Source organism: Apiospora phragmitis (assembly GCF_038363925.1).
Source record: "Apiospora phragmitis strain CBS 135458 chromosome Unknown utg000002l:1.0-5516284.0:1.0-5523493.0, whole genome shotgun sequence".
Classification (NCBI taxonomy): domain Eukaryota; kingdom Fungi; phylum Ascomycota; class Sordariomycetes; order Amphisphaeriales; family Apiosporaceae; genus Apiospora; species Apiospora phragmitis.
Window position 1 is genome coordinate 4,511,991 of NW_027117400.1, and position 1,011,467 is coordinate 5,523,457.

General features: G+C 49.8%; 317 protein-coding genes across 317 annotated transcripts; 170 read left to right on the top strand and 147 right to left on the bottom strand.

Annotated features, from left to right (window-relative positions):
- Positions 1-14,373: 14,373 nt before the first annotated feature.
- On the top strand, positions 14,374-15,017 carry PG994_002175 (Regulator of g-protein signaling; the record flags this gene model as incomplete). Its single annotated transcript, XM_066853584.1, has 2 exons — positions 14,374-14,648; positions 14,753-15,017. 2 exons carry the CDS (start codon positions 14,374-14,376, stop codon positions 15,015-15,017), a joined length of 540 nt encoding a protein of 179 aa, XP_066721725.1.
- Positions 15,018-15,105: 88 nt separating this feature from the next.
- Positions 15,106-15,494, top strand: PG994_002176 (uncharacterized protein; the record flags this gene model as incomplete). Its single annotated transcript, XM_066853585.1, has 2 exons — positions 15,106-15,292; positions 15,334-15,494. 2 exons carry the CDS (start codon positions 15,106-15,108, stop codon positions 15,492-15,494), a joined length of 348 nt encoding a protein of 115 aa, XP_066721726.1.
- A 225-nt stretch (positions 15,495-15,719) lies between these two features.
- On the top strand, positions 15,720-16,250 carry PG994_002177 (uncharacterized protein; the record flags this gene model as incomplete). The annotated part of the gene is made up of 1 exon (XM_066853586.1): positions 15,720-16,250. The coding sequence occupies one exon, from the start codon at positions 15,720-15,722 to the stop codon at positions 16,248-16,250; it is 531 nt and encodes a 176-aa protein (XP_066721727.1).
- Positions 16,251-19,288: 3,038 nt separating this feature from the next.
- PG994_002178 (Cytosolic iron-sulfur protein assembly protein) lies at positions 19,289-20,669 on the bottom strand (the record flags this gene model as incomplete). The annotated part of the gene is made up of 3 exons (XM_066853587.1): positions 19,289-19,672; positions 19,750-20,079; positions 20,319-20,669. 3 exons carry the CDS (start codon positions 20,667-20,669, stop codon positions 19,289-19,291), a joined length of 1,065 nt encoding a protein of 354 aa, XP_066721728.1.
- Positions 20,670-21,876: 1,207 nt separating this feature from the next.
- PG994_002179 (uncharacterized protein) lies at positions 21,877-23,313 on the bottom strand (the record flags this gene model as incomplete). The annotated part of the gene is made up of 1 exon (XM_066853588.1): positions 21,877-23,313. One exon carries the CDS (start codon positions 23,311-23,313, stop codon positions 21,877-21,879), a length of 1,437 nt encoding a protein of 478 aa, XP_066721729.1.
- A 1,134-nt stretch (positions 23,314-24,447) lies between these two features.
- Positions 24,448-26,416, bottom strand: PG994_002180 (uncharacterized protein; the record flags this gene model as incomplete). The annotated part of the gene is given in 6 exon segments (XM_066853589.1): positions 24,448-24,625; positions 24,691-24,802; positions 24,902-25,310; positions 25,330-25,595; positions 25,682-25,698; positions 25,743-26,416. 6 exon segments carry the CDS (start codon positions 26,414-26,416, stop codon positions 24,448-24,450), a joined length of 1,656 nt encoding a protein of 551 aa, XP_066721730.1.
- Positions 26,417-27,330: 914 nt separating this feature from the next.
- On the bottom strand, positions 27,331-31,479 carry PG994_002181 (uncharacterized protein; the record flags this gene model as incomplete). Its single annotated transcript, XM_066853590.1, has 3 exons — positions 27,331-30,688; positions 30,766-31,108; positions 31,275-31,479. The coding sequence occupies 3 exons, from the start codon at positions 31,477-31,479 to the stop codon at positions 27,331-27,333; spliced, it is 3,906 nt and encodes a 1,301-aa protein (XP_066721731.1).
- Positions 31,480-34,082: 2,603 nt separating this feature from the next.
- On the top strand, positions 34,083-35,085 carry PG994_002182 (secretion-related small GTPase; the record flags this gene model as incomplete). The annotated part of the gene is made up of 5 exons (XM_066853591.1): positions 34,083-34,103; positions 34,218-34,230; positions 34,310-34,699; positions 34,776-34,856; positions 34,952-35,085. The coding sequence occupies 5 exons, from the start codon at positions 34,083-34,085 to the stop codon at positions 35,083-35,085; spliced, it is 639 nt and encodes a 212-aa protein (XP_066721732.1).
- Positions 35,086-36,032: 947 nt separating this feature from the next.
- PG994_002183 (uncharacterized protein) lies at positions 36,033-37,354 on the top strand (the record flags this gene model as incomplete). Its single annotated transcript, XM_066853592.1, has 6 exons — positions 36,033-36,151; positions 36,225-36,310; positions 36,376-36,449; positions 36,504-36,547; positions 36,708-37,082; positions 37,132-37,354. 6 exons carry the CDS (start codon positions 36,033-36,035, stop codon positions 37,352-37,354), a joined length of 921 nt encoding a protein of 306 aa, XP_066721733.1.
- A 977-nt stretch (positions 37,355-38,331) lies between these two features.
- Positions 38,332-39,519, top strand: PG994_002184 (uncharacterized protein; the record flags this gene model as incomplete). Its single annotated transcript, XM_066853593.1, has 3 exons — positions 38,332-38,738; positions 38,874-39,033; positions 39,166-39,519. The coding sequence occupies 3 exons, from the start codon at positions 38,332-38,334 to the stop codon at positions 39,517-39,519; spliced, it is 921 nt and encodes a 306-aa protein (XP_066721734.1).
- A 1,208-nt stretch (positions 39,520-40,727) lies between these two features.
- Positions 40,728-43,170, top strand: PG994_002185 (uncharacterized protein; the record flags this gene model as incomplete). The annotated part of the gene is made up of 6 exons (XM_066853594.1): positions 40,728-41,291; positions 41,362-41,982; positions 42,042-42,316; positions 42,377-42,440; positions 42,497-42,761; positions 42,827-43,170. The coding sequence occupies 6 exons, from the start codon at positions 40,728-40,730 to the stop codon at positions 43,168-43,170; spliced, it is 2,133 nt and encodes a 710-aa protein (XP_066721735.1).
- A 2,059-nt stretch (positions 43,171-45,229) lies between these two features.
- PG994_002186 (uncharacterized protein) lies at positions 45,230-46,405 on the top strand (the record flags this gene model as incomplete). The annotated part of the gene is made up of 1 exon (XM_066853595.1): positions 45,230-46,405. One exon carries the CDS (start codon positions 45,230-45,232, stop codon positions 46,403-46,405), a length of 1,176 nt encoding a protein of 391 aa, XP_066721736.1.
- A 1,175-nt stretch (positions 46,406-47,580) lies between these two features.
- PG994_002187 (uncharacterized protein) lies at positions 47,581-49,158 on the bottom strand (the record flags this gene model as incomplete). The annotated part of the gene is made up of 1 exon (XM_066853596.1): positions 47,581-49,158. One exon carries the CDS (start codon positions 49,156-49,158, stop codon positions 47,581-47,583), a length of 1,578 nt encoding a protein of 525 aa, XP_066721737.1.
- A 2,481-nt stretch (positions 49,159-51,639) lies between these two features.
- Positions 51,640-52,102, bottom strand: PG994_002188 (uncharacterized protein; the record flags this gene model as incomplete). The annotated part of the gene is made up of 2 exons (XM_066853597.1): positions 51,640-51,951; positions 52,070-52,102. 2 exons carry the CDS (start codon positions 52,100-52,102, stop codon positions 51,640-51,642), a joined length of 345 nt encoding a protein of 114 aa, XP_066721738.1.
- Positions 52,103-52,878: 776 nt separating this feature from the next.
- Positions 52,879-54,412, bottom strand: PG994_002189 (uncharacterized protein; the record flags this gene model as incomplete). Its single annotated transcript, XM_066853598.1, has 3 exons — positions 52,879-53,235; positions 53,293-53,399; positions 53,458-54,412. 3 exons carry the CDS (start codon positions 54,410-54,412, stop codon positions 52,879-52,881), a joined length of 1,419 nt encoding a protein of 472 aa, XP_066721739.1.
- Positions 54,413-56,192: 1,780 nt separating this feature from the next.
- Positions 56,193-57,281, top strand: PG994_002190 (uncharacterized protein; the record flags this gene model as incomplete). Its single annotated transcript, XM_066853599.1, has 1 exon — positions 56,193-57,281. One exon carries the CDS (start codon positions 56,193-56,195, stop codon positions 57,279-57,281), a length of 1,089 nt encoding a protein of 362 aa, XP_066721740.1.
- A 270-nt stretch (positions 57,282-57,551) lies between these two features.
- PG994_002191 (uncharacterized protein) lies at positions 57,552-57,845 on the top strand (the record flags this gene model as incomplete). The annotated part of the gene is made up of 1 exon (XM_066853600.1): positions 57,552-57,845. One exon carries the CDS (start codon positions 57,552-57,554, stop codon positions 57,843-57,845), a length of 294 nt encoding a protein of 97 aa, XP_066721741.1.
- A 1,220-nt stretch (positions 57,846-59,065) lies between these two features.
- On the bottom strand, positions 59,066-61,294 carry PG994_002192 (plasma membrane fusion protein PRM1; the record flags this gene model as incomplete). Its single annotated transcript, XM_066853601.1, has 1 exon — positions 59,066-61,294. The coding sequence occupies one exon, from the start codon at positions 61,292-61,294 to the stop codon at positions 59,066-59,068; it is 2,229 nt and encodes a 742-aa protein (XP_066721742.1).
- A 2,242-nt stretch (positions 61,295-63,536) lies between these two features.
- Positions 63,537-64,988, bottom strand: PG994_002193 (uncharacterized protein; the record flags this gene model as incomplete). The annotated part of the gene is made up of 1 exon (XM_066853602.1): positions 63,537-64,988. One exon carries the CDS (start codon positions 64,986-64,988, stop codon positions 63,537-63,539), a length of 1,452 nt encoding a protein of 483 aa, XP_066721743.1.
- A 1,165-nt stretch (positions 64,989-66,153) lies between these two features.
- PG994_002194 (Mus7/MMS22 family protein) lies at positions 66,154-72,932 on the top strand (the record flags this gene model as incomplete). Its single annotated transcript, XM_066853603.1, has 7 exons — positions 66,154-70,822; positions 70,876-71,048; positions 71,105-71,121; positions 71,196-71,277; positions 71,333-71,467; positions 71,519-71,699; positions 71,755-72,932. The coding sequence occupies 7 exons, from the start codon at positions 66,154-66,156 to the stop codon at positions 72,930-72,932; spliced, it is 6,435 nt and encodes a 2,144-aa protein (XP_066721744.1).
- Positions 72,933-73,449: 517 nt separating this feature from the next.
- PG994_002195 (uncharacterized protein) lies at positions 73,450-75,617 on the top strand (the record flags this gene model as incomplete). Its single annotated transcript, XM_066853604.1, has 6 exons — positions 73,450-73,538; positions 73,586-73,633; positions 73,683-73,696; positions 73,743-73,903; positions 73,971-75,166; positions 75,218-75,617. The coding sequence occupies 6 exons, from the start codon at positions 73,450-73,452 to the stop codon at positions 75,615-75,617; spliced, it is 1,908 nt and encodes a 635-aa protein (XP_066721745.1).
- A 552-nt stretch (positions 75,618-76,169) lies between these two features.
- Positions 76,170-79,622, top strand: PG994_002196 (uncharacterized protein; the record flags this gene model as incomplete). The annotated part of the gene is made up of 6 exons (XM_066853605.1): positions 76,170-76,197; positions 76,261-76,605; positions 76,826-77,255; positions 77,314-77,412; positions 77,474-78,413; positions 78,534-79,622. The coding sequence occupies 6 exons, from the start codon at positions 76,170-76,172 to the stop codon at positions 79,620-79,622; spliced, it is 2,931 nt and encodes a 976-aa protein (XP_066721746.1).
- Positions 79,623-84,958: 5,336 nt separating this feature from the next.
- Positions 84,959-85,207, top strand: PG994_002197 (uncharacterized protein; the record flags this gene model as incomplete). The annotated part of the gene is made up of 1 exon (XM_066853606.1): positions 84,959-85,207. One exon carries the CDS (start codon positions 84,959-84,961, stop codon positions 85,205-85,207), a length of 249 nt encoding a protein of 82 aa, XP_066721747.1.
- A 2,495-nt stretch (positions 85,208-87,702) lies between these two features.
- Positions 87,703-88,394, top strand: PG994_002198 (uncharacterized protein; the record flags this gene model as incomplete). The annotated part of the gene is made up of 2 exons (XM_066853607.1): positions 87,703-87,966; positions 88,092-88,394. 2 exons carry the CDS (start codon positions 87,703-87,705, stop codon positions 88,392-88,394), a joined length of 567 nt encoding a protein of 188 aa, XP_066721748.1.
- Positions 88,395-91,906: 3,512 nt separating this feature from the next.
- Positions 91,907-94,041, bottom strand: PG994_002199 (FAD binding domain-containing protein; the record flags this gene model as incomplete). The annotated part of the gene is made up of 5 exons (XM_066853608.1): positions 91,907-91,999; positions 92,059-92,886; positions 92,949-93,242; positions 93,339-93,919; positions 93,990-94,041. The coding sequence occupies 5 exons, from the start codon at positions 94,039-94,041 to the stop codon at positions 91,907-91,909; spliced, it is 1,848 nt and encodes a 615-aa protein (XP_066721749.1).
- A 3,655-nt stretch (positions 94,042-97,696) lies between these two features.
- Positions 97,697-98,922, top strand: PG994_002200 (uncharacterized protein; the record flags this gene model as incomplete). The annotated part of the gene is made up of 2 exons (XM_066853609.1): positions 97,697-98,569; positions 98,626-98,922. 2 exons carry the CDS (start codon positions 97,697-97,699, stop codon positions 98,920-98,922), a joined length of 1,170 nt encoding a protein of 389 aa, XP_066721750.1.
- Positions 98,923-99,850: 928 nt separating this feature from the next.
- PG994_002201 (type II membrane protein) lies at positions 99,851-101,419 on the top strand (the record flags this gene model as incomplete). Its single annotated transcript, XM_066853610.1, has 4 exons — positions 99,851-99,880; positions 100,174-100,432; positions 100,539-101,145; positions 101,221-101,419. The coding sequence occupies 4 exons, from the start codon at positions 99,851-99,853 to the stop codon at positions 101,417-101,419; spliced, it is 1,095 nt and encodes a 364-aa protein (XP_066721751.1).
- A 1,273-nt stretch (positions 101,420-102,692) lies between these two features.
- On the top strand, positions 102,693-103,072 carry PG994_002202 (uncharacterized protein; the record flags this gene model as incomplete). Its single annotated transcript, XM_066853611.1, has 2 exons — positions 102,693-102,782; positions 102,848-103,072. 2 exons carry the CDS (start codon positions 102,693-102,695, stop codon positions 103,070-103,072), a joined length of 315 nt encoding a protein of 104 aa, XP_066721752.1.
- Positions 103,073-103,429: 357 nt separating this feature from the next.
- Positions 103,430-104,953, top strand: PG994_002203 (uncharacterized protein; the record flags this gene model as incomplete). The annotated part of the gene is made up of 6 exons (XM_066853612.1): positions 103,430-103,478; positions 103,521-103,569; positions 103,915-104,245; positions 104,298-104,351; positions 104,414-104,520; positions 104,566-104,953. 6 exons carry the CDS (start codon positions 103,430-103,432, stop codon positions 104,951-104,953), a joined length of 978 nt encoding a protein of 325 aa, XP_066721753.1.
- Positions 104,954-105,383: 430 nt separating this feature from the next.
- Positions 105,384-107,658, bottom strand: PG994_002204 (uncharacterized protein; the record flags this gene model as incomplete). Its single annotated transcript, XM_066853613.1, has 4 exons — positions 105,384-106,468; positions 106,535-107,192; positions 107,234-107,497; positions 107,554-107,658. 4 exons carry the CDS (start codon positions 107,656-107,658, stop codon positions 105,384-105,386), a joined length of 2,112 nt encoding a protein of 703 aa, XP_066721754.1.
- Positions 107,659-108,690: 1,032 nt separating this feature from the next.
- Positions 108,691-108,885, top strand: PG994_002205 (uncharacterized protein; the record flags this gene model as incomplete). The annotated part of the gene is made up of 1 exon (XM_066853614.1): positions 108,691-108,885. One exon carries the CDS (start codon positions 108,691-108,693, stop codon positions 108,883-108,885), a length of 195 nt encoding a protein of 64 aa, XP_066721755.1.
- Positions 108,886-109,424: 539 nt separating this feature from the next.
- On the bottom strand, positions 109,425-112,372 carry PG994_002206 (SAGA complex subunit spt20; the record flags this gene model as incomplete). The annotated part of the gene is made up of 2 exons (XM_066853615.1): positions 109,425-111,334; positions 111,397-112,372. The coding sequence occupies 2 exons, from the start codon at positions 112,370-112,372 to the stop codon at positions 109,425-109,427; spliced, it is 2,886 nt and encodes a 961-aa protein (XP_066721756.1).
- A 1,047-nt stretch (positions 112,373-113,419) lies between these two features.
- PG994_002207 (peroxin 22-like protein) lies at positions 113,420-114,787 on the bottom strand (the record flags this gene model as incomplete). The annotated part of the gene is made up of 4 exons (XM_066853616.1): positions 113,420-113,828; positions 113,880-114,079; positions 114,249-114,432; positions 114,507-114,787. 4 exons carry the CDS (start codon positions 114,785-114,787, stop codon positions 113,420-113,422), a joined length of 1,074 nt encoding a protein of 357 aa, XP_066721757.1.
- A 628-nt stretch (positions 114,788-115,415) lies between these two features.
- PG994_002208 (uncharacterized protein) lies at positions 115,416-117,144 on the top strand (the record flags this gene model as incomplete). The annotated part of the gene is given in 6 exon segments (XM_066853617.1): positions 115,416-115,596; positions 115,623-115,817; positions 115,831-115,974; positions 115,992-116,159; positions 116,200-116,985; positions 117,044-117,144. The coding sequence occupies 6 exon segments, from the start codon at positions 115,416-115,418 to the stop codon at positions 117,142-117,144; spliced, it is 1,575 nt and encodes a 524-aa protein (XP_066721758.1).
- Positions 117,145-133,321: 16,177 nt separating this feature from the next.
- On the bottom strand, positions 133,322-134,194 carry PG994_002209 (alpha/beta-hydrolase; the record flags this gene model as incomplete). Its single annotated transcript, XM_066853618.1, has 1 exon — positions 133,322-134,194. The coding sequence occupies one exon, from the start codon at positions 134,192-134,194 to the stop codon at positions 133,322-133,324; it is 873 nt and encodes a 290-aa protein (XP_066721759.1).
- A 591-nt stretch (positions 134,195-134,785) lies between these two features.
- PG994_002210 (uncharacterized protein) lies at positions 134,786-135,765 on the bottom strand (the record flags this gene model as incomplete). Its single annotated transcript, XM_066853619.1, has 2 exons — positions 134,786-135,077; positions 135,458-135,765. 2 exons carry the CDS (start codon positions 135,763-135,765, stop codon positions 134,786-134,788), a joined length of 600 nt encoding a protein of 199 aa, XP_066721760.1.
- A 1,227-nt stretch (positions 135,766-136,992) lies between these two features.
- On the top strand, positions 136,993-139,550 carry PG994_002211 (Leucine rich repeat domain containing protein; the record flags this gene model as incomplete). The annotated part of the gene is made up of 2 exons (XM_066853620.1): positions 136,993-137,185; positions 137,374-139,550. 2 exons carry the CDS (start codon positions 136,993-136,995, stop codon positions 139,548-139,550), a joined length of 2,370 nt encoding a protein of 789 aa, XP_066721761.1.
- Positions 139,551-139,963: 413 nt separating this feature from the next.
- PG994_002212 (3-oxoacyl- reductase) lies at positions 139,964-141,189 on the bottom strand (the record flags this gene model as incomplete). The annotated part of the gene is made up of 3 exons (XM_066853621.1): positions 139,964-140,426; positions 140,574-140,904; positions 141,042-141,189. The coding sequence occupies 3 exons, from the start codon at positions 141,187-141,189 to the stop codon at positions 139,964-139,966; spliced, it is 942 nt and encodes a 313-aa protein (XP_066721762.1).
- Positions 141,190-141,869: 680 nt separating this feature from the next.
- PG994_002213 (uncharacterized protein) lies at positions 141,870-142,184 on the top strand (the record flags this gene model as incomplete). Its single annotated transcript, XM_066853622.1, has 1 exon — positions 141,870-142,184. The coding sequence occupies one exon, from the start codon at positions 141,870-141,872 to the stop codon at positions 142,182-142,184; it is 315 nt and encodes a 104-aa protein (XP_066721763.1).
- A 408-nt stretch (positions 142,185-142,592) lies between these two features.
- On the bottom strand, positions 142,593-143,605 carry PG994_002214 (uncharacterized protein; the record flags this gene model as incomplete). The annotated part of the gene is made up of 3 exons (XM_066853623.1): positions 142,593-142,768; positions 142,837-143,012; positions 143,157-143,605. 3 exons carry the CDS (start codon positions 143,603-143,605, stop codon positions 142,593-142,595), a joined length of 801 nt encoding a protein of 266 aa, XP_066721764.1.
- A 680-nt stretch (positions 143,606-144,285) lies between these two features.
- PG994_002215 (uncharacterized protein) lies at positions 144,286-145,475 on the top strand (the record flags this gene model as incomplete). Its single annotated transcript, XM_066853624.1, has 3 exons — positions 144,286-144,582; positions 144,725-145,186; positions 145,233-145,475. The coding sequence occupies 3 exons, from the start codon at positions 144,286-144,288 to the stop codon at positions 145,473-145,475; spliced, it is 1,002 nt and encodes a 333-aa protein (XP_066721765.1).
- Positions 145,476-146,508: 1,033 nt separating this feature from the next.
- PG994_002216 (uncharacterized protein) lies at positions 146,509-147,414 on the top strand (the record flags this gene model as incomplete). The annotated part of the gene is made up of 1 exon (XM_066853625.1): positions 146,509-147,414. The coding sequence occupies one exon, from the start codon at positions 146,509-146,511 to the stop codon at positions 147,412-147,414; it is 906 nt and encodes a 301-aa protein (XP_066721766.1).
- A 1,032-nt stretch (positions 147,415-148,446) lies between these two features.
- On the top strand, positions 148,447-149,727 carry PG994_002217 (uncharacterized protein; the record flags this gene model as incomplete). Its single annotated transcript, XM_066853626.1, has 5 exons — positions 148,447-148,523; positions 148,617-148,762; positions 148,840-148,880; positions 149,039-149,328; positions 149,442-149,727. 5 exons carry the CDS (start codon positions 148,447-148,449, stop codon positions 149,725-149,727), a joined length of 840 nt encoding a protein of 279 aa, XP_066721767.1.
- A 1,642-nt stretch (positions 149,728-151,369) lies between these two features.
- On the bottom strand, positions 151,370-154,909 carry PG994_002218 (uncharacterized protein; the record flags this gene model as incomplete). The annotated part of the gene is made up of 4 exons (XM_066853627.1): positions 151,370-152,146; positions 152,236-152,415; positions 152,462-154,439; positions 154,782-154,909. The coding sequence occupies 4 exons, from the start codon at positions 154,907-154,909 to the stop codon at positions 151,370-151,372; spliced, it is 3,063 nt and encodes a 1,020-aa protein (XP_066721768.1).
- Positions 154,910-157,664: 2,755 nt separating this feature from the next.
- On the bottom strand, positions 157,665-159,914 carry PG994_002219 (uncharacterized protein; the record flags this gene model as incomplete). Its single annotated transcript, XM_066853628.1, is given in 6 exon segments — positions 157,665-158,181; positions 158,198-158,475; positions 158,529-158,639; positions 158,697-158,816; positions 158,834-159,493; positions 159,846-159,914. Coding segments are annotated over 6 exon segments (1,755 nt in total), but the record flags the coding sequence as incomplete, so codon positions are not given.
- Positions 159,915-163,977: 4,063 nt separating this feature from the next.
- PG994_002220 (uncharacterized protein) lies at positions 163,978-164,883 on the top strand (the record flags this gene model as incomplete). Its single annotated transcript, XM_066853629.1, has 1 exon — positions 163,978-164,883. One exon carries the CDS (start codon positions 163,978-163,980, stop codon positions 164,881-164,883), a length of 906 nt encoding a protein of 301 aa, XP_066721770.1.
- Positions 164,884-167,667: 2,784 nt separating this feature from the next.
- On the top strand, positions 167,668-168,528 carry PG994_002221 (NUDIX domain-containing protein; the record flags this gene model as incomplete). The annotated part of the gene is made up of 1 exon (XM_066853630.1): positions 167,668-168,528. The coding sequence occupies one exon, from the start codon at positions 167,668-167,670 to the stop codon at positions 168,526-168,528; it is 861 nt and encodes a 286-aa protein (XP_066721771.1).
- Positions 168,529-169,042: 514 nt separating this feature from the next.
- Positions 169,043-170,043, bottom strand: PG994_002222 (uncharacterized protein; the record flags this gene model as incomplete). The annotated part of the gene is made up of 2 exons (XM_066853631.1): positions 169,043-169,453; positions 169,828-170,043. 2 exons carry the CDS (start codon positions 170,041-170,043, stop codon positions 169,043-169,045), a joined length of 627 nt encoding a protein of 208 aa, XP_066721772.1.
- A 693-nt stretch (positions 170,044-170,736) lies between these two features.
- PG994_002223 (uncharacterized protein) lies at positions 170,737-171,883 on the top strand (the record flags this gene model as incomplete). Its single annotated transcript, XM_066853632.1, has 3 exons — positions 170,737-171,282; positions 171,329-171,602; positions 171,696-171,883. The coding sequence occupies 3 exons, from the start codon at positions 170,737-170,739 to the stop codon at positions 171,881-171,883; spliced, it is 1,008 nt and encodes a 335-aa protein (XP_066721773.1).
- Positions 171,884-172,440: 557 nt separating this feature from the next.
- On the bottom strand, positions 172,441-174,528 carry PG994_002224 (Glucose/galactose transporter; the record flags this gene model as incomplete). The annotated part of the gene is made up of 8 exons (XM_066853633.1): positions 172,441-172,815; positions 172,911-173,196; positions 173,320-173,439; positions 173,506-173,737; positions 173,812-173,937; positions 174,009-174,100; positions 174,190-174,255; positions 174,362-174,528. The coding sequence occupies 8 exons, from the start codon at positions 174,526-174,528 to the stop codon at positions 172,441-172,443; spliced, it is 1,464 nt and encodes a 487-aa protein (XP_066721774.1).
- Positions 174,529-176,287: 1,759 nt separating this feature from the next.
- On the bottom strand, positions 176,288-178,571 carry PG994_002225 (arylsulfatase; the record flags this gene model as incomplete). The annotated part of the gene is made up of 5 exons (XM_066853634.1): positions 176,288-176,668; positions 176,772-176,878; positions 177,022-177,529; positions 177,655-177,959; positions 178,028-178,571. 5 exons carry the CDS (start codon positions 178,569-178,571, stop codon positions 176,288-176,290), a joined length of 1,845 nt encoding a protein of 614 aa, XP_066721775.1.
- A 41,050-nt stretch (positions 178,572-219,621) lies between these two features.
- PG994_002226 (uncharacterized protein) lies at positions 219,622-220,067 on the top strand (the record flags this gene model as incomplete). Its single annotated transcript, XM_066853635.1, has 2 exons — positions 219,622-219,837; positions 219,894-220,067. The coding sequence occupies 2 exons, from the start codon at positions 219,622-219,624 to the stop codon at positions 220,065-220,067; spliced, it is 390 nt and encodes a 129-aa protein (XP_066721776.1).
- Positions 220,068-220,645: 578 nt separating this feature from the next.
- Positions 220,646-221,621, top strand: PG994_002227 (uncharacterized protein; the record flags this gene model as incomplete). Its single annotated transcript, XM_066853636.1, has 3 exons — positions 220,646-220,842; positions 221,003-221,187; positions 221,449-221,621. 3 exons carry the CDS (start codon positions 220,646-220,648, stop codon positions 221,619-221,621), a joined length of 555 nt encoding a protein of 184 aa, XP_066721777.1.
- A 300-nt stretch (positions 221,622-221,921) lies between these two features.
- Positions 221,922-222,913, bottom strand: PG994_002228 (uncharacterized protein; the record flags this gene model as incomplete). The annotated part of the gene is made up of 3 exons (XM_066853637.1): positions 221,922-222,236; positions 222,355-222,557; positions 222,679-222,913. 3 exons carry the CDS (start codon positions 222,911-222,913, stop codon positions 221,922-221,924), a joined length of 753 nt encoding a protein of 250 aa, XP_066721778.1.
- A 1,693-nt stretch (positions 222,914-224,606) lies between these two features.
- Positions 224,607-225,806, bottom strand: PG994_002229 (mitochondrial carrier protein; the record flags this gene model as incomplete). Its single annotated transcript, XM_066853638.1, has 3 exons — positions 224,607-224,991; positions 225,053-225,472; positions 225,634-225,806. The coding sequence occupies 3 exons, from the start codon at positions 225,804-225,806 to the stop codon at positions 224,607-224,609; spliced, it is 978 nt and encodes a 325-aa protein (XP_066721779.1).
- Positions 225,807-227,170: 1,364 nt separating this feature from the next.
- Positions 227,171-228,510, bottom strand: PG994_002230 (uncharacterized protein; the record flags this gene model as incomplete). The annotated part of the gene is made up of 2 exons (XM_066853639.1): positions 227,171-227,986; positions 228,145-228,510. 2 exons carry the CDS (start codon positions 228,508-228,510, stop codon positions 227,171-227,173), a joined length of 1,182 nt encoding a protein of 393 aa, XP_066721780.1.
- Positions 228,511-230,566: 2,056 nt separating this feature from the next.
- PG994_002231 (uncharacterized protein) lies at positions 230,567-230,925 on the top strand (the record flags this gene model as incomplete). Its single annotated transcript, XM_066853640.1, has 2 exons — positions 230,567-230,636; positions 230,732-230,925. 2 exons carry the CDS (start codon positions 230,567-230,569, stop codon positions 230,923-230,925), a joined length of 264 nt encoding a protein of 87 aa, XP_066721781.1.
- Positions 230,926-231,579: 654 nt separating this feature from the next.
- On the top strand, positions 231,580-232,529 carry PG994_002232 (uncharacterized protein; the record flags this gene model as incomplete). Its single annotated transcript, XM_066853641.1, has 3 exons — positions 231,580-231,806; positions 231,983-232,193; positions 232,278-232,529. The coding sequence occupies 3 exons, from the start codon at positions 231,580-231,582 to the stop codon at positions 232,527-232,529; spliced, it is 690 nt and encodes a 229-aa protein (XP_066721782.1).
- A 687-nt stretch (positions 232,530-233,216) lies between these two features.
- On the top strand, positions 233,217-234,335 carry PG994_002233 (uncharacterized protein; the record flags this gene model as incomplete). The annotated part of the gene is made up of 1 exon (XM_066853642.1): positions 233,217-234,335. The coding sequence occupies one exon, from the start codon at positions 233,217-233,219 to the stop codon at positions 234,333-234,335; it is 1,119 nt and encodes a 372-aa protein (XP_066721783.1).
- Positions 234,336-235,537: 1,202 nt separating this feature from the next.
- On the top strand, positions 235,538-237,772 carry PG994_002234 (uncharacterized protein; the record flags this gene model as incomplete). Its single annotated transcript, XM_066853643.1, has 1 exon — positions 235,538-237,772. The coding sequence occupies one exon, from the start codon at positions 235,538-235,540 to the stop codon at positions 237,770-237,772; it is 2,235 nt and encodes a 744-aa protein (XP_066721784.1).
- A 1,841-nt stretch (positions 237,773-239,613) lies between these two features.
- Positions 239,614-240,784, bottom strand: PG994_002235 (uncharacterized protein; the record flags this gene model as incomplete). Its single annotated transcript, XM_066853644.1, has 2 exons — positions 239,614-240,235; positions 240,513-240,784. The coding sequence occupies 2 exons, from the start codon at positions 240,782-240,784 to the stop codon at positions 239,614-239,616; spliced, it is 894 nt and encodes a 297-aa protein (XP_066721785.1).
- Positions 240,785-241,349: 565 nt separating this feature from the next.
- PG994_002236 (uncharacterized protein) lies at positions 241,350-242,028 on the top strand (the record flags this gene model as incomplete). Its single annotated transcript, XM_066853645.1, has 2 exons — positions 241,350-241,371; positions 241,703-242,028. The coding sequence occupies 2 exons, from the start codon at positions 241,350-241,352 to the stop codon at positions 242,026-242,028; spliced, it is 348 nt and encodes a 115-aa protein (XP_066721786.1).
- A 38-nt stretch (positions 242,029-242,066) lies between these two features.
- On the top strand, positions 242,067-242,983 carry PG994_002237 (uncharacterized protein; the record flags this gene model as incomplete). The annotated part of the gene is made up of 3 exons (XM_066853646.1): positions 242,067-242,218; positions 242,254-242,501; positions 242,568-242,983. 3 exons carry the CDS (start codon positions 242,067-242,069, stop codon positions 242,981-242,983), a joined length of 816 nt encoding a protein of 271 aa, XP_066721787.1.
- A 970-nt stretch (positions 242,984-243,953) lies between these two features.
- On the top strand, positions 243,954-245,138 carry PG994_002238 (uncharacterized protein; the record flags this gene model as incomplete). The annotated part of the gene is made up of 1 exon (XM_066853647.1): positions 243,954-245,138. One exon carries the CDS (start codon positions 243,954-243,956, stop codon positions 245,136-245,138), a length of 1,185 nt encoding a protein of 394 aa, XP_066721788.1.
- A 1,147-nt stretch (positions 245,139-246,285) lies between these two features.
- PG994_002239 (uncharacterized protein) lies at positions 246,286-246,468 on the bottom strand (the record flags this gene model as incomplete). Its single annotated transcript, XM_066853648.1, has 1 exon — positions 246,286-246,468. The coding sequence occupies one exon, from the start codon at positions 246,466-246,468 to the stop codon at positions 246,286-246,288; it is 183 nt and encodes a 60-aa protein (XP_066721789.1).
- Positions 246,469-247,116: 648 nt separating this feature from the next.
- PG994_002240 (uncharacterized protein) lies at positions 247,117-247,305 on the top strand (the record flags this gene model as incomplete). The annotated part of the gene is made up of 1 exon (XM_066853649.1): positions 247,117-247,305. The coding sequence occupies one exon, from the start codon at positions 247,117-247,119 to the stop codon at positions 247,303-247,305; it is 189 nt and encodes a 62-aa protein (XP_066721790.1).
- An 866-nt stretch (positions 247,306-248,171) lies between these two features.
- PG994_002241 (uncharacterized protein) lies at positions 248,172-249,610 on the bottom strand (the record flags this gene model as incomplete). Its single annotated transcript, XM_066853650.1, has 3 exons — positions 248,172-249,311; positions 249,332-249,357; positions 249,427-249,610. The coding sequence occupies 3 exons, from the start codon at positions 249,608-249,610 to the stop codon at positions 248,172-248,174; spliced, it is 1,350 nt and encodes a 449-aa protein (XP_066721791.1).
- Positions 249,611-252,333: 2,723 nt separating this feature from the next.
- Positions 252,334-253,831, top strand: PG994_002242 (uncharacterized protein; the record flags this gene model as incomplete). The annotated part of the gene is made up of 5 exons (XM_066853651.1): positions 252,334-252,424; positions 252,469-252,677; positions 252,767-253,129; positions 253,185-253,524; positions 253,584-253,831. The coding sequence occupies 5 exons, from the start codon at positions 252,334-252,336 to the stop codon at positions 253,829-253,831; spliced, it is 1,251 nt and encodes a 416-aa protein (XP_066721792.1).
- A 364-nt stretch (positions 253,832-254,195) lies between these two features.
- PG994_002243 (uncharacterized protein) lies at positions 254,196-254,965 on the bottom strand (the record flags this gene model as incomplete). Its single annotated transcript, XM_066853652.1, has 3 exons — positions 254,196-254,396; positions 254,513-254,626; positions 254,687-254,965. 3 exons carry the CDS (start codon positions 254,963-254,965, stop codon positions 254,196-254,198), a joined length of 594 nt encoding a protein of 197 aa, XP_066721793.1.
- Positions 254,966-256,262: 1,297 nt separating this feature from the next.
- PG994_002244 (uncharacterized protein) lies at positions 256,263-258,395 on the top strand (the record flags this gene model as incomplete). The annotated part of the gene is made up of 7 exons (XM_066853653.1): positions 256,263-256,472; positions 256,662-256,702; positions 256,871-256,897; positions 256,959-257,034; positions 257,100-257,630; positions 257,693-258,116; positions 258,167-258,395. The coding sequence occupies exons 1-7, from the start codon at positions 256,448-256,450 to the stop codon at positions 258,393-258,395; spliced, it is 1,353 nt and encodes a 450-aa protein (XP_066721794.1). The 5' UTR covers positions 256,263-256,447.
- A 1,841-nt stretch (positions 258,396-260,236) lies between these two features.
- PG994_002245 (uncharacterized protein) lies at positions 260,237-264,355 on the top strand (the record flags this gene model as incomplete). The annotated part of the gene is made up of 6 exons (XM_066853654.1): positions 260,237-260,261; positions 260,354-260,505; positions 260,572-262,943; positions 263,094-263,516; positions 263,589-264,258; positions 264,326-264,355. 6 exons carry the CDS (start codon positions 260,237-260,239, stop codon positions 264,353-264,355), a joined length of 3,672 nt encoding a protein of 1,223 aa, XP_066721795.1.
- Positions 264,356-266,790: 2,435 nt separating this feature from the next.
- On the top strand, positions 266,791-267,501 carry PG994_002246 (uncharacterized protein; the record flags this gene model as incomplete). The annotated part of the gene is made up of 1 exon (XM_066853655.1): positions 266,791-267,501. One exon carries the CDS (start codon positions 266,791-266,793, stop codon positions 267,499-267,501), a length of 711 nt encoding a protein of 236 aa, XP_066721796.1.
- Positions 267,502-270,096: 2,595 nt separating this feature from the next.
- On the top strand, positions 270,097-273,017 carry PG994_002247 (GTPase-activating protein GYP5; the record flags this gene model as incomplete). Its single annotated transcript, XM_066853656.1, is given in 5 exon segments — positions 270,097-270,201; positions 270,353-270,716; positions 270,784-271,189; positions 271,206-272,898; positions 272,955-273,017. 5 exon segments carry the CDS (start codon positions 270,097-270,099, stop codon positions 273,015-273,017), a joined length of 2,631 nt encoding a protein of 876 aa, XP_066721797.1.
- A 1,005-nt stretch (positions 273,018-274,022) lies between these two features.
- Positions 274,023-276,115, bottom strand: PG994_002248 (uncharacterized protein; the record flags this gene model as incomplete). The annotated part of the gene is made up of 3 exons (XM_066853657.1): positions 274,023-274,667; positions 274,784-275,508; positions 275,617-276,115. The coding sequence occupies 3 exons, from the start codon at positions 276,113-276,115 to the stop codon at positions 274,023-274,025; spliced, it is 1,869 nt and encodes a 622-aa protein (XP_066721798.1).
- An 833-nt stretch (positions 276,116-276,948) lies between these two features.
- PG994_002249 (40S ribosomal protein eS8) lies at positions 276,949-277,747 on the bottom strand (the record flags this gene model as incomplete). The annotated part of the gene is made up of 2 exons (XM_066853658.1): positions 276,949-277,493; positions 277,684-277,747. The coding sequence occupies 2 exons, from the start codon at positions 277,745-277,747 to the stop codon at positions 276,949-276,951; spliced, it is 609 nt and encodes a 202-aa protein (XP_066721799.1).
- A 4,292-nt stretch (positions 277,748-282,039) lies between these two features.
- PG994_002250 (uncharacterized protein) lies at positions 282,040-294,741 on the top strand (the record flags this gene model as incomplete). Its single annotated transcript, XM_066853659.1, has 15 exons — positions 282,040-282,087; positions 282,171-282,861; positions 282,918-284,828; positions 284,881-285,420; positions 285,471-286,438; positions 286,516-289,351; positions 289,408-289,992; positions 290,083-290,142; positions 290,210-290,383; positions 290,453-290,710; positions 290,749-291,336; positions 291,383-293,835; positions 293,886-294,180; positions 294,246-294,590; positions 294,647-294,741. 15 exons carry the CDS (start codon positions 282,040-282,042, stop codon positions 294,739-294,741), a joined length of 11,847 nt encoding a protein of 3,948 aa, XP_066721800.1.
- Positions 294,742-296,027: 1,286 nt separating this feature from the next.
- Positions 296,028-296,510, bottom strand: PG994_002251 (Ctf8; the record flags this gene model as incomplete). The annotated part of the gene is made up of 1 exon (XM_066853660.1): positions 296,028-296,510. One exon carries the CDS (start codon positions 296,508-296,510, stop codon positions 296,028-296,030), a length of 483 nt encoding a protein of 160 aa, XP_066721801.1.
- A 543-nt stretch (positions 296,511-297,053) lies between these two features.
- PG994_002252 (40S ribosomal protein eS6) lies at positions 297,054-298,165 on the top strand (the record flags this gene model as incomplete). Its single annotated transcript, XM_066853661.1, has 5 exons — positions 297,054-297,146; positions 297,324-297,599; positions 297,679-297,687; positions 297,839-298,006; positions 298,070-298,165. 5 exons carry the CDS (start codon positions 297,054-297,056, stop codon positions 298,163-298,165), a joined length of 642 nt encoding a protein of 213 aa, XP_066721802.1.
- A 1,372-nt stretch (positions 298,166-299,537) lies between these two features.
- On the bottom strand, positions 299,538-300,883 carry PG994_002253 (ribose-phosphate pyrophosphokinase 3; the record flags this gene model as incomplete). The annotated part of the gene is made up of 3 exons (XM_066853662.1): positions 299,538-299,967; positions 300,116-300,580; positions 300,807-300,883. The coding sequence occupies 3 exons, from the start codon at positions 300,881-300,883 to the stop codon at positions 299,538-299,540; spliced, it is 972 nt and encodes a 323-aa protein (XP_066721803.1).
- Positions 300,884-302,219: 1,336 nt separating this feature from the next.
- On the bottom strand, positions 302,220-302,813 carry PG994_002254 (Mss4-like protein; the record flags this gene model as incomplete). Its single annotated transcript, XM_066853663.1, has 2 exons — positions 302,220-302,461; positions 302,612-302,813. 2 exons carry the CDS (start codon positions 302,811-302,813, stop codon positions 302,220-302,222), a joined length of 444 nt encoding a protein of 147 aa, XP_066721804.1.
- Positions 302,814-304,281: 1,468 nt separating this feature from the next.
- Positions 304,282-306,335, top strand: PG994_002255 (Cytochrome p450; the record flags this gene model as incomplete). The annotated part of the gene is made up of 3 exons (XM_066853664.1): positions 304,282-304,683; positions 304,840-306,033; positions 306,114-306,335. 3 exons carry the CDS (start codon positions 304,282-304,284, stop codon positions 306,333-306,335), a joined length of 1,818 nt encoding a protein of 605 aa, XP_066721805.1.
- Positions 306,336-306,845: 510 nt separating this feature from the next.
- On the top strand, positions 306,846-309,301 carry PG994_002256 (uncharacterized protein; the record flags this gene model as incomplete). The annotated part of the gene is made up of 3 exons (XM_066853665.1): positions 306,846-308,267; positions 308,322-308,899; positions 308,965-309,301. The coding sequence occupies 3 exons, from the start codon at positions 306,846-306,848 to the stop codon at positions 309,299-309,301; spliced, it is 2,337 nt and encodes a 778-aa protein (XP_066721806.1).
- A 319-nt stretch (positions 309,302-309,620) lies between these two features.
- On the bottom strand, positions 309,621-310,631 carry PG994_002257 (uncharacterized protein; the record flags this gene model as incomplete). Its single annotated transcript, XM_066853666.1, has 1 exon — positions 309,621-310,631. The coding sequence occupies one exon, from the start codon at positions 310,629-310,631 to the stop codon at positions 309,621-309,623; it is 1,011 nt and encodes a 336-aa protein (XP_066721807.1).
- Positions 310,632-311,651: 1,020 nt separating this feature from the next.
- PG994_002258 (phosphate transporter) lies at positions 311,652-312,408 on the top strand (the record flags this gene model as incomplete). Its single annotated transcript, XM_066853667.1, has 3 exons — positions 311,652-311,674; positions 311,771-311,931; positions 312,014-312,408. The coding sequence occupies 3 exons, from the start codon at positions 311,652-311,654 to the stop codon at positions 312,406-312,408; spliced, it is 579 nt and encodes a 192-aa protein (XP_066721808.1).
- Positions 312,409-313,028: 620 nt separating this feature from the next.
- On the top strand, positions 313,029-314,457 carry PG994_002259 (XPA protein C-terminus-domain-containing protein; the record flags this gene model as incomplete). The annotated part of the gene is made up of 4 exons (XM_066853668.1): positions 313,029-313,115; positions 313,185-313,905; positions 313,990-314,110; positions 314,136-314,457. 4 exons carry the CDS (start codon positions 313,029-313,031, stop codon positions 314,455-314,457), a joined length of 1,251 nt encoding a protein of 416 aa, XP_066721809.1.
- Positions 314,458-317,740: 3,283 nt separating this feature from the next.
- PG994_002260 (uncharacterized protein) lies at positions 317,741-318,151 on the bottom strand (the record flags this gene model as incomplete). The annotated part of the gene is made up of 1 exon (XM_066853669.1): positions 317,741-318,151. The coding sequence occupies one exon, from the start codon at positions 318,149-318,151 to the stop codon at positions 317,741-317,743; it is 411 nt and encodes a 136-aa protein (XP_066721810.1).
- A 1,318-nt stretch (positions 318,152-319,469) lies between these two features.
- Positions 319,470-323,034, bottom strand: PG994_002261 (Ankyrin repeat protein; the record flags this gene model as incomplete). Its single annotated transcript, XM_066853670.1, has 7 exons — positions 319,470-319,487; positions 319,615-319,652; positions 319,708-320,476; positions 320,714-321,178; positions 321,379-321,902; positions 321,992-322,742; positions 322,891-323,034. 7 exons carry the CDS (start codon positions 323,032-323,034, stop codon positions 319,470-319,472), a joined length of 2,709 nt encoding a protein of 902 aa, XP_066721811.1.
- A 1,061-nt stretch (positions 323,035-324,095) lies between these two features.
- PG994_002262 (uncharacterized protein) lies at positions 324,096-325,154 on the bottom strand (the record flags this gene model as incomplete). Its single annotated transcript, XM_066853671.1, has 1 exon — positions 324,096-325,154. The coding sequence occupies one exon, from the start codon at positions 325,152-325,154 to the stop codon at positions 324,096-324,098; it is 1,059 nt and encodes a 352-aa protein (XP_066721812.1).
- A 1,343-nt stretch (positions 325,155-326,497) lies between these two features.
- PG994_002263 (uncharacterized protein) lies at positions 326,498-326,950 on the bottom strand (the record flags this gene model as incomplete). Its single annotated transcript, XM_066853672.1, has 1 exon — positions 326,498-326,950. One exon carries the CDS (start codon positions 326,948-326,950, stop codon positions 326,498-326,500), a length of 453 nt encoding a protein of 150 aa, XP_066721813.1.
- A 20-nt stretch (positions 326,951-326,970) lies between these two features.
- Positions 326,971-327,636, bottom strand: PG994_002264 (uncharacterized protein; the record flags this gene model as incomplete). The annotated part of the gene is made up of 1 exon (XM_066853673.1): positions 326,971-327,636. The coding sequence occupies one exon, from the start codon at positions 327,634-327,636 to the stop codon at positions 326,971-326,973; it is 666 nt and encodes a 221-aa protein (XP_066721814.1).
- A 783-nt stretch (positions 327,637-328,419) lies between these two features.
- On the bottom strand, positions 328,420-332,719 carry PG994_002265 (uncharacterized protein; the record flags this gene model as incomplete). Its single annotated transcript, XM_066853674.1, has 8 exons — positions 328,420-329,261; positions 329,382-329,720; positions 329,855-329,915; positions 330,057-330,454; positions 331,179-331,908; positions 331,971-332,347; positions 332,586-332,620; positions 332,664-332,719. The coding sequence occupies 8 exons, from the start codon at positions 332,717-332,719 to the stop codon at positions 328,420-328,422; spliced, it is 2,838 nt and encodes a 945-aa protein (XP_066721815.1).
- Positions 332,720-334,253: 1,534 nt separating this feature from the next.
- Positions 334,254-335,395, top strand: PG994_002266 (NAD(P)-binding protein; the record flags this gene model as incomplete). Its single annotated transcript, XM_066853675.1, has 2 exons — positions 334,254-335,039; positions 335,114-335,395. 2 exons carry the CDS (start codon positions 334,254-334,256, stop codon positions 335,393-335,395), a joined length of 1,068 nt encoding a protein of 355 aa, XP_066721816.1.
- Positions 335,396-336,720: 1,325 nt separating this feature from the next.
- Positions 336,721-337,497, top strand: PG994_002267 (uncharacterized protein; the record flags this gene model as incomplete). The annotated part of the gene is made up of 2 exons (XM_066853676.1): positions 336,721-337,359; positions 337,471-337,497. The coding sequence occupies 2 exons, from the start codon at positions 336,721-336,723 to the stop codon at positions 337,495-337,497; spliced, it is 666 nt and encodes a 221-aa protein (XP_066721817.1).
- Positions 337,498-338,553: 1,056 nt separating this feature from the next.
- On the bottom strand, positions 338,554-339,768 carry PG994_002268 (uncharacterized protein; the record flags this gene model as incomplete). Its single annotated transcript, XM_066853677.1, has 1 exon — positions 338,554-339,768. One exon carries the CDS (start codon positions 339,766-339,768, stop codon positions 338,554-338,556), a length of 1,215 nt encoding a protein of 404 aa, XP_066721818.1.
- A 379-nt stretch (positions 339,769-340,147) lies between these two features.
- Positions 340,148-340,537, top strand: PG994_002269 (uncharacterized protein; the record flags this gene model as incomplete). The annotated part of the gene is made up of 1 exon (XM_066853678.1): positions 340,148-340,537. One exon carries the CDS (start codon positions 340,148-340,150, stop codon positions 340,535-340,537), a length of 390 nt encoding a protein of 129 aa, XP_066721819.1.
- Positions 340,538-345,947: 5,410 nt separating this feature from the next.
- PG994_002270 (deuterolysin metalloprotease protein) lies at positions 345,948-347,214 on the bottom strand (the record flags this gene model as incomplete). The annotated part of the gene is made up of 4 exons (XM_066853679.1): positions 345,948-345,993; positions 346,068-346,331; positions 346,402-346,918; positions 346,992-347,214. 4 exons carry the CDS (start codon positions 347,212-347,214, stop codon positions 345,948-345,950), a joined length of 1,050 nt encoding a protein of 349 aa, XP_066721820.1.
- A 2,061-nt stretch (positions 347,215-349,275) lies between these two features.
- On the top strand, positions 349,276-349,860 carry PG994_002271 (uncharacterized protein; the record flags this gene model as incomplete). Its single annotated transcript, XM_066853680.1, has 1 exon — positions 349,276-349,860. One exon carries the CDS (start codon positions 349,276-349,278, stop codon positions 349,858-349,860), a length of 585 nt encoding a protein of 194 aa, XP_066721821.1.
- Positions 349,861-351,335: 1,475 nt separating this feature from the next.
- Positions 351,336-351,881, bottom strand: PG994_002272 (uncharacterized protein; the record flags this gene model as incomplete). Its single annotated transcript, XM_066853681.1, has 1 exon — positions 351,336-351,881. One exon carries the CDS (start codon positions 351,879-351,881, stop codon positions 351,336-351,338), a length of 546 nt encoding a protein of 181 aa, XP_066721822.1.
- Positions 351,882-352,170: 289 nt separating this feature from the next.
- On the bottom strand, positions 352,171-352,440 carry PG994_002273 (uncharacterized protein; the record flags this gene model as incomplete). The annotated part of the gene is made up of 1 exon (XM_066853682.1): positions 352,171-352,440. The coding sequence occupies one exon, from the start codon at positions 352,438-352,440 to the stop codon at positions 352,171-352,173; it is 270 nt and encodes an 89-aa protein (XP_066721823.1).
- Positions 352,441-353,573: 1,133 nt separating this feature from the next.
- PG994_002274 (uncharacterized protein) lies at positions 353,574-353,798 on the top strand (the record flags this gene model as incomplete). Its single annotated transcript, XM_066853683.1, has 1 exon — positions 353,574-353,798. The coding sequence occupies one exon, from the start codon at positions 353,574-353,576 to the stop codon at positions 353,796-353,798; it is 225 nt and encodes a 74-aa protein (XP_066721824.1).
- Positions 353,799-353,874: 76 nt separating this feature from the next.
- On the top strand, positions 353,875-354,681 carry PG994_002275 (uncharacterized protein; the record flags this gene model as incomplete). The annotated part of the gene is made up of 2 exons (XM_066853684.1): positions 353,875-354,121; positions 354,194-354,681. 2 exons carry the CDS (start codon positions 353,875-353,877, stop codon positions 354,679-354,681), a joined length of 735 nt encoding a protein of 244 aa, XP_066721825.1.
- Positions 354,682-355,496: 815 nt separating this feature from the next.
- Positions 355,497-356,429, top strand: PG994_002276 (uncharacterized protein; the record flags this gene model as incomplete). Its single annotated transcript, XM_066853685.1, has 1 exon — positions 355,497-356,429. The coding sequence occupies one exon, from the start codon at positions 355,497-355,499 to the stop codon at positions 356,427-356,429; it is 933 nt and encodes a 310-aa protein (XP_066721826.1).
- An 811-nt stretch (positions 356,430-357,240) lies between these two features.
- Positions 357,241-358,273, top strand: PG994_002277 (uncharacterized protein; the record flags this gene model as incomplete). The annotated part of the gene is made up of 3 exons (XM_066853686.1): positions 357,241-357,294; positions 357,372-357,652; positions 357,721-358,273. The coding sequence occupies 3 exons, from the start codon at positions 357,241-357,243 to the stop codon at positions 358,271-358,273; spliced, it is 888 nt and encodes a 295-aa protein (XP_066721827.1).
- A 282-nt stretch (positions 358,274-358,555) lies between these two features.
- Positions 358,556-358,777, bottom strand: PG994_002278 (uncharacterized protein; the record flags this gene model as incomplete). The annotated part of the gene is made up of 1 exon (XM_066853687.1): positions 358,556-358,777. One exon carries the CDS (start codon positions 358,775-358,777, stop codon positions 358,556-358,558), a length of 222 nt encoding a protein of 73 aa, XP_066721828.1.
- A 1,420-nt stretch (positions 358,778-360,197) lies between these two features.
- PG994_002279 (uncharacterized protein) lies at positions 360,198-362,198 on the top strand (the record flags this gene model as incomplete). The annotated part of the gene is made up of 3 exons (XM_066853688.1): positions 360,198-360,418; positions 360,493-361,640; positions 361,765-362,198. The coding sequence occupies 3 exons, from the start codon at positions 360,198-360,200 to the stop codon at positions 362,196-362,198; spliced, it is 1,803 nt and encodes a 600-aa protein (XP_066721829.1).
- Positions 362,199-363,162: 964 nt separating this feature from the next.
- On the top strand, positions 363,163-365,614 carry PG994_002280 (asparagine synthetase; the record flags this gene model as incomplete). The annotated part of the gene is made up of 7 exons (XM_066853689.1): positions 363,163-363,334; positions 363,409-363,872; positions 363,930-364,013; positions 364,069-364,336; positions 364,401-364,506; positions 364,569-364,682; positions 364,759-365,614. 7 exons carry the CDS (start codon positions 363,163-363,165, stop codon positions 365,612-365,614), a joined length of 2,064 nt encoding a protein of 687 aa, XP_066721830.1.
- A 503-nt stretch (positions 365,615-366,117) lies between these two features.
- Positions 366,118-366,808, bottom strand: PG994_002281 (uncharacterized protein; the record flags this gene model as incomplete). The annotated part of the gene is made up of 2 exons (XM_066853690.1): positions 366,118-366,523; positions 366,600-366,808. The coding sequence occupies 2 exons, from the start codon at positions 366,806-366,808 to the stop codon at positions 366,118-366,120; spliced, it is 615 nt and encodes a 204-aa protein (XP_066721831.1).
- Positions 366,809-368,375: 1,567 nt separating this feature from the next.
- Positions 368,376-369,750, top strand: PG994_002282 (carbohydrate esterase family 8 protein; the record flags this gene model as incomplete). The annotated part of the gene is made up of 3 exons (XM_066853691.1): positions 368,376-368,774; positions 368,863-369,079; positions 369,176-369,750. The coding sequence occupies 3 exons, from the start codon at positions 368,376-368,378 to the stop codon at positions 369,748-369,750; spliced, it is 1,191 nt and encodes a 396-aa protein (XP_066721832.1).
- Positions 369,751-372,468: 2,718 nt separating this feature from the next.
- PG994_002283 (uncharacterized protein) lies at positions 372,469-373,548 on the bottom strand (the record flags this gene model as incomplete). Its single annotated transcript, XM_066853692.1, is given in 3 exon segments — positions 372,469-373,216; positions 373,231-373,431; positions 373,490-373,548. 3 exon segments carry the CDS (start codon positions 373,546-373,548, stop codon positions 372,469-372,471), a joined length of 1,008 nt encoding a protein of 335 aa, XP_066721833.1.
- Positions 373,549-375,077: 1,529 nt separating this feature from the next.
- PG994_002284 (uncharacterized protein) lies at positions 375,078-376,349 on the top strand (the record flags this gene model as incomplete). The annotated part of the gene is made up of 1 exon (XM_066853693.1): positions 375,078-376,349. The coding sequence occupies one exon, from the start codon at positions 375,078-375,080 to the stop codon at positions 376,347-376,349; it is 1,272 nt and encodes a 423-aa protein (XP_066721834.1).
- A 603-nt stretch (positions 376,350-376,952) lies between these two features.
- PG994_002285 (uncharacterized protein) lies at positions 376,953-379,007 on the top strand (the record flags this gene model as incomplete). Its single annotated transcript, XM_066853694.1, has 6 exons — positions 376,953-377,038; positions 377,098-377,383; positions 377,504-377,549; positions 377,618-377,834; positions 377,923-378,442; positions 378,735-379,007. The coding sequence occupies 6 exons, from the start codon at positions 376,953-376,955 to the stop codon at positions 379,005-379,007; spliced, it is 1,428 nt and encodes a 475-aa protein (XP_066721835.1).
- A 1,400-nt stretch (positions 379,008-380,407) lies between these two features.
- On the bottom strand, positions 380,408-381,693 carry PG994_002286 (uncharacterized protein; the record flags this gene model as incomplete). Its single annotated transcript, XM_066853695.1, is given in 4 exon segments — positions 380,408-380,898; positions 380,930-380,955; positions 380,966-381,364; positions 381,455-381,693. The coding sequence occupies 4 exon segments, from the start codon at positions 381,691-381,693 to the stop codon at positions 380,408-380,410; spliced, it is 1,155 nt and encodes a 384-aa protein (XP_066721836.1).
- A 1,518-nt stretch (positions 381,694-383,211) lies between these two features.
- On the bottom strand, positions 383,212-384,045 carry PG994_002287 (uncharacterized protein; the record flags this gene model as incomplete). Its single annotated transcript, XM_066853696.1, has 2 exons — positions 383,212-383,821; positions 384,020-384,045. The coding sequence occupies 2 exons, from the start codon at positions 384,043-384,045 to the stop codon at positions 383,212-383,214; spliced, it is 636 nt and encodes a 211-aa protein (XP_066721837.1).
- Positions 384,046-386,171: 2,126 nt separating this feature from the next.
- Positions 386,172-387,100, top strand: PG994_002288 (uncharacterized protein; the record flags this gene model as incomplete). The annotated part of the gene is made up of 2 exons (XM_066853697.1): positions 386,172-386,449; positions 386,566-387,100. 2 exons carry the CDS (start codon positions 386,172-386,174, stop codon positions 387,098-387,100), a joined length of 813 nt encoding a protein of 270 aa, XP_066721838.1.
- Positions 387,101-388,138: 1,038 nt separating this feature from the next.
- Positions 388,139-388,562, bottom strand: PG994_002289 (uncharacterized protein; the record flags this gene model as incomplete). The annotated part of the gene is made up of 2 exons (XM_066853698.1): positions 388,139-388,451; positions 388,486-388,562. The coding sequence occupies 2 exons, from the start codon at positions 388,560-388,562 to the stop codon at positions 388,139-388,141; spliced, it is 390 nt and encodes a 129-aa protein (XP_066721839.1).
- Positions 388,563-394,202: 5,640 nt separating this feature from the next.
- PG994_002290 (uncharacterized protein) lies at positions 394,203-395,204 on the bottom strand (the record flags this gene model as incomplete). The annotated part of the gene is made up of 3 exons (XM_066853699.1): positions 394,203-394,708; positions 394,764-395,133; positions 395,199-395,204. The coding sequence occupies 3 exons, from the start codon at positions 395,202-395,204 to the stop codon at positions 394,203-394,205; spliced, it is 882 nt and encodes a 293-aa protein (XP_066721840.1).
- Positions 395,205-396,709: 1,505 nt separating this feature from the next.
- On the bottom strand, positions 396,710-397,282 carry PG994_002291 (uncharacterized protein; the record flags this gene model as incomplete). Its single annotated transcript, XM_066853700.1, has 1 exon — positions 396,710-397,282. One exon carries the CDS (start codon positions 397,280-397,282, stop codon positions 396,710-396,712), a length of 573 nt encoding a protein of 190 aa, XP_066721841.1.
- A 2,063-nt stretch (positions 397,283-399,345) lies between these two features.
- On the top strand, positions 399,346-400,618 carry PG994_002292 (uncharacterized protein; the record flags this gene model as incomplete). The annotated part of the gene is made up of 3 exons (XM_066853701.1): positions 399,346-399,594; positions 399,762-399,920; positions 399,977-400,618. The coding sequence occupies 3 exons, from the start codon at positions 399,346-399,348 to the stop codon at positions 400,616-400,618; spliced, it is 1,050 nt and encodes a 349-aa protein (XP_066721842.1).
- Positions 400,619-401,301: 683 nt separating this feature from the next.
- PG994_002293 (uncharacterized protein) lies at positions 401,302-401,949 on the bottom strand (the record flags this gene model as incomplete). The annotated part of the gene is made up of 1 exon (XM_066853702.1): positions 401,302-401,949. One exon carries the CDS (start codon positions 401,947-401,949, stop codon positions 401,302-401,304), a length of 648 nt encoding a protein of 215 aa, XP_066721843.1.
- A 1,092-nt stretch (positions 401,950-403,041) lies between these two features.
- Positions 403,042-406,216, bottom strand: PG994_002294 (Bud site selection protein 6; the record flags this gene model as incomplete). The annotated part of the gene is made up of 3 exons (XM_066853703.1): positions 403,042-405,266; positions 405,332-405,872; positions 406,046-406,216. The coding sequence occupies 3 exons, from the start codon at positions 406,214-406,216 to the stop codon at positions 403,042-403,044; spliced, it is 2,937 nt and encodes a 978-aa protein (XP_066721844.1).
- An 8,757-nt stretch (positions 406,217-414,973) lies between these two features.
- On the top strand, positions 414,974-417,861 carry PG994_002295 (uncharacterized protein; the record flags this gene model as incomplete). Its single annotated transcript, XM_066853704.1, has 3 exons — positions 414,974-415,407; positions 415,481-417,591; positions 417,650-417,861. 3 exons carry the CDS (start codon positions 414,974-414,976, stop codon positions 417,859-417,861), a joined length of 2,757 nt encoding a protein of 918 aa, XP_066721845.1.
- Positions 417,862-417,955: 94 nt separating this feature from the next.
- Positions 417,956-418,643, bottom strand: PG994_002296 (uncharacterized protein; the record flags this gene model as incomplete). Its single annotated transcript, XM_066853705.1, has 2 exons — positions 417,956-418,101; positions 418,574-418,643. The coding sequence occupies 2 exons, from the start codon at positions 418,641-418,643 to the stop codon at positions 417,956-417,958; spliced, it is 216 nt and encodes a 71-aa protein (XP_066721846.1).
- A 1,563-nt stretch (positions 418,644-420,206) lies between these two features.
- On the top strand, positions 420,207-421,922 carry PG994_002297 (lytic polysaccharide monooxygenase; the record flags this gene model as incomplete). Its single annotated transcript, XM_066853706.1, has 1 exon — positions 420,207-421,922. The coding sequence occupies one exon, from the start codon at positions 420,207-420,209 to the stop codon at positions 421,920-421,922; it is 1,716 nt and encodes a 571-aa protein (XP_066721847.1).
- A 1,701-nt stretch (positions 421,923-423,623) lies between these two features.
- PG994_002298 (uncharacterized protein) lies at positions 423,624-426,705 on the top strand (the record flags this gene model as incomplete). The annotated part of the gene is made up of 7 exons (XM_066853707.1): positions 423,624-423,682; positions 423,744-423,992; positions 424,033-424,939; positions 424,999-425,294; positions 425,369-425,768; positions 425,827-426,043; positions 426,212-426,705. 7 exons carry the CDS (start codon positions 423,624-423,626, stop codon positions 426,703-426,705), a joined length of 2,622 nt encoding a protein of 873 aa, XP_066721848.1.
- A 2,438-nt stretch (positions 426,706-429,143) lies between these two features.
- PG994_002299 (FAD binding domain containing protein) lies at positions 429,144-431,248 on the top strand (the record flags this gene model as incomplete). The annotated part of the gene is made up of 6 exons (XM_066853708.1): positions 429,144-429,195; positions 429,261-429,326; positions 429,392-429,511; positions 429,585-430,193; positions 430,304-430,663; positions 430,704-431,248. The coding sequence occupies 6 exons, from the start codon at positions 429,144-429,146 to the stop codon at positions 431,246-431,248; spliced, it is 1,752 nt and encodes a 583-aa protein (XP_066721849.1).
- Positions 431,249-431,589: 341 nt separating this feature from the next.
- PG994_002300 (uncharacterized protein) lies at positions 431,590-432,638 on the bottom strand (the record flags this gene model as incomplete). The annotated part of the gene is given in 3 exon segments (XM_066853709.1): positions 431,590-431,810; positions 431,908-431,977; positions 431,991-432,638. The coding sequence occupies 3 exon segments, from the start codon at positions 432,636-432,638 to the stop codon at positions 431,590-431,592; spliced, it is 939 nt and encodes a 312-aa protein (XP_066721850.1).
- Positions 432,639-433,482: 844 nt separating this feature from the next.
- PG994_002301 (uncharacterized protein) lies at positions 433,483-433,875 on the top strand (the record flags this gene model as incomplete). The annotated part of the gene is made up of 1 exon (XM_066853710.1): positions 433,483-433,875. One exon carries the CDS (start codon positions 433,483-433,485, stop codon positions 433,873-433,875), a length of 393 nt encoding a protein of 130 aa, XP_066721851.1.
- Positions 433,876-433,895: 20 nt separating this feature from the next.
- On the top strand, positions 433,896-434,954 carry PG994_002302 (uncharacterized protein; the record flags this gene model as incomplete). The annotated part of the gene is made up of 4 exons (XM_066853711.1): positions 433,896-434,192; positions 434,269-434,415; positions 434,480-434,592; positions 434,672-434,954. Coding segments are annotated over 4 exons (840 nt in total), but the record flags the coding sequence as incomplete, so codon positions are not given.
- A 3,527-nt stretch (positions 434,955-438,481) lies between these two features.
- Positions 438,482-438,958, top strand: PG994_002303 (uncharacterized protein; the record flags this gene model as incomplete). Its single annotated transcript, XM_066853712.1, has 1 exon — positions 438,482-438,958. One exon carries the CDS (start codon positions 438,482-438,484, stop codon positions 438,956-438,958), a length of 477 nt encoding a protein of 158 aa, XP_066721853.1.
- Positions 438,959-440,322: 1,364 nt separating this feature from the next.
- Positions 440,323-441,630, bottom strand: PG994_002304 (uncharacterized protein; the record flags this gene model as incomplete). The annotated part of the gene is made up of 4 exons (XM_066853713.1): positions 440,323-440,610; positions 440,677-440,825; positions 440,935-441,182; positions 441,284-441,630. The coding sequence occupies 4 exons, from the start codon at positions 441,628-441,630 to the stop codon at positions 440,323-440,325; spliced, it is 1,032 nt and encodes a 343-aa protein (XP_066721854.1).
- Positions 441,631-443,349: 1,719 nt separating this feature from the next.
- Positions 443,350-444,997, top strand: PG994_002305 (uncharacterized protein; the record flags this gene model as incomplete). Its single annotated transcript, XM_066853714.1, has 3 exons — positions 443,350-443,562; positions 443,648-444,358; positions 444,410-444,997. 3 exons carry the CDS (start codon positions 443,350-443,352, stop codon positions 444,995-444,997), a joined length of 1,512 nt encoding a protein of 503 aa, XP_066721855.1.
- Positions 444,998-445,429: 432 nt separating this feature from the next.
- PG994_002306 (Bli-4-like alcohol dehydrogenase) lies at positions 445,430-446,365 on the top strand (the record flags this gene model as incomplete). The annotated part of the gene is made up of 3 exons (XM_066853715.1): positions 445,430-445,757; positions 445,822-446,139; positions 446,205-446,365. 3 exons carry the CDS (start codon positions 445,430-445,432, stop codon positions 446,363-446,365), a joined length of 807 nt encoding a protein of 268 aa, XP_066721856.1.
- Positions 446,366-447,385: 1,020 nt separating this feature from the next.
- PG994_002307 (uncharacterized protein) lies at positions 447,386-448,408 on the bottom strand (the record flags this gene model as incomplete). Its single annotated transcript, XM_066853716.1, has 3 exons — positions 447,386-447,485; positions 447,812-448,024; positions 448,305-448,408. 3 exons carry the CDS (start codon positions 448,406-448,408, stop codon positions 447,386-447,388), a joined length of 417 nt encoding a protein of 138 aa, XP_066721857.1.
- A 556-nt stretch (positions 448,409-448,964) lies between these two features.
- PG994_002308 (uncharacterized protein) lies at positions 448,965-449,617 on the bottom strand (the record flags this gene model as incomplete). Its single annotated transcript, XM_066853717.1, has 2 exons — positions 448,965-449,148; positions 449,274-449,617. 2 exons carry the CDS (start codon positions 449,615-449,617, stop codon positions 448,965-448,967), a joined length of 528 nt encoding a protein of 175 aa, XP_066721858.1.
- A 1,103-nt stretch (positions 449,618-450,720) lies between these two features.
- PG994_002309 (uncharacterized protein) lies at positions 450,721-451,119 on the bottom strand (the record flags this gene model as incomplete). The annotated part of the gene is made up of 1 exon (XM_066853718.1): positions 450,721-451,119. The coding sequence occupies one exon, from the start codon at positions 451,117-451,119 to the stop codon at positions 450,721-450,723; it is 399 nt and encodes a 132-aa protein (XP_066721859.1).
- Positions 451,120-452,072: 953 nt separating this feature from the next.
- On the top strand, positions 452,073-453,182 carry PG994_002310 (uncharacterized protein; the record flags this gene model as incomplete). The annotated part of the gene is made up of 2 exons (XM_066853719.1): positions 452,073-452,439; positions 452,584-453,182. The coding sequence occupies 2 exons, from the start codon at positions 452,073-452,075 to the stop codon at positions 453,180-453,182; spliced, it is 966 nt and encodes a 321-aa protein (XP_066721860.1).
- Positions 453,183-453,700: 518 nt separating this feature from the next.
- On the top strand, positions 453,701-454,255 carry PG994_002311 (phosphotransferase enzyme family protein; the record flags this gene model as incomplete). The annotated part of the gene is made up of 1 exon (XM_066853720.1): positions 453,701-454,255. The coding sequence occupies one exon, from the start codon at positions 453,701-453,703 to the stop codon at positions 454,253-454,255; it is 555 nt and encodes a 184-aa protein (XP_066721861.1).
- A 2,784-nt stretch (positions 454,256-457,039) lies between these two features.
- PG994_002312 (uncharacterized protein) lies at positions 457,040-458,113 on the bottom strand (the record flags this gene model as incomplete). Its single annotated transcript, XM_066853721.1, has 3 exons — positions 457,040-457,670; positions 457,756-458,013; positions 458,055-458,113. The coding sequence occupies 3 exons, from the start codon at positions 458,111-458,113 to the stop codon at positions 457,040-457,042; spliced, it is 948 nt and encodes a 315-aa protein (XP_066721862.1).
- A 302-nt stretch (positions 458,114-458,415) lies between these two features.
- Positions 458,416-459,084, bottom strand: PG994_002313 (uncharacterized protein; the record flags this gene model as incomplete). The annotated part of the gene is made up of 2 exons (XM_066853722.1): positions 458,416-458,735; positions 458,967-459,084. 2 exons carry the CDS (start codon positions 459,082-459,084, stop codon positions 458,416-458,418), a joined length of 438 nt encoding a protein of 145 aa, XP_066721863.1.
- A 1,385-nt stretch (positions 459,085-460,469) lies between these two features.
- PG994_002314 (uncharacterized protein) lies at positions 460,470-460,712 on the top strand (the record flags this gene model as incomplete). Its single annotated transcript, XM_066853723.1, has 1 exon — positions 460,470-460,712. One exon carries the CDS (start codon positions 460,470-460,472, stop codon positions 460,710-460,712), a length of 243 nt encoding a protein of 80 aa, XP_066721864.1.
- A 3,449-nt stretch (positions 460,713-464,161) lies between these two features.
- PG994_002315 (LicD family-domain-containing protein) lies at positions 464,162-465,145 on the top strand (the record flags this gene model as incomplete). Its single annotated transcript, XM_066853724.1, has 1 exon — positions 464,162-465,145. One exon carries the CDS (start codon positions 464,162-464,164, stop codon positions 465,143-465,145), a length of 984 nt encoding a protein of 327 aa, XP_066721865.1.
- Positions 465,146-466,069: 924 nt separating this feature from the next.
- On the bottom strand, positions 466,070-467,140 carry PG994_002316 (Ubiquitin and WLM domain-containing metalloprotease; the record flags this gene model as incomplete). The annotated part of the gene is made up of 1 exon (XM_066853725.1): positions 466,070-467,140. The coding sequence occupies one exon, from the start codon at positions 467,138-467,140 to the stop codon at positions 466,070-466,072; it is 1,071 nt and encodes a 356-aa protein (XP_066721866.1).
- A 913-nt stretch (positions 467,141-468,053) lies between these two features.
- Positions 468,054-468,826, top strand: PG994_002317 (HDEL sequence binding protein; the record flags this gene model as incomplete). Its single annotated transcript, XM_066853726.1, has 2 exons — positions 468,054-468,137; positions 468,266-468,826. 2 exons carry the CDS (start codon positions 468,054-468,056, stop codon positions 468,824-468,826), a joined length of 645 nt encoding a protein of 214 aa, XP_066721867.1.
- Positions 468,827-470,009: 1,183 nt separating this feature from the next.
- PG994_002318 (uncharacterized protein) lies at positions 470,010-472,437 on the bottom strand (the record flags this gene model as incomplete). Its single annotated transcript, XM_066853727.1, has 3 exons — positions 470,010-471,668; positions 471,718-471,824; positions 471,906-472,437. The coding sequence occupies 3 exons, from the start codon at positions 472,435-472,437 to the stop codon at positions 470,010-470,012; spliced, it is 2,298 nt and encodes a 765-aa protein (XP_066721868.1).
- A 2,750-nt stretch (positions 472,438-475,187) lies between these two features.
- PG994_002319 (mitochondrial 37S ribosomal protein uS19m) lies at positions 475,188-475,646 on the top strand (the record flags this gene model as incomplete). Its single annotated transcript, XM_066853728.1, has 3 exons — positions 475,188-475,233; positions 475,319-475,514; positions 475,616-475,646. The coding sequence occupies 3 exons, from the start codon at positions 475,188-475,190 to the stop codon at positions 475,644-475,646; spliced, it is 273 nt and encodes a 90-aa protein (XP_066721869.1).
- Positions 475,647-476,202: 556 nt separating this feature from the next.
- PG994_002320 (uncharacterized protein) lies at positions 476,203-476,989 on the bottom strand (the record flags this gene model as incomplete). The annotated part of the gene is made up of 2 exons (XM_066853729.1): positions 476,203-476,631; positions 476,816-476,989. 2 exons carry the CDS (start codon positions 476,987-476,989, stop codon positions 476,203-476,205), a joined length of 603 nt encoding a protein of 200 aa, XP_066721870.1.
- A 1,348-nt stretch (positions 476,990-478,337) lies between these two features.
- On the bottom strand, positions 478,338-480,697 carry PG994_002321 (Fungal specific transcription factor domain-containing protein; the record flags this gene model as incomplete). The annotated part of the gene is made up of 5 exons (XM_066853730.1): positions 478,338-478,688; positions 478,784-479,072; positions 479,143-479,572; positions 479,661-480,669; positions 480,692-480,697. The coding sequence occupies 5 exons, from the start codon at positions 480,695-480,697 to the stop codon at positions 478,338-478,340; spliced, it is 2,085 nt and encodes a 694-aa protein (XP_066721871.1).
- A 1,117-nt stretch (positions 480,698-481,814) lies between these two features.
- PG994_002322 (uncharacterized protein) lies at positions 481,815-482,198 on the top strand (the record flags this gene model as incomplete). Its single annotated transcript, XM_066853731.1, has 3 exons — positions 481,815-481,836; positions 481,903-482,124; positions 482,188-482,198. The coding sequence occupies 3 exons, from the start codon at positions 481,815-481,817 to the stop codon at positions 482,196-482,198; spliced, it is 255 nt and encodes an 84-aa protein (XP_066721872.1).
- A 1,238-nt stretch (positions 482,199-483,436) lies between these two features.
- On the top strand, positions 483,437-483,772 carry PG994_002323 (uncharacterized protein; the record flags this gene model as incomplete). Its single annotated transcript, XM_066853732.1, has 2 exons — positions 483,437-483,532; positions 483,602-483,772. The coding sequence occupies 2 exons, from the start codon at positions 483,437-483,439 to the stop codon at positions 483,770-483,772; spliced, it is 267 nt and encodes an 88-aa protein (XP_066721873.1).
- Positions 483,773-484,104: 332 nt separating this feature from the next.
- Positions 484,105-484,958, top strand: PG994_002324 (uncharacterized protein; the record flags this gene model as incomplete). Its single annotated transcript, XM_066853733.1, has 4 exons — positions 484,105-484,441; positions 484,491-484,738; positions 484,789-484,888; positions 484,945-484,958. The coding sequence occupies 4 exons, from the start codon at positions 484,105-484,107 to the stop codon at positions 484,956-484,958; spliced, it is 699 nt and encodes a 232-aa protein (XP_066721874.1).
- Positions 484,959-485,402: 444 nt separating this feature from the next.
- On the bottom strand, positions 485,403-486,930 carry PG994_002325 (ribonuclease III domain-containing protein; the record flags this gene model as incomplete). Its single annotated transcript, XM_066853734.1, has 3 exons — positions 485,403-485,796; positions 485,852-486,072; positions 486,313-486,930. 3 exons carry the CDS (start codon positions 486,928-486,930, stop codon positions 485,403-485,405), a joined length of 1,233 nt encoding a protein of 410 aa, XP_066721875.1.
- Positions 486,931-487,578: 648 nt separating this feature from the next.
- Positions 487,579-488,210, bottom strand: PG994_002326 (endoribonuclease L-PSP; the record flags this gene model as incomplete). Its single annotated transcript, XM_066853735.1, has 3 exons — positions 487,579-487,767; positions 487,909-487,964; positions 488,033-488,210. The coding sequence occupies 3 exons, from the start codon at positions 488,208-488,210 to the stop codon at positions 487,579-487,581; spliced, it is 423 nt and encodes a 140-aa protein (XP_066721876.1).
- A 593-nt stretch (positions 488,211-488,803) lies between these two features.
- On the bottom strand, positions 488,804-489,110 carry PG994_002327 (uncharacterized protein; the record flags this gene model as incomplete). The annotated part of the gene is made up of 2 exons (XM_066853736.1): positions 488,804-488,897; positions 489,001-489,110. 2 exons carry the CDS (start codon positions 489,108-489,110, stop codon positions 488,804-488,806), a joined length of 204 nt encoding a protein of 67 aa, XP_066721877.1.
- A 1,436-nt stretch (positions 489,111-490,546) lies between these two features.
- On the bottom strand, positions 490,547-492,273 carry PG994_002328 (uncharacterized protein; the record flags this gene model as incomplete). The annotated part of the gene is made up of 2 exons (XM_066853737.1): positions 490,547-490,779; positions 491,619-492,273. The coding sequence occupies 2 exons, from the start codon at positions 492,271-492,273 to the stop codon at positions 490,547-490,549; spliced, it is 888 nt and encodes a 295-aa protein (XP_066721878.1).
- A 569-nt stretch (positions 492,274-492,842) lies between these two features.
- Positions 492,843-493,918, bottom strand: PG994_002329 (Major allergen Asp f 2; the record flags this gene model as incomplete). Its single annotated transcript, XM_066853738.1, has 3 exons — positions 492,843-492,884; positions 492,949-493,403; positions 493,498-493,918. The coding sequence occupies 3 exons, from the start codon at positions 493,916-493,918 to the stop codon at positions 492,843-492,845; spliced, it is 918 nt and encodes a 305-aa protein (XP_066721879.1).
- A 1,121-nt stretch (positions 493,919-495,039) lies between these two features.
- PG994_002330 (uncharacterized protein) lies at positions 495,040-495,627 on the top strand (the record flags this gene model as incomplete). Its single annotated transcript, XM_066853739.1, is given in 4 exon segments — positions 495,040-495,102; positions 495,120-495,337; positions 495,416-495,506; positions 495,619-495,627. The coding sequence occupies 4 exon segments, from the start codon at positions 495,040-495,042 to the stop codon at positions 495,625-495,627; spliced, it is 381 nt and encodes a 126-aa protein (XP_066721880.1).
- An 844-nt stretch (positions 495,628-496,471) lies between these two features.
- Positions 496,472-497,807, top strand: PG994_002331 (uncharacterized protein; the record flags this gene model as incomplete). Its single annotated transcript, XM_066853740.1, has 3 exons — positions 496,472-496,827; positions 497,026-497,041; positions 497,280-497,807. The coding sequence occupies 3 exons, from the start codon at positions 496,472-496,474 to the stop codon at positions 497,805-497,807; spliced, it is 900 nt and encodes a 299-aa protein (XP_066721881.1).
- A 455-nt stretch (positions 497,808-498,262) lies between these two features.
- PG994_002332 (uncharacterized protein) lies at positions 498,263-502,545 on the bottom strand (the record flags this gene model as incomplete). The annotated part of the gene is made up of 5 exons (XM_066853741.1): positions 498,263-500,500; positions 500,608-501,066; positions 501,263-501,448; positions 501,505-501,576; positions 501,628-502,545. The coding sequence occupies 5 exons, from the start codon at positions 502,543-502,545 to the stop codon at positions 498,263-498,265; spliced, it is 3,873 nt and encodes a 1,290-aa protein (XP_066721882.1).
- Positions 502,546-503,270: 725 nt separating this feature from the next.
- On the top strand, positions 503,271-504,536 carry PG994_002333 (uncharacterized protein; the record flags this gene model as incomplete). The annotated part of the gene is made up of 1 exon (XM_066853742.1): positions 503,271-504,536. The coding sequence occupies one exon, from the start codon at positions 503,271-503,273 to the stop codon at positions 504,534-504,536; it is 1,266 nt and encodes a 421-aa protein (XP_066721883.1).
- Positions 504,537-505,170: 634 nt separating this feature from the next.
- On the top strand, positions 505,171-507,440 carry PG994_002334 (uncharacterized protein; the record flags this gene model as incomplete). Its single annotated transcript, XM_066853743.1, has 3 exons — positions 505,171-505,311; positions 505,409-506,967; positions 507,032-507,440. 3 exons carry the CDS (start codon positions 505,171-505,173, stop codon positions 507,438-507,440), a joined length of 2,109 nt encoding a protein of 702 aa, XP_066721884.1.
- A 2,960-nt stretch (positions 507,441-510,400) lies between these two features.
- On the bottom strand, positions 510,401-511,621 carry PG994_002335 (origin recognition complex subunit 6; the record flags this gene model as incomplete). Its single annotated transcript, XM_066853744.1, has 1 exon — positions 510,401-511,621. One exon carries the CDS (start codon positions 511,619-511,621, stop codon positions 510,401-510,403), a length of 1,221 nt encoding a protein of 406 aa, XP_066721885.1.
- Positions 511,622-512,308: 687 nt separating this feature from the next.
- Positions 512,309-513,080, top strand: PG994_002336 (calcium-binding protein; the record flags this gene model as incomplete). Its single annotated transcript, XM_066853745.1, has 3 exons — positions 512,309-512,432; positions 512,598-512,891; positions 512,944-513,080. The coding sequence occupies 3 exons, from the start codon at positions 512,309-512,311 to the stop codon at positions 513,078-513,080; spliced, it is 555 nt and encodes a 184-aa protein (XP_066721886.1).
- Positions 513,081-514,832: 1,752 nt separating this feature from the next.
- On the top strand, positions 514,833-515,361 carry PG994_002337 (uncharacterized protein; the record flags this gene model as incomplete). The annotated part of the gene is made up of 2 exons (XM_066853746.1): positions 514,833-514,934; positions 514,960-515,361. The coding sequence occupies 2 exons, from the start codon at positions 514,833-514,835 to the stop codon at positions 515,359-515,361; spliced, it is 504 nt and encodes a 167-aa protein (XP_066721887.1).
- A 319-nt stretch (positions 515,362-515,680) lies between these two features.
- On the bottom strand, positions 515,681-517,968 carry PG994_002338 (uncharacterized protein; the record flags this gene model as incomplete). The annotated part of the gene is made up of 2 exons (XM_066853747.1): positions 515,681-517,289; positions 517,625-517,968. The coding sequence occupies 2 exons, from the start codon at positions 517,966-517,968 to the stop codon at positions 515,681-515,683; spliced, it is 1,953 nt and encodes a 650-aa protein (XP_066721888.1).
- A 1,104-nt stretch (positions 517,969-519,072) lies between these two features.
- Positions 519,073-519,912, top strand: PG994_002339 (uncharacterized protein; the record flags this gene model as incomplete). The annotated part of the gene is made up of 1 exon (XM_066853748.1): positions 519,073-519,912. One exon carries the CDS (start codon positions 519,073-519,075, stop codon positions 519,910-519,912), a length of 840 nt encoding a protein of 279 aa, XP_066721889.1.
- A 675-nt stretch (positions 519,913-520,587) lies between these two features.
- On the top strand, positions 520,588-521,901 carry PG994_002340 (uncharacterized protein; the record flags this gene model as incomplete). Its single annotated transcript, XM_066853749.1, is given in 3 exon segments — positions 520,588-521,697; positions 521,717-521,815; positions 521,851-521,901. The coding sequence occupies 3 exon segments, from the start codon at positions 520,588-520,590 to the stop codon at positions 521,899-521,901; spliced, it is 1,260 nt and encodes a 419-aa protein (XP_066721890.1).
- Positions 521,902-522,225: 324 nt separating this feature from the next.
- On the top strand, positions 522,226-523,257 carry PG994_002341 (uncharacterized protein; the record flags this gene model as incomplete). Its single annotated transcript, XM_066853750.1, has 2 exons — positions 522,226-522,459; positions 522,565-523,257. 2 exons carry the CDS (start codon positions 522,226-522,228, stop codon positions 523,255-523,257), a joined length of 927 nt encoding a protein of 308 aa, XP_066721891.1.
- Positions 523,258-523,973: 716 nt separating this feature from the next.
- PG994_002342 (uncharacterized protein) lies at positions 523,974-524,934 on the top strand (the record flags this gene model as incomplete). Its single annotated transcript, XM_066853751.1, has 3 exons — positions 523,974-524,468; positions 524,640-524,738; positions 524,830-524,934. The coding sequence occupies 3 exons, from the start codon at positions 523,974-523,976 to the stop codon at positions 524,932-524,934; spliced, it is 699 nt and encodes a 232-aa protein (XP_066721892.1).
- A 267-nt stretch (positions 524,935-525,201) lies between these two features.
- On the bottom strand, positions 525,202-527,331 carry PG994_002343 (HET-domain-containing protein; the record flags this gene model as incomplete). Its single annotated transcript, XM_066853752.1, is given in 7 exon segments — positions 525,202-525,754; positions 525,868-526,129; positions 526,146-526,165; positions 526,268-526,497; positions 526,544-526,583; positions 526,595-526,896; positions 527,245-527,331. The coding sequence occupies 7 exon segments, from the start codon at positions 527,329-527,331 to the stop codon at positions 525,202-525,204; spliced, it is 1,494 nt and encodes a 497-aa protein (XP_066721893.1).
- Positions 527,332-527,670: 339 nt separating this feature from the next.
- PG994_002344 (uncharacterized protein) lies at positions 527,671-527,877 on the bottom strand (the record flags this gene model as incomplete). The annotated part of the gene is made up of 1 exon (XM_066853753.1): positions 527,671-527,877. The coding sequence occupies one exon, from the start codon at positions 527,875-527,877 to the stop codon at positions 527,671-527,673; it is 207 nt and encodes a 68-aa protein (XP_066721894.1).
- Positions 527,878-532,269: 4,392 nt separating this feature from the next.
- On the bottom strand, positions 532,270-534,813 carry PG994_002345 (uncharacterized protein; the record flags this gene model as incomplete). The annotated part of the gene is made up of 7 exons (XM_066853754.1): positions 532,270-532,294; positions 532,359-533,211; positions 533,270-533,481; positions 533,567-533,651; positions 533,731-534,094; positions 534,152-534,353; positions 534,413-534,813. 7 exons carry the CDS (start codon positions 534,811-534,813, stop codon positions 532,270-532,272), a joined length of 2,142 nt encoding a protein of 713 aa, XP_066721895.1.
- Positions 534,814-536,398: 1,585 nt separating this feature from the next.
- On the bottom strand, positions 536,399-536,802 carry PG994_002346 (uncharacterized protein; the record flags this gene model as incomplete). The annotated part of the gene is made up of 3 exons (XM_066853755.1): positions 536,399-536,518; positions 536,595-536,690; positions 536,779-536,802. 3 exons carry the CDS (start codon positions 536,800-536,802, stop codon positions 536,399-536,401), a joined length of 240 nt encoding a protein of 79 aa, XP_066721896.1.
- A 512-nt stretch (positions 536,803-537,314) lies between these two features.
- Positions 537,315-539,394, bottom strand: PG994_002347 (uncharacterized protein; the record flags this gene model as incomplete). The annotated part of the gene is made up of 8 exons (XM_066853756.1): positions 537,315-537,569; positions 537,663-538,030; positions 538,081-538,299; positions 538,358-538,506; positions 538,570-538,886; positions 538,948-539,042; positions 539,098-539,232; positions 539,289-539,394. The coding sequence occupies 8 exons, from the start codon at positions 539,392-539,394 to the stop codon at positions 537,315-537,317; spliced, it is 1,644 nt and encodes a 547-aa protein (XP_066721897.1).
- A 733-nt stretch (positions 539,395-540,127) lies between these two features.
- Positions 540,128-540,427, bottom strand: PG994_002348 (uncharacterized protein; the record flags this gene model as incomplete). The annotated part of the gene is made up of 1 exon (XM_066853757.1): positions 540,128-540,427. One exon carries the CDS (start codon positions 540,425-540,427, stop codon positions 540,128-540,130), a length of 300 nt encoding a protein of 99 aa, XP_066721898.1.
- A 441-nt stretch (positions 540,428-540,868) lies between these two features.
- PG994_002349 (uncharacterized protein) lies at positions 540,869-542,253 on the top strand (the record flags this gene model as incomplete). Its single annotated transcript, XM_066853758.1, has 4 exons — positions 540,869-540,938; positions 541,009-541,505; positions 541,556-541,586; positions 541,796-542,253. 4 exons carry the CDS (start codon positions 540,869-540,871, stop codon positions 542,251-542,253), a joined length of 1,056 nt encoding a protein of 351 aa, XP_066721899.1.
- A 1,077-nt stretch (positions 542,254-543,330) lies between these two features.
- Positions 543,331-544,940, top strand: PG994_002350 (uncharacterized protein; the record flags this gene model as incomplete). The annotated part of the gene is made up of 4 exons (XM_066853759.1): positions 543,331-543,464; positions 543,623-544,229; positions 544,300-544,637; positions 544,694-544,940. 4 exons carry the CDS (start codon positions 543,331-543,333, stop codon positions 544,938-544,940), a joined length of 1,326 nt encoding a protein of 441 aa, XP_066721900.1.
- Positions 544,941-545,082: 142 nt separating this feature from the next.
- On the bottom strand, positions 545,083-545,570 carry PG994_002351 (uncharacterized protein; the record flags this gene model as incomplete). The annotated part of the gene is made up of 2 exons (XM_066853760.1): positions 545,083-545,391; positions 545,526-545,570. 2 exons carry the CDS (start codon positions 545,568-545,570, stop codon positions 545,083-545,085), a joined length of 354 nt encoding a protein of 117 aa, XP_066721901.1.
- A 1,163-nt stretch (positions 545,571-546,733) lies between these two features.
- Positions 546,734-547,207, bottom strand: PG994_002352 (uncharacterized protein; the record flags this gene model as incomplete). Its single annotated transcript, XM_066853761.1, has 2 exons — positions 546,734-546,891; positions 547,174-547,207. The coding sequence occupies 2 exons, from the start codon at positions 547,205-547,207 to the stop codon at positions 546,734-546,736; spliced, it is 192 nt and encodes a 63-aa protein (XP_066721902.1).
- Positions 547,208-548,289: 1,082 nt separating this feature from the next.
- Positions 548,290-548,781, top strand: PG994_002353 (uncharacterized protein; the record flags this gene model as incomplete). The annotated part of the gene is made up of 1 exon (XM_066853762.1): positions 548,290-548,781. One exon carries the CDS (start codon positions 548,290-548,292, stop codon positions 548,779-548,781), a length of 492 nt encoding a protein of 163 aa, XP_066721903.1.
- A 2,371-nt stretch (positions 548,782-551,152) lies between these two features.
- Positions 551,153-551,820, top strand: PG994_002354 (uncharacterized protein; the record flags this gene model as incomplete). The annotated part of the gene is made up of 3 exons (XM_066853763.1): positions 551,153-551,430; positions 551,487-551,613; positions 551,761-551,820. The coding sequence occupies 3 exons, from the start codon at positions 551,153-551,155 to the stop codon at positions 551,818-551,820; spliced, it is 465 nt and encodes a 154-aa protein (XP_066721904.1).
- Positions 551,821-552,943: 1,123 nt separating this feature from the next.
- Positions 552,944-555,949, top strand: PG994_002355 (carbohydrate esterase family 9 protein; the record flags this gene model as incomplete). Its single annotated transcript, XM_066853764.1, has 1 exon — positions 552,944-555,949. One exon carries the CDS (start codon positions 552,944-552,946, stop codon positions 555,947-555,949), a length of 3,006 nt encoding a protein of 1,001 aa, XP_066721905.1.
- Positions 555,950-556,442: 493 nt separating this feature from the next.
- PG994_002356 (zinc finger ZPR1) lies at positions 556,443-557,969 on the bottom strand (the record flags this gene model as incomplete). Its single annotated transcript, XM_066853765.1, has 2 exons — positions 556,443-557,705; positions 557,781-557,969. The coding sequence occupies 2 exons, from the start codon at positions 557,967-557,969 to the stop codon at positions 556,443-556,445; spliced, it is 1,452 nt and encodes a 483-aa protein (XP_066721906.1).
- Positions 557,970-558,319: 350 nt separating this feature from the next.
- On the bottom strand, positions 558,320-558,946 carry PG994_002357 (RNAse P Rpr2/Rpp21/SNM1 subunit domain-containing protein; the record flags this gene model as incomplete). The annotated part of the gene is made up of 1 exon (XM_066853766.1): positions 558,320-558,946. One exon carries the CDS (start codon positions 558,944-558,946, stop codon positions 558,320-558,322), a length of 627 nt encoding a protein of 208 aa, XP_066721907.1.
- Positions 558,947-559,781: 835 nt separating this feature from the next.
- PG994_002358 (uncharacterized protein) lies at positions 559,782-560,933 on the top strand (the record flags this gene model as incomplete). Its single annotated transcript, XM_066853767.1, has 2 exons — positions 559,782-560,311; positions 560,381-560,933. The coding sequence occupies 2 exons, from the start codon at positions 559,782-559,784 to the stop codon at positions 560,931-560,933; spliced, it is 1,083 nt and encodes a 360-aa protein (XP_066721908.1).
- A 600-nt stretch (positions 560,934-561,533) lies between these two features.
- Positions 561,534-563,336, top strand: PG994_002359 (lariat debranching enzyme; the record flags this gene model as incomplete). Its single annotated transcript, XM_066853768.1, has 3 exons — positions 561,534-561,593; positions 561,658-561,795; positions 561,834-563,336. The coding sequence occupies 3 exons, from the start codon at positions 561,534-561,536 to the stop codon at positions 563,334-563,336; spliced, it is 1,701 nt and encodes a 566-aa protein (XP_066721909.1).
- Positions 563,337-565,620: 2,284 nt separating this feature from the next.
- PG994_002360 (uncharacterized protein) lies at positions 565,621-567,717 on the top strand (the record flags this gene model as incomplete). Its single annotated transcript, XM_066853769.1, has 1 exon — positions 565,621-567,717. One exon carries the CDS (start codon positions 565,621-565,623, stop codon positions 567,715-567,717), a length of 2,097 nt encoding a protein of 698 aa, XP_066721910.1.
- A 1,115-nt stretch (positions 567,718-568,832) lies between these two features.
- PG994_002361 (uncharacterized protein) lies at positions 568,833-569,466 on the bottom strand (the record flags this gene model as incomplete). Its single annotated transcript, XM_066853770.1, has 3 exons — positions 568,833-569,019; positions 569,237-569,284; positions 569,336-569,466. The coding sequence occupies 3 exons, from the start codon at positions 569,464-569,466 to the stop codon at positions 568,833-568,835; spliced, it is 366 nt and encodes a 121-aa protein (XP_066721911.1).
- Positions 569,467-570,516: 1,050 nt separating this feature from the next.
- On the top strand, positions 570,517-571,525 carry PG994_002362 (Ras family protein; the record flags this gene model as incomplete). Its single annotated transcript, XM_066853771.1, has 3 exons — positions 570,517-570,804; positions 570,874-571,077; positions 571,139-571,525. The coding sequence occupies 3 exons, from the start codon at positions 570,517-570,519 to the stop codon at positions 571,523-571,525; spliced, it is 879 nt and encodes a 292-aa protein (XP_066721912.1).
- Positions 571,526-573,036: 1,511 nt separating this feature from the next.
- PG994_002363 (uncharacterized protein) lies at positions 573,037-573,526 on the bottom strand (the record flags this gene model as incomplete). Its single annotated transcript, XM_066853772.1, has 2 exons — positions 573,037-573,285; positions 573,428-573,526. The coding sequence occupies 2 exons, from the start codon at positions 573,524-573,526 to the stop codon at positions 573,037-573,039; spliced, it is 348 nt and encodes a 115-aa protein (XP_066721913.1).
- A 995-nt stretch (positions 573,527-574,521) lies between these two features.
- Positions 574,522-576,375, top strand: PG994_002364 (uncharacterized protein; the record flags this gene model as incomplete). Its single annotated transcript, XM_066853773.1, has 4 exons — positions 574,522-574,710; positions 574,787-575,210; positions 575,284-575,345; positions 575,410-576,375. 4 exons carry the CDS (start codon positions 574,522-574,524, stop codon positions 576,373-576,375), a joined length of 1,641 nt encoding a protein of 546 aa, XP_066721914.1.
- Positions 576,376-577,431: 1,056 nt separating this feature from the next.
- On the top strand, positions 577,432-582,857 carry PG994_002365 (uncharacterized protein; the record flags this gene model as incomplete). Its single annotated transcript, XM_066853774.1, has 9 exons — positions 577,432-577,601; positions 577,660-577,764; positions 577,865-578,960; positions 579,265-580,202; positions 580,252-580,596; positions 580,650-581,267; positions 581,326-582,229; positions 582,293-582,607; positions 582,678-582,857. The coding sequence occupies 9 exons, from the start codon at positions 577,432-577,434 to the stop codon at positions 582,855-582,857; spliced, it is 4,671 nt and encodes a 1,556-aa protein (XP_066721915.1).
- A 13,999-nt stretch (positions 582,858-596,856) lies between these two features.
- PG994_002366 (uncharacterized protein) lies at positions 596,857-597,354 on the bottom strand (the record flags this gene model as incomplete). The annotated part of the gene is made up of 3 exons (XM_066853775.1): positions 596,857-597,024; positions 597,076-597,147; positions 597,235-597,354. 3 exons carry the CDS (start codon positions 597,352-597,354, stop codon positions 596,857-596,859), a joined length of 360 nt encoding a protein of 119 aa, XP_066721916.1.
- Positions 597,355-597,833: 479 nt separating this feature from the next.
- Positions 597,834-598,049, bottom strand: PG994_002367 (uncharacterized protein; the record flags this gene model as incomplete). Its single annotated transcript, XM_066853776.1, has 1 exon — positions 597,834-598,049. The coding sequence occupies one exon, from the start codon at positions 598,047-598,049 to the stop codon at positions 597,834-597,836; it is 216 nt and encodes a 71-aa protein (XP_066721917.1).
- A 1,608-nt stretch (positions 598,050-599,657) lies between these two features.
- On the top strand, positions 599,658-601,808 carry PG994_002368 (uncharacterized protein; the record flags this gene model as incomplete). The annotated part of the gene is made up of 3 exons (XM_066853777.1): positions 599,658-599,703; positions 599,759-600,502; positions 600,571-601,808. 3 exons carry the CDS (start codon positions 599,658-599,660, stop codon positions 601,806-601,808), a joined length of 2,028 nt encoding a protein of 675 aa, XP_066721918.1.
- Positions 601,809-602,222: 414 nt separating this feature from the next.
- PG994_002369 (uncharacterized protein) lies at positions 602,223-602,950 on the top strand (the record flags this gene model as incomplete). The annotated part of the gene is given in 4 exon segments (XM_066853778.1): positions 602,223-602,242; positions 602,286-602,496; positions 602,516-602,626; positions 602,657-602,950. 4 exon segments carry the CDS (start codon positions 602,223-602,225, stop codon positions 602,948-602,950), a joined length of 636 nt encoding a protein of 211 aa, XP_066721919.1.
- Positions 602,951-604,302: 1,352 nt separating this feature from the next.
- PG994_002370 (uncharacterized protein) lies at positions 604,303-605,234 on the top strand (the record flags this gene model as incomplete). The annotated part of the gene is made up of 3 exons (XM_066853779.1): positions 604,303-604,785; positions 604,846-605,038; positions 605,098-605,234. The coding sequence occupies 3 exons, from the start codon at positions 604,303-604,305 to the stop codon at positions 605,232-605,234; spliced, it is 813 nt and encodes a 270-aa protein (XP_066721920.1).
- Positions 605,235-607,448: 2,214 nt separating this feature from the next.
- Positions 607,449-607,955, top strand: PG994_002371 (uncharacterized protein; the record flags this gene model as incomplete). Its single annotated transcript, XM_066853780.1, has 1 exon — positions 607,449-607,955. One exon carries the CDS (start codon positions 607,449-607,451, stop codon positions 607,953-607,955), a length of 507 nt encoding a protein of 168 aa, XP_066721921.1.
- Positions 607,956-608,196: 241 nt separating this feature from the next.
- Positions 608,197-609,972, bottom strand: PG994_002372 (uncharacterized protein; the record flags this gene model as incomplete). The annotated part of the gene is made up of 4 exons (XM_066853781.1): positions 608,197-608,845; positions 608,910-609,200; positions 609,297-609,621; positions 609,726-609,972. 4 exons carry the CDS (start codon positions 609,970-609,972, stop codon positions 608,197-608,199), a joined length of 1,512 nt encoding a protein of 503 aa, XP_066721922.1.
- A 1,890-nt stretch (positions 609,973-611,862) lies between these two features.
- PG994_002373 (uncharacterized protein) lies at positions 611,863-612,925 on the top strand (the record flags this gene model as incomplete). The annotated part of the gene is made up of 3 exons (XM_066853782.1): positions 611,863-612,261; positions 612,305-612,660; positions 612,715-612,925. The coding sequence occupies 3 exons, from the start codon at positions 611,863-611,865 to the stop codon at positions 612,923-612,925; spliced, it is 966 nt and encodes a 321-aa protein (XP_066721923.1).
- A 1,466-nt stretch (positions 612,926-614,391) lies between these two features.
- On the top strand, positions 614,392-615,662 carry PG994_002374 (HET-domain-containing protein; the record flags this gene model as incomplete). The annotated part of the gene is made up of 4 exons (XM_066853783.1): positions 614,392-614,482; positions 614,629-614,681; positions 614,756-615,367; positions 615,444-615,662. The coding sequence occupies 4 exons, from the start codon at positions 614,392-614,394 to the stop codon at positions 615,660-615,662; spliced, it is 975 nt and encodes a 324-aa protein (XP_066721924.1).
- Positions 615,663-616,524: 862 nt separating this feature from the next.
- On the bottom strand, positions 616,525-617,958 carry PG994_002375 (uncharacterized protein; the record flags this gene model as incomplete). Its single annotated transcript, XM_066853784.1, has 4 exons — positions 616,525-617,109; positions 617,228-617,536; positions 617,599-617,644; positions 617,714-617,958. The coding sequence occupies 4 exons, from the start codon at positions 617,956-617,958 to the stop codon at positions 616,525-616,527; spliced, it is 1,185 nt and encodes a 394-aa protein (XP_066721925.1).
- A 1,250-nt stretch (positions 617,959-619,208) lies between these two features.
- On the top strand, positions 619,209-620,642 carry PG994_002376 (uncharacterized protein; the record flags this gene model as incomplete). Its single annotated transcript, XM_066853785.1, has 1 exon — positions 619,209-620,642. The coding sequence occupies one exon, from the start codon at positions 619,209-619,211 to the stop codon at positions 620,640-620,642; it is 1,434 nt and encodes a 477-aa protein (XP_066721926.1).
- A 468-nt stretch (positions 620,643-621,110) lies between these two features.
- Positions 621,111-622,722, top strand: PG994_002377 (aldehyde dehydrogenase; the record flags this gene model as incomplete). The annotated part of the gene is made up of 2 exons (XM_066853786.1): positions 621,111-621,620; positions 621,697-622,722. 2 exons carry the CDS (start codon positions 621,111-621,113, stop codon positions 622,720-622,722), a joined length of 1,536 nt encoding a protein of 511 aa, XP_066721927.1.
- A 3,514-nt stretch (positions 622,723-626,236) lies between these two features.
- PG994_002378 (uncharacterized protein) lies at positions 626,237-626,911 on the bottom strand (the record flags this gene model as incomplete). The annotated part of the gene is made up of 1 exon (XM_066853787.1): positions 626,237-626,911. The coding sequence occupies one exon, from the start codon at positions 626,909-626,911 to the stop codon at positions 626,237-626,239; it is 675 nt and encodes a 224-aa protein (XP_066721928.1).
- Positions 626,912-627,094: 183 nt separating this feature from the next.
- Positions 627,095-627,802, bottom strand: PG994_002379 (uncharacterized protein; the record flags this gene model as incomplete). The annotated part of the gene is made up of 1 exon (XM_066853788.1): positions 627,095-627,802. The coding sequence occupies one exon, from the start codon at positions 627,800-627,802 to the stop codon at positions 627,095-627,097; it is 708 nt and encodes a 235-aa protein (XP_066721929.1).
- Positions 627,803-628,953: 1,151 nt separating this feature from the next.
- On the top strand, positions 628,954-631,068 carry PG994_002380 (uncharacterized protein; the record flags this gene model as incomplete). Its single annotated transcript, XM_066853789.1, is given in 6 exon segments — positions 628,954-629,147; positions 629,216-629,278; positions 629,354-630,258; positions 630,381-630,729; positions 630,747-630,885; positions 630,955-631,068. The coding sequence occupies 6 exon segments, from the start codon at positions 628,954-628,956 to the stop codon at positions 631,066-631,068; spliced, it is 1,764 nt and encodes a 587-aa protein (XP_066721930.1).
- An 8,689-nt stretch (positions 631,069-639,757) lies between these two features.
- PG994_002381 (R3H domain-containing protein) lies at positions 639,758-641,648 on the top strand (the record flags this gene model as incomplete). Its single annotated transcript, XM_066853790.1, has 3 exons — positions 639,758-640,132; positions 640,197-641,529; positions 641,602-641,648. 3 exons carry the CDS (start codon positions 639,758-639,760, stop codon positions 641,646-641,648), a joined length of 1,755 nt encoding a protein of 584 aa, XP_066721931.1.
- Positions 641,649-644,194: 2,546 nt separating this feature from the next.
- Positions 644,195-647,763, bottom strand: PG994_002382 (copper radical oxidase; the record flags this gene model as incomplete). The annotated part of the gene is made up of 10 exons (XM_066853791.1): positions 644,195-644,872; positions 644,940-645,095; positions 645,179-645,873; positions 645,938-646,030; positions 646,089-646,219; positions 646,288-646,933; positions 646,997-647,058; positions 647,123-647,306; positions 647,364-647,500; positions 647,558-647,763. 10 exons carry the CDS (start codon positions 647,761-647,763, stop codon positions 644,195-644,197), a joined length of 2,988 nt encoding a protein of 995 aa, XP_066721932.1.
- Positions 647,764-648,140: 377 nt separating this feature from the next.
- PG994_002383 (uncharacterized protein) lies at positions 648,141-648,487 on the top strand (the record flags this gene model as incomplete). The annotated part of the gene is made up of 2 exons (XM_066853792.1): positions 648,141-648,362; positions 648,476-648,487. The coding sequence occupies 2 exons, from the start codon at positions 648,141-648,143 to the stop codon at positions 648,485-648,487; spliced, it is 234 nt and encodes a 77-aa protein (XP_066721933.1).
- Positions 648,488-654,427: 5,940 nt separating this feature from the next.
- PG994_002384 (uncharacterized protein) lies at positions 654,428-654,631 on the bottom strand (the record flags this gene model as incomplete). The annotated part of the gene is made up of 1 exon (XM_066853793.1): positions 654,428-654,631. The coding sequence occupies one exon, from the start codon at positions 654,629-654,631 to the stop codon at positions 654,428-654,430; it is 204 nt and encodes a 67-aa protein (XP_066721934.1).
- A 33-nt stretch (positions 654,632-654,664) lies between these two features.
- Positions 654,665-655,578, bottom strand: PG994_002385 (uncharacterized protein; the record flags this gene model as incomplete). The annotated part of the gene is made up of 2 exons (XM_066853794.1): positions 654,665-655,462; positions 655,495-655,578. The coding sequence occupies 2 exons, from the start codon at positions 655,576-655,578 to the stop codon at positions 654,665-654,667; spliced, it is 882 nt and encodes a 293-aa protein (XP_066721935.1).
- A 676-nt stretch (positions 655,579-656,254) lies between these two features.
- PG994_002386 (uncharacterized protein) lies at positions 656,255-657,490 on the top strand (the record flags this gene model as incomplete). Its single annotated transcript, XM_066853795.1, has 1 exon — positions 656,255-657,490. The coding sequence occupies one exon, from the start codon at positions 656,255-656,257 to the stop codon at positions 657,488-657,490; it is 1,236 nt and encodes a 411-aa protein (XP_066721936.1).
- A 71-nt stretch (positions 657,491-657,561) lies between these two features.
- On the top strand, positions 657,562-657,921 carry PG994_002387 (uncharacterized protein; the record flags this gene model as incomplete). Its single annotated transcript, XM_066853796.1, has 1 exon — positions 657,562-657,921. One exon carries the CDS (start codon positions 657,562-657,564, stop codon positions 657,919-657,921), a length of 360 nt encoding a protein of 119 aa, XP_066721937.1.
- Positions 657,922-659,421: 1,500 nt separating this feature from the next.
- PG994_002388 (uncharacterized protein) lies at positions 659,422-660,543 on the top strand (the record flags this gene model as incomplete). The annotated part of the gene is made up of 1 exon (XM_066853797.1): positions 659,422-660,543. The coding sequence occupies one exon, from the start codon at positions 659,422-659,424 to the stop codon at positions 660,541-660,543; it is 1,122 nt and encodes a 373-aa protein (XP_066721938.1).
- A 2,092-nt stretch (positions 660,544-662,635) lies between these two features.
- PG994_002389 (uncharacterized protein) lies at positions 662,636-664,168 on the top strand (the record flags this gene model as incomplete). Its single annotated transcript, XM_066853798.1, has 1 exon — positions 662,636-664,168. One exon carries the CDS (start codon positions 662,636-662,638, stop codon positions 664,166-664,168), a length of 1,533 nt encoding a protein of 510 aa, XP_066721939.1.
- A 718-nt stretch (positions 664,169-664,886) lies between these two features.
- PG994_002390 (uncharacterized protein) lies at positions 664,887-666,177 on the bottom strand (the record flags this gene model as incomplete). Its single annotated transcript, XM_066853799.1, has 6 exons — positions 664,887-665,038; positions 665,094-665,119; positions 665,261-665,434; positions 665,518-665,662; positions 665,707-666,113; positions 666,161-666,177. The coding sequence occupies 6 exons, from the start codon at positions 666,175-666,177 to the stop codon at positions 664,887-664,889; spliced, it is 921 nt and encodes a 306-aa protein (XP_066721940.1).
- A 15,341-nt stretch (positions 666,178-681,518) lies between these two features.
- Positions 681,519-683,964, top strand: PG994_002391 (interferon-induced GTP-binding protein Mx2; the record flags this gene model as incomplete). Its single annotated transcript, XM_066853800.1, has 7 exons — positions 681,519-681,617; positions 681,675-681,932; positions 681,988-682,089; positions 682,147-682,201; positions 682,251-682,323; positions 682,373-683,222; positions 683,272-683,964. 7 exons carry the CDS (start codon positions 681,519-681,521, stop codon positions 683,962-683,964), a joined length of 2,130 nt encoding a protein of 709 aa, XP_066721941.1.
- Positions 683,965-685,325: 1,361 nt separating this feature from the next.
- Positions 685,326-686,321, top strand: PG994_002392 (uncharacterized protein; the record flags this gene model as incomplete). The annotated part of the gene is made up of 3 exons (XM_066853801.1): positions 685,326-685,436; positions 685,876-686,007; positions 686,133-686,321. The coding sequence occupies 3 exons, from the start codon at positions 685,326-685,328 to the stop codon at positions 686,319-686,321; spliced, it is 432 nt and encodes a 143-aa protein (XP_066721942.1).
- A 1,299-nt stretch (positions 686,322-687,620) lies between these two features.
- PG994_002393 (uncharacterized protein) lies at positions 687,621-687,926 on the top strand (the record flags this gene model as incomplete). The annotated part of the gene is made up of 1 exon (XM_066853802.1): positions 687,621-687,926. One exon carries the CDS (start codon positions 687,621-687,623, stop codon positions 687,924-687,926), a length of 306 nt encoding a protein of 101 aa, XP_066721943.1.
- Positions 687,927-689,881: 1,955 nt separating this feature from the next.
- PG994_002394 (uncharacterized protein) lies at positions 689,882-690,414 on the top strand (the record flags this gene model as incomplete). Its single annotated transcript, XM_066853803.1, is given in 2 exon segments — positions 689,882-690,175; positions 690,187-690,414. 2 exon segments carry the CDS (start codon positions 689,882-689,884, stop codon positions 690,412-690,414), a joined length of 522 nt encoding a protein of 173 aa, XP_066721944.1.
- Positions 690,415-690,432: 18 nt separating this feature from the next.
- On the top strand, positions 690,433-690,894 carry PG994_002395 (uncharacterized protein; the record flags this gene model as incomplete). The annotated part of the gene is made up of 1 exon (XM_066853804.1): positions 690,433-690,894. One exon carries the CDS (start codon positions 690,433-690,435, stop codon positions 690,892-690,894), a length of 462 nt encoding a protein of 153 aa, XP_066721945.1.
- Positions 690,895-691,558: 664 nt separating this feature from the next.
- PG994_002396 (uncharacterized protein) lies at positions 691,559-692,086 on the top strand (the record flags this gene model as incomplete). The annotated part of the gene is made up of 2 exons (XM_066853805.1): positions 691,559-691,645; positions 691,733-692,086. 2 exons carry the CDS (start codon positions 691,559-691,561, stop codon positions 692,084-692,086), a joined length of 441 nt encoding a protein of 146 aa, XP_066721946.1.
- Positions 692,087-697,388: 5,302 nt separating this feature from the next.
- On the bottom strand, positions 697,389-699,335 carry PG994_002397 (Regulator of nonsense-mediated decay- UPF3; the record flags this gene model as incomplete). Its single annotated transcript, XM_066853806.1, has 1 exon — positions 697,389-699,335. The coding sequence occupies one exon, from the start codon at positions 699,333-699,335 to the stop codon at positions 697,389-697,391; it is 1,947 nt and encodes a 648-aa protein (XP_066721947.1).
- A 974-nt stretch (positions 699,336-700,309) lies between these two features.
- Positions 700,310-701,689, top strand: PG994_002398 (phosphatase; the record flags this gene model as incomplete). Its single annotated transcript, XM_066853807.1, has 3 exons — positions 700,310-700,953; positions 701,015-701,444; positions 701,498-701,689. 3 exons carry the CDS (start codon positions 700,310-700,312, stop codon positions 701,687-701,689), a joined length of 1,266 nt encoding a protein of 421 aa, XP_066721948.1.
- Positions 701,690-703,967: 2,278 nt separating this feature from the next.
- PG994_002399 (uncharacterized protein) lies at positions 703,968-704,530 on the top strand (the record flags this gene model as incomplete). The annotated part of the gene is made up of 2 exons (XM_066853808.1): positions 703,968-704,275; positions 704,362-704,530. 2 exons carry the CDS (start codon positions 703,968-703,970, stop codon positions 704,528-704,530), a joined length of 477 nt encoding a protein of 158 aa, XP_066721949.1.
- A 6,984-nt stretch (positions 704,531-711,514) lies between these two features.
- Positions 711,515-714,189, bottom strand: PG994_002400 (uncharacterized protein; the record flags this gene model as incomplete). The annotated part of the gene is made up of 4 exons (XM_066853809.1): positions 711,515-711,568; positions 711,612-712,507; positions 712,564-713,033; positions 713,510-714,189. The coding sequence occupies 4 exons, from the start codon at positions 714,187-714,189 to the stop codon at positions 711,515-711,517; spliced, it is 2,100 nt and encodes a 699-aa protein (XP_066721950.1).
- Positions 714,190-714,592: 403 nt separating this feature from the next.
- Positions 714,593-716,263, top strand: PG994_002401 (uncharacterized protein; the record flags this gene model as incomplete). The annotated part of the gene is made up of 3 exons (XM_066853810.1): positions 714,593-714,898; positions 714,960-715,453; positions 715,594-716,263. 3 exons carry the CDS (start codon positions 714,593-714,595, stop codon positions 716,261-716,263), a joined length of 1,470 nt encoding a protein of 489 aa, XP_066721951.1.
- Positions 716,264-717,229: 966 nt separating this feature from the next.
- PG994_002402 (uncharacterized protein) lies at positions 717,230-718,564 on the top strand (the record flags this gene model as incomplete). Its single annotated transcript, XM_066853811.1, has 2 exons — positions 717,230-717,465; positions 718,096-718,564. The coding sequence occupies 2 exons, from the start codon at positions 717,230-717,232 to the stop codon at positions 718,562-718,564; spliced, it is 705 nt and encodes a 234-aa protein (XP_066721952.1).
- Positions 718,565-719,332: 768 nt separating this feature from the next.
- PG994_002403 (uncharacterized protein) lies at positions 719,333-719,539 on the top strand (the record flags this gene model as incomplete). The annotated part of the gene is made up of 1 exon (XM_066853812.1): positions 719,333-719,539. One exon carries the CDS (start codon positions 719,333-719,335, stop codon positions 719,537-719,539), a length of 207 nt encoding a protein of 68 aa, XP_066721953.1.
- Positions 719,540-720,590: 1,051 nt separating this feature from the next.
- Positions 720,591-721,646, bottom strand: PG994_002404 (uncharacterized protein; the record flags this gene model as incomplete). Its single annotated transcript, XM_066853813.1, has 2 exons — positions 720,591-721,019; positions 721,239-721,646. 2 exons carry the CDS (start codon positions 721,644-721,646, stop codon positions 720,591-720,593), a joined length of 837 nt encoding a protein of 278 aa, XP_066721954.1.
- Positions 721,647-722,396: 750 nt separating this feature from the next.
- PG994_002405 (uncharacterized protein) lies at positions 722,397-724,363 on the top strand (the record flags this gene model as incomplete). Its single annotated transcript, XM_066853814.1, is given in 3 exon segments — positions 722,397-722,597; positions 722,611-723,528; positions 723,590-724,363. The coding sequence occupies 3 exon segments, from the start codon at positions 722,397-722,399 to the stop codon at positions 724,361-724,363; spliced, it is 1,893 nt and encodes a 630-aa protein (XP_066721955.1).
- A 550-nt stretch (positions 724,364-724,913) lies between these two features.
- Positions 724,914-725,867, top strand: PG994_002406 (uncharacterized protein; the record flags this gene model as incomplete). The annotated part of the gene is made up of 1 exon (XM_066853815.1): positions 724,914-725,867. The coding sequence occupies one exon, from the start codon at positions 724,914-724,916 to the stop codon at positions 725,865-725,867; it is 954 nt and encodes a 317-aa protein (XP_066721956.1).
- Positions 725,868-729,629: 3,762 nt separating this feature from the next.
- Positions 729,630-729,938, top strand: PG994_002407 (glycosyltransferase family 31 protein; the record flags this gene model as incomplete). The annotated part of the gene is made up of 1 exon (XM_066853816.1): positions 729,630-729,938. One exon carries the CDS (start codon positions 729,630-729,632, stop codon positions 729,936-729,938), a length of 309 nt encoding a protein of 102 aa, XP_066721957.1.
- Positions 729,939-729,979: 41 nt separating this feature from the next.
- PG994_002408 (uncharacterized protein) lies at positions 729,980-731,168 on the top strand (the record flags this gene model as incomplete). The annotated part of the gene is made up of 3 exons (XM_066853817.1): positions 729,980-730,278; positions 730,310-730,511; positions 730,587-731,168. The coding sequence occupies 3 exons, from the start codon at positions 729,980-729,982 to the stop codon at positions 731,166-731,168; spliced, it is 1,083 nt and encodes a 360-aa protein (XP_066721958.1).
- An 804-nt stretch (positions 731,169-731,972) lies between these two features.
- PG994_002409 (uncharacterized protein) lies at positions 731,973-732,939 on the bottom strand (the record flags this gene model as incomplete). Its single annotated transcript, XM_066853818.1, has 2 exons — positions 731,973-732,572; positions 732,628-732,939. The coding sequence occupies 2 exons, from the start codon at positions 732,937-732,939 to the stop codon at positions 731,973-731,975; spliced, it is 912 nt and encodes a 303-aa protein (XP_066721959.1).
- A 2,847-nt stretch (positions 732,940-735,786) lies between these two features.
- Positions 735,787-737,319, top strand: PG994_002410 (mannitol-1-phosphate/altronate dehydrogenase; the record flags this gene model as incomplete). Its single annotated transcript, XM_066853819.1, has 1 exon — positions 735,787-737,319. One exon carries the CDS (start codon positions 735,787-735,789, stop codon positions 737,317-737,319), a length of 1,533 nt encoding a protein of 510 aa, XP_066721960.1.
- A 2,241-nt stretch (positions 737,320-739,560) lies between these two features.
- Positions 739,561-740,960, top strand: PG994_002411 (uncharacterized protein; the record flags this gene model as incomplete). The annotated part of the gene is made up of 2 exons (XM_066853820.1): positions 739,561-739,603; positions 739,678-740,960. The coding sequence occupies 2 exons, from the start codon at positions 739,561-739,563 to the stop codon at positions 740,958-740,960; spliced, it is 1,326 nt and encodes a 441-aa protein (XP_066721961.1).
- Positions 740,961-742,167: 1,207 nt separating this feature from the next.
- PG994_002412 (uncharacterized protein) lies at positions 742,168-742,827 on the bottom strand (the record flags this gene model as incomplete). Its single annotated transcript, XM_066853821.1, has 1 exon — positions 742,168-742,827. One exon carries the CDS (start codon positions 742,825-742,827, stop codon positions 742,168-742,170), a length of 660 nt encoding a protein of 219 aa, XP_066721962.1.
- A 780-nt stretch (positions 742,828-743,607) lies between these two features.
- Positions 743,608-748,519, bottom strand: PG994_002413 (uncharacterized protein; the record flags this gene model as incomplete). Its single annotated transcript, XM_066853822.1, has 7 exons — positions 743,608-744,093; positions 744,543-744,833; positions 744,938-745,642; positions 745,713-746,864; positions 747,028-747,909; positions 748,027-748,303; positions 748,440-748,519. 7 exons carry the CDS (start codon positions 748,517-748,519, stop codon positions 743,608-743,610), a joined length of 3,873 nt encoding a protein of 1,290 aa, XP_066721963.1.
- A 1,126-nt stretch (positions 748,520-749,645) lies between these two features.
- On the top strand, positions 749,646-751,382 carry PG994_002414 (uncharacterized protein; the record flags this gene model as incomplete). The annotated part of the gene is made up of 1 exon (XM_066853823.1): positions 749,646-751,382. One exon carries the CDS (start codon positions 749,646-749,648, stop codon positions 751,380-751,382), a length of 1,737 nt encoding a protein of 578 aa, XP_066721964.1.
- A 70-nt stretch (positions 751,383-751,452) lies between these two features.
- PG994_002415 (ferric reductase transmembrane component 4) lies at positions 751,453-753,367 on the bottom strand (the record flags this gene model as incomplete). The annotated part of the gene is made up of 3 exons (XM_066853824.1): positions 751,453-751,868; positions 751,994-753,006; positions 753,060-753,367. The coding sequence occupies 3 exons, from the start codon at positions 753,365-753,367 to the stop codon at positions 751,453-751,455; spliced, it is 1,737 nt and encodes a 578-aa protein (XP_066721965.1).
- A 726-nt stretch (positions 753,368-754,093) lies between these two features.
- On the bottom strand, positions 754,094-754,378 carry PG994_002416 (uncharacterized protein; the record flags this gene model as incomplete). The annotated part of the gene is made up of 1 exon (XM_066853825.1): positions 754,094-754,378. The coding sequence occupies one exon, from the start codon at positions 754,376-754,378 to the stop codon at positions 754,094-754,096; it is 285 nt and encodes a 94-aa protein (XP_066721966.1).
- A 52-nt stretch (positions 754,379-754,430) lies between these two features.
- Positions 754,431-754,904, bottom strand: PG994_002417 (uncharacterized protein; the record flags this gene model as incomplete). The annotated part of the gene is made up of 1 exon (XM_066853826.1): positions 754,431-754,904. The coding sequence occupies one exon, from the start codon at positions 754,902-754,904 to the stop codon at positions 754,431-754,433; it is 474 nt and encodes a 157-aa protein (XP_066721967.1).
- A 1,137-nt stretch (positions 754,905-756,041) lies between these two features.
- Positions 756,042-757,276, bottom strand: PG994_002418 (glycosyltransferase family 8 protein; the record flags this gene model as incomplete). Its single annotated transcript, XM_066853827.1, is given in 2 exon segments — positions 756,042-756,815; positions 756,833-757,276. The coding sequence occupies 2 exon segments, from the start codon at positions 757,274-757,276 to the stop codon at positions 756,042-756,044; spliced, it is 1,218 nt and encodes a 405-aa protein (XP_066721968.1).
- An 861-nt stretch (positions 757,277-758,137) lies between these two features.
- On the bottom strand, positions 758,138-759,153 carry PG994_002419 (catechol O-methyltransferase; the record flags this gene model as incomplete). Its single annotated transcript, XM_066853828.1, has 4 exons — positions 758,138-758,179; positions 758,240-758,400; positions 758,473-759,001; positions 759,088-759,153. 4 exons carry the CDS (start codon positions 759,151-759,153, stop codon positions 758,138-758,140), a joined length of 798 nt encoding a protein of 265 aa, XP_066721969.1.
- A 1,043-nt stretch (positions 759,154-760,196) lies between these two features.
- Positions 760,197-761,766, top strand: PG994_002420 (uncharacterized protein; the record flags this gene model as incomplete). Its single annotated transcript, XM_066853829.1, has 5 exons — positions 760,197-760,345; positions 760,378-760,572; positions 760,635-760,983; positions 761,039-761,231; positions 761,282-761,766. The coding sequence occupies 5 exons, from the start codon at positions 760,197-760,199 to the stop codon at positions 761,764-761,766; spliced, it is 1,371 nt and encodes a 456-aa protein (XP_066721970.1).
- Positions 761,767-765,309: 3,543 nt separating this feature from the next.
- Positions 765,310-767,040, top strand: PG994_002421 (uncharacterized protein; the record flags this gene model as incomplete). Its single annotated transcript, XM_066853830.1, has 1 exon — positions 765,310-767,040. One exon carries the CDS (start codon positions 765,310-765,312, stop codon positions 767,038-767,040), a length of 1,731 nt encoding a protein of 576 aa, XP_066721971.1.
- A 208-nt stretch (positions 767,041-767,248) lies between these two features.
- On the bottom strand, positions 767,249-768,162 carry PG994_002422 (uncharacterized protein; the record flags this gene model as incomplete). Its single annotated transcript, XM_066853831.1, has 2 exons — positions 767,249-767,581; positions 767,638-768,162. 2 exons carry the CDS (start codon positions 768,160-768,162, stop codon positions 767,249-767,251), a joined length of 858 nt encoding a protein of 285 aa, XP_066721972.1.
- A 531-nt stretch (positions 768,163-768,693) lies between these two features.
- On the top strand, positions 768,694-772,360 carry PG994_002423 (male sterility protein-domain-containing protein; the record flags this gene model as incomplete). Its single annotated transcript, XM_066853832.1, has 3 exons — positions 768,694-769,136; positions 769,188-771,543; positions 771,593-772,360. The coding sequence occupies 3 exons, from the start codon at positions 768,694-768,696 to the stop codon at positions 772,358-772,360; spliced, it is 3,567 nt and encodes a 1,188-aa protein (XP_066721973.1).
- Positions 772,361-773,172: 812 nt separating this feature from the next.
- Positions 773,173-775,041, top strand: PG994_002424 (alkaline proteinase; the record flags this gene model as incomplete). Its single annotated transcript, XM_066853833.1, has 6 exons — positions 773,173-773,457; positions 773,592-773,914; positions 774,039-774,118; positions 774,169-774,312; positions 774,405-774,661; positions 774,760-775,041. 6 exons carry the CDS (start codon positions 773,173-773,175, stop codon positions 775,039-775,041), a joined length of 1,371 nt encoding a protein of 456 aa, XP_066721974.1.
- Positions 775,042-777,107: 2,066 nt separating this feature from the next.
- On the top strand, positions 777,108-778,182 carry PG994_002425 (Endoglucanase-4-like protein 1; the record flags this gene model as incomplete). The annotated part of the gene is made up of 2 exons (XM_066853834.1): positions 777,108-777,556; positions 778,071-778,182. The coding sequence occupies 2 exons, from the start codon at positions 777,108-777,110 to the stop codon at positions 778,180-778,182; spliced, it is 561 nt and encodes a 186-aa protein (XP_066721975.1).
- A 787-nt stretch (positions 778,183-778,969) lies between these two features.
- PG994_002426 (uncharacterized protein) lies at positions 778,970-781,989 on the top strand (the record flags this gene model as incomplete). The annotated part of the gene is made up of 2 exons (XM_066853835.1): positions 778,970-779,028; positions 779,205-781,989. The coding sequence occupies 2 exons, from the start codon at positions 778,970-778,972 to the stop codon at positions 781,987-781,989; spliced, it is 2,844 nt and encodes a 947-aa protein (XP_066721976.1).
- A 365-nt stretch (positions 781,990-782,354) lies between these two features.
- PG994_002427 (uncharacterized protein) lies at positions 782,355-782,642 on the bottom strand (the record flags this gene model as incomplete). The annotated part of the gene is made up of 1 exon (XM_066853836.1): positions 782,355-782,642. One exon carries the CDS (start codon positions 782,640-782,642, stop codon positions 782,355-782,357), a length of 288 nt encoding a protein of 95 aa, XP_066721977.1.
- A 589-nt stretch (positions 782,643-783,231) lies between these two features.
- PG994_002428 (S-adenosyl-L-methionine-dependent methyltransferase) lies at positions 783,232-784,851 on the bottom strand (the record flags this gene model as incomplete). The annotated part of the gene is made up of 1 exon (XM_066853837.1): positions 783,232-784,851. The coding sequence occupies one exon, from the start codon at positions 784,849-784,851 to the stop codon at positions 783,232-783,234; it is 1,620 nt and encodes a 539-aa protein (XP_066721978.1).
- Positions 784,852-785,587: 736 nt separating this feature from the next.
- PG994_002429 (gamma-glutamyltranspeptidase) lies at positions 785,588-787,581 on the top strand (the record flags this gene model as incomplete). Its single annotated transcript, XM_066853838.1, has 2 exons — positions 785,588-785,591; positions 785,657-787,581. The coding sequence occupies 2 exons, from the start codon at positions 785,588-785,590 to the stop codon at positions 787,579-787,581; spliced, it is 1,929 nt and encodes a 642-aa protein (XP_066721979.1).
- Positions 787,582-788,004: 423 nt separating this feature from the next.
- PG994_002430 (RING finger protein B) lies at positions 788,005-790,262 on the bottom strand (the record flags this gene model as incomplete). The annotated part of the gene is made up of 2 exons (XM_066853839.1): positions 788,005-789,393; positions 789,501-790,262. 2 exons carry the CDS (start codon positions 790,260-790,262, stop codon positions 788,005-788,007), a joined length of 2,151 nt encoding a protein of 716 aa, XP_066721980.1.
- A 1,961-nt stretch (positions 790,263-792,223) lies between these two features.
- PG994_002431 (uncharacterized protein) lies at positions 792,224-793,392 on the top strand (the record flags this gene model as incomplete). Its single annotated transcript, XM_066853840.1, is given in 2 exon segments — positions 792,224-792,448; positions 792,466-793,392. The coding sequence occupies 2 exon segments, from the start codon at positions 792,224-792,226 to the stop codon at positions 793,390-793,392; spliced, it is 1,152 nt and encodes a 383-aa protein (XP_066721981.1).
- A 662-nt stretch (positions 793,393-794,054) lies between these two features.
- Positions 794,055-796,063, bottom strand: PG994_002432 (asparaginase domain-containing protein; the record flags this gene model as incomplete). Its single annotated transcript, XM_066853841.1, has 4 exons — positions 794,055-795,032; positions 795,101-795,345; positions 795,404-795,603; positions 795,660-796,063. 4 exons carry the CDS (start codon positions 796,061-796,063, stop codon positions 794,055-794,057), a joined length of 1,827 nt encoding a protein of 608 aa, XP_066721982.1.
- A 1,597-nt stretch (positions 796,064-797,660) lies between these two features.
- On the top strand, positions 797,661-799,441 carry PG994_002433 (Arp2/3 complex subunit- actin nucleation center; the record flags this gene model as incomplete). Its single annotated transcript, XM_066853842.1, has 7 exons — positions 797,661-797,695; positions 797,790-797,812; positions 797,890-798,117; positions 798,188-798,234; positions 798,289-798,375; positions 798,476-799,309; positions 799,376-799,441. 7 exons carry the CDS (start codon positions 797,661-797,663, stop codon positions 799,439-799,441), a joined length of 1,320 nt encoding a protein of 439 aa, XP_066721983.1.
- A 682-nt stretch (positions 799,442-800,123) lies between these two features.
- PG994_002434 (uncharacterized protein) lies at positions 800,124-801,037 on the bottom strand (the record flags this gene model as incomplete). Its single annotated transcript, XM_066853843.1, has 2 exons — positions 800,124-800,788; positions 800,935-801,037. The coding sequence occupies 2 exons, from the start codon at positions 801,035-801,037 to the stop codon at positions 800,124-800,126; spliced, it is 768 nt and encodes a 255-aa protein (XP_066721984.1).
- Positions 801,038-801,295: 258 nt separating this feature from the next.
- Positions 801,296-801,577, bottom strand: PG994_002435 (uncharacterized protein; the record flags this gene model as incomplete). The annotated part of the gene is made up of 1 exon (XM_066853844.1): positions 801,296-801,577. One exon carries the CDS (start codon positions 801,575-801,577, stop codon positions 801,296-801,298), a length of 282 nt encoding a protein of 93 aa, XP_066721985.1.
- A 1,744-nt stretch (positions 801,578-803,321) lies between these two features.
- PG994_002436 (uncharacterized protein) lies at positions 803,322-804,820 on the top strand (the record flags this gene model as incomplete). The annotated part of the gene is made up of 3 exons (XM_066853845.1): positions 803,322-804,266; positions 804,350-804,561; positions 804,640-804,820. The coding sequence occupies 3 exons, from the start codon at positions 803,322-803,324 to the stop codon at positions 804,818-804,820; spliced, it is 1,338 nt and encodes a 445-aa protein (XP_066721986.1).
- Positions 804,821-805,678: 858 nt separating this feature from the next.
- On the top strand, positions 805,679-807,032 carry PG994_002437 (uncharacterized protein; the record flags this gene model as incomplete). Its single annotated transcript, XM_066853846.1, has 2 exons — positions 805,679-805,860; positions 806,096-807,032. The coding sequence occupies 2 exons, from the start codon at positions 805,679-805,681 to the stop codon at positions 807,030-807,032; spliced, it is 1,119 nt and encodes a 372-aa protein (XP_066721987.1).
- Positions 807,033-807,814: 782 nt separating this feature from the next.
- Positions 807,815-809,020, bottom strand: PG994_002438 (uncharacterized protein; the record flags this gene model as incomplete). The annotated part of the gene is given in 3 exon segments (XM_066853847.1): positions 807,815-808,369; positions 808,486-808,716; positions 808,733-809,020. 3 exon segments carry the CDS (start codon positions 809,018-809,020, stop codon positions 807,815-807,817), a joined length of 1,074 nt encoding a protein of 357 aa, XP_066721988.1.
- A 1,266-nt stretch (positions 809,021-810,286) lies between these two features.
- On the top strand, positions 810,287-812,433 carry PG994_002439 (phosphate-repressible phosphate permease; the record flags this gene model as incomplete). Its single annotated transcript, XM_066853848.1, is given in 6 exon segments — positions 810,287-810,306; positions 810,447-810,514; positions 810,575-811,344; positions 811,364-811,818; positions 811,919-812,160; positions 812,231-812,433. 6 exon segments carry the CDS (start codon positions 810,287-810,289, stop codon positions 812,431-812,433), a joined length of 1,758 nt encoding a protein of 585 aa, XP_066721989.1.
- Positions 812,434-813,871: 1,438 nt separating this feature from the next.
- Positions 813,872-814,435, top strand: PG994_002440 (uncharacterized protein; the record flags this gene model as incomplete). Its single annotated transcript, XM_066853849.1, has 1 exon — positions 813,872-814,435. The coding sequence occupies one exon, from the start codon at positions 813,872-813,874 to the stop codon at positions 814,433-814,435; it is 564 nt and encodes a 187-aa protein (XP_066721990.1).
- A 561-nt stretch (positions 814,436-814,996) lies between these two features.
- On the bottom strand, positions 814,997-816,770 carry PG994_002441 (alpha-1-2-mannosyltransferase alg11; the record flags this gene model as incomplete). The annotated part of the gene is made up of 2 exons (XM_066853850.1): positions 814,997-815,181; positions 815,252-816,770. 2 exons carry the CDS (start codon positions 816,768-816,770, stop codon positions 814,997-814,999), a joined length of 1,704 nt encoding a protein of 567 aa, XP_066721991.1.
- A 1,033-nt stretch (positions 816,771-817,803) lies between these two features.
- On the top strand, positions 817,804-819,043 carry PG994_002442 (OXA-2; the record flags this gene model as incomplete). Its single annotated transcript, XM_066853851.1, has 2 exons — positions 817,804-818,649; positions 818,714-819,043. The coding sequence occupies 2 exons, from the start codon at positions 817,804-817,806 to the stop codon at positions 819,041-819,043; spliced, it is 1,176 nt and encodes a 391-aa protein (XP_066721992.1).
- Positions 819,044-819,408: 365 nt separating this feature from the next.
- Positions 819,409-820,281, bottom strand: PG994_002443 (SNARE domain-containing protein; the record flags this gene model as incomplete). The annotated part of the gene is made up of 1 exon (XM_066853852.1): positions 819,409-820,281. The coding sequence occupies one exon, from the start codon at positions 820,279-820,281 to the stop codon at positions 819,409-819,411; it is 873 nt and encodes a 290-aa protein (XP_066721993.1).
- Positions 820,282-820,940: 659 nt separating this feature from the next.
- Positions 820,941-822,971, top strand: PG994_002444 (uncharacterized protein; the record flags this gene model as incomplete). The annotated part of the gene is made up of 3 exons (XM_066853853.1): positions 820,941-821,468; positions 821,492-821,917; positions 821,970-822,971. 3 exons carry the CDS (start codon positions 820,941-820,943, stop codon positions 822,969-822,971), a joined length of 1,956 nt encoding a protein of 651 aa, XP_066721994.1.
- A 1,132-nt stretch (positions 822,972-824,103) lies between these two features.
- PG994_002445 (uncharacterized protein) lies at positions 824,104-825,633 on the top strand (the record flags this gene model as incomplete). The annotated part of the gene is made up of 1 exon (XM_066853854.1): positions 824,104-825,633. One exon carries the CDS (start codon positions 824,104-824,106, stop codon positions 825,631-825,633), a length of 1,530 nt encoding a protein of 509 aa, XP_066721995.1.
- Positions 825,634-829,674: 4,041 nt separating this feature from the next.
- On the bottom strand, positions 829,675-829,866 carry PG994_002446 (uncharacterized protein; the record flags this gene model as incomplete). The annotated part of the gene is made up of 1 exon (XM_066853855.1): positions 829,675-829,866. One exon carries the CDS (start codon positions 829,864-829,866, stop codon positions 829,675-829,677), a length of 192 nt encoding a protein of 63 aa, XP_066721996.1.
- A 2,638-nt stretch (positions 829,867-832,504) lies between these two features.
- Positions 832,505-832,921, bottom strand: PG994_002447 (uncharacterized protein; the record flags this gene model as incomplete). The annotated part of the gene is made up of 2 exons (XM_066853856.1): positions 832,505-832,609; positions 832,730-832,921. The coding sequence occupies 2 exons, from the start codon at positions 832,919-832,921 to the stop codon at positions 832,505-832,507; spliced, it is 297 nt and encodes a 98-aa protein (XP_066721997.1).
- A 24,534-nt stretch (positions 832,922-857,455) lies between these two features.
- PG994_002448 (uncharacterized protein) lies at positions 857,456-857,948 on the bottom strand (the record flags this gene model as incomplete). The annotated part of the gene is made up of 2 exons (XM_066853857.1): positions 857,456-857,629; positions 857,934-857,948. 2 exons carry the CDS (start codon positions 857,946-857,948, stop codon positions 857,456-857,458), a joined length of 189 nt encoding a protein of 62 aa, XP_066721998.1.
- Positions 857,949-865,516: 7,568 nt separating this feature from the next.
- On the bottom strand, positions 865,517-865,894 carry PG994_002449 (uncharacterized protein; the record flags this gene model as incomplete). Its single annotated transcript, XM_066853858.1, has 1 exon — positions 865,517-865,894. One exon carries the CDS (start codon positions 865,892-865,894, stop codon positions 865,517-865,519), a length of 378 nt encoding a protein of 125 aa, XP_066721999.1.
- A 2,763-nt stretch (positions 865,895-868,657) lies between these two features.
- PG994_002450 (uncharacterized protein) lies at positions 868,658-869,232 on the bottom strand (the record flags this gene model as incomplete). Its single annotated transcript, XM_066853859.1, has 2 exons — positions 868,658-869,077; positions 869,203-869,232. 2 exons carry the CDS (start codon positions 869,230-869,232, stop codon positions 868,658-868,660), a joined length of 450 nt encoding a protein of 149 aa, XP_066722000.1.
- Positions 869,233-910,409: 41,177 nt separating this feature from the next.
- PG994_002451 (serine/threonine-protein kinase-like protein) lies at positions 910,410-911,679 on the bottom strand (the record flags this gene model as incomplete). Its single annotated transcript, XM_066853860.1, has 3 exons — positions 910,410-910,678; positions 910,848-911,073; positions 911,128-911,679. 3 exons carry the CDS (start codon positions 911,677-911,679, stop codon positions 910,410-910,412), a joined length of 1,047 nt encoding a protein of 348 aa, XP_066722001.1.
- Positions 911,680-912,197: 518 nt separating this feature from the next.
- PG994_002452 (uncharacterized protein) lies at positions 912,198-913,202 on the bottom strand (the record flags this gene model as incomplete). Its single annotated transcript, XM_066853861.1, has 3 exons — positions 912,198-912,506; positions 912,622-912,875; positions 913,061-913,202. 3 exons carry the CDS (start codon positions 913,200-913,202, stop codon positions 912,198-912,200), a joined length of 705 nt encoding a protein of 234 aa, XP_066722002.1.
- Positions 913,203-914,016: 814 nt separating this feature from the next.
- Positions 914,017-915,433, top strand: PG994_002453 (uncharacterized protein; the record flags this gene model as incomplete). Its single annotated transcript, XM_066853862.1, has 4 exons — positions 914,017-914,019; positions 914,070-914,076; positions 914,142-914,965; positions 915,011-915,433. 4 exons carry the CDS (start codon positions 914,017-914,019, stop codon positions 915,431-915,433), a joined length of 1,257 nt encoding a protein of 418 aa, XP_066722003.1.
- A 494-nt stretch (positions 915,434-915,927) lies between these two features.
- On the bottom strand, positions 915,928-917,789 carry PG994_002454 (uncharacterized protein; the record flags this gene model as incomplete). Its single annotated transcript, XM_066853863.1, has 3 exons — positions 915,928-917,206; positions 917,273-917,735; positions 917,777-917,789. The coding sequence occupies 3 exons, from the start codon at positions 917,787-917,789 to the stop codon at positions 915,928-915,930; spliced, it is 1,755 nt and encodes a 584-aa protein (XP_066722004.1).
- Positions 917,790-921,000: 3,211 nt separating this feature from the next.
- PG994_002455 (eukaryotic aspartyl protease protein) lies at positions 921,001-922,782 on the top strand (the record flags this gene model as incomplete). The annotated part of the gene is made up of 6 exons (XM_066853864.1): positions 921,001-921,316; positions 921,382-921,621; positions 921,702-921,893; positions 921,960-922,068; positions 922,171-922,568; positions 922,652-922,782. 6 exons carry the CDS (start codon positions 921,001-921,003, stop codon positions 922,780-922,782), a joined length of 1,386 nt encoding a protein of 461 aa, XP_066722005.1.
- A 113-nt stretch (positions 922,783-922,895) lies between these two features.
- On the bottom strand, positions 922,896-923,782 carry PG994_002456 (oxidoreductase; the record flags this gene model as incomplete). Its single annotated transcript, XM_066853865.1, has 2 exons — positions 922,896-923,484; positions 923,568-923,782. 2 exons carry the CDS (start codon positions 923,780-923,782, stop codon positions 922,896-922,898), a joined length of 804 nt encoding a protein of 267 aa, XP_066722006.1.
- Positions 923,783-924,378: 596 nt separating this feature from the next.
- On the top strand, positions 924,379-925,860 carry PG994_002457 (thioredoxin-like protein; the record flags this gene model as incomplete). The annotated part of the gene is made up of 5 exons (XM_066853866.1): positions 924,379-924,511; positions 924,669-924,676; positions 924,745-924,929; positions 925,004-925,373; positions 925,447-925,860. 5 exons carry the CDS (start codon positions 924,379-924,381, stop codon positions 925,858-925,860), a joined length of 1,110 nt encoding a protein of 369 aa, XP_066722007.1.
- A 227-nt stretch (positions 925,861-926,087) lies between these two features.
- Positions 926,088-928,850, bottom strand: PG994_002458 (Tripeptidyl-peptidase sed1; the record flags this gene model as incomplete). Its single annotated transcript, XM_066853867.1, has 6 exons — positions 926,088-927,301; positions 927,374-927,618; positions 927,663-927,792; positions 927,848-928,176; positions 928,228-928,491; positions 928,570-928,850. The coding sequence occupies 6 exons, from the start codon at positions 928,848-928,850 to the stop codon at positions 926,088-926,090; spliced, it is 2,463 nt and encodes an 820-aa protein (XP_066722008.1).
- Positions 928,851-929,575: 725 nt separating this feature from the next.
- PG994_002459 (uncharacterized protein) lies at positions 929,576-930,898 on the bottom strand (the record flags this gene model as incomplete). The annotated part of the gene is made up of 1 exon (XM_066853868.1): positions 929,576-930,898. One exon carries the CDS (start codon positions 930,896-930,898, stop codon positions 929,576-929,578), a length of 1,323 nt encoding a protein of 440 aa, XP_066722009.1.
- Positions 930,899-931,639: 741 nt separating this feature from the next.
- On the bottom strand, positions 931,640-932,890 carry PG994_002460 (uncharacterized protein; the record flags this gene model as incomplete). Its single annotated transcript, XM_066853869.1, has 2 exons — positions 931,640-931,883; positions 932,034-932,890. 2 exons carry the CDS (start codon positions 932,888-932,890, stop codon positions 931,640-931,642), a joined length of 1,101 nt encoding a protein of 366 aa, XP_066722010.1.
- Positions 932,891-933,386: 496 nt separating this feature from the next.
- Positions 933,387-934,148, bottom strand: PG994_002461 (DnaJ and TPR domain protein; the record flags this gene model as incomplete). Its single annotated transcript, XM_066853870.1, has 2 exons — positions 933,387-933,914; positions 933,993-934,148. The coding sequence occupies 2 exons, from the start codon at positions 934,146-934,148 to the stop codon at positions 933,387-933,389; spliced, it is 684 nt and encodes a 227-aa protein (XP_066722011.1).
- An 888-nt stretch (positions 934,149-935,036) lies between these two features.
- Positions 935,037-936,172, bottom strand: PG994_002462 (uncharacterized protein; the record flags this gene model as incomplete). The annotated part of the gene is made up of 2 exons (XM_066853871.1): positions 935,037-935,361; positions 935,418-936,172. The coding sequence occupies 2 exons, from the start codon at positions 936,170-936,172 to the stop codon at positions 935,037-935,039; spliced, it is 1,080 nt and encodes a 359-aa protein (XP_066722012.1).
- An 885-nt stretch (positions 936,173-937,057) lies between these two features.
- PG994_002463 (uncharacterized protein) lies at positions 937,058-938,410 on the top strand (the record flags this gene model as incomplete). Its single annotated transcript, XM_066853872.1, has 3 exons — positions 937,058-937,482; positions 937,533-937,931; positions 937,984-938,410. The coding sequence occupies 3 exons, from the start codon at positions 937,058-937,060 to the stop codon at positions 938,408-938,410; spliced, it is 1,251 nt and encodes a 416-aa protein (XP_066722013.1).
- A 518-nt stretch (positions 938,411-938,928) lies between these two features.
- Positions 938,929-939,276, bottom strand: PG994_002464 (uncharacterized protein; the record flags this gene model as incomplete). The annotated part of the gene is made up of 1 exon (XM_066853873.1): positions 938,929-939,276. One exon carries the CDS (start codon positions 939,274-939,276, stop codon positions 938,929-938,931), a length of 348 nt encoding a protein of 115 aa, XP_066722014.1.
- Positions 939,277-939,393: 117 nt separating this feature from the next.
- On the bottom strand, positions 939,394-940,023 carry PG994_002465 (uncharacterized protein; the record flags this gene model as incomplete). The annotated part of the gene is made up of 1 exon (XM_066853874.1): positions 939,394-940,023. One exon carries the CDS (start codon positions 940,021-940,023, stop codon positions 939,394-939,396), a length of 630 nt encoding a protein of 209 aa, XP_066722015.1.
- Positions 940,024-940,798: 775 nt separating this feature from the next.
- Positions 940,799-942,535, bottom strand: PG994_002466 (Succinate--hydroxymethylglutarate CoA-transferase; the record flags this gene model as incomplete). Its single annotated transcript, XM_066853875.1, has 1 exon — positions 940,799-942,535. The coding sequence occupies one exon, from the start codon at positions 942,533-942,535 to the stop codon at positions 940,799-940,801; it is 1,737 nt and encodes a 578-aa protein (XP_066722016.1).
- A 1,334-nt stretch (positions 942,536-943,869) lies between these two features.
- Positions 943,870-944,853, top strand: PG994_002467 (3-hydroxybutyryl-CoA dehydrogenase; the record flags this gene model as incomplete). The annotated part of the gene is made up of 1 exon (XM_066853876.1): positions 943,870-944,853. The coding sequence occupies one exon, from the start codon at positions 943,870-943,872 to the stop codon at positions 944,851-944,853; it is 984 nt and encodes a 327-aa protein (XP_066722017.1).
- A 209-nt stretch (positions 944,854-945,062) lies between these two features.
- PG994_002468 (uncharacterized protein) lies at positions 945,063-946,048 on the bottom strand (the record flags this gene model as incomplete). Its single annotated transcript, XM_066853877.1, has 2 exons — positions 945,063-945,716; positions 945,995-946,048. The coding sequence occupies 2 exons, from the start codon at positions 946,046-946,048 to the stop codon at positions 945,063-945,065; spliced, it is 708 nt and encodes a 235-aa protein (XP_066722018.1).
- Positions 946,049-947,269: 1,221 nt separating this feature from the next.
- PG994_002469 (transposase) lies at positions 947,270-947,884 on the top strand (the record flags this gene model as incomplete). The annotated part of the gene is made up of 2 exons (XM_066853878.1): positions 947,270-947,425; positions 947,495-947,884. 2 exons carry the CDS (start codon positions 947,270-947,272, stop codon positions 947,882-947,884), a joined length of 546 nt encoding a protein of 181 aa, XP_066722019.1.
- Positions 947,885-947,909: 25 nt separating this feature from the next.
- Positions 947,910-948,406, top strand: PG994_002470 (transposase; the record flags this gene model as incomplete). The annotated part of the gene is given in 2 exon segments (XM_066853879.1): positions 947,910-947,951; positions 947,963-948,406. 2 exon segments carry the CDS (start codon positions 947,910-947,912, stop codon positions 948,404-948,406), a joined length of 486 nt encoding a protein of 161 aa, XP_066722020.1.
- Positions 948,407-949,395: 989 nt separating this feature from the next.
- Positions 949,396-950,294, top strand: PG994_002471 (uncharacterized protein; the record flags this gene model as incomplete). Its single annotated transcript, XM_066853880.1, has 3 exons — positions 949,396-949,565; positions 949,620-949,873; positions 949,975-950,294. 3 exons carry the CDS (start codon positions 949,396-949,398, stop codon positions 950,292-950,294), a joined length of 744 nt encoding a protein of 247 aa, XP_066722021.1.
- A 1,219-nt stretch (positions 950,295-951,513) lies between these two features.
- Positions 951,514-952,443, top strand: PG994_002472 (uncharacterized protein; the record flags this gene model as incomplete). Its single annotated transcript, XM_066853881.1, has 1 exon — positions 951,514-952,443. The coding sequence occupies one exon, from the start codon at positions 951,514-951,516 to the stop codon at positions 952,441-952,443; it is 930 nt and encodes a 309-aa protein (XP_066722022.1).
- A 1,079-nt stretch (positions 952,444-953,522) lies between these two features.
- Positions 953,523-953,897, top strand: PG994_002473 (uncharacterized protein; the record flags this gene model as incomplete). Its single annotated transcript, XM_066853882.1, has 1 exon — positions 953,523-953,897. The coding sequence occupies one exon, from the start codon at positions 953,523-953,525 to the stop codon at positions 953,895-953,897; it is 375 nt and encodes a 124-aa protein (XP_066722023.1).
- Positions 953,898-954,534: 637 nt separating this feature from the next.
- Positions 954,535-954,876, bottom strand: PG994_002474 (uncharacterized protein; the record flags this gene model as incomplete). The annotated part of the gene is made up of 1 exon (XM_066853883.1): positions 954,535-954,876. The coding sequence occupies one exon, from the start codon at positions 954,874-954,876 to the stop codon at positions 954,535-954,537; it is 342 nt and encodes a 113-aa protein (XP_066722024.1).
- A 253-nt stretch (positions 954,877-955,129) lies between these two features.
- On the bottom strand, positions 955,130-955,543 carry PG994_002475 (uncharacterized protein; the record flags this gene model as incomplete). Its single annotated transcript, XM_066853884.1, has 1 exon — positions 955,130-955,543. One exon carries the CDS (start codon positions 955,541-955,543, stop codon positions 955,130-955,132), a length of 414 nt encoding a protein of 137 aa, XP_066722025.1.
- A 2,091-nt stretch (positions 955,544-957,634) lies between these two features.
- PG994_002476 (uncharacterized protein) lies at positions 957,635-957,865 on the bottom strand (the record flags this gene model as incomplete). Its single annotated transcript, XM_066853885.1, has 1 exon — positions 957,635-957,865. The coding sequence occupies one exon, from the start codon at positions 957,863-957,865 to the stop codon at positions 957,635-957,637; it is 231 nt and encodes a 76-aa protein (XP_066722026.1).
- A 2,644-nt stretch (positions 957,866-960,509) lies between these two features.
- PG994_002477 (uncharacterized protein) lies at positions 960,510-961,523 on the top strand (the record flags this gene model as incomplete). Its single annotated transcript, XM_066853886.1, has 1 exon — positions 960,510-961,523. The coding sequence occupies one exon, from the start codon at positions 960,510-960,512 to the stop codon at positions 961,521-961,523; it is 1,014 nt and encodes a 337-aa protein (XP_066722027.1).
- Positions 961,524-963,992: 2,469 nt separating this feature from the next.
- Positions 963,993-965,862, bottom strand: PG994_002478 (uncharacterized protein; the record flags this gene model as incomplete). Its single annotated transcript, XM_066853887.1, has 3 exons — positions 963,993-965,559; positions 965,612-965,634; positions 965,701-965,862. 3 exons carry the CDS (start codon positions 965,860-965,862, stop codon positions 963,993-963,995), a joined length of 1,752 nt encoding a protein of 583 aa, XP_066722028.1.
- A 1,629-nt stretch (positions 965,863-967,491) lies between these two features.
- PG994_002479 (glycoside hydrolase family 76 protein) lies at positions 967,492-969,157 on the top strand (the record flags this gene model as incomplete). Its single annotated transcript, XM_066853888.1, has 4 exons — positions 967,492-967,582; positions 967,646-968,125; positions 968,209-968,456; positions 968,564-969,157. 4 exons carry the CDS (start codon positions 967,492-967,494, stop codon positions 969,155-969,157), a joined length of 1,413 nt encoding a protein of 470 aa, XP_066722029.1.
- A 1,746-nt stretch (positions 969,158-970,903) lies between these two features.
- On the top strand, positions 970,904-972,200 carry PG994_002480 (uncharacterized protein; the record flags this gene model as incomplete). Its single annotated transcript, XM_066853889.1, has 2 exons — positions 970,904-971,446; positions 971,586-972,200. The coding sequence occupies 2 exons, from the start codon at positions 970,904-970,906 to the stop codon at positions 972,198-972,200; spliced, it is 1,158 nt and encodes a 385-aa protein (XP_066722030.1).
- Positions 972,201-975,820: 3,620 nt separating this feature from the next.
- On the bottom strand, positions 975,821-978,038 carry PG994_002481 (uncharacterized protein; the record flags this gene model as incomplete). The annotated part of the gene is made up of 2 exons (XM_066853890.1): positions 975,821-975,828; positions 975,893-978,038. 2 exons carry the CDS (start codon positions 978,036-978,038, stop codon positions 975,821-975,823), a joined length of 2,154 nt encoding a protein of 717 aa, XP_066722031.1.
- A 4,943-nt stretch (positions 978,039-982,981) lies between these two features.
- PG994_002482 (uncharacterized protein) lies at positions 982,982-983,383 on the bottom strand (the record flags this gene model as incomplete). The annotated part of the gene is made up of 2 exons (XM_066853891.1): positions 982,982-983,159; positions 983,226-983,383. The coding sequence occupies 2 exons, from the start codon at positions 983,381-983,383 to the stop codon at positions 982,982-982,984; spliced, it is 336 nt and encodes a 111-aa protein (XP_066722032.1).
- Positions 983,384-984,428: 1,045 nt separating this feature from the next.
- Positions 984,429-985,035, bottom strand: PG994_002483 (uncharacterized protein; the record flags this gene model as incomplete). Its single annotated transcript, XM_066853892.1, has 2 exons — positions 984,429-984,924; positions 984,971-985,035. The coding sequence occupies 2 exons, from the start codon at positions 985,033-985,035 to the stop codon at positions 984,429-984,431; spliced, it is 561 nt and encodes a 186-aa protein (XP_066722033.1).
- A 4,193-nt stretch (positions 985,036-989,228) lies between these two features.
- Positions 989,229-989,659, bottom strand: PG994_002484 (uncharacterized protein; the record flags this gene model as incomplete). Its single annotated transcript, XM_066853893.1, has 2 exons — positions 989,229-989,304; positions 989,469-989,659. 2 exons carry the CDS (start codon positions 989,657-989,659, stop codon positions 989,229-989,231), a joined length of 267 nt encoding a protein of 88 aa, XP_066722034.1.
- A 1,800-nt stretch (positions 989,660-991,459) lies between these two features.
- PG994_002485 (uncharacterized protein) lies at positions 991,460-995,911 on the top strand (the record flags this gene model as incomplete). Its single annotated transcript, XM_066853894.1, has 11 exons — positions 991,460-991,839; positions 991,901-992,008; positions 992,098-992,653; positions 992,769-992,930; positions 992,985-993,773; positions 993,824-994,074; positions 994,178-994,348; positions 994,416-994,704; positions 994,754-994,781; positions 994,844-994,906; positions 994,956-995,911. The coding sequence occupies 11 exons, from the start codon at positions 991,460-991,462 to the stop codon at positions 995,909-995,911; spliced, it is 3,753 nt and encodes a 1,250-aa protein (XP_066722035.1).
- Positions 995,912-997,893: 1,982 nt separating this feature from the next.
- Positions 997,894-999,652, top strand: PG994_002486 (cytochrome P450; the record flags this gene model as incomplete). The annotated part of the gene is made up of 6 exons (XM_066853895.1): positions 997,894-998,182; positions 998,267-998,468; positions 998,504-998,699; positions 998,834-999,148; positions 999,223-999,389; positions 999,466-999,652. The coding sequence occupies 6 exons, from the start codon at positions 997,894-997,896 to the stop codon at positions 999,650-999,652; spliced, it is 1,356 nt and encodes a 451-aa protein (XP_066722036.1).
- Positions 999,653-999,914: 262 nt separating this feature from the next.
- Positions 999,915-1,001,477, top strand: PG994_002487 (uncharacterized protein; the record flags this gene model as incomplete). Its single annotated transcript, XM_066853896.1, has 1 exon — positions 999,915-1,001,477. One exon carries the CDS (start codon positions 999,915-999,917, stop codon positions 1,001,475-1,001,477), a length of 1,563 nt encoding a protein of 520 aa, XP_066722037.1.
- Positions 1,001,478-1,001,703: 226 nt separating this feature from the next.
- PG994_002488 (uncharacterized protein) lies at positions 1,001,704-1,003,331 on the bottom strand (the record flags this gene model as incomplete). The annotated part of the gene is made up of 2 exons (XM_066853897.1): positions 1,001,704-1,003,154; positions 1,003,196-1,003,331. The coding sequence occupies 2 exons, from the start codon at positions 1,003,329-1,003,331 to the stop codon at positions 1,001,704-1,001,706; spliced, it is 1,587 nt and encodes a 528-aa protein (XP_066722038.1).
- A 357-nt stretch (positions 1,003,332-1,003,688) lies between these two features.
- On the bottom strand, positions 1,003,689-1,003,955 carry PG994_002489 (uncharacterized protein; the record flags this gene model as incomplete). Its single annotated transcript, XM_066853898.1, has 2 exons — positions 1,003,689-1,003,765; positions 1,003,799-1,003,955. The coding sequence occupies 2 exons, from the start codon at positions 1,003,953-1,003,955 to the stop codon at positions 1,003,689-1,003,691; spliced, it is 234 nt and encodes a 77-aa protein (XP_066722039.1).
- A 494-nt stretch (positions 1,003,956-1,004,449) lies between these two features.
- PG994_002490 (uncharacterized protein) lies at positions 1,004,450-1,005,364 on the top strand (the record flags this gene model as incomplete). Its single annotated transcript, XM_066853899.1, has 1 exon — positions 1,004,450-1,005,364. One exon carries the CDS (start codon positions 1,004,450-1,004,452, stop codon positions 1,005,362-1,005,364), a length of 915 nt encoding a protein of 304 aa, XP_066722040.1.
- Positions 1,005,365-1,006,234: 870 nt separating this feature from the next.
- PG994_002491 (uncharacterized protein) lies at positions 1,006,235-1,007,172 on the bottom strand (the record flags this gene model as incomplete). The annotated part of the gene is made up of 2 exons (XM_066853900.1): positions 1,006,235-1,007,033; positions 1,007,090-1,007,172. The coding sequence occupies 2 exons, from the start codon at positions 1,007,170-1,007,172 to the stop codon at positions 1,006,235-1,006,237; spliced, it is 882 nt and encodes a 293-aa protein (XP_066722041.1).
- Between the last annotated feature and the right edge of the window lie 4,295 nt (positions 1,007,173-1,011,467).

Here is a 1,011,467-nt window from a genome sequence, read left to right on the forward strand (position 1 = left end):
ATCGCATCTTACCATGCGAAAAAGGAAGCTCAATGATACCCGGCTTGCGTGCTATTGGCCCGACTTGGCTCAACGTCGAGCCGTGATTACGGAACCCACCATCTTCCCTTCCCGCATTCTGCGCAACCTGCCAGATTGGATGTCGCCATGCCAGCGGAGCCAACCCCCCTCCCGAGTCTGCAGCTTGGTTGCCTAGATGTCGTAGGCAGGTGACGACGACTTGGTGGTTGTCAAAAGTACGTTCCCCAACGTCACGACACTTGTGCATGCAAAAGCCAAGGCTGATATTTGTTATATTCTGGTTTCCAGCAGCCAGCTAGTCAGACGTATAACAGATTGAAGGGTCGCATTAGAATAGCTTACTCAGCCAAGACGAGATATACCTTGGCAGTGACCAGCAGATGCAACTTGTGTCTTAATACTACTAGAATTGATATCGGTTTCACTAGTCACTGGATGTAACACCGCGAAGGCTCAGGCTCAGGCTGAGATTATAACCGACCTACACAATACAGGTACTTGCAGTGTGTAGTAACTAACGTTACAATATATCATAGACACGGGGGTCGCCCATGACACTGACAGCTACAAGAAGGAAGCCAGTCAGCAACGTCGAGCCATAGTCGAGCCATCTCAACACCTCACTGGCACATCTCTGGCATGCATGCCCTTATTTGTACCAGACCAACCTAAGCTTGAGGCATCAATTGTAGAGTCAGACATTGCTCATGTTATAAACTCATGTGAACTTAACTCTTTGTAGATCCTGCTTCCTTGGTCATGGAGATGAAGACATGGCCACCTTGCCTCGCGATCCCAACCTCTTCAGGGGTTATGTCACCTAAGAATGTGGATTTTAATGCCTGGCACCGAGTGATTCGTTATATGATTAATCCAGGTTGTTCTCACAACTTGGCATATAGCCGGAAGCGTCCCTTGCCCCAGGTGTGTTCTTGGCAACAGCCGATTTCACGGGCAAGAAAGCTCATCCCGGTAAAGAACGTTGATTGAAGAGATTCTTCGTGGACATGTATGTGCCGGCCGAGGCTTCCAACTTCACCCGTCGACTTCACGAGTTTGCCATTCCCTTGGGTGCACCTACTTATCACAGCAACCAGCCTAGGACTGTACCTGTAGTTAGGAGAAGATTGGGTGAGCTTTGGAGAAACGACCCCTGGCTCTTGGCGTAAGTCCTGCCATTGATATTGAAATGAGAGAATGAATTCCAAGCCGTATTGCTATGGTTGATGCTGGTCGTCGAGTCATTTTGGTGCAAGGCCTTATTTCCTACCTACCTACCTAATCGGAGCTCACCACAACTCAAGCACCCCAGAAGTCATGTCCGCTTCTGGGGCTGGTTACCAGCTGGGCTGCAGCTGAGCGATGTCCCAGCGGCACGGCGCGGCGGCTGGACCGGACTGGTGCAGGGCCGAGCTGCCTGTTGGGTAAGGTCCTTCCATTTTTCACCTCTAGCAGGGTATATAGAGACTCGTGCATGCCAGGCCGTACACATTGAAGTGTATATTAGACAGAGATAGTTGTCATGGCCCCTCTACTAATTTAATGTTGTTGTGAGGAATGTCGAGGACTATCATCGGTTGGTTAGCTCATTCGTCTTTGCCCCTATGCAGGGCGGCCACGATCTCGATCTTCAAACGAGGGTATCGTATTCAGTTGCTAGTTGCTCAACGTATATCGAGAGCCCGGATGTTTATCTCCGTCGTGCCCGTTATACTCGGACCAGATGAGATATACTATTGAATATTGGTACGATATCGAGGATGTTGTTGTCTTGGTACCAAGACTCACTAGCAAACCCATCTCATCTCCCGTCTACTCACATAATATGGCACTTGTTGATACTCGCTCTAGACACTAGTAATTGGCTTATCCGTACTATAATCATGATGCCAAGGGATACCTATTGTTAATGAATAAGGACTTGTCCTCCGGAAGCGGATGCGGAGAAGGGCTTGCGATTAGCCATGGCGTCTAGAAGACACCTAGGGTTAGCTGGTTGGCCTACCTGCCTTTAATCCTCCCACCCTAGAAACCAGGGAAATCGAACACAAGAACAGGCTTATCGCGGGTGTATTCTTCCGCGAGGGAGAAGTATGGTCCGTCGCGGAACGGTCCTTCCTGATCCAGCAGCTCCGAATGTACTAGAGCATCCAACCCGCCTCTGGGGCCCCGGGTGTCTAAGACTATCGACATCGTCTATGGCATAGTCGGTAGCTAGCTATACTTGACTCCACAGGAGTCCTGTCGTCATCGAGCTGCTGCCGACGAGCCGAATCCCTCGGGGCTAACTTGCCTCGGGGAATAGTTGTCGCGAGATTAGCTAGGCGGCTGCCCGTCGCCGCGACACCATGGCCTGCGGAAACACTGATATCTCCGTTGACATGACTCCTGAGAACGAGGTGCCAGGGTCTTGGCGGGACCTTCTCATTGGAGAACATACGTGTGAAAAGTCCCCGGCCTGATGCCTCCGAGGGGAAAGAAGAAGACGTGCGACCCTTCTAAACTTGTGAGTCGTCTATAGGGCTCTGAAGCCGTTTACATGAATCCCTAACCCCTCCCAGGACTGTCTTCATGAGTCGAGGAACTCGCGTCCGCGGGCCTCGGAGAAGAAGGTTCCGCCTTCGGCAGCGATGTTGCCGAGCTGGGGGAAATGCAGCGCCCGTGCCAAGAGTGTCTGGGGACTCTCAGAGCCCCCCACGCCAGCCGGCTGCAGCGGGAGCATATCTGATGGGCGGCAGCGGACGAGTCGCGCCTCCGGCTCTGTCATCACAAGCTCGTTCTGTTCTAAGGGAATGGGGTCCGACGAGGGCGCGCTGCAAGATAACGCCCATCACCCTGGGGAACCGCAGAGCCTCAATCATACGATTTCAAAAGATGCCCCTCATCCCCATTTGACTCCACAGCGAATTGCCCGAAGACACCACGACCCGAGTTTGGCCTGCCACTCCAAGAGCTCGGTGGGGGTGATGAGTAGATAGTATGTATCTCGCACAACTTTCTGCCGTCTACCCTCGGACATCGCCAATCTCCTACCAAAGATTGCATGCCCTATTCGGTACCGTGTCATTGGGCTGGGAATTGGAAGGGTGGGCGAGTCACTCTTTTCTGACATCACTCAGCCCAGCTCTGAGGCCGCCACCTAGGGGCTCGGGAATAACGGCTCTCTTTCCCCCCTACTCATTAGTGCGAGCAACGTTGCCGCTCCCCAGCTGATACTTTCGCTAGACAGGCAGGCAGGCAGGTCTTGCAGGATTCAGGGGTCTGGCCAAGACATGTAGCCAAAAGCCTCTACTGTGGAGTGTTCTGGGAGGGCGGTATGGGGGGCGGGTGATCAACAACTACCAGCCAGCCCTATCGGTTCGGGGTTTGAACCACCCCGAATGAGCGAGGACACGGGCGCTCAGGGAGGGCGCCAGTCGTCCAAGGAAGGGCTGCTGGGTTCATGACAGATCCCACATTTTGAAGGCTGCCCGTGAGGGTGTCCTCGGTGTAGTTGAAAGCCGGGCTGTCACAACCGGCAGTCCGTTCCCGAAAGGGCAATGCCAATGGTGCTGCGTAGCCTAGCCTTAGCCTCAGTCCTTCTTCAACTGGTTCTGATATTAGGCTTTTCGCCTTAATGGCATGCGGGTGCGGGTGTCTCGGAACGGCGTGAACGGTGAAGGGGTCGCAAGGAGGGTACGGGGATGGTCTAGCAGAAAGTGTAAAAGTAGTTGGTGAACCCTGACTTTTTTTTGGGTAGCTGGCTGCCCATTGGCCCTTCCTCCTTCTTTTGGCAAAGGAACCCGCCTACGATGATGGCATAGTGAGCAACCTGCATCGCCTTATTCTCCCAGAGAGGTGGAACCAAAGGCTATACCGTCCGTGGAAGTCACCTCCCCAGATGATTACTCATGTGTCAAAGGGCGTAGTGTGAGACCGGTCGGAGCTGGTGTGCCGATAAGGTTTGGTCTGGCCCGGGGCATACAGCGGCGCTGGGCTCTGGCGCCTCGCATCAAAACTGGTTTCACCGTTACGTGCCAACGGGTGGGTGACGGAAATGAGACCCGATTACCAGGTGACGATGGCCTGGGCGAGTTACTATTGGCATGATGCTTCGCCACTCGCGTCGCCAATATACCAACACGCAATTCACGATAGCCGGTCAGGGGTAAGGTAGAGTTTGCGAGCAAGACATTCAAAGTTTATGTTGTTGACATCCTCAAAAGGCCCAGACCTGAATCCAGACCGCGACCACGGTGGCCGTGGTGGGAAGCTTTGAGACAATAGTCGGGAGACCGAAGGATCATGCGTGTTCTCCCGCTGTCGTCACCTTCGCTCCAGTCGATAACCCCCTTATGCCACGACCCGACCCGGATCTGCACGGTATGTGACCATGAAAACCACACTAACAAGAGAAAGTACCGTTGAGAGAGACCGCCAAGCTTTTCGTTGGGAAGACAAGCAGGCCGGACACAAGACGGATATGACCTGTCATATCTGCATGCCCGCTCTCATACAACGGAGTACACCCATGCTTGCTGGCCAAGACACGCCGTCTGGATCCCCGGGATGCGCTCACTTGTTTATCTTGACATAAGTATCCATACACAACATTGAGCTGGAGCGTTTTGATTGGCTTTCACGGACCTGTACAGCGAAGCGAAGAAAAGAGTATCGTATCATTCCCCACGGTATAGTTCCGGACCGGGGATAATAGCTTTAACCGGACGGCAAGTGGAGGCCTGGGGAGTGGGTGGTGGTTCGATCACGTTATGGTTAATTCATACTGATGAGCGACCACTCGATCCCGGAGATAACAGAAGGCACTGAGCTGTGTGATGGGGGAAACATGGCATGATTTGAAGAACCGGCTTCTGGTCTGGACCCTGTGCTTTGCCGTCAATGCCGTGTAGCATCGGCGGCGGCGGCGGCCACTATCTTGTGATGGCACTTATACATACCCAGCGTTTGGCAATGGCCGAACGACATCACATCATCCTAAGTTCTGTCCGGGTCGGCCGGGAAGACTACCACTGGTTCTGACTGCTGGACAAGCCGTTCTATTCGTCCGTATGCCGCCCAACGGCCACGACAGCTTACAAATGCGATGGCGACGACTCGGGCAGCCCAACGTAATATCGGGTAGTTCCCTTTGGGCAGCACAGCAGTCTATACTGGTGGCACACGCATAGTTCGGGTCTATAGGCTTAGCATATCATGTATGTGACTTCCCTACAAGCTTCATTGGATGAGAACGGACAGAAAGGGAAGTAGCCAATGGAATATTAAGGTACGCAGGTCAGACATGCCCATTACCCGCACACACTGATGGTGTGTGTGTGTGTGTGTGTCTGACTGTCTGCATATCGAAGCGTCTTTCTTTAACATGTTGTGTCCGTATGACGATGACGAAACTCACGCGCATGCCAAGCCCGTCACTTCCACCTGTCGAATCTCCATCATCATCATCTTCATCAGCTGCCACCCAGCACGTGAAACACGTGAGCGACAGAAATGTGGATTGCCTGCTTGCTGAGTTTGGGAAACTACTACTGCTATAACACCGATATGGGTGTTGTCGTAGGCTCCTGCGAAAGCTCTACTGCATACTTACTTGGCGAATCGGATCAGGCATGCTTCTCGTCGACATGCACAATGAACGAACGAGGTCTCAAGAAGAAAGGATCGATCGATAATGGGGCTGGCTCTTTGAGAGAATGTAGCCCCCGGGTTCTTTCTGCTGCATCGCATCGAGAAGGTAGTTAGTTAACCCTACAGATGGAGAGGAGTGATCGATCGGGATGATCCTCCCCGCGCGAGCGACCCTATTTTCTCAGGCTGCTTACTTCTTCTGCTGCTCAGTCCACATCTTGCGCCCTGCAGGTCGGACGACCAATAGTTGAAACACATGTTTAATCTATCCTTTCTGTGGCCGAGATGGAGAACAGCTGCAACACGGAAAGGACAGCCGCTGCGGCGCTACTGTAGGCGTGCTACAATATGTGGTGCACTACCTGACCACAGGCTAGAGATCCCAAGTTTCTATGACTGATGGCTTACTACTTGTACCTGAGCTATTTATGTAATACTATTTTATAATATGGGAAGATACGGTTCTATTCTTGCGTTTATTAGAGGGTAAGGTGGTACTCCGTACGTGTGGAAAAGCAGGCGACGAGGGAGCAGGAGAGGGGAAAACAAGACCCCGTTAAGAGTCGACAGGGCGGCTGGTGGAGAAAAGCGACGGTAACACCAAATGGGCAGAGATCCGTAGCTGGGGCGGCGGCTAGCGCCAGCAGCAGCAGGGCAGTCCAAGGGCAGTCAGGCCATGAGGCTGCAAGCCTGCCACGGAATGGAGAGGTCTCGACTCTTTGGGCGTGCAGCTGCAGGAGAGAGGCGGCCAAGCGATGTCAGCCAAGGCAGATAACGGATGCAGAGTGGATCGGCGGGCGGCAGAAGTCTGAAGATTTGACGTGGAAAAGATGGATCGTGAATTTTTCTTTCGCTCCCCAACCCATACACCTGCATGCCCAGAGAAAATAAATGTTCGTGGATACAGACTATTGTACTACACAGTTGTCCACTACGGGGATCAAGCCCATACCCGCTCACTCACCACCTAACCGAAGTAGGTACTGTGCGTTGTATAACAGCCGGTTCCCATCGATTGTTGGTTTTGCGAATCTGACTTATTATTGATCACCGCAGAAGAACCATGTCGGAGAGAGAAGGCAAGCGACCGACAGACCAACCAGTGTCGGAGAATATCCATGCAGTAGAGCTGTAACCGAGTTGACGTTCAACATGTATAGCGCTTACGCTGTGATGAATCAGGCAAACGAAGCTGGCCAATCACCAATTGAGTTTGGATGTCTGTCAGACTCTGCCTACCCTGGTGTAGTACAGATTAGAATCTCTCAGCAGAACTCTCAGCTGGCCATATCAAGCCTGCTCTGGGCCTGACAGTAATAAGGCTAAACGCCGAGGCGGCACTGTGCTTACTACGTACTGGCAGTAGTCTGGGGCAATCTTCGGACGAGCCTTATATCATACCATCACGAACGATCATCTGTCCCAATGGCAGACCGTGCTGGTCCTGTTACTGACTGGCCTTGCCATTGGGCCCTGCTGTCTCATCCGGAGTGCGTGACTAATAAAAGTTGGGTCTTTGGTGAGCGAGAGAGAAAACAACGACTCAGCCAGGCCAGCCAAATCTTGCTGTTAGAGCGCTTGCTGTATTATCGTAAAGTCAAACGAGTGAGATTGATCCGATGTCGCAGCCCTGGGTCGAACCCGCCGCTGACTGGAGTCCAGCGTTGGGCAGGCAGATAAGAATGGGATGAGAACGAAGGAAGGGCCTGTGTCATCGAGAATTGACGATGAACATTGAAAGGTTTATCACCGGTATGCGCGGGGATACCTGGTTGTCATGTCTCACTCAACAGCCGTTTGCCAGCCTAGTAGTAGTCATGGGACCACATAGCTCGCGATGGACCCGCGAAGATGTTGGTAGCAGAGACATTTCCACTACGGATCAGCCAACCCAGCCAACCCAGTCGATAGAGACCCAATGTTCTATGTACATACTGTGGATTTCAGATAAGGCTTCTTCTGTTTGGGAACCCTGATTCGGACAGCAGTGGTTGAACCCTACCTGGCCCTACCTGCGTGCAAACAAAAAGTAGAAACAAAGCAGCCACCGCAAATCCCATATCGAAAGTTTCAAAGAGTTCGGCCAGCGCACGCCCGTCCTTTGTTTCACGTCATGAGGGAGAGGGGGCGGAGAAAGTGTATCACTTCACCTGTGCACGTGTGACATGCTGGATCGGATCGATATCACCACTACCCCGACTCCCCGACGATTTCTCATCTTTCAGCTCGGTTGGCGCGGGCAGAGCTAGGGGTTAGTTCCGAGCTGACGACGAGGATTAGGGCAAGGGGGAAAGGGCTCATCAAGGATATCGTGAATAAAAAAAGCAACACGGCGGTGTCGTGTTGGAAGAATAGGGAATAAAATAAAAATACTACCGGGATCCCTTGCTGGCCGGCATGCCCGGCGGACAGCGACACGCGCCAAAAGCTGATGATCGACTGGCCCACAAATAATGGAAGGCCTGCAAGCTTCTAGAAGCCGCACAATTTTCCAGAATCGTTCTAGAAATCTTCTACGGCGTTTCCGCATCCGAGCACAGACTTTCCGAGGTACGGGTGGCAGGAGGTGGTCAGACTCTAGGTTAGAAGGGAGGAATTACCTCTCTTCAGTATCAGCCCGGTCTCCAATCGTCCAAATCCGTCGACGAGTTATTGATTCCTTTCAAAATGGCATCCATGCCAGCGCGCCTAAACTAAGAAAATTAGGCGGCTAAATTTTCGATTACCTGCTGGATCTCGATTCGATTGTCCATGAAGCACCAAAAATTGACGCTGCATCAAACCAACTGCACAAGGATCACGAAACAGCCACTAGACCTTTCAAACAAAAGATCTCGTAAGCTTCGTGTTGGGCTTCTAACCCCGGACTGTAATTCTTGCCACAATGGCGACTGAGCGCGGCCTTGGCTTCATGATCGGTTTTTTTTTTTTCTTTTTTTTTGACAGGCATTTGACACGCGGGTCAGCGGTCCGACTCTGGGCGATGGATGCGGTGGATGCGGTGGATGCGGTGGATGCGGTGGAATTTCCAGCAGAGTTGACGGGAGTTAGTGAGCCTCCCACCTCCATGGCTGTAAGGTACACATGCCTACCTGTCACAGCTATCCGGCCCCCTTTACAGCCGTGCAGTGCAGTACGTATGCAGTGCTCCGTTCATGATGTGTACAACGGATTCAAGACGTTCTGATCGGTGGCTAAGATCGGCCTTGCTTATGACTGACTGTACGGCACTGGATCTCGTCTCCACTAGAACAGAAAAAAAAGGACACGATGCTGTCAGGCAGGATTCCTGCATTACCTGAATGGGGCGCCTGAATTCGTCTTGAGGAGCACGTGGGCAGGCTCTCCTTTGTCAGCCCACTTGCACTATACGGAAGCGACGTTCGTGGGTCCATACTTGCAGGAATCGTGCGATGGCGATTTCGTGTCGGTCTACATTTGACGTCAGGCCTTCTCTTTTGAGAAAGAGAAGCCAGAAAATAATAATTACATACCTCCCAAAGCAGCAGCTAGAAGACAATTTACCGGAAGGTGACCACTTGCTCACTGTCCCGCTCCCCGCTCAGGCCCGCGGCCGGCTGCTACTTGGGTCTAGGACTCTAGGAGCCTAGTGGCCTGGGGCGAGGGCTTCAGCTGTGTGGAAAGTCAATTGATCTTCAGCTAGCGAACGTCTTCTGCCCTATTGCGTAGGTGAGTATGTAATGTTGGTATCAGTTCTGGAGGCTTGATATTCGATGGCAGTGGAAATAAACAATACGTTCAAACAAGCACCCCTTGATAGTCCAGTTGACTCGAATTGCTTTGCTCCTGCATACTCCGTTCTTGGCAGTTACTTTCCTAAGAAGATTACGTCGCCCGAGAACAGCAATAAATGGATTCGGTACAGCACACTACTGCAAGTTGATTCACTTTTAGGGGATAGATCATAGGAACCGCCAATGATGCACCGTCAGTAGTTGAAGCATTGGATGCTGGGGCCCCTGAGACGCTGATCATAGTTTGGTAGCTTCGGTCATGTCTCGAAAAGAAGAGCCATCGAAGCCGAGCAGAAGAAGGAGCATGTAAGCTGTATGGCATGCATGCAGGGCTGACGATCTTCTCCTCCAAAACCCCGTAGTCGTCAGTCGTTAGGCCGTTCATTCAGATGACTTCTTGAAGCCGACAGTTTGGGCATGGCCTAGGTTACATACTAGGTATTGGGACTTGGACGTAGTCTGGTTGGGCTGCACGCTGCTTTCTGAGTTGCTGCTGTCACGAACGACATTGGCGTTGGCTTTACCCGAATACATACGTACACCACCCACGAGAGCAACCATCACATCATGTCCAATGATGCAATTTAGCGTGGCTTCTCGAAGCATTCCCGAGCGCTTCTCATAGGGTGTCAGACTGACAGAGATGCGCCCCCTGATAAAGTGCACACGCGATATTCCTTACTGGCGTTTGTCTCCCACACACCCCAATCCTGGGCCAACTGCCGGGGTGGGCAAAGGCAGAGTTGTCAACTGCTACATGTACATACTGTGGCCGTCCCCTCCGACCCACAAACATGGAAGAATCGGCCCATCTTCAGCCAAATGTCTGATCATCGATCTGGAATTCCCCAAATCGAATGGCTTACCTGGTCGACAAGGTCAACACGATGCAGCACACAAAACCACATGTCTCACTTATTTCTTGTTTGGTTTGCGGCCGTTACTCTCTTCAGCAATGTTATCGCACCACCACCACCGAACCGGTACTAGCCATTTGGGGGGTAAGTCGCACATGATTGGCACGGGCGGTTTAATGAAGTGTTTGTCGCTCTGCCAGCCCAGGAGCCATTCACTGGCTGGCTGTGTGCTTGGCTCAACGGCTATGCGCTGGGGGGGGGAGTGGGCATTGACGACTTCAATCTAAAGATAATTTATAACCGACCACTCAGGAGAGCGGGCGGAGTGAAGTTGTATATCCCGGCTAGGTGGGTATCGAAAGGGCCGCAAACGCGGAGGCTCAGAACAGATAGGAAGGTTACAATATCTCTCTCTCTCCAGTTATGTGCCGGCGGGATCTTCGTAAGTAAGTATGTAAGTATGTATGTAAGTCAGTAGTGGTGTAGTAGTTGATATGTTAATCTGAGCTGCTGCGACCAATCCGAGCATCAGATCTTTGCCCACGCGATAACGAGTCCCGATACCGCAGGGAGACGGTGACCAGTGGGAGCAGAATGCGAAAAAGCAACGACCAATGTTGTACAAACCCTCATTCTACTAGCCTGCTGAGAAGTAAGCACCAAAACGACAATACATCCTCTCCTCCTCTTGCACATGAGGACGGCCAGAAACGACCGGATCCAACAGTCCCTTGGTGGTCGGCTGCTTGATACGCAGGCCGGCCAAGAACTCCTGAGCAACCTTGAAGGAATACCGCATGCAGCCACCAACTTAGCGAGCAACCAATTGCCATATTGGCGTTGCAGCGGCCTGGCATCAGGATAGGTGCTAATGATGACATTTCACGATGAAACGAGCCTCTTTCTTTCCTTGTCGCCCTACTAGGACGAAAGCGCACAGGAGCCGAAGCAGCATCATTCGAGAACCTCAAATGACATCAACCCACTTCCATCGGCAACCACTGCACTATCAACAGTTCCTACATTCGGGAATAATTATTTCTTCAATTACGCAGAATGGTTCCTCTAACACTTTCGTTCAGCCAATGGGTTTTGACATGTCGCAAGTTATGTCCTTGCAAGCAGCAACCCAGGTAGGTGGTTCTGTCCTAGCCGGCCTGTCTCTGTATCAAACTGTGCGAAGAAGAACGCCCGCCTGTCGTGTCTTGTTTCCGCGTACTTTTGAGCCAGCTGATTGGCCGGCCGCATGAAAGTTGCTTCCAAGCATTCTTCCACAGGTTCCATTCCTCGTCGCTGCTTTATCTCTTGGTAACAGGGATCTCACGAGACACTAGGCCCTTCACGGTATTCAGCCGCGTACATCTTCCCGGAATGTATCGAGACCAGCGAGTCTGATTCGCCGACGCCTCCTTCTAGCGCTCTTCTAGCGTCACGCCACCGGTTGCCACCCTTTCTCTCTTTCTTGTCCACGGCTCTCTGAGAGTCTGTCCTTCTTTGTCCGTGCAGAAGTCGTCGTCCTCCTGCCCTTCTATTCGCTGCGCCCTCTACCTACATGCTCTATGCAAGACCCCTGCTAGGATTGCGTCTCTTCTGCTGTCTTGGCGAAGAGAGAAGGAGAGCGAGAGACAAGCCAAAGAACGAAAAGAAGTCAGGTGGGGGGAGGGGGCGGGGGAGAGTGTGGTTCGCTTGGTGGCACGCAATATGTCTGTACATGTGTACAATATGACGGATTAGGTGTTTACTGGAAACCAGGTATTAATCGCAGGGGGAGAGGCAACAGCACGTCTTTTGACGCAAGACCAAGCTATGGTAACAGCGAAGAGTATTGAAGATCATTGCGAGTACGATAGGCTTGTGCAGACACTAAAACAAGCCAACTCTGCTCGAAATGAAAATGAAGCCGAGCCTGCTAGTGGCCATCTTGCTTCAGAATAATGCTTGCCGGCGCCTCCAATTGGGTCCTGGGATGGATGACCTTCCTATGTGAGAAGGGAGGAGACTCTGGTCTCTACTGTGCTGCAAAAACAATGGGCTGCTTCTAGGGGGCGTACAGAAAGGTGTATTGTACACTGTATGCAGGTATTAATTGATTGTACATTGGACAGACAGCACTAGAAGGCAGGACCCAGTTCTGGGTCAATGGAGTCATTGGAGCGATCCTGGGTGTCCCCCTGCAGTGAACCACCCCTTGTCCTGCCCCCTCTCTCCACCCTCTCTACCCATCCATGCCGATCCCATTGAACACCAGAATCCATTGAAAGGAGAGACTGGACGGCAGTATTTACTTCGATCGCCGTTTTGTACCCAAGTACACTACTACGCCGGGGGGCTGCTCAGCTTTAGGTGGTCATCTCCCGTTCCCATTAATCTATCAGGCGTTCCCGCGCAACCTCACTCCCAGTCCCTCCATCAAGTTTGTATGGTGGTTCTGCTAGTTCAACGATCTATTCTTGAACTCTGCTCATCTATTTGTATCAGTCGTTCAAGATCGAGGGTTTTGTGTACAACGACTGTATCGCCTTCACCGAGTTCTCTGACCTTTGTTTGGAAAGTCCTCTTTTATTTCCACTTTGCCATCGTCGCCTGGCTTGTCCGCGGCTTCAACTCTTGCTATTACTACTACTATTACTTCTGCCACTGCCAGAGAGACCACGAGACGGAGTTGCTTGTTTGGTTACTTGCACTGCCTAGGCACTTTCGTCATTCATTACTCAACACAGTCACTCCGACTTGGTACGACTAATCCGTTCACCGCACGACACACGCACTGCATACGTACCTTTTGCACCAAACCACAAAAGAAACCAGCGAACGAACGAGCGAGTAGAAAGCGCGCCGTCGAAACTGTTACTACAGACTTATTACCGCCCTTAGATAACAGCAAGCCTTCCCTGTAGCGCAACCCGCCGACACTTTCACTAGATCGTCTCGAACACCGGCCCAACGCCCACATCCGATCTCACCAACGCTTGCCTCGTCTGACGACGCTCCACACCCGTCATTGGAGATTTTGTCTGAAAGCGGATCCCCTCAACTTCGTTTGGCGGGCTGTACTTGTTGCAAATTCTTTAGGGCCGGCCGTGCAACGTAGGCGCAGCCCCAATTGAGTGTGTGGTGTATCGCTGCCGCTTCCCGGGTCTTGCTTGAGTCTTGAGCCTTGGCTACTACCCATTCTACGACGATTCTAGTCCTGCTGTGCGCCGTAAAATAGTGGCCGTCCTCTCTCTCCTTTCACTCGCCTTACCGCTCTGCAGCGTGCACGGCATGGAAAAGTGCTAGAAGCCCATTCTTTCATCGTCCCTCGATCCGCTACCCGATAAGCTTTCGGCCAGAGAGAGTGCTCGAGAGTACCACTAGACCAAAGCATATCTGCCTGTCCATCTATTCAGGTTAACCTCGCCGCTCCTTTCGAAACTCTATTATCGGGCCAATCCACCCCCCCCCCCAAAACACCTGTCGTCCAACACACGGCAGTGTACCTGTCTACCTTGGGGCTATTACCACCAAATAAGCTCGACTTGCCAGCGGAACTACCTCAGATCCCTCGAACTACCGCCCCTGTTATTTCGAAATTTGGACATTTCCGGAACGCTATAGACTGTCGTGAAGGCCCAATTCAGATTCGGCTCAAGTCTTAATAACGTCACTCCTGCTCCGTGGTGTTTTTTCCTGAAGAAAAAACACCTAAGCAAGCATCTCACCCTATACCTGCTTGCACCACGTGGGTTGTTTTGCGGACAGCCGAAACATATGCTGGTGTAACTCAGATTTCGTTTCGTTCGGAGACATCGTTCTGTTGATACCCGCGCAGCTTCTGCAGCAGCCACCCGTCGCTTGCTGTAGCAACATATCACATCTCTCTAACAACCTCTTCGGGATATCCTGCAACTAATGGGTCCGACGAGTTCACTGTGGCTCTGAAACAACTTGTCTCTTCTTTTACAGGGCACCGATTTCCCAAACATACAGCAACTCCGGGGTTGCAATCGCATGGGCCGATAACATTAGTTGAAGTGGATCTGCAGGCATCCCGTTTGCAGTCTTGTAATCCGACCTGAAGCGAAGAGATTCGTCCTCTCGCTACTTCGAAGAACCCCCCAACTGAAATAATGGGAAAATCCAGATTGCGTGGAAGCTCTCCGACATACCTGACCCCGTCTCCGAGGGCAATATCACCACCGTCTTCAGTCTGCGAGGACTGGGACATCGAAACCGCCATGTCTACATCCCGCCCAACCAGCTTGGCTATTCCTCGTACCGGCTCCCCGGCCGCCAAGCTGCCCTCCTTATCCGAAATCCTTTCCAATACAGCTTCCCCGCCATGGACGTTAAGTGCTTTCACTGCGTACCTGTCACAAAACCACTGCCTCGAAACACTCGAGATGTAATAGAGGCTGAGAGATACACCGCCACATACTTGCATTTGGTGAACTCACAACAGCAAATGTCTCAGCACCAAATAGACACGCTATGTTCTGCATGGGATAGAATGATGCAGACTTATATCACACCCTACGGCTCGCGAGAAGTCAACTTACCAGCACCAGTCCGCGATCGGTTATTGGCCCTGAGCCAATCTCTACCAAAACCACCAACGCCGTCCGAGCTCAACGAAGCTGTCACGATCGTCCAAGAACTGATGAGCGACTCGGTTCTTGTTCCCTTCTGCCAATCCGCAACGGTCGCGCTCGCCGAGCAACAGCAACAGGCTGCGGATGAGAGTCGCGAGGACGACACAGCCGGTCGCGGCTGAGAGTTCCCAAGGAATCATTTTCTCCGGACGAGAGCTCGCATTCCCCAAAAACACATTTCTACCTTTACTTAACCTTGCCCGCAACAGCATGCATAACCGATCCTCATCAATTATTGCATCCGAGACTGCGGATGCGGACTCGGTCACGGACGACAGCAGTAGTCCAAACTCAACACCTGGCGTCGAGCCAGTGACACCGCCGACCACGCCGCCGTCGTCGGACTTTACTTTTAGCACGTCACCTAACGGACTGCAACGGGCCATCTCGGGCAACAGTTGGAAGAAAATGGGCGCCAAGCTGGGATTGAACAGAAAGAGTCGATCTATGCATCGCTCCCAACCGACGAACATGCCTTCGACCACCAGCGCGGATATGCCACCCCCACTACCGGCCACCAGTTCGGAATCCCCATTATGAGGGTTACAGGTCACACCATCACACGAAATCTCTACGAGCACTACGACTACGTTCCTTGAGCCAATCGATAGGGACGATATCCAGGTATCCCAAGGGCGTCTTGGGAGGATCCCCATCCGGGTCAGCGAATCCCAATACCCGCGAAGCCTGACAGTGCTCTTGAACATGCTCAAACTGCTCCTAGTAGTTTAGTGGGTGGTGTGGCCGCAAAAGGCGATGGCCCACCGTCTCCATGCGGCCCCCATATGGTGCGCCGCGCCACTCGGCTTCGACACCGCAATACGATGCCCAAACCCTTGAAGATACCAGCAAAGGTCCCAGAGGAGCCGGAATCCAAAAGCGCGCCCTTGATCTGCTCACGTTCGATCGAGTTCCCCACGATAACACCGCGACTATCGGTTACCGGGGTTCAGGTCTCAGGTCAAACAAAGACAGTGGAGATTGACACCGACACTGAAACAGATGTGGGCACTTCTTCCGACCCTTCAGATTTGGATGAGGGGAAAGTGACGGAGTCTCCGCCGTGTCTCCTCACAGACGTATCAAATTATTTGAGCGTCCATGCCCAGCTCGAGGAAGATGATGCATCTGTCACAGTGGTCGATTCCGACGCGTACAGCCGTACGAGCTCCATGGAGGATCTCTATGGCTGGGAGGCCGAGCTAGACCGCAAATTGGGCTGTGGCATGTCAAACCCAGTCCAGGTTTGCAAATGCAACCACTTCGAATACCGCCGTGCAGACGGGGCCAAGCGCAGCCTTCTGCATCGTGTTTTCAACCTCCCCAATAGCCGCCGAGGCAGTGCCGGGAGCTAAAGACTACGCAATAGCTGGCGTATGGAGAAAGACTACAGATGAAACTTCATTACATCAAGGACAAACAAAAGTACAGGAAAATATCGCACATTATTCAACGGCGTTTGGACCCAGGCCTGTTCTGGAAAATGGACGGGCCTGGGCGATTTCGATTCAAAACCACTAGGGAATAACATAGACTGGGGCATTTTGGCAGCATTTTTGGGTCATGTTTATGGCGAGGCGTTCAACGACACATGGAAAGGTCAGCATCCATGAATGATTCGAATCATTTGATTTTGGCGATGGATATCCCACGCTCCCGCTACATTCAATGGGGCAGCGTTGGTTACTTGAGAGTCTCATGAAGCGACGAGTTATTGGAAAGAGAAAGAAAGGGGTCTGCCGATCACGCAACACTGCATTGCTTGGAGCCTGGATCATTTACACGCGGCTTCGCATCCTCCTGCTAGACGAGAGAAGGAGTTTTCGAGCGGACCTACACGAAGAGGCATCATTGTGTGACGACTGTATCATGAGAGCGAGCGCGTTTATATGGAAAGACTAGCTGCTGCTACTTCGGGTTGATTTATAATGTTTATACGCCATACCATACAAACCCTTGTTCAGAGGGAAGGGTTTATGTACAGAACCTCAAATGACAAACCACTCGATCACAAATACATACCATGACTGCAATTGTACCCAAATCCGTGACATGAATGATGACAACATACCGTGAGGTCCATTAATTGGCCCCTCTTCGCCCATTCATACACGATAGAGGGTTCAAATGGCTGAACATCTTAGGCACCAGCCTCTCTGTAAACAGGCACGGCAGTGTCCATTGACAAGTTGGTGTAGCTCGACGCAGTTTTCCAAGCTACGGACGGAAAAGGAAATCCGTATGAGCGTCTGTTTTCAATTCTAGTTGTCATCAGCGATGACGACTACGACATAGATGCCACCAATGGATGCATGAGAAGGCTTGCAGGCTTTACAACGGTTTTGCCGTTAGACAGCCCTTTTAGAGTTATTTTCTAGCTTACCTGCGTCTCTAGCCAGCTTGGCACCAATAGAGACGTGTAGTGGAAAAGAAAGGAAGAGCTTGGACGGGAAAAAGAAGAGGCAGATATAATCTGTCGGTCTGTTTAAGATTCAGCTGATATATTCGCCTCCTCTTGGGTGCCGTTTCCGCTGGGGCCCAAGTCCCCCCTCCCCGGGCCGTGCACCACGGTCGTCGTTTGTCAGGTCGGTCGGTCTTGGAAACATGCGGGGGAACGGCGCATGGAGAGATGGATGAACTACAGCGTACGTGTGGTATGGTATGGCAAGGGATGAACTGATAACCAACAAGATGATACACGAGTGACCGTAGCCACTCCTTCTTGGCAAAACCCCCTATCCATCTCATTCCTCCATTTTACTTGTTCGGTGACTGACCGTTCGAATCATCGTCAGTCTTGGCAAGTTGCGACATATGAGTAGCACGAAGCCCATGTTGACCAAAGATATGTCGTTGTCGTACATCTTGTCTGTTGGCCTGTGCCCGTGCTTCGAACTTGCATAGTCATGTCTAAGTAGATAAGAGTGTGTGGGCTTGTTTTTAGTATGGTTACTAATAGTAGTAGTAGTAATCCTACGCATCGTGGTATATGAATCACCGCCTACCCTCACCGCTCGGAGTGTCAAACTAAGCGTAGTGGTGGTGCGGGTGGCAGTGCCGCGCTGCCTGCGTCTTTCCTAACATCCTTTGTTGGGATGATTTCGTTTCCTCCTGGTTTTATGTATCTTAGTATCTGTCTGTTCGGACTGAACCGCCGCTGCGGTCCCGTCGTCCCGCGGCTATCTCCGCGGGGAAGAGATCCGGAGGACGAAAGACAAAAGGAGATCGCCGTGGATCTGCAAGTGGCCGTCATAGCCTGCCTGCAGCGTCCGTTCGTCGTCCTCGGGCCCGGGGGGGATAGATAGATATTAGATAGACATATACATGGGACGAAACGAAAATAGTGCAAAGAATTTGCCTTCCTTCTTCTTCTTCTTTTCTCTTCGGCTTATCCGAGAAGTTCTATTAGCGTCGCTGCCCCTTTTTATGACGCTACTTGCATTTGTTGTTTAACTCCCTTTGTCAGGTAACTTAAGTAAAGTAACAGAGTTAAACTTAACCTGCCTGGGTAGGTGCTCGATGGCAGCTAGTCAACCCGCGCCCAGAATCCGCGCCGCCCTGCTGCTGCCGGCCTGCCGCCCCCTCCTTCAGCGGCCAGTCAGTCAGTCAGGGGAAGTGGCGGTGGCGGATAAGTAAGAAGCAGACAGGACGAAGGGAGATCTCCGGGCTTTGGTTTGGCGGCCTTGGCGATACGGAGATTGGCGGCGCTCAGGGGGAGATAGGAAGGGACGAAACTAACGGGATAGGGGGGTGGTTCTGGCTGATCCGATGGGCAGCGGCACTGGATTGTCTGCCCATCATGATCTGTTGGCGTGATGCAAGAAAGGGACGATCGAGGAATGATTTGGGAGGATCGATCATTGGGGGGTGGGGGGGGGGGTTGCTTTTTTATGTGAAGAGGGTGTTTGTTCGCTGGAACGAGTCAGTTGGGCCAGTCAGTCATCCAAAGACGTTTCTGGTTTCTGACGAGTGTGTCGCTGCGTATGTAAGTGCCGTGACCCGCTGAAAAGGGGGGATTGATACGCATACCTACTACGAACTCTTCATGATCGAAGCTGTACTCGATGTTTCCATCACTAGTTGCTGCCCTTGTGTGTTAGTTAGGTATGTAGCTAGATATAGATGTAGAAGAACAGTATGAGAACGGCAAATTAGTCGATGCGAGATGTGTGTAGCGGGAAATGTGTTTATCGCGAAGCGGCCTCTTGTTCATGGGAATTATGCAATTAGTGTAGCTGTTACACACACGACAGCTTCCGCCTCACAGGTCGTTGCAGAGGAGGAGGACATTTTACGAGATTTGCATTGAAGCGTTATGTTCTTAGATAACCATCTCCAAGGTAGAGTGTTTTTGTTAAGCAGCATGTATGCCCTTGCCGATCTGTGTTTTCTCTCACGAGACCTGCCAGGGACGGACCACGCCGTCATCACCGGTTGTGACGAGCATCTCCTCGACGCCTCTCCGCTCCGGGGCGCACTCCATATCGTAGCGCTTGCACCAGGTGACATGATTTATCTCAAAAGGGCCGTGGCCGTGGCCCGTAGTACCCAAAACCTTCCAAGTCGTAGACGCAGGTGCTTTCGCTCTGCCGGCGTTCCCGTTGTTGCCCATCTGTACGTCGCCGTCGAGTTCTACCGTAGCCTCGTCGGGTGATGTTTCGATGTTGGTAGCGGCCGGCTCTTCGCCATAGACGACGATGACGCCGTCGCTGCCCGTGCTCGCTATCCGCGCCGAGTCCGCGCTCCACGACGCCGAGTAGACGTCCCTCGTGTGCGCCTTGGGCAGGGTGGCGGTGCATTCCCACTCCTCCTTGAGGGACCGCCGCATCGTGTTCGGGATCCCACCCAGGCCACCCCAAGCATGTTGCGCCGGCGCATTTCCCCCTCGTCCTCATCGTCGTCCTCCTTCAGCGTCCACAGGCGCAGCGTCTGGTCGGCGCTCCACGTCAGCAGGCGCGGGAACCGGGTGCCCTCGGGCGCGGGCTCCCACTGGAGGCCCCAGACGGTGCCCGCGTGGCCCTCGAGCACGGCGACGCAGACCCACTCGCCGTCGCCGTCCTCGCGCCAGATGCGCACCGTGTCGTCGTAGCTCGCGCTCGCGAGCACGTCGCTGCTGTAGCGGCCGCGGCCGCTGCGGGCCGTGTTGTCGGGGCACCAGGCGACCGCCTTCACGTCGCCGTCGTGCTCGTTGAGCACCGCGACCGTCTCCACTCGTCGTCGTCCTCGTTGGCGCCCACGTCCTCCCAGATCCACACCGACTTGTCGCGCGAGCACGTCGCCAGGTACTGGCCCGAGGGCGAAAAGGCCACCGACTTGATCTCCGAGTCGTGGCCCTCGAGCACCAGCGCGAACTCCCAGTCCTTTTCGGCGTCGTCCTTATCCGACGCGTCGTCATTACCGGCGGAAGCGCCTGCTATTTCCACCTCGAGGTCATCGCCTGTCGCCTTCCTCTCCTCTTCCCAGCGCCACAGCCCGGCTGTCGAGTCGAATGAACCTGACACCAGACATAGCTTATGTGGGCTTAGGTTGGGCTTCCAGGCCACGGATCGCACGGAGCGCGTATGTCCTCCGCTGAGAGTGCTATGCGACGTAAGGGTGGAGAGCGAAAAAACAGTTGTGGACTTTTCGTGGGCAGTCGCGATGAGGGGGAGTGTCGGATGCGGTATCGACTGCCAGGCCCGATCGTATAGTTCTGGTTTGAATGGTGTAAGGGCAGTCAGCTTCACGGCGGAGGTTGCGCCGGTGCTTGGAGACTCGGTGTCGGCAGGAGGCATTTTGTATGGTGTAGTTGTAGGGTGCGGGCGTCGCACTGCCCCGATTGGCTCGGTTGTGGCTGTCTGCTTGAGTGGACAGCAATGGACAACACAAGAATTATAGATGCCTATAAGAATCCAGAGAGAATCATGAACAGTTCCCAGCAATTGCAAGCATGTCACAAAGTTGAGAGACCCGATAGCGCATCACCAGCTTGACTTGCAGTTTTGTGATAAGCTCTTTTTCTGCGCTTATCTGCCCGCACCCGGACTGACGTATTGAGGGGTCCGGCTCCAAAACTACCCCACCATCTCCATAGGGGCTTTGGAATACACATAACTCATCAGGATAGCCAACGTTTTCAAGTTTCTATCGCTCCATCCATCGATATCCCTGGGCTCCGTTGAAGGAGGCACTGGTAGGAACAGTCCATGTGTCTGGCAGGCCTCGCCCATGCTCCTGATCCGAAAAGGCATGACCCTGGTGAGAGTTACCCCTCGGCTTTTCCATTGTTGACTTTGAGAGGAAGTGGCCCATTCTGTGTTTTATCTGCCGTTTAATGATATATGCTGTTTGGAAATGTGCGAAGATGGTATCAGGCACAATACCTATATTCAATGTCTTCTTGAAATTAGCAAACGGTACTGCAGTGTGTTTGCAATAGCAATCAATGTAGTGAGGTGACATGCAAGTTGCCTTCTTATACATAAAGGAGGTATGCTTTCAGTGCCCCCTGAGTAAGATACTCTACAGCGATTCCCTGCAAATCGAATCAAATTGACACTTATAAGAACAAAGCATGAAATGTATACAATGGGGAGACGACTAAGACGTACACGATGATGCAAGACAGGTCATCGTCCCGACGATGTGTAAAAGTCACAACCCACGTTGAAAGTGGGGAGGTCTATACACATCGTCGGGGCGACGACTATAAACGGGGCACAGGTATCCGTTGCTCAATCCTTTCGCTCACTCTTTGAACACACCTGGGGACCGGCCGGTTTCACAGATGCATGCTACAGAGGGTCTTGCAAGAACTCGACACCCATCACGGCCAACCGTGATGAACACGTTGCCAATGGACTTGGTCCGGAACGCTGCCTCGCAGCTGGCAAAGTAATACACCCACTTCCTGCGGAAGACCTCGATTTCCGCCTTGCTCATCCCTCCCTTCTTCGTCTGGCCACCGCCCATCTCTTTCTTCTCCCCGCCGAGCCTCCGCAACTACGGCACGATCTCCCCGTCAAACCGGTCTAGAAACCTCCGGCGCCAGCACCGCAACGCCCGCGCGTAGTGCGCCCCCGCACTGCTCACGTCCTCGACCACGAGCCGGCCCCCGGCCCCGCGCCGGACGCCCTCGACCAGCGCCGCCACGCTCGGCAGCTCGCCGCCGGTGAACACGTAGCGGCGGACGAAGTCGTCCGGGCCGCTCAGGTAGCGCTCGTAGTGCGCGTCGCTCATCGTGATGGACTGGAAGACGGCGATGCCGCCCGGCCCGGCCGTCAGGTAGCGGTCTACGCACCGGAAGTAGGTCGTGAGGCACTCGTGGCCTACCTGCTCGAGCATCTCGATGCTGACGACCATGTCGAACCTTCCTCCTTCTCTTCCGGTCGATGATTCCGATGATGATGATGAGGGTGGCGGTACTTCGCGGTAGTCGCACACCAGCACCTGGACTTGGCCGGGCGACAGGGACGCCGTGGCGGTCACCCGCTCCCGAATCAACGATGCCTGCTCCTCGCTCGGCGTGATCGTTGTCACGCGGCAGCCCGTCTCGCTCGCCGCGAGGATGGCGAAGCTGCCCCAGCCGCCGCCGATCTCGAGGACGTGGTCGGTGGGCTTGATGCGGGCGGCACGAACGACGAAGCGCAGCTTACGTTTCTGCGCCTCCTCCAACGTGTCAGTGTCATCCTCCGCGTCGTGATGATCATTCAATGAGTCCTTTGAATTTTCTTCCTGAACTTCTGCCATCGTAGACAACGGTCCTCCCGCCGGGTCCCCACGCCACAGCGGACACGAGTACGTCATGGTGCCGTCCAGGAACGCGGCGAAGAGGGCGTTGGAGAGTGAGTAGTGCCGCACGGCGTTGAGGCGCGCCGTGGCCACGTCGTGGGCCTTCCGCAGCAGCGCGGGCCCCACCACGGACCACCGAAAGAAGACGTCGTACGCCGTCTGCTTGGCCCAGGCCGTGGCGGGGCGGTTCTCGGCCAGCAGCATGACGACCAGGAACGTGGTCAGGTCTGGCGAGTCGACCTCGCCAGCCATGTACGCCTCGGCCAGGCCCAGGCTGCCGAACAGCAGCAGCCGGAGCCAGGCCGTGTTGGAGTGGTCCTTGAGTCTGCCCTCGAGACTCTCGAGGGACTTCAGAGAAGAAGAAGAAGAAGAAGAAGAAGACGACGACGACTTCTTCGTTGTCTTCGCTTCTCCTGCTACTGCGTGCCCGTTCCCAGTCTCGTTTCCGCTCATGTACGTATGCCGCGGCGGCGGCTTGGTGCCCCGGGTGATGACGGTGCCTTCAGGCTCCTCGATTTCAATGTAGCCGACCTTCAGCTCCTGCTGCTGGCTTAGCACGAGCCAGCGTGCCCAGACTGCCAGCTGAGCTACTACATATTGCTGTAGTTGCTGGAGCAAGGACAATATTATGTTGAGTAGAGTGACCATTTTTACGCTAAAGACATGGAACAGGGGCGGCGAGCTTCCTTGACTTGTAAACATCGAGATGGAATGAGCGAGGTATTTATAAAAAGTACATCTAAACATAGACAGAAGACCAGATCCCGCACCACCATGAATGTGGCACAGCAGGCAAACCTGGCTACCGCCATAAGCTGCCGCTACAAGCAAGGGTACAGGCACGGCAATGATATACTGCCATGCCACCCTCTCCTGTCCTCTTATCTATCCCTGTAAGGTTAGTCCTATCTTTTGAGGAGAAACCGTGGGGTCTGAGGCTGTCTCCAGACCTCCGAGGCCCTAGCCACCGACAAAAGCAAATATATATAATCTTACTGGCATATGTAGTTCGGACAGGCCAGTGTGATACGGACGGTCCCGCTCTACCCTGGATACTGTACGTTGCACGTATGTAGGTGCTTATAACTCTAAATCGGAGCAGCCGTATTTTTATGCGAGAGAGGGCCAATCAGATACAACTAGTCGGTGTTCCGGTGGCTCGGGACACAGCGAGGGGAACGTCGCAGCGTTATACAACCAGACAAGCAGGCATATTTCTAACCAGATTTAGTGGTGTTGTGGGTGCCCATACAAGGGTGTGGAAGAACCAACTGAAGACCGACCCTCTTTTGTGACGAAAACCATGCTCGGTTCTTTTGCCAAATGGGAGAGTCTATACGGATACACATACACACATCCTTCGTCTCGCCGGTCTCGTGTCCCTCGGCACCACAGAAGAAAAAAAGACCCAGCTCGCCAAGCTTGCTGTTTACGGTATACGAGATACGGGAACTGGGCTAGCCCCGGTGTAAGTGTGTGGGTGTGTGTGTATGAGCACCCTACTACTGTGATATGCCTGTTGCTCAAGTAGTCACTCTAATAGGCTGAGGTTGGGCAGAACCGGACGGTCCTCCGGTGCTGTTGGCTCAATCCCTGGTTTCTTATTCGTTCGTCCCGGTTGGGAAGGGACGATCGCCGAAGCGGACGGACTTATATTGAAGCTGCCTGCTTTCCTGCTATCAATCCGCTGGATCCGAATGTCTTGAGTATACTTGTGTGGTTGCGGCATCTGAGACATCAATTCAACCATCTGATCAACTGATCTGATCTACCTTTCTACGTTCAATCCCATATCCAGCTCACAGCCCGAACCCAACCCGTCTGTTTGGGCTCCGGCATGTCCGGATACAGGTCCACCTGTTCCAGCGCGGCCAGCAGCGGGATGCTATCCAGCGACACGACCTGGGTCTTCTTGAGAAACTTCCAGATGAGGTAGGCGCCGAGAACCAACGGGATATCCCTTCATTGTGGGAGGCATCAGTTAGCAGTGATTGTGGATGTGGAGTGGGATAGCGAGAGACTCACAAATAGGATGAGACGAATTTGGCTGCGTCCCAGTTACCCTTGGTAAAGACAGTAAAGCCGCTGGTGAAGAGGATGAGGATACACATGACGAGCGCCACGCATGAACTGTAGACTGTGCGACCAAAATATCAGTAATGTTACGTCAAGCAAAAAGGACCTCAATCAAAAAGGTCCCCAAGCAAAATACGTCAAGAATTATATAAGAACTCACAAGTCCACGAGTTATTCCATGGCAGCCGCGATGCGGATATGTTCTGCCTCCGCATGCTGAGCTTGAGCCGGATATGGTTCAGCAAGATGGTGCACCACGAAATGAGGACGCCCGCCGCCGTGAGATCGACGAGCCACCAGAAGACGGCGAGCGCGCCGTTGGACAGCGACATGAAGCTGAGGAGCATGAAGAAGCTGAAAAGCCCGACACAGACGTATGGCGTACCCCAGCTCGTCGTGCGCAAGAACACTTTGGGCGCCTGGTTCTTCAGGGCCAAGCCGTAGAGGACGCGCGTGCCCGAGAGCAGGCTCTGGTTCGACGCGGACCAGGCCGACGTGATGACGACGGCGTTGACGACGAACGGGATGGCGCGAATGCCGGCGGCCGACGCGGCGATGACGAAGGGGCTCTGCGCGGCGGTGCCGGACGCGTCGCCCAGCCGCTCGTCGCTGCTGGCCACGAGCATGCCCACGATGAGCACGGGCCAAGATATAAAAGATGACGATGCGGGCGAAGACGCGCTTGCAGGCGCGCGGGATGGCCCGGCGCGGGTTCTGCGCCTCGGCCGCGGCCATGGCGATGGACTCGACGCCCGCGAAGGAGAAGACGGCGCCCGTCATGACGCTCCAGTAGGCCAGGAACTTGCCCCAATCGCCCGAGGCGATGGGAGCAGCTCCACGAACGGGCCGGGGTTCTGTATATAAGTCAGCACGGGTGCAAGGGCCTCTACACACATATATTGATATGCATAACATGAAGAAGAAGAAGACATCATTTCACCTTCCAGTACCGGAACCCTATCCGTTCGGTTCCGGGTATCCCGCCGAGGTTTATTACCAACCCCAATATGATCAGAAAGACCACGAGCACGATCTTGATGAGAGCGAAGACGAACTCGATCTCGCCAAAGACGCGAATGAACGCAAACCCGACGGCCGCGGTCAACACGATGAACACGACGATCCAGACGGCCGGGCTGACCTCCTCGACGGGGTCGAACCAGTACGAGAACAGCACGCAGATAGCCGTGATCTCGGCCGGGATGCTCAGGATGTTGCCGTAGACCAAATTCCAGCCGATGGCGAACCCCAGGGCCGGGTCCACGAGGAACTCGGCGTGGCGCACGAAAGCGCCCGTGACGGGCAGCAGCGCCGCCACCTCGCCGAGCGCGAACTGCACGGCGCACACGACGAGCCCGACGGTCGCGTAGGCCAGCAGGGCGCCCAGCGGGCCCGCGCCCTGCACAGCGCCGCCCAACCCCAAAAACAGGCCCGTGCCGATGGCGCCCGCGATGCCCAGCATGGACAGGTGGCGCTGCTCGAGGCCGCGGCGCAGGTCCTGGCCCTCGGCCGCCGTGACCAGATCGCCGTCATGGTCGGCGGTACTAGCGCCAGCGGCGGGCGGGAGGAGGCCACTCTCACCGCCGTCTTCGGCGTTGAGGTCCGCGATGGTGGGTGCGCTGAAGGTTCCATACACGGGTTTGCCAAGCGGGACCGACGGCGGCGAAGAAGCCATGGCGAATCTAGGCTTTTTGCTTGTGGCTGCGCAACAAACCTTCTCTTCCTCTAGCACACACCAGGGGACTCGCGACTCGCTAGACGACGAGAGTCTTGGGTGATGGACTAAGCCAAGCCAAGCCTTTTTGGAAGAGGACAATCGGCCAAATCCTCTGATAAGAAAGCCTTGATAAAACGATCAGCTCTAGGCATCCATTGTATACCTAATACGCCGACTCTATAGGTACTCTACGATAGTCAGATCGTGTCAATTAACTCAAACGGGGAAAGAAAGAAAAAACCTTGCTTACCTCGCTGTAGGGTCCTTGAGCAAGTTGGTATTTGCTTATCGCCCAGGTGAGTCTCGATGGTGTGATTACACCGCTAGTGGGGCCGGACACAGCAGGGAAACCAATCGCCGCGCCCTCTACGGAGATCTACGGAGATGAGGCCCCCCCCCGGAACTTACCATGGGGGTGTCACTGACAGCAAGACAAGGCATATCAATAGTCTCCTTCGTTTTCAAGGCATATTCTCTATTTCTGGTCAAGCTCTCCTGCCAGTACAACACGACTAAACGATGCCTTCAGTGCGGCGGCTGCTTGCTGCACTTCAGACAGAGAGAGAGAGAGAGAGAGAACTACTAAACCCACGTTCAAGCGCCAGTACATCTGCTTCTAGCACTGGGCAATGGACAAAAGGCCTTCCCAAAAATTCCCCTTTAACAAGAATATCTTCTGCGCTCGCTACCCCGCCGGCTCCTATCTGGGTATTGTACGCACGTGTGTGCAGCCCCATGGAACTTTCCTGCTTCAGATCTTGGTCTCCTCTGAAGCCCCTTATCATACTACACTCGTACACACATAAATCCTTGCATAACCGAAACGCCCCCTTCAGGAAACCACGACTGATCCGACTGTCAACTCAACAACATCAGGACCTTCCCATGATATCCTCGAGTGCCTTGTCCCAACTGTCAACGTTTATGTAGTTGTAACTGCGACCCTCCTCCTTGAGAGCATGGTACCACCCCAGTGTCGGCTGGTATTGGTAGTCCAAGCTTTCAGTCCTTGGGTCAACCCTGCGCGCTTGTAGGGCTGCGTCGTAGAGTAGATTGCGGCAGTTTGACTGTCCCTGCTTATCTCCCTGCGGTGCATGGATTATCATCCGCTCTGGCTGATCCATGTCACCCACCGCCTTGGGAAATTCATCTGTCTCCTCTCTTCTGCTGTCTGCTGATCCCGTCCAGGGGTTGTACACGTCTTCCCGCGTGCGTTTCCAGCCACTGCTGGCCAGCATAACGTGGAAGGGGGGTAGAAAGCCATATGCATTCTTGATCAGAAAGTCGGCTGCATGACAAGTGACATCGATGGGGTAAGGTGGGTCCGGCGTGGGTGGGAGCGGAAAATCGCCAAGCCAGACTTTGCCGAGATAGTGCTCCGGAAATCGTTTGGGTGCTTCCTCTCGTACGAAATCTATCAATCGCCTTTGCATGGGCAGGAGAGCAGGTCCGCTTGATGACGACCCACGTGATCGCTCCGTAAAAGCGCAATCCCAGAGGAAGAGCTCCATCTCCTTGTATGGCTTGTCGAAATAATGCGGGTTGACTGGACGATATATTGCGATCCACGGATGTCGACCAGTACCTGCAGCGTTCTCTGAGCCGGTCCAGTCGCTATCTATCGTATAGAATAGACCCATCAGAGTATTGACGCCCTTCCAGAATCTGGGTATCGAGTAAAACCAGTTTGTGAAGGTGGCATACTCGCACCTCGGATCTTCAAAGGCATCTGCCATTTTCACGTCTAGCCACGAGACCGGGTCGAAATAAAACTTGATCCAGGAATTCTTAATAGCGCTGTTTACAAGCGAGATCCAAGATTTTATCTCAGCTGCTCGGTCGCTGGCGAATATTGTGCTTTGGAAGACGTATGGTGCTATCGATTCGTCAGACGAACTTGCCAAATTTTGCTGTGCGCGAAGGAAGCGAGCAAAAGCTACATCAGGATCACCGACTGTGTTGGGCGCATAGTTGGGGATCTGGACTGTTCTGCGAGCTTTCGAAATGCCTCTAGCCCTCGAACCGACAACGTAGAACTTCCTGTAGCTGGTAAGGCGTGTCGTTGACCACCAGGCGAACCAGTTGACAAGGCTCTGTTCGTCATTAGGGTCGATGTATTCGCTGGCCCACACTGTCTTGCAAATGTCCTCCGGAACCTCTTCCAGAGCGAACTCTGTAACATTGCTAACATTCACAATGTCGCATGCCAACTCCCAAGCGCGCAATCGATCCTTAAGATCGTCTCGTAACAGTCCTTTTGCGGCGAGTTTGTTGTCAAGATACAAGTCGCTCGACTGCGTGCGCTTGAGCTGGTCTGCTTCTCGAGCTTTATCCACGATCAGCCCCCGTAAGTAATCGGGGAAATTAGCGCAGCCCACAAGAATGTATGGTGCAGCTCTGCTGTTTTCCTTGAACCACGCCAAGAGCTTACAAAGCTCCGCAGGCTCAGAAACGGCGAAGCTCGGGGTGATCAAGATTGCGCAGCCATAAGGAAAGAGGGGTGTCAGTTTTAGACATGGTAGTGGCATAGCAGGATCCTTTTCAAGTGCTCTCTGAACTGCCCAAGAACTTAACGCAGATTCATGCCCGGATGAAGCCAGATGCCAAAGGTTGTGACCGCTGTAGTTAAGCGAATCCCATAACCTAGGAATTTTCCTTATACTTTTCATAACAGAGTCGTGAAGTATCACAGTGCCATCTTTGTTCCCTTCTTGAGTAAACTTGGTCCAACTCCCTTCCCAGCTAGTGGTGAAGATGCGGCACCCCGGCACTAAGCTTCGTAGCCAGAGTGCCACCATCTGAAAGACAAATCTCTCCGACTCATGGTGGATAAGGTAGTAGTCTGGTTTTTTCCGTAAAGCTTCAGGGTCGACGTCTATGAGTTCATTCATCACCTTCAGGCACACATCAGCATCCGCACTTCCTGGGCCAGAATGGGGTTCGTCCGATGAGACCAGTGGGCGATACAGTCCCAAATCAATAGGTTTTGAAGGTTGGAATACGACGTGATTCAAAGACGTTGGTGATGGGCTTGTTGGTTCCGCCAGACCTGCCCAAGCATCACAATGGCTTGGATAGATGAGGATTGAGTATTCTTTCCGGGCCAGATAGAAGGCTGCTTGAGTGCGACGAAGGTTCTTGCCTACCGCCTCCAGTGCTGGCATGTTCTCTGGTTCTGGGCAATCCACTATGCCACTGGCTAGCTTTTTATGAGCATCATAGAATGTTTCATTCCCAGGTGTACCGAAGAAGTCGTCTGCTACACAGACTGTGAGAAACTGCAGTGTTGTGTCATCCATGAACGGCTTCAACCATGGAAGGTGGGCTCTTGTGATGCCATTAAGTAGAATCCGAATGCGACGAGATCCTTCAGGCCCGAAGGAAGCTGTCTTTGCCACGGACTGCTTGCCGGATCGCTCTTGATATGCTGCTAGAGATAGCTTCTTCTTCGGCGCTTTGGTGGTATCACGGGCGGGGATGGCAGATTCGGGTGCTGTCAACGGGCTTTCCATCTCTGCTGGCTCTTCGGAAATCGGATCTTCCGTAAAGCGTACCGACTTTCGAGGCTTTTTCGTCACATGTGGTGGCGCTTCTGGTGAGTGACTTCTGGTAGTATGACTGGGCAGCATATCATTCACCGTAGTCTTGCTGGGCGGCTGGTCTGCCGGTACCGCGGCAGCAGCCGGCTGCTTGGGTTTGTCGTCCGTTATAAAGAAGTTTGCTGGAATGGCAGAGGCGTTCAACGGAGCACTGTCATTCAGTTCTTGACCCTTCTTTCTTGCTGCATTCCTTTTGCGATGACTGGTGAACAGTCTGGGCTCCTTGCTGCTGTCCATCATAGACTCTTTCAGGCTTGACCGACGTTTTCTTAGCTTTGGTAGTTTGGCGGCAGGTGGTATAGCTGGGGGTCGTGCCGTCCGGGTTGCCTGGAACTTCTTGGCTAATGTTGATGAGGAGGAGGGTGCCACGATCGTAGTCTTGGCAATGGGTGGTCGAGGCTTGGTCTGAGTTTTATCACTGATGCTTGGTTTTTTGGTTGTTCTAGACTGGGCAGAGTCTTTGTTTCCAACGCTTGGTTTCCTTGCTTCCCCTGACGGAGTAAGATCTTTGCCACTAATGCTCGTTTTCCTGGCTGTGCCCCGATAGCCCGCCATCTGTGATGAACCGCCTGAGGCTTGTCTGGCTGGGTCGGGGAGCGATCCAGTGGATTGACGGCGCGTCGAGTCTTTACTTAAATTGCCAGTTGCGACCGTCGAAGTCGGCATACCCTTGAAGACCTTCTGTTTTATGGGTTTAGATACTCCAACCTTGTCAGTATCTCCAGGCTCATTTCGTTGAGCTTCATTGCCTCATCGCTCGATACTGGGCTATCCCTACTAAGAATAGACGCAGATGAGCCATCTACGGAATCCTCAGCAAACGGTGCAGTGAGTTGTTGACCGAGTCTTCGCCGCTTTGCGTTTCGTCTCAGATGTCTGGCATTATGGGCTTCAATAGCATCCGTTATTGCGTTTTCATAATCGTTGATATCAAATTGACGGCGTTCGCCACGAGAGATCTCATCCTTCTGCTCCTTCCATTGCTCGAGAAGCCCTTCTGATATTAATAGATTCTTGACTGGCTCCCATGTACATGCATCTAAAGGAAAGCCTACACGTTTGAAGTCTTAGCATTTTCGTCCAAAGTCGCCAACCAAAGGGGCTCTGGGGTGCCATAGATGCTTTGACTGTGCGGGTACCTGCAGTATAGGTGCGCAAGCTACATGAGTAGCTTTGGGTCATTCTAACCAAGGCATTGATGTTTGTATCTGGCTTACCTTCCCATTTGATCAAATATTCCATCTCGCCATCATGACCTGAGCCCTCCATCTTGCGCTCGTAGAGAACGCAGTCGACAGTCCATAATCCGCCATCATCGTCGTTCTCTGCGACGGTAGAGGTGAGGGAAATGTCGTCATCATCTCTTTGGTCGTTTTCTTTGTCGAAGAGTGATGACGGGCCACCGTGCTGTAGGGTCGCCATCTTCCTTTAAGCATTAGAAGGTGGTCTATCATGAACAGCGACGGGGAGAAAACGTTTCCAGGTCGGAACCTGAAAGGTTTCTTCAAGCAATGTGCTGTTCAAGGAAGCGTGGGACCAGCAGGACTTCAACGGCCACCACGCTTGTAACGCGCAGGCTGTAAGCCTTGGGCAGAATAAAGGCCCCAACAACTTGTATAGGTAGTAGGTAGCAGTTATTTCTACCTTGACTGATCATACAACTAGCGTACCAGGCCAGGCCTCCACCTGTTCATAGGACAGTGTCGGTAACACAGAAGCCCCCGAAGTACCCCACCTGCTTGCAGTAGGGTCTATACGTCAATGTTGTGCGATAATGGTGAATAATACGTTGCAAGGGGATGATAAATGGTGTTGAGAAAGAAGGGCGTTCCCATGGGGACTGGATGTCGAAGTTGTTGGTGTCCCCTCTTCACTGACTTTGATGCGAAATGGTTCAGTGGTGTAGGCTACTACTGGGCCTTATAGTAAGACCTCAGTACACCGGGTGTTGTTTCCCACCTGGGCAGTACCTGAAAAGTCGCTTGTCCAGTCCTGCACCGTTGTTTTGGACAATGGCACCAACATGCATCCGGTTACCCCAGAGAAGCCCACGATTTCTATCGATGAAAGGGAAAGAGGTTTGGTCAGTCAGCACCGTGACGCGTTCATACAGCTACACGTGTCGGGTTCTCGATGTAAAAGGCGAGACTTTGCATCAATCGATGAAACAATCGTCCAACTCCCCACAAAGATGGCGAATTGACCAGGAAGTGCAAAGAGAAGGGAGAGTGAGTTGCAGGTAATATACACTGTGATGCTATGGTGAGAGGAGCAGATGTTATTAGTAAGAAATTCTAGGTAGGCTTGGTAGGTCCCCCATTGAATTCATTACCTAAGGTGAATGAACTCGTCTTTTATAATAACCGCATACCATTAACTTCTCAAAATAATTACTAGTATTATAATAATATACAGTGTATATATTTCGAATAGACCTGCTTGCCATGAATATTATACCTAACCTTCTTACCCTTACTGCTGGCACAGAAGCCCATCACAATGGCCGTTTCCTTACATCTTCACAAGGAGGGAGCATGGAATTGCACGTGATCTGTATGCAGTGATGGCCCGTGGGGGAAAAGCCAGAGAGCACGGCCAAGTTCTCCATAGACATCCAGCTGCTCATCCACTGAATCAACATCAGATATGTCGCTACTATTCACAGCCTTTGGAGACGGAAGGCAATGCTAGATATTTATATGTGAACGCGGCCTCCTCTCTTTGTTAGCTAATGGATCATAATTAGTCAGTGGCCTTTATTCTCGAAGCGACTGCGATGAATTATCCATGTCTGATGGTAGTGAGAGAGGTCAATGGAATCCACACTCGATGATTTGCTTGCAGCCGCACCACCTGCCTTGCTTTGAAACACCCCCGAAGTAGGAAGAGACAGCGATCAATGGCCTCGTAATTTTCCGGGTCTTTGAATTAAGCTTCACCGCATATGTGTTGTCGTCCTTGATATAGGGGCTGAAGTCTGGCTTCTGCTTCTGTTTACTTCACCCGTCAGAAGCAGGTACCTACTTTTAGCGTATGATGCACGTTAGATAGTGGACCACCTGCCCCAAAGAAATATTGCTTCAGTGTTGACGTGTAAGCAAAGCAGATTGTAAGTGCCCCTCACCTGTAGCCAATGCGCAATGCAATTAGATGCTTTCCAGGGAGTAGGTACATGCAAGCGTCCATGATCATGTACAAGTACCAGAGTGCATGGTGATCTTTCATGATGCATCACTGACTTGTTGTCTGTTAAGTTCAAATAGTCAAGGTAATTATGGACAAGTGAATCACGATTACGAGTGAGGTAGGTAGGCAGGTATGTATGTAGGTAATGAATCGCTTTGACAATAGATTCAAATAGTAGGGAGGGGAAAGTGATATGGGTGGGATATGACTCCAGGTGGTGCTCTGTGTGCCCACGCTGGCTGGCTACATGGACGTATGTGCATTCAGGAACTTAACCTACACTGACTTGATGTACATAACACTGATTTGGTTGCTTGGGATAGCCAGCACCTTGCAGCCAATTCAAAATTGATCGGTTGACCGATTGATTGATCCTGCCAACGAACCCCTTTGAGTTAGTTGCTACATAATACTGCATCCAAGGTTGACTGTTCTGATCTGTTTCTTTATTACCACCTGCCTGCCACCACTAACCAACAAACGGCTGCCTTGCTTGGCAACCACTGCTTCTCTGCTGTCTACCTCGATTACTTAATGAGTACGTACACTACCACCACTGCTTTGCTCCCTCTCTACTGCTGCTCGACCCAACCTGCTCGACCCAACCTGCTTAGCGACAACCAACCTTGGCCTAGACGCATTTGTTGATTGAATGGTAGACTGAACGACGACTACCGCTCCGGACACCACACCCCCAAACCAAACCGCGACCCGCATATTCATTCAATATCCCCGGTCCCCTAAGAGAACGTCACCGCAATCTACTCCCACTTCCACTCCCACTTCCTCATTCTCAACAACGGTACCAGAACTGCAATATTGACAGCTGATCGCCCATCATGGCCAACGACGAATACGATGTGAGCCGTCTTCTCCCCTGTCCCATTACCCCTCATCCCCAATATGCCTCTGCTCGCCGTTATCGACTCCCCCACCACCATACAGACACATGTCGCTAACAATGACAATTACAGTTTCTCTTCAAAGGTGCATCCCTTCGACATGCCTCCGCGACTCGCCTCCTCTAGTGCAACAGCTTACTGATCTCTTTGATTCTTGTTTACAGTGGTCCTGATCGGAGACTCGGGCGTCGGAAAGTCCAACCTGCTTAGTCGATTCACCCGCAACGAGTTCAACCTGGACTCCAAGTCGACAATCGGTGTCGAATTTGCTACGCGATCCATCCAGGTCGATTCCAAGACCATCAAGGCGCAAATCTGGGATACCGCCGGTCAAGAGCGATACCGCGCCATTACTTCGGCCTACTACCGGGGTGCTGTTGGTGCGCTGCTTGTATACGACATCAGCAAGCATCAGACCTACGAGAATGTCACACGATGGCTGAAGGAGCTGAGGGACCACGCCGATGCTAACATTGTCATCATGCTGGTCGGAAACAAGAGTGATTTGCGACACCTACGCGCTGTTCCCACGGATGAAGCCAAGCAATTTGCTAGTATGTACCCAACTCATCATCAGGCTCCCAGAATACTTGGGAGGCCCCCGTTCCCATGCTGACTTCAGTCCAACAGGCGACAACCACCTCTCATTCATCGAGACCTCTGCTTTGGATGCAAGCAATGTCGAGTTGGCCTTCCAGAACATTCTGACCGGTACGTTCTTCAAACGCTTTGCTACGTTTCCTACAACGCGAGAGCGAAACAGATGCAGTCCACCCACGGGCCTAGCTAATGCAATGCCTCTACAGAGATCTACCGTATTGTTTCGAGTAAGGCACTCGATAACGACTCTGCCGGCGGTCCTACCATCAACGCAGGCCAGAAGCTCGAGATTAGCAAGCCTGCCGACGGCGATAGCGCAAATGCAGGAAAGTGCTGTTAAGATTCTGTGTGGACCGTATCTCGTAATGTCCCTGGGATGCTATGGTCATAGGATTGGTATGATGATAATGGCGTCGCATATGTCCGGGATGCTTTATGGCAGGCACGAAGCAAAGGGGTCAGGAATTGATTTTGTTACTTTCCTCCTGTAGAAGCAAGGCTGGAGCTTTCCCGTTTTCTTAAGTAATTAATCTGCTTGCTGAGTTCACGAGCTGACATGAAGAGACGTTCATTATGCACCTGCATATCGTCTCTACCCAGTGAACGAGCGGTACCTAGTGTCTACAGAACAGCTCTACGCTTCAAAGCTCCAACAAGGGCTTGCAAGTTTATAGTTTTGTTGATCAACAATACCAGGTAGGTAGTTGAAGTTGGTAACTTTGAATCTACATGAGTAGCTTACAGCAGTCCAAGTTTACCTACCTAATCTTTGCAAATATGTCTATTCCACAATGCATCTTCTGGAGATATGATACTCATATTACCCCAAAAACAAGGTAAACCCGACCTGTATGTAAACCAGACCGTCAAAGCCAACACGAGTTCAATTTTGCTGCGTCCCTTTTCTTTACCTGCAGATAGGAGGATGTTCCCAAGCAGTGGATATTTGGGCATCGTAGCCCCGCACTGCTACACCACACCGCCACTACCACCCACTTAGGTACTTGTGCAGCAGGGGAGCCACATTTCTGATAATCTTATCCTTATCCTTATCGCCAGAAAAAAAGTTCCAGGCGCGCATTGGAACCTCTCAGGTAGTACTGCAATTTTTGGTTGCGCGCATGGGACTTGCGACTGCTATTCTCACTTCAGCACCACCATCACATTTATTCTTCGAACAAGAAGATCTCATCGACAATACTGAGATTGAGTCGCAACGAAAGACTCTCTTGCAAATCACTACTGGATCGTCAATTTCGGAATTGCCTCGAAAACGAAGGGGAAATCATGGGTGGAGCGTACAAGTCACTGAACGGCAGCGAGAAGGCCGATTCGGCCTCTGCCAATGGAGCTCGCAAGCAGAAGAGCCGCGTGCTCATCGTGCCCAGTCGTGGAGTAACCTATCGGTAAGCGCACATGGACGCATGAGCTGGGGATTGCTACAATAGCTAGGGTACTGACAGCGAGGAATTGTTGTAGGCACCGTCATTTCATTAATGACGTTTCGTCAATGCTTCCACATGGCCGCAAGGATGTCAAGTTTGATAGCAAGTCGAAGCTCTACCGTAAGGCACACCCACAAGCTCCGGGCTGCATTGCATGATATATGGAACTGAAATTGGCTTAACAGAACTTTGTGAGTTGGCTGAGATGTCAAACTGCAACAACCTGCTCTATTTCGAGGCGCGCAAAGGTCAGGATCTTGTAAGTCAAACAACCCACAACCTCGCGGCCAGCACATTCTGACTGACAACATAGTACATGTGGTTGTCCCGTGTCCCCAACGGGCCTACTGTGAAGATGTAAGCGACTTTCGGGCTCTATTCCTTCCTGTTCCAGTCGTTATTCTTCGTTACTCCAGTGTCTTAGGGTGGTGGACTCACCGTTCATTCGAAGAATTGCCTTGGTCCCCTCCTAAGACATTGTGTTTATTCCAAAAAGAGCAATACTAACGGTTGGCAGGCACTGCCAGAATCTGCACACCATGGAAGAGCTGCATTTTGTCGGCAACTGCTTGAAGGGATCCAGGCCTGTTCTGTCATTCGATGCTGCATTCGACAAGGAACCTCATCTCAAAGTCATCAAGCAACTTTTCCTGCAGACTTTTGGAGTTCCCGAGGGTGCCAGAAAGAGCAAGCCTTTCATTGATCATGTTATGGCGTTTACCATTGCGGATGGCAAGATCTGGCTCAGAGTTTACCAGATAAACGAAACCGAAAAGGCCAAGGCGGGAGAAGATGGCGAGACAGAGAAGACATATTCCAAGAACCGAACCAAGGAGACAGATATTAACCTTGTTGAGATCGGGCCTCGCGCTGTTTTCACGATAATCATGATGTGAGTCTGGCTCTACAAGCCCAAGTTGATGAGCTAACAAACTTGGCAGGCAGGAAGGTTCCTTTGGCGGCCCGATTATCTACGAGAACAAGGAATTCATCTCACCTAACCAGGTCAGATCCGATCTACGGAGGCAGCAAGCGGGCAAGCACAATGCTAGGTCTGAGCAGTTTGTGGAGAGGCTGGCTAAGAAGGGTGACCTGGGCCTACGAACGCATGGAGGCAAGAAGATGCCTAAAGATGCTCTGGACTCCAGAGAACTATTTGCCTAAAAGATTACACAAGTGGAAATGGCGTTTGGCGTTTAGGCAGGGGTTCGTGTGTTGCCTGTCACAAATGTATATTCGATGTCTGCAGATGGATACCTCAGGACTATGCAAGTGCCTTGAATTAGTGCCCAGAATGTTACTTGTTATTTACCTCGAGCCACCTCGCTCCACGTCTACTTTCTCCACGATGTCCGGGCATTAAAATAGGTCTTGATCATTGAGCAAACCACCGAGAATGTTGTTTTGACACTACCTTCCAGCAGACTGATTGATAGCTGGAGCGCTTAGGCCATGTCACCCAAGAAGCCAAGTTGTAAGGCACCGGCGAATGGGTGCTAAATTGTTCCGGCAGGTGAACGTCACTCCCGCCGAGGTCCCGACCACTAGGTACAAGTCGCGTGACTCAACCTGGTCGCGTCTTGTCTCTGGCTTCCTTCTTCTCCCCTCAACCACAGAACCATGGCAACACAAGACCCAACAAGTGCTTCAATGGCACTTATAACTTCCGAGCCGGATATGTCTTTGTGTATTGGCAACACTTACTTAGATAGCCCCAACGGAGGGGTGATTATTGATTGAGTCCTCCGGTGCTGAAGCCCCTTGGTCGACTGTGGCTTTCGCGACTTAGCAGTGCTCAACTCTGCTTTCGAACTGCAATCCATTCGACCCGAGGAGTACGATATCTCTCACAACTCACTTGAGACTCCAGTCTTCTCTTTGTACAGGGTGCCTAGCTCAGGCTCTGACTTGGGCCCGAGAGAAGTGAGTGACGCTCAGCAGACACCACTGGCTGAGCAAGTGTGGTCTGTAACATTCTTTGAGGGTGTCAGTCTCATCGGTGCATGAGACAAGAGTTCAGTATATCAACGAACTGCAATCATTATATTTCGTAGGTAGATTCTGTTGCCACAGTCCTCATTAGCATCCAGGCATCTAATAATTATCCAGCCAGAATTGCCCACATTGGAGAGACTGCTACTATGGCTGGACAAGCGTTCTTTCTCTTTACGAGTTTACCCTCGGAGATATTACTAAACGTCATGAAACGCATGGGGGTTCGAGATCTTACCAACTTTGCCATGACGAACAAACGTCACTGCGGAATCTTTCAAGAGAACCAGGTCACTCTCATGACCAATGTGCTCCTTGGCCAACCGGAGTTTGAGTCGATTCTCTACGTCCACACACTGGGCAAGATCGACTTTACACATGTCATGCTGTATCCTCGGAACATCTATTTCAATCCGAACCGGGAGGATGGCAAAATCATTCATTTCACCCGGTTTCCTGTTTCGTTCCATGAGGGAAAACTCATCTGTCCCCGAAAGATCGAGTTTGAGCTTCAGGATCTGTCAGCGATCTGGAACATGGTAATGGCCATTGACTGGTGGGTGGAAGAGTATCCTCGTCTACGGTGGCACCAAAATCCGAGGACAGCCGGTGCCTTAAAACCAGTGAGGAGATAAGGCTGCGAAAAGCCATCTCGACATGGTGGCTATTTGCCGACTGTTTCCATAACCAGTGGGCCCGTTATCCCCTACATGCCCAAGTTATGGCAGACGGATGATCGTCTGCATCATATCCGCCGCCTGAGCACCATCGAGATTCGCGAACTTGATGGCCTCTGGGCCATCATCGAGAGCACTGTCCGCCGGGATGTTTGCACGGACATGGGACCAGAGGTAAGTGGCTTTGCCACCCGAGCAGGGTGTTGATCTCTGATCCAGACTTGCTGATGATGTTTTACAGGAATACAACATGCCCTGGGATATTACGAGGGCCGGAGCAATAACATCGTACGCACACTGATGAAGATGAATCCTGGGAGTCTCAAAGCGGTTTTGGAGAAACGTCCACGGACCAACAAGTCGGGCATAATGCAGATGGCCCGATGCCTACAGCAGCACCTGAGCGCCGACCAAGAGGTGCTGTCTGCGACCATCGATGCTGTCCTACAGGAGCGGTTGCTACTACAGTGCTACAGTATCGATGAGCTCCCTTCCAGCGGCATCTTGGACGAAGAGAGCTACGTGGGCGAGGACGACGACGCGTTCAGGACGGATGGCTGGCCGACTGGGAACCCGCCGCTGTCGAAGCAGGAGATCGCCATGTATCCGCCTGAGCCTACGCACCCGGTTCCCTATGGCGACGATGCGCACGAATGCTAGGCCTATTGGGGTGTGTAAGCGTGGGCTCCTGAATATTTGCAAGGGGCCAGACTTCCATTCTTTATGCTGTGTTAGTGTGATCCAGAAGTCTCAAAAGTCCCCAGGCTTTGCGTGTATGTAGTCGATCAGATCATCGAGTTCCAGCTAGACTATTTGCTACAATCACGCTATGAATATAATACCAGTACCCTTGACCAGACTCTTTATATGCAATAGAGCCTGCCATTTGGTTTCGGTGCAGTTAGTGAGGTTCGAGGGTGGTGTACAGTCTCATTGTAATTTAATCGGGTCTTTCATTGAGCCAATCCCGAGGGGCCGCGGGGGCGGCTCAAGTACCTAAATTACAAGGCTAGCTAGTGGCCTTCTCCTGCGCGTCTTGTCCATTGCACCCTGCTGTAACTCCTTCAACACATCCAATATCTCTCAGATAATACTTACCTACGACGCAACGCAAGCGCTGGCGTGACCATAATTGTCGCCTCTGGATACCAAGCAGTCAGTACTACCTGGCTTGACGGGATTTGACCCTCAGGCACCCTCTCATCTTGAGTCGCGCGTCGGCCGCAACGGGTGGCAGCATGGACTTTTAATTCATCGATACTTCCTCTACCTCTTCTTCCAAAAGTTGCTGTCCACGCCTCACACAACACAGAAGCCCGTTCTAGGCCAGCGTCCTACCTAGGTAAGTTATATGCACTTATCGCCCGGCGATGTTTGCAAATTCCACCCCCAACTCATTTGACAAGGGGGTTACCAACCCTAACTCGTGCCTCTTCGAGTTTGTGCCTCAGAATTATGGTTGATCATGCCTACCTGCATATCAAGGGTCGCAGACCTGGCAACACCTCATGATGAGCGCTGTTCTGGAGACTTGGCTACTCCGGTCTTGCCCACATAACTTCCTTTCTACACATAAAACATACGCCAATGGCGCGAACTCTTGGCTGATTCTGACATACAGAGATACCATATCCATGCCAAGTATCTGTTGTGGAGAGTCTTCCAAACATTTTTGTTGAGGTATTCAGCCTATTGGTCTTCGGACTTGGACCTTTCATCCACCTAGTGTGCAAGGCTGTCAGGACGATTACTGGTGGAACGTCTTTGCTCACGGAGTGCAAGACCCTTTTCAACTGGAGACCAACTTCTGAGTGGACCTAGGCTTCTTCTTGGTATTTGTGCACATATGGTATTGATACCCGTGCATCATGGACCAAGGACATGGCGCCTCCGAGGGTGCAGACCATGTCATGCTTGACGTCCCGAACGGCCTGGGTGATCATGAGAATTACTTGCAGGGCGGCGAGAATGGGAGCAACCGCGCAGCCTTTGATGGAGAGTCAGATCTCGAGGTTGATGCTGAATATGACATGCGCATCGATGAAGATGCCTTTTTGAGGAATAACATGCCCAGGAGGGCCCTTCTCCCAACAGGCTGTTGCTACGATCCGCGCATGAAACTCCATGCAAATGCCGATTTTGGTCCATCGCCTCATCACCCCGAGGACCCAAGACGTATAGAAGAGATCATGAAGATGCTCAAGAAGGCAGGGCTTGTCTATACTGGTCCTGATACTGACCTGCACGACATCCTGAGAGATACCCCAACCAAGTACATGTGGAGGATACCTGCCCGCGAGGCCACCAGACAAGAGATTTGCACTATGCATACACCTCAACACTATGACTGGGTGGAGCATCTATCAACGAAAGACACCCAAGAATTGCGGAAGATCAGTCACGAGCTAGATCAGGGCCGGGACTCTCTCTATGTCGGTGCTATGTCGTTTGAAGCTGCTTTACTGGCAGCAGGCGGTGCCATTGAAACTTGCAAAAACGTAGCCGCGGGGGAGGGTCAAAAACGGTCTCGCGATCATCAGGCCACCGGGTCATCACGCTGAATACAACGCTCCTATGGGATTTTGCCTATTCAACAATGTTCCCATCGCCGCTAGGATTTGCCAAACCGAGTTCCCTGAGACTCGCCGCAAGATTCTCATCCTAGATTGGGATGTTCACCATGGTAATGGCGTCCAGAACATGTTCTACGACGACCCCAATGTCCTTTACATATCGCTCCACGTCTACGCCAACGGGGACTTCTACCCTGGAAAGCCCGATAATCCCGAGATACCAGACGGAGGCATAGAACAAGTTGGCGAAGGCACAGGTCGAGGAAAGAATGTGAACATTGGCTGGAACAACCAAGGTATGGGCGATGGCGGGTATCTCGCCGCATTCCAGGAGATCGTTATGCCCATTGCACAAGAGTTCGACCCTGACATGGTCATCATCTCTGCGGGCTTTGACGCCGCTGACGGTGATGAGCTTGGAGGGTGTTTCGTATCTCCGCCATGCTATGCGCACATGACGCATATGCTTATGTCTCTTGCGGGCGGCAAAGTTGCTGTCTGCCTGGAGGGTGGTTATAACCTAAAGGCCATCTCCATGTCAGCGCTCGCTGTGGCTCGGACTTTGATGGGGAGCCGCCGCCTAAGTTGTCTCTCCCTCGGATCGATAAGGACGCCCATAAGGTCCTTCAGAAAGTGAAAGCGACACAAGCTCCCTACTGGGAATGCATGCGGCCTGGTGTGATAGATGTACCTGCGGTGGGCCCAGGTTCGTCGCGACTGCACGATGTGATTAGAGGCTATCAACGGCAGGCTCTTGCAGAAAAGTGCGGGCTGGTCCCGCTATATATCCATCGCGAGGCTCTCTTCAAGTCTTTTGAAAACCAGGTACTCGTATCCCCAGGGATATCGGAAAAGAGAAAGATCATCCTGCTGATCCACGACCCGTAAGCCTCTTCGTGAATCGAGGTGCAAGAGTGTCGTCTCCTGAAGCTAACCGTGGACAGTCCGGAACTGGTGGCCATGCCAGATCTCATTGACAACAAAGTTGATCCACACAACGCTTTTGTTGTAAGAAAATGTCTTGGCCAATGACACGATTGTGCAAGGAGCTAACAGATGCATAGATGGACGGTGTTACATCCTATGTTGAATGGGCCCACGAAAACGATTTCGGCATCATCGATACTAATATCCCTCATTACATCACACACCCAGAGGATACCGATCCGTATATTCAAGGGGCCGATGAGAGAACTCTTGGGATCCAGATGAAGGAGCTTATGAATTACATTTGGGATAATTACCTTCAACTGTGGGAGGCGGAAGACATCTTCCTCCTTGGTGTTGGCAATGCGTATCTGGGAGTTAAGCTCCTTCTTACAGAACGACGTAAGTCACCTTTGGCGGCAAGTAAGATGAAGTGAAGAAGCGCAGCATGCTAACGATTGGCACAGATTGCAAGGACCGCATATCCGGAGTCATCAACTTCGTCACGGGCAACCTGCGTCCCGTGAAGTCCAGTGTTGACGAGGACCTTTCGGGCTGGTACAAACGCAATTCTCTCGTATACGTTGCCGACGACCACGCCTGCTGGATCGATGCGGACATGGCCAAGAAAGTGAGTAAGAAGCGATTTGGCGGCGTTAAGAGAAGCAGTCAAACCGGGCTCAACAAGATGATGCACGCCCATGCTGGCGAAGTACACGAATGGATTGCCGAGAGGGTCACTTCGGACAAGGCCGGGGACGACTCGACGGATGAGGATACGGATCCGCATTTGGCAGGACGAGGAGGATAACCGGATTTTCTGATCACAAGGAAGAAGAAGGGCGCTTTTGTTTACAGTAGACGCGGGTGATGACTGGGGAGTAGTATGTGACAGGCGGCATGAGTGCTTCGTCTTTTACAGAAAAGGAGGTTTCAATGAAGCTGTTTCGTGGTGCCGAGATAGTCTCAGCCGTGGGTTTACATAGGTTAGGTAGATATCCAGCCAGCACTGCACTATAAAAGAAATGCTGGCCCACCCCTGATTTGTCTTTCTTTGTTCAGAGTTGCGCTGAGAATTGTTTCAAGCATGCTACATTGTATACGTAGATGTAGACGGTCATAAGAGAAGGGGAATTATCCATGCAATATGAAAACGCAACAACTGCCAGGTACTGAGCAGGCAAGCATAGAATGATGTGCATAGCAAGTGACCATCAGGTAAGGTGATCCTTTACAGGTACATACGATATGTACCTAAGTACCTACCTACCTAGGGGCTGCTGCTGCAGGTGCAGCTTATCGATAAGGTGGGTCTAGAAATTATGTTAGGTACCGGTCTGTTTGCGATGATGGCAATTGATCAATTGATTGATTCCACCCGCTACAGGCTAAGCAGAGCATCCTCAATCAATACCCAGACATTACCTGCGAACGCAACACCCATCAAACCCCAAACGCACATGCACTCTTGGATTACATTCTTCTTCTATATACAATAACCCTTCCGGATTCGCTTGCCAGAGCTGAGGAAAATTCAATCAGCCCGAAAAGGGCCAGGCCGCTACCATGGAACGCGACTCGCGCAGCAGGAGGTAAGCGCACGCATCCCAATCTATCAGTCGAGAAACGATCTACACCAAACCAGAGGGAGGGAACGCGGAGAAGGCGGTCAACCATGAGGATATTCATGGAAATCTTGCCCACTTCGACGACGCGAATCCGTCGATACTATTCAAGAGAACCGCCACAAGATCCTGGTGCTGGCGAGAATGCCTTTGCACCTGATTCATATCTTCTGCGACTTTTTCTCTTGTGGCTATGGCATACGTCTACGGTGGCAAGTGATGCCGCTGGCAAGCGGATTTGGTGATACTGGCTACTCGTCTTCAGGACGCGAGCAGTGGATATGTGGCTGCTGTCGATACTTGCCTACCAAATACTGACCTGGTGATGATTTCAGATACGACGATGGCGAAGTCACTAGATATGGCGCCGGCGAGTCATACCGACCCTTCAACGACCGCACTGATCGAGAACGCCCTGAGCGCCCCAACCGTCCTGATCGTCGACCACGGTCACCTCCTAGGCCCGGGAGAAGCCCACCGCCTCGAGAGCGAGCCAGGACACCTCCGGCCTTAGACAACGACAGATACATCCCGGATCGAGACCGTGACCGAACGCCACGCCGACGCTCCAGGAGCCCCGGGCGGTTCAGAAGAGACCGGTCGCGCGAGCGGGAGGCCGACCGGCCTGCTGTCGGGGGAGATAGCTGGAGACGACCCAGGGAGAGGACCAGAAGCCCTGCAAGGCGGCCATCACCGCCTCCCCAGAGACGCAGCCCCTTACGACGCAACAGCCCACTTCCACGACGTTTCTCACCCAGACGGGACATTAGGGATGACAGGGATCGACCACGATCCCCTAGGCGGGTCTATGATTCTGCAAGGTCACAACACCCTGATCCTTACTTTCAACGTCCGCCTGCTTCTTTCCCTGCAAACATTCGTTCACATCCCAATTCTCCTCAGCCCCGTATTCCATACCACAACTCTCCCCCTTCTGCCTCGGGACCTCGGTTTACGCAGGTACGCGAGGCATCCGTTGGGGTTGCAGCTGGTGAAAATCCCAATGCCATTCCTTTACCCTCTCGTCGCACCCATCCGTCTGCCGGTTTGGAAGACTTGGGAGGAGAGTCGGTAAACCCCAACAATCTCCCTCTTGCGAATAATCGTTTGGGGCCCCGAAGGGATCCTCAGTATGGTTCCTTGGGCAGGCCTCAAAACTCGCCTGACAAGCGTCATGCTCATCAGTCTTCTAACTTCGGCAATGATTTCGTTCCTGCAAATGCCGGACGTAATACGGTGTCTAACATGGCGTATAGAGGCCGGTCCCGTTCTCCACTTGACAGAGATCGCGGGCGAGATTTCCGCGACTTGAGAGATCGTGATCGCCGGAGCCCGGGTCGACGACCTTCTCCGCCCGGACCGTGGGCAAACAACTTCAGGCGCCGTTCTCCTAGCATGGACCGGCGCGATGATCGCTTTGGTCCCCCGAGCCGGCGGCAGTCGCCTCCTCGTGACTCCGCTGTTTTATCGGCTATACAATCAAGAGACATCTCGAGACGTACATCGCCTCATCCCATCTCAGCTCGATCGGATGATCGGTCACGCCCACAGTCCCCGCTCCCGTCTCGGCCGCTGTCGCGATCATCGCATCATGCGCCAGGCAGAGACCGTAGCCCCGTGCGTGGACCGCCGGTTGGGGATTGCACAACAACTCCAGCTAGATCACCGCCGCGTGGGCCAGCGGGCTATCGGGCACCTCCTACCGGTCCCCGAGATAATGGCCGTGATATGAGGGATAATCGAGACGCAAGAGAACAGCGGCGTGAATCGGTTTCGGCCTCGCAGTCCAGGCCAGCGCTAGTTCCTGCCGGACCTTCAGCTCGACACGACATGCCGAGTCCAAGTAACCCACCTTCGGGCCCCCGAGGCTTCGCAGCATCCCGTGGTGGTGGTTTTGGGCGAGGCGGTGGACGTGGTAGTAACTGGGGCACGACGATTCAAAGTCGAAACATACCTCCGGCCAACGATCCCACTTCTGCCACCGCTGCTAGCAGCAACATTCCTACTGGTCCACGAGCTTCACAGACATCTCTGTCTGTTCCCAGTACGCCGGTGTCGCAACCCAAGTCATTCAACCCGCCGAAGGGGCCTTCCGCCGACCTGTCTACTAAGCGCCTCTCCTTCGCCGAGCAGCTCGTCGCTTCGCTGCCCCCCATCATACCCGGCGGCAAGGTCGACCCGGCGCAGCTACCGCTCCATACGGGCGTGCTGCCGGAGCTGCAGACGCACTTCAACCAGCTCAAGGAAGAGGAGGAGAAGATCCGCCTCGACTCGTACGCGAAGCAGGAGAAGCTGCGCAAGAGCCTGGCCCACTGGGACAAGCTGGAGCGCGAGGCCAAGGTCATGGAGCTGCGGTCGACGCTGAGCGAGCAGAGCCTTGCCAAGGTCTCGGGCGATGGCGTCGGTGGTGCTGCGTTTTGAGGAAGGACATGCGGGGGGAGCTACGCTTCATTTACATGTTGTATTATGGTTGTTCGCTATTGAGGCGGTAACCTGCTGAGAGTCGCTCCCGCTGTTTCCCTCATGGGATACTGAGATGGACAACGCACAGTGGGGAGGCCAGCAAACCAGAACAACCTGAGAAGCTATGTATGTGTATACTAGGGGAGTGGGCGATGAGAGCAGAGAGCGAGCGTGGTGGAACTGTAATAAGCTCTTGCGCAACCCACCCTATGTGTATGAAATGAAATATGTATGATGAAGCCATCGACAATGGAAAGGAAGAGAGTTACCTAGCTGGCCTTCATTTTCTTTCTAAACCTCGACGAACAAATAGGTGCATAGAACCGAGATGAAGGGAAAGAAAGCACAGAATCACATAAATAATAATACCTCCTCAATGGTGAAAGCCTGCTTCACGTCCACCCAAACCAATTTTGCTTGATGACGTGGTAAAGGATATACGTAACGTGCAGGTTCTTGGTCTACCCGATGATGCAGGTCCTCTAAGAGGTAAGCAATCGAAACAATGCACAAGTATTCCCGATCGTGGTGTCAGGATTTCCCTTGGAAATGAAAACAAACTTCAGTTCTATCATCCCACCTACGACTTGCGAACAATACATGCCCAGATCGTAAATCACGAACCGGGACTCGGGCAGTACCTGATAGCATATTGACCGAGGCGCTTCACGATATACCACAACATGGCAAGTCAAGTTACAAAGTCAAGCACAGGCTACCCATTAACAAGCCAAATTCATCGTAATCCTCGAAAATAGAACTGAGGACGGAAAAAAAAACCAAGTAGATATACACTTCCTCTTTCTCGCTTTCTCGTTCTCCTTTACTCCATCCAACTTCACACAAGTGGGAAGAGACGAAACCATAACCAACAACCAGTGTTCGTCCTGATGGGTTGAATTTAAACGCCTTGCAAATGCTGGGTATATTCCCAAATGTTCAACCAAGTACAACCAATGTGCACCAACCATCACCTCATCATCGTCATATCCGATCCAAGTATTTTCAAATCAGGGGACTCATTCAAAGAAGTCACGTAATCATGTTGCCAAATCCTCGGCAATACGCTTTTCTGACAACGCCACGGACTCCGCATTCCATACGTCGCCATGGACGACATGGCAAAGAAATACTCAAGCAGGTACGCCGTTGGCACCAACAGCACTGCTTCTCTTTTCATGGCCTAGTCCAAGAACTTTCTGTATCGACCTCCGAATACCCTTTCCTGCGCCGGTGCCGTCCTCGTGATTTCCGTTAGCGTCTTGCTGTATTCCCGGCGTTGCGTTTGATTGGGCCCCTGTCGCGCTCTCCCTCCTGCCAAGGAAGCCTAAACTCATTCGCCGTCCTGCACTGGCGTGCGATGCATTGGATTCTCGTTTCTTTTTCTTTATGGCGACCACGGATGTAGGGGCCTCCGCTGCCCGAGGTGGCCACTCGCCATCCCGCTTCCAACCCGCGACGCAGGCGCGTAGCACGTCACCAAGATTGACAGGACATGCCGGGGTCATCGAGTGGACCACAATACGATCGTATATCGATGGGTAGGTTGCCGGGGTGATAGAGGCACGCATAGGATTGGCTGGCGGCAGGAGAGGTGGTGGAATGGGAAGGATTGTTTCCACGGGATAGCTAGAAGAATCACATCTCATTGTAACCACCTTATTCGAATCAGCATCTGAGGACGAAGCAACGGCGGTCGAGTCTCCAGAATGGTGAGTAGTGGTGGGCGACAACGGTGATATGTGTGGTGCCCCATTACTAGTAGGTGATACAGGCGGTGTAGAGCTGGACAAGCGCCAGAAAGATAATCGGCGTGATGCCGGGGACACCGGCGACACTGGCGGCTTGGGTTTGACGCGGGCGGTTTTAGCGGAGGTCCAAGCATCCCGCCGCGCATTAAAGCAAGCTAGGCCTCCATTCCAGGATTCCTCCTCCCGCACCGCCTTGCGCCTTTTCGCACGCTTCTCTAGACCGGACGATTTGATGACTGATCCCACAGTGTCGGGGGAGTCGAAGCGGTAAGCCGAAGGAGATATAGGGCCGTCGTCGTCGTCGGACAGGTCTGATGTCCATTCGGCCCTGACTTTGAAATGAGCTGGGTCGTCGGAGACAGTGCTGTAAAGCGAGGCGGTATCATCGGCTGATTCGATCTCGTCTACGTCCAGATCTTCGTCACCACTTGAAGGGTGTTCACGTGACTCCACCTTGTCATGTGCCTTGACAGGGTTGTCGCCAGGGTGCCTTGTGTCAGCATGAACATCATGAACATGGCCGACCCCAGGACTTTGCGCAGGTGGTGGCCATGCAAAGGCCCAGTCATTCCGTATTGTGGCGGCCAAGTACTTCTTGACGGCTTCTTTCTGTTTCGTCTTGTCCCTGCTCACAAGATCGGCGTCGTATTCCGGGCCATTGGTAGGCAGAGGGTGCGGTGGTGGTGAGCGCAGTTTGGTCAATGGCAATTTGCCAGATTTATATAAATCAGAGAAGATCATCTTGGATTGGGCCCAAGCCGACAACGTCCCCGTCGCACTTTCGAGGGACTTTGGCAGTAATGGTTCAGCAGCAGGGCCGGATCTGACGGTGGCAAGAGCAGACGGCTGGAGATTTATATGCGCCTGGGCTTGAGCTTGTGCTTGTGCTTGTGCTTGGCCAGCTGCATCTCCAGATGGTAGTGCGGAGTGCGGGGCAGTGACATCGTTTGACGGTGGCATGAGTGGATGCTTCTGGGCTGGGGGAGCGAGCCGGTCAGCAACAGGGGGGCAGACTGGCAGGGGAGGGTGGTCAACGGGACGGCCCAGTGTAAACTTCCCAATAGACATTGAGCAAGTCCAACGAAATCCGGTCACGCTTTGACGGTTAGAGGCAACCTTGGGGGGAGGCATTGGGGCCTGGACTCAGGCCATGTCGGGGTCCCCTCACTGTCCTCAGTCTCAAGGAGTGAAAAAAACGGGGTAGGAAGTGGTCTCACTTGAGAGGCACGGCGCTTGAGCTGCCTGGAAACGTACGAAGTACTTCTTCTAGTGGCAAGCAGCCCGAGGCAGACAGCAGGCATGCAGGGGAGCTCTGTTGTTCAAAAGCAAAGGCTAAGAAGATAAGGCCAAGGACAAGCCTTGGAACAGAATCAGGTCCCTGCAGACCAAGGTCGACGGGCTGACTGTGCTCCAAGGTGGCTTATGCCTTATTCATCAGGATGATAGCATGATACGAGTAAGGAAGCAGGACTTTGAGTTGCCGGGCAAATTGGATAACGTAGAATCGAACGAAGAGAGAGAGGTACTTACCAGAGCCTGACGGAGCTTGGGTGGGAAGTACTGCTACTGCTGCTGCTGCCGCTGCTGCTACTGTAACATGGGCAGCGCTACCCTCCTCTGACCTGTGGCGGCTTTGGGAAGGGATCGACGGCTTGCGTGCTAGTTCAGCCTGCATAATGGATTGTCCGTCTAAGCCGAGTGGGAAGGGTGCAGTTGTTGAGTTGTACTGGTAAGTGTCTAGGTCTATGCAGATTGATAGGAGATTCTAGGCTATGCTCTGCCTAGGGACCTAGGGCTCGCCTCGCTCTAGCACACACAGGCGGGCGGGATTGGCAAGGGCCAAAAAGAACACCGCAGAACCAGAACGGGACTGGTTCGCGAAGTCGGTGCGTAGAGATTACCTAGGTCCTAGGTAGAGAGAGAGAGAGGAGCGAGATAACGGTACCCGCGATGAGAGAATGATGAAGACGACAAAAGCCGATTGAAACGGGTGGTTGCAAGCGGGAACTGACTGTTTTGGTTTCAACCGTTTCCGCTGATGAGTCGTGTCGTGTGACACCAGGATCTGCAGCCTTCAACTCTGATTGCGGAGGATCCGGATTCTAGATGAACTATGAAGGGTCACTTATTCCCGTCAGCCACACACACACATTGTAGTGGCATTGCAGCTTTCAGGTAGTCAGTCTGCAGGGACAGACACTGCCGAGTAGCTAGACCGTCTGCATAAAGACTACATGAAGGGAATAAAAGGTGCAGTGCAAATGCAGGAGGTACACAAGCCCAATACGACGAGACATTCACCCCCCTAACTCGCGTCAAATGATCGGGATGGATGTGGGTGGTATTGTAGTAGTACTCACAGTCCTCTCTCAATGGATATCTCTCTCGGGCGGGTAACAGGAGGCGAAAGCATGTAACATGAGATCTCCTGAGCCCTGCCAAAGTTGGACGATTGTGACGGAACCTTTTAGAGATAAAAGTACTCTTGACAAAGACTGACGGCAATACAATGAGTGCCTTGCATGTACCCGTGATAGCCTGGAAATGAAATGGAAATTGGGCCAGTGACGATGCTACAGGGCAGCCTCTCACGAAAACGGCAAATTCCGGTTCGTTCGTTCTCTTTCAACATTTGCTGGATGTTTTTTTTGTGTGGTGGTGTGACTTTGTGTTCGATTCCTGCTTTGCTGAGCCTGTGCTTAGCGGGGAGCACCGACCCCCGGAAAGTATCAACCCAAAAGAACACACCCAAATTTGATCAGACGAGCTGCCTGAAGGGCAAGGCGCTTATTAAGTAGGCTTGGTAGGTTAGCGGGTAATCAGTCCTCCACAACCTTCCAGCTATGGATGCTTAATTCTCCATGATCGGAATACACACCCATTCGAGTTGCACTCAAGGGATGGCCTCTGAAGAAAAGAAGAAATTCCAGGAGTATTTACATATATGCATGACTTGGCAGAAGTATATAGCTCTCTGGCCCCTCGTCTCAATACACACCTTGATACCAACGAAGAGAAGAAGCGATATATCTTACTCAAATACCTCTGGCATCTTCCAAATCCGACTGTCAAATTCCAGGTGAGCTTATTACAACGGGTACCATGTGTCATTGGAGGCAGGTTGTGGGCTACTTACTACTGGATTCGTAGCTATCGGCCTAGGTACTTAATCAAACCCTGTTGTTGATAAGTCAACTCATCCACCCATTCTCGCCCAATATTGCCTCAACGTTGCTGGCCCTTTTCGTACGTACACTTCGTCGTCATAGCTAGGTAGTTAATAACCGAGCTACGACCATGGATCGATAACCTCCGCACGTCAGGCTCAGTGCCACCAGCCATCTTCATCATTTTCTTCCCCTTCATCATCAACTCTTTGCAGAGGCAGAAGCAGCTGCAGCCGAAGAAAAAGCACCAGAAGGCGCAGTAGCAGCAAGACCACTAGCCGGAACCATGATCAGGGTGTAAAGCAGAACCAGGAGCAGCAGTGCCGCCGTCCATGCCGACCCCCGTAGAGACGCGCTCCCGGCTCTCCGCCACCAGGGCCTCGAACTCGGCCTGCAGCTTCTCCTTGTCCACGGAGTCCACCCCGAGCTTCTCGGCGAGCGTCTTCTTGCGTCGCTTCTTCTTCTTCTTCAGCGGCCCGGGAGGCAGTAGAGCGAAGGCGGCGGCGGGCAAGGCGGGGAAGTCCGGCTCAGCCTTTAACTCCGCTTCAAGGTCGTCGTTGTCTGAAAGGAAAACGTCGGCGTGGCGCTTTAGGAATGATGGGGTTGAGCGTCGCCAGGGGGGAAAGGGAAAGTCTAATGAGCTTCGTGGTAGCAAGGGCTATGTGACTGTAACGATCAAGTCATTGCTTCTCAGGAGCGAGGACGTGGTGGTTGTGAGGAGTGTTGGGTTCTGTCATGAAAAATTCGGCGACGGGGATGTTGGTGATCTTTATGGGCACAGAACTAGAGTGAATGCATCGGTATTGTCAGGGGCTTCTTTGTATTCACTTGCCGACAGTGCCGACAGATATTAAGTATGAATTTATTCATAGAAAATTCGGCGATGGGGATGTTAGTGATCTCTATAGGCACAGAACTAGAGTGAATGTATCGGCAATGTCAGGGGCTTCTTTGTATTCTCACTCGCGGACAGTGTCGGCAGCCATTAAGTATGAATTTATTCATAAGAAAAACACAAGAAGTTTTAGTCCCATCGTGGAGGGCTTATGGGCATCTTAATAGGTTTGAATGTGCAGCGCTAGAATAGCAGTTTTCAAAACCAGAAAATAGTCAAGTCAGGGTCCTCGTTACATTCACTCTCGCCGACAGATACCCGACTAGGGTGCTGCAGGAAAAAAAGAAAAGCACAACAATACCTAATCTATATTTGGATGTATACTCAGCTCTGCGAACAGACCCAGTCCTCTAGTAGGCCACTGTAGAGAAGCTCGGAGACCCTAGACTGGTAAGTAACACGAATGTGCGACGCATCGACCGGGAATTTTGGGGGTAATATATATTCTGGACATGCCTGGAGAACACTGGATATACAGATAGTCTATAAGCCCTCCACCCTATGCTCAACGCTCTTGGGACAGCTAAGTAGCTCGGGAATTACCCAAGGCGGTTGCGCTTGTTAAAAATACAAGAAAATGAAACCGATACGCCCTATGAAACAACAACGCTCTGAAGGCTACCCAACAAAGGGATACGTAACTTGGTGTAGGCACATTGTCCCCTGAGAACCCATCGTTATTGTAGCAGCCTGTTTGTTACCTGGGATGGCTTTGGGCAGACGTGTCGTCGTCCTAGGAGACTTCCTCCACCATCTTGCCACTTCGCAGGCCGCCAGGGTGAATACCTTGCCCAGGGGGCCACTGAGCATCTCCTCAGGGACAGCGATGCGATTGCCATCCTTGTTGCTGATCCATCGCACAAAGATCGGGTCTGCCTTGTTCGCATCCGCAGCTTCAGACTCATCGTTGGCAATTTGAGCCTTGCTCTTCGCCTTGGGGGCTTGCTTCTTCAGAAGCTTGTTGATAGTTTCCATCTATATGGCTCATTTAGTATTACATACTCACCAAGACGCATTTTAGCGGATACTTACCTTGACTTCCTCGTTACGCTTCTCGCTAAGATTGCGTCTTCGACGAGCCATTTCTGCGCGCCTCATGGAGATTTCTTCTGCGGTGAAAACCTTCTTGGCTTGGACCTCTACAGATGGGAGTCAGCGGAGTCCATCACATAGGTCAAAGGGAAAGGGAATGCTTACCGTCAGAAAGCTTCAGGAGACTACCGTCGGCGTCATCCTCGAATCGTGCTCTTTGGCGTTTAGTCATCTTCGTCAAGTCGGGAGTCTCGCCGCCTTCCTCGTCGCTGTCGAGATCATCGTCACCCTCTTGCAGCGTTCCGGCTGCTTCGATCTCGTCATCCTCTTCGCCTTCGGCATCCTCATCTGGGTCATCGCCACCGCCAACCTTCACGGTGTCCTGGATCTCGTCTTCGCTCTCGAGTTCACTGAGCTCCTCGTCGTCACTGTCCTTAGCTTGGATGACGGGCTTGCTTGCCGCCTTGGTTGGCGTCTTGGTCTTTGAGTTACTGGTGGCCTTGGTGGGCCTCGACACTTTGATCGTGGGCGCTGACGGCGTCATGTCGACGTCCATATCGTCTTCCTCACCTTCGGCATCCTCCTCGCCGAGGGCATCATCCTCGTCACCGTCGGCATCAATGTCCATGGTGTCGTCCACCACGATCTCGCCTTCGGCATCTTCCTCGCCGACTTCGATCATGTCGTCGTCCTCACCCTCGGCGTCCTCCTCCTCGCCTTCCGCGTCGTCATCTTCTTCATCACTCGAATCGAGCGTGTAGCTCTTCTTCTGCACCCGAGTCCTTTTGCCCGAGAGTATCTCGCCACCGATAAAGCCTTCTCGGGCAATAACGGAGGGCTTGGCAGAAGATGAGCTTGTAGGGCGACTGGTAGTGGCCTGGCGGAGCTTGCTGGCGGGCAACTTGACTGTGATATGCATATGCGGGTTAGAATCCGAGGGAGATGATGGAGGGCCGCGTGTGACAGTTGCTACGGCGCTCTTACCCTCAGATCGACGCGAGGAAGTCCTGGAAGACATGATCCTGCCGGTTCGACTACTTGTTATGTTGTCGCTGTCGACCATGTCAGTAATTGCCGTGTTTGCCTTCTGGGCGGCAGCGCGGCGAGGGCGGGATGCCATGGTGAGAAACAATCCAGGGGTATGTGTCGAATGATGGTTTGTGGGATGTAGATAGATGAGGCGGGGGGTACGATGGGGATATGGGGTGGTTGTCGCGCTGAACTGATGAGCGGCAGAGGTGCAATGGGAGGTGAGGGATGCAAGGGGGATATTTTTGGAGGTTCGACGTGTGCCTTGGGGGTGGGCTGAGAGGTTGAATTAAGCTTGCGGCGTTTACAGATAGCCGTGACACGTTCGACTGGTTGTGGTCAGGGTACGGACGAGGCGTCCCCCAGGCTAGATGGCAATTGCCAAAGTCTTTGTGCTTCCAACCAGATGCCTTCATCTAAGGTTCCCTTGTTGGAACCAACGGCAGGCCGCACGTGGGAAGTAGAGCCCAAGTATCTGTACCCTGAAACCGATCCGATCCAATCCAATGCCCATTTGAACAATACAAATACGTGTTGTTTGCTTGCTATCAAATGGTTTCTTTTCTTTCCCCCTTATTACGACATACTACTTGACGTAGTCCCTCTTATATTCACTTGAACCAATAGGCATTGAAAGGATATGTCGCGAGGCGAAAAACAAATGGCGGAGGGAGGGAGAATCTGACAGGAAGAAGATATGCCGGCGGGCTCACACTTACGACAATGTAGATGGCTCGATGTCGTTTTTTACTTCAGTCTCAATGTGGCTTACCTGGCCAAGCTGCAGTGACCCTGTCGATTGGGTTCCTGCGGTTTCGGTTCGCCGCCCCCCTGGTCTTGGGCGACGCTGGCTGTGCTGGATTGATTGATTGATTGATTGATTGATTGATTGATTGATTGATTGATTGATTGATTGATTGCTGGATGGAATGGGTGAGATGGGTTTCTGACGTGGAGTTGCACTCGATTGGCTCGCAGATCCCCTTTTTCGCGTCACACCGATGTAGTCTAGTGAGCTGAAGGAGGGACTGTGTCGTATAAAGATGCGCTTACTTGCCTTTGCCTCTGGATTCGGGGGATTGAACGGGGTTGCGGCAGGGCAGGACGCTTACGAACGGTAAGTGATGCTGGATGAACAGGCTGATTGAGTCTTGGAGGTTTGAAGGACCAAGATCCGGGCAACCCCCGATCCACCGTCCAGCTGGTATTGGAAGATCAACTAACCTTGTTAGTGTACGCGACTCTGGTATTGAGGACTCTTTATGAGTTTAATAATATGCAGGTCCAGGTGATAAGAATAGTTAGAATGGGTTTAAAACAACATTCGTTCAGTTAATATAGATAATTCTGATTTGAATTCCTGCACGAGAATGCGTCAAGTCGCGGTTCATACTGGCTGGCGCTTCGGTACATGCCAAGTCACGTGAGATCGATTGCTGGGATCCTCGGTGAGGCTCGGTCAAGGGCTCAGCTACTTGGTACGTACGTCTGGTTCGAAGCACCACCTCATAATTTCTAGTAGGAACAAACCTACGAACTGTACATACGTCCATACAGGGAGGTAGATATGTCGAGCTTCAACATAATTACCAAGGTGGAAAGGTATCGATCAGACTCAATCCCAGCAGGTACCTGCCTCCGTACTTAAGCTGGGCAAGTACATACATGCACTAGACATCGGATCGGGACACGGCAATAACGGGGCCCCTGCAGTGTGGGGGGCCCCAGCCAGCCTACTAACTTAAGCTGAAGCTGCCGAAGCATATGACATGCCATTCATCCACTGTCATTCATACTGATGCATTCTTTTTCCATCCTTTGCCGCTCAACTCACGTTTGCGTCGTCCACACCCCTTCGCAACGCTGCCAATATGGCTGAGGAAGACCAGAAGCCCGATGCCCCGGCACAAGGCGAATCAGAGCCTACAGGCTCCGAACCAACCACCATAGACCAAGCGCGCAGGTTCTTAGCCGACGGGAACGTCCGGGGACAGAGCCACGCCAAAAAGGCCGAGTTTCTCAAAACCAAAGGCTTGCACGACGAAGACATCGAGAAGCTTCTTTCAGAAGAGAATGAGATATATACGACTTCTACCCCACCATCCGGTTCCCAAGAGCAGCAACCAGAAGCCGAGCCAGAGAAGGTTACGGCTGGAGAGCCCACAATACCACAGACAACAACATCACCGACACCAGCAGCATCTGCGCCGAGCGACGCACCACCTATCATCACTTACCCCGAGTTCCTCACCCACTCTCCTCGACCCCCGCCTCTCATCACCCCATCCCGCCTTCTCGACATCGTCGCCGTCTCTGGCACAGCATGGACACTGCTGTACGGCGCCGCGCGCTTCGTCGTCAGCCCGATGGTCGAGACCCAGACCGAGGCGCGCTCCGACTACTACACGCACGTGAATGAGAAGTTGTCGCACATGGTGGAGAAGCTCGAGGGCCTCGTGAGCGAGGTACCGTACAAGAACGGTAAACCGCTGCGGCCGCAATCATCCGAGGCCTACACCGACGCCGAGGACGACAAGAGCAGCAGCTACGACGACCCGACCGAGATGTTCCACCGCGACATCGGCACGCAGACCTCGCCGCCGCCGGCTTCCGTCACGCCCTCTCCGGGTGCTTCCGACGCGACGGAATCTACGGTCGATGCGCAGGCGCGGCGTCTCGCGCTGCTGTCCTCGGCCGTCAAAGAGCTGTCCGACATGTACACGAAGCGGGCTGAAGACACCTCGAACCTGCATTCTGGGGTATGCGAGCTGAGAGACGAAGTCGACAAGGTTCACAGGTACCCTCCGTGGTCCGAGTCTGCGTCCATGTATGGTCTTCCCAGGATGGGCCGATCCGCCCAGCAGGAGGACGACGAGTACAAGAAGACGAAGGACGCCATCCGCAGCGTTAAGGGCGTGTTCCTCTCCTCGAGAATGTTTCCCGCCGCAGCAGCGAGATAGCAAGCCCCTGTTGCGGTGCTGGCACAGGTTGATGGTGCTGCCGATGTAGCTACATCTGCCTAGGCGGCCGGGGCAGATCAGACTGTCTTCCCGAACCAGCAGCAACTGCCTCGGCAGACGAGAACCTACGATATCGACGGTATGCTACCTTACATATGGAATCCTCAGCCAAGCGCGGGTAGCGAAATGGCAACAGTTGCAAGAAGCTGGGCGTTACAGCACACCCCTGTCACGACCTATCAACCACGCACATATACCTCGCTTTCCTCCATGGCCACTGGCACTTCCTCCCACCACCAGCAAGATCCTCCTGCGAGTGCGAGCCTGGCGGATGCGCTGAGGGTAGCCCCGCGGCACGGCATCTTCGTAGACGACAGGACCAATGACAGGCTGCGTAGGTGCCGTTATGTGCCCTACCCGGACCTCAGCGCCATGGAATCTTTTGTGTCTTCTTCGACGCCCATAGAAGACGTCACAGCGCGTTGGGAATGCAAACACGGGACGGTGCCTGTGCTGGTCATCGAACACAAGCCTGTCCTCAAACCCATCAAGGCCAAGTTGTGACTCTAGAAGGGCAAATCCCAACATTTCTTTATTTCAAGGGGGGCAGATGCTTTAGCGAAGATTCAGGGATGATGATAATATTTCTACGAGTGAAGAGAGCGACTACTACTCAAGATATCTGTAGCAAGCGGACAGTGGGAAGGAAAAGAGAAGTAATTATGTGTATGAATGAAGTGTAATGTATAGATGCTTTCAGATGCCTATCGACTCTCGGCGGTCAATACTACTCTCCCGGGAATGAACGTAACTCTTGGATTAAACAGTACATTCAACGACCCTGAGACACCGGAATAATGAGGAATAGCCGCTGGAAGAGGAGGGAATAAATACCAAAAGTTGCTTAGATATCCTCCTATTCTGAATAGGTAAGAGCCCGAGCCACATGTACACCAGAGACGTATACCCACCTGGAGGCAAGGTTTTCATGTGATACGATAACAGTGTTTGGCCCAAGTAGACCTGACAGCAATGGCTTGGTTATACCATTACGAATAATAAGACACAATCTTACCAAATTTAAGAGTCACCAGCAGTCATAAGTCACAGTGGTGGGTAGTAATCATGTAGTAGCCCACGCGTTGTATTTCCATTCTGGCGGTTTATCTGGAGAAGAAAATATCTGACAAAACGCGAGGGACTACTAACCCTATCAGTGATAGCCCTCCTTATATGTGTGTGTTGTGAAACACTTCCGCCTCTGTTAGATTATGTATATACTGAATTGATGACCAAAGATGTCCGCTGTTGGCTCTCCTCCCTCTCTTCCCCCTTTTTCGTGTGTGTAGGGTATAAAGACGTTGCCACGAAGGAAGTGAGTGCGATGATGGAAAGAGCCAAATACCAATGCCAAATTAAAAAAACGCCTTTCGTCTATGAACGATGATGTGGTATCAAGAGAGATGGAGAGAAAATGTAGGAAGAAAGTCCTTCTTTTCGCCAGGGAGACGTCGTAAACCAACCGACCAAATGCAAAACACGAAATCAAACCGCTTTGTTGGAGCTGCTGTTTGAGCCCACCCCCCAAGGAACCAGCCCCAGGGTACATGTATGTGACCTGCCAACCCTTGAATCATAATTAAGGAAAATATATCTCAAGACAGTGGGGTCCAGGCAGTACCCTGCTGTTTCTCCGACGCTGGGTCCGAGTAGGAGGCTCGCCGCTGCTGCTGCTGCTGCTGCGCGGGAAGAGCAGAAGAACTCCGGCGTTGAGAATAGTCGATCTAGTACTTCTCATTGCCGTAGTTGCCCGTCTCGCCGTAGCTGCTCTGCCGCACATGGCCGTGCTGCGTCGTCGGATTCGACCGCGGCGTCCGGCCGACCGTGGCGTACGCGTCGTCGCCGAAGGGGTCGCCGTTGTTATAATTGTTGGTATTCCGGGCGCTGGTCATGAACATCGGCGGCCCCTCGCTCTGCGAACGGCGGATGAACTGGGCGGTGCGCGGCGACATCGGGGGGCGGCCGTCGCCGGTCAACGAAGAGCGGTTCTGGTGCGTCCCGTAGCCGCTGCTGGCCGCCGGGAACGCGATTATGGTGCGGATGATGCCGACGAGCACGACGACAATATAGACCAGCAGCAGGCCGGTGGAGATCAGGGCCTCCTGGATGATGCCGTTGCGGAGGTGGTTGGTGACGCGCGTGACGGCGCCCGTGACCTCATCGGTCGTGACGCTCGAGGGCGAGGCCAGGAAGGTGGTCATGTCGGAGTCGCCGTCGATGGAGCGCTGGGCGCCGGCCGAGAAGGTATCATTCCCAAAGAGCGGGAAGCTGACCTTGGAGTGGTCGTGCACCCACGTGAGGCCCTTCTGGACCGCCTCCACCTTGAGGCCGATGAGGCAGCGCACCACCTCCTTGATCGGGTCCTCCAGGATCGTCTTGCCGAACACCGTCGTCAGGCCCTTGTCCATCAGGCCCGTGAAGGTGTTGAGGGTGTCGTTGACGGCCCCCGTCGCGTTGGTCACGTAGCCGAGCACGTCGTTGTTGATCTCGTCCTGGAACGAGAGCACGACGCCGTTGGCGTCGCGCGCCCAGCCCTCGGACACGCCCTCGAGGCTCGTGACGACTTCGTTGGCGAAGTTGCCGACCTGGTCGGCGAGGGCGGGCACCTCCTTCTCCACCGCGGCAAGCACCATGTACTGGCACAGGCAGGACACGAAGCCGGCGATGGCCAGTGACAGGACGAAAATGGCGGGTATGGAGGTTCCGTAGGCGACAGCCCACTGGATCAGGTTCCGTCGTTGTCCGTCCTTGCTGACCTTCTCCGCGACTTGGATTCCCACCTTGGAGGTGTAGGGATGCGCCCCCATCATCATGAAATGGACATCGTCGTGCTTCTTCTCGCTGAAGGTCTGGGCGTAGGTGACGGTCCGTCGCCAGCGGTAGATCTCCCAGTAGGCCATGGGTATGCATACGAGGACTGCCAGTATACAGATAACCACGATGAATGCGATCTTGGCCGTGTGAGCGATCTTGAATAAGTTCTCGAAGAAGTCGACGATGCCGGAGTTGTTGGAGCAGAAGGATAGCGCTTCCTTCTTGGCAACGGGGAAGACGGAGTCATCGAACTTCCATGCGCCGTAACTGTCGTTGAGAGCCTTCTTCACCATGTCGAAGGGGATCGAGACGGCCCTGCGAGTGAAGTTCTGTACATCGTCGAAATCGGGCAGATCCTTGTTCAGTTTGCTCAGGTCGGAGACGAATCCCGAGGTGTCGATCTTGACGTTCTTGAGCTTGCTCAGGTCGGGCCCCATGTTGATTTGGGGTGCTTTGGGAGGATCTTTTCCAAAGACGCTGCCGATGGAACCGATGCCTTGGCTGATCTTGCCCATGATATCGTTCATCTCGTCTTGGACGCTGTCGCCTACCTTGGCAATGTCATCGGCGATGGGACCAATAGCTTTGTTCATAGCATCCGTCGTTTTCGTGATCACGGCAGCGGAGACGTTGAGGCCGCCATGGACCGCGGCACTGATCAGGCATGTGTAGGTCGACGTCATCATGTTGATGACGAACAGGATGAGCTCCTTGACACCAGTCAGGATCATGTCGAGAATTACCATCATGCCGTGCACGGTTTCAGTAATCCCCTTCGCAGTCAAGCGGTTGACTCCGACGGACAGATAGTGAGGCATAGAGGCCATGGCACTGCCCACGTCCTCCACCTTGGTACAGGCCGATAGAGCCTTAATCTTGGCCTCGCCGAGGTTGTCGTTCAGTCCTCCTAACATGAGCAGCACCCGTACAAGCACCAGGATGAGGAGGATGGTCCATCGGTTGAGCCAGATCTGGGATAAGCGGGCCTGGAGTCCGAGGTAGGGTGCATGGCCATCGGTCCTGACGATGCCGGTACTTGTCGAGTAAGTGGGAGGATCTTGTGGGCCTTGAAGCTTCATTTCGAAGCTCTCGCCCTTCAAGGATGCCGGAAGGGCATATTGATCTTGGTTCACCCCCATGGTGAGGCTGTCTTTGCGTATCCTAACAAGATTTAGTTTTGTTTTCTGTCGTCGATGGTATGGCTTCTTTTGTTGGATAGTATAATGCAGGACGCAGTGCAATGTAAATGCTGAGAAGCAACAAAATTCGTGTGTATAACGAGTATGTACCCAAAACGGAAAATGGCTAGTAGGTATTGAAAGGTAGAAAGGCAAGCCTTTGAATGGTTTTAAGGAAATTGATGTTGTGTGTTATAGAACAATGAACGTCAAGGAAAAATGCCACAATAACAGATCAACCTATTGTTCCCCGTGACTCCATTGAAAAAGAATAAGAGTGACAAAAAGAGAAATTTGTGAATGTATTGAGGTATTGAAGTTAGGTGGAGGAATCGTGGGCAGACATGTTGAGTAATGGGGGAGAACAATAGGAGCCGGAGGAGACCATTAAAGACAAACACAACGCACCTCACATTAACCGGCCAAAGGACCAGCTGACTGTGACCGACAAATCAGACTGGGTTTCACGAGTCCAGATCTCGCAGCCTTCCTTTGTTTCGACTTGGGCTCGCACGCAGACGCCTTTCTTTGTCGGCTACGAGGTACTCTCTGGATGCTTGCGCGGGTCCGGGGGTAAGTTAAGCGCTGCCTCTCAGCCAGTCGATTCTCTTGGTCAAGCCGGCAGCCGAACGGTACAGATTTGGTCTTGGCTCAGGCCTTCAAGCCGAGTGTAGGGTCCCCAGCTCGATTTATTATTATCCTTGAGCCGCGCTTAATCTTCAGAGCGGATGTAGTCGTAAGGTGGGTTAAAGATTGATAGATTGATTGATATAGTTCACTCCGCCATATGCTTACACAGTAGTATTGGGATATATATCGAAATCTCGCCGAGGGACACGGGCTAGACTTGATATCATATACTGAACGAGTTAACAAGCTGTGCAAGGGGACGCCGGCCTGGAGTGATAGGCCTTTTTAGTATTCGAATGGCGCCCATCTTTCCAGAAGTTCGCCATCGCGGAGGGAGCTCTGGGACTGGCATTTATGTGTTGTGCCCATAGTATCTCGAGGCACGCAATGACGACATTGGTCGGATCTGGGAACCTGCCCTGAAGAGGAAGTGGGCTGTGCCACGAAGCAACCCAGGGTCTCGGTCTCTCTCTTCCGCAAAGTCAACATTGGTCTCGCGGCGGTGTCTTTGAGAGAGAAACTAGCAAAAAGCGAAGAAGCACCGGCGGGGATAACGGGTGGCCAGATGACTGCTGCAGCCACTCATGAGTGTTGCTGAGTTTATTGCAGGGCACGAGGAATGTGAGGGCTCAGATGGATGATAGGGGAAAAGCTGGGGTCGGATCTTGGTTCACCGTCGTTCAAGCCATGGGTGGGCCAAGACATAGTGAGTTGGCAGCCAATCAAGCAATCTCGACTTGACCTGTCAAGAACTAGTCGCTTGGCAGGCCGCTCCGCTCTTCTTCCAAGGGTCCCGGCCTTTTTGCCACTGTCCAAAACTTGTTTTCTAATACAGAGTCTTAATTAAAAATGATGTCGGTCGTTGACCTTGATCAAGTCGGCGTTGGACGGCCGAATACACCTGCCGGATATGGAGTAGAGTCATGCCGGATCAGCGTTGCGACATGGGAGACACGGCAGAAGGACGGTGACATGCTTTTGGAGGATTTGTTTTCAGGATTTTTCGAGTAGAGTAGCACCCAACCTCTTGGCTTCCTGAGGTTGCAGTAGTTGAGGGACTCGAGGGTTTGAGCTTTTGGTCGTGACCGCTGATGATTGGCTGCGGGTGCTTCAGCGGGAGCGCCCGGCATGGCGGGTCTGTTTAAGCGCCGAGTTTCATCAACCACTTGATACTCCAGCCGTTAATACAAACGAGACAGCTATTCGATGCTTCAGCGCCTATCTTAGAGAGCATGGTGAAAATATCAGAAGCCAAGATTCTAAAAACAGATCTCTTTTTCTTTCTGTGAGATTGGAAGGCACACTCATGTCCTGCGGAAGAGCAAGTTGCCTGGCGCATCGGTTAAGTTGAGGATCCATGAGAAGTAAGTAGGTAGGCAAGTGAAGTGGTCTTCTCACCCATCTACGAATAACAGGTCAAAGAGATTTCGCTGCGGAGTCAAGATGCAGTGTTCTATGCAGTGCCACATAGGGCATACATCTAGTTATATAAGATTAAGTTACATGCTCCAAATACGACTCGTACAAGTATCCTGTCCAACAAATACAGTACCACCCAAGATTTATAAATCGCCTACTCTGCCATGTCCATGGCCTCGTTAACAAGTGACCAGCATTTCCTCATGCCAGTGCCCATGGACTCTCCCTCAACGTCGTTGCTCCATCGGCTACCTGAACTTGTGCCAGTTACAGTAGGAGCACTCGCGGAATCAATATCCTTGACGCTGAAGAGTTGAACGTGCATGGTCAGCTTAAGATGCGAGAACAGCCAGGGCACACTCCCAAGCTCGCCGACATGCTTCAGCCTCTTGTCGCCGGCAGCAAGACCCAGCACACTATGCACATAGCGTGTGGCGATCTGTTTTCGTGACTTAGGCTGAGCATCACTGGGGTCCGATAGAATACTCGAGGGAAATTCCCATAGTCCAGCCAAAAGTCCTTTCCCGGGGCGCTTATGGATTAGATAGTGCCCGTCCCCGCGCCGAATAGCGCATACCAGCGTCTGTTCTTCTCGGACTGCCTTCTTAACGACCTTGAGGGGAAACTTCTTCGCATGGTTTGTTATAACTGACATACAAGCAGCGTCGTCGGGAGGGGAAGATGTAGTCTTCTTGTCCTTAGTAGAGGCAAAAAAGAATGATTGTAGAGACGTCTGCTTTTGCAACGGTGCCTTCGCAGTTTCGCTGGGCTTCTGGCCGGCGTCGTCTAACACAGCGAATTCTTCAAATGCTTGACATAAGGTGCAGGCATCCTCTATATCAGGGATAATGGCCCGAGGTGTTGAAGTCTTGGATTTAGACGGCCCATCCGTGTCAGTGGCAAGCTTCAATCCTTCGCCGTATGCACAGCAGCTCGAGGAGATCGGGCAACCCGAGCAATTGGGGTTTGGTGTGCATATCGTTGCCCCTAGTTCCATTAGGCCCTGACCCCATCGACCGGGACGGTCGCTAAGTGCATGCCCGTCGTCTCCGGTGCTGAGTTGCTCGGCATCTTGCGCAACGGCCTCGACCAAGGCAGTGGCTGCACCCCATAGCAGATCAATGACGGCTTTGTCGGTCTTGACATCCCCTAAGAGGCCAAGTTGCCGACTGAGTACACGCAATACGTTGCCATCGACCATGGGCGCTGGCCGCCCAAAGCAGATGGCTGAAATGGCGCCCGCTGTATACCTGCCCACACCTGGGATATGGGCTTGGAGCTTTTCCACCTCGCCCGGCAGAAGCCCCTGCATGTCCTCGTCTGCGCAGACTATCTTCGAAGCCTCGTGGATTCTAGTAGCACGGCTATAATAGCCGAGCCCGCGCCAAGCAGCAAGCACCTCGTCTGGCTCAGCCGCAGCCAAGTCGTGGATAGTAGGCCATTTCGCCATCCACTTGTTCCAGTAGTCAATCACAGTAGCGACGCGTGTTTGCTGCAACATGATCTCGCTGATCCAGACTTCGTAGGCACGGCGTTCGAGCCGCTCGCGAAGCACCGCGGCATCGGGAACTGAAGACGGGTCGATCCAGGGTTTTCGCCACGGCATAGCCCGCGACGCGCTCACGCTGTCAAACCATGCAAGCAGAGAAGCGCGGCCCTTCGCGCTGTCTCAGGAGTAGGGGACGGTGATATGACAGAGGATGTTGTCGCCCGGGGAAGGCAATAGTAAACGCGCCTGGTGCTGCCTCCCCATCACGACCGAAGAGTCGCTGAGAAAGCTGGGAGCTTTTGTCCCGAGAGCGGGTACCTGTCCCGGCCGCCTTCCGTTTCTTTGGCGCCGGTTTCTCTTGTTCTTCATCCTCGACGAATTCATCACTAGATTCGCTAGCGATGGCTCGTCTCTTGCTGACCCTGCTGTGGGGTTGGGCAATTGGCTTCCCCTGGGTTGACTTCTGACCATTGCCTTGGAATGGTGCTAATTCTTGTGCCGACAAACGCGACGCGGTACTTCTTGTTGAGCGTCGCATTGCGAGCCTACTCTCAATGCCAACTGAAATGAAATAATGTGGCTAACTTAGCAGTTGAATAGTAGTCTCTACAGGTTAGTTCTTCTTTGCTGTCTCCTGTTGGGATCCGGTAGTCCCTCCACCTCCACTTGAAGCCTGGCCGCGTATTGCAGCTTGCGCCAGATCGTTTCTTTAAGAATTGTTAGTTACACCAATTCCGAACCAGAAATATACTCTCTCTACTCGCGACTTACTGGTCTTTTTCCTTTGCGGCTTCTTCAAGGGCAGGCTTGAAAGCGTACTGAGCTGAGAGGATGTCAGCATGAGAGAAACAGATTTTGCGACACCGCGTTACAAGGGTGCCTTGCCATTCCAGACTCCTAAACTGACAGCAGCTGCTACTCCAATGAAATTTCGCAGATATGTCATATTGACTACTAGCACAGGCTTCGCGAAGTGGTGCAGTAAGAGCAGATTAGAGGCATCTGATACGTATTTCTAGACTTCGAAGTGGTGACGCGTTAGAGTAGGTAGACTGCGGCGACTTTTCCCGGCAGGCGGGTAGCACCATTAGCGCACAAAACCACTTACAGCGCCACCCCGGACTTCTACTAAAACGCGTCTTCAGCGACCCAGACGCGTCTCCACAGGGCGTTTGCTTGATCCTAGGTAGAGCTTTGGGCTTGGGGCAACCACTTAAAGATTTAGCAATGCTGCATTTATAACCCAGTCCTCGTACACGGGAGGAAATGCATTACGATAGTGATGGCGAAATGGAAGGAGCTTGGAGAAGTCCCCGACTCGGACGATGAAAGTCTATTCGACAGCGAAGACTCTCAGCTGCCTCAGCTGCCTCAGCCCCCAGCCGCGGCCGATGCCCCGAACAGCCAGCATCTTGACGACCCAACACCGGCCGTCGCCAGTGGACACGACCATGCTGCCGACCACGATAAATATGTTTGGGATGTGCCGACCTCCTCGCAAAGCCTGGAAGACTTAGACCATCTGTTCCCTAACGACTTGGACCCCTCGAGCTCTTTACCAGTACAAAAGCACCAGATCGAAAGTGCTTCGCCTCCGAGGGATATTGAAGCTACTTTTGCCGAGCCATCCCCCGAAATTGAGGGACACGCGACACCTACTCAACCCTCGGTCGCGGCTGTGGAAGCTGGTGAGCTTAGCGAGGCCAAGGAATCTACGGAACGATCCTCATTTGTCATCGAACTCGGCACCAACACCGACATCAATAATGCGACGGCCATTAGCATAGCGGAGGACGAGATCCTTGCACGAGAGGAGGCTGTTCGCCGGTCATTCCGGCCCCGAAAGCCTATCCAGGAACATCCTTATCTGCTAGAAAGTGCCCACTATAGCAGTCTTTTCAAGTCTCGCGGAATCAGGCCCGTTAGAGTGGCGCTCGAGGAGGCTGCGGCAAACGAGGGAAAACAGAAAGATTCACAAGAGGAAGACTATGAGGAGGACACTCAATCGACGGATGGCGGGCAACATGATACTGCCGAAGAGAGCCAACTAAGTTTACAACATAACAGCTTGGATGATCGCGACGAATTGGCCCTATCTTCCGCATCGAGTCGATCCCCAACGCCAACTAGACGACTACCTCTTCCCGACAACCAGAGAAACTCGCAGAACGATGACGATGAGCTTCCAACGCTTGAGGATCTTGTCAGGCGGAGAAATTCGATACTGAGCAGACCAAAGACACATACAAAACGCCGCGGATCACCGAAGACATCATCTAAACGAAAACTGGCGCGGGCTTTTCGACCACCATCCCCACCAGCTAGAGGAACAGATATATTCGATATCCCTCCATCGCCGCCGCAGACAAGCCCTGCTGTTTTCTCTGTGGCACCCAATGACGGTATCAACACCTCTCGTCGCAGAAACGAAGTAGCCTCGATAACTCCCAAGCCCAGCAGCGCAGACATATCCAGAGACCTTACGCCTGTTCCTATAGACCAGGGCCGCCAACCGATCGATCTGACCGTCGACGATGATTCTGATTCATCTGGCAGCCAAGACGGCGTCCAGTACATGGCTGGGTCTGACGCGGAGGACCTTAATAATGCTGTACCCAGCAGTAGCCCAGAAAGGGCACCCGATCTGAACTTCCGGCGAAAGATCCGTGGTGTTCTCCCTGCGTCCTGGATCCGGCTGGACCAACAACTAAATCGAGCTCCCGCCTTCAAGCCTACTCAGCGGCATAGCCCCGAGGCTTCCCCTGAACGGCCACAACGAAAAGGAGTTGCTCAAAGACGAATCGTTTCCCCCAAGCCCAACAACTTGGATACCCCTTTTTTCTTCGACGACGATGAGTCAGATAATGATAATAATACGAACAATACGATTTTACGAGATAATGACGACCATGTACCAATATCGCATCAGAATGGTGAAGGATTTTCCATTTTTGAAGATGATGCTGGTTCCGTAATCGAGGATGATCACATTGATCACATGCTCCCAAGCAGAAAACGGAATAACTCGGGCTCAAATCAACAGCGAGCTGGGAAGCGAAGGAAGGTTCAGAATCCGTTTTCCGGTCAACCAGTTGGACGAAAACGTCAGCAGCGCATTACAGGGCTGTTAAACCGGTCGGAGAGCGGCTCAGTAACTACTGCCAGTAAGAGGGCTCTCGAGCATCACCCGTCTCGCAAAACCACAACGGATGTACGAAACTCGAGATACACGCCCCCTCCACGGCTCAGCATCCTCGATGTTATGCAATCCGACGCGCCACAGTTTGTACGTATCGCTGCGCGTACAGCCAAGCGAAGGCCAGATAAAGGCAAGGCGAGCCCTACACACAAACATATCAGCCTTGGCACGCGCAGAGATAACGTTGATGTACACGACGTTCTGCGTAGCTGGAAAAGGGGCAAGATACAGTCTCGGCTTCCCGAGCCTGTTCACGCTGCCCAAGATCACCCGCTAAGGAGCGAACAGCCTTTGCAACCCGCTTCGGTGAACAAGGTCGCAGAACCAGGGGGAAGGCCGCCGAAGCCTCGTCCGCAGGTCGCAACATCAACATCGCGCTTCTCCAGACCAAAGACGTTAGCAAGGCAGACAAACATCGACACGTTTGTGGCTGTCGATTACGATGCACATCTCGAGCAAGCCAGTAATCTCGAGAATCTGCCACCGACCACCCAAAAGCCTCCAAAACGGAAAGGCCCGAGCCATAGACGGGACTCTCAAGTCGCTACACGGGCTGCACAGCTCGAAATGGAAGAAGACGAACCTCTAAGTCGTTATGCCTTCGATGCTCGGAAAAAGGCTCTTGATGCTCTATATCGCAGAACTCGCAGGGCTCTGCCTACTGCCGCTAATGCTCGTCTCGAGCGTGTTTTCTCGGTCTCATCTGCAGCCCCTGCCGTCTCTGCACCCGCAGCTAAACCCCAGAATCGTGTTGCTACAACCATACAAGACCCGACGCCTAAAACGCGTATCAGGCCACGCAAGCCTACTAGGCCAAGGCCCTTGGATACAGCGGCAGCTCGATACGTACATGCAAATGATCCCTTGCCAGAGGTTTTCGAAACCACCCCTGAGCCATCAATAGCGACGCAGAAAGGAAGCAGGTTGGTGGGGCTTGGTCCTTATGGCACCCACTACACGCAGCATTTCGAAATATTCCCTCTGGACCCTGGTGTTTTCTTTCACGAGAGCACCATTTTTGGAGATGGGCGAGTTATCATGGCGTCTGACGAGAGCCGTCTTGGCGATCTCACACAACCAAGGGGTCATTGTTCAATATCTTTGGTGGGGGATACCGTTCTTCGATGGGGGTCATGGGATGCCCAGACCTCTTCCGAGGTAGGCTTGGTATTTGATTCGATACTCGAACAGATACAGTCAAATAACGAGTCTACTGGGGCTCATTCGGGGACGCCTGCGCAAGCTGCAGATTTCGTTTTAAAGTATCTTGAGCAATACGTCAGCTTCCCGGACAACGATGCCCAAAGGATGTTTGCCAAGAGGATGACGGAGGTCATGGCTGGTTTTGTTGACCACCTTGACTCGTCGATGGAGGCATCGGCTAGCAGCATGAGGCAGTTGATTGAAGTTCTCACACGCCTGTCGATTATATCATTACAGATTCTGACGATTTGCGGGAAACTGAGCTTGACTGAGTCACTACAGGTTGAGGACGTGCTGAGGAAAGTTGCTCAACAGCTCGTAAGAATACTTCTGAGGTCAGATCTCACAGACGTTAGGAACTTGTATGATAGTCTTCAGGATCCTCGCTTCCGAGAGCACGGCATTCGGAATGAGCACCACTGCGTGATTGCTTGGGTTGTCCTCATACGTGTGCTGCAAGAGGCACGCATTCCTCGCGTGGGATTCTGGGATGTAGTGGCTCCCATTATGTTGATACCGGACTTTGACAAATCTGTGGACGCGCGAGTATTTGAGAAGCTGTGGCATGATCTGTTCACCATCTTGCCGCTAGGCGAATTTGACAGCCACGGTGTTGCTGTTTCGCGTATTCGAGACATGATGCCACTTGAGGGCTGGATCATGCCTCATAAACTATTAGGCCGCGTTTTCGATGCCTACAAAGGCAACCAGCAGCAATCACCCAGTTTCAACGATTACTGCAGAGGATTCGTCGGTCGATGCCACTACTTGGTAGAGCAGTGGGGATGGCGTAAACCTCATGCAGTGATTGGGGCCATCTTCGACTTCTTTGCAGGCCAGAAGCTCGCACATCTGAGGAATGAAGAAGTCTACCGGTCACCGCAGTTCCTCGAAGATCTTGCGGGGACCCCGTCACTGAAGCTCCAGCCCGAAGATCGTTGCTTCCACATATTTCTGAAGCTTCTGGCTCTGGCCATCCAGCGTCTGAGGAAACTTGGCCTACTCAAGGATATGAGAAACCTGGTTGCGCGCGTCTTGCCGAACCACGATCGGCAATACCTCAGGGAGAGCGATGTGCATGAGAGCGACCTGGCTGCTCTCCGAAACCACCACGATCTGCTATGTACGCTTTTCTGGAGCGCTCCGCCCGCTCTGCGCCCATCCGTACAGACGATCCAAAAACTCGTGGTTCCAGGCAGTTCTCACAAGGAAGCCTGCTTGATCAACATACGGGCGTGGAGCCAGCTGGCACGGTATGTCGTCACCTCCCGAGTCGACAGGACTATCTATAAGCCGTTCACCGACTGGCAAAATGATGTATTCAAACAGGTCCTAGACCAGTACGGCTCCGTCGAGTCCGACATCCAGCAGCAGTTCTTGCGGCTGTCTAAAGACGCGTCCAAGGGCGTCAGCCCGGAACTGATGAAAAGCGTGGCCAATGCGAATAAGCAAGCCGCTACTGACGTATTGCGTTGTTCACTGCAGGCCACTTTAGATGTTGTGCGACACGCGCCGTCTCTAGACATTGTTTCTCTGGTGATTAATATTTGTAAGTTGCATGATCTGGGTGTATTCAGAAGACTATTGGCTGACCATCAAAAGACCAACTGCATGAAGTCTTTACACGCTTCTCTCGGACGCCTCCTGAACTCGAATGGGCTACGTTGCAGGTGGCCCTAGACACCGTCGACTCGTACCTCTCTAGCATCGAATTATTCCTTGGGAGACAGAACGTACCAACTGCGCAGGCTAGATTGGGAGAAGATGCTGCTATGGTAAGTCAAAATCAATACCGGTTTCAAAGATTCCTTTGCGCTGACAACCCTTCCAGCACCTCGATCGTAATGTGTCAGCAACATTCTTTTTGATGGCGCGGACGATCGTATCGTCCCTAGGAATAACCAAGCACCGCACCACAATAGCTCTGGAGGCTTGGCACTTGTCGAGCAGGTCATCTCGGTTGCTGGTCGGTTAGCAGCAGTCTTCCTCCGTCACGGTGTAACGGTGAGTCATTGTCCTCTCTGGCTGTATGCGCGCGGCCTTATACTGACTTTCACAGCGCTTATCTCGATTCTTCGCGCCTGGCAAGTTCGGACTGTTCGAGGATCTGCCTTCCAAGCTGTCCCTGCCATCAAGACGATACATGTGCCTTTTCTTCACAACTCTAATAGAATGTGGTGTAACCGACTTCCAGGTTAGCATTTCCAGCTTCCCCTATGCTGGGACCTCGCTAATATAGTCCTAGGATATTGACACGACCCCCGTTGGAGTCCTCTTAGACGCCATTGCCAAGCCATCCGAAGCTTTGGCATACGAAAACCAGCTTGCATACGCAGTGAAACAGCATGCTAGCAAGTATATTCAGGATGTCCCGGTGGAACTCGGAAACAGTCCCGACTACAACTCCAACCGGGACTTATTTGAGCGTATGTTGTCCCCCACAGACCAAATAAGTGTACAGACTGGCTAACTTCCATATAGATATCATCGCATCACTGCGTAAGAGCTTGCGGAGTACCGAAGATGCGCAAAGGACAAAATTACGTGGCGAGTTCACAAAAGCCGTCAAACACACAATGGAACAAGTAAAGCGAGACCTTGCAACTCTTGTGGATACCCCTGAACATGCACACTACATATCCTTCGTTCAGGCCATCATCCACCTCATCAAAAGCCAAGGTATCTATCCGGTGGAGCCGTTCTTCTCCGAGTTCAGCAGGGAGTATGCGCCCCCATCCCAGGACCCGAGTCTCCAAACGGCTACCATACTCTCATGGGGACTCAAACTTGAAGATAGCGTCACAGGAGCTGCGTCGTCTCTATCATTCTATCTTTACTCGAACTTCAAAGCAGCGCTTTCCAGCGCCAAACTTGAAGGGCAGAGCGAAGTCATTCAGGAAGGGATGAAAAATGTCCACATCATGTCATTTATGCTGTCTCGTATGATACCGGCCATCATCCGCACCGCTGTCAAGAAGGCCGAAGGGTGGATCCTCCTCGATGTCTACGTCCGGGCTCTAGAGCGGTGGTTTGGTGCCGACTGCATCCACCGCGAGTTTGGCGAAGAGGCCATGGGCGAGCTGGTCGCCTTGCTGCGCTTTGTCTACGCAGACATTCAACTTTTGAACAGGATGGAGGTCGCGTTGGGGCGCGAGCGTCTGCACACGTTGACGCAGATGACGAAGCTGCTCAACTTGCTGAGCCCCTCGATAACGGCGTTCCTGTTCAACGAGAGTCAGTCGATGATGGCAAACGACCTGCGTGCAGCCATCGAGGCGTTCACGGAATATACGCAGGCTGCCGGCCAGTATCTCGCTGATATCCTGAAGAAGGCGAAGGGCCGGGGAACAGCGGATAATATCGATACCGCGGCGGTGGTGGTCCAGATCGACCCATTCTTTCTCTTCGACCGCGTCCAGTTTACCCCCTTGAGCTCAAGTCTGGGCTCGGACGAACACATCAACAGCTTTTCTCAGGCACATGATCTGGGATATGGCCAAGGACTGGGAAAATACAGGATCAACTCTGACCATCCGGGGTCCCAAGCGGCCGGCCGGCGGTCCTGCGGAAACGCAATCGGGACAGGGGACGCCGATCCCACAGTGGAATGTCATGAAGTTGGCGACAGGGCTGCTGGAGGAATTGACGCAGTGGAATAGCGTGCATGACAGGGCGCATCGCGGGTTGAATCGTCGGTACGATCTAGAAGTGTTTGACAATATGCCGTTTTAGTATATACTTAGATAGAGAGAGGGTGCATGAGCAGGCAGCAGTGGTTCTGCATGGTGTTAGGGCGCTTCCGGGGCATTGCTCATGGCACATTGTAGCATTTACATCGAATTCCAGAATAGATGATGTCGAAGGGGTATTAGTGATCATGACAAACCCATTGCTATATTATATTGGCCGCCCTTTCCATCCATCAAAAGTGAGACGGAGTGCCTAGAAGCAGGACCCCGAACATCGTACGACATTGGCCACAAGGAGGTGGTTAGGGAAGGTGCCGCCTTCCTGCCCAGGTCACTTTTCTATGTTTAAGTGCATAAACTTCCACGGCCTGATGGAAGGCACGACTAATCATTCTTTGCCTGAAAACCCTCCACGATCGTTTATCTTCAAACTGATCGAATAAGCCCTCCAAAATGTTGTCAAGTCCACCGAAGTCGACCAAACACGATGGTAGATCGCCTGGGTACCGCTGAGGGTGACCTTTTCCAGCCCCTGGACTATATGCCCAAGATATCTGGCTACCTTTCGCGTGACGGGTATGACGAAGAAAGTAGGTTATAGCTCTCTAGTCCGAGTGCTTCAGAACCGCAGAGTCGCTGATTGACATCGAATGTGTCAAGAATGCAGGAATGTACTTGTCAGATACTGCGCACACATCCCTCGAAACTACCAGTACAAAGATGGAGTTCGACAAGTGAGTGGGCTATCACTAGGACTAGCAATTTCTATTCTAATTCCAGGACCTGAACAGGTGTTCCTTATCCTACGCGAGCACCTCGGAGACGAAAACTTGGATCTAGCTGGCGGTGTTCTTTACGAGTTCATCGAGATCGACTGCGAATACACCGACGATCCCGGTGCAGCTTTCCAAAGATGGAGACACGACCACATGAGTCGCTACGTACGCCTTCTCGATCACCATGCTGTGCCATTACAGCTGTACATCTCCCACTGACGTGTGCGTGCAGACCGATCTTGAGCTCCCGCATGTGCCTCACATGACCACAATCACACCCTGTATCATACCAACTGAGAGACTGGCTCACTGGCGATCTCAGCATCCAGAGCGGTACCCCTTTGTCCTCTCGGACTCTGGACCTCCATCGTCGGAGAGGTTCTCCGGCGACCGCAGCTGCATCCGTAATCGCAAGGCGTGGCTTATCGACAACACATTCTACGTATCGTCCAAAACTGGCGGGACTCTTCCACTGAATAATCCCGATCCTAAAGAGTTCCATGAACTACAATGGAAGGCTCAGGACACGACTGGCCGTCTGGTGGAAGAAAGAGAGGTGCCACTCAAGGACAACAAGTGGTCTAGGGATATGGCATCGAGAAGAGCCTCGGAAGCGAGAAGTACCTCGAGTGTGCAAGGAGATAAGAGAACACCTGCCCCTCGATCTAGTCTCCTGAACAGACTTGCGGTAAGATTCTCTAGGAAGAGGAAGGACCATGTTCAGGAAGAACGCCGACGGAGCTGGTTACCAAGTGCCTTGATGGGAGAGGGTGGTTTGTCATTTAAAGATTGGCGTGCAACTCATAACACAACTCCTATCCCGCTCCCAGAGGGCTGTGGTGTACCCCACGCCATCTTCGCTAGGAAGAACTTGCTCGTTGACGAAGAGGAAAATCTTTCATCATTTGCGGCCGTCAGCCAAATGCCAGTTGCCGAGTCTAAAGCCACAGACGCGGTAATCGAAGCGGCCTCCCAGTCGGATCTTATCGGCCACGAACAGCCGTGGAGGTTTCGAGGTCCCTTCACTCCCCAGCTTGGGTACGATGGGGGGCTAGACTATCAGTGGACGCTTTGCAGGCGTTCTTTGGACTCCCTGCGCCCAACAACCAGAGACGCAAGATGCAAAGAGTTGGAGCAGGGCAAGGGGCATAAGCCTCGAGTTGCTAGTGATAGTACGACACCTTACGGCGCATGCCCGACAATGGGTGCGAACCGAAAGAAGTCTCACTTTGGCCTTGACGGTGTGCTTGAATGGCTAGCATCGAGCGAGCACGTATCAGAAGAGCTACCCTCAGCTTCAACATTCTCACGGCTTGAGAACTTCGGGGCGAAACCTCCAACGCCACCTCGAGTTCCACCTCCACGGCTCTCGGAGCGGCCTTTGAACGAACATTTGCGGCTCGCCAGTCGGGTGTCAGCGAAACCAAGGTCAGTACTCCCTGCAGTTATTGGGAGCATCCAACTGATAGTCAGGCTCAGTTCCGACACGCCCCCGTTATTTGAGAACATTGCGTTTGTCATGTCTGGGAACAGGTCAGAAAAACATGGTCCCTCTTCCAACCGCAAAGCCACTATCATACAGCTGTCTCCTACTTTATCTTCACAATATACATCAACATCGGAACTCCATGGTTCGCGCAGAATGTGTCCTGTCCACAAGCGATCTTATCTTTCTTTCTCCAGCTCAACAACACGTGGTGAATCAGACTACCGTAGCGACGATAACATTGGCTGTTACGATTGCGCAAGGGAGGCCGAGGGTGAGCTTCTCCCGTCACGGCCACCCATCGTGTGTGAATTATTACATCCAAGACCGCGACTGTGTGGTGTATCGCAGGGCGTCACTGCAGAACGGTTGCGAGATCTTGGGATTCCTTAGTAGATTACAGTTACATGGGCTATACTAGAAGTCGACTCAAGTATCGGCTCTGAGAGAAACTCGCTATTTATTGGAGTCATATGTATGGCCTTCTTTGGAGGCTCCGGAGCACTGAAAGTTGGTGATCGGTGTCGTACTATGCAGTGTACGATAGACTCCAGGGGCGAAACACGGTTTTGGTGCAGGTCTGCTGAAGTATCTCGGCGAGTCATAACTCGACAGACCAACGATTACCTTTCTACTAAGTTGGTGAGGCGCGAATGGTCCATAGGTGCGGATTCAACGGGACATCTTCTTGATATGCTTGCTATGGTTTAGCTACTATTAATAAGATCACATTTCACCAGTAGGAACAGAGCTAGCTAGGTATGGTGCGAACGAGGGGCGCAAGCTATGTTGCGAACGGGGTGCGCGGCGATGTCGTTGCTTACATACGTAGAATAAGTTCCTGCAGGTGGTCACTGGCGGTAACTGTACAGTCCTCTCCTTGTAAACTCTCTTTGACGAAACTTCTGACCGTCCATGCAAGGCAAACAATCTTGAGTTTACACGATGGTCGACAACGCGCTCAAGAGAAGAAGTAAGTCTCACCTGATAAACACCAAGCTTGAGAGGATGGACATGTTAACGACTGATATCCAAGGCCGTCCTCTGAGCCCGATAGTAGAAGAGCTGGTCAGCCATTACGAATCCAAGTGCAATAGCTCTGTCGAAGATGAGGATGCCGAACTCTCGGAGGATGTTCAGGAGAAAGGCCAGTCTGGGCGTCTGGACACAGCCATATCTGCCGAACAATGTATGGAACCGGAGGAGGGAGCTCGATTGTCTATCGATAATGCCGCCGCAGTCCCTGCTGATAACAGGGAGACATCTTCAGCCGCCGAGGATCTGGCAGCAGCAGAAGAATCGGGGGCATTATCGATATCGGCAGAGACATTGGCATCCTCGAGGGCAGCATCCAGTGAGGGTCTTGCACGGTTGAGTCACGGTAGGGTCCAACTTCCACTTGAGGACTGGATATCCCCCCACTGACCATTGTGTTCTTTTTTCTTTGCCAGACAACAAGAAGTGCAGCTGTTCTCCAGGGCAACGCTGCTTCCAACCTGATCAGTTGGCTTATGGTAGGTGATTTGCTTTGTAGCTCGCCGAGCTGCACAATAATCCCACACGTGTCCATCTTGAACGTCGCTGCTGACCCCCACAACTAGACACTTCCACTTCGCAAAAAGTCGACCAGTGGCTTCAAATTGTCGGTCCTCAAGATTTGGATGATCCAGAGCTCGCGAGCCCATTTGTCGAGTGGTCTTCTCCAAGGCCCGATCTCAGTCAATTGCCTTCACCTCTTCGATTAGCAGGCGATACCTTGGACAAAGGCAAATCCAAAGAGTCGCCCTCATCCCAGCAAGGCTCTGTCGCGTCATCGTCGAATTACAGTCGCTTTTCTGAGCCAGCAGATTACGATTCATCAAGTGCCATCGCGTCGGGCTCCCCAACTCCCCTGAAAGAAAGTGACTACTTGGCTCTTGTTAGAAAGCCAAGTCGCGTCATTTCACCCAAGCCCAAGTTAAGACGAAGGAAGCGCGACGTGCATATACATCTCAGCCTGACAGATTCTCAATTGGAAAAGATGGCGTCCATGTAAGTTGTCCTCATTCCCCTTTATATAGAGATGTACAAACCACTCACGCCATGGTAGATTCGCGTCTTCGCAGAGCCACCCCGAAGAGGTGCCTGGCTCCCCTTCCCTGAAAGAGAGCAGGGTGCTCTACTTACAAGGCCTCTGCATCACGTTCGCGTAAGAATGTACCCAAGACCCTGCATCACAAGGAGGGGAGTGTTTCTTTGGGAGTCCACAGCCATCGCAGAATGCCCAGTGAAGATCATGGGCATGAGAAGTATGATTTCGACCAGCAGTATGCTCGCAGCACGGGTATCAAGGCTCCAGGGGGCGAGGGAGAGAAGGGTGAACGACCTATTACCGGAGAGACAGACTGGAGTACGATAATCCGGACCGTCTCACGATCACGGTCGCAGGATAAATTGTATCCTGCGAAGTCTTCTTCCCAAACCAAGATACCCACTCCTGCCCAAAAGGACAAGAAACGCCCTACGCCCCTCAACCTCGCTGACGCCCGCAAGTACGGAGAAGTTGTGAACCATCGCAAAAACGTTGAGGTCGTCCACAACCCCGTCCCCACTACCCCGGCTTTTGAGGGTAACAATAACAGCACCATTGTCAACAACAATACTGATGATTCACCGTCTGTTTACACTAGCGATCCTCCCACGACTTCCGCACCGGTCATCAGTCCTCTGCACATCACAAAGCGCACCGCCAATATTGGACGCAAATTAAACGTTCTCCGGGCTTACAACGACTACAAGGAAAGCAACACCCCCGTTTCCGAGTCCTCATTTCTCAAAACACCCTTCCGCTCCAAGAGCGCCACTGTCTCCGATATGAAGCAGACGGAGCCCGAGGTCCCTGACACCTCCACCATGCCAGGTACTAACGTTGAATCTTCTTCGTCTTCTCGGTACTCGTACTCGCTGCAGGGCAACATGCGTCCCGGTATCCCCAAGTCAGCTACCACAAATGACATCAACCGTGATGTTGGCCCACCCGAGCCGTTCACCCCGTTGACGCCCTGGCTGCTGGCTAGTAGCATCCACATCAAGAAGAACCTCTTTGGCGAACATGGTTGGCTCAAAGATACCTCGGCTGCCGAAGAGAAGCCTGAGCCGCAGAGAAAGTCTGGAATTTTTGATGGCCTCAAGAAGGTTGCTCGTGATTTGGTAAGTGAGGCCGATGTGAAAACGCAGCCCACGACAGATGTTGTTTATCAACCCATGCTCTCTTCAACTCACATTATGTTTGCAAGATGTATGCTAATACGAACCTTTGTTTCTTTTTAGGCTGAGAAAGCAGATTTCAAGAACACTGGCAACCGGCCTCGCTCCAAGGTCGTTACCTCCGGTGCTGCCTCACCGCGCCGCCATTCGGTCTCCAGGCGCCTGATCATCTCGCTGGACCCGCGCGAGCAGTCTCTGCTGTATTGCGAGCTCGAGTACACCCTGTCCAACGCGCTGGACATCTACATCAAGACGCAGCTCAACGGCGGACGGCTCGACCCGGCCAAGCTCAAGAAGATATCCGATGTCTGGGCCGCCAAAGGCCGCCCCCGCGTCATCGGCTTCCGCTACGACCTCGAGACCCAGGTCGAGCTCGTGCGCCTGCACCTGTACCAATTCCGGTTCTACCATTCCCACCACAACAACCAGCATCAACAGCACCACGAAACCCTTATGTCGGGCGGTGCCGAGGACTCGACCACGACCATCGACGCCGTCCTCTACGCCGTCAGGGGCAACGCCCGCATCATGCGCGTCCGCACCCTCTGCCAGCCCGACAGCGTCATCGCCAAGCACGTCCTCGACGCCCAGGCGCTGCTGGGTTTGTTGGGTGCCGCCGAGGGCATGCATCGCGCCCTCGCCGAGGTCAGCCAGTTCTTCAAGGTCGTCGTCGAGCGCGAGCGCGCCGTCCGCCGCACGCGCGAGGCGTCCATCCGCGCCCTCCCCCACGAGGTCGCCGCCGCCATGGGGCATGATCAGAGCGTGATGAGTGTTACGCAGGGTGGGGATGTTTCTTTCCAACAGCAGCGCCAGGGACAGGGACAGGGAGGAAGAGATGATGATGAGGAGAACTTTGAGGGAAAGTCGCAGGTTCCTTTGCAGTACCAGCAGCAGACTATGCCGACTACTACCCAGCGACAGTCCTCGCAGCCACAGCAGCAGAAGGTCAGCTTCGCTTCTGCTACTCAGTCGTCTTCGGCTGCGGATACGTCCATGGCTGAGCATAGCGAGGACGACCAGAGCCTGCTGCATCATCGCGTTTGTCCGTCTAAGCTGGGTGACCAGGAGCAGCAGCAGGAGGGCGATGATAGTCTGGTTATGCTGCCATCCAAGACCTATCGTGCCTCAAGTGGTGAGAGTTCTTTCTTCTGAGGAAACTACTACTTTGCTCGCCTGGAAATACCGATCGGATGTTCAACTCGGTTCTGGCCTAGATATAACTTAGAGGGGACTGTGTCACTTGGCAGTTGCTTCAGGATTCAAAACAACGATGGCTGGCTTCCTCTCTCGCGGATATGATGAGGAGAGAGAGCAAACACGTTCATCGGTTTCTTTTTCTTCGTTCTTTCCTACCCTTATTGTACACAGCTACTGCCTTAATACTCCTTTTCCGCCTTTTCGCTTCGTCGACACATTCGGATTTCGTTCGTTTCTCCCCTTTTCACCACATTTCAGCTCTACCGATAGCTGCTTTTCACACAGAGCAGGGCGAACAAAAGAAAGGAGTTAACTTCTTTGCTCTTTTACGTTCTCTCCACCGGTCCTCCTGCTTCCGTAGCAAACATCTGTTCAAGCTGCTCGTCTCTCAAGCACAGGAATACCGTGAACTCGCTCGACCTGTTACGCAACATCCCCCGTTGACTTCCACAGGGAAAATCAACTTGAACCCTCTTTTCTCATCCAGTGGGTTCTGAGCAGATTCTTGGGGAGCAAGTAAGCAAGCATAAGTTTGTTTTCATTAGGATTCTGCTAGCGTTTCAGGGGTGCATTGCATTCTAGGAAGGAATATGGATTCACGGCTTGGAAGCTGGTCGTCTTGGTTTCTTTTCGATTCTCAGAGATACATAGCATCGAGTTGGTTTTGCGGAAGGAGGCCTTAGGGGTACGAAAACGTACATAGGGGGTTCTTCTTCCCTTCCTCTCCGGATCCAAGGGGTGGTTTCAGCGCAACCCTCTTTTTCTTTTTCTGATCATCACGTAGCATGTAGTAATATCAATGCGCAAACAAGCGGCATTTGCAAGCAAACCACATCTGGTTTCTCTATTCTCGAGGATACTTTCAGTACGCCCGCCTAATCTGAGAACATGCAGGTGGGCAGCTCAACATGCCGAGGAGCTACAAGCCTCCAACACGGACAGACTACTCAGGGGTACATGTCTTGACTTTAGGAGGGGCTAATACACTGATTCATCCAGCTGCAGTAGCAACGCCCGGCAGTCATTCCAAAGGTCAGTCACGAGGAGGCGGATCGCTGCATGTCCACTGCCTATCCCCAATCCACCGGGATATATTCTGAGACTAGGTACTACATTAAGACCGCATGGTGCATGGCTACCCACTTGATCTACTGGCGTTTCTTTTTCGTATCTATACCAAACGTAACCCCACGGGAAAATGTGTTTCTTGCATGCGGGATTACTAGGAAGACTTTTGCTTCTGTGGCAGCATCTAGATAGAGAATCGATGTAGGGATAGGTGGTGGTTGCTGTTTGTGTCGTCAATGTCTCCTGATGTGGCCCGATGCCGAATAAGTCAAAGCAGCACAAAACTCAGCCGACGGTATACACTGCCGATCCGAAAACAACGTCGAGGCTCCCTGGGATCGGATCGCCGCAATAAAGAGAGAGAGCAAGAGAGCAAATCTTATCTTACAAAATTCCTATATTGAGGGGTGTGAGGTCATGGTCTTCGACTCGACCACATTTTTGTTCGTCATTCGAACATGAGCCGGTTGACCAGGTGACATCCCGTAAGCCAGGGCCCTTTCAGCCCTGTAGTTGCAGTGGTGTGCGCCCGCTATGGCTAAGCTGTGCCTAGTAAAAAAGTCTCGCTATGTCGAATGTTGATCATTCCATCCGGCACTGTTTGTTCGCCTATTAATCGACGGAAGGTCTGACGCAAAGCCCAGAGAGATAAGCATCATATCTTTTGGACAGTTCATCATAGCCAACCACCGAAGCCAGGATGATCAAGAGGGAGGGAAGGAACAACGTCAGTCATGACGGTATCGGGCGGGGTTCCGCACGTACTCTGCCGAATTTTTGGGAAGCCCCTACCCAAAAGCCCCCTACAAGTCCCTGAAGGGACCCAGGCAGCCCAGCCAGGTTCGAATCTTTTGCCGCCGACTTTACCGAATGGGTGGGAAACGGGGTTAGCGACGAGCTACTAATCAATCCGTGGCAAGTCCCCGAGATATTCCTCAATGTGGGAGAAGGGGGGGTGTGGGGGTTGCATTCCGGGCCATCTCGTTCGAGAGTCCCCCTTTTTAGAATTTCCAGTCTTGGCTGCTTAGGAGTAAAAAGAAGAAAAGAAAAACCTGAATCGATGCATTGCGCGCATACGAATTGGGGTTTTGGAACAAGCATAGGTGCTTGCTGGGTCCGGAGAATTACCTACAGGACACGAGAGAAACAGAGTCATTTGGGGTCAAGTGGTTTTTGGCCCGGCTGCAGGGTCTTTCTTTGCCGCTTGTATTACCGGCCGGGCCCCCCAGCAGCAGGGCAGCGCGTAACCTTACCTACTCAGGTCCAGTCGGTCCCGTCCCCGTCGGTCAGGTGGTTGATAGATTTTCCCCCCATGAAGCCATCCAAAATCCTGCTGCGCGCCTGATACGTTCAAGTGTCATCCAGGGTCGCACCGCTTAATGCCAGACGAGCAAGCAGAGCCCAGAACAGAGCCTTGGCGGCTTGGAACTTGGATCGAATGTAGAAAGGGTCCATCATCCACTCCTCCTCCTCCTTCCCCCCTAGTGGGCCGACAGGCAGCTGGAACGGTAAGGCGAGTCACCCGGATACTGTTGCGGGGCATATACTGACTGTGCTTGTACGTACAGCACAGCACTGCATATCTACACATCTCTGACCAGATCGGTCAAGAAGAACATCTGATTTGGGTTGGCCGCAGTAAGCGATTTGAAACATTAAACCATCGTGAACGGTGAACCCGCTGTAGCGCCTTACTGTAAAACCTCACCTAGCGGCTAATGCATAGCAACTTGGGCTGGATGTGGGAAAGGAAGATTTCCAGAAGCGCACACGACCGGCGGTGAGGCAGTGCAGAAGCGACCTCTTCTAGACTGTGCGGAGTTCGCGAAGGATTATGAAATGAAAAGGTGAGTACAAGTACTGTGTAAATTGTTCATTGACGAGCTCACCACAAGCGCTGCCACCAGCCATCGCGCCAGACAGGGGGCTGGGGTACAAGCTGGAAGGAGGTAGGGGTCAGATAACGGTGGCACAACCGTTCTGGTCACACAGGTGGTACTTGACACATCGCCTGCCTTCACACGTAGTTGCTGCACGGAGCTGTTCGGATTGAGCGACCTCCCTACCGGGGAAACATACTTGCAGATCCTCTGGTCCAGACAACCTCGGCCTTGGGCAGTACCTTGGGGAGCTGAGACAACTGCGGCTGGCGGCCATCACAAACTACCCGTCTAGATGTATGTCGGGTCTTGTCGCTGACCTACCAGCCTACCAAATCAACCAAAGCGGCAGTTATGATCGCGACTAGTATCGCACATACAGTACAATAGGACGAAAATAGCATCAAGTCATCACTGCCCCGAGTTGCCGAGGGGAGATCATGAACAATAACCTTCAATGATCGACATACGAGCAAGATAGTCAAATCATACTGTAACGCATTCATGCAACATTTCATGGCACATAAGATCATCATCATGGAAAAAGCTGTCATCAATATAATTCTCCGTCAGCAGGATTCCGAAGGATTCACGTTGTGTATGCCCGTAGAAGCTTTCCCCGCCGGGATTGGCATCGGGGGCAAAAACAACGACGGCACAAATAACCTGATAACTCGTCCAACGTAAGCACTTTTTCCAAGCTCTCTCGTCATCTGGTACAACAGTCAGATGGGCTTGAGATATCGGAGTAATTGAGCATCTCTCCGAATATCCAATTGTGTAGTAAATGGCTCGAAGATGCCCGGCCTCAATTTGCCTCATTCGTCACAGGTAGGGAACGGGGGTGGGGGAGATCGACACGACACCTTGCTGGCGCTGAGTGTTCTCTCCAAAGGTCGAGAACTGTCTCGAAGTCGACGAATAGCATGGGTGATGGAAGCGACGAGCAATGACCCAAGATCGTCATCTGGCCTGGTGACTGGTCAACGCGCAAACGGTTGAACGGTGCGTTGCTGGGAACATTAGCTGGCACGCTGGCTGCCTGGTGTGTAAGAAGTAATCTTGATGGTTGGTCAATCAACGTCAATCAACGGTTTGACAGGGCCAGGCGGCTGAAGTGCGGTTTGCTGCAGCCGTTTGGGCGCCGTAAAAAATATGCCAGGATCTATTGTTGCTGCATAGTCTCTGCATAATTCCACCGGTATTTGTTTAGTACCGCGTGGCTATGCGCATGGTGGATAGACCTTCTCAGCACAGTACCGACTGCGGACGGCACATAGAAACCGGACCTCGTCATCAGATGAAACCGCTTTCGCTGCTTCTGCTTTCTGCGCCGACTGTTGTGGGCTCGGGGCCGTGGGTGCCAGTGGCAGACAGAAACGCATGAATCGCTAATGAAACCATCAGCCTAAACGGCCTTCTGAAACCGTCAAGCTACAGTGGACATACACTAGCAACTCTATTCGTCCAAGGTTCTATCTGAAAGCAGCCTCTAGGTTAGTGAGCTTTCGCAGGACGCCTATTGCAGCTAATCCAGAATGACAAGGAGAGAGTCTGGATAGCTTCTCTTCGATGTATGCAGCCAAGAAAAGGAGTCGGGCGGTAGTGAGGTCTCGCTTTCTCTGATTCGAACTCAGTAGCCACCCTCATTTACGCTGACCACTGGCCGTTGGACACCACATGCACCCACTTGCCACGCTGTATTCGAACTGCCCGCATAGCATCTCCAGCTCGCCCATTCATTCGTTCTTCCGTGACTGTCGCTTACGGGACCTGGCCAATCCCTATGGCGCCCGATACAGTTGGCTTGCATTAGATCCCAGTCAAAGGTGCATTTGTACAACAAAGAGGAATCCTACCTAACCTTCTGCCGACCGAACTGGAAATTGCTGTGGTTGTGTGTGTGTGTGTGTGTTGTGAGCCTACCCACGATGGGATCAGATCAACACCACAATGGATATGTTTACATACAGGATTGCCAATTGCCATCTCAGAGCGGCCATCCACCACGACGACTACCCTGCCACCTATTCAGAGGAGCCGTGGCCTACACACCCACCCACTCGGCAAGCGATAAAGTAATGCATGTAGTCAAAACAGCAAATGATTCAATACCGCGGCCACCGGGGCAGGCGCGTCAAAGACCAGAAACACACAATAATATCGTACAGTACAGTACATACATACACAAACACAGAGGTTGCGTCACAGTGCTAGACTGAATCTCAATTGTCAGTTAAGATGGAACCTGGCCACAGCTAAGACGGTCTGGTTTCCTCTTGGATTACAAACGTTACGACGTTTTTCTTTTGATATCAAAAGCAACCTACGGTCACTGCAAGTATGTTCGCAGATCTCTACGATGTGCTGCAGTACTTCAGGCTCAATACGGTCTCGCTGCAGGCCGCGCCGCCCTGGGAGCCGGTTGCCTGTCAGAACCGGGAAGTCCAAAACAATAACAAACAGACGATGGCCGTGAACCGACGCAATGCTGTTTGGCAGTCATCCCAAATTCGATGGCTTGCCCAGATCGAGACTCCAATGCGACGGGATACATTTGAGCTCATCATTAGCAAGCAACGCGATACATAGGCTAGACTTGGCAGAATGACATGAAGGATCGATTTCCGCCAGCCAATTTGCCCTGCCTAGGGTTCATGCTACCTGCAAATCCACTCATGACAGCAAGCACCCCTAGTCGCCGGTGGGATTCGGTACGGAAGTGCCACCGTGAAGAAGGATTGAATGAATTTCCTGGAGTCACGATGGGCAAGCGAAGCACGGACACGCAGGGGGCTTGATCAATGTTCTTTTCCCCCCCCATGCTGTGTGGCACACGCCGACGAGGCTTACAGCAACTGTGTCACACAGAAGAGTGCGTGGTTGGTGGTGATGTGTGAGTGCCTCCAAGAGTGTGTGAGTGACCGTTCTCATTTGCACCTACACTGTGCACCCCCATGTATGTACCTACAGCAGCCCTAGTGCTCCGTTTTCATCGTGTCCCCAACAAATTACAGCACCCTCAGAAAGCAGCCGCTCTAGCGGGCGGGACGGGAATCTCGAGAACTGGAAATGAAAAGCGTCGTTGATGTGCAGTAGGCAATGTAGTATTATTAGTGCCCACCACCAAAATAGAACTCATCTTCCGATAATAAGAGGAACGATACGCAACTAGGCTACTACAATTCTGTAATCGCCCAGGTTCCAAGTTCCCGAGATTCGATAGATTTGCCCTCTGACAAGTCCCATCCAGTCCTTGGGAATTATCGACCCACAACCACCGTTCGTGGAGGGTCTGCTGATTTCCTATGATGCTACTGCTAGGTTGGCATTGGATTATCATCTCAGACACGGACCACTGAGCTGAAGAGGGTGAGTGAGGTGCGTCAACTGCGGTCAGCACCCGCCGCCAGGCTTTGCATGTATGTAAATGCCAGGGTTCGGAGGCGACATGACGGATTAACGTCCAGCCTTACTTCCTATTCCAAGTGGTGCACGGATACGGAGTAGGTTGACACTAGACTGTACGTGGGAAAGGGGAGAGTTCAGCACAGCCGTGACCCGAATGACTGGTCTCTTGGGATCACCGTAGTAGAAAGCACGGGAGTAGGTAATGACCATATGCATTCGGCATGATAGACTGACACAGTTCACTGAAGTGATTCACCTTGGTTGAACCATGTGTATGGCCTTTGGCTGACATCAAGTGAGTCTAGGTACCACGCTGTATGTGTGCAGTACGTAGCAGCACCTATGGTGCAGAGGCAGAGCTGCATAATCGGGAGAGAGCGACATGAACACACAACGTACAATTGGAATGTCTCGCCACCGCAATCGTCCGGATCAGAGCAGCCTGCATATTACCCACACACACACAAACACACTGTGCATGCACAAAAAAAAAAGTGAGCGGCCGATCGTAGCCAATGGTCGAAAGAAACCCGGGACAGAGCGACGGCGGTTCACCCCAAAAAAGCATTGGATGCTAGACCATGCTAGGGATGGCGTCAAGCCCTTGGCTTGGGCTTCGTGGCCTAGCGTGTGGCGAAGAATGATTGATTGGCCTATCCGGCCCTCCCCCATAATTTCAGAGACCAGATCATGGTCTGTGGCATGCTTGTCCCTGCCCGCCCAAACCAGGGCTCAGGAGGCCAATCTGCTTCCACTCTTCATCTGCAAGGACAGTCTAGCGGGATCCACTGCAACTTTCCTTTGGGCATTCGCTGCCACCCTCCATGGAGACCATGGACAAGCATGGCCAATTCTTGCCCCCCTACCTCGCTCCACCTGCACTCTGCACCCTGAGGAGGTACAGGAGGTGGGAGGTACCGTCCCAGACTCGCGCCAGAGACTGGCTGGACAGAGACCAGAGACCTGCTTTGCTGCTCGCACTCTCACTCTCATCCCGCTTCGCTGCTGGGCTGCCCCCCCCCATCCTTCCAACAAAATCCTTTGCCTTTCCAGAACCTCTCTCGCCCACATCCTCCCTCCCCTCGCATCCAACCCAGCCCAATCCCAAACCCAACCATCCATCAGTATCTGTTAAGCTATCAAGCAACCTTCTTCCTCGCAAACCATACCAATCAATTTGCTCCCTCTCTCATACGCAGAAATCTTATCTAGAAGGAAAAGAAATAGAAGATACGGCTTTATTCATCCAGACCCGACTGTTATCATCTCTCTCCCACTCTTTCTTCTCGCTCACTTTGCTGCCTTCTTTGCGACACGCAGTGACTTCATTGTTGTTGTTATTGTTTCAAAGCCAGAGCTCAATTTTAATACCGCACCGGCGAATCCACAGGCACCAGCTGTGTGTGTGTGCCCCGACCCCCTTTAGCCGACCACCCACAGCTCAGCAAAGTGCACGTACCACCCGACACTGGGAAAGGGACATTCACCGCCACCCCAAACGGTCTTTCTTCTGTCAACTGTCACTGCAACTCAAACGATCTTAAGATCTTACTACATACATACTCAAAGATAACTCAACCACCCCCAACTAACATCCAACCCGCCGGCGCTGCATCAACAACAAACAATCCATTATCATTAGTCGTTTCTACTTTGGATCAGAGTATACCATAACCATGTCTCAATACTACCAATACACTCACCACCAGCCGACGGCTCCGGCGCCTGCTCCCTCCCACAACCACCATGGCCGCAACCGAAGGGCGCCGAGGCTCTCCGTCTCCCAAAACTCCCACAGGCAGTTCCGCGGCGTACGAAGCATGAAAGAGCTCACCGAGTCCGCCGTTGTCTCGAGCTTCCGCAACCAATTCGAAGTCAGCCGATCCTTCGACCTCGAGGACGACATGGAGTTCTGCCCCAAGCTACTGACCGAGAGCGATGTAAGTCTGCCGCATACACCCGGAGCCACCTCCATTGGCGCCATGTCCAATTAGTCACGAACCCATTGGGGGTTACCCCTACCCAGTTGTCAAGGAGCATTAACTAATGAGGACTCCGCATTCAGATGGTTTCGATAAGCAGTGCATCGTCGGACCGTTCATCTCTGTCTAGCAACTCTCCTAATTCCTCTCCGACGCAACATCCTCAGCAGGTCGCCTCGGCCTTTTCTCTCAACTCCTCCTCGCCAGCCTTCATCCCGCCTACCTACCAGAGCCAGCAGGCGACTCTGAAGCTCCACCAGCCCGCCGCCACCCGGGCTCGCAACGCCATCCCCATCATCAACCCCGCCAACGGCCTGACCATGTCCAGCCCGCCGCCCTCGGTTTCGCCCGGCCGGATGCAGCAGCCTCTTGGTCGACGGTGGTAAAGCAGGTCTCCGGCCGCTTTCCCGTACCGTCTCCAACTGGTATGAATAGAACTCTTTAGAGTTTTTCATCTGTAATTGCTCATTCGTGTTAAACCCGAGAATGCCATAATCTCGGCGGGCACCTGAACGGACATTCAGGCATCGACGACAATCATATATCTTCATTAAACGGGGCGCTTGGGGGTCCGTACCTGCCGGCTCTCCACTTTATACCACCTTCACCACTCACGACTTGTATAAACATTCTTAAACGACATATTACATTGTGTTCATCGCAAAATTTGTTCTTTCAGAGCGTTTACGATGGGCATACGGCATGTTTTTTCTGAAGATATTCGATACCTCTTTGTTTGCGTTCGGGTTTTCCGGAGGGGGGGGGGGAATACCACGGAAAATTTTGGGTGTTCCGACCCCTCCGCAAGATGGGGGCGGTTTTTGGTTTTCTCACGAATGGGCGTTCCAACTCGGGGGTTCTGCTTTTCTTACAAAACTTAATCGCATCGGTGTTCATACCACGGAGTCTTATTTGGGATCATACGGCAGCGACTACGATAAAGTCATTATGGGTTTCTTGACGACGAGAAGAAAATACCACATATAGAGCAAGTGTTTTGATGGGGGTTTCGGTCGCGTTTTTTGTCACATCGCTATTGCACAGCAGGCAGGCCGGGGTTTTTGCGTCCACACATCAGGAAGGGGTGTTTCTTGTTTCGGGGTCGGGTTTTGCTCTAATTGGGAATATCCGGGTCAAAGAGAAGAGAATCTCCAACCACAGAGCAATTGGGTTTTTGCTGGGCGGCGCGCGGGGAAATCAACTGGCGATGGTGCTTTTTCGCGCTCACATCACGGAGAGGGAGTTGGTTCAATGTCATCGATCTTTTCGACGATGCAAATAAACGGGATGATATCTTTTTGCTCACTACTGCTGAAGCACATGTCGTTTTTGTTTTTCTGGTTTACTATTTCCCTGTATCAATTGCAAGACTTGCATTGGAGCACTGCGTAGGAATACCATTGCTCCTCTTCTACTTCACGCTTTATATCCTATACTCTTTTTGGTCGAAGCAACAACAGCGAGCGTAGGATATTGGGTATGGGATAGAGGAAAAGAGGTAGACCTTGCTCTGTCTTGTGTTACCCCCTCTTGGCAACTCGATCACTTGGCTTTTCAGCCTTTGAGATTACTTCAAACCTCACTTCTCTCATTGCTCACATTGTGATATTGTGACCTGTAGAGGAATGTAACCTGCTTGCCATGATAAGGAAGGCCTTGCTATTTAACCAATGGGAAGACCAGGGCAATACTGACACAAGTGTATTGGTGCGAGTGTACTGAACCAGTAGGTAACTTCGATGTTGTTTGCTGGCTGGATGTTACTCCTTCCTGAATAGGTCTTCTGCGTACCCGGAAGGGTACAAGGCGATGGTGACAGGGGAAACCCAACCCCCATCGCCGGGAACTTGCATGGCCACACGGGAACTGGGTGTTTGCAGCCGTGAGTTTCCCTTTCTCTTTTTCCATGTGGCTTCCCGTGTTCTGTCTTGTGGTACCTGTCTGTCTCTTTCTCCCTCTTCTTTTGGTGATACGGTGTGTCTCGTCTCGTCTCGTCTTGTGTCACGTGGGGGAGGGGGGAGAGGGGAGGCCGGCAAGGCGATCGGGGGAGCTGAGTAATATGTAAGTCAGTTCTTGAAGACGGGGACTGTGTACATATTCGTTTTGGGATTCATTATCAGTATAAGAGATAAGATAGGTTGTACATATGGTCTTGGGTTATTCAGATGTACCATGATGGGGAACAGACAGCAGCCTTGTGTCACGTAATGGGTATCAAACAGCAAAAGTCCTCCTCCAAGCATCTGATTGTAGCCATAGACGATTATAGGTTGAGGGCAATTGTGATGGTATTTATACGATGGGCGTCTCTCTCTTTTTTTTTTTTTTTTCTCCAAGGGGAAACAGACTGTACAGCTTAGCTTGACTTTGGCGATTGAGCCGGTGAGTTCATAGTAGTATATACCTAAACGCCCTAGGAAGACAAGTATATGTACACTGGATTCATTATACACAAGGCATACCTATTGAATCCAGTAAAGAGGGAATATGTGTGTCAGAAGAGTATAAAGGTCGGCAACACCTACCAGGTAAGTTGTTGGGTCAGATAGCGATCATGATGATTGATGATGGTAACCTACACACACGACTTCGTCTAGCCACTTCTCTCGAAATGGTTTCGTTTGGTCTATGGTTACATGGCGCACGATACGCGAAGGATCATGGATGTGAAAGGGGCTTATGTTTCCCAGACACCTTGCGGCATTGCCCAGTCATGGTGATGGGAAAGGTCCGGTCCGGGTTCGGGCTCGGATCACATCATCAGACAGAAAGAAATAATATCGTGTGGCGCCCACTCTTGTTGGAAAATAGAGCGAAAGGGTGTGCAATTGCGTAGCTACGGACGACGCCGGATGGCGCAGAGTGCGATAAGGGATGTGCAAGTAGAAATTGGTTGACTCCATTGCGAATCGCAGCCGTTCCCCTGAAAGCGAGGTCCGGTGCCCACTCATACGCCTCTCTCGAATTGTTGATGATACGAACTAATCAACGACCACTTGCATATCTGTATTCATTACTTACGGTTCTCACATACTACCTACTCAATATTAGCATCATCATCAATGCCTGCCCGACAAGAGATATACAGTAAGCGGGACACCGGTAAATAATAATAATCCAAACCATTTACCTTGATGTAAGGAATAAGCATTATGATCGGATAATTAAGGAATTTATGCTGAGCTAAGTAAGCTGACATGATAGATAAATGGCCCTATGCCCAATTATCAGGAAACCTGCGAATGCGAAGGGAAGAAGCACGCATGCTCATTGAAGATACCGGGATTTCGCGACATACGTACAGCAGCACCGATGTACGACCAACGGAAACGTGCATACATGAAGATGAGAACGTAGAGAAGCAGGCGATGACGCATCGTCTACTCGAGTTGATACATCAAGTGAGTGAGGATATACATATCGACGACACGATAAGTACACTACTTACTACACACACGGGACCGCAATTTGTGACCATTGATTGCAACAATTTCTTAATTCATTTGAGATATCATAGCAAAAGGCCCGAAGACATATATACACCGCTATGCTAGGCATAGCTGTAAGTAAACACAAGTAGGCCAACACTCACCATCACTAACACGAGGAACCCAGAAACATCAAAAAGCGCGAGGCTATGCATTTCCACCGACGACCAATGAAACGGTACCTCATACCTCTCGCGGGTTACCCCATGAATGAAGCACACGCCTCACCTCAATTTCTAAACGACACACATATCTAAGTATCATCCATTCAAGCACCACCTACGTAAGTGCGCTTCTTATCTACTACTTCCCCCCTCCAACCATCCCCAAAAGGGGCCCCCCGCACAACCTTAGGTACCCCCATCCATCTAAAGCTCACTCGCTTCTCATGTTATTCTGCTATATCCTCTTCACAGCTGAGGCCTAGTCTCAGAAGCCCCCAGCTTCTTGTTAGCAGTAAAGGCAGCGAAGTACTCATTAAGGGCCTCGACGGTGCCGGCGCCCTCGACGAGACTGACAACAACACCGACATAGCCGTCGGGCCGCACGACGACCACTCCACCTTATCCTCGTCGAGGCCAAGCTTGGCGTGGGCAGCGGCGCGAGCGTCGGGCACGCGGCGGCTCCAGATATCGTCGGCATAGACGAGGTCGCGATACCGCGCCAGCAGGCCGGGCACGTCGCGGGAGATCTCGATGTCGGAGCGGCGGGCCGCGAGGATCGTACACACCGAGAAGAAGCGGCTGTGCGGGTTCAGGCAGTCGTGATGCGAGACCTGGTCCATATCGGCACGGAGGTGCGACCCAAAGAAGGAGTCGGGCCTCGCCAGGTGCGCCGCGAGGTCGGCCAGCGCCTTACGGTTCCGCACCGGGTGGCCCCCGAACACGTACAGCCGGAAGGCGCCGTTGAGCGGGATCTCCTGCTCGAGGTGCACGACGTTGGCGTCGACGACGCGCGTCACGTCGGCGTTGATCATAAGCCGGCCCGTCCGCAGGTTCGTGCCCTGAGGGTGGATGAGCGGGGACCGCGCCGCGTGGTCCGGCGACCAGTTGAGCGAGTTGGGGCTGTAGGCCACGCCGTAGCCGCTGGTGAACTCGCACGACTCCTTGAATGTCCGGATGAAGTCGTTGTCGTCTTCGGCGCCACCGCCGCTTTGGAGCGCGGGCTTCTGCTCCGACGCCGCTTGCACCGTGTCCGCCGAAGGCCGCGTCGAGAAGAGCTTGGCGTACTTGTTGTCGAAGTTCAGCAGGTTCTCGGCAACCTCTTTCCGCTCGGGCTCGTACGTCTTCAGCAGCTCGCGGTCTGCGAAGCCGGCTTCTACTGCATGTATCTTCCACGCGAGGTTGAGCGCGTCCAAGAAGGCCGTATTCATACCTTGTCCGGCTTTGGGCTATTCGAAGAAGGGGTTAGTGACCAGACAACATCTTATTTGGAGCAAGGCAATCAACTTACACTATGAGTATGGCAAGCATCGCCACCTAGGAAGACCCTCTGGTCAAGGGTGTATCTTTCGGAAATACCCTGCCCGATGGGATAGACGGAATACCACTCTACACGTTCCCACTCGATGAAGTAGGGTTGCAGGATCTTCTTCGCTGTTGCTTGAACCTCTGCCTCCGTTGCCGTCTTCCGAGGATGGAAATTGGGATCTGTCGAAGAGGCGATCTGGATATACAGCCGGACCATATTATTTTCACGGGGGATAACCATGATCGACCCGTTTTCCGAGTGGATAGTGCATTTCATCTATAACCATGTTAACCAACCGTCAATACATAAGCCATGCGTCTTCTCTACGAACCTTAATATCGGGAAATCGGTCTTCACCACACCGTCCATTACGCCCCAGACGTTAGAGATAGGGTCCTTGTGCTTGATGCCGATTTTGAGCTCATCTCGCACGAAGGACCGGGCGCCCTCGCCACTGAAGAGGTACTTGGCATGTACGGTCTCCTCGAAGGTGCCGTCGGTGTGTTTCAGCTGGACCTCGACGGGGTACTCCGGGTTGGCCTGCTCGTCCGTCTTGAAGCCGGTGATGGTCCACGGCCGCTGCACCTTGTTGCCGGACTTGGCGAGATCAGCGATGAAGACACGCTCGATCAGGCCCTGGTGCAGCAGCGTCGTGAAGGGGTACCGCGCGTCGATAAAGCTCGGACAGCTGGCCCAGGTGCCGGTCCGGACGATGCCGTTGCCGCTCTTGGGAGGATCCCAGAATGCAACCTCGTAGACCCGGGCGGGCTTGTGCGCCATGATGGCCGACTTCAGGCCCATGTTGCGGAGCAGGTCCAGCGACCTCGGCTGGATACCGTCCGCGCGCCCCGTCGGGGTCGGCTCGGATCTGTTGTCGATGTGCTTGATGGTGTATCCCCATCTTGCCAGGCAGGTAGCCAACATCAAGCCCACCGGGCCGGCTCCTACGATGACTGATCCGAGGGTTAGCTCCCTGCTGTTCGTGACCTGGCCGGACGGACGGACGGGGTGGCGGTAACTTACCAATATCATAGTTCGGCGACGAGGGCCTTTTTGCGGGTTGGGTCTCGATCATAGCGACGATATGTGGTGTGAAGGGGTGGCGAACAGGTGGCCGATGATGCAGAAGCAAGGTGTATCGATGAAAAGGGCAAGCAGGGCGGCGTCAATAGGCTGCCAAACAGCCTGATAACGGAAGCGAATCGGAAGGGGGGCCGAAAGGGAACTACGTCTATATTGGGTATCTCAATGCAACATGACAAGCGATCCAGAACGTCTGCTCGTGCTTTCCTGTCTCGTTTTTTTATTACCGATCCGCTTGAACAGATGGCTTAGAATAAAGAGCGAGAGGTGTAGGAGATATGTTAAGTCCTATATACTTGAAGCACACGTGGTGGTGGTGGCCTCGCCGGTGAATCCGAGTTGCTGGAAGTGTCCAGGCCGATGGGTAGATCCGAGACGCCAGGAGGACCAAGCGAGATGGACACACTGTTACGGGTCCTTCTCACGGCATAGATTTCGGGAAGGAGCATGCTCTCTCTGAACCGAAGGCATCATTCCAAGTGAGCGGAAAGATGGGGTACTGGCTGGGGGACAAGGGGGACAAGACTCCATGCTGGGGAGTGCTTATCCACTCGAGTGGCATCTGCTCCACCACGTGGGAGCCAAGCGCAGGCGAGTAAGAGACGGTGCAGGTGAGCGCAATCATCAGCGCTGTTGCCGAGTTGCCTCAAGTCTTCTGCATAGCTGGTGGATGATTCGCCCCGACTACCGGCCTATGTATGTAGCAGTAGCTCAAGAGCTCAAGGCCATACAAGGCCATCAATAGCCAGTGGCCACTGATGGGGTTTGGGTGTGCAGCTTGGGCGTCTTGGGGGCGCGTTTGGGGGGGATAAGAAATTCGATGACTGCGACACAACCTCCCCTGTAAATCCCCGTGGGGCCTGGGCCGCGTCTACAGCGCCCTGCCTTACTTTTTGCTGGGACCGGGAGGTAGACACGGTAATCAAGAAAGGTGGGGCCGAAGCGGGGTACTCACGGCTGAGAATCTCGGCTTTGAGAAGAGATTGGGAAGATTGCCTGCTCTCCCACGAGCAAGGACGTTTTTTATCAACGTGTGCTGCTTCTAGCCGAGGGAGGCTCTTAGGTAACAGCAACTTTTACCAATCCCAAATCCGAGGAACCTGGGGGACTCGTTGCACCTGATCGACCCCACATCTCTACATCATCTAGGCATTATCGCATCGGTCCATCTGTCTTGCCGTGATTTTAAGGTAGGCACGATGTTATTTTCGCACCCTTAGTGCCTTCCACCAGTCCCAACCCCAAGGCTCAAGCTGGCAGATTAGGGGCCTGGCACTACCAGGTAACTTTGAGTACTTCTAATAACCAATGCCAGAACTATCTCCAGATTTTATGGTCAGCAGGCGACTTGTATATGGCCCACGCGATTGGGTATGCCTATTTCGCGGCGTGTGCTCTACTAGGTCGGCAAGTAGTCCTATCACGCGACTAGGAAGGGTATGGAGGCCCATTCAATTTATACCTTGATGTTCGAAAGCCGTCCATATGGAAGGAAAATTGAAGGTGGCCGGCACGCAAGCTCGGGTGCCATCTAAGTATGCGTATACTTCGTGCAGAGACTATCCGCAAAGTCACGGAGATAAGGATGGACGCGTCAACCTTTACGACATGATTTCCCCCCCGACGGACTACATGTCCTAAGGGGTAGCTCAGGAGCAGCCAATCTATATCTCCTTATCCTCAGAAAACCATCACTGAGCTGACTTCCATTGATGGCGGGCAACACAAATATCTCAGAGATGACCAAGAAGAAGATATAGGGGTCAACGCAATTAATCGCTTGATGCCCCCCTGCATCGCGGGACGCCCTTGGGATTCTCGTTCGGGTTCTCCAGTTCCACCGATCTTGCATAGTGATGTTGCTGATGAGGCTGCCGCTCCCGAAATGCCACTCGATTGGTTCTGGTATAACCCGAGCGGTTCTCCGCCTTATAAGCCGTTGCAAAATGAGAGCCATAGTGGAATGACGCATGTCTTTTCAACGTTTCTGTTGTATTATAGTAACTAACTACACGTATATTTCTTTCACCTTGGATTCCTTCTGCTGGTCGTATCTTGCATATCTGGATAGAAAATGTACGACCTCTCGCCGCCTGGGCTGTAAAAACCAGGGCTGGAATCTTGGCTGGGGAACTGCGTCAAACGAGATATTCCCGACACTGACAAATGCTAACACTAGGGATATGGGATGAGTTGCGCTAAGGCACGGAAGGAGTCATATTGGTGCTGTATGTATGGGTACAGAGCATCCTCCGTTCGGATTGGAAAAGCCATACAGTAAGGGGTGGCTACATCGTATTCGTACTTGTCATATATGGTGAAAGATGCAGACGGAAAAACACAGAGCACTCACGGCTTGCTCCCTGAAGCTATCCTCGCAGTCAGCAGGCTTGGAGGCTCCAATAGGCCGCGACCCACTCGAAATATAACAGTATCTGCCTCGAACGAATTCAATTCAACTGGACTCCATTTGCTTTAAACCCCATGAAGCATAATGAGAAATATCGTTGGCTCTACACGGGAACTGAATTGCTTCGATTATCACCATAGACGGTCATGACCTCAAGGTGTAACGAGCATGATCCCTGCTTGACTGCAGAAGGTTAGCAGCTTAGCCTTTTGACCCAGAAATGGCTGCAAGGCGCCGCGCCCCCGAAGCAGTAGTTACGTGCGTGAAAGTCCTACGCCATGCCGACAGCCTAACCTAACGCATAAAACCATCAATCAATTTCTCACGATGTTTCGAAGGGTATATAGGGACGTCCAGGCAAGATCGCAACTTGCTCGCACCGGCATGCCAATATCCGAGCAACCCATGCTGCAGCAGAGCAGCAAATCGGGATTTGCTTCCCACTCGACTCAGTGGCCCCCATGACGTCAAATCATGACCCCGCCGACTGCCATGTGCTGGCTGGCCTGGCGCCTCAGCAGTGCACCTGACTGGCTGGCTGGAAGAGCGAGACACACTGCATACATGACTTGACTTTCTGTGATGAGGGAGCATATCGGGTCAGCCGCCTTATTCTACTGATTGGACCCCGTGTTGGCTAAAGACGCATTTTCTCTCCCGTTCAAGAGGGCAGGCAATTCTGCCTTCCGGGCTGAAAGAACTACGTCTCTCATCTCATCGCCCTGTTCGTTTTGGACGGAGAAGGAAAAAAAATCGGACGATATTTCATTCGACATTTCATTCGGCCAAAGAGGCAGCCCGCAGAGCTGCATATACACCGCCTGTAAAGTCGGGCTCGGCACTGTGCTTGTTTGCATCGTCATCACACCACCCATTGCTTTTACGACAGCACTGCATATACGGAAAAAGAGGCCTATAATAAGAGTCCACGTCTTTATTTCAAGGGCAAGGGCACCACTGTTACTATTTTTCACGAGATCCCAAGGGCTCTGCTCGATTCGGAGTTTACGCCAGGACGCTTGGTCAAAGTGGCCGTTCTCCTTCACAAGCCAGTTGGCATTTTGACCTAACGAACTCTGTACAAGACCTAAACGAACAAGGTGTATTCCGTACGCGGCCACATATACTGTCTGCCGAACAAGACCATACACACGACTCGCTGAAAGAAATATCCGAGGAAAACAACACATCAGCAATATCTTCTGCCCCTCAAGAGCAAGCAACAAGTAGGCCAAACATGGCGGGATACGCAGGAGGCTACCGCGACCGCCGCGACCACTCGCCCGATTACACCTACGCCGGCGGTGCCAGTATACCGCCCCCTTCGGAACACGTATACAACCGGAGACCATCGCCGCGTCAACTACCGCCGCCGTACCCGCCGTCATCCGCCACCGGTGCTTGGGGCGCACCTCCCCGCGGTGTAGACTACGAGCCTCCCACTTCACCCACCTCCCTCCAGGTGCCCCGTTCGGCACGATCACCTCGACCGCGCTCTCTGCCTCCACCCCTCGGATGGCGGTCATCATGGTCCCGTGACGGTGACGATGAAGAAGACTATTACTACAAAGATGATCGACGGAACAGGCGGGTCCCACGGGATGGCGGTAGTCGCCAACGGGACCGCTCTCGTTCCCGTCGTGACGACGACCGCGGCGAGCCCGACCGCGACGAAGAAAACTCGTCGCCCCTGGAGAAGGCACGCAACCTGCTCAAAGGCACCTTCACGGACTCGACCGCGGGGTTGGGGGTCGGGGTGGTCGGCGCCCTGCTGGGCGGACTGGCGGCACGCGAGGCGGCCGAGGCGACGTCGCACCACGGCCGCCACCACTCGCAGGACAGCAACGAAGAGGCGGCGGCGCGGCGCAACCAAGCACTGGCGACCATGGTCGGCGCTGCTGTGGGCGCCTTTGGAGCCAACGCGGTCGAGAAGCGACTCGAGCTCGGCCGGGACCGCGACCGTGTCGAGCAGGAGAGGTCAAGGGACCGGACTTACCGGCGCGGCAGCCGTGGGGATGACCACGACCGTGCCAGTTTGGCGTACATGGACATGAAGAGGAGAAGCGGCGGCGGCGGCGGCAATTTCGAGGTCATCGAGAAGAGGGAGATGGTGGGGCGGCCACGGTCGGGGATGACTACGACCGCCGGGCCGGAAGGGACATGCAGATTGTCACGACGCGGCCGCGGTCCAAGGACGACTTTGACCGCCGGAGCGGCAGCGGCTGGGACTGGGTGGATGACGCCGCCGCCATGGAGTCGCAGGTGTCGAAGAGGGGATCCACCAAGGGCCATGGCCGCGGCGCCGTCGAGCGGGAGATCGACCCGGAGGCGAAGAGTTGGCGCAGCGTGGAGGACTGGGTGTACAGCGACGGAGGGGCGCGTGCGGCTGAGCTCGAGAGGGAGAACTTTTACCGGGAGCGCGAGAGGAGGCGGAGGAGCGAGGAGCAGCGGTACCGGTATTGATCACTTAGGTCATCAGTACCATGCGTCGTCTGTGGTGCTTGCCTTGGCTGCCCAGGCTGCCTATGTACTTCTGACTTGCTTGTTTCGAAGGGGAAGAGAATGAGGGCGATGGGCGTTTGGGAATATAGGATAGGAAAAAGATACGGTGGGCAATGGTAATGGGATTTACGACTTCACGGCTCTTTTAACATATACAACTACATATATATATATAAATTAGCATCTCAAAGCGAACAGATTGATTACTGGGAGGGATTTGCTTAGAGCGCTACATTTTTGTCTCTATACTCATATACTTGGCCCCCTAGAATCGCCCCTTGTTATATAACAAACCAAGATCATCTATATTCACTGTTAATCGATCCATGCCTTTCGGTAAAAAAAACCTCTTCCTGGGTAAGTAGCTAAAGATGTGCGAGGCCGTGGCTCTGACCACCCTACTCCTTTTTCTTTTGCTCCGAATCAAAACACATATTGCATACCAATAGCTCCAATGTTCTTAGTATCCGAACTGCCTTTCTCCATAGTGGCCTGCCACAGATAATGAAAAGGACAGACTGAGTGTTACAGGTATTCCTAGAAATTGGATGACTAGTATGTACTTGACTTTTATTCCAGTCACTAGTCATTGGTGAGATGAACACCTGGCTCAAAGCGTCAGGATCTCACGGCTTATGTAGTATGCCTCATCAAACAGACGATCCGGATCGAGATGATCGATATTCATATTGGGAACAATTGGACTCTAAATCAATGAAGCCTGTCCAGAAAAAGAGTTCAATAGGCTTCAGCTTATAGAGAGGATGATGGAATTCTTTGACCATAGGTAGGGTGTGGTGGTTGGTGGTGAGCTGCGCCACAACAGCCCGGACCAAGTATCACATTGAGTAAGTGACCAGCCACAGAGTGCTTGCTTGACGGTCAGACTATGACGGAACCCGAGCTTCCATTTGGATATGTCAGTCTGTCGAGCTACTGTAGTATAGGCACGGCGGCACATGAGCTCCAAATACACACCACTTGCCTCTTCTCCATCCATGTGACATTATTGCATCGTAAATTTGATGTTGAGCTTCATTTCTTCCTCTCCCTACTCGATTTGATTATTTACTACTTACTCTCGTTTCCCGCCAGACCAACACCCACTGATTTCCCTTCTACTTCATCAACAACAACACCACCACTACGAAACGTTGTTCCCGGGTCGTCTCACTTTTTGGCCAACACCATGCGGTTTTCTTCGTCGATAAGTCCCGGCGCAGCCGATGCGTCACTGCTCCTGCTCCTGCTCGCCCCGGCGGCCAACGCCATGCTGCAGTGCGAGTCCATCGTGGCCGATGGGAAAAATTCAACCTGAAACCGCTAGGTGGCGCGCACTCGGTCGTGGTCAGTCAGCTCGACGACCTCGGCACCAACTACGTCAACACGACCTACACGACCGATATTTGCCAGGCTTTGAAGCGCAAAGGGGAGGTTGATAGGAAACTACAATGTCCTCAGGGCACGCGAGGTATGTACCGTAGTCTCCATCACGAGTCCTCTTATGTAATCCCGAGACGCGTGAAGGAAAGGGAATATTACGTTGGGCTAACACATCTCGTCACCTCCTTGTGTAGTCTGCGCTTTAGAGCATTACGTCGCAAACGATGATAAGAAATCCGACTCCCTCCACTCCGTATTCCCCATCGCAGGCGAGCTTAAGGGTAAAGCGAACGGTGGCGGTAACCTGGACCACGAGGCCGTCCGGCTGAGCACGAGCGATTCGAACTCGGACTCGAAGAAGGAGGGCCTGCGACTGGTCTTGCGAGGCGGCATAAGAACCTTCGAGGACAAGACCCAGAAGAAGCAGCAAGCCATCATCGAATTCGTCTGCGACAAGGACAAGGAAGGCACCGAAGGAGAGGTCAAGCCCGATGACGAATACGACGACATGACGAATGCTGCTGCGGTGCTCCGAAGGGGCTCGCCGACCGACCCTCTCCTCTACGCCGCCGATGAGGGAGGCGACGGCGACGACAAGGAGCCGAAGCCTACGGGACCGGTGCAGCTCGGACCCGAGGATCGTGCTTTGACCTTCGAGAGCTACGGCGCTCTGGACAGCGACAAGAACATCGATGTGCTGCGCCTCACCTGGAAGACCAAGCACGCGTGCGAGGATGCCGCGGACAACGGCGGCAAAACGCCGAGCAAGTCTTGGGGTTTCTTCACCTGGATTGTCATACTGTACGTCTTTCTTTTTCCACCAACCTGAGAGAAGTTCCTCGGAACAGAGCTAACTCGGTTAACTCACAACAACAGTGTTTTCCTCGGTACGGCGGCCTACCTCATCTTCGGCTCGTGGCTCAACTACAACCGCTACGGTGCCCGCGGCTGGGACCTCCTGCCCCATGGCGACACCATTCGCGATATCCCTTACCTCATGAAGGACTGGGTGCGGCGCGTGCTCAACACAGTACAAGGCAGCGGTGCGAGCCGAGGCGGATACAGCGCGGTCTGACTTGGTTTTGGGAAGAAACCACAGGATAGAGGCTACTTAGACTGAAAAGGTCTTGACAGTACAATACAGTGCAGTATATCGTTATTTTATTTCTGGCAGTAGACAGCCTCTTATTGAAAGACGACAAATGGGATTCGGCGTTTGCGTGTGCATTTGCGTCGTTGGGGGGGGGGGGTTTCCCGCGCGAAAAGATGAGAAATTGTTATTTGGTTGGCAGACGCCAGGGGAAGGGGAAGGGCTCATCAAGTGTATTATATGTTCCCCTGAACAGAGAGAGAAGGAAGCCTGTGATGCTCAGTTACGTAAAAAAAGTCGTGTTTTACGTTTTGTGATCTCCACGCACGTCTTGGCTGGCGGGCTGGGCGGCACCGCCTGGTTGAATGTAAGTAAGGGCCTGCCACTTAAATTGGTCTGAGCTCAAGCAGCCCTGGTAATAATAGGTGATGGTAGGTAGAAAAGGGATTGGCGAGACGAGGACACGCAATACAGAAGAGTGGCATCTGATATTTGCTGAAAATGGCATATTTTATAATAGGGGAATCCACCATTTCCTCCTTTCGAGCAAGGAGGACTGCCGCACGCGCAGCCTGCCTTGCTTAAGGGAATAACGCCCCCATTCTCAGGTCACCGCTTCCAGATGCCGTCTTCGAAATGAGGATTATTAGAAACAGCATGAACGGCACAATCCCAACAGCCCCCTTTGTGTGGTTGCGACACCGCCGCGACCTTCGCTCTTGGGCTTCCCCCTATCAGGCCGCCTTACAATGGGTCCTCGGAATGCAGTCAGTCTCAGTCCCTGAGCAGGATGCTTCCGGGCGACGACGCGGCCTTGCTGTCCCCGCCGCGACCGTACTATAAGCAAAGGTCATTGTTGCATGCAACTCACTCAATGGAGAGACCTGGGTATCGAGGCACCAGTCGACGACGGCTCCTAGACGAGAAAGCACCTAGCTGGCTGTGAGCGTTGGTGTCTGAAAGACGCCCGTGGCCGTATAATGTGTTGATAGTACTTTGCACGTCCTCGCCGTAGCGCGTATACGCAGTAAGCGAGAACGCCTGCGGCTGTTGCGCAGCTTCGTCCGGCCGGCTGGGTAGGCCTAGAGCCCATCCATCTGTTCGAATCATGCATCGCGAGCAACTGTATTCATTGCGTATACTGGGATTACACATAGGATGTAATATCCCAGGAGAGTTGTCTGGGTTACAACTTAGCAATAACCGCCAATCCTGTTCTTGCCAACTTGGCAGAGATGAGGAAACACACCGCGGAATAATGGAATTTCTTTCCGACTTTCACTTTTTGCTGGGTTTGAAGTCGCGGATGCAGTCAAATGCTAGAGAAGCTCTCCAGCATCACTGCGTGGTATCATTTCCGTCCAACAGTCCGCCGATATATGGTGTAACCCAACCACTGAGAATATGTTCTAGGTAATCAAATTTGTAAGCCGTGACTTCGGGAAGTCCAAGGTGCGGGCCACGGGCGAGGAGATCCGCGTGGCTCTAGAAAAGCGGCATGGGGGTGTGCCGCCTCAGATTATCGTCCACGCCCTGGACCGGATCGACCGGGAGAACGAGACGCGCATCGCCGGGGACCCGTCCGAGACCCTCGTGCTGACGCACTACTTCCGCGAGGCCTGGGCACCTCGCAGCTGACCGAGGGTACCGGCAAAGATATCTGGGAAGTTGAGGGTTATCAAAAGGCGACCCCTGGAGGAGCTGATCGCCCAGAGGAAGTTGGGGACGTACTGGGAAATTCCACCCGAGGAACAAGGAGGCTATTCGTGTGACCCTACACTAGCCCCAAATTTACTGCTAGTCCTAGGATACAAGACGTGTTGCTTCGTGGCAGCGAATCAGTGTGCGGGTGGCTAGACGCAGCGAATCACTTTTGCGCACAGCCTCGATGATGGATAGTGTTTGGGGAAAGGTGTCAGATGCCGACTCTGACGATTTGAGTGCCAAGTTCTCTCAGTATTGGTTGTACTCAATTCGAGCCGCTCAAGGTTTGCAATGTCGCCCGGCTTGAGGAATCCCGCCATCAAAGAAAACCTAGGAACATGTAAGTTGTAGTCTGAACGTGGATGTCTGACGCCTGCTATAGCCCGTTATACGGCCACCCGCAAGTTTATCTATGACGGACAAGTAAAGTTGTAGGTTTCGTGAGGTTCTGCAGTCCAATTGTCGCAATGAACAGTCCAATTATTGCGATGGGTGTCCCGCCGAGCGAATCAGGAGTTGTGAAATTCATGCAGCCACCTGGATGAGCCACCCATAGAGGGAACTTCCTGCAGCTAGCCACGAGGGCGCGCCTGCAGTCACCCACCGAGGGCAAGTTACTGCACGAGCGAGCCCAGGTTCCTGCAGTTACCCATCGAGGCATCTCATTGGCCGAATATTGCATAACTCCCAATCAAACCCACCCGTCGAGAAAGGCCGCGGTATCGCGGTATTAGTGTGATCTATATAATCTATATGAATGACACAACTCTTTCAAGACCGAAACCCCAAGAGCGAACTCTATATTACAAGGCTGTCTCTATGAAGCTACAAATGCTGATTCTCTGTCTATCCTCATCGTTCCCCAACTCCTCGTTCCTTGCTTTTACCGAAGTGTTTCTCGGTATGCCTAAGAGAGCCAGCCAGTGTCCTGCGGTACCCAGGGATGGTGATGCGGAGCTTGGGCTCTTGCCCAGAAGCAGAGACCTTTCGGGGCTTCATAAGATCGGGGAAGGTTCGCCCACAGGGTCCCATGTCGTGCAATGCAATGAGTTCTGCATCAAGGCCTCACGACTGGTCACAGCGTGCTCAGCTATTATCTCAAGCCAGGTGATTAGCTACATCAAGACAGGCCCTTGCTGAAGAGTGACAATACTGCTAGAGCCCATTACCCAAGGCATTCATCTTGGGGACAGCCTTTCTCAGACACGTGAAGGTAAGATGCCAGAACACATGTTTTCCTTTCGTTGAGTACGACGAAGACTAACATGATGACAGAGAGCATCTGGTACCGCAACTAGAATAATGGACCGCGAAGGTATGTTGAACACACCAGTTACTGCTCCTTACCAGCTGGTTGAACTCAATGAGATCTATCCCTCTCAGTTCGTCCGGGTTTTGAAGCGCTGAGCGAAGACTCGGTCGACAAGCCCCATCCATGTGCAGCCAGAAACTAACAACTTCGTGGTATTCAACGTTTCGACGGCTAACGGGCAGAACGCAATCACCCCTGCTGTAATTTGTGCCATTGTGTTTGGTATCCTTTCAATCGGCTGTACTATTGGTACTGCCATTTGGGTCGAGTCTCGGAGAAAACGGGAGCAGGCCCTGCCACGACGTGCTCGGCCTGGACTTGAAGCAGGAAGCCACCTGACTCCAGACGCTCAGTCTTTCATCGACTGTGTGCGAATGTCACACGACCCTGACGAGGCCCACGACGGCATCGAGCTGCCGCCCATTGCCCATATAAGCACTATCTCGTTGCCTGGGCCGCATGCGATGCCAGTGCGGCACCTTCCCAGCCCGACCCAGCAGTAGTCTTGTCCGAGGAGGAGTTCCCAGGTTGAAGCACCAGGCAGGGGCCTATATATTTTCTCTCTCATTAATTGGTGATTGAACATACGAGGTCAGGGACATTGTTCGGAGGAAGCTGTGGTGGCAGGGAGGCAGGCCATTATGTTAACTGTCGCCAAAAGAAACCATGTCAGTAGCGAGATTAATCGAGCGCAATATGTTAGATTCGGAGTTCCAAATGTAGAATCAATTTCGTTGAGATAGTATGTCGTTGAGGATACAATAGTTATGAGAATGGTGTTAACGTGCTAGCGATTGATTAAAAGGGGCAAGCAGTGGACAGCCAGACGCCGTGTTGGAAGAACACACTACCGATGCTGTCCGGATAAGTCATCGCTTAATATCAAATCGTTTCTCCTTCTTATCTCTTGCTTCATCATCCAAGCATCCTTCTTCACTTGAGAATGTCCATGGCCTCGGTGAGATCCTTTATCTTGCGAGCTAGGATGGCACGGCGGCTCTTACTGACCTTCGACTCACCGGCAATATCCTCGAGCGGCCCCGCCTCCAGATTGATGACCCAGTCTTGGTCGAAGACGGCCAGGGGCGTATCAGGGCCCATCAACAGAGAATAGTCCACGGCCTGCTGGAAGACGCTGTCGACGAACCGGCACAGGGCAAGGTCGTAATAGGCCCGCAGCTTGTCGTGGATCTCCTGGTTGACGCGCTCGACGTTGGACTGGTTGGCCGAGGCGGCCTTGATCACGTTGGGCGTCACGGTGATCGATTTGTCGTAGGGCGAGGCGTTCTTGGTGCATCCGGCTGCTTTGATGAGCGCGGCGGTACGGGCCTCCTGGGCCAACTGCAGTCTCTCGCTGAACTCCTTGTTCAGTGTGTATGGCCGCTTCTCGCGCTCGACCCTCACAAGGAGCATGGCCTGTTCCATGGCGGCCTTGTACCTAACCAAGAGCGTGTCGTTGATGTTGGACCAGATCATCTTCCCGACCCGCACATCCGGACAAACCATCCCAAGCGTACCCACGATGAAATTGTGCACAACCAAGATAACTTTGCTCAGGTATGATCTAGTCATTTCCTCCCATCTGGTGGATTGCTTCTTGAATGCCATAGAAAATACGTTACCGCCGAAAGTACCAAGGTCCATATTGCGCGATTCCATGTACATCTCGTTGATCCACCCCATCGTATCCTCGTCGGGCGCCGTTGCTTCGCCTTCGATGTTCAAAAGGCCGTCCAGTTCTGGAAAGAGGTCAAGGTTAATGCTATAGAGCAGTCCGCGCACGGCACGTTCGCACACCTCATTCATATTTTCCGTCTCGGCATCACCGCAGGAATCCGTGGATGTCGATGGGGTAGTTGTGCTGCCTGCATCCTGGAATTTGTGGAGGTGCGAATACTGCGCGAAACCGTCGTGGAAGAGGTCGCTCAGGTTGACAATGTGGGTGACGAGGCGCATACCACTCAGCTTGAAGACTTTCTCGTCGGAATAAGAACCATTGAGGGCATTCTTCACTATGTCTTGGAACTTCCGAGCGATCCCGCTCAGATAGAGCCGCTGCTCCCTCTCATCGTGGCGCGATTAACCAAGGTGGCCGAGCTGCTCTTGGGTCTTGTTGAGGTCTGCCTTGAACTGCTTCCGTATCAGGGGGAACTCACGCCGCGCGAGCCGGTCCAAGAGCTCGCACAGTGCCACCCTCAATGCTTTCGCCCCAACCCGCTCTTTCGGCAGCCCGGTCCAGGGCTCCTCGTCGAAGATGGACTCGTCGATCGTCCGATCGTCAGCGGCCTGGTCCGCGCCACGATTCCGCACGACGTAGTAGCCCAGCGTGAGGGGCCTCTTCTTGCCCAGGACCAGATCGCAAACCCTCTTCTTCTCGCTGGACTCCTTCACCAAGTCTGGCTTCGTCAACACACCCAGGGTGCGCTCCCCCGTGGGGTCGTACCGAGAGGCCAGCGTGAGGATCTCTTGGTTGTCGACGTGGACATTGCTGGAGAGCACGGCGAGGATGATGGCTCGGCTGTCCTTGATGTACTTCTCGACCATGGCTCTAACGAGCTCGATGTCCGCCGTGGTAGTGACCCCTTCGTTGATGTTCCTGAAGATGCCTGGGACGTCGATCACCGTGAGATAGTCCTCATCCGGGCCGCACTTTTCAATCTTCAGTACGTCCTTGCTGAAGATCTTTCCACCGGAACCAGTAGTTTCTGTGCGGATGCCCATTGCAATATTAACCTTTGCTGTCTGTTAACATTACCATGGTAATCTGGGTAGGGGTTACTAACCTGCGTGAGTATCTTCGCTAGTTGACCACGGAAGTCCTCGTTCGCGAGAGACTCGACGGAGAAGTTGCTCAGCCGCTTCTTGTGTTCGTCCGATGCATCTGGCCCAGGTATGATGGTGACAGTGACCCGGCTCTCTGGGTCCCGACGCGAAGTGATCTGGGTTGCGTATCGCGTGCAGAGCTCCACGTCCCGCTCAAAGGGAATACCGGTTAGAGTCTCCAGCAGGGACGACTTCCCCGAGCTCTGGTCTCCCACGACCACCAGCTGAATTGCTAGTGTCAGAATCGAGCCAAGGCGCCAACATGAAAGTAGGTACTAACCTGAGGCAGCGGGACATGCTGGCTAATGTTCTTCTCCCGGAGTTCATCAATCTTCCGGAGCAGTACAGGGCTAGCCAGCCGATCTACTGTGTGCGAAGCTGTCATGATGCCAATGAGTATTGTTGAACTTAGGTTTAGTAGGCTCTGGTCAAAGATGACTTCAATACTCGGATGTTGTGTTGCTTTTATTGTTGTAGATGAGATGGATGCTTTGCCTGTCTAGGTTGAGATCAGAGGTAGGCATCCCACCACCCTTATATAAGTAATGAGCTATCCGTTTCATACTCAGGAGACAATTGACAAAGATGCAAGAGGCCAACCACTCAATACCAAATTTTTAGGCAAACACCAGGATGCAGAAGTGTAAATACCGGGTTGGAGATGTGGTCGGCCTCTTGCAGGCCTGAGAGCATAGCTCCCGGCTGTGTAACCCAACACAGGCCTTTGATTCGCCTAGACGCTAAGGCCCTGCTGCGTAGATGCGAAATGACAGTGAAATCTCAGACACTATACATTACATACTTAACTACAAGACCAACATGATACTGCATGTTTGGTAATTCCCGCCTGATTGGGAATGTTGAACCTCAATGACGACAGTGATCTATCCCGCCACCCTGCATAGCCACACTGGCATGATAACGAGAATTCTACTCTGTTGACTTTGGGATAACCCGCCACATACTTCTAGGGACCCATTTGAAGGCCTGTCTGTGTTGAACGTTTTAGATTTGCATCACTTAGCACCTCATCGCAACTTCAGGACGGAGAAAAGGGCTGGTATTAGCTCACCGCCATGCTCTGTATCGCGGAGCCCTGCATATCGTGGAACTTTGGCGTGATCTTGATGTTTGCAGGTGACGTCCTTGTCGGGGCTCGCATCCTTGAGACAGTTAACGACATGCGATTTGCCCTTTGTCGCTGCCTCCGCCAAGTTCCCATGCGGATAGGAAAAGGGGGATCAAGTAGACACAAGACACTAACCATCACAGCTCATCAATCCACACCAGTAATCTTCAAGATCAAGACTTCTCAGACTTTCCGCGGCGAAGCATGCTATTTCTCCAATACCCAAACCCAGCCTGCCCGGATGTGAGAAAAGGAGAAGAATGAACGAGAATGATACCCAAGCTAACAATGAATCCCCTTTTCCGAACTCAGCCCTACCCATTCGATTCTCACGCCGTGACCTGTTCGAGAAAGTGTCCGGCACCAAAAAGCACCGAGTTCGGCAACGTCGAATACTCGGACCTCGGGGAACTCATTCAGGACTTCAAGACGGCGAATCACGCGGGGGCCGTCGGCATCAATGGGGGACAAGAACAGGAATAATGAAAGTAAGCGCGTTCGCTGAAGGCAGACGTGTTTGAAGTGAACTGTACGATATCCGCGCTCATCACCGTGTATCCGAGGAACGCCATTGAAGATATCACAAGTCATTAGATATCTGCTTCTCATCTGCGCCTGACCTACAATCACCCCTCATAACGTATTCTACAACTCTGCGCTAGGGTTAAGATCATTCATCCCAACTCATCTTCTCTCTCTCTCTCTCTCTCTCTGTCTCTTGCCTCCGAGGGCCATAAGCAAATGCATTTTGTAAACCCAGCCAGTCGAGAATCCCCCGGCCTCCTGACGCGCATAACACCAAGTTGGAAAGAGGATAAATAAAAAGAACCGGGACTCCTCCCTGAAATAAGTTGGGGTATACGGGAAACGTGTCGTTCGCATCCATTGGCGCCAGATGCGTATGAGAAAATGATAAGAAAGCCGCCCCTCTTTCCGAGAATGTACAGTGTGACACCGTTGTTGTAATGCCAAAAAGGAAAATGATGCATCCTCTCTCCCTCTCCCTCTCCCCCTCCCGATATCTACATTCCTTGCATCATGTTCCCGCCCATATTCTGCTGCTGTTGCTGTTGCTGCTGCTGTTGCATCAACTGTAGTTGCTGCTGGCTACGCATCTGAGCCTGAGCCTGCACGAACATCTCGCGAGCCTTAATCGCGGCCTCCCTACGTGCCTTCTGCATCAGCTCCTGAGGAATTGCCTGAGGGCTGCCATACTGCGAGGCAAGAATCTGCATGTTATGCTGGAAGATCTGGTTCTGCTTAGCAACCAGCTGCGGGGGGAGGCTTTGTTGTTGTTGCTGCTGCTGCTGTTGTTGCGCTCGCATCAGCTGTTGCTGTTGATGCTGCTGCATCTGGTGCATGGCTGCCATCTGTGGTGGGCTCATGCCGTTCGTACTAGCAAAATTATTCATGTTGCCCATCTGTTGCTGGTTGTTCATGGAATTCTGCATCTGCAACTGCTGCTGCTGCAATTGCGCCACCCGCGCTTGGAAGTTTTGCGTCAATTGCGCTTGAGCCTGCGGAGTCAACATGCCGTTTTGCTGCAGGTTAACCAGTTGCTGCTGAAACGTATTACGCTGCTGATTAACCTGGGCCTGGAATTGCTGCTGTATCTGCTGCTGCTGCATTTGCTGTTGGGGATTCCCGCCGTTCATCTGCATAGCCGCCATTTGCTGCCGAGCCGCGATCTGCTGTCGCTGTTGTTGGGCTGCAAGCTGAGCTGCCATAATATTTTGTTGCATATGCTGCATGTTTTGGCCGCTCATCATCATGTTCTGGCCTGGCTGGGAGTTCGTCGCCATCATGCCCGGAGGTGGACTGGCTTGAGTCATCCGGGGAGTGGCCATCGGACGGTTCATCGGGGTGTTCGGCATTCTGGGCGTACCGCCCGGATGGCTCTGCTGGCTACCTCTGGCAGACATGCCTGCTGACATGGGAACAGACATAGGACCATGGTTCTGCACCACCGACGATGGCCTTGGTGGACTGCCGCCCATCGCCGAGTTGGTTTGCTGCATGGGTACATTGCCAACCATGGGAGATGACATATTCTGGGGCGTGCCTTGGCGCACAACCGGAGAGGAGACTGGCGGCTGAGACACATTTTGGAACCGATGTTGCTGAAGACCGCCCGGCATGGGGCTCGGGGGAGGATGCCCATGCGATGCCTGTGACAGCTGATGCTGCATGGCTGGGGGAGATTGCACTGCCGCTGCTTGTGCTTGTGCTTGTGCTTGAGCTTGTGCTTGAGCTTGCTGCTGAGCTGCCGCTGTCGCTGCCGCTTGCTGTTGAGCTTGTTGCTGGGCTTGTGCTCGCGCAGTCGCCTGCTCTTGTTGCCGGCGGGCCTCAGCCTGCTGCTGCTGTTGCTGGCGAGCCTGTACCCGAGCAGCCTCTTGATCCCGTCTCGCCTTTTCGGCCTCTTGCTGGCGTTGCTGTTCCTGTTGTTGCTTGCGTTGCTCGTTCAGCTTGCGTTCCTGCTCAGCCTGGTGCAGCTTCTCTTGCTCCTTCTTTTCAGCATGGGCCCTCTTAATGTCTTCAATAACCTTGAATCGCTCGAAACGTGGCTCGAAGGTAGCACCGCCGGCTTGTCCGTTGCCATTTGCGCTTTCGCTACCGCCTTGGGCTCCGCCAGCGGTAGACGAAAGACGTTCGTCCAGGGTCAGCATATACTTCTCATGATCAGCAGCCAGAGCCTCGTCGGCGGCTCTCTCGGCCACTGTGCGCTTTCTACCCTTGGGCAGGGGCTGTGGGTCAGAATGCTTGTCGTCCGCCAATTGGTCGAGGAGAGCAATCGTCTCCTCTGCGTTCTTGGTAGGTTCCAGATACAAAGGTCCGCCGGTTGCAAGCAGAATTTGGCCCTCGGCCGCTTGGATACTGCCACCATCCAACTCCATCTTTTCCCGTTTCTGCTTCTTGGCGGGTGGCGGTTTAGCTGATGCCGTGGTAGGTGTTGGCGGCATAGCCGTTATTGGAGTAGGCGGGGAACCATGCCACCGTCGGCTTTGCTATCAGCCGGCGTCGAAGCTTTGATCATGAGATCCGTCTGCAGGCTGTGAGGCGTCGGGTGCAGTACGGCTGTAATGATTCTCGCCTTCTGAGGCACTTTGCCGTTCTTCTGTCCATCGGGTATAGCGGGTGCCGGCATATTTTCTTTCTCGTTGGCATCCGCAGCAGTGCCCTTCGTGTCCCCGGACGTCGCGGCGGCGCCATCGTTGCCATTCGCTTCATCTTTCGGGTAGGGAACATAAGGTGAAGGCGTGATGAATGTGTTGTAATTGTGCACGGAGAAAGGTGTAGTTTTGTTGGCTGTCGCTGTGGGTTGCGGAATACTATTCTCCTTGGCTTGCGCAGCCGACTTGTGGTCGTGTACTTGAACTATTAAGCATCCATCGTAGAAGGGGACACCGGACTCAATAAAGTAGTTCAAGAGATCATGAGGCAATGTCCGAGAACGGATATGTTCCAAGAATAACCGCATGGGGGATTTGTACGGGAAGATGCCGTCTTGCTGGTCGAAGCGAAAATGCGTGGGGTGTAAATGTACAATGAGTGAAGGCGGGCTTCCAGCAAACTTGGAAAGAATGTATTTATCTGTGATGACTGCAGGGCGAGGCTCGACATTCTGAAGCCCCGCGCTGTCGAGAGCCTGGCTAGCTGATCTGAGGCTGGGCTTCTTCTGGTTGTGGGTATTGGTATCGCGCCTCGGGCGATTCACGTTTGGGCGATTTGCCATGTTGCCATTGACGCCGTTGATAGCTACGGAATGGGAGGCGGAGCTGGCGTGCGTGATTGGCTGCTGTTTGCCGTTCACAGCAGTATTAGGTGGTTTCTTGGCAGGCATGGAAGGGGATTGGGAGGGCGAAGATCGTGCTGATATGGCGCCATTTGTCTGTATGCCCGGCGGTCGCTTGATCTTATTCGGGTTGTGTGTGGGTACAGGCGTGGGAGTAGCAGCCACGACCGGAGCCATGGCTGCGGCTCACTCTACGAATCTCGTGATGAGAGATGCGCGTAGTTGGTTGCGCAAAATGTCCGCCTGCCGCTGGGAGCTGACAGGAGTGGGTGGGAAGCGCGCCCTGTGGGCGGTATTCGGAGACGAGCTTGTCACCGTCTAGCGAGTTGAACCATCAACGCTCGAGGGAAGCTGGCAGCCCCTGTCGGTAACTATGAGCGCAACGAGGTTGCGGAGGGGATTTCGCGTGATGAACAAGGCGAAGTTGGCGATATACTGATGGTGGGTCGCAAGTCGCGTAGCGAGTGACGTCGGTCGGATGTGCCCAGTTGTGCGTGTTAAAAGGAGCCGCGTCGGATTCTGGGAGTATAAAGTAATGTACAAGGAGCGCATGCCCATCAATTTGCGACGAAGAAGAAGAAGGGAGCCCTGAGAAGTGTCGAGTTGTCGATTTTGCCCTTCTTGAGCATCTGTTGGCCGGTCCTTTGTGTGGAGTTTGGCTTTGTATGAGTAGTTATTTAATCTGGTCCGAAGACTCCAATGAGGCTCTGGTGGTTATCCGTCTCTCAACTGCGCACGGACCATGTTCGCTCCGACTAACAAACACCTAACCCATCCACTGAGCTGATTTACTGCCCGAATCGACACCTCTAGACTCAATCTACCAGTTGATGTTCAATCTCCACGAGATCCCCGCAATCGAACACTCGCTCCACGATGAAGGCAAGGATCAAATGCAGAGCTGATTTATATGGCGAGGGTTTCCAGCTTTATTATTATGTCTTTCCCCAGCTCCACAAACTGGTTCCTGATCTTATTTAATCACTACCGAAAACACTTGAATACAGTAGCTACAGATCAGTGATTAGGTACGATTAGTAGACCATCTGAGTACCCTGTGCATAAATCGGTACGCTATGACGAGGACAGCAAGAACATTGAGAGCGTTGAGCAAAAATGCAGTGGTATTGAGCTATATATAACACATCGCCAAACTCATACGCACAAATGACCTACCCTAAACCTGTCGTGAGCTTCCAAAAATCGTCCTTTCTTCATAATAGCCTACTCCTTTCCCTGTACTCGGCGTTCCCAGTCGTCACCGACCCGGACGCTATCCACCACCACCACACCCCTGCCACGGCCGACACGTTCCTCTCGCTGCCACCAGTGATCCGCCTTCTCGTCGGGCTCCTCTACACCGGACTCGCTGTCTGCCAATCCACCGTGGCCGCCATTGGCTCCCACGATGAGGATCACATCGTGTCTCAGCCATGTCTGGAGCTGAGTGATATGGGATCCGTTGTCGCCGGCCAACGACTCCTGAAGATAGACAATCTCAGGTTGCAAGTGTCGTAGAATGTGTACGTGACCATTGGGCGAAGTAAAGGGCATAATCATCGAGTCCTTCTCGACTAGCGACAAGGCTTGCGAGTAGACAGCGTTGAAACCTCGGTCACTGCTTGTTTTGAACCTAGGGATGTTGTTAATAGGGGTACTATGTTTGGGGGGCTTGGGGACATACGAAGGGCTCTTAATTTCCTCTCCGGGAGTAGTAACCTGTTCATGACCAATGTTTGAGAAGGATGAACTCAAAGAAGGCGGACGTGGGTTACTTGCGACTGTGGCTTCAAGTGCGTTCTCCTTGAGGCCGGGCGCATAGATCAGAACAAACAACTTGACCTTGGCGAATTCGGTGTTGCGAGGTATGTGGGAAAGAATGGACTGTCACGGAATGTTAGTCAACGGCTCCGTATTGGAGTGTGGGAGATGGCATCCTACAGCATGCTCGTGGAATCCGTCTTCGTCAAAATCGTCCATGTTTGTGTCGGCCGAAACGACCACAGCCACTGTTTTCCTGCGTTTGCTCGTCTCTCGAGGCGGGGCCGGGGACGGGGCCCCCTAGGTAGGCTAGGGGTGTCCCTTCGTGCCTCCGCTTCTTGCGACCAGGTCTCGTGGTCTGCGTATGCGGTCTTGTCTTCTTCGCGTATGGCCGCCAGGGCACCCCCATGGCAGCACCCACAGCCCCTGCGCCTGCCGCCAGCGTCTTCCCCGCGTTGGCGAGGAACTGCTGCGGGCTAGGGGACCGCCGCAACGCCCCCGACATTCCCCCCCCCGCGTTCAGGTTGGCCTCTTCGCGTGCTTCGGTGACGCCGTATGTGGTGCTCCAGCGGCTCTGGCCGTGGAGGGATCTTCCGCGGTGCCGTAGTTGGTCGGGCCCGAGGCGCCGTAGGCCGGGTTGTCGCCGTAGTCGGCATTTTCGTAGTCGAGGTCAGGGGCGGCTTGCTCCTCTTCCTCCTCCTCAGTTGATCGTTGACTCCATGCCCAGGCGGCGACGCCGGCTGTGGCGACAGCTACGGTCAGGACTAATGGAACCCAATGGCCCCAGGCGCCCCTCCGGCGGGATCGCGAGGAATCGTACGAGGATGACATATGGGTTCTTTTAAATAGCAGGTCTCATCGCAATTAATCAGTGCCTTCAAAGGCTGTGTGCGAGGTCAAAGCACGCGACTGGACATAGACAAAGTGTCAAATGCATAAAGATGGTGCAACCGCGCCTGATGCCAATTGAAAAGGATGGCGATTGGGCAAGGCTGGGGGAGCAATGACGGAGGACCGGGGGGTGGTTGGGGCTGGGCACTTCAACTCGCCAGCACCTGGGCCTAGGCTAAAGGAGCTTAGGCCGTGAGCTACCGTCTATCCAGCCAAACTGGGTCGGGCTGATCTAATTGGCTCAAGCCCTGGTGGAGCCGCGCACATCGGAGCAGATGTGAATGACTGCGACATGTGACTCTTCTTTCGTGGAGGAAAAAGGCATTTCGCGCCTCAATACGTATATCGACGTTGAGCCAAAACAATTCAAGCTTTTGTACCAAATCAGACTACTCCCCTTGGTTGATCGATTAGCCCTCCCGAAATCCATCCACGGATTTCCCATCGTCTTGGACAAGCAAATCCTGCTCCCCCGCAATACTCGGATCTCATCCGCCGTCGCTCAAACCCCACCAAAAATCGACTTGTTGCTTGTGTGAAGGGAATCGTGATAGACCACACGACAAAGATGCCCCACGCGGTGTCCATGCCGTCGCCGGGCATACAGGCGCTCATCCTGTGTGGGCCAGGATCTTCCTTTCCGACGTTCACGTCAAACCCCGATGAAAACCCCAAGGCTTTGCTACCCATTGCCAACCGGCCTATGGTCTGGTACCCGATAGACTTCTGCTATCGTACCGGAATCACAAGTAAGACCAGACCCTTTCTCTTCTAGACTTGTTGTTGCGTCTAGCTGACGATAATCGCAGACATCACCTTGATTTGTCCCCGTCTGCTTCAAATGCTATCGGTACAGCTCTGAAGACAAATCCCTTCCTGACAGGCCTGCCACACCCGCGGCCGGACCTGCTAGCCCCTCAGGATCTCGACCAGAACACGGGTACGGCCGAGATCCTGCGTTTTACCAGAGGTCAGAGAGATAGTTACCTCCGACTTTGTAGTGCTACCCTGTGACCTGGTGTGTGAACTTGGTGGCGACAAACTCCTCCAAGCATGGATGGTCAAGGCTGCCACCGGCTTGATGACTGAGGATGAATCCCCTGGGGCAGCGGCGGTCTGGGTGTGTGGTACGAGACTAAGACAGCTACATCGATCAAGGGCGAAGAGACGGACTTCATCGCAACCGCGCCCCTCGCGCAACCTCTTATGCCTTCAGCGAAAGACTCATTACTACCACAGCTCTCGAAACTGGCACTCTCTATGCCGAAAGATTCGATGAAAGATGTTGTAGAAGAAAAAGGGCAGCTTTCCGGTACGACATGGACTACTGCGCAAACATCCCAAACTCAGAGTGCTCACAACTCATCGGGATGCACACATCTACATCCTCCCGCGGTGGACAATGGACTTCATTTCAGCAAACCCGCGCCTGGAAAGTATAGGGGAGGATGTCATTGGATGGTGGGCGAAAGCCGGCTGGCAACCTGCGCTTGCCGAGAAGTTGGGGATCAAGAAGATCGCGGAAGGACGGTCAACAGAGGATCAAGGCCACTCGGACGACCATGGCGACAGTGTACCTCCTTCTCCCACGACACACGAGCAATCGCCAGAAGCCTCACCGTCCCGGCAAACTTATGCCCGGAGGTCGCTGGCACCTTCCAAGGTGAAAGAGGATGTGCCTCCTCTGTTAGCTTACATTCACCCATCTGCGCAGCCCGATGCGCCGCTCATCCGCCGGGTCGATAACGCAAAGTTACTATTAGCCGTCTCGCTGCAACTCGCGAAGCTACTCTCTATAGAAGAGGTCGGCCTTGACGCGGCGTCCGTCTACGCCCATGCCAAAAAGGTAGCGTACCCCGAAGGCGTGAAGCCGCGGACAACCATCACCAGACAAGATACGCTTATAGCCGACAATGTCATGGTGGAGGAGAAGACGTCGATCAAGGAATGTGTAATAGGCGCAAACTGCCAGATTCGGGAAGGGGCCAAGCTGTTCCAGTGTCTCCTGATGGACGGAGTCGTGGTGGGCAAGGGCTGCAAACTTACTCGGTGCATCTTGGGCAAGCGCAGTGATATTGGTGAAGGCTCTACATTGACCGATTGCGAGGTACAAGAAAACCTCCTGGTTGAACCAAAGAGTAAGTACATGCTTGTTCGTGCCCCCTCTTTTGAACCTCCCTGACTAACGTACCACAGCCGAGGAGAAAGAAAACAAGTTGATGAGCAGCGACGGCTTGGAAGCTACGGAACAGGAGATGGAAGAGTTCCTAGGCGATGATGAGGTTGCGATTGCCTAGTCCTTCATAGTCTTTAGCGACCTGCCAATGATCAGACAGCTAGAAAATAAGCCGACGAAATCAACGCACCTTCGCATGCCATTTCGCCCACATAGCCTTCCACATACGATTCGACATCCAAGTGTTGACCTGATCTGCAGAACCAGCCATTCCACAGTGGCATTATGGGCGTCCCAAGTCAGTGTCGATGTGCAAACTGATGGGCATTTCCAATGCCCGACGAGCTCGAGGATCCGAGGGCTTGGAACGGCTAAGTCAATAATGCGACAATTTTGATTAGAGATGGTCACATTGGTGAAATGCTCTTGTCTCATTCGCGTTTACAACAAGCCTATGGTGCATTTGTCACTGCATTAGCGAAATCCATGGATGCCCAATCATACCGTAACTGCGTGGTCGCTTATTCGCCCTATCAACAAGGCGGCTTCGGCTTTCCAGACGGAGTAACCCCCTGTTACTACGGTATCCTCGATGGCAGGCTGACCCTGGTTGGACAATGGCCCCCCTCAGTACTCCGTACTGCCTACTGTACTGCCCCCCAGCTTGCCCTGGTCGGCTTTTGGCAGGTATGTTTTTCACACTTGGAGGGTGGTGTTTCTCCAAGGATTACTTAACCTGCATCTGCCAACCACCTACGGAGACATGTATGTGGGTATGCATCTACGCCCGGCACGCGCACACCGTTGCTTTCTTCTCACTTGCCCGCATGAAGGTGCACCCTCATGATCTGACCACACCCAATCAGGACCCCGGCAACACAGGATCAGGTCTCCCACATGGTGCTCTTCACCTCTGATTTCCGAAAGCTTAAGCGCGGTGGACAGGGATTGAGCGTAAACTAGCAAAGTTGGTGGGTGGTGAGGGAAGGGGGCAGGCCGCCTCTCCTGATGATAACATGGACGTCGGTTTTGGCGTTACACCACCTCCGCACTTTCCTATGCTTCTGTGTCACTCCGGCCACCGGCAGCCGTTGTGTGCGACCATAGTATCAGCAGCGCGTCCCGAGGGAAAGCAGCCCTAATCCAGAGACGGGTGCAGACAGCCCCTGAGGCTCGGGAAATGCCACCCCTGTCCGCCACCCGAGAACGACAACAGGCTGTTTCTGTTCTCATATGATAGGCAAGCCTACGATTCTGGCATGATTCTCGCTGTATTGAAGTGCCGCGCTCTTCCATACTGCAGATAGCCTTTTTTGACAGACGGATGGTACAGTAATAGGCTCGTGTCTGCATATCGTGGTAGCACCGCGATCCTGCGCTCTTCGGTTGCCAGCAGGTGTTGTGTTGATATCAGATGGTTTGATTGGCTCATCTTGGGGATATCAAGGGCTATGATCCCGGTAGGTTCGCACTCTATTACTCGCATCATCCCCAAGACACGGCAGCCTGCAGCTTGACATTCTACACCGTTCGGGAACGATTATCATGATCTATGCTGAGGGTATGGTGAATGCAAGAGTGCAACAGCAGACGATAACAGGTCTTCGCCTTCATGGACTCGGTGTCTAGCCTTCATAGGGGCTTAAGATAAAGACACATCCACATCATGTGAATCCGTTACAGTATCATGCAACTCATGCCTGTCTGTCCGCATCGATGTGACCGTCTATGGATAAACTATCTTGGGGATAATCCGCCAAGTATAAGAAGCCGCAACAGTGCCATGATCGTGGAAGTTTCCTGTAAGCTCTTTTCATCTTCTCATATGCTCCTGCCGCTTCCCTTACAACTACCACTTCCGCATACATCATAGCTCAGTCGATTTCTTCCCCTTACTACCCAACGTGGAGCAGGATGTGTTACAGAAAGCTTGCCTACTACAACTGCCCTTCCAAACATACAAAGGAAACCAATATTGAGCCATGCGAGCTCAGATAAGCTGGGGAGGAATGTGGAAATGACAACCCCGATGAAGAAGATTCCGACAATGGAGGTTACGTTTACCAGGAATTTGCCGCAGAGGAAGTTTGCTCCGAGTGTGGGTTAGTGAAGGACAGAGATTAGCAAGTCTCCGTTTACCATTCTGCGTCACTAAAAGCGAAATGGTGCGTATAGCAGATGAACTTCTTGGGGTTTATCAGTCTCATCCGCTGAATTTATTTAGGAAGCTTTCAGACATGGTGTCGACGGGGTATCCGCAGGACACGCATATGTTGCGGAGAAGACTGTTGGTTGCAAGCAGATAAAAGGGGCACAAATATGGTATCAACATTGGTCGGATTGATAGTCTGCTTCTCACACTCTTTTCATTTCATAATTTCGAGTAATCTGGGATCTTGGTCCCTATTTCTGTTATCATATTTCAGCTTGTAAAATGCATCCAATGCCCCTCTTTCAGCCTTATACGTGTAACAGTTGTACATCTTGGCGCGCTAACACCGGCATAATGCATCGAGGTCGCGTAACAAAATGGCACATGACTTTCATACCATGTTGCTGTCCGACTACGAACCTGCGCGAATATATTCATATAGTCCCCGTATGCCGCCAGCATCACACTTAGAATTTTGCCAGGAGCTTGGAGGATCCACATCCCTAATGCAACTCGCTGAAGGTTACCTACGTTGGCAGTTCCAAGAAGGATCACCATGCCAGCACATCATACCTAGCGAATCATTGTACGCATCCCTTCGCTTAGAAACTGAGCCACCGCCCCCCCTCCACGGCCTTTACGGGTCCAGTCCGCCACGCCCGTGTGGTATTCAGGCAGTTCCAACAGTTCCTCCGGCTCGGTAAGGTATCGTACAGCTATTGCCAACTAACCTGCAGCATTATCTAGCCGTAGCCGAAGTTATGACGCAGATGTTGACGAGATGCAGGAAAAGGATGAGGAATCGCTGCGGCTATGTGAATGGCAAGGCATTGTTTAACAATCACAGGTTGGTCAAAAACATTGGATAGGTGTGGACATGTGGACTTATCCACCCACTTGCCGGAGGAACAGTTGACGATGGTGCAATGTCGATGGCGGAGCGGAGAGGAGGAGGGGGGAAGCCAGCCGGCATGAAGGTGTAACACCGCATGTCAAAATTGCCTACCAATCGCATTGGCAGACTGTTCCAATTACCCGATTCTGCAGGGGTGGCACAGCGAAGCCTGGGCCCAATGCCATTTCTGCAGAAAACCCATTCTCACAATTGCACTCCGTTCTCTTGTCCATCCAGGCTTCTATTTCGCAGCAGTCGATTTGACGTTGACTTTAGCTCTTTTAGAAAAGGAACGATTCTATGCAGGGTCGAACTCTATTATACATTATTTCAGCGGGGCTCGAAGCTTAAAAAAATACAGCCTCAACTCCACTAGAAGCACTACTCTAGTTATTTAAAATTGAGTGGACCTGCCTGCAAATAAACATCATAAACACATCACGATGAGGGCATTCATCCTTCAGTTGAGAGGACTCTGTTCCCCAACCCAGAGTGTGGATGGTTGATTCCGTGGTTGTGGGATGAGCCGAAGGCACTCTCACGTGTGAGCGACCTACCACCTTCCTATCTGGAACCTTCGCATCAAATTCATATCTGGTCTGCAGGACTGACGATCCCGGCTTCCCAGATCAAGAACAGCCCGTCCTGCGCTCCCCCGCCAAGGATCGTTTGCCGTGGCGGCCGGCCATCCCAGTCGGCTGTCGATCCAAAGACCTGCAGAAAAAAAAATGAGGGGTTGCCAGTCCCTTCGCCGCATCGGGCACCAAAGTAAAGTGTGCGAATGCGATTGCGTACGTACCCAGCCCGGACCCAAGATTCGACCGTTTTGCCTCACGTCATCCTTTTACCCTTACGTACACCCCCGACACACGCATAAGAAGCGTTGTTCGTTGCTTTCTAAGTATGCATCGAAACGGTATGCTATGTACCTTGCAGCCTTATGTACGAAACTAGTCGGATCCGAACGGAGTACGGACATGGCCGATTGACTAAGTAGTGGCCAGGGTCTCGGTTGCCCTAGGCTAGCAACCCCCGGTCTAGTCTAATCTCAACGGATGGCAGTATCTCCAGCAGACAGGGCAGAGGAAGTTTTGAGCAAACTTCGCTAGGTAACAATTCTAAACCCGTCTTCGAGGCACTGACCTGAGATTATCCTAATCATAACTACCCTTACGAGGAAAGGATCAAAATAGACGGAACCCTGGCACGTAGCCAGCCTTCCTGTGCCGTACCACATGTCATGCTCGAGGGTCAAAAAATGTGCTTGAACCTGAGAGAGAAATCAGAATATGAAACTACAGATACGTACTTGTTCGCCTTTTGCTAACGCCATGTACTCCTCGTGGGTGACGTACACAACAAGAAATAACATGGCAAAAAGGCTTGATTGGCTGGTGTCGTTTCGGGGCCAATCGTATTCTGAGTCCGAAGAAGCCGTGGCTATTGGATCTTGGATAGAAAAACGGCATGTGACCCCATTTCGGCTATCTTCGATGGTGTTTGATGTTAATTATAACTTCAGCCCAGGCAGCAATCTGGTAACCGCCCGATCCAATATCACAGTCATCCGCCAATAATGGTACGATGTGAACACTGAGGTGCGATCTCGGCCTTATCTCATATCGTGCCTGAGCTCACCGACACCGAAGGTTCGGCACCGTGGGGACTTCTCATCTCGCTGAAATAGGACAGACAGCTACCTCTCTCTATGTGGCTCTTTATGTTCAGTAATCATGAAATTCCGAACGAGAACCTTGGCATCACTGGGTTTTCTCATTTCCATCCACGTAACAACGCGGTCCCAACGGCATTTTCAGAGGCCCAAGCTGATATACATAAAAGGCCAAGTATAGTCGATCTACATATACATGCATATAGGCACTACTTACCATCCATGTACGAATACATGTAGTGTATGTCTGATGAAGACAGCAGCAAGTGGCGAAGTTTCCCATGTTTGGGGGGTCGTCACCAATGAGAGTGCGTCTCTGCGCTTTGAATGGCCGACGGGGGATCTATACATAGTATCGATCGTGTCCCCCATCCACATAGAACGTGCATGGAGAATCGAGAATTCGAGCTTCTATGCTTGATGCTATCAGTGCCTACCTAACAGTTGCCAAAACCATCACCTACGTATCCAGGTCACGACTACTGATACCACTACTACATGATAGGTCACGGAACTAGCTGCAAAGGACCAATTTATCATGTACATGGATACATAGGATCATCTAGCTCTTTTGACTTACGGCCGGATGCCCATCAGCGCGTGCCCACGAGGCGCTGATGTTCATCATGCACAAACTAGCAGGGAGAAGAAGACGAGGAGGCTTTCAGACACCTCATGCAAGCCAGGCCAAGCCAACTGCAGACGGGAGATAGAAGGGTGTCCGTCTTACCGTTGCTACATGTACTCGATCGAGGCTAAACTTTGGCATTCGCTAGCCCATCCAACGACGACAGCCACAGCTAGCTAGCTAGCTAGTAGAGATAGATATACAAGCTAGCGCTTAGCAGCCGGTTGTTAATGGCATGGGAAAGTGTGTCCGAGTGGCTGCCACACGATGAAAAGGCAAGCCCCCTGAACGGTGTGGCGTGATTAGAAGGCACGCAGAAAAGGGGGAGAGAACGACGCAAACAAAAAAGAAAATTCGGTAAAGATACGACCCCTCCAATACGAGGGGGAAGAAGAGAAGAAGAAGGAAATTCATCAGACTAAAGGTTACCGTAGCTGCAGCATGGGCATTTTGCCACGAGATTTCATGGTAATGGCAGAAGGTGGCTGGTGGCTGCCCGGGCCGACACCCAGCGGGAAGCAAACTGACAGACAGGCAAACAATAAGGAAGTCACACACCACGCCAAAGCACGCTTTTCTTCGGCCAGTCGAGGCTTGAGTGCCAAGAAGAAAGAGGGAAAGAGAATCCTTCTGGTTGCTGCTACTGCTTAGGATGGGTTTCCGGCTCTCGCGCACTCACTCTCCATCTCTGTGTACATAGTAGGCCAGAGAAAAAGATGGTGCCGACAGCCGGATTGCCATGCTGCTTGCTACCTTTGCCCAGAAATCAAACAACACACAACCCCATGTCGCCCAACTTCGTACGAACATGGGTGCGCGCGGGTTTTCGTGGTGGCTGGCTCTTTAGTTGGTCTACGTTGCCCATCTCTCTCATGCACGCAAGAGCCATGCCATGTGTGTTGATAGGTTTCACAGAAAAAGGGCCAGACAGAACCTTGCTCAAGATAGAGAAGGCTCGGAAATAGTACACGAGTTCTAGAGAGAGACCGAGTCCACGATGCTGTATTGACCGGTCATGGGCCCAAGTTCGCGGACCGGTGAGGCACAAGCAAGCAGTTTGCCTGCTTGTCTAGGGTTTAGTTGCAACTTGGCGGAAGAGCACAAACACGGGTTTAGTAGAATAGCGCGGAATTGATCGAGAACCTGTCACCTACATACATACCTTGCAAGGTCAGCCCGGCCCCGACATCATCAGGGCCTGGAACGCCTCTGGCAACTGACCTGCTCGAGCTGGCTAGGGTTTAGCGACATATTCTGCCTGATCAGGAGGCAAACACGAAGGCCTCTCGTCTCATGATAGATAGCATTGCCAGAGGTTTTCCATTATTATCTGACGAGGGTGACGAATCCGGACAGACAAGTGCTAATTAAAACAATCTTACGTTGTTCTTCAGAAGAACCCTAGACCCCTGTGTTGGCAAAAAAGCACTTACGGCCGAGAACTGTCATTTAGCTTACGGACAGGGGGCAGGGGGGGTGAGGGGGCGCTGCTGGTCAGTACTTTACTGACACTTCCTTGACTCTCGGCACGCCTCCAGGCACAGGGTTCTGTCTCGCGTCGATCAATCAAAGATCGCCCAGCCACTCCCCCACTCAAGCTGTCTCTGCCCATCCGGCGCAACGAAGGGCAAAAGCCGTTGCATTGTAGATTAAGGTGCTGATGATCACGGCCTGCATTGTACACACACACTCACACACCAGTCCGTACCAAGGCCCCAAGTCGCAAACAATGTTGCATAATACTTGCTAGTCGCAAGCAAATAGATCCGACGACTGGCTTAGGGGCACGACACGTTTCGGCCTTCTTCGGAAAAGATACACACCCGCAGAATCACACTCGCAGCCGAAGCGCTATACGCGCAAATCTAGTTGTACCTAGTATCTACTTGGGCGCTTCTGCGCGGGACCCATTCCTGCCTGAAAGACTGCCTATCTGTCTTGATCGCTAGACGTCACTCAAGCTACTCCAAATATTTCCACTTCCGCCAAGGCAATGACAGAATAGTGTGTTGCCAGGAATGCGGTGCGCTGCTGGTGTGCGCTCAGGAAGCAGTCGAACTGAACAATTCAGGGTGCGATCATTGACTGAGGATATGAGTACAGACATCGATCGAGAGGCTGACAGCACTTTCCACTTATTACCTAAGGGGACTAAACAGGGATCGGGTATGGGGTGCTACGTAAGAAGGAAGTCGTTTTTTTTGTTGGCCTCGAACGGTCGGATGGCGCATTGCCATTAGACCTGACTGTGCACTAGGTAGCCACTGGGGCTTGGGGCTGTTAATACCTACATGTAAGCATGTTTGGACGTTTGGACGTCGATACCTCGTTCTGTTGTGCTCTCTGCAGTGGAAGTACGTACATCTCTTCGTTCAATCCATGACATGAATAGCGGCCAGCACTCCAGCCAATACAATAGGAGGGTCCCCTCGGAGCCAGAGTACATAGTGATGGACCCGGGGGCCTTCACCTAAGGTAAGCAGTAGGAGGGCACTTGGGCACTGACACAGGGGGGAACAAAGGGAGGAAGTGTTCAGTTGCGCCCCTCCCCTCTGCCCCATCGAGCCAAGTCCAGCCACACCACCATCTTCACGTACCCAAGGTTCCTTTTTTGATCCTGACTAATAAACCTGCTTCTTTCCACTTCCATCCATTAGACCTCCCCCAAAAGCAAGCAAAACCTATTTGGCATACGTACGTTCTTTGCATAGCACCCGGACGCAAAGAAAGAAATCTCAAGCCGCTCAATCTACCTGACACGACAAGGGCGGTCCTCGTTCGGTAATGCACGGCATTGCAGGGCGAGCCGGCCACCTTTCGACCGACCGCCACCCCCCCCTCCTTTTTCCACTCAAAGAAGGACAGTAGTGCTGATTACTATACGCCAACCAGGATTAAATCGTTGATCTTCCCCAGGATTCCCATTAAGGTCTCATTGCAGCTAATTCGGAGCCACATTAGGGGACGTCCTTGTATGACGGATCGCCATCCCTTACGAGCCCCAGGAGAATCTGCGAGCCTCCGACAGTGCTTTCGGCCCCCAATGCAACTATATTCAGAGATCTGAAGCGTTTGCGTCGGCTGTCTGCAGTTGCCATTGGCTCCAGCCCCTGCAGCAAGCCCAGCGCTCGTGGGTGACCAGGATGTCGCCCCCCAAGCCTCATGAGCTTTCTTTAGACGTGACAAGATGACCTCTGGCAAACAAACCCGGCTGCAGGTCCAGACAGACAGGCTGATGCATTTGGACACACATACAGGCACGCAGCACATTTCGTGATCATGATGCTCCTGACATCATACAGGCACACAATCAAGAGTCTCTCGATGTTTCCCAATTAGTAGCCTTCTGTTTGGATCGGGGGTCTAGATCTATTGCCTGCAGTGAGGACGCCACAGATCTGGCTCTGTCTCAGCAAAAGCCGTTGAGACTTGCGGCGCCACCACCCAACTCAGCCCATTCCTCGGGTTCTTCCACTGGGAGGGTTATCAGGATCAAATTGGGCAGACACTCGTCAGGAGCCATGTCTCGAATAAGTCGAAAAGGCAGGAAAACGGTAGGGTCTCGAGTCGTAGCTGACTGCCACTGCTCTTCTGCGTCTTCTCCTTTTCTGGACATCTAGAAGGACAGTTGACGAAGATTTGCTTGCTGCAACTTGCATTAGCGCCTCGAGTTTCTAATAATAAGGATTAAAGCTCACGGTTTATTCCGCCAGACTCCTCTGCCACCTGCCCATCACAAAATGTAGGTAGGCAGCTCGTAAAGTGGATTTTGGTTTTGCTGTTGGTTGTTCGAGTTGTAATTTGATAGTGCGCTAGACCAGACTCGACTGAACCAGGTCTCTGGGCCGGCCGTTGGTTGGTACTGTAAATATACACAACAACGCCAAATAGTCCGCCATGATTTCAGACCTATTGAGTTAGGTAATGCGGGCCCTGTCCCTTTATCTCTCTCTCGCTTAACCTAGCAGGGTATTATGAGTGATGGAGGCCAAGGAACCTGCCCGTACATCCACCCCATCCCATCACAGCATCCCACCCCCATACCCTTCCAACATACCATACCGGGGAGGCTTGAATTTCACTCGTCAAGCAATGCTAGGTGCGCCACCATTACACACCCAGCACTACATACACTCACTTCCTCTCCCACACCTCCGCCTCCTCATTCCTGGCCGCGGCTCTCGTTGCTTTGTACCTACACGGTCCGAGTATCTCTGCCCCCCAAATTGAGCATTGTGTTTAACCATGCCAGTTTGGTAAATTCATGAAACATAGTAGTTCCTTCCAGGGAGTGGCCTGGATCAATCTTAGATTTCGACTTTGGGGGGCTTATCGATCCTTCAACCCCCGTATATATGGCCCGATATCCATAGGTTACCGTGTTGGCTTTAACGACGAGGATCTCGACTTCGGAAGCCAACCTGTCTCCAGTGCCTCTTCCGCGAGAAGCTTCTCGACCGCCTCTTCTTCCTGCGACCCATACACACCGACGTCTGGCAGGTCAACTCCCAATCAACATCAGCCCCCCAGAAGCGCCATGGAAGAATTTGAGCCCGTCATATGCTCCTCCTCCATGGGATATGAGATGACCCCTCCAACCTCGGACATCAGTGGTTACTATCCCCGTCGACGTCAAGTCTGAATATGCCCCTTCATCAATGTCCTCTGAAAACATGCTCTCAACTCCACTGCGCAAGCTTCATCTCCAAGACCAGATGATCGACTTCGACTTCAATCATGTCTTGGGGAACCCCATGCTGCCGACCGGCGCCCAGTACGAATCCACCAACCCACATGTACTACAACACTACCCACTCCACGAATCCATGGCATCTGGATCACCTCCCATGGGCCCAACGCCCTCATACACCTTCAGCCAGGACTACGATGAGTACTCTCCATGGCCGCCACAGATGCCGGAGAACCATCCCCTGGACTGCAACTACTACAGTATACCCGAGCCCTCCGCCATGCACATCCACTTAGACACCAGGGCGAATGCGCCTTCGCCTGTCTTGCGGAGCAACGTCAAGCGGAGAGTCTATATGGACAACGCTCAGCGGAGGGGATCGTCTCTCCAGAAGGTCCACGGCCGAAACGAGGCCAAGAAGGACATCAGCGAAGAGCAGATCTCCGTCTCCAAGATCCCGAAGGCGATGCACGTGTGTGACTTCCCCGGGTGTGAGAAGCAGACGGCGTTCAAGCGGCGTGAGCACCTTCGGCGCCATCAGAACACGTATGTCTTTGTCTTTTACTTTCTCCAACCAAGCTCACACCCCCTCAGTCAGTCGCTTGATGGATGACTAACAATATACTATAGTAAACACGGCCTGGGGGTGGAAGTGACATGCGATTTCTGTCCCAAGAAGTTCAACCGTAGGGACAACTGGCGGCAGCACCTGAGGCTGCACACGGAACCCAACCGCCCCATGACGCGGACGGACTACCACAAAGATGCGGTCCGGAAGTTTGAGGAAGAGAGGAACAACACCAAGCGCCGGAGGCCCCCCATGAAGAAGCAACAGACGATGGTGGATGAGATCTAGAAAACGAAGGAAAAAACAGACGAAGAGGAAGGAGAGAGGGCTGGAGAGGAACGCTCTGCCAGGAGCAGCGCCATCATGATCACCATCACACTTCGCCTTTTGGGTTTTACCCAACTATCCTCCTCCTCCTCTCACCTCTATCAAACTTCAACTCTATTCCAATCTCACAAACGGTGTCACGAATTTGATCGACTATTTCTTGAGGCTTCTAGGCCGGAGCGGGACAGGTCACCGCGAACCTCAGCATGGCACATTGTACGGAGTTACTGATGATTTATTCTGTGCTTTTCCGCGGAGTTCGGCATGCGCACATCTCATCGGGGGAGGCCGGATTTGCTTTTTGGAATACTACTCGACTTTTCTGGGAATATACATGTAACATCTGGGGGAGGGGTGGCCGACGTGATTGACTCACGAAGCGTCACGCTAAAAGGGGCTTTTGCTTTGCTGCTTCGTTGTGGGGACGGGGAAGTAATGTGTGTGACTTTCTTTTTCTTTTTTGGATTTATTTTCACCAAGTCGAAGAAACACACGCTTGCTTCCGTTGAAATTTATATAGCAAAGGTGTTTGTCACAGCATTCAGAAATCATGAGCAATCAAATAATCAAAATCAACATCATCACTATACTACGCCCGAGAGAGAGAGAAAAGAGGCCTCACTTACCCCCTTCGCCTGCTTTGCATTGCAGGTGTCAAATTGATATTGCAAGGCGCCATATACAAAAGTCCCTCGTTTGGGAATGAGACGAAAAATGCCACTACCCACCCCGCATTATCGCCCCTGTTCCTGTGTCTTAGATGCAAGTGTCGATGTGGCTCTGCTCGACTACTGCTTATCATCTATATGACTGAGACAGCCAAGCCCAAGAAAGCCACCTCCATACTCAGCTTACTTAGTTCTACTCCGAGTTCCTAAACACCGAAATCTTCACTTTAGTTCCGCGTCAGATAGAGAGCCTGGATATCTTGCGAGTTGACGAAAATTGGAAAGGGCAAAGAAGAGACGAGGGGGGCCCGGGGGATCCTCTGCTACGTATGCGTATGCCTGTATGGAACTGCGGCGCAATTACGCGGCAAAAACTTCATCACTCGCGGCACGCGCACGATCAGGAGCGAATGAAGAGCCGATGATCATCGAATCCATACGCAGAAACGCCGCTAGCTTAGGTACGAATCGGAATGGGTTGCGCCAGTAAGTCCACATCCATGATCCTTGCCGGCCATTTCTCTCTCTGGTGGGAAGCTATCAGATGACAAGCACTGACAGCTGCAATGTGTAACTTAAAAAACGAAATCTGATCTATTACTTTACGCTAACACACATATGGGTTGGGAAGAAAGGAGAGACGGCGTTTGGCGTTCGGACGAACATGCGAATAGGTTCATGATGGGTAGGGGTTCAACACCCACAACTCAACTGCCACTGGGGGAGAGACACTGCTGCGTCATGACTCTGACGCGGGGGACGCGACGGGCGCGAAAGATGAGATGCATACAAGACACGAATTAGCGCGTCGAGAAAGACGCTTCGCGGCACAAAACAAAACATTATCGCGGAGGGAATGGACCCTAATCGCGGTCTGTCATCATCCTAACCAAGGACCCATTTCTCACTACATGCAATGCAAGCTCTATCAAGAAAGTGTTCGAGATTGTGTGAGCGCGAGTGGCGTCTGATAGATGGTTTTCGCATTCGCAGTATGGCTGTATGGGGGATATGTGTAGACGGCTATTACGGAATCGTCCGACCTGGTGCGACCACACCCCCGCGAAAAGGAAACTCGGTGGCGCCGTTAGAGGAAAGCTGATATGAGATAATGTGGTATGGGTAAGCGAAAGCAAGCAAGCAAGAGAGAGGGAAATGAGAGGGAAATGAGAGGGAAATGTGATCAGCTGTGGGATGGATGCGGATGCGGATGCGGACGAGGACGAGCGCGCGGATGTTTTCCCATCATAAGATTATCCGGAGCGCATAGCCATATAGCACAAAGGTGTTATTATGCGCAAACGTCTCGTCGCACACCACAAGAGGAAAGCGAAGCGCTCGCACTGCCGAGACCAAGCCCCCCTAACGTCGGGCCGTTGTTGGCGCCAGCGAACCGATTCCCCCGACCAAGATCTATTACTACCGGTACTACTACCTTGTACGCTCACCGCAACACAACGGCCTTTTCTGCCAAGCTTTCAGTTGGGTCAGCATGCAGATGATGACTGTTTCCCCTTTCTTTTCTTCTTCCTTTCTCAGTATTCTCTGCGCGCCGGATTGCTGCAAACACACACCTATGTCGAATACTTATGCAGCACATACTATCTCTATTATATGCGGTGTCACCACACCCGCGTCATCCTTGCAGCCAACGACAGCAGCACATGACGTGTGTGTATCATGCATGCACAATGCAAACTTGCCTAGCTTGCCATAAACACACTAAATGGACATCGCCAGAGGAATATTTTCGAGGAGATGAGAGGGGGGGCTGGCAAGGTCGAAGCGCAACTATTGCATGGGTACCGTTGTGTATCACTATTTGCTGACTGCATTAGCACGATCCATCCCGTCGGTACAGAAACGGTAGAGTTGCAACGCCTACTGCAACGCCCACATCACAGTAACCTTACAGTACCATTCATTCAACACCGAACTCCGCCCGACTTGGGGCTTTTGTTGAGGGGGGAATCCTCATGCCCATCATCTCTCTTACTACTGATGAGTCAAATTCCAAATCCTGGTCTCTCTACCAACTATAGCGTAGGTTCGGGTCAGTACTAGAAAAGTGTGGATATAGAAGTATGGAATGGCAAGGATCGGAGGTAATTAATCGATGAACATAATGGAAGAAAGAAAGAGCCGAAGGACGCCATAACACTTGACACCTTGACACCCAGCCCTACAAGGCCCCCCCTCTTCCCCCCCTTTTGACGATCCAAGATTTGATTACCACCTTAACCCACACACATCATCTGACTTCGACGTTTTATCGGCCGACTAGGTAGCAGGAATCAAACCCCATTGCGGGGTCGGACTAGGTGTACTCGGCGGCAATGGTCACGGTGTGTAGGTAGTAATTAGGGTAGTATCACACGAGGCCCCCAACATGGAAGGCGCCAATGTGTAGTCGACCCTGACATCATGTACTCTACATGGCCATGTGTCGTTGCTCGGCTATGCTCACTTACCTAATTACCTGTAAAGGCAGGAGATGCTGTACAAGCGATCAAGCGAACCAAAAAACACACACACTACCCTCGTGGTCATCCGGACCGTCCTCATTCATCCGGCCGAGCGGCAGGTGGGCGGCACCATGCCCTCCCATCAGGAGATCTCTCTCTCTAAGCGACCAAAGCTAGATGATACATGTTCTACATTCCCCGCGCTTCAATAACCCTCTTACTTGTCTATACCAAGATAGGGGCTTCACCGCCGTAACATCGCGTCTAGTAGAATTGGGCATGCCAAATAGCCGAGCGCTTAGGCTGATTCCTTCGTCGTAGATGCTGACTACCGCTACACGTCACAATCAGTCTTTTTGGTCTTTTCATCGCTTTCTACTACCTTAATAACGCGCTGCATCTATAATCTCACACGCCTAAGAAACGCTAATTTTATGCTGTGTAGTCTTGTTCTCCTGGTCTTGCATTTCGTTTAGAGTTATCTATAGTGGATAAATGTCGATCTGTAACGTTACAAACTTCTGATAAGAGAACAGAGGGAAACAGACAGACTGACGTGGTGATTCTCATTTCCTCTTTTCGGTTTCGGCGTGTTGGGTAGTTTTCTACCACATCAAGTCAAAGACGGCCAAGAGAACCCGAATCTTCCCGTGCTGCAGCAGTTGCAGTCGTGCAACCCAAGCCGCACCGGAACCAGAAGCCACCCCCCTCAAAAAGGAGGGATCCAGCCACATACTTCCAGCCAACCCGCATGAGACTGCCAGTCACAAGACTTTTTTTCCCTTGAGGGGGGCCGAGTAGCACAGACCCCATAATTATACGCGCGTTTGGGCAGTTGGGCGAAGAAGACCTGGACACTCCTTTCTTATGACTGGTGGGCAAGAATAAAAAAAGAACAACAACAGACTGTGGTCCCGCAGCATGATTAGGTTACACATATATGGTTGGTTGTCAGCCATAGTAGCTAGCGGTGTTTATTTGTTTTCTCCTCACTTTTGATATTCTGCTAGGCTAAGCCTTGCTGTATTTATGTGGTGGGCGAACTTGGGCTAGAAGATGGATCTCTCACCGCGTTTTAAGTCGTCTTTCTGCGCGTGTATTGGCGGGTAAATATAGACAGACATGGCCCCCATTGATGGGACCGCGGATAGGTTCATCATATACTCCGGGCAGGTTCATGTGTGATCTGGGTCCAGGCTGTGTTGTCCTTATGGGTTTAGCTTTAATCACTACTTTTAGACCATATGGATATCATTAATGCTGCACTGTTGCAATACACCAATCCGGACACCTTGTATCACATGAACTTTTGCCCGCTCTTGTCCAGGCGTTTCACAGCCGGGCTCAGGCCGGACTTGGTTGTGCTTGCCTAAGTATGCTTAGCCTTGTTCTGCTCTCTTCAAAATTAGTCTACTATATAAGCACTTAGTCTAAACTATACTGCAGCTGCTTAGTTAAGGGTGATGCTAGTCTCACGCCCTTTATCCTGGAGATAAAAGCTATACAGGGCCTACTGTCCTAGTTTCTCTACTCATTGCGTTCCTTTCAAGAAACGCTCCTAAGAACTGTCTGTTAGAGAAATCGAAATTGCCTGTCATAATTTACATCATGCTCTTTGGATAACATGACGTCTTTAGGCGAGCCCCTCGATGACTACCGATGGCCCGTACGGTTCCGTGATAACCTGTCCTACGGGATAGAAGGGCGGTCGGTGTTTTGTACTGATATGAGAGGGGGGATACCGCTGGGCACGCAGCCTCCTTGATGGGATTTGATTTCTCTATCCAGGGCTGGACTAATAGGAGGATACTAGTGGGTATTCGCTAGGTAGATAAATTTGTGAGAAGGTCCGTCTATAGAAATATATAATGGAACACTGCGGAAGGATGCCACCGTTCTTCCCCAATCCTATCTAAAAATAATCCCGGACTGGTAAAGAAACATTAGTTCATATACACTGATTTTGAGCTCGCTGCGCCAGTCGGAGGAACCACGCGTGATCCCAAACAAGTATATAATCCTCGAAATCCGTACGAGTTTAGAGGACCATGATGGCAACACCACGTCTGGCATTGACGGGAACGTCCGGGTGCAGAATCGATCCTAATAAATCCCTTTAAAGGCAATGCTGGACCTCGGAACTGGAGTTGAACGTACAACTACTGAACTCCAATGGATCTAACTCCTCAAATCGCCACCAATTCAAAACCCGCTCTTTCATCAGAACCCCAAATCAAAGCGCGACGAACCCCCTGACAGACGTGACGATCTGCGCCGCGAGGGCCTCGGGCCGGCTCACGAACGGCATATGGCCCGACTGGAAGTCGACCACCTCCCACCGGACCTGGGACTTGGCCAGCCAGACGTCCTGGAGCGACGCCGGGTTGCAGCAGTCGTCCCGCGTGCGCACGTACACGCGCCGGCCGGCGTCGAAGCCGGCGTCGGCCCAGCCTGGCGCCGACGGCTTCGTCTCGAAGGCCAGGTTGGCGTGGGGCGCCATGGCCTGGCCCAGCGCCGCGGCCTGCGAGGCGTCGCAGTCGTTGTAGAGGATGTCCATGTGCGGCTCGATGAGCGCGACGTTGGGGGACGGCTTGGGGACGGCTTTAGTACCTGCACTTTGAGAGGGATTTTGAGGGGGTGCGCGCGGGGGTGCGTGGGGGGTCGAACACACACACACACACACCTTGTTCAGTTTGATGAATGGAGGGTAAGCTCCCCCCACGGCCTCGAGGAGGGATTCGCCCTCCAGCGTGATGTTGCCGGCCACGTATATCAGGCCGATGATGCTGGTCGGGTGCCCTTGCGCGGCGCGCGTCTGCTTGTCCAGGCCCTTGGACGCTGCACCGCCGACGACGCCGCCATAGGAGTGGGCGAGCAAGACGACATCCCGCTGTTGCTGATCCAGGATGGGCAGCAGCACATTGTCGCGCAGGTGGGCAATGTCTGCCGCACAAGTCGCCTGCGTCGGGTCTGGAGGGTTGCAGCTCGGATAGCCGCCGGGTTGGGTCGCGATGCCGGCCTCCGACAGAAACGGCAACAGCTTGTTAAATCCGTCCGGGCCGCCGAAGGCGCCGGGGCAGAGAACGAGTACTGGAGAGGATGCCATGCCTGCGATAAGAAAGAGAGTTTGGAAGAATATTGAGTTCAGCCGAGTTGGTCTTGAGGATTCGGAGGAATGAAGGCACAGAGAGTGTCGGATGAAAGTCACCCAATCGATAGGTAGAAAGCGGTTGCTCCGGCGAAGAAGCGCATTGACTAATCAGCATAGATACGCCGTGATTTTCTTTGGGGCTTGCTCATTGACTCGAATGAGAATGCTGGGTTTGATTACGCTGCGGCGCAGCAGTTGATGCCTGCGGACCGATGCACGTCGATGGAGATGACCCTACCCGTCCACACCAGCCTTTGGTGTTCTGCAAAGACAAGAGATGCAGTGTGCTTGCTGTAACTACATGTAATTTACAGTAGCCCATTTCCTCCTACCTGCTTCAGCCATGCAGATATATCAGACTTTGGTCATGGCAATGCCAATCCTTCTCTCCAATTGAAAGATTCCCTCATTCAAACACTCATTTCCAAAACTTGCCACCCTCTACTTCTTGAATACTTTAATGTTTAGTACATATAGCTTGCCGTGAGGGAATGGCGCCTCCGAGATGGCCGGCGTCGATCTCGCTGAGAGCCGTCAACTATACCTCTACGCTTCTCTGACCATTCCCATATTCTTCACTCTGGCCGTGTTTCCATGCCAGGTACCAAGTTGCAACGCAAGCATACTGGCATGTCTATCGGATGAGCAGAGTGGCCGCATGGCCTCGGAAGACACGTCCAGACGGTTGGGACTAATGCGGTAGAAGACTTCCCCATTGGCCTCTTCACCATTGAATTGGCCTACGCGGGCGTCATTGTCTTGGTAATGTTCTCCATCCCCGCGCTGTACTGGCGCAATTTCAGGAACAGCGCGAGCATAAAGCTTCCTCATCGCCATCCTGGAGTGGTCGTGCGACGTGGACAGTCAAAAGTTCCTCTTTCATTTCGATATCAAATATCTTCAGCGATGTCGCCATTCTCGGCCATCCCGTACCCTACATACATAAGCTCAATTAGTCCGCGGGGTTAAAGGCTGCTGGTGATGTCCATGTTCTTGCTCGGCGGATTGTACGCAGCAGCGTCCATAACCCTTCAGTACCGCCTATCATTTCCGATAACTGATCAATCGTTTAGTGTCTGCATCGCTTCAGCCATGCGACTTGTAGCCGTTGTTGCCGAATAGACAGATGAGGACGTCTCGCAGAATCTCATCAACTAGGGATATAGTACGCGGAGGAGGCGAATTTCACCATCATTCCGGGTATGCTGGTCTGCCTACCTACCCTGCTCCAACGAGGCGCGCGGCCGTGAAGTTTCCTGGGCGAATAACTGACCACGAGCTGCAGCATATCCCCCGACTTTGCGACCTGCCTGGGCAGCGCTCGGCTGAAAGAACTTCAGTGATGTGTCGTCGCCTAAGACGTCATCGTACCACGTCAGCGACATGCAACGGTCGTCGCAGAAACGGGCGCAGCACAGTTGGATCGCGTTCATACCAGATAAGCTAGGACCAACTCCCATAGGGGAAAGAAAGGCGGCGGTGATGAGGGAAAATACCAATGCCCTTCCTTGCTGTGCCCGGAACATCGGGTAGTGAGCACGACAGCATCAGTCACAATATCGAGCCGTAGGGCGCCAGGCTAGCTACGGTCATGCCGGTTGGGACCAAGAGGCGGGGACTATCCAGGTCCACAGTAGATGGGACGTGCAGCATAGTTCACGAAAGATTTGAATCTGGAGAACGGTGAGTTCAGGTAGATGCTCTTTGAAGGGAAATGAACTACATGTACTTACCCTCGAAAGCACTTTTTCGCTGTAGGCCACGAGGCATGTCCTGCCCAATCTGCACCTACTGCCCTGTGCCACAAACCCCCACCTTTAGCTGTGAGCCCAACCATTACCGGCTAAAGGTGGTGCGAACAAATTGGGGATAGTTTACTTGTGAGAATTCAACATTTATAGACTCTTTGTACTTTTGTTTAATATACTCCAAAATATTCTACTCGAAATCGGGAGTTTCTAAATAAAGTCTTATTTGTAGTCCTAGAAAGTAGTTCCTTCGTTATATTGAATACAGGTAAACAATATGCCTCAGGCTGTCAGGTTAAGCGGTTTATGCGATGGCGAGCAGAGCCCAAGCACATCAATTGGACATAGTCGCTGAAAACTGTGGCTCCAGTCTGGTCGTGTTGCTCCAAATTTCATGTCGCTGCCAAACATCGGCCAACCTAACTTGCTCACTACCATGCATCTAGAAGCGATCTTTATCCAGCCTGCAGCAGATGAGGATACTGGAGGCAGAACCCACGTACGATCGACCTTCTGACAAAGCGCGTCCACCACGCGGGGGCAACTAACCGAGGAGGCGTAGAGTGCACTCGTACTACCTACCTACCTCTCTCCGAGTTGCACCTCAATACCGCCTGTTTGCCTGTAGCAGGATAACCTCCAGCTCACCTCCTTGGGCAACATTGGGACGGTCGCTCCGAAAAGGGGGAAGGGAAAGAGCGCCCAACGCTGCCAGCTGTTGTGCAGCTGCATGTCGGGCTGTTTATTGATTCCCCGCCTTGCTCCAGTGTCTACTCAAACTAGACACACAAGAGGGTCGGCTGTGCAGGCCACAAGAACAGCAACAAGACGTTATCCAAGTCTTCTGAAGGCGAAACCGTCCAAGAATGCGCATGTGGTAAATGAAAAGTTACGTGCCGAATACGATGAGAACCGCGCTGCTGAAGTCCTTCACGATTGAACTATTCCGACCGGGCTAAGCAGAAGCCCACGAAAAAGGGGGCAAGAAAGCAAGAAAAGACGAGCATGGATGTCCTCCCCTCTTACGAAGAGGCTACTGTGGCGCCCGACTGGCTGCAGCTGGCGGCCCCGTACCTGACGGCTGCCGACTGGCGCCGCTGCTGTCTGGTCAACTCGCAGTTCTATCGCCAGTTCGCGCCGCGTCTATGGCTGGATCCGCCGATAACGGTGCGCGATCTTGGTTTACACCCTAATGATGGTAAGCCAGCGAGGATTGTCTTATTTTCACTCCCCGCCATGCTGTATGCAGATGGGATGATGCACACCAGGCTCGCGCCTGATGAATGGCGATCGATCGCACCCAAAGAAGAACGCACTGGCATGAGCGGCGACATCCACGAACTCACTCCAAACTCCAGGAATGGCTTACTAACGCTGAATACCCAGACTTGGCTTGGTACCGAGGGTTTGTCGGCAGGCATGTTCATTCCGTCAGGCCGAGCACTCGGGCTCTGGTCCGCTCGCTCGACTTCCGCGACTTCGCCATCGTAGCATCGGGGTTGTACTCTACGGAAGCAAGCGAACGGGCCATATCAGAAAGCTTCAAACAACTCCCGCAGCTTTTCCCTCGCCTGATCTGCCTGCTGCTGGACGGTCATCCCGAGCTGGACCCCGGCAGTCTGGTGCCCCCGTCACAGAGCAGCAACCAACCCACAAACCATCCGCAAAACCCGCTACAGCTCCTGGATATGAACCGCTGCCGGCATGAGTTGACGTCAAAGATTTTTCGATCTGACTACTTCCGCGATCTGGTCTATCTAGACATATCATTTATTCCTGGCTCGATCAAAACCGCCGTTCAGCACTCTTTGAATCCCGAATTCCTCCCTGAACTTCGTGTTCTCAAGGTTCAAGACCGGGAAATGGACGATAGCACAGCCAACGCCCTCTTCCAAGCCTTTGGGCTCCGTCTATGGAGCCTAGACATTTCTCATAATAATCTCACCGACGCTTCTCTCGACAACTTGCTTTTCTATTGTTTTTCTTCAGTATCATTTCGCTCCGATTCCCACTTCCGCACGGAAGGCAAACTCGTGAGACCCCAGGACGCTGGCAGCAGACCATTCGGCACATTTGATTTCATTGAGGAGTCCGATTACAGCTTTGGCTACCATCATCCTGAACGCTACTTCGCAGATGCCCCCTTATACAGCAAGCGTGCCGACCGGGAGGGCTTGCAGGAATGGCAAATGCAGAGGTCCAATGGTCTCGACCACCAGAAACGCGATGATGCAGATGGCCTGAAAAAAATCCTCCTCAGCGATGCGCTCGAAGACACTGCGACGACGGCTGGTATCATCAACCATAACATTCGAACGACCCAGGGCGGCTTAACACATCTCTATTTGAGCGGGAACAGATTCACTAATTGGGGCATCAGCAAGGTGATGAGAGCATCTTCTGGTCGCTTGCAGCATCTCGAGTGCGAGTCCTGTCGCTTTTTACCACAAGACTGTCCTATACCTGCGAGTCTCCCTACCACACTAGAAATACACGGGCTGTTTGGACTCGAGCATCTGTGCCGCCCCGTCTATTCGTCGAATCTGCGCTCTCTCCGTGTCCACCACTCAGTAGTCACAAACATCCCCACAGTGGGCGCAAATGGTTTGACGGCCCGAGCCGCTTACGCGCTTGCCGAGACGACCTTCCATGAACGAGTCAGGATGGGGTACCCCCGGTCGTTCGTCCCGGACACCAATCCGCGCCTTCGCTCCCTAACCCTTGCCGGAATCCCCACCCGATCCATCGGCCCTTTGGTCCTGGAAATCACGAAGTTCTTAAATATGTGTCGGATGCAACAGCGAAATATCGAGGACTCAAAGCGTTACTTTAAGAGGCGCGGGCCGTCCTTATTGAGCGGGCTGCGGCACATTCGTCTCGAGCTGGATCCCGACCCCTCCCTCGACGAGCCGAGTCTGCCCGGAGGGAACACTACCGACTTTGAAGAGTTGCTGGATCCTACCCATGAGATTTTTGTGTCAGGAGATCTTCCTGGTCTCCTCGGCGACGAATCCTGGGACATATCGTCGCGGAGCCCCGTCCAGGATCGGAAAAGCTTCGATCTGACGCCCACTTCGGATGGCATACCGTCGCCATTCTCCCACAGTGAAGTCGAGGGCGAGTATATCCAGTACCGCATCGAGGCGCAGGACTCGTGGAATGGCAACGCTTTCACAATCCCCGTCTGGATCGGTCCCGGGCCCGACACGTCCGGCGCCCATAAGTACCCGACCGCCGTCAACGAGTACATGGCCAATCTGCGCGACCGGCGGCTGCACGCCCTGCCGGGGCCCGCCAGCCCCAGCCACGTGGCGGCGGGCGTACCCTCGAGCAGGACGTACATCTTCCACGCCGCCTGGGACCGCATCGTGCTCCCCAAGACGCCGCTGATACCCTTCAACCACAAGAAGAGCGCGTTCCTGGCCCAGATGCGCGACGTCGCGGGGGCCGTCAAGGCGTACCGCGCCCGCACCCTCGGTACGCCCGAGCATTGGGACGGTCGGCTGGAGCTCGTGCACATGGATCGCGCGGCGCGGTATCACGCGTCGGAGTACTGGCGATGACGAGGAGGGCAAAGTTTTAAGGGGGAGGGGGAGGGGAATACGAGTTATGGAGATAGATCGGATATAGACATATAGACTTGGTTTCGTTATTGATGGCTTGGATGATAGAGAGGGTGAGGTTGGTGGTGCAGGGTTTTTCCATAGAGGTTGTCTGTTTCTGGCAACCGCACAAGCGCTATATATCACGGGACACTGATTAATGTACATAACAGTATGTTGTACACATTTTTCATGGCCTGTTTGTAGTTGACCCCCGCCTCTCACTGATTCTGAATCCCATTTTATTTTTGGTTTTTTGTCGCTAAATCTGCCGCAACGAACATACATCACATGGTGATTTGACTTGTCAATCTGCTATCTAATCTTTTTGTGTTTACTCTGGCGATTACGTAGGCATTGTACTACTACTACTACTACGCGATCTTCCCAGGCACGAACGGGTGTCCCGCACTGAGCCCCCCGTCCACAGCCCAGGCCTGCCCGTTGACGTAGCTGGCCTCGTCGCTGGCGAGGAAGAGGGCGACGCGGGCGACCTCGTCGGCCTGGCCGCCGCGCTTCAACGGGTTCAGCTGCCCGATCTTGCGCTCGGTGCCGCGGGCGCGCGCGGCCGCGAACGTGGGGCTCGTCATGCCCGTCTCGATGATGCCGGGGCACACGGCGTTGACCCTGACTCCAGTGCCGGCCAGCTGGTACGCGCACGTCTGCGCCATGGAGATGACGGCGGCCTTGGCGGCCGAGTAGGCCGTCGGGCCCGCGTTCGAGCGCAGGCCAGCGACCGAGGCGGTGGCGATGATGCTGCCGCTGGGAGTGGGTTTGGTGGATGGGGGGGAGAGTTGGGTCATGGCGGGGGCGGCGTGTTTGGCGGCTAGGAAGACACTTTGTGCGAATGTGTCTGTCAGCAAGCAATAACAACAAGACCAGAGGGGAGGAGGCCATATTCGTGATATGTATATATTTGCTTCTCTTGCAGAACGAAAAGGGAGCGAGCGAGCGACACCACCAATCAATCATCAACCAACGTACCTCGCCGCATTGGTCTCCATGACCTTCATGAACTCGCTCTTCTCGACGTCCTTGAAGTGGGCGGGCGTGCCGACGACGCCGGCGTTGGCGAAGAAGACGTCGAGCCGGCCGTATTGCTTCACGGCCTCGTCCACGACCCCCTTGACGGCCGCCTCGTCGGCCGCGTCGAACCGCCGCACGTGCACGTCGACAGCCGGGTAGAGCTGGCGCAGCTCGCGCTGGTGCGCGGCCAGGTGGCTGTCGTCGAAGTCGCAGAGGTAGAGGGCGCGCGCGCCGCTCTCGGCGAACTGGTGGGCGGCGGCGCGGCCGATGCCGAGGGGCGAGTTGGTGCCTGTTGATTCGGGAGAGCGACAATTGGTTAGTTGGAGTCTCTATATCGTTTTTGCAGGTAGACGGAGGTGCATCCAGGAGCTCGTCTGGTAGGCATCGCATATCAGGGGCAATGGAGGGCGGATCATTGTGGCTTACCGGTGATAATGGCCACTTTCCCGGCGAGTCGGGGGCCGTTGGAGGGCCCAGCTATGCGCTTCGGGGCAGAGGCGCCATTGCTGCTGGTTGTTGCGGGAGACAGCTGTTTGCCCAGCGCTTCGATTCGGTCTTTGGCGGCGTTGGACATAATGGCTGTGGGTTGGGGAAGTCTTGTTTATTGAGGGAAGAATCCAAACGCGTGGATCGGATCACATCGTCAAATCACACTTGTTGGAGCCACAGCTTCCTCGGCTTGTGATGATGCGTCTTGCGCGGGGGGGCTGGCGCTGGATGATGACCCGTGAGTGTCTCGGACCTGCCAGCTGAGGAGGACCTGAGTTTTGGAGGTGGGGGGGTTGACCAACCGCGCTGAGCCGAGGTGCTACGGGTGCTACCCCATACTCTTTATTACCCGTCCTCTTAGTGGCCGCTCCCCACTGGGTTTAGTGGGTTGGGTCGTGCAAGGGCCCTCCCTGGCGCTGGAACGTCATGCATAGATGTGACATGTTGCGTCCTTTATGGTAGGGAATTGACTGCCTGCAGCGAACAGTTAATAGACGAAGCACTCTCTCCCAAGTTCATGTCGCACACACTCTTGGTGCGTCGGGCTAATGAGCCGGGGTACGATATCCCTCCGCGGAGCAATTCCCTTCGTAGGCCGCCATGCATCAACCTAAGGTTACACGCCCTGTAACCCAGAAACAAAGGCAGCGCGGAGGGTGAACGTATACCCCCGGAATCCGAAATTCACTCGAAAATTGGTCTCATGACGATGAGGCAAGCAGCAATTACTGAGCGTTTATATGAGCGGAGTACTTTCTGCTTGCTATGATTGACTCGGTACTAAATGCCGTGCGAGACTCTAACTCTGCGGTGCGTCGTATGGAGTACTCTCAAGACACCGGTTACAAGGCCGCATCGAATCCGCTCCAACATACCTGTGCTCCTACCTTGGTGATGGTACCCATCAGCCTACTCAGGAGCACCATATCACCCATCATCGGATCTACGGCGCCGGCCGTCGGAGAAGTCAGTTACCATACCATGCGCATCGAGGTTCAAATGGCCCTGGCTGACGTACCCGATGGCCATCGCACTCTTGGCTCTGGTTCTGCCTTTGCTGGTCATCTCGGTGTCATATAGCCATAACAAGCCGGAATGGGAGGCGTCTCCGTTGGTCTGGATACACCAAAGCTCCTCCAGCCAGGGGGGTGGACCGCTGGCTGGCGTTAGGGGAGGCACGCCCACCCTGGCCGAACTCGAAAATAGATCGCAACTAATACCTGTATCAGTGGGCTAGCCTTACAATGGATGCTTTGATGATAGCTTGATGGGATATTCGAAAGGCTTCGCAGGGCAACGTACGCCCAGAAAGTCTCACGCCCCCTTCTCTTCGTAAACAGGGAGTTCTGCAATACTAACCTAAAGCTCTCGGAGACCGGCTGCCTGATCTTGGGCTGAGTATTTGTTTATCAAATACAGCATATCCTCCAATATTCTGAACTTGATCAGCGTGCAAACCCTTGGTTCTTATTTGGGGGAGGCGTGAATTTACTGCTCTCGGGTCTCGGTGAGGCCGGGCCACCCACTGGAGTGTGCGAGTTTGAACTTGATAGAGTAGAGTCTGTCGCGATCATCAAACTGCTCTACAGGCTCACTCGGTGGATAGTGCCGTAGGTACTCCTCGATATGTGCGCTGCCAATCCTCATTTCGTCTCGCCGCCACACTGCCCCATGACTACTTAGCACCAGCTGTTTACACACCGTCTACTTTCACTGGCCAGAGAATACTTACTGCCAAGCTCATACTCGTTGTGGGCGTACATAGCGGATGGATCGTAGACGATAAAACGCCCCGTCTTGACGCCAGTTCCTGTATTTTCCTTCCAAAGGTCGCCGTGGACAAGACACGGTTTCAGGACCCTGTCTTCAGCTTGGAGCGGCTGCAGTAGTTGAGGGATGACACTGGCGCTGAGGGTTTTGAAGGCCTACTCGTATTGTAGCCATGGCCCGTTGACGTCGAGGTCAATTTGGAAGAAGATGGTGATGAGTCGTGTGAAATAGGCGCTCCATGACTCGTCCCAATCGTTGGGCTAGACGTGTCTGCCATGGCACGAGGGGGTCAGGAACCCGAATTTGCCTGTAGGCGACACGCTATTCTTGTGCATGTCGGCAAGAGTCTGAGTGAGCTTCACCGGGTCTGGCAGGGACATTGTGAGGTCAATGAAGTCCATGACTAGGAAGTAGGTATCATCAGACTTCTCTATCTTGCCCCAGCCATATACCCGGGGAACAAACCCAGGACTGGCACGGCCGAGGCTCTGCAGCGAGTTGTATTCTCCTTCCATCATGGTGGCGCCTCGATCCTTGGCCGTCTTCACAAAGAAGAACATCGGTGTTCCATCTGCTAGCTCCGCTGCCACCTTGTATGTCGCTGTCCACGCTGACGCTCCCCATGGCAATCCTTCTGCGATCTTGGTCCCAGGGGGCAGACCTGTCACAAGGGGCTTATTAATGAGCTCTTCGAAGTGGCATCGGTAGCATCGAGAATGGGCTTCCCACATTTCTCAACCACCTCATCGTTTTGAAAACTACCTGTTCCCAGGAGTGTATGAAGCTGGTCAAAGGTGGTCGATGCTGCCATCTTCCGGGATAGTGATCTCTGTTGGCAGCAAAAGTGTATGGTCGTGGCCGATAAAGTTGGTCAGCGCGATGAGTAGGGTTGCCGAAGAATGCTGAGGGAACTAGAAACCTGAGTTAAGTGAGATCAAGAATGGGGAATTAGGTGTTGGCGAACACCCGTTGGCGATTTTTCGCATTCATTGAGAGGCTAATCATTGACACGTGAGCGTCGCACGTTCAAGCTGTTGGTTCAATGGAATTCGTGTGCATGGAGCACAGGTTCATGGACGTATCAGGTAGGTGATGCGACGCTGTGTTCTTGGGGCAGGGTTACGTGCATATACCTGTATACTTGGCCGGGTTGGCAACGCTCTACTCCGTACAACGATGTTGAGCGCGTGGAAAACTGCTTTCACCACTATTCCCTTCTTGATAATTAATTGAAACATCCACAGGCAGTCATTGCCAACTGCGTGTCGACCTCTCATGTAGACCTGATCACGTAAGGGATACAAGCAGAGGTTATGCTTTGACCACGGGCGCTGGGGCGTTCTGGTAACTCCTGCCAACAGCGAAAAGTGCCATTTCTATTTCATCGCGGACTCGTTTTTTTACCAACACCATGATGTCTAGGTCTGGTCCGCGGGTTATGCGCACAGGGGTAAAACTCCCGAATTCAATACCACCAGCACTGCGAATCCGAAATGCAATACCGAGGAGAAACCTGGCCACCTCGTCAGGGCCTCCTCCCAAGCTGGCTATTCTCGACGACTATCTCGGTACATCCGCTGCACACTTTTCCCATATCCCCCCTTCCAAGCTAGAAATCACCACATTCCACGACGCAATCGTACCCTTGGATGAGGCCGAGCATAGCCGTCTAGTGGAGCGTCTGCGGCCCTTCGACCTGATCTCTACCGTCCGCGAGCGCACCGCCTTTCCACGCACCCTGCTTGCGCAGCTACCCAGCCTCCAGCTGCTCCTCGCTACGGGGACGCACTGACAGCGCCGGCCCACGCCTGCCTAGCATCAAGGAGGGCGGCGCACACCCCACCACGCAGCATACGTGGGCCTTGTTGCTCGCCCTGGCCCGCAATGTCGCGGTGGACGATACTGCTCTCAAGGCCAGTGGCGATGGCAGGGGAGGACTAATCCACGGCAGCAGCAGCAATTTCCTCCCGTGGCAGAGCGGCCTGGCTACGAGCTTAACAGGCTTACAGCTAGGCGTCGTGGGCCTGGGCCGCCTGGGTGCCGCCGTGGCGCGGATTGCGCATCTCGCGTGGGACATGCGGGTCATATGTTGGAGTGAAAACCTCACTCAGGCCAAAGCCGACCAAGCGGCCGTGGAGTGCGGCTCGTCTCCCGACGCCGGCCCGGGTGGATCCAAGACGTTTCGCGCCGTGGACAAAGCCGAGCTATTTCGAAGCGCGGATGTCGTGAGCATCCACTACGTCCTGAGCTCGCGGTCCCGCGGTGTCGTTACAGCGTGGGATTTGAAGCGCATGAAGCCCTCGGCGTTGCTCGTAAACACGTCTCGGGGGCCTTTGGTTGATCAGGTGGCGCTCGTAGACGTGCTCGAAAGGGGGTGGCATACGGGGCGCGGCTATGGACGTCTTCGATGTCGAACCCTTGCCTCGTAACAGTCCTTGGAGGAGGGCTGACTACTGGGGCCAGGACGGGCGGTCCAACGTCTTGACGACGCCGCATATGGGTTATGTGGACTCGGGCCTTATGAATGCTTGGTACGCAGAGACTGCCGAGAACGTGGAGCGTTGGCTCAATAGAGAGGAGCTTCTACATCGTCTGGCTTAAGCAGTTATCATTTCTCTTTGGAATTATCTAGCAGCAATAGTGTATTTAACGGCTGTTATATAATTAACAGCCTAACTACTATTACTGAATCTTTAGATAGTTAACCTCTGGCGACCTGTGGGTAATGTTATACGACAATGATCGTTGGTGGTTCTGGATGCGCGCATGATTGTACCAGAGCGTAATAATCCGCAGTCTAATAGACCGTAGCTCCGCCGAGGGAAAGACTTCCAAGGGTTCATTCGGGCCCGGCTCCGAGTTAAGGCAGGCCGAAAGGGTGGATCTTATAACGGTAACGGGTACTTACTGATAGTTGCCATGTTGAGAACGTTCATCCTAACTTTCCGATATGAGGACCCAAGTCAGAACTCATACCTTTTTGTACTTTTACATGACATGGATCAATGTGATGATATAGAGAAGGACTGGCTTACTATGGTTCCTATACTGGTAATCATTGATGATCTGGCCATTGTAGAACTGTCTTGCGAGGTACTTGAGATTGTGACATAGTCCTGAAGATCTGCTGCTATCTACTTAAGTAGGTGTACTAAATTTAGCTTGCAGGTTAGGTCTTTAGATGCATATCTTTCGGCGAGTGAGTCAATGGTCGAGCCCGTGGCTGAGCAGATCAACCTGCCCCGCTGTTGCCACCACTCTCTTGAACTTTGCTTATCATCCATCACAAAGACCGTCGGGCTTTTCCCAACCTATGCTGATTCGTGTTGTCATCTTGACTTAGTAAACAGAAAAAGACGATTCAACTCTGCCATGCCTGTCCTCGTGGTACGCGTGCGTCCCAAGACGTTCCCGTTCCTTCACCTGCCCCGCGAAATCAGGGACCTCATCTACGAGCTCGTCCTGGTCGAACCGCCCAAATACCAGCGGCGCCACCTGGCGACCTGCAGGTGGGCAAGCCTTTCCCCCTCCAGCGGAGAGATACCCCCCTTTTTCCACCGAAGAGCAGACCCCGTTCGTGGGACCCACCCCGGCCACAGAACCGTGCCGCTGCGCGAAAAAGAGGCATTTGGCCATGCTCTCGGTGAACAGGCAGGTCTATGACGAAGGAAGCTACGTGCTCTGGGCGAAGAACCTCTTCTCCTTCTGGGGCGTACATAGTTTCAATCAGTGGTTCGCGGACGTCAGCAGCGCCAAGAGCAGAATCATTCGACACATCGTCATCTACTACGTTCTTGGTCAACGGGGGGATCACGACGCGTTCGACATTGTCGGGCAGTTCTGGAAGAACCTCGTTCAATGTGCAGATCTGAGGCAGCTCGACCTTTGGCCCACTGAGCTGCCCAAAGACTTCGTCGCGACACTGTCCCGCCAGCTCCCGCTTCTGAAGTGTTTGCGCGTGGCCGGCTACATGATTGTGATGGACCAACCCCGCTGGGTCTGGGGATTGGTACATGTCGATGTCCGGCTCGACGGCGTGGACATCGAAGGGTCCTCTACAGATATCGAGTCTTATTGGCGCTTAGGACCATGGCTTGCACGTAGCGTAGCGGTGGTGTATAAGTTCGAAGACCTTGGACGGAAGAACCGGGAACGCTACTGCGACACTCACAGCACCGCGAAACTCCAGCTGCCTGGCGAGGAGCCGCACTCCATCGAGGTTCCCTTGGTCGGGGTGCCGAACAGCCCGGCCACGTGCGCGCGGTTCCAGCTTGAGCGCGAAGAGGCCGACCGGCTGCGAGAGAGGCGGGAGGCCCGCGAAGAGGAGCTCCGGAGGGGCGACGCCATGCGTCTGACCAGGGACCTGGACCGGAGGCAGGCGGCCGAGTCGCACGCCGCGGCCAGAATGCGAGAGTCCGAGAAGACGGCAAAGCAGCTGAGGCAGGAAGAGGCCCGTCAGAGCTTACAGCGCAACCGGCATATGCGCGACCACTTGGCGACGAGAAGGGCGGAAAGGAAACGAGTGCGGAGATCAAAGTGAGGAGGGTTGCGAAAGTTCCCTTTTGTAGGAAGCGAGTCTCGTAGCTCATGTGCCCGGAGGCGGGCAGTTCGAAGATACCGCAATTGGCCCAAACCCCCGTGCCGTGATAAATCAGCAAAGTAATTCTGCGATCATCATCCGGAGACTTATGGACTTGAACTCCTGTCCCAAGATGTGGTTGCACAGGGGCCAGAACAACTGAGCTTGCGGGTTGAATCCAACTTTGCCAGCCGGCCGACACGCGCTTTGCCACCGGGAACGGCTATCGGCGCCGGTCAACACGGCTTTGGGTCAGAAAGACTGAGGGTGAATGCAGCAGAACACCCCGACTCCAGCTGACTCCGAGCTTCTGAGGGTAGTGTCGCACTAGGCCGGACATATGGCAATTGCGCGAAGTCCGAGTCTTTGTCTTTGCCCTTTCATTCATTGGTGGAGTCAAACGGAACTTCGAACTTGGGTATGGGGACCTTATCTTTCCTGGCGGTGAAGTATGGTGGTATATGCGATCTATGAAATGTGACGATGGACACGGCCTTCGGGCGGTCTGTATCAGGAATTCGTACCGATGCGCGCGATCTGGCTACCATCCCAGATCCTGCTGGTGTGTTGGTGGAGACATAACCCACTTCTTCGAAGAGCCCCGTTCAGGTAGCGGGTTCGCATCTTGATGCTGCGCCAGTGAAAAGATCCGAGATGGGCTCTAGAACCAACCTTCCAAGGTGACATCGTCACCAGGCCCAGTGCTTAGCCGGCACTAGGGGGTTATAACACTGGAGCCGATGCTGGTCTGTCCAGGGGTCCTATCGGCCACATTAGTAAAACAGATTTCGCATCGTCATGGCATCCATCATCCATCACGTGGAGCAAGCCAGCGGATATTGGGCCTGGACTGCGCGTTCATTCTTCTCTCTATATCACCATCTTCCTCATATCCCGTGGTGTAGCCTACCGCTAGTCTTTCATAGCCGTATACTCCGTAAGCCGTAGGAAAATCTATTCTCACACGCCCTGATTGAAGTATCTGCCCGTACCATGTCTCGCCACATTGATAGCCTGCCGGCGCCGGTCGATCCGAAGCCGACGAAGCTGATCGTGCTGAGTGCACCTAGGTGAGAGAGAAGAAGCCCCAAAGCCCCAAAGCCCCCAAGCTCCCACCCCCTAACCTAAAGGCGCGACCGTGGTTGCTAACCATTCAAGCATAGGACCGGCACTCATGGGTTATACCAGGCCCTCAAGGTCTTGGGGTTCAAGCCCTACCACATGGTAGAGGTCTTCGCCAACGGCGCCGACCATGCCCGCTACATGACGGAGGGGCTGGCGGCTAGCGCCGAGGGCACATTCCCGCCGTGTGAGTGAGAGGCCGAACATTGCTTCATACGCCGTATACTGGAGGGCTTGGCTGACACGGGTGATGGCGGGATCTAGACGGACGCGCCGAGTTCGACAAGTGGTTCGCTGATTACGATGTACGCCACCCATCAACCCCCTATCCCTATCGATGACCCGAGACAGACTCTCTTGTTTCTTAACAGACTTGGGGGTGGTGCTCCTCCTCCTTCGGAAGCCTTGATTGCTTGTTTTTGCTGACTCCCCGACTCTGACGCGCTCCGCACCCTCTCTCTAGATCATCGTGGAGATGCCCTTCTTCATGCTCACCGAGACCGTCGAGGCCTACCCGGACGCCAAGTTCCTCCTGATGGAGCGCGACCCGGACAAGTGGGCCAAGTCGTGGCTCAACACCATCGGGCCCCTGACGCTGCAGTTCAGCCAGTTCCCCATCAGCATCACCAAGTACTTTAACCCCCTGTCTCGCGCCATGGGCCGCTTCGCTGTCCTCAACCGCCGGCTCTTCTTCAAGTCGGACCAGAACGACGAAGCTGCTCACCGTAACCTCGTGGCGCACTATAAGGAATAGTAAGTCGTTACTTTACATTCCCCCTCTCTCCCTCTCTCCCTCTCTTGCACTCTGTGTCAATGGTCTTTCTGTCGCCTTTTACTGACCTGTGCACCCTTCTCTTAATACGCAGCATCGCCAAAGTCAAAGCCATCGTCCCGCCGCCGCAGCTGAAAGTGTGCCGCCTCGAGGACGGCTTCGGCTGGGCCGAGATCTGCCCGTACCTGGGCGTGCCCGCGCCGCCCGCGGACGTCGAGTGGCCCAGCCGCAACCAGCCCGAGGAGTTCTTCCAGATCTCCAATAAGGCGCTCAGCTCGTCCAAGGCCGCCGCCGTCGCGGCGTCCGTGCTGGCCCCGCTCGTGGCCGTGGGCATCTGGTACGCGCGGACCGGGGGGCGGGGGTTGCTCAAGCTCTTCTAGGCAGGGCAGGCAACCTAAAGTAGTATGTAGCCTGTGCTTCCTTCTTCTCATGTCTGTCTGTCTGTCTCCTTTTTGGGGAGTTTGAGCAGCAGTTGAATTAAAAATGCTTCCTCCATGTGGCTCGCGCTATGAAAAGTTTGGCACTTCGAAAAGCAATGTCTTGATCGCGTTCGCGTCAATCATATGAATTGGCTCTATCGCAAAAGGTAGTGCGATGATGCCGGGGTATGCTTCAGTAATGGAGGATGACGGAAAAGCTGTAATCTACTGCTATCATGTACATACATAACAGGGATATATATCGCTCCCCTTCCTGTGTCAATGAAAACATACTAACACATCCTAAATTCTCTACTTACTTCTCCCTTGTCCCTGAACCCAGCCATCTATCCGCGCACATTCTACTGCAGAATGTGCTCGAGGGGTATCATAAGGCCTTGCTTGACCTCATCTACGATAACCCACGCGAAACGACACACTAGGCCACCCCCGTCATCGGACGCGTCAATCCAAGAGAAAAACATTCGTCCGTTCACATGCAAATGCGCGATTGCGTGTGGTGGCCTGTTCATTGGTTGAGCTCACAGAAGGGGGGTCACGCCGCCATACCGGCCGGCCGGTGCCATGAATAAGCGCCAGCGACGTAAGTCATCCACATAGAATCAAAAAGGTATCGGATCACGAATGGAGGAAGAGGGCAGACAGACAGAGGCTGGAAGGAACGGGGAAGGGGGGCTGTTCTTGGAGCGACGAAAGCAAGCTCCTCCACATCCAATACGCATGCGTTTACTCATTGGAAGACAGGCACATCGGCTAAGGTCGATAGTCGTAGACGACATGGCAGCTGATGCCCAATGATGTTTGTCTGGTATCAATTCATCGTCCCTTGAAAACTCCCAAACCCCTAGCTATGAGTGATCTGTATTATCATCCCTCTTATCGGATCGCAAATCGTTGTCCAATCGACGAGGCATGGGAGCTTTTTAGCAAAGCAACGACACCCCAAGGAACCACGACAACTAAGTCTCTTTCCATAGTCATAGCCATAACCCAAACCTGATTGAACATGGCCAGACATATGCACTGCGACCAGACCAGACCGCAACATCGAAAGCGCCTGACCCCCGTTCTGTCCTTGCTCCGAGAATCAGGCCAGAAAAGCCCCAAGAAATCCCAAGTGACTCCTCCATTCGTCTCGTCATCATGAAAGCTAATCTACCAGGATCATTAGGGCAAGAGACCCCTCCATATGTATTCGTGAAACCACAGGAATAACGAGAAACGAGAACGAATGGCCCGACCGTGAGGCTTCCTTTTCTCTGTTATTCCTGACTGAAGAAGCTGAGAAAACCTAGATAATCTCCAGACGTGAAACAAATGTCCGCCAATAGAATGCCAATTTAAACGTGAAATACGCAGCCAATGGTTTCGTCATCATAAGAAGCTTCCAAAATCAGAAGTCCACCGTTATGCATTTTTGCACTCCACAAGACATGAGTGAGAGAGATATAGGTGTGGTTTAGATACTGGTAGGATATTTGAAAAACATGTGACAAGTTAGCAAGTAGGTAGCCCAGGCGCTTCGACCGGATGGATGATGTATCTCGAACGGTCCGACTAGGTTAGGGCAGACCGTTCCCCGTCATATCGGTGAAGAGTCCCACATCAGACGGCAAGTACTCCCGAACCAGCTCAGCATGTCCGAGCTCTCGAAGCTGGTCAGGTGCTGCGTAAAGTCCGACTCGTTGTCGATCGTGACCAGGTGCATGCCCTGGCCGTTGGGGCCGAGGTACGAGTAGCCGCTCGAGGCCAAGCCGCTGCCGCTCTGGGCAAAGTTGGATGGGCCCCCGCTTGCGCTGGCTCCACCACCGTTGTTGTTGTCCGCCGTATTGAACACGCCGCTGCCGCTGGTGGGCGTGCTGGCCGGATTCGTGCCGCTGGCGCCGCGTATGTACGACTGCTGGCCACCGCCATGGGTTGATGACGGATGCAACTCCGTCAGGGTGCTACTCGGGGATGCCCCCGGAGGATAGATAGTTTGGTCAAAGGCGGACGAATGCTGAGATGTAGGCATGTAGGAGGCCGAGGTAAGTGTCACACTCGACCCTTGGGATGCCAGTGCTAGGGAGAATTTCCCGTCGGGCGTGGTCGGCGTCTTAACACCATCTTGAGAGAGGTTGTCATATCGCAACAGAGATTTGTTCGGGCCGGACGAGGTGGACACCCGCCGTGACCGGTGAGGATTGATGGAGTGACGCAGAGCAGATGTGTTCGGTTGAGGATAAGCAGGAGGGTACATTTGCACGGTGGTTTCGGGCAGACTCTGCCGGATTGGATCGTATATCATGTTACCAGGCGGCGTCGGAGCTGAGGCCGGTGGTGCTGGCTGGGTAGCAGTCATGGCCGCCATGTCCATATGCTGTACCGCAGGTTATTCTGAAATAGCAGAGTCAGACTTGAGTTGGGGGAATTAGTTGTTCCTGTCAATGACCATGCCAACGGAGGTACCGTCGGCGAAGCTGGGTAATTCTCGTCCTTGACCAGGAATCTGTGTAGATCGTTTCGGCGAGGCTGCTTTGTACTCTCGTATTCCTCGCGCGTATATGTCTCGCAGTCCCAAGTGCCTGCGAATTTCTGATCAAGAGCTGTCAGAATGTAACGTACGCCTCCCCAGTAGATCTGCATCTGCTGCAGTGCTTTATAACAGGATTGATAGTTCTGGTTGGCCGCAGACGCCAGTAGGAAATGGCGATCTGATGTCTTGTGATCGGGTCCGTTCCCGTTCTTTCCGCCGGTAGCTCTCCCCCATCATTCCTTGCTGGTCACGCAGGGGCGAGGCGTCTCTCGACGCTGGCTGGGATGATGGGTGCGCTACAGACTCCTTGAGGAACGCGCAAGCAGCTATGTAAATAGGCTGCGACGTGAACGGGTTCCCAATGAAGCTTTTCTCGTCGATCAACTTGGCAAAGGCCAGTATGTCTGCAATGGTCTTGGCGCTAGACATCGACAACTCGCGGCTATGGGGCAATAACGGGTGGTCCTGGTTCAGCCTCTCGAGGGGTGTCAGCAGTGTCGGTTGGTGGAGAACGATAATCAAGGCGTGGAACCAGAAATGCAGCAGTATGAATGGTGTGCCCTGTCCATTGCCGACGTAGTTCTGGAAGTTAGTGGCATCGAAGCGCAGCCTTGGATCCTGCTTTTGGTGAAGTTTTGTGAGTTCTTTCTCCATCTGCAGAAGGCTGTCCATCCTCTCTGGTGTGAGGTCCTTGGTCCCCCTCAACTTATTCAGGACATCAGATACCCGCCCATAGAGATGGATGATCTGAATGAGGGATGGGAAGGGGTCAGGCCAGTCGTCATGTTTGTTCTTGGTGGGTTTGGGGAAATCGAGCTCGAAATCGTCATCCCGGAGCGTGACGGGCCTGCCCGTGCCCGAGGAAATGACTCGATCAAGAATGAAGACAGACCAGAGAGTGTCGATTCGTTCTTGTTCTAGCTTCTTCTGTTCCTGCGGGCTCAGTGTATCATCGCTGTCGCTCATTTTGGTGCTGTCCTCATCACCCGGCTTCCTGTTCGAAGACCGGGCGTACCAAGGATCTTTCTCTCCCTGAAATCTGACGCCATCCTTCTTGTGGAGCCCGAGATCAATGGCCATGCGAATAGCCAGACCCAGGTACATCCACAAGGCACTGTCTTGGTCGGCCCCGAAGCCTTCGTATGCCATCAGCAAGCATGCCTGTACAGCCGCAACAGAAGGACACGGAAAAGTGTCGACAGTTGCTGCCTTGGCCCTCTGCGCAAAGATCTGGCCATTTTCAGCTTTGGGACCATTGCCAAATACGGGCGAGTCGGAGAACCGAGCCGCGAGGGCACAGACAGCGTCAACCAGGATAGGCTCGACTTGCTTCAGCTTAACCAAGCGAGTGAAGTCGCCTCGGCGGAGAAAGGGGTAGTTACAACCCTGGTGATCGAAGAAAGTATCCACGAGGTTGATAATCAGGGGGTCTACGGGATCGGCGTCATTGGGATCGTAGACAGGCATTTCATCCGGATGGGCGGCACTATGGTCGGATTGACCCGAGCTAAGGAAGCCCGTGTACGTAGCGCCTGAGCTCGGAGATGTCGCCGTCATCGAGCTACGTCTCCGGTTACAAACCTTGACCACCATCTGCTTGAATCCGGGGACGATGGCTGTGGGCCCGAAGTATCGGAAATATGGAACGCGGTAGCCTTCACTAGAGTGGTGCTGCAACACCGGCGACCGTATGCTAGGGCTTCTCCCACCCTCGGTCGAGAAGGATGAATTGCGCACGTTCGGTGGCCGCCCGGCCATGGAGGCGGAACCATTCTGGCTCGAGTTACGGCGTTCCTCCCAGTCTATGCTCTCTTGCTTTGGTCGCACTGTAGAAGATGCCAAAGCGGCACTGCGACTCGACTCGGAGAAGCGGCGCGAAGAGTCAAAGCTGGCGGTGGAGCTATGTTGTCGAACGGTCGGCTTTTTTGACCTCCATTGCTGCCGCTCATCCTCGCGTTTCTCGTCCAAGTCGTCGTCGTTATCGGAGTTCAGGTCCAGACCCTGATCGTTAAGGGGGTCTTTCTTCTTCTCGGCCGCATCTGTATACCCCAGACAGACGTGTCCGTTCTTGGAACAAGTGTGGCACGTCGGGTGCTCGCCGTCGCATCGCGTCTTGCGTTTGCGACAGGTCAGGCAGCTTTAAAAGACGGAGCTGTCGTCAGCGTAGAGTTCCAGAAGCTCGGACGACTTAGTATAGTGAAGAAGTATAAGTCGTTTATTAGGGTAGGTGGCGGGCGCGGACAGTTGTTTCTGCCCCCGCCCCGGATTGTCGTCAGTGGGGTAAGTACTGGTTCCTCTAAATTATGCAGGGCCTTTTCCTGTGCATCGCTGGGGCACGGGCGACTCGGGTGCGCTTCGAAGTCGAGTAGGAACCAAGAGAAACTGTCACGCATAACTTCCAAGAAACCAGCTCGATCTCCCAGAAGTCGCGGGATCTTGATTATAAAAGAAAAGGACAAACAAGTGAAATGGAGCTTACGCCGCGTTGATCCTCCGTCTCTTCTGTGGTGGCTGGCCCTGGTTGTTAACGAAGCGGATAGCTTTGGGAACGGCCGATGCAGCAGCTCCGCTACCGCCCGCACCGTTGACAGCCGCAGTGGTCGCCATTGCTGCAGCGGGGATCTGGAGGAGGGGACTGCGCGAGATGGTTACAAAACGATCGCCTTTCGAATATATCTAACAAAACATGATGACTTGGGGACTCCGAGTGGGGAGCGCAACTGCGGCGGATGAGGCGGGGTTCTTCTTGTTGCTGCGAAGCGATTCCACGGGGGGCAAATGTAGTAAGAGCGCCTCAATCGGGTTTGCGTGCTGTGTATATGATTTGTGACAACAGGCCGCGGTAGTTCGTTAGTATTTGGACATGGAGTGATCAGCCAAATTTCGATCCTCCAGGCTTGGCGCGGTGGCGTCGGTTGCGATTTGCTGTAGCACGGAGAGAAGCCTGGTTGCTTTTCGGAGCAGCTTCTGCTGTAGAGGGTAGGATGTAGGTAGTGTATGTGCTACATCAGTTATGTGGACAGGACAGAGACTACTTCAGACTTCAGCGGCCTCCAGTTCTGAATGATTTGATGATCGGGGTAAGTCGTAATCAACGAGTAGTACGGGGCAGGAACCCAGTCAATAAGATTGACGGCGACTTTAGCAATTGGGTATTATTCCTCCAGTTCCAAACACTGCTTTTTGGAGTGGGGGAGGTTCTATATGGCTAAAGACTCGATGTGAGAGGTTCTCTCCAGCATAGTCTTGTGGCCAATTGCGAACGAAGTCATTGCCGCTTAGAGGTTAGCAAAATTCGGCTGAATCGATATGAGAGATAAAAAATCCCCGGTCCTTGATATGTGTGTGTGGGAGGGAAACAGTCCTGGTCTGGTTGATATACTTGTGGTGATCTTACAGGAGTACTGTAAGCTGTAGGCAGGTAAGAATGATGCCTGTCCTTGATCACCACGCTTATTAGTGGTCAAGGGGAAAAGCGAAAAAAAGCAAGTCGGGAGAATAAGTCAATTGCCTGATGGCGGCGGGCTGGGCTGGGCTGGGCTGCAAGGTTCTAACGATATTCACATTGAAATGAAAGGGAATACACGGGCAAATGGGAAAAAGAGTCCACGAGTAACGCAAGATGATGAGAGGGGGGAGGGGTATACACAGGAGTTCGTCCTCGGCAGGCTAGGCGGTCCAGCATGACCACCAGAATTGGAGTTGAAGCGAGAGAGGCACTACCAGCCCAGCTTCGTTTGGGCATGGGCGCTGGACCGCTGGACTTCACGATACGGTCGGGTGCGAGCCGTGGTTAATGCACGCAGGCCTCCTGCCCCGGACCTCAATTGCCCAAGCGTTTTCTGTAGTGGAACATGACATTCCCCCGAAGATGGGCAATTGCGACCGGGGTTTGATGCTGATGATGCCATTTTATTACCTACAGCTTTCACTGTCGCCTACATACTTGCTCAAATGACGCGACGGGCAGGCTTCATTCTTATCATTATCATCGACTGAAACTCCTTCAGCACCCTAGACACAACGCTCTATTCTCCTTCCAATATACCTGGCACGTTTGCTTCTCCTCTAGTCCTGGATTCCAGCCCAAAAAACCACGTCCCGTTGTCCCTCATCCGATTGGGGGTCGGGGACCATTGGTTCGAGTGAGACTTTCCAAGGGTAGATCCGCTCTCCTAGTGCCATTGAGTCCGAAGTTCCCGGTTTTCCGCCCGCAACTCTCTCATCGTCACCCGCGCCTAGTAGTGAATTATCGTGACTTTCCCTCCCTGGCTCCCTATCTATCTTGCTTGCTTGGCCAGCATTCTCCCTTCACCTACCATCTCAGCTATATTAGCTCGAGACGTGACTGGCTGGTGCTGATATGTCCACATGTTTGTGCATTTCGGCACTCTACCTCTCTCTCCCTTGCTCCCACTCACCTGCGGGCAAAGTTCCTCATGTAGTGATACCTGACTGTTCCCCAGGCGCTCTCTCTCCATCTCTCCTCGGCTTGATTCCGACATTGTAGCAACAAGTAAAATGGCCTAACGGCAAGTAAAACCCTACGCACATATAAATATGACGAACCGAGGACTCATTGGTCGAGGCGCATCGCCACACATAGTTCGCCTCCAGAAGGATCATGATATTACACGACTGCCGATCTGCAGGACGACTATCTCAGCTCTCCTCGCTCTCTCGGGGTCGACCCGAACCACGGCATTGCGTCTGCCTCGGGGTTTGATAGGTGGAAAACCTCCTAAGGTATAGGCGTGGCCAACACACGCACGCGCATACACACCACTCCATTGACAAGTAGCCCTTGGGCTGAGCCAACCATGTATTGTTCGCGAAATCTGTGCATGATTTTGAGCAGAATGTGGTGTCGTATGCATTCGGGCACCTTCCGGAATGGCTTTGTGAGTGTACACTAATCTGTGTGACTGAGATTGGGATGGAATGGCGCGATTGATGATAAGAAATAGGCTAAACGTGACGGTCCTGAAATGCTCAAACTGCTGAGACTCATTACGCTCACGATGCATTGGTGCCAAACGATTTGTGGTTCTAGTTATATTTCCACGTTTTGGTGTGTTGTGACGTTCGCGTGATTGAAGTGATCATAGCAAGACATGGCTTTTGGATGCTTTAATTGGCAGTAGAGCAATGCGGGACTATGATCTTCCCATTGCAGGGCGCTCTACTCAAAGCCACCCTCAATGCAATAGCTTTCTGGTTTTTGTAGAACAATAAACGCCCACCCCAGTAACCTACAATACGTTAGGTATAAGATGCAAGAATAACCCTAAAGCTCTAGCGAATGAGGCGCCCCTTATCCAAGATTCATAGCCCCTATCCCGCGCCTTTGTCACAGCACATCTCAACCAAACACGATACTGACGCCCATCTCCTTGCTGACGCGCCTCCAAAGGTCCGTGTCCTTGGCCCCGTAGGGCGTCACGCTCAGGAGGTCGAGCTGCTTCCAGACCTCGCGGACGACGCCCCAGGCCTTCTCGATGTTGGTCATGCCCTGGTGATTGTCGACCTCGACGAAGGCGCGCTCGGCGAGGGCGCGGTCCTCGGGCGCGACAGCCTCGCACGCCGCCACGAAGAGCGGCCACAGCAGCGCGCCCATCGGGCCCCGGAACGCCACGTTGCGCGCGCAATGCACCAACGACGCGTGCGCGTGCTTCTGCACCAGCGCGTGCGTCGGCGCGTACCCGTAGATGGTGCGGTACAGGTACACGAAGGCGCTGTGCCGGTACGCCAGCGCGTTGTCGAGGATCGACTGCAGCAGGGCCTGCTCCGCGATCGGCTCGCCGTCCAGGCTCTCGAGGAGGCCGCCCGTGATGCCCACGTTAGAGGGGGAGCGTGGGGTGCCATTGCTGGAGCCCTCCCTCGATGGCCCGTGACGTGGTCTCGAACTCGGTCCGCAGCACGGCCATCTTGGACGTTTGGTGGGATTTACCTGCATTCTCTAGTTCGGTCTTGAGCGATGGCAGAGTCGACAGTCGATGCATGATTGGCCAAAGAGTCGTTGCCATGCCCAGCAAAGTGTCGACATTGCTGAGAGGGGAACTTAGAGGCGCATCCAGCGGTGGGAATGGCACCAAGCAACCGGCAGCAGGCGCTGTAGACAGAGGGGCTGTCCCTAAAGATAACGCCGTGATGACATCGTAAAATCGGAATGCCTGAAAGTAGGTTAGCTGTAATGTCCCAGTTGAGGTTTGGAAAGGCCTCTTACTCGTTCTAAGAAGGTACTTGTGGGGCTTGATCCTCCTTGACACGAGTTCATGATTGTCAAGGCCCCTTTCAAATGCCCATCAACAATATTCGAGCGACCTTTCTGAACCAGCTATAACCAGGATTAGCAAGTATATCATATCAAGACTCGGGCTTGAGAGACACCTACCACTTCGTAATAGACCAGAAGCATTATCGAGGCCAGTAGCTCATTTTTGTGGTTGACCTTCCCGTTCTTCTCAATGAGCTGTGCCAAGCTCTGGATTGCCTCATTATGGAAGTATATAGACTTTTCCCTGTATTTACCCCGCGGGTCTCGAGGTGTGCGCTTGCAAGAGCGTAGATGGCGTTCATTACGGGCGCACTGCCATGGGAGAGCGGAAGCACAAGCTGCTGGAAAGGGTTGCCGGACTCTTCTCGGAAAACGATCAAGTGGGACAGAACATTGCAAAAGTGGTTCATCAGACCACGGCGGTTTGGGCGATCTGAGAACTCGGAGAAGGCTGGAATACAGATCTCCCTGGTCGGTGACGCTATCGGGCACGGGGCTATCATAGCCAAATCGGGCGGCAAGCAGAGAGCTCTCGTCGTCACCTCTAGGCTCGAGTTCCGCCTCGAAGTCCCAAAGCTCGTCGCTCTTCCGATTTCAGTAGGGAAATCGAACCCAGCTGAGCTAGTGGGACTCAAGAGCATATCCGAACCGGTCGAACCCAGTGGCGAGAGTGCCACATCCTTTACTGAGTTGTCATCGATGTGCTCTGTTTTGGTGATTTCTTCGATGTCATCGGTGGGCGACCACTGGTCGTAATCACCGCCTGGAAATTCCGACGTCGGGGACGTGCCGTTAAGAGCGTGTGCAGAGTCTCGTCTTTTCCGTTGGCGTGGCTTCACGGCCTCGTATGTGCAATTCAGATCTCGTTCAGCGCAACGTGCGCATTGCGGGCGCCGTTCGTCGCATTTCTTCTTCTAAAACCAGGTGAAGTACGATTAGTTCGTATACCCCAGTACATACTCTATGCAGTACTAGGTGAACATACCTTCTCTTTACTTCATGGCGTGTCAGAACTTGAATGTGCATATTCTTATCAACCGATAATTAGAGAGATATTCTGGGCAACCTACCAAAACGTACAACCTGTTACAATTCAGAATAAAAGATCAACAATTATTGTTCGCCAGGGAAGTGTGGAGGGGCTCAGACTAACCAGCACGGGAGCGCCTCTTTGGCACCTTTGGCGGCGCCACTCTAGTGAACAGCAGCATTTCACCCTTGTACGTATGCAAAAGACCTAGATGTAGAGAGTTACATCGTCTCTACCCCGAAGCCGCCATGAGGGCGCGTGGTCGCGCTCAGGAAGTCGATGATAGGTTTGCTGTCTTGCTCGAAGCCTGGAGGAAAGCAGTACAGTCTAATAGTTAGAGTTTTCGCGAATCGTGAGCCGCAATTCGAAAGACAAAGGCACACGCGGCAACAGGTTCAAGTCCTCGGTCAGTCGCAACAACAATTATATTAACCCAAGATAGATCGGATCTGGAAGATATGCGAAGTCTGGGTTAAGGGGTGTGGGAGGATGGGAGGTGAAGAGAAGAGTCAGAGATTGAATGGTTCCCAAAATCTACGAAGTCATGCCGCCCCAGAGGCTAGAGCAGCGTCTCGGCATCGTGACCTCTCGTTAGGTAATTCTTGAAGAATTCAAGTGTGAGGGGCGCGATGAGGGGGACCCCGACCTCCAAATCGAGACCTAGACCTAGGCCGGGAAACGGTTAAAGCTTGGGGGATGCAACTTGTGCCGCTAGGGGCCTATCAGAAGCCCGGGTTCAGTGGCCTGGAGAAGGACAGGCGCTCAGGAAGCCCTGGACAGAAACCTGGGGGAGGTCTGGCGGAACGGGTGGAGATGGCAGGCCATCGTGTGGGGTTTGCAAATTGCAAGCTTTCCCCTTTCAGCTCTCGCACCGCTTCTCCGACTCGCTTCGCCATGCACCTTGCCGTTTGGCGCGGAGGCAGTTTACCAGCTTCCTGTCTCGTGATATGCTCCTAATCTACATACGACGTTGATCGGACGCCGGGACACGAGCTTTTGCTCAGGTGCAGCGAGCGACCCGGGCAAAAACGAATAAGAACCTTGTTCTCTCCCCCGGTTGATCGACCTGGGCTCAGATTGATGCTTGCAGTTCTGCCGCCCAGTGCATCTCAACCACACTCTATGACTTCACCGAAGCATTGACCCGGCCAGGCGACGGACAGATCGACTTACGATTTATGCTTGGAGGAGTTGCGCTTGTCTGCTTGTGCTTGATTGATGCTGATGGGGGAGTAGATGGCTAGATCGGCCTTATTCACAGAGACGGTCCGCCGAAGCAAAACCCCTGTCAAGCCAAGCTCGAGTTACTTATCGATCTGGTGCGAGGTAGGCCATCACAACAGTTCTAGTCATATGCGACGAGGTACGATTACATTTCACAAAATAGATTCAAATGGGATTATAATTAGTATGTGTTTAGGATGCTCAATATAGATTGCTTCTTCCAATCTGCTTACTATACTCTTCCCTCGATGTTGCCATAGACATTGTTCTGGGCTATCGATGTTGCTCAGGGCTGAAGTCCTAGCCACAAAACCACGGATTGACTGTGTCTATTGAAAAAGAAGCGACAGTCTCTTCGTCTTGCATTGGACCTCGCGAGAAGTGGACGAACCATGCAAGGTCGATCCCCGACACTCTGTCCATGTCCGATGCACAGGGTCCATTTAGTGTCACTGGCCTGATGAATGAATCATCTAGGGCTCTGGTTTTTTGTACACCCAACAGTAAGGGGCTATCTGTCCCTTAATGCCTTGCCTTTTGACGAAAGCAATGGTTCCATGTGTGTTTCTGGAAGACCAGTTCCCTGGGTACCCGTGCTCCTTGCTTTCAAATGTTTGTAGATTGGCTTACTTGCTCGACCAACTTGCAGAGCGCTTGCAGAGCCACCTTCCTAGCTTCGTCACTTCCTTCTTTTCCAGTTTGCCAGCAGTTTTGAAACTCTGCTAGGAATAGAAACATTCACAATCGGAGGCTTCGGCATGCAAGCAGACTTCTATAAATATCATGTCCCAGTACCCGTATATTCTGTCTTCTGCAGAAAGTCGATAACTATAGAGTAACTCGTCGTTGTGCTGTATCATGACATAGCATAGCAGCTGCTGGCGGTTGTACATCTCCACTCGACATTCTGATAGGGCCGATCCGAGCTTGTGCTACATTCAGGCTAAAAGCAATCGAGGCACTAACGGTGTTGCGGTGCTAAAATAAGCGTCCAAAGAATGGCCCCAAAAATATTAGCGCTTACCGCACCTGACTGCTAACGTTACACACCTCCACGGTGGCTCCACCTCCACCTTTGAAGCTTCTGTCCTTTGGGGTGCCAGGCAGCATGGACGGTGGACGGCTTCCAACACTACAGAATTACAACACACAGACCTTAGAGACGTTTCCTTCTTTCCCTCACCAGCTGAGCCCATAATGGCTGGTCAGTCAGCCGTGATCCCCCAGCCGTCTATGCTTGTATGAATGGTAAGTGATTGATCGTGGATGAATTGCGTCGTTGATGTAGAAACAATTCAGGTTGGGTAGCCTGGCCGGGCCTTCTCCATCTCAGTTCAGCTGCTGGAGAGCCCTTCTTCGTTTGTGGCACCTCACCACAGACTCCTCACATAAGTCTTGCAACGAAGGTGACACGGCCTTTCGTTTTCGCCACATCGATATTAAAAGCATCTTTTTAACGTTACCTGCCTTTTCATTCTGGAGAGGGAGGGAAGAGACGAGGGTTTTGTACTGCTACCCGGCCCCCAACGCCTTGCAGTCGGCTGTAGCCTGATCCTCCCCTCCTAACAGCACCTGGCACTTCTAAGAGGGCCGTATTATTTGGCGGGGGGCACACGGCCATTGGACACAAGTAGAAAAGGCTGCAGCTGGCTGTCGTCTACGATAATGAAAACCACACTCACCATACCAGACTTGCAGCATGCGTCAGCCTCTCGGCCCCATTATGGCCAATGGATGGTCTCTCCGATGCTGATGGCTGTCAGGGCGGGTCTTGCAATTGGAGCTTCGTGCCGGAGCAGTATGTGCTGATGGTTGCATCTCGTCTCTTGGGTGATCGGGTGTATGTGAGAAGCCTGGGTGATGGATCAAATGGCCTGATGGCATTCTTCGTTGCCCGGTGCCAGTTGTCCGTTGTTGGCCTTCCTCGAGAATCGAGATTCGCGGTCAGCACACTCGCATGTGCTTCTCTCTCTGCTGCTGTCAGCACGGCGGCCTTGCCGATCTTTCCCTCCCTCCCACCACCCCCATCATCTATGTATGCACGTAGAGTCGCATCCCTTCATATTGTCTTCCCTTTAGGCCTCTTTTCACGGCGATCCAGTTTCTCGGGACCTCCAGTTGGTGAAGAGATTATATCCTACAAGCGCCGAAGTACTCCGTACCCGTCCTATCGTGTCGTCTTCCGTGAAGGAATATTGTCTTAGCCCTCTCGTCACACAGAATCTGACATAGACAAATCAGCTGGGTGTTCTATCCTCCACACAGCCCCCAACTCGAATTGTTCTTTCGTCTTTTCTTCTTCCCTACACTCTTTACGCCGTTTAACTTGGTCACCGACATTCCCCTCCGGCCAATCGCCGCTACTCGACGCACTTTCACCGCAATCCCTCATTTACCGACAACCAACGAAGCGGCTGACGGCTGAATAAGTACTCTGCAGAGACTGCTCACAAGCCGATGCTGCGATCTAGGGAACTGACCTCTGGCCTGTAACGGATAGGACTTGCGCCTGCCATCTGAGTGTAGGCGAAATGCTGGCCATGGGGCGGTTCTGGGGTTGCACCAGCTGCATTGGTTTGCTGGTTGTTGCGGTGTTGATGAGAGAGGCTGCTGCGTTTCACGATGCTCGATATAAGATCCATCGCATAGAGAAGGAATACGCTGCACTCCGAAAACGAGACGATACTTGCAATGCTGGGAATACGGCCTGTCCAGAGAGCCTTGGAGGCGACTGTTGCCCTAATAACTACGCGTGCGCCTCGACGTTTTGCTATGCAACAACCGCGGGACCATCGACAGCATGTGGAAGTGTTAATTATCATAATTGCGGCACTGATATGCCTGGTGGGTTACTACAATTCACGATACTCTCATAGGAGCACTGCTGATATCGATTTAGGCCAATGTTGCCCTGATGGGTTGATATGTGCTGGGGGAAATGACTGTACCCCTCCCGCAGGTCAAGGCTACTCTCAGTCATGTCCTGTCAACCACTACCTATGTCCTTCATCCGTACAATATGGATGCTGCCCGGACGGAATGGGCTGTATTAAGGGTGGTTGCTATACGACAAGTCCATCGACAGCGGTTGTTAGTACAGCCACGGTGGTCACCGACTCAGAAGGCCACGCTGTGACATCCCAAATGTCATATACCACTACTATCACGCCAGCTCCTGCAAGTTACACGTTTGGACAGCCAGGCGCCGTCCCGAAACTGGTGGCTTCCACGATATCCAAAGTCCCTGCGATAGCAACAGTCCAGAGTAGCAGCAACAGTACAGGACTAAGCACGGCAGCACTGGGAGCCATTATCGCTAGTGTCGCCGTGGTTCTGATAGCGGTTGTTATCGCTGCTTTTATCATTGTTCGTAGATTGAGACGGACAGAGAAAGCGGTCGAGGAATCCAAGCGCGGTTCGTCAAACGGACAGCAAACAACGTCGTCGTCGCACAAGTCGCACAAGCAGGGCTACAGCACGACTACCGTGACCGAGGTCGACATTGACCCCTTGAGCCAGGCGACTCCGAGTCTACGTCCATCGCATTTAAGGGGTCGGTCTGACTCGAGTGTCGATGGACGTTACAGCTCACCAGCCAGAAGCCCGCCCCTCAGCGACGGACGAGCAACTCCACCTTCGTGGCCCGGTCATTATAACCCCGTACCCAACGGGGAAAGTGACGGACAGCACGGCACCTACCGTGTCAGTTACGACTCGCAGACGACTTATCGCCCAGGACGCTGGAGTAATGCCAGCGAGGTCAGTGGTAGCATCGACGGTGCTCATGGGCAATCTGAGCTCGACGCGATTGAGACGGCGAGCAGAAGGCGCTCTAGTGGGGCGAAACGGCCCACGGGCGGCAGTAGGCGGCAAAGCAGCGACAGTGCTTACCGTGGTCGCAGCGAGAGTGCCGCGGCCGGCACACTCGCTCCTCTTGAAGCGGTCAACGAAGCGGCTGAGCTGCACGGCTATTATGGCCCACAGGACAAGCAAGTTGGTCAAACGGCTGCGAGGCCGGCTTCCACAGGAGGGCCCACAAGTAGGGCTTGAGTTTCTGAGTGGCAACAGGAGTTTCGGTCATGTTTGGTGGTCTCCAGTTCATCATTATTATGCTTCGATCGTGTTTTTACCCCATACCCTTTGATGACCGTGTTGGGTCCTGCCTCTCGGGTTTACGTCGTTACGTGTATGGTGGGTGTAAAAGGGCAGAGTGTTCTCTGGGTTTGGTTCGAGTTGGGATTGGGCCCTACTAGGGGTGCATTTCGAAACGAGGTTTTGGGAGAGCTGGAAAAGGCCCAACAGCATAGCGGGCGTTGCGGATCATTCAAGGACGGCGTACATAGGTATATTGACCAGTCGGTTAAGGGCTTACAGGACGGAGAATGGGTTTAGGCACAAGTCGTTCTTTCCCGGGGTGTGCGTGTTTTCTTTTTCCTACTGGGAATACCACTGCTAGTCTGTACTTTGCGATAGCTCGTCGATCACTAATTAATATCTGTATGATGAGTAACACATAAATAGTTTCAAGGAACAATCGGACGTGCATGTTTGCAGAAACTCGTACTCTCTTGCCATATCATGTCTCATATTCAGAGTAGACCGCTATTTGTATGTGGATATGGGCAAAGACACTTTCTGCTCATGATCCGACCTCCAGTGACGGCAGCAGCAACAACACACGTGACGTGACACCCGCCAACTGGCTCACGTACTGTGTCCACAGCTTCTCATACATTGACGATCTGTGAATCTAGAAATATCGAGGTCTTTCACCTTGCGTATACCTCGTTTTCCACCTTCCCCTGCTAGCGGGACCGTCACGCAAACAGGCTGAGACCAATGGTCCAGTGCTATGTTCATTGCTGCGATTTATCCAAATTCCGCATGGTCCCAGGCCGATCTGGAGCAGCTCGATCTCGCAAGATATGCCCCTCCTGTCGTATTTGGCGCATGTGGTCGTGCCGCGTCGGCTCACCCAGCACGTAATCTACGTGCTGTGCTGCTTGCTTGCTCACGCCAGGAGTCTGGTCTGATGTAACGAAGTAATTATAGCAGTACACGGTTTGGGAAATGGGCAGTAAGGGGAAAGTAAGGGAGGTTATAAGATATCATGATCAATCGTCATCATGAATGGTATAAGGTTGCCTTATATAACGATTGACGTGTTTCGGCCCTACAAGACATGCCTCGTCTGGCCTGCAACCAATCCGAGTCTGACAGGCTGTCATGTCGTGTCGGGTGGTCAATTGGCTTTCTGCATCAGCACTATCGCCAGGGCGTGTGTGACGCTGTTATCTGGGCAGCAGCCTCGTTTGCTTTTTCGGGCACTCCTTCCACCTCTCTACCTTCAGATTTCCCATCACATCCTACTCCTCTCTTCTGCAGATTGAGTCGTCCGAGGATCTGCCTACAAGGTACCGATCAATCTATTCTTGTGCCAGGCCCCCATTTCCCTGATCCATACCTGTCGTTGTTGCATGTCTAATCTTGGCTGCATGGCATGCGCCATCGTCTTGCAATTGATGCAAATGCCTGGTTCCGAGGCAGCTTGGCGAGTCCGCTAGAGGCACAACCCCGCGGGCCCCAAATCCCAATTGCGCCAGTTACATCCATCGTTATCACGCTTTGGACTCGTCGCAAGGTAGCATGCGGACTATGGGTGATCTGAAGTAGCATCGCTTGTCTAACTAGGCAGACGCCATGAAGATATACTTGCATCGATGAGCGGCGTCTACCGCAATTGGGGGTCGATATCACCACATCGATGAAGAGACACCGTCTGTCGTGCTTTCGGTGCAACGGTCTTCCGCGGGAGATGCGCGCAGGCTATTTATTGCATACATGAAGTACTGTCTCATATGGGTGGCAGTAATACTGTTTGTTGTCTTGGCCAACCAAGCGGATGTTGTCCTTGGGTCTGACAATCATCTCTGCCTGCATCGAAAGGCTGCCGCCTTGTCATCCCTCCACAGCCAACTGGCGACGACTCTGATCTCGACACACTTCAACCAGTTTTCGGAAAGGGAGTGAGAATGACAGAAACAATGATGTTCAGAATTAGGCAGATACTTACGGGGATGGACGAAACGCCAATAAGACTGGTTGTCTGACACGAAAGAACAGAGTACCCATCCATCTGCATCTCGACTAGTCCGGGAGGACCACCTCTAGGGGTTGATATGGCTCCTGTTCCATTGGCTGGAACTGCGTCCGCTCACTAAGAACGACTCCGAAAAGAGCTTGAGCCGATGGATAATTACACTCTTAGCACACCCTGCGGAGGAGAGCTACGTACGCCCGTGTTTTTGGGGAAAGAATCATGGCCTTATACTAGCAACGTCTGCCGCGGTAAGCCGATATACCCCTGTTGCAAACAATGCTACTTTACCGGCATAACATACTCAGACATATATACACACTGGAGATGGCCACCTCATGGATCCCTCATTCTCTATATTCTTATCACTCCCTGGCGTGAACTTATCCACAGCCCGAGTGCCATTATCGACCCGGGTCCTTGGCACTTCTTAGCTCTTGGTATTCCTCCAACGGCATCACTTTCCACTTGCGCTATTGCCCACCTCGCTCGACTCATCTATATCTGCTCGTATCTTCCCTTCATCCCAGGTCAATACCGAGCACGATACATCGTCTACTAGAAGCACGTGACACGATTATTCGTGAGAATGCCTACCAGCAACGTCGATAATGCCCCATTGCCGGTTATACCAGAACATCTTCGTCCTTATCTTATAACACCAGCCGCCTACCTCGAGCAGCACAAGTCGGAGGGCGTAACCCACCTCGTCGTCGGAACCGTGGTCCTTGGCAACGATGGCCGGAGCTTGGCTGAAGCCCGTAGCAGATCATCATTTTCATACTTCCCTGTTCGTGAAGAGAGCGATCAGACTTCGCCTCCTCCTCTCGCCTCCCCTCTTTCTGTACCCCTCGTCCTCCTTGCCCCCGTTGCAACAGGACCGTGTCTTCTCGCCCTTTCCTCCTTCTCCAACATCATCTCTCTCCTCTTCTCCGCCCTCTTCCTCTGAGCACTCTCCATCCTCACTCAAATCAAGGATCGAAGAGACGAGGGCGGTGGTACCCACTGCTGTCTTCGCCAAAAAGGAACATCAGCTACATACACAGCTATCACAACCTTCCCGATTTAGTGGACGCCACCACCATTCTTCATCTCGAGAGAAGCTGCAGGAACTACCCAAGAAGATCCTCCTCGTCCAGCGCAGCCGCCACGACTACGGCGGTCTCTGCTGGGAGATCCCCGGCGGCTCGTGCGACCCGCACGACGCCAGCATCCTGGACGCGGCGGCGCGTGAGCTGGCCGAGGAGGCGGGCCTCCGGGTTCGACGGTTCGTCGCCGTCGTCGACCGGCAGCGGCACGAGTGGCTGGACCGCGGAGAAATATGGCGGAAGGTGACATTCATCGTGGAGGCCGAGGCCGATGATGATGAAGATGATGAGCTTTCGGCAGAGAAAAGGGGGGAGGATGAGACTGATGAGGGGCGGAGGTCGCCGCTTAGGGTCCGGCTTGACCCTGAGGAGCATGAGGATTTCGTCTGGGCTTCGCTCGTTGATCTGGTGGCGGGTGGGGTCGGCGAGAGGACGTTTACGTGGATCCAGGACGAGCAGAGGCAGGTTATCCTGAGGGCATTCGACATCATCGAGGAGCTTAGGGGCTGAATCAGGAGCAGAGGACCGCCCGCACATGGTTGTTGATGTTGTTGGTGCCGGGGCAGGGAGGAAGACCACGCAGGGTTCAAGCTGTTTTACACCGTCTGGGGGGCACTGAGCATCATCTTCACAGACATGAACGGCTCTCGGACCTTCCCGGGCTTCAACGGGTACATATACTGCCCTAATTGACCAGCCTCCTTGAGCGAAAGCACAAGGTAATACCAAGCCATCTATTTATCTACCTAATTTATGATATACACATCACGGGCTCCCTTGCTCATCTTTCATATAATTATTACCGCGACTGGTAAGTGTTATCCATCTCATGTGGGCCATAGTAGCTATGTCCGTTGTCTCCATACAGCTCTGCAACATGTTGCTGGGAACCCTGATATTTCCAGTGGTGAGAGTCAGGGGCTGTCCCGACAGCCTCCATACCTTGTACCTTCTGATTATCTGCGGCAGCAAAAGGAGGGAGGGGGAGGTTGGCTATTCCAAGCCGGCGGCGCAGCGTCCTTTTTCATCCTCTGGCGGCGCGAGAAGTACCGCGCCACCAGGCCAGCCAGTAGAAGAAAAGGACGACTTCGACCGCTATACCAGCGATGGAACCTCCTTCCATCGCGGTGTTCGGCTGCTCTTGCGCGGCGGCGGCGGCGGCGTTCTCCCCGTTACCTATATTGACCATAGGTGTGGTATCTGATGTCGCTGTTGGAGACACAGCAGCGGAGGCCGAGGTAGAAGCAGAGGAAGACGAAGAAGATGTCGATGCGGACTTGGAGGTGCTGCTAGTCGATGACGAAGACGGCCGTGTTCTACCACCGCCGGCGAGCGCCATGGATTGGGGTGGGCGATCTCGCAGCGTACATTGGACCCTTGCTGCCGGTCCGCACAGCTCGTCAGCGGCGGGCAGCACGCCTTCTTCGTGCCGGGGCTGAGGTTAGTGCAGGGAACCGAGTTGGCTTCGTTGCAGGCGGAGGACTGGTCGGCGTAGCAGTTGTAATTCATGCTACTGACATTGTCGATCGGATAACCCTCCCGTGTTAGTGTTGAATCGTCGTTACCCCTTTCGAAATAATAGAGCTAACTCACTTTCCGACACAGCACCAGCCTTTCCCTAGTGCTTGCTGACAGGATGGGTAGTCCTGGCCAGGTTTTATGCCTGGTGAGGGCGAAAGGAACCTTTTAGCCCAGGTAGCCTAGGGAGAGAGACACGACACTCGAAGGCAGGTTTCTCCAAAGATCACCGCGCACACACTAAGCTTCAGATAGTTACTTACAAAATAACGTTGTGCTTGGAGCGCATACTGAATTGGTGGTGCCATCACCGAACACATCAAAGCACTGGTCCCTTCCTTGAAGAAGATTGAGGACGACGCCCTGAGCGGGAGATTGAGCTGGAGACGAGAGCGATCCTGCGTCATCAGCCTTTGTTGTTTGGTTTGCCGCAGCGACAATGCGATTCATGATAGACGATGATGTGTTGAGAAACAACATGTACAGAAGGAGAGTATTGGTGATCATTGTTGTTGCATTGTTCCCTCAAAGCAGTTAATATGTAGATGTGTGGTTGTATCTATCAAGATGCATCTCGGGGGCTAACTGATATGCGCTTTCATCATTTACTTCTAAGGGATATATCATCTTCGGGAAGTAGAACAGCTATTCGGCTTCCAGCTCGGCCCGAGCCTGTTGTTACGAGTGTTGGTGTTGTTGGGTGTTAAGCCTGCAGTTGTTTCAGCGACTCCGCAAGCGAGCACCATACTATACCTTGCGGGCGCTTCGCCCATGAGATGGGAAGTGGCATCGTAAGTTATGGTGGCTGCTGTAACCGCCGCGGACTGCGCTGGATGCAGTTGGTTGTTTGCGCAGCCCCCTATTGGTTACCGACAACCAGGGGGGCTCCATAGCGTCAGGGGTGCAGTGGCAACCTCCCTATCATAGGCTCTTGACGCCAGTAGATCGTCACCCAAAAAAGCCGACCCATCAGCGGCTATGTAACCAAACTTCGTAAAATGATGCAGGAGGAGTGAGCAATAAATAAACGATCTTATGGGTGATCTTTGGAAAACAAGAAACGCATGGATTGTTTTCTTCTCTGGTCTTTTTTTTTCTTCATTCATCCTCTTGAACGCATATACTTTGTCATTAGCAATGACGTCGATTGTACGAAGAAATTGCTGTCTTATGTTGGAACTTCTTTTAGAATCCTAAATCATGTTGACGGACCGGCCCAACCCAACTCGGAGTCTCTTACTCTCCTTCACCCTGCTGTGTCTCTGCTTTTTAATCCTCCTTTACCACCACCATACCGCCGGCTTTGACAGTCACGTAGTAGCGGTAAACCCAGCAGGGGATAGCACCGGATCGCAGGTAGCAGCAGTAGTACCGACAACCAAGGAGCAGGAGCAGCAGCAGCAACGGCCGCCGCCACTCCAAGAACCGCCGCCGGACGTCGAAATCGTGGCCGCCAGCCTGAATAGCGACGACACGTCCTGGTTCCAGCGACACCTGCAACAGGAGTGGAGCAAACGCATATACGTCGTCGACGCTGACGATGACGCCGCCCCGCTAACGGTCCCCAAGAACAAAGGCCGCGAGGCCATGGTCTACCTCACGCACATCGTGGACCACTACGACAGCCTCGCGCCCACGACCATCTTCTTCCACGCCGCGCGCTTCGCCTGGCACAACGACGACCCGGACTACGACGCGGTGCCGACGCTGCGGCGTCTCTCGATTCGACCACATCCAGCGGGCGGGGTACGTCAACTTGCGCTGCGTCTGATTCATCGGGTGCCCGGAAGAGATTCACCCCCACCTGGACGCCGCCGAGGAGGCGGAGGCGGAAGGTGCGGGGCCCACGACGACCAAAGCCATCTACAAACGGGCGTTCGAGGGGCTCCTGCCGGGCGTGCCGGTGCCCGACGTCGTCGCCGTGAGCTGCTGCTCCCAGTTCGCCGTGACGCGGGAGACGATCCGGCGGCGCCCTCGTGAGGACTATGTGCGCTTCCGGGATTGGTTGCTCGACACGCCGTTGACGGACGACCTGAGCGGGAGGGTCATGGAGTTCGCCTGGAATAGTAAGAACCTCTTTCTCTTCCTTTTATCAATAGTGCACACAGTATTACTTACCCCTGATGTTTTCATCACCTAGTCATCTTCGGCAAGGAAAGCGTACACTGTCCCTCGACGGAGGAATGCTACTGCAATCTCTGGGGGTCTATGTGGCGGCGGCATGCGATGCACCGAGGGCGCGTGCGAGGGACGGTACACGCTGCCCGGCATCGCGACGTTGCCGGACCACTGGCCGCTGTTGGGCTGGCAGGGCGAGGATAGGAATTTCACCGGGCCGCTGGATTGAGGGTCGTTGACGGGCTGATGGGTCGTTCTTGCATGTTGATATAGACCATAATACGGAGTTCAAAGGCAAGACGTGTTTTCATTTAGTGCGAAGATGATCTGGATCAAGACGTTGGATATGTCTTGAGGGGAAGAGTGGGTGTACCTACACCAAAGTGTGCCGGTCTCGTACCGCATGTTGTTACACACGGGCGGGGATGCGATACCCGCAGTATTGCACTCAAGGTGCCTTGTGTACTTGTCCTAGTGACATCAATTGTGTCTCGTCTACGGTCGAGGGGTCGTTGAGAAACCAGCATTGACCATCGAGGGTCACACAGCGTGCAATGTGAAATGGTACCGGGAAACGTTGACGTCAAATGAACGCTCTAGTGCCTTCAAGGACTAACGGCTAACAGCTACATCGCATAAGATTTGTTTAACTCGTCAATCGCATTCGCCCTCATGTTGCTCACTGAAAGGAAACCCTAGACGAGTTTATGCGCCCACCGACGTAGGTTTTAGCCCCCTTACACATGCGTGCCTCCCTAGAATCCATGCCAGCGGTATCTGCACCCCTCATTTAACCTTCTCGTCCCCGAGGATAGTGGTATTGTTTCCACCGACCCCATGACCGACCCCCGCTCCCTCACTGCTCTCGAGCGTATCCTGCTGAACCTTCTCCTCGTCGCTGTGGTGCGGCTGCAGACCGACCTCGGTGGTGCTGAAGGCGTCGGCGGGGTCGCGGTAGGCCGGCACGAAGTTGACGGCGACGGCGTACGTCTCGGCGGCGACGAAGAACATCATGGGCACGACCATGGCCAGCGGCGTGCCGTGGCGGTCGGCGGCGACGCCCAGCAGGGGCGGGACGACGGCGCCGCCCATGACGCCGCCCACGAGGAAGCCGGAGCCGCGCTTGGTGTGGCGGCCGAGGCCGCGCATGCCTAGTGCTACCTGCATTGAGGGAGTTTTTCGATGTCAGCGAACAGTCCGTGAAGTTACACGCACTTATATAGAGACGGCACATAAGGATATCAGTCTCTACTTACAATGGTGGGGAAGCAAATCGACTCGAAGAACAAGGTGATGTACAGCATCGACATGCCGATGTTGCCGCGCTGCGTGATGGACGGCGCGACGAAGATGATGCACATGGTCAGGTAGGTGAGGAAGACCCAGCGCGGCCGGACGCACTTCATCAGGCCGACGCCGGCGAATCGGCCGATGGCGAAGGCGGCCTGGGCGCCGGCGAGGTACTTGGCGGCCAGCGCCGAGCCCTGTTCCTTGTTCACCATGGCGGCCGGGACGGTCTCGGTGACGTAGTTGATGAAGTAACTGTGTGAAGGTGGCAAGTCAGTCAGTCAGTAAGGAAGAACATGAAAGGTGGGCAAGTAGGTAGCCCGTCGGCCTGTCAGTTCTCATACGGGAGAGATTGAGTAGGTTTAGGTTCTCACTCACCTGGCAATAGCCACTTGAGCACCGGTATAGCAGAACTGGGCAAATGCGGCATGGAATAGGCGGTACTGCTTCCAGAGAGGCAGGTGGTCGGCGTTCGCATGGGTCTCGCTAGCCTGGAAGCTATACAAGGGCAAACGTTTTAGCATCATTGAGCGACTCAGGGCCGCATTGGATGTGACAACTTACGCCATGTCGGCATCCGTGATCTCAGGGATCACGGACAGGAAAAAGACGATCGCGAGGAGGAAGACGAAGACGGCAATGGCGATGTAGATCCATTGCACGTTGGCCAGAGCGGTCTGGTCGTCAAATGTAAACAGTACATAGCTCCCAAGCACGGGGGCAATCACTGTCCCGATGCCATTGAAGGCCTGCGAGAAGTTGATGCGGAGCTCGGCATATCGAGGGGGGCCGCAGACTATGTGCGTTCGTAGGCAGCATGGGTCAGTCTCGTGCTTCCCTACAGTATAGCAAGTTCCCGCTCTGGCTTACCAGTGATATAAGGATTGGCAGCAGTTTCGAGCGAACCCAGTCCGTTACCAATAATAAAGATGGCTGCGCAAAAACCGCCAAAGGACTTCGCCTTGATACAGGGGAAAGCAATCAAAGCTCCAATGCCTGAATAGAAGGAGGAAGAGAGTCAGCGCAAAGTCGATGAAGTGAATACTACCAGATTTGGTGTCGCGAACCGTAGAGACATAAGCCCCAGATGAAAGTGGCTCGATAGCCATAATGGCGAAGGATCCAGGCGGCATGGCCGAGGGATGCGATCGGGTAAGCACTGCAAGGTGGAAGGTAAGTGTCAGTTGGTGCATTGAAGAGTTCTTAGGGGTCCTTCATGCGAGGTTCTTCTGCGTCCTCGAGACATACCCGAAATATGCGGCCTGAAGCCCCGACGACCTAGACTTGGTGATGTTAAGAGTGTTTTGGAAATGCCTGCGATTTGCCTGTATTAGTGATATGACGATGCCGTTGGGGCGGGGTTTGGACAGCCACTACGGGAATGGCGAAGGGGGGTCCTTGGACAATGGGGCGCACTTACTTGTTCAAGGTATCCAGGAGACCGTAACTGAATCCCCAGAGGAAAAAGAGAATGGTGACCAGGATGATGGGATACAGCGACTCTCTGATGGTCAGCTCGGCAGCTTTTGTCCTCTCATGGTCCCTGGCGCGAAGAGAGCGGCGCTTGACGAACTCCTTCCATCCCATTTTGGCTTGTTATTGTGAGATTTGGATTCGTGGATGGCTGCTCGAGCGGATGGTCCCTTTCGTGGCTCTCGCGACGGGGACTTCGTGCAGACACTTCGACTCGACGACGACGACAACAACCAGCCACGGACTACTTGGCAAAAGTGACGTGTTTTGCCGAAGCAAGCGCATACGATGATTCGATTAGGTTCAGGGCCTTATTCGCACTTCGGATGACAGGAGGGAGTCCGGTGGTGAGTTGAGACGAAATTAAGACACACATCAACAAAGTACCACCGTGTTGGGCAGTCGCTTATTATCAAGTATTTCTCCGATCTCCGAAATGAGACCTGCTTCTTCCTCCTCCTTCTTCTTCTTCTTCTTCTTCTTCTTCTTCTTCTTCTTCATCCCCCACCCCCCGAATACGCACCTATGCTCCTCCTCCCAGAATCCTTGTGGTACCATACATAATATCCAAGTCATGCGGGGGCTCGTCTTGTACGGACCAGGGGCCCCTTGCGATTATGATGAAAAGAGGTAAGCGGGTCCCGTCTCTCCAGGTGCGGGTATGGGGTTGGGGAGAATGCGGGGGAGGACGCCTTCAGGAGCCCACCACTCCGCACTCTACGGCCACTAAAAGCTAGAGTAAGGAGGCTACCCCGATGGCACCGCAATTCCGCCGAGGAATGCTTCTGGATGCAACGGGAGGACGCTGCTCAGCTCTATCACGCGAGTCATATGCCATGAACCGCTGATCCCGACTCGCTGAGAGAGCCTAGGGGTATGCATGCCTTATTGGCCAGCTTGTACTTGCCGAAGGGAGCGGATGTGATGCTGGTCTCGTATGAATACTACACCGAATGCCGGACTTGGACGCACTTGATCCCATCATAGCCTAGCCACAGCATGGGGAAATGGCGCGCTAGAACAAGCTAAGTATTGTTCTTCTCGACGGACTGTTGTGCCTTGTCTTGGTTCGCTTGGCACGATGAACGACCAAGAGCTTTTGTGGCACTGTGGCAATTGGCCCGGCAGATGGACATGACTTTAAGGGTTTGGCATCTGGAACCCAAGCTTTGCGAAACCCGGGTTCAATGAGATGACAGCCACAGATCAGATTGACTATCGGACTGCTCGACTCAGTTACCAATTCAAGTTGCTATTGTTGAATGATGGTAGCGAGCGCTGTCAAAGGGCTTGTCCCAATACAGTGGATGCCAGCTAAAATCTTGGCAGCGAACACGAACACGCAAAACGCACACATGCATACACAAACACACACACAACCTCAACGTGCTGAAACATGTATGCAAGAACAGGAAGGTGGTACATAAATATCCCCTCATCACTCAGTCGAGTTGCCCTTGGCCGCTCACCTCGGAAAAGCGCAGGTATTACACCCGGATGGGGGTACTCGCGGCGCTCTCCCTCTCTTCTTGGAGCTGAGAGTGCGCTATTGCAGACATCGTCCACCCCGCGAGATGAAAAGACTCAAAAACTACGATGAATACGCTAAACATGCGTATGTCGAAGAGCACCCATCCACAATCCAATTGAATGACTCATGTCGATCTGGATGGGCGTATGTATTGCTTCATTTCGCTTTAGAGGTCGCGCATTCTGCACAACATGACAAAAGGTTGCGGGTATAAGCCGCTAGGTTCATAGGACTACATGTATATGTATGGCACACGTATGCTATAAACCCAATTCCATACGCTTATCTCCCATATGTACAGCGACACCTCGCATGTTCTCCTGATTCTTTCGAAATTCTTTCTCAAGTCCAGTCCTCCCACCGAGCCGCCATCCCACCCGCCGCGTCCCCGAAGACGGAAGGCTGCATCGCGCCCTCGAACTCGGCCAGGTACCCAAGCTTGCACGCCGAGAAGCTGACGCGGGGCTGTTGCTGCGTATAGAAGTCGTCGAACTCCGGGCCCATGGCGTCGCGCAGGCTGTGCACGTTGCCTTCGGGGTGCAGCGCCTCCCACGGCTGGCGGCACACGGCGCCCTTGCAGGCCTTCAGCGTCAGGAGCAGCGCGTCGACGCGCGCGATCAGCTTGTCCTTTGCCCAGCCGTAGAGGAGGGCATCAGTCCGATTGCTGCTACTGCTACTGCTGCTGTTGGCGGCGTAGATGTTGTTCATCTGCCAGGGATCGGCCTGTTGTGTTCAAGGGTTAGTTAGGCCTACGAGTATCCAAGGTGGGCTTCATATGGGCTTGGCTGATGGAAAGAAAGAGTTAAGGATACTCAGAGGCACGCACCTTCAAGTCGTAGAGCTCGTGTTCGTTGGTACACCACACTGTGTACGACAGGTCATAGCCGTCGCCAAGGAGCCGCAGAGCCTTGTAAGTATCGTTCAAACCACTAACTACATAGTAGTCAATCTCCTGGTCAGCAAGTCTCTTTCAATCGACGGTTGTCGTGTCAAATAACATGATAAAAGGGTGTATGAAGAGAAGGAAGGGCCAAGATGAAATCAAGCAGACGCACTACCACTGATCCCACTCCCACTTCCGGGATAGTCGCCCTCCAGGAGACCATCGCCCCAGAACTCGACGTTCACGTGCTCGCTCTTGCGGGTCACCGCGGACCCCTCGCTCTGCCGCTGGGCCGCCTCGGTCACGGGCATGGGCACGCCGTCGAACCCCTCCTGCAGCGGGATGCCCGCGAGCTCGAACAGAGTCGGCACGATGTCGGTGTGGGAGGTCGGCCGCTCCCACCTTTGGCCCGCGGCGATGCCCGGGCCCCGGATCACGAACGGCACGTTGATGTCCTCCTCGATGGCGCACGCCTTGCCCGGCGCGAGCCGGTGCTGCCCGACGTGGAAGCCGTTGTCCGACGTGTAGAGGAGGTACGTGTTGGCCAGCACGGCGGGGGCGCGGCATCCAGCCGGCGCACGATGCCGTCTACCAGGTCGTCCACGGCCTGCAGCGACTGGATGCGCCGCCGGTAGAAGTCGTCGTGGTAGTCTACCGCGGTCTGGTCCTGGCGCTCCAGCGTTTTGATCCAGCCCCCGCCGCTGGGCTTTTCGTGCGCTTGCTGTTTGCAGTTTCCTTGACTCTGAGCTCGCCCCGAGTTCATCACAGGTGGTAAGAGTCAGAGACCGGAAATAACGAATATCGATACAGTTCGAAATTAACTCACCACTTCTGGGTTAAAGTTAGGAGTCCGTGGAACTTTGAGCCCGGGAAAAAGTTCCTTGTGGCGATCCGCCGGCACAGGTGTGCTAAACCTCCCCTGCCAGGTCTCGGAATGGGGTCCGATGGGGGCGACGCCGATGAAGAAGGGCTTCTGTGGAGCATCACCATCGGCCAGCGCTTCGTCCAGGAATGCAAGTGTCTTGTTTGCCACCAGGTCGGTCGAGTATTGACCTGTGAGCGTCCGTGGGGTCTCCTTGTTGTTTTGCATGGTAACATTGTAATACACGTAGGTGTTGGGGTCCAAGAAAACTAATATATTCTTTTAGCAACCACCACCTTGTCCCTGTTTACTCAATATCCATTGCAGTATAACTTACAGTCAGTCCCAGTCCAGCCTTTGGGAAAGGGGTTGTTGTACGTCGAGGTCGAAAAGCCGTTCATCAGCTTGCCCGTGTAGTAGGTATTATACCCAGCCTCTTGGAGCCAGACGGGCAGGTATTTGTCGTTCCATCCCTCTGAGGCGAACTTTGGGTAGCCACCTATGCCACAGGGCTTCAGCCAAGGGGAACGTGTCGATGGTGTTTTGGAGGGGCGCATCTTACCGTACGGCAATGAAACATCGGTCACATTGGTGTTGTGCGCCGCTCTGCCGGTAAGTAGTGACACCCTGGAAGGACAGCAGAGCGAAATGGTGCAATAGTGCTTCGAGAAGGTAGTGCCTTGATCGACGAAGTGCTTCTGCACCGCGGACTGGTACTCGAGCGAGCCGAGGCGAAGATCCTGGTCATCCGTGATGATGAAGATGAAGTTCGGCTTGTCCTTTGACTTCGTCAGATCATTCGCAGGTCCACTAGTCGCTTGGCTCTGGGCGTAAGCCAGGCCCAGGAGCCCGAGCAGTATCGGAGCAACAACAGCCTCCATGATGAGATACTGCGTGTATGGCCGGTAAGCAAACAGAGTATATCGAGCCTTGCTTGCGAGTCCGGTGCCGTAGGCGAAACCTTGTTTTCTTTTATACTCTATCGGCGCCCACTCCGCAACCAACCGATGTTGTGCGATATCGTACTCCGATGGCGTGCTCCGATAGCGTGCTCCGGCTTACTTACCCCCCCTGTCGTGAGGTGGAAGTTGCTAATCTTGCCAATGTACTATCTCCACTAAACTGGGTCGTTGACGTTACGATAAGTGAGTAGTATTATCGTGGGAGGTTTCGGTTCTAGATTACGATATAACGTACCCTTATAAGCGAATTAAACACATAAATGAATTAAACACTTCTTAAGACCTAGTATAACTAAGTATAAATTAATTCTACTATAACGTATTTAATATCTTAGAATTAATCGGAATCTTTATCTTTAAATACTTTTATATTATTTTAATAGGTACGAATATTATGCCCGGGCTCTCCGTAGATTCTATAACGTTATAAGCGCGTTTTAAACGTCCTCGTACGATTACTCCTTTAACGCGATTCGTTTTATAATTATTTATTAACATCTTTTTAAAACTATAAGTCTTTTCTAGTTTATATACGAAATAATCCTTTATTTTATAGCCGTTTTTTTCGTATAACGGCGCCGGCTAAGTATTTTACTTACCTCTCGTAATGCGATTACTTTACCTTTTAATAAAGCGAGCCGGTATATAACTTACGTTATATATTTCGTAATTTAATTAAGTTTAATTAAAATTAATATCGAAGAACTATTTTAATATTACGCGATTCGATTTTTAATATATTCGGTTTAAAATTAAGCTTTAATTAAATTATTTAAAGTTTTTAATTCTTAAGTTATAAATAAGCCGAAAGAGGTTACTAAAAGCGTCGATATACGTAGTTTTATATTTAATTATAAAATAATATATTTCGAGTTATACGATATAAGTCTTATTTTTAAAAAGCTTTTTTAAATATTTAAAACGATAAAAATCGACTAAAACGTTTTTAAAAACGTTAATAAAAAGTCCTCTTTTAAGATATAAGTGAGATACGCTCGTATAAAACCCTTGATTTCTTTTTTATACGACCTTTTTAAGGTATAAAAATAGCCGATATTAAAAGGTTAGAATTTATATAATAAATAAAAAAATATATAAAGTATAATAATCGAGTTCTTTTTATAATAAAGTTTAAAAATTATTAAATAATAGCTCTTATAACCGTTAAGGATTAATAAGCGATAAATATTTTTCGTATAAGACTTCGTATATTTATTAAAGTATCGAATTTAGTTCTCGCTTTTTTTATTCGTAATTTAACCGTTTTTAATAATTACGATTATTTAATTCTTCGATAATAGGCTATTTTCGTATTAAAAAAAGAGGTACGTTTTTCCGGTAAATATAATATATAAAAGGATAGCGTAATCGTATAATTTAACGTTTTAAATAATTATAACTTATTCCCGGTTCTTTTATTAAATTATTTTAAGCTTTTCGTATCGATCGGAGGTTATAACGATTATTTCGAACGAGATTTAGTTTATAAGAAAGCCGGTCTCGTTAAAGTTATAAATATCCTCTTTTTAAATCTCATATTTATTAATTATATTTCGTACGAGGGTAAACTATACGCGATACGCGCCGAGATCTTTATAAAGAACTTTTTAATAATCGATTTTTCGATTAAAACGCGTTTAGAGGTTTAATTATTATCGTACGAAGTTTAAAGCTTAATATAATAAACGTTATCCGGGTTTTAAAAGAATCTTAATAAGATGTATTAAGGTTTATATTAATAATACGAAAGAGTATTTACACGTGCGATAAAGGTCCGCCTTTATTAATATAATATTTAATAGCCGTAGGAACGAAAGTAATTAAGGTGCGTAAATTTAAAAGGATTTATAATAATTACGTTAAAATTGTTTATTTTATTAATAAATTAAAATTAATACTTAAATTAATTATTAAAGTAAAGAGCGTTTATATAAAATATATAAAAAATGTTTATTATTATATATCTCGTTTCTCCTTTATTAATCTACGCCGGATTACGTTATATACCGTAATGCGTCGTCTCGGATTATTAAGAGCGTTATAATTTTATAGCTCCGGGATTATTAAAAGCGTCGTAATCTTATAGCTTTTTATTTTATCGACACGTGACTCCGTTTTATCTATATAATTTATACTAGTTATTTTTACCTGTTTATTTTTATTTATTTATCCTATACTATTTTTCGAGTGCTGCGCTAAGTTAATTATATACGTTTATTATCGTAGTGTCGGTTATTATAGTTAATATAATAGATTTTTATTATTATAAGTAGGGTTATAAGCGTTAATTAACGGAATTAATAACTATTTATTAGTTCGTAAGTATTTCGAGTTATTTTAATTCTATTTTAAAAGTAGGTATTAGCCGTATTATTAAATTAAGTTATAATATTATCCTTCCTCTTTTTATTAACGTACCTTATAAGCTAGCTACGTATATAAACGAGCTACGCACTTTTTATTATTAAGCTTTATAAGTTATAAATTAACTCGATTATAACGCTTAGAATTAATTAAATATATTAATAATTATTATTTTTAAAGGTTTTTATACTATTTTAATAAGTACGCGTATTATACCCGGGCTTTCCGTAAATTCTATAGCGTTATAAGCGTGTCTTAAACGTCTTTATATAACTACTTCTCCGACGCGCTTCGTTTTATAACTATTTATTAATATTTTTTTAAAACTATAAGTCTTTTTTAGTTTATATACGAAGTAATTTTTTGTTTTATAGCCGTTTTTTTTCTCGTACGGTGGCACCGGCTAAATATTTTATTTACTTTTTAAAGTATCGCGTTTTTATTTTTTAAAAAAATAACTCGGTATATAATTTACGTTATAACCTTTACGATTTAATTAGAACTAATTAAAATAAATATCGGAAATTTATTTTAATATTATATGATACGGTTTTAAACGTATTCGGTTTAAAATTAAGCCTTAATCGAGTTATTTAAAATTTTTAATTTTTAAAGGATAAATAAGCCGGAAGACGTTCCCGGAGGTATTAAAATACGTAGTTTTTTATTTAATTATAAAATAATATATTCCGGATTATACGAGACGAGTCCTATTTTTCGAAAGCCTCTTTATATATTTAAAATAATAAAAGTCGCTTGGAACACTTTTAAAAACATTAGTAAGAAGTCTTCCTTAAAAATATAAGTAATATACGCCCGTATAAAACCTTTAATTTCTTTCTCGTACACTTTTTTTAATATACGAAAATAGCCGATATTAAAAGGTTAAAATTTATATAACGAATAAAAAAATATATAAAGTATAATAATCGAGTTCTTTTTATAATAAAGCTTAAAAGTTATTAAATAATAATTTTTATAGCCGTTTAAGATTAAAAAGTAATAATAACCTTTTATATAAAACTTAATATATATTAATTAAAATATTGAATTTAGTTTTTATTTTTTTTATTTATAATTTAATTATTTTTAATAATTATAATTACTTAGTTTTTTAATAATAAGCTATTTTTATATTAAAAAGAGAGGTACGTTTTCCTAGTAAAAATAATATACGAAGGGATAGCGTAACCGTTTAATCCGACGCTTTAAATAATTATAACTTATTCCCGGTTCTTTTATTATATTACCCTAGGCTTTCCGCGTTGATCGGAGGTGGTTATAATTATTTCGGACGAGATTTAGCTTATAAGAAACCCGGTCTCGTTAAAATTATATTCCGTACGAGAATAAATTATACGCGATACGCGTTAAGATCTTTATAAAGGACTCTTTAATAATCGATTCTTCGGTTAAAACGCGTCCGGAGGTCTAGTTATCGTTATATGAAATTAAAGGCCTAATTAACGCCGACGCGTCTCGCGTCGCGTAAATTAAATAATTAATTCGCTATATCTTTTATATTACTTAATTAAAAAAAAACGATCGCGTATTTAGATTAATAATATATTAAAAAATTAATTTCTTTTTAAAATTAAAAAGCTTTCGAGAGTTTATAGAAATTTCGGATCGTAATCGAATTCCGTGTCGTCGGCTACGTAACGTTAATTTTAAGATATAATATATCGTTATAGCTTTTCGTATACTTAATTTCGAATTATTTTAAAACGTTTAAAGCGTTAAATTAAACCTTTTTTCTTTATTTTTTAATTCTATACTTATTAAAAGAGAAAAATTAATATAAAATTAATTATAAAAAAATTAATTAAAAATACGTAGCTCGCTTATATACGCAGCTCGCTTATAAGGTACGTTATTTTATTTTTAAAGCGGTTAATTAATATAAATATTCGTTATATACTATTATATTAAGATTTTATAAATTCCCTCTTTTCTTTTTTTATTATAATATATATTTATTATAGTTTTAAATCGTATTAATAAATTTTTTATTAAAGTTTATAAACGTTTTTTTTTATAATTATATTTTTTTTAACGATCGTTCAGCTAATATATTTTACTCCTATTATTTTAAAAATAAAAAATTAAATTATTATATTTCCGATCGTTTTTCTCGTTACGAGGAGTACGTAAATCGTAGTCGTTTATATAACGGTTTTTTAATTACTTCGTCCTTAAAGAAGGTTTTAAAGTAATAGTAAAAGTTGGACGCGGATAAAGAGGACGCGAGCGAGAAGCTCTTATCGCTTTATTCTAAGCTAGCTAAGCTTTAGTCTCAGCTCGCCGAGGCGGCAGGTCGGTTATCGCGGATTCGAAAGATCCGTCGAAAGGTAAAGGAAAGGGGCGCCGACTTATTTAATCGTAGTATAAAAGAGTTAAATAAAAAAGACGACATCTTGCCTACGTTAAATAATTACGAGGGTTATTTAGTTAATAAGTAACCTTTAAAACCTAGGCGTTCTTATTAATATAAACTAGTCTTCTTTAAGCTTAGTTAATTTCGAGGGCCTAAGTCCCTTAATACCTCCTATCGTCGCTCGAACTCCCGAAGTTTTTTCGTAATATTCGTTAAGTATTTTTTAAGTTTTTAAATATTATTCTTTAATAAGTAACCTTTTTATTAAATAAGGTATTAAAAGCTTTTTTAGTTTTTTTTATCGATAATTCTTTCGATTTCGTATTAGTATTAATTTATTACGACTTTTAACTATATATCGATTAAGGTATTTTTAACTGCTAGTTCGAATAATAAGATATAAAATATTAGGTGTATCCGTATTATTTTAAATAATAATAATTACTAATTAGTTTTTAAAATAATTTCCTCGATTTTAAATAGTTCGATTTTTTTAAAGTTTAATTTATTACTTAGTCGCTTAGTTTTAACATTTCGTTATAAAAGGTATATTTTTTTTATTTTTTTTAGAGTTAATTTTTTTTAATCTAAATTAATCGGCGTATTTTTTATTCGTTATTAAAAAAAATAAAGTTTTATTATAACGTAATTTAAAGTTTTTTTAATCTCTCGATTTATACAGTCGCGATTAGTATTAGCTTTTTTTTATAAGTTTTTTAATAATCTTTAAGTTATACCCGTATTTTATTCGAAATAATAATATACGTATAGTTTCGTTATTCGCGCTATTATAAATAAATTAAGTTATAAATAATAATTATATTTAATTATTTTATTTATAATTAATATAATAACGTAGGTATTATTTTAAGATTTAATATATTCGTTCGATTTATTTATTTATTTAAAAGTAATAGGCCGTAAATAGTTTAGATTTAATACCGAGTTATATTATAAGTGATTTCTAGAATTTAGCGGTAAATAGTTTATTTTTATCGGAGATAATCGTTTCGGGCAGCCCGTACTAGCTAACGATTATTCGAAGGAACGTGTAAGCTAGGTTATTAATATCGCTAGATTTTTTATATAATACGAAATAAGTATATTTCGTAAGTTTATCTATAATTATTAAAATATTATCGTAATTAATTTTAATTAAAGCTTTTTTTTAATAAGGGTAGCTTAATTATAAAATTAAATGCGATTATTTTTTATATTTTATTTAAGGGTAAGATTAGTGTTAATTCTTCGTATAGTCGGTTTTTAACGGCCTTAGCTTTATTATAGAGGTCGTATTTACCGATTAATTTAATCACGATTAATTTAAAGTTTTCGTAATTAAATTATTTAATAATTCGTTTTTAAGTTTTAAATACTTTTTAATATTTATATATAAAATGTTCGTAAAATTCCTTAATAAATTCTTTACGATACTACTCGAGAATATAGATCTTATTTCGATAAAAGGTGAGGTTATTTCGGTTCTTAAAGTAATTTTTAATATGGGGCTAAAAGTTTAACTAAGTTATTAGAATTTAGTAATTTAATTATTATTATATTAAATATAATTTATAACGTTTAATTACCGTGATAATATAAGGTTACCGTTTTAGTCGTAAGTTAAAATAGTCCGCATTTTAAGTAAGATTTCTTTTTAATAATTTAGTTATTAACTTAACGCGTCGGCGCGGCCGTTCCCCTTACTTTTTTAATAAATAATAATAAAGTTAAATTTTAAAAAAAATTTAAACTATTATATTTATTATTTATTTAATTTTTTAATAATAATAAATATTATAAGGTTTTTATAATTAATATAAACCTTTATTACTTTTATTATTTTATTAAAATAATATCTTTATTTTTTATAAATTTTAATAATAGTCATTAGTTTTTTATTATAGATTTAATAATTAAGTTTTAATTTATTAAGATTTTTTAAAAAGAATGCGATAAAGTGTAACTTTTAATTATTATCTCGTTAATTTAATTATCTTTTAATTATATAGTTTAATATATTAGTTTTAATTTTAAAAGGTTTAGCGGGGTTTATTATACGAAATATTAATTTATTAAAAATTCGTTCCTAAATATCGTAAAAGGCTTCGGCTTTTTTATTTATCTATTAAAATAATTTATCCTTTTTCGTTAAGTTAGTTAGAGGTATCGCTATTTTATTAAACCCGGGGGATAAAAATCCGGTAATAATTAGTTAATTTTAAAAAAGATTTAACCTTTATAATGTTTATAGGCGTAAGCTACTTTTTAATTATTAAAATTTTTAATAGTTCTATTTAAATTTCGCTTAAAAATATTATATATTTTATAAAGGTAACGGATTATTAATAGATTAGCGTCTTATAGCTTTTAAAGTATTAATTTCACGTGCTCTTAACATTACTCGTTATTTTTAAAGTAAATAAAAATATTATCGAGATATATTATAACGAATTTATCGAGGTATTTATATAAAAAATAGTTAATTATTATTTAAAAGCTAGTTAATACGTTAATTAAGCTAAATAATATACGTAGTCTTTTACTCTTCTCCTTTTTTAATCCGGATTAGGTTATATATATTAAGGTTAAGTATTATAAAAATTTTAACGTATAATAGCTTATTTTATAGGTCGCCGATTAGGGGTAAGGGTACCAGTTTTTAATAATAATTTTATTAAGTTTTTAATAATTAGTATATATACGTTATTTAGGTTTCTCGTTTTTACTTTTTTTCGAGACGAAAAGGATAAAAAAGCCTGCTAGTAATATAAATAGTTATATAACTCCTTTTTCGAGGTTTTTTATAATATACTTTTTTAAAGCTTATTCGTACTCTTAGTTAAGTTTATATATAGGTGTAAATAATGGTTCCTTTTTATTTTTAAAGGGTATCTCATAGTTCTATTATATGTAAGGCGGTAAGCCTATTTCTAGTTTTTTATTAAAAAAGGCATCGAATTACCGGTACTTTCTAGTATAATTGTTATAACGTTTTAACTTAAGCTTTTTAATAATAATATATATTTTAAAGACTTTAAACTAATTAAGGGGTTATTTTTTAACCCGCTATTTATTAATTAAACCTCTTGTTAATATATTTTATTAAAATTAGCTTATTTTTTAATAATTTTAAAATTATGTACCTATAACTAGGGTATTTTTAAAATTACATTATATCTTACGACATTCGTAATGTTATACGTGATTCGTTTATATCGTTTTTTAATATTAATTAAAAAGTTCTCGACTTTCTTTCCTACTTCTTTATCGCTATAAGTTATAAATCCTTTATCGACGGTTTTAAATTAATATAAGGCGTTTCTCTCTTATTATTCGAGTTTAAGGTAATTAATAATTCGTAATGAAATATAATTTCTTTACGTTTCGTTATTAATTAACGCTTTAATATAACGTACCTTATAAGCGAGCTGCGTATATAAGCGAGCTACGTATTTTTAATTAATTTTTTTATAATTAATTTTATATTAATTTTTATCTTTTAATAAGTATAAAATAAAAAAAAGGTTTAATTTAACGCTTTAAACGTTTTAAAATAAACCGAAATTAAGTATACGAAAAGCTATAGCGATATATTATGTCTTAAAGTTAATATTACGTAGCCGACGATATAGAATTCGATTACGATCCGAAATTTCTATAAATTTTCGAAAACTTTTTAATTTTAAAGAGGAATTAATTATTCGATATATTATTAATCTAAATACGTGATCGTTTTTTCTTCGGTTAAGTAATATAAAAGATATAGCGAATTAATTATTTAATTTACGTAACGCGAGACGCGTCGGCGTTAATTAAGCCTTTAATTTTATATAATATTAATTAAACTTCCGGACGCGCTTTAATTAAAAAATCGATTATTAAAAAGTTTTTTATAAAAACCTTAACGCGTATCGCGCGTAATTTATTTTTATACGGAATATAATTAATAAATATAAAATATAAAAAGAGGATATATATAATTTTAACGAAACCGGGTTTTTTATAAATTAACTTTCGTTTAAAATAATTATAACCATTTTCGATTAACGCGGAAAGCTTAAAGTAATATAATAAAAGAACCGGGAATAAGTTATAATTATTTAAGGCGTTAGATTAAACGGTTATATTATCCCTTTATATATTATTTTTACCGGGAAAACGTACCTCTTTTTTTAATATAAAAATAGCTTATTATTAAAAGATTAAGTAATTATAATTATTAAAAATAATTAAATTATAAATAAAAAAGGCGAGGAATAAATTCGATATTTTAATTAATATATTAAGTTTTATACGAAAAGTTATTATCTCTTTTTAATTTTAAATAACTACGAAAATTATTACTCGATAATTTTAAAGTTATATTATAAAAAGAACTCGATTATTATATTTTATATACTTTTTTATTCGTTATATAAGTTCTAACCTTTTAATATTAGCTATTTTTATATATTAAAAAAGGTGTACGAAAAAGAAATTAAAGGTTTTATACGGGCGTATATTACTTATATCTTTAAAGACTTTTTATTAACGTTTTTAAAAGCGTTCCAGGCGATTTTTACCGTTTTAAATATATAAAGAGGCTTTTAAAAAATAGGACTCGTCTCGTATAGTTTAAAATATATTATTTTATAACTAAATATAAAGTTATATAGTTTAATATTTTCGGGGATATTTTTTAATTTATTTATCCCTTAAGAATTAAAAACCTTAAATAATTTAATCAAAGCTTAGTTTTAAACTAAATACGTTTAAAACCGTATCGTATAATATTAAAATAACTTTTCGACGCTTATTTTAATTAGCATTAATTAAATTGTAATAGCTATAATATAAGTTATATACCGAGTTACTCTTTTAAAAAGTAAGAACGCGATATTTCGAAAAGTAAATAAAATACTTAGCCGGCGCCGCCGTACGAAAAAGAAACGGCTATAAAATAAAAAATTACTTCGTATATAAGCTAAAAAAAACTTATAGTTTTAAAAAAATATCAATAAATAGTTATAAAACGAATCGCGTCGGAGGAGTAATTATACGAGGACGTTTAAGATACGCTTATAACGCTATAGAATTTATAAAGAGCCCGGGTATAATACGCGTACTTATTAAAATAATATAAAAATCTTTAAAAATAATATTTATTATTATATTTAATTAATTTTAAACGTTATAATCGAATTAATTTATAACTTATAAAGCTTAATAAAAAAAATATATAGCTCGTTTATATACTTAGCTCGCTTATAAAGTACCTTAGACTATTTTTACGCTTATTATTAATATAATATATTTATAAATAGCTAGATTATTTATTATTTAATATAAATACTTATTTTAATCCGCTTATTATTATGCTTTTATAATAAACGGCGTTTATTTCTTAAGCGTTATTTTTATAAGTAATTAATAATCTCTTATAATCGATTATTATATAGTTACTATTATTCTTTTCGTTCTTTATAAGGTATTTCTTAGTATATTAGTAGAGGTATTTTTATTCTCCTTCTCGTATAAAGTACTATCTTTAATACTTGAGATTCGAGTTCTTCGAATAGTTCGAAGGTTTATTAAGTTCGCTATAGTTTATAAGCGTTTTATAAATTTCTTAATATATTAAAGGTATTCTTTTATTAAGTAACGTATCCTATAAGCGAATATCCTATACAAGCGAATGTCTTATTTTTATAAATTTCTTTATAGCTTTAATTTTTTTTTATATTTTTTTACGTCCGAAAATGCTATAACTTTAAAAAGAGAATAATATAATTTTAACGCTTTAAGCGTTCTAGGAAGATTTAATTTTAAGCGTATAAAAGGCTGTATTAATTTATTACGTTTTATTGAAAACTTTATAGCGTAGACGAAATAATTAACCTGTACGACGCGAAATATTTACGAATTCTCGAAAGCTTTTAAATTTTGAAGAAAATGTGATAATTCGATATATTATTAATTTAAATACGTAATCGTTTTTTCCTCGGCTAAGTAATATAAAAGATATAGCGAATCGATTATTTAGTTTACGTAATACGGGACGCGTCGGCGTTAATTAAGCCTTTAATTTCGTATAATAATAATTAGACCTCCGGACGCGTTTTAACCGAAGAATTAATTATTAAAGAGTTTTTTATAAAGATCCCGACGCGTATCGCGCGTAATTTATTTTCGTACGGAATATAATTTATAAGTACGGGATTTAAAAAGAGGATATCTATAACTTCGATGAGACCGGCTTTTTTATAAGTTAAATTTCGTTCGAAATAATTATAACCACCTCCGATCGATATAGAAAGCTTAGGGTAATATAATAAAAGAATTAAGAATAAGTTATAATTATTTAAAGCGTTGGATTATACGGTTATATTATTTTTTTATATATTATTTTTATTAGGAAAACGTACCTTTTTTTTTAATACGAAAATAACTTATTATTAAAGAATTAAGTAATTATAATTATTAAAAATAATTAAATTATAAATAAAAAAGGCGAGGACTAAATTCGATACTTTAATTAATATATTAAATCTCGTACGAAGGGTTATTATTATTTCTTAGTTTTAGACGGCCACGAAAGTTATTACTCGATAATTTTCGAGCTTTATTATAAAAAGAACTCGATTATTATACTTTATATACCTTTTTATTTATTATATAAATTTTAATTTTTTAATATTAATTATTTTTATATATTAAAAAGGGTGTATGAAAAAGAAATTAAATATTTTATACGGGCGTATATTACTTATATTTTAAAAAAAGACTTCTTATTAATATTTTTAAAAACGTTTTAGGCGATTTTTACCGTTTCGAATATACGAGGAGGCTTTTGATAAATAAGACTCGTCCTATATAATTCGGAATATATTATTTTATAATTAGATATAAAGCTATATATTTTAATACTTTTAGGAACGTTTTTTAACCTATTTATTTTTTAAGAATTAAAAATTTTAAATAACTCGATTAAAGCTTAATTTTAAATTAAATACGTTCGAAACCGTATTATATGGTATTAAAATAACTTTTTAATATTTATTTTAATTAGTTTTAATTAAATTATAAAGGTTATAACGTATATTATATATTAAATTACTTTTTTAAAAAGTAAAAACGCGATACTTCGAAAAGTAAATAAGATATTTAGCCGGCGCCGCCGTACGAAAAAGAAACGGCTATAAGATAGAGGATCATTTCGTATATAAGCTAAAAAAGATTTATAGTTTTAAAAAGACGTTAATAAATAGTTATAAAACGAATCGCGTCGGAGGAGTAATTATACGAGGACGTTTAGGACACGCTTATAACGCTATAGAATCTACGGAGAGCCTAGGTATAATACGCGTACTTATTAGAATAATATAGAAATATCTAGAGATAAGGATTCCGATTAATTTTAATCTATTAAATACGTTATTGTAAAATTAATTTATATTTTATTAAAAAAGGTGTAAAAGAATGGGATATTCGCTTATGAGATACGTTATATATTTATACGTTTTAAAAGTATTAAGCGCTTTTTTTTAAACGTTTATAGGCTCGTAATCTTTTTAAGCGTGTTTTAAGTATCGATCCTCGAAATACTCTTTTTAATCCTATCCTTCTAGGTGATACTATTATAGCTATCGTGGGTCTTTTTATATTAATAAATATGTACGTCGTTTATTTAAGACCGATGTCCGGATTCTTTTAATAACATAATTAATGTGTGGTTATATAATAAGTCGTTTACCGATCTTTTAAAGAAACTATTTATACTTAAGTTTCTTCGCGAGGTGATCCGTATAAGCGTTATAAACGTATAAAATTTATAAAAGCGTAAAGTGTTTTTCGTATATAAAAGAGATTCGAAGGTTATCTCTTATTACGTAATTACCGTGTATTTTTTCATTAAACCCGGCCGTAATAAGTACTTAATATAAATGTTTTAAATCGAGGTAAGGAATATTAGGGATAATTAATTATTTATTAGTCTTTAAGTTTTTAAATCTAGTAATCTAGTTTATTAATTCGTTTATTAATATATCGATTAAATGTTTATAATTTATTAATTATTTTAATTAATTAGTAATACCGTCCGTCGAGTCGTTATTCTTATTATATAAAATAGGTCGCTTTTTTCGCATTATAGCGACGCTTCGGTTATAGCTTTTTTTATTTTTAAAGGCTTTAAGAAACTATCCGGTTCTTTCTTTATCCGCTAAGTAAGAGGTATACTTATTATCGTAGTAAGCTATTTAAAATAAGCTGCCGTATTTAATAGTAACGTTATTATCTTTAATAACTATTATAAAAGTGTTTTTTATTTTAATAACGTTAATATGTTATTCTTTTAAAACTTTTCGGATGTTTTTTTATACCCGATATTTTTAAACGTAATATCTTTATTTTTAATAATTATAATAAATAATATACTACTTTTTATTATATTTAATAACGTCGAAATTTATAAGTTTATTATAATAATTATTCGCGGTAATATTTTTAAATAATATATTATTATAATAACGTAGTCGTTTTATATTAACTTAGATTTAATTAATTTACCGTTATTATTCGCCTTACCTTTCGCGGCGTTATTTATATATATAAGTATTAATTTTAATAATAAACTCTACATATAAAAGAAAATTACTAAAAGTATTAAGCCGGCTAAGTTTATTTTTAAAAAAAAATTTAAATTCTTAATAATATATTATAATTTTTATAGCTTCGGTATAATTTAATTAAATTATAATACGTTAGAATTCGGCGGTATAAAAAGCGCTTAATCCTTTTTATTTAAGGGTTTCGAGTTTTTTCTTTATTTATTACTTTTTATTAAGGTTTTAAAAAAATAAATTAAAAGTTTATTTAAAGCCGTTTTAACTTTTAAAAATTCGTTACGTTTTTATATTATATAGCTTAATTTATTAGTTACTCTTTATAAACTCGTTTTAAAAGATTTAACCTAAGTAAGTACTTTATTTTTAAAAAACGAGGCGGCGTGAATAACTCGTTAAGTAATATTTTAAAATATTTTTTTATAAAACCGTTAATAAGCTTTAACTTAAATAAGGAACCCGCGGAGGTTCCCGCTTATCCCATCGAAGGCCGCTAGGGTACTAATTTTTATTCCTTTTTAAAAAGTAATAAAGGTTTAAATAATATTAGCGGCGGTATAGAGGAAGCGTATTTCCTCGCGTAGCTCGTTAATATCTAATATTTATTTTAAGGCGTCCTTAATTAAAAGTTCGTTACGCTCTTTTTTAAGTTTAATATAATAATATTAATAATTAGCGTTTTTTTATTTAAACTTATTAAATAAGGCCGTTATTATTATTATTATTATTTACTTTTATAATAAGGTTTTATTAAAAAGTATTTATAATAATAATAAAAACTTTTTTATAGCGAGGGGTATTATGAAGTTTAAATATAAATATAGTTTTTATAAGTATTATAATTTAAAAGTTTAAGTAATAATTTATAAAAATAGAAGTAATTAAAATATAATAAATATTATTCGAGTTTTAAAAAAAACTTAATAAAATATATTAAAGTTTATATTAATAATAAAAAAAAGTATTTAAACGTGTAATAAAAGTTTACTTTTATTAATATAATATATAATAATTATAAAAACAAAGGTAATTAAAATATATAAATTTAAAAGGATTTATAATAGTTTTATTAAAGTTATTTATTCTATTAATAAATTAAGATTAATATTTAATTTAATTATTAAAACAAGGAATATTTATATAAAACATATAAAGAATATTCGTTATTATATATTCCGTCCTTCTTTTATTAATCCTGGTCGGATTACGTTATATATCGTAATACGTCGTCCTAGTTTATTAAGAGCGTTATAATTTTATAACTCCGAGATTATTAAAAGCGTCGTGATTTTATAGCTCTTTATCTTATTAGTATATAACTCTGTTTTATTTATTTAACTTATATTAGTTATTTCTACCCGTTTATTCCTATTTATTTATCTTATACTATCCTTTAAGTACTGCCCTAAGTTAGCCGTATACGTTTATTATCGTAGTATCGGTTATCGTGGTTAATATAATAAACTCTTATTATCGCAGGTAAGGTTATAAGCGTTAACTAGCGGAGTTAATAACCGTCCGTTAATTTATAATGTAACGAACAATATCTAGGTTTTAAAGGAAACCTAGTAAGACATACTAAGGTTTATATTAATAATACGAGAGAGTATTTAAACGTGCGATAAAGGTCCGCCTTTATTAATATAATGTGTAATAGCCGTAAGAATAAAGGTAATTAAAATACGTAAATTTAAAAGAATTTATAATAATTTTATTAAAGTTGTTTATTTTTTTAATAAGTTAAGATTAATATTTAAATTAATTATTAAAATAAAAAATATTTATCTAAAATATATAAGAAATCATTCGTCGTTATATATTTAATCTCTCCTTTATTAATCTACGCCGGATCGCTAAGAGCGTCGTGATCCTGTAGCTCCGAGATCACTAAGAGCGTCGTGATCCTATAGCTCCTTATCTTATCGGCACGTAACTTCGTTTTATTTATCTAACCTATACTAGCTATTTCTACTCGTTCATTCCTGCCTATCCATCCTATGCCATCCTCCGGGTGCTATCCTAGGTTAGCCGTATATGTTTATTATCGTGGTGTCGGTTATCGTGGTTAATGTGGTAAACTCTTGCTATCGCAAGTGGGGTTATAAGCGCTGACCGGCGGGGTTAATAACCGTCTATTAGTTCGTAGGCGCTTCGGGTTATCTTGGTTCCGTCTCGAGGGTGGGTACTGGCTGCGTCGTCGGGTCAGGTCGTAACACGTAGGTGCTTCGGGTTATTTTAGTTCCGTCCCGAAGGTGGGTACTGGCCGTATTATTAAATTAAGTCGTAATACTTACTTAACGCCGACGCGTCCCGCGTTATATTAATGAAGTAATTAATTCGTTATATCCTTTATATTAGTAAATCGAGGAGGGAAATAATCGCGAATTTAAATTAATTATATATTTTATAATCGCCTCTTTTTTTAAATTCGTTTACTTTTAAGATTTCGTAGAGATTTCGCGTTTTATAAAAAAACTAAGCTGTCGGTTACGAAGGGTTATATAAAAGACTTTATATATTAAAGCTACACGCCGGAGACTTAATTTTAAGTTATTTTAAAACGCTTAAAAACTAGAAGTATCTACTTCTCTTTTTAAGTATTAACTATATTATATTATAAAGGAAATTAAATATAAAGGTTATTTAAATAAAATATAACGAAAGTATTAAATAAGCTTTTATATATACGTATAAATAAGGGTTTAAGTGATATTAGATTATTATATTTTATTATTTATATTTATTTTTAATACGAGCTACGAGGGGTATTATATACCCCTTTTAATAAAATAAAAAAAGGGTTCGTACGCGTAGGTACGTAATACCCCTTTTAAAGTAATATAAATAACTTTAATTTTAACTGTTCTAATATTAGCAGTTTTTTATTTTAGCGATAAAATTAGCTTATTCTCTTTTTTAAATACGGGCCTTCCCTTTTTAAGGGTTTCGTATAAATAGGTTACGCTAATCTAGTATTCGGTGCCTGCCTAAGCCGTATAAGTAATATTATACCTTTTTAATATTAATTTTATTAAATAAAAGGTCCTTTTAATTAATTATTTTAATTATTTAATAATAATAACGATAATAAGGGAAGTTATTATACGTTAATATATATTATTTCTCGTTATAAATTTAAAAACCGGTTTAAAAGTAATAATAATAATAAAGGTGCCGTCGTATATCGCGATACGTTATACCTTATCGGGGACGTACGAGTCCAGCTTTTAGATATACGCTTTTATACGTACGGTAAGGCTATTTATCGAGACTATTTACTCGAGGGCCTTATTTAAAGATATTTTAGTAAGGTCGTTTACTAGGTTATCTTTATTATCGATATAATAAATTTATAAGATCTCTTTTTTCTCGTATAACTCTTAAAGGGATATAATATCGATTATAAGCCTCTTTTCGTTTATTATATTTAACTTAATTAAATAATTATAAAAAAACTTCGAATCTATATAAAAAGTTATTAATATATTTTAAAATCTTAAGGTTTATATAATTCTTTTAAACGTAATACTTAATACTATACCGTTATTTATACTAGAAATCGTGCCGTATAATTCGTTAATTAATATATTCTATATAATTCTTTTATATTTCGTTAAGCTTTAATAAATAATATTATTTTAAATTTAAAACTAATTCTTTATATAATTTATTTCTTAATTTAATAAAATTAAGTCTTTATTATTTATAAACGAGCCGTCGATAAAAATATATATCTTTATATAATAAAAATTAAACGAGATATATTTTAAACTATATATTAAGTTTTAAATTTATTAATTAATACGCTCGTTTAAGCTCTTAATATCCTTATTTTTTAAGGTTTATATTTAAACGGGGATAGATAAGTCGTATATTACTTTTAATTAGTAAATAAATATTACGTATACTCTTTTTACTCGTTAAAAACGTATTATTAATTTTTATCTACAGCTTTTGAGTCGATAAGTTTTAATTAATTAGCCTGTTCTTTTTATTAAAAAAAAATATTATATAATTCTAATCGAATCTTACCTCTATTAAATTCTATCGGCGTATTTTTAATTAAGATGTTTTTTAGCTTTATATAAAATCGTTACTTTATTAACTTTTCTCTCTCTTTTTTTTAAAAAAAGAGCTAACGTATCCCACAAGCGAATATCCTATATAAGCGAATGTCTCACTTTTACAAATTTCCTCATAGCCTTAACCTTTTTTTATATTCTTTTACGTCCGAAAATGCTATAACTTTAAAAAAAGAGTAATATAATTCTAGCGTTTTAAGCGTTTTAAAAAGATTTAACTTTAAACGTACGAAAAGCTGTATTAATTTATTACGTTTTATTAAAAACCTTATAACGTAAACGAAATAGCTAACTTATACGACGCGAAATATTTATAAATTTTCGAAAGCTTTTAAATTTTAAAAAAATGCGATTATTTAATATATTATTAATTTAAATACGCGATCGTTTCTTCCCCGGCTAAATAATATAAAAGATATAACGAATCGATTATTTAATTTACGTAACGCAGGACGCGTTAATATTAATTAGGCCTTTAATTTCATACGATAACAACTAGACCTCTAGACGCGTTTTAATCGAAAAATTAATTATTAAAAAGTCTTTTATAAAGATCCCGACGCGTATCGCGCATAATTTACCCTCGTACGGAATATAATTCATAAATATAGAATTTAAAAAGAGGATATCTATAACTTTAACGAAACCGGCTTTTTTATAAGCTAAATCTCGTTCGAAATAATCGTAACCACCTCCGATTAATACGGAAAGCTTAAAGTAATATAATAAAAGAACCGGGAATAAATTATAATTATTTAGGGCGTCGAATTACACGGTTACGCCATCCCTCCATATATCATTTTTACCGGGAAAACGCACCTCTCTTCTTAGTACGAAAACAGCCTATTACCGAAGGACTGGATAATCACAGTTATTAAAAATAACTAAATTACGAATAAAAAAAGCGAGAACTAAATTCGATACTTTAATTAATATACCAGGTCTCGTACGAAGAATCGTTATCGCCTCTTAATCCTAGACGGCTACGAAAGCTACTACTCGATAACTTTCGAGCTCTATTATAAAAAGAACTTAATTATTATACTCTATATACCTTCTTATTCGTCGTATAAGCTCTAACCTTTTAATATCGGCTATTTTTATATATTAAAAAGGGTGTATAAAAAAGAAATTAAATATTTTATACGGGCGTATATTATTTATATTTTAAAGGAGGATTTCTTATTAACGTTTTTAAAAGCGTTTTAAGCGACTTTTACCGTTTCGAATATACGAGAAAGCTTTCGAAAAATAGGACTCGTTTTATATAATCCGGAATATATTATTTTATAATTAGATATAAAACTACGTACTTTAATACCTCCGGGGACGTCTTTTAACCTACCTCTTCTTTAAGAATTAAAAACCTTAAACAACTTAATTAAAGCTTAATCCTAAACCGAATACGTTCGAAACCGTATCGTACGGTATTAAAATAGCTTTCCGATATCTATTTTAATTAGCTTTAACCAGATTATAAAGGCTATAACGTATATTATACACCGAGTTACTTTTTTAAAAAATAAAAACGCAACACTTCGAAAAATAAATAAGATACTTAGCCGGCGCCGCCGTATAAAAAAGAAACGGCTATAAAATAAAAAATTATTTTATATATAAACTAAAAAAAACTTATAATTTTAAAAAAATATTAATAAATAGTTATAAAACGAATCGCGTCGGAGGAATAATCGTACGAAAACGTTTAGGACACGTTTATAACGCTATAAAATCTGCGGAAAGCCCGAGCATAATACGCGTACTTATTAAAATAATATAGAAATATTTAAACATAAAGATTTTAATTAATTTTAATATTTTAAATACGTTATAATAAAATTAATTTATATTTTATTAAAAAAGGTATAAAAGAATAAAATATTCGTTTATATAAGATATTCGCTTATAAAATACGTTAATAATAAAGTTAAACGTATCGTTAGTTTATATTATTATAATATTAAAAGTATCCGGTTCGTTTATAATAAATAATAAATAACCGTTATATATTAAAACTATTATTTTTAAATTTTATAAGTAATAATTATAATACGTTTTAAACTAATAGAGTTTTAACTTTATAAGTCTATATAACGTATCCTATAAACGAATATCCTATATAAGCGAATATCCCACTTTTATAAATTTCTTTATAGCCTTAACCTTTTTTTATATTCTTTTACGTCCGAAAATGTTATAACTTTAAAAAGAGAGTAATATAATTTTAACGCTTTAAACGCTTTAAAAAAACTTAACTTTAAGCGTATAAAAGGCTGTATTAATTTATTACATTTTATTGAAAACTTTACAGCGTAAACGAAATAGTTAACCTATACGATACGAAATATTTACGAATTTTTAAAAGCTTTTAAATTTTAAAAAAGATACGATTATTCGATATATTATTAATTTAAATACGCGATCGTTTATTTCTTAATTAAATAATATAAAAGATATATCGAATCGATTATTTAGTTTATATAACGCGAGACGCGTCGATATTAATTAGGCCTCTAATTTCGTATAATAATAACTAAACCTCTAGACGCGTTTTAATCGAAAAATTAATTATTAAAGAATTCTTTATAAAGATCCCGACGCGTATCGCGTATAATTTATTTTCGTATAGAATATAATTTATAAATACGGGATTTAAAAAAAGGATATTTATAACTTTAATAAGACCGGCTTTTTTATAAACTAAATCTCGTCCGAAATAATTATAACTACCTCCGATCAATATAAAAAACTTAAAATAATATAATAAAAAAACCGGGAATAAATTATAATTATTTAAAGCGTCGGATTATACGGTTACGCTATCCTTCCATATATTATTTTTACCGGGAAAACGTACCTCTTTTCCTAATATAAAAATAGCCTATTACCGAAGGATTAAATAATTATAATTATTAAAAATAATTAAATTATAAATAAAAAAAGCGAGAACTAAATTTAATACTTTAATTAATATATTAAGTTTTATATAAAAAATTATTATCGCCTTTTAATCCTAGACGGCTACGAAAGTTATTACTTAATAACTTTCGAGCTCTATTATAAAAAGAACTCGATTATTATACTTTATATACTTTTTTATTTATTATATAAGCTTTAAACTTTTAATATCGGCTATTTTTATATATTAAAAAAAACGTATAAAAAAGAAATTAAATATTTTATACGGGCGTATATTACTTATATTTTAAAGGAAGACTTCTTACTAACGTTTTTAAAAGCGTTTTAAACGATTTTTACCGTTTCGAATATACGAAGAGGCTTTTAAAAAATAGGACTCGTTCCGTATAATCCGGAATATATTATTTTATAATTAGATATAAAGCTACGTATTTTAATACTTCCGGGGATATTTTTTCGGCCTATTTATTCTTTAAGAATTAAAAACCTTAAACAACCCGATTAAAGCTTAATTCTAAACCGAATATACTCGAAACCGTATTATATAGTATTAAAATAATTTTTTAACGTTTATTTTAATTAGCTTTAACTAAATTATAAAGGTTAAGCCAGTTAACGGTACTACGGTCACCTTATATAACGGCGACCCCTAAATTTAGATAGCCTTTAATAATACTATATATAAATTAATATATAAATTAATTAGTTTTTAATTTATAATTAATTAAATAATATTATTTTCTTCCTTTTCTTTTTCTTCTTTCCGATAGGCCGTAAACTTAACGAGTTAATATTATAACGCGCGATTTAAGATATTATAAATAGCTCGTTAATAAAATAAGCCGTCGAGAAGTATAATATTCTTAAAATAATTTTAAAGGTTCGGATTTACGGCCGTAAAATTATAAAATAACGGAATAAGTTTTTTTAAACTTTAATAATAACGGAAGAGTTTTAGATCGTGATTTAATACCTTATGTAATATGATTTAAACTATTTACCGGCGTATGTTATTTTTTGGATATTCGTTCAATAAATTTTTTAAATTAATGGGATTAATATAATACTCGGTAAACATTAGGTTAAAAGATTTATTACTCGTTATCCATTTATTGGTATTACTTTTTTTAAAAGGATAAATTTTTTAAGGCTTAACGTAACTTCCGTAAAGAAAATTATCGAGTTTTTCGAGCGGCTTAAAAATCTTATTCTAAAATCGATCCCTTTAGAGTTTCGGTTTAATGTCGACGAGATCGGTAATTAGCTCGGTTATAAAATAAATATAATAATTATTAAACTTATTAAAATAAAAAGAATATTAATTATAAACTTTTTTAACTAATAATAAGCTTTTACGGTTAAATATAACAACGTTTTAAGCCGAGCTTTACCTCTTTTTATAATATTTAAAAGTTAATAGGTCTAATAGTAATAATTTCCGGAAAAAGAGGACTCGTTAACGGATATTATAAAGGATTAAGTTTTTACGGTATCCCCTAAAAGCTAGACTAATAAGGAGCTAGCCTTAATATAACTAAATAAGGTTTTTATCCTTTATATAAAGCTTAAAAATAAGGATTAGTAGCGGCTTATTATCCTGGATAGCTACGCTAGTTACGTAAACGAAAACTTTATTATAATATATTTAAAGTATAAGATATAGCTTTTCTTCTTTCCGGTATACTCGTCGCACCTATTATAACCCTTAGATTTTAATCTTTTTAATATATTAAAAGATACTTATTACTGGAAAATAACCCTATACTATATAAGGCTTAATAATATAAATATAAATAAGAAGGATTTCCTCCAGTATTACGAACTAATTAAAAGGTTTACTTTTTGGTTATATATAATAATTAGCGGCTAAGCCGTAATTAATATATTTCTTTATAATATTAATAAATTCCTTAATAGTTAAAACCGGAGGATAGAAAACTAGGTAAAGGTAGGACTATTTAAGCCTCCCCCCGACGTTTTTGATAAATAATTCTCCTTTATAACATTATTAACACTTAGAACTAACCGCCAAATTAAAGAGTTAGCGGATACGCTTAATAATAATAATACTATTTTTAATAACGCGACGCGCCGGGTTTTATTCCGGAAGTTTTAAAAAAGTCTAAATATTTTAAACGGCTAGATCGGCTAATTAGAATACGAGAAGTTAGTTTTAAAAAATAATTTAAAAAAAGAAAAAGGTAAAAAGAAGAAAAGAGTAATATTTAACCTTAACTAGAAATTTACGCGTATATAAGATATTATAGTAATTAAGAGGGAAATAAATAGCGTTATACCGGAACCCTAAGCTATTACTCTTTTATTGTTAACGCCGGAAGCCGTTATAATTAAATCTAACTTTAAATTTAAGATTAAAAGTATTATAAAAGCGTTTCGAGATTAAAACGGTATTTTTAAGATTTTATATTAATTTTTAATTAAATTATTCGTATTATTATTATATAATATTATTATTAGTTTTTAGGGTCGCCGTTGTATAGGGTGACCGTAGCACCGTCAGCTGGCTTATAACGTATATTATATATCGAGTTACTCTTTTAAAAAGTAAGAACGCGACACTTCAAAAAGTAAATAAAATATTTAGCCGGCGCCGCCGTACAAAAAAGAAACGGCTATAAAATAAAGGATTATTTCGTATATAAACTAAAAAAGACCTATAGTTTTAAAAGGATATTAATAAATAGTTATAAAACGAATCGCGTCGGAGGAGTGGTCGTACAAGGACGTTTAGAACACGTTTATAACGCTATAGAATCTGCGGAGAGCCCGGGTATAATACGCGTACTTATTAGAATAATATAAAAGTATCTAGAGATAAGGATTCCGATTAATTTTAATATTTTAAATACGTTATAATAAAATTAACTTATATTTTATTAAAAAGGGTATAAAAGAATAGGATATTCACTTATATAAGATATTCGCTTGTAAGATACGTTAATAATAATACGATTTAAAGTAATAATTTTTTTTAAATACTTACTTTTAAGCTTTATTAATAAATATATATAAATTAATCGGTTTAACTTATTATATAACTCGCTTTATATATTAAAGTTTCGAATTAAAATTAATTTAAAGGTTAAAAAAAGTCTTTAATATAACGAACGCTATTCGAGTTTTAAAAAAAACCTAGTAAAATATATTAAGGTTTATATTAATAATACGAGAGAGTATTTAAATATGCGATAAGAGTCCGCTTTTATCGATATAATAAGTAATAGCTCGTAAAAATAAAAATAATTAAGGTATATAAATTTAAAAATATTTATAATAATTTCGTTAAAATTAATATTTAAATTAATTATTAAAATAAAGAATATTTATATAAAATATATAAGAGATGTTTCCCGTTATATATTTAATTCCTCTTTTATTAATCCTTTAGATTACCTATAGGCTTACTGTGATCTCGTTACTAGCTCACGGTGATCCATCCTTGGATCACGGTGATCCAACCTTGGTTAGCTCACCTCGGGCGTCGTGCCTTTTGTCGCTCCGGGGTTCGTCACGTAACTCATCGTACCTTGTTATTATGTCCGCCTTTATTCATCCCATCGCTACGCGGGCTGGGGCCGCTTGTCTTGTCGCACGCTGTTAGAGTATGGCTGTGTGTATATTAATATAGCTGGCGGTGCGATTGCTAGCTGTGGTATCGTAGCCGGATCGGGTTATCGTATCCCCGTGCCGGTGAGTGGGGTCTTTTAGCCGCATGGTTAGGTCGGGTTGTAATATTTAGCTTATCCGTTAAATTATTAATAATTAAATTAAAATAGCCTCCTTTTTTATATCTCCGTAGCCCTATATTACGAGCCTAGATTTCTTATATAGCTTTATAGTTTTGCTCTTAATCTCTTATATAAGCCGTGTTTTAAAAAATTTCCGGCCGGTATACTTACCCAGGTCGAATCGAATAAATTCGAAAACTCTTCGTGCAACGAGATTATTAATCTCCTCCGCGTCGGACTCTTAAAATAAATATCCGGACGAGGTAATAACGCCGTTTTATTAAAGCTTAATTATTAGGTCGTAATTCTTTTATTCTTTTTAAGTAAAAAATACGGCGGTTAAAACGTTCCGGAGTAGATATTTTCTAAGTCGTCCCCGGCTACGTCGTACGGGAGCTACCGTAATTTCCTCGGCTATCGGTTCGGTATTTAAAGTATTTACCGGCTATTCCGAATCTAGTTATATATCCGGCTCGTCGTACAGTTCTCCGGCCTCTTTTTAATAATACGGCTTAATTTAAGTTACTCGAAAAGCTTTCGAGCCGTTTAAAGTATTTAATTAAATCGTATAATTTTTAATAACTATTATTTTATATAGTTTAGTTTATCCTTCTCTTTTTTATTAAATTAAGATTTTACTTCGAAGCGAGAGTGTTAAAATATCGTAAATAGCCGGTTCGTTTCGAGTGTTTAAAGCTCGGTAAATATTAATATTTATACGTATTTTCCGGAATATCTTTATTACTTTCTATACGGTTTCTCCTCGTACTTAAATCTCCGGTAACGGTAATGAGTTCCCGTCGATACGAAGGTATATTTTAAATATAAATAGGGTAAATATTAGGCCATTAAGGCCAGCCGTATCGTTTAAAGTTTTAATAATTATTTAAAACATTATTGCGATATTTATTTAATAACCGAGATCTTTTTATAAAATATCGAAGGCTCTACGTAATAAAACGTGCGCTCGTTTGATTTTACTTATTATTTAATAAGCTTTAATAAGTATTTATTTATAAGTAATTCTTATTATTTATATATAATTTCGATTTTTTTTTAAAAATATATACCCGGATTATATAAAATATAATTAAAACGTTTTTAATATACGTATATTTAATACTTATAAAGGGTATTTTAAATATCTTATATATTAAGCGAATATAAGAATATAATCGTTTAAAAAGACGTATTTAAATTAATTATATAAAGTACGTTTTATTTATTAATATAAATAACGTTTATAATAATTTCGTAATTAAAGTCGTATTCGTTTTATAACGAGAATTTAAATCCTTATAACGCTAGATCGTACGATTAGTATTAAGAGTAAAACTTTTAATTCTCGTCGAGAATAATAGGGTTAATGTTGAATGGGCTCTCGTACGTACGGTGGTTCCGGTTTTAATCGGGGTTCAATCGTTCTTATTCTGTTGTTCATGTCTATCTTCAGTACGAGCTACGAGGGGCATCGTATGCCCCTCTTGATGAAACAGGAAAGGGGTTCGTGCGCGTAGGCACGTGGCACCCCTTTTGGAGTAATATGGAAAACCTCAGTTCCTGCTGTTCTAACAGTTAACGTTATTATAGCCGGCGTTTTTTAAAAAGGTATGAAGCTTTTCTATGCGAGGGTGTTTAAACCGTCGTTAGAGGTATCGAAACTATTTTTCGATAAAATATAATATCGTTTTTATACGGCCTTTATTAAAAAAAAGTATCTATATTTCTTAATTATAAGGGGTATTTCGCCGTCCTTTTATATAATAAAATAAAAGCTATTATTATAATACGTTTTAAGCTAATCGGCGTTATATAATAAAAATAAAAAAGGTTATAATATTTAAAATATAATATTTAATTATTTTTAATTAGTTTTATATATTAATTAATATACCTTATAAGCGAGCTACGTATATAAACGAGCTGCGAATTTTTAATTAATTCTCTTATAATTAATTTTATATTAATTTTTCTCCTTTAATAAATATAGAATTAAAAAATAAAGAAAAAAGGTTTAATTTAACGCTTTAAACGTTTTAAAATAACCCGAAATTAAGTGTACGAAAAGCTATAGCGATATATTATATCTTAAAATCGACGTTACGTAGTTAACGACGCGGAATTCGACCACGATCCGAAATTTTTATAAACTTTTAAAAGCTTTTTAATTTTAAAAAAGAATTAATTCTTTAATATATTATTAATTTAAATACGCGATCGTTTTTTTTATTTAAGTAATATAAAAAATATAGCGAATTAATTATTTAGTTTACGTAACGCGAGACGCGTCGGTATTAACTAAGCCTTTAATTTTATATAATAATAATTAGACCTCCGGACGCGTTTTAACCGAAAAATTAATTATTAAAAAATCCTTTATAAAGATTTTAACGCGTATTATATATAGTTTATTTTTATACGGAATATAATTAATACATATAAAATATTAAAGGAGGATATATATAATTTTAATAAGACCGGGTTTTTTATAAATTAAATCTCGTTTAAAATAATCGTAACCACTTTCGATTAATACGGAAAGCTTAAGGTAATATAATAAAAGAATTAAGAATAGGTTATAATTATTTAAAGCGTTAAATTAAACGGTTACGTTATTTTTTCGTATATTATTTTTACCGGGAAAACGTACTTTTTTTTAATATAAAAATAGCTTATTATTAAAAGATTAAGTGATTATAATTATTAAAAATAATTAAATTACGCATAAAAAAGGCGAGGACTAGATTTAATATTTTAATTAATATATTAAGTTTTATATAAAGGGTCGTTATTGCTCGATAGCTTTTAAGTTTTATTATAAAAAGAATTCGATTATTATATTTTATATACTTTCTTATTCGTTATATAAACTTTAAGTTTTTAATATCGGCTGTTTTTATATATTAAAAAAAGCGTATAGGAAAGAAACTAAAGGTTTTATACGGGCGTATATTATTTATATTTTTAAAAAAGATTTCTTATTAACGTTTTTAAAAGCGTTCTAGGCGATTTTTATCGCTTTAAATATATAAAAAAACTTTCGAAAAATAGGATTCGTTCCGTATAATCCGAAATATATTATTTTATAATTAAATATAAATTTATATATTTTAATACTTTTAAGAATATTTTTTAACTCATTTATTCTTTAAGAATTAAAAACTTTAAATAACTTAATTAAGGTTTAATTTTAAACCGAATACGTTTGAAACCGTATTATATAATATTAAATTAACTTTTTAACGTTTATTTTAATTAATTTTAATTAAATCGTAAAGGTTATAACGTATATTATATACCGAGTTATTTTTTTAAAAAATAAAAACGTAATATTTTAAAAAATAAATAAAATATTTAGCCGGCGCCGCCGTACAAAAAAAACGGCTATAAAATAAAGAATTACTTTATATATAAGCTAAAAAAGACCTATAGTTTTAAAAAAATGTTAATAAATAGTTATAAAACGAATCGCGTCGGAGGAGTAATTATATAAAAACGTTTAGGACACGTTTATAACGCTATAAAATTTATAAAAACCCCGGATATAATATGCGTACTTATTAAAATAATATAAAAACCTTTAAAAATAATAATTATTAATATATTTAATTAATTTTAAACGTTATAATCGAATTAATTTATAACTTATAAAGCTTAGTAATAAAAAGTGCGTAGCTTATTTATATACGTAGCTCGCTTATAGGGTATATTATTTTAATTAACGAAATAAGTTTTAAACTTTTAAACTTAATTGCGGCGCTTTTTAAAGTTTAATTAATTTATACGTCTAGGTTTTTTTATACGTAAGCCTTTATTTAAGGCTTTTCGATTAATAAAAATAAAACGGTATTAATATTTTAAATCTTTTTTTAATAAGTTTAATTATACGGGTTATTAAAATTAAATTAATCGGTTTATATAGTAACTTTTAAAAAATAAATATCTTTATTAATAAACCGGTAATAAAACACGGCGTTTATTAGATAATATTTTATTATACGTTTTTTAAATTAAAGTAGTTATACTCTTTTTTATCGTTTTTTAACTTTTTTTTTCTTTTTTTAGTTTTAAACGAAATTTTCTTATTCGTTTTAAGTAAAGAGTTTTTATTTAACGTTATTATACGTTTAAAAGTATTAAGTTATTATATAGGTTCGTTTTTTAACTAAGTAATTTATTAATTAATAGTTTTATTTATAATAAATTCGGTAGGTTTTTTATTTAAAGTACCGGTTTTTATATAATAGCTTAAGTCGAAACGTGTTTATAAATTATTAATTCTTATTTTATTTTAATAATCGGTTATTATATAATAGTTTATTATTATAAATTAGTCGGTTTTTTTCGTATAGTTATTTATAAACCGTTTATTAATTAAGTACGTATTCGTAGCCGGGTTTCGATATATTTTTTCCGTTAAATATCGTTCCGAGAGCTTTTAATTTATTATTATATCTAGCGATACGTAAAGGTTTAAAAATAGCGCTTCGTATATTAAGCTAGCTGACGGTGCTACGGTCACCCCATATAACGGCGACCTTAAAAACTAACAATAATACTATATAATAATAATACGAATAGTTTAATTAAAAATTAATATAAAATTTTAAAAACACCGTTTTAGTCTCGAAACGCTTTTATAACACCTTTAATCTTAGATTTAGAGTTATATTTAATTATAACGGCTTCCGGCGCCGACGATAAAGGAGTAACAGCCTAGGGTTCTGGTGTAACGCTATTTATTTCCCTCTTAATTATTATTATATCTCGTATACGCGTAAATCTCTAATTAAGGTTAAGTATTACTCTTTTTTTCTTTTTACCTTTTTCTTTTTTTAAATTACTTTTTAAAAGTGATTTCTCGTGCTTTAATTAACTTATCTAGCCGTTTAAAGTATTTAAACTCTTTTAAAGCTTCCGGCATAAAACTCGGCGCGTCGCGCTATTAAAAATAATATTATTATTATTAAGCGTATCCGTTAACTTTTTAATTTAGCGGCTAATTATAAGTATTAATAATGTTATAAAAGAGAATTATTTATTAAAAACGTCGGGGGGAGGCTTAAATAGTCCTGCCTTTATTTAGTCTTTTATTTTCTAGTTTTAATTATTAAGGGGCTTATTAATATCGCGAGGGAATATATTAATTACGGCCTAGCCGCTAATTATTATATACGGCCGAAAAGTAAACTTTTTAATTAGCTCGTAATATTAAAAGAAGTCTTTTTTATTTATATTTATATTATTAAGCCTTATATAGTATAAGGTTATTTTTTAATAATAAATATTTTTTAATATATTAAAGTGATTAAAATCTAGGGGTTATAATAAGTATAACGAATATACCGGAAAAAAGAGAAGCTATATTTTATACTTTAAATATATTATAATAAAATCCTCGTTTACGTGGCTAACGTAATTATTTAAAATAATAAGCCGCTACTAGTCCTCGTTTTTAAGCTTTATATAAGGGATAAAAACTTTATTTAACTATACTAAAGCTAGCTCCTTATTAGTCCAGCTTTTAGGGGATACCGTAAAGACTTAATCCTCTATAGTATTCGTTAACGAGTCCTCCTCTTCCGGAAACTATTACTGCTAGACCTATTAACCTTTAAATATAATAAGAGGAGGTAAAGCTCGGCTTAAAACGTTATTATATTCGACCGTAAAAGCCTATTCTCGTTTAAAAGAGTTTATAATTAGTATTCTCTTTATTTTAATAGGTTTAATAATCATTATATTCGTTCCACAGCCGAGCTAGTTACCGATCTCGTCGACGTTAAACCGAAACTCCGGAGGGATCGATTCTAGAATAGGATTATTAAGCCGTTTAAAAAACTCGATAATTTTCTTTACGGAAGTTACGTTAAGCCTTTATGAAAGTATATCGATCCCTAGGTATTAATAGTATACAAGTGTGATAGAACAAAGCTAACGCTTGTCCCGTATATATTCTCTACGGGAATATGGGATATTATAAGGAAATTAAAAGGAGAGGGGCCCGGGAGGTATATGATATACGGATGCTTCTTCTATCCTATTATAATTATCCCCCCTTTTATTTAATAATCCCTGCTATATCTCTAGCGTAAGATCTTTAAGTAGTAAAAACGAATATGTTTCGTAATTCTCGCGAAGTGTTCTAATAAAAGGTAATAAGGGTATAAAGCAAGTAAAAGTAAAGAGATCGTATACTATATTATTAACGCGTTAATAAGTATTTTTAAATAAATATATAAATAATTGTAATAAGCCCTTTATAACTTTAAAATAAAGTTATTTTAAAATTTAATTAACTCTTTCCGCTTTAACTAATAATAATCCGTCGTTTCGCACCACGATCTCGTCGTTTATTTATACGCCTTTAAATAGAAACTATCGCGAATCTCTTTTCTTATATTATAATAGCCGCCGCTTTTTAACGCACCTAGCTATTTAATAATTATAACGGCGGCACCTTACTTATTACGCTCGATTCGTCCTATTATCCTTACGTTTTATCGTACTCTTCCGCTTATAAACCCTTTATTAACGAGCGCCCCGAGTTTAATTACTTTTTTACCAACCCCCGATCCCTAACCTACGGCTAGTCTAACTTTACAATAAGCTATTATAATAATAATAAAACTTATAAAGCTATAAATTTATTATATCGATTCGTTTTTAAAGCGTTTTAATTAAACTTTCTCGATAAGTTCTTAACGCGCTAATTAAAAACTTCTAAATCGTCGCTATTATATTCTCGGGCTTAATAAAGTACTTCTAAGAGGTTAACGATAATAATACCTTTATCTTTCTTATCGAACTCCGCCGCCGTACGGGCAATATTTTATACCGTCTCGTCGTCTCTTTCTACCGCGTAATAAAAGGTTATAAAGCCGAGTTCAGAATCTCCGGCTCGAAAAAGTTTATTAAAGTAATAGGATTCCTACGGCAAGCTTTTAAATCCCGACCTTATTTTATTAACGGTAATATTACGAATAAATAAGCTTAATTACTTACCGCTAAGAGTACGCCTCGCGAAAAGACGCCCTACGTAAACGTTTCGCCCTTCTCGGCATTAATATTATAAGTACCCTATACTTATTAATTACGAGCCTATTCCGTTAATATTTTATTAAATTATAAAAAAAGCTAACGCTTTCGAAATTATAGTTTTATTACGCCTCCTTTATTATAACCGCGGCTTTACTATTTAAAATATAGCCTTTAATTTTATTAAAAAGCGAGCTTTCGTACTTTTCGCTTCCTTTTATAAAGATATTACCGAAAACTAAGCTACTTATTTTAAAAACGAGTTAAGCCTTTTAAACTTAACGTTTTAAATAGTTATACCGTTAGGTTTTCGTTCTAGTTTTTTTTTCGTAATAAAATAAATTCCCCGGCGTAATATAAACCTCGTAACTAATTAATAAAGCGTAGATTCTCTAGTTTTATTATTTAAATAAATAAGTTTAAATCTTATTAAAATCCGGCTTCGGCCTCTTTTCGAACTAATTAAATAAATAAATAATAAAAGTTTCGGGGCCGGTTTTACCTTTATAATAATAATTTATAAAACCTACCTCTCTATTTTATAATTAATAATATAACCTAATTCTTTTTCTCGTATTAAGCTACTTTTATAAAAGCGTTTATTAGGTTTTCGGCCGGTTTTTATTAGTTATATTCGGCGGACTAACCCTTCTACTTTATTAAGTAATATTATCGCCCTTTTTAACGTATCTTTTCCTTGACCTCTTCTACTTCCCACTCTTCGTCATCCTTTAGCTCCGGTATTAGTAAGGTGTCAGAAGATGTTGCTTTTTATAGCTCTAATAGCTGGATAGGGAATATATCGTAGAGGCGGGAATACTTCTTTAGTAAGGCTAGCCGGTACGCTAACGTCTCGATACGCTCGAAAACTCGGAACGGACCGACGAATTTTAAGGCTAGTTTCTTATTCTAGATTTTTAAGTTCTTAATAAAGAGCCCTATTATTTATTCGATTTTAAAAATAATTAATTTATAATAAGAATTATAATATTTCGCTTAAGATTTTATTACTTTTTTTTAGCGTTCTCTTATTTTTATTCGTAGGTTTTATAGTTTTAATAGCTTGTTTTTAGTTACTAATACCCCTTTCGCGGGAGAGTCGTCCTTAACGAATATGCGAAAATCCGGCTAATAACCGTACGTAGCTTCGAATAGCGATAGCCTTATTATTAAGTTTATTAAAAAATTAATAGCGTAAAATGCTATATATAATAAATTCGGCTATAGTTTAGCATATTTCGAGAACTTAGTTTATTTTTTCGGTTTAGCCGTTTATTTATAGGTAAAATACCGTCGAATACCTTAGTTTTATTTTATTTTCGAAGTAAAGTTATAATTAGAAATTATTAGTAAAAATTGAGCCCTTATTCGAAAAAAACCCTTTCGAGTTATTAAATCAGTACTCGATCTTTTTATAAAATAGTTATACTAGCTTAGCGGTATTAATTATTTTCGATACGGGGAAAAAAAAGAATAGCTTATTATATCGGTTTATTATTACGAGGATAATATCGATAAACTATCGTTTATAAAAGGAGTTAAATAAGCCTATAATAAAATTTATATTATATTCTTTTCTTAAACGGCTAGGCTAAGGTAACAAGGTAAGTTTACTATATAAACAATAATATTTCGCCTTAGAATCGAAATATATAACGTAGGTTTTTATATACGTAACCATGTTTTTTTATAAATTAAACTAATAAAACTTTCTTTCGAAGAGTTTTATTATACGATCGCGCTTAAAATAATCGTTAAAAAGGTTATTATAATATACCTATAATAATTATGCTCAGAGCGACGCTTACTCGGGGATATATATTTTTTTATTAAAATATAATAATTTATTTATTACTGTCGCCTATTAGTATTTCGAGTCCGCCTCGGCCCCTAAGCTTCTCCGCCTCCGTTAATAAGCCTCGTCCTTTCCTTAGGCTTAGTTAATAAGGGTTTCCAAGTCGGGACTAACTTCCGACGATAGCGGGTCTTTCCGTTGCACCGAATCTCTCGCCCCGTATACTGCCTAGGCTAGTACGCGAAGCCTGCCCTCTAAAGAGCTAGTATTTACTGCTAGTTTTTTTTTTTAGAGTAGGTAATAGTATTAAATTATTACCCGTATCGGTAATATAATCTAGCCGTCTCGATAGGCTATTAACGGGGTTATTCTTACCCGGCTAATAAACGATTACGAAATCGAAGGGGGCTAAATATATGTACTAACGTACTTGGCGATTATTTAACCTATTAATCTTTATAAAGCTTTATAAGTTTCGGTAATCCGAAAATATCTCGATAATATATTTTACCTTTTTTAAATAATACTTTTAATATTTAAAGCACGATATTATTACGAATATCTCTTAGTTTAGTATATTATAATTAAGCTCCGCTTCGGAAAACTTTTTAAAATAAAAGGAGACCGGGTAATAATAGCCTTTAACACTTTTTTAAGAAAGGGTTCTAATTATTACGAACTTAGAAGCGTTTATTTTTAACCGTACCAGCTTCTCGGGGTCGAAATAGGTCAAGAGCGGCGCTGTTTGGAAGGCTTGCTTCAGGAATATAAAAGCTGTTTTAATAAAGCTATCTAGGTAAAATACTTTTACTTTTTATCCGGTTTCGCTATCCTTAAATAACCTTATTATTAAGGTAACGATTTCGGAATATTTTTTTATAAAACGACGGTAAAAGTTATAAAACTTTAAAAAGATTTAAAGGTTATAAATAAACGTTGGTATTAATTAGTCCTTAATTATATTGATTTTTAAAGGATTTATAAATACTTTTTTTATAAAGATATAATACTTAAGAATTTTAAAACTTTTAAAAGAATTAATATTTAAATAGTTTTATATATAAGTCGGCTTTTAAAAGCTTTTCGACCACTTATTATAAGTATTTCGTATAGGTTTTTTTATTTAAAAAATAAATTAAAATATTATCGATATATATTATATAATACATATTTATTAAATTCTTTAAATATTATAAAATATAATATTAAAAAATAACCGGGGTATTAATAAAACTTATCGTTATTATTAAAAACTCGAAATAACCGTATCGGGTCCGAAACGCCGTTTTCTACTCGTCCCTACGTTTAATACGGATACGGTAATATATATCCTTAAAATCGATTTTAAAAAAGATTATAAATTAAAAAACTTTATTTAATAGCTTTAAAATAAGGGGTAAAGTATATTAGTTCTTAATAATAATATTATTTAATCCCTTATAATTAACGTAAAGGCGTAAAGTTCCGTCCTTTTTTAGAACGAAAAAAATGGGGGCCCCCGTTAGACTTTATAATTCTTAAATCTTCCCCCCTTTTTTTATTTTATTTAACTATTTTCGTAATACCTAAAGTTCGGAATATAATAAAGGGTAGATAGGTCGGTGAGGGGGCTCTGTCCCGGGTTCGAAATTAATAGTATAGTTAGCTGCTCGGTCTAACGGGAAGATATTACATTTTTCGGTCTTAAAAAAGGTAGTTAGGTATTGGACATAGCTAGGGATAAGGGGTAGGGCCTCTTCCCCCGGGCGTTTTCTCTCCTCTTTTTATACCTCTTTTCGCGGAGATATAATAATATAATAAAAGGTATTACTTTTATAAGCGCGGTAAAAAAAGCGAGGGTTTATAAGTTAAACTTTAGTTATATTAATAAAGAATTATTAACGGTTTTTTCCCGCGTTAATAATTAGTTTTAGCTTTTATATAGCTTTATAAAATAATAAGACTAGGGTACCTTTATAATGAAAGTCCCGGTTAATAATAATATAAAAGCGTTAAATCTATTTTATAACCCTTTAGAAATTAATAAGATTAAACTTTATTTAATAAACGCTATAAGTAGGGATATATAAATTATTAATAAAATTAATAAATATTATTTATAAAAAGGTTTAAAATAATTTAATTTATAAAACGAAAGTATAATTAGTTATATTTATTTTAAAGTATATATTTAAATTAAAATAAATAAAGATTAATATTATATGCGATAAAAAAATAACGATTATAATAAGGGCTCGTAAGGTTTTAAATACTTTTATAAAAGGATCCTTATTTAAAAAAGGTATACTTTTATTTAAAACCTTTTCTTATTTCTTAAAATTTATTATATTAATATTTAATTTTTAATAAAATATTTATTAACGTAATATTTTTTTTTATTATATTAATAATAAGTAATATAGTTTAAATTCGGGTAGCCCGCGGTACCGTTCCGTGCCGGTCCGGCTTACGCGTTCTTAAAATAAAACGGTAAGGTGGATACGTTTTATTTCTCTTTATAATTCGGCGGGCCTTATTTTTTACGCTTAAAATCCCTAGGCTCCGAATTATTCGAACTAGCGTAGCTTCGCGGGCCTTTAGCGGGCGTTATTATTATTCGGCTTTTCGTATTTTTTTTTTATTAATTTTAATAAAATTTTTTACTTTTTTCTTATTAAGTTAATTATATTATTCTATTATTCCGGAATATTATCGTAATAATTTATAATATCGTAACGTAAAGGTTAAAAAAACTTACCGAAGAAATAATATACACGTTCCCGGTCGGAACGCGGGCGGACCTGGCTTTTTAAAAAGGTTAAGTACTTGTGAAACTACCGCGGATCCTAGTTTAAGAGTTAGTACGCCTCTTTTAATTAAGAATTAATTATAGCGGCCTCGTTAATAAAGCTCCGAATAACCGCCCGCGTTTATTTTAAAAAAGTTATTTAATAATATTTTAATTATTTCGATTCGTACTCGGAAGCGTATTACTTTTTTAAATAAAATTATTATTTTATTTCTTAAATTATTTAGCTATATACGTATAAAATCTTAGCGTAGGCGTTACGGTAATATTTTAAAGTAGCTTTATAAATTATTTATAACTTTTTAACCTAGTTTTCTTATCGTGTTTTAATAAAAGTTAAATTAAATTAATTATATTAAAACTTAATCGATTTATTAAAGTTTAAATCGAGATTATTAATTAATAGGGTTCCGTTAATATCGTTATTTAAGGATAAATTATTAATAAGGTCTAAGTTATGCCCCTTTAATTCCGAAGGGGTATCGGCCTCGCCGCTTGATAGGTTCGAAAAGGATAAAAGGGTTTTCTATATCCTTATCCTTCTATTAAGAGGCTTATTTTTTAACTTTTTTAAAACGTTTTTTAAATAATAACCGTTTAAACCTTAATTAATCGAGCTCTTTTTAAAGACGTATTTTTAAAAATACGTTAAAGGGAGTATCGGGCTTAATAATAAATAAAGGATTACTAATAATATCCGTAGCTACTCTTACTTCTTTTTCTTTTTTTTTTTTTAAAAGGGGGATTCGTCGGTTTTTCGTCTTTATTATCCTTAACGGTCGTGTTCGGAGAATTAAAAGCTATAAGAGTTTTCCCTTTTTTTCTTCGAAATCGATATTATTAATAAGTAGGTTATATTATAAAAGCGTTAGAATTATAAAAGTATATCGATCCTTAAGTATTAATAGTATATAAGTGTAATAAAATAAAGCTAACGCTTGTTCCGTATATATTTTCTACGGGAATATGGGATATTATAAAAAAACTAGAAAGAGAGGGGCCCGGGAGGTATGGGACGTACGGATGCTTCCTCTGTCCTGTTACAGCTTTAAGAAATCTATCCTTTTAAAAAAAATAATACCGATAAATAAATAATGAGTAATAAATCTTTTAACTTAATACTTATTAAGTATTATATTAATCTCGTTAGTTTAAAAAATCCGTTAAGCGAATATTCGAAAGATAATGTACGCCGGTGAACAGTTTAAATTATATTACGTAAAATACTAAGTCACGATCTAAGACTTTTCCGCTATTATTAAGGCCTGGAAGGACTTATTCCGTTATTTTATAGTTTTACGGCCGTAAATCCGAGCCCTTAGAGTTATTCTAGGGATATTATACTTCTCGGCGGCTTATTTTATTAACGAGCTATTTATAATATCTTAAATCGCGCGTTATAATATTAACTCGTTAAGTTTACAGCTTATTAAAAAGAGGAAAAGAAAAAAAAAAGATGGTATTATTTAATTAATTATAAATTAAAAGCTAACTAGTTTATATACTAATTTATATATAATATTATTAAGGGCTATCTAAATTTAGGGGTCGCCGTTATATAAGGTGACCGTATTACCGTTAGCTGGCTTAGCTTTTAATTAATAAGGGCCGGTATAAGTTTCGGAACTTCTCGGTAAGCTTATATAATTAAGGTATAGAGAGCGATTTCTTTTTTAAATCCTTTTTCGAGGGCTCGTTATACGAGTTAAAGCTTATTTAGTAGGATTTTTAAAACCTCGATAAATTATTTCTCGGCGTTTTTATTTTTTACTTATACGAAAAAGGTTATCGTTTAATCCGTAAAATATTATATATAGTTTATTATCGTATTAAAGTACGAGTTTATAAAGTAGTATATTTCGTTTTTATTTTTTTTAAGTTCGATATAATTAAAATAAAATGCTTTTATATAATTAAAAAAAATGTCCGAGAAGATCGTATAATACTAATCCTTTAATATATTTAACCGTCGATATATTTTAATAAATATCTATACTTTATTATAAAAGATATCGTACGGCTTACCGGTATAGTTTTTTTATTCTTTTTTTATACTTTTAAAAAAGTAACGGCCTTATTTTAATCGATTTTACCGTTATAAATAGCTCGGCTTAAAAAGATATCGTATTTTATAACGTACGTTAAACTAAATAATCGTACGGTCTAGTCCGGGGGTACCGGAGTTAGAAAAAGAAAAGGGACGATATCTTATAACGTTTAAATACTTAGAAATCTAGGGTTAAACGTCGGGCCTAGAGTTTCCCGTGGTATCGCGGACGATTACTTCGTATAAAGACTAGGTGTTTCTCTTTTAGGCGGCGGTTATTCGACTATTTATTTTCGGAAAAAGTGTAGAATATCCTCTTTTTAGGTTTCCGAAGTCGGTTCTATCGGTTAGTCTCGTTAGTAAGTAAGAGCGGCCGGTAGTATTAAACTTGCGAGATTACTTTTAAAAGATTCGTTTATTAATATATTAACTTCGTTTCCTTCGAAGAAATAATAAACCTCTTTTTAAAACGTACGGTTAATTTAATCGAAATAATATTCGGTTTAATTTTTAAACTTTATATTAAATACTTTAAAAAGAAAGTTTTTTTTTTAATATATAATATTTTAAGAAATATTATATAAGGTATTTTATAAATAATTCGGGTATTATTTTTTTAAAAAGTACGTTTAAAGGTTTAAGTTTTTAAAAAGCGAGGTTAACGTTTCTTTTTTAAATTATTAATAAGATCTCGGTATTTTAAAATACTTTTTCGTACGTAAATAATTTAAGGTCTAGGGTTATCGGTTTATTTAAATTCGATACGTCCGGGCTTAATCTCGATTTGCTAACCGTAATTAATTTTATTTTAATAAAGGTTATCGTTTTATAAATCGTATAATAAAGTTATTTAAATATATAATTATATATAGTTTAATTAATTTCGCGTATAATTCGAAACCTAGTTTCCTCATAATATATATTTAAAAAAAGGGTTCCTCCTCGTACGGTTAATTTAGTTCGGCTCTTCCTTTAAATTTTTAACGGGCGGAAATTCTCGGGGCTCCTTAGCACGGTCGCCTTTATATCGATAAAGGCGTAGAACCGTTTCTTTACTTTTATTAATTTATAATTACTTTATATAATTATTAATTAATATTAAATAAGCTTTTATATATACGTATAAGTAAAGGTTTAAATAATATTATATTATTATATTATATTATTATATTATATCATTATATTATATTATTATATTATATTATTATATTTTTATATTATATTATTATATTATATTAATATTATATTATATTATTATATTATATTATTTATTTTTATTTTTAATACGAGTTATAAAGAATATCTTATACCCTTCTTTATAAAATAAAAAAAGGGTTCGTACGCGTAGGTACGTAATACCTCTTTTAAAGTAATATAAATAGCTTTAGTTTTAGCTATTCTAATAGAAAGTGTTTAATTTACTTGTGGGGTACGTTACACATCGAGTTTAAAACATTCACGGGGAATAAGCTTAGAAGATAAAGAAGTTGTTCCACCTCAAGGGACTAGTCCTGCTTTTGCTAAAGTTTCCTAGATCTGGAGATATCTATGGCTTATCTTGGGAAGAGCCCTGCCAGGGAGCATTTTCGCTCTCGAAGAGTCTCTCACTGCGCCTGTCCCCAGTTTCTGTTTGTTTTAATCACTCGGGTATAAAGATGCAAGGCGTGGTTGTCAAGCTAATCTGTTATGACTGAGTCTGACCGACATCTGTATCTCACTGGTGGCAACATGTAAAGGGATGCGCCAAACAAGATACTCTCCTCCTTCTTATCCCTTCGTATCCCGATGAGGTCCCTCAGCCGGCCGTAATGCCTCGTCACGACTGTTCCATCATCAGGAAAAAGGGTACCTATATTACGTAGTAGTACCGTACACTACTATGAACTTCCAATGCGTCCAGGTGGTAACATGATTTTATTGAATAAGTAAGTACTAATTATATCTACATATCTCGGCACGTCCACATGACCCCTGGGAGGCTTGGGGCGTACTGCCCTGCAGTATGCCTCCCTGACTTTAAACTATACAACAATAACAACTTTGTATCTCGATTGCAAGATATCTCTATAATCCATACATACATGCAAAGTCTGTGATCAAGCCGCCTTATATAAAACTAATAATCGAAAAGAAGACCTCCCCATACCCAGAACCTGCCAAACGCACAATATACGCTACATAATGACAAAAAATAAGAAGTAAATCCTACAATAGAATTTCCCACACACCCTGAAACTTCCCTATCCGTTGCTCCAAGTTTCATACAGTACCTGGGTTGTAGATGTCCCTCGATGACACCAGTAGAGATGATTATACGTATCAACTACTCCGAACCTCCTAGTTCCGATCCTGCCGAAACTGGTGCCTGCCCTTGTCGCCCTACCCGGGCCAGTCCTCGATCCCGATCATCCGCCGGATGGTAGTTGTAAATTCTATATAGGGAGTTTTGCGGGCGCTTAGTCGTATTAATAGACCCCCAGAAAACCCCATAGTATGTTATTTCGCTATTTCGCTAGTTCTCCCAATCATATAAAGACGGCAGCAAGGGGTGTGGCGGTACAAAAAGAAGGCTGTGTTTCAGGTGGGAATTTCCCGGAGCCAACTGTGTTGCACGATCGAGAGCAACAGATGATACATAAAGTGCTATCTAAAGGAAGGTAAGAATACGTACAAAAGAGAGAAGTGTCCTCCTGCTATATATAGACAAAAGGAATGGGTCAGTGAGCACGTGACCCCTGCTAGGGTGCTTTTCCTGCGACAAACTGTCAGTCAGCTTCCACAGCATCCCTCGTCATTTTCCTGCTTCTGTCCCAACCAACTTTACTTCATCAAACCCCAGAAACAACAATTCTGAGTCCATTTAGTCAGTATGCATATTCTAAGTGTAGGAGACGCTTCGACGGCTTTAGCACTGCTTCAAATTCAGAAGCCAATGAACAGCGGAACGCCCCTTGCTCCGACGACCAATATCCCGGGCGGAACTCCTTTCACCTTGTGCCCCGAGTCGCGCTCTACCGACCTTTTTCAGATCTCATCGGTTGTGGTTGAGCGCCAGCCTGTATACATGTTAGGTGTTCCATCTCTGAGGTCATTTGTACCGATGGAAGCAAGTACCTCCTGCTAACGCGCCAAGTCGCAAACAGCGATGATGTGTTCGTGTTACACATCGAAGGGGAGTTCCAGGATACATTCACACCTAACGCCACCATGAATGTGACGGGGAACTGTGGTTCGTACTGCGACGCGTACGGCGCAAACCCCGACGAGGGACCGGGCGTGACCTGGCGATCCGACTTCTGCCGCCTCAATCCGCTCGAGCAGCCGCTCGGCGGGAGGAAGGACAACACAGCATGTCCGCCCGAGAAAGGGTACGCAATGATAAGTCCAATGGGCTTGGCTATGCCTATGATCCTCTGGTCGCCGGTAAGCATGCACCTTGTCTATCAAGTTTCGAGGTTGGCGGCTGACAGTGCAGGCAGGCCATCTACAATTTCACATTCGACGCAAAGACAGAGGATGGCAGGAGGATCTACTGCCTCACGACTGAGGTCTGTATGAGGTGGGAGGACGAGGAAAAGAACAAGCGATATAGTCCGGGCCCTTGGAGTAACTACACATGGCCAAATTCGATGCCTGGTCGTAAATCTAGTTAGGTCTCCATTAATAGTTATTACCCTTTCAATCAAGGCTTGAATGGTACCCCTATAATCTATTATGACATGCCAAGCAATAACATAGGTCAATCGGCTGATATTTCAAAACTTGTTTGGGCTTTTTGATCCCCTAAACACTTGAGTGTCCTTGTTATTTCCTAGTAGGTATGCATATCATGATACGAGTGCTCTCTACTTCTAATCAAAAAGGAGGGATTGGGGGAGTCCGAGGTGCCACAACGGGTTATGATCTCTGAAATCTAATTAATATGTGCCGCTGAGCTAAGGCGGTTATTAAATTTGCTACATTGTCGTCTGAATGTGAATACTGCGATTCACCTTGACACATAATGTGAGATGGAGAGCCAGGCGGCTTGTATTCAATAAAGTCTGCACTTGATGAAGCTATAATGAGACCACTGAGGTCTTGGACTTCCTTCCTACCAACCTTTCCTCTTTGCGAACCTTTCCCTCTACACCCCTGCATCAAAGCAACAGGATCGCTCATCTCCATTCTTTGCATCTCTCGGTGACCATCCAGCAAACCCTTCTCAGCACGAGATCACACGTTGCCCGCAATGCCTCGCATCAACTTCCTCCCGTTGCTCTTCCTCTTCTTCTCCGCTTTGGTGTCTGCAAACTACTTGAACTATTGCCAAACGTTCGAGCTGGTGCCTTCCAAGAAGAAAGCGGAGACGGGTTTCCTCAAGTCCGATTGCCTGGGTGTGTATAAAAATACCACGATGACTCAATGCTCGTACCTGAACCTCAATCAGTGAGTTATCAGCTGTTCCCAGACGTTGAGACGCAGTCCAAACCCATCCAATCCATCCTTGCCTTTTTTCCTTTCTTTCTTCTCTTCTCTTGTCTTCGACTGTGCTCTATGTTACCGTTTTCACTTGGTCGGTGCTTATGAAGACTGACAAAGCAGAAAGATGCTATGTCTTGGGCCCCGACACGCAATACCACCCCCAGCGCCTGGGCAAAGGCCTGGACGGCCTCCACGCCCCCAACTGCAGACTCACGTACGCCGACGATCACTACAAGAACAACAATAAAGCGACCGGCATGGAGTGTACGCAACCCGGCGAACTGGGGGGTACTTACACCGCCGACTTCCGTAAGTTACATCCCCGTTTTCCATCCCGAACGTTCTCGTCGGACTTGGAAGAAAGAATTATACAAGTACTAATGGGTGAACTCTGCGGGTGGGGCGTGCAGGACTGATCATTGGTGCTGATATCGGCTTTCTGAGCTGTTCTGTTACAACCGTGCTGGCTTCCTGTGTCCCGAGAACGGCGAGGAGTCGCCGTACTGAGTCAAGGGTGGAGAGGTGGAGCGAAAGGAGAGGCCTGACATCTGTTCGTGCGTGGATGAGTAGGGCGCCGTTATTACTGTTTCCTCCGCTTGATTAACACGGCTCTGCTTCGCACTAGATTGCTCTCTTCTAGACTGGGCCGTCTGTTACTACGGCCCTTCACTTTCCTACCGGCTGCCGACAAGGCAGCTATTCGATGGCTCGTTCCTGATGAAATCGAAGCCTTCTGCAAATGAGAATCCTAGGAGCTTTTGCTTGCCATATCAAATATCATGGCGTTCGTATCTCTGTGTCTGTTTCACCCAATCACCCAAGTGGCTAGTGACAACGTGAAAAGTTGGGCGTAAGCATGGAGAAAACCACAGTAGTATTACTACTACTCCTTGATATCGACGATCAATGTCAAGCCGAACTACTTCGTCAACTCCCATATTTGCTTTTTGTCCCGGATGAACCACTCATCTTACTCCAACCCCTAATCATACGTTCTAGCCAACCAACCAACCCCCCATTCCAAACTGCGCCGCCACCTGCGCTCAAGCAATAAACGGCATCTCCCGCCTCTCCGCCGCCGCCGCCGCCGCCGCCGCCGCGACCTGGTCCGCCCGGGCCGACGTGAACGCGCTCACGAGCGCAGGGTACCAGACGCTGACCATCTTGTCGTCGCCGCCGGCGTTGGGGTGGATGCCGTCGCGGTTGTCGGCCGACCCGCTGTAGCCCGTGTACTGGTCGACGACCCAGATGGGGCTCGCGGTCGTGTTCTTGCCCGCCGCCCACGGCGTGATGGCCGCGTTCAGGGCCTGCACTTTGCCGTTGTAGTTGCCCATGCCCATCGGGATGATCTGGGCGACCTGAATGTAGCGGACCGCGTTTTGTCAGTCCTACTGTTTTTTTTTTTTTGGATTGCGCGTGTTCGAGTGGTGAGTGGAAAGACGTCAAGGAGAGGAGGAGGAGGAGGAGGAAACGTACGACGATCTTCATCTTCGGGTTGCTGTCCCGCATCACCTGGACCAAGGTAGAGAACGCCGCGATGATCTGGTCCACGGGCTTGTTCTGCTGCACGATGTCGTTGGTGCCCAGGTGCATCGTGATGACGTCGGCCGGGTTTCTCTGCAGCCAGCCCACCAGCTGCTTGCTGTTCGCAATGTTGATGGCGAGGAACCCCGAGTGGCCTGCAACCATACCACTCCCCCGTTAGTCGTTGGCTTATCAGTCGACCCAAACACTACGCCGCAAACGGCCCCTTGTGTGCTGGTCCCTCGATGTTTCTTCGGATGGTGATGCAACACGTACCTTCATTATCACGGTCGTACTTGGTGTCGCGGCAGGCGTTCTCGTTCTTACCCGACCCGACGAAGTTGGTCGTCGCCCAATCCGTGCCCTGCAGCTTCTCCCACAGCTTGGCGCGCCAGCAGGTGATCTCCGTGATGGAGTCGCCGAAGGGCATGTACCGTAGGGGGGCCGTGGTGTTCTGGGCCACCGCCGCGCCTACCAGCGTGGCCAGGGAGAGGAGCTTGACTGAAACCATTATTATGTATAATCGGTGAGTGGAGAGTCTTGGCTTGTGTTAGTCGTCCGCGGTTGATCGACAAGCCTTTGAATTCATGTCAGTCATGTTGACTTGGTCTATTATAGGTATGCAATCGCAAATAAGGTACGTACACTCGCGGCACTTGAAAGACAAATGCCGGCCGTATCACAGATGTAGAAGCAGGACAGCCGTTCCCCGTGAACCCGGGTAAAGTGGCTATTTAGACGAGCCACTTTCTGGGTATTCTAGCACGATGAAGCCTCAATCCCAGCCTCACTGCTCATGGCTCAATATTAGATTGGAGGCTTTCAATATTGGAAGGCTAATCACTGGTCCAACAAGGACCCCGTATGGCGGGGTCCGGGTCTGGTCCTGGATCGATACATGTCGGAGGAGGTCCACGATGCTTTCTCCTTTTCCCCATCCGTAAAGACCTCTAACCTCCGCAATCCGGTCATCCGGGGTGGGGGGAGGGGCTGTTTGGTGACGACCAGTACGGTAGCTTCTGCAGGTGATTAATGGACTTCTTTTGCTCGGTTCACTAACAGTACATGGCGAAGAATGCTGGCTGCGAGGGCAGGCGTGTGCCAGAATGAAACGTAGTTAGGTGCGATGCAGCTACGATATTGAGAGCTTTGTAAGCCAAAGGAAAGGCAGCTTTCACCAAATGGCGGGTGAAATACGAAGGGGGGAAATCAGATGGACGAGAAAGAACGGAGACTGAGATAATATTCAAGAATCTCCAGGTTACATAAGAGAAGAGTGGTTGAGGTCCGTGAGATGAGGTAGCCAAGGCAATGGATGAAGGCATCTGGGATGTGATAGGTACAGGGGCCAGCCCCTCATGGTCGGGACACAACAACACTGCCTATATACCTACATGTGCATCTAGCTGGTGAAGATATTTCTTCGGGTCCCAGGGAAGTTGACCGACCATTATTTTCGTGCTGAATGATAAGTTAGCATGGTGCCTCACTGTGCAACCGGCATGGATGCGAGTTTGAATCGTACAATAGAATTCAGCACAAGCTGACATAGGGTTTTACTTCATTCAGCCCGATAAACAGGTGGATACATAGCCATGAGCCCGCGGGGTGAATCTGGGGATCGGACGACCTCCCATATCGCCGACAAGCTGCCGAATGCTCGTCATATTTAACTAGAAACATACGATTATGATGTAAGGATATCAATCGTCGCTCAATCAAGCTGTTCCATAGCTAGATACTGAATTGAACACGTTGGGAAAGAAGACATTGCTGTGAAGTGCGGGAAAAACCAGATGTATTGTACAACCTCCATGGGGGAAGTATTGGGGTCTTTATCTGTCTATAGATGGTCTTATTGAGTCTAAACTCTATGCCTGATGACACTCATGCATCTATAGACTCCTCTCAGGACGTCGGCTGGAATCCTCGGAATGCTGTCCAAGAATCTTCGAGAGCCCCTCCAGACAAAATATGACTTGCAGGAGTCCGCAAAAATTGCAGTCCGGTGCCGCCCTGTCTAAATGCGACGAAAACACAAACGAGAAAAAGCAGCTGGCTGTGTGAATCTATGCTGCAATTGCCGAGCAGTCCCTTGGATCGCCCTTCCCGGCCCTTTTGCCGGAGCCCACCTTTTTCCTTGTCATTAAGTCCTCCTCCAGGATCGTGAATCGCCGTCTGCACCCGTCGTCGGATTTGGTCGCTTATTTGGCGATCTCAACACCGCCAGTGGCACCCAGAGCCTTCTTCAGGTCACCGTAGATGGCAAACTGACCAGCAGTAAGAGTACCAACCATGACAAGACGGGCACCGATACCGGTGAAAGAGCCCTTAAGACCGAGCTCCTTGGCAATCTTGATCAGACGGCTGGTGGTGCTCTCACCGGGCAGGCCCTTGGTCTTGTTGATCTTGGAAAGCATGGTGTCGGCGGGCTGAGAGATAAGGGCAGCGGCGAAACCGGCCATCAGACCGGAGCCCAGGTTGGCAACGGTCTGCATGCTGTCGGACAGAGAGTTCTTGGGCCAGATGCTGAAGACGAACTCAGAGACCTTCTCGAAGACAACGAACTTGGACATGGTGTAAGGGATCCTGGGGGCATCACATTAGCCGTACGTTCTTCTTTGAAATCCCAAGACTGGCAGATACTCACTGCTTGAATAGGATGGGGCCGAAACCGGCGTAGAAAGCACCGGCACCCTCGTTCTTCAGCATCTTGGAGAAACCACCAATGAGGCCATTGGCGTAGGTGGGCTCGGAGACGAGACGGATACGGGTAGCCTCAAGAGGGCAGAGGGCGATATCAGCAAAGAACTCGGCGGCACCAGCGGAGGCGAGGTAGACGAGAGTGCGGTTGTTGGAAGCAGCCTCGTAGCCAATGGCGTTGATGGACTGCTGCTTGAAGAACTCGTAACCTCCGAACTTGAAGGCACCCTGGAGGAAGTAACCGGCGAAGGTGGGACCGGCACCGGTAAGCAGAGCACCGGCACCCTCCTTGGCGATGACCTGGCGGAAACCACCGATCATACCGCGGTTGTAGGTCTGGGGGTCGAGCTGGATACGGGTCTTGACGCTATCGAGGAGGAGTCCATGTCAGCCTTTTGTCATGATTGATGTTGCGCACAATTGGATTTACGGCCAATTGCTTCCATGGTGGGCGAATTGCAGCGCCGCGACCGTGATAACTACTCGGCCATGGTCTGCGCCAATTACAGAAAACGAGGTGAAACATACACATCAACGGGAGTAAGACCACCGTGGGTGACGGAACAGCAGACAGCGCCGGCCAGGGCGAATCTGGAGTAGAGCTGGAGACCGCTCAACTCGCCGGGAGCGTTGGCCTTGGCCTTCTCGACGACGGCATCGAGCTTGGTCGAGCCGGTGGAGGGGGGAGCGGACGAGGCCATTGTTTTTTGGTGCGGAGAGGAAAAAGAATAAAAATTAAGGGGACGGAGTGGAGAGACAGACTGGACGACTTCGAGAGAAGATCGTTCAAAGAATGCGCAAATGGGCAAGCAAGGTGAGGCTTTTAGAGATGATGATGGAAGAAATTGAAGACCAGACTGGCAACAGGTGTGTGGCCCTTTCAGATAAATTATCTGTCGGCTGGAGCAAGGCAAAGGTACCTCCGACACAATTTTTCCCTCGGGCTAATACGGAAAACTCTCCTACTAAGTTAACTGTCCAAGCGGTTGGCGGCTGGGGGTGCTCCACTTGCTGAGCCCATCCACCAACCAGCGGCCGTCAATTCCGGCCAACCGTGTCAAGATTCTGAAAGTCAATTCGTTCAACTCCATCGCTTCAGGACACGCTTGTTGCTTGTGATCAACTCTTAGGTAAGTTGCTGCCGCTGCAGAGTAATAGATCATGACAAAACTGTCATGCAAGCCATATAGCAGACATTTCCCCTTATAGTATCTCGTAATAACATCAAGTCCAGCCGTAATGCCAACTAGCAAACTCAGCCAAAGCCTCACACTCAGTTTCTTCTCGGGCGTCGTCTTAACTCCGAGACAGCCCGACCATCTGGACGATCCACCAATTACCTCACTACGTAGCAGCTAACCTGCACTTAGCATAAGTCAGCGTCGAGGAATCCACCACGTTGCCGTAGTTGCATCAATCGTGATTGGCGAGGGGTGCGCGGGAAAGTGAAGCTTCAAGTAGCCGATAAGATTGAATTTGCAGGTTTCAGATAAGAGGTTCATGGTTTCCCATTACTGATAGTTCATTATGTATGCACTTCCTGCTATCCCATGCGTATCGCTGGTAGGTAGAATTGTCCCAGTTTGGTAGATAAAATGGCGGGTAGGTATTCATCGAGGGTCGGCTCGACGTCATATTGCTTTCTGACGGAATGACGGAAGCTACCGCACGGAGTACGGAACACTGATTTCACATGCCAAAACTCCGGGGCCATTCTTTCATGTCTCAATCGTGTATGCGTCTTTGTGACCTGGAAAAAGCAAATTTGTGATGATACGGCTACAGCTTCGCCTTTGGTTTCAACCTCGACACCTTTGATTGCTGACCACAAGCAGTGAAATGAGAGCATTTCGGTCTGCTTGGCGAACAGGTCCTGTTTGCTTTGTGGCCCTCACAGTCCCCTTCAATACAATTGCTTGATAAGGTAGTAACGAGGATTATTTCATTTCGCTTCAATATCTAACATAGGCATATTATCTACTCCCGTTGGACGTTCTGACATGACTTATTAGTTGACGAGTACTGAAAAGCTTGATGGGCAGGCCATTTCGCCAGCCATGACAACTTACAAGAATTTTTTCAAGGGCACTCCCCTCCGCGAATCCATCTCGTCGTAGACCTTGGGCGAGTAGCTGACCTCACTGTATGTGTGGACTAACTCCCTCCAGTAGCAAGCCGTCGAGGCCTCGGTAAGGTAACGGCGGCGGAACGTTTCGACAGCATTTGAGGCCATCGTGTTGGCGACTTCGGTATTTCGAAGGAAGCTTGGCGTGCCCTTCTTCAAGTCCGGCCCGGCGTTATTGATCAACATGACGTTCTGGAATTCCGGCAGCGATGTCCGAGACCCGCTCCTGGGCTTCGAGTACATCAGACCGTGGTAGAGGTGGATCCACTTGGGATTCTGCATCACGTTGACGGATGCGCAGAGCAGTGAGTCGAGCCTGTTGAATGTGGACTGCGAACCAGGGTGGACAAGAATCTTGTGGCGGCAGACATCGGGAGCGAACATGTCGGGTCGAGAATTATTGGTCAAAAGAAATGAACCCCAATCATCTGTGGCGCTGGCATCCTTCGTCTCGCCTTGCCTTCCTTTATTCCCTGATGAGCCCTGCGATTCCTGGCTATCGATCTCGACAGCCATCTGCCCCAGCGGCTTGAAAGTGACTTTCGCCTGGCTTTCGTCCCGCTTGGTTTCTTGCGCCGAGGAGGTCGTGTTGGAAGTCTCCAATGATCCAATGAACGGTGTCAGCCAGACTTTATCGTCATGTTCCCTTCTATCCAAGACCCACGCCGGTTTGGTAACATCTGCTACTTGGCCACGAACGTCGAGTACGAACTCAATGTTCGGAATAGAATTCCGGGGGGCGGCACTGATGGCTTCCTGTATGGACTGAAGTGTGGCAACCGCAGCTACCTGAGACTCCTCCGCTAACAAATTTGATTGTCTGATATGTAGCTTCAGGTTGGTTGAACATGTGAGCAGTCCTCTATCTCAAAGCTAGGCCGGTAGCTGAAGCCAGGAGCAGATGGTTGACTTACCTGTCTATTGAAAATGGCGACTCTTACACGACCGTCCTTGATATCTATGGCTTCAAGATCGTCCAGGTTGATGTGGTATCTCTCATACTCCTGTTTTGCGCGGAGCAGCTCGTCGAACAGCCCGGGAAACGCCTTCCTACACTGGTGCCGGGAGAGAGTGTGATCATGTGCATCTCTGGAGTACCTCCATCGCCAGGTCAGCCCGGTCCGGTCGAGGAACCGTGACACTTGGATCCAGAAGCGTCTCCACAAGGCATGGAAGAGACGCCTTCCGAGCGTATTCGGGGCCGCGCCGTCGGGTGTTATGACTTGCTTCAGGCTCGGAGAGAAGACCGGTTTGACTGCATCATCCCCATCACTACTCATACGGTGAGAAATGGCTGGAAAACGGCGTGGGTATAGTGCGTGGAAACAGTCCGCATGTTCGCGCCCGGCGCAAGGTTCCAACAAGCCCCATGGGACGGAGGGGAAGGGAGTCACGTCCCAGCTCAGGGAGAGCAACAAGGCACAGACGACGAGTGCGAAGAAGATATAAACTAGAGAGGCGCGTCTGCGGGGGATGCGAAGACTACAAAAGCGTCTGAATCGAGGGAGTCCAGCAATCAATACCATTTGGTCGTTGTGCGCATCTCTGTTCCGTGTCACCGGATACAGGACATTGCTGGAACGGGGGGTCTTCAGCCAGACTATTCAGACCCGGGCTCTTGCGCGGAAAGGGCTCAAGGACTGTTAAATGTCTGCCTGATCATCCTTCTGCGGCACGGCGCCCTTTGCATTACGCTGCTGGTGGGTGCCACCACGGAGGAATTAGATTGCAGATGCACAGCTCCATGCGTCATTTTGGGGGGTCTATCCATTTCCGGACCTTGCTGACCTACAAAGCCTCCAAGTAGGATTATTTAAATCAGCAATGCTGTTGGTGCTGACATTGCCGAGACTCGGAGTGGTGATTAATGGCAGGCAGGCGACATACCTGGTACTATTTGTGTATACTGTGGGGCGGCGCCCCCCAAGATTGTAGCATCCGGTAAGCGCTAATGCTGTCAGAAATGGCGGAGGGCGATGTTCCTTCAGCATGTCCACCTTTCCTTTGTAGCTGCAATAGGTCTCATAACGGCGGGTGTAGTCATGGCATTATTCCCCATGGAATTCACATGCGTCTGGTTCAGTAGTCATGCAGTGGTAGTGCATTTGGGAGACAATAGGCAAGAGCGTCGTCCGAGCATTTACAGGCAACCTATCTCCCAGTCCATGACAACTACGTGTAGGTATGTATGGTATTGAAACAGCTCAGCCTTGGGCAGCCTGCTTCCGATCGGCACCTGCAGGTTGCGAATAGCTGGGTGTGGCTTTTGATCTTCGGTACAGAACGATCTTTTGTACTACTCCACGGAACATACGGCACAGATGCATGCTGCCAAACATTCGTCTGGTCAGCAAACAATATATCTGTAATGGGCCAGAGAAAGAAGCAAGTTTGAAGCAAACTGGTGTGTTCCGCAAAAAAAGCAATGCCCATCCATAGTCGGGCTCATCGACATCGTGTGCTTATGGCTGCTGTAGCAATCGGAGAGAATGCATACCACCCACCGTGGACGGTTGATGGATGGAATGGTATGCTGCAAATATGGCAACCATAACTGACAATTGGGGGCCGTCGCGGGTTGCAATAGGATCTGTGTTTTGCATTCTGGAGCCTGCTGTAATCCAGCCAGCCAATATGGTGGTGGCGCATATGTACTTATGTAGGTAGACTCATGAATCGGGTTCCTTACATAAAGACTGGCATCTGCGACCTGGAGAAGTAGCCATGCATATCTAAAGGAATGCTGACTTTGGTCGGTCGCTTGTGCTCGACTTCAACTTGCTACACGCAGGACAATTCCCCTGAGAGACTGGCCTCAGGTCCTCCGGCTGGTGTCAATTGTGTAACCTTACTCTTTGGGCACTTCCATACTAAAACATCGCTCTTGCGATGCCAACGTATTTCCTAGTCTGGCTAACTTGTTATACAAAACTCGATATACTCAAATGCTCTGACTTATGAATATGGTGGAGATATCTACCTAAGTACTACTGTTCATTATCGAATTATTTATCTGTTCTGATCTGAATGAGGTGGATGAATCGAGATGTTTGCTTGTCGTATCTGCAACAGCGTTGGGTGCCCCACTGATGTTGCAGGCACCCCACCGAGCAGTGATGTCAAAGATCTACACAAGCTCTCCTTGCCTGAGTGACGTAAAGCACCAGCACGTAGTGATTTCGACACAATAAGAAGCAGTTGTCATACAGCGTAGATAGCTTCGACAATTCTCTCATCAATCCCAATCTACTCTGCACTCTTCTCATAATCAAATTACAAGCTTCAAGCACCTAATTACGACCAAGTCTACACTCTACAGAACCAAAATCAGACACAATGGCTCCCTCCAAGACACCAGGCTCCAACAACGCCGCTAGCGACACTTTCCTGAAGCAGCAGGCCGAAGGTATGTCAAAACAAATAATACCGAGAAACCGATATCTTATATTGCAATCTTGGAGACATGTATACTAACCGGATATTCTGTTAATGAATGTATAGCCAAGGGCCTCGGAGCCGACAACGCACCCGCACACAAGGAGGCACCGGCGCCTGGCGAGGCCCCCGTCGCATCCGACTCAGGCATCGTCAAGAGCGGCACCAACGCGACCAACGTCCCCGGTGAGAAGGGCCTTAAGGACGTGCCCGTCAGCGAAGAGCGCAACAGCGAGATGAACGGCAACACCATGACATGAAGTATGCGAGGGACGGACTGTTGCTGAACAGGAGGAAGATCACGTTTAATGAATGAATGATATGGTCAACTGCTATTAGCGGGCAGTTGTGATGTGGGCAAAGCTATGCTGTGTGGTTCATGCTTGTCTGAAACGGCGGCGCCTGTGGCCAACTAGCCAGCCAGCACATCACTAATAAACATGGCAATAATAATGAACGCATGCAAACATAACAACGGTTCCTCCCCAAGTACTGAATTAAGTTGTGACTATGATGAGTATCCAGAGACATGGGACATGGGACATGGTTCATCGTCAACGTGGTTTAGTAAATAAATGAAAGTAGAAGGGGTGTGTGCGTGCCTTCATGCATTGATCTCATCCTCCGGGTTGTCTGGAGGATTAAGATAGGCTGTGGCGGCCCAACCCAGCAAGCTACTTCCAGGGTGGCTCGTGTCCGCCGGTGTTAATCACTAAACACACCCCGCAAACTCCGTTTATTCATATACCACTGTACTTGCCTGCCTACCTGTACCTTAATCCAACGTTCCATGCCGATCTCTTCATTTTCGCAAAAGTAGTTATTTCTGTTTTGGTCTCTTGAAGAATAAAGAAAAGCATAGTATCAATCACTCGCCTGGCAGAACAACCAAACTCCACGAGAACGAAGAAAGAATGAGGCTCATCATAGCAGGCGCGACGGGCTTCGTGGGCAGCGAGGTCCTGCGCCAGGCGCTGAAAATGCCCGAAATCACGTCCATCGTCGCCGTCGCGCGGAAACCGGTGCAGCTCGAGGGGCCCGAGGCAACATCCAGCAAGCTCAAGAGCGTCATCGTCCAAGACTACGACCAGTACCCGGACGACGTCAAGAAGGAATTTGCCGGCGCCGGTGCCTGCATCTGGTGAGTTGTCTCCACTCTGCGCCGTCCAGCCCCAAACCCCAACTTCTTCGGGCCTGTCGTCATTGTCACCGGCGACCACCACACGACAAACAACGTGTTAAGGTTGTCCCTTTTTAAAACAAGGCCATTAAAACTCCGGGATAGCAGTTGCTAAGTCCCTGATGTGTGGTTTGCAGGACTGTTGCCATCACGCCGAGCAAGTCCAAGTCGATGGAGTTCGCCGAGGTGAAGCGCATCTGCCAAGACTTTACTATGGCCGGCATGCAGGCCATTCACGAGGCCGGGCCCACGAAGCCCTTCCGCTTCATGTACATGAGCGGGACGGCCGCGCCCCGGGACCCGAACCAGAAGCCCGGGTGGTTCATGCCCGAGTACACCCAGATGCGGGTACGTGTGATTGTCTCTCCTTTCCTCACTCTCTTTTCCTAGTTCCAATAAACTGACGAACGCTGTGTGTATCGTACGCATCAGGGACAAGGAGAGGTCAAGGTCCTCGACTTCGCCAAGGCGCACCCGGGGGAGATCGAGGCCTGCGTCGCCAAGCCCGGTCTTATCACGAGCGGGAGCTGGAAGGATACGCTGCTGGCGACGGGGCTGAAGGTGACGGGCCTGGCGGGTAGCATCAAGAACTCGCAGGTGGCGGCGGCGATGCTGCGGCAGGTGGTGCACGGGTTCGAGAAGGAGCCTCTGCAGAATGACGACCTGGTGAGGCTGGGCTCGTGATTGATCGTTCAGGTGGAGGAGGGGCTTGCTTGTATGCCTTATGGGGAGGGAGTTCACCGGAAGATCGGGGCTTGTTGTTCATAGCGTAGTCATTTATTAGGTACCCAACAATTGATTTCATATTCAATCCACGTCAGGTGAGAGTCATTGTATGTCTTAGTTACTATTATCCCAAGGAAGTTCTTTTTAACCACTTTAAGGCCTGTTGTAGAGGTTGAGAAGCGGGCAAAGATTTTTCTAGTTTTCTATTATTCATATATAGAGCTGGTGCTCACCTAATTGTCCAGCTTACCACTTATAGTGAACCCCTTGTAAAGTGACTGTGAGCACCATATTAGTTAAATACCTAAGGGTATATACATAAGCTAACTGTATTTAATGGTCTATGTGTTCCCACACCATACGTATATCTAGAACATTTTTCTCTCGCCGAGCTTTTTAAGATTTCCGCTTCCCTCAAGTTCACACACCCACAACCACTTTGCTTCACACTTAAGCTGGTTTCCCATGCACACTCCATCTCGATAAATATCAAAATGAACTCCGACTTTCTTCTATCACCTGCAGCATAATCACTTAAGCCAGGGATAAGTCTTCTGGGCCTGCTAATAAGTCTAATAATCACGATTCATCTTTTGCCTGAACAACAATCCACTGACCATAAGGCTTGGCAGCTGGACAAACAACATGGCGGACAATAAGAAGCTACTGAGCCAGATGCGCATCAAGACACAGTTGAAGTACATGGCAATGAAGGCTTCTAATGAGATCGTCAAGGAAGCGTATAAGAACATCAAGGAGACATCGCCGAAAGACTTGACGATTCAAGCAGTGACGAGCGCCTTCAAGAAGGCTCGTAAGGACAATGCGAAGAATATACTGCAGAAGGAGTCGCTCGTGTCTGTCCACCCCAATCCACAGTTTGGCAGTATCCTCTTCAAGATCCCCCAGGAGATCCGCAACGAAGTCTACGGCTATGTCTTTGACTCCACCCGACTCTGGTTTGGAGAATCTGGTACAGGTTTGCCCCCGAAGAAAAGCAAGCGTCACTCCCTGGCTTTGCTCACATGCTGCAGTCGCGTGCGCACGGAGATCGGCCTCACCTGGCTCAAACGTGTGCTGCTATGCTTTGAGTCTCCCGAGCTCATGCCGCAGAAGCTGCTGACCATCCCCGCGCCAATCAGCAGTGTTGGCCACGTTCGGGTCCACCGTCTTACCGGCATGATGATGGCTAAGGCCGTCTTGATCCACGAGTTCCTCAGAGTCCTGGAGGGCCTTTGCCTGGAGGAACTCACCATCGTTGCGGGGACCGACAACAGCCGTTCGGATTACCGTGCCGTGGAGCTCTTGCTCAAGAAGAGTAACGGTTGGAGACGGCTGACTGTCCACTTCCAGCCCGCATATCCTCTTTTCGACGGCTATGACACTGCGCAGATACACAACGGCCGCCATCGTCAACCACTACCTGAGACATTCGAGCGCTTGCTGCAGCAACGCGATGGGGTCGACTCTCACCCGATAGTGCACCTGCTCCAGGGGAGCACGGGACAAGTTGTCAATCTTCCCGTCCACGGCTTCAGGCAGCGCCACTTCCAAGCCCTCTACAAACAAGAGAACGGAGTGCCCAACTCCGACAGGGGATTACAGTATTCGTTGCTTGCCCAAAGAGGCCAGGGAGCCAATGTCGCCGTGCCGCCTCTAGTATTGCCCCCCAGCCATCGGCTGTATAGGCAGACGAAAGAGCAAATCCTTATGGAGAATCGGGATACATACGACGACCCTCATGAGTTCGACTTCGGTAACTGAACCGCCCTATTAAACTTGGGATTGAGAGCCCGAGTAACTGCCCTGAATAAGCCCTGGGGTCGCAAGTTACGGATTCAATTCTATTCAGCTGGAAGCATGTGTGTGTACGATAATATCGGTTGGAGTCCACATCACTTTTAAACGGCTCCGAGTTGAGTTCTGAAAAACTGGTTTCTGGAATGGTTTTCTCTCGAGGTTTCCTTTGGTTTCTCCCTCTGTTTCTGATTTTACTATTTCAGTAGGAGAAACGCACGTGTACCATAATAACTTTGATCAAGATGATTTGCCATAGCGATGCAAAACCTGAAAGCGCTTCATGTGACTATTCTGGTCATAGATGCATTGATAATCAACGGTCTTTTATATCGAAAACAAAGCCCCTATCCCCTTCCAAACTTGGGGTTAGCTTGTTATTCTACAGCGGCGGTGTGTAGTACTTTTCCCGTCTCGGACATGGTTTCTTAGCAACCGCGTGTATCTCTTGCTTGTTCTCACACAGTAGACTATCTTACATGTGTCCGTGCTGGTTGATTGGATCATCTTGTATTTAAGCCGTTCCTACTTGCGGCGGATTAGGGTGTCCTCGACGATCTGATCAAAGCGCTTCCTGCCACGTGAAACCATGGTGTTGCCATTTGCGCCGAGTATGGCAGAGAATTATAACCAGAGTCCGATATTCTCACATATCATGCTATTCAGCTACTCTTCAGGTAGTCCTTCCTGAGTTGTTGGCCTCCGTATCCAATCTATCAAGCTCTCGCTAGTCCAGCAACGTCCTCGCTATTCTTAACATCCAGTATCGTCCAAACATCGCAGCATCATCGATCTAATACTGTGGGAATAGTGTAAGTCGATTCCCAGCTTCTACTATGTTTGTTTAAAGCACAGGGTCCTCTGACTGGAGTTGCATTCCTGCCTCCTTAGGAGCAACCTTTTACCGATATTGCCTAGTTTACAAGGTATACCTCTTTAGCAAAGGAATAGTTCTAGTTTTTTGAAACGAGACCATTAATAACGAAATCAGAAGACCTCAGAGGCTAAGAATGCAAGGGGTTGAGGATCTACATCCCGTTACGTAAGCGCACCTCTGACAAGCTGCAGCTAGTCGGCCGGACGAGCTGCTAAGCTGCTGCGCCTCCTCCGCCATTTCCCCCATCCAACACAGACACTCGTTACCCCAGGGTTCAATCTACCCTGAAATTATGCCTCTCTGCGATATTTGTGAGAATCTGGATCTAAAGCTCGAGGGCGGTTGCGACGACCAGCGACAGAGTCTCGGAGGCTACGACGAGATTCTAAGCAGAGCCAGCGGCAACCCCGAAGGGCCGGACCAAGACGGATGCGACGGTTGCGCCTTCTTCTGCGCCGTCCTCCAGGACTCCGAGTCATGGCGAGAGCGGCAGGTGGAGCTCTCGGGGAAGCTGGTCTTCCTGGATTCTTCGCGCCTGGACGTCCGGTCGCCGGAACGCGCGGACGGCTCATCGTATGTAGCCGATGACCTGGTCCTGGATCTATACACCGATGAGTTCATCGAGAATTACCAACAACCAGCTCATGGCATGGAAGACGACGCAGAGGATACCGATGATATAGAGTCGATGGACCAGCGCAACAACGACACCCGCATTGATTGCAAATGCATTGTACCCGTCGACCCACGTGATGACAAGTGCTTTGACTTGCTACGGTCTTGGATTGCCGCATGCTCCATGCACGAACAGTGCGCAGGTATGACGCCAGCTCTGATGCCCAAAAGGGTCATCGAGATACCGGACAGTACCTCAGAAAGGCCAAGACTGCTGGTCACCAACGGCGAGTCGGAGCAGTACGTCGTGCTATCACATTGCTGGGGCAGCGCCGACGCCGCTAGCAAACTGAAGGACTCGCTCATTCCCGACTACCAACGCGGCTTGGACCTGGCCCAGCTGCCGCAAAACGTCCAAGACGCAGTCCACATTACCCGACGCCTCGGTTTCCAGTACCTCTGGGTCGACGCTCTCTGCATCAGCCAGGACAACGCCCAGGACTGGGCCGAAGAGAAGGCCAAGCTACCACTGTACTACGGGCAGGCCGCCCTGATGATCTCTGCCTCGATCGCGACAGACGCCGATTCCGGCATCCTGGCCGAACGCCACGTCCCCATGTCCCCCATCATGGGCAAGGACCGCAAGTTCGGGCTGCGGCAGCGGATCCTCCGCTGGAAGGACGACATCGAGCGCTCGCACCTGGCGACGCGCGGCTGGGCCGCCCAGGAGCGCATGCTCGCGCCGCGCATCGTTCACTACACGCGCCGGCAGATGATCTGGGAGTGCGCCACAGGGTTAAGCTTCGAGGCGTCCGGGATCGACGACGGCCGGTTCGGCCGCGACCCGCACGACGCCTTCTTCAGCAAGCCGAAGCTGCAGCCCCTGCTCGAGGCCGGGCTGCGCGGCCTGCACCCGGGCGTCCCGGACGCGCTAGTAGTAGAACGGAGGACGACCGTCGTCGTCGTAGGGGGAGGAGGAGAGAGGGGTGGGGAGCGGGAGCTGGCGAGACGCCTCTACGCTTGGCTGCAGTGCGTCTACGAGTACGCCCCGCGGGATCTGGCGGTCGCGTCGGATAAGCTGCCCGCGCTGGCGGGGCTGGCGACTATCCTGAACCACGACGGCGCGATGGGGGACTACATGGCCGGGATCTGGAGCAAGGACCTCGCCGCCGGGCTCGCCTGGAGCCGGCCCTGGCGCCTGCTGTCCTCGCCGCCCGCGTACCAAGCGCCGAGCTGGAGCTGGGCTGGCGTCAACGGTGGGGTATCCCACGCAGTGCTGGGTTCGACCCACGAGATACTACAACTGGGCCAACCACCCCCGCTGCCGCCACCGCCGCCACCAGCACTCAGCAATTATTATGACGAAGAGGCTACCGTCTGTTATAGATGGACGGCCGAGTTCGAGCCGAAGCTCATCGACCACCACATTGTCCTGGACGACCCGTCGCAGCCCTACGGCGCCGTGCGCGAGGGTTCGTACCTAGTGGTCGAGGGCACGTGCCTCGGCGCCCTGGAGCTCCCAAAGCTGCGAGACGCCCTGCTCGACGAAGGGCTGCCCCGAGTCAACAACCCCGTCGTGGTCCTGGACAGGAGCAACGCGTTCGACTGTCCCTGCTGTTGTCGCCACCGGCCCACTCCTTCTTCCTCTTCGGAGGAGGGGCAGCGGGAGGACACCAGGAACGAGGAGGAGGCCCACTTCGACCTGTGCATGGTCCTCCTCGGCGACGCGCGGCGCAGGCCCGCGGGCTACGTCGACCTGCTGGCGCTGCGGTGGGTGGACCGCGCGGCCCGGACGGCGGCGCGGGCGGGGCTGGTCGTGTTTCACATGCGGAAGGGGCGGGCGGAGATCGAGCTGTTTCGGGGGGCTTTCCGGGCGGTGGGTATGAAGAGGATGACGCTCAATCTCGTTTGATACTGCTTGGGGGGCAAAATGTTGGCAGTTCATTAGGTTAGTCGCCATAATGGGAATATCATATGCACAATACTGCTGGCTTCGGTCACAATGGCCCATTACGCCATCTGCTAATATAGCAACTCGATAGATGACCCTTTATTCGTAATTACAAAGGGGATGTTGCTCGAGGGCGATTCATTGTGAATCTACAAACTTAGCGATATGTAAGGTCATATCAAGCCGGAAGTCTAGATCTCGACAGACCGAAACAAGACTCTTGTGTAACAAAGTGCATTGTCGGTCCATATCGAATTATTATGTAGTTACGGGGCTATATATAGTAAGATGGTATCCTGCTATTTTGTTAAAATCATCTAACCAAACAAAAGACCAAGACAAATATTCGAAATACATCTAATACAACGACAACAACAATAACACCTAATCAACTGCATCAAGGACCTTTTGGGGGGAAATCAGCCGATATAAGTAGAGAGCGTTAAAGATGGTGTCCAAATCCCTGTCGCAAATTGATGAGGCTACACTCAATGATCAAAGCTGCAGGGGTTTGAGCTGTAAGATCTCAGACTTGTTGGGAACCTCATCATTGAATCCCAACGTGTGGTATAGTGATAAAGCAAAGCTAAGCCGAGAACGACGAAGAGTAAAAACTACGTCAAGATTTCGTCCGATTATATTGAAAAGCTCGATGATTTTACCAATACGAACCTGGACGAAATGTACAAGGATTTGCTCAACCAGACGGCATTCCTATCGCCAGTCAAAAAAAGCGAGTTCAAAAGTGCTCAGACAGAAACAAATGGACGAAGTCATATACGAATTGCACTTCAATGAGGCTCTTGGGCCATGGCTGAAGCGCAACGCCCTATATTGTATCAATAAGACAGTAGCAAGTCTGCAGGATCGACTAGGTACACCTCGGAAGATATACAGCCTTTTCCACGAACTTCCGCTTCCGTACCAGAATGTGGGAGCTGATGGAGCCACCGTGAAGAATATGTATCCCTTCAGTCCGAATTGGGCTATAGTTCATCCTGACCATGTGCATGTACCGCCGCAAGGTATCGACTTGGCAGGAGAGACGAAAAAAACCGCTGGATATAGTCCCAGCGATGATAGAGAAAATCAAGAAAAAGCGCCCAACACCGGAACCTGGTGTCGTAAAAGCAGAATGGTGTCTCAGGCAGTGTGGCACCTACGGTATGCCTGTCTTTCCAGATGCAGATACCTATTTCTGATAACGTCCGAGCACGTCATCGTCCTCAGATTCCATCTAGTCGAAAAAGGCCAAAACCCCAAGGATACAACACTCGGAATTAAGTACAACTCTTTCCCGTATAGAGTAGATGATCTGGGAAAGGAGCAGCCCACATTGTCCAAGGCAATATGGGCGCAAACGATGATGGCCCAGAACCGGCAGCACCGCGAAATTGTTCCATTGGGGGAGATGATTTCTCTTGATACATGGTATAGATATATTACAGGTGAGCACACTTACTATATCCACCATATCTCCGAGATTATCCGGGACACTATTCCGGCCAATACGCCTCCCGAGAAAATAGTGGATCTCGCTGATGCCAGCGAAGAGCCTCGTCTGAGACTAATTCGTCGCATAGGAAACTCTTCAGAGCCCGCTTCCGGACATCGAGTTTCGAAAGGCCATGTAGCAAAGGCGCGACGTAGATCCAATGGATCTGTTAGTTTGGGAAGGACATCCAGTGGCCGTGTAACGAACAGCAAGGTCAAAGCGAAGGCACCTGGGGCAGGTGAAAGATAGAACAAGCCGTAATTAAGGCTGTTAGTGTATTTTATAAGAAAGGTTTGGGGTACAAGTCCTATTCTTCGAGACGCGGCCGAGCTTGGTGTCTCGACCGAGTTTGGCAGCGCCCACATTTCCATGGCTGAAAAGGTTTGGTTTTGCGTTCTGAGACCGTGGTACGACGGTACAGCTTCCTTGCTTTCTCGTAGCTGAAGGCCTCCGGACGTCCAGACCAATACTCAAGACATTGCAACTCAATTTGATCCCTCGAGAGGCCTTTACTTGACCTCAGCTTCTTCAAATACTTCTCATTTGGAAGTAAGCGGTCCCAGACTTTGTTATTCGGAAAGGTGTCGTTCCAGCCACGCTTACAGTGCACTATATCTTCAAGGCTACAAGCATCCTGATAGGGTGGGCCTTCATCTGAGAAACCTCCTGTGGCAAAAGGGTGAGGCGCGGTCCAGGGGCGACTGAAGTCGACGTACTTGCCCCAAGAAAAGTTGTCCTGCTTGATGTCGCCGACAAAAATGCCGAGGTTGTGTATGGTTTTCAGCCCTTTCAACCCCTTCACCACGAGCTTGGGACTCCCAAAGACTCTTGCCATTTCCTCATGTTTGCATTTTGCGTATTCGAAATCGAGCAGCTCCTTGACAATGGCGTATCGCTTTCTGCCGACGCCATAATATTCGTCTGACCAGCTGTATTTGCATAGTTGGCTGTCCATGAACTCATAATGGCTTTCATCCAGCTCTATCCAGCCATAGCATGTGACCGCCAGGTGCTCTTGGCCGAACTCCTTCAGCCGAGCGAAGGCTTGGTACTCGTTCGGGAATGCGTGCAATTAAGGCCATTGGGCAGCATCTCCTAGAAACGTATTTTCGATGTAATCGTTTCCCGGGTCCTGTTCGTGTGTGAACTATACGAAGACAGCACTTAGCAACCGCCCAAGGCGAATGAGGAAATGAAGGAGATCACATAACAACGTTGACCAGAGAGATGGAGAAGCGGGAGAGAAGAAAGGCAGCACTTCCACCAATAGTCGGACTTCGTAGCCACGTACCACCAGTGCCTGATGGATCACTCACTATCTTCAACGCATAGATATTCCCATTAATGCGCACTTTCCAGACAAACGCGTGCACTCCTTTGCCGAGCTGTTCAATGAAATCAATCACCAACGGCTCACCGCCCGTATCAAATTGGTGGAGTTTTGGTTCCGGGATGCAGGCCTCGTCATATTCTAACATGGCGACGAAAAACTGGTGAGCATTCTTGGAGAGGGGGGGGTCGCTGTTTGGTGTCCAAGAAAATAACAAGAGGATCTGACACAATGAGGTTGCTTAGATTTCTAGACTTAAGCAGCCTAAATAGGACAAAGGGGTCCTAAGAAATGGTGATATGTCGATAGTGAGACAAAGGGAGGATCCAAGCCAGGACAAAGAAGCTTATTTTGCTCTGAGACCAGGGGTCTCCTTTGTGACCAAATCCACTGAGTCAAGTCTAGAATCCTGGTTTACAGTGGCTGGTTCTAGGCAGCCCACGCCAGCACGCCAATCCATGTCATATTTACAGTGCTCATCTGACAGACATTCATTACTCCAACTTTGCTGTGTCAAGCAAGTCCAGCAGAAAGGAAAGACTCACAACCGGTAAGCTACGCCTAAATAGGTATGAGTTGGCCATGACGCCACATGCTTTCTAAACTCTCAAAAATGATCTAGCTACTATATATGCTCCTTATGAATTCTTGATTAGTATACATACTCACAGCTTTACGGTTTGTTCAGTTCGAATCAAGACAAATAGGTCGAAATGATTGGAGGGCAGGGGTGGTGTATGGCCGGCCCCATGAAGAGCCCCATGGATGATGTTCTTATGCCCAATCATCCAGCAGCTAATCGGCGTAGTGGAGCGAGTCCTCGTCCTCAAATGAGGGGTTGAGTAAGCGAATAGGTTGTTCATTGCATTTCGAATGTGTTGTCCGCAGTCTGCACACCTTCTCGTGTAGCCACCAATGCCTCAAAGAGCTGACTGAATAGGGGCAGTTTCCCCCATGTTACGGAATTCTCCACGTTCTTCATCCGTGGACAATATACTCTAATAAGAACTACGACTCATTTTCGTTACGATCCGCTTCCCACCCCAAGCCACTTTCGTCTGCTCAGGTGTGTATTCTTGGGACAGCCAAGGGACGCTGGAGCTAGAAATCAGCACCGTCGACTTGCACAGCCCGCATCGCCCAGCCTACAATTGTCTGTCCTACACGTGGGGCAGCCCATTCCTGTACGATCGGCATGACCCGGGCGACCCGGCCAGGTGGCGGGAGCCTGCCACGATCCAGGTCAAGCAAGGGTCGCCTGCAACCTCCTCCTCCTCAGGCTCCGTGGTGCGGGGCGGCGAGGGGGGCTGCTTCTTCGAGTTCCGCTGGCAGCGCCGGGAGGGCATCTCCGAGGCGAGCGTGGCGGCGGCCAAGAGCCTGCATGGGGACTGACCCACCCCGTCCTCGGACCGCGCGGACACGCGGCGGATATGGCGGAAGCGGCAGAAAACCACCGACTGGAGCGAGGGCCGGGGCAGTGCCTGGACCCGCGCGACCGCGTCTACGGCTGCCTGCACCCCACGGGCAAAACTAGGCGCCTTCCTGTGGGCTACCGGGTCAGCGCCGCGACGGTGTTCAAGGCGTTCCTCCGCTGAAACCGACTTCCCCGTGGACAAGCTGCTGGGGGGTGGGACGGTACGAGGCGAGGGAGATACCGGGGCTGCCGTCTTGGCTTCCGGGCCCGTCGGCGAGCCGACGGCCGATCTGGCGCTCGCGCGGGGGTGGGCTGTACTGCGCCGGCGGGGGGCTGACGGAGCGTGGTCATCGAGTCGACAGCACCGGCGACGTACTGCCTGTGCAGGGCTACGAATTCGACGCGGTGGAGGAGCTGGGGGGCAGCTATGCCGACATGCAGAACGGTCACGGTTTGCTGAAATAGTTGAGCCTGCTGTCCAAGTCATCTATATGGTCCCTCGGTCAAGACTCTGCAGACCTCATCGAGGTATTCTGGTGTACGCTCATCGCGAATCTGCCAGGGAGCAGCAACCAGCCCCCTGACGCAGAGCACTGGGCATCATCTTTCCGGAACTTCTGCCTCTTGTACTTCGCCTACTGGAAGGCATCCTCAGCGAGTGGTGATGATTCGAGCCACCAAGGAGACAATGACGATCCAGAAGCCGTCCTCGACAGTCTCGCAAGCCGGACCTCTTCGAAATGGCTCCCCTCCAAAGACGAGATCGAAACGGTTCGAGGGTATTTCGAAGCGGGGGATGCAGACTCCCTGAACCGCGTCATCGATGCCGTCGGGGTGTATCTGCGGTCACTGAAGAGCATGTCGGAGGGCGGGTGCGTGTTCTTCCGGACGAGGAACGGACAGCAGAAGATCAAGCAATCGAAGAGCTGGTGAGAAGAGGTGTGCGCGAGTCTAGCATGAGCGGGTGTTTTGTGCAGTCTTATGGCAGCAGCCACGGGCGGAATCTGGGTTGTAGGTCTGAAGGTGTCTATCTATGAACATCATCAAGGAAAACTGCGACTAGGCCCGCCTCACAAAGGTATGAATCGCTATAAGGTATGATGGCGGGTAGAACTGACTGGCTCATGGGATTTGAGTTTGGACGATCAAGCAACATGTCGTCGTTTTCTGTTTCCCATGGATCACTTAGTTTCCTATAGACATATGGCCAACAGAGTCACTTGGTTTGCTATTTGGTGACTCAGCGACTTGGATGGCCATCCTAGGTCTTAGATTTCTATCGGTGACAGGCTCCTTGGGTATATATCAACCATGTCATGCTTATCCCATATTCTCAGGATGCCCACGGTGACCCAGTGGCTCCTGTTTTTTACACTCCGTGTTTGTATATCAGTGTTCCAAATTATATGCCACCTATAGCATCTTAGCCAGTATACTGCCCGCTCGTAGCCTGATGTTACCTTCATGTACTAGCCTTTTTGGGGACTTCTATACCGCCGGCCAACTCCTAGGCTCATGATCTAAATGGACTGGGAGCCATAGCGTCAGTCTTGGGTCCATTCTCATAATTCAGCTAATCGAAGATCGTTGGGCTTTACTTAGTAACAGCTGCTTCACAGATCACTTAAACATTACAGTCAACCTCACAAGTTACTTACCTACCTCAAGTACGTCCCTTGAATGCGCCTAGAATGTGCCTCGAGTTGTTTGAATTAACAGATGTATTCAATTTAATCTCCACATGCTTTGTATTCACAGCTATAGAAATAACTATCTAGTGTCTTCTACTCTCCCTTCCGTTTCCTTTTCCCACTTACGAAATCATACTTTTCGTACTTGGTTCTAAGCACGTTGTTTCACCTGCACAACAACTTTCTCCCTTCGAGTGCTCTTCGACAACATCATGTCAGTTACCGGCAAGTCATCTCTCGCAATGGCGAAACCCACTCTTATGTCTCTACCTCTAGAGATCAGAACCCAGATCCTTGACGAAGCCGTAAAATGCGACGCCTCAGGTCTAGACAGAGATTTGTTGCTCCATGGTCAAGTTCCACGCAGCTTGATGGCCACTTGCAAGGCCATATCCGACGACGTTTACGCTCTCTTCATGTTAGGGTATGGAGAGCCATTAAACATCCATATCGCCATTTCCCACCACCAAGGCAAACCCGGCCCATGGCTCAGCCTTGATCATGGTCTCGCACGTAGCCTCGAACATGCAATGGAACATTGGGGGTGCACCCCCGACATGGCAACATACCTGTACTACAAGTTCGACATTGAAGACTTGGACGACCCGAAGCTGAAGACATTACTTCAGTGCGCCCCACGGGTTAGAGCCATGTACATTACTCTCGAGGTTCCACGTTCCGCAGCCGAGTTAGCGGTTATTTGGCTAAAGGTCCGCGACACGGCTTCAATCCTGTCGTCGCTTTCATCAGTGAAAGAGATCTCCCTGAGCTACAACGATCCCGAGTGCACTTACTCCGACGTCAAGAGATTCCACTATTGTCCCGCTCGGGTCAATCGAACGTGCTTGAGCAATCTCAACGTCTTAACCTCTGCGGCGTTGGCTGGTCCTTTCATTAAGGGTTGCCCTTCCACGAACGCAAAGATACCACTGAAGTCTCATCTCTCTCTACAGCACCTTTCCTGGTGGGGAATCATAGTCGATTTCGTAGACGTTTCTTCTCTTCGTTATGCTAAACTCATTTTCCAAACGGTAGAAAAGGGAATATGCACACCTGGAAGTCTGAATAAACGGGCTGCCAAAAACCTGACGCATCCGAACGATTTACCTACTTTAACCACAAACGAAGTCATGGAGCTCCGCCACGAGCTGCGAACCCTTAGCACAGCAGTGGACTTGTTCATCGACACCGTCCGAGGCACAGAAGGGGACATGCTGCGTCTTCGCCGATTTGCGACCTGGGACTGCACAGAGAACAACATCATGTCTCTCTCCGCCCAACACAAGCTGCTCCGTGGTGCCGGTCCGGCAGATCAGACAATTCGCAACCGGGAGAAATTGCGGAACATCAAGAAGCCCGAGCCAAGTAACAAGGCCAGTTCCGTTATTGACACATAGTTCCACGCGTATCCGGACGGAATCGAGCCGCTGGATCTCCTGGCGAAAAAGAATTGCAAAGTCTTGGGAGAAGAAGAGCTGGAGTTTCACGTTCAAGAGATCAGTTTTGAGGAGGGGGAGGAGTAATCGAGAGGCTTCACCTTCAGTGGAACTGAAATCGGGGTTGTGGCACATGGACGAGGAAAATACGACGATATTGCGAGCTTGCTGGCGTGGCCGTGAGGTTGCAGAACTTTGGTACGGTCTTGAAAAGGTGCTCGAGATAACAGCACTACCGCCTGAGACGCAGCTCTACCTCGAGTGGCGCCAGAACGGATAGATAAGACTACATGATTTCTTGGAGACCTTGCTTCTTTCATCATGAGATCTTGGTAATAAATACCCTATGGAAAGCTGACAGTCTTGGCGCGTACTCTCGTGAATGTCGTAACGTTGCCCCTCGAGTATGTACTAATGGATCCGTCCTCTCCCTTCTCTACCTGGAAAGCCCTTCAAACTAGTCCTCATCCATGATTTCAGCCAGGTCCACAACCTTACCCGACCCCCCAAATCATGTAGACTCCAGTATCTGTGGTTTCCGCGGCAGCAATCGCCAAAGGGATGCTCGTGGGGTGGACGCATGTGGAGGGTAGAGTCAACCAAAGTTAGCCCCAAGAAGTGACCTTAATATGAAAGCAATGATAGCTCAGATAATACGCGCAGAGACTTGTTCTACTATCACGAAGTATGTATGATGACGCTTTCACAAAACACCAACAATGTGCTTATATGTATATTTTCATGATTATGTACCCGCTCGATTCGCGTCATGAACAATCCCTGTTTCCTCGGAACTCAGACTGGCTGCCACTTCTCTCCAATTCAAGATCGCAAGGGCATGCAGTCTAATCATCGCATTCGTGCTGCACCTCTGTTGGCCTCTCAGAGGCAGGATCTCGCAAATGACTTCTCCCAGTGTACACATGCCTCTCTCTCTCTAGGGGAGGCACGAGCGAGGACAATTCCCAATGACCAATGTTCACCGCCCTTGTTCAGTCTTTCGAGTAGCCAATGTGCTGCTCCTTAAACTGGGGTCCTCCTCAAAGCACTCCCGGTGCCGCTTAGCCATGATATCGAGCGGCTCGATCCCCTTCGGATATATGTCGTACTAGGTGTCGACGATCCAGCTAGAGCCGTTGTCTGCCGGCTTCATGATATTCATCAGCGTCTCGCGGTTGCTGATAGTGCGGTCCTGCGGACCGGCGCCGCGCAAGAGGGTGTGCTGGGCCGCGATGGACATCCCGTCGGTCTCCGGGCAATCCCAGGTGGCAAACCGGTGCAGGCGTACCATATTGCCGACTTGTCCCGGTCAGGTGTCGATGGCCGCGTCGACGGCGGTGGTCAGGGTCCGCATTTCGTAGCGAAGTTGTAGGACCTCGTCCTCGGTCAGGGTGGCGTAGTCTCTTTCGCGTGGCAGTTTTCTGAGGACGTGTTTAGGAAGATTCTGAGGCGTGCAGATTCCCCCATCCACTGTCGCAGCAATTCGAGTGGCTTTACGACAGGATTCTTTGAGGGGGGCTCCGATTTCTTCATGATCCTCGTCAAAGCACGAATCCAGATATCCGCCCCACCCTCGCCTCAGCTCACCGATACAGTCGAAACTGAACTCAGATTTCAATAGTAGCCTTTGGCCAGTAGACGGGCTGTTCTTTAGGAATGGATCAGCCAGTTTCCCAATAATTAGAGAATCGAGGCTGCTCAAGCAGCTTTGATTAACAATAACGGGGCATTTAAAGAATCGGTGAAGGTCCAATTTCGTGCAGGGCCGGCAGCTAAAGTAGCAATAGACCCGAAGCACTGATTGAAGTGATGATTTGATGGTGGCGACGTCGCATACTTTGGACCAGAGTGCAGCTAGCTCTGCCGATCTGCTGCGTCCCAGGGCTGCCAGCTGTGGCACTTGGATATCCACCATGACTGTCGTAACGTGGTCGACAAGATGAGTCAACATCCTGAGCTTTGGGTCGTTCAGATCTCGAATGAAGAACTTGATACCATCATCGTCACCGTGGGCAAACAGGCACAGGCTGAGCCAGGTGGTGGATCTGTATTCACAACGGACCACGTGAATTACAAGAAAGTTTTCAAATCCATGCGATATGGTCTCGAGGCGGAAGATCTCGTCTGAGAAGGCCCTGCAGGTCTGCATCAAGGCATTTAGAGTCATTCGATCATCGCCTTTCCAGTGATCGTACGCGTGCTGGAATATCAAGCCTCTGACCTCCAGCGGCAGCGAAGAAAAGAAGGCTTCGCCATTGTGGTATGCATTGCTTTAATGGTAGGTACGTTGTACTGATGCTGGTGGATGGAGTTGAGGAAGAATGGTATGATCGCCGAGTAGATTGGAAATCAGAGACCCTTTTAACAGGCTTCATGTGAAGTGAATATAATCGTGAATGTGAATGCTAGTGTGAAATTGAATACAAGGGTGGAAGTACAAGCAATTGGGATGTAGGGCACGCAAACATTGTTTTGTTATAGTGATTTTAAAATTACACAATAGTGAAGCTGAATCATATGCTCACAGCTATAACCGTTTACTCTGGGGTCATTCTCTTCGCAGTAAAAGATTCATTTATTTACGGAAATATTGGTATGGGTGCAAGGGTGATTATATAAATACATAATCTAACATGAGCATTATAAAGGGACTCTTACTACAACAATATCAATATGTCGTCTGTTTGTGCTTCATTCTTTATGAGAGAGGAAGATACTGTTAAATTGAATCCCATTATTACAAGCTACAAGTAGACCTAGACTACAGTGGTCTCCATGTCACCCTTGGCTCCTCTTGTACCTAGACTTTGCGTGATCTGCAACATCCGGATGCCTGCCATGTTCTTTCATATTGTTAAAACACCAGATGGCAACCCCAAACACTTCTGAGTAGATTTACATGGACATCTAGCACCTGATTGGAGATACAAAACAACATGTGAGTAGTTGCCCAAAAGCAAACTACGTGAGTTAAACAATAGTTACCCCCTATCTTTACCTAGCAGGCCCTTCAAACCAGTCGCCATCCGGAATCTCGCTCAAATCCACCACCTTGCCCGACCCCCCGAACCGCCCCTGCGTGTCGAACCAGTCCCGGTCCGCCGCCGTCTCCGGCCGCCAGCGCAGGCTCTTGGCCATTCGCTCCTCGAGCCGGTCCTCCAGCAGGTCCGCCACCAGGATCCCCACGGCCGGCGAGTTCATGAACCCGTTCCCGGACCCGCCGGCCGCCACGAGCAGGCGCTGCTGCTGTGCAGAGTCTCGCGAGGGTGGTCGGGCGATCAGGAATAGCCGGTCGGGCGAGTCAGCGTCCCAGCACAGCCGCGGCCACAGCACGTCGCGGTCCGCCAGCTGCGGCACCGTCGCCTGCAGCAGCTTATGCATGTTGGCCGCCGAGACGCCGGGAATGGCGGCGCGCGGGATCGGGACCGGCTGCTTCTCTTTCTTGTCTCCGTCTTCTTCGGAGACCAGGTGAATATAGCCCGGGTGCTCGTCGCAGATCTTGAGCTCCGCGTCGCCCGCCGCGATGGCCGATTTCGGAGGGGACAGGAAGAAGCCCTCGTCCACGGCGAAGAGGACGGGCAGCTCCGCGTACGCCGGCGCCTCGGCCGCGGTCAGGGGCACGTGCGCCAGCGTCCACGCCGTGGGGCGGAGCTGGTTCTCGAAGTCGACGAGCGCCGAGGCGCCGGCGCCCGCGGTGAGGATGGTGAAGTCCGCGCGGTGCGTTTCGCCATCGGCCGTCTTGGCTCCTACCACCTCGTCATCGCCCTCATCGTACAGCAGCTCCGCGATGCGGCCGGCCTCGGGGTCGCAGACGAACGTGGCGCCGCCCTCCGCGGCCGCGGCGTAGACGTCGAGCAGGACGTCGCGCGCCTCGACCCAGCCGGCGCCCGCGCGGCGGATGAACCCCCGCCAGCCCGTGAGGTCGCCCGTCAGGACGCCGTGGGGCATGGTCTGCCGGAAGGCCTCGGCGTCCTCGAGCGGGGCGTAGACGTCGGGCTGCGCCTCGGCCGCGGCCTTGACCTTGGCCCAGCCCGCGTCGCCGACGGCGGCGTAGATGAAGCCCGTGGGGTGGTAGTGCGGCTGGTAGACCGGGTCGGTGCGCCAGACTTCGGACGCGAGGGTCTCGATGGTGTTCTAGGCGTAGTCCAGGTCACTCTGGTTCGCGGCGGGGGCGATGTCGCTGTGTTCCCATGATAGTTAGCATAGCAACCTGGCGAGCGAGCTCATGCGACTGGCCCTGGCAACTCACGTTCTTCTAGGATCTTGTTGAGGTCGTTGCCGGCGGACAAGGAGGACGGGAATGTGTTGGAGTCCAGCACTTTGATGTTCGTATAGCCGCGCTTGGTCAGACGATACGCGATGGAGGTGCCCCATGTTCCCGCTCCAATAATCAGGATCGATGAGTTATTCTCGAGAGGCTTGATTGAGGCCATGGTTGCTGCTCTTCTTTGTGAGCCCTTCGACTCTGTTGGGTTGGCTTGGCATCGAAACGACGTGAAGAAGAGGAAGAAGAGGAAAAACAGAGCTGAGGCCATAGCGAAGTCGTCCTTTGACAAAATGCACTAGACAGAGAAGAGCCCACAGATATCTCCAGTCCTAGGGAAAACCTAACGAGATGGATGGTTCGATTCTGGTCTACTTAAAGGGCTATGGAAGTGGGTCGCCGAGGTGGTTGATGTCAGGTGACGAGATACGAGATATGCGCTACCTGCCCGAATAGGCATCTTTTGGAGTTCGAAGAAAGAGGGGGACGAATGTATGCAGAATGAGGTCTTTGGTCACAGGAATGGGACCCGAACCTGTCGGGTTGGCCAGACTTGTAGGATTCAGGCAACTTATACATAAGCAGATAGTGTCTATAACAACCTGCCAGGCCTTTTGGTTGGTCCAAACGGAGGTGGCATCTGGTATCCTCGATCCTTGTATCCATCATGCCCCACTTGTCAACAGTATGAGGCTTGGCTTCTTCTTCCTATTGGTGTACTTGGTATATAGGTGTAGATCATCTATAGTCTACTTTGCTCATGTTGTTCAGGGATATGTCATCTATCGATACTAATATCCTCCTGAGCTCATGCTAGCATCCAAAGCGTGAGCAGTTCTCACGGCAAGTGCAACCGGGTTCTTAGCTACAATCAGTAATGTAGCAATGACACTCCATGGTACGGAGTACATCTGCTGAATTCGATTCGATTTTTCTATCCTTGGGTGGCTACGAGTAGTGAAGGGGGTTGAGTGGTCTCGTTTTCATGGAGAGGTCAGTCAGCAGTATGTGATGGATGTTCCGTGAAACCGAATAATACGGACATCAGAAACAGTATCTACGTGTAGAGATGAGTCTTGAATCTATTCAAATGGAAAGTATGTATACCTATACAGTTAGGTACAGCCATGCGAACCGGAAGCACTTCTAAACCCTACTCTTTCCATTGGAAACGGTAAGTATTTGACCTTTTGAAGTGTCAGAAACGGCTCGATCCATCTTGTCCATCGCTTTCTGTTGGGACCAAAGGCTGGAGATGCATCGATCTTGTTGTTCTATCTACAGCCGTTCTGGCTTGCTAGCTAAGCTCATGGGGAAACAGGCAGCCCCAGGTGGGCTGGTGGCCTGGAGCTACAACACTTTTACTACTGATTCTGTGTTCGTGGCATCTCACGGGTGTCTAGGTTTACTATACCTAAGGCTCTTCGGCGGTCAAGTCCATTTTGAGTTCTGGCACAACCAGAACCCCAGAGACTGCACATTAGACACCATATAAGCTGCAACGGTTAATAAACAATTCTAATGTATAGATCCCTTGACCGGGCTGGTGTAGCCTAGCGGTAGTATTCTTATATATATGCTTAAAGGCAAGAGGGTTCAATTCCCTCTGCGGTCACTTTTTTCTCCTTTAATCTTTTGCTCCCTCCCCCCTTTCACCCACCCGTCTCATGTGACCCGTAACAACGAACAATTCCGAAAACAATCAAATATTTCTGGAATCACTCGATTTTATTAAAGATTGGGTTCCAAGGATACTGGTGCTAAGCTAGATATCTGGCGCACTTTCTCTAAATAACCTGTGGTGCAGCCTGGGTATGCAAACATGGGCTGTTATAGGAAACCTTTGACCAAACAGTATTTGACCCTTTATCGTGCGACCACTTAGTTTCCAGGTGATCCGATTCACTGATTACTGGAAGATGCAACTATGAAGTGGCAATCAGATGATTTTCGCAGGGAGATGCTCGTGATGCAGGGTGATCGCATGTATACCAGGGGCACCTGGTCAGCTCAATGTAAAATGGCTGAGCAAACCAAGCCAAGAAACCAACATTTTTACATGTAGATCTCCAGAGAGCCAGAGTTGTACTCGTCTTGAGGGGGCTAACAACTACCGAGGTATACAGCCCATTATATGAAAAGGCAATTACAAATGCCCAGAGTATCACTGGCATGTCATAGGTTGTTCCTTGTTCTTCTTGGGGTTGTTGATGTTGTGAAATTAGCTTGGGAGGCCTTATCTCGCCAAAAGAGCCCGACGCCACAAGGATGGGCACTATCAGCTGGCCCAATGGGGCTGTGCACCAAAGCCCGACACAGCACAAAGCAAAAGCACAACCTTCAGAAGGCCTCAAAGGGTTCAAGTCCGGCGGGACTACGACATTTCCAGCACAAGCGGCGGGCAGCAAGGAAGCGCAAGAGCGAGTGGGTGTGGTTGTATTATTGCGCGTGCGTGCCTCTCTTGCCTCTCCGTCCGTCATTCCTCCAGGACTCTTTTCTTTTATTTGCCTTGCGCCCTCTTTCATATCGCCCTTGCTCTTCTTTTTGAGGGAACTTTGTGATACTTCTACTAAGTTGGGCTGGCGAATATTCGGCCGCAAAATCCACAAACCTGCTCTGTCTGCTCAGTCATCCTCTTCATGCTTCCAACGACGTAGCGAGAGAGTCAGAGACTAGACAACCTTCTGGCAGCAAGCATTCTTAGACCATACCCCCATTGCTGTCGACGTCGCATCCCTCCTGCTTCTTTTTCTTTCCTCTCGTCTTTTTTTGTTCCTCGCCGCCACATACCCTACACCTCCTCGAATACTCTCAACAATCGCCTGTCGCTATTCCTATATACCTAAAAGCAACAGACAAACCTCTCCTTCCACCTCCTGCCCATCGCCAGCCATGGCAGGCCCCGCCTCTCCGGGCACCGAAGGCCCCACGTACGAACCGCCCAACCTGCCTCCCGGCTGGATTGCACAATGGGACGGCTCGAGTAAGAAGTACTATTTCGTCTCGATCTCGACCGGCGTCTCGCAGTGGGAGACCCCTCCCAGGCCGCCCCCGGCGGTACACCCGCGCCGCATGGCGACCATCCCTACGGTGCTCCTGGCGCGCGCCCGGAGCTCATCACACATCCCGACGGCACCCAGACGGTGAAGCACCCCGACGGTCGTATGGAACCCGTCCTGCCGCCCGAGGGCGCCAGAGCGCTGGAGAGTGGGCCAACTGGCGAAAGAGGGTTCGGTGTAAGTACATAACTTCGGACCGCGATTCCGCTTTCTACGAACAACGATACATACATACATGAAGACTAACACAACACCTGTCTTGCTAGACTTTCGCAACGAATGCACTCATGAACCAGCTCTCTGGTAAACCACATGGCGGCAGCGGCGGCGGCAGCGGCTCGAACGGCCTCGGAGGTTTGGCCAGTCAGTTCCTAGGAGGTGGGCATGGCAACAATAATAGCGGTCACGGCAACTCTTCTGGGGGGCAGGGCGGCGCAGGCGGTCCAGCCGGCAAACTGGTAGGCGCGTTGGCTTCAAGCTTGTTCTCGAGCGGCGGCAGTGGCAAGCCCGATCAACCTCAGAACTACCACGGCGGCCAGTCGCACCAGCCGGCGCAATCTGGTGGTTTCGCTGGTTCGGTCATGGGAGGCGTTGCCAACATGTTTGGTGGTAACAACCAAGGCCACTCTGTACGCGCAATTCCCGTCTTGTCTTCTAACTGAACCTCTGCTAACTGTCACCAAGTCTCAGAACTTCGGGTACTCGAACACCGGTAACCAGGGAGGATACAGCGGCCAAGCACCTCCGGCTTCATACCAGCCTTCGGGCGCCTCGACTCCGGCCTATTCCTCGCCCTCGACCGGTCAACATACAAGCCAACACGGTGGTGTACCCTCTTACGGTGCACCGCAGCATCAGCAACCACAACACACTCCATCGTTCCCTCCACCGCCCGGCCAACACGGCGCGTCGTATAGCAGCCCACCTCCTAATGCACAGTCTCACGTACCATCTTACGGCTCGCACCCTCAAGCCCAACCCCCAGGCTACGGACACAGCCCGGTATCACAGGGACAACACTACTGTAGGCACGACCCAACATGACCTGTCCTAATGTTTGTTATATACTGACCAGGTCCGCAGCACACCAACCGCCGTATAACACTTCTCCCTCCGCCCACCAGCAGTACAACGGTGGCGGCCACCAGCAATATCCTCCTCCTCAGTCAACATACAATCCCCAATACGGATCGGTACCTCCGGCACCTGGAGCCTATCCTGGCCCCCCGACCTATGCGGGTGGAAACCAGCACGCACCCCCAGTACCGAGCGGTTCTCATCCCCACCATGGACAGCAGTCAGGCCAAGGGGATTACCCTGGTAACTGGTAGCGGACTGTGAAGGAAGGATGCTGATATTGGTGTCTTTGACGCAGTCGAAGAATGGTAGATTTGTCTTTGATGTCGCATATATCATAGCTCTTGCTTGCCATCTGCGTTTCTTCATACGGGTGCAACAGCCACAGTATATTAATGCCTGCATTTCTCTCTGAGATGGGAGCAATGAAGGCAAGACAAGATGACGCAGCAGCGCCATACGAATGTGATTCCGCTGCTCGTTATCGACTGGCTGTCGTCGATGATTTCTAACGAGCCACAAGATTGAAGAGTAATCCGGTATACAGATGAGTTTTGGGTAGAGGGCAATTTGGTATGATCCGAAAATGCATTTTCAACAGCCTCAGCCACCACCGTTTTACTGTTCCTTTTTGTCCTGATCCGGCTCGGCTGCAATAGACTGGATCCAGCTCGAGATGCGGCGCGCCATGAACCACGATAGGATGGCTACCACGATGATATAGCCGATAGTGGGCAGAAGCGAGCGCGGCAATAAATTGAAGACGTATGGGTCGAGAATAATGTCCACGTAAACAGGAGGCACCTCGTTCATCAGGGTCTTGTTAGTTGTGTAGTAGTCTGCAGCTGACAGAATCTGCAAGAACAGAACGGATGTCTCTCTTCCCGAGGACGGCCTGCGGACAACGAGCCACCATCATGGCCTTCTTTATTGACCCGGTCAGGAATTTGATGACGGCTCAGGGAGTAGTCAGAAAGTTCGGTGATAAGCTCAGCAGACTCAAAGACGGTCTGCAGCTCATATGTATTGAGGACAAACGCGGTGGGTTGCTATCAGCTGTTAATGATGGGGTCCCAGTCAGATTTATATAGGTGGATATTATAACTCACAGTAGCTGCCCAGCAAACCCTCACTTCGTACCGTTGGCCTTCGGTGAGCTGATCCAAAACGAGCCATGTAGGCTTGCCGTACTTGGTAGAATCAGTGGGAAATTGGGCTTCTAGGTACGTCCGGATGGCCCAATTGTCAGGGGTCAAAGTGTCGACCTGTAGATCGTCCAGGTTCGGATGAGTTGACGGAATGTTGATGTTATTGGGAGCCAGAAAGATGGCCTTCTCCGTATTCGCCGCCACCAGAGTGGCTAACAAGACACTGATCAGGGCAAACATGGTATTCATAATGGAAGAGCCACCTTCGCTATGCAGCTACCTAGACTGGGCAGATGTGTGCAGCCGGATGGATGGTGCTGTGACTGAGTGGATTGATGTGAGGCCAGCAGCAGTTCAGTCGGTTCTTAGTTTCGCTTCATTCCGGATCCCCGGAAAGGGTTGCGGTAGCAGAGGGTGCACGTAGCTGGAGCTGTCACGAGCTTCCTGGATTATTGATTAGGAGGCCGGTCAGGTTTATTAGGTGGGACTGGAGAACGGGGACTCACTCTCGGGACGCATGCGGACAAGCAAAGCAGGCAACAAGAATGGAATGGAAGAAGAGGTCGTAGAATGTCGTCTACTCCTTATCCGTAAAGCCACACAATTTGAGTGATAGTGGTCCAACAAGTTGATCACTTTTTGATCACTGCAACGCAAGCAGGCAAGGCTGTTCGTTTAGTGGGATATGCTATATGTGCTTTTTGCTTCCCGTGTCTAGTTTCTGGGAATATCAAAGGCCAGTATCAACGCTTGGAAACCTTGGAAGTCTGCTTGGTTCCGATACAGGCAGATATAACAATGATCAATCACATATAGGTTCGGTAGACAGATACATAGACAGACAACATGTACTGTACTACTGGTTTCTAACGAAGTATGTATGATGAATGGAATCTACTAATTGATCACCCCTGAGCTTCAATGTACGGTCAAGCTAGGTAGTAGCAAGCACCTAATCGAGCGTACGTGGAAGATGGTGGCCCCCTGTTACCGGTTTTTCCTCGCCCACCTGCCCATTCATATTCATTGAATTGAATTTCACGGTCTTGGAGCTAGGCTGCTTGAAGTAAAGCCTCAGTGCGCTTTCCCTCATTCGACTGCAGCCGCGCATGGGAAATCAACAACAAAAAAAAACGAAGACGGTGGCCAGAGAACAGAGACACAGGCAGCTACCAGCCAGCGAGCGTGCGATTGGCTTGGCAGAGAGCATTCACTCACTCTTCACCACAGTGCACTGCACCAAGCCAGTTGCCAGTCCAAGCATCCGAGACCCCTCCTGCCACCACCCCTGTTCACCTGCAAATCAATCAATTAACTGCTAATCAACTGCTTCCAGTGTCCTGCCCAGCACACCAGCACCCAAGCAACCTCCCCCCACCCCACCTTGAGATTATTAGTCAACCCACCGATTGCCGTCCCTGTCAATCCCGTTTCTGTGTTGTTGACCTCCTCTCGCAGTCCTTCCCGGTCCTTCCCTCTCCCCATAGGCCGGTCGGCGAAGCTAAGCTACCCAGGGTCAGGTATCTTTTGATAATTTCAACCTCCCCCCCAAAGTGGGCTGTCGTCTTCCAGTCTAAACAATCCACCTCAAACCTCTAATCCCTCCTCTCTCTTCACTTTCTGTGTCTTGTCTCTGGCTGTCTGTTTTTGATCTTTCTTCTTGAACCATTCTCACCTTCATCGTCTTTTCTCACTGCTTTTGCATTCCATCCAACTGACAAGATGCGTGAGATCATTAGCATTAACGGTATGTTGCTCCCTCCTCCTATCCCTCGCTCTGCGCTTTGTTTTTGTCCCTTCGCGCGTGTTTTTCGCCCACACCGCAACATCCCGCGCTGCCTCCTTCGGCCATGCTGTCGCTTTCCCTCCAAGCCCAATCCATGTTCAATGTTTCAACCCCGACTTCAGAGCCCGTACTGACTTTGTGTTTGTGTAGTCGGCCAGGCTGGTTGCCAGATCGCCAACTCGTGCTGGGAGGTAAGCTGTCGCCACTCCTTTATCAACATCCCGTCGACGCTGCTTGTCGCGGTGCTACCGAGGCACCCGTGAAAAGTTACCACGCCGAGGACAAACCTATCACAGACGCGACACCCACAATAAGCATTACATTAGGCCAAATAAACTGACATGAATACACCATTATAGCTCTACTGCCTCGAGCACGGTATTCAGGTATGTCTTGATGTCAAATTCATATTTGCACGACAAGGTTGCTGACTCCTGATTTCCACAGCCCGATGGTTACCTGACCGAGGAGCGCAAGGCTGCCGATCCTGACCATGGCTTCAGCACTTTCTTCTCCGAGACTGGTGTGTAGATATTGCTTCTTGTTCTTTTCGCGAGGCGGTGGGTTGCTAATCACATATCACGCTAGGCCAGGGCAAGTACGTCCCCCGTACCATCTACTGCGATCTCGAGCCCAATGTCGTCGACGAGGTCCGCACCGGTACCTACCGATCTCTGTTCCACCCTGAGCAGATGATCACTGGCAAGGAGGATGCCTCCAACAACTACGCTCGTGGCCATTACACTGTCGGCAAGGAGCTGATCGACCAGGTCCTGGACCGTGTTCGACGCGTCGCCGATAGCTGCGCTGGCCTCCAGGGTTTCCTGGTCTTCCACTCGTTTGGTGGTGGTACCGGTTCCGGTTTCGGTGCTCTCCTCATGGAGCGCCTGTCTCTCGACTACGGCAAGAAGAGCAAGCTGGAGTTCTGCGTCTACCCTGCCCCTCAGACCAGCACTTCGGTTGTTGAGCCTTACAACTCGATTCTCACCACCCACACCACTCTGGAGCACTCGGACTGCTCCTTCATGGTTGACAACGAGGCCATCTACGACATCTGCCGCCGCAACCTTGGCCTTGAGCGCCCCAACTTCGAGAACCTCAACCGCCTGATTGCCCAGGGTAAGTGCCGATCGTCTTGGCGTTGATTCTCCTAACCCAGCATATTCTAACTTATATAATAGTCGTCTCTTCCATCACCGCTTCTCTCCGATTCGACGGTTCCCTCAACGTCGATCTGAACGAGTTCCAGACCAACTTGGTCCCCTACCCTCGTATCCACTTCCCACTGGTCGCCTACGCGCCCATTGTCTCGGCTGCCAAGGCTGCCCACGAGGCCAACTCGGTTCAGGAGATGACCATGTCTTGCTTCGAGCCCTACAACCAGATGGTCAAGTGCGACCCCCGCAACGGCAAGTACATGGCCACCTGCCTGCTGTACCGTGGTGATGTCGTCCCCAAGGACGCCCATGGTGCTGTTGCCACCCTCAAGACCAAGCGCACCATCCAGTTCGTCGACTGGTGCCCGACCGGTTTCAAGCTGGGTATCTGCTTCCAGCCTCCTCAGCTTGTCCCTAACGGTGACCTCGCCAAGGTCGACCGTGCTGTGTAAGTTGAACCCCAACCACCTATGCAACATTATTCTAACATTGATATAGCTGCATGCTGTCCAACACCACTGCCATCGCTGAGGCCTGGTCCGCCCTATCCTCCAAGTTCGATCTCATGTACTCGAAGCGTGCTTTCGTCCACTGGTACGTCGGCGAGGGTATGGAGGAAGGTGAATTCTCCGAGGCCCGTGAGGATCTGGCTGCTCTCGAGCGCGATTACGAGGAGGTGGCGACGGACTCTCTGGATGTTGAGGGTGATGTTGAGGCCGAGTACTAAGGCACACACGAAAGGCATGTCAGCAGCCAGCGGGGCAGGAAAGTGCCTCGTGATGGGGACCGGCTGAGGCCTCGGGTGCTCTGAATAACCGAGCTAATGCATGATACCCTGATTGTCTTTGTGAAAAGATGCAGAAAGGCCGGTTGTTGTTGCATGAGTATAGGGGCAGGATGGTTGTCCCATTCTTGCGAGGATGTATGAGATAACCAGGGGACGAGGGGCATTGAGCATTCGATTCACACTGAGCCTGAGGATGCGTAGTAGCCGTATACACTTTGTACCCCCATTCTATGAAGTTTAATGGTATGACAGGAGCCAATATTTCTTGTATTCTTGTTTAATGATTGGCCAATCCCGTCCAGACCCAACCTTGCCTTGTGCCCATTTGTTCAATCACCATGACATGAATTGCGATCAAGATTCATAAAAAGCCACAGGAAAAAGCGTACTATTATTGACTACTGTGCATACATACATATTCATGGTCCAAACGGCTTATTTCATCATTGTTCCCCGAGGCTTATACAGCAAATGGATGCCCAAGATTGAGGGACCCACGATGAAGTGTGACGGTTGGGCGTAAGTTGTTTCTAGGGGGACATGTCCAGTAGCCAATGGACTCGTGCTCAGAAGATAAACATGAAGGTTGCAAGCCTGCTGCACTCCGCAATCTGAACCCAGAGAAATCCGGTGAAATTCGGTTGGCAGAGACGTGCAGACAAGGTGCATGTCGTTCATAACCGCTTCTGCCAATCAGGTGGCAGCTAGTTTCGGCTCGTGACAGTAAGATTGCGTTTCCATGGAGGCCCGGCCACATATATTGGCTTGATGGATACAACGTACTTACATAAGGTAGATATTGAAATTGGAGAAGCTGTATCGGTTGTCTCTGCGGGCAGAGAAAGTCAATTCATGCTTCGATCATGTAGACTTTCAGTGCTCTGACAGACATGCGTGCGCATACATGCAGACATGGATAGCTGAACATCGAGCTTTCGCGCTTTCGAGCTTCGAGCTTGGGCCGGAATTGAACCCTTTTGCCAGGTTGGGCTGCAAAGACTAAAACTGACGTCTGATGACCTGCGAATACACCGAACTGGAATTAGTAGTCCACCCCAGAACGGAGCCTCTGGAGCTTATGAGCTCACAGGCAGACAGGCGAACAGCCCCTGTCCTGTTCTTGGCCATCCTGCCTGTGCTAGAGAAGAAACTCCACCCTGAAAAAAACAACGGGCCACCAGGCGATCCCCTTTGATTGATTGACGACGCCAGCACCAGCCAGCCTCCTCCAAAAGTTGAATCATCTGGACAGTAACCTTGCAATTGGAGATGGTGCACCACCGAGCGCACAGAACATCTCGATAATTAAACCTTCCAAGCAAGGAGACTGGCTGACTGCGTGTGCCTACTGCTACTTACTACGGTTATACTGTACTTTCCCATCATCATACACCCCCGAGGCTTGAACTTCGACGTCGCCCAGGCCCCTTGGCGTCTTTACCGATTTACGGCCAGATAATCGTAACCGAACACTGTTCCGCAATCGCCGACCGACATACTACTACCATCTCCATACACTCAACTTTATTGCGCAGCCAACCAAGCAGCCGAGGCTGGGCTTCATACGCTTGTTTCCACCTCGTTCCTTCCTCTACCAATTCATGACGAAGATAATAAGCTGTTAGAGTTGGAAGTTGAGCTGCCTGGAGTGGACGTCTTCTGCGAACTACGATCATATCAGCTATAATACCTCGTCCATCGCCAGAATACGACTCGCAATCGTTAAAGCCCGTTCTAACAAATCCCCCCGAACAAATCCAACCGAGCTCGGCAACGCAATCATGTCGATCGAAGCTGTTGAGGCAGGTAAGTGCTTACTGGCATACTGTTTCTCTCAGAATATAGTAGTTTGCTTCTTGTTATCGCCATAGCAAACTAACATTACCATCTGTATACAGCTGTGCCGAACCTCAACCTTACCCCCGAGGAGAAGCGGATCTATGGCCAGCTCTTCCGCCAAGCCGACACCGAAAGTGTAGGCGTCGTGACTGGCGAAGTAGCTGTCAAGTTCTTCGAGAAGACGAGACTAGATTCCTCCATTCTTGGCGAGGTAGGTTTACGCTCCCTGCGCAAGTGCAAACGTCGAGGTGCTGATATGAGTATCTTCCGTCATTAGATCTGGCAAATAGCAGACCAGGAGAATCGCGGCTTCCTGACACCCGCTGGTTTCGGCCTCACCCTCCGCCTCATCGGTCACGCGCAAGCCGGCCGCCAACCATCTCGAGAGATCGCCCTCCAACAGGGTCCCATTCCGCGTTTCGAAGGCTTCACGCCCGCCGGCCCCCCCGTACCTCCGCCGCAACCGTCGCCGTTACAGGCCCAAGGAACCGGCGGCGCGCCCATCCGTATACCTCCTCTGACGCCCGAGAAAGTATCGCAGTATGCCAGCTTGTTTGAGCGACAGGGCCTGCAGGGGAACCTGCTGCCTGGCGACATGGCCAGGACTATTTTCGAGAAATCAGGTCTACCAAATGAAGTGCTGGGCAGGATCTGGCAGCTCGCTGATACTGAGCAGAGAGGTTCTCTTGTCCAGACGGAATTTGTCATTGCGATGCACCTGCTTACGTCTATGAAGACGGGCGCCCTGCGAGGTTTGCCCAACGTCCTACCGGCTGCTCTGTATGAAGCTGCCACGAGACGGGGTTCGGTATCTCGTCAAAGCCCCCAGCCAACCGGCCAACCGCTCTCGGCTATCCCTCGACAACTGAGCGGCTCGGCTCACATACGTCCCGCTGGTCAGATGCCACGATCGCCTCTGAACCCCCAGGCTACAGGCCTCGCCCCGCAGATGTCTGGCTCAGACTGGGCCGTGACCCCGGTCGATAAGGCGAGGTTCGATCAGTTCTACAACGACCTGGATAAGACAAACAAGGGTTTCATCACCGGTGAAGAGGCCGTGCCTTTCTTGAGTCAATCGAACCTTTCGGAGGATGCGCTAGCTCAGATCTGGGATCTCGCTGATATCAATTCCGAGGGGCGGCTCACCCGAGACACATTTGCCGTCGCTATGTTCCTTATTCGCCAACAACGGACCCGGCGAGACGGCTCTAATACTGTGCCCACGACGCTGCCTCCTAACCTAATCCCGCCGTCGTTGCGCACTCAAGTGCGTCCTCCTACTGCCAGCGGTTCTCCTTTCGATGCGCCTGCTCCTGCACCTCCTCAACCGCCGCCGGCGCCCAAGTCCGCTCTCGACGATCTCTTTGGCCTCGACTCGCCCGCTCCTCCTGCCCCTGTACAGGTTTCCCAGACCACTGGCGGTTCGACTGCGAGGGATCCCTTTGCGTCGGCGTCTCCCATGCCGCCGGCCTCTCCCGTCCGAGCTTCCCCTACCGGCAACCAATTCAGACCTTTTGTTCCGTCGTCTTCGTTTGGCAGGGGCCTGACTGCACAGGAAACTGGCGGCTCGGCAAGCTCGGCTGGCGGCCACAAGCCGCCTGCGCATGTGGGGGATATGGATGACCTGCTCGGCGACAACGATCCGGAGATCAGCAAGAAGCTGACCAACGAGACAACCGAGCTGGCCAACTTGTCGAACCAAATTGGATCCCTGTCTAACCAGATGCAACAAGTTCAGGCCACACGTACTAGTACCGAAAGGGATATTAATCAGACCAGCCAGCAGAAGAAGAACTTCGAAACCCGGCTGGCCGAGCTGCGAGCCGCCTACGAGACCGAGATGGCGGCCGTCGATGCGCTCAAGCAGAAAAAGGAGCAGCAAATGAAGGACGTCCAATCCCTCATGCAGCAAAGTGCTGATATTCAAGAGAAACGCCAGAAAATCGTGGAGGAACACAACAAAATCTTGGCGGAGTTCCAACAATACGAATCTCAAAATGCTACCTTCAAACAGCAGATCAGCGAGGCCAATAATGAGGTTGCTCAATTGACTCCACAAGTTGAGAAGCTGAGGTCAGAATCTCGCCGGTTAAAGGGCATGGTGGCTATCAACAGCAAGCAGCTGTCCACGGTGGAGGGGCAACGTGATAAGCTGCAGGCTGAAGCGAAGGAGCTGAGCAACAGTACTGCTGAATCGCCTCGTCAAGGCAGTACTCCGTCGCCGGTTCCCGCACCTGCGCAGGTGGCAAGTCCTGCGCCGTCTTCTGCTAGTGCTAACAACCCCTTCTTCAGGCGGACTGGGAGCACTGACATGATGGGCGCCTTTGCCTCGCCCCCTGTCGCGAAGCCTTACGGCGATAAGTCGTTCGACGACATCTTCGGTGGTTTTGCCCCTAGCTCATCTAGCACACCGCCGCCACCGGCAACTTCGTTCAAGCAGCAGAATACGGGCACGTCAACGGCAAGTGTTGGATCTTTTGCAACCCCGGGAACTTCTAGTCCTACTGTCAGTCGGCAAGATACCCTGACTGCTGAGCCCCCAGCTCCGCCTCTATCCCGGCAGATGACTTCTAGCTTCCTGCCTCTGGGTAACATGAGCGAGTCACTAACCTCTTCTCGCCAGGCATCTCCCCCCAATGAGCCGGGCGGGTGAGCCTAGTGTCATTTCTCCTGCCGCTACTGCTCAACCCATCGAACCTACCGCAACTGGTCAGAGTGTGGCTTCAGGCGCAGATGCTGCCAAGAGCTCGGACACGGAAGAGAAACCAGCTATGGCTACAGATGGCGTACCTATCCCAGGTGCTTTCCCCGAGAAGACCCAAAGGCTGCCGGCGAGAACCCATTTGGCGGCAACCGGGATAGCGAGATCTTCGAAAGCATGAAGAAGGAGCCCGTGAGCGCCAAGGACGACTTCGACTCGGCATTTGCCAGCTTCGGCTCCAGCAGCGGTCAAGAAAAGCCCAAGGACACTAACAATACCTTCACGAAGTTTGACAGCGAGTTCCCCCCGATTTCTGAGCTTGACCGAGATGACGACTCCGAGACCGCTAGTGAGGGAAATGGGTTCGACGATGATTTCGCTCCTGCTTCGCCAACCACGAAGAAGGCTGATACTAAGGAGGCACCCCATTCTGCGTCACCTGTAGAAGCCACTCGGTCTGCTGCAAACGTCCCGGCTGCCGAAGGATCCATTGGAGCCTCCTCGTCTACGCACTCCACGAAGTATGATTGATTTTTCATTTTATCGACCTCCTTGAACAATAACACACAACCAGTGCTAACCACCAGTAAAAGTGCCACCACAGCCCCTAAGGACGATGATCCCTTTGCCCCAGCATCTGACTTTGCACCTGCCCCTAGCACTGTTACCAACACTGCCCCGCCGGCTGCGAAAGGGGCCTTCGACGATCTGGATGATGAGTTCGAGGGTCTTGAAGATGCTAAAGAGGGCTCTGCCGACGACGAGTTTGCCAACATTTCGCGATCAAACCTTGATGACTTCAACCCCGTTTTCGATAGCAGCCCTCCGCCTTCTCAGCCCAAAAACGAATCGTCCAACGCCTCCAACGCCTTCGGGATTGATAGCAGCTATGACTTTGGGAACGTATCTACTACGTCTGCTGGGGGCCCAACGATTTCGTCGAACCATGCTGGCGCATCGGCTGCGGGTCAAGGGCCCAAGTCCCCGGACAACCAAGAGTGGGATGCGTTGTTCGCTACTTTGGATGATGCTCCTACCAACAATGGCACCAGCGAAACGGCAGCACCCAAGGCCAACGAGCAATCACAGAGTCCCGTATCCCCTAAGTCGGGCCTTGCTCCTCCTCGGCCTGAGAATACTGGCAGAGCACTTACGGAGGATGGTACACACGATGACCCAATTTTGAAGAACCTGACCGGCATGGGCTACTCGAGGAACGATGCGTTGAATGCTCTGGAGAAATATGATTACAATCTCGAACGGGTGAGTAACGCGTAACGCCGTACACAAAGAGGCTTCGGTTAAGACACCCGCTGATACTTTAGCGCAGGCTGCCAACCACCTTGCGAATCAATCCTAGTCGGGGGGGTTTTTTTTTCCAGTCATACGGTGGAAGCGGTCATGGTGGTGGTAGTGGTGGTGGTGGTGGTTTGCTTTGGTTGTTACTTACTTAATATGAGAGTGAGGATGGGGGCTGGAGAACCAACCCTCAACTTTCACACACACACACACTTACAATACGACGAAGACTGTGTACGCTTTTATACTCGTTTTATTTTTATGCATGGGAAGGCCGAGAACTTGCGAGATACCTTCACGTTTTTCTTTGTTACATCCTTTCGTTTTAATCCAGCTTGCATATCAGGGGCGTGATGACATGTTTTATCGTATTTTGGTTTCCTCATCCTCACTCGCTGTGGTGACTCAAGTTGAGAGGATTCATTAGCATTCGTTTTACATATTTATATTCTGGCCTTTCGAGATGTCTATGGGAATTGATAATTTTGAACCAAGTACGTGATGAGTGGTGTCTTTGCTACCAAATACGTTTATTAGTAAATAAATAGCTACTTGGATGGGACTACACCTAGCAAGCGATCTGCGTCCGAACGAGTGCTTCATTCTATTTCTTTCAGGCACTGAGTATGATCATACATTAGTTGCTTGACCTTCCCAGTTGATTGCTCATTAGAAGTGTCTTTCCTCGCGGGCTCGACAAGAAGATTGCTACTCCTAGAGCCTGGAAAGGGGAATTAGAAACAACCTGTCCGCTGGACATCCATTTGGCCATGATCAGTCATACTGTGGCCGATTGTAGTCAAACAAACCCCATCTTTCGTTTACAACTCTACTGGATGGCACTCGCTTCCTCTTTATTCTCAAGAAGCAAGGTTTTCTCCGAACAGGACCACCTCAAACCATGAAATGTGGAATGTCTCTGTCTTCGTGACTGGGAGACGGTCAATGTAAAACGCAAACCTAGATAATGAATATTATCTGGAATTTATGATGAAATAACTTTAACGGTTGGTAACTGAAGATTCGCAAAAGAAGCCAACGTTGCTGTGTGCCTTGGTTCCTATCATCCACGAATACAACGGACGGCCTGCAAATCGGCACTACTCGCCCGCAGAAGACCACTTCGAACATTTATAATAGACATATAGGCTTACCCTGGACGCTATCGTAATTGATTATGACCTGCCAGAGGTCTTACTGTTGTTGTTGGCCATCCCTCAGAAGAGAGTGGCTTACCCCTATTCCTGGAGAAGGTACATGGGTACTTCATCCCCCCTTTCACTCCCAACACAGCACAGCAAATAAGTAGGTAGCGCTAGCGCCAGCACCACCACTGCAACCACAACAACATCATCATCATCATGGAGGAGAGGCCCTCCAAGCCTCGATACGCCCAAGTCGCCAAGGCCAAACCTCAGCCCCAGGTGCAGGTGCAGGCCCCCCGGGCACTCCTGCGCCTGGTGCTGAGGAAGAGGCAGGCCACAAGAGAAGGTATATATATATGAATCTTTTTTCTGTTGCTTTTTTATTCATTGTCTGCTTGTTCGCGATATGTTTCTGGAGCTTGGATGTGAATGAAGCTCGTTTATGTGTATTTCCTCTCCTGTTTTGATCGCGTTCTGCTGGCTGTATACCGAGATAGGGGGTGCTATTTGCTCCTTGTGATCGAGGTCGTCGTCGCCCTCGAGCTTGGTGATATATATATGTGACTACTGATTTCGCCGTCGCGCTGGTGCGGTTCGTCTCTTTGATGGGCGGTTTCCATCCGAAGAGCTCCCTTGTGGTTGCTCACCTCCGACCAGAGAGTCGCGACCCTACGCGAGTGACGCGCGCGTCACGCATCGCTCACGCATTGTCAGCATCAGAGCTCTGCCCAGTCGCGATTTATCTAACTATCTGTTTTCCTATCAGTACCTGGACTGACTGACTGACTTGTTCCCAGCATCAGCACCATCTTCCAACAATCAGAAAGAAGAAGCCAGCACCTCTTTCTCTCCTGCACCTAAAATCAGTCACATCCTATCGCATATAAGTGACGAGCCTTCTGAACCATCAACAACACCCATTTGTGATGAGCTCTTTCAATCTACTTTACCACCCCCCAGAACCTCTGCGCCAGGTGAAGCAGCAGCCGTTTCTTTCAACCACAGAATCAGAAGCGCGCATGAGTTAAGCGCCTCTTGGTTTTCGATATTCACGACTTCCTCGCAACCCAATTCGTCTTCGTCTGATGATCAAGCCATGTCTCAATACGCACAGAGACGTCGCGACATCTGGAGTCATCATGGAAGTAGTCGCAGCCGTCGCAGCGGTCTGAGATCTCGAACCACTCAATCTGTTGCAACAGATAGTAAAAGCTCGCGCGATGACGGATCCTCATCATCCTGTTCCAAGCCGTCGGGCCATCGACTGAGATACCCCGTAGCCGCCGGAGACTTTGTGCCTCAATCGTTCCTTGGTCGACCATCGGGCGCGTCGGCTCCTCGTTATGGCACAATGGAAGCGATGAAACGCGCATATCACGCACATGTTGCGACCGCATACCCTCCAGTTATCTGCTATGCATACGGAAACGCTCCGGTCCCCTATGGTATTCAGGGAAATGTCTCGAGCTACTATAATGTTCACGGACACTTTTCGGACGCCCGCAACCCGATGTTGCCAGCCAGCTCAGAGATTCATGTGACGACGCATACCGATCGGGTACATGTTGGCAAGGGTCACAATGCCGTCGAGAACCAGAGCACGAGCGAGAAGGACGATGCCACCGAGATCAGAGACACAGCCGAAGATACTGCCATCGATCCTCCGCAAGAGAGCCCGACCGCACCCGCCTGGTTCTTCCCACCAAAAGTCCGCACCAGCAAAGACATCTGGGCACCCGACTGCGTGGGCGACCGACGAGTGACCGACTGGCCCAGCCTTAAGGAGCTGAGCAGCGCTGGCGACAAGCGCGCTGTGAGAGGAGAAGATCGAATGCTGCCCATCCCCCGATATCATAACGTTGACGCACGATTCGTGCATCTCTTTGGACAGGGCGAGGACAGTCCGACGGCCTTTGCTGCGCCTACAGTTAGGGTACCCTACTCGTACCGCAAGTACGCCGTCAACCTCACCGGTCCGGTCAACCGATACCCTATCCCGTGCGACCGCAATGAAGAGGAAGCCAAGGGAAAGAAACTGCAGTCCGCCGTTCACCTGGGCTAGAGCCCCGAGCTCGAACAGCATATTCTTGCATTGTTAGAGGAGGACATCTAGGCGGTTCATCCTATGAGGAAGGAGCATGACATTCTCACTGTTTCTTGATGGACACATTAGCGATTTACGATTGCATTGATGACTTACGATTATGTCGATGACATGCGATGCGTTAACGATTTACGAGTCATTATCGCCCTGCTGAGAGGTTGGCCTACAACACGCAGCCCTGGATTTGGATGCAATTGGCATGGAAGACAGCGCCACTTCTGGCGGTAATTTCAAGGGGTGAAGTTTATTTGGACCCATGAGATGGGACGGGAGTTTTCTGGTTTCCCAACAATTGTACATGAACCAAGAGACAGAACATCTCACCAAAGAAAACCTATATCTCTCATCTGATCATGCAGTGTAATTGATTGTGAAAAGAGATGTCGTACTATGAATATGAAAGAGCTTGTGACACAAAAATAACGTCAGTATTTTGTAATAAGCATCTCGGACTTCCATCAATCACCAGGGGATGTGGTCTAGTGGTATGACGTTTCCTTAGCATGCGCTACTATCCTTCTGGGTGTCGTAGACAGCATGGAAAAGGTTCTGGGTTCGATTCCCAGCCTCTCCATATAACTTTTTACTCATTCGGTAATTCTACGCTTGGTAGGGGACGATATTGAACTTTTGGCCCACTCTACAGAGTAAACATTGCCAAGGCCAGCTATTGGCCTTTTTATTTTGACAGCTAAGCCAGCTCGCAATCGATCGCAATCGGTTACTGTAAAAGGCTGGTTGATGGCCATAGGTTCATTGTACGAAAAAGTAGGCCGAGGACCAAAGAGGGCTGACTGATGGACAGTAGGTACCTATGCAGCTCTCGGCGGCCACACGTAAACAGTGGTGGTGTTCCTGCGTGCATGGGGAGATAGAGCAAGGACCACAGTTGATTGATTGGTTGTCTACTCCGTATGTCGCGAGTCAAGCCACTCCGGAGAACTAGAGAAACGCACTTCCTGGATACTGCATTAGTGAGTACGGACATACATCACACTTACACACAGACATGTGCCGCTTGTTTCTGTCACTGCGTCAAGATGTCTGTGAATAAAACACCCAACTGCCAGAAAGGGAGTACGGGAAGGAGCTTGGTCAAAGTCTAACCCTGGAGGCCCTGGAGATGTTCGAACGGTTAATAAGAATCGATCAACAACATCCCGTGGCAGATCAATCAACTACTACTACTAAGAATAGGTCGGTGAGCTGAGCCAGAGGCGACCATGAGGAGTCATGATATGTCGACCCAGCCGGCATCTATGTACATGTATGCATGCATTAGAGAAATGAAATGGCCCAAGTCAACGATGATCAAGTTGCACAATGGGAATTAGGGGTAGGGGTGGCCAGCCTGTGTTGGAAACGTTGTGTCTCACTCTGTTGCTTTTTGTGCTTTTCAGATGGCAGATGGCAGATGGCCAATCGTCCTCCTGCGCCTCTTGGCCAAATATGATCCAGAAGCAAAAAGCGGCGGCTAGAACATCCATCGAAGGTCAATAAGTTTTGGGATGTTTCCTCTGTTGAGCCTGGTCGCCGGGCCAGATTTCCAGGGACAGGGACTGAGGGAGCAAGGGTAAGGAAAATGTTGGCGGCTCTGCTTCTGACTCTGCCAATACTGACTTTCTTTTAGGGGGATTTCTGTCGTTCAGGGGTCATTCCACAGGAGCGCTTGGCCGCTTTGGCGGGGCTCGAAAGACAAACACGGTTTTAAGCCACCCTAGGCCACCGCTGAACATGACATCCCAGTGGGACGGGCCAGCAAGAGGGCCCGGCACTACCAGAATAGTGGGCTATTAACGGGGAGGATGGCAAGGGAGCAGGGGGTTCACCTGGGTAAAGGAGAGAAAACAGCATGTTCAATTTCATTTCCTTTATGCTCGTACACGTGAATACACACATGCAGCGTCGATACTGGCATTGCCTAGATCAAGTTATAGGCGGAGTTGGCTGTCACTATTTGACTGAGTTGACTGACGGACTGGCTTCCAAGTTATCTGCCATCTTCACTACCTCGGGAACACTGCACATGCATCGAGGTCATTGTGAGTGGATGAATGTTAACTCGGAGAACCACCTTACACGCCTATTTGTTTGTACCTACTACCCTTTACGCGTCCCTGTACTCCGTAGCCGTAGCAGCGCTTCTTCTCCTATTTCTGCGTCTGTGTATCCCGTTGTGACAGGTACACACCGACAACAGCCATCGAATCGGGTCGGCCAAAAGAAAAGTCCCAAGTCTAACCCGACCTCGACGAAACCACCAAAAAGCTCCACCATCCACCATCGACTCTGGAGCTTCGAAGGAACATCCATTGAAACACACAGTCGCGCGACACCTCCCCAAACCAAACCAATCGTTCGGAGGACAACCGCCCTACCGCCGTCCAAAAACCACATACCGCCCGAATGCATTCCTAAACCCTCTTTCTCTGACATTGCATTATACCGCTACTCCTAGCCTTTGGACCTTTTGTCATTGCCGACTGCTTTCTTGTTCCGACCCATTGACATTCTTTATATCCGCCCTTTTGACTACTCGGCTCGACAATCACTATGGCCGAACAAGGAGAGGCGCCGCACACTGCCGCTCCTCCTGCAGTAGAGGTGCAGCACCCAAAGGGGGACGACGAATCGGCCCTCTCGGACAGAGAAGACAATGTACGTCCACTGCTTTATTAATACACTGGGGGCCTTTGCCCGCATTCTGTGTATGCCACCGCCTCATGTCCAGCGGTTGCACAGCATCATGCCCCCAACCATCTGATCTGTCTTGTTTGTCACCGTTGCTGATCCCATGGCCTTTCTGCAGGACACATTCGAGGATGCCGTCGATGCACGCTCTGTCCGATCCCTCACGAAACGAAGCTCTTCGGCCCACAAGCCTGCCCCGTCGCCCCCTGTGAAAGATGAAGAAGAGCCGGAAGCGGTACCAGACAAGCCTACGTCGAACGTGGTCCCAGAACCCGAAACTGAGAAAGCTCAAGTCAACGGAGACTCGGCTGCCCACGATGACGAAGCACTTGCACTGCCAGAGAAAGACGCGGAGCCTATAGCAGAGGATGATTTGCCCACGGACTCAAAACGGGAACCGAGCGTCATCTCCAACGGTACCTTGGACGAGATAAAGCTGGATGATATGAAGTTGGATGACGACACTGCCATGCTGGCGAAAGGTATGTCACACTCTTCAGATTGTATGCTGTCTACCTGTCGACGAAGTTGCTGACATTTCTTCTGCAGAAGAAGTACAAGAAGAAGTAGAGCAGCCACCTGCCGTGCCGCCTAAGAGGCCGGGTAAGAAGCTGTCGTTGAGCAATCTTGCAAGCTCACTCCCCTCAATGCCTTGGTCTCCCAACGCTGTCGAGTCACCCCCCAAGGACAGCTCCAGTCCTCCTCCCGCACCAGCAACTAGTACTCCAAGAGATTCTCTCGTCGCCGATAAAACCCCGGGACCTCTCCAGCGGAAACTCACCAGCCCCTTCACATGGCTCTCCTCACGGAATTCCAAAGACAATAGTTCGCCTCCAGCGACCGTCGTTCGAAATACGAGGCGTGATACTGCAAGCTCGATGGCAACTTTGAGTAGTAACCCGGAGATGATGCTGAGCAAGCTCGAGGAAGGGGACAAGAATGGAGCACGGCCGAGGTCAGTGAGAGAATAGTCTTAAGGACCGCTTCAAATTGGTTCGCATGCGGGAGGAAGCCGGCATAGTGTTGCCGGAAGAGGAGGGCGATGTCCAGGGCACCCAGCCAGCAGCAATAGACACCACAAATCTTGCTGCTGAAACCATAGAGGCTGGGCCCCTTTCTCCTATTCCCCCCAGCCCAAACCCAGACCTTGCACCGGGTACAGTGTCGGGTGTTATGGCTGGGCCCTCTGCCATATCCGATTCTCAGGTCGATTGGGATCTCTGGCAAAACGTTGTCTACGAGGGCCCTGCTGCGGTGGCGAGAACCAGCGCAGAGGAGTTGAGCCAGGCCATTGCGACGGGCATCCCTAACGTCATTCGCGGTGTTGTTTGGCAGGTACTTGCTCAGAGCAAGAACGATGACTTGGAGTTGGCTTACCGGGAGCTACTTGCTCGAGGTACTGAGAAGACCCCGAATAGGAACAGCAACAGCACCTCCATCAGCTCGCTCAGCAACGGCAACCTAAGCATCGAAAAGGAAACAGTTACGTCGTCGGCGTCCTCTGTCCACTCGGAGAAATCCGGGTCTAACGGCACAAAGTCTCCTGTTCCCTCAGAAAAGGATGTCGAGGCTATCCAAAGAGCCCAGGCTGTGGCGGCCGCCGAACGAAAGAAGAAGGACAAAGAGGACATTATCAAAGTCCAAAAGCTGGAGAAGGTCATCCGCAAGGATATGGGTGCGAGGACGAGCTACTCCAAGCACGCCCAGGCTGCCGGGCTTCAGGATGGCTTATTCGGAGTCTGCAAGGCGTATGCTCTTTACGATGAGGGTGTGGGCTATGCCCAAGGCATGAACTTCCTTATCATGCCTATCCTTTTCAACATGCCCGAAGAAGAGGCCTTCTGTCTCCTGGTAAAGCTGATGCACGAATACAAACTGCGGGATCTGTTCATCCAGGACATGCCGGGGCTTCACATGCGTCTCTACCAATTCGAGCGGTTGCTGGAGGACCTCGAGCCCGCGCTCTACTGCCACCTCCACCGCCGGGGCATCACTGGCCATCTGTATGCTACACAGTGGTTCCTGACACTCTTTGCCTACCGGTTCCCTCTTCAACTCGTCCTCCGGATCTATGATTTGATTCTTTCCGAGGGTTTGGCGGCCATCCTGAAGTTTGGCATTGTTCTGATGCAGAAGAACAAGGAAACGCTACTTGGCATGTCTGACATGGGCCAACTGACCACCCATCTCAAGGATAAGCTCTTCGATGTCTATGTCGATCAAGCTCCTAGTGCGGGCAGCATTCTTGAGAACGGGTTCTTTGGCAGCAGTTCGGCCAGTGTAGACAAGGAGGTCTACCGGGCTGACCAGCTCGTGCGTGACGCGTGCGAAGTGAAGGTCACCCCTGAGCTTCTGAAGGCCTACACGGCGGAGTGGGTAGAGAAAACCCGTGCCGAAAAGGAGCGTCAGCAAGAACTCGACAGATTGAGGTCCCAGAACGCAAGCTATGCCATTCAGGTTCGAAAGCTGGAAAAGCATGTCGAGGAAAGTGAAAGGGACCAAGTCGAGATGGCCAACCAATTTGTGCGATTCAAGCTCCGGGAGGAGAAGCTTGAAGAAGCGAACGAGGGCCTCGACCAAAAGGTGAAGGAGCTGAGTGCTATAATCAACGAACAACAAAACACAGATGAACAGCTGGTTGCCACCAAAATGCAACTCGCTGAGGTATGTTACGACCTATTCCTACTTACATTTTTCGTGATTACTAACAGATCTGATAGCTCACGGCTGAACACGAGGCCCTGAAACGGAAGTGGGCCGACCTGAAGAAGCAATTCGCATGATCGCTCCCAATCACCGGCGTGGCCATGGCCAGAAGCATAAACCCCTTGGGTCTGGCTTTAAATATAGTATGGAGGAGCTCGGTATCACGCCAGGTCAGCCAGCATTCGTGCCTGCGACGCAACGCAAAAGTTGAGACTGGAATCCGACTTTTCAATTTCCCTGTTCACCAACTCTAGGCATGAGCTGTGGGAAGAACAGATGGGAACAACGAATCATCATGAAGTGTGTCTCTACCAGCTCAACTCCTGAGGGAAAGAGCAGCTTCTTAACGACACATGAGAAAGAATATTGTGTAAATAGTAATCTCTGGAGATGATGACCACGATGAACAAGCGAAGCAGTGGAGTGTTATCGAAACCTCGAGTCGACAACCTCCGAACACTGCCCCGACCCGAGATGATTGCCAGCTAGGCAAGGGGTTCAACTTTGTATATCTCTACCACCGGTGTAGACTACTAGGATAGGAACGAGAAGAGAATACTAAATCGTGCCCCTACTTGAATGCGGATGGGGCGGATTGAGAATGGAAGGTAATCATCACGTTTTATATGCTTGAGACCCTGGGTCTCTGGAAACTCCGTCGCAATTTCAGTGCCATAGAAGATGAGGCAACAGGGAAATCACATCCGCGTACCTCCCGCCACCCGCAGAGGATGATATCAGATCACCTCCAAGTACTCTACCCAACCCCAGTTGAACATTGTCAACCCACCACCCTCACTGAACCGTGATATGAATCTTCCCACTCGAATATACCTGCCCCTGTTGAGGTAGGGTGCAGGATCAGGCCAGCCGCGCTGCGCTTTTCTCTGGGGAATTGTTCCGATCTGCCATCGCTGTATCTTTCGTGGTCATCTGGCTCACGATCCACGAAACTGCAGAGAAGTGCTAGCTTGAAGTCGCCATGAAGTTGCTTGGTTTCGTGTTCGACATCCCACAGCTGCAACCAATCCGTATCGATATCAAACACACCCATCTGGTACAGTTTAGTCCTATAAAACTGATCACAATGGAAGGTCCTCTCCAAGCCTGTCAGTGTGTCTGTCCTTAAGGTAACCCCTGAGAACCTCAAAGAGGGCACTTTTTAGCCGCCCAAATGGATTGTGACCATCCACTTCCGCCTCGATGTCCGTACCACACTCAACTATCCAGGACTTGTTGATGTTAATCTTTAGGTAATCGTTATACGAAACTTGACCGAGCGTCCCTACTGGGCTCCACGAGGGGCTGATGTAGGGGTCTTGGTGCTCGAGACGGGCCAGTTCTTCCTGAAGACTGATGCTGGGCCGTCGGAACTGCTTCTGCGAAGACCACATCAGGCCCCAGACCGTGTGGGCTTTCCATATCCCCGCCACGTACGTGTCGCCTAGTGCTTGCGCAAAAGCGCTCGCTATCCCCGACAAGGCCGGGAACACGTCGTGGCGCACGGTGAAGTTGCGCTCGGAGAAGCTATTCAGCACAGAGGTCCAGTGGCTTTTGATCGCCACGTCAGAAGGGCTTTTGCGCACTATCTGGTGGAGGTTTTTCAGGGCCGAGTAGAAGGACGCTTGCTGGGGACGATCCCGGTCCTCGAAGAATCGCGTCTGCGAGGAGCACGAGAACGCCAGGGTGGAGCGGCCGAAGATCACGGTCCGGCTCGACAGGAGCTGCTCCTGGAACGTCCAGCCGCGGCCCCAGTAGCGGGTGGCCGGGAACCGGGTGTGGGGGTGCACGGGAGCGCGCCGACGGCCGTGCCGGCGAGGCGGAGGTGGATGTTGCCACGCACCGCGGGCCGCAGCGTCGAGGCGAACGGGAGCTTGGCCACGGGCTGGCGGTCCTGGCGCAGGAAGCCGCTGTGGCTCGAGGGGCTGAGCGAGCAGATCGTCAGGTAGGCGCCCCCATAGATCTGGCCCATGGCTTTGGACTCGCGCTCCCAGTCGGCCCGGTCCCCCTGGACGATGCAGATGGCGTCGATCCAGAGGTACGGAACCGAAAGCGCGTGCGTCAGGGCGACGGCGTCTTGCAGCGTCTGGGGCAGGTCCAGGAGCGGGATCCCGTGCTGGCGGATCCGGGGAAGGGACGCGGCTGTGGTCGTGAAGGACTTGGTGCCCTTCTTCCAGGTGCCCCAGCAGTACGACAGAGCCGTGTAGCGAGGCTCGGCGGCGGCAGCTGCTGCTTCTGCCACTACTTCCTGCCCATCCACGAGTCGCAACGGCTCGAATCGGACGTCGATCAGCCGGGTCGGTATATGGGTTGCGCCGTCGTATTCGCAAAATGCATGGTCATGTAGGGTTAGATCAGGCTCGTACGCCCACCCACTCTTACTCTTCTTCTTCTTCTTCTTCTTCTTCTTCTTCTTCTTCGTCTGCGGCAGCGGTACATGCGTAACGCACTCGGAGAGTTGTGTCTCGAGCCACTGGAGAGACTCCGGATTGAGGTAGGTGGCCGGTGGCGGCTGTGAGGATAAACCCAGCCACGAGTCGACTGCATTATCATCGACTGGGCCAACCCCTAATACTTTTCGCATATAGAGTCCCCCAGTTAACATTGTTGCACACGATGATGATTAATGTAATATTGACAGAAGAAAACTTTAGTCACATGGAATAAAGAGCATACCATTGTCAACCTCGGTAGTGAACCAGAAACTCCAATATCCCATTTCCCAGCCCACAGTGAAGATCCCCTCGGTGAAGACACCAAACTCGAGACGAAGCACTCTGCTGTCGTCCACGGGCCACTTCCAGCACACGCAGTCCAGCGTGAACACCCCCGTTGACATGCCCAGATACGTCTCCATGTCAGCGACGAGCTCCGCGACCTCGTCCGACAGGAGGACTTGGCGGAGGCAGCGGCAAAAGGTGCAGCCGCGGTCGGCGGTAGCCCGTAGGCCTTCCAGCCCGGGGTATACGTCTTGCTTTCGGAAGCCGTCGACCCGGACGGATCGGTAGCCCGGCGTTTCCGGGTTCTCGACCGGTATCTCCAGACACGGAGAGTGGGCTCCTTCTCCTCCTCCTCCTTTACTGCCGACTCTACCGCCGAACTTCTGCTCGTCGAAGCAGAGATGAGAGCAGTCCTCACATAACTTGACAACATCTGATGGATCCGCAGGAGCCATTACCAAAGAAGGGGAGGAAAGAAGCGGCTGAGTCTAGGCCGCCGATTGACGCAGGAGAATGTGATATATGTACAGGTATTCATCTACAGACAGCGAAACCGATATTGGATCAGGATTATGAACGAACTCGTCAGTCGACAGACAGGCTAAATCACTGTTGAAAGCACCGGATGGCTTCCATTTTGGCCAGCGCGTGCTGATACGAATGCAGGTGTGTGGGTAGGTGTGATGTGACCCCACGCTTGCATATTCACGTTACATTATCCTGGCTTCTTGCTGTGCCGCACAGCAAAGCAGGCAGCCGACATGCAGCCAAACCTATTGGATGAGAGTTGGAGTTAGCAGTACGTCCTTGGGCGCCTAGAATCAGTAGGACGATAGTAAGGTTGAGCATGAAGGGGGGGCGCAAATAGAGCATCTGCATCCTCGCATCGTATTTACCACTGGATGAAAATGCCATAGGATACGAAGAGTTGGTAAAAATTGTCTTAGGTTGACAAAGAGAAAGACACAAGACAAATTATAGGCAAATACATAATAAACACGGGAACGCAAGCAATTCTAGAGGTACGGGGATGCACTGTTGTTTGATCTTTTATTGATCAGATAGTCGTCATCGCGATGAACCCATTCCATGCCGTAGACGAAGTATCAGCAAAAATCCATGAACACCGATTCCGTAGTGCAAATGTAAAGACTAGACGTCGTCGTCTCCATTTTTCCGTCGTGACATACAGTTCATGAAGCTGAAGAAGGCTAAATCCGGTCCCTTCCTTTAATTCCTTCACGACAAACCCAGCCGAGAACCCCGTCCGTAAAAGCAAGCGATACGCTTACTTGTGGAGCTTACGCTGGTAGAAGGCGAGCTCCTCACCCTCCAGGATATAGCCGTCGCAGCGACCGCTCTGACCGGGGCGGCTGGCAATGACGGCGAAGACACGACCGGCCTCGAACTGCTTCTCGAGAGCGGGCTCGACCTTGCCCTGGGCGGCAAAGCGAGCGGCCTGCTTCTTCTCAACGGCGTTGCTCTTCTTCACGACCTCCTCCTCCTTGCCCTGCTTCTGCTGTCGGCGACGGCCGAGAGACTGGCCGTAGTGGGCCTCGTACCACTGACGGAAGGGAGCGGCATCGATCTGGACAACGGCGGACTTGGTGAGGGTGTTGGTACGGACCAGCTCGTTGTTGGAAGGGTGGTAGGCGACAACGATGACACGGGTCTTGCGGGTGCAGCCCTCGGAGGCCCAGGCGAAGTTGCCGGAGTCGAGGCGCAAGGCACGGTACTTGTGGTTACCGCCACGGGTGCGGACGGTGTGAATGCGCTTGGCACCGATACGGGTGTTGGCCTCCTGACGGCCGGCCTCGAAAGCGCGCTTCTTCCCTGTTGACGGAGGTCAGAACGTATGATTCATGCCAAAAAGCAGAATGCATACGGGCTTTCGAACGATCAAGACAAGGTTACCCTCCCTTCCCGACCACCTATCACAAAGGAAGCGGAGAGAGAGAAGAAACCCGTCGATCGTAGTTCATATGCCTTATTGTATGGATTCTTCACGTTGTTGGAGACGTACGGTAGTAGGCGCGCTTGGCACCGGTAGCGGATCGCTTGTGACGAGAATCGCGAGAAATACCCATGATTGCGGTCTATCTGTAATGCGAAGCAAGAGATCAGTTAGCTGAGGCTGCCAAATCCAGGTGAGGGCTGCAGATGTTGCGGAGTACTGAGGCGGAATCGAGGACACTTCGAGTTTTCGCAACGAATTGGAGGTGTCGACACAAGATCGAGCAACAACTGGCTAATAACAAGAACCGAGTCTCCTTCGTCTTGGGGTTGACACTTACCTGATGATGTTGGTATTCACCAGGGCAATCGATAGAAAATTGGGTGTTGGTTGTTGGGGTTAGTCGTACGAGCGGGATGTTCGAGGAAAAGTTCGCGGTGTAGTCGAAGTGCCCTTCCTCGTGCAAATTGCCAACCAATTTTCTGTGTGGGTTTCTAAATTCGCAGAAGTGGATCAATAGCCTGCACGACTTGGAAAGAGGGCTTGTTTTTGGAATGATAAGATAAGCGCAAGTCAGAGCCGCCAGCTGGTTCACAGCTGGCCACTACTTGGTCGAAAAAGCACGGCCATCCATATGTTCAGCCTCAATTCAACGACATGTTCCGAAGAGCAGCAATATTATCATGCAAGTAAAGAATGCCCAAAGCCGAATAGTCTGGTCGTGTTTTACTCTGCTCTTAGGTTCCATGTCTTGCTCAAGAGGAGGCATAGCAATAAGTGTCTGAATACTACAGGACGCTGTCTACAGTCCACCATGTACATCCTCTGTCTTCCTACCGACCTCTTTCCATTCGTTGTCAACGGCTCAAACAAGCGTAATCAGACCAGCCAAATCTGGGAGTCAATCTTGCGGGTTTAATGAACCCTTCTAGGTGTAAATAGTAGTAACGCCATCTATGTCTTCGGGGTTTGAGACCACATCTTGCTTCAGTCAATTCGGTAAAATGGAAATAACACAGTATGTAGGGCGAGTGAATTCAACACAGTCTTAAACCAGGAATATCAGTCTGTAAAAACAGAGAACCTTTGGTCAAGGTGGGATTTAGTGAGTCTTGTGAGGCTTTCCTGTTCGTAACTACATCACAACAGTCGTCACCTTCTAGAGCTCTGAGACGAAATCCAATCCTCGTTACTCCCCAAGACAATGTCTCCACGTATTAATTGTCTTGTCTGTGGCTATTGAGTTGATCGATGTAACCAATACGAGCGCACTTTGTACAGCTTGTTCCTCGCAGTATGGTGTAGCCTATTTTATTCTAATATTAGGTGTTGAATCGCATAAGTTGGTACCTTTTGGATCATCCCAAAACCTTATACTGATCAGAGAATAACCATACTTCAGTCTCTATCTTACATTCAAAGACAATATAATACTCCGTAATTCTCATATATTCCTGCTGGTTTGGTGCCAAAGGAATAGAATGGGTGGACGTTTTTGCTTCCCTGTAGAGTAACTCTACATATATCACTTAAATCAATATCGAACTTACCATATACCCATCGTTTTGTAATAACCATACTGTTTGTTTCAGTCAGTACGGATCAATCTTTCAAAGCAGAATCTAGACAAATAGAAGCTATGATAGGCTGTCAAGATTTCTGCGACGCCCGGGTTGACAAGTCTCGCCCAAGTGTTGTCCAGGTCGAATGTACGATACCGGTCCGAAAAGAGGACTAATGACACATACAAGCCCGAAGGTGCATTCCACCGTGATATTCATAGATGATGGGGCTCTTTTCGGCATGGTAAGTCTCAGAGAGGTAAAATTCTAGGCAACCTGGGGTAAATCAAGTCACATATGATGAAACCACGTACATTTACGCATGCTTTTATCTTAGGGCTATGTGGACAGCATTTGTTAGGAGCTGTCTCTTCAACCATTGAAGTCCGTATCCGGGATCAGAGATCCTCCGTGTCTTCAAAAGTTGGGATCCAAACAGCCACGGCGAGGATAATGTCCAGGCTTTTCTCTATATCCAAGGTGTTACCTTCTGACGATACCACAAAATGATCATAGCGTAGTTTATCATGCTGTATAGGCTGCTAAGAATACTATGTTATTAACTTCGAGTTAAAGAAGCGTCCCCTTGGTATTCTCTTTAGTTAGAAAACGTGATAATGGCTTGATAAGATCATTGGCAATATTGCTGGATAGGGTCAACAACTGCTTTCGAGTCAGAGAAAAGCTGCGATGGATGGATCTTGGAAATGGTGCATCCGCTCAATGTCCTGATCCCTGAAGTGCCCTGACCCGCCCCTCGCAATTCATAAGGTACTAGGTCAACCCAGCAGGAGAGGGAGAGAAGAAGAAAACGTAGGACTACCCCTTTGCAGAAGACAATGTTACAGCCATCAGGCTTTAGCTAACAATCATATAGTTAGCTAACATACTTCACTTAGTCATATGGCTATTTTGATTTGATGATGAGCGGATAATGACTGGTCATCTTCAGTCTTTATCATTATGAGCTCTCAACTCTCGGGAAGCCTCATGTTTACATCTATTCAGACGGAACTGCCTAGCATGCACAGTATGCGAACTGTGAATGGCTTAGAGTTCCTCGAGTCCAGGCTTGCTACTAGCAGTATCGTTGCTGCTGCTGCTGTATTTTCTAACCAGATCTAGAAAAGAAAACATCCATACCTACAACAGTGCTATTCGTTTACCCAAGTATATAGAAAGACAATATGTGTACGTATGATGCAGAGACAACTAAGGTATGGCCCACACTAATTATGAACATGATTCGGACGAGTGCTGGTTCATATTACCCACTGGTTATAGATGCCTTGGAAAGGGCTACAGGGTCTTAGACGCGCGCTTAGGGGTAGAGACAGGGGTATGCTCCAAGATCAACAGTTTTGAATATGCCGTTGGTGAATGGATGGAAGACCTGGTCACTGGATCATTTCTGACGAAAAAGGTATGGGCAGGTCTGCAAAAAGACATTTGTGTTAATGGACGTGTGCCGAATGAGTTACTTGGGGATGTGCCTTTAAGATATTATCAATCCGTGGTTTCGGTTTGGCCCCCAGGTTCTCGGGGAAGTGGGGGATGTTGCTCTCCCGATAGTCCAAGGTCAAAACCCATCGCTTGCATGCTTACCGGGTGTGTACATGTAGCTGAAGCTGAGGTTTGACAACCATTGAGCGAATGGATCAATCAATGAGTATCTATCTATCTCTATATGGCAAGTAGCATAATGTACTTGAGTATTTCCTACCTAATTTACTGCCTGGAAAGCATTTCTGTTTTCGTACCAAACGTGATTGATTGATTTGATGAATAAAAGGTACCGGTGAATGCAAAGTATCCTATGTTGCGCTGACATGGTTTAAGTTGAGGTCAATTGACCCCTCCACGGTGCACATTTGAGACAGTTGACCTCTGCTGCTACCCAACCCGCCAACCCGCCATTGAACCACCCTAAGCTGGTCCTTTTTTTTCAAGAGCCGCGCGTGTTGATAAGCTTGGCGCTGCTGGCGATACCTCGATACCTCGTCGCCTGCCTGGGATCAGGTAAGTAAGCAGGTACCTAGACCGGGCCCAAGCTCCCTCCCCGCCTCTGCCGTTCCTTCCTAACAGTACAGCTTAAGCAGCATTCGTGACGCATGTGTTTTTCGCCAGGTCCACTGTGGAAGCGAATCGACTGGCCGGACTCACTCCAGTCTAAAGTTAGACATTTGATTTGTACCTGCCAAAGCAAACCTCTCTCTCACCATATTTTCTCCTCCATATCCCAATCACCATCCCCTCTCATCGACTGTGAAAGGTCATAAACCACGTTCTATTGCGGCTTCGGACTTTTCGGTGCTAGAAGTTTCGCGTCACATATGATCTTCTCCACCTTGGTAGCATCTTTGCTGTAAGCTCCCGGAAAAAACGAAGGCCTGGCGACCTGCACCTCCGCCTGGTCCTGAGCATTTCTGAAGCTTCAGCCTGTCCGCCTTGGTTTTCGCCCTCTCACTTCGATCACCTTTCCCCCACCAATCCCGCACGCGTTGTTACCACGATAACTCGTGCTCCCCAAACTCCCTCATCCTATTCACCCGACGACGAACGGCCTTTTGTCCCCGAGCCACTTTGACGTCACTGCCGAATCATCACCCGACAGTCAGCCCGGCCTTCGCAAGGCTGAACAAGTAGCCCAGGACAGAACCTAGAGACAAGTCGATTACTTGACTCTTCTTGCATCGTCCCGACGTCACCTTAAATTCACGACTTGAGGAGCCACCTTCCGACTGGATTCTGGATGCTCCATCGCGGGGACCTCAGCAATTGTTATTCGGTGTTCGATCTTACGTAGGTGGAGGGGGAGAATTGTTAAACCTTCTCATGCGGCACCGCCGCCCCGGCCTTCACTATGGGAAAGATCGCGAAGACCATCCAGCCCAAGCACAAGGAGACCTTGGTGAGTGAACATTTCTTTTTACATTTCCACTGAGGAGATGCCTACGCTGTCTTGCCGTCTTACTAACATTGACCGCGCGCCAGACTCCTTGGCTCCAGGACTTTGTCCAAACCGCAACCGATACGCCGTTACCGCAGCTACCCCAGTATCTATCGTCCTTCCCGACCAGATGGCCCTTTCCCAGAGGTGATCTCTACCACTGGATACCGCTGCTAAATCGGTTCGACGACATACTCGAGTCTTTCTGCTCAGTTTATAAGCTCAAGGATGGACCCCAATCCCGAGACTTCGGCTGCGACATTCTGCTCAGCGCAAACTCCACAAGTAAAGATGATGCTGTTACGTGGGATATGCCGAAGCTGGCTGAGCTAGGCTTCAAAGGAGACGGCGATAGCTCTTTGATCGTTGCCATTCTCAAGTTTACCCAAATGTTGCTTGATCACTGCGGAAACAGAAGCATTTACGCCAGCAGTTCACACTTGAACGATCTGCTCAACAGCACCGATTTCAACATCATTTGCGCCACTCTTCGTGTTGGTGTTGAACTTGCACAGCGGTATCAGGCCTCGGTGAAACGAATGAGCCCGACTAGTCGCCAGGTGAACTCGGCACTTCTCACGAATCACTACAACATCGACCTTGACCGTGTCCAGCAGCTTGCGCAGCCGTTCGTCAAGACCCCCATCATCAAGCCTTCAGAGCCACAGCCCTTAGCCACGCCGATCTCGTCGTCAAGCAAGAAGGGCGGTAGCGGCTCAAGAACACTGCTTCCATGTATGCGAATGATCTCTGCGCCATTGCGAAGCCCAGCCCCACGGAGTTCTCGTCAGGCTCTGGTTCAGATGCACGTTGGAACGGATGGGGCGATGTTAAAGTGTCATACTATCCTACTGCTAGCTCTTCGCAGCCGGTTGAACATTCTGTACCCTCGGAACGAGCAAACGCCTCTCAACCGTCGACGCCTACCCCGTTGCGTAGAAGCAACACGTCAGGCGGTCCTCATTCCACTCCTCGCGCTGGTAGGCAGCCTGCGGCAGATGATAGTCCGTCTCCCAGTGCGCGCTCTCCCGCGCTTGGAAACCACGAGTACGCAACTCCAGGCCAGAAGTCGTTGGATATCCCCCAGTCAACAGTCGTGTCGACGCCAATCTACAAATTGCTCGAACGGATTCCACCTGATCTTTCCAAGGATACAAAGTATGAGTTCCTCAACCGCCTGCGAATAGCGAAGGCCTTGACAGGGTCTGTTGAGGCGCGACAAGGTGCCCTCAAGGCTCGCCTGTTAGCTATACAGAACTTGGCATACATCCATTTTGAGGCGCCCTTCACCGAGAAAGTCCTCAAGCATGACCATGACGAGCCCCGCCGTTTCCAGTTGGTGTATCAACTTGCTGAGCTCATCCACCCATCCCCCGAGGGAACACCGCAGGTACCTACGGGACTGCAGGCAATTGCGCTGTCTCTCTTGGAGGCCATTTCCGGCTTCCATAGCAAGATCCCCGACATCTTTTCCGCGCTGAATGCTACCGTGAACCACGGCGTTCTGCTCTACGTAATCAGGAAGGCCGTCGCGGAGATGAGGGAGGACGACGCCGGTGAGCAGTGGACTGACGAGGATGAATGGCGTGACAATCTGTTCTCGCTCACACTGCACATCACCATGGCCATGACCAACAATTCATCGCGTACCACGCCGGAGATTATCTCAGCTGGTCTACTTGAAATTCTTGTTGAGGTTCTCACCATCCGTTCCAATGTTGCCGAGAGGACTCATGCTACTTTGGTGGGCTTTCTTGACAGTCTGATCTACAATGTTCAGAGTGCCTTTCAAAATCTCATACACGCCAACGGGCTCAACGCAGTTACGGACCTCATCACCCATGAAGTGGAGTTGGCCTTGAAACTAGTTGCGGAAGGCAAAGCAACCCCTGTCGAATGCAGATCGCAGATAGTCGATTATGAGATCCCATTCTATCAGCAGCAAAACCTGAAGTGGTTGCTCAAGTTCATCCATCACATGATGACGAACTCGTTTACGTTTGGAGGGAACACAGACCGGCTCCTGCGCAACCTTGTGGATAAAACCGCGTTCTTAGGCTGTATTCGAGAGATCATTGTGAACGTGGAGAAGTTTGGCTCTCTGGTCTGGACTCATTCAGTTACGATTTTGACAGACTTCCTAAACAACGACCCGACCAGTTTCTCAGCCCTGCAAGAAGCTAACCTCATACAATGCTTCCTTGAGGCCTTGACCGGGCGAACTGTCACCTTTGATGGGCCAGCTCGCCCCGAAGAGAGCGATGCAGACCAGCCAGAATCCGCCACTGACGACTCTTCGGCACCGGCGCCGGTCTCGGCCCCAGCTTCGACTTCGGCCACGGCCGACGATCGACCTCACCCTCCTACGCAGGAGATGCTGGAAAGCCCTCGGACTTCGCCAATAGCTCGCGGTATACGCCCTTCCTCAGACGCCATCACAGTGATTCCCAGCACATTAAACGCTATTTCTCTGAATAACAATGGTCTCAAGATGGTTGTGTCCTGTCGCGCTTTTGACAGTTTTTTCGAAATTTTCGAGAGCCCTGAACATGTCCGCGTTATGGCAGGGGATCTAGATATCGCAGCTAACATTGGAACGAGTTTTGACGAGTTGGCACGCCACCACCCAGATCTTCGACCCGCAATCTCCAATGCCGTCTTGGATATGATTGTCCGTGTCACACCTCGGCAAAATCAAGTCGGTAGACCCTGGCTGGGGCTCGAGACTCATTGTGACCGACAACAACGGCAAAGAGATGGTTGCGGATGCGAGCTTGCTCTCTGACCCTGCGGTTGCTGCTGAGAAAGCAGCGAAGGGCAAGCAAAAGGTCGAAGTTGCGCCTGCCACAGACGATACAGACATCGAAATGCTCGATGCTGAATCCATCCTCACAAGAACCTCGCGGTCCAGAAACGAGAACTCATCTCCTCACAACTCCATTACCCCGTATATCTTTGCGGCTGCCAACTTCCTGGCGAACTATACGAGTAACGGGTCGCTAAAATCCCCCTTGATACAAAGCGGGGCTATCGAGCATCTTTTGGATTTGTGCACGTCACCTAGTCTTCCGCATGACTTTGGCGAATCTATGGCTGCTCGTTCCCTTTACAGCGTGATCCATACGCTGATTGAGAACGCCCCGATTATCGGGCTGCCGTCTTTACTGAAACGCACCATGGACACAATTCACATTCTGCAACCTATGGTGGACAAATCTGGATTCGAGCCATACTTTGCCCCATTCTTGAAGGATGATTTGAGCATTGCATCCGACCTGTCCAATGATGCTCGTCGTGAGATAGCGAGCGGCACTTCGATAGTCAAGGCGCTCCTGAACGCACAGTCGCTGATGAGAGTGCTCTATCAATGCTTCCCATTCTCCAGTCGATCGCAGACTATTACTCTGCATCCCGTCAACGTCTACGATTACTGGGACCGTTTAGTGGAGTCATTGGGTCCGCTCTTGCGCAGTGGTATCTCGCAAGAAATGGCCGTGGCACGCAGCGTTCCGGAGTCTTGAGTAAGGGTTCAGGCCCGGCTGCACGCCGTCATGGCAATGTCTCGGATCAACTTGTGAACGAAGAAGACGAGACCGCTATCTCGGAAGTTTTGGCTTCTGCTACATTGCGCATTGGTAGTAACGCAAGTCCCGAGAATGCGCCTTCTCCAAGTGAGCAGTCGACACCGCGTTTCCGAAACTACCAAACTCTACGGGTTGTGCTGCAGTCATTGATGCCCAACACGTACCCTCTTCTACAGACACTCGGAAAGGCGCTCCTCTCTAGACGTGGTGACCGCAGTGTTGAGCGCGATTCGTATCCTCGATATCGCCATATCAGGCTTGCCCATGGTTTGGCCCAGACGGTTCTGGGCCAAGTAGATCTTTCCGTGACCGAGAAAAGTGTCCCCTATTTCAACTATTGGGTCATCATCTTACACACCGTCCATGAAATGCTCCTGGATCGAAAGCTGGAGGGAAGGCATACTGATCGTCAGGGTGTTCAGATTATTGCACCCGTCCTGGTAGCCTTCAAGCAGCAAGACGGCCTGGAAAAGCTCAACAAACTCCTGCAGATCTGCTCTGACGAAATCTGCGGAGAACACCCCGAGGGTACTGACACTGCACCATCCCGGCTTGCGGTAATCGCCATGAAGAAGATCCTTGAGATATACGCTGTTATAGTCAACGATAAGGTGGTCAATGAATCGCTCAACCACTTCAGTTTCTTCACGCGCACCGGCGACAGGAGACTTGATACTCCAGTCAGCGCGAACCTGCTCGTCGAGCTGCGGATGACAATCCTGCCAGTTGTGCGTGGCTTGTGGGAGTCGCCTCTTGCGGAGAAGGTCTCGAGCCCTATCTTGCTAAAATTATTGACACCCTCAAGTTGATATCACGGGGCGATTCGGAGACAAATGCGTACAAAAACGTTGACAAGAACCCGCCGCCTCCTCTCCTGAAACTCACTCCGGTCCCTTTCAATTGGGCTGCTTGCGCATCTATCGTGTCGCAGCTCAAAGACGTTGGTTTTGATGAGGGTCTTGCGAAGGAGGCTGCTTTCCGTGCGAACACTCAATTCGCGGCAGCCAAAGAGTACTGTGAGGCTCACAAGGCAGGAATAGCCGGGTCGTCTAACCCTGTACCGTCTGACGAGGCCCCTAAGCCAAGTGATCTCGACGACAATATGCCCCAGCTGATCCCCCCTGAGCCTGCGCCGGCTCCTTCCGAAGAACAAATGGTCCTCGATTTACCAGCAGATCTTCCTCCCGGCTTGCTAGAAGGAGAGACGCTTGGCGACTTCTTGGAGGCATCAATGCTCAGTACGGGTACCGATCAAGGGGGTGCAGTTAGCGTACCAACAGCCCCGCAGGCCTCTACCGCCGATGCTTCTTCATCTACAAGCCCAGCCCAAGGTCCCTCAGCAGGCCCCGCGGCTCCAGCACCGGGCAGTCAGGTCGCTATCCCCAAAGACATACTTGACGCAGAGCGCGCCAAACTTCGTAACAAGTTGATAGAAAGATGCCTTGACATCATAAGAGCGCACCCAACTTCGTCTTACGAGGTTTCGGAACTCATCACGGCCGTCGTTTTACAACCGTCGGCAGATGATTCCGCGAAGCAAGATGTTGGCGAAACTCTGGTTAATGCACTGATGTCCTTTGCCGCCGATGACGACCTCAAGTCAAATGGCCGCAGCATCGCAGCCTATGCTCATCTTCTTTCCTTGCTGCTGCAGGACCGAGGTTTTTTCACTGTTACGATCGGCTCTCTGAGAGAGAACATTGCTGAGTTCTTGCGTTTCTTGCAAGTACCTGCGCCGTCTACGGAGGAGCTCCCACCTTGGATTCCCTATATCCTGCTTATTTTCGAGATTCTATTGAGCGACGACGAGCAGCCCCCTGATATCCAGTGGAAGCCTCCTACAAGTGAGGATGATCCTGTGGAGCCGTTCACCTGGCCGGTTCGTGATGTGATCGTCAAGGAGGATGACCGTGGTACACTGCTAGGAAGTATTCTTGAAATACTACCGCGAGTTGGGAAGGATGAGTCCATGGCCATCTCTTTGTTGCGCATTTTCGTTATTCTCACACGCAATAGGACAACTGCAAGGACGGTTGGTGACAAGAAGAACCTTCAGCGGTTGTTTGTCATGACCAAACAGCTTTCAGGTTTCGGTCCTGCTCGGCTGAGCGAGAATCGCATTTCCACATACGTTCTCACTATTTTGCGTCACATCATCGAGGACGAAGATACCATCAAGCAATTGATGAGGAGCGAGATCCGAGCTGTGTTCGACAAGGTCCGAACTGGACAACGCCCTCTTGATGTTCCCGGTTATCTGCGGCAGCTCTCCCATGTGGCTCTACGCGACCCGAAGCTCTTTATAACTATGACAGACGAGATGGTGAAGCTCCAACGCTGGACCTTTAGTGAGAACGGGGTATCGCCAAGACAACACGTCTTACTCAAGGAGCCGAAAGTGGATGCGACCAAAGATGATGTCACCCCAACTGTCCGAGCAACCGAGGGTCTTTCGATTCAAGATGTAAAGCCATCAACTGAGGGGAGTGACAAGCAGGTATCGGATGCAACTAAGCCTGCAGGTCATGATACAAAACGCCCGATTCTCGAGAACCCGGACGGTGTAATTCATTTCCTTCTCTGCGAGCTTCTGAACTATCGTGAGGTAGACGATAAGGAGCCTCCCCGTGATACCAAGGATCAGAAGGACTCCGAGGCTTCTACTTTGTCCACATCAAAAGCCCCAGGCGAATCATCCGACACGCAATCGTCTGATAGCAAGGAGAAAAAGCCTAAAGCGTCGTTCAAGGCAGATGAACATCCTATCTTCATCTACCGATGTTTTTTACTAAGGTGCCTCACCGAACTTCTCCAGAGCTACAATCGCACCAAAGTCGAGTTCATCAACTTCAAGCGGAGTGCTCCGCTGCAGACCAATACTCCTATCAAACCCCGTACAAGTGTTTTGAACTACCTGCTGACAGATCTTCTCTGTGCTGGTAACGTCGATGGCTTGACGGATAGTCTGGCAGACAAGAAGAAGATGGCTACAGCTGCTCAGGCACAGAAGCTGCTCGTAGCTCTAGTGGGCAAGACGATTGAGAAGCCCATCAGTCGAAGCCGCGAGAAGTTTGATTATGATGAGGAGGAGCCCGACCTCTTGTTTGTGCGAAAATTCGTCATTGACACAATTCTTAAGGCATACAAGGATGCATACACATCTAACGAGCCTTTTGATTCAAGATACGGCAAGATGTTGCATTTGTCCACAGTCATGCAGAGTATGGTGGATGACAAGGAGAAAGACATGGCTGTTGCCTCCCGTAACAACCCTGACCCATCGCCAGATCGCTCCCAAGCGCAGCTCAGGCGTCTGATGTACGAGAAGGGCTATCTCGCAGCCCTCAACTCGTCGCTCGCAGACATCGATCTAGCGTTCCCTCCCGTCAAGAAGACCATTAAATCCGTTCTTCGTGTCCTGCGGACTCTCACCCATACGGCTATCCAGCTTGGCCATGCCAACATACTCCCAGCCGCATCTAGCCTGGAAGATGTCGAGGATGAAATTGCGTCTGCCACCTCGTTATCTGATATGGAAGATGACCGCGAAGAGACGCCAGATCTGTACAGAAACTCTGCACTAGGCATGATGGAACCTGGCCGCGACATAGAAGAAGATTACTCCGATGGCTCAGATGATGGTTCGTTTGATTCTGTCAATTTGCTTTTTGTGAACTTATGCTGACTATGCCCACAGACGATGAAGAGATGTACGACGACGAGTATGACGACGAAATGGAATACGACGACAATCCGTCTCTCGATGGCGAAGACAATGTCAGCGATGAAGACGAAGATGTTGAAGGCATGGGCCCTATCGAGGGATTGCCTGGAGATCTTGCCGTCGTCGACGTTACCATGGAGGAGGATGATGAGGAAGACGAAGATGATGAAATGGACGAGTCCGACGATGACATGAGCGAAGATGACGACGACATGGATTCTGAAGATATGGGCGACATTGAAGACCGCATCCATATTGTGGACGACGATGGAAATCCCGTGGAGGACGACGGTGCTTCAGGTTGGGAAAGCGAAACCGACGAAGAAGCGAATGATGGTGAGGAAGATGATGACGTCGATATTGACTACGAAGGTGAAGCTCAGGACCTCGAGGAAGCCCAAATTCATGGTCTCGATGATGTCGGTGGTATTGTCGGCGGCCGTCTGGGCCACATGCTGCAGCACCACATGGGAGAAGGCCATGACGATATGTACGATGGTCATGATGAAATCCACAACATCGGTAACAACTACGGGGATGAAGACGAGGATGAAGATGGTATGTGTCCCTTGAAACTTCATGCATTAATTTTGTTTCGCGAGAGCGATCGGTCGCCGATTTGCCAGAACAAATACTGACTTTTCTCAGAAGATGAGGAGGACGAGGATGAAATGGACGAAGATGACTACGGTTTTGACGAATTTCCCAGTAAGTAACAACAATCATCTGCATTCTTCATCATGCCTCCAAGGACGTGCTGACTTTAAATCTCAAGACGACCCTCCGCCCCATGGAGTTTTCCCCGGTATGGGGGGACTGGATACTCTAGTCCTGGAGCAACATGGCGGAGACGGGTTCTTCGCTGGCCCACGTCACCGTCATGGATTACGGGATCACTTCCCTCCTCTTCCCTTCCTGATGGGCCGAGATCACATGGCATCTCTGGGTGGTATGTCACCTTCTCGATGGATTCTCACCTTATTTCCATTTCGTGTTACTGATGCATTATACCATTTAGATACGCGCAACCCTAACCGCCCTAGCGGCAATGAAGATGGACTGAACCCCCTTCTGCGCCGCGCGAACGACATCGGTCGAGATGCATCCCCACGGCCTCCGAACCCAAGCCGGTTGATTCGTCTCCTCGGCGCTGGCCGTGGAGAAAGTCCCATCTCATTCATCAACGAACTCCTGTCTTCAACCCTTGGGCGCCACGGTAACCATGCCTTGCAATTTTCCATTACAAGCCAGGGTCCTGGGGAGAAGTCCAAGAATTGTCCTTACCTCTACCCCATCAACTCCGTGGAACTGAAGGCCGCCGAGAGACCTATAATGAGCCATCCCATGCCGCAATGTTCTCGACCGACACCACCAGCGATAGATGGCTGGACGAGGCGAAGATGATTTTTGGCACCTCAATCCACGACAAAGCCATCCGGCTACAGTTTGCGGTGCTCTCATACCTCATACCTCCTGCCATTGAAGCTGAAAAGGAGAATAAGAAGAGGGAGGCTGAGGCGAAACGCAAACTTGAGGAAGAACGCAAGAAGCGTGAAGAAGAGGAGCGTAAGGCTAGAGAAGCGAGAGAGGCTCAGGAAGCTGAAGAGAGGGCCGCAGAAGAGAAGGCCGAGGCCGAAGAACGTGAACGAGCTGAAGCAGCTGCAGCAGAGCTTGCTGCACAGGCAGCAACGGAGGCCACCGAAGAAACCGAGGCTTCCCACACGGATGATGCTATGGAAGGTGTAGAGTCCACGGGCGATTCTCCAGCCGATGCCCACGGGGAATCAGCGAGTGATCAGCCTCGCGTTCTCACTACCATCCGAGGAGAGCAGGTTGATGTCACTGAATTAGGTATCGACGCAGACTACCTGAGAAGCACTGCCCGAAGAGTTCCGAGAAGAGGTGATTGCCCAGACCATTAGCCAGCGACGTTCTGCTGCCCGAGAAGATGCCCCTCGCCGCCAAGGGGAACAGGGCGAAGTTTTCCAAGAGTTCCTAGACGCTCTCCCTGATGAACTCCGCCAAGAAATTGTTCAGCAAGAAAGAGCGGAACAGCGTCGTCGTGACCGTGAAGAGGCTAGAAGACAGAACGCGGCCCCAGGCCACGAAGCCGCTCCACAGGACATGGACCCGGCAAGCATCTTGATGACCTTCCCCCAGGATCTTCGGGAGCAGGTTCTCATGGAACAGGGCGCCGATATCATGGATTCTCTGCCACCTGATCTGGCTGCGGAGGCCAGACGCCTGGTCCGCCACCACGGTGGAGGTGGCCAAAGCGAGATTGCCAATCCCTATGAAACTGGCCGTGAGAACCCGCGACAACCTGGCGAGGCTGCTGAGGTTATCACCAAACCTCAACGTAAGATTGTGGCTCAGATGTTGGACAAGTCGGGCGTGGCTACTTTGCTGCGCTTAATGTTTATTAATGTCAAAGGCGGATCTCTAGAGGGCTCCTTGAGACACGTCTTCAAGGACATCTGCGAGAACAAGCAGACTCGTCTTGAGGTCATCAGCACTCTACTGCAAATCCTCCAAGATGGCACAACTGATGTGGATGCTGTGGAACGCAGTTTTGCGCAGCTTTCCATTAAAGCCCGACAACCCAAGGCCGACAAAGAAGGCAAAACTCCTCAAAGCCTTAAGCGCAGCCTCACAGGACTGAACACCAATCAGCTTACGCACACCGGAACTGAAACCTCGCCTGTACTTATCGTGCAACAGTGTTTGGACCTTCTTTGCTATCTGGCCGCCGAAGATGTTCACGTCCCTGCTGTATTCCTCACGGAACAGGAAACCGTGGGCTTGACGCTAAAACGTACTCTCAGCCGGAAAGGAAAGGGCAAGGAATCCAAAGTTCACAAGTTCGCTATCAATTCTCTTCTAGCGCTCCTTGATCGCGACCTGGTCGTTGAAAGTTCTTCGATCATGGATGCCCTGTCTCTGGTTCTCAGCAGAATAACCTACCCGTTGCTGAGTCTCGACAAGAAACTGAAGGAAGGCGCTGAAGCCATTAAGGACCTGGATAAGAAGATCACAGAGAAGGAAAAGGAGCCTACCAGCGCTCCAACGGCCGAGGAAGCTGAAGCTGCCACCACGAGCAGTGATCCCAAACCTGAGACTTCAACGGCCCAATCTGGTGATGCATCAACGACAACAACCGCAGCTCCTGATCCCGAAGCTACTAAACCTGAAGACGCTACTGCCAAGACGACGCTGGAGGACTCCATCGCAAAACTCCAGGAACGCAAGCAGTTTATCCAGAAGCGGATCAAGACATATGTCCCGCCCGTCATCCCAGTCCACAACCTTACTCTCATAATCAACATATTTGTAGCACGGGAATGCAGCTCCAAGACATTTAAGGAGACTCTTTCAGCTATCAAGAATCTGTCTCTCATTCCTGGCGCTATGGGCGTGTTCGGCCAAGAGCTTGCCCGTCAAGCGCGAGTATTGAGTGAGAAGATCGTGGTTCACCTAGACGAGTTACTGCCTCACATTGAGAAGGCATCTACCGGCACGGAAATCCAAGGCGTCGCCCTGGCCAAGTTCTCGCCTGGTGCTGCTGACCAAAATAAGCTTCTCCGGGTCTTGACAGCATTGGATCATCTCTTTGCTCAGAAGAAGCCCGAATCTTCCGATGATTCGGAGTCCAGCAATGAGACCAAGAAGCAGGACTTGCTTGCCACTCTCTACCGCAACACCACATTCAACGCCCTATGGGACAGGCTGAGCGCCTGTTTGAGCGCCATCCGCCAAAGGGAGAGCCTCATCAATGTGGCTACCATCCTTCTGCCGCTTATTGAGGCCTTGATGGTTGTCTGCAAAGACACAACGCCCGAGGCGCTGGCACAGGGCCAGGATGCTTCGGAAATGCTGTTGTCTAGCCCGCCGCCAGAGTCTCACAACATGGCAAGTCTCTTCTTCAAGTTCACGGAAGAACATCGCCGCATCCTAAACGAACTCGTACGCAATAACCCTTCACTGATGAAGGGCACCTTCTCGCACCTCGTCAAGAACCCCAAGGTCTTGGAGTTCGACAACAAACGGCACTACTTCAACCGCAGTGTCCACAACCGCAGCCAAATTCCCAATGGACGCAGCTTTGGTACCTTGCAGCTTTCCGTTCGTCGAGAACACGTCTTCCACGACTCTTTCAAGTCACTGTACTTCAAGAGTGGTGACGAGATGAAGTTCGGTAAGTTGAATATCCGTTTCCACGGTGAAGAGGGTGTCGATGCCGGTGGCGTTACCCGAGAATGGTTCCAGGTCCTGTCGCGACAGATGTTCGACCCCAACTATGCCTTATTCGTTCCCGTCTCCAGCGACCGCACCACATTCCACCCGAATAAGCTCAGTGGAATCAACGACGAGCATCTCATGTTCTTCAAGTTCATTGGTCGCGTCATCGGCAAAGCCTTGTACGAAGGCCGCTTGCTTGACTGTTACTTCAGTCGTGCCGTGTACAAGAGGATCCTCAGCAAGCCCGTCTCGGTCAAGGACATGGAGTCGTTCGACCCAAATATTACAAATCGCTCGTTTGGATGCTGGAAAACGACATCACTGATATTATCACGGAGTCGTTCGCGGTCGAGGACGACGAGTTCGGAGTGAAAACTGTTGAAGATCTCATCCCCAATGGACGCGATATCCCTGTCACGGAGGAGAACAAGAACGACTATGTTCGTCTGGTCGTCGAGCACAAGCTGCTCAAGTCGGTCAAGGACCAGATGGAGCATTTCCTGAAGGGTAAGAATTCCTCGCATTCATTGGCTCAATGGAACATAGCATACTAACTTTTAACTATCTAATAGGTTTCCACGAGATCATCCCAGCAGAACTCATTGCTATCTTCAACGAGCAAGAGCTCGAGCTCCTCATCTCTGGTCTGCCCGACATTGATGTTGACGACTGGAAGAGCAACACCGAGTACCACAATTATACACCATCTAGCCAACAGATCCAATGGTTCTGGCGCGCAGTCAGATCATTCGATAAGGAAGAACTGGCCAAGCTGTTGCAGTTCGTCACGGGCACAAGCAAAGTGCCTCTCAACGGCTTCAAGGAACTTGAGGGTATGAACGGCATCAACCGATTCAACATTCACCGTGACTATGGCAACAAGGAGAGACTGCCCAGCTCGCATACCTGCTTTAACCGTAAGTTTACCCATTCGCCTTTCCATTCTGAGCCCCAGCTAACCGTTGCCGAACAGAGCTCGACCTCCCCGAGTACGAGAGCTACGATACCCTTCGAGCACAACTCATCAAGGCCATTACAGCTGGAAGTGACTACTTTGGATTTGCCTAAGTAGATGCGATGACTTCTCCCGCATGGTCTACGATGACCTAGGCCGTGGCAACACCAGAACCGCATGATAATGATGTATTGTTTTGTACGACATAGTAGATTCGGGGCAACAGGAGGCGCCGACGAGCAGCATACCCTTGGTACTGGCTTCTTTCTTTCCTCCTGAGCATTTTCACACGCCATTTTCACACGCAAGGGGGCATAGACGCGAGCATTTGATGGTCCACGTCAGCGGAGTGCAGGCCGCTAGACGTTGGGTCGACATTACAGCTTAGCGGCTTTTACCCCACGTTCTCGCAATTTGCATGGTGTAGATCAGGTTTTCCCCCTCCCAAAATAGGTATGAATATAGTTTAGCAATAGAGGCGAATGCATTCTCCCTACTTTTCCATCGCTTGTTAGTGATGTGTAAGTGTTTCGTCGCACATTGGCCATTGCCACTTGTAGCTATCACGATGTATTGTATTGCCTGTGGTTGGCTTCATCGCTCCGCCAGGGCAGGCTTTACAAGACTTGCAAACCTGTTTCGCCTTCAACAGCAGGGTATGGTAATACTGTTGTGACTGTTATCAACCGTGGCATGTGCCCTGATTGACACTTTACATGTCATACCTTTTAGCCTTCTTGAGTGGGCAAAATGTTTGATGATCCGGCGGCGAGACTACATACTTGCTCCTTGGTTGGGTGGTAATATGAAGTTTACTTAGGGTAGTATTTATATCTACTTGGTGTCTATGAGGTCATTTGGGTCTGATTCGCATTGAGCATTTCAATAGAAAGAGTGGACAGAAGAATAGAAGCGTGTGCTTGACTTATATCAGAACTTTTTGGGGATTAAAAGGAGTGGTTTTGTGTTGATATCCATAAAGGAGGTTGGATGGAAACGCGCTCCTAGGTTAGAAAAAACATTCAAAAGTAATGGCTTTCATTCACTGATGCATTTCTCTATGTAATATTGCGACGGGCCATGGTCACTCGTGCTCTATGAAGAGTGTCATGGTATACATGTGATTTCTAGAGTCAGGTGGAATGCATACGTCTTGAGGAGAACTGATAGTGGTTGGCCACACTGGCCTACATTCTGGGCTTGAAGACGTCCATCGTCCTCCAGTGTACTCATGAGTAAGTGTCACTGTTCGCCTTCGTTCCTTTCCTTGATCCCACCAGCCGCAACGGACCGGGACTCCACAGGTCTTCGAAGCGCAAGATTGTATTCGCGTAGCACATGATTTCCATGCGATACTGGGTTCTGGTCTCGAAAGACCTTCACCATGGGCTTATGGCTTTCATTGAGTGCCAACGGGCTCGGGTCGTGATGAGAACACCAGTTTGTACTTGATGATCTCCACGATCTCTAGATCATCTGCTGATGACTCGTTGGATGTTGTTGTTGCTGCAGCATCTGTCATTTCCGTGTTCGCGCCTGCGGCTCGTTTCCTGATAACGGCCATGGCCCGGGGCAGCTTCTTGACCTCGCCCGTCATCCGCTGGTGCTGGCCCACGTACATGTGCACCCGCTTCATCCAGGCCGTGCTCTTGGGGTCCAGGGCGTTGGGGTTGTAGTCCGGGAACCAGATGCGCCCGATGGGGATCTCGGGGGCGTTGTTGTTATCGTCTTCGGCACCCGCATGGTAGGGCAGGTTGATGGTGCCCTGCAGCTCCAGCAGTGCCAGGCCCGACGGGGTCTGGATCAATGGTGGCAGTGGATTGGCGAAGGCAGCCTCGGTGTTGTTGACTGGCCGCCGTGGGTGAAGCTGGACGGAGGCCATGGCATCTCACTTTGCCATGCAACTGAGAGCACTGCAATGTGGATATGAGAAGGCTTCACGTGTATATTCACATGCTCTGTTTGCTTGATCCTTGGACGCGTGCCTGCGTGCCCCATTTAGCCAATCAAGTTAGCCTGTGAGAAACTGGAGCTCCCTAAATCCCATGGTCCCTTAAGGTGCCTTATCGATTTGCTAGGTCGTGACCCATAACGATAATGCTTCATATCGTCAATCAATTCCTGGGTCGTAGCGAGTCCGTGCACCAAGCCCTAGATACGTACCTTTCTGCCAATCCACCAGCACGGACCGGAAAAAGCTGGCCCAATCTAATCGGCCATTTTCCCACACAATTGCTGAGAGGGAAGGAAAATTGCAAAGCAAGTGGCACCCGCACCCTGCCCACACCCACTTTGTCAATTTCTGTGTGTATTGCTCTAGTCACGATCTGTTTCTTTTCGACCTCCGAAATCTTTCATCGATCGTACTAACCCCCCCGACCAGCCCAGCTTCTTTCGAGTCGACTCGACCACATCGACCGCCAACATGAAGCTGAACATCTCCTACCCTGCCAATGGCAGTCAGAAGTTGATTGAGATTGAGGATGAGAGAAAGCTCCGTGACTTCATGGAGAAGCGCGTACGTCCGACCTCGAACTTTTCCCTACGAAGCCGCGTTATTGGTGCTGGGTGATGGATATCGCGATGGACGAAATAATTCTCTCGCTATTTCTACCGAACCGAAACATCAGACATCATCAATAACAGGCTGGCGCTTTCCGCACGACACGTTGCTGACAATGCTGGCTTTTGACAGATGGGCGCTGAAGTCCCCGGCGACAACCTCGGCGATGAGTTCAAGGGCTACATCTTCCGCATCACCGGTGGAAACGACAAGCAGGGTTTCCCCATGAAGCAGGGTGTCATGCACCCTACCCGTGTCCGACTTCTGCTGTCCGAGGGCCACTCCTGCTACCGCCCCCGCCGCACTGGTGAGCGCAAGCGCAAGTCCGTCCGTGGCTGCATCGTCGGCATGGACCTGTCCGTCCTCGCTCTCTCCATCGTCAAGCAGGGCGACAACGACATCCCTGGCGTTACCGACGTCGTCCACCCCAAGCGCCTCGGCCCCAAGCGCGCCACCAAGATTCGCCGATTTTTTCTCCCTCAGCAAGGATGACGATGTAAGTTTTCAACGACACATCGTCGTCGCCTGGCCGGTCGTTGTTTCTGCTGTTGGCTGAACGCCTCTGCAATGTATACCACCGCGCTAGAAGCTGAGATGTAGGAAGTCCAGCAAATAAGAGACAGCAAGACTAATTGGGCAACATATAGGTCCGCAAGTACGTCATTCGACGTGAGGTCCAGCCCAAGGGTGAGGGCAAGAAGCCTTACACCAAGGCCCCCAAGATCCAGCGCCTGGTCACTCCCCAGCGCCTGCAGCACAAGCGCCACCGAATTGCCCTGAAGCGCCGCCAGGCTGAGAAGGTCAAGGATGAGGCTGTATGTTTTATCCTGCTCTGACTACTTACCAACACTGGGAGATGGTACTGACATTTTCCACAGTCCGAGTACGCCGCTATCCTGGCCAAGCGTGTCTCTGAGGCTAAGGCCCAGAAGGCCGAGTCCCGCAAGCGCCGCGCCAGCTCCATGCGCAAATAAAAACAGCAACCTCGTGCCATAGGCGTTAGGGTTTTTCTTCGGGTGTCTACATAGCACTCGTCCTGGGCTGCGTACGGTTCTTGCATTCGCCACGTTCGATGGGAATCGAGACGTTTTCGGGCAAATCGTGGGGATTCATCATTCGGCCTGGCATGGTCTAGTGTTTTCGGACGTCTTTTCACGATGTTCACGACATGACCACTGACCCGATGAGAGAGCTAGATAGACAACGAACGGTGTATTCTCGGCATAAAAATGGATATGATGATTCCCGGAATAATATCTGCATTTCACTGTTACTTGATGACAAGTTTCGCTCCTCAAACCTCTTGTGTATGTGTCTTGTCCACTGCCTTGTGAAGTGGCCGCAACCATTTCATTGTTTCTGCGCTTCCTTGATCCCATACTGACCTGGCTGGTCTTCAGCAACCAGGCTCTACTTGATAGTAGCAGCTTGCCTCCAATGCTCCCTGTGTTGTTTATGCCAGCCAATGATCACACTCCACGCCCACCTCCCACCCACTCTCTTGACAACCTCCAGGACAGGAGACACCAGCTACGAAAGGTCACAACTACATCTTGCTGCTCCTCGTGCTGCCAGAAGACACAGCAAGCCCATGTTATTACGTAGCCGCAGACCAACAAAGCCTACATTATATACCTTTGCGTCATCTCTTTTAAGCTGCACCTCCTTCCGTGGTACATGGCTACTTATTCCCATGGGCTGCGTGTCTACCTACCATATCTGTTCCTCTTCACAATCATGCACAGACACAATTTCAAAATTGCATAGGTGACGGATTTTGCAAGGTAGTGTAGGACTCATGTACATTTTGGCTGGCCTTCAGCTTAAGCAGCCGGTACATAAAGACTGCGTACGTCTAGAGGGGCGACGCTCATGAATTGAAGCGCTTGAGAACAAAACACTCGATGGTTTGGTGGTAGGTCCATGCAGGGGGTGCTTTTCTAACTTGGTGTTGGGAGAAACCTCTTTGAGAGTATCTGATATCTATCCGCAAAAGACGAGAGAAGGGATACCGCAAAAGACGAGAGAAGGAATACAGCAAAAATGATAAATAGCCCTCTTTTTTATAACTTTTCAACACAAAATATGCCAACCTAGATAATGCTTCTATGTCCCATCCGGCCCCAATGCCCAAGTGATGTTGCATTAATCGTAGTCCTAGTAGGATTTGTGAGTTTTACCCGGCTATTGCCTTGGAATGAGCCCATTCCCATCTTCAAGTACATCCAGCCTTCCTCTTCGGAGACTCCTCAAAAAGGCATGTCCCTTCAGATACGTACTCCCTTCCTTTCCTCATGTGCATGTACAATCGTTTCCCATTATCCCATATCACGAAACCCTTCTGTTTTATACAGCCGGGGCATGGTGGAACAAGAAGCTCACACTCTCACCGTTGTGGGTACGGCGGATGGCTTCGGCGATGGTAGGGCTGACGTCGATAACGTTGAGCTTCTTGCAGCGCTCCTGCTTGTCGCCGAGGGGCACCGTGTTGGTGACGACTACCTTGGACAGGCAGCTGTTGTTGATGATGTTGACGGCGTCGCCGCTGAGGATGCCGTGCGTCACGATGGCCACGACCTCGGCCGCACCGTTCTCCTTGACCGTCTGCGCCGCCTTGGCCAGGGTGCCGCATGTATCGGCCATGTCGTCGACCAGGATGGCCACCTTGTCCTTCACATCACCCACCAGCACCATGCGCCCCACCACGTTGGGTCGCGGGCGTTCCTTGTGGATCAGGGCAAAGCCACGGTCGAGGCGGTCGGCTATCGAGGTTGCTCTGTTGTGTTAGGTTTAGCAAGTTGAGCTCAAAGGTATTGGTGACCTCAGGTGTATTTCTTCCCCCCCTTTTTTCTTCTCAACACTTCACCGCCATCCCGCTACATCGACCTGCGCATATAAGTCGGGAAAAGGAGAATATATCTTACCTCTTTGCACCACCGGCATCGGGACTGACAATGACGATATCCTGGTCGGGGTAGTTTTCCCGAATCCACCGCAGCACACTGGGTTCGGCGTAGAGGTTGTCGACGGGCACGTTGAAGAAGCCCTGGATCTGGCTGGCGTGCAGGTCCATGGTGATGACGTGGTTGCAGCCGGCGGTCTGCAGCATGTTGGCGATGAGCTTGGCGCTGATGGGGGCGCGGCTCTTGTCCTTCTTGTCCTGGCGGGCGTAGGGGAAGTTGGGGATGACGGCGGTGATGCGACGGGCCGAGGCGGTGCGGCAGGCGTGAATCATGATGAGCAGCTCCATGAGGCCGTCATTGATGTTGTTGGGGGCCGTGGACTGCAGAATGAAGACATCTTCGTCGCGCACGGATTCTCCGACCGTTACCGAGGTTTCTTGGTTGGAGTAGTTGAGGGACATAGTCTTTGCGATCTCGATGCCCAGCCTAGAATGCGGGCGGTTTTGTTAGCATTTTTTGTTGCTTGCTTTCGCTGCTCGGTCGTTCTCGTGCTCGCTGTGCTTCTCGGCTTCATCGTCTTCTCCATAATTGCTCGATGCTCTTGGCATCGCGAAGCTGCATTTTCCAATGATTTGCGTAACAGGTACTGTACTGCGTGGGGCATCCCGACAGAAGATAGAAAAGGATGAAGACTTGGAGGATCGGTTCGTACCTGTCTGCAACACTCTTTGCCAGACTCGGGTGGCTGTTGCCCGTGAGCAACTTGATTTCGTTGGCCATGTCGCCCATGGTGACCAAAAGAGGAAGAAATTCCAAAGAGATTGGCGGCTACAGGCAAATAAAAAGTAGCTTCGCCTTCGTCGGACCGTTCCTTGCTTTTTTTCGCCTCGCTTTTTTTCTTTCTTTCCTGTAACCCTTCGGGTTTAATGTACCAACGCAGTGCAACGGTTCTAATGTCGTCGCACGCCCAATCAGATGTTGCTGTGGGGGTTTGTCTCGTTTCTGTATAGTAAGCAGGTCAGTTGGAAGAACCAGTGGGAAAGAGCCCTCGTGCGCCGATGGTTGGACGAACTGCGGGACAAAAGAAGGAACTGACGACGGTTGCGACTTCAATGCGATGCAGTCGAGCTGAAAAAGGAGTAACAAGTAAGTATATACTCTTCAACTCAATGACTTGCTCGAGCCAATAAGGCAATCAATCAATTAAATCACAAGCCAGATGGATATACGTACGTACGGGCAACTTCTGTTTCTCCCTCTTTTTTTCTGGCTCTTGGGGACTACTACACTAGTGCGGTTTGGAGGGGCAGCACAAGATGTGACAAGCGATGACGGAACAGGGAGCCTGCTGCAGCCAAAAAGTAAGACAGCTTTCCTTCCGGATGGAGGTAGCAATGCTTCTTCGTATCTTGGCAAAGCAGAGAAAGAGAAGATGATGGGTTTGCTATTGTCGAAGTGCCAGCAGCTCAGAGCTGTCACGGAAGCTCCTTTGTCAAAGAAAATCCAGGATTCGTCTTGTCATGATGAATGCAATAAACTTCCTCAAGACACAAGAATGGACGAAAAGTTTGCCGGCATGGTCTTTTTTCACTCTGCTCTTTCTGCCCTCCGCCCTGGCCTGGTCCGTCCGTACCCTGACTAAGACAAGCCTTACTGTGGGGGGAAGGTGGGGTGCTTTGCAATTGAGTTGGACTGCTGGTTCGGTCTTGGAGAAGAAGGTTCTCGGCCTTGGCCAGTTCGGCATCATCACTTGACATGGAACGAAGTAGGAAATCTCAGATCTCAGTCAGGCCAGGCATGAGTAAATACTCAGATATACGTCGGTCGTATGGAGTTGGCTTTGATTCCTGACTGCGCCATTGACATTCCTTTGTCTTCCCGCCAGTCCAGGTACGCCGACACCAAAAGCTACCTAACTCCTTTGAATACATACTGCCGCCGTCCGTACTGGCCAGTCCGCATTGAGCTGAAGCACATCACTTGTCCCCTTTCCAGCCCACCAAAACGGCCGCTTGCTATTCTATATTCATTGATGCGTGGTTGAGCATCAATATAACATGTATCGAGGACCAAAATGAGAACCGTTGCGAATAAAGATGCTTACTCTTCTGCGCTTCAGTGCCATCTACGTACGCGTGATGTCATTATTGAATTGCTGGCTGGTCTCGCGTATGTTTTCCAGTCTTGCCGTGAGCCCATTCCGGCAAGTTTCTGGTGAAGATATGGCCGATAGCTGTGTCTCCAGACCCCCCTCCATGACGGGTGCCTTGACGTAGCAATGGCCGTCTTCGTCCTGCGAGAAGATGGCACTGCCACAGCGTCCACAGAACCGGCGCCACACAGACTTGCCCGAATCTGTATCTTTGTCTGTTTGCGTTACGACGTGTCAGTATCGGGTCGGTATGAGAGGAAGCAGGAAGCGAGGAAGAGAGAGAGAGAGGGAGAAGGAGAGAGAGACGGGAGGAGTAGTCCAGCTGGCGGAGTGCGATGATGAATGGGAGCAGCAGCAACACACACCTTCGTATGTCTTGAGGTTGTCAAGTCCTTTGGTGACCGTAACAGCGTCCTTCAGGTACACCAAGTTCACGGAGTAGGCAGAACCACCACAGATCTGGCAGTTCTTGCAGCTGCATGCCACCGATGCTGTGAAGTCGCCCTCGGCCTTGACCTCAATCGTTCCGCAAAGACACTTGCCGTGGGTAACCTTAGAAGAGGCCATTGTTGCGGATGTTGAGTTGCGAGAAGGCGGGGGTGAGATGCGGGAGGTGGGAGAGTTGGGTTGGTGAGTTTGCTACAGTCGGAGCTCCGACTTGCAGATGGAGAAATCACTCGAGTCAAATCGGTCAATATGAATAAGGGCCTCGGGTCAGTGCTCCCATCGGGAAGGAACTCCCTTGCATGAACTTTCAAGTATGACAACATACCTACATGTAGGTTAAGTGTATTCGGATCTGGGCAGGATTGGGGCTTAAAGCCGATGACTTCGGCTTGGCTATTCCCGGATTACAGGGCAACGTGCCGCCAATCGTAAAATTGATACATGGTAAGGATGATGACGGTGCACTTTCTCTGGTAGTAGTAACACAGCATTTCTATCAAACCCATGAGTCTGATTCACAGTGCGTTACCCAAAGCCGGAAGCAGCCAATATGACACTGCGCATGACTAGTACAAAGTGTGCTAGGTAACGGTGGGTTGAACCGTAATAGTAGAGTTGCGAACTTTAATCTATACAAGTACTATATTCAGTCATGTGTATAGGATGACAAAGATAGACGTATCAGGACAGGAATCAATATGAGTGCTGAGCAGACGTAACGACCAACGAGCAACTCAATAAGTACGGACATCCCACTTCATATATCCCCCCACACATATAAATGGGGAAGCCCAGATCTTGACGATCCTGTTTCGATTTTGTTTCATGAATTGAAAAGCCCATATTGGCTGGCCATGGAAACATTCTCAAAGTCATCCTAGAGAATGGACATACATAGTTGGTAGTTTCGTACGAGAAATGATTCTTCATACTGGACTCCTGATTTCTATATCTGACAAGCTCCTGGATGAGCCCACGCACGTATATCTGCTGACTAACGCGCTTACATGTTGGACTAGATAGATCTAGACTAAGATGGACATGACACCGAGTCACTGGCCCGGGAACGCCGGAAACGCCAAGCTCAGGGGGTTTGCGACACAGCCGCACCGAGTGCCGAACTGAAGTCCAGACGAAAGGATGCAGAAAGTGACGATTGATCTTACAAAGTGTACTGCTGAGCTGTCAACCACTACATAACTACTTACCCTCCACAGGGATAACCCACTGTTTTGTTGAAAGGTGGTGGTCTGGACAGGTTTCGCATCCTTGTATCGAGACTGCCACCTCCGGAAACAGACTAGCCGATACATGGTGTGACGCCGATACCACCCCCTTTCCAACCTGGAATCCACCTGATTGGCCCGACAGTATACAAGCCCCCGGCAGGAACTAAGGATAGGGCTTATCTGCCGGTAGAGTGACTGAAAGGACAGTCTGTTTTATTACTTCATATTAAAAGATCAAGTGACACGACGAGTGCCACATTACTGCTTTCGTTCTGTCACTATCACCGAACAACTCCGCGCATACCGACCAGGGGCGGTCACACACTCATACACACACGCACACACACGTATAAACAACCATGGTCAACATTCTCGTCCTTGGCAGCGCGCTAGCCGCCGCGACGCTGCTCTATGGCGCGGCCGGCCTCTACGCCAACTACGGCAAGGTGCGGCGGACGGGCCTCCCCGTCATCGTCAGCCCCTTCTACACCTTCAACCCGCTCTGGATCATCGCGCAGTCCTGGCTCGCGCCCCGGGCCTGGTTCCTGCCGCTCTGCCGGCTGCTGCCCGAGCCCTTCTCCCTCTTCACCCGCGTCATCCTGATGGACTGGCCCAAGGAGGACGGCTGCGCGCTGCACGCCAAGTTCGGCCCGGCCTTCTGGGTCATCAGCCCGGGCACCATCCAGCTCATGTGCGCCGACCCGGTGGCGAATGAGGAAATCATATCGAAGTACAAAGTCTGGCCGAAGCCACCGGAGCATGTCGGCAAGTACTCTCCCTCCTTATACGACCCCTGAAATAGAGTACTAACCTCATAACAGCTGCGTTGGGAATGTATGGACCTAATGTCCTCACGGTCAGTATTCAACCCCTTGTTTTGTATCAAGGGAAATAAAACAGCTGTAACTCTTTTCTAGGTGGAGGGCGAAGACTGGACGCGTCACAAACGCATCATCGGCCCCTGCTTCAACGAGCGCACCAGCGTGCTGGTCTGGGAGGAGACGATGCGCCAAGTCCAGGAGATGCTGGACAAGAAGGTCTTCGCCGACCCGGACCACACGCACCGGACCCTGTGCGACGACAGCCGGACCATCGCGCTGCACGCCTTCATGGGCGTGGGTCTGGGGGCTCCTCAGGACTTCTCCACGGGCGCGCGCCAGAAGAGCGACGGGCGCCGGTTCTCGTTCCGGGACTCCCTGACCTCGGTGCTGCACGAGCTGGTCGTGACCACGGTGGCCAGCCAGCTGCCGCCGGCCGTCTTGCGGCTGCTGCCCAGGTACATCAGCGAGAAGAAGGTCGCGTTCGACGAGGCGGGCTTGTATATCAACGACCTGGTCCGGGCGCAGCAGGAAATGGACGACGGCTCAGGGGCAAGGGCATCATCTGGTGCCTCCTTATCGGAGAAGAAGAAACCCAGCACCTTCCTCTCGACGCTCGTCTCCAACGCCCGCGACGACGCCAACACGACGACAGAAGAGTCGTCGTCTGGTAGCAGCGCGGGAGGAGGTCGCAAGAAGGGCTTCTCCAAGCAGGACCTGATGGGCAACATGTTCGTCATGAGCTTCGCGGGCCACGACACGACGGCCTCGTCGCTCGCCTTCACGATCGCCATGCTGGCGACGCGGCCCGACTACCAGCGGTGGATCCAGGCGGAGACCGACCAGGTCCTTGCGACGGGGGTCGACCGCGGCGACTACAAGACCATCTTCCCCAGGCTGAAGCGGTGCCAGGCCCTCCTGTTCGAGACGCTGCGGCTGTACCACCCAGCGCTGCTGGTGACGCGGCAGACGGCCGTGCCGAACCGGCTCGACGTTGCACTCTCTAGAGACAATGGGCAACAGCAGAAAACGGCGATACAGGTCCCTGCGGGGACGTTGGTTCATGCGAACCTCCACGCTACCTACCTGGACCCCGAGCTCTGGGGCCCGGACTGCGAGGAGTGGAAGCCGGAGCGCTTCATTATCCCGGCTGGCACCGAGAAGCCCGGGTGGCCGGAGTACAGGCCCGAGCCGGCAGGACAGACGGCGGAGAAGCTGGTGGCGCCGCCGCTTGCGCTGAGTTCTTTCTGGTCCATGGGGCCGCGCATCTGTCTGGGGATGAAGTTCTCACAGGTAAGACAGTCACATCACGGGCAACCTTGCTTTATTGAAAGTTTGAAGACGGTATACTGATTTGTTTACTCGCTACCTAGGTTGAATTCACAGTGGCCATGTTCACGGCCTTCTCGCAAGCCAGCGTAGAGCCCGTGCCGAGACCCGAAGTGCTCGCCAGGACGAGCTCGGCAGAGGCGGCGGTCCAGGAGGCTCGGGTCGAGCTGAAGGCGGTACTGGATAGGTCCGGTTTTGGCACCACGGGGCCGCTGCTGCATATTACGGAACCGGAGAAGATCGTGCTGCGGTGGTACAGGAGGTGACGACTCATCAACCTGAATTTGGAACGATAAGATAGGGGATAGACAAAAGAATACTATAATCATATGCGACAGATTGAATTACACTCTAGTAATAACGGTTGTCACTAATCAAAATATGATTTCTAATTTGGGAGTGTTACACTATCTACCGTACTCATCGAGGTTGAAGACATGACTTCATGAGAAACCCCGCGGACAACAAAGGGGTTGATTGGAACAGTTGATACAGATAGCACGTAAGTACAGGACAGATCATGTTTATGTCTCAAGTATGCTAGGTTTCATTGAGTTCAACAGCTGGCGGTCCCTTAGTTGAGCCACGCATGCCAGGGGTTTCAACATTGCTGGTTCCGGTATGTCTACTAACCCTCTCTGGTCAGAGACAAAGAAACAACCTGCTAGCCCCCACTTTCTAGACAAACGAAGCCCATCCATTACATATTTATGAACAAGCCAAGCTCAATTGAGTGCTGTGATCCTATCCCTGATGTAGGAAACGACAAAGTCATCATGTCGAGATACAACAGCTATAGCCATCAGGGGCCGCCGTGGGCGGGACCCAGTCGCTCACCTTTCGTAGCAGACGAAGAAGAAGATGGCGACTACACATCGTATACAGAAGACAATAGCACATCGGCCTATCTAGCACCACCTCAGCAGAGTAACGAACATTTGCGGCGCCGCTCCAACCAAGTCTCGAATAAAGGTTTCGCGGACTTGAACTACCGCGCGCCCCCGTTGGCCGAAAAACGCCACTTTTCTACTTCCACCTCACCCAAATCCGTCCGGTTCTCCGATCGAGACGATAACAGCAACATCAACACTTCCTCTATCCCTGCAACCTCCGTCGACAGCGACCCCCCTACCCATGCCCGCCAGCGTTCCAATGGGAGTCACTCCAGCGTCAGCAGCATCGCATCCGAGTCCCTGCGCCGGGTCTCACAGACTGCCGAAGTTGTGACTACACACGTCGACACAGCGGTGACGCTCTGGACCCGCTCCGCCCAACAGTACGGCCCGGTCCTCTTGTGGTGGCTCGCCGTCGGCGCCACGCTGCTGTTCGCGCTGCAACAGGCCCCGAGTATCGCGACCGAGTCCGGGGGGTTCAGGGCATTTTTGCAAGGCGGCGTCGAGGCCTGGAACCGGGGCCAGCGCAAGGGCGCGCTGAACCGGGACGTCGCGTTCAACATCACGGAGCAGTTTGGGCGCGGCGGCGGGGTCGCGTTCGAGGTGGGCGCTTGGCGGGTCTACGAGGAGTTGCTGCGCGACACCGAGATGGAGACGTGGTTCGACCAGGCGCGTGCGGTCGATGATGTTATTTCGGCGCTTTGGACGGGGCTGCCGCCGGTTTCGGGGGTTGTGGTTCCCGAGACCAAGGGGGTTGCGCAGAATAATACGAACAACAACAACAACACCGAAGGCATCGTGTATCAGCCCATCACGGTCACAGTCACGTTCCCCGGAGGAGGTGGCCGAACGGGAGCGGGTGAGGGGAAAGAGAACAAAAAGACAGAAGGGACCACCACTGAGAAGATGGATGACGATAAAAACCAAGACGAGAACACCAAGGTGGTCATGCGCCGCCTCAAGATGCGCAGCGCCATCGACATGCGCTCCACCATGCGCAAGCGCGCCGAGGCGTACTTCGAGAATTTCCTCGCGGGCCGCGCCGTCGCGATCGGGCGGGCTTTGGCTGAGGCGCGGCGGTTCGGGGAGCTGGTCGAGTCGCACGTCGTTGCCCCGAGCAGCGGCGACAAGTCGGCTCCCGTGTCGAAACTGATCGGGCCCGAATTCCACGCCGACGTGGCCACCAAGTTCCGATTTGAGCCAGCAGTGTCCGGCAAGAAAGGAATGTTGTGGAAGAACAAATTCCCCGAAGTACGGGTGCTGAACCGCACCAACTACATCCTGACCTACTCGGGCCTCCATCTCGTGAACCGCCTCCTCGAGGTGCACCAGACGCTCTAAGCCGCGACCAGACCGGAGCCTGCCGACCTGCCCGCCGACCTGAAAGGCCAAGCCGCCTCCCTCTTCGCGCACGCCGAGCCCAACACACTAAGCGCCCTCGCGGACCTGCGGCGCGCCGAACAGGCCGAGCTCGCGTTCCTCGACGACCTGCTCGCGCAGAGCGCGCACAGCCCCGCCCTCGCGGCCCAGGGGCGGCTGAAGAAGAAGGGGGTGGGCCACGCCACGCAGGCGCTGGAGACGCTACTAGAAAAGATGGCGGGGCTGGAGCGGCGGCTGCAGAGCGCGCACCACCACCTGCTGTGGGTCGCCGAGCGGTTCGAGGCGCAGGTCGCCGTCGAGACGGGCGAGGACTTCCGGCCCGAGAGGTCGACGGGGGCGGGCACTCGGGGTGGCCGGTCGTGGTCGAGGAGGTGCATCGGCCAGATATTTACTACGGGGCTGTGCGGTGGTGCCAGTCGGGGCGGGAGCTGGTCGAGAGCTGGGGGAGCGCTGTGGAGGAGTTGGCGGACGCGAAGTGGCTGGTGGAGGAGCAGGGGCGCGAGCTTGTGCGTCAAAGGAGGGGGCGTGACGGTGGTACGGATACGATTGAGGCGGAGGTATGGGAGTGGAGGGGGGACAATTGTGCGGGTGCGTCGTGTTATGGGAATATTGTTGCCAACAGACCGGCTGCCATCGGCGGGAAGAAAGAGGAGAAGAAGAAGTTGAAAGGCTGGTTTTGGAAGAAGGGCGATGGAGAAAAGGAGCAGACCAGTACGAAAGAAGAGGGAGAAGAAGAAGCGGTGCAGACCGAGCAGAAGCCCCTTTCCGGCTCTAAAGAGGATAAGTTCGAGAAGAAGAAGGGCGACGATGTCTTTGATGACACCCCGGTGGGGAGGGCTTTGCGCGAAAGAAAGTGCTGTGGTTACAGCGCGCACAATGAGTGGGCGGACCTGCTCATGTACGGGGACAAGCAGTTCACGTATCAGGATCTGTACAGCGGTGAGCGGAAGTGGGATTGATATAGATCGGGTTCAGATCGTAGTTGATTCATGGCTATGTATCTATTAACTGGCAACCAGGGGAACCAAGACCAATGAAGGTTCCATGGCGAAGAAGAGAGAGAGATTGTGTGTTCGTTTGGTTTCTCTCAGCTCAAGGAACTAACCAGTTGTTGATTTCATCTTCGTCCATTGAGATTATCCATGTGTGAAAAGGGGGGAAATGAGCCATTGATATCGTCTGGCCATCCATCTGCAATAATAACCTGGGGTAATACCACTCTCATCTGAGGAGGCTGTGTTCCCATTCGCTGGAACCATTCATCCTGATATCTTGCACTCAAATGTCGACGAGTTCTGCAAAATCATCATCATCATCATCATCGTCAAACGTCTCTGGCGAAGAGGACAGTGTCGGCTTCTTGCCTTTGCTCTTCTTGCGCGTCGTCTGGTTGGTGCTGCTGCTGGCAACACGTTGTCCCTCCGACTTGTGGTCGTCGCTGTTGTCGTCGACATCGTCCTTGGCCCAGACCTCCAGCTGCAGCGTCCGGCGCTGGAGCGCGATGACGCCGGCGGCCTCGGTCGCCTCGAAGCACTCGCCGCCCTTCTGGGCGCGCGCCATCAGGGCCTTGCCCGAGCCGGCCGGGGCGAGGCGCGCGACGAGGTCCGAGATCTGGGCGCTGTTGGGGACCGTGGCCATGTAGAAGTGGGGGCCGGGGAAGCCGGTCGCCGCGAAGGAGCTGCGCGTGTAGTCCACGATGGGGAAGCTGATGTGGGAGACGCCGCAGTGCCAGATGTAGACGTTCTGCGCGCCCTGGCTGTTATAGCCGGGAGGCGGGCTGCGCACAGCGTGGTGGCGAGATGGGTTTCCATGAGATGCCGTGAATCTCGGCTGCATTGGGACGGGTCCCTGAAGGTGGTGATGGTTCAGTGCAGGGGGGATATGGGGGAATCCCAAATTGTTGAGACTGTCGTTGCGAAGGCTAGTCGGCTTGGGCGGTGGCTTTGGCGGTGCCTTGCCGGAAGGTCTTGCTTGCTTGCGGACATTGCGACAGGTTGTGCACTCACAACCTTTGGTAGCTTCATTCGGGGCCGTGTCCATGAGCGGGTGCTGTTGGTTCAAGAAGTTCCATCCGTGCTGGTAGGGGTCCATTTTGATTCTGCTGATCTGTATTGGCGGTGTTGGTGGTCTTGGTGGCCAGGCTGGGGATTTGTTGTGTGCCTTCTTCTTCTTTTCCTCCTCCTGCTCCCGAATCTGCTGCTTCAGCTTCTTCTTATAGCCCTTCCTGGCGGCTTTGAAGCATTTTGGACAAGGCCACAGAAAACACATGTCTGAGATGTGGAATGCCATTTTCAGGCCTCAAGAAAATGAGGCAAAAGGTTCTTGGGTGATCTTAGATATCTGAAACTCATCGTTGCCTACTTGCCTACTTACTTTACTGGCTTCCTCAGGTTATGGAGATCCTCTTGATTGCTACAATGCTTGGACGGTGAATGGAGAGAAAAAAGAGACGCATTATGAGTTGCCTGGCCATGCAAAAGGGGATCTTGTTTCCAGGAGCCAAACAAGTACAAGACACACAATATACCTCTTTTGATGTTGTCAAACAACAGATGTCCATTGAAGCTCAGGCTCCATGCTCATTGCTTTGATGAAATATCGCCTCTGGCTGTATATGGATGCAATGCACTTTGTAGGCCTGATACACCACTTACAGGTTCGTTCTGAGCCTGAGCAACCAAGGTTAAATTCTTCTAAGTTCGACCACATGTTAATATAGACTGTACAGGCCAGGTGGCTCAAGCTTGTGTGAGATTCGATCTGCCTAAGGGTATACAGTCATCCCGTCAAGAAAGACATTGATGATACTGTCTCGTTGTGCAGCGAGAAAGACAGCTGCTGCAAGGATCCATGCTCTAGTTATGAGGGAGGCCTAAAGTCAGTCTAAGCTGGCTCCTGGATAGCGCCTGGAACTTTGAACTGAGCCGCATCCCCCGGTTTGCCAGGTGTCGGGAAAGTTTTACAACCGACAACCCGAATTGCAAGGCTCTTAGGTTGCTTCTCCAGGCGCCAGAGCTGCCTTTATCCACTCAGCGGAATTGGACAGCTCACCACCTGGCCAGTACACCCCGGCGCTGTCTTTATCTCCAGCTTTTTGGTGGCCAAGCCCAACGCTACGCACTCTGGAATTTTTGTGGACAGGGTCCTCTTCTATCTTTCTCCATTGCCTTCCCTATCGCATCTGAAAAGGCCACTCTTCAACTCGCGCATCTTCCTTCACTTTGGTGTATCCCTCTATTCAACAACCTCTCCTCGTCAACTCTACTATCCTTTGCCAATCCGGCTTTGTTCTGCAATCAAACCGCAAAGATGTTCGGCCTGAGCCCCCAAATGTATGTACATCCCCGTTAATTGTCGCGTGTCGCGCGTTCGGGCCAGTCGCAAAGGTGGCGTAAAGTGTATGAAGCTAATATTCTGCGATTTTGTAGCGAGAACCTCGTCATCATCCTCGGGACGATGCAGATTGCGAAGAAGATCCCCTTCGACGACCCCAATGTCCTCAACATGTGCCGCGCTCTCTACATTGTCAGCAACTTGATCATTGCTGGCCTGTACCTCTACGTCCAGATGCAGATCAACAAAAAGAAGGGTACGCTCGCTACCACCCTCCCAGCGCACCTTGATTGCGGAAATCGAAATTCCAATGATTGCTGCTGACTTTCAATCCACAGATATGACCACTCTGAAGTACGTCGAGCCTGCCCCTATGGGCTCGGCCGAGGAGCCCAAGCTTGTTACCACCACGATCAACGCGTACGACTCGACCCAGGTCAAGACTTCGTTCCGGTCACAGATGATGGGTGTCGCCATGATGGCCGGCATGCACCTGTACATGAAGTACACCAACCCCCTGATCATCCAGTCCATTATCCCTCTCAAGACCGCCCTCGAGTCCAACCTGGTCAAGATCCACGTCCTTGGCCACCCCGCCAGCGGCGATCTCAAGCGCCCTTTCAAGGCGGCTGCTGGCCTCATGGGTGGTCTGCAGCAGGGTGCTCCTCAGTCTGACAAGAAGGCTGTCGAGGCTGCCGAGCGCGCCGGCCGTGGTGGTGCCAAGGAAGAATAAGCTCACTATACTCGGGGAAATGCAATGAAAAGTATATACGGCTACCTGGTAAACGTGGTGGCATGGGTTCGCGCTGTTTACTCTACCTAATACGATCGATTACTTGGTTAGATGCTCAACGAAGTACAGAACGGGCGCGATTCGTCCACCCCCAGCTTCTCGCTATATACGTCTGCTTATGTGCAATGCATGCAATACAAAAGTTCACGTCACAGGAAGTGACCATTTAAACTACCAGAGCCCTTTGCTACATGCTGAAATCAGATACTGGAACGATTGCTCCTGGGCGAAGACAAAACAATAGAAAGCAGATATACTGACTGACCAGGAAACAACAGCATCTTGATTTGAAACCTTCGCATCAGTGCTATCAAAAATTGGGGCGGCTTGGTGGCGATCGGGACTCGGTGGGTCTAAGGGTCCGACGTCACCGGGGTTAAGCTGCAGGCAGTCAATGATCCTGACTTTTTCTTTATCAATCACCATTCTTTAGACCCTGCATTGCAGCCTGCGCATTCTTTCCCTATCGGTCGATCTGTAATACGCCCCCAACAACTCATACTTTTTCTTGTTTGCTATCTGCCAGTCCGCATACCTCTTTCGAGCGAAACACCCCAGCAATGCCGCGACCATCTACACCTCCCCGCGCCCCGGACCCCTCCAAGGCAGCCGTTTCGCCTCCAACGCCTGCCGTGACCCGTCGAATAGTGAGTCGCAATGGCGTTCTTTACCTTGCCTAGCTACGAGTGGAACTCTCTAACCAATCTAACAACTAGGAGGAGAACCGTTTGCGAGCCAAAGCCATCCGCGAAGCGAACGAGAAAGCTGGCGCGCCGCCGCTTAGTCGCACGCGCTCGGGCTTCGTCGCCGCCGACGACGTCCAAGTCCCCAACACCCGCAAGCGAACCCACGACGCCATATCTTCTTCCTCCGCCCCCGTCCGCAACCTGCCCGCCACGAGCCGCGATGGCCGCATTAACGGTGCGACCGATGCCGCCGCTGCCGGCGCAGGCGCAGCAACGAAAAGCAGCAACAGCAAAGAAGACGATGGGGCGATACGGCCGGCGCGCAAGTTCACCAAGTTTGTGGACTACGACTTCGACAAGATCACCGACACCAAGGGTGGGTTTCTGAGCACCGAGGACGACCCGTGGAACAAGGCAATGAGCGGCTCGGCGACGGCGAACGGCAGCAAGAAACCCGGGCAGCCGGAGCCCGAGGAGCGGCCCAAGGGCATGACGACCGCGGAGTGGGAACGGTTGCAGATCCTCAAGAAGCTGCGGCGGCAGAAGGCGGGGCCCTTCGAGCCGGGGCTGAGCGTGCTGAAGGATGCGTCTGAGCGCAAGAAGTGCCGCGAGTGCGGGAGCCTCGAGATCGATTTCGTGTGGGAAGAGGTGTTTGGCTGCGCCGTCTGCGGGCGGTGTAAAGAGGCCATGCCGGAGAAATACAGTCTGCTCACCAAGACTGAGTGCAAGGATGATTACTTATTAACAGATCGTAAGTTCGTTCGCATTATGCGTCTATGAAACCGAAGAACGTGAATCTAACGAACTGTCTGTCAATAACAACAGCCGAGCTGAGGGGACGAGGAACTCCTCCCGCATCTGTCGCGGCCGAACCCGCACAAGTCGCACTGGCACGACATGATGCTGTTCCTGCGGTACCAGGTGGAGGAGTACGCATTCAGCGACAAGCGGTGGGGGTCGGCCGAGGCGCTCGACGAGGAGTTCGCCGCGGCGCGAGGCCGACAAGAAGAAGCGCAAGGAGGCCAAGTTCAAGTCGAAGCTGCTGGACCTCAAGAAGCGCACGCGCACCGACGCTTACCGCCGCGAGCACGGCAAGCTAGGAGGGGGCGGCGGCGGCACCTCCTCGTCAACGTCAGGGGGTGGTGCCGGGGGCGCGGGCGGTAAGGGCAAGGCCCGGTTCGACGATGTGATTGGGGGTGGTAAGCATGTTCATGAATGGGGCCGCGCTATCGAGAATGAGGCTGGGATGACGGTTAAGACGTGTACGACGTGTGGTATGGAGGTCGAGGAGTTGGAGTTCTAGAGAGGGTTTGCCGGTTATGATACCCCTGATTTAGAAAATAAAGCGTGGCTATTGATCGATGGTTTTGGTGATGGTGATGACTAGCGAAGAGGGTGTTTGTGTTGGTGTTTGCTCCCCGTGAATGATGAGAGTCTGGAAGAACGACGCCGCCCTCATTCCAGAACATCAGGTTATCGAGGTAATAACGTCGGACTCATCCCATTCATCGCCCAGGCCCTACTTCTGCGGTGGTATGAAGCTGGTAACGGCGGATTCTTTCCACCTTCATCATTATTCTAATTCTGCATATCTGGGTAAGCAGCCGACCGTCTTAATTTGCACAGAACCAGATAAGAAGCATCATCTCTCAAAACAATAGCCTTCGCGCCCACGCTTTGCGAGATGACAGCTGTACATTGCCAGCATTTCTCAAGCCGACCTCTTCAACATGAGTTTAGCCGCTGTGTCAGCAAAGTGTGCGGCAGCGATAGTACGTCTGTTTGGATGCAGCCGATAAATCGACACTTGTATCTCCTTTTGTAAGAGACGTGCGGGGGTCTCCATCAGCTCCATGAGATCCAAAACCCACGACAATCGGCGTTCGTACCGCTCTTCCAAGTCCTTTCGTATGTCTCCATGTTGGTTCACTACCTCTCTCTCTAAATCCACAATGTAGTCAACCAGTCTTCTGATCGGCTCTACTTTCCACCAAAGGAAACTAGTAGGCACAAATTCGTCGTTACGGTAATCTATAGCGTAACTCCCAACGCCAAGCTCGGTACTCTTCTTCTTGTATTAGCTGTTGTTCTGACATTACAGATACAATTGGTTATGGTGTAGCAACTTACCGAGTGTTTCAAATCACATTTATATACGTCCCAGTACCTCTTTCCCACGTCGCAGGCGATTATTAGATAGGTGACTCTCATAGCTCTCTGAGATTTGTTGAAGCCATTTGGCCCTCAATTCTTCAAACCCTAAGCCCTCGATAGATGCCATCTCCGCGTCAAGTTGGGCATGCTTTTTGACTGACTGGGCCTTTCGTCTTGCCCATTTCCTATAACCTCGACAACATGTATGTTCAAGTTGGAGCTCCTCAAAGCGAGAGCGTCGTATAAGCGTGAGTAAGAGAACTCTTGAATCCTCTTCTCTCCCTAGCTCGTTGAGGAGGCACAACCATTCTATTGCAACAAAAGGTGCATGTACCCGATTGTAAGACCATGGCTTGGGATAGAGTTGACAGGAAACGGCGTGCGTGGCCGTACACCCCTCACTTGCACAAGGACACTGACAATCATCTGTGCCCGATATATCCGCACCAGCTTGCAGAAGCAACTTGACCGTAGCTGCATAGTCAACCCGCCCATGGTGCCCAACCGCCTGTGCACTATCTTCCCATCCCCTGAGAGCCTCCATCAGGCTAGTGAAACCAGCCTGATTTTGGTCGTTGACAATGGCATTTAATTCAATATAATCCTGAACCAGAGTTGGAATCCCTTTGTAAGCTGCAACCATCAAAGGTGTCGCGCCTCTGTCGTCCTTGCGGTTGATGGCGGTATAGCCGTGCCCAATAAATATCTTGGCACGCTCCAGAGGCCAGATATAATGAAGAAGCTGACTTTTTCTTTTGGGTGATTCTTGGACCAGCTCGAAGTTGATGTCATCTACCATAGTGACCAAAGCGGTGATGTCGTCATATGAATTCCGATGTACCCAACGATCGGGTCCATATAGAGCCATGTACGATAGTATTTGTTTCGCGAGAGGCGAGCAAAGGCCGTGCTGTTTATCTTCTGGAAATGAGGTTCGAATGTGTTGTAAGACCTCGAGCACGTAGGCATGTTGATCTATAGAAGAGGGAAGGCTGGTTACAAGGTCAGGGACTGCCGAGAGGAGTACCTTTGCTATCTTGCTGTTCCCTAGTATAGCTGTGTAGTCCCAAGGGGTTCTGCAAAGCCAATCCATGACATTCACCGGATGGCCCGCATCCAGTAGCGCTCGAGTCAGTTCTGAGTTGTTTTGTAATACTGCCAAATGCAATGGAGTTTGTCTTAGAAAGTTACTCGTGATTTCCAAGGTCTTTGGGCTACGAAGCAGCGTTGTTAGTGCCGTTTCGGAGCGCTGAAAGATGTCACGTTGGATTGACGAAGTGTTTCCAAAATCTAAGAACAGTCAATCTCTCAGAGCGTGGAGTGGCTTTAGGACTGATCTAGACATGCGTACCTGGGTCCAGTAGTATTAGTTTGTGAATGAATTTGAAGTAGAATAGGTCGATTTCCGGTGCTGTAGTACTATACAAGTAGGTAGTATTGTTGACGTCCATTTCCAAGTGGGAATTTGCTAAGTACATTGGCTCGAATCCAAGATTGGCAAGTTCGTCAATCAGAACAAGATGGCAATCTCGACCAACGAATGCCCATTGCATACAGCTATATATAGTATACTAACGCATCCATGATTTTAATAAGTTGATCGAGATTACGTGTTCGAGACTATTGAAAATTTACTTACCTAATGTCGTCGAGGCCCTGTATCATTTTAAAATTAACAATAAATAGTCGTAAGAGGGATAGACAGGTATTCAAGTCGGCCTGATAGAATCCCATTAGGTTCTACACAAGGGGTTAGCGTAATTTCTAATGAAAATAATGCCTTGAAGTACCTGTATATATCCTTCTCCACCTGGGTTGACATGGTGTATAAAGGATGGATCCCTTCGATACATCTCGGTGAAACTAGATATCGCTTCATCAAGGGTAATGAGACCTCTTTTGCACTTATGAAGTGTCTCAAATCCTGGTGACGTATATCGAACGATGTATTGGGGCCGCAACGTCAGACCAATGGAATACCCTGTTGCTTCGCTCTGGATGCCTATGGCAGCTGTCACGGCCCATGGAAAGTTAAGTTGAGTAAGGGCCACCCTGATAGAACATATGTACTGTCTGCCATCGCACCTGGCATTGTTGCAGTCGCCAAGAATCATCGACAAGGGCGTATATTTGAAAGCCCACAAACGGCGGCGAACGGTCCCCTTTGTATGGCAACAGCAGGCACAACTTCTCTGAAGGCAAGTCTGGCGAGCACGACCCCGGTTATTGCGCGACTGGAGAGATGTTAGCGTGCTGCGGGTGTTGTTGCTGGAGCCATTGTTGAGCATATCTTGTGAATGTGACGTGGGTGGTTGAAGGGGAGGCGATACGGGCGGTTGAGCCATGCCCAGCTGACCCAGGCTTTCATTTTCAATTAACGCCAGATCGGTGTAAAAGGGGAAGAAAAATATATAATGATAGGCATAAGATCTTTACATCATCAGGTTTGTCTTCGCATCGCTTGCGAGCTTCCTAAGCGACTCAAGGTCATCCTGACAAGAAGGCATCCACTTCAATCTCCGCGCGGAGGTCTTCAGCCCTTTTTGGGAGTCCAAGTCAGACGCCCTTTGCGACAGGGCGTCAAGCGCTTCTGCGACAGCTTGGACAGAGGACCTGCAGTACGTAACGATAAGGTCGGCCTGATTCGTCTGCTCATCTGCGCAGTTGAGTCTCTTGGCAACCTCGCAAATGAAGTCGAGATGTCTGGCGACCCTGTCGACTTCGACAGGGACCCTTTTGGTGAGTTTGTACGCTTTCCGGAGCCGGCTGGTGCCATCTGCTACCTGAAGAACTAGAGAGGTCAGGCCTGCAGCACCACTAACAATCCCAAGGACTTCAGCCATAGTTGGAATTTGACTGAGTAGCGACGGACAACTATCGAGGTGTAGAGGGGAAGTGTATATGGGGAAATAGGGGGGAGCCGATGACGACAAGGAACTAATCTTCAGCAAGGCACTTTGGGGATGTGTAGCTTAGGACGAGTAAGTAGTTAAGGTACGTAGTATTAGTTCGAAATGAAGGAAACAGAACAAGACAGGAATTTTCTGGCAGGGCTCACCCAATAACCCCGAAAACGAGGCAAATCTGTCAGGCTGACGGCTACCCCGCCGGGGCAAATTTTCAAGTCAGGCTGGCTGCTACCCTGCCTGGGCTCTCCTAATATCCAAGGATAATTACATATGCATGCAGGTACTGAACCCAATAATGGCCAATATTTTGATTACCCGGCATGCGATTTGGCGATATCCGACAATAGACCGTGGCGGTGTACAACACGGACGAAGCCCGAATCTGCCTTTTATGTCGGCACGTTTTCTACTTTCATGTAGCGGCTATCCTAGTTTACAGGTAATCTTCATCGACTACCCGGTAAACATCAAACCGAGATGGCCAAGATTTGACTGTGGATGGGAAATTCAATTTGATAGCTTTGGGAGCAGCATGTCTCGACGTGGTGCTTTCAGGGCCCAGTGGTGAGTCTGTTCAGGGGCTTTTTGATGAGTGGGGGTGAAATATATTGTCAAACCGATACTCGTGTCCTGTGACGTTGGAATTGAGAACTGACAAGGGGAAAGCTACATGGCTCTGGAGATGGGAAATACAGGGATGAGTTTGGCCGTACCCCTCTAGACTTGAGCGTATTAACCCACTGCGCCTTCGATCTCGTGCAGCCAACGTACCGTGTGGCCTCTAGCGGCGCCACGTCACCTCTAACCTCATGGAAACCAGCTTCAAGGCAGATTCCTCTGTGTTCCATGCATGTATTCTCTCTACGTCGACAGCCTCGAGTGATATTACCTGGATCCTCGATTTATTTTTCTGTCGCTGGATGTCCAAATTGAATAGGCCCTGCATGCATAGCTACTTTCTATGCAGCTAGCATGGCTTCCCAATCACTAATGGACGCCTCCGGCATGAGGCACCACAACTCGGATCACCACAATCTTCGGCGCTGTGCGTCTCTTTCATCTCTTACCGATACCTGCAGAGAGCCTTGCAGGATGATGCCCCAATGATAATGCTCTCCACAGATCGCCACTCATGCACTGATGCGAGCCATTTCATCTAGAGTTGGAGTTGGCGTCCCAGTTCCATTGCCGGGGGTAGATGTTTTCGTTGTGGGTGATGGCCTAAGTTCAGTCTCTACTCTCCAACTTTGCTTTACACAGTACGAGCGACCTATGATGAATGTGAAGACGAAGCTAAGATGTGATTTTGAGAGCGGAAAGTAGTATCGCATTAGTGGACATGGGCGAACAATCATGTTGAACAGGGTAGTTGTAAGAAAGGGGGCAGGCGAACTTACATATCGGACCAGTTGCTCCTTGGTCAAGCCGTACGAGGCTGTGACTCTCTTACAAGTGTCGATAGAGACACCAACAAGCCATCACGCACCTACTGCATATGATATCTATCTGTTCGTCCCCAGCCCTCGCATCAGCAGTCCTTCTAATGATGTCCGAGACCAAGTATTCCGTAATAGCCCTCTCAAGCTCGGTCGTCTCTCCTCTCCTAGCCCACTGGAGCGGCGTGGTATAATTATCTTCCTGTTCCGGATCCTGCCTCAATGTCTTTGCATTAGTCTCCAGAAACACGCGCATTCGGAAGCCCCAGAGATCACACACTGTCCCCACGCCGCTAGAAGGGCTACGAATAATGTTCGATCGAACGTGGACGGGCGCGCCGTTCGAGATGAGCTTCCGGGCCAGTCGCCCGACCTCTGCTATGCCTTCTGGATATCCCCGTAACATCTTAGGCCACGACCCCAAGGCATGCAGAGGGGTCCAGTCCTCGTCCGTCACCACTTGAGCATTAGCGCCATGCCTCAGCAGGGACTCGGCCATGCGACACATGCGGCGTGTCGCCTTCGCCTTGGTCGGCGCCAAGGCGCACATCAGGGGCGTCCACCCGTTGTCGCTGGCCTCATTGACGTAGAGACCAGCGCCCAGGAGGAACTCGAGCACGTCGTCCCCCTGCCCGCCGGCGGCGGCGTAGTGCAGGAGCGATTCCCCGTGCGCGTTCCGAAGCTGGACGCTCTCTGAAGCGGTGGCGTCGCAGTGCGAAAGACACAGCTGCAGTTGCGCGTAGCTTACGTGCTGCGCGACGGCGTGGAGTGCTGTCTCGCCCGCCTCGCCCGCCTCGTCGGCCAGCTCGGGCAGCGCGCCATGCTGGAGAAGTATTTAGAGGGTCGCAGTTTGGAGGCGACGTAGGCTGAAAGAGGAGCACGTGAAATGCAGCGCGTTCTTACCCTGGGGGCCTGGGAGATTGGGGTTCGCCCCCTTTTCAAGAAGGCCTTTCAAGGCGCTGTCGCATTGGAACGATACTGAGGCCTTGTGGAATAGAGGCCAATGAGTTTCGCCATCCCCTCAGTTTGGGTTGCCACCGGCTTCTATGAGTCGACAGACCAGGCTCCGCTGCCTTTCAAAGTCGTCGGCAAAAGGGCCTGGCTGCGTTCCATATTCCGGAAGGATCATCCTTTTGTTAACCGCTCGCTCCAGAGCTTCTTGGATCGCACTGGGTTTGTATGAGACCTTGGACAGCAACACGGCCACGGAATCGTCACACCATGCGGATGCAGCATCGCTCAGCGTCCGCCTCTTCTCGCCATCGCCCCAGCCGTCCCAGACGTCGAGGAAGTAGGCCGTCAGATCGGCGTGATTGTTCCGGGCCGCCACCCGGAGACAAGTGAGCGGCTCCTTCATGGGTCCCTGTCTTACCTGGTTTTGACTGGGTTGTGGGATGGGATACCAACGCCCTTCAGGGCCTCCCAGTCGCCAGAACAGGCGCGCCATCTGAAGCCGGCCGTATTGCGAGTGGAATTTCCCCTGTAGGCTGGATGGCCTGCTGCTATGTTCTTCTCTCTCAGATCTCTGAGACAAGGTATCTAATAGCATATTGCACCTCAAGGGATCGGCCGTATCGGAAGTAGTAAGTATACTGAACTAACGGCAGGCACCTCGCTCGTCCAGGAGCCCAACTACATTATCATGGCCCCAGTCTAAAGCAAGTCTACGAGGGAAAGTGCGTAAGACCCGTTTATGTTGGCGCCGAGATCAAGTAGGAGTCCAACCGCTTCGATATGACCTCCCCTTGCAGCATTAGTAAGAGGCTCTTCAAGCCCAGACCCATTTACATCGGCGCCTCGTTCAACCAGTAATCTAATTATGTCGACATGTCCTCGGGCTGAAGCTAAAGAAATAGGCGCTATACCAGATGCCCCATCCTCGTCGCCGCCTCGTCCTCTCAAATTGGCGCCTTGCTCAACGAGAAATTTAACTATTTCGATATGGCCCTCAAATAAGGCCAGCGCAAGACTTGTCCAACCATCTCGACCAGTGGCGTTTATATCGGCGCCTCCTTCGATTGAGAGTTTAACCATATCGATATTGCCTGCGGCTAAAGCCAGAATAAGACATGTCCGACCATTTTGACCAACAATATTTATATTGGCGTCTCGTTCGACTAGAAATTCGGCCATGTCGATATGGTTTGCGGTTAAAGCCAGAGAAAGACTCGTTGCACCATATCGACCAACGGCGGTTATAGTGGCGCCTCGATTGAGAAGGAGTCTCGCCATATTGATATCACCTCGGGCTGCAGCCTTAGCGAGAGTAAATTTCCAGACCAAGCAGAATTTATGTTGGCGCCTCGTTCGATGATGAGTCTTGCCATGTCGATATCACCTCGGGCAGCAGCCTGAAAGAGAGGCGATCCTTCAGGCCCATCGTGGTAGACGCTGGCGCCTTGTTCGATGAGAAGTCTAGCTAGATCGATATAACCTTTTGTAAAAGCCGTAAGAAGAGAACTCCCGGGTAAAAGCCCTTCGGTATTCGTGTCGGCGTCATGCTCGAGTAAATATCTGATTATATCGATATTATCTTGGGCTGTAGCGCCCACGAGAGGCGGTCCGTTATGATGAACGTGGTTGACGTCGGCGCTTTGTTCGATGGGAAGTCTAGCTATGTCGATATGACCTCTTAATAAAGCAGCAAGAAGAAGCGACTCGTATGGTAACGTTTCGATATTCATGTCGGCGCCATAGTCGAATAGAAGTCTAGCAATATCGATATTGCCTCCAGTTACAGCCTGCATAAGGGGCGAGCCATACGTGGTCAGAGTGCGATTCAAGTTGACGCCTTGGTCAATAAGAAGTTTAGTCACGCCGATATGATTTGTCTCGATGGCGTAGCACAGTGGCGCCCCCAAATTCCTGTTATCCATGGATTTGGCATCGAATTGTCCAGTCCTCCAGAGGACTTTCAGAAGCTTTGTATCCCCTACTTCAATCAGGTGAAGAAACGCCCCCTTCTGGTTAGAAAAGGAGAATTTCCGGCCAAAAGTAGTGCACCACTCTTCATAATCGGATCTCTGCAGTGGGTCGGTCTTAAGAGACGGGTTCACTATGCCCACTAGTGGTTTACCTTCGATCAATGCCTGTACGGTATTTATGCTCTTCGTGGCTAATGTAGTGAAAAGCGGTGTCCCGTATCTCTCTTTTTCTACTTCTAAACAAGAACGAGTTATAGGCTGAGCTCGGATGAGAGCCCCCTGGTTGCTTTCGGCTAGGATGATCAGGTCTTACCTTTCCAGCGACGAAGGCGAGGAGGTAAAGAGTACGGCTGGTGGAGAAGCGCATCTTGGGAGGTATGGTGAATGAAGCTTGATAGATGTCGGGTGTTCTTGATTCAAGGTATTGATAATTGGAAAAGGACTTTGCGATCTTCATACTGGAACGGGGGAATGGCGGTGTCTTCTTATACGCTGCTGGAAATCGCTCTATGCTGCAAAGAGCGGAGGGAGGCTACTTCTGTGGACTTGGGGCAGCGTCACTCCCTGAACCAGCCCGTTTGCCTCTGAAGCGGATGTTTCCCTTGAATGTATGTCATGTGTGCTGAGCAGTTTGCTTTCTCAGCAAACGGGCCATGATAGACGGGTACGCATGTGGCTGCCCGCGGTAAGACATCCGGCCTCGGCCAACCCTTTGCAACAAATGGCGCCCTTCGACATTATTGGGACACTCGATGAAGTCTGATGCCAGCTACCCTATGATATGCATTTGCCCGTGAGCCACGTCCTGAATCCAGCAATGAGCCGCAATATTTGTGAACCACAGAAGCTGGACCAATGAGAAAGTAGTATGAATGAATTCTGTTTGACTGGGTGGTGTCGCCATGGCCGAAGTCGACGAGCATCAGATCAGCTATTATCAAGGGATATGACAGTCTGGCGGCTATGCCGTTGCACTACTATATTCGGACCTCAGTTTTGCTAGTGATTACAAGTAGTTATCCAACTACTATCTATTGCCTGTTGAAGCCAGGGGGATCCAGGTTCAATACAGATGCAAATGTTCACTGTTCACAATTTTCCACGGATATGGACAAATATGTCCTCAAACTCTACCATGTATTGTATTTGCATAGGGGATGAAAGGCTTCGAGGGACAATCACGTTCGTAAGTACGAAGAGTAGTTTGTTGCATCAGCACTGTATTATTATGATCAAGCAAGTCATCTGCGGGCCAGCGCTGCCAGGACCATCCTAGTGTACATATATTATCCAAGCTTGATTGCCTGTTCTTGTGATACACCTTGCGCCTTGGTACCAGTCCCCAATCCAATTTCGCACTTTCTTCAACTGAATATCCAAAGTGTTTCTCCTCAGATGAGCGACATAATGCAAGGGCTTCGGTTTTCCTTTCTCTCTCCTTTTCCTTCCGCTGCCAATCAAGATAAGCTCGTGTGCAATCTACAGCTTTCCCTTGTAGCCCTATGAACCCTCATGGGGCTAGCCCTTATATGCAAGGTAATTGATCAGTGAGTTATGCACCTCGATCAAGTCATCCACAGGGGCGTCGAGGGTCTTACGCGTAACCTTGCGTTGATCGGCAAGGACGCGGTTGTCGGCGCAAGCCCACGCTAGGTCCTCCACGATGGACTCTACGCCGGGTTGTCGGCCGTTTGTGCATTTCTTGTAGATGGCGGACTGGAGATTACCATCCGAAGCGCCCTGGCGGCGCGCCATGAGGTAGTTTCGCGCAGCCTGTCTCGGCATGCTGCACAGTCGCGCCCGGGCGCCGTGGACCGCTGTGAAGAGCGCCTTCAGCTCTCGGCGTCGGAGGAGTCTGATGAGCTGGTAGAGTCTTGACGTGTACTCCGCACTCATCCCGCCCTCGGTCTCATGTTCCGGGGAGCATCTCAGGCAGGCCAGGAGTTTCCACATCGGAGAGAGTACATCGTGGTCGCCATCTAGCTCGGGTACCACCTGTTTGGCAATATTGACATTGCAACTGAAGGCGAGGCGGGTCAGTTCGGAGTGGAGAGGCGGCGCGTCGGTACCTTCGGTCAGATGGAGATACAGGGCCTCCTTCTCGCTGGCCCTCATCTTCTTGATCATCCGATCAAGGAGGCCGCGAACTTCCTTGCTCTGTCCATCCTGCTTTTGATAGAGCTTCTTCAGTTCATGGGATAATGTGGTTGGGCCACCACTGCGCCATAACGCCTCGTGCCCGAGTATTTCCATGTTGTCCTTGTTCAAGAGCCGATAGACTGCAAGTCGGAGCTCATCATCCGAGATGGGTATGGCGGCTTGCAGAAAGTCGGTCATGGTCATCAAAGAGTCGGGGTATCTATACCAGAACTTCTCCAGGCGCGCCATGGCTTTTGGGTCGATTGGGACTTCGTTCATGGCGATGGACCGAAGCACGCCCCGGAGCGCCTCCACATGCTTGCAGTCCAATGGCATGTCATGGAAGAACTCTGTGCTCATCTCCAGCTCCTCCAGTCGTCGCCTAGCGACGGCAGGGTGGAGCCTCTCCAGGGTCCTGTGAAGCTTCGCTTCACTCATGATGACTGATTGAGTAAAGTATCTTCGTCGGAAAAGAACCTAAGGTACAGGTCAGAATGCCAATCCATGTGTCATGAGTAGATGAAGTTTCCGCGTCAAGAAGTTCTGATGTTCAGGAGGAAACAGACTGTCCAGCCTCACGACTTACCTCAAGCGCCTGATGGTAGAATCGTCCTGGGGATGGTGCAACTTTTCGTGCAAGTTTGCTGCTGGAGAGATGCAGCAGGAGAAGGCCAGTTAGATGAAGTTTTCAAATGAAGCAGTGAAGAGGAATAGTTGCATGCAAAGAGTGCGATGTACGAGCATGAAGTGCCACAGTAGACAAGTGGCAAAAGAAGAGCAGAAGGTTGGTCGCTGTACGAATGAAGGATGGAAGGTGAAGGGTCAAAGATTGACGATGTAAATCTATGGTGAAGAAATACTGTCAGAGTGCGTGCCGGTCCAGTACTGACACATGGCATCCGAGAAGCGGTACCGTAGCTCCGCGGCGCGGCCTTGGGCTTCGTAGTGTAGCTTGCTGTTGATTCGTACGTCAAGGGACGCGGGACCGCGGGAGGGACGGTTCATGGAAGATCTAATTTCTCAGAGCGGCAGTGCCGGATGGTCTTTGACATCGGTACTTCCCTGGTGATCCTGAGAATTGTTAACAGAAGAGGATAAATGGTAAGCTGGGTGGGAGATCTGGTATTTCTAGCCAAGAAGAGAAATGGAGGAAGCCCAGTAAAAAAAGGTGGCATTGAATGTCATGAGTGGTCTTCTATAGTAGCTCGCTTGAAGCTCCGCGATTTCTTGACATCCTGCCTACAGGCAGTTTATTTAGGGTGCTCCACCGGCCACATATGCCTTTGATTCAGGGTCTCATGCGAGTTGGCGGTGACCACCAGATCAATATGTCTATAGATGTAGCCATCCCTCCTGTGCATGGGAGGCTCCCATGGTAGAAGTATGTAGCCCCGAGTATATACCAAGATAAAAGAGTAAGGGGAAAATGAAGTAAGGCTCAACGCCCGCGACCGAAAATAAGTCCATACTACTAAAGCCAGATGCTAATAGCATAGATCTATACCCAAGAATTGCCGGCCACCCAAACGCGATATTGTAATTATGGTTTTTCTTATACAATATCGGGAATCAAGTAGTGATCGTAAACATTCGTATCTGAGCGATCTTATTTCATCATGATTTCGTCTTATGCAGTTCGTTCCGTCGTAACCCCCCGAGAGCGATAGCCCTGTGTATATGTGTGTGTGTGTGTGTGTCAATTCCCCATGTATGGCCGGCCCTGTACCTGTCCCAATCTGAATGTAACCCCTCCCCGAGTGCTATACCCGACTTCATTACCACTATTCCCAATCCTTGAAGATCCACTCGCCCTTGTAGTCCCAGCCCTTATCCTTGAGGTACTCAATCACCGCATTGTTCAGGTCAATAACAAGATCCCGAGTCGCGACATCGAACAAGCTGGGCGGGACCATCCGATGCTTGTCAAAGCCCGAGTAGCACGCGTGCACCAAGCCCTTGAGCAGCGGCTCGACCGCCTTCCGCCGGTCCGCGAAGTGGTCGCCGACAATGTCCGCCTCCAGGTGCCGCCACGCCACGTGCAGGTCGTCCGGGTCGCGCCACAGCGCGTCCAGGTAGTTCTGCGCGATGGACCGCGGCATGTAGAGCAGCCGTGCGTGGGCGCGCCGTATGGCCGTGAAGACCACCTCGGCGTCCAGCCGGTCCAGGCGCTGCAGGTGCTCGTACAGCTCCGCCGTGGCGTGCGGGTCCATGCGCTTGCCGCCGCCGGGGGTCATGGTCCAGCGGCAGCGCTGCTTCAGGAACACGACGATCCGCTGGATCGAGGGGGCTGGCACTCGAAATCCAGGTGCGGGAGCGCTTGCTTGGCCACGTCGGCGTCGCACGCCATGGCCAGCTGGAGCATCTGCGCGGGGAGGTAGGGCGGCTTAACGCCGGCGGCAAATAGCAACGCGTAGTATAGCGTTTCCCGCTGCGCCGGGTTGAGCTTGTGGATGATCCGGTTGATCATCTTCAGGACGAGCCGGTCGCTCGTGTCCTTTTTGTGGAGGCGGAACTGGAGATCCAGGGTGTCATGATAGCGATCAAAGCCGTTATTGCTATCGCTCACGAACGCCGGGTGCAGCAGGACGCCGAGCGTCTTGGCGCTCAGAAAGCGAAGGCAGACCAGATGCAGCTCCTCGTCCGAGACGATGGGCAAAAGACCGGCCTGGAGGCACTCGACCATGGCCTCGACGATCCGGTCGGGCCACGCGTGGAGGTGGAGATCCGCGACCTCACGGACCCCGAGCTTGCCGTTCCGGACGATCGACTGCAATAGGTGGCGCAGCTGGCCGAGGTGATCCCCATTGAAGGGGAGCGCCTTGAGCAGCTTGGCGTCGGTCGTGATCTTGGCCAGGCGCTGCTCGGCGACAGCCGGGTGCATCTTGTGCAGGACCTCCTCGAGGACCTTGTAATTAGCCATCTTGGAGAGTATCCTGCCTGAGACTCCTCAGATGTATGAGTCAGCAGCATGCTATGCACAAGCAACGGATGAATAAAGGCTGTGAGGTCCCCGCCGGTTGACCGAAATGTCGGTGATGGAGGGCGGGTGAAAATTATCCACCATAAATTATGGAAAACATGATCGGACGTCTGAGGCTGGGTGGTGTGGAGGATGTTTCCCATGAAGGCTTAGGTCGGTAGAGGTATCGTGAAGCTCATTGGGGGGACGTCGAAGGAAGTCGGGGCCTTTGCCAGCGTGGCCGTGGAGTAAAACCACAAGAAAAGTGCTTAGGGACGCAGGTTTTGGCAGCATAAGGAGGCCGGGCCCGGGTGGGGCAGATGCATATACTCGATTGGCCAGGATTTACCCCTGGCGCTTACACGGCGGCTGTTCGACGACCCAATGCATAAAGAAACAAGAACAAAATGAGGCACCTCAGCATAAATCATATTCATTTCCAGAGAAACTCCAAAACCTTGTCTGCTGGGACCATTGAGCAAACTGCCATATCCAGTTCTCGATACGAGAAGATTACTATACCCATCCCTCATCTAAGACACCGAGAAGAGGGCTTTTATCCGTAACAACATCTTCACCCATTTGCCTTAGTCCTGGTAGAGTTCCAAAACCTGAACTCCAATCCATCGCTGTCCTGTGCGATGCTCATATAATCGTACACTTGTTCTGGTGAAGATTGTGTCAGCATCTCTTGTCCTCCAAAGGAGTTTGAATAGTACATACCTGTTTATTAAAATCCATTATCTAGGCCGTGAAAGGTGGTGGTGCCTGACGGTTAGAGCTGAATGGTGGTGGCGCCCGACCCTGACCGTCGTCATGAGCCCCCGCTGTTTCCGCCCAAAGCGAGGCTATCTCCCCTTCAAACCCCTGGACGTTTGGCTGCCGGAGGATGAGATTGTTCAGCTTAACCAGGTCGACGTACGAAAGATCCTGCACGACGTCGGGGACATGGTCGGGCGACGGCTCGGCGATATGAATTGCCTCCAAGAAAGCCAGATGCAGACCCTCGACGACGTCTAAGGCCAAGGTCGGCTCAAACCCGCTTCGGGACACAAGCTGTTGCATGAACGTGCTCCGGTTCCATCCCGGCGAACCGACCAGCAGCCTCCAGTTGTGGGTAACATTGCCCTGAACGAACTTGACCCCAGCATCGGCCTCGTGCATCTTTTGGCGAAGCTTCACAAAACACTGGATTGTGAGGTTGCGGAGTTCGCGTAGCAGCCTGCCGGTGTTCGCCATGACACAGTCGAAGCAGTTGGGGTCTACCACTGCCTCGGCAACATCCAGCACAGGCACGAGGAACGCGGGCACGACCTTGATGTCCGCCTTGTGACGCAACAGCTTGACGGCGTCGGGGGTCAGGTCTTTCACGAACTGGATTGCCCTATCCATGGGCTGGAGTCCGTTGCGTCGCGCCGTCACGGTGAGATACAAATCCTCTCTGAGCTTCGGTGTCGTGGCGAGGTTCACCATGGTCTGGATGGCCGTCAAGAGTTCGACGCGCCACTCTGACTCCTCTTGCTGGATAATCCGCATGATTTGCTCGACGCGCTGGTTGTAACCAAACACTTCCGTGAGTTGAGCGCCTAAAGGCATCTAGTTTAGCATCTGTTACAAGCGAAGGCAGCCGAAGGTAGAGGAGGAGGAGGAGGAGGAGTACGAAGAGGAAAAGTACTTGATGGGGATGGGGTTGGAGGTATACATACCTTGTAGGCAATCAACTGTAGACTTGTTTAGACATTCATGACATGTCAGGATGAGCTCTGCGTAACTGGTTGGACGGGGACTGAGAAAGTCCTCAACAACCTTGATCCACTCGTTGCTTGGCTCTATGTCGATGAAATCAACAAAGGCAGCGGTGTAGTCATGTTCGCGGCCGATGAGCCTCATGACCTTGGCCAGTGCCTTGATCTGCTCAGTTGTTCCTTCCACATAGATATGTCCTCCGCGGTCTTCCGCGTTCAGCTCGAATTGCCGGCTTCGAGCCATGAGAACGGTCAGTTCACTGAGCTGTGTCCAGACTCTCTCCCAGTTGAAGCCTTGGTCTTGATTTCCTCATGTAATAATCAGTTAAGACATTCCAAAAGTGGTGGTAAGGAAAAGAAGGGATTGGTTAAAAAAGAGTAATCATATACAAGTGGGTCATAAAGGAAAAGAGAGAAAGCCAAGCTCAACATACCATATTCTTGATTGATTTCCACATGGGTTGGAAAATCAGCCGGTGCTGATGAGTACTCGGCCTGTAAAGACGTTCCCTGTTAGCATATTTACGTCGTCTGCCGACAAGCAAGAAGCAATAGGCCCAGTATTCAGATGTCAAACACAAGCAAGTACTGCCAAGCTGAGGCGCGCGGGGGGAGGGGCTGGTCAAACATGCTTACATTTGCATTCCCGGGGTAGTAGGCTTCGTTGATAACAGTCAGAGCAATCTTCAGGGCATATAAGTTGAAAATGAATAGCAGGAGCGTATAGCCCAAGACCGTCTCCTTGGTCTTGTCGATCATCCCAAGGGTGAGAAGGACGGCGAGAGCACCTGCGAGGGAGAAGTCGGGCAAAGGAGACCACTCCATGACGACCATGGTCAGGTCGTTACGTGTGAATTTGGTGAGGATGTAGTTATTCAAGATCGAGTCATTGAAGGTGAGTTTGCGTGCGGTCGTCAAATGCGACATGCGATGTGAAAGAATGAAGATGAAAGCGAAGGAGAGAATGAGTTCTCCTGGAAGAAGAAGAAGAGCAAATATCAGCAGCAGACTTCGTGAGATTGGTGAGAATGTAGCTGTTGAATATTGAGTCTTGGAACGTGGGTTTGCGTGTGATCGTCAGATGCGACAGGCAATGTGAAAGAACGAATATGAGAGCGAAGGAGAGTGTCTCCTGGAAGAAGAAGAGCAAATAGCAGCAGCAGACTTCGTAAGTCGAATACAGGGGATAGATAGAAAATGAAGAGCAGTGTTCATGTGTGTGTAGGTAGAACCAGGCTCAGGCTCGGAGTGGGCTTGGTCGTTGGAGAGGCTGACTGTGTTGTGTTGGTTGTGATGGTTGTCACTAGGATGGAGGAGGAACGAGAAGGAAACCAGCTTAAGTACTGGTATCAAGCATTGAATACAAGCAAGGTTATTGGAAATCAGCCAATCAGTAAGAACAGATTAGCCCCGAAAACAGGAATAGGGAAATAATAACGGACCAACCAGAGGTCAGGACAATAGGGAACAATCACTTCGACAGGTACTGATAGGAAGACACGCGAAAAGGGTGGGAAACGAGGACATTTCTCGATGCGCAATAAGGCATTGAGACCTGAAGTAGATACTAGGTAATGAACTAGTGACGGATTGGTGTCCAGACGAAACTATTCTGCTGCATGGCCCATCCAATCTCTTCATACTCAAGTTTTCCCAACTCCAAGCTCATCATCTGCTGTATTAACCGAATAAATAGCCTATAGCCATCTCCAAGGCTTCCCCCCCCCCCTCAGAATCAGAGGCCATCTGCCAGCGCACTCGAGGCGTCCATAGCCACAATCTTCGCGGGCTCGATGAACGTGCCGTTCACGGGACTGTTCAACCCCCCAGCCGTAACCACGTAGAGAGTCTGGCTGTCCGCGTCCGTCCGTCCGAACACGGCCGCGTTGGCGCCCGCCATGACCGCCTGGTTCTGGTCGCCCGCCGCGACGGCCGACTTGCCCGTGGCCGGGTCGAAGGCCACGACCGTGTTGTTCGGGTTCGTCGTGATCCACAGCACCCCGTCGTCGGCGATGACGAAGTCGTCCATGAACGTGATGGGCATGTACACCACCGTCTCCACCGTCACGTTCGCAGAGTCGGTACTGCTGTCTTGCTCAACCTTAGGCGTGAATGTAGGGCCGGCAATGGCATCCGTAGTCATAGTGGGCGTACTATCAGACGAAGAAGGGCTGGTAGAAGGGGTGACGACGGCGAAACCGTCCGCGTCGATGGCCATGCGGTACATGGTGGCCGCGAAGCTGTTGGTCCAGTAGACATACCCGTCGTAGATTTTGATGCCGTTGATACCTATTAAGAATGGCCAGCCGGGAACGGGGGCCATCTCCGGGACGGCTGCCACGGTGTCGGTCTGGTTCGAAGTCACGTCGACGCGGAGAAGAGAGCCAATGGAGTCGGCGACAAGGATCACACCTGGCTTGCCAGGGACACTGGTGAGTCCATTGGGATAGACATGATCGGGCAAGTCCAGCAGCTTGGCGAAAGATGGCTGCTGTATACCAGAATAAGGGCAGGCTACCTTGCAGGACACGGAATTGGCGGGAACGAGACCTTCCAGAGCGAGAAGGTGCCGAGAACGGGGCTCGCGGTGCCGGTGAACTTGCCGCCCGCGACCACGAAGGTGTCGGGAAAGGCCTCGGTGATGCCGAGCAGGCCGGTCATGTTGGGGAACTCGTAGAGCAGGGTAGCCTGGGGATCGGTAGATCCAACCCCGGCCAGGGTGTAGAGCTGAGGCGCAGGCTGGAGGACGGTGAACAGCAGGTCGCCGTTGGAGCGAGCGGCTACGTTCTCGATCCAGGTCCCATTCTTCCCAAACTGGAACAGTTGCTGAGAAGAAAACGGCGAAGCGTTCTTGGCGACATTGTTGACTCCGTTGATGCTGGGGATGACATCGGGGGTTACCAGGCCCAAGACCTGGACCAGCAGAACTGCGAGAAATGAGCAGATACATGCTGACAGAATGTTTCTTCAAACCAGCCCGTATGTCGATTTCAGACGATGTGGTATGAATTGGGATGAAATCAGATGAAGCGTGCGCAAGTTTGAGATGGTTGTTGGTAGGGTCAGTTTGTACCCGAAAAGATGGGATGTTGATGCTTTCCTCACTGAGTTGCTATTAACAGAAAACTCGGTGGAGTTGCTGTTGAAAACAACAAGTCAGTTGACCTAAGCCATTCGATAAGGTGAAGAATGTCAACTGTCTTGTAAGTGAGGGTCCAGTGAGTCGGAAATGGCTCTTCTCACAGCAGAGCATGTACGGCCTCTTCTGATTCGGTGAATGCTTGCTTAGGTCTACGCATAGTTACGGAAGCACTATAAAGAGATTATCTCATGAAAGGACCTTGCAGTAGTAATTATCCCTTGCTGTCTATCATCGAACGATGTATTCGCTCCTTACGTTGGGCCTTGGCACCGACGTCATGATCGATCGTATTGAGCTTACTTCATGCACGCAATCCCGCCGTACGCATCACAACAGATCATCCCGCTCTTCAAGTAAGGGACTTCCTAATTAACCTTTGAGAAGAAGGTGATGACAGGAAGGCGGAACCATCATATTTAGCAAGGACATTCATTATATCTAGCAAGGAACAGTACAGGCCTTTCGGAATGGCCAATTTCCAGATTGGACCATCTGCACGCACCGGGATTGGCGCGGTAGGGCGGAAACAAAATACCAGCAAATCAATGCGGGGAAGCGCGGAAAAGAAGTAGCTGGGCTCAATCAACATCCTGTCAGCCAATATATGCAATTCGGGATCAACCTGGACACGAAATCCGACTGGACGCAGATAGGCTAGACATGTCGGCTTCGTATGCAATCCATTAGCGAGGGCGTTATCAGGCCATGCTTTCTGGCCATGCCATTGTCTGTCTGTCTGTCTGTCTGTCTGTCTGTCTGTCTGTCTGTCCGGCGCACGCCCACGAAAACGGTGGACGTTCTAGCGCCTTCTGCCGTGTGACGCTCGTCTCCACGGTGACACGAATCACAGCAGGAGTGAAACCTGTCGTGAGCACCGAGCATTGTCCGTGGTTGGGCCGGTCGGCTGGCGCTGCCGCGCGCTGCAGATAAAAAGTCTTCGCCGATCTTTCTAATGCTTCGGAGTTTAGCCCTGGGAGCTGGGGATATCGCGTGTTGGAGGCGCTACCTTACCTAACCTAACTGGCTGACTTAGTAGGCTGTTAGGGGAGGGGGGAATGATGAGCCGGGCCGCGCCAGGGGTCTTCCCTCTAAATCTTCAACGAAACTTGGCTGGCTTTTGTGACCGATCCTGCTTAGGTATCCAAAACCCCGAATCGTTAACGACTCCAACATCTTCCCGAGCTGACAAAATCCAACCAGCTTGCATCTGCATCGGCATGGCTTTACTGCCTAGATGCGACGCTGACAACAGCATCCCCCAACACCAGGTTCTGCAGCAATTGGCGGATCATTTTGGATTGAACTCAGCACTTAAGGTTATGACGCTGCGGAAAAAGCCGCATGGAGGAGAACATCGGTGTTAGCTTTAGTAATGCTGCTGCTCCATATCTCCATACTTGACAAGTTGACAACGTCATGCAAACTGTACCGGTAGCCTCGGGTGCTTGGCAACAATGATCCAGCTATGCGATCAATAGTCTAGGTATATAACAGCGAGAGGATCCGCCTTGGAATAAGTCTGAAATTTGAAGTGCCAATCTCATCATCTCATCAATCGTGTCCTGTTCTTCTAGACCTTCAACTGCCGTCAGCACCATCCTAATCCAAAGCTTCAAAAGCCCCTGTGCCACGCGACGCTAGAACCCCCTAGCGCTACCTAAACCCACTAATACATAAGCCCTACCATCATTATGGTTGTCAACAAAGCCCTGATCTTCAAGAAGGTGCCCGAGGCCTGGCCCGTCCCCGGCGAGCACCTGACTATCGAGGACGTCGGCTTCGACGCCGACGCTGCCCCGCCCAAGGGCGGCATCACCGCCGAGGTCCTGTACGCCTCTTACGACCCGTACCTGCGCGGCCGCATGCGCGAGCCCAACACCAAGAGCTACTCGGCGCCCTTCGAGCTCGGCAAGCCCGTCGTCAACGACACCATCGCGCGCGTCCTGAAGTCGGACAGCACGAACCACAAGCCGGGCGACCTCGTCAAGACCTTCGGCCCCTTCCAACAGTACATCACCATCGACCTCAACGCGCCCGTCCAGAGCGTCTACAAGGTCGACCCGGCCCAGAAGCTCGACAACCCGCACGGGCTCGAGCCGGGCTTCTTCCTCGGCGCGCTGGGCATGCCGGGCCTGACGGCCTACTCCTCCCTGCATGAGATCGGCAAGCCCCAGAAGGGCGAGACCATTTTCGTCAGCAGCGCCGCCGGCGCCGTCGGCCAGGTCGTAGGCCAGGTCGCCAAGCACGAGGGCCTGACGGTCATCGGCTCCGTCGGCTCCGACGAGAAGCTCGCCTTCATCATTAAGGAGCTCGGCTTCGACGGCGGCTTCAACTACAAGAAGGAGCGCCCCGCCGACGCCCTCAAGCGCCTCGCGCCCAACGGCATCGACCTCTACTTCGAGAACGTCGGCGGCGAGCACCTCGAGGCTGCGCTGGACGCCATGAACGATGATGGACGCGTGGTCGTGTGTGGAATGGTAAGCTTCCCTCCCCGTGTCTTTCACTACTTTCCTAGGAACCCCCGTAACTAACCATGCCTCTCTTTCATCAGATTGAGGGTTACAACAGCCCGCCGGAGAAGCGGTACGGCGTCAAGAACCTGTTCCAGCTCTTCGCCAAGCACATCATGATGCGCGGCTTCATCGTCGGCCAGCCCGAATTTGGCCCTGCCTACAGCAAGGAGCACCAGGAGAACGTGCAGAAGTGGCTCACCGACGGCAGCCTCAAGGCCAAGCTGCACGTCACCGAGGGCATCGACAACGCCGCCGAGGGCTTCGTCGGCATGCTCAAGGGCGAGAACTTTGGCAAGGCCGTGCTGAAGATCAAGGCTTAATTGAGCCTGGTGGTTTGGTTGTATGACCTGCAACACGAATTAGCTTATGAATAATGAATGATTATATAATACCAAAAGCTTTTTGTAACCTACTCGCCTGAAACTGAGCCTGTTTAGACCGACCTTAGAAGTACAGAGCAAATACTAGCGTCATTTGGAAGTTGAATATGACACTGACTATTTGGGAGCTTTCATGCACAATCAGGACAACGGACTTTACCATCAATTTTGAACGAATGACCATATCCCCACACAGGATCCAGTAAAAAACCGTCGTCTTCGGCTGACAGGCTGGGATGCGCAGATGTTGAAACTGGCTCGGGTAATGTTAACCTTAGTCTTAAAAAGCTAGGTAGCATTCGAGGTTATTGGTAGGACTCCTTGAAACTCTGTGGAGAGCTCGACGACCCGCCCACAGCTCCCCTGCATGGCTGGGCATTTCCCGCCCATTTCTTAACATTCGCATCGACCATGAGTATCTGCTTATAAATTGCAATGCAGGTGTGCTAGGAAAGGATTCAAGAGAAACCACATTCAACATTTGTATAGTCTAATGTATTCCGGATTTACTTGATATTCTGCATTTTGTCTCTGAATGCATGTCCTGCAAAGCTGCGTCGAGTTAGGAGGTTACGGGGCTGATCTAAGCTTAGAGGACCCAAGCACCCTTGTCGCCCCGTATTTCATCGGGCGCTTGTTGAAATCCCTCCAAAAACCGCATCGTCGGATCTTTCAGGGCATGCCAAGATTCAAGCATGGTGGGTGTGTCAAGGATGTCAACTGTCTCAAGAGTACCATGGCATCGCGCATATTAGCATGCGTCGCAGAGCCTCACCGCGCTTCTACCACACTTCCATCAAGCATCGGAGACCCCGGTATCCTCTTTTCTCGGGTGACCTGCCGAATCTGATCGACCTCGGACATCTGAGCCAACAAGAGACCCCGTTGCACATCAAACAGCCCCGGCCAGGATGAGACGAAAGGTCTTGGCTGTACAGGCCAACGCCCGGCAGATCGGCTTCTCTAGAAACGTCGTGAGCCCTTCCCGCGAAATGCGACCCGGAGACAAGATGACTTTAAAAAGATCGCCCATCCCGCTTGATCTCCCGCCGCTTCTTCTTGCCCTCTTCTCAACCTACCTTCGTGTATCTTACCTTCATTTCAACCAACGTTACCTGTAACTATATATCTTCCCCTCCGGCAAGGGTTGCTTCCATTCGTTTTTTACAACATACCTTCTTTGGCCCTAGGCAATTGATCTTCATTCTTTTACATAAACGCAACTCCTTTTACCAAAAAACCAAAAACACACCACTACCGCCACCATGCAGTACTCCACCACTTTCACCGTCGCGGCCCTGTTCGCCTCGCTCGCCGCCGCCGCCCCGGCCAACCACGTCTCCTTCGTGACGGACAAGAACATCATCAATCTGCCCGCGGTCGCCGAGCCCCTCGAGCCGCGTCAGAACAGCCAGGCCTGCTTCATCACCGGCAACGCGCAGCTGCCGGCCGAGGTCGCGACAGTCGTGCAGCAGCTGGCCCCCAAGGTCAAGTGCAACCAGGCCGTCAAGACGCTCGGCGGCGTGCCGGACGTGACCTCGGGCGGCCAGACCTACAGCCAGATCGACTTCAGCAAGTCGGGCACGTCGGGCCTGCAGTTCGCGCTCGACACCTTCGTCACGGCCGACCGCATGGCTGACAGCAACCTGCAGGCCTTCGAGGACGCGCTCGACGTCTACACGGCGACCGAGGCCGGGCTGCGCAGCAGCAGCGGCAACTTCAACACCATCAAGGCGCCCAAGTTCTTCCTCGCCATGCAGATCGCCCGCATCAAGACGGCCCAGGGCAACCCCGCCCACCGACGCCGCCAACCAGGTCGACCATCTCGCCGAGAAGGTCACCAAGAACGCCGGCCGCGTCGACCAGTCGCTCATCGACAAGGTCAACGCTCTGGCCAAGCAGACGTAAGGTTGCAGAGTGAGAGGCAGAGTAGTGGGAGAGGAGGGGGAGAAGGATGTAGATGCCTTATGGGTATATACTAATAAAGCAATTGGGTTGAATGAACGTTTCTGTAGGCTTTCGTCTCTGATCGTGATCGGTGATAGCCTGGTCTCTCGTTGAACATGCGCTGACTGTTAATGCTCTGGGGTTGTAACATGGACGAGCAGCATCGAGGCGAAGCCCCCAGTCCGGCGAGAAGCTTGAAGCCCATGTTTCCAATTCGGATCAAGGACCTAACGCATATGGATGAAGTCGGCTGCGCTGTGTCTGATGTGACCCTCACTTCGGGTTAGTCCTGTGTCGCTGAGTTCAAGCGGGGTGGAGGTACCCATCAGTTCACACCCTCCCTGACGGACTAGCCATACGTGCTGTTCATGCTGAGCTGTTTTCTGGTCTTCCTCGGCATCTACACGCAAATGAAGGTAATGGGGGCGCGGTTCGGTATGGTGTTTACAATGCTTTCGGTAGCATTGCTCTTTGGCTTGCCCATCAGTAGTGTGTTGCAAGGTAGACACGGATATTCTGCGTCTTGGATCTGGGCTGGCGAGGCCCTGTTCATGGGAAGCCTTGGTATCTACCCTACACGCGCGAAACGGGCAGTGGTTTGATACTATCCTCTCCGTTCAAAACCAGGTCCTTACGTCTTTCTAGTCTGTCCTATATAGATGCTCGTTTACACATACCGGGTTTCACAATTTTCGAGATGAATCCTCGAGCTCTTCGCCGGTGCTTCACCAGAGGAGGGGGACCCTTTCGACCCGGAGATTCGCGTAAACCCGTCATTCACCCTGTGCGAGTGAGCTGAGGGCTAGGGGAAGTATAGAGTAGTCAAGATGAGAGCTTCTTGTTAGGATCGGTAGGTTCCTATAATTGTCAGGCGGTATATTCGTAACGCCCAAGCCTCTAGACAGGGTTAGCTTCGATAGTATCGGGAATATGGTGGCCTTGAAATGCTTACCGGCTTCTGACACTTGAATTGGCATCGCTTATCCTAGTGGGAAATCACTTGGTACCTCTGTGATATCTGGTAAATCTCAGTGGATTGCATTGTTCAGGGCATTGATATGGTTCCATCTAATCAGTACGTCGTCCCTGCTTGATCCTCGCATCAATCGGACCCCCCTAATTAATCATATCAGCAGGGCTGGTCAAAACCTTCAGATCCGAGTTGTCTGGAGTCGCGAGTTCTTCACTATGGCGACGCTCCCGTAGTAATATGTTGTCCTCCGATTCCCATAGTGATATGATGTCCTCCAATTCCCATAGTATTCTGAAGTCTTCTGGTTTCCATAACTTCGGCTCTGGTCCCGTAAAACTATGTTGAGATCCGGTTCCCGAGCTGTGGTCTTGGAGTCGTTGCAACCCTTTCCGTATCCGTAAGAGCCATCTTCAAAACGTGTAAACTGCTTACAATTGGACTTCGCTCCATCGAAAGTGACCATTTTGTCACAAACATGCCATGGCTGGAAGGTACGTGCTCGCATAACTTGCTTGATTACATGACCAGAAATGGCGTGTTGCTTTTCAGAGGTCCACAATACAGAGCTCCATGCTAGAAGGCCGAGGCAGGACTTAACATTGTTGAGGAACGCTTTCCGGTTGTCTCTGCGCAACAGGTATTCGGCAATGTCCCCGTGACCATATCGTATCGCAAAACCTAGAGGGTCAGTCGGACAATTGTCCACATGGACTTCTTCAGGCGAATCTTTTTTCCGATATATTTCCATGTCCCTCACCCCTGTGTCGCAGCCAAAAGCACAAAGACTCTTTACGCAATCAAACCGTCCGTTGGCTGCCGCTATATGGAGAGCAGTGTCGGTGTCGAGTTCTGCTTTAGCCCCTTGACGTAGGATTGCCTGCAGAATTGAGTCATACCCGGTCAGACAGGTTATCTGTATGACTGGATATGTTGGTTTGGCTCCTGCCCTCAGGAGGAAATGCACTGTTCCAAGATGTCCGCCCACACACGCGGCATCCAATGATGTCTTCCACCGCTTGTCTCTAGCATTTGTGTTTGCTCCATGTTTCAACAGAAGCCCTACAATCTTCCATGATCCGGCAGCGGCCGCTTGCCAAAGCGGCGTCCGATCTTGCACATCAAGTGCGTTGATGTCAAGGATCTTGTCGAGCTGAAGTATAGCTTTGACGGCGTGCCAGTTACCCATTGCTGCAGCACGATGCAAATGTGTCTCATGCAGCCAACTGTACTTTTCGTTAGTCCAGCGCCCTGCCATAACGCGTCTCTTGTCGCTTTCCTCGAAATGGGCGACTTCAAGGTCGACAGAAGATGGCTCGGGAAGATGTTGCAACATGTTCTTGATTTCCCTAGTATGTATGAGCGCTGCTGCCAAGTGGAGCCGGGGTTCAATCATCTTTTTCCGGAGAGGTAGAGGCGTTATTTCCGGCACTATCTTGTCTGATACAAGAGATATCAACTATCGTATGATGTCTAAGTCCCCTCTCATAAGAGCGATGTCCAGTGGAGTTAGAAGATAGGTAGTCCCTTCTGTGTAGCGCAATGCATCCTGCTCAAAAAGGATATGCACGGCATCAATATTGCCGTACGCAACGGCCCAATGAAGTGGTTTGAACCCATCGAACATGACTGAGAGGTCATGTTCACGAGCACCGTCATATGCAACTGTGGTACTTGCCGAGAACAAACGTCGATCATGGTCATCTCCGTGCAGGCTCTGTAAAATCGTAGCCGTGTCGTTTTTGACGCATGCTTACATTAAATTGCCTTGCAGAATGTCGCTGGAACATGCTTTGTTCCGCTACATCTTGATCGATGATGCCAGGGCCAACAGTGGGAGACGATTCTATCCGCGGGAAGAGCTTTATCGCGTAATTTATCAAACCCTGGTTGTCTTGAATAATATCCCTGATTCGCTGAATCCCGAATTCTCGGCGTCTCCAAACAGGACTGCGGATTCTAGCCGGAAGACGATGTTTCTGTTGCTCAACCCCTCGAATGCGGCTGTAAATGAGTTCCCAGACACGCTTAATTTCACATCCCTGAGTCGTTTCAAAGAAGTTCCTCGCAACCTGTTCCAGCGGGACATCAAGATCGCTATCCTTGAGTACGCACCAACTGGGACAGCAGAGATGGGTTCCGTGCTTACGACCCCGTTCAGGTGATAGGTTCTTCCATCTAGCTCCCTGTTGCTCCAGGCAAAAGCCGAAAAACGCATCAATCGTGACGTTACCCTCAGTGACAAAGCGTACAATTGCTAAGGGGTCTCGCCCAGATACGTCCAATGGCAACTCAGAATTGTCCAGCTTAGGATGCGAATCTAGTATCTTGAAGTATGTCCGATTGAAGGATATGTGTAGTGTCGGGATTGGCCGCCTCGGTTGTTACTTCACATATATGAACGTACTTCGTTGTTGCGAACAGCGTGTTTTGTTGAGTAAGCCAGCTGACGGTGCTACGGTCACCCCATACAACGGTGACCCCTAAATTTAGATAGCCCCTGACAGTACCACATATAAATCAGTATATAAACCAGTCAGCTTTTGATTTATAATTAATTAAATAATCCCATCTTCTTTCTTTTCTTTTCCTCTTTTTAATAAGTAGTAAACTTAACGAGTTAACACTATAACGCGTGATTTAAAATGTTATAAATAGTTCGTTAATAAAACAAGCCGCCGAAAAGTATAATATCTTTAGAATAACTCTAAGGGCTCGGATTCACGGCTATAAAACTATAAAACAACCGAATAAATCCTTCTAAGCCTTAATAATAGCGGAAAAGTCTTAAATCGTAATTTAATACTTTATATAATATAATTTAAACTGCTCACTAGCGTATATTATCTTTTAAATATTCGCTTAACGAATCTTTTAAATTAACGAGATTAATATAATACTTAATAAATACTAGGTTAAAAGATTTATTACTTACTATTTATATATCGGTACTACTCTTTTTAAAAGGATTAATTTTTAAGGTTTAACGTAACTTCCGTAAAAAAAATTATCGAGTTTTTCGAGCGGTTTAATAATCTTATTCTAAAATCGATCCTTCCGGAGTTTCGGTTTAATATCGACGAGATCGGTAACTAGCTCGGTTATAAAACGAATATAATAGTTATTAAACCTATTAAAATAAAAAAAATACTAGTTATAAACTCCCCTAACCGAGAATAGGTTTTTATAGTCGAATATAATAACGCTTTAAGCCGAGCCTTGCCTCTTCTCATTATATTTAAGGATTAATAAGTCTAGCAATAATAGTTTCCGGAGGAGAAAGACTCGTTAACGGATGCTATAGAGGATTAGGTCTTTGCGGCATCCCTTAAAGGCTGGACTAATAAAGAGCTGGTCTTAGTATAGCTAAATAAGGTCTTTATCCCTTATATAAAGCTTTAAAACGAAAACTAATAGCGGCTTATTATCTTAGATAGCCACGCTAGCTACGTAAGCGAGGACTTTATTATAACGTGCTTAAAATATAAAATATAGCTTTTCTTCTTTTTAATACACTCGTTATATTTATTATAACCCTTAAATCTTAATTCTTTTAATATATTAAAAGATATTTACTATTAAAAAATAACCTTATACTATATAAAGCTTAATAATATAAATATAAATAAAAAGGATTTCTTTTAATATTATAAGTTAATTAAAAAGTTTACTTTTCGGCCGTATATAATAATTAGCGGCTAGGCCGTAACTAGTATATTTCCTCGCGATATTAATAAGCCCCTTAATAACCGGAACCGGAGGATAAAAAACTAGGTAAAAGCAGGACCATTTAAGCCTCCCCTCAACGTTTTCGATAAATAATTCTCTTTTATAACATTACTAACACTTATAACTAGCCGCTAAATTAAAGAGTTAACGGATACGTTTAATAATAATAATACTATTTTTAATAACGTAACGCGCCGGGTTTTATTCCGGAAGCTTTAAAAAAATCTAAATACTTTAAACGGCTAGATCGGCTAATTAGAGCACGAGAAGTTAGTTTTAAAAAATAATTTAAAAAAAAGAAATAAAAAAAGGAAAAAAGTAATACTTAACCTTAATTAGAAATTTACGCATATACGAGATACTATAGTAATTAAGAAGGAAATAAATAGCGTTACACCGGAACCTTAAGCTATCACTCTTTTATCGTCGGCGCCGAAAGCTGTTATAATTAAATCCGACTCTAAATCTAAGATTAAAAGTGTTATAAAAGCGTTTTAAGACTAAAACGGTATTTTTAAGATTTTATATTAATTTTTAATTAAATTATTCGTATTATTATTATATAGTATTGTTATTAGTTTTTAGGGTCGCCGTTGCATAGGGTGACCGTAGCACCGTCAGCTGGCTTAGGTAAACCAGATGAGGGTCACGCCGGATGTACTGGCCGCCGCCCAGTGACCAGAGTAGGATGCCAACCCAATTGAATGATATAGAAGCGTAGTCTTCAGTATTTTCAGTATCTTCCTCATATAAAATGGCGAAGAACGCATTTTTCTTGAAAGTCATGCTACTCTTATCATAGTCATCATTCCCAACCGGAAAGGTGGGGATCCGATATTGGATATATAAGGGTGATAGAAGATCAAACTGGATGCGCAAACCCTGGTTTGTCATCGCGCATGGAGCATTAGGAGCAATATAAGGCCTTCCCTCCCGTCTGACAACTCTTTGTCTGCAGTCGGCAAAAAGCGCTGGGTGAGAAGCTAGAAGACCACAACCCTCATACCGAAGCAGGTCCAGGAAGCTATCGTGAGATCTGTTGACGCTGTCGATCCTGAGTTAGTTCTTGATAATGCGCTGTCTGATGATCAAAGCAGTGCGGTATGAAGAAAGGCATGGATGGAAATGCAACCCTACCCTTTAGGATTTCCTCTTGAAGACGGATGAATGCACGATCCCCTTCCCCATATAGGAGAGGCATATTGACGTTGAAAATTCCCATCAGACAGTATGCGATATCCTCAGACCTTGTTGTTTCGCGTCTTGATGCCCATGACATTCGCTGAGCAACACTGAAGTCACTCAACTCCATAGTGTCGCCGCTGACCAAAGCCTTTTGAGGATGTCCGTGATCCTCGTAAGCAATGGTGGTAGCTTCAGAGCCTTGTGCAGTCGCTCCTTTGATGGGTCGGTGCCTTGCTTGTTGCCGATAAGTTGCCAGTCTTTAGTATAGCATTTGACATCAGCAAGTGCAACAAACTCCTGCAAAGTCCAGCCTCGGGTGAACCAGCGACTTCGTCTAATCTTCTCCTTGAGAACTTTGAGTCTCTTGAACTCCGCAGGCAATTGGAAGTGCTCGTGCTTCTCAATATCCTCGAGCTGGTAATTCTCCTTGTCACCGAAATGCCACCCAGGCTTTTCAGTTTTCTCAGGCTCCTCTGCAGCCTTGGTGACATCCACATCGATTAGATATGCATAGCACACAGCTGAATCGCGGTAATACCGATAAATGGAGTTGATGGCATCTGATAGCTCGGCGCTGGAGCTCTTGTCAATACAGCAGGTGTCGATCCAGATGTAGTCATAGCCTTGTGATTTGGCCAGGGCAGCAGCACCTCGCACTTTGGCGAAGCCGGTCTTGGCACGTATTGAGCGACCCAGCCACCCAGAGTAATGGGCTTGATAAGCCATCAGCTGCTTGATGTCGTCGAAGCTGAATTTGTCTTCGTCCTTTCCCCAGGTATGGGACAAGATGGCGTAAGGTGGAGGATCATTGTCATGTTTAGTGACGAGGGCAAGTGTGGAAGTGTCGAGAAGTCGCATTGTGAACACTACGACCGCGAAGTTTGGTTCAATCTGAAGACTGTGACACAGTTCGGGATTACAACTGAGTATGGTTGATACTTTGGGGCAATAATAGTTTGTTCAGGCTGCTTGTCAAGGTAAGTGGGTAGATGAGGAGAAGAGGAGAAAAATATGACCCTCTCGAGCGGCTGAGCCCTCTTTGGAGTCAGTCCGGCCAGGTCACGGCCGCCACTCGCTTATCTGAATACCCTATTGGTCTCAAGTTGCAGCGGAATAAGAAACATCCGGATTTGTGTGCATATTGATGCAGCCAATCTCGATCCAATGCCTGGTAACAGTTCTTGTATCACGTTGACCATCTGGGAACACACAGACTTTGCGTCCCCCACATCCTCATTCGCGAATTCCTCGCCATGACATATGATGACAAGCATCGTTTTGGACCAAAGGGGATGTTGGAGGATCTGGACACTCTAGCTATTAAGGATAAGAAGCGCCTGGTCGAAAGACTACATTGCTTATTGTCCCAGTTGTGGCGTCAATCGGACTGACCGACAATTGGGCATTGGTGACTATAAGCCTATACGTATTAAGGATTCCTTACCTATGCGTACCGTTGCCATGGACTTCATTGAACAGCTTTGACACAGACACCGCACATAGTGTTTTTTATTTGACTAAAATCGATAGAGCTGCCAAATACATTTGTGTGCATGAGGAATGATAGGAACCATTTAAAACTTACGGCTAAGACGAGTTTGAGTCCTCATGATGTCCCAAGCGGTACCATTACAAGACCGAATGATTGACCAGTTTGCTCGCGTTGATCAAGAGGAATTCTAGGACAAAATCGGCTGTCGGTCAAGAGTAATCCTCGAAGTCAATCAACCCCAGTCCTAATTCCAGAGCATTTGGTTCCCACATAGCCCCGGATATCTTGACCGTCTCTGCGTTAACAAATCGGTCGAATTCAAAATGCCCCTGATATATAATTTTGCATCCAGGGTGGAAAATGCATTGGACGATGCAGTGCCCAGTCCTTCCAACTACAAGCCAGCCCTCTGTCATTAAGTCAGGCGTAGGAAACAAAAGATGATCGGAGTGAATGGTTCGCAAGCGTATGGCTTGTTTCTTGGGTGAGGTTTCCGCCACCCGCGCCGCAACCTCTTCATTGTCCGGCGACACTGGTGTACGAGGTCGATCCACCGGCTCAGACCTCCCGAGTGCCGCGAAGAACTCTTCGATGAGTTAGACCGGGCGCACGTCAATATCCCATGCCTTAGGGTATACGCCTGAGACCGTGTCGAGATCTTCCGAAAGGATGGAGAATGATTCCAGGACAGCGAGACGGGGTTATAGGCATTGAGCATGGCATTGCGGATCACACTAAGCGAGGATGCAGGCACTCGGGTAGTCATCTTGGAACAAAGTTGAAGAATCGAGCTTACCACATCCTCATCAAATGGCGACACCTGCCACGCTATAACTACGCATGTTCGAGTTAATGCGCTCGCTCACGGGAGGACATGATTAACCTGGGTTCTGAAGACAAGACTCTGCTAGCAATATGTTCTACACACCCCTTGTGAGGGAGGGAGTTAGCGGGAGGGAGTGGCACCTTATACGTATTCGGCTATAGGGTTTTATATATCTTAAGAAAGGGACCGACTTGGTTTTTGGTGATGTACAATCTCAAGCCAAGTGGATACATAGAAAAACGCATAAGCCCCTATACCCACCCCCCCCTTAACCCCCTTGCGTCTCCACCGCAAGCTCATATACAAGCCTAGCGACAACGCGGACAGCGAAACATCAAGACGCTTAGCAGCCGGCGTAGATGGACTGGGCGAACAGAGCGTAGGTGTCACTAAGTTGTGGAACAGTGCGTTAGTATTATATCGAATGCGAGAACTACTAGGCGAAGTGAGAAGGTGGACTTACGCGTGGTTCAAGTTTTGGCTGGCCGACAGGCTGCGGACGTAGCTGTACCCATAGCCGTTGTAGTCCTCGGTGCCCTTGATCTGTCTCAGGTGGGTGGCCTCGTGCAGGACGGTGCTGGCCTGGTCCTGGTCGTGGCACCGGCGGGAGACGCCGGACAGGGCGCTGAAGAAGAGGTTGCAGTAGGCCATGTAGCTGCTGGAGGGCAGGGTGTAGGCCAGGACGCCGGAGGAGCAGGCGCCGTAGACATCGGAGCAGTAAAGGCGGCTGAACGGCAGGTTAGTGACTGACTGATTATAGAATAAAAAAAGGGCTAAGTGAACAAGGTAAAACTCACGAGTTTCCGCCGCTGGTGCTGCCGCACTCGGAGGCCACCTTGGTGAAGACGTTGGCAACAGTGCTGACGGTGGACGAGGACGACGACTTGAAGTACTCAGTCATCTTGGACGAGCTGGAGCGCGCAGTGCTAGCGGCAGTGCGGGCAGCCGAGGCGCAATTGCTGAGAGCGGAGCGAATGGCGGTGCCTTTGGATCCCGTGCAGTCCGACTGGACCGAGGTGCGGCGGCCGACGAACGAGGCGCGGGCCGCGGCGGCCTCGGCACCGTCGACCTCGGTCTTCAGGGTGTTGGAGGTGTAGGCGACGACGCCGTCCAGGTCGGTGGAGTCGAGTGCCGCGGTCAGGAAGCCGCTGGTGGAGACGACGTCGTAGGCGCCGCCCTTGCTCAGGTCGTGCATCTGCGCGATGTCGAAGGTGGCCTCGACCGAGGCGCCGGGGGCGATGACGCTGAAGGCATCCTCGGGCAGGCCGGAGGTGGCGACGCGGAGGCGGAGACCGTCGAAGGCAACCTTCTCGGCTGATTCATAGGGGGTTTATGTCAGTATCTCATTGTAGTGTTTTGGTTGACAAGAGGGTAAGTAAGAACTTACAGCCCTGGAACACATCGACCTTCTCGACAGCGGCGTCGTCCAGGAAGGTGCCGGTCTTGAAGACCTTGATGGCCTCCTTGCCATTGTTGACGACGGTGGCCTTGACCTGGGTGTTGCCGGTCTTCTCCAGCGTGACGGCCAGGGGCACGTCGCGCTTGGCGACGTCGAGGACGGCGGCGCTGGCCGCCGAGGCGAGCAGGGTGACGGTGGCGAAGAACTTCATGTTGAAGATTCAAGTGAGTGAGGGGGCTTGAAGAACGGAGAGATCTTATGAGGCTGCCTTGGGTCTTGACTGAGCGAGAGTCGATGGGGGATGAGTATCATAGGAACAGGAGGGAATAGTGAACGAGATCACCTCCATACTTATACTCCTAGAGTCCATACCTAGCCCCTATTGTGAAGACCTACTATAGCCTGCCCGTACGCCACCTGCCCGCACGTCTCGGGATGCGAGACAGAATGCTCCTAAGCAGAGAAAGGAAGCTGTCTAGCGCAGACTTCGCCGAACAACCGTTGCCAAGACACGCAGCCGCCATCACCAGCTCGGCCAGAGAAGTCAAAGAAGGCATGTGGTTTTTCGGAATGGCACCACACCCACAATCGGACGGGGCCCGGCTCTCGCTCGCCAACAACGGGAAGGAGCATGAAGTTGTGGCTCGTCCTGCATTTTCCTAATTTATTATTCAGATCCAGACAGAGGCTATATGTGGGCGTCCTAATATGTTGCTGGCCATGCATGATAAGGAAGACGAACAATCTGTGGAATAATCCGGTTAGCTCGATAACTGGCTCGACATAATAATGCCAAGATTTGGTGCTTGCTTATGTGAACGGTACATCGTCAGGCTCTGTCGCCTGGTCCTTTCGCCCAAGTTCCCCTCCCTCAGCATTGCTACCAGTTACAGTGCTCGTAGAATGATACTAGGGACACAAATGCTGTGTCATTGGTTGCTCTTGGGCCCTCAGTGACTACGTAGTCTGTCAAGATTAAGCGGTCGCACACACTCTGTGTCTCTCTGCTGCCGTAGTTATTTATTGCTTTTCGGACTGCACAGCAGGTTCCTGACTTCCGTTGCCTCCCAGAGAAAGAGGAGGGCACCCATCAGCTAGTCTGAAACCGAGGGGGGTGGGGTCTTGTACGACTACCCGGCGTAGCCGACCAGTCAGGTTAGAGGAAGTCCATGCAACTTGCTTATCAGTCAGGAATCTCGGAGTAGGCCCAGATCTCCCGAACGACTACCCCAAACTCGTACCTGATCACTGCCGGTCATTTGCCAGGATCCTTTTGTCCATTGTCCAGTCGTTGCCCAATTTTTGCCCTGTAATGGTTGTCCCGGCCTAGCCCTGTCGCTCCATGCCTTATAGGATGCGGTAGTACTGCCAATCACCATGTGCCGCTTGCCGAAACTAGGGCCATATTCTATCGAGATGGTTTTCGTCTGGTTGTTCGCTGGGTCGTTCACTTGGCTCATGTTTACTATCTGAGGCTTGATTGGCCGCGCAGCCAATCACAGAGGAGTTCAACTTTGCAGTGAGTGTTATCTGCCGGCTGTTGAGTAATAGATGCGACGGCAAGTAGCACTGCAGCCTTCGGGAATAGTATTACTCACGTGCTAGAGATATCAGAACAGATATCAGCGTTATTATGCGCGCCACCTAGTCCCAATATATACAAAAGCTTGCCGTGGCACCACGACCTTCCTAATCACTACCTGTGTCCCGTGGCTGCAGGCAGAGTGCCCCGTTGGCGTCCGGCGGTAGACCCAGCAGCGACCCCGTTCTTAAGGCTTGGCGCGCATAATCCCCGCTGGACAAGCGCTGCCAACGTCGCAGCACGGCAGTAACTGGGAAAATACCCCGTCCTCCTAATCTATATTTCCCACATGTAAATGTTCCTCTTCACCAGTGAATTCCATGCCCAAATAGGCAGTTGGAATTGCTAATCAGCGATCGTCAGGGTTCGGTAGGCAAACAAGCCTTCTGGGCCAAGCAATTGTGCGCTGCTGGGCAGACTCGCTTCAGCGTCGCTTTGCGTCGGCCCACTTTGATCTTCTTCCATGGAACTTCAGACGGGCCCGCATACGACGACATGTGTTGACAACTCTTACTTAACCTCGCTCCGTATTGCCTATCTTCCACCACTCTTGCCCAAAGGTATTCCGACCTGCCATAAACGACCAGTCGCATACTGAGGATATCTCTCCGTTGTTCTGTTTTTCCATCGCATGTTCGTCCCCCTGCTAAACATAACCAAGAACAAGCAATAACAAAGATTACACAGCGCATGAGCCGATCTCAGAATACTGCCCTTGTCTTCGTCGCAGTCGCTCTGCTCTTCCTCTTCTGGAAGAACTCCGCTGCAGCAGACTCTCATCCCTTGACCGGCTCTCCCGCACTCACACTGGCATCAGGCATGGCTTCGAACCTAGAAGTGTCGATCCGCCATGCGGGCGAGCACAAGCTGGTCCTCGGCGTCACCAATACAGGCGACAAGCCCCTGACGCTGATCACCTGGAACTCGCCGCTGGACCCGATCGCACTCAAGCTGGGGCTGGTCGAGCTCATCCCCTCCGGATCGTCGGATCCTGTCCAGACCAACACCATCCAGGTCCGGAGGAAGATGCCGCCTGAGAGCGACTCCCTTGTCACCATCAAGCCCGGAGAGAAGGAGGAGAACGTGCTGGAGCTGGGCGAGCCCGTTGTGCCCTTGGACAAGCTCAAGGGGAAGATGTCGGTGAGATGCACGGGCAGTTGGATGGGTGTATGGAACGCAGATGAGTTCAAGACTGAGCAACTGGAGAGTGTTGGTTCGACTGAGGAGACACAATTTGGCGACTTTAAGGCTGAACTGGAGTCGGTAGAGCTTTGATGGTGGTCTCTTTAGTGAGTTACGAGAGCAAGAGGAGGTCATGGGCATAGTAGGAGGCTAATACTTGTACGTCAATATAAGACTAAACTTAAGAGATTAGGTTCTCGGCAGTCTGTGCAAAGGCGACATTAGAGTTCACACCGATGTTGAGCAAGTAGCTCTGAATTGCAGGTGGCAATATAAGTAGTTGCCACAGCTTGAATATGCATGCACGATCTCTACGAACGTTTTACTTCTACCTAGAAAGAGCGCAAGAGGGCAAAATATTGGCTGAGAATGGCCAAAACCGCTCCTCCTCGCCCAGGAACAGACTTGGAGGCATTCTTTGAGAGATGTGCCGAGATGCCCCATAACTGCCAGCCCTCGAATTCCCCGGCTTATCAAAGAATCATGAACACCTTGGGAACCGTCTTAACGGAGGGAGCGAGAATTAAGTGGGCTGACGACTAGGACCTCTTTGTAACCCTGCCGGATGTCATAGGTATCAGCTATGGACAGTACTTCAGAAGTGTTCTTTTTATTAAGAAATGACGGGAACGGCTTTGAGAATATAGTTATGGCAAAAGAAATTTTTTAAACGCTTTGAAAAGGACAAAGGTTTCATATGAAGACCAAGAACAAAAGGCGTGGCACTGTCACTCAGGATGTCTTAAGGGCTCATCAACTTGGGCTGGATCATAGAGGTGTTAGGTTCACAGCAGCCTGTGCACATTGATCCCGTGCCAGAATGTTCTTGGCCGGATAGAACCATGTCTGCTCGAGTCTGGTCTCTGATCTACTACGTCTTGGAGCCACATGATGGTTTGATTGTAAGGGGTACTGGTTCGTACTGACGTATTGACACCATGCGCCATCCTTGAAGAGCATGAGGTGGCGTGCTCATTACCGACCGCCGCCGTTCTCCCTTGCCCCAGGCCAGCAGCGCCACTGAGCAGCATCTGATTATCCTAGCCCATACAGCCAGGCCGGCTCGCCTTTCGCCGACGAGAGCTTTGGCCGTCAAATACGCTTTCGCCACGCCAGGGTCGTACATGGCGGTGGTTGCAGCGTACCCGGCTAACAACTCTCTCTGCAGCTCCCCAAGTATATTGTGACGTAGTGTTCCGCCACCAACATAATCTCTCGTACGAAGCTATCTGTTCCAAGCAGTTGTATGTTGTGCTGGCTTGTCTGTTGCATCCAGCGGACCAAGACCTGTCATACCCCAGAAGCGCAAACGCCCTGATGACGATGTTGACGCGGATAAGCACTATCCACACGACTTTGACAAGCGCAGACTGGGAGAGGTCAGCTACATATAAGCATATCGGGATAGTACCAACATCAAGCATTAGTATTATTTTCTTAGTAGAAATTGGTTTAATCAAGACGTGTGATTTATTAACGAAGTTTAGCCTACAGAAAAGAAGCACGAACGGATGCAAGACAATGGTATTCCATAATTGCTTTTCCACTACTGACATCCCAACTCCAAATCACCTCCCTTCAATCTTAATCAAGCACCACCTTTCTCCAGATAGGCGGCGTACGCGGCCGCTTCTTTTCTTCTCGTGGTATGAGGAGTAGGAGGAAGAGATCTTGCTAGCCATGATATCCTCTTGGGTGACACTAGGATCCTCCTCGACAGGCTGGTGGGTGTTGCCACCGTATCCACTGTAGGCCTGGACTTTTCCGGCGCTGTCAGGCTCCTCGAGGAATTCCTGGGTGAAGGCGCGGGTCCAGGGGGCGTCAGCATCGAGCATCGCCGACATGTCGTGGCCCTGGGTCTCATGATGCTCCACATACTGCTTTAGCAGCACGAAAATATCTCGGTTGGAGCGAATCTGGCATTTGCCTCCCCGCCTGAAGTAGAGCATATTCAGGATGGACTCTGGGCTCAGGTACTTGGTATTGTGACACTCGTCGAATGAGTGCGCTTTGGTGTTACACATAGGACATCCGTCGATATCGCAGCCGGCGAGATTGGGGTGACACAATCGCCGAGGGTATGTCCACGCTCGCCGCAGTTGGCACAGACCCATGTTAGTTGACGCGGAGCTTGGACCGCGCGAGCCATTTCCGGGAGGGTTATGTCGTTCTCAGGGGCAGAGGCGGCCTGTGCATCTTCGTTATTTGGGGAGCCATCGTCGAGAGCGAGTCCGTTAGCCTGGACTTGGATAGGCTCATCACGATGATCGCTGACAATGGTCTCGTCGAATGCCTTGGCGTAAAGGTCGACTTGATCTCTCCAATGGGTTGCCCACTCCAGGAGTGGGGCGCAGCCAGGTACCTGTGGGAGCTTTGTCCTCATAAGGGAACTTCTCGCCGTCTTTAACGACGAGGGTGGAACATGGCGCGATCAACTCGCCAGTGGTACCACTCGGCGTTGACATCGTTAGCCCGTTCCTTGTTGATCAGGCACGATCGCGACCACTTCATGAGTTCTTCTTGTACTTTCGCGACGGCGTTGTCCTTCAGTTGCTTGTAGAAAATGTAGTGTCGTAAATTCGGATCGCGAGTCTCCAGAAGCGAACGCACGGCAGTTCTTCTCGCCTCCGCGTCGGAGGAAAGCTCGTCGGTGGGGGATATGAACAGGCTCATCTTGGCGATTTTTTCTTGTGGGCACTGACAGAAGTACCGAGTTGTGAATGTGAAAGGCCTGCTAACAAGTGATTTATTAGTACTCAGATAGGAAGAAAGAGAACAAAGGCCTTGTTACCTGTGGTGATCCAATCCTATTGGATGCGTGGCGGACAGAGAGTGGGTTTGATGTCAATCTTGGAGACGAATTGACAAGGAGACGGGGAGTAGGTTGCGGCGAGAAAAAAAAAGGAAGGGAAGATGGTGTGGTTATGCTTGGGAATGAGGTGCCTATTTATAGGGAACTGTGAACTGTGAATGTAGGCCAGGTAGACAGCATTAAGCGCAAACCACTTGCGGCATTGAATACAGGTCAGTTACAGCATTGAATGTAAGCCAGGCAGAGAATGAACGAGGGCTGGGTAATTCAAACACGCTGGCCTAAGCGCCAAATACTTCAATAACACACCCACCAAGCTTTTAACCATAGGCAACTACAAGGTTATCACCTATGATGACCCTTTCGCACACTGTATAGGCATTATAAAAAGAGATACAGGATTTGTGATAAAACAAGGCACTTGTTCTTGAGATGCTAGTAAATTTACGTGGTAACAAGCTTAAGTGGTCCTTATAACAAGAACAAGTGTCGCATAACAAAGAGCAATAGGTGCTATACCATAGGCATCACTAAGCATGTGATGAGTCATCAACGACCGCGTACAATAAATCCTTATGGATATTGATTGGACAGCGGTGTATTAGCGACTATGTACAGTATTCGTTTTGTATGCCGTTTGGAAGGCAATGGCTATAGCTATGCAGGAATCCGCTTTGCTAGTAGTCTTTGGACTGAAGCGCAACTTATCAGCTCTGTTGTTTGTTGACAATCGATACCACATCCATGGTCGGTGCGGACTGTTGTATCACTGTTTTCAGCTATATAGCTGCATAGAAATAGAAACAGCAATGGAAAGTCCTATTCATGTATACTAATAACCTCGAGAAGTTCCTATATAAAACAACTCCTGATAGACCCACCTCTCCTCATATTCTTTTTCTCGTCCCGCCGGATGTGCCACCGGATGTACGCGTTCCAGGACATGAGAGTCCTGAACTATTTTCATCACCTGGTCGAACAGGTTTACCCCATCATGACGCTAGGCAAATGTTTCAAGGAACTGGTGGTGTATTTCCACAGCGGTGCTGGCAGCGCCGTAGCTGGTCGCGACCCACGGATGGAGCCAGTATGTTTTCTGGAGCGCGAAAATACGCTACCAAAGAACAGCCTGTGGAAACACATCAACAATGCTAGTAACGCAAGCAACGGCCTAGTCCGCTTTGCCCAGCGACAGGGCTTTGCTGAAGGAATGGTATGAGCCCTGAGCCCCAAGCCCCAAGCCCCAACTCAAGATGTTCTACAACACCAAAAAGGCCAATTAAGCTGTTGAAATCATGGCTGATGCCCGTGTCAACCATGGTGGGCTGTATCAGAGCATCCATAACCGTCTCAATGACCCTGACCTCCGTCCTGCCGTACACTCTGGCAACAACCTTCCCACCAGCCCAGTCAACGGCTCCGTCACCTGTCCTGTCATTAGCACTATCGAAAACCTTGTCAGAAATCGCGATTACAACTCTGGAAGCAACCGCACCTACACCCTGTCCCATTCATCCCTAGCAGACTCGAACAGAAACCGACGTTTCCGTGTCCACAACAAGCACCAAAGACGCCCCAAGGCCAATTAGCATGGCAATTCCCACGCCAGCCCAGATAATGTCAGCACCGATGATCGCAAGCAGGACACCGATATTAGGCTGGCGATTACACCCATCCTGAATGACGAAGACATGATGGTGGAATTTCAAGGGCAGTTCCAGTCCCAAGCCAGGAACAGCCACAAGATCGACATCATGGGAAGCTTCTACGCCCTGGAGTCGATGTTCCGAAGTGAGCTCTGGGACAGCATGAAGCTGAAGATGCCCGAATACCAGGGCTATGAGAGCTGTGCCCTTGTAAGGAACCCTTCAATCAACCTGGAGGATTTGCGATGCCGTTCCGCCTTGACGCATGCGTGGTGGAAGCTCGGTCGCTGGCTGGCTAGGCTCATGCGTGGCGACGAAATCAACCTTCTCGAATCCCTAGAGGGTGAGTCAAGCTTGATCTCAAGCAGAAGCAGGAGCGTACACTTTAGACGTTCCTGGAAGCTGGCACATCGGTCAGAACAGGGGTTCTCGGAGGGAGGGCGCATTGTACACTAGACATTCTCGGAAAACACCGGCATCTGGCTACTGGATATGCCTAGCTCATCAGTATTGCTGCTGCCATTCTGAGCCTCGCTATTGAAGGGTAATTGGCAGGTTTGAAACAGCAACTTGCTGTGAAGCATTGGACTGGCAAAGACGGGCACTTGACTATTAGACATCATGTACACGAATAGGAAAATGAAGATCAATCACATACAGAAAGGCAGCCCCAATGTGTCATTACTAAGTGTGTGAGTTACTGGAATAACATGGTCTCAACTGCTTTGTTACCAGGCAAACAAACACAAGGTTATTTGAGGTTGATGCACGTAACAATCAACACTGAATGATGTGGTCACTGCAAGCTGTATTCTTGTTTATTGTGTTGTCACTGGTACTTAATCAGATGTGTAGAAACATAAGCATCCTTTGAAATTCTTTTCACATCTTCATAGCATGAACTGCTGGATTCTCCACTGCTCAGTGCTTGGGACAAAAGTGGGACCCCACCTACCTAGTTCTATACAGATGTACCCGACCTATAGGAAAAAACATCCCACCTGCAGCCGCATTTTCTCGAGGTCTTTTCTTTCATCACTCCTTCTCGGTGCTCTGCCCTCGTCTGAATCAAATACATACACTCATCCGAACACGAGCACATCCACACACCCCAGAGTTGGTGACTCCAACTCAGACAACGAACACCATTCATTCTCCTTCGTTTCTCTTGTTCTATCTCATTTCGGCTGTGACCTGACGTTGAGACAAAGTCAGAGAAGGACATCCACACCTACCCATCACGTTTCATTAACAGTCACTCAATCGTGAACATGTCCAGCAACAACGGCATGTTGCCCGATGGCGGCGTCAGAAGAGGAGGGCTCAGTCAGAGCATGCACAACGGCAATTCCCTCAATCGTCCCAACGGCTACAACCAAGCCCCTCAGCCACCACTGGGAGCTTCCCGTAGCAATCGTCGCCCTACCTTCCAGGGCCAGCACAATAGCCACAGACGTCCCCGCACCTCGCGTTTTCATTGTAGTGATATTCGCCTGGAGCAGGCCCCACGGAAAGTAGGTTGGCGCCTATTCCTATCGAGGAGAATGAGAGACCAGATGATCAGCAAACTTGAGATAAACAACAACCATCAAGTAAACAGCCCTGATCAAGCAAACAACATTATCCGAAAGGACAACCAACAGCAGAAGAATACGCACAACCATTCTCAGCCCCGTACAACTGCTAAGACTGAGACCATGGGGTCCTTCTACACCCTTGAGCTCGACTACCGTGACGAGTTATGGAACTCCCTGCAACTCAAGATGCCCAAGTACAAGGGCTGCGAGAGCTGGGTCATGCCCTTTCCCACCACCAGCAGCATCAGCTTCGGGGACCTTGCCGTATTCGGCTACACCAAGACTAGCAACTATCTAGACAGTCGGTTCGTCCGTCTCGTCTTCCGTACGCGCCTGTATGACCAAGACCAAGAGCTGGGAAAAGAGCTCTCTCTCACACCATCCAACCCATCCATCGACCTCGACGATCCGCGATTCCGAGTGGCCATGGTTGATGCATGGTGGAAACTCATTTCTTGGATGGGCAAGCTCATGAAGGGAAACCATGTCAACCTGCTCGAGTTACTCAAAGGAGAGGTTGAACAGGAACTGAGACAAAAGCAAGCAAGAAGTGCAATTATGGAGGAGCTCGTTGTCTCCGACATGGTCGGCCAGATTGACCAGTGGGTCACGGAGAACCAAGCCTAAGTACAGAAGGATAAGGCGAGCGCCATGTCTTAGGCTGACTTCCCTCAATGCCCAGACATTGCGAACAGCAATATGGTTCTCGCAATTCCTTTGTTCGGACTTACTGCACCCGACTCCATCCGTTATAACCACGCCATTAACAGCAAGCTGAACTTGCACCACGGCGCTTGGTCGAGATGAGAGTCCTCAGGCAGTGTGTACAATATCAAGTCCCTGGCGACATCAGCGATATGCGGATCTTTACCGCTGATTCTTGACGAGTGGAACACAACACCGATATGGAACTTTGTTGATCGAGGTTATTTGACAGCATCAAAAGAGTTGCTGCTGCGAGCTGATGAGCCAATAATGCTGGTTGGGCGCGCCTACGGATATGAAGGCAGTAATGAATAGCAGACTTGGTGTGTAATGAGAATGAGATTATATAATCATGCCGTCGCCAGTTACGTGAACTAGTAGAACATCGTGATCTGAACTACATTGACAGGACAAAAACACCCAAGCCCATCACCTTTCGCCTTTGCTTAAAAGATGCACTCGTTTTCACCCCTCATTTCTTGGAGGTGATGACTGCATCCCATTCCTCGGAGCAACTAAGAACCTATATTTACATGTCCGGGATAACTACTTAGTGCTGACGGTCACCCTCTCGGCAAGCTTTTAAATGCAAGCCCCAGCAGATGGTGAGTGCAGCGTCGGTCTCCCCCTCTTTTCTCAAGTTCATACGCTGGCACCTCCCTTTCAGCAAGTCTCTTCACATTGACGACGTGTAGCCTTTGACAATCTCACAATCTTTCAACGACCTATAACCATGGCACGAAGGATCCCAACCGCAAGACTGAACAATAGCCAGGAGATCCCCGTCGTAAGACCCCTTCCTTACTCTTGGGTACTCTACAGAGCATAGAATACCATTACTCACTGCTTGATACCGGAACCCAGATGGGGTTCGGGACCGGCACGGTCTGGTACAAGCCGGACCCGACTGTAGGTTTCTCACAGGACGCCGTAGAAATGGTCAAAGCCGCCATCGCTGCCGGGTACCGCCACCTTGACAGCGCGGAGCTGTATTACACCGAGGAAGAGCTTGGCGTGGCCATCAAAGAATGCGGGGTCCCGCGCGACGAGCTCTTCATCACCACCAAAGTCTATCAGGGTGTTGGCAACATCCCGCAGGCCCTCGAGAGCAGCCTGAAGAAGCTTCAGGTGGACCATGTTGACTTGTCGGTTCAATTCCTTCCTCTCCCGACCTGGCTATGTATCAATGCTGATAAGTACTCCCGGGACCTAGGTATCTTTTGCATGACCCATACAAGACCATGGCCGAAGGCGTCACACTCGAAGATGCGTGGAAGGATATGGAGACGCTCCAACGCGCCTGCAAGACCAAAGCCATCGGTGTCTCCAGCTTCCTGCGACCGCATCTCGAGAAGATCCTCAAGGTCGCCGAAATCAAACCGGCGGTCAACCAGATCGAGTTCCACCCCTACTACCAGCGAACCGAGGACTACGTGCGCTGGGTGCAGCAGCAGGGCATCGCGGTACAGAGCTTCATGGGCCTGGCCCCCATCACCTGGGGCAAGGGCGGGCCCCTGGATGGCGTGCTGTCGGAGATCGCGGCGCGGCACGGCGTGCCCGAGAGCGCTGTCCTGTTCCGCTGGACCCTCAACCAGGATGTTATCTCGATCACCACGGCGCGGACGGTGTCGCGGTTCGAGGACTACCTCCAGGCGTTGGACCTCCAGCTCTCGGAGGAGGAGATGGAGCGCATCAGCACGGTTGGGCGGTCGCATCATCTCAGGGTTTATCTCAACGAGCATTTCAGTTCTGATGATCGGTCTTAGTGTCAGCCAGGTAGCCACTCCCTTGACATGCGCAAAGGGTTCAGAAGCCCGCTGGGACGATCTGCATCTGAGAGATGCATGTAAAAGACACTATGATTGTTTTTATTTTCGTCATCATCTCATGTGTTGAGGGTCCAACCGTGAAACCGCGATTCCATCTTTCGTTCAAGCCTCCTTCCTGATTTGAGTATTCTGACAAGAATGGGGTAGTTTACCAGAGCTTTATCACGACTTTATCGTTTTTAAGCATGTCACGTAGAGCTAGAGTTTACAGCCGTTATATCAAAGCAGCAAGCAAAGCGTCTGGGCTGTCTGCCGTCCGTTGCGGCCATTGAGGATGAGCCAGGCTTCCCATGTGGCTTGAACGTTCTTCTCGTGTGCAGCGGATGTGTTCTTCTCGCGATACGTCAGTCCAGGGGCATTGATCTTGAGCATGTCGGCGACTTCAACGCCATGAATTTCGGGTCGAGCTCCTCCAGGAGGGCGCGCACGGCAAGTCGTCATGCCTCTGACTCAGGATACAGGTTGTTGGTGTGAGGGGTGTATAGATTCATCTTATTGGTCGGGTTGTTATACAAAAACGACAGAAAAAAGAGGCAGGGAGTTTGTTGTGAATGGGAAAAGAAGAGAGCAAGCTGGATGATGCTGAATCGCGTTCTCTTAACCCGATTCTTTAACAGTGAAAACAAGCACAATAACTTCAAGAGGCATCGAATGTCCAAGTCAGGTAGGGAATAAACCCGATAGTGACCACAAGCTGGCCCAAGTGTCAGGTAATCTGATAAAACATCTGACAAGCTCTCAGTATGGGCACCCAATATTATATATGGGAGTCCTTCACGAACTGTTGGGTATCATATAGAGCGGTAAGGGCTTACCTCGAGACAAGATACCAGTTGCTGGCCCAACGTGCCAAGAACCCCCGAAGCGGGGACGAAGCTTCGATGTCATGAGACTCCTGGAGGAGACCTTGGGAGAACTGACCCTGCTGTGCCAGGAAGAATACCCGGAAGGAACTGGTCCCAACCCTGGAGAGGGTGCGATGATGAACGAGCCCATATTTGTTAAAACACTCGTACGAGCGTCTTCAACCAGTCCATGAGATACTGACATTGTGTTTTATCAAGACTATATGGGAATATGTACAGAGAAGGGCCATTGATGTCATTGCCTCACTATTATAATTCCTGCCAAAAAGTAGGATCCTCATTTACCAGATCCAGGGGCCCAAAACACCTCTTTCCTTTATTATGGCGCGACTTAGTACGCTGATACATATTTTCACATGCTACAAAGGGTGTTTTCTTTAAACAGTCTGCTTGCTTTGGTGGTTCAGTGCGAGACAGTCATCATGGTTTGATGTTGAACATGAGCAAGCTACAGTATCGCGCAGTTAGGTTCGCAAGCTGTTTGGACATATGACTGTAATCATTACACCGACATGGTTATATGGCACTGAGATGGAAATTAGGCGACTGCTCATTTGGTTATCCAGTGAGTTGTAGTCTTTAGATGGGGGCCCATGGTATCGACACGTCCTAGTGAGCTTTGCGCTGTGAGTGTGTATATACAGTGCATCAATCTCAATGTCTAGAGGATCCTTTAGTTCTATTACCGTGTTATTTTATGTGCCGATCTTCCTTCAGTTCTTCCCCCTCTTTACTGTGTGCCACAAGGTTAATTCAGTACCTTTGTGGTGGGTCGGCGAGTCAATGAACCGTGAGAAAAGGGTGATCGACCGAACACTCCTGTGCGTTAGTAACCACCTGCACGCGTCCACAACTACGCGTAAATTAATTGCGATGCAGTAGTAAGAAAGAACGGCTTACGAAACTGCTCTTGTCTATTCAACACAATTCCTCATTTACCTGAACAACCCTTTCCCGAAACCACGAAAGCTTTTCATTCGTCGCAGAACAGCGAGATGTCGGGATCAAAGCTCACCACGGCTACTTCTCGCCGCCTCCGTTTGGAGTGGCCTTTGCTCGAAGATGCAGACAGACAAGATCTGACCGGCGTCCATGCTGTCCTCGTCGTCATCTGCCACCTCTACACCTTCCTCGACAATGACGACATCCCCGATAACGAAACACAGCCTGCAATACTCCAAGCGGCGCGAATACTCTTCGACAAGAACGGCCCTGTGTCGGCGACTACAGGAAGGCTCTCCATCTCAAGATGAGAGCAGTTCACGACCTCTTGTTCGACCACGACACAAGCACCATCGACATATTCAAGTCCACACTGCTGAACGAACATCTCTGGTCCCGCGACGCTTTCCACCTCTGGCAGCGACGAGACTGGGCGCGCCCCCTTGACCAGCTCGGCGACTGGCAATTGACAGACGAGACCCACCTCGACGACATGGTCTGCGAAAGCCTTGTCATGTATGATGGAACAACCACTCTTGATGAGTGTGTCAGCGCCGAATTCGGTTTTTTCGATGATCATATGACACAATGGCAGTGGTTTCGCCTGCCATGTTTCCGAGCTTTCATAAGAGTACATTACCAGCCACGACAGGCTCGCAAATTCAAAGATGTTCGGTCTTTCACTATAACATGCCAATCTTTTGAGTCGAAGAACGAGACTCCCCACGAGTGCCAGCTGAAGATAGTAAAAGAAAGATACACTATTGTTGCCGCTGTTCGCTTAGGAAGACATGGCGAAGAGGATGTCGTTCGCACCTATAACGCCAGCGGAGCCTACCTACTGGCTCCGAAGGACGCTACGTCGATCATTGACGACAAGGCTCGCATTGGCGAGGATGGCCACGAGTGGTTGTTATTCTACTCAAAGTTAGGCAAGGGGCAATCAAGTCGGATCAGTGATGAGAAAGATGAACCGTGCGAAGAAGTCGCACCTTCTACATCTATCACTCGTGGACCCTCCGGAAAGTACTTGCAGTCTGCAAAAGCTACATCAGTGAACCCTGAAGCCGAAAAGGGGCCAGGTTCTCCTACTACTACTCCCACTAAGAAGAGCTTCATAGAGAACCTCTCCAGCCTCGCAGCAGAAATAGAAGGCCATGATATCATGGTCTTTTCTAACATTCCTTCAAGACGGGTACCGGACATAAGCTTCACAGTGAAGGGACTGCCTGTGTGCGATATCGATGGTACTAGGAAGATACTCAACCTACAAGGGTGCGTGCCTCCATTACCCACGTCGATTGCGGGACTGTTCCCCACAGCCTGGCTCCGACATGAGAAGGAGCTTGAGCAATCTGGACCAGAGGCAACTTCTTCAACTGTACCCCAGCCCTTTTCGCAGCCGGCCGAGGCGGGAGGATCATCTTCCAAGCCTCATGAATCCAAAGAGCTGGCGGACCAAGAACAGACTGGCGCATTATCCTTACTTGCACCACGTAAGAACGATGAGTCATCTATTCAACCAGCAGCAGATAGTTGTCATCGTCAAGTACAGAGGCGGGTCAGTTGGCACAGACCTCAACATGTCCTCACACCATAACACCACGAAACCTAACCTAGGGCCCAAAATCATGACTATGGTCCAAGACGCGGGTCGGAAGCAGGGCGAGACTTGCCCAGCTCTGAGTTTCGCCGCTGGCCCGATGCCACTAAGCCATTTGGAGGTCACGCCTGTAGAGCGCCGCCGACTTGCCCAAGAACCCTGGCAGAAGGCTTACGATTGGTTGGTTTTCACGCAGTGGCACGCCTGGAGCAAGGAGCACCCAGAGCAGGTATTCCAACAGTTGGGAGACCTGACCCAGCGGCACTACGAGGAGTGCTACAAGGAAGGGCATGACGCGCCTTCGGCACTGCAGCAGGAGCTGCAGCAGATGGGTCAACAGGAGGGACAGCCTCAGGCGCAAGGCGATGGATCTGCACGAAGTGAGGTTGGTGAGGCGGAGCCGGATCAAGTGGACGAGCAACATCGTGTCAAGCGTCGAAGACTTGACTGATTAGATGGAATGTTGTGGTGTATTGATATAAGTTGCAAGGAATGAGTGCATTTGGTGGGACTGGCCATGATTCTTGGCTTGTCTGGGAGCCTCTTTGTTCTTATTGCCCCTTCCCATGAGGATAGCTACCTATGTTGTTCTTCTCCGTAGTCTGAAATGGATATTGTATAACCGTCACATCTTTTTTCTATTCCTATCTTAATATCGTAACGGCGGAAGTTTTCCAAGTTGAAAAGGAAGCCGGTGTGGTAGCCGTCGCGGTAGCCGGTGTGGTGGGTAAGTCGCGGGCCTATCAGAGTGGCTCCCTTAAGCCCCTATTTTACGGGCGGGGATACCCTACAGTTAACTAAAGCTTAACTCAGTAGCACCGAGGTGCCTGGTTTCAATTACATAATAGCTGCATTTTTATATTGGACAACGTTCTGGAAACAGCCGATCGAAGTGAAATATATCGGTGGCCGCAGCACCCGAGATTGGACGATGCTTAATTGTACTGGGGTAAGGCTTGCATAAAATGCATTGGACTGGATAAGGCCCAGACGTGCTTGAGCTCAATGCAGGTATCCACGGCTTCGCTCACAGCCGACCATGAACCTTTTACGTAAAACCCCGACGGCGATTGTAGTTCAAGGGACCGAAAGGAAAAACCCCAAACTTTCGTATATGGCCCAGGACACTTATGTAGAGTTGTGGTCGCCGATGAATCGTCACCGCGAGCTCCGACTCTCACCACTCTCGGCAGATTCATTGGACGACTCGCCGGTGTGGATAGGTACTCGCTTCTCGTCTTCATCCCGAACGCCGTTCGAGAACCAGGCTGGTTTATTGGACAACAGGCACTCTGCTCACATATAAGAAGACCGTGGTTTCCATCAGATGAGTCGGGATATTCTACCATATCAATAAATTTGCCCTCTGATACAAAGACATCCCAACAGCCACGTTCTGATCTGAGAATTTCAACATGTGTGGCATCTCTGTTATCCTGTCCCTACGTCGCCAGGCGTCCAACGTCACCAACGGTGATCATCCTCAGGATCACAAGAAAGAAGAAAGACTGGCAAAGAGTCTAGACCTCATTGCGCACCGAGGCCCAGACGCCCGAGGTATCTGGGTCGATCCCACTTCCACTGTTGGTGAGTTGATACCATGGACGCTCTCGTTTCGTCTTACTCCCTTGGTGGTTGTCATTAATATCTTGCCTGGTCAGCTCTCGGGCACTGCCGCCTGTCTATCATCGACCTTTCGCCCAGCGGCGACCAGCCCTTGCACGACGACGGAGGACATATCCACGCCGTGATTAACGGTGAGATCTACGACCACGAGCGCCTCCGTAAGGAGTGCGTCAAGGCTGGCTACCAGTTCAAGGGGAACAGCGACTCCGAGACCGCCGTAGCTCTGTACCAACGCTACGGGGCCCCGGCCTTCCTGGAGCACTGCCGCGGCGAGTTCTCCATGGTCATCTACGACGACCGCAATGGCGAAGTGTTTGCGGTCCGCGACCGTTTCGGCATCAAGCCGCTGTTCTGGACCGTCCAAGGTGACGAGATGTTCTTTGCCTCGGAGATGAAGGCCTTCTTACCTCTGGGTTGGAAGCCGGAATGGGATACGGAATCCATCGCTTTGAGGAGGTCGACTATGGGCAAATTTACAATCTTCAAGGGTGTCCAAAGGGTCAGTCAAGAGGCTTCGATGATCACTATGAGCAATTGCTTACTTAACTAATCACAGATTGAGCCTGGACACTACATGACTGTGGCGCGAGATGGATCCATTACACACAAGAAGTACTGGGACCTGGACTACTGTGACAAGGTAGGTAGGACTGGATGATGAGATATTGTTCGCTTAGCTGACCAAGACTACCTAGACGGTCGTCGATCATCGATCCCCCGAAGAGATGGTCCGGCTTGTACGAGAGGAGCTCGTCAACGCCATACGCCTGCGGCTCCGCGCTGACGTCCCCGTCGGAATTTACCTGTCCGGAGGTCTCGATTCCTCCATGGTCGCCGGCATCATCAAACACCTCATTGAAACGGAGGGCGCCACCATGGGCAGTCAGGCTAAGCACGAGCGCATTACGACTTTGACCATTGAGTTCGATAGCAAAGACAAGGACTCCGTCTACAACGAAGCAGGTAAGTAATTGCTTGATCGCCAAGGGGGACCTCAGAAAGAAACACGCTAACATGTTGGCCACAGCCATTGCCAGTCGAACAGCAAAGTGGCTTGGCGTACGCGAAGTGACGGTCAATGCGGACGAGAACCTGTTGGCGGAGCAGTTCGAAGCCGTTATTTGGTTTGGCGAGTAAGTACTCAAGTGCAATTGCGTCATTGTACCTTCTTCTCTATGCTGACGAGTGAAACTAGACAAGCGGCTCCTCAACTGAGCTTCGTCGCGAAACTCGAACTCTCAAAACGTGCCCGAGAAAGCGGAGTCAAGGTCATTCTAACTGGCGAAGGAGCTGATGAGAACTTTGCTGGGTATGCATCATTCATTTCAACTCCCATAGATTTCTCCCTTTCTGGAAAATTGCAGTGTTGCTGACATCAAGGGCAGATATCCTTGGTACCTACCGGATCTCCTGCAGGAGCCGGACTACTCCCAACCCGATGGACCGCTGAACCAGGACCCAAAGCTGCTGGCCGAGCTACGCGACAAGGCCTGGACGCAGTTCTGCGAGCTGTGGGCAGGCGTATACGATCCCAACCTCGGCGCCGTCGAGGCACAGATCAGCCCCGGCCTCCAGCGGCGCATGAACCACGTGCGGGCCTCGCTGGCCTTCGACTTCGAGACGGGCCGAAACGTCCTGGCGCCCGCGCTCCGAGCGAAGTACGACATCAACGTCCGGGTGGAAGCGATGCTCGCGACCCTCGACGCCGACACCCAGCAGAAGATCCAGACCAAGTGGCACCCCCTCAACACGAGCCTCTACCTTGGCGCCAAGACCGTCCTTGCCAACAGCATCATCCCCCTCAACGCAGACCGCACCGAGATGTCCCACAGCCTCGAAGGCCGCCCGCCGATCCTAGACCACAAGCTAGCCGAGCTCGTCTGCGGCCTGCCGCCCAGCGTCAAGCTGGCCTACTTCCCAGAGGGGTCCGGGCTCGAGAGCGGCCGCAGCGCGATGAAGTCGTACGCGGCCGATGCGGCGCAGGCGCGGTTCCGCGAGAAGTGGATCCTGCGCGAGGTGGCGCGGCCGTTCGTGACCGAGGAGATCTACACGCGGCCCAAGCACGGGTTCCAGGCGCCGTCGCGGTACGCGCGGGGCGGGCCGATGCATCGGCTGCTGTCGCGGCTGCTGACGCGGGAGAAGGTCGAGGCGCTCGGCTTTCTCGATGGGGAGGCGGTGGAGAGGGCGTTGGGGGGCGCGTTCGGGGAGGAGGAGGAGGGGGCGTGCGGCGGATTTTGCTAGTTGCGTGCTGGTGGCGAGTTATGTGAGCATTGGGGAGAGGTTTGGGGTTGGCAGGGCTTGTTTGGCATGAAGCAAGTAGTAGATATTGGGCACTATTTCTTTTACACATCTTTTAGCCCTTGGTGGTTTGGTTTCCTATATTTCCGGGATATTTTCTTGCCTGAATCAATACTTAATTAGTACGTATGATTGCTCGAACCTGATTTGAAGCAACATCTATCTTGGTTGACTTCAGCTACTGATGTCGAATCTGTCTATTAGAGTTGGAGCATCTCTCCGAGGCATCTCATTACACCACCCGGAGGAGTCTTCGTGCTTGGGTTACCACCGTGTTTTACTTCAATCCACCGATGCAGATGGCAGATCACTCTGCTTCCTTCTCAAGCAGCTCACGCAGGTCATAGTCAGATAAAGTCGATCACTAGGCTCGTTATTGATGCTCATAGGGCTGTGTTATTGACTGAGGTGAACTACCTAACGACAACTCTCAGGTAAACCACAGATCAAAGCTGCATGTGGCTGGGAGCCGAAATGAAAGCGGGCTGGCTCTTCGCGAAGATGTTGCCCGGCATCGGCGCCATTATGAATCCGTCGCCAAAGGCACCTGAACCGCCGGCTATTCCGCCATCCGAGGAGCCAAAACTGCCGAGCCCAATATGGGGCAGGTTTCCTGAGCTGCCTCCAGCGCCTGTGCCAGGGTCTGCTCCGCCTCCACCACCTCCAGGATTTGCGCTTGGATATGACTGGGCCAATGCACTACCCCCATTGTTACTTCTTGTATTCGATCGGAACATTGATATCGCAGTGACTGAGGGATAGGTGCGTCCTTTGCCGTCCAGGCCTGGGTAGCGGTTTGTGTCTATCCCTGCTCGGTCGGCGCGGCCTTTCACGTGGGGAGAAAACCCCCATCTGCGAAGAGAAAGGTTAGCAAGATGGCCGGTTTCGAGACAGGGCACGCCACCGTGGGGCGGGCCGGCAGACTTACGAGTGAGATTGCTGCTCTATCGTAGGATTCGGGTACACGCCGCGAAGGGTGATGACACCAAGGTAGATCGGGGCACCACCAATGATTTGAAACAAAACGCGGTCCGGTCCGGGAGGGGGAGACCGAGGGGCCAGATACCGCCGTGAACCAGCGGATACTCGTATATCTGGGTCATATAGCGCCGTTGCGACGCAATTAGCGGGTCCCATTGACCAACGCCTATGCGAACTCGTGCCGCTACCCCTCCCAGGGTTGGTACACCCGCGGGAACACTTCTCCGTTATAATCGGATCGCCAATCGCCAATCGCGATTCTACCTTGGATCTCGCTCCAAAGTACGGAAGCGCCGGTTCTGAAACTCATGTAAACCTCGGCCTGTGAGTAGCCCCACGCTGTCTCATATCGTTGGCCATCCTCAAGAGCAGCCGTGGACATGACCCAAACACCGTTAGGTGGTATCTGATTGTGTCTCTGGGCGAGTTTGTTGCAGTGGTAGGGGAAACGGGTCCTCAATCAAGCCGGTCCCTGGCGCGGGGTCGTATGGTCACCGAGGCTCGGCCCATTGGGACACGGAAGCGGACGCGGGGGGCACTCTCTCAACCACTGTTGTGGGTGACGACTCTGTCGCAGAGGAGAGACCAAACCAAGTAGAGTTGCCGTGAAGAAGGTATTCATAAACGGAAGCGTGGTCGGCATCCTCTGTCGCATTACTTTCGGCAGAAGATTCGAGGGCAGAAGGACCGACGGGTCGACCTGCGCCGAAAGGAGCCAGCAAAGCCAGCAGAGCAATGGCAACGGACAAAATCTTTGAACATGATATCAGTTAGAAGCAGTCTACCGTATCTGGGTTGTAGACCAACCAGCATTTTGGCCGTTTGTTATCACAGAACAATGGTCTGCTAGAGTGGACCTTGACAGGTTGACTGTGGTTGATCTGCGTCAAGTCGATGTAGAATACACACAGTAGCTGAAGGGCGAAAGTTCGACTGCGGTCGAGTGTATGAAGGAGCTGAGGCGAAGTTGAAAGGGATGACCAGAGGGTGGTTCAAATAGGTTGGACCAGGACGAGGGCTTCTAGTACGTCGGCGAAAGACACGAGGTCGGTTTCACGTTATCACGTTAGGCCGTCTCATGATTCCTACCATAACCTCTGATTGTATTCACTTGCTACAATATTGGTGATAATATGAGCAGGCTCTCCGGCTACTTTGGCATGATTGCAAAGGTCTTTGATTCCGAATCTGAGTTGCACGATATTCCCCGGAGGACCTCGATCAACATGTACACATGTACAGCCAATAGCTGTGCTCAGGCTCTCAACCCCGTATGACATATCTGGCTCACGAACTACAGTCAGTCGACTTGGATGTTTTGTCTCCAGTCCAATGCAACATAACTACATGCAAAATTCGACCATGGGCCGCGGTGCCACTTTTCCCACCAATAGATCAAGAGCACGGAAATTGCCAAGCTCGGGAAGGGAGATCTAGGCTTCGTTGCCAAGAGTACGGTTTCCTTTTCTGATTGAATTCTGACTTCTTCCTCGCTTCCCAGATGCCTCCCTTTATCCGGCGTGAGTGGGGGCGCCGAATCTAGCCAAGGGCCGCCATGTTCCGGTTTCCTGTGCCAGTTTTATTTCTGCCCCTCAGTCTCCCCGGATTTTCACGTCACTCGGGCTCCATAAGATGGGCCCGCATCCTACGCCAGTCTGTGCAGCGTCCGGGGGGATGGATCTACGTGAACTAGCAGGGATCGCGAGCTTATTGCAAAGTCACAATGAAGATCTTCACTGCGACGTTCTTCCTAGCCGGGGCCGCCACGGTGGTTCTCGCCGCCAGCCGCACCTCGCCCCCTTCCGGATGCCTGCACGTCGCCAAAGCCGGCGGCCAGTACACCAGCGTGCAGGCCGCCCTCGACGCGCTCTCAACCTCGTCCACGGCGGACCAGTGCGTCTTCGTCGACCAGGGCACCTACACCGAGCAGGTGTTCGTCGCCAAGCGCAACGCCCGGCTCACCATCTACGGCTACACGACCGACACGGGCTCGTATGCTGGCAACAAGGCGACCGTCACGTTCAACAAGGACGCCAAGGCTGCGGGAACAACGACAAGAGCGGCACGCTGCGGGTGGCGGCTGCCAACGTCAAGGTCTACAATCTCAACGTGGTCAACTCTTGTAAGTTCCGTTTCAGTGTTTGCGGAGCAAGCAAGCATCTATGATAGACGTAGTACCGCACAAGTCTGACCAAATTCTAGTTGGAAAGGGTTCTCAAGCTATCGCACTCAGCGCACAAGCAAGTAGTGGCTATTACGGCTGCTCGTTCTACGGCTTCCAGGATACGCTCCTTTCCAACAAGGGAAGTCAATACTACAGAAACTGTATGATCACCGGCGCCACGGACTTCATATTCGGCCAGGATGCCACGTCATGGTTCGAGCAGTGCGACATCCGAGTACGGAATGGAGGATATTACATTACTGGTAAGAAGTTTGCCCCTCTCAATCGATGTCTGAAATGGTAGTCATGCAGGCGCTGAGAAGAATCTGACCGGCTGACTTTGAATTGAAAACAAATAGCCAATGGCCGAGACTCGGTATCCAATCCCTCGTACTACGTCTTCAACAAGTGCGACATTCGCGCTGCCTCCGGCGAATCCGTCGGCGCGGGCAGCTACTACCTGGGCAGGCCGTGGCGTACGTACTCGCGCGTTGTTTTCCAGAACACGGCCATGACCAATGTCATCAACGGCGCCGGCTGGCACGTCTGGGACGGAGACCAGGGCCTGGGCAATATCTACTACGGGGAGTATGCCAATACGGGAGCAGGGGCCTCGGGATCTCGGGTTGGCTGGTCCAAAAGGCTGAGCTCGTCGGTGTCCATCTCGTCGGTGCTGGGCGGGAGTTACGAAACTCAGCCGTGGTATGACGGTGCTTATCCAGGGGCGACTGCTGATGAACCACTGCCAGCCTCTACTACCACTACCACAGCAAAGACGACGGGGACCAACGCGTCGACGGATACTCCTGGCAATGGTGGAGGGGATTGTGCGGCTTCATATGGGCAATGTGGTGGGAAAGGTTTCTCTGGGCCATTTTGTTGTTCTTCAGGGGCTTGCAAGGTCTCTAATGACTGGTACTCGCAATGTGTCTAGACAATACACGGCCGAAGGACGGGCAATCATCTACTGCAGCATTACAATTCAAGTCAAAGGTTTGCCGATTGGGAATGGACAGGAATGCTGTGATACATATCTATTCCACATCATGCCAAGGAGAAGTTGATCATATGCCTACACTCTTGCAAACATGATGCAACAAAGCAGCAGGTTATCCCACCCATGATGTGACACAACTGCAATTATATCAAAACAAAGTAGACCAGCAGTTAGCTCAGGCATTTTCGTATTCGGCGAGTGGCCGAGAGATCTGGCAAGCATACTAAAAGGACAGAGAGTAGGCTGATGAATGAGCTGGCCAATTACCTAAGCTGCTAGATCAGCAACACTCAGTTTTTCGTGTGAGGAGTATCCCACTCAGGAATCAGAAAGGTACACAAGTACGTACTTAGCAATTTACTACGTGTATTCAGGTGAAGCACAAGTGATTTGTGGGCAAGTGGCCCAGTTCAGCAGAACTTGGATACGTGCCTAGGAAGTACTGCCTAACAAAATCAAAATTTGAGCTGGGAATTGTTGGATTGACCAATCAAAAACCAGGGATCTCATAATTATTATTTTCTGATTTGGCTCCCACCGTGGGACTGTCACTTGATCTGGCTTCCTGCTGGGGGGAGTTACTGATCCGGCCAGCTCCAAGCCCAGATTCTAGGGTATAAATTCATGCCTTCTCTCCCTCCCAGTTCCCAACTTCCTTCTTCCTCTTCTCACATCCAATTCGACTTTCCATCCAACACATACAGTCATCCATCTTCCCTCTTTTTCTTTTTCTTCTTCATCTTGACTTCCTTCCACCCTCATCCATCTGATACCAAGTCAAGTCAGCATCAATCATCTTGATGTCAACAATATCAGCAACCCACATCACCAACATTCTTTTGGTTTGTCATCTTGCATGTAGTCAAGATAATTATTCAACTTCAACAAGTCATCGTCGTTAACGTCCCATCATTGTACCAACATCCACCCACTTGCTAATCATCTTCCATCTCACCCTTCCTTCCCATCTCTTCCAACATCTCAACCCATTCCAACCCAAACAAAAACACACCTCTGGGCCTTCGGGTCAAGTGCCTTTGGGCGGGAACTCTCATTGGATGGCGGGGTCCTTTGAAACAGGCGCTCAGCATGACCCGGGTAGTGCATTGCAAGGTCTTCTAGCAGCGTTTCCGCTCTTTGTGAGCATGCCCGGCCAACGGCTCCAGACTCTCCTCGTTGTGACAGACTGCACTCTGCTAGGATACCGTGGTCTTCACACCCGTTGGCGTCCGGATGATCCACCAGAAAAGAAAAAAGTCGTGGCGGAGCAATATCCAGGTTTCCTCCAGCCTGGACAACTCCCCACTGCGCGCCTGGCACGCCACCACCCAATTCTTGCGGGATTAGCAGTCTTCTAAGATTAGGGCTGGTTTGTTGGATGACCCACTACCACATGCACAAAAAGCCTCGACGGTTCGGTTTCAGAGAAGCAATCAGATGTACCTCACGATTTCCTCCCACCGTTCGAAACCGTCTGATTTATGCCGACATGATCCCTGTCCATTGTCTTACGCCAAAAGCTCTGGTTCACAATCACATAATGGTACAGACCCCCACCACCAAAAGAAACCCCCCCTCCAGTGATCCGACTGTCGAAAGAGCGGGCCTCTGCACATTGTTCATATCAAATGCTCTGTGTACAGCCTATTGCGTCACGTCTGCACTGCGAGGAGCTTACTTTTACCACCGTGCTGTTTGTAGTCCGCTGTGAGGCTGCATTCTGTACGACCGGCCTGGTAGCTTGACTGTACTTACAGTAGCTTGGCCAAAAATGGAGGCGCTTGGCTTGCGGGCTGATTGTCAAGTATTGGAGTGGTAGACTTCGTGTGCTACCGGGACGGATGGCGGGCAAACTCCACAGAAAAACCCAGAAAAGACTTTTTTTCTTCCTTGTGGTGGTTGCTTCGTGCAATGCCATGAGGAAGAAATCTTCGTGTTTGTTTCTTACATGTGTGCTGTTCCAGATGTGTTGTGCCCTCGTGAGCTACGAGCTGTCCACCAGAGCTGTTTGGCATCTTGCATTGGTAAGTACTGACTGAGACCTTGTAAGGATTTGCTACTAATTGACATGGCAAGGTGCTGACAGCCAAGAATCCGCTACCCTCACCGGGACGAGGGAGATTGCCAGCAGAAACATGGAAATCACATTGCGACACTGTTGGATGGGAATGCATGTTAACATGGTCACTAGAGCAGAAGTGAAGGGGTTAGTTAGCATGTAGTCACAGCTCAACACGTCCTGATGCCGCCTGGGAGGCAACGAGTAGCAGCGAGGCGGCGGATCGCCCCGACGCTAATCAATACAACAACAATAACAATAGCCAAGAATCTTCCAAGTCAACTCTCCTACAGCACCAAACGATATTAAATGACGTCTTTTGTGACCAACAGATTTCCTGCTTCTTTTGATTGACAATTGCTATGCTGAGGATGGAAGTAATGGTTGAAACTCGCCTCCTGGAGCTATGTTGATCTGCTGATTGGTTGCGCGTTTCGCATGTTCGGCCGACTGAATTCAAGCATCTTCCAGCATGACACTTAATTGCAGGCGGAGCAGGAGCTAATTTTGAAGCATGTAGCAACTTGCCCATCTTAGAATTTAGCAGACCGATGTGCAACCCAAAACTCTCAGAAGCCCATGACTTAGTTGTACCTTCAGAAGCCCTTGTTTGCGGAGTTTGCACCAGCAAGGTACAGTCGGTCCAGCTCCGCCGCCGCCGTCTCATTGCTGACACGCAACTTCAGGAACCGCTGATCTGTGACCGCCTCGTCGTACACCCACGCATTCGACCCATTCGGAAACACATGATTATACCCGAACTCGTTGCCGTACTCGAACAGCTCGCCCACCCCGCCATCCATCGTAAACAGCACCGTCAGCGGATCCCACGACGGCCGCGGCGCTCCGTACGTGTACCACCGATACGCCTGCCCACCGGATCCTTCACGAGCCCATCCCTCTCCTCCCGCATCATCAGCCGCGTCCCCGACATGACGCTGCCGCCCAGCTCCCCGCCCGAGAACACGACGGGCGTCAGCCCGCGCCAGCTGTTGACGACGTGCGCCGCGAGCGCGGGGTCGTCGCCGAAGAAGTTGAACTCGCGGCCTGCGGGGGTACATGCCGCCCATGACGACGAGGCGCTCGACCTTGCAGCGCACGAGCTCGGTCCCGTTGAGTGGCGACGACGGATCAGCGGTCGAGTTGAGCAGGCTCGATAGGTTCTCGAAGAAGCCGATGGACGCGATGGTCACGCTGCCGTCGGGGGCCGATGCCAGCGTTGAGCGGTACAGGATACGGGATCTGCGGCTTTCTCGGCGTTGATGGGCGGCCAGGGTAGGCTGGGTTGATGCGAAGAAGAAGCATTGGATGAAGAAGAAGAAGAAGAGCCGAAGTGGTACGCGACTTTGCTCGCGTACTCGCCCAGCTCGTACGCATAGTCGTCGAAGAAGCTGCTGTTAGCCAGCGGGCGCACGATGCCGATCGGCACGTCGCCCTTGCCGTAGTGGGCGAGGATGGCGGAGGCGGCGAGGGCCGAGTAGGTGGAGCCGACGTTGATGTTGACGGCGAGCAGGTTCACCTTCGGCGACGTGGCGGCTAGAAGCAGGGCGCCGGTGTCACTGCGAAGAGAGAAAGTCAGAGGTTATGCATCTGAAATGGGTTTAGATGGACACTTACTCGACGTCGCTGAAGATGTCAGTGTCGATGATGAGGTTTCTGGCGGCTGTCGGGCACATGCGGCGATTGGCACCGCAAGAAATGGCAGGCGCTGCGAAGGAGCTGTGCTGACCTCATGATGATCTTCTGTGGTTGAACATTCCAAACACTCACAGGCTTGAAAAGCAAAGGAAAATACTAACCCGTGATACAGCTTTGCATATTTACTTGAGATTGTCCCTGATACCAGAAAATTTGCTTCACCCCTGTTCCCTGCCCCCGGATCCGAACGTTATCGGAAGCGGGGTCATAATATCATCAAATCGCCGGAGATGCTGCCGGAGTATGTCGACTCGCCATGATGTTGCTGGCACATGCTGGCAACTACTAGGAATTATCGAATTGAATGCACCGAAATCTCAACTTTGCTAACGGATATGACTTCGTATTGATTTGAATTGTGATGGTCATGTTATTGATCATATGCTGTCCGGACGACCCCACCAACGGATTAGCTTCAGTGTGCCCACCAAGGTGGTTTCGAACCGCCATCCAATCCAGAAGGGAATTTGCACTCGACTCTGCCACCAAATGGCAGTCGGCGTCGTGGTGCGACACGATTGACTTGTCAGTTTTTGTCGCAAGTGGAGAAGAGACAGGTGTTCATGCCTGCCCAAGTCAATTGAGGATGAGCTGTCTCTTTCATTGCAATGTTCAATTGAGTGCAATTTCTACCTGATCCCATGTCTAACTGATGCACCTAATCTTATTAGCGTATCTGGGACTTGGGATGATGTTGCGTTACCGGGCGCCACATGCATCCAGCCCATACATGTACCTTACGATCAGGGCGTTTCTGATCCGAAATGATGTACCCGTACATGTAATACGTCAGTGGATTGGGCTGAGACGACTGGGAAAGGTGGGAGGGAGCGAGGGAAATGTTAGAGAGCAACTGACAGTCAGTTGCACGTAGAATTGATTGATAATTTTCTCATTTTCAATCCAACCCAAGCAAGTCCGAGAGATTGAGGAAATGAAATCACGCACTCCCAATTAGCCGACAGTCTGCGTCTGCCTGTGCCTGCCTGTGCTTACTGTACCACACTTGGCCTGAAGTCAAATGTTTGTTGCTCTGTGGCTTGGACTTTCAGCTCTGCAGCCTTGATGGCTGGAGGAGGGGGAATGTGTGTACCGCAACCTAAAATCAACGACATCGATTCCCATTTGACGAGAATCAAGTCAGGCATCGTTTGTCCCTCGTCTTCCCCTCAACCTTACGTTCGGCATATCTAATTTTCTTTTCTTTTTCGATTCCTACGCCCAACTTCTTCCTTTCCAACGACTGATTGACCCCAGCAGCCCCGGCACTGTTGGAGAGCAAGCCTTCGCATCTGATCATCGCCAAGCGGTCTCGCGGGTGCTCAATCCAAGTACCAATCCCCAGCCACCGATGCAGGACTTCATTAGCGATTGCATTTAGGGTGTGCTGAACATTAATGTCCCTGGGCAAGAAAAGCTACAACCAGAGCTACAAACAGAGTATTCCCGACGTCTCTGGCTCCGGAGAATGGCCAGCACGCCGGGAACTCGTCGCCTCCATTTCAGCATGCCGCCAGGCCTCGAGAGATTTCCCCTCTTCTTCAACCTGCCCTATGACATCCGCTACAAGATCTGGAAGGAGGTCATTTACGTACCCGGCATTCATTTTCTCAAGTTCGAGGCCACAAGGACCCCGCCTCGTCGCCCAGACTCCGACGATGATTCGGATTGGGAGGGCGGCGATGCTGCGTCTTTCCTGAGATCACGTCGCCAACCCCGGGAACGCAAGAGGGACGCCAAGCCGCTCTACTCTGCCACTCTCAAGCCCGTCTACCCTCTGCCGGCAGCCGATCTCTCGTACTATATCACAGCAAACAAGACCATGGCTATGCTCTCCTTGTCGTGTGGCGAAGCGGCCGCGCTGGTGAAGATGTCGACCAACAAGCCAGGAAACCTTGTGCTGGATAGCGCCCGCCTCATATCCTTGGGAGGCTCCGACGATGTCATCTGCATCGATTACCCGGATCTTTACTCGAGCCACGTTCTGGGTGTGTGGTCCCACAACCTAAACCAGACACAACTCGATGCAGTCCGTCGCTTGGCCATAAAATACCATCCTGAGTGGGATGAGAATAGGCGCCGCTGCCGACTGTGTGGCCACGTGCATGGATCGGTTAAGCCACACATTCACCACCACCTGTACGAGTTTGCCGCTTTATTCAAGAACCTGGAGAGGTTCTACTTTGTCGACTTTCACACAATACGCCGTTCCGTCTCCAAGGATTCATCGCGATTGAGCCAGGGCACCCCGCGCTGGCCTGGTCCTAGTAGCTCCGGCCACGGCATCGCGGGCGGCCAGAAGTTCCTCAGCGGCGGCCGGACCTACTACGAGCTCGACCCCCAGGACTGCCAGCTGAACTCTAAGGTCTTCGGAAAGCTGGACTGGGTGCGGTCGGAGTACGTGGCCTACTGCAAGGAAAGGCCCGAGACACGACACAGCAACCCCGAGAAGGTCAAGTTCTGGGTCTTGGGGTGCGAATGGGACTACGAGCAGCTGGAGCATCGCCAGAACGCTGCGCACCTGGCTAAGAGTAGGAACTCGCGGCGGAGGGTTTACACGAGGAGCCACGCGAAGCAAGCAGACATCACGAGGATGATGGAGAGGATGGAGCTGAACGGGAACGAGGGAGCTAGCCAGGTTCTCTACCAGCCAGCTTCGCTTCCGGTCAGATTTGGCGGCTTCAACGAGTCGACTTATCCGTTTAAATTCCCGGTTGAGCCGGAGGCGAACAGGTCGTCACGTCACGGCAATATGGATGAGCCGGGCAAGAGATATTGAGTTGGATTGAAGGCAGCTTGACACTTGCATGATTTTGGAGCTGCCGCTACAGGCAGGTTTGGCCAAAACCAGTCCACACTAGCATTTTTTGGGCGAGTGCGACTGCGAGGATAGAGAAAGAGCTGGTGTTTACGGATGTACATTACGGTTTATGCTTCATGATCAGAATACCCCGAGGTAATTAAACTACCAAAAATGATCGATCAGGAGGACTGTCAAAAAGAAGTATGACCACCACAAACCAGCTGCTTTCAAATGCAACTAATCCATTGAACAGTGTCACTTGCAGAGATCGATCTTTACTGGTGCGATGTTTTCTATTCGCGAACGCAGCCAGTCCTCTGATCATTATCTTCTTTGTTCCCAAATATGGCTCGTAGGGTGAGCTCAGCGAGTCCGTCAATCATGTATTCAACCAGTTGGATTTGCTACTGGTCTATCTGATCTACATTATAAACCGTATTTGGCAATTGAGAAGCTGGTTCACAATGCAGTTGGAATGTACGATTGCTGATGTTTCTTTTCCCAAGCCACTGACCCTTTGTTCAGACTCCGTGCTACTTCCAATCGAGAATCATATCCCGGATGCGGTTGACTTACAATATGGTCTTTGTCCGGGAACTCAGACGATATCACTTGATTTCGCACCCTGATCTGTGGATGATGAGAGTGACCTTTGGTCGCATTGTGTATGTATCAATCATATAACTATTCTCTTATTTGACCGGTAGTTGTACGAATTGACCAGTATGTCGACAGCAGTGTCACGGAAGTACCGCCAGGCCGGCGTGTTTCTCCCCCACTTCCGCACCACGGGCAAACCCAAAACTGACGAAAACACCGTGCCCGGCGGGGTGGCGGAGAAGGGTTTCCTCTTCGTCAAAGAGCTCGTACCTGGGGGCAACCTGAACATCGTCCAGTCGGTCGAGACAGGAAAGCTCTACGTCAACAAGATACTGGAGAGGGGCATCAACCAAAGGGGCATGCGGGAGAATTTCGTTACGCGGCTGCCCCCTGAGCTGAGGTTTTCGACGGTACGTGAAACGTCGTGTTCCTAAGAGCAGCTGGGCAATGTTGGAGCTTTTCGCGGTAATTCTTCCGCGGGATTAAGCGACGTGAGTTTACTGCACGAGCTAATCTGGACGAGCATGTAGATCCATAAGGAGAGGGCTAACGTGATGCCGACTCTTTCCAACGCAAGTTATTTCAACCACCTCGGCTTTTGACAGCGGCTAGATGACAAGACGTACTCGTTATGTTTCCCGTAGGCTGCTTCCTTATCAAGCGAGTGATGACATTAGACTCTGCTACCCAATACAAAAAATGCCATCCACAAATTATTTTTACTAACCAAACCCCGCTCGGAAACAGATACGCCAACGGGGGCACCATCGAGAACCTCATCAAGAAGTACAACGCCGAGCGCAAAGCGGTGCCCGAACACTTCATCTGGCATGTCGCCGTCGAGCTCGGCGAGGCCCTCGCGTTCCTCCAGCGGGGCCGGGGCCGCGACGGCCGGATCTTGCCGACTACAACTCCCACCCCCATTGCCAACCTCGCGAACCCGGGCCAGGGGCCTGGCAGCACATCTACCACCGCGACCTGCTGGTGAACAACGTCTCCTCCACTACGAGGCCCCCTACCGGGGCGGCCACCTCGCCGGGCGCGGCAAGGTCCAGAACGTGTTCCCCACGGTCATGGTCGGCGACTTCGGCATCGCGGCGCGCGACGGCGACCCGGTCGCCGACCTGCAGCCCTCGGTGCTGCTCGACTTCGACGAGGCGACGATAGCTGCCCACCCGGCCATCCGCCAGCTCAACGACTGGGAGGACATCTACGCCTACAGCGTCATCCTGCGGAGCATGTTCCAGGCCAACATCCACGAGAACGCCTACACACAGAACTATGACCAAGTTACGCCGGAGCGGTTCACGGCGCGGGAAGCGAACAGGCACGACCTGCCCGCGGGGCAGCAGCGGCACTTCTCGGCCATGCTCGAGGCGTGGCTGCGGCAGTTTGAGTGGCCGGACATGCGGAACAACGGCATCGAGACCACCGTGACGGACGCCAATTGGTTTCAGGTGAACAACTGGGTAAGTTCTGTTACTTAAACTCAAAGCTATGCGTCCTTCATGATTAAGCAATCCCTATCTACTTTGGTGGTCGGGAAAGCGGCGGATTACCACCTTCTTCTCAGAGAGTAGGGGGTTTGAAATGACGGCCCTAGAAAGAAGACAGGAGAACAAAAGACAGTATGGCTTGAGTGCGCAATAATCAATTGTTGCTCCGTATTGAAAACAGATCAGAAAGAGTTTCCAATAGAATAATGATTTACGGGGAAGACCAACTTTGCTAACCAACGCCTTCCCACGCCCTCCCCCATAGACCCACCAGCCCAACCTGGCCCACCTTCTCGACAACATGCTCCCCAACGCCCGACGCGAGCTGGAGAGGCACCGGGCCAACATGGGGCGCGACTACCGGAGCGACGTCAACGTCTCGTGGACCAAGCAGGTCGAGCTCTCGGCCCGCCCTACGTCTACACCAACGAGCAAGACCCGGCGGCGGCGGGGGCGCACAGCTGCTGCGGGCGGCCCGGGAGCTGCGGTTTATGGAGTGGGCGATGCCCACGCTGGTCGAGATCGACCCGAGGACTGATGTGCCCAAGCCTGTAAACAACAACAATGATGATGGTGGCGATGGCGATGGCGGCGGCGCCTGGGGTGGTGGTGGTGGTGATGATGGTGAGAACGACGACGAAGAGGATGACGAAGAGGATGACGAAGATGGGGAAGAGCCGATGAAGAAGGTGGGGAGGAAGACGATGTGGATGAAGATAATGAGGGGGATATAGAGATGGGAGGGAGTTGAGTGTAGAAGACTGGGGTGGATGTGTATGTAGACAAGTAGAGCAGCAGCAAGAAGTTTAGTTGTAGACAGAAGCCAAATGCCATTATCAGCAGTCACACTTGTAAGGCCTCAGTAGGTTGCTCACGGTAGAAAATAATAGATCCTAGTGGAATATACCTGATTCGCATGAGAAGGGCTGAAAGATCGTTTGCAGGAGACAGATATGTATGCAGGAGAGTGAAAATGAAAAGACATAAAAAAAGTGGCCACGCCCGGAATGGAACCGGAAGGCTGCCGTTTTCAATATGCTCCCCCAGGTACTAGCTTGGTTCGCCCAATGGATCGCAGCACTCTTTACTTAACAGCTGGACCACCACATCCCATGGTCAATAGGAAATAGCATCTATTAGGAATTATTAAGGGCAGCTAGCTAGGTAGCTGCCAGTGTGGGCAATGGGCAGTACGCACCCGTTTTGTGCGTAGGCCCCAACGAGCTAGAGGAACAATCGAAATCCAGACAATCGGGTAAGAAGTTGATGGTGACTATGTAGGGGAGCTCTTGTAGTGAGGGGCAGGGATAGGTATGAGCTGCCTCCTCCAGGGCCTAGTACCACGACGAGAGAGGCCATAAGCTTTTCTCGGGTCTCTCTTATGCTTCCATGTATATAGGTATATACGTATCGTCAAATAACAAATCATTCCGCTATGGCATTCGGAAGGTCCCCTGTACTATTTCCGCCTTCACTCAAGCCAAGTGATGCTTCAGGGGCATCCATGACCAAGCAAGGTGGACCTGACTCAAGTGAGGTCGGTTACAACGTAGAGAGCTGACGAGTTGCTATGTCTAGTAGGTAACAAAATCTGTCGGTTCAGCGGCCCATTGATAACCCCTTTGGGAGATCTGCCTCCGTGATTGTGATACAAGTCGTCTCCCCAACCACGGCAGCTCTAGTAGCACCAAGCTGGAGGGCGCTCTCCCAGACTTTCGGAATCCAGTCAGCACGATAAAGACCACGTTGGAGACATTTATATTCTCGCCTTCGTCTTGTTATTTAATTTTCATCTTAGAGACAGTGGACTCTTCGGTGTGTAGGACCGTTAGCATGGTTCGTTTCCAATTCTTCTGTATTATATAAGATCTGGCTATGGATCCAAACAACTCAATATTATATAGAACTGTTCCTTCCCGAGCAAACTAACCTTGCTAGCTAATAGCGAGGCTTGTACTCCTTCTTGAGCTGCCCGAAGCCGATACGCGGCTTGTACTCCTCAGGCTTGCTGCCGCCAAAGTCCCAGACGGTGTAGAACTGGTCCAGCAGCGTGGTGCCGAACAGGAAGAAGCCGTCGTCGTTACCCGGCTCGAACGGTGGCCAGCACGCGTCCTCGCGGTTCGCGAAGCCGGGCCGCGCCAGCTGGTCGCCCGTCAACACGACGTCGCGGTACTCGCCCTCGGCCTCGCCCGCGAAGGAAAAGGTGACGGACCACGAGGCGTTGAACTCGCTGCAGGCCGGGATGTGGTCGCCGCTCAGGATCGCGCCCCAGTCCCAGCCGATCGACTGGTAAATCAGGTACACGTCCAGGCTCGGCACCGAGATCTTGCCCGCGCCCGTGTCGAAGACGCCCGACGCCTTGAATTGGCCCTCCCAGTTGCGCCCTCCCGTCACCGGCTTGCCGTCGCCGCCCGCGTAGGTGCCCAGAACTTGAGCAGCGCCGCGCGCCACAGCTGGAACTCGGCCGGGTCGCCGCCCTTGATGGCCTGCAGCCACGTCACGTCGCCGTCGATGTACTTGTCCTCGTGCGAGCCGCCGAGCGTCAGCGTGCCCGCGCCCGGCCGGCCGTGGGTGTCGTTGAGCTCGGTGCCGACGTAGAGGCCGAAGCGCGGCTCGGCCAGGACGCCCGCACCCAGCAGCGTCTCGGGCACCGTGTGCGTGTCGCCGTCGCTGATGGTGTCGAAGGCCAGGCCCAGGAAGCCGTCGCCGGGGACATTCGCCATCGAGCTGTTGGCGATGTTTAGGAACGTCTGGTTCCACGTGGTGTCGCCGACGCGGAACGTGTCGCGCACGCCGGGGCCCGCGATGTTGCCGCCCAGGTAGTCGACGGTGGCCGTGGGGCTGATTTGCTCGCCCGTGCTCGAGGCGCTGAGGTTGTAGCCCACACGAGGGAAGCTAAAAATAAGTAGTCAGTATGCTAATAGCACTCGGCAGAGGGAAAGATGTGACGACGGCGCGCGCTTCGGGATAATGACATCAACTCACCCGCTAATGTTTTGGCAGCCGCCCTGGGCGCACTGCTTGTCCGCAATCCACGTGGACGCGCTGCCAGTGTCGTAGAGCAGGAAATGCTCCTCGCCCGGCGTTCCGGTTTCCACGCTGACCATGGCGTAGCTGTTGCGGAAGGTGATGGGCATCTCTATTACACCGGCTGCGGTGGCGGCCTGGGCCATTGCGGCGGCCACGAGGGCGGAACGAGCGACGCGTGCCATGTTGATGTCCATGTCGAGGTGGCGAGACGATAGTAAGTGCCGGCGGAATGAGCTCTTGCTGTGATGAAGGATTAATAGTCTCCGGTTACCTGGTAACCTCTTATATAGCGGTTCATGTGTATGCTTTATCCCACGATGATAAGACCGGCAGTGCGGCCATGTCAATCAATATAGGGGCGAAAATTGGGACCTCGTGAACCGGGTATATCCTAGCGTCGTCACTTGTCAGGGGGCTGCGCCCCACGGAAACTCTCTTTTCGCTACCATGTGCCCGGTCTAATCTGATCCTAACGACGCTATTTAGACCCGAGGCAGTTAGTACGAAACGTTAATACGAGGTCAACTAAAAAGGAAATTTCGCCGTCCCCGGCGTGCCCGGCGTGCCGCGGATGAACAACCTCACGTTCTGCTTCCATGTCCAAAGAAAGCTGACCCGTTCAACGGTTCATTATGGTCATTATCCCCATCAAGCAAAAACAAACACATACCGGCAGAGTCACATGACCACACAAGTCGATTTCACATCACATTTGGCATGGGCTGATGCTCGCATCGGTGCACCTTCTCACCGACACGCACTTTACGGTACCAGCCCTAGATACCCGAACTACAGATTTTGAGACCTGGAGTTGCCACGGGTTTACCCAGTACAAAGCACTCATCCCTCGAATAGCAGGCTAGGATCCATCGGGGTATTGACTCCGTGCCCAACACTCGCAAATGTAAATTTGGAGGCCACTGCGAGAGCTGGTGTGCTTTTTGCATGGCAATCATGGATTGCAGGGCCTTTGCGTCTGCTTGAGGTCCAACGATTGTATCAAAATGGCATGTGGCTGTAGCCTCAGTGCTAAGTGCGAATGTGCTTTCGTGATAGAGCCCGGTAACTTCTCATGGCGCTCTTATTGGCCACATGTTACCAAGTCACGAGCATCGCGAAGGCCAAGGGCACAAGCATACCGATTCATACACACACTCCAAGCCTGTGGTTCTTCGTCGCCACGGGCGACACCTCCGTTTATGCTTGGAAGTAGTGGTACTCAGACCCAAGCCCGGGCAGTAACGACCCTTCTGTTCTCACCACGACCCTCTGTGGGTAGTTGTCACCGCAAACGTCCAAGACCGTGGTGAAGTTAAAGGGGATTTTCTAAGCCGCTGGGTAGGGCCGTCTTTGAGATGTTGGATTAACAACGGTCAAGGAAACTTCGAAGACCGTTTTCAGACACCTCCAACCAAATGTAATAAAGAGGCGCAACTCTAAAGACTGCTGCTCCTGGTAGGAACTCGATGTTCCCGTCACCATCGGCCACAACACCTGAAATCGGTATGCATTTCACAACCGGTACTGGTCTCACTGCAGTTCAGAAACGAAAGCATCAGATCTCCCCATGGGCTAATCAGTATATCCAAGTAATTCTTCTCAGGTTGTCATCAAACAACTCCTAGTAGCTCAGTGATTTCTACTCCGCCCTCATTACATGTTGCATTGGGCTTCTAGCCTGGCTGTAGAAGTTCTTCGAGGAGACGAGTGTATTACAAGCAGTCCCGCGATGCCCTCTGGACAATATATAGCCTGCCAACCGTAAGGGAAAGATGTAGAATAGATGTCGCAATAAAGTATACATAGGCCACCAATCTTCGCATCAGTCGAGTAACACTGTTGCGTGTAACAAGAGAAGAGAAGAAAGGAGCACCAAGTGGGGTTATCATGAAACACAGGGCTACCACTGCCGCCACGACAGCTGCGGCAGTAGCAGGCTGCGCTGTCGTCGTTGGTACCCCCACGGAGCTTGGGTATGTGATCCAGCCGTCTTGTTCTCCATACCCTTGCCCATATCTCGTGGTCGCGTTGTTGGGGTTGGGGTTGCAGAACTCGATATGGGGCCCGAGGAAGTTGGGGTTCTTGTCATCCTTGCAGCCGCGCCACCCCCACTCCTTCGGGTCCTGGCTGCCCTCGAGGGTGAAGGAACCCATCTCGAAGACCACGATCTCGTAGCCGTAGGTGCCGGCGATGGTCTTGGTGACCTCGAAGTGATCGTGCCGCGCGCCCTTGAGGTGGTACTGGCTCTTTTGGTTATGCCACACCAGCACGTTGTAGTTCGGGAAGGCCGCCCAGAGTTGGTTGAGGTCGTCGTCGTGGCTTCTGCCGCACTACCCAGCGCGGCTAGTGTCAGAGGTACCAGCAATTGTATTAGCTGCATGTTGGCCTTAGCTTTGGGTTTCCAAGAGGTTATGTTGGAGCCAAGTTGGACGATGAAGAAATTTTCTTCGAGGCAGAAGAGCTTCCTAATATACACCTCCAGCAACTTAACTGCTGCCATGTCGTGGAGAGCCACTGTACTTGGGTATTTCCACCGTTACAGACATCCTGTAAGGCTGAATACGCGCCCTCCCCTAGTGTGTAATTAGTATTCTTAGGTCAGCCATCGCGACGCCCAGCTGAATTGAAAGGCAATGCCACGGCCATTATTCTCCACACGGAGCCCCAGGTCTTGGTATCAGGCTACGACTGAGTAACCGCCTTTCCATATACTAATGACCAAAGTGGAGACAATTTGCCGGCGTCTCCAACTGCATGCACACGGTGCCCTTTTACTAGAAGTCATTGGTTACATGTAATATGCAGGTACCCTCAAGTGTCACCTTCTAAACATGTGCCTGTGCGCCTGGTGAGTTTCGTACTGTTGGAGAAAGCCCTGGCAGCAGCAGCAATTATATTTTATCGCCCGCCTCTCTGTCGGGACGTCAGGCTTCCTCGGCTGACTGAGCCAATATTGTTTCTTTTGGTGACTGTTTAGCGCAACCCCTCAGCCCAGCTCAGTGTATACCGCTCTAGATGCGGCTGTGCCTCTTTTTGCTCTTGTGTAGGATCATATCCGTTTTATAAGGCTGCCTTTAGTCGAGGCGGCTGTACCGCTCCAATAAGTGCTGTTGTGGCTGCGGCTGTGTTCAGTGACGTGGTTGCCGCGCATCACCTCATTGGTCTTGCAGACGCCCGTGACACTTACTTCAGGCAACTAGGTGTCACTGTCGGGATGGTGCAGGCATGGGACCTGTGAGGCTCCTGCTAGCCGCCCTCCTTTACGCGGTCATGTTTTCTACTTAGAAGTAGCCAATGAGCACTTTCTACATTTGGGTCGCCTGAAATCTAGAATTACCTACGTAGCCTGATTGCGCTCCAGCTCAGATTTTGACCCCTGCAGAAAGCTGGGGTCGACAGCTTGAATGGCGGCACCCCTGTGCAGCCCTTTTGGGGTATTCTTCTTATGTCACGTGATATTCCCTATACAATACTCTTCGCATCCCAATGGCAATCCACGAGGTTTCTTCTTTAATATACCGCTTGGCATGCGGCTCGCTACGGTTATTAGGAAGAGTGAAGTTAGGCTTAGGACGTTCAATATGCTGTCATCGCGGTATTCGTAGAATGCATCACTGTCGTTGGAGTACGATTTGAGATTTGTCTAGGAGAGCAAGGAAGTACCGTACGGGGAAGTAGGGGTGATGTAAACGTCATCAGTTGATTGTCTGTAGGATAGTCTGCTACTGCTACAGCCTTCTGGATTGTTCATAATTTGATTGTTAGCGAAGACAAGCTCATACGTCGTCGGCTCAGCCCCGTATTGTGGTTGGCCACCTACACCTATTCTAGCTGCAGGTGCAGGCATCGTCAAGTCAAGAGCAAACATTTCCCACTCGATCGACTACCTCTGCTAGACACGAGATCCTCACTTTTCCATTACTGCTCTGCTTAACTGCTGCCTTTAAAACCCCCCGTCAGTAATTAGGACGGCAGACGACACTCCTTTCCTCCAACGTCGATCTGTGCCAAATCCACCTAGCAGATTGCATCAAGTCAACGCAACATCTTTTTTCTCGTTACATCAATCTCCCTACCTACTCTTCATCAACTTAGCATCATTGCTTGTGCCTTGGAAATAATCATCAGTCGATGAGGACAACAGCCACCCCGTCCTTCTTTCTTGGCAAAAAAAAACATCTGCTAGTCGATGAGGAGGATAGCCATCCGTTCTTCAACATCGATTCCGTCCCAGGTCAACCTCACACATCACATCAGGTCGACCCAAGATCAGGACGATACAAAACCATCTCCCTTCATCGCCTCGCTCTTTCTGCACTTACTTCATCAACATCTGCAGCAATATTGCTTGTCGCTTGGAAAATAAAAAAACACCACTTGCTGAGAATAACAACCACTCTGTTCTTCTCCAATCTCAACCCAACGCCTGCTCAGCTCAGCGCATCGCGACCGGTTGACACAACATCTTCTCCCTTCTACTTTCCCGTCATAAAAAAGGTCAAGATGCTGGACATCACGTCGCTCTCTTTGCAGGCGTCGAATATGTCGATCGCAGGGGATGGAGTCCATGTGATCCACCGTGGGGATGAAGTCCATGTGATCCATCATGTGATCGAGTCAGGCGACTCGTACCCATCTCACTTGAACATACCTCCATTCATCCACAGTGATAATGGTTTTTGCGGTGCCGCTGAGCCGCCACCAGCAGATTCGACGCACCCTACCCCCCAAGGCGTCAAGCAAGCAAGCGCGGAACAACACCCGCTACAAGGCAGACATGCGCTGGCCCAGCAGCCAACGCGTCCTGTACGTCCGATTCCGCAACGGCAGAACGCATCAAAAGGAGCTGGTCAAGAGAGTCGTGACCGAGCACTTCAACGCCATCCCCATGCGGATCCGGTTCGCCTTCCTACTGTCCCGCGACCCGGGCCCGTCGGACATCCGCGTGGAGTTTGTCACCTCGGGGCCCCTCGAGGGCCCACCTGGGCACAAACCATAAGTTTTATTGCCGCGGCGAGACCACCTTGTGGTTGAACTTGGAGAACGACGAAGGGGGACGGGCGCAGGGCACAGTATGACATCCTCCACGAATTCGGTCACGCGCTCGGTCTCCAACATGAGCACCAGCACCCGGACTCTGGTATCATTTTCGATCGCCGAGCCCTGCGTGACCTAGGGTACACTAACATCGACGAGAATTGGCTATCATTTGCCATCGACAAGAGAAGAACGGTGCCCTACGACAGACGTTCAATCATGCATTACGAAGTGGAAATGTGTGGGACGAAAAACCTACGCAAAGATATCCCGATGCACATCGTCTTGTCGAAAGGGGACAAGCAACAGCTTATTGGTATGTATCCCCCGAAAAAGCCCAAGGTGCCCAAGACTATCTCGGCCTCGGGGGACGTATATGAGCCTGTATATGAGCCAGTATATGAGCCCGAATATGAGCCCGAATATGAGCCCGTATATGAGACCAAGCCCCGGAAGAAGTACCGGCACATATCCGATAAGCCAAAGGCGCGAATCGACGAAATGGCCAGAGAGGGGAAGATTTCCTCCGGAAAGGCGAGGTTCATGAAGTTCATGATCAGTTAGGGAGCGAACGCTCTACGTGACCAAGCGACGGTCAGAAGAAAGAGCGGGGCGGCAGCGAGACGCCCAATGTCAATCGGATGTTGTGACAGTCAAGAGCGGCGATACGACATGGGTCATCGATGAGGAGGAGTCAGCCCCTGGAGGAAGGAAGGGCCTGGGGACAGTCAGCAGGAGCGAGTCACTTGGATTTTGGGCAGCGTCACACACTTGGAGACAATGCTCTGACTTGCTCTTGCTGTAATGCTTGGACAACAGACGTCCGGCTTGTTGGTGTAGGATATGGTGTAAGATTTGGGTGGGTGGATACGATACGGTGGTGGTTGGATATGATTTTTGCGAGACGCTTGGCCTGGATACCCGACTGACTCTGGTCTGGGTACATAGTTATGATGCTCTGGACAATACTACTGTGGAAGTGGCTGAGTAGGTTACTGTTGCTACTGCACTTTGGCTATTGACGACTGTACACTGATGTACATTAGCTACAGGGAGGCTGCTGCTGATGCTGTAGTTAATACTACTGCTCGTCTTCCCTAAACCACGTATTGCTCATTGGGCAGCTTTCTATTTCCAGAATGACTAAGTGAATGTCATCCACTAATATTTTCGTATTCTTAATTCTCTCCCTACCAGCGAAAAATGCTGCGTACAACATCTTGTAAGACACAACATTGATACGCATTCATTGAACTCTTTGTCTTCCGTGCTCAGCTTAAGGCATTCACAAAACGCTTGCTGTTTCTCCCATTACGGACAAACGGCATGCAAGCCAGCGCCCCTGCCATCCATCAGCTCGGTCGACCACCCCCTGTCCACAGCACCCAGAGCTTGCGCCACCCCCACCTCCCTCCCCGAAATCGGTCGCGTGAAACCCCTTCTCATACAGCCAACAACCAACGACTGTAATAACTTGATGACACAAATCCCGGTCCGACCTTGAGCGAGACAGCTGCATCCGTAAGATGGCTGGCTGAGCTTTCTGCCAACCTTTATTAGACGAAGGCCTGGCCACCGATGTTCGCATAATTATCCTGTGCGTCACGTGTAAAAGACCATCCAAGGCCGACGCGAGGGCCGGGCCGCCGTCCAGCCCGCGAAGCCCGCGGCAGCAAACAGACAAGAGCTGGCCAGGCGGTGGGCCGCCTTGCGGACATTGCCGGCCTCCTTCCACAGGACGTAGCCGTCGACGAGCCCGATGAAGAGGCCCGCGATGGCGAGGACGATATCGCAGGCCGCGTGCTGGCGCCGGAGGTACAGGGTGAACAGTCCCAGGCCCAGGGCGGTGTTGCGGGCGTTGTGGAGGTGCATTACGGCGGCCACGGCTGCTCGCGATGCGCTCGGGGAGGCCGAACTGGAGCATGGCGGCCCGCGGGCCGACGAGGTACGGATGCAGGCCGTCGCAGGTCATGGAGATCGCCGCGACGAGCACGGGCATGTGGCGCAGGTATACTGGCTCCGGCATGGTGTTATGAGTAAGTAGGCAGGTAGGTAGGTAGGTAGGTAGGTAGGTAGGGGTGGGCAGATGGGTGCAATGGGTGGGAAGGGTGGTGAATTGACGTTGGCGTTGATGGGCGTGGCAACATGTACTTACGATAAGCACCGCATGCAAGGGAGGGGATGGGGCTTGGGGCTCAGCAGGGTGGTGGTGGCTTGGCTGCAGTGTGACCCGTCACAGCCGAGAGCAATCTTTCCCCGATTTGAGTAGCATGTAAGCATGTATGTATTTGTGTAGTACCAATTCACACATTTTCACATCTTGCGGTCACTGACTGCCTGAACATGTTAGGATACTTGAGAATAAGGGTACTTTATAATATTTACGCCTGATACGTAGGCTGGCTCGGTCCTACAACTCCTTTTTGAATCAAGTCCGAGTTCACGTAGATAACCCGACTTACTTCTACATGAGAAGCCGAGTCTCTCAGTCAGAGTCCATGATAGCTAATGCATACACGGACAACCCATCCCTAGATACATTTGCTTCTACCAACGCACATAGTTCTCTCTTTTATCTCTTGCTTTTGCTTTACAAACTTGATTGATCTCAAAAAGTCTTATGCTCCATCATGCTGTGGCACTGGCCACTTGACAGCCCCCGACACCTGTGCTGCCATACTGGTTGCATCTGTCGTCTTTACAAAAAGCAGAGAACAGGGCGTAAAGCACCGGTTGAAACCTTGCGCAATGATCTTACTGGACATCTTCCAATTTTACTGCCCTAGATTCGACGTTTTAAGGACGACACTCACTGACCTACACTTCGAATATGTTTCACTATTCAAAAGGTATGTTATAGAGCCCGGGCTGAATTGAAAAGTGTTGTATCACTGATGGATGTCCAGGAGCGAAAGTAACCTAGATGCTTCCTATCGTCAGGGAAGCCATTGCGCGGTCCAACGCCTTAATATTCTTTAGGAGGAAATTGTGTAAGAAAGCATGCCTTCACATCTCTGGCGGTCGGGGAGCGCTTCTGGCAACTAACCTGGGAAAGAACACAAAACCGAGTGCATTAAGTAAGGCTGGGATATACATGATTGAGCATGTCGTTGGCCTTCTATCTCAACTACTTTCCGGTCAATTTCGTCAACGTGATGGGGGAATCCCACCAGCGCTAACCCGTCGGCTGGAGACCGACTGGTAAATTTTGGGGTGGTCGAATAAATTCCAGCTACATAATATACGACACTCTAGAGTCCCTTACCGCTCAGAGGTTCGAGGAGCGGGAGCGTGCAAGAATGGGGCATGAGGTGCTAGATCATGTAAGTGCCTTTCCATCCCCTAAAATCATCTTATATATTACTTGACACCAGCTCAGTCTTAACTAAATACAGTGGGACTGCGTTCAATGGATCATGGATAACCCCCCCCAAACTAAGCCGTGGACGGTTAAACGGGTAGTTCGAGAGCTCATGGCGCTCTGGTTTGGTTCTGTCCACATAACTTCGCTGGTAAGTGCCCCAATCACCCACACAAACTATCCGCCAGCAGGCACGGACCTAACGAATCGGGCATCGTGCAAACTGCCTGTTTCGCTCTCCTTGACCTGTGCAACCATGAAGAATACGTCGCGCCGTTACGTAAGGAGGTCGAGAATACCGGATGGGAAGCCTTTGAAAAGTCTGGTGGCAGGCTTTTCCCCCTGATGGACAGCTTCATAAAGGAATCGTCCCGGCTCAACCCCGTTGAATGCAGTGAGCCCCCTCCCCACCGCCAAAACTCTGTCCGCTGTAAATAAACACTGACGGAGCCCTTAGTGAGCACTCGGAGAATGGCCTTGAAGCCTTTCGACTTCTAGGATGGCGCGAAGGTAGAGACCGGGCAATGGGTCTGCAATCCTCTTGCCGGCATGAGTATGGATACAATGCACCTCGCGTGCCCTGATGATCCATGGTTTCCTGTTCGTCGAGCCCGATACCCTGAGCAGATACTTGGCCGAGTTCTCGATAACCCATTTCCAGATATCCGAGGTACCCGAGGCGAGAAGTAGTCACAGTTCACCGACATGGCTGGCGTGCCTTTCTGGGGCGCTGGGAGATGACCTGGTAAGTCGTTTTGTTCTTCTTATGTATCATTTCGACCTTCTGGCCGGAACCATCAAAGCGGTGGGAGATTCTATGCCTCGTCAGCTATCAAGACGCTGTTCGGGGTATTCCTCACGAAATAGGATCTGCAGCTCGAGGACCCTAATGCCGAGCAATACTTCGCCTGGATATACCCTTATGAAAGTGGCAAAGTAATTGCAAGGCGAAGGGTGTGGATTATTAGGGAAGTTTTCAAGGCCAAGTCAACCACACACCACGACATCTCAAGGGAGCTTTCGTATTCTTCAAGTCTCATATTGGCTTCAGCTCGAAATGAATCGGGCGCCGACGCGACAATAATTGCTTTATGGGTATTATGTATTCATAGGAATGCTAGCTATCTCAGACTTACCAAAACATTTCGTTTTCTTGCAGGAAGCAGGTAATCTATCTGGTTAGGTCAAAGCAGGCTTATCAAATGGAAGGCGAGGTCCGTCGTATTCACCAACAGGGCAGCAGCGACGCTTCTTACCAGTTGCCTTCTTTAGCTCTTGGTCTTGATCCACAGGAGCCATATTTGTTGGTACTCTTTTGAGGCGTTCGACGTCATTGTTGGTAATCTGCTCTTCGACACTGTTTCGTTCCTACCGGGTCAGCACCTCATCGAAGTTCCAAAATTCGACAGAAAAGCAAAATTTCTTTTATTTACACCATTTTCAACAAATGATTGCTCATTCGCTTCGCTTCTCGCACCAATTATACACCTGATCGAAGCAATCCACACAATACCAAATCTACACAACGCACACGCAGATCGAAGATGAACCGGGACCAGATGGAGCTGCTTTCCGCCTGGGCCGGGCGTGGATGGTCCTCGTCACTATCAACGCCTGGCTGGCGTTCCCCTTACATACCCCTCCGTCTAAGACCGCTTTGGAACTCACTATCGCTGCCGAAGCACTGTTTACTCTCATCGCCTTTCCGATGTGGATGATTCTGGGATCTCCTGACAACGACGCATACAGCTGCACTTATTGTTTCGTGGCTGGATTCCTGGGCTTGGAGGCGGCCACCGGGGTCCTGGTGCTTTTCAATCCCTCTCCTGCCCAGTCGGAACCCCTCGTCATAAGTTTCTTCGTCTTCGCCTTTTTCTGGCTGGCCTTCGGATTGGAGATGACGTTTACGCCAATCATGAGGGCGATGGAGCGGGCACGGAGATCTCACCACTGAAGTTCGTGCCGCGTTATAAGCATGGACCAGGCAATGACGACCAGCAGTGGCTCCACTGAATAAGGAGAGGAGGAGAGGGCCATCTGCCTCTGGACTTTCTTCAAGCATGGAAGTAAGCAGCACTTTATTGGACAGGCCGCATGGATGTTGATATCACCGAAGCAGCACCTAGAACGGCATTCATGGGGGTTCGTATACGGGGGGTACTTCAGGGAGCAAGGAACATTTTCAGGGGAGCTCATGCCCCGCACCGGCACTGCGTCAATCCCACAAACCGACACCACAACTCACCAGTGCTCTTCACTCTGGTATACTTCGATAGGTAATCATAACCAAATCGATACCTTCTCTTCTACTCAATAATGGTTATATATTCTCTCCATGCAATACTCGATTGTTATAATGTACTCTAGAGGCATACATGCATATAGTAGGCTGGCCTACTTGGCGAAGGGTGTGACATGAGGCCGGTCATTATGAACAACAGTGTCTGCCTCTGTGCCTGCATGTTGGCAAGACACCCAAATACGCCTACATGCAATCAGGACCCCCTACGCGGTTGCCTAAAGACTGCAAGTGGAATGAAGGAAGCCTGGAAAGTTTGGTAAGCTTGGGCAGCACATCACCTCTTCCCGTACTTAAGTATGCTCACTGAAAACCGAGGGCGGCCCATTCTCAACTGACTTACACAAATACCTAAATTGCCTGCTTGCAGGTCCCCCATACTTTGGTGGTTAACATTGGCGGTCGACAACTCACAACCCCTAAATCCATCAACAACGACAGAGGATCATCCGACAGAGACCAGTTTCTCAAATGACTGAAGACGAGCGACCGCCAAAGCAACCATGGACTCGCAAAATTATACCGCGAGTCGGGCACCGGAGACTGGATCTTCCGGAACGAGACGTTCAATCAGTGGAAGGCGACGGGCTGGAAACAGCTACTCTAGATCCATGGTATTCCTGGAGCTGGTAAGACCATCCTCTGCTCGAGTAGCATCGACCACAAGCAGAATCACTGCGCCCAACTGCCCAAGGATGCGCCCAAGCAGGAAGGTACTCGGCATCGAACAAAGGGCGTGGACTCACACGCCATCTGCATTCAAGACTGCATAGTTGATGCAGATTATTAGATGTAACATTTCGAGGCACCTTGCCCAGGATGACGATTTCGCTCCATGGAATCCAAATCTTAGGACAGCAGGTAGATTTGGTTGACGTGATTGTGACGAGTGCGAAGGGCATGTGAGTCGAGATGTTTTTCTTATACACTCCGCCCTTCCCTGATTGATTATCACATGGAAACTGACGCAAATGTCAGTTTCCGATGCCAAATCGAACTCATGAAGGACTGAAGATGCCGTAGTGATCCGTGGTAGGCTGAGGATCATTCCAGAGTCACTAGATGAAATGCACGACCGGATTCTCGGCGCGGTACTTGAGCAACAAGCAGATACTAATCAAGTCAACCCTGCATTTCCGAGCCGGCCATTGCTCCTAGAAGAATTAGATACCACGACAGCTGCACGGCCTTCCCTTCTGGAACACAGACAAACTTCGGGGCCTGGCCAGATTTCCGATGCCAAGACAATCGCAGACCTGGGTGGCGTACTTGTGAAATGCACGACGCGGAGATAGATAAATTCCAAGATACCGGAATGGATCAAGTCTACTGGTCAAGTCGAGTCTCTAGGAGTATGCTGGGGCTGGCCTAAGAAGAGACGCGAGTTGACGGCATGAGCCTCGAGCCACTATTCGGTCAAGGTGTGTCTCGTTTCTAACCGGTTTGGAAATGGTAGATTTTCCAGGTTCGCCGCTTCGACCATGGCAGCTCACAATTTTCTAATCCAATGTTGGCTTCAGTACGGCCTTGACTTGGTGAATACTCTGTCACGACTGATTCGACCACTGACCCCTATTTGGCGAGCTCCAACTCCCCAATCCTCAGGTAATGTGTTTAGACCACATAAGGGTCATCATTTAATGCTTGGATATGGAATGCAGTAGAATTTGATTTATATACCATTTTCTTGTCACAATATCATTATTAGCATAACTTTATGTCCCTATCCACGCGGTTTGAAAATACGTCATTTGGTCGTTTAAATCGCCAATGATATTAACTGTAGAAACCCGTGCATCGGCGCGGCTTTTTCAAGGTTTGACTAGATGGCTACTCGTAATAAATCTCGACCTAATTTGTGTATATTAAGCCAGGGTCTTCCTTGCATCCACGATCGATTGGACCCCATGCTTCTCTTTCGGGCAATACCCCCAACGCAATATGGCACCCAACACAGCCTGACAAACCAGCAGTAACGCACCCTACGATCTCTTATCTGCACTAATTTATACGTCGCAGCACTGGCTGTGCTCCTGGTCATTCCCCCGGCCCCAGTCGATATTGACATGCAGGGCGATCAGCCAGCTGCCACGGTTGTCGACGGGCGCGCACCGGAACCGATCGTGCTCGCTGGCGCGGTTGATGTGATTCTTGACCACTTCGGCGACGCAGGACTCGGAGGCGCTGGTGGTGGCCAACGACAGGGCCGTGGCCTGGAGCGAAATGGTGTAGTTGCGCGTCTGCCGGGCCCGGACGGTGCCGCGCTGCGCCGACGGCGCGCGCTCCTCGGCCGTCAGCGTCGCCCGTGTGCCCATGTAGTGGACGATCCCCGCGGCCTCCTCGAAGATGTAGTCGTTGTGCACCGCCATCTCGGCGTTGTCGGGGTTCTCGTCGCGGGCGTCGAGGGCGGCACTGCTGCTGTTGCCGTTGGCGCCGAAGACAGGCACGGAGAGCCTGAATTGCCGGGGGGAGGGGGGGCTCGTTGCTGCTGCTGCTGCTGCTGCTGCTGCTGCTGTTGGCGCCGCGCACGTTCAGCTCGCCCGCCGCGCGGGCGGTCCGCAGGCTACAGGCTGTGATGATGATTGTGGCTACACTTCGGGTGAACTTGTCCATGAGATCGGGCGTGTACCAGATGGCCAGGGCACCACCGGCCGTCCACCAGGGGACACGGGAGGGCACGGTGGCGCAGACCACGTACCTCCAGTCCGGGAGGTGGGCGCACATGTTGCCGTTGTTCGGGTCGTCGTCGCGGGCGGCCAGACTCGTGCCGGCGCCGGCGCCGGCAGCGGCCCGGGCGGCGTCCTCGGCCGCGAGGGCGTCCCAGTCGTGCGTCTCGGGCTCTTCGATCGGCTGCCAGCTCGCGACATCGCCGCCGTCGAGCCCGAGGTGCTGGTAGAAGGCGTCCAGGCTCTCGAGCGTGCCCAGGTCGATGGCCGCCTCCGAGCGTTTGTGTACCGATGGTATACACGGTATACAACAACGAAACCATTGAAGGCGTATACCATCATATCGGGCAAGAACCACACAAACAGGGCGATTCCGACGGCACAGAGAAAGTCACCCGGGGGCTAGGTTTAAGCAAACTATGTATTCCCAGCTAGCTGTGTTCTCGGCGTTCTTGCAGAAACGGGCTACAGCTGGAACCTCGGACCATATTCCTATATCGATCCTGGCCATTGTCCACTAAGGTACTTAGGTAACTACAGCTTCTATTGTCAACTATTATGTATGTAAGGGGGAAGGGGGACCGCGTTTACCAGTACAGGGGATCTTACAGTTGTATATGGGAGCCAGCCAAGTCTTCTCGTTTACGGCGCGGCAGTAGGCGGGATCGTGGTTGGGCTAAGCCTACCGGCGGGAGAGGGTGATGGAAATAGTAGAGACAGGGTGTATATAAAATCCCTACAGCGCAAAGAGTGGCGCAACTGTCAATAAATAGACTGTTAGGTCGAAGGGAGGGATCACAACGTGTTGGAAGATATCTCTCCGCACTTCTCTGCAAGTCTACCAGACTCCAGATGTATCTAGATCCTACTATAGACACGCTGTCCACTTCTGACTAGGTTTATAAAGACCCAGCCTTCATCCGGGCTTCAGGAGATGGATAGCCGAAGGAGATCAGACAATACACTCCTTCACCCCACCCAACACAACGTCACTCGGGAAAGGATGGATGTGGGAGTTTGACAAGGGTGAGGTGCGGTTGATGCAGCCCTGGCCGCTTTCTGCTAGCCGATCGCACGATTGGGGCGCAGATCGTGGGTGCCACTTCAGGCCAGACCAACACACGACTGGGGTGCGGTTATGGATCGGCGGCACTCCACTCTCGGTTTCTATCCTTCATCTTCTCTGGGCGGGTAAACTCGACTCACCTATATCGCACAGCCTACAAGTGCCTATTGCCAACAGATGAGGACATAAAAGGATCATGGGCTTGGTATGAAGACCCGCCATCTGGAAAAAAGGCACGGACGGATGATCCTAACCAATAAAGAAGCATAGCGATATCGACCAACGACGCCTCCCGCACCAACTGTATCGCCACCACACCCCTCAGTCACCCGTATAATGTATTCCTCCATTTTCGCACTAGTTACGCTAAACGTCAATAAAGCGGTTCGTCGTCGACCCACCGCGCTTGTCCTCATCCTTCCAGCCCTACGTCGACGGCAGCGCCGATATAGCCGCTTTATGGAATTAATTAAGCGCTTTCTTGTCGCTAGAGGTAAACCATATCTCGACGTGCCCATTTTCAAAGCCTCCCGCTATTATGGTACTGTGTAGTCTTTTTTTACGTATGTTTAAAGGTACTGAAGTGTCGCGATGCCCCACTTCTATTGCTGTACTTGGCGGTCAAGGGGATAGAGCCAAACGAGTCCATGTTTAAGCTAATTTGTGTTCTATCAATCCCACTACTCTCGCCAAAGCACGTTTTGGTCGGCCATGCCCAGTGCCCTCATCCTCACTTTTCGAACGACAGTTGCCCCCGTCCGACCATCTTCCAAGAGACAGATCATTGTTCAAGCCAGATGCCGCAGAAATTGTGTCGGGCAGGGTCGGTGTACCCGTAGGCATATGTTCTACCGTTTGACTCGTAGCTACCAGCCCAGTACCAACCACACTTCTCAGTGATCCAGTGGTTGGCGTTCCGGCTTTCCACAGCCCTGCACCTCGGCTCTGATGCGTACTGGCAATAGAAGGCCACGGTGTCGCCAGACTTGGACCAGATCGTACCGTAATATCCGTCGCCACAGGCGCTCTGGAGATCCGCGTTGGCCGCGTCCGTGTCAGCCTCGTTGAGTTGGAAGTTGTCGCAGCCCTCCGCTCTTTCGGACAGACGCCCAGGGGAAGATGTCATGTTGGAGTTACGGAGTGTAGCGGCAGCTTCGCTTGGCGGAGTGTAAATAATCTTGGGAGTGCCACTGTTGTCGTAGCTAAGGGCGTACGAGCCGTCCTTCATCTCCGCCATGCCGGACGCCTGGTAGAGATTGACTTGATTCTCTTCAGAGCGAGTGGAAGGGGCCGCACTGGCGGAAGCAGTGAAGAGAGCCATGAGGCTGGCGGCAGCAGCTGGAGAGAGCTTCATTGTGGATTTGAGAATGCTGTTAAAGGAAGCCCGGTACTGACAGATGATGAACTGGACGATGCAGTACGAGAGGTGAAATTGCTTCGGTTGAAGGTACTGTGAGACGAGTAGCAGAAGCATAACCTTTAACGGGGATCTCGGATTTATATATACCGTTGAACAGCACAGCGACTTCGGTTCCCAATGCTTTGTCTTCTTTTGATCTCAACATGCCATTTCAGATGAACCCATACCCAGCGTGCTCTCGGCTTTACAGTGGGATTCAACATGAGCGTACCGACCATGAGTCGCACTCACAAAAGGGCCACGCTCGGGCAACCAGCCGATTAATGCATAGGACATGTAACGAACTATAGCGAAGTATGGGTTAGGGGGCGGGGCCGTCTTCCGGCGTCATGGGTCACCAGATTTTTATCTATATTTGATGTAGGCTCGTTTTTGTTCCCTTGGCAAATCAAACATTCGGACGCATGTTTTCCCGAGACCGAGGTCTGTATCTTTATTGGACAATCGTCGAAGTGTGATGTTATAGGGTAAGCAGACGTACGAACAGATGATGGCGTTTGTTGTAAGGCCGAGCAACCAAACAACCACGAGCCATGGTTCTATGGGTGCGGTGCTCGATGTCTGATTCCTCCCCGATAGGGCATGGCCCCGTCGACACGTTGGTGGTCCGAAGCAATCGCGACATTGGAATCTATCAGCTGCTGTTGGCTACAGTTTTGTCAGGGTTGCACCTGACAAGGGTCTGATACCCGGCTGCAGAGCGCCGAGGTCGCCGCTAGGTATATAAGTCTAGTGGTCCTCCCAGACAGTTGGGGGGCCAGAGTTCAGTGAATGCACACACCTACCCCCTACGGGCATCTCTTCACTCTATCTTGCAAGACCTTGACAAGTTTCCCCGGGCGTGCCCAGACTTTGGGATCACCACTGGTGGTACGCAAGGGGGGTTATGTCAGCAAGATGCCCGAGCGGCTCCAGGTGGAGGTAACTAACACCCTACATACAGTAGTCATTGCATACGGATACGGAACATCGGTTTGCATTCTTTTCCAACAGGAAGCTGCAGGTGAACCCTGTACGGAAATGGGCCGGGAGAATCCCTGTGGTAATATGGGTCACGGACCTGTAGTGATCTACATTTTGGAAAGCCAACATACTGGAAGGTTACCAACCCTTCGGTTTGATTTACCACCAAACCAAACACGCATCTACATGTGTTGGTGATACTATCATGCTGCAAGGCGATCACTGGGGTGGGCCCTGTACCCTTCCAAGCCTGTTTAGTTTCGATATGTCATATGTAACATGCTATGTGGGGAACAGTCTGGCCGGCCCACATACGGAAATCGGCGCGACAGCAGAATTATCGTGAAGTGTTGTACACACACGGCAACAAGGGGATGCCTGAGTGGTTGCTAACTGCGAAACGATCATCATCAAAAGAGCACATGTCTTGTTGCGCAGTGTGTCCGCAAGCGAATGCGCTCCCGATATGACGAACGTGGAGGATCCGTCGTACCCTCGTCAATGTGCTACACATACTGTCTGGGCGTACGTGCCACCTACTGGCGTGTCACCCCGATGGCGTACGTGTCACCGTGACCCGTGCCACCTTGATCGCCCGTAATCGATAGGGAAGATCCTACCACTTTACGCGCTTCTGCTCGACAGCCCTGGCGCTTGGCGTGCCAAAATGCTGGTAGATCAGGATCTTATAATAAGAATCGGCCCCAACAAGGACCCGTCACGGGTGGATCGTCAATAAACTTGAACGTTTAAGCGGGGAGTTATGCTTAAGGGGCTGTTGCACCCTCTGTATCGTCACACCACAAATGCTGGTGCCTAGTCAGTGTCCGGTGAACTCGTTTCCTATCCTAACTCTTTCTTCAGGCTGTTTCTTGACAACTGCCTGCATTCACCCTCCCCGAGAAGCCTGTTAGGGCCTATTGCTACTTACTTTCCTTGACAGCCTGTTTCTCGTTTCCGCATGATCTACCACGCCAAGACCCTACAGCCCTATCCACCAGCGCGAGTTAAGGTGCAAAGCGGTGCTTGCAAACATGCTGGCCCAGCGCACACATGCACACATGGCGTCCACATGGGTGCGGAAAGCGGCTGACTGGGCCAAGCGCCGATGGATCGTCCTCAGCGCCGTCTTTCTCTTGGTCCCCATCTTGGTCATGTACCGCGCCTACTCGACAAGCGACGTCGAGGCGCCCAAAACGTGGAGGGCCGATCGTCTGAAACCGGTGCAGGTGCCCGCGTCTGCGCCTAGTGTGGTCGAGGCCGTGACCAATGCGACTCTCGGGGTAAGAGATCTCTCTTCTTTTCTGTTTCCCCATCCTGTTCCCTCCCCTCTTCCCCTCCTCCATGTTGGCCCCCATTGTTTGCTTGCTATGCGTTCCGGTACTTCACTGTGGCGCTGACTATGTGAATCTATACACGCACACGTGCTGACGGGATGTACAACTCCCAGTTCGAAAAGCTCCTAGTCCTCTCCGTCCGCCCCAGCTGGCGCACCCGCGGCCTCGAAGCCGCCGCCCACCTAACGGGCCTGGACTTCACCATCCTGCCGCAGACCCCGTCCCCCGACGAGCTCGTGCACGCCTTCCAGCAGCAGGCGCAGCCCAAAGGGGTAGGCAGCGCCAAGGCCTGGCTCGCGCACCTCGACGTGCTCCGGCACGTCGTGAGCTGGGGCTCGAGACCGCCCTCATCGTCGAGGACGACCTGGACTGGGACGTCGGCCTGCGCACGCGCCAGATGCGGCTCGTCGTCGACCACGTGCGCAACTTCACGGGTGTCGGGCCCGACGACGACCGCGCGACCACGGGCTCGCCGTACGGTGACGCTTGGGACGTGCTCTGGTTGGGACACTGCGGCGCCGAGATGCGGCCGGTGCCGCCTAACGCGTCGGCGCTGGGGTGGGCGCATGCGTCGCTGCCGTACTTCGATCCGCTGCGCCTCAACGGGACGGGGGCGCGCCCGCACTGGGGCTTCGACACGATCGGGTGGAAGGGGACGGGCTGGCAGCACCCGCCCGCCGGCATCCGTCTGGTGCAGGACGGCGGCGCCGTCTGCTCGTGGGCGTACGCCGTCAGCCGGCGCAGCGCCGAGAAGGTGCTGGCGCGTATGTCGCAGGGAGACAATCAGGCGTTCGACATAGGGCTCAAGGACGCGTGCGACAACGGCGACCTCGCCTGCGTGACGGTCGTGCCGGGGGTGCTGTCGTCGTACTCACCGCCGGCGGACCTGGGGTACCAGAGCCCCGTGCGGGTCGGCGACGGCAAGGGGACGAAGGGGGACGAGGCGCAGTTCGAGGGCGTCCGGGGATGACGCCGGATGTCGTATACAGCGCGCGCTGCGAGGCGCTGTTTGCGGAGCAGTGTATACCATGATATAGGGGCGGACCGTTATACTTATACTTTATAATAATGATCAGTTGTGGATGACGTTACGAAAGAAGGAAAGAAAGTCACGGGAGAGGGGGCTTCCCGCCCGGTTGGTTATTCCCTATTTGGATTTAGCCGAGTGGGATGTTTGTCCATCCCTGCCGGTGAGGCCGGAACGGGTAACCAATCAACGTCACGGCGCCAATAATTACTGCTTACAGGCTCGGCCCGCCTTGAGCCTCAAGCCATATCTCATTCTGATTGGACAAAGTTGTCAAGGGACATGCTCTCATTCCGGTAATAGTAGGAAGAATACCGATCGCTCTCGAGCACCGCCACGGCAGGTGGCAGATCCGCAAGACTCCAAAAACCAGCCAAGGCAAACAGCAAGACTTCACGATGCAACGCGCGCAGATAGGTCCTCGGATTAGTAATTCCAATTTAGCATTGAGATGAGCGCCAGCGCATCGTCACCAATCCCCATGGACGCTCGCCCTCAACCAGGCTCTCAGTTGTTGTCGTTGTTCTTGTTCTTCACGCAACACCAACTCTGAAAGAAGTCGATGTGATGCGGCAACACGTATTTCTTCTTCACCGTAAGCGAGCTTTCGTGTACCTTTCCACCGCTCACTCGATATACCCAAACACCATCTCCACCCCCACGCCCAGCCAGAACAGGAAGAAGACGAGGAAGCTAGCGAGCGCCCAGTTCGGCTCAGCAACCGGGAAGAGAAAGGCCAGGATGGCCAGCTCCAGGCCCACCATGCCGCCCGCAAACGCAAAAGCGTAGTAGTTGTTGTTGCTTCCGGGCTCGGGTGTCTTCTTCTTCTTCTTGTCGTCCTCTGGTCGTTCGCAGAAAACCCCTATGTAATTGTAGCTGCTGGCAGCGCCTGGCGTGCGCACTACAAGCCTGTGGTCGCTCGCAGAGATCCCCCTGTTGCTCGCGGATCCGGGCATCTTGGTCGGTGCAGGACCCGCAACAAAAGGGGGGTTTTCTTCCTTTTCCGCCGCTGGCGTTATGCGGATAAAGACTGCGAAAGCAAACACGCACTCCAAGAGGATTGTGACCAACAGGAAGCCCCCCAGGTTTTCACGTTGGCGCGGACAGTCGCAGTTGGCCCATGTTAATGCCACACAGCCGTTGATGGTGGCGAGGACGAGGTACACGCCGGCGAAGGCGGCAAAGTGCGAGATCCCCTTCTTCTGGGCCGCCAGGGCCTGGTCGGTCGGGACTGAGGTACCCGTCGTCGTGGCGTGATCAGATATGGAACCCATTATCGTTGCGTAAATAATGATCAGTCAGGGATAGATGACGAAATTCAGTAAGAGTGATCTACTGAAAGTGTCGCTGCAGCATGTTGATGAATGGCGTCCACGGCGTTTACTTAGGTAGATACGAGTTGAGAAATTAAGAGGCAGTCCTTACTGCCTTCTATGTTCTCTCTGGTTTCTCTCCTACTCCGTTAGGCTCTCTTTTGACGGGGGAGTTTAGTTTCTGCTGGACCAAGTTTGACTAAGACGTTCGTAAAACTAACGAACTCACTTGATCCTTGACATTGCCCGCCTACTACACACCTTGTAGTCATACATCCTCCATTGCCAAGTCTGGCGAGGGCGGGCATGTGCCATTTGAAGGAAGTTGAGGAAGAGGCAGGACCGTAATATCAGTATATTATACACTATTAAGATGTTGAACCGCGATCTAGATACGTGGACAGAACTGCCAGTGAGTGTATGTATCAGCGCCGTCCATGTACACTTTTCGCTCTCTGGTAACTCCGCAAGTGTATGGAATCCAAAGACCAATCAGAACAAAACAATGCGCAGTATATGATGCAAGGCTCCATCCAAGTATAACAACTATCTCGATTCCACTCACTCGCTCACTCACTTCGGCCACCCCTTGTACTCGCTCCCAACTCAGTAGGTAAGTACAATAACCATCGACGCCATTAAGTAAAACATATACGATCCGCACCCACCCATCCATCTATCTCCGGGAAATGGGGTTTGGAAGACAATATGCAATCCCCCGGGCGGAGGAAGAGAGGGACTTTATACAAGCGTCTAGATAAACCCTCGAGGGAAAAAAAAAATAAGATAACAGGACCCCTTAGCCGCCTTCCTAAACCCCCTCCAACGCCGCCGTGGCCAAGAGAAGGAGAGATGAGAAGAAGAAAACAAGTAAGCCCACACACCAACACGCTCGGGGGGAAACAAAAGGACAGAAAACTCAAAACACAAATGCGTGGCTTTCGTGGTGGGACGTAGCCTGAATGAAACCAGTCGATGCCAAGACCTTCCCTTTCCCACACTCCACGTTGTCATATCCATAACGTCGCGTCCCTGGTTGTTCTTTCACATTACTCATACCGCCGGCTTGTTTTCCGCCGGTGCCGCCGCCGCCTCCTCGCCAGCTTCCTCCTCGGCTTCTTCCTCCTCGTCGACCTCGCCCTCGACCTCCTCGCCTTCCTCCAACTGCTCCTCCTCTTCGCCTTCCTCGCCGAGCTCGTCTTCCTGCACGATACCGTTCATGCGCTCCCAAACCTCGCGCCGGATCTTCTCGTCCTTGGCCAGCCGCGCCCGCTCCACCTCCTCGAAGCCGCCGCTCTTCTTCAACTTGCCCTCCTCCACAAAGTTGACAAGCTCCTTCTTGAGGGGATTGTCGCGCCGGCCCTCGAGCTCCTTCTGCCGCAGCTTCTCGGCCCGCTCGATGGCCTCGAGGCGGTCTTCGTGGTTCGGGTTCAGCGCGCGGACCTCGTCGAGAACGCCCTCCTTGGCGGCCGATGGGTCGGCACCGTTGCCGATGTTCACCAGGCCCTTGGAGAATTGACGTTGCGCGGGGGTCATGTTGTCCTTCATCTGCTCCTTGGTGGCTTGCTCGACAAGGGTGAAGGTCTCGGTAGCCTTGTCCATGTCGTCCATCAGATCCACCATGAGGTCCTCCATGACCTTGAGCTCATCCCGGCCCTGGCACACGTCCTCGAGCTCCTTCTCCCAGATCTTGGTCCAGATGGGCTTTTCACGCTTCATGTACTCCCGAACCTTACTAAGCTCTTGGTGAAGCGTCGATATATCCTTGGACACATCCTCGAGTTGGCGGGGCAGCGGTCGCACACCACGATGTACCACATCCTTGCGCAGGTCCTCGATGAGATCTTGCAGGTCGTCGACCCGACCAACGAGGCGGTCCGAGTCAGTGTTGAGCTGCTTGCGCCCTTTGGTGACATAGGAATAGCCAGAGTCGCCTTCCACCGCAGGAACGGATGCCTTCGCCGCGGCGACCTTGACGTTGGCGGCCTTGTTCCTGAGCGATGACATGGAGCTCTGGATATCGGTCTGGAAGCTGGAATACGTCTGGCGCAAGACAGCCAAGTCTCGTTTCAGGCTCTGGAGCTCGCGAAGTTGGCTTGGGTTGAGCTTGCCTCCAGGAGATATGTTCTTGGTGCCCGAACTCTCCACTGTCACCGGAGGTGCGCTGGCGAGGCGCGTCATCTCCTTCGCTGCCTCTAACTGCCGGTCGGATACTCGTTGGAGAGCGGCGCCCTGGTCGTCGACATTCTGCTTGACTTCTTCCACGGCTTTCTTAAGCGAACCGATGCCATCATCGATGTGACGCTTCACTTCATCCAGCAACTCCACATTCAAAGCCAAAACGGTGCGGTCCTTAATATCCGACAAATCCTCAAGCTCATGACGCACTCCGGAGACTGGGTCTTGTATGTAGATCTCTGGCAGATCAGCCCCATTCGTAGTAGTGTTCCAGGAAAACTTCTCGATAAAGGCCAGCTGCAACCGCCCGATGGTCAGATCGGCATAACCTTCTGGTAACACAAATTTCTTGACTTTAGACTTGTACTGGAGGAAGAGCGTCAGTTCCTTCGTCAGCGGTGGCGATTGCTCGATGAATCCGTTTTGCTTGGATTCCGGGGGTGTCTTGGGCGGCAGTTCTGGTTTTGTCTCGGTTGCAGATGTCTCTGCCCGCGGCGGCGACCTGTTCTTTTCTGGCGAAGCTGGCCGGCCCCCAACGGAGAATGCGTCGTCTAAGGGGCCTGATATTGTAGCACTGGGTCTGTACCGTTCGTCCGGAGATGCTGCTGGCGGTGATTTCGGCCGTTCCGTAGATGCATCGCTTGGTGGTTCGGAGTGCTCCGAGACCTTGCTGGGGGCCCTCACAGGTGAAGTCTCAAATTGAGATTTACTAGAGTTGTTGCGGTTATGTTTCATAGCCTCGCGCACCTGCATCGCGCGCATCGACTCCCGCACTTCTCCTCGTCCTCGATTCGGTAACGGCGTGTTCTGAGAAGGCAGCATGGGCACGCCGCCGGTCGGCGCACCCAAGTGTTTGGAGATCTGGTAGGCAGAGTATCGTCGTGAGGCTCGCCTCTCGAGGTCGCCACCCCTCTGGAGAGCAGCCAGGGCGCTCTGTTGCGATTTCGGGGGAGGCGGAGGCGGCGGGAAGGAATCGATATCGATATTGTTCTTGGGTGGACCGCTGGGCATCGTGGATTCATCGCCGGGATAGGGCGGGAGAACCGGTATGTTCTGCATGGTATTACTCGACATGGACGACTGCTCGGAGTTGATAGATGCTTGGGACTGGTCTCGCGGTGGGAATCTTCGGGTGGGGATGTCTGCACATTGGCACCAGACGGACCGCCTGCCCCTGGAGCTGAGCTGTCTCGCGTCGAGTAGCCATTCTCAATGCCTTCGTTGAGTAGATTCGTGAGGCCGCTATTACTGCTACCGGCAGTACTAGTGCTCATTGTGCGGTTAGCAATGCTGGAGGTGCCTTCTGGCGATCCGCTGCCACTCTCCCGGTCACGCGATTGTTTCTGCCGGAGTTTCTGCTGTTTCCTTTTCAAGCCGTGGAGCAAGTTAATGATGATGTCGCGTATCCTCGGCAAGTATTTCTCCAAACTCTCTGTACTCGCCTCCTGGCTGAGAGTGGCCTCCAGGATGTGACGCAGCGATTCGGGCACATTTCCTAGGTCGGACGTATCGACGTTGATAGCCGTGAAGGCCCGGCAGGCCATGTTGAACTCATAGCCCAGCCTCACATAGACGTCGGACACTTGCGTGTCGGTAGCTGTCCCTCGCGACCATTGTGTCAGGGTTTCCAGGAGTTGTTTCGTGGCGACGAGCAGGTGAGTGACGCTCTTTTCGATCTGGGACAAAGGCATGGCGTTACCGCTTGACTGTAGGGAGATAAGACTGTGTCAGCAATGAGTGCGCAGAAGAAAGCAGGAGAAGGTATGTGGCAAGTCAGGAAGGGAAGACGACGAAAGGTTAGGCAGGCAAGCCACAAGTCGCCGGGAAGAAAGTTCGGACGGTGGGTGCCTCAACAAGCCGTCAGTTGCTGCTTACTCACATTTCCTCGCCTGGAGTTCCCGGGCACAGATTTGTTGGAAGCCGTAGATGAACGCGGCTGCATGTTGGCCGGGGACATGGCGCGCTGAGGAACGTTGGATTGGGGCGGCGGTCCTGGATCGGCCCCTGGTGAACGGCGCTGCATGGAGCGGGAGTGATTTGAGGGCTGCATGATATCGTGGGCTTTGTCCAGAGAGTGTTTCGTCTCGTATGTAGTAGACTGGTAGTATCTCGCAAATGACCACTGGCCGGTGTTTCGATAGTGTGCGCTACGCCGTCCGTCTCGAAGCCTCTGAGACCAGCCACCTGAGCTACGTTTCGGCGCAAAGTCTAGTCCGTGATAAATGGTTTGGTATATACGCCGGGATCAGGTTCAAATAGAATGGGGTCGGGGTCGGGTCGCGGAAAATGTAGAGCAGCCGGGGGGGTTGGCGCGTTACGAAGCAGCTAAAAAAGCAAGATAGTCTAGAGAAGAAGAACAAGCTGTCTATTGAAGCCAAGTGGAGAGAGGGCGAGAGAGGCGAGAGGGCGCGCAGACGAGCAGTAGCAGAGCAGGAGCAATTACGTTGGATGGATGGACGGAGATAGATTCAATTAAGCAGGTACCTGTAAGTATGGTTAGGTAAGAAACAATTCTGTATGACGAGAAAGCAGTTATCGGGCTCAGTTACGGACGGAGGTTTTCGAGGTTTCGACCGTTAGTCTGGTTGGAGGGATGGAGTCGGGAGGATCATTCATCAATCAAAAAGTCCACTGCAATGCAGGTGTTTGGCCCGCGCAACGTCGAAAATCGCTGGTCGGGTCCCTTGCAACTTGCAACTTTGTGTGCGCGCAGAGAGCACATGTACCCAATGCAGGCCCAACTGCCTAACTGGCGGCACCCTGTAAGCCCTACACGGGCCTCCCTGGTGACCCGGCTCTACCACGAACAGCAGCAGAAACCCTTTTAGTGGGTCCCATGCCTACCAAAACTCCCAAAATGCACTGACGAAATCGAACGATAGCACAGAGAGAGAGGGTCATGCCAAATTCGCTTTGGGCTTGAGTGTTGCCAGAAATTGGAGACTTGAAACGGCTCTCCCCCCAGATGCGGCCAGCAGTTCAAAGCACGTGCACACAAACTGCACATCCCGGGTCCGCCTTACCCAAACCGTCCGTAGTAGGCAAACATCCCTGGAGAAGAACGGCTTGAGGCATCAAATTCCAACATCAAACCACGTTGGCCGCACTCGGTCATTGTCGTTAGATTATGAGATGCCACTAATAAACACTGTTTCGACAACTACATACTCCTGTCTCTCCTGTAATTAGATGCATGTCCTAGTCCTGTGGATTATCACGTCAGCCACCACGTATCGTGAGTTGGCACGTATCTCTGCCGGGCTTCATACCCCCAACCTCTATCAATGTCCTGTTCATGCAGGTACCCCTGCCTAGCTGCTTCAAGTTACGCAAGCAGTCCAAGCAACCAAGCAGAGTTGCGGATTCCCATGCCCCCTCCTCAGAAGCTAGAGCTTTCCATGGCGACTTATGTATATTTCGTGCACATTTATCCACCCAGGTTCTTCAATTGACCCCAAGGATCGTCTACCCAGAGCAATCGGACTGCTCAGATAGTTCAAGGGTTATGCGTTTCAGCACGTCAGTCACCAAGATCGGCAACGCCATGCCTGATCTTCGCGATAGAGCTACTGCGAGTCGCCAGCGTGATTTTGGTGCCACTCGTGCCTTCGATGGATGCATGTAACCCTGACTTACTTAATGCGCTTTCCCCCTTTCTGTATAGATGAGATACGGCAGGGTTGCTGAGGTCCGGAATGGCCGTCGGCTGCACCAGCAACCTGCTGATGCCTTTATAGTCGGACTGTTTGCTACCAAGGGCCTCGCGATAATGGATATCCTCTTCTAGCTGGTTGCGCACAAGGTCCACAGGGGGCCAGCGAACGAGTCTCAAGATGCCTTATAGTGACGATCTCAGTCTGACGGGTTCTCAATAGATGGAGAGGGTATTTCGATCTCGTCTGGTCGCGATTGATAGCCCTGACCAGTTGTCAAGGTTATATATATATAGCCTTGATATGACTGTTACGACTTGGCTTGGCACAGTCGTCATCTATGAGTTGAATCTCAATAACCATACAGTGCCTGGTAACGGAATGTAGGACGTACCAACAACATAACAGCTGTTATGGCACCAGCAAGACTATAATGGCTGCCATAGATGTATGTTTCAGTGACTATGTCGATACCTACCGACGGCCGTACCAGTCCCAAACTCGAGCTCGTTCTCACTGGCTACATTCCCTCGTCGCCATTCCCATTCTGGACTGATTAGCACAGCATGTGTTTATCAACAGACCATCCTGTGCGCTTGGAATAATATTGCGCACGCAATTGCCAGAAGCATCCGTGGGAGCTGACAAGAGAGCTTGTAAATGCTACCAAGGTAGGACACCAAGACCTGCTATCATATAACAACACAGCGATTAGGTAGCAGCCCGTCTGATTAAGTTCTAGCTCCAATCTCCCCCAGCTAGATCTGTCAGCGAAAGATTCGAGGCGAGGTTTCTCTGACTACAAGCCATAGCATCGTTGTTTTAGTAGTACTTATGAGTGTGGGCTATTACCTGAAACAATCAATAAGAAATACCAAGTTAAGTAGAGTCACGGAGATGCTACTGAGCCTATTGATTCAAAATCACTGTGTTCGCACGATCAGTATGTGGTATTTGGACAAGTTGGACCAAATTGTGATACCCAACCCCTTTCGGAATATGAAGGTGTTCTTGAGACGTGTAAGCATGAGCCAAGACCGGAGAAGCTAAGGCAAGAGGATACAATATGATACTGGGAATTTCTTCAAGTTTCCATATCATCCGGGCAAGGACTGCATCTACCGGGTTGACAAGGACTGGAAACATGGCGGCCTCGCTGGAATTACTTCACGGGTGGAAACCTACGCACAAGCATCCGTGGATTTTGTCACTGACTGAGTCTCTACGTCGATGTGGGGGTTGTCAAGATTCTTCACATGCATTCCTCTCCCTTGACGTATAGGGGGCGAATATATTACTTGCACCCAGCGATGCAGGGGGCTGCCCCCAGATGGCCCCCAGATGTCCCCATGACACTGCATGCATGCATCTCGGCTCCGGCCCGGGCCTTAAGTTCAAGATTGGGGTCCAGGGACTGCTTATGGGCGCTTCATAAGTGGTTATTCTTTATAATAGAACACGTAGGTATTACGAGGGAAGTCAAGAAGTGGCAGCTTGTCCACTGCCACCAACCTACAAGCGATGGGCTTTACTCCGCCTACATGGGCTTACTTATCAGGGTGACCAACTCAGAAAGCTAGTCGAGTGTGAAAAGGGGGCCATTATAACGATGCTAGCGATATTTGAAGTTCCGGGGAGCTCGCACCATTCGGGCCAAATTCCCGAGCGTCTATCACCAGTCAGAATATATAGCCAGCCCTATATGAAGAAACAAACTTACTCGAACTGCTCAAATGTTGAAAGTACTTTATGAATGTCAAGTTCGGGGCTGATGCGAGGTACAAGCATCACATGGTCTAGTTTGGTCACGTCAACATACCATTTTGTCATTTGCTACGGGGCGGGCGAACACACGTCGTTGCTTTGAACAAAGGCCACCGATGAACTTGGTATTAGATATGGTTCGTTTTACTTGCGTATATATCAGTTCCAAGCCCGGATAGCGCGTAATCAAGGGAGTGATGCTGGTATCAGTTCTTTCCAGGCCCTCCTGAAGATGCAATTCTCCTTATGCTGATCCGTCGTTGTGGCATGTTGAGCACCTCTTGTAGATAGCGCGTCTTATGGGGGCAACTAGGGGCTTGATCTTCCGCTACTACTAGTTGGCAGCTGGCACATATATGTAGCCAATGTGCGTCATTATCTCCATCCACTATCAACCGACCCGAGCTACAGGCAGTGTCGTGGTAGGCTAGCAGCATGGTGACAGGATGCCACTGCTTATCCCCGAAGGCTGTGCTGCCACATGCGCTTCATCTATCCATACATCTACTATTCTATTTTGCATGACTCGCAAACACCTGCATGTTTACTCACACCTGATCCTCCTAAGCCGGGGATGCAGCAGCTCAGTCGCCCTAAAGCAGGCTGTGCGTGCTACTTTAATTCATCGATGGAACGGGGAGCCCCCAATCACTTTGGTGAGGCGCTACCCGGGACCCGCAGATAGCCGCTGCAGATCATCGCCCTTTGGTCGTTGCCCCAAAACCACCCCAAAGCCAAGTGTGGAAAATGTCAAACAGGTGATAGTAAAGATGAAAGGTCTAGGTGATCATTGGTAGTTTGATGTTGAAGATGTCTAGGGGGAGTAAAAGTGAGTGAAAGACAATCTAGTAATGGTAGGAGCTCTGCATAATATCACCTGCACATGTATGTAGGTACCCCTAAAGACCATGTCGGTACTTGTCGAGCCCGTCCTTCCATCGGTCCGGAGGTCGCGAATCCAGCCAATCCCGAATCGTGAGCTCACCGAAACGGCTGAAGAATTGAGCCTCACTTTCTCCCATGCTGCGCCACAATTAACTGTCAGAAGCTGATTGGGGGCTTCGGGGATCCTTCGTCAATTCTCAGTCTCTCGTGTGGCTGCAGCACGATGAGTGTCGCACACCTGCTCATGATGGGCGCGTGGTGCTGTTTAATTGGAGTTTGGACCGGCAAATCGGATTGCGTTTCCTGTGCAGGTACGCCCTGCAGCTGCTATACCGGAACCGGCCCCGATTCTGAGTCTTGTTGGATTGGACTTTGGAAGAGAACAAAGGATCACTTCATTGTGTTTGTTGCTGCCGAGGGCTGGCCGTTTGCAAGATGCAGCCAACCGTCGCCCTCCCTGGTCTGATTGACTCCCCTACTCCTATCCAAACAGCACGCGAGCTGCTGTTAATCAGGAGTTTTCTCCTTTACAGCCCAACATCACCAGAACTAACACCAACCCAGCCAGGACCACTCTGGAATGTGGATCGGGTTTTGCGGGAGTCCCGGTTGATCTGACCAGGGGTGCCAGGGATAAACGTACCAGAACCCATGATGTCAGTTTATAAATAACTGGATGCAATTTTAACACATGGGCATAATCTCATCCTAGTACTCGGTGTTGTCGGCCGGGTTGCGAACATCTCCTATGTATTTGACTTAACACTTGGAGCAATGCATCTTGACTGGAAAGATACCTATTTCGTGATATAGTATCCGTTTTGTTTACATGCCTTGATAAATCCATGTAGAGCTACCTTGCACAATCGTCGTGTGGACATGGCTTGCTGTGAGGTTACAGGGTAGCTCGCGTACCTCAGCCATAAGATCGCCCTAGGAGTAATATCCCGAGCTAACCCAATACTGAGGAAGTACAGGTACCGTCCACCAGAAGCTTGAGTTATCACTCGGGGCCTAGATTCCAAAGACTCCATGGATTCGGTTGAGAAGGTCGATTGGTACGATCAATAGCAAACCTAGGGTTGCATTTGGGCCCTTTGTGATAAGCGCTTTTTGGGGGCCTTCTGCTTTACAGGGGAGTATCCGAGCGGGAGAGCCAACTTTCTTGGATGCTTGCGGAAAACCCGTATCGGGTTTGTGGGAGTGGTTGGTCCGGGCAGTGGCTTTGACACTTGTTGGATGGCTTTCAAACTTGAAAGAGACAGACGGACATCTGATGTCTGTTCTCTGATTAGCCTCGAAAGGTCGCAATAGCAAGGTCTGCTATCTTCATGGGAAACGGCGGGTAAGCATAATAATAGTAGTTGCACTTAATGGTGAATACACTATATTCATGTCAATAGAGTCGGTGCCAATATTACGACACAATGACTGTGTATAGTGAGACTTTACCGTCCAAGTCAAGAAGAACCTTAGATGTAGCCGTTTGACGTCATGACATAAGCACACCCATGAACCAAAGAGAATTGTTTCATATAACCTACCGCCTCTGGAGGCCTATCGCGTCTAAGCAGATTCATATCCCCTGCCATCATCTCGATTATCAGGTCGCAATAGCCTCCCCTAATCCTGGCCTGAGAACCTGGCCATCTTCCGTTCGCCATGAGCCCAAACTTCGGGATAATTGAATAGTTTTGTCGTGTTCGGACTGGTACAAAGTCAATAGGCGCTACTTTCCTACTTCTGGAAACCCTCAGATGCCGATTTGTATAGGCGCAAACCTGCTAGCTCGAGGCCTCGATACGCCTCACCATCCGGGTCGTTCTTAGTGCTGCCCAGCTGAAAACCGCATCGGCACTCAGGCCTATCGCTATGTAAGTTACGACTACTGCATGCACAGGCACATGCTACCATCAAGATCGGTGATGCACTCCTATTGCAGCCTTTGCATTCCAGCACTGCAAGTTCCGACTCGTCGGGTACTGAGACGCGAGGCCATGGAGATTTGAGCTTCGAGCTCCCGTACTTGCTTCTTCAAGATGGTACAGGAACACAGTGTGCAATTCGAAGCCATACTTGCCTCGTCATCTACCCCAAGAATATCGCACACAATCGGGAATTGAATGCCCTGTACGCTAATGAGCGTATTGCGCAATGAGCAATGGATCAACCCGAATACTGCTGGCTTTTCATCCACCACATGCATATTGGAATAGACAGGAAGTGCATAGCCATTGATTGAGTGCTACCATAAGGGCTAATCCACTGCTCAAAGCCGATCGATGCCTTATGTAATTCCATGTCTTATTGTGCGAGGTCAACTGGGCATTTGTGTTTTGTTTGAAGAATCAGCCCACTATAATCGGTCATCAATCCATAATTCGGTACCTGAGCTGTCTCAACTAGCGGGCGTTCTTTTAAGGTGTTTTCTTGAGCCCAAAGGGCAGGCAGGCAAGGAAAGCTGTCCAGAAAGAGCTGCGGCCCAGAACCAGGGGAAAGCGCAATCGAATTACCACTACCAATACCACTGTGACTGCTGCTGCACTCCAGCTCAATTTGAACACTGGGGCTGCCCACCACCGGCATCGCATTGCATCGCATCACACACAAACCCCCTCGTTCAGCAAGCAGCACACAGGCTCCCTTTCTCCTTGGCGTGCACACACACCCAAACTTGTTGGAAGATTGACCTGACCTGACCTACCCGTTCAAACCCAAGAGGCCTCGACCCTGCTGGTTGTTCGTTAAGCCCCAATTACTCCACACATTACGGTCGACAACCCGGAACTGAAAAACAACCTAATCACCTCTACTTTGTCCTCAACCCTCAATCCCAATCCATGTCGTGAGTCAGGTAACTCTTTCGAAAGAAGACAGTGCCCGCGCCCTCCCTTTCTACTACCCCCTCTCCATTGTGGCACTTCTGGACCAGCATATAGATTAGAGGAATTAACTGGGATACTGCGCTGTCTCAAGGAGCCCGGCATTTTCACCCAGTCATATCCAACCATCCCATTGATGCATGCGAAGAAGCAGATTGGGAGCACCTGAACGCACCGCAGCACAGCACGACGCCGACTCACACACTGGGCGAGAGAAGCGAGAGCTAGACGGCTGGAGAGAGAAGATAGAAGAAAGCGAGTGAGTGACCTGAGTGACAGCAGAGAGAGAAGAGAGAAGCTGGAGCACAACCCATCCTTCCCCAAGGTGAGACACGAAACCAAGCAAAAGCCCGCCTGGCCCGCTGGACCCCTTCCCACCTAAGCCACCCTAGCATCACCTACCTAACCTCCCTCCTTCTCTTCTTTACGTTCTGCTGGTCGCTTTTGTGCTGCACAGCGAGCGCACAGCACACAACGCCCACACAAGCAGCAGCCCAGCCCGGCCCAAGCCAAGCCAATTACCCTCCGGTCTGTCAATTGGAAAGTGGTCAGTGTGTCTTGTCCGCCCTCGCTGCTTTTCTGCGGCTCCCAACTCGACACCTACTGTCATTTTCCTGGCGACGACACGATTCCCAAGCAAGAGACCACTTTTTTTTCTGGTTACTTCCTCACTTTTGGGGGGTTGCGCCGTGTCAACAACAAAGCCATAAGCAACACACATAGCAGCAGCAGCAGCTAGCTTGTGGACCTCTCCCCCTTCCCTCTTCCCAACATTGACCTCACCCGTCCAAAATAATCCTTCCCTATCTCCCCCCCCCTTTGGCACTAATTCGCAACCGCAATTCTCCCTTTGTGGTTTGTGGGCAGCTTGACTGCTATTCCCCGACCCGTCGTCATCTACTTCTCTGGATTTCCACACACACTCCTTGCGCGCGCACTGTTGCTGCTGCGTATACACCTTTTCTTCTCTTCGCTTCTTGCATTCGTTCCCGTCCCCATGTGCTGACGGCCCAGTTCCTTCCACCACTCCGCAGATACCCAGCGAGCCATCTGGTTACCCTCGAGGGGAGACGGCAAACTGGACGTCGACCAACCTCCGCGACCATCTACCGAGGACCCTGTGCTGTCTCCGTGAGCAGTCTTGTATGTCCGGACGGGAAACCCCTGATCCTCTGTCTTGTAAAGTATGTACACCCTTTTTCCTTTGCCGACATGTTTCACGTGGCTTCCGTCCACTTTGCCCTCCGGTGTCACCTCAACGATCAGGCCATACGGTCTTGTCGGTGAGGTGCATGTACCAACATCAACATCGCCGAATAGACGCCCTTCCCCTTTTGTAGGCTACCCTCCCGCGCCCAAACTTTGTTGACTGCCACGTTTACCACTTTTGCATGAAAGCTGACTTGCAAATGGAATCAGGGACTGTAGGACGGATCCAAGACGATCTTGCTGAGGACGAAATCGGCAGCGTCCTTCGAAGACCAATACCTCGGCACCATCAATCGAGGATGGTACAGGGCAAGAAGCCAGAAGCTGCGAACGGTCAGAACAAAAGAGATACATCAACAATGTCGTACCAGAAGGAGGGGGTCAGAAACATGGCTGGCAAGAACCAGAAACGGTATGTTGGCCCATTCGAACTCCATCTGCGCGGACTTGACACTAAATAACGTAGGCTTTCGCACCGATAGCTCCATTTCGTCCGGCCATCAAGTTGGCCAGCGTACTCTACAGCCATGGAACAGCGGTGGTGGCGGCAGCGACTCGGATACCTTTGGTTCCCTCGGTGCCCTGGAGAATAAGGCCTCCAGCAGCGGTGACAAGTGGGACCAGTTCCAGGCCAACGAGCAACTCTTCGGATTGAAGACCGATTACGACGAGAACATCTATACTACTCAGATCGACAAGAGCCACCCCAAATACAAGGAGCGTATGGCTGCCGCCGAGAGAAAGGCACGAGAGATTGAGCGCAGTGCAGCTGCCACTTCTCATGTTGCGGAGGAGCGGATAATGGATTATGTCGGTGGGAACGACCGTGGCGGAGACGAAGAAGACAAGTAAGCTCACTCGACCAAGCCAGCGTTCCTATGTACACTAGTTGGACTCTACTGACCTTGATTGCTTCTACAGATACAGCGGTGTCAAACGACAGGACTTCCCACCCCTGCCCGGCGGCAATCGTGACAAGAAGTATACGCCTCCTGCCATGAGAGCGCCGACCAACAACTCTACTGTCAAGGGTGCCCCAGTGGATCCCGCCATCATCAGTGCACGCATAGGCACACAGAAGCCTCAGCAGTCTCCTACCAAGGTTGATGAATCGAAAACCCGTACCGAGTCTCCCGCTGCCGGCACACCCACCAATGCGGTACCTTCGGCAAAGAGTCCTGAACCCAAGGCCGATGCTGCCAAGGCCGAGCCCCACTCGAAGACGACTGAGAAGCCACTCGAGGTCAAGTCTATCAACCAAAGTGCGACACCCCTGAAGGCATCTGCCGCTACCAGCCGTACTATCTCGCCTCAAGGCAAAGAGGGTGTAGCTGTACCGAACGCGACCTCGACTGTTGAGCGGGATGTGCTGTCCTCTTTCAAGAATTTCGCCAACAAGGAAAGAATGACCGCCGAGAAGCTCCGAAGCAACAAGGCCAAGGCTGACAAGGAGGTCAAGCTGCATGAGCTCAAGAAGTTCGCCACCAACTTCAAGCTCCCCACGCCCGTGCCTGTCGATCTCATCTCCATCATCGCCAAGGACCCGGCCAAGCAGCGAGAAATCCAAGAAAAGGCGTCTCGTGACGCTGCCGAGGTTGCACAGCGCCGCAAGGCTGAGGAACTGGCTGCTAAGGATAAGAAGCCGACCGCTTCAAAGGAAGGGCAGCCTGCTGCTGCTCCCCAGGGAGCGGCCCAGCCTCAGCCGGAGCGAACCCGACCAGTGAGCACCGTTGTCAATGGGCCGCAAGGCGGTGGCCAGGGTGGCCGTCACCCTCCGAATCGCAACTACAACCCGCAGCAGCCATATCAGGGCTACCGGAATGATCGACAGGGTCCCGCACACATGCAGCAGGGTGGCCGCCAGGCTGGTAACCTTGCCCAGCGAATTAGGAACGTCGAGCAGCACAAACTTGCCGATATGCGCCAACCTCCCACAGGTCCCTCGCACCCGAACGAACCCCCTTATGCTCGCCGCCCCATGGCAGGGCCTGGTCAGATGGGTAAACTGAACCCTAACAGCCACGAGTTCCGACCCAATGCCTTCGCTCCAGCCTTCAGCCCCAACGGCCACCCGAGCGCTGGTTCTAGTCCTCGATCAGCGCTGAACAACACCACGGAGGGTCAATCTACCCCTGCTAGCAGCACTGCCGCCGTGGTTGTCATCAGCAAGAAGAGAAAGGCCGTCGATCCTAAGAAGTGTGTCATTCTTTCTCACATGAAAGCGCAGCCTGTTCCCCAGGGCAAGAACTATGATGACAACGATGGTATCAAGCCCTCGTTTGATACTGCTCCTACTTGGCGACAGGCTCAGGAAGAGGAGAAGCCCGAGTCAACGATGCGTCTATCATACACTGAGTACTTTGAGCGCCAGCCCTTTGCGGCCCAGCCGACACCCAACCCTACCCATGTCATGCCTCAAATGCCCCACCAGCATCAGCTCCCCTTCCATCTTCAACATGGTGCCCACAATGTCCCAACCCGACCTTCTCCTCACATACCTCCGGTGCAAATGCACCTAGGCCAGCATGGACCAGTGCCTCATGTGCCTTACAACGGGGCCGATGATCATAGGATGATACATTCAAACTCGTCGCAGTCGTACTCGTCCCCACGTATGACCCAAGTTCCCATGGCATATCCTCCCAACATGAACAATCCGCAGATGCCCTACCCCCAGCCTGGTTTCGCCCCTGGCACCCCTCAGATGAGCCACTTCAACAGGAGCTTCTCTAACAACACGCAATATATGCCCCAGCAACAGATGCCTATGGGCGGGCCCATGATGCCGCAATTTATGGCCCCCCAAGGAATGCCCGGACCGCAGATGCAAATGTATCCTTCGGGCCAGTTCATGCCGCCTGGAGTCAGCGTGCCACAGCCCATGCCCGGCGCTAACGGGTACCCCAGCCCTGGGCGTCCTGCAGCGGCCCCGATGATGGTGCACCAGGGCTCTCAACAGGGACAACCCATCTACGGCATGAGCCCTGGAATGCAGTACCAGCAGCCAGTCTACCCACAACAACCGGGACAGAGTAAGTCGTCTCGAAAATCGTCAGCACCGCCGCGCCAGTACTAACTCGCATGGCAAAGTGAACAATATGCGAGGATACAGCAACCCCAGCCCACAGCAGTTTGGAACCAGTCCCTCGCAGATGCATCAGTATACCCCTCAGCAGCACCGCAACGGCAACAACTACAAGAATTATCAGGGACCCAACCAGCATCAGGGTCCTCAGGGCAGCCACGCGGTTCCGACCGGCCCCCAGGGGCGAGCAGCGGATGGGCCAGATGAGGCCAAGTGAAAAGTCTCACGCACAAGTGGCAGATCGTAAGCGGCGCCGCGCCAGGCGCACATTCCGAGGTTTCTTCATACTTCAGCATCCCATATCTCGGCCGTCAGTGTGCCGCCTCGACCTCACGGTACTTTGGATGGCCCAGTGCCGCGTCGCCTGCCAAGCCGTTGCGTGTTCTGTTAGGGCTTGCAGCCGGCCGAGGAATTGTCTCAGGGGAGCCGACTGGATGACAGTACGGCTTGGACAGACCTGGGCGAATTTTCTTGGAGGCTCACGACACGGGCTGGTGCGGGGCCGACGTTGCTAGATCTCGGAAGATATCATCAAGACCACAGCATATTTGGCATGCTGCCCTCGGTCACGTAGGATACCATTGCGGTATTTTTACCATACTTACATTTTGATCGAGATGAGAAGGGCTCACAATGCAAGATGAGTGGAGGGGATATGCAGCAGGCAAAGAAGCAGAGATATGGATGGTGATGGGGTGCGAAGGCATCTTGGCAACCCAAGCGTTGCAGACTGCCTCGCAACAGCGACTGAGATATTGTACTCGGGTCATATGATGAGTTTGAATGCGTATAGCATGGCGAGTCTATTGGCTATAGCGTTACCCGAGTTAGCTAGGGAAGAGGTGGTGATGTTAACATGACATGACATAGATATGCGGGTATCCTTGGAGCTAGATCCAAAGCAAGAAGTTTACCTGATAAGAACTCACCGTCGCCCTGCTTACTCGACTTTGCGACTGTTGTATCCAAAGTTGAGGTATCCTGATCTACCGTGAACATTTCTCCTGTTACGTGGTCGTTCTGGTCTTGACCAACCATGAGTTGAGGAGCTTCACCTACTGCACTAGCAGATCCACGAGGTTTTTTGTTGATTGCTATACTGTGCATCTCGATGGCAATTGCATGTATATACATATATATGTAGTGACGCGACATATATGCAATGAGCTCTGTATATTTGCAATTTGTTCAACAGCGCTACTTCTTAAGCATGCCCATGTTCCCACGAGAATGGGAAGGGGGGTTGGCGCAGAAGATGGCGGGGTCGACCGAAGTGTGGATTGTTTCAAATCGGTCGCTTCTGTTTGCTTGTCAAGGCCGGCAGTGGTCGGGCCTCTCCGGCTATGCGGACATTGGGCTTGCTCTATCCACCCTATCCTGTGCTCATACTTGGGTCTTACTTAATCAACCGTCCAAGGATTGCCAGGAGTAGAAAAGGATGGGATGGGATTGGGGTCCGGCAAAAAGCTTGGCATGCCTCTTGTCAGGCACAGATTCCGGGTCGACTGCATGATTGGCTGTCGTTGCCAGTTGGCGCCCATGCACCCTTGCTCGGGCCTGGGCTTTTCCCCTTTTCCCCACTGGTGACTCTTTTCCAGATCCCCAAGTGCCACTAACTCTGTGACGTGCAATACAAACCTCGTTAGTCCTGGCCATTCATTCGGCCGTCCTCCATGTCTATGTGTGTCTATGTGTCAAGGATGGTGGATCGATCTCCATTAGTAGCTCTTTTTCTTCTTCTTCTTCTTTTCTACCTTTGGCAGTGCAACGACCGCTCGCTCAACGCTTCACCGACCCTAATGACCGCATATGGTTCGCGCAAGCGACTGTGCTTCGATTCTCCGAAGTCTGCTTGCTTGCCTCGCTTTGGAAGAGGGCGCAAGAGCAGGATTCGACGCATAGACGGAAACGACGTATGTTACGAGTGACAAGTTGATGGATGACGAGATGTCAGGTCGCAAGGCCCATTCGTTCTGGTGGTGGCGCGCCGTGTGGTGGTTTGTCCTGTGTATCCGCGCGGGCAGGCTTGTAAGTCGGAGCCTGTCATCCACTCGGTAGGTAGTCGAAGGTGGCCAGTCAAGGGTCATGGCACCCAATCCCGTTTTGCTGCTTCGGCGGCATACAAGAAGACCCAGATCTTTCCCAGATCATACCTGCATTTCTCTTTTGCTTTGTGTGTGCATCGTTCCATTGTCATACTGTCGGTACTCCATCGGTGGTTGGACAGATTGACAAGTCATTCATTCGTCCCTTTTCCCTATCATCCATTGTGCTCCCCTTTGTGTATCCACCACAAGGTCGGCAATAATCAACATTGTTCGCGAGACCTTTCCTTCTGCTTCGCGAACCCCGGTGGCCGCTCATATTAGATCCCAGTCTTACTATTATTATACCCTCCATTCTTCATTTCTCTTCAGGACATCCGGCTGTGACGAGTGCAGGCAGCTCTCAATACCCATTTTTCGACTTTCCAAAGGATTAGCAAGACTGATCCGACACCCCCATTATTCATATCAATCTACTTCGATCTTTTTCTTATCCTGACTGTTGGTCGCCGAAACGATGCGTGTCTCGCATATCCTAACGCTGGCTGTGGCCCTCGCGGCCGAGACCGTCCTGGGCCACATGAACATGGCGGATCCGCCACCCCTCCGGTACAAGGGCAACCCCAACGCCGTCAAGGCAGGCAAGGTGGACTCGGACATAACGAGCCCCAACACGGCCGCGACTTTTCCTTGCAAGGGCGCCCTCCCGGACCTCGACGATCCCGTCGCCGGAGCCTCCGTCGCCACCTGGTACCCGGGCGAGCAGCACACGGTGAACATCGTGGGCGGCGCCTCGCACAACGGCGGCTCCTGCCAGCTGTCGCTCTCCTACGACAAGGGCCAGACCTTCACCGTCGTCTTCAGCAAGATCGGCGCCTGCCCGACGGACCCCAACATCCCCTTCACCCTGCCCGCCGACACGCCCAGCGCCGACAAGGTCCTCTTCTCCTGGTCCTGGATCAACCACACGGGCAACCGCGAGTTCTACAACAACTGCGCCGTCCTGACCATCGGGGCCGCCAAGAAGAAGCAGCGGGCCGCGCCGGCCGTGGCCTTCAAGGACCGCCCGCCCATGCTGGTCGCCAATATCTACCACACGGCCGGCTCGGCCTGCGTCAAGGAGGGCGTCGACGCGCTCTACCCGGAGCCTGGCCCCGACTTCGTTAACGTCTCGTCCTCGGCTGAGCTTCCCGATGACTGTGTGTCGGGCCAGCCTCTGACCGCCAATCCGGTCGTCGGTGGTAGTGGTGGTAGCAGCGGTAGCGGGGGAGCTTCTGGAGCTTCTGGAGCGTCGGGATCGGCCAGTGCTCCTGCGGGACCAGGAGCCACTGAGTCGGTGCTCCCCGGCCAGCTCCCGACTACGTCGGCCCCTTTGTATGTACTCTCGTCGTCGTCATTCTCGTCGTCGTTGTCGTCATTACTGCCTTCCCCTTCGATGTTCTCGTCGTTGTTGTTGCCTTTACCTTCATCGTCGCTACAGTCCTCACATTCATTATCGCCTTCGTCTCCTTTGACGTCTTCTGCGTCTTCTGCTTCTGCGACTGCTTCTTCCCCGGTGGACAGAGAGAGTACCTTGGTCACGTCGACAAAGTCGGCGTCTCCTTCGTCTTCCTCTTCGGCTGCTGTTGCACCGCCGTCGTCGCTCGTCGTGATCCCGATCACTACCTCCCGCCGAACTCATACCGCGTCGCCGCTACCGAGCACCACCTCCTGCTCTGCCCAATCCACGCTCCTGACTTCTAGTTCATTGTCATCGTCATTCTCATCCTCCAGCCCTGGAGACACCTTTGCCACATCTTCCATAGCAACAGCATCGTCTACTACTGTGTTGTCTACTGTGTCTTCCACTGCATCTGCTACTGCATCGTCTTCTGCGTCCTCTCCAGGAGGCTCGGAAGCAGCCCCGCCCACTAACACTCCTACGCCCAGTTCTCCCAACGCCACACCTAGCGTCGGCCCGACGACGTCTTCATCTTCTGCCACCTCCTCTGAGGTCGTGGGCCTGCCGTCCCAGTCCGTCACGGTCACGGTCACGGCATCGAGCAGCAGCGCCGCGCCCCCGTCGGCCACCGGCGGGGCTGGCGGCGGCAGTACCTTATCCGGCCCCTGCCAGCCCCGAGGGCGAGTGGAATTGCTTGACCGACGGCGCGTCGTGGCAGCGCTGCGCCTCGGGGCTCTGGTCGGCCGTCATGCCCATGGCGCCGGGGACGAAGTGTACGCCGGGCCAGAGTAGCAACCTGAACCGCAAGACGAGGCGGCAGGAGCACGGCAACCGCCGGCTCAACGCTGTGCGCCGCGATCCGGTCCGGCGCAGGGCTCAGGCTTGGGCTTGGTAATCTGTCAATTACAAGCAAATCGAGGCTGAAAGGCAAAAAGGAAATGGATATGTCATTCGCTTGGGAATGATTTCTGTTTTTCCACGCGGACGAAAGACGATACGAGATGGAACGGAAAAAAGGAAGAAAGACAAAGGAAGATTCAGAGGAACATTCGCTATTTGGCTAAACGGCGGTAAAAGGGAGAGGAAGAACAAGTTTGAGAGGTTATGCATTCACTTCTTTCCACGAAACTATTCACTCAACGGACACCTTTTGGGGTTTCGTTGATTTCACTTCTTGTACATATTTTACTCTTTTCTTTTTTTTGCCATTCCGAGTTCTGGGATTTGGTATTAGCACATACATTTCGAGATGGATAGACGGAGAGAAGAGATTCGGCAGTATGGAAGAGAACTTTATCGTACCCTATTTGGGGAGGGGGGACGTCAGTGGCAGGGTCTGTAGGCCACTATTCAATGTTGTTATTACCGAGTTGAACAAGATGATCAATTAGCATCAAAAACGTTCTGATCGACGTGTATCTGTGTACCTACCTACCTATGTATTGGGCTAGAAGTCAAGAGTTGTTACTGAGCCAAATTGGCTCACGCAAACGAAGCAACACTCGACGAACTAGAACGAACCAGTCGATATTAACCTGTGTAGAAGGACAGTGGCAGTCCAGCAGGACGCCCCCCTACATGCGACGGTCTGTAGTCTTATTCACCAGTCTTCCTGCTTGAGTAATAGGGGCCGAGGGCAGTTGCATTTCTTCGACTCGACCAAATCAACTTTGCGTTGATCACGGCTCAATTCCTTTTTGAACCTGCTTTGTGCGTCACGGAATGCTTCGTCTAGCAATCTAATAAGGGGCCGCACGTAAAAAAGTTAGTAGATGGAGGTGGGCCTTCACAGCCAAACCAAACCCCAAGAATCGGGGGAGAGAGGCGGGGAAAGGAAAGGAAGTCTCACGCGGCAGGGGTTTTGGAGCCCGAAGAACACCACCCTTCCATCATCTTTTCGTCGATAGCCGGCATTGTCGTGCTAGAGGTGACGATATGGATCTACCCGTACTTAATATCAACATGCCGTTCGTGCCCTGCCAGGTCCGCAGCACGACTGCGACAGGCTGAATTCGAGGACAAATGCGTTGTTATAAGATCAGAGGTTTTGATACTGCCTTTGGGTGGACTTGTATACGAGTGATTGCATAGCTACTTCTTTTCTTTCTACCAATGCCAGCGCGAAGGTGGAGAAATTTATGCAGTGTTACCGAAACTTGAGGCATCTTAAACGTTGACGCCCAATCACGCATCGGTGCGAAAACTTATTACCACCTGTTATACATAGATGGCCGGGCTATGTATTAGAACATGTTACGTTAGGCAGATGGCAAGGCACTTTTCGATAAAGTACAGAGTGTCTACATTGCGAAGCTTTTAAGAAGCGATACATCGCGACATTAATAGCGCCGAGAGAAACTAAACCTATACACTCTCTCTCACTTGCTCACTCTTTGTTATTCTTATTGTTACCAACCTGTTCTATCCAAGTCCCCCTTCTAAGCAGTTGGTATGTTCGAACCTACGCAGCACTTCTGGCAATGCTAGACCATTATGATCTTGAAGTTGATCTTATTGAGATCTGCGGCAGCGACAAATCCTTTCTTGAAAAAGTTTCTGAGAGACTTCGGAGGAGGACGAGGATATTTATCAGATCTGCTAACACTATATTAGCAAGCAGTATAACGTTCTATTTGAATTTGTGGAGGAATCGAAGATTCTAGCACGGTTCTTTGAAGGAAGCGACGAGGTTACCGAAGCTGAAATTATCGCCATCTTTGATCTTTATGTGGAAGGCTTTGTGGATTTCTGGACCAGAAGAGCCGAGCTGTGTATTCTTCATTTTCCGGACGCGTTACATCCCAAGTCCTTTCGACAAAGTGTCGAGGAAGCCCTTAGCGGAAATATAGACGCTGAGAAAGAGTATGTTGTGGATCAGCTTAAGCCGTTTTTTTAATCGCAGAAGCGTCGAAACGGAACCCAAAGATCCAGCAAAGGAAAACAATGGCCCCTTAGCGAACTACGCTAGCCCAACAATCGCAGATACGAGCGTATCCAAACCGGCAGATTATAGGACGCAGAGGGAGTCTTCTGAAGAGCGTATAGGGGACAGCTCGAACCAGTCTGGTGAGGTCGAGAAATACGAAGATACAAGAAAAGAACAACTTGAGCGAGGACGCATCTGGAACCATCTTACTATTTCCCGAGATCAAACATCAGCGAGCGATTTCACCAGGGAATTACTCGTGACTATATTCAGGACCAACATCGGGCCCGGGGATCACGGAGACGAACAATTCAACCTTGGGCCAATACCAAACGTTCCTCTCACCTCCCATCAGAATCTGCAGCAGGTAACTACCCATCGTCAACGAATACTTGCATATCAACAACAACCTGCGTACAAAAACCTTCTTCTTGGACAGCAGTTGAGATTACAATCATTGAGAAAAGATTGCCCTTCAAGTTCAATTCCTCACCTATATACAGAGCCTAGGTCAGATTCGTCGGAAACTTTAAGCCTAGAGGTGTACACAATTGGCACTGATGAGGAGACTGGCCTCTTGATGGATATCGATTCCACAGAGGCAGAGTCTTCCGCGGACGTCGCCGCGGTACAGGACGACTCCAACACTGAACGACACGTCATGGATGTTGGCACAAAGAGCGAAAATCTGCTTGGCCGTATTGCCTTGCTAGCGCAGGAGAACCAAGCTTTGAAGGGTCTTCAAGCTAGCGCTTTTCGATGCGAAAGACTTTATTTCCTTCCCGAGGATACCAGGCCCGGGGCACCCATGACAGGCTATCTTGACGAACCGAATTGGGTCTCTGGCCCCTCAGGCAACCCTGCGCTGCGGTGCAACCTTCCTGTCAGTCACATAGAAGGGTATCTAAGCCAGCGTTCTGATATTACACACCCACTGTTCAGGAAGCTGAGGTGGCGAAAGCCCTACTTGCCACGAATGATCTACCGCGTCGTCCGGTTCCAACATCTGAGTTAATCAACTTGCACCATAGGGATATGATAGCTGCTATGGAACAGTTTCTCGCAATGCAACCTAACTTCTCAGATGATTTCCCGGACCATGACATACGGCGGATTCCCGCCCCATATCTGTTTTGGTACCACTATCGCTCTAGCAACGCTCTCGATCGACTGAGTCTGAAATCAGGAGAGTTCATGAAGTTTCTGACTTCCTGGATTGAAGAAAACTACGCCCAGAAGTATGCTTTGGTCGAGGAGCATCTCACGAGGGGAGTTGTTTCTTGCGAAACATTGCCCTTCCTGGTGAAACCAGGGACGTCCTGGTATGGGAGGAAAGTCATCAAGTCCATGCCACCATTGCAAAAGATTGGCTCAAGCAGACATCGGCTCCGCTTCTCCGTCAGGATAATAAAGAAAAGGAAATCAACTGGTCCAAAACGGAGACGTCGTCGAACAGGATTTCAAGCACGTGGGCTGTGGACAGCTGGCACTTCGGATTCGATGGCGAATTCCACCGCAACAAGTTTGTGATTAGTATCAATATTGATGTCGATGAGGCGGACAAAGAGTCAAGCATCAAAACCTTGAACAGGTATCCATTGAGGTTTGCGTCCCCACGAATCAAGGCCTGCCTGGAAAGGCGAGGGAAAACGTTCTGGAAATGCCGGAGACAGCACCTTGTCTCATATGAGGAAGAAGGTGCCGAACACACAGTAAGCTCTTTCTTTGTCCTTAAAACAGGCATATTCTTGACCTGACATAATCGCACAGAATGGAGAGCGCTTCATGGTCGACTACAAGACCTACCAACGGCTTCACTCTAGCTTAGTCATGACCCCAGCTAGATTTTCAAAGACAAACAGAAGTGCTGAGGACTCCGAAAGACTCAGCTCAGAGGTCATGGAAAATGATACTCCACCCCCTTCGCCTGACATATACGTGTTTCCAGACACAATTCCTGGCTACAATATCCACACCAAGAAATGGGGTACGTGTTTCAATCGCACAACTAATACTCCCTTAATTTATGGATTTGTGCTGATAATGTTTATTTGATTGGTGGGCTTAAATGTTGATCGTATTAAGGACGTGAGGTGGAATAAGGAGTCCTTCAAGCACCTCGTCGTGGAGCCCAGCACGAAAGAATTGATTCAAGCTCTTGTGAAGCATCAAATCGCTTCTGAGCAGGGAACTGACATCGTTAACCGCAAAGGTAACGGTCTTATTATTCTGCTGCATGGTGGGCCTGGCACGGGCAAGACATTTACGGCCGAAACTGTGGCCGAGATGGCGGAAAAGCCCCTGTTCCGAGTGACCTGCGGCGACATTGGAACCAAGCCGGCGGAGGTGGAGAAGTACCTGGACTTGGTGCTCTACCTGGGCAAGATATGGAACTGTATTGTGCTAATTGACGAGGCCGAGGTGTTTCTCGAGCAACGAAGCCTCGACAACATGGAGCGGAACGCCCTCTCCGTTTTCCTACGCGTACTCGAGTATTACGAGGGCATTCTCATTTTGACGTCCAACCGTGTGGGAACCTTCGACGAGGCTTTGAAGTCGCGCATCCTGATGTTACTACACCTACGGGAACCTCAACGAGGGCCAGCGCACTCGGATGACCAGATCGCGCGCGACGAGGGGTTCTGTTAATTACTGACGAAGTAACGATTTTGTTTATGTTGGGACTCGGTTGATCTTTCCTATATTCTACTCTCTTGATTTTTGCATCTGTTTTATCAAGTTACGTGCCGCAAAACGCTCTCGTTTACTTCAAGTTGACATTTATAACATCTTAAACTAAATTTCAATATCTCTTATATTAGCGACGTTCTCTTTCTCATATGCATTCGAGCGGAAGAATAGTTTTAAATAATAAATAAGTATAGCCTAGTAAGTAAGATATATATATTAAGATATTAAATAACGTAGTTTATAATTTAATTAAATACTTTTTAAGACCTCGTATAATAAAATATAAATTTATTAAACTATTACGTTTAAAATTAATTAAAACTATTTAAAATTATTTTCGTTAAACGCTTTTATATTATTTTAATAAGTACGAGTATTATACTCGAGCTTTTCGTAGATTTTATAGCGTTATAAGCGCGTTTTAAACGTTTTTATATAACTACTCCTTTTTCGCGATTTATTTTATAACTATTTATTAATATTTTTTTAAGATTATAAATTTTTTTTTATTTATATACGAAGTAATCCTTTATTTTATAGCTGTTTTTCTATACGGTAACGCCGGCTAAGTATTTTATTTACTTTTTATAATATAGTTACTTTATTTTTTAAAAAAGCGAACCGGTATATAACTTATGTTATACCTTTTATAATTTAATTAAGTTTAATAAAAATTAATATCGAGGAGTTAGTTTAATATTACGCGATTTAATTTCTTATATATTCGGTTTAAAATTAAACTTTAATTAAATTATTTAAAACTTTTAATTCTTAAGGTATAAATAAGCCGAAAGAGGTCGCTAGAAGTGTTAGCGTATATAGTTTTATATTTACTTATAAAATAATATATTCTAGATTATACGGTATAAATCTTACCTTTTAAAAACCTCCCTAAATATTTAAAACGATGAAAATCGCTTAAAACGTTTTTAAGAATATTAATAAAAAGTCTTCTTTTAAAATATAAATAAGATACGCTTATATAAAACTTTCGATTTCTTTCTCATATAACTTTTTTAATATAAAAATAGTTAATATTAAGAGGTTAAAATTTATATAACGAATAATATTAAATAAGCTTTTATATATACGTATAAGTTCTAGGTTCAATCAGGGTTCAATCGTTATATTCTATTATTCATGTCTATCTTTAATACAAGCTACGAGGGGCATCGTATGCCCCTCTTAATGAAATAGGAAAAGGGTTCGTGCGCGTAGGCACGTGGCACCCCTTTTAGAGTAATATGGAAAACCTTAGTTCCTGCTGTTCTAACAAATAAAAAAATATATAAAATATAATAATCGAGTTTTTTTAATAATAAAGTTTAAAAATTAATAAATAATAAGAAGAGCCGCTCTCTAGGGGGTTCAAACGGTTCCTAGAGAACATGTACATATTCTCGCACAAAGACGTGGATGATTTCAAGCGAGTTTTCAGGCGCATGGGGCCGGGAGGCCCTTGGGGGGATTTAGGAACCGAGGAACTGTGTTGCGACTTCAGCGACGGATCTGAGTTGCTTGTGAGCATTGAGAAGCCCATGAAACTGATGTGAGCCAAGCTTTGTATCCTCTAGTACATCATCAAGATATAATTATGAGCCGGATTCGAGATGTGGCAAATCCTTGAAAGTCACAAATCATTCTCAATATGAGCTATCTTACCACGTCTTCTCTCGAGCACAGGCTGGTGATCGATGTGAATATGTTTGACTACCATACATGAAATCTCGAACCCAGAAAGGCTGATAGAGCGGGATAAAAAAGAGGTACACCATGCGTCCATTCCCTATTGGTTTTCGGGGTTAGTCCATGTGAAATGGCCAAGGCTGTTGCCGTAATCTTTCTGATATGGGAATCTTCTGACATGGTACTCAATTTCCTTGGTTGACACAGCACAGTGGGTTTCCATCGAAGGCGGGTACAGAACGACAAAGGGGCTCTTATCGGCGGTTATCCCAGGAAGTAAGGACCATTTACATCCTCGTGTGACTACATAACAGTTGAAGGTAGTTATCATACACTGTTATCAGCTTCGAGTCGAAAACAAATCGATTGTAGCGGCTCATCGAGCTGTGTGACAGAACGGTAAATCGACCACTGAGCTACAAGTGTGTACGCCCTGGATTCCTTGGTGCGGGCTGCTAATTACTTATGCTGTAGGGAGCTGGCCATGCAGTCGCCCTTTTGCCCGGTCAACGCAGTCCAATCATCAATTCCTTTTCCACTCACGTCCCACCCGCGACAAAAATCTTATGCATCCCAAACATTTCGGCATCTTCTGAAAACCTTTGCACCCAACTTTCTCATTGCCATCGCTCCTCTTCGTGTAAAGAATTTTGCACATACACCTGATCACATCAGCAACGCAGCACTAAACAGAATCACCACTGGACGACATGGAAATGTCTTCACAAGTCAGTGAAGAGGTTGACCTCGTCATCGTTGGCGGTAAGAAGACATGTCACATCTCATCACACATGCTAAGATGACCCGCTAACCTGCAAATCAATTAGGAGGTCCAACTGGCCTGCTCTGTGCGGTTCTAGCTCAACAAACGGGACTCTCTGTTTATATCATTGGTAAGCCCTCCACATCCCAAGTCCTCGCTGACATCAACCACCTCAATGAAGCTGACAAACCCAAGACGAGAAGCCGTCAACCCTCCAAGCTGGCCGAGCCGACGGCCTCAATGCAAGAACGCAGCAGTACCTCGAGGTGGCTGGTGCGCTCTACGAGCTCCGACCGAAGGGAATTGATTGCAATAGTGAGTTTTCTTCTTCATTCTACTTACTGTTCACAGCGCATCAGCTAAGCTAACATGCGACAACCAACCGCAGCTAGCTCTACATTTGCTAATGGAGAATTACAGTCGCGGCAGAGCACGTGGTGGACCAGCCTCGAGCACTGCCACCACAAGAACATGCTGATAGTCGGCCAGCCCGAGGTCGAGAAGGTACTACTTCACCAACTCCAGTCGGAGCACCCCGACAACACTACCGCGATTGTCCGGTTCGGTCATCGGGTTAAGTCTGTCTCCGAAGACATCAAAGGCGTGACCGTCACGAGCGACGACGCAGCGGGTCGCGATGATAGCAGCAGCAGCAGCAGCATCGTGACCACGCGCGCCAAGTTCGCCATCGGCGCCGACGGCGCCCGCTCGATGGTCCGCCAGGGCCTCGGCATCGGCTTCCACGGCACGCAGCCCGAGATGGTCTGGGCCGTGCTGGACACCTTTGTCGCCACCGACTTCCCGCTCTGCCCGGAGATCATCTCGCTCCAGCTCGGCGGCCAGTGCCGCGTCCTGTGGATCCCGCGCGAGCGCGGCATGTCCCGCTTCTACATCCGCCTGCTGGAGGGGCGCGTGATTACGCAGGAGGCGGCCGAGGCGACGATCCGGGAGCACATGGCGCCGTATCGGGTCGACTTTGTGCGGACGGAGTGGTTTAGTACGTTTGAAGGTGAGCTACTAACTACTTACCTACCTAAGTAGAATCCTCGATATTTCGATTCATGGATAACATCGGCTAACCTGTGGGTTCCATCTCACTTTGAACAGTCAAGGAGCGGGTCGCGTCGACATTTGTCAGTGGCGAGGACGGCAGAGGTCGCATTTTCCTGGCCGGCGATGCCGCGCATTGCCACTCTGTCAACGGAGCACAGGGCCTCAATACGGGCATCGCAGACGCCTTCGGTCTCATCTGGCGCATTGCCCTAGCCTGCGGAAAGATGAAGGTTGGTCCCGGTTCTAACGGCGACAGCATGAATCGGATCGCAATGATTATGAAGTCTTACGACACGGAGCGGCGTGCCGTTGCCCAGAACGCTGTTAGTCTGGCAGCTCAGCTGGTTCGCAACACGAGACACAGCGCCAAGCAGTATGTTGCGACCATTGAGAAGAACGCTGGATACATTACAGGTAAGTCATTCCTCTTCGCCTGATCTCGATGGACGATCAGGTGAGGCTCGGGTTATGCCATTTGACCAGATCACTGATAAACCCAATTTGGTTCTAGGCATGGGCGTAGCCTATGACGAGATGAATTCTCTTTTGGTAGTGGCGTCAGAGCGAGGTATCTGGAAGGCCGGCACGCGTTGCCCGGATCTGAGACTGCATCCCTGCTTCCCCTATGCCAAAACGGTGGACGACCACCGTCTCTACCAAGTGGCGCGTCGCTACGGTTACGGTCGATTCCTGGTCCTGGTCCTCGGCAACAAGATGAACTATGCGCAGGCCTTCCGAAACCGATTCGGGCAGGCTGCGAACGTCGTCAACCTGATGTGGCGAGGCTTGGCGTGGGCCATCTATGCGGCCACAAAGGGACGCAGCTCAGCGAAGCATTCCACGTGCGCCATCCGGCGCGCGCGCGGGCAGCGAGCATACGGGTCGGCTGAGGTGGAGCCGTCTGATTCCTTCACGGTCGTGGTCCGGCCCGACATGTACATTGGCTACGTGGGCGACAAGGAGGGAGTCCTGGCTTACATGGCGAAGATGCTTGGTTGAGGATGGCGGAGGGGATGGCCATTGACCATCGGAGTGTTCTATTATTGGACTGGATGACGCCGCATGGTGGGCGCGCTTGCTCATTGGACACGAGTGCGTTGTCAGCATCCTTGGAGTTTCGATTCGGTTGCTCATTGCCAGCGAGCCCTGCGTTTCTTGGACGTGGACCGGGGCGGCACTGTTTGTATGATTTCTCCCCATAGACGCTCGCTGCGCACGCGAGCCTAAAGGTAGTTTGGATGTCCTGCATCGCGATGAATAAACTATAATAAATCATGATATGTATCCTTGACGGCTCAGATAACAACCAAACTGTATCCTTTCTGACCACTCAGCCACCCTCATTTCTTCCAGTGGCCACTGGCGTCGGCGGACATCTCGATCTTGGAGTCTCCCCCGAACGGCCAACCGACGACCTGGATATTGAACTCCTGACTAGCCTCAATCTCCTCGGCTCGGGTCTTGAGCTCATCGACGTCCCATTTGGCCCAAAGAAACTTGCCCTTCAGAAAGGTCGCCTCGGGACTCGCAAGCCAGAGCATGAAGCCGGCGGGCAAAGATACTGACGTTGTTACGAGAAATGTTAGCCTCTTTATCACATGGGCCAAGCCTCCCCTTCAGTGGCACCCCTTATCAAGGAGATAGTTTTCAAAACTTACCATGATCCTCATACCCCAGCGCCTCGACCCCGCCCGCCGCCCGGTTCATGTCCGTATCCACAATACCCGGCTGCAGATGGTACACCCGCACCCGGCCCGGGTGCGAGTGTACCGAACGCAACGGCGTCCCAGACCCGGTAGGCCGCGAGCTTGCCCACGCTGTACGAGGCGAAGGCGCGCGCGAAGTTGACGTGAGCCGCGTTGGACGAGACATTGACGACGACAGCGTCCTCGGCGGCGGCGTGCCGTAGGAAAGCTTGCGCCACCAGCAGGGCGCTGCCCGCGTTGGCCGCGAGGCCCGCGAAAAAGGCGGCCGGGTCCACGTCGTCGACGCCCTCGAGGGGGCCCATGGTGGCGGCGGCGCTGATCAAGACATCGATCTTCTTGACGTCGTCCTTGGCACCAGAGGAGCAAAAGTCGGCGAAGGCGGCGTCCACCTGCGCCTTGTCCGTCATGTCGGTCGGCGTCGCCGTCACGGCCGTGGCCGGGTGCTCCGACTCGATGGACGCCTTGGTGGCCAGAAGGGGTTCCGGGCGACGTCCGATTAGGAGGATGCGCGAGGCGCCCGCGGCGGCGAAAAAGCGGGCCTTTTCGGCACCGATGCCGGTGCCGCCGTCGGTTACGACGACGGTCTTGCCCCGGGCCGAGTTCTCGGGGCGCGTGGGGGAGATGGTGGGGTAACACGTGTCGCGGACGATCTTGGTGGGGATGGGCATGCGTGTCTGGGGCATGGTGATGGTGGTAAAAGGATGGCGGTTACGGGGAATAAATGCACTTGTAAACAGTGGTATATAGGATTGGGGTTACAACTTGTGACTGTTACGGAGGTGTAGTTTGATTATTTTTAGCTCTTCATGTGTTCCCAAGATCATGGTGATCATGCATCTTATATATACCTGGATGCACTGCTATTACCGAATCCATGTTGTCGACGGCTTCAAGTTATCTCCGCAGGCTGGTTGTGGCTTTTCGTACGACTTTGTCAAAAGTAGGGGATTGATAATGTCCCGGTACAATATGCTCTGGTAAAGGTGGAGATGTGGCTTGTAATTATTCAGAGTGGCGCCTGTGGCTAGACGCAACCCCTGTGCCCCTTTTTGGAGTTTTGGAGCTGACAAATGCTAACGGCACAGTGCTTGCGGAGTACTCCTCACCAAATCTGTACCATAATCTCGTGGTCAGCTTTACAGACGTTCTTCCACATTTGGGACCAAAACGTACCGAATCCAGCGGTTCAAATTGAAATAAATTCGGAAACCATGGAAGATGGCACAATTCAGTCCGTTATGCGCTGCTCGCAATGCAACAAACCATTCGACAAGGGTGAGTCGTCTAGCGCGGGCTTTCAGCTTCCTGTGGTGCCCGGCACTAAAGTCGGGGTTGATCTTACTGACAACCCTTCGTCCCCAGCATCGAGCTTGAAGAGGCATGGATACTACTGTCGGACTCGGAAGCCGGGCGATAGGGTGCCTAGAGTCAAGTCCTGTCTCGCTTGTATAAGCGGAAAGACACGCTGCGATAGGAAGCGGCCTGAGTGCTCAAGATGTTTGAATAATAAGGGCATCATCTGCCGTTATGCATCAGACGGCCCGAAAGGAAATGGACAAGCCAGATCACAGCAGACGACAGGTTCTGAATCGAGCAGATCGCCAGATGCCGTATCTTCTTTTGGGACCGAGGGGACCCCCCGCGGTCGCAGCGCCCCAAGAGGCGGGCCAGGACGATAACATCACAGTTGATTATGATGGCTTTGTAGCTGCACTGGATGCGGTGTCTGGAAGCCTCGGTGAAGCAGCGTTTGGCTGGGGCGATCCCCAGGGTGTTGATTTCCTCGACCAATTTGCACTATCGACCGGCAGAAACGAAGTGACGCAGTCACTCTCCCAAGAATATGCCATTCGCGTTTCTGATGGCCGCAGTCCAAATCGAACAGCCATTTCCGTTACCCGACGCTTCTACTTTTCCTAATGTGCTAACAATACCAAGACCCCCCCAGCAACAATACTCGATCTCTCATTCGGCGGCCGAAAATGAAGACCGGGGCGCAGAGGATTGCCAGTCTCATATGCCACACCTTGAAATCGTACCCACTCATGATGATGCGGGACAATGCGCTGCCGCCCTTCATCCACCCGATAATGGCGAATCCCGGGCCCGAAGCCCCAGACATGGAGTCGTTGAAAAACTGCATCAGTCTCATGCAACTGCTGAAACCCGAACTCCAGGGGAACCGCAGGCTATTCTGGAGGAATGTCCGCCAAGAGTGCGAGCGCCTCTACAAAATGGTACGTCTGTATCAGCAGGACCCTTTTCCTGTGGGAGGAGCTTTTGCCACAATTCACTGACTGTGCCATGCCTCAGTCCGCCGAGTTGAACCCTCATGAAGTCATCGCTGCTTTGCAAGCTATTTCGATATACATCATCGTGCGACTTGACGATGGTGAGACTGAGAGCAACGATATTGCTGGTCTATTGATCACGACAGTGTTCGTAAGTGTTTCAGCTCTCGTCCCGATATCCTACTATATTCTACCTACGCTTCTCCAATGTGTAATGCTAACCGCACGTTAAGAAGACTTTGTCCATGGAACTGGGCAGGACAGACTTTGGCCAGGAATCTGTTCTCAGCAACAAGACCCCCGATGTAACGTGGAGACACTGGATCTTCGTCGAATCAGGCCGGCGGTACGTCCTTTGCCAATCACCTTTTCTTTTCCAACAACTTGCTCGGAGTGAAGCCCAATGAGACTGATTTGCTCTACAGATTATGTGTGCTCTACCAGATTGTGAATATGGTCGTCATTTTCGAGCCGGCCGCTATGTGTGATCTGGAATCCATCGGTATAATATTGTCCCCATTGCCGGCGAGGAAGCAGCTGTGGGAGGCGGACACGGCCGGGCAGTGGATGGCGCGGATAGAGAAGGACCTGGGGGCGCAGACAGACTACGGGATGGCGGTGAACGGCGATTTCGTCAAAGTAAGCGAAACCCCTCAGAGCGGGACCGTGGCGTATGGTGTTACTCGAAACAGGCAGACGGCTGAATGAGTGGAGTGGTTTTCGAGCATGGACAGCTTTGGGGGCTTGGTCATGCTTGCTGCCTCAGTGGTAGGGTGAGATGGGATCTGTCAGCTGGATCCTGGACGGCAATACGTCACTGGCTGTCTGTGGACCTACACGGAAATTGCGCTAGAGGGTTTATGGCGTCTCTCGTGGTTCATGACTTCCCCTCGTGCATAATTAGTAAGAAAGACTAGACAGTAAGAGGGGAGGGGAAAGCGGGTGGTGGAAGCATACCAGCATTACGGACCTATTCGCGGCGGTCATAAGCAGATGCGCACCCAGCGAACGATTTCCCTGCGACTTCGAGAAAATCGAGAGATTGCAAAGAATCTATCCTTGCGGCTAATAGGGAGCATGATATGAAAGATGAAATCACTTTTGGAGATGGGTCACTACTCAGCTATCCACAGAAACGGGAATCAACATCTGCCACTCATCCGTCGGTGAGGGCGCTTGACCGACCGTCAGGGTAGTACATATCATAATACCCAATGAGAACCCAGTCCAAGGGGCAATCAGACAGGTTCAGTCATTGGGCATGTGCGACAAGGAAGTAGGGGGTACTAACATGAATCAAATATGATCAGTATCCAATTCGAATAGGGAGCGGTGACCAACACCATCCATAATTATGTAACATGATAGGGATAGGGTGCTATAATTAGTCTAAAAAAAAGAAGTAAGAAGCTTAGCATTGCATCTCCACTGAGGCACTCCAGCCCTGTCTCTGCTGCAACCTGGCTGCATGTCCCTCCGCGGGGATCCAGTTCAGGTGTTATTGGCCAGTAGAAGCCAGAGCATGCTTGTGCAACTTGGCGTTGAAGCCCGACCCGTAGGATTCCTGGTCCCCGGGTCCAGTGGCGGTCTTGGGAAATGCGGGGGGTGGCGGCGGCCCTGGCCGTGCCAAATTTCGATCCCATCTTCGAGGTTTGTCACCTCAGGCGTCTAACCACACATGACACATCGAGTCGCTGCACTGCAGCTGGCAAGCCTGGGCCATGCTAGATGCTGGCGTTTTTCTGGGCTGACGTGGATGCGGCGCTAAGTCTCGGCGCCGACACCCCTGTCCTCTGCTACATTAGTGTGCATAAGTGGCTTGGGGTATATGCAATGTCCTTTTCCCTTGTTATGCCTATCACGCCTTCAGTATAATGCATTCCGGTGAGTCAAGAGTCTTACAGTTGCATACATCGGAGCAGCTAAAACGATCCCGCCTTCTGTTCTGCCCCTAGCTGCATTACTTCTTCGGATATTGTGGCTGTCAAACACTATGCAAGAAGACTATGCACTGCCCCGCACCAAGTCCTACCCGGTCCCGAGGTGAAACAGTTTCCCGCATTCGTGGCGTTATCCTGAGGGATACTCCTTGGAGGGAACGAATCAGCAAAGCTGTACTGTCCTGCTCTCACAGAACCTGTAAGCCAACGAGTGGCTGATCATGCCTGGTTGTCTCATTAGACCGTATACAATCAGGCTATACCGTACTGTGGTAAGCACTAGGCCATCTATGATCGTCGGGAGTCTTATTCCTGGCAGTCTCCTCAGATGCCATGTCGTCAGGGGAATCTCAGCTTCAACTGACTGACGACGCATTCGCGTGGAAACATCGGCGATCTGAAGAAGACCGACGTGAGATAGCGGTTAACAAGTCGATCCAAGAGGCTGGATGATGTCCGACAGCGTGCTAGGACGAGAAGGACGACAAAGAATCAAAAGGAAAGAAAATGGATGCAAAACTATAAGTAGACGTGCGAGACTCGCTGCTAACTCCTAATTTTTCCTCAAGTTCACCATCAAACAGCAAAGATCAAGCACCAACTACCTACACAAACCAACATACCCATTCCAATCCACTACCTTCAACATGCAGTTCTCCAAGCTCCTCATGGTCGTTGTTGGCCTTGCCGTCACTGGCTCCAGCGCCGACTGCATCGTAAGATACCATTTCCCTTCGTTCTCAAACCATACTCTCATAACCCCCCTTTTCCAATCATCATTACTCTCCTTTGGAACTTGAACAATGACTAATCCGAGGTTCTACCTCCTGCTATATAGCGAAAAGACAAGGGTGATGCCTGCGGCCTTCAGCGCCCGATCAACTGCGGCGCGGTCCCAGGCACCAATCAGCACAAGTGCTGCGTAAGTTATAGATTTGTTCATCCTCCTACTACATCACTTAAAAAGAAGCAATGATTTGAGCTGACCGCATGCACGGGGGATCTCGGTATAAAGGACCAGGCCAAGCTGTGCCAGTAGACGAAGGCAGCATAACTGGTTCAGGCTTCATGTGGCCTGTCTCGATGGAAAAGGAGAGATTTCAGGGGGGGGGGAAGGGGGCACTCATCAGGGCTACTATGCTTTTTGATCGCAGATGCCGGCTCGACTTTGCCGACATGATCAGGATTGAGGCCTAGTACTCAAAGGGGGTTGATGCGCGCTTCGTGGTAACGTACGTACCACGATCTACACTCTTTTAGCTTGAGAACTGAACGAAAACAAATAAAATCTGATTGGCCGTCATAGAGTATTTTGAACAACCTCTTACTGGGCAAACTATCTCCTGAACGATTAGAATAATTCATTAGAGAATATCTCCAAAATATTCATGACTCATCCTCACCAAGTGCTTGCTGACATCAGCCTGATTGACGGTCTGGTCGTACCTGCCTCAATTTTCATGGCCGCTTCCGTTTTTCGGAAATACCAGATACTGAAGCCGTAATAGGACAGCTGAACAGAGTGGCAAGCTCTCTCACTTCTGTTCTCCTCATCATTTTCCTTACTACACTCGTACCAAACCAGCATTCTAGGCTCTCTTCAAACATCCCTGTCACCGTACTTTATCATTCCAATGCACGGCGATTTCGAAGTCGCCTCTCTTTTCGATGCTGAGAAAAAGGAATTAAGATAGCTTGCCCTCTATTAACCTGCCAAGTGCAAGCCGGCAAGTTCAGTCTCGTAACTGGGATACTCAGGCTGCCATTGGACCCCAACGACCCCCAATCTTACTTGTTTATTATGCATGGGCGACGAAACTTCATGAACCAATCATCGATGACTGGTCTGATTACTGCCTGTTTAATGCGAGGTTTATGCTGACGTTTTCTGGTGTGTTACACAAGCCCCGCGCCGAAAATTTCTACCATATATATGATACATCCCTAGGTTGACCCGGGCTAACAGGCTCTTGGTTGCTTCTCTTCTTGTTGTGTTGCTCATACACAGCAAACCCAGGCTCAATCTGCCAACCATGGCATTCGACAGCTTACGCCACAGCGACGCCTTCGGGCGTGTAGTTGAGATTGGCGTGAGTGACCTTGCGCAGGAAATGTATTTGTCCCTGTCGATGGGCGCCTGACACTACTCGTTGTCCAAGGAACAAGTCGTGGCTCCCACGAGCCCGGTGGTACCGAAGCCACCGGTAGGTGGCAGCGATCCGGGCCGGCAATCATGAGAGTCTCTCTGACACTGCAGCTTGTTCATTGGACTTATTCCTCCATGACTGTCTTGAAATGGATATCTTCGTATCTTCTTCTCCTCCCAATGGTGAGCTATTACATCCCTGGTGCCCTACTCCCGATCCTGATACCACGATGAAGCTTCTTTGGCCCCAAAGCCTTGAGGGTATTTTGAGAAACGGTGGAAACTACGACCAGGTGTGCGCCTTTGATCGCAAATACCCGAGAGCCGCGTGTAATCACAAGGAGAATCGCAACCGGGATGTACCCGATGAGATGCGCGAGAGCGAAGCCAGAGAAGACTTCTCGCAGCCCTTACTTCCAGAAGAACATATTGATATGATACCGATCTCTCACACCTCTGCTCCCTCGGCTGCCAATAATGGAAATGTCCTTGGTGATATAGACGACGACTACGACAGCTATAACGACCTACTTCCGCGCCATTTTGGACCGCGCTATATCTGCTTCCTATTGCATGATTCTAATGGTACTATCAAAGGATGTAAAACACGTCTAGTGGTTAACTAGGTTCGGGAGCACGGTAATAATTCCGATACTAACTTCGTTTTTCTTTCATATACTCGGAAACAATTCTATATGGCTACCACTAAAGACCTAAAAAACTAGAAGGTAGATTACGCCACTCGCGAAATTCTCTTCCGTATTACACCAAGAGACCGCCACATTCTAAGACAGCACGGGATCAAGATAGCCCTTACGGCTAAAAAGAATGCATTCTGGCTGGATTTCGAATATATATGAGACGCCGAAGGGCTTACTAAAGCCACCAGTCAGAGTTTTGATGTCTATCGTATTTGCGACATAGTTCGCGCCGCCTACTCTCTAGCGATCCTTGTCGGACCCTCTCTCCAAAGCCGATATTCCTCAGCAATCAATGAGGTTTATAGTCCAGACCATGCTACGGCGGCTCAAGGAGTGGGGTACGAGGTTGTGGACACTGGCTGAGATCTTGCTCATTTCTTCGGAGAAAAGCGTGATGATATATTCTGTCGACGGGCCCGTTCGCCGCTGTCGTGGGCGAAACGCCAATTTGCCTCCTGGTCAATTTGGAGTGACGCAAAGCTCGTTCGTCAGCTAATCGATCATTACGAATCCTCTATACACTTGAAGCCACTAGAGCTCATCATCATCGCACTAAGTTGCTTCACGAGGCGCTCAACGGGCCAGTTCAATCAAGCCGATATCGTGTACGCTCTAATAGCTAATCACCCTGCAGTGCCGATCATAATCTTGTTCGTGTGTGCAGCTTTTGCGCTCACAATTACTATTGAAAGCAACGATGCGGTAAAAGAATCAGATTTGCACTCAGTCAGTTTTCCTGCCATGACTTAGTCTGGTATGTGGCATGCCGTCAAATTCCGGAACCAAGTTGGCTAACATGATGGGAACAGTGGTCTGGGCGTTGCTGATGACGGAGTTTCAAGAGGCCTGCTTGGCTGCTAAAGACGCTCGCTTTTATGATGGGAGGCTACGCTGCTGGCAGAATCATGTTGATTGCCGTCAAAAGTTGGAGGATTGTGTTTGATGGCCCTCGCGAGGAGTAGGAGTACAATGAAGCGGATCATTGGTCACGGGAAACCAAGAAGGGGTATTTTTCCTCAATATTCGTCTTGAAAGTCACAGTACTTCTTACGTGGGGCATGTACAAGTGGTGGAATTAGGACCGGCGCCGGCGGAGAGATGGAGAGGACGCTATTGAGTCAGAGCCCGTGATGGGAGCTACGGGGTGACCTAGGTATCACCAAGGGCGTTCAAAATATAGACCCAAGGTTAGATTACGAGGCAAGTCTTAACTAGGGTTTTCATGCGGCGCTATAATAATTCAATACCAGGCAGTAAAAAGAAGTGTAGTAGCAATTAAGTCAGGACTTTCACACGCCCCTATCCCCATACAGCCTTTGGTTCACTCTCTCTCCATCCGACCCCGTGTGGCCCGCCTCCTCTGTTGGCACGACAACATCCAGCCTCTTCATAATGCCATCGCTCTCGCTCGAGCCCGAACTCTCTTCGTCGTCGAGCCGGTTCCACTGCTTCTTGTTGTCCATGATGGAGCCACGCTTGCGCGACGGACCGGGGGACGCGAGGACACTGAGCTGGGTACCTCCTGTAGCTCTCTGCTGCTGCTGCTTGTTTGGATGGTTTGTTAGTTTCCTACTTATCTACTCTGAATTCCTCTCTCCGATCGTGCATTGGGGGGTGGGGTGGGTCTTTTGTGGACGACTTACCTCGCTGTTGCTCTTGAGGCCGTAGCCAGATCGGCCGCCGGAGCCCTGGTAGAATTTCCGGAAGAGGGCGCGGAGAGGGGGCAGAGAGCATGCGATGACGCCGAGGCCGCCTTCCAAGACTGACCAGAGGATGATGTGCCCGTAGTTGTCTAGGGAGACCAGAGAGTTAGGAACGTGAGCGTCATGAACTGTGCAAGGGCTGGGATTGAAACGTGGAAGGTTGAGAGAGGTAGCAGCTCGTGCTACGGCTATGCTTACAAAGCGTGTCATGGGGGTATTTCTTGATGTCATAGAACTGGTAGTACGGCATCCGTACGAGGCCGGCAACACTGCCGAAAACACCCAAGCCTAGGATCAATTGAACCGACAGCTTCTTGCGCTTTGGCATCTGAAGCTCCCGTAGCATGAAAAATGGCATGATAGCTGCTGTCCAGTCCACCACGGCCAGCATGACTGATCCGCCGTAGCTGACGGCAATCCAGCCATATTCCAACGGACATTGTCCACTGTCAAAGACGCAGTAACTAGTCAGCCCACACACTTCGCAAGAAAGATGGATGAGGTCGAGTGGTAAGTACATAGCCTTAGAGGTTATTATAAAACTCACAGATAGGGATTCCAAGTGGCCGGGAACGGGGTGCAGCTCGCAAAGACCACCCCGAGACACACCATGGACGAAGCCAGCAAGACCACAATGGTCCCCCACAGCGTCCACAGGTATTTCCGCTTCGTGCCGAGGCGCATGATCATGACGGCCATGGCCAGCTTGGTGGAAATCGAACACGCAAAGTAGACGAGTTCGAAGTATACCATGTACTCCTTCACCACGATCTTCCGGAGCTCGAGCTCCTCGGGCTTGGTGATCCGCGAGTCTCGGGCGCCGAGGCCATGGTACGTGGCGATGATGCAGAACACGCTTGCCGGGAGGAGGGGAGCTGTGTGGTGGATGGCCATGCCGTGTCAGAAGAGAGCCGCTTCGAATTTTGGGGGACTGGGTGGGACTTACATAGCCGCCAACGGCTAGAATATCGTCTTTATCCCACTGTTGCGACCACAAGTATCAGTGAGCAGGCTCTTCATAGCAGATGGTTTTAGATAGAGAGAAGAGCACACTGTTGCAGGGACCTTTGGATCTAAGAGGGGGCTTGGCGATAGGCGACGATGCAGATTTGGAGCTTATACTCACACTTTGGCTGCCGGTAAAGACTCGGACGTAGACTCGAAGTCCTACTATGACAGTAGAGAGAATGAGGACGATGTACACCACCGCCTGGATGGTGATGGTGAGCCCATGGGGTTCCAAAAGGGGCAAGGCATGCGACGCCGCCTTCACACTCTCGCCATTTGGATATCCGTCTAGCATGGCGTTTTCGCTCGTTTCGTGGTGGGCCTCTCGCGCACGCCGAGTTCTATAGGAGAGATATCAGTCCGCAGTGTCGGTCATGCTACAGCGAAGCTCGAGTGTTGCAGCGTTCAAAGTGCACAGAGGATTTCAAAAGGATCCGGGACAGTCATAATCTTCAGCGCATTCACCGTTTATGAGACGAAGCCCACCGGCCCCTAGGGTTGGACCAGGAACCGGGACAACATCCTTGTCTTTTCTCAACCCATGTTCCCCCGCGCCGCATATAGCGGGGCTCACGGCGGGGGCATCATGTCGGATGGTATGCAGCTCAGCGCACGATCAGGAACGCTCGCCTGCCTAAGCGCAAACAGGTGTGGGCCTTTGGCGTGGTATGATACCACGATGCAGGAAATTGGTCGGTAGATTGATCATCCCTGCGCGCCCGGTATCCTGGTGCGCCGTTTACCTTGACACCCCATTCGCCGTTTTCCGCGTGGATGCGTGCCGCCTGCGCCACAAGGGGGGTTGTTAGAGATGACAGATGCTCCCGTCATTGAAGTTTCTTTTTTTCCCATTCGAGCCACGTTCCGTAGCCCGACCCTTGTCCTATAATTTCCCATACGTCGGCAGATCATCACCTGGTTGGGGTGCGAGAGAGAGAGAGAGAAAATTTTGACAGATAATACTCCACGGAGGGACTCTTGGACGGATGCAATTAGGAGCACGAGCCAGCATCGTGTCTCTAATACTGTAGTTTTTCTATTAGGTGCCAAATTCATATACTCACGCTATTCTATCTAAAGCCTGACAGGTCGTACTACGTTACGTGTAAGGTGGTACGAAGCAAAAGGTTGTTTTCTCGAAGCCCCTGTGCTGTGCCGCATCTCCTGTGCCGCACCCTTTTCTTGCGCCGCAATTCCCCTGTTCTTCTCTACCCAAACTCTTCCCAAACCTTTATAGGCACTTCGCAATACCGTTAAGATGATAGTCCCTAATTACTCATCAATGATTTTCACCCGCTTACCGTCACTCCCTCATCATACAAGCCTAGGCCTGCCTGCATGGTCAGCTTACGTGCCGTAGAAACAGAGCTCTTACCGGATTGCAGCAAGTCCAATCACTTCATTCCCACTATGTGAATACCCCACTCCTTTTCTTGTCAAAGCGTATCACGAACCATTGCCCCGTTCTGCTTACACGATTCTTTAGCGAGCTTCTTTTCCCTCGCCTTCTCCCTTCCCTCTCCCCTCATTTCTTGCATGAATATGCACCCGAGGCGCTGGAACAGCAAATCATCCCCCCCCCCCTCCTTCTCGGAGAACGCAGACATGTGGTACAGCAAACGATCGCCCCCACGGGTGCCGACCGATACGGTCATCCGGATGCACTACTTCGATGACACCATCGTGTTCCGGACCTTTGTGCTGTATACGCTCTTCGTCTTTGACGAGGTCCTCGACGCGCAACAGCTCAAGTCGGCACTGGAGCGGGTCGTCACGCGCGAGGGCTGGAACAAATTGGGAGGCCGGCTGAGGCGAGATGTGCGTTGCGCCCATACCCGTTCCCGTCCTAGTGCATACTTACATAAGCCCTACCTGCACCAATGCTAATGCGCTGTACGTGTAGGAAAGTGGGCAGTACCTGGAAATCCATGTTCCCGAGACCTTCTCCAGCGAGCGCCCAGCCATTGGGTTCACGCACGTGGAAGAAAGCAGCCAAAAGGCGGCGGACCACCCCGTGGCCTCCCGCATCCCCAAATCGCCCTCCGGGTCGCGGCCGGCCATCGCGGGCGACCCCTCGGAGCTAGTCCCTCTGGTCATGGGCCCGGACGTGCCACAGTCTCAGGACGACTATCTGTATTCGGACCGGCCAGCGCTGGGCTTGCGGGTGGTGTCCTTCAGCGACAAGACTGTTGTCGTCCTGCACTGGCTGCACTCATTATTTGATGCGGTGGCCATGGGTGCCGTCTTGGACGCCTGGACGCTGGCGCTGCAAGGCCGGGAAGAAGAAATCCCCACCCCACAAGGAGTCCGGGAAGATCCTCTTGCGGAATTCGGCATGTATCCGACCGAGAAACACGTGCTGGCCGACCGGCGCCTGTACACCTCCGGACTGGTCAAGTATGGGGCAAATAACATCCTGGACATCACCTGGCGCCGCAAGGCAAACCGGGTGGTCTGCGTCCCCAAGGCGTTCTTGGACAAGCTTCGTGCCCAAGCGATGGACGATCTCGCAGCGGCAGGCTATGAGAATCCGTTTGTAAGTGAAGGGGATGTTCTCGTGGCCTGGTTCTCACGCATCGCGGCGCAGAATATTCCCAAAGACTCGGATCGCACTGTTAGTATACCCCATCTTTCCTATTTGTTCACACTCCTTTCACTTACTCAGGAGACATTGTTTGACGCCGGTCAACTTCCCCAAAAGGTCGCCATCCAAAACGCCTACGGCCAACGTCCCACCCTGGAGAAGGACCACCTCCTCCTCCCGGGCCGTCCCTACCTCAGCAACTGCGTCGGCTTCGTCATCGCCCTCCTGCCCGCCCGGGAGCTCCACGCGAAACCGCTCGGCCACACCGCCCTAGCCCTCCGCCGCGCGCTCGAGACGCAGGGCCGCCGCGCGCAGCTCGAGGCGTACGCGGCGGTGGTGCGCGACGACCCGAAGAACAAGATCATCCCGCTGTTCGGGAACGCCGGCATGCAGCTGCTGATGTTCAGCAATTGGCAGAAGGCGCGCTTGTTCGAGACCAATTTTTCTTCCGCCGCTGTCCGGCCCCGGGACGAGGAGGAGGAGGAGGCGAAGAAGAAGCCGCTGAGGCCGTCGTACGTGCAGGCTATGCAGAGCCCTTATAGCTTCCCGGACGGCTTCATGATTCCGGGCAAGGACGCGTTGGGCAATTACTGGATTGGCGGAGACCGCGTGCAGACGTTCTGGGAGATGATGGAGAAGGAGATGGCTTCTGATGACGACAGTGGTTGAATGACTGAAGGTGTGAAGCGGAAGGCTACAATGTGGGCTCTCAACAGTACGGGCTTGAGTCACAAGCTGAGCCGTGACCAGGAGCCGCAGTCTTAAGCTTGAGCGATTTTATAGGGGTTGGTCGTATCGGGAAGCATGTCGCTTGATTGGCCGTGTCGGAAATGGTTACGTCTGATTGGCCCAAGCGACCCACAACATGAGGATTAGCTAGGGGTTCCACACGAAGGCTTCCCGGCTTACTATACAAAGTTGGAAGAGACACTGCATGTAGCTAACGGATTCAACCCTTATCCCCATGCCCGAGTCGCCGATGTAATCATCTATAAGTAACGTCAGTTGCCACTATGGCAATAGTCCTGATCTTCTCATCATCCCAAATCTTGACACATCCACCATCTCCTCTCCAACGTCCGACCTCAGAATAAATCCAACATGGCCACTTCCAAGGGCATTGAGTTCAGCCCAGACACCGACATCCCCTCCCTTAAGGGAAAGGTCATCCTCATCACCGGCGCCAACAGCGGCTTGGGCAAGCAGGCGTCCCTAGAGCTGGCCAAACACAGCCCCGCCATGATCTACATGGCCGCCCGTAGTCCCGAGAAGGGCAAAGAGGCAATCGCAGAGGTCCAGAGCCAAGTCCCGAACGCAAACGTTTCTTTCTTAGAAATGGATCTCAGCTCCTTCGCCTCGATCAAGAAAGCTGCCAAGTCGGTGTTGGACTCATCGCCAAGACTGGACATTCTGATGCTGAATGCTGGACGTAAGTGACTCCGAGAATAACCCATCAATATCAGGAACACCTTCTAATAACAGAACTTCCCTAGCCACAGTCATGGGCTGCCCACCCAACGCCACAGCAGAAGGCTACGAGATCCAGATGGGCACCAACCACGTCGGCCACGCCCTCCTACTGAAGCTCCTGAACCCGTTGCTCCGCCAGACCACGGCCACCACGGCGGGTACGCCCGCGCGCGTCGTTAGCATGGCCTCGTCCGCGTGGAAGCACGCGGGGCCCGAGAAGATCCAGTTCGAGACGCTCCGAGACCCGTTCGGCGCCGGCGCCGTGACGCCCGTACGGCGCTACATCCAGAGCAAGACGGCCAACATGCTGTACGCGCGGGCGTTGGCCAACAGAAACATGAGTCAGGAAGGAGGGAGCCCGGCGACTAGCAGATGGCGAAGCTGCAGGCCCACGTCGTGCCGAAAGTGGTCCGGCCCGTGTCCGAGGGCGTCAAGAATCAGCTCTGGGCCGCGACGGCGCCGGCCGGGGACGTCGTTAGCGGGGCTCACTACGAGCCGGTGGGCTACCGGCCCGAGCCGTCGGGCGTCATGCTGGATGAGGAGCTGGGCGAAAAGGTATGGGAGTGAACTCAGAAAGAGTTGGAGGGACAGGAGGTTTGAGTGGGACTTGTCGTGTCTGGGCCGAGGAGCGGTCGTTCTGTGTATCTTTTTTTGCTGTAGTAGTAGAGTCGAATTTGCGCTTTAACGTTCGTCCGATCTTTTTCCAATACATTATGAACAGGCTATATCCCGGCACGGTAGCTAGGAGCTAGCGACAAGTCCTAGCGGACCGGACCCGTCAGATCCACATTCCGATGTTAGTCCGTATGCCATGTGCCTCCTTGAACTCACTTTTAAGCTAAGGCACCCCTCCACGGACCACCCCTTCACGGACCAGCTGAGGGGCAATTGCAGCCCTTTCAATTAAAATGATCTCTACAACCAAAATCGATAAAATAATCCTATCTTTTGGTGCTCTCAACAATAATACAGTCCTCTACCTCCGTTCCATCGTCTTCTATAGTTTCTGCAGCGTTGCAAGGCCCGCCTGGCATGTCAACGTCGCTGGCTTCGTCCTCGTATACGACCCTACCCCTTAGCCTCCGCTTGGCCCGGCGTATGTTAGCCATACGAACAAATCGCTGTCCCGGTGCAACTTTTACCTTCTGACGTACTTTCGCAGTCTTCCTATCGAGTTTGGCATAAAGATAGTCTATCTGCGCTTCAAGACTCGCGATTTTGTTAGCTTGTTGGTCCAGGGCCTTGCTAGCCTTGCGAGTAAAGAGCCGTTGAGAAGGGAGACTGAAAGAATGGTCTACAGTAGCCAGCTTCCGACTACTGTTCCGTAATGCCTGGCCACCAGAGGGTGTTTTAATAGGTGTTAGGGCCAATTCGGCGACGAAATCTGGTGTCAATTCCCTTTCAACCACTCCCGATGGCTTTGGCCGTGCTCGGGCGACACCTACATCCTCTAAGATAACATATTTCGATAACAACGGCTTCGAGCGATCCCGCGGATAAATCCCAGCTGTTCTCCAGGCATTTTTGATCGTAGAGGGAGTCAATACGTCAATCCTAGCCTGGCGATATACCTTTAACATATCCATTTTAGTAGGCTTTAATCCAAGGACCGTATTCGGACACCCCCTTAAGAGTATCTTCAGCCTTCTCTTCAGTAAACCGAAGACTCCCACATCCAAAACCTGGACTATATAACTGCAGTGTAGTTCGTAAAAGACTAGCCATATCTTATTCGTAAAGCAGAGCCATAGAAAGTCGTCGTTTATATGTGATTCGTGGCCATTACAGATTAAAATAACCCATTTATTGCCGTGGCGAGACCGTATATAAGGGATAAAGACGTCTTTAATCCAATCCAAAGCTGTAGCATTGCTCGTCCACCCTTTAGGTGACGCTTTGAATCGCCAGTCCTCCCAGAGATGCCGATTTTGGTCCGGAAACCACTGGCTCTGTACGTTGGCCCCCTTGAAAATGACCAACGGCGGGAGGGGTACCCCGTCGCAACCCACACACTCTAGAGCAGTGATCCATTCGCCTTTTTCGACATCCTTCTTAAGGGCTATATGGCTGGTGGCTTCGGCAACCACCCAATGGTCGCCCCCAACGCCTTGGCCGATGCCCATTTCGTCGGTGTTGTAGTGGCGCTCAGGAGGAATATTAGCCAGCTCAGGGGCATCGAATCTATCGAAAAAGACGTTGATATTTGCGACCGTAGCACCGTTAACCCTATTATAATTAATAATTCTGGACCTTGTTGTCTTAATATCTTCGTTTCTGGCCAAAAAACGGGTATGCCATCGCTGCCCTAGCTGATGAGAGGTGCCGGAAGCATTCAACATCCGCTGGGCCATAGATCTGAACTTGACCAGCGCCGGTGCGAAGCCTAGTCTGGCTTGGCCAATAGCCCAGTGGGTTAATTAAGCCTCCAGGAAAGGTGACAATACCTGCCGGTCCTTATTGAGCTCTTGTTCTCGTCGGCACACCGGCCAAGCGTCGTGTTACGTACGATCGAGTAGCATCCCATTTACGCACCGCCTCGCGAACGCCTAGCCCGAGCTTTACGTCGTATATCGCTACTTGTGCGCGCTTTTGAGTTTCAAATGAAGACATTGAGAGAATGGTTAAAAGAATACGAAGATAATAAGGGTATTTAATAGTGTTAAGAACGTTTCGTTATAGTAGAATACGAGATTGTTACGCGAAAGGTCCTTGATAAAAAACCGCGTTTATGGGGCGAAACGCGGTGGTCCGTAAAGGGGTGGTCCGTGGAGGGGTGCCTTAGCTTAACGTCCTAAAAAACAAAGTTGCAAATAGAATTCAACTGAGGCGAGCATCTCTTATGAGATGGTTAGGTCGGGCTTCAAATAGCATCCAGCAAACGTTGATCCATTCTGGTATTTACTATACAATCTATGACAGCTATGTTGCATTAACCCATATCACTCGAGGTGAAAACGGGGTTTGCTTGGACAGTCAGTCTCTGGACGTTTCGAGTAACGTGCGCACCCCAACTTAAGCAGCCACAGCCGCCGCACATGCACCGGCAGCAGCGGCCATGACAGCACCCGCGGCCATGGTTCTGCGGGGCGCCGCGCCCTCGGACGAGGACGTCTCTTGCGGGCCCGTGTCCGACCCACTTCCCCCGGGAGTCGCCGAGGTGGCCTGGCTAAGGGACGAAGCCGGTGGGGCCCCGGGTGACGCCCTCGCACGTGGTGGCGGAGCCCGGGACATAGGTGTCGAGGAAGGCCGAGTGGCTTTGGTAGGGGGTCACGACGGGGCCGTCGCCAGGGCCTGCGGTGGTCGGGAAGGTCCCTGTACAGGTCGACGCCCATTTGGAGAAGTCGGTTCTGCTCAGAACGAAGGAAGGCAATCGGATTAGTACTTGGTAGCTTGGCTGGCTATGTGTTTGCGGTAATCTGGTGCCACTGCGTAAAAGAGCACCGAGACACAACTAAAGATCGCGAGAAACACGTACCGGCGGGACTTCCACCATTCCGACCTCGACGACTCGAACGTAAAGTACTCCTCGTGGAGCGTGGCGGGAATCTTGCCCAGGAGGGCGCACTCGCTGGTCGGGATGTTGGCCGCCGCGAACAGACTGGACTTCTGGATCACATCGCCGAGGGCGCCAGACGGTTCTTGTCTGTAAATGAAAACCTTTTTGAAGACCTCGGCATAGCATTCGGGGCTGATCTCGTCAGGGCCAGTCGTTATTTTCGGAAGGTCCGTCGAATCAGTAGTTTGAGAAGCACTCGACTCGGCTGCTGAAACCGCCAGGACGGCGGCGGCAACGACGGAAGTAATGCTACGGGGATACATGATAGTGTGTTTGATAGTGAGAACTTGGAGAGGCGTATGTTAGAAGGTGAAGGATGGAGGAAAGGGAAGCGTTGTGCTTTGAGGGATACGTGTTATTACTTGGACCTGCATTGTGTATCGTACGATGCCGGCATGAGCCAAGAGCCTGAACAGAGATGTTGGTTCTTAAAATTGGAAACTCAAGCAATAACCGACCGATGTTGCAATAGTACAGGGCTAATTGTCCCGGTATAATGCATCCGTCCCAATGACAGCAAGAACCGAAAGAAAATGTGAGCGGTACCATTTGGCAACGCGACAGCCAAGGCCTGGGCGGCCCAATGGAGTAACTCCTGCAGGTCTGTTATTGGCGCTCGCTCGTTCGCTATTAGGGTCCGCCCGCGGAGTGTCGCTTTGCATGCCGACGTTGCATAATGCAGTGAATTCGGGATGCTTTTCGGCACCGCGGCACAGCCAACAACCGTAATCATGTCGTCATAATCGGGTGTCCCGAGCAGCCGGCAGCCAATCTCGACGCCAGAACTAACCAGGCTGAGGACAAAAAGGTGATCAGTGGTGCGAGGCGAGATCAGCCCAGCCCAAAATAACAACAGTACCTCGTTTACAACCATTTGCAGAAGGCTGCAATCAGGAATTACCCGATTTGCCACACGCGCGCGCCGACACACACAGGCAGACACATCTTCCATGAGTAAATCAAACAAATTTCTGGATGGAACACTCCGCGATGCATGCTTGAATAAGATGTGATTAGAGTGTCATTGCAGTCTGGGTCTAATTACTAAGTCTGTTGGGCTGAGCTATTAGCATATATCCCACCTGCCTAAAAAGGAAAGGTATAGGACAGCAAATCAATGTTGTATTACTCCGCGGAACGACTCAACCGCCCCAGAGATCCAATATCGTGCATAACCACTGATAAATATAGATTGATAGGACTAAAGCTCTATTCAGGCACCATCAAATGAAAGATATGGGACCGTAACCAAAGAAATCTCTTACTCCACCTCCACAACCACCGCTCTGCCCCATCCTTGGGTCATTCACTCTATCGGGTCAATCAGTACAGTCTTGGAAGCCGTTCACCGAAGAACACATACCATTTAAGTGTAGACAATGACAGCTCCAACGTTCTGGTTAACCGGGACGCTGAAGCACTGGTCACCCTCTCCCTGGGCAATCTGGTCGCCGCAGGTGTTTCCGCTAAACAGCTTCCACTGATACTTGCGCCCGTCGCCGGGGAAGAGGAACCGCACGGCAGCGGAATCCGTGGGTGAGGGGTCAAACAGCCCGTCGAACTTGACGCACGAGGCAAGATCCTCTTCGTAGCCGGTCAGGCTTCGCCCGTTGCCGTTGCCGCACCCGTTCGGGTACCATTCGATGAGATAGAGGGTGTCAGGGGGGATCTCACTGGCCTGTCGAGTAGCAATGAGGTTGGTCGGAACCCCAAAGACTCCTGTCACGGAGAGTAGGACAGTTGCTAGAAGCTGGAGAGAAGCCATTGTGATTGTACAGGTTACTTGAAGTGTAAAGGTTTAGGTATATTGGGCCAGGGCAGGGAGAATAGTTGATGGTAACGGACTTCTTTCGTTGTAGTAAATCACATATCGTTAGTTTATATAGTTTTTTTTCCCGTACTGAGGTAGCCTAGGTTGCAAAGTACATCGATGACTGCTTTCGTGTTACAACTCGCTAAGATGTGCCGAGTTACCTGGACTCTCGAAGTAGTGCGAGATTTTCAAAGTATCACTTTCGGTGTACTTCTTTCGATGAGGCACAGGTCTGGAAACCTCCTGACAGATCGTAAGTTCTTAGGCTGACCATGATCAACCTGTCATCACTACAGTACTCTCCATCTCCCCCGCCGGGTCTAGAACATGTTGTCTGGGGGCGTTGTTGATGCCCAGAGACCTGGTTTCCGATTACTCGCTCGATGATGCGCATGATGGATGGTTGCTGGCTCCCGATGGATGGGGTTTCCGTTATTGGCAGATGGTTGCCTGTCCCCGATGGACGGTTGTTGGTTCATGAAGGATGGGCTTGGCTCGCGAAGGATGGATGTCTGTTCTTGATGGATGGTTGTTGGTTCACGATAGATGGATTTGGTTTATGATGCATACTTAGCCCTGCTTAGTCGCATTGGCATTGAAGACTGAGTCAGATAGGAGAAAGTAGGATGTTCCGAGTCGTAGACTGGAGACAGGCGGGGCGAGACTGCCAGATATGTCTCCTCGTGGGTTTCTCAACAATTGGGCGTTATAAGGAGCTGTATATGATGTATCACCATCCAACAGGCTATTTAAGACTCACCGCGCGCCGTCGTTTGACTTGGAGCTAACATTACAAACAAAATTTCCAACCATCCTTCCCTGATCATTGAACTATCATCGCATCTATTGCCAGCAAAGAAATTTCCCCATGCATTTGAAGCCCCATCTCTGAACAGAACCTCACTATGCGTCACTTTACCCTGGCTACTCTTCTCGTCTACGCAGGCCTCATAGCCTGCCAAGACGTGACCTGGTGCCGGGACAAGAAGTGCGAAGACTGCCCGTCTGGGCTCGCGTCCAGTGGCCCTGGGTACCCCGAGTGCGTCGTCTACGACAGCAAAACCGTATTCGGCGGGCAGGGCTTCGATGACGATACCGAAGGTAAGATCGAGTTCAAGGTGTTTGGAAATTTCAAAGACCCTTGCGACGGTAAGCCCGGCAACTACATGGTCCGATCTCCTGCCTCTCTGGAAGCAGAGGGCTGTGGAAACCTCATCTACAGTACTCAGAAACCTCAATGCTCGGGGGAGATTGATCTCGAGTCGACATTCAGTAAGTGGCTACCCGCTGAACTGCTCCAAGCCCCTCACTCATACTTTACAAGGAGTATTTGTATCACACTTTCTTCATATATGTAGGAGCTCTTCTAATATCTATCGGCTACTGTAGTGATTCAATTCTGTTGTGGCACGGAAGAATGTGACAAGGCCCAGGTCCCTGCCGGCAGACTTGATATCGACGTTCTGCAGGGTAGCAGCGGTGGACCTCGAGGGGCTTATCTTCAGTTTGAAAATGGCACCGTCATCGAGCCCCTGGTCGTCGGAGCGCCCCGGGCGTCTCTCGCCGCATCGTCCGGCCTACGAAGAAAGACACGCCGATGCACGGGGTACAAAGACGACTCGTACGTCGCTGATGGCGAGATCTACTACAAGACGTTCGAAACCCAGGTCGCATCGGCAAACGTCCCGGCACAGTCCCAGGACCGGTCCTTCCAGTTCGATCACACCCAGAGCGTTTCGCGGTCTACTACCTTTGACACGACCATCGGCGACCCATGGGGGGTCATAAGCATCTCGACTGGCGAATCCTGGGAAGACACCACCACCGACACTCGATCGGTTACCGTAGCCGTTCCCGCCGGGCAGTCTGGGTACGTCAGTTGGACTCCCATCTACCGATGCACCAGGGGCACGTTGGAGAACTGTGATGGCGAGCGAACAGAGGTCATGGAGTCATGCGCAGCGTATGTCACGAGCAACGTAGTCAGGGGAGACTACGCCTTTGTTCAAACATAAGGGGTAGGAAACTCCTGTGATTGTCGAGTGTGAAGCAGACGAGGGGTTGGGATCGTAGGTTTCAGTCCACTCCTTTAGTAGACCTACGGATCCGGTTTGGGTAGTTAGGGTAAAGTGAGTTTTCACAAGTTGCGTTGGGGCTTCTCTTTCTAGCGGCATTAGTCGGACTTTTCAGATGTTAAATACACGCTCATTTTGCACTATGTTTTATTTCTCATATTACACCTAATATAAAAGGCGGGATGGATCATCTGACCGTATTATATAAGTAGTCACTGCACTAATTAATCCTAAATTTGAAGTGTCAGCCGCAAATTCTCCGAGGTGTTATTCCACATCAATATGGACAATTTCGATCACATACTCTCTCGCCGCTTTTGTTCAGACTTACCTCAGGCTGGCCTTGGCATTAATTACTCCGGCGGCTAATAAGTATGGGTCTTATTTCTCACACCGAAACTCCATTGTTCCCCCACTGCAACTCCTCACCTACTCCCCTCGGTTAATGGCCAACTGCAATGGCTCCTCAAAGCCCCCAAAGCGCAGACCAACCGTTTTTCAACACTTCTGCTCTTCCTGATATTTCGAGTGCAGAAATCGATTTCCCCGATACTTCCTTTTTCCACTCTCCACCGTCTTGCCCACCCCAGCTACCAGCACCGAGCACAATTCTTGAACAGCGTCCAGATGCCGGCTCCCAAGCGGTCGTCAAGTATGAGGATCTGAACCTTGTGGTCAAATTCGGGACCCCCACATGTGTGCGACTTGAAGAGGCTCAAATAATGAGAGCGGTAAGAGGCGCATTCCCAAACAATGAGGTGCCTGTGCCCAAAGTCTTTGGGTGGAGGCAGTTCGGAGGCAAGAACTTCATATACGTGAGCCTTGTTGCTGGGAAGACGCTGCGGGAGGCGTGGCCAGTGCTCACTGAGGTCGATAAGAAGTCAATCCAGGATGATCTCAGACGGATCATAGTCACTTTAAGGCAGGTTACCCACGGTCTGCTTGATCCTTTTATTGGTAAGCTAAAGCACCCCCTCATGGGCCACTTTACTAAGCTACCGTTACCCCTGTAATTAAAGCCATTTCTACGGCTAGAATTGATGTAAATATATTATTTTTCGTTGTTTTTAATAATAATATAGTCCTCCGCCTCTGTGCTATTATCTTTTATAGTTTTTATAGCGTTACGAGGCCCTCTTAGTACTTTATTATATAAATAAATCGTTATCCTAGTATAATTTTTTTCTTTTAACGTATTTTTATAGTTTTATTATCGAGTTTAGTTTAAAAATAATCGACTTAAGCTTTAAGATACGCGATTTTATTAACGCTTTAAATTAAAACCTTATTAACCTTTTTAATAAAAAGCTATTAAAAAGGTAATTTAAAAATAAGGTTTATTATTAAATAGGCTCTCGTACGTACGGTAGTTCCGGTTTTAATCGAGGTTTAATCGTTTTTATTTTATTATTTATATCTATCTTAAGTACGAGCTACGAGGGGTATCATATGCCCCTCTTAATAAAACAGGAAAGGGGTTCGTGCGCGTAGGTACGTGGCACCCTTTTTAGAGTGATATAGAAAACCTTAGTTCCTGCTGTTCTAACATTTATAATAATTAACTTTTAATTATTATTTCGTAATTCTTAATTATTAAAAAGTGTTTTAATAAGTATTAATTTTTTCTTAACTATTTTTAATAATTTTAAACGTACTTAAGTAACCTTTATATTTTTTAAGATAATATATTTTAATAATAACGACTTTAAATAATCTCGCGGATAAATCTTAGCCGTTTTTTAAACGTTTTTAATTATAAAAAAAGTTAATACGTTAATCTTAGCTTAGTAGTAAACTTTTAATATATTTATTTTCGTAAGCTTTAATTTAAAAACCGTATTCGAGTACTCCTTTAAAATAATTTTTAACCTTCTCTTTAATAAGCTATTAAATAAGCTTTCGTACGTACGTACTAGTTTCGAGTTTAATCGAGGTTATATTATTATATTCTATTATTTATATCTATATTTTACTAGCTATAAGGGGCATCGTATACCCCTCTTTATAAAATAAGAAAGGGGTTCGTGCGCGTAGGTACGTGTCACCTCTTTTAAAGTAATATAAATATTTAACTGTTTAAATATAAGCTAAAAACTCTTATATTTAAGACTTATATTATATAATTATAATATAATTTATAAAAAATTAATTAAATTTTATTTACGAGATAAACTTATAAATTTTTTTTATTTATATACGATTTATAATTATTATAAATTAAGACGACTTATTTATTATTATAACGAAATCGTATATAAAGAATAAAAATATTTTAAATTTAATTTAAAGCTATAATATTATTAATACACCCTTTAAGTAACGCTTTAAACCGCTAGTTATTTTAAAGATAACCGTTTTAGTTTAAAAACTACTAGCTTTAAACGTCGGCCCCTTTAAAAATAACTAGCGGCGGGAAGGCTACCCTATTATAGCCTACACACTCTAGAATAGTAATCTCTTCTCTTTTCTCAACGTCTTTTTTAAAAGCTAAATAATTAATAGCTTCGGCAACCACCTAGTAATTACCGCTAACGCTTTAACCGATACTTATTTCGTTAATATTAGAAAAGCGTTTAAAAGAGATATTAAATAGCTTTAAAGTATTAAGTCTATCGAAAAAAACGTTGATATTTATTATTATAGCTTTATTAACCCGGCTATAATTAATTATTTTCGACCTTACGGTTTTAACGAACTTATTTTTAATTAAAAAACGAGTATATTATTATTATTTTAAAGTATAAAAAGCCTTAGAGGCGTTTAATATTTATTAAGCTATAAACTTAAAATTAATTAATATTAATATAAAACTTAACCTAGCTTAATTAATAGCTTAATATATTAATTCGTTTTTTAAAAGTAGTGATAAAACTTATTAATTTTTATTAAACTTATTTCTAATAGGCACACCGGCGAAACGGCGTTAGATATACGATCGAGGGGCTAATTATTTACGAGCGGATTCGCGAATAGCTACTCCGAGCTTTACGTCGCGCACGGTAGCCTATATACGCTTTTAAATATCGAACGAAGATATTATTATAAAGAGTAAAAATAAACGAAAAAAACAAAGGTAATAATTACTTTAAAAAATAAAAAGTAATAAGTAAATTAAAAAGTCTTTTAATTAAAATACACGGTAAAAAGACGCGTTTATAAAGTAAAACGCGGTGGCCCGTAACGAGGTAGCCCGTAAAGGGGTGCTTTAGCTTATATATTATCCCGCTCCGGTTTCATACTGGGCTTTTGATTTATAGATAAGCTAACCACACTGACAGGGTCTGTATCTCGTGGCCCTTTGCTAGATAGATTCTTCAGGGATGGCTATTTTGAGGGACCGATTACCACTATCGAGTCATTCAATGACTGGTTTCTTGCTGCTACTACCCGTACGAAACCGGGACCGAATGACCCCACCCGCCCCTATCGGCACGAACTATATCGGGACTTGTTGCCCGACACTGGTTGCATCTGTTTCACCCATGGGGATCTAACCCTGGGCAACATCATTGTCTCAGGCGAGACCGACTCGCAAAGAATCGCAGGAATTATTGATTGGGAGAAAGCGGGTTGGTATCCAGAATACTGGGAGTACTGTAAGCTCCAACTCGGGGTGGAAGAGAATCATGAATGGCTCAGCGCTGGATGGCCTGAGAAAGTCACGGAACCATTCGAGGATTCACTGCGGGCATTCGGGGAATACCATAATTGGCATGTTCTTTGAGGTAGTCCCATTAGTCAATGGGAAATACGATTAGACTCACTAAGTTCATTATGACTATGGTGAGGGTTTGCAATTAAGCCAATCCCTTTAGTTGCTCCCAGAGTCCTTCTTCCACGACAGCGATGTTCTTACCGCTGCAATCACCACTCGGGTCGATCTCAGACGCGAGACGGGCATACGGCACCTCCCGGACCCGCACGTCGGACGCCTCCCCCGGCTTCCCAAACTGCATGGCCTCGACCACGTTGCCGTTCCCGTACCGGGCCAACGTCGCCACGTCCAGCATGACCCGCGCACACTCGGCGTCTGTCATATTCGTATCGCCCTCGCGGACCTTGTCCGCGTAGTCCGCGTGCAGCACCGCGGGCGTATACGTGGTGGCGGGGCAGACGACGGCAACGCAGATGCCCAGCTGCTGCTGCATCTGCGCCAGGCTCTGGGCGAAGGCCACGAGGCCGCCCTTGCTAGCGTTGTAGAGCGGCGTGCCGATCGAGGGCAGGTAGGCGCTGAGGGACGCGACGAGCAACAGATTGCCCGCGACCTCTGGGTGCCGCAGCCAGTAGGCCAGCGCGATCTGCGCGAAGCGGATCGGGCCGAGCAGGTTCACCGCCAGGGTCTGGTAAGATCCGGGGCGGCCGTGTGCGTCGTCCACGGATAGGGGGGGGATCCCGGGGGCGTGCCAGAAGGATGAGCTCGGGGGTTCCCTGCAATTTATTTGTATCATCTCAGCCATTTTCTCACTAAAAAAATGAAAGCTGTTTTAGCTGTCTAAGACCTGCGCTGTCTTACCAGATCCCCGCGTCAGGGCATAACACGTCGACGGCGCCGAAAGTCCTCAGGGTAAAGTCCCAAGTGCCTTGTATCTCGGACCAGTCGGATTGGTCCATCTTGTAGTACACAGCGGAATGCCCACCAAAGGCTGGAGGCGGGTGCGGGAACGCGCTGATGGTCGCCTTGGCTTCGGGACGTAGTGCGATATCAGCAAATACTACGGAGCAACCGTGGCCCAGTAGGGCTTCTGCGAAGGCATGATTGATTCCTTGTATCCTAGTTAGTGAGTGAAAATATAACTTAGATACCTGGAATACTTGCCGCTGCCAGCCCCGGTGACGATGGCAACTTTGCCTTGAAGATCATAGGTAGGCATGATGAGTTCTGTGGTCTTGCAATGCAATTCAGATGTTACGGGCATCGGCAAAGTTGGCATCTTATTTAAAGCACCATTTCCCCATGTAGCAAGAGAAGGTATCATGAGTACACATGCAGTCAGTTTACATCATTCGAATGTACACGTTTTCTGCAGAAAAGTACCACTAAGTCCCAAAACGGGAACGGAGCAGACGGTGGATGTTGGGGTTTATTGGCTGTCGATTAACATTAACACTTGACCAGATCATGAGACCCGAATAATGACCTTGCACGAATGGTGCTTTCTAGCCCTACTAAGCACTACTCCTCGGGTACCTTGACCCATCCCTCCTTCTCGTTCTGCGCCTTGCTCCGCCGGGACCACTCGGGCGCGACATCGATGCCGTCCTCCTCCTCCTTGTCGCCCTCTTCCTTGGTCTTGTGCACCGTCGTCGGCTTGTGCTCCGCGGGGCTGTACACCGTGTACAGCATCAGCGGCGTCGGCCCCGTGTTGATGAACTGGTGCTGCGTGCCCGCCGGCACGATGACCAGGTCGCCGCCCTTCACTTCTTGCTCCTGCCGGCGATCTGCGCCAGGCCGGTGCCCGAGGTAAAGGTGAGGATCTGGTCCACGGAATGGACCTGTGAGAAAACGTCACATGCGTTAGCTGCAACTTTCGTGGGGGTTGCTGTGAGTTAGGGGCGCGCGAAGCCTGCCAAAAGAGTGCAGGTAAGATCTTACCTCATCGCCGATGTCACCGCCCACCGGCACGGTCATGAGAACCAACTGGCTGTACAATCCTGTAGCAGCGTCTTTTCAGCACGAGAAGCGTTTCGGCTATTCCCGTTCGGAGATATTGAATATCGACGTACCTGTCCATAATACTCTGCGAAACTCTGCGGACTTGGACGGAAGTGCTGTGAGCATGTCGGGGAAGTATTGCATCTCATTCTTGGGGCGATCACTGGAGGGTGTTGAGAATGAAGACATCTTGGTGGTGCTAAACGCGCGAAAGCTGAGTGTTCTGTTTAGAATGCGGTTTCCTGCTGACGAGGTTGCGAAGTTTGACGCAGGACGGAGTGTGAGTCGTGATATGAGTGAAGTAGCTGGTCGTGACATGATCGGATAGATACACTTGTTTGATGCTCTGCGTATGAACTGGGCTTAAGTATGGAAGTTGACAATCATGTGATGTTGTGGGCTACAGCACGAAGCAACTTCATTCGCGTGTTGAAGTTTGGGTATCTCAATCAATGTCGTCACGCCCTCGTCATACATCCACAAGGCCCGGTCGTTTCGGGATCGACGCAGGGATCTTTGGCTCCACGTAAAAAACGTGACTGAATGAACAGAACCATCTCATAGGTCGCCTGTCATTTTAATACTGATATTCTTCCGAGTTAAAATTGATCGACTAGATGTTACTGGAGCTATTGGTGAGTACCTCACTAGACTTGGGGGTTTGGTAATGACGTGTCGAAGCGCCAGGACGGACTGATGTCGTAATGTGGATCTGGAGGGCCCGGTCTGCGGGCACTAAGTTTTTATCTGCCGTAGCCGGATGTAGCTTTGTTCATGGTATCGGACGAATAAGGATACGATGAAGAATATGTAAGTAGCAAAAGAGTTCACATCTCTCCAGTGAGCCTTCTGGATAGCAAAGATTCACCCCAACCGTCAACAGTTATGAAAGGTCAGATGCTTCAGCCCTCGCCGCATTTGCCTGCAGCAGTGATACGGCGTCCCCAGGCGCTCCAACCAGCAAATCTTAGAGCTTTAGTACCATTCTCAAAAGAAGTTCCAGCGGTAGTTCTTCGTCATCCTAAGGAGATAACAAAATGCATGCACACAAACGGGCCGAGATGGTTTACTACGCCTCTTCGGGCTTCCAGATCATGGCGATCAACAAAAAGGCGCCAGTCGCGCGACGAGTTGGCAAGGATCCAAGGGCTGGCAGGTCCATGGATGACCCGCGGTTGGACTACGGTGCTACCAAGCAAGGAGTGCCTGGCCACTCAGATATTCAATTGGTCATATAACTTGTACGTATCACATTCTTTCGCAAACGCCTGAAGTCTATACAAGTAATCTTTCACCCCCTCTTTTGTTTCTTTTTTCTTCTTCTCGCCAACTGTTGCTGTGTAAAAGATCATCCAACGGCGATGCTGCTCTCAGCAAAACAGAACGACCAGGTACAGCAGTACCTCCAATCATGTCGAATCGACCAAGTCGTCACGATAGCGCTATGCGGTCCCGAGGGTGCCGGAAAGCAGGCATTACTCCGTAAGGTATATACATATAATCTCGAACCATCACTTACACGAGAAGAGGGTCTGCGCTAACTATGAATTGCTACATAGCGCTGCTTCGGCATGATGGAAGATGACCCCTATTGCTCCGATGCCCACCAGAACCTTTGGCAAAAGCGAGAGCATCTGCACGGCGCCAACTTCTTTGCGAGATGGACAACGCACCTAAGCTCGCCCCCTTCCTCGGGCGCGCCCTCTACCTCGCGGGACGGCGGACGGCGGACCGGAGCCCCGCCGTCGGTACGAGGCGATGGTCCAGAAGCACGTCGGCGCCACGGACAGCTGCGTGCACGTCTACGACGCGGCTAACCCGCAGAGATCTCCTGGATGTCTATTACTAGGAATTCCTGAAAGCGGCATCGGTCCACCAGCGGCCGACGGTGGTGGTGCGCAACAAAGTCGACCTGGCGGCGGGGGGAGCAAGGCAGAGAGGAGGAGGAGGCGCTGGTGGTGGCAGATACTCTCCCGCAGGGCGTGGCATTTGCGCAGGATATTGGCGCGGAGCATATCGATGCTTCGGCGGCTGATGGGACCGGGAGTGATGATATATGGATAGAGATTGTGGAGCGCATCACCTTGCAATGGATCACTACAGGCCGGGCTCCGAATTGAGTTGAGGATATCGGTAGTTCGTAACAGACTGGTGTGTTCGAGATATGCGAGCTACACTGCGTAGCTGATCACCCGCTGTCGACGCAGCGCTGTTTCTGCTTCTTATGGACGCCGGACGTCACGATGATCCTGAGAGGCTAACCACACCGCCATTCTCGTTGTTCTCGTTGACCAAGTAGGTACACGGGAAGCGAACTGAGACCCGTCAGTCAGGGCTCAGAGGCAAGGGAGAAGTGGGTTTAAGTGAGGAGTTGCAGCGAGGGAGAAACCAAGGCAAGGCTCATTTTGGTCTGGACGGGAGCTTTCACTAGTTATTGAAGTAGTAGTTCTCTCGGTCCGAATGAGGCGTTCTAGGAAGTCGATTGTAAGGTCGCATTCATCAGTTGGACTCATGTTTCTGAGGCATTTTAACAAAAGTAGTTTTGCTCAGCAGGGATACGTTACGTGTGTTGCGCTATTGGTAAGCGGCCCTTCTGAGTCGACCTTCTTAATGCACCCGGATGGCTGGCAGCGCATATTCACGATCCAGCAGACTGGCTCGTAGTTATCGTCGAGTTGAGAAATTATTCATTACTAGCGAACTACCATGCGGCCTATCAGCAACAGTTGAAATAGGGTAATGAGAACTTTCTAGAAGTTGATGAAAGGAGTTTGGATGAAATGAAGTTGAGAACCCGAGCCTTGACTTCGGAATGAGGAAAAGTTATATTTAAATATCAGATTTCATGTTTCCAGCACGGATACCCAGTTGCAGTAATGGAACGGCGTCCCATCTTCGGATGTGCGTCGTCGTGTGCCCTAGAGTGACGATCTCCCGTCTTGGCACTTCGGTTGACGAACTACAGCAGCCGCTAAGATTAGCATCTCAACAAGGAAAGTGGGCATGCGAACCACAGCCGTTGGAATAAATGCACGACATACCATGCAAGATCAGATCCATCGTGCAGGCATGTCTGATCAGCACCATCAACGGCTCGCTTTTTCTTTGATTCTTTCCGAGCATTCGACCACCAGATTGTGTGCAGTACGTATGCAGGTCTTGCGGTGCACGCTTATCGGGAAGCCACAGCCGACACCTGCTGAACCCTAGCGTTGGAAAAAGCATGGCCGGGTCGTCACTGTTTAGCACCTCGGCGGTTACTAGGAACCGAGGAGTGAGCAGCCCAAAACAACCTCAATGCGCCTCCCGACCGCGTGGACGCTTAGGGGAACGCATTGAAAAAGGCCGCGTCGACATGTTATATGAGGGAGAGAGGGAAGTTGCTTGATGTCGTCCCTTCGCGTCTTTCTTTGCGCCGAAGGGGTCGGACACTAACAGCCCCTGAAAACAGATTCAAGCCTTTCTAGCGCAACGCCATCGCCAATCTAGCGGGAAACCTGGGTGTCGTCGTCGTCGTCAGCTTTCTTTTCCAGGGCCTAATCTAATTCCCTGCCCATTTTTTCTCCATCCTCAGGGCTCTCGTCTGCGAAGGCCGCGCGGACAAAATGGGTTGTCCTGTCTCAGCTTGCTGCGAAATTATGTGGGCGAACGGGTGATGTCGCAAACCTTGGGAACGTGTTTCGCAGCTTGAACGCTGCACTGCACTCGCCAGCCATCTCTCCCTTGCGGCTGTTTTCTCGGGAAGTGGCGACAGGATTGATTCAGTTCTGATAGGATCTGTTTGATCCATAACCTTTAACGCATGCCAAGGCTGCCAAGACGGGAGAGAGCCTGGGGAAATACCAAGCAATGCTGGAGAACTGCTACTTTTCCATTTTCTTCTATGGGGCGTCCTCTAGCACGCACTATCCTCTGTGATCATTGGTTTCCAGCATGCCGGGTAGCCGACTGTGGGAAACCTTGCAGCAGGAGACGACTAGCGAAGGGTTAAGGTATAGGCCATGATCACCTGCAAGACTGATGGTGATGGGCATTTAGTGCTTCTGACTGTCGACCAGATTGGGGCTCGACTCTATCGACTGCCAGCAGTCGCCAAGGCCTAGGAATAGAAAGTACTACTACTTTGGTCAGGCGGATCTTGCAAGATAAGCTTTATGCCGCTTCCTGTGTGCGTCAGAGGCCACCCCCCCAAAAGCTTATGCAATGGCGACAGTTTGTTGACACCGACAACCGAACCATATGGGTTACTGGACACCATACAGGAGCCTTTCTGTCTGACATCAAGACAATGTCGCACGCGAGCACCTTCCCGTTCCCATCAAGTCATGCAGGGACTACTCAACGGTTCTGCTTGTGGAGTTCATGTCGAACAGACTCTTCTTCCTGCTCCTCCTGCGACACCCATCTTAAGGTTGCTGACGTATTCGTCAACAACCGTCCACCGTCATGTCAGGTTAGCAACCACTGCTGAATATATCGACCGGGCTGGCCTCTAAACATCTTGGGTTCCTGGCTAGCCTGGAACCCAGAACGCCCTTAGCGCGGGTCGACTTGGAAACAAGCAATGAAGGTATAAGTCCTTTCGCTTGGCGCTAAGGGGTTCGAGGCGTACGGCGCCATGAGGGAGTGTCTGTGCCGGTTGCCGGTCTATTGCCCATCCCTTTTTTAATGATGCCCTCGTAAGCCTGGGTTCCGTTAGAGGGGGGTTACGTATCTCGCTGCGGCAGCATAGTATGGCCACGGCCGAAGAGATTACGAACCTTGGGGTATGTAGGGGGACTTGGGCGGGCTTGAGCGGCCCGGCGGGCAAGGAGTCTTATGCCCTGGAGTCATATATCGAAGCGTTGCCGATCATCCTGGGCTCTTCTCATCGATTTTCACACACACACACACACACACCGGCAAGGTATACTACGACACAGGCAAGGCAGCACGCCGAGTCATCCGGAAGCATACCGGATCAGTTTCCTTGCTGGGTAACCAACCCTGCGAACCGTATCCCGAAACTTTGAAGCTACTTTTTCCCTCGATCGAAGTACAGATTACCGGAAGGGGGGCCGATCCTTATTCATCGTAGCATCAGACGATATTCCAGAACGGCCTATCCCAGCAACCTGGTAGCAGTGACGGGGAAAGAGTAGAATCTGGTCTAACTTAACTATACCGTCGTCTCCTTCTTCTTCTTCTTCTTATTCACTCGTTTCCTGGACCATTTGAACGTCGGTTAGCACTTGAAGATCACGGATACCTACGCGATACCTCCACCATGTATATCCTCAAGCAACTCATCTTAGGCGTGGTCGCCGCCAGTACCGTTTCGGTTGCCGGCGCCGCCCCCAGCCGGCACCACAGCTCCAGCAGCAACCAAAACCAGCTCCAAACCCAAGACGGCGGCCTTCAACAACAACATGCCCTCCAGCACGCCCTCCACGAAGACAAGGTCGTCAACACGACCAAGTACTTCCACGAGCCCGGCGGCGGCCTCGAGCTGGGCCACTACGACGCCCGCTTCTTCCAGGGCGAGGTCGCCTACGCGGAGCACCGCGCCGTGCTGCGGCAGCTGATCCGGTCGTACCTGACGACGATGCGGGCGCTCCGCGTCGAGACCTGGCTCGCGCATGGCACGCTGCTGGGCTGGTGGTGGAACGGCCAGGTCATGCCGTGGGACTACGACCTCGACGTCCAGGTCACGACGACGACGCTGCACTACCTCGCCAAGCACTTCAACCACACGCTGCACACGTACACGGACCGCGACGGCGAATCAAAAGATAATAACAACGACAGTAACAAGAACACTACTACTACTACTACTACTACTACTACTACGCAAAAGCCAAAGGCCAAGCAGTACCTCCTCGACATCAACCCCTACTACGCCGAAGCGAGCCGCCAAGACGGCCGCAACGTCATCGACGCGCGCTGGATCGACACGTCCAACGGCATGTTCGTCGACATCACGGGCCTGATGGAGCAGCGGTTCGCCGACACGCTCGGCCCCGCCCCGGGCCTCTGGAGCTGCAAGAACTACCACCACTACGCGACGACGGACCTGTGGCCGCTGCGGCGCAGTGAGTTCGAGGGCGTGGCTGCGAGCGTGCCCTACGGCTTCGACCCCGTCCTGCGCGGCGAGTACGGCGCCAAGAGCATGAGGGCGACGGTCTGGCAGGGGCACCGTTGGCAGCCGGCGCGCAAGGAGTGGGTCAAGATCGTCGTTGGCGAGCAAGAGGGGGATGCTGTCTTGGAGTGAAGAAAGAAAGAACGAATTGGAAATATAACAAAACAATACTTGGGCCACAAACGATGTCAGGGGTTGCGACTTACATAACAATGGAGAAAAGCGGGGAGACGGACGGTCCCCCGTCATCAACAAGAGGCATGCGAAACGGCATTACATCCTACTACACCATTTTTCTTAACTCGTCAATCAAACTTCAACTTTTACTTCTCGCGGAAAGGAATACACGGATTTACGGCATGTGCATATTATTCTCTCGCATTCGACAGCGGTTGTTTTGCTGGTCTTCAGTCTCTTTTCTTCTCTTCGCCTTTGTCTTCTTCTAAATATCCTTTGAGTTTCTCTGTCAGAACTGGTGATAAGCTACGGTGTATGGCGTGGGGGGTGCAATATAAGGAGGTAGATTTGTGGGATTGCAGAATACTTGAAAATCAGGGGGTTGTTCGTCCATACTTTTTGAGTGGCATAGCATAGCCCAGAAAACTGTTCATAATGACTGCAGCAGTATGGTTACTGGATATAGCAATACGATTACCAGTTCATTCCAAAATATCGAGTATACAAGTGGTTATGTTGGTGCATCTCAGGAAATCATCCCATCTATTTACTTCGCTTGCTGTTGCGCAAAGTTGCGAGAAACGACATACAGCTTCCGCTTTCCCCTATCGATTCGATAACCGCAAATTGCAGGGTGGAGTTCTGGTATCCTTTGCCAGGCTGCTCGACTACCTAACAAGTAGGTTCTCAGCGCAGAGAGAGGCTCCCCCCATGTAAAACTCCGGGGCCGAAAATGACCTTCAGCGAATGAAACCTCTCGCGAAACCAAACAACGCCGACGCAATGTGGAAGAAACCCGACTCCCCGTGTAGAGTACAGAAAAGCAAAACCCTAAAAGTTGCAGTCAAGCGCTATGCTTGCCAAAGCAAAATCAAAATCTCAGGACGATGAGCCCTCGCCTGTGCCTGCGCCCCTAGGCTTGCCGCCGCCGAGCCCATCATTATTCATCCTCTTCATGCGCTCCTCGGTCGCCTTCGCAATGATCTCGCGGCGACTGAGCGCCGGTCCCCCGGTACCGTTAGCCCCGCCTCCCAGCACGAACTCGCCGCCGGTCCAGCCGCCGTGGTCGTACGCGACCTCCTCGCTGGGCTCGTAGACGTCAGCAAGATCCTCGCCGCCGACGCTGCGGCCGTTCTTGCGCCAGTCGGCGCGGGCGACCTCGCGCTCGATCTCGTGGCACAGGTCCCAGAAGTTGCGGTCGTGGTCCGAGTGCACGTTGTGCGCGAGCTCGTGGCAGAGCGTGTTGCGGATCGTCTTGTAGTCGCGGTAGCCGTCGTAGGCGTCGGTGCGGAGCCGCAGCTCGACGGCCTCGCCCCGGTTGCGGTTTAGGCCCAGGATGCGCGTCGTGCCCTCGTGCGTCGCCTCCGTGTACGCGAGCGGGTCCATCTCCGTCAGCAGCCCGACGCGGAACTGGTGCTTGCGCATCGCCGACACGATGCCCGGGTCGGCCTTGAGCCGCTCCAGGAAGGCCTGCGACCGCTCCGGGTGCGGCAGGTGCGGCAGCGGCCGGATCGCCATGAAGGTGTACGTCGTTTCTGTAGTGGTCGTCGTGCGCGTCGTGAAGGCTTTCGGCTGGTGCCGGCGCTGGTGCGCGAGGGCGGCGTCGCGTTTCGCGACGGCTTGGGAGGCGGTGGCTGAGGCCGAGGCGAGCGAGGCGACGGCCGAGGCGGTCGTGCCCATGAGCGTGATCTTCTTGCCCGCCAGCTGGGCCGCGGGCAGTAGGGGGTCTTTGAAGGGCGGTTTCTGCAGGCCCAGCTTTGGGACTAGGAATTTCTGGTTGCCAACCGGTATGGAGAGTTCGGTCTCGACGGCGGCCGACAGGTCGGTGATGGTGGCATCGCGAGGTAGGGTGATGGTGTGGGACGAGCCGCCGTGGGTCAGAGTGATTTCAATCAGGTCTTCTTCATTTGTGGGCGACGTCTGTACATCGCGGGATTCTTGGTCGGCCATTGCGGCGGCGTCCCTCCAGCTCCTACTGTTCTGTGTGGCCTTAGGGATTGTGGACGATAGCTACGTGGGTCGTGGCGATTTGACGCTGGTGAAGCAATGCAGAATAGGATGCAGGTGGATTGTTTTGAATTGGGAAAGCAGAGATCAGATTAGGTAGTGGGAAAACCACAGCACTCTTCGCAAATTATTATAAGAAAAAGCAACCTACCGTGAAAGCCCTCGAGCCTTAGAAATCAATGAATAGCCAGCCGTAAGGTGTAGCAAGTCATCGGAGGCAAGAAGATTCACGAAGGCGCAAGGCAGCTTTGTAATACGTCAGATGGTAATCCCGTTGGCCAAGTGGACCGCATGCACAATTGCTGGTAGCGGGCATCGCTGGCCGACCCAAAAATAGCGCCCACTAGCGGATCATTGCGCAAGCATTCCAGATCTACAGGGGACGTGGTTCAGTCAGCATGCTGCCGAGTGTGGCTAAAATCTCTTCAGCTCGCTTTAGCGCTGTAGCTGGTTGCCACTGTAGCCACTGTAGCCACTGTCGCACGGTAGCATGCAAAGTGTCAAAGGTGTCAAGCCACAGGACTAGCAGGGATTAGACACCAATTAGAGCCCTGTCGCGTCGTGTCCTTTTAGCTGTTGGCTGTTGCTTGTTGCTTGCTAGGCATTGAAACTTGAGCTGTTTGTTTCTTCATTCCATTTCAATCCCCCATGTCTTCTTCGAATTGAATGGACGTACGGTTATTCTTTTGAGCACTCACGGCACACAGCACGAATCCTTTTCTTTTCGACATCTCTGCCCACGTTGATTTCTCCGCCGCGTTGCTGCGCTTGGCGGCATTGAAACGACCACAACAAAAATAAAGACGATCCCCCAATCTTGGAAGCTTCCCGAGCTTCGCCCACAACACCCGCCATCATGTTGAACCTCTTCCGAGTCGCGGGAGACTTCTCCCATCTGGCCTCGATCCTGATATTACTACACAAGATGACGGAACTCAATGTACGTATCCGCCCCGTTTCCGATATGTTTACCTCGAAGGAGAGTGTGTGCATGCTACAAAGATCGACGGAACCACCCGGAGGAACTTGACAGTGAGCTAATCAAATCTTTCGCCTACCGTGCTACAGGGCTGCACCGGCATCTCGTTCAAGTCGCAGGCCCTGTACCTGCTCGTCTACATCACGCGGTACCTGGACCTGTTCGCGACACACTCGCTCTACAACGTCGTCTTCAAGATCCTCTTCATCGGCGCGCAGGGCTACATCGTCTACCTGATGACGACCAAGTACAAGCCGACGCACGACCCGAACCTCGATACGTTCCGCGTGCAGTACCTGCTCGGCGGCGCCGCCGTGCTGGCCGTGCTCATCCCCTACAAGTGGACCCTGGCCGAGATGCTCTGGGCCTTCAGCATCTGGCTCGAGGCCGTCGCCATCCTGCCGCAGCTCTTCATGCTGCAGCGCACGGGCGAGGCCGAGACCATCACGACCCACTACCTCTTCGCCCTCGGCCTCTACCGCGCCCTCTACATCCCCAACTGGGTCTGGCGCTACTTCACCGAGCCCAAGCACCACGTCGACTGGATCGCCCTCGTCGCCGGCATCGTTCAGACCGTCCTCTACAGCGACTTCTTCTGGATCTACTACACCAAGGTCATGAAGGGCCGCAAGTTCAAGCTGCCCGTCTAAGGCGCGCTGCGGCTGCTGCTGTGTGGAGGCGTACCGGGAAGCAACTTGGTTACATACCACTCTCCGCGAGATGTGTGTGTGCGCCACTGCTTTCATTTCAAGAGTTGGACGGCGGGCTTCGATCGGGCTTATTTGGAGCTCCGGGAAAAATATATAAAGGAAGCTACAACTGCCCGCGGGCTTGGCAAAAGCTTAATTCACAGAGTTCGTGGACGCGATTTCCCAGTTGAGTGTCAGGCGGGCAGGCGTGTTTCATATCTGAGCTTGAAGAGAAACAAGATTCCTTCCTCCTTCCTGCCCCCCGGGAGAGAAACACCTGGAAGGCTGTAACACTGGTCAGCTTTTCATGCGGCTGGCTATGATGAATATCATGCCTATATGATAGGCAAACTGATTGTACGAAGATCAAAGACTTTAGGATGTGTAGGCTTTTCCCCCACTGCATTGGTCGGCGTTAGGAATAATGAATGGCGACGTGTGACATGAGAATGCGGCGGCAACGGGCGGAGATAGGTAGATACACACGTCTGTTGTTATATTACCTTTAAAGAACTAAAACTTACTACATCTTCCAATCTGTTTCTCGGTGACACGTTATAAATCTTCGTCTGCGAAGGCGCACTATTTTGTCTCGAAAAGAAGCAGTATCTTGGATAATCATATTATTCGTAAAGTAACTGTCATGCTGTAGTAGTACATACATAGATGGTAAATAGATACATATATCGTAACGTAGGTGGTGATGGGATGACGGCCTCTTTCTGATGTGGCATCTCATCCAGTTCAATGCAAGCGAGGAAGCCAGCGTCTGTCTCCATCCATCGAACCTTTTATACAAGTGTGAGAGCAAGGGGAAGAGGGCAGGACCACAAAAGAAACTAGGTACGAGAGTTTTTGCAACTAGGCACTTCTCCTCTCCATCCATTCTCGATTTATATACGCACCGAAAGATCAAACCGAGCCGAATCAACCAACCAACCCCAGGGATGGCGGTGGGCCAAGATGCCCATGGGTATAAATCCTATGCCTCCAACTCCGATTCATGGACAGACGCAATGAAGCCATGCATATATATATATATATACAAGTGGCGCGAACTGTCTTCATGTAGGTAGTAATACAGAGACCCTTTTGCAGGTCTTTCTTTCTTTCCTTTTCTCTTTCTCTCTCCCACTGCCTGCAGTTACACCATATCAGAGCCACGAGGAGACGGGCTATATCTAGCACCCGCGGGCAGCGGCGGCGGCGAGGGTAGATCGGCCATGGAAAGACGCGGCATCGGCGGCGCGACAGCCGAAATGGCGCGCGGGGCCGCGCGGGACCGCGACGCCGCTGCCGGGGAAGCCGAGGCGTTGGAGTACGAACCCGTCGGCATCGGCGGCGGCTCCTGCTGGTGCGGCGCCGGGAACAGGCTGAACGTGGCGCCGTTGGTGTGGATCGTGTCGGACGTCAGCAGGAACGAGTTGACCGACGTCGAGCGGCAATGGCTGCTGTCCATGCTCCGGTTACTAAGGGTCCGCGTCAGACCCAGACCCAGACCGTCGCCCGGCGCCGTCGCGGTCGAGTTGCGCGACGAGGTCATGGACTGCACGCGCTGGTGGGTGCTGCGGCGGTCCGCGGGCGGCGGAAAGGCTTCGAGGGCGCCGATGGACGAGACGGGCGACATCAAGTCGGTGCTGTTGGTCGTGTTGGAGGGGGACCAATAACTCTGTTGCTGTGGCCCCGCATGCGGCTGCTGTTGCCGCGGGTCGTACTGCGCGAACGATGGAAGAGGATGCGGCATGTTGGGCGGACCATCAAGCCGGCTAGAAGGGTGGGCCCCGCCCATGACTCCCAGCGTCCCAGAGGAAGGGCGTCTCTCGTTCTTGCTGGGCTGACGAGTGGGCGGAGGGCGCTCTACTGTACCGTCTGCCGCCATGGCCGCCTGCAGCTGGTCGGCGTCCATAATCTTCGAGGACCCGCTGGACGACGACGGGTTGTGCTGGTGCCGTGGCGGCTGCTTCAGGAGTATCGCCATGTGACCATCGGGTTCTGGGTCGGGAACGACGACGCCCCAGGACCCCCAGGACACGGCATCGCCCGAGGGGTTCCGAAATGGGGTGTTGGGCGGGTTCAGGTTCAGTGGCGTGGCGGACACCTGCCTTGACGATGGGTTGGACGTGAATTCGAAGTGGCCCGGCGTAGCTCGACCTCCCCCCATTTTTGTTGCCATTACTCGGGCGGCTGCCGGCGACTCTTGAGACCCTTTAGTTACTGGCGTCAGCCCGTCATCGCGGCTACCCAGTCGGATGAGTCGGGGCTTGCTTCCGCTGCTGATACTCCGTTTGTGGGCCATCTGGACCTCCGCATGTTGTGACTCTGGCCGTGAACTCGACTGTGACGTGAACCTGGAGATGGAGTTCCGGACTTTGGACCAGTTGAACGGCCCAAAGCCGAACCCGGCTGTTTCTCCGCCCGGGGGAGGCCGCTCGTCGAAGACGCTGATGCGCTGTGATGTTTCAGACGGTTTCGACTTGTGTGACTTCGTCCGAACCGCCGGGTGTTGTTCATCGGGAGGAGCGCCCCCCTTCTCCTCTCCGGCATATGCCGTTCGTAACGCTGTTTGGGAGCCTGCGTCGCCAGGTTCGGAGTTCGAATAGACTTGTCCGTTCTTTCGGCGTCGGGCGAAACGAGTCAAGAGGAGAGTGAGCATCACTGCTGCGAGGGCAGTCCCGATAATTGTCCCTATTATCACCGCAGCCAGCTGGCCCACCGTCAGGTCCACCAGGTTTGGATCCTTTGCTGGATTCATGATGAGCGCGTTGGAGGCCGTGGGCGCCGGTAACAAGTCAGACTTGGTGGCCTTGATAAGTTAGTCTGGTCTCGCGATAGGGATGTTGTTCATCACATACCTGGGCTACGTCCATCGACTTGGTGATCGACATCGATGTGGCGATCAAAGTTGAGCTTACTGTTTGTGTGACTGTGACTGTTGTTGGTGGCTGCTGGCCAGGCGCGGCTGTTTCAGTATTAGTAGTCGTCTGTATTTGCGTCTGCGTCTGCGTCTGTGTCACTGTCACCGTGATCGGCGGCTGCTGACCTGGCGTGGCTGTTGCGGTAATAGATGCAATCGCACTCGAAAGACTGGCGGCGAGACTGGCACTGATGCTCGCTATTTGGCTAGTAGCCGAAGCGGCTGCCACTGCACTCCCAGAAGCGAACCCATCCGACGAAGCTTTAGCGACGTCGGAAGATGACTGCGCGGAGAGCGAGGCCAGCGCTGATGAAGCGGCGCCTGTATCTGGATTTGGCGGCGGCGGGTTTCTTCCTCCGCCTCCTGGGTTAGGCAACGGGGCAGGTACCTGACGGTTGTTTAGAAGTGCGGTCGGCGGCGGCGTGATTGACACTGGTATGTTCTCTGGACTCGTCCCATCTGGTTGCTGCTGATGCGGGCGCCTCCCAACAACGGCTTCGACGTTGAGCATGTTCCGAGTAACAGATTGCCGGAGGCCTTCAAAGCCCGACTCATTTTCCTCGACGGATACGCCTCCGCTGATGAAGTCGCCGCTACCGCTCGCCAACGCCGTGGCTGCCACCAAGGTAGCGGCGAGGAAAGTGGTGATTCGGGCCATGGTTGTGAATGTGAGTAGAAAAGAGAAAGAGGAAACCGGCGTTAGCTGGGGATGCCCATGCTCTTCGGTCAGAAACCCAGAGCAGTGGTTGTTTAGTTTAACCACCAATCAGGGACGAAACAAGAAACGAATCTTGAAACTGTATGTACTCGACAAACAACAAAAAACAAAGGCGAAGTCAGGACATGGTAGGCAGGCGGGCGAACATGCAGCTGCATCTCCTTATCATGTCTTCATCCCAAATGGTGGTCCCAAGTCTCTGGTGATACTCGACACGGATACCGACCCTGCCGCACCTTGGCGGCCACAGCGAGACTTTGACGCAGAGGCCTCAAAACAATGGAGACGAGCGAGCGGGTTCATCGGACAATGACAGCTTGTTGGGACTGCCCGGGGGATTGAGGGAATCTTCCTATAGCCTAACGCCATAACATACTGGAGGCATCTTGGAGCGAAATACCTCGCGTGGGGCCGAGGAAGCCCACCGGTACTGCTCCGATGCCCTGGGAATCCGAGCAGGACTTACACTCGACGCCGCGGCGAGGTCGTGGGATGAGGAGTTGATTGGCGGCAAGGGACGTTGGTCGTCCGAGAGCACGGGCCCTGGCAGGTCGGTGGGTAGAGCCGCAAGCGACGTTGATTCGCCAGGTTAACTGCAATCCGTTCTCAAGACCGGGGTGGTAAAACAGCGCGAACGCGGATATCGTATCAGGCTTCAGTCTCAAGTCCATCTGATATTTCCTCGGCCAGAAGCAGAAGAGTGCGGGCAGTGCAATCCTTCAGGCCTCACTCAATGGGTGGCAGGCCAAGGACAGGTTACCTTACATGATACCCCAAGTGGGCACGTGATGATTCAACCACCAGCGCGCAGAGAAACGAGAGCCAACGAAGGGCACCTTAGGTAGGTAGTTTCTCGAGTCTCGTGAAGATCAGATGAACAACGCAATTGTACGAGGTATTTGCGTCGAGTAAACGTCGGGGCCGGTTCGAAACATTGTCAGACATGGAACCTGCTGCACACATCAGGTCCATCCACCCATGATGATGGATGGGTTTGATTCGTGAATCGACGTCGATGATATGATCTCCCATCGTCGATACACTGTAGCCCTAGCGGGGGCCCCTTGTTTGTTCCAGAATAAGCTATGGAAACAACCCGGCGAATAGACTTATTTGCTATTTCATGGTTTCTAGCCACGTTGTGTCCATGACGCCGAACCGATTGCCGAATGTAGAGTAGTAGGTATGTGCTCAGATGGCAAGATGGCTGTCAACTTAATTTGACACTCGATACATATTACCAAGACTACTACGCTCGTTGAATTTGATCGGTAGGGATGTCAGTGACGCAGGATGGACTGCTCAATCCTTAAGATCGCCAGGCCTGGGGACATCGTCGTGGCAGTCGTTCCCGCCATCGCCGTGTTGCCTGCACCAATAGTGAGTAGATAGAGGCAGTGGAGCCAATTTCTAGACAACATTGATCGCAGTTCCAGTAAACCTGTCGTTTCTCGTTACTTTAACTGAAGCACTGAAAACGCCTGTCAGTCTGGCAGACAGGCAGACAGTCGTGGATGGCTAGTCTTCGGTGCTTCTGGTGCGGGTCTCGACGGCCATGTTATTGTGCAACGGGTTTCCAATCATCACTGCCTCTGTGCGTGTGCAAGGTAAGTAGCTCGCTCCAGGGACTTTCTTTTTTGCGGAATAACGGTGTGGATGAAACAAACGATCCCTACTACGGAGAATTTACTCGTTGTAGCACCCTCATCCACCCAGTAGGTACTCAGGTTACCTAACCACATGGTCGGGAGAACCTGATGCAAGTATGACTCTGGACAGAGTCCTTCTTGGTATGCATCGCGGAAGTGCATCGTGACCAGTAGTGGCCCGATTTTATGAAATGTAGTAGCATTAGTAGTTCAAGCGAGATGACGACAACGAGAAGTCCAGCCATGAGCAACCTCGAATTTGCTAGGTTGCATCGGATGCGCCCAAGTCACGCACAGGAGAAATGGAAGGTGGTTTCAGTGGCCGTTGTTTCAGACAAAGTCGAGCCACCCCTCTCCCCCCAATAGGCCCTGGCGACGATACGACGATGCGACGAGAAAGTAGCATGGGATACAGTGCATTGGGCTTCGGAAAATTACTAGCCGCGATTGCTCCACGATCGGACGGCCCAGATGGAGATGGTCGATCAATCGTCGTGCAAGATGAGGACCCAGGAGTTTACCTGAATCGCAAGCCAAGCCCGGCCCAGCTAGGCAGGCAAGCCGTCAAGCCGTACGTCCTCATTGGTCTGCCTCACCGGACGGACATGAGGGCATTGGTGTATCAAGAAGCTGCCGGGCAGATCGATACAGTTGCAATGGAGATAGATTGATCGGAGGTTCCAAATATTGGAGATTCGTTTTTTAAACCAAGAGAGTAACAAAACCCGAGAAACAAGCCTAGGTCGGGATTGGAGCGGAAATCTGAATCAGATTGCAGGCAGGCAGGGAAAACCGAAGGCTAGATGTGGCATAGCACATGCAGATGTGGCACAGCCCAGATGTGGCGTAGCGACCAGCGCTGGACAGTTACATTACATACTCAAGCATCCTGTGTGGCTGAAAATATCCAATGGACCCGCATCCAGCTTTAGTTTAGCCTCAAAGTCAGTCAAGCAGCTGCTGCGAAGTCATCACGAAGATCGCAGTTTCGTAGCGAACCAGAGCGCCCAACTCCCACGACGCACCACCCATACAGACAAAATGCAGCCCACCAGGTGCCTAATGAAAGGCCGATCCGTGTGGAAAGGTAAGTAGCCCCCCCATCATCCATTCCACCACAAGAGAAAGAAGCGGCCGGAAAGTTAACAGCCCGCGCCCGCGCGCGCAAACAGGACCTCACATTGTCCCGTTACCGATCGTGCGCCCCAAGCCCGGCGAGAGAATCAAGTCCATCAAGACGCAGGCGCGGTCCGCCACCATCCTGCCCAGCTTCGTCGGCCTCAAGTTCCAGGTGCACAACGGCAAGGTGTACAACGACGTGGAAATCACCGAGGACATGGTCGGCCACAAGCTCGGGGAGTTCTCGCTGTATGTTGTTCCTCTCCCCTCTGTTGAGGAAAGGAAAAAAGAAACAAGACACTTTGGGAAGACGCAGTTCTTGCTGACATACCTTCTTCCACCATTAACAGGACGCGGAAACCGTTCATCTGGAAACGGTAGATTGAAAAGTTATGGACTTAGCAGAGGAAGGCCAAAAGACGGAAAGCATATATCATGGCGTTGGAGGAGACCAAGATGCATTCATGCCAGCACCCCGATTGTACAGAATCCCGCATTTGCGTGTACCAATAGGCAGAGGGAGCAACCCACGAAACGCGGTGGTATCATTGTTGCAGGTGTTTTACAATTATTTATACAAAAGACCAAAAGACCAAAGTCTCTCCATGACGTGGGTTTCTCGTTTCAATACAAAGCTGAGAACCACCATTTCTCTCCCTTTTGCTGGCAACGTATCTGTGTTGCCCAGTCTGGGCCTGTCGGAGTACTTCGCTGTCCCCTGCCATAGCCTTCCAAAAAGTCTTGTTTCGTGTCGTAACCGTGAACGCCGTGACCATGACCGGAAAAATAACTTGCAATCTGTGTGCCCTCTGTCCCATCTGGCTTCCTACCTCTAAATCAACACCACCACCCCACCCCATAGCTTATCGTGTCGTAATGGTAGCGAAACGAATGCGTGAGCAGCGATGATGCTTGATGGGTGAACGTATCGTATTGATCATCGATAGAACTCGCTCCGCTTGACGTTGACGCCGTACTCGCCGACCGCCATGCCGAGGTCCTCCATGGTGAGCACGGTCCGGTTCTGCGACCCGCCCTGGCCGCCGCCGCCGTAGCCCGCCCGCTGGATGCCGAGGGGCCCGCCGCGCGACTGGTCGACTTTCGCGCCGCCCGCACCGCCGCCGCCGCCGCCGCCCGCCGCCTGCCCGGGGATGGGGATGCCCGCCGCCGCGCCCAGGTTGCCCATCGGGTTGTTGGCGCTCGTGTTGGAGGCGCGGATCCGGCTGTACTGGTAGGCGTCGGCCGCGATGTCAGCGATGAACTTCTGCGTCGCGAGCGCCAGCAGGCGCGCCAGGCGCTGGTCCGTCTGCGGTGGCGGCGGCAGGCCCGCGCGCGTCATGTAGTAGTTGGTCACGGCGTCGGGGATCTGTGTGGGTGGGCAACGATGAGGCGCGCAAAGGTTAGCCAACTGAACTGAGAGCCCGCTCTTCTTCATTCGTTCCCAGCGCTTGTAGTGCGCAGATAACTACAGCGGCAGGCGCCTTTGCAAAAGACAGGAAATGATATTAAAATACAATGTGGGGGAAGGTGGGTAGGAAGGGGGGACTCACGATTGGCGCGTAGTCGTCCATCTTGTTCAGGAACTCCTTCAGCGAGATGTCCCGGCGCGTCGGCATCTTAGCCTCCTGGGGCTCGGGGTTGACCTCCTCCTCCTCTTCGGCCGCCTGGGCCTCATTGTTGCTGGCAGGCACCGGGTTGGTGTTCTCGGTGGGAGCGGTCGCCATCTTGACTTCTGCTCTGTGCTGCGCTTCCCTGTCGGTCGGTCGGTCGGTCAGCAGCGCTGGATGAATGATTTGGATGGTCGAGCTGCCGCGGCCGAAGCTTGGACTGACCTCACTGGATTAGGTAATCAGGTCACGTGAGTGGTATGGCGCCAGCTGGTTGGTGAGATTTGGCGGAATTTGTGATGAATTTATGTCTGATTGACGGGTTACCAAGGCTTCTGTTCGCAATGAATGTGGTGGAGAAAGGTTCTCACAGAATCGTCTCGGTGGATGATTCGTTGTGAAGTTGTTGTTGTAGGTACCCAGCAGATGGTTAAGGTACCTAAAGTACCAAATACGGACCGGATGGATCCAGGCATGAAGCTGGGGAAAGCCACATAGTGGATCCCTCATTGTTCTACTCACTTTTGTGGGTCTTCGATAGTCACCTGTGGCTACAGAAGTAGGTAAGTAGGCATCCATCTTTGCCCACTTACATGTGTGCAGATAGCAGAAGGACAGGAGTCCAGGGCAAGCTGGGTTGACTGATCTGGAACTGTGTCGGTTCAATTGAAGAGCAAACCGTTGCCTCGCCGATATGTAGCCAACTTCTCACTTTGATGATAGAAGATGTGGTTTCTGTCCACTATGGACACGAACGAGCTAAGCCCATCAGGCAGTCTGGTGTGTCTAACTTTTGGCTGCCTAACTTATGCAGGGTCAGGGAGCTGGTATTGAGCCAAGACATGTATGTAGGCCACTTTGTGAGTGGTCTCGGGAATCTATGTTTTGATGACAAATCCTTTAATATTAGAACTGTTACTCTGAAAACACAAAGAATGCAGAAAGCATAAGAATTCATACTGCAATTATAGAATTATGGGTGCTGGCAACTGTAGCTCGACCTTGCTCTGTCCTGACTTCATTGTCGGGTCTCTCAAATTATGGAGGCGGCTTAGATATACAAGAGGCACTGAAATGGGAGGTATTGAGTAAAAATAGCAAAAGACATGAGAAAAAATAGTGACCGCAGAGGGAGTCAAACCCTCTTGCCTTTAAGCATATAAATAACAATACTACCGCTAGGCTACACCGGCCCGGTCAAGGGAAACAGGGTCAGTTCAGATATTTATTGACTCTTCGAGTTGTGCGTAACTTTACAACTGAGGTCAAGGTTTGGTGCAGCCATGGTTCTCGATTTCCGCCGCAACCCGATAACCTTGAAGAAGGATTAAACGACCCCAGTAATCAAGACCCATGATGACGGATACCGATGGAACACGACACACTCCTAGTTGCCGCCTACACCTAACCCCTTACTATCAGCATTACCACAACCTATGTCTACCTACCGTATACTACCAGCACTTCACGCGTCCGCCCGCAACCAATCAAACGTATCGAGCAGGTCGAAGTTGAAGTCGACCTGCGTCGAGAAGTTCCAGTCCATGTTGGCGATGGCCGCCCCCTGCCCGGCCGCGGCCGGGCCTATGTTGAGGGTCGCGTCCAGCACGTGCTGGATGGTCACCATGGCGTTCTCGCACAGGGCCGCGTTAGGCGCCGACGGGCTGACCCACTCGAAGAAGCCGACGAGCAGGCTGAGCTTCTGGATGATGGCCGAGCGGCTGATCTCGGCGTTCTTCGGGTGCGCGCCCTGCAGCGTCGGGTTCAGGAGCTCCATGCACAGCACGCCGCCCGCGGGGGCCCCGTAGCCCATGAGCTGTGAGAGGAGGAAGAAGAAGACGACGGTCAGCTGTGGGAGCTGCGCTACCTAACACATGCGAAGTGAAAAGATGGTTGGTAGATATGACTTACAACCCAGTCAAAGTCACGCTTTTCAGTGAAGAGATCCATGTGCGTCCACACAGTCAGCGCCAGCACGACCATCTCATAAGCGGTGACTAGCAGGTCGCTGCTGTCCGCTTGGAAATGGCGATACTGCAACCGGTCTAGCAGGAACTCGTTCATCAAGATCTCAAGCCGCACAAGTAATCGTTGGTAGAACCGGGTAATGTCCATATCAGTCGCACGAATCTCATGAAGCTGAAAGACCAATGTTTTGGGAAATTCGGATATGGCCTGGATCTGCTTTGCGCGGAGTTGACTGATAATTACGCGATAGGTTAGTGACGACCGCAGTTTGGGACACGAGCCTGCATAACAAACAGACATACCCTATGCGCTCGAATGGGAACGGATCTTTTCCCAGTGCCAGCTCGATGATCTCGGCCTTGATGTGCGCAAGAATCACACGCGCCCGTATCATGGTAGCCGGGTAGAAATTTCCCGAGGTACCCCATCCCCTCTCGTCGAGCGTTTCCGATGCTACCCGTACCAGTGTCTGCTCGTCCGAGAAAAGCACGTCGTCCGAGATGTCCAGTGGCAGTGGCGTGGATATATAGCTCGTTCCCAAAAGAGGGGGTCTACCTGTGAAGGTGACCATGGAATTGTCGGCACAAAAGGAAATGGCTACGGTGCGCCTGCGACATTCAATCGCCAACGACGGTCGATAACTCGGGTTATAATGATAACCGTGGGTACTAGGCTCGTCGTGAAAGCCGTGGAAGGTGAGAAGAGACATATGAGCGGCGTGGCATTGCCATGCTGGAAGACCTATAATATATTTACGTCAGCAGCAGTACTCGGTGATACTCTTGGCCAGTTCGCATTCAGGGAGGAGAGTATATCATACTGGCATCCCCACTGGTTATTGATTCCAGCGTGGCGCGACGGTTGTATAGGTAAATCAAGAGGACATTGCCTTCAGTAAACTCTCGACTCAGTTGAATGCATAGACCTAGGGTCCGAAGACCCGTCGCTGCAATTCTCCTGAGATACTCGAGATACTCATGTTGCGTGTCTGAGACGAACCGACGTTTCACGGATTTGGCTTCGGTGTCGAGCAGGTCGAAAAGGACGCCTTTTCCGGGAAGGGATAAGTAAGTGTAAGTCGTCGTAAAAAACGGTGCTGCGCCTGGACATGCAAGGGAGAACGTACCAATGGATTCCCACCGCAAGTTCGGTCCACTGAACTGGCTGAGCCACTCCTCCGAGTCTCGGATGGAATAAGAAAACGGCTCCATGGTGTTGACACACACGGCCTTAGCCATGTCTTCGAGTTTGGTTTCATCGTCTCCGCCGGCGTTGAGATGCTCGCCCCACGTTTCGTAGAGCGACTTCAGAATGTGCTCGGCTATCCCGTGCATATAAGATAGATAGACGGACGAATTACCCTTTTTCTGAAAGACAACTTTGTTTGGCTGGGGGAGGAGCCGAAGGACTGTGAAACACAGCTCCCGAATGCTCGGAGTAAGGACCTCGGGCTCCTCCTGGCCGAGCACCTCACGGCTGTTGCCTTGAGTCTGGGGTGTGGCACCGAGCAGGTTCAGGTTGTCACGAGTCTCTTGGAAGACAGCCGAGTAGCTCGTGGCACCGAGATACCCATGACCGCCCGTAGCCCTGCGGTTGAGTATGTTATTGCGCAAACTCGGGCTCGGGCTCGGGCTCTGCATCTCATCCAGCTGGACCGAAGACGGAGAGGGCGACGATGGCTGGCGAGACTTGTCAACCCCTTGGCGTGTCTGTGACGACGACTTAGTTCCATGGGGCCTGACCGGCGTGGAATTGGATACAGTATAGATGCATCGCTTCCCCCTTTTCCTGCATCGGAGGCAGACCGGGCGAGTGTGGTCGCAAGCGACCTATGACTCTTTCATGTCAGACGGGCATGACGACGCAGCTGGTAGCTGATAGGTGGGTTGCACGACGCTAACAAGTGGGAAAACGCTCTACCTTCCTCTGTCGACAGGTATCGCATGCCTGGAGTCGACCATTCCGGCGGCGGAGTTCAGATGCGCCGTCTGACATGGCTCACCGTATTGATGGCGCAAACAAGCTGCGCGTTCTATCTGCGTGCAAGTAAAAGTGGTATGATGAAATTGTAATAACTGACATTGACTCGGGGTTCGCAGTAAAGGGGGTTGTTGTCACTGGGAATCAGCTTGATTTGGATGTAGTTATTGGAAGCGAAGCCGAAGCCGACTTAATTGCAGTCATGTTTTGCGAGATGTCGCCAAGGCTCGGCTTGACCTTGCTATGGGTAAAGGGCACCAAATTGGCTAAGGCTCGGCTTCGGCTTAGAGCGGAGTCACTCCAAATCATTTCACAGTGGGATGACTAACTCGGCCAAGCGAGCAGCAGTAGCGGGCTGCGCTGTCAGCCAGGATCCCGGTCCAAATCGTGGGACGGCCACCTCCAGAGGGCGTGGATGGCACCGCTAATTACATATGATTATGCCGTCCTTTTTCTAATCCCGGCCAAGCCTCATGGGAATGCCCACAAAGGTGCCTGATCTGCCTTGTCTGCCTGATGTCTAGTAGGTCGGTGCCTGGCCGAAAGCCGGTACGATGATGACGCTAGTCTCCAGCCAGGTCAGCCCGTCAGCCCCGGTGTGCTAAGCTTGGCGCAGCATCCAAACGACGGCTTTGCCAAGGAGGGAACGCCGACGCATGCTCGGTGCAGTGCTGAAAAGTCCTTGCAGCAAGCTAATTTGATACCAGGAATGCCTCTGATGAGTCAAAAAGGGTTGATGGACAAGTGTTATTCGAGATCTATATCTGAGATTTTGTCCGTTGTTCCTTCCCAATTCGATACACTCAGCACTTCCCAGTAGCAACTACCCCAGACCAACTACGCCTGCCACTTACAGACAATTGCATCTCCACATCGAAGCTCAAGCTCAACCACACACGACACCGTGCCTCCAAGCATCACCACACTTCGAACCACCACGTCGTCTACCAAAACATTTGACAACCTACCTACCAGAATGTCATCCACATCCAACATGGCTTCCCGCATCTCATCTGGTAGAGTCTCCTCCCATCCAATGCGACATCTTGGTCCAACACAGCGTCGCTAACCCGACTGTGCAGATTCCTATGATGAGATAGCAGCCATGAAGGGCAGCCCTATTCCCAGCAACAGCTCAAAGTCCTCCTCTTCGTCCCGAATCTCCGGCGCCATGAAGAAGGCCAAGGCGAAGCTCAGCAGCTCGTCCACCTCGCGCGAGGAAAAGGCGCAAAAGAAGGCAGGGAAGTCAGGAAAGCGCAGTCAAGCCTACAAAGATACCTTGTTCGCTTACGAGGTCCTTGCCAGTAAGATTGTATCTCGGATATTTAACATACTCGAACAGGAAGGGAATACTAACATGTGCGCAGTCACGAAGTAAGGGCATTGGCTGCTCCACTGCAGCTCTCCTGTCTGATGCGAATACATAAGACGGGGAGGAACTTGATGAGTAACACGACTTTTGCTTTTTTTACGGCGTATACCCAAGAGGACATCATATAGATTGAGCTCTCGATTGCATTCGGAATGGGCTGGTGGTGACATGAAAAGCCTTTGTACTTGACGTCGAGATTGTACCAAGTCAAGTCACCGAGATGAAGGAACGGAATTTTGGCTTTCATAGACATACCAAATTTGATTAATATAACTTTACCTTCTTGACTATCCGAATCTTCGCGGAGGTATATATAAATGAGATCATGAATATTAGTGTTGAGAAGGTACCGTTGAGCTTCGGACGAAAACTGAGCAATTGCCTTTAGGATCACTTCTAGAAAAGGGGTGTGCTGGGGCTTTTCTCTGATGGGAGGACTGCGCTCAAGATAGTTTGTTGCCGACTTGCCAGGAGGAAGAGGAAGCTCGCCTTCACCACGGAGCATATCGAAGGGTACCCAGCGAACTACAGCGATCTATTAATCTTAGCCCGCAATAAAAACGGACCTGTCTGATTTATTCAGATAGTAATACAATCTAAACCGCGATGCAGTTGAGATTTGAGGTTGTTAATGCTACTGTGGCGGAGAATGGGTAGGACTAACCAACAGCTGCAAAAGGCGTAGTTCTCCTACTGAGTATCCTACGCAGGGAAGGAGGCAACCCTCTTCCCTACAAAAGCCGTACGCTCAGCTGGCGTTGGAAGTGCAGCCCTACCCACCTAGTGCCCATGGTGGGCTGTCTGTAATTTACTTCTTCCCTCTTTTTGTTCGGCAAGGGGCCAAGTGCATACGTAATCCATTGCATTTCAAGGGTTTAGGGGTAATAGTAAGCAGCGGCGAGACATTCTCCGTCACACTGGCAGCCGTTGCGCAGGTAAAAGGGCGAGTGCTAGTTCGAAAGCGAATGGTATTATTTTAGAACTAGGCGTAATTATTTAAAGACATGCTTACATGCATATAATTATAGTTTGGGGTTATGATGCATATCGTAGTTCCTCGTAAGCGCTGGGGCCTGCATCTTCAAGTCCCACGGAGTCGCAAACGCGTGTGCCATATCCGCTTTGTTGTCTCCAGTCATCCTGAGTAATTACCACGACAACTCCAAACTGTCACAATCGTGTACCGTAGCTTTGCGATGATGTCGCAATAGGGTCAGGCGCGAGAGCACCCCAGCAAGGGTGAGATGCTTAGTACCACTCTCTTTGTCTTGAGTATACTAGCCACACAGCGCCGCTTCGCGGCTACATTCCACTATAGGTTTAGCGAGGGGTACGGCTATGTACGCCAAAACCTGTCACCAGCTGGTCTGCTCATCGCCAATGCCCCCTACCCCTTCTCTACAAGCTAGGCACAATCGACCACCGGGGCTATCGCGTTCGACTATACGGGCTATGCAGAGACCCGCCTGGCCGAGTTCACTGCGTGGAGTGCCGAGGATGACGGGTCGCGCTCCGGGGCTTTGGAGATGCCGTTGAGGGAGGCTCAGTGGGCGATGGCGTATTTGGGGGCCCATCGGTAGGAATCGAAGGAAGAAAATACCTGCGTTTCATATCGTGAAACTTGGTCTCCGAGGTCATGGTTGATACACTGTGCCACCGTCCAACCTCGACTGGAGAAGCCGCGGAGACGGGAGACGGTTGCTTCGGTATTTTCGTACTACGAATCGCGTCTTCGAACACAAGGTCGGAAATAGTCTATTGTTGACTATTTTCTACCGTGCTCACCGTAATCGCTGTGTCCCGTTTCTATAACTAAGTAGGTATAAACGTGCGCGTTGCTAGTAGCACGACAGCACTGTGCAGTAGGTAATACCAGGCCCGCGGTTTTCCTAGGCTCCGACTCCATTGCAAGATGACGACCGCTACTAACTGCCTTCTCGGCGGCGCACGGCGTTTCTTCGTCGTCAGTGCCGAAACGCTCCGGCACTCGCACCGCGACGTCAAGCTGCTGATCGTCCTGCGCCTGGTGCGCCTGCTGGGCCACGGCGGCACCATCTTGATCAGGGGCCATCTACCTCCACGAACTGGGGTTCCGCGACTCGGACGTCGGCCTGTTCATGACCCTGACGCTCCTCGGCGACTTGGTCATCAGCTCCGTTCTGGCCTACGTCGGCGACGCGGTCGGGGTCCGCCTCACGGCAACCATGGGTTCCGCTTTGATGTGTGTCGCCGGGGTGGTCTTTGCCTATGTCAGCAATTTCTAGTTGCTGCTAGTGGCGGCTATTCTGGGGTGATTAGTCCAAGGGGAAGTGATTGGTACTCTAGGAAGCGGTAGCCCCTCCCCTGATCTCGCGAATTCTTCAGCTGACAAAGAGCACAGTCCCAACGAGATTGACCCCTTCAAGCCCATTGAGGAGTCAACCATCTCATGCCTTAGCAACGCCGAGACTTGCAGTGACTTGTTTGCTTGGTGGTCCATGTTGGGCATGCTGGGCACTGCCGCCAGCAACCTGCTGACGGGTCAACTGAATCCGGGATGGACGGGAGTGACGACGGGCGGCAAAAGAGCGTGGAACCACCTACTATCTCGGACCAGACCCTTGATAGCGATCAGGACACGGCCGAGGAGTCAGAACCCTGTCTCCTCCATTCGATGACGAACCAAAACTACAACAGTGTGTCAGTTCTACCGCCTTGTAAGAACATGCTGGTCCCATCGGTAAAAGAATGACACGCAAAATATGCTGCTCAGGGTGGTTCAGTTAACATTGTCAGTCTCCGAGATACATTCAGAGCTTCCCTGGATGAGAAATGCGGCGGCCTGTAGGTTAGGGGCTGCAGGCTTCCGTACACTCATCATGTTGTCTTGAATTTCCTGGCGGCGCAGTGGGTGGCAGAAGAGCCAGGTCGTGTGAATTAGACTGCTTTGCTCACTCTCACAACACACACACACAACCTGTTAGACATCAAGCCCGAAGCCCAATTCAAAATTCGATGAGCGGGTTCTCATATGAGCGTAAGTAATACAGCTATCTATCTGTGAACCCTTGCCACTTCTAATTCTAATTTATACGGTCTAGGCCGCGTTAGCACTTGGCTTTCCGCAAGCGGCGAAGATGACATGATATATTGTATAGTGGTACATAGCGGTACAGTGGTTGTACAGAGGGGTGATGGAGGGGCACTAGAAGTGCGTGTGTACGCGTGGTGTTAGGCGGGCGTCTTGGCTCCAAGCCGGTTGGCTGATGGCGCGACGGGCGCTCCCGAGTTGGCTGATGGCGCGATGAGCACTCCCGAGTCGGCTCCCTCATTGGCTTCCGGCTGCCTATGGCGGATGAAGTCGTACATGGTGGGACCATCCTCACACCACTTGTCAAACCCAAAGGCTGACATGATGGCGCTGAGCGCCTCGTCGCCGCCGTCCAAGAAGGCGGCGGCGGCAATGGCTTCGACGGTGGTGGACATGTACTTGGGGTTTTTCTTGTCAGAAATCAAGTACGATTTGACTGAGTCCATGTCGCGCGTTATGCATCGTTCCAGGTTTAGCTTGAGGAAGATGCCGCTGAGATGCTCATCGCTCAAGACAACTGAGCTTCTGGTGCTCCTAGAAGAGGGTCAGCGGCCGATGCAAGAGCAGGAAGTGGAAAGTTGGTAATCACCATAGTACTCCGGTACCCAGCACGGGTCCCAGCTCGAGCCACTTGCGGCATAGATAAGTCCGCATCAGGGAGTCGCCGTAGATGGCGAGGCGCTTGCTGGACGGCAGGTAAAAGTTACCACCACCGTCGACGCTGAACTGATGGCGAGGTTCGGAATTCACAGCGACGTTAAGGGCCTCGGCCAGGATAACTTTGGATGTAAAAGTGTAGCCGAGTATTTGCTAGGGGAAGATCCCGTTAGCCAGAAATAACAATGAGGAATTATCCAGTTTGGTCAGCTTACCTCGCACCGTACGATGCCGGGACCGAAGCGGGATTCGCGGCGACGGGTATCAATTAAGGAACATATGAGGGGCGAGGATGGGGCAAAGAATGCATAAGGTTGGAGCGGGTTCGGACTGATGCCGACAATCTGGCCCGGTCGCCGTTTCCAAGGGGCTGGAGGGGTAGCTGGCACTGACGGTGACGGTGACGGCTCTGGTGACTTTGCCCGTCGTGGTCTCCGGTGTTGTGCGAATGGTCTTGACGATGGCAGCGCAAGCGTCTTTGAGAGGGGGTGAGGCTGGGGTAAAGAATGCATCATAAAGGGAATTCGCGATGATACGAACGGTCTGACCCGGCCGCGGTCTCCAAGGGGCTGGAGTGGTAGCTGGCTCTTTTGCCCGTGATTTTGCCCGTCGTGGTGTTGATGGCGTCGACGATGGTAGCGTAGCCGTATTTAAGATGAGGGGTGAGGCTGGGGTAAAGAATGGATAACGGTGGAGTGGTTTCGGGCAGATGCGAGCGGTCTGGCCCGGCCGCGGCGTCCAAGGAGCTGGAGCGACAGCCGGCTCAGGCTTTGGTGGTTTGGGTGGTTTCGCCCGTGATTTCGCTGGCGGCGGTGGTGGTGTTGACGGTGCTAGCGATGGCAGTGCAGTTGTGTTTGCCGCCTCCTCAGCCTCAGCAGCGGCGGCCTTCTTGGCCGCCTTCCCGGCAGTCTTGACGGCAGACTTTTCGGCAGACTTTTCTAGCGCTAGTGCCTTGGCTGCTGCGTCGAGCGCCCTTTTGGCTGCCTTGCTCGCTTTGCCACGCTTTCCCATTGCTAATATGCAATTGCAGATTACAAGATGTTGGGAATTGAGCTCAGAAAGTCGCGTCTAGCATGTCTAGCACCATTAATCTACTCCAATGTTAACGGCGACAAAAAAATCTCAGCAGTGCTGGCACGGTATCAGTTTAGCGTACCTAATTAGTGGGCCATCGCGCCGGACTTTCATTTTTCATTAAAAGCGATCCCCGACGCGTCAACACCCCTGCTTAAAGTGACCATTCCACTGGGCCCTGACTAAGCAACTGTACACACGTATGAACCAATAAATCAACAACAAAACAGGCGACCAGAATAAGCCGCTCCGTAAAGAGAGACCAACAGCAACTGGAAATGAGTACATGTATCCCGTCTTTCCTACTTGCGAAGAGCCAGCGGTGTTGCCCGTAGCATCCATTAGATACCTAAAATCTAGCGGGAGTGCCCGCAGGCCCAAACCCCACCAAATCCTGGCCAAGGGTCTCGACTTGACCCGCCCCAGAGACCGCAAAAGTCAAAAGATAGTAGAGGAGTTGTGCCCTATCGCCGAGCCCGACTCAAGATTGTAGGGGCGTTGGAACTTTTGATACGAGCGTAATGCCCATCAAGGGCGGAAGCATAGTCCAAGGAAATCCAAACGCCGCTGGTGATGTACGCCAATTTAATCGCCCAAGTAGAAGGTCCCCTCCACCTCGACGATATCATCGTCATTGAGCCTCTGCACCTCCAAAATCGTTCGGGGCGGATAGTTGGGCGCCACCTCCCTCCACAGCTCCTCCTGGACCTGGTTCACCAGCGGCCGCCAGCGATGCATGTCCGTCACGAACACCTGCAGCCTCACACACGAGGTCTATTCGATTGCGCAAGCCCAATTCCCGCAGTCAGCGAAAGACATCCAAGAAAGAAGGTATGTAGGTAGGTAGGGGGGACTTGCGAGATCCGAGCCGCCGAGTTCGGCTAGCGTCTTCATGTTGGTAAAGGCCTGGTACACCCGCTCGCGTCCGACGGGCGCGAGCGTCGTGTTGGATGGATAGAAGCCACGCATGCCTATTTGGGAGATGGATTTAGTTAGTAATACTACTTGGGCTGGAGAAAGGAGACGGCGCAGGTAATACCGGATATGTAAAGGGTGTTTCCGGCCCGCGACATCATACTCCAAGTGCCGCTGGCGTTGAAGAGCTCGGCAGGATTGTAGATGTCGACACCGAGCGGAGATGTGTAGTTCGGAGCGGCTTGTCTTGTCGCGTAAGCGGCGAAAGCGATCAGTGGCGTCACGGCGATGGGGAGCTTCATGATTATCATGTCCGGTGTTTACTCTTAATTAGAGCTCACTCTTCAGGGGCGGTGGCATAGTCTCTTAACATCCTAATATTTGCTCAATTCCCAGACCGCTATCGGTAATCGGACACCAGGTCTAGCGCTTAACGCGTCGGGACGATTCTCTTGGATTACATCATGCTTCTTGGCAGCGCTGCAGAGTGACAAAAGACAGGGGGCTAACTTGTCTTGTAGAACGGATTAGAGCCTCACCGGATTGGAGGCAGGGGTAAACAAGACCAAGCCCATTCAAGCCGAGCCTGAGCAAAAGCGGCAAAAGGCCATGTGATCAAAGTTGTCCGAACAGTTGTGGTATAGCAACGGAATGAGTCAGACAATGTTGAATCACAGTTGGCCGGGATTTGTCTCTTGTAGCCACCCAGGCGAATAGGAGGTGGCATGTGTGGTGAGTAGTAGACGATACCACAATCGCTAGTAGGAACAGGTAATATATACTATAATCAAAATTGAAAATGGCGATATCCTATCCACATACTGCGACGTGACCGATAACCTAGATGTGAGTGAGACTCAATCATCTCGGGAGGGCTTGATGGCTACGGTTGTCATCACTGCCCTTCAACCTTGACACCCTCTCCAGAGTCTCCACCAGGTTGCGCCTTACCTTCCCACTCATGCGGTTTCCGCCCGTAGACAACCCATCTAGACACCCGACCGTTTGTTTTAGCGACATGTTCTCTTGTAGCAGCAGTATGTTGATGTTTGCAAGAGAGGGGGGGAAGGGACAGGAAAGGAAGAAACCTACACCGGGAGATAAGCATGTATAGCCGGGCTGACGAGGTCGGCCCGGAAGTTGTTCGTCAGCTCCTCCCTCTGCTGACTGGTGTAGCCGAGCGAGTCCATGACGCGGAACATGATGCCGCCGATGTTGTCGTAAAAGTTGCGCGCGAACAGCCGGCCCACGTGCTTCAGGCGCTCGTCTTTGCACCACGGTCCCACGGGGGCGGCAAACTTCCGCTCTTGCACTTCGACGACTATTTCCCGCCCCCCCCCCCGAAATTGATTAGCTTGTTTTCCATTTCGATTGGTTCGGTCCTCATCTTTTCATACTCCTAGTAAGATCTTTGATGGAACCTCCGTCGTAGCCTGCAAAGAGTGAAAAAGGGGTGGGTGGACTTACAGCCGACCTCCTCCAGCCATTCTTTATAGTGTCGGGTCACGTCCAGATTCCTGCCTTTCAAGGCCGCCCCCGCGGTCATCATATCGCCGAAGCGCTCCAGGGCCGTGCCTATTGTCGTCTGCCGTTAGTATGGATGTGTCGGACTGAATTGCTCTTGCCAGACAGTTGCCTCTCTCTCTCTCCAAAGCCTACCTTGAGTACTGCCGTCGAACGAGGTGACGTCAGCTTGGCCGTCCGCAAACTCGATCCAACCGCCGGGATTCATGTTCTCGAGAGCCTGGCGCATCACGAACTTGGTGTCGTCGAAGCAAGAGAAGACGGCCCGGGCGTGGATGTAATCGAACTTGATCGGCGCGAACTCCCACGGCTCCTCGGCGTCATCCCGAATGAACTCGACGTTGCTGGGCGCGTTATCCGGTTGTATCTTGCTCAGGTCGGTCCCAATGACGTGGGCTCCCGGGTGCGCTTCAGCTGTGGGCCCAGGAGTTAGTCATTTCATGTATCTCTCTCTCCCGAGGGCCTGATGAGTGCCCAGGGTGCGTGGGGTGGGGGGTATCAAACCAAATTCTATAGCCCAAAGACCTGTTCCAGTGGCAATATCCAGGACATACCGAGGGGACTGGATCGGCGCAAGGTATGATCGGTGATGAAGAAGTAGCGACGAGGAATAGTGCTGCAAATCGAGGCGTTCTTGTTCGGCCTGTTCGGGTGTGAGTCCCATGATTCTGTTCTAGGTTATGGGGATGTCAACTTACTGCGTCGTTGGGCAAAAGATATTTCCCATCTTTATAGCCATGGTAACTTCGACCGTTCCCGTCTATGACGGAATTGGGTTCGACCACGGATGAGCCACTTGACTTACGATAGACCTCGGCCGGTATCCAGGTTTCAGGCGGGATCCCACTCCGGCTCGAGGGAATGGCAGATGGAGACACGGCGTCAGGTCGGAGGTACAGGGGGTCGATCTCGGGAAAGTCCTCTGGCAACAGCTCATGGGGCTGGAAACCGAACCTCTTCCTTGGCGCAGGAGGCATCGACGACGTTGGTTCGGGATGACTTGCTCGGAGGCTCTCGGGTGCATCGGCCTTCCGGCCGTATATCGCAACGCTGTCAAAACTTCAGTTAGTCTCAGATGACAAAGAGAATGCGACTCTTGAAAGAACTGTCCGGCTTACACGGGGACATATGCATGGATAGCCGGGTCGACCAGGTTACGCCGAAATTCCGCTATGTGCTGTTCGATTTCTTCCGTCGACATCCCGGCCCTCTTGAGCATCACATGCGCGATCCCGTCGATGCCGTCGTAGGAATCCCGTTGACAGTACTTCCCAGCCAATTTGAGGCGGGGGTTCTTGGCCCAGGGTCCGAACGGCCAGGCGAGCTTCCTCTCGACAACGTCCACGACTGTATCCGGCCCGCGAACACGGAGTTAGCAGAGCAGTCTAGCAACGCCGATCGCGGTATACCACGTCACGATATCATACTCACAGCCAATCTCCTCCATCCATTCCTTGTAATGTGTCGCAACCATGAGATCTCTCCCAACCGTGGCGGCTCCTCGTACGCAGTAGGTTCCGCCTCTGTCTATGGCCGTCCCTTTCATGGTGCCATCGAGGCAGCCGCAAACCCCGTAACAGTCCAGATATTCGATGTAGCCGCCGGGGCTGAGGTTCTCAAAGGCTTTCTCCATCACCCCTTTGGGTTGTCGAAACACGTGAGCACTGCACGCGCATGTATGTAGTCGAACTTAACGTCGTAGCACCATTCTTCCTCCGAATCCTCCCTAACAAATGTCACGTTCGGGGGTTTTTGATCAGGCTGGATTAAGCTCAGATCCGTCCCGATAACCTGGGCGTGTGGGAAAAGTTCGGCTGAAGTCGTTGTCAGTTGAGATAGCCAAGAGTGGAAGAAGGCGATACACACCAAACTCGATGGGCCATATCCCTGTGCCGGTGGCAAGGTCCAGCACGTATTTCGGGTCTTTGATAGGTGCAAGGAAGCTTCGGCCTCCGAGTAACACCTTCAACCCGTGATATCGGAGATCTAATCGATCCTGTTCTGTCTACGGAGCTGTCAGTATGGCTGGTGTTAACAAGTGTTTTCCGGTCATCTGCGGATACTCACCCCATCGTTGGGGATAAGATATTTTCCTTCCCTGTACCCATTATATAACCTCCCATTCTCACCCTGCACAGAGTGCGGTTCGACAATGGACGACCCCGTTGGCACGCGGAAAAGATCACTGGGAATCCAATCTTCCATAGGAATCTTGGAAACGATCTTTGGGGGGTTGGCAGGATCGACCACAGCGTATGCAGGATCGAGATCTGGGTAGTCCTCCGGCAGGAACTCGCGCGGGTGCCAAACAGAGATGAGAGAATCGTAATAAAGTTTGGAATGGGTCTCGGCCTGCCTCGCTTCCAGGAGCTGCGAAGGCAGTTGCAATTGTCGGGGCATTGAGCTGGCCGGTTCTTGTCGTGGGACTGCGGGCGGCACAGTATTGTTGAGCACGTAACCGTCATTGCCACCGGCATCAGTACCCCCCGAATACGGCATCATATGGGGCTCTGGTATCGGAAAGAATTCCATGGCCCCGGCGTCGTGTGTTGGGAAATAGCCAGGCGCCTGGAACATTGGTGCCTGCGCCTGAAAGCCTTGGTGCCCTTCCATGGGAAGCAGCGGTTCCACGTTGGATCCTGCAAAGTTGCCGAAGCCGGCAAATGGCTGGGAAGCCGGTAGCTGGGTGTTGAAGCTGTAATCGACAGGCGTCGGCCTCGTTGTTTCGGGACCGAGCCATACGAATTCATCGTCATTCGCTGGAGGAGCAGAGCCGGAACCCTCTCCCTCGCGTCCTGGCCCAGCGGTCGCGCCGCCCTCGAATTGGCGTGGAGCTGACATCGGATCGGATCTGGATATGTTGAAGATTTGATAAGTAAGAAAGAGAAAAGACGGAGAACCAACAACAACGGAGAAATGAAGCTGGGAGTCGTTAGAAGACACCGCGTGGGATGGTGAGGGGTTAATCAACAAAATCGAAAGGCCGCCGGGCCGAGGAAGTTGACGGTTTGGTCGCATTGCATACTTACAGGGGGAAGGTGCTCCAATAGGATGTCCTTACAAGATTGAGGACGCTGGGAGGTTCGTATCATCATCTGATTTGGGACGGGTTTGCAAGGATGACAGCTCGTTACCAGTCTGTCGGGTCCGAGGGGCCAATCACCACAGGATTTTTCACGTTGATTTTGCGCCAGATGCATTTGTCATCCATGCATCCAGATGGAATTGGCCGACAAGGTTCTGAGTTAAACGGGATCGTTATGTATTAGGTATGCAGTTCGGGTCAGTTCTCGCTACTGGCTATGACCTGAGGTTGTCACAGGGAAGTCCACACATCCCGTGTTTTAAGTGGATGAGAACGGCTGAGCCGCATGCTCACATCCGACATGTCATCCTGATCGATTAATAACCTAGGCACAATGCACCTCCCCGTCGGCGTGAGTGTGGCATTCCTATGGAAAAGAGTCAGTAAGAAGGCTTTCTGTTAACCAGTATTCATAACGTTGTTCTACTCACAGCAGCAGCAGACGACGTGGTCGAGGGCGCGCCCGAAGTCGTAGCGGTCGGTGCCGGGTGTCCGCCGTGGCCATCTTCCTTCTTCCCCTCCTCCTCCCCCTTCCCCGCCTTGCCCGTGCACCCCTCCCCCGGCACCGCCACATCAAAAGCGTAGACGTCGAGCGCGAAGTACTGCAGCGAGTGCGAGTTGCGGACGGCCTCGGCCGGCGCCGCGCGCGCGAGCTCGAGGCACTCGGCGTACGAGTCGGCGAAGTGCTCGGCCGCGCCCTCGCCCACGCTCGGCATGTGCAGCAGCCGGTGGACCAGGTCCGCGCCGAAGTAGAAGCTCAGCGGCGACCGGGCCACCGTGTAGCCGTACCCGCACAGGCCCTCGAGCGGCTTGCGGGTGGTGTAGGATAGGGGGCAGATGACGGTCTCGTCGGTGGCGTTTTCGCCGCGCCAGTGGCCTCCCCAGCCTATTTTTTTATGGCCGATAATATCAGCGACACATTCCATGCAAGTCGACCAATGAAATAAATACAGTTTCGGGACATGGTGAGATATAATTACCTGGAAGCGCGCAGTTGCCGTCAACGTCATCGCATCGGATCTTGAACCGGCTCCGGTCACCATTGGCGATTTTGTCGTACCATCCGACCACCTCGGCCGACGCCGCCGCGCCGAAGTACTTCTGGTACATGGCGGAGCCGTTGCCGAAGCGGAGGACGTGGTCCCGGGCGTGCGCTGCCAGGGCGGCGGCGTCTTCGAGGCCCTTCTTGAGCAGCGCCCGCTCGGTGGCGTTGCAGGACTCATGGATGGGCCACGCCTGCGACCCGCCAGCGTTCCAAGTCCACTGAGTCGGCGTCGAGGGCGCGCCACTAGCCGTGACGGTTTGCGTAACGGTCTCCTGGCGTCGCTGGACGGGGCCGGCTGATGATGGGCTGCTGCCGCTTAGGAGAGCCAGCAAGACGGTGGGAATCGTGCCTTTCATGGTGAGGTCTGGGTGCGTGTCTTGGCAGGGTGGGAAGGGCCGGAAGAGATGTAGGTTGCGCGGATGAACAATATTACTGAACAATAACAGCATCTTAGGACATATTTATATAGCTATTCAGCTCTGATCAACCGCCCCGGGTATCTCCCTTGCCAAGGTGACTAGCTGCGTATATTCACCCATTTCGCTTTTTCTTCGGCTTCCTTCTGTCACCTTGCTGGTCAAAGTATCATAAACTTGGTCCGGTAGCTGGGAGCCTTTATCCGTGAGGCTAACCGATGACGGACCTTGACCCGAGGTGACGGAGTGAGTGGCGGGGATGGAAACACACTTGTCCGCGCTTGAGGGTGTGATGAGATGAGGCCTTTTGTTTGGGACGCAATACCAGTTGGCAGTTGGTCGACTTAGGAAACGGGTTGCCAAGACGCTGACGCCCAAGGGTGTGTGATTCTGGACAGGGAAAAGTCTTGCGATGTGCGTTCAGCCAAGACACGATTTAAGTAGGCGATGTACGACGTGGCCATCAAGGTTCTCGAGGCCCACTAGACCTGGGGGCTATACAGTTGTAAATAGACTTCGTCCGTAGGCATATATGAAACATGTATCTAAAGTACTAGTATAATTTACAGTATTGGAAGTCAGTCGTTATACATTTGTACCCAATTACTGTATCCTTTCTGTATACCTGAAGGTCATTGCTGGTGGTCTTCCAGGCACAGCTCTTGTTGCAATGGAAACGCCAAGTGCGTTTGACTGGCAAGCTGTGGGCCAGTAATGGCATTTTCCGATCCTGAACACCTTGATGGCCATTCTGCCAGCCGCCAAGGCACTATACAGAAATCTTGTTCCTTGGCTACCAACACCTACATCTCATCACAGCCCGCGAATTAGCAAGATGTATGTATCTCTGCAGGTTGCGCAGCAGCAGTTGCTGACAGGCGAGAAAGCTCCGACCCAACAGTACTACAGACTACAGACAGGGGGTTAGGTAGGTGCGGCCCAGAGCGGTGTCAGTCTCATAAATACAGGCCTGAATAACTCCTAAAGATCTTAGAGACCTCTCTCTACTCTTTGATCCCACTCCTCTTCTCACCAACGTCGAAAGCCAACTCCTCGTGACAATGCGCTTCATCTCCTCAGCCTGCCTCGCGCTCCTGGCCACGGCCGGAGCGGCCAAGTCGCTCGTCCCTCGCCCACAGAGTCCATCGGCTGCGAGCCGCACGGCGACCACTGGCACTGCGACGGGCCCGCTCCCAACGCGGCGCCGGTCTCTGCCTCCGGCTCAGCGGCAGCGGCAGCCGCCACTACCTCAGCATCCGAGCATGACCATGATCACGAATCTGAGCATGAGTCCGGTACTGGCAGTCTGAAGCCCAGCCCCACCGAGTCGGCAGGTTGCGAGCCCCATGGTGATCACTGGTGAGTTTGCGCAAAACCGATCTTTACTTTCTGGTCATGTATAGAAAGGAGATCCCCTAACTTGTCGCCCAATCATAGGCATTGCGAAGGACCCATGGGCCCCGGGACTATCGCCGGAATCCCGGTGAGCATCGCCACCAAGAGCCTGGCCCCGAGTCCGACCAACTCCGTAGGCTGCCATCCTCATGGAAATCACTGGTGAGTCCCAATTTGGCTTTCCTCCCCTGTCTGTAGATTTGTGAAGCCAAGTTTGCTAACACGGGATCCGTTACCCTTGTCAGGCACTGTGACGGACCGGCCAGCGCCACCTCGGCACCTACCGGATCTTCGCAGAATTCCCCGGGCACAGCACCGGCTGCGTCAACTACCCCGGCCAGCGCTGGGGCGACCACGCTTGGAGTTATCGGCGGTGTCTATGTCGCTTGTGCAGTTCTATTTCGCATGGAATCTATAAAAGTGAAGAGGGGGCACCAAATGAATTCCCTGGCGTTAGTACAGGGTAGCAGAGCCCCTTGGGCGCCAGCCCGGCCTGCCACCACCGCTGTCAGCATAATTCCGAGGGCCAGCGCGGGGAGGATTCTCGGCGGGAGCTGTCGGTGGCCGATCGCCGCGGATCAGCTGTTGCTCGAGCAGGGTGTCGGCAGATACGAATCCGGGGAAATATATAAATGCATGTGAAAAGAAAGTTGTTTTTATAAATATATTCTTGCATAAGTACATTTAGGCACCATGTCGATGGGCAAGTTTGAGTCGCACATTCAAAGATGAAAGGAAATTAAACATCGTACCCCGGAAGATGAGCCGCCTCGGCCGGACTTCTCTAATCCCTGCTCTAGGACAAGGGCCTAGATTATACTGTGTGCCTGGAGCGCGCCAGAATATGTCGACTAGCGGAGACTATTGGGACATCGGTGACGTTAACGCCGTTCGAGCTGAGTCCATGGGTGCAGCTGAGGCGCATTCAGCTGAGCGCTAACAGACGCCAAAGAAACTGATTTACTAGGGGCGTAGAATATAAGAATATAGAAAGAGCAGTCCGAAGCAAAAAGCTTGATCAAACTGCTTCATCCTTTCCTTGCAACTGACCAGATACACTCTTTAGAACATCACTGATTCCGTGCTTTTACCTTCACCATGCAGTTGCGCCCCGTAATCGTGGTAGGCTTCGGCGCCGTCGCAGCCGGCGCCCCCTCTCCTCTCATCCTCTCTTCTCCCATTCTAAGCCCGAACGCCTGCGCCAACAACCCAGCCCTCCCTGTGCTGCAGACGCTCGACTCGGCCGCCATCTGCAGCCCCTTCGTCGATCCCGCCTCTTCGACCCAGACGGCCCAGAGTACGGCGACGCTGACGCAGACGTCCACGGAGACGGTCGTTGCCACCGTCACCGAGACGGACGCCCAGACGGCGACGGTTACGGCTACTACCGTGGCGCAGACGACCGATACCACTGAGGTCGACGGGCCGACGGATATCTCGACTGAGACCATTACGTGAGTTTTCTGTAGAACGATCAAGCTAGGCACCAGACTTTGCTAAACGCCCGCTCACAGCGAAACCGCAACCATCACGGAGCCTGCGACCGCCACCGCGTTCACGACCAGCGTAGTGTATGTATATACACTTATCCCCTAGTCTCTTCTTCTTCCCCCCACTGTACCAAACTATGTCTCTAACCATGACACTTGCAGAACGGACACGTCCTATGTGCGTGATAATAATGGGTTCCAGAATGGGCCGACGAAAAAGACGTGACAGTTGCCGCGCGAAGCCGAAGCCGAGCAACTCAGCGTCGTCCAGCCTGAGCTCGACCAGCAGCACGGCCCCGAGTAGCACAGCAACGAGCAGCCCAACAGACGGTAAGTAGTCAGTGAAGAACTCTGCTGCAGTATCTGGACACAACGGCTCATTCATTCTGTTACGATTACATGCAGACCTCGGTCAGTTTTCCAACGACGTCATCTCCGCCGCGTGCAACTGCCTCGCCCCCGCCCCGACCGTGACCGAGATCACCACCGTCACCACGACAGTCCCCGCGTCACCCTCCGTAACCGTCTCGCCCATCGTCGCAACGGACTCCGCGACCGTGACGCCGAGCACCAGCACCGGCACTGCCACCTCCACGCGCCCCGGCCTAATCTCGACCTCCACAGCCTACACGACAGCAGCCTCGCCCGTCACAACCACCATAACGACCGGGACCGTGACCGAGCCCGCGCCCGGCCCAGCCACAACGAGCACAGTGCCGGGTCCCACCTTCGCGCTCCAGGCGATGTACGCGAGCCACTGCGTACCGTACAACTACCGCGACCTCGAGTTCAACGTCGCCAACATCCCGACGACCGTCTGTATGCTGGACGGCCTCGTCGACCAATGCAACGACCAGACCTGGACCGACAGCGAGATACAGTGCAACTACCCGCCCACCGGGCAGTACGGGGCATGGTATAAGCTGGATCGTGGCAACAAGTGAGCTCTGGTCAGAGGGACCCCCCTGTGCACAGAACGATTTTCTTGTAACAAACCCTTGCCAGAGCCAGGATCCGCAGGCCATCGCTGTGTTTAAGCACCAAGGGCTGTTGGCGGTAGGCGACGCGCTTTAGTGTACAGTTCTTAGCAATAATTGTAATTGATTCCCAGATAAACGAATAGAGAATCGCTTTCATACGCCGGAGAGCACATCGAGTCCAGCTCGAGCATAGTCTAGATATGTATGTATATTGTATATGCGTACCGTACCATCAAGCCCAAGTCAAAAACAACAATCTACTAATAGCATCCCAACCGCCAACGCCGCAAAATGCCCACCTACCTACCTACCTACCACCCTACCTTATCAATGCCATTCTCAACGAAGTAAAAGAAGAGGGAAAACGGCCTTACCAATCAGAAGCGACCAGCACAACTCAACTAACTTGCGGAAGACTTTTAACCGATCCATCTACGAGCACTCTGGAACAGCCTCAACCAAGGCCCATACAGCCCCCACTCCTCCCGCTGCCGAGCCGGCAAGTAACTCGCCACATCCGCCATGACCGTGCGCTCCGGGTGCGGCATGATAGCCAGCACGCGCCCGTCGGCGCTGGAGACGGCCGCGACGCCGCCCGGGCTGCCGTTGGGGTTGTAGGGGTACTGCTCCGTGACCTTGAGGCGGTTGTCGACGTAGCGGACGGGCACCTGTTTGCCCTGCGACAGCGTCTCGAGGTCGTTGGCCCCAGAGAACGATGCGCGGCCCTCGCCGTGTGAGACGGCGATCGGTAGGTACGAGCCGCCCATGCCGTGGAAGAAGACGGGCGACGCGCTCTCGTCCACCTTGACCATGCTGAAGCGCGCCTCGAACTGGTCGCTGCTGTTGGCGACGAAGTCGGGCCAGGCGCCGGCGCCGGGGATGATTTCCTTGAGCTTCGAGAGGGCCTGGCAACCGTTGCAGACTCCGAGCGTGAAGGTGTTGGTCCGCTTGAAGAACTCTTCGAATTCGACTCGGGCGTTCTCGTGCAACAAGATGGACTTGGCCCAACCTTGACCGGCCCCCAGGACGTCACCGTAACTGAAACCACCACAGGCGGCCAGACCAGAGAACTCGGTGAGTTTGCGGCCGTTCAGGATATCCGACATGTGGATATCGACCGGGTCAAAGCCGGCAGCACGGAAAGCAAAAGCCATCTCAGCAAACGAGTTCACACCCTGCTCTCTGAGAATAGCCACGCGAGGCCGCTTGAAAAGGCCGGTAAAGGATGCAGTCATGGGGATGATGTTCTCTGATTGGGAGTATGTGAGTCTGTAGGAGATACCAGGATCTTCCGAGTCCAAGACGGTCGCGTATTCCGACTCGGCACAGGCGGGGTTGTCTCTGATCTTCTGCATCTCGTAGGAAGTCTTGGACCACCACTGCTGCATTTCGGATCGCTCAATAGAGGCAAAGACAGGCTGTGTGCCATACTTAATCACCAAGTTCTGCTTCTTGGATGATTGAACGATACCGCATCGCTTGATCAGACCAGGCGGGGGTCCGCAAGTGGCAAAACATCTCTTGAAGTTGGTCTCATCCTTCGCGCGAATCTGGAAGACGGCGCCCAGCTCCTCATTGAAGAGAGTCTCGGTCATGTCCTTGAGACTGCCAGACTTGGCAACATCATCCAAGAACATACTTACGCCGCAACGACCGGCAAACATCATTTCCGCAATCGTGGTGAAGAGCCCACCATCCGAGACATCGTGGTAAGCAAGAACAACGCCAGTCTCGTGAAGTTGCGCAATTGCGTCGAAATAATCCCTGAGCAGCTCGACGTCACGGACATCGGGCGATTCATTTCCGATCTCACCAAACGACTGAGCCAGAGCAGAACCACCCAAAGCCTTTCGGCCCTGGGCCAAGTCGACGTACAGCAATAGCGTATCGCCGACGTCCTCGACGCGTCGAAGTTGCGGGGTCCAGGTGGTCTTGATGTCTTCGACGGTTGTGAAAGCGGAGATGACAACGGACATGGGAGCAGTGACGCTCTTGTTGCCCCCATCGTCCTTCCAGGATGCCTTCATTGACATCGAGTCCTTGCCCACGGGAATGCTCACACCAAGTTGCGGACACATTTCGGCACCAATAGCTTCCACGGCCTCGAATAAAGCTGCTCCCTCGCCAGGTTCCTTCACAGCAGACATCCAGTTAGCCGAGAGCTTGACGCGCTCGAGGTCGCCCTTCTGTGCACCACCCAGGATGTGGGCGGCACCGAGGTTCAGTAAACTCTCGGCCACGGCCATTCGTGCAGAGGCAGCAGGGGAAATCAAGGCCAAAGTAGGCTTCTCACCCATCGCCATAGCTTCACCAGTCTTCATTTCCTCCAAACTGAATGAGGTTGCAGTGACAGCGACGTCTGCAACGGGAGTCTGCCATGGGCCGACCATCTGATCTCTTGTAGTGAGACCACCAACGGTCCGATCGCCAATCGTGATCAAGAAAGACTTGGAGCCGACAGCGGGCATGTGAAGAACACGCTGTGCGGATTTCCTGAAAAGCTCGGGCTCAGTGGTGGATTCGCCGAAGGCCTTCTTCATGCTTGCTATGGGGTCAAAAGCAGGTAACGAAGGCTTCAAAGAAGTCACATTCCGTTCCTGCTTTCGGCCAGCAGGGAACAGCAGATCCATGGGAAGGTCGATAGGTATGCGTGTTCCCTGGAATCTCGGTCGGAGAGAATAAGCTTGCCAGATCCGTCGGGTCCCTTGGGCAGAACCCGCCCAACATCTGAGAAACCGCAACGCTCCCTCCGGCAAATGCTGACGAATCTGTTCATGCCGTCGGGGTTCACCAAGAGAACGTATCGCTCTTGGGCCTCGTTGCAGAAAATCTCCATGGGGCTCATGCTTTGGTCTGCGCTTTCGACTTGACGCAACTCGAATTGACCGCCGAACCCGCTGTCCTTTACCAGTTCAGGTAGGGCATTGCTGAGGCCACCAGCACCAACATCGTGAATGAAGGCAATGGGACTTTGATCGCCAAGTGCGTTACAAGTGTTAATGACCATCTGAGCACGTCGCTCCATTTCGGGGTTACCACGCTGAACACTGGCGAAGTCGAGTTCTGCGCTAGCTTCGTTGCCTGTAGCCGAAGACGCCGCACCACCACCAAGGCCGATAAGCATTGCTGGGCCTCCGAGAACAATGACATGTGCGCCTTCGTGTACCTCTGCATCGTCTTTCAACGCATGTTGTGGCCGGACGGAGCCAACACCACCAGCGATCTACCAAGGATTAGCTGAGCACAGATGAGCAATAATGATGTACTGACCATGATCGGCTTATGGAAGCCCCTGAGATCTTGAGACTGGGGTTAAGAGCATTGGTCTGAAGTGTACGGAAAACACCGGTCAATGAAGGACGACCAAACTAGTAGAAGTCAGCATATGGTCTGTACGCGATTAGCAGTAGATGACCTACTTCGTTATTGAAGCGGGCAGATCCAATAGGAGCCTCAAGCATAATGTCCAGAGCGCTCGCATAGTGTGACGGCCTGCCAATATCGATTTCCCACGGGTATGCGTCTGCTTGGCCGGGAATATGAAGGTCGGAAACAAAGAAGCCGCAGAGGCCAGCTTTGGGGGTGGAACCTCGACCGACGGCACCCTTTGCACAAGTTAGCAGCCAATACCTACACCTGACAATGGCAGGTATATGCATACCTCGTCTCGAATTTCTCCTCCGCTGCCAGTTGCCGCACCAGGGAAGGGGCTGATGGCTGTTGGGTGGTTGTGCTGTTGAAACGTCAATGAATGTTGGTAGTAGGGGAGTGCTCAGGGGCTTACCGTTTCGACTTTGATCAATGGCATTACAGTTTCTTTCGTGAGCTTGTAGCTGCCGGTCGTGTACTCAGGCGCCCAGTGGTTGCCGTCTAGGCCTCCCATCACAGCAGCATTGTCGCTGTAGGCCGAGACGGTGTACTTAGGGTTCTTTTGGTGGGTGTTCTTGATCATGCCGAAAAGACTCTGGGGTTTCTGGGCGCCGTCGATCGTCCAAGCTGAGTTGAAAACGTGATGCCGACAGTGCTCGCTGTTGACCTGCGCAAACATGAACAGCTCCACGTCGCTCGGGGGACGTCCAAGTTCCATGTACTTGCTGACGAGATATTCCATGTTGGACTCGTCGAGGCCGAGTCCATTCTTCTTATTGTAGTCGTGGAGAACTTCGAGTGATTCCTGGCCCTCTGCGAAGATATCGACGATTACGAGCTGTCTTCGTTCGCCCTCGGTAAAGATGGTAGCGGAGCTCGGGGGTGTGAGGCTAATATTCTCGGTCATGCGATCGTAGATGGTGTCTCGGAATGATGCAATATCGTCGACGCTCTTGAAACTGTTCTCGCCGTCTAGTTCGATCCGGATAACACGGCCCCTCTCGATTCTCCGCACCTGGTCTTTCAGGCCACAGACGTGGGCAATGCTCGTAGCCTTGGAGCTCCATGGCGAGATGTTCCTGGGCGTGATGTAGACGTCGAGGACGTTCGGCTTGTCGCTGGAGACCACGCCGGTGCTCTGCTCGGCGGGTACGCTGAGCAAGACCTTGACGGCGTCGAGGCCGCCCCTTTCCTTCTCTGATTGGACGTAGAAGACCCATTGGCCGGAGATGCCGGTGACTTTGGCGGCGGACACATTGGCGTTGATTCGGGCCAGGAGCTTGCCCTCCTCGGCCTTCGTCAGGCACGAGCCGCCCACAATCGGTTCGTACATGGTGAGGGTATGAAGTGATTGAAGCGACGTGCGCGACCCTTTTGGATGTGACTCCGGGTAGGGGGAACGAAGTCGGTGTCGTACGTAAGTCGCCAAAGCTGTTCAATGCGTTCGATGGCGGGGTATTTCCAGCGGCGTGGGAAAAATTGTTATCGATAGAAATTTTTGGAGGGGCTAAACTGTCCCGACTTTTAGTGAGGCAGTGGGGGTCTTCAGCTTTCGCGGGACAAGCCTTACGCCCTACACCAAGCGTCAAGGGTCCAATTGATTAATCTTGGAGGCAGACTTCATGATAGGTTACTTTCGTCTGCTACACACTCAAAGTCGTCAGGTTGCATCCGCCCGTCGGTTGTTTCTAGCAGTGAGCGACTGGTCTAACATACATAAGATAAGGGCTCCAGTCTCTACGATCTCGAGGTTCTGTGTATGTTTACATGCCCTGACTTCTGGTAGAGTGGTGTACAGCAAGAAAGACTCCCCCTCTCCTCCAGTTATGGTTTGCTGCAGCAAATCTTATGATTATCGAAGAGAAGGCCTCATCTCCTGGCCATTGCATTTTGCGAGAGGTTTTCGTACGGATAGATGTAGTTGGGTCGATTACGCATAATTTTCAGCGTTGAAAAGCTGCAGCTTATTATGGACAGTCTCCGCTTTTTGTAGGCACTTACTCTCAGGCGGCTAACAGCTCACAATTTTAGGCCGTATGAATCCTATTCAATATCATGATGGCCGTGAATGAAAACCCGAAGCGCCATGCAAAACCAAAACAGAAGTCTACACTCCCAATTGAGGCTGCCATAGCAGCATGGGCTTCCAACTTGCCGGCCGAGTCGGCTGCACTAGGGGAAGTTGACCCTGCAGAGCTTGCAGCACAAGCACCCAAAAGATGGACAGCCTATGAGCCAATGGTCCTGTTGCCATCGGGCTCCTTCGCATCACCGGCATGGACTTCTCTCAGGTCAACACTATCAACTACACAGCTAGGTGATCTATGGTCGCGAATATTGTCAGAAATCTCCCGGAAATCGGGGACTTCTTTCACTCATCTTGCTGTGAACGAGGGCATACCGCTCCATCTTCGGGAACAAGACGAAGGGGGCGCCGCTGAGGATGACAAGGAGAACATTTTACGAAGCCCAAGCGGCTTACAGGTCTTATACGGCGATTTTGGAGCATGCGACCTACCCTCGGCCACAGAGGAAGTGACAGAAGCAGATTTTGAGGCCGCATTCTGGGTTTCTACCAAGCAGAACGGCATCCATCAAACATGGGCACCGAGGTGGACCATGTTCAGCCGGGGAAACATCAAGGAGAAAGCCAGGCTCCTCTCTTTCCACGACCCGGCTGATCCAGCGCTACAGCACAGGGCCATGAACTCAAGCGCGCTGTGCAACAAGTGGGCGCTAGATATGTACGCTGGGATCGGGTACTTCGTCTTTTCCTATGCAAAACTCGGCATGCGCGTACTGTGCTGGGAGCTGAACCCCTGGAGCGTGGAAGGCTTGCGACGGGGTGCCATGGCCAATGGCTGGAGCGTGCAGGTGATACGAGGTGCCGAGCTGGCTTCCTCGGATACGGATCTGAGTGGGATAATAGCCGGGGACGTGAGGATGGTGGTGTTCCAAGAGGACAACGCAAAGGCTCTGCCGCGAATACAAGAAGCAAGGCGGAAACTGGCGGGACAGCAAGGCAAATTGGATGTTCTTCACGTCAACTGCGGACTCCTCCCGAGCAGCGAGCCCTGCTGGAAAGACGCGATGGCGATTACCAAGGATAGTCAGCGGGCCTGGTTGCATCTGCACGAGAACGTGGGTGTGGCAGACATCGAGAAGCGGAAGCTGGAGATCAAGGACACGTTGGCCAGCATGGTGCCATCTGAAGGACCTTCTGAGGCCGGCATCTCGGTTGGTGTAGAGCATGTTGAGCTTGTCAAGACGTATGCCCCCGGCGTGTGGCACTGTGTTTTCGATGCATATAGTCACACATCGTGACGTGGAGTACTCTGAGAGTCATTAATTACATATTTTGCCAGACCATTTTCCTCATCGGTAATTGGGAAGAAGAAGCGCCTATTAGCATTTGTGTACCTAGATTTCCATGCGTTGCCGGTGGTGCTCAAGGTGGGGTCAAGCAGAATCCCCGAAGGCTGATCAGTGGCCACTCTATGTAGTCAACGGCCCCTGATCGGATCTCTCGGCTATACCTACCTTTTATATGCAGGTACTATACCTGCATACCACGTCAGAAACCCGACAGACCCGTCGGAAGCTCTTCTTTACTTTTCGTCGACATTGCCCAATTCATCTTCTGGCAAAGTGAGACCGCTGATATGCTCTCTCTGCCTCTATGCGCGGTCCTATGCCCTTAAGACTTTTGGGTGGAAAAGCAAGCAAGCAATGAAAAGCCAATCACAGCACGCGATAGAGCTCGGTGGGCTCGGACGCGGTCTGGGTCGCGCAACGCCTCCAACGACCCCTCACTACACCTATCAGCGTCCAGGCCCTTGCCATTGATTGCTATTTCGCGGACAGATGATCTGGATAACTACATACCTACCCGACCGGGGATGGCTACCATGAATCGAACCACCCATTAATTCCACTGCTGTGATGCTTGGACCTCGACATGGATACCCTCCGGCCCCTCTTCCCCAAGGTTGGTGTAGAGGGCAGCGCTAGCGAACCGATAGAAGGTGCACTAGCCCGGATCAGCAAGCGCAAGCTCACGACTATTGCTTGCATTCATTGCCGCCTGAAGAAGACCAAGGTATGTTGCTTCTTGCTCATGTTGATATGAGGCCGCCCCAGGCTCCTTGTCCGCGGCGTGCCGACTCCCTCGGTTGACTGACCCTGAGACGGTCCAGTGTGACGGAGAGCGTCCAAGCTGCAAGCGGTGTCTGGGCAAGAGCATAGAATGCACCTACCCGGATGACGCGGACGCCCACATACGTGCATCCCGGCTGACCAGCTACGAGTGTCTCCTTAGCACGCTACGCAACGGGTCTGAAGCAGATGCAGAAGCCATCATCCATCGGCTGCGGCAGCCCGTCGGATCCACGGAAGACAGCGCCAACAAGGATAGGCTGAAAGCCATCCACGGTTTTGTCAAGCGACTGCAGGAGGCCCCGGATGAAGAAGCTGTGGGTCTCGTCACACGTCTCCGATCCGGCGAGGCGCTGGATGACGTGTTGCGAGAGGCGAGAGGCGCCGTGCATGCTGGCGAATCCCAGTACCCTACTACCGAAGAGGCGGAGGATGGTGTCTCCCCGCTGGACATCAACAGCATCGCGGGTCGGGACCAGACCTCCTCCAGCCACTTGTACGCTCATCCAGTGGTACCCCCGGAGGAGCCGAACCAACTGGAAGACATATTTTACTGCTGGAACCGTATGGCGGTCTCGGAAACCACCCGAATACGAACCGCGATTGACGCCTTTTTCGAGTCCAGCGAGCAGTGGTTCCTGGTGTTCACCAAAGAGACCATCATGCGGTATCACCGAGATATCTACGTCGATAGCTTCGATCGGCCGCAGGCGGTGAAGCAGGCCGAGCTATGCTGCCTGTGTGCTGTCGCCGCCATGGGCATGCGTTACGCCAGCGCCGACGAACACGCTCTTGGGTACTCCGAGACTCTTTATCATACGTCCACCAACTATTTCGCCCTGCTATACAAGATCCTACCCCTGGATGCCATCAAAGTCTGCACCCTGCTCGCGAACTACAATATCAAGAGCAAGCGCATAACGGCACTGGCCTTCGTCGAGATCGGGCTCAGTCTCTGCCTGAAGCATAATCTCAACGACGACAATTTCCGTGAGCCGGGATTGTCCGAAGACACCTGGTTCAACCACCGGAAGACCTGGAGGACCCTGCTCTTCCAATCACTGCTCCTCTCGTCCACCCTCGGCTATGTGTTTGGCGGCGGTCTCTTCTTCGAGGAGTTCCCGGTCTCCGACGTGGAACTCGAGACTGTCCCTATGCTGCATATCACTGTGTCCAGAGAGCTTACCAAGCTATGCATTCTCAAGGCGAATATCTACCGGATGGACTTCTCGATAAGGGGACAGATCACTGCTAGCCCAGGGTCGATGATGCAAGACTTGCAGGAATGGTACCGGCAGCTTCCGAACGGTCTGTACCTGGGGGCATTGATTGAGGAGCAGTGCAAGGATAAGCGTGTTGCCATTTATTACGTCAACTTGATGTTTCTGAGTGCCACGGGGTTACTGTATCGCCGCACCGCCGGTCGTTTTCTCAGATCGGCTGGCTTTGTCACGAGGGACGCGGCGTTGGGGCATTCTATTTCCAGCAACTACGTCTTTGATAACGCCAGGGAAGGCATCCTGGCAGCACAACAAGCGGCGCGCATATTCGAGTTTCTCGTGCTGGAGGATGTGGGCATCTGGAAATGCTGGCTGGTCATGTAAGTATCGGAACCTCCTGAGCGCCTCTAGTCTCGTTCGCCAGACTCACACATCACATCACAGCCTCCAAGCCTACACGACCTGCACCGTCCTCATGCACTCCGTCCTCCAGCAGCAGATCCACGGCGACTCCATCGAGGCCTGGAGCCTAAACCTGCAGCACGCGCAGTCCTGCCTCGCGATCCTGGAGCGCTGCGGGCCCGCCGACTCTACCATCAGCCACATGCACAACCAACTGGCGGCGCTCCTACGTCGCGTGGCCGATTTCCAGCCGCCCCGGTCCTCGGTCCATTCGGCAGAAGTCTTCCTCCCGCCCGACTATCTCCTGACCATCCCCGAAGGCAGCCAGGGAGAGGCCATGTCGGAGCGCATTCAGCTGTCCATGACCCTGCTGGTCCGGCTTTGCGGGCCGTTCGCGTTCGAGAACTTGAGCGAGTTTGGGATGGTGGAGGCTTGGGGTAGTCCTGCATGATTTGAAGCGAATGAACACGAGACGTCTTATCACACATACTCCAGATGGCGGAAAGCGTCGTTTCGGGGGCAACCAGTAACCCCTGATCTCCAAATAACGAAATATAAACCAAGGTAAAAGGGGGATACCAAATATAATCACAACCAATTGAGCGACCTCAAACTAATTAGAGCAAAATAGGGAAGGAGTGTCGCTAAACTGTGTAGGGTGTAGCCTAACCGCGAGACGTTCCTGAAATACACAAAGCTTGTGGTGGACCTCACATCAAACTTCATAACCAATATATGATCTCTAGTAATAGTGACATTACAGAGATACCTCTACCATATCCAGCACCTTTCGTCACATGTGCCTAAATTCTATATTCAGTCCAGTAGCCAGCCAGGTCAAACCCAACGGCATATAGCTGCGCGAGCTTATTCTTAGGCTCGTCAAGAAAAAGCATCACGGGGCGTATAGCGGATTGAAACGCACGGAATGTAAGACCAAGCTTGACTGCCCGTCCGAAAGATGTCCTCGAGGAAGTGCGACAGTTCTGGCGGCTGCCCCCTTCTCCGGTTGATGGGCGCGATGATGGCGAGATGGTGATTACGATCCTGGCCAAGAAAAACCCAAAGTCCAAGGCTGCGGTTTTGGCTACGGTAAAGTTGGTGATGCCCAAGTAGAAGAAGAATTAACCAGCGAAGAGTGTCTCAAATGCAATCTGAAGTACCTACTTTATTATAATGCAGCGTTGGTGTCGATTTTGCAATGACTTGGTTTGACACGCACGTTTGTTCCTATCCCTTAGACGAAGTACCCCCAAACATCGTTCCATGATAAGTTTGCAATTATCGATCGGTCGCACATGTTTAGCATTGCCCAATCACATCCCTCTAAAACCATCCACGCTCTCATTGACGTAAAGGGTGCCGTCCAAGCCAGTTCCTGCCCCCCTGTCCACACTTAGTTGACGGCGATCTGCTTCGTTGCCAAAATGAGAGGAATGAGAAGAACAAGAAAGCTGCAATGCACAAGGCATTGTTTCGCCAATGTGGCCCAGAATATACGCCATCTGGCTGTAGATGACGATAATGAAAAGTGACTCCTACCATGCTTGGTTCGGAGCCCTTGTTCGCAGTAGGTCAACAACAAGACAGGCCTTGGCGGCTTCGAAAGGGTCAAGGCAGAGAGAGAGAGTAGAAGACTTCAATACGCCGGACGTATCAAATGGGGAGGCATTTGCTTGGATCTGAGAACAGGGAGAATTCTTGGCTCATTCGCTGATAGCTCAAATGAGAGGAGAGATAGAATCACTGCATACATCCGTAGCTGGGGTCGAACCAAGAAACGCATGGAAGCTAATTACTATTTCCAACCTGAAAGCATACGACTAAAACTAAGAAATACACCCCAGCTTGGGTGGTCGTGCAGGCTGACTGATGAGTGACAGCGAGGTACATATATAAAATGGTGAGATCCTACACATGCTCGTCAAACATCGATAGCAACTTATTTTCACACGAAAGGGACGGTGTAAGGTCTTTAAGTAATGAGGCATGGTAACTTGACGACAAGCATTGGGAAAGGTGAGTAAAAGGGGGCCAAGTGGGCGGTGACCAGGTGGTGGGGATGGAGTGGAGGATGGAAAGGGAAAAGACACAGAAGAAGGAATTGAAAATGTTTTAATAAAATCACCCATAAGGAGACTCGAACATGTTCTCTTCCGTTTTGGCCTGTTGGTACAGGTATTTTCAGTGGACAAGGTCAGGCGGAGTGTATCCCAAAAACCCGCCCCCTGGGGGATTCGAACCCTCCCTAAGCACCACAGCTACCAGAGCACCACGACAAAACCAACACTCAGGGCCTGACCAAGTAAAATGAAAATAAAATAAAAATAAAATAACAAGCAACAAGTTGCAGCAAAAAAAAAAGCTTTGTTCGTGTGCACCCGAACACACGAAAAACCCCAGAGTTGTCGTCCGTTGGTAGTACCCCAGAGCTTTGTCTAGCCGCTTTCACATCATGTCGTCTGCCCTACAGAACAGAACGATAACCGTTCGGCCAGGAGACCAGGGAGCAAGGCTTAGCTTCCTCTGGAATCCAGCTCGTGGTGGCTGGTAGATCTGTTGCTGTATTACGATTTCAGTACCCGCCGTCCCAAGGACAGCCAGTGGCGACTGCAGTTGGAAGTGGAGATGGAGTTGGACCAGATACCTAGGGACTAGTACTGGAGTAGCAGCAATGGGATGAAATTACTAAGTGGCACGTAGCCAAAGACATATTCATATTACAACACATAAGCGCTGGGAGGCGGCCATGAGTTCAAGAAAAAAAAAAGAGAGAAGATACCAAAACATACGGTCCTGAGTGAGAGTGACTTGACAAAAAAGCACGCCACCCATGTTACCACACGGGTGTTGTTCGAAAACCCTATCCGGGACAGGAGGAGTCGTCGGGCGCTATCTGTCGTGTTTCGCCCGCCTGTTTGTTGCGCTCCTGCTGGGGTTTATCTAGCCGTGTTTACGTTGTATGTGTGCGATTTGCAACTCGCATAACAACCACTCGGCCAAAGGGCCGGTCCCTATGGCTGTCCTGGTGGTAACTTGGAAGAAAGACACGCTATTAGGAATTATGTAGGTACCCTCTGTAGGTTGGTTGCTTAGGGGGATTGTTTAAGGGGGATTGTTTAGGGGGATTGTTTAGGGGGATTGTTTAGGGGATTGTGTTTGATAGCTACGTACATAGGTAGGGGACGCAGCCAGTACGAGGAGGGGCCTGAGGGCCAGGGTGACTACACAATCCCTTCACATGGGCTTGAGACAGCAACAATCATGTTGGGCATGTAGATACTTCCTTGATCATCCGAACATGGGATCTGATGTGGCTGCGAAGAAAAAGTAACGAATAGTGACATAACCAGAGATATCGAATGCATTATTGCTCGGTCTAACGTATGGCTCGGGTCTATGGGGGTATCATTACGCTGCTTCATCCACATCCATTTCGTACTCTTGCTCCCTCTGGATCTCCTCGATCCTCACCATGATATCTTCCTTCCAATGACGGTACTCCTCCCGCTTGCGGTCCGTCATGACCCAGCGGCCCTGGAACATGCTGTCTCCCCTCTGCATCTGCATCCGGTCCATGACCTCGTCGTCAACTTCATCCTCACCGCCGCCGTCTTCAGAATTCGACGCCCCCTTGTTCCCCTTGCCGGTGCCACAGGCGTCCACCATGTCCCGTATGCTGCCGAACCAGCCTGACTCCTGCCAGCCGCTCTTGGTCCCCTTCTCCACCGTCTTGTCTATATCCTTGGTCTTGATGTCGGACCAGCCCTCCCACGCCGCGTCTTCGTCCTCGACCCCCTTCACCTCGACGACATCGCGCGCCTTCAGGACGGTCTTGAGCACCTGATCGCGGGCCTTGGCATACGCCTTCAGGTCCGTCTCCTCCGTCTCCAGGGAGATGATCTGCCACACCGTCAGGAAGGCGATGCCGGCCAGGAGCGGCGTGAGGTTCGAGTTCACCCACTCGTCCGTGGTGCGTCGGCCGCGGGGCAGCACGATCGTCTCCATGCCGGCCAGGATGATCCGGCCGATACGGCTCTGGTTCATCTGGGTGCACAGGAACTGTATGGTGGGGCGGATCCAGGGGGGCAGTACGTCGCGGTCGCCATCGGCTTTCCGCTTGGCCGGCGTCACGATGCCCTTTTTGGCCGACGATTTGGTCGGCGTGCCGTCTGTCCTCGACCGAAACTGCGCCAGCGAGGTTTCCTTGGAGGGCGTGCCTCTGTTGTGCGTTCGCTCAATGGAGCCGCCTCCCGTGCTGCCAAACAGGCCGCCCCCCTGCTGGGCTTCTCGGAGCTTGCTGCTCGGCGTCCGGACCCGTCCGCTCTTGCCGACAGTGTTCGCAGGCAGGATGTGATCGAGATGGGTGTACAATCTCTTGTATATACGCGGTGGTACCGGCGGGCGTGCCTGGATGGGTGGCAGGTCTAGACTTGTCTTCAAGCGTTCGCAGGCAAGATGGGCGCATGCGTGCTCGCGCGCGACCTCCTCCTCGGCCTTGAGGGTGCTGGCATTGTGGCGCGACTGGGTCAGGAGGCTGGAGGCCAGGTCGACGAGCGGACGGGGCAGAGAAGAGGCGGAGGGGTAGGTCGGCACGAGCGAGAGGAGCGTCGTCTCCAGAGTGCGGGACATGGTGGTGGTGGTGGCTCAAGATCGATGTCGAGTGCTGCCGTGTAGCGTCGCGGTCCGGTCGAGAGTCGAGTTCGCTTGAAGTCGGTTTAAGGTGGGTTTTGGACGTTGCTCCGGGCGGCTGTCAGCAGAGTTCCCGCTACAGCATTGGCGCCGCACAAACCTGACGTCAGTGGGTCACTGAGCATCAGCCTCCCGAATTCAATTCCTATAAGTGAAACAACTCGAGCTGTCGGACAGTCAAAAAATAATTGAATATGTAGGTTGTTCTCTGAGACTGCGATTTCTTAAGCGTCAATTGAATTTGCAAGCAACTTTTGCGCCTCGGTTCTCAAAAGATAAGACCAAATCATCAATTCAATCGATGATACCTGACAGATGTCGAGGCATGGAAGCCAGACCACGACAGGATTAGCGTCATCCACTCCCCTGCCCGGCAACGGCAAGCTAAACCTGCAGCGTTGTCGATCCCCCTTGTCATGTCGAAATGCCAATCTGGGCTGGGATCTGGAGCTGCTGACGGGAATCTCCAAAACCAAACCCGACTTTTCGCAACCCGAAACGAAACAAGCCTTTTGTCATTATCTATTATTTACCTCACATCACATATCCTCGAGTCCATCATCGACCACTTAGGGCGACAATTGACCTTTTTCTTTTAATTCCTTGAACACCCCGACACACACGAAAATGCGATCAACAATATTAGTGACGCTGAGCTTGCTCGGCGGAGCTCTGGCACACGGTGATCATGGCGGTTCGCAAAAGCCCATGGTCGACGAAAAGGCCGATTGGATGACCAAACATATGGCCGGTACGTATTTCTCTCTTCCTGGTTTGCTCAGTTCCACTCGCTTTCACATGCAAAGCAGCTTGTCTGGCTGAATTGCTTGCTACAACAAACCCCGAAACAACTGCTGTGTCCCATTGCCATCAAACACTGCCGTTGCTAACATGCTTACTATTTTTTTTTCTTCAGAGGAACACCACATCGCCGACTTCGACGCCTCCTCCTTCTTCGCGCTGCACGACTTCGACGCCGACGGGCACTGGGAGCACGAGGAGATCCAGCGGACGTACGGCCTGATGGACGAGTCGAACGCGGCGGTGCCGGCGCACCGCAAGGCCGACATCGCGCACGAGGTGGCGAGCCTGATGGACGCGGACAGCGACGGGTTCGTGTCGCGGGCCGAGTTCGTCGACTTCATCGGCGCGGGCAAGACGCTGCCCGACATGGGCACGGCCCCGGCCACCACGGCGACGACGAGTACGAGTACGAGATCCACCACTGGGAGAAGTACCACGGCGACGACACCACCATGGAGGACCTCACCCACCCGAGGACATCGCCCACTTCAAGAAGCACGAGCAGATGGAGGAGGCCGAGGACCGCCTCGAGCAGATGAACCGCATGCGCATCGTCGAGGGCAACATCCCCAAGCTGTTCCAGAGGGGTGGCTAGAAACACTCGGCTCTGGCTCTGGCTCGGGAAGGGAATGAGGAATCCGCTATACGATGTATACGATATCTGTTGGATACGTGGATTTTACGATTATATGTTGTAATGTGTATTGAGAGGAGCATGTACGCATAGGAATTTGGCCCTACGCGGTCGGATCATGGAACATACACAGGTGCAGGCCCCCTGCTGAATATGAAGACGAAGGCGTTTTGTTCTTCCTCACGGATGCAAGTTTGATGTTGGTGATGATAACGAAGATGGAACAAGTTTACCGCGCAGTGAAAACCCAAGGCAAGCTGGCTGTCTCGCACCTGCTTGGTCATTCGGAGAGTATTGATTTGGATGCAGTTTGCAAATACCCACGATCACGCAGTTCTGGGGACGCTCTTCGAAAATGACCAATTGCTGCCTGGTAAGCAGCCCATGACCAACATGTTGGCGAAGCAGGAACTAGACAACGACGTCCTCCTGCTACCAAACAAGTCAAGATTCTATTCGGATAGGAATGCGTTAACGTCGTTTCTCAGGCATAGATGTCAGGGACGGCTTGTCAGCTTGTCAGCCGTTTCTGCGCTCGATTTCAAAGAGGTGGCTACTGGCCGGGACGCCGCCGCTTTCTGCGCCGCAGGGCTTGGGAGCTCTGACCCGACAGGCCACTATCGCCAATGGGCTCGGCACGGCTTTCCGCGTCATACATATCTCCCGGGGCTGCCACCTAAACACACAAGGCAGGCAGTTGCAACCCCTGGCTCGACGCATGATTGGATGACATGTCAGCCAGCCTCGCTTACCTTTAAATCTGTGCATACATACGGAGTACACATGCGGTTCTCATGGCGATCCCGGTACAGATTGTTGTGCCAAGGTAGATCGTATTGAAGACTAAAAACTGGAACTTCAGCACATGATCGATTGTACTACCAACATGTATGCAATCGAATAATTGCATGTCTATCCTACAGTCCTTCCTCAAAAACATCAAAGCCAACTATCTGGATCGTACTGATAGTGTTATCATGCCTTCGTTTCTGAACTGATGTCACTATCGCTCTCATCTCGGGATCCTGCCATGTTTGAAGAAGGTGACAACGGCAGGGCAAGCAGGCGCTGTTCCGAATTGAAATGTGACGATACGGTGCCCCTTGCACGCTGGCTGCGACCTCCTTGCTCAAATAAACAGCGGATGCTGGTTGCCCGAACGGGCAAGTCGGGGCGGAGCCATTCATGCGCCAAGCAGCGTCCGGCGTGTCGTACGGTAGCATCCCCAAGACGGTCAACGGACAAATTCCCACCAGCCAGAGGCCATCACAATGTCATTTTACCCGTACTTGTATATGACCTCCCCTAATATGGCCATTCAACTGCCGCATGTCGTAGTGATTCTGTGTAGATTAGGTGTTTAAATGCGTGAGATCTGTGCACCATTACCCTGGTCGGCACATAGACCCGGAGATCTCGCGGTCCATGATAGGAAGGAGGTCGATCAGGGTTCAGCGTTCATGTACATAAACTGGCGAGTACTCGCTCCCCTAGTGTTCTCGTGGAAGTTTATCGAAATTATTTCGTGTAGATTAACAAGAAGTTATTTGGTCATTACTGTCCTATTCTCTCTCCCCCTCTTGAACTCGCAACCGCGTTGCTTGACTACTCGCTGCGTCTTCCAGTGACAAGCATCACCGTTAACCTCCCACTATTACCTACACCAAAGTCCAATCATATACCCCGTCGTCGCCACCACCACCACCAACAAAAATGAAGCTCTCCCTCCTCGCCACCGCCGCCGCCTGCCTAGCCGTCGCCGAAGGCGCCATCAACTGGACCCTCGAAAAGGCCGGCAACCCGACCTCGGGACCAGTCCGACGCCTACAGCCGAATCGAGAAAGCCATGACGGCGGCCGCCGCGCGGCACGCCCGCTTGGGGTCCGCCTCGAAACAGATCCGCGTGTACTACACGCCGGGCGTCCCGACGGCCGAGGCCAACTACAACGGCGACCTGCGGTTCGGCAGCGACCGCGCCTACATGAACGAGCGCACGGCGCTGCACGAGGTGTCGCACACGCTGGGCGTGGGCCAGACGGCCGCGTTCGACCGCAAGTGCGCCTCGGGCGACTGGGCGACCGCGCTGCCGCTGCTCAGGAGCTGGGACGGGCAGGCGGCGAAAATCAACTGTGGCGGCTCGCACTTTTGGCCGTACGGGCTCAACTACGACAATGAGTGGAGCGAGACCAATGCGGACCGCAACGTGCTCCTGGTCAACGCTATGCTCAAGGATGGCATGTGAGGTGGAGGGCTTTTAGTGCTGGGGAGAGAGGGCAGATGGGAATGTGGGACGAGTTTCTTGTATATACTTCTTTGCTGGGCGATTCTTCTTCGTCGTAGCTCGCATTTTCAACACTAGCGATGGTGACGAGATATTTAACACTGTTTCAAGCAAGATGGTATGTGACTTCTGACTTAGCAAGGTTGTTGTGAAGTAGATGTCTGTACTTGAATTCTTCTTGCCTTGATCCATGACTATCAAGTGGTTGGATTAAGCGCCGCATCATGACAATTGCAGAACATGGCGCCTCGCTCAGGGGGTAAAATGCGTCTGGTTTCCTTCAAGTGGTTATAGTGTACATCTCTTCGCCGTCGTCAAGAGCAGACGACGCCCCCGCACTGCCGCTGCTGCTAGCACTACTGCCCCCCCTAAACTCCGCCATGGACACGAGCGCCGCGCGCGGCGTATACGCTCGCTGCGACATGCGCGCCAGCGAGCGCATAAACTCCGGCACCGAGCATCCGAGCCCGCCCTCGTCCTCGCTCTCCCACAGCTGCGTGACCCCCAGCTCGATCGAGCACTCGTGCATCTCGGCGATCTCGCGGCTGTCCCAGATGCCCTCGCGGCGGTTGAGCGCGCGCAACAATTTCAGGGCGCGCGCCTGTTGGGACGGGTCCCGGCACACGCTGATGATGAACGACAGGTCCGAGATGAGGTCGCCGTCGAGCGAGAAGGTGGGGCGCCCCGCCGCGAGGAACGGCGCCGCCAGCCGCTCCGCCCGCTGAAGGCAACGCTCGCACGTGTCGCGCGACACGCCGCTGGCGTCGCCGCCGTTCTGGGACAGCTCGACGGCCATCTCCCAGAAGCTCTGCTGCAGGCGCAGGCGGGCCAGCATGCCGCGGTCGCGGTCCGACCGGTCCTTTTCCTCAGGTAGCTTCTGGGCCGTCAGCTCGAAGCGCCGGTTCCACGCGTAGAACCGGTCGTTCCAGTGCTCCTCCCAGAGGTGGCCGAACTGCGTCGTCGTCGTGGTCGTGACGGTGTTGTTGGTGCCGCTAATGGTGGAGTGGGATGAGACGGGCGAGCGCGAGGTGCCGCGCGGCAGGCCCTGCGCGTACGGGTCCGCGCGGACCATCTTGTCGTCCGGCGTCGGGGGCCGCGCGGTGCGGAGCAGGTGCTGCTGCTCAGCCTCGTGGAGCGCGAGGAAGTGGCCGATGTCCAGCGTCCGGAGCGAGTACATGGCCTCGTTCAGGTCGCCGAACGGCTGCTCGGCCTCAGCTTCGGCTAGCAGTGCGGCCGGGGTGTTGCTCGGCAGGGCCGGCGTCAGCGGCGCGTCCATGAAGGCCGAGAACTCGAGCCCCAGACGGGCGAACATGTCGTACGTCTGCTGCCAGAAGCCGGGGTCGCGGATCTTGCCGGCGGCGTCCAGGGAGGCCAGGAGCTGGAAGCCCGACAGGATGTGCCTGATGGACTCCGAGTACCGCCCCAGCAGGCTCTCGAAGGTCACAAACATCAGACAGCAGAGGAGCGCGCCGTGGGAGGACGCGACCGAGTTGGGCGACGACATGGCCTTCACCAGGCTGGAGATGGCCCGGTTGTACTGCTGCATCGCGGCATTCTCCTGCTCGGTGTCCCGACAGCTAGTGCTCGACGAGTTGCCGAACGCCGTGTACGACCGTATGACGAAGAGCTGGTGCGCGGCGCCGACGGCCGCGATCGTCTGCCGCAGGTAGCCCTCCTGGTGCGCGATGGGGAGCGCGTAGGCGTCCCAGAAGTCCAGTAGGCCGGCCGAGTCGGCTAGCCCGTGGCGGGTGCAGACGCGGAAGTGGTGGAAGTAGCGGCCCTCGGTGGCGGACTCGAAGACTATGGGGTTGATGCTGAAGAGTGGAGTAGTTGTGCTGCTATTCCGCCGCGACGGGCTGCTCCGACTACTGATACTGCTGCTACCTGGGCTGCTGCTGGAGATGGGGGTAGTAGATCTCGCCACCGCCTGTGTAGGTGGGGGCGGAGCCGCCAGCCTCCTTGGACGACGGCGGTTGGGCCGAGGGATAGCCGTCGCATACCACATTGGCCGCGGCGCAGCGACGGCATGTGGGTCTCTCTTCGTCACACTTTTTGTGGCGGATTCTGCATGTGCCGAGAGATGTGCGTTGTTAGCGAAGAAGCACATTTGTTTATTAACATACGTTGAGTGGTCAGTTGGGAGGAGGGATCTTGTTACCTGCTGTACGGTACCACATGTTAGCCAAGTATCCGTCTTGCAGCTGGATGCAAGGGCCACACTTACCAAGTCATGCAGCCGGTGCTGGACCGATGGCTGAAGGCCCGGGTGTACTTCTTCTTCTTCTTGGCCTGTGGTGGAGGTGGAGCAGTCGTGAGATCTCCGGATGAATTGCTGCTGGTTTTCCTGACCACCATGGTGGCCGTGTTGGACTTTGTCAACTCCTCCGCCTTCTCCTCACGAATAGGCTCGGAGGACAAGGCGTATTGGAAAGAATCCGTGTCGGGTGGTGTGTGGAAGGCGAGGCCTTCTTGACTCGTGTAGAGGCCCTCGAGCGACGGATCATGACTACGAGTGACCTCGACGTGAGGTACCAGCTTCGTCCTGTTGGCCAAGGAATAGGAGAACATGTTGCCACAAAAAAAGGACCGGTAGTAGAAATGACCTGTGATTACACAGGAGGATATCAGCAAAAGGGCAAACAAAGCCATGGGGGGGTCGGGAATTATCCCCTCTCACTCACTCTATCGCCATACGGGGAGTGGAGCCCAATGAATGAAATACCGGCGTGACACATTGGTATGCACCATGCAACCCCCTCGGGAGCCAATGAGGTATAACCGGATGGGTCCATCGCCTCCAATAGGGCACTGGCTCGGAGCCCGAGGACCCTGAGATTTGAGGGGAGCTACCAATCGGCATCCACTAATGATCTCCACCACGAAACAGGCCTGGAGTTGGACGATGTATGTATATACGAGTCAGGTTGATGGTCAGGGTCCGACCTGTCAGAAGAAGTTTAATAAAGTTCGACGTGCGGCTAGTTCACCAGGTTAGGAAGGAAAGCGTCGAGAAGGCTTCCATGGCGCCTCCATCCCATCGTCTCGGCAGACCGCCGTAAGGCGTGAGCAGGTATGGGGATCGTCCGTGACTAGATTCCGCCTGCTTTGGTCCCAGCTGCCTGGAATCCAACCAGAAGGATAAGACTAATAATTTAGTTCCTTTAATTGCAACCAGAAGGTCTACTGTCGGGGATTGGGGCATTGCGGCCATGGAGACCGCGGGGCTGGTCTACCCGAGGACCGCAGCCCGAGAGTCCCTTACCTCCGGGACCTCGCTCCACATCCCGATTGATCGTCTCATACCAACGAGGCCTATCTATCGGCAACCCGCGAAGCCGCGGCTGATGTCGCGTCAGAACTTAGGAAATTGGATAATGGCATATGATAATCAGCATTGAGCCCCCCGAGTCAGCTGCTATCCGAAAACCAAAAAAAATGTATAAACCCTCGCCGCTTCGCTACCTGGCGAGACTGTTAGTGAAGTACAAACAACTCTATCCACAGCCAAGCTTACTTAAAAGGGGACAATTCGTTACTAACATCGAAACATCCCAACCACCAAGAAGACCATCCCACGGCTTTACTGTTTCGAAACATCATACTCGTCACCGCTACTCCCCAACTTTCGACATACAACAGGGCCGTCGTTCATTCGGACGAAATCAAGTTTCAATGGCGTTCCACATGCGCGAGGCGACCGCGGCCGACATCCCGGCGCTGTGCGATGTCTTCTTCGACGCCTTCTCGGAGGACCCCATCTCGAGCCGCATCTTCCCTCGCTCCTCGGCCCTCGCGCAGGCCGAGATCTTCGACACCTTCACGTACAGCATAGCGGAACCCGACGTCCACATGTTCGTCGTGACAGAGCAGCCTGAGCCCGCATCTACCGACATTACCGCCGACCAGAAGGACAACGACAAGGACGCGGTCCTCGGGTACGTCGAATGGGCCGCCCCCCGACCCGAGCCCTACTCCCCACCCCAGCCAGCCCCCGCCACGTCCCCGAAAGCGGACCAGGCGCTCGCGCAGCAGTTCTTCGAAGTCATGGAGCGCAAGCAGCGCGAGCACATGGGCCACCGCCCGCACTGGCACCTGGCCTTCATCGGCGTGCGGCGGCGGGCTTGGGGGCGGGGAGTCGCGCGGCCCCTCATACAGTGGGGGCTCGAGCGGGCCGACGCCGAGGGGACCGAGGCCTACGTGCAGTCGAGCCCGATGGCGGCGGCGCGGTACCGGCGCTACGGGTTCGAGGACATCGAGACGCACCACTTCGCGCTGGCGGGGGACTACCACGAGGTGTTTTTGAAGCGGCAGCCCCGGCAGCAGCAGCAGCAGCAGCAGCAGCAGCAGCAGGGTCGGCCTTCGAAGGACTCGTCGGCGAAGAATATGGGCGCCGAAGAGGTGTCGCCTAATCTATTCAAGGCGCATGGCGGCGGGAGTACTCGGGAGGAGAAGGCTCAGAAGAGCATAGAGAGGTTCGAGCATTCTCCCAGTGTCATTGCGCAGGTTGGCTGAGCAGGAAGAAGAGGGCCGAGTTAGCATGGCATTTCATTATTGGACGATGCGACTCCGTGTTTGCTGCGCCAAGATTATCTGCACTTTGGTCATTTGCTGGATTGTAGATCCGCGGTGATCGAGATCTTAGTTGCTCCTGCCTGAGATCATAGGGGTTTCTTGGCCGAGTCACGTATTGGAAGACGGTCGCATGTTCATTTTATTGCAACTCGATGAGCTTCACTGATGATCAAAAGTTACTGAAGACAATGTCAATGGTATTCGTCGTTTAGATGGATGTATCTTGGAGTGTAAACTATGGGCAGTTTTGGGGGTGGCTTGAGCGCGGCGACGCCTGTGACGTTTGTGACGTAAGGCCCATCCGAACTTCGGCCACCCTAGCACGCGCTCTGTAACGCGATTGTTTACTTCCAAAGCATAATGATCTACATGCCCGGGTAGATATCCTGGAGATATTGACATCACTGCAGTGATGTAGTTTCGGGTTATGAGCCGTAAATGCATCTGGACTGCGGAGTGAACAAAAAGAGAAGCTGTCAACCTAAGCATTGACGGATTGCGTGCATCACCTCATTTGCCTCTTTTGCGCATCACGATAGTATCCGCAATGATTGCAGTATAAACAAGTATGCCTTGATAAAACCATACCAAACAAACATCTGTACACTTCCCCCTATGGCGCCATTAATGATTGATGTCTACCGAGTAAATCAGCCCAAGCCAATCCGGCGCCAGAAAGTAAATGCGCCACCAAGGAGTAAGGCGTGCAAGATAAACCGGCCGAAGCCTTACAGACCTACCACCGCCCGCAAGCATGAGACCATCCACACACTTCTCGGCCTCGTTATTGGCAAGCCCTACCTTCCTCTACGCTCCCTATGGTGCTCGAACTCGCCACGCGCTGACAAGCGATACCCGCAGCCACCAGACTCGCGCAAGTCCAATTCTCAGCTCGTCGAGGACCTCACAGCCGCACCTGGAGTGGACGAATCCAAGGTGGCTAAGTGCGTGGTCGACGTCATATACGAGGATGCCAATGACGACCCCAAGAAGTCCGCTACCATGAGCGCCGGTAAAGGCGACTGGCAAGTGCACGGCGGCCGGCTTGGCCGAGACCACACTCTGGAGGACGTACCCAATCACTATCTGCGGGACCGCCTCATGAGCTTCACCAACGAGCGCATGCCCCAAGACCAGGCGCCGGAAGCGCGGCGCCGAGTCTTCTCCGACCTGAACGACGGCGAGATCGCCGTCTACGCGGACATCATCCGCAAGAGCGAGGTGCGGTACACGGGCGGGGTCCAGATGTGGACCGGCCGCGAATGGCGGGAACGCTGCCGGAAGCAGGAGGCGCAGCAGCACCTGCAGAAGCTGTCCAAAATCATGAAGATTGCCAACGAGCACTCTTCCATCAAGAACATGGGCGAGGCCGCCAACATGGAGAAGCAGGAGGAGGCGCTGGACCACATCGACGCGGACATCAACATGACGCCCCACCCGAGCGGGCACCGTCGCAACTACGGCGACCTCGATCCGATCCGGCACTCAGTATTTAATCCCCGGTCCCAGGACCCCCTGCCCCAGGAGAAGAAGGCCCTGCCCGTGCCCTTCTACACCGAGATAAACTACGACTGCGACCAGGTCCGGGCCCTCGTCAAGCGCTTCGTGACCAAACCTGGACTGTGGGACCTGGACAAGTTCCGCCGCGCGTGCGGGCTCGAGCGGGCCCAGCTCATCGGCTTCCTCGAGAAGGCCGGGCCCCGGGGCCGGCGAGCAGAGCCAGGCGTACGCGCTCTGCTGGGAGTTCTTCCGCCGGCGCGAGGCGCTCGGCCTGGCGCCGTTCTTTGACCAGAAGAAGGCCGACAAGATCTTTCCTTGGCACAAGGTCAAGGGCGGGACGGCGGTAAGACGGGGCCAAAGCAGCAGAGGAAGCGTAAGTCAGACGCTGGGGACAACACGGCGCGCGCTACGAAGCGAAATAGGGCCTAGGAGGATTATGGGATGAATAATACGGATGGCACGGCGGGTTACACTGCATGATTATGCCGAGTCTCTCGCAAGAAATTCTTGAATCCCTACATGTAACCGTAGTTGGTCCAAAGACCAGTTTGCAAGTTAAGTCAGCCCGGGATGTACGAGATAGGTCACCTTTCAACATATACTCAATGGGCTGTTTCGCTCAAACCGACCCACCGTTAATGACGTCACGTGCTATTTCGCTTCCGAGCGCAGTGTCATGGGGCGCAACCCGATAAGATCGAATTGACCGCAAACCCCTGACCGGCCTCAGCATCAGTCCAATCGGGGTGGAAAATGGCGAAAGCAAAGTCAAATCTTCTCTTATGCTTCGATGCCTTCGGGACTTTGTTCAAGCCCAAACACACAGTCGCTCTGCAGTACGCCGAAGGTGCGCGGCAATGCGGCTTCACGGACTTCACTGACAACGAACTTCAATCAACTCTCAAGACAGCGATCAAGGACGAGTCCAAACGGAACCCCAACTACGGAAAAGCGACTGGGCTCGGCGCAACCAAATGGTGGACCAATGTAGGTTCCTCCGCACAAGTCCAATCGCCATTCAGCTGTGTACAACCAGGGTTGATTGGCCATGGGCACCGCCACCTACCTACCTGTTGTTGACCCGACCTACAGGTAATCCGTAATACTTTCACACCTCTGATCCGGGACGGCCAAGCTCTCCCTACGGATCTAGCCCCCAAACTCTTGCATCGCTTCGCATCCAAAGAAGGCTACGATGTCGAGCCAGGCCTGGTATCTACGTTGAGGGCGCTGAAGCAGCAAAGTAGCGAGATGCGGTTCGGCCAGATCGTCATCGGCGTCGTGACCAATTCAGATGACCGCGTTCCCAGCATCCTCTCGTCGTTCGGCCTCAACGTCAGTCCCCTGCGCTACGGCACCCAGATCAGCGAGGTCGACGACGGTGGAAAGATGTTCCGGACAGCAGACTACGACATCGACTTTCATTGCATGTCGTACGACGTCGGCGTCGAGAAGCCGGATAAGCGCATCTTCGAGTCGGCCGAACACATGCTGGCCCAGGTCGTCGCCGCTCGCGAGGGGAAAAGCACCGCGGCAGCCGAAGCGGATACCAAGGCCTGGCAGAAGGTATATGTCGGCGACGAGCACGCCAAGGACGTTGTCGGGGCCATGAATGCGGGTTGGGACCCCGTACTTCTCGATGCGGACGGGGCCTCTTCTGATGACGACACTTCGAAATTGACGGATTTCTACGGCCAGACACTCGCCGGTTCGTTCAAGGAACGCGCCGTGCTCAAAGTCACGTCCATACGGGAATTGGTTCTGTGGCTTACAGGAAAGGTGTGAGGTATCGAGCTCACCGACTTCCAGCCTCAGCGAACATTTGAAGCTGGCGGCTTTAGGTTGCAGCCGAATAGCCGCTTAGCTCTACATGCCGTAACAACAAGTCAAGACCGAGAGATGACGCCAGCCGAGTTTTTCGTTCGATGTGGGGGAACGCTTATTATGAACCACACTGTCCCCATAGATTTGATCATATATCGTGACATGTAGCGGGGGCGGATCTAGGTGTTTAAACAAGCGGCCCCCATATTGGCTAAAAATAGATGACTCTGCTTGCGCGGGAGGCTGAGCTGCTAGGAGCAGCTCCCGGGCGAGCTTATAGCGGCTCAGCACGCCTAGGACGAACGCCCAAGACGCCTAGGGACCCTGCCAGTCTGCACAATATGCAGGTCCGGCTGCTGAAACATCGACCAACCTAACTTACGGGGGGTACAGTAATCTGACATGCAAAACACCCACCTGGTTGCCTGTCAGACTGTGCCGCGAATCCTTCGAAAGTCCTCCAAAATGGTTCGCGCCCGCCCAGCCTCTTTTCATGTAGGACAGCCGTCAATCGTTTCATTCTTTTCTAGCACCGGGCGACAGGGAAATATGACAGCTTTTCCACGCAAGATCAGCTAGCCGCCACTAACCTAGTTTCTTCTTTCCCCAAACATCCATCAGCCTGCCAGTGGGTTTGCTTTGAGAAAGCCAGGAAGAGTCCTAGCCTCCAAACAACCATGGCCAAGTACCTCGGCCTCAAGTCGCAGCCCGTCCACAAAGACCTCATCCCCGCCGACGTCGAGGATCCGCCAACACAACGGCAGCATCCCTCAAGCGGCATGCCCGGGAACGTGCGCAACATCCACGACTACCCGACCAGCGGCGGCCGCAGCACCAGCAGTCTCCCGCCGCGGCCCGCCGGCCAGGGCGTCTCGTGGCAGCAGCGCAACTGCCCGAACGCGCGCTTCTGCTGGCCCTTCGACTGGGCCTCGTGGACGCTCGACACGGGCGGCGACGGGGCCGCGCTGCTGCACCGCGTCTGCATGTGGATCACGCTCGCGACGCGGACGGCCCTGGCCGTCTTCTCGCTCGTCTTCCTGTTCGTCGGGTTCCAGATCGGCAGTTTCGTTATTAATGTTATTATTGCCGTCCTCGGTTTCTTCTTCATCGCGTGGTGCCTCGCTCGCATCGGGGACGCGGTGGGCGAGCGGCGGGTGATGGGGGCGCTGGTGGTGAGTGTGCTTGTTTGTCTGTGCCTTCTCTTTCCGTTTTAGGCCGACTCACCAAGGCCCCTGATGAGGGGTCGAGTTTTGGGACATGTTTGTTTTTCAGCCAATGTGTTAAACTTGGACTGCAGTTGAATAATATGCATGGGATAAGCTGACAAGATGGAAATCTTACAGGGCCGGTGGCATTTTGATTTCTTCTTGATCGGCTCTGCCGCTGTCCACATCATCATGATCGCCACAGTTTTCGTCTACAAATCCAGGGTGGGCTTCCTGGTAAGCTGGTATGGAATGTGAGTACTTCCTTCTCGCCGAGGTTTTATTGTCTTGTTTTGGTAATGCCCGTTGGCGCTAATCTTCCATTCAGGTGGATTCTGATATTCGCTGTGGCTTGGATCGCGGGTTGGGCACCGGAGGGGACCTCGTACGTTTGAGCGTGAGCGATCATCCTGTCACGGTATGGTATCGATGAACTGGCATTCGCCAAGGCAGGTATCTGTAGTACTCGAGTCTTTAGGTCGGAACAGGTGGAGTGACAATACCCAAGAAAGATCTACCATTTCGTGTGCAAGATTCAAGCACGTTCATGTGTCGTTGGAATCTGAAAGGTACCCATTGGCAGGCAATACAGCTTCTGTCTTCCATCTAATACATAAATCGCCAGTGGACGTGAGATGCGTAGCGGAACCCTTCACTAACCCCTAGTCGCATCCGCTATTAATAACCAGCTCGGGAATAATCAGATGACCGTAATCGTCTGAACGTCCCAACCGGGCAGATCCGCGGCCTTGCAGTCGAACATGTGCCGCTCCAGATTAGACCAACGACAGGAGCCGATTCGCTTGTAGTAGGCGTCCTCGTCGTCGGGGCCTACGGCGACATTTTTGCCGAGGAGAGCAGCAGCAGCAGCATCAGCAGTCGTCGATGATTCGGCGGCGGGAGGGTCGTCGAAGAAGATGCTCTCCTGACTGGGCCAGTCGTCTTCCCACGCGTCGGCCATGCACCGCACGTCGCAGCCGTCGAGGACCGTCTGCCCCGTCCCGTCGCCCAGATTCACCTCGTGCTCGATCCGGCGCAGGGCGCCGCGGAGCTCCAACAGGCCCGACTGGATGCTGAAGCACTCCGTGCCCGGCGACGTGGGCATCACGTGGGCGGAGAGCACGTCGACGATGCCGTCGGCCTCGTCGTCCCAGCCTTGGACCGTGCCGAAGCGTCCGTCTTGGGTCTCGGTTCCCATGCGGGTCCACCAGTTGCCCATGAAACGGATGCTGGCATCGACGGCGGCCCGCGACCTGATTTTGTTTTCGATTTTTTGAGCTGTCAGTGGTCGCTTTGCTCCAAGATAGGGAGGGAAAAAAAGACACCACCCTATAAGGGCACTCTCTCTCACTAAGCAAGTACTCACCACGAAGGGGCCCGGTATTGTTTGGGTCTCGGCTTTGGCCGCCCCTCGTCGGCCACCCAGCAGAGCTGCAGGGGCAAGTTCTCCTTGAAGAGGCCGGCCAGATAGGTGTACCCGGTGCAGTCCGCGATGGTCTTGGTAATGGCGGACAGGGCCGTCAGCTTGTCCGAAGAGTTCGTCACGGCACGGTTGCTGTAGTGTTGTACAATTGGCTCCAAAGCCGGCATAGGCCGTCCCGGGACACACGGAATCGGTGCATCTGCATCTGTAAGGTAAGTAACGGTCCATCAGTTTGGTTGACCTGATAGGGCGGAAAAGAAGAAACATGGGTGTAATTAGAGAGAGAGAGAGAGAGAGAGAGGACAGAGGCGAGAGTTTCATTACCAGCAACGATGGCTCCGACCTATCGTGGTCATACAGCTTGTCCTTCTTCCAATTGCCGTCAAACTTCTGAGCGGATCTGCAGTACCAGTGCATAATATTCTTGGAGTAACACAGTTTTCGCGGAGACAGCAAAGCTTCCTGAAACATCCAGGCCCATTCATGGTTTGGGGTTGATAGTAAACGCCGCGTTACTACGAGGTCGTTCTCCAGCAGTAACGCATGGCCTGTCCGCCCGTCCTTAGACCGGTACTTTATCTAATTCCGAGTTGATGGGTGAGCGAGCGTATGGTTTAACCCCATTGCTACAGCACAGATCGAAAAAGGTGCTGGGAGAGCTGTATCATACCTTTGTAGGGGGAACTTATGATAAGTATAAGCCTTCTCGTCAAGAAACCCATCGTGTACACTATCAGCCCTTGACGCAAATATGGTCAGGTAACCTTGCTGGTAGATCTCCGGCATAATGAGAAGCTCTCGCTTGAGATCCTCTGAGTCATCTTGAACGATGCATAGAGCATCAACCCACAAGTAGGGAATGTCGAGTCGCCGACAGACTCTGACGGCATCCACCAGTGTCTGCGGCAGTTTGCGCATGCCGATCCCTTCCTTGAGGTAGCTGTGCAAAGTCTTCTTCGTGGTGCGGGTCTTCTGTGGACCCCCGAGGCCACATCATCTGGCAACATAATAGCACGTTAGCTACATAGGAATAGAGAGAAGAAGACCCCCGTGCACGTATGCAACGTCATGGGTAGACTGTGACGACACCCACCGGTTTCCGTAGCGCAGGCTAGGACTGTTGCACACCGCGCGAAGCGAGGGGACAACCATCCCGGCGTCCACCTCCGAGAGAGGGCTACCACCAGGTCGCTCGGCTCGTGCTCACCGTCTTCCAGCAGAAGAAAAAGACCGCGGAAAAAGAGACAAGTGTCAGGCGCTGTGGCTCGGAGTCAGCGGTAATTATGTAACAACCAATCAAGCAGTTGTATAATAAATAACCACATAAGTACCGTTCTTCAAGTCCGAGTAGGTGATGGGAACGGTGATTCCACCAGAGCTTTCGGTGAGGTTGGTCTCGTTAATCATGATAGTCTCGCAACTTGTGCGGCTATGAGACTGCGAAATTTGCCGAAGTACCGGCCTCTGAGAAATAGGCGCCATAATTCCTTCGGATCACATAGGAGTAGGTATGGGTACTTCACGATTCTGCTTACATCGCCAATGGCCAGAAGTAGCAGAAGAGCAAACTTCGAGCACGTCAGCTTGCCATCTTGATCACTCTGTTGCAGGTAAGAAGTAGGCTGTGACTGATGACCCCGGTCTCTGCCGGAGCTGACTTCCCCCTCCTTCAGTTCCACCGAAAAGAATGACTTCCCCTCCTTTAGTTCCTCCGAAAAGAATTCCTCCAGGCTCAGTCCGTTCCTTTTATTTAGTCTTCCCGGAGGCCCGTAGCGAGATCCCCGAGTTCACAAAATGCTGTACAAGCTCTCCGGCCCTCTGACCTACGTCCCAGTCTTCAGCAAGAAGACTGCGCATGTCCCGAACGATACACTCTAATAGAATCTCCATAACCTCGGAGACCTCGAGGACCCAGATCAGCCGGCGCTCGTACCATTTCTGTAACCTTGCCATTTCTTCCCGGTCTTAACGCATTATGAATTGTTTCTCTAACGAAGATGCGTATCCGATAAGGTCTAAAAATGGATGCAATACATTATCTTTATAATTAGTTACTAAGAATATAAAATTTCTTCCTATAGTATCATCTCGAAAGTTATAATATACTAATGGGTTAGTTCTCTTCTACGCTATATTAGGCCTGGTATAACGATGGGGCAAAATTATATATAAGCTAAAGCACCCTTCCACGGACCACCCCTTTACAGACTACCGCGTTTCGCTTTATAAACGCGTTAAACCTTTAAATAATAATATAGATTTCTTTTACTACCTTTACTTTTTAATTATATATACTATTATTATTTTATTCGTTTTTTTAATTATTTCTTTATATCGTTATTTAATATTTAAAAACGCGCGTAAGCTATTATATATAACGTAAAGCTCGGACTAAGTGTTCGCGAAGCCGTCCGTATATAAAATACCGACCGATCTTATATCATACGGCGCCTAGCTAGTATACCGACGCGATAAGAGTTAAATAAAAACTAGTAGGTATTATTATTATTTTTTAAGACTTAATTAATAAATTAAGCTATCGGCTAGACTAAACTAGGCTTTGCGCTAACGCTTTCGAGGCGTCTTATACGCTAAGGTAACGTTAATATACTCGATTTTTAACTAAAAACGAGTTCGTTAAAACCACTAGGTTTAAAATAATTAATTATAGCCGCGTTAATAAAGTAACTGTCGCTAATATTAACGTTTTTTTAATAAATTTAATACCTCGAAGTTAATTAATATCGTTTTTAAACGCTTTTATAATATTAACGAAATAAGTATCGGCTAAAGCGTTAACGGTAACCACTAAGTAGTTATTAAAGCTACTAGCTATCTAGCCTTTAAAAAAGACGTCGAAAAAGGGGAATAGATTACTACCTTAAAATATATAGGCTGTAATAGGGTAGCCCTCCCGCCGCTAGTTATTTTTAAAGGGGCCGACGTCTAAAGCTAGTAGTTTCTAAACTAAGATGGCCATCTTTAAGATAACTAGCGGTTTAAAGTATCGCTTAAAGGGTAGACTAATAATCTTATAACATTAGATTAGATTTAAGATATCTTTATTCCTTATATTCGATCTCGTTATTATAATAAATAAGTCGTTTTAATTTATAACGGCTATAATTTATATATAAATAAAGATTTTTTATAACTTTATTTTATTAATAAAATATAGCTCGTTTTTTACGAGCTATATTATAATTATATCGTATAAGTTTTAAATATAAGGGTCTTTAAGCTATTAAAAAAAAGCTAAGAATTCTTTTAAAAGTATACTTAAACGCGGTCTTTAAATTTAAACCTATTAAATTAAATATATTAAAGGTATACCGCTAGGCTAAGATTAACGTTTTAACTCTTTCGACGATTTAAAATATTTAAAAAATAGCTAGGATTTATCCGCGGGATCGATTAAAACCTTTATTATCGAAATATATTATCTTAAAAAATAAAAGTGTTGCTTAACTACGTTTAAAGCTACCCTTAATAATTAATAAAGAATTAACGCTCGATTTTATCGTCGAATTAACCTTAACGCCTATTAAAACACCTTTTAATAATTAAATATTAAGAAATAATAATTGAAAATTAACCGCTATAAACCTTATTTTAACCTCTTTTTTAAAAAACTCTTTATTCGTAAAATTAATAAGGCCCTTAATAAATAAATTAATTATTTTTAAGCTAAACTTCGTAAAAAAATTATTAAAATACGTTAAAAAATAAAAATCGTACCGGGATAGCGATTTATTTATATAATTAATATACGACGGGCTAAGCGGAGGCTAAAAAATAAAATCATATTTAAGGACGAATTTATCGACGTTAAGGTACTAAGTAAGCCGCAGAACAATACAGAGGGAATAAAAAACGATAAAACGAAAATAAAGGATTATATTATTATTAAAAATACTAGAAAATAGTACATCTTAACTAATTTTAACTATAAAAATGACTTTGAATTAAAAAGGTATGTTTGGTAAGTTTTCTAATCCGCGAAGGGGTGGTCCGTGGAGGGGTGCTTTAGCTTACAGGTTTGCATGGCGGTCTAGCTTCGTAACGATTTCTCATTGCGGAGGTCCAGCTTGCGAGACCATTCTGTTCCAGGTACAGGTTCCAGAGCTCGAAAAGTGGCTGCTGCCATTGGCACCTCAGCTCGCCCAAGCTCAAGTGGACGATATCTGAACAGTCGGACTCAAGTAGGAGGCGTTTCTCTTCTTGTTTGCGGTTGATTCTCTCGTGCTCTTCCCGGCTCATCTCGGTTAACGTATCCTACAAGCGAATGTCCCACACAAGCGAATGTCTCATTCTTTTACACCCTTTTTAATAAAATATAAGTTAATTTTATTACAACGTATTTAAAATATTAAAATTAATCGGAATCCTTATCTTTAGATATTTCTATATTATTTTAATAAGTGCGCGTATTATGCCCGGGCTCTCCGCAGATTTTATAGCGTTATAAGCGTATCCTAAACGTCTTTATATAACCACTCTTTCGACGCGATTCGTTTTATAACTATTTATTAACGTCCCTTTAAAACTATAGGTTTTTTTTAGCTTATATACGAAGTGATCCTTTATTTTATAATCGTTTTTTTTATACGGCGGCGTTAATTAAGTATTTTATTTACTTTTCGAAGTATTACGTTCTTACTTTTTAAAAAAGTAACTCGGTATATAATATACGTTATAACTTTTACGATTTAGTTAAAACTAATTAAAATAGATGTCGGAGAGTTATTTTAATACCGTATAATATGGTTTCGAATATATTCGGTTTAAAATTAGGCCTTAATCGGGTTATTTAAAGTTTTTAATTCTTAAGGAAGAGGTAGGCCGAAAAACGTCCTTAAAGGTGTTAAAGTATGTAGCTTTATATCTAACTATAAAATAATATATTCCGGATTGTACAGGATAAGTCCTATCCCTCGAAAGCCTTCTCGTATATTCGAAATAATGAAAATCGTTTAGAACGTTTTTAAAAACGCTAATAGGAAGTCTTCCTTTAAAATATAAATAATATACGCCCGTATAAAATATTTAATTTCTTTCCCGTACGCCTTTTTTAATATATAAAAATAACCGATATTAAAAAGTTAGAGTTTATATAACGAATAAGAAAGTATATAAAGTATAATAATTAAGTTTTTTTTATAATAAAGCTTAAAAGTTATTAAGTAATAACTTTCGTGGCCGTCTAAAACTAAGAGGCGATAACGACCCTTCGTATAAAACTTAATATATTAATTAAAGTATCAAATCTAGTCCTCGCTTCTTTTATTTATAATCTAGCTATTTTTAGTAACTACGATCACTTAATCCTTTAATAATAGGCTATTTTCGTACTAAGAAAAAAGGTGTGTTTTCCCAGCAAAAATAATATACGGAGGGATGGCGTAACCGTATAATCCGACGCCCTAGATAATTATAACCTATTCCCGGTTCCTTTACTATATTACTTTAGGCCTTCCGTATCGATCGGAGGTGGTTACGATTATTTCGGACGAGATTTAGCCTATAAGAAAGCCGGTCTCGTTAAAGTTATAAATATCCTCCTCTTAGATCCCGTATTTATAAATTATATTCCGTACGAGGGTAAATTACGCGCGATACGCGTCGGGATCTTTATAAAAGACTTTTTAATAATCGATTCTTTGGTTAAAACGCGTCCGGAAATCTAGTTATTATTATATAAAATTAAAGGCTTAATTAACGCCGACGCGTTCCGCGTTACGTAAACTAAATAATCGATTCGCTATATCTTTTATATTATTTAGCCGGGGAAAAAACGATCGCGTATTTAAATTAATAATATATTAAATAATCGCATTTTTTTCGGAATTTAAAAGCTTTCGAGAATTCGTAGGTATTTCGCGTCGTATAAGTTAGCTATTTCGTTTACGCTGTAAGGTTTTCGATAAGACGTAATAAATTAATGTAGCCTTTCGTACGTTTAAAGTTGAGTCTTCTTAAAACGCTTAAAGCGCTAGAATTATATCACTCTCTTTCTAAAGTTGTGGCATTTTCGGACGTAAAAGAATATAAAGAAAGGTTAAGGCTATAAGGAAATTTATGAAAGTGGGACATTCGCTTGTGTAGGACATTCGCTTGTAGGATACGTTACTCGGAAAAGCGAAATACGGGATCCCGTTGTCCGGAATTTACGACAGCAGGTGTGCGTCAACTGCAGTTTGTAGAATCGAGCGCGTCGCAGCAAATGTAATAGCGTAATCCTGGCCTGGTCGTCTTTCCCGATTTCTTCCAGGACGGCAAGCCATTCTATTGTGTGGAAAGGGTTTTCAAAACTCCAGTCCCGACGGTCTTCTGCAAAATGGGATGCTAGTAACGAGATAGGCGAGCAACCCTGCAGAGTGCAAGAACAGTCGAATTTGTTTTGAGATTCCACATTTGCGCCTGCATTGATGAACAAGCTGATGGTCCCAATATAATCCATTTCGTCCAGGTCACGAAGAATCTCTCTGCGGAAGACCCAGCCCTGTAGGGCATGGGACAAGGCGCTCCAGCCGTTACAGTCTTCGGCGTTGATATCTGCTCCAAGTGTCAGATAATATCTGACTACGTGATGCCTCCCGCTGTAGGCTATTTTCATAAGTGCTGTCACGCCTTTGCTATTCTTGTAGTTGATGTCCGTGAAGCCATGAATTTCAATGGCTTTAGCTTGATCCACTGTCCATAGATAGTGCAGAAGGTGATTATCTTCTTCATCCTGGTCTGAGTCGCGAAACTTGAAGTTGACATCGTCAACCAGGTTCATTAGCTCTTCGATATAACTCGGGTCGCAGTCTTCACGAGAGTTGTCCTGGACCAATCCCATGAGTAATATCGATTTTGCGAAATACGAACCAGCTGCCTTTGTCGATTCTGGATATATCACTTTCTGGACGTGATGGGCGATATCCAGAGCATACCTGTAGCGGCAGCGAGCTAGGGCAAACCGCAGAAAGTCCCTCTCTCGAAGCTCGTCAACAGCAAACATATCGGCTCCGTCAGAGATCAGTATCTTTGCCGCCCCTGTGTTTCCAAGTGCAGCAGTGTACATCAGCGGGGTTATGCCGTATATGTCTCTAGCGTCGACACTGTGGCCAGCTTCCAGCAAGGGTAGCACCAAACCCTCCTGCTCGGCGGCTGCCAGGTGGAGTGGTGTCTGTCCCAAGAAATTGCGTTGATTAGTAAAGTCAACAGGACCGTTACTGAGTCGTTTCTTTGCCTTGTCCGGTTGATGGAGAACATCATACCCGAGGGGGGAGGTACCCCCAAACTCTGGCTCGTGTTAGGCTTGCAGTTGACTTGAGAGCAGCAATTTGATGGAGGAATGTACCTGGATCCGACACAAGCAGCATAGAAAGCAACTTGGTGAAGAATGGGTCCTGTGTTAACTCCTCCGATATCCAGTTCGGGTCACATGGTTTCGGCCACTTCTTTGGCTCGGGACTACCCATTTCGCTTGAATCGAATCCATGATTAAGAAGCTCCCCAAAGATTGCCATGTGAGGGGCCTCTCCAATCCAATGCGCAGAACTGTAGAGGATACTTCACCAGTTCTGTTCGTTAGTTTCATACGTCCTATCATCCGCAGTGCAACCGGTGAATGCCCAGGTAGTTACTCAATACATACGCGATATCATTCCAACCTTGTTTTATCTCGAATTTATCAATGAACAGGTCGAGCAGTGCCGTAACGTTGTCGAATTCAATACGTCCTTCAGAGGGATACCTTAGAAGTTCCTGGAGTTTCTGATCAGCCTATGATGCTATTATCAAACTGGTTGGATTCGTTACTTGCCTCGATATAACCCCGTCCCGCAGGGTTAACGTGATGTTTCATGCTGCGATCCTGATCGTACATCTCGGTGAACTTCCTGATTCCTTCCGCTAATTCAACCTCGCCGTGGCTAATTTCAAAGAGTAATCTGAAGCCGGGCGATGTGAAGCGAACAGTTGCCTGCGGGGTTAAAACGGGATACATCGAGTAACTGGTAGCCCATTTTGCAAAGTTGAAGCCCAGTGCCAGGGCCCATGGGAGCCCAAGCTGTGAGAGCGCCACACGGAGAGACACACTGTAATGTCGACCATTGCAATTTGGAAAGTCACAGTCTTCGAGGACCATGGAGAGTGGCGTGTACTCGAAGCTCCAGAAACGGCTCTTCAGCGTTCCTTTTGTGTGACATCGACAAGGGCAGCTCCTTTTAACGCAGTTTACCGGACGCCGCCGTTGTCGGTAATAACTGATCGAGTAGGTCTCTTTGAACTTCCGGCTCTTCAATGGGATAACTCTGGTGCCCAATACGCAAGTTTGTTGGCTGTTGTGGTCGTGATCACTAGACTCTCCCTCGGGCAGAAGACCTTGAGAAGAGGCAGGAGGTACGAGTGAAACATCGTATCGCACTTCCGGAGAGACAGCTCTAGTTCGAATCAATGAGTCTCCGCGTCATAATTATAGGATGGTGTGCGGAAAACTTACAACATGACAAGACTCAGCTTAGCATCATTGACCAGAGCCTTGATGGAGTCGAGGTCGTCTTTGCAATACCTCATCCTTCCTAGCTTAGCCACTGACGTCTTCACCTTGCTAGTCTTTGAATCGTCGTTCTTCGGCTGAGGAAGGCGGTCGAATGCTTCTGCCACAGCTTGCAGACGGCTGTTGCAGTATGTCACGTCGAGGACATTAATGGACTTCGGAAGGGCCAGCCTGTCAATATACCTCTGAATGAAATCAATATCGACAGCCAATGATTTGACCACGTCCGGAATCCCTTCAGATAGCTTGCAGGCATCCCTAAGCTTTGCTACTCCACTTGCTATCTGCATTCCCAGTCCGATTAGGCCCGCGACGCCAGTGGTGATGCTGAAGGGGTCAGCCATGATTCGAGACGTATAGAGACGGGCAATTGAACTGAGAAGACCGAGACAAACTATGCAGTAGATTGTGGAGGAAGAAAATAAGTCGTACCCAGTTGGGGCTTTCAGGCATCAATTTAACTAAACCCCGATGGCACGGAGACTGCGATCCAAGAAGCATCAGGCTGGCTCTGCAAGCGCTGTGTTGCCTATCTGACTGCCTCGCAAGGCAGACTTCTAGGAGGATGATCAGAGGAAGGTGCGTCAAAGACAGGAGGGAAGGTGCAGTTTGCTCCACTCGGTTGCATCACTGGCCGCCCGACTTCGCCGACACTGCCTTGATCAGTGCATTGCCCAATCCAGCAAAACCGATCGCGTCGACTGCCCACCACCCTCGACATGTGCATCAATGCATTTGCCGTCGTTAAGTTCGGCAATTCGGTGCGGGCAGTGAGAATGAAGCTCTTCTTGGAATGGAAAAGTTACAGAAACCCCCTGAGTTAGCGGGATAGAGTAAAGCTTAAGGCTACCTACTGAAGGGCAAAGGCCCCCATGAATAGACTCTCCAATTAGCTACATGTACATAAGCGGGGGAGACCCCCCATTTCCGACAATATCTCTAACATATTTTATTTGCGATATTGAAGACCAAATTTGGCACAATTAGTTGACGGCAAGGTATGAGACGGGATTCATCCTAGGTGTGTACGACGCCTCCGGACCGCCCGACCTCCCTCCCTACGAACCCCGCATGCTCCACAACTGTGGGCGAGTCCGAACATATAGTCGCGGGGATAATGGATATCGAGTTCCCGTCGTCAGCCCAGACCCCGAAACCCTTTGAGTTGTCCACCTGAACCTGGGATCAAATTTTATCATGCCCGTACTGAACAAGGCCTCAAGGTGTTCTTCCTCGGATGCCGAGCGGAGAGAAAGGATGCGAGCACGTTCACTACAACTACCAAAGCCCCGCCCCCTCTTCCCTGATCCCCTGGAGCGTCAGTTCGGATGTGGGCCAAACGACCGCTTCTTTGAGGCGATGTCCTCACAGCTCTGACGACTCGTCTGGCACGGGCACTGATGATCACGGCAAGCAACGCGGGTATACTCAAGTGCCCCTTCGAATCTCCGTGCAGGACTCCTTGGTGGCGGTGATGGTTGCGCAACTGACTGCTGCGGAAAGGCGGAGTGGCGTTTCCTGTCTTCGATATCCGGCAGGCCCCGAGCGTGGTGGTGCTGACTGGAGCAATCGTGGACGCGGCCGACGTCCAAGTACGCGGAGAGCAAGAAGTGACACGGGTTACGATAACCGGTCGGGGTAGGAGAACGGGAGGCCCGTATTGGGCTGTGAATCAGTTCGTAATTTAATGTTTTGGTTTAGTCATATCTCATTTCCCCTATACTAAATACTGAGTCTGTACTTGTATTGAAAGAAGGCGCTGTCGCACCTCCCCGGGGTTGGGTCTCCTTCTCGCCAGCAATCAATCAAGGTCGAGACAGCAGCGAACGTCTCCAGATAGGCGGTGTCCCGATTGACCGCCCTCTTCGCTAGCGCCCCAGTGCCTCCTCAGGCCTGGACAAAGGCACACCATCCGCAATGGGCGGGAATTTACTGGAAGTCATTGGGCCAGCACTTCTCCTTGGGCCAGTTCTTGGCGTCGTGCGTTTGCGCGTGCACCTCCAGCTGCAGCTTGTTGGTGTTGACAATCTCCTTGCGGCAGTTTTGGCACTGGATGAAGGGGGGTTGGGGCAGGATCAGCTTTGCAACAGGTCGAATAGGGGTCACTTCAGGTGGTAAAGCTCACGATGGATGTGGGCTTGGGGGGTTTGACGGGCAGGCCGTTGGCCTTGACCGGGGCGCGCGTGCCGGCCTTCTCGGCGGCCTTGTGCTCGCGTTGCACCTGAGAGACGGTTAGCTCAGGGGGTTCTGTTTTTTAATTGCGACAGTGCGCAAGGACGATCGCAGTAGATGAGATGCGGTTCACTCACTCTGGCTTTCTTACTGATAGGCATGATGATGATGGTGGTTGATGCTTGAACTGTCACAGGAATTTGCTGATGGTTTTGTTTTCAAAGGAGTGAGTGAGCGTCGCGGGGGGGACGGAGGGAAAATAATTTTTGCTTCGACCCTGCAGCAAACTAGGCGCACAAAGAGTGGGATGGTTGGCTGCAAGGCGCCTAAAATAGAGATAGTGCAGGCAATTGGTTCCACATGCTAGCGCCACAATCAGGCCATCAGGGCCCAGGCAGCTATTGAATGCAGCTGAATGCACTGCCACAGATGTTGGCTCCACAAGCCCGAGAATTGCTGTTATCAGAATACCAAGAAAGCTCAAGTTCTCCTGGGGAAGAAATCAAACCAAGTATACAAACGATCTTCAGCGACTGTATCGACACATGCTACTATTACATCTGTGCCCCAGCAGAAACCGTAGTTATTATACATCGCCCTGCTCAAAGCAACCCAACGTAAGTCTTGAAAAATCTGATACCTCTTGGTATCCCTGCACCCGACAATCCTGACATCAGTCAATATGGACCAGGGTCGGCTTAGTAATAGTACCGTGGTTTATTTGTGATGGCAATGGGGTGGCTTCACTGCGTTCTGCGTCTTCCATCGCCCACCGCGGCATCGCATGTCCGGTCCTGGCCTTGCGCTTTCTGGCCTCCCAGAGCAATACGGTGGGGAGAGCCAGGTACGACAGGACGCACACGGCGAGCAAGCACACGGTGGCTATGAACGCAGATAGATACCACGGGGCGGCTGAATCCGGGTACATCTAGTGAAAGTCAGATATCATATCAGCTAAGTAATTACGCGTACATGTCTCAACCGCTGGCGTTACAGGGGCAGGTGATAGATAGCATCATACCTGTGGTGAGATGATACTAGCCAGGTAGAGAGCCCCGATCATTATGCCGCTGCCGACCGCCTGCTCCGTCGCGCCGTACAGCGTGTTGCTACGGTACGAGAGCGCGGCCGGCTGCGCGACCGAAGTCAGGTGGCCGAGGAACGCCAGGCCGTAGAGGGAGAAGTTGGACAGCCCGCCGAAGGACTGGCGGGCCGAGGCCCAGGTCCAGGTGGCGTAGCAGGGATGGTGCAGAGGACGGGCACGACGTAGTGCCACATACGCTCGCGCGTCCAGTCCGAGTGCAGGGGCCAGAGCCAGTAGAGGGGGATGGTGTAGAAGTAGACGATGGACATGTAGGTGTTGGCCTTCTGGGGCGAAAATCTCAGGAACTGAGCCGCGGGCGAAGCAGGCAACTAGAGTGTGAGCTAACCCGACCGACCATTAGGGAGATATGCCTTGGGAAACGAGCGCACCTGATGCAGGACGGTGGGGGCAAATGTGCCCTGGGCCGTTCCGACTAGACACAGACAGGTGTACGAGACGAAGAATATGCAGGTCGACGGCCGCGCGAGCACTGAAAATGCAGCCGTCCAGTCCCATGTCCTGTCGGTTTGACGTGCGCTGCCTATTGCAAGTCGATTAACGGCGATGTGGCGTTCTGTCTGGATGTCAGTATATAACTCCGGTTCATTTTAAGGCTTGAAGAATATACATACGGCGCTCATTGAGTGCTGTCGATGACTCGGGGAAGGTAAGGAGGAGGAAGTACACCGGGATGGAAACAAACATCGTGATGACACCCTCGATGATGAACACCCACCGCCAAGAGTCCAAGTTCTGCTCTCCGTTCAGCTTGCTCAAGCGTCTGAAGTTAGCGGAGTACGTCCCGGAAACGGTTCGACCAGTTCAACCTGCCTTATCTATCCACACTGCGAGGAACCCCGAGGATCCAGAAGCGAGAGCGTTGGCACTGTAGAAGACACCGATCCTCCACGCCCTCTCGACCGGCTTGTACCAGAAAGAGAAGTAAATCATGCAGGCAGGAACGACGCCGGACTCGGGGAACCCTAGAAAGAACCGAGAAACGAGGAGGCTCTCCGAGTTCGTGCTTGCCGCTATGCACATGCTGATGCCCCCGAAGAGGATCATGATGATGGGCAGATACCGTTTGGCATTGAACTTCTTGACCACGAGGTTGGAGGGGACGATGAAGAACAAGACCGGGAAGTAGGCGATGGATACGGCCTGTCGCACAATTAAGTATTTCTTCGATCAGGAACGCGCACAAGTAAAGATGGCGCTTTACCCAGTTGAAGTCGCGCCCGACCAAGTGCAGTGCCTTGGAGATGTTGTGGTCGGTGCCAGACTGCAAGATCTTGACGTTACCGATATTGGCACGGTCTGAATTGCATAAGCGTTTGATCATACGTGCGGTATTCGGTGCGGGTTAACCAACCTAGGTAGGCAAAGAAGTAGATCAAACAGCATGGCAACAACACCCCGAGGTCCAATCTACGAACCAGTCTGCGCTCCTCTTCACTCGACCAGTCCGGCTCAACTGTGGTCTCTGCAACCCGGTCTTCACTGCTAACTGTGACAAAATGTCAGCGGCAGATGGAAGAAAGGGGGTGTTTGTGCAAACCCTACCATGGAGGCCATTGGCTTTCTTGGGCCATAGTACATGGCGAAGAGACCACCCACCGACATGGACTCCATCTCTCTCAATCAACTGCTGGTCCGTTTGGTATTCCATGGTGTCTGACTGGGACAGAGAGTAGGTAAGTTTCAATGCGTCGTAGTCCCCTTGAGCTCGTGGCCTTTATGTCCAAAAAGATGGGACCAACCTTGTTTGATCGAAGAGTATTGGTCCCAAAACAAGAAGATGCATTGTCACGCAGCTTGGAGTTAGTTTTATGTCCGTGTCGTTCCCCGCGTGCCACGCGGCAGCACCCATGATGGCCAACTATAAAACCGAAATAGAGCAGGGACATAGCAATTCATTATTCAGCAAATGTGAGAGCCAGCTGTAAACCTAATATACCAACCAGTCAGTGTAAGGTTAACTCTTACATGCAGTAGAAAATCAGACTTCGCTCGGATAATTCGACCTATTTACCGTGCACCTAGGAGTGCTCTGCTCTCTGATCTTTTCATTTCCAATACCTGGTCAGGGGAATTAAACGTATGCAAGTAGCGCCGTATCAGTCATTGAAACGTGAGAACGCTTACTGATTATGTGAGTGAAGGATGCTAATTACTGAACTCTAATGTGTGCTTGCGGATTAGAGAAGCTCAAGTTACATATATCCAGCTCAGATATAATAATGAATATCGACTGTTACTGGGATCAAGGTGCTTGACTTCGATTCCGGTGGTGGGCGAACGGGACCCTCCACGGATGTGCGGCATGGTGTTGACGGGACCTCTTTCTTGTTGGCTACTGCGAACATGGGCCTCGAACCAAGCCATGGTAAAAGTCATATTTCCTAATCGTCCTGTACGGCCTGGACCAGTGCAGAGAAGACAGGGCAGCCCCCCGGACTAGCGTTCGAGAGACGGAATCTCCGCACACCATCCTCTTTGCCGAGTCGCTGTCCGGCAGCGGCTACGTGTCCTGTTACAACTGCCATGTTGCCTTCGCCAACACCTGGGACGTCGTCGTCATGGACGATCTCAGGTACCGAAGCATACCGGCATCCGGAAAGCATCAACACGTAGCCGACACCCGTGAGCTTCCACGAACCCAGCAACCCACTCCATACCCTGCTTGTCGAGAGCATGCTCATCATGGTGCCCGACGACAAAGAAGGCTTTCAGACCGCGATGCTTGTAGTGGCGGCGTAAAGAAAAAGAAATGGATTGTGGAAGTGGACAATTTCCCAATTTACCCAAGCTCGGATCTATTTTGACTAAGGTCATGCCATTTTGATCGCTGCCTAAATATCTCCTTCCCATGAGCGCGGAATACCGGCGGACGCATCCCGTAGTCAAGTCAAGAGGATAAATTATTTCCTTCCAATAACTCTCTCCCCTCTTCCTTCTTTCTTGATGTTGCCGCACACCTCCCCTAACCACGCCTCTGCCCGACTGCAGTGGCTTTTCAGCAATCGGGCATAGCCAGGATGTCATGGGAGTCGAGACCCTCGTAAACCTTCTGCGAATTCTTTCCTGAAGGTTGCAGCCCGTAACGCTGGCACAGTTTACGGCAAAGTGGGCCAAGAGAAGCGATGAACATTTCCCAAGCGCTCTATACAAAGGCCGAGACGCAAAACGAGGAACTTAGCGACGATGAGATAGGTTTTCATTGACCACACACGAGACAGAGCATTGTAGTATTGATCTGGACACAAGCGTGCCCGCTTACTAGCCCGTGGGGATCTTGAGGGCAAGACACTAGCCCACCCCGAGTCACTAAGCCTTGCCGAGAGGTACGAGATGATGGGCTGGATCCCGCCCGAGCGGCTGCATAAGAAGGTTCGCGATGCAACAGGAAGCAAGACCAGCACACCCCGGGAGCTGCTCGACAAGGTGCGGCAGACGTCCTCGGTCGAGTCGCTGACCCTCGACGCGGCCTTACGACGGGCCGAGGAGGAGAGTATGGCGCAGGCCCTCGCGACCCGGCCAGCACCGCCGACGCCGGAGCCCGAGACTCCCCCTTCGCCCTGGACCCCGTCCCCTATCGATCGCAAGATGATGACCGACCCGCACGACGGCACCTGGCGCGAGGTGACCCGCGACGACGTCCACGACCGGGGGCGGCCGGCGTGGCTGTGCCTGCGCCGGAGGAACTTCCACTGCTACCCGGCGACGCCGCAGGTCTTGTTCCGGGACGAGTTTGAGCAGTTGCCATATGAAGACAGGCAAGTGTAATAATAATACTAGTCTTAATATGTAGACTGAAACACACGTTAAAGAGAGAAAGCGCTGTTCTGGGTGCCGAAAATGGTAAGCGCGGGATCCCATTTTCTAATGGCATAAGATCAACCCCCAGGCTGCTACCACCCCAAGCTATTACCACCCCTTTTTCACTAAAACACTTACTTTTTATAATATAATAAATAAAAAATATATATACTCTTTATTTTTTTTAAATAAACATTTTTCTATATTTATTAATTAAATAATATTAAAAAATGTCGAACAAGCGCTCAAAGAGAAATGGGAACAAAGATGGTTCCATGCCGTCACTCCTACGCGAGGCCGCCGCGAACTAGCTGCAGAGTCGCCGCCAGACTGGGGAGCGTGCCGTCGCTATGACGATATGCTCAAGCACGAAGCGTCGGTCCTAATGCAAGCACGCACTGGAAGAATAGGGCTCAAGTCGTTCCTGTTCACCTGCCGGGTTCCAGACGTCCCGACGCCGCTATGCAACTGCGGTGAAGGGCGGGAGACAGCTGAACACCTGATCCTATACTGCAAGGACTTCGAGGGAAAGCAAGAGCAGCTAGCAAGACAGCTAGCACCTAGTCCGCTGCGAACTCGTCGCGATCTAGCGGCGCTTACTGTAGGAAAAGATACGGCGAAGGTTATCGCAAAGTGGCTTCTACGGACCGGTCGACTACCGCTGTATAAGCTGGCAATGGAGATTGGGGGACCACCCGAACCTAAATAATCTCTTCAGGCCCTAAAGCAAGGGTCACTAGGCTGGTAGGTGAGAACCAGCATGGTAACGTCGAGCACGTGAGGTAGATTTTACGATATGGTAGCGTGTATTTTTAGTCCAGCTTCGGCACGGTTTATTACACGAGGAACTAGGTAGATGTACCGAAGGCTTTCGGCCTACGGCGTACTATTAATAATAATAATAATAATATTAAAAAATATAAAACTTAAAAGTATTTTATTATTATTTATTTAATATATATTTAAATTAAAATAAACGTGCACGACCACGCGATACCGAATCGGGAAAAGGGGCTAAACCCGGGAGATACGACAGCGTATTCTCGACTACGATTAAAAGTGAAAATTTTTCAAAGCTGGTATACCCTAAGAAAATCGAAAAGCAACTGGTTTACTAACCCGGTCAATAAATACATATCGCCTCAAAATATCATCACACCGCGTAAAAGGACAGTGATATACGTGCCAGACTACTTGCTACTGCTTCTAACAAAAGGCGACATGGTTGAGGACGCTGGATCGGATCAAATATGCAATGTACCTCCGCTGCGGCAAGTGACTGTTAGATATTTCCGTGACGGGTGGTGGAAAAGGGCGATATGCCCCTATTTTCCGAGATTCGGCGCCCGTTCCGTACCACTCTACCGGGTCACCACCTCGCGCCGCGTGGGAGTGTCCTAGGAGGTAAGCCAGTAAACGTATCACAATACATCCTCCAACTTGAATCCGAAGGCAAGATCAATGTACTCTCCTTATCTATCTTCTTTGCGCTCTTGCTTCCTGCATGTAACAAAAGCTTGGAAATGTCAGTAGTTAACAACATGCTCGTCATCGTTTATGCTGCTCTGAGGTCTGCCACTGCTACTTTTCAAGCCGAGTATTCCGTGCATGCGGGGGTGCGTTTGACGCTCGTGCAAAGAACCAGGATTCGCAGCGGCACGGCAGGCTATATATAGTTCTTTCTCTCTCATCCCATTCCTCCTACTCATCTGGTAGAGCGGTAATTCTCTACGACTCTATATTCATCATTTTAACCACTCCTTCACATAAGCTGAAAAGACACACGATGTCTGGAAATAATGGTTCGAACATCATTGGGACGGATGCTGTTGTTGTCGGAGCATCTCCCGTCGGTCTTACGTACGCCCGCAAGCTTGTCGACGCCGGAATCGCGGCACATATGGTCCAGATCAAGGAAGAGTAAGTTACTCGGAACGACGGTCCATGAACGGTGTCCATTTTGGAGTCCTCGCAGTCTTTCAGGGAAACCCCCACACCGGGAGATGTCAACACTTCTTTCAAGTGAGTCTCCGCGATAATGCAGCTTCAGGAATGGACCTGATAAACGCTAACCGTAGCATTGATCAGGGTAGCCCATATTCTTCTCTTCTCGACAATGCCTGGCCTTCCGGACAAAACGCAGGTGACACGTTAGATTCTCGCTGGACCTTCTGCGCAGCCCGACAGGACCCTACGCTGGAGCGCAGCGCCCTCTTCAACGACAAGGAATGGGACGCCCTCTACGCCGAGGCGGAGGCGCGCACCAAGATCGACAGCACCGTCTTCGAGGACTCCATCCGGCACCAACTCGTGAAGCGCACGCTGCAGAGCGCCAGCTACGAACGCGGCGCCCGGGACTTTGTTTCTATGGCACCACTTCGCGTCCAGAAGCGTTCTGGCCAGCACTCCCCGGAGTGGTCCTCGTCCGCAGTAGTGCTTGGTGATATCTACGCCAGAACTACCAAGACAGACGGTCGCTCCGCTCCTGTGCCAGGCTCGTTTACGTTGCATTCGGGAGCGTTATGCACAAAGCTGCAGCACCCAGGTCGTTCAGACGGTGATCAGGTGGAGGGTGCGTTTTGCAAAGATCTCAAGTCGGGCAACGACTTTCTTCGCAACGATTTCCTTCTCATGGCGAAAGTCTACGTCATCTGTGCCGGCGGGGTGTCGACGCCAGGTGGCATCGTCACGCGACCTCGTGAACGCCGTGACTGAGGATCCTTACGGCCTTTGCTGGAAACAACTTGTCGACAAGCACAAGAAGGCGCATCCCATTGACCCTATCCCCATCCCCTCCACGGACCTTGACCCCCAGGTCAACTCGCCCGCGTCGGAGCGCTACCCATGGCACGCCCAAATCTACCGCAACAACGCTGCTGCAAAGGCCGCAACAGCAACAGAAGTAGACTCGCGCGTGGTCGTGGATCTCCGATGGTCCACTTGCGCTTCCGGCAATAACAACAAGGTCACTTTCTCCGACACGATAACAGAACGCTTCGGGATACCGGCGCCCACATTCGACGTGCAGTTCTCCGAGAATGACGACGGCGCTCGTCGCCCCCAGGCGATGATGCAGGACATGTGCAGCGTGGCGTCGAAGCTGGGCGGATATGTCCCGGTGCCCACCCCTGCTTCGCGGACCCGGGAAGTAATATGCTTTCCCAATACGGCATCGGGGGCACGACACGCGCGGGGACCAGCCGGGCGGACAGCATCTGCGACAAGTACGGGCGCGTCTGGGGCACGGACAACGTGGTCGTGGGCGGGTGCAACATCGTTCCGTCGGGGTCGACGTGCGATCCTACGCTCACCGCCATTGGCTTTGCCATTGTTGGCGCCGACAAGATCATGGAGAAGCTTGCTCCCAACAAAGCGGCGGTGACCGGCAAAAACTAGAAAAAGCGTTATCACGTCCTTGGGGAACGAAGGGAAGCACAGCTTATATCATGAATTATTACAACAGTCCGTGTATAATCGTCAGACATAGCTCCTAATTATTACAACCCCTCTCCTTCCATCATACCACCGAGTTCGACGGCTAAGCCCCCTGCGTGCCCGGCCCCCCCGGGAGACCCGACTTAAACGCTGAGGCGCCCGCTGGCATGCTGTTGGACATGTCGCCCTTCAAGCTCTGCGTCGCTTCGCGCGCCGCGTCGAGGGTGGGGTTGCCCTCGGCATTGTCGGTCCCCGGCTTGAGGGCGTTGAGGATGCCGCTGCCCCCGCGATCGTCGTCCTCGTGCGCGGCGCCGCCGGGTGCACCCGGCAGGTCCGCGCCGTCGCTCTTGGCCGTGCTGCTGCTGGGCTTGATGGCGCCTTTGAGCTTGTTCATTAGGCCGCCGTCGCCTTTCTGTTGGATGGAAAGGTTAGCGGGGGTTACAACCTCTTCTTGCAGAGCCTTTCTGGTTGGGGACTGGGTAAAAGAAAGGCTGATGAGGAGTAATCAGAGGGACAGGAGGGGTTTGATAAGCAGGAAGAACGTACATTGCCGCCCGTGTGAACACCTGCAGGAGGCCCGCCTGTCGACATTGTGGAGGCTTGAATACTATGTTGGCTTCGGGCCGTATCGGTTCTTGTAGTTATATCGTAACACGGCAATTCTCGAAGAGGAGAAGTATGTGGGCAAGTTGAGAGGGAACCAAATGGCTGGCGCGTTGCTGTAAAAGGGATCTCTAACTCCTTTATATACCGATTCCGAACATCATTTGCGTGCCGGCTTGACGTAGCGAGTGCTACTCGCGTTACGCCATATGAACCTTCACTTATTGTGGTTCTGTCACGATGATGTGATGTGGCGGGGCCGGAGGATGGACGGCTCCTGCCTTAGCCACCACTATTACCCGAGCCCCGGTAGTCAGACGCGGCATTGGGGCACCAAGATAACTCAATCGACAATGTGGCTGAGAACTCGAAGCACCTGCTCTTCAAGTACATTGCAAGTTCAGCTAGTTGAAACAGCCTACGCTGGATGATATCATTGACCGCAATGCCGGATTCGGCTTTGGTAGTCCCCGAGCCATCCGGGGCCGAAGTGGGTACTTCATAAGCCCATGACCGGTCTCGTGAACCACCAGCGAATAGCCCAGTACAAGCATGCTTAGCCATGGATTTGACGTATATATTAAGAGATTTGGGACATTTTGGCATCTATAAAGAACACAAAGTCAGCCCTTGATAGCTCAGTTGGCAGAGCGATGGACTGTAATTGCTACAATACACTTGTATATCCACAGGTCGCCGGTTCAAATCCGGCTCGAGGGACTCAATTTTTTCATTTTTGCCACACCAAACTTGCACTTGGTCTTGGAGATGGATGAGCATGACTTTTCACGCATTGGCTGTGCGCCACGCACACGAACATGAAATGCTCGTCCCGCCTGCGGTCCCCGGCCGGCTGCGAAACTAGACCGGGGCCGATGCCGAAATGCCGGTCTTTGGACAACGAACAGCAGGCCGTACGGCCTAGCGTTTTGGTTCCGGGCCTGATCCAGTAGTACCTCATCCGCCGCGTCCAGCGGTCTGCGCACGTAGATTTGTCACTTCCACCGGCTGCTGCCCGATTCGTCCGTCGCATGCAGTGGCGGTGGTGTTGCCGGACGGGCGGGACGGAGCAAGGCCGGTATGGCGCGACTCGACAGAGAAGAGTTTTGGGCACACTGGATAAGAGGCCGTGGTCCAGGAGCCGGAGGAAGTCAATGTGACCCCATGATGGCGAGGATGTTTTCCACGCCCGGCTCATGGTGCACGACACGCGGAACCGGTTGGGGGAACTGGGTGATCTTCATCTTGTAGCGCGCCAGCAGCGCGATGACGAGGGCCACCCACGACCGGCCAGGGGCAAGTGCCACAGCTGGTCATTTTCTCGGGCATGTGTAACTGCTTAACGCAGATGTGGCGTCGATCCAGAAAACGTATGTATACTCGACACTGACATCCTGGAGGCCGCGGAGCGCGACCTCGAGGTGCTTAGTGACGGTTTGCTTGGCGCCATTCAGGAGGATGATATTCCTCGTGACACTAGGGTCGCCCCAAGTGAATGAGAGAGGCTGGTGTATTTGACCACAGGCTCCCCATGCCGGCGCGCATGTCGCAGGGTGCAGCGAAAGGGGTCATCGCGCTGCCCGGGGCGGACGGCCAAAAATGCGGAACGCATCGGGCAGGTCCATGTTGAAGTGCGCGTAATTGAAATTGGACAGCGGTTCTCAGGGGAATTTAAATCTTCCATTGGCAGGATAACGACGCATTGCGACTGCCGCAATGGCAAGTCGACGCGAACAGAGCGGCGTTGCGTACTGGGCAAGTTTACATACCACCATGCCTTGCTATTTTCGGAGGGACAGCGGTTAGGTTAGCAGCCATGGCGGTAATTGAACGGCCTGGGCTGCATTGCCCCAGTGCATGGGCGGAGCCGGGCTGGTCTACCAAACGCAAAAGATGATTTTGGTCTTCGACATCGCTGTGTCCACCTAGATTCTTTCCGATGTATAAAATCGGTCAGACGATTATCCTATGGCAAAGAAGTAGAATACGCCAGCTGTGTGTCAGATTTGAGGACATATCTTGGCAAAGCAGTAATCAATATATTGGTTCGTTCTTTCTGCACAAGGCCATGGCCAAGCACTTAACATTGTTTTCGAGTACATGTTGGCCTCGAGCCAGACAACCCATTCTCATCACCCCGTCAATTAAGTTGAAACATCTACCATTAGAACTAAAAGTCCATAAACCTAACGCATTCTCGAAATAGACAGCGCGGCTATTAGCGTTGCGGGAAGACCTTGCAGTCTTACTTGATCGTAGTTCGTCTAATCCTCCATGATTGAGGCCGACTCCACAACGCCTAGGCAGCGCTGAGTCCCCAATTACTGTACAGGTAGAAACCGTATAGAGACACTGCCTCTGCCCGCTTACTGTGTACCATACTAATTCCATCACATACCTTCTATCGCACTTTACTGTATCTCATTGTGGTCTCAAGATGATCGGAATACATAGTCATAGGAAAATGCAGATGCCTAAAGTTCTCATGGAGTATATAGTAGAGGTATGAGCCCTGCATCTTATGTTAGAAAATTAAACACCACCAGCTTTCGCATCGTCCATCATCACCACAGCTTGCAACTGCAACAACCAACAGAGACCGACACACCCCATTCCATCTTTTTAGCAAGACCAACCATCCCGTCATATCATTTCTGCCAGAACATAACCTTCCCTTCTCGTCATCACCAAATCCAAACCCGCCACCATGCAGTTCACCACCGCCCTCCTCACCCTCGGCTCCCTCCTCGCCGCTTCGGGCGCCAACGCCTCGACCCTGCCCCTGCCCCTGACAAGCCGCGACACGTACGACCGCAAGGGCTCGGCCATGTGCGGCAGCGCGACGATGCAGGTCAAATACTGCGACGAGGCCGTCAACAACTTCCTGATCCGCGACGACGAGTACCGGTACCGGCCCGACGTGTACCACAAGTGCGCGGGCGCGTGCTCGGGCCAGGGGCTGAAGGGCACGACCGTCACGAGCGGCTGCCACGTCAGTGTCGAGGGCGACTACGAGTGCCGCCGCTCCGGCAACCAGATCTGGAACGACTATCAGGACCTCCGCAAGAACGGCGCCGACAAGTGCGGGTCGAAGCATTGGAGCCAGTGGAGGAAGGACGGGACGGAGCTGAACTGCCGTACTACGGTCAACTACATGTCGGACTGCATGAAGGGCAAGGATGAGAGCTGCAAGGCATAGGGGTCGATCATCTCAGGCGTTTGGAGAAAACCCCAGGCTCTGGGAGGTACGACGGGATGTGTGGTCGTTCTGGTGGTCGGTCATTGCTGCATTACCTTGGAGCTTCTCAGCACGAGGGGGAGTAGGGCGTTGGGCGATTCATATCGTCTCTTTACATGTATCTTATGACATTTGAAGTATGTTTCTATAGCGAAACTATCTTTCAATACCAGTGTATTATGACCAAGGGTTCCGTTACAACAATTCAGGCATAACTGCATTCACTTTAGGCAAATCCCCAAGGCTGTGGCTGATGCTGATGCCTTCAATGACAGTAGCATACCACTGAAAAAGCTTGGGGTACCAATTTTGCACTTGCGGTTCTCATAAGAAACCAGACGTAGCATGCTAGCGAACCATATTTTGCCAGTGTCCGTTCTAATTGATTTGAACAACGACGCTTTCGATCAACTTGTACTGCCCGAGTCAACCCAAGACCTTGTGCGAACGTTTGTTGGAACACACAAAACAACCTAGACGCTCGGGGGTGACACCATCGCAGGTAAATGTGCAATGTTTGCCTTGGACCCCCACGATAACCAATCTGGAAGGAAAAGTCTTCATGATACTTCTCAGTGGACCTACTGGGACTGGAGAAACTTTGGCGGTATAATCCGGTGAACCACACGTTTGATAGTGTTGGGTTTGGTCTTGCTAATCCTTGCGCAGTTCCTGATAAGGTCATGAGACCTCTATACCACCTACAGGCTGGATGAGATGGGGTCAAAACCTGCTTCATCGACATCCTCGTTGCAAAAGGCTTTTCGGTTTTGTGAAGAACGGGACGGTGCTCTGCTGCTAGACGGTAATCATCTGAGCTGCAATCCACAATTACGACCATCAACTCTAACACTGCCTTCAGAAGCCTTCGCCTTGATTCGGGATCACGGACGGGACATATACGCTAGTGATAATCTCTGTTGTGGTCAAGACATTAAGCATGCTTTGAGGAATGCCAGGGAATGGTGTTTCATGCCGTGCCTAGATCAGCAACGAACACATAGTGTTTGTAGGTGATCCTGTGTGGCTCGGGCTCGCTGGCTTTCAAACATCCCAGCGTCTTCGTGATGGAGATGTTCTCGTATGCCGAGAATTCAAAGAGCATGGGAGGCTTCAAATCGAGAACGGCAAAATTTGCCATCTTCGACGCCTCTGGTATGTGCTAGGTTACACCTTCCGGCATTCCTCCGCTGTCCTCTTTCTAAGACCCTCAAGTGAAAGCTTCCCATTTGTCACACATACCTAGCAAAGACACAGGTGCGTTTGGAACGAGCGTCAGCAAAGATAGCATGGCGTGTCTCCAAAGAAAAGGGGGCGAGGAGCCGCACGTGAACAGCTTGAGTAGATGTTGTACGCTATTAGGCCACAACTGATGGTGGTAGGATGGGGTGGAGCCAGAGGTTGGAAACTCGACCCGGCTGCTCATTCTTGATCTGCCAATCAAATTACGCAAAGGATGCCACAGTCCATCGCCCACCAAGCCAGGTCGACGCATGTTTCAGGTTTGGACTTCAGAATCTTGGCCCCTAGGGGCATCGAAAGCTGGACTGGAAATCATCATGTAATCCTCTCCGGGATGTTCAACGAATCAGACGGCTTTGGTGGCCAGCCAGAACCGCGTGCCGAAGAGGAAAGCGAGCTCCGACCCATCAAGTCTCATGCGCTGGATGACAAAAATGTAAGGCTGCAGTGTGCGCCGTCTTCTCGTACGCCCAACAACCTGCGTGAGTGATACTTGAACTGAGCCAAAATCAGCGACGAACAAAGGTACACAATGTGCGAACGGGGCTGCGGCCTGTCACAAAATCCCGTATCGGCGCATGAGATGGGGCGCGTTCTTCTCGTGTCAGCGTGCATGCATGCACCTTCAGGTAGAATCACCACGGCCATCGGGAATTTCAAGACTAACTAAGTACTATTACCAAGGTCGCCATGGCCCATAATTTTCCAGTGCCTTTGCAGACCCCCTATCAGTTTCGTGTCTGGTCAGTCTGAGCAAGCCATGCTTACAATGCATTATGAGGACTGCGGCTGACTGGGGTTTTGCAAGGGGTATAGATCGGGTACTGTGTAATACCCAATGCTGGTTCTATAAACTTGATACAACTGACCAGCAATAGAAAGCTTCGTTGAGACCTTGTGATATATGCCTCATGAAGTACTTGCAGAATAAGGGAACCTGCACCAAAGGGACTGACTGGTTGCGACATTTGATCGCCGATAGACAAGGCAACCAACGATTCTACCTCATCACTAGGCTTGATGTCGCGAACTGATCAGGTCACGATGACCTTGGAGGTTGCCACGACCCCAAGGTCCGTCAGTATACGCCATGGCCGGTCTCTTCTTCAAGCTCAACAGATATAAGATATGGCATCGTCCTTCTTCTCTTCCCCTTTTTCTTCTCATCATCGGCGGACTCCCTACAACCAGAATACTAAGCGAAACCCATCTTGACGAGGCTCCCAGAGCAACGATCCTCTTCCCTGACGAAAACCATTTCCTGCAAGCCCACTGCGGAAGCCCCAGATACCTCATCATTATCACCCGCTCGAAACTGAACATGGACCAAGCCGAGCATACATCGGGGCGTTCTCAGAACACGCAGCAGTACGATTACGAGCTTTTTCCTGTACTTGTCCAACACATCCACTGACCCACTTCAGGAAGTCTCGACAGTCTGACCTCGCTGGCGTTGGCTCAAGCGTGGGAGATACAAGCCCCAAGCAGATCAAGACTCAGTCAAAGAATGCAAAGAAAGGAGATGCCAAGAAGCCGGATGGTATGACGGAGGTGTGGCTCCGAGATTCCTTTTGGGCATTTGCCTCTTCGTCTTCGTCTTCGTGCTTCTTTCGTTTTTCCTATGTGGAGAGATTGTTATTGAACAAAAGTGGGGAGAAGATGGAGAGTGCTTTTACTTTAATATACTTCTTGTATAAGATCGAACATCTACAGAGCAATGTCGTTGCTGTGCTAGTCCGTCTTTGGGAGCAAACATGAACACCAAACTTATATGGTTTGTTCTCAGCGTAGGTTTCACGCTAGGTCTAGATGCAAAAACAATGACTGATAGAAAGAGGTATCCGACACGACACTTCAAGACCCCTGTTCTTAGGCTAAAATAATTTTTGATTTTCACCCGTAAGAAGTGAAGCAACAGGGATGTTCTATGAAGGTAGAATGTAGCAAACCAAGCGGTACTGGCTGATAATTACTTCGAAGAAACAGTTGAAAGAGTCAATAAGTTCGACTATATATGGAATTGCAACCCAATGCAGCGAAGAAAACCTTCAGCTATGCCAGAGTACAGCTCATGTGGCAGCTTCCTTGCGGCCTGTATTTTCAGGGATCTGATGTTTGTAGAGCACAGGCAGTTATCATGAGAGTTCGTCGAGGAACTGTGGCCATTCAACATAGAGCAGCCGGAACATAGACGAATAGAGCGCTGGAACTCGGTGTCGTTAACGTGTCTATGATAGCCCCCTATTTGCTAGGTGATAGAAGTGGGGAGCTTCTGGAACAATCAGATATCAGATATCTTGATATAGTGAAAGTTGATGCCGTATAGGACTTGTAACTCGCCCAGGTAACAATATGAATTGAAATATCGAGTTTCCCCCACTTATATTACAGTAGTTAGCAGTCAAGGGGATAGGCACTTATATCGGCACTTACATGAGGCTCATGTGGCGTATGCACCACCTGAGCCAACTGCTTTTGGGGATTGGGGGTGGTAAGTTCCGCTACTTACGCACAAGTACGGCGTCATGAAACATCCAAAGTGTTGTCGCTACCGTCTTCAGTGCATCCATGAGATCGATTTCATCTATCCCCCATCAACTAATCGAAGGACTCGCTCAGTGCAAAGATAGGTTTGAAAAAGGAAGAATCGCGTCATGCCCGTTACTCAGTGCCATTTCATGATCGGCTCATCCACCTCCTTATCGTTATCGGCGGACTGACTCCATGACATGCCGACAACCCCACCACCTTCTAAGTCAAGACTAGCTTGTATGATACCGTCCCATTCAGTGCACTGATCTTAAGATCAACAAGCATGACTTGACTCATCTCTTTTCATCTCTCAATCTCATTTCATCTTCAGGACTCATTGACACCAAAGATGGGTTTCAAGAAGGAAGGAGATCTGATGCTGCCACCATACAGTGCTGCCGGGCCTGTACCACCACCACCACCGCGTTGGCGCAGGCGCCGACCGGCGCGACTTACACGGGTCCTCAAGATCTTGGGTCTCGCGTGTCTCGGCTTCATCGTCTACGCCCAATGGAGGCAAATCTCGGGCAGTTCCCCAACCGAGTCGGCGGCGCGACGAAACCCGTCACGGCTGTCGATGGACAAGCTGCATGCTGACCTGCAGACCTGCGCCAAGCTGCACAAGAAGCCGCAGGACCCTATCGGCCTGGGCCGCGAACGCAACGCGCGCTACGTCGACGGCCACAAGCCGACGCTCATCAAGAACGCGACGGTCTGGGTGGGGGAGCCAGCCAAGGGCACTAGTGCCGAGGGTGCGTGGGCCGGCAAGGGCTACGCCTGGATTAATGCCGATGTGTACATGGAGTACGGCCTGATCAAGAAGGTCGAGAAGGATATCTCGCCCAGGAGCCTCGCGTCCGATACTCTCGTGTGGGACGCCCAGGGCCGTCAATTAACAACTGGAATCATCGACATGCACAGTCATGCGGGCGTGGACTCGCTGCCCGAGCTCGTGGGTAACGATGACACCAACGAGATGTCGGCCGACATCACGCCCTATGTCCGGTCCATCGACGGGCTCCAGCCCCAGGACCACCAAATCCAGGTCATCAAGTCCGGCGGCGTCACGACGAGTTTGGTGTTGCCTGGATCCGGGAACAACATCGGCGGCGAGGCGTACCCCATCAAGCACGCCGTGGGCCAGCCCGACGGCCGCGCCGAGATCGCGGTCGCTGACATGCTGGCCGATCCGGACCGGAGCTGGCGCTACATGAAGATGGCGTGCGGCGAGAACGCCAAGCGCGTCTACGGCAAAGTGGGCGAGCATGGCCCCGTCAGCCGGCTCGGGGAGTCCTGGGAGTTCCGGCGCGCCTTCGAGACGGCCGCGACGCTGAACCGGGCGCAGGACGACTGGTGCGCCCAAGCCGAGGCCGTGGGCGTCGAGAAGATGGACGCCTATCTGCCGCAGGATCTGAAGTGGGAGTCCCTGGGCGCCGCGCTGCGGGGCCAGGTGCACATCAACACGCACTGCTACACGGTGCCGGACCTCGAGGCCTTCGTCGACCACACCAACGAGTTCAACTTCTCGATCCGCGCCTTCCACCACGCGCACCAGACGTACCTCGTGCCCGAGATCCTCAAGCGCGCCTGGGGCCCGACGCCGCCCGCCTCGGCCCTCTTCGCCGACAACATGTGGTACAAGGCCGAGGCCTACGTCGGGTCCGAGTACGCCGGCAAAAAGCTCTGGGAGGCGGGGTTGACGCCCATCTACGTCAGCGACAACCCCGTACTCAACGCGCAACACGTCGTCTTCGAGGCGGCCAAGGCGTTCGGCTACGGCCTGCCCTACGCCGTCGCACTGGCGTCGGTGACGACAGCGCCCGCCGAGCGGCTGGGGCTGGCCGAGCGCTTGGGGAAGGTCAAGCCCGGCTTCGACGCCGACGTCGTGGTCTGGGACAGCGACCCGCTGAGCGTGGGCGCGGCGCCCGTGCAGGTCTGGATCGACGGCACGGCGCAGTTCGACGACCCCGTCGAGCTCGAGAAGCCCCTCAGGGGGCCGATTGACCCGAAGACTACGTTCGACATGCCCACGGAGGAACCGACGGACGTTGTGGCCGATGTCGTGTTCACGGGCGTTACGACCTCGTACCTCCCTGGCCTGGAAGGTTCCGCCCGGGGATCATCTACCGGCAGCAACAACCTGACGGTCGCCGTCTCCTGCGGCAAGGTCGTCTGCGTCGGCGCTTCTTGCCCCTCCAAAGTCGTCGGCGCGGCTACCAGGCGCATCCACCTGAAGGACGGATATCTGACGAAGCCGTTCACGGCCTTCGGCTCCCTGCTCGGCCTCAACGCCATCGACGCCGAGGACAGCACCGACAACGGCCACTCGACGTCGCAGTTCAGCCGCGGCGTTGATGGGCTACGTCTGGGCACGAAGAAGCTGCGGTACGCGCACCGCTACGGCGTCACGCGCGCCATCTCGGCCCCGGCATTCGCCTCGGCGGGCACGCACTTCGGCACCAGCGTCGGCTTCCGCACGGACGCGGGCCACGTCCTTGAGAATGGTGTTGTCTTCGCCGAGGATGTCGCGGTGCACTATACGCTGCAGGAAGAGGCGGCCAAGTCTGGTGGGGATGGGACTGTTTCCGGGGCTGTCGGTGCGCTGCGTCGGAAGCTGCTCAAGGCTGTGGGTGATGTAAAAGATGCGAACAATGAGACGACGGCCGATGCCTTCTCGGAGGAGGCGTATCTGCGCAGGGTGGTCCGCGGCGAGGTGCCCCTCGCCATCACGGTCCACAGCGCCGACGGCATCGCGAGCGCGCTCAAGCTGAAGGCGCAAGTCGAGGAGGTTGGTCAATCCAACCTGACGGTCGTCATCCTGGGCGGCGCCGAGTCGCACCTGGTGGCGGACGAGCTGGCCGCGGCGCGGGTCGGCGTCGTGCTGTCGCCGCTGCAGTCGTACCGCACGTCGTGGGACCAGCGGCGGGCGCTGACGGGGGCGCCGCTGACCAACGGCACGGCGGTCGACGCGCTCGTGCGGGCGGGCGTGGTGGTCGCCATCGGGCTCGAGGAGGACTGGCTCGTGCGCGATATGGGCCTGTTGGCGGGGATTGTGTGGCGCAATGGGGGAGGGGCGGCTGGGCGAGGGGAGGCGTTGGGGTTGGTGGGGGGAATGTGTATAAGATGTTGGGGTTGGACAGCAAGGGCAAGGACAAGGATAAGAAGAAGAGTTATACCGAGGAGGAGGAGGGAGGAGGAGGAGGAGGAGGAGGAAAACAAGGAGTTCTTGGTGTTTGAGGGGAGCCCGCTCGAGATTGGGGGGGAAGATTCGGGCGGTGGGTGGTCGTGGGAAGGTGGAACTGTTTGTATAAGTGCAGTGTCTAAGTATGTGGCTTTGGTATGTATTGCGATATAAGGCTTCAGGCAGAAAGAAGCATGTATGTTAGATTGCTGATCTTGGGTGGGATGAAATTGATGAGTACTGTCAAGCGAGTCTCAAGTTTGTTTGCTTTCTGTCGGCGACACAAGTCTCGTCGCTCAAAGCACTCGAGAGTCTGTAGACCTGCACTGATCTGGTTCCTCCTGTTCCCAGTGTCAATTCAGCCCCTTTCTCAATACGAGACCCTCAAAGAGCACTGGGAAAGACCTCAAAACACTGGGTTTCACTTTTCAATCGTACCTATGTAGATTATGAGTCGTATTGCCAGCTCTACGAATGGGGAATCCTCAGTGGGACTAAAGAAGGTCAGTATACCTCACAGTCATGTAAATGGCAAATAATGTCCAAAAAGCAGGCATGTAAGTGCAAAGGAGATCTATTTTGGTATCTATCATCGTCAAACCGTATACTACTACCACTTTTTCATTTTACTATCCAGTCCGCCCTCGACAAGACCCGATGCTAGCTATCATGATGTCTTGGCCGCATCCTCGCCATTCGTCGTCGTCGCCGCCGCATCTTGCTCGTAGCCTTCGGTCTTCATGTCCTTCAAGCCAAGGTCCTCCTCTTCCTCGTCCGTCCGCGTGTAGTCCTTGCTCGTGATTTGTGGGTCCTCCTGGTCCGGGTCGACCAGCTTCTGGACGTAGCTGGAGGCGAGGGGATCCGTCAGAATAATCGTGAACTTCTTCTCGCCCTTGATGGCCGCATCCAGGCCGCTGAAGAATTCATCCCATTTCGACTTCTCGCCGCTAGCCAACGAGTCGCCGCTCTCGCCCGATTGGAAGATCTGGTTGTGCAGGTCCGTTCGGACTTGGGTCAAGAGACCCTCGACCGTGGTGAAGCGCCCACCCAGGGTGCCAGGGTTGACGTGCAGGCTGAGCTCCGGGCACTCGAGCGCGCAGCTTTCGCTCTTCAGGATGTCTCTTGCCAAGTCGACAGGTTCATCCACCTTCAGCGAAATCTTCTTGCCCAATTCTGGGATCTCTCCTCCCGTCTTGACATCATTTGACTTGTAACCACAGTCCTCGCATGCTGTTGACATCAACACAACAGCCTTGAAGTGTGGAATATCGACCATCTTCATGTTGGTGGTACAGGGGTGCATGCAACCGGGGCATGTGGCGGGGAAGGAGTAGACGGTGTCGGGGATGATGTTGTCCTCGGGGCTTGTGGTGGTAGCGTCAATGACGTTGGGGTCTTGCGCCGCCAGTCCCAGAGCAGCATTCTGCTCCGGTGTCCGCACGTAGTCACGCTTGTACCACTTTCCAACGCCGTCCTTGATATCGGGCGAGATCCAGGAGTTGCCGGACGGGTCGTCTAGCGATACGCGGAAAGGAAAGTCGTTGCCAGCAAGCATGGAACGACCCTTGGTGATGATGTCGGCAATCTTGCCGTGAATCTCCGGGGCCTGTTCCTTGCGCGCCTCTTGGCCCAGCTCGAGGTCATCGATGATACTCGACAGAAGACCCTCGACATTTGTAAGTTGTCCGCGACCGGCGGGGACTTCGACATCGAGCTCAATGAATTTGACGACGGCATTGTCGGACTTGACCACGGTTCTGGCGTAGTCCTCCATCTCGCTGAGTCGCAGTTCGTAGCGACTACCCCTGGGTTGGATGGTGCCCGCGGCTTGGATTTCGGTGTTGGCGAAGTGGCAGTGCTCGCAGGAGAAAGACATGATGATGACCTCGCGGAAGTAGGGGATCATGGTTAACATCATTCTCGTCATGCCCTGGCAGAAAGCAAAGGTTAGTATAAAGAAAAAACAAAACCAATCCGGGTCGAAGAAATAGTGCAGTCCGCTTACATTCTCGTGGCAGTTCATGCAGAGCGACTCGATCTCCTCGACGACCTTGGGCTCGTCCTCTCCATTTTCCTGCCCGGCTCCGTTGACTTGTCCATTTGTCGTTTGGCTCGCCTTTTGCCCGATGGTCTCGAAGAACTCGGACGAAGAAAGCGTCTTGGTCGTCGCGTCCTGGTGATCTTTTGCCGACATATTGAATAATGTTTATCTCGTTACTTTTATGGCAAAACTGGGCGAATACCTAATAAGAATAGGTTGGGTTGCGGCTTGTCGCAAAGTGACTCTTAAATCTTTGGAGGGGTATGTTTTCGCAGTAGGTTACCGAAAATTTTGGAGGGGCAAGTTAGTGCATCCGCGGGGTCGCCAAGAGCCTGATGACATAGCCTAACCAGCTGGGTCCAGAATGTTCCACAGTGTTGTTAGCGGCGACAGCTCAGCAGCCATTCGGGGATGCAATCCAAGCTGGGTAATTCTTGATTGAATTTGGATATGAAGATCCCCAAAATGCCATGTTGGATCTGAAATATCTGGATAGAGGAATCTCATTTCTTCATGAAGTCAGCCAGGCTAAGTCCAAGCCCCACTTTGGGAGCAGATGAGGAGGCTTGCGACTGAAGCAGAGCTTGGAGACCCTGTTTTCGGTTCTTAGCTCTCTTTTTGCTGCTGGCGTTGGCGGATGGCGGCGCCTTTGCTGGCTCGCTGGCTTGAGCCGCATTCGCCTTTGCGCCAGGAGCTATGGGGAGACCTGGTATTGTTGTTGAAATAGTGGGTTTTGCCTTCGCTCTTCGCACAATGGAGGGAGGTGGTGGGAAGTCGAGCTTCGTGTAGCGGTCACACATCTTGCACGTCATAACTTTACGAATGCCAGATGCGCGACCAGGCTTTCTCGCGTCTGGTTTGGCGGCGACTGCCCCTTTCTTGCTGCGGCTCTTGCGAATAACCTTGTCTGTTTCCAACTTCAGTGCATCGCCAGCACCGGGAATCATTATGTGACCACACGAGCCGCATATATGCTCTCTCTGTCGGTCTGATAGCTCAAGATTGTTCTCAAACATGAGACTATTCCTCTTGGCCATGATGTGTGCAGAGGTTTCTGGCGCCGTCTTGGCCAGCAAATGAGCCGCGTCTGTCAGAAAACGCAGGCTCGGCTCAAGTGTCTCCTTCTCCATGGTGAATATGACCGGCCTTCCGATTGAATTGACGAGGATACAGAATATGGCCGGACAGTTGAATAGTCCTTGACGTTGCGAAAACGACTTGATACGAGAAAAAGAAACGGCACGGCCAGAGTTTGGGACTGCAGTTTAGCGGTGGTCAGGGCGTGCTGAGCTAAAGACCCACTGTAAATCGTTGAAGTGTGATGGGCGGCCACCTCCATATTTTTTTTTCTAGGTTGACAGGCTTCCCACGAAACAGTACTCTTCAATTTCTCTGCACTTCCTGGACTTACATTGCTCGCCTGTCAATGTCTCTCCTTTCGACAGACATTGTCGTGACCGTGCAAATGCAACTCGAAAATGTGATACAACGTCTCAATGGCGGCTTGTATCAGCCTACCTACAGCCTAGCATAGCATGCTCTTCAGCGCCGGCGTGGCTGAAAGCTAAGGATCTTCTGTAGTGCAAGAAATGCCAATGGGAGAGCTGAAAGTCTATGTAAATAGTGACTCAGTCAGCCATTGTGTATGTAGTATCGCCAAGGGTTCCGATATTTGTTCGATCAAGGCGCATTTGCGGCTGGAATGCCAAGCCCCTATTAATCGCGACAACGAGTTATCTGGCAAATGTTTCATTCTCTGGCTGACACGGCTATTATCCCATTATCGGGTTAGTCCGGTAGCTGAACTTTGGAACTAGCACGGGGACAGTCTCCTATATAAGCAGTTCTTCTTCCTGGCTAAGGTACTTATGAGGCAGACCACGCGACAGCTAACTCCCATATATACACTAACATATTCGGATTTCATCAATAAATCGAGTTCGATATCACATCAGATATCACACAATGTTCAATTTGAACTTCTATCTCTCGTATGATTGGATATACTGGACGCGGCCAACCGGTCCGCCCTCAGCTCTGCCGGCCGGCATCGAGCGCTCCTTCGTGCGGACCCCCCACGGCAAAGTCGAGCTCCTCTGGGCCAAACCATCCTCGTCCTTGTCATCAGAAACATCTCCTCCCAAGCCCGTTGTCGTCTTTGCGCACGGCGGCATGGGCTGCGCCTGGGTCTGGACGCCCTACATGCGCTACCTGGCCCGGCACGGCGTCACGAGCTACGCCGTGTCCACGCGGGGCCACGGCGAGAGCTGGCACCCGTTCTTCCTGCGCATGCTCTACGCGACGACCAAGCAGGACCTCGGCGACGACCTCGTGGCCGGCATCCAGGCAGTGCAGGCGCGGGAAGGAGTAGGCGGCGGGGAGGTCGTCCTTGTGGGCCATTCCAGCGGCGGCGGGCTGAGCCAGTTTCTGGTCAATGAGGGAGGCGTCAAGGTCAAGGGGTTGGGTCTGCTCGGGGCAGTCCCTGGTACCGGATCGTAAGTACACACACATGTCATATAACATCTGCAAGCAAGGGCTGGCTGACCCTGTTGCCCTGCCAAAAGATACAAGGTCTACTACAACTGGGCTTGCTTTGATCCCTGGTTTCCCATACGCCTGGTTTTTCACGGCTGGCACTCGAACTCACCCTTGTCGCACCCGTCCTTGACGAGGAGAGCCTTCTTCAGCGAGCAGTACCCCGAGGAGGATCTGTTAGAGTTCCAGCGGCACCTAAACCGCTTTGAGAGCTTCTGGTGGCCGATCGGCATGATGGCCCCCTTTGTCGACGCCAGAAAGCTTCTAGGCAACATCCTGGGTTGGGATGGGAGCAGCGACAGGATCCTGATCATGGCCGGCACGGGGGATAAGCTGATGACAAGAGATGTCCAGGTCCAGGCCGCCCAAATGTATCGCAACGCCGTGTCAGACATGGTTAAGGAGAAGAAGCTCGAAGCCGACAGTGCGCCAGTCAGAAAGCTGGATGGGGAGGGGGGGCAAGATGACAGCGGGCAGGGCGTCAGACTCGCTTGGGTACCTGGTGCTGGACATCATGTGCAGAATGATGTGCAGTGGGAAGTCGGGGCTGCCAAATTGCGTGCATGGCTGGAGCAGCTCTGAAAAGGAGTTGCACTTTGCTCGCTAATGATTGTCTGATGCCAGAGCATGCCTGCATAAAAACACGCTCCACGAGAACAAAAGAACATCATATCATATCATACTCACTAGCCTGAATATTTCTTGACATGAAGCTCAAGTCGTGCATGAACCATTAGGTATGTATGACTTCTGGGTGGGAGTCATTCGTGAGTCAACCCAGGCCCCTGTCAGGATGGTGGACACAATATGTAATGACACTGCAAATCGAGACAGTAGGAGTAAAATAAGCCAGCCACCAGCACTCCAATTGGGCCTGAGAGAAATCAGATAAATTATTTATGATTAATAGAAAGAAAAATAACATTTAGAGTACTTTTAATTTATTTTGTTATTGAGGATCTGTGAACTATCATCAATTGAAATATAGGCAGCTTTTAAGGGTGCTTCGATGAGGCGCGTTCGCGAAAGCATTCAAAGCAGTTGCGAGCGTCCGCACGGGCCATATCTCAATTCTAGCTACTAATTGACCCACTACCTTTGAATGTTGAACATTGAAATAGAGGAAGGTCATCTCGCATCTGCATCTCTGTTTACTTTGTCTGCCAACTTCAGCAATCCACCATGGCAAGTAAAAAGATTCTGCAAGAGATCGGAGGTTTGCGGGTGGCATTTGAGGGATGTGTAAGTACTGAAATATCCTGCCGCATTACATCAGCGCCAATTTGATCCTAACCTTTTCATCCAGGGACATGGCACACTCGATGCCATCTACGCGGGCGTCCAGAACGCCGCGAAAGTCCGGGGCTGGGACACGGTCGACCTCCTCATGATCGGGGGCGACTTCCAGGCCGTGCGCAACGTGGCCGACATCACCGTCATGTCGGTGCCCACCAAGTACCGCCACCTGGGCGACTTCCCCAGTACTACCGCGGCACCGCCAAGGCTCCCTTCCTGACCCTCTTCGTCGGCGGCAACCACGAGGCCGCTTCGCACCTGTGGGAGCTCTACTACGGCGGCTGGGTCGCGCCCAACATCTACTACATGGGCGCCGCCAACGTGCTGCGCTTCGGCCCGCTCCGCATCGCCGGCATGAGCGGCATCTGGAAGGGGCACGACTACAACCGGCCCCACGTCGAGCGGCTGCCCTTCAACAGTGATGACATCAAGAGTTTTTATCACGTGCGCGAGATCGACGTGCGCAAGCTCCTGCTCATGCGCGAACAGGTCGACGTCGGCGTCAGCCATGACTGGCCCCGCGCCATTGAGCGCCACGGCGACGACAAGGCCCTGTTCCGCGAGAAGCCCTTTTTTGCCGACGAGTCGCGGGACGGCACGCTCGGCAACCCTGCGGCGACTTACGTTCTGGACCGGCTGCGACCGGCGTACTGGTTGTCCGCGCATTTGCACTGCAAGTTCACCGCCATAAAGAAGTTCGATGCGCCCAAGGCCGAGGACGAACAGGCAACGAACATGGAGCCCCAGCCAGCAGCTGTTGATTCGGCGGCGGCAGCGGCAGCGGAACCTGCTGCGAACCCCGATGAAATTGATCTGGACATGGACGATGACGACGTCAGCCAAGAGCCCTCGAAGCCCAAAGCTGAAGAAGAACGGAAACCTAAATCTGAAGAGACGAAACCCAGTGACACCACCGCCACTGCTACAAGCATAGTCCCAGATGAGCTGAGAGCGCAACTACCCGCCGCCTTTGCCCGGCCGACCCCCAAGCCTAGGATGATACCTGGACAGCCAGTCCCGCCTACCATCACCAACACCCAGACCCGCTTCATGGCACTCGACAAAGCCCTGCCCGGCAAGAAGTTCCTCCAACTCTCGTATCTCACGCCCGTGAACCCACCCGCCACCGCTCTGGGCTTGACTCCCGATAACAAACCCAAGCTTATGTACGATCCCGAATGGCTGGCCATCACGCGCGTGATGCACAGCTCCCTCGCCTTCGGCCACGAGGACCGCGAGACCGCCCGGCTGCCGCCCGACCTGGGCGAGTCCGTGTACGCGCCCCAGATCGACGCGGAGCGGGCCTGGGTCGAGGAGCATGTGGTCAAGCCCGGCAGGTTAGATGTTCCGCACAACTTCGAGATCACGGCGCCGCCCCTGCCCGAGGACGAGGAGGTGCCCGACCTCAATTTCGTTAATAAACAGCCCGAGGAGTACACGAGCCCGCAGACGGCGGCGTTTTGCAGCCTGCTGGAGCTGCCGAACCACTGGGACGCAACGCCCAAGGAGAGGACGCAGCGCAGACACAAGGGACCGGCGCCGTCGATGCCTCGACGGGATGGTGGACGTGGTGGTGGAGGCAGAGGAGGAGGAGGAGGACGCGGTGGTGGCGGCGGCTTTGGGGGAGGACGTGGACGGGGAAGAGGACGGGGAGGGCAGGGTCGCGGACGAGGTGGAGGGTGGCACTGAAATGATACCCCAGTTGTCAGTGTACATAATATTTAAAGAGCTACGGGATGAAAAAGCGGTGCAATTCGATTTATGATTACTATTACTATCGCAATGACCTCCTCCTCCTCCTCATTGAGATAATACAGCTTGGTTCATTGATCCTCGAAGGTTGCTTGCTTCGGTCTTGGTCTAGTCCGACCGTCGATTTCCATAGCCCATTTTTGTTTGCGCACCGACTCGAACCCACAACGGAGCAGCCCACATTTAACCTTAATACATACAGGAACATGGCGGCGGCGGTGACGGTGATGCAGCGTTGACAGGCTGTTGTTATCTGTAATACTGTACTTATCATGTAATAAGACGGCATATTTTTATCCTTGCAAACGTTGAGTTCTAGGCTTGTGTAGTGTAGTGGCTATCACTCCAGATTCTGATCCATAAGCTGTAATTATTCTGGCAACCCCTGTTCGATCCAGGGCACGAGCTAAGTTTTTGCATTTTTTTTGCTTCTTTTTCCAGTTCAACTTTGCAGCTTACTTCGCAGCTTGGCTCAAGCTTGTGATAGTAGGTCGTACCAGACAGACACTTGGTGATTGATATAAATGTCTGAGCACGATTCGGTTCATCCCCTTTTTGACGACGCCCCCCACGTAGAGACAGACGTAGAGTGATGATTGCCAACGCGCATAAAGGAGCATTTGTTCCAGTAAAACGTACATATGTGGCACGTATTAAGCCTTACTGTTACTCCTTCCCCCCCTGGTCCATCATTTTTGAAGCATGTAATGGCCTTCAATGATATAATGGGCTGTGTAGTTAAACAGTGACCCGAGTGGAAGGAAACTCTAACGGAAGAAGATAAGCATAATACGCCTTATCCGCCAGCTCGGGTTCGTTCGTATCCCAATGCAACATACCTGCGTTCATTGCCAGGCAAGCAGCAAGTAGTATCTTCTCAATTGAGGCTGTCAAAGTAGGTGGGTAGTCAATTGAAGCGTATCTGCTAGCTCCGAAGCAGTTGTGCGAGTAACGATGAGTGCTGGGAGCTTTTGGTGCTGTTGAGTGAGGCAACAAAGTATCAGAGTTCATGGCATCTGGGGGTCCAGCAACGTTATTCTGTGGTTCGGTTTCCTCTCGGGTCGTATAAATGGAATAAACAGCAAGCCCGTCTAAAGTGAGAGGAGAGAGCTCTCAAAACCAGCAAACAATTGCCCTCAAGTTGCTCAGCAAACGACAAGTAGAACATGCGAAGCAAAATCTTGCCGCTGAAGCCTTTCGTAGTTGAGATTGTTGGGATGGACTCGGTTCGCTGGTAATTCTCTGGAGAAAAAATGGGGGTTTCAACACGACTACGGCTTCCAGCCCGACACACAGATGGGAGCAACACACAAATATGCCACTCTATCTGCTTCGGCCAACCCACAATGTTCCATTGAACGAATTCCCCGAAAGAGAAGCCAATTGTTAGAGTTTTCCCTCCGATTTCTAATACACAGTCAAAATGCATCTCCGAAAGCCCATTTCTCGTATCTTGACTCACATATCTCGCCCAAAGAATCCATAGCAATGGGCATCAGTACTGATCCTGAGGGTGAGTGCCCTGCCACACACTCTATCCTCACATTATGGAAACAGAGCCACCGGAAGAAGGCTGGTTCTCCCCTCTTCCCTCTCCTCTGATACAGGCCGTACCCAAACTCTATACTGCAAATATATATCTCCGGGCCTCGAACCAGGAAAACATCGCCAGTCTCTGGCTCATACCCTGCCTCGAGTGAAAAGCTAGAAATGAAGAAAAAGCAGCATGGAATGATTGCTGCCTCACTTGAACTCTATCTAGATGGCCATCTCAGAAGGGGTTTTTCGTTTATTTGCTATATGTAAATTGAGCTCTGCTCTCCTCCTTTCCTGCTTCCGTTCTTATTATTCATACCTGTACTGTCTATTGCCGAGACTCAACACAGATACACCAATCTATATTGAGCTCCTCTCTCTTCACCCCGTCTTCCACACAGATCATTCAAGCATCACTTACTTGATCATCTACTTCTTCACAGAACCTTTTGGAAGACACTATATCCGCCACAGGATAGAAGTAGTCAAGCCAACTTCAGTCCGAGGTCACTCTCTATAACACGGACTATACTCTCTCACAACCATCAACACCAAGCCCAAAGCCACTTATACGGCCAGAGACTTCATTCCAACTACTCCATACCACACATCTGCCCTATCTTCAAAGGACAGCAACACCAACCCAACCATCTTTCAACGTTCGCATAGCCAATCAATCAACACCATGGCTGCCAACAATAACATCCCCAAAGTCGAGTGGACAGCCTCGTTCGATGAAACCACTAATGAAATTGTCTACACACCTGTCGATGCCGAGCAGCCGGACCTCCAGACAGAGCAACACAAAGCCTCTCTAAAGCAGGAGGCATCATCGGCCCCCCCGCCCCCATGTCCGTCTCCAATGATTCCCGAAGAACTCGAGACCTGCCCCATCTGCCGAGAGGAGACAGACGTGCCAGACGATGAATTCGTCTCCTTGCCGTGTGACGGTGCCCACAGCGCCCACCCAGAGTGCTTCCAAAACTGGATCGAGTCTGAGAACGGGGGCCACGACAAGTGCCCCATGTGCCGCCAGAAGCTGTACCACAGCTGCGGGCACTTGCTGTCCGTCGACCTCTTGGTGGCGGGGGCCACCATCCCCAAGGAAACCCTCCAGAACCCTTGCATGGTCGACTGCGCGGGTCCTGAATCGGAACAGGACGACGAGAGCGACGAAGAGGATGGCGAAGAGGTTACGTACGAGCAATCCCAGGACTTTTTCGCCCACCACTTCCGCAATGGGGCGGTCGCGGCTGCGAACCTCGTCTTTCGACATCCGGACGGCTGGCTCGCCGACGAGGTCGAGGACGGGGCCCTCATCGCCCTGGCCGAGGGCCTGCTCCAAAGATTGGAACACCACATGCGTACTATCCTCGCGTGGCAGCAGAGCGATTGCGATATGATGCATGTCCGCCTCGATCACATCGAGCGGGATAGGCTGAGAATTTGGGACACCCGGGCCCGATGGAGCCGCGAGAGCGAAGCCTATCCGGAGGAGAGTTTGGGTAACCTGTCTGACGAGGTGCAATGGGCCTTGCAGGCAGTGTGGGAGGCACAGACGACCATCCTAGACTTCAACGGCGGGCGGCTCACCGAGCTGCACCAGGAACGAACCGACCTGGTGACCAGCCATCAGGATGCCGCCAACCGGCTAGCCCGGAGCTTTTATATGATGAACAACTGCATGCAGCGTCTCCGCAGATGGATCGCCATCGTCGAGGGTGATCTCGGTCGCTACCAGGAACGACCTTGGTGGGTGGCTAACGCCGCGAACGCGCGCCGCCTCGGCCGGACCTTCGAAGCATGGGAGATTTTCATGCTGCGCCAGCAGGCTCATCGCGACAGCCCCCGGCGCGGTCTCACACTTCATCAGAGGTTCCAGAATCTCTACTCTTGGCATCACCTGGAGGCAGTGCGGGCCGCCGCGGAAGAGGACGACAATGATTCCGTGGCCGCGATTTTCGGGGACGACGACGCATATCAGCAGGATCCCGAGTTCGTCAATTACAACGACGAAGATGTTGTGGCAGATGCCGACGGCAACCACCATGTCGTCGGCGACGATGAAGAACTTCCTCCTCTTCCTCCACAGATCGACCACAACTGGAATGGCCCCGGTTTCTGGGAGGCCCAGCCAGTCGATGACGACGGCGAGCCAATAGAAGACTGGGCAGACGCCATTGGTGTCGTACCACAGCACCGAGCCCATGACCACGATGCCACAGAGGACTCGGGCTACGGATCAGCCGATGAGGATGAGGATGAACATGAGTATGAGCCCATCCAAGAGCCTCAGCCCGAACAAGATATGCACATCATCGAGGAGGGGATGGGCCGCATGGGCATCGACCTTGATCGTGCAGACCTAGACCTCTCTGCTATCCTAGGATCACCCCCACCCCCACCACCAGTAGCGGCCGCATCACTCTGTCCTCCCAATCGGCTGCCGTCCTGGGTACTCGTGGCCATCGCGAGGGCAGCCGAACTGGTGTTCCGAGGATACGGCGAGGAGGCACCACAACCATCGCCACCAGACGTGCCACTGGAAGCCGCACCAGCAGCTCTTCCCGACGTCGTCGAGGGCGGGTCGTCACAGGCCGACGAGGAAGAAGTCGTGGACAAGAACGAGACCGAGGACGAGGAAGTTTTCAAACCCGAGCCGCAGCCGTCGCAGCCGGAACAAGCTAAAAAGAAGAGGATCAACGAGCAGCTGAGTGGCGAGATGAGTACAGGCGGGAACAGGAGCGTCTCGAACGCCGGCGATGGGGGACCCAAGCTCTGAGAGCCTTGGATGTATGACGGATGAAATGGCGATGGTCCGAAGGAAACAGAATTGGATATACTTAGAATTTTGGTTATTCTCTGGGAGTTCAATTGGAATGGGTAACTTCAATGTTGGAGCTGAGGGAGTGGCAAGCACCTTCCTGTACTTCATTGTGGGATGTAAGGTTACCGGCTCTGTTGCGCCTTCCACATTACACACTACATACATTACTGCCTACTTTACAATACTCAGACACATCACACCAAATACTCTCTGGACAGCTTGGATATAGTCATTGACTGGTAGTTGACAATGTAATCGTAGAATACCAATTGAGAAATGAAAAACGAGCTTCATTAAAGGGGGAGTGCGGGTCTTGCTCATTGCCCCGGCAGAGTCGGCTCAGAAGTGTACGGAGTACAGCGACGGAAAGAGTACAACATTTAACTTGGGCTATGCGGGTCGCACAACACACGGGACAACTCTACCTATGCAATTAGACTGGGAACACCAAATCAAATGACATTTATGAACATAGAAGTACTGTAATGGAGTGTCTTGGTGTATAAAATGAATTGGAACCAGGTCCGCCAGACTAGTGTTTTCTATCTCCAAAGAAGCGGTGGCACGAGGCAACGTCATTGTGGCCCGGATGTATCCCCTCCATTAAAAGCTTGGACTCCACGGTGAAGCTGGAGCTGCGCAGAGTGACTGGGGATAATTTTGATTTTCCATCTATTATAGACGATCAACCCACGGAAGAAGTAAGGGTAGATCGTATATGCTTAAGATGGGTGGGTAATGAATGGAGAGAAGAAATGAACGAAATGAGGAACAGCATACCGAATGTATCCGATGAACCCTGGGATACTTACCAACTCGGGCATCAACACACAGCAAGTCCAAGACGTCGAAAACGAGTGTTAAGTACCAGAAAGAACATGTCTTATATTGGTACCTGCATAGCAGCTTGTAAACACAGTAGCTTCGTCGAGAGATCTCGGAACACCACAACGCCAAATACAGGAATGCCTCATCAATCGCCCAGCCCAACGCCATCCGGTTCATGCCTCGTTCAGTCGTATCATGTTTGCTCTTGGGCGAGGAGAAGTGTGAGCAAAATCGCCACCAAGCTAGTCCCCACGGGGTCGGGATAGGTTCTTACTGTCGAGGCCCAAAAAGTCTGCAGCGACGAGGAGCTCGAGGCAGAGCTCGGCAGGGATGTCCATGTCTGGGACATCTTCCTTCTCGCAGTTCTTGTACCAGTAGTGGAAGTACTCGACGACCTTTTCCATTACTTGACCACTTGAACAAGGCTGGCTGTCAGTGCAAAGTTCTTCGTGGACTCGTGGTGCAGGTAGGCAATGAATGGGAACGCAACAACATTTCTCAGATCAAGTGTAGTTGATGTCATGCGGTCCACGGTGAGTGGTCCCTCAGTAAGAACACAGCGAAATAATGTGGTTCATCAAGGAAGTGCGGAAAAGAGAGAGCCAGGACATCGAGGTCCCAAAGAATGAAATGGTGTGTGCCTTACCTGATCTCCTCAAAGTTGCATCGGCCGCTTAGACGTGCTTCTCGGAAGCTATCTAATTGCAGACTTACTTAGCCGAGATGCGACCTGAGAGAAAGGCACGGGAAAAGGTCCTCACTCTTCGAATCGATCATGCTCTTGATCATGGGACTGATGAGGACCGCCTCGCGCAAGACGACAAACTCGAAGCCATCGTTGGAGATCAGAGTGACGTACTTGCTGATCTCGGCCATCCTGGCTTGCTGAAGCAGAGTAGGTTATTGTGGTTGGCGAGAAGGAGGAAGAAGTGGAAGGCAAGGGCCTTTTGTTGGACGCGTCGGTTTTTGACTTGAATTTGTAGGGCAGAGATTTCTTTCGCGATTTGCTGACCGACCTTGGTTTGTGCTTGTGGTGCTTAGCCTGAATTGGGACTGCAAGCGCGCGCACGGCCCTTGCTGGTTCCTAGTGTCAATGGTGTCTAGAATGGATCGGTGACGGGATCGGGGAATTGAAGCTGAGCTGGCAGCAGGTTAGTAGGGAACTAGGCCGGGTCCGTAGCCTGGTTAGCAGCCTGGTCGAACTGGTGGACACTGGGGGGGGGGGGGGACAGGGAGATACAAGATAACACGGACCGGACAGCAATCTGTAACACACGCAGTGGAGAACAGCTGCTCACCAAGTGCCATAGGAACTGTGAGGGAACACTGGGAAACAGGCTATGATTGCCGGGGCCTAAGAAGTTAGCAGTAGCAGGGGAGGGAGATAGCGGGGACAGCTCTCTGCTCTGGCCCAGCCACCCTAAACTGCTGCGCTGCTACAGCCTCTCCAGTAGCCCGTTGCCCCGCCGACCCAGTCAAAGTTGGGCGTCGGCTCAGCCGCCAACCACATCCCATTAAACCACTAAATCCATGCCTTGGAACGGCCAATGAAGCTGTTCGCTCCAAACAACAAGACGGAGTGCAATTCATCATCCCATCCCACATCCCACCATCCCATCAATCTAAACCTTGTGTGCCTGTTGCCCTTCGATACAGCTAAACAACCTCTCCATTCGCCTCACTTCACGCCTCGCACTTTGCCCTCATCTTACTTACCCTCAAGACCTTTTCGACAAAGTCAATAAGAGAGTCTCACCCTTCATCCCAGCCAACTACCAACCACTAGAGAAAGAGAGAGACTTTCCACCTCGGGCGGGCCAGCATTCTCACCCACAAACCACCACCAACCACCAACCAGAATTGAGTCCTAGTCCGGTATCACTTTTTACTTACAAGTTCGACGTTCCTCAAAACGCGATCGCCGTTATGGCGCAGTACTCGAACCGCAATTCCTACTACGGCAACAGCTCGTCCATGGGCGAGAAGTACGACAATGGGCTGCAGCGCAAACCCACCGGCGCCCGCGAGCAGCGTAACACGCGATCCAGCGAAGGCACCGTCAGCACCACCATGAGCTCCTCGACCGGTAGGGAGTCGTCGGCGACCCATGTCACGGAAGCGCCCGCCTACTCCAAGAAGATTGTCGTCGTCGGCGACGGCGGTTGCGGCAAGACATGTTTATTGATCAGCTACAGCCAAGGCTACTTCCCCGAGGTGAGTTCAATTCTTTATTCCCGCCACCACCACCACCACCACCACCACCTTGCTAAACACGGAAACTAGAAATACGTGCCCACCGTCTTCGAGAACTACATCACATACCCCACACACCAGCGCACCGGTAAAACCGTCGAGCTGGCCCTCTGGGATACCGCCGGCCAAGAGGAGTACGACAGGTTGCGACCGCTGTCGTACCCCGAAACCGATCTTATCTTCGTCTGCTTCGCCATCGACTGCCCCAACTCTTTAGACAATGTATTAGACAAGGTATGTTTGCACCAAGCCTCCCTCCGAATCCAGGAAACATGATTGCTGACCAGCTCCACAGTGGTACCCCGAAGTCCTGCATTTCTGCCCCTACACACCCCTCGTACTGGTTGGCCTCAAGTCAGACCTACGGCACAAGAAGACGTGCGTGGAGATGCTCAAGACGCAAGGCCTGACGCCCGTGACGATGGACCAGGGTATGGCCGTCGCCAAGAAGATGAACGCCCAGTATATGGAGTGTAGCAGTAAGGAGATGACGGGCGTGGACGAGATCTTCGAGAAGGCCATCGACACGGTTGTCTTTAATGACCGTCGCAACCTGGAGGCGGCCATGCAACAAGCGTCCAGCGGCTCGTCACGTGGCACGAGTAGCGCGGGGCGAGAGAGCGGTGGCATACCCGGCGTCCGTGCTTTTAAGAAGAAGAGAAAGATGTGTAGGCCACTGTAAAGCGCGCGCCGTCGATTGGCTTTGCAGCGCATACACCGCGATGCCGTGACACGAAGGGGTGCGTCCTGGGGGGGAAAGGCGCGGGCAACGCCCTACCACCGGACGACCGGAGGAGGGGTGGTAATGCCAACGACAAACAACTACACACGCACTATTCTTGCACGATATTTATTATTTGCCACGACTTTTACTTTCACGACACACACTACCTAGGAGATCCCAGGGGACACATCCAAGCCGTTGTAAGAGGAAGACGAGGTGCTGTTAGGACGAAAAGAGCTTCCTGTATATGCTGCTCCCCCCACGCATCATAGATCTTCATCGCACCGGCGTTCCTCGAGTTTTTTTTTTCGATCTTTTTGTTTTTTCTCTGTTTGCGAAGGGGATGGACGAGGAGGTACATGCATGGGACCCAGGAGAAACGAAAGGAGAATGATGAACGCGGAGCCGCTTGGCCACTTGGCTACACTGTGGCGTCTTGTATAAACCCCCGCCGCCAAAGGAGGTTTGCTGCTACGTACGTACGAACGACCCTGCTCTCTTAAATTCTCTCTCCAGTGAAGAAGAGAACAGAGAGGGGGAGATGAGAGAATGGATTGGAACTTGAGAACACGAGTGTATTGATCATGGATGAAAGGTTTATTAGGGAGAAGAGGTGACCAGAGAAGGATATTTCCTTTTGTTGTAGTAGCTCTCATCATCAAGGATAGGGTAACTTGTTTCGCGTTTTTTTTCGGTTGCGGTTTTGGTGTTTTTGTTTCCTCTTTCTTGTTGATCCAAGACGCATAAACAAAACACATCAGCATAGTGGTCCGGCTATATGGAATAAAAAAAACTATATAAATATTTCGCATTGCTCCCACACAGTCTCATTCGTATGATATCGTGACATGACTAAATGCTTGAGTAACTAGAGTAGCCAGCCAGACGGATGTGAATGCTAACCAGGAACAGATAGGATTGGTGGATTCGTCTATTTTGGTCTTCGTCTCCCCTTTCGCGAGGAACCTATAGTTCGGCTTGGGCTCCGGGTATCATCAAATGCTGCTTGCTCCTGCGAGCTCCACCTTGTCCCCATCCTTCCTTTCTGCCGATGACGCACTGTTGGACATGGGCATGTGTGCACCTCAAATCTACCTCCGTGATCTGCTGTTGCTCACGACGGCAAGACGCAGCAACCGCTCCTTCTTCTCGGAAACGATAGGGGAGAAGTAAAGCTGCTAACAATGCGTGTCGGCATTAGGAGCAGCAGCAGGAGAAGAAGCATATGGTACGATTGACGATGCACACAAATGCCACGCGCGGCGTGTTCGACAGTTGCATGTATCCATCTGCTGGCGTCCCAACATCTATTCGCAAGAGGGTTATGTACAGACAAAGTCAAGCCATTATTTCTCTTGATTGCATGGACTGCTTTCGGTTTACTCCTCTGGTACCTGCTCGTCGTTATTTGTCCCTTTCCCCTCCTGAGGTGTGTTGTCGTTTCAATCGTTTCATTTCGTTTCGTTTCTTCAATCCCGATCCTCCTCCTTGACGTGGTCGCCCTCTCCTCCGCTGTCACCTTCTTCCTCCTTGTTGTTTTTGTGTTCGTCCTCCTCCCCCGTGGCTGCCGCCGTCGCCGGCTGTTCCGGCTCCTTGGCCATGACGCCCTCGAACTGCGACCACAGCGCCTCGACCGAGGAGAACTCGTGGCCCACGGCGATGACGGCCTCGAGGGAGCGGTTGAGCTTGTTGATGTTGGCTAAGACGTGCTCGAAGTTCTGTTTGGTTGAGTTTGGGGGGCATTGGTCAGTTTGAGGTCTTCTCGCGCACACTCATATACACATACTCTCTCTTTTGGAGAGTTGAGTTGGAGAAACAATTGGTTTGCTTGGGGGCAGGAGAAGAAGAAAGAAAACATACCATGGCGATCTCGCCGATCAGGAGCTCGCGCTGCTGCTCGAAGAAGGTCTTTTCGCGCGCCATGCCTATCGAGGATGTCGGGCGCTGGTTCGTGGACATGATGATGGCGGCGGTGTGTTTGGTGTGTCCTGTTTGCGCGTGGTGGTGTAGTCTCGGAACCCGACGCGCGCGCGCTTTCGCTTTAGTGGTTTGCTTGTCCTTGCTTTCTTGGTGGGGTTGAACTTTCCCGCTCGCCTTGCAGTGGTCGGGTGCTACTCAACCACTACTAGAGCAGGTTACTGTAGTGCTCTCGGCTGGTAGCGAGAGCGGGCAGTGCCTCTGGTCTGGAGTTGAATAGAGTGCGGGGTCGCCTTCATTTCATTTCCTCGTCCCGTCCTTCCCAGTGGGTGCAGGTGGGATGGAAAGAATTGATCAATCTTGCCGGACCGAGCTGCCCAGATAGATAGATCAGATCCACACGAGATGCTAGGATGGTAAGTACTGTTTATTTTGACGACATGAGTGCCCCTCCATCGCGGAGTTATTTTGAGAAGCTTTTCCAGGTTGTTATGTCTTCAATTCTGTTTATCGGGTGCCAAGCGTCGGGTGCTTATTTGCAATCAATCCCATTAACGTCGCGATTTTGGTGGGGTGTGGTCGATATACGCAGTATAGTCATGTCATCGAGTCATCGATTCACAAGCGAGGCAACCTAGATCTTTTAGGATCTTGGGTCACTTCCCTCTGGAATGCTTACTGCATGCGTATAAGCTGTAGGGCGGTGGGCGTCGTGAGTCGTGGCAACGGGTTCTATGCGATCCGATCTGCTAGCGGCGCTCTAGTAGAGACCCTGCCATCTGATGTAACCAGGCTGCATATGAGGGTTGCATACGTTCTATCGAACATGCATCTCCTTCTATTCGACCACTTGGGGTATGCCCGGTGTAATCCTTGTTGACGGGCTTTGTCTCACGATCATTGATTTAGCGGTGTCTCTTTCCTGACACCATGTAGTTTTTTTCTTGAGTATAGATATTCTCACGTCTCCTTTTCCCTGGTTTCACAACATTGCGCACCATTATCAGTCTGTCGCGAGGAACGATTGACAGGGAAAGATGCTGCATCTATCTCAACAACTACTGTCGCTGCTGGCATGCATATTGAGCGTCGTTACGGCCGCGCCTCATGAGCATGCCGACTTTGACGCTGCCGCCGCTCTCCGGAGTCATGGCTTCCAGGTCGACCAGTACACCGATCTAGCTCCCCTGGCGAATACCTCATCAAACCGAGCTTGTGAGATCGCTGTAAGTTGCAGATTCTCGTTACTTCTTCTTCGTCTTTCTTTATTGACTAACACCCTGGCCATTGTTTCCAATGTAGTGCAATGCACTGGAACACCATTACGGCGCAGACTCCGTCGACCGCCCCGACGAAGCCGCTTACACCAGCTTCGTGGGCGCCTACTGGTCCGCCCTCCAGTCGGACGTGCACCCCTACTGCATCTTCAAGCCGTCCGCCCCCGAAGCCGTGTCGGTGCTGGTCCTGCTCTCTCGTCTGACCCAGTGCCCCTTCGCTGTGAAGAGTGGCGGGCACGCGGCCTTCGCCGGCGCCTCCAGCATCGAGGGCGGGATCACCGTGTCGTTTCAGAACCTGAGCGGCGTCGCCCTCTCTGCCGACAAGAAGGTCGCCGCCGTGCAGCCTGGCAACACGTGGGGCAGCGTCTACTCGGCCCTTCAGAAGGACGATGTCGCGGTTATCGGAGGGCGGGTTGAGAATATCGGTGTCGGCGGGCTAACAACCGGAGGTAAGTAAGCTCAATTGAAATTGGTCCCTGCTGTAATGACAATGGGCATTCTGACTCTTCAATCTTCTTATAGGTGGTATCTCGTTCTTCTCGAGCTTGTATGGATTGGCCTGTGATAATGTAGTTGCTTACGATGTAAGATGATGCCCCTTGTTGAGTACCCATACTTGAGTTACCACGAATGCTTACCATTGCACAGGTCGTTGGCGCCCAAGGCAAAATTATGCCTGCGAGCACAACCGAGAATCCCGACCTGTATTGGGCACTCCGTGGCGGCGGGAACAACTTCGGCATCGTGGTAAGCTTCCATCTGGAAACCATCCCATTGCCCGGCGGTCAGATGTGGGGCGGCTCCTTGCTGTACGAAGAGTCCTCCTTCGACGCAATGTGCAAAGCCTTCTCCGCCACCGTCGACAGCATCGCCAGCAACGACCACAAGGCGGGCCTGTGGCTAGCCATGGCCGTCCAGAATGGCACCAAGGTCGCCTCGGTCGAGCACTACTACGCCGAGCCCGACGGCCAGCAGTCGCCCGCCTGGGCCCCCTTCGCGGACGTCCCGGCCGTCTCGGACACGCGGCAGAACCGGGTCCTGTTCAACTACACGGCCGAAGTCCAGGCCTCGAACCCGGACGGCCTGCGCGAGATGTACTACGGCCTCAGTTTCCTCGGCTCGGCCGACGTGCTCATCGCGGCCAAGGACATCTACTTCGAGGAGATCGCCGCTTTGGAGAATGTGCGCGGCCTCCTGCCCGTCTTGGCCTGCCAGGCCTTCACGCTGCCGATCCTGACGCAGATGCGCAAGAACGGCGGCAACGCGCTGGGGCTCGAGGACGCCCTCGCTCAAGGCCGGCCCGTCTACGTAATGCAGGTGGCCGCGTGGTGGGAGCGGCGCGCGGACGATGCGGCCGTGTACGGGGTCGCGTCGCGGATTTTGGAGCGGATCAAGGCGGCGTCGGTCGCGCGCGGCGCTGCTAGCGATTATGTTTATATGAACTACGCCAGCATGTTCCAGGACGTGATCGGCAGCTATGGGGAGGAGAACGGGGCGCGGCTGAAGGGGGTGGCGGCGCAGTACGACCCGGCGGGCGTGTTTCAGAGGCTGCAGCCGGGGTACTTCAAGCTGGATCGGGCGCCGGTGGCGGATTCGGGGTACTTCTCTCATTAGGACTACTTGCTTCCAGGTAGTCAATACATCCTGATAACGTTGCGCATCAATCCGAATCCGCAGCGGCTTGAAATTGAGCGTTCCGATCGAATTTCGCTTATTGCAGGGTAGGCGCTATGCACCTAGAAACGGAGTGGCTCGCTTTGCCTCGGAAGCTGAATAGGTAGAAGAGCTTTTCCGCAATCCATCACAATATGACAGATAGTGGCTACAGTGACAGCGAGGCGGCTGCATATCGGTTTGCCGTGTTCATGCATATTCTCGACTATCATTCATGCCCGACCGTTATCGCGCCTATTATGTGACTTATCTCCTCCTCACCAATCGCGCCTCCAATACCTTTTTGAAACTGCAACTCTTACCAGGAATACCAATGCCAGCCATGCAGCCTAGTCCATGAACAATACGGATTATGATGCTTCACCCACCAAATAGCTACAGCTCAAGAGTTTGGCTGTATGCATTGGCAAGGCCGGTTTAGAAACCGGCCCCTAGCTGCTACAAGGTGGTTGATTCCTCGAACCAACAAAGGGGCTTAGACTTGCAGCGGCTACGGTAATCTACCATACCCCACGTACGTTGTAGGCATTCGATTGGGCAAGCCGGGAGGAGGATGCCTTGTCATGCGAAACAGGCTGGGGCCGGGGTGCAGAGTCCAGGGTCATCACAGGTGGGCCGACCCGAAGGATCACTTTTACGCGCCCGGTTACTCTTCGCGACGAGCATCGAGTCGATTGTCATGCTCAGCCCAAACCAACTGTCAATCAATTCCCGTTACGCTCATGCAACCTCATCGGATGGTGATGAGGGGGGCAACCAGTAGGCTGGCCCGGGACAGGGGGCCTGGCTCGTTTCCCAGCAGTCATTCTCCAAACTTAACCTAAATACTTGATGAAAAGATAAACCATGGAAGGATCAGATTCTCAATCAATATTCCTCTTGACACGATTCCCAAGTCTTTCGCATCTGAGCCGTTCATATCAGTCCATGGCCTGAAGAGCAATCATCGAAATTGAGTCGTGGGCAGTTTTGCTGTCCAAACTGGCAACCGAAATAATGACCGTCCCCAAAGACCGACAGAGCGCGAAGGCCCTTGTGGAAAAGATCAGCAAGGAGCATGGCCATATGAGCGACGAGAAGCTCAAAGACGTCGACCCACAACTGCGTCGCGAGATACAGGAAGCTTTCCTCAAGAAGGATCTCATGATCGGGTCAAGTGTCATTACGTTAGTTGCCCAGTACTCATTGATTTGAATCAATCAGAATCCTAATGCTAGGTTGCAGTCTGTCCAAGAACCTGTACACCAGCAAAGCCCGCTTCGTATTTGAGCTGCTGCAAAATGCCGACGACAACAGCTACGAGAACGCCAAGGGGCTGGGGACTGAACCGTTCGTTTCATTTCGGGTCTATCCCCGTCGCATAGTGGTCGAGTGCAATGAAGACGGGTTTACTCCTAGCAACCTGTCTGCGATCTGCTCTGTCGGACAGAGCTCCAAGATGGGAGAAGGGAGCCCAAGGGTACATAGGAGAGAAAGGCATCGGCTTTAAGTCTGTTTTCATGGCAGCATGGAAAGTCCACATTCAGTCCGGTGCTTTCTCTTTCTTCTTCAAGCATAAGCCTGGCGATTCCGGCATGGGCATGATATCGCCTATATGGGGAGATGCAGATGAAGAGGTGCTCCAATCGACACTAACGAGAATCACGCTTTATCTCCATGAAACCGGAGACGAGGCTGCCATGGAAAAGACACGCCAAACGATCGAAGCTCAGTTCGAGGAGCTACAGGAAACATTCCTGCTGTTCTTGAAGAACTTGCGAAAGATCAACGTCGCCTTCCATGATGCGACGGGAGTGCGAATGGCATCTGCTTCGTACTCCGTTGAGAAGCCCAGGCCGAACTATTCGGTATTGAGGCGAAGCAAATCCAAGAAGGGAACCACTGAGAATGAGGCCAAGCACTTCCATGTCACGACCCACGAGGTGACAAACCTCGCAAAGAACGACAATAGGAACTACTCAGCGAGCGAAGAGTCTTCGCGCGCATACGCCAAATCTCAGGTTATTCTTGCATTTCCTCTCTCGGAAACATCGGAACCCATCATCAGGCCCCAGGACTTGTTCGTCTTCCTTCCCGTGCGATCGGCTGGCTTCAGCTTTTTTATCCAGGCCGACTTTGTCACGGATGCTGCGCGACAAGACATCGTCAGGGATTCGCTACGGAACTTGACCCTTCTGGACGGGGTTGCCGATGCGTTCATCCAAGCGGTCCTTCAACTCTGCCAGCACGATACCTTGAGGTACCAATGGATGCGATACCTGCCAGACAAAGCCGATAAGACGTGGGGCGCGCTATGGGTCTCCTTGGTTGACAAAATCGCGACCCGGCTCAGCAAGACACCCGTACTACTGGGCCGAATACGACCTCACCAACAACGCTTGATCAGTGACATGTTCCGCCTGCTCGACCGTGTCCTGGACGAAGAAGGAAACCCGCTATTTGAGGATATAGAAACAGATGCTATTATTTCATCTGGCTATGCTAGAACGGACACCCTCCTGCTCGCTCCCTATGGTCTAAGAGCGGTAGCAATCCAGGATATCTTGCGTTTGCTTACGCAAGATCTGGGCAAGACACTTCTCGAATGAAATCTCCAATTACAACGGAAGGCTGGCATGAACGAGTTGCCAAATTACTCAATCTACCTTTCACGCAGAAGTGGGAAGAACAGATAGAGCTACTTCGGGTTCTGCCTCTTGTTCCAAAGGATAATGGCACTTGGATGTCTGCATCATGGGGCCCTGTCTACTTTGCGCACGCCGAAATGATGGAAATCCCTCCAGATATTGGACTGTGTCTGGTTTCAAAGGACGTGACGAATCCTCATAGGAGAGTCTTGTTCGCAGCTTTGGGGGTTCAAGAAGCCACTATAAGCCTTGTCCGAGAAAAGATCCTGCTGAAGTATCATCGCACACAGCGGTCTTCCCCCTCACCCTCACGTTATCTGCCTCGAAGTGCCATCTTAAATTCCTCTACCTTTCTCATCATTTGAAAGGCAACGAAAAGTCAGGCTACTCAGAGCTAGAGATACTCGACAACGAGGGAACGTTCTCCCGACCAACTTCTAAAGTTCTGTACATCAAGAATGAGGAGCCGTATGGTCCCTGGCAACTTTTTCAGAAAACCAAGACGGGGTTTAAACCCGGCGATTGTGCCCCCGGTTATGATGGTCCCCTTTTTGTCAATGCCGGATATTTCGGAAACAGCCCTGCGACCCCTCTAGGCCAAGACCTGACGTGGCTTCTGTGGTTCTACAAAGAGCTGAAGGTAGAGAAAGTAGTCTACATGGGTATCAATGAACTCAGCCCAGAGGGACAATATTTGCATCGATACAGACCAGAAAGATTCCTGACCTGTCTGCGCTTGTTCTCCCAAAACAAGACAGCTGACTCGCTGCAATACCTCAAGAAAACTTGGGTGTTATGTGGAACTCAAAATCGAATTCTAACTCGATCGGTACAGTTCGACCTCACATATTTCCCTACCGATATACTCAAGCGACGGGTCGATCGATTCCTTCCGCCTGATTCTTTCTTTCCATGGCTTTGGTTGGATATGGACGAATACCCTGAAGCCATTCCATTGCAATGGAAACTTTTCTTGAGCAAAGTGGGCGTTGGCACGCCCTCTTCCGATGTCGCCTTCGCTCTAGACATGCTCAAGTATTTCGTGGAGGCAGTCATGGGTGGGAAGGATGAAGCCGGGATATTTGAACTGTACGAGCACATTTCAATAGAGCTTCGCGGGGCAAAGGCGGAGACAATTCGGTAGGTTCTTGATACCATCACACCTGACTGCAAAAGCTGACACACCCAGAACATCCTTCAACGAGAACAGATGGATCTATATCCCGGGACATGGCAAGGAATGCACTTGGGCTTTTCCAAGCGAGTGTGTGTGGAAGGCCCCACAGCATCTGGTTTCCAAACACGCTCTGGAGTGCCTCTACAAGAAAGACAGAAGCTTCTCCAATTTCAAACATCTATCCGGCTTCTTCACCGATACTCTGGGAATCGGAAATTGCGACCCAAATATCTTGATCGAAGAGTTGCGGGTCCTCCGCGAGTCGGAATGTGATGATATTGATACCGTCAGCGGGACCTATGCTGGGTTACAGGCCATGATACCCCGAATCATTGGCTTAACCAAGGAAGAAGTCCGGTAAAGATACCTATATAAACGGCTAGTTGATCAGCTGCTAACTTGAACTCCAGGAATGCTTTCGAGAGGAATGCACTTATCTACGTCCCCTTTGATGAAGACTCGGCATGGTACACAACTTCGCAGTGTGTCTGGTCTAGCGCAGCCAGGCTCCGGGGAAGAATTTCGCTAAACGACGAATACGGCAAGTTTGAAGACTTGTTCGTGGACTTCCTCGGCGTCAAGCAGGTTGATCTACAAATGGCGGTCGACGAGTTGAAAGAAATCGGAAGAAACAGAACAGCCATCAGCGAAGAGGTCAAGGAGTCGATCCAGACGGTAAATTCCTTGCTTCCCGATTCGCTTTGCCCTCCAAGTTCGACCGACGTGGTGGATGGCCGCATATTTCCAATTAGGACCCCTGCTGGCTCCGTCACTATTGTTTCTGGAGCTACGGAGTTCTTCGTCGCCGACCGAGACTCCCTCAGATCAGTATTCGAGACCAAAGTGAAGTTCTTGGACTTCAGCTTGGAAGAAGTGGTGCGGCTCCAACCCTTTCTGGAATGGGCAGGCCTCGAGACCCGGTATCTGTCGAAGTGCGTAGGCGAGGCGACTTCCTTTCATGGAGGTGCCGCAAATCCGACGTCGAATCCCGAAAGCCAAATCAGCAACCGGGCTCATGCCCTTCTCAGGTTAGTTTCGACCACACAGTATGGTGGACCAAGGGTGCTAAACATTTCCCATTCATAGAATCGCGAATCACTTCAGCAGTCCTCGCGTGCAAGGCCTGAACGGCCAGCGCCTCTTCTACGAAAGGATGAAGAGCGCCGAGATCTTTGAAACGAATGGCATCTCATCAGATCTCATTCTTACTCAAGACGGCCTTTCGCACGAGGTGCCGGGCAGGATCCAGACCCTACACATTGATGTGAGAAGCGAAAGGCTCAAAGTCTACGTGCCACAAAGCAAAGACGACCAGGAGTACATCTTCACCAATGTACTCTCCCAAAAACTGTTCGAGTGGATGATGGAGCATCCAGTGACGCACATATCATCAGGTAGTAACAGGGATGTCATCAAAGACGGGGTGACGGCCACCCGAGATGTCATGCTTGCCCCGCGCTCGCGGCTGGACAGGGCTCTGGACGACAACGGCATATCCATGATCGATATTGACAACACCGATGAAGACGCGTTGACCGAGCCAGCGTCTCCGATAACACCAGTTAGAGAAACGGTAGAGGGATCCGAAACCGCTGATAGCGATCCTAGCCGCCTTCACACGCCAAGCACATCCAACGCCGGTTTGCCTCCGGGCGCAGCGGGCGAGGAATCCCCAGATCGAAGCTCATTGTTCTCACCATCGGAACGTCATCTCCGGGAATTATTTAACAGGCGGTCGTCCATCTCGCCATCTGCGACCCCGAGTGGTGCCACCCCGGCACCGGATCGGGTGGCGACTCAAGCTTATGTGGCCCTATTAGGCAATGTGATTGAACAGGCGAGACGGAACACACTACCCAACAGAGGGACTTTTGACATGAGCCTCTTGCTATCTAGGGTTCCTGGAGGTGCTGGTTCATCTAACTGGGGTTTGGGCTCCTTACCGCAGATGGAACGAGACATCAAGGTTGGGGCGGCCGGCGAGCTTTATGTAAGTCCAAGTCGAACAGTTCTCTATGTTCCTCACTTGAGTTTGCTAACGGATATGTTTCAGGTATTCGAACTCCTGGCCAATCTAACCCAGCCGCGCAGCCTGCCCGGCTTCTCCAGAGCCAACTGGCAGAGTAACATCCGCAGCCACGTGACCGTGCACCCGGAGTACCGCACGATGGCTCCTTGGCTGGGAAGAGAGACCTCGGACCTGGTTTACAGCGACACCGAGGGAGCGCTGACGGAGTGCCTCATCGAGCGCGGCTTCCTGGCGCAGGAAGCGTGGGTAGGAAAACGGCCGCGGTACTTCTTGGAGGTGAAGACGACCACCTCGACTTGCGACACCCCGTTCTACATGAGCAAGGCACAGTACCGGAGAGTAAGTTTCCCCTTGGACGAGGGATGCCTGGAAACGGAGCGAGACAAAATGCTGACCGCTTATCTTCTAGATGCAAGAGAATACCACCACTGCGAGTAACAGAGATACGATTTACGTCATATTCCGGGTTTACAATCTTGGTTCCGCCAACTTGGGCCTCAGGATTTATCTCGACCCGGAGGAATTGAGGACATCGGAGAGACTGCAGTTTACTGCCGAGTCTTGGTCGGTTGTTCCCACAGTTGGCTGATGAAAAACACATTCAGTATGGTTTGGATATGCGTGGGATACTCGGGAAAACAACTTTGTAGGATAGAACCAAAACTCATTGACACTAAAGCCCTGGCTGCAGTCTTAAGCTCGTGAAGTGACTATCATAGAATCGTTGTTATACCAACTGACTGCAGTTTTCTTCATCTTCCTGGGCGAAAGGATTTGAGCGAGAAGACTTAGGTCACTAACCCGTCAGGGGCCGCGCTGTTGGGTAATAGGCGGGCATAGCGAGCAGCGACCGAGGTGAAGCAGTAAGGACAATACCGCAATGACCGGCCGCTTCTCGCAGGGGACGATTGCAGAGACACAAGTAACTGGCCCTGAACTGCTGTATTGTGCTATTACTAGATCCGGCAACTTCGATATTTACTTCCCCGTAGGAGCTTTAAGAACCTCGCTGTGTGCTTAGATGGTGGCGTAGCGAGTTGCGCTGCCACGACTGGGTTCTTCCTCGATAGTAAGCTAAAGCACCCCTCCACGGACCACCCCTTCACGGACCACCGCGTTTCGCTCTATAAACGCGTTGAACCCTTAAATAATAATATGGATTTCTTTTACCACCTTTACCTCTTAATTATATATATTATTATTATTTTATTCGTTTTTTTTAATTATCTCTTTATATCGTTATTTAATACTTAAAAACGCGCGCAGGCTACGATACGTGACGTAAAGCTCGAACTAGGTGTTCGCGAAGCCGTCTATAAATAAGATACCGACCGATCCTACGTCTTACGGCGCCTAGCCGGTATACCGACGCGATAAGAGCTAAATAAAGACCGGCAGGCATTATTACTATTTATTAAAACTTAACTAGTAAATTAAGCTATCGGCTAAGCGAGACTAAGCTTCGCGCTAACGCTCGTTAAGTTTAAATATATAGCTTAATAAATATTAAACGTTTCTAAGACGTTTTATATATTAAAGTAATATTAATATATTTAATTTTTAATTAAAAACGAGTTCGTTAAAACTATTAAATTTAAAATAATTAATTATAGCCGCGTTAATAAAGTAATTATCGTTAATATTAGTATTTTTTTTAATAAATTTAATACCTTTATTAAATGGGCTTTTTAGTGCGTACGTACGCTGCGTAGGGGTTAAGACGGTGTTTATATTCTATCTATTTCCTTTATTTATTAACTGGCGGGAAATCGCCAGCGCTTACTTTCTCGTACGAGGGGCTAATGATCCGTACGTTGCACGCACGTAACGCCCTTTTCAAAAGGTGCTAGAAGCTTTTAAAGTGGCTGTTCTAATATTAGCAGTTTTTCTTTTTAAAGGGAAGATCTTTTTCTTTCCCCTTTATTCTTTATTTTTCGTTTACTCGTTATATAGGCGAAGCTTTTTAATATACGCTTTTATTCGTATAGTTAGTTTATTTATTAAAATAAGTTACTTAAAAGCTTTATTTAAGGATTTCTTTGTAAAAGCGTCCGCCGGGTTATCTCGTTCGTTTATTTAATAAATCTTTATTATTTCCTTTTTTTTATATAATTTTTAAAACGATATAATATCGATTATTAATCGCTTTTCGTTTATTATATTAAGTTTTATTAAATATTTATATAAAGACCTCGAGTTTATATAAAAGATTATTAGAATTTCTTAAAATCCTAAGCTCTATATAATCTTTTTAAGCATCGTATTTAATATAATACCGCTATTAATACCGGAAATTATTTTATATAGTTTATTAATAAATACGTTTCGAATAACTCTTTTATATTTCGTTAAATTTTAATAAATAATATTATTTTAAATTTCGAATCGGTTTTTTATATACTTAATCTTTTAACCGAATATAATAAAGTATCCGAGTTAAGAAATTAAGTTTTTATTATTTATAAACGAGCCGTTAATAAAGATATATATTTTCGTATATTAGAAATCGAAAAGGATATACCGAAGTTTTCGTATTAAATTCTCGATTTATTAGACGATTCGGGCGTTTAAGTGCTCGATATTTTCGTTTTTAAAGGCCTATACCTAAGCTGCGACCGACAGGTCGTACGCTACCTCCGGCTAGCAGATTAAGGCGATATACGCCTTTTTCGTACGTTAAGAGATATATTATTAATTTTAGTCGGTAGTTTTTAAATTTATAAGTTAGAGTTATTTAATTTATTTTTTTTATTAAAAAAAGATATCGTACGTTTTTAATAAGATCTTATTTCTATTAAATTTTACGGGCGTATTTTTTATTAAGGTCTCTTTCGGCTTTATATAAAACGCTATTTTTATTAACTTTTTAATTTTTTTTTAAAAAAAAGGTTTATAGCGAAGCTAAAGGTATTATTAATTTATATAATAATAATTTTAAAAAATTTTAAGCCGTTATTTATAAAAAATAAATAAAGATTATATATAAAAACCGTTATTTTTAAATTTTATACGTAATATTTATAGTACGTTTTAAATTAATATAGTTCGGATTTTATTAAGCCGTATAATAATAATACGATTTATAAGAGCGTTTTTTTAAAATATTAAAACTTAAACTTTTTTAAAAGCTTTACGTATATTATACGGGTAAATTTATTATACGATTAAATATATATTTAAGTAATATCCCGTAGTTTTTCGTAAGCTCCGAGGTTTTAAATAAGGGTCGGTCCTAATACGAGTATTAGCTTTTAATTTATTCTTTAAATTATTAACGATTAAGTAAGGATTTTCTCTTTTTCCGTATCTCTGTATCTTTAAATAACGAGCCTGGATTTCTTGTACGGTTTAATATTCTTTTTTTTAATCTCCCGTATAAGCCGGGTTTTAAAAATCCGGTAATTACTATAAGCTTTCGGGTTAAATCGGATAAACTCGAATACCTTTTATACGGCGAGGTTATTTATTTCTTTCGTATCCGATTTTTAAAAAGGGGTTTTAAAAACCGTAATTATATTATTTTTCCGGAATTTAATAACTAGGTCGTAATTTTTATATTTTTTTTAAGTAAAGAATATTATTAAGGAGTTATATAAAAATAAATACTTTCGAGATCGGCTTTAACCTTATTACGCGGGAGTTTCGAGCTATTTTATAATAATAACGTTTTTTATTTCGGAAGTAGTATTATTCTTTATTTTAAAAGTAATACTATCCTCGCCTTCCGTATTTTTTATAAGTTTTTCGGGTTCCCGGAAATATAGCTTAATTTAGGTAACCCGGAACTCCTTCGGGCCGTTTAATATATCGACTCGGACTATACGGTTTTCAATTACGGCGATCAGGTACGGTCCGGTCTATCCTCCTTTCTCTCGTTATATAAGAACCTCCGTATAAAGCGGGAGTATAAAAATATTATAAATATATAATCCGCTCTAGGTATTTAAAGCTCGATTAATATTAACCTCTATTTAAATCTTTTATAATATTTTTATCGCTTTTCGTACGGCCTCCGCTCTCGCTTAAATTTCCGGCGACGAAGGCGAACTCGTATTAATTTAAGGATATACTCCGAAGATAAAAAGTGTCGGGACGAGCCCATCCGGGCCGGCAGTATCGTTTAAGGCTTTTACTACTATTTAGAGGACCGTTTCCAGGTTTGTACGGTTACCTAGTTCTTTTTATAAAATATCGTACGCTCGGCGGAACGGAACGTACACTCTCTCGATCTTTCTTATTATTTAATAGGCTTCGATTAATATTTATTTATATATAATTTCGAAACTCCTTTTAGAAATAAGTTCCGGGGTCGTGCGAAATATTGTCCGGAGGGCTTTAATAAACGTATATTTAGTATTTATAAAGCGTATTTTAGGTGTTTCGTACGCTAAATAATTTTAAGAATATAACTACTTAAAAAAACATATTAATATTAATAACGTATAGTACGTTTTATTTATTAATATATATAATATCGATAATAATTTTATAATTAAAATTATATAAGTTTTAAAATAAGAATTTAAACCGCCGTAGTACCGGGTCGTGCGTTTAGTATTAAGAACAGAATTTCTAGATTTCGTTAAGGATAGAAGTCTCGATATTATCGTGGCTAGTATTTTTTAAGAGGTTGTACAGCCTTTCCGTGCAGGGATGTCCGAATCGACGGTAGAGGTGCCGGAGCTGTGTTTCGGTAAAGTGTACCGTCGTTTCTATATAATTAATATTAAAGAATAGATATCCTTATTTCTTAATAACCGGGAGTATCTTTTTATCGGCTTATATAATAACGTTAAAAATATTATTATAATACGTTTTAAATTTATTAATATTATATAATAATAATAAAAAAAGGGTTTAAATTTTAAAAATATAATATTTTATCGTTTTTAATTAGTTTTATATATTAAAAGTACCGATTAATAATATTAAAAATAAATTACCGAATTTAATCTCGGCTAATCCGAGAGTCTAATTAATTTAAATATCCGGGTTTTCTCGTATATAGGCTTCGGCTTAAAGCTTACTAATTATCGAGAATCATGCGGTACCGATATCCTAGAGTTTACCCTAGTATACGTAGCTATACTAGCCGTTTAAACTAAATTAATCCGCTCGTACGGTAAGTTTTAAAAAGTAAATATCTTTTTTTATAAGCCGGTAAAAGAACGTAACGTCCGTTAAATAAATAATTCCTTATTATACATCTTTTAAATTAATATAGTCGTAATTTTCCTCGTCGTTAAAATCTTTTTATAATCCTTCTTAATTTTATATAAATATCTCGTATTTTTTTAATACGAAAAGATTTTATCTAATAGCTTCGTAAGTTTAAAAGTATTAAGTTCGTGCCCGGGATTACTCTTTAAACGAATAGTTTATTAATTAATATTTTTATTTTTAATAAACTCGGCACGTTTTTTTTTAAAACGGCTTATTTCTATATATTAGTTTAGATCGGAACGGTGTTATTATTTATTAATTCTAATTATTAAAAAATACCGGTTTATTTTTATAAAAAGGTTTATTATTATAAAACGGCCTATTTCTTTTCGTATAGTTATTAATAAAGCGTTTATTAATTATATACGCTTTAAAAGTTATTTTCGGCGGTAATCCTTCCGTTAAATAGCCGGTTATTATTTTTCGGTCTATTACGGTATTTAACGAGGCTCGGAGGTTAAAAAATAGACCCTCGCACGTTAGCTGCCGGTGGATAAGGGCCGGTTCGAGCTCGGGAACTCCTCGGCAGGCTTGTACGATAAAAATATAAAGGTGCTTTTTTTTTAGAATTCTATTCCGAAAGCTCGTTATACGCGGGTTAGCTTATTAAATAATATTTTTAAAAACGATTTCTTAAGGTTTTCTATTTTTAATTATATAAATATAATATTGGGTATAAGTTATTAAGTTATTAAAATATTTATCGAAATTAGTATATATTTGGTTTTATTTTTTATTTAAGCCGATATAGTTTAAATAAAAGTTTACCGCACGGCCGGTTAGGATATCCAGAAAAATCGCGTAATACTAGTTTTCTAAAATATTTAGTCGGCGGTAGGTCCTGATAAAAAGTCGTACTTTATTAGTAAAAATATTATATAATACGCCGGTATAATCGTTAATCTTTTTTTATATTTTAAAAAATAAAACGATTTTAAAATTATTTATTTTTTCGTTATAAATAATTCGAGTTAATAAAATATTATATATAGTAATATATACCGAGTTAAACGTTTACGTATTAACGTTAAATATTTAATTAAGAACGGGGAAAAGAATAATATTTTAAAAGGCTTTAATACCGGGTATACCGGGATATATAGCCGGGAAAGAGGGATACCGGTAATCGGGGTTTAATTATACGGCTAGTTATACCGTATAAGTCTCCCGCGTTTCTTATTTTATTATATAATTTTTAGCCGGTTATTCTATTAGGTTTTATATAATACTTTTTTTTTAAACGGTCGGGGATCGGCGTTATTATTCCGGCTTAAGCGATAAAATATATTAATATACGGTAAGCTTTATTAGCTTCTTAATTATTATATTATTATTAAGAGTATCGATTCCGTTCTTTTTTAAATATATAAAGAAAGTTTTTAAAAATATACGATTAATATTTTTAAATACCTTTTTTATTTATTTAACAAAATCGTAAACGAATTATTTCGTAAAAGTATTTTTTATAATTTTAAAAGAGTAATAATTATAAAGGCATCGTGCGGCGTATATTATTAATTCTTTTTTTATTATTTCGGGTAACGTCGGGTCCGGCTCGTTATCCTATTTCTCGAAGTCGGTATTTATTTTTTAAACCCCGAGTTTTATTCTCGTAATCGCTATAGTTTTTTTATACGTGATCTCGGGTTTGTTTTTAAATACCTTGGACGGCTTGAACGTTTAGGGGACTTTAAGTTGTTCAATATTAGGATCCTAGCCCGGTTAGGGGGTATTAAAGGTAGATATTATTATTAAAGTATTACTTAATTAGTTTATATAACGTTATTTTTAAATATAAAATAATATATAGTTTAACTAATTTTTTAACCGTATTATAACTTAGTTTCTTTTTTTTAATATTTTTTTAAAAGAAATAAAATTTAGATTTTATACGAAAAAAGTAGCTTTACTTTTTTTAAAAATTTAAGAATTTTTTTAAGCTATTTAATACGGTTACCTTATTTATATATTAACGTAAAACCGTTTTTTTACTCTTATTAATTTATAATTATTTTATATAATTATTAATTAATATTAAATAAGTTTTTTAATACGTACGTATACTACGTAGGGGTTAAAACGGTGTTTATATTTTATTTATTTCCTCTATTTATTAATTAACGGGAAGCCGCCAGCGCTTACCTTTTCGTATGAGGGGCTAATGATCCGTGCGTCGCACGTACGTGACGCCCCTTTTAAAAGGTGCTGGAAACCCCTGGAGTGGCTGTTCTAATAACTTTAAAATTAATTAATATCTCTTATAAACGTTTTTATAATATTAACGAAATAAGTATCGGCTAAGGCGTTAATAGTAATTATTAAGTAATTACCGAAACTATTAATTATTTAATTTTTAAAAAAAAAACGTCGAAAAAAGGGAATAAATTATTACTTTAAAGTATATAAGCTATAATAGGGTAGCCCTCCCGCCGCTAATTATTTTTAAAGGGGCCAACGTTTAAAGCTAGTAGTTTCTAAACTAAGATAGCTATCTTTAAAATAACTAGCGGTTTAAAATATCGCCTAAAAGGTAGACTAATAATTTTATAATATTAAATTAAATTTAAAATATTTTTATTCTTTATATTCGGTCTCGTTATAATAATAAATAAATTATTTTAATTTATAACGGCTATAATTTATATATAACCGAAATTTTTTTATAGTTTTATTTTATTAATAAAATATAGCTTATTTTTTATAGTTTTATTTTATTAATAAAATATAACTTATTTTTTATAAATTATATATAATTATATCGTATAGGTTTTAAATATAAAGGTTTTTAAGCTATTAAAAAAAAGTTAAATCTTTTTTAAAAGTATATTTAAACGCAGTTTTTAAATTTAAACTTATTAAATTAAATATATTAAAAGTATATCGCTAAGCTAAAATTAACGTTTTAACTTTTTTAATAATTAAAATTTATCCGCAAGATCGATTAAAACCTTTATTATCGAAATATATTATCTTAAAAAATAAAAATATTACCCGACTATATTTAAAACTACCCTTAATAATTAATAAAGAATTAACACTTAATTTCGTTATTAAATTAACCTTAACGCTTATTAAAATACCTTTTAATAATTAAGTATTAAAAAATAATAATCGAAAATTAGCCGCTATAAATTTTATTTTTAACCTCCCTTTTTAAAAACTCTTTACTTATAAAACTAATAAAGCCCTTAATAAAAAAATAAATAAAATCGCGAACCTCGAAGCTTAAATTAATTATTTTTAAGCTAAATTTAATAAAAAAATTATTAAAATACATTAAAAAATAAAAATCGTACCGTGATAGCGATTTATTCGTATAACTAATATACAACGGGTTAAGCGGAGGTTAAAAAGTAAAGTTATATTTAAAAACGAATTTAACGTATCCTACAAGCTAATGTCCCACACAAGCGAATGTCCCATTTTTATAAATTTCCTTATAGCCTCAACCTTTTTTTATATTCTTTTACGTCCGAAAATACTACAACTTTAAAAAGAAAGTAATATAATTCTAACGCTTTAAACGCTTTAAAAAGACTTAATTTTAAACGTACGAAAAGCTGTATTAATTTATTACGTTTTATCGAAAACTTTATAACGTAAACGAAATAATTAACTTATATAACGCGAAATATTTACGAATTTTTAAAAGCTTTTAAATTCCGAAAAAGATACGATTATTTAATATATTATTAATTTAAATACGCGATCGTTTCTTCCCCGGTTAAGTAATATAAAAGATATAGCGAATCGATTATTTAATTTACGCGACGCGGGACGCGTCGGCATTAATTAGGCCTCTAACTTTATATAATAATAATTAAACCTCCGGACGCGTTTTAATCGAAGAATCGATTATTAAAAAGTCTTTTATAAAGATCCCGACGCGTATCGCGCGTAATTTACCTTTATATAAAATATAATTTATAAATACGGGATTTAAAAAAAGGATATCTATAACTTTAATAAGACCGGCTTTTTTATAAGCTAAATCTCGTCCGAAATAATCGTAACCACTTCCGATTAACGCGGAAGGCTTAAGGTAATATAATAAAAGAACCGGGAATAAGTTATAATTATTTAGGGCGTCGGATTACACGGTTACGCTATTTTTTTATATATTATTTTTATTAAAAAAACGCACCTCTTTTCTTAATACGAAAATAGCCTATTACTAAAGGATTAAGTAATCGTAATTATTAAAAATAACTAAATTACGAATAAAAAAACGAGGATTAGATTTAATACTTTAATTAATATACTAGGTTTTATACGAAGGGTTATTATCGCCTCTTAATCTTAAACGGCTATAAAAGTTATTACTTAATAACTTTCGAGCTTTATTATAAAAAAAACTCGATTATTATACTTTATATACCTTCTTATTTATCGTATAAACTTTAACCTTTTAATATCGGCTATTTTTGTATATTAAAAAAAACGTACGGGAAAGAAATTAAATATTTTATATAGGCGTATATCACCTATATCTTAAAGGAGGACTTCCTACTAGCGTTTTTAAAAGCGTTCCAAGCGATTTTTACCGTTTTAAATATATAAGGAAGCTTTCGAAAAATAGGACTCGTTTTATATAATCCAGAATATATTATTTCATAATTAGATATAAAACTACGTACTTTAATACCTCCGGGGACGTCTTTCGGCCTACCTCTTCCTTAAGAATTAAAAACTTTAAACAACCCGATTAAAGCTTAATCCTAAACCGAATACGTTCGAAACCGTATCGTACAATATTAAAATAACTTTCCGATATTTATTTTAATTAGTTTTAATTAGATCGTAAAGGTTATAATATATATTATATACCGAATTACTCTTTTAAAAAGTAAAAACGCGACATTTCGAAAAATAAATAAAATACTTAGCCGGCGCCGCCATACGAAAAAAAAACGGCTATAAAATAGAGGATCACTTCGTATATAAGCTAAAAAAGACTTATAGTTTTAAAAAGACATTAATAAACAGTTATAAAACGAATCGCGTCGGAAAAGTAGTTATACGAAGATATTTAGGACACGCTTATAACGTTATAGAATCTACGGAGAGCCCGGGTATAATACGCGTACTTATTAGAATAATATAGAAATATCTAAAGATAAAAATTCCGATTAATTTTAATATTTTAAATACGTTATAATAAAATTAACTTATATTTTATTAAAAAGGGTATAAAAAAATAGGATATTCGCTTATATAAGATATTCGCTTATATAAGATATTCGCTTATATAAGATATTCGCTTATAGGATACGTTATCGATATTAAAATATTAAGTAAGCCGTAAAATAATATAAAAGGAATAAAAAATAATAAAATAAAAATAAAAAACTATATTATTATTAAAAATATTAAAAAATAATATATCTTAACTACTTTTAACTATAGAAATAACTTTAAATTAAAAGGGTATATTTAATAGGTTTTCTAGTCCGCGAAGGGGTGGTTTATAGAGGGGTGCTTTAAGTTATAAGACACGGCGGATTTTAATAGGTGGTATTCAGCCTATAGTCTCGATTCACTAGTTGAATCTTAATATTGCACCTCAATTCTGCTCTTGATCAAATATGCTATAATAATTATTATACTATAAAGGGGGACCCATGGTGGAGTTCAGGGGCTAAATCCCCCTTTTCGTTTCCCTCCACGATTTTCTTTCATCCTCGACTACTAACGGGTACCTTCCCGTCGCCCTGGCCAAAGTATGATTGCGTCAGTGTGGCGGCCACAGTCATCGCCTTCTCCAGATGTAGTCTAGTAAATGCAACAGCACACATACCGGGTGTACGCCCACCAAATGTCGGGAACGGCAACAAGTTCTGGCCCCGGGTAATTGGCGAGCGGATGCAACTTGAGGTTTTCGGGCACAGGCCAGGCAGTAGGCAATGGCCTGTATGGGTGATGGTCAGGTAGAATTGCATCAGCAAGATCAGCTACACCTCAAGACAAGTCTGACTGGGACTCACCAATGCAGCAATGCAGGGTAGGAGCTTGCTGATGGCCAAGCTGTTGATAGCCCGTCGTGAAAGTCTTCTGGGAATGCAATATTGAGATTCCTCTATCACTGACATTGGAGGAGTACAAGCGAAGAGAGGGGAGGTGATAGAGGGGGTAGGCTCCAAGCACCCCCTAGCTGCTGGCCCCCTTGTATTCAAGTGGGGTTCGGTGGGCGGGTGGTTAATTTCTGTGTCACCCACCATGAAATTATTGTCAAAACATGGACAGGGCGTCTCCAAGAGTCTCAGGTATGCCCGTGGTGCTCTCAGGACAGACATCCGAGCCCCATGCCCCAGACTGGACTCGGAAGCTTGACCCAACCCGACATTGAAGCATGTTACCCGATGGCAGGATTTCTACCTTCTGTGTCCAGTTCAAGTAAGGCCAACCCAACCCTGTCTCGCGGTTGCACGTTGCCGACATTCCGTTGCCTTGAATGCCCATCCGGGCAATTTTGTCACTTTGGCACACAACCTGGACGAGTCGACGACATCATGGGGCTGAGTTTCCAAGAATTCGTCAACGATCCATTAGAGGGCAAAATCGCGGTTATTCCCGCAGTCACGGTCCTGTTGTGTCTCATCGCAACAACACTCCGCCTATTTGCTCCCGAGCGTCCAGGCACTCGCGGATTGCGGTGGGATGACTTCTTTGCTGCCCTGGCCCTGATTCGGTTTTCTTGGCTGCGCCATTTTACCCTTTGCTGGTGTGTATATCAGACTTCTGCTACAGGAACGGTGCTTGCATATACTAATGGAGTTTGCCGCAGAGCAAAATGTATGGAGTGACAGTGCGCCCGCTCAGCAACAGTCCTCCATGCGCTACTGAGACGATCGCAGGCTGCTTGGAAGTTGGTGTCTAAAATGCAAAAACATGGTCAAGCCCTAATGCACAGAGCCTTCATCCAATGGGGAACTGCCAAGTTGAACACAGTGAGATCGACGATGATTGGTGTATGCAGGTCGATGCCTTGGCATAACGCCCACGAATCTTAGCGCCAGTTTGCCCTAGGAATCTGCCTTATGAGTCTGCCTGAAGAGAGTGAGGCTGAGCAGGGTAATCCAGCTCCGGCAATTCAATTTCATAAAATCTTCCCCTTACTTTTGTCAAGTCTAGCTTTACCACACAAGCCAGCCGCCAATTTGCTGTTCTACTGCCCCCCTTTTCCCCCTTTTGTCGGACACCCCTACACCATGCAACGCCAGTTCGGCAGCAACTCCTATCTGGATGTCCCGCCTGCACGCTGGGAGTCCACCAAGAGACACTTCAGCAGCCAAGACGAACTAGGCACCGTCAGCAGTTCACCTAAACGAAACTGTACCCCTGAGAATACATTGTTGAGCAAATGCTCTCCGGTGTCTGACAAACTCTACGATGGCAATTGTGAGAACCCAGGCGTAGAAGCAATGTTTCCTGTGCCAGAACTTGATGTGAAGAGCGGGCTCGCTTGTCATCCTCTACTCGGCGCGAATACCACCTTGCAGGGGCTCTACCGCCCACCTGAGCCTACACCAAACTCAGCTTACACCCGGTCTACTCAGACCCTCAACTGCGCACCCCAATTTGAAGCTCAACATGACTATACATGGAGTATGGGGCTCGATCCCGCCTTGGAGCAACTCGATCATATAGAAAATACTCCAGGGGTGGGATACGGCTCAGCGAATTCGATGGAAACCTCAGAGTTCTCCATGGACAATGATGGTTTGACCCAGGGCTTTGCTTTTCCGTACTTGAATGATTTCTCATCAAGCCAACCCCCGGATTGCTTCCAGAGCCGTGCTGATGATCTAATATCCACGGAGCCCTCTATGGACTTCACTGGCCATCTTGGTCAACCAGACATAGAAATGGAGGACACGAAGACAGAAGAACAACATGCATTCCAGTCAAGCTCTGTGGCACTTGGGAGGAAAGAAGGTCGTCTGGAAGCTCCGGACACGTCAATCGTACCAAATAACGGCAATGCCCCTACCGAGGTGATTGCTGCCAACGAGCCCTTTGGATATCAAGACTTGCCAGCTAGGACCAGCTATGACACCTGTCTTGGTGCTGTAAGCTAAAACACCCTTTTCGCTACCAGTTCGAAATGTTGACGAGTCGTGAAGGTTCTGCTGCACGATGCCAGGTATTATGAATCGAAAGCACCGACCAAAAAGCCTGCGGAGGTCAAGATCGAGGTGTGTGGTCCTCTTGCTATTCTCCGGAACGCAGAGTCCAACGCCTCGATGGGCACCGTTTCCCAGACGACAGTAGCTGTGATCAAAGGTCTCAGATGATATGAGGTGAAGCTTTGTAGCACAGCTAAGCCTCCGGATACGCTTGAGTTGCTTTTCCACAGCCATCTGTCTGACGCTGGGCCAATTGGAGGCTACCTCTCTGATTCCGGATGGTACCTCCAACAACCGGATTCGTATGACAGATCCACCGCCTATCATAACCCCCACTGGCTGCTTCGACCTGGCATTGAGCAAGTCCCCTCGTATGAGAAAGAACTATCAGAGTCGAAGAAGGCTCCAGGACTGGGCACTGTTGAGAAGAGCGAAATTTCCGAATTGCTCGACTCAGCAACCGGCCCATCGAATTTCAACATAGCCCGGGTTAGTGGGCTTCTCACTACTGGGCTCAAAAGTTATTGTCATCTCCTTTGCAAGTACTGGTAATCTGGCTCATCGTTTACGACAGTCACCAAGTCAAAGCTCTCTCCATGATGGTCGAGAAAGAATCGGGCCGACTCTACGACAATGACTTTCCTTCTTTATGAACCACTACGCATGATAAGAAGAACAATACTATCAGGTAAAGCTTCTTGATGCAATCTGTATGTTCTTGGAACTGCCAATGACAGGTTAAGGTACTTGAATACTGTCACGAAGGCCAAGAGGTCCGAAATGCCACCACTATGCCTCGGTGGGCTCCTTGCGGATGTAAGGTGGCTAGTTTCGGAACATGTTCATACCCTAGTCGGCTAATGGTCTCCACAGGATAGGGGCCTGGGCAAGACCCTTACAGCTCTTTCGTTGATCGTGGGTTCCTTGATTCGTGAGGAGTCTGGCACATATAAAACACATGGTCCAACCCTGATCGTCGCACCATTAAGCAGTAAGTATTTTATTGTTGGACTTATCCGAAAAAGTATCAATCCAGAGCTGATAGATCAGCACTTCCTAATTGGGAGCATCAGATTGAGAAGTAGGTCTCCAATCTCCACCACCGCTTTCCACTTTCGTGCTAAAATTCTAGGCACTTACAAATTGATAGTATACGGGTAATGGTGTATCATGGATCTACAAGAACAAGGGATCATGTAGTATTGAGCAACCACCACATCATCCTAACGACATACGATATCATTCGAAGTGAAAGCCTACTCGCTTCAAGTCGTCGTTCTCTTGAAAAATCAAGTGGTATTTCTGGAAGAGAGGCAACAAATCTCCAATGTCGACAAAGGCCTTGACTATTTTGTCAAATGCAGAGCTGAGCGCACTGGAGATCTGGAGTAAAAACTCCACGGGGCCCTGGTCGCTTGTTAGGAGTGCTGCAGTGAGACAAAGAAGAAAGCATCTTACCCATATGAGCGCCAGTATATCGGGCTTGACTTGAACGAAAACCTCAATGGTAGCGGCGAATTGAGTGAGCGCCTCCAGAAACGGTCAAATTCGATGAAGGCCCTTGAGCGGCTTGGTTTTAGCCTGGCTCTTCTGGATCTCATCCGTCGCCTTCCACACATCCTCAGCGGTGACCAGTTGAGTGAAATCGAACCTGTCGGGATGTTTGACGTTCTTCAGGAAATCTTTACGAGCCGAATCGAAGGCTTCCGTCAGCCAGGGGAAATTGGCAGTGGCCATTGTTCAGCTCGCCGAGAGTGATGTCAGAACATTGGCGCTCTGGAGGCATTCGTCATTGAGATTTCGAAGATGGGGAGTTGGACTTTTGATACGGCCCTAGAGCTGGCTTTGGTTCTCAGCTTGAACCGATCTCTGGTATGAGAGTGAGACCTACCCCTCATCTGGGCGCCTAAGAGTCCGCCTGAGAGGCACACAGGCTAGCACAGCCATGTTGAGGCTGCATGCACATAAGCCCCCTCATGCAAGCCGACGTGGCCATTGCCCCAACTAGCGTAGCAACTGGCCCAATTGCCGTACCAGGCTCCTCGCCAAAAACAACCAGTAGGTAGTTTCGGTACGTTCCCTGCTTACTCTAGCTACCTGAGCTATTGTGATACCGCACGTCTATCATCGCATTATCATCACTCGATCGAATCACCCAATCTCCAAGCAACTTGAGCGTCTTCTTGCCACTGATCAAAAGAAGCTGCTCAGGATAATTAGAGGAAAACGGCAAGGGCCAGCAGGAGCGCTATCCCACTGAGCTCAGTCAGATGACCAAACCTATCTTCGCCAGTCATGTGCGACAGCTTATAATCGAAAACGATCTGGATAAGAATATAGAGATTCGCAATAGTCACCACCAACAGCGTCTGGCCCAGCTCCTCGGGGATTATGGTGTCAGCCACCATGCTAGTAGGATCTCTGACGGTCATGGTGGCGAGCTCGAGTACGAAAAGATACAGAAGAAATAAGAGTACGAAGAAAACCCTCAAGACCTATCAGCTGCTAACACCTCCGCAGGCGCCAGAGAGTTACCACTGCATGTGCAAGAGGGTATCGCGAGTGGAATGTGGAAACAAATAGGCAAGTTAATGTGAGCATTAACACGACTTCTTAACCATCTGCATCTTGAAAGAAACTTCTGATCGATCTGGAAGGATGCCATAAGCTAGCCATGTACTATAGGAGAAGACGCAGGCATCTTCACTTGAACCACTGTCCTGGAAACTTAGAGTTTTTCCAAGAGACGGGTGGCCAGAGGGGAGTAATAACAAGAAGCAGGCCCAGCAGCAGCCGCAGACTGGCCCAAGCTGGCTTTTGCCCTTTAGCGAATTCCTTGGCGCATGGGGTTTCCCAATCCCAGGACTTGGATTCGTCTACTGGGCGGGATAAGCGAGGGTGTTCATCCTCTAGATCCTTCATGGGGCGTTCCAGGGAGCAAAGCCGGATCCCCGTTGCGAAATGGGGAGTTGCATGGACCATCGAAGTTAGCAGCAGGGCACTGAGTGAGCTCAGGTGATGCCACTACCAGCCGGCACGTCGAGGGTCAAGTGGAATATGACAGGAGACACCCCAAACGACGAAGGAATGAAAAAAAAAAGAAAGGTCAATTGCGTTGCGCACAAATGGGACGGCAACTCCATGTCTGACGTGTACCATATAATTAGCTGGGTAATTACAACCCCAGGATAACAAGCCTTTCCAGATGCAAAAGATCTGATATACTTTTATCCATTTCGCACATCCCATGACGGAAACGGTCGAGAGGTTCAATATGGGCTTCAGGAATGAAAATCACTTCTCTTGGCAGGGAACAAGCTTTCGCTTAAGTTTGTTGAAATTTCGCAGCGTTGTCGGTAGTTATCAGACACAAGCATTTGCCAAATGCCTTCCACGTAGATTGCTGTCCATCTGCTGTCCCTTTATGTGATGTTGCATCCCCTTTACCGAATCAAGAAGTCGATTTTCGGGTGTCGGGATCCTCGGCTATCGCTGCTTATACCCTTGTCACAAAACGCCAGACCCCAACGCAAGGTTCCAAAGGGCTGTCACTTGCACAGCATTGCCTGATTTGCGTTTTACATAGGCAAAACCTATCACCCACTGTCTTGATAAAATATATCCAGAGATGTCTATTTAGGTTCAGTTGTGTATGTGGAGTAGCATCGTGACTGGCTGGCCACTTCGACGAATTCATAACGACAAACTAATATACCGTTACTAATAAGAGCGCTTGGGACCCCGCTCGTCAGGGTTGGAGTGCTCGCGAGTCACGAGACTGTTCTGATGTGGGAGATAGCGTTGCTTTTCGGCTAAGTAGTTTAAAGTTTATAATCCTTGTGCCCCCGCGACGTGTATTACTGGCAGATAAAAGTAGCGGTAAGGGCAGGTAGGTACGTAAGCTTAGCCGATGTTGTTTCACCTTCATCACTTCAAATTGTGATAGCGGCTGGAAGACTATTCGCTTCTTCCTACCTCCTTGGCACTATTTTCTTCATCTCACTGCAATAAGCTATATGGCTTTGATGCACCTCATCATTATGGCAGCGGCAGCATCGGTTGGAGCTCTGGAGAGCGAGGGTGCACGTAAGGTTACCTATTCCTCGAGTTGTTCTAATTCATCTTAACTTTGAACTTTTAGTCATCCCGATGCTGTTTACTCCCTTGTCGCTCGGCTCCATCAAGCCAACCGGCTGGTTGCAACGTGAGCTACAGGCTAGCGCTGATGGTCTACCTGGTCATCTATGGGATTTCTACCGTATCGTTAACGACTCGACCTGGCTCTATCCACCTGGGTCTGGAAAAGGTCATGATTATAGCTCACTCAATGAAGCACTGCCTTACTGGTTCAACGGTATAGTGCCACTTGCCTACACCCTTGGCAATGAAAGGCTCAAACAGCAGGTGCACCAAGCTGCCAGAATCATCCTTGGGCTGCAGAGCGATGACGGTTGGTTTGGCCCAGAGGTCAAAGGACAACGGAACTTCTGGGGCCGCACGCCCTTTCTGCTTGGCCTCACCCAGTTGGCAGAAGCCGATACTGGCTGGGTGCCTCAGATCGTCGACGCTTTGCGTAAGTTCATGAGTCTCACCAACAGTATGCTTCTCGATGACGGTCTTGGTTATACGCGATGCCCCGGCAATGTGAACTGCAGTTGGGGCCAGGTGCGGTACGCCGACTTCATCATTGTGGCGCAGTGGTTGTTGGACAATCACCCTTCAGACCAGGACAAGATCATCTGGCAGAACATGGAAATGCTTCATGGACTAACCCCCTTTAACTGGGATGTGTGGTACACCGAGGAAGTCTATCAGAAGGTGGTAGAGACACCTAACAAATCAAATCCCCTCTACCCCTTCATCCACGGTGTCAACATTGCCCAAGGTGAGTACCACATGTGTTGCAATGGTGTCGTCGCGAGGGGCGTTCTGATATGTGGCGTCTTGTGCTAGGCCTCAAGACATTTGCCGTTGTCCGTCGCTTCACTCACAACGAGACCTTGGTACGGACTGCAAGGGATGCCGTGGATTGGACATTCAAGTACCATTCATCTCCCTCCGGCTCCATTCTCGCGGACGATTATACGCAAGACCTCCACCCTTTCAGGGGCAGTGAGCTATGCACTGCCGTTGAGACAGGCTACTCTCTTGCGTATCTATACCAAGCTCTGGGAGAAAACAACTACGCAGATCTTGCAGAACGGGTCTACTTCAATGCTATCCCCGTTATGTTTACCACGGACTACTGGGCGCACCAGTACACAGACCAACCCAATGGTCCTTGGGGCATAGAGGGCCTTGGAAAAGACGTATTCAGCTCAGCCCGTGCTGGTAATGCCACTATATGGGGCTTGGCGCCTCAAAAGGCCTGCTGCACTGTCAATTCTCCACAAGGATGGGCCAAGTTCGTCGGTCGTTCGTGGTCTAAAATTGGCGAAACAGGGCTTGTTCATTCCCTCCTTGCTCCCAGTACCATATCGACGTCTTTAGGCAACAACCCAGTATCGGTCAAGTGCGAGACTGGCTACCCATTCCATAATGTCCTGAACTATACTATCGAAGCTAGCCAAGCTGTGGACTTATACATACGCGTTCCTGCCTGGTACGTACCGGATAGGTCTTCCTTCACAATCAATGGGAGTTCGGTCTCGACCCTCTCGCCCGATAGCTATACAGGACTGCACAAGATACCCCTGGCTTCAGGACAAGCGACCGTGGCCGTCACCATCGGTGTTGATATACGGATAGAGGAGCGAGAAAACAAGGCCATATCAGTATACGTGGGTAACGTGCTATACGCACTGGATGTTGGTTTTGATATGTCACCCCTCACAAGCATACCCACACAACAACCCAGGCCCCCTCAATCCAAGGATTACGAGATTCGCAACAGTCTTCCCTGGAACGTGGCAATCGATCCGTCAACTCTGTCATATAGGCCCTTGACAGAAAACAGCGTAGGAACGGAAGGATCAGTGTTTGATTATCTCCACGCGCCCGCGTGTATTAGTGTACGCGGCTGCGAGATCGACTGGCCTTTACTATTAGAGTTAAACGGTAGCACGACCCCTGGTAGCGTGCCCACTAACGTCATATGTACCAGTGGCGTGAATGAGTACCGCCTCGTTCCGCTTGGAGCTGCCAAGGTTCATATGACGGAACTGCCAATCGTGGACTTGGCGAAACTCTAAGGAATCGTGCCTAGTGCCTTATATGCTTGGGATCAAAATGAAGGTTCACAGGAAGCTATTCACTAGCATTGCAAGTGGCACAGTCATATTCAGTTTGTCAACGATCAAGTACGTAGAGAGGCGGCGAGAATTTGTCAATGTATTCTAGTAACATGCGAAGTACTTGAGACTTACCAGAAGTCACAACAGGGATAAGCAATTGGCTTTTCAGCGCGCATCATTGAGTGGCTGCATAGACCGAGGACAACTTCTGTCAATTTAGGCGCTTGAAACAGTTGCAGATTTAGCTATCGACCCCGAAAAGAAAGAATCGGGATTGTCAGTTCGATATACAAATAGAGGCGGGGAAAAGAATCAGGGCCTGTTTGACTTCCTCTTTTCCGAATCTAGAACTGGTATTTGCCAATAGCTATGATGAACATTGGCCAAATCAAGTCAGCCTGATCACGGCCAGCGAGGACTCGCATCCCATTCTAGCTTTGAGTGCATCACAAATGCCACGTCGGTCTACACGGTCGGCTCCATTCCGTTGCGAGCGACGGCAACCTGGAGGACTTCCGGGCGGACTACCGTAGCGGGTGAGGAGTCGAACGGACGCCAGGGGCACCTTGCTGCACTCGTTCTACTGCCTCTCCAACGCCTCCCCGGAGGTGGTGAGCCGCAGTCGGAGGCCCAGGCGAGACGTCAGGTCCGACATTTTTTCCCAGGGCTGCGTCTTTGTCGAGATCGCGGCGACGCTCCTCGGAGGTGCGTGTGCAGTCGATCCGTGGCACTACCTCGGCAAAGACGCCAACGGGCGCCGCCTCGAGGTCATCCGGGTCGGGGGGGGGGGGACGACAGCCCGATAGGCAGCTACGGCGACGTCCAACGGCCCGGCACCATCGTCGACGGTCTCCGAGCGGCCCACGAGAGGCAGTACAGCTCCCCGCTGGAAGGAGCTCATGAACAGCACCCTGCCGTCGATGCTCAAGGCGAACCCAAAGGACCGACACAGCCCCGACTGGGAGAACGAGGATTATGGCAGCTTCGACATTGACTTGGTCCGGGGCGGAATCTGGGCCGAAGGGCTCATGCCCGGTGAATCTGAGGAGATATCGCGGACCATCCGCGAGATGAGAGCACAGCTGCATCCGGCGTCGTAGCCAGAGGCCTGGACAACGCGGGTCCTCGGATACTGGAGACGAACCTGCAGGCCGCGGCCGCCCAGAGCGATGATGATAACGCACTTTACGAAGGTGAGAATGAAGACGGTCACAGAGACGGGGATATACGTGTAGAGATGGGGGAAATATGGAAACCGCCCGGCAAGAGTATACCATCAAGAGCTACGTATTTCGAGTACGCTTTTATATACTTAAATAATGCACATTCTATGGCTGCGAGCCATGTCGTGTGAAATTGGCATTCCAGTGAGAACGGGAACACCACTGGTAGAATGACAGCATCGAAGCCAGCGCCCGTAGACCCTAATTACATCGCCAATATCTTCTCAAGTTACCTGGCAGAGTCTGCCATGTCTCTCCGGATAAGGTCGTAAGGAAATGCGTCCAGATCGGTCTTGCTCAATGCGCCGTTATGCTTGGTCATCTGAATGGCGCCTTGTATATGTTTCTGAGCTGAGTTGCCACCGCCGGCAAGGACCTGTAACTTGTCAAAGGCAAGTCGTACGAACTGACTGGCCAGCCTCTGTACCCTTGGATGGTTCGTTCTATTGCCTTGAATCCGTGAACAGGGTATAACGTTTTGCATGTCTATGTCGGGTCAGCTGAATACTAAGTACATTTGCCGGCTTGGTGGAATTTTCGCTTACAGTAATCCAAAAGGAAGTCCTCAGTGGAGTTGAGGCGCCTGGCAAAGCTCCCGAAGGGGTCTCTGCGCCCCGACGCCAGAAACCCAACAGGGGCTAGGATGGGGGGAGCCTCTACCTCCTCGGCCCTGCGATGCACTCAATCCTGCGCCTGGACCTTGGGAATAAGGCGAGTGGATGAAGGCAATATTACCAGTTCTGTTGATGGGCATGTTGATCACGATTCAGTTGCGTGAACTATCATTGTCTGCCAAGGCTGGCTTGCACCACCCGTTGATGATAATACTAGCTGGCCTCTTGCGGCTGGCTCGGTGTCGTATTTGTCAGCTTTTGCCAAGCTTTGCACTTTCCAAATCCGGCCTAGCATTAATCATAGTCGCTATGTGATATCCACATATATTTCGTATTAGCTACGTTTAGCATTTATCAGCAGCAAAGGACATCGCCAAGAGTTGCTCTTTCCATTTGAGGGCTGTTGGCCAAGTATTGCACACTACCTACCGATGCCTAGTAATCTATGTAGTTGCTTCTCTTAAGTATGACGGCCCTTTCGATTTGCCGACGAGTAACGGATATATAAAGTGCTTCGACCTTCCAAGAGATGCACGACTCGTAGACCGATTCCGTATCAACTCAGACACAGTAATAACCCTTCCACCCAGCTACAGACTATCCCCCTTCCGCATCATGACGACCCCCGAAGTCTCGATCCCCAAGGGTTCCTTGGTCCTCATCACCGGTGCAACCGGTTATGTAGCACCCCACACAATCAAACAGTTTCTCGAACGCGGCTACCGAGTTCGAGGCGCCATCCGGGACTTGCCAAGTGCCGCATGGCTTACTGAAGATGTCTTCAAGCCGTTTGCCGACAGCGGCTTCCTCGAGCTCGTCCACGTGCTAGACCTCGGAGCCAAGCACGCGTTCGACCAAGCGATCAGGGGCGCCTCGGCCATCGTCCACATCGCGTCGATCCTCACGTTCGCGGACGATCCCAGCCAAGTGATTGCACCAGTCGTCAACTGCGTCACCTCGATTCTCGAAGTTGCGCTCGCCGAGCTGTCGGTAAAGTCCTTCGTCTATATCAGCTCCATCGCCACCGCCGTGAACATCCGCCCGGGCGTGACTTCTGCCCACCACCACGTGGGACGCGACTCGTGGAACGACTGGGCGGTCGAGCTTGCCTACGCGCCGCCGTCTGGCACCTTTGACCACGGCCACGCCGTCTACTAGGCCAGCAAGGTCGAGGCCGAGAAGGCGGTTTGGGCTTTTGCTGAGAGGAACAAGCCACACTATACCCTCAACGTCGTGAGCCCGGCCACCGTTCTTGGCAAGGCCCTCGTCAAGAGGCACTTGGAAAATCCGTATCCATGGATCAAGAACTTGTATGATGGCGATGAGAAAGTTGGGGCTCTGTTTCAAGCCAGTAAGTGAACCCCGACAACAATTGATATACTTCCCTGGCTCACATAACACACTTATTAGTCATCCATATCAACGTCAAGGACGTCGCGTTGCTCCACGTGGCTGCCACGCTGGACCCGGCATGCAACGGCGCACGACTGCAGGCCTGGGGCGAGCACTGCAATATGAACGACATTCTCGCCATCCGGGATATGTAATCACCGGAATTGGAATAGCGGCAATACCGAGATCAGTCAAACAGTTCATGATCAAAACAGCCATGTAGAGCCCAGGGGTGTCAGGATGACATCGGGCTAGAAGCACGAATCAGCATCTCCTGGCTGTGGTAAAAAGGAGACTTCATACTTACTTCTGGGATCGGGATCTATCTGCCAGTACTTGTGAAACGAGATACAGTAGGTTGTGGCGATTATAACGATGATCAAGTAGCAAGTGACGACAATGGCCATCATAGGCTTGACCAGACGCTCGATCCAAAGGCCACGAGTCAAGCGCTTGAGCAGAAACAGGATGCACAGTTTCTCCGTCCACTAGCTACAAAAAGGGGGTGTAAGCACCAGGAGCCTTCACTGTGGAATGGAAGGCCCACCTACGACGAAGCCTGAATAGGTGAACTATCCAACCAGGAACCACTTCGAGCCAACCGCCAGTGAATCGGCTAGTTTTGGGGTTTCGGTGACAATATGAAGTCTCGCCGCCTCGTTGGGGGGCACCCTATCATTTGTTTTTAGACTTGATTCAGTTTCGGAAAGTACGATGCCCTTCATTGATTCGGGCTCGATGAACTTGCCTATTGTGTCCATTTTCCGCTACGCCCTGGGCCGCAAATGACATGACCGTGATAATGACCTAACAAATGCTAGCATGGTCAAAGGGGCTGTCGAAACCAGTGTTGGGGTAAACCAGGAGAGAGGGGATGTCTTCCAAAAGCCAGAACAGACAAGTAATCATCCCCATCAAGCTGACGAACCCCTTGGACGCGAATGAGTACTGCAAGCCGGGCGCAGAGGATGAGCATGATGGCACCATACTCAGCCCACTGTTCGACCACGAAGGACTTGGTTTCGGGGTCCATCGTCGTTAATATGTAGACCCTCGGTTGCAAAGGTAAAGGGAGTGGAATCTGGATGCCCAAAAAAATGCAACTGATTGACGGAGGCTTATATAATCCACCAACTGTCCATGCGATTCACGCAGGCCGACATCTCTCGACATCATGCATTTGTTTTTGGTTGCTCCGTTGACTACCCGACTGGCTGGTAAATGATTAAAGTGTCAGGTTGCTTCGAGGCAGGGGTACTGGGCGATCAGCATTTCCATTTGATCTTCGGCATTTGCAATGACAGTAACGATCTCAATAGCAGACCAGAAGAACAGACGCCTAACTTTGATCTGTCACAAAAGCGTCAAGCGGGGTTGGCTGAAGATTGCCCAAGCCCAACGAGAACCTTCCGTGTTCAAGTTCACTTTCACCTTCCAACACATTATTTTGAAGTAATATCATTGATACACAAGTTTTTCACAGAGGCTATGCATCACTCATCCATGAAAGGTGGCCCTCCAGCCGACATTTTGTGTCTTATTTGTGACACCTTGATCGGCGACAGCGAGACCCTCGCCCGCCTCGGGCGCGTTTCCCGCTCATGGCGCGCCTTTTCCTTGCCCTTTCTGCTCAAGCATGTCGACCTCAGCTGCCACAATAAAGGTGAAATTCTCGACGACGGGGATAGGTACTGAACCCAACGTTGTGATGATTCAGACGACTGTTATGAAGAGCAGGTTCCCCTTCCCGTACGCGAGGTGATCGCCATGGCTGATTACTCGGACAAGTACCGCCCTCACGACCTGGAGTGGCGCCAGCACGCCTTTCTTCGTCTCTTGACTGACCGCCCGGAGCTCTCCACGCACGTCAAGTCTTTTACCTGGACTCTTGTATGGTGCAGCTCTGCGAGCTGGCACTTTGGTGAACCATATATATGCGATATCTGCATGCGCACCTGGGAAGTATTTGGGCGTATGCTGAACGTGGCCTACTGTCAGAGCCATAGTGACCTCTCTCGACCAGAGCAAACTTCGCTGTCTAAAGCTTGACTACTTACAAGAGGAAGGTGCCATGCCCGGCCCCGGTAGTCGTCCTATGCCAAAGACCGAGGCGATAATGCACCGCCATAACAACTACAGTCGTACGAGTCGCCATGTGGGCATCGAAGAGGTAATATGGGCACGTCAAGATAGTGGCGATGCTGCCATTTTCCCTGGGCCCATGTGGTTCCCCTTGCGGTTCCTATGTCAGCATTGCTTGTCTGCTTTGGCTCAGGTTCACATCAAGCTCAGCCCCTTCGATTCTAGTACTGATGAGCGTAACGAATTTGGGTTCTTCCACAACACTGCTGCACAAGTATACGTCAGACATGTTTGCTGACCCTAGCCCCAGCGTTAAGGATACGGTGAAAGACATATCCATCGAAGTAGGAGAACGCCCTGGCCTCAAACTTGATGATGTCATGCTCATCGGGTGTCGCCCATGGGGCCCGCCTCCACCGCAGCACTGCGAATACGAGGTCATGTGCTATCGAAAGTCCACGGACTTCATCCACCGCTTGCTGGCAACCCTGACCCAGGAGCGATATCCCCATCTTGCACGCATCCACCTTAAAGGGTTCCGCATCCTGAGAAACGATCCCCGGGGACCAGAACATTCAAGCCCCCACACTTCGACTACGTTATCCAATACAACAACAATTCCAGACCCCGAGTTGACGCAGCAGTGCATTCGCGACTGTCCATGGGTCGACGAAGGCTTCATGGAAACGTCCAACGTTGACCGCCGCACGACATTCTTGGGCTATGACTACGATCTCCCACTTAAGGAAGGGAGCAATCTTTGGGAACATAGCACGAGATGTCGGCGATTTTGAGAAGCTAAAGGGCTTGGAACCAGATGTGCACTGGGTTTCGATCGAAATTACCTTGAACTACCCAATACTGCAGTTAGCTTCTTCCTGGAATGTAATCATCAAAATTCTGAAATGGCACCGCATTCCCACCGACAATCTCAGACGTCATGGCACATGATCAACTATCGAATGAAAAAGAATCTCCCACATCCTTCATTGCCGCATAAACCAAACCCAAGCACCCCGATCTTACCGGCCTAACTTACCCCCGTGACGTCAATCTGACAAGCAACCCCGGCTGGAGATACGCGATCCCCCCGCACGCGCAGTACTGCCCCTCCTCGAGCACCTCGACACCGAAGCGCCGCAGCACCTCGGGCACCAGCTTGTGCAGCTCCATCAGGGCCAGCTCCTTGCCCAGGCAGCCGCGCGGCCCCATGCCGAACGTGTACATGCACGCCTCCATGCGCGCGGCCCGCGCCTCGCCGCCCTCGAGCCAGCGCGCGGGCCGGAACTCGGCCGCGTCCGGCCCGAACGCGTCGGTGTCGAGCTGCTGCACTACTACGGCGTGGCTCAGCATCTCCGTGCCGGCTGGGATGTGGAACCCGTCGATCGTCTTGCCATCTCCTGGCGGCACTAGGCGCGAGAATAGGTTCGGGATCGGCGAGTGCAGACGCAGGCTCTCGCGGATGCAGGCGCTGAGGTAGGGGAGGTGCTGCTTCGCCTCGTCGTACTGGACCACGGGGTTGCTTAGGACGCCCTTGGTATCGGCGGCCGCTATCTCCTCGCACACCTTGGCCAGCACGTCCGGGTGCTTCAGGATAAGTCGTAGGGTGGCGCCGAGCCCGGTCCCGGTAGTATCGGCGCCGGCTTGGATGAAGAGGGTCATGTTGGCGAGCCTCTGCGTGTCGCTAAGCGGCTCGTCCTCGATGCGCGCATCGATGGCGTTCTGCAGAGCATCCGTAAAAGAGGCACGTCCCCTCCTTCTCTTTACTCAACCGGCCATGGCGGTTCGAGATCTCGCGCATCCCTTGCGCCATGAGCCAGCCGTTGCCCCACTCGTCCGTCAGTTTCGGGAGCAGGTAGTCCCGCATAAGCCGGGAGCCCAGGACCACCTCGCGCAGGAAGCGCCAGCGCACCGCAAGGCCGAAGAGGCCCGTGCCGGCGCGCCAGGCGTGCAGCATGCCGCGCTCGTCGCGGTCGTTCCGGACGAAGCCCCAGGGCGTGGTGAAGAGGACCATGGTCATGACGTCTGCCGCGAACTCACTGTGTCCCCCGCCAATCATATTTCAAACGTTCAGCATACTGCATTCGACAATCCCTTTCTGGGCGACAGGTAACGGCACAAATGATGCAACTTACGACGTCTTATTGCTCAAAACAACCGGCTTCCCAATTTCCTCGTCGCGCCTCCGGTTGGCGACCCAGTTCACGACGAGCTCGTCGATCCGGCCCTCCCACGTCTTCTTCAGGGTCCCGACGGACCAGAAGGCGCCCCCGAGGGCCTTGCGCAGCTTCCGGTGGTCGTCGGCGCCGGTGGTCGTGAAGAGGGAGGTGGGGCCGATCGCCTCGTGCTGGTAGATGCCGCCCTTGGTGTTGCAGGCGGCGTCCCAGTAGATGTCGCGCAGCTGGCGGGCCTTGTGGAAGAGGAGCAGGTCGGGGGCGATGCGGATGGGGGTGCCGTTCTCTGGGCCAAGGTTTTAGTTAGTATTGAAACTTTCGCGTATATGTGCTCATGCACATGTGGAGTAAATAACCAGCGCATGATTAGAGTTGTTTGTCATTACTCACTGCCGTACTTCTCGACGAGACTGCAGAGCCAGGCGGGCTCGGATCGGGACAGGCCTGCTATGCCCAGAGGCAGCGACGTGCAGGCCGTATACCATGGCCCCGGGAAATGCTTCAGGGGGTGGAAGCAGAGGCTGTAGATGACGCGCCAAGCCGCCGCAGCGACACCGATGAGGAGAATCAATGCGGCAGAGCCCGAAATCAATCCGGACCAGGTAGTCGGCAAGATATTCCCCACATGCGGCGCCATGGGAATAAACTTCCTTTGACGTTGATTTAAAGTTATTAGGTTAAGGTAGTGCTCGTCTGCTACAGGATGTAAATCTGCGACAGAGTTGGGACGCAAACGAACTCTACGAGACCAAGAGGACTGCGCGGCCTCGAGCGAATCGGGTCCTGCTCATGTTTTTATGTCTTCGTAGTCCCGCTTATACATATTTGTGGCAATCGCGCGGGCCAACTCCCGGGCTTTTGCATTATGCATTGTGCTGAATAGACCAGCGGATAATTCGATATCCTACACCCACTTGACGGAATGGCCGTCGCACAGCAGCCTTGGGCCGCAACGCATCCCGTCCGACGTAGCCATGATGTATTGATCTGGCTTCATCGAGTGCGAGTCCATGCGTGTTGATGTGATGATGGACAGAACGAATATCATCACTATGATGTCGGGTATTTAAAATCACTGTAGCAATTCAGTCGCAAATGCCGGTTTCCCTCCTCTCCAGAGCTCGACGTGCTGGATCCAGGCCTGAGTACCCCGCATATGGTAGAGACCACTCTGTGAGACCTGCATCGGCGCTCACCTGGCACTCGCCAAGTAGGCCGAGTCTCGTAATGGCACCTATGTGTCTATTTGATCCTTGCCAAGCCCAACCCGCACCAAGTTTGTAGTTACAGCACACTCCTGATGCCCAAGTTTAGGGGGAGGGGATCCAACATCAGTGATTGGTCGGCAACGTATAACTCTTATTCTGTAAAAGCTGGATTTAACTCGACTCCTCTCCAGTATCCCTTCTTACGAGCCCGTATAGCTAAGTGCCGCATCAAGAGCGTGACAGCTACGAGAACTTGATGTTCAACTTGACCACCAAAGGGATGTGTAATCTTTGCCCGAGTCTTGTCATCTTTTGTGAATCACCAACGCTCAGCGGCTCAAACAAATCCAGAAGAACTCGCTTGTGCTACAACGTGTCTAGTTTGATGTTCTCCACTCCAGGTCTCATGTTCGTCCTTGTCGTGAGGGTATCATATATCTGGGGCTAACTCCGGTATTGCTGCTATGGGTCGTCTTCTAGGTTGCCCAGCGGAGTTCGGGAACTCGACCCGCCAGGGCGCATGCCGGGATGTGCACAGCTCAGAGGGGGTGAGGACGGATAGATTCTCACCGTAACACAACCAGGCCGGGGATTCCGGGCATCTCAATTGGGTCTTAGTCCAGGCAGCAATGCGGGGAATATCCCGGCGCCAATCCACCAACGCAGCCCAGCCCAATTTCCACCCCAAGTGTTAGTCTTCTTCATACTTCACTGGTAACTCTAGATCATTTGTTCCTATCCATCTTTTGGACAGTCCAGATAGGTGGGCAGAGTCCCTGTCTTCTTAGGGGGATGGAACCTTTAGGGTCTCCAGATCTATCCTGGGACGGTGTGCTCTGCAAGTCCTGCCGGGATTGTTTCAATGCCAATGTGAGGAAAGGCCCAGGCAAGTGGCTCGATTGGCAATCACTGGATAGTAATTGGTGCCGCTTATGCTGTATTTTACTAGGTATCAACAGAAATGCCCCGAGTCGAAGAGATTTGGGACGCATGTTTCCGATGCGGAAGGCGATAGCTTGGCCCAACTTGGAACTCCACACGGCACCCCTCGGTGGAAGGTCTGGCCGGGTAAGGAGAGAATACTCCTGAGCCCCACTGATAGGGAGTACTCATGGATCACATTCGAGAAACTCCACGGTAGCCTCGCTCCTGCCTTGTCTTGTTTTCCCTCCTTTTCCTCTTCTTGTGTACCACGATTACAGATACTAATTAACAGGTAAATTATTTATCTATTAGGTAATCATCAAGTCACAGAAATAACTCCTTTCTCAAGCCGAGGAACTTGGTCAGATGAGACATTCGACAAGATCCAGACCTAGTTGACCAACTGCCGCACAAAGCACGCGAGCTGCCAGAAATGGCAGACTCTTGTAAGTTCCCCTGCTGGTCTCCCTACCAGGCTGATTCGGATTGAGCATATGCCTGGGTTGTGTACTCCAGTGATCCGCCTAGTACGCGGGCTAGAGCTGGATACCAACACTCAGCGTTATGCTACACTAAGTCACTGTTGGGACCCCAATGGCGTGGCTATCAAGCTATTGTCTAGCAACATCGATACTTTCCTACTCCAGATCCCTTGGAGTATACTGCCCTTGACCTTTCAAGAAGCCATACTCGCCGCGACCAGACTTGGTATTGAATACATATGGATCGATGCGCTTTGCATTATGCAAGACAGTACATCAGATTGGACTATCGAAGCCTCGAAAATGATGCAGGTATATAAAAACTGCTCCGTCAATATTTCTGTCCACTCCGCAGCCGACAGGAGTGGTGGACTGTTCAGACAGCGAGATCCAGCCAGATTTCAATCCTAAAGATCAGACCGCCAACAATAACCCTTATTACTGCCACGTCAAGAACTGGGACAAATATGTGGAGACGGCACCCCTGAAAACAAGGTCTTGGGTCACTCAAGAGCGCTTCATGTCTCCTCGTGTCGTTCACTTTAGCAATGACCAGGTAGATTGGGAATGTGTGGAGCTCATGAAATCCGAGTGTGTCTCTAGCTCCTTCCATGTTTCCCCAGGCACTATCAGAACCCCGGAGAGGTCACTATCCGTGTTTTCCCTGCACACTTATAGCATCAGGAAACAGGAAAAGCTATATACTTTATGGTATCGGCTGATAGAATCATAAACTCAAGGCCAGTTGACCTTCATCTCAGATAGGCCCATCGCTATTGCCGGGCTGGCGCGTACATTTGCCTTTCTGCTAAAACTAGAACCAAAGGACTACTTATGTGGCCTCTGGCGGCCATATATGGTCCAGGAGATGATGTGGTACACGTTTACGTCCACTGAGCGGGCTAGTCACTCTATACCATCTTGGTCCCTGGTTGTCTGTCAATGGCGGTGTTTCGATAAAAACACGCCATACTAGCACCAGATTCAACCCTGTGGCCAAAGTAGTGGATGTACACACCACGGCCTTGGACGACCCGTACGGAACGGTAGTGTCAAGCTTCCTCAAGGTCCGGGCTCCAATATGCCGAGCGACGATCTTGCGAGCACCTGAGCCATTTCCTTGGCATGACCGTAGCCAGATATGCTGTCAAACCGTCGTGCTTGGCCAGGACGAGCTGAGACAAGGAAAGTCTTTCTTCTTAAGTCTGGACGAGTGTTCGACCGAGTTCTGGGAGAAAGTCCTCTTTCAGGGGTATATCTTCTACTCGGTCAAGGGGGTGTAGTCTCCGACTCCAAAGCACCAGAACCAACCGAGCCCGATCTAGAGTACGTAGAAAGGCCTTCAATTTTCCCAATCGGGCCGTTGATGAGGGAGGAAGTTACTGACGTGCATCCAAGATGTAACAATGATTGTCTAAAGCAACCCGGAATTTATGACGTGGACCATTATGATCGCCTGGTACTTACGCAAGTAGGGTCAAATGGGCTCGTCCGCCGGGCGGGCTACGTCTCATTTTCTGGGATCACCAGTCCTGCCGGCTTATTTGTGAATGATGGAGAGGACGAGGTTGATTGCTGTTCGATCCTAGATAAGCACTTCCAAGGCTCCGAGGTTCCGAGGCATCTTTACGAGGACGTGGACGAGCGGTTCATGTATACTGTCACGCTGGTGTAGAGTGACTCCATTAATTGGGCCCACAGGAAAGAGGTCTGTTGGTTACCGCACCCTCGGGTTAGCTGAAGCGACCATTGATGGCTTACGATCTCCGTTTCCCCTCTAGCCATGGGCGTGTCTCTTTATGTATTGCTGCCTAAACCCGCTTTGCTGGCCTAGCATGCTTCTTGGGACTTTAGGCAGGAACGTCATCTGGGTTTAGTGAAAGTAGGTACATTTCGTAAGAGGTCCAAACAGAACCCGAATTGTGCACCTGAGTTGATGGTACAAAATGGCACATGACGCCGTCCTTCTCCCCCTTCTGTTTTCCCTTTCTTATGCCTCCAAGGGGAAGAAGACTGATTTCTTCCCTCCCAACACACACAGCCACGAACACATACACACAACACTGGCAACGTTTTACCGCCACTTCCAGCAATCCACAGCTTCGGCCAGTCTTCACTCTATTCAGTCCAGATCCTCATCACTCGGTTTCCATTCCGGATATGTCGTTTTTATCAGGCTTTCTGGCAAGACACCTCAGCATCGTACCAGACGATACCAACTCTACAATGAGTTTATGCGAAACTTGCCAAAACCTCTGGCGTAGTGTGCTGATAGAACAAGCACGTTGCCGGCCAGAATGGTCGGTTACCATTTTTCGAAATGACCCGAGTTGTCGTTTGTGTCGCTATCTCTATCGCCACTTCGTGAAAGGTTGGGTAGCCGGTTCGATTGAACTCACCTTGGGGCCTCACAAGTCTGCAGACGGAGCCAATTTATTCTCTATGGCCAGCGGGTTTGCCGAGTCTCAAACTCAAAACGCAGCACGGACATCATACCCCAACCACACGTACATGTCCATCTGGGCGGACAATGGTATTTCTTTCTACACACCTCGAAGCTGAATTAACCAATGACTCTTCTCAGGCACCCCTGCTGCTGCCTCGGGTTCCTTCAGCACAACTCTGCCTTTAATGTCAGATAGCGCGGCAGAGGCAATGTGCCTTTATCGTACCTGGTAGGAAACCTGCCGTCTTGGGCACAAAAGGTGCAGAAGAGCCATATCCGGACGCCGGTTAGACGAGGACAGCGAAATGGAACTGCCTACCCGTATTCTTGATCTGGACCATGGAACAGCTGGAGATATAGTTCTTTTGCAAAGCAACGGGTTGCGGGGAGAATACTGCGCACTCAGCTACTGCTGAGGCCCACCGGATACACAGACGTTTCTTACCACCAAAGAAACAATCCAAGATCGTCTCCACGGGATCGACTTTGGCGACTTACCAAAAACCTTTCAAGCAAGGAGACAAAGATGACTGGGCATCCGAAGCCGGGCGCATGGGGACCGTCTACGAAAATGATGCTCTGGTTATCGCCGCCTCTGGTTCGGCGATTGCACAAGGAGGTTGCTTTGTTACTGGATCCCGACGCCTGTCCACAATTGACCTTCCCTACTATACAGAGGACGGCGATATCCAGGGTGTTGTCCACGCATGCGCCCATGCTCCCGGGCGAGCCAACGTGCCAATGTGGGGACCGCTCCAACAAAGAGGATGGGCTCTGCAAGAAGCCTACTTTGCGAGAAGGTCCATTCATTTCATGCCAGGGAGTCCGACTTGTTATTGCAGAGAGGCGTGTCTCAACGAAAGAAACAACACAGGCAACCACCAGAAAACTCCGCCCTGGGACTGGTTGATAGAGGAGTTCTCAAGAAGGCGACTGACGTACAAATCGGACCGCCTGATGGCCATGCAAAGGGTACGCCACCGAGTGGGCGAAAAAGTCCGGGGACACGTACAACCGAGGAATTTTCCTACGTCAGCATCCCAGCCAGCTTCTCTGGGTGAACTATGATCCGCCTACCTCGGAGGATCTCGCGCAGGATCTTGTCGAGTTGCCCTCTTGGACGTGGGCATCAAGAGGTGGCCGCAAATCGTTTTTGCTCGAACGCGATTTCATATCTGAAATGGAACCTGTCCTTACTCACAACAAATTCCAGGTGGAGGAGTCGAGTGCCTTGACGGCCGAAGGGATGCGCGATCATGTGCTATAACTCCGGGGTTTCAGCTAACGAGGAACCAGCCGGTTCCGGCCCGCCACTCCCTCAACTCAAAGATATGATTGAGAAAATAGCCGTGAAATCGTCTCTGGTGCCGTTCTTTCTTACGGAGCCTTCTCCAAGCCCCCGACTACAAGGAGTGGCGTATTTCGACCATGATGATCATTACAGCACAGTTCATGTTCTGCCTCTAATGACGGATGGTGCGAGCTGCAATCGACCGTACGTATTTAATACCTCTTCCCGCCCAAAGGCATGCACCCTACTGATCCCCATCCAGTATGAAGCCACGGGGTTTTAGAATCGGGTTACGGGGCTTTACCCCATCAAATCCATCAAAGTGTTTACGGTGCGATAGTCGCGATTGCATGCGCTACGTAAGTGATTGGGTGTACAACGAGCAACCTTTACCTACTAATCGCTCTGGCATTGCCCATGTAGCATCGTTTCCTTGGTCTTCTGCTAGTCCAGACCTCTGCACAGGACGAAAAGTATCGGCGGGTGGGAGTGGGACTTTTGCATGTACCTTTGAACCAGCCTGATACATGGCCACAGAAAAACGATTCGCATTGTCTGATGGCCTATATCGCACAATGCTACTTTCTGATACCGGACAAGGGACCAGTGGCTAATCGTGGCATCCAGTCTAAGATTGATTTGGTGGTGAGGGAAGTTACAAATGGTTCCAGGTCTTCTGGATGCGGAGTGTTTGGTTTAATCATATTTTCAAGTTTTCACACAGTACGCGCCCAAGGAAGGGATGGCGAGGGAAATTTCGACCCTTTTTGGGCAGTTAAAGCCACTGGCCACACAGGCTGTTGGTGGCACTTCGGACCTCGAACCCCTGACGCCAACTTCACATGTGTATAAACTCCAGACGTGAGACTGATGTTGTTCTTTTGCGACTTGTGTGTATATTCTCAAAAGGCCTTTCCGGGGGGGGGGGGCACTCCGTCAACTTCTCTTCGCTCTCCGTCCTCGCCCATGATGCGTTTTCATCGGCCCGGGTCTCCAGCACGCTGTCCAACGCCGACCATTTCTTCTTCCTCGAAGACTTGGCCCCGATCGTCTCCAACTCATGTCCCCCACTTATTACATCCCCGCGACTGCCACTCCCAGGGTGCCCACCACCACCGCGGCGACTGCTCACCCCGCCTCCGGGCCCGAACGTGCCGAAGGCCGCGGTTCCCGGCATGTTGGCTGTGATGACGGCGGCGGCGAACTCGATCGAGGTCACGATGGTGACGGAACCGAAGACGCAGGTGGCGTCCGCGCTGTTGCTGAGCTGCCACAGCACGATGAAGCGCAGAAGCGACACGGTGACGGCGCCGCCGCCCATGGTGAAGATGGCGATGAGGCCCAGGCGGCACCGGAGGAAGAGCTGCAGGTGCCAGAGCGGGAATACGGGCATGATGTAGATTATGGCGTCCATGGAGACGTTCTGGATGGGAGGGCAAGTCAGCGCGTGTTAGTTTAGGTAACCAGGGGTATGTCAGGGGCCTTTAGAAAGGGGGAGAGGGAGTGAGTGAGATGAGCAAGCAGGGGGCGAAAGTACTTACGACAACCGATGGAAGATAGTATGAGAGACTCGATGCGACGCACCTTCTGTTGGGATAGAGTTCGGGGTGGAAGTAGGCGTCGATGGGGATACACTGCAGGCAGTAGAAGATCCAGGTCCTGACCGTCTGGCAGCAAACGAGGCTCATGACGACGTATACCGCGTTTTGGAATCGGGTGGTGGTGGTGAGGGTTCGGAAATAGAAGCAGAGGAACGACATCTTGATCAGGAACTGGAGAAACAGGTAGTAGAACTCCTCGGCGAAGAGATACTGGAGTCGTGGGAAAACTCCATGGTCAGCCTCCCTTTCCTTCAGGTTTGCGCCAAACCATGATGCTGAGTTGAGTCAGGGGTTTATCGAGTGATACGTACAACATTTATCCGCGCCACATTCTCATCTGGGACGACTCCTATATGCCTAAAAGGTAAATTGAGTTAGTATGAGTTGACCATATCCGTCTAATATCCAAGGTCCTCGTCAACTTACAGGCCGCCGCCGAGAATGGTCCACATCCACGCAATGTACTGCTGGCCGATCCAGACGGGAATGACAACGAGCATGAACCAGTCGTCCGCCCCAAAGGACTTTGCGAGGAACCTTCGGGTGTAGAGACGAATCAGGATAGAAGCCAGGCACATGGTGGCGAAGGGGATGGTCACGATCCACACGACGGGTTGCATGTTCTCCAGAAACACCGGTCCTTCTGGGCTGGGTACTGCCGCCGCCGCCATGTTGAACGATCGGTGCGGTATTACGCAGCTGCTGGAGAACTAATGGATCGAAGTCGTTAGGTGTAAAGAAAGAGAAGAGCAGATAGCGGACCGAACGACAGTAAAGAAATTCAACTTCATTGGGGCCTAGGGATTGGTGTCCTGGCTTTAGTTACATTTATCGGTCAAAGTCAAGCGGCGCGGCGTCAGTCGTTTCTGCAATAGAACAAGCCTTGTAGGAGACTGTCGTTGGCCCTTCTTAGCGCACATGGCGTGGTCGAGGTTGCATTTCGCGGTACAGCGATATTGCCTTTCTGGGACGGTTCCAAGGACACCCAAGAGCCGGATCAGCCTCCAGACCGGGGATGGATCAGTAGACAGATGACATATCATCATTACAAAGTTTAAATCTATATATACATGACTTGCATCTGTGTCACTTAGCCCTAATAACAGGAGTAAATCGTCTCACTCTCCCCCCAAAGTAAAGCCCAGCATTGGTTTTGACGACCGAAGGTAACTGTATGGTGGGTAGTAACATAGTGCTCGTTCTCCCCAGGAAGTATCAGTGATCAGGTTTCCCAGATGAGCCAACGAAACACGCCATCTGGGTGACATCGAGCGATGGGGCCGGAGAACACCGGAGCAAACGTTGCACGACAAACCGGCCACCAGGCCAAGCACATAAAAGTCGGTTCGGTAGTTATGCCGAGGAGTTTCTCCGCGACCGACCTTTGGTTGCGTCTGGGACATGAAGCTGAAATCATGCGAGGCGGACAGTGCGGAGTGGATGTTCTGGAGAAGGAGCGGGCATTAAAGGTTGGATGATAAAGCACTTTGAACGAGTCCCGTAGGGCTGTGCCGCATCGCTTAATCCTGAAAGGAGGCCACAGACCCGTACGTATAGTCGCTATTTGATCCAAGTTCCTGTACACTTAGCTTTGATTAGTCATCACCAACCCACTTGTACCAGTGAATTACTTACCAAGAGCAGCCAGAGATCAACCACCAAGCGGGGATCATGGTGCACATAAAACGTACCTATCCACCATACCGGCTCCCATGACAATAAGAAGGATGCGAAGCATGCACAGGAACAATTTCCTGTCAACTCTCTGATACCTTCCTTTTCTGGCCCCTTTGACAAAAAGGCGTTACATCCGAGACCAAATCGAGAAATCCAGCACTATGGAGGCCAAAGAGATCCGTGTCCGGCCGCTCGGGGAGAGTTCCGGGCCGACCGCTTCGAGCTCTCGGACATGGACCACACCATGCCCAAAATCTACGTCCAGATCGCCGAGGTATTCGAGCTGCCGCCGGACGCTGACCGCGAGGCCATCGTGGACAGCCTCACCAAGGGGCTGGCGTTCGCGCTGGGGCAGTATCCCGTCATGGCGGGGGTGCTGCGCATGAACGCCTCGAACGGGCGCATGTGGGTCACCAAGAGGGAGGACGCGACCGTGGATCTCTTCGTCAGAGATACCTCCTCAGCAGCAGCACCGGGCGGCGAAGGAGGAGGAGACCGGATGCCGTCGTTCGCGTATCTCGAGGCCAACGACTTCCCCGTCCACCTGCTCGACGGCCCCAAGGTCCTGCCCAAGATCGTGACGGAGAAGCAGCTCTTCTCGCCGCTGGGCGACAACGCCTCCGACGACGACTCCACCGTCATCTCCACCTTCCAGATCACCTTCCTCGAGGGCGGCCTCGTCCTCGCAGCCGCTATCCACCACAACTGCTCCGATGGGCCGGGGTGCAACGGCTTCCTGACAACGTGGGCCGAGAATTCGGCCGCTGCCACCCGCGGGGACCCCTTCAAGCCCATCGAAATGGCCAATGCCAACCGCGACCAGCTGAGCGCCCCCAAACCCAGCCCCGCCCGCTGGCAGCAGCTCGACGGCAAATTCCCCATCCTCAAGAACCTCGGCGCGCCCTCACCCGCCCCGCCGACCGAATTCGTGAGGCCCACCCTCAAGATCCGCATGTGGCACGTCCCGCGGAGCCGCGCCGCAGCGCTCAAGGCGGCGTGCGCCCCGCCCCCGGCCGACGCGGACAAGTGGGTCTCCACCTACGACTGCATCATGGCACTGTTCTGGAAGACCATCACGCGCGCCAAGCTACCGCTCCTGAAGCCGGCCCTGAAGGGTAAAGAGGTCATCCTGGCGCACGCCGTCAACACGCGCAACATGCTGGAGCCGCCGCTGCCGGACCGTTTCCTGGGCAACGCCGTCGCGCTGCCGCGCGTCTCCGTCGGCTCCATCGAGGAGTTAGTAAAAGTTGGAGAGGACAACCTGCCGCGGCTCGCGGCCGCCGTCCGCAGGTCCATCCGGACCATCACGCCGCAGTACGCCGCGGAGCTGCCCGAGTGGGTCGCGGGCCTCGAGGACCGCCGCTACATCGCCATCGCCATGGACTCGTTCTTAGGGATGGACCTCGCGGGCACGAGTTGGCAGGGCATGACGCCGTACGAGCAGCACGACTTCGGGTTCGGCTTGCCGAAGGCCATGCGTTGGCCGCATCCACAATTCGAGGGGTACGTATTTCTCTTGCCGTCGCGGGCGGCGGTGAAGAAGCAGAACAAGGAAGGAGGTGGGGATAATGACGAGGGGTTGGAGATTTGTGTTTGCTTGGAGGAGAGCTGTCATGACCGGTTGTTGCAGGATACGGAGCTGTTGAGGTTCGCTCAGCCGCGGGGGCTGAATGCTTGAGTGAATGCTCTACCAATGCTGATGCAGGTGATACTTCTCGTGGGTAGACTGGTTTTCGAATCATCAGAGTCAAGTCATTAGAATCATAGACGTCATTCAATAGTAATCAAATCACCTGGATAGTCTTGCATGCCTAAGACATCTTGCAATCTTGCAACGCTACGGAATCCTAACTCCGCACGCACATCGTGGGGGAGTGATCTGTCTGGACCAAGCAATGTGCCAGGGGTAGGAGCAATGTATGCGTAAGTCGTGTACGACTCTCAAGAGGTTGCATTCGGCGATTTTCCCCTTTACCCCACACGCACCAGGAGCCCCTCGGCCTCAAAGGTGACGCCGCATCCCATCCCAATTTACCGCATATTATCGTTCCATTTGATGTCTCGACCGCACCACTCGAATCATACGCGGTGAAATCTCCAAATTGCAGCTTTCTTCCCTAGTATATGCGTCTTTTAGTGATCTACCATGGCCACTATTAGTGAGAGCAAAGCTTTATGCGATGCGAGACCATCAGTACACGAACCACAGCAGCTCTGCATCGGGGGCTCCAGCTGTAACAGCGCAGATGGATCGACTTTCCCCGTGGTCAATCCCATGACGGGCGACAATGTGTACGGCTGCGCCTCCGCGACCATTGAGGATTGCACCCGGGCTATCGATGCAGCCTCGGCCGCCTTCGAGAAATGGTCCCGCACCAGTCCCGCGTCGAGGCGGCTCATTCTCCTCAAAGCCGCCGACATTATCGAGCAGTACCTGCAGCAGGACGCACCCGCCATCCTCTCTTCCGAGGTATCCGCCACGAAGGGTTGGGTCAGGGTGAACGTTCTGGGTACCGCTGGAACCATGCGCGAGGTCGCTAGCATGGCGACACACATCAAGGGGGAGATCATCCCGGCCGAGCGCCCGGGAACGACGATCCTCGTCGAACGCGAGCCCATGGGCGTTTGTTTCGCCATGAGCCCGTGGAATGCTCCGGTGCGTTTCTTTCCTCTTCCGGTGTCTGTCTGTCAATTCGGAACCTCCCTCGGACTGACTCCCGACATCTTCACAGGTAAACCTAACGGCGCGCGCGGTCTGTATGCCACTGATATGCGGGAACACTGCCGTGCTCAAGCCCTCCGAGTTCTCGCCCAAGAGTCAGTATCTGGTAGTGCGGGCCCTGCAGGAAGCCGGGCTCCCCACCGGCTGCCTCAACTACCTGCCCGTCTCCGCGGAGAAGACGCCTGAGGTGACCGAGTACATCATCAAGCACCCCGCGGTGCGCCACGTCAACTTTACGGGCAGTGACCGGGTGGGCAAGATCATCGCGGGCCTGGCAGCATCCTGCCTCAAGCCCTGCGTGCTGGAGCTGGGCGGCAAGGCGCCCCTCATCATTCTGGACGACGCCGACGTGGGAGACGCGGTCGCGGCCGTCACGTTTGGCGCGCTGGCCAACGCGGGCCAGATCTGCATGTCCACGGAGCGCGTTATCGTGCACGCCTCCGTCGCGGAGGAGTTCAAGAGCGCCTTGGTCAAGCGCTTTCACGAGATCAAGGTCGGCGACCACACCCAGGACAACTCCGTGTGCATCTCGGGCATGTTCAGCCCCGTCCACGCCCAGCGCGTCAAAACCATGCTCGAAGCCGCGCGCACGGCCGGCGCCCAGCTCCTCGTCGGCGACATGGCCCTCACGGGCCCGCGGGGGACCATCATGGGTCCCCACATCCTCGACGGCGTGACACCGGACATGGAGATCTTCCGGCGCGAGAGCTTCGGCCCGCTCGTGTGCCTGACCGAGTTCCGCGGGGGCGACGACGACGACGAGGAGGCCGTCCGGCTGGCCAACGACAGCGAGTACAGCCTGTCGGGCGCCGTCTTCTCGCGCGACGTCATGCGCGCGCTCGCCGTGGCGCGGCGCATGCGGACGGGGGCGTGCCACGTCAACGGCGCGACCATCTTCTTCGAGCCGACGGTGCCGAACGGGGGGATGGGGGGTAGCTCGGGGTACGGCCGCTTCGGCGGGATCGCGGGGGTCGAGGAGTTTACGCAGCGCAAGATCATCACATTGGCGAGGGGCGGGATAAAGTACCCTTTCTGATACTGGATAACGCAGATAGTATATTGCCACAGACCGGTCTTGATTGATCGTCATTGCTAGTAAACCATCTTCAGTCACTTTTGTATATGAGCAACGATGAAACTAATTATCAACATTGTCGTTATTCCATCCAACGTGACACCATGATTTCGGCCTATGATCTCAACAGGCAGTTTAAATGTAGCATGCCGTGGTCCTCCCAGCGAATTGGCCTCTTCCTCTTGACAGTGAGGGGTTCATGTTGCTGCCTGTGACCCTACCTGCAGCAACCCCTGTTTTCACGTATATCCGCCGCGGATGATTGGGACACTCTCATATCTGCCGTCAAGGCTCAACAAGACGCCATTACGCAAATCCAATGTAACTGGCGTGACGTTAGGTTGCAAGAGGATTGGGAGGCAAAGGAGCGAGAAAACGAGTCGATGCGTTTGATTCAGTCGCTTCAGAACTTTCGCGCATGAAAGACCTCATCCCGCAGCAGCAAGTTCGGACGGACAGGTCTAGTCTGCTTCGTTGGTTATCATCGGTAGCAGATCCTTCGGCAAATTATGCCGCAGTCCGGGACAAACATACTCAGAAAACCGGAGATGGGATATTGCAGACAGAAGAATTCCGCAGCTGGATGTTTGGGCATAACTCACTCTTGTGGCTTCATGGTAAAGGTAAGAAAGTCACCCAAAAGCTTTTGTACCATACGCTGACCACAATGATTTACGCAGCTGGTTCGGGAAAATCATTTCTCAGGTACGTACTCACGATTTCATCATCCCGGCTTCTTTCACTGCACATCGGCTAATAGGGAGTGGACGTTATAACAGCACCACGGTGATCAACTTCCTTCAAGGCCACTGCGCCACCGGAGCCAACCAGATATACAGCGCTGTGGCATACTTCTACTTCGACTTCCGGAATCCCTCCAAGCAAACGCCAGACAATCTTTTACGATCTCTTATAGCTCAAATTTACCAAGGTCGTCCAGACACTCCGGAACCTTTAACGTTAGGGACCCACCTTTCGCGCCCCCCCTGCTTTCGCGCCCCTATTAACCAGCCACCGGATTTTTCAACCCCTTCAATTATTTCGATTTCCTCCACCAATTTTTTATCGTTTTCCTTCAAACTTTAAATATAGTGCCGATAACTAATTATAAAGTAATATACTGAAAAAGAGCTCTAGGAAGCTTTAAATTATATCGTAAATAGTACTCCGATTAAACAGGCCGCTCGTAAATACGGTATTCCCGAGTTAACGCTCCGGAGCCGACTTTAGGGCCACCAGTCCAGATCAAAGGGTGCGGCAAATCTTTAAAGGCTTAATCTTAACTAAAAGAAGCACTTAACATCATAAATTATTACTTAATAAGCTCTAAGGCTTCCTCTAACCCACGCCTAAATACGAGAATTCGCCGAGCGTATCTTTCGAACCTAAAAGGACCCTAACCTAGTTAAGAAAGAAATAACTTTAAGCCTTTATATAAAAGAATCCTATTATTAAAGTTTTAAAGGTTCGAGCTATTAATTTAAAGCGTATTAATAATATTTCTATTAAAATAATTCGGTCCTAATTTTAACGATTCGAATAACCCGATATTTAAGAAATTAAGCTAGCTAACCGTTATAATATAAATAAAGCAGGGGTTTTTAAAAGTATCGGATTAAATAATTTAATACTCGGAAATACTAAAAACCGGTCTATTTAAAAAAAATAACCTAATTCGAAGGCTTAAACCTCTTTTATTAAATATATATTAATTTTAAGGCGTATAATTAATTTATTAATTATTTTTAAAAGTAAAACCGTTTAATAATAATAATTCCCTTTTAATTTAGCTCCTTTTAAAGGTTAATAATTTACCGCGACGGAAAATAAATAAATAACGGATAAAATAGCCGTCGAATAGCTCGAAAAAGTCTTTATCCCGAATACCGCCCCGGAAAACCTTTCAAAATACCGCCTACTTATTATCGACGGCTACGGAAGCTATATAATAATTAATTTTATATATTTATACTTTAATTATTATATTTATTTTCTTTTTTTACCCCCTCATATATCCCACGTTTTATAACCCCTCGATCTAGCCGTTTTTAACCCTTTAAAAACGGCATATCGGAAAGTATTCGGAAATATAAACTAATACTCGAACTTAATAGTAATCGGTAAACGATACTTCTTTTAATATTATTAGAAGGCCTGTTCGAAAGCATTTTCGGGCTAGAATATTTAAAATAATTAAAAAGCAGCCGGCTTTTAACTAATAAATATAATAAAACTATTACTAAGCCCGCTTTTAATCGGAAACACCCTCTATATAACGTCCGATCCGGCTTATACGAAACCTAACGGGTTTAATAAGGTCCTTTATACGCCCCGGAATATAATTCGTAATTCGAATATTATCTGGTCGACCTTAAAAAAGTCGGTTAAATTTAAGGAGTAAGTCCGGCTTATTAACTTATTAAAAAAAAATATAGCTATATAATAGCAACTATTTTAAAAAGTCCGGAAAGCATTTAATAAGAAGGATATATAAATAATTATTTTAAAAAGGCAGGTTGAGGCACTCTAAGCTTAATTAGAGGCTATAAGGCCGAGGAAATAAAAAAAGGTAGATTTAAGCCCGAATTCGAGGTTCGCTATAATCGAAAATATATAATATACGTAAATAGCTATTAAAAAAGCTAAAATTATTTCTAATAAAAAAAGTAATAATAAAATTAATAAAGCTAGCTCTTATATAATTATTACTATAAGGTCGAGCTAAATAGGCGATATTAAATTAAAGGGGTAAATTTAAACGAACTAATTAATAGGGGCGCGAAAGCAAGGGGGGCGCGAAAAGTGGGTCCCCGACGTTATAGGAGGCATAGAGTATGAGTAATAAGTTAATTAAAGAAAGAAAGAAGAGAGCTCTAAGAAGTAGCTCCGAGATGTGACCAATAATATATGCACAGGAAAGGCACGTGACTACCATCTTAACAAGAGGTAATAGAAGTTAACCTTTTATTAATAGTATAACAGTGATACTTAATAGTGATATATGTCTAACGGTTGGTATATTCAGATTGACGGTTCTTTCATTCTCGGCCGACCTTGGTACCAATCAATATATTAAGCCAAGTCAACACCTAGTTCAGGGTACGAGCTCCATTCTAGCAGGAATATAAGACTTAGGGTCAGTAATGTTCCTAATCGCAATCTATATTGCGGTCTGGGAAGTTTGCCAACTCACGTTCTGGAGATTGCTCCATAGCCTCCCGGAACTTGGAATTCAGTGCTCTAGTACTGTGTTAGTTCTCACGATTACATGAAAAGGTGATAAGAGGAAGATAGAGCGTGAGGAAGTACCTAGCTTCGTCCAAGAACTCCAAAAGTATAGTGGCCGCCTCAACCCGACCCATCACGGGCATAGGACTTGTGGCATCCCGACGAGCATCTAGGACCCCTAGGTTGATATCGGGTGCCGTAGCCGCCAAGAAACCCTCCAGACCGACGACTTCGAGTTTTTCCGGCCCTAGAGGCGCCGGCGGCGGATCCTCCACCGAGATGGGCTGGTCACGTGCACGCACGAAGGCGTAATGATTAAGGTGTCGTTGGCCGGATTTTGTTGGTGGATTGTGCCCCTGGGATACGAGGACCGTCCACCCGCCCGGATCCAGATCACGCGCTCGCGGGAACAAGAAGACCTCCCCGGCCCCCTCGAGAACCACCAAGGCAGAGACAGGTTTTCACTCATGATGGGGTTCACCGGGGCCGATGATACTGGATCGGCGGTCAATGACGCCGGGGCACTAGAGAAGCTGAAGGACGCGTGAGTGTTGTGTGAAAAATAGAAATCGCCTTTTCTCCACTCCAGCATCGACAGCCACACGAGAAAGCCGGCGGCGGAGCGCTCGGGCTTCAGGAGCCCGTCAGCCAAATAGAGGGTATCGTATTTTGTGTTTGCGGTCCTGTTGAGACCGAGTCGGTGCCGGATGAATATTTGTTGGACGGGGAAAATATCGAGCGGGGTCAGATTGGAGCTTGTCGGTAGCCAAAACCTTTTGCGCAAAGCAGCCGAGTAGGCGCCGGCCTGCTGCGCGGGTGTTGCCAATCCTATCGGATTTTTGTAATAGATTTTGTATGAGGGAGTCGGTGAACCAGGAAGGCGACGGACTTGGTTCAAAATGGAGATGTCGAGATCATCCATATCTTGGGTTTCCTGAATAAGCCGTCTAATGGCCTGGTACTTCAGGTCTCTTTGGCCCTCAATGCTGACAGACGTGTTCGGTACCGGCGGATGGCTATCATCATATCATCATCTTCCTTTGGCCAAACCATATCCAAGGCTGCATCCTCCACCAACGGGAGCGAGGCCAGAAGCTCCATGTTGCTATTGTGAGCCGGCATGCAGACCTGGGAACCTCACCCCCCCCCCCCCAGAGTCGAACTTTGTCAAGTAGTCCACAGAAGACATAGCCCTCCGCGGCCGCACCTCCTCGAGAACTCTCAAGGGGTAACCGAAGCCCGTAGGATTACAGGGGTCGATGTTGGTGTGCCGCGACGCAATAAACATGCCCATGCCGACCTGGAAGCCGACGATGCCATACCGCACCACCCCGCTCATCCGAATGAGGTCTGTGACGTCCAAGACGACCATGCCCCATTCGATGTCGGTGTCGCGATAGACGGCGGCCAGCGGTTCCGGGCGGGTCTGCGCGTCAAAACTGCGCAGCGGGTCGAAAGCGATGCCTAGGAGGAGCGCGGCGGTAATGGAAGAGAACGGCGGGACGCTCTCGCGGTCCCACGGCCGATGGCGCTGGGGCTGGGAGCAATGCCGGTTGAGCTGGGGCAGCTGGACTGGCTCGGGATGACGAAGGTTTACGCTGTGTATGGCGTTGTCGTTGCTCATGCCCTCATCGTGACCAGCGGCAAAGTAACTTGCCATGAGGGCCATCTCGCTACGGATGGCAGTGTGGTTGGCTGGGTCGGAGAGTACGGTGATGATGCGCCGACCACAGGCCACCAGCCGTTCCGCATGTAGCGACTCTGCTTCTTCGTCGGTCGTCTGTCGTCTGGATAAGGTTGTGGATGAAGGCATCGACTCTGTTTACACAGAAATCTCCACGCAAGGAGTGTGGCTTGAAGCATGTGGCTACTTTGCGGCACATCTACAATCTTTTTTCGTTCCCGTTCCACCACGTATGGCCGCCTTGACCCATTTTATCGCCGTAGCTTTTTGAGTGCCGCTTGCATATGCAAGTTATGGCCACTAAGCTTCAGCTGACGGATCGTTGGGGTCCAAAATCAGTCATCATTATCTGATAAGCAATGTTACATTGCCCTCCATGCAACATACCACGAAATATGTGCGGCTTTCTCTCTGGAATGGGCATATATTAGCGACGGTGCGGGGGAGGTCCGGGTATTTGCACAGTAGTATGTGATTATCAGGCCCCCCAGCTCTGTCACATCCATGCAGGGTTTTTCGGGCAGCGGCGTTTGTCGATTATGCGGGCCGACCCCTGGCCGCTGAACGTGGTCAACCAACCGGCCAATGGGACGTCTCCATCTTCAGCAGACGCAGGGGGGGGTAATGAAATGTTCTGCTGCAGCTTCAAGCGAGCGAACCTTGACCATTTTGCCCTCCTCACTTGCTTCCAGCTTGGTGCCATCTTCTGTCCGACTGAAGGTTCTTAATTTGACGAGAAATCAACATGTCAGGCTGAGAGCAAAAATCATACTCTTCACCACCCAATCTTCCGACCGGCTTTGAGACAAGGCTCTGGGAAAGCTATTTATAGCTCCCACGATGGATGGCTGAGCTTGGAGCTGAGCCAGCCTTCTCCGCACGCAAGGTCGATCTCATTGGCTTGTTGGCTGTTTGCTCGACACGATAATATGCATAAGGATGCAACAGTTCTTTAGAGAGTTGGTACACCATATGCATTGACAGGGGTCGTGTGTCACTTTCCAAGCAGGCTGGATTGACATCTCTCATGGAGGGGGGATGCTTTGGATTCTTCTGTGACAGTTATCTTTGTCATCTCTGCTACATCTCAATGGCGGGGATCCAGGGTTTCCTTTGCGAACGAGGGTATTTCAATCCCACGCAGTGCCCCCTCCCTAATAGCCACCATTTGTTGCCCACTCGTTGAACTGTCGGTTTAGTGATACAATCATCAAAACATCTCCAGCACTATTCGTGTAGGATAACACCTCTCCTCGCTGTTCAGCTTCTGTCTCGCCAGAATGGGTGCTTATGTTTCGGTTCACGAGTGTGAGAGCCACTACAACGTAACGATCAACTGCCAACACTCCGACTATGACAATGAAACCGACACGTATAGGACGCTGGGCGGGCATGCACCGCGGGAGTTCCCTGGCAATCCTGACGTCGCTGGAATAGGGGTATTTATCCCCCAGGCAATAACAGTGTTGTGGCGGTGAACTAATGACGAAACCCAGATTGTTGGGTTTTCCTCGCGATAACCTGTTTCGCCTTGCTCATCAGCGCGATAGATGTCGTCTGGCAGATGCTCAAGACTTGTGGGTATAAGAAGACGCGCTCAGAAGAGTGAGTTGTTCATCCTGGCCATGGCCTAGTTGCGTCAGAATGTAGGAAACTGACTGATCATCCATCTGGCTCTAGAGAAAAGCTCAGTCAGCCAGACCGGGTCAGTGTCTCCGACATTTTAGAGAGCATGGTTTTGAGCTGCAGCGACCAGCAAGTCTTCACCGGCGCGGCCTACGCCCTCACGCTGCGCTACTGGCAGGGCTGCACCATCTCGGCCTACCACTACAACGTGGTGGCCAACATGATGCTGCTGAGCTGCGCGACGCACCTCATGTCCGTGACCATCGTGCGCAACTACTGGCGGTACCGCGTGCTCGCCTTCCTGCGCGTGCTCTGCATCACGGGCGTCTTCGTCGTCACGGGCCTGCTCATGGTGAACCAGAACGCCGACGAGGCCGGGTCGGACATGCGGTTCCCGACCAGGGTGCCCGACGCCAACGCCACGACCAGCCTGCTGTTCCTGCCCGCCGCCTGCTTCGAGTCGGCCCGCTCGCCCTTCGCGGCCACGTTCCGCAACACGACGGCCAGCGCCGACGCCTTCTTCCTGCAGACGCTGCGGCACTCGACGCCGGGGAACAACCGGATCCACGGCTGGAACTGGTTCATCGTGCTGCTCCTGTTCTACCTCGTCGCCGGCGTCGCCGAGGTCGTCCGGCTCGTGCGGCGCCACAAGCACGGCGCCGGCTGGCGCGGCCGGGCGCACAAGCGGTGGTCGCGCGTCTTCAAGCCGCGGTCGAGGCTGCGGAGGGCCGTCGCGTTCGGCTACCTGCTCTACCTCACGGCCGGCGTCGCCGTCAGCTCCGTGGCCATGGGCAAGTCGGCCGTGTACATCTTCCGGTTGCGCGACTGGGTCGACCGCTCCGGCTGGATCGAGGACGACAACGGCATCAACCCGGAGAACGATTGGAAATCGTTCGGTCAGCTGGTGCCCATCTTCATGACCGCCATGGTCTTCTTTGCGTTCCTGCAACTTCTGAGCGGTAAGTCTTCCCCAAGTTCCAGCAAACACCGGCTCCTCCCTCTTTTCCGCCTATTGCCCTGTTTTTCTCACGGGAAATCAGTTTTCGAGCCATGAATGCAACATACTAACGCGCAGTCACAGAGCGACTTACTCAAAATAAGAAACACAGGCATGCAAACGACGAAAAGTCAACTCAAAACGGCACAACCATCTTCTACAATGATCCCACGCAGCAGTACGCCCTCCTCGACAACAACGCCTCCAGTGACAACAAGTTCGATGCATCGTATTACGGCGTGGATCAGATGTCGTCACCGCCCGCGGCTCATGGCTCTGAATCATCCCAGGCTTCTCCGTTCCGCGTATCCACCAGCAGCGGCAGCAACGATAGTACCCCTCGGGCCAGCAACAGTGCGGCATCCACGCCCCAGCTGCCGGGACTCGGCTTGCAGAACACCTCCCCTCTCTTCGGTAATGGTAGCAGCATCGTGTCACCCCCGCAATCAGTAGTGGCGACGGCGGCGGCAGCTGCAACGCCACCAAGACCGCTCACGTCTCGATTCAGCAGCGGCTGCTCCTCTACCGCGGGGCCGGTGTTTCCGCCGACCCCGACGCCGCCGGCGTCATCCCGGCCGTCGAGTGGGACGTATGTCCCTCTGGCACAGCAGGATGATGGTGCTGGCGGAAACCCATCGGGGCGGCCTTAGCCACACAGTCGCGGGGTATCTGGTGCGTCTTGGTCAGCGGCCGAGGGGAGGCGGACGTCGGATGGGTCTTGGAGGTCGTCTCGGGGTGGTTAGAAGAGTTTCCTACGCGCTCAGCAGGGTGAAGAAGACTTGTTCTATCTGTTAGCTGTCAAGGACCTCTCTCTTTAGGCTAGTTGCTCTGTTATGTTGATGATATCCTTTTGGTTTCAGTCTTAGGTCTCCTACGATGCTTTGTGGTGTCGATAAATAGCTGAAGACATAAAAGGTGGATAATTGGCGTATGTTTGGGTATGATGCTATGAAAGGGATTATTAGAGGCTCGCAAACACTCAGTTCAAAATCGACATTCGTTACTGTAGTGTTTTCAAATAAAGTTACGGATGCTCTATGTATTCTGACTTTTAAAGGTGCCGTCTTTCTTGCTTGAAAGTGTCCTTCCGTGTTCGATACTCCAAACTGGAATGAAACGAGATCGCGCAGACCATGAGTGCCCCTATTCCATGTACGACAAATAATAATGTGGGATGTAAGGTTTAATTGTTCTAGATATCTTACGAGCCCCCGTTTTCATGGTCGAGGGTTTATCCACACGATCGCTCAGCGATTTCCCCTATATATTATTCTTAACCTCGAGCTTCGTGGCCCATTGCTATGAAATATCGACAGAAGTAGACGTGCCTATCAACGAAAGTGTCCAAACGGAGCAAGGTAGGAGTTATGGGCTGTCATTGCTAGTCGTCCCCTGAATCCGGTAGAGTCATCCAAACCACTACAGAACACCTACCTATAAAACTAGCTCGTGTTGCAGAGACGATCTATCTTACTAATGGTTGCCTGATATCAAGGAAGAGCAAATATGCTATAATTGGTATTCCCCTATTAACTTCAGTTCGATAACAAGTCAGCCCAATACAAAGTAAAGCCTTACCGTGAGTATGTTATCCTTTTAACACTGGAACCCAGAGTTCGGGCAGGAATAGCGAGGATAAGTAGAAGCACCTACGAGCCTATGCCTGAGTCTGAGTATCAACCGCTATCAAACGTTCACTTGAAGCAACAGTCTCTCCTACTTGGAAGAATGTAGTTTACTACTGGTTGACCTATGCAGACATCACAACTTCACAGCGTAAGAGATGAGTCTCTACGCCACCCAGCAACTCGATATGCCACTCACTAATTCTTACGGTAGACTGAGCATAGTTATATGGGACTATTATAGAGCCGGAAGGCACGCCGCTGGCCACGCACTCGTCACCGCGTTGTGCGAACACTTTGGTATACGAGCTTGCAGGGGTTACGGTAGATCTGAGACCATATATCCCGAATTCGTTCGGTCGCTTGATCGCATGACGAAATGCATAGCCGGCCGAGGATCACCGTTCCCTACGCACCATACCCGTCACAGCCAGTAAGTAAGTTACTGACTGCTCATGTGGCAAGAGAGATCCTCAGTGCATGGCACGTTGATACACGATGGATGGAGTGTGAGTAAGTTGGTGAAGGAGCGCTTGGGGTTCACATAAAGAGAAACAAGCAACCGTGGCTGTCGCTGGGTCCGAGAAGTTCAAGAAGAATGTGGTCGTCCAGTCAATCACGATGAATACGACGGACGGGCACGTGCTTGCCGCCCCGAAGCACGCATCCAGACGCATCCCATATCGGGAGGGAATGGAAGAGAAGGCGAAAAGAAGAACCGGCTTGGCCTGAGACAACCTGTTCGGTTGCCTGGGGTTACTGGCCAGAAAGCTAAGACTTCGACCATCTTTTCGCTCGCGAGGTGAGACAATCGCATGCGGCTTTAGCTGCGCCTGGGGGGGGGGGGGTTCTCAGTCTTAATTCATTCTCCGCAGGAAAAAAAAAACGACGCAACGGACGTATCCTCGGCGACGGCTCACATGTGCGTAATCATTCGCATTGCAGACAGGTACATACACAGCCTAAATGGCAAAGCATGTGAGTTGCTTGCTTAGCAGTCAATGGGAGAGGGGCGGAACTTATCACACCAAGACCTGCCATCACCAAACCGCCATAGTAAGGAGAGCTGGCTTAATTAGAAGGGAAATTTCGCGGACTGGCTTGGCAAGGAGGGGAGGCACACCCGGATATCAGGGGCAGTAGATACAGGCAGCCACGAGGCAATGTTAGGTAGGCCGGAAGCCAATGTCTTTGATCGGCGAACCAAACCTGGAGAAAGTTTCCTTTTTCACACAGTCGATATTCTTTTCAACCAGCAAACATGCCGGTAAGCGTCGCGCGGTGACACACGTGCCGGCTGGATACCGATTGGACGGACATCCAAGCGAAAAACGTACCGTTTCATGGAGCAAGCTGGACCCAAATCAAATCCTCTGGAGATTGAGGGGAGCAACCGATTTGCCAAACATCACAGCAGGCCAGAAATGCATACTTACGACGCAATAAATCTAGGACTCATCAGAGAAAGCCAACCAATGGGCGATCCATCCCGTCGGATACAGCGATGGGGCAGAGAGGGGACGAGGGGTCTTCCGGATGAAGACGCTGACAGGTACTGTACCTCGTGACCTGTACTGCGTGCGCACCACTAGATAGCTGAGCCATCGATGGAGCATGGCTGGTTGTCACACAGGCGAATCTCTCCTTGTACAAGGCTAGATGCAGCTGCCACAGCAGCCCGCACTGCAGTATCTCGGCTAAGTCAGCCGACCGTATGTACGCGAGGGATCCAATACGATGCTTTAGCTTTTAGACTGATCAAGGGGGTTTGCTGCAGAATGCGGTGCTAGCCAGTATGTGGCTTCTGCAGGCCCCCGTCGGGCTGGCGAAGGGGCACGAAGGAGGGAGAAACCGAGGAGGAGAGCAAGACAGAAGAGCAGGATACGGGGTATGGGGAGTAGAGCGAACAGGATCCTTCAGATTGCTCGTGGATTAATTTGCTGCACAAATCGAATAGGCTCGCTACTATGGAAGTTGTATAGCGCGTCTCAACCCCCGATGACATATCTCGTACCTGGAGTCGCAAAGTGCAAACGGTTGGAACGCTAGATGCTTGTCCTCTGGCCTAGGGGACCAACGGCATCAATCCTGAGATCGCCACGCTCCATTCGCGACAAAGGGCGTCAGTCATGGGACAGATCCATGTCGTCGACGGAATATTGGTACGAGTTGGTGGGGTCTACCAGGAAGATGGACCCTAGATCGCAATTCTACGATTTGCGAGGGAAGGAAGAGTCACCACATATGCCATGGAGGAAAGCCGAAGTCGACCAGGTTGACGGAAATTGTAATATTTGATTCGTTCGGGGCAAGCCAATGAGAGGAAAACAGTAGAGGTCCAGCAGGCATCCGGGGAATTCATGCCGCTCACCGTTGGAGCTGCCTGAGCTTGCTGCGCCTGCGAAAATGTAACGCTGGGAATCAACCGTACCAAGCAAGACGGATCGGTCACAAAAACCAATGTCGGGATGCAACAAGACACAATTACGTTAGTTCGCATTCCCGGCCACTGTTGGTGCGAGATTGCAGCCGGCTCTCGCATCAATCCTGGCACCCACGCTGTGTGGAGGGTGTCAAGAATGAACACGAATGCTCGGAGCAGTGCTGTTGGTAACGAGAACCAAAAGTAAAGTATTCCGGCCTTCGTGACAGTGACTACTGTACGCGTAACAAGCTGCTGACTGGTCGCCTCGCAGGCAGTAAGTGCGTTTCGTATAGCAAGGTAGGTATGCATGCGTTGCTTTCGCCCCCAATGCCACACTGATCTACATTTGAAATTGAACCAACGGCGATAGCCTGGACCGGTGGCGCTTGCTTGCAGCGACGGCTGGGCAAATAGGCGCCACCCCTGGAACGCAGCGTCCTGAGCCGCCGCCCTCGCGAGGTCATGTGACTTACAGCACCGGACCGGGGCAAGCAGCAAGATTTGGCGAGAAAACAGAAATAGGGGTCAGGGCAGTGAGAGGCTAGCAGCAGATCCCCAGCAGAGTCAGGAGAACTTAGGCAAGGGATGATACAGGGGGGGATTGCTTCTAGAAGACGAAGCCTGGTTGATGATGAGGCCGGCTGGCGTGAGGCGCGGTCACTCACCGTTAAACGGGACCGGCTCCCAGCTGGTTCGAGGACACATAGTCGGCAACGAACAGGCCATGACGGGCATATGAAGCAGCCGCCAATGTATGTATGTCTCACAGCCTTCGTGTGGGCCCGGCTGCGCTCATTCGCCAGAAGAGGTCGGAAAAGAGTAAGACGTGGGTATTGTCTCCGCCAGAAAGAGAAGGAGAGAAAAATGCCCCCACCTACTATTGAAGCTGATCGACAAGATTTTCTCGTCGGTACATGACGATATGTTGTATTGACTGAAAACCGGACAGACAGATCTGATGGTGATGATGAAAGAAAAGATGATGACAATCAGGAGAACATTTCCCGGGTCTCCACCAACCAGGTTTATTGGAAGGTCCCGAGTGATGAAAGCCGCCAAATCTGGCGATAGTCGATTACCGCAATCTAGAACAGCGGTCACTTGACACGCGCACGTTGAGCGGTAACGAACATCGATGCGCACAACTTACATGCCATTTCTGCATCAGGAAGAAAGAAAGAGAGAAAAAAGCGAGGGTGAGACTTGCTTCAATAGCCAATGCCAAGACATGTGGTAACCGAACTGCTACCGTGGCAGTGGCAGTGGCAGGCAGGCGACAGGCGACGTCCATGTCCTTATTGAGATCTGTAAGAAAAGGGAGATGGGCGTGGATGGGGCCTTTCGTAACGGGCCGGATGGACGGACAGAAGCAGCTTGACCAAACTGGGACAAGCCTAAGGGATGCCCCGTCAACCAGTCGCTGGGGGGCCATCCGTCTTTTCTCTCTCGACGGGGGCAAGGTGGATAGACGCAATTTCCGTGGCATTGTTGTTGTTTTTTGTGAACCCAAGAATGAATTCTAATACTGTACGGTAGGTGAGCTGATGAGGTGAGGTGACAAGTCGGAGAGCGTTGGTTGCTTGGTGTGACGCGCGCATTTGCAAACGAGAATAAGACCAACCGCTGCAAGTGCGTGCTTGATGAGGTCATTGCGACACCCATCCCACGGACTCCTCTTCCCAATCGCCAACAATCCTTCCTTCCATGGACTTGGAGCCGCGCTGGCGATAGGCGAGATTGATTGACAGGAAAAAGAAGATAGAGAAAGAGACCTACGATAACCGTATAGCTACTGTGTAGTATCGGGTCCCGTCCACTCCATAACCTCTGCGACGATAACAACATGAAGGAATGGATTATTGGATTCAATGGTACCCTCGACGAACATGTCAGTGACGGGAGCAGTTGAACAAAGAGAAGTTGTCCGCCGCCGCCCACAGTGGACCCAATGAGGCTGGTGCGCTGTACGTGGTACGTTCGCTGGCTTGAGCTGGCAGGAACGGGAATCGGTGGGTGGTTGGTGGCTGGGCGCGGCAAACCGACCATATTAGCAGCACTCGGGACACCAATGGGAGCTGGCACCTGCCTGCACTATCCGTTTGACCCCTGTGCCAGGCAGAAGAAGGAGCAGAAGAAGCCCAGATGGGATGAACTCAGCTCTCTCGTCACAACCGCCAGATCTGAGTCAAGAAGAGCCTTACTGCAAATGGGCAATGGTTGGAGAGCTCGTTGCAGGTTGCAATATCAATATCAAAAGCGATCAGTTGCGCAACGGTTTGCAGCATTGAACAATGAAGAACTCCCGCTACTACGGAGTAATAAGTTCTGACAGCATGGAAAAGCATTAGAAGGCAGGGGCTTCCTTCTGCCCCGTGCACCTTCCCCTGAGAGCTCAGGTTGATTCATTGGCCTGCCAATGACCCAGCACGCCCTGTTTCTCATAACACTGCTGTCGTTAGGCCTATTATTATCGTCCAGCAGTGACATATCAAAGCTATGATCATTTCATACAATTTGGGGTGCCTGATATCTGAACCTATACGGTGATGTCATGATCTCTTTCAAGGGGCACATGAGCAGATTGAACACAACGGCGTCGGCGGCGGCTTACAGTATGGCATTTGATGCAACGGGTCCGAAGTCACCTGGAATAGCCCGAAACCCCCAAACCCTTAAATCAACAGCACCTACCGACCGCTGGCAGGACAGGATGCGGCTCTTCTTACGTTGGAGATTGCGTAAAGACCAGCGTGCCAGTTGCACCCTTCTATCAGATTTGTCGAACTGCATGTAAAGAGAGACCCTCGATATCAATGCTGCCAATGTCGAGGTAGTCTAACGACTTTGGGACATAGTCTGGCTTGGTTGCTAAACCTCTGATTTTCCCCACCTACCAGGTACACATTGCCATTGATGCTATCCAATCCCTGCACTGAGTTCTCAGGAGGCTTCCACTCAATGCTTCCAGAAACATCAATTCATCACTCGATATCCGTATGTGTAGATTGATTGAAAGCAATTCTTTACATGGGAAAAGGGAAATTTACGCACTATTATACCCGGAAGAGAAGCCTTGTGGGTGAGCAAAGAAGGCCTTCTGGGCAATGTTCAGCCCGTCATTGTGCACCTGCAGCTTCAAACTTTGGTACCTGAGATGCTTTTTAGGTTAGGGATTGACAGCACTGCAGCTGTCACCAAAAACCTGCTGCAGCATGGCTCAGGACCTCGTGTTTGCCAGCAGTAAAAGAAAGCAGGTGCATCCGACTATCTCAAATATATTGGCAACCTATCTCACTAACCTTATGCTGGGTAGCTGCCTCCTGCTCCTACTCCTACTATTCGTCGTCTGCATCTTCGACAAACACAGTCCATTGGACGAGGGGGCAAGGACAGCCGTCCACTTATTAGATCGCTTCCTCTTTTTGAGCTTGGCCGGCTCGCCTGGCTCCCGCTGCATCATCATACACTCGCATATCATCCGCCCTACTCGCAAATCACCAAACCCCCGTTTCGTTTCGCCGCGCGCGAACAGACATTTTCCTGATGCGCAGAGAGATCTAAGTGGTGCTCTTGGACTGGTCTTTGGCACTCGAGTCTCTGCGGCTGACTCGATGGTGCCGAGTGGTTTTATTCAGATTCAAGATCAGATTCAGTAGGGGCGCACTCTTTCTCCAGTCCACCTATCAGCTACCCAAGTACAAGTATATCTGTACCTACCGAGTTTAATAGGGAGCAAGCAAAGCCAGCAGCAAGCCGAGCCACTAAGAAGCCAGCCCACTGCCAAACCCACATCCACTTGGAGCAATAGGAAGCCCCATCGAAGCAGATTGGAAAGTCGAGGGACAAGGAGGGACAGGGAGGGCTTCAGGGTTGCCCAGCAGTCTTAGTTTTAGCGTTCCATTGCTGAACTGTCTCTTTCTTCGTTGCCCCCATCCCACACTGGGACACACTGGGACACACACCCACCACTCCCCCTTAGCTTCAGGGAGAAGAAACACAGGCCAGGCAGTGCAAGAGAGTGCACTGTACAGTGCAGATAGACCGAGAGACAGGAGAGACAGGAGGGCCTATCTCGCATTGAGCAGAGGTCTTCTTCATCTCATTGGATTCTGTACCTGGCGCATCACATTGCGTTGGAGCGGCTCATCGTCAAAAAAGGTCACTGCACACACGCACACACACCGACAGACATCAGGACCCCTTGATGCAGCAGACCCTTTTCCGTCTGTCTCTGCCGCCTCTCCCCTTGCATCCTGTTTCTGTTTTTTGTTCCCGCTTCACCGAGCAAAGAAAGCTATAGAGAGGGAGAAGAGAAGAAAGAGAGAAGGAAAAAAAGCTTAACTTTGTCATCGCAATTTGGTTCGCAGGGCATTCTCCGCCTATCAAAACACACATATACTTTTTTTGGCCTTACCTAAGTCGCCTGCCTACCTAACGGAGAGAGACCATCACCACACTATTTTTACCTGCTTTACCTCCCGCTACCGACAGGTCCTACCCATACCCAATACCCATCCATACCTCACCACGCACCCGAAAAGCAAGAAGCAAGAAAATCGGGCTTCTGGGTCTCTGGGGTCTTTGCGCCCAAACTCAGTTTTTCTCCGCCGACATTTTCTTCCCATTCCTCCCGCCCTCTTCACCTCCCAATCCTTGGACCTTACCTCATCAGACCGACCGATAGACCATTCTTCTACGACGGATCTGTTATTGGAGTCTTGGTCCTCTTCCCCCAAGCCTGTCTCGACAAGCCTTTTTTGGTATTCTATACTTGATCACCTTGCCCTCCCTGCATCAAACCAGCTGCATACATCCCAGAAAGAAGTCGCTAGCAGCTAACTCGGTATCCATCCCCCGTGACTGAGTGCGACTTGTTTTTTTTTTCCGGCTTTTTTTTTGCATCGCTCTTTCTGGGCCCCCCCTCTCAACCCACCCTTCTGTTCAAATCCTGCTTGAGCTATCGCCGCCGCTGCTTACTGGCACTTTGTTCCGTTGCTTGGGCAATTTGTGCTTTCCAGCCATTTTCCCATCCCACCCCGTGCCCTGCACACTTGCACCGACAAGCGAGCGACCTGACCACTTCGTGCTCCTGCACCTCCAGCCCTCCCGACTTCGCCTTGGCCTTCTCCAGCCATACGCAAAGTCGATCCGGGTAGAAAAGCCGCACCCTTTTGACCTATCATTCCAAACCCCTCCGCCTTCCTTGCGACCAGTGTTTTTCATTTGACCTCTACAGTCATCTGCCCTGCCTGGTTCGCGTCGCCATAACACCTTCCGGAGGAGCAAGTGACCGATTTGGGGGACAAGAAGGGATCGGCAGCCTGCTAGTTAGGTAACTAGCAGCTGCGACTTTCCCTCGTGGATTCTGGTTCTTTCCAATAGCATTCAAACCCCAAAATAGCTTCATCACCATGAATCAACAGCAACACGACATGTATTACGACTACCCACCGTCAGCGAACAGGTCGCCCGGTTCGACAAGACAAGGCTATGCCACCGTGGGTTTGGGCTCGGGACTGCAAGGCCATCGTTCAGCCCAAAGGCCTATGGACAATCTCGGCGGCCCCCTGGGCTCCTCTGCTCTATACTCGCCTGAAGAACGGTTCGACGCGATGCATCGATTCGACCGCCTCAACCCGAGTTCCATGCAGCAAAGCGGTTATATGCTCGAGAACAGCCAAACCTGGGGATATAATAACGCTGGCGCCGCCACGATGAATGGACCCCTGAATGGAAACGGCCGAATCGGTTCACGACCTGTCAATCGCCGAGCTGCTCTGCCTACCGTAAGTCGAAAGGGCCATGGATTTGCCACCTAGGAAGTTTGCTAACGCCACTAACCCACCGCAGAACTGGACCGATCAACCGGCACACGGCATGCACTCTATGAACCAAATGTACGATGGGAATATGTCTATGAACGACAGCGACATGGATCTCGCCGACCGAGTCCTGACGACCCCGGCCTCCGGCGACTCGGAGCAACTCATCCCTACCGCCATCGTCATCAAGAATATACAGTTTCAGTGCCGGAAGGAGATGTTGCAAGGGATCATGGCTACCATGAACCTTCCTCAGCCCTACGCTTTTAACTACCACTTTGACAAGGGCGTATTCAGGGGCCTGGCCTTTGCCAACTTCTCGACTCCCGAGGACACTGCCATTGTCATCCAGAAGATGAACGGCATGGAAGTCATGGGGCGAAAGCTCCGGGTCGAGTACAAGAAGATGCTGCCGCAAGAGGAGCGAGATCGCATCGATCGGGAAAAGCGAGAGAAGAGGGGTCAGCTCGAAGAGCAGCACCGCGCGCCTCTGCCAGTCCATCAACAGCACGCTCTGCAAGCCCTCGGTGTTAGCGTGAGCAAGCAGCCCACTGGATCCCCTTTGCGCGACGTAGATTTGAATGACCCTGACACACTCGAATACTACACGCAGCTTACCCTGTTCAAGAACGACTCCAGCCGCGAGGTTCACATCTTCCCGCCTGATGTCGCACCGGAACAACGCCGTCAGATCCATATTCTGGCCCATAACATGGGGCTCGAGCACCGCTCGGTTGGTGAGGCTGACAGGCGCCAGATCCAGGTCATGAAGAGGCCCCAGAACTCGCCCCCTGCCCACGTGCAGACCCAACTGCCACCCAACGTGTCTTGGGAAGACCACCGAAGAGGCCTCAGTCGCGCTGCCACTTTTGACTTCGCCGCCAGGCGAGACGGCTCGGGCGCCTACCACACTGTGGGTAGGCAGGGGCCTACATTAGAGGTTCCTGGCAGTCCCGAGTACAACAACCCGCAGAGCCTCCAGAAGGCTAAGAGTTTTGCGGATCTGCGCAAGAGTCCCAGCCCCGCGCCTTCTGGCTCGAGCTATGCAGGTATCGGGAACGGCTTTGCTGCCTCGCGCTACGGCGACTACAACCTCACGACGCCTCCCAATCTGACACCGACCTCGGCCCAGAACACGAGCGCCGGCCCGGATGCCATGCTGGCTAACAACATGGGCGGCCTGAACCTTGGCTACGACTCGGCCCACCTTCGTGCTCGCGAGGCTCCTGGGGCTATTGGCAGCCAGAGACCTGGTGCCAACGGTTCTGCCGGCCGAACTGCTCCCGACCGACAACCCAGAGGCCCCGAGTGGGGTGAAGCGTTCAGCGGACGGAACCGTGGCCACATGCAGCGAGGCAGCGGTAAGCGATATCTCTCTTCACTTTATTGACGACGACATTTTGGACACAGCTAACATGATGTCCCTACTTCAGACTCGTCGGACGCGGGCCGCAGCTGCGGCACTTCTCGCTTCCACTAAGGGGTTTGGCCGCGGAATAATCCCTTGCATCGACCCTGTCGCTTCCTCGACACAATGATCCTCGAACGAGAGACGATTTACGACATACTTAGAGATATAGAATGCTTCAAGCTTCCAACAATGCGTCGTTCCCCAAGCCGATCATCAGATGGCCCGGGAGAAGCTGACGTAATTTCTCGATAAGGGGATGATGTGCTGATCGAAGCCACTCCCTCGTTGGCATTCGACTCGACCCGCTTTAACGCCTTGTAATATGATTTTGCTTTTATGTTCTGCTTTCAAATGTCGGAGGTGATCTGGAAGCCCAGACCTCTTGTGTCGTGGCTTGGCGGAGTTGCATCAGTGTTGGATGTATTGTCCGGAGGCGGTGGAAGCAATTGCCCAATAATCGGGGGGCAAGACTGCGTGGAAACGAACAGGCCCTGCTGGCCGTTCTATATGACTATACCCTTTTTACGATGACCGACGGCACCGCGTACCACCAAAAAAGTTAACTGGATACACAACATACAGCGACGATATGGGCGACCATTCACGGCATCACGATATCAAAATTCTATACCCTCTTGGGATTCCTTGCCTGCCCTGGGTCGCCTCTCGTGGTCATGAAAGGGCCAAAGGGGTACGGTGGAGTCTTATCACGATGGTTACGCTGTTACGACGCATATGCACATCACTTAGATGGCAAGGCGATGCTGGTTGGCTGGCTAGCTGGCGATGAGATGCCTAATTTAATCAACATTACACATATCCGCACACATCTTGGGACGCGAAGCAGCAGCATCAAATACCAGTTTCCGCTTGGGAATGAAGAACGAAAATATGAAGAGAAGAAGAAGAAGAAGACAGGAGAAGACGACGACGAGACGCGGCAATATGCAGTGGCAGTTGAACTGGACTGCCGAAGTTTATATGAAGATGGCCAGACGAGGAGAGCGAGCCAGTGACGTGGGATGTTGTGGGATGGTTGGGCCAAAGAAGGCATTTATGAAGTCTTTTGTGGAAAGTTTTCTGTATATCAGTGCATCTTGTTTTGACCATTTTTTGTCCATGTTCGTGTTTTTGTTTCCATCGTCTGCCATACTGGGGTGTTCTGGTCTCACGCTCAGTCATTACCATCGTCATCAATCCTATCACATCGTCCAATCCGGTGTCTGAAATAATTCCATACGCCCATTTTATATCTCCGCTCGGGCTCTTCCCTCTCCTTACCAACATCATTCGCATGGGACCACCGCCACAACTTGTTTCGTAAGGACGCCGGAGTATAATGGAGACCCTAGTGTGCACTCGGCTTGGATTGGGTATTCTTATTGTTATGGGGCATGGCCGGAACGAGGGGGGGGGGGGATGCTCTTATTTTTATCCGTTTCGGGTTTTCTTGACCGATTGGTGAGAGTATATGGACCTGGTGGTCTGACCGACAACATTTATTTTTGGATGGAAGGAAGAGAGTGTTGAGAGTGTAAGAGGAAGAGCCAAAGACAGAGAGAGAGAATCAATATATGCCCAGTTCGACACCAAGCGCAACAGGGTTGCCGATGTTTGGTGACATGGACAAGTTTCCTTCGTACGTACCAACTAGTTGTAAAAAAAGAATCACATTTTGACTTTGAGAGTTATGGCGATGCGAAACTTGTTCTTTTTTCCCTTGAGGGACTAGACTAATCGTAGCCAATGCCGCGTGCGTCATGTACCCCGCGCCCCCGCCGTGCCGTGCCATGCCGTTCACCACTTCAATCAATCTTGCCAACCCCGGTCCTACGGAAAATAAAACAACAAAAAAATAGGGTTAGCATTGCGTGGTGTCCCATCATCCGTTTTAGTTCAACTTAAAGAGACGACGAGACGACGTGCCGGTCCGCGGTGGGAAGGAAAGTGTGTGGTAACATGGAGTTTTGAGGTTGAGTTCCGGGGTAAATGTCAGAAATCCTGGGAAGGTTTCTCAAGGTACGGCTAGCTGTATGGATGAACGACCAAGGCAACAAGGTTCGATCAAAGAGGTGTTGAACAAGGATAGAGAAGGTGAAGACGGGATGAACCTTTTAAAGACCTCTCTGACTTCAAGGGCTTGCAACTAACTGACTGCTTCCTGTTTTTCTTTGGTCATTACGAAGGGGGTCGTTGGATTGCAGCAGAGAAATAAGAAAGGGGGAGAGAGAGTGTGTGCATTCCCGGCGACCACGTAGGACAGCTAGGGATGGCGAGCAACATTGAGAAAGTTTTTTGACTTGGTTGGCATTGATTGATTGATCGATTGATTACCCTACTGGAAAGGCCCATCCTTCTTTTTCCTCCCATCCAAGTATTCCATCATTACAACATTAGGCACTCGGGTAAGTACATTAAAAAAGATGGAATGCTTTGTTTTGTTCCTTTTTCATCATCATAACCGTCATGAAAAGCTTATCGCATCGTTCGCCCTCCTCATTACCATTACACCGACGATAACGACGACGATGTATTAGATCTGGAAGCCCCCGACTGACTTGGCCATTCTGCCTACCCTCTTTCCCCCGGAAGAAATGATCCCCGACGTCGTTCCTTTACACTCCAGGCTGAGTAAACCCTTCAATCTGGGGCCAATCGCCCAGCCTCGCCGGATCCCCACCGATGCGGACCCAAACGGCGTGGCTGGGCGTGGGCCCGTCGAGCACGAACATCTGGTACCACGACGGCGGGCTAACGTTGGCGTTGGGCGGCGCCGTGACCGTGCAGCTGTTACCGTTGCAGCTGATAGCCGGGAACAGCGTGCGCTGGCCCATGCTGTTGCCGTGCGTGGAGCCCACGGCGGCCAGCAGCGAGACGCGAATCGCGCCACCAGACGTTGAAGTCAGCTGGAACGGTACGGTGGCGCCGTAGGCCCAGTCCTTATTCGCGATGGTGAAGGTCGGCTTCGGGGCCCCCGACAGGATGTAGTCGGGCGAGAAGTACTCGAGGCGGTGCTCCTGCGGGTGCTTGTCGTCCTCGGGGTCGGAACCCGACACCAGGATGCGACCGTCCGACATGAGCACGGCCTCGGAGTGGTACAGGCGCGGGATCGTCGTGTTGGCCCACATGGTCATGCGCGCGCCGAACGGCTTGGTCGGGTCGTACAGCACCGCCGACAGGTTCGGCGGGTCGGGTTGCAGGCCGAAGCCGGCGCGGCCGTTTACGGAGCCGCCCATGATGACGTAGCGGCCGTCGGGGAGGGCGACCATCAGGCTGACGACACGCGTCGAAGGCTGTGCGTTTGTTAGTTAGAGCCGACAGTTGCTCGAGTCACTCCATTCAAGAAAAGGGATCTCTTACCATTCTTTCAATGCGCCACTGGGCCCCAGCATTGTCAGGCTCGGTGGAGATGCAGTTGTCGATACCAAAGTTGGCGCCGTCGGTCGTCCCACCGCAGACCAAAACAGTCATGGGGTCCGTGTAGGGTGCGTGCTGGGGCATGAACATCATCGTGCCCTGAAGCGGGTAGTTCCGGCCAGCTTCCGGGTTGTTGACGGCGCCGGGCATCTGGGCAGGGACCGGATGCTGTGGAAGTCGACCTGCGAGATGAGGCGGGCCTCGTTGTACTGGGCGAAGAACATGTTGCCCGACGGCAGCACGGCCACGAAGGGGTACGAGTTGACCTTCTCCACGTTGGCGAGGTAGTCGAGGTGCGTGGCAGCGGTGACGCCCAAGGGCTTGGGCACGACCTCAGCGCTCGGGACCATGGGGCCGTCGGAGCCATCCTCGCCGCCCATGACCAGGATCGACCCGTTGGAGAGCGTGGCAGCAGTGGGATACCACCGACCCGCCATGAGAGCCAGCTTGGTGTGGTCCTCTTCCCACTGGTTGGTACCGTTGGTTCCAAGCGGGCTGTCGGGCGTGAAGAGACGGACGCCGTACAGGGAGTCTAGGGACCAGCCTCCGAGGTTGATCTGCCGACCGGCTTTGTCAGGCATGACGATTGAGCCCGAGCAGAAGACGTCCGTCTTGAGCTGGAGCTCGCGGAAGGCGGTGCCGTATTGCGGGGCCAGCGAGGGGTCGAACTCAACAGAACCGGTGGTGTTGTGCTCCTTGGAGGTGCCGAACTTCTCCACGAACACGACCTTGTCGTTGATGCCGACGGTGCTGATCAAGGGAATGAGGGGGGCAGACATGATGAAGTCGTAGCTTCCAGCAGCCGGACCCGAAGCGTACGACCAGGTCGTCAGCTGGGGACCGGTCCACCGGTAGTACGAGATCCTGTTGCCGCCGCCTAGAAACCGTCAGCAATTGAATGAAGACACCACCATCGCGATGGCTAGAGGGAGCGAGCATACCGCATATGATCTGAGGATCGCCTGGACAGGCGACATTACAATCAGACTCGGGTTGAAGGGTAGCTAAGTCCCCTAGTGGAACATCACCACAGACTGCGAGCTGGTTAGGCATATTACCAAACGAGCCGGGAAGTCATGATGGCCAACTCACAACATTGGTAACCGTATTCGAGGCCGCCAGCCTCGTACCCGAACTTACTGCAGCCAGCGATGCACTCGGAGATGGTGGCGTTCTCGATGTTGTTGGACATCCAGGGGAAGGCACGGTTAGCGATGTCATCCCTAGCCATGCAGAGTTAGTTTGGGAACGAAGAGCGTGAATGACAAAGTGAAAGCGGCAAACGACATACTTGATGCAGCCGACGTAGGCCCAGTTGGCGGGAAGGTTCTCGGTCTGAGGCTTGGGCGGCTGATACACAATCAGGGTATCATTCGAGTAGACCGAGAGCCTGTTGCCGGCACCACACTTCTGGCCGGCGTTGCCGGCACAAGACATGCTGCAGTCCGCGTCGCTGACGAGCGCGGCGCCGTTGCGGACAAAGTTGTCGCAGAAGCACTGCGCCCCATACTCCATCCCCGCCACGGCGTAGCCAAGGCCGACACACGTCTCGACGCAAGACTCGACGGTCAGGGTCGTACTGTCGGGCTGTTGGTTCAAGAAGGCACGGCCGCCGCTGCTGCCTTCGGTGTAGCAGCCCTTGTAGGCCCACGGCGCGGGCAGGACGGCAGGGCTGCCAGAAGAGGTGGGCTCGGACGGCCTGGTCGAGATGGTCGAGGTCGGGTTCGAGCCAGATCCGATGAGAGACCAGACGCTTAGCCGGCTGCTGCCGCCGCATATCTGAGCCGAGTCGCCATTACAGGCCATGTTGCAGCCTTGTGAGACCTGCGCGCCTCCGTTGGCGTACTCATTGCCGCAGTAGCACTCACCCGAGTACTCTGTTCCTGCGATGGAGTATCCGGCCTGTTGGCAAGCAGTAGTGCAGAGGTTATTGGTCACTTGGGCCCGAGTCAGTTCATTCGATCAGCGGGGAGAGAGGACACACTGGGCAAGACACGTACTAGCAGTGGAACCACCGGGCACTCCGGCGCCGAATGCAAGTGTTCTACCTCCATCTCCTTCACTGGATATTGATCAGTCAGTAAGGCCTATGCGCACGGTACGATAATGAGACCATGAGCACTAACGTGTAGCAGCCTTCGTACTTCCAGCCGTCAATGGCGGCCGGCGGCATTGGGGTCTTCGCTGGGCCGCTGTATACGGACAGTCTGTTCCCAGCTCCGCAGGGTTGAGTCGCGTCTCCAGCACAGGGCACACTGCACTCGGAATCATCAACGATGGTAGAAGCCTCGTTGGGCTTGTCACCGCAGTCTTGGGGTTGGGTCAGCGACAAGCAAACAGATCACGAGCACGCTTGGGTCAACTGACAGCACTCGGCGCCATACTCGGTTCCGGCCATGGAATAGCCTTTATCCATACAGAAGAGGGCACAATCCTCGACTTTCATGCTGGTTCCGTTGTTATATCCATCGCCACTAAGGGCTTTTTTGCCCTCCGCATTATCGCTGAGTGGACGGTCAGCTGGAGTGGACTCACCCGCCAGGGATAGTATCCAGACTTACATGTAGCAGGCAACATAGGTCCAGTTATTGGGGAGGTCGGTAGGTATACTCAGTGCTCTGGGTACTATCAAACCGGCCGCAGCGAACTGGTCAAGACTGGTAAGTAGACGGCCTGTTGCTCTGTGTGAAAGAGGCCAAGGGACCGAGAGACCTACCTGGACAAGTAGAGCCGCAGACACAACGGCAGCGGAGCGAAGGGAAGCCATAGCGAACTGCTGGCGAGATGATGAACGAGGGTGCCTAACGAGCGACAGAGGTCGGGATCAAGTGGAGGATCGAGGTGAGACCCCCCCCTATATAACCAAAGAGCCCTAGAAAGAGGCAGACATCTTGTGGCTTGCAGTCTGCATTGATGTGGAGAATCAGCTTAGCCTTGGCTGGGACTTCAGCTGGGGGAGCCAGGATGGAGGGTTCATGTGTTCGCTGGGCCATGATTATTATTTACTGTACAGCGCAGTCGGCCTTATCGAATGAACCGAGAGGTGCGGCGACGTGAAGGGGGGGGGGCCATGCAGACCGCAGACTGCAAGAAGCAAAGCGCCTAGCAGAGACGAGGCAGAAAGTCTTACACGAGATTGGAATGATGTCCCCTCCACAATACCCATCGGCGCGGCCAACGGGTTGGGAGACTAAGAAGGAATCGAAACCTGGGGGCATGCTGCCGGGATCAGGCCATGGGGCGACAGCTCAGGTGGAGCAGTCAGATATCGGGCGCATCCACATGGGGGCTTTCTATTTCCATTTCCAGGCCGTCCAGTTCGGCTCTCAGCTCTGGCACGCGTTGCCGGGTATGAGTGCCACCATGGTGTGTGCCATGTATTCCCGATGGATGACAGTGGTGAAATCTCTTCTTCTCTGGTGCGGCGTCGCATTCTTGACCCTGGACTTGCAGAATCACCCCTGTCACGCCTTTCCCAGGACGGCGGGTGATTGAATGTGACAGGTGAGAGAGGAACTCTCGGAGCCCACTACGAAAGTGACCGTCCTTGTTGGGCATGGAAATCCAGCATCGAAAAAAGGCAAATCGGAGGAATGTGATCAAGATAGGTACTACGTCGTAGTCGCTGTGTGGTGTGGATGGGGCCAGGTCTCATCTAGGCAAGCCGAAAGGAAAGGCACGACCATATGTAACGGTCGCGTCGATAGACGACATTGGCATTGGGGTTCTCCGCAGATCACGACCCAACACGCACCGCCGTTGGGTCGCGCAAGCCAGAGTCAACGGGTCGCCGAGAGTCGACTATTGAACGTCGTCAGGCGATAGCTTCAACTGTCTGCATGGGCAAGACCCAACCGTGCCGGAGAGAAAAAAGCAAAAGAACGCAGTCAGACGCACTCTCGTTCAAGTCAAGCGCAGGGTAAGTAAGCAGTGCAGATGTGGATTTGCCATTTGTACCAGTGAGATGGAAGCAGGCCGACCCCGATGAGAGGGGTGTGGCCGAAATTGCTTCCGTTACGAGAAGTTATGCAGCATCATGGTTTTCATCTCGTATTCGATAGATAGCAGATTGGTTGAGCAGGAGGAGGATAAGGGTGATAAGTTGCGACCAAAGCATGGATTTTTGACGTGTGGTGGGAGACCAATTGACAGTGCAGCCAGTGCATCATGACACGCTACGCTACAGGCTTTTCCTAGTGGCCCATCGCCTAAAGGAAAGGCCTAAGGTAGCGCCTTCCTAGCACTTAACAGCCCAACTAAGCCGGCACAGACTCACCCGGTCAACCTAAGGGAAAGAAAGAACCATCAAGAGTTGCGGGGTCCATTCGTTTGCTCCTTCTCCTTTTTTCCCTTAGGACGTCGAACCAGTCACTAGCATCAAAAAGCATACCCCTCATTATTGGCGTCCATCATGGAAAGTTACTGATGCTGTCGGGCATCTTCCTCATCTTCATCCGTTCAAGCCACCAGCCAAGGCGCACCAATAAGTCGATTCCAGAACCGAGGCGTCGATCCTGTCCATCAAACTCCTAGGTTAGGTTAATTCAGCCAGGACTCTAATTCAGCTTCCAGCGCTCGGGACTCGCCGAGAAAGTACAAAAGGTAGGTAGGCCTACCATGCCAAGACCCCAGGCCAGTCAACAGGAGCAGTTCCAAGCGTAAGAGCGCCGCACACTGCAAGTCGGCGCAGGAGACCAGGATGCAAACATGTTTATGGCTTCATGGTCAGATGGTTTGATTTCCCATGACTTGACGTGGCGTTCAGCTGCATCTCCATGCAACCTGCAGTGCTACGTCGGCCAAACCAAGATAAGCAAAATACAGAGCTTTCATCTCTCCGACGACGACACCCTCATCAGTTGCCTCCAAACCGACCCCACCCTCCAGATGAATGCACAAGTGCTTCCGATGCCCCGCCGCCGACACGCTCCCAGCCGAGAGGCCGATTTGGACTTATCGTGGCTGCGAAGATCAACATGAAGAGCCTCATTCATCAGGGGTACTGGGAAAGCCAAGCCAACCAATCCGACTAGGTCTGCTGGTGGTTGGAGAACGGTTCCTCCCTCCCTTCCTCCCTTTTCTCATCTCATCAAATCGCAGCAAACTGTTCATCAAGATCTCATTAAGTGAGAACTAACGCCAGGCCCGCCAGTCCCCGACCCTGTCGATCAGTTAGTCCAACGTCCTCAGCGGTGCCCCAGCCTGCCAGCGCGCGCCATTCGCATATGGACAATGTGAGTGGCGCCAGTCAACAAAAGCTCTTGGAATCTCGCTCGATTGGTCAACTTCGACCATGGCGGCTGACACTCAGTGTTTGCTTTTTTGATTTGTCGTATCCCAGTTTGGCAAACCTGCTATTTCTCAAATGGCTCTGCTTCTGCTGAGACATTTTACGGGGATGACTGCCTGGCAACCACTGAAGAACAGCGGTGAATCTGCAGCAATGCACAAACACACCCACACACTCACTTCTCATGACAGTCGGCGTTTTACTGCAAGCCATCATCTCCAGTGAGCAAATCAAGTATTGAGAACTGAACATCAAAAACCCGACTATTCATTATGGTTTCTTCTTGTTGCCTGCCTTGTCCAGAAAACATGCTGCCTCGATGATTGTAGTCATCAGGACGACGTGCGATGGCCACATGAACAACCACATCAACGCCACACCAGCCACTCTGCCATCGCTATCTGGTATGCACCCCGTTCTGATAAGCTTTCCTGCATACCACCCACACATCCGCAACGTACTGCCCCAGGCTTGCATTGTGCTTCCCCAAATTTCCCTAGCGAGAGCGACCAACTCTGATGACCAAAATTGACGTGAGAGCCTCGGCAGCCTCCTCCAAATGTCAGCGAGGCTTCGGTCTCAGCCACCGACGCAATTTTATGCTTTCTTGCGTCACATGGTGAATATTAATCGCGCAGGGCTGATGGCTCAAGTGGGAAGGTCGATCCCGAATAGCAGGTAGGAGGAGGAAGCAGAATGAATGAACGAAAACACTTGACCGCTCTATGTGCATGCACCAGCCACACAACCGACATCGATGCACGCGCCGTTGGCTATGAGCGTCCGGTCGTTACACGCGTCTTCGTACTTCGTGATCGCGGATCATGAGCTGCAGTCTTGATTATGCAGTCGTTGATGAAAGTCGTTCGATGGCGCTTCGCTGTGTTCTCGTTCATGCAGTTACGTCAAATCACTTCTCTTGGCTACCAAGTCGGACCAAAGGTTCCGGGACTGCTATCATTCCTCATAGTCCCATCGAGCGATATCTGGTTCATCTATGCCCTCTTTTCTTATGTGGTGATGCCAATCACACTACAGGCATATACTGATCCTGTGCTTGAACTGATCCGCTTTATAATGCCCGCGCCATTGCAACTGGGGGCCCGGTATTGTGTTGTTAGCCTTGGCTGTATGTGTTACTGCCAGCCCTTTCATACTACCCCTAAATTAGAAACGGACTTTCGAATGACCAGGTACCAGGTGTTTTTCCAATGAGTAATGGGCGGCCTATACGCGCTGGGCCTTCCTCACCCCTGCCAGGACATGAATTCCCGATGAGCATAGACTGGCAAAAAGGATGAGGAGTGGTAGGTAAGACTACATTGTAGTAAGGTGTATAATAATACCGCGTCACAGCAACATAAGGTATATCGATTGCATTGGCATCGAGTTCGTGAATCGGATATTTTATGGTTCTAATGAACTCGACTGGTTCCATTCTCCGAGTCAATAAGTGGTTGGAAAACAAGTTAAACGCACTGGGCGGAAGCTCGAGGACCTTGATTCAACCCGTTCTCAATAGTTCCATGGAAATAATGCTTGTCGACCAGGAGTGCCAAAGCAAGTCGACTATGCGATATCTTTGGAGGCTGGTCAAGAACTCACTCTTGGCCGCCTGGCTAGAGTAGCTAGACGGCTCGCTTAATTCGAAAGGAGGTTTGCCCGACGCAACATCACGAAGGAGTGACGATGAAAATACCTTATGGCGACAAAGAAGTCCTGAGATATTGTATCGTTGCTTTAACGTACTGCTCCGCTAACTACTTAGCGTAAAATTGTATAATATAAACAGGCATGTGGCAACTTTCAATCACATACGACCATTTCCTGCTGAATACTAGGGATCCCGTCCGCTCTCCCATATATAAGCAGCAGAGAGCCGAATTAGTACTAGGGTCGGTGACGACCTGGGAATCCTCGGTGTTGTATGTTTCTCTTTTTTTTTTTTCCCTGGTTCCTTTGATTCTCCTGCTTCTCCGCCTTTTTGTTTCAATACATTTTCGTCTTAATGTTTTTCTCGTTGCCAGGGTAATTGTTTCTCATATCCCAGGTAGGATATTAATAGGCAGCGAGTGATAGTAGCCACGAGGGCTGACCTCATCTGTACGTGTGCGAGTTCATGGACGACTTCCACGAGGACATCGTGGAGGGGCCGCTCTGCCAGCACGGGTGGGTCTTCCAGGAGTGCGTACTGGTCTGGCGTTTTTACATTCTCTGTGGAGGGCCAGACTTCCTGGGAGCGCTGTCATGATGTCCGCTGCGAGACGATGGCCAAACGTCCGAGTAAGTACATCAGCTAGTCAGCCAGAGCCCTCCGTAGTCTCGTCAGCCTAACTTCGTCTTCGACCGCCGCAGCTGTCTGCAGCACAGCTTGTTCTGGCGCCGGGGCCACGACGTAAGGTCTCTGACCCGGTTCTTCGAGAAGCGATATGGGATGGCACTTCGATATCGTCTTCCACGACCCCAACGCAGATGTTTGGGACCTCAGCATACTGTATGATGCCTTTGCTAGTGACGTGTGTCCGAAACTTGGTAAACCAGGTCCTCTAATACAAGTAAGGTGTCCCTGATCTACCGTAGTTACCCTAGAATCTCTGGGTCAAGTGAGTAAGCTTATCTACCGTGGTCCAATTATGCAAGACATTGACTATGCACACGATGAACAAGTTTTCCCATATACTTATTCTACGCCAGCTTCGGGAGGAGACAAGGGAGGTGTCTATCAAATTAAGGATAAATGTGCTCGGCCAGCCCCTTTTCGTACTTTTTGTACCTGGCTCATCCTTTCCAACCAATCAAGATGAACTCCGAGACTACAACGTTCTGTGATTGGATAGTATGCCTATGCCAAGACCTTGGTTCCACTATCCACAAAGCTGGGCCTCTTTGGTGTTACAGATGTCCTCCGACTTGCTCGGTTCGACAAGGAATAGCTGTAATCGGCACTCTGCTCGCCATAACTGTTACGAGTGATTTTTTTCATTTATGACTCTTTCTGCGGTCTCGCTGGGTCCAACAGTTCTCCATTATACATCCCCCTTTTCTGTGTCTGTGTGTGCGAGGAGGGTTGGGAGCTTACATCGTTACACCACCAAATCGCAGCGCTCCACGAACAGCTGACCCGGGCACAGTTTCCTGGCCCCGGTCCGAGGCCGGGCCCAGATGGCCGCGTGCTGGGAGACCGCTCAGATGAGTCGAAGGTGTCTCTTCGCTTCCTCCTCATTCCCTACGTTGGATATAACCGGTCTCAAGGGTGAGCTACATACAATGGTTGCAACCAGTGTTAATATGCACCGCACACATTCTGTAATTTGGGTAGACGACCGACGCTGTGCATTGATTTGCGCACGATATACACTGTTGAGGGTTGGTAGTATGTCAGCCCACATCATAAGTGTGCATAAGCCGGTTGCCAACCATGATTTCATTACGTAAACGGAGCGGTAGCTAAGTGGTATAGCGTGGGATTGCAGTTGCTCTTTAGCCAGTTATCCTAAGGTCGCGTGTTCGATCCACGCTCGCTCCTATCTGTGAAGAATTCAATTTTTACTGCTGGTGAGCTTCACTTTTGGTTTCATTTTTGCCCCTTTTTTTGCCCCTTATTTCTTTCCTCACCAAAACTCTAAGTTCTTCGTGATCGACCCACTTCTGCTATGCCCACATGCCTTTCCGGGACACGACTAATCATCAACACGCAGGGCTGCTCCAATGCGATAGGGCGATAGTTCCGTCCTTCTTGGGCCTTTCCAGTACTGGGTCCCTATAAGGAGGGGCCAGTGACATTGTCCACGGATGTCTTTTCATAGCTTGGCGGCTGCTCTGAATCTGTCTCGTCTGCGCTTTGTGCATACACAGTTCGTTGGTTTCTGTTTCCCGCGTCTTCGAGGCCACCACCGACCTCTCTGACGTTGCCCGAGGTGTCGCTCTTTCTGTATGGACCTCTTCTTCTGAGATTATCCCACTTAATAGAAGGCTCGTAATCGTTATGACGAAGACTTTTTGGCCGTTCGGCGTCCAACGACGACAATTGACTATGAGGACGCGGATCCAGCCTCGAAGTCGGAGGGGCGAATTTTCACGCTACGCGGTGTCCCGCGTTTGGCCTTCTGTTGCATCGAATGTCGTCGTAGCGTTTCGTATTTCACTTCCACCACTCGACCTCCTCGTCGTGCAAGCGGCCGGGGAAGAATTCCTCCATGAGCGGCACACCGCAGCCGTACGTCACGTCAAAATCCATGATGCCGTCCATGACCTTGTGCGTCGTGATGGTTTCGCGGTGCCATAGTGGCATGTTTCGCTTCGCCGGTGGTAGTTCTACGAAAGCCAGCCATGTGTTTTGGAGCATGCCGAGAGCACCCACGGCCAGAATACAACATGTTTAATCTGTGGACGCGGCCACATTCACCAGCAGTAGGAGCCAGAGGAGACACGGTATCCAACAGGTGATTTGTGTCAGACGGAACCCAAGGGGGAGCCCGCGGAACATCATGGCTTTCCGCTTTTTGCTGTCACGTTGTGCGATCTTTTCTGATTCTTCCTCTACGTCAACCGACCGGGACAACCACTGAAACTTTTCCCAGGGGCGACCGACTCGAGGCGACTTCGAGAAAGACATACTTTCCAGGTTTAGGCACACGGCCCGCCCAATAATCACGACAATGTCTGTCGAACCGTTCCCCGACGTGAGCGCGTAACAGTCCTTCGAACGCTGTCCGTTGGGCAGATTCTCCGCTCTCCACTGCGGAAGCAGCCCCATGATTTGGATGAACAGCGTGCCCACGACGGTGATGAGCATGATGCCCCATTCCTGGTCGAGCCAAATGGGGACTGCCGCAACACCCAGCTGCAGGACAGTCGCAAGGGCCCCGATCACATGGACGAAGCCCCACGAGAACTGCGTGGGTCCATTATCGTTCTCCGGCGCCTCAAAGACGGATATGCGAATACCTCTCCCGTCGCCGCTCAGGGGCCACTCGCGCGAGACTTGCGCCTCGATGTCGCGGAGGAGCCGACTCATGACCCAGTTTCTGTTCTTGTGGGCGTACCCGGACTCCAGGTTGAATACCTTGACGTGATGGTCCGGGAGCGGGAGCAGGCGACCGTCTCGGATGATGTTGACCAACGTGGTGAAGGCGTAGGTAACGCAGCCAAAGGAGAAACAGACGGGTGTGTAGAGCTGCCCCGTCCCTGGGCGAAGGCATGTTGGACCACGTCCCCGCCGATGACCATGAGGATGGTCGAGACGTACGACAGGTTGATCCACTGCCCCCACGACTGAGCGGTTGCACTCATGGCGTAATACTGTGTGAGGGGTCGTATCTTTACTGGGATGGGTAGTTGGGTTTTCGTTTTATGAGTTTTGGGAGTCTTGTAGATATCAAAACGAAGCTATGATGTGCTTATATTACTAGCTACTACTACAACAACTATGAGGGGGAAGGTGTTCTACTTATAGTTCTCCGGGCCTTGAACGTGTGTACTGTACGCACACGAGCCCTTGCACCTTGTCATTCGACAATAGGTTCAGGATCTCATGTTTGACTCAGATACTTATATCGTCTTACCAAGGCATTGATACCTGCTATGAGGTGAAAGCAGCGCAAGGGTGCCTGACTTTGTTGACCCCGCTCATCAAAAGAAAAAACGCTGTGGCCAAGGGGGAGTTTGGGGGAAATCAGCCTTCTACCAGCAAACACAGACGTTAAACATCACAAACGGTACCACAAACAAGCAAACAAACAAATGAGAAAGCACATGTTATCGGTCATTGGATGGCCCGGTACTGCCGGCCACGTCACATTTCTTCTGCCAACGGGGATACCCTGCGGTTCGACCACCCACCAGAGCATGTGCTGTCATAAAAACCCCTAAACAGCCCTTCCCACCCCAACATATTCCTGCACCCAACCTGCCATTTCCAACACGATTAACTTCAGAAAGTACCATTGATGACGAGTCGTGCCTCAGGATGGCCCAATATCTGATCCCGAGTTCAATTCAACTGGATTTCATCAAGGCCATTCGTGGCCTGTATGAAGATGCTTGTGTCGACTTTGCTGCCGAGTTTCCAACGAAGCTCGGTAGCGACAACCTCGCGATCTCCGCCGACACTTTCAAACAAGACGCAACAAACAAGATGGAAGAAGACAAGAGGGACTGTACTGTGGCTATGACTAAAGCCCCGGAGGTCATATCTGGTGCTAGCTCAAGCATGGAATCCAGGATAAGGACACGGCTGTCCGCGGTCGAATCAGCTGAGGTGTTGAGTAGTGCTAAGACCTTGCTGATGCGAGGCAGAGTACACGAAGGCTTGTTTCTTGTGGAAAGGCTTGTAGGGTATCTAGAGGAGACTTTCGGCGTCTGGCACCATTTGCCGCTGGAAGCGCGCGTTGTCTGGTGTCTTCTCCTCACCGAAATCGGCCAGCTGGGTCAAGCCAAGTTTAAGTGCATTGATATGATTGAACTCAAGAGCGAGCACCTGGATCGAGACCACCCTTTGATCTTGGAGGCCACCTCTGCGCTAGTGGGCTTGCACAGGTCCAACTCTTGTCCAACTGAGGCCTTCTTCTCAACCTCCGAGAACTTGATTTCTCGATCGAGAAACAGCCTTGGCGCCGGAAGCCAACAGACTCTCCGGTACGAGTTCCAAAAAGCCGCTCTGAACCTCTGGGTGGGGAATTACGTCGATGGACTCAAACAGCTCCAGGACGCAGCATCGGAATCGAAGAAACGGTGGGGCGATGATCACCCCTGGACTCTTTCGTGCGTCATCGAGCATTCCATTGCCCTGTCTCGATCTGGGCGAATTGGGGAGTGCAAAGGACGTCTGGAGGGTGTGCTCCGCATCGAGAGCCGGTTATTCGAACTTGACATGGATGATTGCGAGAGCGACAATTTTATCGACAACCTGATCAAGTATCTCATCTCTGCCGGCCGACACAAGAACGACTCCCGCGAGGTCCACCCAAGTCTTCTCTACGCTTTAGGTGCCTGGGCCAAGAATGAGCTGACTCGGTGTGGCGCACAACCCGATCAAGTGATCAAGGCACAAACGGCGATACTTCAGATCAGAAAGCTGTCTCGTTCTTTCGGGCCGAGCCACTTGGCCACACTACAGGCTGGTCTTAGACTTGGCCAACACCCCTACGGGTTGATCCTGACGCAAAGCGGTCCCAAGCAGCTGAATCTTATTACAGCGAGGTGATCAAACTCGGCACGGCGCTACAGGGTCATCCTGTTATACTGCTTGCCGAACAGGGGCTTCACATCAGCAAGATGATGCACAAACCCAGTATTTCGGAGGCAGACAAGGTGCGCTTCCTTAGCATTCCTGGGCTGATGGGCAGCCGACTGGCCAGCCGATGGGGCAGGGGACACCCCGACACGCTACATGCGCTGTTGACTGCATTTGCGCCTTCCTGGTATATTGATAAGGTCCGCGCAGCCGGAGTGTCGGCCGAGCTGCGCCGGCGCCTACACGACCCGAAGGTGCGGCTCCAGCGGCTGGTCGAGTGCATCCAAATCGAAGAGGAGCTAGGGTGGTTCCAGTACCGCCCTAGGGAACAAGACGGAGGCGGCGGAAATATTCGCAGCCCTGGCTCAGTCACTACGAGAGGGGAGAGGCCGAAGAGCTGACGAAATTTGCCGAAGGCGAAGAAATCATCAAAAGGCTGCGTGGGGAAGTCATGGCAATTGTAGGGGAAGTGTTAGAGCGGGAACGGCACAACGCACGGGAGTCCATGCAGAGCGCCCGCTTCTACGACGCAGCGGATAACCTGCGTCTTTTGTCTAGTCTCGTCATAATAGTGCACGGGGAGTGCCACAGAGTGGTTGTGAATGCGTCGGTCGGTCTCGCGACGGCCCTGTGGAAAGCAGGTCAACAGAAGACCAGCCAGGATGGAACAGGCTCAAGTCAGCAAACTTCGCGCGGGCACCAGGAAGAGGCAGTGGACATAATGCGAGGCATAGTCTCTAGACTGGGCGATGACAGGGCAGCAGGAAATCGGTGGAAAGAAGAGCTAGAAAAGTGGGAGGGGGAACTGGCTATATCATCTCCCCACGGGCCTGAGTTGCCTAGTCGCTCGAGCTTTGCTGACGACGAGAGTTCCTGGGTTTGGGTGGATGACTGGGGGACGTCATGTACGAGCAGGGCTTCCAGCCGAGCTTGGTGTGATCAGGAGTTCAGACAATTGGGTATCGGATACTGCCAGTGAGTTGATAATTTTATTTTATAGGTTATAACCCAGTAGCGAGTAGATTATTATTTCTTGCCCGGTATGCCTCTGGTGCCGCGGGTGCGAGATAATCACCGCCAACTTGTATTAGTCGAAACCTCTGCCGGCCCGGACCGCTTCGATGTAGTCGATTCGTGGTGGTATATTTGCATTGATTAAGTCGACACGGTACCACTCGGTAAGCTCTCGGTGTACTGCGGAATGAAACCTCTGACCGGCCTTGGGCCATCTACCAATTCTAGGCAGAACCGGTTGGGCTAGATGGGACTGAGAACGGACATGAGACGAGGGAAGCCGAATGGCTGCTGGTGAGGCTCTGGGGCGCAGTGTACTTACCCCTCAAATACGCTTACAGGCAAATCGTCCAGCCCTAGGCATTCAACCCCCATGGGGCACCATGGTCGCCTACATTCTGCCTGACGCTTGAGTGCTCACCGGCCTTCCCAGAATCCCCAGAGCCTCAATAGGTACTTTCATATTAATCGAGGGCCCACTGACCAGAAATATAGCCGTCCTCGAGTATTCAAGTCCGTGTCGCAAAGTAAGGCCTGCAAAGTTTCCCCATCTGAAAGGAAGTTTCACATAGCCTCAGTCTATTTCTCGGACACGTACCGACAGTTGGTCTGTTTTTCATTGAAAACGGGTAGGTCGCCATTGGTTCAAATCATCGCCGAAGGTAAAGAAGCGTTGTAACATAAGTCCGTCTGAGCTGTGGATGCCACGCACCCTCCATGACGAGCAAGGTAGGAATAATAGATACAATATAGGTAGTGAGACACCCCGCGTAAGGCTGTATCGTTCTTTCCATCTCTCCCCAACAAACCCGTCGAGTTTTCACCTCTTCGTGTCTCTGGACATTCTCCAGGCTCGAGGAATTCACATCCCCTGAGTCGCATTCGCCATGTCATCAAACAGCACTCCATCGGAAACCAGCATTGAGCTGGCCGCAAGGTCTTTTGACTTGTTAAGCGCCATCGTGAAATCCAGCCAGACCTCAAGTGCCATTGTTCGCTCTACCCAAGAACTCGTCAAATGGCTCGCCAGTGAATGTGTTCAAGAAAGCATCTTCACGCAGTGTGCTGAACTGGCTCGGTCGCTCGCTTACCCAAACGAAGATGCTTTGGTGGTCCGGGCATCGATTGCCGAAGCAGACAAGAAGCTTCATACACTGCGAGCTCCCCTACGTCTCATCAATTCGGGCTCCCTCGGTCGACTGATTGCACAGGACCCAGAGTTCAGCTACATGGTCACGACAGTCACCTCGTTGTCGAACTTTTACAAGATTGATCGAATTACTGATACGGTCTGCTCCATGATGTTTTATCACAATGGAAATCCTGCAAGCGCCCAGTATCAGTACCAAGTTCAGCGTGCACCAATCCGCGCCGTCACACTCAAAATCGTCGAGAGCATTTCCCGCAACGTTGTGAATGCTGGTCATAGTCTCCAAGGCATCCCTGAGGAGCTGAGCCGTCTACATGTTCACCTGGTCGATCCGTCGACATTTGCCGCCCTTGTGCGAGGGATCAGAGAAGCCACGAACGACATCGTTCTCAGGTGCGACAGATTCATCGGAGATATTACCATGTGGTTATTGAACCATTTTCACGGCACCTTTGAAGTTGTCTTGCGTTCTCAGCTCGTTCTGAAAAGGCAGTTGGGCTCAGAGAAGCAGACAGTCCGTTTCTTCGTCACCAACGAGTGTGCTGATCACAAGTCCTGCTACTTGCAAGAGTGCACAGTTCGAGGCATCCGTCTCTACCGGATCTGGCTTGCATACAACCTTCCTCCGTGCTGCCACGAGCGCTGGCACGCCCGAAACACGACCGATGCCCCAAGCCCGAGCATCTCTGTATCGAGAGAATATGTGCTCGTCTTTGCCAGTATCACCTCGGAGTGCAACGCTCAATCGGGAGCAGAAGCTCCACGTCCAGACGACCGCAAAGAAGATCATGAACTAGCTTTTAAGACTCCCTGTAGAGGCGGCACCGGCATCAAGTTTCCAACTAACATTCAAGGCTAAGCTTGATGGTAGTAACGGGCCCTTCCGTCTTGGAGACCTCCTTTCAAGACACCCCGGTCTACTTCAGAAGCCCACAACTGATCCAAGCTTCACAGCCCCTGTCTTCGACGACGTTCGTGAAAAGCTGGATCAAGAAGCGGGGTTTCCGAGTGAAGCAGATGAGCCCACTGCAGAAGATCCTTTATTCACTGCTCCTGGTATCCTGGCTTGCTTCCCCCCTGCGACGGACCTCATGAACGTTTTGCAGGCAAGTTGCACATGCCTCCATTGTGAGCGCGGTGGAACGATTAGTCACTCGCCCCTTGGATGTCTCCGGTACTTTGCCTTCACAGAGCTCTTCACCATTTTGGCTCACGCAGTGTCAGATAGCTTGGGTGCTCCAAGACGTCTCAGGCCTGTCTGATCCAGTGCACGTAGGTGCAGTGTTGCTGCCGCTCTTTCACACTCTCTTGCGCAAGGAGTTGGTCGTTTGGGATGACGGGATGAGGGTATTTGCAGTCACCGTCGGCGGGTCTTCCATCGATTCAATTGGGGCTAATGATAAAGGCAAAGCGATGTTGGGCGCGACGTCAATGGTTGCCTTTCAGAACGGGTCCTTTATCGGCATGGCTCCTTGGATCGATTTGAAATCAGAAGTTCAGCCCCGACGTTGCTTCAGCGTTCAGATATTTGAGGGCAATATCGACGGTCTCGCTGAAGAGTTCGGCATTGTGCGATGTGAGACGGGAATGGAGGCAGTGGGTTTGCCTCCCGCCGATCGTCAGATGGCCCACATAGAAGCAGAGGACGTGGACAAAGACAAAATCGACATACAGACTGCGATATTCCGGGTTGGCACGTCGTCGTACCGTCTAATGACTCTGGTAGCTTCGGGGGCATACAGGCGAGTCGTCGATCCGACCACCACTGTCCACGCGTCAAGCCGCATCACATACTCCAAATATACTGACGGGCGCTTTGGTAAGGACCACGAAGGTAAACAAGCAGAGGTGGGAGTTGACTTCTATAACTTTGATGCCATTCTCGCTGAATGGGATCGTTCAAGCTCAACCGGGAACGGTGTGGTGCAAATGACAAAGGTGATCACCTCCCGCGAAAAGTTCAACGTCATTCTGGCGCTCTCCGTCTATGGGGTGGTCGTGTATGATCCAGGCGCAGCTTGCTGGGCGTGCGCCGTTCAGCAGACGCGTGAAACGCTGGCGGGAAATCCTTTGAGGTTAGTCAAGCTTGGATTAATGGAAAGAAGTATACTCGGTATATAAGTAGATAGGCAAAGAATGCATTTTGTTCGCTGCACTTTTCTGTTGGCAAGCGGACTCCAAACATCGATTGTGAAATGACTGCTGAGTACCCACGCCTTCGAGGCGTGTAATGTTCAAGCCCTCAAGCTCCGGCCCCCTTGTTTCCCCCGGTAGTGCCAACGGCGCCCAGCCCAACCTCACCAGGAGACGCACACCAACATTCAGGACTGCCTGTTTCGTTTCAGAGTATCTGGATTTTGGACTTAAGACTTAAGACCAAATCTACCATCTCGTCTTTTGATCACTGCATGCGTCGGGTAACCTCAACTCTGTCTCTTTTACGTTTCGTTTCCCCGTATTCTCTGGTTCATTTTTAGAAGCTTAGATCAGACTGGTCAAACGCGACTGTAAGAAGCATGACTTCAGCTTTATGCTACCTAGCTGCAGAATAGGCCAGTTGTAGGAGAGGTGACTGGGCTGCTGCCGTTGCCACCGATGGCGGGGTTGTCGAGGTTGTACGAACCCCCCATCAGGTATCCAGCATAGTAGGCATGGCTTATCGATACAGAGGTGCTGCGACCTAGTCGCTAAGCAAGGACATATGCCACGTAAGCGTCAGCTGCGGGAACGCTCGTCCACCAGCTCTTGAGCCTTACTCAAGGCGTCACATTTCGTACCAGACGTGCAACCTCATTCAGTACTAGATCAATCACGACTTCGGCTGCCAGCTGTAATTATCCCACATCCTCATCCTCACCATGTCTCAGGCATATACGCCGCGTGGGAGAAGCATCTTCAATTGGGAGGGGGTGGAGTCCCAGTGGCCAAGGAGATTACTGCATATCCCGACAATGACCTCCGTGGAGCGGCAGGAAGGCAATGCATACGGCTCCAAGAACGAGACAGAACCAGACTACTCCATCCTTACGTATACCTGGGGAAGATGGCCAGCGCCTGGAGGTCCTCATATCCAAGTTTCTGGCACCACCTGGACCATCCCTGCAGTTGACGAGTCCAAATTCACCGTTGCGAGTTTCCACGAGGTGATCAACAAGATGGGTGAAGTCCATGATTTTGCGTGGATAGACGTGGTCTGCATCGACCAAGAGAACTACGAGGTGAAAATGGATGAAATCGGTAAGCAGGTGGGCATATTCGCGAATGCATCCCGGGTGTACGTCTGGCTTTGGACCCTCCCCATCACTCGACTTCAGGCTGCATACGATGAAATCACGCGATGCAGTGCCTCCCTTCAGGATAACGAGGACGTTTGGGGCAAACTAAGACAGCCCCCTGGGGATGTGTTGCCATCTCTGGAGGCGTCTATCAAGACTATCCTGGGCGATTGGTGGTTCTCTTCACTCTGGACCCTGCAAGAAGGACTACTGAGACAAGATGCCATCCTTCTGTCACAGGATGCCGGGTATGTCAAGCATCTTACCAAGAGCGATGAGAATCCCATGGCAGCGATACGATATCTCGCCAAATCCTTCTCGAATCTCCGGGCGGTCCTGGAATCCGAAGACACACGTTTCACAAACGCCCCGTACTGCGCCGTTGGAAGCTCCATCATTCAATACATCCATCGTAGCGGGTACCCGACAGCGCTCCGTACTAGTAATCCCAACATACAGTGGGCCGCGGCACGATTCAGGACGACTACGTTTCAGCAGGACAGAATATACGGCATAATGGCATTGTACAACATTCAAGTAGGTGATGCCGTCCCGAATGCTAGTATACGCAAGGATCGGTCATTCTCAGAGCTCGAACTGGAATTCGCGACCGCTCTCAACACCAAGTCGCCACTTCTGGGACAGATGTTCGTCCATGCAGCGCCTCCTCATGCAAAGACCTGGCAGATCTCCCACGACATCATTGTGCCCCCCGAATACAGTTCTTACGACAAGGAACAATCCAGCACATGTTCGATTATGGGAAACCCGACGGGGTTTGCGCAGGTCGAGGGGCGGGTGTGTTGTCTCAAGGATCTAGCGCGGCTCTGGAAGGAATATAGTAGGCAACCATGGTGGAGTTCTCACTTCAACGCTGTCCTCGACGAGTATATTATCAAGAGCCACCCGGCCATCTACAACGTCCCCACATACCTGTCAGGTCTGTCGAGTATTCATACCAAACCGAATAGTATACTACTCGTTGATAGCATCTTGAAAGAGTTCGGGGAAGACACGGTTTCTGTGCTGGAACTTGGGGCTGAGACAAGGCGAGGCAGGTCTTACTACTTATATGGCTTGCTTCTTCTACACGCGCCACAGGATAGGAGCCGATCAAAGAGAATCGGTCTATGCAAGTGGCCCGCAGAGTCTTTGGCACAGGCATTGAAGCCGGCTGAGTGGGTTCGTCATCATGGGATACTCGAGTAGCCATCTCAATGGAACCCGAACTGCCTTCGTTGCTAAGCACAGCAGTTCATGAACTACATGTGGATTTTAGCTAAGTGGCGGATTGCACTGAATGCCTATAGAGTCCTATTACAGGCGTACGGAAAGCTCTGGGCGCCTGTATGCCTAGTGTACATGAAAGGGAAGTCGTTATTCTCTCGTTGCTTGCAATAGCAGAACCACTACATCTTAGAGAAAGCAAAGTCGGAGCAACGGACATCGTCAGGCGTACAGTGCACCCCCACTTGCGGTTCTTGCACATCGTGATCCTCGCTTCCGAAGCTCAGATGCATGACCGGCTCATCGTTATCCACCGACAAATCCCTTGACAGATCACTTGGTAGTGACGTAACGTCCCATCGCAGCGGCTGTCTGGATAAGGCTACGAGGTATTCTTTATCGTCTTGTTTGCAGGTTAGGTCGCTTTGCATAGGTCCGCTTTCCTCTAGGGCCGATTGCGCAGTGGACGCCCCACCCCTTTGCAAGTGTTCGTCCCGACTGTGGGTTGGCTGTGTGACTGTGTCCGTCTCTAAACTGGCCGTTAACAAGATCCCAAACGTAACGGACAAGGCTTAGCAATGAAACTGAGAGCGGTACCTACCTTCAGGCTGTCTCGCAGTCCGGGAAACGTAACAAGCTGCCGAGAGGACTAAGGAGTTTGTGCCACCGAAGACCATGTCACTTTTGAGTTTGATTCCCTTTAAGAGAGAAGGGGGGATAGAACGAAAATTGACCCAAGAATAAGCAGGATGAGTATGCTCAAATCGGAATATCCTGTGCCAACGAACGTATTCTCGGGAAGACGGAAATCTGTACGGAGGTGCTCATTAATAGAGCCCTTGAGGTCTGACCCTGCTACCTCATTAGTGTCGATATTGTTGAAAGTCATTCAGACCTGAAGACTTACTACCGTCGATGATAAGAATGAACAGGCTGTTTGACACTAGCCAGTGCAGTAAAGTACTCATTCCAATCATCGGGACACTGTACTTGTATGGCAGTTGGAGCCTCTATGTGGAGGTTTGTTGTCCTTCGGGGTAAGATGCCCTTAGAGGTTTGTACGACAGGCCATACAAATTCCATTCTTTCTCGACCTGGAGCTGCGTATGAAGCATGCTGATAGTGAGATAAACAAAAGAGAGTATCAGCTGCGGCATGTTCACGCAGATAAGCGTTGAGAGGTACCCAAGTCCATCCATAAGATTAATGGTTGTTACGTTTTCGGACGGACCAAAATTCCCAAGCGGACTGTAATAACCATCAGTATAGGACTTGTATATAACAAGCTACATCACGATTAAAGGCGTGACCATTTTGAAATGTATACGCACCTTTTGCCTGGAGATGTTCGTGAAATCACCCAGACGATGAATAGTCCCGACAGCGCAGTAAAGCAAGGAAAATATACCTGGATCCAGGCCTGTTGGACAAATGATAGAGCGCAGTCGACGGCGGATTTCTTTCCATCGACGAGGCCTGATGGACGAGATGAAGTAAGTATGATCAGCGTTCGTGAGTACTTTCCGTGAGTACTTTCCGCCGTGAGCAGTGCAAGCTCTGGCTATCCTTGAGGCTGAGTGTAGCAAGTCCGCGGGTGTAGATATCCGGATCAGTAATGAACGACTCGATAGCATCACCGGGTGTGACCAAAGAGACATCTTGCTGGAACCCTAGTATCGTGGCGCATGTAGCAATCTTGATAACCACGCAGAGTAGAACAGCCAGGAGTAGAACATTGGATACCAGGACTTGGAAGCTCTCCACTGGCTTGGCTAGGCATTTTTGGATGTCCAGTTCCCTTCGTATTGCCCGGTAGCCCGCTTCTGTTTCGTTGGCGGCGGTAGTGTTTCCGGGCTGGCCGTCATTGGCGAACGAGATATGTCGGGACAGAATGCGACCACAGATCCAAAAGAACGATGTTGTGGCACTTGTTCGATTATAGTGGCACTGTGTCCAAGACCATAAGGAATTGACCTGATCGATTGGGCCATCAGGCTCCCACTTGTTGTCAAGGCTGCTGTCAGTAAACTCGAATACTTCGTCTCGTCGCCAACCATTGGGGTCATTCGCTCCACTGGATACAGTGATAATGAGATCTTTGTTAAATAGGCTTTCGTACGTATGTACAAGTGGGTTCCGGGTTTAATCGGGGTTATATTACTATATTTATTTATTTATATCTATTTATAATACTAGCTACGAGGGGTATCGTATATCCCTCTTAATAAAATAGAAAAGGGGTTCGTACGCGTAGGTACGTAGTATTTTTTTTTTAAAGTAAGCTAAAGCACCCCTTTACGAGCCACCCCCTTACGGGCTACTTTATTAAGCTACCCTTACCCCTATAATTAAAGCTATTTCTACGACTAGAATTAACGTAAATATACTATCTTTCGTTATTTTTAATAACTTTTATAGCGTTATAAAGCCCTCCTAATACTTCGATATTGCTAGCTTCGTCCTCGTATACGACCTTACTTTTTAACTTCCGCTTAGCCCGGCGTATATTAGCTATAAGAATAAATCGTTATCCCGGTACGATTTTTACCTTTTAATATACTCTCATAGTTTTCTTATCGAGTTTAATTTAAAAATAATCGATTTAAGTTTCGAGATACGCGATTTTATTAACGTTTTAATTTAAAACCTTATTAACCTTTTTAATAAAGAGCTGTTAAAAGGGTATTTTAAAAGTAAAGTCCGTAGTAATTAATTTCTAACTATTATTCCGTAATTCTTAATTATTAAAGGGTGTTTTAATAGGTATTAAAATTAATTCGGTAAAAAAATCGGGTATTAATTCTTTTTTAATTACTTTTAATAGTTTTAAACGTACCCGGGTAACCCTTATATCTTTTAAGATAACGTATTTTAATAATAACGGCTTCGAATAATCCCGTGAATAAATCTTAGCCGTTTTTTAAACGTTTTTAATTATAAAAGAAGTTAATATATTAATTTTAACCTAGCGGTATACCTTTAATATATTTATTTTCGTAAGTTTTAATTTAAAAACCGTATTTAAGTACTCTTTTAAAATAATTCTTAACCTTTTTTTTAATAAATTAAAAACTCTTATATTTAAATCTTATATTATATAATTATAATATAATTTATAAAAGATTAGCTATATTTTATTTAAAAGATAAAGCTATAAAAAATTATCGTTCGTATACGATTTATAGTTATTATAAATTAAGACAACTTATTTATTATTATAATATAACCGTATATAAGGGATAAAAATATTTTAAATTTCATCTAAAGCTATAGTATTATTAGTTTACCCTTTAAGCGACGCTTTAAACCGCTAGTTATCCTAAAGATAGCCGTTTTAGTCTAGAAACCACTAGCTTTAGACATCGGCCTCTTTAAAAATAATTAGCGGCGGAAGGGGTACCCTATTATAGCCTATACATTTTTAGGTAGTAATCTATTCCCTTTTTTCGACGTCTTTTTTAAAGGCTAGATAATTAATAGCTTCGGCAACTACTTAGTGGTTACCGTTAACGCTTTAACCGATACTTATTTCGTCGGTATTATAAAAGCGTTTAAAAGAGATATTAACTAGCTCTAAGGTATTAAATCTATCGAAAAAGATATTAATATTTACTATTATAACTTTATTAACCCGGCTATAATTAATTATTTTCGACTTTATAGTTTTAATAAACTCGTTTTTAATTAAAAAACGAGTATATTATTAATATTTTAAAGTATAAAAAGCCTTAAAAGCGTTTAATATCTATTAAGCTATAAACTTAAACTTAATTAATATTAATACGAAGCTTAACCTAGCTTAATTAACGGCTTAATATATTAATTCGTTTTATAAAAATATTAATAAAACTTATTAATCTTTATTAAACTTATTTTTAATAAGTACACCGGCGAAACGGCGTTAAATATATAATTAAGGGGCTAATTATTTACGGGTGGATTCGTAAGTAGCTGCTCTAAGCTTTACGTCGCGCACGATAGCTTACATACGCTTTTAAATATTAAACGAAAATATCGTTATAAAGAGTAAAAATAGGCGAAAAAAATAAAGGTAATAATAACTTTAAAAAATAAAAAGTAATAATTAAATTAAAAAGTTTTCTAGTTAAGATATACGGTGAAAAGACGTGTTCGTGAGGTAAAACGCGGTGGCCCGTGACGAGGTGGCCCGTGAGGGGGTGCTTTAGCTTAATATAGAAAACCTTAGTTCTTGTTGTTCTAATACTGGCAGTTTTTTATTTTAGTAATATAATTAGTTTATTCCCCTTTTTAAATACGAGCCTTCCCTTCCCGAGGGTTTTATACGAATAGGTTACGCTAATCTAGTTTTTAGTGCCTGCTTAAGCCGTATAAATAATATTATACCTTTTTAACGTTAATTTTATTAAATAATAAGTCTTTTTAATTAATTATTTTAATTATTTAATAATAATAATAATAGGGGTATCGTTATATATCGCGATACGTAATATTTTATTAAAAATATACGAGTTTAGCTTTTCGATATATGTTTCTATACGTATAGTAAGGTTATTTATCGAGATTATTTATTCGAGGGCCTTATTTAAGGATATTTTAATAAAGGCGTTTACCGGGTTATCTTTACTATTAATATAATAAATTTATAAGATCTATTTTTTTAATATAATTTTTAAAAAGATATAATATTAATTATAAGCCTTTTTTTATTTATTATATTTAATTTAATTAAATAATTATAAAAAAACTTTAAATTTATATAAAAAGTTATTAATATATTTTTAAATTTTAAGGTTTATATAATTCTTTTAAACGTAATACTTAATATAATACCGTTATTTATACCGGAAATCATGCCGTATAATTCATTAATTAATACGTTTAGTATAACCTTTTTATATTTCGTCGAGATTTAATAAGTAATATTGTTTTAAATTTTAAACTAATCCTTTATATAATTTATTTCTTAATTTAATAAGATTAAGTATTTAAATTAAAAAGTTAAATCTTTATTATTTATAAACGAATTATTAATAAATATATATATTTTAAGCTGCGTGTCGAGTATTAAATTTATTAATTAATACGCTTATTTAAGTTTTTAATATTTTTATTTTTTAAGGTTTATATTTAAGTAGCGATAACATATCCTATAAGCGAATATCCTATATAAGCGAATGTTTTATTCTTTTACACCCTTTCTAATAAAATATAAGTTAATTTTATTATAATATATTTAAAATATTAAAATTAATCGGAATCCTTATCTTTAAATACTTCTATATTATTTTAATAAGTACGCGTATTATGCCCGGGCTCTCCGTAAATTTTATAGCGTTATAAACGTGTTCTAAACGTCCTCGTATAATTACTTTTTCGATACGATTCGTTTTATAACTATTTATTAATATCTTTTTAAAATTATAAGTCTTTTTTAATTTATATATAAAATAATCCTTTATTTTATAGCCGTTTTTTTTTCGTACGGCGGCGCCGGCTAAGTATTTTATTTATTTTTCGAAGTATCGCGTTTTTACTTTTTAAAAAAATAACTCGATATATAATATATATTATAACCTTTACGATCTAATTAAAATTAATTAAAATAAATATCGGAAAACTATTTTAATATTATACGATACGGTTTCGAATATATTCGGTTTAAAATTAAGCCTTAATCAGGTTATTTAAAGTTTTTAATTCTTAAAGAAGAAATAGGCCGAAAAACGTCCCCGGAAGTATTAAAATATATAGCTTTATATCTAACTATAAAATAATATATTCCGGATTATACGGAACGAGTCCTATTTTTTAAAAGCCTCCTCATATATTCGAAACGGTAAAAATCGCTTAGAACGCTTTTAAAAACGCTAGTAAGAAGTCCTCCTTTAAAATATAAATAATATACGCCTATATAAAATATTTAATTTCTTTCCCGTACACTTTTTTTAATATATAAAAATAGCCGATATTAAGAGGCTAGAATTTATATAATAAATAAGAAAGTATATAAACTATAATAATTAAATTCTTTTTATAATAAAGCTCGAAAATTATTAAGTAATGGTTTTCGTAACCGTTCAAGACTAAAAAGCGATAATAACCCTTTATATAAAACCTAATATATTAATTAAAGTATTAAATTTAATCTTCACTTTTTTTATTCGTAGTTTAATTATTTTTAATAATTACGATCACCTAATCCTTCCGTAATAAACTGTTTTCGTATTAAAAAAAAAGGTACGTTTTCCCGGTAAAAATAATATACGGAGGGATAGCGTAACCGTATAATCCGACGCCTTAAATAATTATAATTTATTCCCGGTTCTTTTATTATATTACCTTAAGCTTTCCGTATTAATCGGAAGTGGTTATAATTATTTCGAACAAAATTTAATTTATAAAAAAGCCGGTTTTATTAAAATTATAGATATCCTCTTTTTAAATCCCGTACTTATAAATTATATTTCGTATAAAAGTAAATTATACGCGATACGCGTCGAGATCTTTATAAAAAACTTTTTAATAATTAATTCTTTGATTAAAACGCGTCCGGAGGTCTGGTTATTATCGTACGAAATTAAAGGCCTAATTAACGCCGACGCGTTCCGCGTTACGTAAATTAAATAATCGATTCGCTATATCTTTTAAACTATTTAATTAGGGAAGAAACGATCGCGTATTTAAATTAATAATATATCGAATAATTATATCTTTTTTAAAATTTAAAAGCTTTTAAAAATTCGTAAATATTTCGTATCGTATAGGTTAGCTATTTCGTTTATATTATAAGGTTTTTAATAAAACGTAATAAATTAATACAGCTTTTCATATACTTAAAATTAAGTTTTCCTAGAACGCTTAAAACGTTAAAATTATATCACTTTTTTTTTAAAGTTATAACATTTTTAAATATAAAAGAATATAAAAAAAGGTTAAAGTTATAAGGAAATTTATAAAAGTGGGATATTCGCTTATGTGGGATATTCGCTTATAGGATACGTTAAATAAGTTATACGCTATTTTTAACTTATAAATAAATATTAAGTATATTTTTTTTACTCGGTAAGAGATATATTATTAGTTTTTATTAATAATTTTCGAGTTAATAAGTTTTAATTAATTAATATATCCTTTTTATTTAAAAAAGATATCGTATAATTTTAATTTAATCTTACCTTTATTAAACTTAATTAATATGTTTTCGGTTAAAATATTCTTTAGTTTTATATAGAATTATTCCTTTATTAGCTTTTCTTCCTCTTTTTAAAAAAGGGGTTATAATAAAGTTAAATATATCGTTAGTTTATATTATTATAATATTAAAAGTATCTAGCCTTTCCGTAATAAATAATAAGTAGGCGTTATATATTAAGATTATTATTTTAAAATTTTATACGTAGTAATTATAATATATTTTAAATTAATAAAATCCCGACTTTATTAGTAGGTATAAAGGTAATATAATTTAAAGTAGCGTCTTTTTAAAATATCAAGTTTTTAATTTTATTAATAAGCGTGCGTAGATTAGTTAGTTTAATTTATTACAGGATTAAGTATACGCTTATATAATATCGCGTAGCTTGTTTTATACGTTAAAATGTCGGATTAAGGTCGGTTTAAAAGTTAAAAAGAGTTTTTAATTTATCTTTTAAATTATTAATAATTATATTAAAATAGCTTCTTTTTCTATATTTTCGTAACCCTATATTACGAGCCTAAACTTCTTATATAGCTTCGTAGTTTTACCCTTAATTTCTCGTACGAGCTATATTTTAAAGATTCTTCGGCCGGTATGCTTACCCGGGTCGAATCGAATAAATTCGAAAACTTTTCGTACGGCGAAATTATTAATCTCTTTCGCGTCGAACTTTTAAAATAAATATTTAAACGAGGTAATAACGTCGTTTTATTAAAACTTAATTACTAGGTCGTAATTCTTTTATTCTTTTTAAGTAAAAAATACGGCGGTTAAAACGTTCCGAAGTAAATATTTTTTAAGTCGTTCCCGGCCACGTCGTATAGGAGTTACCGTAATTTCCTCAGTTATCGGTTCAATATTTAGGGTATTTACCGGCTGTTCCGGATCTGGTTATATATCCGGCTCGTTGTGCGGTTTTCCGGCCTCTTTTCGGTAGTACGGCTTGATTTAGGTTACTTGAAAGGTTTTCGGGCCGTTTAAAGTGTTTACCCGGATTGTACGGTTTTTAATAACTATTATTTTATATAGTCCGGTTTATCCTTTTTTTTCTCGCTAAATTAAGACTTTATTTTAAAACGGGAATATTAAAATATTATGAATAGCCGGTCCGTTTTAAGTATTTAGAGCTCGGTAAATATTAATATTTATACATATCTTCTGAAGTAACTTTATTATTTTTTATACGGCTTCTTTTTATACCTAGATTTTTAATAATAATAATAAGTTCTTATTAATACGAAGGTATAGTTTAAATACGAGTAAGGTAAATATTAAACCGTTAAGGCTAGCCGTATCGTTTAAAGCTTTAATAATTATTTAGAGTATTATTTCGGTATTTATTCGGTAACCGAGATCCTTTTATAAAATATTAAAGGTTCTATATAACGAAATATATATTCGTTTAATTATATTTACTATTTAATAAGCTTTAATAAATATTTATTTATAAATAATTCTTATTATTTATATATAGTTTCGAATTTTTTTTAAAAAATATATACTTAAATTATACGAGATATAATTAAAAGGTTTTTAATATACGTATATTTATTATTTATAAAGAATATTTTAAATACTTTATATATTTAAGCGAATATAGAAATATAATTATTTAAAAAAATATATTCGAATTAATTACGTAAAATACGTTTTATTTATTAATATAAATAACGTTTATTATTAAGTAAGTTTTCGTACGTACGTATAAGTAGGTTCCGGGTTTAATCGAGGTTATATTATTATATTTTATTATTTATATCTATTTCTAATACTAGCTATAAAAGGCATTGTATACCCCTCTTAATAAAATAGAAAAGGGGTTCGTACGCGTAGGTACGTAGCACCTTTTTTAAAGTAATATAGAAAACCTTAGTTCCTGCTGTTTTAATATTTATAATAATTTCGTAATTAAAATCGTATTTATTTTATAATAAAAATTTAAATCTTTATAACGCCGGATCGTATAATTAATATTAAGAGTAACGTATCCTATATAAGCGAATATCTTATTTTTTTATACTTTTTTTAATAAAATATAAGTTAATTTTATTATAACGTATTTAATATATTAAAATTAATCGGAATTTTTATTTTTAAATACTTTTATATTATTCTAATAAGTACGCGTATTATACCCGGGCTCTCTGTAAATTTTATAGCGTTATAAACGTGTTTTAAACGTTTTTATACGATTACTTTTTCGACGCGATTCGTTTTATAATTATTTATTAATATCTTTTTAAAACTATAAGTTTTTTTTAGTTTATATACGAAGTAATTTTTTATTTTATAGCCGTTTTTTTTCGTACGGCGGCGCCGGCTAAATATTTTATTTATTTTTTAAAGTATCGTGTTTTTATTTTTTAAAAGAGTAACTCGGTATATAATAAACGTTATAACTTTTACGATTTAATTAAAACTAATTAAAATAAATATTAAAAAGTTATTTTAATACCGTATAATATAGTTTTAAACGTATTCGGTTTAAGATTAAATTTTAATCGGGTTGTTTAAAGTTTTTAATTTTTAAGGAATAAATAGGCTAAAAAATATCCCCGGAGGTGTTAAAATACGTAGTTTTATATTTAATTATAAAATAATATATTCCGGATTGTACGGGACAAGTCCTATTTTTTAAAAGCCTTCTCGTATATTCGAAATTATAAAAATCGCTTAAAACGTTTTTAAAAACGTTAATAAAAAGTCCTTTTTTAAGATATAAGTAATATACGTTTATATAAAATATTTAATTTCTTTTTTATACGTTTTTTTAATATATAAAAATAGCCGATATTAAAATGTTAAAACTTATACGACGAATAAGAAAGTATATAAAGTATAAAAATCGAGTTCTTTTTATAATAAAGCTTAAAAGTTATCGAGTAGTAACTTTTATGGCCGTTTAGGACTAAAAGGCGATAATAATCCTTTATATAAGATTTGGTATATAAATTAAAATGTCGAATTTAATCCTCGCTTTTTTTATTTATAGTTTAATTATTTTTAGTAATTGCGATTATTTAATCCTTCGGTAATAGGTTATTTTTATATTAAGAAAAGAGGTACGTTTTCTTAATAAAAATAATATACGGAAGGATAACGTAACCGTGTAATCTAACGTTTTAAATAATTATAACTTATTCCCGGTTCTTTTATTATATTACGTTATATTTTCCGCGTTAATCGGAAATGGTTATAATTATTTCGGACGAGATTTAATTTATAAAAAAGCCGGTCTTATTAAAGTTATAAATATCCTTTTTTAGATCCCGTATTTATAAATTATATTTCGTATAAAGGTAAACTATACGTAATACGCGTCGGGATTTTTATAAAGGATTTTTTAATAATCGATTCTTCGGTTAAAACGCGTTCAGAAGTTTAATTATTATCGTATAAAATTAAAAGCCTAATTAATATTAACGCGTCCCGCGTTATATAAACTAAGTAATCGATTCGCTATATCTTTTATATTACTTAGCCGGGGAAGAAATAATCGCGTATTTAAATTAATAATATATTAAATAATCGTATTTTTTTTAAAATTTAAAAGCTTTTAAGAATTCGTAAATATTTTATATCGTATAGGTTAATTATTTCGTTTACGTTATAAAGTTTTTAATAAAACGTAATAAATTAATATAGCTTTTTATACGTTTAAAGTTAAATCTTTTTAAAACGCTTAAAATATTAAAATTATATTACTCTCTTTTTAAAGTTATAACATTTTTAGACGTAAAAAAATATAAAAAAAGGTTAAAGCTATAAATAAATTTATAAAAGTGGGATATTCGCTTATATAGGATATTCGCTTGTGGGATACGTTAAAAATAATAAGGTTAATATTATTATAGCCGGCGTTTTTTAAAAACATATAAAGCTTTTTTATACGAGGGTATTTAAATTATTAGTAAAGGTATCGAAACTATTTTTTAATAAAATATAACGTCGTTTTTATATACCCAGTATCAAAAAACGGATATCTTTATTTTTTAATTATAAAGAGTATTTCGTTATTTTTTTATATAATAAAATTAAAAATATTATTATAATATGTTTTAAATTAATCGGCGTTATATAACGAAAATAAGAAACGAGTTATAATATTTAAAATATAATACTTAATTATTCTTAATTAGTTTCGTATATCGATTATTTTAATTAATAAAATAGGTTTTAAACTTTTAAACTTAATTTTAATACTTCCCGGGGTTTAATCGATTTATATGTCTAGGTTTTCTTATACGTAAGCCTCTATTTAAAGCTTTCCGATTATTAAAAATAAAGCGGCGCCGGTATTTTAAAACTCTTTTTAATAAATATCTAGTTATACGAGTTATTAAGGTTAAATTAATTAGCTTATATAATAATTTTCGGAGAATAAATATCTTTATTAATAAGCTAGTAATAGAACGCGGTATTCATTAAGTAAATAATACCTTATTATACGTTTTTCGAATTACGGTAGCTATACTTTTCTTTATTATTTTTTAACTCCTTTTTTTCTTTTTTTTTTTAAACGAACTCTTTATATTTTTTTTAAATAAAGATTTCTTATTTAACGTTATTATATATTTAAAAGTATTAAGTTTTTATATAGGTTCGTTTTTTAATTAAATAATTTATTAATTAATAACTTTATTTATCATAAATTCGATAAGTTTTTTATTTAAACTACCGGTTTTTATATAATAACTTAGATTAAAACGTGTTTATAAATCGTTAATTGTTATCTTGTTTTAATATTTAGTTATTATACGGTAATTTATTATTATAAGCTAATTTATTTCTTTTCGTACGGTTATTTATAAACCGTTTATCGGTTAAGTATATATTCGTAACCGGGTTTCGATATAGTTCCTTTATTAAATATCGTTTCGAGAGCTTTTAATTAATAAGGGCCGGTATAAGGTTTAAAACTCCTCGGTAAGCTTATACGATTAAGGTATAAAAAGTAATCTCTTTTTTAAATCTTTTTTTAAAAGCTTATTATAAAAGTTAAAGTTTATTTAAAAAAATTTAAAACCTTAATAAATTATTTCTTAACGTGTTTACATTTTACTTATATAAAAAAAGTTATTATTTAATTCGTAAAATATTATACGTAATTTATTATTATATTAAAATACGAGTTTATAAAGTAATATATCTCGTTTTATGTTTTTTAAGTTTAGTATAATTAAAATAGAATACCTCCGCATAGCTGGAAAAAATATTCGAAAAAATTATATAATATTAATCTTTTAATATATTTAATCGTTAATATATTTTAATAAATATTTATACTTTATTATAAAAGATATTATACGGCTTATCGATATAGTTCTTTTTTTTTTTTTATACCTTCGAAAAAGTAACGACTTTATTTTAATTAATTTTACCCTTATAAATAACTCGGTTTAAAAAGATATCGTATTTTATAACGTGCGCTAGACTAAATAATCGTACGGTCTAGTCTAGCGGTATTAAAATTAAAGAAAAAAAAAGGAACGATATTTTATAACGCTTAGTTACTTAGGAATTTAGGGTTAAACGTCGGGCCTAAAGTTTCCCGTAATATCGCGAACGATTATTCCGTATAAAAACCGGGTATCTCTCGTTTAAACGGCGGTTATTCGACTATTTATTTTAAGGAAGAGTATAGTATTACGATCGGCGGGTTGGTCCCCCCGCGGGGTAGCACTTAAGGCGTAGAATTAGATAGAAATGACCCGAAGAGTCATTTCCGAAGCTTTTGCTTTATAACGCAGTGGTTAGTCTATATACACTGTAACATATAGAACATCCTCTTTTCGGGTTTCCGAAATCGGTTTCATTAGTCGGTCCTATTAATATATAAGAGAGACCGGTAATATTAGGCTTATAAGCTTAGTTTTAAAGAATCCGTTTATTAATATATCGATTCCGTATTTTTTAAAATAATTAAAAAGTTTTTTTTAAAACGTATAATTAATTTAACCGAATTAATACTCGGTTTATTTATTAAATTCAGTAATAAATAATTTTTAAAAGGAGGTCTTTTTTATTTTTAATATATAATATTTTAAAAAGTATTATATAAAATACGTTATAAATAGTTTAGATATTATTTTTTCGAAAAGTATATTTAAAAGTACGAGTTATTAAAAAACGAGGTTAACGTTTTTTTTTTTAAAACTATTAAAAAGATCTCGATATTTTAAAAAGCTTTTTCGTATATAAATAATTCGAGGTTTAAAGTTATCGATTTATTTAAGTTTAATACGTCCCGGTTTAATTTCGATTAGCCGATCGTAATTAATTCTATTTTAATAAGGGTTATTATTTTATAAATTATATAATAAAATTATTTAAATATATAATTATATATAACTTAGCTAGTTTTATATATAATTCGAAACCTAGTGTCTTTTTTATAATATATACTCGGAAAAAGGGGTTCCTCTTCGTATAGTTAATTTAGTTCGGCTCTTCCTCCGAATTTTTAACGGGCGGAAATTCTCGGGGCTCTTTAATATAGTTACCTTTATATCGATAGAGGCGTAAAACCGTCTCTTTACTCTTATTAATTTATAATCGCTTTATATAATTATTAATTAATATTAAATAAGTTTATATATATATATATAAATAAGTTCCGGGTTTAATCGAGGTTATATTATTATATTTTTTTATTTATATCTATCTATAGTGCTAGTTACGAGGGGTATCGTATACCCCTCTTAATAAAACAGAAAAGAGGTTCGTACGCGCAGGCACGTAGCACCCTTTTTAAAGTAATATGGAAAACCTTAGTTCCTGCTGTTCCAACAATCTTCGTATTTAGATCGATACCGGTTGGCTGTGTACTCCGTTACACATTTGTCTGGGTCTAGAGGCTCCCAGCTCGAGCCTTGTCGCGCTATATCGTCTATAAGTTGCGACGTGTTCTTGTGCAAGTAAACCGTAAGTGCCATGGGGGCTCCCGTACCCTTCAATGTATGGTCGGGTCAAGTTGGTGTTCACAGGTGGGTTTTCGTACCCAGTCCCGTTATAAACCTGCACGGGCGAAGAAGCACCAGGTGGCGTCAAGCTGGCGCCCGGGACCCTGTGAGGTTTATTCTGGGTAAAGGCTGCAGTTGCTATGGTGAGGTTATACAAGTCACCTTGATAAACTGTATTGTAGATAGCGCTGTTAAAGAACAGATGAATCGGGATGCTGCTTAGGAAGAGGACCAGCCAACAGGCTTTCTTGAAGTGTGTGAGAGAGGGTATATTCCTCCAGGACGGCAACCCTATTTCGAGCGGCCGAAGGAACATGTGCGCCCGATCAATTTCCTTGCGGGTAGGCGAAGTCGTGATCTGCATGAAGAAGTTGGAAGACGCCAAGATCCCTGTGGAGACAAGGTTGATAAGAAGATGCAGAACGGTGCTGATATTGGAGGAGCTGGCACATGGGCCTCGATAGATGTTGGTTGAATGTAGCTTCGAGCTGTCCTCGTTGTGGGCGATGGAAATACAGAGGCTAACCAAGACGACGAGTCCGCATATTGATACCAGAACCACATTGATTGCGCCGGCACGACGCCGCCCCTTCTCGCGGAAAGTACCCTTGGCCTTTATCTGGTGATATACAAGTATTGCAGGATCAAGGAAAATCTGCTCAGAGGGGATATGGGAATGTCACAGTATCGAATGCTCGGACAGACGAGGTCTTTCGCATTGTGTCTAGGGTAAAAAGAATGTTAGTTTATGTGTATCGAAGCCGCTCAGGACGCCGGTCTTAAAACTGCACCCCCCCCCGCCTCCCCCTTGTCGTTCTCTTCTTTAGCCAGGCCTGACAGTATCGCCCGGGCTGTGTAGAGCATAGCGCAGTTTCTGCATGTCAGCGGTATGTACGAAACCGCAGTCAGACCATGCCGAGACTTTCAGAAACCAGAGCCCCGCTGCGAGTGGGAACACAGCTGCTTCTATTTTTGGCGTGCAGGGCTGCGCCATCTGTCGCTCGGGTGTCTCTCAGGTAGTACAATGGCTGCGCACAAATGGTGATACGTTGCGGTTTCTTTCAGCATTTTCGTGGGGTCGAATCCGTGTGTCTTGTAATACTTGATCGATGTGCTTCGCATTTCTGTCGTTGTAACATGGAGCACTCTGTAGTGACACCAACCACTTTCATAAAAGGCCTCCCCTTCGAGGGAGCTCCAAGCGAGCCTGACACACTGGAATCACCATGCTGCCCACAGCAAACATCTTTCTCATTTGGCCATTTCATCTCGTTAACAGGCATATGGCTTCCAGTATATTATGGCCCTCAAGACGCAATGGACCTCGTACAACCGAGATGATACCGCTAAATACCTTTCCAGGAAGGCCGGCTGTTCCGTCCAAAGACACCATTCAGCCTACTACAAGAAGGACTGCGTTTTTCCCTCTGGAAACTATTCGTTCCGGTCGAATGGCGGTGGCAATGTTCGCTGTGGGGTGTCTAGTAGCCTCGATACTTCATATCCCTTCTTCACATGAAGAGGAATACACACCCGATGAGAGTGCTCTTCCAAGAAGTTATTATAGAAGTACAATACTTGCCGTAGGTCAATCCCGTATATAAATGGCTACTTGCAAGTAAATCTTTGCTCAAATTCTGCAGCTTTTAGTTTCTGTCCTGGTTGCACTCTTGGACATGTCCCGCCTACTCCAGTTGCTTTACCCGCAACCACCAGAAACCCTTCTGGAGATCAGCCTGGCGGTTGATGTTTGTTTCTCCGTTTCAGGAATAGTTTATTTGGCCTTTGCCCGGAGAGAGTAGACGCATTTCCTATATAGGTTCCTCGACATGCCGGATGTTACGCTTTTCTTGGCCTTTAGCAGCACAATCATTCTGATGTAAGAACATGTCCCACGGCTATCGCGGATATTGCTAACAATCATACGACGACAGCCTGCTAAGCCTTGTGTTTACTGTTTATCTGGTGAGATGCTATCCAACTGGACGGCGCCAGGGCGAGGAATATTTGACTCGCTTGCCAACGATCGCCTTCACGAGTGTCGGCAACCCGGTCGCCGTTTATCTCGATGGTGATGTCGCCGGAGGGCCACTTAACTCAAGGCGGCTCTCGCTTGATAGTCTGCTGGATCACACAGAACCGAGACGAGGTATGACGTCCACAAACTAATTAGCGACCAAATGCCAGCTGGTCTGATGCATCGAGGCTAGGGTGGGAGACAGGGGTAATGCTACCCTTTGCGACCCGATTTGGACGCGACACATCAATCATAGTACACGGAAGGAGTTTGAAGTCGAATGTTTTCACCTCTGGGGGCAAACTTGATCTGGTCCTACCAAACCTGGCAGCCCGGAAGAGATGGCGATGGAAATCCATTTGCAGGTCATGTAGGCCACACTAGTGCAGTAACCCTGCTCTTGGGGGCGGGAGTGCTATACTGAGCCTTGGCCACGATGACTCAACTACTTCAGGCGCAAACGGGGACTCGTGGGTCGAGTTGGAGAGTCGAGGGCAGCAAACAGACACTGGGCATCACATCTCTGGGGCTTTTATAACTCTTAGATGTAATTACTTACTTTGCGTTTGGACAACAGGTGGTACGACAATGCGTACTGTGCTCAACTTCGAGATTTAGTGCTATTACTTCCATACCCGTCGAGAGCAGCACGAGATACGCTCAGCAGATTCGAGAACAGGTCTTGGTAGCAATGCAATCTGCTGTCGCGGTACTTCATCAGGTATGAAGGACGTTGTCGTTTGCAGATCGAGGTATTGGTCAGCAAAGTATTGTGTTCCTATCGGGAGCCGCCATCGCTTGTACGACACTAAGTTACAGGCCGCATTTGCTAACAGGGAGGCCCTCCATTTACGACGCGTAGGCACCTTGTCCGTGGCAACTAATTCCGTTTGTTCCTGGCTTGGCTAGAAATCAAAACAGCAAAATTGCTTATGAGTGAGGTGTGAACAATGTGAGCCTTGTTTTCTGCTAAGTGGTACTTGTTAGGGTACCTTTTAATGCACCGGTCACCCACCCACGCATGTTGGCTTAGGTTATTTGCAATATCAACAATTAAAAGTCAACCAGCTTCACACAAACTCCAACTCTTCCAGCTTCATTTACCAAATCAACTTTCACCCAACTTCTGGGTCCTTCATGGCGAAGAATTCGCAAGCCAAGAAGACAGCAAAGATGGCCAAAAGCGAGGTTGGTCTGGGAAACCAGGCCACGCTGACCAAGATTGACAAGCTGCGAGAGCTGAATGTCGGCGCCCTCATCCCATTGCCGCAGGTAAGCAACAAAGTCCGCTGAACTGAGGTCGAAAACGACTGGCTGACATCGCTGTAGCTCGTCGCAGTAGGCGATCAGTCGAGTGGAAAGAGCTCAGTATTGGAAAGCGTCACGGGCTTTTCCTTCCCTCGCGCCGCAGGCCTCTGCACTCGCTATGCGACTCAGATCACTTGCCGACGGGCCGCTGAGCGGTCTATCGTCATCTCGATCATTCCCCGCCCCAATGCTGACGAGGACACCAAGAAGCAGCTTCTGGACTTCAAGCACGAGCTTCCAAAGATGAACGATAAAAAGCTCATCAAGGTCTTCGATGAGGTTGGTCACATTCTCCCCACACATTAGCTGCGCTAACCTAATGTCAATCTCCCAGGCCAGCATCGCCATGGACATCCGAGTTTCAAAGACCGACACGAACGATGGCCGCTCAGCATTCAGCCAAGATATCTTGAAGATTGAGATCTCTGGTCCTGATGTATGTCAGCTCTGGATCATCATCGCTACCGTTGCTGACTTTGTTGTCTTCCTTTAGCAAGATCACCTGACCGTAATTGATGTTCCAGGCATTTTCCGAGTGGCCACACCTGGTGAGTCAACATCCACCCAGAAGATTCGAGTTTGCTTACCTTTATGTAGGCCTTACCACCGACAACGACATTGCCCTTGTCGAGAATATGGTCAAGTCATACATGAATGACCGAAGAACCATGTCGGTATGCTCATTCCCTCTCGGCGTATCACTGCTAATGGCTACGTAGAATCTTGGCCATTGTCCCTTGCAATGTCGACTTGGCCACACAAGAGATCTTGAAGCTTGCCGAGAAAGCTGACCCGACCGGTGTCAGAACAATGGGTGTGCTAACCAAGCCAGATCTTGCCACGGAAGAAGCCTCGAAGGAGACGATTCGTGATCTCGTTATGGGTAAAGGTAGCAACCTGAAGTTGGGTTACCATGTCGTCAAGAACCGTGGCGCTGATGACCACAAGTCGACATTGTCCGATCGCTTCAGTGCCGAGGAGGCCTTCTTCATGGATTCCGCATGGTCGTCCATCACCGACCACTGCGGCATCACGTCTCTCAAGCTGAGACTTCGGGGACTGCTCATGAACATCTCGAAGCAAGAGATACCGCACGTCAAGACTGACATCGAGCAGAACCTGCATATGTGCAAAACGAAGTTGGAGGCCATGGGTCCAGCTCGAGCAAGTGAGCAAACCCAGAGACTCTACTTGACGAAGCTGGTCTTGAAGTTCCAGGAGGTGACTGGGGCTGCCTTGAATGGCTACTACGCTGGCCACAAGCTTTTCAAGAGCAACCCAGATTTGAAGCTTGTAACAAGAATGATGAAGCTAAATGAGGACTTCGCCAAGACTTTCAATGATCGAGGTCACAGATTGAGCTTCGGGCCCAAGTGTCCCCCTGACGAAGATGATGGCTCGGTCAAAAATGATGAGGACAGCCTTTCATTCGAGACCCTCTCGGAGATGTACCCCGAGCTTTCCGATATAATTCTAGAGGAATACTGTTGCCCTATGCCCTCCGAAAACCCCATCATGGGCTTAATCCAGGATGTGTATGCTTCCAGTCGTGGACCTGAACTTGGAACGGTAGGTGACTTTCGCAACACCAAATGGGACAATGCTTACATTCTTCTAGTTTGGAGGAACTGTCCTCGCCACGGCATTTGCAGAACAAACCGAGAAGTGGGAGCCTCTTGTTCTTTCACACACCAGCAGAGCAATCATGATGGTTCATGACTACATCTATCAACTCCTAACCCAGTTATGCCCGGAAAAGCAGGTCCGAGAACAACTCTGGGATTCGCTGCTGATGGGCAAACTGCGTGAGGAATACCAACGTGCTATGGATCATGCCCATTTTCTACTAGGCATTGAGCGAGGTGGGCGGCCCACTACCTTCAACCACTACTTCAACGCCACCCTACAGCAAAAGCGAGGCGACCGAATGGTCGAGGCGTTGGAAAGCAAGGTTAGACACTTTACGGAAACCACTAAGGGAGCTGTCTACATCGAAGATATAAAGAGACATGCCCAGAACAAGAACAACAAGGATCAGGTGTGCGAGGACATTCTGGACACCCTGACGAGCTACTACAAGGTTTCCCGCAAGCGGTTCGTGGATATCATCTGTCAGCAGGTTGTCTTGCACTTTCTCGTCGAGGGAGAGCAGAGCCCTCTCAAAGTCATGGGGCCCGAGCTGGTCATGAGCCTTGATTCCGAGCAGCTCGAAACGATTGCAGGCGAAGACTACGAGTCGAAGCGACAGCGGAAGGTGTTGGAGGGGCAGAAGGAGAGATTGGAGGCGGCTCTGAAGGTGCTACGAACTTGAGATCAATTGGTTTCTGTAGTGACAGAACCGCGGCGTTAAGCAGATGCAGTAGGAAAGGTGGTTAGCAAAGTAATGGATGAATCAATCGCTTTATGGAATTGCTGCTCAGCTCCAATGTTATGACTTTGTCGTCTTGGACATACACGCGACAAGACTTGCAGTCGGGGTTAATGATTATGGGCCCGACTGCACGCTAACTCCACTGGACCGTCTCACCTTGCCTGCCAAGAAAGTACACCGAAGATCGCTTTTGTGGTAAAAGGCTGATGTGGAGTTGTGGCTGCTGGCCCGTCCAAGCCACAGCTCGGCTTCCAACTTTCCAGTGCCTGAGCTCCAAGCCAGGTTGCCGACGTCAAGTTGGCAGTTGGGATATCAACGCCGTCCAGCATAACTCCTACATACGACTCTCGACACCTTGCAAAGCTCTCTGATACCATTGTACCAGGTCATACGCATCATGGAAACCCTCCAGATTGGCCCGGACCCCATAGTTGGGCTGCTACTGCTGGGTTGCTTTTGCCCTCTTCAGAGCCTCACTGGGTGATGGTAAGCACAAGGTCAGTTGCATATCCCCCTCTCCAGCCCTTTCCTGGGCAGAAACCAGAGGAACAGAACGCCCTGCGACTGTTTTTCTTCTAACCAGTGCATTTTGCATCTTTTCCCTCATCCTTGGCCTCAAGTGAAGTCCCTTTCTTCTGACATACATGGCTTCATATGCTGTGCTCTCTCCTCAAACTGCGCCCTTGGCCCATCTCGGCAGCCGGAGTTTATCCGGCCGACCACGCAAGCTTTGGAAGTTCCAAGGCAAACAGCTCTTCCCCAGCCGGGCCCCCTCATTGGTCCAAAACCCACCGAAAGATTGGCAAGCAGCCCAGCAGCGGGTGCCTGCCTGTGTGCCTATCTGCCAAACCTTTTTTGCGGTGCTTTAGGTGCCCAGCACAGCAGCTAGCCCAGCGGCCGAGCCTGCTAAAGGTGAACGCCCGACCTGCTAACTGTTTCAGACTACTTTGCTTGGTTTTGGGGGGTCTTGGGTGTGTTTGGTGGAACATGATTGGGGGAAGCGACCTCTCATAATAACAACGGGCCTGTGTACGGTAAGGGTGCACCTGCAAGTTCAACGCAACGCAACGCAAGGCAACGTTTTCCTACGTGCGCCGCCATCTGATTTTCTGACGACCTGTACGCCTGGCCTCCACGAAAAAGAGCCTTCCCGACCACCACACCACCATCACAACAGAACTTTTGCTCTGCCTATTTTTTCATCGACTTTACATCCGCTCCGATCAGTCCGAACTTTCGATTCGCATTAATCTACTCCAACTCGTATTCCTCTTATTTTCGACGCGCATATCGATATCAAAATGGCTGGCGGAAAGGGCAAGTCTTCTGGTGGAAAGAGCTCGGGTGGAAAGACTTCTGCGGTTGAGGGTCCCAAGAAGCAGCAGAGCCACTCTGCTCGCGCCGGTCTTCAGGTTAGTTCTCACGCTTTTCCTATGAGGTTTTCCGGCATCTTCGGTATTTTTGCGCCCTTGCGATCGCGATTTTGAGCTCCCGGAGCTTCGACGGCAACTTTTGCGCCCCAACCCCTCGATCACAATCACGACGACGCGTCAACATTTCGACACGATTGATCTTCAGAACGTGGTGCACCGAATGCATCACCCGCCGTGTCGCGTAGATGCAATTGTTGCATCGATGCCTACCGATTTCTTGGCCGGTCTTCCGCGAGCAACCTCCGACCGCCTGATACCAGAGCTTAACTGGATCTATCCCCGCTTCCCGAAAGACTTTGGGCAGCGTGAAGCTATGTCCGGTAGCCGAATTTATGAAAACCACACGATGCGCGAAGTCCTTCAAACGATGCAGACATCATATATGGACAGCCAATGCTGACTACAATGCTTTTTCCAGTTCCCTTGTGGTCGTGTCAAGCGATTCTTGAAGCAGAACACCCAAAACAAGATGCGTGTTGGTGCAAAGGCTGCAGTCTACGTCACGGCCGTGCTGGAGTATCTCACCGCCGAAGTCTTGGAGCTTGCAGGAGTGAGTCATACCTTTCTTACCCGCGTTGCTGCCTGCCCAGCTATCTTACGACTTGTATCGCCGTCGATTGCGGACCCACGTGACATGATGCCATGGTTGTAGGACAAAGCTAATGAGATGTACAGAATGCCGCCAAGGACCTGAAGGTCAAGCGTATCACGCCTCGCCACCTGCAACTCGCCATTCGTGGTGACGAAGAGCTGGATACCCTTATCAGGGCTACCATTGCCTTCGGTGGTGTCCTGCCACACATTAACCGCGCCCTGCTACTCAAGGTTGAGCAAAAGAAGAAGAGCAAAGCTCTGGAAGTGTAAATACTTCATCTCTTCTCGTTCCTGAGTTTTCCGGTGTTTTATCTGAATTGTCTGGTTGGTCTCGGTTCGCGGGAACTGGTATCTGCTTCATGGAGTGAAGGTTGTGGCAAAAGGGTGGCGCCAGGTCAGCGCCAATTCAGGCTGCTGCTGTGGCTAGCCCACCACCCCCAAAAATAAGTACATGAAGAGGTTGAGGCTGCGATATGGGTCTCGACTTCGGTTGGCTGCACTGTCAGACGCTTGGTGGGGATATCATACATGTTTAATGGCTCTGGTCACGTTGTCGGTCAATGCTCGATTATCAGCTTCTGATATAGATATGCTGGAAAGCAAGGTGTGAGGCTGTCTCATCTCCACTCTTGCCTTCTGAGAGGCATCAATGTACAACACAGGCTTACGGTTTGTCATGGGCGATGTACTCTCTCTTCTTTCTTTTCTTTCTCCATTTCCTTCCGATGTGATGAGATCTACGGTGCTCCATGTCCAAAGACATACTCTTCTCATAAAACGCAAATCAAATATCTATTAGTCCGCATATAATAGTTAACCGGATTAGAGCATTGGCGATTGTCACACTTAAATGATGAAGGCTTGCCGGGGCTGACAAACCCATTGACGGCAATTACGCCCAGATGGTGGCCATGCTGTCATCAAGGAAAGGTGGTTAAGGGTCAGCCACCCTCCAGCCACCACCAGCTTTGAGACGTTGTGTTACTGAATTGACTTTCAGGACTGCTCGTCCTCTGTAAGCCTGTACCCTAGCGGCTTAATTTTGTTGCCGCCTCTGCTTCTAGAACGTGAGTACGACTGAAATTTTTTTAACTGGACTGGGTGTTGTGTCATGTGAGATATTACATCCTGAAAGATTCCATCCCTATGTGATGGAAGGGATACTCATATGCACCGCAAGTGCTACTGATCTCAATCTGCGATATTCAGAGACACGCTCGTGTTGAAGGACTAGGGGATATTGAGAGCTGAACAAGAATTATGTATTCATCCATCAGTACCAGTAACGCCCGATTACATGCAGTTATCTACGATGGTCTTAAAACATGAAATGACCGTTAAAAAGACAATGGCTACATCTCTTTCTACCTTTTCACCTCATCGCTTGATTACTCCATCCAACGGGCAGGAAATCCGACTTCTACGTCGTACTTCTGCAAAACTGCATGGATACTGTCTGCCACCGCCTCGCACACCTCGGGATAAGTCCGGCCATGCCTCTCAGTCTCTTGCTCTTCCTCCCCTGAGATGGCAAAAGCGATGTTCTCATCTGCTTTCACCGTAGTAATAATGCCACTGCCGGCGGCGCCTCCATCCTCGTTTGAAGGATCAGATGACGACGTTACCTCTTGTGTCTCATCGTTCCTCTCCTTTACGGAGAAGAAGAAGAAGACCTCTTCCGACGACTCGCCACCGGCGGCCGCCGCCTGCTTCCACAGCGCATCCACGGCCCGCTCGAGCTGCCGCCGCGTGCCATATTTCGATCAGCTGCTTGACCTTGGTGACGATGATGCGGCCCACGCGCTCGAGGTGCCATGGGGGCGCTGCCTGCGAGTGGACGCCGTGTTTGAGGAGGAAGCGGGCGTGGTCGGCTAGCAGCTTGTTGTACAGGCGGTCCACTAGCTCGGCGCTGCGGAGGCTCATGGGGTCGTCTTGGCTTGGGGATATTCTTGGGAGCAAAGTGCGACTCACCATCGTCGTCGTCGACGCCATTGTAGTCGTATGTCCAGGGGTATTGTTACAGGTAATAGCTAAAGCCTCCTGGGCTTTAGGGGAGGAAGTGATAAACACTAATATAGAAGGACAGGTACTTCTCGATTCCAAGAAGTGTAGGGCCGTATGTTACTCCTTTGATGATAGTCCGTAATAGGTAGTTGCAATAGTTCACTCTGCTTTAGAAGAAGTAAGATGAAGCTCTGAGATCTGTTTTCGAAACAATACAATAATACAACAGGGGGACGTCACCTTAATAAGACCGTTTTTGATGTACGTGGCCTATTTTTAGGACCACGGGTTTCGCTGCTTTGTACGTTGCAAGGGGCAAAGGGTCTCATTGTCTGTAGACGGATCTCAACCCAGACCTCCCTCCTCGTCTCTCTTTATTCAAGTTCGTAGATTCGTAGTGTGTACTTACGGTTGGCTAGCTTCCATCACATAAGTCGTCACCTGGTATTTCTTCTTCTTCTTTTTGTTTGGATTTTATCCACGCCTATTCAGGTTCCTCCTGTTGCTGTATCTAGATATCCGTTGCCCAGAGTAACAGTCCCTATCTTTTCACGTAGATAGTGACTCGCCACCAAGAGGGATTCTATCAGGCTACTTGTCTGCTTGCTTTTGTGGCTTGGGTCTGCATCAACGCGTTGCGATACTTATCATAAGATGCGCGGGCGCTGGCTGTCATTGTCAAACTGAGGACCGGATAAAACCGCTCTGTAGCATGTTCTCTGTGAAGTAGCTTCATTGCCGTTCACTTCGAACAGTGACCTTGTATCTACTCTTGTTTTCTGTTGGTAGCTTACGTCGTTGAAAAAGGGCATCTGTGTCATCACGATTGTCACAACCCCTGAACCAGTAGAGGGGGGGCTTGCCGCTTCTGCGTGAGGCAATCCGGGACCGATATGTTGCAACCCAGCGGGAGATAAGATGAAAATCACCATGTATACAAGCAGGATAGAAGTGGAACGATCTCATAAATCGGTAGTAAGCCAGGAGGGCGCATAACTGTATGGTTTGTGAGCCATGGAGGTAATATTTGCCAGGAGCAGCGTGCCCGGGCCGAGGGCCAACAGGTTGTCAGCTCGAACAATCAACACTTGTATCACAGAATCAAACAATCAATAGATAAGACGACAAGCGAGCTGCTGCTAGGTGGGATTGCAGTAGCACGCGGGATAGCTTCTCGATTGGTGCTGGTTTAGGGCATAGGGCCTGTAGCAGGGTAAAAGAACCTCCGTTCTACAGGGCAGATCACTATTCAGTACCTCATCGACGCCTATCTTGCTGTATTCAATGAATTAGGTGTAGTAGTTACCTAGTACAACACTTCCATCCTCATCCGGTCTTGAGAAAAAAAGACATTAACCAACAACCACACCAATTCCATCTTTTCCCAAACCATCCACACAACATTCAACCCAAACCTCCACACATCCATCCACCACAGCAACTGGAATTATCTTCGTCAGTAGACGAGATTCTATTTTCATTTGCTTCACTACGGTTTGTGTCCCATGAACAGCTCCTGAAGCTCCAAAAGATCATCGTATCCGATCATCAAAGGTAGGCCATCCGACACACATCTCCCTCCCTCACACGACACGTCAGTCACACGCTTGGAAACGCAAGCTGCCAACAGCAGAAACTGATTTCATAAAGCAGAATTGCCAGATATCCAGAACCGAACAATCAGCTTTCTTCTAGGAATTGCTTGCACTTCACCACGTTGCTACGAAAACAGATTTCATCAAGCAACAACCCATTATCAAAGGCACATCAAACACAACCATCCAAAGCACCATTCTTTCATCTCACGAGCTACTTAAATCGCGAAGATGTCGTCACCAGCTTCATTCAGCAGTCTGCCATTGGAAATCCGCCAAATGATCTGGAAGGAAGCACTCCATGAGGAGATTGAATCCCGCATGGTCATCGTCCATCGCGTGACGATGAGAGTGATGCCACACACGAGCACTAAAAGCCTGGTGATGAATACTAATCAGGAATCCCGTAATTATGCCCTACGATATTTCTATGATGTCAAGCTTGACGTCTGGACCCTGGCCGTCAACTTCAACCCTCATACCGAGGTTGTCGAGTACGGAAAAACGCCACTCGGCCAGAGACACGTCGGCAGCAGGAATGGCTTGGACTTTTGGAGGCAACCGCCCAGCCAAGCCCTCGAATCACTCTTCGCTGTCGACTGGTGGCTTCATCATCTGCGGCCCCTGCTTCAAACCCAGGCTGCTCGTCTGATGAGGACATGGAGGGGAGCCCCGAGACCCAACGCAAGGGCGCCATTTATCTTAGCAGCCAGCATGACCGGTTCGCCCTCGCCAAGAAGACCCTGACGAAAGGTGCGCCATGAAACTACTGGGATGTCGACATGTGCGAGCGGGCCTTCTTGCGAAACTACATCTGCCACGGCATGAACGGCGCCTACGGGAACCGCGCGCGCTTCCATCCCGACTGGAGATTGGGATACGACGGCCCCGGAAACGCGAACGCCGAATTCTGGAGCCGGCACATGGCGGCGCGGATCCCCAACAGCGTCGCACAAAAGATCCGGCGGGTTGTCAACCTGCACGCGGGCCTCGAGCCACGGGCCGACGGCACCGAAGGCCACACATGTGGTTACTCCAGCTTCCGGGTTAAAGCTTGGAAGCCGACGATCTTCAAGGGCGCCCAGGAACTGTACACCGCGAAGATGGTGACCATCCCTTCGGGTACAGAACTCCGTCCGGTAGGCCTGGTCGAGTGGAAGAAGTCGGCCGATCCTCGCGTGCTTACTTGCGCCGGTGGGAATATCAAGGCACCGGGAAACGGAGACGAGGCCGTGGAGGAGTAGATCCAAGGTTAGACATCGTAAGTGAGAGAGGCTGATAACCCCACACCATGCTGCCGGAAAGCTGACCATATTGCTTTAGTGTACTAGCCTAGAAGCCGGGAACATTGCGAGCATTGCCCACAATGCAGTATAGAAGGCCAGGATCAGATCAGCACTTGACACCGAGAATCGACCTCAAGATGCTGTCCAAACACCAGCCTACCATTGTATAATATTGTACAACAGGAACGAAGGAAATACCCGTCAAATCCTGAACGCTGACAGCCGTGGATGCTCAACAACGACACCCAAGCAGGAAGTCAGTTAGGAGGGAAAAAGACTTGATGAATATAGCCATGAACTGGTTAAAGGATATGAATGAGATTCTCCATGGATGAGACGATGAACTCTCATTGAGAAAAACGATACTGGACGATTCGGGATGGCCGCGCGTATCATAGACCAAGTGTTACGGTCATAATAGGATGCTCAGAGGCGTCTGCTGTATATAGCCACGAAACCCATAATGCTTTGTCTTTGACCCTTAGTACTTTCTTTTCCTGCTACCTTTTTCAATCTTTATTAAGAATATACCAAACATACTCCGAGAGGCGCTGTAGCACAAAGGCCAAATCCATACCTGGTGACGCTCGTCAGAGTTCCCAATTCCCATCGGTTCGTCAACATGAACCAGCTTGTGGACGTTCCGGTCCTGGCACCAAAGAAACAGGAGAGTCCCGAAATCTTCTTCGAAGATACGACGGAGCGCACAGTCCGTCTTTTCCCACGGCGCTCATGACGAGTTCGTTTACGAAGAAGCAGTGGAACCTGCTGGACCAACATGTCTTTCCGAAACCAGGATCCCTTCCCACCCGCTCACCCCGACGGCGAGTTCCGAGTTCGTCACATGGCCGACCCGCTTCCGAACAACGTCGTGCAGCGGGTCCGGCGCGTGGTCAATCTCCACGCCACTCTCCAGACAGAAAGGGGCTGTCAGCACCACGTCTGCGGAGAATACCCGCTGCGGTCCCAGGACTGGAGGCTAGGGGCATTCAAGGGCGCCCGTCAGCTCTACACGGGCCAGATATTTTGTGCCCCGGCAGATTACGGCGACGGAGCCAGGAGCCTTCTCGAGTGGGCGCGGGTGGCAGACGTTAACGGCCGCGCAAGCTACAAATTCGTGTGCAACCACGACGACGAGAGCGACAGCTAGGGGGAACATGGCACTGATGAGGGCCATGTGGAGGAGGGAACTGGTGGTTAGATCTTATAAGTGAGTGGAAAGCCTCAATCCATCCACAACCCAAGCCTTCGAATGCTGACTAACTTTCTTCAGCCTGTCGCTGTGCCTATCTCGGGGACATTCTTCAAGAAAATGGGGGATATTTGTCAGAATACTGTACATCAGAGAAAACGAGCGAAATGCGCCAGACCCACGAAGGCTGATAGCACTGTTCGCCCATTGGCGAAAGATACACAAGCCATTTCAGTGAAAAGGGGATATTAATCAAGATTGCGAGGAATGAGGTGATGACTCCTCACTTAGAGGGTACGAAATGGATGTGGCAAGCGTCCAATTATAAGATGCCGAGAACTCTGGCCATAATAGGGCGCCTATGGGCGTCTTCTGAATATAGCAGCCAACCTTTAATGCATTCTTTCAAACTCTTGACACTTTGTTTTTCTTTCTTCTACTTCTTAGCAATAACTAAGAGGGGGCCAACAACCGATCCACGGTATCGGAAGCGCATTCCAGTGCTTGAGAGAAGTTCTGGCGGCTGGACCGCAAGACATACGACGTTGCGGGAATGCCATTTTCGCCTCTCAACTCAGCTGATTGTTGGTGCACCTCATGGCCCGACCAAGACAGCTACCTCTCCTCTCCTGAGAGTCCCTCGGGAGATTCGAAACCTAATCTACAGCTACTTCTTCACTGTAGATCACGTCTTCGAGGGGGGGGGGGGGGACTCAGACGCGTACCAAAGTTATAAGTGCGTGTCATCCGATATTTCCAGATTTCGGGTTAACCGCCAGATCTGGGCCGAAGTTTGGGATCACCTAGTTTGGGACCACCTGGTGAAGTCCAATCTGTGGATCAAAGTCACCATGGGTATCGATCGACTCACCCCTCGCCGATTGCAGCTGATGATCCGGCCATCCACTTTCGCTTGGCAGACCAAGTCCTAAGGGTGGGAACCGAACTCGCCCAACAGAACCCGACCGATATGATCGAGTTCTTCTTATCGGATCTGCATGAAGACCTTCCTCGAGAGCCCATCGAGTTGCGGTATGGTCGGATCGTCGACGCGGTTAACCAAGCAATCGAGTACCACCTCCAAAGACGTCCACTCCTGCTAATGACAAGCACCGACGAAAGTCTGGGGGCAAGCCCACCCTCATCTCTACACTCAAGGTCTCGCCCGACAGCTTGAGAAATAGTATCGCGCCTTCCAAGGACAAAGAGGAATCATCCCCCCTTAAGGAATCTCCAGCTCCATCGGCCTCGGTACCACCTAGCGATTACCCGGCTCCCCTGCTGTGGTAAATGGCGACAAAGCGTCCAAGTCGAACCCAGGCATACCTGCTCCAGTGCCCATGGGACCTATTTCCGGTGGTCCAGACGATCCCCCGCGGCGGCTGGTCCACGAGCAATGAAGACCTGGTCGAGTTGTTTACCACCCCAAACTCGAAATGCCGACTCGCTTGAAAAGCCAAGCGTAACTGTGCGGTGGATAAGATGAGCAACGACGATGGCGATAAAAAGGGGGGTAGCGCAAAGGATAGCGGAGAAGAGAAGGAGGACCTGCCTTACCGCAGCAGTGCATCCGTCACCATACAGCCGTTTCTCCTTTTCCCAGGCCAGTCATAAGAGGAAGAGTCTACGACATCCAGCCCCACGTACTGGATCTTCAATATTGAATACAGGGACACATGGAACGGTTGGTTGCGGCAGAATCCGCACCACAGAGACGAATGGCAAGGGCCATGCTCGCCCCATCCGACATACCTATTACCCGTATGCCTCTGACCATGGCTCCGGCCGCTCGGTTCCTAAACACCGTCTTCCCACCGCAGGGACTGGCCAACATATAAGGTCCCAACCGTGGACGTTTAGATTGATGACCCAGACTGGCGACAGGTTGCGGGGAAACGCCGCGCCAAACTTACGGTCGCTGCGGGTACTCACAACCACCATCACCACTCGCAACGCTCTCTACCTCTTAGGCATCATCAGCCCGTTAGGAAGTGACGTGCACGCAGCCCTTCTCTAGGCTATTGAGCTCCGCAGCAGCGAGGGAATGGTGCGCTATATTCCCGATGAGCGCGAAGCCGTCGAATACGGCTTCCGACGAGGCTTGCTATGGCCTGCTGACTCTCGTTTGAGTTGCAGAACCAAATCCTAGGCCAGACCAGTCTGGTAGCAGCCTATCTTAAGCGGGTGCACTGGAGCCCTATTATCTTTCTTGCCTGTGCTCCTCGGGCACTGGTCCAGAGATCTGGATCTTATGACGCGAACATCCACGTTTCATACTTTCTAGCAAGCCGCGCCGTCTAGGCGGTGGCATTGTATTTCTTTTACAACAGCAACGAATTTGCTGTATAGGCTGCTCCCCCAAACGCCCTTCACGATAGTTCCGGCCCTGTGATTCCCCTCCACGACCGTTCCACCACAGGGACTCGGAGCGATGAAGGTCTTGACAGTGGATATAACAATGAACGACCCAGACTGGCGACTGGTCGCGGGAGATGTAGCCCCAAGCTTACGGTCGCTTGAGGTTAGGCAGCCGCCGAGTGTGAAGCTGTCGCCGACGAAGCTGTCGCCTACGAGCGCGTCGCGCCCTAGGAAGATACCATCAAGGAGGCTGCTCACGAACACCACCTTGACCGACACTGGAACAGTGCCCGGCGATACTACCAGAAGTCACTCCCCAGAAGCGCCACCAAATGTGATAAAAAGCCTCAAGAGTCGGTACACTTTACGGAAGATCCGATTTTCGAAAGAGCCAGCAGAGATGGAAAGCCCACCATCAGACCTTAACCCTAAGAGTGGCGCCATATCTCACGGTTGTGGCATGCTATAGCCTAGATGATACCTAGTATGTACGCGTTCCATGGAAATGGGAGTTTGTTGTTAAGGCTGCACCCGCTCGGCCTTTCGCGATGGCTCCGGTCCCACGCTTCCTGAACACGGTAGTCCCGCCCCGTGGACTAGCAGCCCTGAGCAATCTGACGGTGGAGATAAAGATGAGCGATCCCAACTGGCGACCAGTCGCGGAGAGCATGAGTAGTTGCGCATAACCCACCGTGATGAAGTTTACGTCGACATCAACTCTGCCTGCCATGGCCTCACCCGAGAAGCAGCTCCCGCCCCTCGGCAGGGGTGGTAGAAGCGACGGCATTTTGCACTAATCACCAACATCAGTGCCGCCGAAGAACAAGATATGTTCCGGGCGCGAACAGTGCAACCTTGTAATCAGTTCGAACCAAAGATACGAGGCACGACACAGCTGTAAGTGAAACAGGAGCGCAACCTCGCCATCTTGCCCCGCCGGGACCACAAGGCCTACATATTACTGCCACACGCCCGCCTTGAGGCTGAACCTGGATGGCGAAAAGAACGCGGAGTGGGCACGAGGTACCATCCTGCACGAGTTCGGCCACGTGCTGGGCCTCACCCACGAGCGTCAGCACCCTGACTGTGGCATCCTCTTTCGATGGGAAAGATATTAGCCCGTCTAGAAACCACCCTCGCACCCCCGATTCCCGACTCCAGCCGAACTGGGGCCGTTAAATCCTAGTGCCTACGACAAGCGTTCGATAATGAACTACGAAGTCGACATGCGGGATACAAAGAATACCCACGCAACCCCGTCTTGTCGAGAAGCGACAAGCATCAGCTTATGGGTCTGTACCCTGCCGAGCACGAGGCCATACCCAAGGGTTCAGCCCACACAAACACACACCATGTGGCCTCCATGCGTGGTTTGCTAGAGCGAGACATCGCTTGCCTCAGACGACATGGAAATGTCCGATGGCAGCGATAGCGACGAAGCTGAAGTGCTCGGCGCATTGGTCCCTCTTCCTGCATCCAACAGCGGCACCCGAGATGCCTTATACGGATGAATAGATTCATGCGGCCGAATAGCAACGCGCTGCCGAGGACGCTCTCTCCGAGGAGCGACGCCAGGATCGAGAGAGAAGATTGGAAGTTCTAGAGGCGAAGATCGCTGGCTTCCAGAAAGCCCAGGAGCAGTGGACTCAGCTGGAAACCTTTTATGCCTAGAACACATCGCCGCGATGATAGGCGGGATTGGGATTTCTCTGCTGGCGGGCCTTGAACTACCTTTCGACGCATAGTCGAAGAGAACATTTGGCCCGGTGATGGCGTTGGGCGAGCGCTAGAAGTTCGAGCAACTCGCTGAGCATCTGCACAGCGGCGCAGGAAGCTCAATGGCCGGTGGTAGAGGTCGCCGTATGAACCCAGCTTACTTCCTGGAACGCGAGGACACGTATCGGCTTGAGGGGCAGTCGTACGACACAAATGGGAAGGCGATCGGTTTGGCTCGCCAAGAGGCGTGATGCAGACGAATACCGGAAGCTTTTATCATCCTGCACCACCTCAAGGACTTCACCAGAGTGTCGAAATAATTAGTGTAAAAAATGGAATGGGGAAACCACAGCTCATGATAAATTGACAATACAACTCGGTCTTCGACTACAACCAGTCACCATCTAGGTCGATTCAGGGGAATAGGGGTAACATCAGTAAATGCATATATCTTTTTGGTGTATATTAGAAATAAAAGAGGGTCTCCGCCAGATGAGAACATTGATGACTTGGCCCCGACAATTGCAGGCATACAACGTCTCTGGGCCATGATACTGAAATATCGTGCATGTTCTGCTAGATTGCTCAAACTTGCGTTATGGTGTAGCATATCAAAGTGATCAGTGTTGTCTTGCGCTCAGGTCAATCCCGCCAAACAGCTACCCGAAGAAGTAGCAAATCCTGGCCACGTACATCGCAGACCATATAGAGACACGTCAAGTTAAACGGAATGCTTCAGATTTATCTAAGGCTACCCCTGAAGAGCCTACCAATATTGGCGAAATGCGCTTCATCTAATGCTGCCTACTTTCTCATGTTTGTATTCAGAAGAGCTCTCGCTAAACCTCGAGCGGCTGGCTGCATGTCCGAACCACACGTGGCTAAAAGTAGCAAGCAAGCAACCTGTCGATACCCGTCTGCAGCTGATCGATCCATCCCTGTTTCCCGAACGGGATATTGCTGCTTTCGTTGATCTGCAACGCAGCTCCCGGACGGATGCGCTCGCTGTTGAACAATGCTGGCATAAAGATGCAGGGACTTCCTTCCTTGCATACTCCACGCTGGGCATAAGTAAGAGGCAGGGCCAGTGCCAATGTCACATGCCCAATAACCTGATACTACGTCTCTCAAGTCACACACCGTGCCCTCAATCATCAATTTGATCAAGACTAGTTCACATAATTCTTCAGGTAGCCGGAGGCGGAGGAGCAGAAGATCCCTTCCCATCTGCAGCATTGGCCCCATCCTTGCCACCACCGCCGCCGCGTCTACCCCGACCACCCCTTCCCCGCTTGGGTTTCTCCGAGGTAGTTGGCGTCGTAGCGGTCGCAGCCGGCGCCTCAGGAGCAGCCTTCTCCGGCGGCGTCGTCGATTGGGCGGCAGCCGCAGGTGTCGTGGCACCGGGAGTAGCGGTAGCAGCGGGTTTCTTGTCCTTCCTCTCCAGGACCTGGACGGTGCCTTGGGCGATCGTGACCGGACTGGCCGCAATGGCTTTGGCGAGTGCCGCAGCGTCCCCAAAGTCGACATAGGCAAAGCCCTTGCGCTTGTCGATCTCGACAAAGGTGACCGACCCAAAAGTCTCCATGGACTGTTTTAGTAGCTGCTCGGTGACTCCTTGGGACGGGTTGGCATGCTTGACGAAGGCGCGCGTGGCTCCGGCCGCCGGTTGAGCCGCGCCTTTCTTCTGAGACTGGTTCGCTTTGGACGATACAGCACCCTTTCCACCCGAGGCAGCTTTAGGACCGGTAGGCGGTGCCGGCGTCGCGCTTGAGGCCGTCGAGCTCTGGGCTGGCGTAGCAGGTGATGCGGAGCTGGTCGGGGTAGGTTCTTCTTTCTTGGTGTTTTCCTTCTTGAGGAGAATGATGGGTACGGTGGTGGGCTTGGAGGTCTCAGCAGCGGGTTTGCCCTTATTGGGCTCCGTTGCGGCAGCAGCTTTGCCTTTGCCTCGTGATCGTCGCGAGCCCTCAGTGCTCTGAACTTTGGGTCCGGTAGGCACTGCAGATTCTTCCTTCTCAGCGTTCTTGCCCTTTCTATCCTTCTCCCTCTCTTTGCCCTTATCCTTCGGCTTCTCCTCCTCTTTTTCAGGGGATTTGGCGGGCTCAGGCTTGGTGGTGGGTTCCGCCTTAGCGGCGTCCTGACGGGCTCTTCTATGAGCGCTGCCCGGCGAAAGACCGAGATCTCGTTGCAGGAGCTTGGCCGCCGCGGCTATGCCCGCGCGCCTGCTTTTTGGAGCTCCGCCTTCGTCGGCCGTCTTGCTCGTAGCCATCTGGTCGGCGACAGCATTGGCTGCTTCCGCCGCCTCTTGCTGGGCTGCCTTCTTCGTCATGATCTTGACGGGCTGCTTGTCCTTCTCTTTGCCCTTGTCAGATGCCTTCTCCGTCTTCTCCGAGGACTTGGATGATTCTTTCCCTTTGCCCTTCTTCTTGCTGTCATCGCCATCCTTATTCTTGCCAACGCCCGAAGACTCCTGGCGAGCGTGCTGCTTCGCGCTCTTAGCAGCAGCGGCTTCCTTGGCCTTGGCCTCCTTCTCCTTGATAAAGGTGACCAAGGGAGTACTAGTCACCTTGGGCTTGTCCTTCGCGGCATCGTCGTCGGCACCGGTTTCGGCGTCTCGGATGCTCGTGATGGGTTCTGTCAATTGCTGTAGGAAGGCCATGTATGTCGGATCTGTGTCAATGGTGCCCTGTCTGGGGTCAATGCGGGCCTTGCCCATGGCGACCTTCCCGAATTCAGCGACGACAAGTTCGGGTGGCGCCCGGAGGCAAGGGTCATTGAATGTTTCCTTCGCATCTTGCCATATTCCCGGGGTTCGGACGAGCTGTTGGAGAGCTGCAAACTCCTGCGTGGCATCGATGAGGCGAAGGTAGACTGTGGCGGGCTTCGATTCCTTGAAGGGGCCATTTGCGACTTTGCCGGCGTCGAAGCGAACCCAGTCGACCTTGCCGCTGTCCACCTTCCATTCGTCGCCCAGGATGCTCCAACACTCGTCTGCCGTCATTCCAGGTGGAAGACGGCGGATCTTGACCTTTTTGCTGGTAGCCGGAGCCTTTGTCCTCTTGGGAACGTCGGATTTCCCTGCATTGTCTGTCGCGCCGGTGCCATTGGCTTTTCGCGAGGTCGCCACCGAAGCCATGGTGGGTGTTGTGCGGTGGTTGTTGCGCTTGGAGGGAATGTTGGTTGGGTGGGCGCAGTCGGGAATCGGAAGAATCGGGGTTTATTGGGCGGAAATTAATGCTACGGCGGCACGTCGAGAAAAAAAGGCTGGGTCGATGTGAGGGTCAATGTCATGGTTCGGAAAGCGCAGCGGCTTCACCATGGAGTGGCGATGAAAGAATGTCTTGGAAAAAGACTTGGGTCAGTTTGGTGCAACCATGAGGGGGTTTAGGGATTAAACCAGGCGTACAGTGGTGGGAGCGAACTTCGTCCCCATCCGTTTCAGTGAGTCGGCAGACGACAATCCAGCCCGAAAATCGCAGGTCCAACTCCAGTTGCAGTTTAGAGTGGAAATATGGTTGTACTCTTTCTTGAGGCTGCAGATGCAGAGGTGCGATGCAGGTGTCACAGACAGATCAGATAGAGAGGAAATGCAAAATGGCCTCGTCGGCTCCCCCCACCATTAGAACGGGAATGGCAGTGATGCATTCCACCGGGACGGATACGGGAATACGGGAAGCACATGGCAGTTCGAGCCCGGGGAGTGGATCCTTGGGATCTCTCTTTTCCTGGGCTTTGATCAGCAGCAATCCAGTCCGTCATCGCTGGGCTTCAATGGCTGGTTGGCCACTCAAGCCACTGCACTCACTGGTTGGCCTTGTCCTCCTTTAGTAAGCAGCAACCACAACGACTAACCCAACCGGGAAGGTGGTGACCTCTGGCAGTCTTGAACGCTGGCACCCCCTTCATCCACCTTTCGGGCTTATCCAGGCCGGATCAATGACTTGACTGGACATAACTCGAGCTGGCCTATGTACAGTCACGTCGTCGGTGCTTCAACCCAAAATCCTCCCACTTCTAAAGCGGGGGCACCTGGACACCTTCCAATCCCAGCAATTTGAACCCTACCTAACTCATTCGTATTAACACCACGAACCGTAACCTCCAGCGACCATGCCCGCCCGACCCGGTGTGCCCAAGCCTGGCCCGGCGAAGCTGCGACCCGGAGCTGGCCTTGACGAGTGGCTCGAAGAGGCCAAGCAATGCCACTACCTGCCCGAGCCGGTCATGAAGGAGCTTTGCGAAATTGTTAAGGAGGTCTTGATGGAGGGTATGCTGCGCCGCCGCCAGATTGCCCCTCTACGTTATTTGCCTGACACGCGTACCACAGAAAGCAACATCCAGCCCGTCGTGACCCCCGTGACCATATGCGGCGACATCCACGGCCAGTTTTACGATCTGCTCGAGCTCTTCCGCGTCAGCGGCGGCATGCCCGGCGAGCCCGCCCTCGACCCCCCACTGAGCGCCAAGCCCGTCATCACGGCCGACATGATTGAGCCTCCTACCACGATTACGAAACCGAAGCTGAAGAAGAAGATCAAAAGCACGGAAGAGGTACCCAAGGCAGAGGGCGACGAGTCGATCACGGCCATTGATGAAGAGGACGATGATGCGACGGAGGTTATGAACTCTTCGCAACCCGAGATTACCCCACCTGTCAACAATGCCGACACACGCTTCGTTTTCTTGGGCGACTTCGTGGACCGCGGTTACTTTAGCCTGGAGACCTTTGCCTTGCTGATGTGTTTGAAGGCCAAGTATGTTGCCTTGTCCACTCCGATCACTCTGATGCTGCTTATACTGACAAGAAAACAATAGATACCCGGACCGGATAGTGCTTGTCCGCGGAAACCACGAGTCGAGACAAATCACCCAAGTATACGGTTTCTACGAAGAATGCCAACAGAAATACGGCAATGCATCTGTCTGGAAGGCTTGCTGTCAAGTTTTCGACTTCCTCGTACTGGCAGCGATTGTCGACGGGGAGATCCTCTGCGTTCACGGCGGTTTGAGTCCCGAAATTAGAACCATCGACCAGATCCGGGTGGTCGCGCGTGCCCAGGAAATTCCTCATGAGGGAGCTTTCTGCGATCTCGTCTGGAGCGACCCCGAAGACGTCGAGACATGGGCCATCAGCCCTCGCGGCGCAGGATGGCTCTTCGGTGATAAGGTGGCTACCGAATTCAATCATGTCAATGGCCTCAAGCTCATTGCCCGCGCTCACCAGCTTGTCAACGAGGGCTACAAGGTACGTTATGATTACCCATGGGACCAAGACGGGCAGACTGACATTTCTTTCAGTACCATTTCCCACAAAACTCGGTGGTCACGGTGTGGTCTGCGCCGAACTACTGCTACCGCTGTGGCAACGTAGCGTCCATCATGACGGTTGACAGGAATCTGGATCCGAAGTTCAGCATCTTCTCGGCCGTCCCTGACGATATGCGTCACGTTCCGGCGGGCCGGAGGGGCCCCTCGGACTACTTTTTGTAAGATGTTTTGTACGGATGAGCATGAAATGATACCACCGACGGCGTTTTGGGTTCTCTTGGTTTGACGTGGATAGCCCTAGGTACTTACGTAGGTACGTGACTGATGAGGGTTGGCCCACCACGCTGGGGTTTACGCCCTGATGCCATGCTGGATATACATATCCCCCATAGAACCTCCTGGAAAGGTGCCGGCAGCACAGGCGTAAACAGCGTTTGTACATTATAGATCAGGATATAGGTCGCCGAGCTTCGGTGAAGCGGAACGGCGGCGAACGTGATGCCTTTATGCCACAGAATCAGAAACTGCACCAGACCCCAGCATCATCTGTGATGAAGACGATCACTAGTGGCTTTTTTTTTTTTTTTTTTCTTTCTTCTCTCTTCTCTTTTCTTTGTTTCTCCAGCTGGCCAGAATTCTTGTTCTTTCCTGTGGGATCTTTGCCAACTCGACCTTTGCTATGGCCGCTGGCCGTCCCCAAGTCTGCCCATGAATAGGTCTACAATCAGGGCAAAGATTCTAGGCCTTCTTTTGGTGCACGAAGGAGTGGGATTACGGAGTAGCTGCAAGGTACAATTTACCAATGCCGGCGGCACTCCTCGGCATCAAGCTCGTACCACATGTGCACACAACATCGGTTAGATGGCACTTGCCTGCTTGCATCGCACACCGGCAAAGCTGGAAGAGGTTCGAATCCCTCTTCGAGGTCGCATCGATGATGGCATTGATCTAATATTGCCGGTAGTGGACCACGGGCGGTGGATATGAAAAATACCACCTGCCCCAACAGCACTGCACAATGGGTGCACCTTGCAAGGGCCCAGCGGCACCACAATCAGCAGTCTATCGATCAATCGTCTCTCGATGATCGTGGATATATTTCCTATCGGTGTGAGGGGGGATTTGCAGTGTCACCGCTATATGTAGTTGTTCTACAGTACTCTATCTTCTTTTTCAGCTTGTGTTGCTTTTGTGTCTTGATTGGTTACTCATCTCAAAGTGCTAAGAGCTGCAGGTCGCTGCATCAATATACGGGTGGAGGTGGGTGGTTCGCTGTCCGCCCAGCTCAGCAGGCAGGCGAACACGGGCGTGACGGCTAGGCGGCCAACGGGCTTTTAGGCCCATCTCTCAAAGGACGCTAGCTGGCAACGGTCCACTAATCCATCCGATTCTATTCTGGGCAATTCCCACCAATGACCGATATTATCCGCTAACGAACGAACAGCAACAACAATGCAAAGCTTGGAAGCTCTTGATGAGTCCTTTCTCTCTTCGAAAAGAACAAACACGAGAAAGATCTGACAGTCGTCCCGTATCTGGTAATTCCCCGTGAGATGAATCGGTACGATGCATAATGTCCATGGCCCAAAGCAATCTAAGCGTGCTGGGCATGTGTGCCTGAGTGCCGTCGGATTGAGCGGGGATCTTCCTGGGGGGTTTGCTTGGCGGGACGATCCCCGGCTATGCCTTTTGCCATTGATTTCTGCAGTGTGTCCTAGCATAACTTTCAGTCTTAGTGCAACCGGAATACGAGATCTCGCGCGTAGCCGGGTAACATTGGCTCTGCCTTTTGACATATTAAGTTGCTACATATGTCACAACTTGATCCATAATAAGTAAAGGATGTCCCGTCCACCACACCGATACTTGTCCTGCGGCCCCTGTCTGCTTGGCCCGCTATGTGCCGCCTGCGCTCTTTTCTACCGTGTTGTTGTCGATTTGTCGATTTGGTCTCCGTCACCCGACAGCCCTAGGCCCGTATCCTCGTATTTACCGATTTTTGCCCCAGTGCGGAGACAGCCCAGCAACCCGCTTAAAGCTTTCCTAACTGCTAACAGCTGAGCTGAACGGCCCCCGCCTCGTATGAGGTGTCCGTGTGTACCTGTCTTGTCTTATGACATTGGTATGCGTCGGTGGCTGGCAGGCAGGCATCGAGGGTTCCAGGGATGCTAGGAAGGGACCGATGCCGAAATATCCTTTAGTGCAACTATACTCCGAGTGCCCCTCTCTCTCTTGTCCATGGCTGGATGGCCAAGGCCGGACCATAGTAGCCTATGTATGCAGAGGAGGTGTAGGCCTCGGTGGACACCATGCCAGCAGATACATAGTGATCCAAGCCGTCTATAAAGGAAGCGGCCTTCCTGCCCTTCGAGAATACAGAAAGAAGACCACCAACTCACTCACCTCCAGTCATCGTTCATACTACATCCTCCCACCTACTACTACTCTTAATAACCACCACTCTCTCACAAACCACACAACCCCCAAACCAACCATCACGATGCAGTACTCCACCATCTTCGCCGCGGCCACCGCCCTGTTCGCCTCCGCCGCCACGGCCCAGAACACCGGCTTCGCCGACGTCAAGAACAACTGCGACTTCCCCGTCTACGTCCAGTCCTTCCCCTTCGACGGCTCCGCCCCGGGCCCCTTGACCACCCTGGCCAAGAACGGCGGCAGCTTCGCCGAGAAGTTCCGCACCGCCGGCTCCACCGTCAAGATCGCCACCACCAAGACCCTCGACGGCCCCCTCTTCTTCGGCTACTCCTTCTCCAACAACCCGGACTACGCTTACTACGAGTTCAGCACGTAAGTTTTTGCTCTTCTCTCTCTCTCTCTTCATCTCTTCACCCCTGGGAAGTATAATAGAGAACATCCACTAACAAACACAACAGTGAGTGGGGCAACCCCTTCGCCAAGTACCCCAACATGCTCACCCCCGGCGATGGCTGCGAGCTCTTCGACTGCGACGCCAACGCCGCCGACTGCTACAGCACCCTCCAGAAGAAGCGCGTCTACGGCTGCCCTCTTCCCCTCAACGTCACCGCCGAGCTCTGCACTTAAGCGTTTGGTTCCGATGACTATGACTTTTATGATCTGGAAAGCTTCTCCTCTCCATCTCACGTGACCTGAAAGACGGAACAGGGGGCAGAGGAGGGGCACACCTTTATGAATAATGTTATACATGTATCAGGCATCTTACAAGATGCATCTATAATACTTTAACAATAATACGAAATACTACAATCCAATCCAAATAGCTTCTATTGATTTGTGTGAATGATTTGATGTCTTCGCGGCTACATATTTAGCAGCTTTGATAATTGACCGCAACCCTCAATAAGTGAACCACTTCTGTCCCTCTACGCCAGTCATCACCGATACAGCTCGCCCACCACCGGCGGTGAAATGAAAGTCTCTTCCGTCGCGAAAGTCAGGTGCAGCTCCTCCTGTCCCGTTTCCATCACTGCATCGCGGAGCCCAGGGATTAGCGCTGAGATCGACGAGTACATCGTGCTCGTTATCTTGCACGGTCCCGTCTCCCAACTCCGAAGCGGTACTACTTCGCGTCATCGTTGTGCTGCGAGGATGGTCTTGGGGAGGTTGTTGGAACAGCAGGAACTAAGGTTTTCCATATTACTCTAAAAGGGGTGCCACGTGCCTACGCGCACGAACCCCTTTTTAGTTTTATTAAGAGGGGTATACGATACCCCTCGTAGCTCGTATTAAAGATAGATATAAATAATAAAATATAGTAATATAACCTCGATTAAACTCGAAATTTATTTATATATATATACGAAAGCTTATTTAATATTAATTAATAATTATACGAGGTAATTATAAATTAATAAGAGTAAAGAGACGGTTTTACGCCCTTATCGACGTAAGGGCGACCGTGCTAAAGAGCCTCGAGAATTTCCGCCTATTAGAGATTCGGAGGAACCCCTTTTCCCGAGTATATATTATAGGGAGGAGACTAGATTCCGAATTATACGCGAGACTAGCTAGGCTATATATAACTATATACTTAAATAACCCTGTCGTACGATCTGTAAAATAATAACCCCTATTAAAATAGAATCGATCGCGGTCGGCGAATCGAGATCGAGCTTAGACGTATCGAACCTAGACAGACCGATAACTTTAAACCTCGAACTACTTATATATAAAAAAGTTTCTTAAAATACCGGGATTTTTTTAATAGTTTAAAAAAGAAAACGTTAACCTCGTTTTTTAAAAACTCGAACCTTTAAATATATTTTTTAAAAAAGAAACGTTAACCTCGTTTTTTAAAAACTCGAACCTTTAAATATATTTTTTTAAAAAAATAATACCCGAACTATTTACGATATACTTTATATAATACTTTTTAAAATATTATATATTAAAAATAAAAAGGCCCTCCTTTTAAAAATCGTTTAACGAATTTAATAAATAAACCGAGTACTAGTTCGGTTAAATTAATTATACGTTTTAAAAAAAGCTTTTTAATTATTTTAAAAAATACGAAGTCGATATATTAATAAATAAATCTTTTAAAACTAAGCTTATAAGCTTAATATTACCGGCCGTTCTTATATAATAATAAGACCTACCGATAAAACCGACTTCGAAAACTCGAAAAAAGGATATTTTATACTCTTCTCGAGAATAAATAATTAAATAACCGCCGCCTAAACGAGAAACACCCGGTTTTTATACGGAGTAATTATTTATAATATTACGGGACACTTTAGGCCCGATGTTTAACCCTAGATTTATAAGCACTTAAACGTTATAAAATATCGTCCTTTTTTTTCTCCGACTTCGGTACCGCCGGACTAGACCGTACGATTATCTAGTCTAGCATATATTACAAAGTACGATATCCCTCTAAGCCGAGCTATTTATAACGGTAAAATTGATCAAAATAAGGTCGTTACCTTTTTAAAAGTATAAAAAGGAAAAAAACTATACCGGTAAGTTATATAATATTTTTTATAATAAAATATACCGACGGCTAAATATATTAAAAAACTAATACTATATAATCTTCCCGGATATTCTTTGTAGCCGTGCGGAGGTATTTTATTTTAATTATATCGGACTCGAAAAGAAAGAAAACGAGATATACTACTTTATAAACTCGTACTTTAATATAATAATAAATTACGTGTAATATTTTACGGATTAAATAATAACTTTTTTTATATAAATAAAAAGTAAAAACGTTAAAAAATAACTTATCGAGGTTTTAAAAATCCTGTTAAATAAGCTCTAATTTATATAACGAGCCTTTAAAAAGGGATTCGAAGGAGAGATCGCTTTTTATACCTTAGTCGTACGAGCCTGCCGAGGAGTTTTAAAGCTTATACCGGCCCTTATTAATTAGAAGTTAATATACGAAGCGTTATTTTTAAACCTTTGCGTATCGCTAAATATAATAACGGATTAAAAGTTATTAAAATAATATTTAATAAAGGAATTATATCGAAACCCGGCTATAAATACGTATTTAATTAATAAACGGTTTATAAATAATTATATAAAAAGAAACTAACTAGCTTATAATAATAGATTATCGTATAATAGCCGACTACTAAGACAAGACAAGAATTAGCGACCTATAAATATGTTTCGACCTAGGCTATCGTATGGGAATTAGCAGTTCGAACGAGGAACCTGCCGAATCTACTATAAGTAAAGCTATTAGTTAATAAACTACCTAGCCGAAAAACGAACTCGTATAATAACCTAATACCTCTAAACGTATAATAACGTTGGACAAGAAATCCTTACCTAAAACGAATACGAGGATTTCGTCCAAAATTAGGAAAGGAAAAAAAGAGGAGTTAAAAAACGACGAAAAGAAATATAATTATTTTAATTTAGAAAACGTACGACAAGGCATTACTTATTTAACGGACGCCGCGTTCTATTACCGGCTTATTAGCGAGGATATCTATTTTTCGAAAGCTACCGTATAAGCTAACTAATTTAACCTTAATAGCCCGTATAGCTAGACTTACTAAGGAGAGCTTTAGGATACCGGCGCCGCCCTGCTTTTAATAGTCGGAAAGCCTTAGGCAGAGGCTTACGTACGAGAGAACCTAGATGTACGAATCGACTAGACCCCGGGGAGCGCTGTTACAACCCGACCTAACCATGCGGCCAAGACCCCACTCGCCGGAACGGGATAACCATGCCCCGACCAGGCTACGACGTCACAGCCACCGACCGCACTGCCAGCCACACCAATATGAACTCCCCTATATTGCGAGAACGCGTAAACATAACTACGAAGATATTCCAGACAACGAAAGGATGGACCCGACCCGGGAAAGTAGCTAGGGAGGAATCACGTGACAAGGAGCGACTGGATTACCGCGCTGCCAAGTGAGCCAGGAGCTACGGGGTCACGACGCTCCAAGTGAGCCACTGGAATGGATCACCGTGATCCAAGGGATAGATCACCGTGAGCCAACAACAGGATCACCGTGAGCCAACGGGTGATCCAACGGATCAGTGAGGAAGGAGATTGGATATATAACGACGGACGTCCCCTATGTATTTATATAGACACTCTCTACCTCAGTAATCAATCTAAGCATCAATCTTAACCCATTGGTGAGGCAAACAGCCTTAACGAAACTATTATGAATACCTTTAAAATCCACGCACCTTAGTCACCTTCGTTCCTACGAGCTATTGCCTATTGTATCGATAGAAGGCGACTTCTATCGCACGTTCAGATACTTTCTCGTATTGCTAACATAAACCCCAGTACGTCTTACTAGGTTTCTTTTGGAACCCGGATAGCGTTCGTTACAAGCGCCGAGATTAAGTTCGGAAGCTTAAAACTTATCTCGTCGATTAAAATAATCGATATACGGAACCGATTAAGGGTAATTAAGTATTATATTTTAAATATTATAACCCTTTTTTATTTTTATTATATAACGCCGATTAGTTTAAAACGTATTATAATAATATTTTTAATTTTATTATATAAAAAAACGGCGAGATACTCCTTATAATTAAGAAATAAGGATATCTATTCTTTAATATTAGCCGTATGAAAATAACGTCATATTTTATTAAAAAATAGCTTCGATACTTTTATTAATAGTTTAAACACCCTCGTATAAAAAAGCTCTATACGCTTTTAAAGAACGCCGGCTACGATAACGTTAACCCTATTATTTTTAACGAGATTTAAAAGCTTTACTTTTAATATTAATCGTATAATCCGGCGTTATAAAAATTTAAATTTTTATTATAAAATAAATACGACTTTAATTACGAAATTATTATAAACGTTATTTATATTAACGTATAAAACGTATTTTACGTAATCGATTCGAGTACGTTTTTTTAAACGGTTATATTTTTATATTCGCTTAGTGTACGAAATACTTAAAGTATCTTTTATAAGTGCTAAATATATATATACTAGGGACCTCTTAATTATATCTCGTATAATCCGAGTATATACTTTTAAGGAGAATCTCGAGACTATATATAAATAATAGGAATTACCTATAAATAAATACTTATCGAAGCTTATTAAATAATAAATAAGGTTAAACGAGCGTACGTTCTATTATATAAGGCCTTCGATATTTTATAAAAGGATTTCGGTTACGGAACGAATATCTAGATAGTACTCTAAATAGTAGTTAAGCTCCGACAAGACGGCGTTATTACCTCGTCTAGATATCCATTTTAAGAGTCTAACGCGGAGGAGATTAATAATCTCGCCGCACGAGGAGTTTTCGAATTTATTCGATTCGATCCGGGTAAATACACCGGCTGGAGAATTTTTAAATACGGCTCGTACGAGAGATCAAGGGTAAAACTACGAAGCCGTACGAGAAGTTTAGGCTCGTAATATAAGGCTACGAAGATATAGAAAAGGAGGCTATTTTAACCTAGTTACCGATAATCTAGCGGATAAGCTAAAGACTCCTTTTAGCTTTTAAACCGACCTTAATCCGAAACTTTAATATATAAGGCGAGCTACGCGATATTATATAAGCGTATACTTAGTTATATAATAAATTAAACCGATTAGTTTACACACGTTTATTAATAAAGTTAAAGACTTAGTATTTTAAAAGGACGCTATTTTAAATCGTATTACCCTTATATAAATTAATAGAGTTAAAACTTTATTAACTTAAAACGTATTATAATTATTATATATAAAATTTAAAAATAATAGTTTTAATATACGACGCCTATTTATTATTTATTATAAAAAACCCGAATACTTTCGATGTAATAGTAATATAGACCGACGATATATTTAGTTTCGTTATAGCCTTTTTTTCTTTAAAAAAAGGAAAAAAAGCTAATAAAGGAATAATTCCGTATAAAATTAAAAAATATCTTAACCGAAAACACGTTAATCGAGTTTAACGGAGGCAAGATTTAACTAAAATCGTACGATATCCTTTTCGAGTAAAAGGGATAAGTTAACTAACTAAAGCCTGTTAACTTAAAAGCTATTAATAAAAACTAGTAGTACGTCTCTTAACGAGTAAAAGGAGCATACCTAGCATTTATTTATTAGCTAAAAACAGCGTATAACCTATCTATCGCCGTTTAAATATAAACCTTAAAAAATAAGGATATTAAGAGCTTAAATAAGCGTATTAATTAATAAATTTAAAACTTAATACGCGGCTTAAAATATATCTCGTTTAACCTTTATTATATAAAGATATATATTTTTATTAATAGCTCGTTTATAAATAATAAAGATTTAACTTCTTAACTTAAATATTTAATCTTATTAAGTTAAGAAATAAATAATATAAAAAACTAGTTCGAAATTTAAAATAATATTATTTATTAAAGCTCGATTAAATATAAAAGAGTTATATAAAACGTATTAATTAACGAATTATACGGCACGATTTTTAATATAAATAACGATATCGTATTAAGTATTACGCTTAAAAAAATTATACGAACCTTAAAATTTTAAAATATATTAATAATCTTTTATATAAATTCGAAATCTCTTTATAATTACTTAATTAAACTAAATATAATAAACGAAAAGAGGCTTATAATTAATATTATATCCCTTCGAGAATTATACGAAAAAAGAGATCTCATAGATCTATTATATCGATAATAAGGATAACCCGGTAGACGCTTTTACTAAGGTATCTTTAAATAAAGCCCTCGAGTAAATAATCTTAATAAATAGCTTTACCGTATATATAAAAGCGTATATTAAAAGGCTAGACTCGTATATTCTTAATAAAGTATAACGTATCGCGATATATAATAGTACCCTTATTACTATTATTATTTTTAAACCGTTCTTTTTAATTTATAGCGAGAAATAATATATATTAACGTACGATAACTTCCCTTATTACCGTTATTATTATTAAACGATTAAACTAACTAGTTAAAAAGACCTGTTACTCGATAAAATTAACGTTAAGAAGGTATAACATTACCTATACGGCTTAAACAGGCACCGAATACCGGATTAGCGCAACTTATCCGTACGAGACCCTCGGGAAGGGAAGGCCCGTATCTAAAAAGGGGAACAGGCTAATTTTATCGCTAAAACAGAAAACTGCCAATATTAAAACAATAAGAACTAAGGTTTTCTATATTACTCTAAAAAAAATACTACGTACCTACGTATACGAACCCCTTTTTAGTTTTATTAAAAGGGGTATACGATACCCCTCGTAGCTCGTATTAAAAATAGATATAAATAATAGAATATAATAATATAACCCCGATTGAACCCGGAACCCACTTGTACGTACGTACGGAAGCCCATTTAACAGAGGTGCCTCGTCCTCTTCCGTCCTCTGGTCGTCGTCGTCTGGGTCGGCGGTATCAAGGGGGGTGGGTTGCGCACAGCATCTTCCTCCTCGGCAGGGAGGTTAAGCTCGAGGGTAGAGTAGAAATACTCCATCGTCTCGGGGTATTGAGTGTAGTAGTCAATCCATATTGAGCTGCACTCTTGCTGGCTCAACCCAGTCATATTCTTTTCCGCATCATAGAACTCAGGAGAGCCCTGCTCCCCCTCTAAAAGCTCTCTGGCAGCATCCACGTGGGACTGGAAACGCTCTCGTATAAGATCTTTTGAGTGAGCTCGTATCCAAGTCCTGACGTCGCTATATACCACACTCATCATCTTTTCTTCGGCCTGTCGAATGGCCGCATCCATAGCCTTGGATTCACAGTCACACTGGAGACCTGCTGGAGCCATGCATATGGCACAATCTGGGTCCATTCGTACAGCTTTCCATACATACTTGAGTACTGGCGGGTTGGATATGTATGCTTCTCTTTTGACGCTCATAGTTGAAACGTACTGAGCGAATTTGTATCGCGCACGGCTTGACCAATAGTGACCCGAGCCAACGCTATCATCACTGTCGTAGTGTCCATCGCTGTCGTGACTGTCGTTGCTGACGTCGCTGCTCTCATTAATTTCAGCCTCATTGCTTTCTTCATTTCCTTCTGAGGACATCTTGTACCGATTCCTATGCACAGATTCGTCCAGGGACTGTTGGCATCCTGATACCCAACCTGAGACCATGTCTGAAGAGGGAACTGGGGTATTCGGTAGAGTAAGCTTTGGTCCAAAGTTATCCCCGAAACTTCCTCCTACGAAATCATTGAGTCCATTGAACATGGGGAAAGGGACCAAGAGATGCAACCCTTGTAACTGTCGCTTCAGGAGTGCGCCATTCGATGATATGAATGTATGCCTAAGTCTGGAAGACGCTAACTCATCTTCGGTAAAATCAGAGCAGGGCACATACTCTTGCGAAGAACGAGAAAGTAGTTTGAAAAGCGGCGGTTTCGTCAATTCGAGATTGAATCCGTCAAAAATGAAACATAATTCACTTATAATCTCAAAAGGGTAGTCGATGCTAAACCACATCTGATTGCTCTTGAGAAGACATATGATTGCAGCATTCTCCAGACTGTAGAAGATTGTGTTGATCTTGAACTGAGTGAAACTGGTAGATTTAGGGATTTCTAGGAAACGAAGCGCAAGTTCGCGGATACCTTTGTGAGCATGGTAAGTTTTTTATGTTCCTCGGAATATGATTCAGATAACTCACCAGGAAAGTCGCAGACCAGTGAATGCTCCCGGCCACAAAGAAGAGTGTGATGACTCTCGTTCGATGGATTATAGTCTTGCGCTATTTCTGTATCATCATCCAATGAGGGGCAAGCGAGTAGCGCAAACCGTTCGAGGTGGTGAATGATATGCTTTTGCATATCTGCGGTGTCCGTAAAAGATGATGGGCAATACGGGCAACCGCGGTGTAAATGCTCTGAAGGAGCCACAACTGCACCGATGAGCTGGTCGGAAAACATTTCTTGAAAAGAGTCTGTGTGCATCATCTTCAGATGATGCACATAGTCGGGTTGTGTTTCAAACTCTTCTTGGTGTTTTCGACAATGCCAGACTTGAACGTGCTGGCTTTCATGGTCGATCCACTCTTTAACTGTCCCATATAGACGATTGGAATCCTGACACTGTTCATAAGTACAGTGGTAAGCCTGCAAATCATGACCCATATGTCTCCTATTTTGCATTTCAGTGAACTTCACACAACGATGTGGGATGAATGGAGGTAGTCATACCGCCATGGTCCGATTTCTGAAAACCTCGCTGGACATAGTATCATGCAATAAGGGCATTGGAAATGCTTTTGTCCCCCTTTCAATTTTGGTGTCGGTGGCCAAGGTAGTTCGTCCTGTTCAGGACTCATCGCAACCGATAAACCACTTTGATGGGATATCACCGACTTTATATCATCAGGCTTTGCTATGTTCACTGGAAGTGGTGTAGCAGTGGTTGCAAGAGATGGACGGGCATGTGACGTTTCGGTATGGGCATCTAGAATTTGCGGACCTAGATTGGGTGGCTGCATCTTTGGTGGACGAGACTGTGTCACACCCAGCCTAGATGCATGTTTCTTCCAATAAACGAATTGTTGTTTTCGCCTTGCATTTGCAATCCCTGTCCTTTTCATTATCCAACTCTCAGTTGACGCGTACTGCGAAATGAGCTCTTCCGAGTGGAATTCCGCGAGAAGTTTGTCTTGGGAGTCCAGAATTCCTAGCAGATATTGTCGATGGAGATATGCCGCGGTGAGAGTCTCGATCTCCTCGCGCTCTTTTCGATACGGCCCACGATCTGCATGGGAGATATTTCCGTAGAGTTGATCGTTTGTCTTGGAGGGACGGTTTTTGGGATTCCGAATCCTAGTGGCTATGGTGTAGAGTGTATCTAGACGTTCAGTTAGGCCTTGCAAGCGAAAGCCAACTTCGTCGAAAGAACCCAGATCGATATGTTCTTGCTGTTCCACGTAGGATGAATCTGAACTGCTGCCAGACGAACTGGTCAAACTGGCCGAGTCTTGGTCTTGCTCGGCAGGACCACGCTCGCCTTTCGCAATGGCGAGCAGGTTGTTGAGGTGCTCCTGTACTTCCAACATTACTTCTCTCGGCCGATCTCTCACGAGATCAGAATCTCGGACTCGATAATCCAAAGACGCATGATCTTCGTGATAGAGCCCCAGGCTATGCGCCCACAGCTGGAATCGCTCTGTTTCCGAGCTAATGTGACGACCGCTAGGAAGCCTGTCAGCGAGAGCCAGAGGGTGCGCGAAAGAACTGAATGTCTCGGCTACGCGTTCGCCAATTACCCGAAGATATTGTCGGTCCTCTTGATCCATTACGCCAGACTCAGGTGGTCGAATCAGTTCAGGAATTGTTTGGAAGATATTGCGAGGAGGAGCAAGGACATACTGAATGACAGTGTGGGAAAGTCAAGCGGGGAAGGGACCAACGCATGCATGTCAGAAAGCGAGCATTTCCGGACGCTCCGGCCCGCCTATGCGGCTGACCATTGCCCAGGGGTGCCAGCCTTGAAATTCGAAACCCCGCGTCTCGCTGTTCACATCTTACACCTGCATTCATTTGATCCAAGCTGGCTTTCCATTGTGAAATATTCTGCGCGTCTAAACCCAATCTCGTTGAGCAATAGCATGTCGGGCTTTGAGATAGCCGGTGTTGTGTTGGGGGGCAATCCCTCTTCTCATCTCGGCACTTGAGCACTACAAGTCGGGCAAGTCCACTATGGCAACTTTCATCCAGTGGCAAGGTCAATTGGATACACTCTTGTTCCGACTGAAGAACCAAAAACTGTCCTTCTTCTTCGACATACTCGAACTACTTAGAAGCGCCAGCATCGAAGATGTAGTCGAGAACCCGGACATCACGGAGACTGAATGTTTGCTCATTCTTCACGACGCCAAGACCGGTGCTTACCTGCAAGCCTACCTCGGCCAGCACTACGACGCATTCCTGGAGATATTAAGGCGGTATGAGGATTGCCTCAAGCTTATCGCCAGAAAGCTGAAACACGTTAGAAGGCTGCCTAAGGTATAACTTGACGAACGCCTCTGCTTTATTGCCATGTCTTCACTGATGTAATATTTATCAGGTAACGAAGGACGATCTCCTTGCACTACTGGCAGCCAACCCCCCTGGATATAAGGGCTTTGCGTTTCAGCAACGCATCTCATTTACGATCGAGAAAACTCGGCTTACACAGCTCATAGAAGAGCTGAATGAAGACCGTCTTTCACTAAAGACTATCATCAAGGGCATGAGGTCACAGCAAGAACACACCACCAATGAGCCTTCCAAAGACTCGCATAAGTTGGCAAATCTCCTAGGTCAAGTGCAAGGGCATGCTCAATCACTCTTCTCAGCTGTGTATAGAAGTTGCGAATGCAGTTGCCCAAGAAGACATAGGGTGCTTCTGCAGCTGCATAACCGCATACCCCCTACTAAAGTGCGTAGGAATGCCAGCTCGAGGAAGACTAATCCTGCCACATTCAAGCTTGTGGTAGGAATGGGAGACGTGTTGCTGGAGGCGATAGTCCAAGCCGGTGCAGCGAGCATATCTCCCCAACCTACTAAGACGGGCCTAAGGTACGCGACCACCCAGGCATCAGGGGCGAGCAACGAATGTTAGTAACACCTCATATTTCACAATCAATTCAGCAAAATCTCCAAACCATCAGTAAACCTATCGGTTCCATCTATAGTGGTTACTCATCATAGTACTGCAGTAATGTACACTTCTCACTTAGTAACGACTGTTTTGGGCTTCTTGATGGCCAAAGTCATAATTCAAGATTCCTTGGCGACTCGTTGACTTTGGCGGAGGTGCTTCGACGTGGCAGCGACAACGAAACTGCTCGCATTAGTTACAAGGAGCAGACGTTCCTGGCACTCGACATAGCACGCTCAGTTGTCCAACTTCGGGAGACACTATGGCTAGGGTCCCCATTCACAAGCCACGCTCTACTGGTCATCATACCGGCGAAGAAAAATCTGGGGTTCAGCACGAAACCTTTCGTCGAGCAGACACCCGAGTCTACGAAATCAGCCCAGGTGAGCCCGGACCCGGAGGCAGTGCTTTGCGAGCTTGCCATCTTACTTTTGGAGCTGTGGCATCACAGACCGTTGGAGCTGTGGTGCGCGAACATGGAAGAAATGGATATCAGTACACCCCACTGTCGCCTGACAGCTGCCATCAGTTGGGTGAAAGCGACGTCGGAACGGATACCGCTACACCACCTGGATGCGATCGAGGGATGCATTGCTTTATGTTGCGGCAGACAACGTCTCTGGGGTGACCAGGAATTCCTCAAAATTTACTGTGAAAATGTCATCATACCACTCCAGGAGAGCTGCAGAGCGTGGGATGCCTACGAGGGCTGGTCGGAGGCCCCCTGAAAGTGCGGTCTGGTCGGGCTGGCAAGCGGCAACACAAAGACATCTTTTTCTTGCTCTCTCTCCTGTCTGTTTCGCGGGATCGAAGCTATGTAGTTGGAAAAAAAGCAATTCTAACTCGAACTAACGGGACAACAAGATGAATTGGACATACAAGGATCAGCTGGGGAGGCGTCCGGAGGATCCACCTTCGTCTTCGGCGACCGTCTTAGGCAGGAGGAAAGACACACAGTGAGAAGTTATGCTTGGCACACACTGGGTGCTGATCTCACTTGCCTCTTCTGCAGTACGATGGGTAGGGGGAGCAAACCGCGCTCGTAGCCGCACAGGTGGTCTACGAGATTCTTACGAACTGGGCTGTGGCCTCGAAGAAAGGGTAGACCACGAGAACTAAAACCAAACAGGCCACAGGGCTTGGAGGCTTTAGACGGAGTTATTGTTCTGGATGAGGCAATAAAGAAGCAGTTCGTATCTCTCTTATATAGCTGCAAATCGACGGTATACGGACAACATTCACTCACAGCCGCTGATCGGCCCCGAGCCGGTTACCGCTGGGTGCACGTCAGGAACCATCAAAGTTTTGATGGCCTCATTAAGATTTTATCGATCCATGGGAGTCAAATGTATTGTGGCCGTATTATTGGTGTTTGAGTTGCGAAGATTGGAAAATAGTGACTTATTGTTTTCGATTTCTAATTGGACGTACCAATGCAGGATATTGCTGGTCTCTGTGTCAAGGACCAACGCTACTGGTTCAAGTTGTCTAGTTTCTGACTCATTACTGGAATAGGGGTCAGGTTTAGTAGACCTGCTCTACTTGTTTACATGTAGTTGAGATAAGCACGAACCCTCTTCGTGCAGCTAGTGAATTAGGCTTTCAGGCTCCTATCTACCTTTACTAACGCCAGTTTGACTTCCCCACAATCTTGAAATGTTTAACTAACTCCATGGTGCCTTTCTTTTCAGATCATGTCTTCAACTGTTTTCACTTCTCCATCTTTCTGCTCTGGAATCAAGCAGTCCATCACAGTCAACCTCGTCAACGATCAGATATCTACCAACCACCATGGGGAACGCCTTAGAGGTGAAATTCTCTGGGACCTTCTCACCTCCAACTTTACCCTTGTGTCGTCTAATCCTGAAAACAACCACGTAACCGACTTTTACCCTCGCTGGGAACCAAATCAGGGACAGGAACTCAATAGGTTCGTTGAAGTCCTTTCGGAGATATTGTCTGATTCAGCCACGCGGGAGAGGGAAAAGCTACTAGAGCACTATGAAGCCCCTCCTCACGACGACATCGTAATATCCGATGCAGATGCTCTTTTGATTGCTCCCCACTTACGCCGCCACCACTGGCAATGCGATATAGATAGCCGCCACTTCAACAAGAAAGAAGAATTATCGGTGGCTCTCTGCCCTCACGTGGGGGGACACCGGGTGTAGCTGTGCCCTGAGATTTGAGGAGAGACGCATGTCTAACTTCCTCCACCCCTATCGATTGACTGACTGCTATGATTTTGATGACCACAACCGGGATGCTTTCCTGGGAAGAAGATAATGAAGACGCTTCTCGTCTATGGCGCAATGGACACCGTGCTCTGGATATGCGCCCCCCCAGCGTGGACTTGCTGCGCTGGGGGGGGGGCTGCCCAGGAATGCCACTGTGAAGCGCCAGGACTCGGCTGGGATATTGCCTGCAAACATGCATTGCGAAACTACATCGGTCTCAAGTTCATCCAGAGATTTTCCGCCCTTTGTAGCGAGGCGTATCCAGAAGACGACCCAGAAGACCTCCGGCTCACAAGGACGTATCAGTAATTGGTCAAAGACAGCACGGTGTCGTACGTGAAGTCGGACATCCCGACTTACCTGTACAAGAGTTTCTACGGCATCAAGGACGGCCAGTTCCTACCCTATCCAGAACAGAGGCTGTTGGATCGCTGGTCCACACCTGAAGGCGATTTCGACTACAGTCTGGTCTTGGGACGCGTGTCGTATGACGAGTTCCTCATCGTAGAGAGGGAAGTACCGTACATGCCATCGGTAGAGGAAGCCGAAGAAGCACGGTCAACTCTCAGCCAAAAGGGACTTCCTGTGGAACTCATAGACTTAGTGCTGGAGTTTGCCGAGTACAGAGAAACGCGGGCTTTGATGGTGCCTCATGATCCGTTCCATAAACAAAACCGAGAGCAACTAGAGCACTTCTTGGGGGAGTGCTGGAAGGTCATGATGCGGTGCGACATGATGGCCAAGGCTTTGGGGGGGGGGGGGGGGCGAGATTCCTTGGGACTCCCTGATTAGCAACTGCATAACCATGTTGTTTTCTCAGTGGCAAACCGGCTTTGAAAAGGAATACAAAGATGAATCCGGGTATGGCCAGGTGTTAAGAAATGCTGAACGCTATAGAAGCATCTTTCGTTAGGTTTCGAGGAAGGGAGATCAATATCAAGTTTGTGTTGGCTATGAGTCAAAATCACCAGAGGAGCAGTTTGCTTTTCATTTGGTTGTGAGTCAAGGGGACGATAGATCGGGTAACACCCTGTCTGTACGCCTTCCACATCATCATTTGACCATCCTATTTTATATTACGAGTAAACCATAAGAGGGAGACCTGAATCTATATTAGAATCTTGTCGCAGTCCTGCTATTGGATTTAGGTATGCTATTGTGCACTTGATAAAACCGTGGATGAGTGTATATCTGGCCCTGCTACTCACATTCGCTTCTGCCGCGCCTCCCCACCTACTTCCATTCTCCATCAAGCTGCGATGCGACTTATGCATCCTCAAGCCGAGGCCGCATCCTTGTCTAACTCAAAGCAGCTGCCTCACACATTGCCATCACCAATGACGGCTTTACATGATCATCACGATACACACCTCAAGCTTGGCGACCTTGCAATTGTCACAAGCAAGTAAATCCTCACCAGGTTTCTTACATCCACCCCTGAATCCGATCCAGCTGCAGTTGCACGGTACAAGCATCTCGAAAGTAAGTGATTCCACTACATCTGTACCAACATATCCAAGTTTTCTGACAGTGAGCACAAGTCATCAAAGTTTTGCGACAATGGCGTCGCCGTCCAGTTTAGAGAATCTCGACATCCGGGCCCTGTCTCTCATAGACTACTTCTGGACCTTCACAATCAGTCCGCCTCCAGGCTCTCAGGCCCACCCACGCTACTCGATCTTCTCTATCGACTTGACCGAGCAGATGGGGCCGCCTCCCTTGCGCTTCAGCACGGAAGAGTTCGTCATCAACCAGAACATCATCTAACGCGAGTTCGGGGTTGCCCAAATACCGCCTACGCCCCGGCATCGGTTGGGCCTTGTGTATCGTAGGCAACGGCCCGGCAGCCACTGCCCACTCCCTGCCTCCGGTGGTGGCCTTCGCACGCAAGCACTAAACGCTCTGATCAGTGCCATTGGTACAATAGACGATGGGCAATGGGAACGGACAACGGAACGGAGAGCGTCAACGGAAAAAGGCATTGGTAATAGGAAAAAGGAGCATCAGCGAAAAAGGCATCATGAGTCTCTATGAATCCCCTTCCCCCTTAGCTGCAGCTGGCCTCGTTTTGTCTAAAACTTGGGTTTCGTAGATGGACACAACTGCCTTCATGGGTGCTTCCTCGAGAAGGAGAAATCCAGACACGTTCATAAAGCAACATGCTCCAGAGTTCAATGGCATACTGAACAACGCTACAGTGATGTAGCCGCCTACTCTAGCTAAGCCAGTGACCCTGGTAGTCATAAGCATGTCGATATCGACAATAACTACCTAGCATAGACGGCATGGATACCTTGTAATCAGACGACATCCGTAGTAATTTTACTGTGCGCCCTTGCTGCTGTTTCCTTCCAAATAAGGGATAGAATTCGGGACCACAGACCTTCCAATCGTGCTTACATCTGCTTCGGGCAGATCATGTTTGGTTTGAGATGCTTTCGATCAGGGGCAGACAGAGCAGTCAGGGGTGGGTGGGGGCGGTGAGGGGAGCTGCAAGGGGTAAACCTAGCCGTAGGGCCTTTCTCCACCATAATTTCCTAGACTAGCAAGAACATTGCTACTATTCAGCTGCTCAATATACCATCGTTTCATACCACCTGGCTCTCCCTGTTACATACGACACAAGACTCCCGGGGTTTAATTATCGGAAGCTGGCTTGTTCAGCAAAGACTGTGGTCATGAGACGAAAGATACATGAATACGGGCTGTCCAAGTCCCACGGATATAGTTGGAAACCGAAATAGCAACAAAGTCGTTTTGTTAACCAGAAATTAACTTGAGGCTCAGCCACGACTTCTCATTAACAAAGGCATCGTCTTCACTGCTTAGGTGGAAAAGACTCTCGGTTCAGTTCATCGAGCATCGCCTTCGTCTTCAAAGTATTACGGTGTGTTTTCCCCAGGACCTTGCTTTGCATCTCCCAAGTACTCTTGAACAGCTTCGCGGACTCCGCGTGCCGGCCGCGCAGCCGGAGGTTCAAGGCCAGACTACAAGCCGTCGACAGCGTATCCGGACTCTTCTGTCCCAATAGACTGATCTGGAGCACCAGGATCTCCTGCAGGAGCTTGCCCGCGGCCTCGACCTGGCCGCCGTCGCCCAGCAGCAGCGCCATGTTGGCGAGGATCCGGTGCTGCTCCGCGTTTTCGGGTCCGAGGCTGCGCTCCGTCGGCTGCGCCGCCTTCAGGTACAGCGCCGTCGCGCGTTCGTGCTCGCCGCCGTCTTCGCAGGCGCGCGCCAGGTTGTGCTGCTGCCGCGCCGTGTCGAGGTGGTCGGGCCCGCGGTGTTCGGCGCACCAGTTTAGGACTCACTGGTACTGCGCCAAGGCCTGGCTGGGCCGGCCTTTCTCACCGTGCAGCAGAGCTAGTTTGGCGAGCTCGCTCGCCTTCCTGATGGTGCCAACGTGGTTGTCTCCTTGCATCGTTTCCAACTCTCACAGCTGTGTTTCTGCTGTGGCTGTTGGACTGACGTTGAGCTTAATTTTGGCGCCTTTTGTTTGCTTTCTCGATATCTCCTGAGCCCGCAGCAAGATGCCGGCGGGGCAGTTGCGAGCCGCGTCTTCGACCAAACGGCTGCGTATGTCTTCTTGGTCTCGATCCCGCAATTTTTTGAGAAAGCTGCTGCTTTTGCGACGCTTGTGGAGGACGTCTGCACCGTTATCTAGCAACGCCTTCACCAGGCCAGGGGTTGCGTTCGGGACGCCGCCCTGACAGACGTGGTTCAGAGCGTCAGTGGCTTCCTTGTAGGACAACCCATTCGAATTGGGTTGGGCGAAACCAGCCACGAGTTGCTTGGCCCAAGAGTGGTCATCTTGGGTAACAGGTGATGGGATGAAAGTCGACGACGACTGCATCGATACCGAGCGTGCCATAGGCATAGTAGCGACTGGACTTGGTGGGATTTGGATCGACGACAAGGGCTTTGGACTCACGTAGGGAGTTTTTCAATGGCCGGGTTGTCGCCGGTGTTTGCAAAAACGAGTGTAAGGTTGTGAAGCCAGCTCACATTTGTCAACTCCAAATGAACAAGTAAATTATGTTGCCAAGGTGTTCAGGATTTGGGTATTTGGCAAAGTCACTTATTATTTCTGGCCGCACAGAGGACCAGAACCTTTGTCGAACCAGGACATTGCTGCTTCAACCCTATCAGCCGATCCTATTACGCCCCATTGCGGTTGATACTACACCAACGAGGCTCTGGACAGGAGTCGTGACCTTTGACCGACCACCTGTTTCAGATATTTGACCGGTGTGCATTGCCTTGTTGCACACGGAAGTGGAATAAACAACGCATATACGCCTAGCTCTTCTTACCTTGATACTATTGGTACAGAAAAAGCAATATAGTTCTTGGCATTTATGTGAGGCTGACTCTGACCAGATACTTCCCTCAAATGTACCTCTCGATTTTCCGGTTCCAAAAATAGCCTTAGAAGTTAATTATCATGTGGCAGCAGTCTGCTAAGGAGAGAGGGTTTCATGGGGGCAATGTCCATCATCCGTCGCGGTGGTTACTGGCAAAGCTTTTCCTGCGCATCATAATTCCCCAAGCCGTTCTCATCCCAATTGTCCATCTCAAGGCAGCACACAGGCAACAGACGCCCGAATCGTCTCAGTCATCGCTAGCCATGACCTCTGGAATCACACTTCCTACCAAACTCCAGTCTGAATCACCTGTAGCTGGGTGCGCCGAGTCCCTCATCCGTCGTCTGAAGGCTCCAGATCATTCCTGCGGGGATTTCCCCAAATACCGCATCGTGCCAAGTCAAACCCATCATGATTACCCCAGTCGTCTTGGATTCTTCCAAATCTCCAAGTCCGAACCCGTGGTCAGTTATCTAGACACGGCAAAGCTCTGCAAGACATGTCTTGATCTCGTCGTTCCGGGAGGGATATAACTACTGGTCCATCTTATCTACACCCAATAAGGTTGAGAAGGGACAGTCCTCCACGACGACCCAGGAGTCCGGTTATGCCGGACGCAAATCGAAGTGGCTTGATGCCCCGTCATTAGCGTCACATTATCCCCCAATCCTCCAGGCCAGGACTGAGCAAGTGCCTGGTAGGGAGGGTTTCACGGCGGGAGCCAATGTAAATCAATGCCCATCTATATCCACTACAATCTCAATCCCTCAAGTCCCATGGGCGAGCGAAGCCTGGCGATGGCTGAGTAGCCAGCGCAAGCCCTTCTACATTGGTCAGCTCCATCTGATCAAGGGCTGGACGCCTCTAGGCGAGGCACTGGCTGCGCGCGACTTCCTAATTGCCGAGAAAACCGGCAAACCTTTTATCCCTACCACACAACAGGTTCTCATGAAGATGACCAACTCGACTCGCGAAATGACAAAGGACCCTAAGCCGAATGGCATTGGAGCCACCTCCACCGGAATCAACAACGAAGATCCCAAAGCGGCCAAGACGAACAAGACGACCAAGGCTACACGGAAGACGAACGCCCCAAGTCCAGGGGCCCCTAATCCGCCAGCGACCATCTTTGATCCGACAGCGGCCATCTTCCCTAGTCAATCCAACACTACTAAGGATCCACCCCTTTACTTGTCAAAGACTCCCGGCAAGGAAAAGCTACCCACCGTTCGAACTTCGAAAGACAAGAGTACATCGTCGCCAAAGATCACCAAGACAGACATACCACCTCCTGACCCAATCAGGCCGAGTGGTGAACACACTCAGGATGCAGAGATACCATCCAAGGTGACTGGTAAGCCACAGAGGAAGCCTCAGTCCAAGAGTGACGCGAATGTAAGTACTCTGCTAAAGATCAGTTCTGCTATCAGTCCAGCTCTATAACTACTTGCTACAGGAGCATTCAACCAAGCCGGTCCTAAATCACACGAGAAACTATAATCGCTATGAACCATTCCCATTCGACAGCCCAATCAAGCCCCCGAGCTTGAAGAACTATAAACGCGTGGTGGAAGATGCCGTCAGAACACAAACTTCTCCGTCTCAGCTCCCTCTTGAAGAGATTCTCGGCAAGGATTACACATCGGCCAAGAAGAGCAAAGATCTACTACGAGGTCCGGACTCGTCCGCGAAAGAGGAGGATGTCCTAGCCCTGACGGGCAGCAGTGGCCCTAGGAAGAAGGCAGGGCCGAAAACCAGCCATGATTTCATCGAGGCCATGGCGAAAGCCAAACCGAAGGTCCCGGCTACTTCCAAGAAAACAGACGGGCCGTCTCTGCACCAGTACAAGCCGACAAAAGTCAAAACGCCCAAGTCGAGAGTCGAATCCGCAGAATTCCCCCGAGACAAGTTGACTCAGAATGCCCCGGCTACTTCTAGGAACCCAACTACTACTAAGAGCCTGGCTACTACTAAAACCCCGGCTACTGCTAAAACCTTGGCTACTAATAAGACCCCGGCTACTCCTAAGAAACTAGACGGGCCGTCTTTACACGAGGACAAGCCGAAAAAAGTCGAAACTCCCAAGTCTAGATTCATTTCGACAGAGCCATCCCGAGACAAGTCAACTCGGAATGCCCCGGCTATGTCTAAGACAACAGACAGGCGGCCTTTGCAGCACGGCAAGACCCGAAAAGAAGAAACTCCTAAGTCTAAATTCGTTTACACATAGCCATCCCGAAACCAGCCGATTCAGAGGATCCGGGCTACTTCCAACCCAGACAAGCCGCGAAAGATCGAACCGCGCAAGCCAAGAGTTGGTTCCACAAAACTACCCCAGAACAAATCGACTCAGGAGATCCCAAGAACTGGGAACGTATCAGGCAGAACAATGGGAAAGAAGAGGATCAACGAGAAGACTTATAGAGACATCAAGTCCAGCTTTAACCCGCAGAGGACGAAGCAGTTTGATACCCCGACATCAGCTCGGACGCAACCCGTGGGCAAACAGACTCCGCGCCACAGGGAAATACATTTACGGGATCGTGGCCACGGGGACAAACATCATTCGGGAGATCCATCAGGTAATGACCCTGTAAGGTCAACCACGGTGCTACGCACCGACCAGGCCACGCAGCATCTTTTTACAGTGACGACAAATACTATTGTACTCCCGCCAGACTCAGGAGACGTCCCAAGGGGCGATGACTCAGAAGAATCAGATGCCTGGATTGAAGACATGGAGGATGCCGACCTTGTCGAAGTGTATGCTGAAGACGAAGATGGAGGCAGTGACGCAGAGTATCTCCAACCCCCTGACGATTCCCCCGTCTCGCCAGCAAGTCCCCACGAGCCCCTTCCCAACACCGTCGCCAGTGGACACTCCGACTCAGTCGCGGCCATCAAGTGCCGCTGCCTCCCACCAAAGTCATGATCCAATCTCCCCAATTGAAGAGCCACTTGAGATTCAGTCTGAAGCGGAAATTAACTCGAGTTCATCTTCCCGCTCCGGCTCCAGGGCATGGAACAGCGACGCCCACGACGACTTTAAAGACGATGGCCAGGAGGGAGGGATGAGTGACGCGGGCGAGAACTCGGGTAGCGATGAACAGGACCACAACATGCTGGATAGTGATGGCGAGGGTAACTCGGACGGACACCACAGCCAGGGAGTCTCGTCAGATGACGACGTTCATGGCAAATCAAACGAGGATGATGAGAGCATGGTAGACTCGCCCATCGGCCAAGACTCACCGTCCGATGATAATGAAGATCACCTGGACTTCCATGAGGACCTTTCAGAAGATGATGAAGCAGACGACTATGATTCGCAGTCCGATAGTAGTAAAGCTTACCCGGAGAGTCACGAAGATCCTTCAGAGCATGAGGATCCCAGCGAGGATGGTTTCGTCGAGGCAGACCACCATAATTCGGAGTCCAATGGTAGTGAAGATCAATCGGATAATCACGAAGGTCCTTCAGAACATGAGAATCCCAGCGAGGATGGGAGGTCTGAGTTCGACCTTGATTCACACTATTTAGAAGAGCCCGAGTCCGACCAAGAATTGGACCCATCATATAGAGTACCGATACAGCGGAAGCTACTGAAGATACGACAGGTATCACGAAATAGCGTTAGGGGAATGTTCACTCTCATTCATTACTTACCCTATGCTACGGCGCACATTAGGACTAAGGTCTACGTGCCCTGGACTTGCAGTAGGTTAGACCGCTAACACTTGGGGTCTGCTATTAACAGATGCTGGTTTACAAGCCCACTATCGTGATATCAGTAGTTTGGTATCCGCAACACTGCTTCTCGTTCATATATCGTCGTTATCAAGTACTCCTCCCACGTTGATTGTATACTAAATGTAGATTCGAGGCGTTGGCGGGCCTTTAGTCCAATGTATAGTCAAACAAGGATTAGTCTGAGCGTGATTAAAGACAGCCTGCTTCCGGTAACCTCCAGCTGTGGGCGAGAACAGATCGCAAAACTGGGGCATGTTTGCTAGAAATGTGTTTACTGCAGGCCGGGTGGGTAGAGGCCGTGTTTGCCAGCGGAATCTTCCCATTTTACGTCCCTTTTGATCGTTGTAAGATAGATTTCCTTCTTAGCTCAATCCATCCCGTCTACATCATCGTTTCGGTTGTTATTGATTTAGCCCCAAACGACCTGGCAGAATACCCCTTCAATATGATCTCTTTCGCGTCCACTGGGTTATGTTACTTGAGGGCTTTTATATACTACTAACCGAGTAACTACGCCACATATGCAGGAACAGCTGGGCAGTATGGAAAACGAGAAGTCGAGCACCCCGATCTCCGTGGCCGCTAGACGATGCCTCAGTTCATTCGACTATTGTCTAAGAGGCATATTCAAGATCTTCGATAATAACAACTCAACATCCTTCCAAACAAGCGACCTTTTTGATGTACATCCCGTCGTGAAGCGATATCCGGCCATGGATGATCAAAGGGCGCGTTTATCGATGTTCATCTACAACGTGTCTATCTTTGGTATAGAAACGACCAGTCTCGACTACCGACTAAAACGTTCACCACAGGCACAAGCCTGAATTCTTGGCGTGCTAAGAGTTATACAACGTTGATTCGATGAGTGTAAGTTACTATTCATCATTAAATTGAGCATTAAGTCTGATATTCTAACGCTACTACAATAGATGGAGATCTTCTACGAGAACAAGAACAAGATGCGACGAATCAGAATGATACAGAATCACAATCCAGTGCTCAGCAAGCCAACTTTGACCGAATAGTTGGTAGCATCGGATCCCAGGTGTCTATACTTGACGAACTCACCGAAACTATACTGAATGCTGGCAGCGAGTCACAAAGAAGATGGCCAACAAGCTCACTTGAGAATTCGGATGAGGAAGTTGAGAAAGAGGCAGAAAGACATGATTGCCAAGATACTTCGCTCGGATGTTGGGAGCATGGGCCCCACGAAGCAGTGAACAAATTCGACAACGTCTTTTGAGGACCATGATCATTAGACGTAGATTGCTTCATCGCAGAACCCGGCCTGCTGAAGCACCTACCCTACCATTCAAGATGGAAACGTCCACTGGGAGACGTCTCCATGCGACGAGTGGAATAACGACTTCCCCGGAACAAACCGATTCCAGAACAACGTCTACACTATCTAGTCTCTCATCATCCACACTAGAAACGGTGGCAGTTGGTGAAGAGACATTGTCAACTTTTCCTACGCACGCGGGCAAAACGCACGAAAGTGAATACTTGCCGCCAGACATGGCTACTTATTCAGACATCGGGTCAGACTTCGGGCATGACTTGTTGGTTCCCAGACAGCAGATTACCCCATATTACGCTTTGGTATGCCTCTTCGAATCCTGCAGATGACCCCGAAGTACTCTATGACGACAGAAGGGACTGGCTGCGATACCTGCGTCAGCATACGTAGCGTTGGTATTGCAAGGCCAAGTCGCATGACCCTACGGCGTTCGAGAAATTCGTGGACTTCGTGGACCATATGAGAGATTGCCACGGTAGACTGTACTCTCGAGCTGAACGTGGCATTATCGAAAAACGGTGGTCGGGGAAGATTTTTGAGGTGTGTCCCCTCTGTGGAGGCGATGACTTTGATAGGGGGCTTATTCCCCATGTCGTTGATCACTCACGATCCATTGCCGCCGAATCTGTGGCCTATCAGCCCGAACACAAGGTGCGGGTGCCTCGGGCTGCGTCTGATGAGGAGGAAGCCAGTCAGGTTCCCAGGAAACCCACGGTTCGAGAACACCGCGACACATCCGGCACAGACACCACCTAAAGACGAAGGCGGGGATTCCTCATGGACCCAGCTTGAAATTGAACCTGATAACAAGAAGAGGGGAACGCTGTTTGCGACAAGACATAAGAAAGCTTGAATTGCAACTCAGCTTATTTAAATACTATTCATTCTATTAATTAATCCTATTGATTCTACCTATTCAAGTCTTCCTCGTTTACTAGTGTACTTACGCGGAACGTAAATGTCGCAACGTCAATTAAAATTGAGATGGGGCAGACTTGTTTAGCTCGACAACGTCCCAACTTTAACACGACGACATGCGATCAAGCCTGCCCCGTGCCCCGTGCCCACAACCCCCGAGAACAAAAAACAAGCAACGGAGGGCCGAGGTCCGCGGAAGGGGTTGCCATATTAGGATGCCGCCGGGCTCTCAAGAGTGGTCGCGACGGAGGGAAGAGGTGGAGGGGTATTGGGAAACAGTCACCTGTCAATTCACATGAATTGACAGCACCCACAGTTCCAGCGAACCACTGAAATTGACTTGGGAATATGTGGAGTATGCGAGCTAATAAGTTGACAGAGAGCATATACATGTACAAGCTGTCGCGTATGGGCAGTGCACTCAACTCGGATATCCTCGTCATGGGTCACGTAACCTAAGGGCTGCAAGTACGTGGTTTGAACCGACGATCCGGGTGAACAGCCAGACACCGAACCCCACGTTTCTCCAGGCGGGCCACCAACCCCTGCCTGCCTGGGTGTTGCTTGGTGCTGAATGCGACATTCATTCTCAGTCAGTCCAAGTCAACAAGCCTACCAATGAAGCCCCTTCTAGACTTCCTCTAGCACTCCCAACCGGGTGACACTACCCGAGACAAAGACAAGAAGGCGGCAGCAAAACTTGGCTTTTTGATGGATCCACCCTTGATTGATGCCAAGTAAGGAGAAATTGGATCAGCACAAGCTGAAGCAGGCGAACGCGTACGGGCGTCTCCATATTACGTGTTCACCCCTCTCTCTAGGCACCCGACAGCCGATTGATTGTCTGCATCAGAAACATCTGTTGCGTATCGACAGTTGCAGGCGACATGACTAGAACCATCGAAGGTCCTCCCAGCTAGGCGGCCCGGAGGGATTGCAGTTGCTCCAGAAGGAATAGTTTGTGCATGATAGTTAGTACGGCACAAGAGCTGTCATGGAAGCTTATTGAATGATTTATGTAGCAGCACTTGGCCTCAACCCATTTGGTCCTGCTCAACTGCCTTGCTGCTGCTGAGAATGTGCAATTACCCGGCCATGCCCAGTGGCGTCCGCCATAGTGTATCGCAATGAGTATTGCACCGCAAACAGCCAGTCAATTACCAACAAGCAGAAACACTTTCAGCTTTGCGACGGGGGGTCCCTGCTTCAGGTCCTCTATCGACGCCATCCGCCCGCCGCGCAATTGATTACACTTGCCAAGATCCTCCCATCCACCATCATCTCATGTTGGACGCACTTGCCAAAGTACCTGCATCCAACTCAGCCCCGGATGCATCAGCAAGGGACAACTCGTTAAAACAAACAAGTGACACACCAAAACCCAGGTGCACCTTTTCTCTCTCCCGCATCCGTCACACACCCACAAACATCTCGACCCTACTTACTTTCTTATATGCGATTCCCATCCCGCCCTTCCTTCTGAACTCCTGTCTCGCTCCGCCGACATGTCCCTCTTGACACCATGGTTCAATCGCGCCGCTCCTTCACTGCGACCCTGCTTCTCGCCATCTTCCTAGTCGCCACTTTTTACACGGCCGCCCGCATCGGCATTTGGGGCCCCTCCTACATCAAACCAAAGCTCTCCATACCCTACTACCATGGAAATGCCGCCGCCGCCGGCGCAAACGCTACAGATCCCCAGGATGGCGTCGCAACAACACCACCATCCAAAGATCCCGCATGCGCCTGGATGCCCGACACCTCCAACATCCTCGTCGTCATGAAGACGGGCGCGAGCGAGCTTATGCCCGGGTGCCCACGCAACTCATGACTACATTGCGCTGCTTACCCGATTACCTCATCTTCTCCGACATGAAGCAGACCATCGCCGGCGTCGAGATCCACGACAGCCTGGACGCGGTCCTGGACGAGGCCAAGAAGGACAACGCCGACTTCGTGCTGTACAAGTACCAGCAGGCCTGCGAGGTCGACCTGGAGAACTGCAACCGGGAGGGTGGGGACGCCGCCCGGGCCGGGTGGAACCTGGACAAGTACAAGAACATCCACATCGCCGAGAAGGCCTTCGCCCTGCGGCCCAACTACGACTGGTACGTCTTCGTCGACGCCGACACCTACGTCCTCTGGCCCAACCTGGTCCAGTGGCTCGCCAAGTTCCGCCACGAGCAAGCACTACTTCGGCAGCATGACCATGATCAGCGAGTTCCCCTTCGCCCACGGCGGCAGCGGCTACGTCATCTCCAAGGCCGCCATGCGGGAGTTCAATGGTCGGCCGGATGGGAGCATCGCGAACAAGTGGGATATGAAAATCCACGAATCTTGTTGCGGCGACTACATGTTCGCCAAAGCCCTCAAGGAGGCCACCGATGTGTCGGTGAAGAACGTGGTATGTATTCAATCAATTTTCCTATTTGCCGTGATACAAGAGTAGGTAGAACTGACACATTTTTTTTTTCCACAGTGGCCGACCATCAACGGCGAAAAGCCCTACACACTGCCCTTTGGGCCGACGCACTGGTGCCACCCCGTCGTCACCATGCACCACCTGAACTCAGAAGAGGTCTCGTCCTTCTGGGAGTACGAGCGCAACTTCTTCAAGCCGCGCGACGCGCACTCGCTCACGACGCAGCGCACGCTGCTCCTCAAGGACATCTACACCCGCTTCCTTGCGCCCAAGATGCAGGCCAGCCGCGACGACTGGGACAACCTCAGCGACGACGTGCTCTACTTCGACCGCAACGCCAAGAAATGGGAGGCCTGGGAGCTCGAGCGCCTGAAAAAAGCCCCCATGTCGTCGGCTGAGCGCAAGGCGCACAAGAGCTTCGAGGACTGCCGCGCCATGTGCGAGGCCGTCCAGGAGTGTTTTCAGTTCCTCTACCACGACGGCCTCTGTGCTTCGAGCCTCTCCTTCAAGCTGGGCAAGCCGAACCGCAGCGAGCAGAGCCCCGCGAAGCGCTGGAAGAGCGGCTGGATCGTGCCTAAGATCAACAAGTGGATCGAGAGGCAGGGCGAGTGCAAGAAACCGATCTGGCCTTCGGTGTAAAATGGAAAGCCGGCATGGTCTTGTCGACACCGGAGGGCCAGTGACCTTACTGTAATATTATGAAAGTTCTGGGACAATGGGACGTGACGACTTGGTACACTCCGTGGGCTATTTCAGACCCCATCGGCTATGATTTTTAGAACGGACGAAAGGGGGCACGGTTTACACGTATGCGGCGCTATGGCATTTTGGGAATATACCTACTCATCTGGGCACTACTGCCAGGTACTAAAAGCATCTCTATAGAAAAGAATCGACTATTGAACAAAACTCAGGTTAAACTCGTGCCATCCGAGTTGGTCTCACTCCATGTCACGCCACGCTACGCCCTCGTGGCCTGCGTGCATGAACCCCACGCCCCGGCTTTGTTCCCCGGTCTTGGGGGTCGGTGAAGGGACCTGTGGGTCTCCTGCGGAGGCGGGACAGACAGACAGACCATGGAGTAGGGGTAACCATACCGCTCCATCGCACGCTAGAACTATTCTGATGAGACTATTCTCTCAATCGAGCCACCATCCGCGGGTAGGCTAGTAAGAATGCCCGTCGATAGCTACCCCCACAAGCCGCATGCGGAGCTTCCTGGTCGTGCCGCGACACCCCACTTGGTGAGTGAGACGAGGCGGTATGAACGGCCGGTCAAGCCAGACGAGGAAATGGGGAAGAAGAGGTCGCGACGCGGAGGAACAGCGCCCCTAAATGTTCCCGATCCCTGGGGGACCCCCCGTCCATTTGGCACATGTGGCTCAAGCGATTGGTCCTTCACCCTCTCGACGTGAGAAGTCACCCCACGATGACAGGGACTCTCTACTCTGCAGTCTCCTGCATGTCCTGAATCAGCAGCTCGGGGTTCAGCGCGATCCCACGGAGGTTCTCGGCGAGCGCGTCTGGCGGTGACGCGGCGATGATGTTCCGCATCTTGGTCGAGCTCATGTCGGGGTCCAGCGTCGGCTGCTTCGCGCGGATGTACCGGATGCTGTAGTCGTGGCCCTCGACCTGCTTGTGGCACATCCAGACTTCGTTATCGTCCTCGGCTTCTTCGGCGGTCGCGCGGATCTCCTCTTTCGTCCGCTCTTGTCCCTGCCCCTGGTCTTTCTTCTGGCGCTGTTCCTTTTCCCAGGGCTGGAACTCCGCCATTTTCAGTAGCGAGTGATCGCCCCCCACGTCGAAGTCCGCCGCCCGGCAGATATTGGACGTCACGACCCCGTGCCACCCATGGCAATGCGGCTTCCCCACCCCCACGTAGTCGGGCCCCAGCAGCTCGTGGAACTCGAGCGCGAACCCGTCCTCGGCGCAGGCGTCGGCGAGTTTGGTCTGGAACACCCACCAGGCGTTGACGTCGCGGGGCAGGACCCAGAGCCAGCGCCGCCTCTCGTCGCCCAAACCGTCCTCCAATAGCCGGCGCCGCTTGGCGAAGGGGGAGCTTGAAAGGTTCGGCGTCCTGGCGGACTTTGCGCCGTACCCAGCTCTCGCCGTGGGCCATGACGAGGACGGCGACGGCGTTGAAGCCGGACGGGTCGCGGCTGTGCTGGTAGATGTGGTCGAGGAGGGCGACGTGGCCTTGGTGTGGGGGGTTGAAGCTGCCGATGTAGTAGATGATGCGGTTCTTCCGGTCGCGCCTCAGGGTCGGCGGCGCGCCTCCTTCTTCTTGGGTGCTGAACGGTTTGACGGAGGGGTCTTTGGTCCAGGCCTTGCGGATATAGCCGTCCAGTCTTGCCGTGTCTGGCTCTGTTGAGCTCGACTGCATCACTTTTTCCAAGCACTTCTTGAACATCATTGCTGCCTCGGTAGGGAGTAATGCGGAAAGCTCAATTTCTAAAGTCGCACTCTGATTAAGTTGGCTTCCGTGCTTCGTCCTTCCTTCCGTTTCTGCCGGATTGATTTCGACATGAAAGAATAGACGAATCCTGAGAAGTCCGAGCCAGCTGTCATCTCCTGGCTCTCAAAATATGCTGCGGTAAAAGCCATCTCCGAAATGCCCTTAGTAGCGATTGATGCCTGGCTGGGCGCTAGTTAGAGTTGTTTCGTTCGGCGGTGCCATGGCTGCTGCCTTGAGCAAATGATCCAGATAGAGTGATTACGTAATTGCTGTGCCTCCGAGCAGAATTCGAGCTGGACCTGGGATAGAGCAAACCAATATCCAGAGAGAATGTTTGGACCTCGCGGCTTTCTTGTCCGGTTGACTCGAAGCCTCTGCCGTATGAGCCATCGGTCGGTCAGTCAGTCGCCACGAAGCTCTCGGTTGACTAAGGTGCGACGGCGCAAACCTGTGGCGCGAGTGTGGTAACATAAAACCTGCCTTCATAAATCATTGTCCAAATGTAGGGTGTCGACTTCCACATTTGAATTGTCATTACCTGCCATTAGCATTTGGAAATAGCTGCCACGAATGCTAACCCCTTGCCAGCCAAGAAGAGATGTTTGCGCAAAGTTGCATGTATGTATGAATTGGCGGGGTTCGTTGTCCAAATCCCAACAACCCTAATTGAAATAAGCTTGAGATGTAGATAGCATTAACATGCCCGCGTGAATCATCGGAATCATTTGACTGACTTCTCTCGAGTCGCACCAGATAAAGAAATGTTGTGCTCTCAGCCGAGAAGGTATTTACCTGTGGTGCTGAGGGCGCGACACCTGCATGTGTTCTCCGGCCCACGCTGCGACGCCGTGGCAGGCCAGCTGGGCTTCGAGTACAACTCTCAGGGATAATACAACTTAGCGCGGCGCTATTCTGACTGGAATCTGAGCAGTACTTTTCCCACTTCTTCACTGCGGAACAGTACTGCCGATCATACCTCGTGACTAATGGAGACGTACTTGGCCCTGGCATCGCACTCAAAATATCCGAGATTTTATCTAGTTATCCATTTGACTTATGGAGACGCTAAGTTGTATTATCCCTGAGAGTTGTATATGCTGCCTTGAGGTGTCCCCTCCCGGGAGCTTAAGCCCGATGCCGCGTGTGCTCTTTCTTTATGGGTGCTAGAGCGATCTCACGCTCTGGCGCCTTTGTATGCTCCAGCCTGGTTCCAAACGTTTATTCTAATGTCGCAGAATTCTCCGAGTCGCTGCCTCAAAAGGAGATCACTGGGCGAAGAAGGCGGCTTGGCCGTCATAATGCCCCTCCATGGACTCAAATGTCGGAGATAAGAGCTGGCCGTGGAGTGGGATGAACGCATGGTCCCTTGCTTATCGGTCATTGCGGGGTGGAAAAAGTGAGCTTGAGCCGCAACCTTGACGTCGCCATGAGAAGTTCGACCCCAGGCAGAGACCCAGTTCTTGTCCATCGTGGAATCGCATCGTCGGGTCGTGGAATCGAAAGAATTGAACGATCGCCCTCTTCGACGGGGGGAGATACAGTGGAAACACGGGTCCCCGATCTGACGTAATTTGCAGCGAGCAGGGCTGAACTACGACAAGTCCGACGAAGGGTGAGCTGCGACCGGGAGAAACTCTATGTCAGGATCGCCTCTGCAACCGACATGTGTATGCCTGCCAAGCGTCACTCTCTTCCTAGAAGAGAGTGGATTGGTGTGCCAATGCAATCAAGGAGCATTCGGTCCTCTGCAGCCCTCCATTGAGGTTTTGTAACGAAGACTGAGGTCGAAAAGGGAGAATGCAAAGTCAAGGGAGATGGTCCTAAATGACGCAAGCCTCAAAAATCGGTCACACTAGCGAAATTGTGATCCGGGCGGACCGGATCCAGGGCGGTTTGTTGGTGCTGTGGGGGTCCAGTGCATCGAGGTTAGCCTGGCCGTAGCCTGAGTTCAGGCTGACCTGGCCTGGACTAGCTGGGCATTCTGGGCATCTTGGGCACCCTGGGCAAAGGTCTTCTCGAGTCAGGGGTCTAGGGGGGGCTGGAGTAGTCCGTGAACCGGACCCTGGGCCAACTCCAATTCTGTTGCGCCCAATCCCACGAAGCAAACGTTTGACCATGGCCAGATTTTGAATTGGCGAGTGCATATAACTGCAGTTTTGGGAAGTCAAAGTTGCTATCCCCGGTACCAGGACTCGATTCTAGCCCCCCAGCCGGAGAGACGAAAAACGGAGCACGGGCGCGTACACCGATAGACGGGGTAGCATTCGGCATCCGGAATCCATCCCGCAACACACTGCTCGCCCACCCCCACCAACCGAATTGACTCTTCCTGCCCCTCCACGACGAACAAAAGAGCCAGACTGGCACACAGAGGAAGTCCAGCCAGCCGGGCCAAGTTAGCAGTTCTCTGACCGAACATGGTCTGTCGTCACTCGATAACCCATAAAAGAACCCTCCAGAGATGCCGCCCACATTTATGACAAGTGTCTCCAAAGCCCCATCCAGGCGCTACACGTATCGCATAAGGTGGATCCCCGTCATCCACCGCTCTTTGCCACAAGCCAGACAAGCCCTGGACCCGGTTCTTATCAAGAAAATCCTCTGCAGCTGGCCTGCTAGATAAGAAGAGGGCGCGGGACCTCAGCTACTTCTGGCCGAGCTGTAGTGATCTCATTTCATTCATCCGTCTTCATCTTCATCTTTATCTTCATCTCTACCTCGATCCGTTCTTCTCCCACCCCTCAACGTCCTCATACCCCCTGACTGTACACCGGGACGCCGAATCACACACAGACAGACAATATGCCTCACAGCCTCTCGCCCTCCGCCCTGAGGCTCAGCAACAAGAACCTGCCCGAGATCTGCTCGCGCAACACCGAGGTCGAAGCATGCAGCTACTCTAGGGACGACCTGAAACACGGCATCGTCCACGTCGGCATCGGCGGCTTCCACCGCGCCCACCTGGCCGTCTACGTCGACAAGCTCCTCTCCCAGTTCAACCTGAAGGACTGGTCGATATGCGGCGTCGGCATCACCAAGTGGGACGCCCCCATGCGCGACGCCCTCAAGCCCCAGGACTACCTCTACACCGTCATTGAGCGCTCCGACCAGGGCAGCGTGCCCAAGGTCCAGGGCCCCCTGACCGACTTCCTGCTGGCCCAGGACGACGCCGAGGCCGTCATCGCCAAGATGGCCGACCCCCAGACCCATATCGTCTCCATGACCATCACCGAGAGCGGCTACTACTACAACGAGAACACCCACGAGCTCGAAGCCCACAAGCCCGACATCGTCGCCGACCTCAAGGGCGACGGCCCGCCCCGCACAATCTTCGGTTTCTTGTTTGCCGCGCAGGCGCGGCGCCACCAGGCCGGCCTCAAGCCCTTCACCGTCATGTCCTGCGACAACATGCAGGGCAACGGCACCATCACCCGCAGCATGCTGCTGTCCTTCGCCAAGCTCAAAGACCCGGCCATCCACGCCTGGCTCGAGAAGGAGGGTGCCTTCCCCAACAGCATGGTGGACCGCATCACGCCCCGCACCGTCGAGGACCACAAGACCTTCCTGGCCGACACCTTCGGCCTGCAGGACGCCTGGCCCGTCGTGACGGAGCCCTTCATGCAGTGGGTGCTCGAGGACCAGTTCAGCGACGGCCGCCCGCCCTTCGAGAAGGTCGGCGTCCAGGTCGTCAAGACGCTGCACGAGGTCGAGCAGTTCGAGATGCACAAGCTGCGCCTGCTCAACGCCAGCCACTCGGCCCTCGCCTACCTCGCCTACCTGGCCGGCTTCGAGTACGTCCACGACGTCATCGCAGACCCCGTCTTCCGCTCCTACATCACGAACATGATGCAGAAGGAGGTGCGCCCGCTGCTGCCCGAGATCGAGGGCGTCGACATCGAGCAGTACTGCAAGACGCTGCTGTCGCGCTTCGGCAACCCCACGCTCAAGGACGAGGTGACGCGCCTCTGCCTCGGCGGCTCCGGCAAGTTCCCGCAGTTCATCATGCCGTCCATCGCCGAGCAGATCCGCCGCCTCCCCTCCAACCCGGCCGACGGCGCGCCGCTGCGGCGCCTGACGCTGGGCGTCGCCGGCTGGTTCCGCTTCTCCAACGGGCTCGACGAGGCCGGCAACTCGATCAAGGTCGACGACCCCATGGCCGCCGAGCTGCAGGAGAAGGCGCGCGCGGGCGGGCACAAGCCGCACGTGCTGCTCGGCATCAAGATGCTGTTCGGTGACGATCTGCGCGACGACGAGCGCTTCGTGCGCGAGCTCACGGATGCTATGGAGAGCTTGTACACGGTCGGTGCTCGCAAGACGCTGGAGAACTACGTGTGAAGCAAGAGACGCTGTAGCGACGACGATTTTGATGATGATATCCAAAGGCAGCTGAGCTAGCTGGCCGATAATGAATGAGTGAGTGTGTGAGATTTGTTGGGAAATGAATGATTGATGGAGATTTTTGAAATTGAGAGAGAAAAAAGTTCAGGAGTTCTGGGCGGTTTATTCACACGACATATATTTAAGAGATAACTTTATGTACGGGCTTCGGTTGCTCATACAATATAGATAAGACATAATGATATGGCCGTTGAGCTACGGCTCGCGAGCAACTATTCTTTCTTGTTCATTCCATTCTGGTGATTCTTACTAGTCACCAACATGATACCCTCGTTCATGACGAATCCTCGGAATGCAAACACAGCTCAGCCAAGCCAAAATGAAAGTGCCCGACAGCTTCTTGACGAAGAATGCGGGAACAGCTCCTCGGGATGCCACCGTTGACCAACCGGGCATCTCTTACATAGAGCTATTGTCTCTGGAAGGAGACCCTACATAACTTATCCTAGTCGCCGTGGAGCTGAAGTCATCGGTGATGACCCCGTGGGGTGTAGGTAAACCCTGGGAACATCAGACGCACTAACTAGATCGCGATAGAGGGGACCAGCCGCTGCTCCTCGGGGCGAGATATGCCGACCTCCACACCCGCCGTGCACCTTATCTTGACGTCGCTCTCCGCAGGAAGCAATTGTGGTCGTGCGCCAAAGTCGGAGCGGAAAGCGGAGCCGCGAGTTGCGAGGCGACGGGGTGTTGCTCGTGTTTGCCAAGGAGGTCTCGCAGATTCCTACTTGTCGGTATCTCTCATAAAGTCAAACGATGCAGAACGTACGGTTTCACATAATTAGTATCTATTCTGATTACTCGACCAAAGACTACCTCGTATTTATCGGCAGTTCGTAATATATAGGATGACCTCCCTGCATCTCAATGGGGTTGTACATATAACTGGCCCCTTGTCTGTGTGCACCCCCTTTAGGCTTGTAGGAGGTATCCTGATAGGGCGTATCTTGGTACCCTGGATATGCTGGAGCAGCTTGTTCCCTCTTCGGCGCCTTCCTTCGCCCGTACCAGAACGCAATGAAACCAAGCACAGCCGCGCCGACGATGGAGCCGATGGCAATGCTAGCGATGGCACCTCCCCCGAGAGTTGAAACTCCGCTTTCCGACGTGGGACGCACAGAGGCTTGAAACAGGGTGCTGGTAGTAATTGTCGGCCGAGACGGTGTGGTAGGTCTTTCGGAGCTTGTTGATGATAATAGAGAAGAAGAAAAGCTGGGCAAGCTGGATGGCCTGGATGGGCTGGTCGAATATGGAGTTGAACTAGACACCGTGTCTCTGGTGGTAAAGAAGCTGCTGCTCCAGAATCCATGCTTCATCTGGTCTTCTGGGGTTCCGAATGCGTCCACAACCCGAAAAACGTAAGGCTCGGTGAGATTTGTTTCCTGCACCCGTACCTCCCACTGGAACCAATGGGTAGCTAAGTTGGCTGTCATAGAATATCAGTGGCTTGATTGCATAGACCATGGCATTTATAGCTCACTCGAGAGTTGCGTTGAAGAAGCCACCTTGCCTCGCTGGTAGCAGTAGAGATTGATCGCGTCGAACTGCGTCCTCCAAGAGATGTTGACCGAAGAGCTCTCCCGGAATCGTTCGGCGAACACCCGAGGATATATGAAAGAACCGTTGTTCTCTTCCCTATGTTCCAGCATCGTGCGTGAAGCCTGACTCCAATCGATGAGAAATCTGATCCGATGTTCTAAGGTATTGACTAGCTGCTGCACTACTCGGGGAAGAAGATCGACGTGGATGGCAGAACTTGATAATATGAACGGAGGGCGAGAGAGTGGGCCTTGTTGCTTGAACACGCGCCGCCCAAAATCCGTTATATCCTACTATTTCCTGGCGTAGCATTGCAGCGTACCAAAAAGTCAAGCGAACCAGTCCAGTAATCGACGAGAACCAACTGATGCTACGTGATGGCCAAACGAGCCAATCAAGGAGTTTCGCTTCACAACCCTTGTTGTTCTGATTCCCCGCGGCGGCTAATCCAGGTGCCGCGGAGTCGGGTGCAATTACAAGGAGATTGGCATTCCAAACGAGAGCCTTTGGTGCTGTTCCATCCTTTTTGCCAAAAATGCACAGGTCACAGCTCATCGTTGATCGAAGCCCAAAATTGCCGGCCATGGGGTCTCGTAACAAGCTACGAAGAGTATTACTCGTCACAGTCATCTTTACACCATGTCTCTATTGGCCATTCTACCGCTCTTTCCAGCCACCATTGGTTATTGAGCGGAGGCCCCCTCGTCTGTCCAAAGTCCCCTCTACTCGACGACATCCTGTTGGTCCTTCGTACAGGAGCCACCGAGGCCCTCGAACAGCTACCTATTCACTTCAAGACAGTTCTCACTTGCATTCCAGACTTTGTCATCTATTCGGACTTTGAAAAAGACATTACCGGGCATCATCTCCATGATGTATTCGACCAGGTAGACAACAAGATCAGAAATTCCAACCCTGACTTCGAGCTCTACAACAATCTCCGTGCCAGTGGCCGGGAGGGTCTTGATTATCAGACCCTATTCGGCAGCGGCAGCGGAGGGGCCACGGACAACCCAGGGTGGAAACTCGACAAGTGGAAATTCATGCCGAAGGTGGACAGGGCCTTAAGCCATCGGCCCGAAGCAAAATGGTTCGTGTTCATTGAAGGTGATACCTACCTAGTCTGGCAAAACATGCTGGAGTGGCTCTCTCGGTTCGACCCCAGCCAGCCTCACTATCTGGGGAAGCATATGTACATCGGCAGCGTCCTTTTCGGGCACGGGGGTTCGGGCTTCGTGCTCTCCAACCCGGCGATGCAGAAGGTATCGCAGAGGTGGAGTGAGGCGAAGGCAGAGATCGAGGCTTACACCGCGGGGGAGTGGGCTGGAGACATGGTTCTTGGAAAGATTATAAAGGACGTCGGTATCGACATGTTTTGGGGTTTTTCCCATCTCCAGGGAGACAGCCCAACTACGATGGACTGGAATGTGTCCGAGCTTGGCCGGTGCTACGCGCCGGCGACGTTCCACCACCTGAACACTCTCGAGTACGAGACGCTCTGGGCGTTTGAACAGCAGTGGCTGCTTGATCGTCCACCGGGGGCCTTTCCTCGGTTCCGAGACATGTTCAAAGGGGTGATCCTCCCCCGACTTCGGCAAAGGCGGGACTCGTGGGACAACATGGCGGCCGGGACCGAGTACAGTGCAGAGAAGTTCGGTAAACTGTCGGAAGATGGCCGGAGCGCCTTGTCCTCGGCCGGGTGGCAGGCCCCCGACTCGTTTGAAGGTTGCCGGGCCGCTTGCGAGAGAAAAACAGACTGCATACAGTTTTCCTTCTCCCATGGCAGGTGTACGACCTCGACGGAATTCCGTTTAGGCCATGCTGCAGATTCGCCATGTCTGGATTGCTCCAATGCTGCTGCCAAGTGCCTTGAACCTGGTGGGTACAAAGAGAGTATTACTTCAAGCAACTCAGAGGCGTTTATCCAGGCGGGCTGGATGATGAGCAGAGTTTTTAACTATGTGGAAAGGCTTGAGGGTTCTTGTGCACATAAAGGAGCGGAATGGATCTCGGCTAGGCTGGAAACTGGCCGCTTATAATGCCGTATAATGTTTTGTACAGGTAACTCGCAATTTCATACTTCGCATCTGCCATCGTACTGACCAACGCGGTGAGTCTTTTGTCTGTCTGGCAGGGCTAGATTGATTTTCACCCAAAATTTGCCTAGTGAATAATAATGTAAGTCCAGTAGCAGCACGGCCTAATCTGGATCTTACTTACTAGCCGGGTAAAAATGTTACTCTTTTTTTTTCTTCATTGTATTCTACATGTATTATGAAGCTGTGGTGGGCAAAATATGACGTGGAAGTCCTACAAACATTCAGAGGTGGCCGGGCAGCTCGCGAGAGCCAGACAGTCTGTATCAAGCTTTCTTTCTCTCTGGGCAGGTGTATGTGTACTACCTCTACGGAACTCTGTCTGGGCCATGCTGCAGACTCGCCTTGTCTTGAGTACTCTAATGTTGCTGCCAAGTGCCCCAGGCCTCGTGGCCACAGAAACAGTGGTCTGAGTTATTCAGAGGGGGGGAATCCAAGCGGGCTGGATAATTAACAGAGCTTGTAAAACTCCTTGTATCGGCGAGGTGAACTCCCTGTGTCGACGAGGTAAACTCGTCAAATATACGAGACCTTTCGATTCAATAGGTTACTGCACTGGCTTTTCCATATCCCACTATCTTCCTCTTTTCCAAAGTGCCATTTTGACCCTTCGACCTATGCACAAAAGCTTTCTTCTTTGTAGAAGAAAACAAGAGCAGTCAACAGTGTGCCCAAACGCGTAAACACCACTTTGGCATCCGCACAAATCGCAAAGTCACATTCACTTCCCTTCATCCATCTACACCGCGTCAGAATCGGTTTTCTGCATCCTTTGACATCTTATCTGTCGTATTCCATCTCTCCCCTGCCCACATTACCCAACCTTCGAGCAAAGGAAAGGCCAGTTGACAGCTGCTCTGTCACGTACGCATCAACCCTCACTTACCAACAACAGCCACGCGACCATCGATCAAGATCAGAAACCATGTTCGACCATTTTGCCGACGTGACGGTTCCCGAGGGTGCCACACCAAGCGGCTTCGACAGCAATAAAGCAAGAGCGAACAAAAGCCTCGAGTCCATGGATCCCAACGTGTGGTCCCAATTGGCCATTGACGAGGCCAAAGAGGCCTTGAGAGGACAACTACAGTGGCGGATGGACCTCCATAATCGGGTCAATGAAACCGTGCTGGTCCGCCAATTACTCTCTTCACTGGGCACAACGGAGCCGATGGGCTCTTTCCAACCATCCGCGCAGGGATGTTCGCCCTGGTACCACGCCCAGGCCTTTGTGAACAAGGCACCACTGGGCGTCCTCAAGGCGATCCAAGGCTTGATGAAATTGAACAAGGTACCCATCGTACTCCGAAGGGTGCTGGAGCGCCGAGGCCAAGAGGCGCTGTTGGATTTCATCGAGGACCCGGTCACGTACAAGAGAGAGCTTGGTGAATACCATATCGACTTCGCTGGAGACGAGACCGACGCTGAGAAGCGACCGTCCAGAATTGAGGTCATGGAGGGAAGAGCTACGGGAGACGAGGATAGCCAGGGGCTCCGCCGCCTTGACCCAAGGCCCCAGGTAGAGAGAGGGTGGGAGACCATGGAAACACCCAAATATGAGCTTCTGGGGCCTTTGAGAGACAGGCTCACCCAAGAGAAGGAGGAAAGGGAGCTCGAAACAGGTTTGGATGAGAAGGACGAGACAGAAATCGAAGACGATACCGAGACCGAGACCGAAAGCGATACCCAAGACAAATCCATACAATGCCCGAGTGGCCACAGGCGGGAGGTTGCTAGTGATCGCGCACCGAGATCGGAGGCCAGCGCCAGTGGAAGTGGCCTTTCCGATCCAAACCAACCAGAAATGCATCATGGAAGGAAGCGCCCGCATGCAGATGGCGAAGAGAGTGACGATACCAGCAGAATCGGAGCCAATAATCCCCGTAAGGCAGCAAAAGCAAGCAGCACCTCTCAGTTTGTTCACCACCACAATGCCGCACCTCCAGAGACCCCACTGGAAGGACAGGAATTAGACACCAGCCTAACCGACATGCAACCTGTCTACCACCAGACCTGGACGGCAGCCGACAAGTTCTACGCCCTGAACAACCGTTTTATTGAACTCGTGGATACGCTCGCACTGCGGTCTACCGAAGAAAAGGACCGACTCGCCTTGCTAGATATGCTGTGCAAATTCGGCCCTAGATTGAATTCTTCACGTTGATTACCGCAGTGGAAATCTTGCTGCCCAGAATGAGCCCGAGAGAAAAGAAACACGGGCGTCTCAACAGTGTCTGCAACCCGTACAAAACCGACAACGAAAGCTCATGATGACATCCTCACGCCGCACTGCTGCAACGGTCGGAAATACAAGGAGATGGGGCATTTAAGGACAAAAGAGATCAAAGGGGTGGGTCTAGAGAAACCGGTGTGTGTCTCTACTACCGGGGAGAGTTTTGAGGATGCTATGTGTATAAGTAGAAAGACCAGTGACAACCAGACGGTTTATGGTACCGCATTAGAGCGGACATCGGCCATATAATTGCATGATTCATAAATCCCAAAGCAAAATCGAAGGCGTGAATGTATATTACCTGGGTAGTATTTCAGGACTGCCTCAAGCTTCAGTCGCCGCAGTGAGTGATGCAGTTCACTGTAAAGGGTTGAAGTCCACCACCCTGTTGAGGCCTTTCTTGACAACTGCCACTTCCCCCTTGACAACAAACAATATGTCGCCCAGCTTCGTGATGCTGACGAGAGGTTCATGGTTCGTACGGAGCCAGTCGACCGGTGGAGCGAAATGGAACATCAGCTTCTCGCTACCACGACCTTTCATCCCGTTGGCCTTGATAGAGCAGACCCATCCTTCTTTGTGGAGGAATATGAGCCGGTCACGGAACATGCCGATGACGAAAGAAACGGCTTCGCAGTGGCCTCGGCACTCGGGCAAAGCAGAGACGGCTTCCGCGCCCGTGGCGAAGCTATTGGCGGGGAAGCACGCTTTCCATGCTCCGGTATTTAACTCCTGCGTTGCAAAAGAGAGCATGAGCATGGCGTTGGTATTAGCAAAGATAGGGGACGCCTTGTGGATCTTTAAATTGGGGTGGGGGGTGGCCCTCGGGAAGGGATAAACCGGCTGGAACCGTCCAGGCTATCTCTAGATCTGCCCACTTGTGAAGCCGAACTTTCGTCGCCGTCAGGTACAGTATCATCGAAGGGTCTTTCGAGCTTTGCACCCATACATGGGGCTCGGCACCGGTATCATTGCAACTTGCCAGCGCCGTCTGCTGCCCGTCCACTGTAGAGCAGACGATGGCTTGATCATCTGAGCAAATCAGGATAGAAGAGGAGTCTGGATGGCACAAGGACTGCCGTATCCACTTCAAAGAGACTTGATGCTTCCATAGACGTTTCGCAGCCCATTGGCCATCTTCTCGAGTGACTTCGTGTGCCATCATGAAGCCATCCGTGTCCACACTAACCAGGAGACGGCGGAGTCTGGTTCTGGCAAAGTGGAGGGATTTGATGGACGAGACATGAGAGAGATAGAGTCCCCAGTGGTTTATCACTTTTTGTATTATGTACCGTCACAGAAGCGTCGTCCTTGCCGACAAAGAACACGTCGCCATCTGCATCGGTAGCCAGCGCCGATATGCGCGACACCTCGGCATCCTGTTGATCATACGCGCCATCTTGGCTCCCACTCCCCAACGACGGCGACCGCACGCTCTCATGGCCGACATCTCTGCGGAAGAGCGAGATGGGGCTCCAGACGCTGCAGTTCCGAGTGCCGGCTCGGATGACGAGGAAGCGGGTATTGTCCGAGGCGAAGGCGAGGGACGCGACGGCGCCCTCACTGGGGCGTATGCGGTAGACCTTGTGCAGAGGTTCGGAAGTCGTACAGCTCGATGGCCCCCGTCGTTTTTGGCGGCGGCCAGCGTCCACCCGTCCGGGGAGGAAACGAGGGTGGAGAAGCATACCGATGCCAATCTCGCAACGACATTGCCGGCTTCCGTGTCGAATAGCACGAGCTCGGCGGTGCCGTAGTTCACCGCCAGCAGCGAGGTGTCCGGGAGACGGCTAAATGCCATGCAGTAGATCTGGATGATTTTCTCTTGCTCGACGTCATCGGAGACCCCCTTCTCGTGATCGACCACCTGGTGCGACTCCGACTCGTAGTTGTACACCAAAACACTTCGGCAGGTGTATTCGACGGCCAGAAGACCCAAGTCCGGGTTGAAGGTGGCGCATTGCGGGGCAATGCCGCTGTACCAGTTCCTGTACGGGTCGTCGAGATTGTCGGTCCAGCTGGTGGCCTCGAACGTCTGGCTGATCAGGTTCATGGCGAGCAGGGTGTTGTTCTGCAGGGCCACCAGGAGAAGCTGGTCATCGTCCACAAAGTGCATGGCGAGGCAGTTGTATCTCGCCCTGACCTCCCATTGCGTCTCCCACGTTTCAGTATTCCATATGCGAACGATACGTTTCCCGAAGCTTGCCAATAGTGGCCGAGAGGTAGCAACGTGCAGATGGGTGACGGGGCCGCCATGGGAAACGGTCTTTTCTTCGAGGCAGGTTTTGTCGTTGAATAATGCATACCCTTCCAAGAGAAGTGCCGATGCAGAATGCGTTATCGTACACGCCGATGGAGTGAAGCCTCTCGCGTCTGGCCACCACCGAGGAGCTCCCTGTGGTCGGATCACTGGGTATAACCGCACACAAGTAGTCATCCCAGGTTTTTGCCGACAGCCCGCGTACCTCGAGTGCTGCTGAGGTCCCTGAAGAAGCAAATTGGGAATACGGTGCCGATTCGGTCGGGCAGAAGGGTGGGATGAGGTGTAAGATGGACTCGGGATGGGCCAATAGCTGCCTGCTGAACTTGCCGACCAGCCTAACAAGATCGGTAGCCCACGCGTCGACAACGATGACTTCGTCCCCCAGCAGGAGGTTGACACGAGACTTTCGGCGTAGGAAGAGTTTGAGTACTTGTGCCATCTGCAGCACCGTGTCCAGCTCACCCATGTTGGCCAGATGTTCGATCCAGTGTAGTACGTTGGTCTTGAGGAACAGGGCGAGAGCCTCCAAGAGGTCCGAGTCCGAAGCAGAGCACTTGTTGACATGCTCATGAACGGCGGTGCACGCATACGAGGCAAATGCGGACTGTCCATGAGCAGTAGCAACCATTTTGCGCTTTTTGGCCTTGAGTTCGGGGCCATTCAGATAGTCAAGGCAGGCCATGGCCAGAGTCTTGTTCGCACTCTCTTCGTCGATCGTCAGGGCGTCGAACTCCGAGTTGATGTCTCTGCGCATAAGGAAGCGCGTGGCGCTAGAGTGTCGCATCTTGACGTAGGAGCCGTCGTCGACATACACCAAGTCATAACAGTACTGGGACAGGACAGTTTCCACATCGCTAATCTCATCCATAGTCTGGTTTTCAAGGACAAACCTCAGCTCTGCCGTGGTCAAAGGCCGGATAGCACATGTAACCCAAACAAGGATCTCTCGGGACAGGCCGTCCTTGTCGGGCATGGTTTGCAGTATCCGTGCATAGAGCTGATCCATCCCTGGCGGGGTTTCCTCGAGTGCTTTAAGTCGGGCTTGAGAACCAACAATCTTCCGCAGCCTTCGGAGCACCAGAACGACCCAAAGAAAGCACGCGTTGGACTTTCCGAGCACGAGCTCTTTCAACCTACTTCTCTCCCCTTTTGTTGCGCCCTGGAGCTCGTGCTCTGTTGCGTCGAGATACCTGGCAATGTCTTCTTGAACATCCGGTATATGAATATCTCTTGGTGTGATCAGCGCGGGGGGAAATGGAGTAGTGCGTATGTGGATGCCTGCAAGTCGCAATGATCCTGACAAGCCCTTTTGACTTTTCCATAACTCGTAGCAGGAACTTTGCGAGTTCGTGCCCTGCCCGACATTCGTCAATGGCATCGACCACCAAATATGTTGGTTGCTGGTCAAGCGAAGCTCGAAATATTCCCTGGTCCCAAAGTTTCCTGTACAAGGCCCTGGATTCGCCTGATGCCACGCTTGGGTCTCTTCTGCAGATCTGGAGGATCCGTCGCCTCACATCGGTGTGCTTTGACATCTGCCAGGTAATGGAAAGCAGAAAGTTCTCCATGGATGACCTACCCTTGTCGCCGTGCCTGAAGAAGTAATAGCAGCATCGGTTGTTTGCGAGCTTTAGTTCCTCCACAACATGGCCGGCGAGATACGACTTGCCACAGCCGGGTGGGCCCCTGACCCAGAAAATGCTAGAATGTGTCGCATCTCGAAGCCACTTGCAGTAGTCGTCATCCGTACACAACCACTCGCATGTTCCCGGGTGGCGATCAGTTCGGACTCGGTGCAGCTCATCGGCAGGGGCCTCCCATACACCGAGAAGCTCGCTGATTTCAGTGTCGCTCTGGTAAATGCTGCTATCGGGCGATGCGGCGGTTTCCATTTCACGCCCCGGCCCGGCGTTGATTGGTAGACAGGATGATATGGCTTGCCATATGGCAATAAAGTTGTGTTCATCGGCGGACTCAAACTTACACACGATCCGGTGGTCACCGTATAGGAGAGCGGACTGTTCATGTGCATAGTTGAGGACAGCGTCTAGCTTGGGGACTATCATGACGTCTCTTAGACCCCCCACACTCAAAGGCTCTGTTTCATAGAAGGAATGGATCATGATATCTGTTGAGTGGGTCGGGAACAGCGTATTTATCGTCTGGACCGTATCCGAGTTCCTGCGTAAGTCTTCGAGATATGGTTTCAATCCCGAGGTCATCCGGAAGATCCTGTCCAGTATCGGTGTCAATTCGGATCCAGTATGTGGAGTGGCAATAAACACTATGGCCGTGATTCTCTCGGCGATGTCCCTGTATACAGACATCTGCTTGGCAAGGATGTAAGTCTGTTTCATGATGAGACCGCCCATACTGTGGCCGACAAGAATGATGGGACACTGCTCCGTCGTCAGTGATCGCCTAGTTGTAATTCAACGTGTAGAGGTGCGATGAATAATCTGGCTTGGGCGCGATCACTTTGGGTGAGATGACTCGAATAGGAAAGGGATGCATACATTTGAGTCATTGACGATGGGATTGTTGAGCAAATTGTTTAGCAACGACTTGGAGAAGTCCCGAATGTTCAGTGTGCTGCTTTTCTTGAAGTTTGAATCGTATCCAAAGACGTGGACGCCGGCTTCCCGAAAGGGGGCCTGCCTCGGGAGCAAATCGCGAGGCCAAAGGATGCCATTCTTGGACCAAGTATGTTCAGAGTCTCCACCTAATCCGTGCACGAATACGATATGGGCTGTGGCTGGGTGTCCAAGGACGGCCGGTGAACAGTCGTGAGACCTAAGGGGCCTTTAGTATTTACGTCACCGGTGCTTGACGACTGGGATGGAGATTGGCGAAGAGAGAAATGACGTGAAAAGCGGGATCGGGTGGCAGAGTGGTTTGCTTCGGCAAGGAACCGGCATCAGATTGTGACCAGCCAGCACTGGAAGAGCACGAGACACGATCTTCCGAGCTGGATTGCGTGTGGTAGGGCGGCCTTTGCGGAGAGCCCATGGTGGTCAATTCCGGAATGTCATTTGTCAACTGCTACCACAGTCTGCATCCGAGGTCAGCGCCAGAGGAGGACTCATATGGCCGCATCGTGCTGTAGACGCTGTAAGGAAAACCCCGAATCACGTATCTTGGGTATAGTTTGAGCTTACCGAGGCTGGCGTACTTATGTAGACTAATATGGCTGAACTGGTGCTAGCGCATTCGATGTAAGGGTAGCAGCGACAAAAGTTGATAATCCCCTTTACCGGGATGAGTAAGTGCCCCGGGACATATACATTTCTTGACAGGCGTGCTGCTTGGTTTTCTGACACATCATAGAATAATACGCTACATGATAGACCTCGAGAACAGATATCCCGAATCATATGAGGAGTGGGCCAGGGGCAGGAACGAGCCAGTTTGTCCGCCAAAGGCAGATTCGGGACTGAAGTGGCCATATCAGATATAACATTAGACGCCAGGAATATGAATGCTTGGATCTGGGGGAGGAGATATCACGCGCTGAAGCGGGTAGGATACTTTTAGTATGTTCATAGATTGGAAGTACCGAAAGCCGTAGTCCGACATAGGTCTAAATTCCATACTCATATGCGTACGCTTCATATCCATGCAAACATAGTATATACCCCTGGTTATCCTATTAATTGGCGCGCCGGCTAACTCTGTAATTACTTAGTCAATAGTGCAGCATGGCAAGGAAGTAACGAACCCCGCATCGCCTGATATAAATCTACGTTTAAACTTCCTAACGATACTAAAAGGAAAGGGGGGAATATAATATAGAATTATTAACGTCTAATACCCATTGCTTGGCTGCACAGCCAGGCCGCACCCGCTCGGTTGTTCCTAGCCCGGAACGCCCTAGCTTCGAGGGAGTATCCGCTTGGGTGCTACATTACCCCGATAAAAGAATCGCCGTTGCCGTAATTCTACCACCATTCCCGTTCTTCGCTACGACGCTGCGGGAATTTATATTATGCGAGTTCTGCAAGTCGCAGGTACGTGCGTTCGCGATGTCTGAAGATTTAAACCCGCTCAATGCATTTTGGGCCCCTGGCAAGTTGCTGTGTCAGTTTCTCTCACTCTCTCTCTCTTCTCTGGCTAGCTAAGGAAACACCAGGCCAAGATGCATTTCAGGAGCGCGCCACTGTTTCTATCGCTTGTCGCCCGAGCATGGGTCGCCAAGGCGGCCGGCATCACGGCCCAAAACGATACAGCCGTCTGTGGCAAGCTGGCGGACGTGGCCCAATCGTACAAGAGCGGCGCGCTCCGCGGTGATCTGCTGCTCTTCAACGGCACAATCCACACCATGGACGCGGCCGAGACCGTAGCCACGGTCGTCGGCATCAGGGAGGGCAGCATCGTCTACGTGGGCGACAGCGTGGCCGACGCGCGCAAGGGCTTCCTCGGTAGCCCGCCGACCGTCGACCTGGGCGGGCGCGTGGCCGTCCCGGGCCTCGTCGAGAGCCACAACCACATCGTCCTGATGGGCAACCGGCCGGGCTACCACACGCCGCTCGAGAACGCGTACTCGGTCGCCGACGTGCAGCAGACTTTTACCGCGCGCGTCCGCCGCGACGCCGTGCCCCCGGGCAGCTTCCTCACCACCATCGGCGGCTTCCACCCGAACCAGTTCCGCGAGCGCCGGCTGCCGACGCTCGAGGAGCTCGACGCGGTGCTGCCGCAGCACCCGGCCTTTGTCTCGATAGGTTTTACCGGGCCGAGCGTGACCAACAGCCTGGGCAAGGCCTACTTCGAGTCGTCCGCCCTCGCAGCGACGGGGCCCGTCGCCGTCAGCGCCAACGGGTCCATCGCGGCGGGCGTCGAGAATGGTAAAGCCCTGCTCGCGCTGCGCCAGCAGCTCACGTTCGGCAACCGCACGCGCGGCGTCCGGGACGCCATGGCCTACGCCGTGAGCATGGGCATCACGACGCACCTGGACCAGGGGGCGTTCCAGGCCACGGGCACGCCGGCGGACGGCGCGGCGCACGAGGACAACTACGCCATGTACGACCCGTGGCTGGCCGTGTACGGGGCGCGCCAGGGCACCGTGCGCCTGCGCATCAACTACCTGCACCAAGACAACGGCACGGGGGTGCCCGCGCTGACACAGCGGCTGCGCAACGCCTTCCCCTTCTTCGGCGGCGATATGGTGCGCACGGGCGGCATCGGCGAGTTCATCGCGGACCTCGACGAGTACAGCGGGGGCCCCGTGTTCGAGGCCGCGGCCCTGGCGACGGCCCGGGCCCGGTGGCGCGTCGAGGTGCATTCGCTGACGGCGGACGACTTCCGGACGCAGATCGAGGCCTTCGAGAAGGTCGACGCCGAGGTCGGCATCCGGGACCTCCGCTGGGTCGTCGCCCACGTGCCCCTCATCACGGCCGAGTACCTCGCCCGCCTCAAGAAGGTCGGCGGCGGCGTCAACCTGTCCAGCTGGCAGTACCTCGCGGGGGCCGGCCCGGGCGCGGGCCCGCCCTACCGGACCATCGTCGACAGCGGCATCCCGGCCGGCATCGGCGGCGACGGCATGCAGGTCGCGCCGATGAACCCGTGGGTGCAGGCGTACTACGCCGTCACCGGCAAGAACGCCCTCGGCGACCAGATCAACGAGGGCCAGCAGATCACCCGGCGGGAGTTCTTGCGCATGTACACGCGCGCCAACCAGTGGTTCCTGGGCGGGCCGGACGAGCCCCTCTTGGGTGCGTTGGAGGTCGGCCGGCTGGGCGATGTTGTCGTGCTGAACGAGGACTATTTCGGCGTGCCGGACGAGGACCTCAGGAAGCTGAGCTCTGTCCTGACTGTGGTTGGCGGCGCCGTTGTCCACGACACTGGCGCGGTCGCCGGCTGTGCGGCTGGCCTCTAACGTGATTGAAAGTATCCAGGTTAATAAGTTTATATACACTATAATCTATAATATTCCCATGATATGGACATTAGCATGCGAAGCTCTCTTCCCGGAACTTTACCGCTAGCCCCCTTTTACCGAGTCCAACGACGATTGACCTGACCTCATCCGCCATTCCCGGCGGCCCGCAAACAGCAACGGCCGTGCCACCACTCATCCGCCGTGCCACATCCTCCAGGACAGACTTGAAGTCAAAGCGCATGCCCACCAAGATGGACACGTTGGTGTGGCCCCACAGCATATTCGTCGATGTGCCATCTACGGCATGGCCTACTACCTTTGCCACAGCCTTCACGAGGGCTGCACTTCGCACTCCCAGTACAGTTCGGTCTTCCCAGATGACAATGTGTTCCTCTTGATAAGGGGTAGCATCGCCGTGATCCCCACTCCACCCGCAACACAGACCAGATTCGGATGCTTCGGGTAAGGGTCCAAACAGAGCCGCTGGGATAGGGAGATCTCAGTACCATAGGATGATTCTACCAAGACTCGTATTCGCTGTCTGTTTCCAGCATACTTGCGAAGAATTCTAGTGAGACCGCCTCTACTCCGAACGAAGAAGAATATACCAGGGGCATTTGACACGAGGGCTCCGTTCTTCTCTTCATGTTCAGGCGATGGGGCATTGGAATCCTGGTCTGGAAGTAACCCGCTGCGAGCCGAGGAACCCACGGCCGCGACAGAGAATGGGTGGTTCTCCCAAATGCGCCATCTCAGCGATGGGAAATACAGATATGCATGCCCTTCTGCGTCCACGCCAGGGACTTCTACCATCAGGTAGTAGGGGTCAACGACTGACACCCTAGCCTCTCTCAGGAGCCTGTTCCTGAAGATTCGAAGCGGTCTTGCCAGCAGACGGTCGAAGCCCCAGACGCCAAACGCTGCGACGATCCAAGCCTGATACTCCCATCTCCAGCCGTAACGATAGAAGATGTGCATGCAACAGCCAACCAAAGCCAATGCAACCAGCGCGATATGGGACGCCAGAAAGGCTTCGTATGCTCTCCGTCGGAAGGGTAGGGTCGAAGAAGGGATGAGAATAGCAAGGGCTACCAAAGTGATGATGCCCCATATCAAATAACCTTTCGGTGTGACGACCGCAGCTTCTCGTATCCCATTGTGGTATTTCTGCAAGTATATGCCAGAGTGAAGGCAGGCTTGCAGGATGCTGATCACCGCAGTCCAGCGATGAAGGAGGAGGAAGGTGGAGTGCGACCAGTCTGTCAGATGTAGAAGAGCGCTGTTGCGGCTGGAGTACAGTACCGACAAAGCGAGGTCAACGAAGCTGAAGAGCCCGACGCGGTGTCCGAGTAGCGAAATGAGCTCCTCCTTGGGTACTGAGGCAGGGTACGCCACGGTTGAGAGTACGATATTGGCTAGCCACAAACATGCGATGAATAGAGCTTGTCCTCGGGTAGGAACGACCCCAAGTCCCAGGATGGGAACGGCATGGTGGCTTCCGAGTACAGGGGAGTCGATGATGTGGGCAAATATGCGGCTGGATAAAGACGGTGATAGGGGCAGAAGACGGAAAAGCGATAAGAATATTGGAACCAGGATTCCCGTGCCCAATAGAGCTATTCTACATCCAATTTAGTAAGCCGCACTTGATAAATTGTTCAGAAAGAGGAATACCCAAATCGCCCCGCCCTGTCTTTCGCCTGACGAAACTGGGCGTCGCCATTGAGCTTGGTGGCACTACGAAAGGCCACTATAGTTGGGCTCAAGAAGTCGTTCCGTGTCCAAGGGTTTGGATCCTCATCAGGCGGCAGTTTCTCCAGGCTACCATTTGACCTCCTACAACATGTTTCTATGCATGGTGAATTGTACGCTCGAATCTTCTCGTAGACGAGGCTTCGCTGGTAGCTGACGTTTTTGTCGGAGCGTCCCTGTGATCCACGGACAGGAACACCGAGTGCAAACAGAAAGATCGAAGGAGTCATTGGTATCAAGGGTTAGGGGGTTCCAGCGATGATTCGGGATACGGTGAGGGGGGTATCATTGCGTCCTAATCATATAGCAATGGAAGCGCAGGTCGTCGGATTTTGCGCAACGTCCTGAGCCACCGAGAGTTCATGACTGCAGTACACGAAAGTCTATTAACCGAATAATGTTGATGTTGGCGTTGTAACACTTCCGGCAGCCAATCACTTGCGGGTCAAGAACCGATGGCTGTCAAAGCTGTCAATGTGGTTACACTGTCAGGTGGCATAAGAAGACTAATTTGTCTGCGGTTCAGGGGTATTTGCTGTAAGTTTGCCGCATACAACCTTCCAGAAGGTTTCCGGCATCGGGTGAACCCACCTGTTCGCATATGCAGTCAACTTTGTCTCGTTCATAACAATGACATCTCGACGTGCCACACAAGACAGAATGCCCCAAGGCACCGCTCCGGTCGACCGGGTTATAACCGGCTGGTTCTTAATTAGGATACATAATAAGTACATAGTAATACAGCTATCGTACAGTCTGGGATTGAGGTTACCGGAAACTCATGATAAGGGGTAATATACATGCCATCTTGTCCTAAGCAAGGGGGTTCAAAGCTTCATCCGTAGCTTCCCATACCTATATTACATTTCAATAAGGCAATTTGAAGAATCGAGCGAGAGCACCGCCCGCATCCATCCCCACGACCAGGTCGGAGCCCCACAGTGCCTGCCACCTTCCTAGACCAAGAAGGCGACCACGGCCGCGACGAGCATGGCGCTGCAGGACACAACGGCCGTAGCCGTGGCAGCAGCGCCACTGGTGCCGACGGGGCCCGGGTAGTTTCCGGCCCCGTAGGTTCCATTGCCGCTGTGGCCGAGGGGCACGCCAGAGTTAGGGGCGTCGCTCAGCACCCCGCTGGCGCTGCAGGCGCCCATGCTGTCCTTGAGCGCGGTAAAGGAGGTCTGGGTCTTGGAGGCGGTGGCGTCGCTGCTGGTGGACAGCTTTGAGTCTATCGCTTTCATCAAAGCAGTGACTTGGTCGTCTGTTCAACAGGGGTGGCACATGGTCAGCATGTTACATTTCCGCATCAAAGTCGTATGTTTGGAAGAAGTGCACCACCAATGGGCCAGCCAAAGAGGGAAGCCACTCACCGAGATCCGTCACATGCGCCGTGATGCTGTTGCAGATCCGCGCCTCGTTGAAGATAGGAATCTTGTCGCCGAAGCTCTTGACGAGCGTGTCACCGGCGTGCCCGAGCGACTCGGCCGAGGCCTGGAAGGATTGAGCATCGTCCGAGGTCAGGGGCGCCGCCAGACCGTTGGACAGGTCGATGGCCTGGCGCAGGACGACGACGGCCGTGTTGATGGCGCACTCGATGTCCTCAGCCTCGCCGCCGTCGTAGCCGCCGACGACGTGGTCCAGCGTGCGGGTCGCGTCCAGCACGTCGGACATGGCGCCGTGCAGGGTGTTGCTGCCCCTCTTACCGAGGCTGCGGGCGGCGGCGTAGCCGGCGAGGAGGGTGACGAGGGGGATGATGGAGTACTTCATCTTGATATTGGGTTGAAGACGTTGTAGTGATTAGATTATTGTTTAGTAAGTTGAGTTATTTACTTGTTTGTGGCGAAAGGAGAGGCGTGAGTTCGAAATTGGCGACTACTCGGAATGTATGTGTGATGGTGAGAGAGCGGAAAGGACATGCTGAATCAGTTACACAAAGTTGGGGTATTCTTCTTCCACAAGGATATATATAAATCCTATCGCTTGCCAATGGCTCACCCAGAGTTCCGCCTCACACCCTTCATGGGCCCCGAGAACGGGCTTTGTCTCATCGCGTTGTTTTGGGTCCCAAGGTCCTAGCGAAGCCGGAAATTACACGAAGACGGCCACTCGGGTTGCACACGCAATTCTGTATCGCCAGGGCTTCTTTTATGGGGACCTGGATCGACAGGGCACCGTGTATTCCTATCCATTCCGTCGGCTCACGAAAAGAAGGATCTGGGTCTGCAGCAGCCGCCGCCGTTGGACTGAGGCACGATGCCAAGGTCATGGCGATTGCCCAATCTTAGTGAGACATGGGTCCAGCCCGCAGTCGAGGGCTGCCTCTGTCTCACACCACGGGTATTGGTAAAAGTAAATAGCGGCTGCGGTGATTGTGGTTCACGACCCAGTAGGAACCAAGCATCGGAATTGCCGTTTGTTGCTTCTGGAAGTTCCTCATTTTCTAATGCAGAAGCCCTGTTCGCCTTAAGGGTCGCTTCTCCTTACTTCTAGAAAGAGAAATCCCTCGAGAAACATAATATTTATATTCAAGAAGTTGCATTGAAATATTAACATATAACCAGAACGGTCCCTTGACACATTACAGTTTGCCGGCACGGCAGCTTACCGGACGACACCTATATGTTCCAAGTGATGGACGATACGAGTCAGCTTTGCGCACTTTTAGAGATATACTTTCGTCCTTCCTTTCACAGCTGTTTATATCGTATGACACATGTGTATACAGGGACTGACACGCAGTACGAGGCAGGCAGGGGCTTCATAGGGCACAATCCTTGAAGGATGCTAAACCACAGAGCAATACCTACTATCCGCGCCCATGAGACCACGAGACCCCGGGGCCACGATTTCCCCGCACGCAACCCCAGGAGCAGCATCGTCCCCCGTCGAGCCAGGTAAGACCGTTCACGCTTTAGACTCGGCTGACGATGGGACCTGGTTGTTCGCAAACCCCTGAACCGAGGCACCGATGGCCTCCATGTCCGGATCGACACCGTCGAACCACCCGTCCGAGACCCCCAAGGGCGGCGCGACCCCTCTGCGGACGAGCCTGACCACTTCCCTACCGACGACACCATGACCCGCCGTGTCACTTTCCTCTCCACTGCTGCTGCTGCTGCTGCTGCTGCTGCTGCTAGTGCTGCTAGTGCCGCTGCCCAGTCGCTCTTCTTCCCACTTTTCATACGCATCCCACCACCACCGATGCGTCACGCCGTCACGCCCCTTGTACCCCGCGACCCCGTCCCCGCCCACGCGCCGCGCCCACGGCTTGTCGACGATGTAGTGCAAGCAGACGACCTCGCCGTCGCACCAGAGGCCCCCGTGCCAGTAGCGCATCGTCTTGAGCGCGTTGTACTGCCACCCCAGCGCGCGCCACCGGCCCCGGAAGAAGTGCGCCAGGAAGTCCTGGTCCGGAAACTTGAACGTCGACAACATGGCCGGGTTGGCGCGGAAGAAGGATAGTAGGGAGTCTCGAAGTTCGCGCGTGGGCCGGAAGACGAACATGCCGCCGTTGAGCAGACGGTGCGTCCTGGACGGGCCTTCTTCCTGCGGAGGAGTAGCAGCATCGTGGTCGTTGTCACTACTCGGCGGCTGCGTGGGCTGCGTGAGCCCGCCGGGATGGGAGACGGGCGTGTATGCGCAGTTCTCCGGGCGCCAGTCGGCGGGGCCCAGGGGTCCCTGTCCCGGTTGCAGACGCAGCAGTGGTTGGCGCCCAGCCAGCCGTCCGGCAGCTCCCGCTCAGCCTTGTCGAAAATGGCGTCCATATTGCGGAAGACGGCCATGTCGGCGTCGAGGTAGCAGACCACGTCGTAGCCGTCGTCTTCCTCACACGGCAGCTCGAATACGCGGAGCTTGGTCCAGGTGTCCTCGAAGCGCTGGGCGATCAGCGTGATCTGGGCGTCGCCGGGCGGCAGCAGGTACTCGCACCGCCGCAGTATCATGTTCTGCCGTGGCTCCTCGAGCTCAAGCGCGCGCACGGCGTCGGCAGACAGCTTGGGCGTGTAGAGCACGACCAGGGGATACTGGCTGCCGTGGCGCCTCAGCGTGTCGGCCAGCAACACGACGCCGGCCAGATAGCTGGCGCGCGTGATGAGGGTTACGTAAGCATGTCGCTGGGGTGACGACGATCGAGGTGGCATGCTGCTGATGATGTTTGTGCACACGTTACTTTGCTTACCATCGAGACTTGGCAAATCTCGAGTTGATGAAGTGGTCGGCCTAGGCACCAGTAGCTTTCATACAACGGACTGGTTGCGTATCGAGCACGGAAGCACTCCGTTCCCTGGATCGAAGAGCCACAGTATGTGATCTATCACTTCCCGGACGGAAACGTCCTGATCACCGCTACGTGAGAATATATGGTAGTAGGATGATGATTCATGAAATCCGATTGCATGAAGGTCTGGACCTTTAATCGCCTCTTGCTGTACCCCTCTTCTCCAGCCACTGTCACTAGGCACTGCGGCTACCGCTGGGATGCAGTAAAGGCTTTCTTGGCAGTAGCCGGTGCTAGTAGATGTAACCAGATGGCGGCTATGAAAATCTCAGATAAGCCAACCGGTAGTAAGCAAAGATCTTCGCACGTGGATCTGGTTGTTATTTCGTCTGGACTTGTATTAACCTTAGTTCATCAGAGATCTTCGCTCCCGCGAGTTAATCTGGGTTTACATCGGCAAGCCCACTAAATGAGATGAATCTAAGAAGATCAAGCCCCTGTAGCCGCTGTAACGCTAGTGGTGGGGTTGGGCTTCAGGCTACAGTGACAGGGGTGTGACACGCCGGGGACCCTTCCGGGGGCATGGAAGCAACCTAAACGTTTTCGCGATGAAAACGCGACGGAAGCGCGATGAAAACATTACAAGGAGCAGCCACACCAATTGACAGTAATTTAGGTGCTTAGTATTAAGCACATTAACACAAAGCCATTTGGATTATCGCATTATAGCTATTTGACATTGCTACGTCAGGGTTGAGTATTAACCAAATGTAGCCGCCGTCGACTACGATTCCACCCGTAGGCATCTTGTAATCTCGAGTGCATCCTAGGAATCCGTTAGCAAAGCTTGGTATGAGATAAATTCACCTGTATCGCATCATCTTACCGGTACACCACTGGGCTCCCAACCCTCGACGAATTTGCTATCGTAGACAAGCTCGGGTCTTCCCTTCGGGCCATTGCCATCTGCGCTGGACGCCTTCTGGCGTTTCTGTTCGACCGAGCTTCTGACATAATCGAGATACGGAGGGTTCCCGGGTTTAACAACTAGACACTCAACGTTAGTCCTCCACAGCACACATCGTAGCTTTGAACACTCCACTAAGGCTTTTCCCTTACCATTGTCGGCCGCGTAGACGGATCCAAGTCCTACAATCCCAAGCTCTTCGCAGAGCTTCAAGTCTTCGGTGTAAAGAGGCTTGTAGTGGTCGAGGAAGAGGAGGTCAATGCGCTCTAGCTGGCCTGTCTTGTGAAGCCGCCGTAAAGAGTCGGAGCTACCGCCGACGACGACCTTGACGACGTCGCTGAGTCCCGCCAGATCTACCAGCATGGAGATGACGGCGCCGAACTCGGGGCTCTTCTCCAGGCTGAAGTAGCGTTTCCCGCCAGCTTCCTTCAAAGCAGCACCAAAAGCGATGGCAGAGTAGCCAACATAGCCGCCCAGCTCGAGCATGACTCGAGGCTTCTCTTTCTTGATGAGATCAACTACGGTCTTGGACTTGTACTCGCCAATGTTCATGAGGTACTTCTTCGTGCGCCCGTACTCGTCAATGGCGTCGAGGACCTTTTGGGGGTTTCCTCGCAGCTCCTCGAGTCTCGGGTGGCCGTACATGAAGTGCAGCAGCGCGATTTCGCGGCCATCGTCAAACTGGATGGATTGAACAGTCAGTCAAATCGGAACCCTCACAGCAGAAAAAGTAAACTCGCCAAGGTGCGATTCGGAGATATACTGACGTAGACATCTTCCTGAGGCTGGTACGCCTGTCCCTCGAAGTCGGCTTGCTTCAGTGTGCTGCCCATGGTAACAAGGCCGCTAAGTCAGATGTGCCTTGGGACTCAGTACGAGGGTGGAAGAAGGCAATTGCGTATATCTCCAGGTATGAAATGGTTTACGGTAGGTTTCCAAGTGATATTCACACGCCTGCCAGAGTTTTCACGCTCCGGGGACTGTCTGTTACTGCTGTGCAGCTCATAGTCTCCCAGGCAACAGTCGGCAGCTACGCATCCATCCAGGTTCAAGCCCCGCTTGCAGCCGAGGAATTGGAGTTACGTTGTTCTTCCACAGCTAACGGTTCGAAGAGGTCACCATCTCGTGTCTTGAAGTCATTGACTTTGTCCGTTGGCTGGTAGAGGCCAGCCAAGGCCAGCCATGGTCCCCACCTGTTTCCTGTGGCTGTCCTACGTCGTGATGGCCAGCTCTCCTTAGCGCCGGATCTAGAGAGCATAGGCAGATAAGCGAGATGGGGGGGGGCTTGGTCCGGGCCTTGGGGTCTACATCCGGGAATGGTGGTTGATTGGAATTGGCCGAATGGAAAATTTGGATCTGCTTTGGAAATGGCATTTTGGGACTTTCCCATCCGATCTTGACCCCCCCTTTCACCCCTATGCTAGCCCCTGTTGATGCTAGCGCCAGGGGATGCGGCGCCGTCTAAGCTATCCTGGCCGGCAGTGTCTTAATATGTTTTGGTATGGAAATGTGACAGAAACCGCAAGGTGATCATTGGAACGGCGCAGACGGTGCGAGGAACTAAGATGTCCCTTGCAGTTGGCTGCAGTCCTCGACAAAGAGTCGTCGTGTCAACAACTGGCTATCATGACGGCGTTGATTACCCGATGCGGCAGTTCCTGGTCTGCTTGGCAGGCATTATTTGAAGGCCATGGCCGGCATCTAACTCGGGGTTTCCACGGTCCCAGCCCAACTCAGTCTTCTTGTCTCTTCAGATCTCTCTCGGATACCGGCGACAAAACGATAAGGTGTACTAGCATCCCTTTGAGCCAATAGCCACTCCCGTGACACTTCTCTACCCACATTCGCCAGCCTCCCTTTCCCCTCACCCTCCAAAATGTCTGATCTCAAGGCGAATGTCCAGGAGACCAAGGCGGGTTTCCACGTCGAGGGCTATGAGAAGATCGAGTATAACTTCACCTTCGTGGACGGCGTCTTCGACGTCGCCAACTCGGGCCTGGCCGACTGCTACAAAAATGGGGACGCGTACTGGCCGTGACGGACAAGAACGTCTTCAGCATGTACGGCAAGAAGATGGAGCGGTACTTTGAGCACTACGGCCTCACTCTCAAAGTGCACAAGACCTCCATTGGCGAGAAGGCCAAGACCATCGACACGTACTTGAGCATCTGCGACTCCATGACCGAGTTCGGCATCATCCGCAAGGAGCCCGTCCTGGTTGTCGGTGGAGGGCTGGTCACTGACGTCGCTGGGTAAGTTCTTATCATCCCACTGAGTATTCGACGAGCAACTCTCAACTGACGCTTGGCAATAGATTTGCTTGCGCCTCTTACCGACGAAACACCAACTTCATCCGTGTGCCCACCACCGTCATCGGCCTCATCGATGCCAGTGTCTCCATCAAAGTCGCCGTCAACTACGGCAACTACAAGAACCGCCTCGGCGCCTACCACGCCCCCATGCACACATTCCTGGACTTCACATTCCTGCGCACCCTGCCCATCGCCCAGGTGCGAAACGGGTTCGCCGAGTTGATCAAGATTTCCTCGTGCTCTCACCTGCAGGTCTTCGACCTGCTGGACAAGTTCTGCGAGCAGCTCATTGAGCGCAAGTTCGGACGTGGAGACGGCGCCACATCGCAGCTGAAGACAGCCGCGGATATCGTGAGTCCACACTGATGCCCAATGACCGAAGTCATTGTTACTGACTCTGCATTAGATCAACCGGGAGGCCATTTACGAGATGCTCAAGCTCGAGTCCCCTAACCTGCACGAGATTGGACTCGACCGTGTCATCGCCTACGGACACACCTGGTCGCCTCTGCACGAGCTGATCCCCGAGACCCCCTTGCGCCACGGCCACGCCATCTCCATCGACATGGCTTTCACTGCCACCCTTGCCAAGAAGCGGGGTCTACTCTCCGATGCGGAGCACACACGCCTTCTCACACTTTCTCCAGAGCCGGTCTCTCCATCGACCACCCCCTCTTCGACAACGACGTGGTCGACAAGGGCACCGCGGCCATCCTCAAGACCCGTGACGGCCTCCTTCGTCTGGCCGTGCCCAACCCTCTGGGCAGCTGCACATTCTTGAACGATGTTTCGGTGGGGGAGCTTCAAGAGGCGCTGCGCGTGCACAAGGAGGCCTGCAAGACGTACCCCCGCGAAGGTGCTGGTCTGGAGGCCTACGTGGACAGTAGCGACACTGGTTATACCGACAACGCGACCGAGGAGCTGGGCGTGGAGGCTGCGGCCAAGCAAGCCGGCGTCCTCTCCGAGTCACAGAGCGCCAATGGCACGAACGGTCACACGAACGGCCACAGCAATGACTACGCCAACGGTCACGCCAATGACAATGAATCTCTGCTTGAGAAAGCGAAGAATGTGATCAACGGCCAAACCAACGGTCTGCTCAATGGACCTAATGGCATCAAGGCTCAGGCGTAGTAGGCAAAACACGTTTTGGGCATTAACTACATGAAAAGGCATAGCGTTCATCACCAACGGCGGATGTTGGTTTGGGGATATGATATGATTTTCCGGAGTATTAGGATGTTATCATCATGATGTGTAGAGCGTTAGCCGCGTCCATGTCAGATATGCTAGATGGATAAGCATACACGCCAAGTCCTACAGAAGCATACTTGCAGACTGGATGAACCTTACGACCGAACGTCCGAAATGGACGTGGCCGGCATCAAGAAGAAGGGCAAATCTTTGATCAAGACGGACAGAATGACAAGAACAATCAATACAACGATCTTACCCCTTAATGGACTACATCTGACAGTCCACGGTGGTCGACGCTAGAAATTCTAGATAAAAATTAATTTCATTAAACAATACACTCACTTCCGGGTTGCGAACGATCTATGTCTAATTACTATAGTGGGAAATAATGAGGCTAGGTAAACATTATATCGGCGAAACATTATACATTAAGCTAAAGCACCCCCTCACGGGCCACTTTACTGAGCTACCGTTACCCCTGTAATTAAAGCCATTTCTACGGCTAGAATTAATGTAAATACACTATCTTTCGTTATTTTTAATAATAATATAATCCTCCGCCTCCGTACCATTATCTTTTATAGCTTCTATAACGTTACGAGGCCCTCTTAACACTTCGACATCGCTAGCTTCGTCCTCGTATACGACCCTACCCCTTAGCCTCCGCTTAGCCCGGCGTATATTAACTATACGAATAAATCGTTATCCCGGTACGATTTTTACCTTTTAACATACTCTCGTAGTTTTTTTATCGAGTTTAGTTTAAAAATAATCGACCTAAGCTTTAAAATACGTAATTTTATTAATACTTTAATTTAAAGCCTTATTAACCTTTTTAATAAAGAGTTATTAAAAGGGTATTTTAAAAATAAAGTCCGTAATAATTAATTTTTAATTATTTCCGATAACTTTAAACGTACCTAGATAACCCTTACATCTTTTAAAATAACGTATTTTAATAATAACGGCTTCGAGCAATCCCGTAAATAAATCCTAACCGTTTTTTAAACGTTTTTAATTATAAAAAGAATTAATATATTAATCCTAACCTAGCGGTATACCTTTAATATATTTATTTTCGTAAGCTTTAATTTAAAAACCGTATTTAAATACTTCTTTAAAATAATTTTTAACCTTCTCTTTAATAAATTAAAAACTCTTATATTTAAAACCTATATTATATAATTATAATATAATTTATAAAAAATTAACTATATTTTATTTAAAAAATAAAGCTATAAAAAATTATCGTTTATATATAATTTATAATTATTATAAATTAAGATAACCTATTTATTATTATAACGAGACCGTATATAAAGAATAAAAATATTTTAAATTTAATCTAAAACTATAGCATTATTAATCCACCCTCTAGGCGACGCTCTAAACCGCCAGTTATCCTAAAGATAGCCGTCTTAATCTAAAAACCACTAGCTTTAGACGTCGGCCCCCTTAAAAATAACCAGCGGCGGGGAGGGGTACCCTATTACAGCCTATACACTCCAGGGCAGTAATCTATTCCCCTTTCTCGACGTCTTTTTTAAAAGCTAGATAGCTAATGGCTTCGGCAACTACCTAATGATCACCGCTAACGCCTTAGCCGATACCCATTTCGTCAGTATTATAAAAGCGTTCAAAAAGGATATTAGCCAGCTTTAAAATATTAAATCTATCGAAAAAAATATTAATATTTACTACTATAACTTTATTAACCCGGCTATAATTAATTATTTTTAACTTTATAGTTTTAACGGACTCGTTTTTAATTAAAAAACGGGTATATTATTATTATTTTAAAATATAAGAAGCCCTGGAAACGTTTAATATTCGTTAAGCTATAAACCTAAACTTAATTAACGTTAATACGAAATTTAACCTAGCTTAATTAACGGCCTAATATACTAATTCGCCTTTTAAAAATAGTAATAATATTTACTAATCCTTATTAAACTTATTTTTAATAAATATACCGGCAAGACGGCGTTAGATATATAATCGAGGGGCTAATTATTTATAGGCGGATTTATAAATAGTTGCTCCGAGCTTTATATCGCGTACAGTAGCCTATATACGCTTTTAAATATTAAACGAAAATATCGTTATAAAAAGTAGAAATAAGCGAAAAAAATAAAGGTAATAATAACTTTAAAAAATAAAAAGTAATAATTAAATTAAAAAGTTTTCTAATTAGGATACACGGTGAAAAGACGCGTTTATAAGGTAAAACGCGGTGGCCCGTAACGGGGTGGCCCGTGAGGGGGTGCTTTAGCTTATTTATTTATTATAATGTTTACTCGTTAACTTTAAAGTAACTTATATATATTTAAATAACGAGTTTAATATTTATATTTAAGTATTTTAAATAATTTAAGAATAATAACTATAGAAATATATTTTTATTAATTATATGTTTAGATTTTATTCGTAACCTCCCTTATAAATCTTTTTTTATAACCTTATTATATAATTTTTAAAATTTTAAACCGGTAATATATACCCGGAAGGTATAAAAATACTTTACGGAGAAATATTTTTTAAAGAATAAATATTAATAAACATTATTTTAATAAATAAATAATATTTCGGCGGGCAAACATTTATTTTTAAATAAACGTCTATTATAACGGGCAAACATCTTTTCCCTTAAATAATATCTATCCGCCCCCCCCCCCCCCAAAAAAAAAAACCCCCTGCCACTGCAGTACGTACTACTATAACATAACTAGGTACATATGAAAGACCCATGGCATTTTTCATAATTGCTTTGCTGCTCTCATTTCTGCCTTTCGTGATCCGGATGTTTTCCTCCGAATGTATGTGCCTCCCCTGTTCACTGGCATGTGCGAAGGTCAAGTCATGACGTCTACCACATGCATAGCGTCTGCATAACATAGGGTTGCAGCTGAGCCCGCCAAGGCAAAGTCAACAGTTCCAATCTCCAACCAAATATATTAACTTGTTGGTGGAACCAGGAATTAAGAAAGTAAAGAAACCCGGTTAGCACGATCCGTTCCGGGCGACCCTGCGGCTGACGAAAGAATGTCGATTGGCGGGCCGCGCCAGGCAGATTCCCATGATTCATCAAAGCCAGATCTAGTGGGGCGTTCCCCCGTCGTGGCCCCGGCAATTCACCCGGGTATTCAAGCTAGGCGACCCTCGAATGATCGCTTAGAGCTTCTGAGCTACTGCAAGGCATCCGCGATTGCCTCCCTAGCGACCCTAGCTATCCAGCTAGCTTGTCCTAGGTCTTGGCCGGTGTGGCACTCATGAACCCGTGGAGACCCGCTGGCTTCCCATACCAGAGTACCCGTTTACTCGTGAACAGCATACTTAGTTGGTCCATGGTGTAGAGAGGCTAAGTGAAAGTGAAGGCTGAGCACCGTTGGTGAGAGTTTGTTAATCACACAATTTCGCTTCGATCAACCAACCACGAGCATCATCGTAACATCAGCTGGGACAGCTTGACACTTAACCATGATGGCTGAATATCCCTTATCAGACACCATCCGAACGTTCAGTCTCATTGCCCTCAACATTCTCCTCTTGCCTCTATCGCTCCTCACGCTGTGCCTCGGCCACGTTGCCCAATACGTCTTTCCTCAGTCCACCTCCTCTCCCGTCCACCACCGCGAAGAAGATGCTCGAGACCGCCGTACCATCTTGGTGACGGGCGTCGGGATGGCCAAGGGCCTGGCCCTGGCCCGGGCCTTCCACCTGTCCGGCCACCGCGTCATCGGCGCCGACTTCGAGTCGCCGGGGATCCCGTGCCCGGGGCGCTCGTCGCGGAGCCTGTCGGCCTTCTACCGCCTGCCGAAGCCGACGCCGAGTCCTAACAAGTCCAAGGCGGGTGGCGCTGCTGACGCGTACGTCGAGCGGCTCGTCGACATCGTCCAGACCGACGGCATCGACCTCTGGGTCTCGTGCTCGGGCGTGGCCAGCGCGGCCGAGGACGCCGTGGCCAAGGAGGCCCTCGAGCGCCGCACCCGGTGCCGCTGCGTCCAGTTCGACCGCGCGACCACGATGCGGCTGCACGAGAAGGACTGCTTCATGCGGAAGACGGCGCGGCTCGGACTGCCTTGCCCGGAGACGCACACCGTGACTTCGCAGCGGGAGATCCTGGGCATTCTTTACGCCTCTTCTTCTTCTTCTTCTTCTTCTTCGGCCTCACCAGCTCCTGAAACCAATGACGACGAGAAGCAACAGAAGAAGAACCAGAAGAAGAAGCAGTTCATCCTCAAGCCCATCGGCGTCGACGACGCGAACCGCGGCAATATGACACTTCTGCCCCTGCCCACGCGCCGCGAGACCGAGGCCTACCTCGCCCGCCTCCCCGAAATATCCACCACGAACTCCTGGATCGCGCAGCAGTTCGTGCCCGGCGGCGAGGAGTACTGCACGCACGCGCTCGTGGTCCGGGGCCAGGTCCGCTGCTTCGCGGCCTGCCCCAGTGCAGAGCTGCTGATGCATTACCGGCCGCTGCCGGCGGATTCGGCGCTGGCGCGGGCCATGCTGCGGTTCACGCGCGAGTTCGTGGCGCGGTCCGAAGGCGGAGCAACGATGACGGGGCATTTGAGCTTTGACTTCATGGTCGAGGATGACGGGGTTACCGAGCAGGGGTTCCAGAGGAATATGTATGCCATCGAGTGCAACCCGCGCGCCCATACCGCCGTCGTCCTGTTCGCGCAGCCAGGGCCTGAGATGCGCGATATGGTGCGCGCGTACCTGTCTGCCATCGAGCCTAAGAGCAAAATCAACGGCAGCAGTACTGCAGCAAGGACGAATGGAGACGGCGAGGAGGCCGATGAGATGGATTTGGTCACGCCACCGTCGGGCGCGCAGTCGCGGTACTGGATCGGACACGACCTGTTGTCCCTAGTCGTCCATCCGGCTTATCGGCTTGCTACCGGTCGCATCTCTCTCCGAGAGTTCATCGGTGGCATCATTACATTCTGCGCCCATGTTCTCACCTGGAAAGAAGGGACGTGGGTGAGTTGGGAACCCATGGCCTGCGATCACGCTCTACCATGCATACTGGCCGCTGAGCATCATCGATGCCTGGTGGCAGGGGCGGCGATGGACCAGGGTCAACGTCAGCACCACCAAGATGTTCAATTGCTAGACGTCGAGTATATGCGACCGTGGACGAAGCCAATGATGTCAGCAAAAGAATACACGGTGTACCTAATTGGATGGCTGCTCGGCGCTTAAGTGGTCAGGGCCAGATGTTGAGTTCAATCCAATGTCATTCGTCAATAGGGGGCTCTTAGCAAGAAGCGGGAGTAATGTGAATGAATAAAGTAGGATTGGAGCATAATACAGACGCGTCAATCTAAACAAACCCACGATTATTCGAAGTAAGCTCCATGATAGTTTGGAATGATTTCATTTCGTGGCCCGAGATGCTTGGCGTCTATGTCTAGTTATCAACAGCCTGCACAATCGAGCCCGCCGCCCCCTGGTTCAACCCGTTCAGCACGTCCATATCCTCCTTATCAAGCGCGAAGCCGTAGACATCTGCATTCTTTTGGATGCGGCCCTCATTGTCGCTCTTGGGCAGCGGGATCCAGTTCCTCTCCAGGCAGTACCGGACCAGCACCTGGTTCGGCGTCACCCCGTGCTTCTCGGCCACTTTTACCAAGGTCGGGTCCGCCGCCTTGGTGTTCCGGACGAGGGGGCAGTAGGCCTCGATGGCAATGCCCTGCTTTCCGCAGTACTCGACGATCTCGGTTTGTTGCGACCAGGGATGTAGCTATTGAGGAATCAGAATCATTAGACCAGGGGGGAGTATCGAGACACTTTGCTTACCTCAATCTGATTGACGTGCGGAGGCCAGACCTTGGCAAATTCCTTCAGCTCCTCGATATGCTGGATGCCAAAGTTGCTGACGCCAATACTCTTGGCCTTGCCCTCCTGGTGCAGCCGCTCGAGTGCCTGCCAGAGCATCTTGCGGCCCTGCGCGCCACCGCAGTTGGGGCTGTGAATCAAGAACAAGTCCACATAGCCGCCAGACCCATCCTTACCGGCGTCCAGCTCCCGCACGCTCTCGACGCACTTATGGTAGTTCTGGTCCACCGACGCGGCCGGGCTGAGGATCTTGGTGGTGAGGAAGACGTCGCCGCGGCCGAGCCCGGACCGCCGCACCGCCTCGCCCACCTCGGCCTCGTTGGCGTAGTACTGCGCCGTGTCGATGTGGCGGTAGCCGGCACGCAGGGCCGTGAGGCATGACTGGACGCACAGGTCGGGGGGTGACTTGTAGACGCCGAAGCCGAGCTGCGGGATCGGGTGGGCGCTCGCGAGGCGGAGCGTGTCGGTGATGGTCCTCTTCGCCATTTTGGATTGGTTGATGATGTTTAGATTTGCTGTCGATAGTGTGGTGTGGCGTGGTTTGGTCAACGTGCACTGGATATTACTCGAGAACAGTTTCAGCCCATCCAATAGTTGCGTGGCGCGGTGGTCTCTCCGAAGGGTGCATGTCTTGCAGGTGCATCCAAATCTCTGGTGGAGTGAACGAGGCACCGCATGCAAGTCGATTACGTCATAATCATGCCTAGCATTGATATTAGGCCGAAGCAAACCTCGCTGCATCTAGTTCACTCTTGAGCTGGTTATATGACGGCTTGAAATGAAATTCCTATACGACTTCTGTAGTAGTCGTAGTCCATCCGGGTCATGATGTACTTGGGAAGTGGGGGTGTGCCCCGACACACACACTGTCATCGCCATTAGCGATTGCGACGCCCTCTTTACGCCACACAAAATATCCCCGGTTGAGCCAAGTACTCATCAGCTATTCAAGTGGCTTTCTGAAAAGTTGGAATTGAGGCCGCGCTGAATTCACGAGAGAAACCATTGAGAGTAGCTATGGAATCACAGGACTTGAACTACTTCACCTGCACCCTCGGGCAAGCGGCTCTTTGGAAGAAGAAGCAATCCACTCAGCAGCCCATTGAGTACTCTACGGTGCTAGAGTTGATAGATAGTCAAGGGCAAGATATTCCAGATGCACCAGCCATCGGGTTCGCCAATTTCAGCGATGATGGTGAGAGAGGGAGTGGTGAGAGCGAGGAAGCCTCGGCATCTCTGCACCAGCCATCATCTCAACATGTCCCCAGTCCTCGCCAAGTGACGTTCAGGGAACTAAAGGAGCATTCACTCATGGCAGCTACGGTATTAGGTGCCTGCTTGGGGCATTCGCGAACTCATGAGGCGAAGGGCACAGTCGGGTTGATGTGCGCGAGCAGTTTAGATTTCGTCTTCACTTGGCTGGGCCTTATGCGACTGGGCTACACCCCCTTCCTCTTGGCGTAAGTCATTTCCAACAACGTACGAAGTAATCTTCTGATCAAAACCTTTAGCCCTCAATTGGAAGAAAAGGCTATCAGCCACTTATGCTCGACTACAGGGGCTGCTGCCGTATTCGTGGATCGGAGGTACCGCGACAAGGTAGAAGGCCTGAGGGAAACGCTGAGGATACTGGACATTCCCTCCTACGACATATCATCACCCAACTCTTCTGATGACGTATCCCAGTACGCAGCGACAACATCTCCAAAGACCTCAGACGTCGCGTACCTCAGACACACGTCGGGTACTTCGTCCGGCCTGCCCAAGCCGATCTACCAGACCCACTGGGGCGCCGTGGGCATCCTGCCCCGGCTGCCCCCGACGGATAGCCAGAGACCCGCCACCTTTTCCACCACGCCGCTCTACCACGGGGGCCTGGCCGACTGCTTCCGCGCCTGGGCCGCTGGCGCCATGATCTGGTGCTTCCCCGAGGGCGTCGCGCCCGTCACGGGGGCCAACATCGTGAAGGCGGTCGAGTGCGCGGGGCGGAGGCAGTTTGCGACCGGTGATCAGGAGACCAGTTCTTCGGTCGCCGAAGCAGCAACAGTGGTGGGCTACTACTTCACCTCGGTGCCGTACGTGCTGCAGATGCTGTCAGAGTCTGACGAGGGGATACGGCTGTTGCAGTCCATGGACCCAGTCGGTGTAGGCGGCGCCGCTCTGCCCGCAGCCGTCGGCGATAAGCTGGTCAGCCAGGACGTGAACCTGGTCTCGCGCATGGGCAGCGCCGAGTGCGGCTTCCTCCTGTCGTCGGACCGCGACTACGCCCAAGACAAGGAGTGGCAGTTCCTCCGGGCGCCTGCAGACAAGAACGACGCCCTCCTCGCCTTCGAACCCCGCGGCGACGACGGGCTCTCGGAGCTGGTCGCGCTGCCGGACTGGCCGCTCCTAGCAAAGACGAACCGCCCAGACGGGTCCTACGCGACCGCGGACCTGTTCGAGCCGCACCCGTCGCTCCCGGGCGCGTGGCGGTACCACAGCCGGTCCGACACCCAGATCACGCTGGCCAACGGCAAGAAGTTCGATCCGTCGCCGCTCGAGGGCGCGATCCTCGCCGCGGCGTCGACGCACTTGCGGGACATCTTGGTCTTTGGGGGCGGCAGGGACTACCCCGGCGCGCTGTTGTTTCCGCGCGGCGGCCACGTAACATCGGAATCCGAGGTCGTTGAGGCAGTCTGGCCGGTCATACAGAAGCTGAACAAGGACTCGCAGAGTCACGCACGACTCAGTAAGGCTATGCTGGTAGCAGTGGTAATGGCAGGGACAGAAGAAGGGGAGGAGAAATCGCTTCCGAAAAGTAGCAAGGGGACCATCATGCGCCGCCAAGCTGAAGACCGGCACGGCGATTTGATTGAAAAATCTTACAAGGGAGTATCAGGGGGATTAGGGGAGAGTTCTCATTATGTGTCAAATGACGATGATGTGCCTTCAGCCATTGCAGGGACGTTCGCCCAAGTCCTGGGTCAGGATCTCGATCCGTCCCAAGATCTGTACGGACAAGGCGTGGACTCCATCGCCTGCATCCAGATCCGCAAGGCGATCGAATGCAACCTGCTGCCGGACGGGTCTGGTCCGCTACCGATCAACATCATCTACGACTGCGCCACCATCAACGAACTCGTGGATCATGTGTTGCACGTCCGGTGGCAGCAGCAGTCGCCATCACCAGACGAGCACGGCGGAAAGGAGCGGCGGGATCGTCATCATCAAGAACGACAACAAGATGCCGACATGGCGTTAATGAGAGACTTAGTTCAGCAGAACGTTAGTAGCTTCAGTGATCTAACTTTCCGCCGGCCGTTGGCAAACAAGAGCAGCAGCGGCATCATCGTCATCCTGACAGGCGCTACCGGCGCACTCGGTGCCCACATCGTCCATCACCTCTTGCAGGATCCCAACATCCGCAGGATCTACTGCCTCCTCCGCGCCCAGACCCCCTCCGCCTCCCACGAGCGCGTCTCCAAAGCGCTCTCGAAGCGGGGCCTCACCAGCCTCGAAGCCTGGGACGAGGCCCATTGGCACGAGGGCCGCGTCGTCTGCCTGCCCAGCGAGCTCGACCGGCCCGACTTCGGGCTTGCCCCGCGGTTCCTCGACCGCCTCCGGACCCAGCAGGCCGTCATTGTCCATTCGGCCTGGGCGGTGAACTTCAGTCTGCGCATCGGCTCCTTCGGCCAGCACTTCGCGGCCACGCGGAACTTGATCCGGCTCGCGGCGGAGTCCGGATCGCGGTTCTACTTTGTCAGCTCGACCGCGGCGGTGATCAATAACGCGTCATCGTCATCGTCTTCGGGCAGCAGCAGCATCGCGGAACAGATCTCGACCGATCCGGCGGATGCGACACCTCTCGGCTACGCGAGGTCCAAGTGGGTAGCCGAGAACATATGCGCCGAGGCACACGACAAGTACATCCCCGAAGAGAGTCAAGAGGGGAAGAGTCGATGATGACCAGGACCAATTGACGACCGCTCCGCCTCCTCCGATCTCCATCATCCGCGTCGGCCAGCTCTTCGCGAACCACTTGGGCATCTGGAACGCGAGCGAGGCATACCCGCTCATGCTGTCGACCGCGCGCTTGACGGGCTGCCTACCGGACCTCGGGGACGCGCCGCTGAACTGGCTGCCCGTCGAGCTGGCGGCTCAGGCGGTCATTGAGATTGCGATTGGCGGCCGGCACGAATCTACGGCGTCATCTCAACCAAGTGGCAGCGATGGTGATGATGGGATTCCGGTCTATCACGTGCTTAATCCTCATCATCGGCCCACATGGCGCGAGATGCTGGATATCATCTCGTCCAGTGGCAGTTGCGCTGAGCAACAGCAGCAGCAGCAGCAGCAGCAAAAACAACAATCAGCTGCTTCTTTCGAGACGGTGCCTCCCTCGGTCTGGGTCAAGAAGCTGGAAGCCAATCTGGACAGTGGCATGTCGGGTCGCTCGTCACAAGGCCTGTTGGACCTCTGGAAGGGCAAGTATTCGGAAGACCAGCAACCAAAGGAGAGCGGTGGCAGCGCTGGCTCCACCTCGGACGATGCCAAAGCAACCACGACGAACAAGTCTGGGCCCGTTTTCGAACTCAGTCGTACGGGAGCGGTGTCGAATACCATTCGGCACATCAAGCCGCTTGACAAGGCGAGGATACTTCAGATGTGGAACTGGCTACAAGAAAGCAGTGGCCTGTGTAGCTGATACAGATAAGGGGTTAATACTGGCAAGCATGATACGTGTGCAATAAGGGGGGACGTAGAACGACCTGAAGGTAGCCTGTCGGACACTGCACCTAGACAGGTCGGCTCTTCGCTAGCAAGGTATCCAACTCAACTTCCCTTCTTAAGCAAACGTACGACCGGAGACACGGGAATACATATCGCATGAGGAACAAAGAGCAACTAGGGAAAGGGAAGTGGAAACATCTTCGCATTTTCCATAGGCTTGCATCCAGTTTTTACTTATCAAGCTTTTGTCGATCCATAGAAATGTCGGAGAATCTTCAAAAAGCTCGAGGGCATTGGGTATGATAGTGTTTTACTAAGTTTACCTACATTATAAGGGTAATTTACTCCTTATCCTTATTGTTATAAACGTATCGTTTCCCCTGGAATAAGTTAATATAAATCTATATTAAAAAAAGATATAAGATAAAAGAACACAATCCGCATTATCCACCTATATAACGCCACTCCGGCACGCGATCTGGACTTATAAGAATTGACTTTCCTAGATAGATACCTGGTTGGGCAGAATCCAGCGTGAAATAGAAAAGGCGATGTAACAAGAGAGACGATTATTAAACAGCGCACTCCTGCTAGAGTACTCTAGTCCCTGGCCCTATCGCGACCCGATGCGCAGTTATAAGACGATTTAGATAAGACAGAGGCGACTTAAGCAAAATTACTACAATTACTCTGCAGTCCTTCCAGGAAAGCGGCACCTGTGTCCATCCTCCCTCCCTCCATCTATCTTCGCACTACGCACGACTATCACCCCGGCCAGTACCCAAGATGATATTTCCCTTGACCGTACTGCTCGGAGCCGGAGCTGCCCTGGCAGCTCCCTTCATCCCCAGATCGACCGAATTCACCACGGAGGCGGCTAAGCACGGGTGGATCGTGGTGATGAACGACGATGCCCCCCACGAGGCCTTCCTGCACACGCGCAACCTGGCGGCCGCGGCCGGCGCTGCACCACATCATACCTTCGACTTTGGCGAAGGCCTGATGCGGGGATACGTCATGCGCGGACCTGGGTCCGAGATGGCGGTACAGTCGATGGCAGATTCGCCTCACGTAAGTTAAAACTAAACCACTCAACGACAACAAGAAGATGTCATCTCCTGCATCGACTCCCATAACTTTCTACAGCCAGCCAGTCCGGGCTGGCTGAGCACGCACACACATACTTACTCTCCTCGCCTCTCTAGATCGCGTTCATCCAGCCCGACACCCCGTTCTCGCTCTACGATACCGTACACAACGACACCGAACCGGTCAGCACCTCCAACGACGACGGTCCCGTTACCAGACTTCCCGTGAATTGGAAAATTCCCGGGAATTGGCCGTGGGGCCTCCATCGAATCTCCCACGGGCCCATCCAATGGGGCCAGCCTCTCGAGTACCGACCCAACTCCACGGGCCGCACCGGTACCGTGTACATCTTGGACACGGGCATCGACCTCGACCATCCGGAGTTCGGAGGTCGGGCCAAATGGGGCGGCACGTTCTTGGAAGCGAGCCACAACAACGAGTAAGACGAACTCTCTCTCTCTCTCTCTCGCTCTCACACACACATGCATACATACACGTTCGCTCGCATTATCACGTCTGTCAAGTTGGTAGGGGGCCTTGTTCACTGACACGGATTACAATAGGGGCGAGGGTTGGATGCCAACCGGCGGTGACGACCACGGCCATGGCACACGTAAGTCCCTTGACGCCCGAAAGAGGCGCCGTATGTGGGTTTCACGCTAACGAGTGTTTTTCTGCTCAAAGACTGCGCAGGCATCATAGGTGGAAAGTCGCTAGGTGTTGCCCAGGAGACGAATCTGGTGGCCCTGAAGGTGATCAACAAAGAAGGCAACGGACATCCGAGCAATGTTCTTCGAGCCATGCAGTGGGTTATCAAGGACGCAGAAGAGCACCAACGTACGTGCGGGAAATGCAGGACTTCACTACATCTCCCCCCTCTCCACCCTGGACAAGACCAGAAGGCTAACGGTTTCCGTGGTTGGTTGCAGGACTCAACAAATCGGTGGTCAACATGTCGATTGGTAGTACCATCGCGAGCGAATTTCAGAAGGCGGGTAAGCCAGACGCCGTCATGATTGCCACCCGAATCGCCTCCAAGAAGGGCATCTTCATGGTCGCGGCAGCTGGCAACAATTATGGGCGGGTAGAGAAGTGTTCGCCCGCAGCGGAGCCTGAAGCATGCACCATCGCCGCCGTAGACATATACGACACGAAAGCCTGGTTCAGCAATTATGGCGTGGGAGTGGTAAGTTTTCGAGGGAAGAAGCCGCTGTTGCCTCCTTTTCTTTTGAGGCCTACCAATCACACTTGCACGCACGCATGCTAACCACCGCTGCCCCGCAGGATCTTCTCGCGCCAGGTGTCGAAGTCCTCTCGGCCTGGCCTGGGGGCGGGACGAAGGCGCAATCCGGAACGTCGATGGCGGCGCCGCACGCGGCGGGACTGGGCGCGTACATAATGGACCTGGACGGACCGGGGCAAGCGACCCCTGGACGAAGGATGTGCGACCGGCTCCAGAGCATAGGGTCGTACAGGAAGGACCGCGAAGGAAAGGAAGCCCCGGCGGACACTCCGGACGTTTACAACGAGTTTACCAGAATTGCCAGCAACGGAATGCAGTCGTAGGCGCGGCGCAGTCTGCCAACTGTCAACACTGAGCGCTGGAATTGCGTCGGCATGTGTAAGTAAGTACCTAAGTATGTAGCGAAGGGAATAGCAAGGAAATTGCGTGCTAGTTATTCCGCCCGGCCAGGCCGACGACTGTGGTCTGCCTGCTTGTCGCGCGACTGGTGGGAAAACTGTGGTCGAATGGGTCCGACTTGTGAGACAAGCTTTGCCGAGAGTTCACCTAGGTAATAGACGTACGAACCGATGGTCCACTGCCAGCATGGACCAGTCCAGTCCTGACGAGCTGAAAAACTGTGTGGATGCAAGACCCTTGCTCAACGGTGAACGAAGCGGCTATCGCCCGGGTCTGGCGAGGCATCACTTCCGATGTTTTTTACGCAAATCGTAGGCCAGGACACGAAGGAACTCTGATAAAAGTATCCCGCCAATAAATTTGGTGTATTCGGTGTTGGATTTCTGGTCGTTGGCAGTGTTGCCCATGACAGCTTCCGTCGGCGAAGCCATACGATACCCGGGAATAAACTACCTCGGTACGGCACTAAGCGGACGATACGATGGCTTGCAGCAGAATCGCGATGAATGATAGATGGGATTGACGCGAAGCTTACCGAGAGAGGGAATGAGTGAGATAGAGTCCCACCTCTTGAGATCTGAGGCCTTTTCTGTCTGGTTCATTTGTACAGCAGATTTTTCGTCCGCTCTCAAGATCGCAGCAATATATCCGCGACGTGGCTCAAGCGCCCTGCTCGAGAGTCAAGGGTCTGTCACCCCCTAGGCCCCCCTGGACGCCCCTGGGCCTCCCTCTGAATTCCAGCAATTCGGGTTGGCGCTAGGCCAGTCTAGGCTTGTTCGGCCCAAGTTCCCGCCCTGGAACCCCTGCAGGAACCCCTGCTTGAATCATGAGCCGCCCGCTAACCAAGTGAAGACCCCACCAAAAATGCGAGCCTCCGACATGGAAACCCTTTCGCTTGCCTTTACCCAGAATCCCTCGACAATGTCCCGTGCCGCCCATTGACAGCGATGACGATGCCTTCATTTGGATTCATTTCATGCCACCACGCGTTGACGCAAGATGCGATTGGCCAGCCAAGACCCTAGTCACCCTGTCTTCAAGTTGCCATCAATCCTTTGAATTGCTGGCATCACAATCACTCTCACTGCCCCAGAGTAGCGAAAGAGGGAGTGTGTGTGTGTGATGTGCCTACCGATTGAACGCAAACGATTCATTGATTTTAGGTTATCAAATACCGGCAACTCACTTCGGGGATCCTCAGAAGGGGACTCGGTATCCAGTTGCAGTAGTCGGAACAAACAATTGCTCGAGCGTCTGGATTTTTCTGGATCGGTTTTCGTCTGAACTCTCATGATTATCGGCCCAGTCAAGCGACAACGGCCCCCCTTCTCAACGTCGAGTCCACCGCGATGAAACAAACAGCCTGACAGCTTCCCGAAAGAACGCTGTCTCCCCCTGCTCATTTCATTTCCTCTGCCCACAACTACGCCGCGTCCTAACCACATGGTCTCGTCACATTGATTGACACTCCCCGGAACCCTTGGCGTTTTCTGACATCTCGGGCCTGCGAGGATCCATCGGTGTCGGACAGATATCCACCATCCTGTCGTCTCGGCCTTGGCCAGCGGAGGGCCCAACCTGGATAGCCAAGGTCCCAGGATAGCCTCCTGCCTTGTAAGCGAACCAATCAGTGGGCTGGCTGTCTTGTAAGTGGTGTGTGTGTGCCTGGACCCAACTGATGGGATGAGTTGCCAAGATGGCCGTACTTAAAGGTAGGAATATCCTCACGATGCATTAGTTTTTTCCCTTCCCTCATCACACGCATCATTGGTCTTGCATTCATTCACTTTCACTCTTTCGAGCTTCATTCTTTCGCTCCTGTATCGACTGCAGTTAACTTCACATTCTTTACCCGCAAGCCGGCCACTCAGACTACTGCTACTACTCCTGTCTACCAGCAACCCATTCGCTTCTTGCAGCCCCTTGCACACTATCCCAACTTTTCGACTACCGTCTCCTCGTACACCACATCTATCACATTACCAACAAGATGCCTTCCTTCAACCCCCTCGCCTTGGCCATCGCCGCCGGTGCCGGCCTCGCCGCCGCCCACGGCCACGTCCAGGAGATCAAGATCAACGGCCAGTCCTACCAGGGCTACCCGGCCTCGTCGGCCCCCTACGAGAACCCCAAGGTCCAGCGCATCGCCTGGGCCACCACGGCCACCGACAACGGCTTCGTCGGCCCCGAGGCCTTCGGCACCAGCGACATCGCCTGCCACCGCGGCGGCGCGCCCGGCGCCCTCAGTGCCAAGGTCGCCGCCGGCGACAAGGTCGAGCTCTTCTGGGACACCTGGCCCGAGTCCCACAAGGGGCCCGTCCTCGACTACATGGCCGCCTGCGACGGCGACTGCTCTAAGGCCAGCCCGGGCTCGCTGAACTTCTTCAAGATCGACCAGGCCGGCCTCGTGGACGGCTCGTCCAGCCCCGGCAAGTTCGCGTCGGACGACCTCATCGCCAACAACAACAGCTGGACCGCCACCATCCCGGCCTCGCTCAAGGCCGGCAACTACGTCCTGCGCCACGAGATCATCGCGCTGCACTCGGCCGGCCAGGAGAACGGCGCGCAGAACTACCCCCAGTGCATCAACCTCGAGGTCACGGGCTCCGGCTCCGAGCTGCCCACGGCCACGCCCGCCACCAAGCTGTACACGGCCAGCGACGCCGGCATCAAGTTCAACATCTACCAAAAGCTCGACTCGTACCCCATCCCCGGTCCCGCCCTGGCCTTCGGCGCCGGTTCCGGCTCTTCCAACACTGGCTCTGGCTCCGCCCCCGCCTCCAGCGCCCCTGCTTCCAGCGCCCCGGCTGCCACCAAGAGCGCTGCTCCTGCCGCCACCTCTTCTGCTGCTGCCGCTCCCACCTCGGCCGCCCCCAAGCCTTCCGCCAAGCCCTGCAAGAAGCGCCGCCACGCTCGCCAGGTCAGCAGCCTGTAAATCGCTTCTGCCTTGCAGTCGCGCACAGCAAGAACCACTGAGTAGCAATGCTCAGACCAATATGTCCCAGCAGGCATATTGGAATCTTTCGATTCGTGTACCCCTTTTTGGAAAAACAAAGTTTGGATGAGAACAACCGTTTTTCATCGGTCTGTAACTGTATATTGGGCCTCTGGTAGATATATTCTTGAATGCAAATAACCACTTGATGTTCAAATCACGTCTTCTCCTTGCTGGCGTGTGATTCCTCAATTTGTATGCCTGGGGAGTCCAGCGTTTGTAGTATGGAATCACTCGACTGGGCCATTCAGCGTGGGCAGGCTGTCCAGGAAAGTGCATCAGTCCGGCCAAGAATCGGGGGTAGATCCCAAATGAGCTCACACCAAACGAGGATATGTGAAGAAACTCTCTCTTCGGGCACAATTCTGATATATCAGATCCCCCCTTTTTGGGGAGTGATCAACAACAAAAGATCGTCAGTGATCAACATCCCATCTATGCGGGGTTGCTGCTAATTGAATAGCGTTAGCATGCACGCAAACCCCTCATCTCCAGGGGCTACGCGATGCGGGGGGACGGTCCGGGATGGAGGAGAGTACCATTCGGGCAAGTGATAAACCCCAAGGATCTTTAACGAGTACTACGGCGCCTCGACAGCCGTGAAGCGACATATGCTCGCTGTGCATGTATGTTGCTGCGCCCTCTGCATGCGTGCCTCATTTTCTGCACGGGTGATTGTGCAAAACAATGACCCGGGTCCCTTCCTGTGAGGAATCTGTCGTGTTTGCTTGAGCACACCATCCTACACGAAAGGTCCCCCAACTCTGGAAAGAAACCGAAAGAAAGGCCTACTTGCGTACTCAACCTAGCAAATCATAGCTCTCAGGTCGCATCTTTCGGATGCAGCCCTATGGAACATGCCGAGCCGTCGTGTTCCGCTAGAACGGCGGAAACGCACCGAGATTAGTTGCGACAAGTAAGGAGCTTCAAACCATCTTTCTTTCTTTCTTTCCTTCCTTCGTTTTTTCTTCTTCTTCTTCTTCTTCTTCTTATTATTAGTTTTGTGTTTCCCTCTCTGTTCCTAGAACTAATGATGTGACATATTTCATTTCCATCGCGCCCATTCCGATATTCTAATAAGCTTCTCAACAGATGCAAGTCCCGGAAACAGAAGTGCCACCGGCTGCTGTCGGACCTCGCCAGCCAGGATGGAGACGATAGCCGCGCGCCCTGCCGCTACTGCGAGACGCACGGGTTCCCCTGCGTGACGACACAGACGCGCAAGCGGCGCGTCCTCGCCAACGTGGAGGAGAGCCTTGAGGCGCGCGTGGGGCTGCTGGAGCGGCTGGTCCAGGGCCTGGTGCCCGGCGCCGACACGACGAGCGTCGAGGGCCTGCACGCGCTGGGGGCATCGCTGGGAATTCCTGCCATTCCGGAGCAGCAGCAGCAACCTAATACTTACTATGGCAGCAGCAGCAGCCTCACGCCCGCGGGAGGAGCTGCTTCTTCGTCTTCGATTCAGGTGGAGAATAATGACGACAGCAGCGGCGGAAGAAGAAGAAGAAGCAGTAACAATCCCGCGCAGGTCGTTGTTGCCGCACATGATGACGATGAAGAGAAGGTGGAGGAACAACAACAGCAGATGCCCGTCCTGCGCGACCAGCAGGGCCAGATGCAGTACATCGGCCCCGCCAGCAGCTACATCTTCCAGATCCGCATGCGGGCCATGCTCGCCGGTCGGAACTCGCACGGCCAGAGCCAGGGGCAATTCTTCCTCTTCGCCAACCACGCGGTAGCCGACAAGGCTTGGGTGGGCAAAGTGGCCGATCTCGGGCGCGAGATGAGCATCGACCACCGCACTCCTCCACCTGCTCCTCCTCATCCTCATGAGGCCGTGGAATCCCCGGCTTCGGATGGTAGCGAGAGTGATGATGATAATAACAGCGAAGAGCAAGACGATGGTGAGGACGAAAGAGCTACGCATACTTCGGAGGACAGTCTATTGTCCGGGACCATCCCGGATCGGCTCGTCGACGCCTTTTTCGAGCGCATCCACCCTGACTTTCCCGTGCTGTCCGAGGAATGCTTCCGGCGAAAGTACGAGCGCTTTCGTCGTCATCAGGAACAGAAACAACCTTCGCATATGGCCGAAAGCAGCAACAGCAGCGTAGATGTCGACGCATCGTGGGTCTGCAGTTTCCTGTGCGTGCTCCTCCTCGCGCGGCGGACGGTCCTTCCCGGCGACGACGTCTTGTCCACTGCTCGTGGCCAAAACGCCGAAGACCGATGGTGGCGCAAGGTGCACACCCTCTTGCCCAGCGTGGTGTTCACTTCGAGTATCGCGGCGGTGCAGGCCTTGCTCCTCGCCGCGCTGCATCTGAACAACACCAACAACAAGGACTCCTGCTGGACCCTGACGGGGGCCGCGGTGCGCATCTCCATCGCCATCGGCCTCCACCGCGATGCCAAGGTGCAAGAGCAATTTGGCACCACCAACCCGGAAGCAGCAGCAACAGGAGCCCAAAATCCCATGCTTCTGCTGAGGAAACGCCTCTGGTGGACTTTATACGAATTCGAGTTGATGCAGGCCGCGTCGCTCGACCGGCCGAGCGCTATTTGCGACGCCTCGTGCAATACCAGCGCGGCCATCCAGTCGTCCCTTGCGACCCCGGGAGCGGACGCGACGATGGAACACTCGACGCACCTGCTGAGAATGCTCTCGCAGGCCTGTCGAGTCGTAAGGACCATGAACAATAGTAGCAGCTCCACTGGCGGGGCCGAAGATGTCTACAACTCCAACGGGCCGCTTTCCCGGGCGGCCAGCCTGATCCGCGACCTGCGGAGGTGGAGGGATAACCTCCCGCACGAACTATCCCAGCAAGCCGCCACGGCCGCCATGGAAAACAACAACAACATCCACGGACAAGAAGCAGCAGCAGCAGGCTCTAATGAATCGACGATGACGCCGCGGTTGAAAAGGTCGCTTCTCCTGATGCACGTGCAATACCACCACATCCTCTGCGTCATCACGCGCAACCCCATGCTCACCTCAGCCAGCCACCTATTCGACGGCAGCAGCAACAACATTAACGATTCCAATCATAACCACGAGGGTACCCCCAGACGACGACACCACCCCAACAGCAACCTGGGCGTCCCCGAAGGCGGCGGCGGCTGCAACGCCTTCCTCACCGACGTCTGCATCGATGCGGCCCAGGCGTCGGCCCGCCTGCTGCTCCGGCTCGACGCCGACGGCCTCTTCGACCAGGTCACCGGGTGGGACTTCTACTTCCTGTACCAGGCCGCGCAGGTGCTGGTCCTGGGCGTCATGTACGACGCGAAGCGCGGCGGGAACCGTGTGATCCAGTCTTTCCATGCTGCTGGTGGGGGTGGAGGTGGTGGCGATAGGGACAGCCGATTGGATACGTCGCGGGCGCTGCTGCACAGCTGCGCCGAGCTCGCTGCCCGTGTCGCGCAAATTCCGCTCGTGCCCGGGACGAACCACCGGTTCGCCGTCGTGGTGGGCGAGCTGGTCGGTCTGGTGGACGAATTCATACGGAGCCCTGCTGTAGAAGGCCCTGCCGCTGTTACTGGTCCGCCCGCCACTTCTTCATGTTTTCCGATGCCCGAGAACGGTAGTAGCCGCCACCAACCACAGGCACCGTACCACCCCAATATCATCGATGACTCCAATACGAACAGCAACCAGACCTCCCAGATGGAAATCGACGCCGCGGCAACATTCGAAAGCAATGGACTGCACCACGAGGGAGGTGGTGAGGGTAGTGACTTGGTCATGGCGGAGACGCCCTCAGACATCCAGTTCCCCGCCGACATGGCGGCGCACTTTGGGTTCCCGGACGGCTCCTGGACGTACCGAGAGGGGCAGTGGAACGATTTTGGCGGCATGATACTTGGGGGCGGCTTCGGCCCTTGAACGGAAGCTGATCAGATCCCAGTTACATACCGAGCGGGACCTGGTCGGGGAAATATCGATACCCCTTTACTCCTAGCCAACACAGGCGGGGGAATAGCAAGTCACGACGATGGAATAGATGCTTATTACATGACAGGGTATAAAAGTATCGAGTGCGCATAGTGAATATGCGAGATATTATTACATAGTCATCCTCGATCTGCCAGTCTTCCGGCCACTGCTATTGCACATAACTAAAATAAAACAAAAGGCACAAAAAGAAGGGTTATGGTCATAGTTTTAAATTTTTATTTATTCCTAAGTATCCTACTAATGATGAGCTCCATTATGACCCAAAAGACAGGAGTCTACATTTCAGTATCCCGTTAATTTTCTCCCCAGAAACCGTCGTTATCTGTATCATCCAACAAGGTATAATGAGAATAGGCTTGGGCGTTTCGGACATCAGAAGGATATGATTCTTGATCGTAATCATTATCCCTACTAGTATACCCACCACTACCCTCGCCACTTTCGTGGGCAAGCTCGCCGCTACCATCAACTGGGGCAGCAGACGTCGTCGCGCGCGAGAACAGGTACGCGCCCCCGATCACGACGGCGAGGAACATGACATAGAAGGACGCCACGGCGAGGGTGGTGGAAAGAGGCGCCATTACTGCTCAAGGCTATCTTTGTTTGGGGCGGGGTGTTGTCTCTTGAAGATGTAGTGTATCCTGGAAATATGTTCCGCGATAACTTCCCTTGCTTGGTCTTGGTTCCGTTGGGATCCCTCGATTTCTCGTTGAGACAATGACCGAGATGCATAAAATTGTGGCAGAAAGCCTTGTATTTAACCAAATAAAGAAAATTGTAGACATGGGCATTGTGCGTGAAAGCAGTTCTTTGTTCTCCTGTGAAGTGGCTGTTTAATAACATTATACATCATTTCAGCTCGTTGCTTATTTCGCTAGGTCAACGACTATGTTCTAAGCCTGACTGCTATGGCGTAATTATCTTCGAAAGGTGAAGGAGTACGGTGTGTAGCCATATTATTCTATATACCAGCAAGCAACCTTGATGGAATTAATACTGATTATGAGTACGTCAAGACGACTTCCACATAGACATTGTTGTCCAAGAGTAAGAGTCATCTGTGGTGACGAAGTTCTACTATGTTCACTTAGTCATGCAGCAAGACAGGTATAGTATAGCACTGCTCATGATCCAATCATACCTCATTCAGCCAAGCTTAAGCAGATCTCATCATGCTTGTGTAGGCTCCTGTTTAGCCTCGCCTTCAACCCCCTTCATCTCCGTAGTAGTCCGACTCTCTTCCACATCCACCCTATTCAACACCGCCACACCCTCGACATGCCCCGTCTGCGGGAAGAAATCGAATCCAATCAGACTCTCGATATCATACCGCACCTTCTTTCCCGTGCCGCCCTCGACGGCTTCTTGCTCGCCTCCTGCCTTGTCCGCCTCGCCCGTCTCGCCCCGGACCAGCAGCCCCACGTCGCGCGCCTGGGTGTGCACGTTGCAGCTGACATACACAACACGCTTAGGCCCAAACCGGAGCAGCTGCCGGATAAAATTGGCGTCGCAGCCCTTGCGCGGCGGGTCGAGCATGACGACGGTCTCGTCGGGTGGGTAGTCGCCCAGGCTGCCGAAGAGCTCGTTGGCGTCGGCCGCGATGAACTTGGCCTGCGAAGGCGGCAGGTTGTTGGCGCTCGCGTTCTTGCGCGCGTACTCGATCGACTGCTCCGCGATGTCGATGCCGACGCTCTGCTGGAATTGCGACGACAGCGTGATGGTGAAGAGGCCCGAGCCCGAGTAGGCGTCGACCAGGTACTTGATGGGTGGACTATTAGAGTCAGACTTGGGGAGGATGTGCTGGCGGATGTAGTCGGTAAAGGGGGGCAGGATGGAGTTATTGTTCTGGAAGAAGGAGCCGGCGGGGTTGTGGAAGACAAAGTCGTCGATGTACTCGGTGGACATGCCCTTGTTGTCCGTCACGCACGTCTTGTAGTCCGTATGCCGATCCGACTCGACCACGACGGCATCCGACGGCACGGGGGGCTCGGGGGCCGGGGCGTCCTTCCGTACGCGCTGGGTGCTTTCTCGGAGAAGAATGGTGGAGCCGCGCGTGTACTTGTTGAACTCGGTCTCCATCCTTTCGCGCTCCTTCTTCATACCCACCCGCACCGCGTCGGTGCCGATGGGGCAGTCCTCGATATCGATGGTTTTCCGCGACCCCTTGGGCATGTAGCCGATGGGCGGCCGGCTGGTGAAGGGGTTCTTGCCGCGGGACCAGCCGGACGGGCCGTCAAAGTGGGGCGTCAGCTTGGTCCGGTAGCCGTACTGGAGCGGGCTGCCGATGGTGTCCTGGATGGTGGGGACGAGCTCGGGGGGCAGCTCGGAGAAGTTGCGGTAGGCCTTCTCGACGATGCGGCGCTTGAGGCGCAGCTGCTCGGCGTAGTCGAGCATCTGGAACTGGCAGCCGGAGCAGGTGGTGAAGTACTTGCAGTTGATCCGCGAGTCGTCGCGCAGGGGCGAGGGCTTCACGATGGAGATGAAGTCGGCGATGGTGTAGCCCTCCTGCATGTGCCGGTACGCCTTCACCTTGACGGTGTCGCCGGGCACGGCGAAGGGGACGACGTAGACCTGCTTGGAACCCTTGAGCTGGGCCAGACCGTCACCAGTGGAGGAGAGCTCGACCACTTCCACGTCTATATGGCTTCCCTGCTCGGGCAGGCTTTCTTCTGCGGCAGGACCAGCATCGTCGCCCTCGGTTGCATTTTGCGACTCCAGCAAGGCCTTGATGTCCAGGGCCAGTATGTCTTCGTGGGACCCCGACTTCATGTCGCGTTCCCGCTTGCGCATCTTCTTTTTGTAGTGCTTATTCTGACCGCCACCATTCTGCTTGAAGGGCCGCTTGCCCTGCTGATGGGGCCCGGAACTAGCACCAGCACCAGCACCAGCAGCGGCACTTTGGTTCACCTGTGGCGGAGGTGCCGAGGTGACGGGCGGTGCCGCCGCAACAGAAAGGAGACGACATGTCCCCAATTCTTGCCGAGACTGAGAACGACCGAGTTGGGGAAGAAGTGGCGAGAATTGACCGGCTCCCCAGGAAAAGACGCGATAGACCTGGGTGGGAGATTCGCATTGGTTTTTTGTTTACCAACTTGTTATCCAGATTTGATTCCTCAAGTCAAGTCAAGTCAAGTCACTTTCACTTTTCAGCGAGTGGGGACTGAATTGAAGCGACGGTCAAATAAAATAAAATGCTTGCAATGTAGGCTCGGTCATTGGCCGGGTCCCTGCATAAGCGGGTTGCACCTAATCTAGTGGGGGGCCGAACTTCTGGGGCTTATCTTATCTTTGTTCAGTAGGTAAGTACCTCGGGTTAGGTACTTGCTAGGAGTGGACGCTATTTGTCATCCGCTCTCATCGGGACCTGGTCGAGGTTGAGGTCTATCTCCCAATATAAGCACAGAGAGTTCGGAGTCTGGGTATAAGATAAGAATTTTCTGTTTCTCTTTATTGTTGCGTTTTGGTGGTGAAATCAAGAACCCGTGTTCTGATCATCAACGGTGTCTTGTCTATAAGGGGTTTCAAGATGGGTAAGTACATCATACCTACTTCGGTAACACATTGAGCAACCTACAGGCAACTAACAGACTGCCAGTGCTCCTCAAGTCCATCCCCGGAAGCCTCATCGCTCTCCTGGTATCTACTACTTCCTCCCCAGCAGCCGCTTACATAACGTTACCAATTCAACCGCCAAGCTACCGGACGAACCAGGCCGTGTTCCCCCATCCCCACCCGCTCTCATCCTCATCCTCGTCTTCCGACGAGAGCAGCAGCAGCAGTAGCAGTAGCAGTAGCACCAAGGGCGCCGTCGCCACCGAGTCCAAGACCTGCAGCCAGATCGGCATCGACCTGCTCGCCCGCGGCGGCAACGCCGTCGACGCCTGGGTCGGCGCCCAGCTCTGCGTCGGCGTCATCGGTATGCACCACTCGGGCCTCGGCGGCGGCGGCTTCGCCCTCGTGCGCGACGCCCACGGTAACTACACCGTCATCGACTACCGCGAGGCCGCGCCCGCCGCCGCCTACGAGGGCATGTTCAAGCACAACGTCCGGGCTAGCGTCTTCGGCGGCCTGGCCGCGGCGGTGCCGGGCGAGCTGCGCGGGCTCGAGGCGGCGCACGAGAAGTTCGGTGCCCTGCCCTGGCACGCCGTCGTGAAGCCGGCCGCCGACGTCGCGCGCGAAGGGTTCGAGGTCACCGAGGACATGGTGCGCTACATGGCCTACGGCGTGCAGGCCGCGGGCTGGAACTTCCTAGTCGACGACCCGAGCTGGGCGCGCGACTTCGCGCCCAGCGGCAGCCTCGTCCAGCTGGGCGAGACCATGACGCGCCGCCGCTACGCCGCCACCCTCGACGCCGTGGCCGCGGGCGGCGCCGACGTCTTCTACGAGGGCGCCCTGGCGAATGCGACCATCGCCGCCCTCCAGGCCGCCAACGGCACCATGACGCTCGACGACATGCGCGACTACCGCGCCCTGCTGCGCGAGCCCATCAACATCACGTACGGCGACGACTTCCGGCTCTTCTCGACGGGCGCGCCGTCGAGCGGGGCCGTGTGCCTCGGGACGCTGAAGACGATGGAGGGGTATCACTCGTACGCTGAGGAAGACGCCAACCTGACGATGCACCGGTTCGACGAGGCCATGCGTTTCGGTTACGCCGCGCACCAGCAGCTCGGCGACCCGGACTTCCTAGGCGACGGCCTAGCCCGGCTGGAGAAGCGCATGCTCTCCGATGCCGGCGCCGCCTTGACCCGGGCCAAGATCCTCGACAACGCGACCCAACCGGTCGAAGCCTACTTCCCCACCGACGAAGCCAACGGCAACAAACCCAGCACCCCGGTCTACGCCCGCGCCTCGCACGGCACCTCGCACATCGTGACGGCCGACGCGTCCGGCATGGCCGTCTCGTCGACGACGACGGTCAACCTGCTGTTCGGCAACCTGGTCATGGTCCCCGCCACGGGCGTCATCCTCAACAACGAGATGAACGACTTCAGCATCCCGGGCGTGTCCAACGAGTTCGGCTACGCGCCCTCGCCCGCCAACTTCGTGCGGCCCGGCAAGCGGCCCCTGAGCTCCATCAACCCCGTCATCATCGAGGAGCAGTCCGCCAACTCGACCGCCGCTCGCCTGTTCGCCGTCCTCGGCGCCGCGGGCGGGAGCCGCATCCCGAGCTCGACGATGCAAGTCGCCTGGCGCCTGCTCGAGAGCCGTCGTGGGAAGAAGAAGAACCCCACAACAACAGAAATAACTATGCTCGATGCCATCCGCGAGCCCCGCTTCCACGACCAGCTGATGCCCAACACGGCGACGTTCGAGTACAGCTTCGACAACGCCACCGTCGCGAGCCTGGCCGCCAGGGGCCACAACGTCAGCTGGGTCCGCGAGGGCTACAGCGCCGTCCAGGGCATCCGGGTCCTGCCCGGGGACGACGAGGAGGGAGATGATGGAAGCAGCACTATTGCTGGGTTCGAGGCCGTGGGGGAGACCAGGCAGAAGAACAGCGGCGGGCTGAGTTCGTGAGCGAGAAGAAGAAGAACGTTACTTGCTTGCTTTTTAGAGTTGCGGTATATATATCAGATCAGCACAAGTGGATTTTGTTCTTTGAGAAACCGTTAGAGAAATAGACACTGATTCAGAAATCACTTTACAGGATGACCGTATAAGATTGCGTAAGTGGAGTTTTCAACTATTTGCCTGAATCTTAAGGTGCAATTACACTTGAAAGCTCCCGAGGCATCCCTGCCATAATTGATCTTGGATGCCTTCAGCTTATACTTCACACCATTCAAACTAACACCCACTTGAAGAGATTGTCATGAAACACTTTGCAAGGTAACCAGTCATGTCAGAATGAGTAATCAATCATAAGCTATTTCTTCTTCGCCTCCAAAGCTGAAGACAATATCGATTCGCAGGCAAATTGCTTGACTTCCTATAAACAAATCAATCGACTTCCTCCACGATCCGAGCCGACCCCCCGTCCTCCACCAAAATCTTGAGCGCCGACACCGTGACCTCGACGACCTCGGCCCGCCGGCTCTTCTTGGCACACTCCTTCAGAATCTCGAACCCGTTCGCCAGCTGCACCTTGGCGCGCGCCTCCTTGCCCGTCTCGCCCTCGCAGGACAGGAGGTTGTATAGCACGAACACGCCCCGGTGCCGCAGATCCTCCGTCTCGTCAGCGCAAAGCCCCAGCAGCATATCCACGCCGCGCTCGCGGTTCAGGATGCCCTTGATGACCGGTTCGTACGCCGTGAGCGATGCTAACGCGCCGCCGGCCGCACTGCGCGTGCCCTCGTCTTCGGCATCGGCGAGGGCGAGGAGGATGTGCAGTCGGTTCTTGGCCCTGGGGTTGTCGGCGCCGTACAGCTCGACACCCTCGTAGCATTGGACGAGGTTGCAGACCAGTTCCACCGCGGCTTTGGTCACTTTGCTGTTCGAGCTCAAAATCTGTTCCTCGATGGGTTCCCAGGCGGTGCGGATAATGGTAACGCGCGTGTCGTCATCGGTCGACGCTAGGTTCGTCAGGGCCATCAAACTCTCAAAGGTGGGAAGAAGGTCGCGTCGTTCTGCTGCCGGGTCTGGTTTGATGATGGAGGCCAGAGGACGGATTGCTGAGCTTTGTGGTCTTGATCGACTGCCACCAAATACCAGCGCGGGGTTTGTGCTGATCAGAATCCTGGCCAAGGCCTGCGCAGCCGTCCGCTTTGCTGAATTTTCGGTTGTGTGCAAGGCAGACCATGCCGCGATCAAGAGAACAACAGCACCCTGTTGGGCCAGCTGACCTCGAAGGGCGGCCGAGACAGAGAGGGCGTATATGATGCTGATGATGATAGCCAAAGAGGCGAGCGACCCATTCCTGCTGTGCGTAACAAGAACCGGCACGAGACCAACATCAAACACCGCTTTGCACCGCGCTGCGACATGCTCGTCGTTGTCCAGCTCATTAGGTTTCGCCAACTTCCCTCCAGCGTTGGCATACGCCTTCAACTGGTTCATTTTCTTCTCCTCCTCCGATAGCGCAGGCCGATACCTGGTAAGATTCTGAAAAATGCTGAGCGCTCCGTAAGTCGTGGTGGACTTGGGCGTCGCCTCGGCCAAAATTTTCACCAGGTTTTGCAGCAGCTGTTTGTCCTTGATAACCTCCTCTTTCACCGCCGGTTGAATCGTGGCATAGGCCAGGCCTTCTACGGCGTGGTTTTTCCCGTGGTCTGCATCGGTTAGTATCATGGTCGTGAACTTGGTGGCAAGGTCCTCGATGCTGGTCGTTGCTAGTGAGACCCTCGAGCCCTCCAATCCCTCCCCCGCAGGCTGTGCTGCCGAAGGTACCGCCTGAAGCCTCAGGTCAGCCAGCCCATCCTACGTTCATCCCCACTTCACTTCCAGTACAAGTGTTCGAACGCCGGGGGCGAAGCGAGGGGGAGCTTCAGAGTGCCTACCCTCAGTTTGGCCAGAATGACGGCCGCAAGGTTCTGAACCGCCTCCGAATGGCGCCGCATCGCGATGGATCCGTGGGTGCCCTCGACTTCGAAGTCGACCGAGTGGACGGCTGAAGACAACTCGCTCGGGTCCTGGTCAACCACTTCCTCCAGCCATTCCGTGCAGTACTTGATAATCGCCTCTCGGCAGTTTGCGTTCATGGACGCAGCATTCAGCATTTCCAGGCACGCCGTCTCGACCTTTCGGCTCTTCCACTTGCGTCGCATCAAGGGTCCCAGGCTCCCCAGAAAGCCCTCACTGAGGAACATCTCGGCCGTGATATCCGGCGCGATAGGAAAAACGGCAGCAGCCACACAAAAGGCGACGATGTAGTCGTCGTAAGTGCCGCGCTTCATACGGTCGAAGAAAAAGTGAGATAGGGCCTTGGACCCGTCATCTCCGGCCGCCTTCAGGTAGGCAGAAACGGTCAAGACGGCATGGCCACGAACTTGATCAGCCTGTCTCATGTCGAGATAGCTGAAGACACTGTCGATACAATCGTCGTCAAAGATTTTGCATATGGACTTGTGGGATTTGTCCTTTTGGCAAGCGGCGAAGTCATTGTTGAGAAGCTTGGTGAGGAGATCCAGAGCTTCGCAGGTGTCAACGTCTTCTTGACCACCCTGCATGAGGCGTGCGAGAAGTAGCTGAGCCTGGTCCAGATTGCTCAGTTTGGCCATTTCCTCCTTGTTGGAGGTGATGGCGATTTGGGCCTCCTCCATGGTGATGGACAGGGCAGTGCCTCTCAATAGCAGATTTGAGTCAAGTATGCAAGAATGGCCGGGTGGGAATGAGGACCGCGGACGGTATATTGTAGGTAGGGGTAGAATGAAGCGAAAAAGAATTAGATAGATCAACTGTATTCGTCAGTTGAAGAGATATTCGTCAATTATATGATCCCTCTGTTTTTCTGTAAGACGGCCTCGGGCACAGCAGTAGGATCAACTTCTGAGGTAAGCTTGAATCAAACTGGGTATGAGAGGAAGAGGCGAAGGTGGGAGGAAACAGATCGTCCAGGCTTGACGAGAAGAGAGCCCAAGGTCTAATAAGAAGCAGCGCCAAGATATCCGGGACACTTGGGCTTTTGCCGCTTGGCTGCCTTGGATGTGCGACAAGGGGAGCAGGCAGAGCAAAGTCAGAAGGGGATTGGCTTCATTCACCTGCAGGGCAAGCCAGCCGTGTATGAGCGGGTTTATTGTTTTATTGCCTTTCGCGGGGGGGTTGGCTGTGATACGCCTGATGCAGTCAGGGAGTTAGTATGGAAGAGGCAATAGTCGAGGTACGGGTACGACCAGAACGCAGGATGACTTGTTCACATGGCCCTTTCTGCTGGCGCCCTGGGCGAATCTAGGGCGGCACAGGGCCATGCAATGCTCACCATGCGTCGTGCAGCCTGTTCGGATGGTACGGAAAAGCAGCTCTCATACGCTGCTTCGAGCATGACGGAGGGGGATTGCGTGGGATGGGTGAGATTGGACGTGTACGTACGGTGTATGGCGGGGTGGTCACGATGCCGTAATGGGATGTGGCGTCAAGATCAAGATCAAGATCAAGCGAACAGAGGAAACAAAGTATAAAAGAGTCTGGACCGGGTCTGTACAACCCGCTCAAACGATTGAGGGCTCTTGTTCGGTTCGGTTCAGCCTTACGAGGAAATGTTTACAATGTTCGTCGGCGCCAGTCCCAATATCTGGTCAGGTGTGTTGGAGTACATGAGCTTTTGGTCGCGGGGAAAGCTCGTCTACCCTAGTCGAAGAGTCGAGACCAATTAGCTTCGATGCATCCTGCCCCGCCTCTCCCTAAAATCAAACCTGATGAAGGGAGCCATCAATCAATACATACGAACTTCAACTACATGCTCAGATAGATTGAAATCAGTCACGGAATAGAAAGCTGATGGGCGACTGCATCCACTGAAGCAAGGAGAAATACCAAAAGATCAATGCCATGTGCCAAGAACATCATGGCCCCCCTGAGTTGTGACAAGACCTGCTGTCTCAAACCTACGCTCCCGCATCTGAGTCCAACCTGTGGAATGTTGAAGCCCGATTCGCCTGTTATTTGAGTGCGAGATGCGCAAAGGGCTTGGTGCAACTGTTTGGCCGTTCTTTCTAACCAGACGTTTGTTTTCCTTTTGCGACACGGAGGCATGTAGTGACTTCATTTGGAGGCCTTGGCATGCCAGGCCGGAAATGCCAGCGAGGAAGCCTGACTGACTGACTGACTGCACTGCAACTCTGCAATGCCGGTTGGCTGTTTGGCCTGGAAGAAGTCGATGTGCTGTTTCTGTTGTTTCTGCCGGGGCCAAGCCACTAAAACAAAACCGTGGTCCACTAAAATGTTGAAGCTTCAGAACGTCCGGGCCTCCCTTGTCACTTGTTGCTTATCTCGCTAAGACCACTCAACTCGTCCTCTGTAGGATCTGATCTAGGATGAGCTTTCGGTGAAAGACGTCAGGCAACAAAGTATCACAGCCTATTCAGTTGTGGAAGTGTGTACTACGCGAAACCGAGATTTTAAGAAGCGACAGCAGCACAGCCGCAACAAGCAAGCTTGCGCAACCTCAGGCGGTTATGTCCTGTCTGGGCTTCTTGATGCGTCACTGAGTCCTTGCGCGCTGCGTACCTCCAGTGTGTGTGTCCTGATTCTTCTTCCCACGACATCTGCTTCTCTGCCTCCCAAGATGAACCGCATCGACGCCTCGGACCACTACGAGGTCACGGCCACGGGCCAGACGCCCTCGCTGCTCACCATCGTCCTCGACACCAACCCGCGCGCCTGGCAGGCCCTGAGCCCGACCCTGTCCATCTCCGCCGCCCTCGCCAACATCCTCGTTTTCGTCAACGCCCACCTCGCCTTCGGCAACGACAACCAGGTCGCCATCCTCGCCGCCCACAGCCACCGTGCCGTCTGGCTCTACCAAAGCCCCCGAGCAGCAACTCCTCCAAAAAGAAGAAGACTGGCCCAGGCGGCGATGGAGACGTGGAAATGACGGGTGTGAACGGGAGTGGGAATCACCACAAAGCCACAACCCTCGGGACCTCAGCCAACAAGTACCCCCAATTCGCCGCCATCGAGTCCTCCATCCTCTCCTCCCTGCAATCCCTCATCGCCGAAACCGACGCGAGCGCCATCCCCTACACGACCCTCGTCGCCGGCGCCCTCACGACGGCCCTCGCCTACATCAACAAAACAGCCCTGTCCTTCGCGCCCGCGAAGCCCTCATCGTCCGACCCCAACTCGACTGGGAACAGCAACACCGCCGGCAACGGCGGCGCCGCCGCCGTCGTAGCCGGCGCCCAACAAGCCCCGACCCTGCACGCCCGGATCCTCGTCCTCTCCGTCTCGGACTCGGAGCCGGCCCAGTACATCGCGACCATGAACGCCGTCTTCGCCGCCGCGCACGCGCGGATCCCCATCGACACTTTGTCCCTATCCCCGCACGCCTCGCCCACCTTCCTGCAGCAAGCCGCCTTCATCACGGGCGGCAGCTACGTCGCCGCGAGCCTGAACCCGCGCGGCCTGCTGACCTACCTCATGCTGGGCTTCCTGCCCGACGCCGAGGCCCGCGCCCACCTACTCCAAGCGACCCAGGATCGCGTCGACTTCCGTGCCGCCTGCTTCTGCCACCGCGCCGTCGTCGACACGGGCTTCGTCTGCAGCGTCTGCCTCTCCATCTTCTGCGAGGTCCCGCCCGGCGGCGCCGGCTGCCTGACCTGCGGCACCCAGCTCGCCCTCGGCAACTACGGCCAAAAGCCCGCCGTCGTGCTGCGGAAGAAGAAGAAGAAGAAGATCAACGGCGTCGGCGGCCGCGAGGAGACGGGCAGCGCCACCGGCACTCCGGTACCTTGAGGGCGGGCAAGGGGCAACACACATTGTATTGGATCATTTGCGTTGCAGGATACACACAGAGACTAAGCAGGCATAAGGATTGGGTTTCATCAGGTTCCGGCGTTTCAGGGAGAGAAAGCATTTCTAGGATTCAGCATGGCATTTTCATCATTTGCTGTTTAGCACTGCACTGGGATAAGAGAATAGAGGGAATAAGAAGAAGAATTCATGCTAGGAATACTGGTCTATGGTTTTTATCTAGTGAGGCCTCGATGCTGTGGACCGTGGCAGGTCCTTGCTCAACCATTAGGTGCAGTCTGAAGGCTCGATAAAAGGTCTCATCATCTGTCCTATCCAGTATTTGCCCTCTTAACCGACTGCCCAAGTACCAACCAGTGTCACCCGACAAGCCCTATAGGCAAACCTCGCAGCTGGAGATGCTTGGGCCATGGAAGATCATCCCGCATGAAATAGGTAAACGAACAACAAGAAGGGTGACAAAAATAAAATCTAGGGTATCAAGTTCAACGCCGAGAATGCGGAATGGAACAGTTTCGTCGTAGAAGGATCGGTGAGGAAGTCAAGACTAATCAGGACTTCGCGGGCAGAGTAGAGGTGTTCCTTGCATGCAACCTGAGCAAAGTCCACTTCTGCAAGACAGAAAAGAAATATGACAAACTCCATCAATCTACCGAAATCTTCCTTCCTCCTTGAGCGACCCTAGAGCTACCTTCGGGAAGTCGGCTCATGACGCAGTATGGTTCGCGGTCACGACTGCTCATACTCGCCAGAGCAAAGCTGTCGGTGTTGTGCGCAAAGTACAGGTAGTAGCCCTTGGGGGCTTTCTTGACGGACATGACCCCGATGGCACCGGCGCTAGTCGAGTATTTGACGCCGGGGTGCTGTTGGAAGTCATTAACTACGAACCCCTGGAGAATGGCACTCTCATCGTCTTCCGGGACATCGACCCCACTAGGCCCTCGTCTGGTTCCGTGATAGAGTCGTTCAGCACATTTTTGGGCTGCCATGGTCGTGGCCATGTGCTCGCCGGTGCCGCTGGTCACAGAAGCCACCGTGATGCCGTCCGGGTCGTCCTCGCTGACGGGAACAATAGCGGTGCCGATGCCGACAAGGGCGGCTGGGCCGACACGGCCTCGGAACTTCATGCCAATGCCACCAGAAGAAGAGGCAGCGGCCATGAATCCATTTTGATCAATAGCTATGGCTCCGACCGTGTCGGTAATGTGGTCATCTTGGAGTGCAGCATCGACGTTATTGGAAGGCTCGGCGGGTTGGTCTTGGTCCGTCGCCCTTGTACCTCCAAGTAGGGAGAATGTTGACTGACGCAGTGGAGAGTTGCAGCCATCGTCGACGTCCATTCTGTCGTCATACTGGCCATCGGAATTTTCTGAAGTATTGCTATCATGGGTTATGAACCGCGGTCGCTTGTTGACAGACACATCCACGGCTGACTGGCTGGGAAGCACGAGTTTCGGCGCTGCTGTGGAACCAAGGAGATGGAGATTCAGGACACCGCGTTCCTTTGGCAAGTGTCGAGAAGAGCTGGGTAGAGGAGATTGGGGGTTCGAGGCGCTTTTAGGAGAGGGCGAGTTTCCATTCTCCGAAGGCGTGCTAGGCTGACCCGGAGAGTCCGGTTGCCCCTCGTTCCACATTCCTGTCATGATGGCATTGGTGTGGTCGCGCAGGTCCTTCTTGTTGTTGCGGGCACTGATCTGCTCGGAGGGGGCTTCTCGCCCAGCTTGGCCCGCTTAAGATCCTCCCTCCAACGGCTGTAGCGATCCAGAGCATTGCGCGATATGAGGAGCTCGTTGGGCACAATAGGCATTTTCTTCTCCCAGGCAAAGTCCTTGGCGCCATTGCCGACCAGAAGATTGGGAGGAACTCGTCGCAGAGAGAGGGGCTCGTTGCTGCTGTCGAGTATCAGCTTGGCCAGGCTCACTGGGTTCTTGATATCTGGGAGATGCGTCTGTCAGCTTGATGCAACAATGCGAGTCGAAAATTTATTTCTTACTGGGGACAGCACCGCAAGCGCCGCTGCGGCCGTAGTGGTCAACAACAGTAGCATCACACTCGACCGTTCCATCTATGGACAGATTGCTGCCATAGCCTGCGTTGGTAATCTCCTTGTCCTCGAGGATTCTGATGGCTGCTTCAACCGCATCGGTAGCCGAAAGGCCACTCTTGAGAGCGATCATGCCGGTACGCGCAGCACTGGGGTTGTCAGTATAAGCTTGATCCGTCACGTTGGGGTAGTAATCGCCACTCACTCGCTACAAGCTTGTAGATGCATGCGTTCATTGGCAGTACTGTGGTAGCCAGCCCCAGCGTGGATGAAGATGGCGGAAACAGGCGGCTTCCAGCGTCTACCTTTGCGATCTGCTCCACCGTCCAGCCAGGCTGCCAATGCTGGATCTGAGACGGGCGTAGCATTGTGCCATGCAGGTACTTCAGTGCCTTCTTGGAAGATGTCGGTCTTAAATTCATCGTTAGGATCTAAGTCAAACTCCCCGTCATAGCTCATGGTGGAAGGACTACTAACCCGTTGCGAGCGAGTTGGCTGAGAATATTCAGGTTTGTCTTGCCCGAGCTTTCTCTTGCCGGAGTGGTAGGAATGGTTGTTCATTTGCCCACCTTCCTGTGGAAGGTGTCGCTTGCTGTCTTGGTCAGACATGGAGATGATTGCCCGTGTTGGCCTTGCTGTTTGCAAACCCGCTTTGTGTGGTCAAGAGATGGGGAAACCCAGGAGTTGTATTGTGTTTCGGGGTCTCAGGGATTTCCTTTGCATCTGTTGGCGGCGTGGAGTACACGACTGGTCAAGCAATATGGTCGTTCCACTTGGGACTAGGTTATTGCATGTCAGAAGTGTATCGTCTTGGAATGGTACCCAGCATGTGTAGGTGCAGAAGTTGAGGATTTGTGCCTGTTTGTGGGGATCGGCGTGGTGGGTCGCCAACCGAGACGACGACGAGGAGGTTGAAGAGAAGGTGGTAGCTGGGAAGTTCCAGATCTTGGAGGAATAACTGTACTGGAGCGGTGGACGAGAGCCTACTGTAGCAGAGCTTCCTTGGTCTTGCTCGGCACTTGGTCGAGGGGTTGATGACGGAGTCGACGATAGTACCAGAGCTGCTGGTAACAATAACCCAAAAGCCTGGGACTCGAGCCTTGGGTCAGAGGTTGTTAATGGGTCCCCGGCGGTATAGTGTTGGATCGGGAGCCGGAAAAGAGCTGGACCAGGTCGCCCCTTTCGTCGTAGATGGACAACAAAGACCGGAACTTCAGGATATCGTCGCCCATTCACTCAACAGAAGAAGAGAAGTGAGTTGAATTTGGAGATGACGGTGCAAGCCATGCACTGGCAAAGATGAGACCTCTATAATAATGCTGTGTAAAGGCCTTGATGACTAGAAATGCTGCGGCGGAGAGTGCCCAATGGGTATAACGATATGGGCCAACTCCGGGATGGAGTTGATGATGGAGGAAGAACAGAGGTTGACAGAGATTCAGGACCAAATGGGATGACCTCAGTGCTCAGCCTCGGCTGGATGAATCAGAGTCAAGTCAGTCGGGTGTGGCTTCCTTCCTTCCTTTACCTGGTTTTACTTGGTGTTTCTGCGGTGGACGTTGAATGTAGTGCCTTCCTTGGAGGTTTCTACAAGACTCTCGACGCCATCATTATGCCCAGCACTGTTTCACCATATACCCATCTATCTAGCAGACAAAGGGCGTTACTACTTGCAATCTTCTTCATGAAAGTTTCGGATTCTAACATGTCGCCATAGCTCAAGTGCGCAAACTCACAGGTGATGATATATGATCGAAAGCTAAGCTGTTGTTGCCTGCTTGCATCCCATTGAGCTTCGTCGTCAGGATGCACAGCAATTGACCTCTTAGCTAAGCTCAGTAATCTTGGTGGGGCAAAGCATTGATCCCAGCTCTTTGGGCAGCTCACCTGCCACTGTCAGTGGGTGCAGAGCTCTCAGGCTCTGGCTGGAGAAATGAACCCCACCAAAGTACCAGCCACACATTTACAGTGGTCTCTGCCTAGCACCGCACCGCCACAACCCCCTACATCACAGCCCGAACGACAAGCTGCCGCTACTCCCTGCAACTCTTGGTGATAGGCAACGTAATTATTCCCAGTGTTGGGAGAGCACCACGACACCCGCTTCCCAACTACCCCCCGAAAAGTCGACCACCTCGCCGCGCCCAACACCTCCAAACACTCTCCAATTGCCTTTCAATCAGCGGGTGCTGTATCCTCCTCCAAAATGGCGAACCAAACGCCGGCCGTTGTCATGGACAAGTACGTTCGCCCTTCACCTCCCAACCCCGCAATCCCGACAGCGACGGCCAAGCTGGAATCCCGTGTATTTGCTGACTTGATTTTCGAACCATAGCGGTACGGGCTTTTCGAAGCTTGGTACGATTTTCTCCCATCCGACCACCACTCCCTTGCGCATGTCCCTCTTACTTACCTTGCGCCCTGGGCGTCTCTAGGTTTCGCCGGTAACGACTCTCCCTCCTTCGTCTTCCCGACCGCCATCGCAACGAAAGGTGCCGCAGGCGGTGGCGGCGGTACCGGCTCTGGTCGACCCGCCGTCGTGAACAAGCCCACTTTCTTGACGGGAGGCGCCGGCCCTGCTGGCCATCTGTCGGGCAAGCGAGGAACCGAGGATCTCGACTTCTTCATTGGCGACGAGGCCATCGCGGCTTCAGGAGGACCAGGTAAGAGCCAGGAGCCAGCTGCCAATTGAGAGCAGATACAAGAACAAGTGCTGAACCAAAACGCGCCCAGGATACGGATTACACTACCCCATCCGTCACGGTCAAATAGAAAACTGGGTATGGGCTCCTCGAGAATGAACGGGCTGGAACAGACAACTGATGCCGGGATAGGATCACATGGAGCGCTTTTGGTCAAACTCCATCTTCAAGTACCTGCGAGTCGAGCCTGAAGACCACTACTTCCTACTGACGGAGCCTGTAAGTTGAGCTCCCATTACCCCTTGGGGCAGTCCAATCAAACCTACAGATGCCCGATCGAGCAAAGGCACCCCTGAGGTACTGACAAGCCGCCCCACAGCCTCTGAACCCTCCCGAGAACCGAGAAAACACGGCCGAGATTTTCTTCGAGTCTTTCAACTGCGCCGGTCTCTACATTGCCGTCCAGGCCGTCCTTGCCCTTGCTGCCTCGTGGACGTCAGCAAAGGTGTCGGATCGCTCGCTCACCGGTACCGTCATCGATTCGGGTGATGGTGTCACCCACGTCATCCCCGTCGCCGAGGGTTATGTCATCGGCTCCTCGATAAAGTCCATTCCCATCGCCGGTCGAGACATCACCTACTTCGTCCAGTCCCTGCTCCGCGACCGAGGCGAGGCCGACAGCTCCCTGAAGACGGCACAGGAGATCAAGGAGGAGCACTGCTACGTCTGCCCCGACATCGTCAAGGAGTTCTCCCGGTACGACCGCGACCCGACCAAATTCGTCAAGCACCTCGTCAGACAGCCCGGTGGCCGCGAGGTGTCTGTCGATGTCGGTTACGAGCGTTTCTTGGCGCCCGAGATCTTTTTCAACCCCGAAATCTACTCGTCCGATTTCCTGACCCCTCTGCCCGTGGTCGTGGACGGTGTCATCCAGCAGAGTCCTATCGATGTGCGTCGGGGTCTCTACAAGAACATTGTGTTGTCCGGTGGTAGCACGCTCTACAAGGACTTCGGCCGCCGATTACAACGAGACATCAAGCACCTGGTCGATGCCCGAATCCGGGCCAGCGAGGTTCGCAGTGGTGGCGCGCGGAGTGGCGGTTTGGAAGTGCAGGTCATTACACACAAGCGTCAAAGACACGGTCCCTGGTTCGGAGGTAGCTTGCTGGGACAGACGCCCGAGTTCCGCTCGTACTGCCACACGAAGGCTGAGGTTTGTCGCCCCATCTTTTTTCCTTTTTCTGTTGTTGGGAGCCACTTGCTAACACATGCGCGATAGTACCAAGAATATGGACCGAGTATCGTCAGAAGATTTGCCTTGCTTGGAGGTCCGGGTGGCTCTTAGATTTCCCTTACTTTCACGGGCGAAAAGGTTTCTTAAAAACTTCATGTATAGGAGAAGCCAGTGGACAATACAACACCATGTTCAATTTACGACATTCAGCTGCCATGGGTGAGGCGAGTGTCGTACTTCGCCCTTTTTCTTTGTGCCTTTTGTGCCGATACGGACATTCACAGCCAAAAAGTTGCAAGGCATCATATGTGACGCCAAAGTACATTCTAGAATACTCCAAGGAATTAGATACTTGCTGCTCGTAGTGCAGCCGTTTTCAGAGTGTCGCGTATCTCAGCGATTTCCGAACCCCTATCTGCCCCTTGTTCTCGTCGTAGATCTGACAGCGCAGCCAGCCAGCCCGAACTGTTTCTTGGCCAAAGCCCGAATCCAGTCCGAATCAGGGCAGTTGCCCAAACGGGAAGAGGAGTATGCAAGCAAGGTAGGGCGGGTTCGCCTTTCCGGAAACCAACACAGTGCCGCAGCGTGTGAGAGAGTGGTAGGTAAATCAGTATATAAGTAAAGTATATTGCCGTTGGAGTCGCAGACTAGTGTACATATGTGCTCTGCTCCCTTTTTCCTACCATTGCTTCGATCCTTATTAAATCCGTCAAATTTGCTCCCTACCGCCCTCTCCAATCTCCATCTATATACTCGGCCAGTCTTACCTGGCTTTCCCCGACCCACGCATGATTCACTCAGATGTGGTCGTCGTCTGAGGCTCCGCGGTGATGGTGGTGGTACCGCAAGGGCCCGTAGGGCACATGATGACAGAGGTGGTAACGTCGTCACCGTCGTCATCTCTGCGGGCAACATCACCCTCCTCATCATACTCATCATCATCCAAATCCTCATCGTCGTCGTCGTCGTCGGGGGCAGTGGCAGAAGTGGCAGAAGTGGCAGAAGTGGCAGAAGTGGCAGCAGCAGCCGCAGCAGCAGCCACGGAGCGCGCCACTTCAGCCCGCGCGTCCCGCTTCCGCCTGGCGAAGACGGCGCGGGCGGCGTTCTTGTTGGGGCAGGTCCCGGCCGCCTGGATGGGCGCGCAGATGCCGTAGTCGCAGCACCAGTTCAGGCTGCACGAGGTGCCGCTCGGACACTGCCCGTTGGTGGTGCACTGCGTGAAGGTGGAGCAGTCCATGCCGTTCGGGAAGGCGTAGCAGGTCGCGGCGCCGCTGGTGTCGTCGAGGCAGGCGCAGTAGTTGGCGGAGTCGTCCGGGCATTGCGAGTCGCCGAAGTTCCCGCAGTTTTGCGGCGGCGAGCAGGGGGACAGGGGCGGGGGCGTGAACGTGATCGTGGTTGTCTGCGTGACGGTGGAGGTGCTCCCGGGGAGGGTCTTGGTCGTGGCCGTGATGGACCAGCCTGTCCCAAGTTAGCCCAATCATTCATCCACGTACCTCAAGAGGGGAGGGGGGGAGATGACATCTTTCTCTCTCTCCCTCCCCTTCTCCCTCTCTATATATACTCATATATAAGGAAAAATAGGAGCGGCGAGCAGTAGGTCTTACAGTTGCAAGCCGAGGAGTAATGGGGCGTGGCCCCAGCAAATGCCTCGGTGCAGAAGCTTGCGTAGTAGGGGACGCCGGTCGGGGCCGCTATTGGAGGTTGCATGATACGAAGCCCAGAAGATACGGGGGTGGGGGTGGTGGCGGCTACTCTCTTTCTTTGGGCATTGCCCGTTGCAGCCGTGATCGTTACGGTCATAGTCGTCGTCGTGGTCCTACGTCTCCTAGTTACATTTCACGCTGCCGGATATCAGGTATACGACCAACTTCTCGTTGCGGGGGATAAAGAGACACGGGGACGGGAGGTGAAGTAAAGAAGGTAATGCAAGATTGGGGGGTTGGACTTGGAAATGGGTCTGTTGTCTTACACTGGCGCAGGAGTATATGTCGTGAGCATGTATCTGGAGCAGTCGGCCATCCGAACGGATTGGCGTGGCATATCGGTATTGGTCCGGGTGCCCGTCACGGCTCGCGCGCAGTTGTCTGCGTAGCAGTAGTACGAGGTCGACGCGACCTGAACCCAGACCCCGGGGAAAGGCTTTCCGTCCTCATCCAAGGGGGGAGAGTCCGGATCTGCAGAGTTCGGGTCTGCGGCCATGACGGCCCCTGCCCCCGCGAGGATGGAGAGCGCTGACAAGTACCTCATCGTGACTGCTGCTGTCTGCGGCTGTCGTCTGTTTTCCTTTCAGGGTGATACTGGACGAGCTAACGAATGGCGTGGAGAATGAAAATGGTTATTATCGGGCCGTGTGCTCCTTATAAATTTCTCTCGAGCAGCAGTGAAAGGCGTTTCCATCAGATGTAAATCCTCATTACATGTCGGTTATGTGCCCTGGCACGCCCAAAACGCCATTCCAAGGTCACGAACTAATCACTTTCTGGCAAGCCACCCCTTGGTCCAGACCGACCTGCATAGTATGGCAGAATCCTTTCTATTGCAGTTAGCTATTCTGTATGAGTCAATTTAGAGTACCTAACCACGATCGCGAGGGCCGATCGATCGAACAAGACAGAACCGCTCGAGTTAGCTTTTTCGGGACCGGACCGGCCTGTTCTAGGTATGCGCCGCAACCCATAGGTCCTGCATAAGTATAAACCTAGGCCTTGGCAGGGTAGGCGATGCCAAGAGACACCTTGACGGGTCCTCGCCACATAAGAGCTTCTGTAGACTCAATGGGGACCTTGAGGAGTGTCGCCGAACCAGACAGAACTGAGATGGTGTATCTCGACTGCAGTGACCGACCTTTCGCTGTAAGGTCCGGGCCCACAGGGCTGCCGAGCTAAAAGCTGTAGCTCCGGGCTATATCTATTCGGGCCGCCGTGCTGTTGCTGGCCTTGCCGTGTGCTTTTCATGAGACCCGGCAGAGGGCGCTTGTAGTTATCAGAGATGTTCACTGGGACAGCCGCTTGTAGTTATCAGAGATGTTCACTGGGACAGCTGAACTTGAACATCAGCCTCCAGCCACCCAGTTTACCGGCACGGCCATGACACGTGCATAGTATATGCAGTGCAGCGGCTAGATACGGCTGCAGCTGAGCTCGGCCATGCGGGAATGAAACTTCTCTGGTCTCGGAAGTCGAATTACTACCTATCAGCCAGCTTCAAGACCTTTTAGACGAGAGGTCGTTTCTTTCCAAGTTCGCTCACAGAAATTGGTCTGTCGGTTGTGACTCGAGCCAATTGAAACGAATAATTACCCAGTGATTGCCCTCTCATTGGCATTCGTACTTACCTTAGGTAGGGATGCACCATGGTGAATACCCAAAGCGTCGATGGCGGGGTTCTATTCTGAAACGTGGCACCAGTCAGCAACTGACAGCGACCATGTGAGCTGCGCACTAGACGAAAGGAAAGGCGGCCCAAACGAAGAGGGAAATGGATAAACATCTCACCTCACATGTCGTCGTCTCGAGGCTGCAGAGAGACGACAAGCAAATGAAGAACAAGCAGAACAAGGCTGTCAGCCTGTCGTCGAAACAATCCTAATTCCGATGCGTCTCTAACGTCCGTCGATCCCGTTTCAACTTCTCCACCCCTTGCCCTGTTACATCTGGAGTTTCATGGGGGCGGCCCAGGGGAAGAAAAAAACCACCACCAAACAAGTCAATGGTGTTACATTCGATGCGATGGTAACCTAAGTACGTTTTAAAGTAGCAAGTCAATTTCAATCTCTGCCCGCATAGAAACCTCCGCAAGTCCCACTCTCCCGTGACCAATGGCGTCCTCTGGGTAACGGACAATTCTACCTACTACCGCAAATACCCAACCCGCATTGAGGCGGAGGATCGAATTTCGACAATTCGCCCATTGTTCGTTTTTTCGAGATCCCATCCCACTTTCATCACCCCCACCCCCCAGCCAGAGAGGCCGGCCAGCCAGAGAAGAGAAGATGGACTTCGAAGACGGCCCTTTTTCGCGGCGCTCGCGGCCGACGTCGCTCAAGAGCGAGCGGCGGGCCTCGTGGCGGTCGCGGCCGGGCGACAAGCGGGACTCGCTGCGCCTCGAGCTGCGCGACTCCCTGCGCGTGGTCGAGAAGCGCAACTCGCTCAACTCCATCACGCCGACGAGCGGCCTCGAGTTCCTCGTGCGCCGCGGCGTCGAGGGCCTGCACCGCGTGCCCTCGCCCATCTACGACGAGGAGGGCAACCTGGTGGAGCACCCGCCCGGGTCGCCGCTGATCCGGAGCGCCATTATGCCGCTCGAGACCATCGCCGACCGCATGCGCGAGAAATGGGAGGCGGCCAACGGGTCCGCCGCGGCGTACGACCCGGACGCGCCCAGCCGGCTGATGAACTTGCCGCTCGAGCTGCACTACCTCATCATCGACCAGCTGCGCTTCGGCGACGTCGAGCGCCTGCGCCGCACCTGCCGCTTCTATCACGACCTACTAACGCCCGACTTCGTGCGCGAGCTATTCGGCGGGCCCCAAGCGCTCGCGAGCCAGTTCGCCGGCGTGTGCCAGGTGTGCCACTACATGCCCGACGACGAGGCAACCGAAACGACGCCGGCCCTGATCCTGCAGCCCGGGTCGCACCCGCTGGCCTCCAAGTGCTTCCGCTGCAGCGTGCAGGCGCGCGACCTGCACGTCGGCGACGCCGTCGTGCTCGCCAACGCGGGCCGCGCCTGGGTGTGCCGCTGGTGCGGCTGGCCCGTCGTTGGCGGCACCCATAGCGGCGCCAGCGAGCAGTTCCACGCGGCCTGCTACGAGCGCTACTACCGCGTGCTCTGGTGCTTTCTGCTGCTGGGGTTCGCGCAGTTCTCCGTCGGCGTGGTCGCGGGGGCGCTGAGTCTGGCGTACTTTCGGGAGGATTTGGCGGTGTTCGTGCCGGCCGTGGTATGTCATAACAGCCTATTCCTGATTTACCCGCACCCCTCATATGAACCTCTTTTTCGTATACTAACGGCTGAGATTTGCAGATCAACTTCGTATTGCTGTGGGTGTGTATGGCGTTCCTCGTGCTCAGGGGCAACTACGTGAGGACGTATCACTGGGTCGCGCTGGTCGAGCTCACAATTCTCGGACTATGGATACCACCCCTTTACATGGTGGCGAAAAACCTGGAGATACATCTTCGCAGCCCGATACGCGCTGCTACCATTGCAGCACTGGTGTTCTTCACGGTGAATATGTGAGTTATATTCTTCTTAGGCGCCTTTTACTCAAGATGAATATTCCTATGGGTACTATACTGATTTCTGCGGGCTAGGTTGTTCCGACTACTGAACTGCATCGGCAACGTCCTTCTAATGTTCGAGTATGACATGACCAAACACCACAAGCCGGAGATACCCCTGAGGCGGCGCGTGTTGAACCATTTGGTAACGGGGTTGATATACTGGACGTATCCGCAGTGTGTCGAACAAAAATACCCGCCGGATTTTAATTGAATGGTGGTGGCACACCCAAATAATGATGTAAATAATGATAAACCTCAACTCTTGACGCCCACCAAGCGTTCCTTACATTTCCCCGTGAGCTGGCGGCAACGCCGGATTTTGCGACAGGACTTTTCCTCCCATTCCATAAGAGATCGCATCCGTAAATTTTCACTTTTGCGGGTGTTCCGAGCGTTGTAGGATAGTTATGACCTACCTAACCTCGTCAGGGCTGCTGTAAGATCAACAAAATCGGAGTTGACAGTTTTAGCCGTACTACGTGATACATATCTGATAGCATAACGCATAACGCAAGTAGCGCAAACCCGGGATGTCCCCGAGAAGCGTCGTCCATATCTCGGCGAATAGCGACATCGAGCTTTTCCTCTTGATCTCGTCGTTTCTCCACTTGCGCCGTCCGATCGCATCGTGCTTTTTCTCAAAGAAACCTTATTCGGACGTCCATCAGACCCATCACGACCATTCAGTGGAGTCACTGACTCGGCGGCTTCGGTTAGATCTACCGAGGAGCCTGGAATAAAATGGTTCGCTGGTGGAAGACAACTAATATACGAAGGCAATATCAAAAACATGTTGAATAAAACTAGTTGGAGGTTCAACAAATGCTGGCGTCATGTTGCGTATCTGTTTTTCGAGTTGCTCGTATTGTGTGTGCCGGCAGTTAGGTTAGATCGTCTAAATTTAGGAGAAACTGCACCGTGATCAAGCACCGGTTACTACCGTACAACGACTTGGGCCACTTGGCAGACCCTGATCGCCCAAGTTCGACACACATAAAGGACAATCGCTATCGAATTCTAAATAATATTGGATGTAACCATTCATTTGGATTTGAATGGAATGACGACGATGGTACGTAAAAGGCGCGGCCAGACCGCAGCGGCGCAGCCCGGTATCTTCCCGCGGCGGCGTCCGGCAGCACCCCCCTGTTGGGGATTTAGCGGGGAGGCATCGTTCCACTGCCGGATCCTGGTCAGGCCATCCCCAACCTACCATCAGGAGACCATGCCCATCCTGACAACAGAATATGAGTAAACGAGAAACAGCACAGTAAAAATGAACTTCCCATCCAATAGCTCGCTGGCTCGCTATGGATCGCGCTGCCGTTACGAGGGGGGCGGGGAGGGATCCTGTTATTCCTTATTTCACATGATGATACCCCAATGTGACCCCGGGAATCGGGGAAGACTGTGCCCCCAATAAATAAATTTGGTAGTAGGCCTGATCACACTGATTCCTGATACTTTACTTACACGGACTTTCAAGGCTTCTCTTGAAACGCAGACTTCTCCAAACATTAGTTCAGACGGATTATGTCAGTACTCTTCATGTTATCACCACTGCCGCACTACTTAGTCACAGGCGTCCCCGAGACGTTCCCCGAACCACCCCACCACCACCACCACCAACTGCACCCACAGCACAGCGGAAACAGCAACAACATGCCGTTCCTGTCCAGCGCCAGCCAGAAGGTGAACCACCTGTTCCAAGACCTCATGCACCCCGCGCCGCCGTCGCCGCGGCCGAGGTGCGGAGCCCCTGCACCGACATCCGCGAGAGCGACGACGCCTATTTTATCGACGTGGAGCTCCCCGGGGTCGTGACCGACGACATCCGGCTCAACTGGACCAACTCGCGCGTGCTCCTGGTCGAGGCCGACGCCCAGCGCCCGCCCGAGACGGTCGAGGAGGAGGAGGAGGAGGAGGCCAAGGACGGCGGCGGGCTGACGCGGGTCTGGTCCCACGACGACAACTGCCGCCAGTGCACGCAGCAGTGGCACCATCACCACCAGTACCACCCTGAGGATCGGACGGCCGGGAGGGGCGGGAAGGAGCAACAGTACCTGCTGCCGAGGCAGGACAAGTTCAAGCGGAGCGGCAGCTTCGGGGGGTTCGTTGGTGGTGGCAACGGCAACAGCAACAATACCGGCGGCAGCTTTAACAATAAGAGGAGGAGCAGCATGTTCAACTTCAACAGCAACGGGGGCGGCGGCAGCAGCGACGGGAGCAGCAGCAGCATCAGCTGGAAGCACCCGTTCCACTTCCTGATGCGGGAGCGCCGCGACTGCGCCTTTGCCCGCGCCTTCAGCTTCCACGTCGACATCGACCAGGGCCATGTCACCACCGAGGTCAAGGACGGCTTGCTGCACATGCGAATCCCAAAGCTGTTTATGGATGACGAGTTGTCCGAGATCGAGGATTGAGCGATATTGCCGTCGTCGGTGGTGTTCTTTTAACCAACAAGGAACGAAGGAAGACCAGGCGAGCTTCAGTTGAAGCCCACTTAGTGGCATACACTGGCAGCCCTGTCCTGGGCATTGTATTTGATCTTTGAATGCTTTGGCTGTGTAAAAAAAGCGAATGGAGTTTTGTAGGGCTGGCTTTGATTAGGGAAAGGGCATGGTATGGTGTTTTCACAGCGCCCAGTGTATCTCTATTGCATCACTTCACAGCGGCTTCTTGTCGTTGGGCCAGGTTTCACGGTCCATCGATGCATACTTTTGGTTGGCCAAAGTCGATTACTGTTTACCTAATGGGGTACTGTTAATATTTCACTCGATCTGTTCTCGATTACTCCATGGCCTGGGAAGATGATTGACGCGGAAAAGTAACAGCATGCTTGGTCTGGTGAGTGAGTGGGATCTTCATCATCGGAATGCGGCTGTACAGTTAGGGGAACTGACTAATAAACTCATTCACCTTGAAACACATGAGCTTCATCAATGACACATCGCGACTAAAAAACCAGACAATGGGTTCTTGATGCTAAATGAGAGACTTTTTAGATATTCGCTTAACGCGTTCCTTGTCTTCGCCATCACCGACCATAATAAACGTTTGCAGGTTTTAACAACTATTTTGATCCATCAAACCCTCCGCCTGGTAGGAACAGGAAGTTCAAGATAGCGGCCCCTAAACCTACTAAGTAACTTTCCTCACGGTGTTTTACTTCATTCCCTAACGGGCCAACTAGCCCACGGCCCGCTCAGATCAAGATGCTAACCGCATTCCAGCTCGGGCTCAGGACGTCGTAGGTAATGGTCTGGTCATCAGTAGCCTCCGCATAAGTCTTGAACTCCGACTCGGACCTGGCGAGCGCCTCGTAGAACCGCGCCGCGGCCTCCTTGATCTTCTGCTCCTTCTCGCTCTTCTTGTACTTGTACACGTGGTACTTGGACGCGGCGTAGATGATGAGCGACTCTTTGTCTCCCGGCTTGAACGAGAGCAGGTACGGGATGCGCGACGCCAGCAGCCACTCGTGCGGGTGATTCATGGGCAGCGCGGCGACGAGGTCGGCCTCCCCGTAGCCCAGCAGCTGGTCGCGGTACAAGGCGGGTGGCTTGTTGACCACGAAGGCCTGGTAGTAGTTCTGCAGGTAGTTGACCGACGTGTGCTGCGGGCTCGCGATGTGGATGCGCATGGTGACGCAGTCGACGAGGGCCTCGAACGTCCTCAGTTCGGGGAACGAGCCCAGGTTCGCCCCTTGCTCCGCCACGGGCGCGCGCATCTCGCGCGACCAGGCCTGGTACACATGTTTTGGCTAGGAGATGATGACGATAGTTAGTGGTTTGGGAGGGGTCTAACGTTAGGGGGAAGAAGGATTTTTGCCAGCTACTTACCATGTCGCCATGCCCAATCTCCCTTCTGCTCATCTACGTTCAGCTCCTTGTTGTAAATAAAGACCGATTTGTCGGCGCTGCCGCGCCAGTCGATGATGATGGCGAGTGGCTCAAGAATTCCATTGTCTGCCAGGTTGAAGAGGCAGACCGAGGACAGGGCATACCGATACGCCTGCCGCTCCTTCTTCTTACCCCCCTCCTGGTAGGTCTCCTTGAATTCACAGCGGAAGTCGTTAGTTCCTGCAGCCGCGCGGAAGTAAGAATAATCCTGCACGTAGAGTGACTCGGGGGGACTCGGCTGCTCTCTGGCTGATCTTGGCCTTCATCTGGCCATCTTTCGGGTCGGTCGCTGCGTCCAGGAAAATCTTGGTCCACTCTCCGGCTTGTCTGATGGTGGTAGGGTTCGTGCCCGTGAAGTATTGCTGGGCAAATCGTGCATCCGAGTACCAGTCGGGCAGGTTCCCGATGTTGGGCAGGTCGAAGATGTCCTTCTGGTACCACCGCTTGCTCGAATCCCGGTTGTTGTACTCCTCGACATCAGCCAATGTGGATCCCTCGTCAGGGATCGACATCTTAGCTCCCACGCTCGCTTGGCGTACACACCCCAGGAACGGTTGGCGATGGCAGCCCACTAGTAAGGCATTATTCTGAGCACACGTGGTAGAATCAAGCTCTCTCATAGGGCGCTTGTTTGGTCTGGGCAATATGGACCCGCCAAGAGCCTCAACTCCTGTTCAACGTCAACAAGACCGCACGACCACATATAAAAGGGCACTCGCCAAGCCACCGGCCAAGGCTCACAGGCTCCTTGGGTACTCTCTGCTCGACGTACGTAGCAGGCTGATGAAAAAGTCGGGCCATTTGCTGCTGCGGGAGAAAACGAAACCACGGTTGCGCCTCGATCCAACAACCGGCACTGCCCAGAGTAAGGAGCCACTCAAGGGGGTGAACGACCCCCATTCCAGGAAACGATCGATTCCGAGATGAGGGACCCTTCAGTCAACTCGAGGCATCAATTGAACATGGAGGGTTCACATGATGGATGACAAACCAGAGCTGAACCATCAGCAGGTGCAAGGACTCTACAATACTTCGACCACTACCATGAGACTCCTGGGAGGTGTCCCTTTGGGTTAGGCCGAGTTGAGTACCATGCGCCTTTCAATATCGGCGCCGCAGCCTATGGGGAGACAGTTCATGCAAGAAGTCTTGGAACGTGCCTCTATCCCAGACGGGCCTTTTACTCTTTTCATCACCGTCGGTCAGCGCATATGGTTATATGCGCGGGTTGGCTGCGGGAACCCTTCGGGGTTTGATATCTTGGTATTTGACCATGCATATGAACTCGGGCGAATCCACGGTTAGAACGGCACGCGGGCAGCTCAAAGAGTTCGCCTCTCGAGAGCCAAGGCCTTCCATGGGTTTTCAGCCCGCCGCAATGTGTGCACCAGCACACTGGAGCTGCAGCCAACCAACACGCCTAGTGCATATGCGACTACTCGTTTACCGTCTGGGCAAATATCGTCCATGAGAAAACCAAGACTCTAGACTTTGCGGAATCCAGTATTCACTGCTGATTAAGTCGAGCACGCCCTCTCGTGGAAAGGCATCATTGGTCGGCTTCTCTGGCCGCACTTACTTCCGTAAGGAATGACCGAGGGTCAGAATGGGACCAGAAGCAGGTCATCGTGGGTTCCTAATTACGTGCTGCTGAGAAATGTGTTGGGGCTGTCTAACCTAGGAACATGCACCGAAGTCTTTTTCGAGAACCACTGCCCTGGGATCGGCAGCCGTGTGTAGTGGTATCACTAATAGTACATAAACGCCTGCTCGTATATATGAACGCGGGCATTGCCTTGTATGCAACTGATTTCCTTCCTTCTCCCCGAGTCGCATCTTAGCCGGTGACCCTCGTGTCACTACTTGTCGTCCAAAAGGAAACGTCAGCCATTTAGTCTTGTGTATCTTTTGGTTCGACCAAGGCCGACAAGATGCCAGTGCTGCATCAGTTCGACTATCTCTTGCCATAGGCACCATCTTCGCCTTTCTAGACGCGTGGAATATCGGTATGTTCCTCCCCCCCTGTGACGGAGACGACCGCTAACGAGACCACCCGCGTGAAACAGGCGCCAACGATGTCGCCAACTCGTGGGCCACCTCGGTCGGGTCCCGCTCCGTCACCCTGATCCAGGCGATGGTCCTGGCCGCCATCATGGAGTTCACGGGAGCCGTGGGCGTCGGCGCCCGCATCACCGACGTCATCCGCACCGGCATCGTCGAGACGGACCAGTTCCGCGACAACCCGGGCCTGCTCATGCTCGGCATGACCTGCGCCGTCATCGGCTCGTCCGTCTGGCTCACCATCGCGACCCGCATCGGCCTGCCCGTCTCGACCACCCACTCCATCCTGGGCGGCGTCATCGGCATGGGCGTCGCGTCCCTGGGCGCCGGCGGCGTCATCTGGGTCAAGGAGGGGTCCGGCACCGCCGTCATCAACGGCGGCGTCGTCCAGGTGTTCCTGGCCTGGATCATCGCGCCCGGTATCGCGGGCGTGTTCGGCGCCATCTTGTTTCTTATCACAAAGTTCGGCGTCATGCTGCGCAAGGACCCCGTCAAGATGGCCCTGTTCGCCATCCCCGTCTACTTCTGGCTGACGGCCTCGCTCATCTGCATGCTGCTGCTCTGGAAGGGCGGCAGCTACAAAATCGACCTGACCGAGCCCGAGCTCGTCGGCACCATCATCGGCGCGGGCGCGGGCTTCGCCGTGCTGGCCTCCGTTTTTGTGTTGCCCTGGATCTACCGCGTCGTCGTTCTCGAGGACTGGCAGCTCCGTTGGTATCATCTGCCCCAGGGCCCGCTGCTGCTGCGGCGCGGCCCGTGCCCCGCCGCCGGCCGGGTTCGGCGGGCCTGTGCAGAACTACTACGCGGGCCATCTCACACGTGAAGAGCTCGAGGCTAAGCGGATGGCCCACCGCGCCCCTGAGGGCGACGAGGAGTCCGCATCCGCCCGCGCCGGCGAAACCCAGGCCGAGAGGAAAGTCGTCGATTCGGTCCTCGACTCCGAGACGCACTCGCAAGAACCTCGCAACGACCACCCGATTCTCAAGAAGGGCCTAGTCGGCCCCCAGCCTGAAGGCAAGTGGTTCGCACCGCCCGTCGCGTTCTGGTGGGTCAAGAAGCTGCTGTTCAACGGCGTCGACCGCGATGTCGTCAGCATGCAGCACAAGAAGGACCTGCTCTCGGGCGACCTCGAGGAGACGCACGCGCGCTCGGCGCACTACAACAACAAGGCCGAGTTCATGTACACTTTCTTGCAGATCCTGACGGCCTGCGCTGCTTCTTTCACGCACGGGGCTAACGACGTGTCCAAGTGAGTGATATGAAATCTCTCTGCTCCTTTTTCTCCTTTTCTCCTTTTCTTCTATCTCAACGTGACTGGCAGACTGGCTGACACTATTGGTTTTCTACAGTGCTATCGGCCCTTACTCGACCATCTACCAGATCTGGAACGAGGGCCAGGTGCCGGGCAAGAAGTCCAACGTGCCCGTCTGGATCCTCGTCTTCGGCGGGGCGGGCATCGCGCTCGGACTCTGGACGTACGGGTACCGCATCATGTCCAACCTGGGCAACAAGCTGACGCTGCACTCGCCCTCGCGCGGCTTCTCCATGGAGCTCGGCAGCACCGTCACCATCATCATCGCCACGCGTCTGAGTATGTGACCATTGCCCGCCTTCCATTTCTGTTGCACACGTCAACAACTAATGATTATCTTTCCTTATAGAACTCCCCGTCTCGACTACGCAGTGCATCACCGGTGCCGTCGTCGGCGTCGGTTTGTGTAATGGCGACTGGCGTGCCCTCAACTGGCGCATGATCGGCTGGATCTACGGCGGTTGGGTTATTACCCTGCCGTGCGCCGGCATCATTTCGGGCTGCTTGATGGGCTTCATCATCAACGCGCCTAGATGGGGCCTGGAGACGTAGGAAGGGAGATGAACATGATGTCTTGCGTCCTACAATCGGCCACTGGAGCTTCTGGGGAGGAGGGGCTTGACCGGACGGGAAAGGGCTGGCGGTGGTGGCCGTACATGTACATTAGGCGGACTTTTACTACCTACCTGGTATCAATGGTTGGGTTGGAAGCACGCATGTACTCCGGATGATATATAGACTAGAATACCCAATTTGATCACTCTCTGGTGTGCTGTATTGGCTCGATCCTGACCTACCTGTGTGATGACCATGGCAAAGCTCCCTCGTAAACTCCGTTCTCTACAATGCCACCAATCCATCTTTCTTGGGCCCAATATTTCCCCGGTTTCGGTTCCCGCTCATTGACTTCGGCCATGCAATGCCGTCAGCATCATCGTGTCTGAGGGCCCTGAATTAGCTTCAGCCACCAATGGAGTAAAGTCGGCCGATGGTGTAGTGGTTGACCAACACGCCTTGCCCTGCCACGGTTTGCCTTCAGCCAATTTTGCGCTTGTCAGGTTCGCTCCTTCCACTTTGTCGGCTGCTTGCAAACATCAACCACGAGAGGGTGTTCGATAAGTGATCTAGATTCTTCCTCAGGCGGGGGTGTTGCTGGCGACTGCCCTGTTAATTAATCAAATATCAACCGTCCCAAGTATGTAACTACATAGATGCACCTGCCTCTATCCATCTTGTTGATCCCCTGCCTGCTCGTGGGACTTCTGACTCACTGTCGGCGGAGTTTCACCCGTTCCTCCAATTCAGCGTACCTCACTCACAGTACTCGATGCAGTTTCTGTTGGTCATGGCGAGTGACCTCGCGCACATAGGACTCGCAGCTTCCTGTTCTTCATCCTCGAACCAAACTTTTGACACATCCAATACGTCACAACCTGAGCAGGCAACAGGCTGCCACCAGTTTATTTGGCTACCTACCTTAACAATTCAAAGTAGCAGACTTCCGCATCTCCCATAACACTTCTCTGACAATCACTTCTTCCACTCGTCCTCCTCTCCCTTGTCACCTTCGCAATCGTGGCATTTCTGCTTGGGGTCAGCACAGAGCTCACTATCTCTCTGCCCTAATCGTCGTACACTCACTCTCACTCAATCCCTTCCTTAGTGGTTGAGCCTTCGGCATTGGCTTGAAGCGTTGCAAGTGTCGATCCTTCACGCTCTAGGCTGGCAGCTACAGCTTTGCCGCAACAATCAAGGTATGTTTACAGGTGTCTCTACAACCATCCATTGGTTAGCCCATTTGCCTGTTTCTTGCATCAGGTCTTCCCCTCGTAACATCTTCCCAATGCCATTCTGTTTCTTCTCTTATTCAGCTTCGTCTCGGAGATTACCTTCTCACCGCTTTCACTAACTTTGCCAGCCAGCATTCTCTCGCTACTGAGCCAGCCTCGTAGCCCGTCGTCTTCGGCCTCATCGCTGACCAACTACAATGATGGCCGCTACTCGTAGTAAGGCCAAGAAGACTGCCAGTCCCAGTGACCCTAGTGCTACTGGCATCCCCGACGACGGACCGGAGGCCGTCCCCAACATCCGAGCCGGTAGCACAAGCAGCAGTGACGGTGACGGTGGCCATGAATATGACGACCATGGAGATGAATCTGAAGATGACGACAATCAAGACCGCGCCGCTCCTTCTCATAGTCTGAGTGAGAACTCCCGCAAGAGACGGGCCATCAGCATTGCCTCTTCCAACTCCCAGTCGCCTCCCCTGAAGAAATCCAAGCTCAACCTCCAGCTCGAGCAGGAGATCAAGAAGAAACGAGCAATACTAGCGGATCTTAATGAAGAACTGGGAGACTATCGCGGATTAATGGTCACCTATATAGAATTACAGGATGATTATTTAGAAGCTCTGGACTTTGCGACGGAACAGATGAATGCTACAAACCACTGTCGAGAGGAGATCCGTTCGATATGGTATGGACAAAGGATTATTGCGAAGGGTATAGGCACGTTCCGTGGTGTGCTTACTATGCTTTACTCTTGGGTCCCTTAACGCAGTCGTCAGTGAGATCGTCGATATGGCGATACCGTCCATAGGGACTTTTGCTCTACGAGCACTGATGAGAACTGCAGTGCACAACATTGTGCTGCTGGAGTAGAAGAAGAATAAACAAATCTTCCCCCAGAATGATGCTTGAATCGCTCCGTCGTGATATAAAATGCTTCAATTGTGTGGCCAAATCGCTACTTGTAGTGCCTACAGGGCCAGCGCTCAATTAGGTTATTCGACAATAGACGGTTCACGCAGTCCCTAATTCACATTCCCGTACACACGAGGGGCTGGACACGCGAACTAACCTTGGTCGGCTTCAGTCTCAAGTTGCACATGCTGGGACCGCCAATCATTTGTGGGAAGATTCTCTTATTTGACGTGGAGTATCTTGCAGCCGCCCTCTAAACCATCTGCATCTATCCGCGCGATGCCACCCCGGGGTATCAAAATGCCCAGCCATCTCTCTATCTTGCATTGGGAGGGGGTGGGGCTCAGTTGGCCAAATCAAAACACACTCTCTTTCTCCTTTCAGGCTCATCCATGGGTCTCGGCCTCTCTCTCTCAAGACTTGCTGGTCTTGATATCAACTAGCAGGCTCATCTGTGCGAGCCATTTCCTCGCGAACTCCTCCTCGCTGAACCGGGTGGCCGAAATCCGTGCTCTCTTTCGGACTGAGAGGGGATCGGGCAGTGACAGGGCCTTCTCGAAGCCCTGGGCAAACTCGGTAGCAGTGGTGGCGTGGAATCCTAGTAGCAAGTAGTATCGTTAGCTGGGTGTTTCATTCCGGAGACGGGGTGCAGAACTGTTGGCACATACCTGTAGGCTCCCCATCGACCTTGACGACGATGTCCAGCTTCGGGCCGCCGCTGTCGTGCACGACGGCGATGAGGCCGGCGGCCTGGTACTCGACGACGCCGATGCCGAAGTGCTCGTTCCACATGCCATTGACGCCGACGTAGGCCTTGCTTAGCCACATGAGGATGTCGGGCCACGAGGCGTCGAGCTGGAAAATGACGCGATCCTTGATCTGCAGCTCATTGACCAGCAGCCGCAGCTGGTAGACGCGCTTCGAGTCGGTGTCGTCGCGGACGCTACCCACGAGGACCAGCTTCGCGCCCTCCGAGGCTTGGGTCTTGGAGGCGACGAACTCGGCGAAGGCGTGCAGGATCAGCGTGTGGTTCTTCTCGGGCCGGAACTGTGCGATGTAGACGAGCACCTTCTCGCGGCGCTTCTCGCTCTTGGCGTCTACCTCGATCTGGGCGGCGAGCTCGCTGACGGCGCAGGGCGGGTAGACGACGGCGATGGGGTGGCTCTGCTTGCGGTGCTGGCGGCGTGGGCCCCAGATCTTCTGGACGTGGTCCTGGGTCCAGGTCGAGTTGGTCATGACGACATCGACCGAGGCGCCCATCCAGGAGTAGGTGGCGGCGAACAACCTCCAATAAAACATCTTGGCCTGGCCGCGGAAGCCGACGCCCTGGCCAGCATTGACCCCCTTGTCGCCAACGGCCTTGTTGGTGGGGTCGAGCGAGTCCAGCATATCAGTCGAGATGGTCGGGTAGTGGACGTAGGCGCCCGTCGGCATCTGTGGGAACAAGACCTTGCTGAGTCCAAGCACAAAGGCATAGCCCATGGTGTCGACGAAGATGTCGGGCACCAGCAGGGAGAAGGCATCCCAGCCCAGCACCAGAGACCCGAGAGATTGACCGAGCAGAGTGAAGTGCGGCCACGTCGAGGAGAGAACCCAGTGCCGCGTGGACAGGTACAGGAAGGTGACGGTGGGCGGGTGGATGTGGATGCTGAACGTGTTCTCGACCCGGATGAGCATCTTCTCCTTGTTCACGTCGTGGTCGCCCGTGTAGATAACGCACTTGGCCTTGGGCCACCGCTTCTGCGTCGCCCGGATGGCGGCCCAGAGGACGCGCTCGCCGCCGCCGCCGGCATTGCAGAAGGGGTGGAAGAAGCCGACGATGCCGTCCCAGTCCTGCTCGCTGCTGCCCTTCTCGCCGTTGTGGGAGGTGCCCAACTCGGACTTTTTCTCAATGTTCTCCCAACTTTTGTCGCTCAGGCTGCTGCTGTCCTTGGAGTTGCTGCTGCTGTTGCTCTTGCTCCGCGATCGGCGGTTGGCGGCGTGGGCCTTCTCGTCCTCGTCGGTGATGCGTATTATCAGGGCCCGGCGCCCGTCCGTCTTCTTGCGCAAGTACCAGCCCAGCGTGGTGCCGACGGTGTTGGCGAGGGCGTGGAACAGGACCGGCACGCCGTAGTTCCAGAGTAGCAGCGCGGCCAGGGGCGTGCAGGCCAGCGCGAGGAGCGTGTAGAGGACCGTCGCCAGCGCCATTTCTTGTGTATGGGAATGTGTAGGTAGACAGACCACACACTGTTGGTGGGGAATGGACTCGTGAAGTGGCAGGCAGGCGGGGTTGGTTTTTGGGAGGAGGACGACCTTTGTAGCGAATGGATCCCACAAACTAGCTGGCTCTCGGGTGCGTGCTCGATCGTGAAGTTCGGCGCACAAAAAGGCGGGGGACGAAAGTCGGTCGTGCCTGTTCAGGCTGGGGTACAGTGATCGCTGTCACCCATCGATTGGATGTATTGGTTTGCCTGGAAAAATAAGAGGAATAAAGAAAGAGAAGAGAAGAAGAAGTGGACAAGTCGGCGGGAGAGGGAAAGCAGTAGGGACTGGTGGTGAAGTCACAAGAGAAAAAAGAGGTTTACGCTGTCATCAAGTTCAAGGATGGGACGAAACGAAAATGGTGTGTCCCTGCAGTGTGGTCCAGAAGCCAACCAGCAATTCCCTTGGCTGCACTCACACGTCACCCGTCAATCCCACTGTTAATGCACCTGCTGCAGATTGGGTTACAGGGGGAGGTCGCTCACTAACGTCGGGTCGTGTCGCCTGTGGTGTGTGGTGGGGGGGTGCTTGCTGGTATGGCTTGAGAGTATGTAAGTACTTAGGTACTTGGCCATTCAACTACTATCAAGGACGGACTACATGCCGTCTATTCTCATTCTGATAATTGGGTAAGAGGACAATCGACTTGTAACATCAGTCACACAGAAGCGTCAATTTCTAGGTGTTCTTTGTTCATACATGAGACTTGTACAGGCAGCTTTGTCAAAAGAAAGGGCCATGTGAAGATGATGTCTCTGGATTCTTCGTGTTGTACTTGAGAAAGCACGGGCCAATCAATTGAAAGATCAGCTGGACCCTGGTATCGGGATGGGCGAGAGATCCTCATTACATTGATGGATGGGATCATCTGCTTCAATCTTGTAATCTTGTGATGAATGGGCGCAGCTGCTCCAAGATCAACCTGTCACTGCAGCACTCATTAAATTGATAGGCCTGTCCTGTAAGATGTAGCAGCATCATGAGTCTCCATCTCCATCGACATTTCGCTCAGGCGACCTATTCATCTGTGCTGCTCAAGCGCCCAAGCAGCAGCTTCCTCCATCCACACTCTGCATTCAAGCGACTACAGGCTGCTGCTCACTTACAACAACCTGGTCGTCAAAGACGCACGCTCTTCACCGAGTCCATACAGGCCGCCGCCCAGGGCTCCCAGGACCTCATACTAGGAGTTCACGCCGCCACCGGCCTACCATGGGCTGCCGTCATCCCTCTCATCGCCGTCGCGGTCAACGCCATATTCCGCCTTCCCTTTAGTGCCTACTCCCAGAAGCTCCTGCAGCGGCGCAAGCGGGTGGAGCCCTTGATGCAGGCATGGCGCCAGAGGGTCATGAAGGACGTCATCATCCGCGAGCGGACAGATCCCACCAAGGTCCAGTCTATAGTCGAGGACCGACTGAAGACAACCCAGAAGCGGGTGTATTCCGCCCTGGGGCTCCGGCAATGGAGGTTCTATCTCAACATCGCCACCTTCCCCGTCTGGATTTTGGCCTTGGATGGTATTCGAAAGGTCTGCGGAGGGCAGAAGGGTGTGTTGCTGGGATTGCTGACGGGCGAGACGAGCGTCGGTGCCGAATCGGCTACCGGACAAGCTGCTGCTGCTGATGCAAGCAATACCGCCGCCGCCGTGGCAACAACGACCACAGGCGGCCCTGTAGCTCAGGGAATCAGCGCTGCCGTCGACACATCCATGCCCGAGATCACTTCTGCCGCCTCCTCGGTGGTGGGACCGACCACCACGGCCCTTAGACCCTTCCCTGACCACCGAAGGCATGCTCTGGTTCACCGACCTGACCGTGGCCGACCCGTACCACATCCTCCCCGTCGCCCTCGTCGGCATGCTGATGCTGAACCTCGTCCCCAAAAACCAGGCCGCGCGGTCCGCCCTCTTCGGCCAGTGGTGGCGGCGGCGGCCCGGAGAGGAGGACGTCACGAAATTCAACCCGAAGCTCATGACCCGGGGCCTGTACCGCGGCATCGTCTACGCCATGCCGTTCGGGACGTTTGTCCTCCTGGACATGCCGGCCGCGCTGCATCTGTACTGGCTTTCGTCGGCGACGGCGCACTTTGCGTTTGGGCAGGTGTTGAGCTGGGCGATGCCGCTCAAGCAGGAACCCGTGAAGAAGTGCGAGGGCGTGGCAAGCATGATAGTATCCCCCAAGTCTAAGCCGGGACAGAAGGATTGGGAGAAGCTGTTCTGATATAGATACTTGAATGGCGAGGAAAATGAAGCACGGCATTAGTTGCCACAAAATCTTGGGAACGGCGAAAAGCTGCGACGATACTGTACAAGTTTGTGTCGGAATCTTGAATAATAGACAGGTAGTAGACTGTATACACGCGGTTGTAACAACAACAAAAAAAACCATGGCCAAGCACACCAAGAGATCCATCCATTGCCCGAGTCTGTTCACTACGAACGGGGCGCCCCTATAAAACGAAACGCTCAGTACTCAAAGTTTGACAAAACGCCCAGAACGCCAAATATGCCATAATGCCCTTTCCATCTTGTCTCCATCCAGCAGTAAGTAGGCGGGTATAATAACAATATCTTCTTCGTCTCCTCTCAACCCAAGAACACGGCCAACAGCACAATCGTCAAGATGACGGCCAAGATGAGCAGCAGGCAGCAGGCCTTGCTCCGGGCGTTCTTCTGGTACCGTGCCGCGCTCCGCAGCTCGACGTCGGCCCCGCGGGTGTCGTCGCGCACGTTGATGGCGTTGGTCTCGATCGTCTCGAGCTGCTCGCCCTGCTCGTTGACGATCTGGGCCACCTGCTTGAAGAGGGTGTTGAGGTCGGTCACGCCCTCCTCGATCTGGCGGATCTCGTCCTCGCGCTCCTGGATCAGGGCGTCCTGGAAGTCGACCTCGTCCTGCGCCGCCAGGTGGGCCTGCTCCTGCTGCTGGAGCTGCTGCAACTGCTCGCCGCCGTGGAAGTGGTGCGAGTCGGCGGCGCTCGGGGACTCGGCGTCGTGGGCCGCCGCCTTGGCCGCCGTCACGCTCGCGTTGAGCTTCTCGAGCGCGGTGCGCTGCAGGCCCTGGAACTCGCGCAGGCCGCTGCCGAAGTCGCGGGCCAGCTTCTGCTGCTGGTACTTCTGCGTCGGCGTGATGCCGCCGCCGGCCGGGTCGTCCCAGGTCTGCAGCTTCTTGACGCCCTCGCCGACCTCCTTGAACTGGTCGCGCGACTCCTCGAGCAGGGCCTGCACCCGCTCCCGCAGGCGCGGCTTGTCCTGCCGCGTGCCGAGGCGGTCGATCTCGGTCCGCAGCTTGTCGTTGTTGCCCTGCAGGTGGAAGAGGGCGTTGGTGAGGGTCTGGTTCAGGCGCGAGAACTCGGGCGAGTCGCTGTAGGCGCCGCCGCTGGTGCCGTTGCCGCCGCCGCCGCTGCCGGATCGCCGGCCGCCGCCGCCGGATTCCATGTTGGAGAGCTGATCGAAGGACATGGCGGTGGTTGTGTGGTTGGATTGAGGGTATCTCGGATGGATGATTCGAAGATTAGATAGACGGCGTCGCTGAAGAGAGTGGAATGGGGGGTATCAAAAAAAGAGAGATAGATTTTGATTGGTGGTGGCAATAAAAATCAAGCAAAATACACACCTCGTTGACGTTTGAATGGTGAATGTTGCTCGACAAATGATCGACTCGGCCTATCTCGGGTTGGCTCAGGTGAGTGTGATTGATTGCGCATTGATGGTTTCGGGGTTGGGAGAACGCTACGTAATGTGCACGGCCACACTGATGATCAGGCAACTGCATAGGCCGTCCTGGTCGTTGTCAGCCACATCATCAAGACTGCCAGCAGTAAAAGGATCTAGCTAGATGTGGCTTAGCTGCTCTCATGCCTTAGCTCTAGCATTGTTGCTTGCAGCTGCACCTTGACATTTTGAAAGCTCCATTGCTTGTGCTGGAATCTTTTTATTTACTTTGCCCATCTTGGCCCGCCAGTTGTCAACGATTGTATAAAATCCACAGCTGGACTCACCCGCTTGGCTTCCAGTCTGCCCCCCAACTGCTTTCCTTACGGGACTGGACCGATCGATATGAGCCTACGATAATCAATCGAACGCGACGAAAGACAGACAGAGGAATTGCTACCATCATCATGCCTGCGCCGGCGGTGCGAAGGGCGCCCTACAAGGACTTCCTCCAGCCCTGCCTGCAACGACGATTCGCCTCGACCCTACTCGTCGTCCTCGCCATCTCCTACGCCGAAGCCCTCACACTATCGAGCTGGACCTCCGTCATATGGTCCTGGTTCCCGCTGGGCATAGCAGGCCTGCGCACCCTGGCCATCTTCGGCTCGGCGCTCTTGATCGTCGTTCTGCGGATCGCCCACCCTCACATCGGCCTGCGCTCCTCCAACTCGGGCTTCCACACCTTCCGCCAATACGCGCTCACCCTCGAGACGTGCGAGAACATTCTGACCTACACCATCTCGGCTTTCTGCTTCAGCCAGGTCTACCTGTACTCGGTCGGCGAGCATGCTGGTCTGCAATGGATCACCCACCACAGCGGCCGGGCTCGCCTCAACGAGCGCGCCTTGTTCTACACCGTCAGCCTGACTTTGTTGGGCATCTTTGAAGGCATCATGCACTCGGCCCTCGACTACGACCGGCTGCTGCTAGGATCCGTCAAGGCCAAGTCGGAGGAAAGGAAAATGGAGCAGCACAACAACCAGCCAAGGAGGACCCCTTCGAGAAGCTGGTCAAGTGCGCCCCGCGGCTCGTCATGCGTGCCGCCACCAACTCCATCGGTGTCTGTCTGGCCAACTACCTCACTCTCTACAGCCTCTTCTTCCGCCGCACCGCGTGGTGGTGGACCATGACCTTCTTCCGGCCGCTCTACAACCTCCCCAAGACCAACATCCCTCCGGCCAGCGGCCCATGGAGCGTCTGGATGCTCTCCCGATCCATCCTGGCCGGCTTCCTCCTGTGCTTGCTGTGGAATTTCGGTAATGCGACCTTGACTCTGCGCCTGTCCAAAGAGCCTCTCAAGAATGGGTGTCCCTTGACCGCCGAGTCCAAGGACCCCAATGGCAGTCTGTTGAATGGCTTAAAGGCAAAAAAGCCCCGCAACCAGGTATGTATTTCCTTGCGATTAGCATTTTACCTATTGGTTCTAACACGAGTAGGCCTTTGCCATGTGGGAGCTCGCTCTGATTGCTCGAGACTTTGACGCTCGCCGAAAGGGCATATTCGAGGACATTGATCGCAAGGATGGTCCCATGTGGTCGCAGTTCTACGTGATCTGCATCGACACCATCAAGCAGATCGAGAAGCGCGTCGATGAGTTCGGCAAGCCGCCTGCTCCGTCTCCTGCCGCTGTAAAGGCAGAGGTTGCTGCTGCCCAACCGCCGACCCGTCTTGTTGAGCCTCCCACGTCCGCCATGATCTGGCAGAATGCCCCGGCGCCCCAAACATTCCAAGACTCGTTATGCACTTCCCTTAGCGCAAAGGTGAGGGCCCCGGGCCAGAAGCCTGCCGAGATCGGGCCCATGGCCAAGCAGACGGTTACTGAACTCCGGGATTATCTTTTGACCGAGGAGCAGCAGCAGTATGCAAATCCCAACGGCATTGCGGCTATGTGGACCAACATATTCTTGTACCTTTTGCAGTACCCGATCGGCTGGCCCTTCAAGCAGCTCTTCTCGCGCCGCCTCGCCACGGCCGTCCTTGGTGCTCCGCATGGAGAGGTCAGCATCTACGTCAATGCCGCCTTTGCTCTGTCCCAACTGGCGGTCTCGAGTCTGAGCGAGGATAACTACGGAAACGTACACCGAGACGTGCCGGCTATAATCCGGACATTGACCACGGTGATCAAGAAGCTGGAGATCTTCCGCGACAACCTCGTTATCCATTGGACCGACTTGGAAGGCAGTCGGCAGTGCGGACCGGTGGAAGAACTGCTGGACGCCTTCAAGGAGGCCCTCGACAGGGTCGTGTCTGCCTTTGAGGTGTATAGCACGGACCTGCGTCTTAGTCGGACCGATCTTCGGTTGGCCAAGGAGGCGGCGAAGAAGGAGGTCGTCCCGGCTCCGGCGGAGAAGCCACAGAAGCGGCAGCAGGAGCAACGGCAGCATAGACGAGCGGCAGAAAAGGTACAGCAACAACCCGAGATGCAGCAAGTGGGCTAGTGGCGCACGAGAGTCTCAGCACGTTTGCCCGAGTTATGGCGCTTTGTGCGACAGAGTAATAGTATTCCGCCTACCCGGCAGATAGAACTGCTTGCTAAGGAGAGAGGTGCCGTGTCGAGCCTGACCATTGGAAGTTAGCAATCCCAGCGCAACCGGATGGGGATCATCGGCGTTGAGCATCATCAGGTTCACGTGTATCAGGTTGCAGGTAGCCGATAGAATATCAGCAACTATTCGCTAGAGCAGAATGCTGGCTACAGGAAGCAGAAGCGTCTACGTGGTACATGGCCACCGTCCGAGTGTAGCATTCAGTACCACGTCTGCAGAGACGGTCGCTGAATTATCAGTTGCTATATAGTTCAAAAGTGGTGGTACATCGAACGAAAAATACTGATACGTAGTAAGAACACGATGCATGAAAACAAAGAAGTTGTCGTCTTTTTTGACTATCGAATTTCGAGTGCCAACCTGAGTGATGAGACATGTGCGATATTATTAGCTCAGGTCATTCCAACGCTTAAAGGAATGGAATAGGAAACGTGTTGCTGCGCTACTAGCAATGTTTAGCGGGTTGCCACAGAACTGTGCCTTGAAGCCACTAATCTTGAATACTTCCGATCGGATATCTCTCATCGATCAGACCGTGAGTACGTATACACTATAAAGTAAGGGAATACAGCTCATCACAACAAGACGAGGCAACCAGTTGTACAGGTCTGACCTCCATGGTAGGCAAACCTGCATGTTGGAGCGGTGCATCTACTTAAATTTACAGGCCCCCCCCCCCCCCAACACCTAATTTAAAGCTCCGCCGGCCCTCACCCACTCCACGATCCCTCCCACCCCCCTTCCCTTTATTGCCTTCGCGGCTTCGTCATCTCCCTTTCTTGTCTCTCTTTTCGTTATCGCCTGTCACGAGACTCGAGTTCGCTCAGAATGTCATGGTTCTAATCGTTCACATAATTGATAGGATGCGATGATTCCGTCCTTCAATTCACAGCCATTGACTTCCGAAAGCGCGAACCCGGTCCAGCCAGCCAGTACCTTCTAATTCTAATAAAGCAATTGCTCCCCATTGTACTCCTTTGCGAACTCCTAATATGTTGACGCCCAGCCTCGCACCGCAGCAACCATGGCGCAGTCAAAAGCAAAGCTGCATACGGCCTTTCGCATCTTCTACAACTCCCTGTACTTCCTCTTCCAGCTCATCCTGCTCGCGCTGCTCCTCGCGGTGCCCGGCGACATCATCCGCCAGGCCTACCTGTTCACCTTCCAGTACTCCAACATCATCATCATCTCGGGCGTCTACCTCGTCTCCGTCATCATCGTCCTGTTCGTCTACTTCCTGCGGGCTGTACATCACGCGGACCGTCCTGGCCGCCATCCCGCGGAACACCATCCCCATCGGCAAGGGCGATGTCAAGAAGCAGGTGCGACAGATGATTGCGAAGGACCTCGGGAGGAGCGCCGCCATCGCCTGGGAGGCGCGACCGAAAGTTACCGGCCCCAACGAAGAACCACTCGGTCTCGGCATCGTGGCGGAGGAGGACAACGAGTTCGAGCTGCAGCAAAACGAGAAGGCCGCCGAGAAGTTGCGCCGATCGCCGTTTTCCTGGCCCACGCTCAAGAAGTCGCCGACGGTCGAGAGCAAGATGGGCATCGCGCTGCCCGCCGAAAACCCGTCTGGGGCGAGATCGAGCACAACGGCTGGGGCAGCCCCAACTCGCCCGACCTGCCCAACCTGCAGTACAGCACCGTCCTGTCGGAGCTGCCGCACCTGATCGAGGCCAAGGCCGTCTCCCAGGCCCCGGCCGACCGGTACGCCGCGCCCGACCAGCCTGCGTTCGACCCGGGCGCCGTGGCGATGCTGCAGCGCGCGGTGCACATGGGCCTCCGCGACTACGTGCTCCACCTGACGTCGCTCGGCGTCATCCCGTCCACGCAGACCGTGTCCGACTTCCTCGATGCCTACGAGCGGGGCCGCTTCTCGCCGCGGCCCATGTCGAACGCGGCGTTCCGGAACCTGATGCACCTGTTCGCCGAGGTGCTCCGCACCATGCAGCCGCTGGCGCCGTCCGCCCTCAACAGCGCGATGAGCAATGATGACGACGACCGCAACGGCGACATGAACAGCATGTACACCGACAGCCACAGCAACATCGACGACGATGCGCCGCGGGAGTCGAGCCCGACCACGCCCGAGGGCGGGAGTATTCACAGCATGGCGAGCTCCTCGAGCCTCCGGACGCCCGTCGGCCGCAACACCAGCTCACGGCAGCCCTTGCCGCAGAAACGACCGGCGATGGTGGCGCGGAACTCGTCGGGGACGTTGGGGATCTCGTGGCGGCAGTACGGCACCGCACCGACGACCCCGGTCAGCCGCGCGGGGCGACGGTCGATTATCATGACGACAGCAGGTGGTGGTGGTGGTAGGATGAGGGACGTGTCGCAGAGTTCGAGCACGAACAGCGGCAACAGCAACTTCTTCGCGCAAACGCGGCCGCCCTACGCCGCGAGCAGCTACGGAGGAGGTACTGGTAGTGATGGTAGTAGTCTGCGGCGGTCGGCGAGCCAGCAGAGCGGGGGCAGCGTTATTAGACTGTCGCGGCGGGAGGATGGCGTGGATTTGCCGTATGTCTTACGGATTGGCGAATCGTTTTGATGGATGAAATCGCTGGGAGAAAGTATATTATTATTACCTACTGTAAGATGACCAGGGAGAGAGGGCTCCACATCAAAGATGAGATGGAGGAGGCGAGAGGAGGAGAGATATTTGTACGATGGAAAAAAAGGCGACAGACACCTTGTGATACCCATAGAGGAAAACGGGGGGGGGGGGCTTAGTGGCACACTGCAGTACGAGCCTGTCAAGACAAACCACTTTGCATGGCATGGTATGGTATGGCGTTTCTTGGTGATACCCCCAGATAATACCCCGATCGTGCGGAGGATTGGTAGCTGAAGATTTTGGGACAGGCTCGGGCCCGGATCGAAGAAACGGGACATTGTATATTGAAACCACCGGGCCTGTCTTGGTCAGGCCCTTCTTATAAGCAAAACTGAAAATAACGTAATTCCTTGAAGATCCAGTTCTTTCTCTTTTCCCTCCATAACTCATCCAGCGTTTTCCCGTTTCGTGTATCATGATGCCGTAGCCCCTTCAAAGCAGCCGAGATAGGAAATAAGGTAATAAGGGAAAATGATGGACCCCAAAACATGAACACAGAAATATGATGTGCCTCTCGCCACGCTCCATGCATCAAGCAAGCCACCAATGCTGTACAAGAGAGGTTCCGTCAAATGCGACAGCCACAGGACGGAGTGGCGAAGAGAGAAGGGGGAGAGGGTGGTAGAAGTCGTGTATGTTCAAAATACCACCAGTCCTTCAGGGGGGAGGGAAGTGAAGAAACAGAGATGAAAAGTAAAGAGGGCCAGAAGGAATCGGGAGGGGGGCCAAATGCGCTTATATCGCCAACTTGTCGAACAACCACCCTTGATCTTGTAACACTGACGACCATTTCCCCGTCGCGGCTAGTCAGTGGTATGTATCCTTGTCAAGGCGACCGGGCCTAATCTGAAAGTAGGTGGATCAGCCCCCGGCTAAGACCGCGGGGTAGATCAACTCTATTTGCTGATGCAGGAACACCATGTACTAAAGCACAGGAAATCGGGTCGTTCTCGCACTGTGTTGCCCATTTAGGTTAGCAGGTGTGTATATAAGAAGCTTCGCTTACACATCTCACGCTCCACCTTGCTTTGGCGACGGGCTATACCCTGTTCCACGGAACCGGGACGGAGGTGTCGAGCCGTGACGGGGTCTCCGCCGCTGTTCTCTTCCGACATGTACGCTTTCACGGCTTCCTTGGACATGGACGCCTTGGATGGTGACTCGATGTTGGTGGTTATGGCGGGTGCAGACCTATCTGGAGTCTCTCTGTTGAACGCGGGCTGGGTATCAGACTGATGGGATATCAAGCAAGTCTTGCACCGTGGTTCGGTCAGACTGGCTCGTTATGAGAGAGAAGGGCATACGGAAAAGAGTTTGAAGAAGTGCTTCTCGCGGCCTTGAGATTGACGACCACGACCAGGAAAGAGAGCGAGAATTATGGTATAAGGAAAAAGGGGTTCAAGAAAATCTGCAACGTCTTTGGGGGTGACTTGCCCCCATTGACCGACTTCATCACAGTGGCTTCTATGCTTTGGGAGCCGAATGTAACGGGGTAGAGAAGGGAATGAAGTGAAGTTCGATAAGGTAATTCAATAATTGTTTTTGAATGCAGTGGTTCAACGCAGCTGAGGCAAAGGTTGGAATTTGTTATAACAGGTACGCCTTCGCCATAAACATTGTGGAGCGGGCTTGATTAATAACGCTTGGAGATAACAGGCATAGATAAGATGAGGATGCACCACCGTACATACCCTCCATAGGTGCAGCGGTCTGAGGATCCGGCCATTGGTGGAAGTGTTCAGCAGCTTGTGCGGCGAGTGTGATTGGTTGGGGGCTTCAAGGTAATGATGACAAAGCCTGGGCCTATACTTCGGAGGGAGAAAGGGAGAAATGGAGGATGGTACCTTGAAGAGAAACCATTTTTATACCTTTACGGTGTGCGCGCACTGAAAAACAGTATGTACTTGTTTTGTAGGTCTACAGGAGGTACGTTATGAGTGATTGCCTTTATGTATGCGGATCATGGGGACCGTCCGGCTCTGCGAAGTCGGTGGTTCCTAAGATGCATAACACGCGAACTATCACATCTGCCTTGGGCTGACTTGGGACTGCCTTGAAGCTGTTAACCATAAGTATTTCCCCCGCTCCATTTTTGCCTATTCGTTCCATCTTGCCTTTTCTCCCGCTCGCTGGAGCAAGATGAGCATTCTGCCTCCTCACCGTAAATATACGATCGCGTTGCGATGACAAGTTAAGAGAGTGGAATGATCGTGTATTTGACTGCCCTGTCCGGTATTATATCCCAAGTTGGATGTTGCGTGAAGAGTTTCATTTAGAAAGCTATATTACTAGGACAAGATAGAGAATAAAAGAAATAGGAAAGGTGAACATAAGCAGCAGCATGAGAATGGTAAAGATAGCGCATCCGACACAAGCACCCAAAATATGTCGGCTTCCTTTTTTCTTTCTTTTTTTCTCTTCAGAATAGCCGGCACCCTGGATGCGCAACTTTGCTCTCCAGCTTACCAGCGGCATGGGAAACTTCGGTAAGGAGGCCCATTGCGCTCTGCACGCAGAACCACCGTTTTTCGATGAGTTCTTGCAACTGGCTGTGACTTCGGTCAAACCTGCTTCTCTTAAGATTCCGTCCAGCTGCTACGTGTTCGGACCTCGTACCAATCGCTGCTGGCTGGGCTGGGAAACGTACATGCATTCATTGGCGCGCGCTCTGGCACGGCAAGGGGTAGAGCCCAATACCTCGGCGACCGATCGGATCTCCGGTCTTTGTCCGAGTAGGAGGACGGATGGTGTCAGGGCAGCTGGCGGACGGACCGTCGTACGTGAAGTACGACATAGATTGATTCACTGCTTGCACTGAGCCAAAAGGCGGCCGGCTGTTGCCGCTGATGTTGCGAGTGCGTTCATATGCACATAGAAGGTCATTTTCGAAGCTTCTTAGGAAAACCTAACACTGTCCCGAAGGAAGAACATAGGCTGGAAGAGATCAGGAAGTTGCCGCGTGTATTAAATGCCCAAGCCCCTTTTTCTGTTGTTGTGGCCACCCTCGTTACCCCGCCGCCATTATCAGGAAACTTAACCCAGCATTTGCCGCCATTTCAATCGGTATTCCGTTGCCTCATCAGGAGAGCGATAGAGAAGCAATCAGCAGAGCATCGAATGCCCCTAGGTACTCTCGGTGTCCTGCCCAGGTCGAACGCCAACGATCTCCTATGCGGACTTTTCCTATTTTCGTGGCCAGTAACATCGTAACCTCCGTTGAATCCCAGTCAAGGAAAAGCATTGAAAATAAGGGCTGGAGAGCGAGATAAGGAGAGGATAAAAAGAGAATAGGAACTGATATGGATGCCCTTCATTTCCTGCAACCTGAAAACGCCAACAGTAACTTCGTGAGAGCCGTGGAACGTGATGTAATGAAAAAGCTCTTCCGAGCAATCCTGAAAATTCAAAGGAAAGGTAGGGGGCCCAGGTGTGACCTTTTCCCTCCAAATCCTGCGCCCTACCGCTTCCCTGCACTCCTCGCCTGGAACCGTCAAAGAAAATCAAAATTCGACGACCTCTTCAAGGCAGCGCAGCTTGAGATCCGAGGACGTGCAGGAACAGGTGTTGTGGCCAACCGGTTCGAATATTGGGGGGAGGGGTATCCATCTGCTCTATGTATCATGGCGGCATGAGACAGGTACATTGTGAGATTCGATCGCGCGCACTGGCTGGTATGGGAAGGTACCTAGCACAATGTGTCGGTTGCTGAGCCGTTAGGCCAGTTTGGTGTCAAATGGCGGGACCGATCAAGCTTAACCTTATCGGGTGGATTCTGACCCCACGCACCCATAGCGCGTCGGGACGGAGCAGCGAATCAGGCAAAGGCGTCTCGACTGTTTAAGTAGGTATGTCGGAGTGTCGCTCAAGGTTTACCGGACTAGGTTATGCATATTCTTGTTTCAGTGACATGGCTTGTTACTCATGTAGAGATCGAGGCACTCACACAAGATTTGACAATGGGATCGATCTTCTTAGCTAAGCAGAAGTCCCATTTAACTTCTTGAGTGCCGCCGCGATCTCGCGCCCAACTTTAGCCTGCCGGTCGGCGCTGCTCTTCGAAATTGAGTCAGGTCGGAGGGCCAAGGCGGTCACGGGGTCCCCGCCTTCGTTCTTGGTCGACATCCAGGACTGGACCGGCTGGTGAGACGTCAAGTTCTTGGTCTTCATGGTTTCTCTAGAAACACTGGTGGTTGGTTAGAGAGACCCCTTCTGAGCCGTACACCACGGGTGCTCATGGCATGTCGGCCATGGGGATCCTCATGGATTAAGTATAATTCGCAGCGCGGATGGCGCCAAAGGAGCGATAACATCACCTCGCAGACTAATAACGAACCAAAACTTAAAGAAGCTACTGGCTTCATCGGTTCTGACACATGAGGAGAGCTTGACAAAACATGTACTGACACGAGTCGGAATCAGAGAAGGTGGACATAGGTGGGAGACATAACCCTCAGGATATACATACCCGTTGCTAACGGATCGATCCGAAGTGCCACCCACTGCGGAAGATTTTGCGGCCAGGAACCGAGAGGATGGATATGAGATCCAACAAAGTGATAGAAAACGAATTGAATATTGCAAGAAGGGTCAAGATGCAGTCTGTATGGCTCGCTGACGTTTTCAATAGGTTCAGGTGGGGTGGCGGGGCCAATGGTGGTGAGGGCAAGACGGGCGAGACCGAGGATGGGTGTATTGGCCGATTCTCTAGTAAATGACAAGAATACTCGAATGGTTTTCGTCGCAGAGCGTAAGGGTTTCATGGTGTTTAAATATATGACCATAGACTATATACTGGCACTGGTGGTTTGAAAATGTTTCGGTGACGGGACTGATAGCTTGGGGTGAGTGGAGTGTTACAAGTCGGGTACCACGCTACATGCGGTCGAGGGGGGTTGCACGCTGCACAGGATGGGGTTCAATGCTCTCCAATGGAAAGGGCTGACTATGGTGGAGCCTGTAAATTACGCTTTCTCGGGGGGTATCTCGAACAAGCGCAGGGCAGTTCAGGGCGGCGAACATGCGAATGTTATTAAAGAGGCAGAGGGAGGGGGGCGTGTTATTAAAGAGGCACCTAACAATAATGTAACTTGTGCAAACTATGGGCAAATGGAAGCTGAACGGGTAAGGGACTGGGTCAAGACAACCAAACACCATCCCATCAGCTTGAGCCGCATGTATCCAATGTGGTTCGCCTGGTACTCCAGTCAATAGTTAATACTAGACGGAATTGGCGCAGGACTTTCTCATCTCATGTCTGTCTCGAGGAGCCATCATTTCTGAAATCTTGTGCGCGATCTCTGTTCACTGTTGGAAAAGCATCTTACACAGCTACAATGGAGATGTTCTCCCCATTCCGAAGAGCATCGAGCACACAGTCCAGAAGGACTTTTTAATATGTAAAGAAGGCGCCTGGATTGCATTCCGACATCACTTACTGACCTGTATGAGTTCTTCAACCCTGCTTACCCGAGCTGACGTTCAATGCATGTGTAGCTCAAACCCACCGTAAATGTAAAAGTTCGGTGATATTGATAGGGCACTATCAATGCTTTCTGTCAGCACTAAAACTTTTGTCGTTTATATCGCTCAGGGTCATCTATTACATATGGCTTGACCGGACTGACAAGGGCGTGTTGATAGCTTTCCCAGGCGATAGCTGCGCCTTTTGCTGTCTGTAAGACGACCTGCAGCAGTGGCCGATTTTCTATTCCGCATACGGGTACTCTGTCGTCGATCGGACCACGGGGCTCAAGGCAACCATGACGCAAACACAATTCCAAAGGGGCGGCTCTATTTACGAATCAGCCGAGCTGCCTTCATCTTATCTTAACCTATTAGTTATTGCCAGTATCTATTCTATCTTTATCTGCCATCATGACAGAAAGGAAGTCGCCGATAGGATTACAGGACACAAATAAGCACAACACAGGGCCATGACATCACGCAAAAGTCGGAAACACTCATGAAATGCACTTCACCGACTGTCATAGTCTATATTGATGATAAGTCAAGATGTGCAAGTTCGGACATGCAAAAGGATTGAGAGTCAATGTACTATCCAATCATGCGGGCTTGATAGCTAAGGCGGCATCTGGAAAGATTTGGGCTGCCGACCATAACTAACATAGTATTGCATTGCTGGGAAGATCGAGCTCTTTTTCCTTTCCCCCCCTCTGTAATTCATTCTTATCCCAACGTTCTCTTAGTAAGTAAAACATGATGCCCTCGTCTCTTTGAAGAAGTCAAGGAAAAGAAACCGAGCAACGAAATCAGACAAGGAGAACCAATGAGAACCAAAACATGACTGCGAGATTTAGACGTGTCCTTCGCCTCGGTCCCAACATCATGCAGCCACTAATGTTGTATGAGTGAGATTCTTATGCTGTGGATCGTGTCATGCGGCAGCCAGGAGAGAGAAACGAGATGAAAAGGGGGTAATATTCAGGACATGTTCAATATACCACCAATCCCGTGCGACCGTATCTGGCACTTGTATCCTAGGGAAGGGAAGGATAAGAGAAGAAGCAAGAGAGGGGAAAGAATGTGGATGGGGGCATGCGACAGGGGACCAAGTCCGCTTTTATCATCGACTTGTCCAATAACCCCTGGTCTTCTGTGGCCATTTCTCCAAGGCAGCCAAGTGGATGCAATCAAATAAGCATAACGGGAACCGGTCGCTAAGCTTTGTTCATCTCTCCCCAACGGCGGCTGCTAGCTGCGCTAGGATCTCGTTGGAGAGCCGTTGACTCGCTCGGTGGATGATCGGGCATTTTTGACAGGCGTCCGAGCTTGTCCTGGGATGGGCTCAGATGCCAAGCCCCATCTGCCAAAAAACGAGTCTGGGCCAATCAAACACCCCTGAAGTGCTCTTTGAAGTGAGCACCTCGTAAAACTGGAAAATCGCCTGGCGCTGTGCTCGGTGTGGATTTTCTATAGCAAGCCTTCACTTACACAACGCGAGACATGGTCAGTAACACTTCTCGGTCACCAGGAGAAATGGCTTCAAGGCTTAGCACAGAACCGAACTTACAAAGTTCGAGAAGTAGGCATAGTTCGGTCCATGAGTTGATGTTTGCGTGGACGAACCCCCGTTCAGTTGCGTGAGAGATGCCGCCATCTCACGTTCGACCTGGGTGCGGCGGCTGCTCACGCTTTTGGAGGCAGAACCGTGACGGAGGGATAACGCAGTCACAGGGTCTCCGCCGCTGTTCTTCTTCGACATGTATGATTTGACTGTTTTCTTAGACATGGACGCCTGGGATGGGGACTTGGTGTGTGTAGCAATAGCATGAGATGGCTTGTTGTTACGACCTAGCCTAATCATACGGCCTAGACCCACAATTTACCGGCACGGAACTACTATACCCCGACCAGGCTACGATACTACCGATACCTATAAGACCGCTAGCTATATTAATATGAGCGTACCTATACTCCGCGACCGGCCGCCGCTTAACGCGATGCCGCCCCCGGACGGCTATGGGACGGATAAACATCCTCGTAAGGGAAAACTAAGGGCGGAGGTTACGTGACGGATTTAGGGGATCTAGGATAAATCCGGCAGATCCAGGTTTGGGATCTAAAGGATCTAGAATAGATCTAATAGATCTAAAGAATTAATAAAAAAGGGATTAAATATATAACTACGAACGTTTTTTATATATTTTATATAAATATTCTTTATTTTAATAATTAATTTAAATATTAATTTTAATTTATTAATAAAGTATATTATTTTAATAATTTTATTATAAATATTTTTAAATTTTATATTTAATTACGATTAAATTACGGTTATTATTTATTATACGTTTAAATATTTTCTCGTATTATTAATATAAACCCCCGTATATTTTATTAAGGTTTTTATTAAACCTTTAATAATATTCGTTATATTTTAATTATTTTTATTTTTACGAGTTATTATTTAAACCTTTAAATAATAACCTTATAAGAAACATATTTACTTTAAGAAATAACGCCCCTCGCCACGATAAGGACGTTACTTAACCTGCTTTTAATATAAAAATCGAAAATAATAATAACGAAAACATCCTTATTAACCCGAGCGAGCTAGTTAAATAATTTAAGCGATTTTAATAAGCGAACGCTAATTATTAATACTACTATACTAAGCTTAAAAAAGAGCGCGACGCGCTCCGGGCTTAAGTAGCTTTTAAATAAATAATAAACGATATCGATAAGCTTCGTAAAAAGGTTTAATTTTTACGAACTACTATTAATATTATTAAAACCCCCGTCGCATTTAAAAACAAGGTTAAGATTAGCGTATTAACACTATTCGATAAAACGAGCGGGAACTTCCGAGAATTCCTCGTCTAAGTTAAGGCTTACTAAAGATTTTATAAAAAAACGTTTAAAGATCTAACCTAGAAAGTTATTTATACGGCCTCCTTTTTTAAAAGAAAAACCCTCTTATAGTTTAAACCTTATTTAAACGAACTCGTAAAACGCGATTAGTAAGTTAAACTATACCGTATCGAGACCTAGTAAATCTTTAATAATTACGACAGCTTCGAGAACGCTCTCAAATTACTTTTTTAAGATCTCGACGAAAAACGATAAGCTAAAAAGGAACTCGAGCACCTTAAGTAAAAGGGATCCGTAATAACGTATATCGTAAAGTTTTAACGTATTATAGCTCGTTTAAATTATACCGAAGCTATTAAAATTATAATATATTACCGAGGATTTAAAAAAGAAATTAAAAACGAACTTAATTAATTAAACGCCCCGATTACTTTCCTCGTATATATAAAACTTACTATTAAGATTAATACGCGCCTATACGAACAACGCCGCGAGAAATAAGGCGGATAACCCCGGTAGAACGAACGAACCAGGGCTAATACGAGACGACTATATTAATAGGTTAATACTTAAACGAAAATAATTACCGTATACGAACACTATAATAAACCTATAAACCTCGACGCTACTAAACACGATAAAAATAATAAAAAGTAGAACATTACTTGCTATAACTATTTAAAAAAGGGATACTATGCTAGGGAATACCGAGGACCGAAGAAGGTATTTTAACGTGTTTTAAAAGGACGACAAATTAACATTACTAGGAGTAAAGCTACCCTTATAACGGCTATTAACGGAAGTAGCGCTAACGACATGCTAAACGTGCCCCACGGCAGCCTATCCTGGACAGCCTATTACGATAATGGATGCACCACGCACCTAGCGGACAAGGAAGGCACCGGATAGTTCCTAAAGGCCCCGAAAGGCAAGTGTTACGACCTAGCCTAATCATACGGCCTAGACCCATAAATCGTTAGCACGGAACTACGATACCCTGATCAAGCTACGATATTATTAGCGTTAACCGAACCGCTAGCTATACTAATATAAACTTACCTATACTCCGCGATCAACCGCCTAGTACGACGCCACCTCGATAAAACTATAGGACGAACGAAGCGCTTACGAAGGCTAAGGACGAACGTTACGGGACCGCGGCGTCCCGAGTAAGCCCGCTAAAATGGATTACCGTAATTTAAGGAAGGGATCACCGTAATCTAACCACGGGATTACTATAAATTAATAAGTAATTTAAAAAGATTAATAAAAAAAGAATTAAATATATAATTATAAACGTTTTTTATATATTTTATATAAATATTTTTTATTTTAATAATTAATTTAAATATTAATTTAATTTATTAATAAAATATATTATTTTAATAATTTTATTATAAATAATTTTATTATTTATATTTTATATTATATTTATTTTTATAATTATTATATATTATATTAATAAAAATAAATTTTTATTATATATTTAAATATTTTTTCGTATTATTAAATATAAACTTTTCGATATATTTTATTAAGTTTTTATTTAAATTTTTAATAACGTTCGTTATATTTTAATTACTTTTATTTTTATAAATTATTATTTAAACTTTTAAATAATAATATTTATAAAAATTATATTTATATTTAAACTTTATAACACCCCTCGTTACGAAAAGGCCTTTATTATTACCGTAAATACCTTTTAACGAGATCTTGTTATAAAAATAAATAGCGATAATAATAACGACGGCTTTATTTATTAAATATTAATTAAACGAATTAAAGAATTTAAATAAAAAAGCGTTAATTATTAATATTATTACGCTAAGTTCGAAAAAAAACGTAATACCTTTTTAATAAAAGAAAACTTAAAATAAATACCCGATATTAATAAGCTACGCGAAAAAGTACGTCTCTTTTATACCGCCGTTAATATTATTTAAACCTTTATCGCTTTAAAAAAAGGAATAAAGATTAATTTACCTACGTTATTTAATAAAACGAGCGGGAACTTCCGAAAATTCTTCGTTTAAATTAAAACCTATTAACGGTTTTATAAAAAAATATTTAAAAACCCTATTTAACGAATTATTTACGCCGCCTTATTCCTTAAAAATAAAGTACTTACTTAATTCGAACCTTATTTCGATAAACTTATAAAAAGCAATTAATAAATCGAATTATACCGCACAAAAATATAACGTATCTTTAGAAGTTACGATAAATTCGAGGACGCCTTTAAATCATTTTTTTAAAACCCCGATAAAAAACGATAAATAAAAAGAGAGCTTAAAACTTTTAAATAAAAAAGATTAGCCGTATTTTATACCGCCGAATTCCGACGTATTATAACTTAATTAAATTATACCGAAGTTATTAAAATTATAATATATTACTAAAAATTAAAAAAAGATATTAAAAATAAACTTAGCTAGCTCGATACCCTTAATAATTTCTTTTCGTATATAAAGCTCACAATTAAGATTAATACTCGTACATATAAATAACGCCGCGAAAAATAAAGCGGATAATAATAATAAACTAATCGAATTTAAACTAATATAAAATAACCGCGTTATTATTATAATATACAGCCCCGAAATATTACCGCGTATAACTATTATAATAAACCTATAAATCTCGATACTATTAAACATAATAAAAACGATAAAAAATAAAACGTTACCTACTATAACTATTAAAAAAAAGGGTATTATTCCCAAAAATACCGAGCCCCGAAAAAAGACTTTTAAAAAGTCCCAAACGGACGATACATTAACGCTACGACGAGCGAAGATGTCCCTATACTAGCTATTAAAAGAAGTAACGCTATTACCGATTACGGGAGCCTATCCTAAATAGCTTACTACGATGATAGGTATACTTTCTACCGAGCGGATAAAGAAAGAACCGGATAGTTTCCTAAAGCTTTAAAAATAAAAAAAGCCTTAAGCGGAGCGTTATTATAATAAGTAAAGATTTCGCCTTAACTTATAATCTCGTCCTTAATAACCCTAATAATAATAATAAAATTATTAATTAAAAAAAACAACCCGCTAATTACGAATAATTAATCGATATATTAATAAGAGAACTCGTAAACGAAATTACTAGGTTTAAAAACTTTAAAAATAATAAATAACTAATTATCCTAAACATTCTTTACCTAAATTTAAAATATTTACGCTAAATATTTATTACGGTAAGATTCGTTTAAAAAATCCGCGGTAACTACGTAATAAGTAATAACCCCCGAATCTTTTTTATAAACGAAGTATACTTTATGTTTTTATAAATCTTATATATATATAATATTTATATAAAATATTTCGTAAAAAAACTTAAAAATAAATAATTTCCTTAATAAATTAATAAACGAGCTATTACGAACCTATACCCCGACTATATAATTAAAAAAATTAAAATATCGATCCTTAATAAACGACGCGCGTATTTATTAATATAAGAATATCCGAGGTAGTTACGAAAATATTACTTAAAAAAACGGGACTAAAAGGAGTATTTCGAAAATTAATACTTCGAATACGCCTAGAAAAAATCGCGAGCTTATAAACATTTAAAAAAAAATACTTTATATTTTTAAAATATATAAGCGTACGTTTAATAAGAAAACCCCTTTATTATAATTAAAAACTTATAAAATATTTACGAATTTTAACGAACTTAATAAACCTTTAAGTTATTTAAAAAACCCGAATTTTAAGTATTAAAAATAATATTTTATACGGGGAAAAATATAAAAACACCTCCGTTAATATATTAAGAAGCTCCTTATAAAAATAAAAGGGAATAATAACGATAATAAAACGGTTAGTCGCGAGAATTTATTACTTACTTAAAAGAATATCGGTTAAGTAATAAACGCCGCCGAATATAAAAAGATAATATTAAGTAGACTAAAAAAGGTCCCTATATTAAATAATAAATAAATAAGATATTTATAAGTATATTATTTTAATAATAAATATAAAAAGAATTTATATTAAAGCGTTACTCGATAACGAAACGTAAAGAAATTATATCTTATTACGAATCGTTAACCGCTTAAAATTAAAATAATAAAAAAAAGACGCCCTATACCGATTTAAAACCGTTAATAAAGGACTTATAACTTATAATAATAAAGAAATATAAAAAGAAGTCGCGAATTTTCCGGTTAATATCGAAAAACGTTACGAATAAATTATATATAATATTATAAACGTTATAAAATACGATATAATTTTAAAAATATTTTAATTATAAATAAATAATTTTAAAATTAATTAAAAAACAGGCTAACTTTAATAAAATATATTAAAAAGAGGTTTAATTAATAAATAACGGTTTAAAAAATAACTTTTTAATAAACTTAAAATACTTAAAATATATATTATTATTAAAAAACTTAAACCGAACGTTATAAGGATTATACTAAAAAAGTATCGGTAATTCGAAGCTCTCTTTAATAAGAAATTAAAAACAGGCTTACCGCTTTATACACAGTAGGATTACGAGATACCCTTTAAAAACGGGAAGGAACCCCTATTCATACTTTTATATAAATTTAATTAAGAATATAAATAAGCTTTAAAAGAATATATTACGGAGAACCTCGAAAAAAGAGTTATACGATTATTTATATCGCTAATAGGCTTCCCTATCCTCTTTATTTTAAAAAAAAGTAAAAACGGGAAATCTAAGTGGCGTATATATATTAATTACCGAAAGCTTAACGAAATTATTGTTAAAAACCGGTACCTTTTATTTTTAATTAGCAACCTACGGAATAAGCTATTATATATTAAAATCTTTATAATATTTAACCTGTTTAATATATATAACTTAATTCGCGTTAAGAAAAGAAAAAAATAAAAAACCGCGTTCCGAATAAAGTATAAATATTCCGAATACTAAGCTATATTATTTAAATTAATTAATATACTAATTAGCTTTTAATTAATAATTAATTATATCCTACGTAAATACCTTAATAAATTCGTTATAATATACCTCGATAATATCTTTATTTATTCCGAGAACGAAAAATAGTATAAAGAGTACGTAAAATTAATACTTTAAAAACTGCAAGACGCTAATTTATTAATAAACTTAGAAAAAAACGAGTTCTATTAACGAATAATTACGTTCGTAAAATATATAATATCCCCTAAAAAAATATAAATAAAGTAATTAAAAATCGTAATAATTAAAAAATAGCCTACGCTTATAAACGCTATAAAAATTAAATCTTTTTTAAAATTAACTAATTATTACCGGATTTTTATCCCCGGATTTAACAGGTTAGCAACACCCCTTACGAACCTAACGAAAAAAAACGAACTATTTAAGTAAACGGAAGCGGAAGAAACCGCTTTTTAAGTAATAAAAAAGCGAATCCTTAATAAATTAATACTTCGCGTAATAAATTTAACTAAACCCTTTAAAATCGAAACTAACGCATCGGACTATACGATCGGAAAGTAATTAAATTAACGGGACGATAACGAAAAATCGCACCTTATCGTATTATTTTCGAAAAAGTTAAATAAACCCGAGCTCAATTATTAAATCTATAATAAAAAGTTAATAACTATTATTAAAGTTTTTAAAAAATAGAGATATTATTTTAATAAAATAATAAAGCTAATAAAAGTTTATATTAATTATAAAAACCTTATTACGTTTATTAATATAAAAAAACTAAATAAATAATAAATACGATAGTCCGAATTCTTATTAAAATTTAATTTCGTTATTATTTATAAAAAAAATAACAAAAACGGAAAAGCCGACGCCTTAAGTTAACGACCGGACTATTAAAAAAAAGTGCTACCCGAAACGTATACTATTTTTATATAGGATTAAAATAATAATTTAATACCGTCTCGATAATTAAACGCTATTAACTAAATTTAATACTATAATAAATAAGTTATTAAGTTTAAAAAATACGCCCTTAAAACCCCGAACTCTATTAAGGAGGTAAAGAACGGACTTAATACTAAAAAAGGGATTATATATTACCGCGGTAAAATCTATATCTCGGAACTTTCGCGTAAAGAATTCGTTAAGGAATTCTACGAATACCTTATATATAAATATTAAGAAGTTTTTAAAACCTAAAAGCGAATTATTAAATAATTCGATTATAAGAACTTAAAGCCCCTTATAGCCAAGGTAATTAGCGAATACAACCTATATAATAAAGCTAAGGCCGCTAAATATAAACCTTATAACCAACTATAACCGATTCTACCACCGAATAAAGTATAAAAAACTATTACGCTAAACTTCATAATTAAGTTACTAGCCTCTAAAGAATTATTAATTAAGGCTAAATACGATAATATTTTAATAATTACCGATAAGTTTATAAAATATATTTACTTCCTCTTCTATATAGAATTAAATAATATTAATAACCTTACTTATACGTTCCTCCGTATTATTATTAATTAATACGGATTATTAAAAACGATTATCTCGGATCGAAATAAACTATTTATTACTAAATTTTAAAAATCGCTTATAACGTAACTCGGTATTAAATATAAATTATTTACGGCCTACTATCCCTAAACGGATAATTAAACCGAACATATAAACTAAACCTTAAAATAATACTTATAATATTATATTAATTATAAATAAAATAATTAAGTATTATTATTATTAATAATATAATATATTTATAATAACGTAAAAAACGAGGTAACACGTATATCGCTATTCCGAACAAATTACGAATATAACCCCGAGATCGCTAAAAAACCCTTAAAAAGAGAATTAACACCGGCTACGACTATTTAAATTAAAAAACTAAAAGAATTCTAAGCCGCGTTATAATAAAACCTCGCTTTTTTTTTAAAAAAAAAATAAAAAAATACGCCGACTAAACAAAAATAAAGGGATTAATTTTTAAAAAAAGAAAAAAGGTTTACTTTTTACGGTAAAATATTAAAACTAAATAACCTAGCGATAAACTAAACTTTAAAAAAATCGGACTATTTAAAATCGTAAAAATTATTTTAAAAACTAATTATCGCTTATTATTATTTAAAACTATAAAAATATACTTAATATTTTATATTTTTTAACTCAAGCCAGCCTTAACACACATAATACTCGATACTTAACTAAAAATCGAAACAGATCAATACGAATACGAAATCGAAAAAATCGTTAATAAAAAAAAGATCGGCCGAAAATAAAAATACCTCGTTTAATAAAAAGGTTACTTATTAAAAAATAATATTTAAAAATTTAAAAAATACTTAAAAAACGCCGTTAAAAAACTTTAAAAGTTTAAAAAAGAGCTCTTTCAGCGGAAACTAATAAACCGGGCTCCGGAAAATCGCTTAAACTAAAAAATAATTAATTAACGTTCCCGGAAATACTTAAAGAACATAAATTATTTAAAACGAAATCCTTTTAATTAATAATCGAAAAAGAAATACCGTCCTCTTCGTTTAGCTCTTATATCTCTCGACGAAACGTTTCCGAACGCTTTTCCGCTATAACCTTTTTTATCCGACGAAAACGGGCTAGCCGGCCTAAAGTAATAAATAATTAAGTCTATAATAAGAACAGAGCCTCCTCTATATCTACCTTTTCTAACTCTAGCTTTTTTTATTAAATAATTAGCCGTATTAAAGCCGATATAATAAAAATATTATCGTAAAAACGATTAACCCGAATATATTTTATATAACGGAACGATATCTCGTTTATATAATAAACCAGGTTTTAACGAAAATAGCGAGTATAAAATATACCGGTTAAATCGTCTATAAATTCTACGTTATTAATAAGAACTAAACGCGTAATAATTTTTTTTAATCGAAATTTTTCGATATAATTAAATATTATAATAAATATATATTATAATAAGAAATAATAAAAAAGAATTTATTAAAACTTAACGAAATAACGAAAATAAAGGTATTTATAAAACTTAACGCTTTAAAAATAAAATAATTAAAAAAAAGAGAATAATATTATAACCTAGCTTAATTATACGGCCTAAACTTATAAATCGTCGATACGGAATTACGATACCTTAACTAAATTACGATATTATTAATATTAATTAAACCGTTAATTATATTAATATAAATTTACTTATACTCCGCGATCGACCGCTTAATATAATATTACCTCGATAAGACTATAAAACGAACGAAGCGCCTACGAAAACTAAGAACGAACGTTACGAGACCGCGGCGTTCCGAGTAAGCCCGTTAAAATAAATTACCGTAATTTAAAAAAAAGATTACCGTAATTTAACTACGAGATTATTATAAATTAATAAATAATTTAAAAAAAAGATTACCGTAATTTAACTACGAGATTATTATAAATTAATAAATAATTTAAAAAAATTAATAAAAAAAGGATTAAATATATAATTATAAACGTTTTTTATATATTTTATATAAATATTCTTTATTTTAATAATTAATTTAAATATTAATTTAATTTATTAATAAAATATATTACCTTAATAATTTTATTACGAATAATTTTATCGTTTACACTTTATATTATATTTATTCTTACGGCTATTATATATTATATTAATAAAAACGGACTTTTATTACACGTTTAGATACTCTCTTATATTACTAAATATAAACCCTTCGGTACGTCTTACCAGGTTTCTATTTGGACCCCTAATAGCGTTCGTTACAGCAAGAGGAACCACGACCGGACCCTCGCAGCGACCAGCCAAGAACTCACGCTCACATATGCCCTGGAGACCGACGACTCCAGTAGCGACGAAGAAGCGGTTGAACAAGGACACCAGGCGGGACTAGAACGGTCCTTATGCCAGACCTTGGATAACCAAGGCCTTCACGAGCACATTGTGTTAATAATAGACATAAAAGGAGTCTATATTAGAGCGCTACTCGATAGCGGAGCGTAAAGAAACTATATATTATTACGAATCGTTAATAAGCTTTAATTAGATTAAACGGAGAAAAACGCCTTATACCGACTTAAAACTGTCGATAAAGGATTTATAACTTATAATAATAAAGAAGTACGGAAAAAAGTCGCGAACTTTTTAATTAATATTAAAAAACGTTATAAATAAATTACGTATAATATTACGGACGTCGTAAAATACGATATAATTTTAAAAATACCTTAATTACGGGTAAATAATCTTAAAATTAATTAAAAAACAGACTAACTTTAATAAAATATATTAAGAAGAGGTTTAATTAATAAATAACGGTTTAAAAAACGACCCCTTAATAAACTTAAAGTATTTAAAATATATATTATTACTAAAAAACCTAAACTAAACGTTACGATAACCGTATTAAAAAAGTATTAACAATTTATAAACCTCTTTAATAAGAAACTAAAAACAGGTTTACCGCTTTACATATAATAAGATTACGAGATACCTTTTAAAAAAGGGAAGGAACTACCCTTTATACCTATATATAAGCTTAATGAGGAATACAAGACAGTATTAAAGGAGTATATTACGGAAAACTTCGAAAAAGGAGTTATACGACCATCCATATTACTAGCTGGATTCCCTATCCTTTTTATTCTAAAAAAGAGTAAGGACGAGAAGCTTAAATAACGTATATATATCGACTATAAAAAGCTTAACGAAATCACTATTAAAAACTAATACCCCCTACCTTTAATTAATAACCTACGGAATAAACTACTACACGTTAAAATCTTTATAACACTCGATCTCCCTAATATATATAATTTAATCCGTATTAAAAAAAGAGAGGAATAAAAAACCGCGTTCCGAACTAAATACGGATATTTCGAATATTAAGCTATACCGTTTAACTTAATTAACGTATTAATTAACTTTTAATCTATAATTAATTACGTATTACGAAAATACCTCAATAATATCCTTATTTACTCCGAAAACGAAAAATAGTATAAAAAGGATATAAAGCTAGTACTTTAAAAGCTATAGAACGCTAATCTATTAATTAACCTAGAGAAAAGCGAATTTCACCAGACTTAAGTCACTTTTATAAGATACGTTATTGTAACGAACGTTATCAGGGGTCCAAATAGAAACCTGGTAAGACGTACCGAAGGGTTTATATTTAGTAATACGAGAGAGTATTTAAACGTGCGATAGAAGTCCGCTTTTATTGATATAATATATAATAACCGTAGGAATAAATATAATATAAGGTATAAATAATAAAGTTATTTATAATAAAATTATTAAAATAATATATTTTATTAATAAGTTAAATTAATATTTAAATTAATTATTAAAATAAAAAGTATTTATATAAAATATATAGGAAACGTTTATAATTATATATTTAATCCCTTTTTTATTAATTTTTTTAAATTATTTATTAATTTATAGTAATTTCGTAATTAGATTATAGTGATCCTTTTTTAAATTACGGTGATTTATTTTAACGGGCTTACTCGGGACGCCGCGGTCCCGTAACGTTCGTCCTTAACCTTCGTGAGCGCTTCGTTCGTCTTATAGTTTTGCTGAGGTAGCGTTGTATTAGGCGGTCGATTATAGAGTATAGGTAAGTTTATATTAGTATAATTAGCGGTTCGGTCGATATTAATAATATCGTAGCCTGGTTAAGGTATCGTAATTCCGTACCGACGATTTATAAGTTTAAGTTATATAATTAAGCTAAGTTATAATATTATTCTCTTTTTTTTAATTATTTTATTTTTAAAACGTTAAGTTTTATAAATACCCTTATTTTTATTATTTCGTTAAGTTTTAATAAGTTCTTTTTTTTATTTTTTATTATAATATATATTTATTATATTATTTAATTATATTAAAAAATCTCGATTAAAAAAAACTATTATATATTTAGTTTTTATTATTAACGTAGAATTTATAAGCGATTTAACCGGTATATTTTATACTCGCTATTTTTATTAAAACCTAACTTATCGTATAAACGAGAAGTCGTCCCGTTATATAAAATATATTCGAATTAATCGTTTTTATAATAATACTTTTATTATATTAATTTTAATACGGCTAATTATTTAATAAAAAAAGTTAAAGTTAAAAAAAGTAAATATAAAAGAGGCTTTATTTTTATTATAAACTTAACTATTTATTACTTTAAGCCGGCTAGCCCGTTTTCGTCGGATAAAAAAGGTTATAGCGGAAAAGCGCTTAGAAGCGTTTCGTTGGGGGATATAAAAGCTAAACGAAGAGGACGGTGTTTCTCTTTTAATTATTAATTAAGAGGATTTCGTTTTGGGTAATTTACGTTCTTTAAGTGTTTCCGGGAACGTTAATTGGTTATCCTTTGGTTTAGGCGACTTTCCGGAGCCCGGTCCGTTAGTTTCCGCCGAAAGAGCTTTTCTTTAAACTTTTAAAGTTTTTTAGCGGCGTTTTCTAAGTATTTTTTAAATTCTTAAGTATTATTTTTTAATAGGTAACCTTTTTATTAAACGAAGTATTTTTACCCTCGGTTAATCTTTTTTTATTAACGATTTTTTCGATTTCGTATTCGTATTAATCTATTTCGATTTCTAATTAGGTATCGAGTATTACGTGTATTAAGGCTGGCTCGAATAAAAAAATATAGAATATTAAATATATTTTTATAATTTTAAGTAATAATAAATAATAATTAGTTTTTAAAATAATTTCTACGATTTTAAATAATCCGATCTTTTTAAAGTTTAATTTATTATTAAATCGTTTAATTTTAATATTTCGCCGTAAAAAGTAAACTTTTTTTCCTTTTTTAAAAGTTAGTCCTTTTATTTTTATTTAGTTAGCGTATTTTTTTATTCTTTTTTAAAAGAAAGCGAGGTTTTATTATAGCGTAGCTTAGAGTTTTTTTAATTTTTCGACTTAAATAGTTATAGCCGGTGCTAATTCTCTTTTTAAGGGTTTCTTAGCGATTTTAAGGTCGTATTTATAGTTTGTTCGAAATAATGATATACGTGTTACCTCGTTATTTATATTATTATAAGTATATTATATTATTAGTAATAATAATATTTAATTATTTTATTCGTAATTAATATAATATTATAAATATTATTTTAACGTTTAATTTATACGTTCGGTTTAGTTATCCGTTTAAGGATAATAAGCCGTAGATAGTTTATATTTAATACCGAGTTATATTATAAGCGATTTTTAAAATTTAATAATAAATAATTTATTTCGATCCGAAATGATCGTTTTTAATAATCCGTAATAATTAACGATAATACGGAGGAATATATAAGTAAAGTTATTAATATTACTTAATTTTATATAGGGGAAAAAGTAAGCGTATTTTATAAGCTTGTCGGTAATTATTAAAATATTGTCGTACTTAGCCTTAGTTAGTAGTTTCTCGGAAGCTAGTAGCTTAATTATGAAGTCTAGCGTAATAGTTTTTTATACTCTGTCCGGTGGTGGAATCGGTTATAGTTCCCTATAGGGTTTATATAGTCGAATTACTTAGTAATTCGCTTCTAGGTTTTAAAGACTCCTTAATATCTATATGTAGGGTGCTCGTAAAATTCTTTAACGAATTCCTCGCGTGAAGGTTCTAAGATATAAATCTTACCGCGGTAATATATAATCCCTTTCTTAGTATTAAGTCCGTTCTTTGCTTCCTCGGCGGAGTCCGGGGTTTTAAGGGCGTATTCTTTAAACTTAGTAACTTATTCGTTATAGTATTAAACTTGGTTAATAGCGTTTAATTATCGAGACGGTATTAAATTGCCGTTTTAGTCCTATATAAGGATAGTGCGTATCTTAGGTGGTATTTTTTTTAATGGTCCGGTTGTCGGTTTAAGGCGTTAGCCTTTCTGTTCTCGCTACTTTTTCTATAAATAATAACGAAGTTAAATTTTAATAAAAATTTAAACCATCGTACTTATTATTTTTTTAGTTTTTTTTATAATAATAAACGTAATAAGGTTTTTATAATTAATATAAACCTTTATTAATTTTATTATTTCGTTAAAGTAATATCTTTATTTTTTAAAAGCTTTAATAATGGTTATTAATTCCTTATTATAGATTTAATAATTAAGCTCGAGTTTATTTAATTTTTTTTTAAAGAATATAATAGGGTGCGATTTTCCGTTATCGTCCCGTTAGTTTAATTACCCTTTGATCGTATAGTTCGATACGTCGGTTTCGATTTTAAAAGGTTTAACTAAATCTGTTATACGAAGTATTAATTCGTTAAGGATTCGCTCCTTTATTATTTGAAAAACGGTTTTTTTCGCTTTCGTTTATTTAAATAGTTCGTTTTTTTTCGTTAAGTTCGTAAAAAGTATTATTAACTTATTAAATTTGGGGACGAAAATCCGGTAATAATTAGCTAATTTTAAAAAGGATTTAACTTTTATAGCGTTTATAAGCGTAAGCTATTCTTTAATTATTACGATTTTTAATTACTTTACTTATATTTTTCCGGGGAATATTATATATTTTATAAACGTAACTATTCGTTAATAAAACTCGCTTTTTTTTAAGTTTATTAATAAATTAACGTCTTATAGCTTTTAAAGTATTAACTTTACGTATTTTTTATACTATTTTTTATTCTTAGAATAAATAAGGATATTATTAAAATATATTACGATAAATTTATCGAGGTATTCGTATAAAATATAATTAATTATTAATTAAAAGCTAATTAGCACGTTAATTAATTTAAACGGTATAGCTTAATATTTAAAATATTTATATTTCGTTCGGAACGCGGTTTTTTATTTTTCTTTTTTTTTAACGCGGATTAGGTTATATACGTTAAGGAGGTTAAGTACTATAAAAATTTTAACGTATAATAGTTTATCCCGTAGGTCGCTAATTAAAAATAAGGGGTACCGGTTTTTAATAGTGATTTCGTTAAGCTTTCGGTAATCGATATATATACGCCACTTAGATTTCCCGTTTTTACTCTTCTTTAAAACAAAAAGGATAGGGAAGCCTGCTAGCGATATAAATGGTTGTATAACTCCTTTCTCGAGGTTTTCCGTAATATATTCTTTTAAAGCTTGTTCGTACTCCTGGTTAAATTTATATATAAGTATAAATAGGGGTTCTTTTTCGTTTTTAAGGGGTATTTCGTGATCTCACTGTGTATAAAGTAGTAAGCTTATATTTAATTTTTTATTAAAAAAAGCTTCGAATTACCGGTACTTTTTTAATATAATCGTCGTAACGTTCGGCTTAAGTTTTTTAACGATAATATATATTTTAAATACTTTAAGTTTATTAAGGAGTTATTTCTTAAACCGCTACTTATCGATTAAACCTCTTCTTAATATATTTTATTAAAATTAACCTATTTTTTAATTAATTTTAAAATTATTTACCCGTAATTAAGGTATTCTTAAAATTATATCGTATCTTGCGACATCCGTAATATTATACGTAATTCGTTCGTAACGTCTTCCGATATTAACTAAAAAGTTCGCGACTTTTTTCGTACTTCTTTATTATTATAAGTTATAAGTTCTCTATTAACGGTTTTAAGTTAATATAGGGCGTCTTTTTCTTACTATTCTAATTTTAAACCGTTAACGATTCGTAATAAGATATAGTTTTTTTACGCACCGTTATCGAGTAGCGCTTTAATATAAACTCTTTTTACGCTTATTATTAAAATAATATACTTATAAATATTTTATTTATCCGTTATTTAATATAAAGACCTTTCTTAATCCGCTTAATATTATCCCTTTATATTCGGCGGCGTTTATTTCCCGACTAATATTCTTTTAAATAAGTAATAAATTCTCGCGACCGACCATTTTATCGTCGCTATTATTCCCTTTTATTTTTATAAGGAGCTTTTTAATACGTTAACGGAAATATTTCTATATTCCTCCCCGTATAAAATATTATCTTTAATACTTAAAATTCGGGTTTTTTAAATAACTCGGAGGTTTATTAAGTTTATTAAAGTTTATAAACGCTTTATAAATCCTTAATTATAATAAAAGGGTTTTCTCGTTAAGCGTACGCCTATACGTCTTAAAAATATAAAATACTTTTTTTTAAACGTTTATAAGCTCGCGATTTTTCCTAAGCGTATTCGAGGTATTAGTCCTCGAAATACTCTTTCTAATCCCGTCTTTTTAAGTAGTATTTTTATAGCCACCTCGGATCTTTTTATATTAATAAGTATACGTATTATTTATTAAAAATCGATATTTTAACTTTCTTAATTATATAATTAGGGTATAAATTCGTATAATTCGTTTATTAATTCGTTAAAAAAACTATTTATTTTTAAGTTTTTTCGTAAAATATTTTATATAAACGTCGTATATATATAAAATTTATAAAAACGTAAAGTATATTTCGCTTATAAAGGAGATTCGGGAATTATCGCTTATTACGTAGTTACCGCGGATTCTTTAAACGAATTTTACCGTAATAAATATTTAGCGTAAATATTTTAAATCTAGGTAAGGAACGCTTAAAATAATTAATTATTCGTCGTTTTTAAAGTTTTTAAACCTAATAATCTCGTTTATAAATTCCTTTATTAATATATTAACTAGTTATTTATAGTTAACGGGTTATTTTTTTTAATTAATAATTTTATTATTATTATTAAAGTTATTAGGGGCGAAATTATAAATTAAAACGAAATCTCTACTTATTATAGTAACGTTTCGTTTAAAGCTCTTTTTCGTTTTTAAGGCCTTAAGAAATTATCCGGTTCTTTTTTTATCCGCTTAATAAAAGGTATACCTATCGTTATAATAAGCTATTTAAAATAGGTTATTATAATTAGTAATAGCGTTACTTTTTTTAATAATTAATATAGGGAAGTCCTCGCTCGTTATAATATTAACGTGTTATCCGTTTAAAACTTTCCGAAAATCCTTTTTTAAAGCTCGGTATTTTTAGAAATAATACCTTTTTTTAATAATTATAATAAGTAACGTTTTATTTTTTATTATTTCTATTATATTTAATAATATTAAGATTTATAAGTTTATTATAATAATTATACGCGGTAATATTTCGGAGCTATATATTATAATAATAACGCGATCGTTTTATATTAGCCTAAATTCGATTAATTTATTATTATTATTCGCTTTACTTCTCGTAACGTTATTCGTATATATAAGTATTAATTTTAATTATAAACTCTATATATAAAAAGAAATTATTAGGGGTATTAAGCCGGCTAAGTTTATCCTTAACGTTTTTTTTTTAATTCTCGATAATATATTATAATTTTAATAATTTCGGTATAATTTAATCGAGCTATAATGCGTTAGAATTCGGCGGTATAGGAGGTGGCTAATCCTTTTTACTTAAAAGTTTTAAGCTCTCTTTTACTTATCGTTTTTCGTCGAGGTTTTAGAAGAGTGATTTAAAGGCGTCCTCGAAGTTATCGTAACTTTTAAAGATACGTTATACTTCTGTGCGGCATAGTTCGATTTATTAATTATTTTTTACGAGTTTATCGAGGTAAGGTTCGAACTAAGCGAGTATTTTATTTTTAAAGAACGAGGCGGCGTGGATAACTCGTTAAGTAAGGTTTTTGAATATTTTTTCGTAGAACCGCTAGTAGGCCTTGACCTGAACGAGGAATCCTCGGAGGTTCCCGCTCGTTCCGTTAAATAGCGTGGATAAACTAATCTTTATTCTTTTCTTTAAGGCGACAGGGGTTTAAATAATATTAGCGGCGGTACGGAGAAGACGTACTTTTTCGCGTAATTTATTAATATTAAGTGTTTATTTTAAGTTTTTTTTTATTAAAAAGGTATTACGTTTTTTTTCGAGCTTAGCGTAGTAGTGTTAATAATTAATATTTTTTTACTTAAATTCTTTAATTTATTTAATTAATACTTAGCGGGTAAAGCTATCGTTATTATCGTCGCTATTTACCTTTATAGCGGAATCTCGTTAAGGGGTACTTACGGTGGTAATAAAGGTTTTCCCGTAGCGAGGGGTATTATAAGATTTAGGTATAAATATAATTTTTATAAGTATTATTATTTAAAGATTTAAATAATAATTTATAAAAATAAAAATAATTAAAATATAATAAATATTATTAAAAATTTAAATAAAAACTTAATAAAACGTACCGAAAAGTTTATATTTAATAATATAAAAAAATATTTAAATATATAATAAAAATCTGTTTTTATTAATATAATATATAATAATTATAAAAATAAATATAATATAAAATATAAACGATAAAATTATTTATAATAAAATCGTTAAAATAATATATTTTATTAATAAATTAAATTAATATTTAAATTAATTATTAAAATAAAAAATATTTATATAAAATATATAAAAAACGTTCGTAATTATATATTTAATCCTTTTTTTATTAATTTCTTTAAATTACTTATTAATTTATAATAATCCCGTGGTTAAATCACGGTGATCCTTTCTTTAGATCACGGTGATCTATTTTAACGGGCTTACTCGGGACGCCGCGGTCCCGTAACGTTCGTCCTTGGCCTTCGTGGACGCTTCGTTCGTCCCATAGTCTTACCGAGGTAGCGTCGTACTAGGCGGTCGATCGCGGAGTATAAATAAGTTTATATTAATATAACTAGCGGTTCGGTCGACGCTAATAATATCGTAGCCTGGTCGAGGTATCGTAGTTCCGTACCGACGATTTATGGGTCTAGGCCGCATGATTAGGTTAGGTCGTAATAGTTATATCCTTAAGAGAAATACGAATAAAATCCTCTAAAGTAATAATAGTTAAGGAGTAGCTAACGCCTATAAGCGCTATAGAAATCAGATCCTTCTTAAAACTAGCTAACTATTACCGGATTTTTATCCCCGGATTTAATTAGTTAACGATACCCCTAACGAACTTAATTAAAAAAGATATATTATTTATATAAATTAATAAAAAAGAAGAAACTTTTTAAGCTATAAAGGACCGAATTATTAGCGAACTAATACTCCGCGTAATAAATCCTATAAAACCCTTTAAAATCGAAACCGACGTATCGAATTATACAATCGGAAGCTAGCTAAATTAACGAGATAATAACGGAAAGCTACACCCCGTCGTATTCTTTTTGAAAAAACTAAATAAATTAGAGCTTAATTATTAAATCTACCATAAAAAATTAATAAATATTATTAAAGCTTTCGAAAAATAGAGATATTATTTTAACGAAACGGTAAAGCTAATAAAAGTTTATATTAATTATAAGAACTTAACTACGTTCACTATTACGAAAAAGCTAAATAAACAATAAATACGATAGTCTAAGTTCTTATTAAAATTTAACTTCGTTATTATATATCGTAAAGGTAGCGATAACGGGAGGGCTAATACTCTAAGCTAACGACTAAACCACTAGGAAAAAGTTTTACTAAAAACCCGGACTATCCTTATATACGATAACGATAGTAACCTCGTATTATTACGACACCTACACGTAACTAACCATGTTTAGCACGACGATAAATAGGTTATACGCTTTAAGGAATACTACGGACAAATAGATATAGCCACTTTATAACTACCGTATAGAGTTTCGAAGAACGGGCTAATATATTATTAAGGCAAGATCCTTATTCCTAAATAATACCGATAAGAATTTATCCAAGAATTTCACGCACACCCCGCGTATAAATACTAAAGAGTATCTAAAACGTGGAAGCGATTTACACAGCTATTTAACTACGAGGACCTAAAAAGTTAAGTCGCGCGAATTATTAATAAATACGACCTATATAATAAAGCTAAAGCCGTATAATACTGACCGTATAGGAAACTATAACCTATACCACCACTAAATAAAGTATAAAAAACTATCGCGCTAGATTTTATCGTAAAGCTATTACCGTTTAAAGAACCCTTAATTAACGCTATTTACGATAATATCTTTATTATTATAAATAAGTTAACGAAGTATATATACTTTTTATTATATAAAGAAGTAAGTAATATAAAAGAATTAATATATACCTTCCTTAAAACTATCGCTAATTAATATAGTTTACCGGAATAGATTATCTCTAATAAAGATAAACTGTTCATAACTAACTTCTAGAAATCGCTCATAACACAACTAGGCGTTAAGTACAAATTATCCACAGCCTATCATCCATAGACGGATAAATAAATAGGACGAATAAACTAGATATTCGAGTAGTATTTACGCTATTATATTAATTACGAATAAAACAATTAGGTCAAGTTATTACTAATAGCCCAGTTCGCCTATAACAACTCCAATAACGAAACACTCAGCATATCACCATTTAAAGCCAACTACGGATTCGATCTAGAAATCATACGAGCACCTCTATTAGGAGAACTCGCCCCGATAGCGACTATTATAATTAATTACCTCAAAGAACTATAGCAAGGATTATAAAAAGATCTAGTATTCTTATAAAACAAGATAAAGACGTATTATAACCAGTTAAAATTAAAGGGACTAATCTTTAAAAGAGGAGATAAAGTTTACTTACTTTATAAAAATATTAAAATAAAAAAACTAAGCGATAAACTCGACTTTAAAAAGATTAAACTATTTAAAATAAGAGAAATTATTTTAATAACTAATTATCGCTACTTAGTAATATAAAGATATACCCCGTATTTTATATTTCCTTACTCGAACTAATATTTAAAAACGCTTAGATTAAAACTAACCTAGAAATCGAAATAAATTAACATATTTACGATATCGAAATAATCCTCGATAAAAAGAAATTCGGAAATATTTAGAAATACTTTATTAAATAAAAGGGGTACTTATTAAAAAAAAACATATAAAAACTTATTAATTATTTAAAAAACCTAAAAAAAGAGCTAGAATTCTTTTATTAATAAGGCTAAATTAGGCTAATACCGAGGGGTCCAGGTCGACCTCCGGGAAAGTATTATCTTAACCGTTTATAAAGCCATCGGAGGAAATCGGAGGAACGGAGGGACCCGGAAGAGCCTCTACCGCATAACGACGCTCTTCCTCGGCAGCCTCTTTACGCTCCACCTTCTCTAACTCCTCTACGTTATTAATACCGCGACGAATAGCCCGTTATATTTTCTCTAACCATATCTTCTTCTACTTTCGAACTAGACGAACCTTCGTAACAGCCCGTTCCGACTCTTCTTTTACCGCGTCTAGCTCTGCTTCGACCTTAATATATTTCTTTTTAATCGAGCGGATTTAAATAATAAATAAACTTTATACGTTATAATAAGACTAGTTATAGCGAATATATAGCTCGTAACGAGAAAGGTTTCGGGCTAAAACTTTATAAAAAGCGATACTATAGCTTTTATAATAAAAATAAAAAGGTATAATAATAAAGTTTTAAAGAAAGAATAATAATAAGGCGTTATATTTTTTAATCTTCGGAGTACTCGATTTTCGTTTCTTAATACGATTTAACATAATAAATATATATTATAAAAATATAAAAAAAAAGGAAGGATTTATAATAATATACGCTACGCGTAAATAAATTAACTTATTTATAAAACTTAGCGCTTTAAAAATAAAATAATTAAAAAAAAAGAGGAGTATTACGACCTAGCTTAATTATACGGCTTAAACTTATAATTTACCAGCACAGAACTATTATACCTTAACCAGGCTACGATATTATCGATACTTATAAGACCGCTAGCTATACTAATATAAACGTACCTATACTCCGCGACCGGCCGCCGCCTAACGCGATGCCGCCCCGGACGGCTATAGGACGGATAAATATCCTCGTAAAAGAAAAGTAAGGGCAGAGGTTACGTAACGGATCTAAAGGATCTAGGATAAATCCGGCAGATCTAAGTTTAAGATTTAAAAGATCTAAAACAGATTTAATAGATCTAAAGAATTAATAAAAAAGGGATTAAATATATAATTATAAATATTTTTTATATATTTTATATAAATATTCTTTATTTTAATAATTAATTTAAATACTAATCTTAATTTATTAATAAGGTATATTATTTTAATAACTCTATTATAAATACCTTTAAATTCTATACTTAATTACGATTAAGTTACGGTTATTATTTATTATATTAATAGGCAACTACTTGTTATACGTCTAGATACTCTTTCGTATTGCCAACATAAACCCCCGTACGTTCTACCAAGGTTTCTATTAGACCCTTGATAGCGTTCGTTACACTTGTGCGGCATCTTTCTGTTGAATAGGGGTTGGATGTCAGAGTGAGAGGTCTAGCAAGTAATGTGCCTCCCGTTACGCCGTCTGCATCCTTCTAAAGGTAGGGGCATACGCAAAAGACAACTCTGCCCTTGCGACCTTGGATTGCCATCACGAACAGGAAGGAGGGAAATGCTGAAGCAGCCGGCACAAGGAGCGCGCAGAAAGGAATCGTCAGAACGGAATCGTCCCAGGAGTGACTTGCTCCATTGACTGACTACACCTGGCTAGGTACAAGACGAGTTGACAGCCGAACTTCAAAACGAAGAGAACATGGGATGTAGGTTTCCACCATGGGCAGGCTGTGGTCCCAAGCAAGTAGATAGTCGAGGCCGGTGACAGATGTTAAAAGTGTAGCGACGAAGTAAAAAGATACGTCGGTAATCGCACAGCAGGTTAGACAAGAAAATGTTGAAGACGATGAGAAAGATAAAATGCGAGTGCACTATACGTACCCTGCGTGCACACTGCATTCTGAAGAGCTACCCATTGCTGATAACTTTTCCGGATTGTTTAGGCAAGGCTCGATTCGTTAGAAGATCAGAGGTAATGGCAGCCGGCCATACGTCTGTACCATGGAAAAGAAACAGAATCCTAAGTAAATCAGGCTGTATTAAATCGGAAGAAAGAGCAGTTCCTTTTGACCTGCCCTTGACTATCTAAGTATTGTATAAGTAAGTAGGATACGATGTTCTATTTTTTAACGCCGCAAAGGATATTTATAGTAGAGAAACCGTTATTGAGAGCCGGATAGATGAAAGATTGATATAATTTTCTAGCGGAGAGGGAAAGAGAAAAAAGAAGAGAGTCAGTCAAGTTGGAATGGCCCTGGAAGCGTGCGCCTCGAAAAGCATTCGAGGTGTGTTACAAAATGTAGAACGTAGGCGCGCACTGTCGGAATCTATGCTGTTATCACTTATTCATACATAGCATTCTGTACTGGTTGCCTAAATTACTTAAACTGGCAACTATAGGTACATGTACCTTCCCGCGAACCATTTCTCACAGAACCGCAGAGGAGAACCGCGCCCCCCGCCTCCCCCGCTCATTCCTTTTAACAGTTCTACGCATTCTGCCTGCGCAACCCAATTCATGCATATCCTGTCCAATCAGCGCCTTGATGTCCAATTTCTACATAAGATGACATAGGACGTAAAAGGTGGCAAACCGTACGATGCAGCATGGAAGACTGGCCCCATTCGGACGGCACACTGGCATGAGCTGAGAAACAAAATGTTAGTCGGATAAGCTTGTTTCAAAACAACACGTATTTTCTCTTTGGGCTACCTCTTAGGTGGGCAGCTTGGGCGTATGTCACAGATGCGTTGAATGTGTCTCTCACGCCCCCTATCGGGGTAATTCGAAGACCAGGCACCCTAAGCATTGTGTGAATACGGGTACTAGCGATGACGAGGCACAATTTCCCTTCCGTAATCCAAGGGCCTTGGCAATAAGTTCCGAGCGTTGCCTTTTGCGCATACTCTGGCCACGCCGCCAACGTGCTATTCGCGCGCACCGTTTAATTCACGAAATGGCCTGAGCATGTCAGTATCTGGCATCATCCCATACGCTGTGCACAACCCGGATGAATCGATCCCGAGCCCAGGGCTCTTTGCTGGGGAGGCCTGGTATAGATGGTACAATCATACTAATGCGAAAGGATGCGGCTGCTCATTGCTGACTAGACCAGGAATGCTCGCTCACGTAACTCAATCTCGGCGACCCGGCTGGTTTCCGATCTTTCCGAGTTGGGATACAACGGCAAGGACTGAGGGAGCTGGCGAAAAAAAGGCAGCACGGGGTAATTGGCCGTGGTTACTGCTCGGTATTGCCAAGATTTATTACTGACAACCGCGAAACTGCAGACTGTCGCGTGCGCATTAATAGGCAGACAAGTCGTTCTCTCGATTTGGGCATCGTAGATGAGAGAAAATGATTCGGAAATTGGGGCTCTTATATAAATATTCCGTGTCCCTTCTCCTCCCCTTGTAGCCATTCCTTGAGCTCTAGGCCACCCGTCTCTGTCTGTAGGGAAGATGCTGGATTAAGCCGAGGACAGACTAAGGCACCGATCCGAGCACATGGATCTCGTGCGGGCCGCCCGTGGGGCTGCTGACCTTATTAAGTGGACCACCTACCAGCCCTGGTCGTGAGATCGGACGCACTGCATCCTTTGTGTCAGTCAAACCTATGTTGCATCGTTTAATCCGTCGCACTCCACTATAGCAAGGTACCATTTAACACTGATCCCAGTACGCGTGCAGCTCACGAAGTTCTGTACAGCTTCAGTGATGCAGCCATCTCGCGCTGGACCCTGGCCTGCCGCTCGGCTGCGCTTTGGGACGAAGAGTCGGGTCTCAGGGCCAAGGCTGTCACAGGATCTCCGCCGCTGTTCTTGGTGGCCATGTACGACTGTACATTGTTGCGGGAAATTTCGGTCTGAGGGGGGGGGCTGGGTGTTTGCGGTGATAACATTGGGGGACTTGGATAGAGCCGCACTGTTCCGTGTAAGCTTCGATATACTTACCTAAGTAACAGGAAATGTGGAATTTGCTTGGACGTTAATTTTCACTGTGGTCCTTGGAGGGGAGATGTCTGTTGAATGCGGAAGGGGGCAGCTGAAGATTATGTCATAACGTGACAAGGGTGCAGATGGTTAATCGATAAGGTAACGATTGGGCAAGGTACTTGGGTACTTAGTGGCAAGCTCACTTGAGAGCGCTGAATCCATCATACCACTAACACGGCTGCTGCCCATAACGGGAAACCGCGCGTTCTAGATTTGGTGGGAAGTGAGAGAACAACGAATAGCAATCTAATCTACGAATACATAGGCAGATGATCTTGCAATTGAGGCGGAATAATCCACACTTGGACTGGCGTCGATATTAAAGTTACGTAGGGATTAAGAAAGATCGTGAAACATGGAAAACATGCAGCATACCCCTTATAAACACTTTGATCCAATGAGCCAACCATTGTTAGGCGGGGCGAGGGTATACCTATGTAGTAGACAGGTAGGAGATGTGCGAGACAGCTAGGATCAGTTTGAACCGGTGTATGAAGAAAGACGAGTCTTGAACAACTGCCAGACTGTATTATCGACGTAGGTCCTGGGTGTATCAGTCTCGATGAATGCACCGGGAAAAAGAATAATGGGTGAAGGAATGGGTAAAGTAGCAAAGGAAGTTGGTCCGGCGTGCTCTTGGTCTTCGATGAGAACGTCCAACAAAAATATAGTAATGTGCTCCGGGGGCAGCATGGTGGCTTTATATATCATCTTCCTTGGATTGGAGCCTTGATGGTCGACTTTCAACATCTGGTGACCCCGGAAATGGAATCGGAATCGCGACATGTTGGGCTTCTAGCAAAGGGATACTTACTACTTGGTCTTGGTAGCACAAATCGAGAAGACATGGGTGGCAGGAGTCTGTCTACATGCTGAGCCCCGCTTTGGGGGTGATGGTGGCTGTTAGGGAGTGTTCCTGAGCTACGTACTTTTACTAACAGAGTGCATTAAGGTTAAGGCATATATTACTGGTTAGGGGCTATGCATCGCGGGTTGAGGCAGTGTAGATTCCTGTCGTGCGTTGGCTTCTACAATTCCAGGTGGGGCCTCAAGAATAATATTAGCCAATAGCCCGTTTTCCCGGATGCATTCTATGCGGGGGCAGCTTTAGTGACTGATAACACCTTTTCTACCCCCTCCCCAGGCGACCTTGACCGTGCAAGTCAGCAAATGATACGCACCTAGGTCGCCCGAGCATCCCCGTAAGCTTATCCCCTAAGCTGCCACAACGCTGCTTTCCACCACATTTGACGGTACTGTACTAGCCAGGGATGATTTTAGTACGACCGGAGTGGCGTTTTGAGCATCCGTTGTGCTCGGTGTGTTATTTGATTGGTCAAGCTTACCTGGTTACGGAATGCACGGCCGTGTTGATCATTTATCGAAAGTATTGTACGAAAAGCAGCGTTATGGCAGCTTAGGGGATAATATTATCATAGGCGTCCCCGGATATTTTTATTCCCTTACTCAGCATTTTTTCATTTCCATAACACGGGATGAACGAGAAGGCCTGGTGCGATCGTCGTCATCGCCGGTTCTAGTTGCCCCAGCTGCTGGCTGATTCGATATCCTACATGCATAATCTAACGCCAGGTCGAGCAAGGGCAAGGATCACAACTCTTGCTCTAAGGAAAGGTCACAGCATTACGCCGAATAAGCTACTCGAGTTGGTTACCTTTCGAGGTTAAGGCCGAGCGGGCAATTAATCTACGGGCTGGCCGCCTGAGAAAGACTTGAGGAAAGTTCTCAGCGCACCAGGCTTGTTTGCTTGCCGGGTTTTGAGAGGGCCGGAACTCTCCGGGAACACGAGGCCTGTCGTTTTGAAAGTGCAAAGCTCTTTACGCAGGAAGCAAGGAAATATGCACGACGCTCTAAAAACAGGGGAGGTAAAGTTTACCTCGTGCATATGAGACTAGCAAAGAGACTGCTATTAGGCATAGGACTGGCGCTGCGGATTCCGACACCGACACCCATGCGACAATCCGCAATGCGAAACCCCGCCATACAAATCCCCAGATGCGAAAATCCGCAGTGCCACTACTTTTCCATCCTTACCTGCCAGACTTGCAGAGCATGGGTGTCTCATAATACAAGAGCTTGCACCGACTGAACTGAGATAATTGATGAAAGAGCCTGAGAATGGGTGCGATTCATGAGAATTAAGGAAGACAGATGTCACTCGCGGTTCTCCGCAGTAACCCTCTGTCCCGTTGCTTGTAGTCCAGCAGAAACCCTATCTGGATGATACGAAATAACGAGTGCAGGATTCGGGTCGGGGAATAGGTGTACCCTATGTTCTCAATTGCTCAAGTGCCTGGATGGGGCTCCAACGCCATTTTGAATATGCGACAAATTGAACACTGCGATACACAGAGTAATGGAGGCGACAGAATATTGCATCCTTGTCCATCACGGAATTTTCCGCCTGGGACACTAATAGCCCTATCCGTTAGGCACTTGTCCACTTTACTAGATCCCGTCGGTTACTGCCGGCTGGGAGACTTCGAGATTCAGCTAAGCCTTAACTTCACCATCGTAGATTTAGGACGACTAGGAGAGATGAGCCGGTGCAAGATTAGCTTGGATGGCACTGGCACTGTACTTAGTAGTAACTAGGTCTTCGAGCTCGGATCGAAGAATAGAATATAAATTTTAAAACCTAATCATAACCTCAAAATGACCCTGTAGCACCTTCTCGTATGCACTTCCCCTGCCATGCGCATCGTAATATCTTAACCTCTGTGGACCAGCCAGGAGATGCAAGGGAAATAGATGTGAAGAAATCATATAGAAACCGTATGTGTCCTTTTGCTCCTCCAATTGCCAAGCACCCTCCAGGGTTCATCGATAAAAAACATAGCAAGAGCTTTCAAGCAATCATGAAGTAGAGAAAACGTAGCGAATAAAAAAAAAAAAAGGGGGGGGGGCGAATATGGGGTGTGTGTGCTCTTCTTCCTTCCTAAACCATACTTGTACACCGTTAGATCCCTGTAGCCATCTCCCGGAGAAGCTGTTCAGGAGACTCGAAAGAACTCTCCATTGTTTCAATTGGGAGCTGTCAAACTAGGCCGGCCTGCCGACAGCTCTGGCCAAGCCGCTGATTGGATTAAGCTTATTCAGTGGGTCATGCTACTGCTGGCTTCAGGCCCCGGGCGTTATCGGAGATTTTGATTGCACTAATATGCCTCCAGGTTGTCAATAGTGAGCTGAACCAAGATTGCGTCAACTTGCTTAAACTATAAATGGTTCTAGTTAGTCAAAACTTTCAAGGTGTAGTCTCATCGTCAACCATACTTCATCACGATGCGATACGTACCATTTTCGTCTTCTCCAACACATGTTTCTGTCCCCAAATACTCATAAGAGATGGACTGAGATGTTCTGGCTCATATATGAATGCACATGGTGGAGCTCTTGAGATCAAATGCTTCCAAGATGGTTACACCCGGGAGAGTGCTTCGGCCACCTCGCGCGCGACTCTATCTAGTCTTTGGGCAGTACTCTGAACAGATGACTCGGGTCGAAGAGCCAGCGCATGTACAGAGTCGCCGCCGCCGTTTTTGGTCGATATGTATGATCTCGTCTGTTGTTTGGCCATCGAATTCTTGGGTTATGCATACACTTGATGGAATTGGAGGGACATCACACATGGCAAACCCGCATTGCTATCGAAGAAAACAATACAACTGATGATTGTGCGGTCATGGAGAAGAAACCAGACGCTTAACTGGCGTAGACATTGGAGGAGTGAGAACGTAAGAGGATCAGGACAACGCACCCTCCATGAAGACTTTGATCAGATGAACCAGCCATTGTTTGGGCGAGGAAGGTATGCAAGCTGAACTGTAGTGGACAAGCCGGAGATGTCGAAGGGAACTGTGATTAGTCAAGCAACTGGGCAGCAAGACAGACAGGTGGAGGCAGAGGCGATAGTATATTCTGTGTTGAGTTCTGGGACCTGGAGCATTCGATGCATGTAAGTGTGTGATGGGCGGAATGAGTAGCCAAGGAAGCTGGTTTCTCTCGCTCTTCGGTGATGTGAGAGCTTACAGAAGCATTGTGGGAAAGAGCTGGGAAATCTGTGGAGTTTTATAAACCATCATCTTCGGACTGGGCTTGCACTTTGTTGAACTTCGCCCTCAAGCTTGCCTACCTGCCTACGTCAGGAAGAACATGCACAAGAGGCTACTAACTCCCACCTGCGGCCTGCAAATTCCAGTTGGTAACATGAACAGATCCCCCCTGGCGGATCCCTGCTAGTATCCGGTACTCTAATCGATTCCCACTGTGTAGGTATGCATGTATGGAACAAATGGAAGCCAATAGTCAGAGAAGGAGGAGCCACGCTTGGGAGAAGATCTGCGCCAAGTCTGTATGCTATCGGGCGATGTGCACCCCCCAGTGCGGATAGTTGCTTTTAGCCTTGTTTTGACATACCCATGAGGTGCGTGTACCTGGTTTTTGAATCTACTATGCGCCCGCATTACATACATATACAATCACATACCATGCTAACTTGGGAGAGGCAGGGCCCTAGGTCCCTGTGTTGTGCCGGCTGTCTTGCCTCTTTAGGCTGGGTAGCATGGTGCTGGCACCTGATTCGCTATCCATCCAAACTGCTACAAGGGTCTATCTCGAGTACTTCCGGTATCTTACCAACCAAACGTATAGGATTGTGCAAGTGGATGTTGATGTACCGGACGGATACGCTAGATCCAATCCGCACTGTCTTACCAATCTTCAGACACTCCTGACGTTGCATTGTAGCATTTCTGGCTGACTTGCAGCATCGCATTCGGCGCTACTGGTGTAGGCCTGAAAACCAGAAACTCGATAAGTCGACAGCCAATTGATGGGTTCGCTCTAAGCTGGGAACAGGAGTGAAGCTATTCTTCTCTCTCGGTCCCCTCATCCTGCATTCACCCTTCACCGAAACAACGAAACTAATGAAGGAACGAGAGACAAGAAGAGGTCGCAAGACACATCCTCGAGCGTCGGTGCAATTCGGGCGGAGCCCTTTGCGAACAGCAATGCAATGAGATACTTCTTGCCGTCGCGGATTGACTGAGCCTTGACACCGATTTGCTGAATGCTATTAGATTTCCCTCTGATTGGAGAGCCCACTAACCGTAGACATGAACTCCTCTCCAGGCACCAAGACTGAGCCGCAGAACAGCATCATCATCTCCGAATTCGAGCTTGAAAGCCAACTACCGAAGGTACTCACTCTGTCGTATCGATCGATGTTAAGTGTTCCCACCCTAGTTGGTTGCTAACCAGATATCCTAGCCGGACTTTGTTTCCTTCCCGTCCCCGTGGCGTCCTTCCTTTCCTTCCCGTTTGGCGCCGAGACTTGTCGACATTCAGTTCGTTGGGTAGCTAGCCGGAGATGGTTAGACAAGCCCGCCGTTTTGCTGCGGATGAAACAAAGTACCGACATCGAATGGTTGGCAGAAAGCCACTGGAGCACACCGCAGCAGGTGAATGCGTATATTTGCTAGGGCATGCGCAATTGACGCGCTGGACCGGCAATTTCTGGTTCCCTGAATTATACGGCAGTGACTTGATCACAATTCATTCCAGTAGGTTAGACGTATCGTTCAGTGGCAGCAGACTAATCAGTCAACCGTTCTCCGCATGAGGTGGGAGCTGAGATGCCATGCTCCATGTAGAGCCTCTTCATGTAGCCTCTAGTGAGTATTTGTGTTTACATCAGTGATATTAGGAAATAGACTGCAAAGATAATGCAAGTTCATTCCAAAGATTTCAAGATGTAATCTTCGAGGTCGCCAGCTGGGGGAAGGCAGGTAGGCAAGGGGCTGACTAAGACCACTTTAGGCTAAACAGAGGTGGTGCTCAGGAGAAGGAACTTGTAAAAAACATTTATTGGGAGGGAAAAGATGGACGATCACTCATCTTTCGCCTTATGTTACCGGGCGAATCGTTTAATCTCTTTGCCAGGAGTGCTGGTAGGTGGTCAATGTCTACTGACTCCTCACGCTTCGCTATGTAACGCGACGGAGTTCTCCATGGTCCCTTGTTTACGTAATCCCCATTTAGATGGCGAAGAGTTTTCGTGTTTCCTGTGTTGGGGCCTGGACCAACTTAGGACTTTTCGACGTGGAAGCAAAAGAAGCATAGAAGACGCCTCATGCGATCGGGAAGGAAATTTGAAAGACCCCGGTTAGTAACCCTTTGCCGTTGCCATTGGCTCCAGCCCCTGCAGCAAGCTCAACACTCGAGGACTACCACACCCGATAAGCTTTCTTTCGATAGGAGAGCTGTCTGCAGGTCCAGACTGATGACAGGCAGACGGACGGGCTTCGTGCATAAACAGACACACTTACCCAACGATCACGAATCACTTCATATTACGTATCTTTCTACACCAACCACCAAAATTTGAGTAGGCACACAAGGTTGGGTGTCTGGGTTTCAGTAGAGCCGGACTCTCACTTATAGGACCAAGCCAGGAACGTGTGGATGTAGAAGTGGCCAGGCACTCGTCGCTATAGGAGCCGCTGGCTTGGCCATAAGGGAAAAGAATAATCGAATAGGTAAAGAAAAAGAAAAGTGCCCAAAAGCATCCTTAGAATTGCGTCAGTCAGGACGACTCTGGGCTGAAGGACTCGCATGGTATCGTGTACGAATCCAGTGGTCCCTATTGGCCTACCAGCCGTAATAGATTTTTACCCCTCACTGTGTCCTCAGTCAAGAGCTGTTCCTAGAGCAGATCCTAGCCGAGTCGTACCGTGACAAGGTGCTCGTCGAGGACCGACAGCGGACGACTTTGGATGTCTCACTTCAATTACGCTCGAGTACCTGCAGTGGCGGTCAATTAGATATGGTCCGGATGGCAATGCCGGAGTACGTAATATCGCACGCCTTTTCACCATCACTGCCAAAATTGCAGGGCATGAGTGGCTGATGTTAACGTTAGTATACATTGATACGTTGGGCGAGGCGGCCGAGTTGACAGCCAGTAGAAGAAACTCAGTTCTAGGGTCAGGAGCAATCCCCGAGCATCCTTCTGGGCTCCTGGACTTCCACCAAAACAGGGCGTGGGCTATCAAAGAGAGTCGACAGTAGCGCACGATCTCGGCTGAAACATTGACGAGGAGCATCCGGGAATTATATGCTATAAAACAAATAGGTGAATCAGAAGAGGATATATCAATTTAACTAATGCAGAAATCAATTAGAAAGACGGCCAGAATGTACAAAACGGAAGCCTGGAAACGAAAACCGAAGTGTGTCCCACATACCCAATTGCCCAGTGGCCTCGCCGGGTGCTCCAAAGATATCGAAGCGATATGGTGAACCACGACAAAGTTATGTCTCCAGGTTTTATTTAACTCCATCGAATATCTTTCTGATCTAACAGCGACACTCGGCCCGTTGTGGCAGGTAGGCCCCAGCTGGTAGATCACGTACGTCTGCAGGCAGGCAGGCAACAAAGGATGGCCCAGATGCGACGATGCTAACAGCCCTATCCGTCAGGAGTATATCCACTCTACTGGGTCCCGCCGGGTGCTACCGAGAATGGCAAGCTTAACCTTGTACCTATGTATCGTCGGAGATCTGTAACGCCCGTGCTGTAGATGCAGAAGCAGTGCTCTGATGATACGCGCACTGTATACGTGTTAGTTCCGTTAGCCAACGATGATATTAGATAACAGGTAGTGATCTCAGCCGAGAGCCCAACTTCTGGCCATGCCACTTACATCCAATTCGAAACAATGCCCGCTGTACTTGTTTTACTGGGTTTTGTTGAGCACAGCCAGTGATGCTGCCATCTCGCGCTCAACTTTGGCCTGGCGGTTGGCGGCGCTCGTGGACGAAGAGGGGCGAAGCGAAAGAGCTGTGACAGGGTCTCCGCCACCATTCGTGGTCTTCATGTACGACTTGACATTCCTCTGCGACATCGACGTCTTTGAAGGAGATCTGGTGTTTTCGGAGACGAAGTGTGAGGGCTTGGAGTGGGTTTCACTGTTATGTATAAGAATTCGTACAGCGAAATGGCCCGAAAGTGTTACTGGCGACTTGATGGATATGGTAACGTGCTGGAAGGCAAATCGTGCCAATTGAGATTGGGGAAGAGTGGAGGGGTGAATGTTAGGGGGGATATTTTCCATCAAGGCTTTGTGATCCGGAAGCCGGGGACAAACTACCATCGACAGTGGGGAGGGCTTAAGTAAGTATGTACATGTAGGTAGTGTTGGCTAGGTACCTTTTGAGGCTTGGCACTTGTGGTAGCTCGGAATGTACCGAGATGGAGGAAACAGTAGGTATGTACCCGAAAAAGGAAGGGGTTGCATGTCCTATTAGAAAATGACCTGTAGCACACGCCCACCGTCGAACTTTTGAAGCAGAGAGGTCTATAAGAAAGAACATATTAGGCAACATACCCTCCGTAAACATAACGATCAGATGAATCACCCATTGCAGCGGTTCCAGTTGATAGGATCTGGAATGGCGGACAGTCAGGTGGTTATTAAGTTCAAATGGGCAAGGGTGTATGGAGGTAGACCAGTATCGGGCAAGGGAGACTCGGGGGTGAATCTCTTAACAAAGGTGACAAAGGGGAAACTCGGGACAGGATAACAACTTTATGTGATAACAACGGTGATAGCTGATAGAAGACAAAGAGGTGCTTTGATCTCGAGAGGGAGAGAGGGAAGCTTGCTTTGCCCTTGGTTTCCGACGAGAAAATCTCAACACAATGATTATAGCAGAAGCTGGCGAAGTCGTAGTGGTTTATATAGTGTTGAATATATCAACATCCCCCCATATTGTATTAAGATACATGGACGTGATGCGGGAAGGATGTATGCTTCGAGGTGGTTGTATGAATGGCTGTTACAGTCCGTCATGTCAAGCGATTTCGGTAAGTATATCAATGGATTTCGGTGAGTAGTGAGTAATTATTCCAACTAAGTACCTACCCAAGCTGCATCTTGCTTGTGAGCCTAGAAGGAGTAAGCAAGCTACCTCTTGCTGTCGGCATGGTATCAAGGTATTCCCCCTCCCATAATCACCCAATCCATCTGCCATGTTCCTCCAGCCTGGTTTCCCGCCAATCCAAATCTTGTAAGGTGTGGTGGAGGTTTGTCAGTCGAATGTCTGAAACCTGTGCAGGTATCTGGAAAGCGCAAGCGCAAAGAGGCATGGTTGCGTGTAGAACCATCGTGCAACTTCACCGAAGTAAAGGCGTACCGGAATGATTAGGAAGCAGACAAATCCGTTGGCAATATTGAAAGCAGTGAAAATAGACCACAGAGCCGCATGAGAAATGAAAATAACTCCCCAGGGATCGTGATTTGGGCTTTTCGTTAGAAGCATCAACACTGTTGGATTGATGAAAGACGCGCATCGCGAACCACTTCAATTCTCCAACTACAGTACGGTACACCGACGACCCGAGTCGCCAGTAAAAATTGGTCCTGTATTCCGACCTCAGATCCGAGCGGACATTCACGACCAGCTACCTTTTTCCATTGATGCCACTGTCACACTTGATTATAGATGAGCGACCAATTCAGCTCCGCCACTCGACCCTGGGGTAAGATGACAAAATTAGTGCGGCGTCATGTAGTATCCCATCATTCCACTCCTTCCTAACCCGCCCGAGTTGGAGAATTGTCGCCTCACGGGACCCTAATACATCGTCTCTCTCATCGGTTTCGATCAGTAATTACGGTCGCTCTCTACTCGTTTTCCATATAGCATTCCCCTCCTGTGTGCAGTCGCGCCTTACGCCTTATACATACTGTACTGCATGCAGTACAACCCCCAAGCAGGTAGCCAGCGGGCCGTCTGGCTACGAGCCAGGATTGCTGTGTGCTTCCCTCCCATCCTCGGGGCCGTGGCGAGGACTGAAGGCAAAACCAGATAGCACAGGTGGCGACGGCCTCGTCTCGCCCTTCTGACAAATCGCATTCAGTTTCCACCTTCTCAATAACATTCGGCTTGGCTTATTCGGTGAAGGCACATCATGTCGAAACTGACAAGATTCTAACACGTCGGAAAGAGTCTCTGCCCTTTTACTTCTTCGAGAGGAACACTCCTTTGCGGACGCAGTGGCGATGACAATGGTGGGACGCCGGCGACATCATTGCGGCAATTGTAGATTCTGAGAAGTGTTCTAGCCAAGCACGTGTGTGACGTGGCGTTGATGTAAGCTTACATAAGAGCACTTGGGAAGTTCCCAGGAAAGTGGGAGGCTCGAAGTAACGATGCGACTCAGCAACCTTTTTCATATATGAGGGACAAGAGTCGAGATGACCCGTCTTTAAATTGACTGCATAGTCCACCCCAAAGCCCTGTTTGGCCAGTTGCCCAATCCATTCGATATGGGATGAAACACAATCGCAAGGCCCATACCTTTATTTTAACCGAACAGGAAGAGAAACCAGCGGCTGGCCTTCGCGCCCCTCTTGCCTTGGGACGGCTAGTAGGGAGCGTATCATCCGAGTCGGAGAGAACCATTCGTGATTATCTCCTTGGTCCTTGGTTGTCGTGATATCCAACAGTACACTAACGCTTGAAAGCCCTACTTCGGATTCAATCCCACTCGATAGTTTCTGTTGGGAGGGAGTCTCGGCTCCAATTCGCTTCCAGCCCAAGAACGGCTCGAAGTGACTGCGAGACGGCAGAGCATGGGTATTTGACTTCGACATGGTATGTTGATGAAATTGGCGAAAACGCTGGATTAATCATAGGACCTTCTATCTAAGCCCGCCCTGGTCGCCTGCTTCAGCCGGAACGTCGCGACCTCTATTCTAGTGGGAATTCTGAGAGCTCCGTGGAGCCGCTATGTGCCTCCCAGACGGCCGCAGCCATCATCGTCTAATTCGATCGTCGTCGTCCCCAAAGCCCGCGTTGTTCCCGGCCCTGCCCTACAACTTGGGCGCCGGCGGATCCGAGTTGAACTTGCCGTGCTCGCAGATGGTCAGGATGGGGCCCAGCGAGCCGTCTTTCTCGACGCGGCGCATGACGCCGCGCGCGACACCCATCTTCTGGCCGGCCTGGACGAGCTCGCAGTGGATGTCGACGGTGGTGCCGATGGGGACGGGCCGCAAATAAGTGCAGTTGAGCGTGCGGCTGACCCCCAGGTGCTGCCAGAAGCCGGGCTTCGCGATGAGGTGCAGGGGCCAGCTGGTGCAGAAGTCGAAGAGCGTCGCGGTGCAGCCGCCGTGCAGGTTGCCGCTGCCGTTGGCGTGCACGGGCTGGGTCGCGAGGCGGAAGGTGATGGTGGGAGTCGGCGTTGTCGTGTAGGAGTGCACGGTCAGGTACGGCTCGATGTACGATTGCCAGTCCTAGGAGAGGGTGGGCAGAGAATCAGTCAGTCCGTCTATCTGCTTCGGGAAGAAGGGCGAGCGGTGCACTAGGGCAGAAAGTCGCCTCCAAAGAAAGCACCTTTCCACTTGTTCTTCTCACTTACCTTAGGGTCTCGGGGTGAGTGCGCCCCCATTCCAGGAATCCCTTGAGCTTCTGTACCCTTTCCTCCACGGTTGCCTTCTCGCTCGTTCTCCAATCGAACTGCTCGACGTACGACATTTTTGGCGGTGGTTGAAAGAAAATATGCTGGAAATGCTGGCTCGTCGTTTGTCCGCGCTGTGCTCGCTAGCTTGCTGGCTTGCTGGCTTGCTGGCCTCACTGGCTATTTATTCTCAAGGTGATCTCCGGCCTCGTATCATTGTGACGGTAACTAAATTAAGTTCTACTTTAATATGGCACCGGCGACGATCGTTCGATAACGAGGTGACTTCGGGTCGCTCGCTCTACTGTTTCAGTACGTTCGTGGGCCTTGCCGCCCACAACAGACGAACGATGAGATGGAATTTGCCGAGGCTCGGTCGCTAACGATAATTGCCGGGTCCGCCAAGTCAGGGGCAGGCCAGGGCAGGGCTGTTGTAAAACGGCAAAACCTGCTGCGGCAGGACCCTCACCGTTGAGGTTACCAGTGGGGCGGTTCAATGCTGCTTTTTTCTTCCTCTTTTTTTCCCCCTCTGCGATAGGCAACATGACACGACCTTCACGCAGACGAGGTCAAAAACCGAAGAACGACTAGCGCTGTTGAGAATTGAACTCAACTCAGTAGATATACGACACCCAGTCACGCCTCGAACTGATAGGCCATGCGCCTAATCGCTAACCTGCGGGAGCGCGTCCAGCATGCCGGGTCTTAGTACCGGAAAATAACCCTTCGGCAATCGAGCTATGCCACACTACCAATGCTTGTCATGCGCCGTTGCAGTCGTGACGTGGCGTGGGCATGTAACCAAGTAGGTAGGTGCCATTGCCCCGGAGAGCGCCCCGCTAAGAGATAATGCGCCCGCCTGCCCTGGCAAACCTTAAAGACCCTCTCGTACTCGTCAAAAGCGCTTACATATGTACGACGCTGCTCTTGATTTGTCTACATTGGGATCCTCAGGGTCGCAAGCTGGGGTTGCGAGGTTTGATGTGGTAGTGGCCCTCCATCCAAATGACTCGCGCAGGTGTCAAGGTGTGCAGACCTGTCTGTCATCCCTACATTCAGTACATAGCGGTCTGAGCCAGCCGGGTAGATCCGGGTGACCCGGGCGATCAGTGCCGCATTGTCCATCCCTATCACCAAGTCACTGGAGCAGGCGCAGATCGCGAGAATCCGTTATCGAGCTGGATCTTCATCGACATTTCCATCTTCGACAACACAACTTCGGTAGTCCTCCAGCGACCAAGCACAATACCAGTCAAATACAGCAAAGATGATGATGCAGGTACAGACTTCGCCCACGAACCTTACGAGAAGCCAAGTAGGCGGGACGATCCGAAGGTAGGGCGCGTTCCTTGCTGACAGCTTGTAATACAGCGGAAAGGCGGCTGTCGCTGAGGGGAAACCTGATTTCCTTCTGTATCTTCCATTGGTTCATGGTTCACTCCTTCGAAAGGGGGATAGTCGGCCACGCCAGCGATCTTCCCATGAATGGCTGGAGCAAAGGATTGAAATACCCTGCACCACCCCTGTAAAGATTTATCTACCCTATCAACTTTTCTGCCGGATTTTAACGCTTTGGCCACCACTCATCTCGTTGAAAAAATAGGTGACTTATTTAAGGATAGTTTAATCTAAGAGATTAGTAATACTTATTAATTATAATAACTTTATTACTATTACTTTAAGTTTTAATTAATAGTTTTAAGTTTTTTAACTTTAATATTATAACTTTTACTTTTAATAGTTAAGCTATTAAAGAAAAGTTTAATTAAAAAGTTAACTATTAAAATATAACGCGTATAATATAAGCTTATCTTTTTATTAAAAAAGAATGTTTATAATATTATAAAGCGTCTTATAACGTTAAAGAAGATCTTTAAAGTTTAAATATTAGTAAAATTAATTATAACTATTTTTATAATATTTAATAAAAGCATTTAATAACCTCTTATAAAAAGTAATTTAATTAAACTATACTTATTTATTATATTATTACTTAATAAACTATATTATAAAACATCCTTGACTTTTTTATATTTAATTCGTTAAAAACTTTAATTATAAAAAAGCTTAAGAATATTATAACGAACGCTATCAGGGGATCTAATAGAAACCTTGGTAAAACGTACAGGGTTTATATTAATAATATAAGAGAATATCTAAACGTATAATAAGTAATCGCCTATTAATATAATAAATAATAACCGTAGCTTAATCGTAATTAAATATAGAACTTAAAAGTATTCATAATAAAGTTATTAAAGTAATATACCTTAGTAATAAGTTAAAATTAATATTTAAATTAATTATTAAAATAAAAAGTATTTATATAAAATATATAAGAAACGTTCGTAGTTATATATTTAATCCCTCTTTTATTAATTCCTTTAAATTTTATGGATTTACCCCGATCCTTTAAATCCGGCGCGGGATCTTAGGATTTATCCCAGATCCCTAGATCCGTTACGTAACCTCCGCCTTTAGTTTTCCTTTATAAGGATATTCATTCGTCCTATAGCCGTCCGGGGCGGTATTATATTAAGCGGCGGTTAATCGCGAAGTATAAGTAAATTTATATTAATATAACTAATAGTTTTATTAATATTAATAATATTATAGCCTAGTCGGGGTATAATAATTCCGTACCGGTGAATTATAAGTTTAGGCCGTATAATTAGGCTAGGTTATAATATTATCCTCCTTTTTTTAACTGCTTTATCCTTAAAACGCCAGGTCTTATAAATACCCTTATCTTTCTATTCTTTCGGGTTTTTAATAATTTCCCTTTTTCTTGTTTTTATTATAATATCTATTTATTATAATATCCATTTATTATAATATCTAGTCGTATTAAAAAGCGTCGTATATTAAAATATTTTAAGATTAAAAAGTTTCGTAATTACGATCTTTTTATATAAGTTATTTTTAAAAGTTTTATAGAAATGCCGGACGGTTACTCTTATTATATTCGCCGCGGTTTTACTTATCGTGCTTCTCTAAACGACTCGTTTCGTTATAACGAGTACGTCGCTAATTACTAGTTAAGTTACGATATAAGGTTTTCTGCTAAGGTCTTAATAAACGCCGCCCTTTAATACTCGAAGTTAAAGGCTAAAATCGAAAAAGTTAAAGAGCGTCGTTAAGAAATAAACGCGAAGGTGCAGCGTCTTTAGAAATAGAAGAAGCTATAGTTTAAAAAGATAATACGGGCGGTTTAGCGTAGCCTTAACTCCGTTAAGGAATTAGAGCGTATAGAGCGAGAAGAGGCCGAGGAGGAGGCTCGTCGAAGGGTAGCGGCCGAACCGTCGCCTAAGGTTACTCCTGTACTATTATCGGGCTTCTCCTTCGATTAGGACGAGGTATATCCTAACGTTCCGCTAGAGCCGTCGTTATTAGCCGAGTTTAGGGTTATTCTTTAAACTTTTAAAAGCTCTTTAATAACGTTTTTTAAGTATTTTGTAAGTTCTTAAGTATTATTTTTTAATAGGTATCTTTTTTATTAAACGAGGTATTAAAAGCCTTGCCTTTTTCTTCGTTTATTAATAATCTTTTCGATTTCGTACTCGTATTAATCTATTTCGATTTCTGGTTATATATCGATTTTCGTGTTTTCGGGGGCTAGTTTAAATAATAAGATATAAAATATAAGGTATATCCGTATTATTTTAAATAATAATAATCGATAATTAATATTTAAAAAAACCTCTATAATTTTAAATAGTTTAATCTTTTTAAAATCTAATTTATTATTAAGTCGTTTAGTTTTAATATTATATCGTAAAAAGTAAACTTTTTCTCCCCTTTTTAAAGGTTAATCCTTTTAACCTTGTTTTATCGACGTATTTCTTTATTTGTTTTTAAAAAAAGTAAGGTTTTATTATAAAATAGTTTGAAATTCTTTTAATTTTTTAATTTATACGGTCGCGATTAATACTAACTCTTTTTCTAAAGGTTATTTAATAATTTCCGGATCGTATTCGTAATTTGTTCGAAAGGGTAAAATATACGTAGTTTCGTTATCTACGTTATTATATGCGAATTACGTTATAAGTAATAATATTACTTAATTTTCTTATTTATAATTAATATAATATTATAAGTACTATTTTAAGGTTTAGTTTATTTACTCGGTTTATCCGTTTATTTATAAGTAATAAGTTATAAATAATTTATATTTTACGCCTAATTACGTTATAAAGGATTTTTAGAATTTAGCCGTAAATAACTTGTCCCGGTCGGAAATAATCGTTTTTAATAACCTATATTAATTAACGATAATTCGGAAAAAACGTATACGCGAAATTATTAATATCGCTAAACTCCTTATATAGGAAGAAGTAGGTATATTTCGTGAATTTATTCGTAATTATTAATATATTATCGTATTTAACTTTAATTAATAGTTTTATAAATAGTAATAATTTAATAATAAAATTTAATACGATCGTTTTTTATACTTTATTTAGTGGTAGTATAAATTGGAGCTCTTTGTATAGTCGGTATCGCGCGGCTTTAACTTTATTATAAAGGTTGTATTCGTTAATAACCTTTATAATTTAATTCTTTAAACTTTCTTAATTAAATAGCCGTATAATTCGTTTCTATATTTTAAATACTCCTTAGTATCCGTGCCCGGGGTGTGAATAGAATTCTTAGATAAATTCTTATCGGTGTGGCTTAGAAATAAAAATCTTGCTTTAGTAATATATTAACCCGTTTTTCGATACTTTGTACAGTAATGTTGCAGTACGTGTAGACTAACCACTGCGCCATGAAGCTAAAAGCTTCGGAAATAACTGGACAGGTCATTTCTATCCAATTTTACACTATAAGCGTTACCCCGTACGGGAAATAACCGTCGGCCGTAACACTATGCCTCCTCTCTAAAGGCATACCCTTATGCCTTAAGGTGACAAGTCCTAGGCGCACATGATTTAGGCTAAGTATAAAAAAACCCCAGGGTTTTTATATAAGGGATGTATAAGGCCCTGCCCGCTTATTAACGATCTTACCTAGGCAGCTAAAGAGAGCCCCTGTCCGGCAAGTGTGGGAATCGAACTTACGTCTCTTATTTAGTAGGTTTATTTAATTATTATATTATAATACGTATAAATTAATTATTACGTTATAAAGTTAAAAGTTTCGGAAATAATTAAACAGGTTATTTTTATCTAATTCTATACTATAAGCGTTACCCCGTACGAGAAATAACCGTCGGCCGTAATAAGTAATTATAAAGTAGCTATATCTATCTATTTATAATATTCTTTAAAACGTGTAACCTACTTATTATTATATTAAACGTGGTTAATTATATATAAATATCGTAATAATATAAGGTTATTATCGTTATTATATATAAGGATAGTTCGGGTTTTTAATAAAACTTTCTCCTAATAGTTTAATCGTTGGTTAAAGGTATCGGCCCTTCCGTTATCGCTACCCTTACGATATATAATAACGAAGTTAAATTTTAATAAGAACTTAGACTATTATATTTATCGTTTATTTAGCTCTTTTATAATAATAAACGTAGTTAGGTTTTTATAATTAATATAAACCTTTATTAGTTCTACCGTTTCGTTAAAGTAATATCTTTATTTTTCGAAGGTTTTAATAATAGTTATTAACTCCTTATCGTAGATTTAATAATTAAGCTCTAATTTATTTAACTTTTTCGAAAAGAATACGACGGGGTATAGCTTTCCGTTATTATTTCGTTAATTTAGCTGGCCTCTGATTATATAATTCGATACGTCGGTTTCGATTTTAAAGGGTTTTATAAGATCTATTACGCGAAATAGTAGTTCGTTATTAATTCGATCTTTTATAGCTTAAAAAGTTTCTTCTTTTTTATTAGTTTATATAAATAGTGTGTCCTTTTTAGTTAGGTTTATTAAGAGTGTTATTAACTTATTAAATCTAGGGACAAAAATCCGCTAATAATTAGCTAGTCTTAAGAAGGATTTAACTTCTAGCGCTTATAGGCGTCGGCTACTCCTTAATTGCTACTACTTTAGAGGATTTTATTCGGATTTCTTTTAAAGATATAATGTATCCTATAAAAATGACTTAAGTCTAATAAAATTCGCTTTTCTTTAGGTTAATTAGTAGATTAATGTCTTATAGCTTTTAGAATACTAGTATAACGAACGGCTATTAGGGTTTAAAAGAAACCTAGTAAAACGTACTAAGTTTATATTAATTAAAACGAGAAAGTACTTAAATATATAAAAAGTTTAACTTTTTAATATAATAAGTAATATTTTAATTAATTTAAATAAAATTTAGTTTAAAAGTATAATAAGGTCGTTAAAATAATATATTTTATTAATAAATTAAATTAATACTTAAATTAATCGTGAAAATAAAAAATGTTTATATAAAATATATAGGGAACGTTTATCGTTATATATTTAATCCCTCTTTTACCGATCCCTTAGATCTCGCGGTTTTCGCGAGATCTATTCGAGCCGGATCTTGGGATCTCGTTAAGGTCTGAAGATCTATTACGTGACCGCCGTCCTTTGCCTTTTTAGTTTAAGAGCTTATCCGGCTTATTATTAATCGTAAAGTATTTATATAAGGCGTTAATTAATTATAAGGTATAGGTAAATTTATATTAATATAATTAGCGGTTTTATTTATAACTATAATATCGTAACCTGGTCGGGGTATCGTAGTTTCGTACCGTCGGTTATAAGGATTTTAGCCGTATAGTCAGGTCGGGTTATAATATTATCCTCTCTTTTTTTAATTACTTTATTTTTAAAGTATTAACTTTATAAATACGTTAATTACCCGTAACGTTAGGTCGTAATAGGTTTCCTTTATTATTATTTTTATTATAATATATACTTATTATAAATAGCCGTGTCGAAAAACGTTATATATTAAAATAGTTTAAGACTAAGAAGTCCCGTATTTACGATCTCTTTACGTAAGCTATTTTTAAAAGTCCCGTAGAAATGCTAAACAGTTATTTTTATTATATTCGTCGCGGCGTTTCTTATTATACTTTATTTATTAATTTATTATATTATAATAAATACGTCGTTAATTATTAATTTAATTATGATATAAGTTTTTTCGCGAAGGCTTTAATAAGCGCCGCCTTTTAGCACTTTAAGCTAGAGGCGGAGATCGAGGAAGTCGAAAAGCGTCGTCGAGAAATAAACGCGAAAATATAGCGTTTTCGTAAATAAAAGAAATTATAGTTTAAAAAAATAATGCGGGCGGTTTAGTATAGTCTTAATTCCGTTAAGGAGTTAAAACGCGTAGAACGGGAGGAGGTAGAGGAGGAGGCTCGTCGTAAAGCGGCTGCCGAGCTATCCGCCGAAACTACTCCTACGTTACTTTCCGATTTTGTTTTTAATTAGGACGAGGTATATTTTAACGTTCTGTTAGAGCCGTCGTTGCTAGCCGATTTCGGACTTATTCTTTAAAGTACTAGAGTTTTTAAGCGGCGTTCTCTAAGTGCTTTTTAAGTTTTTAGGTATTATTTTTTAATAAGTAACTTTTTTATTTAACGAGATACTTTTATTTTTATTTTACTCGTTTTTTATCGAGGATGGTCTCGATTTTTAGCTATATTTCGGTTTCTATAGTACTAGGGGCTGGTTCGAGTAATAAAATATAAAATATGGGATGTATCCGTATTATTTTAAGTAGCGATAATCGATAATTAATTTTTAAAATAACTTTTACGATTTTAAATAGTTCGATCTTTTTAAAGTCTAGTTTATCGCTTAATTGTTTAGTTTTAATATTTTATCGGAGGAGGTAAACTTTTCCTCTTTTTTTAAAAATAGGTTCTTTTATTCTTTTTTTGTTTACGTATTCCTTTATTTGTTTTTAAAAAAAGGTGAGGTTTTTTTATAACGATATCTAGAGTTTTTTTTAGTTTTTCGACTTAAATAGTCGTTATCGGTGCTAATTTCTTTTTTAATTAAGGTCGGGTAATGTTTAAATCGAACCCGTAATTAGTTTTAAAGGGCAATATATATATAGCTTTATTATCCGCGCTGTTATAAGCGAACTATATTATAGGTAATAGCCGTACTTAATTATTCTATTCGTAATTAATATAGTATCGTAGGTATTGTTTAAGCGTTTAGTTTATGCGCTTGGTTTGTTCGTCGGTTTACGGGTAGTATATTATAGATAATTTATACTTGACTCTTAATTAAGTTATAAGGGATTTTTAGAATTTAGCGGTAAATAACTTGTTTCGGTCGGAGATAATTACTTTTAGTAGCCCGTGTTAATTAACGATCGTTTTAAGGAAGGTATACGCTAAGTTATTTATATCGCTCGCTTTTTTATAAGGTAAGAAATAAGTATATTTTATAAGTTTATCGGTAATAATTAGTACGCTGTTATATTTAGCCTTAATTAGTAGTTTTTCGGATAGCGGTAATTTAATAATAAAATTTAGTGCGATCGTTTTTTAAGCTTTATTTAGTAGCGGTATAAGTTGTAATTCTTTATACGGTTAGTATTGTACGGCTTTAATCTTATCATAAAGGTCGTAATTATTAATTATTTATGTAACCTTGTTTTTAAGGTTTTTATAGTCGAATTACCTAGTAATTCGCTTTTAGGTTTTAAAGATCCCTTAGTGTCTATACGCGGGGTATGCGTGGAATTCTTTAATAAACTTATCCTAGTATCGTTTTAAGATATAGATCTTATTGTAACGGTACGTGAGTCCGTTTTTATTATTAAGCCCGTTCTTGGCTTAACTTATAAAGTCTAGGGTGCTGAAGTATTCCTTAAATTTCTTAATTTATTCCTCGTAGAATTGTACTTTATAGGTGGCCTATAGGTATCGTGACGGTATAAGGTTTCCGTTCTTATTATACGTTAAGATTATTCGTATCTTTAATGGTACGTTTTATTAATGGTCCGGTTATCGGCTTAAGGTATCGGCCCTGCCGTTATCGCTACCCTTATAATAGATAATAACGAAATTAAATTTTAATAAGAATTTTAACTATTATACTTATCTTTTATTTAACTCTTTACTAATAGTGAACGTTGTAAGGTTCTTATAGTCGGTATAGACTTTTATTAGTTCTACCGTACTACTTAAGTAATATCTTTATTTTTTAAATATTTTAATAATAGTTATTAACTCTTTATTATAGATTTAATAGTTAAGTTCTAGTTTATTTAGTTTTTTCGAAAAGAATGCGACTAGGTGCGACTTTTCGTTATTATTTCGTTAATTAAGTTACCTTCCGATCGCGTAATCCGACGCGTCGGTCTTTATTTTAAAGGGTTTATTAAAATCTGTTACGCGAAGTATTAATTCGTTAAGGATTCTCTTTTTAATAGCTTAAAAGGCCGATTCTTCCGTTTCTATCCACTTGAATAGTTCGTCCTTCCGTGTTAAGTACGTAAAGGGTGTCATTATCTTATTAAACCCGGAATAAAAATCCGGTAATAATTAATTAATTTTAAAAAGGATCTAATTTTTATAACGCTTATAGGCCTCGGCTATTCTCTTACTGCCAATATTTTCGAAGGTTTTATTCGGATTTTATCGGGGATACTACGTATCTTACAAAGGTGACAGACTTCTAGTGGAACTCGTTTTTCTCGGGGTTAATTAAAAGGTTAGCGTTTTAAAGCTTTTAGAGTACGAGCTTAACGTACTCCTTATATTGTTTTTTATTTTCGAAATAGATTAAGATATCGTTAAGGTAAATTATTACGAATTTATTAAGGTATTCGCGTAATACGTAATTAATTATACTTTAAAAGCTTACTAGTACGTTCGTAAATCCGAACAGTATAGCTTGGTACTCGAAGTTTTTATACTTAGTACGAAATACGGTTTTTTACTCTTTTCTTTTCTTAATATAGATTAGGTTATATACGTTAAATAGGTCGAGTATTATAAAGATTACTACCTTATAAAGTTTATTACGTAAGTCGCTAATTAAGGGAAATAGGTATCGGTTTTTAATAGTAATTTCGTTAAGCTTCCGGTAATCGACGTATAGTTTTTATTTTTTTATTCCGTCTTTACTTTTACGGGGTACGAAAGAGGATGGGATATTTTATTAATAAAGTAGATGGTTATATAACTCCTTTTTCGAGGTTCTCGGTAATATACTTTTTAAGTACTTCTTTATATTCCTAATTAAATTTATATATCGGTATAAACTAAAGTTACTTCTCTTTTTTAAGGGGTATTTCGTAATCCTACCGTATATAAAGCGGTAAACCGGTCTTTAATTTCTTATTAAAGAGGTTTTTAAATTATCGGTACTGTTTTAATATAATCGTTAAGATATTCGGCTTAAGCGTTTTCGTAATAAGGTATGCTTAAAATACTTTAGGTTTATTTAGGGGTTCTTTTTTAAAACGTTATTTAAAAGTTAAACCTCTTTTTAATATATTTTATCAAAGTTAACCTGTTTTTTAATTAATTTTAAAATTATTTACCCGTAATTAAGATATTTTAAAATTATGTCGTATCCTGCGACGTCCGTAATGTTACACGTAATTCGTTTAGGGCGTTTTCCGATATCGATAAGACAGTTCGCGATTTCCCTCTTAATTTCTTTATCTTCGTACGTTATAAATCCTTTATCGACGGTTTTAAGTCGGTATAAGGCGTTTTTCTCTTACTATTCTAGTTTTAAGCTATTAATAATTTATAATAAAATATAGTTTCTTTATACTCCGTTATTTAATAGCGCCTTAATAGTAACTCTTTTAATATTTATTATAAGCACGATATACTCGTAGATATCTCGTTTATTCGTTACGAGGCATAGGGACTTATCTTGTCCCGTCGGGTGTCGTCCCGTTATAGCCGGCGGAAATCGTTTCCCGACTATTGCTTTTTACGACCGGGGTTTTTTCGCATCCCTTATTATTAGCGTAAAGTCGCTCGTTATTCGAAGGTAAGTGTAAGCGTGGGCGTATACGCTAATAGTGGTATAGGTTCGGGTTTAATAATTAGTGCTAGCCTTTATATTTAAGATTTTAATTCGTTAATAAACCGTAGCTTATTTCTTTACTAATAAATAATAACGACTTTTTTATCGTTATTAATTTAGCTCTTAACGATCTCGTTAATATATAATATAAGTCCGTCCGTTATATAGAAACGGCGGTTTTAAAAGTCCTCGCCTTTCATTAATCGTGGCTCGTACGTTTCGTACTGCCGAAATAACGTTACCCTCGCTTTAAGGTCGCGTTATATTTAATTAGAAACGTTATTTCGCAGCTTTTATAATACTCGTACTTTTGGTCCTGTACGGATAAGGTATTAGTTTTACTTATAATTAATTTATTCTTATTATTTTAGGTAGTATGCTCGTAATTATTTAAGGTTTTTTAATATAAATAAGTATGCGCGTCGTTTATTTAATATAGTCGTTTTAACCTTTTTAATTATATAGTCCGGATACGGTCGAGGGATAGGTTTTCTACCAATCCTTCGGGGAAACTAATCGTGCTCGAGTTTCTCCGCTAGGTATTCCGTATATCCGTTATGGATATATAAGATTTATAAAAGGGTGAAGTATGTGTCGTTAATAAGGAATACTCGTCGGTTATCTTTTACGGCGTAATTACTTCTAATTCTTTATTCGAATTTATAGTTAATAAAGACTTGTCGTAGTTTCCGGGAGTCGGGGTACGGAACTCCTAGGATGGCGAGCTATCCGTTTATATTAAGGTTTCGAAGTTTAGCGATCTTTTCGATAGGGTTATTTATAGGTATATTAACGAGTTTCTCGTATTTTTCGAGATATTTTTCCTCGGGCTCTTTATTTTCAAAGCCGTTTAGGTTAAGCTCCGAGCTTTTATTAAGTTCTCGGCGGGTTATAACGAGTATTTGCGTCGCCTTACCTTTTTTTTAAGAGGTTTAAAGAATTATCCGGTTCTTTTTTATCGGCTAAATAAGTAGCGTAATTATCGTCGTAATAAGCTATTTAGGATAAGTTGCTGTATAGTATTTCGGTAATATTATTAGCGTTATTATTTTTAATAGTTATTAAGGTTAGTTTTTTATTAGGAGCGTTAATATAGGGTTTTTCGGGGATAAGAATAAATATTTTCTTAGGACTTTTATAATTACCAATAAAGTACTTGTCCTTATCGTAATTATAATAAGTAACCTTTTTCTTACGGTTATTTTTACTTTATTAAGTAGTATCGAAATCTATTAGTTTATTATAATAACCGTGGGCGGTAAAATAGAACTTATTATTAATCTGCCGGGGTTATCGTGGTTATTCTATATTAGCCCGGTTAGTATATTTTTAGGTGCGATTATTTTACCGTAATTGTTCCCTTTATTTCTCTCGGCGCCTTTTATAGAGCTTAGTGTTAATCTTAATAACTAATTCTATATAATTAAAGAAATTTATTAGCGCATCGAGTCGGCTTAGTTTATTTTTAACCTTTTTTTTAAAGCTTCGGTAATATATTATAATTTTAATATCTTCGGTATTATTAAGGCGTATTATAATACGTCGGAACTTGACGGTATAATTAGTTATAAACCTTTTCTGTTAGAGGGTCTCGAGTTCCCGCTTCGCTTATCGTTTTTCGTTTAGGTTTTAAAAGAGTGATATTACGACCTAGCCTAATTATGCGGCTAGACCTATAAAAAGTATCGGTATAAAACTATTATACCCCGGTAAGGTTATAATATTATTAATATTAATAAAACTATTAATTATATTAATACGAACTTACTTATACTCCGCGACCGATAAGCGTTTAATATAGAGACCTTATAGTGAACTATGGGGGGGATAAGCACTTAACGGGAGTCACGTAACGAGCGACAGGATTACGACGCTCCCGGTAAACCACGAGCTACGGGATCACGACGCTCCCGGTGAGCTAACCGGAACGGATTATTAATCCGCGATATGATCTAAAGAAATTAGTAAAGAAAGGATTAAATATATAATTATAAACGTTTTTTATATATTTTATATAAATATATTATTTTAATAATTAATTTAAATATTAACCTTAATTTATTAATAAGGTATATTATTTTAATAACCTTATTATAAATACCTTTACGCCTATACCTTTACGTTATATTTATTCTTACGGTTATTATATATTATATCGATAAAAGCGGACCTTTATCGCACGTTTAAATACTTTTTCGTATTATTAAATATAAACCCTTCGGTACGTTTTACTAGGTTTTTATTTAAACCCTTAATAACGTTCGTTATATTTTAATTACTTTTATTCTTACGAGTTCCTACTTTAAACCTTTAAATAATAATACTTATAGGAACTATATCTACACCTAAACCTAATAACACCCCTCGTTACGGGAAAGCCTCTATTATTATCGTAAACACCCCTTAGCGGGACCCCGCTATAGAAGTAAATAGCGATAATAGCGACGACGGCTTTACCCGATAAACGTTAATTAAACGAATTAAGGAACTTAAGCAGGAAAGCGCTAACTATTAATACTACTACGCTAAGCTCGAAAAGGAACGTAACGCCCTCTTAATACGGGAAAACCTAAGATAAATACCCGATATCGATAAGCTATATAAAGAAGTACGTCTCCTCCGTACCGCCGCTAACATTATTTAAACCCCAGTCGCCCTAAAGAAAGGGATAAAGATCAGTTTACCCACGCTATTCGACGGGACGAGCGGGAACCTCTAAAAATTCCTCGTTCAAATTAAAACCTATTAACGGTTCGACGAAAAAATATTCGGGGACCCCACTTAACGAGACGTCTACGCCGCCTCGTTCTTTAAAACTAAAACGCTCGCTTAATTTAAACCCTACCTTAATAAACTTATAAAAAATAATTAACAAATCGAACTATGCCGCACGGAGGTATAACGTATCTTCGGAAATTACGATAGCTTCGAGAACGCCTTTAAGTCACTTTTCTAAGACCCCGACGAAAAACGATAAGTAAAAAGAGAGCTTAAAACTTTTAAGTAAAAAGGATTAGCCGCCGCCTATACCGCCGAGTTCCGACGCATTATAGCCTGACTAAACTATACCGAAGCTATTAAAATCATAATATATTACCGAAAATTAAAAAAGGACGTTAAAAATAAACTTAGCCGGCTCGATACCCCCGATAATTTCTTTTCGTATATAAAGCTTATAATTAAGATCGATACTCGTATATATAAACGACGCCGCGAAAAATAAAGCGGACAGTAACGATAAATTAATTAGATCCAGGCTAATATAGGACGACCACGTTACTATTATAATATATAGCTTAAAAATATTGCCGCGCATAATTACTATAATAAACCTATAAATTTTAACGCTATTAAATATAATAAAAATAATAAAAAATAAAGTATTACCTGCTATAACTATTAAAAACAAAGGTATTACTTTTAAAAATATCGAGCCCCGAGGAAGGATTATTAGAAAATCCTTAAAAAACAACATATTAACGCTATACGAAGCGAGGACACCCCTATATTAATTAGTAAAAGAAATAATACTATTATTAACCACGGCAGCTTATCTTAAATAGCCTATTATAATAATAAGTACACCTTTTACTTAGCGGATAAAAAAGGAACGGAATAATTCCTTAAAACCTCGAGAAATAAAGGCAGCTATAACCGAAGCCTCGTAATAATAAGCCGAGAACGCGCCCTTATATATAATAAAGGAAGCGATTCTACCGAAAACATTACGAGCTAGCCAAAATAGTCGACGAGCTACGAACGTTTAATTAATATATTAATAAACGAGCTTATAAAAGAAATTACCGAATTTAAAGATTTTAAAAATAACGAATAGTTAACTATCCCGGGTATTCCCTACCCGGATTCGAAATACCTACGCTAAATACTTATTATAATAAGATTTAATTAAAAAATCTACTGTAATTACGTAGTAAATAATAACCCTCAAGTCTTCCTTATAAACGAAGCATATTTTACGCTCTCGTAAATCTTATACGTATACAACGCTTATACAGAATACTTCGCGAAAAAACTCGAAAACGAATAGTTTCTCCGACGAATCGGTAAACGAGTTATTATACGCCTATACCTCGACTACGTAATCGGGAAAATTAAAACTTCGATCTTTAATAAATAACGCGCGTACTTATTAGTACGGGAAGACTTAAAGTGGCTATAACGGTACTACTTAGGAAGATAGGATTAAAGGGAGTGCGTCGAGAACTAATACCTCGAGCACGCCTAAGAAAAATCGCGAACTTATAAACATTTAAAGAAAAGCGCCTAATACTTTTAAAACGTATAAATATACGCCCGATAAAAAAAAAACCCTTATTATAATAAGGGATTTATAAAGCGCTTATAAACTTTAGCGAACTTAATAAACTTCCGAACCGCCTAAAGAACCCGAATTTTAAGTACTAGGAATAAAATTATACACGAGGAGGAGTATAAAAATACCTCCGCTAAAATACTAAAAGGAAGCTCTTTATAAAGAAAGAAAAGAACGATAACGATGATAAAACGGTCGATCGTAAGACTTTATTACTTATTTAAAAAGATATCGGTCGAGAAATAAACGCCGCCGAATATAAAGGGATAATACCAAGCGAACCAAAAAAGGTCCCTGTACTAAATAACGGATAAATAAGATATTTAAAAACATATTATCCTAATAATAAGCGTAAAAAGAATCTATATTAAAACGCTACTTAATAGCGAAACGTAAGGAAACTATATTTTATTACGAATTATTAACCGCCTAAAACTTAAATAATAAGAAAAAAAACGCCCTATACCAATTTAAAACCGTCGATAAAGGACTTATAACTTATAAAGATAGAAAAGTACGGAAAGAAGTCGCGAACCTTCCGGTCGATATCGAAAAACGTTACGAACAAATTACATATAATATTACGGACGTCGTAAAATACAATATAATTTTAAGAATACCCTAATTACGGGTAAGTAATTTTAAAATTAATTAAAAAACAGGCTAATTTTAATAAAATATATGAAAAAAGGTTTAATCGATAAGTAGCGGTTTAAAAAGTAACCTTTTAATAAACTTAAAATACTTAAAATATATATTATTATTAAAAAACCTAAGCCGAGCGTTATAACGACCGTATTAAAAAAGTACCGGTAGTTTATAAACTTTTTTAATAAGAAATTAAAAACAGGTTTACCGTTTTATATATAATAAAATTACGAAATACTTTTTAAAAAAAGAAAGGAACCACCTTTTAAACTTATATATAAGCTTAACCAGGAGTACGAGGTAGTACTTAAACAGTATATTACGGAAAACCTCGGGAAAAGAGTTATATAACTATTTACATCGCTAACAGGCTTCCCTATCCTCTTCGTCCTAAAGAAAAGCAAGGACGGGAAACCTAAGTGGCGTATATATATCGATTATTAAAAGCTTAACGAAATTATTATTAAGAACCGATACCCCTTGCTTTTAATTAGCGACTTACGGAATAAATTATTACACGTTAAAATCTTTATAGCGTTTAACATCCTTAACGTATATAACCTAATTATAACGAACGCTATTAGGGGTTTAAATAGAAACCTAGTAAAACGTACCGAAGGGTTTATGTTTAATAATACGAGAGAGTATCTAAACGTGTGATAGAGGTCCGCTTTTATCGATATAATATATAATAGCCGTAGGAATAAATATAACGTAAAGGTGTAAACGTAAAGGTGTAAACGTAAAGGTATTTATAATAGGGTTGTTAAGGTAATATGTTTTATTAATAGGGTAAGATTAATATTTAAATTAATTATTAAAATAAAGAGTGTTTATATAAAATATATAGGGAACGTTTATCGTTATATATTTAATCCTTTTTTTACTAATTCTTTTAGTTTAATAATTTATTCCTAATTTAGTTAATAATTCCTTAAGCCTCTAGGCTTACTAGCTTAGTAGCTTATTCCCCCTGAGCTGGTGATCTTTATAATCCGTTACGTAACCTCCGTCCTTTATCCTTTTTATTTAAGAGCCTATCCGGCTTGTCGCTAATTATAGAGTGTTCGTACGAGGTGTTAATTAATTACGAAGTATAAGTAAGTTTATATTAATATAGTTAGTAATTTTATCGGTATTAGTAATATCGTAGCCCGGTTAGGGTATTGTAATTCCGTGCCGTTAATTTATAGGTTTAGGCCGTATAATTAAGTTAAGTCGTAATATTATCCTTCTTTTTCTGATTATTTTATCTTTAAAGTACTAAATTCTTATAAATACCTTAGTTTTCCTGTTTCGTTAAGTTTTTTAATAAGTTCCTTTTTTTTATTTTTATTATAATATATTATTTATTATAATATTTAGTCCTATTAAGAAATCTTCTTATTGTTTTAAATTTAAAAAAACCGAATAGCGTTATAACCTTATTACGTTTATTAACGAGTTTAGTATTAAAGTTATACTTTATTTTTCGTATTTATTTTAAAAATAAGCGTATAAAATAATAAAGGGTTTAGGTCGTTACCGTGAGTACGTTCGTTTCGAGGTGTCTTGTGACGGTTTAGGAACGTTAGTATCGGCCGTTTCTTGCATTATAAACGAGTTTTGTCGCTTTTGTACTGCCGAGTAAGAAATTAATAACTCGTTTCGTTAAGTTAGCGAGGCTTTAAAACGGGCTTATCGGGAGGCTTAAAAAGCTTTCCTTTAATTAGAGCGGATTAGGGTTTAGTGGGAGTCTTTAGTAACTCGTAGTGTTAAGATAGCGAAACGTGGCCTTTATTTTTTAAACGAGTTAAAAATATAAAAGCGTGTTAAGTTTAAGGCCGTAATTAACGTTTATAACTTTAGTACGTTTAACGTGATCGACTAGTTTAAGACGGATATTAATTTCTCGTTCCCGTTTTTTCTTTAAACTTTTCAAGCTTTTTTAAAGCGTTTTTAAGTATTTTTTAAGTTTTTAAGTATTATTTTTTAGTAAGTACCCTTTTTATTAAACGAGATATTAAAATTTTTATCCTTTTTTCTTTTTATCGTTAATTTCCTTAATTTTGTATTCGTATTAATCTGTTTCGACTTCTAGTTATATATTAATTAAGGTTTCTTTGGCCGCTAGCTCGAGTAACGAAATATGAAATATAGGATGTATCTATATTATTTTAAATAATAATAATTAGTATTTAGTTTTTAAAATAACTTTTTTAATTTCGAATAGTTTAATTTTTTTAAAGTCGAGTTTTATACTAGGTCGCTTTATTTTAATATTTCGTTAAAAGAGGTAAACTTTTTCTCCCTTTTTAAAGGTTAATCTTTTTAATTTTGTTTAGTTAGCGTATTTCTTTATTCGTTTTTAGAAGAAGGTGAGGTCTCGTTATAGTGCTATTTATAATTCTTTTAATTTTTCGATTTATATAATCGCGGCAGGTACTAACACTCTTTTAAAGGTTTCCGGGTAATTTCTAAGTCGTACTTATAGTTAGCCCGAAATGGTGAAATACGCGTTATTTCGTCATCGGCGCTATTATATACGAATTACGTTATAGGTAATAGCGTTACCTAATTATTTTATTCGTAATTAACGTAGTAATGTAGGTATTATTTTAAAGTTTAGTTTATTTTTTCGGTTTATTTATTTATTTAAGGGTAGTAGGCCGTAAATAATTTATATTTAATACCGAGTTACGTTATAAGTAACTTTTAAAACTTAGATGTAAATAGCTTGTTTCGATTAGAGATAATTGTTTTTAATAGCCCGTACTAATTAATAATAGTATAGAGGAAAGTGTAAATTAAATCGCTAATATTATTAAACTTTTTATATAGTAGGAAGTAGGTATATTTTATAAGTTTATTTATAATTATTAAAATATTATCGTAGTTAACTTTTATCAATAATTTTTCCGATAAGGGTAGCTTAACTATAAAGTCGAGCGCGATCGTTTTTTACGCCCGGTTTAGCGGTAGAATTAGTTATAACTCTTTATACGGTCGATATTTTACGGACTTAGTTTTATTATATAGGTCGTATTTATTAATAACTTTGGCCACGGTTAGCTTAAGGTTTTTATAATCGAATTATTTAGTAATTCGTTTTTAGGTTTTAAAAACTCTTTAATATCTATACGCGGGGTATTTATAGAAATCTTTAATAAAATCTTCCCGGTATTATTTAGGGATATAAATCTTATTTCGATAGAAGATAAGACTATTACGGTTTTCGAGGTAATCTTTATCGTAATTAATAAAATCGAGGGTTCGGCCCGGTTATTTAAACTTAATAACCTATTCGTTATTATATTAAACGTGGTTTGTAATATTTAATTACTGTAATAATATAAGGTTACCGTTTTGGTCCTATTTAAAGATAGTTCTAGTTTTAGGTAGGACTTTTTTTTAATAGTCGGGTCGCCTGCTTAATGTGTCGGCGCGACCGTTTTCGCTACTTTTTCGATAGATAATAGCGAAGTTAAATTTTGAAAGAAATTCAGATTATTATACTTATTGTTTATTTAACTCTTTCGTAGTAATAAACGTTATAAGATTTTTATAATCGATATAAACCCTTATTAGTTTTATTATTTCGTTAAAATAATGTCTTTATTTTTTAAATGTTTTAATAATAGCTATTAATTCTTTATTATAGATTTAGTAATTAAGCTCGGGTTTATTTAGTTTTTTCGAAAAGAATACGATAGGGTGCGACTTTCCGTTATCGTCCCGTTAGTTTAGTTACCCCCCGATCGTATAGTTCGATACGTTGGTTTCGATTTTAAAAGATCTGGCTAAATTTATTATACGAAGTATTAGTTCGTTAAGGATTCGCTCTTTTATTATTTAAAAGGCGGTTTTTTCTGCTTCCGTTTATTTAAATAGTTTATCTTTTTTTATTAAGTTTGTAAAGGGTATCGTTAACTTATTAAATCTAGGGACGAAAATTTAGTAATAATTAGCTAATTTTAAGAAGGATCTGATTTTTATAGCGTTTATAGGCGTAGGCTATTCTTTAATTATTATAATTTTTAACTGTTTTATTCGTATTTTTCCGGGGATATTACGTATTTTACGAACGTAATTATTCGTTAATAGAACTCGCTTTTTTTTAAGTTTATTAATAAATTAGTATTTTATAGTTTTTAAAGTATTAACTTTATGTATTTTTTATATTATTCTTCGTTTTCGGAGTAAATAAGGTTATTATTAAGGTATATTACGACGAACTTATTGAGGTATTCGCGTAAGATATGGTTAATTATTAATTAAAAGTTAATTAACGTGTTAATTAATTTAAACGGTATAGCTTAGTATTCGAAATATTTATATTTTGTTCGGAACGCGGTTTTTTATTCTTTTTTTTTTAATACGGATTAGGTTATATATGTTAAGGAGGTTAAGCGTTATAAAGATTTTAATATATAATAGCTTATCCCGTAGGTTGTTAATTAAAAATAAGGGGTACTGGTTTTTAATAGTGATTTCGTTAAGTTTTCGGTAATCGATATATATACGCTATTTAGGTTTCCCGTTTTTACTCTTTTTTCGGACGAAAAGGATAGGGAAGCCTGCTAGCGATGTGGATGGTCGTATAACTCCTTTTTCGAAGTTCTCCGTAATATACTCTTTTAGGGCTTATTCGTGCTCCTGGTTAAGTTTATATATGGGTATAAATAGGGGTTCTTTCCTATTTTTAAAGGGTATTTCGTAATTTTACCGTATATAAAGCGGTAAGCCTGTTTTTAGTTTTTTATTAAAAAGAGTTTCGAATTACCGGTATTTTTTTAATATAATCGTCGTAACGTTTAGTTTAGGTTTTTTAGTAATAATATATACTTTAAATACTTTAAATTTATTAGGGGGTCGCTTTTTAAACCGCTATTTATTAACTAAACCTTTTTTTAATATATCTTATTAAAATTAGCTTATTTTTTAATTAATTTTAGAATTATTTACCCGTAATTAAGGTATTTTTAAAATTATATCGTATTTTACGACGTTTCGTAATGTTATACGAGATTTATTTGTAACGTTTTTCGATATTAATTAAAAAGTTCGCGATTTCTTTCCATACTTCTTTATTTTCGTAGGTTATAAATCCTTTATCGACGGTTTTAAATCGGTATAGAGCGTTTTTCTCTTACTATTCTAATTTTAGGCGGTTAACGATTCGTAGTAAAATATAATTTTTTTACGTTCCGCTATTGAATAGCGCTTTAATATAAACTCTTTTTACATTTATTATTAGGATAATATGCTCGTAGATATATTATTTATCCGTTATTTAATATAGGGACTTTTTTTAGTCCGCTTGGTGTTATCCTTTTATATTCGGCGGCGTTTATTTCCCGACCGATATCCTTCTAAGTAAGTAATAAAGTCTTGCGATCGACCGTTTTATCGTTATTATTATTCCTTTCTTTTTTTATAAGGAGCTTCTTTTTAATATTTTAGCGGAGGTGTTTTTATACTCCTCCTCGTATACCGTGCTATTCTTAATACTTAAAATTTGGGTTCTTTAAACGGTTCGGAGGTTTATTAGGTTCGCTAAAGTTTATAAACGTTTTACAGGTCCCTTATTATAGTAAGGGGGTTTTTTTATTAAGCGTATACCTATATGTCTTAAAAGTATTAGGCGTTCCCTTTTAAACGTTTATAAGGTCGCGATTTTTCTTAAGCGTGTTCGAGGTATTAGTTTTCGACGTACTCTTTTTAATCCCGTTTTTTTAAGTAATATTTTCGCAATTACTTTAAATCTTTTTATATTAATAAATATATGCGTTATTTATTAAGAATCGATATTTTAACCTTCTTAATTATATAGTCGGGGTATAAGTTTATAATAACTTGTTTATTTATTTATTGGGGAAATTATTTGTTTTTAAATTTTTTCGCGAGGTATTTTATATAAGCGTCGTATACGTATAAGATTTATAAGAGCGCGAAGTATATTTCGCTTATAAGGGAGATTCGAGGGTTATTATTTATTACGTAATTACCGCGAACTTTTTAATTAAATCCTATCGTAATAAGTATTTGATGTAAATGTTTTAAATTTAAATAAAGGATACCTAGGATAGTTAATTATCCGTTATTTTTAAGGTTTTTAAATTCGGTAACTTTTTTTATAAGCTCGTTTATTAGTATACCGACCAGGCGTTTGTAACCCGTCGATTATTTTAGTTAGTTCGTAATGTTTTCGGTAGAATCGTTTCCTTTATTATATATAGGGGGGCGCTTTCGGCTTATTATTACGAGGCTTCGGTTATAGTTACCCTTGTTTTTTAAGGTTTTAAGGAATTATCCCGTTTTTTTTTTATTTATTAAGTAGGAGGTATACTTATTATTATAATAGGCTATTTAAAATAGATTACCGTGATTAATAATAGCGCTACTTTTTTTAATAATTAGTATAAGGGTGTCTTCGTTTCGTGTAGTATTAATATATTATTTTTCGGGGACTTTCCGATAATTTCTTTTTGGGGGCTCGGTATTTTCGAAAATAATGCCTTTTTTTTTAATAGTTATAATAAGTAATACTTTGTTTTTTATCGTTTTTATCGCGTTTAGTAGCGTTAAGATTTATAGGTTTATTATAATAGTAACGTGGTTATTTTATATTAGTTTAGATCCGATTAGTTTATTATTATTATTCGCCTTGTTTTTTATAGTATTGTTCGTATATGCGAGTATCGATTTTAATTATGAGCTCTATATACGGAAAGAAATTATCGGGGGTATCGAGCCGGCTAAGTTCGTTCTTAACGTTCTCTTTTAGTTCTCGGTAATATATTATAATTTTAGTAGTTTCGGTATAATTTAATCGGGCTATAATACGTCGGAACTCGGCGGTATACGCGGCGGCTAATCCTTTTTACTTAAGAGTTTTAAGCTTTCTTTTTACTTATTATTTTTCGTCGAGGTTTTAGAAAAGTAATTTAAAGGCGTTTTCGAAGCTATCGTAACTTTTGAAGATTCGTTATACTTCTATGCGGTATAATTCTATTTATTAGTTATATTTTATAAGTTTATTTAAATAAAGTTCGAATTAAGCGAGCGTTTTATTTTTAAAAAACGAGGTAATGTAAACGACTCGTTAAGTAGGGTTTTAAAACGTTTTTTCGTAAAACCGCTAATAGGCTTTAACCTAAACGAGGAACCTTCGTAAGTTTTTAATCGTTCCGTTAAACGGCGTAAATAAATTAATCTTTATTCCTTTTTTTAATATAATAGGGGTTTAAATAATATTAGCGGCGGTATAAAAGAGACGTACTTTTTCGCGTAGCTTATTAATATTGGCTATTTATTTTAAGTTTTCCCGTATTAAAAGGGTGTTACGTTCCCTTTTAAGCTTGGCGTAATAGTATTAATAGTTAGCGTTTTTTTACTTAAATTTTTTAATTGGTTTTGTTAACGCTTATCGGGTAAGGCCGTTATTGTTATTATCGCTATCTACCTCTATAGCGGGATTCCGTTGAGGGGTATTATTAGGTCTAGGTGTAAATATAATTCTTATAAGTGTTATTATTTAAAGGTTTAAGTAGTAATTCGTAAAAATAAAAGTGATTAAAATATAACGAACGTTATTAAAGGTTTAAATAAAAACTTAATAAAACGTATTAAAGGGTGTATATTTAATAATACGAGAAAGTATTTAAATATATAATAAAGGTTTATTTTTATTAATATAATATATAGTAACCGTAGAAATAAATATAACGTAAAGGTATAAACGAGAAGGTATTTATAATAAAAAATTTAAACTAATATATCTTATTAATAAATTAAGATTAATATTTAAATTAATTATTAAAATAAACAGTATTTATATAAAATATATAGGGAACGTTTATCGTTATATATTTAATCCCTTTTTTATTAATTCTTTTAGCTTAGTAGTTTATTTCTAATTTAGTTAGTAATCCCTTAAGCTTCTAGGCTTATTAACTTAATAGCTTATTCCCTTTAAACTAGTAATCCTTATAATCCGTTACGTAACCTCCGTCTTTTATCCTTTTTATTTAAGAGCTTATCCGGCTTATCGCTAATTACGAAGTGTTTATACGAGGCGTTAATTAGTCGTAAAGTATAAATAAGTTTATATTAATATAGCTAGCGGTTTTATCGGTATTAATAATATCGTAGCCCGGTTAAGGCATCGTAGTTCCGTGCCGTTAACTTATAGGTTTAAGCCGCATAATTAGGCTAGGTCGTAATAATATACCTCGATAATATCCTTATTTACTCCGAGAACGAAGAATAGTATAAAGAGTACGTAAAGTTAATACTTTAAAAATTATAAGACGCTAATTTATTAATAAACCTAAAGAAAAGCGAGTTTTATTAATAAATAATTACGTTTATAAGATACGCGATATCCCTCGGAAAAATACGAATAGAGTAATTAAAAATCGTAATAGTTAAAGAGTAGCTTACGCTTATAAACGTTACGGAAATTAAATCCTTCTTAAAACTAATTAATTATTACTAAATCTTTATCCCTAAATTTAATAAGTTAGCGACACCCCTTATAAACTTAATAAAAAAAGACGAACTATTTAAATAAACGGAAGTAAAAAAAACCGCCTTTTAAGTAATAAAGGAGCGAATCCTTAACGAACTAATACTTCGCGTAATAGATCCAGCCAAACTTTTTAAAATCGAGACCGACGTATCTAACTATGCAATCGGAGGGCAATTAAGTTAACGGGATAATAATAAAAAGTCGCACCTTATCGCATTCTTTTCGAAAAAACTAAATAAACCCGAGCTTAATTATTAAATTTATATTAAAGAATTAATAATTATTATTAAAATATTCGAAAAATAGAAACATTATTTTAACGGAATAATAAAACTAATAAAAGTCTATACCGACTATAAAAACCTTATAACGTTTATTATTACGAAAAAATTAAATAAACGATAAGTACGATAGTTTAAATTTCTTTCGTAATTTTATTTCTTTATTATTTACCGAAAAAGTAGCGAAAACGGTCGCGTCGACGTATTAATTAGGCGACCTAACTATTAAGAAGAAGTCTTATTTAAGGCCAGGGTTATTTTTAAATAGGACCGAAACGATAACCTTATACCGTTACGGTAACTAAACGTTACGAACCACGTTTAATATAATAACGAATAAGCCGCTAAGTTTAAATAATTAGGTCGAACTTTCGATTTTATTAATTACGCTAAGGATTACTTCGAAAACCGTAATATTCTTATCTTTTATTAAAATAAAATCTATATCCCTAAATAATATTAAGAAAACTTTATTAAAGACTTCTATAAATACCCCGCGTATAGATATTAAAAAGTATTTAAAACTTAAAAGCGAATTATTAAATAATTTAATTATAAAAACTTTAAGCTAACCGTAACTAAGGTTATTAATAAATACGACTTATATAATAAAGCTAAGTCCGTAAAATATCGACCGTACGAAGAGTTATAACTAATTCTACCGCTAAACCGGGCGTAAAAAACAATCGCGCTCGACTTTATAATTAAACTACCCTTATCGGAAGAACTACTAACCAAGGTTAGCTACGATAACATCCTAGTAATTACGAATAAATTCACGAAGTATACCTACTTCTTATTATATAAAGAGTTTAGCAATATTAACGATCTAGCTTATACCTTTTTCTATACTATTATTAATTAGTACAGGTTATTAAAAACAATTATTTCTAATCGAGACAAGCTATTTATAACTAAGTTTTAAAAGTTACTTATAATATAACTAGGTATTAAGCACAAGTTATTTATAACTTACTACCCTTAAACGGATAAGTAAACCGAAAAAATAAACTAAACTTTAAAATAATACCTACGCTATTACGTTAATTATAAGTAAAATAATTAAATAATACTATTATTTATAGCGTAGTTTATATATAATAATATAAATAACGAAACTACGCGCATTTTACTATTTCGGGCGAACTATAAGTACGACCTAAAAATCGTTAAACAACCCTTAAAAAGAGAATTAATACCTATCGCGACTATATAAGTCGAGAAATTAAAATTTTTTAAACTACTCTATAATAAGACCTCACCTTTCTCTAAAAACGAATAAAAAGATACGCCGATAAAACAAGGTTAAAAGGATTAACCTTTAAAGAGGAGGAAAAAGTTTACCTCTTACGACGCGATATTAAAACTAAACGACTTAGCGATAAACTAGACTTTAAAAAGATCAGACTATTTAAAATCGCGGAAGTTATTTTAAAAACTAACTATCGATTATTATTACCTAAAACAATACGGATACACCCTATATTTTATATCTATTACTCGAACTAGCCTTTAAAAATATATATATCGATATATAGCTAAAAGTTAAGACAGATTAATACGAGTACGAAGTCGAAAAGATTACCGATAAACGAAAAAAAGAATAAAACTTCTAATACCTCGTTTAATAAAAAGGGTACCTATTTATTACGACCTAGCCTAATTATGCAGCCTAAACCCATAATTTACCGGCACGGAACTACTATACCCCGACTAGGCTACGATATTACCGATACTTATAAAACCGTTAGCTATATTAATATAAACTTACTTATACTTCGCGATCGACCGCCGCCTAATACGATACCGCCCCGAACAGCTATGGGACGGATAAACATCCCCGTAAAGGAAAATTAAAGGCGGAGGTTACGTAACGGATTTAGGGATCTAGGACAGATCTTAAGATCCCGCGCCGGATTTAGAAGATTAAAGCAGATTTACGAGATTTAAAAGAATTAATAAAAGAGGGATTAAATGTATAATTACGAACGTTTCTTATATATTTTATATAAATACTTTTTATTTTAATAATTAATTTAAATATTAATTTTAATTTATTAATAAAATATATTATTTTAATAATTTTATTATAAATAACTTCGTCGTTTATACTTTATATTATATTTATTCTTATAGTTATTATATATTATATCGATAAGAGCGGACTTTTATCGCATATTTAAATACTTTCTCGTATTATTAAATATAAACCCTTCGGTACGTCTTACCAGGTTTCTATTTAGACCCCTGATAGCGTTCGTTATACTATTAAAGGATAATACCTAAGAATTTAAAAAACACTTAGCGAATACCGCTAAAGAACTTCGGGAATTTAAACGGTAAAAGCCTTAAAAGATACTAAAGGGCTTAAGTCCCTAAAATCCGCTAAACCTAAAAAGGACTAATTAATGTTTATAAGGATACTTATATATTAAAGGTCGCTTATTAAATAATTCTTATAGCCTTTTAAAATAAGGAGAATATTATCCTCCTTATCTAGCTCTTTTATGCCCTAACTAAATAAATTAGCGCCCCGCTTTTTTACCTTCCAACGAATTTTCCGAATCTTCGAAAAGCGCCTAGCCGCCTCGGTAAATTATGACTATAACTTGGCTAATTCGGAATAAAGCGATAATAATTTCTCGCTCGCTTCCTCCTTATCCGTATCCAGCTTACGCTACTACGCTAGAACCTTCTCTAAAAAAAAAGCTATTAAAAAACTATCGCATTAACGACCGCGATTCACGCACTCCTCGTAACGAGAAGAACGGTTAACGATATAATAATTCGGCTTTTTATTTTTAAAATAATACGAATAAGGCATATCGGCGGGTTAGCCGTTAAAGGTAATATAATTACTAAGAGAGGAACGTTTACGGGCTTTAATAAAAAACTTCTTAATATAACTCAATATTATAATAAATAAATATTATAATAAAAATAATAAATAAAAAAAGGACTTACTAAACTTAATAAAATAAGAAAACTAGGGTATTTATAAGACCTGGCGCTTTAAAAATAAAACAATTAAAAAAGGGAGGATAATATTATAACCTAGCTTAATTATACGGCTAAACCTATAAAAAATATCAGCACAGAACTACTATACCCTAGCAAAGTTACGATATTATTAATACCGATAAAACTATTAATTATATTAATATAAACTTACCTATACTCCTTAACCGACGGGCGCTTAATATAGAAACCCTACGGTAAACTATAAAGAAAATAAGCACCTAACGGGAGTCACGTAACGAACGACAGGATCATAACGCTCCCGGTAAACCACGAGCTACGGGATTACAACGCTCCCGGTAAGCTAACCGGAACGGATTACTAATCCGCGACGTGATTTAAAGAAATCAATAAAGGAAGGATTAGATATATAATCATAAACGTTCTTTATATATTTTATATAAATACTTTTTATTTTAATAATTAATTTAAATATTAATCTTAACTTATTAATAAAGTATATTACTTTAATAACCTTATTACGAATACTTTTACGCTTATACCCTTACGTTATATTTATTCCTATAGCTATTACATATTATATCGATAAAAGCGGACCTTTATCGCACGTTTAGATACTCTTTCGTATTATTAAATATAAACCCTTCGGTACGTTTTACTAGGTTTCTATTTAGACCCCTGATAGCGTTCGTTACAAGTGATTTAAAGGTGTTTTTAAATCCTTCGTAGCTTCCGAAAATATGCTAGGTCTCGTTTTAGTATAGTCCGATTTATTAATTATATTTTACGAGTTCGTCGAGGTAAGGTTTAAATTAAATAAGTACCTTACTTTTTAAAAACGAGGCGGCGTGTATTATGCGTTGTATTAAGTCGGCGAACGTTTTTTCGTAAAAGCGTTGGTAGGCTTTGACCTGGATTAGGAATTTTCGCAGGTTTCCGCTGGTCCCGTCGAATACGCTGGGGGCGCTGATCTTTATTCTTTTTTTAGGTGCGACAGGGGTTTGGATAATGTTGGCGGCAGCTTGGAGCGTACGAACCTGCTTTTGTAGCACGCGGACATTATTGTCGTTAGCCCGCTTTGCGTTATTCCGGGCTCGGAGTTAGTTTTTCTCCGTTTCGAGCTCGAGGTAGTGGCTCCGGAAGTTGGTATTCTTTTACTTTAAGTTTCTGAGCTTATTTTTTAGCGCCTAGTTCTTATTATCGTTATCGTCGCTGTCGACGTTTATACGAGGGGTTAGCTAGGCGGTACTTAGTCCGGTAACCGGTGCCTTCCCGTAGCGAGTATTATTATTAGTAAAGGCGGATATAGTTTTTATAAAATATTATTTAAGGGTTTAAATAATAATTTATAAAAATAAGAGTAATTAAAATATAATGAATAGTTATTAAAGTTTAAAAAAAACTTAATAAAACGTACTAAGTTTATATTAATTAAAACGAAAAAGTATTTAAATATATGAAAAGTTTAACCTTTTAATATAATAAATAATATTTTAATTAATTTAAATAAAACTTAATTTAAAAATATAATAAAGTTATTAAAATAATATATTTTATTAATAAATTAAATTAATACTTAAATTAATTATTAAAATAAAAAGTATTTATATAAAATATATAACGAACGTTTATTATTATATATTTAATCCCTCTTTTACCGATCCTTTAGATCTCGCGGTTTTCGCGAGATCTGCTCGAGCCGGATCTTGGGATCTCGTTAAGATCTTGAGATTTATTACGTGACCTCTGTCCTTTACTTTTTTAGCTTAAGAGCTTATCCGGCTTATTATTAATCGTAAAGTGCTCGTGCGAGGCGTTAATTAATCGCGGGGTATAGGTGAGTTTATATTAATATAGCTAGCGGTCTTGTCTATAGCTATAGTATCGTAGCCTGGTCGGGGTATCGTAGTTCCGTGCCGTCGGTTATAGGGATCTTAGCCGCATGGTTAGGTCGGGTTATAATAACTAGCTTTACGTACTCCTTATACTATTTTTCGTCTTCGGAATAGATAAGGATATTATCGAGGTATATTATAATAAACCTATCGAGGTATTCTCGTAATACGTAATTAATTATAAATTAAAAGCTAGTTAACGCGTTAATTAAACTAAACGGTATAACTTAATACTCGAAATATTCGTACTTAGTCCGGAACGCGGTCTTTTATTCCTCTTCCTTTTTTAATATAGATTAGGTTATATACGTTAAGGAGATCGAGTATTATAAAGATCTTAACGTGTAGCAGCTTATTCTATAAGTTACTAATTAAAGGTAGGAGGTACCGGTTCTTAATAGTAATTTTGTTAAGCTTTTTATAATCGATATATATACGCCACTTAGGCTTCCCGTTTTTACTTTTTTTTAAAATAAAAAAGATAAGGAATCCGGCTAGTAATATAAATAATCGTATAACTCCTTTCTCGAGGTTCTTCGTAATATACTCTTTTAATACTATTTCGTGCTCTTAATTAAACTTATATATAAGTATAAAAGGTAGTTCCTTCCCTTTTTTTAAAAAGTATTTCGTAATCCTACCGTATATAAAATAATAGACCCGTTTTTAGTTTCCTATTAAAAAGGTTTATAAACTACCGGTACTTTTTTAATACGGTTATTATAACGCTTAGCTTAAGTTCTTTAATAATAATATATATTTTAAATACCTTAGGTTTATTAAGGGGTCGCTTTTTAGACCGCTACTTATTAACTAAACCTCTTCTTAATATATCTTACTAAAGTTAACCTATTCTTTAATTAATTTTAAAATTACTTACCCGTAGCCAAGGTATCCTTAAAATTATATTATATCCTATAACGTCTATAATATTATATATAATTCGTTCGTAACGTTTTTTAATATCGATTAAAAGGTTCGCGATTTCTTTTTATACTTCTCTATTATTATAATTTATAAATCCTTTATCGACGGTTTTAAGTTAGTATAAGGCGTCTTTTTCGTTTAATCTAATTAGAGCTTATTAATAATTCGTAATAATATATAGTTTTTTTACGCTCCGCTATCGAGTAACGCTCTAATATAAACTCTTTTTATATTTATTATTAATATAATATACTCGTAAAGGCCTTAATTATCTAAAGTTTAATATAGGGACCATTTTAATCCCGCTTAGTATTATCCCTTTATAATCGGCGGTGTTTATTTCTTAACCGGTATAGTTCTATATAAGTAATTAACTCTTACGATCGATCCTATTATTATCGCTATTTCTTTCCTTCTTTATAAGGCGTTTCCTGGTATGCCGGGGAAGTATATCGAGTCCTCTCCTTATATATAATATTAGCCCTAATACTTAGGATTCTAGTTCGTTTAAGGATTCGAAGGTTTATTAAGTTCGCCGGGCTCTATACGTATCTTAAAAGTATTAAATACTTTACTTTAAGTGTTTATAAGCTTACGATTTTTTTAGGCGTGCTCGAAACACCGATCTTTAAGGTACTCCTTTTAATCCCGTCCTTCTAAGTAGTATTATTATAATTACCGTAGGTTTTTCTATATTAATAAGTACGCTTAACGTCCGTCCGGGATCATTATTTTAACCTTCCCGATTATATAGTTCGGGTATAGTTATATAATAGCTCGTTTATTAATCCTTTAAAAAAACTACTCGTTTTCGAGTTTTTTCGCGAAATGTTTTATATAAACGTTATATATATATAAGATTTATAAAAGGGTAAAGTATACTTTATTTTTAAAAATAATACGGGGGTTATTACTTATAACGTAATTATTAATAACTCTTTAAATAAACCCGGCCGTAATAAGTATTTAATATAAGTACCTAGAATTAAGGTAAAGAATACCCGAGATAGCTAGTTATCCGTCGATTTTTAAATCCTTTAATTTAATAATCTCGTTTATAAGCTCGTTTATAAGTATTCCGATTAACCGCTAGGGGTTATCGCTTTATTATTCTTATTTAACCGTTTTTTCGTTATTATTAAAATCGTCGGTCTCTAGGTTATACGTAAGCGTGAATTCTCGGCTAATCGCTATAAAGGCCCGGTCGTAATTCTTTTTATTTTTCGGGGCTTTTAAGAACTATCCGATGCCTTTTTTATCCGTTAAATACGTAAGGTATTTATTATCGTAACAAGCTATTCAGGATAAGCTGCTATAGGGTACGTTTAGCGTATCTTTAATATTATTTCTTTTAATAACCGTTATAAGGGTAGCTTTACTCTTAGTAGCGTTAATTTATCATCCTTTTAAAACACGTTAGAATACTTTTTTCGGTCCTCGGTATTTTTTAATATAATGTCCTTTTTTTAATAGTTATAATAAATAACGTTCTATTTCTTATTATTTTTATCGTATTTAATAGTATCGAAATCTATAGGTTTACTATAATATTTATATATAATAATTACTTTAGTTTAAGTATTAACTTATTATTATAGTTATCTCGTATTAGCTTTAACTTATTTACTTTACCGGGGTTATCCGCCTTATTTCTTATAACATTATTTATATAAGCGCGGATTAATCTTAATAATAAGTTCTATATACGCGAGGAAAGTAATTAAGGCGTTTAGGCGACTAAGCTCGTTTTTAATTTCCTCTTTAAGTTTTCGGTAATATATTATAATTTTAATAACCTCGGTATAATTTAAATAAATTATAATACGTCGGAATTTTACGGTATACGTTACTACGGATCCTTTTTATTTAAAGTATTCGAGCTCCTTTTCGGCTTATTGTTTTTTATCGGGATTTTAAAAAAGTAATTTAAAGGCGTTTTCGAAGCCGTCGTAACTATCGAAAATCTGTTAGGTCTCGGCGCGGTATAATTTAACTCACTAATCGCGTTTTACGAGTTCGTTTAAATAGGGCTCGAACTATAAGAAGGCTTTTTTTTTTTAAAAAAAAGGCCGTATGAATAACCTTTTAGGTTAGGTTTTTAAACGTCCTTTCGTAAAATCGTTAATAAGCTTTAACCTAGATAAGGAATCTTTAGAAGTTCCCGCTCGTCTTATCGAATAGTGTTGGTACGCTAATCTTAATCCCTTCCTTAGGTACGACGAGGGTCTTAATAATATTAACAGTAGTTTATAAGAGTTAAACCTTTTTATAAAGCTCGTTAATATTATTTATTATTTACTTAAAAACTGCTTAAGCCCGGAGCGCGTTACGCTCCTTCTCGAGCTTAGTATAATAGTATTAATAGTTGGCGTTTACTTATTAAAATCGTTTAAACTATTTAATCAGCTCGTTTAAGTTAGTAGGGACGTTTTTATTACTATTATCCTCGACTTTTATATTAAAAGCAGGTTAAGTAACGTCTTTATTATAACGAGGGGCGTTATTTCTTAAAGTAAATATATTTCTTATAAAGTTATTATTTAAAAGTCTAAGTAATAATTTATAAAAATAAGAGTAATTAAAATATAATAAACATAATTAAAAGATTTAATAAAAACTTTAGTAAAATATACGGAGTTTATATTAATAATACGAAAAAATATTTAAATATATAATAAATAATCGCTTATTAATATAATAAATAATCGTATTTTAATCGTAGTTGAGTATAGAATTTAAAAGTATTTATAATAAAATCGTTAAAATAATATACCTTATTAATAAATTAAAATTAATACTTAAATTAATTATTAATATAAAAAGTAATTATATAAAATATATAAAAAACGTTCGTAATTATATATTTAATCCTTTTTTTATTAATTCCTTTAAATCTCGTAAATCTGCCCCGATCTTCTAGATCCGGCGCAGGATCTTAAGATCTGTCCTAGATCCCTAGATCCGTTACGTAACCTCCGCTTTTAGTTTTCTTTTACGAGGATATTTATCCGTCCTATAGCCGTTTAAAGCGGTATTATATTAAGCGGCGGTCGGTCGCGAAATATAAATAAATTTATATTAATATAACTAATAATCTTATCGGTATTAGTAATATTATAGCTTAATCGAGGTATAATAATTCCGTGCCGGTAAATTATAAGTTTAAGCCGCATAATTAGGCTAGGTCGTAATAAATATCGCCTTCGTTTTTTTAATAAATATATAAATAAACATCGCTTTAATTTTTAACTATTTTTTAATTATAAAATACTTTTTAAAATTATTATACTAATTATATATATAAAGTTATTATAAAACCGTTATTAAAATTTTTAGTAGATTTTTATTTACTCTTTTTAAAATAAAGCGAGCTTTCGCTATTATAAAAAGCTTATAACTATAGGTTTAATTTTTATATAAGTAATAATTAAATTTAAAAATAAGTCCTTTTAGTTTTAATTTTTATAATATTTAAAATAAATTATTTTAAAACTTATAAAGCCGGTTATATTATTTTTAAATCGAAATTAAAACCTTAAAATAACGAGGGGGTTTTAAAACTAACTACTCGTATAGTTTAATATTATTACTATATTAAAAAGAATTTCACAGCTAAGTTTAAAAAAGGCCTTACCACGCTTTTTTAAAACGTTACCCGCGTAGCTATATTAGACTAGTACGAAATAACCCTAAGAAAAAACCGATAATAAAAATAAAAAACTATTACTTATTACAATTCGACTTAATTATGCGGCTAAGACTTATAAGCCACCGGCTCGGAGTTACGATACCCCGGCTAGGCTACGATATTATAACCACCGATCGCACCGCCAGCTATACTAATATAAACTTAATTATACTTTAATAATGTATAACCGCCACGACGACGGCATCTCGAACAGCAGTGAGATGGGCGCGAGTTAAGGCAACCCGGAAGATGTCACGTGACGGATCACTGGGATCACCGAGGTCGACAAAGTGAGCCAGTGAGCCAACTAATTAGTGATTACTAGGATCACTAGGAATGTGAAAGTAAGCCAGGTGATCTAGCGGATTAATAAAAGAGGGATTAGATATATAACGACGGACGTCCCCTATATATTTTATATAAATACTCTTTATTTTAATAATTAATTTAAATATTAATTTAACCTATTAATAAAGTAAATAGCCTTAACGACTCTATTATAAATACCCCTAAGTCTACGCACTTTAATTACCTTTATTCCTACGGCTATTGCACATTATATCGGTAGAAGCGGACTTCTACCGCACGTTTAAATACTCTCTCGTATTATTAAATATAAACCCCAGTACGTCTTACTAGGTTTCTTTTAAAACTTATATAGCGTTCGTTACATTACTTACCTTCGCGTAATCGAGCTAGCTTCTTAAGTCGAAGCCTTTTATTATATAAAACGTTACGAACACGATATAAATAATTTAATTAAATTTAAAAATAATATTTTTAAAATAAATCGAGAGCTTTTAATCCATAAACTTTTAAACTCGCTTTAATATAAAGTTATTAAAAAAGAGCTTTATAAAAGTAAATAGCTCTTTAAATAATAAATACTAATAGATTAACTATTTCTTTTATTAAAAAAACTCTTCGAAAAAATAAGTGATTAATTTTAAGTAATAAAGTATAACTCTTTTTATTAATAAAAGCTAAAGTAATTTAAATTAATAAAGACGTTTTTATTATAAACCTTTTTATTAAAAAGTATTTAATATTAATACTTTTAATAAAATAAAATCCCTTATAATTATATTATTTTAGTTATTTAAAAATTAAAAGCTCTTTAATATTATATATCTCGTTATATCTCTCTTTAATAATATAAGCTATTATATATATTAAGTTAATACTATTAATTAATATTAATAAGTTAAAACCTCTACTTAACGCTCCCTGTTTTTTATTACTTATTAGGGCCTCACGTAAGAGGCCTTTAAAAGAGAAGCTTTAAAAAAGGCAACGTCGTTTCGAAAGAGTAGCTTTAGCAGGCAGTTATTTAACCTATAAAGAAAATAGCTATAATAAGCGAAAGTGTAGGAGACCACACGAATAGTTTTAAAGCTAAGGCTTATTAGACTTCGAGGCGTGCTTTAATAAGCGGTGTTAATAAAAAGAGAAGGCGGTATAAGCTAAAGCACCCCCTCACGGGCCACCTCGTTACGGGCCGCCGCGTTTTACCCCACGAACGCGTCTTTTCACCGTACATCTTAACTAGAAAACTCTTTAATTTAATTATTACTTTTTATCTTTTAAAGTTATTATTACCTTTATTCTTTTCGCTTATTTCTACTCTTTATAATAATATCTTTATTTAATATTTAAAAACGTGCACAGGCTGCCGTACGCGACGTAAAGCTTAAAGTAGCTACTCGCGAATCCGCCCGTAAATAGTTAGCCCCTCGATCATACATCTAACGCCGTCTCGCCGGTGTGCCTATTAGAAATAAGTTTAATAAAAACCAGCAGGTTTTATTACTACTTTTAAAAAGCGAATTAATATATTAAGCCGTTAGTTAAGCTACGTTAAGCTTCGCGCTAGCGTTAATTAAATTTAAGTTTATAGCCTAGCGAATATTAAACGCTTCCGGGGCCTTTTATACTTTAAGATAACGATAATATACCCGTTTTTTAATTAAAAACGAGTTCGTTAAAACCGTAAAGTCGAAAATAATTAATTATAACCGGGTTAATAAAGCTATAATAATAAATATTAACGTTTTTTTCGATAGATTTAATACCTCGGAGCTAGCTAATATCCCTTTTAAACGCTTTTATAATACCGACGAAATAAGTATCGGCTAAGGCGTTAACGGTAATCACTAGGTGGTTACTAAAACTATTAGCTATTTAGCCTTTAAAAAAAACGTTAAAAAAAGGAATAGATTACTACCCTGGAGTGTATAGGCTGTAATAGGGTACCCCTCCCGCCGCTGGTTATTTTTAAGGGGTCCGACGTCTAAAGCCAGTGGTTTCTAGACTAAGACGGCCATCTTTAGGATAACTAGCGGTTTAGAGCGTCGCCTAGAGGGTGGACTAGTAATGCTACAGCCTTAGATTAGATCTAAGACATCTTTATCGCTTATATATAATCTCGCTATAATAATAAATAAGTCGTCCTAATTTATAATAATTATAAATCGTATACGAATAATAATTTTTTATAGCTTTATTTTTTAAATAAAATATAACTAATCTTTTATAAGTTATATTATAATTATATAATATAAGTTTTAAATATAGAAGTTTTCGGCTTATTAAAAAGAAAGTTAAAGATTATTTTAAAAAAGTACCTAAATACGGTCCTTAAATTAAAACCTATAAAAATAGATATATTAAAAGTATACCGCTAGGTTAAAATTAACGTATTAATTTTTTTTATAATTAAAAACGTTTAAAAAACGACTAAGACTTATCCGCGGGATCGCTTAAAGCCGTTATCGTTAAAATACGTTATCTTAAAAAATATAAAAGTTACCCGGGTACGTTTAAAGCTATTAAAAGTAATTAAAAAAGAATTAATACCCGATTTCCTCGCCGAATTAGTTCTAATACTTATTAAAACACCCTCTAATAGCTAGGAATTACGGAATAATAGTTAGAAATTAGTTACTACGAACCCTACTTTTAAAATACCTTTTTAACGGCTCTTTATTAAGAAAGCTAATAAGGCCCTAAATTAGAGCGTTAATAGAATCGCGCATCTCGAAGCTTAGGTCGATTATTTTTAAACTAAACTCGATAAAAAAACTACGAAAGTATATTAAAAGGTAAAAATCGCACTAGGATAACGATTTATTCGTATAGTTAATATACGCCAGGCTAAGCGGAGGCTAAGGGGTAGGGTCGTATACGAGGACGAAGCTAACGACGTCGAAATGCTAGGAGGGCCTCGTAACGTTATAAAAGTTATAAAAGATAATAGTACGGAGGCGAAGGACTGTATTATTATTAAAAATAACGAAAAATAATATATTTACGTTAATTCTAGCCATAGAAATAGCTTTAATTACAGGGGTAAAGATAGCTCAATAAAGTGGCCCGTGAGGGGGTGCTTTAGCTTAGTTATTAGAAATTAACAGGGTAAATAAATCTTTACAGAGGTAGTGCAGGGTATTTAAATCCTTTGCTCTAAATGGCTGATACTAACTGATGAGGTAATGGCAGTGACACAGTAGCAGTATTAGTAGCGGCGCCATGGTTAATGATATTAGTGGCTAAAAGGTGTTCGCGTAGGAGTTGCTGCCCGGTCCCGAGCATTCCATTAAGCGTTGTGCCTTCGTACATATAGCTAGCGTGGCCACTGTTTACTACCTAATGAAGTACTTATCTCGGGTGCCACGTGGTCCGGTGTCCCGCGTTAGGTTCTCGGCGTGCCCACCCTACCTTGGAAAGACTAAACCTTGTCTCTAATAGTGTGCTAACGTACCCCATAAGCGAGCTGTATATATAAGCGAGCTGCACACTTTTTATTATTAAGCCTTATAAGTTATAATTTAATTTAATTATAACGCTTATAATTAATTAAATATATTAATAATTATTATTTTTAAAGATTTTTATATTATTTTAATAAGTACGCGTATTATACCCGGGCTCTCCGTAAATTCTATAGCGTTATAAGCGTATTTTAAACGTTTTTATATAACTACTCTTTCGACGCGATTCGTTTTATAACTATTTATTAACGACCCTTTAAAACTGCAGGTCTTTTTTAGCTTATATATAAAGTAATCCTCTATTTTATAGCCGTCTCTTTTTCGTACGACGGCGCCGGCTAAACATCTTATTTACTTTTCGAAATATTATATTCTTACCTTTTAAAAAAGTAACTCGGTATATAACCTACGTTATAACCTTTACGATCTAATTAAAGCTAATTAAAATAAACGTCGAAAAACTATTTTAATATCGTATAATATGGTTTCGAACGTATTTAGTTTAAATCTAAGCTTTAATCGAATTATTTAAAGTTTTTAATTCTTAAAGAATAAATAGGCCTAAAAACGTCCCCGGAGATATTAAAATATATAGCTTTATATTTAACTATAAAGTAATATATTCCGAATTATACGAGACGAGTCCTATCCCTCGAAAGCTTCTTTATATATTCGAAACGGTAAAAATTACCTAGAACGCTTTTAAAAACGCTAGTAAAAAATCCTCTTTAAAAATATAAGTAATATACGCCCGCATAAAACCTTTAATTTCTTTCTCGTACACTTTTTTAACGTATAAAAACAGCCGATATTAAAAAGCTAAAGCTTATATAATAAATAAAAAAGTGTATAAAGTATAATAATTAAGTTCTTTTTATAATAAAGCTCGAAAGCTATTAAGTAATAGCTTTCGTAGTCGTTTAAAACTAAGAGGCGATAACGACCCTTTATATAAAACTTAATATATTAATTAAAATATCGAATCTAGTCCTCGCCTCGTTTATTCGTAGTTTAGCTATTTTTAATAATTATAATCACCTAGTCCTTCGATAATAAGCTGTTTTTATACTAAGAAAAAAGGTACGTTTTCTTAATAAAAATAATATATAAAGGGATAACGTAACCGTTTAATTTAACGCTTTAAATAATTATAACCTATTCCCGGTCCTTTTATTATATTACCTTAAGCTTTCCGCGTTAATCGAAAGTGGTTACGATTATTTCGAACGAGATTTAATTCATAAAAAACTCGGTCTCGTTAAGGTTATATATATCCTCCTCTTATATTTTATATAATTTAATTATATTTCGTATAAAAATAAATTATACGCGATACGCGTTAAAATCTTTATAAAAAACTTTTTAATAATCGATTTTTTAATTAAAACGCGTTTAGAGGTCTAGTTATTATTATACGAAATTAAAGGCTTAATTAATGCCGACGCGTCTCGCGTCGCGTAAATTAAACAATCGATTCGCTATATTTTTTATACTACTTAACCGGGGAAAAAAACGATCGCGTATTTAAATTAATAATATACCGAATAATTAATTCCTTTTTAAAATTAAAAAGCTTTCGAGAATTTATAAAGATTTTAAATCGTAATCGAATTTCGCGTCGTTAACTACGTAACGTTAACTTTAAAACATAATATATCGCTATAACTTTTCGTATACTTAATTTTAAATTATTTTAAAACATATAAAGCGTTAAATTAAACCTTTTTTCGTTATTTTTTAATTCTATACTTTTTAAAAAAGTTAATTAAAAGTACGCAGCTCGCTTATATACGCAGCTCGCTTATGGGATACGTTAATCTAGGTTAATGATTTGCTTCGCTGGGCTAATCCAACCATTTCTTAGTTGCGGGAGTCTCCGGGGTAATGCGGGTAACTAGGTGTAGATCAGGGTCGTTCATCGCACATCGTCATTCGTTAGACCCAACTCCTAGTTATTTTACCTTTCTTAGTATTCAACACGTTTATCCAATACTTTTACTCCAGTGGAACGAAACCAGGATTGGGGAAACACGACTTCCATTCCGCTTGGACATAGGAGGATCTGTCGTTCGAATCCGGGCTTCTCAAAAATATATCGGCTGATCTTGCGCCCCTTATGCGAAGGTGAACAAAGGCAAGCAAGAATGGAATCATTCGTCCCGCTATTTATTTCAGGCATATAAAGCTCAAGCAGTCACTGGATGGCAATACAAGCCAGCCCGTTCGGGGGAGTCCTCGGAGAGCGACCGAGCGCAATACCTGTCAACGTGTCACCTATGAGCTTCGGGACATGTGGAGCAGTCTGGTAATTATAGAAGTTTGGCGAACTACCTGCATTTATTTCTCCCAAAAAGGTATGTAATCTGAATCCCTTTCTAATAAATCTTAGGAGATTTGAAACCCGTTTCCGTATATAATTAATCAGATCGCCGCGTTGAAATATACACCTGTCCGAATAATCTTCCAAATGGAAGAAAAATATAGCAATAATAATAATACAAGTGCAGACTTCGCCCACAAACCTAAAGATGAAACCAACTAGACGGGATGGCCTAAAGGCAGGTCGTATTCCTTATCGAAATGCCGCAATACAGAGGCAAGGCGGCTATCGGTTAGGGGAACCTGGCTTTCGGTTGAGGGAACCTGCCTTGCTTCTGTACTTTCTTCCAAGAGTTCATGGTTCGCTACTTCGAAAAGGAGGTAGTCGGCCACGCCTGCGATCTCCCATAGGTGGCTGATGCCGGCTGCTGAGGTACTGGAATCAACCTGGGGACAGTTGGGTCTCATTCGGGCTGGGTGTCCTCGCCAGCGATGGCGGCGCCTTGCGATTTGATAGTACCTACCGACTCTCGGCGTTAGTAATACTCTCTTTGTAATAAACGGGGGGTTCCATGAGGAAATAAAGGCAACACCTCGAACAAACGGTGAATCCACCCTGAGACACTGGGATAGCGGCTGGAATAGGAAGGAATAGTCTTGGGAATAAACGAGATATCTCAAGAGGGAATAAAGGCATCTCCTCGAATAAACGGTTATTCCACCTCCCTTGAGACACTGTGATAACAAGGAATAACGACTGGAATAGGCAGGAATAGACACCGGAAGTCGCTTACGCAGGGACGCTTTTATTGTGGTCGCTGAATCATCATCGTCATAATCTTTGAGGTTATGCCGGAGCATGGCCTAAAGTGCTGACCCGCCACCCATCGAGTTCAATGGATTCATCCAGTAGTTCCTGTCTGGTTTTGATGTAGTCGAAGACGCCTGAGACTGGATCATGCTGTCACTAGCATGTCGCTTGTGCTTGTGCCCAGTTGGTTCCAGGTCGGCACCGCGTGTTTTCCGACCGGCAGCCACACCGATTATCCGATTGGCAGTGACAGCAGCAGTATTAGCAGCGGCGCCGTGGTCAATGGCAGTGGTGGCAGCTGCCGCCCCCTTGACTCCCGTGGCTGTTGCCCGTTTAGCAGGGTCCAGAACTAGCATAGTCCGCAAGATGGTTATCAATGCACTCGATTCCGCCTTGTTCACGCTCTCGACAACCAGTTTGTACCAGTCTGCGCCCGGCCACGAGTTTCCGTATGCAAAGTCTGGGAGGCAGCCTCCCAGTCTCGCCAAAACGCATCCCAGTGACCAGATATCCGCCGCCGTCGTGTAGCCGGTGTGTCGTTCTCGCCTTATGGAGATACTCTAACGCATCAGCGCTCTGGAGAAGGATCACGCAGCACTCGTCGTATACAAAGGGGTCTTCCCCATGCTGGTAATTCAAGTTCCCGCCTGACAGGTACTCGAGCCATATCGCGGGAGGGGACCCAGTGTCGGCCTGGACTAAACGGACAATGTGAGGCTGTTGCAGGGTAGGTAAGCTTATGTCGACCAGCAGAGCTCTCTCTCAACATACGTGACTGAACTTTCTCATCATCGCTATCTCGTTCCGCCAATCCTGCGCATCGTAGTATTTGGGATCTCTCGGGCGCTTGCAAGCGGTCTCCTCTCCGGTGCTCACATCCCAGCAGGGCATCACGTCGCCGAACCCCCCTGCCCCGAGATGGGCGCGGATGATGCGTATGGGCCTCTGGACCGGCGTATGGGTGCCAGTGTTCAGCTCCGTGTCTTGGCCGCCCAGCTGGATGTTCTGAAGCAGATCGTCGGTCACGGCCGGCTGTTCCAAGAACTGCTCGACGTTCGCGATGTAGGTTGGGGAAGTGACCTCATGCTGAGCGGGAACAGTTCTGAAAGGCAGGCTCCCGTCGAGCTGTATGAGGATCTCCTTGGCTTCTGTCGCGAGCTCAAGGCCGCCTATGATCCAGTCGAAGCCGCGCCTGAACTCGTGACCTTTTGAATCGTATGTGACTATCGTCCCGTGTGTGGAGTTCAGGTCTTGTAGGACAAGGCAGTACTTCTCACGGATCTTTTTGAACGTCAGCGCAAAATGGCGATTGCTGACCCGCATGGATGGTATCAGGAAATGGCATTATTTCTTGTCGCGTCCCGCCACGAAGGAGCTTTGACTGCCGGGGCCCTTGCTGAATCGGAATTCGAGATAGGGGGGCTCTGCATCCCTATCCTCTGTCGTTGCTCTGCTCGTGCGAGATAGAGTAACCTTAGTATAGATGGGACCATATCAGCCGGTCGCATTATTTCTAGTCGAAAGGCAGCTCTACGCGAGCAGCCAATTGTGTTCCCACGATGGTGGACCGCATTGACTAGGAAGTAACGGCGTACTTGCCGTGGCAACAGTACGCCGTGGATTAACTGTTAATATTGGAGTGCTAATGTGTAAGTAACCTGTAGTTGGATTTGGATACCCCTTCATGTTCTATCAGGTAATGATCATGTCGTTGCAGGAAGCGATGTTTGAATTTAGGTATTATCCTCTGTCACTGGACAGCCAATAACAGTGTACACTATTTGACGTGATGTCTACATTATTGTGAGGAACAGTGCTTTTTCGTACTGCAATTGCCCATATCAAGCCATCTCGGTTGACCCGCGCTCCCCTTTTGACTTGATGTCGTCGGTCCTTTTGAAGAACCTCTTCTGTGCAATCAAGCCATACCGTTCAGCGGTGGAGATCCGATGTATGCCCAGGTACACAAAGACGCAGAGTACAATGTACTCGGGGAGGAGGGCCATGGGCGAGAACAGCAGGGCACGGCCAAATAGCGGACTCCAGATGGACGTGCCAATGTTGGCGCCGGCGGACTCGAACACGCTGATGACGCCGAAGACGGCCCGGATGCAGAGGAACGGGGAACTGATCAGCAGCCATCGGATGTACTAGGAAAGAGGTTCGACTCATTAGCTTGGCCCCGGCACGTGTGGATGAAGGTCACGAACCCGAGAACAGCCAGGTGAGAGACGAGGGAGCACACAGAGGAATATGGCAACTTACAATGATCTGGCCGTCCTTGATCCTGTCGTGCCTCCAGAAGTTCAACCACACCGCCATCGCCACGAGCGCCAGGAGAACAAAGACGAACTCGAAGTACGCGATCTTGAAGAGGGTCGTCTGGGTGTCGGCCATCTCGGGGTCGCCCGTGAAGCCTCCTGCGGTGCCGAGGAGGCCGACGGCGCCTAAGAGCAGCCCTCGGGTGAGGCCGATGAACAGCTTCTTGCTCTTGCTTTCCGCCTCCAAACTTCGTAGGGCTAGCAGTCAGCAGCGTGATCTTGAGGTAAATGAAGCTTGGGCAAGTCACGAAAAGCGATGTTGCCCACGGCATGGCTTGCTTACACTATGCGGGTGTGCAATGCCGGTTTCGCTTCTTAGCTATCGCTTCCTTGTATATGGAATCCACCAGGCAGCCCTTCAGTCAGGATTGGATCATGCTCACCACAAGCGAATGCCATCGCGGGATACCACGCCATGCGAGGGCCGTACCTCCAGGCGCGGATTCCGACATAGAGGGTGATGGGCACTATGGGTGCGTAGAACACGATCTGCGCAATGGCAGATGCCCTGTGTGCGTTGTACATCTCAAATGCTGTGAGCTGGTCCGGCAAAGCAGAGTCGTCTTGGACTAGGTGCGAGAGCTTCGGGCGACTTCCAACAGACTCGTAATGGACAAGAATGAATAATTAGAGCGAGAATCAGATGATGGCTCAAATTTCTAAACTGTCTTTGCATTATCGACTCTGCACCACACCTGGCGTGGGAGCGCATCGCTTTATACGTGCTCTTGGCAAGATGTGTAGGGGTTCATGATCAAGCAATTGCCCAGAGGCGCAGACCAGGGGACCACGATGCCTCCATGCCGTTTATGATTAGAATCCGCGAAAATGGATCCCCACGTCTAAGCCTGACGGGTCATATACATTCTCTACTGCGCATTGTATTCAGCTAACTGACTTATCGCGAGCGAGTTCGAGAACTCAGCCCACTGGTCTCTGCTTTGAACCAATGAGCGTACAAGCGCCAGACCCCGTTGGTGTTCGCGGATTCTGACCCAAAGAGGGACGGTGCTAACGCAGGCCCCTGTAAGCATGTAAGCAAGCCCACGCTGATGGGGCTACGACAATAAAGAAACGTCAGTCGGAGGATCTACCTGCTCTTTTCGCAGTTGTCGAGCTGCGTGCCGATTGATAAGGAATTCGGAGAGAGATAGAGAGAGAGAGAGAGGCAGGGATCGAACATAGATCCTTCACTTGTGCCCAATACTTGACGACCCGATACCGCAAGCGAAACCGCAAGAAATGCAACAAGACCCTATCTAATGCCGCTCTTCGGTTACAATCCGGTGGTCGTTCCTGATAGCGACTCGTTTCTTTTTCCGAACCTTGGGAGGGAAGCATGGTGGGCGTGCCTGGCAGGTCGAAAGCTTGCCATACCTGCAAACAACGAAGAATCAAAGTAAGCCACACTCGGTACTTTGTGTAACCCAGGCGATTCAACTTGGTACCTTACTTGCTGATCAGACCACAAGTGCGGCGGCGAACTCCCCACGTGCCAGAACTGTGCCAAGTCCAAGCGCGTCTGCACCGGCTACCAGCGCCAGCATGCCTGCATCTTATCCCAGTCCATGGCCGTTGCTGGATCCGCACAGTCCAACGGCCAATCACTCCTGCAGTCCGAGCCGGGCTCAGGCTTGGTCATGATTTCCTGGTGGCGTGCAGCTAAGAGCAATCCCTTGTCCCGTGCGGCCAAGATCGGGCACCTGAGTCCTGAAATGTTGGCCATGCCCATCCGTCTACCGCAAGAGGTGTCCAGTCAGCGTGTGTACAGGAGCCGCCTCATATCCTTAATGGTCGAGAACGATGCCCCCTTCGATGGAGAGAACAGCAGGGCGTACCAGACCTTCGGAGACCGCTACGACTGGTCGCTCCACGTCCTGAACCTCCCCTCGCTGACGCCGGCGCTCGAACACGCCTTGCTGGCCATGAGCACGGCGCGGCTCGGCCGCCACACTGGCCGTCCCGCCCTCACCCAGGAGAGCCTGAAGCTGTACGCCCAAAGCGTGGCCCAGGTGCGGCGCGGCATCCTCCTCCACGACAAGTCGGCGGCGCTGACCAGCGAGCAGAGCCTGGCCGCCTGCCTGTCGCTGCTCTGGTACGAGACCATCGAGTGTCCGGGGAAGAGCATGATGGGGTACCAGGCCCACTATATGGGGTGCCTGGAGCTGCTGAGGATGCGAGGCGCGGGGGCGTATTCGTCTGGGCTTGCGCACTGTACGTTACAGATCCTGCGACTACACACGATAAGCAAGAGCAGTTACCATTTTGCCGGACAAGGGGGAAACCAAGTCTTGTTATTATTTTCAAGGCAAGTGGCTGACAACAGATGGTAGGTGATTTTTGGCAACGACCCGGGCGGGATCACGTTCCTGGCCCAGCCGGAATGGCTCCATCTCCCATGGTCGTCGCCGCCCGTCACCAAATCCCTCTTCGACCGACTCCTGGACATCCTGCTCCAGCTGCCCCGCCTCGCGGCGCAGTTTGAAGCGTTGCACACCGCGGCGGGCCCACAGCACGCGCTCCGCCGCGCCTCGGACATCACCAAGGAGGGCCAGAGGACGGAAGACGCGCTCGAGGATTGGCTGCGGAGCTTCCGGGCCGCGCTACCCGGCGGCGACGGCGCCCTGTACCGCGCGGAGCTACTGGGCGCGCGCGCCGGGCGCGTGGGGGCGCGAGATGGCCTGGATCGACGGCATGGTCGGGCGCATCCACGCGAGCGGGTACGGGAATGCGGGCACGGTGCTGGGGCAGCGTAGCCGTGAGGGCTGACAGAGAAGAGACTGAAAAGATTCAAGAAAGACGAGAAGAAAATATGACCGTGGATCTGGTTTCCTATAAGTAGCCTGGACAAAACCGAGGAGCTCCTGAATTCAGCAAAGAGCGAGGGAGACGATATGGTAAACTTGCGGCTGTGCATCTCATTATTCGTCTATTTATGTATACATCTTAACCTCTCCTTCTATAAAGTGTACGCCCTGCCCTGCAGTTAAGTTAACTTTACTGGCTCAGGACGGCTTATCAAGAGCGATTGTAAGAACGAGAGGGTATCAATTCCCAAGCGCCGTGGATGTTCCTCGGAACAACATTCCCCAGTAAATCAAAATCACGTCAACTCCAGTAAATGGCCTCAACCCCAGAGAAAGGAAATCAGGTGTTAACAGACAATGAAACGAGAAAGGGTGCACGTCCACTCGCAGCAACCCACAACCCGAGAGGCAGCTGAGCTGAGGCAAGAGAACCGTAACTGCCGTTAGACCGTTTCGCGAGGCTTCACCGGCTCTCCCTCCATGATGCTCACACCGTCGTCATTCAACTCCCTCACGACGGTCGCACCGAAAGTCATCTCTCCGCCGCCCCTGGCTACGTTTGGCGGTGTCGCGGGGCCGCCCATCTCCCAGCTGCCGACGCGCTCGCGCCGACCGCCGCTCCCGACCACGGACAGATCCTTGTCCGAGGCCATCTTCTCGGCGCCCTTGAAGCCGCCGAGACTGCTGCTCCGCCGCACCACCGCATCGTGATGAGCACTGCGGCGGCGGCGGACTCGGAGGCCGCCGAGAAAGAAGGCGGCGAGCCCGGCGAGGGCGACGACGGCCAATGTCACGAGCGCGCCGATGACGCCGCCGACGGCGGGAGACAGGCCGTTTCGGCTGCTACCACCAGCATCACCGGGCCACGGGAAGCTGCTGCTGCCATCGCCGCCCATTTTGGCCTCGACGGCCATGCAGTACGGCGTGGCGGCGCTGCAGAGCTGGCACCAGTCGTAGAGGTCCGTGACGGCGACCTCGGCCATGGCGGTGCGGAAGTCGGGCCACTTCATGCTCGACTGGGAGTTGCCGCGGCCGAAGATGGGGTACTCGATGAGGGACGCGCTCTCGTTGGTGCCGTAGCGGTAGAGGAAGCGGACCCAGAGGTCGTCCTCGTCGGGATACTGCCGGGTGCTGCCGCCGCTGTCGTCGTCGTCGTCGTTGGATACGCTAAACAGCTCGAAAACCATAGCCGACCCGGGCTCGGGGATGGTCTGGAACCGGAGCTGGGACGGCCCCTCCGACAGCTGCGCCAGCGCGAAGAAAGCCAGCATCGGCTCGAACGGCCCGACCGTCAGGGACAGCTTGCGCAGGTACCCGCCCGCGATCTGCGCGCGCAGCTGCGCCGACACGCGGCCGGCCAGGGTCCGGCCCGCGACGGCGCGGACCATGTCGCCCGGCCGCAGGCCCGAGGCCGAGAGGTTGCCGTTATAGTCGAACTGCTGGTCGCTGGCGAGGCGGCCCAGGCGGTCGAGCACGTCGGCGCCGAGCGCGGCCCGGACTGTCGCGTTGTGGGCGTACTGGTACGCGGCGTAGTCCCAGAGCACGTAGGCGTGGTCGGCGTTGGCCGCGGGCGGTTGGAAGGGCTCGGTGCCGGCGAAGACGGTCTGGCTGAGCTTACTGTACAGTGCCAGGCTCTCGTTGCGGTTCGTTTGGATGATCTCGTCGTCGTCGGCTTGAAGCTGCGATCCCATGTATGTGGGGCACGACACATGCCCCTGAATTCTGCTCTCTGTGTTAGTACCTGAACTTGCTGCGAGCCAGATATCTTGCGTGTTTGGCTATACGCACTGGAAAGATTTCGGGTCTAGCATGGATGTCGTTTGAATGTTGGGGTATTGGTAGCCATCCAGAGGGAAGTCGACCACCGACCCATTTGAGAGAGTCGAGGCGTTCCTGCCGCTATGGTTTTCTATAAATGCATCTGGTGTAGGCGGGTACAGCCCCTGCATGAACGCCATGGCCGAGGCCACATTGTAGGTGTCGGTATTAGTGACAATGTCCAGCTGGCTGTTGTCTAGAGCCCTCCGCGACAGCCCAACGATTGGGAAGCTATTGTTGATGTTGTCGTCGCTGGCGCCATCGTTACTTGAATTGGCCAAGTAGCGATACCTAAACATTTGTCCCTGGGCGAACATCTGCTGAGCCCCATAGGTGGTGAGGCTGACCGCGAGGGAGTCGGTGGAAATTGGCGTGCGCTCGCCATGGAGGATGTAAGCAAAAGACGACCACACAATCTGCTCCGCCTGGACTCCTCCCACCCGAGGAGCAGCAATGCTGCTAGTGCGCGAAGACCTTCGGGGGCCATGGTGAGAGGTTTACTTCTTGTGAGAGAAACGATCCTATATGGCTCATTGCTAGATGAACGAGCTCAGAAATCCGCAAAGAGAGGTGAGGACTGGGGGGGGACGAACACATGCACGAAGCGCAGCGACCGAGAGGCATATATGGCCGGCCACAGAGTAAGCTTACATCTTCAAAGGGCTGTGTACCTACTTTACATACCCAACATGCATGCAGCCAGGCAGCCTTGGCTAGATGCTAATTTTCTGATGACAGTTCTTAGATTCGCCGAACTCTCCTGTTGTGCACCCAGAGCGGGAATAGAGCCTATCATGACATGGCTTGGCTTGGCTTGGCCTACACGCAGCGGCCGCCTTTCACGTCTGACGGAAAGCTGATGTTGGCTAGGGTCCGCAAGCAGAAGAAGTGTATTTGTCTGCCCGCAAAAGGCGGGGGAGAGAGATAAGCCTTCCCACGCGATCTAGCAATAGAGCTGGGGTGAGCTGGTCCCCCATATCAGCTCTTGGTATTATCCCTGTCCCTCAAGAGCTTACCCCTGCTATTGTTGGTTTGCTATAGGCATAGCCCGGGTGAGCAGCCAATGAATAGGGGGCACATGCTAAAGTGCTTGCAGATGAACCCCGCACTGCCCGTGGTTGGGGTGGTAACACAGAACACCACTCTTGCACTCTGATCGCCTGCCTACAGCTTCTTCACGTTCCTCAAGCGGGGTGGTGGGTGGCTAGACTGGCAATCCTAGACACTCTTCCCGAAGCTGTCATGCTCAATGACGTGACTGCTAGCAAAACCGATCCAGATATGCAAAGGCAATTTGACGTGAGTAGATGCGCGAACGTGTTGCTTCAAAAGCCCTGCAACTATTCGTAACGATGAGGCTTACGGCTAAAGTAGTGTCATCCTAGCGACCGTTGAAGCAAGCAAGCGACAAGTCTGGTGAACGTTAACCTAAATACTGATTATCCCCGCTGCATATGCGGCGTCAAACCCCCGAATCGGGCGGGAAGGACCCTCACTGCATGGAGTCTATCGCACTTCAAACGTCATATCCGCGAGATATATTCGAATGTTGATGTCTATGTCACCACCGGAGGAATGCCTCCATGCTGTCCTTCCAAGCTGTCCTTTAAGGTACATACCAGAATTATTGGGAAAGAAAGAAACACAGTCTTGGGATTTCCCCATGGAGCAGACAGCAAGGTATTATGTTTGGATTGGCTTTCAGGACATGATTCCTTGACTGCTGGCAACTGGCGACTTTGGATTACGTAGTTCACGAATAGCTGTTGATGAAAGGGGCATCAGAGCCACGGGTCTAATATACATGTAAAAATGAATAGACATGTGTTTGAAACTCGTTTCTCCGTAAGAACCTTTATCGTGTAATTCACCAAATATGCTCTCTCGTATCACTATTGTGTATATTGCATCGTATACACTAGTAATTATTGCTTTAAGACCTGTATTGGTTAGAGACGATAGCCACCCCCAAACGAAAGCTGATTCACTACTAGGAAACGATAATATATTTTAAAATTGCAAAATGGATAGGAGTAGATATACTTCAGCAACTGCCCCCAGAATATGACAAATATTTCTAGTTGCTGCTCATCAGAAAACACCAACAATAGAACTCCGGAAAGGGGGTGGTAAAGGCTAGTGCGGATGCACTACGGCCGCAAGGAAGCTGTCTCGGGTAGAGACTGTTCCTTAACTGCAGGTCCCAATGTCAAGCCCCATGCTGCGCGATTTATATGCTGAACGGTGATACAAAGACCCAGCACAGAGGTAACACGCGATTTGTGACTTCTTCGACTACGAGACTGCCAACGATCTAACCATCAGTGAATCTAGCAATGTATGAATAAATCAGAAAAGGACAAATATCAAAAGCATAGCAAGGCCCTGTTGCGTTCTCCTTCTGTCTGGTCCGGGGTAATGGTTACATTAGGGAGTGAAACACCAGAGCTAGGTCTTAGGTGAGGCTGATATTCTAACTAGTCTTTGCGTGTAACATAACTGACCACTGCAAAATTATTGCGTGTGCTTCCTGAGGCAAGTAGCACCTAGTCCTATGCAGACTGGGAAATCGTTTCAACCAATATACCGTAATTATATTCACTCTGCACACCTTTGAAGATATCTCACGACCACCTTGCATCCTCCGCCGTAGAGATAAATATTTTCAGTATAGCAACTGGCTTGAGCGTGGCTCAAGTTCGTATCATTTTCTGCCGGTCAGGTCTAGCCCACATAGTGCAGTCGTCAAGTCCCAAGGGATAGCCTCAAGAAACGAAGAAACACCCACCAGAACAGCACTCGACCACTAGACTCGGATGGCACTGCGAGAAGAACCTAGAAATGCCGGAGTGAAATTCATTGGTCCACTGATTTCGTTGTACTAAACCCATGACTCCTTTCGTTGTGCCGTACCTACTGCCATTAGGATAAAGGATGACGACAGATCACGCAATACACCCTTGGTAACGTTGCGGCGCCTATAAAACCCATCATCCGAATCTGGACTACTCCGATGTCTGTCGGCTGGCCGGGTCCTTGGGAGCAATCCTTATGTTGCAACCCGCTCCGCGATATATCGCCCGTCTATCTGTGATTATTGCCATTTACCCGCGAAGGATTTTGCTCCAACCACGTCCACAGGTTTCCAGTCGACGATCGACACCCCTCTAAGCTTCTGTAACGGATAAAGTGTTCTCTCACCCTCTATAACCTGCCGCACTCTGGGACAAGCTGTCTATTCGTATCATGTGGCGTCCTTTCCCCAATCACCCCAGGACACACCGCCGACATTCGGAAATAAACTGTACACGCTGGAACTTGCTTTTTCCAGTATCCACGACGGGCACACATGTAATTATCCACCGAAAATTTGCATTGCGGCACTTTGCATGTCATTGCTGCACACTCATCAGGATGGAGACTGTCAGGTTTGATAGATAGCATGAAGAGGCGGCAGAGGTCGATTGGATTGGTGGAGGAGCACACAAGTCAAAACTATCGATGATGACATGTACGAATCTCATTGCTTTTGAAGCATTACGTTGTCTCATTTCACCCATGAGGGTCCATTCTGCGGCAATGTTGAGGGGGCGGCACAAAACAACAACCGAAAGTCCGGTGAGCCTCCAGCACTCTTGCTATCGAGACGACACGATCCCTCGTCGCTGTAACAGGATAACTGCGTCGAAATGAGGAACATGCTGTACGGCGCCCTCCTTGTCATACTGCTGCTTCCAGTAGTGTGCCTTGTCACCTCACTGGCGGACCTGGTGCAGCTCGATGGCGTAGACACAACAACCACCAGCGGGCGAGAAAGACCACCGCGTCCAACCTCTCCGCCCAGAACAGGAAACTACATCAAGGCAGCCGTCCGGAAGAAGCACGTGGAGATCACCAACAACGTGACCAGCAGCAGCAATGTGACGACAAGGACAACTGGCGTAACCCGGCGCTGGGGCAGGCTCCCTCTGACACTGTACGAAGGCGGCATCGTATATCTCATGAACGGCAAGTGTCTCTAAAACCCACATTCTAGAATATATGATGAGGGGAATTCAGAAAAGGTTGACCAGAGATAGTGAACCTCGGGAGCCCGAGCCAGACCATCGAGGTGGTCGTCGACACGGCCTCCTACGAGCTGTACGTGAATCCGGACTGCGACCGCGCCGCTAACCCGGCCTTCTGCGCGTCGGCGGGCCGGTACGACGCCATGGGCTCGGGCACGGCCGAGAACCTGACGACGTGGTTCGGGGTCTCGTTCGGGTCGGGCGGATACGCGGGGACGTACTTTTGCGACTCGCTGACGCTCGGAGACGACGGTGAGTGCGGGTGCTGAAGGAAGGCTTACCGACCGACCAAGCACTATTGTGTGTACAACCAAACTCTGATTCTCAATTAGCGTGGCCCGTCACCAATCAGCAGTTCGGGGTCGCTACGGCCAGCGCCTACGTCTGGGCCGGCATGATCGGCCTCGGGTACGGCGAGGGGTACAACACGCCGTATCCCACGATGCTGGACCGCCTGGTCGAGGACGAATACATAAGCCAACGAGTCTTCAGCGTGGGACTGGGAGGTGGAGATAGCGGTAACAGTATGCCCTCAAACCATTTATCACCTCCTAGGATGAAGCACACACGTGACTAAACCAAAAGCTCAGGCGACATCATCTTCGGCGGCGTGGACTACCACAAATTCGAGGGCTGGATGGAGCCCGTCGAAATCTGGCCCTCACCGGCGGACCAGATGGAGCAATTGGGCCAAGTTGGGTACGTAAACAAGGCATTTGCAATCATATTCGGAAGTTGCGAGTATCTCTCTTGATGTGTGGACAAGGCAATGGGACTGACGTAGTTGATGATGACTGCTAGCTACTGGGTGAACCTGACATCCCTAGGCCATACGCGCCCCGGCCAACAAGCCGCAGAGCAGCTCACCCCCAGCGGGTTCACCTGGATGATGCTCATCGACACGGGCTCGACCTTCTCGTACATGGACTCGGATCTGGTCGCGGCGCTGGCCGCGCAGTTCGACGCTACGCTGGACGAGCAGCAGGGCATCTACTACGTGTCGTGCTCGTACCTGAACGACGGCGACGATAACAGTGGCCACGTTCACTTCGGCTTCAACCAGGGCGGCGTGGTGATCGACGTCAAGTACGCGGACTTTGTTATTGACCTAGGCGGGCGGTGCGCGCTGGGGGTGCAGCCGGTCGATGTTGGGTCGGCGACATGGGTCCTGGGGGATACCTTCGTCCGAGGAGCATACAGTACGTAAACTATCGTGGTCCCAGCCGGTCCCATCCCCCCAGGGTTGTTTGGTGTTAGCATCACTTTCTAACTATAGACGCAGTTGTGTTTGATCAATATTACGACACCGTCTGGATGGCGAATTACCAGCCCTGCGGTGAAGAGGCAGTCACCGACTTGGGCGAAGACCCGGGAGAGCAGCTTTGGACGGAGATCTACGGGGGCTGCGAATAGAAACACACAAAGCACTAGTAGTAGACCAATCCCCAAAGTCGCCAAAGTTTGCGTGTGTGAAAGACCGCTTATTTTATCGATTGTATATTCCGTTCGCAAACGTCTCAAATCCTCTAAATGTCGGGGCCCCGGATATCCTCGCCCAGCGGGCCCTGCCGCGTCCAGATGTTCATCCCGATCTTCCAGCCGCTCGTGACGGGCAAGCCGGCGTGCAGGTTGCGCTGGTCGCCGCTGCCGTCCGGGTGCAGGTTCTCCCAGTAGACGGCGTTGCCGACGACGGGCCGAAACGTGACGCCGCGGTCCCAGGGCTCGTCGCAGTCGACGAACTTGCACCAGCGCGCGTCGCGGGGCGCGTCGAGCATCGGGAAGTTGGTGCCGCCGCCCGTGATGTCGTCCGATGCCGCGACGTACGCGAAGAAGGAGCTCAGGCGGTTGCCGCCCGTCGCGGCCGTGCGCGCGTGCGCCGCCGCGTCCGTGTACCAGTCGGTGTGGAAGTGGTAGTGCTCGCCGGCGCCGTATTTGACGAGCTGCACGGGCTCGAGGTGGGTGCGCGGCACGTCGAAGCCCTGGAAGCGCAGGGCGCGTTCCTCGATGCAGCGGACGGCGGCGTCGCGGGGCACGTTGGTCGATTGGGAGGTGCGTGTCCGGCGCAGGCCTTCGGAGCCGCCGTCGGCGACGGCGGAGTGGGTGAAGGTGTCCTTTCTGTATAGTATGTGGCGAATAAGGGTTAGTCTTTTGCGGAAGCAAGGGGGGAATTGACAATCGGTCTGCATTTCCCAACTTACGTGACTTCTGTCAAATGCGCCCGCTCCTCTGGGGTCAGGAATCCTTCCAGATAGATGACCAGGGGCGACTTGGATAGAATGTGAGTCTGATAGACCGGGTGCCTACATTCGTCGCTCGACACCAGCGGCTTCTGCGCGCCGTCGGCACCGAAGCTATGGGCGAAGCAGGTCGCTGCGGCGATCGCGAAGAGGATCAGGTCTTTGAACGGCGCCATGGTATTTGTTGGTAGGGTATGGTGATTGCTTCAACTCTAGCAACTGGGAAACATAAATGACGAAAGCAGCATCTCTAGAGAGACCAGCATACCATGAGCCACCTGATAACGATATCGGAGCAACCTATCCCTTTCTCCACACTAACGTAGCCGTGGCCTCCCGAGTTGGAGGTTCGTTCGGATTGGGAGGTGGTATCATCAAACCGGCATGACTCCAGAATTGAAACGCGAGTCGTCTGCGCACAGAAGTCTGGCTTAAGTTTCAGCGGGGAGCTGACGAGAATCGAGGGGCAGTCTTAGCAGAGGTAGGGATCTTTAGCGCTCTACCCGTCGGACCATCAAGCCCCCTCTGGCCCCTGCAGCTTGTCCCTGATCGGCAACGGCACAACCTCTTCAGCTCCAACTAGGACCCCCGGCGGCCGTTAGTCATTAGCGAGCTTTGGCAACTTTCCCAGTGTGTGTGTGTGTGTGTGTGTGTGTGTGGCTATCGAGCTGTTCTCATCGAGTTTGTAGAAGTTCACATACCGTAATACGCTCTTCCTTGAAGATTAAGAGGGAATAGAAAGACCATAAGACAAAATTATAGTGTTTTCAAAATGAAGTTAATAGCATCGTTATGCGCATTATCGGTGGCGTCGGCCACAATAGGACCGACGGGCAGATGGAGCAGCGTGTCGGAGAAGGACTTCAAATTGGGAGTGTCTTCGCCTGAAAATGCGTTGGTAGCATGTAAGTGAGCCAGTCAGAACCAAGCCCAAAACATCAACATCACCATAAGACATTGCTGACTTTTGCACCGCAACAGTTATAGAGGTATGGAAGTACTGCCTGTTATTTCAGTATTGTGTTCTAGTTGAAGCTGACAGCTCACTCATTATGACTACAGCCTTCCACGTAAGTTCCAACCTACTACAGCTTCATGTTGAACGGTCAGGAAGACGACTGACAACTCTCACAGAAAGGCATGCGAAGCCCTAGAGCCAGAATGGGGGCGCGTCGAAGAAGCCTCGGGTTGGGCTGCCAGCGTCGACTGCAGCCGGCATAAGCAGCTGTGCAAAGAGCACAACGTCATCTCCTACCCGGCCATCCGGCTCTTCGACGGCGACGGCAAGATGACGCCGTACCGAGGCCCGAGGACAGGTGCTGCGTAAGTACTTAGTCGTCCCCCTCCCCCGGTGATTGATCTTTTGATCACTTACGAAACCCCTCACTCAATTGCAGCATCCTGTCCTACCAAAAACGCGCCGGCCGCTCCTCCGTCACGGCGCTGGAGGACGAGAAGGCCGTGACGGCCTTCCAGGCCGTCGACGACGTCGTGGTGATGGCACAGTTGCATTCGAGCCGCGACGCGCACCTGCAGACCCTGTTCCAGGCCGTCGCGGACCGGTACTGGGACCGCGCCTCGTTCGGCAGCATCGCCAGCATTAGTCCGGGGGCCGTGGTCTGCTACAACAACCGGGACCGCGCCGGGCAGCCACCGGCCGTCCTCTCGGACATGACGGCCGTCGACGCGATCGAAAAGTTTGTCGAGAAGTGCATGACGCCGCTGATTGGCGAGCTGTCGCGGAAGAACGAGGGCAAGTTCTTGCAGGTGAGTAATCTTCCTCTTTTCTTCGTTCAAGTTGCAAGTATCTTGATGAGCTTCCCGCTGACCACGTACTTAGTCCGGCAAATCCTTGGTCTACTACTTCGCCCGCTCCGCCGGCGAGCGCGAGGCCTACGCCGCCTCCATGCGGGCCGTCGCGCGCAAGTACGAGGAGTACCTGCTGTTCGTAACCGTGGACGCCGAGGAGTACGTCGACATGGTCGCCATGCTCGGCCTGCGGCCCGAGGCGCTGCCCGCGGTCGCGGTCCAGAACCCCATGTACGGCCAGGTCTTCCCCTACGACCAGAGCAAGGAGCTCTCGGCCAAGGGCATCGAGCAGTTCGTCACGCAGATCGCGTCCGGGAAGGTGAAGCCGTGGGATGGAACGCCCCCGCCACCGCCTGTGGCCTCTGGATCGTCTTCTTCTCCATTGGAGGAGGAGGCAGAGGGGAAGCACAAGGAGGACGGGGGAAGTGCACACGACGAGTTGTAAAGAAATCAGTGCTATGAGTATCAGATACGCTTCATCGTGGAAAATCAAGAATAGTATTCGATCCTTTATAAATGATGAGATACAGTGCAAATAGATACGCGAACTCAGCTGGGCTTGTGAACATGCACTTTGCCCCAAACCAACAAAGCGTAATACAAGTTCTGTCCCATCCATTCGAATTTTATCACAATAGACCCCGAGAAGCCCAACACAACGGACCTCGTCAACTAAGGCAAACTCATGAACAGCTCCAACATCTTCGGAAAATCCGGCGTCCCCAGCCCCGAGACAGGATCCCAACCCACAGCCGCAGGAAACGCCACTGGCGTCTTCGAGCCCTGCTGCTGCTGCGGCCCCGACCCCAACTCGTCCACCACCACGCCAGCCCCGCACCCCCGGTTCCCGCCCGTGACGACGTCCCGAAACACCTCCGGGTGCGCGTACAGGACCGGCTGGACGAACCCCACGGGCCCCCGCTTCCCCGCCGCGAGCCGCTCCTCGTTGATTAGGTTCAGCAGGCTGCCGAACAGCGGACACGCTGCCGACGTGCCGCCGATGCGCACCAGCTCGCCCCGGTGCGACATGACGAAGTTGTCCCCGTTGGCCGCGACGTCGGGGTAGCCGCGACCGCAGCGGTTGTAGCGCCCGCGATCGGTGATGTCGCCAGTAGCACTAACGTTCTTGAAACTACTACTACTGCTGCCGTCATTGCCGCCGCCGTTTTCGTCGTTGAAAGCCATCGTATTGGTGGGGTTGCCGATGAAGAAGCCTTCACGCGGCCGGCCGCCGTCATACCCTGCGAAGGGAAGTTTAACTTGCGCGAAGTACCCCTCGACGTGGCGGTCCTGCCAGGGCGGCCGGGGGTAGATGTTGGAGAAGCCGCCACCGGAGGGAAAGCGCACTGTCGGGGTCTCTGGATTTCTCCCGCGGTTATCCTCATTCGTCGTGTTCTTCCTCTGACCGTAGCTCGGCGATGATGATGACCTGCCACCATTGTCGTCGTCAGGTTTCCGACCAGGCGGCAGCAGCGTCGACCCCACCGAAAGCACGTACGGGCAAGTCGACAAGAACTGCGGATGAAAGACGTCGTGCCGGGACCCCAGGCAGCCGTCGGGGGACGGGTCGTTGCGGAAGCTGGCCACACCATCATCGCCGGAGCCCGCCACGACCGTGGTCCCCTGCAGCGCCAGCTTCAGGATCTCGGCGCACTGGCGCCGCTGGTACGAATAGGGCAAATCGGCCTCGCCACCGCTGTACGAGATGGTGATGACGTTGGTGCGCGCGTCGGTGCCGCACATGAGCGGGCCCTGGTAGCCGCCTTGGGAAGAATTAATATGGTTGTTGGGGTACGACGGGTCCATGCACTCGGCGCGGTCGCAGTTGCCGGTCTCGCCAAAGGCGGAGGACGAACAGTAGCTTCCGTCGATGGCGTTCCAAAGATCTTAGTCAATGTTGTTAGTAGCGATCATCCAAGGCCTCGAGAGGTTTAGGTTGCTGCGAGCGCATAACGTACTGTTGAAGAAGCCCTTGTACGGGGAGTCAGCGCCGGCCTGACTTTCCTGGTAGTACTCGTCGTCGATCGAGTACAGGACCGTCTGCTGCGGCCAGATCAGCCCGTAGGCCATCTGGAAGTCGAGGTTGGCCTCCGATCCCGCTAGTTTGGGATCCGTCGTCACGCCGAGGCCGCCGTTGATGGACCGGAGCTCCGGATGCGTCCCGTTAGGAATCATTCCACTACACAGAGCATTGATGAGCATTCTCCCGTTCCGTTCCGTTTCATTCAGCGTTTAGCCTCGACTTACTCTGTGAAGCCCTGGAAGAAAGTGTCAAGGTCGTGCTGGGTATACTTTTGCCCCAGCCCTTGAAAAATCCCCATCTTGTTATCAGGGTGCGCTTTCGTTCCTTTGGGTACGCGATAGAGTCCTTCACCACCTATCAGCATCTGTATGCGCTGCATGTAGTGCAATGATGAAGTGAGAGACTGTACGTCGGATGCACTCAGGCGTGATGTACTTATCGCAGTCGCCATCGAGCGGAAATGGGATATTCCAGGGGATGCTGGGCCCATCGTTGGGCGAGCCCGTCTGGTTCAGGGCAACTTGAAACTTGGCGGGATCCGGCATTTTCACGGGCAAGATGAATCTGTCAATACCCTGGCCGCTTCGATATGTGCTTCGCTTCTGGTTCTTGTCACGCTTGGCCTCGTGGGTCTCACCCAGGCTCATGAGTTTGATGCCCGGAGTGATGTAATCAATATGCTCCAGGATATGTTTGGGAACGTGGTACCTTGTAGTGAAGAAGTCAGCAGTCGCAGGACTAGGGCTTTTCCCACACATCGACCTAGGGACAACAAGCTCCTGCACTCACTTTTCGCAGGCAACAGTCTGCACCCCACTGTCTTCGTGCTCGTAAATGTGGTAGTCGGCCGCGAGGAGGTCCTCAGCCTGGCGGACCGGAACATCGAACTGGATCCATTGCCTGTTGATAGACTGGCCTATGGCCGACGCTGGAATGCCCGCCCCGACCAGCCAGCCCTTGACGGCCGCGACGCTCGCGTTGGACGGCGCGAAGAAGTCGGCTACCTCGGTCGCAGTGAGATGTTTGCCATAGTTCTTCGACGTTGGGTCAGAGCTATCTTGGCATTTAGCAACGTTCTCTCATCTAGGTAGTACTAAATCGGGATGGAAAGAAAGAAAGGAGATAACACACATGTCCATCAACAAGTCGTGCCCCTTCTCTAGGTTGTGCTGCTTCAGGCCTATCCGCACAGGAAGCGTCGCTTGCGTATCCGCCCTCTTCAGTTTCACCCACCGCCGGCCCTGTTCTACGGTCCGCCTTTCATGCTGCACATGATTATCAGGGATCGCCCGGCTGGTTGCCGAGGAGGAGCCGGGGGCCGAAACATCGGGTCCGTAATCGGGCAGCGGGGTCAAGGAGACTCCGGCGCCGAAGAGTGCGAGCGCCGAGAGGAAAAGAAGGCTGGGTTTCATCGTACGAAGAATACGGCAGGCCGAACCAACCCCCTGAAGCGGCAAGTCGACAACAACGCATGCGGCAGATGCACACCTCAAATACTTCGACACTAAAGGGGGCCAAGACACTCACGTCGCGCCTGCATTTTTTAGAAACATGGCGGAGACCGTTGCACTGGATCGTACGTCGAGAAAATGTGCTAGATTAGGCAGTACCGTCGCCAGTCTGAGAGAAATCCCAGCTAGTTCAGGTCGCTTCTGCGGCTAAATGGCAGAGTGTGTCACAGGCGTGCGAATGAGATTGAGACCATCTAATATATCGCCCCTGGACGACGTAGTACGGAGTTTTTGACGTAGGCGAGGCGTCTGAATTACCAAGACCGAGTCTAGAACCTGATCTCATCTCACTTGCTGACCGGGTCCCTGCGGCCTAGAATATCGGAGACGGTTATTGGCAGTCGATACTACCCTATCTCAGATCTATCCGAGCTGAAAGAGGGAACCTTGGTTCTTTCCGAGAGGTGGCCAAAATCCCATACCAACTATGGCCATGTTCTTTCTAGAATCAGCTTGGACTCGGGAACATTGTGGTAGGTGTACGCTTGCCAGCTTCCGACGCTTTGCCGATAGGTGATGCTGATGGTACGTCTACTGTATACAATATCACGAACTGCACAATTAGAATTGAAGTAAAGAAGTAGTTCGAACCATGCCGTAGCATCATTACATTTGGATCACATTGCTCATAAAAGAAAATTGTTGTCGTCGCGCGTGAGCCCGCGCCGCCTTCGCCCGCAGAGGTAATCGCACAAATCGTCGCGCAACTCGTCCCGCAGGTCGGCCGGCTCCAGCATGAACAGCTCGTCCATCATCATGTCCTCGTCGACGCCGTACAGCTCGCCCGTGACCATGGCGTCGACCAGGTTCAGGTGCTTGCGGATCGACGCCTGCAGCGCCAGCCATGACGTGCTCTTCAGCCGGATGTCCTGCAGCTCCAGCGAGTCGAGCGTGTCGCGGTGCCGCTTCAGCACCGACATGAGCTCCTGCCGCTCGCACTCGATGTTGCCCAGGCTGAGGTCCTCGAGGTGCTCCCACTTGTGCTTGGGCTTGATGACGTCCTCGAGCGCGGCCGGGAAGCCGTGCTCGTACGAGTGGAAGTTGAACATGACGGACAGCGTCTTGAGCTGCGTCAGCGACGCGATGAAGTCCCGCAGCAGGCCCCGCTCCATGACGGGGCGGCACTTGTGGACCTCGCTCCCGAGGTTGGGCTCCTCCTCGTGGGCGTCCTCGACGCCCGTGTAGATCAGCAGCTCCAGGTAGGTCAGGCCGGAGCAGGGCGCCAGTGCGCCGCTCAGGACCACGGGGTTGTTCTCGAAGAACTGCCAGCTGAAGTGGCCCGCCGTGAGCGATCGCAGCCGGATGTCCTTGTTGCCGATGGCCGACAGCAGGGTCCCGAGCTGGCGGCAGCCCACGGGCTCGGGCGACGTGCCGGGCTTGACCAGGGAGTTCTTGAAGGGCGTCTTGCCCTTGACGTAGTCAATTTCGTACGTGTCCCCACCCAGCGACATGGTGATGTCGCGCAGGCGCGGGAACTTCGAGATGGCGAACTTGATGACGGTGTTGTCCACATCTTCCTGCAGCATGCGCTTCTGCATGGCCAGCAGTTCCTCGTAGCAGTCGTAGGACGGCTTGAGGCCGTCAATGTTCATCAGAGAAGAAATGCCGCGGCCACCCGTAATGGCGGAGATGGCGTCGTTGCTGATCTGGGAGAACATGTAGTGTGCCGCGAACTCCGGGAAGTTGATAGTGCTGTCATCCTGCAGGGTATCGCCAATGTAGATCAGCGAGCGGACGTTCCTGGCCACAGCCTCGTGCTCTGCGAAGTGCTGCAACATGTCGAAATCATCCTTGTGGAAGTGGATGATGAGTTCCTGGAAGGCATGACAGGCACCGACATCTGCAAAGGTGCTGCAGACACGACGGAAAGAATAAAGATCTTTGGTATCTAAGAAGTCGCAGATGATGTGTAAGATCTCGGGTGTGGCCAAGGCGCTGTGCACAGACATCTTGGGCCACTGACGATCGCCAATTGGATGTATGTGTGCCCGTAGTCAGTCAGTTTCAGGCGATTGCGATTGCGATGTTGGTATTGTGACTGATGCTGATGTCGACGACGTGGTTGTTGATTGGCAATAAGTGAGGGAGTGGGATGGCCGACGATCCAGAATCGACTTTCGGAAGTGGAGGTTGCGATTCGCCTTCAGTTACTGCGTTGGCAAGCGCAATCGATCGCTTCAATTCATAGCGGGGCATCAAAGTGGCTGAGCAAAGTAAAACAAAACTTATTCCACAAAGGTCATCGAACGAAACGATGCGATGCGACAATCGGAAATAGTACCGATCCATGGAGGATAAACTGTATTTGTTTTATTGATTACTTATTGATGGACTGATTATATCCGGTTCTTCAGGTAGCAGAAGGAGGCTGGCACCTGCAGTTGGCTGCACAGCGGTACAGCCACGAAGCTTCAGTATGTAGAAGATTGCATGTGCATCTATTGGTTCATTCTCAACCAATCCCGAGAAAATCACGAAGTAACCTTACATGTAGTAAGCAACTCGGTGCTGCTGCTGGTCCCAGCCTCTCAAATGCCTAGGTGGCAGGTTAGCTCCAGCAACCTTGGCCGATTTGCCTTTCTCGTAGCCTCCAGCATACTGGCTGCAAGCTCGAGTTTAACTGCATCTTGTGTCAGGCCTTCGCCAGTGAAGGCGCAGAGATAGTTGGGGACTGCATCATTTCTTCTCTTTCAACCTTGCAGCTCGCATCCCTCTCGGATGACACCAACCACCGCGCCCGTCTGGATGGCCTCGCTTCCGCCACCAGAAACCCTGTACTCAATCTCGGCCAAACCGTCGAGCCAGCGGATCATAGCCTCGGGCTTGACTTCCAACTTCGAGAGCGTCTCCGCCAGGGCTGTGATGATGTCGGCCAAGGCCAGGCCGTGGGCCACCTTGAGGGTGTTGATGGTGGACAGGCACGAGGTCACGTCGCTGGTGTGCAGGTAGTGTCTGAACAATCTTCACGATCGCCTCGGGCGGGGGGAGCGGCGATGCAGTTGTAGATGCTCTCGGTCGTGATGGGTTCCCGCACAATGTCCTTCTCTTGGGGTTTAGGCTCGTTCTTCAGTCGAAGCGGTGTACCTGGGCGGGCATGTTAGCTCAGAAAATAGACAGAAAAGCGCAATGACAGCAGTAGAAAACAAGTTCCGACAAGACGTACTTGATGCCTGGCATGCTTGGAGGACGTTCAATGCTCTTCGCATGTCACCCTTGCTCAGCCGGACGAGCGCATCGGTGGCGTCGGCCGAGATCTTGACGTTCTCCTCCACAATGACCTTGTCCACGAGGACGCGGATGTCGTTCTCCTTGAGCGGGCTGAAGCGGAAGCGCGTGCACCGCGACAGCAGGGCCGGCGACAGCTTGTGGGTGTAGTTGGCGATGACGCAGAAGCGCGTGTTGGCCGTGTACTTCTCCATGATGCGCCGCAGCGCCATCTGCGCCGTGTTGGTCATGGCGTCGGCCTCGTCGAGGATGATGAGCTTGAAGCTGGCCATGCCGCCCGCGCGCGAGGCGCCGCCCATGGTGAAGATCTGCTTGGTCGAGGCGAAGGTCTTGATCTGCTCGCGCACCACGTCTATACCTCGATCGTCTGATGCATTGAGCTCGAGCACCATCTGCCGCACGTTCTGTTCGCCATATATGCGACGGGCCAGGGCCAGGATCGTCGAGGTTTTGCCCGTGCCCGGGGGCCCGTAGAGGAGCAGGTGCGGCAGTCGGTTCGAGTCGACGAACTTGTTGATGGTGGCTAGGATGTCCTGGTGGCCGGACACGTCGTCAAGGGTCTCGGGTCGGTACTTCTCGACCCATGGCAGGGAATCTTCGGCTTCGACGGGCAGGTTGGCGGCGCTGCGCTTGCCCTTGGCGGTGTTGTCGGAGGAGAACATGATGTCCTTGGAAGGAGGAGCATCCACGTCCATCTCATCCTCGAAATCGGACATGATGGGCAGTAAGAGGGTATGGAGGTTTGTTCGAAGAGGTTCCCTATCACAAAAAAAAGCGGCGTTGTTATTATTGCAGTTGTTCTGTCGGGGCGGGTGAGAGGCAATGGGTTTGTCGATGCAATTGATTTGACAGGCAGCTTTGACGAGAGAGACGCGTAAATTGGTTTAGTGACGCGTTTTTGGTGCCCGTCTTGCTGTGGCTAAGGTGGGATTCGCTTTAGCTTAGCGGGCAGAAGTGGGCTACCACTGTCTAAGATGGAATGCACATCACCTAACTTCAACTGTTACTTGACACGCAGCATTAATTCGATTGATTTTATCCTCGGTATTTAGCGAAATAACCGGAAATCTCAAGTTTATTTAGCTCTTAGTCTATTCGTACTTACTTTTACGAATCTGAAACTGGTTTTTGTAGCTCGAGAATGGATTTTTAAGGGATCTGAAGCTATACAGGCGGGGTTCTGTGTCTACAGCGCCAAAGCACCCACCTACTTTACTTCTTCTCCAACTTCCGCTTCTCCTTGGCCAGTCTCTCGCGACACATGGGGCAAACCATGAGCTCGCAGTAAGGGCAGCCGAAAGTGGTCATGCTCCGCTTGCCGCCGCGCTCCTCGCACCTTGCTTTGCGCTGGTGCACCGCCTTAGCCCAGCCCTCGAATTGAGAATGCAGGCAGGCGTTACGTCTATCCTCGCTCGTGACGGCCTTGAACGAGGTCCACCGGGTCTCCTGCTGCGCCCGCTCGACCCCAGCCCGCTCTGCCTGGGCCGTGGCCTCGGCCGCTGCCTTGCGCTCGGCGGCTTCCTTCTTCTCGGCGCGGCGACGCTCCTCGGCCTCGAGCGCGGCCTCCTGTCGGGCCATGAACTCTCGTGCCACCATGTCCATGAAGTGGGCGCGGCGCTGCTGCTCCCTTGCTCGGACGTCGGCCTCGTTGGCAGCTTCCCACGGGCGGGCTCGGGCGCGAGAGGCGTCGTACGCAACCTTTCTGTTGGGGTCGCCGAGGGTCTCGTATGCCGCTTGGAGCTGTTTCCGATGCCAATGAATCAGTTTTCCCATACTGTATAGATGTATTGAGGGTAGATGTGCGGACTGGGCACTCACACGCTGGAAGGAAGCGGTGGCGGTCGGATTGTTGGGGTTTCTATCGGGATGGCGATCCATAGCTAGACGACGGTAGGCCTCCGTGATCTCCTGGGCCGATGCGATCTGCTCGATGCCGAGCTCGGCGTAGTAGTCGAAAGCAGCCCCCGAAGACATCTTGGATGATTTGCAGGTGGACAAGAGATGAAATTATTGAGATTATAGTTGGCGAGAAGAAGAGACGGAACTTTAGTCGATGGTGGAAGTTGGGACGAGGTGTCTTGCAATGATCCAAGGATTGGTTTCTCTGAAAGGAAACCAAGTAATGAGAGGGAACTGAAAGATCAAACTTGTTCGAGATCGGGGTCTCTGGCGGTGGTTCAAGGACCTGAATCCAAAGGAAGGCAACTTGGTGGTGGGAGTTGACTGAACACGGGCCCAGAAGTTGCTGAGGGAGCAGAGATTGGACGGAATTAAAAGTGATATGTCAATTCCCAAAGAGAAAAGTACAATTCAAACAACGATGCCTGAGCTCACCCGTTGCCTGGGGGTTCGTTTTCAGCAGGGACGCGGGTCCCAGCGTGACAAACGCAGAATGAGGGGCGATGAGGGGTGGCCGCGGCAATGAGGTACAATGGAGGGTCGACGGGCAGGTCGGAGATGCCTTGCTCTCCCCGTACTACGAGACTTAACTTCATAACCACAGCCGCCCCGGCCCTGTATTACGGGGGTTAACCCCTTAACCGTGACCCGGTCCCCGTCCCGGGCAGCCGTGGGACCTCTAATACAGGTAACAACGGCTTGGTCTCAGGTATTACCCTCGGATAAGAAAAAACAAAGTCCTAGGACGTACTGGGCTGCGGAGCCGGAAAGAAATAATAGCCCTTGGCATGTTTAAGGCATCCAATTCGAGGGCTCGTTGTTCCGAGTACTGTTATAACTTAACTAGACTGTGCAAATTTGTTCCAAGACCAAGCCAATAACGCCATACTTCATTACCGAAACGTACATTGATGAACAGAAAGGAACGACTCAAACAGAACCATGCAGGTTTTTCTCGCCCCCTCAAAGGAATTGGTGAACAGCCTGCTCGACAGCAGCACCGGCAACACCCGCACCCAGGACATACCACAGCCACTTGTTCTTGACCACCTCGACGCGGGGCCAGACGGAGTTGTGCGTCTCCTTGAACTTGACAAAGTCGGCGTGCTTCTCGATATTCGTCTGCGAGTAGCGTCGCTCCTGGTGCTGTTCGGTCTGCTTGTCTCCACCGATGTATCTCAAGAAGGCGTAGTTGGCAATGCAACCGAGGATCTCAATCGGGGCCAGCATATCCGAGCCGTAGAGCAGCAGGGGGAAGGAGAAATGCACCAGAGAATCGCCCAGGTAGCTGTGATACGAAGTTAGCTCCTCGTTTTTGAACTTCTTAGGGAAAGGGTGCCTTACTTGGGGTGTCTGACGAGACTCCAAACTCCCTCCTTGCACACAGCGTTCTTGTTCTTGTCGTCCTGCTTGAACTCCTCCAGCTGCTTGTCCGCCAGAAGCTCGAGGGCGAAACCAGCGGAGAAGAGGCCAACGGCGACAGCCTGGATGACGGGGTGGTAGCCGGTAAGGACAGCGCCCTGGTGGTGGAAGGGCGCCGTGAAGGGCAGCGAGATGACAGTCTGGATGAGGGCTTCGGGCAAGAACAGCGTGAAGAGGGCCTTATTCCAGAACCCAGGCTCCTTCTTGGCCTCCTCGTAACGCGCATCGTCGGAGCCGGGTGCCGCGCGGCGGCGGCGGGTGCTGCGGCTGGCGATGCGGTAGAAGAGGCGGCCGCCCCAGAGCGAGACGCCCGCGAGCAGCAGCCGCTCGGGCCGCGACAGCGTCGCGAAGGCCTGCGGGACCGTCATGCCCTTGGTCACGACCTTGCGCCCGACGGCGCTCCACCAGCCGTTCACCATGGGCGCGACGGGCCAGAGCCAGTCCTTGCCCTCGACGCTGTCGGTGGCGCGCGCGACGCCGTACGCGAGCAGCGCCAGCGAGCCGTGCACCTGCAGGCTCGGCAGGATGGTGTCGCGCAGGATGCCGACGTCCAGCAGCTCGCGCCGCAGGCCGTGGTGGTATTTCACCGTCGAGGGGATCGGGGACGCGTCCAGGGCCGACCCGGACTCGTTGCCGACTTGGCCGAGGTAGCGGCCTGCGCCGTCGACGTACGCCATGATGGATGTCTTCTCTCTCTCTCTCTCTCACGCTCTCTCTGCGACGAGGTGACTTCTTCTTCTTGTCTTCATGCGCAACCCAACTTTTGATGGAGGATGAGGAACAGGATGAGTTGTTCCCGTGTAGTTTCCTATCAATTTGTATTGTTCATTTCATCAAATGGATGGTGTCACAGTGGAGGTTCGTGACGTTGAAACGAAGTTGACAGGACGGTGACATCATATGAGAGTGCGGAGTAAGGAACGAAGCATGGGGGGTGGTTGCTGACAAACACGGTAACTCGGTGGCTTGCATATGGTAAAATTTGAATAGCCTCATTGCGATCAAACACGATGCAAGGTTGTTGGCACGGATATCCGGACTCTTCGTATATCAGATCAGGTACACTCATCGCCATGCTAATTGCACTGGACATTACTCGCAGTAGGTTCTGTAAGTGGGCATCACGTCCAGCGCAACACGGAAACCGTCTTTTCATAGTGGGACTTCTCAGAGATATTGCAACTCCTCTTTTCGACAAGTTTATCATGTCTTCCTCCTCTCCTCTTTTTTCATTTGTTCTATCTGCTTCAAGTCGATTTACTCGAAACACGTTAGCGATTCTGACTTTCGTTTAATAAAGAGTGTCGCAGAGCCGTCAGCCAGGCGACCTGCTAATTGGGCAGACCGGGCAGCCATGTCAGGTGCATGGGCCCCCTCCAAACCCGGGCATATGACTTGCACCAAATGCTGTAGCCTGTAGCACACTTGCGCTGTCGTGAACGCCGAACGTTCCATTTCATTCCAACGATATACCACTCTGTCCGTCGAGCATCGTCGGGATGCCATTTCAATTCCATCTCTCATCTTCATCTCCGCAATTTATAGCCGCATAGTTCGAAAAGATGGAATTGAGCAACACCGGCTCACAGGCCAGCACCTCGGGTACCAAGCGCCCGCGGAGCCGCTCAGCCTCGGAATCGGGCCAAGAAGACAGGCCCGCCCCGGCCTTGCGTACTGAACCCGCTGCCGCCGCCCCTCCTTCTCCTCCTGCCCAGATCCCTGGCGCTGAGCCTGAACCTGAAGATGTCCAAGCCCAAATCCAAGTCCCAGTCCCAGTCCAAGTGAACCACGACCTCCCGGAGCGTCGCTACGACATCGACCCGGATGGCGATCTGCTACTCGCCATCGGCGAGGAGTACCAGACCGCCACCCCGGCCACCTTCCGGGTCGACTCGCGCGCCCTGACCCGCCCCTCGGCCGTCTTCCGGCAGATGCTGCACGGCGGCTTCGCCGAGGCCCAGCGGCCGGCGCGGGCGCGGCCGACTGGGTCGTGCGCCTGCCCGAGGACTCGCCCAACACCTTCTACATCCTGCTCAGCATCTTCCACACGCAGTTCGACAAAGTGCCGCAGGACGAGCTCAAGGGGTCGCGCATCCAGCTCATTTATGAACTGGCCATCACGACGGACAAGTACGACCTCACGCACTGCCTGCGGCCCTGGGCCCACCTCTGGAGCGCGCTGCGGCTGCAGCAGGTCACCGAGCTCAACAACCGCAAGCAGCCGGGCGCGCACAACGCCTCCACCTACGTCGGCCTGCAGAAGTGCCTCTGGATCATGTGGGAGCTGGGCAACCTGGCCGAGTTCGAGCGGATCATTGTCGAATTAGCCTGGTGCAGCCGCTCCGACGATGGCAGTTTGTGGTCGCCCGTGACGGCGCACGGGACCAAGGCGGTCCTGTTCAACGAGTCCTTTGAGCCCGAAGAGGCCTTTGGTCAGTTGGCCAATGCTGTGGAGTTAGTCTCTTACTGACTACCTATATGATGACAGAGACCATCCACGCCACGCGCCTCAAGGTGGTGTCGCGCCTCCTGACGCCGCTCCTCAGCTGGGTCGAGACCCTGATCCCCGACTCCCACGACGTGCGCTCCGACACCTCCAACGTCGACGCCATGCTCGGCGCCACCTGCGGAGCATGAAGAAGTATCGGCTGTGGCCGCTGCCCAACCGCGACACGTACGCGGGCTCCGTCTACCAGCTGGTCGCCGCCCTGCGCGGCGTCAGCGACTCCCTCAGCAACGACCAGAACTACAGCCAGCTGAACATGAAGATGACCGACCTCAGCCGCCACGTGGACGGCATCCTGCGCGAAAAGTTCGACAACAACCTCCGGCCGCTGCTGCAGCCCGGGCAGGTCGAGCATCTCGAGGCGCGGGGGAAGAAGACGGGTCTCTACAGGCCGTCTGTTGGTAAGTGAAAGCATGGTGCAATGTCTAGGTTGCAGGAGGGGAGATGTTTCGGCTCTCTTCGGGTATATGGGACATTTGCCTCATTTGATCTGAATAGATCTGTTCATGTGCTGCTGGCAGTTGGGGGTCGTTGGCCACAGGTGGGCATATGCAATTGGCGCGGTTATATATAGCCTTATGAGTCGGGGCAAGCTTTGGAAAAGGTACGTTCAACATTTCGGAGTTTTATAACTGGATGGATTCAGCGTTTGTAGATAGCGATATCCTGGGGGTTTACTTGGCGAAACCTTTTGAATTAAAGCCCAATTCAACAGTTGATTGAGGTGTTTTCGCCAGTGCCCTCTACTTGGGTCCTTGAGCTGGCTCAGATCAGCAATAAGCTCATCAAAACATCAGAGGGAGGTGGACTAATAAGCACGAAAAGCACAAGATACATTAACGCCTTTACGAAGCACTGAAATATATGTATACCAAGAAAGTTACGGATTGCTTGAAACAAGGTCGTAGACCACCAGGCTCGCCACACTCAAGGTCCCGCCTCAATTGTGAACGTGTAGCTGTAGCTCACGCTCCTGAAGTCCCGCACGACTGTTACCTCTTCTACTTCGTGAGCAGCGGCGGCGGCAGCAGCAGCATCCACCATCTCCTCGTCCTCCTCGTCTATATCCTCCCACTCCCCCGAGGACGAAGACGAGTCAGAGGCGCTGGACCCTGGCCGATAATACTCCTCGTCGCCGCTCTCGCTGCTGCTGCTCTCGTCGTCCAGGTCGGCCCAGTCCACCACCTCGGACGGGTTCTTGCCCCGCACCGACAGCCGGCTGCCGGCGCCGTCCCGCGTCTCCTGCCCCGCCTTGCTGTCCTCGAACGCCATCATGTCGTCGTCCTCGTCGATGAGCGCGAACAGCTCGTCGGCCGTCAGCTGGGTGGCGTCGACCGCGGGCGAGGAGGTGAGTCCGGAATGACGACGGGTTGAGCTGCCCCGCTACTACTACTAGTGCCACTGCCATTGCCAGTCGTCTGGTACTCTTGGGCGTCGTAGAAGAATGGTGCCTTGCTGGAGGGACTCGTGGGTGAAACCTCGTCCTCGTCCTCCGGCAAGTTCCCTGGCCAAGTTGAGCTCGAGGCGATCGTCATCCGCATCATCCTGACGGGCTTGAGAAGTATACGCCTCGTACGCCGATTGCCATTCGTCCTCCTCCGCCTTCGCCGTGGCCTCCGCCTCCTCCTTCTCCGCCGCCTCGATCACCTTGGCGGCCTCGGGCATCCTGTCCTCCATCACGCGGACCTGCGTGTGGAAGCACTGGGACGGGAAGTCGCAATGCATGACACAGTCGTGCGTCTTCTTGACGAACTTGCGCTCGCACTCTTCGAGCTCCGCCTCCTCGTCGCCTCGCGCGTGCTCTCGATCTGCAGCACGTGTCCGCGGCGCCAGGCGCCCCAGGCCGCCCAGCCGTTGTAGTCGAACTCGGAGCGGCGGCGGCGGGCACTGGGGGCTCGCGGCGAGGGGCGAGGGCGGTAGGGCGTGGCGGAATCTGCGTTTGGTGTCCGGCGAGGAGGGGCGTGGGGTCGTGATCGAGGAGGCGTGCTCGCTGAGCTTGGGGATAATTATTCGTGGCGCCATGGCTCAGAGAGAGAGAGAAAGAGAGAATAGGAAAACCAGGTTACCGTTAGTCAAAGAGAAATGCTGTTTGCTAAAATGATGGTGTTATGTGAACAAGGGTTGGTGATCCAAGTCCAGTAATTGTGTGTAGTAGTGAGCGTAGGTGCCAAAGAAAACCCGTACTGGCTGCACGTTTGTTACGAAAGATAAGAATTTCAAGAAAGTAAGTCAAAGAAAATTACGGTTATAGATAGAATTACAAGGTTCGGCTGCCGTGTTTGTGCTGCCACTATGCTGACCTATATACTGATCGCTAGTCGCTTTGTTAAGATGTCGTGATAAAGGGAAGGAAACACTTCTCGATATCAGCAATCTGGACTCGAAAAGATGTAGTTTCTGATCTCGATCTTGAAAGGTTCTGAAGGTTCTTTAACATGATTGGGCTCGTGGTTTACTATAGAAGAAAGGCTCTTTGACTGGACCAGAACAAATTAGGCCCGAGGTCAAAGGAGCTTCAACCTGAGGCGTATTATGAACAAAGGAAGCAGAGACCTAAGCAAGTAAGATCAATTCGACGGGAAAGAGAGTTGAACACTACTCCAACAATCTATACTAATCAAAAATAGACATGGGGAAAGTGCTAAGTTGCTTCAGTGTCCAGTTCAAGGGGGCTGCATGTTCAGATATTGGAATGGATAAATCATTTGAATCAGGAGGATACTCAGTAATCCTACTCGAGGTAAATAAATCGTTTTGGTATCCCAACAGTCTCATAACTTCGTAAACCACACATGGTCTATCTCCACTTCACCTCTGTGGCCTTCTGTGCCGCATACGGCAAGCTAGGCGTCTTCCACTCAGGAGTGCTGGCCTTATCGCTAAAGCTGACCACGGGCTTAAGCAGGCTGAGGCTCTGGCCGCCGAACTCGCTCTTGTCGAACGTCTGGAACCAGCCGCTGCCCTCCTCGAGGTAGGAGCCCAGCACGCGCTTCCACCCGTCCCAGACCGTAACCAACAAGTCGAGCACGTGGTGCGCGCCGCGCATCTCGGCCCACTGGAAACGATCGGCGCACTCCTTCACGATCTCGCGCGGGTACAGCCCGACCTCGGGCCGCAGTGCGTACGTGTCGACCGCGACGAGCGAAGAGTGCACGGCGTAGCTGCCACCGTGAATCGCGCGGTCGCGGAGCGCCTTGAGGGTGCCGACGGCGCCCAGCAGACCGCACGTCATGTCTGAGATGGGCAGCGACGGCAGCACGGCCTCGTTGTTGGGCAGGTTCAGCGACCGGCCCGTCACGTAAGCCGACCCCGACGCGGCGTCGGCGATCTGCTGCCAGCCGGGCCGCTCGGCGTAGTAGCCATCGGGCCCGTAGCAGTTCTCGGACACGTACACAATGCCCCTGCCGCGGGCCGCGGCCATGGCGGCGACTTCGTCCTGGGCCAGGCCGTACTTCTTCATCTTGCCGAGGCGGAAGCCCTGGACGAAGACGTCGGCGTCCTTGAGCAGGGCCTGCAGCGTCGCGGCGTCCTCGGCCCGGCGCAGGTCGAGCCCGATGGTGCGCTTGCCCGCGTTGAGCGTCAGCTGCAGCACGTTGATGTCGGGCAGGTGCGGCGGGTTGACGCGGATGACGTCGGCGCCCAGGCTGGAGAGGATGGTGCTAATCTGCGGGCCCGCGATGACGCGCGTCATCTCGAGGACGCGGACGCCGGCCAGGGGCCGCTTGTCGTTGGGATCCAGGGGCGGGAAGGCCACGGGGCCGATCGGGGTTTGAGGGGACAGGGGCTTGACGTTGACGAGCGGGTGCGCGGCCAGCGACTTGCCCATGGCGCTGTTGTTCCACTGCTCGGGCGTGAAGCATATGCTGCCGCAGAGCCCATTTAGCAGGTTCGTCATCTCGAGTGACTCCGGGCTGATCTTGCGCGTGTGCTGGGCGATGTGCTCCGCGGCCGCCTCGTTGCTCGCGTTGGCCGCCGCATCATTCGGGTCGACGCCGATGGACTTGAGCACCGGCGGCGCGTCCATGGAGCCGTGCAGGGAGTACCAGACCTCCGGGTTGGCGGTGGGGTAGAGCGCGGTGGCGCGGTACTTGAGCGGCGTGTCGGTCCAGCCGCGCTCCCAGTCGGGGATGAGTGACTTCGACTTGCCCTGCTTGACGAGGCTGACGACGTCGTCGCCGCCGACGTGGGCGGCCGCGATGGTGCCCAGCCAGAAGGCCGCCTGCGTCGTGTTGACGGTGATCCGGCGGTCCTTGTCCGCGGCGCCCCGCAGTGTCAGGATCTCGTCGGCCATCACGCCGGCCATGGCGTGCAGGGAGGCGGCGACCGAGACGGCCTTGATGGGGCCCGGGATGACGGGGAAGTCTTCGCCGGTGAACTGGACCTTGGACAGGAGGGCCTCGTCTTGCGTGAACCCGGGCATCTCGGAGGCGAGCAGGCGGAAGATGCGCTCCGTGTCTTGCGGCACGGGGACGAAGGTCTTGTCCGTGTGGGTTCCGGGTCCGTAGACGTTGGGAACTCGGGAGTCTTCGGTCATGCTGGTTGGTGTGGCTCACGAGGAGACTTGTTTTGTGAACAGGAAAGTGCAGAAGAATCGAGAGGATTTTGATTCCAAATATCGTATTAGTAGGTTGGATGATTCAATACCTACCTTAGTAATAAAAGTTTATTCAGGATAAGGTAGTGACACGGATATATAAAGACAGTTTAATGGTGGATGGCCAAAGCAGGCTAGTAGGTATTGGGGCATGCCTTCTATAGGACTATCTATATATAATTGGACATTCCGACCTTTGCATAAGACCCCGACCCCCTTGCTTGGAGATGATACCTAGACACAGCACCCCGCGAGCGGAACTTTGCTCCGTCTCTTGCCTGGATGGTGAATCTGGAAAACAGGCAGAGAGCCCATCCCACCCGGGGAGCCGATGCACGTCGCTCCATGATATGACCGCGAGAAAGCCGAAGGTTGTATTTGAGACACAGACACTTACGTACTACGTGTCCCTGCCCAAGGCAAAACTAAAAAGCTTTGATCCCCAACTCTCGGCCAACTCCACAGCTTCCCGGGACCCAAAGGGGTGGGGCCGTTCTACTCGAACCTCGGGAGACCCGATGTTGCGGTCCTAAACGTCATGACGCTGCAAGATGGTCCTAAGAGCGTCAAATCAAGAGGCGAGATTCGGTCATCATGTTTGCTTTCTTGATCATATTTTGGAGAGCCCTTGGCCAACCGGGTTCATTATATTACAAAGGCGGCAAAACTGGCATGACTTACGATTTACTTGTGCAATACAAACTAAGGTTCGCAGAGACTGCTAGAGCTAGACCGCAACGACGCTTGCGGAGATATCCTGGTGTTCCTAATCCATGGTTGTATTCTTAAGCCCGACGATCCAGCACGCTAGGGGAATTTCATGCCCCCATAGCGGAAACCGTTCCCAGCCACGCCAGCCTCCTTTCCGCTGTGGGCCCTCGACTAGCATCTGCAGCCGGCACTCGCGCATCTCCACATGGCTAACCTGCATCGAAAACTTCTGCGAGTCATGCCATTTGGCTGCTTCGTTGTCACGGTTTCATGCCAATCCAGGGTATCTACTCGGGGAATTCGCTTCGGTGAAGACGCGAAGTGGTTCCTGCTAACATACGCAGCTTGTACAACGCATACATCATAGGGGAATACCAAGCTAACCCCGGTGTTCCCGCTATGCATCTCCGATATAAAACTTGGCTTACACATATCAGTACGACGCGCAAGGCTAGGGATTTAGCAGCTGAAATATTCTCTAGTCATCAGAAGCACGAATATACAACTTTGTTCGGCTTTACCACATTGCTCTATTGCAAATAATACTTTTCCTCTAAGACACCATGTCAGAAATCCAAAGAGTGGCCATCATTGGCTGTGGCACTATCGGCGCGTCATGGGCCGCGCTGTTTCTAGCCCACGGCCTCACCGTCACAGCCTTCGACATCAACCCGGCCGCCGAGGCAACCATGCGGAGTCTCGTACGCGATGCGCTGCCGGTCCTCACACGGCTAGGTCAGACCAAGAAGGCCGACGCTAAGGCCGAAGACGTTATTTTCACCACAGACCTTGCCGAAGCCCTGAAAGGAGCGCAGCTGGTCCAGGAGAACGGGCCGGAACGCTTAGATTTCAAGCGCGAACTCCTCAACAGCATGACCAAACACATCAGCAGTGAGACCATCATCGCCACGAGCTCGAGCGGCCTGACGTGCTCCTCGATTCAAGAAGGCATGGACGCGGCCGCGAAGCCGGAGCGCTGCGTCGTAGGCCACCCCTTTAACCCGCCGCACCTGATCCCGCTCGTCGAGGTCGTGGGCGGGGCCCAGACCTCCGAGGACACGGTGCGGCGGATGATGGCCTTCTACACGTCCATCGGCAAGAAGGCCGTGCACGTCCAGAAGGAGGTGGTCGGCCACATCGCCAACCGGCTGCAGGGGGCGATCATGCGCGAGGCCCTGTACCTGCTGCAGGAGGGCGTGTGCGGCGTCGCGGACATCGACGACGCGGTCTCCAACGGGCCGGGCCTGCGCTGGGGGGTCATGGGCCCCAGCACGCTGTTCCACCTCGGCGGCGGGCCCGGCGGCGTCCAGCACATGGCCGACCACCTGCTGGGCCCGCTGATGAGCTGGTACGCGCCGCGGGACCCGGTCGTGGACGACGAGCTGAAACAAAAGTGGGTGGACGGGACGCTGGCGATGGTCGGGGACCGGAGCTTCCAGGACTTGTCCAGGCAGCGCGACGAGGAGCTCATCCGGCTCTTGAACGTGCGGAAGGAGTGGGATGGGTATGCACAGGAGCAACAGCAGCAGCAGCAGCAGAAGCAATGATGGCTTATTCGAGCAATCATAAAGAAATGGTATCTGCGCTATGTCCTAATAGAAAATCCCAAAAAGAGCAAAAAAAAAAAAGAAGCCGAAAGAAGCAAAAACAAGGAAACCAAAACTCCGCCCGAAACCCGTGGTGCCCGATTATTCCTAAAATTCCAGAAATGACTGAAGAATTTGACTTTTATGCGGTCGTCGCCTGTGGCAGTACGTCAAAACCCAAAGACCCTACAGATGCCGCCTCTGGAGTTGGGTCTGCCTGACCAGCCGGAATGGGCTGAGCATCCGACACGGGGGGGCGAGGTATTGCTGCAAGTCTCGGACTTCTTCCGGAGCAGCTCCATGTATCGTTCCATCCAGGCGTCCACCTGTGCATCGTCCATCTGTTCGAGATCCTCGTCACTCGTGAGGTGAATGTTTTCGATGGTCATTTTCTTGATGTCGACCATGGCTGGTCCTCCTTTCACCGCTGTGGCTTCTGGGAGGCCGTAATCTTCCACCACCTCGTCCTTGGTAGCGTTGCTCAACCCACGTTTCAATAATGGGACTGGGCCTGTGAATGGCAACGACGGAAGAACATTTAGGCACTCATCCGGGATGTAGTACAACTTCCTCTTCGGCTTGTTGAATCCAAAGGACTTGAACTGTGATGCGTTACATTCGCTGGCAGGGTACAGTGCCTTGCCGCTCCTCCTCGAAAGAGCGTCCTTCAGATCCTGGAGCGGCGGGGGCTTCGTATACAGCTCTCGGTACTGCTTCAGGTTCGGGTGCTGGGTCTCGTAGAACTCGTCATTGGTCAGGAGCGTCCACCCGGGGTCGTCCTTTGCCAAGTCTGACGGCCAGCACGGGGTGTCCCGTAAGCCGTACTATGTATCATCCACAGGAAGATTGTCCCAATCCTCGATCTTGAAGATGGCATGACGGGTATTGACTGAAACAACGCTTGTGATAGCTACCAACCAGGAAGTCAGCCCACACCTTAGTGTGCCATGCAATATCATCCGTTGGGACCAGACCGCAAAGATAACACTTACTTATCGTGCCATCCGTTCCTTTCCTGCCTGCCTTTACCTCCGGTTTTCCCACAGTCTGAAACATTGTCACGGTTCTCCAAGGTCGTTTCCCGCTTTTTAGTAGTACTTACCGTCATAGCATCGTGTGTCGCGCAGAAGCCACTGAATAGATTGCTAGTCCCCATGTTGTGTGCATTGGGGTTGAGGCGCACTTTTTGCACTGCGGAAGAGAAGAGTTAGTTTACTCTGAAAAGGACTTGTCCTGAATTGAGAGAAAGCGGTAAATAGATAACTGTCGTCGCTCAAGGTAAGTATTTACCCTTCTACGGAAAAGAATTGTATGTCTGAGGAGGGAATTCAGGCACCTTTAGAGTAATCCGTGCATTTAGTCCACTTGAGACACTGGGATAAGAGGGAATAAACACCGAAAGTCGCTTATGCCCCTGATCAGTCATTTCCAAGCACTTACCCATATTGTTCCTTTTGGCATACACATCACCGGGCCAAAAGTACGCCGGCGGCCACTCATCTCGCTGGCATCCTCCGCCACCCGGGTTCTTATCTTTACGAGGTGTCCAGCCTTGTGCCCACGGCCAATAGTGCTGATGTTTGCCGTGTCGCTTCACGATAGCAGTAACGCCCCACAGGTCTATAGCCACGCCTGTCAAGTCTGTCGGTCCGGTAGTTCATCCTGGTCTCAGCACAGACGAACTCGGTCATGCTTTTGGTGGCGACATGGATTTTCATCACGGAACTGTGGTCACACCCACCCGTTAACGTAGGTCACCCCATAATTGACCCCCCCCTGTAATTGACCCCCCTGTCGACCTCCACCACGATTCACCGCCATTTCGATTCAAAAAGAGATTTCTCAACGAATTTTGATCCGAATTACTTTATTCTTTTAAAAATATATCAATTTACCGATGGTACGTTCATATACCGAAAGCGACATCTCTGCCGCCATCCAAGATGTGTCAAGCGGTAAATCTATTCATAAGGCTGCCCTTCATTAGGGTATTCCACGGTCTACCCTTATTAGTCGACTTCACGGCCGACAATCACGTCGAGAATCAAAATCTGCCTATCAGAAGCTCTCTCCAGTTCAAGAGAAGCATCTGGCAGACTGGATTTTAGCCCAAGAAGCCCTTGGCGTCGCACCAACGCATACGCAAATCAAGGAACTGGCTCAGCGCGTTTTAGCCCTTCATGGCAACCCTATGCCATTGGGTAAAAACTGGATAGAGTCATTCCTTGGACGTCACCCAGCCTTACGGACGAAGAGGCAACGTCGTATCGACTCCCAGCGTATCAATAGGGCATCAACTGAGGTAATCAAGTCTTGGTTTTTAACCAAATTACGTATACCTCAAATCCAGGCTATTAAACCTGAAAACAGACATAATATGGACGAGCACGGTATCTTAGAAGGCCAAGGAGGCAATGGCCTTGTAGTAAGCAGTTCGGAACTACGTTCTATTCAACAAAAACAGCCTGGTTCAAGGTGCTGGACGACCATATTGGAATATGTATCGGCAATCGGCAGGGCCATCCCTCCTTTGGTGATTTATAAGGGTAAATCGGTCCAAGAGCAATGGTTCCCCCAAGAACTCGATAAATTTCAAGGATAGAAGTTCGATACGAGCAGTAAAGGCTGGACGAATAACGAGATCGCCGTCAAATGGCTCGAAGAGGTCTTTATACCGGAAACCGCCCCGAACGACCCAAAGGATGCCCGTTTACTTATTCTGGATAGACATGGCAGTCATACAACCGACGATTTCATGTCCCTTTACTACCAAAATAACATTTATTTATTATTTTTACCCCCTCATTCATCACACGTTCTTCAACCCCTCGATGTTAAGGTCTTCGCCGCTATAAAGACTTATTACCGGAAGGAGATCGGTTTCCTATCCTTATTAACGGATTCAGCTCCTATCGGTAAACGGAACTTCCTTATATACTATGCTAGAGCCCGTAAAAAGGCTTTATCGGCTCGGAATATCAAGGGTGGTTAACGTGGTAGTGGTCTTTGGCCCGTATATGTTACCAAGCCACTCACCAGCCCTCTTTTACTCGAAAATAGTAACCAAAAGCGACCGGAAGAGAGAACACAGGCCTTAGCTAGTCAAGATAAGGCCCTCACACCTATCCAAACTCCTTTAGCTAATGGTATATTATGGTCAACACCAAAAAGGTCTATTAATCTAGAGCGCCAGATTCGACACTTTCACCAATTAGGTCAAAGCGACCTTACTACACAACACCAGCTATTCAGGAAGATCCAAAAAGGATACCAAGAAAAGGATTATCTACTAGTCAATACGGAATTGCAAATCCAGTCCTTAAAAGAGAAGTTAGAGCTTGCAAGGCCACGAAAGAAACGAAGGGTACAGATTAGCCCGAATTCGAAATTTGCATCAATTAAGAGCATACAACGTACGAGGGAGGGGCCAGATCAGCTTGAAATTGAGGAATCGGATTCTGAGATATCTACTGTATCTACAGTCGAAAGCGATTGCATTATAGTCCAAAATTAAAGGAATGGTGACTATTTGGAGTTGGTGGTCAATTTATACCTTTAATTTTATTGGGGGGTCAATTACAGGGGGGGGTCAATTATGGGGTGACGTACGTTAGTATTTGGGACATCATTGCTGGCACTGGGCAAGAACTGACCTATAGTGATAACAAGCCTGCGCGAATTGCCTCGAGCATGTTTGTGGACAGAGGATCCAAATGCTCCCGATTGGCTGCTTGGTCTCTGTTATATGCATCGTTCGCGGCCTTGCCATACAATCAAGATTCGACTCGGCATTACCGAGCTTCGACTCCAGGACAAAATTAGTCACCGCTCGCTTCTCAATCTTACAAGTGTCAGAGTCTGTCTTGGTTGAACTAGTAGTAGGGTTGTTCGTCGTCGTAGTCGTAAGGCTGTTTTTTGTGGTAGTAGGGGGCGCTTTATCAGTAGTAGTGGGCTTGTTGTCGGTAGCAGGTGGTTTATTACCTGGGACATAGCGTCAGAAGCTTGGAATAGACAACCAGTGAGAAGTATTTGGATGAAGTATATGATTAAAACTTGATGGTTCGAACATGTGCTGAGGGTCGGATGGGTGGTCTGCGTCTACATTACATGGCCCAGCGTCGAGGACACTGCCGTGTCCTTTAAATATATGGAAAGCGATGTCCTGGATACCGGTGCTCATAGCATGTTGGCCCGTTTAGAGTAGCCAACATCAGGTCCAGAGGTCCTGGGGTCTCCCGGCCCAGGTCCCAACAGAGCGGGCGGCACAGCCTATGGGCTCGGCCCCCCGCGTATCATGCGGTGTAAATTTGGAGAGGGGGCGGAGTAGAAAGAGTCATAAATAACCAAGAAGTTCAACTGGTTATCAGATAGAAATGCAAACGTACACACCTCCTCACTCACCTCCTCAATCTAAACTGTTATTGCAATCATTCAGCCTTCAGGTCTCTAGAGACGACATTTCCACGCTTCCAAGTCGTCTTCTCAGCTTTAGAACAACACATCATGTCTGTACCGCAATCCCAGCCTCTACCTGTACGTCCTCGAGACTCTACCCCAGAAGAAGGTGGCGAAGTCGGTGAAAAAGAAGCCAAGGAAGGGTATTGTCATGACATTGCAGTGGCTGCCATAACCTCTCTCTTGGCCCACGCAGCCGAGCTCTACGACAAGGTTGAGTACCACTAAGTCTATCCTCCTGCCGCGGGCTGGGATCCTATCAATCGCGAAAGACTAGAGAAGCTCCAGGAGAACGGCATATACACCAACGGCCTGACAGACAGAGTCCTAGAGCTCATGCGGCACATCCCATACTTCACCCAGAACTTGCCCGACCTCATGGTCGATACGCATCCAGCCCACCATCTCGGCAATTTCACCAGTTGCTTCACCGAGTCACCCGTGAGCGATGAGGAGAAAGAAGCGGCACGGAAACGCATAGTCGAAGCTTCCGAGGACCTTGACCAGGCAGTTCCACCACATATGCGTGGGTCTTCTGACCCGCAAACATGTCCTTTTTCACCCAATCCCTCCTTTCTTACGATGCGGGCATCGAGAAGATTAGCGAGTCTAACCAGTACTCTGCAGTGGTGTTCACCACCGTTCGCCGCCACCGTTGCTATTCCATCCTGATCGATACCAAGAGGGGAGCCGTCCACTTCTGGGATCGCGAAGCGTCTGGTTTTCCTACCGAGCAACCCGGTGACCTGGATGGAGACCCAGATTTAGACGATGACGAAGTTGAAGCGGATGGCGCTAGGAAGTCATGGAAGTTGGCGCCCGTCTACCGAATTCAGACTTTCTTCGATCTCTGGAAACGCGAGTTGTTCATGGTAAAGTCAAATTTCATCAAGTTCATGCGGCAAGAACAAAGCGCAATATCGCGGAATGCTAACTTGGTTCAGTAATGGAACAGGGAGCTGGACGAAATAGAGAGAATGAATGAGGAACAGGAAGAAGAAGACGCGAGAATGGACAGAGAATGGGAGGAGGAAGAAGAGCAAAGGAGAAAAGACGAGGAAGAGAAGAAGGAACGGGAACTGGTCTGAAGGATATACGCTTTACCCATTGCGAGTGCTGATCTTTGAAATTTCACGTGTACCCATGGTTCTGCGAGACATCCTACTTTAGACAATATCTACGAGGTGGATAGGAGTCGGTATCTGCTGCAAAACTGCGGCTGCAAGGATAGAAACACACTTTCACTTTTACAATAGGCTAGAGATAAATCAATATCAGCTGGTCTGGTATGCGGCAATCTGGTTGAAGTTCTTGGTCTTTGCTATCATGAAGTGGAATTAAGCTCGATGTCCAGGTGAACTGTATTTGGATTTTGATCATCGGGCACTATTTGACCCAGCCATCTGGTTTTGATCTGCTATGCGCCGGTCGGCCCGGTCCTCAGTCAAGCGATCACCCGCCAATGCATTTTAGATCCTGCGAAACCTGGATGATGTTCCTTGTTTCGCACGTTGCATGTTTCATTTCGCGTTGAATCTCGCGTTGGTGGAGGTGTCGTCGTTGTAAGCGCTGTGGGCAATCAGGTTTCCGCGTTTTCCACGCTTGCTCGAGTCAGGGCATTTCTACTTTTGGGGACGGAACCAGGGGCGGAACCAGAAAACGGAACAAGCCAGTCCCAATGCGCTGCCACGTGGAGAGCCCGAGGACGCCGTTACCTAATCTTCTGAGGGGAGGCTAGCGACGACTGGCGCGACAATTGTTCGATAACGATGGGTCCGCAACGGGGGGGTCGGCCGAGGCTCGCTCTCAAATTTCTGGAGAGGGGTTCCACAAAGCATCAAACAACATCAGGCACCGGAAGTGCCGGGTTGCTTCGGCATTGACCGCCATCGCGAAAAAGAGTGGCCCACCAGCAAAATATTCTGCGCTTTCGGCGATACGGGGTGGCGCCATGGAGACCGGGGTTCGACAGCAATGGATGGGGTTAAAAGGGTCTCCGCGTCCGGGGGAGTTGGGATCCTGATCCTGAACAGCGACAACTGGGGTGACTATTTGGCGATCTCTCCATAACGACTGCATCTTCAAGAAAAGAAGAGACCAATAGAATATCGAAACTCCTCGTCTTTTTTTGGTACCACACGGCCAGAGCTGCCATCGTACGATAAAATGGGTTCCGCCATGCAACAGCGTCTTTACATCCTCGACACCGGCTTCTCGCTGTCGGAGCGCATCGGGTCCATCCAGTCCTGCCGTACGGACGGCAGCGACCTGCGGACCGTCGTCGGCGGCCTGAAGCACAACCCGGACGGCATCGCCATCGACCACCAGGCCGGCCGCATGTACTGGACCAACATGGGCGCCAAGCTGAAGAACAACGACGGCTACCTCGAGTCGGCTCGGCTCGACGGCTCGGACCGCCAGACCGTCGTGCCCACGGGCAGCGTCGGCGTCTTCACGCCTAAGCAGATCGCGCTCGCCGCCAAGAGCAAGAAGCTCTACTGGTGCGACCGCGAGGGCATGAAGGTCATGCGCTGCAACCTGGACGGGTCGGACCAAGAAGTCCTGGTGTCCACCGGCGCGACCGACGAGGACCGCGAGGACACGTCGCGGCACTGCGTCGGCATCGCCGTCGACGAGAGCCGGGGCTGCTTCTACTGGAGCCAGAAGGGGCCCTCCAAGGGCGACCAGGGCTGCATCTTCAAGTCCCCGATGGAGGTGGCGGCCGGCGTCAAGCCGGAGGAGCGGCCGCGCGAGGTGATCCTGGGCGGCCTGCCGGAGCCCATCGACCTCGAGATTGAGGAGGAGACGCAGACGCTGTTCTGGACGGACCGCGGCGACCCGCCCCGGGGAAACACCCTCAACAGGATCTCGCTTGGCGAGTTGGCGGCTGCCACTGCTGAGAAGCCGGTCAAGTCGGACATCTTGGCTAGGCGCCTGCACGAGGCCATCGGGTTGAGCGTCGACCACAAGAACACGAAGGCTTACGTAACCGACCTCGCCGGTGGCGTGTATTCGATAGACCTTGAGACCAAGGAGAAGACGGTGCTGTTCCCAGAGCTGGGAGACTTGACAGGTGTCGCTCTGGCCCAGCTGTGAGTGTTGGGAGTGGAGTGTTGGGATAGGAGAATATGAGTAGACGGCTGGAAGGACGAGATTATGCACCAGAGGCGTTTAGACAGCGATTGATTTCGTTAGTAATATACAAACAAGTAGACAGTTAGAGACATGCGTAATTGTTGATTCATAACACAATTAAAAGCCTGACGTGGATATAAACAGCGAGCATACCAGGCTCACGTCAGCTTTCCCCGCAGATGAGTCTGCGTCTTGATCCACTCCCGGAGCAAGGGGGTTCGGACCCTTGGTGATAGCTACCTGGGGTTCGAACTGTGAAACGTTTCCGAAAGTCCGGTAGCTCATTGGAGGCTCTCGGACTGCATGCTGTGCCTTTGGACTGCGTGCTGCGCCGTCAGATTGCATCATTTGACCCTGTTTTCCAGGTCATGCGAAAACGCTTACCAATCACGGCACAGGTCTCTGATATTTAGCGGCCCCTGTAACATCACACAGTGCAATTGGTTTCTCGCATTGAGGTTGAATGATTATGACGGCCAGTCCTCCCTGTGAATCGGCTCTAGCTTGGTGCTGTGTGGTCACCCCTGAACAGGTGTTTAGTTAGTTAACCCAAAGCAATAGGATCGTATCTATACAAACCCGATGGCCCAGCTATACTTTAAGAGCTATATACACCGGCTGTGCCAGACGTCACAATCCATTCCTCGAAATGCGGGTTATATCTAAAATCCTCCTCATGCTGGCCCTGGAAGCACTTTTTCTGGTTCCGGCCATGGCTGGCCAAGACCTGACAAGGGAGCAGGCGTTCAATGTAAAGCGTACTATGTCTGCTGGAGTGGTACGTATTTATGCTACTCACGACACATAAGAACATTGCTAATCAAGTTCAGATTCTTTTTCCCAGGGTTTGAGCCCCTGAATGTCTACGGACCTATGGAAGTCCTTTTGTAGGTATTTTTTACCTCTTTTTGGCCTCTCCCATGTGGCGACTTCTGCAGCGGATTATTAACCATGACTTACATAGTTATCCGCCATGGCCAAGATGACGGTCTCCTTCATCGCCTTCGAGACGGATCCCGTCAGCTCCCGCTTCGCGCCGCATGCCACGGCACCCGGCGGCCCTCGCGGGGCTGCTCGCAGGCCGCCGCGCCACGACTAACAAGGCCGCCTGGAGCTGGGTCACAGGTGTGGCCCCCGCCGGCGCGTCGGACAACAACATTACTTGGGTCCCCTCGGCGCGCTGGACCGTCGACGGCAGGATATGTACGAGCTCCAGCGTCGCGGCGGGGATCGACATGATGTACGCGCTTGCGCTGGAAGCGTACGGGCCCGCCGTGGCGGACGCGGCTATCAACTTGATAGAGTACGCGCTGCACCAGGATCCGGCTTGGGATCCGGTCTCGGTGGTGCACAAGGTGCCCGGCGCCGACGGGTCGAGGTCGTTGACTAGCTGTGTCGCTCCGGCTGGGTTCTAGGCTGTAGGCCGGGAAGCGGGGAACGTGTCGGTGTGGCGTTACTGGGGGGGGGTGATGCGGTGGGTAGCCTGTTCATGAACGACGCCAGCAAGTGACCAAAACTGTCATCGTATCACAAGCATATGGGGAGGTGAGTGTGTGCCTGTTGCCGGTTATACAGATGGGGCGTCTGGTCTGGACCTCGTCATTCAGCATCTGCATTGGGCGGTCGGACGATTCAAAGTGAGAAGGATGGAGATAACAGAGGTGGGAAGAATGAGTGGAGACAAGCAGGCGGTGTATAAGGTGGAAAATCCTCCATATTACTACGAATTAATCTATCATATGACATAGCTGTAGGCATAGCTGTACCTAGGGAAATGATTCCCCTGTAACTCCCGATCTGACATCGAAAGATTACGTGAAATTTCAGTAGGGAGAACTGCCTGGGCCTCAGAACATGATACTGAACTGTATTGCAACTAGGAGTGCCGGTCAAGAAGACAAAATGGATTCCGGTTTATATGAATGCCGGAACTCTGATCATCTTTATAGGCCAGATAAGTGATGAAGCCTTAATCTCTTTCAGCTACAACAATGAAGATACAGATCAAAGCATTAAAATTATCATAAGACCATTCAAATCATCTCCAAAGCTTCATCGCGCTGCCGGAGCCGCAGGAGTAGAAGTAGTCGCCTGAACTTGTTGAACCTGCGGCCCCTGCACACCCTCCTCCTCCGACTTGGTGCCAGGCGCGGCCCCAGCAACTTGCATGTTTCTGGGGTCCGGTCCCAGCAGCTCGACGGGGTACTTGTGCCGGAACCCCCACTTCCACCAGAGGCGCCACTTCTGCGCGGCGGACCGGGCCCGCCACTGCTCGGCCAGAGCGGGCTGGTCGGCGGCGTCGCGCGCCGGGCTCACGCGCGTAAAGCACGCGATCCAACCTGAGCAGAGGGTCCAGCAGAGGGTTCCGAGCCGCAGTGCGAGGCGGCCCCGCATCAGCTGCCGGAACCAGAAGAAGGATTCGGCGAAGCCGAGGAGGAAGAGGCCCGGGAGCACGGTCGCCAGCACGATGATCCAGTGCCGTCACGTCATGCACAGGTGGCGGCGCACGCAGATCTCGGTGTCGCCCGAAGCGATGATGACGACGATGAGTCCGAGGAGGGCGGGGTGCGGCACTCGGCGATGTACTGTTGGTAGTCCCAGCCATACGAAGGTTCGACCCCCAACGGCAGTGCGGACAAATATAGGCTCACTTGGGGACCCCAGATACCCGTGTAGGACTTGGTGGAGGTGGGATGTAAAGCCGCCGTCGCCTCCCGGGTGCAGGCCGAAGCCCGGGTCGTACGCGAGCTCGTACTCGTCGACCGAGCCCGCCAGCGCGTACAGCTAGACCACCTCGACGTCCAGGACCGCGTTGGTGTACGTCGAGGTCGCGGTGGGGTGCGCCGTGGGTGTGTAGTAGGACTTGACGGTCCGCGTCGTGGTGATGGTCTGGAGGCTGTCCGTCGCCTCGCCGTACTAGTCGGCGTAGTACTTCGAGCGAGGTGGTCGTGGTCACGACAACGTATGCCGTCGTCGTCGACGTGACGTAGGCCAGGCCTCGGTGGGCATAGAGCGCCAGCAGTAGTAGCCACAAGGCCACGACTGTAAACTGACGTGCCATTGGAAGTGCGTACAGGATGTATTCAGAGGACTCGATACACTTTTGAAGATCACCTCCCGTTCTGAGCTTGGTGAACCATACGCCGGCTTTATATATCCTATTTTTATACAGAACTGTACACCGAGGCGATGCAAATACTTTTCCAAAAATAAGGCGCGATAGCCGTGAACCGTTGCCCCACCTTCTAAAGTCTAGACGATCTAGATCGTACGAGTTGGATGGAAGCAGTGCTTGTTTGGGCCGTATAAGGGGCTCGATGAGATTGCGCACCGACAACGTCGGCCGAATTTCACGATGACTCATTGGCTCCGGCGGAACCCATACCGGGGGTCCTACCCTTTTCGGCACCAACCTATTTAAATTTAGGCAGCTGAACTGCTGTGCCGCACACCCGCATGCCATAAGATATGAAGTTCCTGCAGGGTCTCTCGCAAGGAAGGTGAATAATTTACCTCATAACTGCTGATTCGACGCAGTCCATTACTCACTGGCCGGTTATTGGCGATGACTCTTTCCCTTTCTAACGCTGGAGTCCATCATTGTTGTCTTGGCATCAAAAATCGGTATCTCAATATTTGCCAATTTCGGCCTCCACAAGACGCTTGCTCTTTTCAATATATAAATTTAATTATAAGAATTGGAGTATGTATTTCAAGCTGAGCACCAATCATGCAATAAATGCTCGTAGTCGAACCTCATTTTGTACTTGACCCCCTTTTACACACGGAGTTCATCGACACTCGGCATCAAAATGGCTCCCATCCGACCGAGCGTGGTCAACACAACCCTGGTTTCCGGGGCACCACCCCAGATTCTTCAATATCTTTCCGTCGTAGTCGCATTGCAACCGCAACCCGTTGTTTCTGAGACAACGTGCCGTCAGTTAGGATCTTAGGTGTATACTACGCTAGAGGAGTGGAGTGGCTGATGGCAGCCCAGGGAGACTTACACACACCACCTGTCACCAGGTTGATGCTTGTCGCATTCGCCGGCGTAAGTTGGGAGCACGCATAGAGCGGGGAATAGGGTAATGACAATGAAGCGCACTTTGGTGGTAGAAATGAACGGGACTCAATAAGATATTAGATGCGAGATGTAGGCGAGAGATGTAAGGCTATTTCTGGATGAATTGATTTTTCTTTTCCACCGTCAAGCGTGAGCGATTCCGCCTTTATATATTCCCATTTCTTATTGCTCTCTGGCTTCACCGCCCCTATCCTTTTGAGTTGTTAAATTAGAAAGACGAAGATCCTTGCTGCGTTGGAATTGCTCACGGCACAGCGGTGTCGATCCAGGAATGGCTTCAACCCAACGAAATTTATCTAATTTCTACAAAATGTGTCGCAAGGTACTGTGACAGAGAGGGCCAGGACTCTCACTGCAGTTACGGAGGTATTACTAATATTAATCCTCAAGTAAGGGTGCCTGCCGGTTTCATGGCATAGACAACAGTCAAGAGGTCGGTTCGCAGCAGTATGTGCATGAACCCACCTGCTGTTGTTCCCTCTGTACCACAGGTCTGGGTCTTGTCGTAGGTAATCGGGGAGAAAAGTATGGAATGAAACGAGAATATAATTTGGAGTTATTGCACGAATACGATGTCGTCTCTTAGTTAATTTTTGATTTCATCCCCCAAAATTACCCATCGATCTTAGAGAGTGGCTCTGTTCTGGTCTCATCAATCCCTCTTCTCATCTGCAAGACCACAGAGAAATTGGTAAGCCTTGCCTGCCTTCCACTCCACCGCGGATTAGCCCTCGGCATGTTCAACATTAACGAGCGCTACCGTGGTGTCCCTGTCTCTCTTCTTCATCTTCTTGTCGCAGTGGATGAAGTACCCAGGACAGAGCGTTAGCGAGAACCGCTCGCCAGCCACAAAGCCTAAATGCTGCTCCACCGCCGTATAGAACCACACCTTCACCTCTTATCCCTGCAAATTTCGATCGAGAAGCCTCATACCGCCTGAGTGGCACCTCTGGAAGACAGGGTTGACGGTGTCTACATAATCGCTGGAGAACCACCTGGTCTACGGCCCCGTTTAGGCCAGGAACATATTGTCAGTGTGCTTCCGCGGATGGTACCCGACCTTAGTCAACTGGAAGCAATCGTTCGCGTCGGCGTTGTTGTGAGCCAGCCGCTGGGTATCCGTCTCATCAACCTCACCCCAACACCAGGCCCGGCCAAGCTCCCGTCCTTGTAGTGGTCGACCTCCTTCTCGTCCCAGTCCATCTTTACCAGCATGATGCCGTCGTCTGCGTAGTTGGGCGTGTCAATGACGAAGAACAACCCGCGGTAGAGATGCGGGCTGTGGCGGCAGCACATCTCGTGGAGGTGCTTGGTGCGGGCCACAGCATCCTCCTGGCCCCTGGGCGGGACTCGTCCCAGGCGGGATAGAGGTCGCACATCGTGGTCTCCGAGTCAATACCTGGCATCGCGTAAAGCCCATGCCAGTAGTTTGTGCAGTAGTCCGAGTAAGGCATAGCTTGCCGGCGCCGTCCGAGTACTCCTCGTCTGTTTGAACCGATTTCTATAGTTGAAGGACATTTTTATTCTCTTTTTCCTTCCTCTTTCTGCTCTAAAGCCTTCTGCTGTCGTATGTATCAGCTGTTTCCAATCAACGAATCTCCGAGGCGATCCAATCATGTACCTCTACTGCGAACCCTTAGCTTTCCACATCATTTAGGGAAAAGGGAGAATGTTTTGGCTGAATCGTGACATCGCCATGCCATAGCTGCATCATTTATGCAGCAGGGAAAGGGTTAATCCGAAAACGAGGAGGGCAGTGAATTGATTGGCGTTTCACCCCATTTGTACCCAACCTCAACCATGCTCCCCCTTTCAGCTTCTAAAAGCACCAATGCCTGCCTGTCTTAACTATTCGATCATCAAGCACTCCGTCTCATTGATCCCATTACTTGCTTGTTGAGTCATGGAGAGAAACACGATCTACACCCGAATCTACTCGAGCACCAGTCCGAGGCAACTTATTTCTGGGAGTGGCCAACTCTCCCAGGACCTCACTCCGAGAGAACTGCAACGTGAATTTATAAATCACTGCGACAGGTTCTCCAATGAGCCCACGTCCCTAGTGTAAGTGAGCAACCGCATCCTTGACACAATAGCTAGAGCCTACGGGCTCTGGCAGGATGGCGAATACCCCGAGAATGTGTAGATCGTTTTCATCCAGTCTCCCAAGGACATGAAAGGCTCCGCCATACCACACACCCATCACGCTCAGTACTTGGCGGATCAATATGGACATTCAACCCCGGTGCACTTCCATTACGAATTTGTGGTGGAAGGGGCCATACCTGGTCATTGGGTAACGCACAAGGTTTCTTTGAGGATCCTAATGGATCGGGGCCTCGATTGGGAAACGCATCTTCCCCTGCAACGGCCCGTGCTCTGGGCGGTAGGCTTGAAATTATCAAGTAGGGGCTATTGTGTGAGCCGGGAACCCAGGATATCTTTAAGCGAGCTGCGGCATTTCGAATCCGAAAGGCACGAAGGCTATAGCTCATCATGGGAAATTGGCCTCTCCATAGGCTGCATTACACGATACTTTGGGGCCAGAGCACCCATTGGTTGGATTAAAGACCAGCTGTTCCAGGACTTGTTCCTATCGAATAGCTGGGAATCAGACAAGGTGAGAGAATACACTGTGGTGACGGCGGATTCACCGACGAGGCTCATGAATGCAAACAGGGGTTCGGTGAAGGTACCGATTTCATCCTGGTTTACTGGCTGACCAGCTCTGAGTTCGTTGCGGACCTTGAAGATTATGAAGACGAGAAAGAGGGGTTGATGTGGCGATCGATGGACAACGAGGAAAACGATGAGGTGGAGAACTAATCCATTCTTGCTGGGCTCGAGTTGCTTGAAGTCCAAGCTGTGCGTGTGGGTCTTTAGATATTATTGGCCACATACTTAAGTAAGTACTGTTCCCCTCCGCGTGATTCTATAATCAAGGAAAGATACTTTTTTGTTTTATTTTTTTTACTGCCTGCTATCACCTATCACTCCCTTACCACACCCCATATCTGGCAAAAGCAATATGCAAATCATCCTACCCACGAAGTTTCATAGGCACATAAACGTCGGCCAAAACTCAGATCTCGTGGCCAGTCTTGATCTTTTCGCCTGTACTTTGACCGAGGTGTCCACCCGATATAAAAAGGCTTCCGACTGAAGGGGGATCCCGAATCGTAGATAATTTCAGCACACCTCAGTTCGTTTGAAAACACTTGTCTGTCCATATCCCCCAAGGCTCTTTCTGAGCTCAGTGTAGTTCGGCAGCCACATATATAATAAAATATAAACCTTCTAAAGCACCACTGTCTCTGTCAGCTCGTCGCATCATTTGATATTCTACGCAAGCAGCGGCGTGAGTTAACATCGACCGGCTGGACCAGTCTGAACCCCGAGTGACGCATGTAAGCAAATATCAGCTCAGACGGCTACACCCTTCTTATCATTGGAATCATTGGAAGACCTTTATCTGTAAGATCAGCAGCCAAGCAGCCATCATACAGCAGAAGCTTCGATCTAACCGGCCACCTGCTCGCCAGTAGTTGCAAAGCTCTACCGGTGCTGACCATGGCTAGAGAGAAGAGAGTCCCATGATCCAAGCCACTCACACGAAAGAAATTTGATGTCGAAATTGGTGACAATTTCATGGGAAGGAAAGTACCACAAGATGACCGGGAACTCCGGGACCTGTTCTCGCAGGTCCTATTTGAATCGTGCATCCTTCTACTGTTAGTATTAGTTTTTTTTCATTCCGAGCCTCCCGGACCTGCTTGTCGATAAAATCGGCAGACTGCCTTACGTATTATTCAGGGGTGACCGATTTTATACAACTCGCACTTCAATATCTAGTCTCTAGTTGCCGAGTCGAGTCTTCGAATGCGAGCTCATCATCTTCGTTCGGAAAATGGGACTCAAACATCGTGGCTTCGCTTACGCGATGCAATCAGCACTCTTGCTCTCCTTGGTACTAGCAGTGCCAATTGAGCAGATCCAGCGAACCCAGAAATCGCGTGCGCCCGTTTCTGGTTGGGAACTACTAAGCCCAATTGCCGTCGAACCCCGCCAAGAACACGGCGTCGCGGCCGTGGGCGAGGACGTCTACATCCTCGGCGGCATCGCCATATCCGACCCAGCCATCGAGACGATCCCGTCGCTGTCCATCGCACAGGCCTACTCGCCCCGGCAAGACGCGTGGCGGCGCATCGCCGACCTTCCGATCCCCATCAACCACGGCAACGTCGCGTCGGTGAATGGCAAGCTCTACCTCCTAGGCGCCCTGACGGGCACCCTGAGCGCGAACACGAGCTGGACCAACCCGCCCATCAACTTCGTCTACACGCCCGAGACCGACGCCTGGGCCGCCCTACCGCCGATGCCGGCCGGCACCGCGCGCGGCGCCTCGGCAGTCGGCGTCTGGCGCGACACGGTGCTGATGGCGGGCGGGCTGACGGGTCAAGTTACCACGCCGGGCGTGCCGCAGCCCACGGTCCCATTCGTCTCGGCCTTCAACACGACCTCGGGCACGTGGGCGACGCTGCCGGACCTGCCGGAGCCGCGCGACCACGTGGGCGGCGCCGTTATCGATGACGTCTTCTACGTCGTGGGCGGCCGGCTCAACTCCGCCACCGAGGTCCGCGGCACCGTCTTCGCCCTCGACTTACTAAGTAGCAACAAGACGTGGGTGCTGCGCGCGGGCGCGATGCCCACGCCGCGCGGCGGACTCGCGACCGCCGCCCTCGGGTCGCGCATCTACACCTTCGGGGGCGAGGCGGCCACCTCGGCGGAGCGGCCGGAGGGGTTTACGATAACGTCGAGGTCTACGATGTCCGGACGGATACATGGGAAGTGCTGCCGTCCATGCCGAAGCCGCGGCATGGCACTGGCGCGACGGTTGTGGGCGGCGCGATTTATATCCCGGGCGGGGGTAACCATACTATGGCAGCCGCGTTGACGACGAATGATGTTTTCTTTCCATGATATGGTGTTTTAGGCGGCAGATAGGTAGGGTGCTTTTTTCCCATCTGGGTTCTCCAAGTAGTCACAGATGAAATAGGAGGTCTGTTTGTCCTGTGCGTAACAAAGCTCTTAAGGAACTTGGTGGTTGCCCTTTACTTGACCTGTGATATGTTTGCCCTGCTCAGACCGTTTGTTGATAAGTGAGTCGCAATCATCTTTCCCCTTCGATGCTGGCGAGCTCCTCTTCGCCACCATCGAAATCGACGTGCACGAAGAAGGCAAACGGCAGCAGCTCTTCGGGTAGATCGTTTTAAAGGTCGATAGCAGGGAAACTGCTCACTGGCAATGTCAGGTCAACGGACATGGTGAGGTTGATTGCCGCGGCCATGCTGGGTCTTAGTTGCGCTCATTGGTCCAATAGGTGAAATCAATGTGGACTGTAACGTTACTACCACCGCCTGATACTGCTGGACAGTAAGCAAAATGTCACTTTTGACTATTGAGTTGGTTGCACAGGGCTAGTTGTACTCCTCATAAACAACATGAGGCCACTGACAGTAGACTTGGCAAAGGTATAAGGTACTGTGTATATGAAGCTGAAGCAGTTGAGACATTATGAACTTGCAAGGAATTCATTTCTTCGAAAGCTGCGCTGTAGCATCCGACCCGGACAATGGTTTCCCCCGAAGACCTCTCTCATTGTGGCCTAGTAGGACTCGGCCCTAAACAAAAGGACGCCAGCCATCTTGGTCATAATGCCCAGTGTATCATAGAATCTACAGCGGTACAGGGAGCTGGGCGAGTAAGGCCCTACGGCGGTTTCAATGGGCCGCCGAGGTCTGGAAGCTGCTCGATCGTCGTGTTCGCGGGTTGCATTAAGCAGAACACCGCCTGTGAGTCAGCGCCACCGCCATCCTTTCCGCCAGTGGCCATGTTCAACACGCAATAGGCCGGCCGAGGCGAGATCTTCTCATTCGACTCACCCTGGCATCATCACAGAGCTGAGTCTTCGTCGCGTTAGCAGCCTAGCCGCGAGGGGCATCTGATGATGACCGCGGAGGCGGCTGTGCGGCAAGCGCGGCAGAATCAGGGGCAGTTGTGTAGCTTCAATCCTGGCCCCAAACGGTCCCTCTGCAATCAAATTCCTGCTCATCGCAGGACACGTCAATCTGCTTCCGCATAAGGGCTATACGTACTGAGATGGCAAGCGAAGCGATGGATGCATGGAGAGCCTTGGGCGTATCTAAAAATAAAAAGAAGAAAAAACTGGATGAGTGTGCGGAGATCCAGTAGCAGTCCCCTTCCGACCGATCGCAGCCCTGTGTGCACAAGCCCAGTATCCGCAAAGACGCTTAGATCTCTTCCCGACTAGTTCTACTTTCTCGGAAGCCCAATCCCGATAAATAGGTTGCTAACCCAACAAGTTGAACACCAGATGCCTGGAGGAACACGACAGCTCGGTGTCGTTTACACCGCGTTACATATTAGCTAAAGAAAAGAGGTGCCGCTATACCCATGTGCTGTAACCTACTAGACCCATCGAGACAGAAATAGAAAGAGAGTCTGAGAGTGCAGGCCTGGTTTGTGTGAGGGGTTGCATTCTGGGGCTATTGTGGAACATCCCGCTGAAGAAGGTGATAATAGGCAAAAAAAGGGGCATCCCATTAATAATCCAAGCAGCGTCCAACCTAGGACAAATGCTTCGGCGTTAATGCAGCTCCATGTCCAACTGGTTTACCCTTGTTCCCCTCTGTGCATGTCAGCCCTGTGACAATTACATAGATCCCTACATATAGTACACATATTTGATGAATTCCGTCAATGCCACTGCAGTGCCGGCTGTGATCAAGGAGCTGACGGTTTTCGGAAGCCTAATCCGAAGGATCGTCTACAGCGCATGGAATGTTAACAGTAATAAGACAGAGTCATGTAATTAATCATCCTCATCAGGGCAGTAAATAGATGGTCAAGTCCACACTCGGCTGTTTCCCGGTTTAGGCCGCGGCGGGCCCCTGGACAGGTACGTGGAGACATATCGCCCCAGATATGGTACTTTTCGACCCGAGTCCAAGGGTGGCGGGGATGTAGGGCATGTCAGCAAGTCCCTCTTCTGGCGTGATGACTCCTCTTCACTGCTGAATCGCCCCTAGTCTAGCTGCTTTTCTTGGCGAACCAAAATTGTGAGAGTTCCACTGTCGCCATGTGGACATTGCACGCGATCCCATGGTCACCAGATTTCGGGACCATCATCTACCTTGCGCATGTGTACTACCAGAGAAATGGTTAATGTAGTACTTTCATTCGCTACATAATCTACATTAGAGGCGCAGTTAAATCCTTCCCGTGCTATCTACTCTCGTGGGATGCAGAATAATCATGGGTAGTAAGCAGCTTGCTGGAACTAGCATGAAGTATGGTCGACCCGTTTCTCCTAATCACAACCCATAAGCGACGTCACTACTGCCTACCCCATCTCATGCAAAGCGGGATTGATGGGTATATCCATCCACTCCGCTTCGAATGAGGGGTCCCGCTGGGTATACGAATGCGAAGACACGTGCTGCTGGTTCCCAAGATCCGGGTCCGTCTGGTAGTCCAGCAGATCCAGGGCTGCGTGTATCTCTTGGAGAACACCATCCGCTATTGTTTCTGTCTGGTCCCACTGATGCTGTTGCTGCCGCCGACGCAGATGCATCTCGAGGCTCGCGAGGGCGTCGATGGTCTGCAGACTGTCGAGTCCGTATTCGTTGGTGGATAAGTTGATAAGGGTGCGGCAGGCGCCTAGAGTTGTCTCCAGTTCTTGGTTTCCTTCATCATCTCTGAGGGGGCGGTTCTGCGCCAACAGTGCGGCAGTGTCGTAGTAAGAAAACAAGGCATCCGGATAATGGGCGATGTCCTCAATCAGCTCCGGCTGGCTGATCTCTCGCAGTATTTGCGCGGCTTCCTCATAGTATCCATTGTAGAAGGTGCGCCAGCAGTGGTGTTCCTTTCTCTTCAAGTCTTCCACTTGGGGAGGTAATGGTCGAGGGGTAGCCTCGGGGCGCGTCTTGGCTATCCTGTGCATGGCGTCGTAGCCGAGCTCCACGTCTTGTGACAGGTCGTAGTGCGCTGTGCGCGCCGTAGCAAAGCTGGACTCATCATTTGGATCGAAACTGTGTAGGCCGACCTGTTCCATGAGGAGGTGGCGGTAGAACTCGCATATTTCCCTCGCCTCTGTCAGGCTCGCTTCTGTTGTTGACCGGTTCGGTTGGTCTTGCGGGAGGAGCATCAGGTCGAACGCGAGCTCGACTGGGTGGTTGAGTGCTTGGGAAAGATTGCAAGCGAGCCGCGCAAAGGACTGGGCCGCCTCGGGCGACTGCTCGGCCAGCGCCATGGCGACCCGGTGCGTGTAGATCCACAGATAGGGGTGGTGGCTCCTCCGCTTGAGCGCCGTGAAGTCGTCGAAGCACTGCTGCATCAGCCGGAAGCCGAGCTGCATGCGCCCGTACTGGAGCGCCCGGTTCACCAGCAGCGTCTTCCGGTACCACGACTTGACAGCGGCGCACGGCTCGACGCGGCCGCCGGGCGTTCTCCGCCAGAAGCCAGACTCGAACCCGAACGCCACTATTCTCTGAAGCTCCGGACTCCTCTGTTGGTGTTGGGGCTCGTCGCGCACGTTGTCGTCGGGGGATCGGATCCGCATCTGCTGCATCGGCAGCTGTTGTATTATCGTTTGCGCAGAACTCTTCGTTGGCGTCGACGGCGGCGACGGGGTGCGGCAAGTGATGCCCTCGATCTTGATGCGCTTCTCGCCGCCCGCGGCGGGGCCGGCGGTCATGCCGTGCACGAGCCGGAGGTACTCGCGCAAGCGCCGCTGGTCCATCCGCTCGCCCCGGAAGTAGACGTGCGTCGCCTTGCCGGCGGCCTCGCGCTCTTTGTACTGTCGGACCAGCTCGATGACCTCGGCGGGCTTCAGGTTCTTTCGTAGTTTCCACTTGGAGATTCGCGATTTGTACATCTTCGCGCTAGAAGGATAGTTGACAAAGTTAGCGCTGACGGGTCTTTTGTCTAGTTGGTCTAGTAGGGACATTTGGTAATACGCACGTTCCGTTAAAGCCATGCTGTTCCTTTAGTTGTAAGCCAGTCAGTGGAAGATCCCGCTCACTGATAAGAAGTTTGATGACCCTACTCACTTCCATGATGCGCATTGTCGCCTTCAAGGTCAAGTTGCGTCCCGAGAGGTCGTATAGATGTGTGATGATGCCCTTCTTGGCCTCGAACTCTTCGGGCTTCGCCCATGGTACGTCATCCTGTTGTTTGGGTGATGGTTCGCTGCTGCTATCGCTGGTGCTCATTGTGACATATGACTCCTGCAAGATTCGTATATAAGTGGCAGAAACTAAAGTACAGAAGCATGCGCTACGGCTGAGTAAGTGATGGGCAGCGAAACGGACTTGCTTCCTTTTTAATGTGCTTTGCGATACAAGCAAGTAAGCTGGGGGTATACAGTTGCATGCGCCGCACACCTAGTCGACGCAACGTGCCCCCCATAAGGCGGCCACCACCGTTGAGACTATGTAGATGGAACCTTCCACCACCCCTGGCCGGCCCGCTAGGGCTGAAAGGCACAGCGCATGGCACATCAGTTAAGATTGTTTGGGACGGCCGTTGCTGGGACGGCTGCTCATTGGATCGTTTACGTCCCTCGCTGCTGTGGACATTGAACAGGGACTACATATGTCCGCGATTCAAGAAGCCGACAGCCGTCGGAGATACTCTGTTAGGCAGGGCATCCACAACGTAACTACTCTCGGGTCCCGCGAGCACTCTAGTTGTATGGTCCAATAGGGAATCGTTCCTCGATGTAGGTAGGTTTCCGTATTAGTCTAGGGTCATTTTACGTCACCGTTCAGGATTTCGAAGAAGATGTGATCTAATAATAGTATTGTTCTCCGTACCTTCCTAATTCACGGGCGACTCTACGTAGTATGGCGTCGGGAGGAACAAGATGGGCCGATATTACCTGGCAGGCAGCAATTTGTGCTGAAATGAGCCAGCAAGCCCAGTTGCCAAGTCCGTGCCCGAAGCCACTAACGGCTCGCATTTGCCCCATAGGCCTGTTTGTCTGCCCACCCATGCCGTCGTCCTTACTACTACCCAGTCAAGGACATCGTCACCACAGGGGGAGCAATGCAGGTGCCACAACGCAAAATCAGCACTTTAAAACCCACTCTGCCCCTCGCTACAAAATGGTGTCTCCATTTTGAGGACTAGTCGAAAAGTACGGCGCAGAATCCGGAGCCGGGCTTCCGTTCTTCTTTTCTGCCTCATGATACTGCATTGCATTTACGTCGTGGTATCTTGATATTCGGTATCGCAGTTGACGTCTTGTTGGCCGGACTGAAGAGCCTGGGCCTGTGCGTGCAGTGCTTATAGGATTGGCTTCCTGGTCGTTTTAGCGGATAAATTGGGCCTTATTAGGTACTCTGACACCTGCCCTACACGTTAAGGGACCGACCTTTGGATGCTCCTGCAGAAGATCAAGTCCGCCGTCATCCCAAATGGCACGCCTCTCCTTTGCAGGTGTATATCTTTGGTTTTGATGGCAGTTGCATCATATTACCGGCGCTGTGGTTGCGCGCGGCACGACCGCCCAACCGCCGTAGTGGTAGTGAAACTTTGACCTTCAATTTAGCCGAGCACCAGTGGCGACCTAGAGAAGCCCCTAACCGCGCCGCTTCCCAAGCGGCGTAGTAATCTTATCCTCCGCCTATATGAACTGCTTGTCGCGTCTGTTGTTCTTTCCCCTGCGATTTCATTTCCTCCATCCACACCCGGCACGTTCGTTTTAGTGCTTATCGGAGGGGTTGCATTCGCTCATTCCTTGCCCAGTTTTGGATTATTAATAACCACAGCCGCTCGTTTGATTCTTTCTAGACGAATAAGAAACCCGACCCAGAACTGTGTTATTTCCGGTCGCGAACATGGTGCGACCCCTGAACTCCATCCTCGGTCGGGTTTTGCTCTCGGTACCGGCCGTTTTGGCCGCCATCGAAGTGGATGTTAACAATGAAGGTCAGTCTCGCCATTTCCCGTCATAACCACATCATTCGTTAACACCTACTCCCAACCATGCAGACTCTATCAAGAAGGCGGCTGCCCTGGTGGCCGAGGATCTCATGAGCTTCTACGAGGGCGACAAGCCTGGCGAGGTCCCGGGCATCCTCCCCGGCCCGCCTCCCAACGGCGACTACTACTGGGGGTCCGGCGGCTTTCTGTGGAATACCCTGATCGACTACGGCAATGCCACCGGCGACATCAAGTATGTCGACTCCATCGTGAAGGGCCTCGGGTGGCAGGTTGGCCAGAACCACGACTTTATGCCGACCAACTGGACCGTCGGCATGGGTAACGACGAGCAAGCCATCTGGGCCAGCGCGGCCCTGACGGCGGCCAACTCGGGACTCCCCGGGCCACCGTCTGTCGAGTCTGGCTGGCTTTCCGTGGCCCAGAACGTCTTGGCGGAACAGCCGTTGAGGCGCATCAACAATGGCACATGCGAGGGTGCGCTGCGATGGCAGCTCTTCCCTTCCAGCAACGGCTACGGCTACATTCAAAGTAAGTGGGCAGGTCTTGGTCGACAATTAATGTCCCCTGAGGCTGTGAATAATACGCTGACCCATGACCGAAACCAAAAACAGCCACTTCCAACGCTGCTTTCTTCGCCTTGGCGGCCGGCATGGCGCAAGAGACGAAGAACGATACCCTGGCCAAGCAGGCGGCGAGCAGCTACGATGTGATGGCCAAAATCGGCCTGATCGATGATAAGTTCAATGTCTTCGACGGTACGCAAGCAGCGAATGAGTGCAACCCCAAAACCGTAAACAGGTTGCAGTTCTCCTCCAACCCCGGGCTGCTTCTGACAGGTGCTGCCTACATGCTTCAGCAGGTAAGTTGAACGGCTTGCTGTTGAATATCCCCCTTCATCGTTCCTTTCTTTCAATTCCCTTTGTGGTACTGGCATCGACTCTGACCGAGGTGTTTACTGGTGATTAGACCAACAACGACGAAACCTGGAAGAAGCGCGTCGACGGCCTGCTCGACCACACCCTCGAAACTTTCTTCCCCGACGGCGTTGCCTTCGAGGTCGCCTGCGAGATGCCCGGCAGCGGGTACACCTGCAACGTCGACATGGAGCAGTACAAGGGCATGCTCCACCGCAGCCTCGGCCAGACGATGCGGCTGGCGCCTCACACCAAGGACAAGATCCTGCCCGTGCTCAGGACCAGCGCGGTGGCCGCCGTCAAGACCTGCACCGGGGGCAAGAACCAGCGCCTCTGCAGCTCGCTCTGGGTCACTGGTAAGGGGCAGACGAGCGAGGGCAACGAGGCGGCATCGAAGGATGGCGCGGCGGCCCAGATGGGCGTCCTGAGCGCTCTCAACAGTGTACTGATGGCCAACGTCATCGTCAAGCCGGCGACCACGGGCGGCAGCGGCAGCGGCGGAAGTGCCGACGGGGGCAAGGGACAGGGTGCCTCGGATTCGTCTGGAGGCAACAAGGACACACCAGGCAACATGGGAGCTTCAGCTGCTGTCAGCTCCACTGTCCTCTTCGGAGGGCTTTTCTTCAGTGCTATGACTTTCTTCTAAAATAGTTGCTGGCTGTTAGCTGGTATATAGTTCGTAGCCTCTAGAAACTCGAAGTACCTGTCGTAGAGGCCGTTGCGAGAAACGTGCAGGAGTATGCAGTATTACAGATCATCTCCATGTCTTGGTCTAACCTCCCTCTATCACCATTTTTCCCAGCCGGCGTCTTCGGTGGCATGAGAACTCACAAGTCCAAGTACCAGCCATTTTTTACTGGTACCTTCCGCGGGAAGGTCGCTGATGTATCCTTTTAACAACAAATCTTTCATTCCGTTCTGTTTCTACCCCTAGGCACCAGTGGTTTAGTGGTAAAATCCATCGTTGCCATTCATCTCGAGGAAAGGCTCGATGGGAACCCGCGTTCAATCCGCGGCTGGTGCATAAGTTCTTTGACTGTGTAGGCTTCCTTTTTGAATTGCTGCCTCTCTTACCTTCTACTGCAAGCAAATCTTGGGGGAGGGGTTCCTGCTGAGTTGACGGCATTTCAACACGATCGATCTCTCAGCAAACTCCTTATGATGCCTCGTTCCATGCAATATATGACGCTTTCGCCAGCGCCGTGGGAGGAGTGCGTTGTTTCAGCCACATTTCCCCTTGAGTCGCGGGTGACAGGGTTTCGTCGCGAAACCGACAGCATAGGTAATTGGCCCTTCTATGCGAAAGGAGTCAGAAATAAGCACTAGCGGTCATATACACTGCGGCCCTGCCAGGGTCCAGTTCGTATCGGCAGAGAATTGTTGACCAATTCTAGTGTAGATGGTTTTTCCAATTCGGACATTGTCACGTATCATCACATCACTACTTTACCCAGAGATCAGTCTGAATCTGCTTTCTGATTGTACTTCCCCCGAGATGAGATCCCGACACATTGGCACCACACCTGACCAAAGCAAGGCCTTTGTTGATGCCGCTCACCCCGAACACACAAGTATGGTAGATATGGCGACGCAGCGCTGGCCCATTTGCAGAGATCTTGAAAGGGACGAAGATCCCAGCTACACGCGGCTAGCCCTCGACTTCAGTCCAAATCAACTCATAAAATCCGTCGAGACAACACGGTGTCCGCAATGCACAATATTTCTGGAGAGTATTCGGGTCTTTGAGGACTCATTTGGATCGTTCCCTGTCGACGTGAGACGGGTGCACGTTTACGGCCTCCTTGATGCTGACCCCAATGCCACCTTGGAACTGGAGCTCTATTTCTACGACGAGAGGCCAAGGCTATCATACGAGCTAATCCATCCGCGGTACCCTTTCCAGAATCGAGTCTTAGCAGATGAAGGCGCCACCAAGATTCCGGATAATGATCGCCTTCGGATTACGTCGGCAATCAAGTCCCGGCCGTTTGGCAACCTCGACCTTGCGGCTTCGTTGAATTGGGTCAAGTCGCTCATCGACGACTGTAATCGGGAACACAGTGGCTGCACGCAGGCGGAATTTGCTCGCTTTCCACGGCGTGTACTAGCCTTCCACCGTGGTCTCGATGATACGATTACAGTTAAACTTGAAGCGGATATTGTCCGAATCCACGAACGTTACGCCACCTTGAGTCACTGTTGGGGATCACATCAAACGTTAGTGACAACTACTGAATCAATCCACGAACGCCATAACGGTATTCCATGATATACGCCTGACATTCCAACACAGCATCAAAGTTTGTCTTGAGCTGGGCATCAACTGTCTCTGGATCGACTCCCTCTGTACCATCCAGGACGATAGACAAGACTGGGAGATGGAGTCCGCCAAATGGTCGACATACATGATAACTCTGATATCACCATAGCGGCCACAAGTGCTGGAGACGACAGTGCTGGCTTGTTCAGCCAAGACCGCTCTGGTGTTACGGCGCTACCGCTGCCCACACAGCCCTCTATGTCCTCTTTCTCCTCCACGATTTGGGTACGCCAGAAACTCCCACACATCATGGATCAAACGCATACGGCCGCTAATAGAGCTCCATTACTGAGCCGTGGGTGGGTGCTCCAAGAGCGACTCTTGGCTCCCAGGGTCTTGCACTTTTGTGGGACGGAGCTTGTGTGGGAATGTCGTCAATGGACGATTTGCGAGTGTGGTGCTCTTGAGTCAGGCGATGGCTGGAAACAGAGTTTTGCTTTCCAAAAGCAGACGTTGGCTTCTATCCAAGGTATCCCACAGGACAAGGCTGCGAATGTTAGCGAGGAGGGTTCCCAGGAGGATACTGAGGAGTACTTGGAAGAGCTCATTCTACCTAGCCAATATGGTTGGTATGAGAACGGGGAATGTAACCATAGTGAGGATGAAGACGTCGCGGTGGGTTTCCTTTCCCACTCCACTTGATCATTAATTATCTGATCAATTTTGACTATAGGCACAAAAGCAATATTATCCCCGACTACCGGATAGAACCCGGAGGATGCAGAGAGCACATGCAAACAGTGAAATACCGCAGGCTCCCAAGAGTACTAGGCGGCGCCATGGTAACAAAGAACCACTGGATTGCAATGGAAGATGGCACGGAGTCGTTGAGCAGTTCTCCAGGTTGATCCCCAACAGGCAATCTGATTGTTTGCCTGCGCTCTCTGGGCTTGCCCGGCGATGCGGGCACGTACCCGCTGATTACTTGGCAGGCCTTTGGGCAAGTACACTCGACTTTGATATCCTCTGGCGGGTGGATAAACTCGAGGAAGGTGCTATCAGACCGGCAACTTATCGAGCACCATCGTGGTCTTGGGCTTGCGTGACAACGCCAGTGGATTACTGGGGAGCCGTCGAACTGATAAAGCACCTGGATCTACCTGCACTACTGGAAACCATCCATGGGTTCGGCAGGGTTTCAGCAATGTTCACCACTGAGACTGTGGAGTTTGTGATGCCGGGCAAGAGAAGCCCTGGTGACCTATCGTGGAGCAGCGGAGTGGTGCTAAAGGGTCGAAACCCATTCGGAGAGGTCACGAGTGGCCGGCTCTGCGTGAAAGGCACTTTGATAGCCGCGACGCTCGAATATACCTACCATCGACAGGGGAGAGCCAAGCATTGGCACTGGACCGGTTCAAGTTCCACCTGAGCCTGTATCACGCACACAGATTTGGTTGGTTGCAGTTCCCTTTCCACGCAGACTACATCTTGAGCGACCCAGGGTCGGGCCAAATACCGCACCGTTTCTCTGTGTACTTACTGGAAGTACTCACATACATCTACATCGTCTTACGGCGGGTTGGTCCGGACGAACACACGTACCAGAGGATTGGCATCTTCAAGCCTCCCACTACGTCGCTGACGCAGTACGGAGACAGCCTGATGTCCGCACATGGAGGTTTCGATCGCACGCTTCTTTTTATTGTTTAGTTAGCAAATTTACATGGCTTCTGAGGAACGACGTAGCCCAGAATAGTGCGTGGTAAAATCGACAGACGTCATTGTACAAAATGTGTTGTCCCGATAGAGTCAGTGTATTACGATGCGAGGGCTAATAGGCCTGGAAATGGATGCCGAGCTCATCGACGGGTATCCGTACCTCCCTAACATCGATGACGGTGATGGTGGGGAGTTAGACACAATATTACCAGTGCCGGCTTTCGGTGGCAGCGGTGCAACTGGGGCTTCGAAGCGGTCGGCGCGGCTCTGCCTGCATTCTTTGCGGACAAGCTCGCGGATTCTTACTTAAATCAACTGAGCCAGATGAATGACTACCTAGTTTCTGCAATTTGAAGGCATCTCGGACAGAATGCTAGTAGTGAGATGCATCGGCACAACTGCCAGGCGTTACCTCGGAATGGCCCCAAGACGGTCCAACCTGGCAGGCGACAGCATCTTTCTGCTCCAGGGCTGCAACGCACCGTTGCTGCCGCGTCCACGGCATCATGCAGGGCGAAGTAATGAATAAGTATCTGAAAGATAGCTTGATCGATCAAGGAAATGAATGTCGTACTCCGGTAGGTTGTAAGCGTTTTTAGGGTCTACTTCTTGTCTGTTGGAGGAGGGTGTTCAGGATGTTCAGGGAGTTTTGGGGGTCCGGGGGGTGCTGCATGCGCTCCCCACCCCCCCCCCCTTCCCCTCTAACGACAGTAGCTTTCAGTTGATTCAGCTGGCGTCAATTTGTAACAGCAACCACCGGGACCTCCTTCAACGTGCAAATCAAAATGTAAATACATCCTGAGAGAAACGACTGAGCCGGCACGATAAATGCATTTCAAACTACATAATAGGAGTTCCTACGACAGTCAATTACAACATGTGGTTCTCTGCTCTTGTAGTTACATTTTGCCAAAACCTCAGCAAAAAGCGACTAACGTAGTCCACGGTCCAATTGAACACACGGTCTAATTGAACACTTTTTAAGACCTCGTATAATAAAATATAAATTTATCTAACCACTACGCTTAAAATTAATTAAAACTACTTAGAATCGTCTTCGTTAATATAGTCCACGGTTTAATTAAACACTTTTTAAGACCTCGTATAATAAAATATAAATTTATTTAACCACTACGCTTAAAATTAATTAAAACTACTTAAAATCGTCTTCGTTAACGTAGTCCACGGTTTAATTAAATACACGGTCTAATTAAACACTTTTTAAGACCTCGTATAATAAAATATAAATTTATTTAACCACTACGCTTAAAATTAATTAAAACTACTTAGAATTGTCTTCGTTAAACGCTTTTATATTATTTTAATAAGTACGAGTATTATGCCCGGGCTCTCCGCAGATTCTACAGCGCTATGAGCGCGTCCTAGACGTCCTCGTATAGACTCTCCTCCTCCGCGATTCGTTTTATAACTATTTATTAACGTTTTTTTAAAACTATAAGTCTTTTTTAACTTATATACGAAATAATCCTTTATTTTATAACCGTTTCTTTTTCGTACGGCGGCGCGGCTAAATATCTTATTTATTTCTTATAATACGATTACTTTATTTTTTAAAAGAGCGAGCCGGTATATAACTTACGTTATATTTTTTATAATTTAATTAAGTTTAATAAAAATTAATATTAAGGAACTATTTTAATACCGCGCGATTCGATTTCTTATATATTTAATTTTAAACAAGGTTTTAATTAAATTATTTAAAGTTTTTAATTTTTAAAATATAAATAAATTAAAAAAGGTTACTAGAGGCGTTAATATATATAGCTTTATATTTAATTATAAAATAATATATTCCGGGTTATATAATATAAATCTTACCCTTTAAAAACTTCTTTAAATATTTAAAACGGTGAAAATCGCCTAGAACCCTTCTAAGAACGCTAGTAAAAAGTCCTCCTTTAAGATATAAGTGAGATGCGCCCGTATAAAACGCTCGATTTCTTTCTCGTATAACCTTTTTAACGTATAAAAACAGCCGATATTAAAAAGTTAAAGCTTATATAATAAATAGGAGAATATATAAAGTATAATAATTAAGTTCTTTTTATAATAAAGCTCGAAAATTATTAAATAATAGCTCTTATAGCCGTTAAAGACTAATAAGCGATAAACACTTTTCGTATAAGAATTTATATACTTATTAAAGTATCGAATTTAATCCTCGCTTTTTTTATTTATAGTTTAACCGTTTTTAATAATTATAATTACTTAGTCTTTTAATAATAAGCTTTTTTTATATTAAAAAGAGAGGTACGTTTTCCCGGTAAATATAAGATATAAAGAGATGGCGTAACCGTATAATTCGACTCCTTAAATAACTATAACTTATTCCCGGTTCCTTTACTAAATTACCTTAAGCTTCTCGTATTAATTAAAGGTAATTATAATTATTTTAAACGAGATTTAGTTTATAAAAAAGCCGGTCTTATTAAAGTTATAAATATCCTCTTTTTAAATCTTATATTTATAATTTATATTTCGTACGAAAATAAATTACGCGTAATACCCGTCGGGATTTTTATAAAGGACTTTTTAATAATCGATTTTTTAATAAAAACGCATGCGGAGGTCTAGTTACCGTTATACGAAATTAGAGGCCTAGTTAATATCGATGCGTCTCGCGTCGCGTTAATAGAGTAATCGATTCGCTATATTTTTAATATTACTTATTTAAGGCGGAAACGATTACGAATTTAAATCGATTATATATTATACGATTAATTACTCTTTAAAATTCGTAAGTTTTTACGCTAATAATTATATATCTCGTTATAAAATATTATCGCGATATTAATAATATAAGGTTATATAAAATATATTATATATTTATACTATAAATTATACGCTTAATTTAAAGTCTTTTTAAAGCGCTTAAAATACTAATTATATATGACTCTCTTTTTATTAACTTATTATTATAAGTAGTAAAAGTATAAAGAATAAAATATAGGTTATAAGGAATTGTAAGAAAGTATTTAATTAGACCGTGTGTTCAATTGGACCGTGGATTACGTTAGCTAAGCCACCGCCAAACTCTTTGGTCCCCAGCAATGATGACGGTCTTCGGGTCAGCCAATCAATCCACTACATTGGCATGATGGCTTGATGATGAATCATTCCGAGATCAACCAAAACACAGGTAGACAGTTTCCTTGAAGTACTTGATTAGGCTACCGGTCGGTGCGCCAGAAGCCAAAAAAGATGTAGGCAGGTCCATAACCAAAAACTGCTGTAGTATGTACAATCATCACCATCGACATCGACATCGCGTATAGCGCCGTCCCTGTGCGCTCGCTCGCTTGCTCGCCTCTATTTCTCTTATAGAATGATTCGAATCAATCAATTGCCTTTTCTCTACCGGATCTTTTTCTTTCTCTTTACCGTGGCCAGTAGCACCACTGGAGCCGCCCTTGGCCTTGGGCGGCGGCTGCTGATATGGCTGCTCAGACTTTAGGGGGGTCCCGGCCCGGCTGGGCACTCTGCTCGGCATCCAGAAGTCGTAGCGGTCAGGGAACAGAATGATGTTGGCCAGCCGGACCACCTCGGCCTCGGCCGCCGAGATGGTCGACGATGACGACTTGTCGCTCGCCGTCTCCAATACCGCGTCCACGGACATCGGGTCGTCCTTGGGAGTATCGTTGCTGGTCGCTAATTGGGCAGTAGCGGTCGCCACATGAGACGAATGGTTGTCCTCATTCTTGGACGACGACGAGGTAGTGGCTGGGGTCGACAACGTCGACTTGCTCACGGTCCACGGCGCGAGGCCCATGGCTCGCAGCCCCGCCTCCCCACCAACCTCAGCAATGTCCCTCTCCTCGAGGCGGCCCGTGTGGGGCGCCTCGCTGCCGAGCCCGCTGCCCGTCGAGTCGAAGTCCGGGCCCGGGTGCCCGCGCTGGAACGCCTTGCGCTGCCGCGCCAGGAACAGGGCGTTGGTCTGGGTTAAGGGGGCAGCGGGCGTGTAGACGAGCATCGAGGTGCTCGGCGGCGTCTTCTCGAACGCGTAGGCCTGGTCCGGGTGCCAGACGATGTAATCGCCGGGCTCGAGGGTCGGCGGCGCCACCAGGCTCGACCGCAGCTGCAGGTGCGGGTGCCACGACTCGGTGACGCGCTGGGCGTGGCCCGGGACGGCGCCGTGGATGATGGTGTTCTGGTCGCGGTCGAGCTGCCAGTTGGACGCATCCAGATAGGCGGCCCACTCGGCCTCGGAGTGCTCTCCTTCCTTGGGCGGGCCCTGCTTGGGCGAGAAGAGGGGCCGCAGCAAGAAGTAGGCCGTGCTGAGCTTGGGCGAGGGCAACAGGCGCACCATGCCCGGCTCCACCGTCGTCAGCGCCAGGATGCCCTGGAACATGCGGAACATGCTGCAGGCCCCCGCGCCGTTGTACAGGTCCGTCGTCGCGTTGACGCGGCCCGTCGGGTCCCAGGGGTTGTAGCGCTCCCACCGGCCCTTCCAGATCTCGTCGTAGGTGCCGCTCTGGCCGTAGCCGTCCTGCTCCCAGCGCTCGAGGCTGCCGTTGTCGATCTGCGCGATGAGGGTCGAGGAGGCGACGACGGCGGGGTGCACCGCGGCGGGGTCCCCCTCGCTGGGCGGGGGCGCGCCGCCGCCGTGCTCGCTCGAGAGGCTGCTCGTCGTCTTGGTGTCGATGCGAATGCGGTCGGCGTAGCTGATGGGGCAGCGCGTCGCGAGCCGGTTGTCGTCGCCGCTCGTGTCCCACAGTGCCATGGCGAACTTCTGGGCCGCCAGCACGTGGGGGTGGGCGCGCGCGCGCACCTGGCAAGGCGACCAGAAGAAGTCGAAGCAGGTCGGGTCCTGCGCCGGCGGCGGCTTGAACTCGTGCTTGGTCTCGAGGTAGCGCTTGGTCTCGTCGACCCAGGCGCGCGCGTCGGCGGGGGCAACGACGCCGCGCACGACGCCGATGCCGTAGCGCTTCACGCTGGCGCAGAAGGAGGCAACGGACGCCTGTCGGCCGATGTCGCCGAAGGGGATCTCGGGGATCAGATCGGTGCCGCGGATCGCGATGTGCCGCGTTTCGTCGCGCAGGGCGTCCAGGAGGCGGGCCCACGAGGCCTCGAGCTCGGCCTCGTGGCCGGCCACCAGCTTGCGCTTGAGGGAGCCGAAGCGCGAGGGCAGCGGCACGGGCTGCTCGCCGTAGAACGACAGGACCGGGGGCTCCATGGTCTTGGTGAAGGTGCGCTGGCGCAGCTTGGGTCTCCGGCCTCCTTCTTTGTGCTCACCATTCCTCGGCCGCTTCGTGCCAGTTGTCGTCGGCGGGGTTAGGAAGGACGTCGAGAACTCGGACGGATAGGGGATTTCTACCGACGAGATGATGGGTGTTGTTGGCCTCGTTTTTGTTGTCGTTGTTGTTGTTGCAGCTGTTGAACTTGCCACATTTGTGGTCGTGGTAGTAACAGTGGCAGTTGTAGCGGCTGCGACGATGGCAGCGTGGGATTTAGACATGGTGGCAGCGGTTGCGCGTGCGGGGAGAAGACCGTTGGCACCACGCTGTGCCACCACATCGGCCGTGGACATCTTTTTGGGGCGAGAGAGAGGGGAGCGAGGTGTCAGGCCTATTTTTCAACTAACCAAGGCAGAGACAATGCAGCAAGGCAATGCAATGCAAGCGGGCAATGTCAATGGCACATGGGAATGGTAAATAGCAGACGAGACTGGCAGAAACACCATGTAACCACTTCCAGACAGCTTCTAGTATGGGGTTCCCTTTCAATCTTCCCTTCTTTCGAATCCCGCCAAGCTTTTCAAATTTTCGATGTCTGTCTCCAATCTTTCGGCTTCCTCTTCCTCCTCTTCCTGTCCTTCTCCTTGTGGTGGTGATAATGCTGCGGCTGCTGTTGTGTTCCCTCTGCTCTTCTGCTGATGCGATGATGTGATGCTTGTTGCTGTTGCTGTTGTCGCTCTTTATCGCTGTCGATGATGTGTCGTCCGACCTTTTTGTCGGTAGCCAATCCGGTGCCAAATCAAATCGTCGTGGAACTTCAGTGTTCGGCCATTCAGTTTCCGTCGTCTCTTTCTCTTTTCTCACCAATGCAACGACAGCGCAGCACTTGCCGCGGGGTCGGGCTGGGTCTAAATACGGGCAAGCTTCACTCACTGCCTGGTGTGCGTGGGTGCGAGGATGACCATCCCAAGCCAGGAGGGTGGTCTCCAGACCCAGACTGCTACCTATGTACATACAAGTATTGTACTGCCATTGTCGGAGCTTGTGCCGCTTCGTGGGGTGTCTGTCGCGAGTAACGTGGAGGCAAAGACGGGTGTGACTGGGATGGTCCCTGAAGCTCGTCGTCTTTCCCTCCGCCAGTCTAGCCAGTCTAGTCTGGACCAATCCCCGACTCCCCAGATGTCCCCAGTGAAGAGGATGAGGGGCTTGGGGGAAAGTGTGGGAGAGGGCCCGCTGCGGCACCCCGGGCCGAAGTGGCATTGACAGAAATGTTCGAGTCGTTCGCATTCTCCACCTCCCCCTCCACACACTAGTGCGTTGCAGCCATACAGAGTTGGACTTGACCTATCAGTTGCTTGCTTTTTTGATTGAACTGACTGGAATGATTTGCAGTTGCTCTGGCCGGCCCATATCCCAACGGTCCCTTGGACCGCATACTCGCACCATGGCAATTGGTCCGAGGCCAGCAGCGAGATTTCGCTTGTCGAGACAAGAGATGCTAGTTTCCATGACACGACAAGCTAGCTGGCTGGCTGGCTGGCTGGCTGGCTGGCTGGCTGACTGGCTTACGACACCGCCGTCCGATCATTTCGCGCCGGGTATCGCCTGTGTCGCAGGTAACAGCACATCAATCAATTACAGCCCCCCCTCCGCCCTTGCAAAACAGCCTAAAGCGCAGCATATATTGCGCACTCACTTTTACACGGCCTCCCGCGCAGTTGGACTGGTCATTGATATGTACAGCGTCTCTCCATGTAACCCTGGAGTATGTATGCAAGGCCGGACCCCTCGATTGGTCGGAAAATCCAGGCCAAGATCCTCCGCTTTTTACATGTCAGTAACTCAGGCCACCCGTTAGGCGGGAAGTCGGTCCTCCTAATGGAGGTTGCGCTCCGAAACACAGGGCCCGACAGCGTGTTCGAAAAGGCGACTATGGCACAAAAGGGAGCCGAACGAGAGTCATGTGCTCCTTTCCGATACTCACTAGGCCAATTGATCGCGCACTTTACATAGCATCCCGCTTATCTATCTCCAGCAGCATACTCCGTATGAATGCCAGTACAGCGGGCCAAGTCGTGGATCCGTACTCATCGTGCTGACCACGTGCTTGGCGGCAGTGCGGCAAGGCAGGGGGGTAATAATCCCCCGCAGACGCATGACTTGGATACGTGCCAAGGATGCGGACCGGGATCAAAGGAGAGCATGCAGCATAGCCAGTCGCAAATTGGGATGTTATGTCGGTCGTGGAATAGCCGAGCGAGCACCCGGCAACTGGGGATATGTCGGGGTAATTTGATAAATTGGTGTCCGCTGTTGGTTGGATGGTTTGGGTGGTTTGTGTGTGCAAGCAAGGTAAGTGGCTCGGGCGGAATGCGACAGTAATTGAGTCATTGGCATCATCCTGAATTTTCTGTCTCTGATCCCTCCAGCAGCATCCCGGCGGGCTGGAACTGGACGGCTGTCAGTTGTTACAGATCTTATTCCGAATTTCCACAAAAGGTGTGTATCGGCGAGCAGCATCATGTTGGTTGTTCTTTGTTGTTACACCCAAGGGAGGTTCAACTTTACCGCCAACCGAAGGTTGGCATAATATTTTATCATGTGGTTGGAGGTAGTGGTAGACATGGATTTTGACAGATGGCACAGCATAAGATAGCGTAACGGGCCTGTCGTTTTGGGGCTGTCGCTGTCCCCTCTAGTTCCCTTTGACATTCCTGGCTCAGGCTTGTTTCCGTAATTCCGACCAGAAGCCCCACTGCAAGAGCCCCAACCAATCCCCGAGGCCTGCCACTTCTGGGGGCTTGCTCCCTAACCTGGAGATAGCGTCGGGATCTAGGCAACTGGTTTATCTCTGAGCATAAACAAGTACGTAGTAAGTAACCCTACCTTAAGGAGTTCAATACTACCTGGGTTCAGTCTTGCTCTCATCCGCCGCAGATCATACGAATTGATTTCCTCATTCTGAATCCTCTATCCTTTCGGATGGAGAGTGGGCAGACAATGGTAAGATAAAGTAGTTTATGTAAAGGTAAAATTAGTGGACTAAAGTCTGCGCAAGAACCATTAGTAATACGAACCTTAAGTTAACACATTTAATATATTTTTAACTTTTTTATTAAATTTTTTATTATAACTTTTTTATAGTATTAGAAATTTATATAAGTTTAGTTATATTTTAATAATAAATTATAAATTAAACATCGAGTTTAATTTTAAAGTTATTATAATTATTAATATATAAAAAATAATTATTATTAGCTTTATAAAGCGTTTTATTAAGTGTAAATTATTTAAAATAAAAAAGAGATTTATATTTTTAATAAATTATTAAGGTGATAAAAACGTTATTTATTTTAATTAATACGTTAAAAGCCGCGTATAGTTTAAAGAAAGCTCTATATTAATATAAATATTATATTAAGGTCGAGACCACGCTTTTATTTTTTCGGACCGTACGCCGTAGTTTATATAAAAGAAATCGACTTTTAACGCGCTATAAAGCGTATTTTTTTTATAAAGGAAAACGTTAAAGAGAGGCTCGCTTTTTTATTATTATTAATTTTTTTAAAGCCTTTAAAATAGTGTGTACTTTAATTCTTTTTAAATAAATATATAATTTAAAACATAGTTTATATATTAAATCGTTAAGTGTTTTAATTTAATATAAAATATTATATAAAAACTATATTAATTTTACTAGTTATTTTAAGCCTCGAATTTCTTTTATATTATAAGTAATAATATAATAAAAAGTTAAAAAGGCGAAGACTTCTTTATTACGACTTAGTTTAATAACACGGTTAATACTTATATTTAAAGCGGAACTATAATAACTTAAAGCGCTTACGAGGTTTTAAGCGCGGCTTAACCCCGCCGGTTAACGCGTATAGCTTTACTTATAATAATAAAACCCGTTATATTATTTAATTAATAAGATTAATACTAGATATAAATACCTTATAATAATAACTTTATAATAAAATAAATGAAATAATACGAAAAGAAATAATATATAAGTATTAATTAAGACGAAAGGAAGTTACGTAACGAATCTCGAGATCTTAACGAGATTTAAAAATCCGGCTCGACGAGATTTCGTGAGATTCGCGAAATCCTTAAATTAATAAAAAACTAAATATATATAATAATAAACGTACTTTATATATCTTATATAAACACTTTTTATTTTAATAATTAAATTAAATATTAATTAAATTTATTAATAAAATAAATAGATTAATAATTTTATTTTATAAATATCTTTATTTAATTATTTTCATCATTATTTTACGAATTAAAATATTATTATTTATTATATTAATAAAGCGTTTTTTTAATTATATGTTTAAATATTTTCTCGTATTATTAATTTAAACTTAAATAGCGTTCGTTATACTCTTTTTATATTTTTTATAAAAGTAATCTTAATTTTATAAGCGATGGCTTTATTTTTACTCGATATATAAAAGCTTTAAAGGTTAGTTTATTTCTTTTTTATAAGTTAAAGAACTTTTTTATATAAAATAATACGTATATATATCGATTAAACCTTATAAAAAAAATTTTAAAATCGAAAAAAGTAAGCTTTTTTAATTAATTATTACAGTGTGTTTAAACTAATCACTACGCTATAACGCAAAGGCTTCGGAAATAACTAAACGGTTATTTCTATTTAATTCTATACCTTAAGTGCTACCTCGTGAGGGATAAACCCGTCAATCGTTATATTAATCCTTTATAATATATATATTATATTTTATATAAAAGATTAATATAACTACTACTAAATTATATTTATTTAAAAGTAAAATATACGTAAATTTAACGTATATACTATTTATTTAAATACGTTTTTATTACTTAAAAAGACGGGGTAAATATAATGAAAATCGGCTGGAAGTGGTCCTTGCGAACTTTAGTCCACTGACTTTACCTATCTAATGAGCAGTGCCTTGCGATTGGCAGCCCTTGGCAGCCCTTCTTCCATCTTCATGACTCGCTTATTAGCGATCGGTTGTGTTCCTCGGCAGCATTGATAAACCAGAACTCGGGCAAATTCGACTCGAACATGGAATTTCAGAATAAAGTATGCCCACGACCCATCCGGAATCTCTGCCCGATTGCCTGGGACCACACCCCCCGCGCCTTTTCTACAAGTGGTCGGCCATTTTTTTGCTCCAAGCCTGGTTCTGAGCCATGCCTGGTTCTGAGGGCTGAGCTACCCGCCAGCCGGCCGAACCGTCAACACTAGATATATCCATAGGTATGTATGTGCTCTAGTAGCCATCCGCGTATACTACTCTCCCGTCCGACCGGGTTTACGGGACTGCAATGGTGCGTTGGCTTTGACGTAGGGATGGTCTGGCTGCGGCTGGACCTGGGGCGGGCCCACCTCCTTGGCCTTGCGCGGGTTCCCCAACAAGAGGGCGAAGGTCCCCGCGATACCGACACAGGCCACTCCAGCAATGACTCTCCTGTTATGGATAAAAATTTCTGGTTAGCTGGTTGATGTCAATCGTCGAGTGGGGTCTGCCACTTACGCTATGCTGCCTGCATCCTTGGTGACGCCGCCCTCTTTCGGCGTCGGCTCTGGCTCCGTCGCGTAATTCCTTGCGCGCATGGACCGTGGTGGGATGCAGGAGCGGTTCATGCGTGCAGCGCAGACGCTGGATCGGAGGGCTGTTGTTCTGGTAAACATCTTGTCTTGCTCGTGTAGTTGAGTCTTGAGATATGGTGTGTGCGACCGTTGCGGACTCTGCAATGTGTCGTGTGTGGCGTGATGTAGTTCAAGAAGTCTCGTGACAGATTACTAAATGATGTAGGTACGAATGCAAAAGACATCAGATTGGAGCAAGGTCTGACTTAGTATTTACCTACTGACATTGCTCATGAGGATATATATTTGGCTGGGTTTTCATCATTCTGCATTGACGAGTCTATGACGCCCGTGATGTCCGCCCCATAATTTGTGGCTCATGCTAATCACCTACTTAGTAGCTTCCCTCACCCGGAGGTCCATGAACTAAGGGGGACATAGTGACGTAGTGGTTCCTTTTTTGTACTTCAAATCGGTTTATTGACGGCTTGGAAATCTACTCATCATATTTCGCCCATTAATGGATTCTGGGACTGGGTGTTTATCCGGACTTTTTCAACTGCGAAACGTGTACAATGCCGTGGCACGCCGCCTGGCGTATCGCTTCCGTCACGATCGTCGGTTCCGGCCGCTCCGCCCTCCATTCTTCGGGGGTTCGGATGACGCATCTTAGTGGTCAGGTCATTCTTCATAATACAATTTTCTAGAGTGATATGGTCTGGCACCTCGAATTATAAACACGTGGGTTTCTTGCGGGCACTGTGAATATCTCGCTGAGCGCACGTTTCGCTTCACAAAAGAAAGCCGAACAACAGTAACAATGGACTATCCTTCACGAGATAAGACTCCTAGGCTCATGGTCTAGGTCACACATATGTAATAGCCGCAGAAGCTCCTTCCTCCAATATTCTATTAATGCTCACGCAATATAACATGTGCCCGGGCTATATTATTCATTCAAAAGGGTGCTTAAAGCAGCACGCATTTGCATATATGGTCCCCGGAACACACCGCCCTATAACCCTCGCTGCACCACCTGTAGTTGTCATGGCACCACATGTCACTATCTTCTCCCCCCTGCGTAATACAGTCCATATCAACGCAGACGCATCCACTAGATTCAAGGGGGGGGGGAATGGGGGATGGTTCATAGAAGGACTTCCTCCTCCACGTTTGGATCGCACACAGCCTGTTGACCGGTCCCGCAATCCATCGGGGGGCAGTTCTCCACGCGACACGGCGCGTCGCGGCAGTAGCAGTACCCGCGCAAATACATTTTGGGGTCAACATCAGTGTCGCAGGAAAAGCTCGTGAGGTAATACTTGCTACAGTACAACGTCTCACAGATCCCGTACCGAAAACCGTCGCGGCACCCGGATTGCCACTGACACTGGCACGGCTCGTTCGGGTCGAAGGTGCATGCCAGTTCGCAGCCGTCGATGCACTGGTCGCACTTGGGTGGGTTCTTGCACGCGCCGTTGGGCACGTTGCTTTGGCAGGATGCGAGCCAATGGAAGTGGAGGAGTTCTTGGTGGTCGACGTCGTCGGGGTGGGGGTGCTCATCCAAAGCGTAGTCCAAAAGGAGATGCTGCTGCTTGATGTCGACGAGGTCAGGCCGGACGATGTGGACGAGGTCGAAGAGCCTGAATAAGCGATCGACTTAGATGCACTGGCAATCTCCATAGAGACCGTTCTGCTGGTGTAACTGGTTGTGAAGCTTCGGGTGGGAAGGGGGCATTGGTAGCAAAGATCATCGTCAGGGTTGGTAAACGCGGTGGTTGTTGTATCTTGTCTGCGAAACTGGAGTGGGGAAGGAGAGATAGACGTAAAGGAGGATATGGTCGATACTGCCGAGGCAGAAGAAGTCCAGGTGGCAGAAGCTGAAGAAGAATAGGTGGAGGTAGAAGAGGTCAAGGAAGATGTCGAGCTAGAAGAGATCGAAGTAGAAGAAGTTAACATATTAAGCACCCTAGCCACTTAGCCGTCCTACCACATAAGCAGCCACCTAAACTTAATATTAAACCACATCGCAACCTAAGGTTATTTTATTAATAACTATTTAATAAGAAATTAAAAAATTATAACTTTAACGAATTTAAATTTTAATATAATTAATAATATTAGAATTATTCTTCGAATTTAAATTAATAACTTAAATCGTTTTATTTTTCTCGATTTATTTAAAAAGTTATATTATTAGCTTATTTTTTTTAATTATTATAAAGGCATAATTAAGGTTTTTAACTACTCGACAAGTTTTAAACTTATATACTTTATGTAATTTAGCTTATAAACGGTCTCTTTTTATTTTAATCTAGTTAATTAAACGTTTAAAATATTAAGCCTTTTTAAAGCTTATAAAATAATAGCTTCTTATAAGTATTATTAAGTTAAACATTTTTATTACTAGTTAAAGATTTAATTTAACGTATATACTAAGAGCTAGTAAATATAAGCGCTTTTTAAATAAGTATTTATTAGTTAATAAATTATTTAAGGCTTAAAAACCCTATTTCCTAGCCGCGGCCCTACTTATATTTATATAACTAAAAGTTTAAGGGTTTAAAAATATATCGTAAATAAATTCCGGTAGCTCGCTACTCGTTAACTATTATTTTAAGCTTAAAAACGAACTTTTAAACCCGGTCCTACGCTTAAATAAAGTTAACTTTATTTATATTTATATTAAACGTTAATATATAGTTTAATTTCTTACTTTTTTTAAACATCGTATAATAATATATAATTAATTTATTACAACGTTTAAAATTAATTAGAACTATTTAAAATCGTCTTTATTAAATACTTCTACGTTATTTTAACAGGTACGCGTATTATACCCGGGCTCCCGTAGATTCTATAGCGTTACGGGCGCGTTTTAAGCCTTCTCGTATAACCACTAGTCCGGCGCGATTTATCCTATAACTATCTATTAACGTCCCTTTAAGACTATAAGTCTTTTTTAGCTTATATACGAAGTAATCCTCTATTTTATAGCCATTTTTTTTTTCGTACAGCGGCATCGGCTTAGCATCTTATTTACCTTTTATAATACGCTTACCTCACTTTTTAAAAGAGCGAGCCGGTATATAACCTATATTATACTTTTCGTAATCTAGTTAAGGTTAATTAAAATTATTAGAACAGCTGGAACTAAAGCTGTCCATATTACTCTAAAAGGGGTGCCACGTGCCTGCGCGCACGAACCCCTTTTCTGTTTTATAAAGAGGGGCATACGATGCCCCTCGTAGCTAGCACTAGAGATAGACATGAACAATAGACTATAACGATTGAACCCCGATTAAACCTAGAACCTGTACGTATGTACGAAAGCCCATTTAATAAAAATAAACGTCGGAAAGTTATTCTAATATTATACGATACGGTTTTAAATATATTCGGTTTAAGATTAAACCTTAATCGAGTTATTTAAAGTTTTTAACTTTTAAAAGATAAATAGGCTAAAAAACGTTCCCGGAGGTATTAAAGTATATAGCTTTATATTTAATTATAAAATAATATACTCCGGGTTATACGAGACGAGTCCTGTTTTCGAAAACCTCCCTATGTATTTAAAACGGTAAAAGTCGCCTGAAACGCTTTTAAAAACGCCGGTAAAAAGTTATTACAGTGCGTTTAGACTAACTACTACGCCATAAAGTAAAAGCTTCGGAAATAACTAAACGGTCATTTCTATTTAATTCTACGCTTTAAGTGCTACCCCCGGGGGGACTAACCCGCCGATCATAATAAAAGTCTTCCTTTAAGATATAAATAATATGCGCCCGTATAAAACCTTCGATTTCTTTCGCGTATAACTTTTTTAATATACGAAAATAGGCGAAATTAAGAGGTTAGAGCTTATATAATAGATAAGTAAGTATATAGAGTATAATAATCGAGTTCTTTTTATAATAAAGCTCGAAAGTTATCGAGTAGTAGTTTTCGTGGCCGTTTAAGACTAAGAGGCGATAACGACCTTTTATACGAGACTTAATATATTAATTAAAGTGTCGTATTTAATCCTCGCCTCTTTTATTTATAGTTTAGTTATTTTTAGTAATTACGATTACTTAATCCTTTAATAATAAGTTGTTTTCGTATTAAAAAAAGAAGTACGTTTTTCTAGTAAAGATAATATACGAAGGGATAGCGTAACCGTACGATTCGACGCTTTAAATAATTATAACTTATTCCCGGTTTTTTTATTATATTACTTAAAGTTTTTTATATTAATTAGAAGTATTAATACTTATTTCGAACGAGATTTAGCTTATAAAAAAACTAGTTTTATTAAAATTATAAATATCTTTTTTTTAAATCTCGTATTTATAAATTATATTCTATATAAGGGTAAATTACGCGTGACATGCGTCGGGATCTTTATAAAGGATCTTTTAATAATCGATTCTTCGATTAAAACGCGTCCAGAGGTCTAGTTGTCGTCGTACGAAGCTCGAGGCCTAATTAACGCCGACGCGTCCCGCGTCGCGTTAGTTAAATAATCGATTCGCTATATCTTCGACGCTACTTATACAGGGGAAGAAACTATCGCGAATTTAAGTAATTTATATACTTTATAATTACTTCCTCCTCGAGAATAATAAGCTTTTACGTTAATAATTAAACATTAAATTTTAAAGTTATATCGCGCTAATAATTAAAAGTTTTTTATAAAATATCGTATATTTTAGCCGTATATTATATACTTAACTTTAAGTTATTTTAAAGCGCTTATAACGTTAAAATAACGTTACTTTTTTTTAAAAAGCCGACTATAATAATATAATAAAAGAAGGCGGTAAAAGTAAAGCGTTACGCGAAAATATAAAAAAGTAAGAAATTAGACCATGTGAGAAATTAAACCGTGGGGTACGTTAATTAATAATAAAGAATTAAATACTTTTTCACTTTTCGTTTTAATATTAAACAGAGATTTAAATTAAAAAGGTATAATATATAAAAAGTTTATATATTAATAAATATAATAGCTAAACTCTATTAATTATACATTTTATGGAAGAGGCGGACGCGGCGGCAGTGGCGGCGGTGGTGAAGTAGGAGCGGGAGTGAGAGGTGGTGGCGGTTGCGGTGGTGTTGGCTGGTTAGTGGCAGGCGGCGGCTATGGTGGAGGTGGTGGTGGTGTTGTGGAGCGGAGGTCCAGGCGGAGGAACTACGGTCGTTCCAGTTGATGACGAAGTAGTGGGGTTTGGAGTGGTTTCAGTTGTCGTCGGGCCGGAGAACGGGCTGTGTGACAGATTGGGATAAGCTTGATAGCGTCGTGTCCCCTGTGCTACCTGTGGAAGTGGTGACACCGGCGATTGAGCTCGTGGATGGCGTACTCTGTGTTCTAACTGCTGAAGACCTACTAGAGCTTGTTGGTCCGGACTGTGCTGGGCTCGGCAGCGTTGTGCTTGTGATACCGCTTGTGGAAGAGATGGCCACCGAGTCTGTTAATGAGGATGCTGTAGGTTCTGTAGAAGATGTACTCTGTTTTGTCACTACCGAAGATGTACTAGAACCTGTCGGGCCGGCTGTATGTGGTATAGTCGACTGAGATAAACTTGAGATAGTTGTGAAAGTTTCACTTCCTGCCGAAGACGTGGCCTTTGAGCTTGTAGCCGTCATACTCCGTGTTACTACTGGTGAAGAGGCACTGGAACTCGTTAAGCTGGAGGCAGATGGTATAGCCGGCTGAGTAGGGGCCAATGAAGAAGTGATTGTCCGCGTCGTATACGTTATACTACCTGTGGACGAGTTACTGCCTACAGAAGGGGCAGTCGCCGATCCTGTGGAAGATGTACTCTGTGTTGTAGTAGTCGAAGCGGTATTAGAAGCAGTGTATGTGATCGACCGAGAAGAAACGGATAGAGGCGAGCTTGACCCGACAGTGCTTGGCTGGGCTTGGCCTGATAAGGAAAAGCTTGGCTGTGCCGTGGGTGTCGTACTATATGTCGACGAGGTACCGGAGCTTGTGGGGCTGCCCGTAGAATTCGAGCTGGCCGGTGGTCGGATTTGTCGTACTACTTGATGTTTGGCCGGTTGAAAACGAATTACTACCAGAACGCGATTCAGTTTCGGATGCTCTACTAGAGATAAAAGACGACCCGGCCGAGTTAAAGCTAGAAAAGGTCCCCGGGGGTCAGGCCAGGTCGGCGTCACGGTCCCGTATATTTTGAGAGTGTACGTGGTTGGGGTTCCTCGAATGTAGGTGATGACCTCCTCCTCGGTCCAGGTCAGGGTTTCCGTGGTAATTCCAATGGTCGAAGCCATGGGTCCAGTGAGGGAAGGCGTGGTCGCGGCCGCGATGTCGAGGGTACCATGGGTACCCATCACAAGCCAGCCCAGGAGCCACACAAATCCATGACTGTGCAGCATCGTGGACTCCCTTTAGTGGGAAACAAGAAGGTCAATGTATGTGATATGTCTTTGATGTACTCGCTTGCTCGCTCGTTCTGCTTATTTTCTTTGCTGTGTTAGCTGTAGTGCCGCGGTATTGGGGTTGACTTTTTGGTGTTTTGGACATATTATCCCTATGGGGAAACAGTTAGGCACGTTGCTAGGATTCTGGCAGCTTGTTATAGAATCTCCGGTGCAGTATTCACAGAGGTAGATTTAGAGCTATCTGGATAGTCGATTATCGGTATAGTGCGGAAGTGACTGAAAAAGAATTGTCTCGGTCACTCGTCTCTTTCTCCCCCTTTCTGATCTAATGCCAAAGACTCACAGGGAGCGGGTTATTCTGAAATAGAGTACTTTAATGCCTTGATCATGTGGCAAGGCTCAGTCACGCATGAGTAAATGCAAATTTCTATGTAGAAGCAATACAATCTTAGTCTGGCGAGAGAATATACGCTTTCATCTTGTTTCTTGAGGGGGCCGAGTGCTAGCGATTAATGAAGAAAAGGGGTCTTGTCGGCACACCATTCTAAACACGACAACATACAGCCATATTTAAATATGAATCTAGAAAGCTGGCGACATAGAAACCGGACTCGTGATATACAGTGTATCAGCTCCCAATGTGGCTTTGTCGAGACTGTCACCACGATACTATCAAGGGATGGGCGTCAATATAGCCATGAAGCCACGGCTGAGGGACACCCCTGAGACATGGTATATTTATTTTACGGAACATAACGGTGAATGAATTTCAATGTGCTCGTTAAGCAGGTTAACACCCTCAGGGGCCTGTTACTCAACACCAGTCTTATCAAGTTCATCTTGCACTGCCATATACAACATCGGTGTTCAGTAATGGCACCTCGACCTAGGAAGGCACAATAGTATTCAAACAGAGATGTTCCCGAGTTCGATTTCCAGGCCCCCAAGCATGGAACAGGTCAGTCAAGGAAGGCTGATGTAGCACCTCTCGGTTGCGATTCCAGGGCCAGCGCGGTCTTGGAACAGCTGCTTGCCGCAACAGCCTTCACCATCTTGGCGGCAACGATGCTATCCAATAGCCTCTTGGTGGACATCTCAGTGTCAGCAGGACTCCGCAATAGATACAGACCGGGCATTACTGTAAAGATAAACAGGAAAGGGAAGGATAATGGTAAAGGAATAAAGTCACCGCCTACTTTGATAGTGAGCGAAGAGCAAGCCTGTCAATAGCACAGCTTGAGGACATGACTTATATAACATGTTATTGCTCCGGTGCTTTCCAGGTAATGTGCAGCTACTTATTCAGTCAGTGGCATGTGACTTCAAAATTAGTGGCTCATGTTGGTGGGGCTTGCCGCTGCTCCAGGGGCCTCAGCGGCTTCCACCGTGCTCCCCACATAAAACATGTTTTGCAGCTTCCCATTTTGACTCGACTTCATTCAGTGCAATTGCATTCCAATGAAGGCAGTTGCAAGTGAAACAATCAACCAAGCCACCTGTGCATCAAGGCTGCCATTGATGACTGATCCAAAAATGGCAGATGTCTGAAAAGCTGATTCTTCACAGCGCTGCAGGCCACCCATGATTGGAACCCTTGAACCCTCACTGCTTCAATGCTTTATCCTTGTGTCAATCTTGATTGATTGATTGTACCGGCAGCCTGCATCTTGACCAACACACTTGCAGTTTGAAGGGCCGCATTCTTCCCAGCCATCCATCACACGGCGTATATCGCCCTTCACTTCCATTTCCAAGTATGCACAGCAAATCTCGTTCGCGAGTCTAGCTGTCATCATGGATATCTTCATGTCCAACCTTCCAACCGACATTTCCGACAAGGCGCTGAAGACTGAACTGATGGCCAAGCTGTCCGCACTCGGTATCCAGGACTGGGCCTGCAACAAGCAGCGCAAGACGAGAAATGGCACCATTACATTTTTGCACGCCCATGATGGCGAGACCTTCTTGCGCGTGTACGGTGCTCTCGATATGCCGGGACAGATCGCCCGCAACGGCAAGACGAAGCAGAAGGCTCGTTTGTACATATTCAATCAGCGCATCTTCTGTCACAGAGGTCGCCAGCAACCCGACCCATTCCATCCCAAGGCTCTGCAGAAGGGCGTCAACGACCTTCACAAGAAGGCCGAGGATGACCGCCGCAAGAGATCTGAGCCGTGAGTTGGACACGTTTGTCTAGAATTCCTCGCAATGCAGCTATCTGACTTCTTCATGCAGACACCAGGAGGAGCAGCCGAAAGTCATGAAGGTCCCGTTTGAACTACAAGGAATAGGCGCAACTGGCCTTTCTTGTGGCTACTACACATACCACGCAGACGAGCTCGTGTATGTACCCGAGGTCAACTGGCAAACTCAGGCAGGAATCGCCAATTTCTCCAATTACCAGCTGACTGTCACGTACACGGATTGGGGAGGACTTCCATTCGACTCGAGATCCCGTATCGCATCATTGAGAGCATAGTCACATCCTCAACACCCACCGCCCTCACTTTGACCCTCTGGGAAGTCCCGCGCATCTTTGCAAATCGCGACCTTGGAGCTCTCGAGCCCGCCATGGCGAATTTGTTGACCCAAAAAGGTCCACAAGGGCCTAGTAAGGATCGGTTGACGAAAATCCCAAGAGGAAGCGCCGACCACGGACGGTCCATTGGACAGTGCCTTGTCTACCGTCTGTCTGTTTCGCCAGTAGAGTTTTATGAGAAGATCGAGACTCTGAAGAACAGTGAGCTGTTCTCGATTGGCCATCAGAATAATTTCCCGACTAGGTACGCAAAGCAGACCATTGCTGACGGCTTGAAATTCTTCAACGCGCTTGTTTCGGGATGTTCAAAGGTGATGCCGTTCGACGTGCTCTACCAACTCCAAGCACTGGTTCAAAATGCCTACCTGTTGCCCTGGACCGTTGACACCATACTTCGTCGGCTAGCCAAGTGTTATGGGGTGGGCAATAAGAAAGCTCTCCAGGACAAGGTAATAACCCCAGCCCCTGCAAAGACCTAATTCCTCCACTATGTTCTCGATTTCTCTGAAATGACGGCACGGCCATTAGTTTACTCCGAAGTTTCTGCTCACAACATATGATTAGGACTTGCCTTTCTCTGCTCAAGCGATCAAGCGAATCTTTCCCGAAATTCCATTTCCTGGAATAGGGATCGAGGCATCCATCTTTGAACCGGACAGCCTGTGGGACTACCTATGTTCCCTCGAGCAGCTGGTCCGGGAAGACATGGCCGCCAAATTCTTCTCCGTAGGTTCAGACCCCAGGGCCATACCGATTCACAATCCACTAATGCATCTGCAGGAGCGAGCTCGTGATAACCTTACATGGGTGTATAAGGCTCAAGTTTCGTCAACGGGTTTGACTTTTCACGGACCAGAGCTAGAGGCCAAGAACCGGGTCCTGAGACGCTTCCCCGACCACGTCGACCATTTCTTGCGAGTCCAATTCAGCGACGAAGATGGGCAGAATCTCCGATTCGACCCCAAGGCCAGCAACGATGGCATCTACCAACAATTAAGGAAGTGTTTCAGAAGGGCTTTGCTATTGGCGGCCGTCACTATTTCCTTCCTTGGGTTCTCGCACTCCTCCTTACGAAGTCATTCCGCGTGGTTCATGGCGTCTTTCGTCTTTGAGTTGACACTGCAGACGTACTTCACCGTCATCTCGCACCTTGGAAAGTTCAATCATATCTACTCCCCAGCACGATGTGCCGCGCGCATCGGACAGGTATTCTCCGAGACGCCTTTCGCCGTGGATCTTACCGTCAATGGAGTCAGCGACCATATTGTCCCTGATATCACTCGGATTGATGCAAAGGGTAACGAAAGCGTGTTTACCGACGGCGTGGGTACAGTCTCTCAGGAGGTCGTGCAACTTCTCCAAGATGCCATGCCCCAGCGAAAAACATTTCCAACTTGTTTCCAGATTCGATGGGGTGGAGCGAAGGGGATGGTTGCGCTGGATACTCGATTGAAGGGGCGAAAGATGCTTGTCCGGCCGTCCATGGTCAAGTTCGAGACAGACGATAAAGATAACCTGGAGATTTGCGATACAGCCGACAAGCCCATTCGTCTGATTCTAAACCGCCAGGTGAGCATGGTCCCTATGTACTGATTACCAAGGTGACTGATACTCTACAGATGATCAAGATTATGGAAGACATGAATGTCGCTAAGGACTTCTTCCTCAAGAGTCAGAACAGAGAACTCAACCGTCTCCGTCTGATCACAGCGCACACCATCAACACGGTGGAGTTTCTCAAGTGCCAAAGGATCGGAGAGCAAGTCGGCTTCGCGCAGTTGATCAGGTGGTTGGACCGGAACGAAATCGATTACAAAAAGGATCGTTTCTTAAGCTCCATTGTCGAGGCTATGGTTCTGCGGGAGCTGAGGTAAGTTTGATGCCCCCATCTTGGATTTTCCGGTGTCCATGTGACGAAACGACTGGAGGCGATGCTTGAAACTCTCATTTCTATGACTAACTCAACAATCTAGGTTGCTGAAACACAAGGCTCGAATCCCTATTGAGGAAGGGGTGACCTTATTCGGAATCTGTGACGAGACCGGGTTTTTGAACAAAGACGAAGTGTTCATCACGTTCAACAAATCCGAAGCTGTTAAGGCTGACTGCATGGAACTTGATCAGCGCGATATGCTAGTGACTCGGTAAGTTGGTTACGTTTCTCAAGACATCTCTCCCCATATGGGAGCCTGACATGGTGTATGGTTCCAGCTCGCCTGCAATGCATCCCGGCGACATTCAGATCGTCACCAACGTTATCCCGCCCGACGGTCACCCTTTACGATCCTTGCAGAACTGTATCGTGTTTTCGCAAAAGGGGGAGCGCGATATGCCTTCGCAATTATCGGGCGGCGACCTTGATGGGGATATCTTCAGTGTGATCTGGGATCGTGGCGCTATCAATGCCGAGACCCTGACTTTTGAGCCCGCTGGTTACCCTCGCATGCCTCCTGTCAACATCGGTAGAGAGATCGAACGGGAAGATATGACCGAGTTTTTCGTAAGTTGAATTTACTTTCGGCGATATCCTACGGCTGACACTTTTTTAGGTTCAGTTTATGGCGACCGATCAACTAGGTGAGCCCAAGGCTTTGATCCTTTAGGTATGCCGCGTCACAACTGACAAAATCTGGCATCAGGGCTTCTCGCAAACAAACACTTGATTCTGGCAGACCAGCGGGATGCAGGTACAGTAGCCGATGGTATTTGCACACATCTTTGACAATTGTTCTACATATACTGACCAGTCAGACTGTAAGATGCTGGCCGCGATGGCGTCTACAGCCGTCGACTATTCCAAGACAGGCATCGCAGTTGACATGGATCAACTCCGCAGTATCAAGTTCAACAGGTTTCGACCCGATTTCATGGCACCTTCTGTCCCCATGAACATTAAGAGTCGAACGGAAATCTCATTCGAAGAGGAAGTGCTTGAGCCTGCGGGAGACGATGACGATGAGAAGACTGGCAGTCCTCGTTTCACCTATTACGGATCCGACAAGATCCTCGGTCTACTCTACCGAGCTATCGATGAGAAGAGAATCTGGCACGACAGTGTTCGCGTCAACTCTAAGCGCGTTAGCGGACCCGCTGTCTGGACTGCTCTTATTTCACTGATTGAGGCGAAGTGCGTCGAGATGCTGGGTGAGGTCAACTGGGAACAGCATGAGAGCGAAGCCTTGAAGATCCGGGAAACGTACGAAGACATGATGTACAACATCACCATGGACTACTCGGAGCACGCGTCGATTCCCATCACGGAGCTCGAGGTCTTTACCGGCAACATCTTCAACAAGTCGGGTATTCAGACACCGCGGCAGCGTGATCGATCGATCAATCTGAAGGAGGCCTTTGATCGCATGTGCAAAACGGCTGTGGCCCTCATCCGCAAGAACAAGCACGGCCACGGCGAAGCTGATCTGGAAGAGGACGATGTGGCCAGCACGGTATTGGACTACAACCCGCTCGCTGCACTGGAGCTCAGTCTCGCCTGTCTCCATGTCGGCCGTCGCAAGCAACAGAATGGCAATGGCGGACGTTGGGGCCAGAAAGGCGACAACGCTGGATTCCAAAGCTTTAAGGTGGTGGCGGCATCCTGCGTCACCAGAGAGCTGGACCTCGCAATCCAACGGGCTGAAATGGCGGAAGGCGTCTCGATATTGGGTGGCGGGGGCTATGTTGGTGTTAGTAGCAGCAGACGCAGTTGAGTCGAGGGTCTGATCAGGTAGTGGAAGTGGCGGGCAATGGCTCAGTGTATTCCAAATTACGATTCCATAGTATTACAATCCAGCGATTCTAATCCAGATGATCAAAGTCATTCAGCTATCTCATGGCTGTCTTTTGGCAGTGTCTTGTACTACAGTACTAGCTGCTCAGGGGTAAAGTAGGTCAGGTCCCAGGTGTTAGGCAGCCTTGGTACTTAGATACCAGGAATCCATCCATAGTCATACGAACGTAATGGGATCCCGGGTGGCGCCGATTGGTGGTCATGTTTAGGCAACGCCATAGTTACAGGGGTGAGGAGGAGCAGGCGTAATCGACCTGCCTTGGTATCCATGCCACTTCCACCCCTACATGCTATACCCTGTTAACGGGAAGTTGAGATATTCCGTCTCGAAAGTCTCCGAGATCCGGCACCACCCCTACACCCCCACTCCCAGCGCTCGCTTAGCCGGACATATACTAGCACCCACGCGTAAGCACCCTAATCCAAAGGACCATGGGGCGAGCCGCTCGGGATTCTAGGGTCGCCTCTGCCACGTCCTTATTAGTCCACCCTACCATTGCGGACTAGCTCTGACGGAAAACTTTGCTTGCGCGGGCTGCGAGAAGTGCGAGATGGCTCGCTTTGGAGCTGAGAGGATCTGTCTTACGACAACATTTGCCGTACTTTGTCAGCTAAGGGGGGGATTGAGGGGGGGGGGTATAGGTCAACATATCTCCAAAGGCAAACCGAGGTGATGGGAATCTGCAAGCAGAGCCATACCTCAATAATCAGATGGAGTTACCTCGTTTACCAATACCACTCAAGGGATAAACATAACCAATCCATGACCGTGGGCCATAACAATGTCTCGCTGTAGAGTTTTATCCACGCAAGTATGGTCGTCGGTAGGAGTCGAGCATTGGGGTTTGCCAGAGTATAGATTTTGATTGAGGATGGCCGAGATTTCCAGAGAAACCAAGAGGAACTGAAATCTGGGGAATCGCTAGTCGTCGGGGGAAAAAAGCTGGCATGTGCTGATGGCCAGGGACGACACCAACTACCCACCCATGGCCGCCGCCTCAAGCACTCAAGCAGGTATGCGGCAATACCAAGTGCTGCAACCTTGGCACGTATAAGAAACCCTTGATAACGATGGCACGGCCAATCATCGTCATGCATATTTCCCTGCAAGAGGTGTTGCGTTGGAAGTATACATCGACCACTACCTCGCATCGCATTGTTGGAATTCCCACTAGGCGTGCGACAATTGGCCTAGGGCCATCCATACCCTGCCCCTGTAACTCGTATTATGTACGATTGGTCTTCATAGCGATTCGAAGTGCCGACACCCCCTCATCGGGCTCTTCTTCCAACCCGAATCATATCGATTCCTCGGGGATAATAAACCTCATACGTCGCCAGAGAGTCATGCTTGCGTATAGGAAGCCGGCCCTTGGTAAAAGCACGTTCGCTCGCTACGTCAGGGACGAGGACTTCGGGGATCCGAGTTCCGCGACTAATAATATAGTAGGCCAGGGACCTTGAATTCATACACATGTGTGTATATATAACCATCACCTCTACCGCTGTGTAGCATGCGTGTTCTGGCATATTCTTCTAGTGCAACATTTTCCTGGTCACCAACTCGGCCGTGTGTAGCCTCATTCAGCTTACAAAGATCAACCTGTCTCAGATCTGTAACAGTTCTCGCGTTCGCCCAACATGATGCAGCTTGGGGCACAGATGCTGCAATATGCACACAGCAATCCTCAGCGAGCCGCCGTACAGCTAATAGCCATCGCAGCTGGCATGGTAAGTTGATGAAGGGGCCATCCATCCGCTGGGTAATCTTTGGATTTCGGCAAACGACTAACCGATATTGCTGTCTTTGTTCCATAAATTCTGGCTCTCACGGCGGGCCACTGTATATACAACCTCTTCTTCCACCCGCTGCGCAGCTACCCGGGCCCCCGGCTCTGGGCCATGACCCGGATCCCGTACACGCTCAACTTCCACACGGGCAAGGCCATATGGCGGATCCGCGACTTGCACGCCCAATACGGCCCCTTTGTCCGACTGGCGCCCGACATCGTGTCCGTCAGCCACCCGGACGCGCACACCCAGCTCCAGGGCCACCGCACTAAGGGCAAGCCCGAGAACCCCAAGGACGAGCACGTCATATTCCAGATGAAGGGCAACATCATCGGCGCGAACCGGGAAGACCACTCGCGCTTCCGCCGCGCCATGTCGCATGGCTTCTCGGCACAGGCCAGTAAGTTATTCCTTGCCTATTTCCGGTGGCTTACTCTTTCGTGGAACATGAGACCACTGGTTTACTGACGTTCCCGGTGGCGAGGGGAAATCATAGCGTTGGAGCAGCAGCCCATGATTAAAAGATACGTCGACCTGCTACTCCAGCGGATGCGCGAGCACTGCCACCAGGGCCGCAGCCCGCTGGACGTGACGCAGTGGTACAACTGGGCCACGTTCGACATCGTGGGCGACCTCGCGTCCGGCGAGCCATTCGACTGCCTCGAGGAGGCCCACTACCACCCTGGGTCTCGCTCATCTTCGAGAGCCTGTTGACCATGAGCAAGGTCTCCACCCTCCTCCGGTTCGAGTACATAGGGCGCCTGCTCCCCATGCTCTTCATTCCGCGCGGCCTCGTCAAGAAAATGCAGGAGCATACCGAGCTGTCAGCCATCAAGGTGGAAAAACGGCTTGGGCTGCAGACTGAACGTGCAGATCTCATTGGCAAAATGGTGAGCGGCAGCAGGAAGCAAGGCATTGTAAGTAATTACAGTTTTTTCTTTCTTTTCGCCGGCGCAGTCCAGAATAGTTCGCTGCAGCCACTTGTGGTGGGAGACGCCACACAGAATCTGTCTGTCTGACGCGTGGTGTTAATGGTGTGTGACGCGAACAGGAGATGAGCAAGCAAGAGCTGGTGGACAACGCCGCGCTCCTGATCATCGCCGGCTCCGAGACGACGGCGGTGCTCCTGAGTGGGGCGACGTACCTCCTGGCCAAGCACCGGCACGTGCTCGAGCGGCTACAGGTCGAGGTCTGCTCCAGCTTCTCCTGCGAGGACGAGATCGATCTCGTCAGCACGCAGAAGCTCAAGTACCTGCAGGCCGTGCTGGACGAGTCCCTGCGCTACTACCCGCCAGCCGTCGGCGCCCTGCCGCGCGTGATCGCGCCGGGCGGCGACCACATCGTTGACCGGCATGTGCCCGGAGGCGTAAGTTTTGTCCATCATCATGCCACCAACCAACTTGACTCGACAGTGATTTGGATGCTTACGAAATATCACAGACGGTGCTGGAGGTGTGGCAGTGGGTGCTCTTTCACAACACGACGTATTTCCACAAGCCCGACGAGTTCCGCCCAGAACCCTGGCTCGGCGACGAGGAATTCAAGAACGACGCGCTGGCGGGCGTGACGCCTTTCTCCGTCGATCCCAGGAACTGCATTGGGAAGAAGTAAGATGATCAAGAGTCAAGAGTAAACCCGTTCCTATTCCATCAAGGGCGCATGGCTAACGAGGCATCATTATAGTCTTGCCTACGCGGAAATGCGATTGATCCTGGCTCGCATCGTGTGGAATTTCGACTTCAGCCTGGCGCCCGGGATGGAGGACTGGTATGAACGGTGCGAGGCGTACACGGCGTGGAAGAAGCCTGCACTCGGCATCTCTTTTATACCCAGGGCTGCTGAAAAGATGGAGGTTTCAAAAGAAGAATGATGTCGATTAATTGATTGATTAATCGCTGGTGTTGCAGGTGGTGTACGCGGGTAATTCCGGGGGATTTCCAGCACGTTTTCCCGCAGGTACAGAGCCTGATTAGCGGCCATTGACTTGGAACTGCAGGCCACAAATAGAGTGCTAATAGCGCACGAGCCATCCGACCTGAGAGAAGTGGGATTGAATGAGAGATGCCATACAACCATCGCAAAAAATAATAAACCCACCACGTGATTCTGAACATGAATAGCAGTTCGTCATGATGCAATGGGCACGCGTGACCCGCAGCACCTGTAGACACGGAGTTCGGTCTCCATCCGTCTTCTCGACGAGCATAAGTTTATCGTCGCCGGCTTCAAGGCGCCAGAAGCATTCGAAAAAAACATCGTCGTCGTCGGGGAAAGCAGCCAAAGCAGGCTCCGACAGCACGCGGCCGCCCGTCTTCTCGCCGCTCGTCGCGCCCAAGGAGGGCACGCTTCGCATCTTCTCGTGGAACGTGAACGGCATCGCGCCCTTCGTCCAACAGTATCTTCAGCAGCAGCAGCAGCAGCAGCAGAGCAGCATCGAAGAGCCGCGGTTTGGTGGGGCTATTAATAGCAGACGAACCCCGGGCGAGCAGGGCTCTGCAGCTCCGAAGAAGCGCGGCAAGGGTGAGGGTGGGGGTGATGAGCATGGCGATCCGTCCAAAAAAGGCGAGGCTTCGCTGCGGCAGGCATTGAAACGATACGAATGGCCTCACATGTTGCTCCTGCAAAACGTCCGGATCAAGCCGAGGGACAAGGCGACGCAAAGCGCCATCCGCGACGCTGTCAACGCGGCCCAGTCATCGGGTCCCAGGCCTCTGCCGCTCTCACGTGATGTCAACCCCCGTGGATTCTTAGACGCAACTTCGCCAGCAGCGGTCATGGTCGATGGAGGACCCAAGTACAACGTCTTCTTCCATTTGCCCGCTTCGGATCCTTACGACGACGCGAAGGGGTCCGACGAAGGCGTGGCCGGCGTGGCCGCCATCATCCGCCGGGACTCCCACGTACTCTCGGTCGGCGGCGCGTGGTGGGACAAAGAAGGCGGCCGGGTCCAGGTGATCGAGACCAAACGCCTGAGCTTCCCGCTCGACGGCGATGCCGACGAAGCCGCCTGGAGCAGCAGCAACCTCGAGCCAGTCGAACTCGCCATCTTCAACGTCTATTCCGTCAAAGGCACGGGCACCGGCTACGAAACCTCCTATCCGTTAGGAGGCGACTCGGGGCCCTCCCGGACGCGCCAACACAACCAGAAGCTGGCGCTGCACGCCGCCCTGCTCCGGGAAGCCCACTCGTACGGCGCGCGGGGTCACCACGTCCTCCTCGCCGGCACCTTCCACGTGGCGCCCGACGCGCGCGACGCCCACCCCAAACTGCGGAATTACCCGATCCAGCACCTCCACAACCGCACCGACTTCCAGGACAAGTTCTTCGGCAGGAAGCTCCTGCACAAGGCGCCGGAAGGTGCGGCGCCGGCCAAGGGCAACCACACCCGATGGCAGAAGGGCCTGGACGGCATCGACACGTTCCGGCACGTGCACGGCGACGAGCGGCGGTACAGCCACCACCCGCGGGGCCGGACCTGGGGTGCCCGCTGCAAACGCGTGGATCTGATCATCGCAGCCCAGTCGCTGGAGGATGCTATCGTCGGCGCCGGCATTTGCGACAGTCCCCGCGACTGGGGGCCCAGTGACCACTGTCCCGTCTGGGTGGAGATTTCCAATAACATTCCTCAGGAAAAAGGTGTTTATCTTCCTCATCAGGAACAAGAGATTACTGGGCGTCATGACGGGGAGGAATGATGGGATTGATAGGCCGTGGTCGAAATGGGCCAAGGGCCAATGATTCGCAGCCGTAGGCAAGCGAAGACGGAACAAGCAAAAGGACGAATGGGAGTGAGTGTTTGAGTCAGTGGTCTGGTCAATTCTCAACGCCACGAATGTAATCACTAGGTATGTGGTATGTACCGGACTGTCACAAACATTTACACACGCCTCGTGTCAAACTCGAATAATACATCGTAGTCCCTTACAAAAACCCCTGAACCTTCTGCCAGAACGCCTGCGGGTTCTCCGCCATGGGCAGGTGCCCCGTCTCCGGCACAACGGCCAGCTCCGCCGCGCCCTTCTCCTTTCCCCCCAGGTTGCCCCGGAACCCCCCCATGGCCTTGACCAGGGCGCCCTTGCCGTCGCCCTCGCCGACCGCCAACAAACCCGACACGGCGCACCCCCGCATCTCCTCCTTCATGTCGTAGTCCCAGAGCGCCTGGCAGCCGTAGTGGAAGCCCTCGACGTCGTTGGCGGCCACCATGTCCGTCATCCACTGCACCGTCTCGGCGCCCGTGGCTGGGTGGAACCAGCGCTGCACCGTCTGGCCGGCCAGTTGCTGGATCCCCGGCACCGTCGTCTTGCCGTCGTCGAGGGTGGCGGTGCTTTCGGCCAGGGCGATGCGCTCTTTCCAGGCGCTGGTGTTGGCGGCGCTCGAGGCGGCGTTGAAGTCGCACGCGACGAACTTATCCACCTTGTCGGCGTGACGCAGAGCGAATCGCAGAGCTGTTGCACCGCCCATCGACACGCCGACCAGTACGGCAAGGCGCGGGATGCGGAGGGCCTCCAGGACTCCCGCGAGGTCGTCGGCGTGCATCTCGAGAGTCGCGGGCTTGGGAGGTTGTGGCACGGCGTGGCGGCCGCGGGCGTCGTAGCGCAGGATCTTGTACTGTGGCCTCTGCGCCTTCAAGATGGACACGAAGCCGTCCCACATGTGCAGCGATGTCAGCAACGAGTTGCAGAACGCAATCACCGGGGCCTGGGTGTCGGGATTGCCTTCGAGACGGTAGGGGATGACGAGCCCGTCGGAGGGCAGGGTGACGAAGGACTCAATCACTGCATTTTTGTTCTCTTCGTTGGTCGTCTTGGTCTTGCCGTCGGCGGACTGGAAGGTGGACTCCGCGGCCGGCAATTCCGCGAGAGACGCGAGGTCGCGGGGCGCGGGGCCGAAGATGTAGAAGAGCGACCAGATGCGGCGGCCCTGCAGCGTCGCGTAGTTGTCCGTCACCCCGACGCGCCACGGCGTTGCCATGGACGCCTTGTGCTCCGGCCCGCCGAGGCCGTTCTCCTTGGCGTAGTCGTGCACGCCGTAGTAGACCGTCTTCTTGGCGCCGCCCTTCGTGTCGAGGACCGACGTCTTGAAGAGGCGCGTGCGCAGCCAGCCGGGCACCTTGGACAGCATCTCGGCGTGCTCCTCGTTGTACCACTTGAGCAGTTCCGCCTCGGCTTCCGGGTGGTCCTTGAGCCCGAACTCGACGACCACGAGCACCAGCCCCGCGGCCTCGTCGTCGGTCAGCTGCTCGACGGGCAGGAAGAGCGGCGACTTCTTCTCCGCCACGAGGTCCCAGAAGTGCCGCGTCACGTCGACCTGGCCGATAATCTCAACTTCGCGGGGAGATCGGTTCGCGCGCAGGGTGGTGTAGGTGTCGGTCTCTAGGTGGGACATGCGCGTCACGTCGTAGGCGGCGAGGAACTCGGGCTGCTGGTCGTGGCGGCGCGGTACCGCAGGCCGTTGGTGAAGATCTGGGGGATGCGCAGGCGCGTGGGACCGTGCTCGTTGTTGTACCACTCGTGGAACTGGGCGGGCAGCAGGCCGGGCTTTGGCTGCATGGTTACCGCGAGCATTCCGGGGTGGACATATTGGGCGGTCGGTGGTGGTGGTGGTGCGGGTGGAAGAAGGGGTGGGTGTAGAGAATGAAGAACTACTCACTTTGAAAGATTTGGATCAATCAATTGAGTCGCAGATCCAAAGAGGAAGAAGAAGAAGAAGGTAGACTTCTCGATGGAAGATGATGCAACAAGTCATGTCTACTATATCATTTGATGCATGCGCCAATGCAGATATAGATGGAGATGGTTAGATTGCTCGGCACTTGAGCGGTTGAAGGTTGAACCCGGATTCTCCAGCGCGTGGGGTAAATGTCACGATACTTTTTTTGGTGCTGAGGCCCAGTGTGGGGTAAATGTTTACCCCTCCTTTGGCGGCTTCTTCGGCCCCTGTTGGGTGACGACATCAGCAAAAGTTGCCTTGGCTAAGGCATTACCTACCACTTACACATGTGCAGCTGAGTACTTACCGAGTGGTATGAAAAAGTCCATCGCGGGCCTCATCGTCGGCTTGCTTTCCTTGGCTGTCCCGCAGTAGGCATGGAAGGCATAAGTGGCGTTGAGGCGTTTGAGCATCTGCGGATGCTGGGCCAGAACAGCTGTCAGATGGCCAACAGCGCAACGCATAGCCAAGTGACAGCCATGGGTTCCAAAGTCGCAGCCCCAAGCCTTGAGACATCTCGCTGTCACTAGATAATGGCTGCTTTCGATTGTCCGCTGATTCTTCTATGACCCAGGCTTAGGTCCCGAATCTCAGTGATCCAGCTAGAATGCACCTTAGGAGACGAGATGTGAGAAAAAGGACGCTCGGGGCTTCACCTGCAGTGCCTACTTAGAGCAGGATAGTGAGCAGCGGGTCTCAAGATATCTGATTTCGTGCGTCCCATGGCTTTGCAAAACTACTGTGATTTAACATGAGAAATTCCTTAAGTTTATGAGACCGTGGTTTCTCCAAACGAGGTTTGCCAATTTAGCATTGGACCTCGATCGCCAGTGTCTCCGAAAGATATTTATGATATAGACTTGCCCTTTCACTCAGCTAGAACATGGAATTTCATTGTATCTTCCTAGCTTAATACCTACCTGAGAGACGGAAAACATTCTGATCTCCATATTCCACCATGCCCCTAGTTCAGCCCTCGCAATCCTGTCGCTCCTCCGCACCGCCCCCCTACGAGGAGTTATCTAGCCCACCACCGCCAGCAACATCCGGAGAGTTCTACCACGACTTTCTTCCTGAACTGCCGACTATACACTTTCGAATCCACCCCGACCCACCAGGTCCCGGGATGAACAGCCATGGGTGGGGACTTGTCCATGAAAGCCGCCAACGTCCCCTGGATGATGAAAGATGGGTTCTACTTCCCGGGGAAAACATCCGCCATGAGGATAGTTATATCGACTTCACCGACCTAGAGGTCTGGTATATGGATGATGATTGGGCAAACAAGGATATGTATATCTATACCCGGCACTTCTTCCTCCGAGACCCGCAAGAGCCTCCGCGCTGGGCCGTGCACCTGGAGTGCCTGGCGCGCAACATGATCCCCGAGCTCGCACAAGTCCGGCTTCGAGACATCACACACCGAAATGTAGTGAGGTGCCAAGCCTACGGGGGCCGAAGGGAGGCTCGTCTACGGCGTCGAACAGGACAAGAGCAACGTCGACTTCACCTGGGGCATCAACGCCATCTACGGCGACATACCGCTGGAAGGCCTATGGCCGTGGCCGAGGAAACCCGAAGAGAGCGAGGTGAATTCGCAAGGTGTTTTTACAAGGCTCGACCAACCAGGCTAGGGACGCTTGTCGTGACTGTCACACCTCCTCGTCGGCCAGATACGCTGATCGTTGCAGCCATAGGAGATGAATGGCGATTCGGTTCTAGCACTGCCAGTATTCTTCGATCTGATATTGGACCTAAACCCGATGGCATGAGATTAGGGTCAGGCTTTACTATCAGAGTATATCTCTGTACTATTGGGACTGGTCGGAGTCGATTTGTTCAAAAATGGTCACGAGCGGTGGCTCATTCATAGGTTTTGATTGGGCTTCAGGTGTGTGATCTTTAGATGCTATCGAACATGGTAAAATATTGAAACTTCTCAATATGAACCATATATTCAATGAACTATATGCTTGACTTGTGGCTAGTTCCTGAGCGCGTTGTAAAAGATGCGGACTATTGCTAGTGACAAACAGGCGTCGCAAGCCACCCCGTGCAAAGTTCCCTATGAATGATTCGCCCATTTCCTCTGATCGCAGTACTTACTAATCATTTAGTAACGCAATCGAAAAACACGATGACTGGAACGAGACAAGAGAACAGAAGGATTTCCTGTTCCATGAAACCCACCCCTCTACCAGGAATTGTGTAACTTGAGACCAATACCCTAAGCAATAGCTGGCACCTCATAAGGACAGTGCTCGCAATACACCCCGTCCTGCAAATGGCGAGGGAGAAGCAGCCTAGGTTCGACCGCCGCAAAAGTCGAGTCGCCTTGCGTATCTATTAAAAGCAACACGTATGGGGCATGACTATTACCGAGTCGAAAGAATCACTTGCGGCATGGTGTGAAAACACGGTTTTGTGGGTATATACAGCATCGCAGCTCTCGATTAACAGCTCTATCTACAGATTTCAGTTGCTGTTCCTTCCCAACTCCCCCAACCCCCACCCCTTCCCCACGGGCTGAAACCCTTCTATCATAAACAAAAAAGCAAAAATCAATCAATCGTGCACTCATGAGAAGAAACCCCGGACCCCCTCTATTATCCTCTAGCAGTAGGTGCACAGCAACACCGCCAAAAAGGGGAAAGGAAAAGCCCGGGGAGCTGGATCGAATCGGTAGCGAAGAGCCGGAGCTCATGTGCGTCCCGGTTCTCCCGACCACTTCATCTCAAGAAACTTATGCGATGAAGGAGCGGGCGTTCTTCTGGTTGTTGTTGTTGCCCTTGGCGTTGTTGTTGCCCTTGGCGTTGTTGTTGCCCTTGGCGTTGGAGTTGCCGTTGCCGTTGCTGTTGTTGTTGTCGCTGGCGGCGTTGTTGCCCTTGGTGGCAGCGGCACCAGTGGCGGGAGCAGCACCGCCAGTAGCACCGGCGACCTGGAAGGCAATGTTGCCACCGAAGGGGCCGGCGTTGTTGTTGTTGACGATCTTCATGAGGCAGAAGTTGGAGGCACCGGAAGCGGCGTCAGTGCCCTTGCAGTTGAGGCCGGCGGGGACCTTGACGGAGAAGGCAGCATCAGCACCGACGTTGGTGGCTCGCTTGCGGATGCCCATGGCGGCGAGGGCACGCTGGACGACGTTGCCGCGGCCGTTGCCGACCATGTTGGACTGGGCCTTGAGCAGGGTGCCCTTGGAGTAGGCGCCGGTGCCGGTCTCGTCGATGACGACGTTCAGGTCGCCCTCCTTGTTGATGGCGGTACCATCGCTGGTGACGGTGCGCCAGGAGCCGGAGATGGTGCCGGAGCCGTCGCCGGAGACCTGGGGCAGGGTGTTGCCAGAAAGAGCCATGGACTCGCCCAGGGTGCTGGCGACCTTCAGGTTGCCATTGGCGGCGGTCTTGCCGAGGCCGTCGGTCAGGGGCTTGTTGGCGGAATTTTTGGGGAAGACGGTGGTGTCCTTCTCGGTGGCGGAGTTCTTGCCGAAGCGAGCGACGACAGCGCCTTTGATGCCCAGGGCGGTACCGTTGCCACCCAAGTTACCACTGCAGAGTTATTAGTACGATTGTTTGCGAAACAAGAAGAAGCGGGAGCTGCTTACGTGACGACCTGGACGTTGCCGTGGGCGGAGACGACGCTGGCGGCGGCCAGGACGACGGCGAGGAGAGAAGTTCCGGTATACATCTTGAATGTTGTTTGATGGAAGGATTCCGAGAATTGGAAAAGACTGCAGGTGAAGAGCAAAGAAGGGCTCAAAGTGAAAAAATTAACCAGTAAAGATTGTTGAGAATCGAAGCAAACAGACCAGATCAACCGGTTGTGAAGGTAAAGAAGAAGCGAAGTGAAGAGTGAGAAGCTGACGATGCTGATGATGAGGAGAGAAGATGGGCATTTTAGCGGTCGAGAACGGGAGGTTATATACTCGACGTCGGCGCTTAACCCCTCGACGATATGTTCTGGTCGGTATCTCACCATCGAGTTCGTAGCAGACTATTGTTGGGCTATCCACCCCGACTGACTGGGTTGCGCCTACAAGTCGGTCCTAGTCGGTGGTGTGCCTGTCTCTGCCTGTTAAGCGTGTTTGGTCCTTGGCAGGGGTGTTTCGACGGGTATGCGACAGGGGTTTGTCCAGATTCGGGACCCACGCGAAGAAGCGAAAACGCCCGGCAGGCCAATGTGCTCGAGTGCCCACCCCCTCCTGATTGATTCTATCCTATTGGGGCGTAGTCCGATCTCGGCTCGGACGGAGGTCCTGACATCTCATGCAGCCCCAAACCCCCTGCCGGTAATCTGGATCGGAATCGCGACGAGTTGCCCTGCCGTCTTAGCCGCACGCTTCAAGAGAGAGAGAAGAGAGAGAGAAGCACTGCCATGCTTTCCTCTTGGCAACTCGGGTCGCGGTGTCATTGTGGTAAATCAAACACCAAGCGAAAATCATGTAAATCATTGCAAATCATTGCAAATCATTGCTGCCAGTCTAGAAACAAAAATATTGGCCTGGGAATTGGAACTCCAGTCGATCCTGTCAATCCAGTCAATCCCCAAAGTTAGTAAGCAGCCAGTCTACTACTCTATCTGAGTTGATGAAGCGTTGCTGAACCTGGGGTCATGTCTGATCTATTTCCTACTAGTGTTGCTGTTCCGATGTCTGTGTTAGTGCCAATCCGTCAACCTGTCATTCATTGTGTCAACCTACCAACCTGTCGTTCTTGCAGGTACCCTTCAGACCAGACAGCCATACAAACCTCCTTTCAGACGAACCGCCGGAGATAGAACGAGAGGGCACTGTGTCGGGCGCCCGAGGAAGCCGACCGTCGCTCGTAGCGAAGCGCGATTCTTCGTGATTCTTTGCGGTGCCCGGGGTCTTGGGCTGGGCTGGGGGTGGGAAGGGGGGGGGGGGCGGCCGCAGATGTTCCATCTTGTAACTGCACTCCTGAGCTTGCGGGGTTTCTTGGCTAGGGCCTGCTTGGGCCTGGCAGAGCTGAGACAAGCTTCTACGGGCCCCCTGCGATCTCCTCGCCAAGGTGCTGAGCAAGGGGTCTTTTGGGAGCGCTAAAATGGTAACTCCCATTATTCCCTGAGATATTCCCGACCGCTAATTTCCTTCAGTAGGATTTGCCGAGACCCCACTAACGTTCGATCTTTGCGGCTCTGCTCTCTCATCGTAGGGACCAATGCGCAGCAGGTTTGGTCTTGACCCCTTGGAGTTGCCCAGAAGTTGCCTGAATTATGCGTATCGACATGGCATTTCGGCGAGTCGGTGAGCAACCGCTTTTGCTGCCCCTCTTGAGCTTGAGCAAGCAATGCAAGGCCATGTCGAATTGGCCTGCATCCCACGACCTTGATTCCGTTTCATTACTCCGTGTTACCCGAGTATGTAGGTTGGTGCTGTTTTCTTCCTTTTCTGTGTCACCTTGAAACCATTTTCGGTCTACAGGGGACTCTGTAGAACCAACTATGGCAGGGGAGTCCTGGAAGATGACAGAGCGACGAAGCATCCAACTGCCGGCCCTGCGAATTGAATGCTCCACATGCAGGTCTCGAACTCGTCTCTCGGATTCACAACTATGTGCGTCTAAGAAATCCATGCCCATGTCCATGTCTTTTTCTTTTGTCGAATAACCCCCCTTTCGGGACGGACGGTTACATTATGCGCCTCAAAACAGATCCACTAGTAGTTGTTTTAGAGGCGATTTCGAATGGGAAGCATTCGCCAGGCCTGCCAGGCCGCCAGCGCTCCAGGGTCCACCCCGGCAAGTCTCACCTGATCTCTCTAGCTTGTAACATTGACAACCGTCTGACAAGCACCAGCAGCACCAGCAGGATCGGGTAGGCCTGTTATGGGTTAGCACTTCTACTGGATAGAAGCTTGAAACAAGCATAACTGAATCATCATGAGATGGTTGGCTTGCCCCGAGATTTTGAAACAAGCATAACAACAAAGCATAACTGCATCATGAGTGAACCCATTCCCATCCTACCCGACGCAGTCATTATCACGTGGTGCCCCGATTGCTGCAGAGCGCGCTCACGCTTTTCAGGTCTGTGAGCGCTGCTGCTGATAATGCAGAGTGGACCTCAGATCCGTTCCGGGACATACACTATTCTCGCCTTTATTTGCGCCCCTGCACAATGGTAATCTCAAGTTCTCAACAAGCCAAATCGATGGTAGGCGGGTGGCAGGCGGCAGAGGGAAACGAAAAATTGAAATCCATGTGATTTCGTGCCTAGCATCCACTTTGCATCTCGCGAGTCGTGGAAAGTGACGCCGAAGAGTCGAGGCTCCGGGCATTAACGCAGGTCCGGGCCCGGCACGCCCGTCGGCGCCGTGAAAAGTTTGTGCTTGAAAGTGGCCGGGGCTGATCGGCGCAAGGATCGGGGTGCCTCCAATTGCTGTGCTGCTGGTTTTCTTCTTCTGACGGGCCATCTATTATTAGTTTCGATGCGTTGCTCCCAAAGGCTGCACGCGGGAACCCCCCGACCAGTTTTTCGGGTCTACTCCCGCTGGCAGACCAACGGTGCAATATATGATCAGAGCTTTGCCCGAAGTCCATGAGGAGTGCAGGGGGCAGGATTCGAGGCAGGCAGCAAATCAAGTAGTCAGTACGGATATCACTTGCCCACTTTAACCTCTAGACCTTTGCTTCTTGTCATGCATGACCCTTTGTGTCGCGGAGGAAGATGGTCTAACCTCGACAGTTCCACATGGTGGGATTGATTCTCGCTGTTGGGTAATTGACTGCAACCTTGGCCAGCCCAAAACGCCCTCTCATGGAGTGATTTTCAGTCTACCCTGAGAAGATCCAAAGCGGTTCGTTCATTACTGGTTTCCCATTCTCAGGTGCCGTGGCCCAGATGGCCATCGGCATGGATCAACGAGGTGGCCAATGCCTCCGTGTACAGGGGCCTGTCACTGTAGCAATGAGTAGGATATTTTTACAAGATCGGCAGCACGGCATGCTGCCAAGGGAAAGAGCCCCGGCGTCCGAGCTAAACTCCAACCGAGGGTGCCCCCGTAGTCCGTTCGTCTATCTTTTCAAGGCTACCCTCATTTTCATTTTGGCATGCCATTCCAGCTTTCGGCCAATGAAGCGAGGGATCCGTCATCACGTCGGTTGCGCAAAAAGCGGGTTCATTGTCCATCCCAAGTTTGTTCGCAACGGCCCTTTCAAGGGATCCGTTTCACCCACCTTTGTGACACTGACAAACCAATCGCATACCACGAACGAACCCGGTCCTCATGCAATACTACCTCGCCCACTTCCTCCTTTCGGGTTCGGCCCCACCTTCGCTGTGCACGAAGATACTGCTTGCGCCGCTTGCATGCAATACCAGGCGCAGTCCTCTGCCAGAAAGGGGAACACCAACCACCTAAGCTAGAGAGACCGTTTTTTATCCAAGGTAAGATGACACAACGGTTTCTATGCAGAGCACCTCGGCGAAATGTACATCATTCTGGGTGCTGTAATCCCTAGCTTTGACTTGCCCAACACCTTTCTAGGCAGAGATATGGCAGAAGCCAGTTAGTTGTGGCATCCTAACTAGTCCTTCGCTATTACTATAACAAGTCATGTCCAGCGTGAGCATCCCCAATATGAGTTCACTCCCATACTTGGACGCTCAAGATAGTTATACAAGATAGTGGTACTACCATAGACAATAGCGTCAGGAGGTAGTGAGTAAGTGAGGATAAGATAGCAGCCGTAATCTCAAGGACGCCACCACCCCTTTTCCGCCCATGTTTGCACAGACGCGGCATTTTTGCAGGTCATTGCACCGCAACAACCAAGAACTGAAAGGGCAAGGTGCGACTCAGAGGACCTCGGAAGATGCGTCTGAGGCTGTAGTGGCATCGGATTTCTTGGGGAGGCAGTTGTATATAGCCGATAGAAAGAGAACCTAGACATGACGACACCTCACTACTCCGGTAAGTAAAGCTAGATTGGGCTAGATGCAGGGATGCCGGCAGATCTGATGAT